General features: G+C 48.1%; 3 protein-coding genes across 6 annotated transcripts; 2 read left to right on the forward strand and 1 right to left on the reverse strand.

The window, feature by feature from the left end:
• Positions 1-10,544: 10,544 nt before the first annotated feature.
• CAMTA2 (calmodulin binding transcription activator 2) lies at positions 10,545-907,721 on the forward strand. 4 transcript variants are annotated; one of them, XM_086946205.1, is made up of 24 exons: positions 10,545-10,612; positions 180,388-180,498; positions 193,709-193,812; positions 215,257-215,324; positions 290,114-290,249; positions 326,212-326,283; positions 339,374-339,527; positions 368,658-368,798; positions 370,521-372,382; positions 418,383-418,509; positions 423,895-424,029; positions 550,266-550,387; positions 591,046-591,224; positions 638,061-638,139; positions 656,943-657,258; positions 688,069-688,559; positions 732,619-732,806; positions 806,380-806,571; positions 819,193-819,442; positions 846,008-846,079; positions 856,893-856,913; positions 876,085-876,278; positions 903,588-903,662; positions 904,856-905,065. In XM_086946205.1, exons 2-24 carry the CDS (start codon positions 180,438-180,440, stop codon positions 904,917-904,919), a joined length of 5,103 nt encoding a protein of 1,700 aa, XP_086802331.1. In that variant the 5' UTR covers positions 10,545-10,612; positions 180,388-180,437; the 3' UTR covers positions 904,920-905,065. The 4 variants fall into 4 exon arrangements, with proteins under 4 accessions (XP_086802331.1, XP_086802332.1, XP_086802333.1 ...); XM_086946206.1 differs by lacking the exon at positions 856,893-856,913 and having other exon boundaries at positions 904,856-907,721; XM_086946207.1 differs by lacking the exon at positions 856,893-856,913 and having other exon boundaries at positions 819,265-819,442; positions 904,856-907,721.
• A 60,909-nt stretch (positions 907,722-968,630) lies between these two features.
• On the forward strand, positions 968,631-1,023,398 carry SPAG7 (sperm associated antigen 7). Its single transcript, XM_086946210.1, has 7 exons — positions 968,631-968,744; positions 977,555-977,622; positions 980,041-980,129; positions 992,680-992,764; positions 997,647-997,736; positions 999,981-1,000,137; positions 1,021,099-1,023,398. The coding sequence occupies exons 1-7, from the start codon at positions 968,660-968,662 to the stop codon at positions 1,021,212-1,021,214; spliced, it is 690 nt and encodes a 229-aa protein (XP_086802336.1). The 5' UTR covers positions 968,631-968,659; the 3' UTR covers positions 1,021,215-1,023,398.
• Positions 1,023,399-1,043,152: 19,754 nt separating this feature from the next.
• ENO3 (enolase 3) lies at positions 1,043,153-1,069,205 on the reverse strand. The gene is made up of 12 exons (XM_086946209.1): positions 1,069,144-1,069,205; positions 1,057,244-1,057,333; positions 1,056,683-1,056,778; positions 1,056,153-1,056,211; positions 1,054,253-1,054,322; positions 1,053,006-1,053,139; positions 1,051,879-1,052,101; positions 1,048,902-1,049,099; positions 1,047,580-1,047,781; positions 1,046,609-1,046,717; positions 1,045,501-1,045,559; positions 1,043,153-1,043,838 (listed from the first exon to the last, which is right to left on the reverse strand). Exons 2-12 carry the CDS (start codon positions 1,057,326-1,057,328, stop codon positions 1,043,769-1,043,771), a joined length of 1,305 nt encoding a protein of 434 aa, XP_086802335.1. The 5' UTR covers positions 1,057,329-1,057,333; positions 1,069,144-1,069,205; the 3' UTR covers positions 1,043,153-1,043,768.
• Between the last annotated feature and the right edge of the window lie 84,228 nt (positions 1,069,206-1,153,433).

A 1,153,433-nucleotide genomic window follows, 5' to 3' on the forward strand; every position in this document is an offset into this window, starting at 1 on the left:
GGCAAAGCTTCCCACTCTTCTTTTTAGCTAAAACAATGGGAGATACTCATTCTGACAAATCTGTGGGCATAATAACACCTTCTTCTGTAAGTTTGTTAAGCAAATTTTCCAAATCAGAATGAACATTAATTGGAGCAAGTCGTGGGCTGCCCTGCCCCCGATCGACCTACCCCCCCCCCTCCTCTCTGAGCATGTACACCCTATCTCGCACTCACGGCATACTTTCACACCTCCGACGGGCGACATCCCATGACACTCTGCGCTTTCTTAAGATGGACCTCTACTGACTTTTACAGCACTGGGATGGGAGTTCTGGACACGAAATCCTCCACACGCCTCTACCTGCCCGAACTGCCACACCACACCACTATCACACATTACTACTACACGGTCCTGCACTGCCTCTTTGTTGCTACCTAGTTGGGATGTTTTAGTTCTTGTTCTACAAACAAAAGGAGAGAATCTTCTCTCGACCAAAAAACTCTGTTTGACTGCTGTTCATCCTTGCTTGTCCTACATCACTGGATGCGGAATCAGCGTCATATATGTCTAGAATGTGCCGCCGGGCCTCCGGGATGCCGGCTTCAAGGCTGTGTATTGTTCATCTTCTCCTGCTGCCGGCCTCCGGGTTGTAGGCGACCCAAGCTGTGTACCATACTCTGTTTACTCCAATAAAGCAGGTTTGAACCCCCCCAAAAAAAACAACTAATTGGAGCAAGTCTGACCGTGTGTATAATAGGAACAGCATTTTTCTTCAACCTGATCTTGTGCTCAAAACCATTTATAGTTCCAGTCACATCCTTAAATACTACCGGGAATTTATGCATTAAATAAGGTAATATGTCAACTCTACAGTTATTGGAAACAGACAGTAAAAGCATATCTCCCAGGACAATGGGATGTTTATGACCACTGATCCCCACCCAGTCGGAAATAACAATCCTACTCTACAATTGCTAACGGCTTTTAAATCAGTAACTTGTGAACAAGTAACAGTGGCTGTATCAAAGATCAAATCTGGCCCCCCAGCAGATCCTCTTCCAACCCGCTTTTTTATTAAAATAGCACCCCTGTTAACCTCTAGTCTTACAGCGATCTTTAACATGTCACTAGAACAAGCAATGGTCCCCACAAAATGGAAACAGCTCAACCCAAGCCCATCTTGAAAAAGCCAAACTCAGATCCTAAGGTACCAGGGAACTATCGCCCTATCTTGCTACTGCCCTACTTCGGGAAGGTGCTTGAATCCCTGGTAAACAAACAACTTACCACCCACCTGGAAAATCATGGATTCCTTGATCCGTCACAATCTGGTTTCCGGTCGGCACACAGCACCGAAATGGCATTAGTAGAGATTGTTGATAATATCAGGCTGGCCCTGGACAAGAGAGAATCAGCTATGTTGGTCCTTTTGGACCTGTCGGCTGCTTTCGACATCATCTCCCACAGCAATTTAGAACAGCGGCTCTGGGAGGTGGCAGTCAGGGAGAAAGCCCTGGACTGGTTCACAGACTTTCTAAAGAACCGTTCAAACACTGTACATGTAGACACCCTGGCCTTACGAAGTAGGTCAGTAAGCATAGGAGTTTCTCAGGGATCCATCTTAAGCCCTATGTTTTTTAACCTCTATGTAACACCTTTGGCCAGGGTAATCAGGTCCTTTGGGTTTGAGACTGTGTCTTATGCTGATGATACTCAGCTGTTAATCATGTTTGGTCCCGACCCTGCAGACACAATGACCCGGTTTAAAAACTGTACGATCCACATTAACAAATGGATGGGCAATAACAAACTACAACTCAATGGCAGAAAAACTGAGACCATCTCGTTTGGCAGGGCTGAAGAATATTGATTCAACAATTGGTGGCCACAGGAATGGGCCTTTGCCCGTCCCCAAAGGAAGCTGTGAGTAATCTTGGAATAACAATCGATAACAAACTATCCATGAAAACCCATGTCAATCTTGTATTAGGCACCTGCAATGGCATCCTCCAGAAATTACGTAAAATCTTTAAATGTTTACCTATCAAAGCCAGGAAACCTCTGGTGCAGGGTCCAATTATAAGCTGATAGCTGATTCAATCAATCAATCAGTGACACTTATAAAGCGCGCTACATACCCGTAGGGTCTCAAGGCGCTGGGGGGGGGGGGAGCCGCTACTGCTCGAACAGCCAGGTCTTCAGCTTCTTCCTGAAGGAGAGGGGGTCTTGGGTCAGGCGCAGGTCGGTCGGGAGGGAGTTCCAGGTCTTGGCGGCCAGGTAGGAGAAGGACCTTCCTCCTGTAGTCGCTCTTCGGATGCGGGGGACGGCGGCGAGGGCGTGGTTGGCTGATCGGAGGTGGCGTTTTGGAGCGTAGAAGTTGACTCGGCTGTTGAGGTAGCTCGGGCCTTGGTCGTGTAGGGCTTTGTGTGCGTGGGTGAGGAGGCGGAAGGTGATTCTTTTGTTGACGGGGAGCCAGTGAAGGTCTCTCAGATGTCCGGAGATGTGGCTGGTTCGTGGGATGTCGAGGATGAGTCTGGCTGAGGCGTTCTGGATCCGCTGGAGTCTCTTCTGGAGCTTGGCGGTGGTACCGGCGTAGAGGGCGTTGCCGTAGTCCAGTCGGCTGGTGACGAGGGCCTGGGTGACGGTCTTTCTGGTCTCGGTGGGGATCCACCAGAAGATCTTCCGTAGCATGCGTAGGATGTTGAAGCATGCCGAGGAGACGTTGTTGACTTGCCTGGTCATGGAGAGGGAGGAGTCCAGGATGAAGCCCAGGTTGCGTGCATGGTCTGTCGGTTTGGGTGCGGTGCCCAGGGCGGGAGGCCACCAGGAGTCGTCCCAGGCGGAGGGAGAGGAGCCCAGGATGAGGACCTCCGTCTTGTCCGAGTTCAGTTTCAGGCGGCTGGTCGTCATCCACTCGGCTACCTCTTTCATCCCTTTGTGCAGGTTGGCTCTGGCGGCGGCGGGTCGTTGGTCAGGGAGAGGATCAGCTGGGTGTCGTCGGCGTAGGAGATTATGCTGAGGTTGTGTTTGCGTACGATGGCCGCGAGGGGGCTCATGTAGACGTTGAAGAGGGTGGGGCTCAGAGATGATCCTTGGGGGACGCCGTAGATGACTTCGGTGGCCTCTGACTTGTACGGTGGTAGGCGGACTCTCTGTGTTCTCCCGTCGAGGAAGGAGATGATCCATTCCAGCGCCTTGTCCTGGATTCCGACGTTGCTGAGGCGCCGTACTAGGGTGCGGTGGCAGACCGTGTCGAATGCCGCGGAGAGGTCTAGGAGGATGAGGGCCGCTGTTTCTCCGTTGTCCATCAGGGCTCGGATGTCATCGGTGGCGGCGATGAGGGCGGTCTCGGTGCTGTGGTTGGCTCGGAAGCCGGACTGTGAGGGGTCGAGGGATCCGTTCGTCTCGAGGAAAGCGGCCATCTGCTTGTTGACGGTCTTCTCGATGACTTTGGCTGGAAACGGGAGGAGCGAGATGGGGCGGTAATTCTTGAGGTCGGTGGGGTCCGCTGTTGGTTTCTTGAGTAGAGCGCTGAGTTCGGCGTGTTTCCAGCTCTCGGGGAAGATGGTGGTGTCGAAGGATGTGTTGATGATGTCTCGCAGGTGGGGTGCGATGACAGCGTCGGCCTTGTTGAAGACGTGGTGAGGGCAGGGGTCGGTCGGTGATCCGGAGTGGATGGAGTTCATCGTGCGGATGGTGTCTTCGGTGCTGATCGGGGTCCAGGCGTGGAGGGTGGTGGTGGGGGGTGGTTGTTCGGTCATGGTGTGCGTTGGTTGGTCGTTGAAGCTGTTGTGTATGTCCGCGATCTTGTTGTGGAAGTATGAAGCCAGGGAGTTGCAGAGGTCTTGCGATGGGGTGATGTCGTTGTTTCCTGCGCTGGGGTTGGAAAGCTCTTTGACGATGTTGAAGAGTTCCTTGCAGTTGTGTGCGTTGTTGTCCAACCGGTCCTTGAATGCTGTTTTCTTGGCGGCGCGGATCAGCTGGTGTTGTTTCCGGGTGGCAAGTTTGAAGGAGGTCCTGTTGTCCGGTGTCGGTTCCCTTCTCCAGACTTTCTCGAGGGCTCGGCAGTTCTTCTTGGAGCTCTTGAGTTCGTCGGTGAACCATGGGGCTTTCTTGCTGCCGGGTCTGCTGGGCGGGGTCCTCAGTGGGGCGAGTTCGTCCGCGCAGTTGCTGATCCACTTCGTGAGGTTGTCAGCGGCCTGGCTGGGGTTCGCTGAGCTGGCAGGAGGGTGCTGGCTCAGGGAGGTGGCGAGCTGGTCTGCTGTGATCTTGTTCCAGCTTCTGCGGGCGGCCTGTTGCTGGTGGTGGTGGGTCGTTGTTTTCTTGAAGGTGAAGTGGACGCAGCTGTGGTCCGTCCATTGAAGCTCTGTGGCGTGGCTGAAGTCGATGTCCTTGCTGGATGAGAAGACAGCGTCGAGTGTGTGTCCGGCGAGGTGGGTGGGGGTGGACACCAGTTGCTTGAGTCCCAGGTTGGCGAGGTTGTCGAGCAGGGTGCTGGTGTTGCGGTCGTTGTTGTTCTCCAGATGGAAGTTGAGGTCTCCCAGGAGGATGTAGTCAGCGGAGGGGAGGGCATGTGGGCTGACGAAGTCGGCGATGTCCTCGCTGAATTGTGTGCGTGGTCCAGGGGGTCGGTAGATCAGGGTGCCTCTGAGGGTGGTGTTCGGGTTGGTGTGGATCTGGAAATGCAGGTGTTCGGCGGTGGTCAGGGAGTTGTCGGTGCTGGTCGTGAGACGGATGGTGCTCCTGTGGATGATGGCGATGCCTCCTCCCATCTGGTTGGCGTTTCGGTCCCTCCGGACGATCTTGTAGCCCTCTGGGATGGCGATGGCGATGTCGGGAGCTGAAGAGGCGTTCATCCAGGTCTCCGTGAGGAAGGCGACGTCAGGGGCTGTGGTGTCTAGGAGGTTCCAGAGTTCGATGGCATGTCTGTGGACGGAGCGGGTGTTGAGCAGGATGCACTTGAGGTGGGTGCTGCTGGTGTTCGGCTTGGTGGGTGCTGGTGCGAGGCAGGTCCGGATGCAGGTGAACTTGCAGGCGTGGCAGCTGAAGGGTCCGTGGGAACGTCGTGGAGAGACTTGATGGCATTCTGGGAGTCGGCCGGTGTTGAGAGCGGTGAGGGTGGCGGCGGAGTACGTCAGGCGGGTCGGTCGGGGTCTTCGTGGGCCAGGGGTCCTGGCACTGGGCGCGGTCCAGGCGCGGACGGGCGTAGACGGGCTTACCTTTGGCGCGCCTTCGGCGCACAATCGGCGCGCCCGCTGCGCGTGACCGCTGCGCGTTCGCACGGTCGCCATTTAAGGCGAAGTGCGCGGGTGGGCGGAGCAGCTGGGAGGCGGGAGCGGGGAGGGTACAGAATAGAAAAAGGGGCGGGGAAAAGCGGCGGTGGCGGGAAGGGAGGGCGGAGGGCGGCGAGGTAGGCGGACAACAAGGAAGGAAACCACAACACGGGGGAAATAAAAATTAAACAGAACGGGCACAACTTCTCAACAAAACAAGGAAAAAACCAAAGTTATATAAAACAGGCACAAATGTTAGACAAAACAAGGGCAAAAACAACCGCAGCGGCGCCAGCCGGCAATCGGCAAAACGAGGCAGCAGCGAGGCAGAGGGCAGGCAAGGGGCACACGCAGCAGCTGGTGGCCGTGCGGCACGGGGGTGTCCCACAAGTGATTGGATTATGGGAACGCTTTGCTGGTTTCCCTAAACAAAGATCTTTTTTCCAAACTGCAGATTCTGCAGAACACAGCTGCCAGACTTTTTTTAATCTGCCATCCAGAGCTCTGTCAGCCCCCAGCCTGAGGTCCCTCCTTTGGCTCCCGGTAGGAAAGAGAGGCCATTTTAAAATCCTATGCCTCACTCTTAAGATTATATATGGTACCGGACCCTGTTATCTATCGAAAAAGCTTAACTGGTACCAGCCAGGTAGACTGTTAAGATCTAGTTAAAAATCTCTCCTTACCCCACTTTGAATCTGTGCGGTACAAAGTGGGGGACGTTCCTTTTCCTTTCTTGCCCCCATCTCTGGAATAAACTTCCTTCCCATCTCCATTCCATCGTCGAACACAAACATTTTCGGAAAGAATTAAAAACGAGGCTATTTGATCAGAAATATTGTAGAACAGACATGACCTTCAGCCTAAGGGTAGTCCTTCAAACGCCATGAGACCTTAGGGTGAATTGTGCGGCACGCCATGAGACCTTAGGGTGAATTGTGTGCTCAACAAGCTTCTTTGACTTTTGACTTTTAGGTATGTGCCCAACTTAGCTAGATCCATCAAGCCAACAAGGTCTCTTCCATTAATAGCTACATAAATCTTGGTGTGTACCATTCTGCCTAAAATTTGTAAATTGTCAATGAAAGATATGAGGAGATCAATCTCCTTGTCCCCAAATGCCTTAGGACAAATAGTAGGAGCAATGAGTTTGAATGTAGAAGGCCATAACGAATGACACGTCCTATCAGCTATGACCGTAATGGGTGCACCTGAATCAGCGATGACTTGCAGAGATTTTATCCCAATAACAGCTTGACAAAAATGACCCTCTACTTTGAAAATGCTCTGTCCATTTTGAATAGTCAGGACAACATTCGACCAATTGAATGCTCAACCACTAACAGAATTGTCTGAAATATCCTTACCAGTTACGTGTTGGATGCCAACACTATGCATACTAGTTTTACCAACAATGCAGTGAGACCTACAAACTGTCAGTCAAAAGAGCAAAGGAAGAATGCCCTTAGTGAGAAGCTAAAGCTTGAGTAGTTAGAATAGAACGTACACTTTTAGCAATATCCATAACCTCAAAAAGAGATGGATTGCGACAGGTAAATAATCTCTCCTGCATCTTCTTTGAGAAACAATTGAAAACCAATTGATCTCTTATATGTGTCAACTGAATTCTCAAACTCACAATGCGCAGACAGGACATGCCATGCCACTATACACTCCTCTATGGTTTTGTCGCTAGCTTGTTTGCGCAAAACAATACTGTGCCTCTCCAACAACAAACTAGGTTCCTCTGGCTATTGCTTCTTAAGTCTCACTTCATCTTCAACTAGCAGCCCGTCCCGACGTTGTCCGGGAGCAATTAGGCTTCAGGGCCCCCGCCCGCCCCGACGTTGTCCGTGGGTCCCCCGGAGCCTTCCTCAATATATTGCAGTATTATACATCTATGTTTACTTTGTACGCTTTTGTAACCTGCACACGTAACTTTTTCCTCCTGTATTGCACCGTTTGGCTCACTTTTTTAATGCTCCGTTTGCTTCTTCTTGCTACATGCACACGTCACTTTTTCCTCCTATACCTCTATGTTTACTTTCTACGCTTTTGTAACCTGCACACGTCACTTTTTCCTCCTGTAATGCACCGTTTGGCTCACTTTTTTAATGCTCCGTTTGCTTCCTCTTGCTACCTGCACACGTCACTTTTTCCTCCTATACCTCTATGTTTACTTTCTGCGCTTTTGTAACCTGCACACATAACTTTTTCCTCCTGTAATGCACCGTTTGGCTCACTTTTGTAATGCTCCATTTGCTTCCTCTTGCTCACGATGTACGCTTTTGTAACCTGCACACGTAACTTTTTCCTCCTATAATGCACCGTTTGGCTCACTTTTGTAATGCTCCGTTTGCTTCCTCTTGCTCATGATTTTCATTTTTGCTTCATTTTTCCTCATCTCACCGCTCCTAAATAAATAAATAAACAACCTACCTCATCCGCCGCTCACCGCTCCTCCCCGCCTATCCGCCGCTCCTCACCGCATGTCCGCCGCTCCTTACCGCGCCAGGTCCGCTGATCCTCCTCGTGCTCCTGGACGCCGCTCCTCCCCGCGCTCCTCACGTCGGGCACGCACGTCGCGGCCAGCGCTTCTTCCAAGGGACTACTTTTTTTTCTGTAAATTTTTTAAATAACGTATATTTATTACGTTTATATAGCCTATGTCCATCTGCACACCCTGACGATTACAACGATGTATCAGGTGTGGGGATTGGCGCTGTGGTTCCCAGGTTTACCCGCCTCAAAGGTTCAAAGTTCTTCCTTTATAATAGTAGTATAGATATAGATATATACATTCCATACAAAATCACCCACGGGGCGAGGCATAACAGGAAGTTTGTCAAAAACATTCCGGACCTGCAATATGCAGATGACTAATAAGAAATGCGACTTTTCTGGCAGGTGTATAATCAGGCCCATCTATGGCAACTAAATCATTTTCCAAATTGCATAGGCATTGCTTCCATTTGATTTCTGGTTTACAGTTTCTGTAAAAAGGGAGGCTGGTGCAATACATTCTGTGAAGAGGCCATACCTGAAAAAGAAAGTGATTAAAATGATAGTGAAATAATAAAATGGTGAAAAACTAAACTCAGGAGAGTCTGCATAAAATTGTTGTAGAGAACAAAAACACAGAAGGTGATGAACAAAAGTGATGCAAGATGGCTGCTGTAGTTTGACAAAAGAGTTCCAGGAGGACGAGCAGTTCAAAATGTATCAGACGAGGCAGCACCAAACAGGAAGTGACATCCACAGTGCAGAACAGGATATCTGTCCGTTAGAGATCAGTGGGTTGGAGCCAGAATGAAGGCACTGCAAACCGAAGCTCCCACAACCGCAGCAGGTAGGAAACAGCATGAAGCGTCCAAGAGGCTGTCGCGGCCACCAGGAAACTGCGAGAAGAATGTAGCCTAAGGCAAGAACAATCCATTCTACTGTAGAGCACACAGAGACAAAGACTGCAATTACTAGCGGCAGTCACAAGCTCCACAGTGCACAAAGAGAAAAATTAGATCAGGAGAGTGCGCAGAGACAATGGCAGCAGTAAAGAACGGCAGCAGTCTTGAGCTGCACAGGAGCACACAACAACAATGGCAGTGGGGAATCTGAGCTCCAGCGGGCGCACTGGGATAATGGTAAGATTTATTTTCAACAAAGCAAAGCAGGGTACACAAAGCAGAGTCACACACCCTAAAGTAAACGTAGAAGGTGCCAAATTATCTTTCTTTGTGGAGTATTAATTTCCCTGTTCAAATGGTGAGACGGTTTCAGTCGGTGGGTCCAGGAAACGATACGCCAGCCTGGGAAAAAGCGCCAGCTAACCCCACTCCTCGTACCAGATGTAGAATTGGGCAGAAGCGCAGCGGCACAATGTATGATGAAACAAGTTGGTTTATTCCAGAGAAAAATCCATAAGGATGAGCCCACGGCTGTCAGCCCAGTTGCTCAGAAGAATGTTCAGAGAGAACTGACCTTTCTTCCAGCAACTAGAGATAGGTTCTAAATAAAGCAATAAAACGGATCTCGTTATTAATGGATAAAACAGTTTTTCTAAGAAACATCATGCATGGCAGTGATACAATCTTACCACATGCTGAAACCTCAACCGTACTTGTCTGAACACCTCTTATATAAAAAAAAAAGCATTATTTGACGCTGCTGCGGCTGGGGTCATTCCCCTCGAAAGATTTAACCCCGAAATGGAAGCATACCTGGCCGCATGAGAATGCCGCCTCTGTGGTCAGGGTGAAGAGACACTATTACATCTCCTAGGCGCTTGCCCCTCAATTACTGGAAATTCGAAAAATTGTCCTTGGAGAGTTATTAAGGAAAGACGAAATAAGGACATGCAGAGCGGCGGTCATAAAATACCTTGGAGGTTCGTGGATCCAATTGTCCTGCAGAGCTATAAAATTCTGGAACTGGTCAGAAAAAGCGATCTAACAAGAGTATACTTGAATTGAACTGTCACACTTGCTAATTGCACAGTCCACTTTTTAAAATATTTTCTACTGAATGGTTTGCACATTTTTCAATTGCACTGATTATTAAGATTGTCTCTCAGTCTAATTAGCAGATGATTGTCTGAGGATAGGACCTTGTTGTGTTTTTATCTTTAGCTTTTATAAACGGATTTCCAATGTATTATGTATAACGGTGGTTTTCCCACTCTTTTATGATTTTTAACTAAATCAAATAAAATTATTATTGACTTAAGGTTCTAAAACAGAATATTCTATTGCAGAATACTAGAGAAGGCAAGTATGGTAGATCAAATGAAATAGTGAATAAAACGTCATAATACATAATAATAACATATTAAATAGGACACTAGGGTAGTAAGCACTTAATATTTACAATTTACAACACATTTTTTGGGCGTATTCGGGTACTTGCGCTGATTCAAACTCATGTTTAATCGCTTTAATTTCTATATTAACTTCTTTTCTGCATAATCCCATAGATTACACTCAAACAGTAAAATGGGAGGTGTCACGCGAGGAATGCGCGTATCACGCTGAGTGACAGGAGTTCTGGCCAGAGCAGCTCCCCAGACCCGGTGTGAGTTCTCGGCCCTAGGTCCAGCACGCCGCCACCCACCCGGAAATGATGTCTGCCCCTCCCCCCCGCTCCCTCACACCGTTCGGTGCCAGGCGTGACCCCGGCGTTCGCTGCCCGCGAGCCCCACGCTCGCTGTCCGGAGGAGGCGTGGCCTCGCTTTGACAGCCGCGAGGAGGCACGTGACGCTCCACGCACGCCGGGGGTGCGCCCGGCTCGGTACGCGCTGACGTCAGACGCCGCCGCCCTGAGAGAGGGGCTGCTATGTAAGATGGCGGTTGGCAGGGCTCCGGAAGGTAAGCACCCTGCTCGCCTCTGCCGCTGCTCCCCGCTCCGGCGCGGGCCCCGGGAGGCCGCGGCGCGCCCCTCGGGCTCGTCCGTGCTGACCGGCGTCTGCCCGCTCCCTTCCTTCCCCCCGGCTCGGTGCATGCATCACACCGGAGGCCTGCAGGGGCGGAGGAGGCGTGTGAGCTGCACCTGCGGAGGGTTGGGGGCTGAGCCCCGCGGTGGTCCCTGGGGGTCGTCTCACCTGCACCCTGCTCCTCCCCCGGGCTCTTGTTCCATTATCAATGGAGCCTCCCCCATCCCTTAGGGTCACTATCCCTGTCCTGTCACTGGGCTCTTGTTCCATTACCAATGGAGCCTCTCCCTCCATCCCTTAGTGTCTCCCCCTGTCAAGGGGCCCGGATCTCACTCCTGACGCTGGGCAATGGAGCCTCCCCCATCCCTTAGGGTCACTATCCCTGTCCTGTCACTGGGCTCTTGTTCCATTCTCGCTGCCCCCCTCTGTCCCCATCCCTTAGGGTCTCCCCCTGTCAAGGGGCCCGGATCTCACTCCTGACGCTGGGCAATGGAGCCTTTCCCCATCCCTTAGGGTCTTCCTCCTCCCAGGGCCCTCATACCTCCCCTGTCAGTGGGCTCTTGTGCTCTTTATTAATGGAGCATCTCCCCATCCCTTAGGGTCTCCCTCTTCCCAGGGCCCTTATCCCTCTCCTGCCACTGGGCTCTTGTGTCGTTCACATAGGAGACTCACTTCCCCAATCACCTAGCTACCCCCCCCCCCCCCCCCCCCATGTCAAGGGGGCCGTATCCCTCCCCTGCAGCTGGGCTCTTGTTCCATTCTCGCTGCCCCCCTCTGTCCCCATCACCTAGGGTCTCCCCCTGTCAAGGGGCCCGGATCTCACTCCTGACGCTGGGCAATGGAGCCTTTCCCCATCCTTAGGGTCTTCCTCCTCCCAGGGCCCTCATACCTCCCCTGTCAGTGGGCTCTTGTGCTCTTTATTAATGGAGCCTCTCCCCCATCCCTTAGGGTCTCCCTCTTCCCAGGGCCCTTATCCCTCTCCTGCCACTGGGCTCTTGTGTCATTCACATAGGAGACTCCCTTCCCCCATCACCTAGCTACCCCCACCCCCCCCCATGTCAAGGGGGCCGTGTCCCTCCCCTGCCGCTGGGCTCTTGTTCCATTATCAATGGGGCCTCTCCCCATTCCTTAGCGTCACTATCCCTGTCCTGTCACTGGGCTCTTGTTCCATTATCAATGGAACCTCCCCCATCCCTTAGGGTCACTATCCCTGTCCTGTCACTGGGCTCTTGTTCCATTCTCGCTGCCCCCTCTGTCCCCATCACGTACGGTCTCCCCTTGTCAAGGGGCCCGGATCTCACTCCTGACGCTGGGCAATGGAGCCTTTCCCCATCCTTAGGGTCTCCCTCCTCCCTTAGGGCCTTCCTCCTCCCTTAGGGTCTTCCTCCTCCCAGGGCCCTCATACTTCCCCTGGCAGTGGGCTCTTGTGCTATTTATTAATGGAGCCTCTCCCCCATTGCTTAGGGTCTCCATCTTCCCAGGGCCCTTATCCCTCTCCTGCCTCTAGGCTCTTGTGTCATTCACATAGGAGACTCCCTTCCCCCATCACCTAGCTCCCCCCCATGTCAGGGGCCGCATACTCCCCTGTTTCTGAGGATGTGTTCCATACTCGTTGGGGGCATGCCCCTCCTCTGTCACTGGGGTGTTGTCATCCTGTCCCTCCCCCTCCGCTGCTGGGTTTGTCTCGTCCCCTCACCTGGACCATGTCCCTCACCTGTCTCTGGGGCCTGGGTCCCTGCCCTCCTCCCCCGCCACTGCGGGATTGATTTACTCCTGTCTTCCGACCTGCCCTTCACCCTAGTCTCCCTTCTCATCACTGTGGCCTTTCGCCCTCCTAGCCCCAGGCCCCCCCTAATCCTTACATACCCTCGCACTTAACCTCCCCGTTGCTCGTCCAGTGAGGGTCCAGGAAGGAGCCTGAAAGTGTTAAGTCCACGGGCGTTCAGCGGGAGGGGCACGGGGGTCGCCCTTTGGGTATTTTCGAATGAGTGTACCTTTTAATAGGAGTGGGTGATTGAACATAGGATAGCGGCGAGTTCAGCGCTCTGTTACCAATAACCTGTCAGTTGTGTGTGTGTCTGTCTGTCCGTCCGTCTGATGTAAAGGCACATCAACCTGCTGGTGGGCCACTTCAATGGCCGTATCCTGCTCTTTAACTTTCTGACCTCGTCTCATAATTCCAGCCCCTAATCCGCTTGTGCTGCCAGGGTCGCACGGAGTGTGGTGGACGCATGCCAGTGCACCTTAGTCCCTTAATGCCCCCGGGAATGAGATCAACATCCCTCCTGCTGCCATCGTGGGAACCTTCGCTGCGGGCCCCGATCGGGGGGCTGTTCCCAGGGGTGCATTCCCAGGGCTCACTTCTAACCCATCTGTCTGTAAGGTCCGTGGCTGCGCGCATCGGCGCCGTCCTTGCGGCTCCCGGTCACTGCCCGAGGCCGACTCTTGCAGGAGCCGTTTCAGGTTTTGGATAGCTCCCGGGCGGAGTCTGCGGCTGCCCAGGGGCGTTTCCTGTGGGAAAGCGATATTTCCGGCACCATCCCACGGTTTAAAGACCACAGACGCTGGGGCCAGACGGGGATGGAGCTCGTGTGTGTCGACCTTATTTGCATGTTATCCTGCTGCTCAAGAGGTCGCTACTCTCTCACCCATGTACATACTGAGTTACTATCTCTGGGTAAACCGAAGAGCCTAGTTTTTACCCCTTTAATTTGCGGGGGGGGGGGGGGGCAGCTCAGTTTGTAAATCACTGTCATGGGATTGAGTGCTAAAATATAGATGAATAGTTGAGAAAATAAGAGCATACACCCGGAGCAGGACAACGATGGGCCACAAGTCAACCAGGAAATAATACAACCGCACAAAAACTGTACAGAAACCAGTTAAAGCGAACGTAACTTCAAGTGGATCCGACCCGGAACTACTGTCAGCGGCACCAGAAATGGACTAGCCTCCGGCGGGATCTGCGGAGCCCAAACCTAATCCCAGGAGTTTCAGCCTGAAGGCAGGAGCAGGGCAGACTGCCAACAGCTCGATAAGACATGTAACCGGACTAGAATATACTGGAAACATACATTTACCAGAACCCCCGCCCGCGACCTCCAGGCTGAGTGCGGCCAGGTCTTAAACAGAAGAGAACGGAGCAGGATCCAGCTGGGCAGCGTCGGACGAAAGACTCCTCAAGACGCTGGGGGCAGAATAGATGGAGCAGAACCCAAGGAAAGGACACACACCGACCCGAAGAAGAACCGAACGTTTCTGGGGCACAAGACAACTCACGGAAAATACTAAAGCCAGAAAAGAACTGGACCCAACCGAACTGAAGATGGCTGTAGCAGCTAGAACAGCACAGGCCAGAATATAGTGAAATACAACCGGAACGAAAATAAATCTCAGTCGAATGGAATGAAACCTTGCAGAGAACAGCCTGCATAGGCGACAGCAGCATCACGGTGAATCTAAAATGCACAAGAATGTATCGAAGGCAGATAAAACTGGACGAAACTTGACAGTCGAATAGAGCTTGGCCCGGACACAGTCCTGACAGAACGAAGATAATGCGCCTGGCAGGTACAGAGGGGGCACCAGCACCACCTTTGACTCCTGTGGCGGTAGAGAGAGATACTCGCACAATGGACGACAGCAGCCACAGCAGAGTAAATCTGGAACGCTACAGCCACCACGGAGTACAGCTGGGTTAACAGAGCAGTCAGGGCAGAACAGATAGGAGCTGGCTCAGTGAGATGCAGCAATAACCGAAAAGAAACTTGAGGGCAGAAGCCTTGCATTGAGCAGACTCGGGGCGTTTACTTGGGAAGTGTCTGATTAGACAGGTGATTTTATTGGGCTCTGTATTGTTTTCCAGCTCTCTGGATATGTTTTTGAGTACCGTGTTTGTGTTTTTAAGGAACCGGAAGCCACATGTATTTCAACCTTTATTTGTTCTCTCCTTGGTAACCGTGTTTGCATGTTTAGTCTGGTGTACTCCTCTTCAGAATTATTGGCCTGTCCTGCAGTGCTCATGTATTTGAGCGTAAGCTGCTTGTGTGACTACATTTACTGTTTGTGCTCTTTTTCCTTATGTTGGCGCTGTTCTTGTGTGGTCTTGGCATGTTCTGGGTTGTGTGAGTACGGTCCTGCGTCAGCCTTGAAGATTTGTGGGCGCTGTTTACCTCAGCTGGTTCCATTCTTGTTTGGGCTGTGAGTCTCGTAGAGACGGGGTGTTTGAGTACTTCGCCTGTGTTGTAGAGTTTGGGGATATTCCACTAGTTTTGGGGTACTATGGCTATGTTGTAAAGCTGGCGGATATTCCAGCAGTGTTTGGGTACGTCGCCTGTGTTGTAAAGCTGGCGGATATTCCAGCAGTGTTTGGGTACGTCGCCTGTGTTGTAAAGCTGGCTTTAGTTCTAGCAGTATTTGTGTACTTTGCCTGTGCTGTAGAGCTGGGTGAAATTCTACCAGTGTTTACTGGGTGACATCCTACCAGTATTAGGATACTTTGTGTTGTATAGCTGGGGGTATAGTTTAGCCTTGGATGTGTACTTATTTTATTAAATATTATAAAGCGTGAAAAATCCTTGTTTTTGTTTTAGAGACTGTAAAAATGGAAAATAACAGAATGTACACAAAGTAATACATAGAATGGCATGGCGATATCACACACTAGACACCAACCTAGAATTAACAGAGAGTCCAACATGAACAATGTACCTATATATACAGGAAAAGGGAGTAGTTTTAACTAAAACGAGTTCCCATCAGTCCCCCATCGAGACCGCCCTTAATCATCTGGGATCTCTTTTGCATGAATAAATCACAATCAGGGGTAAAAAAACCTGTGTTAGCGGATAGCTACCATACACAGGAAAAACCCAGTGTTAATGCTGATGTGAATAGAATAGCGTTTCTAGTGGTGAACTGAGTAGCAGTGCTTTAGAAAAAGTGAATTGTGAAAGATAGATAGAGGAATCTAAAATGAGGTCGTGATCGGGGAAACAATTTTAATAAACACCCTCACACTCCTAAATCAATAAAAACAGTGCTAATTAGTGGTATAACAAATGTCCACTAAAAAAGATATAAGGTCGACATGTTTCTGCAGACGAATGAGGTCTAAAGATCCCCTGCTGCTTCTTCAGGACCATTAGAGCTACTACTAAGTTAAACAAAATAAACCATATCACCTGAGAGTGTATGTGTAATCATCTTCTCATCCTGAAATATAGGAAGAAAATGGTATATATAAAGGTACAGTGTCAAGAATTTGAATCAACAACATAACATACACATTGTGCTACAAATTACAATGTTATGTAGAATGTGCTAGTCATATAGCAAGTAATGACCAACAATTCAGACCGTCAGAGTCAGTCATAAATCACCGAGTTAGTGAGTTCATAAGTATAAGTTCACTCACCAATGTGATGAGAAGGAACAGCCCCACCTCACCTGGCACGAGCTCAGGTAGTGGATGCACCGCACTATAAAGAAACAACAAACAAAAAGATGTATCTACATCTATATACAATCCATAGCCAGACCTGTCCCTGCAAGCGCCACATCTGCGTCACACACATACAGACACCAGGAAACTTCACCTGGTTGAATTTGTTATTTTAGCGTAAAGTGGTCGCAACGATCTTTCGACCCAACAAAGTCTATGGTAATCGGTCCACGCATGACCCATACTGTGACTCACCTATCCGTCGGTGCACCGGTCGTCCCTCTAAGCTCTCTCGTAGGGAGGAACCGACACGGTGCACCGGCGAGGGTTTTAATGTCTGACTCTGTTCCGCTTTCGGCGTCAGGCAAGTTCTGACGCCCCTCGCGCGTCATCACGTCAAGCGCGCTTGTGCTGGTTAGGATTATTATTGCTGTTTACGTCTAAATACCAGACTGATTGTGGGAGAAATAATAATTGTGTCCTACTATACTTTTTGGTGCTCCCAAACTAGGGATTCGAACTCCCATAAAAGCGGCATATGGGCTGTTTTAACTACATTTCCCGATACTATCAGCGCGCCGACCAGCACAAGCGCGCTTGACGCGCCAGAACTTGCCTGACGCCGAAAGCGGAACAGAGTCAGACATTAAAACCCTCGCCGGTGCACCGTGTCGGTTCCTCCCTACGAGAGAGCTTAGAGGGACGACCGGTGCACCGACGGATAGGTGAGTCACAGTATGGGTCATGCGTGGACCGATTACCATAGACTTTGTTGGGTCGAAAGATCGTTGCGACCACTTTACGCTAAAATAACAAATTCAACCAGGTGAAGTTTCCTGGTGTCTGTATGTGTGTGACGCAGATGTGGCGCTTGCAGGGACGGGTCTGGCTATGGATTGTATATAGATGTAGATACATCTTTTTGTTTGTTGTTTCTTTATAGTGCGGTGCATCCACTACCTGAGCTCGTGCCAGGTGAGGTGGGGCTGTTCCTTCTCATCACATTGGTGAGTGAACTTATACTTATGAACTCACTAACTCGGTGATTTATGACTGACTCTGACGGTCTGAATTGTTGGTCATTACTTGCTATATGACTAGCACATTCTACATAACGTAATTTGTAGCACAATGTGTATGTTATGTTGTTGATTCAAATTCTTGACACTGTACCTTTATATATACCATTTTCTTCCTATATTTCAGGATGAGAAGATGATTACACATACACTCTCAGGTGATTATGGTTTATTTTGTTTAACTTAGCAGTAGCTCTAATGGTCCTGAAGAAGCAGCAGGGGATCTTTAGACCTCATTCGTCTGCAGAAACATGTCGACCTTGTATCTTTTTTAGTGGACATTTGTTATACCACTAATTAGCACTGTTTTTATTGATTTAGGAGTGTGAGGGTGTTTATTAAAATTGTTTCCCCGATCACGACCTAATTTTAGATTCCTCTATCTTTCACAATTCACTTTTTCTAAAGCACTGCTACTCAGTTCACCACTAGAAACGCTATTCTATTCACATCAGCATTTCACATCAGCATTAACACTGGGTTTTTCCTGTGTATGGTAGCTATCCGCTAACACAGGTTTTTTTACCCCTGATTGTGATTTATTCATGCAAAAGAGATCCCAGATGATGAAGGGCGGTCTCGATGGTGGACTGATGGGAACTCGTTTTAGTTAAAACTACTCCCTTTTCCTGTATATATAGATACATTGTTCATGTTGGACTCTCTGTTAATTCTAGGTTGGTGTCAATTCTGTTCAGGGGGCTTAACAGATAGGGTCTATAAACTTACCCCTGGGACCTTCTTTGTGTTTGATATCACAGACTAGACTATTTTGTGTAATTGGGCTTTGTGATGCAGTGTACAAGTAGGTTTTTATGAGTGGGAGATCGCGAAAGAACATAATAGTTAATGTCATAAAATTAACTGTAGAATGTCAAACATGCAAAACAAAACGAGAAAAGTTACCAGAAATAACTGGATTAACAGTGGTAAAGTTGCTAGCATCTGTCTGGAAGGAAACTATTCAATAATAACATTTTTACTTCTTTTTACGTTGAGCCTAGCACTGCGAGGCATGGTGTATTCAGTACATGGGCTTCAAGCTGACCCATTGGTTGTTCCAGGTGTCTTTCTAAATTCTTTACTTTTGAATAGTAAATCGTGCCCATTTGACCTCCTTTTGGTCTGTGGTTCCCTCCCATAGTGACTGGTCATTCTACAGGGCTCATTTCGCTTTCGTCTATTTCAGTTAGTTTTGCGCACTATTTTTTCCAATGTTACTGCTTCCCCTCCCTCCCACCGTTTCTGTGTTTTCCCCTTCGCACCTTCGCTTTCACTTATGATCTATAGAGTCTGGGTCACTGAAGATCGAGTTGAGAAGCTCCCTTTCACCCAATCTTTCGTTTTTAGCATTAATTGTTTCACTCACTAGGAACTCAGTTTCTCCATTTCTGTGAACAGCGCAGTAAATCTTGTGCTTTTATCTAGTCTGAATGTGGCAGATGTATCTCTGTTCCTAGTGGCAATTCCTCTTTCTTAGCCCTCTAGACAGTGCTGCTAGCTGCTTCTGTGGTCTCATCGGTAAATACGTTCTCTACATAGTGCTGCTGATGCTCTGGTCCTGTCAGTAATTCCTACATTCTTAGTCCTCTATTCAGTGCTGCAGCTGCTACTCTGGTCCCGTCGGTAATTCCACATTCTAACTCCTATAGGCAGTGCTGCACCTGTGTCTCTGTTCCTAGTGTTAATTCCTCATTCTCAGTCCTCTAGGTAGTGCTGCTAGCTGCTTCTCTGGTTCCAGTGGTAATTCCTCATTCTTAGTCCACTAGGTAGTGCTGCTATCTGCTTCTCTGGTCCTGTCAGCAATTCCTCATTCTAAATCTTCTTGACAGTGCTGCTACTCTGGTCCCATTGGAAATTCCTCCATTTTATGTCCCCTTGGTAGTGCTGCAGCTGTGTCTCTTTTCATACATCCAGTACACTACAAACCAAAACATAAAAGACATTCTTTAACAATGTCAATAGCTCTAAAACTGACAAATGTGATATCCGTTGCATTGCAAATGCTTGTTTGAAGATGGTTATTGAAGAAGTTGGTCTTGGTCAACGGAGGAAGAGTGTGCCAGATTTTTGGAGCAATGCGGGAGAAGGTTCCCTTTTAGAATTTGTTAATTTTTTGGGTTGTGTGCAGAAGGGAGCTTGTGTTACAAGAAGATCTATTCCCATCAGATGGAACCAGCTTCTGCGCCAGGTAGCAAGGAGTGTTGTGGCGAAGGGCTTTGTGTCATACAGGTGATTTTTATGTGAATCCTAGCCTCAGAAGGTAGCCAGTTCAGTGTATGTAAGACAGAGGTGATATGCTCATTATATTGTGCCTGTGATGAGCCGAGCAGCCGTATTCAGGGTAGTCCCCATAGGAGCTAGTCTTATTTTCGGTAGGCCCACGAGGGTAGCATTCCCATAGTTGAGTTTGGAGGTCACAAGTGCTTGAATTGCTATTTTGAGATCTGCAATGAGAAGGAAATGTTTTAGTTTCCTTAATGTGTGAAATTGGTGATTCGTCCCTCTGGCGGAGGTGCTTATGTGGTTCTGCATGGAGAGGTGGTTGTTTAGTATGAGTCCTTGGGATTTTTCTGAATCAATATGTGTGGTACAGTTCAAGGCTGTAAGATGTGGGAACATCTTTGATGTTAGAGGGGAAATTTAGTTGAGTTATGTGGTAGAGCTGGGTGCCATTCTAGCAGTGTTTGGATACTTGGCCTGTGAGAGCTGGGTGACATTCTAGCAGTGTTTGGATACTTGGCCTGTGAGAGCTGGGTGACATTCTAGCAGTGTTTGGATACTTTTCCTGGGTTTATTAACTGTGCTTGCATTATAGAGCTGGGGTATGTTCTAGCAGTGTTTATTCACTTTGCCTGTATTGTAGTGCTGGGAGATATTTTAGCAGTGTCAGGGTAGTTGGCCTGTGTTGTAGAGCTTGGTGACCTCCATCAGCATTTACTTAATTCGGTGGGGCAGTATTTTGATTTATTTGTTGAAGTCTATAAATCCGAATTAGTTTGTCGTGGGTTGAGTGTACAATAAAGGCTCTAGGTAAGGACAGCGACCACATAGATTAATCTGTCTGACTGTCCATTGTTACTTACAAGTCCGTAGTGGCAAGGGTGCAAGCGACTCACTTAGTCACCACTTAAAGTAGCTGTGCTTATGAAGATGTGGCTTGAAGGTGTCCACACAGGCATTTGATAGTTTAGGGGTTCATGGATGTAGCAGAGTGGAAACAGGCAGAGGCATAAATGTTTCAGACTGAGGGGAGCAATGGAGGACTTTGATCGGAGAGGGCGGTGCTGGTTTTGGCTAGACCTCTGAGATCATTGAAAAGTCCTAATCATAACCTATTCCACCTTGTGCGCACAGGGTGCTCAGAGGTGTGGAATTTAATAAAATATCTACTTGTCCATGGGGCAGGTTGCTTGTTATGTTATGTTATAAATCCTTTTATTGCGCGCTCTGTTACTCAGGAGTATCCTGGCGCGATGAGTACATGATAAAAAGGCGGGGCCACTAACACACCGAAGAGAGAGATTACAGAGTAATATTAAACAGGTATGTTTTGAGTCCCTTCTTGAACTGCGAAAGTGAGGAGGCAGTGCGAAGGGCCAAAGGAAGAACATTCCATACTCTAGCAGCCTTAACAGAGATGGATTTGCCTCCAGTTCTGGCAAGCTTAAATTTAGGCTGGACCATCTGACAAAGGTTAGCCGAGCGGAGAGCCCGTTTAGGAGCATAAAGAACAAATCTATTCCGCAAGTATACTGGGCCTTGCTGATTGATAGCCCGATATGCCAGGACCAGAATTTTAAACAAAATACGATTGGCAATAGGCAACCAATGAAGGCTGCGCAGATGTTCACGAACACTAGTTCTCCTGGGTAGTTGAAACATCAGCCTGACTGCCGAGTTTTGAATAACCTGAAGTCGACGGACCATGTAATCAGGTAGGCCACTGAAGAGTGCATTTGCATAGTCTAAGCTTGATAAAATCAACGCTCTAAGCACAGTCTCTCTAGCTTTGCCGGGAATGAGGGGAAAGAACCTTCTGAGGGCCTTTAGAGTGGCATAACAGGTACCGGTTAGTTTCTTAATATGCTCCCCGAACTTTAAATCCTGTCCGAACCAGACACCTAGGTTCTTTACAGGGGCACCTGATGAGTTCGGACAGGGTAGGTCGGAGGGCCAAATTTGTTCCCTGAAATTATCCGGAAAAGATCCATAGAGGAGGATCTCCGTCTTCTCCTTGTTACATTTAAGCTGGGCCATTGCCAGCCAGCGAAAAACCTGCGACAGGCAACTCTGAACGGTCAAGGGGTCTAGATGATTTTTTGGCCAGGTGAAGAGCAGCTGGGTATCATCAGCATAAGCCATTATTTTGGCACCCAGCTGCTCCGCTAGATAGACCAAAGGGGTCACATAAACATTAAAAAGCAAGGGGCTTAAGGTAGACCCCTGCGGGACTCCTGTGGTAAGTTCCTTAGCCTTAGATGCATAAGGGGGGACCCACACTTGCTGTAATCTATCTTTCAGAAATGAGGTCAACCAACCCAAAGCGCGGCCTGAAATACCGACAGCACCCAATCTGGCCAGAAGCAACGAATGGGGCACTGTATCGAAGGCGGCAGAGAGGTCTAGTAAGATCAGAACCGCCCTGCCGCCTCCATCCAGGCACTCCCGAATAGCTTCTGAAACCTCAATTAATGCTGTTTCGGTGCTGTAGGCCGCTCTGAACCCCGATTGAGCAGGGTGGAGCGCGTGAGAAGACTCAATAAACCCTTCAAGTTGTCTAAAAACAATCTTTTCACATGTCTTAGCCAACGCTGGCAAAAGAGATATGGGCCGATAGCTAGAGGGCATAGTCGGGTCCAGGCCAGACTTCTTCAGTAATGGGAGGAGCTTGGCTTGCTTCCAACTCAGAGGCACAGAGGCCGAGCAAAGAGATAAGTTAACAATCCTAGTTACCTCCTGGCAGACTATCGCCGACACTCCTCCCAGAACTCTAGCAGGGCAGGGGTCGGCGGGCGAACCAGATTTAAGGGCAGACAGAATTGGTAAAACCTCCTTTTCAGAGGCTGGGGAGAAGGAAGTAAACAGACCTTCCGAAGAAACAGCTTCCAATATGGGCAATGAAGTGGATGTCAGGGACTTGTTCGGGGCAGTTTGGAGATCTTGCTGGATCTTCAGAATCTTTTCAGAGAAAAAATCTGAAAGTTCATCGCACCATTGATTGGAAGAAGGTAGTGTAGGTAGCGCGGCTCTAGGAGAGAGAAAACTCTGGACTATAGCAAAAATTTCTTTGCTATTATTACTGGCTTTTTCAATGCGTCCAGCATAGTAATTACTTTTGGCCACCTTGATTTCATTATAGTACTCCTTTTGGGAGCAGCGCAGCCGTTTCTTCGCCTCCGACGAATAATCAAGCCGCCAAATCCTCTCCAGTTTCTTACACTTCAGCTTCTGCTCCCGTAGACCATGGGTAAACCAGGGCTGGGACGGCAAGAAGCGGGGTCGGCAGACTCGTTTATTCTGCATAGAAACTGCCGAGCCACTAGCCATCCATGTGTTAAAAGCGTCATCTGCTGCATTAATTTCAGTAGTCAGCATCGGCTGGCAGCTAGAAAGAAATTCAGAAAAGGATGCAACATTGATACGTTGCTGATGGGCCTGAGACTGAGTTGGCATTAATCCAGAGCCAATAGTCAATGTCCAGGAAAATCTAACCAATTCATGGTCGGTCCAGGTCATGGCTTCTGGCCGCTCCATTATAATGTCAAAGTTAGAACAGACTAAATCAAGGACATGGCCCCCCGCATGCGTTGGAGTCTCCACCCATTGTTTAAGATGGGCCATTGAAAGAGTTTCTCCAAATCTAATTGCCTCACTGCAATCCGCCATATCCATATGGATATTAAAATCCCCCAAAAGGAGATAATTTGCAAACTGAAGTGTGCGGGGTATGATGGCTTCTTCAAGATCCCCAATGAAGTTGCCAATATAGCCTGGAGGACGGTACACAAGTGAGCCACCTAGTGTCCAGTGAGAATTAAAAGCAAGACTGAAGTGCAGGAGTTCTGCTTCATGAAAGCCTTCAAGGGGTTCACATAAAAGGGTCCAAATCTCTCTATAGATCACTGCGATCCCTCCCCCTCTGCCCTTGGGGCGATCTGCTCTAGAGATCTTAAACCCACGTGTGATTGCCAGTTCAACGACGGGAGCGCATGAGTCATTCATCCAAGTCTCTGTAACGAAGAGTAGGTCAAGCCTATTCTCCCCAAGGATATCAAATATAGCCGCAGCATGTCTCACTAGAGACCTAGCATTGATAAGCGCCGCTCGGATCCTACAGGTATCCAGGCTGGGTTGTACAGAGTGGACCTCAGGCTTAGGAAGATGATAACTACAAGCCGGACACACTTTGCCCTGACTTTCACTCACCAGCCACGAATGGCTCTCCACGCAGCCACGGGATTTAAGAGCCATCAGGTCTGCATGGGAATACCGCAGAGCAGCGTGGGGCTGATGCGATTGAAAACACCTTGGGGGCCCTGCCCTGGGCCCGTCCGGGACACGGACGGGCACAGACAAGCCCTCCTTTGGCGCTCCTTCGGCGCGCAGACGGCGCGCCCGCTGCGCGCGTCCGCTGCGCGGTCGCTGACACATAGCGTTATATGCGGTCGGGTGATCAGCCGACTAGAGCGTCAACCCCGGTGCAATGCGGTCCCGCCTCACTTCCGGGTACCGCTGGGGCCGAACGCTGAGAACGGCGCTAGGAAAGGGGCGTGTACTAAACAAACAATCCCCGTGCAAAATAGCAAGTAAAGCACCCCACTGGCTGTTAAAGTGCAGCAATATAAAGCGGAGCCAGCACACGGTAAGGAAAAGGGTCGGGAAGTTAAAAATATTAAGAACAATTTAAGAAAGGTAGCTAAAATGCTGTAAATGCATCTACACTTAGCAGCGTCAGGATAGCAGCAATAATAGATGTGCAAGGTAGCAGCGTTCGTCACAAAATACTCACAACTCAAATGCGCGACCTCTCCCAAATATATGCGGTCGGGTGATCAGCCGACTAGAGCGTCAACCCCGGTGCAATGCGGTCCCGCCTCACTTCCGGGTACCGCTGGGGCCGAACGCTGAGAACGGCGCTAGGAAAGGGGCGTGTACTAAACAAACAATCCCCGTGCAAAATAGCAAGTAAAGCACCCCACTGGCTGTTAAAGTGCAGCAATATAAAGCGGAGCCAGCACACGGTAAGGAAAAGGGTCGGGAAGTTAAAAATATTAAGAACAATTTAAGAAAGGTAGCTAAAATGCTGTAAATACATCTACACTTAGCAGCGTCAGGATAGCAGCAATAATAGATGTGCAAGGTAGCAGCGTTCGTCACAAAATACTGCTTGTAGCTCCACTGCCACCAAAACACGAAGTCACCCTTAACAGCGATATTTCATTGAAAACTCAGGTTGGCTCTGTCCTCTCTAAATGTTTCTTCCAACTACGGAAGATTTAGGAAGATCCACAGTTTTTTCACACATGAAGCTCTGATGCAAGTCGTAATAGCCACTGTTATCTCACACTTGGACTATGCCAATTCTGTGTACCTGGGCATGCCAATCTACTTGCTCAAGCGGCTACAGATGGCCCAGAACCATGCGGCTAGATTGATTCTTCATCAACCTAGATGGCAGCCAGCATCCCCTCTGCTGAGGAAATTGCATTGGCTACCCATTCCTCAACACTGTGCCTTTAAAGTGGGCTGCCTTATCTTCAAATCCCTGCATGCCAAGTACCCTGAATTCATCAACAGCTTGATACTCAGACACACTCCCTCTCGCAACCTACGCTCTGCTCACCTCTCACTCCTCACCATCCCTATCTTTAAACAGGTATTTCAAGGTAGCTGCAGATTTGCATCTCTCGCCCCCAGACTGTGGAACCCTCTTCCGGTGGAGATCAAGTCCTGCACTGATCTTCTGCAGTTCAGGAAGTCCCTTAAGAAGTAGCTATTTGCACAAGCCTATGATTAATGATCCCTCTGGCAGCAATGGAGCCTTTCACAGCGCCATGAATCCACCCGGTGTACATGCGCTTTATAAGTCATTTTTACCATTAACCTCATTATATAAGAGCGCTGATATGGCCTTTCTGATTATGCCAGGGCTCATACCATCGTAGTAGTGTTTAAATACTTGCAATCCCATTATGCTGCCATGTTTCCGCAGATCTACATCCTGGGGCTGAAGGTAGTGGTAAGCCATAGTTACAGGGTTACAATGCCCTTTTGAATCTGTGCAAACCTTATAACTTGCATGTTTTTTAAGGGTTTTCAACAACTCTTCTGTAATCTTTTCCCATACTGAAAAATGTTAGAAATTTGCTCCTAACCATGGCAGACGTGGTTGGAGGGAAAATGAACTTGCAAACACTAAAGAGTTTTGCATGAGTAAATCTAAACCTGCATATTTGCTCATGCTAAAATGCAGTTCAGATATTTCCTAGGACTACTATTTCTTGTCCTACTTCTGTAAATTCTTGGGAATTCACGAAAGCTGTATAGCTGCACTTAATGCAAGCACATGAACCATGGGTGCACTTTTGAGACTTTCTTTAATAATTGGGCCCCTAATTTGGTCTGGCGTTGACCATGAGCTTTTGCGCTTATTAAAATTTGTCTCTCTGTATAGTCTGGCTTCACTGTGAGTGACTGCTTTCTGCTCATTTACAAGGAGCAAATCGGCACTCAAAGTAGTTTTATTCAGTGCCAGTAACTACTGTGGCAGTGTGTGATTTTTTTTTTAGACCAAAAACAATTTTTGCTTTTGGCAATGTTTGTTATAATGGTGAGGACCCGGCAGCCCCCACATCAATAAGGTTTTACAAAAAGCATGCCAAAACAAGTTACACATTGACCAAACTAAAAAGCTGACTGACAATTTCAGACCTACTGGCTTTTCCAGTGCTTGTTTATTTTTGTTTCCCCTAATTTTATTGAAACTGGTTACCGTTACACTGATTTCCCATTATGAATATTTTTAGGAAATTCTAGAATGCATCAAATCGTGTTAATAAATGATGCTGCAAAGAAACGGTACCTGAAATTGTACAGTAGTTTAGCGAAATGTTTTTTTTTACTGAACATTTTATTTTGAAAACATAGGATCATCAACCTTGCTTTCTGGCTTCTGCAAATATTAAATTAGAGCGCATTCTCGGAGCATTATTTATACATAGCCTCGTATTGCTAAACTTTGAAAGTGTGTTCAGTTTTGTACTGGAACGACTGTCAGTAGTTCAGTCAGAGCTTACAACATTTACTTTTAGCGCTCACCCTAGTAATAAAGGCTTTCAATTAATGAATAATAAATATGTTTGAACAGCATTAACATATGGACAAAAATATTACCTTAACTGCAGACGACAGTGCCCTTCCTTGATCCATAATGTGGTACCTCAAACTGGCAGCCAAAGGGTTTGTGTTGCAGGGGGTTGGGCCCACTTGTCCCAAGGACAAAATACATATGAAAACGTGTTGCCCTTATCCCCAAACAATATGTTCTGGGCATCTGGCTATAGGAATTGCACATCCCTGGTGCTGGGGTAGGGCTATAAACAGCGGCCTGCTATTGTCTCATATAGGGATGGTCCATGCTCTCTCTTCTTTGTGTCATGAGACATACTGGACCCAAATAGCTCAACCACCGCCTCTCCTTCTACACACCGACTAGACATCTCCGCTCTACTTAGCTGGCCACTATCCCATGGATCCAGAAGACTTTGGCTGGAGGTAGTTCCTTCTACTACCTCGCTACGAAGACCTGGAACTCCCTACCTCTGCATCTCAGGCACTGCCTCAATTCAGGAAGGGCCTCAGGACCTGGCTCTTCGACTGAACTGCACCCCTGCGCGCCTTAAGACCCTTACAGATGATTAATTGTGCTCTATAACAACTCTGATTGATAGTGTCCATGGGATGGAGTGGGGCAAGGGTGGTGGCATCCAGTCTAGCTGACTGTACGTGGGTGCTGTGGTAGGGCTGTAAACAGCTGACGGCTAGTGTTTGTGTTCTCATACAGTGATGGTCCATGCTCTACTTTGTGTCCATGGATGGAGTGGGTCGTGGTGGTGGGATCCAGTCTACATGACTGCACAAAGGGTGCTGGGGTGGAGCTGTGGACAGCTGACAGCTAGTATTGGTGTATTGTACAGTGAGGGTTCATGCTCTCTCTCTTAGTGTCCATGGGATGGAGTGGGGAGAGGGTGGTGGGATCCAGTCTAGCTGACTGCACTGGTCTCCTCCTGGCCCAGGTACTGCTCTCCCTCCACGCAGCTCTGCCTGGCCGTCACCTCCACTGACCGAGTAGAGCAGGGTTTGAGACCGCTCTCGACCCGCTCACTGTGCTTGCCCTGTTTTTGCCTGCCCTGGTGTCTGGTGTGGCTTGCTTAGTTGTTAGTTTATTTTCAGTTAGTTGACTTGTTTTAATTTAGGTTTTAGTTTAATCTGTTGTGCTCCTTTTGCCCTTTCTGGCAATACAGCGCCCTTCCCGCCACTCCTGCCTGCTGCTTCCCGCCTCCCAGCTGCGCTTTCTCTCCCCCACCTAATGGAGGCCACTGCGCGGCCGTGATCAACGCCAGGAACCCTGGATCTAAAACCATCCACCGCTACGACACTACCTCCCCTCCATCGGACTTAAGCAATTCGTCACCACACCTACCCACAGAGCAGAACACACCCTCAACCCCATCTTCGCTGCAGGAAACAAAGTTCACTTCAGCCACACAACGCATCCACCATGGACCAAGCACCACTGCATACACTTCGCCGTCGACAAACCCAAGGCACCCAAACCAGCCCCACGCCCACCACGGAGGAATTGGAGCAAGGTTACCGACGAGCAACTCATCTCCACCCTCACCCAAGACAACCACACCTGTGCATACGACACTAACGCCACAGCCAGAGGCCTCCACACTTGGATCGCCAACTATGCAGACCAGCTCGCCCGCTACACAACCCCGACAAACAGTGACCTCAGGAAGGCTGCCTGGTTCTCCCCCGCCCTCCAAAAAGCCAGACTCCCCTGCAGACACCTATAAAAGAACTGGAGAAACACCAAGGCAACCGAAACTATACCGCCTACAAAGACGCCATGGCGGACTATGACAACCAAATCCGTACCACCAAGAGGAACTATATTCACAACAAAATCCTCGCCAACTCCAAAGAACTCTTCAGTGTCATCCAGGAATTCATCAACCCAGGCAGCAAAGCCACAGACATCACCCCATCCCAAGTACTCTGCAATAAGCTTGGAACCTACTTCCACCTCAAGATCAAAAAGCTGTACGAAAACTTCGTCGACCACCCACCAGACTCCACAGCCGGACCCCGGCCCCCCCCCCGAGACACCAGCCAGCCCACCATCACCGGTCACGTCCAAATACACCGCCTCAACCATGAAAGTTATCCACTTGGGGAGCCCCCACCGACCCCTGCTCTCCTCACATCTACCACAGAGCTACTGCACCATCGCACCCAAACTACAACGCACTATCAACACCACCTTCAAAGCAGGCATCTTCTCAGACGACTGGAAGTGATCAGAAGTTAGGCCCCTGCTAAAGAAGCCCTCAGCTGACCCCACGACCTCAAGAACTACCGAACCATCTTGCTTCTCCCCATCGCAGCCAAAGTTGCAGAAAAAACAGTCAACAGGGAACTGACGCAATTCTTCGAAGAAAATGCCATCCTTGACCCGTCCCAATCCGGATCTAAAAGCAATAGCACAGAGACCGCCCTGCTCGTTGCCACAGACGACATCCGCACCCCCCTGGACCACGGCCACTTTGCAGCCCTTATCCTACTCGACCTATCGGCGACCTTCAACAGTCTCCCACTGCACGCTAATCGCCAGACTACACGATGCTGGCATACAAAGAACATCCCTGGACTGGATCCATTCATTCCTCATTGGAAAAAGCCAACGGATCAGACTGACACCCTATCTCTCCGATCCCACGAAAATCTCTTGCAGAGTCCCACAGGGGTCATCACTAAGCCCGACCCTCTTCAACATCTACATGGCCCCCCTCGCAGCCATCGTCCGACAACACTGCTTCAACATCGTATCCTACGCGGACGACTACCAGCTGCCAAACTTGACTTCCAGAAAGGAATGCAAGACGTCGCAGTTTGGATGACCAACAGCTGCCTAAAGCTCAACACTGGGAAGACAGAAGTCCTCGTCCTTGGAACTACCCTTTCAGCATGGGACAACACCTGGTGGCAGACTGCCCTCGGTAGCCCACCTTCCCCCTCAGACCATGCCAAAAACCTTGGCATCGTGGTCGACTCATCGCTCACCATGAACTGACAGTTCAATGCCGTCCCCTCCAGCTCTTCAACACTCTCCACATCCTCCGCAAGACCTTCAATTAGACCCCCCCCCCCCCCCCCCGAATCAAGGAAGACAGTCACCCATTCACTCATCACCAACAGACTGGACTATGGAAACACACTCTACGCCGGCATCAACAAGTCCCAACTCCGCAAACTCCAGACAATACAGAGCACAACCGCTAGACTCGTTTTCTGCATCCCCTGGCACAAACACATCAGCCAACACCTATGAAGACTCCACTGGCACCCCGCGGAGAAAAGTCACCATCAAGATCCTCACTCACGCTTACAAATGCCTACACAACAACTGACCCAAATACCTCAACAACAGAATCAACTTCCACGTACCCAAAAGAAACTTCTGATCTTCCAACCTCGCACTGGCCAAAACCCCTGCGCATCCACAGAGCAGGTGGAAGATCCTTCTCTCTCACATTGTGGCCAAGACCTGAAATGAGCTTCCGCAGACATCAGACAATCTCCCTCCCTGAACACCTTCAGGAAGACCCTCAAGATCTGGCTCTTCGGCTAGACAGCTCTGCGTACCCCCCAACCCCCTCAGCTACCTGAGACCCTCACGGTGAGTAGCGTGCTGACAATTCCCCTGATTGATTGCTGGGGTAGGGCTGTAAACAGATGACAGCTAGTATTGGTGTCTCATACAGTGAGGGTCCATGCTCTCTCTACTTTGTATCCGTGGGATGGAGTGGGGCTGGGTGTGGTGACAACTGGTGTCCAGGACCATGGTCTGCCATGGGTGCCTGAATTTGATTATCCTTGAAACCCTGTGAGGAGCTGTACTTTGTTCACTTTCTTACCCCGTGACCATAGGGGACTCCAGCATGGTAGGTTGTTTACGGGCAGTGCTCTCTTCTCGTGTGGGCTTTTGTCGCCAGTGTTTCCTCGACCAGGCTGGTGGAGATGTCTACCTTTTGTTGTGGTTGGCCAGGCCTGGCTTGTGTATTGTAGGTTGTTTACGGGCAGTTCTCTGTACTTGCGTGGGGTTTTGTTGCCATGTTTCTCGGTTGTTTACGGGCAGTTCTCTGTACTCGTGCGGGGATTTGTTGCAAGTGTTTCCCCGAGCAGGCTGGTGGAGATGTCCATCTTTGTTGTGGTTGGCTAGGCCTGGCTTGTGCATGTTAGGTTGTTTACGGTCAGTTCTCTGTACTCGCGTGGGGTTTTGTTGCCAGCGTTTCCCCGAGCAGGCTGGTGGAGATGTCCATCTTTGTTGTGGTTGGCTAGGCCTGGCTTGTGCATGCTAGGTTGTTTACGGGCAGTTTTGTACTCGCGTGGGGTTTTGTTGCCAGTGTTTCCCCGAGCAGGCTGGTGGAGATGTCCATCTTTGTTGTGGTTGGCCGGGCCTGGCTTGTGCATTAGCCTCTGTACATGTAAACAGAGCGGGCAGGACGACAGCTGCTGGCGCGTGTCCTGTAATGTATATGGTCGGTGGTTTGCTGTTTGCCTTTCCCGGCAGCAGGCAGGCCCGGGAGCCTCTCCCATTCCCAGGCTGGCTTTTCATCTGTGCACCTCCAGCTCCTCGGAGGTGGGAGGCAATGACAGACATGTCCAGGTCCTGTGCCTGCTGTGCGGGCCCAGCGCTGCTCGGGAGATGCCCCCCCAGCTCCTGGGAGGTGGAGGCATGTCCAGGTCCTGTGCCTGCTGTGCGGGCCCAGCGCTGCTCGGGAGATGCCCCCCCAGCTCCTGGGAGGTGGAGGCATGTCCAGGTCCTGTGCCTGCTGTGCGGGCCCAGCGCTGCTCGGGAGATGTCCCCCCAGCTCCTGGGAGATGGAGGCATGTCCAGGTCCTGTGCCTGCTGTGCGGGCCCAGCGCTGCTCGGGAGATGTCCCCCCAGCTCCTGGGAGGTGGAGGCATGTCCAGGTCGTGGGCCCGCTGCTCGGGAGATGTCCCCCCCAGCTCCTGGGAGGTGGAGGCATGCCCAGGTCCTGTGCCTACTGTGCGGGCCCAGCGCTGCTCGGGAGATGTCCCCCCAGCTCCTGGGAGGTGGGAGGCATGCCCAGGTCCTGTGCCTACTGTGCGGGCCCAGCGCTGCTCGGGAGATGTCCCCCCAGCTCCTGGGAGATGGGAGGCATGCCCAGGTCCTGTGCCTACTGTGCGGGCCCAGCGCTGCTCGGGAGATGTCCCCCCAGCTCCTGGGAGGTGGGAGGCATGTCCAGGTCCTGTGCCTGCTGTGCGGGCCCAGCGCTGCTCGGGAGATGTCCCCCCAGCTCCTGGGAGGTGGAGGCATGTCCAGGTCGTGCGCCTGCTGTGCGGGCCCAGCGCTGCTCGGGAGATGTCCCCCAGCTCCTGGGAGGTGGAGGCATGTCCAGGTCCTGTGCCTGCTGTGCGGGCCCATCGCTGCTCGGCAGATGTCCCCCCCCCCCCCCCCCCCAGCTCCTGGGAGGTGGAGGCATGTCCAGGTCGTGCGCCTGCTGTGCGGGCCCAGCGCTGCTCGGGAGATCTCCCCCCCCCAGCTCCTGGGAGGTGGAGGCATGTCCAGGTCCTGTGCCTGCTGTGCGGGCCCAGCGCTGCTCGGGAGATGTCCCCCAGCTCCTGGGAGGTGGAGGCATGTCCAGGTTGTGCGCCTGCTGTGCGGGCCCAGTGCTGCTCGGTAGAAGTCCCCCCAGCTCCTGGGAGGTGGAGGCATGTCCAGGTCCTGTGCCTGCTGTGCGGGCCCAGCGCTGCTCGGGAGATGTCCCCCCAGCTCCTGGGAGGTGGAGGCATGTCCAGGTCGTGGGCCTGCTGTGCGGGCCCAGCGCTGCTCGGGAGATGTCCCCCCAGCTCCTGGGAGGTGGAGGCATGTCCAGGTCGTGGGCCCGCTGTGCGGGCCCAGCGCTGCTCGGGAGATGTCCCCCCCCAGCTCCTGGGAGGTGGAGGCATGTCCAGGTCCTGTGCCTGCTGTGCGGGCCCAGCGCTGCTCCGGAGATGTCCCCCCAGCTCCTGGGAGATGGGAGGCATGCCCAGGTCCTGTGCCTACTGTGCGGGCCCAGCGCTGCTCGGGAGATGTCCCCCCAGCTCCTGGGAGGTGGAGGCATGTCCAGGTCGTGGGCCCGCTGTGCGGGCCCAGCGCTGCTCGGGAGATGTCCCCCCCCCAGCTCCTGGGAGGTGGAGGCATGCCCAGGTCCTGTGCCTACTGTGCGGGCCCAGCGCTGCTCGGGAGATGTCCCCCAGCTCCTGGGAGGTGGAGGCATGTCCAGGTCCTGTGCCTGCTGTGCGGGCCCATCGCTGCTCGGCAGATGTCCCCCCCCCCCCCCCCCCCCAGCTCCTGGGAGGTGGAGGCATGCCCAGGTCGTGTGCCTGCTGTGCGGGCCCAGCGCTGCTCGGGAGATGTCCCCCCCCCCCCCCCCCCCAGCTCCTGGGAGGTGGAGGCATGTCCAGGTTGTGTGCCTGCTGTGCGGGCCCAGCGCTGCTCGTGAGATGTCCCCCTCCAGCTCCTGGGAGGTGGAGGCATGTCCAGGTTGTGTGCCTGCTGTGCGGGCCCAGCGCTGCTCGGGAGATGTCCCCCCAGCTCCTGGGAGATGGGAGGCATGCCCAGGTCCTGTGCCTACTGTGCGGGCCCAGCGCTGCTCGGGAGATGTCCCCCCAGCTCCTGGGAGATGGGAGGCATGCCCAGGTCCTGTGCCTACTGTGCGGGCCCAGCGCTGCTCGGGAGATGTCCCCCCAGCTCCTGGGAGGTGGAGGCATGTCCGGGTTGTGTGCCTGCTGTGCGGGCCCAGCGCTGCTCGGGAGATGTCCCCCCAGCTCCTGGGAGGTGGAGGCATGTCCAGGTTGTGCGCCTGCTGTGCGGGCCCAGTGCTGCTCGGTAGAAGTCCCCCCAGCTCCTGGGAGGTGGAGGCATGTCCAGGTTGTGTGCCTGCTGTGCGGGCCCAGCGCTGCTCGTGAGATGTCCCCCTCCAGCTCCTGGGAGGTGGAGGATGTCCAGGTTGTGTGCCTGCTGTGCGGGCCCAGCGCTGCTCGGGAGATGTCCCCCCAGCTCCTGGGAGGTGGGAGGCATGTCCAGGTTGTGCGCCTGCTGTGCGGGCCCAGCGCTGCTCGTGAGATGTTCCCCCCCAGCTCCTGGGAGGTGGAGGCATGTCCAGGTTGTGCGCCTGCTGCGCGGGCCCAGCGCTGCTCGGCTTTGAATCCTGCTCGGAGCTCTGGTCTCGGCTGTGCCTTTGATCTGTGTGTGTCTCGCTGCAGCTCATGCTGGCTCCTGTGGAAGCAACACTTTTTATCTTGTAATTTGATATATTTTTGACATTTCGAGGAAGCAGACACTTCTTGTTAATCACGAAAAAGGCTTTTAAATCAAAACACAGTAAAACAATCCCGTGCCTCTCGGAGAAAGCACGTTGGGCCTGGGCTGTTTAATTGAATATGTTTTAAGTGTTGCAGCCTGTGATCATTTTTTAGTCTTCAGCAGACATCCGTACTTCAGCTCGGATTCTGGGAGTGCAGTGCAGGCCATAAGGCCAAGATGATGAAAAGATGTGAAAAAGCAGAATGTCACCCCTCTCAGTGAAATTAGTCCATGACTGAACTAGGCCAACCAAATGCCCCATGCTGCAGAGGGAGGAAGAAAAAAAAACCTAAAATCAAAAGGCTTTGGTCAATTCCATACCTAAAAATACATGCATATAAAGGATGCTTAGAAGAGCTGTCGCCAGACCTCTACATCATTAGTCTGTTCAGCTATCATTCAAATGTTTTCAAATTTTGCTTCCACAAAACAAACAGCGTAGGGGTTTGGGTCATGTGAGGTACATGACTGACCACATGTGGCCATAGGTCTAAAAATACGTGTAATTGGCCAATCCTTTTATTTTACCATTTTTAGGTCTCGCCTGTCGATGCGCATGCGCATCGAGCAAGCGAGACTATGGGGGCTTATCCACTCTTTGTCCAACTTGCAAGGAATCGTGGCGATTCCTTGCAGTGCCCGTGACTTTTAAGCTCAATGCGCATGCGCATTGAGCTTAAAAGCGCGTGCACATGCCCCCAACCGTATTTTCCCTCAAGGCGCACTCCTCCCACACCCCCGCTCCCCCCCCCTTGCCCGCCGTGTCGCATTTCTCTTCCCCCTCCCCTGCCTTCCCTCCGTCTTGTCTCTTCACTTCGCCGTGCCTACCCTTCTCCTCCCCCCTCCTCCTCCTACACTCCTCCCCACTCTCTCTCTCTCCCAGCACTCTTCTACAGTCTTTCCGCTGCAACCTTGTTTCTAAATATTATGTTTTTTGTATGGAGACCAGCGCAAATAGTACGTGTTGTTGTCAACATATTGGAACTTAACCGCCTATTACTGCATTTTATATAAGTTGTTTCTTTTACAACCCTGACTTTTTTAGGTGCGCGTCACTTCTCTTCGTTGGACAATATGTAAAAGGACATGCACAGACCATTGATTCCTATGTACTAGACATTGGGTTCAAATGTTGCGGGTTGTGCCCCAGTTTTTTGTATTTATCAATGAGAAAGGAGGCATTAAAATTGTGTAGTGTGCACGGCGCTTGGAAATGTGAAAGGCATTGGCAGCAACACAACCATTGTTTACAAAACATACTTAAAATACGCGAGCGCACGCACGTAGCATGCATTGGAAATACAGGGTACGCAAACACGCTCTGAGGTAGGCACACCAAGACAACAACACACGAACGCTAACTGGACACGGGCGCACCCCACCAACACTTGAACTGCACAGAAGCGCAGGCACGCTAACGGACACATAATCGGAAATAAAGACACCAGCGCTCTTCACACAAACACACACTCACACTAACATCACACACGTCAGCATCTCACGACACGGCAGTCACGCAGTCCTACACCACAGAACAGCGCGCACACTCCACACAACCAAACACAAACTCACTAGCACAAAAAAAACTACATGTTCGTAAACCACCCGCTCCTCAGGTTGCCCCGTCCGCCTTGATCTCGGAGCCGATCCTTCTCCTTCCCTCCCCCGATTATGTTTCTCCTTCGTGTCGCCCCGGTGTTTACCTTCTTAGGCTCGCTGTCACCGGTCAGTCTTGCCTGCAGCTTCTCTACCGTTTCCAGCACCCCCACGGCCGCCATCTTTAACTCTGGCAGGGCCGTAACAGGAAGTGACTTCCAATAATCCCACCCCCATCGCTCTGACCAAGGGCGCCATCTTTCTTATGGGCATGCGATTATGACCCAGAAGTAGAAGTGTCAGCTGACCCTGTTTGTTTTGGGCATTTACCAAGGGATGACTATTTCCGACACCGGAAAAGCCGCCATTTTATCCAAAGCAGAAAATCAGAACGCCTGCGCGGTTCAGTCTGGCATTAAAAGAGACACTTGTGTTGTTTAATCTAAACAAGAGTAAAAGCCATGATCGGAGCGCCCCTCTTCACCTTCTTAGAAGTTCTTAAGAGGCACCTTCGTACCCCCTCCCTACCCTACCCCCAAAAAAGCTTGCTGATGTTAGTGCCGATGTCCTGTCTGCAGTTCAGAGCCTCAGAAAAGCTTTGCCCTATGCGCTGCGAGCCACAATGAACTAGCTGTGGTCATTTTAACGACCCCCACGTGAGTCATACTTGAGCCTATTTTAGATTTACGACTCTTGGAGCGGTGGAAACATTCCTTCCTAACTAGTGACCACACCCTCACTCACCCTCAACCCCAACCCCTCACCCTCACACCCTCAACCCTTCACCCTCAACCTCTCACTTACCCTCACTCACCCTCAACACCTCAGCCTCACCCTCACTCACCCTCACTCACCCTCACTCACCCTCACTCACCCTCACTCACCCTCACTCACCCTCACTCACCCTCACTCACCCTCACTCACCCTCACTCACCCTCACTCACCCTCACTCACCCTCACTCACCCTCAACACCTCACCCTCAACACCTCACCCTCAACACCTCACCCTCAACACCTCACCCTCAACACCTCACCCTCAACACCTCACCCTCAACACCTCACCCTCAACACCTCACCCTCCTCAACACCTCACCCTCCTCAACACCTCACCCTCCTCAACACCTCACCCTCCTCAACACCTCACCCTCCTCAACACCTCACCCTCCTCAACACCTCACCCTCCTCAACACCTCACCCTCCTCAACACCTCACCCTCCTCAACACCTCACCCTCCTCAACACCTCACCCTCCTCAACACCTCACCCTCCTCAACACCTCACCCTCCTCAACACCTCACCCTCCTCAACACCTCACCCTCCTCAACACCTCACCCTCCTCAACACCTCACCCTCCTCAACACCTCACCCTCCTCAACACCTCACCCTCCTCAACACCTCACCCTCCTCAACACCTCACCCTCCTCAACACCTCACCCTCCTCAACACCTCACCCTCCTCAACACCTCACCCTCCTCAACACCTCACCCTCCTCAACACCTCACCCTCCTCAACACCTCACCCTCCTCAACACCTCACCCTCCTCAACACCTCACCCTCCTCAACACCTCACCCTCCTCAACACCTCACCCTCCTCAACACCTCACCCTCCTCAACACCTCACCCTCCTCAACACCTCACCCTCCTCAACACCCTCACCCCCACCCCCACCCCCCTCAACACCTCACCCCCACCCCCTCAACACCCTCACCCCCCTCAACACCCTCACCCCTCTCAACACCCTCACCCCCTCAACACCCTCACCCCCTCAACACCCTCACACAGTGCAATAGGTCTCAGACCATTTCAGTTAGAGCTTTAAGAAATGTTTATGGCTTTTTTTCTTTGTAATTCTTTAGCATTGGCTACAGGAAACAAAAATGCTAAACATTTACAAAAAACCCCATAAACCATTCTAAAAGCACTAACTCTAATGGTGCGAGACCTATTGCATTTCCAATGCTTGTTTCCTTTGCATTCTTAGTCCTTTTTAGGGCTCGCCTGCTGATGCGCTTCTGCGCATCGCTGGCGAAGCTCTATTATGGCTTATCCAGACTTGAACTACCACTGGCGATTCTACTGGCGATTTCTTGAAGTGCATGTGCTTTTTAGGTCATTGCGCAAGCCCTAAAAAGCGCGTGCACAATGTCACCAGCCGCCTGCCTGCCTCGCATTACCACATCAAAGGCAGCCCTCCCAGCGCATTTCTCACCCCCTAATTATTCACGGCCAGCCGGCCGTACTTTCAGTCTCCTTTTACAACCTGTTTAACTTGTTTTCTCAATTGCTGACTCCCATCTTCCGCCACCAGGGCTTCAGTTTTACAGTCTGTGCCAGGGTTTCCCTGACTCGGTGCTTTATTATTCAGATGCTCAAAAACAGAGGTGGTCGTCTCCGCTCCCTCCCTTTGTGTGCAAAGCAATTCAGGGCTTCGCCAACCTTCACGGCTTGCAGTTTGCCTAATCTAAAAATCCCAAGGCCCCCACACCATCTCCTGCACATTGCTGCTTATAAATTTCAGTGCTTTAGCAAAATATGACAGACTGATAATGTGCAGCGCAGACTTTGCTAGTTTTTTTCTACAATGGCTTCGATTGTTGGCTTGAAATGTACACTAAATACAGGCTTATATCTAAATGTGTTACAAATAAAAAACGACATATTTCCTCTATCACAAACCCTAATGGAACTCGCAGACTGTGTTGACGTGGCGATCTGTGAGTGTTGGGTAAGAGAGGCAGAGTGCTGTACTATCACAGAGGAGACATCAAAATGTATTTTCTTCAAATGTGTGCTCCTATTAGGTATAGGGCTAACAATTTGCCGTTCGAAAACTTCAGAACACTTAGACGTTCCAGAGCAGCAAGTACTCACTTTTTGGTATACTATATTATATTACTATTGTAGGTATCGGTGCTTTGTATAGCACCAACATGTAGCCCTCCAGTCAAGTCCGATCACTTGCATAGCCTGCAGCGATTGAAGAAAAGCTAGATATGCCACGCGGCATTGTTTACAAGCTAGACACATTTCTTCATTTATATATTTATTTGTTTATTTACTGGTATTTTCCGTAGTGCCTACATATTGCGTCTATACATTTTAGAGCTTTTTGACTCCCCGAAGGAGGAATGAGCCAGGCTTGAGCTAGCCTGTAAGCTTAAGAGACTTTTTAAAAATGTTTTATTCGCTGGATATTGGTATAGGTCCTGTCCTTTGTATAGCGTCAACATGTCATCTTTCAGACACCTCATAGCACATTTTGATCCTAGAGTGCAAAAAGGTAGTTGCTGTATATTCCCTGGTAGCTCCGTTTACCTGACTCCTTTACAAAATAGAAAGAAAATAACCGAGGCACCCACCACACAGCTCCACAGATGCACCCACCACACAGCTCCACAGATGCACCCACCACACAGCTCAACAGAAGCACCCACCACACAGCTCCACCTACACAGCTCCACCGATGCACCCACCACCCAGCTCCACCGATGCACACAGCTCCAACGACACAGCTCCACCGATGCACCCACCACACAGCTCCACCGATGCACCCACCACACAGCTCCACCGATGCACCCACCACACAGCTCCACCGATGCACCCACCACACAGCTCCACAGATGCACCCACCACACAGCTCAACAGATGCACCCACCACACAGCTCCACCTACACAGCTCCACCGATGCACCCACCACCCAGCTCCACCGATGCACACAGCTCCAACGACACAGCTCCACTGATGCACCCACCACACAGCTCCACTGATGCACCCACCACACAGCTCCACTGATGCACCCACCACACAGCTCCACTGATGCACCCACCACACAGCTCCACCGATGCTCCAACTAAGCTCCACCAATGCACCCACCACACAGCTCCACCAATGCACCCACTAAGCTCCACCGATGCACCCACCACACAGCTTCACTGATGCCACAGCTCCACTGAATCACCCACCACACAGCTCCACCGATGCACCCACCACACAGCTCCACCGATGCACCCACCACACAGCTCCACCGATGCACCCACCACACAGCTCCACCGATGCACCCACCACACAGCTCCACCGATGCACCCACCACACAGCTCCACCGATGCACCCACCACACAGCTCCACCGATGCACCCACCACACAGCTCCACCGATGCACCCGCCACACAGCTCCTCCGATGCACCCACCACACAGCTCCACCGAGGCACCCACCACACAGCTCCACCGAGGCACCCACCACACAGCTCCACCGAGGCACCCACCACACAGCTCCACCGATGCACCCACCACACAGCTCCACCGATGCACCCACCACACAGCTCCACCGAAGCACCCACCACACAGCTCCACAGATGCACCCACCACACAGCTCCACCGAAGCACCCACCACACAGCTCCACAGATGCACCCACCACACAGCTCCACCGAAGCACCCACCACACAGCTCCACCGATGCACCCACCACACAGCTCCACCGATGCACCCAACACACAGCTCCACCGAAGCACCCAACACACAGCTCCACCGAAGCACCCACCACACAGCTCCACCGAAGCACCCACCACACAGCTCCACCGAAGCACCCACCACACAGCTCCACCGAAGCACCCACCAAACAGCTCCACTGATGCAACCACCACACAGCTCCACCAACACAGCTCCACCGATGCACCCACCACCCAGCTCCACCGACACAGCTCCACCGATGCACCCACCACACAGCTCCACCGATGCACCCACCACACAGCTCCACCGATGCACCCACCACTCAGCTCCACCGATGCACCCACCACACAGCTCCACCGATGCACCCACCACACAGCTCCACCGATGCACCCACCACACAGCTCCACCGAAGCACCCACCACACAGCTCCACCGAAGCACCCACCACACAGCTCCACAGATGCACCCACCACACAGCTCCACCGATGCACCCACCACACAGCTCCACCGACACAGCTCCACCGATGCACCCACCACACAGCTCCACCGATGCACCCACCACACAGCTCCACCGATGCACCCACCACACAGCTCCACCGATGCACCCACCACACAGCTCCACCGATGCACCCACCACACAGCTCCACCGATGCACCCACCACACAGCTCCACCGATGCACCCACCGCACAGCTCCACCGATGCACCCACCGCACAGCTCCACCGATGCACCCACCACACAGCTCCACCAACACAGCTCCAACGATGCACCCACCACCCAGCTCCACCAATGCCCCACCACACAGCTCCACCGACACAGCTCCACTGATGCACCCACCACCCAGCTCCACTGATGCACCCAGCGCACAGCTCCACCGATGCACCCAGCGCACAGCTCCACCGATGCACCCAGCGCACAGCTCCACCGATGCACCCACCGCACAGCTCCACCGATGCACCCACCGCACAGCTCCACCGATGCACCCACCGCACAGCTCCACCGATGCACCCACCGCACAGCTCCACCGATGCACCCACCACACAGCTCCACCGATGCACCCACCACACAGCTCCACCGAGGCACCCACCACACAGCTCCACCGATGCACCCACCACACAGCTCCACCGATGCACCCACCACACAGCTCCGCTGATGCACCCACCACACAGCTCCGCTGATGCACCCACCACACAGCTCCACTGATGCACCCACCACACAGCTCCACTGATGCACCCACCACACAGCTCCACTGATGCACCCACCACACAGCTCCACTGATGCACCCACCACACAGCTCCACTGATGCACCCACCACACAGCTCCACTGATGCACCCACCACACAGCTCCACCAACACAGCTCCACCGATGCACCCACCACCCAGCTCCACCGATGCCCCACCACACAGCTCCACCGATGCCCCACCACACAGCTCCACCGATGCACCCAGCTCCACCGATGCCCCCACCACACAGCTCAACCGATGCACCCACCACACAGCTCCTCCAATGCACCCACCACACAGCTCCACCGATGCTCCAACTAAGCTCCACCAATGCACCCACCACACAGCTCCACCAATGCACCCACTAAGCTCCACCGATGCACCCACCACACAGCTTCACCAATGCCACAGCTCCACTGATGCACCCACCACACAGCTCCACTGATGCACCCACCACACAGCTTCACTGATGCACCCACCACACAGCTCCACTGATGCACCCACCACACAGCTCCACCGATGCACCCACCACACAGCTCCACCGATGCACCCACCACACAGCTCCACCGATGCACCCACCACACAGCTCCACCGATGCACCCACCACACAGCTCCACCGATGCACCCACCACACAGCTCCACCGATGCACCCACCACACAGCTCCACCGATGCACCCACCACACAGCTCAACCGATGCCCCCACCACACAGCTCAACCGATGCACCCACCACACAGCTCCTCCGATGCACCCACCACACAGCTCCTCCGATGCACCCACCACACAGCTCCACCGATGCACCCACCACACAGCTCCACCGATGCACCCACCACACAGCTCCACCGATGCACCCACCACACAGCTCCACCGATGCACCCACCACACAGCTCCACCGATGCACCCACCACACAGCTCCACCGATGCACCCACCACACAGCTCCACCGATGCACCCACCACACAGCTCCACCGATGCACCCACCACACAGCTCCACCGATGCACCCACCACACAGCTCCACTGATGCACCCACCACACAGCTCCACCAACACAGCTCCACCGATGCACCCACCCCCCATCTCCACCGATGCCCCACCACACAGCTCCACCGACACAGCTCCACCGAGGCACCCACCACACAGCTCCACCAAGGCAACCACAACACAGCTCCACCGAGGCACCCACCACACAGCTCCACAGATGCACCCACCACACAGCTCCACAGATGCACCCACCACACAGCTCCACAGATGCACCCAGCACACAGCTCCACAGATGCACCCACCACACAGCTCCACTGATGCACCCACCACACAGCTCCACTGATGCACCCACCACACAGCTCCACTGATGCACCCACCACACAGCTCCACCAACACAGCTCCACCGATGCACCCAGCACCACCGATGCCCCACCACACAGCTCCACCGACACAGCTCCACCGAGGCACCCACCACACAGCTCCACCGAGGCAACCACCACACAGCTCCACCGAGGCACCCACCACACAGCTCCACCAAGACACCCAGCACACAGCTCCACAGATGCACCCACCACACAGCTCCACAGATGCACCCACCACACAGCTCCACAGATGCACCCACCACACAGCTCCACAGATGCACCCACCACACAGCTCCACAGATGCACCCACCACACAGCTCCACAGATGCACCCACCACACAGCTCCACAGATGCACCCACCACACAGCTCCACCGAAGCACCCACCACACAGCTCCACCGAAGCACCCACCACACAGCTCCACTGATGCAACCACCACATAGCTCCACTGATGCAACCACCACACAGCTCCACTGATGCAACCACCACACAGCTCCACCAACACAGCTCCACCGATGCACCCACCACACAGCTCCACCGATGCACCCACCACACAGCTCCACCGAGGCACCCACCGTACAGCTCCACCGAGGCACCCACCGTACAGCTCCACCGAGGCACCCACCGTACAGCTCCACCGAGGCACCCACCGTACAGCTCCACCGAGGCACCCACCACACAGCTCCACCGAGGCACCCACCACACAGCTCCACCGAGGCAACCACCACACAGCTCCACCGAGGCACCCACCACACAGCTCCACCGATGCACCCACCACACAGCTCAACCGATGCCCCCACCACACAGCTCAACCGATGCACCCACCACACAGCTCCTCCGATGCACCCACCACACAGCTCCTCCGATGCACCCACCACACAGCTCCACCGATGCACCCACCACACAGCTCCACCGATGCACCCACCACACAGCTCCACAGATGCACCCACCACACAGCTCCACAGATGCACCCAGCACACAGCTCCACAGATGCACCCACCACACAGCTCCACTGATGCACCCACCACACAGCTCCACTGATGCACCCACCACACAGCTCCACTGATGCACCCACCACACAGCTCCACCAACACAGCTCCACCGATGCACCCAGCACCACCGATGCCCCACCACACAGCTCCACCGACACAGCTCCACCGAGGCACCCACCACACAGCTCCACCGAGGCAACCACCACACAGCTCCACCGAGGCACCCACCGTACAGCTCCACCGAGGCACCCACCGTACAGCTCCACCGAGGCACCCACCGTACAGCTCCACCGAGGCACCCACCGTACAGCTCCACCGAGGCACCCACCACACAGCTCCACCGAGGCACCCACCACACAGCTCCACCGAGGCAACCACCACACAGCTCCACCGAGGCACCCACCACACAGCTCCACCGATGCACCCACCACACAGCTCAACCGATGCCCCCACCACACAGCTCAACCGATGCACCCACCACACAGCTCCTCCGATGCACCCACCACACAGCTCCTCCGATGCACCCACCACACAGCTCCACCGATGCACCCACCACACAGCTCCACCGATGCACCCACCACACAGCTCCACAGATGCACCCACCACACAGCTCCACAGATGCACCCAGCACACAGCTCCACAGATGCACCCACCACACAGCTCCACTGATGCACCCACCACACAGCTCCACTGATGCACCCACCACACAGCTCCACTGATGCACCCACCACACAGCTCCACCAACACAGCTCCACCGATGCACCCAGCACCACCGATGCCCCACCACACAGCTCCACCGACACAGCTCCACCGAGGCACCCACCACACAGCTCCACCGAGGCAACCACCACACAGCTCCACCGAGGCACCCACCACACAGCTCCACCAAGACACCCAGCACACAGCTCCACAGATGCACCCACCACACAGCTCCACAGATGCACCCACCACACAGCTCCACAGATGCACCCACCACACAGCTCCACAGATGCACCCACCACACAGCTCCACAGATGCACCCACCACACAGCTCCACAGATGCACCCACCACACAGCTCCACAGATGCACCCACCACACAGCTCCACCGAAGCACCCACCACACAGCTCCACCGAAGCACCCACCACACAGCTCCACTGATGCAACCACCACATAGCTCCACTGATGCAACCACCACACAGCTCCACTGATGCAACCACCACACAGCTCCACCAACACAGCTCCACCGATGCACCCACCACACAGCTCCACCGATGCACCCACCACACAGCTCCACCGAGGCACCCACCGTACAGCTCCACCGAGGCACCCACCGTACAGCTCCACCGAGGCACCCACCGTACAGCTCCACCGAGGCACCCACCGTACAGCTCCACCGAGGCACCCACCACACAGCTCCACCGAGGCACCCACCACACAGCTCCACCGATGCACCCACCACACAGCTCCACCGATGCACCCACCACACAGCTCCACCGATGCACCCACCACACAGCTCCACCGATGCACCCACCACAGCTCCACCGATGCACCCACCACACAGCTCCACCGATGCACCCACCACACAGCTCCACCGATGCACCCACCACACAGCTCCACCGATGCACCCACCACACAGCTCCACTGATGCACCCACCACACAGCTCCACCGATGCACCCACCACACAGCTCCACCGATGCACCCACCACACAGCTCCACTGATGCACCCACCACACAGCTCCACTGATGCACCCACCACACAGCTCCACTGATGCACCCACCGCACAGCTCCACTGATGCACCCACCGCACAGCTCCACTGATGCACCCACCGCACAGCTCCACTGATGCACCCACCGCACAGCTCCACTGATGCACCCACCGCACAGCTCCACTGATGCACCCACCGCACAGCTCCACTGATGCACCCACCGCACAGCTCCACTGATGCACCCACCGCACAGCTCCACTGATGCACCCACCGCACAGCTCCACTGATGCACCCACCGCACAGCTCCACTGATGCACCCACCGCACAGCTCCACTGATGCACCCACCGCACAGCTCCACTGATGCACCCACCGCACAGCTCCACTGATGCACCCACCACACAGCTCCACCGGTGCTCCAACTAAGCTCCACCAATGCACCCACCACACAGCTCCACCGATGCACCCACCACACAGCTCCACCGATGCTCCAACTAAGCTCACCAATGCACACACCAAACATCTCCACCAATGCACCCACTAAGCTACACCGATGCAGACACCACTCAGCGCAACCACAGCATGACTCAACGCAACCACAGCATGACTCAGCGCAACCACAGCATGACTCAGCGCAACCACAGCATGACTCAGCGCAACCACAGCATGACTCAGCGCAACCACAGCATGACTCAGCGCAGCCACAGCATGACTCAGCGCAACCACAGCATGACTCAGCGCAACCACAGCATCACTGGTTCAAATATGTTCTTTCAATGTTTCAAGCTGTTTTCAAGCTTTCACGCTTTATTACAAATCACAAAAAATGTTAATATTTCACTTCTGTTCTTGGATTTTCGTCACAATAAAAAAGAATGAGCATAATCTTCACAAAAGTTATTTACAAAAGTTTAAGCTATTGCCATTACAAATTAAATAAATTATTTAAGTATTAATTATTTAAAAAAATTAAAAGCCATTGTTATTTGTAATATCAATACATCTAAGTCACGTAACTACAAAACATGTTGCATTACAAATGCTATAGGTGTCACATTTGCAAAAGTATAACTATTGGCATTGTAAATGACCAAGCTAATAATTTAGCTATTTTAAAATATAACACATAAATAACAAAAAAATAATTTATAAGACCAATAGCTCAAACTTTCCTAATGCGAGCCCTATTGCATTTCCAATGCTTGTTGTTAATATTTTTAGTCATTTTTGTACGTTTAAACTAGTCTTAAGGTTACAATAATTCAAAGGCAATGGTATTTTTTAGGGTTGAGCTTGAGGGCGGGTGTGCAACACTGCTGTGTTCAGCACAGGACTTGAAGCCTGTACTTGCCTACCATTTGCTGGTTGCTGCTTCGCTCTTCTTTGCTGCCTTCTAACTGGCCAGTGCAGCCCAAACCTCGGTTACGCTTGCCTCCGTAGAGCAGGGACACAGATAATTCAAATGTAATCTGTGCCCGTTCGCTGCTCCCGAGGGGATTGAGGTACTATTTCTCCTCCCTCCTCCACTCTCCCTCCTCCACTCTCGCCAAATAATCTCATACTGTTATTCAGCTTGTTACTTCTACAGGAAAGACAAAAGCTGGTAAACAAGATTTTTTTATGTAATCTCTTGACCGTTTGTAAACGAGGAATCTATGCGGTCAGGGCTGCTTGCTTCTTGCTGCTTTTTCACCAGGAAGTCTTTTTTTGCCTGCAAGTTCCCCACTACTGTTTCAGTGGACTTTTGTGGCTAGTGCTCGTTTACTTATGTTTTTGATTGCAGTGTAGTTTTCACACAACGGTAAAAGACATTGCCATTTACAACGTCAATAGCTCTAACTTAAAAAAATGCGAGACCTACTGCATTTCTAATGTTTGGTTAATATGCTTTTGCTTAAGTTTATATACTAAAACTCTATTTGCTTATTCCCATTACGTAATATTTTTTGGTGAACGTCTAACCCTTTTTTTCACAACTTTTTTCATGTACGTAAGAATTGTTCAAATTCTCTGCTAACGTTTCATAGTTGTCTGTCCATTTTTTATTTTAAGTTTGAAGTTTATTAAGGCATAAAGAAGTAAAGACAGTACATGAAGAAACAATCATAAGTTATAAAAAACAAGAAATCTCTCTTACAAAGGAATGGAATTGATCAAAGAAATATCTTAAACAAAAACAATATGCAATAAAAATTTTCAGGAATAGTGAGGATAAAGGGAAACATTAGAATCATATAACATAGAAGTGATACAAAAGAAACATAGGATGCATCATTAATCTTACATATACTAAGATAAAACAATCACGGTGGTTTTTGAACTTCAACATTACGTAGTGGAGAGGTGGGAGATGGTCTGGCAATTCTGGATAAATATTCGGTAAGGGGAAGCCATAGAAGGTCACGTTTAATTGCTAGGGAAATAGGGGAGACAAAATTGGTATCTAGACGATGATTAAAACAAACTGCGTTCCACCAAGCAGAGAAGGAAACATCCTTAGCCTGTTTCCAATGCGATGTGATATGATGAAAAGCAATGGCTATCAGGAGATCAAGTAGTTTGTGTTTATGGTGGGGTCCAGAAAGATCAGGGGAAAGGGAACCTAGAAAAATGTGAAGAATTGAAAAGGGGAGAGTGAGCTTGAAAATTTTATGAATTTGGGACCAAACTAATTGCCAGAAATGTAAAATGGGAGGGCATTTGAAGAGCATGTGTTTCAAATCAGCCCAGGGACAGGACCAACAAGTGGAAGGAGTGTCTGAGGAGAAAGAAGACAGAATTAAGGGAGTAAATAGTGTACGATTATAGATAAAAAAATAAGGTTTGGGTAGTGTTGGCAGCTCTAGATGTACTGTGAATTTTAGACCACATTTTATCCCAAAGAATAGGGGGCCAATTTTGAGACAAATCTTTCTCCCAAGCCAACTCAACCTTAGATTTGGTGCGTTCAGTAGATGATTGTAGAGATTTATAGAGAAAAGAAGCAGAGGGGGATTGGTCAAGAGCATTAGAGATAGAAAGGTGAGGTATAGGAATAGAGTTGGTAGCAGGGAGGGAGGAAAGATATTGGATAAGGGAGGGGATCAGCGATAAATATTGTTTACGGGAAGAGGATGGCAACGAAAATTGGGTTTGGAGGAGGTGGAAAGGAAGAGGGTGAGTATCAGAAATAAGTTGAGAGATCCATTTTAAACCACGTGAATGCCAAGATTTCCAATAGAGTGAGCGATTACGGATTTTAAGGTGTTTATTATGCCAAATAGGTTGGGTGTGAGTAGAAGAAGTAGAAGGGTAGGAGGATAACAAGTAAGGTTGAAGAAGAGAACGTGTGTGAGAAATGATGGGAGATCGGAGAGAGGTTACATTGGAGGAAAAGGAAAGAACTTCACTGAATTCATAAGGATGAAGGAAGGATGATTCTAGCGTCAGCCAAAGTGGAGGATAATACGGAAGATCTGAAGAGAGCCAACGTAAGGCTTGTTTTAAAGAAAAGGCATTATGATATGATTTAAAATTGGGAAATTTGACTCCACCCAAAGATTTATCCTTCTTTAAAACAGAGAGGGCTATTCGGGATTTTTTAACCTTTCCATAAAAACTTTAACAGAATAGAATCTATTGACTTGAAGTGTTGATTAGGGATGCGAATGGGAATCATAGAAATAGTGTAGAGGACCAAAGGAGCTAACATCATTTTGATGGAATCCAAGCAACCCCACCAAGAAAGAAAGAGAGAGTTCCAACGATTGATAGAAGTAGTGAGCTTAGTAGAGAGAGATTCGAAATTAAATCTGAGGGTATCAGAGAGACGAGGGGCGAACCAGACACCTAGATATTTAATCTTAGAGGGTTGCCAGGAAAAGCCAGAGGTATCAAATAGATGTTTTAGACATAAAGGATTTAGGGGTAGGATTTCACATTTGTCCGTGTTAAGTCTATAGCCAGATACATTAGAAAAAGAGGAAACTTGATTAAGGAAGGAAGGTAAAGTTGTTTGAGGGTCTGAGCAATAAAATAAAATATCATCAGCGTACACCGATAATTTAACTTGCTGCTGGGGATCATATTGAAAACCAGAAATATTATCGTCACGTCTAATTTTGGTTAAAAAGGGTTCTAAAGCTAAAATAAACAAAAGAGGAGATAGAGGGCAACCTTGACGAACTCCTCGCCGAAGGGGAAAATAATCGGAAGTGATACTGTTAGCAAAAATGGAAGCATGGGGGCTAGAGTAAAGTAAAGTAATAAGAGAAATGAATTTAGGTGGGAAACCGAACCAACGAAGAGCTTGAAACATAAAATCCCAGCCTATTCTATCAAAAGCCTTCTCGGCATCGAGAGAAATGGCAGCTAGTGGAGAGGAGAGAGAAGCGGCTCTACTTAAAATGTTAAAGAAAACACGAGAATTATCTGATGACAAACGACCTTTAACGAATCCAGATTGTTCCGGACCAATAAGTTCTGGTAACAGAGGATCTAATCTGAGGGCTAGTCTGTACATTTTTTGTTACCACAATGTTTAGTGTTGAATCTGTTTCAGTTGAGAATCCTGTCCTGGTGTTTAATAATTGGGACATTATTGCCCGTGTCACCAAGAAATAATGTATTGTGGTTCGAGCGCGATGAAAAACGCACAGCCATTTCACCTCCGTTTCCCCCAGGGATCGTACGGGTCTGTGCACGAACGAAAATGGGGTATTTGGGGTATTGTAGCAAGCACCTGTTTCTATAAATAGTATAGCATTGCATTCTACCCCGTGCACAATCGGCTGTAGTCCGGAATAATGTTGAAAATAATTGTTGTTTTCCTTCATTTGGGTGATAAGTAGGGAGCATTGTGAATAAACATGTACCTAATCTGCCTTTGAGGTTCACTATTCTGCTGTTTTTATCATGGGATAGGCGTGGGGCAGGAGAGGTGGATTTGTTGTGGGTACCGGTAGGGGGGCAATATAGGTATATCTTGGGATATCTTTGGGTCTATTGTAATATCGCAGCGTTCCTTTTCTTTGAACATAGCCGTTTTAAGAGTGCTCTCCTCTTCATGCGAGAATTAAGACCCCACATGTTCAGACTAGAGCTAATTGGGCCATAGATATTAATGTTTTTTGAGGCACATTCCCAACAGGCCTGGAGTGACATTACCCTTTTTCTGTTGAAATCTGATTGCAGTGTCTTCTCTAATTGTGGTCTCCTAGGCAGTCACCGGCCAGCCGACATAACCCACTTGAGCTCATGTACTTGGGTGTTAAAGCAATGGTGGTAAAACACAGGGATTGCCTGCACCATTAACATTATGGCAGTCCGCAGCCATACACGTATACATTGTATGCGGCAGCTTCTGGGCTGTTAACAGACCCCACTACCCTGTTCTACCGGTTCGAACCTCCGGTATGCTTTGTATCTTTTAATTGGTAATTTTAAAGTTGGGTCAGTGGATCGCCCATACCCTTGTTCTGCTTGCTGCAGGGAGACCCCGTGAATAAGCTTCATACGGAATACTGACCATGTTCCATAATCCAAGCAATACACTGCTTCTCCCTTTGAAGCTTGCATTGGGTGTCCAAAGTCTCGCTTATCTCCTCGCTGCTCTGTCCTTTTTGGAGCTTTCGTTTCTTTCACCTCGGAGTCCATTTTCCCGAGTATTGTCCCATGCGTTTCCACTTGGTTTGCTCCCCTGGCTGTGATTAGAGCATAGATCAGACGAGCTGGGTAGCGCCGCCCTTTCTATACGTGGGTGCACTCTCACTTTAACCTTTATGTATTGGACTGTGCTAGGTGGGATTTACTGGCATTGTATTGAATGTTAGTCTGCTTCTGACAACTTTTTTCTGAAAGAAATGATTCTTGTTAGTAGGCAGGGTGCCAGTTCTTTGAAGACAGTCAGTGAGCGTGTTCCAGCAGCATTTCATTGTCTTTAGGTGATCCCAGTGCTTGTCCAAATACGGCTTGAACAGGACTCCCAAGATCCAACTTGCTTTCATTGCTGTTGATGCCTCCGATTCGGACCTTTTTACATCATGAGCAGTTTTCACAACCTTCTAATTTAATAGAGGTTTCTCGTCGTTCAATGTCTGCATGTCAGTTCGGCGTGATGGATATGCAACATATTTTGTTACATACGAGTTTCAGCTTTCTGCAGTGAGTGGTTGGGATCAGAAGGGCTTTTGGAGTCTGTTTTATAGAGCTGAGAGATTCCTTTTGATTTCCTTCAATAGTGTCTGATATCCCCTTTTGTTCAGGGCACGTTTAGCTTTGGGTGGACTTCCCTGGTTTTGTCAGTGAGAGCCAGTATATCTCTTATTAAGGTAGATTGTATTGTCATTGGTTTAGTTGAGCTATAAATCAAACTCGCAGATTAATGAGACTCCGTTTATGTACAGATTTAGAGCGCTCTGGACATTTTGATGGTGGCTATTTTTTTCTGGGCAGTTAGTTTCTGAAAGCCGTGACTCTTCTCCGCAGCCACCTTTCATAGGCCTCTTTGGTGGGTCATGTGTTCAGGGCGACGTTTGTTATTGTACTTCGTTTCCTTTATCTTTCTGTTTATTCCCAGCAAAGTCCTGTATTTTGTTAATTTGGTAAGAGCAGCTGCATATGGCCCAGTAGGTTACCAAGCCCACTACTCCTCTTCACTGACGCGTCCCTGCTTAAGGCAGCGGACAGACCCACCTGGTGTCCACATGCTCCCAGGCACAGCAAGGTTGACTTTGGGCTCATTGCGCCGGCCTCAGTAGTTCTTCTTATGGTGGGACACTAAGCAGTCACTGCTAGCTTACGCCTGTGTCTCCATGAAGGTTACAGACTTCAAATCTCACCCTTTAAGGAAAATTATTTCTTTGAATCCAAATGGAGCAGAAGACCAGAGTGATTTGAGAAAAAACACTTGTCACTGGGTGGTCATTGTCGACGACCAAGCATCTTTTTGATCGAGCCAGGTTGGCAGACGAGACTGGCAAGAAATGACCGCGATCTTAACCCCTTCCATGCTGGGCCGATTTTTCTCGTGTGCTAGGCTTATTAAAGAATCAATGGCTTTATGACGGCCCCCAGCCGTCATGAGCACACGAGCACTGTAATGCATGACGGATGGGGGCCGTCATCAGCATGGAAGGGGTTAAAGAGCAGCTCTAGGAGAAGCGAGGCAGGCAATGCTGACTAACCTAGCTGTGGAAAAGGGACCTTCCTGTCTGATTCCCTGGGCTCATAGCTAGAACATGTACCAGATTTTGGAGACCTTACCAATGGAGGGCTATGGAGCCTGAGGCTAGTGTCCTCATTGATGGCGGTAGGGGCAGAGTACAGCGTGGAATGAAATGAAGCATATTTGTGAATCTCCTCGAGCTGGGACAACCCTCCATTTCAATGCAGAGAATAGAAATATGGTAGTGTAAATGGAGCTGCAGCTACTGCCTACGAGAAATAAGCTAATAAAGCAAAGGAAAATAAAAACCTTGTGCGATGATTAATATTACTTAATGATGACAAAGCAATTAAATACATGATAAAAACATCGTTCATTTTTAAAAATATATATTTGGTATTCAACAGAACAATTAACACAAAAGAAAGATTACATGATGCATTAAGAAAATCAGGTCTCCAATCAGATCGAATATAATAATTATCTGCATGGTCCCACCCCCTCTCCACCAATGATCAATGTAGAACAGTATATGCCGTCTATGTTTTCCGTCATGGTTGTGGTTGCGTCGAGGACCAGCAAACCTTCTTTGATGTGAAGGAGAGGTCTTCTAAGGCGTTTTTGGCTCGGGTCTCTGTCTGGGTCTCTTGTGCTGTTTACCCACTGGGCTGTTTCGTGCCGCGTCTTACGTCTAACCCAAAGTAACGTCTCCAGTGGTCCCAGATACTTTGAAACCCTTTTGGGTGCTCTCTGCTACGATGCGTGACCTGTAGAGCCGTCATGTACATTTTCATTCTTCTCGTCCATTCCTGAATGCTCGGCCTGTCGGCCACACCCCATCTCCAGGCATTGTCACTCGTACCAACAGTTACCCACGGAGAGGTAACCATAAGCTGCGGTGTAGTTATGTCCACCTTGCTCGGGGTCCCCAATAGCACGAACTTGGGCTCCATCTGCAACGTTACCCCTAAGAAGGTGAGAAAATCGAACATTTAACCATTAACCAACTTAATACCATTGTAGCAGCTCATGTTGATGTCATACACAGTAGCATGTTATGGATGTCAGAATCTAAGACAATTATAAAGTTAAGACCGAGTGAGCATTGACGCAACAAAAGTCATAATGTTGTCAACCATCATCCGCATTTTGTGAAAAAAACAAAGGCAATAGTGAGAAAAGGGTTTCAGATTTTAAAGTACAGTTCAAGAGTTACATGATATAAAGTATGGTAAAGTGTATGAAAGTAGGTTCCTCAAAACCATACTATATAGCATGGACGTCTGGGGGGGAGGGAGGCTAGGGGCTGGGGGTGGGCTGTGGTTTAGATCTTTGGCAGACCCAATTGTTTGCTGGGTTTCTTTTTGAAGTAGGATTCCTCAGAAAACCCTACAAGCCTGATTTTTTTTTTTTTAGATCTCGCCCAGGCATCGTTTGCGCTGACTCTTCGTGACTTGCTGTATTCAGGATATGGGCATAAAGCTCCGCCCATCTTTTTAATTGCATCCTTTCCTTTGTAAATGGTGGCTTTTCATTGGTCAATAGGCTTAGTAGTCCCTCCTTAGTACCGCCATGTCTCTTCTTGTAACCTCCCATGACTATATCTCCTGTTACATGTGTTACTCACCAGGCTTTAATTACAGCCTCCAGCCACTATTTTCTTAAAAGGCTTCAGGCAGGACACACACTTGGTCCTAAGCTAGGTTGGCAGTTGTTACTTCACTCACTAGAAAATCTCACATTTATGATACAGTCTATACATTTCCCTTAATCAGCTTCACACAGAGAACAACCTAATACAAAATTAATGTAATAATTCTTTTATCACATTTCAAAACTACTAATTGTATGTGTGTATATATAGTTATATATATATATGTGTGTGTGTGTATGTGTATATATATATCTATTTGAATGTACTCGTAGTACTTTCTTGCATGCAATGCATTATGGGTAGGGTGGATGTACGATATCTTTTGCAGGGTGCAGTACAATATGTGACCGAAAGAGATCCCCCTTTGGCCACATATGGTACTGCAACATGGCTAGGTAAAAAGCATTGCCATTTATGCCAGTAACTCCAACTTTGTAGACATGCACTGCTGATGCCTTGCTCCTTAGGGACCTCTAGGAGCAGCTTGCGGTACTGCACAGAGACATGCAGTGCTGGAGCCTTGCTCACTAGGGACCTCCAGGAGCAGCTTGTGATACTGCACTGAGACATGCTGTAGTGGGGGCCTTGCTCCTTAGGGACCTCTAGGAGCAGCTTGCGGTACTTCACCTAGACATGCAGTGCTGGGGCCTTGCTCACTCAAGACCTCTAGGAGCAGCTTGCGGTACTGCACCAAGACATGCAGTGCTGGGTGCCTTGCTCATTGGGGACCTCTAGGAGCAGCTTGAGGTACTGCACCGAGACATGCAGTGCTGGGTGCCTTGCTCACTAGGGACCTCTAGGAGCAGCTTGCGGTACTGCACTGAGACATGCTGTAGTGGGGGCCTTGCTCCTTAGGGACCTCTAGGAGCAGCTCGCGGTACTTCACCTAGACATGCAGTGCTGGTGCCTTGCTCACTCAAGACCTATAGGAGCAGCTTGCGGTACTGCACCGAGACATGCTGTACTGGGGGCCTTGCTCCTTAGGGACCTCTAGGAGCAGCTTGCGGTACTGCACCTAGTCATGCAGTGCTGGTGCCTTGCTCACTAGGGACCTCTAGAAGCAGCTTGCGGTACTGCACCGAGAGATGCAGTGCTGGTGCCTTGCTCACTAGGGGCCTCCAGGAGCCTCTCGCGGTACTGCACCTAGACATGCAGTGCTGTGCCTTTCTCACTAGGGACCTCTAGGAGCAGCTTGCGGTACTGCACAGAGACATGCAGTACTGGGTGCCTTGCTCATTGGGGACCTCTAGGAGCAGCTTGCGGTACTGCAGAGACATGCAGTACTAGGTGCCTTGCTCATTGGGGACCTCTAGGAGCAGCTTGCGGTACTGCACCTAGACATGCAGTGCTGGTGCTTTGCTCACTAGGGACCTCTAGGAGCAGCTTGCGGTACTGCACCTAGACATGCAGTGCTGTTGCCTTGCTCACTCAAGACCTCCAGGAGCAGCTTGTGGTACTGCTCCGAGACATGCAGTGCTGGTGCCTTGCTCATTGGGGACCTCTAGGAGCAGCTTGCGGTACTGCACAGAGACATGCAGTACTGGGTGCCTTGCTCATTGGGGACCTCTAGGACACCTTGCGGTACTGCACAGAGACATGCAGTACTGGGTGCCTTGCTCATTGGGGACCTCTAGGAGCAGCTTTGGTACTGCACCTAGTCATGCAGTGCTGGTGCCTTGCTCACTAGGGACCTCTAGGAGCAGCTTGCAGTACTGCACCGAGAGATGCAGTGCTGGTGCCTTTCTCACTAGGGACCTCTAGGAGCAGCTTGCGGTACTGCACCGAGAGATGCAGTGCTGGTGCCTTGCTCATTGGGGACCTCTAGGAGCAGCTTGCGGTACTGCACCGAGACATGTAGTGCTGGTGCCTTGCTCACTTGGGACCTCTACGTGCAGCTTGCGGTACTGCACCGAGACATGTAGTGCTGGTGCCTTGCTCACTTGGGACCTCTAGGTGCAGCTTGCGGTACTGCTGCTAGACATGCAAATCTGAAAGAGACACGTTAGGGATAGATTCCTTACCTTAGAATAGCCCCAGGCGTCAGACTGGATCCGGAAACTTTTGCGTAGCAATACCCCTGCGCGCCGGTAGGCGTCGTCTGCGGCTCCGCGTCCGGCGTCGTGAGCGCCGGGATGACGTCGTCGGAGTACTTAGACGGCGCCCATGCGCGCTGACGTCAGTTCTTCTTTTTTCCGCGCCAGCTAGCGCAGATCCGGAAGAAGCTCTACCCCCAGTAAATTTTTGACTGAAATTTTTGATCCTTTTGATCTCTCTCTCTTTGTCGATTTCTCGACTATCGGTGCCAGGGATGCCCGGGTTCAAGCCTTGCTCGAAGTGCGGCCGACTCATGTCGGTCACGGACCCCCATCGCCGGTGCCTGAAGTGCTTAGGCCTCGACCACGACGATCGATCCTGCTCCGACTGCCGGGCCCTGACGTCGAAGGCTAGGCGGGAGCGGTCCCGCAAGCGCCTCGAACTGAGGCAGTCGGCCCCGCGCCGCTCCAGGTCCCGGTCCCGGTCCAACGGGAGGTCGAGGGACAGGTCGCGAGGTCGGAGTCATCGACGCTCCGGAAGTGGACACCGATCGTCTGGTTCCAAGTCCTCAGGTAAGAGGCATGAGAGGTCGGAGCAACGTCATCGATCCTCCGACCCGACGCTCGCACGATGCGGCCGGGGACTCGGGCGACACTGCCCACGTGGCTCCGCGGGAGTCGCAAGCGTCGCCTGCCCCACACATTCGGGTCCCTGGGCACGGCGCGACGCCGGAGGAGGTCGAGAGGTACCTCATGGCCATGAGGGCCCTCCCTCCTCAGTCAGTTCCCGTGGCGCCTTCGGGCAGATCGGTTCCGTCTGGAGGTCCTTCCGGGTCGGGCGCTTCGGCCCCGACGACGTCGGGTGCTTCGGACCCGGCGCCGCTGGCGACTTCTGTCTCGGCGCCGCAAGACCTCACTGGATCCGGATCCGGGACCTCGCCGGTCGACCTTGCGACCTCGCCGCGCCGTCCCTTCAGGTGTCGTCCCCGGCAGCCGATGTGGTTGCCGCCCCCAATGTCTCCTGCGGTTCTGCTCAGGCGTCGGGAGGGCGCCGCTGGGCGCCGATTCCGTCGGCCTTTGGAGACTTTTATCTCCACGAGGAGGCCCTGGCTGTTAATCCTGGTCTCCAGGACACAGGTGACGAGGAGAATTGGGAGGGGTCCGAGGACCCTCTGGCACATGATTGCCAGTCACAGCAGGACTGGACATATGAGCTTGGGGAGGCCAGTGGTATTGACACCTCGCCAGACACTGTATTTACATCGCCCCCGACTGTGGCTTCGGAGGCGGGTTCTGCTTACAGCGTAGTGTTGACGAAGGCAGCTAAGACCTTAAACCTTCAGCTCCCCGTCGCGGCCGTGAGGACGAATCTCCTCACAGAGGTCCTCAAACCGCAGTCGGGCTCCGCGGAGCCCCTCCTGCCGTTCAATGAGGCCTTGTGTGACGTTCTTCTGGGCACTTGGTCCAAGCCCGCCACAGGCCCCCCTGTGGACAGGAACGTGGCCAGACGCTACCGCCCGGCACCGGGTGACCCATGCTTTTTGTCCACCCATCCCACCCCCGAGAGTCTGGTCATCCAGGCCTCAAACTCCCAAACCGCATTCCCGTCGGCCCCGCCCGACAGGGAATCCAAGAGATATGAACAGTTCGGGAAGAAGGTTTTCTCATCTGTAAGCCTAGGGCTGCGGTCTGTGAACACCGCCTGTCTCTTGGGCCGCTACACCCACACTCTGTGGGACACGGTGGCGGAGGTGCTGCCAAAATGCCCGGAGGAGGTCCAGGCTAAACTCAGCCAAGCCCTTGCGGACGGCCGAGATGCAGCATGCTTTTCTATCCGGTGTGGGCTGGATACAACTGACTCACTGGGCAGGGCGATGGCAACGACGGTGGCGGTTCGACGCCACGCCTGGTTGAGGTCCGCCAACTTCTCGGCCGATGTCCAGGCCACTCTCCTGGACATGCCGTTTGATGGCCGTCGCCTCTTCGGCAACAAGGCAGACCATGCGCTGGAACGTTTCAAGGACTCCAGGGCTACGGCCAAGTCCTTGGGCCTTACGGCCCCACGCCAGCAATCGGGTGCCTTTCGCTCCTTTCGTGGCCACGGAAGGGGCGCCCCACCACGGACCGCCAGCCACACGCCGCAAACTGTCCAGCAGCGCGGTGGCGGACGTGGGAACCGCTGTGGCGGTCGGGGCCCGCGGCGAGGCCAGTCCACACCTCCCTCAGCAGCACCGGCCTCAAAATCTTCCTAGTCCGAGTTTTCAGGCCCATGTGACGCCTGTGGGGGCAGGGTTTGCCATCACCTCTCCCACTGGCGTACAGTCACTTCGGACAGGTGGGTGCTGCAGATTGTCCGAAGGGGCTACTCCCTCCCCTTCGAGGCATCCCCTCCATCCATGCCACCACAATGCCACCGTGTGTCGGGGGATCACTTGCAACTTCTGCAAGAGGAGGTCTCGGCCCTCTTGGCCAAGAGGGCCATCGAGCGCGTTCCTGGGCCAGAAGTAGGGTGTGGTTGTTACTCCCACTACTTTCTGGTGCCCAAGAAGGGCAAAGGGGGCCTACGCCCTATCTTGGACTTGCGGAACGTCAACGGCTTCCTCCGGATGGAGAAGTTCAAGATGCTCACTTTGGCTCAGGTCCTGGCTGCCCTGGACCCGGGAGACTGGATGGTAGCGTTGGACCTGCAGGATGCCTATTTCCACATCCCCGTCCTGCCGGCCCACCGGCGTTACCTGCGGTTCACGGTAGGCCAAGAGCACTTTCAGTTTACCGTGCTCCCCTTCGGCCTTACCAGCGCCCCACGGGTGTTCACAAAGGTGATGGCGGTGGTCGCAGCTCATCTGCGCAGGCAGGGGGTATCAGTCTTCCCCTACCTCGACGACTGGTTGTTGAAGGCGGGCTCGCCCCAGGCAGTCGTCAGCCACCTCCAGACTACGGCCGACCTCCTGCACCTGCTGGGGTTCTCCATCAATGTGCCGAAGTCACACCTGTGTCCCTCTCAAAAGCTCCTCTTCATCGGAGCGGTTCTCGACTCGGCGCAGTTTCGGGTTTATCCACCCGAGCAGCGGGTTCGGGATATTCAGGCTCTGGTTCCCATCTTCCAGCCGTTATCCCGAGTCCCGGTCAGGTTGATGCTACGGCTTCTGGGACTGATGGCCTCCTGCATCCTTCTGGTGCGTCACGCCAGGTGGCGGATGCGGGCTCTGCAGTGGGACCTGAAGTTTCAGTGGGCCCAGCATCAGGGCAACCTGTCCGATCATGTCCTGATCTCGGAGGGCACTGCGAAACAACTGCAGTGGTGGCTCACGGACCGCGACTGGGTCAGTGGCAGATCCCTCTCCCTACCCCACCCGGAGCGTGTAGTTGTGACGGACGCGTCCCTCCAGGGCTGGGGGGGCCACATGGGAGAGGCGGAGATCAGAGGCCTCTGGTCTCCGGCGGAGTCCCGGCTCCATATCAACTTGCTGGAGCTTCGGGTGGTTCGTCTAGCACTGAAAGCATTCCTCCCCTCTGTCCGGGGACGTGTAGTGCAAGTGTTCACCGACAACACCACCGCCATGTGGTACTGCAACAAACAGGGCGGGGTGGGGTCGTGGACCCTTTGCCAGGAGGCTCTGCGCCTATGGCAATGGCTGGAACATCAGGGCGTGACCCTAGTGGTTCAACACCTGGCAGGCTCTCTGAATGCCAGGGCGGACGAACTCAGCCGTCGGTGCATGATGGATCACGAATGGCGTCTGAACTCGGACGTGGCGCAAGGTCTCTTTCAGCAATGGGGAGAGCCTTGGTTAGATCTTTTCGCCACAGAAGAGAACGCGCAATGTCATCAGTTCTGCGCGTTGGAATTTCCAAGGCGGCACTCGCTCGGAGACGCTTTTCGTCGCGAGTGGAGCTGCGGTCTGTTGTACGCCTTTCCGCCTATACCACTTCTGCCCAGAGTGCTGAAGAAGATCAGGCGCGACCGGGCCCACGTTATCCTTGTGGCTCCGGACTGGGCACGAAGATACTGGTATCCCGAGCTACTCAGCATGTCAGTCGATTTCCCCCCGATTCGTCTGCCTCTTCGGGAGGACCTTCTGTCGCAGCAGCAGGGCACGGTCCTGCACCCGAACCTGTCCAGTCTCCACCTACAAGCTTGGAGATTGAGCGGCGGCAGTTGAGGCCATTGTACGCCTTTCCGCCTATACCACTTCTGCCCAGAGTGCTGAAGATCAGGCACGACCGGGCCCAGGTTATCCTTGTGGCTCCGGACTGGGCACGAAGATACTGGTATCCCGAGCTACTCAGCATGTCAGTCGATTTCCCCCCGATTCGTCTGCCTCTTCGGGAGGACCTTCTGTCGCAGCAGCAGGGGACGGTCCTGCACCCGAACCTGTCCAGTCTCCACCTACAAGCTTGGAGATTGAGCGGCGGCAGTTGAGGCCATTTGACTTGCCTCCTGAAGTCTGTGATATCATTCTGGCAGCCAGGCGTCCCTCCACAAAGTCGGTATACGCCTGCCGGTGGAACAGATTTGTGGCATGGTGCACAGCAAAGGCTGTGGATCCTCTCTCTGCACCCCTTTCGGAAGTGCTGCTCTTTCTCCTTTCCCTTGCCCAGCAGGGCTCTGCTCTGAGCACTCTTAAAGGGTACCTTTCTGCTCTATCAGCCTTCTTGAGGCTACCAGATCAGCCTTCTTTATTCAAGTCCCCTATTGTAAGTAGATTTCTGAAGGGCATCACGCACATGTTCCCTCCTGTTCCCTTCTTGATGCCCCAGTGGGACTTGAATCTTGTTCTCACTTATCTGATGTGTGCTCCCTTTGAGCCACTTCATAACTGTCCTCTTCGTCTCCTTACTCTGAAGACTGCCTTCCTGGTTGCCATCACCTCTGCCAGGAGGGGGTGAGTGAGCTCCAGGCTCTTTCTTCTTCTCCACCTTTTCTGTCTGTTCATCCTGACAAGGTGGTGTTACGTACACGACCTTCCTTTCTGCCCAAGGTTGTCACGGCCTTCCACATCGGGCAGTCCATTACCTTGCCCACTTTCTTTCCGGCTCCGCATCCCTCGAAAGAGGAAGAGAGGCTCCACCGTCTGGATCCAAAACGTGCGCTCTCCTACTACCTAGACCGCACACGCCAATTCCGGGTGGATGACCAACTCTTCGTTGGTTACGTGGGCGCGAAGAAGGGTAAGGCTGTGCACAAGAGGACCATCTCTAGGTGGATCATCTTGTGTATCCAAGCATGTTACTCCATGGCGAGGAAGGAGCCCCCGGCTGGATTGCGGGCTCACTCCACTCGGGCCACGGCGACAACAACTGCCCTGGGCCGAGGTGTCCCCCTGCAGGACATTTGCCAGGCAGCTACGTGGGCTTCGCTGCACACGTTCGCAAGACACTACTGCCTGGACAGTCAAGTCCGGAGGGATGGCTTCTTTGGCCGTTCCGTCCTCCAGGACTTTCTGGTGTGATATTGGTTCGCAGACCCACCACCGGGGTTGGTATTGCTGGGGTATCTATTCTAAGGTAAGGAATCTATCACTAATGTGTCTCTTTCAGATGCACAAGTTACTACTTGTGTAACGATATATCTGTAAGAGACATTAGTTAGTGATAGATTCCTTACCGACCCACCCATCCTCCCCGTTCTGCTGGGGGTAAGCAAAGTTGATATCTCATACTGGTGTCTACCACATGAAGCCTTTGACTTAAGTGTAAGAGGAATATTGTTCTTGAAGTCAAGGTGAATGAATTTGCTTGGGGAACGTTTTGCTCTGATACAAGCTATAGATAAGATGGAGTTAATGAGTTTGGGGGGATGGTTTCACCATTTCTTCTTCAGTTGTGTTCCTTTATTCCCGAGGATACTAAAGAGCTAGAGATTGAGATTTGCCAAAGAGTTTGACAGAAATTGCCCAGTGTCTGTGGTGGCCAAATGAAGAGAAAATCCTCTTGAAAAATAGAAATGTATGTGTATTAAGTTTATGGAAAAAATGACAATTATTGCCTTTTCTGATATTTTGTTAAAAGCCACAGCATACTTTTCTCATTTTAAGTCTGAGTGAATACACCCATGTTCATACTCTTGTCATATTTTTGACACTGTGGCAAAAAAAATATCATGAATGTAGCGCCCCAGTTAATTATTTTTTTCCAACAGTGAACATAATTATAACCGTATTCAAAAATTCTCTCTAGTTACCATAGGCCGTCAGGTAGAAATAATAGAGTGAACACTCCTGAGGTGAGAGCCCATGTTGCTATCTTTGTGGGAAGCTGCTGCGAGGTCTAATGTGGCAGGCATGGTTTGCTGCTATTGATCTGTTCAAAGCCCAGTCACCAAAATTGGGCGGAGCCCCTCTCGCTGTTATGCTTGCATCCTAACTTCCTGGGATCCAGAACTACTTCTATCACATGTTATGAAGCTCGTGCACAAGTGTAATGCACGTGCATCCGGCCAACATTTCATAATGTCTCAGAAAAGTAAATCTGTTGTAAGCGGCTGGCAGACCACTATAGAGAAAGTGCATATGTGGAAGATTGCATTGGACTAGTGTGAAAGCAGTACTTCAAGTTGTGCTGAGAAGTGAGTTTTCATGGATTTGAACACCAAATATTTGGGTCTGCATCAAGCTTTGCATTTCTGTGTGGTGATGCGGAACAGAGTTCTGTATTTAAACGACTCTTGTGCTTGAAGGACATGCTAGGTGGGCGGCATTAGTTTGCTGGTTGCGAGCTGTGAATAGTGTTTGTGACAGAGCAGCTCTGAGCAGAGTATATGTTCCAGTATGACTAGTTCTTCTGCAGTCAGTAGTTGTGTGATGGGAATATTTGAATTTCCAATTCCAGATGGTCCCACCCCCTTAAATCTGGCATCAGTCTTTCTGCCCACTAGAAACTGCAATCGGGCAATATTTTTTTGGGGCAGGGCCCCACCACCACTGGGCCCAATAGACATTGTCCCTCCTTGGGGTGGTTAGAGTATTCAACCCTAACCCTTCCCCTCAGAATGTTCATTAGGTACCAGGGATTTCAAAATGCTGCCAAACAAAAGTATGTCTGCATACCATGGCATAAAACCATATCGCTGCCCCACTGGGGGCCAATCATGTCTTTCTGCACACCCACCTGGGGCATATAGGCATGTCCATTTGGGGAGGTTGCTCCAAACCAGCCCCCAGAGGGGGTTGTAAAAAATTCACCTGACACATGGGGTTTTGCCTTTGGGGGCAAAGCAAAGTGCTGAGCCTGCTGTACTCTTGTATTGGCCACACCCGTCCCGTCCCAAATGGTACACACCATTCTTATTCCTCCCCCCAAGGCAGACAGGAGGTTTGCCCCCTATGCCTCTTGGAGGGCAGAAAGCCCACTGTATGGAAGGAGTAAATATTTTTTTTAATTAAATGTGGTTGTTCTGGCTTGTTCTAACATCGTGCTCCACCCTCATCCTTAAAGCCTCATCAGTCCCTGCGAATGAAAGCATCCCATCCAAATGACAAGCGAAGATATTTGATTCTTTTGTGTTTCTTACATATGGACCAGGAGAGTGTGACTGATTCTCAAAATGGTGACTGACTGTACTTTTTGTGCTTGGGTAGGCTGCCACCTGGAAGAACCTACCAGACCATAAAGTTCTGAAAACTAGACGTCCGGCAAAGTCCTGGGTTGTGTGCTTCACATGGACCCCACACCATTTTTTTTAATTTGTCAACTGGAGTATAATGGGCAAATACAAAACGAGTTACGCTATATTGTAAGAATACAGACAGCATTACCTATTTCAATAATATTACAATTAAGCACATAATATTTATTCTGTCGGAAACAAAGGCCCCCAAATTGCCGTAAATTTAACTAGTGAGCGGAGACCTCTTGCCTTGGCCAATGCCTGTTCCATATCATATATCTGCCTTACTAACTGCCACCAATCCAAAACTGATGGGGGTTTTGGTAATATCCACTCCCTAGCTATAGTTAATCTTGCCGAGACTAATAGGATAGCAAACAAGCTATTGTTTTTAAACTATTCAGACAGATATCCCATCATGATTTCATTAATTGACAAAGATGCCCCTAACCCCAATTTCTGAGAAAGAACACTCCCAACATCCTGCCAGAATATGCCCAGTGCCGGACATGTTACAAACATATGTTTTATATCAGCTGCGTGTAAGTTACATCTGGGGCACTTCGTCCAATCACTAGTCCTAGTATTATCAAGTGACCACTTAACTATTCTTTCGGGAGTATAATATGAGACACAACATACAATGTTGTTGCAGTCGCAAGTTGGTAGAATGAACAGCCTTATCTATTGTTCTAAGAGCTTGTGATATGGTACTAGCCACTACCGGCGCCCCCAGCACCTTAATCCATTGATCCGCTAATCCTCCACAGTCATCTATTCTTTGGCTACTTAACCATTTGAACACCCTACTAATCAGTTTTTTCGGTTCTGTTGCATTCAGGAAATCCCATATCTTAGAGTCTGTTATGTTTACCAAATTTATGTCTCAAAAAATAATCCTGAATCTGATAATATTTAAACAATATATATTTGGGCAATTTGTGCTTGATCTGCAGTCTCTCGAAAGAATCAAAGCTATTGTAATCCTACAAATCCCCCAGGCTTGTAACTCCACAGCTTTCCCATTTACTACCCATGGCCTCTTGAAATGTCTCTGGCAGTCCTGGATTATGCCACAAAGGGAATTTGTCATGATAAAGAGATAACGAAGCATAATAGCATGCCTTGTGGATATACTATCCCGTACCGTCTTAAATATAACCCTTTTAAAGTAGTTTGGGATCGTTGGTTCTGTACCAAAACATCCTGATCTCGGCCGCTAGCATAAACTCATGAAAAAAAGAGTCCTGGCAGAATTGACAAAACTACGGAAACAAATGAAACGGGCAGACCAGAAGTATGCTTTCAAGTATGGAAACTCCAAACACCCCTGACTAAAGGGAAGTTTCAACCCATCTATCGCTCGCCTCGCTTTTTTATATCCCCATATAAAACTTCTTAGTGTTCCGTCTAATCGCTTAAAAAATAGATTCGGAACACGTAGCCGAATAGAACGAAAAAGATTAAGCAATTTAGGCAGGATCTTCATTTTTATAATATTCTACCGATAATACCAACAGGCAATTTGTGCCATTATTTTAAAGACTTGGCCATCTCCTTCAGCAAGGCTTCATATTGTAAAGAAAACATTCTGTCTATTTGTGCGGTAATCCTTACCCCCAGATATGTGGCCACTGAACAGGCTCCTGGTATAGACACAGGGTTTATAATTAAGAAGAACCTGAGTCTTATTAACGTTTAACTTGTAACCTGAAATTGAGCCGAACTCGCTAGCTACATTTGTTATCACTTTTAAAGCTTCTCCTGGTTCCGGTGAAAAAACTACTAAGTCATCCGCATATGCAATGGCGTTAAGATAATTTTTTCCAGACTCCAAAAGCACGTATTTTGGGATTATTTTGCAGTGCTTGAATAAATGGCTCTATATAAAGAGCAAATAATAAAGGTGAAGGAGGGCACCCCTGACGAGTACCACAAAGTACCGGAAAAGCAAAATGATTGCAATCCTGAATTTGCCAGTTTAGCACAGGGCTTATCATATAAAGCTTGTATCTGTCTTTTAAATTAAACTTTAATCCCAAAAGCTGACAATATGGCCCAGAGAAAGTTCCACCCCACTCGGTCAAACACCTTCTTTGCGTTTAATAATATCATACAGAGTGGGGTGGATCTGCCACATCAAAAGCAGTCACTCCCATACTAATGTGGGCTGTTGTATCCCTTCCTTTGATGAACCCATGCTGATGGAAGGAGACCAAATTAGGCATTATAGGGGATAAACGGTTTTCAAGTATTTTTGCCTATATTTTTGCGTCAGCGTTTGAGAGAAATTTGACGATATGACCCACACCCCTCTGCTGGTTTGTTTGTTTAAAAAAAAACATTTGAGTCCTATTCCATGATTTGGGGTTTTACCACTTCTTCCAACAAACTCTATTACCTGGCTAAATGGCTCCAGCAAGACATTTTAAAAGTTTTATAAAATTCCAGGGGAATAGAATCTTCCCCGGCTGCCTTGCCCGATGATAGAGCATTAATTGCCATTTCTAATTCTTCACCTGATATGCTCTCATCAAGCAGATCAGATGCCTCACTCCCATATTCTTCAAATAGCTATTCTGAATAAAGTTAAGAATATCCTCTTGCTATGGTCTAATTGTTGGAGTATACAATGCTTGATAATATGATACAAACTGTTCAAGTATCTGTTGTGACTGTTCATACAAGATACAATCCTGCTCCTTAATTGCCTTAATATGTGCCTTAGCCCTGTCATTCGCAACTTTAAGAGCAAGAATCTTACCAATTATTTCCCTAAATTTCTATTGCGACATACGATATTTAATATAGTTTGTCGTACTTTTCTCCCTGAATTTACTCTTCAGAACAGACCCCAGTTCTTCCAGTCGTTCCAAATCGTTAACCCCCCTTAAAGCAGCCTCTGCATGTTGATCTTGTAACATGTGTATTGCTAATATGGTCTCTTTAGTTACATTTCTTTGATCCTTGTTTTGTTGCAAGATAAACTGTTGTGTATGGCCTCTAATGACGGCCTTACATGTATCCCATATCACTATGGGAGAGACGGATCCTGCATTCTCCTTAAAAAAGACTTCAAGTTGGACTCTGGTCTTAACCACGTACTCCTCATCTGATAGTAAATACCTGGGAAATGAAGGTTCTAGGTGTCTTTTTTCTCATCAGGGATTTTAAGTATTAATATGATAGGATTGTGGTCTGTGGTAACTTTCGGGCATATTTCCATATCCACTGTCCATAGGATAGATGCTGTGGTCCAAGGCGTGTTTATTCTTGAATATAGTTTGTGTGGAGCAGAATAGTAAGTATAACCTGGAATGTTTGGGTAACGTGTCCTCCACACAGCCCTCATAGCCTGTAGCCGCCCTAACTCGTTAATTGCAACCCTTATCTTTCGCATTCTATGAAATGCCCCTCGTCTAGTTGTCAATTCCATAATCCAGTTGAAATCCCCCATCACCACCCGTTCCCCTCCCAGTTCAGCATTTCAATATTTATCATATCAAGAACAGTGGGGTTTTCTGTGTTGGGGCTGTACACTACACAGAGTATATATGTGTTCCTTTTGATCATCTGCGCTATAGCCCATCTCCCATTATCATTGGTTTACAGATTACCCCCATAAACCGTTTATGCTTTAGTAGAACTACCCCCCGTACGGAAACACTGTGCTGTGCAAGCTATTACTTCAAATCCCAGTTGCTTTAACAAGCCACAATCCTTACAAGCAAGATGCGTTTCCGGTAACATAATTATTTGTGGGTTATACATTTTTAATTCTTCTGCCACGAATTGCCTCTTGATCTTGCACAAACATCTTTCACCAGACCGGTATCCAATAGTCTAGAAATTAGGGTTTTTACCTCCCCACCCTCCTTTGCTTGTACCCTTCGTCTTATAGGGCTGACCGTATCTGAATTTTTGGGCTGATTCCATTTCTGTCTGCTGGGCTGCTGGTCTGACCCAGCCAGTGCTTTTTTTCCCCGTGCCCCTCAGCGTCTTGGACTTGACCATTGCATTCTTCTTCCTGCCATTCAGTGAACTTAAATTTGGCGTCTGCTTTATCGCCGTTGAGTTTGCGGTGTAGCATCTTTTTGCCCCTTTTTATGTCTGAACCACCTCAGACCTCCCTGGTACAGAGTTCACATCGTTATCATTTTTATCGTAACTAACCAGTACAGAATCATTTAGGGGTTCATTAACGGGAGTGATCGCAACAACACCGCTCCGGTGTAGATGAAATACTGACCTGTAAACCGTGTACACTGCTCCTTGCTAGGCCAGCCCTTCAGTTGCTACTATTGTTAAATCCGATATTACAACTGTTTCTGTTAGCGTTTTTGTTGGTGTAGTGACAGATGATTGATTGTTTTGTATGGTCCAGTCCCGGCAAGTCTTGTTGGTTCTCTTTACTAAGTTCTTCAGCTTCAGAATCTAATACAAGATCGGATACACCCTCTATTGCCATTTCAACCTTCTCATAGGGGATGCCCGTGGTTTCGCTAGGATTGTTTTGCCTTCTAGGGCTATTTCTTGTGGTATCACTAATACTGTTAGAAGCACTAATTGCACAGTCTGCAAGCGCCTGCTCTCGGTTTCCCTTGCCATTGCTGTTCGGGCTGTTTCGTTCTGCCTCTTGAAGCTGGTAATTAATTAACAGCATGGATTTCCCTCTGGCTATCTCTTTTGCTGAGGCTAGGCGGTGCTGCGATACCTTGTTGCTCCACTATAGCATGTGCAACCATCTCGGCCAGGCGATCACCGGCGTTTGCTTCGATGGCACTTTCTGTCGGGAATGACTCCGCTGATTTGCTTTGAATATCGGCTCCAGGCCTCCCTGCGTTTGGAGTTTGCCCGGAGACATCCGTACCTGAATGACCCTCCGCGCCGCCAGCAGACCAGCTGGCGGTTGGTCACCCGAGCGCACCTTCCAATATTCTTCAGAGGCGCCATAGCTCCCAGCCCCAAAAGACCCCGCGATTGCAGGCAGGGCGCGGGCCGGTGATCTAATCCTGATAGTTCGCTGGGCCTCCCGCGTGGATGGCAAGCGCTGTAAGCCAATTCGCGTAACTGCCTGCATTCAGTACGAAAGCAATGAGTCTTTTTTCCTCCAATAACTGCCAGCCGATAGCCAGCAGTAACCGTTAGCAGATAATCGGTAACTTTGGCGTTGGAGCCGTACTTTGTTCTTCTGTTTTCTGATTCCTTTTGCTCCGTTACCAAAGAATTCTTCAGTTTTCGTGCTTCTCTATCTATACTACTATTATAAAGAGAGCTGAAACCTTTGAGGCGGGTAAACTCAAGAAGTACAGCACCAATCACAACACCCAATACAGCATTGGAAAGGGGAGTTGCAGCAGATGGACATAGGCTATAAAGCTGCCCACCATATACATTAGACAGGTCAATGTATCTTAGGGGTAAAGTAGTCCCTTGTGGGCGTTGGCTTTGTGCTGTCAGCGGTGGGCGTACAGCTTTATCAGAGGGGGCGTGGCATTCACTGTGCGCGCACATTCACGATCCGTCGTTTGTGGGTGTGCAGCATTGTCAGAGGGGGCACGGCACTGACTGTGCAGGCCCATTCACGATCCGTCGGTTGTGGGCGTGCTGCGTTGTCAGCGCAGCTTTCCAGGCGCGCCATTCATCGGCACAGGCGTCTCCAAACAACAAGGTGCGCCGCATTCACGGACCTTCCCATTGAGGTGGAATTACTGCTATATGGGAAGGAGAACACATCCCGGACAACGTCGGGACGGGCTGCTAGTTTCTTTATATTCTCACAATCCGCATTTCAGCGCCGGTCTTGGATTCAAGAGCCTCGGGAACTGCTCATGGGCTGGTGCTCAGAGACCGCATCAATCCGCCACCTTGTCTCCTCCCCAGTCGGAAGCTGTATAATCCAAGTCTACAAGACTCTGGACCCCATCACCATTTTCTTACCCACAATACCCTGCACACCTCAAACTTTAACTGAAAAACTGATTTCCTCCCATTTCTGCGGGGTGCCACCGACTTCCTACCACACAGCATTCCATAAAGTCTCCCTTTAAAAATGGTACCTCACTTGTGTGGGTGGGCCAAGAGACCTGGAAACAAAAGGCCCTCTAGCACTAACATAGTGATCCGCAATAGGGATAGCTGTGGGATTTGGGGCCATCTGTGGCTGCCACTCATGGAAACCACCACCCATAGACATTTTTGAAAACTAGGCAAGGAGAGGATTCCATGGTGGTGTGCCTCGCATTGATCCTATGAGGTTTCCTTACCCACTGTGCCCTAAAACTTTTCCCAAAATCATGCATTTTCCATGTAATTCTACAATGGGAGTTTCTAGAATCCGCAGGAATCCACAAAATTCCTACCACCCAGCATTGTCCTACTTGTGCTGATAAAACATTGCGCCATGTTTGCGGTTGGGCTTAGTGCCTGTGACAAACTGGTGAAACCGGGGTCAGTGGGAATCTTCTTGCAATTGACCTTGGCTTGATTCATTCCTGTTGTGGGCAGTCGGCCCAGCTATACATGTGCTGCAGAGATGCATATTGTGATGACCTTGATTTTTTTTTTTTTTTACTAAACACTATCCTTGCAGAGTTGGTAAATGGATACTAAGGTAGTTGTCCCTGAGGCGGAAAGCCGGGGACGTTAAGCTAGGAATCCTTGCTAAATATTCTTTACTTCTGCTGCTAATACCATTTTGGGGGAACAATTCCTTTTATCTAGCTCTCGACTTTTTATGTCAAGTTTTTTATAATGAAAGCATTTTAAAGCCCTACTTACCGCCTGTTTTTCCAAGAGGGGCAAAGCACCTCCAGGCTGCCGATTCAGGGCTTACCTGGACGTGTGATTCCCCTCGCGGGCGCCATCTTGGGTGAGTGAGGTCAGCGTCCTAGTCTTGCGCCTCTCACTCGACCCACCCTATACAATGCAGCACCATTTTCGTACGTGCAGCGGGCGTGCCGATAACGTGCCGGAGGCGTGCCAGAGGCAACCCCGTCTGCGCCCTTCCGCGCCAGACCGGGCCCAGTACTCCTTCCATTAGTGCTGTGCATCCCGTTGTTTATTTACGAGATGCACTTATCCAAGTCAGACAGACCTCCCAGCTGGGTTGCTTTTACAACATCCCTGTGATGGACTCCCCTACACACTGTCCGAAGTGCCCCTTCCAACTTGAGGGACTCAACCATCATCCTTCCACACGGGCCCAGTTAACATGGCCCTGCTTAATTGCCGTTCGCTGCCTAAACATGCCCTGGAAATAAACATGCTGATACAAGATTACCACCTGGAAGTCCTGTTTCTCACGGAAACTTGGCTTTCAGCTGACTCCAACCCAGATGTCATGCAAGCCCTGCCCTCTTGCTTCTTGATTCAGCGATTTGACAGACCATCAGGGAAGGGAGGTGGAATCACTATAATATACCATGACTATCTCTCCTGTCGCCTTGCTGATAGCCCAATCGCGGATTGCGAAAATTTCCTTTTTTTAAAAATTCAAATCTCCCATTGGAATCGTTGTCAGGCCTTCTTGTTTATCGCCACCCAGGTTATTTCCCCAGTTCCCTCCTAGAATCTGCCTTCGCATTAGCTAGCACATCTTCTAATTTTATTATTTTAGGTGATTTAAACTTTAATTTCGACAACCCCAGCGACAAAGTAGCCTCAGAATTACAACTCGATCTCGCAGCATACCAACTGCATCTTCGTAGCGACCAACCCACCCACGCAAAGGGCCACCTTCTCGATCCCCTATTTTCCAACATCCCCAATCTTAAAAACGAAAATCCAATCCCCCTTCCATGTACAGACCACTTTTTAATCTGTTTTCGCTGGCATGCGCCAGCCCCTCACCGGTCTAAACCTCCTGTCACCACCCTCGAACGCCGCTGGTTGAAACTGGACACAGAAAAATTGAGGCAACTTCTGGATTGCTCCATTCCACCTCACGACCCCCTCACACGTAGCTGATAACCAAATCAAAGATCGAAGATTCTCTTGACATAATCCTTCCTAAGACCCCTGCCCAGACTGCTAGGGTGAAGCCTAAATCCCCCTGGTTCAACCATGAGCTACGCTTATTAAAACAACTTTGTAAAAAAAAATGAAAGGGCCTGGAGGAAATAATTTGCTTGCCAAAAAGAGTATGGCCGGTCAATCCTTACGTACAAAAAGGCCCTCAAAGCCACTCAAGCGGCTTTCTTTGAGGAAAGAATCAGAACTTCCTCTAATCCTTCTAAAGAAACCTTTTGCATTATTAATACACTTTTAAAAGTGGCAGACCACCCCCCCCCTGTTAATCCCCTTCAGGACCGGTGTAATAAATTCGCTGAATTCTTCAACATGAAGCTTCAAATAATATTACAATCCCTCCCTTCCCTCTCAGGAGAACTCTCCTTAGACCCCCCCCCCCCCCCCTCTGTACACAGTTGCAACATGGGTCAGGCCTAAACGTCTTTTCCCCTGCCACAGAAGAGAATTTACTGCCCATCTTCTCTTCCATAAAAATTGGATCTCCACTTGACCCAGCCCCATCAAACATTCTAAAATCAGTCACAGCGACCATTCTTCCATCATTGGTCCAACTCATTAACGCGTCTCTAACCCAAGGCATTGTACCCCCCGGTTGGAAAAAGACCGTTGTAAAACCCCTTCTGAAAAAGCCCCACCTTGACCCCACAGATTTGAGCAATTACCGTTCCATTTCCCTTCTGCCCATAGTAAGCAAAACAGCGGAAAAATGTGTTAATAAGCAGCTCTCAATCTATCTGGAACTCAATGGACTTCTCCATCCATCCCAAACGGGCTTTCGCCCAGGTCAGGGGACGGAAACTGCTATAATTGCGGTCATGGAAGAGGCGCGAAAGATCCTAGATTCAGGAGGATCGGTGGCAGTGCTCCTCCTGGATCTAAGCGCAGCTGTCGACACTGTCAATCACTCCCTCTTGATCCACAGGCTCAGGGGACTTGGAACATTGGGCTCTGCCCTATCCTGGTTGGAATCTTACCTTCACAACCGTTCCTTCCAAATTTGGGAGGGAACCTCCAAATCTCACTCCACCCCTGTACTCTGTGGTGTCCCTCAGGGCTCTTCTTTGAGCCCTACCCTTTTCAATGCTTATATGTCCCCCCTCGAGAAAATTGTGTCCCCCCCCCCCATGGAGTCAAGATAGCGACGTATGCTGACGACACGCAGCTTGTAGTCTCTCTGTCACCCTAATCGTCCTTCCGACAATCTCCACTCCTGTGTCTGAGACATCACACTCTGGATGGACCGCTCCCACCTTAAGTTTAACGGTGAGAAAACTGAGATTATGGTACTGGGCAACCCTTCTCACCTTGAGTTAAATCTCTTGTGGCATCCCAGTATAGGTCTAGCCCCGACCCCCAAACCCTCCATTAAAAGCCTGGGCATGTGGCTAGACCAGGACCTCACCTTCACCACCCAAGCCAGGAAGTCAGAAGGAGCATGTTATGGCATCCTCAGGACCACTCGAAAAATCCTCCCCCAAGACACTAGGAAGCATATTATACAGAGCCTTTTATTATCCAGACTTGACTACGGTAACGCCCTTCATCTTGGTGCCCCTAAAAAGTCATCGCCAAGCTGCAGGGGGAACAAAACTCCGCAGCTAGGCTCCTAACAGGCACCAACCGTAGGAGCTCTGCTAAACCCTCCTTGAAACTACTCCATTGGCTCCCTGTGCAGGAACAGGTCAACTTTAAAAAGCTCTGTAGACCCATAAAAATCTCCATGATAAAGGCCCCCCTATCCTAAAACATTTGATTAGACATCACGAAACCCCAAGAAACTTGCATTCTTCTCACCTTCACCGTGCACATGTTCCTAGGATTAAAAGGGCCCGATCAGGGGGCCGCCTCTTTTCCTACATAGCACCCAATCTGTGGAACTTCCTCCCCCTCACTCTGCGCGCAGAACCCAACCTTCTTATGTTCCGCAAGCTTCTGAAAACTTGGCTCTTCCCCTGAATTTCCCCCCTCTACTTCTACCCTGTTGCCAGCGCTGGGACGCTCAAGGGCAGCCATGCGCTTTATAAATCTTGCAAAAAAAAAAAAAAAATCTGCATGAGGCCTTAAACTAGTCTCAAAATCATGAAGTTAAGATCTGTAAAGCCGCTTCCAAATATAAATTAACCACTCCGCATGGATTGTCCAAAGTATATGGCTATAGTCCGTAAAGTGGTAAACCGTACTACTTTAATTTCAAACCAGATTCAAATTAGACTCGAATATTACTGGTGCTATTTGGGTTACCTAGTGAAATGGAATCCGATTTCTAATACTGCTGGTATACTAATTTCCTTTTTTGGAATTGTAATGTTTACTTTACCCTCTACTAGGCAAAGGAGGCCGTCCATGGTAGTCCTACAGGAAAAGCCCAGGGTTTGGATGCGGTCACTAGGGACCGTTAAAATGCTCATGTTGAACAGGATGTTCCTATATAGACGTGTTCTAGATGCACCTTGTAAAGCAACCATTTCCTTGTTGCAATCCATCAATCTTGTTTTCACGAAATGTGACGGGAATGGTCCATCCTGCTATTGACCAATATCCCAGGTAGAGACTGGTAAAAGTGGCCGTGAGGACTTGACCTCCTTGAATACAGGCGTGGGGGGGGGGGGGCGGGGGGGGGGGGGGGTCCAGATACAGTGGTGCTTTGTCTGCATCTCCGTGTGGATGTAGGATGGGTGTTGGATCTGCGATGCAGACCATGCGATGCAAATATGTTCGCACCAACAGGGCTGCTACATCTAGGTTTTATGCCTCGCAGCTCAGCCCTAGGTTGTGTTAACAAAACAGAACTGTGTCCATAATCATATGAGATTGGCTCATGTAGATATGTTTTAATAAAATGTAATTGTTCCTGTTAAGCCTTGTAGCTTGTCAGTAAGGGTTTGGTATGTGGGCCAGAAGCGAGAGTTCAGATTGTTTTGTCTGTTTACCAGGATTGCGTCCTGGTTCCACTTTTCTTTACTTTGTATAGCGCCATCTTGAAGATAATTTGAGGAGCTGGAAGGAGGATGCAAAGCACTGCAAGATTGTACATATAGTCTTTTCTATTTTATCTCCATGCTTAAACAGGCTTATTTCGATATTCAAATGACCATAAAAAATCATATAAATATACAGTAGTAACCTGTCGAAATAATGTGTACGTAGATTATGCTAAAAAATAATCTTAATTTAACAACCCTAATCAGAAAGTTTCCTACTACAAAGCAAATCTGTGTGGAGGGTAATCTTTGCAGGCATATAAAAGTCACTCGTGAATTAGTCCTGTCTTAGAATAGGAATTAAATATTTGGTTTAAGCCTATCTTTAGATAGTAAAACAAAGTGCGCCTTGAGTTCAGCTGCACAATCGTCACTAGGGCACTGAAATTCTGTATTGGTGTAGGGCTAAGCAGTCAATCGTTCACTGTGTATTTTAGGGATTCCTTTGGTTTAGGAGTGCATATGCCTTAGGACTTGACTGCTTAGTATGCACAGTGAGGTTGAAGGTTTATCCATTGCCTAGTTTGCTGGGCTGATGTTCAACGGCTCATTGGTTAGTTCTCTGGGGTACAATTTGGAGCGGCATTGTTGCCGCTTAGCTACTTTGGTGCCCATTTAAGGTTGCTATATGGCCTCATTCAGATATTCTTTTGCTATTTGAAGTTGTGTAGCATGAGTTGCGTATGCTGACCGGGGACAGGCAAGCACCTAGCAAAGTTTGTCCAGTAGAGTTGGGTCCGTGAATCCTGGATATGGCGAGATAGGACTCCACCACTCCTCCGGCCCCTCCCTCAAGAACACATTTTGCAACCGTGATATTTGCAAATAATAGCGTACGGCGCACCCTTTGCACATTTGGATAATTCAGTTAGTGAAACAGCACATGTACAAAATATGCTTTGTCGGTGCACAAAGTCTTTGTGAATTTGCCCTAAAGTTTACCCTAATTATATGGCTTTGATAAATATGCACCGCGATTTGATGGCTAAAAATGTATTCTTTTTATAAGTATGTTTGGGGCAGAGTTTGAAGTACGTGTTTAAAGCCAGGACTTGGACTCAGCAATAATTAAAAACTGACTTCAAAACAGGTTTCCACTGGGCTCTCCTCTGCTCCTTAACCCTGCAGGCAAAAACGCGGATAGATTTCTCAATGTCTGCAAATATTTAAAGAAGGAATCCATGTCAGCGTTGCTGCTCTTTTTTTACATTTCAGTTTATTTTCTTTTGCCAGGTATTACAGTCTTGCAAAGTCCTGGTCACTGGAATGATGATACTTCTGCGTTTTCAGCATACTTATGGATTTGTCGCATTTGTCAGTCGGTCATCTGCTACATAATCTGCAGATTTTAACACAATTTGTTTATAGCTCAAAGGGATCAAAAGTTACAGCGACCTGTGTGGTTGCGCAGGCGAAAGACCTATGCTAAGGTTGACTGGTCATCTTTTAGCAGTTGCATATTACTGTGTTTTAATTAGGGGTGGGCAATGAGCTCCGCTAACGGAGTTTGCGTAGATTTCTTAACTACACATTCCATGAAAAACATGGAATTCAAGCATAAACTCCATTCCTCCAGGTAGCGGAGTCAGCTACTAAACTTTACACACAAATGCTTTGATAAAGCAACTTTACATGCTAAAAAGCATATAACCAATTCACAAAAGTGAACTTTCAAATAACAATATCAGCCAATGAGAGAGGAGATGATTGTGGGATCCTTCCTAACCTAGGGGGAGGACCAAGCAGATGCCCTAACTCTAAGAGCATTATTCAGTGGTGGTCCCATCCTCTTAGGACCACCCCAAGCACAGTTATTATGGGCAAAAATGCAATCCCAACCAAAGGCCTTGCAAAGCATTATGGGATGAGGTTAGCAGTAGGCAGTGAATATTATAGTATCCAATATCAAAATAATTCTACAAAGAGCTGCAGTTCAACTCGTCGTTACTAGGTGTCCCTCACGAGTCAAAAGCATTGTAATTATTACATCAAGCTGCAGTTCCACTAGTAGTTACTAGATGTCCCTCATAAGTCAAATGCAAAAGCATCGAAACGCTTTCATGAAGCTGCAGTTCCACTCGTTACTAGGTGTCCCTCACGAGTCGTTACTAGGTGTCCCTCACGAGTCGTTACTAGGTGTCCCTCACGAGTCGTTACTAGGTGTCCCTCACGAGTCGTTACTAGGTGTCCCTCAAGTCAAATGCAAAAGCATTGAAACACTGAGCTGAGCGCTAATACTATAAATTCTACAAAGAGCTGAACTGCAGCTTCATGAAAGGGTTTCAATGCTTTTGACTCTTGAGGGACATCTAGTAATGACTAGTGGAACTGCAGCTTGATGTAGTAATTTAAATGCTTTTGCATTTGACTTGTGAGGGGTACCTAGTAAGGACGAGTTGAACTGCAGCTCTTTGTAGAATTATTCTGATATTGGATACTATAACATTCACTGCCCACTGCTAATCTCATCCCATAATGCTTTGCAGGGCCTTTGGTTGGGATTGTATTTTTGCCCATAACTGTGCTTGGGGTGGTCCTAAAAGGATAGGACCACCACTGAATTGTTCAGCAAGATGTGCTCTGTTTTCAATGCATCTGCTTGGTTCTCTCCCTAGGTTATGGAGGATCCCAAAATCATCACCTCACTGCTTGCTAAATTTTCATTTTCACCTTTGTGAAATGGCTACATGCATTCTAGCATGCAACGACAGAGGTACTTGTTATTTTACCAAAAGTTTCTAAGGTCTCAGTTGACGGAGCAAAGTTGCGGAATTCATGTAGTTTTTGTTCAACTCCACCAACTACGCCCACCCTTAGTTTTAATGATAAACTGGTACTAATGAGGTGAAACCTTTGCCCGGACAGTGTTAACTTGTGAAAAAATGACAACGTAATGAAGTAGTGATATAAAAAAAAAAAGTGGCATACATCTCATAATGTTCATTTTCTTGTCACATAATTTAGTAAACTCTGCTGCAAAATTCCAGTGGCTCTTTGCATAATGTGAACTGAGTTGCTTGGGTGAGTTCAGGTTGTGGGTGGATGTTCATAACGGGGCTCAGTTGAGAGCCCTAGCCTTGAGGCTGTAACTAATTACCATGCTATGGAAAAGTGTAAGATGGAGGTATAGACCATCGTCATCCGCACCAAAGGAAAAGAACATGTTTACAGGAGAGAATATGGGGGTGTGTGTGAGGGTACATGGAAAAAGTGGTGACATAGGGAAGTATATGCAGAAGGAGCGATTGAAAAGCCAGTGATCAAAAGGACAGCAATAGCGTGCGATGTGCAGAAGTAGCATTTCAGATAGATGCGGAGAAAAAGAGCGTGTAAGTGTCTAACAGTCTGGGAGACTGCTGGGGGAAGTGATGTGAAGGGAATTACAAAGGGAGGCAGTTCAAAGGCCACTATCCCCTACAAAGTCCTTGGTGATTAATTCAATGTTATATTTTGAGAATTTCAGTCTAATTATAAACCATAACAAAAAACCTAGAGGCACACAAATACAGGTTAGGTGTCACTCTGCATAGGCCACGCCTCTTAAAAAAGATTCCTATTTGGTTTTTTTACTACACCCTTGTTGGAAACATTCTTTTTTTTCCCCACCTTTTTCACCCAATTCAAGCATGAGTTGAAGTCAAATTTAAGACTACAGTATAAGTTTTCAAGAATTTGAAGCATCTGTTTGTCGATACTCCATGCAGATAATTATGAAAATGTGATTTATTGCAGCTGTAGCCGCGACTCCCCATGCTTCCAACGGTGCTGTTTAAATGAAGAAAGGAGTTGCATTACTGGTGTAGCAACTTCAGAACTTTCAGATTAGGGTTAGACAAGCTTGTTGGTGTGATGGAAAGTCAAGTGAAAACAGAATGCCTGAAATTACACGACTACGTTGTGTGGTTTTTAGTAATGTTGAATTTAGCAAGTGTGTTTTAGTATGTTTCTATGCAGCAAGAATCCAGTTTGATTGAACATGTGTGCTCCAGTTCTATAGCAAGACTAGATAGTTGCCCAAAGGTATGAATGTACACTGAGGTGAAATAAAATTCTGGAAATGAACTCTGCGTGCCTAATTACTTGCAGAGAACATCTTGTCAATTGTGGAATCGAAGAAAGCCTAAGTTGGAGACCTACTCCAAAGAGCGTGCCTTGAAATGATCTCCGCATATTTCTTGTGATTCTTTTCCTAGCAGAATCTGGATTTTTCTGCATTGTTTTTCGCGTGGGGTGAACAGTTGTCTTGCATCAGGAGAGTGGACAATATCCATCTCCCGTTTCAATTCTTGTGAGTTGCTTTTATCTGTTGCTTATATCTATAGAACGTGTTTTCACGTATTGAATTGATGTATATCTGATTAGAAAGATTAAAGGTGTATTTTAGACTCTCTGCATCTCCATTTGCTGTGATTCTACAAAACAGATTTTTTTTCAAAGAGCACTTATACCCATGGTATTTCAACCCCCAGAGTGACATAGGTGTACGTCTAGTGACCAAAGCGTTTAGTCAGTCCAACAAGTGGATCGTAGGTTAACCTGCATATTATTAGCTGTACACACTCCATATTTTGCAACATTTTGTGTTGGTTGTATTTGTTGCTGGTGTTTGAATTACTTTGTTGAAGCAACTGTGTATTTTAGTGACGCACAGCGAGTGCAGGGACACGATGCTTGAAAAAGCCATTGTTCTCCAAGGGGCAGATTTTAAAGCCCTGAAGTAGTGATATGTCCGGTGGGAGTTGGTGACATAGTTCTGTATTCGGTTTTAGGGTTCACCATTTCCAAATGTACAAGTGAACATAAAATAAGAAATGAAATTGTGTAGTGCATGATTTTTACTTGGGATAGCAGGTTATTTTTCACTCTGAGACATGCTGTATTTACTTTGTGGACTTACAACCCGCCCATTGTTTATTTCAGTGTCCCTTTCTTTCCTATTTGTCCCTCCTTTTCGTAGATAGTTCACTCCCACAGAGCAAAACCCCATTACTTTTAGCCTTCCACTTGTGTGCATTTAGGCTTGCTTCTGCGCACTTTTAATCTTTTGTTTCTGCATATGTCCTAAGAAGGTACGTTTTTCTTCTTGTGTTGCAAGGTGTCTTCCCCCCCGCCTCCCCCCCCCCCCCCCCCCTCCCCCCTTGACATTTCTCATGAAGTTTTACCAGCTCAGCGTTACTAATTTTGTTAACTCTGGGAAGATGAAAGGCGGAATAAATTATCAGGCTTGTGCTCTGTGTTCTTCAGATCACAAACACACCCATGTAGCAGGCACAGGAACATATAGTGTTGGTTGTTACTCTGTAACTGACGACGTTTCCCAAGTAGCCCGGGTTTTAAACATTGTGTTTTAGGAACAGCTTGACAGCGACTTTTTCTTTAATTTCCAATGCTTGTATGTGTTTGGGGACCCAGGCAGTACTTGAACCATGTCATGGATATGTCAGTTATATTTTCTTTCCAGTGGTAGTTTCAGAGCATGTTCATTCGTTTTACAGAGATGAAAGGCTCCATGTCTTTGTTTTCCTGTTTGGATCATTCTCTCGCACAGTGTCAGGAAATGATGGTTTAACAGGTGGTCCCACTAGTAATAGTGTCGCTTCAGTGCAAAGCGCCTCGAGACCCTCACAGGTGAGTAGCGCGCTATACAAACCCTTGATTGATTGAGTGCACAATCATCACAGAGACACTTTGCAATTCAGAAGATCCCCTTCTATGCCACAAGACCACAAGAACAAAAAGTGAACAAAACATGTTAAAAATGTATTTCAATCTTTTGAATCTTCGATGAGAGCAATTAGGTGAGGGTTAAGAAGGCAATGTTTGCCATTTATTATTGTAGAGCGCAAGTAAATTCTATACGTGTTCCAAGTTTTGTGAAATGTTATCCAGTTTTCAGAAATGCGTTCAAGGTGGCATATGAACATTTTAATTGTAAGACAGTGCTCAAAAACTGACTTTATATATCACCTTATAAATCATGCAATCTTTGTAGAAGGTTGACCAAACTTTGCATGTTACCACTCCTCATGATCAAAAATTTCGTCAAAATTTAGTAAATGGCTTGAGTTTAGCCCAAAAAAACAAATTTGAATTTCTAATAAAAACTGTAACTTAATCGTAACCATAGTGGTGTGGTTTCACTATTGTGGCTCTAATATCTGCATTTACAGAAAGACAACTTAACACCTGTTTTTAGGGCCGAAACTTTGAGAGCATGTGCTAGCGCATGCGTCTCACATGTGAGACACTGTTTACAACAAGCATTTGCAATGCAATAGGTCTCATTACTGAAAGTTAGAGCTATTGATGTTTCATTATGTGCTCAGACTATCAGTAATGCAAGACCTATTGCATTACAAATGCTTGTTTAAACTAGCAGCAAGTAATGTAAGCACAGTTATAGAAGGTAACGGAGACAGGATGTATCTGATTAGAAAACCTCCATTTCTTTAAATGTTGGACGCCAATCAGTGGACTTTGTTAGGGTGACCAGATATAAAAAATAAAATTAAACACGCATTTACAATGCAATGGTCTCGGCATTATTAAAGGTAGAGCTATTACAATTGCTCCTTATTTTTTTTATTTTAAATCATAAATAAATGGCATTATCATTTACATTGCCAATAGCTTAATCGTTTTCATATGCGAGACCTATTGCATTAGCACCCACGCACAGAGTAAGTAGTAGAGTGAGTAGTTGATAGTGAGTAGGAGACCGTTATTAGTAAAGAGTATTAGAGAGCGAGTAGTAAAAAGTGAAAGTGAGTATTCTATAGTGAGAGAATGAGGCAGGATATAAGTCCCTTGTAGGTTTATATTGAACACAATCGTTTTCTCAAGCACAGTGCAAGTGCTATACAGGTGAAACCTAAAATGAGTACCAGGCATTGGTAAACTATCACCTGAATGGAAATGTAAGTTATGACTTGGTTACGATTTAAAATGATTTATTGCCTGACTGACATGAGTGAAGTATGACTCACTCACTGCCCGTGAGCGGCTATAAACTGTGATTAAAACTGGACAAAAATGTCAAAGCCGATTTTAATCGCTTTGGATAGAGCCCCAGGGTAAATAGAAATAGCAGAAAACTTAGGAAAGGGTGACTGACTGGTTTACATAAGCAAAATCTCACTAGGGACGGACTGGGAGAGGAAACGAGTCAGGCGGGTGACTCCCGTACTGCAAAAAATGGCGTTGTTTTTGCAGCCGGCCACCTATAAGTGCCCGTTCCAAACAAGTCAATGGGGAAATTAAATTCTCCCGGATTATTTTTCAAAACCTCTCTACTTCTTCCTTTCAAATGCTGCTGGCATGTATGTTGCACAGGCTCTTTTGAGTTCTTGCCGTTGTCATGTGTACCGCAGATATTCATGTGCATAAAACCCCCCCACTACCTATGCACCTATTCCACGCACTTCACGTAGCCCAAGGCATGGTGTTAATCATACAAGTTAAACAATGTAGGCAAAGAATGCCAGGCTGCAGGCGGGTGCAACTCATCGAGAAAAAGAACAGAAGATACTATTCTACTGGTGAATTGACCTTGGGTGGCCCACGCAGCTACCTTTGTGGGGGTTCCCCTCACCCTTCCCCCCTAGAACCGATCCTACTTCTGGCTTCCTCTCCCCCTTTCGGCTGAAGGAAGGAAGCGATTTCTTGACGTCTCTCCGAAGATGAATACCAGAAGGGGCCGGGCCGTGATGAGCACGGAAATAGGAACAGGAGACTCATTTGTTGCCAAAAATGAGCTGGGCTGGAGAGTGAGTGAGCTGCACGCAGACCGAGTCCAGCGCCATGCTCGTGGCTTTCACTGGGCCTGCAGCGCGAGGGTGACCGCCGCCCCAGGGCACACAGGGAGGGTGTGAGGCTGCCTCAGGGCACACAGTGAGGGTGTGAGGCTGCCTCAGGGCACACAGTGAGGGTGTGAGGCTGCCTCAGGGCACACAGTGAGGGTGTGAGGCTGCCTCAGGGCACACAGTGAGGGTATAAGGCTGCCTTCCAGGCACACAGTGAGGGTGTGAGGCGGGCCTGGGGAACTGAGGACCGTGCCGGTCTGAGGGTCCGGTCAGAGTGCGCCTGAGGGCCGGCACATGATGGGGAGGAGACTGTCGAGTGAAGGGAGGAGGGGGGTGGGGGTGGGGGGGGGTCTGCCCCGCTGCCCCCACAGTATTGTGTACTGCGTGCTGCTCTCCAATTAACCAAGCCCGGGCTCTGTGGGAGTAAATGAGCCCACACAGAGGCAGCAGTCGAGAACCAGGTGCTAATGTTGCTTGTGTACCAACTAAGCATTGTGTTGATAAATAAGCTCCGAGGAGATGCATAATTAATCAAGTGAGGTGATAAATCTTGGAAATGGCCCCTTGGTCTCAGATTACATCCTGCCTCTTCTCTGATTGCCAATGTGGGCTCCAGTAACTAAGCTCAGTCACACTGACGTGTCCAGTCCCGCAAGGCTGCAGGCTACATGATGCCAACGCAGTTGGCACTCGTCAAACGTGTGCCAGATTGCCTACATTTTAAACCCAGGCTGGGCACCCGTTCCTCGATCATGGAACCGACAGACCGGGGAAAGTGGTCGGCATTAGCTGTGCTCTGGTTGGTCGAATGAAATGTTATATTTGATCTGGGCTGTCCACGTCATTGTCGGCTGAAACTGTACCGTGCACCGGTGTAAATGGGCAACAAGCCCCATTACAAGTCGGGGGCAGTGAGTATGAGGCTAGGGAGGACATGTTAGGGGGCGCCTCTGCCACGGATTCACCATACTAGCCCTGTCCCATCGTCCACTCCAGTCCTGTCTATCCTTGCAACCATTTTTAAACATGGTAAAAAGGGCACCTTTTTGTTAGATTACTGGCAGTGCTCTATGACATGCATAACCTGATTTTTCACCTGCTGAGCTGCTGTGTAAAAACGACACAATTCTAAATCTGTTTGTATCCCCTATCGTGCTTGTGCCTAAACCCTTTTATTTAAAGCTGTTTACAAACTATTGTGCACCCTGCTGGATTGCCCGGGCGGACGCGGTCATGTTTAAATGGAATAAAAGTGAATGCTGCTTTATCAAACTGTGCCCGAGTTGAGGACACACACAATAACAGTCCGCGTTTACAAAAAACAGAAAAAGAACTGAGATGAGGCCGAGGCTCCATTTTAGTGTTGTACGGCATGCTGAAAGTTTAAAAAAAACAAGACGTCAGCGGTTCTTTCATTTAGTTCTTCCCTGTGGAATGGAAGCAAAAAAGAACAATCCCTCGAGTGGTGCACACAAGCCATGTGGTTTCAATTATTGCACCCGTGTCTGGGCATGATAATTGAAACCACATGACGGCTGGTGCTCGTAATAGACGCCAATAGGCCGGGGTTGGAGCAATGCGTCCGCCTTTGACCTATTGTGTGCTGGCCTTGTAAAAAAAACATGCACGCAAAATCCAATAACATGCCCCAAAAGGAAAAGCACATGCTCGTGCGTGTGCCATGCCTAGGTCTGCTTCTGAAACCTCATTTTTACCCAACTAAATGTCTCATGCTACACGACAGTGCTGCGCATTGCAATGCTAGGCGCGAGACCTAAACAGGGCTTGGAGCCCGCCCATTGCTTACCATTTGTCTGTGTCCATTTTCTTTGCAGTTGTCTTAATTGGCCAGTGCAGCAGAAACGTCATTTCCGATGTTTGCTTTGGAGCTCGGATCAAGCACCGATTAATTCAACTTAACTTAAATTTCATTTTGTTTTTATTTATAGATCATCTTGGATTGGCAAGTAAAAACAATTGGCAACCGCATCATTTCCTAGGCACGCGCTTGCACAGTGATGCATGTTTTTACATGTCATAAAGCATGCTGTCTACGAAAATGACTTGATTGTCAGACTGTTATACTTTATTCCCTTTTGGCCGATGCTGCACTACCTCACGGGAAAGCATTGGCAAAGCTAAAAGATTGCAAAGGCTTTTGAGCTATTGGCATTACCAATACTTGTTTCTTATGTAAATATGTTCTTTTGTCTCTGTGCTTACCCTTCACTTTCTTGCTTCAATATCATCTTTAGCACATTTATTTCTAATACAGAACTATATAGCATTACCATTGGTATTTTTCAAATTTTTTTTCCATTACCCTGGCTAATCAGAAGATCACACTAATGTATCTATATTTCATTGCTTAAATTACAAATGAGTTTTTGAGACTTGTGTTTAATATCCATGTTCTTTTAGGTTGCTTTATTTTAAACAATCGTTGGTAATCGGACATCAGATGAGTGCTCAGCAGATGTGTTTTGTGGGGAAGGTCATGAGGGAGGAAGCTGGAAATAGGGCACTATCAGAGTGCTGAAGGAAAAAGAAAAAAAGTAGTTCCCTAAATGCATAAGTAACAAATGAGGGCCAAAGTAAACCAATGATGAGCAGTGGGTGGGCTGAAAGCACACATCTCATCTTTTGTAACTATCTAGCTTGCACTGTCTAGAAGGTTGGACATTAAAACAAATGTACAGTTCCTAAACATAAAGCCACACCAAAGCTGATCCGAACATGGCAGTGGTGGTGGATCTACTAACAAGGATGTGACTAGAGCTACGCTTACCACTGTGTGGTCCTCTGAATCAGTGGTTGTAATCCTATTTTCAAATAAACAGGTTTTTATAATAAAGTTAAAAACTCAGACTTAATTATCATATATTTGTTTGTAAGGCAGCAAATAGAAATTAATGTTGTTAACTAACCAGGTTAATACCTGCTTAAGCAAGAAGAAAAGACAACTGGTATATGCACAAAATGACTGTTGTGCGCCTAGGTTACATTATCCATTGTTCCCCTTTTTTAACCCCTTCTATGCTCATGACGGAGCTGCTCCGTCATGAGCCTCGGTTGAGCTGTGCTCATGACGGAGCGGTTCCGTCTTGGCCCGCTCGGCGCGAATTCCGCGCCTGCGCTGGACGTTCCATTGAGCGGGCAGGGCCATGACGGGACCGCTCCGTCATGAGCACAGCTCAACCGCGGCTCGTGATGGAGCGACACCGTCACGAGCATGCGAGCGCCGCTTGGCCCCCTTAGCGCTGCGGCGGAATTCCCGCCGCAGCGAAGGGGTTAATGTGGCAGCACTCTTCCCGGATTTCCATGCTCATTGTGAATGGAGCCCATCCTTGAGGGGCATCCGATTGTTTGCTAATTCTGGCTTCACCATAGCTAGATTTAACCAATGCTTATTGGCACCCAGACCTTCAGCATGGATATTGATTAGGTAAAGAAATTGCTGGTACTACTGATAAGAATGGCTACAGTACCTTCGCAGTACTCGTGGATTTTGGTTTCCAAAGTAAACTGTGTCAACCATAGATTGTCACTGTTTTCAATTCATATACAACAAGTGTTCTTTAAATACTCACACACCAAAAGGGCCCTAGGTGTTATGCTTCATCATTAGTGTCTTCGCACCCTTCTACGGAATGCGGCTTGCTGCTAACTGCACTGAATTTCTAGCTATGTGTGGTGTGTGGAGATATTGGATGTTAAGTGAGTGGTGGGGTCGAAAGTGAAACAAGCATTGGAAATGCAATAGGGCTCGCATTAGGAAAGTTTGAGCTATTGGTCTTATAAATGAAACTTTTTTTATTTGTGTTATTTTTTTAAAATAGCTAAATTAATAGCTTTGTCATTTACAATGCCAGTGGTTATAACTTTCGCAAATGTGACACCTATGGCATTTGTAATGCAACATGTTTTGTATTTACGTGACTTAGATGTATTGGTATTACAAATAACAATGGCTTTAAAAAAATTTAAAATAATTAATACTTAATTAATTTATTTAATTTGTAATGGCAATAGCTTAAACTTTTGTAAATAACTTTTGTGAAGATTATGTTCAGTGTATTTTATTTTGACGCAAATCCAAGAACAGAAGTGAAATATTAACATCTTTTTGTGATTTGTAATAAAGCTTGAAAACAGCTTGAAACATTGAAAGAACATATTTGAACCAGTGATGCTGTGGTTGAGCTCAGTGATGCTTTGGTTGAGCTGAGTGGTGCTGCTGAGTGGTGCTGTGGTGGTGCTGTGGTGGTGCTGTGGCTGTGCTGTGGTGGGGCTGTGGTGGTGCTGAGTGATGCTGTGGTGGCGCTGAGTGATGCTGTGGTGGCGCTGAGTGATGCTGTGGTGGCGCTGAGTGATGCTGTGGTGGCGCTGAGTGATGCTGTGGTGGCGCTGAGTGATGCTGTGGTGGCGCAGACTGATAATGTGGTGGCACAGAGTGTTGCTGTGGTGGCGCTGAGTGATAATGTGGTGGTGCTGAGTGATAAGGTGGTGGTTTTGAGTGATAATGTGGTGGTGCCCCTGAGTGATGTGGTGGTGCCCCTGAGTGATGTGGTGGTGCCCCTGAGTGGTGCCCCTGAGTGATGTGGTGGTCCCCCTGAGTGGTGCCCCTGAGTGATGTGGTGGTGGTGCCCCTGAGTGATGTGGTGGTGGTGCCCCTGAGTGATGTGGTGGTGGTGCCCCTGAGTGGTGCCCCTGAGTGATGTGGCGGTGTCCCTGAGTGATGTGGTGATGCTGTGGAAAACAACGTAAACAAACAAAACACTAATAACCTAGAAAAAGTCGTAAATGTAACCAACTGATTTTGGCCTCAGAAGTTCACGTGCCCACAATTCCAGATTTCACTCACTGGATCAGGCTGAAATCCTGAGCCAACTGAAACACCCACACAGTAAGCTTTAACAGAAAGACAAAAGACACACGGGCATTTGAAGTTCCACAACCTGTTTTCAGGAGTCAGCAGCCAATTGAAAACACATTTATGCAAATACGCAAAGAAAACTTCCAATCCTGCGTCTGAACTTCAGTAGCATGAACAGGAAGGAGAAGCCAGACAGGAGTGTTTAAGAAAGGAGAGGAGAGGAGAGGAGAGGCGAGGCATCGGAAGAATCAAAGATTTTGACATCAGTATGTAAGTTAGGGCTTCCTTTACATGGGGCTGTCACAAAAGTGCCTGTCCACAGAGCAAGCAAACAGCCCTTCAGAGGAAGGCAAACTCCGCAAATAAAACGACAATTAAACTGCCCCAATGTTTACAGCTAAAAGAGCGCACTAACTAAATAAAAGGAAAGGTCGGAGATGGATGGGAAGTGAAAGAAAGAAGAACAAGCATTTACAATGCAATGGATTTGCCTTTGTTAAAGTTAGAGCTATTGGCATTGCTCTTGACATTTTTTTTATTTATGTTTTTTTTAACATAAATAAATGGCATTTGTCATTTACAATAGCAGGGCACAGGGAAGGGGGGCGAGGAGAGACGAAGGAGAGATGCGGGCTCAGGGAAGAGGGGGCGAGGAGAGACGAAGGAGAGCTGCAGGCTCTTGTTGTAATGCTTGCATTGATGAGTTGGTGGATGCATGCATGGGTGCATGCATGCATGGGTGTATGGATAGATGCATGGATGGGTGGATGGATAGATGCATGTATACAGCCAATCCCTCAACAATTTATGCAACCCATCCAACCAACAACCCATCTATGCATCCACCCATACATCCATGCATCATGCATACATTCATCCATCATGCATCCATTTACCGCGTCCCACTCCGACCCCTCTAAATATAACTCATTTTTTCTGTATATAGAGATGACTGTATTCAGTAGCATATGCAGTAGACCTTTCTACTCTAACATTCCTATGTGACTCTTGCAGTACATCCATTCATATCCCTTCCATGTGTATATAGAAATATAACGAGAAACAACAGTCTCTTCTTTGTGTGACTACATCTAGTACATTTCAATTGTTTTCCTGTTTGTATCTTTTACTTAACGCATGTAAATCAAAGTCCTTAGGTTTGGCAACTGGTTCTTATGTAAAGCGCTCTGACACCTTCGGGTTAAGTTCGCGCTACATAAAATCACATTAAATAAAACTTTACCCCACAAATCCAACCATCCATTTGTGCCTAGGCTTACATTTTACGGCCTCGAAGCACACAGAGAAGGGACAGTTTACTAAGTCGAGGCTTTGTAGGGTGCATGACAGGGGACAGTTTTAGGCGCCAAGGGAGGGTAGGGAGCAGAGTCAGAGTACTTCACGGAGGTAGGGGGCAGTTTTTTATGGTTCAAGGCAGGGGGCTGTGGAACATTTTGGAGCATGGCCTTATTTTAAAGGGCTCAGTTCAGGTGGAGGAACGGCACAAAACACCAGGCAGACAGAGGGCAGAAGGACACAAAAATGAGGGGAACAATTATAACTGAGGGCAGATTGGCACAAAAAAACAGGCAGACAGAGGGAAGAAGGACACAACAAGGGTACAGGCACACATGGCAAAGAGATAATGAATTCTACTCTGAGATTTGCGGGGACGCCCTTTCTCTTGCTTCAGGTTGGTCATGCTCTGGTACAGCCTCATAGTAAGTCAACAGCAGGGAGTCCACGCACACCCGAGAGTGCCCCCCTGCAACTCTCAACTACTCAAACAGCAGGAACAGCGCATTCAAACAGAAGGCATTGGTAGTGGTTAAAACCGTGGGTTTGAAACAGGATTCTGGAGGTGAAAGGCTGATTTCAACAATTTGATGATCTCAAGCAAACCATCTTTCTTCACCCGTGCCCTCATTTACAAGACAACAGAGTGCTTAGAAGCCCTTTCAGAGGAATAATAGGATCACACAAATACAATTACTACTAATACAGCTGTAGCTCCTACATATCTACAAATCCCCTCACTCCTTCTGCTCTGTAGAGACTGGCTACTTACCTATAACACCGCTACAACCCTATCTCCCATATGTCACCCACCTGTACTGTGGCAATCATCATGTGTACTTGTCTTTGTTGTTGACCTGGACCTCAACCCATCAGTAACCTGGTGCTGCTGTCCCTCTGACCGTTAAAGGGCCTGAACAATGAGCAAGCTGCCACTCTCACCGACTAAATGCATGAATACTCACACATACAAAAGATTTACCTCCACCTGTTTCGAGCAAGCAAATGTGAAAGCACTGTCTGTTCACTCCTTCACGGAGGACAAAAAGTGGACAATGACAGAGATATACAGATGTGAGAAGCCTGAATAAATATTCCTGGTACAGTTTATACGCGGCTCTTGTTAACAGCTTAAACTAGTGCTTGCCCACCACTAGGGTGTGGAAGTTGCCACAAATTTACATTTTCTTTGCTGCTGCGACTGAGAACTCACAGGTGACGCCGGCAACCGAACGCAGGCTTTCAGGAAACATCTTGGTCAGTCCCCAGAGTCTCTCAGACAAAGTTTTGTCAAGCTAGTCATCGTCCTCATCAAGCTCGTCCTCGGGAGGCAGCGCCGCCCGTGGGCTTGGAGTGTCCATTTTAGCGACGGATCAGAGGAGTTTTTTTTTTTAATAACGGAGTTGCAAATCAAAGAGCAAATCAAAGAGCCTCGCCGGAGGATCATTCGTTTCAGGGCTTTCCGGCGAGACGGCAGGGCCTTCAGTCTTTCCGGGTGCGCGTGGGGAAGCCCTCCGAGTCGGGCCAATCCCTGCGCGGCCCAGCAATGATGCAGAGGGAGTCCCGGCGGCCGGGACCAATGACCGGGCGGCAATGCTTCTCCGGGGCCGCCAATGGCAGCGCGGCCTGGATACGGAGGCGGGTGCAGCGCCTCTCCTGCTGACTCCGGGCCGCGGCGGTGACGGGGACAATCTGGTGCAATGCCGGCTGGGCACCGGCTGTAAATGATAGAGCGCCTCCCAGGCGCTAACAGAAACAAAAGCGCTGCGGGACAAGCAACAGAACAGCGGGGAGCAGAAGTGAAACAACCAGAGGCACAGTAAGGAAACACAACGCAACAATTAGGACACAAAAAATAAAACACAAAGGGAACACCCTCCGGGCAAGCTGGGATGCGCCGGACCAGATTCGGGGGCATTGACAAGAACAGGCTTTCGGCTGACGTAGCCAAAAGAGAAAATTCTCGGGAACGCCCCCGAATCTGGTCTGGGATTGACGGACAGAGCCCTCTCCCAATGGCTAGCCTCCATTTATGGAGCTAGCCAATGGGAGGAGGGGGCGGATACCCGACCCCACAGAGAAAAACAAAAGGTTTTCCTAGCGCATGCGTACTTCGTACGCATTTGCTAGGCAAAACCTAAAAAGGCCAGAGGAATAATAATCAAGAAGCGAACACCAACCAGACTTTGAGCCCTGGGGCAACATCTGTGCCCTCCCCAGGTCCCCTGTGACGCGCCCCATCAGATCCCCGGCATTCAAGCGGTTCCAGCAAACCGCCTGCCTCTGGGCACTGTAAAACCTCTCTGTGTCCTGTTGTGAGGGAGGGAAAGCGAGGGTAGAGAGTAGAGAGGAGGCGGTAGAGACGAGAGGCGATGGGGGGGGGGGCGGAGGAGAAGACTGAAGGGAGGAACAGAGGAGATTAAAGGGGAAGGCAGCCAGGGCCACACCTGGAATGAGAGAAGTGCTGGAGGCCGGAAGGTGAGGAGGAGAGGGGCGAGCACGCGAGGGAGATAGAAGATTAAGAAACTGAGAGAGGAAAGAGGGACGAGGCGCAGATAGGAGAGAGTTTAGTAGAGCTGGGTCACAAAATCAGAGTGAGGGAAAGGATTGAGGAAGGCGAAGAGAGTCCCAGTCAAGTGATGGGGATAGAGAGGAGGGAGTGAGGAGGGAGGGAGACGACGCCGGGAAGTCGATGGATGCCGATTGGAGAAAAGAGGGAATATGCACCATAGACGGATGGGAAGTCGCAAAAGAGGGAACAAGATGGTTAGAGAGAAATCCGGGTGCAGACAAAAGGCACAAAGGGGAGGGAGGGCAGAAAAAAGAAGAAAGTGGGTGATTGGGACAAAGAAAGAAACCAGGAAGGGAGAAAGATGGGAACGTGAGAAGAAAGAGGTTATGATCAAAGTAGGGACACGCGGGGGGAGCAGTTGTGAGAGTGAGGAGGAAGAGAAGGTTAGCAAGAGTCGGGGTGAGGGAGGAGGAAGAGGAAGAGCAGGTTAGCAAGAGTCGGGGAGAGGGGAGGGGAAGGCGAGGGTGCTAGAATAGAGAGAGATGGGGATTACTTGAGAGGATTAAGAGATGGAAAAAGGAGCATTGAGAGAAAGAGACAGCGAGGCAGATTAGGAAGAGGGATGGAGGGGGAGAGGAGAATACTGAGAGAGAGAAGAGGAGCGAGGGAGCAAGAGAGTGCGGGGGGAGAGATAAAGAGGAACGCAGATAAGATGGAGTAGAGGGGTCAGAGAATAATGAGAAGGGGAGAGCGGGTAGGAGAGGGAGAGCAGGAGAGGTGTAGGGAGGGTAATCTTGAGAAGAGGAAGAGGTGAGATATTAGTCTAGTTTGAGAGGGAAACGGATCGAGAGGGAGGGAACGAATGAGGCAGCATGGTGAAAAAGAGATAGAGAAAGGTGATGCCTGTCCACAGAGCAAGCAAACAGCCCTTCAGAGGAAGCCAAACTCCGCAAATAAGACGACAATTAAACTGCCCCAATGTTTACAGCTAAAAGAGCGCACAAACTAAAATGAGGCAGCATGGTGAAAAAGAGATAGAGAAAGGTGATGCCTGTCCACAGAGCAAGTAAACAGCCCTTCAGAGGAAGCCAAACTCTGCAAATAAAACGACAATCAAACTGCCCCAATGTTTACAGCTAAAAGAGCGCACTAACTAAATAAAAGGAAAGGTCGGAGGGAAGCCAAACTTCCCAAATAAAACGACAATTAAACTGCCCCAATGTTTACAGCTAAAAGAGCGCACTAACTAAATAAAAGGAAAGGTCGGAGATGGATGGAAAGTGAAAGAAAGAAGAACCAGCATACCGTAGAATGCTGTAGAAAACAAGCTCTTGGCATTGCTGGGGGGAGGAGAAATGCGAGTCACGGCATGGCAGCCGTGAAAAGTGAAGTGAATAATTAGGGGAGGAGAAATGCCTGAGGCAGAGCGCACGCTGGGGGATGCCTGTGGGAGTGCGGCTGATGGCTTTGATGCGTGCACGCGCTTTTCACGGGCACTGCATGAAATGCCCGTTTGTTTAAGCTCTGGTTAAGCCCCTATATCTCTTGCCAGCAATGCGCAAGCGCATTAGCAGGCGAGCCCTAAAAAGTGAATACTAACCCCTTGGACGCTGATGACGGAACCGCTCCGTCATCAGCTGCGGGTGCTCTGTGCGGATGACGGAGCGGTTCCGTCATGGCCCGCTCGGAACGCCTGCGCGGCGCGAATTCCGCGCCTGCGGTGAGCGTTCCATTGAGCGGGGCAGGCCATGACGGAACTGCTCCGTCATGAGCACAGCTCAACCGAGGCTGGTGACGGAGCGGTTCCGTCACCAGCATGCGGCCGCCCCGCCCCCTTAGCACTGCGGCGGAATAGCGGCCGCAGTGAAGGGGTTAAAAAATATCTGGCAAGTGAGGTCTAATAAATTTAATGGGCCTTCGTGCTGGTATTGTTAAAAGGGGTGTGGTGGAGGTATTTTGTATGTTAATGTACAACACCTCACGAGTGTGTCAAAATGTTTCGAAGCAAGGCTTCTTCAGGACAGGGTGCACAGATCCCCACCTTACTCACGTCAGGTTGCAATTATTAAACAAAATTCTGTTTAATTTAGCTAGAAGGGCTAATATGTACCTACTTATTTTATCTTATTCACAAGTATCTGCAATGAGTACTTGCTGCCAAACAAATGGTTAGCATCATGAGCCTTCAGAACGGTGGGGTTGTAGTGCTTAATAGCATCAAAAGCAGGAGATTCCCAGCGCTTGACTGACCCGCTGGTACTCATTGCAGATACTTGTGAATAAGATAAAATAAGTAGGTACATATTAGCCCTTCTAGCTAGATTAAACAGATTTTGGTTTAATAGTTAACAACCGGACTTGAGTAAGGTGGAGATCTGTGCACCCCGTCTTGAAGAAGAAGCCTTGCTTCGAAACATGTCGACCCCAATGATGAAGCATGACACCAAGGGCCCTTTTGGTTTGTGAGGGGTATTTAAAGAACACTGTGTGCTCCCCACCATTGTAGGGACCACCGAATAAACTCCTTGTGTGGATTCTTCCTGTTTAAGTAATTGTGTCCCGGGAGACCAAATCCACTTCATCTCTCCTCTCCCCCTTTTGTGGTAATTATTATGAGAGTTTGTCATAGCCAGTAAGGAATGACCCCCTGCCTTTTTAGGTCTCGGCTAGAGTAGGCTGCGCTTGCGCAGTCTCGCTGGCGAGATTTTATGTTTTCTAGTATGGGGCTTAAACAAGCCAGCTCTTCTCCATTGGCTGGCTTCCTAAACGGCGGCCAGCCATTGGAGAAGAGCTTTGTCTGTCACTGTAAGCCCCGTCCGTTTTGGATTGAGGGGCGTGTTTTTTGATGATCTTTCTCTCTGACACGTCTTCAGTCAATCAAAAAAACACGCCCCAATCTGAAAGGGACTGGGCTTACAGACCCCACTACTGTGATATTGACTTAAGTCCCTTTTCGTTTTTACTGACGTTGTTTTTAAACCCAGTGATAGGACAGTAGCACTTCTACAGGATTGGACAAATTGTTTCTGCTTCGTATGAACAACCAACAAATGGCCTAGATCGTTGAAAACTTGTTTGTTATTGGCTGACTGGTCGTTCCTCCCCCTTTAGCTTCTGTTGCTCAAAGCAGGATGCAGTGGATGTGGCTGGATCAAAACAAGAGGCTTTAGAGCTAGACATACCCCTATACAGCAACAGCGACTTGCCAAAATTCTAAACGACGGCAAGGAGAATAAAAGCCAATGCCGTTTAAAATAAGCGCTCTTGGCACGTTGCCTGGCCCTAACGTGGCTGCTAGTTTTACGCATGTGCAGTGCATAGGATGCTTCTCTTGAACCTTTGAGGGTGAGCGAATGATGTCAGCCGGGGGTGGGAGAGTAGGGTAGCACTGGGAGCGGTGAAAGGGCCGCTGCACAGTGTATGTGCCCGGCCCATTTCTCCGGCGCTCAGTAAACAAAGCGAGAAGAAAGAAGCGTAATAAGAGGGGGGAAGCGGAACCTCTGATACAGCATTCCCTGCTCTCTGATATGGCAGTTCCTGGAGCGCTTCTGTTTCTCTGTTGGGCGACCAGTGCGGAAGGTAAGAGGTGCTCTGCTTGTCTGAGAACGGGGTGGCGAACATAGAACCAACCCCTGGCCTCCACTTGCGTTACACCTGTGCTTTTGGATTAGTCTTGGAGGTAGTGGCGATATTGACAGTGGTGGTACGGCTGCTTGGGGAGCCCGGAGGGCGTGGCTCTGACTATGCTGCTGCAGGTGCTCCGGGATTTATTAGGATCACTGGCGGTGGTGAATGAGCATAGTTGTGTTGCTGGTGGCAGTTGTTTTGATGACTCGGGCTGGCAGTGAGGGTATTATTACTAGTTGCAGTGTCCGTGTTGATGGTGGCACTCCAACTTGTGGTGATTAGGAACTCGTACTGCAGCAGCTGGCATATAGTGATGGCGTTTCTTTGTATTGTCATTGTTGCTTTTTGTGACAGTGCTGTGTTTCCAGTGGAGCTTGCTCTAGTGCATGTGGTGCTGCGATTTTGAGACAGCGGCAATCTTGGTGGTATGGATGTGGCTGCAAGTAATGATAGGGGGCAGTTGGTTTCGTTCCTGCTACTTAATGTGGCTCGTGTGAGGTGAAACGAATGGTAGCATTACTGTTGCTTTTGATGGAGCTGGCACACGCAAATAACTCTTTACCTGATTCCTGAGGTGGCCTTTAGGTTACCCTGGCAAAGAATGTTTCTCTTTGGTGAAAGGGAGCAATGAGGGCCTGAAGCAGGTGTCAACACATATCTCCTTAGCCATTCCTGGGAATGGGAGAACTAGAACTCTTTGAGATGGCCGTCGGCGCTAGTTAGTAATTTTATTTTATCAATAACCATAGTTGTAGTTTAGTAAATAAGCATGTATCTTGTAGGTCGTGATGGGTTGTACAGAGCCAGCAAAATGGTTTGGAATGTGTTCTTTGGTGACCTATCCATAATTTTTCCACAGTCATGGGTAAGAAGCCCTGTATTGGTATGTTTTGTGAGAAGTGTTTTTAAATAGCACAAACTAATATTTCAATACTTTATTGGCACTTCCGTCATGATCTGATGGTTAAAGAAAGTCCCGAATTATCCCCTCATGATGATGAACGAATTGTGAGCAAGAATACAGAGGTGTGCTGCTAACATCCACACCTGTGCACCTTCTTAACAATCCTCCTATAGCCCCACCCGCACTGTGTGTGTGGCTCTGTGTGTGTGTGTGTGGCTCTGTGTGTGGGTGTGGCTCTGTGTGTGTGGCTCTGTGTGTGTGTGTGTGGCTCTGTGTTGTGGCTCTGTGTGTGTGTGTGGCTGTGTGTGTGTGTGTGGCTGTGTGTGTGTGTGGCTGTGTGTGTGTGTGTGGCTGTGTGTTTGTGGCTCTGTGTGTGGCTCTGTGTGTGTTTGGCTCTGTGTGTGTGGCTCTGTGTGTGGCTCTGTGTATGTGTGTGGCTCTGTGTGTGTGTGGCTCTGTGTGTGTGTGTGTGTGTGGCTCTGTGTGTGTGTGTGTGGCTCTGTGTGTGTGTGTGGCTCTGTGTGTGTGTGTGTGCGCGTGTGTGGCTGTGTGCATGTGTGGCTGTGTGTGTGTGTGGCTGTGTGTGTGTGTGGCTCTGTGTGTGTGTGGCTCTGTGTGTGTGGCTCTGTGTGTGTGTGTGGCTCTGTGTGTGTGTGTGTGGCTCTGTGTGTGTGTGTGCGTGTGTGGCTGTGTGTGTGTGTGGCTCTGTGTGTGTGGCTCTGTGAGTGTGTGTGGCTCTGTGTGTGGCTCTGTGTGTGTGTGTGGCTCTGTGTTGTGGCTCTGTGTGTGTGTGTGGCTCTGTGTGTGTGTGGCTCTGTGTGTGTGTGGCTCTGTGTGTGTGGCTCTGTGTGTGTGTGTGTGGCTCTGTGTGTGTGTGTGGCTCTGTGTGTGTGGCTCTGTTTGTGTGTGTGGCTCCTTGTGTGTGTGTGTGGCTCTGTGTGTGTGTGTGTGGCTCTGTGTGTGTGTGTGGCTGTGTGTGTGTGTGTGTGGTTGTGTGTGTGTGTGGCTCTGTGTGTGTGTGGCTCTGTGTGTGTGTGTGGCTCTGTGTGTGTGTGTGGCTCTGTGTGTGTGTGTGGCTCTGTGTGTGTGTGTGTGTGTGGCTCTGTGTGTGTGTGTGTGTGTGTGGCTCTGTGTGTGTGTGTGGCTCTGTGTGTGTGTGGCTCTGTGTGTGTGTGTGGCTCTGTGTGTGTGTGTGGCTCTGTGTGGGTGGGTGCGTGTGGCTCTGTGTGTGGGTGCAAATGCAATAGGTCTCTGTTAGACCTGTCTGCCCTTTAGGTAGTCCCTCCTAATGAATTATTTATTTTTGTCCCCTTTTTGCCCCTCAAAACCTTTAATTTTTTATGTCCTCTGGGTTTTTCAGGTGTTGGCCTAGGAGTTAGGTGTTCTTTGACCTCATAGTCCTTTTTCCTGAGGCCTAGGTGCCTTTTCTGGCTAAGAAATTGCGGGATACACAAAATGGTGGCTATTAACTGCCACAACTGCCAGCTCAGAGACTGGACCTATAGGGTACAATAGGAACATTCCAGAACCTTCTGGTCCCTTCTGGACCCTTTGAGGTCAGCCTTTATAAGGCCAGGGACAGGGTAGCCATTTTGTGATGACCAGAGAGCTTGAGGAGTGAGGCGGTGGAGTGGGGAGGTGGGTGCGCAAGCAGTGGTTAGTTCATCTGTGAAGTAGACAGCCTCTTCCTGAGGACGTCCCCCCCCTAGCCTTTGACCGAGCCCTGACGTTGGTTCATGGACTTTGTTTGCCAAAGCTCCTAAAAGTGATCCCAGAGGGAAGCGATCTTGAACTTCCTATTGAACCCCCCCCCCCCCCCCCGCCCCCCCGCTTTCTGGGACATCTGCTGACTGTGACAAGCCTCGCTGGCCCGACTTACCGGCCCCTGGAGGCGCAGGTCTGGTGTGAGCTGGGGGTCCTGCTCGGTCCGGAGAGGCTCTGGTGAGGGAGAGTGGCGTCTGCAGAGGTGCAGCGACACTGCGCAGGTCCGTGGTGGTGTTCCACCCTCCAGAGAGGAGAGAGGAGAGCAGGGAGGCGTCGCCCAGTGCGCAGGCCCAGAGGCGAGCAATTGACTGCGGAGGAAAGAAGGGGAGGCGGCGCCTAGCTGAGACACTGCACCCTCGCGCCTGCCCAGCAACGCGATCATCAGAGAGACTAAGGAGACAACTCGAGAAGCCCGTATCGCCGCGAGCCCAGGCAGGCCTCCTCTTGGTGCCGGTTTGGAGAGCACTTGACCCGGCCCACGAGGGAGGCGCTGCCGGGAGAGGAGGTCTGGTGGCAAGGGCCGGTTAGCCACAACGGCACAGTATTCTGCTGCCCCAAGTAAGGTGAAAGTTGGGGGCTGTTTTGTGACTGAGAAACGCTAGAACAAGAGACCAAAAGGGAGATCTTTCCCCCCCCCCCATTTTTGTTAACGGAAGCCCAACTCTGGCAGGATTGGGGAGACTGAGACTAGAAGTCGACAGACCTAGGGATAAGAGGAACAAGACAAGTAAAGGAGAGCGACTGCACAGAAGGAGTTAGTCAAACCCTCTGAAGGTTGATTAAGAGGGAGATTGTGGCTTAACTCTTTTGTTTCCTTTCAGTGGTTGAAGGGGAAGAAAACTCTGGCCTTGTTGTTTTTATCAAACCTCAGTCAGTCATAAATAAGCTGATTGTAGAATGTAAATCTGTCCTCTGAAATCCTGTGGTTACTCACCTGATCGTGGGGAAAATGATACTCACTGGGTATTAAGGTACCAAGCCAATTTGTGCTGCCGGGGTGTTCCCAGGGAGTTAAGTAAAAGTGTACTATGAATTAATTGTTGGAGAATTAATTAATGTAAACCTGGAAATGCAGAAGTAACTTAGACCAAAAGGAGTAGATAAGGTTACAGAAACAAGAAACGTAAATGCACTGTAAATGTGGTACCGATTTAGTATCTAAGCATAAAACAAGAAACCAGCAATAAGAGAGAATATAAAGCTTTTCTATTTTTATAAAAAGTAAGGTGTAGTGTCATTTTTGGATGGATGGGCACTGAATTACTGAGTGGGTGAGACGCAAACTTAACACAGGTACTTTGGAGTTAGGCCTTCCTACTTAGTGCCAAGCTACCCTATGTGACTTGGAGATCCCAGGTCCAACAGTCTCGCATTTGCGAGAGATTAAGATATTGGCATTGTAAATGACAATGCCATTTATTTATGTTTCAAAAACAAAAATGTCATGAGCAATGCCAATAGCTCTAACTTTAACAAAGACGATACCATTGCATTGTAAATGCTTGTTCCTTAAAGGTTTAGGAGGCATAACGTAAAGTTTTGCAGCAGACCTCCGCGTCCTAGTGGGACAGAAGGAAAAGTCTAATGTCATAGCTTTGGTGGTAAATAGGATGTTATGCGTTCAAGCAAACATCCTTTACTAGACCCTGGAAGGCAGCAGAAGCCTACAAAGGTTGTGTGGCCAACTGACACATGGGGCTGTCTTGGGTGTCTTTAGAGCACTGCAAGGTTCTGCATGGTCTAACTTGCTTGCATTGGCTTTCACGGTACCTACTAAAAGTGCTTTTCTGTAGTCTAATTTTGAACCATGCTTTCAGCGATTGTACGGTTTGAATAGTTTTCTTAGGTCACGCCTAATCGGTGCTCAAGCACGGCTTAGGAGTGACATCTTGGAATCGGTCAAAACTTTTTGGAAAACTTGTGCATGCACTGCACTGTTTCCAATGAGTGCTCGTTCATGTACGGCAGACACCTTGCGGGAGCGAGCAGCGCCACCATCTGTTTGCAGTTATTGTGCCTGCGCTTTGGAAACAGATGGCGCCGCTGCACGCTCCCGCAAGGTAAACTCTGTGCATACAAAAGCGCTCATTGGAAACAGTGCAGTACATGCACAAGTTTTCCAAAAACAGCAGACTGACTATATAAATACAATTACATCTGTTTTGGCACCGCTACATGCATTAGTTGTTAGAGCATGGCAATTATTGTTCAGGCAATGACTGATGTATGGTGCGAAATAGAGACATCTGTTGGTAATTGTGACTCTTGCTCTTTAGTGTGCTGATACTAGCCACATCAATTTGGATGGCTAACAATTGATCATTTAGTGGACTGGCAATGAAACCTACCGAATACAAAGCGAATAGCGAGACATCATGTTTACATTGTTATGGAAATTACCGTAAAGGGTAAGCGGACTTGCGTAGGAAGGGCTGTTTCATTTCAGGCAGATTTTTTTTTTACCACTCCCCACCCGCTTTCAGTTATCTGCAAGACTTCTCTGCAAAACCATTGCACATTAGCAGTTCTCTTTGATTAAACAAGCGTATGTTCCCGGTTCCAAAATCAGTCCAAGGTAGACACCCGGTGTAACTGAACACTTTCCTGAATGTGCGCTTTTGAAACAAGGTTAAGGAGGGGAGCAGGGTGTGCAAGACGTAACAATAGCGTTAGAGGTTACTCACTATGTTCACCGGTTGTCTCCATAACCCAAAGAGTCGCTGTTAGTACATTCAGAAGGAGATGCCAGCTCATCTCCCACTAAGCCATTGAAGCTTCGAGTCATGGTTCAAGTGCTCGGCTAGTGGAAGCAGGCCCCACTCTCTGTGACCTCATCCTCTGCAGTTCTGGAGCTACTTCACAGCCCTGGAAGCTGTATCCCAGCAACGACTAATAGTGACATCACTCAACCATATCAAGAGTGGAGGGCTCTCTTCCTCGACAGCTGCCTTTGTCTACTGCCCGTTTTACTTGCAGAGGGAGATTGTGTGTACTGCAGTGCTTTGCCTACTGCCCCTTTACCTCCCAGAGATAGCCTATATATGTACTGCAGAGCTTTGCCTACTGCCCCTTTTACTCACGGAGCAAGCCTATGTGTACTGGAGTGCTTTGCCCACTGCCCCTGTTACTCACGGAGGGAGCCTATGTGTACTGCAGTGCTTTGCCCACTGCCCTGTTACAGGTGCGGGAAGAATAGGCAGTACGCTGATTCTAGTCTTTGCGGGTTTTATTTTAGAATACAAAGAATCTGAGCTTTTCTTCTTCGTAGTTAACGTTCCTCGTGGAGACCGGCTTCTGGCAGCCTTCCGGATCCCTGATTCGGTAGATGCAGCTCTACGTCCTCTGTCGGGTTTCCGTCGGGGTAGTTCTCCTTCGGCTTCCGTTTTGCCTCTCGAGTGAAACAGAGAAAAGGCAACGGTGTATTAGTTAGCCGTTCAATATTTCTAACGTTCTTACGGGGAAGGGAGTGAGGATGCCAATACGTGAGTCACACAATTACACTAGTGCCGTAGTGAAGGGTTTTTGTGCTCAGGGGAAGGGAACACCAGGAAGAGGGAATATCCCGGGTTTAGTCCGCCGGAGCTATCTTACGAGTAACCCAGCCCCATAACCTCTCACGTACCTGGCTGAGCCATACACCTCCCGCGGGTGTATGGCTGGGCAGCTCGTGGTGTCGGTGGCCTCCTGGCTTCTCCGGCTCCGCGTTCTCCTCGTCGTCTCTCCTCCGTCTCTCCTCGTACGATGATCCTCTCCGCTCCGCTCCGCTTCCGTCTTCCTCCTCGCTACGCTCCCTCCGGGTGAACAAGCACACCCCTGATTCGTTGTTTTCGGCATAAGAAGTCTCCGTGTCCTGTTGAGACTCCTCCCAGTCGTAGGACCAGTTTGAATTAAAGGGCCACTGCTCCGATTGCGTTTCCACCTCGGTTTCTACATTCTGTGGGGAGTAAGAGGCAGTAGTTGTCAAGTGACTATTTGTAGCTTGTCTCGAGTCTTTCACCTGTGATGACCCCATGGTGTTACATGCCCTTTTTTACGTATCGCCTAATCAGAGCGCGAGCGCTGCTTAGGCGTGACCTCTTGGAATTGGGCTGCACTTTTTGGAAAACTCGTTCATGTACTGCACTGTTTCCAATGAGTACCCATGCATGTATTCCAAAGATGATGGGGATAGAATCAACGATCCTCAAGTTGACGCGCTCAATTAAACATGAAACAATGTTGTTTCTTTCACGAATATTCCTTTAATCCAAAAATCTTTATCACTTCAACCAATTGATTCATTGGTCATTCAATGTTCATATGTGTATTGCTTTGCATACATAATGTCATCATTATATCGCCATTCACAAATTTATCATCACCCAATGCATTTCGGGTCGTAATCCTTGACCCTTCGTCAGGGGTCTGTGAATAAGGGATAAGACAGGACCATCGTTAGGAGCTACCACAACTCTCTGATATTCAAGAAAGTTAGCCGAGAACGGAAACCGTTCCACGGCTTCAATCACGCCTGAAGACAACATATCCTCAAGAAGACGCTTTACTTCGTCTCTGATAACAATGGGTATTCTCCTAACTTTATGCTGGACGGGAACAGAATCTTTCTTTAAAATAATTTTGTGAGAATAACCTTTCAAACGCCCTAGTTTCTCACAAAAAACATGTTCAAACCTAGATAAAATAGAAAGCAGTTCATTATCTTCCACAACCATAACCTGTGGATCAGCACGAGGGTTGACAATGATGGAGAGATCGTATTGATGGACCCACCCTAGAATAGCAGGTCCCGTTGCAGACACATACACTTTCCCTTGAATCTGTCTGGAAGAAACTTTGATACAAGTGTTAAAATAACCAATAAAGTCTAAAGGTTCTCCCTGACATCCACCAGGAGAAATATCCTTAGGGAGTACTACCCAACCCCTCAACATAAATGTGATTAGGAATGATTGTGTAGCGTGAGCCTGTGTCCACCATTAAGTAAATATCTTTGTCATTAACAACAAACAAGGCTTTAGGTCTGTTTCTGCGTCTCATTTCATCACTGTAACTATCTTCATCCACACCCACAATTAAAATCTTATTAAATTCATCAGACACCCCACCAATGCTGTTCACACATGCTACAGAGGAGCGCCCTCTCCCTCTACAAACCGTAGCATAGTGGCTCACTTTACCACACTTCATACATTCTTGCTTAGCAGCAAAACAGAATTTTGAAACAGAGGCATGACTAGGACTGCGACATCTATAACACTGTTTTTGATTGACAATTCTTGCAGGATTCTGGGGTTTCACACCAACAAACTTTTTGTTGATAAATTTCTTGTTTTTTACGGCTGCAACTTCCCCAAAATCCTCATCCCCCTGAATACACATCGTTGAGTCACATACAGAAACCTCACTGACATCAGTAACCACAGCTCTCTTTTCGAGCTCTTTCATGCAGCCCTCAGATTTTTCAACAATTTTGGCCCAATCAATAGCAGTTTGTAAGTTCGGGTTCTTTGCTGCCCACTAGTGTTCTTGAATTTTTTTATTATTGCACTGGACTATGAGTTGATCTCTAATTAACTCATCAGTCATGTTGCCGAACTTGCACTTAACTGACATTTCCCGCAGTCTGGAAACAAAGTCATCAATTGACTCACCTGCTCTTTGACTTTTGGTATAAAACTTATACCTATTCATAACTAAGTTTTCTTCCTTGGAGTATTTTATTTCAAGGCGAGAAATGGCCTCTTTGTATTCATCCAAAGAAGCTTGTGCACCAGCTTGCAATACCTGTGGTAAGTACTTAAAGACTCATTGGCCTTCTTTACCCAAAAAACTAAGTAGAAGTGCTTTCTTTCTTTTTGCAGAGAATCCTTGTGCATCAAGCGCATCTAAATAATTGTCGAACATGGGAAACCAATCCTCCCATGAGATGCTAGGTTGACCTGGAGTTGGTAAGAAACTGGGCGGTAGTACAACTGTACAGTTTTGCTGCAGACCCTGTTCAGTCATGGTGAATAAACAAAGATTTAGCAAAACTATAAAACAAGTTTAAGACCAGGGCAAAAGAACATACACTGAGTAGCTAATGTTCCCTAAACAATACTTGCACAAAGAAACTGACGTCTGTATCGTCGGAGATACACTGGCTACAGAACACTTTTAAAAAACAGTTGAGTGAGGTGAACAGTACTTTGAAAAATAATCTGACGTGTGTATCGTCGAAGATACACTCGTGTTGAAAGATACACTCACTGTAAATTACTCTCACAACTTCTGAAATGACGAGCGTATCGTCGTTAAGGTATCCAATTTGTAAGTAAAGAGAAAAGACACAACCGTTAGAGGTTTGCGGTTACACTGCTGGAGGTGAATTAACTTGTTATGACTACAAAATGGCTTCTTCACGTTTTTCCGACATGACGTCCTGACGCAACTCCGGCAGCTTAAGCGCTATTGGATCAGGCTATGCATCGTCACTGGAGTGCAGGGATTGAACACAGCGTAGAGCGTCATGCAACAGTCCACCAACTCCCATTGAAGATTCTACAACGTCATCAGACTGGCAAAGGGAAGCGGTGAAGACAGAGCAGCCGGGCCAACGGACGCGGAGGAGAGACGAGGTAATGACGGACTCCAAACAAAAGTGCGACAGTCACAAGCACTCAGGAATAATAACGTAAGACCACATAAAATATATTTTGAAAGTCACTTTGAAAGTGGGTTGGTTCCAATTGAGACAAAGGCTTTCTCCAGCCCCAGAACGAGTTGAGCACACTTCCTTAACTGCAGCTCTTCTGTGGAAATAGGAGATTAACGAGTGAAGCAGACTCAAACCTCAACTTGTGTTAAGATGTGTCTCAGGAAACAATGCAAACCCAAATTCGGGAATCACCTCAAATGTGTCCGCTCTTGTCTTTGTGCAGCTCTACATTTGCGTGGAGTTCAAGTCCTTGTCGCCAAAAATTGTAGTAAATATATTCCAGTAGAGAGGTGGGTAGAATTCAAATACTTCTTTATTCAAGATGTAGAGTAAAGCAAGAGCGAACACAACACTACAGCAGCGACCAGTCAACTGCCACAGAATAGAATACAGAGCATAAACCAGCACAGAACATAGAATACACAGGGGGTATATTCCATAAAGACTAGAAAGATAACCTAGCCAACTACTAATGTACTACACATACACCCGGTGGGAGCGAGCAGCGCCCCCATCTGTTTGCAATTATCGCGCCCGCGCTTTGGAAACAGATGGCGCCGCTGCTCGCTCCCGCAAGGTAAACACTTAACATGGACTGAGCCTCGAAGCCGCTCCCTTGTTCCCCATTTTGAGCTTCAAAACGTAGAAGGCGCCAGCGACATATCTGTCTGCTCTGCCGATTTATTGCCCTCTTATCTCGCGCTAGCGGAGGATGCCTCGAGCTTGGCACTTGTTTCTGCTTGTGAATTCCAGGGCGCCCTACAAATCAAATGAGGATTCCGCGCTTCACCCAATGACACTACTTCCACTTGCATTGCTGTCTCTCACCTGTATAATTCTCCCCCTGTAGTACATGTTGCTCTCCTTAGCTTGTCTCCCTTTGCCCATGTGTTCTCTTGACTGTGTTGATTCTCCACGCCCACCAAGTTGTTTCTTGTTTTACTTGCTGTGTTTCGCCCCACTCCCCCTTTTTTTTAAATTTACATTTTAAGAATGCCCTTTCTTTGTACTTTGTTAGTTACCTATCGCTATGATAACAATGGTCGTCTGCCCGTATTAGGTCCAGAAGAGCTGAAGGTCCTATCTGGCCCCCTTCTTTCAACAAATACCCGCTGATCCTACGGATTAGTTTTTGACTTTCGGTTGTCTAATCACTCCTCATGTGTTCTCCTCCGCTCGCTACCACTCGTGCCTCTTTCAGGGGTTTCTTTTCAATTTTGCTTGGGTGGGGGGTAGGTTACGTTTCATTCTCTCCTCCTTCCAGACTCCAAGGACAGGCCCAGCCGCAGCATAAGTGCTGAGGAGTATGGACCAAGCTCTTCCTACATGTTGCTCTGGGGTGCCTCATGACTGTGTTTTGGGGGGTGGGGGTGTCTGGCTTCATATTCTGCCTCCGTTCGGGGTTAAGGGAGGGACCGTGAGCGAGCACACCAGGCACCACCGGATCTAGACTTGCTGCCCCTTCACCCATATCGCATTAACACATGTACAGCTCCTAGATCTGGGCTGGGCCATGCCTGAATCATGTGCTGCTGGGCGTGGACTCTGCATTCACTTACCAGAGTATTTATCTGCCCAAAATGTAGACATGAGCAGCCTATTTCTGTTTCTTTCCGGTTGCAAAATTGCTGTGCTGGACCTGATTTTGCACACAAAAAACGCAACTCAAGCATAGTTTTTGCTCTTAGAGGCAGGAATTTGCAAATGCTGCTGTTGTGCCTGAGCACAGTAGTTCCCACTATGGCTGTCATGGGTTTTAACTGCCTTTCGCTCAAGAGCGACTACTTCCAGGCAGAGCTCTTACAATGTAACACTTAGTTCCAGTGTTGAGCCTCTCACGTGTTGCAGCAGAGAGCCATGGTGAAAAGAAGAGGGTGCTCAGCGAGGCATACTACTGGATCCAGCCATCGGTACATCAGGGAAGTGAAAGCAGTTCTGGGAGTGCCACAATAAGATAATGCATTACCATATTCAATTGCTTATTTGATGTCTTGGCCGGCAGCATCCCCTTTCAGACCCCATTTCGGGTAGAGCATGGAAAGTTGAAGCTGCTTATGACAGCTGGGTAAAAGAATGCTCCGGCAGCATGAAATGGCCACTAACAAGTCTCAGGTTCGAGCCCACAGCCATTAACTCGCCCTTGTAAGTTGTGGCTCGCTAACCCCCGTTGGCTGGGGCGGAAGGAGTACGGTGGTGCGCCACCATACCCTGGCATAGCAACTGCTGCGCTCAATGATATCTCACTTTGATCAATCACCTTGTATCGTATTACAATCGGACTTCATTTCATCCACTTGTGCTGCTTTTAATCTGTCCTGTCATCCGTCAACTGGAGAGTTTACACTTCAGGTGGCTTCTCTCAGCCGAGGGGTTTCAAACATTAGTACCCTTCAGGGAATATTTCTTCATACCCTCCCTGCCTAGCCGACTTCCAAGTCAGCTTTCCTCCCCTTTCTTTTTTTCCCTCTCCTGATGTTTTCATCGCTTTCTTTTGGGATCATTTACTTTTGGGGTTATTTCTGAGCATACATTGTCATAGGCACCAGTGCTTGCTTCATCCCCAGCCCTACCAACCATGCCATGTTCATGGTGTTTGTTAAAAAGCTTTGTTTTTACATTAGCGTATATGTGCTTCTTTTACTTTAAAAATGCTTAAAGCACTTTTTTATGGTAGCTTTTCAACATGCTGCACTGCAGTCACGCTGCTCTACAACATAGCTTAAAGACATTGCCAAAGCCAATAGCTCTGGCTATTCAGAAAAGGGGGTGGTGATGAACAGAGTGTCTGAATTAAGCAGACCACTCTTACCCAGTCCAAAGATCAGGGCTTGATCCATCACCGTTATGTATCTCACTGCACCATCCCAGTTCAGAACCTGGCTATATGCAAATCAGTCTGTCCCTGGCCCAGTGCATCATGGGAACAGGGCAGACTAAACTACCAAGCCAATTCTTCACCAGAAAGGAGACAAGCTACTGGGGACCGGTTTCTGGCATTTCTGCCGTCGTCGGCCCGGCTTGCTTGAATCCTGATGGTGCAGTGAGAAAGGGACTCATGTCTGAGTATACCCTGCCACACCTATAGTGGCCAAAAACGATTCAGAAAAGGGGGTGGTGATGAACAGAGTGTCTGAATTAAGCAGACCACTCTTACCCAGTCCAACGATCAGGGCTTGATCCATCAGTTTGGTCTGCCCTGTTCCCATGATGCACTGGGCCAGGGTCAGACTAATTTGCATATAGCCAAGTTCTGAGCTGGGATGGTGCAGTGAGCTAAAAAACGGTGATGGATCAAGCCCTGATCTTTGGACTGGGTAAGAGTGGTCTGCTTAATTCAGACACTCTGTTCATCACCACCCTCTTTTCTGAATCAATAGCTCTGGCTAAACACTTATTAGGTTTCAACAGCGAGACCTATTGGCTATGCCACTGCTTGTTTCTAAATGTGATCATTGGAAGAACGGTTGGATCTTGTGCTGCCGGTAATGCAATATAGCACTTTAGAGATAAGCACTGGTGAATCCTATCATTAGCGACAAATATGGCAACGTGATATGCAGTGTTGGGTTGTACGGCTTATCTCCGGAAATTGTTTTAATTTCTTGATAGGTAGTTGTCAGTGTAGCAGTAGTGCACTAGTTAAACCTTTAAATATTTTATGGAGCAGAAACAAAGTGGAAGTGCAGTCTTAACCTCCATTTACTAAACAAACATATTCTATATCACAGAAATTACTCTGGTGGCAGTTTTAACTAGGTAGTTCAATGTATGTCTTTTACTCAGATTTGTTTATAAAAAAGGATCTTGCTAAATCCACACGCCTGGTCTCCTCATGGTGTTCTACAGCTCCTGCAAATAAATTATTTGTTTTTCATTTTTCAAGAAAAGCGCTCGCTGCCCTCAGGTTTGTAAAGATATTGTTGTTCTCCACACTGCACCTTCCGTTATGGCAGGAGCCACAATAAGGCCTCTTGCCTGTCTGCGAACAATTCCTTTTGACTCCTCCCCAATTTTGTGCCCTCCTGCTAAAGTTTGGGAATTCCAACATCCTGTTTCCTAAAAGGGTCAATCCTCTGAGGTTTGAGGCAGCTCATGAGACGGCCTTTCGTTGCAGGGTCCCATAGTCCACCAGGGCAGCCCCAGCCCCCTATATACATCTTCTCAGACCTTCAGTTGGCTGTCGTAGCACTTAACAAACTCCTAGAAGTGTTACATCCTCACTAGCGACGATATCTGTATGCAGAAGCCGGGTGATCACCTCAGTCCTATTCTCTCCTTCCAATTGTGAGTTGCCCATAGTCCTTCATGGTGAAAGCCAGGCAATGTTGTCCATTGATTCCACCTCTTTCTAAATGAATCTGGTTGTGACCGCATTCTCTGAAGTTCTTCTGGTGTTTCAGTACTTCCTCCTTCCCCTTCCATGTGCCCCTGTCTAGGCCTTCTGGCTTTTTCTTTTCAGCCACTCCGATTTTTCATGTTTTCCACACTTTATTTATTTGAGATGTTCTTGTCTGTATTCCCAGTTGTCTTTCATATCTTTGATGGTTGTGTCTGAGTGCCTAACCACTACTCCGTTTGGCAGTACCCGTGCCTTTCACTACAGAGTCATCCTTTTCTGCAGAGGTGGCTGTGTTGTCCACTGGTTGTAGTCTTGACTACCCTTGGTTTTGGGTTCTTTCAATGGCATGTTCTTGTTGGGCAGGAGGGTGCGGGCTGCCACTTCTCAGAATGCCATAACTGTGGGAATCTATGCTTAGTGCGCCTGACCCTTGTAGTTGACAAAAGAATAAACTGTGCCTGATCCATGCTTCTTTCCTGAGTTTGGACTGCTAGTCTGTGCCGGAACAACCCTGGTTTACATCTGGTAGCTTTTCTTCAACTCCCCGACACACACTTGTGTCACACTTTGAGTGACACATGGGACTCCGGCCTATGAGAATTTTCTCAAAGGCTCAACTGGGGGTTCCGGGCCTCTCCTTTTGCTTGCTGGACAATAGTTTGTGCCCTCTGGCGGCGAGCTCTATATTGCCTTTGTGCCGCGGCTGCTCTCATTCCCACTCTCTTGGCTGCAGCACCATCTTCAATGGTGTTGGCAAAATAGAAGATCTGCTGTACAAACAGCACCGTGCTTGCACTCCAATCCATTTCTCCGGTCTTTATGAAAGTTTAGATTTGCTTCTGATAGGCAGTCATAATTTTTGGGCCATGGCCACACAACCCGAGTATAAGATTGGCAGGACGTGTGTAGATGGAGAACTGACTCCAAAGCCACTGTCCTGCACAGTACAATTTACAGTTGATCCTCCTTTAATAACTCTCACGAGAATTTGTTGTGAATTTTCAGGGTCATGATGGGGCACCGAGAACGTGCAAGATCAGGTGGCGTTTGCAAGAGAAGCTTGTTCCTTGCTACCCTAATAGGTGCATGGTCAGATGACGATGAAGATGATGATGGTGGTGGCGATGAGCAGTATCTTCCCCAGGAACCTGTTACGTGTAAAGTCATGTGGCGTTCACCGGAGCGGTATCTTCTGCTGGACTCTCCTGACAACACTGTCATGTGGTGTTCAGAGGATCATATAACCCCAGTCCTCCCTGACAACATACATCATCATACATTTTTGCTGCTTAGTGACTTTACGAAGGCTGTATGCAGCAGGAACGTTTGTAGTTCATTGTTTCAGACCGTGGAATTTTTATGAGCTCTCAATTCGTAATAATTCATGTTGAGCTTTTATTTAAATAGAAAAGCAGTTTTCAGTCAAATCTTGGCTGCAAATGATGCAATCAAAACATATTTTCCAGCAGGTGTACTTCTTACAAATTGGCATCTTTTTTCCTTTTTTTTAAATTTTGGACTACCATGTAGAGACATTTTATTCTGGCTATAATCTGTGATTAAAAACGACTTGACCACACTTTCCAAGTTCAAACTCCATTCTGTTTTGCTCTGTGAAGGCTATTTTTTGGAGATCTGACCCTCATCCCTATGTTTAATGCCTGGAGTTGGCACAAACATTAGAGCACACATTCCTATGTTGTTGTTGTTATATATTTTCATAAAGCGCAACTATCACCCAGCTGGCATATTGGCGATAGTAATTTATCAGTAAATACGAGAGATCTTTCTTATTTTTAACTCTTAAATGGCAAGTTATTCTAATTGTTTGGCATAGCAGGGCTCTAAATCCCCAAAAACCTGGTCTACAGCATGAATCCCATTTTCATAACTGATCATTTAGTGCAGATATATATATTTCATTTGACATACTTGGTTTCTTCCTTTTGGTAGTATTGGTGTCAGTGGTATGGGTATTGAGGTATTGGTGGTAAAAGATTGCTTTCTTTATAGAATGCATTTTTGACACAACGAATGGATTGTGAAAAAATGTGTGATGTTCAGTGTACTTACACATGTAAAGAAACCCCCTCACACATCAGGAGGTTGTATGATGACCCTAGCTGCCAGTGGCTTGATGGCGAGGGTGATTCCCCCCCCCACCCCCCCCCCCCCTCTCCCCAGGGTGATCTAGGATGTGATGTACAGTGTCTACAGAAAATGCCTGAAAGAGGCTGCTTTAAAAACATAATAATAAATCAACAAATGCTTCAAGAGGGCTGACCCAAAACCCACTCTGTTTATGCAGGAGGTGTGCAGACGCCTGCTCTGGTAACCCAGCCTGAACAGTCATTGTCAAAACCAATAGGTCGCTGCCTTTTAAAGGCTGGCCTAAAGCTGTTGTATTGATTAAAGTTTGTTTTTATTGCCAGTTGCGATAAAAAAATCGAAAATATATGCATTGGACATGGCCCTTCTTAGGGAAATTTACTCCAAAGCTTTTTGCTTTTTCCTCCTAGTCTTTGCAGACTCTCTGCATGGCCTTTGGAATGTAGACCGCTTCCTACTGTTCTGCAGAGGGAAGATGTGTTCCTGCCTCACCTGCATTAGCCGGGGGGTGTACGCAATGGGTTTAGGTGCTGTCCATCCTTTCACACCGTAAACAGGTACACTACATACACGGAGTGTAGTGAGAAGTAGCACTGAGAGCCTGTTAACCATGGATAGAGCCTGCCATTGCAGGCCTTTCGGGCGCCATATCCCCTACCTAGGTTGGCATCACTTACACCTCAGCCAGCCCTAAATGAGTTGTCCCAAACCATGAGGGTGCCTCTAAAACATGAGCTGGTCTGCCAATGCAGACATGAGTGAGCACTTGCACCTGTGGGATGTTAACTATATGCTCAGGTTGCCATTCCAGTCCTGGGAATGCACACCGGATTGCATGCTGTTTCAAGTACATGTCACGCCTGCTGTTGCAGGCTTGAGGCACCCTGGCACCTATGGCATTTTTGACCGATACCTGGCCTGCTTGTTGGCCAGTGAGTGCATACCTGCATCCCCGATGTTCTAATACCCGCGCCAGGCAGCCCTGTGTCTGCGCTTGCACCCATGGTTCTAGTGGCAAAGTGCCTGGCCTGCCGTTGCATGCCATGTGTGCGCAGTCACACCCGTAAGGGGTCAAACAGTGTCCTGCTGGCCCAGGCAAGGTTGTGTGTGGGAATTTGCAACTACGGTGCTAGTTTCTGGGGGAACTCATGTGCCCAGCCTGCCATTGCAGGACTGTGCGTGCGCACCGGCACCCATCGTGATTAAACTCATTAGCAGGTTGCCATTGCAGGCCGTTGTGTGTGCGCGCCTGCATGCTCCAGCACCTATGGTGCCCGTGATTACATGTGCAGCCTGCTATCACTGGCCTGTGCACAAACACCCATATTAGTTAAATCTGTGTCCAGTCGGCTATTGCAGACCTGGGTGGACGCACTTCCACCCCTGTTGCTGTGTCCAACCTGCCATTGTAGGCCTGTGTGCACACATGTGCCCAGGTAGTGAGGAATACCTGTGTTTGCACTACCTATGAGGCTTGATCTTCGATAAGTTAATATGGGGCAGTGGTTGACATTACCCCAGTCTGCAGTAGAGAAGCAGCCTCATGATATTATGTTATGTTATGTTACACTGCATTTCTAAAGCGCACAGCTACTCAGAGTATCCCGGCGCTGCTACCCTGAGCCCCCACCCCTATCTGAACAAGAAGAGCCTCTAAAAGAATGGACTCAGAACAGAAGTGTTTTTAGATTCTTTTTAAAGATAACCAAATCCGAAATCCTCCTGAGGGCGAGAGGAAGCTCATTCCAGGCTGTGCCAGCCTTACGGGTGAAAGAGCAGCCATCTAGCCTATGGCGTAAAAAGCGCGGGTTCTGAATAAGGAGTTGGTCCGAGGACCGCAGAGTCCTGGTGGGAGTATAGAAAGAAAAGCGCTTCTGCAGATAAAGTGGGCCCAAACCATACAAGGCCTGATGGACAATGGCCAGCATTTTGAATTTCAAGCGAGCCTCAACTGGGAGCCAGTGAAGGTGGCGGAGATGGACCCGCTCGCTCTGCCTGGAAGAAAGACCCAGAAGGAGACGAGCAGCCGCATTTTGGACTACCTGTAATTTTTTTATCAGATAGCCTGGGCATCCCACTAAGAGTGCGTTAAAATAATCCAGCCGAGACAGAATCAATGCCCGAACTACTGTTTCTTTAGCCTCCACAGGCAGAAGGGGGAGGAATTTACGCAGGGTTTTTAGTATGCCAAAACGGGTCCCTGTAAGTTTTTTGACATGTGTCGCAAAATTCAAATTTTCCTCAAACCAGACCCCCAAGTTTTTCGCAAGGCCCTTGTCTGATTGGGGAGGTGGAAAGTCCGGGGGCCAAAGTTTGGTTCTAAAGCCCGCAGGAAACGCTCCAAACAAGAGCACCTCCGACTTCTCCTCATTGCACTTGAGTTGTGCATTGGCCAGTCAGCGAAACACCGCAGAAAGACAGCGCTGAGCCGTGATGACAGAGTCCTCACCCCTTCTCCAGGTAAACAATAACTGCGTGTCATCCGCGTAGGCCATCACCCTAGCCCCCAGTGACTCCGCCAGGTAAACCAGGGGAGTCACAAAGATGTTAAACAAAAGGGGGCTAAGGGAAGAGCCCTGCGGGACACCAGTGGAGATAGGGAAGGGGGACGAGGCAAACGGGGGGAGCCAGACTTGTTGTGACCTATCCTCCAAAAAGGATTGCAGCCAGCTCCACACCGTACCTGCAATTCCGATGTCAGTAAGTCGGACAAGGAGGAGAGAGTGGGGAACCGTGTCGAATGCCGCCGAGAGATCCAGCATCACCAGAGCTGCTCTCCCGCCGGCATCCAAACAGTCCCTAATTGCCTCAGCCACCTCCAGCAGTGCCGACTCTGTGCTATGGGCGGCCCGGAACCCCGATTGCCCAGGATGTAGCGCGCCCGACTTCGTCACATAGTTGGTTAACTGCAAAGTGACCACCTTTTCGCAAACCTTAGCCAAACTAGGCAAAAGAGAAATGGGTCTATAATTACCGGGAAGCGAGGGGTCAAGGGTGGGTTTCTTAAGTAATGGAAGTAAGAGGGCCTGCTTCCAAGCGAGCGGAACGTATGCCTCGCTAAGGGACTGGTTGATCAGAAAATTGACTTCCGAATTAACCGTGTCGGCTAGATCAGCCAGCAGCCGAGGGGCGGGCATGGATCGTTGGGGGAACCAGATTTCAACGCCCCAAGGATTTTGCGAGAGGCCAAGAGGTCTATGGGGCAGAAAGCCGAGAAGGAATGATCTGGGTCCTTCGCCACACTAAGCCCCCGCCTGGGCCAGGGAGGCGCCAGGTTTTTTGGAAAAGAGTCTTGGATATCCCTGATTTTCTCCCTAAAATGATTAGACAGAGTATTTGCCCAGATGACGAGGGCGTAGCCTCTTTCTCCTGTGCTCGAGGCGTCACAAAACTCTGCACAATGGCAAAGATTTCCTTTGCATTATTGTTAGCCCTATCAATGCGCGCGGCAAAATGATGTTTCCTATCAATAGATTTGTCATGGCAAACCCTTTCCATTGGTAAAGGTGGTTTTGGCTTAACTTGCTTAAGAATGCCTCTTTTAGAATATGGACATTTCCATGCTCTAAGAGTCTTGTATGCCATGGTATGGTGCCTGACTCCGGTGGACATTAGGGTCCGGGGAGCACATCAGTGCATTCCCCAGTGACTGCAATAAACCATGGCCATACCACTCGAATCACAGATCTGTGCCATTTGAAAGGCCGAATGGGATAGATTGGAGGGAGAGGTTTTGAGACTTGGCCAGATCAAGACCCACTAAAGATTAAAATCTAGATTCCACAGCCCGTTGGAGAGACTTCTGTGGTTCAAAGAAAAACCCCCTTAAACCACCCCTAACTTCAGAGAGACACTATTGTATACCTACTGGTGCCATCCATCAGCAAGGGTGGGATACGTTTGTGAGGATGTGGTACTGAAGAACCCAGACTGGGTGGTGCACACTGCCTGAAGGCTCTGTTGTGCACATGAAGGATTTCTATCATTGAAGGGAACATGTGCACTTTCAATGGTATAGTGGCTGGCCTGGGCTGAAGTCCTGCTGAAGTGTGCTGTCCAAGGGCCTGTTGGTGGACCTCCTGGGAATCTCAGGGACATCAAAGATCTCCTGTGAGGGACCTGCACCATCTACCTGGGACATCTGTGCCCACATCTGCTACTGAATCTCAATGGGTAATGCAGTGTGAGCGTGTAAGCCTGGATTTTCTAGTGCTGGGCCCCAGAAATCTTGCCCGCATGTAAGGAGTGTGGTCCCTGTACCGCACGGACCCTGACACTCATAGGCGTCTAGTTGAGGGTGAGTGGACTCACTGGCTGCAGGACCCCGTGTGGACCGTTTTGTCGATTGTCCTACATCTTCTATGCAGCATATCGAATGCATGCTCATTGTGTGCAGTGTCCGATTCATCTGGTGTGACCCACTGAGGTGAGGTTGCACTGTAGTATTACCGCATTCCTCCTCATGTGGCGCTGCTGAACTTGCGCCTGTGTGTGAGAGACTAGACTGGTGCAACTTCTGTCATCGTGCAGTGGATGTTGTGCCTCATTTCCAAGGAGGTATGGAATTTGCAACTCTTCATCTTTGAGAACTGAAGTGTCTTGTGCGACCCATACCAATGCGCATCAGACGCTGTTACTGCGTTGCCTGGGTATGACCCTGAACAAAATGCACAAAATGGGGTGCCTCTTCCCACCAAGAGACTCCCCTGTTACTCCCCATTCATCCTGTGTTCCCCTTTGATCCTCATTGTGATAGACCAACCACCCTCTCCACAACTGGCCCCTCTTGAAGACCTCTTGGTGCCAGGTAGTAGCAAGAGAAATTGACTGGGTTGAAGGAACGCTTCAAAGACAGTTCGGAAGTGGATCAAGAGAGTGCATGACTCTATTGTGTTTTGAGACCTGTGGGTAAACTTCCCTGAGTGGCTGCTAAACTCCCCTTGTTTGTTTATATCATATTTACATATTCCCACCTGATTCCTGAGGACCCAGACTCAAGTGTGACTTCGGACATGTGTGGGGGTAGAAGACCGTCTGGGTGTTATCCATTGACCTGCTGGGTACCAGTGGCACTGTATTTGGGGGCTGAGTGTGTATGTGTGCAAGAATGTTTTGTACGGACTGGGCTGATACCTGGTGCACTGTGAGTGTGTTAGTCTTTCAAACGCCAGTGATTCACAACACAGGTGTGCTGTTTTATATGATGATTTCAGGCCAAAAGCACAATACATTTGGTGTTGGATTTACGATTGTGGCTCCGACCCGCGGTGTTGCTAAAAAGTGTTCTAATTTTGTGTTTATTACAATCCCACATTTTGATGTGTGGGATTGTAATTTCAGGATTGCTTGGGTGGGTCTGGTGTGTAGTGTCTCACCACATATGGGTGCTCTTTTTATTTTAATAACTGTCCCACTGTGCATACTACTGATATCATAACAAAATGAGTGGGCCTTCTACTTCTAGTAATATTTCCAAATGTGTTTTATGCCCAAAAGTACCTGATGTTCGTTATGATTGTGTGTTGATTGTAAATGTTATTTACATACCTCCTGTGCGAAGTCTGTATTTATCGCAAGTGACTGCTGTGCCTTTGCTTTACACATTGCCTCTGTTTAAGCCTGACTGCTCAGTGCCATGCTACCCAAGGGTGAGCACAGGATATACAGCGAGTGTAATCACCAGCTCTTGACGGGAGCGATAGTTTCTGCCTGGAGGCATCCCTTCAGCCAACCAGAAAGTGCCTGTTACAGCAGTCCACTAATGCATCAAGACATGCACATGTATGTCCAAGCTTTGATGGCCCTTTTGTAATGTTCTTTAAGAGAAAAATGATTGCAAGATGTGCACTGGTGAGCTGACTCACTAGCATGTACTTTTTCTAATAAAATAAAAGATTTCCAAGGTTGCCACCAATCCATGCACCAATGTTGTGATGCCCAGGCGTCTTTTGCCATATTTCTGTAAATTTTAGTTTATCGTTCCAAGATGTCTGACATTTTAGAAATGTAACGTTGAAAACAAAGTACACACATGATGCTCTGCAAACTAAAAGAAGTGAACAACCTTGTAGCGTGCAGCCAATGGGCATTGCCGAAGAGGAAGGTTTTGTGTGTGTATATGTGGTTGTATTTACATGTTAATTTGTTCGGTGGTTTAAATTGTGTTTTAACTAAGAAGTATGTAGCACTTGTGTTTTGCAGTTAAACTACTTTTCATGTGTTTTTTTCAAAGTGCTCGAAAAGCATTATTTAGTGGTTTTATATTTGGTCTTTGCCATCAAGGTATTGGGCCAGTCTGTATACAAGGTGCCTGTGAGCTTAAGAGCATTTCCCACCCTCTCTTCACCCAAGTATGTGCTTTAGTGATTGAGCCACAGCCACCTGAGCAATCGCTCCTGCCCCCCCACACCTTGCACAGCCCCTTAAGTTTGTGCAAGGAACCCCAATGTATCCTTCTCCAGTTGGTACCAACAGCTTCTGTGAGGCTGCACCGATCAAGGCCAAAGGAAAGGTGGAATCTTAACTCTAAAACTGCTGTTTTGTCCTAAGTGTGACTGTTTAAATTTGTATCCTTGTTTTCCCAAAACTGTACTAAGGCTACTAAAAGCCAAAGCCCCCCGCTCCCCTTCCGGCATTCTGCCCTAGACAAAAAATACACACCTATGCCTAACCAGCATGTCTTAGAGTAGGGGTCTCCAAACCGGTCCTGGAGGGCCGAATCCATGCCAGATTTTTGGGATATCCCCATTGAGATACATGTAGTAATTTTACAAATCTGGCAGGATCCGGCCCTCCAGGACCGGTTTGGAGACGCCGGAGAGTGCTTTATCGGATTTGTGGTTTTAAATTGTGTTTGGAAGTGTAGCTCTCATTTTTGGGTGTTATAATAAGGTTTATTTATTATGTGCGAAAAGCATAATTTAATGGTTTTACATTTGGGCTTTACCTGCAGGATTGAAAAGGAATTGCTAAGTGTGTACTGGGCCAATCTGTTGTCAAGGAGATTGTTAGCTGAGCATTCCCCGCAACCCCCCTCCCCCCCCCCCCCGCCCCCCGGTTTAAGATCAAATACTAACTTGTAGCACTAATGGTTATGTTAGGTCGCGCTGGACTGCGGCAAAGTTAAAGTTCGGGCCGACCGCAACAGAATGCCAACCGGCTACAGGACCCATGCAGGCTGTGCTCAACATAGTACATTTCCTGGTTGTATCCAACAAGATGTGTCTATCTTCTCCACTCAATGAAGGCGATGCATCAGTTGTGAAAAGCGGGTGCCAGTCGAGAGGCCTCGAGCGATGCACTGCATTGTGCCGTGCAGTTGAGGGGCTGCGTTGATCTCACCAAGCTGCAGTGTTGGTGATACGCTCTCCGATGCGTTTATCTGTGGAGGCAAATCATTAGTTCCGATGTGATGTGCTGGTTTTACTCCTTCAAGTGGGTTGATTGTGCCGGTTCTGTTTCTCGCAGACAGGAGATGCATCGAAATTTGTGTTGCAAGTTTCTCTGCTGCTTCCAATGAGCCAGGAGCAAGAGCAGAGACTTTGATTTTCTTAAGTTCGAGACATGTAGGCTGCTGAATTCATATCTGTGCATAGATCGCCGCCTAGTGTTGGGTCCGGATGATTGCACATTGTTGTCCTGGAAGAGTCTTCGAAGTATCACGAGATAGGTGGCTCCTCCCCTGGACTACAGTGCGCATGGGCATCGCCTCCATCCCCAGATTGTTTTTTTCCGCCATTGGGTTCGGATGTGTTTCGGTTCCCTCTGTCGGAATCGATAGTTGTTTAACTTTCCTAACTTGAGACCAAAAGGTCTTTAGGCTTGGCGTTGGTATCGTTTTTCGTTCGGGTTTGACTGTTCTTCAGCTCCGAACTCTTGCTGCCCTTCCGCGTGCTGTCGGCGCGGACGGGCCTACACGACGCTCCAGACATGGAACGAACTCCGTTTAAGAGGTGCCCGGTGTGCACCTCAAAGTATTCACACCTCGACGTGCACCCAGTGTGCAACAAATGTTTGTCGCCGGACCATGATGAGGCCAGGTGTATGGCCTGCTCAAAGTTCCGGTGTAAGAAGACTCTCAAGCTTCGTCGGGCCGCTAGACTCCAGGCCCAGTTATCAGCGCCCCCGCCAGACAACATCTTCGAAGAAGACGTTGGAGACGACAATGTCTTTCAAGTTTCCTACTCTAGCCCGGCGTCGGAGGAAGAAAACTACGACGCAGGAGACGAGGAGTTTGATGAAGTCGTCGGTGAGGTAGGGGACGACGATGGGGCCATTGCCACCGTGGAGGATAGCTCAGAGGAGGAGCATCCTCAAACTGACTCAGGGGTCAACCCCCACTATACGGCCCAGGTCGAGGGATCGCCTTCGGGCCTTACCCCAGACCTCATTAATCGTCCCACGGCCTCGCCTCCGGGCCCGGCCACGGACATTTCTGATGCGCCACTCCCGTTGAAGAAAACGAAAGTGAAGCCATCGGGGTCCACACCAACGGTTTCGAAACCGAAAGTGAAAGTCGCACTGGTGGGACAGAAGGCTCCAGAGGCCTCAATGTCTAAGAAATTCAAAATGGCCGACATCAAGAGCCACGCCAAGATGGCCGACCCTAAGACCCCGGTGTCGAAGCCGAAGGCGAAGACGACCGACGCGGCCGCGTCGGCGCCGAAGGGGGTCGAGGTCGATGACCCGAAGAAGGCTCCGAAGAAGCGTCAGGACGATGCCAAAGCTCTGACTGCGCCGACTCCGGCCGTCAAGGCCAAGGATGGTGATGTGTCGGCTCCGAAGACCGTGCCTTTCGCCGACCCGATTCCGGACTCGGGGAAATCGCTCGAGCCGGTCCAGCCCTCCCCGGCCTTAACAAAAAAGGTCGTGGAGTCCCTGCAGCGGATTCGGAAGGACGCTGTGGCTCCCGAACCGAAGGATGTGGTGCCGAAGCCTACACCAAAGCCGGCAAAGGCGCAGACGCCTATCCACTTCACGCTGCCGCCGAAGACGACGCCGAAGGCTTTCGCTCCGAAGCATGGGGCCGGGGTGCCTTTGAAGGTGGTGTCAACGCCCAAGGCGCCCAAGGCGTCATTGGTAGTGCCGAAGCCTCGGCTCCAGCCACTCGCAGATGAGGAGCGTCGAGTGGGTTATCATCGACGCCAACACCGGGAAGCTATCTCTCCTTAAAAGGAAGATCACCACGGAGCCGGTGTTGGAACATTTTCGTATCCCACTCAAGAACAAAAAGGACTCTGCGGGTACTTCTGCCCCTATAGAGCCTGCATCTCCACATAATTTGGAACTTTCACCGACACATTCTAACGCTGGGGAAGGTGACGGAGATGAGGAGGACGAGTACAATTATCCAGCATACTCGGATCCAGAGGAGGTACATGAACCTTGGTCTGCCGGAGGCGACCCTGAGGACCCTCAGTCGGGTCATGAACCGCAGTTTTTTGCAGCGAAGACTTCTCCAACGGAGGACTCTGCAGCCTTCAACGCTCTGATTGAGAGAGCTGCAGCTAATCATGATGTCGACCTACATGCAGATCCTGTGGATGTCGATTTTCTGTTTGACACTTTCTCAGTGGCTGAAAAGTCAGTCAAGACATTGCCTATGCTCAAGGGAGTGCTGAAGCACGCGCCAGAGGTTTTCAGGGAGCCCACTCGGGCGCGAGTCATCAATCCTCGTATTGACAAAAAATACAAGGCAGCGCCCTCGGATCCAACGTACATCAAGGGACACTTGCCACTGGATTCTTTGGTTGTATCCAACGCACGTAAGCGGGCGAATTCGCAGACCACGGGTGACGCTCCTCCCCCAGACAAAGAGTCAAAAATATTTGAAGCCTCAGGGAAACGAATTGCTGAGCAGGCAGCTAATATTTGGCGCATTTCAAACACGCAGACCCTACTTGCACGCTACGATAGGGCGCATTACGACACCCTAGAAACACTTCTGCAGCACTTACCTGGTCAGTACAAGGAGGCAGGTGAAATGTTGATTCAGGAGGGGAAGCTGATCACCAACGCTTCCATCAAATGTGCGCTGGACGTGGCTGATACCGCCTCCAGGGCGATAAACACTAGCGTGTTGCTGAGGAGACATGCATGGCTCAGAATATCAGGCTTCAAACCAGATATACAGACAACCATCTTGAACCAAACAGTTAATCCAGACCACCTGTTTGGCCCCGAGGTGGATGCGACACTTGAAAAAATGAAGAAAGACACAGACACTGCTAAGTCTATGGGGGCCCTCCAGTCTCAGCAGTTTCGGGGTGGTTCCTTTCGCCGCTCCAATAACAGAGGCACCTCAAGGGGTCAGGCATCACAATCCACACAGTACTATAAGAGCAACACCCAAACCTCATACACCAACAGTAGAGGTGGTTACAGGGGCAACAACGTCAAAGGCAGGGGACGTGGAAACAACAGCTCCAGGTCCTCCTCCACCAACAAACAGTGACGCCTTGTCACTGCCCCCCGACCACACAACACCGGTCGGGGGGAGACTCCAGCAGTTCCTGCCCGCGTGGAAATCCATCACCACGGACAGGTGGGTCAAATCTCTTATCCAGTACGGTTACTGTCTGGAACTTACTTCCACTCCACCAAACATACCTCCAAGAAACCGTCCTATGTCCGGCGAGCACTTGCACTTGTTGCAGCAGGAAGTTCAAGTCATGCTGCAAAAAGGGGCAATAGAGCTCGTTCCACTGCCAGAAAGGGGAACAGGAGTTTACTCTCTGTACTTTCTCATCCCCAAAAAGGACGGATCCCTCAGGCCCATCCTGGACCTCAGGCCCCTCAACTGGTACATTCTATCGGAGCACTTCCATATGCTCACGTTGCAGCAGGTCCTCCCTCTGCTTCAACAGGGGGACTTCCTGGCTACGCTGGATCTCAAGGATGCATACTTTCATATCCCCCTGCATCCTTCCCACAGGAAGTACCTCAGATTCACGATTCAAGACCAGCACTACCAGTTCAGGGTTCTGCCTTTCGGGGTCACCACAGCGCCAAGAGTCTTTACAAAGTGCCTGGCGACTGTGGCGGCGCATCTACGACGCCAGAACGTCCACGTCTATCCCTATCTGGACGACTGGCTCATTCAGGCAAAGTCAGAACAGCAGTGCGCCGACCACGTGTCCCGCACCATTCATCTCCTGCACGATCTGGGATTCTCGCTGAACTATCCAAAATCCCATCTCCAACCCGCCCATATACGGCAGTATCTGGGCGCGACAATAGACACTCTGGCAGCCACTGCGCAGCCAAATTCAGTGAGAATCGCCAGTATCCAAACGCTGATCCAACGATTCAGACCTCAGCACTTGCTTCCAGCGAAGGTGTTCATGCAGTTGATAGGCATGATGGCCTCTTGCATCTCCATCGTCCCGCACGCGAGACTACATATGCGTCCGCTTCAGGAGTGCCTAGCACGTCAGTGGACTCAGGCTCATGGGCAACTGACAGACCTAGTGTTGGTGAGCGGTCGGGCATACAACTCTCTGCATTGGTGGAATCCACAAAACCTTTGCAAGGGCCGACCGTTCCAGGAGCCTGTGCCACAGATTATCCTGACAACGGACGCTTGTCTCCAGGGATGGGGAGCGCATGTACTCCACTACACAGTGCAGGGACTATGGACACTACAGCAAAGGAAGATGCACATCAACGTTTTGGAACTGATGGCAATCTTCATGGCCTTGAAGGCATTCAAAGTACATCTGTGCAACAAGGTCGTGTTGATCCGGACGGACAACATGACGGCCATGTACTACATTCAGAAACAGGGGGGCACACTCTCTCCGCAGCTGTCTCATCTGGCTCAGAGCATGTGGAAGTGGGCCATTCAGAGGAACATCTTCCTCATGGCGGAGCATCTCCCGGGCAAGGACAACCAGATGGCGGACCTGCTCAGCAGGCACAGCCACCAAATGCACGAGTGGGAGATACATCCATCAGTACTCCAACCGTACTTCCAAAGGTGGGGTCATCCAGAGATAGACCTGTTCGCCACAAAGGAGAACGCAAAATGCCAAAGCTTCGCCGCCAGGTTCCCACACCCGCAATCGCAGGGCAATGCGATGTGGATGAACTGGTCAGGCAGATTTGCGTACGCTTTTCCCCCAGCACCTCTGATACCGCTGGTGGCACGCAAACTCAGGCAGCACTCGATGACTCTCATCCTGGTTGCTCCAACGTGGGCTCGCCAACCATGGTACACCACGTTTCTGGAACTCTCCGTGGTACCGCATCAAAGGCTTCATCTCACTCCCAGCCTTCTGACGCAGAGCCATGGCGACATTCAGCACCCAGATCCGCAACAGCTCAACCTGGCGATCTGGCTCCTGAAGTGCTAGAGTTTGGCTACCTCAATCTTCCCCCCGATTGCATGGACATCATTCCGGAGGCAAGGAAGCCCACTACTAGAGCTTGTTATGCGGCTAAATGGAAGCGGTTTGTCATTTACTGTGTAAATCACGATATTGACCCGCTAGATGCTTCCATTCAGAACATCATTTGTTACCTGTTCCACCTGTACCAATGCAATTTGGCGTATTCTTCCATCCGCATTCACTTGTCTGCAATGGCAGCATACCTCCAGAATAGGCAACACCTATCACTTTTTAAGGTCCCTGCTATCAAGGCTTTTCTGGAAGGACTCAAAAGGGTCATTCCACCACGGACACCACCAGCTCCGGAATGGAACCTCAATGTGGTTCTTACAAGGCTGATGGGTCCTCCCTTTGAGCCACTGCACTCTTGTGAGCTTCAGTTTCTGACTTGGAAGGTGGCTTTCTTAGTAGCAATTACATCGCTACGGAGGGTTAGTGAGTTGCAGGCGCTCACCATCCAAGAACCTTTCTTCCAAGTACACGCTAACAGGGTGGTGCTCCGCACTAACCCTAAATTGTTACCCAAGGTTGTATCTCAATTCCACATGAACCAGACAATTGAGTTGCCAGTGTTTTTTCAAAACCCAGAGTCGCTGGCGGAGCGGATGCTCCACACCCTTGACGTTAAAAGAGCCTTAATGTACTACATTGACAGGACAAAAGATTTTCGTAAGACCAAGCAACTTTTCGTTGCATTTGCCTCACACCACAAGGGAAACGCTATCTCCAAAGCTGGTATCGCTAGGTGGATCGTGAAATGCATTCAGATCTGTTACGCTAAGGCTAAACGCACTCTCACAATTCCACCAAGAGCCCACTCCACCAGAAAGTTGGGGGCCTCTATGGCTTTCCTAGGTAACATTCCCTTAGAAGATATTTGTAGAGCAGCCACATGGTCTACCACACATACTTTTACTAAACATTACTGTGTAGACGTGCACTCCAAACAGCAGGCAGCTGTTGGTCAGGCTGTTCTCAAAACACTTTTTCAGACTGCTGCAGCTGGCACGGGCGGCCGCCAATAATGGGAGGACTGCTATGTATTCTATGCACAGATATGAATTCAGCAGCCCACATGCCTCGAACTGCAAATGCTACTTACCAGTATGCATCTGTTCTTGGCATGTAGGGCTGCTGACATTCATATCGCCCACCCTCCTCCCCGGCGCCTGTAGCAGCTGCAGTGTTCATATATATATATATATATGCTCATAGCATGGTCATCACTCACATACTTCACTCCATCTCTGCCAATGGCTAAAAACAATCTGGGGATGGAGGCGATGCCCATGCGCACTGTAGTCCAGGGGAGGAGCCACCTATCTCGTGATACTTCGAAGACTCTTCCAGGAAAACAATGTGCAATCATCCGGACCCAACACTAGGCGGCGATCTATGCACAGATATGAATGTCAGCAGCCCTACATGCCAAGAACAGATGCATACTGGTAAGTAGCATTTGCAGTCTCAAGCATCAGAAGACAAGCCAAAAAGTCCTTGGAGCGAGGACAAAGTCCAGCTTTCCGTCAGCAGAGTCAGAGAGCAGCAGACAGAAAACTAGGCCTTCCAGATCAGCTATTTAGTTGAGTCTTTTAAGAAGTACAGCAGTCCTTCAGACAGGTGCAGTTCAAGATCCAGAAGCGTCTGATTTTAGGTGGGTGAGGGGAGGTGTCGGAGACCCAGCCCTTGTACCCAAAAAGTGCTTTTGATGTAATGGGTGGCTCAAAGGAGCTCTCAGAAGTGCACATGGATCCATTTCAACTCGGCCATGTGTGCCAGGTTGGGAGAATCAATGCGTTGTGTGTGGACAGGACACTACCTATTGCAGTGTCCTCCCTGCCCATGAAGACCAATCAGAATGCAGACTAGCTTCACCTTTGGGCATTCCTTCTAGACAGCCTTAAACACAAAGTGTAGCTGTCACTCAACCCAGATGTGTATTAGAGACCGGTTGCAAAGCAAGTAAGTTATACGCACAGAGAAATGGCCACTTTCCAAAACAGTAATGTTAAATCCAACTTTACCAGTGATGGGAATTTTTCATTACTATCCCAAAGATATGAAACATTAAAAAAAAGTTACTCCTCTCTGAAGAGGAATTATAGCTTAAAAGTGTGTTCAGGAATTTCCAGTGCTGGCCTATGAGAGGGGTAGGTATGCCTCACAGTTGTGATAAACGAAATAAGCTGTTTGTCACTACCAGGACATGCAAAACATAATCGATTGTGCCCTACCTTTTACTTACATAGCAGCTTGCTCTTCGGGCTACCTAGTCTCCTACCTTAGGTGTGACTTACAGGTTATATAAGGGGTGCTTAAGACCAAGCAAGTTGGTTTAAATGCCAAGTTGAAATAGACCAAATCTGCACACAGACCCTGCAGTGGCAGATTGAGACAGGTTCGTAAGGCTACTTCTGTGGGTAGCACAACCAGTGCCGCAGGCCCACTAGGAGCATTTGAAGTACAAGCCCAGGGTATAGGGTATACCACTTTACAAGAGACGTACAAGTAAATCAAATATGCCAAACAGGTGTAAATCAATGATACAATTTTATTTATTTTAATTTTATTTATAGAGTTTTATATAGCACGAACGTGACCCTTGGGTTTTAGAGCGCTTCACAGTTACATGGGTTACATTTGGAATATAGCAGGAATAGCTATATTCAGTTATATACAATATACAGTGTATAATGGGTACATTTGGAATATAGCGGGTATAGCAGTATTACTATATATAATAATTCGGTACATAATTCTCCTAGCAGTTTCGGCAAAACACTTATACAATAAAATACAACATACAACATACACTGGGGTATATTTGGACCATAACCGGTATAGCAGCATTTTTCTTCTTTCTATGAACTTAAGGAACAAGGTGTAACAGTATTTCTATACATATTGTTCTGATGTGCTTTCCGCTGGTTCATTATCATACACCGCTCACAATCTACGTTTAGGTATTAAACACAATACTTAAACACGTTGCTGATGAAGAACAGTCTAGCCTAAGGAAAGAATTTGCTCATTAGGAAGAGCTTTGCTTCCTTCTTGAATGTTGCTGTGTTTGGAATTTTTCTAATGTTTGGAGGTAGTAAGTTCCAGATTTTGTGGGCTGCTCCGTAGAAGGCTGTCATATGTTTTCTTCTTCCGAAAGATGTGAGGTTTCAGCAACAGCTCTCTGGCACTCCTAGCTGGTCTGCTTCCTCCTGATAGTTCTATTTTCTTAGCTAAGTACCTTGGTGTTTTGTAGTGGAGCGCTTTGTGGGTAGTACATGCCAGTTTTAGTTGAATTCTGGCTTCATAAGATAACCATTTTAATGCTTCCAGATAAGGGGAGATCTGGCCGTATTTTCTAGATCCTGTAATGAGTCTTGCGGCTGCATTAAGACATGCTTTTAGTGGTGCTGTGAAATTTTGATAGACCTGCTAGAGTAGTACATCCATATTCAATCCTTGAAATTACTAAGGATTGGACTGCCATTTTGATGTCCGCTGTAGAAATGAGTGGTTTCACTTTTCTAATATAGTTCAGGTGAAACCGGGCACTTTTTGCCAATGATTTGATGTGGGCTTTTATGTCTAGGTTCTTGTCAAGTGTGATTCTCAGTGATTTTGTAGATTCAATAGAGTAGGGGTGCAGTTTAGCGCTGTGATTAGTTTGGTCCATTCCTTCACTTCTGTGGGGTTCTTTGGTGGGGTTATTAATAGGAATTCCTTTTTTTGTGCATTTAGTTTCAGGTGGTTGCTAGTTAACCAGTATAATGACACTTTTAGGGCCTCATTCATTATCTTGATGTCTTCCATTGACGCGATCTTGATGTAGATCTGAGGGTCATCCGCGTACATGTGATACGATATGTTTGCGTTTTGGAGAATTTCTGTAAGGGGTTTGACATAAAGATTGAAAAGTGATGGTGATAATGTCGATCCTTGAGGGACTCCAATTGAATTTGGGCATGATGGTGATAGCGTCTGGTTAACCAGGAATCTGTGTTCTGTTTTGAAGGAAGGATCCAAACCATTTCAGAACAATTCCAGTTAGTCACATCCTGTCTTGAAGCCTGGCTAGCAATTTTTCGTGATTTACTGTGTCAAACGCAGACGATAGGACAATTAGGCAAGTTTGATTGTGATCTAGGTCCTTTAGTGCATCATCCACTATATGTAAGATTGCTGTTTCTGTACTGTGGCCTGGTCTGAATCCGGATTGACAGTCGTCCAGCAGCTTGAAATTGGCGATGTGATCGCTCAGCTTGATTTTGTACGCATTCTCGAATAGTTTTGCAAGTAATGGAATATTGGTTACTAGGCGAAAGTTATTTGGCTCTGCTGGGTCCGTTGTAGGTTTTTTGATGGGAAGTACTTGACCTGTTTTTAGGCACTCTGGTAGGATCCCTTGAGATAGTGAGGCATTCATAATTTCTGTCCATATTGGGACGACAATATGATTAATTCTTTTTAGGCATTTAGATGGGAGGGGGTCATTGTAGTGATTTATTAGGTTTTATATCCGATAGAGTTTTGTCAATGGTGTTCTGATCATATAGCTTGAAGGTTGCCCATTGTGCATTGTCTTTCAAACTATCGTGATTGTTTGTCACAGTATCTATGTTCAGTGTAGGTGGTTGGCTGGCAAGGTTGTCGGCTTCCATCCTGAGCTCTTTTTCTAACGAGTTAGCCTTGTCAGTAAAGAATGTAGAGAATTATTCGCTGCTCAGTTGGGTTTTAGTCATTTCTTGGGCAGATTTGGCCAACTTATTTGATTGTTGCTTTAACATCTCGAATAGTTTCCGAGGTCTGTTTTTAGCGTTGTCCAGTTCCGATCTAAAAAATTCTTTTTGGGAGTTGAGTACCCTTTTGTTGTACTGGTTTCTGATTTTTCTAAGGGTTTTAAGCTGGGGGGATGATGGGTGCTGTCTCAATTTTCTTTCTGCAAGTCTGTTTCCTCCTATCTTCATTCAGTGTTTCATTGAACCAATGATTTTTATCTTTCTCTGATATTCTTTTCAGTTTTAGTGGCATGGTGGCGTTGACTATATTCATCATTGACTTGGTGTAGTGCTCAGTGAGTTCGTTAATGTTCAACAAGTTGTCAGGTGGATGTAGTTCCTTCTCACATTTTTCTACTAGTAGCTGAATATTAGGGTCTTTGGTGTCCCGACTCCACCTTTTAGGTTTGACTGGCTGCGTGGTCTTGCTCTTCTTTATGGTGGGAATTAGGAAGGTTATGGCATGGTGATCTGAACAGTCGCAGGGAACAATTGAGAGGATAGAAGTATCTTCACTCCTCGAAATTACCCAATCTAAGGTTGCCCCTTTTGAGTGTGCTGGTCAGCAGAGGTAAAGTGCTCAGACTCCTAAAGTCAACAAAAACGTCAGGAGAAAAAAAGAGAAGGAAGGCAAAAAAGTGTGGGGTGAGTCTTTAAAGGGGGTAATTTTCCAACAAGACCCATCCAACCCCAAAGCCAGGATAGTCTAATTAATACCTTAATGGACTTGCCTGCTTAGGGTGATACAACAGACTGCAGGTACATACATTAGATGTCATTTTTGCCAACCAAAACCTAGTCACATGCCAAAGAATTGCTCCTGTCACTTGGTCAGACTAATTTCTCACCAGAACTAAAACCATCTTGCTGTCAACCCCATACCGACCATGGAACAAGCTGAATTTGGAGGAATTAAAAAGTCTCCTTACCTCCAACACAGATCTGGTCACCATCCATTCTGCAAAAACACTCTATGGATGGGTCCAGGCAGCTTTTGATCGCTTAATTCTTCTGAAGATGAAAACAACAAATTGGAAAGCCTCAACACAACTTGCTCAAAACAATCTAAAGACCAGAAATAATTACACAGAACAGGATATAACACTCAAGAATCCAAAAAGGCAGCAAACAAAAAAACTATACTATTGTAACCAAATCCACCAAGCAAAGTGTACCAATAAAGAACTCAATAAAATACTCACTGAGTTCCATAAGCTGAAATGCTCAGAAGGGACTAATTCCATTTCTCAACGTTTTTCTTACAAACTGGCTAACCATTACACATATGGAGCAAATATGTTGGACACCTACTTAAACAACAAGAAAACCAATAGCCCTACCCCTCCAACCAAAGGTAAACCCACCAACTATACCCCTTCAAAGAACTGTCACCAAATGAATTTCAGGATCTTGTGCAAGCAAGCAAGCATGCTGGCTGCCCTCTGACACTTGTCCACCTCAAATCTTTCAAAAAAATCCTACTATCATAGTCAGTGCCATCCCAGTAAGTCTTCTCATCAGACCTTAAAAAGACATTCATGTGTCCCCTTTTTAAAAAAAAACAACAAAAAAACTAACATGGATAATTGAGACCCCGACGACAACGGCAGACCCATAGCAAACATATCTTTTGTGCACAAACCTATAGAAAGAGCAGCTTTTGCCCACATGACACCATTCATTGAAGACAATTCCATAATTTCGAACTTTCAAACTGGATTCCATCCAGCAAGGGGTACTGAATAGGCCCTAATCTCTATCTGTGATGACCTTAAAAGCGCAGTGAACCAGAACGGAGTTGTAGCCCTTCTGCTCTTGGACCTCTCAGCAGCCTTTGATGCAGTGGATAATACATTCATGCGAAGACTTGAAGCCGGAATAGGGGGATCTCATTTGCATCACACCCTACCCACCCAAAACATGAAATATTACATGTACCCTCCCTTCCTCTTCTAGACCTTACAGTATTCAAGTAGGAGTCCCTCAAGTCTCAATTATCTCACCCATGCTTTTCAATATCCTCCTGAAGTCTTTACCAGATCTGATTAAGGGGTTTGACTTGGCCTGCTATAACTAGGCAGATGACACGCAGATAACTTCTAAAATTCGAAAGCCTGGGTGACTTCAATTGTGTCCGGGCCATTGACCAATAGATTACATGGAGCCACCACAAGTGAATGCCACCAGAATCAGTATACTCACCGTCCGGGCCATTGACCAATGGATTACAAGGAGCCATCACAAAGTGAATGCCACCAGAACCAGTATACTCACCGTCCGGGCCATTCACCAATGGATTGCATGGAGCCACCACAAAGGTAATGCCACTAGAACCAGTATACTCACCGTCCGGGCCTTTGACCAATGGATTGCATGGAGCCACCACAAAGTGAATGCCACCAGAACCAGTATATTCACCTTCCGGGCCATTGACCAATGGATTGCATGGAGCCACCACAAAGTGAATGTCGCCAGAACCAGTATACTCACCGTCCGGGCCATTGACCAGTGGATTGCTTGGAGCCACCACAAAGTGAATGCCACCAGAACCAGTATACTCACCGTCCGGGCCATTGACCAATGGATTGCATGGAGCCATCACAAAGTGAATGCCACCAGGACCAGTATACTCGCCGTCCGGGCCATTGACCAATGGATTGCATGGAGCCACCACAAAGTGAATGCCACCAGAACCAATATACTCACCTGTTGCGACTGGAAAAGCTATGACCCTCTCTGTGCTTAGCCTAATGATCTAGGATCACCTCCAAAAACATCTCAAGGAGGTTGAAAAGAACCTTGGAATTATCATAGACTGCAAACTGTCCATGTATTACAAGTGGATAGCGTAGCTAAATCCAGCTTTCTCACAATGAAAACACTGCAACATCGTCCTGCACCTTGGATTCTCACACAAGGTTAAACCTACTATCTCTTTTTCTATCAAAACTGGACAATGTTAATGGTCTGTATCATGACTCAACTTTGTCACAATGAGAAGACGTCCCTACACGTGTAAAGCCACAAGCACATATGGCAAAGGACCACAGGAATGAAATCAACAACTACATACAACAAAGGAACCCATGCTCAGGAGTAGCTTCACACTTCATAATTCCTACATACCAGAAAAATATGGGTGGAACATCTTTCTATGTTTAAACAGCCAAACTTTGGAATTCCTTACCCTCAGACATAAGATTCACAGACTTTAGTGGTGCTGAGAGTCTAACTTTCCTTTTTTAATCCCAGACAACTGTTGTGAAAAGTTATAGAATATTTTCTATCCTTGATAAAGAGATTGTGTACGCCTTTGTACATTTTAAAGCTTGTTTTTATTTCTTATTTCTGTTTTGTAGCAGACACGTCTTTCACCCCATTCGTTGCCTACAAGGCGGGGGCTTTCCAAGGTACAGATGGGTCTTTCTAAGTTTGTCTTTAGTAAAAGATCTTGAGATAAGAGAAAGTGGCTGCGATCCAGCTTGTGAACTGTGATCTTCTGTTGGTGCCGATCCGCAGACGCCCCTCTCCACTTCAGAAGATCAGTAAAGGGGTGGCTCTTCCCCAGATGACGACTATACTCCCAACTCCGGAATATACCTCAACAGTATTAAAAAAAGACAAACTATACTTCTAGTATGAAAAATTGCTTTCGTTATAAAAATACACATCATTGTACTTTGAACTAGTCCTCCTGTTATAAGTAGTTACATTTCTACATAGGGGTAAAAACTATATATTACACCAGAAGGTACCTTTTTAAATCAGACCATGTCAATATTGCTGCTTCTGTGTACATACAGGTGCATATATAGTGGGGTATTAACGCCTGCTACTAATAAGTGGTGTGTATATTTATGTATATATGTTAATTGCAAGTATTTAAAACCCTGAAAAGGTGCAACAAGCTGAATGTGGTGAGGAAACCATGTAAATATTGTCACTTCAGTGTGCATATGGGTATTTATATTGAGGGGTTTAATCAAGCAAACTTAACCAAGCACCATGTGTACATATATATCTGTACAAATTATATACATTTTGCTTTTAAAAACCCCAAAAATTCTTCCGTCCTTCTCATCCCAAATTTTCCGAATACAATTCCCAAACTTTCACCCTTCCTTTGGAGCCATGCCACCCAACTAACATTACCCCTACTTAAAAAAAAAACCTCAATGCTTTCCCTTTGCAAATCCTTTCCTATGTATTCTATTCAAATTTTACAAGGAACGCAAGAAATCAAAAGCCCAAACCTAGCACAACTAATGCACAAAAAACCCCAAAAATAATTTTACTAACTACTAATCTTGGGTTCTAGATTGGGAGTGTAATTACTGTAAAAGAGCTTCAATCCCTTGGTAGGGGTTGTACGATATGTGTGTATGTTTTTATATCTATCTATCAAAAAAATACTCTTTCTGGCATAGAGTGACGAATAAATTAGGCAAAAAGAAGCAGAGAACTCTGGGTAGTTCTCAAGTTTAGGTGGAAAGCAGCTCCTATATAGAGCACTCTCAACACCAGCCACACTCTAAATTTGCTCACCTCAAATGTCTGCTTTTCTATCAAAGTCTTTAAGCATAGGATTAGCACAGTGCTGTCATTGCCGAGCTGTAAATTGACAAAAGCCGTTTATCACTCCAGGCACAGTATCACAGCATTGAATTGGTAAAATACCAACCAAGCCAACCTGAAATGAATAAAAGCAACCCCTGACACAGTGTTTCGCTCTAATTAGAGCTCTTCAGAGAGGTATAGCTTTGGCCAGACACAAGGGAGCACCCAGTATAAGTTAAAAAAAATACCCTTTCAGGCATAGAGTGAGGAATACATTATGTAAAAAAGAAGCAGAGAACTCTGGGTAGTTCTCAGGTTTTGGTGAAAAGCAGCTCCTGTATAGAGCACTCTCAACACCAGCGACACTCTAGATCTGCTCTCCTCAAATGTCTGCTTTTCTATCAAATTCTTTAAGCGTAGGATTAGTACAGTGCCATTCACACCAAGATAGAAATGGACAAAGTCTTTTCCCATTTCTACAGCAAAGTTTTTAAGCATAGGACTAGCACAGTGCTGTCATTGCCGAGCTGTAAAATGACAAAAGCCATTCATCACTCCAGGCACAGTAATACAGCTTTGACTTGGTAAAATACCAACCAAGCCATCTAAGATTTCAAATGGGTGGGTTGTAAGCTCACGGAGTAGTAAACAGTATGTCTCACAGCACAACCACCCACTGTGTAGTTTAGAACTAAAAAGAAAGTACCTGCCTCTAGTACTAAGACATGCTGGAAATTTCCTTTTGCTCCTGAGATGCAGTGCTTAGGTCGTGTCCAGCATCTCCTTGGTGCTTGAGACGTTAAGAAAAAGGTTCCTTTTATTCCTGAAGACTTGCCACGCTTAGCTGTGGACTCCTAGTCTGGCCCTTCTAGATAATGTCAGTGCAGTATACCCTCTGTTTTCCCGAAAAACAATTGAGACAGCCAGACATCACAATTCCAATTCTTCACATGTCTATGCAATGTTTTTGCTTGCTGTGTAAGATGTGTAAACCCTTACGAATCTTTGCACTGAATGTACAGTTATTTCGTAAAATGCCCCCAATCCCTTTATTATTAGCTTTTGGACAGCCAGAGCAGGAGAGGTGATATCCAAGGGAAAGGGGGGAAATGAAGAAGTGGGACATTTTCAGTTTGAAGGATCAAGATTGGCCCAAGAAAGCATTGTGTAGCAATGTTTCGCTATTTCACCGCTTGAAGAAAAAAAGTGCCCTTATGAGCATGTGGTGGTCACTTTGTGCAACAAGAATCAGCAGAGGAAGCCAATGAAAATACATCTTCAGGGCATCTTCGGTACACAATCATCCTAATGCGAGGACTGAGATGGAGCTGAGGCGTGGAGAGACGCTGAAGAGGTGTCTGCATGTGCCTCTGCGATGCAAGACACCATCACTCTTGGATCTTACCGCCAGAGCCCTGCAGGCGGGCCAAGAACAGATGCATCCATTCTTGCATCTTGTGTCACGGGGGGATTTCTTGTGGAAAGCAGAGTGCGTGAGCGCGAAAAATCAATTGATTCTTCGCCAGGAGACTTCTAGAAAGTGTGCATTTATATTTTTTAAACCTAGTTCTTTTTCCATAGTTGAAGTTGAATTTTGTTTTCCCCAAAAACGTAAAAATAAAAAGATAAAACTTCTCAAAAGGCAAAAAAATTTCAGAACAACTTGTCGTGGTTTTTAGGTCTTGCGACCTATCAATGCGCGCATTGAGCGGAGCGAGAATTCATGTCGGCAAAATCCTCGTCAAACTAGGGGCTTTCAGCCGCGGTTTTCTTTAAGTTCATGTGAATCACGTGATTAAACAAGCACGCGCATTCACGGCCGCACAGCACATCAAAGGGCTTCGCCCAGCGTGCGCTCTGCAGCTTTTCCTCCCCTAAGTATTCATGGCCGGCCGCCGTACTTTCAGTTTCCCGGCCTCTCCTCCCCTAATTATTCATGGCCGGCCTCAGGCCGGCCTTACTTTCAGTTTCCCCGTGTTGCTTCATTTCATGTGCATTTTTTTTCATGTTTTAGTTTCCGAGGACTGTGTGCTTCTTACTTTCAGTTTCCCCGTGTTGCTTCATTTCATGTGCATTTTTTTTCATGTTTTAGTTTCCGAGGACTGTGTGCTTCTTACTTTCAGTTTCCCCGTGTTGCTTCATTTCATGCGCATTTTTTTTCATGTTTTAGTTTACGAGGACTGTGTGCTTCTCTCGTAGGCTCTCCCGCCCCCATCCGCAGTGCTTAGTTCGTTTTAGTTTCTGAGGACTGTGTGCTTCTTACTTTCAGTTTCCCCGTGTTGCTTCATTGCATGTGCATTTTTTTCATGTTTTAGTTTACGAGGACTGTGTGCTTCTCTCGTAGGCTCTCCCGCCCCCAGTGCATAATTTGTCAAATAATAAGTGCCGGTGCTCTGAAGGTTAGCTCAGAAGCCTGCGTCCGGTGAAATTTAACATCGGTGCACCAATTACCAAGGCTGGTTATCTAAACACTTTGTGCCTTTTTACCCACTACCAGATACTCCCAGCCTCTTTACCTCCCTCTTGCAGATTGCTGTTTCTTGCATTTGAAACGGGTTTCCATCTTCCTCTTTCCAATTTGTGTGAATTACTTCCTTTGCTCTCTATAATTATGTGATGCGAAAAAATATGTGTAGGTCCACAAATATAAGTGCGGGTGGCCCCACTGGCTCAAATTAACCACTTAATAGAGCTTTTAGTTATCCCAATTGGGCAAATCACGGGACACGCAACGTGGAGGATAATTGTTAAGGACACACGCCAGTGATCTTACAACCGGACCAATCCCTCACTCACACTACTAAAAATAAAAATACAGAGTTGTTTGGTTTTTTAGCACGGTATTGGAATGGCTAGTAGTTAGTTGGCTAAGCCGGTTAGTTAGCTTTGGTCACTCAGTAGTTTACTAACTCACTCACTGTTTTATTTAACTTCAATCCTTACCGTTACTCGTGGTGGGCGGTCCGTGTTTTATTACCATTAGGCGGCCTGGTGCACAGCACTGCTGCTGCTGTTTGCTTCCCAATGCTACCAGTACTACACATCGATGCCTGCCTGCCCTGCCCTAAGGCTCAGTCTCAACGTCGTCGTCTGTCGGGCAGCGCCGGCGGCCCACGGATGATGTCCTGGTTAGCGTCGCCATGTGAAATAAAAAAATTGGAGCACGCCGCGCGCTGCACGTACAGCCCCTATCCCCTATCAGAACAAAAGAGAAACCAAATCCAGCCCGCCCCTGACGCACCAATAAATCAGTGTGTGTGTGTGTCAGACAGTGCTACTGCTGCCGCCCGTGTGTGTACTGGTCCCGCGGCCCGTGCCCGCCCACCTTCAAGCAATGCGCACGCACAGTCAACTGGGCTGCTGGCAACCATGCACTCATTGTGAAGTAACTAAGGGCTGCGGCCGCCATGATCACAAGCAAGCAACTGCAACATACATCATTGGACGAATGGACGGCACCGCAGGCAGGCAGCCTCCGGGCAAGCAGGGCAGCTATTGTTAACCACTCGCTATGACCTGCATGATTGAACACGCTGAGCACAGACTATTATTGTGGTCAGACTCTGTAAATTTAAAAAAAAAACAGTGTCCATGTGTGATGCACGTGCAAGATCATAGACCCGGTCCTGTCAATTAAGTGCCGGTGCTAAGCACCGGCACAAATTAAGCACTGCCCATCCGGCTTCCCTCCAACCATTTGCCACACTCCTTGCCTCCCCCTCCATTCTCCTCTCCTCGCTCGCATTCCCGCCCCCCACCAGGCTCTCCCGCCCGTTTCTCTTTTTTATCTCTGTCTTTCGATAAACCTGTTTGCCAGGATCCACCCCTGGGCATCGCACTCAGGAGGTATTTGGTGCAGACAGGTACATTGAGGTTTATTACTACACTGCACTAGACTACATTGTACAAAATACCACAGCAAGACTCCTAGCAAAACAAGCACTGGCGTTGCCAATAGGTCTCGCAGTAGGAAAGTTGGAGCTTTTGGTTTTGTAAATGACAAAGCCCTTTATGTTTTTAAAATGAAAAGAAAAATAAAAGGCATTGTTATTTGCAATTGTAATAGCTCCAACTTTCCTACTGCGAGACCTATTGGCAACGCCAGTGCTTGTTGAAAAAGAGGGGTCTTTTTACAGTGGCCTGTGGCGGTCAGAGGGTACCCATACTGCTTCCGTATAGGTTAAGTCTGGTTCCCCCACAGACCCCATGAGACCAACTAAATTCTTGGACTCACTGGAATTCTTCCTTCCCTCGCTTTCCAGCCTACTCAATCTCTCTTTTTCCACAGCTGTGGTTCCCACCTGCTGGAAATCTGCATGGGTTTCTCCTATTATTAAAAAACCCACATTAGATCCCACAAAACCAGAAAATTACAGACCCATCTCGCTGCTCCCCTGGATGTCTAAACTGGCTGAAGCCCATGTTAACAAAGTGCTATCCCATCATATGCTGCAAAACCACGTCCTGGACCCTTCCCAAAATGGCTTCAGGCCAGGACACAGCACCGAGTCGGCCCTGTTGACCACCACGGAACACCTTCGGGGTGTCCTGGACGCTGGTCAAAGTGCCGCGCTGATCCTGCTGGATCTCAGTGCGGCCTTTGACACGGTCTCTCACAACATCCTGTTGAACCGACTTGAGGCCATAGGGATCAACGAACTCGCCATTGATTGGTTCCGGTCCTTTTTAAAGGACAGGTCCTTTCAAGTTTCAGCCCCACCCTACATCTCCCAACCCCATTCCATCGAACAGGGAGTTCCCCAGGGATCGGCGCTAAGCCCATCCCTTTTCAATCTGTACGTCCAGCCTCTTGCAGCAGTGGCAAAAGAGTGGGACCTTACGCTTGTGTCGTATGCCCACGACACACAACTGGTCATCACACTCTCTGAAGGCCCTTCTACCTCGGCCACTAAATTCAGGAATGGGCTAGCGGCAGTTGCACAGTGGATGACACGCAACTGCCTGCAGCTGAACGCCGGGAAAACGGAGGTGCTTCTCCTTGGCAAAAACCCTAATTACTGGAGCGATCACTGGTGGCCCTCTTTGCTTGGCCCCACCCCCGTGCCAAAAGAGGTGGTGAAGAACCTAGGTGTCTGGCTCGACTCCTCTCTCAACTTTCAGTCCCACACAAAGAAAGTGGCAGCTACGTGTGTGGGACTTATGAGGAGTCTTAGCCCGATACTCGGTTTCTTCGACTCCAGAACGCGCCAACTTATCATCCAGTCCATGATTCTTGCCCGGCTGGACTATGCCAATGTGCTATTCCTGGGGGCAAATAACTCAGAATTAGCACGGCTGCAACACATTCAGAACTCGGCCGCCAGAGCTGTGGTTGGCCTCCCACGCAGGTGCTCTGCCAGAGCTACCATACGTAATCTGCACTGGCTGACAATTGAATCCCGAATTGATTTCAAAACCCTTACCACTGCATTCAAAATTCTTAACTCAGACTGCCCTGAACTCCTACGCCCGCTCCTTGTACCTTACACTCCCCAGCGTACCTTACGCTCACTAGGGCAACACCTTGTGACGGTACCCCGATCCAGGCTCTGTAGAATGGGCGGACGTTCCTTCAAAGTCTTGGGGGCAAGACTTTGGAACTCTCTGCCTCTACATATCCGCACTCTAACCAACTTGACTGCCTTTCGAAAAGAGCTAAAAACTCACCTCTTTTCCCTCATCTAGTCCTCTGTTGGCTATCCCCCTCCACCCCTCAGGTACTGGTTAGGTCAGCGCCGGGACGCTCCGTTGCTGGGGCAGCTGTTTGCGCTTTAACAATTGGATAACATAACATAACATAACATATGCCATTTACTGGGATTGTTCAGTTTCTGGTCTTGTGGTGGATCCATGGATCCCAGATGACTAGCGATCGACCTCAGTGGTAATCCTTTGAAGCATCTATATCAACCTAACCAGTGAGCGCGTTCTCACCCACCCAGGCGAGCATGCTTTATGAAACGAGCTGTCGGCTGCAGCGGCCTCAACATTTCCAACTGGAGCTGAGATGGGAAGAGAGAACCTTCTCACACACCTCAAACTTCTTCTGTTCCTCCCTGCACGGATCTGCATGGGAATCACCATGCCCGACCTCGGAGGGCTGAACCAAGTGATTGTCAAAGATCATGTCCATTCATTTGCCATATAAAAAGTGATAGGCTGAATAAGAAATGCATTTTTAATTGATAGTCCGTCTGAATCATAACTACACAGAGCTATCACAGCTGTCTAATCTTTATTTGTATTTATCCAAGCAGAACTTACAGAGATACAGGTTTTCAATATTGATTTAAAACCAGTCATTTGTGGTTAGGACCTGCGCCACCAAAGGGTGCTGCCCTTTGCCCAGTCATATGATTGATGCGAAACAGATGGCGCCCCATTAATACTCACTGCACTTTCAGAATTGATCGCTACTTGTTGACATGTTCTTATTTTATTGCTATTTCTTAAAGACGTTATTACTTTTAATATGGAAAGCTGGTCTGTGCCCTGCTTCAGCAGGAGCCTCTCGAGCACCTCACCCATCTCATGGATTGATCCTCATACACAGTGCCCTTCTTTCGTGAATGCGAAGACCCTGCTTCAGCAGGAGCCTCTCGAGTACCTCACCCATCTCATGGATCGATCCTCATACACAGTGCCCTTCTTTCGTGAATGCGAAGACCATGCTTCAGCAGGAGCCTCTCGAGCGCCTCACCCATCTCATGGATCGATCCTCATACACAGTGCCCTTCTTTCGTGAATGCGAAGACCCTGCTTCAGCAGGAGCCCCTCGAGCGCCTCACCCATCTCATGGATCGATCCTCATACACAGTGCCCTTCGTTCGTGAATGCGAAGACCCTGCTTCAGTAGGAGCCTCTCCAGCACCTCACCCATCTCATGGATTGATCCTCATACACAGTGCCCTTCTTTCGTGAATGCGAAGACCCTGCTTCAGCAGGAGCCTCTCCAGCACCTCACCCATCTCATGGATTGATCCTCATACACAGTGCCCTTCTTTCGTGAATGCGAAGACCCTGCTTCAGCAGGAGCCTCTCGAGCGCCTCACCCATCTCATGGATTGATCCTCGTACACAGTGCCCTTCTTTCGTGAATGCGAAGACCCTGCTTCAGCAGGAGCCTCTCCAGCGCCTCACCCATCTCATGGATTGATCCTCATACACCGGGCCCTTCTTTCGTGAATGCGAAGACCCTGCTTCAGCAGGAGCCTCTCCAGCGCCTCATCCATCTCATGGATTGATCCTCATACACAGTGCCCTTCTTTCGTGAATGCGAAGACCCTGCTTCAGCAGGAGCCTCTCGAGCGCCTCACCCGTCTCATGGATTGATCCTCATACACAGTGCCCTTCTTTCGTGAATGCGAAGACCCTGCTTCAGCTGGAGCCTCTCCAGCGCCTCACCCATCTCATGGATTGATCCTCGTACACCGGGCCCTTCTTTCGTGAATGCGAAGACCCTGCTTCAGCAGGAGCCTCTCCAGCACCTCACCCATCTCATGGATTGATCCTCATACACAGTGCCCTTCTTTCGTGAATGCGAAGACCCTGCTTCAGCAGGAGCCTCTCGAGTACCTCACCCATCTCATGGATTGATCCTCATACACAGTGCCCTTCTTTCGTGAATGCGAAGACCCTGCTTCAGCAGGAGCCTCTCGAGCGCCTCGCCCATCTCATGGATTGATCCTCATACACAGTGCCCTTATTTCGTGAATGCGAAGACCCTGCTTCAGCAGGAGCCTCTCCAGCACCTCACCCATCTCATGGATTGATCCTCATACACAGTGCCCTTATTTCGTGAATGCGAAGACCCTGCTTGAGCAGGAGCCTCTCGAGCGCCTCGCCCATCTCATGGATTGATCCTCATACACAGTGCCCTTCTTTCGTGAATGCGAAGACCCTGCTTCAGCAGGAGCCTCTCAAGCGCCTCACCCATCTCATGGATTGATCCTAATACACAGTGCCCTTCTTTCGTGAATGCGAAGCCCTGCTTCAGCAGGAGCCTCTCCAGCACCTCACCCAAATCATGGATTGATCCTCATACACAGTGCCCTTCTTTCGTGAATGCGAAGACCCTGCTTCAGCAGGAGCCTCTCGAGCGCCTCACCCATTTCATGGATTGATCCTCATACACAGTGCCCTTCTTTCGTGAAAACGAAGACCCTGCTTCAGCAAGAGCCTCTCGAGCGCCTCACCCATCTCATGGATTGATCCCATACACAGTGCCCTTCTTTCGTGAATGCGAAGACCGTGCTTCAGCAGGAGCCTCTCGAGCACCTCACCCATCTCATGGATTGATCCTCATACACAGTGCCCTTCTTTCGTGAATGCGAAGACCCTGCTTCAGCAGGAGCCTCTCGAGCGCCTCACCCATCTCATGGATTGATCCTCATACACAGTGCCCTTCTTTCGTGAATGCGAAGACCCTGCTTCAGCAGGAGCCTCTCGAGCGCCTCACCCATCTCATGGATTGATCCTCATACACAGTGCCCTTCTTTCGTGAATGCGAAGACCCTGCTTCAGCAGGAGCCTCTCGAGCACCTCACCCATCTCATGGATTGATCCTCATACACAGTGCCCTTCTTTCGTGAATGCGAAGACCCTGCTTCAGCAGGAGCCTCTCCAGCACCTCACCCATCTCATGGATTGATCCTCATACACAGTGCCCTTCTTTCGTGAATGCGAAGACCCTGCTTCAGCAGGAGCCCCTCAAGCGCCTCACCCATCTCATGGATCGATCCTCATACACAGTGCCCTTCTTTCGTGAATGCGAAGACCCTGCTTCAGCAGGAGCCTCTCGAGCGCCTCACCCATCTCATTGATTGATCCTCGTACACAGTGCCCTTCTTTCGTGAATGCGAAGACCCTGCTTCAGCAGGAGCCTCTCCAGCGCCTCACCCATCTCATGGATTGATCCTCATACACCGGGCCCTTCTTTCGTGAATGCGAAGACCCTGCTTCAGCAGGGGCCTCTCGAGCGCCTCACCCATCTCATGGATTGATCCTCATACACAGTGCCCTTCTTTCGTGAATGCGAAGATCCTGCTTCAGCAGGAGCCTCTCAAGCGCCTCACCCATCTCATGGATTGATCCTCGTACACCGGGCCCTTCTTTCGTGAATGCGAAGACCCTGCTTCAGCAGGAGCCTCTCCAGCGCCTCACCCATCTCATGGATCGATCCTCATACACAGTGCCCTTCTTTCGTGAATGCGAAGACCATGCTTCAGCAGGAGCCTCTCGAGCGCCTCACCCATCTCATGGATCGATCCTCATACACAGTGCCCTTCTTTCGTGAATGCGAAGACCCTGCTTCAGCAGGAGCCCCTCGAGCGCCTCACCCATCTCATGGATCGATCCTCATACACAGTGCCCTTCGTTCGTGAATGCGAAGACCCTGCTTCAGTAGGAGCCTCTCCAGCACCTCACCCATCTCATGGATTGATCCTCATACACAGTGCCCTTCTTTCGTGAATGCGAAGACCCTGCTTCAGCAGGAGCCTCTCCAGCACCTCACCCATCTCATGGATTGATCCTCATACACAGTGCCCTTCTTTCGTGAATGCGAAGACCCTGCTTCAGCAGGAGCCTCTCGAGCGCCTCACCCATCTCATGGATTGATCCTCGTACACAGTGCCCTTCTTTCGTGAATGCGAAGACCCTGCTTCAGCAGGAGCCTCTCCAGCGCCTCACCCATCTCATGGATTGATCCTCATACACCGGGCCCTTCTTTCGTGAATGCGAAGACCCTGCTTCAGCAGGAGCCTCTCCAGCGCCTCACCCGTCTCATGGATTGATCCTCATACACAGTGCCCTTCTTTCGTGAATGCGAAGACCCTGCTTCAGCAGGAGCCTCTCGAGCGCCTCACCCGTCTCATGGATTGATCCTCGTACACAGTGCCCTTCTTTCGTGAATGCGAAGACCCTGCTTCAGCTGGAGCCTCTCCAGCGCCTCACCCATCTCATGGATTGATCCTCGTACACCGGGCCCTTCTTTCGTGAATGCGAAGACCCTGCTTCAGCAGGAGCCTCTCCAGCGCCTCACCCATCTCATGGATTGATCCTCATACACAGTGCCCTTCTTTCGTGAATGCGAAGACCCTGCTTCAGCAGGAGCCTCTCGAGCGCCTCACCCATCTCATGGATTGATCCTCATACACAGTGCCCTTCTTTCGTGAATGCGAAGACCCTTCTTCAGCAGGAGCCTCTCGAGCGCCTCACCCATCTCATGGATTGATCCTCATACACAGTGCCCTTCTTTCGTGAATGCGAAGACCCTGCGTCAGCAGGAGCCTCTCCAGCGCCTCACCCATCTCATGGATTGATCCTCATACACAGTGCCCTTCTTTCGTGAATGTGAAGACCCTGCTTCAGCTGGAGCCTCTCCAGCGCCTCACCCATCTCATGGATTGATCCTCGTACACCGGGCCCTTCTTTCGTGAATGCGAAGACCCTTCTTCAGCAGGAGCCTCTCCAGCGCCTCACCCATCTCATGGATTGATCCTCAAACACAGTGCCCTTCTTTCGTGAATGCGAAGATCCTGCTTCAGCAGGAGCCTCTCCAGCGCCTCACCCATCTCATGGATCGATCCTCATACACAGTGCCCTTCTTTCGTGAATGCGAAGACCCTTCTTCAGCAGGAGCCTCTCCAGCACCTCACCCATCTCATTGATTGATCCTCATACACAGTGCCCTTCTTTTGTGAATGCGAAGACCCTGCTTCAGCAGGAGCCTCTCGAGCGCCTCACCCATCTCATGGATTGATCCTCATACACAGTGCCCTTCTTTCGTGAATGCGAAGACCCTTCTTCAGCAGGAGCCTCTCCAGCACCTCACCCATCTCATGGATTGATCCTCATACACAGTGCCCTTCTTTCGTGAATGCGAAGACCCTGCTTCAGCAGGAGCCTCTCGAGCGCCTCACCCATCTCATGGATTGATCCTCATACACAGTGCCCTTCTTTCGTGAATGCGAAAACCCTGCTTCAGCAGGAGCCTCTCGAGCGCCTCACCCATCTCATGGATTGATCCTCATACACAGAGGTGGAGGTCGATTTGTTGAAAAGCAAATTACAGTGCGGGAATGTTAATATATATGTTTGTGTGTGTGTGCGCATATATACATATTTATGTATAGGTTTGTGTTTTACAAAGTGTCAGCTATGTCACGTATACATTTCTTTGCATATAAAAGTGCTTTGGATCTGTCTAGATGTTTGAATTGGTAATACAGAAGAAAGCAACAGTATACATATATATTTTGCAGAAGAGGTGTCTTGGTTGTATATATATGTGTACTTTTTTTAACATTGAAAGGTGCAGTGGTGTCTTGTGTGCGTTCGCTGCGTAGAAAGAAGCCATGGGCTGCTTCTTAGATCGGTCTAAGCTTGAAGGGCAGCGACGCCTTGAACCTGCATGTGTACGTTCTTCACACAGTCCTCTTGGGCAGGAGAGCACATTGTTATTCTGGGAGCACAGTGCATGAATACGAGCCCTTGTTCAGAGCTGGCATCTTTCATAGAAAGGTACAGTGTACTGTTGTGGATGTTTAGCTTCCCTCAGCACTTGTTTCTAGGCAACACGCGTTGTGGGAAAAATCCCTGTCTTTAGTTTAGTTAAATTGCTTGATGCAGAACACATTGGCTTTCAGGGGCTCTGCTACCCAGCACTGCTCTGCTTCCTTGGAGGAGGAGAGCTGCTCCAGTGTGCTGTCAGTCGAGGCCAGGAGGACAGCATAGGTTTTAAGTAAGCCGTCTGCTCTGCTAATATGGACGCCTTGAATCTTCTGTCGACGGATTATCAGCTGGCCATCAGATAGGTATCAGCCCTTGCTTTCAGCAGGCCCAGAAGAGCTCCTGTTCGGTCTGTGCGCAGCGAAATGCCTTCCTGAGGATATTAGGTGGTCCACAAAGCAGGCTTGAGAAGCCTCGACGAAGCAGAGTTCTGCTCTGGCTTATTGCTGGCCCTACTCCAGCTCCAAATCCCATAGGTCCTTGCCCCCTTCCCAGTGTGGTTATTCACAGCAGCATTGATGGCTAGTGTGTCCCGAGTCACGTTAGAGCTTTGGAACCCATACCCTGCATATACTTCTAAAGTGGTTGGGCCCATCTAGCAGTGGCGGCTGGTGATCTTTGAAAAAGGTGAGGCGTAATACCTGGCCCGAATTACATCGACATGGCATGAAGGCAGTTATCCCCCAGTAATTTTTCTTCTTTAAAAATATAAGGCAAAATCATGGATTTTCCTGTACAGCTCTCATAGAAAAAGCTAAAAGGCGCAAGAGGTTCTACAACAGCACATGAACTAGGAGCCATCACATAATAATGCTAAACCAGAATGAGGGGTATTGTCTTTAGTAGAAGTCTTTAGTGCATGTTTTCAAGATGGAAAACGTTCCCACACTTAATAGGTGGCAGTTATGTGTAGTTATGACCATAGAGGTGTCACATTATTGGTCACAGTGTTTTCTTTAAATATTTGTGATTTTAACTTTAAGCCTGCAAATGCATGTTGCAGTTCCATCACTGTTCAGGTCACACTGCATGCATACTGATTGTCTGTGACAGACCATATACTCTGTATGCCCAGTTATGTGCTAGGAAAGGCCCCAATATGTCCAGTTTCTGTCAGTAGACAGTTTTTTGCATGCTCACAAACACATGCCTTCTCTGAATATAATATGTTTTCTCTTTAACCATTTACAGGATTTCCCTCTAGAGTTTGTGTGCCTGTCACTATCTTTTTTTAAATAGCCTGCCTCCTGACACTGCATCCATCATCTGCTAGGTCTGCTCAGCATTAATAACTCACAGATGCAATACCGTATACTAAGGCAGTGTACCACTTAGCTACCCAACTTTGCATGTCATCTGTAATTGTGGGAACTGTCGAGTACCAGTATAACAAAGGGAGTGCTAAATAAGTTTTTTAGTTGCCCATATGCCTCAGCGAGAGCTTGAATGGTCGGGTACATCACAAAGAAAATCACAAGTGTGAGAAAATGACCAATTAGTGCTAACATTTTGTGTCTATAAACACCGAAAAGAAATACTGCTTATTTGGAATATCACCGTAAATTACAATGTTTTCCATCCAAAGCAATGTCACATCATATTCTCACTTGCTTCTTCATGTAAACCGTAAAAAAAGGCATTCATGCAGTGATGCAAAAACAATGGCCTTTTTTTAAAACTTTAAAACTGAATGAACACAAACGTGTTTTCAGGGGACAGCTCATGAAACAAACTGTATGCTATAATACCTACTGTGTTATGACTCATTTTTGCTTCACATATCTGTAAACATGGCATGCACTCCAGGCAGATATAAGGGTCCAATCGTATTCACACATGAACAAGAAGTTCAAAAAAAGGACTTTTAAAAAAAGCGGTTTTGGAGCTGTAGTATTGTATTAATATTAGAATGTTTACTACTTGAGAACTCTTTGGAATTCTCTAGGTCTATTCTATGTAGGATCTTAGTTGAACCTTCCCTGCACAGTGTTCCATGTATTTCTTGTATCTCTTCGAATAATTCAAATTCAAATCTTTAAACAAACTGTATGCTATAATACCTACTGTGTTATGACTCATTTTTGCTTCACATATCTGTAAACATGGCATGCACTCCAGGCAGATATAAGGGTCCAATCGTATTCACACATGAACAAGAAGTTCAAAAAAAGGACTTTTAAAAAAAGCGGTTTTGGAGCTGTAGTATTGTATTAATATTAGAATGTTTACTACTTGAGAACTCTTTGGAATTCTCTAGGTCTATTCTATGTAGGATCTTAGTTGAACCTTCCCTGCACAGTGTTCCATGTATTTCTTGTATCTCTTTGAATAATGTTTGTTTTCTTATATCTTGGAGATCAGTCAGCTGTCAGTTACACTGCTGATCTTCAAGAAGGTGGATGCTCTAATAAATACTTTTTCACCTCTACTTGGATTTGTATTTCCTGAAGAACCACTACTACAGGAGCCTGTCAGTCAAGTGTCTGTAACACATCTATTCCCCTGCCAATAATCGGCTCTTTCCATCTCGTTCATGGACTCGCTCACCATGTCTCTTTCTGAACCTGTTGTGCTCTCGTGCTCTCATCGCAGCATTCATGCCGCACACTAAGGGAGAGGTCTCGAAAGGGCCGCTTGCTGCACTCGCTTCCACCGCGACTGATTACTATCCAACTCAACTCCGCATCGGCTTTATCGGGACTTTGTTCATTCATCTCACAAAGAGTTTGGTCTTGCCTGGCGTTTTAACCCCAGCCTTTCATACCCGTTTCTGGATGAATGTTCTTATGGCAAGATTAGAAACTCTTCGTGTACTTTCCTTACATTCCGCGGACCTCCGCAGATAATTCGGTAATGTGTTGTTCTTCCCCTACTCTCTTCTGCCACTTGTAGTGGAAGGGGAAGAGGCCTGCCCGCCTCGGACATCCCCGGACAAGGAAAGGGTGGACGTTTTGGAAGTCAGCTTCTCATCCCGCCCCTACTGTTCTCCACCGATTCTAAGAGGGTCTTTTTTTAACGCCCGCCCGTTGGCATTCCTATAGAGCGCATGCTGTGTGCTGTTGAACATGGATTTCGCCTATGTGAAGAGACGTTTCTGAATGACGCCTTCACATGCACAATCCAGTGAATATCTACAGAGAGGCGTCTGTTTACTCGCATTTAAAGAGACCGCTCTATCGGAAGAGCAGTCTCGGCACTCACTGGCGCACAGCGAGTCTTATTTTTAAAAGACAAAACAAAGTGCATATTATCTTGCAGCACTTTTGCAGGCAGGCTGCTATTGAGCTTCCAGGACACCAAATGCAGCTCACAAAAGATGGGGGGCGCCGCTCCAAAGCCCCTATGGATAATCCGCCACTGCCACCGAGATACTAAAGGTCCGAGCTTGCTGGGCAGGGTAAAGGCTGCAGTGAACGGACTCCATACACTGGGATCCCTGCATAAACCTGCAGTCGAGGCCATTGCATATGAAGATGGGCAGCGTAGAGAGGGAATGTTCATCGTTTGCCAGTGGGAAGGGTTTGGGCATTTTTGCATCGTCATTACACACAATGTTCTCCCTTTTCAACGCCTCTATATCTTAATCTGCTACTAGAATATTCATCAGTCTCAGAACCAGTCTTGCCCTCATACGAGTTAGTAAATAGCAGATTGTAGTTTCAGCTTTTCAATCGAATTAGTCTGTTTTTAGCTTTTCACTGCACCCATTCAGGGGTCTGTTTGTTTTTTTCTTTCAACACTCCATGAGATTTCATGTTTTTAGAACTGTGATCCTCGTATAATGTTTTTCCCTCAAATGCTTGCTATTCCCTTGTTCCCTCGCCTACTTGGCTGTTGCTCTCCCCTCTCCCTCTTTTTTGCTTTTTAGTTTGTTTTGAATTACCCTTCTTCAGTTCCTCTGTTGTTTTTCTGTCCACATTCCCACTTGCTTCCCCCTCTCGCATTGATTGTTTGCGAGCTCGTTCTATCTCTCTAATGCCCTCTTGTTATGACCATTTTTTTATTTAAAAAAAAAAGATTTCTCTTAGTTGTAAACTACTCTATAACTCAATTTTTACAGTGGAAGTTTTTTTTATGTCAGATGCATAAACTGTGTTTTAGGCGAAGTTGCTTAAATGCAAATGGAAAACAACTTGAGACAACATTCTCAGTTTGTGAGCATTAAAACAAACGTGACATCGCTTCAACTTGTGAAGGGGATTTATTCAAGCCCGAGAAGAGACTTAATGCATGCCTAACATTGGTGACCGGTTGAGAATGGAGAGAGGTGAGGTCAGAACTGTGTAGTTGCTGGCAACTCCCTAAGCTTTTTCAGCTCGGTGCTCCACCCTAACATGGCTGAAAAGTTGTCCTCCCTGCTGCACATGCTTCAGCAGACCTCATCCCAGTGCTAAGGGAGCATTATTTTGGGGACTTTGTCCTTTTAGGTCTCGCCTAGACAGCGCATGCGAGGTCTCTTCCACACATTTTGTTTTCTAACAGTGGGCTTGTAGATCGTATGCTACTTATATTGGTTGGCTTCGTTTCCACTCTAGTTTATTTTCTCCTTGTAGGTCAGTTGGCGTAAATCTCCCATCTTCTTTGTGTGTTTGTGCCTCCCCTGGAGTATGGCTGCATTACTTGTTATTCAACTGCCCATTTTATCTGATGGGGACTTTTAGCCATTGATTCTTTACTGTAGAAGTATCTTCTGGCGTCAGGCTGGATCCATAAAACCGGAAATGATGTGCGCGGCACCTGTACAGATGCCACCTCGGCGCACTGTCATCAGTTATTTTCTTTCTGCGCCAAATAGTGCTGATATGGTCTGAGCTACTCCATAGTCACTTTTTGACTGGCTTTTTGATGAGCGTTTTAAAAAAAATCTTTCCTGGTGTGTAGGTATATCACCTTCGAATCCAGCTGTTTTCAAACCTTGTAGGGCCTATCACAGGTGGATGTCTGAGACAGACCCCCTACTTGGTGTTTGTGTTGCTAGGAGCAGGACTACGACTCCAGTGCCTGCAAGGACTGCCCCCCCGCCCTCCAAGGTGCTGAGGGAGCATTCCATCAAGCTACTCGCCGCCAGATGCCAGTAGACTCTTGTTTTCCACCCCTCTAATGGATGGGGAATCCAAAAGGCTGGACACCTATGGCTAGAGAATGTTCTCTTCCACTGCGGTCCGTGAATGCAGCATGCCTTGTGGGCCTTTATTCCCATACAAGATTGGACTTAGTTGTGCAATTTCTGCCATTGGTCTCGGAGGAGGCCCGGGCCAAACTGTCCCAGGGTATTGCTTACAAGTGTGATGCAGCAAAGTTCACCAGAAGGTGTGGGCTCGACACAACTAACTCTCTGGGCAGAGTGATTTCCTCGTCAGTGGACTTGCGGCCCCAGGTCTGGCTGCAAATAATTGGTTTTTCAGGGGATACCCTGTCTTCCCTCATGGACATGCTTTTCGCTTACCTATTTGGAGAGAAGGGGGATTCAGCACAGAGCTCTTTAAGGACAGCAGAGCTACGGCCAGGTCCATCAATCAATCAATCAATCAATCAAAGCATTTATAGAGCGCTCTACTCACCCGGGAGGACCCTCGCCAACCCCAATGCATCTTCCACCCCTTTTGTCGCCATTGAAGGGGTCTCCAACCATGCTCTTACCCTCCCAGCCACTACAGCCGACCGGCTTCCCAGCCTTTTTTGTGGCCAAGGGTGCGGGTCCCACAGGACTTGTGAGACAGGTGGCCAGAGGTTGAGTCAGTCCACCGCTCCCCTGGCATTCGCTGCCTCCAAGCCTCTCTACTTTGCCCTCCAACCATCAGATGCATTGTAGGAGGCAGGATACACCATCACCCGCCCCACTGGCGGTCAGTGACGTCATACCGCTGTATTCTCTAGATCGTCCAAAGGGTCTACACTCTCCGCTTTGTGACTTCTCCATCATCATGCCACCCACGTCCGATTAACTGACGGAAGACCATCTCTCCCTGATTTGCCAAGTAAGAAATGCATGTTCTCTTAGCCAAGGGAGCCATAGAGAGGGTGCCTACATCAGATGTTGGTTGTGGTTATTCTTCCAACTAAATTCTGTTGTCAAAGATGGAGGGATGACTTTATCTTGTCCTAGATCTGTATCTACTCAACCTCATTTTAAGGAAAGTTAAATTTAAAATGTTCATGCTCACCGAAGTTCTGTCTGCTCTTGAGCTCGGAGACTACATTCCCGACCTGCCTGCCCATAGAAGTTATCTGTAGCTCTCGGTGGGCCAAGAGCACTCTTAGTTTGCCGTGCCCTCTTTTGCCCTTCACACCGCCCCTCCGGTGTTTACGAACATGATGGCAGTGGTTGTAGCTCAACTGCAGAGGTCGGGATTACAGTCTTCCCCTATCTTAACAATTGGTTGTTGAAGGCGGGCTCTTCCCAGGCAGTCATCTCCCATCTTCAGAATATGGTGGACCTCCTGCATTTGCAGGGGTTCCGTTTCAGCATGTTGAAATCACACCTGACTCCCTCTCAGACACTCCTTTTTATTTGAGCCATTGTGGATCCAGTGCAGTTTTGAGCCTATCCTTCCAAGCGGCAAGTTCAGGATGTTCAGGCCATGAATCCGATGTTTAAGGCTCTAACCTGGATTTCTATGAGACTAATTCTGAGGCTGTTGGGCCTCTTAATCTCCTACAGCCTGCTTGTTACTCATGCCCGATGGCATATGCAGGCCCTGAAATTTCATTGGGAACAGCATCAGGGATATCTCTCCAACATGTTTCAGATCTCTGAGTGAACAGCATAAGATCTGCAGTGGTTTCTAATGAACCGCAGTTGGTTGAGTGGCAGACAAACCCCTCTCCCTTCCCCAACCGGAGCAACTGTAGTGACAGATGCTTCACTCCTGTGCTGGGGCTGCCACCTGGCAGAGGTGGAGACCAGAGGCCTCTGGTTGCTGGTGGAGTCTGAGCTCCACATAAACCTGGTGCAGCTATGGGCGATTTGCCTGGTTCTGAAAGCCTTTCTTCCTTCGATTAAGGGAATTCTGGTGTAGGTGTCCCTGGATACCATCACCACCATGTGGTACTATAGCAAACAGGGCAGGCGGGGTCGTGGGCTATTTTTCAAGAGGCCCTGCGTCTCTGGACATGACAGGAATGGCAGGGCTTTTCCCTGGTGGTTCAACACCTGGCAGGCTTTCAGAAAGCCACAGCAGATTAACTCTGCCACAGATGCCTAGTGGATCACAAATGGTGTCTCCATCTGGATGTGGGGCATGGTCTCTTACAGCAGTGGGAAGAGCCTTGGTTAGATCTGTTTGCCACAGCCGAGAAAGCGCAGTGTTGGCAATTTTGCGCCCTGGCGACTTTCGCTTGTAGTCGCTGTAAGACCTGTCCGCTTTTGGATGGTCTCCCCCTATTTTTTCTTTACCTTTCTGCCTCACATTCCTTTTTCCACCAAACCTTTTTGTGTGGCCTTAGGTTTCCGAGTGCCCCACCACTACTAAATAGTGCTGAGGCACAGGTGCGCCTTCCTAAAATGGTGGATAGATAAAGCTCCTAAGATGGACGCCTGCTAGAGTTACCTCAGAGCTCTGGCCCATAGGATAACATTAGGAGGTTCCAGAACCTTCCGGTCCACTCTAGTGACCTGGGCCTAGGCTATATAAGGGAGGACACTAGGCGGCCATTTTGTCACTGCTGGGTTAGCTGGAGTGTAGGCAACTGTGTCAGGGGGATTGTGGCTCAGGCTAATCTGACTGCTCCTAGGGGTTTGCAAATTAGTTGTGGGTGCTGCCCTCCTTCCTGTTGACCTGGCCCTGCCTATGAGAGAAGAACTACGAGCAACACGCCCCAGTGTGGCAACTCATCAGGAGAACTAACTTAATACAACTGTTGGTGAGAGGGACTTTATACGGATTTCAGTTACCTTGGATGATGATGCTGTGGCCTATTTCTTGAGCAACGTAGAACCAGGAACCTTTGCCCAGACCCCTGAAGAGAAGTGGGGCCTAGACTATTGCCTTTGTTATGTTTTGCCCTGGCCAGGGGTGGTGATCATGCCTGCGCCGTGTGTTGCCTGAAATTGCCAGCGCTTTGGCACCCCTCCTCTTTTCCCCCGCCTTTTCGCCCGCCGCAAGCACTGTGGCACTGAGGCTGACGGGCGTTAATACGCTGCTGGCCTAGGTGCTGAGGGGAACCAAGCGGATCCAGCGTCAGGCGTGAGAGAGACAGAGAGCGGCGCATGACCTCTGGAGAGACCCTGGGCGGGGTCGTTAGGCAATCGGACTCCCGCCTAGCGCGTCGCATCACCTCGCTCAGGGGAGTCGGGGCTCCTCTTCGGAGCGGAGGCCACTGCGACTGCCAGAGAGCCGGGTTGGCTCGCCGTCTGCCGCTCCGGTGGATGGGAGCGGCGCTTGGAGGCCCGTCCACTTTGGGGCCTTGAGAATCCACACTTCACGGCTCTGCTGCGTCTCCCGCCCTGCCTCAGGTGAAGTGATCGAAGACCTAAGCGGGAAGACTGGGGTAGCACAGCCTCTCCAGTCTGCCTCAAAGAGGATATAACACAGGCACCGATCCGGCGTGCAGGTATCTGGGCCAGCACAAAAGAGGAGGGCCTGAAGAAAGAGGGACAGGCAAAGTGGGGGCAAATGGTGGTGACTGTGGGTACCATGAACATGACCTAAGCCCTAGGGAAACCCCTTTCTAAAAAAACTTCGTGACTGGCTCTCTTCACGAGAGAAGGTCCCAGATTTCAATCTTTCTTCCTTAAGTAAAGCTTCCAGGAATACACCTTTGAGCTGGAGTGAGGAAGTAACAGCGTGCACGATATAAGAGAGTGTCATTACTCTTACCCTAAGATATTTTCTTTCCTTTCAGCTTAACTCAAATTGATTCGGCAACATGCTGAAACATAATTTTATTTATTAAAATGCTTATCCAAGGGGAAATTTACACTCATGAAAGTAGAAGTTGGTGTACTAATCCAAATGGTTTAACCTGTAATATGTTTTTATTGAACAATGGGTGTTAGTCTACCTGTCAAATTGCCTCACTTAACGTATTCAGTAACCTGATACTAGACAACTGTGTGAAAAAGGTGATATACTGTTTAACTAATGTGAACAATTCCCTAAAGTGAAAGGTCTAAGTCTTAGTTTATTATACATTGGAATCTTCATACCTTTATTTTTACTACAAAGAGATAAAGCCTCTCTATTTTATACTTAACCAAGATGGTGTGGTGTCATTTTTGGTGGGTTTACACTGGGGTGTTGTAGTGAGTGTTGTGCAAGAACGTCACAATTGCCTTGAATTGAATTTTAAAATATTTATACAGCGCACGTACACCCAAAGGTTTCATGGCGCTACAGTAAGCAGAGTCTCTGAGGTCATGGAGCGGGGAGAGAAAATGAGGAGAATTTATGAGGGGAATGCTTTGGAAAAAAGAAAGGTTTTTAAGGCCTTTCGAAAGGGCTGGTATTGATTGGAAGTTCTGAGTTGCATCGGAAGGGAGTTCCAGAACACAGGGGCGAGGGTGGAGAATTTAGACCCTCCCCATTTCTTACGACGGAAGCGAGGAACTGTGAGTAGGTGGTGAGCAGAGGAGCGAAGTTCCCTGGGGGGGACATAAGGTATGATCTCCGAGGAAATAAAAGCAGGGGACCTGCCTAGCTGGGCCTGAAAGGCGAGACAGCCCACCTTAAAAAGGGAGCGTTCGCGCACAGGGAGCCAGTGCAGGGATTTCAAGAGGGGAGTGGCGTGATGGGATTTCGTCAGGTTGTATACCAAGCGGGCCGCTTGGTTTTGGACCAGCTGGAGACGACGTACGCTATAGGCTGGCATGCCATGGTAAAGAGCGTTGGCATAATCCAAACGGGAGATGACCATGGCCAGTACAATAAGTTTCAGGGCTGTGAAGGAGAAGAAGCAGGAGACTTTACGGATAGTGCGGAGGGATAGAAAAGAGGAGGAAACCACCGAGCTCACCTGGGAGTGCATAGTGAGTTGATCATTGATTTTTATACCCAGGGTTTTGACGGAGGAGGTAGGGGGTGGGGGGGGACCAAGTGAGGAGGGCCAGAAGAGGGGGGACCAGGGACTGGAGCAACCACCTGTCAGAACAAGCTCTGTCTTATCTGGATTTAGTTTCAGGTGGTTGTGATTCATCCAGTCCCGGATGAAAAGCATGGTGGATTGGAATTTAGATTTGGAGTCAGGGGAGTGAGACAGAGAAAAAATGAGCTGGAGGTCATCCGCATAATTGTATACGGAGACCTCCATCTGTTGAAGAGCAAAGATGAGGGGGGCTATATACAAATTAAACAGTAGGGGGGAAGGGAGGAGCCTTGGGGGACCCCGCACACTACCTTCCGTGGTTCAGCCCAGAAGTCCCCCAGGCGAACTGCCTGGGTGCGTCCGCTTAGAAAGGAGGACAGCCAGACCAAGGCGGTGCCTCCGATCCCCGCCGCTCCGACACGGGAGAGTAAGATGGAGTGATCTACCGTGTCGAATGCGGCCGAGAGATCGAGTAGCACCAGGGCCTGGGGGATGCCAGTGTCCATTCCCTCTCTAAGGTTGTCCAGTACAGAAAGCACGACCGACTCGGTGGAGTGAGCCGGTCGAAAGCCGGCCTGACGGGGCGCCAGGATTCGGTTTGCTTCCACGTAGGAAGATAGTGCTTTGGTGACATGCCGCTCCAGGACTTTCCCTAGGAAGGGGAGAAGGGAGATGGGGCGGATTTAGTTTTTCCACTCTGTGCCTTGCTACCCTAAGTGGGCCGGTAGTCCTGGTTCCAACAGTCGCTTTTCGTCTCGAGTGGAGCTCAGGCCTCCTATATGCCTTTCTGCCAATGCCATTCTTCCCCTGAGTTCTCAAGAAGATCAGGAACGATCAGGCTCTGGATGGGGCACAGACCGTCTGGAATCCAGAGCTATTGTGCATTACCATCGGTCGTCAATCAAGAGGATGTCCTGTCATAGCAACAGGGGGAGTTCTGCACCCAACCCTCTCTTTCTCCACCACGCCTGCCATTTGGACAACTTTGGGTACTGGTGTGCTTCCCACAACACCCTTTCTGCATCTCTATCTCAAGTTCTATTGTTTGTATTATCCTTCACCCAGACAGGCTCTGCTCTGGGCACAGTTAAGGGTTATCTTTCGGCCATCTCATCATTTTTGTGGATGCTGAACCAACCCTCTTTCTTTGTCACAGATAGTGGCTAGGTTCCTTAAAGGCCTTCAACATATGTTTCGCCCTACGCTATTCATAATGCGTCAGTAGGACCTCAATTAGGTTTTCAGTTTTCTCATGTGTACACCATTCAAGCCCCTCCACAGTTACCCTCTTAGGCTTCTTTGACTTTAAAACAGCAATCTTAGTGGCAATAATGTCAGCCAGGAGGGTCAATGAAATACAGGCACTCTCTCCGCAACCTCCTTACACTTTTCTATTGGGACAAGCTAGTTCCCCGGACACGTGCCCCCTTCCTTCCGAAGAATATGAGTTAATTCCATGTGAGTCAGAACATCACCACCTTATCCCACCAAAAGAGGAGGAGATGTAGTGTAGTTCCAATTTTCCCAATAGGCTCTGCGCATTGGAATAACATAAACAATAGTTTAGACGTAGGAACGAGGTCTCTATTGAATATGTTAGACTTAATTTAGGTTTGCCAGCTAGCTCAGAGGTCACTAGAAACTTTCTCGAATGCAAAGGGAGGAGTGAACTTCCCTGATTAGACACAAAGGGATTCAGCTTCTGACAACCGCATAAACATGAGAACTCTGCTCCCCCAGAATAAGGAGTATATCTCCAGAGTCGTGTGAAAACAATAAATAGCTATTTCACTCAGTCAGTTGTGCATACTTAGTTTCACCAGAGTGCAGAGAAATCGAGAGAAGGGCGTTTTCAATAAAAAGGTGTTATTTATTGAACAGTCTTCTTTCTCATGCAAGAGAAATGAATTGCTATGATTGCAATACTTGTTATAAAGTAAAGTGCGTACAGTAAAAGGAGTATTATGAAATAATACTGTAAAAGCGTTGATATGGTTTCTGAGCCATATGATACTTAAAAGGTATAAAATATATACAGTTACATACAAAGATAAAAGCTTGACTAAACGTACTCAAATGGTGCTTCTAAATACGCCTACCCCGGTGTACCTAACCTAAGCCTAGTACGTGGGAAGGAGTAGATGGGTTGCAGTTTAAGTTAAGTTCGTTTTTTGCCAAATATCGGACCCAAGAATTTTCTAAGGATCTAATCAGCTCCGTACCTTGGTTTTTAGAATGGAGGAGGACTTGTATCTCGCTCTCAGGACTCGATCTCCCAGTAACCCGCGAGGGTGACTGGAAACACCGGAGCCGGATTTTCTCGGCAGGAGAAAAAGACAGCGTCTTTCTCAGTGCATCAAATAGGAGGGATGGCTTCCTTCGGCACTCTCATCAGCTGGGCTTTGGATAAGTAGATAGCCGCTCTGCTCCACACCACCGTGTGTTGCTTAAGGCAAACATTGGTATATTTATACCTGGAAGGTGCCGTGTTTGATGTAAGGTTGGACATAAGACGTCAATTAAAGATGTCACTAAGAACTGACCGTTCTTTCAGTGCTTGCAGGAGTTCTAAGACAAATCAAAACAAAAGCACAGGGAATTCCCAGGTTGCTGGAGGTTTGGTATGTTGTAAGAACTCGTTGGGCTTTCTAGGAGTCTAAGGAAGTAGCCTTGCCGCATTTGGTTTGCATTGGCTTATTATTAAATATGAAATATTTAATTAGGGTCCTAGATAAAACACAACACCCACTAAATACTAAGCAATATATAAACATATAGGTATGCATGTGTTTTTCCATCCCACCCCAAAATACTTTAAAAGCATTTGAAACGGTATAGATACACAAAAATGAGTATTATACTGTACGCATTCAAGCAGTGGTATCATTCAGATAATTCAAACATAAATATCAGCTGAATGAATTGCGAAAATTACATTTATGAAATGGCTCTTAGTACAGAAGAGAAGGCCGAGACCATTTCATCATGTATTCATAGAAGATTGTAAGTATGCTAGAGGCTGATTCAAAATATTGTCTCTAGAGTCTCTAGAAATAGAAGCTCTGTTCTCTAAGAATAGTTCTACTTTAAGCAGAGTACCGTGTGACAAAAAAAGGTAAATATTTTGGAAGTTCTGAGAGAGGAAAAAAAATAATTTTCTTTTCTGGGCGAGAAAAATAGTTCCAAGTCTTTTCAGAAGTGATGTTTTTATAAGTTGAAGGCCGAATTCAGAATACAGGGAATGCTGTGCGCTCGCTATTTCAATTGTTATTCTTGTTATTAAGAGAGAACATTACCTCAGAAAGACCAACAAAAAACGCGTCTACCACAGTAGGTGAAAGTTGGGCCAACCCCGAAAAAGTTGAAATGGTGCATATATGCGATGCATTGCCATCATCGGTGTTTAGATCAGCAATGTTCACAGACGGTTGTACCTGTGTGCTGCTGCTTTCATCTCGTACTTCACCGCCCCCTACTCGTAATGGTGAAGTCTCAACGTATGCCGTCATCAGAATCGGTAGCCGCTGGGGACAACACGTTGCATGAGTTGTTACTGGACAAAGCAAAGCGTCGATATCCATTGGTACTATTGATGGTAGTGTAAGACAAACGTCCAACACGCATTCTTCTCCACATAGCAGACATCGAAGCACAGGTAGGATGCAATTTTGCCAGATCGGTCTGAATGAAAGAAACCAGATTGTATTCAGATCTCTTAGCCGGGCCAATCCGAGGACCTTAGTGATACGGTATCGGTATCGTATTGCTAGGATCGTTTCTTCCATCGAAGCCTGAGTTTTGTTTGTGACTTGGCTTGCCATATCGGAGCAGAAGGAGAAAAAATAAAATTCCTGCTACGAGTTCCAAAATAAGTGGCAGGCCACCGAAAAGAGAGTGCACAAAATATGCGAAGATGCCCAGGACTGTCTCAAAGGGTTTTAAAGTCCCGAAAAAATCGTCTTAAATGCATGTGTGATGCCACTGGTGTCTGACATGTTTAAAATTTGGCTTAACATTTCTACGAAATGCACGGGGCAGTTTGTTGATAAAAGGTTATGTATCTCTGCTGCTGTCCTTGCAGCTTGCAGGTCGTACGTCTCTTTGGACGATGTTAAAGGCACAGTTGTCTGTAAAAGAATAGACTTCATTCTGCTTAAAGTATCAATTCGAATTGAAGAGATATTCACAGAAGACCAAATTTCCGCCTCCATGTCTGGATTGCTTTTTGGATACAATACTTGCATACAACAAATGACCCTGGAAGTGACGCTCACGAGATAGGGTTTCCCTGGCACCATGCCACAACAGCTGTGGTCACTTAATATAACGTAGCTACCGTTGGAAAGGTGTCTGAAAAATGGCTCTATCTGTGTTGCCGGGGTTCCGTGCAGGTGACATGAAAGGTTATTTGATGAACCCTTGCAAGGTCCATGCAGGTTTATACCTTCGCATAGAAGTGTACCGCTCAGTGATGTTTTGCAGTTACTACCACTAAGAAATACCTCTTTCTTTCCCCCACTCCAACACCTGTGTGTAAATGGTAAATTCCAGGTTGATTTGATGTACCCTTTACTCAACCTTTCATACACGTCAGCTGGTATATACTCTTGGCAGTATTGAAACTGAAAAGTTGTTATCGGCATTGTAATGGTGCCATGTATTATCCATTCAATGACAGGTCTTTCTGACATTGTCAATGGTAATCTCTTAAGCTTTTCAATGCTTAGCACCGTATAGTCTGCTCCTTTCTGTGCCAACGAGATTTGTCTATCAGTAAGGTTAAAGATAGAAAATAATGACGTTATGTTGATTAGACGCCAAGGCACGTAACCTGTTCGCAAGTTTTGTAACGTCCAGCCTAGCTGTACAATGGAACGCAACTGGGACTGACCATGTTGTAACATTATCATATCCTGTTCTATTATATCAATAGCAGATGATACAATGCTATCCAGTGAATAGATTCTGGAGGACAGAGTTGTTAACCCACTGTCCACTACAGAAAATGCTTTTTCCAAATTAATACGATCAATTTCTCGTATTTTTTCAGCAGTTTCAATTTGATTTAATTTCCAAGCTTCATTGTATGCTGCGTATATATACCGGCGTATATGAAACGTTTCTGACGCTGTTTGCGAGGTCCCAGTATGAAATCTCGCAAGTCAGCACCTTCTTTAAGTAAAGTTAAGTGTTGCTTAATTTTTGGAAGTGTGGATTTTTGTAGCCATTTGAGGCATAGCTTTACCACACTGTATGTTGTGATTATCCCTGGATGTTGTCTTTGGGAATATCTTGGGTCTGGCCTGTTTTCTTTGAACCCCTGTATTTTGTTCAGGAATCTATCATGACAGTTATTAGTGTCTGTGGGCCAGATTAACCATTTTTTCCAATCAGGAAGTGTTCTGTTTTGTTTTAAAATATAGGCCACGTCTAATCCCTCATCTGCAGTGGTGTTTCCATCAGGTATTGGCTTTGGTATAGACGGGTGTTTTAAATCCTTTATCTTGGCTAAACCAAGACAGGTTGTTTGCTGAACTGTGTCATTTAGGAACATTATTTGTTCTGGGATCATGCAGGCTCTGAACAATGCTTCTACACCTTGTACCTGCCAGTCTTTTGTTCCCCAAATGGTTTTTGTCTCGATGTTATTTTTCCAATATTCAAAACCAAATGTAGACATTTTTTCATAAAATTTTTCTGAATAAATCAGTTTAGTGTTCGTCAACATATTTTTCACCCCTGTCTTATTTAACATTTTAAAATAGAATGTTTCCAGATCAGTGACATTAAACCCTGAGAAGTATGGGAATTTTTCAAAAAATGTCTTTGAGCTGCCTTTTGGCGGGGTTGGACAATGTTCCCATTGATTATAAACTAAAGTATTTCTAGGATTTGCGGATTTATGCAGATAATGATGCCCGTAGTGGGAAAAACAGTACATTTCCTCATAATTCGATGAACCCTGTAAAAAATCATGTGCAGTAAATTTTGCTGACATTTCTAAATCTGACATCATATTATTAATATTTTTAAAGTCCCAATCATCAGAGAATCTACTAGGTGAAACAAAGTCACTCAACGAAATCTTAAATTGATGTGGTAACTTCAAGAGCCCAACCGGGCCATAAATTTCATAGTCAGTTTTGTCCCATGCTATACCACCAGGTATGGGGATGGCTGTGATGTTCACTGATGACAATTCTCTTTTTTCGATGTGTGATGATCTGTGTGGTTTCAGGACCAAGTTGATGTTCTGACTTGCTGTGTCCATTGTACTGTATTTTCTCTCAATAAATCTACCCAAACTTAAAACCAAGATGAGCCACAGAAAGAGGAAAAGTACGCCTAACACAAACCACAATTTAGTCCATTGAGGAGTTAGATATATTTCTTTGAGGTGATGAAAGAGTATTTTTACTTTTTCTTTGAATGCTTTCGTTGCTGGCTTGTCTCCATGTTCACTTGGATCATCGGAAAAATCATCAAAGTTGATAAAATAGCCGGATGCAGTTCTGTTAATTGGTGGGATTGCTTCCGGATTTCCATTGATCTTTGCATTGTCTTTTGTTACATTCCTATAGTCTGAAGCTACAACGTTGTAAACTGGAGTTTCTTGTTGAACTGTAGCAATTTGGATCTCAAGAGGCACAAGTTCCATGGCTTTGTTACATATTTCTTTCTTAATCACCGTAGGTTTATCGAATGTGATTAGTCTCAGGTTGAACCTCTTGGATTGTAGCAAGATTTGGTCTTCTGCTATTTTTTGTGAGTCCACTGGGCCTACTACTTATTATTGGCCACATGGTTGTGGTTTCACCAGGTCGATTGATACAACTTGGTTCTCCTTTTTACCAGCAAGAGGCGGTAGCACTACTGATCTTGTTCCGCTGACAGCTAAGACCGGTACTGCTTTTCTGTAAGAAGGCCCAGATTCCTTCTTTACCGCAATCTTTTCTCTGACCAGATCCCCAATCTTTGGAATCCAGACAGGTCTTACTGGGACAGGTGGTTTTTCTTCAGTGGTAGTTGGCTTAAATTTTTCGTTACTCAAGACTTTTTCTTGTTTCATTTAGGTCCTGTAAAACAGCCAAGCGATCTTTGATATCAAACGCTTTTTGTTGCACCACTGAAGTTTGACGATCTAAGTCTTGAATAAGCATTCTAGTTCCAAATAAAAGTTCATACGGGCTGACGCCTCCTAGAGAATTTCTTGGCATATTATTAAGACTACGTTGGACACTTGTTAGATGTTTGACCCACCCATCACCCAAACCTAATACCTTCGCTGTTATAGATTGCTTTATGCCCCTTTTTTTCTTTCAACAACCGCATTTCCCTCAGGATGGAAGGGAGAAGAGTACTGCAATGCAATGCCCATGCTGGCCATGGCCTCCTTGTAAGCCCGTGAGCTAAACGCAGGACCCTGGTCAGAATGTAGCATGCCAATTGCGTATGTGCCGATAAAGACTCGCAAATCTTTTATAACAGTTCTGGCGTCAGCCGAGCGCTGAGGCCACATCCAAAGGAATCTCGTCTTAATTTTTGTGGGACAGCATTTGTCCATTCGGACACCTGCGCATAGATAGCCTGATGCTGTCTAATAGTGGTGTCTGGGCTTGGGTCTGGTCCGGTTCACAACTGCGATCTCTATTGCAGTCCTCACAATTCATTGCAAATGTATAAAGTTCTACGCTCATCCCCGGCCACCAGTATTGTGATTGTAATTCTATTAGAGATTTCAGGATCTCTTGGTGCCTCAGACCCAATCCCATGTGTGCTTCTTGTATCAAGAAGACTCTCTGGTACGTGTTTGGAATTACTCTATCCCCCACTCCAGGGATTTGAGCAAACGGAACGGAGTTCGCATCAATTATGTATGTATTACCGAGTGGATAGTTTAGAGGTAACGCCGCATAATTGCCTTCCATTGAGGCTTTTACAGCAAGTAGCGTTTCGCCATCTATTTGTTTTTTCGTACGCTTTTTTGTAACTACGGAAGCCTAGTGATCAGCCGCCGCTGTGGCTTTGCCAGTCAATGAATTCCCTGCAACGTGAACGCCATCACGTTGAAGACTCTGTGAATGTATCACGTGAGTCTTTTGTAGTTCTTTCTGCAAAAGAACTACTTGTTCCCATAGTTTTTTATGTTTTATTGTGGCACCTGCCTCATCTTTGTAACCGTTTTTTATCCAGGTCTGCATGGAATTATTGTAAGATCGGACGCAGTAATGCGAATCGCACACTATCAGTGTCGGGAATTCACGATCGGCATTTTCAAGCGCCATTTTTAGGGATCTTATTTCAGCTCGCTGAGCTGAACAGTTTCTGATTGATTGGTCTGAATTTACCTAATCGCCAGCGACCTTTAACAATCGCGCATTCTGCATTGTAAATCTGTTTCTCCACAACGTAGTGTTGTGCAAATGTGTCCGTGTAGATAACACAGGTGTATTGTTCTAGAGGCAGAATTTCCTGTTCGTATTCTAGATTTTCTAGTTTTTTCATTTTTCGGATCAAAATAGTTTCACATCTTCTGTAGTAAGAGAATTTTCCCATTGTATCCATTCTGGATCTAATGCCACAGCATTTAGATTGTGTGGGCTTGATAATGCTTCCATGGCTGATTCTGCTGTTAACGCAGATATCCTTTTACCCTGCGCTAGGGAACTTTCTTTTGCTACAGAAGTTTGAACCGCAGTCAGAATATTTTCTGTTGAACTGAATTTCATTTCAGCTTGTGTGTACAAATGTGATTTGTAGGCTATTGGTACCGTTTCTCCCTCATTAGAGGTCAGGTATGTGAATCCGCATCTGCCTGGATGACTCGGATTACAAGGTTGCGTTCATTTGCGCGTGTTTGCAGTTTTGCTTTAGTTAACATATCTGTCTGTAATGATCTTAATATTTCTGTGTGTTTTTGAGTCCAATTAATTGATTTAAAATCAGGTTTTATTCGTTCGTAGAGAGGTTTAACCCTCTCTGCATAATTTAGAATGTATGTTCTTCCGAAATTCAGGAAACCTAGTATTGATTGCAGGTTTTTCAGCGTTTTTGGAGCTTGTAGTACAGCACACTTCTCTGAGAAGTTGTCTGCCAGGCTTTTGCCTTCACTTGATAATTCGTATCCTAAAAATATGACAGTTAACTGGCCAATTCTTGATTTAAAAAAAATTACATTTGTACCCTTCAGAAGAGTACCCAGGTATTATGGTGTTCACTCTTTTCAAGTGAGTCTCCAGGTCATCATCTGTAAGATAGATGTCGTCTACATAAGATAATGCCTCATCATCATAAATTTGTAGTAACTCTGTTACCCTTGCTGAAAATAATCCTGGACTGTTCTTGAATCTCTGTGGGAGACGACAAAATTGTTTTTGCGACCCCATTATTGAGAAAGCGATCAAATACCTGCTTTCATGTGCAATGTTTTGACAGAAGAATCCATTAGAGATATCTAATGTCGTTTTATATTTTTTGCGCACAATGTTATTCATTAGTGCTGCCCTGTGTGAGTTTTGGACTGCAAAAGTTTTACAGCAGGAGTTTAGATGTCTGTAGTCCAAGACTAGATGATATGAATCGTCTGGCTTGGAGACAGGAAACAAAGGATTGTTCATTTGTGAGGTGCATGTTTCAATCACCCCCGATATTCAAGTTGATCTAAAATTTATTTTACTTGTTTTTTAGCTTCTTGTTTAACCGGATAATGTGCAGTAGGCTGATTTTTTAAACTGGATTTTATGATGAGGAGAGTCCTCATCCCATCCTACATGATTTTTATATCATGCTGGGGCTTGGGCCACTGCCCATTTTCTAGCAAGTGTGTATTTTTTATGTATTGGAATGTGATTTGAGAAGGCAGGCATAATCATTTCTTCGCCATGTGGGCACTCCCTGACAAACTCTGGTGGCCAGTCTTTTTCTGCTAGAAGGATGTCATAGCCTTTAGATAGGTACGCCCAAAAGAGACCTTTTATTTTCCTAGTTTTATCTCCCTCTATACGTAATGTTATTTTGTATAGTTTATGGGGCACACTCACTCGGGTGTCTGCAGTTTCCACTTGAATGTATTCATTTGTGTTCACTGTGTCCAGAAGATTCATCAGGATCTTGCGAGCTATGCTCACTTCTGCTGCGCTGTCTAGCATTGTCTGGGCCCACTCTCCGTTTTTTAGTTGTGTCCTCCGAATTCTTGGCATGTTTTATTTTAATACTTGCTACCTTCTTTCTGGGAAATTGTGATTTTTTTAATTTTGATGAGCAGGTTCTTTGTCTTTGGACTTGACGTGCTCTTCCTTGTGTTCTGACCGTCCTCTTCTTTCCGATTTCTTTGAGGAAGTCTGAAAAGATCGAGATGAACGTGTATCAATATCTTGATATCTGTCAAGTTTTCTCGGATTGTCCCTATTTCTAGGGTTATATCTTTTCTCAGAGGGCTCCCTTTGGGGAGACTTGCCCACCCCCTCTCTGGAGATCTATTTCTCCGTTGGGGAGACCTTCCTCTGGCCTGAAATTGTTTTTCTCTGGAAGTTCTTATTTTGAGAATTGAGATTATTTTTAATAAAGGTTTTTTCAGGATTTTCAATTAGTTGAGGTTTTACTGGTTTACCACCCAATGTTAATTGAACTAAATCCCTATAGGCTTTTGTTAACTCTTTTATTTTAACTAAGAGTTCTTCATTATACATTTTATCAATATCGGGATTTGGTGTGTAGCCGGCTAGAACCGGCCATGTGGCTCCTGGTCTACCTAGTGGACCGAGCCTGGTAATGTGATTTTGATGATTTAGGGCGCCATTAAACAAGAGCAGGTGCTCTTGGTATGTTAGTGGAATTTCAACTTCCTCAAAAGGAGAGTATTCCTCTGGAGATTCTGCTACTTTGTAGAAGTGGAACTCATGTGTTACAGCATTTGCTGCTGGAAAAGTTATCCAGGAATAGAATACCTCTGTCTGCCGAAACTCATGTGCCTCTACCACAAATACAACTGTGCCACCTCTCGATGTTACTCCATTTTCTATAAGTTTTATAGTTATGGTTGTTTTATGTTGGCCGGGATGATTACTGCATCACGGTCGTCTTCATTATACCCTGTTAGGTCTGCACCCGGTTGATTCGCATTTACTGCGGCTTCACCGGTTACGTTGTTGTTGCCGTTAAGCGACATTATTTAATGAAAAAGTGTCTTGCAGAGCAAGTTTTTTGAGGAAACAAAAGATTAGGTGCACAATATTTTGGAACACTGTATCCTTCAACGTTGATTATACCGTAAACTAATACATAGGATTCTCATCCTACTAAGTTCCGGCGGATATTAACCTTTCACCCACTCCAGACGTCTATTGGAGTTTTTACGGGAAAAAGAGTCTGTGTGAAAAAGCACGACTGAGTTACTCTAGTATCTTGCGTTAGATTATCGCCTTACCAATCGTTGGGCGCCATGTAGTGTAGTTCCTATTTTCCCAATAGGCTCTGCGCATTGGAATAACATAAAGAATAGATTAGACGTAGGACTGAGGTCGACTAGGTCTCTATTGAATATGTTAGACTTAATTTAGGTTTGCCAGCTAGCTCAGAGGTCACGCTCTCGAATGCAAAGGGAGGAGTGAACTTCCCTGATTAGACAAGAAGGAATTCAGCTTCTGACAACCGCATAAACATGACAACTTTGCTCCCCCAAAATAAGGAGTATATCTCCAGAGTCGTGTGAAAACAATAGATCGCTATTTCACTCAGTCAGTTGTGGATGCTTAGTTTCACCAGAGTGCAGATAAATAGAGAGACAGGCATTTTCAATAAAAAGGTGTTATTTATTGAACAGTCTTCTTTCTCATGCAAGAGAATTGAATTGCTATGATTGCAATACTTGTTATAAAGTAAAGTGCGTACAGTAAAAGGAGTATTATGAAATAATACTGTAAAAGCATTGATATGGTTTTTGAGCCATATGATACTTAAAAGGTATAAAATATATACAGTTGCATACAAAGATAAAAGCTTGACTAAACGTATTCAACTGGTGCTTCTAAATACGCCTACCCTGGTGTACCTAACCTAAGCCTAGTACGTGGGTTGCAGTTTAAGTTAAGTTAGTTTTTTGCCAAGTATCGGACCCAAGAATTCTCTAAGGATCTAATCAGCTCTGTACCTTGGTTTTTAGAATAAAGGAGGTCTTGTATCTCGCTCTCAGGACTCGATCTCCCAGTAACCCGCGAGGGTGACTGGAAACACCGGAGCTGGATTTTCTCGGCAGGAGAAAAAGACAGCGTCTTTCTCAGTGCGTCAAATGGAAGGGACGACTTCCTTCGGCACTCGCAGCAGCTGGGCTTCGGATAAGTAGATAGCCGCTCTGCTCCACACCACCGTGTGTTGCTTAAGGCAAACGTTGGTATATTTATACCTGGAAGGTGCTGTGCTTGACGTAAGGTTGGACATAAGACGTCAATTAAAGATGTCACTAAGAACTGACCGTTCTTTCAGTGCTTGCAGGAGTTCTAAGACATATCAAAACAAAAGCACGGGGAATTCCCAGGTTGCTGGAATGTTTGGTACGTTGTAAGAACTCGTTCTGCTTTGTAGGAGTCTAAGGAAGTAGCCTTGCCGCATTTTTTTTGCATTGGCTTATTATTAAATATGAAATATTTAATTAGGGTCCTAGATAAAACACAACAGAGAGGCTCCAAAAAGCATTCTTTGCGGGCTATGTGGGAGCAAAAAAAGGGAAGGCACTACAGCAGAGAACCATCTACTGCTGGATTATCTTGTGTATTAAGATCTGCTACCTTGACCAAGGTGGAGTCCCCTGAGGGATCACATAAACCAGAGCCTAGGCGGCAACCACTGCATTAGTGTGCGGTATCCCATTCCTGGACATCTATCAAGCAGTAGTGTGGACCTCACTGCACCCGGCCGCACCTGAACAGTCCGGTCCATTGTGACAATCACTTTGCCTATTTGGTCCTGCAGGACTTTCTAATCTAATTAGTTTTTGCAAACCCGCCTCTGGGGAGATATTGCTTGGGTATCTATTCTACAGTAAGGAATCTGCAGGGTGAAGTCACTATCCGATGAACAAGTTACTTACCTTCAGTAATGCCTTATCTGGTAGAGACTCTGTCTAGCTGCAGATTTCTTAATGACTCTCCCATTCACCACGCTTTGTGAAACTGACATTATGCTTGTATAGATACTGCATACGTTGCTTCCGGCGCAGATGATGTCACATGGAGCTGAATACTGCCACCAACCAGTGAGCAGGGGTACTGGTGAAAATATTGTTGGATCCGACATTGCCTGCAGCCTCTGCACGCAGGCTTCCTGGACTGTGACTGCTCCCGGTAAGGAAAACCTGATGCCTAAAGATACCTCTGCACCTGTTGCCCCTGGGCTGTGGAAAATGGGACCAAAGGCCATTGTGAGGCCTGAACTCCTCTTATGGTTCAGCCCGACTGGCCTCCCTGTCTGAGCCTGCAGCCTCTTTACGCAAAGAACGATTCCCATGGAGTAACATTGGACACCGACCTGTTTTGCACCTCTGCACCCGGCCGCTAGTGCTGCTGGTGGTGTTCTGCTTGTGCTGCCTTAGACCTTGCCGATCACTCACCTCAACTCCTGGAGATTCGTCCCAGAATTAACCTTACTATACCCAGATACTGCATTGACTTTTCCTCCCATAGGATAACATTGCAGCCTCCAAAAATTGCACTGTCGACTTATTGAAAACATACTTACCTGAACGATTCTTTTCTGATTCCTAAATGTATATAAAGATACTTGCTATTTTTATAAATTTGTGTGGATCTCTTTCTTGAGTTGTGTTTCTCATTTATTGATCATTGTGTGTATTTTCAGATGTCTTGCACTCCTCTGTGATAAGCCTAAGACTTCTCGATCTTACTACCCCTTAGAATCGCACCTTGGGATTGCCGTACCAAGCCCTGTGTCCACTCATAAGGGAACTCTTGGACTCTTTACACAATATATCTAATTTGGATATATCTTATAAAGAGCAGCTTCCTACATACCTGCATCTGTGTCAGATGTAGTAGAGCAGCATCACTCAAGGATCTGGTTTTCATTGTGGGGCAAATTGATTAGTGTACACTTGTCTTCACCTGGGGATTTGCTAGTATGCCTAGAAGATGTGTGTTGACTTGAATGATTGCATGTTATCATCATCATCCTTTTCACCATTGGAGCGTGATCGAAATTTCAATCGAGATCTCCATGTCACATGTCTTTGATTTCTTAGTTGATACCGAGTGTTTCAGTATGGTTTGTGTGGGCCAGTTTTTTTAATGTCAGTGGGGGATTCAGGAGCTAACGACTTGCCACAGTTGTTTTCTCAAAGTTTACTTAAAGTCTCATAATCTGCTTTCAGAGTGAACATTCAGTAGCAAATAAATCCATATTCGTTGGCTAAGGCAAGACCTTTAGAACATATAACCCGGTTCTTCTATCTTCTGAACCAAAGGTAACCAAGTCTCATTCATCTTTTTTTGTAGTCTTTGTGTGGTTTGCCTAGTAGTTGTCTGGATGACTTGGTCCACCCCCTGACTGGGTCTATAGAGTCTTGAGACAGAGTAGTGTGTTGATGAACTTGGGGAGGCACAACATGCAACTGATGTGGATACCTGCTAGAGACTTTCCTTAGTTCCACTTTTCTATTTTGGTCCAGCTCCGTCTGGATTTAGTGCTCAAAATGAGATTCCCACTGACATTTAGTTGTTCTCGCCCGCTGCCTCTTCAGCGTCATGAGTTATGGGAATAGTTGCAAACCAGTCTCCTTTCTCTTTGTTCATACCTGCCACTTGTGCGGTTTGATCAGTGGCCTCATTCACATTTATCATCTCTGTTGTTGATAGGAGTACTGCCGTCTTGGGTGACCTTCTAGTGCTATTCTGCATCTGAGTCAAACTGCTGCGGTTATTGAACAGGCTTCGACCTTGACAAGTAGTTGAGGATGGATATGGTATTCCAGTTTGGTTCCACCTTTTGGCCCAATTGTCACCACAATTTATTTTTCCGGAGTTTACTGCTGGAAGTGACAAAGTAGATACCTTGGTGTAGGAAGGTAGGATCCCTCTGCATGGTTACCCCTACTTTTTGCCTGGGGTTGCTATGTTTTACTGAATAGTCTGACTGGGACCCTGCTAATCACGACCCCCGTCTCTGTGCTTCTTCCCTAAATTGGACATGGTGGGTACTTAGGTACACCCCAGATTGGCTACTGATGTAACCTTGTCAGTCCCTAGTATAAGGTACCAAGGTACCCGGGGCATAAGTACACCAGGGGTCCCCATGGGATATCGCTCAAATTGTGACTACAGGCCTGCCATTGCATCCTGTGTAAGCTGGTGCTAGGACCACTTACAACAGATATACGTTTCCTTTTATCTGAGGTCACTGCACTTAAAACCTGTAAGTCACCCTTAAGGCAGACCTTTCCAGCCTGGAGTGTGAGGGTGCCCCTGCATGATCAGGGCAGCCCTACAACCTTTGGAGTCCATTCTCCTGGGTTGTAAGTGAATCAGCCATTATGATATATAGAGTGGTCATGCATCATTACGCAATGGCTATCTCTAAACTGGCTGTAACGAACCCTGGTGTCTTTGGTATGAAACATGTTTGGAGGTAGGATTGCATGCCCTGTGAAGCTCCTCCGGGAGGCCCTCAGTTCTCCTGGTACCAGTCTTTTAGACCCGGACAGCAAACTATGGCTGCTGCCGACCAGAGACCCGATTCTGCCGTCCTGCTGCCAAGCTGGAACAGGCGAAAGCCGGACAAAAGGCTTCCTGTCACAGGGAGGTGTGACAACCTCCCAGACAGGACTTTAGACCGATTTGAAGGGCACATTTGTGCCCTCCTTGCATACTCCAGTTGAAACCAGTTCAGGGAGCCGTTGGCTCCTGTTCTAGCGCGAAACTGGACAAAGGACATGGGAGTATCCTCCCCACTGTCCAGCCCCTCCTCTGGGAGGGACCCTTGACTCGTCCCAACCCTTTCCTTAGGGTACTTAAGGGCTTACCTCTGGATGGGCCCCTAGATTTGTCGTGGGACAACGCTCCGATCTGAGACCACTTGTACCGTCTGGGCACTTTGCACTTTGCTTTGGGAACTGAGACTGCAACTGGGAAGACTCCTGCTGCTCCTTGTCTCGTCGTCCTTCAAGTCTTCTGCAACATCTGTCTCTGTGCTCCACACAGGTTCTTCACAATGCCTGTGGACATCCACAACGCCCAAAGGAATCTCCCTTGGAGTGAAGGTGTCACTCACCTGCACCGCAATGAAGCTGACTGGTCTGCTGTTCCTGAGCTCCTACAGACTCTGAAAGGTTCAGCAACACAGGTGGTGGTTCTGCAATCCCTCGAGACCAGCACTGTATTCATAGCAAGTTTGAGGCCAGTATCCCTCTTCTGAACCACTGGAGCAGTACCCCTGTACACCGCTTTGACTTACAGTTGCCAAGACTTGTTGACTCTCCTCCAGAGATCTCCAGGTTCCAAGAAGCTCCAGCCTCAAGCATCTCCTGCAGCCAAGATCTTCGCTTGCACCATATCCATTGCACTGTGGGCCTTCATCCTTTGGTGAGTTGCTCCAGGTCCTCTTGCCACTCCTGTGCCTCTGTCCTGTGGGTCCTATCAAGGGTCTTCTTAGGCTCCAGTCGGCCCCCCTGCTTGCTCGAGGCTTGCTCTGACTTACCTGCTCGTGGTGAGTCACTTGGACCTTCTGGTCCCGACACTGCACCTTTTTCGACTATTACGTTGGTTGCTGTTGCCAAGGCTTGTTGGTGCCCCTGCCGGGCACTGACCTCTTTGCTCTTGACATCCGACGTGGGAACGCTTGTGAACGGCTCCTGGTCTTGTACAGCGTTGCCTGGTCTGCACAGCTGCAGCTTCAAGGGCACCGTCAATTCTCCAGCATCTCTGACATCAGTGGGCATTCGTCTTCCGTGCCTCCTGGTCACTACTGAGTGGCATAGACTCTGTCCCCTCTGCATGCAGGTACCTCAACTTGAATCCACCTCTGGGTTCCACCGAACTCCTTCATCTTTGCTGAAGTCCTCCATAGAGGTCTACAACTGTTTCCAATGTCACTTTGCAGCTATGCACCCGGCTTCCCTGGTGTCAGTATCCTGGTTCTTTGGGTAGGCACGGGTGGGGTGACTCTCCAATCTTCCATGGGGTTTCTGCAGGGTCCACTGGTAAGAGTCCTTCTTTAAAACTGCAACCACAACTTTAATTGACTTGTATTGAGCACCAAGTCGTGTTACCACTCTGCACACGACCTCCGTGGGGTTCCTAGATACTCACCATGGGTGGATACTTGGGTCCCCAACTCTTCTACATCTTCCAGGTTCATTCTCAACTTAGGTCTCAGTTCGCATTCCACTATTTTAGTGTATGGTTTGGTCTCACACTGGAGATCACTGTGTATTTGTGCTACTTACCTGTTGTATTGCCAAAGTATTGTGTGTATTGTGGTTATATCTCCATGTGAGAGATATTGCAATGTATTAATGTTAATAATAAATACATATTTTTATAACTACACTGTGTGGTTCTTTTTTACTTACACCATAAGATTAAGTGCTGGTGACACAAGCTGCTTTCCACTCCTTCTGGACTAAGCCTGAAAGCTGCTCTCCACAACTACCACTTAGAGAGCTTTCTAAGGTTTTCGAAGACCACTAAAATCACCATAAGGGTTGTCTGGATTAGTGCAGGCTGCTACACTTACATAAGTGAGCACCATATACTAAGCCAGCCTCATACACTGGGTGAAATGAAGGAAATATTTTAAAGCTGATACCTGGGGCCAAAAAATGATGCATTCAAATGTATGAAAACTCAGAAAATGGCAATAATTTTTTTGTATTTGATGCCACTTTATTTCCTACTCCACAAGTGTTTCTGAAATTTTTATCTCGGGTAAACCTTTTATAACTTCAGTACTCCCAAACGGAAAATATCGGTGTGCAACCTTTTAGGGCAAAGAAACGTGCAGGTGATAATGCAAAACGAGATGTAGTTACTGCTATGTCACTACTTCCTGCTGTGTTTTACTGACTGACAGACAGGTGGCTAAGCAGTTCAAGTTCAAGTTCAGTAATTTGTATAGCGCACTACTCACCCAGAGGGTTTCAAGGCGCTTGAGTGAGGGTGGGTGCGTCTTTTATCGAATAGCCAGGTTTTTAGCTGCTTTCTGAAGGAGAGGTGGTTCTGTGTGAGGCGTAGGTGAGTGGGGAGAGAATTCCAGGTTTTGGCCGCTAAGTAGGAGAAAGATCTTCCTCCCACGGTGGATCTATTGATGCGCAGGATTGTGGCGAGGGCTTGATTGGATGAACGTAGTTGGCGGGTGGGTGTGTAAAATGATAGTCGTTTGTTGAGGCATTCGGGTCCTAGGACGTAGAGGGCCTTGTGTGCGTGGGTGAGGAGACGGAACGTTATTCTTTTATTGACGGGAAGCCTGTGGAGATCTTTCAGATGACCGGAAATGTGAGCTTGACGGGGGATGTCCAGTATGAGTCTGGCTGGGGCGTTTTGGATGCGTTGGAGTTTGTTCTGTAGTTTGGCTGTGGTTCCGGCGTAGAGTGTGTTTCCATAATCTAGTCGGCTAGTGACTAGTGCGTGGGTGACTGTCTTTCTTGTTTCGGTGGGGATCCAGCGGAAGATTTTTTTGAGCATGCATAGGATGTTGAAGCATGATGATGAGACGGCGTTGACTTGTCTGCTCATCGATAGGGAGGAGTCTAGGATGAAGCCCAGGTTACGTGCGTGATCTGTAGGTGTGGGTGCTGTGCCCAGAGCCGGTGGCCACCATGAGTCATCCCATGCAGAGGGGGATGATCCTAAGATGAGGACTTCCGTTTTGTCCGAGTTTAGTTTTAAACGACTGTTCTTCATCCATTCGGCTACTTCTTTCATTCCTTCGTGTAGATTGGTTTTGGCGGTGTTAGGATCTTTGGTGAGGGAGAGGATCAGCTGGGTGTCGTCAGCGTAGGAGATGATGTTGAGGTTGTGTTGTTGCGCGATGGATGCGAGGGGACTCATGTACACATTGAAGAGGGTGGGACTGAGTGATGATCCTTGTGGTACGCCGCAGATGACTTCGGTGGCCTCTGATTTGAATGGGGCGAGGCGGACTCTCTGGGTTCTTCCGGCGAGGAACGAGATGATCCAGTCCAACGCTTTTCCTTGTATTCCGATGTTGCTGAGGCGTTGTATGAGGGTGTTATGACAGACTGTGTCGAAGGCGGCGGAGAGGTCAAGAAGGATGAGGGCAACTGTTTCTCCGTTGTCCAGTAGCGTTCGGATGTCGTCTGTAGCAGCGATGAGGGCGGTTTCGGTGCTGTGTTTGGCTCGGAAGCCGGGCTGTGAGGTCACAGTGATGTCAGGGTGAGCAATGGCAGCTTTTGCTAGCCTTTAGCAGCCACCTTGGCTACACTGCTGAAGGCTCACGTCCACGATGAAGCCGCAGTACAGACAGTGGCAGCACTCAAAGGGACAGCGGATCTTTGGAGTACTGCTGAGAGAAACCAGCTTTAGGCCACACTACATGCATCCTTATCTGGAAGTATATTTGTACATGGCTGGGCAGTATCCCATTACGATAGGCATCATTAACATACGTATGTCATCTTTTTATTTCCCCCACAAGTTTAGGCTAGGCCTTGGTGACCTGTATCCTATACTCTTCTCAGTCTGTAGTCTACTCTTTCACCTAACTCAACTCGGTGATACATTCAGATGCGTTGTCGATTTGAAAATTATGTTGAGGCTGTATCCTGTCTCAAATGTAATTTTCTTTACATTTGGTAACGGATACAGTTAGCCTAAAGAATGGTAATATTGAATTTGGGAAGGAACTGGGTTTGGAGTAGGATGACACTATTAGGCATCAGGGAGGCCTTATGGTCGCCTCTTACCTAAGCATGCTAACGAAATCCACAATGCACTTCTAGATAAAGAGTTGGATTTCCTGTTTATCACTGAGATGTGGCTTAAGGAAAGTTCTTTAATCTAGACATTACCTTAGCTTTTCCTAATGGTTATTCTATGCAGCCCTTAGACAGAAATATCTCAAGGGGAGCAGGTCTAACAATATTTCACCTTTCCATAGTTGAATGTGTCACGCATACTATTGCCAATTTAGAGAGAGCGGAGAACCTCTGGTATTGCTTGAATGTCTCTCTGCAATCCTCCTTTTCAGTGGCCTTTATCTATTGTCTTCCAGGACACATTACTAAATTTATTGATGCTTCATGGCAAGCATTAGCCCCCTACTGCTTGCAGGGTGCCAACTTCACAGTGCTGGGAGATTTTTAACTATTATGTAGTGAAGGAATATAACTCAGCAGTGCAACAACTAATTAACAACCTTACCATTCTGAGCCTCCCCCAGCGGGTTACAGTTGTCACCCATATTGCTGGGCTTACCTTGGACCTTATTTTTACCAATCACCCAACACTCCAAGTTGACCAGCTGTAGCAGCAGGTGTGGTCTGATCACATGTTCATTTACCCCTTCAGGGGTGTGGAATTTATTAAAATATCTACTTGTCCATGGGGCGGTTTGCTTCATAAATCTACTTGTCCTGTAACAAAATCCACTTGTACCTTTGGTGCCATGTAGTGCTGCCACAAATTATGGCAGCAGTCTCATTATATAAGAGCTCTTACATAGCCTCTCTGATTATGCCAGGGCATATCCCATAGTAGTGTTTGAATACTATTAATCATTTTATGTTGCCACGTTTCTGCAGTTCCACATACTGGGACTGAAGATGGGGGTAAGCAGTAGTTCCAGGGTTGGCATGCCCTAGTGAGTCTGTGCAAACCTACTAAAGTGCATGTTTTAAGGGTTTTCAACAAATCTTCTCTAATCTTTCCCATACTGAGAAATGTTGGAAATTTACTCCTGAGTGGCAGATGTAAACCTTCTTTCAGAGTTGGGGAAAAAAGTAGTTGGAGGGAAAATTAACTTTCAAACATCCAGGTTTTCACATGAGCAAATCTACACGTGCATATTTGCTCATGCTAAAATGCAGTTCACAAATATTTTGTAGAAGTAGAATTTCTTGCCCTACTAATGTAAATTCTTGTGAATTCACAAAAGCCATACACCAAAGGTGCACTTTTGAGACTTTCTTTAATAATTGGGCCCCTAATTTGGTCTGGCGTTAACCATGCCCTTTTGTATTTATTAAAATTCCCTCTCTTTCTCTGAATCGTCTCGCTTCACTGTGAGTGAACGCATTCTTCTCTTTCACAAGGAGTATATCGGTACACAAAATAGTTTGCAGTGTGTGCTTTTTTGAGACCAAAAACTATTTTTGCGTTTTCCAATGTTTGTTATAATGCTGAGGGCCTGGCAGCTCTCACTTCAATAAGGTTTTACAAAAGCCATCCCAAAACAAGTCATGCATTGCCAAAACTAAAAAGCTGACCACCAATGTCAGACCTACTGGCTGTGCCAAGGCTTGTTTATTTTTGTTTCCTATAATCTTATTGAAACTGGTTACACAAATTTTCCAATATGATTATTTTTGGGAAATACTAGCATGCATCAATACAATTTACTAAATGATGCTGTAAAGAAATGGTACCTGAAATTTTACAGTAGTTCAGCAAAATGTTTTTTTCCCTACTTTCATTTTTTAGGAACATTTTATATTGAAAGCAAAGAAACCTTAATCTTGCTTTCAAGCTTATGCAAATATTTGCATCTAATCAGCGAGCATTCTGTTAGCATCATGCAGAGCCTCATGTTGCTAAACTTTGAAACTGTGTACACATTTTCATACTGGAACCACTATCCGTAGTGCAGTCAGAACGTACGTTTACTTGGAGCACTCTCCCTAATAATAAAGGCTTTCAATTGATGAACCATAAATACAAGTTTGAACAGCATTAACCCATGCACACAAATATTAACTTAGCTACAGGCAGTACCTTTCCCTGTCCCTTAATGTGGTACTGCAAACTGGCAGCCAAAGTGTTTTTGCTGCAGGGGGTTGGGCCTACTTGTCCCAAGGACAAAATACACATTAAAACTTGTTGCCCTTGACCCCAAACAATATGTCCTGGGCGTCGGGCTATAGGAATTCCACATCCCTGCCCCTTTCTAGTTTACAATAGCCAGAAATGGCACTGGAAACTGTCAAATAGTAAACAATGGTAAAGGGTCCCATCAATGGGGCAAGATTCAAGAAAAGACTTGTAGATTGTCTGATCAGCTCCGCCTCTTCTCTTGCTGAGAACTTTGAGGAGGTTGTGGAGAAGTTCAACAGCTGGTTAAAGTATGCGACTGAGAAATCAGCCTGTAAAAGTATTGATAGAACATGGAAAATTCACTACCTTCCAAAAGATAGGGACACTGAAGCAGCTATTAAGATATATCATAAGTCTGTAAAAGAAGCCAAGATTAATTTATTTGCCACCAAAATAGAGAAGGCTAGAAACGCCCCACGAGAGATAAAGGGTTCCTTTATTCAAGAGCTTGCAGCTCTGATTTCCTGCCTTCTCAAGAATTGTGTGATAACTTGGCCAACTTCTTTAAACAAAGATAAAAGCCATCCAAGGCACATTTACCAATAATAATTAGAAGGGGTTTGAGGGAAAACTATCCACTGTATCAACTTTCTATAGAGTCAATAGTATGTGGACCGATTTCATATTTATCATGTTAAAGGAATCCGACTCCACCATTAAAAGCTGTAAATCTGGATGCCCTGTGGACCCATGTCCACCAGCACTTGTGAGGAAATCTCTGACTGTGCTCAAGTCCCCCGATCATGTGAGCAGTCAATGGTAATTCCTTTGTTGAAGAAAGCCAGTTTCAGAACCATCTCACCTCTCTCGGGCCCGTCAACATTTTTAGAAAATTTGTTACTATACAATTTATGGAATATTTAGAAAGGTTCAATATTCTTCACCCCTCCTAGTCAGGCTCTGCACCAAATCAGCCCTTTCGGAAGTTTTAGAATCCATTAAAATAACGATAGATAGGGCTTAAACGCTGTCCTGGTTAAGCTTAATCGGTCAGCAGCGTCCTTCACCGTGTCACATGCACTGTTGCTTCAGAGCATTGCCGAGCTGAGTTTTTGTGATAAGATGTTACGTTGCTTTCAATGTTTCCTCCTCACATTTATTCTTTTCAGTTTTGGAGGCAGGATTCTCAGACAATGGGCCCCGCAGGGATCTTCCCTGAACCCAACTTTTATTATCTATATGAACCCTCTGATCAGTCTCATTAAATCTTTTGGGATTACGGTCATTGCTTATGCATTGTAGTTGATTTTATCTTTAGATAGGAGCTCTCTAGGTGCACAGCTGAATTAACATTTAAATTGTGTCATTGCTTGAATGAATAACAATCACTTAAAATGTAACACTGATAAGTGAAATCCTCCAGTTTGGTAGGATCAGCATTTTTCTCTTGCAGACTGATTGCCCAAAGGGTTCGAAATCCCAGCTTCACCCACGTTTATTTTTTACCCAGGAAGCCGTGCCACAGACGACATGACGTTTAGCTTAGCCCACTTTAGCAAGGATTCATTTTCAAAAGAGTGGTGCAACTGTAGGTTTTGAGTAGGCATGTGGTATTGCTGAACAGATTGATGTTGTTCTTGGTAAGATAGTGTTTGTTTGTAGCACGTATGGTAGATGTTTCAACAATGATCTGCAAGTTTGTTTGAAATTCTTTTGCTATGGTTTGTCTGCCCCTTCGGGGCCTGACTACTGGAAGAGAAGTACATTTGACTGTTGTGTGTCTATTAAAACCCCTTCCATTTGTTCTACCTTCTTGACCTCAACTGTTGCGAGCCGTCTAATCCTAGATTGTTGTGAGGCAAGAGGAGATCGGAAATGCAGGAGGTCTCCTGTCAGCTGACTAATTGCGCAGTCTGCATATAGTTCTCACTTAAAGCTTGACCATATGATGACTGCCATCAGTGGGTGCAGGTAGTTATGGCGGAATCCATAAGTCTGCAAGAAGTGTAAGCTCATTGGTACATTTTCGGAAGGATTGTAAATCATGGAGTGGAGCCCCTCATACATTACTGACGTTAACCAGATCTTTGAAGCAGCAACCTAAGGAGTTCTTGCTGGGCATGTCCGAGGTGTGCTGTGGTTTAAGAAGGATGTGAGTTGGCTTATCAGTATCTAGAAAATCCAGAATACATTGCATGATGGATAAAAGTCCTGAATTAGTACAGTGTTTGGCTCAGAATTCAAACTGATGGGTATGCAGCGGATTGTTGCTCTCAATCAACTCTTGCTGGCAGCACTGTCCATTGTCGTAAGAATGAGAGGAGTATTTGTAGTGGAAAGATGTTTTTCAGACATGTGGTGAGAGTGGCTTGTCTGAAGGGTTGTTTGTTAGTTATTACCCGTCTTCAAAGATTGCAATGCTTATGAGGATAGTGTTGCACACCATTCACTTACTGGTGTTTTTGATGCCTTTTAAATCTTGAGAAAATTAGTAGTGGAGAAGTTTTAAAAGTTAGTAAGGTATAGAAGAGGTTGATCCACCAAAGGTCATGGGAGAAAAGTAAAGGTGCTAATTTTGTTATTGATCTAATTTTTCAAAGCCGGCAGCCTGGAAGTTGTTGGTGTTGATTGTAAGCGTTTAGTCAGGGTTCATTATAGATTGTGGAATAGGCTACATTAATTTCAGTCAATTCATTTGACCTTAGTTAAATGTCTTCTCGTCTGCATTGATAACTCCTCTCCAAGTCTCCTTGCTTTGTATGGCAGGCTTTTCTCGAATAATATCCTAGGGATCTGTATTCGTACTTAACTTTAGCAAACTTGTTGATCCCCTTGTTGAGTTGATGTGATCAGGGTTTCTGTATCCCCTGAAGTGGCACAGCTTGTTTAAGGCTGAGATAGAGTTGGCGAAAGTTTTGTTGACCATAGTTGTAGTGGATAGGCAATTGATGGATTTGGTAAAAAGGATAACGAATTTCTTTTAATTGTAAAAATATAGGGCAAACTCAACCCAAAAGTATTGGAGCACTTTACGTGAAGCACTAGTTACATTAAGATGTTCACATTCATTTTTTAAAAATGTTTTATATATATATATATATATATATATATATTTCTTTTTTAGGGTGGGGATATTAAGTGATTCATTGAACTAACACCGACACTTCAATTTCAAAGTCACCAGCTGTGACTCTGCCGCAGCCTCTCTTGGATACATTTAATACGTTGATCAGGGGGATTTGGAACGAGACGTGGACCTGGTCTAACAAGTGAATGTACAAGTGTATAAGTTACTTGTTGTCAATACTTTAAGTCCTGATGAAGTCTGGGGGGCGGCCTTTTGAATCTGGAGTGGGAATGTTGGATGTGTCGCTCTGGTGGTGAAGTTCCTCAGTGCAATGATCTTTTTCATAGATATAGGTGGTGTTGGGGTGTTTTAGAAATTAACATCTGCTTTCATCTTGAGATCTCTTAAAGAAGATCCATATTTCTAGCTGATGTGGCATTAATACGACTGAAATGAAGGACTCGTTTGATGGGTGGCGGCTTCCGATGTGGGGTCATTTTTTGCTCTGGCAGGGTTTACTATCAGTTAGTGGGGATTGCATAGATCAATGGGTAATTTGAATATTTGTTAGTCAAGAAGAGTTTGAAGAGTCCTTGAAACTGTTTCTGTAGAGTGGCTGTAGAGAGGCTTCTTCAACTCATTGGTTGCCATGCAGTATAATACGTCTAGAGTAGGTTTTGATGAGTTTTCAAACCATAACCATGGCAGCAGCATTTAATGCCCATCTTTTCCCTTATACATTCTAATACCTTTTGATGACAAATGTTAATGCATGGCAGCTGCCTGTTACACTAGTTCTACGGTAATATAGTAGATGCAGGCATGTTCATCATCTGCTCCTCCCGGAGTAAAACCCACTACAATTGATTCTAGATACACACATCAATTTCAGAATTGTCTGCATCACTCAAGGACTTACACAACTATGAACCGGTCTATTCGCACACAAGTATCTGTGAATAAACACCCGTTTGGCTTCTAGGTAATGGTGGACAAATGTTCTCGGTGCAAGATTCCATTTACTGGAACTTCCCAAAGAAACTAACTGGTAGGAGGTAAGCTCGGTAACTGAACCGACAGCCCTAATGCAAGTGGCACACTAGTTTGGGGTAGAGCGGCTTATGCCGTGTATCCGTTCTTATTCTGCAGGTATTCTGACTGTAGGGAGGGAAGCTTGATAGCTGGGCTGAGCACCCTTACACTTCATTGTGACTATACTTTCAGATCTAAGTGTAGTCAACTGTGTGTCTCTAAATTTGGGACTGTGCCACTGTCTCCGTGATGTAACCATTTACCCAAAAGCACCCACTCTCAGAACATGTGAACTGTCTAACGGTGACAGTTTCTGTCGAACACAAGCCTGTGCACTTCGGCGTAAACCGTTGAGTTAACTCTTTCTCAGTGAGTGAAACCCACTCCCACCACCAGATCCATTTCTACTCACACTGATAGATTATTTGTCATTGCTCTTGGGCAGCCTCTACTGCTCTCTTTGTCAGATGGTGACGACCTTCTGCTTATGTATTCTTTGTTTCTCTCCGGTTACAGGGCAAAGCCTTTCAAGGAGACAGCCCGTTTGAAACATCCTGGAAAGCTTGATGGTACATGAGAGAAAGAAAACGCTTAAGATGAATAACAAGGACACTCCAGAGGTTTCTGGTAAGTTTGTAAGCAGAGTGGCAGAAATGTGCACAGCAATATCATAACCGAAGTTGCCAAGTTGGGTGTACTTTTATTGTATGTGAAATTGAGTGATAATCCTGTTTTACTTTTACAGAAACCCCAGACTGCACTGTGGCAGATGTGCAGCACGTGCACAGCTCTTGAGTTGACCAATATTTGATGAATTTGAAGTCTTCATAGTTATTACAGAGTGCAAGTTATTCTCTGGAGAAGAAAACCAATGTTAATGCTGCAATCTAGGCAGTTGCACATTCCTTTTCTGAGGCTGTAGTGCCCAGCAGATGATTAGTCTCCAGTCCAGCGACTGTTACAAATGGTGCACATTATGCGACTCCTGTAGTGGCATAGCAATGATTGTGTGAGGTTAGTGTGATCTCTCCAGGCAGTATCCTGTTCTCATTATTATTTTTTTTAAACAAACTTTATGTGAAAGTAACAGTTAGTTATGGACTCCTTACCTTAGAATTACCCCCAGGCGTCAGACTGGATCCGGAAAGTTTTTCATCAGCAGTAGCCCTGTGCGTCGAAAGGTGGCGTCGGTCGGCTCCACGTTCGTCGTAGTCACCGGGATGACTTCACAGAAGCTACTTAACGCTGCCCTCGTGCGCATCAGTCACTTTTTTACTGACTTTTGTTGACACCGTTTTCGAGTCTTCAACTCCTGGTGCACATCAGGGATGCCCGGCTTCAAGGCTTGCGGTTATTGTAGCTGACTGATGTCAGTGACGTATCTGCACAGCGTGTGCTTGGAGCACGACCACTACCCCAAATTGTGCTCCGACTGCCAGACCATGAATCCGAAGTCTTTGCAGGAGCGATCCCGAAAGCCTCTCGAGGCTGGGCAGTCGCCTCTGCGCTGTTCGAGGTCAGGTAGGTCGGAACACAAGAAGAAGTCGAAAAAGCATTGTTGCTCTAAGACTTCTCCCCGTCTGTCGGCTGACGCGACTAGGGATGCAGGTGGTGCTCCTCATGCGGCTCCGCGTGCGTAGCCTGAAGAGGCGACTCCGACCTTCCCGGGACCCGGAGCGACCCCTGCCCAGCTTTGTCAATTTTATGAAGCGATGCATATCATCTTTGGGCAGCCCGACTCTGCCGGCCGCGGACTCGGCTGGGGGCCCTGGGCCTTCGATGCCGGCAGCTTTGGCCACGGTTCTGCAGGGTCACCTTGGATCCAGGATCGGTGCCGGTTGAGCATGTGACACCTCCCCCGGCGCCGATTCCACCGGCACCACGTCTGTCCGCAGCCGGCGTCGGCTGTGCCCCCAGCCGAAGTCCACCCTGGCCTCCACCTGGATGTAGACACAGAGCCTGACCGATGCCGGATCCGGCGCCGACGAGTACTTTTGTGCCCTTGTTCTACCCTGGCGCTTTTAGACCAGATTGGCCACCAGAAGAGGGAGAGGAGGACTGTGAGGGGTCTGGAGACAAACTGACCAGTTAGGCTATGAAACGGACTGGGGAGAGGAACTTGGGGAAGCCAGTGGTTTGATCAGGTTACCATTTCTGTCACTGAATGTGGTTTTTGTGGGTTAATGCAGACATAGTAAGTGAAAGCTTTTCAGCAGAAAAAGATCCAGACTATTATTTATCTCCCGGCTTCTGTCAAGGGCTGTGGATTATTTTCACATTTACCTGCTGGTAGGACTCTGTTACTACAGGCCAACACAGATTTTGAAATGTACCAGAATAGCTTCTAAAGAAGGGGTTATTAAAGGCTCCCTAATAGCTTTACATTTTCACTATTTCTGGGTGTTCAAGAGAAGAGCAGTTCACTGTTTGAGTTGTCCTCTTGGGCGATATCTCCCTGTCCTACCCACTAGGTTGTCTTTTGTGCTGAGGATTCCTGTTTTTCCTGAGAGATTTGGGACATGTGCCGTCATTTTAAATAGTTTGTCATATCTGATATTGCAAAGATGGTTGTTGAAATTGAAGCATTTTATGTGTTTTTTGTACATCTTTGTTTTCAAGTTCTGTGTTGTAGTCTTTTATTTTATTTTTTTTAACAGATTTTTATTCATCTCACCATCTAAGCAGTTACACTTATTAAATGTCAACAATGGTATGTAGTATGTTTTGCGTATATTGATTATTCAGCAATAATAATCAATTTTCCCTTCCCCCTATGGAGTTGCACCCATGGTCGTAGTTTACGGTAGGTTCGGTGCGTCAGTCGCAAGAAATTCAATCCTGTGATAGTCAATAGTGGACGGGTGTTCTTTAGCATACTTAGTTTTCAGAAGTGTGGGTAAGGGGGTGTGTGCTAACTCCACACACGATCACTTGCCATTCCAGCCTGCAAAGGCGGGTGTGTTGGGGTCCCAGGCGGCTGGTGCAGGTGAGGGCCAGGATCTTTTAAACAATTAACTAAAGCCCCCCAGGTGCGGACTGTGTTCAGTGTGCCTATGCCCCTCCTAGCCTCCCTCAGGAGAACCTACCCTTCATAAATAGTCCATCAGTCCAGTTTCCTCCTCCACACTCTCGCACAAGGGCCCCCGGGGACTTCCAGTTCCTGGTGACCTCCCTTTTTTCTAAGATAAACGGCATATCTGAAATCTACTCGTGATTTTAGTTTTAGATGTATGGGGAAACCAACCCTTGAGACAATGACCTGGGGAGCATGGCACCTTCTTCTCCACTATTTTTGCTGCAGTTGTTGTTACCTCCTCCCAGTAGTGCTGCAGGGTCAGGCGTTGCCATATCATGTGTATGAAATTAGCTCCTATCTCTTTGCATCTCAGGCAGGCCACATCGTTCACATTGAAGTATCTATTGGTACGGTCTGGAGTGAGATTGGCCCTGTTCAGCATGTAGAAGTTCATTAACTTCAATCTGGCTTTCCGGCTACCCTATGGTATTCTGTCTAGTATTTTCACCCAGTGTCCTTCTGGGATGGGGATTCCTAGGTGACCCACCCATTTGCTGCGCAGCGCGTCTAATGGTAAAAGCTCGTCTTCCAGTATTGCCCTGTTACTGCTCTGTAGGTGTCCGATGATGTCACTATGTATTGTCAGGGCCTATTTGGCTGTGGTTCTGTCGGCCCTGCATTCCAGTGTTTACGTAGTGCTGTTGTCACTGCCCTATGAAGCAGGAAATTACCCTGCGGTAGGATAAATTCTGTTCTAAATTCTTTGAAGGGGAGAATCTCCGCCTCATGATACAGGTCTCCCACCTTTGTTGCCCAAGCCTCTGCTCACTCTGTCAGCACTCCCCATATTTCACCATGAGGCAATGCAGCAAGCGCCTTTAGCGGCAGGTCAGAGAAGTACAGTAATTTTCGGCGCGTCTTCTGTAGGCAATGAGTCCATCACCGGTACATTACGTGGACCTCTCCAGTATCGTCCTGGTGTGGGTGCCTTGTCCTCAGCAGCACTCAAAATAGCCTATCTAGAGTCAGAACAAATGGTCTGGTTGTCCGACGGGAGTCCAGTCTGCTCGCCATCCATTGTATGAACCACTGTAGTTACTCAGAGAGATAGTATGCCTCACTGCATAGACTTCTGTCCATCACCTGGCGCTGCAACGTAGCAAGCGCCACACTTCTGCATCCTGAGCCCCATAGAAACCCAATGATAATTATGACTTGCTATACCCACATTCCCATCCAGGAGATCAGAGGGGTCATGGTATATGGGAATACCTAGATATTGCAAATAGGGGGGGTTCCCAATGTGGAGACTCCAGACTGTCTGGGGGTTCCCTGTCCGCCTTTGTTGGGAACTGTTTGGATTTTTGTCACTTTACCCTTAATCCTGATAGGGCTCGGAAATTCGATAGCATTTCTCTAGCTCCTCTCAAGTCGTCCACTGTGTTCCCGAGGAATGCCAATACATTTTCTGAATACAGGGAAATCCAGTGGGATCTGCCGCCAAGCAATACTCCCTGATACCATTCTCCTGATTTTGCATGGCAGACCATAGGCTCCATCGCCAGAGCAAATAGCAGGGGAGACCAGGGACAGCCCTGTCTTGTTCGGCGCCCTAAGCTGTAACTCTCTGAGACGGCTTGTCCTGTTCGGACTCTAGCCCTTGGGTCATTATAGAGGAACTTTGTCCATTGCAGAAATCCCAGTCTCAATTTGAGGCGCTACAGCACCCTGTATAAATCGCTCCCTTACAGGCTGTCAAACGCCTTTTAAACGTTAACAGCAAATGCGGCGGCATGAGTGCGTTCATTGATATCATTCTCTAATAGGGTCAATAGTCGCCGGAGATTAAGTGCCTGTAACACCCCTAAATCTAGTATTTAGGTGGCATCCCCAGACCCTGAAATCAGATTCCTCACCACCTAAGAAGAGCCACACACTAAAGCGTTGCACCAGCAGAGAAGACTGCAGACATCAACTGACCTGGCCTAAGCCGTACCGGCCTGTCTGTAGCCCTCGACGATCCTGCACAAAAAGACAACCCATTCTGCAACCCAGCAACCTCCAAATCCTTGTGAGGACTGCCTGCCTTCGGCAAAGATCAAGATCTCCCATGGACAGTGGACCTGTCAAGAAGAAACTAACTTTAAAGAACAAAGAACTCTGTCCTGAGGCACTGCAAAACTACTGAAGTACCCACCTCTGAACCAGACGCCCACATCTCGAGTCAAGTGGCCCACTAGTTCTGTGAAGGTTCTCCAGCACTTATGAGTAAGAGTCCACTGTGGTCTGACCGCTGCCGTACTTCACCTCGACGCCTGAAACCTCAATTCAAAAATTCCCCCTAGCGCGACCTGCTCGGTAAGACTTTTCCAATTACTAAGGACATCCTTTACTCTAAGCCCCTGGGCCTTGGGGAGCGCAACTAATGGTGTCCCTATGTCCCCTAGCTTCTCTACTTACCTGGGCAGCTGTGTGTTTTCTTTGTCCTGCCTCCTGGCATGAGGCTGCAGCCATTCAACAAAACTGATCTCACCCCATTGGTTTGTATTGGGCGCACATCGCTGTGTTGACACTCTGCACCGGCCGTCCCTGTGCCACTGATGGTGTAAATTTGGTGCTGCCTTTTGGCCCCCCCCATGCTTGCCTTAAACCCCCCGCCCCCAAGACTGGGTTAGCAAACGGTGTTACTCACCTGTGTGCAGCATCTGTTTGATTACCACCCCTTTCTCCTTTGATAACATTGGCACCAGATCCTGAGTTTGAACCCTGCACCCGGCCGCCCCTGTGCCTCTGGAGGTGCAGATTTGCTACTTACCTGAATCTTGCCTGGTGCTGATTTTTCATCATGAAAACCAAGACTGTAAGTTGTGTACTTAACGTTCAAAACCACATTCTTGTTTTCCTCCCATAGGTTAACATTGCTTAAAAGCAAATTGCAGTGTGTCTATTTTTTAAAGTGAAAAGTATTTCTTATGAAAAACATACGTTCGAGGCATGTGGGCTGCTGAATTCATATCTGTGCATAGTCCGCCACCTAGTGTTGGGTCCGGATGATTGCACATTGTTGTCCTGGAAGAGTCTTCGAAGTATCACGAGATAGGTGGCTCCTCCCCTGGACTACAGTGCGCATGGGCATCGCCTCCATCCCCAGATTGTTTTTTTCCGCCATAGGGTTCGGATGTGTTTTCGGTTCCCTCCTTCGGAACCGATAGTTGTTCGATTTTCCTTGAGACCAAAAGGTCTTTAGGCTGGGCGTCGGTATAGTTGCGTTCGGGTTTTCTTACTGACTCTCAGCTCCAATCTCCTAACTGCCCTTCCACGTGTTTCGACGCGGACGGGCCTACACTAACGCATTTGCGATGGAGCGGACTCCATTCAAGAAGTGTCCGCTATGTCACTCGAAATATTCGCACCTCGACGTGCACCCTGTGTGCAACACATGCTTGTCACCGGATCACCGTGAAGACACCTGCATGGCTTGTTCAAAGTTTAGAAGTAAGAAAACTTTGAAGATTCGCCGGGCTAATCGACTCCAGGCACAGTTGTCGGCTTCGGCACCCTCACCTGATGACATCTTTCAGGAATCGATCGAGGAGGAGGCCGGCGTACAAGAGTCGGACTCTGGCCCCGCGTCCGAGGAAGAGGCCTACGACGCGGACGAGGAGGCCTGCGACGAAGTCTCCGGTGAGGTAGGGGACGACGAACTGATTTGTGCCGCGATGGGAGATAGCTCAGAGGAGGAGCATCCCCAAACAGACTCCGGGGTTTCCCCCCGTCATACGGCCCAGGTCGAGGGATCGCCTTCGGGCCTTACCCGAGATCTTCCTAGAAGTCCTACGTCCCCGCCTCCGGGCCCGGTCACGGACATTTCTGGCAAGAAAACGAAAGTGAAGCCAACCGGTCCCGCACCCTCGGATGCGAAACCGAAACCGAAACTGGCGTTGGTAAAGGAGGTTCTGGAGGCGTCAACTTCCACGAAACCCAAAATGGCCGACTCGAAGAGCCACGCCAAGATGGCCGACCACAAAAGCCGCGCCAAAATGGCCGACCCGAAGTCTTCTGGGTCGGCACCGAAGGTGAAGACTTCCGACGCGGCTGCGTCGGCACCGAGAGGGGTCGCGGCCCCGAAGACGGCTTCGAAGAAGCGTCACGCCGACGGTGCGACAGGCCAGGGGGCGTCGGCACCGAAGAAGAGGCCTGCCGGCGACCGGACTCTCGGAGACGAAGAGTCGCTCGAGACAGTTCAGCCCTCGGCATCCCTTACTAAGAAGGTGGGAGAATCCTTGAAGCGGATACAACAGTCCACTGTGGTTCCCAGCCAGGACACTGTCGTGCCTAGGCCCACGCCGAAGTCTGCCAAGGAACAGACGCCCATCCGTTTTACCCTTCCTCCCAAGTCTGCGCCGAAGGCCTTCGCGCCTAAGCAGAGCGGACATTCTCAGGAAGTATTGACGCCGAAAGCTGCCTTGGTGGTATCGAAGCTTCGGCTCCAACCGCTCGCGGTGGAGGAACGTCGGGAGGTGACAATCGACGCCAACACCGGAAAATTGTCGCTCCTCAAACGTAAGATTACCTCGGAGCCGCCATTGGAACCCTTTAGAATTCCACTTAAGAGCAAAAGGTACTCTGCGGACTCTTCGGCTCTGATGGAACCTCTCTCTCCACAAGCCGTGGAGCGCTCGCCGGCCCATTCCCCAGTGCCTGAGGTGGACGTGGAGGACGACGAGTACACCTATCCTGCGTACTCGGATCCGGACGAGGAGCAGGTGCCCTGGACGGCAGGAGGCGACACGGACGACCTGCAGTCAGGTCAGGACACTCAACTTTTCGCCACGAAGACGTCCCCGACGGAGGACTCGGCGGCGTTTAATGCATTAATTGAGAGGGCTGCAGCGAACCATGACGTCGAACTGCACTCGGACCCTGTGGATGCGGACTTCTTGGTCGACACCTTCTCGGTAGCCGAAAAACAAGTCAAGACGCTACCTATGCTCAAAGGGGTGCTGAAGCATGCACAGGAGGTGTTCAAGGAGCCCACCCGGGCACGGGTGGTCAATCCTCGCATCGACAGGAAGTATAAGGCGGCGCCCACGGATCCCACGTATATTAAGGGACATTTGCCATTGGACTCCCTGGTGGTGTCCAACGCTCGGAAGAGGGCGAATTCGCAGAATACTGGTGATGCTCCTCCCCCAGACAAAGAGTCAAAGATCTTTGAGGCATCAGGCAAACGCATTGCTGCACAGGCAGCAAACATCTGGAGGATCTCTAACACCCAAGCCCTGCTTGCACGTTATGATAGGGCCCACTATGACACATTAGAGGCCATCCTACAACACTTGCCTGACCAATACAAGGAAGCGGGGGAGATGCTCATTCAGGAGGGTAAACTCATTACTAATGCATCCATCAAATGTGCCCTAGATGTAGCAGACACTGCCTCCAGGGCTATCAATACAAGCGTGCTACTCAGACGCCATGCCTGGCTTCGAATTTCTGGGTTCAAGCCCGACATACAAACCACATTACTGGGTCAGACGGTGAATCCTGACCATCTGTTCGGCCCTGAGGTGGATGCCTCCCTAGAAAAAATGAAAAAAGATACCGAAACTGCCAAGTCTATGGGGGCTTTACAGAGTCAGCAGTTTCGGGGTGGTTCTTTTCGCCGCTCCAATTCAAGAGGCACCTCAAGAGGCCAGGCACCCCAGAACACGCAATACTACAAGGGTAACACCCAGTCCTCGTATAACAACAACAAGGGCAGGGGTGGCTACAGAGGCAATAATATCAAGGGCAGAGGACGTGGAAACAATGCCTCCAGGTCCACCGCCTCCAACAAGCAGTGACGTCTTGTCACTTCCCCCCGATCACACAACACCTGTCGGGGGGAGACTACAGCAGTTCCTGCCGGCGTGGAGGTCCATCACCACGGACAGGTGGGTGAGGTCTCTTATCCAGTACGGGTACTGTCTAGAACTTACGTCCATTCCACCGGACATACCGCCAAGAGGCCGTGCTATGTCCGACGAGCACTTGACCTTGTTGCAGCAAGAAGTACTAATCATGCTGCAAAAAGGGGCGATAGAGCTCGTTCCATTGCAAGAACAAGGAACAGGGGTTTACTCCCTGTATTTTCTAATTCCCAAAAAGGACGGATCACTCAGGCCGATCCTGGACCTCAGGCCCCTGAACTGGTACATCAACTCAGAGCACTTCCATATGCTCACATTGCAACAGGTGCTTCCCCTGCTTCAACGGGGGGACTTCCTTGCAACGCTGGATCTGAAGGATGCCTATTTTCATATTCCCCTGCATCCTTCACACAGGAAGTATCTCAGGTTCAAGATCTTAGACCAGCATTACCAGTTCAGAGTCCTGCCGTTCGGGGTCACCACGGCACCAAGAGTTTTCACCAAATGCCTAGCGACTGTAGCAGCGCATCTCCGTCGCCAGCACGTCCATGTCTTTCCATACCTAGACGACTGGCTTATTCAGGCAAAGACGGAACAGCAGTGCGTAGACCACGTGTCACGCACCATTCACCTCCTGCACGATCTGGGATTCTCTCTGAACTACCCAAAGTCCCATCTCCAGCCCGCCCACGTGCGACAGTATCTGGGCGCGACAATCGACACTCTGGCGGCCACTGCGCAGCCGAGTTCAGTGAGAATCGCCGGTATCCAGGCGCTGATCCAACGATTCAGACCCCAGACCTCGCTTCCAGCGAGGGTGTTCATGCAGTTGATAGGCATGATGGCCTCCTGCATCTCCATTGTCCCGCACGCGAGACTACATATGCGTCCGCTTCAGGAGTGCCTGGCACGTCAGTGGACTCAGGCTCATGGGCAACTGACAGACCTAGTGTTGGTGAGCGGTCGGGCGTACAACTCTCTGCATTGGTGGAATCCACAAAACCTTTGCAAGGGCCGACCATTCCAAGAGCCTGTCCCACAGATCATCCTGACAACGGACGCCTCTCTCCAGGGATGGGGAGCTCATGTACTCCATTACACAGTGCAGGGGCTATGGACACTTCAGCAAAGGAAGATGCACATCAATGTGTTGGAACTGATGGCAATCTTCATGGCCTTAAAGGCGTTCAAAGTACATCTGTGCAACAAGGTCGTGTTGATCCGGACGGACAACATGACGGCCATGTACTACATCCAGAAGCAGGGGGGAACACACTCTCCACAGTTGTCTCATCTGGCTCAGAGCATGTGGAAGTGGGCCATTCAGAGGAACATCTTCCTCATGGCAGAACATCTCCCAGGCAAGGACAACCAGATGGCGGATCTGCTCAGCAGACACAGCCATCAGATGCACGAGTGGGAGTTACATCCATCAGTACTCCAACCGTACTTCCAAAGGTGGGGTCATCCAGAGATAGACCTGTTCGCCACAAAGGAGAACGCAAAATGCCAAAGCTTCGCCGCCAGGTTCCCACACCCCCAATCACAGGGCAATGCGATGTGGATGAACTGGTCAGGCAGATTTGCGTACGCTTTTCCCCCAGCACCTCTGATACCGCTGGTGGCGCGCAAGCTCAGGCAGCACTCGATGACTCTCATCCTGGTTGCTCCAACGTGGGCTCGCCAACCATGGTACACCACGTTTCTGGAACTCTCCGTGGTACCGCATCAGAGGCTTCATCTCACTCCCAGCCTTCTGACGCAGAGCCATGGCGACATTCAGCACCCAGATCCGCAACAGCTCAACCTGGCGATCTGGCTCCTGAAGTCCTAGAGTTTGGCTACCTCAATCTTCCTCCCGATTGCATGGACATCATTCGGGAAGCGAGAAAGCCCACTACTAGAGCTTGCTATGCGGCTAAATGGAAGAGGTTTGTCGTCTACTGCGTGGAGCACAGCATTGACCCGCTAGACGCTTCCATTCAAAACATCATATGTTACCTCTTTCACCTGTATCGGTGTAATCTAGCTTACTCTTCCATCCGCATTCACCTGTCGGCTATGGCAGCATACCTCCAAAATAGGCAACACCTGTCACTCTTTAAGGTCCCTGCTATCAAAGCTTTTCTGGAAGGACTCAAGAGAGTCATTCCACCGAGGACTCCACCAGCTCCTGAATGGAACCTCAATGTGGTTCTTACAAGGCTGATGGGTCCCCCCTTTGAGCCACTACACTCTTGCGAACTGCAGTTTCTGACCTGGAAGGTGGCTTTCTTAGTAGCAATTACATCGCTACGGAGGGTTAGCGAACTGCAGGCGCTCACCATCCAAGAACCTTTCTTCCAGGTACATGCCAACAGGGTGGTGCTCCGCACTAACCCTAAATTCTTGCCCAAAGTGGTCTCACAATTCCACATGAACCAAACTATTGAATTGCCGGTGTTCTTCCAAAACCCAGAGACGCTGGCGGAGCGGATGCTCCACACTCTTGATGTAAAGAGGGCCTTGATGTATTATGTGGACAGGACAAAAGATTTCCGCAAAACCAAACAACTTTTTGTTGCTTTTGCCACTCAACACAAGGGAAACGCAATCTCCAAAGCAGGAATAGCTAGATGGATAGTAAAGTGCATTCAGATCTGCTACGCTAAAGCAAAGCGCACTCTCACTATACCACCGAGGGCCCACTCCACTAGGAAGTTGGGGGCCTCTATGGCGTTCTTAGGTAACATTCCCTTAGAAGACATCTGTAGAGCAGCCACATGGTCTACCACTCATACTTTCACTAAGCACTACTGTGTAGACGTGCATTCAAAACAACAGGCAGCTGTTGGTCAGGCTGTTCTAAAAACGCTTTTTCAGACTGCTGCAGCTGGCACGGGCGGCCGCCGCTAATGGAGGGACTGCTATGTATTCTATGCACAGATATGAATTCAGCAGCCCACATGCCTCGAACTGCAAATGCTACTTACCAGTATGCATCTGTTCTTGGCATGTAGGGCTGCTGACATTCATATCGCCCACCCTCCTCCCCGGCGCCTGTAGCAGCTGCAGTATGTATTCATATACAAACATATGCTCATAGCATGGTCATCACTCACTTCTTCACTCCATCTCTGCCTATGGCTAAAAACAATCTGGGGATGGAGGCGATGCCCATGCGCACTGTAGTCCAGGGGAGGAGCCACCTATCTCGTGATACTTCGAAGACTCTTCCAGGACAACAATGTGCAATCATCCGGACCCAACACTAGGTGGCGGACTATGCACAGATATGAATGTCAGCAGCCCTACATGCCAAGAACAGATGCATACTGGTAAGTAGCATTTGCATTACCTTTTTACGTATTTCTTGGTCTTAAAATACATGCTGAAAGAAGCTTATTTTCTTAAAATTGGTATGGATCTCCTTTTTCAGCTATGTGTCATTTATTAATCACTGTGTGCATAACAACTGTCTTTTTGGGTTTACTTTGAGCCCTGTTACTTCTTGGGTAATCTCTCGACTCTTTGCACAATATAACCTCTTAGTGGTATACCATATAAAGAGCCAACTGCCTACATGGTGGCTTTGAGGTTAAGGTCCCAATGTTTTGGGTTCACTCTTGTGTACAGGCCTCGAAGATTCTGAAGCTTCTTTGCCTCCTGGTCTTATGCGTCGCGCTGGTCCTTACTATGTATAAGCATATGCAAGGTCTACAGTGGGCTCAGGGCTAGAGTTGCCTTTCAGACAACATCCGCACCTCTGATGAGGCAGTTTGTGAACTTCATTGGTGGCTGACAGAGGCCTTTCTGACCTACCCTCAAGGGTTCACAGTAGTGCTGGATGCATCCTTTCTGAGGTGTGTCTGTCACCTGGACCAGGTAGTAATCACAGGCCTTTTGTATCTGGAGGAGCAGAAACACAATTGCAATCTTCAAGAACTGCATGCCATTCTGTTGGTCCTGAAAGCTTTTCTGCCATTCATCGGTCCAGGTCCTAATGGACCACACAATTGCCAATTAGTACTCCAACAACCATGGCAGTGCGTGGCTGTTTCTTCCACAGCCCCGCTTTTTTTCTTTCTGCTGCAACCCTCGTTAGGAGCAAGAGAGTCTTCATCAGTTGAATCCAAAGAGGGCCCTTAGTTTCTTCATAGGTCCTGTCTAAAGAGTATTAACCTTGTTGTGATGGTTTGTCCTGTCCACAAAACTGTTATCTCCTGGCCTAGAGGGCCATTTAGCTTGTTTCGCCAAGCCTGCCACTATGGCGAGAATGGAAAGTTTTCTGGTGCTGTGCATCTGCGCAGCTTTCACATAGGTGTCTGTTCATGCCTTCACCAGGAGTTACTATCTTCAAGCTCGGGTCCGCAGAGAGAGCCATTCTGACTGCTTGGTACAGCAGAACGTCCATGGGTAAGTCCTTTCCTCAGAGCGTCCTCCATTTGGGAGCTACTGCTTTGGTGTCTGCTTTCTTACCAAATAACAAGTTACTTGTTTTTCGGATGGATAAAAGTTAGATAATGTGGATACTCTAGCTGCAGGTTCCTCACTTCCCTCCCGCCTCTTTGTTCTGGGCAGAGAAATTTATGATTATAAAAAGGTTCAAAGTTAGATTTTTCACATTATCCTGTAATGATCTGGCAAAATTGATGTGTGTCTTAGGGTCCAGAAAAGTGAAAATAGCAAACAGATGTCCATGTTCAGGAGTGTTGCCTACATACTCTTGTGCGCCATCACTTCAAGAGACAGAACACAGCTGCCATTGTACCATCTACTGGCACATGGGAGCACTTGCTTATCCAGTCCAGCACCTGGGATAATTCAAAAGGTGCAGTATCTGCAGTTAGAATATCCAGCAGAAAGAGCGTTACAGAGGATAAGTAACTTGTTTGTTTATTTCCATTTTTTATTTTTTTTAATTTCATAGAGAACAACCATCACATCAAGGTTTTCCTGCCTAAGAAGCTTCTGGAGTGTTTACCGAAGTGTACCCTGCTGCCCAAAGAGAGGTTACGATGGAACACAAATGAGGTTAGTTACTGTTGTCCAACATGTTTGCACACCTGTCTTATCACAATTTTCATACGCTAACTGAGCCTAGCTTCACATACCTGTACTAGATGGCCATGCCATTTGCAGAATATGTGTTTGCCATTTTCCTTTGCCAGATGAATTAGGGCCCCATTCACAAAGTCATGTCCCCAAGATTACTTTTGTTAAACATGTTAAGAGTGTGATGTGGGTATGCCTCTTTTGTCTGCTTTTCTTAGCCAGAAATACTTTGCTTTTTATTTATTCAAATTTATAGCAATAATCAAGAGTTGTTAGTGTTTGTATTGTAGCATGTCTCAGGCTTTCAGAACAGTGTAGTATGTGATTGGTGATTTCAAGTTAGCAAACAAATCTATAGTACCGAGTTAGAGCCGCTTCGAGGATGCCTCAGGTTTATCGCTGTCCCTAGGGGAATGAGAGAATATGGAGTTCTCTACACAGTTTTGTTAACAGCTACAATTGTCTGTGTATACGCAAAATATAGGGACATAGTCTATCATATTTTGCTTGATAATTAGCAATTGAAAGTTTTATACTTATTGTGTTATTTTTGTTTGTAAAACACACTACCACCCACAAGGGTATCCTGATGCAGTGCTGGTGTGTGTGCCCATCTCTGCCTATGGTAGGTTGGTTAATCACCCACAAGGGTATCCTGGTGCAGTGCAGGTGTGTGTGCCCATCTCTGCCTATGGTAGGTTGGTTAATCACCCACAAGGGTATCCTGATGCAGTGCTGGTGTGTGTGCCCATCTCTGCCTATGGTAGGTTGCTTAATCACCCACAAGGGTATCCTGGTGCAGTGCAGGTGTGTGTGCCCATCCCTGCCTATGGTAGGTTGGTTAATTGAAAAGCCAGGTTCGAGGCATGTGGGCTGCTGAATTCATATTTTAGCATAGATCGCCGCCTAGTGTTGGGTCCGGATGTTTGCACCTTGTTGTCCTGAAAGTCTTCGAAGTATCGCGAAATAGGTGACTCCTCCCCTGGACTACAGTGCGCATGGGCATCTTCTCCATCTTCAGATTGTTTTTTTCCGCCATTGGGGTCGTATGCTATTCCTCAACTCCAACTTCGGAACCAAAACTTTTCAACTTCCTAAGGCCAAAAGGCCTTCTACCTCGACGGTATTGTTCTCGTTCGGTAACCCTTGACTCGATAATACTTTCCATCTCGATCCGGTCGTCGACATGCACGAGTTGGAGATACATCCATCAGTACTCCAACCGTACTTCCAGAGGTGGGGTCATCCAGAGATAGACCTGTTCGCCACAAGGGAGAATGCAAAATGCCAAAGCTTCGCCGCCAGGTTCCCACACCCACAGTCGCAGGGCAATGCGAAATGGATGAACTGGTCAGGCAAATTTGCATACGCTTTTCCCCCAGCACCTCTGATACCGCTGGTGGCACGCAAGCTCAGGCAGCACTCGATGACTCTCATCCTGGTTGCTCCAACGTGGGCTCGCCAACCATGGTACACCACGTTTCTAGACCTGTTCGTGGTACCGCATCAAAGGCTACGTCTCACACCCAGCCTTCTGACGCAGAGCGATGGCGACATTCAGCATCCAGATCCGCAACAGCTCAACCTGGCGATCTGGCTCCTGAAGTCTTAGAGTTTGGCTACCTGCACTTACCTTCTGACTGTATGGACATCATTCCGGAGGCAAGGAAGGCAACCACCAGAGCATGCTATGCGGCGAAATGGAAGCGGTTTGTCATTTATTGTGCAGACCACAACATTAACCCGCTAGATGCGTCTATTCAGAATATCATCTGTTACCTTTTCCATCTGTACAAATATAATCTGGCCTATACTTTCATTCGCATACATCTATCTGCGATGGCCGCTTATCTCCAGAATAGGCATCACCTCTCACTCTTCAGAGTGCCTGCCATTAAGGCCTTTCTAGAAGGGCTCAAACGAGTCGTTCCTCCGCGGCTCCACCAGCTCCGGAGTGGAACCTCAATGTGGTCCTCACCCGGCTGATGGGTCCTCACTTTGAACCACTGCATTCCTGCGAGATTCAATTCTTGACGTGGAAAGTGGCTTTCCTCATAGCGATTACATCGCTACGGCGAGTTAGTGAACTGCAAGTCCTCACTATCCAAGAGCCATTTATTCAAATTCATTCTAACAGGGTAGTGCTTCGCACTAACCCTAACTTCCTTCCTAAGGTCGTGTCTCAATTCCATATCAACCAGACTATTGAGTTGCCTGTTTTCTTCCAAAATCCTGAGTCATTGGCGGAGAGAATGCTCCACACCCTTGACGTCAAAAGGGCCCTGATGTATTACATCGATAGGACCAAAGATTTTAGGAAGACTAAGCAACTCTTTGTTGTTTTTGCACCACACCACAAAGGTAACCCTATGTTCGAGGCATGTGGGCTGCTGAATTCATATCTGTGCATAGATCGCCGCCTAGTGTTGGGTCCGGATGATTGCACATTGTTGTCCTGGAAGAGTCTTCGAAGTATCACGAGATAGGTGGCTCCTCCCCTGGACTACAGTGCGCATGGGCATCGACTCCATCCCCAGATTGTTTTTTTCCGCCATTGGGTTCGGATGTCTTTGGTTCCCTCCTGCCGGAATCGATAGAAATTAACTTTACTTTGCTTAAGACCAAAAGGTCTTTAGGACTTGCGTCAGTATTGTCTTCCGTTCGGCTTCGTAACTTTCCTCGGCTCCGAACCGACATTGTTCTTCCGCGTGCTTTCGGCGCGGAAGGGCCTAGTCGACGCTCCAGACTCTTCAACACCCATCATGGAACGAAGTCCATTCAAACGATGTCCGGTGTGTGCCTCAAAGTACCCACATATCGATGTCCACCCGGTGTGCAATAAGTGCTTGTCGCCGGACCACGATGAGGCCAAGTGTATGGCCTGTTCCAGGTTCCGGTCCAAAAAAACACTCAAGCTCCGTCGAGCTGCGCGCCTGGAGGCCCAGCAATCTGCACCACCGCCTACGGACATTTTCGATGCTGGGGATGTCGAGGACGACGATATCCAGGACATCACGGAATCTAACCCCGCGTCGGAGGTCGAGGACGACTACGACGCAGAGACCGAGGATTTCGGTGAAGTCGTCGAGGAGGTAGGGGACGACGACGGGGCCCTTGCCACCGTGGAGGATAGCTCGGACGAGGAGCTTCCTCAAACTGACTCCGGGGCCGTCCAAATTCATAAGGCCCAGGTCGAGGGATCGCCTTCGGGCCTTACCCGAGACCTTATTGTAACTTCCTCGGCTCCGCCTCCTGGCCCGGCCACGGACATTGATACCGATTCACTCCCGGTACCACAGAAACCGAAAGTGAAACCTACGGTCTCGACGCCAGAGATATCGAAACCGAAAGTGGGCATCGCGCTGGTCGGATCGAAGACTTCGGAGGCCTCGGCGCCGAAGAAATCGAAGATGGCCGTCGATCCTAAGAGCCACGTCAAAATGGCCGACCCGAAGGCTACTACATCGAAGCCGAAGGTTAAGGGGTCGAACGCAGCCGCATCAGCGCCGAAGGCGGTCGACGCCAGCAAGGGTCGACTCGATCACAAAAAAACGGTTGACGACCCCAAGAAGTCTATTCTCGACCTGAAGAAGCGGCCGGACGACCCGAAGTCCCTCTCTGCCTCGCTTCCACACCACAAGACCAAGGGAGCTGCGCCGAGTGCGTCGACTCCGAAGGGCACATCCTCGGTCTCCACTCCGAAACCAGCCGCTAAAGACTCTGTCGAACCGGCGCGTCCATCCGCCGGGTTCACTAAAAAGGTTACGGAGTCCCTACAGCGAATTAGGGAGGGCGTCGCAGCAGTCGAGCCGAAGGACCCTGCGCCAGCCAAGCCTCTGGAGAAACCGGTAAGGCGCCCACGCCGATCCTTTTCACCTTGCTGCCTAAAACGGCGCCGAAGGCTTTCGCTGCTAAACCGGGGGCCGGCGTGCCCGAAAAGGTGTCTTCGACGCCGTCGTTGGTGGTCCTCGGCTCACGTCATCGACCACTTGCAGAGGAGGAGCGTCAGGAGCATTTCATCGACACCGAAACGGGCAGACTTTCCCTCCTGAAGAGGAAAATCACCCCTGAGCCCCAATTGGAGTCGTATAAGATCCCACTCAAACGGAAGATGGACTCTGCTAGTACTCCTGCCTTGATGGAGCCCATTTCACCACAGGCTCACGAACTCTCGCCCACTCATACCAATGTCGACGCAGGTGAAGGTGACGACGAAGATGAGTACAGCTATCCCGTCTACACAGACCCAGAGGATATGACTGAACCCTGGTCTGCTGGTGGCGATCCTGGGGACCCGCATTTTGGACAGGACCCTCAGCTTTTCTCAGCCAAAACTTCCCCCACTGAGGACTCTGCAGCTTTCAATGCCCTCATTGAGAGGGCAGCGGCCAATCACAACGTTGAGCTGCTTGCTGACCCGGTGGACGTCGACTTCCTATTTGACACCTTTTCTGTCTCTGAAAAGACTGTAAAAACTCTGCCAATGCTGAAGGGTGTTTTGAAGCACGCGGCTGAGGTGTTCAAAGAACCCACCAGGGCGAGGGTCAACAACCCACAAATCGACAAAAAGTACAAGGCGGCGCCCACAGATCCAACTTATATTAAGGGACAGTTGCCTCTGGACACCCTGGTTGTCTCCAATGCCCGGAAAAGAGCCAACTCGCAGACTACGGGTGATGCTCCTCCCCCACACAAGAAATCAAAAGTCTTTGAGGCTTCGGGGAAGATGGTGGCAGCCCAGGCAGCCAATATATGGCGCATCTCCAACACGCAGGCGCTCCTGGCGCGTTATGACAGGGCACACTATGATACTCTAGAGACCCTTTTACAGCATTTGCCCGATCAATATAAAGAAGCGGCTGAAATGTTGATACAAGAGGGGAAGCTTATCTCCAATGCTTCCATAAAGTGCGCTCTGGACGTGGCTGACACCGCCGCACGCGCAATTAACACTAGCCTTATGCTTCGTAGACATGCATGGCTGAGGATATCTGGGTTCAAGCCGGACATTCAAACTACCATCTTGAACCAAACGGTCAACCCAGAACACCTGTTTGGCCCTGAGGTTGATACCACCCTTGAGAAGATGAAGAAGGACACCGACACTGCAAAATCGATGGGTGCCTTGCAATCCCAGCAGTTTCGGAGTGGGTCCTTTCGTCGCTCCAATACTAGAGGCACCTCAAGGGATCAACTTTCGCAGTCAGCGCAGTTCTACAAAAGCAACACCCAGACTTCTTATACCAACAAGGGTCGAGGTGGATACCGCGGCAACAACGCCAAGGGCAGAGGACGTGGCAACAACAGCTCCAGGTCCTCCACCGCCAACAAACAGTGACGCCTTGTCACTGCCCCCCGACCACGCAACACCGGTCGGGGGGAGACTCCAGCAGTTCCTGCCCGTGTGGAAATCCATCACCACGGATGGCGCGCGGTCCAAGCCGAGTAACCTACCCCCACGAACAGCGCCTGGTCAGGGCGCAGAGCAGCTGGTGGCGAGCCCGGGTTTATGAGCCATCGCTAGTCCGTCGAGTCAGTGTTGTCGGGGGCGTGGCGTCGCTCATCGGGGACCGCACATGCGCCGGTCCAGGCACACAATGTGAACACTACATCAATGTTGAGCCAGAGAAACAAACGGGTCAATGCAGCGGCCATCTTGGGAGCGAAAACTATCAAAGATAGTGCAGGTGGATAATGAAACTGGAATAGGTGTCCAGGAAGGGGATTTATAGTACTGGCATTCTCAAAAATAGAGTTATGGTGACTGTTAGGTCAGTGTATGGGAATGTTGACGTGGTATGATCCCAATGAGAAGTGCCGATAGGCAGACAATTCTAAGTTAAATACCAGTGGGACAGGTTGTCTATTCGTAATAATTACTCCCACATGGAGGATTGTGCAGTCAGTTGGTCTATTCATAATCAGTAAGCCCACATGTTGAATTGTGCAGTCAGCATAGTGGATGGGAGTCCACGCTGCAGAAAATAGAGGGGGGATGTTTCTTATCAATTGGTCAATGCCCTCAAGAAGTCTACCGTGCCAAGGGGACCGAATCATTTAACCCCATGGAATCAAGATTAAGTCGGTGGACCCATCTCTGTTCGATCCTGAATAATGCCGGTTTAGTAATGGCCGGATGGGACTCTAATACCAGCCATGTGACACTGTCGGCTGAGTGGCCATGTTGTAAATAGTGTTTGTACAGTCTCGTGTGTGTTTTGGAGCATCTGATGTTGCTCTTTTGCTCCATAATCCTGAGTTTGACTTGTCTCATCGTCATCCCTATGTAGTTTTCCACAGGGACAAGTGAGCATGTAGATACACTTGGTGCTATTACAGTTAGTGTGTCTCTGAAGGTGCCAAACAAAAGTATCGGTCAGTCTGACTTCCTTACATTGTACTGTTTGTGGGCACACTACGCAGCCACCACATGGAAAGTGACCCACTACCGGGGGGAGGCCCCAAAGGATGTTCTGGTTGTTCAGGTTCTGTTTTTTAGGCTGTGTGTGTATCAACGCATACTTCAAATTAGCAGTGAGCTTGAAAGCAAAACGAGGGCGAGGAATATCTAAGCCACCAGAGTTGACAATATTCCAATGTTTATTTAGTTTTCTTAATGTACGTTGAGTTCTTGGTGAAGCAAGTTACGCAAGTTATGAGTTAATCTGATACTTTGGGGTGTGTTTCAAGAAGACTCTCCCTTGGATTATTTAAGGCTTGTTTGTGGGAATTACGGATGAGTCTGGTTGGGTACCCTCTATCCTGTAGTTTATGTTGGAGAGGGGTAGCTTCTTGTTGTATGTATACAAACAACAGTTAATACAAAGCAGTATTTAATTCTGAAGTCGACACCGTTGGTTTTCTAAGTGCTCGTTTATGTAGAAATGTTCATGAGAAAAAACACAAAAACGCCAGCCGTGAACATTTCTACATAAACGAGCACTTAGAAAACCACTGGTGTCGACTTCAGAATTAAATACTGCTTTGAACCTCTAGCCATTGAGGATTCTTTTATAGCATTAGGAGACATAAATTTCCATCTAGAAAAAACCGATGAGGCCGATACACAAACTCTACTAGCAGAATGTCATACATTGGGTCTAAACCAGCACATAAAAGCACCAACTCACGATGCTGGACACACTTTGGATGCCATTTTTTCCAACATTAGTGAGTTGGAGGTATCAAAAATACTTCCTCTCACTTGGACAGATCACCATGCTATTCTATTTCAGCTACGGATTAAGCGTACTAACCCCCCTAAACAGATGCCATGTCAAAATAAATTTAGAGTATGGAAGGATATCGACTACGAAACCTTCAGGATGTCCTTATCTAATACTCGCCCGGATATTCAGTCAGACCCCACTGAAGCAGTGGCGCAGTTTCATAATTGGGTAGGGACTGCGGTGGAAACACATGCTCCACAAAAAACCATATCGAAAAATAGGACAGTGCCTTCAGCACCATGGTTTTCAGAGACCCTCAGAAAGCAAAAACAGATCTGCAGGAACAAGGAAAGAACCTGGCGTAAGACATATGACAATGTAAGCAAAACTAAGTACAAAGATGAACTACACATCTATAAAAAAATGATTCAGGAGGAAAAAAAGAATTACTTTGAGCAGCAAATTAACAAATCTAAAAATTCTAGTCGACAACTGTTCGAAGTAGTTAAGACCCTGGCAGGAAAAGTGGTAGACTTAAGCCCTCCCCACTCGCAGGAATTCTGCAATAATCTAGCAGGTTTCTTTTTTACAAAAGTAAACGACATATATTCGGAATTCTCGGCCACACCATTAAATTCCAACATACAACCTAAACAACTAAGAAACAATCCGAATTGCTCGTTCACTAGATTCAGGGACGTGACGAATCAGGAGATAAAAGACCTCATGAGACAGGTAAAAACAGGCTCTCCACTAGATCCTTGCCCCCCTAAAATTTTCATTCCAGTAATTGATGTAGTCAGCGAAATCATAACTCCCATCTGCAACGCCATGTTCCAATCCGGGATCTTCCCAGATAAGCTAAAAAACACTCTACTGAAACCCCTTCTCAAAAAAGCTGGTCTAGACAAAACAACCCTAAAAAACTATAGACCAATCGCCAGCCTGCCTTTCTTGGCCAAAATAGTGGAGAAAGCAATGAATAGTCAATTAGCTGAATATATCGAACAAAATAACCTTCTGGACGAATCACAGTTTGGGTTCCGCAAACTTCACGGAACTGAGACTGCTCTCATAAAGGCTGCTGACGACATCAGAGCCATCAGGGACCAGGGAGGAACAGCGATACTGGTCCTGCTGGATCTCTCGGCGGCCTTCGACACGGTCAATCATGCTGTCCTGATTGACCGTGTCGAGGAGATGGGCATTCGCTCAAGGGCAAAAGAGCTCTTGACATCATTCTTGTCCAATAGAACACAAGCTGTGACCCTGGGAGCATTCCAATCCTCAGAGCTCGCCCTCCCATGTGGCGTTCCGCAGGGCTCATCCCTAAGTCCGACACTTTTTAACATCTATGTGTCGGACTTAGCAAGGGTAATCAAGAACTACCGGATGAGCCTTACGTCATACGCCGACGACACCCAATTGGTGATCGCAATTAAGAAAGACGGCGAGGAGGTAGCCGTCAGGTTCCAAGAAGGTATGATGGCCATCAAGGAATGGATGTCTGAGAATTGCTTACGCCTCAACTCAGACAAAACTGAGGTAATGATCTTTGGAAAACTTTCACCACAGTGGTCCACCTTCTGGTGGCCGACACCACTCGGAGACCCCCCAGAACCTGTGCAAAAGGTGAGGAATTTAGGAATTTTATTCGACGACAACCTCAATTTCGCCAGCCACGCCAATCAGGTTGCGTCGTCTGCTTTCTATAAGCTTAAGATTATTAGGAAAATCCTACCCTATCTTCCGGAAAGTACAAGGAAAACAGTGGTGAGCTCCTTAGTACTCTCATCATTGGACTACTGTAACGGATTGTTTGTAAATGCTCAAGCACGGGTAGTAGCCAAACTACAGCTAATCCAAAATGCCGCAGCAAGGCTACTCGCTGGCATCCCCAAGTTTCAGTCCACCAAACAGGCGATAAGGAATTATCACTGGCTAACGGTGAAAAACCGTATTCGATTCAAGACCCTTTGTCTCACATATAAAGCTCTTAAAGGTCTTGGACCAGCATTTCTCAAACAGAAACTCCTCTACTACCAACCGGAAAGATCCTTACGATCTGAACAGAAACATCTATTGGTAGTGCCACGCACCAGTACGGTCACATGGGGCGATAGATGTTTCACTAACTCTGCAGCCAGACTTTGGAACACGCTTCCAAAGGAAATAAAATTGGCACCCTCCCTGCTCCAATTCAGAAAATTGGTAAAAACCTGGTTATTTAACCAATAAACTGTGCAGGCCAACCCCTTTTTAATTTAAACACATGCTCAAGCTGAGATCATTAGTCAAGTCATAGCGCCAAGACACCCACGGGTATACGCTGCGCTTTATAAATTTAAAAAAAAAAAAAAATATTAACTGTTATTTGTATACATGTGTGCCCGGGATCTATACATGTTTGTTTGGTCATGAGCCTTTGCTCACTCCATATTTAGAGATTTTGGGTTCCCCTTTAACCTGGTGGCACCATAAGCTTTTGTTCTTCTAGCTATTTACCCTAAACTGTTACCTGCTAGAGCGCCATTCACCTGTCACCCCAAAAACCCTTGGCAGAAACTAGTTCTTGCTGATGGTTGGGTGTTACCGCTTTTTAGTGCTTCAGAACTTTAAGAGTCGGGCCATTGACAACTGTTCACTGTCAGAAAGTGTGTTGTACACTTACCCAAATATTTGATATTCTGCATTGTGAGACTTCATTGATGGTCATAAACATGATCATAACTCCCTGCTGCGTTCAAGGGCACCAGAACACTTCTTCAACATTGTGTTCTATAATTGTCCCTTCTCCAGCATAAAGATCGAAGAGTCCAACATGTCCCTGGGTCGCAGAGTACTTTCCGAAAACCCTTCATAGGAAAGATTTTCTGTATTGCAAGCTTTAAAACGCATTAGAAACGAATCTTTTTTTCAGACTTCATTACAGCACTTATGGAAAAACCTGCAATAATAAATAAGTAGAAATGCAGCTTTGATAGGCTTGCATTGAGAGAGGTGAAAATGCGTTCTGCCCCTTTAAACCTTCAGGAGGTCCCACTACCCATGAGGCCTTGTACTGGCAGTTGCCTCACTCAGTTCTTTTTTTGTGGCTTTTGTAATTCGGACCCTGGTTAACCATGGGTGTTTTCCACATTTTCTCACACACTTGATTTTCTTGTTTTCTGACAACTTCTTTAAAGACTACATATAGTGTAAAACTTTTTCTTGCACTTCTCAAGCATTTTTGTGTTCAGTCAAAATGCCATCTCTATTAATGACCTGCCCCCCATGTGGAAGGAAGACAGATAGTGTGGACACATACTAGGTCTATGTGGTATCAGCCTTCTTCTCAATGAACTGTGTCAAAAAATGTCACAGACAACAATTAAGGACAGAGAAGGCATACAGCAAGCTGGAAAACCTGATGGCCAAGAAGAAGAGAAGATCAGAGAGGCCCTCAAGGGAACAATTCAATTCTAAAGATCTGGCAAGATTTCCAGAGGAACCCCTGGAGGAGTGTCCCTTAGGCAGGAAAGATGAGAGGCAAACAGACATCACCAGCACCCTTCTTTCCACTGATGAAACTTTTCATGGTTGGACACTTCGTCGATATTAAGACTTTAGCACGATGTGCTTGCCGTCACCACAATGACTACATCAACACCACTCTTCGGAGTCGTAGAGGTCCATGGATCACATCTCCAGTGACGTTGATGCACTCGAGGCAGCTGATGGTGCCCCACTTGCTATTGATAGTCTATTGATTTGATCGTCGACACATCACTCCCTATTAGTACCACCAGTGTCAAACCCCTTTCTGAACATTGCCACAAAGATTTTTGATGTTGATATTTCACCTTATTTCACTTGTATTAATTTTTTGTTATGGCGATTACACTCCAACCTTTGTGACCTTCAAGATTTGTAAATCTGATTTAAGACTCTTTTCAAGCTCCTCTGCAAATGCTGACTATGTCCTGTCCACCTCAGACGGCATGTCGTCTGATATTAATGTCCCAGGTGAGGAAAATATCACTATCTCATAGACCGCTTTTGGAATATTATACACTCACTCAGGAACTTCAGTCCCCTAGATGGAGGATGAGTACATCTCGCACACCGCCGAGGTACAGATATTGCGCTGCAACTTTTTCTTCACTTGCATAATCTAATTTGTCAAAGGATCCGGATTCTTTTTAGTCTTATACTCTGACATCACTGTGGCCTCACAAGCAAGAGTATCACCAATGTATATTACTACCTTCTACAATGGCTTGCTTACTGGATTTTCCAGAATAAGCATTCCACTTGGCGTGTTACAAGCCACTGTGCTGGATATGATAAGGACGCTGCAGCCAAGAGCTATATCCAGGCCTCATCTCCATCTGGTTCCTGATTTCATGGAACTAGCTGAAGAAAGGTTTCTGACTCTGATGACCGTGAAACCATCTATGCCTAGGCATAGGCACAAATACACGCCTCTTGCTGGAGATCTGAAGTTTTGTAAAGGTGACCAAAAACCTTGTTCTTTCAAAGTATCATTGGTTGGCGTAGACCTGCTTCAGCACCTGAAAACTCTTCACCTTTCGGTAGGGATAGCAAGGAGGTGGGCATGGTAGGAAGAACAGTGTTCAGCACAGTAGCCACTACATTAGAACAGAGGTATCAATATTACAAAACGGGATCAAAGGGAAAAGCAGCTGAAGCTCCATCTGCTCACACCTAAGGGCCGTACCCCTCATACATTTGCCAGCAACTCCTCAATGTACTCTTCTGTTCACCACTCCAGTACCGGAGGGGGAGCAGAGGTATTTTTTCCACACACAACATTGCCGCAAAAAATCACAGAATACGAATTATATGGATTGTCAATCGTGGATATTTGCTTTGATTCAACGTAAAACTACACCAGTTCCACCAAAAAGGCTCTAAAGTTTCTGTGTTGTCCAGATAGACAGTCATCTTGTTAAAAAGCAAGCAATGATACCAGTACCTTCTCATGTCAATGGGAAGGGAATGTATTTCAGGTACATATCATTCAAAAGAAAGGCTGAAGAGGGACTTCAGACAATATTGAATCTGTAAACCTCAAACAAGTGCATCAAAAGAGGTTTTGAAAGGTACACCTCAAGCAGGGCGTGCACAGTAGATCTCCCAGGTGCAAAAGAAGTAGGAGCATATTACTAGTTCAGAGCACTACCTTTTGGTGTGAAGATAGCTCCTCACATCCCAAGAAAATTCATAAATTGGTGGCAGCCCATTTACAACATGAAGGAATATTAGTCTATCCAGACCTAGACTGGCTGATAAACGCCAATAGCCACAACAAGGTATAGCAAGATTACAGCACTACAAAATCATAGCTTCTCCGTTTAAGTTTGCAGACAAATGTACAAAACTTAAAGTCCTCAACTCGAGTGATATCATACCTTTGGAGCAGTGTGTATCACCAGTCTGAGAGAAATGCCACCTTCTCCTGATAACATCCAATTCATTAGATAAACCCCTCTCTACTAGGTTCCTTGGCTTCCTTCATTTCTTTTGTCTCCAATGCAAGGCTTCATATGAGACTACTTCCAACTGTATGTAGAAAATCAGTGGTCTCAGAGATGTAAAAATAGGATGTCAAACTGCATCTGATCATAGCAGCAAACAATTCCTTTCATGGAGGTGCAAGGCAGAGAATTTTGAATTGGGGAATTCTCTTTCAGCATGAACCACTGTCACAGATGCCTCACTATTCGAATGGGGAGCACATTTGAAGGCTATGCAGGTGCAAGGAGCATAGTTAAAAAGGGATGTCGATCTGACTCTCTGGGCCTTCCCGCCTGACAGTGAGCACTATCCTCATTCAGGCAAGCTTTCCAACAACAATGCATTACCTCAACAAGCAGGGCAGCAAGAGATCGAGACCTCTCTCTGCTGTCTCATAAAATCTGGATATGGGCTTTTGCCCTGAGACTATCTTTGAAACATTTCAGTTGCTAGGAACTCTGAAGCATACCTCCTAAGTCGACTCTTTGAAGAGAACCATAAGTGAGCCTTGCATGATTAAATATTACTTTGAATCTTCGTAGACTGGGGCGTTCCAGAGGTGGATGTATTTGTCATATCAGAAAACAAAAAAATGCCAAGACTGCCTTAAAACTACCAGATGTAGTGTCTTGGGCAATGCCCTTATGATTCCTTGGTTGAGGACTTTACGCTTTTCGTCATTGCTCGGGATCGGTCCAATTGATGTATCTGTCCTTCTACAAATGTCGCTTTTGTCGTACACAAAGTTGCCATGCAAACAGACCCTGATGACTGGATCTCATGGGTCAACATTTCAACCTCAATCTGGCATTGATTTTAGTTGCATGGCTCCAGGGACCAGACAATATCTACTTTTGAATTTGCCTTGATGATGCAAATATATATTAAATGAAGCAGCTTAAAACAGGGCATGTTATATGTTTTACCCCTTAACTGCTGTGGCATTTCCACCCCAGTGCAGAGCCCTTTTTTGCTATTTGGGGTTCTTCACACTTGCACCTTCATGATTTCTATTCACATAAGGTATCCAAGCCAATTTTGGGTCCTTTTTTCCCAACATCCTGGGAATTCTAAAGGTACTTGGGATTTTTTTTTTTTTTTAAGCTTTATTTCGATATAAAAACATATCATAAAAGCTGCACATCACATCAATAAAAAACAAAATTGACACAGGCAGTACGATGAACAACATACTTATCAGTATACAGTATAAAAACAGTCAAAATAGTTTTTAAAAGGGAAAAAGAGGGGAAAAAAGCATACTACTGTATCAACAATTTTTTTGCCGTTCTTAAGCGCCAGGCCCAGCCTAAGAATTTTGCCATGCAGCAGGCGAAAAAGGGTCTCGCATCGGTGCACAATATGCGCAGGGCTTCCAGATGAGATCTTGTTCCCAGACTCCTACATAAGGGTCTCAGCCACATCTTTGTAGGTGCTACATAGATATTGCATTCGAACAACAGGTGTGCAACAGACTCAACCCTCATTTCGCAAAAGGGACAAAATGGCACAGTTTGTAAGGGCGGCTTCCAGGTTGAGGTAAATTGACCAAGAGGGAGTACACCTAACCTGAATTTGATGTACAGTGCTCTGTCACCTGAGTTGTGGATAGAATCCAAATAGGGTTCCCTAAAAGGGAGTTCTTTAATTAACAGAAACTGGGCGACAGATTTACAGTGATTAGAATTGCACATTCTTTCATTGTCCACCCAAGACCAGTATGCCTTTTTTAGTAATTGTTTTGAGGGCGCTGATTTATTATCCCAAGCATCTCCTAACCCCAGTTTGTAGAGAAGGCACTTAATATCCCTAAGCCAGGTAATCTTGTAGCATCCTGGAAGGGACAGAAGATCTTCCAGAGCATCTGCGTAGCTGTGGAGTTCAGGGACATTCCATATTCTAGACCATAGTAAAAGAGGGCGTAATTTTGCTTGGTCACATATTGGGCGGGAGCCCGCATCTAGAAAAATGGGGATTGTAGGAGTACTGTGGGGCAGCCTCATGAGGTCTTTATGAAAATTATTATCAAGAGAGGCCAAGGTATCAATTTTCTGTGAGCCCCACAGTTCCGCGCCGTATAGTGCTGCGCTTACAACCCTTGCCCTATAGATATCTAGGACTGCCCCAATGGGTTTCAATGGCGAGGCACGCTGCTGTTTAAGCAGGGCACCAGCTACCCTCTTGTGAGCAAGAAACACCTTCTGATGGTGTGCCCTCCAGCTCATAGAGTCGGATAATCGTATGCCCAGATAGTCGAATTCCTTGACTCTCTCTAGATGGACGGAGTCTAGAACGGGGGGAACAACTGCTTTTTTGGGAGGGTTGAGGACAAGGAACTTGGTCTTGCCTATATTTATGGCCAGGCCTTTATCATCACAGAAGGACTTAAAGCTGGATAGCAATTTTTGGATGCCCACTGGAGACTTAGAAATTAGAAGGGTGTCATCCGCGAACAGGAGCGTCGGAATTTTCTTCCCCGCCAGGGTCGGTGCATCAGATGGATCTTGTGAGAGATGCTCCACCACTCCGTTAACATAGAGAGAAAACAGAGTGGGGGCAAGCACACAACCCTGGCGGACGCCCCTGTTATTCCCCTAGAGAGAACTGAGAAAATAGCTCAAATACAACTACATTTGGGGTTTTTGTGAAAAAATTAGAAAAGGTGCTGTGCAAGTAAGTATATGTCATTCTTTCGAAAAAAATCTAATCTATCCATAACAAATAACAATCGATATCGATTACATATACACACAATAATAAGACAATAAGTAGAAAATCAAACAAACTAATACATTATAATCTCCCTTATATAGCTTTCTTATTTCATATGCTCCATCATTGGCCCCCATATCTGCATACCCAATTTCAGTTTTTCATTGATTTCAGAGAATATAAACTAGATTAAAAATTAAAAATACTATAGAATTTGGCCTGCCACATTTCAAAAGAAGGGACTTCCTGTGCAGCCAATATGACGCTACACATAGCCTTGCTACCACCCCTGCTATAAATATCAGTTATCTAAATGGATAGCACACTTCCCCCGGTTTGAGGGTTTCCCCAACTCCTGTAAAAACGATATCCATCATTATCTGCACATTAACTCCCGTAATCTCCGATAGAAAGCCCTCAATATGTCTCTTCCATTGATTTAAATACATACACCTCAAAAAAATATGGGTAATATCCGCCCTCTCCATCGCACACCGAAAACATCTCCCATCTTTTGAGCCCCCCCATATAATTATATTCAAAGGTGTGTGATACAAATTAAATAGTGTCTTAAAATGTTGGGCTTTCAAATTAGCTGACAGCAAGATTTTCCCCGCAACCTCTATTGATTCCTACATATACATGCCATCCTGATGTAACCGGGAGCACCAGTCATCATGTCATCGTCATCTTGCTGTAAATCCATCAATATTTGATACAGTGCACCTATCCTAACTCCCTGCCTGACTGCCTCAACGACGGGGCACATTTTCATCCCCTCTGCTCTTGCTGCTTCAAAAAATAATCTCGGATTTGTAAATACTTTAAAAAGTTATTTTTTTGCAGTCCATATCGATCTGCTAACTTTTTCAATGAGACAAATACTAGCTCCTCAAAAAAAATCACCTAATTGCCTGATCCTATTTGCTCTCCATTCCTCCATTCTGAAATCCCAAAATATAGGTGGCAGCATTATAGTAGTGTTTTTTAGAAGTATAATAACAGATCCCTGTTATCCCTATTCTCTTTCTAAACAGCTTCCCAAACAGCTTTCCAACTTTGTGTGCCACAATTACTAACTTAAATCGCAATCTTTTATAATAGCTTAACTCAAAAAAAAATTCCGCCTCTGAACACCAACAGCAACTGATCTATTGATGGTGTTTCTGCCAATGTTTCCACTTCCTCACCTGTTAACATAACCCTCATATTTTGAAAAAAACAAACCCAATAATAAAAATCAAAGTTGGGAACATCCCCCCCCGATCCCTTGGTAGCATCATATTCTTAAAAGCCCTCTTAGCTTCTCTTTGTCCCCACAAAAACCTATCACCAATAGCTTGTATTTTTTTGAAGTTGTATGCGGGTTTACTCTAATGGTACTGCCCTGAAATAATACGTAAGCTTTGGTAGAATACACATCTTGAGAACATTACATCTTCCCACTAGTGAGAGATGAAGGCACTCCAGTCAGTCTAACAACTGCTGAACCCCAGCAACTGTGGTTCTCCAATTAACCTCTATTAACCGCTGTAAATCCGTCCTGATTTTTATACTCCGATATGTAGCCTCCACCACAACCCGAGGATCCCCAGGACACCCCCCCTCTGTACACACAATCAGAGTTTTTGTAAGATTTAATTTATATCCGGACACTTTCCCAAATCCTTGGGCAAGACTTTCTATCTCCTCGACTGCTTGCAATGGATCGGATGTTGCCACCCCGATTTCATCTGCGAAAGCTAATACTCAAAATGGGTATTGTCCACAGGTCATAGAGCTAATCCTATTACTGTTTTCAAGCCTACACAAGAACGGATTAATATATAATGCAAATAACAGTGGGGAGCAAGGGCATCCCTGCCTTGTTCCCCTTGCTATAAACACAGACTCTGATTCTTTACCCATTAAACATATCCTGGCTTTGGGTGATGTATACATGGTTTGAATAGCTTGAATATATCGCGGACCAAACCCCATCTTATGTAAGACCTCCCAGAGAAAAGGCCAGGATACACGATCAAACGCCTTCTCAGAGTCAAGGAATATCAATCCCGACCTAGCTTGGTGTACATTACAATGGTCTATCATGGCAACTTCTCTATTTACATGGTTGACCGTGCTCCTGGCAGGTATAAACTAATGCTGATGTATAGAAACCAAGGGCGTGATCACCCTCGCCATCCTAGTAGCCAAAATGTTGGCATATATTTTGTCATTCGTATTTAACAAAGATATGGGCCTATAAGACCCTGGGAGTTCTGGTGGCTTGTCGTTCTTTTTAAATACCACTATGTTAGCCTCGTCCAATGATGGGGGCGAATTCCCAGCCTGTGCCTCTTGCATTACAGCCAACATGTCCTCCTTGAGCACCTGAAACAACATTTGATATACGTCCAGTGAAAATGTATCTGGCCCTGCTGCTTTTCCTCGAGCCAGCGAATCCACTGCCTCCTCTAACTCTTCCATGTTTATCAAGGTATTGAGCGCTTCCTGCTCCACTTGTCCTAATTTTAATAGGTCTACTTTCTGCAGAAAAGCCATGATACTTGTTCACTCCTTTCATCATGAGAATATAGCTCTTTATAAAATGCATGAAAAATTCCCAATATACCCTCCATAGTTTCTGCCATATTCCCAGCTGAATCCACAAGTGTGTTTATTCTCTGTGAAGTGTTTAACCCGCAATCTTTGCCAAGCACTGCCCTGTGGCTTCACCAAATTTGTATCTTTCCTCTTTATATGTCTTGTATTGATAAGCAATATCCTTACTCCAGACCCCATTGATTTTCGCCTTGCAGCAGGCTATCTTAGTTTGTGTTCCTATATCCTCAACCCCCCTCCTTAATTCCAGAATCCGTTCTGTTCTGCCCTTCTAAGATCATCCAAAAGTCCTCACATTGTATCCTCACATTGCTTCCTCTTACCCCATCCATAACTAATTGTCTCACCTCTCAATCCAGCCTTCATGGCATCCCATATCATAGTTTTTGAAGCTGATCCTCTGTTAACGTCTAAAAATTGTAGACACCAAGCTTTCATATGTTGTACAAAAAGACTATCCAACAACAGCTTCCTAATAAACATAAAGGCACTACCCACCCTCTTTTGGACAACTAGATTAATATCTAATAGCAAGGCCCATGATCCGCTGTAATTCTAGGCCATATCTTAATTTTTGCTCCCAGCATATATTGTCTTGCCATAAAAACATAATCAAGTCTTACTAATTTATGACGTTGGTGCGAAAAGAAGTATATCCTGGATTCGCATAATTTAGGGTTGACCATCCATCGACCAATAAATGGTCCGAAATAAGTTGCCGTCGCGCTTTAAAAACTTTACGTTTCCGACCTGCATACTTTTTCATGTTATGATCCCACTCCTGCCCTTTTACAGGTATATTAAAGTCTCCACATAGGATCAGCGGAGTGTCCCACATAGCCAACTCACATTCAGTCCTGCTAATATTTCTGCTTCATCAAAATTTGAGTCATAAACAGTACATATGACCACCTTCATTCCACCTATGACACACTCTGCAATAGCCCACCTCCCAGAGGTGTCTGCAGTTGTCTTCCCAATCACGCCTAATCCATGTCTAGCCATTATAGCCACACCCCTAGTCATAAGTCTGTCGGAATGCCACAGCTAAGCTAAATCCCAATTCTTTCAACACCATACGTCTACCCAGGGTATATGTGTTTCATGTACACATACAATATCAGGTTTCATTAACCGCATGTCAGCTGCAACCCGTTGTCTTTTGCTATTATTATTCAGGCCACAAACATTAATTGAGCAGACACATAGCCCATAATCTCTCATTTTATCTACCATGTCTTATACATTATCCTACCACTATATTCATCATAATTATGGTATACATGATACTACTAAAAAATGTTGTGTTTTTATCATCATGGATTGAATTTTTACCCCCCCCCACATTCCCACACCCAATTCTCCGTGCCCCACCCCAAGTGCCCCATACAATACCACCCTCGTGCCCCAAGAAAAACCATCCCCCACCCTCCACCCTTTCCCCAATACATAGGCAATAGGGCCTTTGGCCCTTGTGATGGAAAGTGGGTTTGCGACCCTGTGTTCCCCCACCCTTCCGACATGCACATAGCTAAATTATAATCAAAACCAAACATTTGCTACATCGCAAGGAGACATTAATTGCTTCCTTAACTTTTGATCCCACATCCTAATAAATCTTCATATGTCTCCCTGTGCCATTACTTCATAACCAAAAGAAGAAAGAACCCATTACATAGCCAAGGTTCCACTCAGATAGTCATCAAATAATCCTTAGCTTGCACCTCTGAGATAAAAAAGCGCTTTTGGCCCTTACACATTACTTTAAGTATGGCAGGGTTTAACAAAAAAGCTTGTGCCCCCTTTTCCTGGAAGGGGGTGATTAATTGGCGCAACTACAACCTTTTCTCAACCGTATGATGACAATAATCAGTTCTTACAAAAAATGGCGTGCCCTTCCCCGCCCTCTTTCTATCAGGCCGTGCAAGATCAGAAATGCCTGGTGCGCCAAGAAATTATTCTGACAAATCAAAATCGCCTGTGGTCTTAGTTCAGATTGACCCGCTTTCACAGCCCGTTGTTTGATTGGGAACCTGTGTGCCCTTTGCACTTAATTAGCCCAGTTCTGCCCTGTCAGTTCAGGAAAAGCCTCTGCAAATAACTCCATCACGAACTTACCAACATCCTGGCCCTCAACCCCCTCAGGCACCCCTAATATTCTAAGATTATTCCTCCGAAGCCTATTCCCCAAGTCTAGAAGCTTAATTTGTATGTCATCTTTGTGTAGGCTTATAGCTTCTGAAGCCGCCTTCTGTGCCACCATTTCGTCCTCCAGTGTGGAGATTCGTGTCTCAAGGTCATTCATTCTCTCAGTAAATTCTTTACACGTTTTAGCAATCCTTCTAACTATGTTTTGAAGTTTGACAAGCCGTGTGGGTTTTTAAATTCTCCGTGCGTGTCTCTACTCTATGATCTGAAATACATTGGTAGATTGACTCCAGAGAAATCTCATTGTCTGGTTTTTCTCCAAAACCATCCACGGCTTGGTCAGATGATTTTACACCTTTAGGGGTCATTTCAACTGAGGAGTGAAAAGTCCCACAACAAGTTCTTTGTTGCTTCTAATCTCCTTAATTGCTACTTGCTTATGAACAGTGGATACCTCCAAATTTTCCTCTTCCAGATTTGTATTATTCCAATCACTACCAATACTCATCAGAGAAAATAATACCCAGTAACTTTAGTGTCTAGCCTGTTGGGGTTTTTATTTCAAAGGAGAAAATAGTTTTTTATAGGTAAATATGTGAAAGAGTTAATTTTAGCATCTGTAAGAAAGCCAGAATATAAAGACACCCTCTGAGGCTGTGTAAAGACCCTGAAGTTGATGAACCCTTTTAAAATATAACTTTGTTGTTCTCATTGGAACCGGATGTCCTCAACCTGAAAGAGGATTAGATTCTTATCTCAGTAGATCCCTATCAAAGACATTTCAACGGTCTGGTGTGCAAAAAAGTTTATATTTCTTGAAAAACGCTCTCTTTTGCTCTTAACATAACCATAATGTTTGTGTTACGTATGTTGTTAGTGTCTGCGCATCTCCAAAGGCAACAGAGCCAGCTAGTCTTACGTCTGGACGAATGTGGGCGTCGGAGTCCCAAATAAAATTTTCAGGGATCTTCTAGCAATGCTGAATGTATTTTGCTGTTTGGGTCTAGCTTGATAAGACAGATCGTAATTGACTTCACTTTGGAGAACTGCATTTTCTGATGTTGCCTGCTTTGCAGATAGATGTATCATTGTAGATAGACTGCATGGGGCTTACTGTCTTTCTACTTTCCCTTTGTATGTCTTTCTACTTTCCCTTTGTATGAATCTATCATACCCAGAGACAAGTTGGGTATATGGCCTCCGATTTGCAAAATGAGCCCCTGATGTTGGTGAAATGGGTTCTAAATGTGTTTTTATTCTCTTTTTCTAGGAGATTGCTTCATATTTGATCACTTTTGAGAAGCACGAAGAATGGCTATCTTGCTCTCCCAAAACTAGGTAAGAGAGAAGTATTTCTGACAAAGATTCACTTCCCATGTCACAGGACATAGCGTACTTGGTTCACTAGGAATTCAGGGGGAGTCGACAAGGAACAGCCTGCTGTCCATTGCTCTCATATGTACGTATACTCACTCAGTGATGCAGTACACAGAAGGCTTAGAAATACAAGTTTCTTGACTGATTGCATACATTGAAATGCTGTGTAATAAGCTTGCAAGCTGCTGTCATCATCAAGTCAAACCACGGTTCATTACTTGAGGTAAAACATGACCGACCTCTGCCTGACATCTTAACTAGGCCTGGGCGGTAAATTCCGTTCCGCTTGTGGAATTTGGGTAATTTTGCACTCCGCGGAGAACATGGAATTGCCAAATCCTCGATTTTTTGCTTGTTTGCGCTTTCAAAATGCGTGTTAGCGAGATATTTCTCCCCGAGCATGCAAGCCGCGTTCGCAAACAGGAAAAAAGCATTGCGAACGTGCGGAACAAGCAATTCCGCGTGTTCGTTGAACTTTTGCGTGCTCGCTGAGATTATTTACAGTTTCACGGAGCTTTGTGTAGCGCGACTATGCAAATTACGCCCGCCCCTAATCTTAACAATGTTTGATACAGTAGAGCCACCCAATATTCCCAAAGGGACTGGGTATTATCAATAACAATTAAACAAATGTCCCTGAAGGAATTATTTCAATTCTATTCAGTAGATTAACAATATTGCCACAAAAGTGGTCAACAATTTAAACTAGAGCAAGGAAAAAAGAAAACAGATTTAAACTGTTTTTTATTACTCAAAATTATTTCTTTTTGGATCTTTTTTTCTTTCTTTTTCATACACAAATATAAAATATGGCAACAGAAATACTACTATATAAGCAACAAAAATTCTCAGTAGTATCAGGCAACTTTTGCTATATACATGAAAAAATAAATATCATGTCAAAAACAGTAATTTATAGTAATACAGTTATTTGGTACTCAAAATAATGTAACAGCAATGAGCAAAACGTTGCCAGGTGTCGACGTTTCGGTCCTTAATTGGTTAAAACAATCCATAGGACCATCTTCAGGACCATACGCTGCACATATTAATCTAAAAACCAAATGTACATATCAATATCAAAACCTTGCCCTAAAAGCATCATCCACCCAGTCCAAAAAATTTGTGACTGAACCTGTGACACATGCCTTAGGTGTGTGACATAAAATAACCACCAACACCAAAGAAAACCATTATCAACGTGCCATCACCATAAACAAACTAATTAACGCACATTGCACACATAAAATCTGGAAAGCAAAAAAAGGGGGGGCTTACCCAGGACCTCCAGCCGGAAGTCATACGGTTATGCACTGCATAAACCTACTGTCTGAACAAAGAAATCACCATAAGTATCACAAGCTAATCTCACTATCAAGGATCAACAGACGCCACATGACAGTACACCTACCTAAAAATGTAGATGTTATCTCCCAATATTCGAATTCTAACTCCAGTGATTCATGTATTATGTGAAAATCAACGTAGACCAAGGGCGAGATTTAGGCATTAGTCCAAGTCACTCGCAACACCTACAAATTATAATGAAATCACATTAGAATCCACACTAAGAACCGAATCGCGTAGATGTAAGCAGAATTGCAAGAAGGCTGTAAAATCTACCCTCCAGCACCAGCGGTGAACTTACTTAATGGCGTGAGTGAGCAAGCCGTCGTCAACAACTCCGTATCGGCAACTCAACAGAAGCACCGGCTACTTCCGCGTTAATGCGTTCAGCGCGTGATGACGTCACACGCAGAGGGCAGAAATACACTTCCATAAACGCGTCTAAGGCGCAATAGCGTCCCGCGTCACGGGGACCATATTTGTAAAGTATGAAGCAGCATGAGTGAGTGCTGCCGGCGTAAGACCATATCAAGAAGGATGAACATTGTGCATATTGCCCTGGCCATGAATTAAAGGCACACCAGCTCTAATGAGGGGGTCAATTCGTAGAAGGTAATTAAATAGCAGCACTTCACTGATGGTGTCAACATGGATACCATCTTCTGTCAATGTCCCATATGAGTTCTGTGAATGGGAACTCAAGGCGGTGCCCAATTAACCGATCTTAAACCGAATGACCTACAGTTACAACAGAGCCAGACACAAATTAAGTACGGAGTAGGCTCAACATACTCCACTTTGAAAGCACCATTTAGTGTTGCCGTTCTCCAGGGGTCATCTATTAAATGGAGCAATATATACACCCCAAACTCTTCCAGGATAAACAAACCATAATCAGAGATTTCAAGGATACAAAACACAAAATGAGGTCAACAAAAGCCTTCATTGACTCACATCATGGCCACAGTATGCCATTCAATAAGAGAATTTAAACCCCTGTCTACAGTGTCACAGGTCCAGATCCACTTATTCTCCCTCAAAGTGAGTAGGCGATTAACATTCTGGCAACGTTTAGTGCATTTAATGACATCAATTACAAACCACTGCATTTCATGGGGCATATGTAATTTTTAGGTTTTGCCTGGCGAAAAGATGCGCTCTGCGCATCTTTTTCGTGCAGGCGAAAACCTCTTGAGATGTATACGGGAGACAGGAACGGCCTCCGTCTTTCATTGGCTAGCCTCATAAATGGAGGCTAGCCATTGGAAGACGGGCCTGTCCGTCAATGCCGGACCAGATTCGGGGGCGTTCCCGAGAATTTTTGGCTTTTGGCGACGTCACGCGACGTCAGCCAAAAGCCGGGAACGCCCCCGAATCTGGTCCGGCATTGCCAGTGTTCCTGCCTTCCTGCTTCTTCTCCGTGGTGACGTGTCGGGTCTCCTTCTCCGTGGGTCTCCTTCTCCGTGGCTAAAGTCTTTCAGGTAAGCAGTTCCGTGTGTGTCTGTTCGTTCCCCCCCCTCCCTCCCCCTCCGCTGTCAGTGTGTGGCCGTTCCCGCCCCCCTCCCGCTCTCCGTGCCTTTCCGCATCCCCCTCCGTTGCATTGTAAATGCTTGTTTATCCTCTTGGGGCTTGACGGGCAGAGTTAATTAATGTCTGTGTCCAAATCCGCTTCTTCTAGTTCTCATGGCACTTCCCATTCCTCTGCAGGGGCATTATCTGTGATTTGTATAAGGATCGGCTGGTGCATGCACTAGGAGTTATGTTTCATGTTAGGACGGCCTTTTCTTCGATTGTTGGTCATCGTAGAGCTAACCCTTGTCTGGCAATCAGATCTCAAAAATCCCCATCCCAGCTGCCTCACCAAATATTTAGAGACTTGCAGTCCTCTCTCCTGTAGAAAATCCTCCCTCCCTCACATCAATCCCAGAATAGAATCGAAGTGACGTGCTCTTGTCCAAGCTAACTTAATTTTTGTTATCCAGTCTTCGTGACACTGTAATTAGCTGGGAGCCGGCTTTGTCCGCAATTCAAGTACCTGCCAGGAATAGAATATTGCTGGCCAGCTGCACGCGGATCTCAGCAGCACACGACTAGTTAACCCTGCTCGTACCCGAAGTGACACGTCATACCTGTGACGTCAGAGGTCTCAACTATTCTCAAGAAGCAGTGGATTGAAGAACTCTATGTGAGGACTTCAAACATGGTAAATGTTATCATGTCGCGTTATTGAATGCAAACCGAGTCTACAATAGTATTTACTGGCCTTACTGGGAAGGGATATTATGAGCAAATGAAATTGCCAGAGCCGCCGCACCCCTCACTGTCTGTTCCTTTTCAGTGGCGCCTTCTCCAGCAACCTGAAAGATAAAAGTGTTCTGAGAGCGAGGTCAGAGCCGTCTCATACTAGCAGTTATTAAATGCATTCTGAGGAAACCGGTTGGCTGTCCAGATATCAGCAACCCAATGTACAAGACACATTTTCTTAGGCTCTTTCGAGCAGGTCTTTCTTCAATCAGAGTCTGACATTTACGTGCATTAATTCCCCGACAGCCTTGCCGAGACACGCATACATGGTATAAATGGTACCTAGGTGCCTTTATGTCGTTTATAGAGACATCCTCGACATAGGCGCCCCTCCAGTGTCTATTCAACATCTCTCCAAACACTGCAAAGATGAAGCATACGAATTCAAAGACGCCCCGGTAGTCAAAGGGTTAAAGGAATGTGGCTTATCCCTGGGAGGAGAAAAGCTCTATATGGAAAAGTGCGCAGAGAACAGATTTCTGAGTAACAGCGTCCAGCCTTCACTTTATCCTAGTACACACACCATAGATTTCTGGCAGATTTAGATTCATTTTCTTTTGCTATTTTTTAATCGGCATTAAGCGCTCGTAGACCCCGTTAAAAAGAGACTGTCCAAAAATGTGTGTCTGATGCTGTAAAGTTTGATAAAGTAGGACATAAATAGTTCCCCCTGTGATCGGCGAGACGGTATAGGTAAATGTGCTCATGTTTGTAGACAAGGAGTTCTCGGATAGCAGATCGTTGTAGTTTTGGAGAGGTCACTGCTGCAGTCAGAGTGGTAACAGGTGAGCCCTCGGAAAATGCCTGGTGGCGGCAAAGAACAACTATGAAATACTCAAATGTGGACACACATGATTTAAACTTTAGGATAAACCAAAATGTGAACACCTGGACCAGCTGTGAACTAAGGGGTGGAGTGTGCATAGATAAGAAAAAATGATAAAATACCGAGGAGACATGATGACAGAAGTAGAGAAACGAGAAAAATGAAGAAGGAACAAGACACTGTTTGGCTAATTGTTGTGGTCGGGCTTGACAGCTCAGCTTTCGCCAGACAATCATGCCAGTATCACCAGGAGATGGAAGTTTGGAGTACGTGTTTTGATTGGGCAGAAGCTGTGTGCTTCCACAAAAAGGGCCTGCCCTGCACACCGCTGAGATCGTTGTATTTCTTAATGCAGATGCCTAGGCTTGAACTTTTAGTGGCACACACATGCCACCCCAATGCTACTAAGGTGTCTTCGATTACTAATTTATGGCGTTTCTCTCAAGCAGCAGCACAGATGAGAGGAGGGCAGGTAACGCACGGGGATTTTTCGGTCTGGCTGGACATGCATTCAAAGGTAGACCTATTGGAATTGCCTGTGTTTGTTTTATAATTTGTTTGTTTCGTGTGAAGAGGGATGGCAGCTATAATAGTGATTCATAACTTAGGCAAGTTTACAGTACAAGGTCTACTAATGCTCTGTGGTTTTATGTAAAAACATAAATTGCATCCTGCAGTTAACATTCCCCTTTCATTTCAGCATATCCAGGTTAACGCTTTTCAACATATTGTAGAATTAAAAAGTGACATATTGAGCCTAGTTCAAGGCGTTTATTTTATGTGAAAGCTATGGCTCATTCTTGACGTAAGTGCAACTTACTTATGAATAGCCTCGTAGTACATCATGTGTTACTAAGGGGACATTTTTTTTTTATTTAGGTACCCCATAATTCAACGTTTGTCGGTCCAAACACGAGACCAGTTTTGTAATTTGGTTTCTCCACCACACCAAAGTGTGTGATCCTGCGCAAATTACCCAATCCACCTGTGTCATGTTCAGCTGTGTTTTTAGGTTTTGACTGGCGATGCGCACGTAGTGCGCATGCGCCAAAAACCTTATGATTTGTGTGTGGGGTCGGGTCTACGCCCCCTCCTCCCATTGGCTAGCTCCATAAATGGAGGCTAGCCATTGGGAGAAGGCTCTGTCCGTCAATCTCGGACCAGATTCGGGGGCGTTCCCGAGAATTTTTGGCTTTTGGCTACGTCAGCCGAAAGCCTGTTCTCTGGAACGCCCCTGAATCTGGTCCAGCATTGAAGGCACCCGGAAGAAGTCCAGGTGAGTGCTTGCTTTTTTTTGGTGCTTTTTTTTTTGACCGTTCCCACCCCCTCTCCCGCTCTCCGTGTCTCCGGACCCCGTTCCCGCCCCCCTACCGCTGCCTCGCTCTCCGTGTCTCCCCGGCCCCGTTCCCGCCCCCCTACCGCTGCCTCGGCTCCCGTTCCCGCCCCCCTACCGCTGCCTCGCTCTCCGTGTCTCCCTGGCCCCGTTCCCGCCCCCCTACCGCTGCCTCGGCTCCCGTTCCCGCCCCCCTACCGCTGCCTCGCTCTCTGTGTCTCCCCGGCCCCGTTCCCGCCCCCCTACCGCTGCCTCGCTCTCCGTGTCTCCCTGGCCCCGTTCCCGCCCCCCTACCGCTGCCTCGGCTCCCGTTCCCGCCCCCCTACCGCTGCCTCGCTCTCCGTGTCTCCCCGGCTTCGTTCCCGCCCCTCTACCGCTGCCTCAGCTCCCGTTCCCACTGCCTCGCTCTCTGTGTCTCCCCGGCCCCGTTCCCGCCCCCCTACCGCTGCCTCGGCTCCCGTTCCCGCCCCCCCTACCGCTGCCTCGGCTGCCGGAGTTGCAGGAGAGCCCCACTGGCTGAAAGAAGATGCTAGGTTTAGCTTTTTTTCTCGTGTCTTTTCTTTTATTGAGCCATGGGGAGGGGTAGGGGGTAGGTGGAGAGGGTAAAGGAATAAGCCCTTTCAGTGCAATGCAGTTCTCTCCAGTCATCCATCATATCTACGCTATCCATCAAGTCAGCCAACTACATTCGAAAATATGTGCTCTGTCCCTGTTCATTGAGGATATCCATTTTACCCGTCATTACACAGTTACCATTGCTTATCCGTTTCATAGGGCTCTTGCTTATGAAACATCTATCAGAAGTAATCTTCCAGGTCCATGTTTATCACTTCTAGAACAAATAGATAGCCCCCCCCTCTGTTAACGGTAGAAGACACAGAATAATATCACTGTCCACCCCATTTCTCTGCTAGCTTGGAATACTCCATGTGCATTTTAATGTGTTTCCTGCAGGAACTCGATTCCTACCCTGTTCTGTTTAAGGAAAGCAAAACAAGTGATGGGTCGACTTCATGAAATAATGTCAGCCACCAGTAATCGTGTGCCCCTGTTGCCTGCGTGTGCCTCCGTGTGCCCCTGTTGCCTGCTTGTACCTCCGTGTGCCCCTGTTGCCTGCTTGTGCCTCCGTGTGCCCCTGTTGCCTGCTTGTGCCTCTGTGTGCCCCTGTTGCCTGCTTGTGCCTCTGTGTGCCCCTGTTGCCTGCTTGTGCCTCTGTGTGCCCCTGTTGCCTGCTTGTGCCTCCGTTTTCGTGCCCCTGTTGCCTGCTTGTGCCTCCGTGTGCCCCTGTTGCCTGCTTGTGCCTACGTGTGCCCCTGTTGCCTGCATGTGCCTCCATGTGCCCCGTTGCCTGCTTGTGCCCCCGTTGCCTGCTTGTGCCTCCGTGTGCCCCTGTTGCCTGCTTGTGCCTCCGTGTGCCCCTGTTGCCTGCTTGTGCTGTGTGGGTGTGTGTGGAGGGCTCTGTGTGGCTGTGTGTGTGGGAAGCTTTGTGTGGCTGTGTGTGTGGGAAGCTTTGTGTGGCTGTGTGTGTAGGAAGCTTTGTGTGGCTGTGTGTGGGGGGGGGCTTTGTGTGGCTGTGTGTGTGGGGGACTCTGTGTGGCTGTTTTACCGATATATGATAACATGCACGGGCATTGTATGCAATAAATAACGTTCTTAGTGTTGCAATTTGAGTGGTGATACAATGTAATGTTTTTGCCATTCACAGTACAGTTTTTTAGTGTTTTAGTAGTCCCACACGCTGCACATGAGCCACATGGGAAATGCCCAATCACAGCTGGTAACCCCCATTGAGACTGAATAGTGTTAGGCGAGGGTTCATTGTAAGCCCTCACCAGATAATCTCTCAAGTTCCTTCCTCTTTTGAAGGCGAAACGAGGTAACTCCAATTGAGGTTCAACCTTACAGATAAGGTGCCAGTTCTTCTTTATAATGGTTTTGATTTGATGGGATTCAGAACCAAACGTTGTAACACAGGTCAAAGGCCTTGTGTTAATCTCAGATAAGCTAGTCTTTTCTTCTTTTTTTATCAGCAGAGCCTCTCGATCATAATACCAGGCCCGCTTCATAGCCCGTTTCACTAGTCTGCGTGGATAAGACCGCATTATCAATTTCAGTTGTAGTACTCTTACCTCGCGAAAATAATCTGTTTTTTTGGTGCAGTTGCGTCGAAGACGCAAAAACTGCCCTAAAGGCAGATTATCGCGTAAGCTACGCGGATGATGACTCTCATATCTTAGGAGGGTATTTCTCGCTGTAGGTTTTGTATACAGCCTCATAGCTCAGATGTTGTTATCGTTATAAATGGATAGGTCAAGAAAATTGATAGTAGAGCTGTCACTCTCTAATGTGAATTGTAAATTGCTGTCTTGTCTATTTAGCCATTGATGGAATTCTTTCAGTGTAGTCTCTGTACCATTCCAGATTAAGCAAACGTCATCAATATAACGTAAATAATGACGTAGATTATTGGAATAGGGATTGTTGTTATATACTACCCTTTCCTCAAAGGTTGCCACGTAGAGATTTGCTATGTCAGGCGCGAAAATCGCGCCCATTGCCACGCCCTTAACTTGGCAATAGAAATCAGAGTCAAAGATGAAATAATTCTCATTTAGAGCAATTCTCGCACATTGAACTATAAAATCAGTGAGAACCTGGTGTGGTCGTATACGTATCTCCAGAGTGTCACTAATTATAGAAAGTGCATCTGCTTGAGGAATGTTTGTATACAAACTATTAATATCCATAGTTACTAGGATGTCGCTGGTTGGATCAAATAGTTGGCCTTCGAGTTTAGTGATCACGTCTCTGCTGTCTTGTGTATATGACTTAGTCAAAGGAACAAAAGGTTTCAAGAAATAGTCGACATATTCTGCTAAGGGTTGGAGTATGGACTGGCATCCCACCACAATAGGCCTACCGGGGGGATTTTGACTGTCTTTGTGGATTTTAGGGAGCGTATAGAACGCTGGTATCATAAAATCCTTTTTGTTCATATAATCAAATTCTTTAGTACTTAACCAAAGCCCATCCAGGCCTATGGTTGTTAGTGCTAAGATCTCTTTACATATTCTCATCGTAGGATCTCCTCTGAGTTTTTTGTAGTGTGTGGAGTTCTCCACCTTGATGGAAACCTCTGTTCTAATGGATGTTTATAACCGCTAGTTTATAACCGATAGTGAACCATCTAGCCGTATTGCTAACACTATTTGTTCTCTTTTCATCTACTGTCTGTTTATAATTGTTTTAAGAATTTATGTATGTAATTTATCAACTATATGATCAACTGCTATATAATAATATGGAAAAAAAAGATTTTTATAAATAATAAGAATACTATAAAAAGATACAAATATCTGAAAAATATAATAAATAAATGAAATAATCCTTTTCTAAATTGGTTTGCTGGGTGACTTTTTCACTTAAACACTGGTTATTGAAGAATATATCTGAAAGAAACACGTTAGTGTTAGATTCCTTACCTTAGAATATCCCCAGGCGTCAGTCTGGATCCGGAAACTTTTGCGTAGCAGTACCCCTGCGCGTCGGTAGGCGTCGTCTGCAGGCGTCCCCTGCGGCTCCGCGTCCGTCGTCGGCGTCGTGCGCCGTGATGACGTCGCTGGAGTATATAGACGCCGCCTCCGCGCGCTGACGTCAGTTCTTCTTTTTTCCGCGCCAGTGGACGCAGATCTGAAGAGCAGTACTCCGGTCTTTGACCAAGTTTTTCGATTGTCTTTTACTCTATTGTGCCTGATAGGATGCCTGGATTTAAGAATTGCGATGGCTGTGAGCGCACGATGTCGGTCACAGACCATCACCGCCTCTGTCTCCGGTGTCTGGGCCCCGACCACGACGTGGACTCCTGCGTTGACTGCCGGGCCCTTACCAACAAGGCTAGGCGGGAGCGGTCCCGCAAGCTACTGGAGCTCCGGGTGTCGGCCCCACGTCGGGACCGGGAGCGGTCCCGGTCCGGCCGGAGGTCGAGAGAGCGTTCGAGGGAGCGGTCGCGGAGCCGCGCCGGGCGCTCCGGAAGTCGACACCACTCGTCATCCTCGTCAGGTAAGAAGCACAAGAAGTCGGGGCGTCGTCATCGTACCCCCGACTCCCCCCGACGCTCGCGCGATGCGGCCGGGGGCTCGGGTGACCCCAACCCCGCGGCTCCGCGAGAGTCGCCGGCGCGGCCTGCCTCATACCCTCCGGTCCCTGGGCATGGTGCGACGCCTGAGGAGATAGAGGCGTTCCTCATGGCCATGAGGGCGCTCGCTTCTCCGACGGGGCCTACGGCTCCTTCGGGCCCAGTGCTACCGTCTGGGGGCCCTGGCGGTTCGGGTGTCCCTGCCTCGGCGCCGTCGGGTGCTCCGGCCCCGGCGCCGCCGACGGCTCCGACCCCGGCGCCGCAGAGGCCTTCGGGATCGGCGCCGGCTGGTCTTCCGGCCTCCCCGGCGCCGTTGCCATCGGGGTTGCCCCCGACGCCGCCCCCGCGCGGCGCCGGTTCTCCGCTGCCGGTTCCGGCCGGCGGTGGGGTTCCGGCGCCGGCTCCGGGCGGCGCCGTCCCCCTACCTTCTCCGACGCCGGACGCGGCGCCGGACGGGCGTCGCTCGACGCCGGTCCCGGCGCCGACGGGGCCCATGAACCCCGAGGAGCCGGTCTTCATCATTGACTCCGAATACGGAGAGGATGAGGAGTACGGTGAAGGTTGGGAGGGGTCCGAGGACCCTCTGGCTCGCGAGTGCCAGTATGACCCGGACTGGACAGGGGACTTGGGGGATGCCAGTGGTTTGGACGACTCTCCTAACCCTGGTTTGATCTCTCCTCCAACCGTGGCATCGGTGGAGGGAGCTGCCTATTCTGTGGTGCTGATGAGGGCTGCCAAGGCCTTAAACCTTGAGCTCCCCGTCGCGGCCGTGAGGCCTAACATCCTCACCGAGGTCTTCAAACCGCAGTCATGCCCACTGGAGCCACTGCTGCCGTTTAATGAAGCCTTGTCTGACGTTCTGTTGGGCACGTGGTCCAGGCCCGCTTCAGGTGCGCCTGTTGATCGGAACGTGGCCAGGCGCCACCGTCCTTGTCCGGACGACCCCAAGTACCTGTCTACCCACCCCACTCCTGAGAGTCTGGTGATCCAGGCCTCGACCTCCCAGTCCGCATTCCCGTCGGCCCCGCCCGACCGGGAATCCAAGAGGTATGACCAATTTGGCAAAAAGGTCTTCTCGTCCATTAGTTTGGGCCTGCGGTCTTGCAACACCGCCTGCCTCTTGGGCCGCTACACCCACTCTGTGTGGGATACGGTCGCGGAGCTGCTGCCAGAATGCCCCATGGAGGTGCGGGCAAAGCTCGGTCAGGCTGTGGCTGAGGGCCGAGATGCAGCGAAATATTCAATTCGGTGTGGTCTAGATACGACCGACTCGCTGGGCAGAGCTATGTCTACGACGGTGGCGATTCGTCGCCACGCCTGGCTGAGATCCGCCAATTTTTCGGCTGATGTCCAGAATACACTGATGGACATGCCGTTTGATGGCTGTCACCTGTTCGGTGACAAAGCGGACCACGCGCTGGAACGCTTCAAGGACTCCAGGGTCACGGCCAAGTCCTTGGGTCTCTCGACCCAGCGTCAGCAACCGGGTTCGTTTCGTCCCTTTCGTGGCCAAGGAAGGGGCGCCCCCACACGTGCTGCCAGCCACGCGCCGCAACAATCCTTCCAACGCGGTGGCGGCCGTGGAAACCGCCGTGGTGGCGGTCGGGGACAACGGCGGGGTCAGACCACACCCTCCCCCGCAGCATCTACCCCAAAATCCTCCTAGTCCGTGCTTTCGGCCCCATGTGACGCCAGTGGGTGGCAGGGTTCGCCATCACCACGCTCACTGGCGCACGATCACTTCGGACAGGTGGGTGCTGCAAATCGTCCGAAGGGGCTACTCCCTCCCCTTCGAGACCTCTCCTCCAGCCATGCCACCGCAGAACCACCGTGTGTCGGGGGACCACTTGACACTTCTGCAGGAGGAAGTTACGGCCCTCTTGGCCAAGGGGGCCATCGAGCGCGTTCCTGGGCCAGAAGTAGGGCGTGGTTGTTATTCCCACTACTTTCTGGTGCCCAAGAAGGACAAGGGGGGCCTACGTCCTATCTTGGATCTAAGGAACGTCAACGGCTTCCTCCGGAAGGAGAAGTTCAAGATGTTGACGTTAGCTCAGGTCTTGGCTGCTCTAGACCCGCAAGACTGGATGGTAGCGTTGGACTTGCAGGACGCCTATTTTCACATCCCCGTCCTGCCGGCCCACCGGCGTTACCTGCGGTTCACGGTAGGCCAGGAGCACTTTCAGTTTATCGTGCTCCCCTTCGGCCTTACCAGCGCCCCACGGGTGTTCACAAAGGTGATGGCGGTGGTCGCAGCCCATCTGCGCAGGTTAGGGGTTTCAGTCTTCCCCTACCTAGACGACTGGTTGTTGAAGGCGGGCTCGCCCCAGACAGTCGTCCACCACCTTCAGATGACGGCAGACCTCTTGCACGACCTGGGGTTCTCCATCAACGTGCCGAAATCACACCTGTGTCCCTCTCAAAAGCTCCTGTTCATCGGAGCGGTTCTGGACTCGGCGCAGTTTCGGGTTTATCCTCCGGAACGGCGGGTTCGGGATATTCAGGCTTTGGTTCCCATCTTTCAGCCGCTATCCCGAGTCTCGGTCAGGTTGACGCTGCGGCTGCTGGGACTGATGGCTTCCTGCATCCTTCTGGTGCATCACGCCAGGTGGCGGATGCGGGCTCTGCAGTGGGACCTGAAGTTTCAGTGGGCCCAGCATCAGGGCAACTTGTCCGACCACGTCTTGATCTCGGAGGGCACTGCGAGACAACTGCAGTGGTGGCTTACGGACCGCGATTGGGTCAGGGGCAAGTCCCTCTCCCTTCCCCAACCGGAGCACGTTGTCGTGACGGACGCGTCCCTCCAGGGCTGGGGTGGCCACTTGGGAGAGGCAGAGATCAGAGGCATCTGGTCTCCGGCGGAGTCCCGGCTCCATATCAATCTGTTGGAGCTGCGGGCGATTCGTCTGGCACTGAAGGCATTCCTCCCCTTTGTCAACGGGAGTGTAGTGCAAGTGTTCACCGACAACACCACCGCCATGTGGTACTGCAACAAACAGGGCGGAGTGGGGTCGTGGACCCTTTGCCAGGAGGCTCTGCGCCTCTGGCAATGGCTGGAACGTCAGGGCGTGACTCTGACGGTTCAACACCTGGCAGGTTCTCTGAACGCCAGGGCGGACGAACTCAGCCGTCGGTGCTCGATGGATCACGAATGGCGTCTGAACTCGGACGTGGCGCAAGGCATCTTTCTGCAATGGGGAGAGCCTTGGTTAGATCTATTCGCCACAGAAGAGAACGCGCAATGTCCTCAGTTCTGCGCGTTGGAGTTTCCAAGACGGCACTCGCACGGCGACGCCTTTCGGCGCGAGTGGAGTTGCGGTCTGTTATACGCCTTTCCGCCTATACCACTTCTGCCCAGAGTGCTGAAGAAGATCAGGCGCGACCGGGCCCAAGTTATCCTTGTGGCTCCGGACTGGGCTCGAAGGTACTGGTATCCCGAGCTACTCAGCATATCAGTCGGTCCCCCGATCCGCCTGCCCCTTCAGGAGGACCTTCTGTCGCAGCAGCAGGGGACGGTCCTCCACCCGAACCTGTCCAGTCTCCACCTCCATGCTTGGAGATTGAGCGGCGGCAGTTGAGGCCATTTGACTTGCCTCCTGAAGTCTGTGATGTTATTCTGGCAGCCAGGCGTCCCTCCACTAAGTCGGTATACGCCTGTCGGTGGAACAGATTTGTGGCATGGTGCACAGCAAAGGCTGTGGACCCTCTTTCTGCCCCTCTTTCGGAGGTTCTTCTGTTTCTTCTTTCTCTTGCCCAGCAGGGCTCTGCTCTGGGCACTATCAAGGGCTACCTTTCTGCCCTTTCAGCCTTTTTGAGGCTTCCTGATCAGCCTTCTTTGTTCAAATCCCCGATTGTAACTCGATTCTTGAAAGGCATCACTCACATGTTTCCACCTGTTCCGTTTGTGATGCCTCAGTGGGATTTGAACCTGGTTCTAACTTTCCTGATGTGTGCTCCCTTTGAGCCCCTTCATTCTTGCCCTCTCCGTCTCCTGACTTTAAAGACGGCTTTCCTGGTTGCCATCACCTCTGCCAGGAGGGTGAGTGAGCTCCAGGCTCTTTCTGTCCAACCTCCTTTCCTGTCCATTCATCCTGACAAGGTGGTTCTGAGGACTAGACCTTCTTTCCTGCCCAAGGTTGTTTCGGCCTTTCACATCGGGCAGTCCATCACCCTCCCTTCCTTCTTCCCGCCTCCGCATCCTTCAAAGGATGAAGAGCGGCTCCATCGTCTGGACCCAAAACGTGCGCTTTCATTTTACATGGATCGCACACGCCAGTTCCGGGTGGATGACCAACTGTTTGTTGGCTACGTGGGTGCGAAGAAGGGACGGGCGGTTTGTAAACGAACCATCTCTCGATGGGTCGTCCTCTGCATCAAAGCGTGCTACTCTTTGGCTCGGAAGGAGCCTCCTGTTGGGCTGAGGGCCCATTCCACTCGGGCCACGGCGGCTACTACTGCCCTGGGCCGGGGAGTCCCCTTGCAGGACATTTGCCAGGCGGCTACGTGGGCCTCGCTGCACACCTTTGCGAGGCACTACTGCCTGGACAGTCAAGTCCGGAGGGATGGCTTCTTTGGCCGTTCTGTCCTCCAGGACTTTCTGGTGTAGTTTTGTATTGGTTCGCAGACCCACCACCAGGGTTGGTATTGCTGGGGTATGTATTCTAAGGTAAGGAATCTAACACTAACGTGTTTCTTTCAGATGAACAAGTTACTTACCTTCGGTAACGATATATCTGTAAGAAACATTAGTTAGTGTTAGATTCCTTACCGAACCCACCCATCCTCCCCGTTCTGCGAACTGATACCTAGGGTTAAGGACATCCCTTTCAGGGCCCTAGTTTGTACATGGCACCAGTGTTGGTTCTCTCATGGCTCTGCGTCTCCTGGCGCGGAAAAGCTGTGTGCAAAGAACTGACGTCAGCGCGCGGAGGCGGCGTCTATATACTCCAGCGACGTCATCACGGCGCACGACGCCGACGACTGACGCGGAGCCGCAGGGGACGCCTGCAGACGACGCCTACCGACGCGCAGGGGTACTGCTACGCAAAAGTTTCCGGATCCAGACTGACGCCTGGGGATATTCTAAGGTAAGGAATCTAACACTAACTAATGTTTCTTACAGATATATCGTTACCGAAGGTAAGTAACTTGTTCATATATACCATAATGAATATCATACAGTTTTTATGAGTTTCGAATTTACTTGGCTATAGACCGTTTCCAACCTGATTTGCTTCCCTATGTATATCAAGTATACTATTATTAATATATAGGGGTCCCCTACTTTCAAAAATACGCAAAATTCCCCAGGCGCCAGATTGGGTATGGGAATGTTATCATTGCAGAGCCCACTGTGCAGGTCCACATAGGCTTTGTACCGCACTGGAAGTGATGGAGGGGAGCTGCATATAAGCGCCACCATTGCACTCCAATGATAGTTGCTTTCTTTCTGCGACTTGGAACAGGCTCTGAATCTCTACTCGCACTTTCATCTTTTGAATCCCACATTGTAATCCATTGTGCTTTGACACTCTTCCTCTCTTTTGGGTGTTGTTTTGGGCCCCAAATATCTGCAGAGTCTCCCAGTCAGATTACTGCCAGTGGATCTCTACTCTGCCCCTTCTGAACCCCTTGGACCAGTCATGGGTTCAGCACCGATTCTGGTGCAGACTTCCACTTCGGTACCTCCTTCATCAAGGCCGCAGGAGAGTCTGATACTGATTCCGATGTATGACCCCGAATTGGCATTGGCTCAACCCCAACCGAGGTCACTCTTTGAATCCACTACAGTGCACCCAGTTCCCATACAATCTGATCCTGTGCTTTCACTATCACAGAGGCATCCCCGGAGGCTCCACTGTCTGTTTGACGCCAACCAGAGCTTGCCACCTCTCAGAGATGACGATTGTGGGGGATGGAGTTATTATGATGATGACCGTCTTTACTTAGACTTTAAGGAGGCCAGTGGGCTTCATAATTCCCTCAATACATGGTCCCAACGAAAGAGAGTGCTTCCTTTGCTGTGGTAATTCGATAAGCAGTTGAGATCTACAACTGCCTTCATTAGAAGTCAAGACAAACGTAAATACTGACGTTTTGCAACCTGGGCCAGCGTCGTCTGAACTCTTGTTTCCGTTTACTGAAGCCTTTACTGATGTTAATGGGCACTTGATCTAAGCCCTGTTCATGTCTTGCGGTGAACAGGTGGGCTGACACCATTCCCCGACTCTGATTGGCCCTGATTTTCTTACCCAGCTCCTGCTCCAGAGTGTCTGGTGGTCCAGGCTATCAACGAGGTGAATACCAGTTCATTCCCCACTGCTTCCAGAGTTGAACCGGATTGAGTTGTTCAAGAAACAGGTGTTCTCTTGGGTTTGCCTATCACTGAGGTCTGTCAGTGCTGTTTGTTTATTTAGCTATTACGTGCACGCACTCTGGAACATGGTCCGCAAGATCTTACTAGATGTCCCGGCCTAGTTCAAACCATTTTTTGTTGGTACTAATGTGTTGCTCCATCGCCATGTGTGGCTTTAATGCACAGGTTTCTCATAAGATGTACAGACCTCCTTTATGGACGTGCCTTATGATGGCTCATGTCTATTCTGTGAAAAATCTGTTCCTGCCTTAAACATCCTTGAGGTAAGACAGCTGTTTAGTGTCGAGTATTAACACTGTTAATTGAAGTTGCATCCAAAGTTACGGGGCAGTGTAGGAACTGGGGTCACCAGTTCTCCGGGGGTAGCCTGGCTCGAGCGGGTAGGCACCCGAAAGCCTAGGTGTTAAGTGACTACACAGCACACACATCCACTGAAACAATAAATGCACGCAAAAAGACTGAGACCACACCAGTGAGGCTGATTAAACAATGTACTTTTATCTAGAATAAGATCATGGTTGATAGTTCATTCAGGGTGAACAAGTCATCAAGGTAATATTAACTCAATTCACATTTCCTTGAAAAGCATACTTTTCATTACTCAGCCATAAATATATAAATACATAAATATTAAATAACTGTAGGCCTAGCATCATCCTTGCTCCTAGTCAGCACCTGCAAGAAATTCATTAGTGGAAACCACCATCAATATTGCATTTAGCAGGGTCAGATCTGGTGCATGAGGTCGCATTCAGCTTCTCAATAAATAAGCATTATGAACGTCACATCATGCCAGGATAGACATTTCCTTACGTAAAGCAACCATTACACTATATAACTGTGGGCATTCAGCAAACCTCTCATGAAGCCAGAAAGAACATCTCATTGTCTGCAGTAGCAAGTACAGCTCTTTTAGTAACCCCTGGTAACATCTCCGGAGGTAACTCCACTAACCCACAGTTACGGGGGCCTACTGCATACTCTGGCCTCAGTTCTGACTCATTCGTGGGCTAATTAGGGGCCAACGGGGCCCAGTCACTAGTTTTCCCTGGGGAGGGGCGCACTCAGAGCCTCCCGCCCGCCTCCCCGGGGATGACCTTTACCTTCGGCCCTCCTGGGCCCTTGCTGGGCATTACAGCGTGTTTGGCAGGGGGAGAGGGCTCACGCTGACTCCGGAGCCCCCTCGCTGGTACTCTCAGTCTTGACGGGAATTGGGCCGATCAGGGGAGGTCCGTGCAGCTCCGGCGCGGTTCCCGGGCCTCCCCACAGCCCCGACGTTGCTTCGGTGATCCGGGGTTTCTCCCGGCGTCTCTAGGCCAATCCCCGATGGTCCCTGAGAGGTGTGGAGCTGGCCGCCAATCCCAGCGCTGCCGGCGGAGGAGTGCAACAGGCCCAGCTAATGGCGAGGCAGCGGGGGCGAAGTCCAGGATGCGCCTCCTCACGTGACGCAGGTCGCAGGCTTCAGGACCTAGCGCAGGCCCAGCACGGCCTGTCAAATTCTGGCGGCCCTCTCCTGACACCGGGGGCCGCCGTGGGGGCAAAGTTGACGGCGCTTGCCTCAAAGAGGGAGCGCCGGGCCGCGGCGCTGACAGGGGAAGCCCTGAGGACTCCCGGGCCGCAGCGGTGAGTCTGGTCTTGCCGCAGCGTTTCTCAGCCACAGCGCTAAGTTCCTCACAAGGCGGGGCAGCGATCAGGGCAGCGCGGGTGCAGGCAGTACGGCGCTGGTAAATTATAGCGCCTCAGGGACCGTTCACAACGCTTTAGACGCAATTGACAGGACGGCAGGCTGCAGCGCTTGGGGGACCAGTACAGCGCTTCTCAGGGGCACAGTAGGAGAGCGCTGGAAAGGTAGGGCAGCCAGATTAGCAGCCCAGTCAGTTTAATCAAGGCAGGACAGCAGAGGGGATGATGCAGGGCAGCGCAGGGGCCCAGGGGGCAGAGATGGCACAGCCCGTTACCTGGTTGATCCCCAGGTGTCCTGGATAGCACAGGTGGTTTTCTTCTTGGCGCTTGGTGGTTCTGGCGCCCTTTGAGGGTAGTTGCTTGAGGGGGGGGGGGGGGGGGTTGGAGTTGAAGGCTTGAAAAGTTTCCTCAGCAGGTCACTTCAGGTGGTCCCTGGGTTCCCCTCCCGCCGGGCCAGATCAGTGGGCTAGTTCAGTGTTCCTTACTCAGCTTGGGGGGCAGTGCCTAAACTCTGTCACCCCCAGTGGTATAGGTTTCTGACTAGGCGCCTAAGTCTCCTGCGTAGGGTCCCCCAGGTCAGTGATGCCCCAACTGACTGGAAAGTTTCCCTCGCTTTCCTTTTATAGTCCCAGGTCAGGTGACCACTCTCAGAGATGGCAGTTGGTGACCACTCCCCTCTTCCGCAAGGTTCCAGGTGCTTACTCACTGTGGCTATGGGCAGGGAAGGTAGGCTGGTGTCGCAACAATGTTTAGGGGTTCCAGCCAGCTCCTGGCTACTAGAGTGCGTCTAAAAAGACCACGCTGCAGTAGCAGGGGTCAGTGGCAGCCATATTGGGGGAAGAGAGCACCTGCACCTTAGCATTGATTAGCAATGGGAAGGTGCTCGGAGACCTAAGGCCAACACAAAGAAGGTGGAAAAATTAATGAGGCAAGGGCGAAAAAAATAGGGAAAGACCACCCTAGGGCTGATAGGTCTAACAGGCAGCCAGCAGAGGAAGCAAAGGAGAGTACAAGTTCCTAGCACAGTCTCTGACTCTTATCGACCCCCTTCTGTTTTTTGTTGCTCCTCTGAAGATGTTTTTCTCATAGCTTCATCTAGAGCCTCATTGGTGTTGTTCCAGAAGTTGTTTAACTTTCCGGGAATCAAGAGCAAGCAACCCTCACAGGCACCGGAGACAGAGAGACAGAGAGACAGAGAGACAGAGAGACAGAGAGACAGAGAGGCAGAGAGGCAGAGAGGCAGAGAGGCAGACAGACAGACAGACAGACAGACAGACAGAGAGCAAAAGTCTTAAGATTCACATGGCTTTCATAGTTTCCTTTGACCTAGCCGCATGTCATAGTTCTTTCTTGTTTGGGAAGCCAAGTTCATCTTTGTCAGTGAGGCAAAGGCTGTGAAGTTAAACAGCAGCATGACTTCGAGCTGCCAGATACACTGAAGATGTCTTCTGAAAATGAGTAACGATACAGCAATTTAGAAAAACCTCTCTCTTTTGATATACATATGGGTAGCATGAATGAATTTATAGATTTCCGTGTTTTCCGTAGCTCTCACCTTCAAATGGTTGTAGTTTAGATATCCAGTCATGTACATAGTAAGAGAGGGTGAGACATTGTCGCGTAGTATTGTATCAGGTGCTCCTTGAAGATGTGTCTTCAGCTTCTTTCTGAATTACAGTAATGGCAAATATGCCTGTTCTGTGGTGGAATGTTGTTCCAGGTACTGGGTTTATAGATGGAGATGGCTAGCCTTCAAGTGTTGTTGTTTTTTCTATTGGCTACACGCATTCAAAACTCCTCGGCATGACTGATACTCGACGTACCAAACCATGGCCACATCACCCCCCACCTGAGAAACCTGCACTGGCTCCCCGTCAACAAGAGGATATCCTTCAAGCTCCTCACCCACGCACACAAGGCACTCCATAAGACCCGCCCAGCCTACCTCAACAGACGGCGCTCCTTCTAAATCCCCAACCGCCAGCTACGCTCCGCCGACCTCTCACTCGCCACCGTCCCGAGCATCCGAAGAACAACCATCAGTGGGAGATCTTTCTCCCACCTCGCCACCAAGACATGGAACACCCTCCCTCTGAGCCTACGACAGACCCAAGACCTGCTGACCTTCAGGAGGATACTCAAGACCTGGCTTTTCGATCAGTAGTGCCCCCCCCCCACCCCTGCCCCCTTTCCCCCCAGCGCCTTGAGACTCCTGCGGTTATGTAGTGCGCTTTACAAATGATTGATTGATTGATCCATATACATTCTTGCAGGATCTGATAAATTGGACTCTACTATTAACAGTCCTTTGGAGTTCTGTCTTTGGTACATTTACTATGCACCATTCTTCGTATAGGCTTTGGTATTTTAAGTTGAAACTGCAACTCTTACCTTGATTACCAGTACATGTTACTCATCAGCGTCCTGTTTGCCTGCTATTGTTTGCCTCTGGTGTCCTCGGCCGCAACACTGTTGCCCCCCCAATTGGATAACAAAGTGTTCGAGGCATGTGAGCTGTAGATCACATGCTTTGCATACTCCCGCCATCTAGTGTTGGGACTGGATGTTTGCAAGTTGATTTTCTTCGAAGAAGTCTTTCCAGTCACAAGGTAGGTGACTCCTCCTTTCGGTGATGGGCATCGACTCCATTGTTAGGTTCGGGTTCGGTCGTGAACTGTTGCACTCCAGTTTGACACCATTTCTCTGGTTCCCCTCGGTGCGCAATCCACTTACCCTCAACAGTATTGTCTTCGATCTCGTATTTCCATTCTATGCGTATCATATTTACCACAAAATCCCTCTTTCGATCGGGTAGCTTGTGGAAGGCCATTGGGCCTACCCGTGTCGGTCCACCTCGCAGTCGATGGAACGGACTCCATTTAAATTCTGTCCTCGGTGCCACGCGAATTTCCTGTGCACTGACTCACACGAAGTGTGCAACTTGTGCTTATCTCCAGAGCACATATATTTAAAAGTCAACAAGGGCACCCTTACGAGTCAGCAAAGGACCTCGGGGAACATATTTACGAAAACAACAGTGGTCCCATGCAGTATCAAAATTCAGACAGTAATCAATATAGACACAATGGATACTATATTGGTTTTGGACATGTCCAGCCGGACAGAGGTCTCAATCTTTTTACTTCTCAAAAAATCAACAAGCATTTCCTTCAACAATTCTTTGTAGTGGGGCACAAGCCTGTACCCCACCACATACAAATTGGCATGGTGAAAAGTGTCGCAAACAGAAAACACAAGGTTTTTAGCCAGAAACCGGTCCTCGGAAGCTTGTTTCCGGTCCAGGGAAGACATGGCTTGGCAGTTCGGGCTGGACTGTTCCCATGAGGCACAGGGTCAGACTGATTTGCATACAGCCATGTCTGAACTGGGGTGGCAGAGTGGGCTAAAGAACGATGATGGATTAAACCCAGATCTTTTGACTGGGTGTGAGTGTTTGATTGATTCAGATGCTCCGTCCATCACCACCCCCTTTTGTACCGCTTTTGGCCGCCGTAAGTGTGGCAGGGTATGCTTAGATCCGAGTCCCTTGCTCACTTTGCCACTGGATTCAAGCAAGCCTGGCCGAAGACGGCTGGAATGCCAGAAACCGGTCCTTGGAAGCTTGTTTCCGGTCCAGGGAAGACATGGCTTGGCAGTTCGGGCTGGACTGTTCCCATGAGGCACAGGGTCAGACTGATTTGCATATAGCCATGTCTGAACTGGGGTGGCAGAGTGGGCTAAAGAACGGTGATGGATTAAACCCAGATCTTTTGACTGGGTGTGAGTGTTTGATTGATTCAGATGCTCTGTCCATCACCACCTCCTTTTGTACCGCTGTTTGGGTCAACAGCAGGCTTTTGGTAATGTTTTGCAAGAACCAAAAAAATGAACAGTAATCCTACCCACACTCATAGGATCCCATTCCAGTGAAACCACTGGTGCGGTTTTGAGATTTGATCAGTTATGACTATGCTTAGTCACCGATAGCAGGTTGGGACTCAGTCTGAGTCAGGAACCAACTCCTCAGTGGTACCTAAAATCTGAGGAGTGTGCCTCTTGCAAAATAACTCCCTGTTCGAAATTTTCCAGTGGAGTGCACCAGTGGGGTTGGGGCACTCCTAAAATCAGTTGCTTCATTATTTTACAATGGAAAATGGACTTACAAATACATCTCAACATCTTTAGAAATCAATATTTCCTTCCCTGTATGGACTAGAAAGGTGGTTCAGATAGTTCCAGAATCAGGATAACCCCAGTGAGCAGGATGAAGTCTTCTGCCGAAATATGCACTCGGATTTGTGGATCACTTTGGGATCGTTCCTGTCATCATTGGTATTCAGAATCTACAGATGCTTCCTGGGTGCCTGGCCACTTCCTTCAATTTTTAACATTGTTCCTCTATTGACCATATGCACATTATAAAGGTTTCTTTACAAATGTGGAGCAAGTTTTACTGTGGTTGGTGGGTGGTTGAGCTAAATGTTACAAAACCAGAAGACTGGTAGCGAGCGATGCAGATAACCCGACTTGGCTTCACAGATTAAAATCATGGCCTGAATATTTTCTCAATGTGTGATCTTTCTTACAGCTTTAGTGAAAATTATGATTGCCTTGTTTGAGGTTTTTTAAAGCTGCTTTTATGTTGTGATGTAGATAGTCTCCAACTACACTCTGAACATAGCATCAAGTATTTTCAATGGTGTATAGTAAATCTCCTTAGATATGTGATCCCTTGCAGGATCTGGAAGGTTATTTTGAAAGTAAGTCTCCACTCCCAAGGGATGCTTTGTTTTCATTAGGCTGTACGTCAATTTGTGTGTGGCTTTTCCTCTAGTTCAAGGTGATACAGCTCCCGACTGATGTATGTCTGTCTCAGTGACATTAGTAGTCCTAGCAGGATAGGTCCAAGTGTACTCCTTGTCTTTAAATTGTGAGCTCTAATCTGTAGTGGAACTCTCAGGGGTATAGAGTCCCTTGTTACTACTGTGTGTAGGATGCATCATTGAACAAGCATTTGCAATACAATAGGTTTTGCATTATTAAAGTTTGAGCTATTGGTGTTGCATTATTTAGCAATGCCAATAGCTCAAACTTTAATAATGCGAGACCTATTGCATTACAACTGCTTGTTCTATTTATGCTTAGGGAGGTGAAGTGATTTGCCTAGAATCACAGGACGCTGGTCCTAGGCAAGGATTCGAACTTGGTTCGCCATGTTTCAAAGTCTAGTCCATAGGCCACTTCTGTTCATGGATTACTGACGCTCTGCTCCTCAGAGTAAGACCGGCCTCTGCAATGAATCCCGATGCAAATGACAATATTTAGGCGACAACTGATACACGCATATCTATTGTCAAGTGGCACGCCTGGATTACAGGTTAGTAGGAAGATAAGACAATCAATCTTACAGACCACAGATGAGGGCCCTCCCTGTGGAACATTTTCATAATTAAAGGTATTTTTATATAGCGCTTCATACCACACTTTTTATATAGCGCTTTATATCACAATTAATGAAAAGCTGGGAGGCGTTGCTTAAAAGCCACGAGGGAATTGAGAACTATAGGGCACTATTGAAGCAGTGGACTCTCAGTGGCTGGGCACCCTGGCTAGTGCAAGAGTGTCTTAGTGCTTGGAAGCCCCAGAGAAACTGGCATAGAGGAGTTAGAGAGCATAGGCTAGGACTAAAGTCAAATAACACCTGTGCGGGAGTCACAGCTCGGAGGTGTTAATTACCTCCCGGTTCACTGCCTTTCAGCAATGTGAGAGGGGGATGGACCTTACGAGGTGCCCCCAGAACCACCATACCTCCCACTGCCCCTCGTTCGGGTTGGGGGGGGTTTGGACCTTCCACCACAGTACCAAGACTCTTCCTGAAATGACAGAGGAGCCCCTCTTCATACAGTGCCACTGCCCCAACACTCCACCACCCGTGAGCAAACACTGCCCAAGTATCCCACCTGAGGATTTCGACCCCGCAAAGTGAGCCCCATACCCCCTTCGGACTGCGGACCCTGCCTCAGACTCCAAGAACCTATCAGTTCAGCGGCGTGAAGTGCGAGAACACGGGGTGACATGACTGAAGTTCAACTCCGGCTGGCACCTGTACGAGGCAGAGGCAGAGACAGCGCACCCGCACACCGCACCTGTCCGGCGGGCACCCCCGGCGCAGACAGCCTCCCCTCCATGGGATGGGCAGGAGCAGCCCTTACTTCCTTCCATGCAGCAGCTCCCATTACTGACAGCCTCGGGGAGAGAAGGGCACTGCCGTGCGGGACCTGGTGCCCGCTCTGCCCTGGTGCCCACCTGCCACTGGCTATCCTGCTCAAAAGCTCGTCCTGGGGAGGGGGTGGCGGCTCAGCTGCCGGACACTGGCTGTAGTTTCCTTGAAGCTGTGGCAGCGCAGACGCCTCCTGGGTGCCTAGTCTGGGCCATGCGATGCTGGCAGCGCCTGCCCGCCCATCCTCACCGTTTCTGGGCGATGTACGGCCGGGTGCTTTCCGGGAAGCTGCTTGCTCGGGCTTACGGCGCAGCAGCCTCGGACCGGGCTTGGCGCTGGCTCCTGCCTCTCCACAGCTCTACGCTGGATGCATCGGAGGCGGCTCCAGCCCGGGGAGGCGGGGCAGCAGCGTCACGGCTCGGCCAGGAGGGGGCGAGCTCCTAGCGGGGAGGAGAGAGAGAGATCCTCTGGCTCCAGCGCCGTGTCCAGGGCAGGGGAGCGCTCACCGGTCCCGCCGATGTCAGGGGTCCGCTTTCCCGGGCGTGACCTCGGCCCGGCTGCCCTCAGCAGTATGCGGTTTACGTGTGCCCAGCGCTGCCTCCAGAGAGAGTGTGTGGAGCATGCAGTGTGCCATCCGTGAAAACAAAGGCAGATAACCCTGTCTTGTCTCAGAAGGAAGTGGTGTATACTACACTGTCTTGTACAGACAAGTACTAGGGATTTTCATGACAGAGCAAGGATTCCCCACACTGTTATTCCACGGATAGGCAAACTGGTGCCAACACTCAACATAGTAAAAAGGTCAATAATATGCACTGGTGTGACATTGACAGATTTGCAACTGATAGGCCCAACTATATCCAGGTTGAGGAACTGTGCCAAGGACTGGCACCATTATACTAGGGGTAGTCGGAACACTGCAAAATAAACAAGCTGTCGCTTACTAATGCGAGGAGTGCCTACCTCAGTGTGCACGTCGTTGTGAACCCCCTCCCCCGCGCCAGAGATCGACATTGCCAAGAGCACGTTATCGCTTGGAGCGCATGTGCGCATTTAAGAACAAGGGGCTGTGGTAAAATCGATTACCTATACTTAATTTGCTATCAATAATCAATAAGAATAACTCAGAAAAATAAGAGGCAAAATCCGGGATATTGAGGTAAACTCAAAAGGGTTTTATTCCTGTAAAAGGAATTGGGTTATTGGCTCGAGCCAAGGTGGCATAACCATTCCATTCACCACACAGGGTTCAGGAAGGGAAGACAGACAACATATTGTTTACAGAAATACATATATATAGTCAATGCATTACAATGTATGAGCATATAGTAGGCGTAACAGCTGGAAAAGTAGAGATAAAACATGGAAACGTCATTAAACGTCATTAAAAAGGCGGTATAATAGGCGTGCATGAAGGCGTACACTAGAAACGTCATTGATCATGAGGTCACAAAATGGGTGGATACATAAGAGAATCTTGCAATGTCAGCAGAAATATAAGGCAGAGATGCGCGCGCAGCAGATTGACGTGAATCTGACGTATAACCAGAAGGTGAAAGGACTTGACATTTAGCACTACAAGTGTAGACATAAGTGTAGACATAAGTCTGGGATGTCAGATCAACCTAATCCCAAATCGTATCTGGTATCGTATGTTTAAGGAACAGTAGTGTCTGGAAGGGAAAAGGTCTCTCGGGCGGAGACTACTCTATACTGTCTGCATGTATGCGTCTACGTGTTGGCATGCAGGGTGAAGGGGCATGGGCCTACCATGGCAACGGAGTCTATGAATTACTTGCACGGAGACAGAAGAACTGGGCCCTCTGCTCCTGCAGCTGGGAGGATGTTTACTTGAGCTACGAGACAGGAATGTGTTTTCGAGGAGTGGAGCAGATAATTCGAAGGTTGAAGACGGTCTTGGCAGGCAGAGGTTAGGCTATGCGCCGGAGCCGCGCAAGGAGTAAGGTGGGGGCCACTGGCACAGAGGTAGCCTGGGCTGAGGCCCTCGGAGTCAGAAAGCAGGAGAGAACTCGAAAAAGGCTCAATGGCATATTCTGGGCCTACTTCGCCAGAGCTGAAAAACGTGTAAAGTGTACCACAAAAAGACGGTGGCACAGCATATATAGAAACTGAATATTCAATCCGTTCATGGCGGATCTGAAAGAGGACAAGTTAAAGATGGACGCAAATGTATTTGCGTCTTTGTAGCTGGCACAGGAGGGAAATAACATGCACTGTAAGCTGGTACATGGAGACGGTGGGGTACTCGCTGGGGAACACTACTCGATCAAAAATTATATTTCCTCATTCCCTCCTTGTTCCCCACGGACCCTTCATGAAACATCGATTCTCATTAATTGATCGACTTGTTCACTTAACATCAATTGCTCTTCTTGCTTTATGCGCTTTGAATGGGAATCTGAACGTGGAACACATGAAGTGGCACACAGGCCGCAAATTGCCGGTCCACATTGGATACACAGGCAACAACTGAATACTACGAGAAAACCAATACCTAGGAGGGATAGGATCTTCCACCCCCAGGCTGACAACGTTGTCCAGAACCAACCGGACCAAGTCCAGGTGCCTGGAGTCTGATGAATTAAACTTGCAATCTTATGGAGACGTGTAATAGCTTTGTACACGGATGGCGCGTTATTAGGGATGAAAATACAGCAGCTTGACCCGATGACCTTACAAGCTCCACCCCTATCTGCCAAGATGACGTCAATAACAAGGCGGTTCTGAAGAACAACAACCCGCATAGCGGACTGCTCCTCCGTTAAGTTACCTAGAGCTGAAGCGGTCTCAAGTACCACTGCTTCGAGGGTTCTGGTTAATCTACGGATTAGTTTACTATTTGAAACAGTACCTAGGTAGGGGAAGAAACCTTTATTGAAATCTGTATATTGTTCCCATGTAGTTTCTTTATAATTGACAAGCGGGAGATCTCGTTGATATCGATGCTTAATCAGATTGGTGTTTCTATGATAGTCGGGAGGGGCTAGAAAAACAGGTGGCAGAAGGAATGCAATATAACAGGTGCCATCCCAGTCTAAAGGCAAACGGACATATGCGGTATGACCACAAACAAAATAGGAATGACGTAAAGCCCTAAACGTGGATCTACCATGATCAGTAAATTCGACTACAGTGGTGCATTTACTATGACCTACGTGTACAGAACCATTTTTGCGAACACATAGTTCACCAGTAACAGGTAATACTGCCATAGCAGGTAGAACAGGAGCAGCTTCGGATTCGACAGATAAAATCATGAAAGTGACTGTGTAATTTCCTAACCCATATACTTCGTTTTCTAGATCAGTTCCAGTGTCAACGGGGAGTCCCTCCTTGTCAGGGTAGCATACCTTAAGCAGGACTAAGTTCAGGTCACCCCAAACCCAGTTACCTTCATAAATAGCAGCAGTAGAAACTAGGGAATTGAGCATTTTAAACCATGCGGCACATGTGCCATTGTGAGTGAACGGGTACGGAAAAAGGGGCAAAACACCCTTGTTTTCTTGGTAAGGAGGGAGTCGACCACATATCCAGCAATTAGTAGCATTGGTAGCCTGATGGGAATGATGTAACATACTAATGAAAGTGTTGTTGCGCAGCGCAAGTCTATATGATAATTCATGAGGCGGGAGTTCACTAAAAGAATGTTCAGTAGTAGCATTATAAGTAGCACGCTTGAATATAGGGTAATATATATGCAGTAGAATACCAGCAGTGATAACCAGCAAACATAGGAAAAACATAACAAGTAGTGTCACTATACAGCGACTACGAAGTGATTTGCAATACGCCTTTTTCTTATGTTGTCTTTGTCTATCTGTCTCTCTATCTCGATCTAGGGGATACATGTCAGAAACTAATTTAACCGATTCACCTAGGGGAGGACTTAAACAATTAAACTGTCTGACTTGCTAGATCGTAACTTTTGTCTGTAAATTTCTGAAGCAGTTTTCTCAACCAAAGGGAGTTTCGTGTCAGTTTGTGGAGGAGGGCAGGGCTTAGTGTCCAAGTCCGAAGGAAGTCCAAAGTATTTTTTAATATGGCTGGAATGCAGCCATCCCTTCCTGCCCTCAATCTTAACAGCTGTCCTCGTTGTAAGCAGAACCAACTTCGGCGATTGCCAGCGGGGCTCCAGCGGACTCTTCCGATCAAAATTCCTCACGTATACGAAATCGCCAGGCACCACTTCATGGGGCTTCGTCTCAGTATTGTCGGGAAAGGCTGCAGCTACCTGTGAACGACAAGATTGTAGTGCAGACATCAAGGAGGCAAGGTAATCTGTCAGCATAAGACAATCAACATCAGTTATTTTACGCGGGATGGGCGTCCCCCACATATTCGGTGGCCTACCGAAGACCACTTCATACGGGGATAGTCCAGAACGGGAATGGGCCACCATCCTCATATAGAAGAGGGCGACCGGCAAGGCAACTATCCAGTCTATACCTTTGTCTCTACAGATCTTGGAAAGTCGGATTTTCAGTGTTTGATTATGGCGCTCCACGAGACCTGCTGCCTCGGGATGCCGGACACAATGGAACTTCCACTGGTAACCTAACAGAAGTGTAATGTGTTTCACGAGTTCGGATGAGAATGGCTGACCATTATCTGAGTACACGATACGGGGCAAACCATACCGCGGGAAGTATTCACGAACCAACTGCTTGGCGGTGGTTGGAGCAGTATAATCGGGAACTGGGTATGCCTCTACCCATCGGGAAAGAGCACACACGACTACGAGAACATACTTGAATCCTCGACACCGTTCCATCTGGATATAATCCATCTGGAGGACTTCAAAAGGGTGGTCGGGAGGCTGAAATCCACCTTGCTCTACAGGGATGCTTTTACCTGGATTGAACTGACCACAAATCATGCAAGTACGCACTTTCTGTTTGGCTGCTGCCCGTAAGTTTTTATTGGACCATATGTGTTGAATACTGTCTAGCATTGCTTTCTCACCAAGGTGTGCAGGACTATGTATTGTATTAATGATGACTTGTACCATAGAATCGGGGAGAAACCATGTAGATTTTCCCTTCGTCATCCATCCCTGGTCTGTTTGGACCCCTCCTAGTCTAGTCCATTCCTTAATTTCATCTGGTGTTGCATGTGACTGTATGTCGATCACATCATGTGCGGGATCCCTAACTGTCATGCAGTGTGCTGGTACCTCTATTTGTGTCTGATCAGTTACATGAATTCGGTTCTGAGCAGTTTGCTTTGCTGTTCGGTCTGCCAGGTCGTTTCCCTGGGAAATGACATCAGTAACCTTGGTGTGTGCTTTGCATTTCATGATAGAGATTGCAGTGGGTAGATGTATTGCGTCTAACAGAGCTTGAATGAGGGGACCATGTTGGATGTTGGCACCGTGAGAAGTTAAGTAACCTCTCTCTCGCCAGAGGACTCCGAAGTCGTGAACGACTCCGAATGCATAACGTGAATCAGTATATATGTTGACTCTCTTATTTCGGGCTTGAATACATGCTTGTGTCAGAGCAATAAGCTCTGCTGCTTGGGCTGACAAGGTGTCAATACAATTCGTTTCAATGACTTCCGTGTCTGTCGTGACGGCGTAGGCTGCCACTAATTCACCTGTCTTTGTTCTCATACATGAACCATCCACATAAAGTGTCAGGTCTGGATCTGGTAACGGAACATCTGTCAAGTCTTGTCTGGGTTTTGTTGTGATAGTAATAACTTCAATGCAATCATGTGCCAATGGATCTACTCCATTTACTGGCAATAACGTGGCAGGATTCAATGTGCTGCAGCGTCTGATTTCGATGTGTGGCTGAAACAATGTCAATTCATAACCTGTCAATCTTGCTATGGTCAGGTGTTGGGTCTGAGTTCGATTCAAGAGGACTTCTACAGAATGTGGAACCTGTACTGTCAATGGATGTCCTAACACAATGGAATCACTCTGTCTAATTGCTAAAGCTGTCGCTGCAACAGATTTCAAACATGCTGGAAGGGCTTGTGCTACTGGGTCTAATGTACTGGAAAAATAAGCACAAGGCTTATGTGAACCTGCTTGTTCCTAGGTGAGGACTGACAATGCAGTACCATCACGTTCTGTAACAAAAAGTGTAAAAGGCTTACTGTAACATGGTGTTGCTAAAACAGGTGCTTGACATAAGGCTTTCTTTAAGTCTTCAAAAGCTTGTGTATGTTCCTGAGTCCAAGGGAGGACAGACGAAGTCGCTGCCTCCTGTGTTGTTAACTGAATGAGTGGCTTTGCTAGAAATGCATATTGGGGAATCCATTGTCTGCAGTATGAAGTTAGGCCTATAAAGGCCCGCACTTCCTTTTGTGTTCTGGGTGGTGACATGTTAACAATTAACTGAATGCGATCAGGTGTGAGCTGTCTCCCCACTTTGGACAGCAAGTGACCCAGGTACACAACTTGCTGAACACAGAATTGTAGCTTCGAAGGAGACACCTTGTGTCCCTTGTCAGCCAGGAAGTTCAAAACAATCAGAGATGCATTTTCACATTCGGGTTCGCTTCGAGCGGTGATCAGCAGATCATCGACATACTGAAGCAGAGCAGTGTGGACGGGCATGTGGATACTGTCTAGTTGTTTTTTCAATGCTTGGCTATAGATGCTGGGGCTTTCTGTGAATCCTTGAGGTGCACGGGCAAATTTAAAAGATCGTCCATTTAAACTGAATCCGAATAGAAATTGGCTCTCCGGATCAATAGGGACACTGAAGAAAGCATTCTTGAGATCGATTACAGTAAAGAACGCTGCTTCGGAATCAATAGCTGTCAGTAACGAAGAGATATCTGGAACCACAGGGTACTGTGGTACAATACACTTGTTCAATTCGCGCAGATCAATAACCAATCGATAAACAGGTGGGGAATTTGGGTCAGTACGTTTAAGAACAGGAATGATAGGAGAATTACACACATTAGAGTCGGTTTCCACAACCACTCCTTGTGCGATGAGCTCGTCAATGATTTTCAGTAAAGCCACTACAGCATCTGGGGGTAACTTGTATTGTCGAATTCGCGGTAATACCACTCCTGCTTTAAGTGTGACTCGATACGGGGTAATGTGCATGCAACCTACATCAGTGGGGCCCTGCGCCCACAGGTGGGCAGGGACGTTCTGTAGTCGGGGATCCATATCTCTCAATACATAATGGCCTTTGAAATCTCGCAAAAATAGTCGTACTCCCTCGGGAGAACAACAAATAATAGCTCCTAAAGCTTTCAGTGTTTTTATGCCTAATAGATTTTCCGGACATGACTTCGTGAGCAATAAATCTGTAGTCCGTGTCAGAGGACCTACTGCAAGAGGGAGGGGTTGTGACACTTCGTTGATAATCGGTTTTCCTGAAAATCCGAGGGACACGTTCTGTGAGCCTGAGAGGGGTGCCCCTGGTACTTCATTGTGACTTATCGTGGTCCTGCTTGCCCCTGTATCAATGAGAAACTTTCTGTCTTTCCCTAAAACTTGACTATTTACATAAGGACCACTCTGATCTACAGGTACTTCAATAAGGGGCAAGCGGAATTCACTCTCTAGGCTGTTTCATGTGTATCGTTGGTAATCAGGGTAATCGTTCTGTGCATACTGATACATTTGCTGTGTCGTGGTTTGTGTTGCAGGAATGGGCTGTTGCTGAGGTATCGCTACTGTCTGTGAAGGAGCTGGCATGGGTGCGATCTGCTGTGTATTCTGGGGTACTTGTTGTGAAGTCTGATCTTGTCTAGGAGGACGTGGCCTCTCTTTTGTCTTGCCCGTGGCAATATTATGTTTCAAAACGGCACATTCATTTATATAATGACCTGGCTGCTTGCAATAATTACATACACCTTTTACAGGAACTGACGAATTACTAGATTGACTCGCACCCTTTTTCTGACCATCAGCAGGAACTGACTGAGCAACTAACATTTTCATTTTCGTATCCTTCATACGTCTCTGTTCATGTTCTTGTTCTTCTCTTAGTCTATTCTGGTGATACTGTAACATTTGTAACATTTGCGAAGGGGTGTTAGCTTGCCAAGTGCTTTCTACTTTCAGTACTCTATTCTTGACCTGGGGTAAGGAATTCTCGACTAATTTCGTTACAAAAAGATGTGGATATGACTCGCTACTTGCTTTCAGACCGCTGTTAATACCAAAACATTTCTCAAATCGTGTATAAAAATCACTAGTGTCTTCATCAGGTTTCTGTTTGCATGCTGAAATCGCACCCCAATCTTCCTTTTTCGTACTCAATAAACGTGGCAACACTTGTACTAATAAACCTGGTAACAGTTTAACTTTATCTCCAAGCCCTAGGCCTGGCACTCGGGTATTCTCTTCATCCTCTAATGCAGCCCAATCAATCTTTGCATCACCCACCTCCCACTCTTTTTCTTTGAGTTTTTCATATATGCCTGGAGGCAGTAATACTTTCAGTATTTTCATGAGGTCGGGATAAGTGTAATCGCCCATTAATAACATATCTTTTATTTCGCGGTGAAAACCTGCAGGGTCTTTATCGTGACTGGGTACTAGTTTCTTCATTTCCAATAATTCCATTTTAGTCACAGGAGTATACACGAATACGCGTCTAAGCGTGTGGTCTGCATTCTGTACGGGGTGCACTTCTCGCAACGGATTCTGTCTATCCATGTAATACATGGTCTTTCGTTCCATAACGGGTACTGAATTGATCTGTGGACATAAGAATGTACTATACTTGTGGCGGTGTTCTAGAATTGCTTTAATTAGATCAGTACTTAGACCTTTCCATCTGTTCGTGACCAGTTCTATTAGTATATCGCGCAGGGGACCTGGATCAGAATGTTGGCTTTTATATAATAAAAGGAGATGCTGTATCATGTACATACCAGCTAAACGCTGTTCACTCGGTGTCAAGTTCAGAAACGTATGCGCTAGCACATCATCACCATATTTCTCAGAATTGTCAGCCCATTGCACGGCTGACCTGGCTAATTCTTGTTCATCCATAGAGTCAAGTGCATGATACCCCATGCGCTCTTGAAGTACTCGGTCGGTGGCTTGAAATAAGTGTTCGGGCGTTTTAGGATTACACATGGCTTCCTGATATATTCTTTTACATTCTGGGAGCACTAGACGCACTGGACTTTTAAATGGCCTTCCTTTACCTACATACGCGACCCTATCTCTGACTGGTAACTGTGCTTGTGCTAGTGTCTCTGGTTCTTCCTCTGCCTCCTCCTCTGAGGATTCTCGTTTATCTGCATCTGCTTCTAGTGCAGCCTGTCTTTTCTCGTGCATCTTAGTTATTGAAGTTCTGATTCTTCGGTACATGTTCTCTATACTAGCTTCTTTGTCATGCTGTCCATCGGCTATATGTCGGCCCCACTTGTGGAGTGCTTTCAAATCTTCCGGGTTCGCACCCGGCCTATCTGCTTCTCGAATAAAACAGTTTATAAGAAACCGTAATAACTTGGCTTTAGTATCTACTTTCTGATGCTCCATGGCCTCCTTAATGCTTTCAGGCCCTACTCCTGTCTGCACAAACTTATATATTCGATCCATATGTTCTGTCATTTCAGGTAGTGACATTAAGAAGTTCGTGACTCGTCGTAAACGTACTGATGCAAGTAACATGTCTACATCATTCTTTTTACCAGGTACTGGATCATATCTACAATCAGCAAGGCGATCTCCATAAAATGTAATATCTGTTCTAGGTGTACGCTGTTGCGCTATTTCTCTAAGACTCAGGCGCTGGTTCGGTGGCGGAGTCTGGTAACCAGCCCCTCCGGACGCGCCTCCTGAGGCACCGGCTCCGTAAGGGTTAGTCGGATCTGTATCAAGGGAAGTAGGAAGAGGATTCTGGGGAGGAGTAGCTTGTGGGGGAGGAAGAGCATAAGGGTTCAGACCGTTAGGCGCAGGCACTGGCGCAGGCAAGGGGGCAGGTAATGGGGTATTAACATAGGTGGGAGCAACATCATCTAAGTAGGAAGAAAGGAAAACGTCCTTTGCTGTCCTCGGATGTGTCTTAGTCGGGAGCAATGGGGGTGGTAGGTCCTTCGGTATTTCTGGAGAGGCCTTAGGCAGGCCTTTTGATAGGATGGGGAACATGCCATTCATAAGCGTATTACGCTGTCTGTCTACTTGTTCTAATTTTACTCTGATACCTTCCTCAACTAATGCGTTTTCTCGGACCTTGTCGGGTTCTTCCTTACTCTTTTCTTCTAGTCTGTGAGCTTTTTCTGTGCGTCTATGCGACTCTTTACGCCATAACTCGATGGCATCTTTCTGTGACTGTCTGGCTTTCTTTTTCCATAATGCTTCTTCTACTCTCATGATGCAATCTGCATCCCATGTCCCTGCAGCGGGCCATCTCTGATTCTCTGACAATTCTTTAGTGTAGTCTACCCATAAGTCGAGAAATAAAACAGCATCTAGACCGTGTTTGTGGTACATAAAGTACCCTGGAGTGTCCCTAGGTGGAATGGGAACAGCTTCTTCTAGAACCCCCTTACGGGTTTTTATTTGTCTTAATTTAGAGAACAACGGCATTCTGGAATCTGGCTACTTGATTCTTACTCAGATATGAACACACTATACATAAGACACGTCTAAGCACAACAATGAAAATCGAACATTCACTCATACCACGACATTTGAATGTCACATTAAAACATTTCAAGAACGAATCACATTAATAGGTAACAGTGACAAGTGTAACAGGATGTACCGCTATACGGCACGGATACACCTTATACAGGTGCAGACTAGATATACTGCTATACAGTACAGATACACTGCTAAACAGTGCAGACCAGGCTCGTGCACCCGAACCTGTCTTGACCGGCACAAACTAATGCGCACGTCAGGATGCGTCCCTAGCAACGGTACTCACCAGGAAGCACGGAAACAGAAGGCCTCGGAAACTCTGGACTGGACTCGACACGGACTGGATTCGGACTCGACGCAGAAACTTCGGAACCTCGGAACCTGGCGGGCCTCGGTATACCACGGATCTTGCTCTCTCAGCTAGGCTCGGGTTGGGATCCTCCGCACGCCTCACCGCCTCGTCTGGGTGTCGATCGCAGCCTCAGTCACCTCCGTTGGCCTGAGGGAGATACAGGAAATCCTGCGGGTACGCGTAATTGTCCGTCCGGCTGTGGCAGGGGGCTAGGCCTGCAACGCACCGCCGGCGCGTGGGGTGGGGGAGGGGTCCCTATTCGGGCGCCAGAACTGTGGTAAAATCGATTACCTATACTTAATTTGCTATCAATAATCAATAAGAATAACTCAGAAAAATAAGAGGCAAAATCCGGGATATTGAGGTAAACTCAAAAGGGTTTTATTCCTGTAAAAGGAATTGGGTTATTGGCTCGAGCCAAGGTGGCATAACCATTCCATTCACCACACAGGGTTCAGGAAGGGAAGACAGACAACATATTGTTTACAGAAATACATATATATAGTCAATGCATTACAATGTATGAGCATATAGTAGGCGTAACAGCTGGAAAAGTAGAGATAAAACATGGAAACGTCATTAAACGTCATTAAAAAGGCGGTATAATAGGCGTGCATGAAGGCGTACACTAGAAACGTCATTGATCATGAGGTCACAAAATGGGTGGATACATAAGAGAATCTTGCAATGTCAGCAGAAATATAAGGCAGAGATGCGCGCGCAGCAGATTGACGTGAATCTGACGTATAACCAGAAGGTGAAAGGACTTGACATTTAGCACTACAAGTGTAGACATAAGTGTAGACATAAGTCTGGGATGTCAGATCAACCTAATCCCAAATCGTATCTGGTATCGTATGTTTAAGGAACAGTAGTGTCTGGAAGGGAAAAGGTCTCTCGGGCGGAGACTACTCTATACTGTCTGCATGTATGCGTCTACGTGTTGGCATGCAGGGTGAAGGGGCATGGGCCTACCATGGCAACGGAGTCTATGAATTACTTGCACGGAGACAGAAGAACTGGGCCCTCTGCTCCTGCAGCTGGGAGGATGTTTACTTGAGCTACGAGACAGGAATGTGTTTTCGAGGAGTGGAGCAGATAATTCGAAGGTTGAAGACGGTCTTGGCAGGCAGAGGTTAGGCTATGCGCCGGAGCCGCGCAAGGAGTAAGGTGGGGGCCACTGGCACAGAGGTAGCCTGGGCTGAGGCCCTCGGAGTCAGAAAGCAGGAGAGAACTCGAAAAAGGCTCAATGGCATATTCTGGGCCTACTTCGCCAGAGCTGAAAAACGTGTAAAGTGTACCACAAAAAGACGGTGGCACAGCATATATAGAAACTGAATATTCAATCCGTTCATGGCGGATCTGAAAGAGGACAAGTTAAAGATGGACGCAAATGTATTTGCGTCTTTGTAGCTGGCACAGGAGGGAAATAACATGCACTGTAAGCTGGTACATGGAGACGGTGGGGTACTCGCTGGGGAACACTACTCGATCAAAAATTATATTTCCTCAGGGCGTGTGCTGAAACGTCATAGGGAGAGAAAGCGAAAGCACGCCATGCGCTGACGACATCCCGAGCTAAGCATGCATGCTGGCATCCTTGCCTGGGACATGGGCGGGGCATGGAGCGCGCAGCAAGAAGTGTCCGGGGCCCCAGTGAGTTGAGGGAGCCCCACGTGCTGCAGCCGGCGTGAAGGAGCCCACCCCACAGAGAGAAGTCTGACGGGAGACATGAAAAGCTAGCCGCGGAGCAGCGCAGAGTCCCCCGGTAAGTGGGGTTGAATGGGAGGCATGCAGCAGATTGCATGGCTTGCAAGGTCAGAAAGGGGACAGGAGATGTGCACATCGCGTGACTGTACGTGCGTGTTCACATTTCCAGTCCGTCCTGCGCGTGGCCATCTCCTGGCTTTCACGCTGTGTTCGCCAGGCGACACCTAAAAATGGAGAGTTATGCATTTCAGAAGCGTCTTCATGCTACATTTCCAGAAATGGGCTATATATACTGAATTGATTTAGAGCGTGCATGCGTTCTCTCTTTTTTAGGTCTCGCTTAGTCTGTGCTTGCGTATTCAGGATATGTGCATAAAGCTCTGCCTACTTCCCGCCCATCTTTTTAATTGGCTTCTGTCCTTTGTAAATGGTGGCTTTTCATTGGTCATTAAGCTTTGTAGTCCCTCCTTAATACCTCCCTGTCTCTTTTTAGGTCTCGTCTAGCATTGCTGCGCATGCGCTGCTCACTCTGCGAGATCTATTGCGTTGAGTTGATTTCGGAAGTGGGGTGGAAGCTCTGCCCATGCTTTTGATTGGCGTGCGTCACACTTTATGCTAAACACTCACTTTTGCTTTGGAGTGAGGCTTGTTTGTTCCCTCCCTGTGTCCTTTTCCAGTCGCCTATACGGACTGGATTTTGCGCTCGTGGCGTAACATGGTTGGATGTATATGTTGGTTCAGTACTATTTTATACACACACTTTCAGGGACAATAGCAGCTATGCTGCATTTTCCGGTATGTAACATTTTACGCTTCACAGCGTTTTCTTTGCTTTACCAGTGAGCGGCATTTATTGTGTATTGTATAATGTTTTCCATCTTTATGGCGCTTGCACTTTCACATACAGCGGCACAACGGCCTTTTATTTGTTATTTGACGGAGTCTGAATTTTGGGGCAGGGGCTCAAACCTGAAGTGGTTTCATGGGCTCTGCCGAACAATGAGCGATTCTGCATGAAGTTGACCACAGACCACAAACCTGGCCTCTCTGGCAGTGCTTTCTGTTTCGTGGACACTCGTCTTAATCTAACTTTTGGTATAATGACCGATTGTACCGAAAAAAATCAGGGACGCCTTCTCTAGCCTGGCGGGGAATTTGCGCATCTTGTGACTGAAGTGGGTCGAAGCGTTATGACCTCCTCTCAGGGAGGAAAAATGTAGTGCTTCACTGTTTGACCTTCACAAAACGATAAACCTACTACGGCCTCTGCCGGGTAGGCGTGGGAGTAGCTTCGACTTGCTAAATAGTTTCTGAAAGGCCTGTTCTCAGACTGCAGTGCGCTGTAAACAAGCCGGACCCTGTCCAGAAAAGGGGCACACAAACGCTTAGCTACCAATTTGCCCTGTGACGTGGGTGATACTTCAGACAGTCTTGGGATTTTAAGAAGCAGCACGATGACTTCTGGGAATTTTAGTTCTACTTTTAAATTCTATGTAATTGGGGCGGGGCTTGGCCGTGTAGCAGAATGGCTGCTTGCTAACGCGGCTCCGCCGGTCGAGCCCATTAATCTGCTATTATCCGAGGCCCACAAGCCATACACTGAGCAAAACCCATAGCGAATGGTGCAGGGCTGATTCTGCACGCATCGGTGCCATCCTGACGTCTGTACTGGATGGAAGACAGACGCTCCAGCAAAGGACGGCCTGGATCCGGAGTGAGGCCTGCGCGGTTGGCTGCATCCGGGAGCTTGCGTGGCAGGCCACCTCAGGCACGCGGCACCGATCCCTGTAAGAAAGCGGCGGGCGCTCCTGCTCTTGCTGCGGGGCCTATCGGCGGCCCTGAGAGCGGAGCGACGGGGCGCCTGGGGGCTGCTAGACGGGCCCCGGGGGCGAGAGAGAGCAGAATTGCGTGGCCTGCGACCCGGAGCGTGCAATACAGGCCGGGAGTGAGCAGATCGGGAGACCGCGTTAAAGGCGAGATCTGGTAAGCCAGCTGGCATGGGCAGCCACTGTTGAAGAATCCGCGCGGCGCAGGCCCCACCAATTAAAAAATAAAAAATTCAAGACATGGGGCAGTGGGTGCCACCCTTTCCTCACAGAGATCGCCGGGATTACTCGGCACAGATGGCTGCCATTTTGTGAGCGGCAGGCAGCCGTGAAAGAGCGCCTGGATCACGAATGCAGCCGAGCGCTGTGTGCCCTCTGGCGAAGGCTGCAACGACTTTTCACTCATATGGGATAGAGCACATTGGTATCTATAGGCAGAAAGAGGGAAGATGACTGAGAGACTGCAGAATGGGGGGCATTGCGCTGAACTTGGACCACTGCTGGAAGTGAAATCCCTGTTATGACTCTGAGGTGAGGTCCTCTTTGTGAGTGAACTGACGGGACCAGAGCTTGACTCCCCCAGAACGTGGAGACTGCCGCGGCTGCACCGGATTGCGGGAATGACCTACCGGGATGCCGGACTGGCCTATTGCCTAATTGCCAGCGTAACCGTGCCGAGGAGCTAGATCGCGGTTTAGGAGCACTGGGGATTGTGGTGTGCGGGAGCTTTGTTTGAGATAGACCTCCCAAGACGTGGATAGCTGAGCTGGCGGGTGGACTGTGGCGACACGGCTGAAGTGTGCCCCAATAAACCTTGACGCTGGCGGGCTAGAGAGGCTCGGGACGCAGACTGCGCCCATCACTGTTGTTCTGCAACTACTGACATGCCCGGCTAGCTTGGCATAGGACGCTCGAGGCCTGCAAACGAATCATCTATGCACTGTCCAAGAGAGACCGCCCTAAGAGCGCGCCAAGACGGCAGCTGGCACATGTCACACTTGCCGTAGGCAGGAATCTCGCAAAAATAGCACGATTCACATAACCATGGGGAAGCCTGACACGAGTGAACCAAGACTCAACTTTGATATGAAATCCAACAAAACTACTGAAACAGATGTCGCAGATCAGGAGGTAGCTGATGACGCAGCAACTGCCCAATTGCCGGCGCAGGACGTCCGGTCAATGTTCCAGGAATTGAAACCCAGTCTTCAGGGCATCAATTCCAAGATGGACACTCTGGCTGAACGTATGGACAGAAATACACAACGAATGGGCAAACAGGAGGGGCGTGTAAGTGTCCTGGAGATCAGCGTGACAGAGACTGAGGAAGGCCATCCGATATGGAGAAGAAACTGAGAGGTATGGACAAGGTTTTGGCTCTAATTGAACAGAAGAATGAGGATTTGGAGTCAAGATCGAGAAGAAACAACATACGGATCATGGGTACTGCCGAATCGACAGACATACAGAATATGGAGCAGTACATTGAAATTATGATGAAAGACCTGTTTGGACCAAACCTTTCTCCGATGTTCCTTATAGAGAGAGCGCACAGGTCCCTAGGACCTAGGCCGAAGCCTGGCGCACCGGCAAGGCCAATTTCGGCACGAGTGCTCAACTATAGAGACCGGGACTCGATATTACGCCTAGTCAGAGAAAAGGGCACCATCCAATACCGCGGGAATGATGTGGCGATGTATCCGGACTTCACCCTGCAGGTACAGGCTGCCTGTAGGGAATTTATCCCCGCGAAGAAAATATTTCAGCAACTAGGGACAAAGTACGCATTGATATACCCGGCCAAGCTGCGTATTCAAGGTCGTGGTAGACCCACTTTCTTTACGGACGCTAAGGTGGCACTCACCTATGCAAAACAAATGGAGAAGGATCAAAAACAGCACAAGGCTTCTGAAGAGGGGCAGACGGAGGACCGACTCAGCGATAACGATTGATATCCAGAGGGCAGTGGCGTAGATTATGGACATTGACATTGACTGATCACAGTGAGTGTCGAGTAACAGTGGACTGGACACAAATTGGTAAGATGAGAATTTTGCTTTCCTTTGGAGAGGGCCCATTAACCTAGAACTTGAGGATCCCCCTAATGACTGTTATGAACTGCTGTAACAAGGTGAGCTCAGGATGTATGTGCAAGGTATTTGCAGCTTGGCCACCCTGTCATAAGTGCAGGGTCAGTTGCCTGTGACCTACCCACCCCATGGGATGTTTCCCTTTAGTTGGACACTATGTCTGACTTGGCTGTTGTTGTGGGTGAAAGGGGAGGGACTTGCACAACCTGATTGGGATGTTGGTGTGGGAGGTGGGGAGGCTGTTAAGGGTTTTAGTTCTTTTATATTGGTTTGGAAAACAAAGTATTACACATGTACGATGGGTATCCTGTATCTAGGGTCATATTTGGAGCTGAGGAAAAACTTTTTTATTTTACAACTGCATAAGCACACTAACATGATACATCTCGGTCCTGACTGCAGACATGCAATATGCTGGAACTGGATGTATAGAAATGGCACACTCACGTAACGATAACACACTCACATGCCTCACGTGGAACGTCAGGGGATTAAATGATTGACGGAAAATGAGACTAATTCATTCCTATCTCTCGAGACACTGGGTAGATATATGTTTCTGCAGGAAACACACCTGACGACTGCTACAGCAGGGATACTAAGGAATAATCACTGGGAGGTGGTTGTAGAGGCTGGCTATTCCAACTATTCTAGGGGAGTAGCGATCCTTATGCGCAGAGGCTTGTAGTTCGCAAACTCACAGCACTATAGTAGATCGGGAGGGACGATACCTCATTGCAAGGAGAACTATGTCACACACCAATAGCATTAATCAATGTTTGAACACAGACAGCCCAGAATTATTCCAAGACATCTGGCATAGGATACGGACATTAGGGCCCAAGGCGATCCTGTGGGGGTGTGACTTTAACGTGGTCCTGTCAATGATGATGGACCAGCAGGGTTCCCCTCCAGAGCAGCGAGAGCAGCTGACACACTGCATGATATCATTGAAGATCTCCACCTTATAGATTCCCGGAGAGTCCTACATCCAACAACAAGAGAAGGTACATGCATCACCCACCACCGTAACGCATGGTCGCGCCTAGATTACTGGTTAGTATCAAAAGACCTACATACTTGGCTAGCTGATGCCACGGACCATCCCTGCACGCTATCTGATCACGCCCCAGCCCAGATTAGTTTGCGCCTACCCCCTGCATATGCCCAGCCATTTGCCTGGAAATTCCCATCTAAGGCATTGTTGGACTTAGTCTTCCGAGAGGACCTACGTAACAAAATTACAGACTATTTCACATTGAATGAAGGTACAGTTGACTCACCGGGAGTGCTCTGGGAAGCCTTCAAGGCGGTTACAAGAGGGAACTGCATAGCATTGCACTCAGGCATACTAGTTGACATCCGCAACACACTTAGCAGACTGGAGTGGGAGTTAGAGGAGCTAGAATGCTCACAAATGCAAGATCCGTCACCGGTCACCGTGGCAACCATTAGGACTCAATTGACGGAGTTCCAGGAGGAAGCTTAGAGGGAGACGGCATACCTCTGTAAACATGCCCAGGAGCGACGTTATGTGGAGAGTGATAGACCGGATAAAGCGCTAGCTAGCCTGTTGCGCACGCCTAGAGGCTCGGCCTATATCGAGGAACTGCGAACAGATAACGGGGAGGTGGCTCGTACACCGCCTGACGTCCTTGGCGTGATGTCCAACTACTACTCCAAACTGTACAGATCTCAAACAAACCCGTCACAAACAGATATAGCTGACACTTGGATAATATAGGGCAGGCCTGGTTTAATGACGGAGCTCGGAAATATATGGAGCTTCCAATTACCTTAGAGGATATCACACAAGTCATAAGCAGCATGCCCAATGACAAGGCCCCAGGGGCAGACAGCCTCACAGCAGCAATTTATAAAGAATATGCGGATATCAGGAGGCTATGGAGACCAGAATGCTTCCTCCGACGATTCGAGAGGCCACCATAATAACCATTTTAAAACCAGCAAAGACCCGACCGTGCCGGATTCCTATCGCCCGTTGTCCCTTATAAACTTAGACGCTAAAATATACGCCAAGCTACTTGCCAACGGACTACAGCCTATGCTGCCGCAAATAGCTCTACCGGATCAGTCTGGTTTCATACCGGGCCGCTCCACTGCTCACAACCTACGGACACTCTTTGGTGTACTTCATTGCCTAGACCCCCAGGTAAAGGCCGCAGCTGCGTTGTTGGAAGCCACAAAAGCGTTTGATTCTCTCGATTGGAAATTCCTCTTTGTTGTTCTAGCGAAACTGGGTTTCAGCCCGTTGTTCATAAAGCAAATTCAGGTCTTGTATACCAGCCAGACAGCCCGGTTAAAGGTAAATGGACAGATATCTGAGCCCTTTAACATCACTAGGGGGACACGACAGAAGTGCCCATCGTCGCCGCTGTTTGCTATAGCAATGGAACCCCTTGCAGCCAAGCTTCGGCAATTCCACACACAGAAGAGCATCAGCTTTACGACCAGAGGTATTTTGATATCAATGTACGCAGATGATATGACCATATATCTGATGAACCCTGGCAACCTCTTTGAAGTATTGATGAGCGAGTTCATACGCTACGGAGGGCTGACTGGAGTACAGATAAACTGGAAAAAATCTGTGATATTGCCATTGACCGACACTACTGCTCCCTTTGTGTCAGAGTTCCCGATTCAGTGGGCGGAGGGAGAGACAAAATATCTAGGTATCCATATAAGCAGGTCTATGCAGGAAATGTGGGCAGCGAACTATGGCAGAGCAATAGACTGGCTGGAAAGTAAGCTGCCGAGGTGGAGGAAGCTACCGCTGTCCTTAACGGGATGCATAGCAATTGCTAAGATGGCGATCCTGCCCAAATTCCTATACCTTTCTGTAAATATCCCTATGCCATTGACTGTCCATTTCTTTAGGAGGCTTCGCTCTAGTGTACTGGAGTTGGTGTGGGCGGGCATGCAACCCCGAAATTCATGGAACAATCTCACGCTTCCCTTTACACAAGGTGGGTTGGGAGCCCCGGACTTCGAGCTATATGCCTATAGTGCGCAGGCGCAATTCCTACTTTTCTGGCATCACCCCACACCATTCCAGCCACATGTGGTGATAGAAATAGATAGGATTGCACCACTCCCACTAAACACGGCTGTGTTCCACCCTTATAAGCGCCCACAGCAGGAAATTGACACAATGGAGGCGGTGAGATGAGCCTGGAACGGTATAGCAAAAAGGGCGAAACAGGAAGTACTATACGCGCCGTCTATGCCACTGGACGCCAACCCCTTAATTGGTCCTCTATTAGATGAGGCAACTGGGCTGCGGGCAAAATCACGCAACTTACTGGATGAAAGTTTTTAGACACATAGAGTACATAACATGTCACATTACAGCTCACACCTCTGATAGCATTACTAGGATATGTACAGGAAATACACAGCGAACGCCGCAAACTTACGGCTATGCTGCTGCTATTAGCAAAAAGACAAGTAGCTATTCATTGGAAGAAGCAAGGCCCACCCTCGGTGGCTGCATGGGTTAGGGCGGTAAAGTATTGCAGTGACCAACTGTCTGTTTTTTGGGAGTTAATGCTGAGTAGATCCAGACTGTCTGACATTTGGGAACCATTTGCTGCTTGGTTATGATATGATGGGGCTGACTTCCAGAGGGAATGATTGGCTGTGTGAAGCTGGGGGATCATATAGTAGGCGTCGTAGGACACCTCGTTCAAGGCAGAGTACAAGAGTTTTATAGTGCATCGTCTAAGCGTAAGGGGTAGAGATGTTTATGTGCCGGGATGCTACAATGGACAGGACGCGAGAGACCAAAACAAGTGCTTCATAAAGTTTGTTTTCTGATGTTAAGGGTAGGGCAATTGGGGGGGGACTTGTAAGGTTACTTAAAGATTATGTTTGGGAATCTTGTCCTTTGCTTTGTGAATTGTGTATTACGCTGAATTGCACGCTATCTATACCTCGCTGCCTGCCCCTCGGGATGTTGGCTAATTTAGCTGTGTATTGTTATCCGGATACGACGCCGCCGGCCCCATGGTTGTAGGCAAAAGGCAGTGTACACTGAGAAATATGCAATAAAATGTTTTAAAAAATAAATAAATAATAATTCTATGTAATTGGCACTACATGACTATCTATGTAACCAAGCGGTTCAATTCCACAAACAGTTCAAAGGACATGATAGTTTAGGAGGCACAGAGAACATTTTGGGTCGTAGGATATTTATGGGACGAGTGTTACCCATCCTGTAATGTTGAAGTCATTCATTTTTATGGCAGTGCCGCTGTGTAGTATCCAAGTTACTAAAATAAAGTTCTGAACCCCGAAGCTGCCAGAGGGGTAAAACACTTGCTCATCTTTGTAGCATCGCATTAAGTGTATTCATCCTTCAGGCGCTAGCAGGCTCAGCGTGTAGTCGTCACTCCAGGACACACCTTTATGTGTCACCTTTCAGAGTGGCACAAGTAACTGGTAGAGGAGAGACCTCAAGGCGCTAAATCTAGCTAAAAGTCGGAGTTGGCTAGATTATGCTTCAAGACGTTTCAGTTATACTACACAATAATACCACAGAATTATTCTATAGCATTACTTCACTATTTTGTCATTTTAACACTGACATGCCCATGCAAACATTTCACCGCATTAGATCCAGTTTAACGCCTGAATACAGCATTTAGCAACTGAAAGGTGACCAATTAACTGTTGCAAAGTGTTTGCTGTGGCATCGCACTGCATCCATTTCGGCACCTTATAGTAACTTTTGATGGGTTGTAGCAACAAACAACATTTTTTAGCAGAACCCTTCAAATTATACAGCAGACGGTGGATTATGAGGCAGGGGTGGTAAACTCCTGTAATGTGAAATGTAATTTGGATGGTAATTTACATTTAAAAATGTCTGCAAGGAAAATGCAACTTCTGGCTCATAGTGTGCAACATGTAAGATCGTACATAATAACCTCAATACATTCCATAGTTATTGCATTTCCTTGGTGCCTTTACACTGCGAGAATCCGGTAACCTTTTAAATTCAGCGCGCCCTGCAACATCACCATCCCGTAAAGCGTCTGGAGTTGGCTGGAGTTTCCTGTAAGGTTTCTTTTGCGGGATTGCTACCATTTAACTGCTCAAAAGGTACATCATTAGCCTGTAACCAACATAATAATCATTCATATTTGTAAAGAGCAAACATATCACCCCTCAAGGGTTTCAAGGCGCTGGGAGCCATCGGGGAGATTAAGTGAGCTATTGCCCAAATTCCCAGATGCTGGGATGCCGCAGGGGATCAAACCTCCGGTCCGTGCTCCAGAGTCAGCTGCTTTGGTCGCTGCGCCACACCTCTCCCTCCAAGCATAGATTTGGGGCTTTGAAGCTCAAGAGCTGCCACTGAGAGCCATTCTAGGGGTAGGTAGTGCCTTTGCCAGCTTAGGCCCCATTTGAGTTGACTTGTTGTCGTTGAAAGCCAGGGACAGGCCTGCAAGGGAACAGGGGTTCTTGCCTGAGCCCCTCACGCCTTCCCTAACGTTCCCAAATGCAGCAGAACCCTCCCCGGTCAGAGACATGACCAGTCAGAGTTAGAATTCTCACCAATTTTCCTTTCCATTATCTCAGCTTGTTGCTGAGTGAGTTTCACCTACTGTCGTCTATTCCACCACCCGTTGCCCTAAAGTAGTAAAACACCTCTGCCAACTTCAACAACTTGCACCAGTGACATAAATGTGGACTCGCATTTACTGACTCTAAACGGTCTTTTGATTAATACCCAGTCATTAAGACAGAAACTCTTCTCTAGTAAAATACGTCTCTTATAATAGTTACTTTTCATCCTGGCTTGATTAACAGCCACAGTTGATGTCAGGTTGTACTCTGCAGGATCTGATCGTAGCAAGTATATTCCACCTCCGGACCTCACCAACACACTGAGATATGAAATACACAGGGTGTTCGTGCGATCGGGCGAGGGAAGGAAGGGAAGGGAACAGCAGGGAAAGGGTAGCTGTAAAAGAAAGCACACCAAATTAGTGCATACATAAATATGCTACTCTCAGTAATTTCTCGCTAGTGGTCTTTTTTTCCTATTCACCTGACTCTGGATGTCAATGTCTCTTGCCTCTGCATGAATTGCGTTATGAGCTCAGAGTTTCTCCTTTCCCTATGAAACAACACCAGATACACATTAATACCTCAATCTGAATCAACCATAGGATGGTACTAAGCGTATATATTCCTGCCAAAACGTAACCACAGTTTTCCTATTCACACTTGGAATGAAGGTTCTCCAATTTGACCCCAACACTGTCAATATTTCTTGACCCCTTCTTTCCCGAAAGGTGTGTGCAACTAAGCAAATAAGCTTGCAATTAATCCAGAAGGATAAACACAAAGTTAATAGATCTCAGAAGATTCCTTCACCCTCTAAAAACAGTAACTCCAACACGGTAAGATGTATTGAGGCTACCACTATCTTCCGCTTTGGCTATTCTCCATTTAGTATTTTCCGGAATATATGAACCATTTCCAGAACACAAACTCCAAACACGGTAAAGCGTAGTTGACAGTCACTACTGCTTTCCGCTTTGGCACTTAAGATGCAAAGTCCATTCAGTATTAGTATTCGTAACGGTAGAGCATGGAAGCCTCCACCACACTCCGCTCTCACTCTCCCACGACTCTCAAATCCACTGTACAACATGAAACGCCTAGACACCTTGGGGTATCTAGGCTCCACATAGAGTCCAAAGATCACTAGTCATAAGGTCTTCCCTTCTACCCGCCTCGCTTTGCCGCAAGTGCTTTGGAACACACCCGCCGGCAAGTACGAGTGGAAACTCCGAGGGAAAACCAGTCGTCAGGACAAACAAAGGAAACAGCGCGCGCTAGCAGGAGGCTAGCGCAGCGGGGTATTTAACACAGTACCGTGCTCCAACGAGGAAGACAGGAAGCAGTCACTCGTCCCTCAGCTAGAGTAGGTCCGGGAATCCACTCGCCGGATCAATCTGAAGAACGGACACAAACACAAACCAAACATCCAGGATCACGCACAACGTTCAACAGCCCCGCCCTCCTATATACCGTGACGTCGGCTAAAGGCTTCTGGGAGATGTAGTTTATTCCACAGTCAGGTAGGCGCAGGTAGATTAAAACCTGACAGTTGAGGCTTATCAGGTTTAACAACATTATACTTACAACTTACATCCTCAAGGCATCCAGGAAATATGGTGTGAACTTCTCTTCCCCTAAGTAAGGAACAAGCATTTTCCAATGCAATAAATCTCGCAGTTACACAAGTTTAAGCTATTGGCATTGTAAATGACAATGCCTTTTATTTATGTTTTTAAAATGAAAAGACAAAAGGCATTGTTATTTGCAATGTCAATAGGTCAAACTCGTGTAAATGCAAGACCTATTGCATTGCAAATGCTTGTTATAACTTCCCATGAGGACACCTCCTATTACATGTGTTGTTACGCCATAGGTTTTAATTACAACCTCAAGGCACTATTGTCTTAACCTTTTCGCTGCTGATGACGAGCTCAGCTCGTCATCAGCTACGGCGCTCGTATGCTGATGACGTTCTGAGCTCGTCATGTAACCCGGTATTTTAAAAAATGCCGCACACAGCGGGAAAAGCCGCAGCAGCGATGCGGTTAAAGGCCTTCAGACAGGACACTCACTTGTTCCTAAACAAGGTTGGCAGTGGTTACTTTGCTCACTAGCACATCTCATATTTATATTAGATCTTCTATAAATTTCCCTTCATCAGCTCCACATAGAGTACTACTTAATCAAAATTAATTGTTTTGTCACATTTCAACGCTATTAATTGTATATATGAACATAGCTTTTTGATTGTACTATTGGAACGGTCTTGCATGCAATGCATTATAGGAGGTTTTTTTTTCTTCTCTTGCCAGGGCGTCGTTTCTGTTTCAGATACATCAATCGTCACCTTCCACAACACCCTATTTATTCGTCAGTCGGTAACAAACTTGGCAACAAGTACGCAAGTTATCCCACTGCCTTTTACCTGTGAAGACAAAAGTGCATACAGTAAATAACTACATTTACTCCACCTGTCTTCATCCGCCTTCTCCTCTCCTCTGTCGCCAACTAGTTCCTGGGTTTAAGAAAAATGGACAAAAACAGGTTAGTGGCCCCCCAGGGTCCTCCCCGTTCTAGGGTACAAGGGGAAACCTTTGGGTCCTCCGTCATCGTCCTCATCATCTGATCCGTCCAGTGCAGCGTAGTCACGCAATAGGCTGTGGATCATCTTATGGCGCACCAGGCTCGATGTCTCCTTCTTCCCTACTGCCAGGCGGTTTCTGGAAAACAGAACATCTTTAAAACAGCACAGGAGCCTCCAGCAGCCCTGGAGATCACCTAGGGCATGTGTCTCTGGGAACAAACCATACATCACAGAGTCCGCAGTGATGCATGAAGTAGGAATCCAGGCCCTAAGCTCCGTGCCTAGGGCCTTCAGAAGGTCCTGTGCGTACATGCACTTCCAGAAGAGATGGTATGTCTTCTCGTCCACGGTGCACCCTCTCGGGCAAGACTGGTATCGGTTGAGTCCTCTTGTGTGCATGAAGGCTCTCATGGGAAATCCATCTTGGATGGCCATCCAGGCGATGTCTCTGTGCCTGTTTGTCAGGCACTTGGATGCAACGTTGCCCCAGTATTGGAACTTTCATAGATTCCCATGCTTTGTATCATTCCCCCGTCGTCGGAATGGGACTCTCAGTAAATAAAAAAATACCATAGCAGTAAGTACAAAAGAGAAAACTAGGCTATACCTCGTCTCATTTTGTAGCTTATCCACCTCTTTTTGTAAAAGAGACCAAAAATTCTGCAACAACCAATCGGAATAGCCTCACCCCATGAGAGAACCTCAGAGCCTCAGATTTTCTACCGCACGTTGTGCTTAGGGAGTCTCCACAAATTTCTCTTCAGATAGGATTCTTTTTCCATTTCTTCAACTTTAATATGTCGGACAAGGAGAAGAAGGCCTTATTTAGAGCTTGTGCTACTTGTTCTAAGAAGAGACTGTTTGTGGAGGACAAGCATGAGGACTGTATCTACTGCTTGTACCTGGACCACAAGGCCACAGATTGTAAAATCTGCAGAACATTCTCTACAAAGACCTTAAGAGACAGGGAAGGCCGCTTGTTGACTTGGCTGCAGAAAATGAAGTCACGTAAGGAGGTTTTGTCATCTGACAGTGAGGAGTCTTCCTCAGCTGCGTCCTCCAGAAGATCCAAAAGAGGGGTAGGTCATCCCGTTCAACAGCTTCTGAGCCCCCTGTGAAAGCCTTACAAAAGACCTCTGATAGGTCTGAAAGGCTTAGTCCCATAAAATCTCCTCACCGAGTTGTAAAGGAGAGGCTGGGACAGACTGAGGAGACACAGGCAGCTAAGAAGGTGAAGAAAGGTTTATCTGTTACTTCTCCACCATCTGAAAAAGAGAAGGGATGTGAAAAACCTTCTGACGTTCCTCAGGATGGAAGAACGGACAAGAAAACACGTCCGTCGACGACCAAAATAGCTGGTACGTCGACGACTACTTCCAGAAAGGACTTGAGTTCAGGTACAGCTTTGTCGACGGGCCCGTCGACGGCGGCGGCATTGATACCTTCGTCGACGTTTAAGGTACCTGTTTCCTGCTCCTCGACGATGGTGTTTACATCTTCGACTTCGACGATAATGACGGCGAAGATAGTGTCGGCGGCGACGACAACGTCGTCGACGACGGCAGCCATGATGATTTTGACGACGAGTTCGTCGACGACACCGTCTACTATCATTCCTCCGTCGGCGAGATCCATCTCTCCGTCGACGGTCCCGTCGACGACGATTTCGCCGACATTTCCGTCGACTACGAGTCAGTCGACGACGTCGTCGACGACGATTCAAAGGGTACGCATATCTAAAAGAAGGTAGCAAATTACCCCAGAGATGACATCTCCTCGGCGTGTAACACCTTTGCCTCCCACTTTGCTTCTTGATGAGGAGTCTGATGAAGATGGTCCTCATGGAGATACTTATAGCCCATCCGAACTGCAAGTAAAATATCAAGATTCTGATTCAGATGAGTGCTATACTGAAGAGTGCCAGTTTGTTCAGCAAGAAAGGCCTCCACAAAAATCATGTCAGGATATGGTGGCAATGCTGTCCTCTCTTATAACGGACATACGATTAATGTTACAAGACTACAAAAAGAGGTTTCCGTCGCAAACTGCGGAACAGCAAGAGCGTCCTCCTTCTCCATCCATTCCTACTACTCCTGCAGTTGCAGTGACGCCTCTGGTTTCTCGAGTTTCAGAACCAGAACCCGGAGAGAGCAATCAGGAGGTTGTGACTGTTCAGGATGATGATGTCTCATCTGACGGAGAACTTCAGGTTGATCCTTCTCATGACCAGGATAGAGGTTGGGACGATGATGTCATTCAGGATCCAGATTCACCAGTGCCGGATACTGCTACCTCCCCTCCAGCTGACATTGGAGGTTTCCATAATCTTATGGAGAGGGCGTCCAAGAGATTTGGCCTTCCTATTACGACAGTGCAATCAGACTGTTTCCTTTATGACTTCAAGGAACCTTACATAAATTCCATTTGTTCAATACCATTAATTGAACCATGTATGGTCGGAAGGTACTAAAGTGATGAAATATAAAGCTCCAGAAGGCAGTCCCGCTTGCCTGACTGGTCAGCCGAAGCCGGACTCAGTTATTTCCCAGGCAGCGCAGAGCAAGTCCAAGAATCCTTCGACACCAGTTACAACACCGCCAGACAAGGAAGGGAGATGTCTGGGCAATGTGGGAAAATGGTTTTCTACTATGGCCAGCCTCCTGGTTCGAGCTGCTAATGCTCTTGCTATCTTGGGCAGATATGATCGCCAGATGTGGTGCGATTTATCCCCGTTTGTGGACCAACTTCCGGATGGAGCGAAGGATGAAGCCAGGAAGATAATGGTGGAAGGGGAGCGTACCTCTTCAGAGGTGATAGATTGTGCTATGGACATAGCAACTACAGCTTTCCGTGCACTGGCGGGTTCAGCAGTTTTAAGGCGTCAGGGCTGGCTACGGGCAACCTGATTTCACCAGGAAGTTCAAAATAAGATCTTGGACTTACCTTACGACGGAGAGATGCTTTTTGGAAAGCATGTAGATGAGGTCCTTCAAGGTATCAGGAAGGACACGGACACGGCAAGGTCCTTGGGGACATTGCATTACCGCAAAGTTCCTTTCAGAGATGGGAGAGGGAGAGGTTTTTCCTCGTACAGAGGTTGCAATCAACAGCGCTACTCTTCGTACTCAGTCCTCTCAATCTTACAAGCCACAATATTCACAGCTCCAAGGTCAGTCGGCGTCTTTCTCTCGTCAGCCATCAAGAGGGTGTCAAGGGTGAGATAATTCTAAGCGACAATAGCAGCTTCTTGGCTCTTTCTACTGTTCCTACCCCCCAATAACATCAGTGGGGGGCAGGATTTCTCATTGTCTACGCAGCTGGAAGGTTATTACATCAGACCAGTGGGTTCTGAATATCATTCAGGGTGGCCACACTTTGGAGTTTCAACAGCTTCCTCCTACCAGAGCTCCAGGCGCCAACGAGTCGAAACATCTAGGACTTCTACGTCTCGAAGCCCACCAACTTTTCATCAAGGGGGCAATAGAACCTGTACCTCACTCCCAGAGGGGGAAAGGTTTTTATTCCATGTTCTTTCTGGTTCGCAAGACAAAGGAAAAGTGGCGTCCAATATTAGATCTAAGGGAGCTCAACACCTATCTCATAAAGCTATCTTTCAGGATGGTCACCCTTCAGGATATTCTACGTCTACTGAATCCAGGAGACTACATGGAGACTCTGGATTTAGAGGATGCATAATTCCATGTGCCGATCCACCCAGCTCACAGGCAATACCTACTCTTCACAGTAGGCAAAGAGCCACTTTCAGTTCAAAGTACTTCCTTTTGGTCTCAGGTCCGCACCAAGGATATTTACAAAAGTACTGGCTCCGGTGGCAGCGTTTCTCAGAAAACAATCTCTAGAGGTCTTTCCCTACCTAGACGATTGGCTGATAAAAGCTCCATCTTTCCAGGCAGCTTCCAGGGCGGTCACAAGCTGCATTCAACTTTTCAACAAACTGGGCCTTCAACTCAACAAGGAGAAATCGATCCTTCTTCCATCCAGGTCAGCAAAGTTTCAAGGCTCTATTCTGGACACAAATCGCTGCAAGCCCTTTCCATCGGAGGAACGTCAGAACAAACTTATTCTGTCAGCTCGTCTCTTGCAAAAGAGGAAGTCTGTCGGTCCGTCTCTACAAATCCTTGCTTGGATCGATATCATCCTGCATACCATTGATTCCGCACTGCAGGCTTCAAATGCGCCCGCTACAAGAGCAACTGGACAGGCAATGGTACCAGGTGGAAGGCTCATTCAGCGACAGGATCACGGTGACCTCAGCAATGAGAAAAGCAAGCAGCTGGTGGTTGGTAAAAGACAACATCTCAAAAGGCTTAACCTTCACGCTTCCTCCATCCCCCATGGTTCTAACCACGGACGCCTCACTAGAAGGCTGTGGAGCGGTACTACAAGAGTTGAAGGTGAGCGGTCATTGCGATCCAGATCAACGCAAGTTCCACATCAATCTATTGGAACTCAGAGCTATTCGCTTGGCCCTACAGGTCTTTCTTCAGAGGATTCAGAATTGCACAGTGCTGGTTCGCACGGACAACACAACGGCAATGCGCTATATAAACAAACAGGGCGGGACTAGATCTTGGGCTCTTTCAAAAGAAGCTCAGGAAATTTGGAACTGGGCGATTCTCCACAACATTGCTCTTACGGCAGAGCACCTCGCAGGCTCGCTCAATGGAACAGCGGATGCGTTGAGTCGCCAAAGATCGATCAGTCACGAGTGGGAATTAGACCAGACCATTCTCGAGGAGGTCTTTTCAGTTTGGGGAACCCCGACCATAGACCTGTTTGCAACCCAGAAAACACCAAATGCCATTTCTACGCAAGCAGGGATCACCAATGGGGGTCCTTGGGGAATGCGCTTTTGATAGCTTGGTACGGAGCATTTGTCTACGCCTTTCCTCCAATTCCATTAATCCCGAGGCTGATCAGGAAACTCAAAGCGGAACCCTGCAAAATGATTTTAATTGCACCAGCGTGGCCCCGACAGTTCTGGTACACGGAACTCCTGATTTCTCAAGACCAACCAATTCACCTGCAGCCTATTCCATCTCTGTTGACAGTGTCTCAGGGGCAAGTGCTCCATCCAGATCCGAGCTCACTCCAATTGACAGCGTGGCTCCTGAGTACAGAGAATTCCAGGATTTGAACCTCACAGAAGAGTGTAGGGATATTCTGTCTCAGGCCAGAGCTCCGAGTACAAATAAGACATATCAGACGAAATGGAAGAGGTTCTGTCTCTGGTGTCAGAGGCAGATTATTCATCCATACACTTCAGCTCCGCATCAGCTTTTGCCATATATTCTTTCTCTGGCTAAGTCAGGTTTGGCTAATTCTTCTGTCAAGGTACATCTAGCAGCTATCTCTAGATTCAGGCGGACGTCTTCAGGTCCTTCACTTTGGTCCGCTAGGATTATTAAGCAATTCCTGAAGGGCCTGTTCAGAGTTTTTCCTCCAGTCCGGCATCCGCCACCAGTCTCTGGCAGCTTAATTTGGTTTTGGCTCATCTGATGAGAGCTCAGTTTGAGCCCATTCACAGAGCAGATCTAAAATTTGTATCAAGGAAACTGGCTCTTCTATTAGCCTTAACATCGGCCAGGAGGATTAGTGAGCTCCAAGCACTCACAATTGTGGAACCCTTTCTTCAGTTAAAAAAGGATATTCTGATTCTAAGGACAAATCCAAAATTTATCCCGAAGGTCCCATCCGAATTCCATTTTAATGAGCCTGTGATTTTGTCATCTTTTTTTCCACGACCTACTACATCAGCGGAGAGGTCTTTGCATTCTTTAGATGTTCAGAGGTGTCTGAAATTTCATCTGGAACGAACAAAACCATTCAGGAAGTCTTCTCAACTTTTTATCTCTTATAGTGCCACGCGGAAGGGATTTCCGCTTTCAAAGCACAGTAGTTCAAGTTGGATCTCTAATGCAATTCAGTTTTGTCATCAAGAAGGGGGCAAACTGCTTGAACGGAGAGTTCGTGCTCATTCAACGAGATCAGTTGCTTCATCAGTGGCTCTATTCTCAGGAGTCCCTATCAAGGACATCTGTAGAGCAGCTACGTGGAGCAGTACCCACACCTTCACGAAGCACTACTGCTTGGATTCTTCCAGAAGGACGATGCAGCGGTGGGTCAAGCAGTTCTGAGAAATCTTTTTCAATGAGGTGAGCTTTCCCTACAATCCCTCCTTCCTGTATTGCACATTTTGTATCGATTATTGTAATCTTCTCTTTTATGATTTGTTTCCTAAGAGGATAACTATGTTGACATGTAAGGATATTCATGTGACAAAATGTGCTTATGACTTACTGCTAGCTACTCTGATATAAAAGCATGGGAATCTATGAAAGTTCCAATACTGGGGCAAGAAAACAAGTTACTTACCTGTAACTTTGGTTCCCCAGTATTGGTAACTTTCATAGATTCCCTTGCGCCCACCCTCCTCCTCTGGGAAAGCTCGGCCTTTTTTTACTGAGATAGTTGCTGTTACACAACGGCTACGAAAATCTGAGGCTCTGAGGCTCTCTCAGGAGGGTTCTATGGGGTGAGGCTATTCTGATTGGTTGTTGCAGAATTTTTGGTCTCTTTTACAAAAAGAGGTGGATAAGCTACAAAATGAGATGAGGCCTAAGCCTAGTTTTCTCTTTTGTACTTACTGCTATGGTATTTTTTTACTTACCGAGACTCCCATTCCGACGACGGCGGAATGATACAAAGCATGGGAATCTACGAAAATTACCAATACTGGGGAACCAAAGTTACAGGTAAGTAACTTGTTTTCTTTCCCCACATGTGGTCAGCTGTGGCAGAGGAGAGGGCGCCGATCGGCTCGCTGATGTCCCTTGTCAGTATCTGGCATTGAACAAGGTTCGGGGACCATTATGGGAGTACCATATGTGACCAAAAGTTTGATGTTCACTAGGGACTTCTAGGCGCAGCTTGCGGTACTGCACCTACACATCTCACATTTACATTAGACCTTCTATAAATTTCCCTTCATCAGCTCCACATAGAGCACAACCTAATCGGAATTAATATATCTGAAAGAGACACGTTAGTGATAGATTCCTTACCTTAGAATATCCCCAAGCATCAGACTGCGCGTCGGTAGGCGTCGTCGTACGGCTGTGCGTACGTCGTTGGCGTCTTAGTCGCAGAGATGACGTAGCTGGAGCAACTTAAACGTGCCCACTCGTGCTGACGTCAGTACTTTCTTTTTCCGCACCAGCAAGCGCAGATCCGGAGAGAGTGGTACCCCCAGTCATTTTTTGACTGGGTTTTTTCTGGGACTTTTTGTCTCTGTTTTCAAGTATATATCAATCTACAGGTGCAAAGGGATGCCCGGTTTTAAGTCCTGCGTGGCCTGTTCCCGCACTATGTCAGTGACAGATCCACACCGTGAGTGTCGCTACTGCCTGGGGCTCGACCACGACTCCCAGTCGTGCCCCCACTGCCGGGCCATGGCTCCAAAAACTTTGCGGGAGCGGTCCCGAAAGTGACCTGAGGCCCGGGAGTTGGTTCCACGCCGTTCAAGGTCCCGGTCTCCAGGGTGGTCGAGGGACCGGCCGCGGAGCCATCACTATCATTCAAAGTCTTCGCACTCGGAGTCAGGTAAGGCGAAGCACAAGAAGGCGAAGAAGCGCCATCGCTCTTCGCCTCCCCCTAGCCGGTCGCATGATGCGGGTAAGGGTGCAGGTGGCACCGCTTCTGCGGAGCCTACGTAGTTGCCGATGGCCTACCCGCCCTTTCGAGGTCCATCGGCGACTCCGGCCCAACTACAGGAGTTCCTGTCAGCCATGGCACATGTCTTTGGACCTTCCGGCCCGGCCGTTGTGCCTTTGGGCCCCGTGGGCCTAACTGGGGGTCCTCTTTCTTCGACGTCGCCTGCTCCGTCCCGCACATCGTCGACTCCGGCGTTGACGCCGAGGGACCCCCATGGATCCAGGCCTGGATCCCCGTTGATGCCGGTTGACCCTGTGCGACCGCCACCGGCATCAACGTCGCCGGCTCCCTCCACAGCGTGGGATAGGTGCCGGACGGGTGTTGTCCGACACCGATTCAACAATATTTGGGAATTTCTTACCCACCTCCGCATGTTCCACCTGTTCCACAGGCTATGGAGGATGGGGAGGACTGGGAGGGGTCTGAGGACCCTCTCGCAGCCCAATGTGAGTTAGTCCCGGACTGGGATGAGGATCCGGGGATGCATGTGACCAGGATTATGCTCCGGAACCTTGCGCACTGTCTCCTTCTACCGAGGAGGGTGGATCATATTCTATGGTATTGCGTTGGGCAGCCGAGGCTCTCCACCTCGAGCTCCCTGCTGTGGCCATCAGGTCTAACCTCCTGACAGTGGTGCTTAGGCAAGCTTCTGCTTCTACGGAGCTGTTGCTGCCCTATAATGATGCAGTCTCAGACGTTTTTTTGGGCACCTTGTCCAGGCCCAACACAGGGGCTCCTGTGGACAAGAACGTGGCCCGACGCAATCGCCCTGCCCCGGGCGACCCCGTTTTCCTCTCCCAACACCCCACCCCGAGAGCTTGTTTGCCCAAGCCTCAACCTCCCCAAGCGCATTCCCTTCCGCACCTCCGGACAGGGAATCCAAGAAACTGGAGCAGTTTGGGAATAAGATTTTCACTTCCGCCAGTTCAGGCCTGCTGTCTGTGAACACTGCATGTCTCTTGGGCCGTTACGCCCATTCTATGTGGGATACGGTTGCGCAAGTGCTGCCTCAGTGTCCGGTGGAGGCTCGGACAATCGTTTCCCAAGCTATTGCTGAGGGGAGAGACGCAGCCAAGTTCACCATCCGTTGTGGTCTTGACACTGCTGACTCACTGGGCAAGGCGATTTCAAGGACAGTGGCGCTACGCCGTCACGCCTTGCTGAGGACGACCACAACACGTTGATGGACATGCCCTCTGATGGCACTCACCTGTTCGGCGATTAAAGCTTGTTGGAACGTTTTAAGGACTCACGGGCTGCGGCCAAGTCCTTAGGCCTATCGGTCACACTCACTCCTTCCGCTTTCTGCTTTTCGCTCCTTTCGTGGCCAAGGTAGAGGCGCCAAAGCACGTTCGTTTCAGAGCCACAGGCCTGCGCAGCATCAGTCTTAGCACAGCCGCGGATGTGGGACCCGCTGAGGCGGGTCATGGGGGCAGTGTGCGGGTCAGTCCACCACCCCTCCTGCAGCCACTACCTCCAAACCTTCCTAGTCCGGTGTATCAGGCCTACCAGACGCTAGTGGGTGGCAGGATTCGCCATCACCTCCACCACTGGCGCACCATAACATCGGACAAGTGGGTTCTGCAACTTGTCCGAAGGGACTACTCCCTCCCCTTTGAGACTACCCATCCAGCCATGCCACCACAGTACCACCGCATGTCAGGGGATCACTTGGAACTTCTCCAGCAAGAAGTTACGGCCCTCTTGGCCAAGGGGGCATAGAGCGCGTTCCGACGCCAGAAGTAGGTCTTGGTTGTTACTCCCACTCTTCTTGGTTCCAAAGAAGGACAAAGGCCTGCGTCCTATTTTGGACCTCCAGGATGGCAATTGCTTCCTCCGAAAGTAGAAGTTAAAGATGCTCACACTTGTTCAGGTCCTGTCTGCCCTCGACCCGCAAGACTGGTTGGTAGCGTTGGACCTGCAGGTCGCTTATTTTCATATCCCAGTCCTGCTGGCCCACTTATTTTTATATCCCCGTCCTGCCGGCCCACCGGCGTTCCCTGCGATTCATGGTAGGACAGGAGCATTTTCAGTTCACCGTGCTCTCCTTCGGCCTTACATGCGCCCCTCGGGTGTTCACGAAAGTGATGGCGGTGGTTGCAGCTCATCTGGGCAGATCAGGGGTTTCAGTCTTCCCCTATCTCGACGACTGGTTGTTGAAGGCGGGCTGGCCCCAGGCAGTCGTCTTCCACCTCCAGACTACGGCCGACCTCCTGCATTTGCTGGGGTTCTCCATCAACGTGCCGAAGTCGCACCGGATTCTCTCTCAGAAGCTCCTCTTCATCGGAGCGGGTCTGGACATGGCTCAGTTTCGGGTCTATCCTCCCAAACAACGAGTCCGGGACATTCGGGCTATGATGCTGATCTTTCAGCCCTTGTCCAGGGTTTCGTTCAGGACGACCTTGAGGCTGCTTTGCCTCATGGCATCCTGCTCACCAACCATCCCAGATGGCATATGCGGGCTCTGCAGTGGGACCCGAAGTTCCTGTGGGCGCAGCATCAGGGGAACCTGTCCGACTAAGTCCAGATCTCGGAGGGCACCTCACAACAATTGCAGTGGTGGCTCACGAATCCGCATTGGGTCAGCGGCTGATCCATCTCCATTCCCCAACCGGAGCACACAGTGGTGACGGATGCGTCCCTCCTGGGATGGGGTGGCCACATGGGAGAGGCGGAGATCAGCGGTCTCTGGTGGAGTCCAGGCTCCATATCAACCTTCTGGAGCTTCGGGCGATCCTTCTTGCACTGAAGGCATTAATTCCCTCTGTCAAGGGAAAGGTGGTGCAGGTGTTCACAGAGAACACCACCGCCATGTGGTATTGCAACAAACAAGGTGGGGTGGAGTCGTGGACTCCATGTCAGGAGGCTCTGCGCCTCTGGACTTGGCTGGAACGTCAAGGCATTTCATTGACGATTCAACACCTGGCAGGTTCTTTGAACGCCAGGGCGGACAAACTCAGTCGCCGGTGCCTGATGGATCATGAATGGCTTCACTCGGAGGTGGTGCAAGGTCTCTTTCGACAGTGGGGAGAGCCTTGGTTAGATTCATTGGCCACCGAAGAGAACACGCAATGTCAGCTGTTCTGCACGTTGGAATTTCCAAGGGGGGCACTCGCTCGGCGACGCTTTTTGTCGCGAGTGGAGCTGCGGTCTATTGTACGCCTTTCCGCCTATACCACTTCTGCCCGAGTGCTGAAGGAGATCCGGCACGACCGGGCCCAAGTCATTGTTGTGGCACCGGACTGGGCTTGAAGAGTTTGGTATCCCATGCTACTCAGCATGAGCGTGGATCCCCTAATCAAACTGCCTATTCGGGAGGATCTTCTGTCGCAGCAGCAGGGGACGGTCCTCCACCCAAACCTGTCCAGCCTTCACCTACATGCGTGGAGATTGAGCGGCGACAGTTGATTCCGTTTGACTTGCCTCCTGAAGTCTGTGATGTCATTCTGGCAGCCAGGCGTCCCTCCACTAAATCGGTAGACGCCTGCAGGTGGAACAAACTTGTGGCATGGTGCACACAAAAGACTGTGGCTCCCCTTTCTGTTCCTATTTCAGAGGTTCTTTTGTTTCTCCTTTCTTTGGCCCAGCAGGGCTCTGCTCTGGGCACTATCAAGGGCTACCATTCTGCAATCTCGGCCTTTCTCAGGCTTCCTGATCAGCCCTCTCTTTTCAAGTCCCCTGTTAATAGATTTCTTAAAGGCATTACTCACCTTTTCCCTCCTATTCCGTTTGTGATGCCGCAGTGGGACTTGAATCTGGTACTTACTTTTTTGATGCGCGCTCCTTTTGAGCCGCTCCACAACTGTCCTCTTCGTTTGATGACTTTAAAGACTGCTTTCCTGGTTGCCATCACCTCTGCTAGGCACGCGAGTGAGCTCCAGGCTCTTTCTTGTATGCCTCCTTTTCTTTCAGTCCATCCGGACAAGGTTGTGCTTCGCACTCGTCCTTCCTTCTTGCCAAAAGTTGTCACTGCTTTTCACATTGGGCAAACTATCACCTTGCCCACTTTTTTCTGGTGCAGAAAGTAGTGTACAGATCTGACGTCAGCGCGCGTGGGCACGTCTAAATAGCTCCAGCGACGTCATCTCGGCGACTACGACGCCAGCGAGGTACGTGGAGCCGTACAACGACACCTACCGATGCTCCGGGGTACTGCTGACGAAAAAACTTTCCGGATCGAGTCTGACGCCTGGGATATTCTAAGGTAAGGAATCTATCACTAACTAATGTCTCTTACAGATATATCGTTACACAAGTACGTAACTTGTGCAATATTTGTTTTGTCACATTTCAAAGGTATTTATTGTATATATGGACATAGCTATTTGAATGTACTTGTGGTACTGTCTTGCATGCAATGCATTATGGGTATGGTGAATTTACCATATCTTCAAAGTTTATGATGCTCACTAGGGACCTCTAGGAGCAGATTGCAGTACTGCACCGAGACATCCTGTGCTGGGGCCTTTCTCACAAGTAACCTCTAGGAACAGCTTGCATTACTGTACCTAGACATGCAGAGCGGGTGCCTTGCTAACTAGGGACCTCGGGAGCTGCTTGTGGGACTGCACCTAGACAAGCAGTGCTGGTGCCTTGCTCACAAGGTAGCTCTAGGAGCAGCTTGCGGTACTGCAACTCGACAAACAGTGCTGGTGCCTTGCTCACTAGGGACCTCCAGGAGGAGCTTGCGGTTCTGCAACTAGACAATCAGTGCTGGTGCCTTGCTCACTAGGGACCTCTAGGAGCAACTTGCAGTACTGCACTGAGACATACAATGCTGGTTACTGGCTCACTATGCAATCATTTGCAATGTACTAGGTCTCGCATTACTGAAAGTATGAGCTATTGGCGTTGCATTATTATTTGCGATGCCAATACCTCAAACTATCAGTAATGCGAGACCTATTGCATTGCAAATGCTTGTTTTGGAAGGCTGTAGGTGCATTCCATGATATTTATTGATTCCATGACTTGTGTACTACTGAGTTTTCAGCTATGTGTTGGCTTTGGTTGTAGCAGACACATGAAGGGTTTCCTATGTTCTGTTATGTGGCTGAATTCAGAGTCCCACCAACCGTGTGAAGAAGCTATATCAATCAATCATCGTATTTATAGAGCGCACTACTTACCCGTGACGGTCTGAAGGCGCTGAGGGCGGGGGTGCTGCTACTGCTCGAAGAGCCAAGTCTTGAGGAGTCTTCTGACGGTGAGCAGGTCTTGGGTCTGCCGTAGGTGGGTGGGGAGGGTGTTCCAGGTCTTGGCGGCGAGGAAGGAGAAGGATCTGCCGCCGGCGGTCGCTCGTTGGATGCGGGGGACAGCGGCGAGGGTGAGGCTAGCTGAGCATAGCTGGCGGGTGGGGGTGTAGAAGTTGAGTTGGACTTTGAGGTAGACCGGGCCTGTGTTGTGAAGGGCTTTGTGTGCGTGGGTGAGTAGCTTGAAGGTGATCCTCTTTTCGACGGGGAGCCAGTGTAGCTCTCTCAGGTGCGAGGTGATGTGGTTTCGGCGAGGGACGTTGAGGATCAGTCGGGCGGAGGCGTTTTTAATGCGTTGCAGTCGTCGCAGGTGTTTGGCCGGTATACCTGCATAGAGTGCGTTGCCGTAGTCCAACCTGCTGCTGACCAGGGCCTGGGTCACTGTTCTTCTTGTTTCGGTGGGGATCCACCTGTAGATCCTGCAGAGCATGCGGAGGGTGTTGTAGCAGGAGGAGGAGTCGACGTTGACCTGTTTCGACGTGGAGAGGGAGGAGTCGAGGTTGATTCCCAGGTTGCGTGCGTGGTCGGTGGGTGTCAGAGCTGTTCCTAGCGTGGTCGGCTACCAGGAGTCGTCCCAGGCTGAGGGGGTGGATCCGAGGATGAGGACCTCCGTCTTGTCTGAGTTCAGCTTCAGTCTGCTGTTCCTCATCCATTCTGCAACTGCCTTCAATCCCTCGTGGAGGTTGGTTTAGGTGGTGTGCGGGTCCTTGGTGAGGGAGAGGGTCAGCTGGGTGTCGTCTGCATAGGAGAGCAAGGGGGGCCATGTAGACGTTGAACATCGTCAGGCGGAGGGAAGAGTCCTGGAGTACGCCACATATGAAGCCGGTGGCGTTGGAGCGGAAGGGGGGAGGCGGACGCTCTGGGTTCTGCCGGAGAGATAGGATGTGGTCCAGTCCAGGGCCTTCTCTTGGATTCCGGCATCTTGGAGGCATGTCTTTAGTGTGCATTGGCAGACCGTGTCGAAGGCAGCTGACAGGTCCAGGAGGATGAGGGCTGATGTCTCTCTGTTGTCTAGTTAAGTCCTGATGTCGTCTGTGGCGGCGATGAGGGCTCTTTCGGTGCTGTGGTTTCTACGGAAACCGGACTGGGATGGATCTAGGATGTTCTTCTCGAGGTAGCGGGTCAGTTGTGTGTTGACGATTTTTTCGAGGACCTTCGCCGGGAATGGGAGCAGAGAGATGGGCCGGAAGTTCTTGAGGTCCTTGGGGTCCGCCTTGGGCTTCTTGAGGAGGGCGTTGATTTCGGCGTGCTTCCAGCTATCCGGAAATGTGGCTGTCTCGAGGGAGAGGTTGATTACTTTTCGAAGTTGGGGTGCGATGGCTTCTCCAGCTTTGTTGAATATGTGGTGTGGGCAGGGGTCTGACGGTGATCCTGAGTGGATGGAGTTCTTGATCTTACGTGTTTCGTAGTTGTTGGTCCAGGAGGTAAGGTGGTTGATGCGGGTGGTGTTCGCCGGTGGGGGTTCTGGCGTTGTCGGGGTGGTCGAGGCGTTGAAGCCGTCATGGATGTCAGCAATCTTCCGGGGGAAGTAGGTGGCCAGCGAGTCGCACAGTTGTTGTGAGGGCGGGATGTCTTTGGCGTGTGCACTGGGGTTGGAGAGTTCCTTCACGATGCTGAAGAGTTCTTTGCTGTCATGTGCATTGTTGTCCAGTCGGGCTTTGAAGGACGATCTCTTGGCTGATCTGATGAGGTGGTGGTGTTTGGGGTTGGCGTCCTTGTGGACTGCGCGGCTGTCTGATGTTCGTTCGTGGAGCCATTTCTTCTCCATCTTCCGGCATGTTCGTTTGGAGTTCCTCAGGGAACCAGGTGGCTTTCTTTCAGGTGCGGCTGTTGGAGGGTTTTTTGAGGGGGGTGAGGGTGGCGCACTAGTCGGTTCCATTGTCTGAAGTTGCAGGCGGCGGTGTCTGGGTCGGTGGTCTCGGTGGGTGTGTTCTGGGCGAGGGTGGTGGCCAGCTAGTCTTCTGTGACTTTGCTCCAGCAGCGGCGAGGTAGCTGTTGGGTGCGGTGGTGTGTGGTGGATTTCTTGTAGGTGAAATGGATGCAGCGGGGGTCGGTCCAGAGGAGTTCGGTGGTGTGGTCGAAGGAGACGTGGGTGCTAGTGGAGAAGATGGGGTCAAGCGTGTGGCCGGCGGCATGGGTGGGTGTGGTGACGAGTTGTCTGAGGGCGAGGTTGTCGATCAGGGTCGCGGAGTTGGTGGTGTTGTTGTTCTCGAGGTGGAAGTTCAGGTCCCTGATGAGGATGTCGTCTGTGGAATTGAGTCCGTGGATGCTGACTAGGTCGGCGATGGAGTCGCTGAACAGTGGCCGGGGTCCGGGGGGTCTTTAGAAGAGGGTTCCCCTGAGGGTGGTGTTGGGGACGGTGTGGATCCGGAAGTGCAGGAGTTAGGCGGCGCTGAGTGAGTCGTCAGAGTGGGTGGTGACCTTGAGGGAGGACTTGTGTACAATGGCTATCCCTCCTCCCATACCGTTGGTGCGGTCTCTGCAGGAGATCTTGTAGCCATCCGGGATGGCTATGGCGATGTCGGGTGCCGAGGAGTCGTTCCACCAGGTCTCGGTCAGGAAGGCGACGTCTGGGGTGGAGGTTTTGAGCAGGTTCATAGCTCGAAGGCGTGTTTGCGTGGGAGCGAGTGTTCAGAAGTATGCAGCGGAGGTGGTTGAGTCCGGTCTTGGGTGCTTTTGCGGATCAGTTGCAGGTGAAGCTGCAGGTGCGGCAGGAGAAAGGTCCATGGGTACGTTTGGGTGCGGCCTGGACGCAGGTGTGGTCTCGACGTGCATGGAGAGTGCTGGTGTCGTAGCGGATTCTGGCGGCGTGGCGTACGAGGGGTCCAGGGGTTCTGGCGCTGGGCGCGGTCCAGGCGTGAATGGGCGCAGACGGACTTGCCTCTGGCGCACCAGCGGCGGGCCCGCGCGCAGCGGGCGCCATTTAAGGTGGTGAGGGAGGGAGGAGCAGCTGGGTGGAGGGAGGGGGGCAGTGAGTGGGAGGTGAGGGGCCGGGCCATGGGGGAGCAGCGTCGGGATCGGGCAGAGATACAGAAGGGAAAGGGGGGAGGGGAGCAAGCAAGGACGCAAGAACGGCAAAAAACGGGGTAAAGCTGAAAAAGTGCAACAAATCACAATGCAGTGGCAATGGAACACAATACAATTAACTCACACCAGTGGCACAGCAGACAGTCAACGGCCGTCAGGGGGCACAGCAGGAGCGAACTCACACAGCAGCGAGGGGGAAAGGCACAGGCACACAGGTGGAGCTGTGTGGCAGGTGGGAGTGACCTGGCCTGCAGGCAGGGTCAAGGGTCGCTCTCACTGCCGCGCAGCGGCTGCCATTTAAGGCGGTGAGGGAGAGAATAGCAGCTAGGTGGCGAGAGTGGGGCGGCAAGTGGGAGGCGAGGGGGCGGCAGGATCGGGCAGAGATACAGAAGGGAAAGGGGGGCGGCGAGCAAGGACGCGAGGGCAACAACGGCAAAAAACAGGGTAACGCCGAAAAGAAAGTTCAACGAATCACAATACAGAGGCAATGGAACACAATACAATAAACTCACACCAGGGGCACAGCAGACAGTTAACGGTGGTCAGGGGGCACAGCAGGAGCGAACTCACGCAGTAGCGAGGGGGAAAGGCACAGGCACACAGGTAGAGCTGTGCGGCACGTGGGGAGCGACCTGGTCTTTCCTTATAATTCTCATTCACAAACGTTTTGTAAAGGAAATGGAGACAAAGGAAATAGGACAATGTGGACACATAGGTTGCATTTATGTGCATATGAAAACAGATGCTGCACCTTTAAGGTCTCACTGTGCTCCAGTATCTCACCCTGCCCAGCAGGTGACATTTATTTACTTTTTCTGGCTTCTGGTTTGACAACAGCTTTAGTCAGCATTTTTTAATGCCTAGAGTATTTATATGTAATTTTCTGACTGAAAACAATAATTCTTGCAAATAAAATGACATTTTTGTTTGCCAAATGCCCTGCCTTTAGCAAAAAAAATGCAAAATCAGATCCTCATGTTCTATGTATACCCCGCCTTCCTGACAGTTTCATTTAACACTACAAGACATTTGCCAGGTGTACCCTGAAGGACGAGGATAGGATCTGGCTTCATGGGACACGAGTGAAGAAGACAGCAATAAACACTATCTGAAGGTGGGATTTCATATAAGCGAGCAGAGAGTTTCTTCAAGAAAAACTGGATGGGTACTGGACGACTCCGTAGTTAATAACGTCTTATGCACCTGAGATTTTTCTCATCTAGATGTCTTTGTGACTGCAGAGAACAAAAATGCCCAGACTTAGCCTCAATGTTTTATCAACCAGGGGCAATAGAGAATGCTTTATGGATTGTCTGGTCCAGCAAATTCCTCTATGCTTTTCCACCGATACCCCTGATTCCAGCAGTAATTATCAAACTGTCTTACTCGAAGGCTGGAATGATGCTGGTTCACAGATCTACTTCACATGTTGGAACAACCACACATTATGTATCTGGTGTTCTGACCAGAACATTAAACCAACCACGTGCCAAGAAGAAGTTTTTATTCCATACTTACTTCATTTGGCCAAATCTGGTTTATAATTTTTTTCTATTAAAGTCCAGTTTGCAGTTATTACTGCCAACAGAAAAGGCCCCTTGCACAGCTCTTTTTTCAAAGTCCCAGTTATTAAGGACTTCTTAAAGGTCAGCATAGAAGTTTCCCTCCCAATATGCTGTCTTTTTCCCCCTTGGGAATTAAACGTTGTATTTTCATGTCTCATGGCAGCTGCTTTCAAACCTATCCATAAAGCCTCATTACGATATCCTTCTTGGAAAGCTAGTATTATGGTTGTTATTATATCAGTACTTGAGGTAAGTGAAATTCAAGCCTTATGCTCTCATGAACCATACTCAATTTTTCATAGCAATAAGGTAGTTATGACAACTCATCAAAATTCTTACCCAAAGTAGTTTCAGATTTTTATATTAATCACACCATTACCCTACTGACTTCTTTCAGTATCAGTCAACTCCAGTAGAAAGATAGCCTCCTAACTTTACATGTGAGGCGGGTCTTGACATTTTTATCAGGACTATAGTGAACATATTCGTAAGTCCTAGCAATTGTTTGTGAATTATAGCCCTTTATGTAGAGTTTTAACCATAGCTAAATCTTTTTCCAGGTGGATAGTCTCTAACAAAATCCTGACTGGTAAACCAAAACCTCATTCTTCCAGAGGTAAAGGACCAACAGCTGCTTTGATGAGTAACATTCCTGTTGCAGAACTCTGTGAAGCAGCCACATGGAGGTCTATTCACACCTTTACGAGACACTATTGTCTTGACTCAGATGCTAGATTAGATCCTCAAATAGGACAGGCTTTCTTAAGGAATCTTTTTGCCCAGCTGCTTCTGTGGATTATCTTTCTCTCTTCCACCACCCTTTAACGGATGGGCTTGCTACTTCCGTCAGTGCTTATGATTATCAATGGAGAACACTGAAAAATAAATAATGGTTTCTTACCGGTAATGCTAGTTCTCAGGGGAATCTCCATTGAAGTCATAAGCAGCCCTCCCTTCTCTGCGTAAGAATCAAGGATAGTTAAGTGACAGCCTCTCTGTAAGAAAGAACTGAGATAACTGCCACCTGCAATGCATAATGGGAAACTGGATGGCTGTGAGCCCTTACAGGCAGTTTACATATGTACATAAGTACAGCCTATGTGTCTGCATTGCCCTATTCCTTCTTTTACATTTCCTTTAAAAAAAGTATGTAAAAGAGATTTTTGAGAAAAAATTAAATAGCTTCTCGCAGTTTTTTCTAGTTTTTATTACTGATATGACCTTATTTTAAAGTAATTGGCTAATATAGCCTACATTATAGACTGCAAAATGCTTTAAAAACTTTGTTCAAATTTGGCCACCCTGAAGTTTGGTGAAGAGCTACTCTTAAGAGGGTATATTTGAAAGACGTGCTTCAGGATCCCTGCACATGGGCTGGGCTGTTCAGTGCTTGTGATTTAAATATAGTTTCCCATGAGAGAGAACTAGGATTACAGATAGAAACCATTTCTTCTTATCATTGCTGAAACATGCTAGTTTGCATCTGGGAGGGCTCTTCATACACAGTTGTTCTGGGCACAGGGGGGATGGGACCTTTGTATGCCGACTGCATGTAACTAACTTTAGACATTAATATTTGAAAGCTGAAAGTATTTCATGATAGTGCTCACACCTTTATTCTCGATTCTACAGGATAGGTGTTTCTGAAGACAACATATTGCGGTCCATTCAAGCAAACACAGTAACCGCAATCCAGCACTTGACTTCTCTTAAAGAAATCAGTGTTGACCGTTCTTTTCTTGCAAGGCCATCCTCCATTTAGCGGGATGTTTCAGGTTTTCAATTTCATGGCTTGAAAATGTTTTCCCAAAGGAAACGGACAAGCAGCCAAGTGTAGTATCTAACTAATTGTGGGTTCTGTCTGAAACTAAGTTGCTCTTGAATGCTATTCCTTCCCAGGAGTGCCTTGGAATGCTTGAAAGTTGTGTATGTGTCAATGTTTGTTTCAGGGTTTGCACACCATCAATGTAGTTAGGCAGCATTGGTTAGTTTCAAATCATTCTACTTGTGAGTGTCTGCCGTGATGCAAGAAACCATGCAATATGGTCCTGGACTAAAAAAGTGTTATTGACAAGAAAATGCATGTTTTGCTTGGAGTGCAACCAATGTGCTTCAAAGGGTGCATGTTCGAGGCATGTGTGCTGTAGATACACATGCTTTGCATACACCTGCCATCTAGTGTTGGGTCCGAATGTTTACAAGTTGTTTTTCTTAGAAAAAGTCTTTTCAGTCATGAGGTAAGGTAACCCCAACTTACGGTGATGGTGCGCATGGGCATCGACTCCATTGTTAGATTGTTTTTTCCGCCATGTGGTTAGAAACCGAACTTTCGGTTCCCCTTGGTGCGCAATCCACTCCACCCTTGACGGTATTGGTTCGTACGTGTTTCCCACTTCTCTGTGTATCATTCATTAATGAAATGTAAATTTTGATCGAAAGCTTTGTGGATGGCCTTCAGGCTTAACCACGTCAGGCCAGCTCTCCGTCGATTGAATGGACTCCGTTCAAATTCTGACCTTGGTGCCACGCAAAGTATCCGCCCACCGACTCACACCACATGTGTAACCTGTGCTTGTCTCCGGAGTACAAAGAAGAAGACTGCAACACTTGCAGATTGGTTTGGTCGAAGAAAACCCTTCGCGATCATCAGGCTCAACGTCGAGAAATGCAGCGTCAAAACATTGGAGACACCAGATATCTTCGATGAAGAGTATGTGATAGAAGAAATTGGTGTATCAGTGCAGAGGAGGAAGAGGTCGTCTCCGTGTCGGAGTTGGATTCAGAGCTCGAGATTACATACGGCGTAGAAGAACTTCCGCAGGGACAGGGTGACATGAGTACTGAATACCCCTTGTCTCATCAACCCACCCCTAAAAAACCTGGGGCTTCGGCACCATCTCTGCCTTCTGGCCAAGGTCAGCACATAGATGACATTTCCAATGCCCCACCTTCTAGCTCGACTCCGAAACAACCCGTCAAGGCTTCTGGCTTGTAATCAAGTCGACCCAAAACCTTTTCGGAACCGAAGCCCTCCAGTTCGAAGTCCAAATCCGTCTCGGAGCTGAAATCCACCACGCCGAAAAAGAAACAGCCTTCGGAGCCGAAATTCTCCACACCCAAAGGCCAACCCATCTCGGCACTGAAAACGGCGGTGCCGAAACTGAAAGATGTCCCTTTGGATCCACATTTTTACATTGTTCTTCCAAAATTGGATCCCAAACAAGAGACTTTATATTAACCCAGAAATGGGACATATTCATACCAAGCTACCTCATAAACACAAGCTTCCTAATGATGACAGTCGTTACAAGATCCCTTTAAACAAGAAGAATGTTGGTACCAGCCCTTTTCATCCACCACCAGCATCCCCTCAACTTCCACCCTCCTCTCTGACTTTAAATCCTTTGCACATAACACCTCAGGATTCTCCACTATCTCAGCATGACGGGACAATATTTATGAGGGGTACATGCAATTACCAGTAGATTCATGGAAGCATTACACAATTGACCCTCCATTAAACAGTGATCCAGACCTTTACCCTGCCAAGCCATCTCCACCTGATGACCATGTATCTTATCATGAACCCATTGTCGGAGCCCCAGAACACCATGGGGTGGTACTACACAAAGAATCCTTAGAAGAGGATTTTTTGTTTGAAGACACTAGGATTCACGCACAGGTCGACCCAAACACTAACTTTGCTTAAAGGTATGATGAGACACACTGATGACATTTTTAAAGATCCTGTGCATGCACGCATCTTGACGCCTAGAGTCGATAAAAAATATAAACCTTTCCCAACAGATCCGGTATTTATTAAGCGCCAGTTGCCACTTGACTCACTGGTAGTGTCCAGTGCTCGCAAGCGAGCTGATTCCCAAACCTCTGGGGACACTCCTCCCCCGGACAAAGAATCCAAGCTAATAGATGCTACTTGTAGGAGAGTAGGGTCTGCTTTCCTATGGTCACCCCCTACTTTTTGCTTTTTGCTTTACTGGTTTTCGACTTAATGTGGCTGCGGGCCTGCTAATCAGACCCACAGCCCAGCTGTTCTCTCTCTAAATTCATACTATTTACTTTATGTACATTACCAATTGGGAATTGGGTACCCAGGGCATAGGTGCATCCATGGCCTACCAGGGGCTGCATCATGTATTATGCCATCTCTGGCAGGCCACTCACATTGACACAACTGGCTGATCACTCAGCTGGGGCAAGGTCGTGTAATCACCCCTTGCTTAGGTGTAGTATCCCTATACCTACCTTTACATTTAGAGACTAATATACATATAAGTCACTCCTATGGCAGGCCTTAACAATCCTGGAGACAGAGTGCTGGGTTTTATGTGAGATGAGGCTCTAGCATGAGCTGAGCCTGTCTGAAGCTTTCGGAACCATATCCTTATGGCTGTTCTATGATATAGCCATACCATATACTCTTAAGTGCATTATAATCCTCGCGGTTGAATGCTAACTTTGGTTTGGCTTTATCAAACATGTCGTGTAAGGTGTCATACGCTTTGAAATACTACCCCCTCGCCAGTTCTGGCGACGGGGGTAGCATTCTACCCTTCTAGAGGGAGAAGACATGTTGTTCGTGTTCAGCATCACAAAATGGATGCTGCTGCCACAGACAAAAGTCTGACCTCCTGCTGCTGGGAGTCCTTCCAGCGAGGGAGGCTTGGCCAATAAGTTTCCTGTCTTGGGAGGTGCTAGCACCACCCCAGACAGGCCATAGTGTATTGGGGCAGGGAGGGCTGAATGAAATGAGACACTGCCTGGGGCACTCAAGGTGCTCCATGCATAGTCCGGTTGAAACCAGTTGCTGGGGCACTCCAGCCCCAGCTCGAAACTGGACAAAGGGAAAGGGGTATAACCACCCCCTTCCCTGGTCCCACCCATAGGAGGGACCTAACAGGTAATCCAGCCCCTCAGATTAGTATATAGGTAGGAGCTGAGTCAAGAGACTTAAGATCAATCCTGAACTGAAACTTGAAACGAAACTCTGGACCTTCGACATTCTACTGCAACTAGAAGACTAAAGAATCTCCCTTGTGTTCAAGGAGTGACCACCATGTGCAAACAGGCACCATCCGGCAATCTGCGGTTTACTTTGTCGACGCTCCCGCCGGAGCCCGAGCACAGAGTCCGACAAGAGCCAGACTTCCAGACTTCTTTGACCCCTATCCACAGTCACAGCAAAGCTAAGACCCGTGAAGGCGACGAGAGACGTGGGACCGGCCATCTTGAAAAACCTGCTCTTTGCTACTTGTGCAGCTTCTGAGGCACCCTCGAAGTTGTGCATTGGGGATTGAGAAGCCCCAGCCCGAGCACCTTCTACACCGACGCACAGCCCTCCACACTCCACGAGTGCCGCATGGGGCCTGCTAGTGTTTCTGTGCTCGACGCATCTGTCCGGTTACTTGCCCGTTGGCTAGTGGCCTCTATGACGATGAACCTTTTAATCTACACCGCTGTACTAGCAGGCAAACAATACCAGTTCAAAGTACTTCCTTTCGGAGTCACCACTGCTCCTAGGGTATTTACCAAATATCTGGCAGTAGTCGCAGCTCACCTCAGAAGACCATATATTCACGTCTTCCCCTACCTAGACAACTGGCTCATCAAAGCCAACTCTTACCAGAACTGTTTACTACAAACTCCGACCACAATAGACCTACTTCATTAATTGGGCTTCACGGTCAATGCACAGAAATCTCACCTGCATCTTTCATAGATGCAGTCTTATCTACGGGCTACTATCGACACTCTCAAAGCTCTAGGCTCTCCCAATGTAGCCAGAATTTACAACATTCAGTCTATGATGCTACAGTTTCAACCCAACCAAATGTTACCAGCCAGAGTATTCATGCAACTGCTGGGAATGATGGTGTCTTGCATCGCAATTGTACCCCGTACAAGACTTCACATGCGTCCCCTACTAGATTGTTTAGCACGTCAGTGGAATCAGTCGCAGGGTCAATTAACCGATCTAGTGTTGGTAGATGGCTGCACCCATCGCTGTCTGCAGAGGTGGAACCCATGACATTTATCAATAGGGCAGCCCCTCATTGACCCTATTTCATAGATCGTACAGCAGACGTATCCCAGACTGTTTGGGTTGCCCATCTTCAACATCACACAATCCAGGGTCTGTCGAGTGACAATCACAAAAGTCTCCACATCAACTGCCTAGAACTTCTAGCAGTGTTTCTAGCACTCAAAGCTTTTCAAACTCACCTCATTGGCAAAGTTGTCCTAGTTCGCATGGACAATATGACAGCAGTGTACTATGTACAAAAACAAGGGGGGGGGGGGACTCACACTCTCCAACTGTCACGCCTCTTTCAAGCCATTTGGAATTTGACACCATCATAGGATTTATCTTCTGGCAGAACACCTTCCAGGGGTAAACAATCAAATTGCCGACCTCTTCAACAGAAAGAGACAGCAAATTCACGAGTGGGAACTTCTTCCCCAAGTTCTCCTTCCATACTTACAACAAAGGGGATTCCTCAGATAGGCTTGTTTGCCACAATCAACAAACTTTGCCTCCAAGTTCCAACACCCACTCTCAAAAGGCAATGCCCTATGGATGAACTGGTCAGGGATATTTGCCTACGCTTTTCCGCCTCTCCCGCTTATTCCGTTTCTGGTTCGGAAACTCGGACAAACATCCTTCAGACTAATTCTAGTAGCTCCCACATGGGCCTGTCAACCAATGGTACGCCACCCTGTTGGAGCTGTCAGTAGTTCCTCATCAAAAGCTGCATCTGACCTCCAAGCTCCTCACTCAGAACCATGGAGAAATCAGGCATCCAAATCCCCAAGAACTAAACCTAGCAATATGGCTCCTGAAGTCATAGAGTTTGGTTCGTTGATGGTTGATTTCCTCATTGCGATCACCTAATTGAGGAGAGTTGTTGAGCTACAGACATTAACCTTCGAAGAACCCTTCTTTCAGCTCCACAAAGACAGGGTAGTTCTTCGCACCAATCCCAAATTCCTTCCCAAGGTAGTTTCTGCTTTTCATATTAACCAATCAGTTGAGTTGCCTGTGTTTTTTCCTCAACCTGATTCAGTAGCTCAACATCCTCTTCACACGCTTGATGTTAGCAGAGCCTTATCGTACTACATAGAAAGGACCAAAGATTTTCGCAAAACAAAACAATTGTTTGTTGCATTTGCGGCACATCACAAAGCCAATCCCATCTCTAAATCTGGCAATTCAAGATGGATTGTTAAATGCATTAAAAAATGCTATACAAAAGCTTAAAGGACTTTATACCCCGTACAGCGCATTCCACTTGCAAAATAGGGGCTACTGTGGCTTTCTTTAGGTAGCATCCTCCTAGCTGACATATGTAAGGCAGCACATGGTCTACACCACACACATTTATCAAACACTATTGTGTAGATGTGTTAGAATGCCAAGAAGCTAATGTAGGCCAAGCAGTGCTTAAGACACTTTTTCAGACAAGTGCAAAATCTACAGGTTAGTCCCTGCTTTGGTAGCATACTGCGTTGTAGTCTATGCAAAGCATGTGTATCTACAGCACACATGCCTCGAACGGATTATGTAACTTACCCAGTAAGAATCTGGTCTTGGCATGTAGAGCTGTAGATTCACATGCGACCACCCACCTCCCTGGACACCTACAGTTGTTGCAGTTCTTACTATTTACATCCGTACGCATGGACATCTATATTCTACACTCATTTACTCCATTCTCCCCCTCTTTCGGGAAAACAATCTAACAATGGATTGGATGCCCTTGCGCACTATCACTGAAAGGAGGAGTCAACTTACCTTGTGACTGGAACAACTTCTTCGAAGAAAAACAACTTGCAAACATCCGGACCCAACAATAGATGGCAGGAGTATGCAAAGCATGTGAATCTACAGCTCTACATGCCAAGAACAGATGCTTTCTGGGTAAGTAACATAATCCTTACACCTCGTCCAGCAGGAAGGCTAGTAACATAATCCTCAATGTGTAGCGGTAAAGTGTTTTGCTCTCACATACATTTCCTTGTCTGCCCATGAAGCTCTCCTTTGTTTGCTACTGTGCCATAAAATTGATGTGAAGTTTTATTCCTTATGTTCACTGCAGACAAAAGAGTGCTCAGCAGGCAGGAAAGATGCATTTTTTGTTTACGTTTTGTATTTCTTTTTTCTTTCTGTAAGACCCCAGAATGGTTCCATAATCCTGTACAATCGGAAGAAAGTGAAGTATCGGAAAGATGGCTACTGCTGGAAGAAAAGGAAAGATGGCAAAACCACCCGCGAAGATCATATGAAGCTAAAGGTGCAAGGCATTGAGGTAAGTGTGCTCTTAAACATGCCTGTGCCCCCCTCACCGTGAGGTTTACTGTTTATTCCAGCTACCGTTCTCTGTGTAGGGAGATGTCCTGCCATTAACCCGAAGTTATTCTAGTGTAGGATTAGGCATTAATAGTGCTTGCATCTTCTCACATTAGAGCAAACTACTCAGAAGCTAAATTTAGGTGGTGCTTGTGAATAGTAAAGAGTTGAAAACGTAGCTGTTTTCTGCCAAACAGTGTTATAGCACACAGCCTCTAATTCCAGTTCACATTATGTTCTGTGTAGGTTTTCATTGTTCTTTTTTGCACTTGCATTCTTTTGCTGCCGCACTCTGCTCAGTTCAGTTTTGTTCTGGCAATGATATTTCTGACAAAAGCCCCAGACCATTGTTTTTTAGCAGTAGCATTGTAGGTAGCCCCAGGCAGTCTACTTCAGCATTGTGATTGTTTACCTTTGGCAGAGCAACAGTAGCCTGATTGTGAACATCTATGCCCACAATTTGAATGGGAAAGATGCTGATGTTTACTGTGAAAATGCAGTGATCTTCAAGAGAGCAGCCACAGGTAGAGAGTGGGCAAAAAGGCTGGAAAGAAAGATATTCATTGATTGTTTTGTTGTAGGAAATATGTACTCTGGCATTAAACATATTTTCTAATGATATGTTTGAGCAATCTGAGTTCGCTACATGCTGTATAATAAAGCATTAATACAAAATATACAAAAGACGGTTTATCGTACGTATTTATCAGCAACTATCCAAACCAGATGCTGTGAAAAACAGCCCATGCATATAACATGTGAAAGAAACAGGTTAGTATTAGATTCCTTACCTTAGAATGTCCCCAGGCGTCAGACAGGATCCGGAAACTTTTGCGTAGCAATACCCCTGCGCGTCGGTAGGCGTCTGCGGCTCTGCGTCCGGCGTTGTTGACGCCGGGATGACATTGTCGGAGTACTTAGACGCCGCCCTTGCGCTCTGAAGTCAGTTCTTCTTTTTTCGGCGCCAGCCAGCGCAGGTCCGGAGAAAGTGGTACCCTTTAGTCAGTTTTTGACAAAGCTTTTTTGATCCTTTTTGGATCCGTTTCGAGTCTACGACTCAATCGGTGCCGGTAGAGATGCCCGGGTTCAAGCCCTGTGCTGACTGCAACCGACTGATGTCGGTTACCGACCCATGTCGGTTACCGACCCCCATCGCCGGGACCTACTTTGCCTGGGGCCCGACCACGATGACAAGTTTTTCCCCGACTGTCGGGCCTTGACGTCGAAGGTTAGGCGGGAGCGGTCCCGTAAGAGCCTCGAGCTCCGGCAGTCGGGCCCGCGCCGTTCGAAGGTCCGGAAGGAGGTCGAGGGACCGGTCGCGGGGCCGGAGTCATCACAGCTCGGCGAGTCGACACCACTCGTCGGGCTCCAAGTCCTCAGGTAAGAGGCACAAGAAGTCGAAGAGGCGACATCGCTCTTCTGACTCCCCCCGACGCTTGCGCGACGCAGCCGGGGGTTCGGGTGACACTGCCCACGCGGCTCCGCTAGAGCCGCAGGCGTCGCGACCTGCTCCATACCCGCCGGTCCCTGGGCAGAACGCGACGCCGGAGGAGATCGACGCCTTCCTCATGGCCATGAGGTCGCTCTCTCCTCCGTCTGGTTCTGCGGCGCCTTCGGGCCAAGCGGACCCGACTGGGTGCCCAAGCGGGCTGGGTGCTTCGGCCCCGGCGCCGTCTTGTGCTTCGGCCCCGGCGCCGTCGAGTGCTTTGGCCCCGGCGCCTTCGGGTGCTTAGGTCCCGGCGCCGCAGGGCCCCACTGGATCCGGTTCCGGATCCGGGTCGCTGCTGGTCGACCGTACGACCCCACCGGCGTCGGCCCTAGGGTGTCATCCCCGGCGTTGTGCGGAGATGACCCTGGTCCACCCCTCGGTCCGGATCCGGCATCGGAGCGGCGCCGCCGAAGAGGAATTCTTTGAGGATCTGGGTCCATCCTTTATCCCTGAATTTCAGGACATGGACGATGAGGGAGACTGGGGGGGGTCTGAGGACCCCCTGGCATGTGAGTGCCAGTCATATCAGGACTGGACACAGGAACTAGGGGAAGCCAGTGGCCTGGATACCTCCCCAGACACTGGTTTTGTCTCCCCTCCTACCGTGGCTACAGAGGAGGGGGCTGCTTATAGTGTGGTGCTGATGAGGGCAGCCAAGGCTTTGGCTCTTGAGCTCCCCGTCACACCATTGAGGTCTAATATCCTCACAGAGGTCCTTAAACCACAGGTAAGCTCCCCAGAGCCTCTACTGCCGTTTTAATGAGGCTCTCACAGACGTCCTGTTGGGCACTTGGTCCAGGCCCACTACAGGTCCCCCTGTAGATAGGAAAGTCGCTAGGCGCCACCTCCCAGCCCCGGGCGTCCCTAGTTTCTTGTCCACCCACCCCACCCGAGAGCCTGGTTATCCAGGCCTCCACTTCCCAATCCGCATTCCCGACTGCACCACCAGATCGGGAATCCAAGAGGTATGAACAGTTCGGCAAGATGATGTTCTCCTCCCTTAGTTAGAGGTTGCGGTCGGTCAACACCGCGTGCCTCTTAGGCCGTTACACCCATTCCTAGTGGGATACAGTTGCGGCCGTGCTGCCTGAGTGCCCGGAGGGAGCCCGGGCGAAACTCTGTCAAGCCCTCGCTGAGGAAAGAGACGCAGCGCTGTACTCTATAAGATGTGGACTGGATACCACGGACTCGCTAGGAAGAGCGATTTCCACGTCTGTGGCGGTTCGCCGCCACGCCTGGCTGAGGTCCGCCAACTTTTCGGCCTATGTGCAAAACACCCTTATGGACATGCCGTTCAATGGCAGCCACCTCTTCGGTGGCGAGGCAGATAATGCGCTGGAACGCTTTAAGGACTCCAGGGCTACGGCCAAGTCCTTGGGCCTGTCGGCCCGCGCCAGCAATCTTCTGCCCAGCGCTCCTTTTGTGGCCACGGAAGGGGTGCTCTCACACGTCCTGCCAGCCACGGGCCGCAGACTAACATTCAGCGCAATGGCAGACGTGGTTACCGTCGAGGCGGTAACAGGGGACAACGGCGCGGCCAGTCCACATCTACCCCGCAGCATCTGCCTCAAAGCCTTCCTAGTCCGAGCTTTCAGGCCCATTTAACGCCATTGGGGGGCAGGGTTTGCCATCACCTCCTCCACTGGCGCGCCATCACATCGGACAGTTGGGTGCTGCAAATCGTCCAAAGGGGCTATTCCCTCCCCTTCGAGGCGACCCCTCCAGCCATGCCACTGCAGTACCACCGAGTGTCGGGGGATCACTTGCAACTTCTGCAAGAGGAAGTTTCGGCCCTCTGGGCCAAGGGGGCCATCGAGCGCGTTCCTGGGCCAGAAGTAGGACGTGGTTGTTAGTCCCACTACTTTCTGGTTCCCAAGAAGGGCAAAGGAGGCCTACGCCCTATCTTGGACCTAAGGAACGTCAACGGCTTCCTCCGGAAGGAGAAGTTCAAGATGCTGACTTTGGCTCAGGTCTTAGGTGCCCTGGACCCGGGAGACTGGATGGTAGTGTTGGACTTACAGGATGCATATTTTCATATCCCCGTCCTGCCGGCCCACCGGGAGAGCCTTGGTTAGATCTATTCGCCACAGAAGAGAACGCGCAATGTCATCAGTTCTGCGCATTGGAATTTCCAAGGCGGCACTCGCTCGGAGACGTTTTTCGTCGCGAGTGGAGCCGCCGTCTGTTGTACGACTTTCTGCCTATACCACTTCTGCCCAGAGTGCTGAAGATCAGGCGCGACCGGGCCCAAGTCATCCTTGTGGCTCCGGACTGGGCACGAAGATACTGGTATCCCGAGCTACTCAGCATGTCTGTCGATCCCCCGATTTGTCTGCCTCTTCAGGAGGACCTTCTGTCGCAGCAGCAGGGGACGGTCCTCCACCCGAACTTGTCCAGTCTCCACTTACATGCGTGGAGATTGAGCGGCAGCAGTTGAGGCCATTTGACTTGCCTCCGTAAGTCTGTAATGTGATTCTGGCAGCCAGGCGTCCCGCCACAAAATCGGTATACGCCTGCAGGTGGAACAAATTTGTGGCATGGTACACAGCAAAGGCTGTGGATCCCTTCTGCCCCGATTTCAGAGGTTCTCCTCTTTCTTCTTTCTCTTGCCCAGCAGGGCTCTGCTCTGGGCATTCTCAAGGGCTACCTCCTGTCATTTCTGCCTTCTTCAGGCTCCCTGATCAGCCCTCTTTGTTTAAGTCCCAAGCTGTAAATAGGTTCTTGAAGGGCATCACTCATATGTTCCCTCCTGTTCCTTTCGTGATGCCTCAGTGGGACTTGAACCTTGTTCTGACTTATCTGATGTGCGCTCCCTTCGAGCCACTTCATAACTGTCCTCTTCGTCTCCTTACTCTTAAGACTGCATTCCTGGTTGCCATCACCTCTGCCAGGAGAGTCAGTGAGCTCCAGGCTCTTTCTTCTCAACCTCCTTTCCTTTCTGACCATTTGGACAAAGTTGTGTTGCGGACGCGACCCTCTTTCCTGCCTAAAGTAGTCTCAGACTTCCACATCGGTCAGTCCATCACTTTGCCCACCTTCTTTTCGCCTCCGCATCCCTAGGAAGAGAGGCTACACCGTCTGGACCCAAAACGTGCGCTCTCATACTATCTTGATCGCACACGCCAGTTCCGGGTGGATGACCAACTCTTTGTTGGTTACGTGGGCGCTAAGAAGGGACGGGCAGTGCACAAACGGACCATTTCTCGATGGGTCGTCTTGTGCATCAAGGCTTGTTACTCGCTGGCTAAAAAAGAGCCTCCTGTGGGGCTACGTGCCCATTCCACTCGGGTCACCGCGGCTACTACTGCCCTGGGTCGGGGAGTACCCTTGCAGGACATCTGTCAGGCAGCCTCGAGAGCCTTGCTGCACACGTTCGCAAGACACTACTGCCTGGACAGCCAAGTCCGGAGAGATGGCTTTTTCGGCCGTTCCGTTCTCCAGGACTTTCTGGTGTGATCATTTGTTCGCAGACCCACCACCGGGTTGGTATTGCTGGGGTATCTATTCTAAGGTAAGGAATCTAATACTAATCTGTTTCTTTCAGATGCACAAGTTACTTACCTTCGGTAACGATATATCTGTAAGAAACAGTAGTTAGTATTAGATTCCTTACCGCCCCACCCATCCTCCCTGTTCTGTGAACCGATATCTAGAGTTAAGGCCACCCCCTTTCAGGGTCCTAGTTTTCATGGCACCAGTGTTGGTTTTTATCATGGCTCAGCGTTTTTGGCGCGGAAAAGCTGTGTATAAGAACTGACATCAGTGCATGAGGGTGGAGTGTTAACTACTCCGACAACGTCATCCCGGCGCCGACGACGGACGCGGAGCCGCAGACGACGCCTACCGACGCGCAGGGGTACTGCTACGCAAAACTTTCCGGATCCAGTCTGACGCCTGGGGATATTCTAAGGTAAGGAATCTAATAGTAACTACTGTTTCTTACAGATATATCGTTACTGAAGGTAGGTAACTTGTGCTACAATGCAAAGATGTACTGAAATTCTGTGTAAACAAAATCACCAAAATCTGGGATTCCATTTCCAAAACTTCTCTTATTCGCTCTACACCAACTTGCTAGAATTTATTTACACCTTTTTCAAACCCTTGGGTTCCTCCTAGTTTCTAAATCCCCATGACAACAACATCCAACTCACGTAATAATCCCAATGTTGCCCTCTTACGACTGACAAAAAAAATGATAACTGGCTCCCTCTTCTCTGGAGTCATTCCTGGCCCTTTGAAACTTGTAATTGCCACCCCTCCTTAGAAATATGTATAGACCTGAGGGTACCTCTGGCGTATGTGTGGTCACTCAATTGGATGAGGGAGAGCTGGTCTGTATAAATGAGGCCAAAGTGGAGGTTCTGGTGATGGAGGAAAGTGGTCATGGATCCTTCAATAAACCTTTCTGAAAATCTAGAACCGAAGGATACTTCTCCAGTATTGGGGTGTCTTTCATAGATTCACATTTCTGAATCATTCCCCGTCGTCGGAGTGGGAGTCCCACAGTACATAAAAAAGCAATAATATGCCATAATAACATAGAAAAATCTTGGTAATAACCAACCAGGAAGTAAGGCAGCACAAGCTACAGGAGAAAAAACTTCCAGACTCATGACTATCCTAGTCATTTTGTATAGCCCAAACTACAGCCAATCAGGCATCAGCACCCACCAGAAGGTTCTTCTCAGAGGCTCAGGCTCTCAGATTTTCTACCGCACGTCGTGTGAAGGGAGTCTCCCAGAGCTCTGCTCAGTACTTCTCTATTTTCCTTCTGGAATCTAGTTTGAAGATGTCTTCATCTAAGAAATCTTTGTTCAGGCCTTGTGACTCTTGTGGTAAGCTCCGGCTTTTTAAAGAAGATCCCCACAAGAAGTGCATTTATTGCCTATACCCTGATCATCAAGTGAAGGACTGCACGATTTGTAGGACCTTCCCTCAGAAGACCCTCAGGGACAGAGAAGGCCGCCTGCTTTTGTGGCTACAAAAGCTCAAGGATCAAGACTATAATGTTTCTGAGGTAGGCAGTATTGCCTCTGGATTTACAACACCTTCTAGAAAGAGAGCTGCTGAAGAGGTGCTATCTTCTTCTGGGGCCAAGATTGTAAAGCTGCAACAATCTTCTAAGGGGTCTGAGAGGCCTTCCACTTCTAAGGCTACTCCCCCTACTAAGGCCAAACTTGGGCCATCCACACCCCCGAGAAGGACAACCAAAAAGTTACCTCAAAAGGTGACTTCTGAGTAAACTTTACCTCAGAAACAGTCCCTGTCGTCGACGATGCCGTCGTCAACTCCGACGAAGATCCTCGTTGACGCAACGTCTACGGTAACCATAACTTCACCTAAACCTGAAATTTTAATGTAGACAGCGTCTTCACCGTCAATGATGGTCTGTTGCTGTTAGACCTATCTCGTCGAAGAAGGAATCTTCATCTGCCATCGTCAGCGCCTCGTCGACGGCCAATCTGAAGAAGATTCCGTTGACGATAGCTTCGTCGACACCACCGTCGACGGATGTTACATCACCGTCGTTGAACATCCCGTCGTCCACGAGCTCGTCGGCGAATCGTACACCGTCATTGATGAATCCTACACTGTCGTCGACGAATCCTACACCGTCGTCGGCGAATCCTACACAGTCGTCGGCGAATCCTACACAGTCGTCGGCGAATCCTACACCGTCGTCGACGAATCCTACACTGTCGTCGACGAATCCTACACTGTCGTCGACGAATCCTACACTGTCGTCGACAAAGACAACTCAATCGTCGACTACAACCTCTTCATTGTCTGAAGCCAAACCTCCATCCACGAGTCCTTTGATGGGGCCTCCGTCAACGCCGCAACTGTCCACATGTACCACCATGCAGGTTTGGTCACCGTCTACAGCTTTTGCATCCACGCCAAAGCCATCCTTGCTCCAGAGACGCAGTTCTGTCCTAGAACCTTTGTCTCCTCTACGTCTATCACCTCAAACAGTACCCCTTCAGGTCCCTGACAAGTTACTGGACTCTGAAGATAGTGAGGAGGAATCGGATATGGATGAAAGGTTTGGGACAGCTACAAGTCCTTCTGAATTGAACATCAAATACCAGGAGGACGATCAAGACGACCATTATTCGCCTGAGCTTGTGACATCACCTGTTAAAAATATTCCTTGAGCTCAGATGCCAGTAGCATTGCTAACAAATCTTCAGCACATGCTTAGTGATTATTATAGGCGTTTACCACCGTCGGAGTCAGCGGACTCTGTGCCTCCTACACATGTAGTGCAAACGCCAATATCGGAGTTAAGACCTCCGAAGTCTCCCCCACCTGTAGTGTCCCATCAGCCTAAAGAACCACATTCCTCTGAGGAAGAAGAGAGAGAAGAAGGGGAAGTCGATGAAAGTTCCATGATGTCGGAGTGGGATGATTATCAAGTTCAAACACCTTCTCCTTCGCCTCCGGCTACTGCTGATTCACCTCCGGTTGACGTAGAAGGTTCCATCTTCTCATGGAGAGAGCTACAAAACGTTTTCATATTGACATGGAGGCTACACTACAAAAATGCTTCCTTTATGATTCTAAGGATCAGCCAAGGAGACAAGTTAAGTCGATACCTATTATCGATTTCATTTGGAAAGAGGGGATTAAAGTCATGTCTACTCCGGCATTTATTCCTACAATTTTGCCAAGGATAGACAAAAAATATAAGACTCCTGAAAAGTCCCCAGCTTGCCTTTATAGGACATTCGAAATTGGATTCGGTGATCATGCAGGCTGCACAGAAGCGGTCAAGAAACCCTTCCTCTCCAATCGCAGCCCCACCGGATAGAGACAGCAGGCGTCTGGATGCAATTGGTAATCGTGTGTCAACAATGGCAGCAACCACAGTCCGGGCTGCTAACTCATTGGCCATACTGGCAGATATGACCGGCAAATGTGGTCTGACATCTCGCCATATGTCAACATGCTTCCAGATCCCTCCGAGGCTTTGAAAATCCTGCAGGAAGGTGAAAGGATCTCGACGAAAGTGATTGACTCTGCAGTTGATGTAGCTTCAACTGGATTCAGGCAATTGGCAGGAGCAGCTGCTTGCGTAGACAAGGCTGGCTGAGAGCAACTTCGTTCCGCCAGGAGATTCAAGCGAAGGTGTTAGATATGCCTTACGACGGAGAGTTTTTGTTTGGCCCGCATATTGAGGAAGCCCTGCAGACAATCAAAAAGGACACGGAGACAGCTAGATCCCTGGGCACCTTACAATTTCGAAAGCCGCCCTTTCGAGGTGCGAGAGGACGTGGATCGTCCTCTAATAGAGGAGGTTGTAGTCAGCAGCCCTCCTACAGGCAAAGGAATAAACCTTACCAAAGCCAGCGTTACCAGTCCTACGGTCAGCGCAACACTAATTATTCCCAAAACAAAAGGAAGCCTGCCTACCGCAGAAAGGATAATAGACAATGAGTGTCATCACCTGCCACCGCTACTGCCACATCCTCGCATAAAAATTAGAGGAAAAATCTCAAATTTCTACGCAAAATGGTCCTCAATAACATCGGACAGGTGGGTCCTGGATATTGTGGCCAAGAGCCATGCCCTCGAATTCGAATAGTTTCCTTAAGACGTTTCCCCAAAGGGCCCACCTCCAGCTCATCTCAAGGAGTTGTTTTCCCAAATCAATTTGTTGTTAAAGAAAGGAGCAATAGAAAAGGTTCCACAGGCTCAAAGAGGAGCAGGTTTCTACTCCAGATTATTTCTCGTAAAGAAGAAGAATGGAGAGTTGCGTCCAACTCTGGATCTCCGTGCTCTAAACAAGTATTTGAAAAAGCTGACATTCCAGATGCTGTCACTTCAAGAAATACTGCATCTTCTTTCGGAGGGAGAATACATGGCCACCTTGGATCTCCAAGGTGCATATTTTCGCATCCCCATTTTGCCTCGGCACAGGAAATTCCTATGATTCAGAGTGGCTGGCAGGGATTATCAGTTCAAGGTCCTTCCCTTTGGGCTACGCTCAGCTCCCAGGGTGTTCACGAAGTTCTTGGCCCCAGTAGCAGCACACTTCCGGCTGGAGGGAATACAAATATTTCCATACTTAGACGACTGCCTTATCAAGGCGAATTCTTACACAAACGCAGACAACCATATCCAGCGGTGTCTGTGTCTCTTCCAGTCACTGGGTCTCTCCGTCAATTTCAGCAAGTCACAACTAGAGCCATCCCAAAGACAAACTTTCTTAGGAGCAACTCCAGACACACTGCTAGTCCAAGCTTTCGTTTCGGATGAGAGGCAAGACAGAATTCAGGACATGGCTCGAAGTTTACTCTAAAAAAAAGTCAGTTTCAGCCCGACAATTCAAGTCTTTTCTGGGGATGGTCTCTTCTTGCATTCCTTTGATACCGAATTGCCGTCTCAGAATGAGGCCTCTTCAAGAAGAACTCAGCCTGCAAGGGTTACAGGTGTCCGGATCATTCGAGGACCTCATCTGGATCACCCCTCGCATCCGAGGTACTCTTCTCTGATGGATTCAGAGAAAGAATTTGCAACAAGGTTGCGCGTTCATCCAAGACACACCAAACTTTATAATCACCACGGACGCATCCCTCGAAGGTTGGGGAGCTCATCTTCAAGGGCAGACGATCAGCGGGAAATGGAGTCCTCAACAGAAACTCTGGCACATCAATCTGTTGGAGCTGAGAGCCATCTTCCTAGCCCTCAAGTCCTTTCGCGCAATCGTTCAAGGGGCCACAGTATTGGTTCGCACAGACAATACTACAAGCATGCACTATTTGAACAAACAGGGAGGAACAAGATCGGCTCTTCTGTCTCAGGAAGCCCAAGAAATATGGGCATGGGCAATACGACACAGAATCAATCTTCTGGCGGTACATGTACCGGGAACGGCAAACGTTCTTGCGGACACTCAGCAGGACAAAGGTGTCCACCCACGAATAGGAACTTCACCAACCTACGGTGGATTGGATCTTTCAGCAGTGGGGTCATCCAGATCTAGACCTTTTTGCGACCAAGGAGAACAGCAAATGCCGGTTCTTTGCAAGCTGGCATCCCCACAAAGACTCTCAGGGGAATGCGTTTTTGATCAACTGGTATCAAATATATGGTTACGCCTTTTCTCCGATACCGTTGGTTCCCAGGGTTCTTTGGAAGATGAAGAAAGAACTGTGTCGCCTAATCCTGATTGCCCCCAGATGGCCTCGCCAATACTGGTTCACCGAGCTCCTTCTCCTATCGGAGTGCGAACCAATACAGGTTCGACCGATTCTGGACCTCCTCACCATCCAGGATGGTCAGATTTACCACCCGGACCCGACATCTCTGAAATTAGCAGTTTGGCGCCCGAGTACCTTGAATTCGCCCACCTGAATATCCCTGCAGATTGCAAGGAGGTGCTAGCCAAAGCTAGAGCACCTGCTACAATAAAAACATACAGACTTAAATGGAAGAGATACTGTATCTGGTGTCATTCAGCTGGAATTCATCCTTTTCTAGCCAAGCCAGAGCAGATATTACCGTTTTTCCTACATCTGGCAAGGTCGAGATTGTCTCATGCAACTCTAAAGGTTTTTCTAGCAGCCATTTCAAGGTACCGCCAGGATGGTTCCACTTCACTCTATTCTTCCAGAATAATACAACAGTTCTTCAAAGGTCTTTTCAGAATGTTCCCTCCTGTTCGTCGTCCACGTCCATCGTGGCATCTCAATGTAGTGTTAGCGCAGCTCACGCGCCATCCTTTTGAACCAATTCAGAGAGTGGATTTGAAATTTCTTACATAGAAGGTGTCACTTTTGTTCGCTTTAACTTCATCAAGAAGAGTCAGTGATGTCCAGGCGTTCACGGTCCATCCACCTTTCCTGCAGTTCACGTCTGATTCAGTAGTGCTCCGCACTAACCCAAAACTCATGCCATAAGTGCCTTCGGACTTTCACCTGAATGAGCCAGTCGTCTTAAAGACATTTTTTCCTAACCTGCAATCCCCTGCGGAAAGGGCATTGCATACACTAGACATCAAGAGGTGTTTAAAGTTGTACTTACAAAGGACCTCTACAATACGCAAATCGGATCAATTGTTTGTTGCCTATGGAACAATTCGTCAAGGTCATGCAGTGTCTAAACAGACAATAGCTAGATGGATCTCTGCAGCTATTGACTTTTGTCATACACAAGCAGGAAGACCTTTGCAGACAACACCAAGGGCTCACTCAACGAGAGCCTTGTCTTCCTCGACTGCTCTTTTCGCTGGAGTTCCTCTTCAGCACATCTGCAGAGCGGTAACCTGGGCCAGCAGGCATACTTTCACCAAACACTATTGTTTGGATGCAACTAGCGAGACTGATGCTTCAGTGGGCCAAGCAGTTTTGCGGAATCTTTTTAAATTAGGTGAGTCTCTGTTTCCCTCCTCCTTTTTACTGCTTTTCAGATGCTTGTTCATGCTTATTTCTATGTACATGCTTACGTAACTGCATTTTTACATGCTTTCAGAAATGTGATATTTCTACTATATGATTATATACTTTTCATATATACAGGTTTATGTTACAAACAGCGTCTTCCAAGCAAGGATGTATAGTGCTATCTACTTCGATTCAGGCATGTGAAGCTATGAAAGACACCCCCATACTGGAGAAGAACAATATTTATTTACCTGTAATCTGTGGTTCTCCAGTATTGGTGTCTTTCATAGATTCACATGCAGCCGCCCACTTCCCCTCAGAGGCTCCTCAGGCAATTATGTTGGTTTCACTCCTGTGCGAGAAAATCTGAGAGCCTGAGCCTCTGGGGAGAACCTTCTGGTGGGTGCTGTCGCCTGATTGGCTGCAGTTTGGGCTATACAAAATGACTAGGATAGTCATGAGTGTGGAAGTTTTTTCTCCTGTAGCTTGTGCTACTTTACTTCCTGGTTGGTTATTACCAAGATTTTTCTATGTTATTATGGCATATTATTGCTTTTTTATGTACCGTGGGACTCCCACTCCGACGACGGGGAATGATTCAGGCATGTGAATCTATGAAAGTCACCAATACTGGAGAACCACAGATTACAGGTAAGTAACTATTGTTCTTTTTTACTATGAACTTTGTCACTCTATAAATAAACATGGGGGTCAAGGGTTTCCAGCTGCATTTTTCTCTAGTTAGTAAAACCCTCTAATACTCCAGACAACAGGGTAGGGTTGATTACAGCCCTCAGTAGCATGTCTCAATTACTGCAATATCATCCTTCTCATCTCCTCTAGAAACTGAAAGCGGTTACAACGGCTACAGATCGCAACTTTCAGCATGTGTGTAATCCTTCAAATGCAACCATCGAACTCGACTCAATCCAGTGGCTTCTTGTAAATGCCAGAATCATGTTTATGTCCTCTGGACTGTTCCTACAACCTACTGAGGCATAGGCAGAAAACACCTGCTGGAACTGACCACACTGGGCCTCACCAGAAACATCTATTTAGTGTCAGCAAATCTGAATCACCACTGATGTTTCTACAGACAATCACTGAGGCATGTAAAAAGCCTCCCAAAACCAAATTAGACATATGCTCCACAGGTCTCGAATAACGTTTGGCAATCACTTGCACTCGACCAATCAGCCATACCCAGCTAGTACGAGTAGCTGTTTATCACCTCCCATGCATGTGCACGCTTTGCAAAGCTGTGTTTGTCTACCAAAAGTGAAAGAATCCCATGTTTTTTGTAATAATTTTTTTATAACACCGCAAAAGGTAATGAGTGCATCCCAAAGCCCTCTTATTTCTAAGTCTGCAACGGTTCTCCTAAAATGCAATGTGAGGGTGCATTTTCATCGGACTTTTACATTTTCATCAACAGCAGGTGGTTGAGTGTGTTAATTTTTTGCTGCTCTGAATTAAAAACCTATTTTCAAGTAAACCTCTTGACTGGATTTTGTTTGCTTAATTAGGCCAAATTCTGAGCAAATTTGTGGTGGAAAGGCATGTCCTGGAAGATGGAAAATCCCCCTACAGGTATTTGAGTTGATGTTGTCTAAAAGCGTGCCTCTTCTCACCAGCACTTATGAACCAAACGCAATGTTTATAGAGTGCAACAGAAGCAAAAACCAGGGTAGCGGTCTTATTTTGATGTATTGTTTATGAGGAATAAATGGTTCTTGATTATCTATTAGGAGCCGGAGTTTAGTATTCCAGCCCTTTCATTACTTGGAGCTCATTCAAATGACAGTTGCCTTATTTTGTTATTTTTTGGGCCCATAATAATAATTTTTGTTTAGATAAAATTACCTCTAAATTTGTGAGTTTCAGAGTATCTGTAAAGTGTATTCAGCAAATTCTGTAATCCAGTTTGTTTTGCTTAGTAAGAGGACATCATCCATATAGGGAAGACACAGAGGAGACATGATATTGGGTGACTAATCTTAAAGGGGAGTGGGCTCTGATGTTATTTAGTGTAGTTGTAGGATCTGATAGACAGATGCTGAACGGTAATAGGGCTAAGACGCAGCCTTGTTTCAGGCCTGTTGTTGTGTAGTTCTAATGTGATCCTGTGGTGCTGTCCCTGACTTTAACTCAAGACCTTGTGTTAGAATATAACAAGATGAATCCGGTCAGCATGATCGGTGAAATACCTAATCTCGATATTTTGGAGCATAAAGCCTCTAGGCACGAGATAAGAAAGTAGATTTAAAATCCAGGAAGCAAAGGAATAACAATGACCAATCAGCCAGAGTTTAATCAATCAATTAAAAAAAGGGCCATTAGGTTAACCTGTTTGGTTAATTGGAATAGTTTTTTTGCTCTGCAACCTAGGACTCAAGATCTTTGTGTAGAAGGCCTCCAAAGTGCATAGCTACATTATCGCGTACGGAAGTTTGTAGATAGTTTGCTGAATTGGGAACTGTTCCTACCCTTAAATATAGGGTGAATGATACCCCCACCAAGAATCAGGTACTTGTTCAGTTGCAAATAAGTGGTAGAAGAGATGCGTTTGAGAGGAGAGATCATCAAAGAGGCCATCAATCATTTTACAAGTCGCACAGCAGCAACCTCAACAAGGACAGCAGTACGTTTTAGCTAAACCATACCTTTAAGGAAAACATCCTCTGTCTTCAGCCACTTAGTTTAAAGTACCTCAAAACACCAGGCAAAGAGACATCAACTCCTCCCTCACTGTTTCTTTTTCCTATAGCGTGGAGAATGAATGTGCATCTGGAGGAGTGGCAAGACCCCACAAATGACAGTTAGTACTTTCAATTGTAAAGAATGGCTGTGTATTGAGACCAAACCCTTCATCTCTATTGGTAAAGCCTCTGGTTACCTAATAGCATTATCTTGAACTGAAAAGGGACATCAGACTTGTCAGTGGAAACAAGCTGCAGGATGAGCACCCGGTGTTCACAAGAAAAAAGGAATGTTGTCAAGGTAGTTCATGTTCAATAGGGCTTCAGGGTGCATATTTCATTTTACTAGCCATGTGGGAAACAGAAAATTAAATTCCTTTGTTTTGTAAACTAGAAAGAGCCTTTTCAAGGTTCTTACGTTTGACCTAAAGTCAGCTCCAAGGTTATTTTCGAAGTGCAAGGGAGTATTGGTCACTCTCCTCAGTAAACCAGTACCCGTGGCTGGAAAGCCAGCTCACAGAGGAAAAGTAAGCAATTATTTTCCACAATGGACTCAGATTTGGGCTGTCCTGTGAGCTACAAGAAATCCTGCTTCTTTACAAACCAAAGGATATACTGCATCTGGCTGTCTTCTAGACGCATGTCTGGAAAAGCGTATGCTTCTTAAAAGCTGGCCAACATCAGATACTGTAGGGGAAGCCATTCCTGGGTCCACTTCATGTTACGTGTATATTTTACTCCTGCCAATGGTACTCCATTACCAGAACCGTTGGAATTAGGGTAATGGAAACCTTACATTGGCAGAAGCCTTCCTCCTGGTTTAGGTAGCACTTTTCAAGGCTTTGCTAGTGTAGGGGACATAATCTGTGGTGGCTATCTTACCCTACCTACCTGCTGGACCTCCCAGCTGCACATGTGGAAAGCATTCCTCTAGTTGTTGATCAGCAAAAACTTTATGGTACAAACTGACAGCACAGCATGAAACTACAAGGAAGAAGAATCCAGGTGAAAGTCATTTTCAATAAACATCAGTTGATATTGCATTGGCTGACCGGCATTCCAACTGTGTCCCCGCGTCTCACTAAGTTTTCTGTCGGCCCAGCTATTAAATTGGAAGAAGTTACCTGGGCGGTTGTCCCTCTGATATGTTTAAATCTAATATCCCACTGTGGGTCCCTTTATTGGCAAATGTCCTCAATGCCGTCTTAGTTGCTTGCCCCCCATGATCTGGTCCCATGCGACTATTGTTCCTATTTTCAAAAAGATTAAAAAAATTCCCCCCACTGTTATCGCCCCATCTCACTGATAAATACCACTGCAAAGATTATGGACCGAATTCTGTTGGACCGTTTGCAGCTATGGGCCGAGGAGTATAACATGCTCTCGGATTTCCAATTCAGTTTCCGCTCTAGCCTAGGCACCGTCAAGCAGTCCTTAAATCTATATCTGTTGATTGCCAAATATACTGTGGCCAAGCATGGCAAGCTGTATTTGGCTTTTATGGATTTGAGTTCTGCTTTCAACTCGGTCAGTAGGTCTAAATCGTGGGGTATCATGACTCAAATGTATTGTTCATTTCCTTAAGAGATCTTTTCAATGATGTTACTGCCAGTGTAAGGTACGGCTCCGGGGAGAAACTTCACCAGCTTTCAGCCTGGCAAGGGGCATATGCCAGGGCTATGTCTTGGCTCCTTTTCTTTTTTCCATTTGTACAAACAGCTTGGGGGATAAACTGGTAACCTAAAGGTAGATTGCCCTCGTGTAGGTGTGTGTAGTATTCCCACATAAATTTATGCAGACAACATGATCCTAATTGCCAGGACTGCAAATGGCTTACGACTGGTGGACTGTTTTTTGTAAGTTTATGGTCAGTCTAGATCTTCTTATAAACCAAAACAAGACTCACATAATGATTTTTAGGTGAATGAATAAGGATAATGTTTCTTTTGTAGTGAACAGCAAGAAAGTTGGTTCTGTTCCTACTTTTTCCTACCTTGGCATTCCCCTGGATACACATCTCATGTGCACCCTTGAAGACCACTGGAGGCATTGCCTTCTCCAAATTAGTAGAGGCCATTCTCAATTTTGCCCGCAAATTTGGGTCAGAAACCCATAAAGGAACTCTCGCTGGCTTACAAAGCCAAATGCTGTGCTACGGACTTGTATGGCTCCAGCATCGATGGAAGCTGACCTCCCTCGCAGCTCCCCGAGGACTCCGGACTTAGGTGACCCCGCCGACCGATCACATCGAGCACACGACTGTGGTTCCTACCTCGCCCCCTATTCCCACATTTATTTCATTGCTTGGGAAAGCATACTCGCCAGTACCCTTGCACCAAGGCGTTCCTGTGAGCACATGCCCGTGGCTCTTACAGATCCCCCACTCCCTCCTATCTCTCCGGTGCCACCGGTATGGTACAACGAAGTCTATTGTCACTCGGACCTACATGTAGATGAGCGCTGTCCTCAGGCCGGACCTTACATCTCACCCTTATCATCACACATGAACTTTCTAATTATTTAAGGCAAATTTATACAGGCATGCTTATCATAAATGTCCTGATGATGATCCACGCATGGTGTCCATGGATCGAAACGCCGTCGACACCTTAAAACACCTTATACGTCACTAGAAGTTCTAGCATTTTACTATGTAAAGGTGTTCCTTGCGATTTGTTTATCACATTAAGAATTGTTTCTGTAACAAACTGTGAGCTTTGCCTGAGCCTCCCTGTGTGTTTCCTAACTGTTTGTTCCTGTTTTTGTAGTAGGATGCAGTCTTGTGTCCCACTCTCTATTTTCGTTTGTACGTATTTCTATGAATTGCTAAATATTAAATTGTAGACCTCTGTCCGTCTGGACAAGTTGAACCAATATAGTACTGATCGGGTCTATATTCATTTATGTCCTCATCCCTAATTTCCTAGGGACCATTGTAGTTTGTAATAATTGAATCCTGAGGTCTCTGGCTGACTTTACTTGGGTCCCCTTGTTGTCTTAAAATATAACTGACTTGTATGGGGCAGAAGTGTGGAGCATTGAAGATCAGGGAGGCCTTGAAAAAATTGAGAATGGCTTTATTAAGAGCTTGTTAGTTGTCTCCCAAAGCACTAGCTCCTTTGTCTGGCACACTGAGGCAGGGATTGGCTACATAAGCGATTTCATCAAAATTCAACCGCTCCTTCGATGCCTCAGAATCTGGACCAAAAACCAGACTCCCTACAACAGGGCTATGCATGCCGACTGCTTAAATCTCGACCACTGTTTGAGTATTCCTTGGCTGAAGTATATTCAGAATACCTGTTGTAGTATGGGATGAGAAGACTTGTGTTCGAAGCATATGAGCTGCAGATCTCACACTGAGCCTTTGATCGCCACCTGGTGTTTGGCTCGGATGATTGCATGTTTTTGTCATCTTGGAAGAAGACTTTGTAGTCACGAGATAGGGGACTCCTCCTTTGGACGACAGTGCGCACGGGCATCGGCTCCATCCTTAGATTGTTTTTTTCGGCCACTGGGTTCGGATGTAACTTTTCCGCTCGTGTTCAAAATCTACCTTTAATGGTAGTTCGACACGAAAAAACTTTACAAACAACCTCCAATATCAACAAATATCGACTCTACTTCATCTGTTCGATTCCGGTAATCGATGTGGGCCGTTGGGCCTATCCACGCCATGAGGCCTGCAACTCATGGAAAGGACGCCATTCAAAAGATGCCCCTAGTGTGAAGCAAAGTTTCCACACAGTGACCATCACGTGGTCTGTAACCTGTGCTTATCGCCAGAACACGACGAGTCAAGCTGTACAGCCTGTGCATCCTTTCGATCAAAAAAGACCATTCGAGATCGGAGGGCCTGCCGACACGACATGCAGAGATGCGCCCCGGAACCGGTGGATATCTTCGACGAAGAAGCTTTGGTCGTTCCAGAAGAAGATTCAGACGATCTCCAAATCGTATCCAGGGCAGACGACTCAGATGACTCCATACCATCGGGTCAACGCGTGAGTACTACTGCCCCTGCCCCATACCCAGCACCTAAATTGAAGGCAAAGGTCCACACTCCGCCTCCGGGGCCCAGTCACGACCGAAAAAACACTTCGAAAGCCCCGCCATCGAGCCCAGCTCCGAAGAAAATACTCAAGCCTTCCGGTAGCTCCCTACTGAGCAAACCGCACGTGCCGATCCCCCTTGGCACCGAGACCGAAAGAAGCCCCGGTTCCGAAACTGCCGACTTCTAAAGACAAAACTATGAAGCCTGCTTCCGATGCCTCGAAGCCGTCTAAACCAGCTTCCACTCCGAAGCCAATATCTTCGGTAATGAAACCTACAAGGCCTGATTCCGATGCGCTCAAGCCCTTGAACAGCCTTCGACTCCGAAGACAATACCTTCGGTGCCGAAATCTACGCCAAAAGACCCTGTCTCAGCTCCTAAGGCTAAAGACAAGCAGCAACCACGCCCGGAACCGAAAAAATCGGCACCGACAGCGGTTCGGCAAGGAGAAGACCTTTTCCAACCTGATCCTCTACAAAAGAAGATCTACATTGATCTGAAGACAGGTCATGTATCCACTACACCACACAGGAAGAGGAAGTCAGACACAGCACCTACACCTGCAGTGCCTGTCAAGAATAAGGACTCTGCCACATTTCCTATGCAACCTTCTTCTCCTGTACTTCCTTCTCCTACATCTCCCCTTCCTCTTAACATTTCACCTCCAAATTCTCCTGAAAAGTCTACTCCTCATTCTTCACCACATACACCTCAAAATGATGATGAGTATAGCATGGGGGGAGGGGTACAGGAACAGAGGTTTACTCGCTGTATTTCCTAATACCCAAAAAGGACGGGACACTAAGACCAATTCTCGACCTCAACCCCCTCAATCACTATATACACTCAGATCATTTTCATATGATCACTTTACAAGTGCTCCCATTGCTGCAACAAGGCGACTTCCTTACAACACTAGATCTGAAAGACGCCTACTTCCACATTCCTATTCATCCTTCTCAAAGGAAGTATCTGAGGTTTGTACTGGAAGGACAGCATTATCAGTTCAAAGTCCTTCCATTCGGGGTCACAACTGCACCAAGAGTGTTCACAAAGTGCCTAGCAGTAGTAGCAGCACATCTCAGAAGACAACACATCCATGTCTTCCCATATCTAGACGATTGGCTCATAAAAGCCAAGTCATTCAATCAGTGTGTCCAACACACATCTCAGACAATTCAAACATTGTACAACTTAGGGTTCACAATCAACTACACCAAGTCGCATCTGCAGCCCTCTTATGTACATTAATATCTAGGGGCTACAATAAACACGTCTACAGCTCCAGTGTATCCCAGTCTAGCAAGGATACAGAGCATTCAAGCCTTAGTCACAAAATTTCAACATCAACACTCTCTCCCAGCCAGAGTGTTCATGAGACTAATAGGCCTGATGGCATTTTGCATTTTTATTGTACCATATGCAAGACTGCAAATGCGTCTGTTACAAGAATGTCTAGCACAACAGTGGAACCATGCTCAAGGACAACTGACAGACCTGGTGTTGGTGGACAGCCGCACACATCGCTCTCTGCAGTGGTGGAACACCTGCAACTTGGCAAAAGGGAGGCCGTTCCTCGAACCTGTTCCACAAATAATACTTACAGCAAATGCAGCTCTCACAGGATGGGGAGCCCATCTCCTACATCATACAACTCCAGGGTAATGGACCAATCAACAAAAAGCGCTCCATATCAATCACCTGGAGCTGCTAGCAATATTACTAGTGCTCAAAAATTTCCAAGTACAAGTAGAAAACAAAGCTGTCTTAATCCGGACGGACAACATGACAGCCATGTACTATATACAAAAACAGGGGGGACTCACTCTCTACAACTGTCCCAGCTTGCACAGAACATCTGGAGATGGGCCATTCCACAAAACATATATCTTTTAGCAGAACACCTTCCAGGAGTTCACAATCAGATAGCAGATCTGTTAAGTCGACAGACACAACAGATTCACAAATGGGAACTACATCTGCAAGTTCTTCTACCATTCTTTCACAAGTGGGGTCATCCAGACATAGATCTGTTCGCCACACATGAAAACGCAAAATCCCCAACCTTCGCCGCCGGGTTTCCACACCTGCTGTCCAAGGGCAATACGATATGGATGAACTGGTCAGGCAGATTTGCGTACGCTTTTCCGCCACTACCACTAATACCACGAAAGCTATGACAACAGTCGCTCAAACTGATTTTTCTAGCTCCCACATGGGCACGCCAACCATGGTACACAACACTGCTAGAACTATCCCTAGTTCCACACCAAAAGCTACGTCTGACACATCCATGCTAACGCAGAACCATGAAGACATCAGACATCCAGATCCAAACCAATTGAATCTGGAGATCTGGCTCCTGAACTCTTAGAGTTTGGTTACCTTAACCTACCACCAGACTGTATGAATATCATTAAAGAAGCCAGGAGACCTACTACTAGAGCTTGCTATGCTGCTAAATGGAAAAGATTTGCCATTTACTGCACTAATAATCAAATTGATCCTCTAGATGCTTCCATCCAAAATATCATTTGCTACCTTCTACATTTACAAAGATGTAACTTGGCATATTCATCTATACGCCTACATCTTGCAGCAATTGCAGCATACTTACAAAATAGACATCTGTCTTTATTTAGAGTTCCTGCTATTAAAGCATTTATGGAAGGATTAAAAAGAATCATTCCTCCCAGGTTACCACCCTCTCCAGTGTGGAACCTAAATATTGTTCTTACCAGGCTCATGGGACCACCTTTTGATCCTCTACACAAATGTGAACTGCAATTCCTCACATGGAAAACAGCTTTTCTTGTGGCTATTACCTCTCTTAAGAGAGTTAGTGAATTTCAAGGTTTCGCTATACGAGAACCATTTTTACAATTACACCGTAATAAAGTGGTTCTAAGAACAAATCCTAAATTCCTTCCAAAAGTCATTACTTTGTTTCATTTAAACCAATCTGTAGAGTTACCGGTTTATTTATTTATTTTAAAGGTTTAATATAGCGCTGGCTAGACCCGGAGGTATCAGAGCTCTTTACATGAGCATCAGAACATAGTCACAGGTTACATCGTTACAAAGGTTACATAGTTATTAGAGCATGGCAAAATAGTTACTTTCAAGGTTGAGATAAACAATAAGCATAAATGCGTAAGGGGCAAAGCAGGCAAGGGGATAGATTCAGGGGAGGGGGAAGGATCTGGGGAAGTAGACAGGTAATGAAGGCGGGAAAGGGGAGGGTGAAGGACACCACATGGAAAGAGGAGGGGAAGGGCGACGGGGACACAAACCGGTAGACAAGTCAAAGCAGCGTCCAAAGTCCAGTAAGCTGTGAACCCAAGGGAAGTAGTATCACGTCCCTATCTCTGTTGCTGTGTTTTTCCAAAACCCAGACTCTGTGGCAGAAAGAGCTCTACACACCCTAGACGTTAAAAGAGCTCTTCTCTATTACATTGATAGAACCAAAGCATTTTGCAAAACAAAACAATTGTTTGTAGCTTTCTCTCCACCACTTAACGGCAACCCCATCTCTAAAGCAGTAGTTGCAAGGTGGATTGTCAAATGCATTCAAATATGCTACCAAAAAGCAAAGCGTACACTAATAATTCCTCCTAGGGCGCACTCCACAAGCAAACTAGGAGCCTCTATGGCTTTCTTAGGGAACATTCCTCTAGAAGACATATGCAAGGCAGAGACATGGTCTACAACACATACTTTCACTAAACACTACGGTGATGATGTAAAAGCCAAGCAGCAAGCTGCCGTGGGCCAAGCTGTCTTCCAAACTCTATTTCAAACTACTGCAACAGATACAGGTGACCACTGCTAGGGGACATACTGCTTTATAATCTATGCTCAGTGTGAGATCTGCAGCTCATATGCCTTGAACGGAAAATGCTACTTACCAGTATGCATCTGTTCTTGGCATGTAGAACTGCAGAGTCTCACACGCCCTCCCGCCTCCCCGGGACCTGTATCTGTTCCAGTTCCATCTTAATTAGATATAGACACATGGACATCTCTTCTTTCTTTTTACTAACTACATCATTTCCCATCATGGCGAAAAACAATCTAAGGATGGAGCCGATGCCCATGCGCACTATCGTCCAAGGGAGGAGTCATCTATCTCGTGACTACACAGACTTCTTCCAAGACGACAACAAGATGCATTCACCGAGCCCAACACCAGGTGGCGATCTAATTCTCAGTGTGAGACTCGCAGCTCTACATGCCAAGAACAGATGCATACTGGTAAGTAGCATTTTCCTTACCTCTCTCAGCAAATCACTATCCAGCTCTATTAGGACTCAACAGAATGCGTTTTTAGAGGGATACTAGGAGTTTAGAATGCGGAGTGCTGTAGATAAACTGATGGTACTGACCTATATGGGGATTTGTCTGACTGTTAATCCTGTGCTATACTTAGTATGGGTGGGAAATATGCATCATGAATTCTTTTTGACTAGACTCCGGTTAGGCACGGCAAACTTTCTAGCTGCTTTTCTGTCACAAGGCCCATATTTTTTTACAACTTCCCTTGTGTCCTTGTGACGATCAATCACCCCAAACTACCCTACATCTTATGTTATTCTGTAAATTTTACTCGTTGCTGAGGAAACGCTACTTGCTGCCCATCTTCAGGGCGGCCAATATTCGTTATTGCAGAGCTGCTTTCATCTCCCTGCTAACCTTGCCCATGATCAAGATCTGCTTTTCTGCTGCCACATATATTGAATGCGCCATTGAGCAGACGGCTCCTGTTTTTACGTGAGGATTTATGAATTTTAGGTGGATATTTCATGGATTTTTGTATATTTTTTGTTTTTGTTTTTTTGTTTTTTGCTATTTTTAAAGCGCGCAAATACCCATACAGGTGTCTCGGCGCTAGTGATCAGAGAACTCCTTACTCTTTAAGGGTGGTTAAACAGAGGAAAAAAGCCATGTCTTGAGGCTCTTTCGGAATTTAATGAGGGTGGGGGCAGTTTTGATATGCAATGGGAGGGAGTTCCATAATTTAGCAGTGGCTGTAGTGAAGCACCTGTCTCCCCAGGTGGCTTTTTTTGTCCGAGGGACAGACAGCATAAAGGTTGTAGAGGATCGAAGTGTTCTGCGATGCTCCAATGGATGAAGAGCTATTTTTAGGAACTTAGGCCCTGGGTAGTTAAGGGTCTTGTAGGCTATGCAAAGAGCCTTGAATTTTATTCGGCTCCTGATTGGGAGCCAGTGGAGCTCTTTGATGCGATGGGATACTGATGTGAATTTGGGGATAGAAAGTAAGATTCTTGCAGCCGCGTTTTGAACAGTCTGGAATTTGTTGAGGACTCCTTCTTGCGCATTAAGAAGCAGAGAGTTGCAATAGTCCGTTTTTGAAAACACTAAAGTACTGATAAGTGTTTTGCCGGCTGACTGTGGTAGATATGGAAGAAGTTTCTTGATTTTTTTGAGTGTATAGAATGCAGATGATACGACGGCATTGGCGTGGTGGTGGAAAGTCAGTTTGTTGTCGAAGGTGACTCCCAGGTTGCGAACCTTAGTCACCGGTTGGGGGGGGGGATCCCAGCTCCGGTGGCCACCATTGTGGGGACCATGCTGGTTTCAAGCTCCCGAATGTCATCACCTCCGTTTTATCAGAGTTAAGCTTGAGGCAGTTTGATGACATCCAGGAGCTTATTGCCTTCATACCCTCCTGGAAGTTGGCTGCCACGCTAGCTCCGTTATTGTACACCGATAGCACTAGTTGAGTGTCATCGGCGTATGTGGTCAGTGCAATGCCGTAGGATTTTATCACCCTCGCCAAGTCCGATACATAGATATTAAAAAGCGTCGGACTTAGCGAGGAGCCCTGTGGAACGCCACAGGGGAGAGAGAAGGTCTGGGAGGTGAAATTGCCCATTTTGACAGTCTGCGGCCGATTGGCGAGGAACGAAGCAATCAGGTCTTTAGCTGTTCCTCCTATTCCCAGAGCTGCGACACGGTCGATCAAGATGATATGATCGACCGTGTCAAATGCAGCGGAGAGATCTAGGAGTATCAAGACAGCTGATCCTCCCTTGTCCATGGTTGTTCTCATTTCGTCCGCGGCTTTCAGTAGTGCCGTCTCTGTCCCGTGTCCCTGCCTAAAACCGAACTGTGTGTCGTCGAGCAAATTGTTGTCATTGATGTATTTTGACAGCTGCAAGTTCATGGACTTTCAAAAATCTTTGCTGGAAAGGGGAGACAAGCGATAGGGCTATAGCTTGCTGGGAGAAGAGGGCCTAGCGTAGGTTTTTTCAGCAATGATTGATTGTTGTGCTTTCTATCTATGTACTGATTTTTGTCTATATGTTTGATATTTAACTTGGATAACCCGGGCGACATAGAGGACCCCTAACGAGCCCACTCCTAAGGACTTTTTTCAAGGTTTTTGTTCCTCTGGCTTTTGTTTGAAACTGTGGTAGCTTTTCAGACGATTGATGTTGTATGGCTGTTGTACATATTTTCATGAGCTGAAATTTGTATTTATAATGTTTTTAAGTATATATTTTGTTTTGCACTGTGTACTTTTATTGCTCATTGAGCTGAAATTAAGTTGATTGATAATGATAACTGTGAGAAGTTGGCCTGGTATATGATGACCACTAATTCTAGTGAGCACCTTGTACCAGTCAAAACGACCCTTATGGTGATTGGTTGTAAGTCAACCTTATAGACCAGCTATCCTAATGGTAGCGTGGACAAAGCAGTCTTAGGCTAAACCCAAGAGGGCATGTGAAGCCAGCTGTTTTACCATATGCAATCCCTTTTAATACCAAATGAAAGGACACCACACAAGTTATATATTATAAAATATATGTATTTATTTCTAGAATAATCCCCTTAACTCTTTAGGAGAACAGGAGCACAAGCGTTAAACAAAGAACACAGTATAACATACAATAAGCTGCACAATTATGGATAGGCCGGGTGGCCCCTCAAACCATATATTAAGAAAGTGGTATAAGTACCACGTCACGAACAATGAACCGGCCTAGGGCCTTGGGAATCACTGGGCCTACACTGGACTAACGAAAGGTTAGGTCGGGAGAGGCCCACAGGATACGGGTGCAGAGACTATAGGCAACCACGTTTACCATACAAGTCAATGGTGTGTAAAAAATCAGCAAGTTACAGGTTTCGGAGACTTCCGACTGGACTAGAACTTAGCCACTTAAAACTAGGACACTAGAGGTGTAATCCACTATAGGAGGACCGGAGTTAGATCATTACCTCAACCACAGGAAGCGGGTGCATAGGTGCCAAAGTGTGTCGGGTTTCGTCGTGAAGTTCTATGGAGCCTGTAGATGAAGATGCTGCAGGCGGCCAGGGTAGAAGAGTCCGGTTGGATTCAAGAGTGGATCGAAGATGTAGAGTACCTGAAAGCAGAGGGGATAGAGTTCAGGTCACTAGCCAGTGACCAGCGAGGAACCAGGAAGGAACCAGGAGATGTTGGGTTGCAATCAGGTGATGTCGAGGTGTTAGTCTCCGCTGCCACTTGGACCAGGACGGATCGAGGATGACCAGCTGGTGAACACGAGCTGTCCCACGAAGGCTCTTGCTGTCGGCGGTGTCGGTACTTGATTCGGAGTCACCAAACCTTGGCAAAGGCAACCCACGCAGGACTCGAAGATGTCTTCTTGATCGGACCGGGAAGGTCAGATCGATGGCTCCTTTTCAGGGGAGCTCGGGCAAGTCTGGAGCATCCAGACCAGCAGTGTAGTTTTGGTGTTTTGTCGTCACAGAGGCCACTAGCCAACGGGCAAGCGACCGGACAACGTGTCGAGCAGGAAAAGTACAAAAGGGCCCCACGCAGCACTCGATGAGTGTGGAGAGGTGATCTTTGGAGCACAGGCTGCTCGGGGCTGGGGCTTCTCAAACCCCAAAGCACAGCGTCGAGGGAGCCTCGGGAGCTGCACAGGAAGCACTTCGTTGACTTTTCAAGATGGCCGGTCCCACGTCTCTCATCGCCTCCACGGGTCTAAGCTTTGCTAGGACTGTGGATCGGGTTGTTGGTAGTCTGGGAGTCCAGGTCTTGTCGGTCTCTGTTGTTCAAGCTCCGGCGGGAGCAACGGCTAAGAAAGTCTTGTCGCACTGATGGTGCCTGCTTGCACAGGGTGGCCACTCCTTGACCACAAGGGAGATTCTTCAGTCTTCTACGTTGAGTAGGATGTCGAAGGGTCCAGAGTTTCGTTTCAAAGTTTCAGTCAGGATGATCTAAATTGCATTGGCACAGCTCCTACCTTTATTCCAAATCAAGGGGCTGGGTCACCTGCTAGGTCCCTCCTATGGTTGGGACCCAGGAAGGGGGTGGTTACACCCCTTTCCCTTTGTCCAGTTTCGCGCCAGAGCTGGGGCTGGAGTGCCCCAGCACAGGTTTGAACTGGGCTATGCATGGGACTCCTTGTGCGCCCCAGGCAGTGTCTAGTTTCATTCAACCCTCCCTGCTACAATCCACTATCTCCTGTCTGGGGTGGTGTAACACCTCCCTGTGACAGGATACCATTTGTCCAGGCCTCCCCTGCCGGAGTTTCGGTCAGCAGCAGAAGGCCAAACTTGTGTCTGTGGCAGCAGTATCCATTTTGTGATGCTGGGGCTCTGGTTAGATTTAACCGCGTTTAAGCAAAGTAACATGTCTTCTCCCTCTAGAAGGGTGAAATGCTACCCCCGTAGCCAGAACTGGCGAGGGGGTAGTATTCCAAAGCGTATGACACCTTACACGACATGTTTTGATAAAGCCAAACCAAAGTTAGCAAGTAACCGCGAGGATTATAATGCACTTAAGAGTATATGGTATGGCAATATCCCAGAACAGCTAAGGGAGTTGGTCCCGAAAGCTGCAGACAGGCTCAGCTCATGCTAGAGCACCATCTCACATAAAACCAAGCACTCTGCCTCCAGGATTGTTAAGGCCTGCCATAGGAGTGACTTATAGGTGTATATGTGTCCAGATATAGGTTTAGATATAGGTATACTATATCTAAGCAAGGGGTGATTACACCACCTTGTCCCAGCTGAGTGATCAGCCAGTTGTGTCGTTTTGGATGGCCAGCCAAGGGTGGCAAAAGATATGCTGCAGCCCCTGGTAGACCTTGGATGCACCTATGCCCTGGGTTCCTATAGTACACTGTACAGGGGCTGATAAGGTAACCCAATATCAAATTGGAGATGTACCTAGGGTACATGGACCATTTTACAAAGAGAGCAGATAGCCTGGGGCCCTGATTAACAGGATCCCAGGCCAACTAAGTTGAAAACCAGCTAAACACTAGGCAAAAAATCTGGGGTAACCATAGTCGGGTATCAACCTTCCTACAATAACCATGTTTATCCGCATAACTGCTTACACTGCACATTGAATCAGCAAGCAGATACCTTGAACTAAAGTATTTTCGAAGATGCAAGTGTTATCAACAGTCGGGTAATAATCAGATCTTCAGTTTGCAGGAACTTCCACAGGTTGATCTATTCACTACTGCAGATAAAACAAAATTCCCAGACTTTATGTCCAGGTATTTGTAATTGAAATATGTGGGAGATTACCTTTTGATCTACTGGTCCCGGACATTTTGTTGTCATTCTTCCCATTCCAAAGCCACGAAACAAGAGGAACACACCAGAACCAGGTGTATCCGGCAATAGTGGTCCAAAACAGTTTGTACCTGCTGCATGGACAGTACCTGATGACCAAGGACAGAGGCAAGATATTGCAGCACAATGTAACATCAGTTAACATAACTTAACAGCCTGTCTCCTGAATACCTCCAGTACAGTGATTTAAACAATCCCTCTGATTGCATGAAAAGTCTCAGAGGCTAGATGGCCTTTGTAGGAAACTGGGTTTGTATTGCAGTTGTTCCCCCACTTTTATCCCCTTATTAGCTACTGGAAGCTGGATTTTGACTATGACAGTGCACTGAGGCTTGCCAACCAGACCTAGGTGCCAATGCGAAAGTTCCCACCCCAGGGGTCCAGAAACATGACTCGTGGTGGCAGGCTTTTGTGTTCCAGTCAGGGAACCCACCAGAGGCTGGTCGTTTTTCAGGCAGCATCTCTAAGATGCCCTCTGAATGCATTTTTCATTAAATCCCACACTGGCATCGTTGTGGCTTTAATGTGCTGAGAAGTTTGAAACCTCAAAAAGCGTCAACGCCCATTCACTTCACGTTGCCGCCGAAAGTGGCGCCGAAGGCTTTCACCCCTAGGATGGGCGCCAGCGTGCCCGAGAAGGTGCCCTCTGTGCCGAAGTCGACGACGGTGGTCCCAACCTTAAAGCATCGACAATCTTCGTTGGAAGAACAACAAGAACACTTTATTGATGCCGAAACAGGCAGACTTTCCCTCCATAAACGGAAAATTGCCCCGGAACAGCCAATGGAGTCCTCTAAAATTCCTTTAAAGAAAAAGAAGGATTCCACTTCAACTCCTGTTCTTGTGGAACCACTTTCTCCACATGGCCATGATGTCTCACCCACTTACTCTGACGTGGACACTGGGGAAGGTGATGATGATGATGATGAGTACAGCTATCCTCACTACACCGACCCTGATGATACCAATGAACCCTGGGCAGCTGGTGCTGACCCAGGTGATCCTCACTCTACACCAGACACTCAACTCTATGCTGTAAAAACGTTGCCTACAGAGGATTCAGCGGCGTTTAATGCCCTCATTGAAAGGGCGGCTAAAAATCATGTCGTCCAGCTCCATGCTGACCCCATTGAAGTGGACTTTCTTTTTGACACATTTTCCGTCTTAGAGAGAACTGTCAAGACTCTGCCTATGTTGAAGGGTGTCTTAAAACATGCTGGGGAGATCTTTAAAGAGCCTACCAGAGCCAGGGTGATAAACCCTAGCGAGGTATGACAGGGCACACTATGACACACTGGAGACCCTGTTGCAGCACCTGCCAGACGAATACAAAGAGGCAGCTGAGACGCTCATCCAAGAGGGGAAGCTAAGATCCAATGCTTCTATTAAATGTGCACTGGACGCGGCTGATACCGCGGCCAGAGCTGTCAACACTAGCGTCATGCTGAGACGACATGCCTGGCTCAGAATCTCGGGTTTTAAGCCAGAGATACAGACCACCATTCTTAATCAGACAGTAAACCCTGATCATCTGTTAGGCCCAGAGGTGGACACCACCTTGGAAAAGATAAAAAAGGACACTGAAACTGCTAAGTCCATGGGGGCCTTGCAGTCCCAGCAATTCAGGGGTGGTTCTTTTCGTCGCTCAAGCACTAGAGGTGTTTCCAGAGGCCAGCTCTCCCAAACCACGCAGTACTATAAAGGCAACACGCAGTCCACATACACCAAACAAAGTCGAGGTGGATATCGTGGAAACAGCCCCAAAGGCAGGGGTCGTGGAAACAACAACTCCAGATCCTCTGCCACTGCCCCCCGACCACGCAACACCGGTCGGGGGGAGACTTCAACAGTTCCTGCCAGTCTGGAAATCCATCACCACAGACAGGTGTGTCACACAGCTTATACAGTACGGTTATTGTCTGGAGTTAACATCCACTCCACCCAACATACCCCCAAGACACCGTCCTATGTCCGCCGAGCATTTGCACTTGTTGCAGCAGGAGGTCCTCTTCATGCTGCAAAAAGGGGCAATCGAGCTCGTGCCCGTAGAAGAAAGAGGCACAGGAGTTTACTCACTGTACTTCTTGATACCAAAAAAGGACGGGTCCCTCAGACCCATACTGGACCTCAGACCCCTCAATCAGTACATTCTATCGGAGCACTTTCACATGCTGACCCTGCAGCAAGTACTCCCATTGCTCAGTCAGGGGGATTTTCTCGCAACTTTAGATCTAAAGGATGCGTATTTTCACATTCTGCTGCACCCGTCACACAAAAAATACCTCTGGTTCACCATCCAAAACCAACATTACCAGTTCAAGGTTTTGCCTTTCGGGGTCACCACAGCACCCAGGGTGTTTACAAAGTGCCTGGCGACGGTGGCGGCGCACCTGAGGAGACAACACATTCACGTCTACCCTTATCTGGATGACTGGCTCATCCAGGCAAAGTCAGCCCAGCAGTGTGCCTCCCACATGTCCCACACCATTCACCTTCTTCACGATCTGGGATTCTCACTGAATTACCCAAAGTCCCATCTGCAACCCGCCCACATACGGCAGTATCTGGGTGCGACGTTAAACACTCTGGCAGCCACAGCACAGCCAAATTCAGTGAGGGTCAACAGCATTCAATCGCTGATACAAAGATTCAGACCTCAACACTCGCTTCCAGCGCGAGTGTTCATGCAGTTGATAGGCATGATGGCCTCCTGCATCTGCATAGTCCCGCACGCGAGCCTACATATGCGTCCGCTTCAGGAGTGCTTAGCACGTCAGTGGACTCAGGCTCACGGACAGTTGAAAGACCTAGTGTTGGTGAGTGGTCAGGCATACAACTCTCTGCATTGGTGGAATCCACAAAACCTTTGCAAGGGACGACCGTTCCAAGAGCCTGTGCCACAGATCATCCTGACGACGGACGCTTCTCTCCAGGGATGGGGAGCTCATGTACTCCATTACACTGTGCAGGGACTATGGACACCACAGCAAAGGAAGATGCACATCAATGTTCTAGAACTGATGGCGATCTTCATGGCACTAAAAGCCTTCAAAGTACATCTGTGCAACAAGGTCGTGTTGATCCGGACGGACAACATGACGGCCATGTACTACATTCAGAAGCAGGGAGGAACACACTCTCCACAGTTGTCTCATCTGGCTCAGAGCATGTGGAAGTGGGCCATTCAGAGAAACATCTTCCTCATAGCAGAACACCTCCCAGGCAAAGACAATCAGATGGCGGACCTGCTCAGCAGGTACAGCCACCAAATGCACGAGTGGGAGATACATCCATCGGTACTCCACCTGTACTTCCAAAGGTGGGGTCATCCAGAGATAGACCTGCTCGCCACAAAGGAGAACGCAAAATTCCAAAGCTTTGCCGCCAGGTTTCCACACCCACAGTCGCAATGCAATGCGATATGGATGAACTGGTCAGGCAAATTTGCGTACGCTTTTCCCCCAGCACCTCTAATACCGCTGGTGGCACGCAAGTTGAAGCAGCACTCGATGACTCTCATCCTGGTTGCTCCGACGTGGGCTCGTCAACCATGGTACACCACGTTTCTGGAACTGTCCGTGGTATCGCATCAAAGGCTGCGCCTCACACCCAGGCTTTTGACGCAGAGCCATGGCGACATTCAGCATCCAGATCCGCAACAGCTCAACCTGGCGATCTGGCTCCTGAGGTCTTAGAGTTTGGCTACCTCAACTTACCTCCTGACTGTATGGACATCATCCGGGAGGCAAGGAAGCCCACCACCAGAGCATGCTATGCGGCGAAGTGGAAGCGGGTTGTCATTTATTGTGCAGGCCACAACATTAACCCGCTGGATGCATCTATTCAGAACATCATTTGTTATCTCTTACATCTATACAAATGTAATCTGGCCTATGCTTCCATTCGTATACATCTATCCGCAATGGCTGCTTATCTCCAAAACAGGCAGCACCTCTCACTTTTCAGGGTGCCTGCCAATAAAGCCTTTCTGGAAGGACTCAAACGAGTCATTCCTCCGCGGACGCCACCAGCTCCAGAGTGGAACCTCAATGTGGTCCTCACCAGGCTGATGGGTCCCCCATTTGAACCACTGCATTCCTGCGAGATTCAATTCTTGACATGGAAAATGGCTTTCCTTATAGCGATTACGTCGCTACGACGAGTTAGTGAACTCCAGGCACTAACTATCCAAGAGCCATTTATTCAAATTCATTCTAACAGGGTGGTGCTTCGCACTAACCCTAAATTCCTTCCTAAGGTAGTGTCTCAGTTCCATATCAACCAGACTATAGAACTACCTGTGTTCTTCCAAAATCCAGAGTCACTGGCGGAGAGAATGCTCCACACACTTGACGTCAAAAGGGCCCTAATGTATTACATTGATAGGACCAAGGATTTTAGGAAGACTAAACAACTCTTTGTTGCCTTTGCGCCACAACACAAAGGTAACCCCATTTCCAAGGCTGGTATAGCCAGGTGGATAGTTAAATGTATTCTGATCTGCTATCAGAAAGCCAAGCGCACTCTCACCATTCCACCACGGGCCCACTCCACCCGAAAGTTGGGGGCCTCCATGGCTTTCCTTGGAAATATTCCTTTGGAAGACATATGTAGAGCAGCCACATGGTCTACCACACACACATTTACAAAACATTACTGTGTTGATGTGCACTCCAAACAGCAGGCAGCTGTAGGGCAGGCTGTTCTAAAAACACTTTTCAAAACTGCTGCAGCTGGCACGGGCGGCCGCCGTTAATGGAGGGACTGCTATGTATTCTATGCACAGATATGAATTCAGCAGCCCACATGCCTCGAACCAAATATGCTACTTACCAGTATGCATCTGTTCTTGGCATGTAGGGCTGCTGACATTCATATCGCCCGCCCTCCTCCCCGGCGCCTGTAGCGGCTGCAGCATTCACACATACTTCTAGCATGGTCATCATTCACTTAGTTTCACTCCATCTTGGCCACAATGGCTGAAAACAATCTGAGGATGGAGTCGATGCCCATGCGCACTGTAGTCCAGGGGAGGAGCCACCTATCTCGTGATACTTCGAAGACTCTTCCAGGACAACAATGTGCGATCATCCGGACCCAACACTAGGCGGCGATCTATGCACAGATATGAATGTCAGCAGCCCTACATGCCAAGAACAGATGCATACTGGTAAGTAGCATATTCGTTACAGGGTAAGTAACACAAACCTTACACCTCCTCCAGCAGGAAGGCTAGTAAATTAGCTTGTCAAGTCAATGAACTTCAAAAAGAACACCTCGTTGATATGCAAGTATGGCTTCCCCCAGACCTTGAGGATGCCACCCCCTGCACTGAGGCCCATTTGGCACCTGGACAGGCGGGAAATAACCTGTGCAATAAGGTGTGTTGCACCTCCAGGCTAGACGCCCCCCTAAGGTGGTCTACCTGAAGTGAAAAAAAAATTAGGATTTCACCATCTTGGTTGTGTTGAAATTAGGAACTCTGGGACAGGATAATGCCCACTCCCCAAAGGAAGTGAAGGAAGTGGTCATCAAGGGGGTGTAGTGACCTCAGGGGTAAGTAGCCCACTTGCTACTACCCTTCTCTCCCCTTAATGGCCCTAAATTAAGTATTTTAGTGTCTCCCTGACACTAGGAAATAAGCTTTGTCCTTCCTTCTTTCTTCTTCAGTCAGACAAATAAGAGCCCACAAAATGAGAACTGAGGAGCAGCAACTGACTTGGCGCCAACCATGTTATTTACTTGTATTCTTAGTTCTCCATCATAGGTATCCATGCTGATTTCTTGAACAGCACTTCCTCCCTCATAGAGATTATCCATGAAGAAGAGATGTTCAAGGTGAACTGATTTACAACTGTCTGTAACTGCGCCTTTTGGGAAATGTAGGTCATCCAACAGCCTGAAAGACTTAGCACAGTTGTGAGCCTCGGATGCCTTTCTTGTCATTTTCTTTCATTCTACTAATGAGAGGAAAATTTGTACTTCATACCATTTTTAGAAATTACATTTCTTCCTTAAATGACTGTTTTTTTTTTCTTGTTCCCAAAAATTATCCAGGGTCTTTTTAGAAGGCAGATAAAATAACGGTTCATTAATTTACTAAGGATACCTGTCTTGCTTATTATATCTTTGAGGTCCTTTTACCCTAACACCTTGAAATAAAAGCAATGCCAAAGAGCACGTGTGTGTATAGGACCTGTGACCAGCCCATACATTCCAGTTCATTAATTCTTATTCCCTAGTATATGTCTTTCCCATATTGTGATGAGTTGCTTGCCATACTCTCACAAACTCAATGACTTGGGCAACAGTGCCTCTTGCATCACAGAGCACTTCCCTCAAGAGCAGTACCTCAGCTGGTTGTATCGTTGACGTCCCTATTCACCCTAGGAACCATCATCCTGTTAAGTGTTCTTCATGTGTCTTAAAGGGAGCTCTTACCCACAAAAGAAATCCTAAACCTCTGCCCCCTACTCTAATGAATAATATTTTTTTCATTTTATCGAGGTAGGGCTTAGAGGCAAAGCGATGTCTGGCAGCAGCTGTGGATCAGTCTGCTCCGAGTATGTTTGCTTCGACAGGGGAGGACCTGCACAATGTCTTCATCCATTTTTTCTGTACAGAATGTTCTTTGCAAGGATATTGGTGGTGCTCAAAAGAAGTATTGACGGATTGTGACTCCTAGCATAGTAACACTCATTATGCTCTTTTATATAACATTGTGAAAAATTGTGCAATGAATACAATTCTAGTTGGATAGTGAACCATGGTACAGGTGATTGGCCTGGCCAGTGTGTGGTACCGAAGAATGAAGAGCGGGCGCCATTGTTTGGGGGACACTCAGTATTCCCATATATGCCAGGGCTTTCAGGTAGGGGTGGGTGAAAAATTCCACTGGTGGAGTTAGTGGAGTTTTTCCCGCTCCACGCTATGAGATTATCTAAGAGTTTTGGCGAAACTCAGCCAAGCGCTGTGTGGCAGAGTTTTTTTCTCATACGGGGCATGAGCGAGAAGTCGCATCCCCTAGTGCAATTTCAGGCGTTAGACCGCCTCCCAGTGAGATTTTCTCAACGCGGGCGGTCGCGGCAGATTGTAACCCTTCATGTTGAGAAATCTACTTGAGTGGTAGAAAGAAGCAGTCCCCCTCACCCCCTCCCCCCCCCCCCCCCCCCCCCCCCCCCCATCCCCAGCGTACTGCATGGTTGTACGTGCTAATTTTACAGCATGGAAGAAGATCCCGCTGCTAAAAATCAGCATGAGCAGCGCGACGTGCCGAATTCCGCTCGCTTGCGGAAGTCTTTGGAATCTTGCAGAGTTTTTTTACGTAACTCTGTGGAATTATGCAAGTAAAAAACAATGCTCTGCCCACCGCTACTTTCAAGGCAGGATCCATTTGAATTGCCTCAGCTGTATTGCACACCATTACTGCAGTAGGACTTCCCAATCCACAGGCTGTCAAGAGCTTGATGCATTCCCTTCCCTGTGGGGGTTGAGGACTTTCAATAGCAGAGCTTCTGCAGGACATGATTCACTAGTACTTTCGTAGAGTAAGAAACTTGGTGCTCCTGCTAGAGGAATGGCCATCCTAAACCACTGCCCTAGTCATTGGAAAGTGCAGCTCCCCCTGTGTTGCATTGGCGGAGTATCTACGTCATTCTAACACCTTCCCTTTCTCTTTTCAGTGTCTCTATGGCTGCTACGTGCACTCTTCGATTGTTCCAACATTCCATCGGCGCTGCTACTGGCTGCTGCAGGTAACTTCCACTACGGCCCCGTGCACCTTGTTCTGGAGGCGACTCTTTTGGCAACCACAAGCTTGTCTTTTTCTGATCATGGGATGATGTGGGGCTGACAAGTGAAAGAAACTATAACTATGGCAGCTATCTCTATAGCAAACCGATAATATCAGTGCTTATTATTTATTGCAGTAAATGGTAAATGGTAGAGAAACCTCATTATATTGTTTTAGGGGACTATTTAAAAAGGAAAATCTCAACAAAGCAATGATCACCACCTCAAAACAAAAAAACAATTCGCACATGCTGTAGTAAATGTGTTATAACCACAAACTAAAAATAAGTAACAATTTGAGCTTGAATTCTTTTTTTCATATTCTTCACACCATTTTTTTCTTATTTTGGAAGTTGGGAGATAACGCCCCAAGCCCCTTTCCAGCATCCCATCGCATCCCCTGACCTTCCCTTCCATCTTTTTCCTCAATTTATGACCCTTTTTATTTTAGGACAATGAATTTTAAAATGTGCAACAAACATGTTTTATTATTTTGCATTTGCCATTTTATTTTTATGTATCATTCTATTTTGTTTTAATTATTTAACTATCATAGTTAATAATAAGATTTGGCATAATACAGCTTATGTATTTTTTGCAGAGTTTATATATGCTGTACCCAAAATCTCCCTCTTACTTCGTATGACGCAATAGTTTCCATTTTTAATCACTTATAAAGATTTCTCAGATCTCAATCCAACTACAGTACAGGAAGTGTGGACCCTGCATCAACAGGCTCACAATATCAGCTACCTCAAGCTCGGAGTAATTCATCTTGCCCTCAAATCCTTCCTTCCTTCTCATTTGTGGCAAAGTGGCACTAGTCAGGACAGACAACATGACTGCTGTGTACTACCTACAAAAGCAGGGCAGCACTCCTTCTCTTCCCCTCTGTTTGTTAGCTCAGACTGCTTGGCATTGGCCCCCTCTGCCACTGGATTAACCTAATGGCGGAATACCTTCCGGTGGTGAACAACAGACTTGTAGACTTACTTGCGCAGGACGTACCAACAAGTACACGAGTGGGCACTTCTCCCACAAGTCCTCAGCTACCTCCAACGGTGTGATACCCTATATATAGATCTTTTTCCCATCCTGAAACGAAAAATGCCCAAACTTCGCATCCAGGTACCCACACTCACAGTCCATGGACAACTCACTATGAATAAACTGGTCTATTCGTATTTGCGTCTCTCACTTCTTCCATTTGTGGTGTAGAAGATGCAGCAGACGTCTCATTCTCGTAGACCTCTCCTGGGTCAGACAGCCCTGGTATTCAGGAACAGGAACCATGCCCAGATCAAGGATTCAGACCACACGTAACTTAATCCAGTGATCTGGCACATGAGGGCTTAGAGTTTGGATACCTATGTTTCCTGCAAGCATGCATGGACACCTTACAAGAGTCGAGTAGACCAAGCACTCAGGTGTGGTTTGCAGCCGGGGGGAAGAGGTTTGTTCACTGTTGCATTCCTAAACACATAGGCCCCCAAGAATGTGGTCTAGTCTTAGCCACATTGTCCATATGGCTTCACTTACCAGCCATTGCAGCTTACATGCAAAACAGGGAACACTCCTCCCTTTTTCTCATACCAGTGGTTAAGGCCTTCACGGAGGGCCTCAAAAGGGTTATTCCCCAGTGTGGAATCTCATTGTAGTCCTTACCAGACTCCTGGCGCCCCCTTTCGTACCAGTAGGCTCATGCCCACTCCATACCTCACATGGAAAGTGTCCTTTCTTGTTGTAGTAATTTCTCGCAGACTCATTGGTGAATTGCAAGCCCTCACATTACAGGAACCTTTAACTCAAGTACATTAGGACAGGGTAGTGCTCAGAACCAACCCTGCCTTCTTGCCTAAAGTGGTTTCCCCTTTCCACTTTATCCAGACTTTAGAACTCTCAATCTTCTTTCATCAACCATACTCAAAAGCAGAAAGAGCCTACCACACTCTGGATGTTAAATGCACGCTCATGCATTATAGTGACAGGACTAAGGCCTTTTACAAGGCAGACCAGCTTTTGGTAACCTTAACAAAGCCCCACAAGGGTCAGCCTATATACAAAGCAGGTATTGCCAGATGGACTGTTATGTGCATTCAGACCTACTATTAAGGCAAAAAGAGATGTCCCTATTCTTTAGGGAACATTGCCCTGGCAGACATATGTAAAACAGTCTCTTGGTCAACCCCATGCACATTCACTTAGCATTATTGTGTGGATTTCCTCGCCATACAACTGGCTATGGTTGGCCTGATGGTCTTAAGGACTTTATTTCAGATCTGCATTATCTAGCCACTGCTTGTAGTGGGTTATTTCTTTACAGTCTATGCAGAGCATGTTTATCGACAGCAATACATGCTACGAATGGAAAGTGTTAATTATCACGTAAGCCTCTATTTGTGGCGTATAGTGCTGCAGATTACCTTGCACCCACCATTCACCTCCGAAGCGTGGGGCTCAGATCACAGATCTTTTTTCTTTGCTAATTGAGGCTTCTTTTGCAATACACGTGCACCACACTCTGTCTGCTCACCACTCCATGCTACTCCCACTCGCTGTGTGAAACAAAAGTCAAACATGGATTCAGTGCCCATGTGCATTGCCCGTTAAGAGAGGACTCAAAAGACTTCTGCGAAGAAAAAAACTTGCAAATGTCCGGGCCTAACACTAGATGGCAGGTATACAGTGCATGTGAATCTACAGCACAACACGCTACGAAGAGATGCTTCCAAGGTGGGTATAATTTTTCATATATACTATCTATCTATAGATCTTTATCACTCAACAAAGGTTCCTGCACTCCATGGGAAGAGTTAGTGCACTTTTATTCCCCTCCTGGGTGCAGGAGAGAAATAAAACAGCACTAAATCTTCCTGTGATGTGCCAAAGCCTTTGTTGAATTAATAAAGTCTGTCTGAGAATGAATGGAAATAGAGGGAAGCGGCCCGCAAAGAGAATCCGAGCATTGCTCTTGCTTTTGTATATGTGTGCAAATACACAAAAAAACACACACAAACATATATATATGTTTGAGGCATATGAGCTGCAGGTTGTACCCCTTTGCATAGATTGCCATCTGGTGATGGCCTTGGAGGTCTGCATGTTGTTTTTGTCTTCAAAGAAGTCTTGTAGTCACAAGGTTGGTGACTCCTCCTTCGGTCGACAGTGCCCATGGGCTTCTGCTCCATCGCTAGATAGTTTTTTTCCGCCATCTGGTTCGGATGTGACGTGCTGCGCTCCCGGTCTGTGTCGTTATCGAACCCACTTTTGACGCGCAATCACAGCTAATCAACGGTATTGTCTCGATTGCGGGTTTTTTTATGCCCACCTTCGACAACAGCTTCGAAATACTTCACCTGCGAACTTCGGCGCCGGCCGTTAGGCCTACGCTCGCCGGTAAAGACAGACGTCGATGGAACGGACTCCTTTTAAGAAATGTCCTCAGTGTGGTGCTAAATTCCCACACTCTGACCTCCATCCTGTTTGTAATCTGTGCCTCTCTCCAGAACATAGAGAGGATGACTGTGAGGCTTGTCTATCATTCAAGTCCAAGAAAACCATCCGGGATCGTTGAGCTCGACGCCACAAGATGTCTTGAGGCACAGGTTCTATTCTGGACTTCTTCCATCCAGGCTCTGATAGCCTTCTGGAACCAGAACCGGAAGAACAGGTCCCAGACTCTAAAGTAGACTTCTCCGACGCCGAAGAAGCCGTTACCCCAGCTCAAAGGGACGTGAGTACTGAGAACCCCACCCTACCCAAGCCCATAAGAAAGGCTCAACTGACACCTTCGCCTTCAGGCTCAGGTCCACACCATACAAAAACTTCCAGCGCTCTGCCTTCGGGCCCGGCGCCAAAGGACAAACAAAAGCCTTCCGGCTCGAGCCAGCCACCTGGTCCCGAAAAACCATCTTTGGCACCAAAGCAGCTGGAAAAGCTTTAGGCACTGAAGCAGCCTGAGAAGCTCTCGGCACCGAAGCAACCGGAGAAGATCTCAGCGCCGAAGCAGCTGGATAATACCTCGGCACCGAAGCAACTGGATAAGACCTTGGCACCAAAGACCGCGAAGCCGAAAACATTAAAAGACAAGCTTCCCATAACTCAGCCTCCTAAACAAACACCTCCGGAGCCGAAAGAACTGGCATCGAATGTCTCTGAGCCAGGGAAACCAGTTTCCAAGGAGAAATCTTCCACACCAAAGAAAACTGTCGCTGCCGAAGAACTTTTTCTCCCTGATCCAAAGGAAACCACAATTTTAATCCATCCAATGACTGGTCACATAGTTACCAAGCTACCTCCAAAAAGGAAACCAGAACATTTACCACAGGCACCAGTTCCTCTAATGAAGATATAGATGGGTACTAATACTTCACCACCACCCACGCCACCAATTAACCCCAATTTACTCATCTCTCCACCACATTCCCCACAACCAGAGGATAGTGATGATGAACTTGGGGATGGGCAAGGGGATAAAGATATAGTACCATTAAACACTGAGGACCCTGATGATCCACCACAAGAACCAGACCCTTGGCAGGACTATATTACGGATCCTGATCTAAATAACGATCCGGACTTCTATCCCTCAAAACCTTCTCCGCCAGATGACAATGTAGCGTTTGCCCAACTAATTAATAGGGCCGCAACATACCATAAAGTCAAACTACACTCAGACCCTGTAGAAGAAGACTTTCTTTTAGAAACTTTTGACCAGCCACAAAAATCTACTCATGTCTTGCCAATGCTTAAAGGGCTTCTTGGACACGCCCCTGAGGTATTCAAAGACCAAGTTAGAGCTAGGGCTCTGAACCCCAGAATAGATAAAAAATACAAAGCAGCTCCTTCTGACCCCATATACATAAAGTGCCGACTTACTTTAGATTCCTTGGTTGTAGCCAATACACGCAAAAGAGCAAAGTCTCAGGGGTCAGGTGAGACCACATCCTGACAAAGAATCTAAATTATTAGACGCATCAGGCAAACCTATGGCGTCTCAAGCCGCAAACTCATGGAAGATAGCCGACACACAAGCCCTTCTGGCAAGGTATGACAGGGCTCACTATGATGAGCTAGAAACCCTCATTCAACATCTACCTCAACAATATAAGGACAAAGCCAATTACCTTATACAAGAAGGCAAACTAATCACCAATACATCCATAAAATGTGCGCTCAACGCAGCAGACACTGCGTCCCGTGCAGTAAATACCAGTATGTTGCTACGCAGACATACCTGGCTCAGAGTATCAGGGTTTAAACAAGAGGTACAAAATACCATTCTTAATCAACCTTTTGACCAGGAGCACCTCTTTGGCCCTGCAGTGTACACATCCTTAGAAAAGATAAAAAGGACACAGACTGCCAAGTCTATGGAAGCTTCGCAGTCACCTTCTAACAGAGGCTCCTTTCGGCGTTCCTTTCATAGAGCAGGCTCCAAAATAAATACAACAGAACACTCTTCCTCATCCTACAAAAGTCCCAACCAGGACTCCTTTTCCAGAGGATACGAAAGAGGACGTTATAGGGGGAACGTCAACAAGGGTGGAGGCAGGGGTAATAATACCCGCAGCTCCCCTAATACCAACAGTGACTTTCCTGTGCTTCCCCCAAATCATCCCACTCCTGCCGGGGGACGCCTCTCACTGTTCCTGCCTGTCTGGAATTCCTTCACAACAGACAAGTGGGTAAGACTAATTATCCAGTATGGTTATTGCCTAGAACTCACTTCTACTCCTCTCAACATACCTCCCAAACAGCGTCCAATGTCATCAGAACATCTGACGCTCCTCAAACAAGAAGTTGTGGCACTATTACAAAAACATGCAATAGAACCAGTTCCTTTATCTCATCAAGGAACAGGTGTCTATTCCCTTTATTTTCAAATTCCCAAAAAAGACGGCTCTCTCAGGCCAATACTGGACCTCAGACCACTCAACTTCTACATCCAATCAGACCACTTCCACATGGTCACTTTACAACAAGTTCTTCCACTACTTCAGCAAGGCGACTTTCTCTCCACTCTAGGTCTAAATGACGCCTACTTCCACATTCCCATTCATCCCGCTCATAGGAAATGTCTCAAGTTAGTGGTAGATGGGCAACACTACCAGTTCAAAGTTCTACTATTCGGGATCACCACGGCACCCAGGGTTTTCACCAAGTGCCTCGCAGTGGTTGCAGCACATTTGAGAAGACAGCAAATTCATGTCTTCCCTTATTTGGACGACTGGCTAATAAAAGCAAAATCCCACAACAGCTGTGTTCAACACACACTCAGTACAATACAACTGCTTCACAGTCTGGGATTCACAGTAAGTCTGGACAAATCCTATCTCCAACTGTCCACAATAGAACAATATCCAGGAGCCACACTAAATACTTCAACAGCTCTAGCATATCCCAACCAAGTCAGAATAACAGCAATACAAACACTAGCTCAAAAAGTTTCAGCCACAACACTCGCTACCAGCGCGTGTGTTCATGCAACTAATAGGGATGATGGCCTCTTGCATCTTTCTCGTTCCAATGCAAAACTACAAATGCATCCACTACAAGCGTGCCTAGCACATCAGTGGAACCAGAGTCAAGGTCAGCTAACAGATCTGGTGTTGGTGGATGACTGCACCCATCGCTCTCTGCAATGGTGGAACACACAGAACCTTTCCAAAGGGTGGTCGTTCCTCAAGCCAGTCCCACAGATAGTGCTAACAGATGCATCGCTCACCGGCTGGGGAGCTCCTCTTCAAACCCATGCCATTCAAGGTATCTGGACCCCCCAACAAAAACTATTTCACATCAACTACCTGGAATTGTTCGCAATCTTCCTAGCATTGAAATCTTTTCAACTGCACCTTCTAGGCAAAGCTGTCCTAATTTGTACAGACATGACAGCAATGTATTACATACAAAAGCAAGGGGGGACATACTCCCTACAGCTATCAAACCTAGCTCAAAGCATATGGAGATGGCCAATTCCGCAAAAAAATATACTTCCGGGCAGAACATCAACCAGGGGTACACAATCAAATAGCGGTTCTGCTCAGCCATCAAGCACAACAGATCCTTGAATGGGAACTTCATCCTCAAGTTCTTCTTCCATTCTTTCACATGTGGCGACACCCAGAAATAGATATTTTCGCCACACACCTAAATGCAAAATGACCAAACTTCGCGTCCAGTTATCCACACCCATTGTCCAAAGGCAATGCGCTCTGGATGAATTGGTCGGGCAAATTTGCTTACGCTTTTCCGCCTCCCCCACTCATTCCGGTAGTGCTGAAGAAACTCAAACAACACTCCCTCACAATGATCCTAGTTGCTTCAACATGGGCAAGACGTTCACAACTCTGTTGGAACTATCAGTAGTTCCTCATCAAAAGCTACACCTCTCACCCAAACTTCTTACTCAGAACCATGGAGATATAAGACACCCAGACCCCAAACAATTCAACCTTGCAATCTGGCTCCTGAAATCTTACAGTTTGGCTACCTTGATCTCCCGCCAGGCTGTATAAACATTATCAAAGAGGCCAGCCGCCCTACAGCAAGGGCATGCTATGCGGCAAAGTGGAAGCACAACAAGATCAACCCACCAGATGCTACTATTCAGCACATCATCTGTTATCTCTTGTGTGAGAAGTTGGCCTGATATATAATGTTCACTATTCTAGTGAGCACTTTGTATCAGTCCAAACAACCCTTATGGTGATTGGTTGTAAGTCAACCGTAGACCAGCTATCCTAGTAGCATGGACAAGAGCAGTCTTTAGGCTAAACTCTAGAGGGCGTGTTAAGCCAGCTGTTATACTATCACATATACCCCTTGAACACCAAGTGAAAGGACACCACACAAGTTGTTATGAAAATAAAGTATATTTATTTAGAACACAACAACCCTGGACTCTTTATGAGGACAGGGTGCTAAGCACAATACAAAGCTCTTAAGAAAATACGCAAAGTCGCACAATTTACACAAATGCCCGAGAGGGCACGAAAAACCAAATACTCTAAAAGTGGAATGCGAAATTACTAGCAGGTACGTACTACTCTAATAGACTTTAGAATCGCTAGGACTTGACTACTGAACCTTCAGATTACTAGCAGGAGGCCTAGGGGGATCGGGTGCAGAGTGTGCACTCTCACGCGGGATGCGGGACAAAGTCTATGGATGCTAGATTTCGTAAAGTTAGTGTTATCGGACGAATCCGACTAGGTAGAGCTGAAACGAAAAAGGATCTGGACCCTTGGATAGTGAGGCTATGCTGGGCACCGAAATGCTGAGGTTACCTAGCCCAGGGGTTGCGGCTGCATAGGTCTGAAAAGAAGTCGGGAATCCTCGTTGCAGTCTATGGAGCCTGAAAGAAGAAGTTGCTGGCAGGCGACCAGTGAAGAGATTCGGATGGATCCAAGCCTGGATCGATGATGGAGGACACCTGTAAGCAGAGGGGACCAAGTCCTGAATCACTAGCCAGTGATCAGATGGGCACCAGGATGGCACCGGATGGAGTCACCTCGACCAGGTGAGTGGGCGACGCTGGGCTCTGCAGTCTCTCGGACCAGGAGGCGTTGTCGGCGACCAGGATGGAGGTGTGAACTGTCTCACGAAAGTATCTGCTGTCGGCGTCGCTGGACCCAGGATTGGGGCAACAAGTCTTGGCAAATGCAAGCCCACGCGGTGGACTTAAAATGGCGTCTGGAGTGGACCAGGAGGGTCCGGGGTGCTCCTCTGTTGGAGGGGAGCAAGGGCCAGTCTGGAGCAACCAGACCAGCGGTGTTGTCGTTGTGGAGCGTCGTCAATTTATTTTTATTTATTTATTTATTAATCTTATAGAGCGCGACAGCTACCCGTAAGGGTTTCCCGGCGCTAATTGACAATAAACAGCATAATTGATCCTGAAGAAAAAGATTATTGGGCAAAAAGCCAGGTCTTTAAGGCTTTTCGGAAACGGAGATGGCACTGCTCCATTCGTAGGTCCAGGGGAAGAGAGTTCCATAGTTTGGGTCCCAGTACAGCAAAGGAACGGCCACCCACTCTAGAAAGCCTGAAACTAGGTACGCAGAACAGATGTTGGGAAGAAGAGCGAAGTGAGCGTGCGGGTAAATAAGGCTTGACGAGTGCTTGAAGATAAATGGGAGCGGCTTCAATTTTAATCTTATGCATGAAGCATAGTGCCTTAAATTTTACCCGGTTGTCAATATTAAGCCAGTGAAGTTGCTTAATGCGTTCCGTAATTGGATCATATTTCCGGCATCCACACAGGAGCCGAGCAGCAGCATTCTGAACCAATTGGAGACGACGCAGGATCGCCCTGGTAACCCCCAGATAGAGCACATTACTGTAGTCCAATCTGGAGGTCACCAGGGCCGTCACAACAGATCTTTGGGTGTCGGATGGCAGAATCCAAAAGATTTTTCTCAGCCATCTTAGGATAGTAAAGCAGGTGGCTGAAACTTTATTGACCTGGTCTTTCATCGACAGATCCCTATCGATGAGAACCCCTAGATTTCTAGCTCATTCCGATGGAGTGGGTAAATCGCCAAGAGGGCCACAAGCCAGCAGGCAAGTAGCCGGACAACGCGGTGAGCAGCAAAGAGCAGAAGGGCCCCACGCAGATCTGGTGGATGCTGGGGGGCTGGACTTCGGTGCTGGAGCTGCTCAGGGTTAAGGCTTCTCGAACCCCAAAGCACTCACTCGAGGATCCCTCGGCGGTCGTGCTGGATAAGCGTCATGCAGTTCTGAAGATGGCCGGTCCCTCGAGGTCTCGTCACACCCACGGATCTCAGCTGGGCTGATGATGTAGGTAGAGGTCAGAGGTGCCAGGGAAGCCGGGTCTCGTCGTGCTGGTCGGTCGGATTCCGGAGGAAGGACGTGCAGCAAACCGCAGTGTTCTTAGATGGTGCCTGCCGGTGCAGGGTGGCTACTCCTTAGTCACAAGGGAGAAATCTTAGGAAGAAGTCTTGAGTTCCTTTCGTAGAAAGTAGTTTCAGGATTCAAAGATGATCTCATTTGGAAGGGGGCCCGCTCCTATCTTTATACTAGGAAAAGGGGCTGGCACGCGACTAGGTCCTGCCCATGGGTGGGACCAGGAAGGGGGGTGGTTACACCCCTGTCCCATGCCGGACTTTCCCCAGCTCAGGGGCTGGTGTGCCCCTGGAACTGGTTCTAGCCGGCCTATGCATAGTGAGCACCGGGGTGCCACTTGCAGTCACCTTCCTCGAAAGCCCTGCCTACCCAGGATATACAAAACCCTGTCTGGGATGGTGCTAGCACCGCCCCTGACAGGAACCCCTTTGTCCAAGCCTCCCTCGCTGGAAGGACTCCCAGCAGCAGAAGGTCAGACTTGTGCCTGTGGTGGCAGCATCCATTTTGTGATGCTGAGGCTTGAGTTAACTTTAACCGGGGTTCACAGTTACATACATGTCGTGTCCCTCTAGAAGGGTGGAATGCTAACCCCGTCGCCAGAATTGGCGAGGGGTTAGTATTCCAATTCGTATGACACTTTACTCGACATGTTTTGATAAAGCGATACCAGAGTTAGCATATAACCGCGAGGATTATAATGCACTTAAGAGTATATGGTATGCGTTATCATGGAACAGCTATTAGGACTTGGTTCCGCACGCTGCAAACGGGCTCAGCTCATGCCAGAGCACCATCTCACACGATTCCAAGCACTCTGCCTTCAGGATTGTCAAGGCCTGCCATAGGAGTGACTGATAGGAATACGGGTGTCCATTTTAGGGTTAGATATAGGTATACTATATCTAAAGCAAAGGGTGCTTACACCACCTTGCCCCAGCTGTCGTGCAGCCAGTTGTGTCAGATTTAGATGGCTAGCCAGGGGTGGCATAATACATGCTGCAGCCCCTGGTAGGCCCTGGGTACACCTATGGCCTGAGTTACAGGGTCTGATAAGGTGGCCCAGTACCAATTGGTAAATGCACCTAAGGTACACGTGTCAATTTAGTGAGAGAACAGCAAGGCTGTGGGTCTGATTAGCAGGCCCACAGCCAGAGAAGTCGTAAACCAGTGAAGCAAAAAGCAAAAATCTGGGGTGATCATAGGATTGCAGACCCTACTCTCCTACAACGGTCCTCCACCTGAACTTGTCCAGTCTCCTCCTCCTTCCATGGAGATTGAGCAGCTCCAGTTGACGTGATTTGACCTGCCTCCCAAAGATTGTGGCAGCCAGGCGTCCCTCCACTAAGACGGTATACGCCTGCTGGTGGAACAAATTTGTGGCATGGTGCACAGCAAAGGCTGTGGATCCCCTTTCTGCTCCTCTTTCTGATGTTCTCTTTTTTCTCCTTTCTTTAGCCCAGCAGGTATCTGCTCTGGGCACTATCAAGGGCTATCTTTCGGCCATCTCTGCCTTCCTTCGGCTTCCAGATCAGCCTTCTCCTTTCAAGTCCCTGGTTGCCAATTGTTTCTTAAAAGGCATTACGCGTACAGTTCCACCCATACCCTTCATAATACCTCAGTGGGACTTGAATCTAGTCTTAACTTATTTAATGTGTGCTCCCTTTGAGCCGCTTCACAACTGTCCTTAAGCCTTCTGACGCTTAAAACTGCATTCCTGGTAGCCATCACATCTTCCAGGAGAGTGAGTGAGCTCCGGGCCATTTCCTCCAAGCCTCTTTTCCTGTCTGTCCATCCAAACAAGGTGGTTCTCCGGACTCGCCCATCCTCCCTGCCCAAGATTGTAACTGCCTTTCACATCGGGCAGACCATTACTTTGCCCACCTTCTTAACGCCTCCGCATCCTTCCAAAGAGGAGGAGAGGCTCCACTGTCTGGACCCAAAATGTGCGCTCACCTTTTATCTGGATTGCACCAAACAGTTCCGGGTGGATGACCAGCTCTTTCTTGGCTACATGGGCGCTAAGAAAGGCCGAGCCGTACACAAGCGGACTATCTCCAGATGAGTTGTTTTGTGTATCAAATCCTGTTATTCTCTGGCAAAGAAGGTGCCTCCGGTGGGGGTGCGCACCCATTCCACCAGGTCGACAGCAGCAACTACTGCTTTGGAGCGAGGAGTGCCTCTCAATGACATATGTCAGGCTGCTGCGTGGGCTTCGTTGCACCCATTTACCAAACACTACTGCCTTGACAGTCAAGTCCGGAGAGATGGCTTCTTTGGCCGTTCTGTTCTCCAGGACTTTCTGGTGTGATCTTGGTTTGCCGTCCCACCTCCGGGGTTGGTATTGCTGGGGTATCTATGCTGGGGTATCTATTCTAAGGTAAGGAATCTATAACTAAAGTGTTTCTTTCAGATGAACCTGTTACTTACCTACGGTAACTATATATCCGTAAGAAACATTAGTTAGTTATAGATTCCTTACCGCCCCACCTATCCTCCCCGTTCTGCAAACTGTTTTCTAGGGTTAAGGATATTCTTTCGGGCCCTAGTTGTGTGCACTAGTGGTCAGTGTCTTGTCTTGCATGGCTCTGCGTTTCTGGCGTGGAAAGTCGTGTACAGAACTGACGTCAGCGTGCTTGGGCGGCGTCTAAGTAACTGCCACAATGTCATCCCGGCGACCATGACGCCAACGACCGATGCAGAGCCCGCCAACGCCAACTTTCGACACGCAGAGGTACTGCTAAACAAAACACTTTCCGGATCCAGTCTGACACCTGGGGATAATTCTAAGGTAAGGAATCTATAACTAACTAATGTTTCTTACAGATATATTGTTACCGAAGGTAATCAACTTGTTCTACAGAAAGGAAATGCTTGATTATAGCAGTATTAGCTCAGGACGGGAGCATTCACATGTAGGTACTGGCTAGGGGTGAGTTAGTATGCTTGGATTACGTCTGGGACCACAGTCCCAATATCTTCTCCACATGCCAATACTGCTTAGATAAAATGAACATGAAGTGCCAGAGACTATAAGCTTTACTTAACTGGTATTGCCCAGGTAAATCAGGGATGTCATTACAACTCATTTGCAGCATAATAGAAATAATACTCATGTGAGGAGGCTGTTAGTGTGTTATGTCTTTGTATTTCACTGTTTTTCACGGACTCTTCTCTGTTTCCATGGTACAGAATCCAGACATTGTGTTAGTCCACTACCTCAATGTCCCAGCCATTGAGGACTGCGGCAAGATCTGCGGGCCGATCCTCTGCTCCATCAACAGTGACCGGAAGGAGTGGCTCAAGTGGTCAAAGGAGGAACTCATCAACCAGCTGAAGCCCATGTGTAAGGATGCAGCAGTACCCAAAGCAAACACTTACCCAGAGCCATTTTTATGTCCTGTATGTAATCTTTAGAAAAGTGTAACACGCTATTGCTCCAGCAGAAAACTTTTTGGTGAAGCTATGACATGATTTTTGGATCAATCGTAGTGATAGCCCAATATTATAAAATGAGCGTTCAAACTGAAGAGGGGTCCTTTGAGCAACTACACGTTGGACATGTTTGTCTAGCTTAAGCTGTTTCTTGGGTTATTTATTGTACCACCAGGGGTGATCTGGATTAAGACATGAATAGGAAGATCCCCAATCTGGTGAAGCACTGTTACAGTTGAGAATCTTTATCACAATAAATACATTGCCCTAAAGGTATCTTCACCTCTGCAAAAAGTATTTAGCTTTAGTGAAAGGCCTACCAGGGTCCAGGTGAATAATGAATGGCCACTGGTTAGAAGGGACACAGATCACTGCCGCAGGGAAGCGAGCGAGACTAGGCTGTATGAGCCCTTCTGGGCGCCTAACTTTAAGGCTGTTCCCTTGGGAAACAGGGTATTTGTATGTACTACAGAAGTAATCTAGCATGAAACATGTTATATGTTTTTATACCAGTAGGAATATCCGATAATACTTCATGATTGCATTTACATCAGGGTCAGTCAGAGTGTCACACACTTGTACAAATTTCCTGCCGAAAGCCTTTCCATGCACACCTTGGCCTCCTTACTGGAAGGCTTGTTCAATGCACTATTCAGATTTTCGTCACGGCTAGGCATGATGAATGTGCGCAGTGGAACTCTAATTTATAAATTGTTAGTAGCTATATTTGTCGAAATCGGATTTTCTCACTGGTATCGCACCCAAATCATGGTCTGTTTCCTTGGTATTCTCTCCTCAGATTCCCACCAACTGAATTCTCCCAGTAGTGTAGATCCTGGAGTACTTCAGTTCAAAGGTAAGAAAACAACTAGCGATACTTGCGGATTGGCACACCACTTCTGGCTGCACCTCACTGCCTGCTTGAGTATAAATGAGGAACCAAACTCCAGTGATTGGTATTGTTCGAGGCATGTGGGCTGCTGAATTCATATCTGTGCATAGATCGCCGCCTAGTGTTGGGTCCGGATGATCGCACATTGTTGTCCTGGAAGAGTCTTCGAAGTATCACGAGATAGGTGGCTCCTCCCCTGGACTACAGTGCGCATGGGCATCGACTCCATCCTCAGATAGTTTTTTTCCGCCATTGGGTTCGGATGTATATTGGTTCACTCTAGTGGGAATCGATAAAAACTTTCTTAAGGCCAAAAGGCCTTTATTTTTCTTTGTCGGTATAGTCTTGCGTTCGGTGCCTGATTCTTCCAGCTCGGTTCCGAGCCGGATTCCAGAGAACCGCGTGCTTTCGGCGCGGAGGGCCCAGTCGACGCCACAGACCCTATCGACTGATCATCATGGAACGGAGCCCGTTCAAGAGATGTCCCATGTGCAACTCCAAGTATCCCCACATCGACACCAATCGGTCAGCTCCCCTACCCACGTTCAAGGTCACCTGCTGGATCCAGTATTCAGCAACTGTCCTAACCTGAAAACGGGCTTACCCATCCCCCTTGCATGGACTGACCATCTATTAGTCCCCTTATCTTGGTTCACACCTAGGCCCGTAGCCGTCAGACCCACAGTAAGAATAGCCAGACCTTGGTCTCGCCTTTCAACTGAAAAATGGATCACCAAACTGGCCAGCAACCCACCTCATAACGAGGATCCATGCCTTGCAAACCAGACATACGAAGAATGGATCACCCAATCACTTGACCACTCCCTTCCCAAAAGAATAACCACAACTAAACGTTCCCACAAATCCGCCCCCTGGTATTCAGAATCCCTTAGGGCAAAGAAACGCCAATGTAGGCAAGCTGAAAGGAAATGGCGTCTGGATTCCTCACCAGAAAATAAAACTCAATACCGAAAGCTACTTAAAGAATACAAAGAACAAATCACAGCCAGCCAAGCAGCATACTTTTCTAAAAAAATCATCTCAGCCAAATCGAAACCTAGAGAAATTTTCCAAATCGTGAAAAATCTCACTAAACTGCCACCTAGTCTGTCTGAGACCAAATCCACAGAACACTGCAACAAGATGGCAGACTTCTTCCTCCAAAAAATCACTAACATCTATGAATCCTTCCCTTCCGTGCCCACCACTTCTCCAACTCAGATCATTTCTACTCTGACAGCCCCTATGCCTCAGCCTCTTCCCATACTGGACCACTCCCCCCCCCCCCCCCCTCAATCTTACGACTTTGGAATCCGTGGCTCGGAGAGTCAAATCAGGCTCCCCTGACGACCCAGCCCCGCCAGACATCGTTATGCCAGCTTCCCAAGTCACCCTGCCCATCATAATGGACCTCCTAAACTCTTCCATCGCTACCGGTATAGTCCCGCCGGAATGGAAACGAGCCATGGTTCGAGCCCTATTAAAGAAACCTAGCCTGGACCCCTCAGACCTTAGCAATTATCGGCCAATCTCTCTACTGCCCTGGCTGAGCAAAATCCTAGAGAGACATATCAACGGCCAACTGGTCGTTTACCTAGAAAACCACCATTTATTAGACCCCACTCAAACAGGCTTCAGACCAATACATAGCACCGAAACCGCGCTCCTCATGGTCACTGAGGAACCCAGAACCATCCTGGACCAAGGAGGATCAGTGGCAGTGATCCTCCTTGACCTAAGCGCGGCCTTCGACGCGGTCAGCCATGACATACTGCTGGACCGTATGGCTAATATCGGCATAAAAGACAAAGCTTGGCTTTGGTTCAAGTCCTTCTTGAAGGACAGATCCTTCCGGGTATTCGACGGTGAATCATCATCTACCAGCAGACCATTAAGATGCGGAGTACCACAAGGCTCCTCATTAAGCCCGGCGCTCTTCAACATTTGCATGAGGCCACTGGCTGAGGTTGTCCGTCAGTTCGGTGTTAAGATCATTTCCTACGCTGAAGACACTCAGCTGGTGGTCTCATTGGCGCAGGAAGCTAACATGCCAAAAAGAGGAAGGCTCAGAAAATGTCTAGAGGAGGTAAAGAGCTGGATGTCCTCCTCATCACTCTAAATGAACGGGGATAAAACAGAGCTAATGCTACTGGGCCCTGCCGACCCTAGATCTTTCAACGCTCTATGGCCACCCTGCCTATGCACCCCCCCGGCCCCCAAGGACAACATCAAGAGCCTGGGGGTATGGCTGGACAGATCCCTGTCTTTTGGCACCCAAGCCACTAAACTCTCAGCTACCGGTTTTGGCCTCCTTAGGATGTTAAGGAAGGTTCTCCATCTTTTACCCATGGAAGCCAAACAGGTAGCGATCCAGGGCCTGATCCAGTCCCGCCTGAATTTGAACAACGCCCTCTACCTCGCTGCCCCAGAATATACATTGCGGAGACTACAAAGGGTGCAGAACTGCGCAGTCGGCACACTACTCCAGCTCCCTCGTCAATCTGCCAAAGCCGGGCTGATCAAATTACATTGGCTACCAGTTCGCCAAAGAATCCAATTCAAAGTTCTGTGTATCGCCCACCAGGCCTTCTGGAAAACAGGCCCTCTCATCACCCGTAACCTAGTCTCTCACTACCAACCTACCAGGAATCTTCGATCAAACCAGGCCTTCATGGCCACAACACCCAGAATAAAGAAGTCTAGAACTGGCGGCAGGACCTTCGCTCACAATGCCTCCAAAACATGGAACACCCTGCCCCTTCATCTGAGAGGCAACCCCAACCTCTCCTCATTCCGGAAACAGCTTAAAACATTCCTCTTCAACTCCCCTCAGTAAAGGCCCCCGGCACCATCCCTCTCTCTGTTGGTTCTTAGCGCTTGGACGCCCCCGGGCAGCAATCGCGCTCTACAAATCCACATACAATACAATACAATACAATCGACGTCCACCCGGTGTGCAACAAGTGTCTGTCGCCGGATCATGATGAAGCTATTTGCATGGCTTGTTCCCGTTTTAGATCCAAGAAGACGCTTAAGCATCGACGCGCTGCGCGCCAGGAGGCCCAGCAAACTGCACTGGCGCCTGTGGACATCTTCGATGCCGGGGATGATGAGGGAGCTGACCGGGAAGTTGGTGAAAACCTGTAGAATCCCGTGTCGGAGGTCGACTATAACTACGACGCGGACGCTGAAATGTTCGAAGTGGAAGAAGTCGTCGACGAGGTAGGAGACGACGACGGGGCCTTTGGGGCCATGGAAGATTGCTCGAGCGAAGAGCTAACTCAAACTGACATTGGGGCCGAAAAGCTTCAAAAGGCTCAGGTCGAGGGATCGCCACTAGGCCTTACCCAAGATCTTACAATGGGTTCTACGGCCCGCCTTCGGGCTCGGCTACGGACATTTCTATTGAGCCGCACCCTGCAAAATCGAAACCGAAAGTAAAACTAACGGTCTCGACGCAAGCAAAAGCACTGGTGCCCCCCTCGAAACCGAAAGTGCGCATTACTTTGGTCGGATCGAAGGCCTCGGAGCCGTCGGCACCGACGAAGCAGAAGGGTGTTGTCGATCCGAAGACACAGGTCAAGAGCGTCGAGACGAAGTCTGCCACGCCGAAGACAAAGGTCAAGGTGGTCGAACCGAGTAATTCGGCACCGAAGGTGGTCGACACAAACAAGGGACTCGGTGATCCAAAGGTTCTCGAGACTCCGCGTCAACATGACAAGGCCAAAAGCGGCACAACCCACGAGTCCACGTCTAGTGGTGCCTCGAAGGATCCCGTCGACTCGGCGCGGCCGTCCGCCGCTTTCTCCAAGCAGGTGGCGGACTCCCTAATGCGCATCAAGGAGAAGGCCTCGACTGTCGGCCCGAAGATCCTCCACCTTCAAAGCCGGTCGAGAAACCTCAAATAGCGTTGACGCCCATTCACTTCACGTTGCCTCCGAAAGTGGCGCCGAAGGCTTTCACTCCTAGGATGGGCGCCAGCGTGCCCGAGAAGGTGCCCTCGGTGCCGAAGTCGACGACTGTGGTCCCAACCTTAAAGCATCGACATTCTTCGTTGGAAGAACAACAAGAACACTTAATCAGGCAGACTTTCCCTCCATAAACGGAAAATTGCCCCGGAACAGCCAATGGAGTCCTATAAAATTCCTTTAAAGAAAAAGGATTCCACTTCAACTCCTGTTCTTGTGTAACCACTTTCTACACATGGCCATGATGTCTCACCCACTTACTCTGACGTAGACGCTGGGGAAGGTGATGATGATGATGAGTACAGCTATTCTGTCTACACAGACCCTGAAGATACCAATGAACCCTGGGCAGCTGGTGCTGACCCAGGTGATCCTCACTCTGCCCCAGACACTCAACTCTATGCTGTAAAAACGTTGCCTACAGAGGATTCAGCGGCGTTTAATGCCCTCATTGAAAGGGCGGCTAAAAATCATGTCGTCCAGCTCCATGCTGACCCCATTGAAGTGGACTTTCTTTTTGACACCTTTTCCGTCTCAGAGAGAACTGTCAAGACTCTGCCTATGTTGAAGGGTGTCTTAAAACATGCTGGGGAGATCTTTAAAGAGCCTACCAGAGCCAGGGTGATAAACCCTAGGATTGAGAAGAAGTATAAACCAGCACCTACTGACCCTACTTACATCAAGGGACAGTTACCTTTGGACTCTCTTGTTGTTTCAAATGCCCGGAAGAGGGCTAATTCTCAAACAACGGGTGATGCTCCTCCCCCAGATAAAGAATCTAAGGTGTTTGAGGCATCAGGGAAAAGGGTGGCAGCTCTAGCGGCCAATATCTGGCGCATTTCAAATACACAAGCACTTCTAGCGAGGTATGACAGGGCACACTATGATACACTGGAGACCCTGTTGCAGCACCTGCCAGACGAATACAAAGAGGCAGCTGAGATGCTCATCCAAGAGGGGAAGCTAATATCCAATGCTTCTATTAAATGTGCACTGGACGCGGCTGACACCGCGGCCAGAGCTGTCAACACTAGCGTCATGCTGAGACGACATGCCTGGCTCAGAATCTCGGGATTTAAGCCAGAGATACAGACCACCATTCTTTTTTTTTTTCTTTTTTTTTTTTTGGAAAACCTTTATTTATAGGAAAAAGTACACCGCTATTCAGCCATACATCCCGGAGGCCAGGCAGCATTAAGGCAATAGGATAGGTCATGTACCATACCAGAAGCAGGAGCAGTCAGGTTTAATTTTTTAAATAACATCAAAATCTGAAACAAGTAAACCATAAGGTATAAGGGCCCAGAAGGCCAAGAAAAAGAAGTGTGCAGGAAGCACGGGAGAAACAGAAGGGAAGAGAGGGTAGGCTGAGGACAACACAGATACAGCGGACTTGCGTGGCGGTAGGAGGTCGGGGGCTGCACACCCAAGGTAACACACTGATAATGGCAACAATGAGGCATGTGGGAAGTAGTACCGCAGGATAAACAATCTGGAACCACAGGTAGGGGGCACTACGGGGAAAGCTGGATCTCGGGATCAAGTTCAACGGGGGGGTCGCAAATATCACCTCTATAAGAGTTCCAGGCACCCCAAACAGATCTCCACATTTTAGGTTTACCCCTGGCTACATACACCGTCTTTTCACGCAGCATGCACCAGTCCATATTAGTTTCCCATAGGCTGAGCGAGGGAGGAGCAGGCGCACCCCATTTCTGGGCGATGTCTCTCTTAGCCACCATATTGCCCAGGATGATCCAGCGGGTCTGTGCAACATTGTAGTCGGTCGGGCCCCAGATGTTGAGGAGGCATCTCCGGGCCTCTGCCGGCAGGGCCACACCAGTCACTTCTTCCATAACCTCATGCACACGCTTCCAATATCGGGCCACATCCGGACATTCCCATATGATGTGCAGGAAGGTCCCAAGCATACCACACCCCCGCCGGCACATGCCGTCCATAGAAAGCCCCATACGTAGAAGTCTGGGGCCGGTGACATACACTCTGTGCAGTATCTTCAGCTGCACCAGGCGGAGCCGTGCCGATATGGCCACCTCCCTAGGGGAGGAGATCGCCGATTGCCACTCTTTGTCATCCACCTCTATACCGTCATGCACCCACAGCTCTCTCAGTCGCACCAGCAAATCCACTCTTTTTTTTTTTTTTTTTTTTTTTTTTGAAAACCTTTATTGTGCTAAGAGACAGTACAAATACGGGCCCACAACCATCCGGCCGGCCACGGTCACACATTCGGCACTGGTGCACACAATACGATGCCATGGTAATGCGGCATGTCAATGGCTGCAGTGTAAGAGTAGACTGGTAAACGCCGTCATACCTCGGCCCAGGAGCAATGTAGGTTAATTTTCAAAGTATTTTGTTTGCGCAAATAGTAAAGTCAGGTCATACTGCTCCGAACTTAAACAACTAAAGAAATAGGCAAGGTCCATGTAGGCGGGACTCGACAAAAACATCTACATCCGGCAAATCGATTTACAACATGGAAGTCCCGACCAGAGGATGGCAACAGGATAGTAAGACCACAGGAAGCCATCCAGCAACCCATCTCCACTGCCATCACCACCCACCCCCCAGTACTCCCGACATGGGCCTAAGAAAGAAGGGAAAATCAAAAAGAGCAAAAAAGGTACCATAGAAAGGAAAAACGCAACTAATAAGTAACCCCCCACCCTACACACATGCAGAGGCTATGGCTTACCCCCCTCTAGCAGAGTGTCTGTCGCCCCGTAAACCCGAAATATAGAAGGAAGAGAAAGAAAGAAGAAGTGAAAGCGAAAGTGAAGATAAGAGTAAAGAGTTAATTCCAATCAGGATGATGGGGTTTAATCGCAAAATAAAGATCCAAAGTGAGTCCATAGCAACAGGTCCGGGAGGAGATGAATCAGGGCAATGCAGGTGGGACTCATACGGGGCAGCAGTCTCAGGGAGGACTAGCAAACATTATTCAACAGGCAAGCGATCGCACTCAATGGTATCAGGATAGTGAAGAGCATAGCAAATGGCGATCACAAAACGCTACCCCAAAAGCACCCACTCCACCCACAGACCCAAGGAAGGAGCGATGAAAGATCTAGCCAGAAGAAAAGTGCAGGAAGAAAAAGAGAGGAAGGAAGAAGGAAGAAAGAAAAATGAGGCCCATAGAAAGAAAAAACCAACAAGAAGATATACCCCCCACCCTACACACATGCAGAGGCTACGGCCTACCCCCCCCCCTAGCAGAGTGTCTGTCGCCCCAAAGAGTACCCGAAATATAGACAAAGAGAAGGAGAAAAGCAAGGAAAAGAATAAAATGTCACGGTTGATCGGAGGAGGGCCAAGGATGAATGTGATCAAAACATAGTCAATACCTGCGGCCACCCAACCCCCGGCCCCACCCTAACACCCATACAACCCATACCTCCAGCAATCACAAGTCCCAGTCTCAATCTTATATGTCCCGGTGTGCAGCAAGAAAGTCCCCATCCTCAGCCTTGTCCCCTTCGAATCCGTAGCCCAATGGAAACTAGTCGCAGCGCAGCCAGTATGGACGAAATGGACCACCTTGGAGACCTTCGTGAAAGTTGGGGTGCAGGAGACAAGGCAAACTGGATCGTCGCTTGGCTGTAAGGAACCAGGGGACGTACCATCGCTAATCCACGGCTAAAGCTCCAGGGGGCAGAACGGTGTATAGGTTCCAGGATAGCAGCCGGCCGGTGCATAGAGAGCAAGTCCAGGAGGGCGCCCGGCACCATGGTACCCGTGAACAAAAGAAGTGGGCGAGGCGGCGACGGGGGCCCGAGCCCCGGCAGCCCAGGAGAGGCAACGTCGTCAGACTCCTCCAGAAAAGGACCGAGGAGTACCGCAGCGGGTCCCGGGACACGTCCCTCCGCCACCGATCCGCACCCCAATTCGGGCAATCCTCCGTCAGTCGGCTCAGGGTATGGCGTAACGCCCCGCTCTGGAGAGTCATCTTGGCCAGCCAACCGGGCCCCATCGAGCCGGGCCCCCAAATCGGTAGCAGAATCACGAATGGCCAATCTCAGGTCCCCAAGTGCCGCCAGGATATCACAGAGCCTCAGCGGTGGATGGAGAACAGAAGGTGCTGCTGTGTCCGCCATCTTGGGTAGTCTGCCATGGAGCGCCCTCGGGATCGAGCCCCCGGCATCAGCCATCGACATCAGGCAATCCATGAAGCCACCTGTGAGACCCCGGCGGTGCAGAAATCGTGAAGGCAGCCGAGTCTGAAGAGGCGAGAGTGCTAGGAGCAACTGTGGCGCTGGGAGATCCACCGGCCGGAGCAGGGCGCCTGCTGCTGAAGATGGCGACCGCTGCTACAAATTGCCACAAAGGAACAGTCCCGGACCCTCGCAGCCGGGCCGGGATACAAAAAGCAGGAGCCGGCCACAATGTTGCATTCGAATCGCGCTGGGCTGCTGGCAAGAAGAATGCTGCTGCGAGAATCACACCAGCGCCGAGCTCCGGGGCCGGTGTCCCAGCTCCTCCTTCTCCGCAGCGGCCGCCGCCATCGCAATAGCCTCCGGCCGTCCCCACGAACAATGGCCCGGCCGTTCCCTTTGCCGAAGGCCGGAGCGGTGACCGGGGTGGAGCTCCGCCCTGACAGCTCCGTTTCGGACCGGGGACACTGCAACGTGGTCAGGAGAGCAGCGCCGGGAAACGTGTTACCAGGAGGCACAGGATTTCAAACAGCAGCAAATCCACTCTTACATTTATAAGTTTTTTATACGTTAGAGAGATAGCGCTGTCCGGCATATGGCCGTCCAGCACCCGATCTTCCAGGGGGGATGATTCAGGGATAGACTCCCCTTCCGCTACATAGGGAGAGAGGGCATGACTAAGCTGGGCGTGTCGGAAGTATTCCGTCGCCGCCAGTTGGTATTCAGACTGCAGCACCTCAAACGACTTGACCCGTCCTCTGGCTACCATGTCCCCAACCTTGGAAATCCCAATGGTGTCCCACCTGTCGAAGCCCTTAGTATGCCACAGCTTCCCCAGTATATCCGAATCAAACAGCGGAGTGGCCATAGTAACCTTATTATGCCAGCCCAGAGTTTTAGTAATTGTGCGCCATATACGCACCATCGTCGTAGTGGGACCTGTCAGCTTCCGATCCAGAGATCCGGAGTACAACGCTCTATAGTAGTTCCCATCTCCCACTAGCCACCGATCCATAGCGTAGCCCGGGTTGACCGCCGGGCCGTAGAGGCCATGATTAATTGCCGCCAGCTGGGACGCCCAATAGTAGCGCCTCACGTCAGGCAGGGCAATGCCCCCATCATAACTTGGTATAGTCAACTTAGCCAACGAGATTCTCGGCCTACCATCCCAGAGCAACGCCCGCTGCAGTGATTCGATATCCGTAAAGTATTTCGCCGGCACGGGATCCTGTGTATTCTGCAGGGCATACAAGAAGCGAGGCAGCGCCATCATCTTAAAAAGTGCGGCTCTACCCATCAGGGAGATCGGCAACTTCTTCCAGCCTTCGACGTCCCGGCGCAATCGCTCCAACGGCGGGAGGAGGTTGTGCGAGTACCGGGCTCGGGAGTCCCGCGACACGTAGATGCCCAAATACCGAAAGCCCTGCTGGGCCACCTGAATTGAGCACCCACGGGGGAGGCGCGGCGTGTCTCCGGACAGTACATACAACGAGGATTTAGACCAGTTGATTACCAGGCCCGAGTGGGTCCCGAAGGTCCTCAAGAGTTCAAAGGCCATTATGAGCGAATGGCATGGAGAGGAGAGATACAGAAGGATGTCGTCCGCATAGAGCGATATCCGGTCCTCGAAACCCGGGGACCACGGTATCCCAGAGATATCGGGGTGCGTTCTGATCCAGGCCGCCAGTGGCTCAAGCTGCAAAAAGGGGCAATCGAGCTCGTGCCTGTGGAAGAAAGAGGCACAGGAGTTTACTCACTGTACTTCTTGATACCAAAAAAGGATGGGTCCCTCAGACCTATACTGGACCTCAGACCCCTCAATCAGTACATTCTATCGGAGCACTTTCATATGCTGACCCTGCAGCAAGTACTCCCGTTGCTCAGTCAGGGGGATTTTCTTAGATCTGAAGGATGCGTATTTTCATATTCCGCTGCACCCGTCACACAAAAAATACCTCCGGTTCACCATCCAAAACCAACATTACCAGTTCAAGGTTTTGCCTTTCTGGGTCACCACGGCACCCAGGGTGTTCATAAAGTGCCTAGCGACAGTGGCGGCGCACCTAAGGAGACGGAACATCCACGTCTACCCTTATCTGGACGACTGGCTCATCCAGGCGAAGTCAGCCCAGCAGTGTGCCGCTCACGTGTCCCACACCATTCACCTCCTTCACGATCTGGGATTCTCACTGAATTACCCAAAATCCCACCTCCAGCCCGCCCATATACGGCAGTATCTGGGTGCGACGTTAAACACTCTGGCAGCCACAGCACAGCCAAATTCAGTGAGGGTCAGCAGCATTCAATCGCTGATACAAAAATTCAGACCTCAACACTCGCTTCCAGCACGAGTGTTTATGCAGTTGATAGGCATGATGGCCTCCTGCATCTCCATAGTCCCGCACGCGAGACTACATATGCGACCGCTTCAGGAGTGCCTTGCACGTCAGTGGACTCAGGCTCACGGGCAGTTGAAAGACCTAGTGTTGGTGAGCAGTCGGACATACAACTCTCTGCATTGGTGGAATCCACGAAACCTTTGCAAGGGACAACCGTTCCAAGAGCCTGTGCCACATATCATCCTGACGACGGACGCTTCTCTCCAGGGATGGGGAGCTCATGTACTCCATTACACTGTGCAGGGCCTATGGACGCAACAGCAACGGAAGATGCACATCAATGTTCCGGAACTGATGGCAATCTTCATGGCACTAAAAGCTTTCAAAGTACATCTGTGCAACAAGGTCGTGTTGATCCGGACGGACAACATGACGGCCATGTACTACATTCAGAAACAGGGAGGTCCCACTCTCCGCAGCTGTCTCATCTGGCTCTGAGCATGTGGAAGTGGGCCATTCAGAGGAACGTCTTCCTCATGGCAGAACACCTCCCGGGCAAGGACAATCAGATGGCGGACCTACTCAGCAGGTACAGCCACCAAATGCACGAGTGGGAGTTGCATCCATCAGTACTCCACCCGTACTTCCAAAAGTGGGGTCATCCAGAGATAGACCTGTTCGCCACACGGGAGAACGCAAAATGCCAATGCTTCGCCGCCAGGTTTCCACACCCGCAGTCGCAGGGCAATGCGATATGGATGAACTGGTCAGGCAGATTTGCGTACGCTTTTCCCCCAGCACCTCTGATACCTCTGGTGGCACGCAAACTCAGGCAGCACTCGATGCCTATCATCCTGGTTGCTCCAACGTGGGCTCGCCAACCATGGTACACCACGTTTCTGGAACTGTCCGTGGTACCGCATCAGAGGCTACGCCTCACACCCAGCCTTCTGACACAGAGCCATGGCGACATTCAGCATCCAGATCCGCAACAGCTCAACCTGGCGATCTACCTCCTGAGGTCTTAGAGTTTAGCTACCTAAACTTGCCTCCAGACTGCATGGACATCATCCGTGAGGCAAGGAAGCCCACCACAAGAGCATGCTACGCGGCTAAGTGGAAGCGGTTTGTCATTTACTGTGCAGACCACAACATTAACCCGCTAGATGCATCTATTCAAAACATCATTTGTTATCTTTTCCATCTGTACAAATGAAATTTGGCCTATGCTTCCATTCGCATACATCTATCTGCGATGGCCGCTTATCTCCAAAACAGGCAGCACCTCTCACTTTTCAGGGTGCCTGCTATTAAAGCCTTCCTAGAAGGGCCCAAGCGTGTTATTCCTCCGCGGACTCCGCCAGCTCCGGAGTGGAACCTCAATGTGGTCCTCACCAGGCTGATGGGTCCCCCCTTTGAACCATTGTATTCCTGCGAGATTCAGTTCTTAACATGGAAAGTGGCTTTCCTTATTGCTATTACATCGCTGCGACGAGTTAGTGAGCTCCAGGCACTAACTATACAAGAGCCATTTATTCAAATTCATTCCAACAGGGTGGTGCTCCGCACTAACCCTAAATTTCTTCCTAAAGTAGTATCGCAATTCCATATTAACCAAACTATTGAATTACCTGTGTTCTTCCAAAATCCTGAGTCATTGGCGGAGAGAATGCTCCACACCCTTGACGTCAAAAGGGCCTTGATGTATTACATTGATAGGACCAAGGATTTTAGAAAAACTAAACAACTTTTTGTTGCCTTTGCGCCACAACGGTAACCCCATTTCCAAAGCTGGTATAGCTAGGTGGATAGTTAAATGTATTCAGATATGCTATCTGAAAGCCAAACGTACTCTCACCATTCCACCGCGGGCCCACTCCACCAGAAACTTGGGGGCCTCCATGGCTTTCCTTGGAAATATCCCTTAGGAAGACATATGTAGGGCAGCCACATGGTCTACCACACACACATTTACAAAGCATTATTGTGTTGATGTGCACTCCAAACAGCAGGCAGCTGTAGGGCAGGCTGTTCTACAAACACTTTTCCAAACTGTTGCAGATGGCACGGCCGGCCGCCGCTAATGGAGGGACTGCTATGTATTCTATGCACAGATATGAATTCAGCAGCCCACATGCCTCGAACCGAATATGCTACTTACCAGTATGCATCTGTTCTTGGCATGTAGGGCTGCTGACATTCATATCGCCCGCCCTCCTCCCCGGCGCCGGTAGCAGCTGCAGAATTCACACATACTTCTAGCATGGTCATCTTTCACTTAGTTTCACTCCATCTTGGTCGGAATGGCTCAAAACAATCTGAGGATGGAGTCGATGCCCATGCGCACTGTAGTCCAGGGGAGGAGCCACCTATCTCGTGATACTTCGAAGACTCTTCCAGGACAACAATGTGCAATCATCCAGACCCAACACAAGGCGGCGATCTATGCACAGATATGAATGTCAGCAGCCCTACATGCCAAGAACAGATGCATACTGGTAAGTAGCATATTCGTTATGTACTAAATAAATAGGACAAAAGCTGTTCGCTAGACAAAGCAACTTTTTGTTGCATTTGCTAAACCTTCCCTGGAATATCCCATTTCTGAATTTTGACTTGGCAAATGTATAGTTAAGTAAATCCAAGTATGTTCTACTAAGGCAAAACTGACGTTCCATGCTGTGCCTAGAGCACATTCTTCTGGCAAAGCAGGGTCTACTGTGGCTTTCTTAGGTAACATATGACCATCAAACACATGTAAGGCAGCTACATAGTCCACACCACGGACTATGTAGAAGTGGAGAAGTGTGGCTCAATGGTTAGAGCGGCAGACCCTGATGCAGAGGTCTGGCCCGGGACCAGGGTTCAATTCCCGCCTTGGTTGGTCTCGGCGGATCTTGGGCTCATAATTCCTCGGACCCGATTTCTCTCCTCGGTGCCTATTCTAATCATGAGTCCCACGCCGCAACTCTGGGCAATAGCTTGCTTAGTCTCCACAACGGCCCCCAACAGCGCTAGGGATGCCGGGTTTCACCCTGGGGATGCCCAGGAGTGGACATTTCACGGGGAAAAACCAGGAAGGGTTCCCTGGTGGTATGAGTACAGCTCCAGGACACTCCGGGGTATCAGTGCGCTTTACAAGTACGGCTACATTTACATTTACATTCACGTGTTTGAGTCATTATGTGGTCATTCATGCCTATTGATAGGCTCAAGTTGGGCAAACCATACTTAAAACATTATTACAAGCATTTGCTTCATCTTGCTAGGGACCACTTAAGGGGGAGAGGACTGCTTTTTCAACTAAGCAAAGCATGTGATGTACAGCAGCGAGACACAAATGGAAAACATAATTGCACTGTAACTATCGCAATTGCAAAAGTTACCCTGTAGGTATATATTTGCAGCTGGTAATGTTGTAGATTCACATGTGCCCTCTCACCTTCCCAAATGCAAGCACATTATTAAGATTGAGTGCTCACATTATTCATCCACTCACAATGTACTTCTACACTCCTACTGCCCTGCTTATCTAAAACACTTACTTCACTCGCAGGTTGGGGGAAAACAAGTCTGAGGTGGATTATTTGCCCAGGTTCCTTCTAGGTTTCAGAGAGGAGTCATGAGTTATCTTGAGACCCAAGATTCTTCAAAGAAAAACAACTTTAAACATCTGCTGCCACAACTAGATGACAGGAGTATGCACAGCTGCAAGCTACAGTCTGATAGTTACATATATATGTGCTCTCCAAATAGTGGGTGCGGGTGTGACAATTTAGTGCTCATAACTGAGGAAGTCTCTGCGGAACTAGGATTACAAGTAGGTCGCTTTTTTTACATTTTGAATTACATAAAACCTGGGTCTATTCTACATTATAGTTAGAAAAACCTGCATGGTATGGGGTGACCAAGAGTCCCATTGACCACCCCTCCTCCCCCACACCATTGCTGATTCCTCGAAAAAGAGAGAAGATGAGCTTGATGGATTAGAGGGTCAAGGAACTAAATGGCAAAAAAAATGCCTGGCAGCATGTGGGTGCTAATGATGGAGGCCATTCTTTCCATCTGAACGCCTTTGAATGAATGGCTTAAAAAGGACTCTATCCTCAGATAAGAGGACTTGTGATCCACATCAGGGCAAAATGAGAAGCTCCTCTTAGGAAGGGCCACAGGTTTGCATGTCCCTGAACTGACTGTAACACCTGACTTGCAAGACACGGCTGAGAACTGAAATTATAACTCCCTAAAAGACCTTTTAAATCCAAATCAAATTTTGAGAGGCAGGGATATCGGGGGCAGGGGGGGTCAATTGCCTATTTTTGATGTAGACCATCTTTACTTTCCACAGTGGGGTGAATGGTTTCCGTCACAGAAAGTGGTTAGGTATTTTTAGAGATACCCGAGGGAACCACTGAATAAGGAGCTATGGAAACTACTTACAACAGAGTGCCTGTGGCCCTCTTTGGAAGGCATTATCGCTCCTTCCTCACCGGCAGAACCCAGAAAATCAGACTTCCACCTTTCCTCTCTGAACCCACTGAGATCAGCTGCAGAGTACCCCAAGGATCATCGCTCAGCTCCACGCTCTTCAACATCTACATGGCCCCCTTCGCCGCCATCGTCAGACAGCCTGGACTTAGCATAGTATCCTATGCCGACGATACCGAGCTCATCCTCTCCCTCACCAAGGAACCCATCACCACCAGACTCAACTTCCAGGACGGAATGAAAGACGTCGCATCCTGGATGAGCAGCAGCTGCCTGAAACTCAACTCGGAGAATACAGAGGTCCTCGTCCTCGGACCCTCCCCCTCTGCATGGGACAACTCCTGGTGACACACCGCCCTTCGTCAGCCCCCCACCCCCACTGACCATGCCCCAAACCTCTGCATCGTACTCTACTCCTCCCTCACCGTGACCCAACAAATCAACGCCGTTATCTCCACCTGCTTTAGCGACCTTCAAATGGATCATCATCACACACTCCCAACCAGCAGACTGGATTGCAGAAACCCCTCAATGCTGGGATCAACAAATCTCCGCTCCGCAAACCCCAGATAATTTAGAACTCTTCAGCCAGACTCATCCTCTGTATCCCTGCCCTGCACCCCTGAGGGTCAACTTATTGCTCAGAGAGGAGAGACCAGGGCTTCAGAACTGTTATAAACCGTAGAGATGAGCATGTGGCTGGAGTTCTGCCAAGTCCAGATCAAAGTCATCCATCTGTTCCAATGTCTCTGAAAGAGCGCTACTGACTGGTGTTTCTTTGTGTAAAACAACATCTTCCTCACAGCACTGATTTTCCCTTGCCTGAAGTGTTTAATAGAGTTAGAGCTATAAAACCACATCTTTATATTCACATCCTTCAAATTCGTCTGTCATGTCTTGCCGCTTCTCTAACCTGCATGCTGGTGGAACCGTTGTCTTTGAGCCTGGGGAGCCTGATTCATCACTTTCGATTCTCTTTTCTCGGGATCCTGTGGTGTTGGGGAATCACAGATGATGGTCGACTTGTTGCAGGACTTGAGGTTCCTGATCGAGGGAGAGAAGTCTGACCTAACACTCAAGAGGAGCATATAGTTCTCTGAGTTTGAGATAGACTCATCAGAACTATTACAATTACCTGTGCACAAGATCTTTCTTATAAAGAGGGAACTGTTCAAGAGCCATGCAAGCAGACACAGATGCCCTGCGCCTGCTCATAAGGATGGTGAGTCTGCTGGCCTCACCCTTTCAGGCCATATTTCCTGATCTGTTGCACTAAGGACTTGGAAGAGACCACTTTTCTGCTGTTCATTAAAAGCAGTTCAAGTGCCTTTTGGTCTCCCTAGTTTGTGTGTATGCGTGCACAGGCAAGATTTTTCAGCATTGTTTAGCCTAGCCTGTTGGGTCTGGAAGGCTGCATTGATTGTTTAAATATATATATATATATATATATATATATATATATATATATATATATATATATATATATATATTGGTATGTATATGTTTTCATATATAATTTTTATATATTTTCCGGGGTCCTACGCATGGGCAGGAATATTCAAGTGCTTATGACTTTGATGAGGATACCCCTGGAAGAGAACTAGGATTACAGGTAAGTAACTTATCCCTATGGTCCCATTTCATAACAGGTGTCCAATTGGATATGCTGGGTGAGGAGGGCTTGGATAACGTCAGCTATGGTCCCATTACGTCAGAGGTGTCAAACTGGATACCCTAGGTGAGGAAGGCTTAAATAACTTCAGCTATGGTCCCATTTCGTCAGAGGTGTCATATTGGATACGTTGGGTGAAGACGGCTTAGATAACTTCAGCTATGGTCCCATTTCGTCAGAGGTGTCATATTAGATACGTTGGGTGAGGAATGCTTAGATAACTTCAGCTATGGTCCCATTTCGTCAGAGGTGTCACACTGGATACGCTGGGTGAGGACGGCTTAGATAACTTCAGCTGTGGTCCCATTTTGTAAGGGGTGTCACATTGGATACGCTGGTTGAGGACGGCTTAGATAACTTCAGCTATTGTCCCTTTTCATAAAAGGTGTCACACTGGATACACTGGTGAGAAAGGCTTGGATAACTTCAGCTATGGTCCCATTACGTCAGAGTTGTCAATTTAGATACGTTGGGTGAGGAAGGCTTGGATAACTTCAGCTATGGTCCCATTACGTCAGAGATGTCAAATTAGATACGTTGGGTGAGGAAGGCTTGGATAACTTCAGCTATGGTCCCATTACGTCAGAGTTGTCGAATTAGATACGTTGGGTGAGGAAGGCTTGGATAACTTCAGCTATGGTCCCATTACGTCAGAGATGTCAAATTAGATACGTTGGGTGAGGAAGGCTTGGATAACTTCAGCTATGGTCCCATTACGTCAGAGTTGTCGAATTAGATACGTTGGGTGAGGAAAACTTAGATAACTTCAGCTATGGTCCTATTTTGTAAGAGGTGTCACATTGAATACGCTGGGTGATCCTTGGCATGCCAGTATGTGGTATCAGCGGCCGGGACGGTCAAGGCGGTCACCTGCCTCTACAGATGACTCACCTAGGAGCTCAGCACCCCTTGGAGAATCTGCGTGACAAATGGGAAAGGGACAGTGGGATACCAATAGAGGAGAAGCTGTGGGAGGCGATGGTAGAGAGGGCATGGAAGTGTTCCAGAAATGCGAGGTTCCAGTTAATGCAGTTCTTTGTCCTCCACAGAGCATATCTCACCCACACAAAATTAACGAATATTTCGGGACCCGTACACTTTGTCAGCGATGTCTGTTGGAAAACTCTGAATTTTTGCATATGTTCTGGGAGTGCCCACTTCTGGGGACGTTGCTGACTAAATTAGGAGGCATAACGGATAGGGACATCTCATTGTCCCCCTGGTATTGCTTATTACACTGGTTCCCCCACACTGCCCGCAATAAAGTGACCAGCAAATTCATTGTCCTGGGCTTAGTCCTGGCTAAGCGGGAAATTAGCACTCACTGGAAGGCGGCCACCGCACCTAATACTTCAAGATGGCTGCGAGAATTCACGAAGTGGGCTGACTGTGAGGGGGTTTTTAGGTTACAGATGGCACAGAGAACAAGTAATGAGAAAACAATGGAGACAGCGAGGGCATTGATGCCGCTGGTAGATCTACTCAAGCATCCGACTGATGAGGCAGACCCACCCCCAGAGTAGGGAAACCCTTTGAAAACTACATGATAGAGCGACATGCCTGGCGGGAGGGGGGGATGGGGAAGGGAGAGGGGTTTGTTCACATATTAGTTGTTTAGATATGTATGCATGAAGATGAGAACCGACAACCGAGAAGCTGATCTCTGACATAAAGGTATTGAATGTAAATCTACGAAAGTTGCTAGGAATGTAGAGTGCAGTTGCCCATGCGTTGACAGCTACAAGTGGTGAGGAGCCGGGAGCAGGACTGTATAGTTACAACCATGATTGCTTACAACCACTTGAGATATGATGGCACTATTGTTGATATGTACTACTACTAATTAGATACACTGGGTGAGGAAGGCTTGGATAACTTCAGCTATGGTCCCATTTCATAAGAGTTGTCACAATGGATATGCTGGGTGAGGAAGGCTTAAATAACTTAAGCTATGGTCCCATTTCATATGGGGTGTCACATTGGATACGTTGAGTGAGGAAGGCTTGGATCACTTCAGCTGTGGTCCCATTTCGTAACAGGTGTCACATGGGATACGCTGGGTTAGGACGGCTTAGATCACTTCAGCTATGGTCCCATTTCATTAGAGTTGTCACAATGGATATGCTGGGTGAGGAAGGCTTAGATAACTTCAGCTATGGTCCCATTACGTCAGAGGTGTCAAAGTGGATACGTTGAGTGAGGAAGGCTTGGATCACTTCAGCTGTGGTCCCATTTCGTAACAGGTGTCACATGGGATACGCTGGGTGAGGACGGCTTAGATAACTTCAGCTGTGGTCCCTTTTCATAAAAGGTGTCACACTGGATACACTGGTGAGAAAGGCTTGGATAACTTCAGCTGTGGTCCCTTTTCATCAGAGGTGTCAAACTGGATACGTTGAGTGAGGAAGGATGGATCACTTCAGCTGTGGTCCCATTTCGTAACAGGTGTCACATGGGATACGCTGGGTGAGGACGGCTTAGATAACTTCAGCTATTGTCCCTTTTCATAAAAGGTGTCACACTGGATACGCTGGGTGAGGAAGGCTTGGATAACTTCAGCTATGGTCCCGTTTTATCAGAGGTGTCAAATTGGATACGCTGCGTGAGGAAGGCTTAGATAACTTAAGCTATGGTCCTATTTCGTCAGAGGTGTCACACTGGATACGCTGGGTGAGGAAGGCTTAGATAACTTCAGCTGTGGTCCCTTTTTCATAAAAGGTGTCACACTGGATACACTGGTGAGAAAGGCTTGGATAACTTCAGCTGTGGTCCCTTTTCGTCAGAGGTGTCAAACTGGATACGTTGAGTGAGGAAGGCTTGGATAACTTCAGCTATGGTCCCGTTTTATCAGAGGTGTCAAATTGGATACGCTGCGTGAGGAAGGCTTGGATCACTTCAGCTGTGGTCCCATTTCGTAACAGGTGTCACATGGGATACGCTGGGCGAGGAAGGCTTAGATAACTTCAGCTGTGGTCCCTTTTCATAAAAGGTGTCACACTGGATACACTGGTGAGAAAGGCTTGGATAACTTCAGCTGTGGTCCCTTTTCGTCAGAGGTGTCAAACTGGATACGTTGAGTGAGGAAGGCTTGGATAACTTCAGCTATGGTCCCGTTTTATCAGAGGTGTCAAATTGGATACGCTGCGTGAGGAAGGCTTGGAATACTTCAGCTGTGGTCCCATTTCGTAACAGGTGTCACATGGGATACGCTGGGTGAGGACGGCTTAGATAACTTCAGCTATTGTCCCTTTTCATAAAAGGTGTCACACTGGATACGCTGGGTGAGGAAGGCTTGGATAACTTCAGCTATGGTCCCGTTTTATCAGAGGTGTCAAATTGGATACGCTGCGTGAGGAAGGCTTAGATAACTTAAGCTATGGTCCTATTTCGTCAGAGGTGTCACACTGGATACGCTGGGTGAGGAAGGCTTAGATAACTTCAGCTGTGGTCCCTTTTCATAAAAGGTGTCACACTGGATACACTGGTGAGAAAGGCTTGGATAACTTCAGCTGTGGTCCCTTTTCGTCAGAGGTGTCAAACTGGATACGTTGAGTGAGGAAGGCTTGGATCACTTCAGCTGTGGTCCCATTTCGTAACAGGTGTCACATGGGATACGCTGGGTGAGGAAGGCTTACATAACTTCAGCTGTGGTCCCTTTTCATAAAAGGTGTCACACTGGATACACTGGTGAGAAAGGCTTGGATAACTTCAGCTGTGGTCCCTTTTCATCAGAGGTGTCAAACTGGATACGTTGAGTGAGGAAGGATGGATCACTTCAGCTGTGGTCCCATTTCGTAACAGGTGTCACATGGGATACGCTGGGTGAGGAGGGCTTGGATAACTTCAGCTGTGGTCCCTTTTCGTCAGAGGTGTCAAACTGGATACGTTGAGTGAGGAAGGCTTGGATCACTTCAGCTGTGGTCCCATTTCGTAACAGGTGTCACATGGGATACGCTGGGTGAGGACGGCTTAAATAACTTCAGCTATTGTCCCTTTTCATAAAAGGTGTCACACGGGATACGCTGGGTGAGGAAGGCTTGGATAACTTCAGCTATGCTCCCGTTTTGTCAGAGGTGTCATATTGGATACGTTGAGTGAGGAAGGCTTGGATCACTTCAGCTGTGGTCCCATTTCATAAGAGGTGTCGCAATGGATATGCTGGGTGACGAAGGCTTAGATAACTTCAGCTATGGTCCCATTTCATAAGAGGTGTCACATGGGATACGCTGGGTGAGGAAGGCTTGGATAACTTCAGCTATTGTCTAATTGTGGTAAACCGCATTTACTTAGCATGCGATACTTCGCATGCCATTACAACACGGTTGTTACAACGACCGTGTTAGTTCTCATACGTTTACTACTCGAGTCGGAACAACGACTTGCGTTAGGGGGGAGAAGGTGTTGGGTTTAAAATTCAACACCTTCCCTAGTGTCTGCAGAGACTGGAGTTGGAATAGTAAATTATACTATTCCAACATCCGGCGCCCCCAACAGCAATTCGTTGTTCCGAATTGCGTAGTAAAGGTATGTGAACTATCAATACGGTTGTTCTAACAACCGCGTTGTAATGGCATGCGTAGTAAACGCATGTGAAGAAACAAGTGCTATTCGCAATTGCAACAGAGGTGTGAGGGCTTTAAATAATTTCGCTTTTGGATGTAGATAGACATTTTTGGGGATTTGTAAATTGGATGCACTCTCCCCTTATAAATTATTGACTGTTGAAACAATATGGCATTATAATATGTTGAGTAAGATTTAAACCAGCATAATCCTTGTCATGTGATCTGGAACTAGAATGTAAAGTTTACTTGCTGTTGTAAAGAAAAGTAAAACATATATTAAGGACTCGAAGGCAAGGATTAGCCAACTCGCTGCTATGACTCATTCTATTGTCTGATGACTCCTATCCATGGCGGGAGGATAATTGTGATGCTTTCATTAGATCTGTTTTTAAACAGTGTATTTCTTGTAAATTATGTGATTTCTAAGGTTTCATAAAGTCTGTTGCTATGAGTGGTTGTAAGGTTATAGATTTCTGAGAGCAATGAACTGCAGAACTACTGAAACCATTTGCCTGGTTTCGAACTAAAACAAGAGTTAGAAACCCTATGATGGCTTGAGAATAGAAGTGTTTCAGTGTAAATTAAAAGATGTCATGGACTTTACTGTAGAGTGTGTTCATTCAGTGGTTGCATTCGATCATATGATTTTTTTTCTTACGTTTTTCTGGCCTAGTTGTCGTACTTTGCGCGATGGCGGGGACATTCTATATACTTCTGCTGTAGATTTTTTATAGATTTGCATGTCCGACTGGGAATTATTAGATAGTAAATCTTAAGTCGCAGCTAAAGTTAACACTTGGATCAACGTTGTACTTAGTATAGCTCATCTATTTTCTGGGACTGATTTGGGCTGAATCTGTACCTTGTCTTCTCTGCAGCGCGGAGATACCCCTTCAGGGGTGATTCCGGCGCTTTATAAATTCCTTTACAAATTACAAAATTACTGGTCAGAAGTATCTCAGACCGCTCCCCAGTGGAAGTAAGACTGAAAAATCAGCAGAGAGACACAAGAGAGACATGGTGTCCCACTGAATAGTCGCTTAAAATAGTTGCCAAACAGAGGAACCGTTGATTAATTACTTGCCCGAAAATAAAGTTTCTGTAGAATCCAGTGTATGGGAAGCAGTTAAGACTATCCTATGGAGGAAGGCAGTCCCCGAAATAGAAGAGCTCCATAAATTCAGGAGACAAACTATTGAAGGAATAAAAGAAATGGAGTAAATTAGAGGTGGGTTATATTAAAGATCTATCACTGTGTAGAACGCAGAGCAATTGCAACATAGGAATTGAAAAAAATATATGCATTTAAACTGTGACACATCTAAGAAGTAGGGAACACAGCAGGAAAAGTATTTGAATGGTTAGAAAAGAAAGAGAGAGGGCTTGTGATGGATACGCAAGATACTAGGAGGTTGGTAAGGAAATAAATGAGTCAGAGGATTGGTACTAGCTTTATGAAATCCTTCAAAAAGAAAAGTAGGTCCTGTGACATATTTTGAGATAGAAGAACTAGACAATGTCATAAAAGATCTACCAATGCGCTGATTTAGCCCGGAATAAAGAGTGGAAACGGACTTGTAAATTCATACAGAAGAGATCTTCACAGCACCGGCACAATTGCAAACCTGGAATGCCCTGGATACTAATACATTCCCAGATGAGTTATTTAAATGTGTATCAAGTGAAATCGTGGAGCATCTGCTGGAACTGCAGCAAGGTGCGAAGGAGACTGGAGAACTGCCCCATGACTTAAGGCAAGGAGTTATAATTTGAATATAGAAACGAGGCAAACCTCATGAGGACGATTCCTCTTACACACCAATTTAACTGTTAAATGTGGAGATGAAAGTAGTGACAAAAGTATTAGACAGTATGCCATATACTTTTGTAAACACACTAATACACACAGACCAATATAGAATCTTGCCTTAGAGGGCAATGAAACACTACTCGTTACGCCTATACGTAACCGCAATATCCTTGCACCCAGATGTGGAGCCATCAGTGCTCCCGTCACTTGATCTGGAGAAAGCATTCAACTCCATTGAACGGCTGTTCTTTCATAAATGGGCTTAGAAGCCAGTTTTAAGAGATGGGTAAACGCTTAAAGACGGAATTAAGATCAGAAGAGTGCCCCATCCTCTGTCATCGAGCAAGATTGTCCATTATCCTAATTATTGGATGTATGAACAATAGAACTGTTCGGCCTCTCTTTAAGAAACCCCACCATGGTGAGGGGCCTTAAAGGGGAAAGAGAACAGAATTGACGGGTAACTGTATAGCCCAACTAGGAAATATGATTACTAGGATGCTAGACATCGCCAGTCTGTTGGGGAGATAATCTGGTTATAAAATGATTTGGTCCAAGACAGCTTTGTACCTGTTGACTTGATGGATGTCACGACTGAACTAATCCTCGTCATATAAGTTTTATTTCGGCAATTCGTATTATAAATGCTAAAAAAAACACCCAAGCTGAAAATACAGTTAAGAGACATAAAAATAATCGGTTTGTACAACATGTCACCGTGGGCTTGCGGGTTCTTCCTTGCGCTAAAATGAGGTTTATACAGCGTGCTGTCTTTATGATGATTATCATAACCAGGTCCGGCGTGTAATACCCTCTTGGGGCACTCTGTAATGCCAGCTGGAGATGAGTACAATCCAGTTAATAAACCATACGGAGCTACCGTGTCCATGTAACACAATCCAATTAAAAACAATTAATCTTTCAAGCTCATTCTTACAATAAAAGTTCCAATTCATGAAGTTTTAAAATTACACCAATATAAAGAGAGAATTCGAAAGAGGGGTAGTGGAACGAACCATCTGTGTATTTCAGTAGTTAAAATATGGTGCAATAATTTGCGTGCCCATCAATTGTGATATTTGTCTTTTGTGCTCCCTCATTTTAACGCCTTAACCGCGGCGGCAATTCTGCTGCGGTGCGGGCGTTCTATTAAGTGGGCGGGGCTGCGACGGCTGTTGGCCGTTCGCAGCACTGTGGAGGGAGTGCTTCCGTCGGGCAACGGAACGGGGTAAAACAATTTTTTAACAACAAACCCCAACAAAGCTCCAACAATGGAAGAGACCCTCTCTGCGGGGGGAGAGGCAGCGCTTTCAGTGCGATGTATGGGCCTGTCCCTCATTTGCGGCAGTAGGAATGAGGCAAGTAGCACCCTCGGACTTGTGGTCCCACCAGGATGTTGCCGCAAGATGACAGATGCCCCCATCAAAGCCCCAACGATCGAAGAGAACTAATCTTTCTCACTGAAAATAAACACAGACGGATTTAAATTCTTAGGAATATACATCACCAGAAACAAAATGTAGAGAACTTTACATGTGATGCTGAATTGCTTTAAAGCTGACTGACACAACGTCAAGTTCTCCCACAGCCATCTCTGGGTAGTGAAGCCATGTACAAATAATAACATAGCCACAGTTTCTATACAGATTCCCAAACATCCTGCTTTCGAAGCGGAGAGAGTTCTTTCATCGAGTCGTAGGAAAGCTGCCAACCTTGTTATGGGATGTTAAGACACCTAGGTTATCACCAGCCAAAGTATATAAAGAGGTGTGTATAATAGTGCCATTGGACTCCCTGACACTGAAAACATTATTGGGTGACAATGAACGAATGGATTAGACCAAGACACTAACCCGCCTGTTGCCTGAATTTGTGAAAGTATGGAAATAGAAGTTACCCAGCATTTATTTACAGTGGAACCCTCTCCGGCCATGTCCGCAACCCACGCGCGCGGATTGAGTAACCTGGAAATGTGCCACTCAAAGGATACTATGGAAAGGGTAAATTGCAACGCAAACACCACTATAGGCCAGCTAGGATATGAAGGCGGAGGGAAAACCACCAGGTTTCTAAACATTGGGCATTATAGAGATCTCTAAAGCGAGAAAGATTTAGTCAAAAAACGTCAAGAAAACTCCTGATTAAAGTTAGCTTGGCAGAGCAGTCAGGCCTATCACCAGAGGCAATGTGTAAACCCAAAGAATACACCACAAGAGAGACTCAATGCAGGCTTATATAAAAATATATACTATATCATTCATAAACCCAGTCTAAACGACATGAATCATAAATACTGTGCATGTTAGGAAAATACTGAGAGAGTACTCTTTATCCTGTACAATGCAAGTACAAAAATAACCATTGATCACCATGAGCACATAGTTGACAGCACATGTGCTCCTATCTTGAAGTTTATACGGGAACAGTCAGGAAACAGGCACAGGAGCCCCTGGGTGCATATGATATGTGTAAGGCTCCCTGTATTCCATTTTTACGGTTTTTACACATAAATACAGACGGAAAACAATGTGTTTTCTGTCTGCATTTATTTTTAAAAGTGGATAAATACACAAAATGGGGCTTCTTTTAAGTGACTCTCTGTGCTGTCTTTCATGAATTGTAGGCCAACTGCTGAGCAGATGGACAGCATGGGAAATTAAAGAACAGGATGACATTTCTTTAAATAATGGCATATGTTAACATACATTTGTGGCATAATGCTAAGATTTAGTGGATGTATTGCTGCATAATATTTGACAGCTTAAATAGCTAAATAGGGACATACATGAAAGAATGAGTGTGTCTCTATCAGTTAAATAAAAATGGAAACGTACAGTTTTACTACAACTTTTATAAACAAAACCTAAAATAAATATGGCTAAATAAAGATAAAATGGCCCAAAAAATAAATATGTATAAATTTAGTCGGAAATGCTAAAAAATAAATACCACAAAACAGGGAGCCCTATACATGTATTATCGTAATCCGGTAGGGGATTGTAAAGATAATCCTTGCCATCCGAAATACACACAGGTAAAACATCACCTTAAGGCCAGTAAGACTCATGAATCAGAATAACTAAGCATGAGACACTGGAGCGCCTGCACTCCTAGTACTTTTCCATATATTAGGGCAAGTTTCCGGTGATGAATGGGGCCTCGGATGAGGATCCGACCGCAATGCCCCCAGGTTCATCCCAGTGCTGCACACTCACTGCTGGTAACACTAGGCGCCCACCGCTCCAGGGTCAGCGGCACTGCACCACTACATGACATTAGTGGGGTTACCCTCGCCTCCGATGGGGGAACCGTGGAATGTTCAGTAGGCGCTCGCAGCCGTATTAAACCTCCTTTCCTCAAACCACGATGAACTCATGTGTGTACTCCAACTGGATTCCCTCCTTGACCCTTTCATCCACACTACATCAACCTTTTACTACTTAAAATGTCACTGCCTCTCCTACCATTATATTGCCAAATAAATATATAGACATTATACTAGTAATTAGCGAGATATAAATGTTATACACAAACACATAATATATTAAATACATCAATAAAAGTAAATGAAAGGGGAAAATGGTATAAAACTGATTAGTGAAAACAAAAGTATTAAATTAAAAAAACAAATGAAATATTGCCTTTGTCGTATTGTAGTAACATTCAAATGATGAGTGTGTCTGTGTGATATCAAAGATTCGTTCATGAATATGCCAAGCTATGCCTTTTTAAAACATTGATTCGTTACATTTATGTAACAAAAAAGGGCTTGCTCACAAGTCAAAGTGAAACAAACTTGTTTAAACATTTATGCTATTATATTAACATTCCACATTAACTGACATATGTAATTCAACTAATTTAAGTTTCAAAATATTTACATTTATGAAGCAAACAACAGGTAAATAGTTACCATGTAAATGAAATAGTGCATTTAAAAAAGCCATGAACTTAAGTTTACAGGGTAAACGTGACGTAATATTTGGTGATATAATGGGAAATAAGATATACACACCTCAATAAATAATTGTAGGTGGTGGTGTTTATGTAGTAACATACGACCCCCCGTCTCTGCCCAACGCCCCCAAGAATCTCAACAGTTTTTTTCATGTTGTATTATGGTAAATAAAATCCTTGAATGTTTTTCTTGTGGTTACTTTCTCTTTCTTTTATTTGAGGTAGTATCTTCCAGACCCTCCTTGTCCCCAGTACTAGCCATTGCCAGATCACTTCTTTAAATAGTTTTTCTTTGTAATTTATTTAACATTTTGTTTAGCGCGAACTAGATCGGATAGGCTTTCGAGTACGTCCTGTATAAAAACACATAGCGAGGGTACACAGAACAAAAGTGAGAAGAAATCAGTACAATATCAGAAGGAGTGTGCAGGACGGTTATTATAAAATGCTCTGTCAGTCACACTATCAACCCAAACTGTTGACATTTGTAAAGAGATAGCAGCAAAGTGTGATATCATGAGTAGCATCATGGGAGGATGCAGGGACATTGGAGACGAGAAGCTGAAAGCAGCCACAGTGGCCTGAGTGTGCACTTGTCAGCCATGGAGGGTGGGAAGGGATGACAAATTAGAGGTCGTTTCCAGTCTGTTTTGAAGGATGTGTAAAAGGCTGAGGTGGCACTCAGCCAAGAACTAATATTATGATTGTTTTAATCTAATTGCCAACAAACACCTTGCTCCCTTATATTGTAACTGAAGATTCTCTTTTCAAATATGTAAAGTTATAAAATATTAGAAAATGCTTCACATTATTCTCTTGCCTCTTCAGCAGGACAATGCTGTGTGTCCCTCTAAGAAATAAATCTGGGTGAAGCAAAAGTAAAAGGCCTCACCCACTAGTATCAAACAAGAAGAAAATGTATTTGTCTGAACAAATGTGGTTCCAATTTTTGCAAACAATGTTGAAAAACGTTGACTTCTGCTGGCCCTTTGAGACCTAGCTCATTGGGTAATGATCTGACTAGTAAAGCCTATCAGCCATCTGTGTATTGTCTCTTTCTTTGGCGTGTCGTGGTCATCTATTAATGAGTGCTTTATTTCTGTGATAGTGACAGAATGTAGTTCCTCAGATGTTTTATAATCTGGTTCTCCCTTTCTCTGTTCTTTGTGTCTCAGTTCATGGCATAAAGTGGACCTGTAGCAATGGGAATGGGACCACAGAATTCTCCATTGAGCAGTTAGTGCAGCAGATATTGGACAGTCACCAAGCCAAGCCTCCGCCACGGACCCACGCCTGCCTCTGCAGCAGTGGCCTCGGTCAGTATCCGGACTCATGCTTGGTGCAGTGAGAAGTGTTGTTGCCTGGAATACCTGTCAGTTCCTGTAAGAATAGCATGGAAGGTGCAAAGAGGAGATTATGTTTTTGAATGTTCTCTTGTACTCTCCTCCTATCTCTCCCTCTCGAATCTCAATGTGTCGGTTTAGCCAAGTACATCGTTTTTTACTCATCAAAATACTGCATCAATAAATGGTACACTCTCCTTTTAGGCTTGACTCATTCCACCCGAACTAAAGCCACATCAGTGTTTGTATGTAAATGTTTGCTTGAAGTCTGCTTTGACAAGTTTTGTTGTGGACTTGGGTTCCAATTGAATAGGCAAAGAGAGGGGTCCCTGAGCGTCAAAGTATGAAAACAATTACCTTCATGTGGAGCCTCTCCTGGCCGCATCTAATGGTTCCGCTTTTTCTCCTGCATGTGGTGCAAATATCCCTAACCGGTTTTGAGGGGGGAGTGCAAGAACTAAGGATGCCACTATTACCATGGAGGTCATTTTTATTATGATACTGGTCTCTCTCAGCTTTGAGCTTTCTCAGCTCTTTGCTAGGAGCGTGACCCTTCACCATCCATATGTGATGGCTTCCACAGTAACATTCTCTGCCAAACATTAACACCAAGACACAAGTATTCTCTTCACCACTTTCTAAAGAGTTTCCAGACAGACCCATACAAACAAAAACTTATCAGGTGGACCGATGCAATGTCTGATGGTGGACCACTTGCATTTGTTTAGATTATTGGTACAAGCTAGGAGATTCCTGGAAGGTTGGGTTCAGTGCTAAATAGTTAAAGCATGAAGTTGAGGGAGGTATTCCACGTATGAAAGGTTTGCCGGAGCTGACTATTGCAGAGTTCCGGCTCGAAGTATAAATGAGCTAGTTACTAACTGTAGGATGTCACTGAAACTTTTACATTATGATTTGCTTTAGGGAACATAGATAATCATCCTTTAGTACATTTTCATGGAGTGGTGCTGCAAAGGTAAATAACTGAATGAGAAGGTTACAAGTGTGAAGCTTAATGTACCTTTTCCTAGACAAGATAGAGTTCATGAAAAGCAAAATAAAGCGCTACCTAGGAAGAAGGTTGAAAACATCAAATTTATAGGAACTTGCAAAAAAGCCTCTTCCACTCCCTGGCATAAACTTTATTGATATTAATACAAAGAATGCGTATCACAAGAATCTATACCCACTTCCTAAAGCTTCACAAATTCTTGAACTCCTGGTCAGCATTTGTGATAATAAACTGGAATATGGCATGGCGGACCGAGGTTGTATAAAATCAAGGGTTACAGGCCGCGTCCTTATATGGGGCATGCCTTCAAGAGTACTGGAGTTTGCGATTCCACCACTGCTGTTCAGTACTGTTTACCCAGGTTCCACATGTGCTTCTACCTGGTCATTCACTGGCGTGGGCACAGCTGCCAAGGAGATTAGGTCATGGGCATTTGTGAATGTGGAGAAAGGCTTAGGTGGTGGATAGTGGAGAAAGCCATAGGTGTGGTTTGAGCGCCATAGCCATTCATTCAATTGCTTTGTGGATTTACAACTCTCCCAGATCCTCTCTGACAGGTGCATCATATGAGCTGTCATCATACTGGAATAGATGGCCATGTGAAAAGATGCTTCTAGAGAATGTAGTCGATATTCAAAAAACTCTTCTATTAACTGTGTTCCCACTATCCTCTTACCTATTAGGTACAACAGGAACTACACCCCACAAGTGCAGCAGCACAAAGCATCGTATAATCTCCCCCAAGGTTGACTTCCGAACGTGCCCTTTCCCAGCCTTAGCCGAGGTGCAGAACATCTCAGCCACCGACGCCAAACCTGAGGTCGACCACAGTAAAAGCAACGGTGTGGACAAGAAGGACAACCAGCTGGCAAGAACCACTTCACTGACCAGCGGCGGGAGTGAAGTCTCCTCTTCATCTTCCAGTTACACAGACAACCCAGACTCCACTCAGAACTCGCCTGTGGCGATAGCAAATGATTACTATGGCGACCATGAACACGGCACCCTCACAATTGCAACCAGTGTGCCAAATCTCTCAGTTGGATCAGTAACTTGTGGTATAACCCAGAACACAGTTCTTGTGATGACTGGGTTGGGAGGAGAGAAGTCCTTGGCCGTGGGCTCTTCTGGTTTGACGCCAAGCCAACATCTAATAGTTGCAGATTCCAGCGGCCAAACACTGCCATTGACGAGCCACAAAATATCCTTATCTCCATCTTCCAGTGCTATAGACGTGGCTCTGCTACCTGCCCCCGTAGGCATGTTGGTATTCTCTCAGAAACTAGAGGCAAACATGGACACCACAGATACTACTGTGGCCTTTGATCCTGATTCTTTCTTAAACAGCCCAAGGATAGGACAAACCTATGGCGGAGGGGCTAGCAGTATGTCGGTTGACTCTAGTTTCAGTCCCATGGGAGGCACCAGTACGAGCAGTTGTCTTGTTAATGAAGTTAAGACAGAAGATGAACCGTTGGACTCCACATCTATTTTTGCATCCTACCAAAGTACAATTATTCCACCCAACGTCACAGTTTTCTCCTCCAATTCCAGCCTTGTATCTGTGGCACAGACATTCCCAGCAGCCACTCAGGTAACCTTGGTGTCATCCAGCCTTGAGCCGGTAACATCTTTGGCAAAGGGTGACCACAACAGTAGAGAATCTCCAACACACTTTCTCTATAGTCAACCTCTTCCTGCCCACAGTTCAGCTAACACCTCCCTGAACCAGTTCTTTATTCAGGATGACAGTAGTGGGGAACATTTGATTCAGCCGCCTACTTCTGTTGCACACTCTACTTCTCTTGAGCAGGAGAGCGCTACTGGGCCAAAGCTTGAAGCACAGTCCACTTGCAGTGACATGAAGGAAGAAATAAACTCCCCAGTCTATCCAATGTCTTGTCAGGCGACTACCTCTGAACCGGATACACCCATGGACACAACATCACATGCAAACAGTGCTGCTGACTCCACAGAGTCTCATACAGAAGATGAAACACGGGTAAAAGTGAACTGCCAACCTGCCAGTGACACTAGCTGTTATGGTGTTCCTGAGAATCAAAGTCCAGAAAGCATTGGCGAGACAGCTGAGCTCCAGAATGCCAACATAAGTGACCTTTACACCATCATACAGAATGATCTAAGCTCTCCGTCAGTGGCTTCTACCAACATGGAACTCAACATGGACCACTTCAACATCTCTTTTGACAGCCAGTTTCCCGATCTTATCTCAGATCTAATGACTGAGGAGGTTGCAAGTGCCAATGGATTTGAGCAGTTCAACACAAACTCTAGTTCCGTGACTCCCACTACAAGCCAGAACCAGCCAGTCTCCCAAACGTTTGCTTCCAGTGACACTCCACAGGCCTCCTATTCTTCTCATCAGCAGGAGCCTTCCATCCAGTTTATGACCGGCACCAGCGATGTTCTGAACTTTACCGAAGTGCCTCCTGTACACTCAGTGCAACCGTCCTCTGGCACGGGGTTAGACGCAGTACAGCTTGTTACGATTACAGACTTCTCCCCAGAGTGGTCCTATCCAGAGGTGAGTAGTAAACTGGGTCAAATGAAGCTGATCTCATGGTTCATGTTTGGTTCTCAGTGTTTGAAATTCATGGCAAAGATGATAGAATGCTTCAAAGATGATAATGTGTGAAAGATGTTTTGCAGTTGTTTTAAGTATGTCATAGTGTTTCTACCCTAGCATACTCTGTCTGATTAAATATTTTTGGCACATAGAAAAATTGGGAGCATGTTTGGTGGGAATTAAACTTATTTTACTTAGTTGTAGGCATAAATTGTAGCTTGGACACCAGTGCCTGCACTGAGTAAACTTATGAATCTGCATAAATGTGTAGTGTTTGATTTCTACATTACTCAAAGAGATGTTACAAGAACTAAACATGCCTTCCTCAAGAGGAACCCTTTTTGGAACTTGGTGTATGACATAGTGCCTCAGTCCTCACATTCGATGCTAAATGCTAATCTTATCCTTTTCTTTAATCTTCGTTTGTTCACTGTTTCTCCACCCTCTCATAAAAGGATTAGCCAATCCATTAGTCTCATCCTTTATCTTGGTCATTCATATGGTCACTGTCTCCACCATCTCATGTAACTATAAAAACCGTTCCTTCATCTTATCCTTTTGTTTGGTTCTTCATGCGGCCAGGTGTTTCACCCTGCTATATAATGCGAAACACAAACAACTTCTCTCATTTTTGTAGCCTCGCTATTCTCTGGACTTTCCCAATTCTCAGCTTGTATGCCCTTCCCAATTGTATCACAATGCACCTCAACAAGATGGTCAGCCCCACAGCTGTAAGGCACTTCCTCAGATGAATTATCCCCCATTTCTTGTTGTTCTTCGATATCCTAAGCCTTAACAGGTGGTGCCTGAAGCACATTCCTTGACGATACAACGGAGGCCTAGGCAGGTTCAACATATTAGTGAAACAGTGGTTCACCAAGTGCTCATTTTAGTCCATAGTTGGATAATAGACATGGCTGGTATAATGTTTGCCAGTGAACAGTGAACGCATAGAAGAGCAGCAAGGCTAGTAAAAGGGGTTCTATTTATTATAGAAACTTTTTTGCTTTTGCTATTTGTTCATGTAATAGCAAGAGGTTTCTTTAATTTAACTAACGTAAGGTTCGAGGCATGAGGGCTGCTGAATTCATATCTGTGCATAGATCGCCGCCTAATGTTGGGTCCGGATGATTGCACATTGTTGTCCTGGAAGAGTCTTCGAAGTATCACGAGATAGGTGGCTCCCACCCTGGACTACAGTGCGCATGGGCATCCTCTCCATCCGCAGATTGTTTTTTTCCGCCATTGGGTTCGGATGTCTAATCTCTTACTCCAGTTACTTAACTTGTACTCTTTCTGTTCCTAAGGCCAAAAGGCCTTCTTAGCGTTGGTATTGTATCGTTTGGTGCCTGGCCCTTTCGGTTCTTCGATCGACGTCGAAAAAGATTCTCTTGACGACTCAGGCCCAGACTACATCGACGATGGAACGGACCCCGTTTAAGCGGTGTCCTGTGTGTAATTCAAAATATTCGAACCGAGATGTGCACCCAGTGTGCAACACCTGTTTGTCCCCCGACCACGACGAGTCAAAATGTTTCGCATGCTCGAGGTTCCGATCAAAGAAGACTATTAAACTTCGACGCGCGGCGAGGCAGTCGGCCCAACAGTCGGCTCCAGCACCTGCAAACATCTTCGATGCCGGGGACGAGGAACTCTTCCAAGATGAGGATGAGGCAGAAGATGACGTTCCCGAGGAAATGTCGGAACCGGCGTCGGAACAAGACTCCAATTTCGAAGTGGACGAGCCAGACGAGGAGTTCGGCCACGACCAAGATGTCGTCGAGGTAGGGGACGACGATCAGGCCCTTGCGTCTGTTGATGACGACTCCGGTGGTGAACCGAGTCCGCCCGCAGCTCCAGGGCCTATCATTGACATTCAGCCCGCTCCGGCCGAGGCATCACCGAAAGGCCTTAGCCAAGATCCATCCGTTCGGTCTACAGCCCCGCATCATAGCCAGGCTAAGACCCTTTCAAAGGAGCCATCGGTCGATTCCGTGAAATCGAAACCGAAACAGACGGAGGCGAAATCGAAAGCGAAACTGCTCAAAATGGTGGTCGGTTCGACGTCGACGCCCGCCTCGAAGGTTGTCGTCGATCCTTCGACGCCGAAGATACCCGTCGGCGCCAACACTGGGACTCCGAAGCAGGGCTCTGCCACCAAGACCGTCGCCTCGAAGGCCTCGGCGCCGGTGCCTGCGTCCACTACCAAACATAGCGAGAAGGCCAAGGGACTTCCTCTCGGGAAAGGTCTCCAGCCACCCCTCTCGGGTCTCAAGCCTGGGCTGGCGAAAAGGGTCGAAGCCACGGCCAAGGACGCCCCGAAATTATCGTCGATGCCCAAAGTCGGAGGCGCACCGCGCAAGGAGGTCGATTCAACGCGCTCAAGCGAGCCGCCTACTCAGGCGTCGAAGAAACACGAAGCCGGCGCTTCCGGTTCGAAGCAGGCTGAATCGACGCCACTTAAGTTTGGCCTTCCGCCCACTGCACGTCCAAAGTCTCAAGAGGCTTCCAAGGTGGCGAAGGTGTCCTCACATGCACAGGTCGTCTATCATGAGCCTTCTTACGACAACCAGACGAAACTGTTTATTGACTCGGAGTCAGGCAGGCTTACCGTCCACAAGCGGAAGATCGCGCCTGAACATCCTTTGGAGGGTTACAAAATTCCCCTCAAAAAGAAGATGGTCTCCACCACCTCTCCGGTTCTTGTTGACCCTCTTCAGGACTACTCGCACCATACTGTTCATTCTCCAACACTAAGTGAGGAGGACTTAACTGCGGACTATAGCCAAATGGGCTTCACTTACAATACTGACACTGATCAGGATGTCTCCAATCAATGGTCAGGGGCAGCGGATCAAGGCGATGACCCTGATGACCCCCATACCACCCCGGACTCTCAGTCCTACAATGTCAAACAATCTCCAACTGAGGACACTGTAGCGTTCAATGCATTGATAGAGCGCGCAGCCCTCAATCATGACGTCGAAATGCATGCTGAGCCAGTGGATGAAGATTTCTTATTCAACACCTTCTCCACATCTGAACGCTCCACCAAGACTCTGCCCATGCTTAAGGGGGTCCTCAAACATGCCACAGCTATTTTCATGGAACCTACAAAAGCCAGGGTTATCAATCCACGGATCGACAAGAAATACAGGCCTGCTCCAGTGGACCCCACCTACATCAAAGGCCAGCTCCCCTTGGACTCCCTTGTGGTGGCTAACGCACGCAAAAAGGCTAACTCTCAATCAACGGGGGACACTCCCCCTCTGGAGAAAGAGTCCAAAATCTTTGAGGCGTCTGGAAAGCGGGTGGCAGCGCAGGCCGCAAACACTTGGAGAATAGCCAATACACAGGCACTGTTGGCTAGGTACGACAGGGCGCAGTACGACACCCTAGAACAATTAATGCAGCACATGCCTGATATGTACAGAGAGGCTGCGGAAATGGTTATACAAGAGGGTAAACTGATCTCCAATGCGTCCATCAAGTGCGCACTGGACGCAGCGGACACTGCAGCAAGGGCAATCAATACTAGCGTAATGCTGCACCGCCACGCATGGCTGCGCATTTCTGGGTTTAAACCCGAGATCCAAACTACTCTTCTCAATCAGCCGGTTAATCCGGACTTCCTGTTTGGACCCGATGTTGACACAACACTCGAAAAAATGAAAAAAGACACTGAGACGGCAAAGTCCATGGGGGATCTCCAGTCACAGCAGTTTCGGAGCGGTTCCTTTCGTCGCTCCGGTAACAGGGGAGCAACAAGAGGACAAGCTCTACAGCACTCCCAGTACGCCAAGGGCAACACACAGTCTACATACACTAAGAACACCAGAGGTGGATACCGTGGGAACAGCGCCAAGGGGAGAGGCCGCGGCAATAACAACGCCAGGTCCTCCACTCCCAACAAACAGTGACTTCTTGTCACTGCCCCCCGACCATCTAACACCTGTCGGGGGGAGACTTCAGCAGTTCCTGCCACTCTGGGAAAACATCACAACAAACAGGTGGGTGAGACAACTTATCCGTTACGGCTATTGTCTAGAACTGACCTCCACCCCCCCCAACATACCCCCAAGAAACCGTCCTATGTCCGCAGAGCACTCGCACTTATTGCAGCAAGAAGTTCTCTCCATGCTGCAAAAAGGAGCAATAGAGCTCGCGTCTGCCGAAGAAAGGGGAGCAGGGGTGTACTCCCTGTACTTTTTTATTCCAAAAAAGGACGGGTCCCTAAGGCCCATTCTAGACCTCAGACCCCTCAACCAATACATCCTCTCGGAGCACTTTCACATGCTAACTTTACAACAAGTCCTGCCGCTGCTCCGTCGGGGCGACTTCCTAGCCACCCTGGACCTCAAGGATGCGTATTTCCACATTCCCATTCACCCAAGTCACAAAAAATATCTCAGGTTCACGGTACACGGTCTGCATTACCAATTCAAAGTCCTGCCCTTTGGGGTCACTACCGCTCCCAGGGTTTTCACCAAGTGCTTGGCAACGGTGGCAGCGCACTTGCGCAGGGAAGGTATTCACGTGTATCCCTACCTGGACGACTGGCTCGTCCAGGCAAAGTCTGCCATACAGTGCGGCCACGACATGTCGCGGACCATTCACCTCCTTCACAGTCTAGGGTTCTCTCTCAACTACGCAAAGTCTCACCTGCAGCCAGCCCATGTGCAACAGTACCTGGGGGCGTCAATAGACACCCAGTCGGCCACGGCGCAGCCGGCCGCAGCCAGGGTCAACAGCATGCAAGCGCTCATCCGGAGGTTCCGACCTCAGCAATCCCTCCCAGCACAGGTTTTCATGCAACTGATCGGCATGATGGCATCCTGCATATTCATAGTCCCGCACGCGAGGCTGCACATGCGACCCCTTCAGGAATGCTTAACCCGTCAGTGGAACCAGGCTCATGGACATCTAAAAGACCTAGTGTTGGTGACCGGTCGTGCTTACAACTCTCTGCATTGGTGGAACCCACAAAACCTTTGCAGGGGACGTCTGTTCCAAGAGCCTGTCCCACAAATAGTGCTGACGGCGGACGCATCTCTCCAGGGTTGGGGAGCGCATGTCCTCCACTACACGGTGCAGGGGCTATGGACTGCACAACAGCAGAGGATGCATATCAATGTGTTGAAACTCATGGCGATCTTCATGGCACTGAAAGCATTCAAGTTGCACCTGTGCAACAAGGTCGTGTTAGTCCGGACGGACAACATGACCGCCATGTATTACATCCAGAAGCAGGGGGGCACGCACTCCCCGCAGCTGTCTCACCTAGCCCAGAGCATATGGAAGTGGGCCATTCAGAGGAACATCTTCCTCATGGCGGAGCATCTCCCAGGTGTCGACAACCAGATGGCGGACCTGCTCAGCAGGCACAGTCATCAGATGCACGAGTGGGAGATCCACCCGTCGGTTCTCCATCCGTACTTCCAGCAGTGGGGTCATCCGGACATCGACCTCTTCGCCACAAGCGAGAACGCAAAATGCCCAAACTTCGCCGCCAGGTTCCCACACCCGCAGTCTCAGGGCAATGCGATATGGATGAACTGGTCAGGCAGATTTGCGTACGCTTTTCCGCCAGCCCCCTCATACCTCTGGTGGCGCGCAAACTGCGACAGCACTCCATGACACTCATCCTGGTTGCTCCAACGTGGGCACGGCAAGCTTGGTACACCACGTTCCTGGAACTTTCAGTGGTGCCACACCAGCAGCTGCACCTCACTACCAGCCTCCTCACGCAGAGCCATGGCGACATTCAGCACCCAGATCCACAACAGCTGAACCTTGCGATTTGGCTCCTGAGGTCATAGAGTTTGGATACCTGAACTTGCCTCCTGAGTGTATGGACATCATCAAGGAGGCAAGGCGACCAACTACCAGGGCCTGCTATGCGGCCAAATGGAAGCGGTTTGTTATTTACTGCTCCAACAATAACGTTAACCCGTTGGACGCGTCTACGCAAAACATCATATGTTACTTGTTGCATCTGTACCAATGCAACCTGGCGTACAGTTCCATCAGGATCCATCTGGCGGCCATAGCCGCTTACCTTCAAAACAGGCAACACCTTTCCGTTTTTAGGGTACCTGCCATTAAAGCCTTTTTAGAAGGGCTTAAAAGAGTGATCCCTCCCAGACACCCCCCTTCACCAGTCTGGAACTTAAATATTGTTCTCACCAGACTCATGGGGCCACCCTTTGAGCCACTCCATTCCTGTGACAGTTCCTCACCTGGAAGGTGGCCTTCTTGATAGCTATTACATCCCTGCGAAGGGTCAGTGAGCTGCAAGCCCTCACGATTCAGGAACCCTACCTGCAAATCCATGCGAATAGAGTGGTGCTTCGCACCAACCCTAAATTCATGCCAAAAGTGGTTTCGCAGTTCCACATCAATCAAAATATAGAACTGCCCGTTTTCTTTCCTAACCCAGATTCGGTGGCAGACAGAGCACTGCACACCTTAGATGTCAAAGAGCTCTCCTGTATTACATCGACAGGACAAAAGACTTTCGAAAGACTAAACAGCTATTCGTTGCATTCTCTCCACAACATAAAGGCAACCCTATCTCCAAATCCGGTATAGCCAGGTGGATTGTTAAATGTATCCAGATCTGTTATCAGAAAGCTAAACGCACACTTACAGTTCCCCCTAGAGCGCATTCCACATGCAAGTTGGGGGCTTCCATGGCTTTCCTGGGTAATATTCCTCTAGAGGACATATGTAGAGCAGCCACATGGACCACTATACATACATTTACCAGACACTACTGTGTAGATGTACACTCCAAACAGCAAGCTGCTGTAGGACAGGCTGTTCTCAGGACTCTCTTTCAGACTGCTGCAGCTGGCACGGGCACCCGCAAGTAAGGAGGAAACTGCTATTTATTCTATGCACAGATAGGAATTCAGCAGCCCTCATGCCTCGAACGGAATATGCTACTTACCAGTATGCATCTGTTCTTGGCATGAAGGGCTGCTGACATTCATATCGCCCGCCCTCCTCCCCGGTACCTGTCGCAGCTGCAGCTCTCAAAAGCATTTTCAGGCATGGTCATCACTTTCAGTATTACACTCCATCTCTGCCACAATGGCGAAAAACAATCTGGGGATGGAGAGGATGCCCATGCGCACTGTAGTCCAGGGGAGGAGCCACCTATCTCGTGATACTTCGAAGACTCTTCCAGGACAACAATGTGCAATCATCCGGACCCAACACTAGGCGGCGATCTATGCACAGATATGAATGTCAGCAGCCCTTCATGCCAAGAACAGATGCATACTGGTAAGTAGCATATTCCTTTCTGCTGAACTTCTTTGAGTCCCTTGTTTATGCTGCTGCAGACAATATACATATATATATATATATATATATATCAACAAAGTTCCCAAAAGGAGTTGGAATGCACACCACGGCAGCTGAGACTGCGTGGGCGGCAATTTTCGACCCGACTGCAGCACGACAGCCATGAAAATTAGCTCAGCGCGCTGGGCACGGAACCCACCAGAGGGATTGAAATAATTGCCTTACTATTGGAATAATGCAGCACCCACCGGAGGGTTTTAATTACAGACACACTACAAATACCGACATGCACCCCACCAAGGGAGAACACGTGACCTCTAAAAGCCGTAATGATCGGAAGGTAATGAATACGTGCAGTGGTGTGGTTTGTTAGCTGCTGACTTTCAAGGTAAAACGCCTGTGAAGAAGGAGCAGGAGGCTCCGAAACCGGTCGGCGTAAGAAAGACTGTGTCCTACAAGCTGAGCATCCTCCCAAATAAAGTTCAGTGCAACAAGCTGCCGTGGTGTGCATTCCAACTCCTTTTGGGAACTTTGTTGATATATTTCGCGGCCCCAAAACCGCGAGGAACTGCACCGCCATCAAACCGAAGATGAGACTGCGTGGGCGGCAATTTTCGACCCGACTGCAGCACGACAGCCATGAAAATTAGCTCAGCGCGCTGGGCACGGAACCCACCAGAGGGATTGAAATAATTGCCTTACTATTGGAATAATGCAGCACCCACCGGAGGGTTTTAATTACAGACACACTACAAATACCGACATGCACCCCACCAAGGGAGAACACGTGACCTCTAAAAGCCGTAATGATCGGAAGGTAATGAATACGTGCAGTGGTGTGGTTTGTTAGCTGCTGACTTTCAAGGTAAAACGCCTGTGAAGAAGGAGCAGGAGGCTCCGAAACCGGTCGGCGTAAGAAAGACTGTGTCCTACAAGCTGAGCATCCTCCCAAATAAAGTTCAGTGCAACAAGCTGCCGTGGTGTGCATTCCAACTCCTTTTGGGAACTTTGTTGATATATTTCGCGGCCCCAAAACCGCGAGGAACTGCACCGCCATCAAACCGAAGATGAGACTGCGTGGGCGGCAATTTTCGACCCGACTGCAGCACGACAGCCATGAAAATTAGCTCAGCGCGCTGGGCACGGAACCCACCAGAGGGATTGAAATAATTGCCTTACTATTGGAATAATGCAGCACCCACCGGAGGGTTTTAATTATAGACACACTACAAATACCGACATGCACCCCACCAAGGGAGAACACGTGACCTCTAAAAGCCGTAATGATCGGAAGGTAATGAATACGTGCAGTGGTGTGGTTTGTTAGCTGCTGACTTTCAAGGTAAAACGCCTGTGAAGAAGGAGCAGGAGGCTCCGAAACCGGTCGGCGTAAGAAAGACTGTGTCCTACAAGCTGAGCATCCTCCCAAATAAAGTTCAGTGCAACAAGCTGCCGTGGATATATATATATATATATATATATATATATATATATATATATATATATATATATATATATATATATATATATATATATATACACACACCACAATTGACATTTCGTAGAGCACCTAATCTCAAAGACCGTTTGACAAAGAGTCACTTCTTCAAAGAAGAGAAAAAAGTTTGGTTGAAAGGAAAAGGTTTCAAAAAATGTTTTAACTGTAAGATTTGTCAAATATGCAAACCAACCCAGGAAATTTTGCTGGACAGTGGAAAAATTTGGAAAATTGAGGAACTGATTACTTGCACAACACCATATGTTGTCTATGTAATTGAATGCCCATGCGAGTTGAAATACGTGGGCAGCACAAAAAATGAATTAAAAAAGAGGATTTTGGAACATATAAGGGCAACTATACACAAGGACAGAAGCTATGCAGTTGCCAAACACATGGAGTCCCATCACAACAGTGAGTGGAAACACCTGAAGGTTTATGGGATTGACACAGTCAAGAAACCAGCGAGAGGAGGAAATCGAGAACTTATGTTGAGGAAAAAAGAATCGAGATACATCCTCAAATTACGAACCATGAGTCCGTTTGGTCTGAACCAGAGTGAGGAGATGTACATACATCTGGATTGAACTCACATTAACCTGGAAGATTATTATCTATCAGGTCTAGATCTCTGCATCTTCGTAAACAGTTTTTTCAATGTTTAGTTTTAATTTTTCAGTTGGGGTGCACTATCAGTTTATGCATGGACATAAATAGAAGAGAGATATTACAAAGCACTTTACATGTGTAACTCATTAAAGCAAGTTGGTGATAAATAGGCCAAAGTAATGTTTCTAATTAATAACTAAAGTGTTTGGAGTTCAAATAGATAAGAAGAAACATGGCTATAAGCACACAAGAAAACTATATTTTTATTAAGAGCTGAATACGTTCTTTTGCCACTGGAGGCATTAAGGAAATGTAACTTGCTAATTACTTTTGAGCTAAGTCAGCTAAATCTTGTTTAAATTAATGTGAAATCAACATTAGAGCATAAACTGACTTTTTACAATTAATGTTTCACAATAATATATAATTTTGGTTTTTAATGCAAACCAGGTTAAATAATTCACGTTTTGTAAATACTCACTCTTTTTGTTAAAAGTACCACAATGACCAGAATGCCTTGCCTGGAGGGAAGGGGGAGGGCATTATGACAAACATATGCTTTATAACCTATTGAGTTTGTGAAGGTCGACACCGTGAACAAGATCTCAGTGGGAGATCGAAACGCGTTGGTGTTTGAAGCGTTTGGGAGCTTAATCTGGAATAAACGTTAATATTGCAACACAAGAAGGTTTTGTTGTGCGATCCAATTCCTTTCCTAGTGAAGAAGAGTTTGATATATATATATATATATATATATATATATATATATATATATATATATATATATATATATATATATATATATATATAAATATATATATATATTTGTTGATAACAATTATTGCCTCCTGTGCCCTGAATGTGCCCACTCCCTAAGGCCTCAGTAAATTCGACCAAGTCCTCACTGATTTCATTCCGAAGTTGGCAGGTCACGGATGACTCTCTAAACACTGAGCTGGGTAACCCTCCCCTCTTAAGGAGCAGATTCAGGCCTTCTTAGAAGCGCCGGGCCTTCTCATCCTAGGACCAAACCACAACTTTGTAGTTCCTGACAACTTTGAGTTGCATGCCTTCAGGTTCTGATAAATGCCATATAAGACAGGAGATCACAGTCCATGCTGGCTTGGTATCTTAAGGAAAGTGAGAATATTTCTGTAGTGCAGTTCACTAGGGACTGTTCTACCAAGTTGCCTCATTGGGGGAAGTAAAAGAATGAATAGCTCTTTCGCTGTGCTCTGAAAGCTCAGAAAGTAATTTCAGCTTCAGGCTCAGTTAGGAAGTAAATTCCATATTTTTGTCCCACACTCGATCGCCTACACCCTCACATGCTTAAACAAAGACTTCCTTTTTCTGTTTTCAAGTCATTTAAAGTTTTTCTATAGAAGAGTTATTAGTTTGTACAGGGATTTTGTTTACACTGTCTACAATTATAGCCTATCATATAAAACATAAAGTTTAATGGCATATTTGAGGTGAAGACATTCACAGTCTTATTAATATGAGAGTAAGTAGAGTAAAAATAAAGTGTGTACTGTATCTTCATCTGGGTTTTGGCGATTGCATCTTTAAAGAGAGACAATGTTGATAGGGAGATACTAGATAGCTAGGGATGTTAGAGGAGAAAGAGGGGGAAAGGCTGGACTTGATTCTCTCCAGTGCACCACTGTGTGTCTGTATGATGCACTAAATGAACTGTCTAGAGTGGGGAGGTCTAGTGTCCTGTGTTTTCTATGACATGGCTGAACATTCCCATGTTGATTGAGGCAAACCTGCTTCTAACAAATCCGGTGTGGGAACGATGAATTCAAGATTTGAGCACTAGCGCCAATCTTTCTGCCAGGTTTTTTGCATAAATTGTGCAGTCAGAATTGATGAGGGAAATATGCCTGTATTTTTTGGTTCAAGAGGATCTATCCACTCCTTAGTAATGACCATTACAGTTGTCTCACTTGCCACACCTATAATTGTCCCTGATGCAGTAAAAAGTTTAATAGAAGTTTGAGTAGTTTAATAATGCTTTCTTCCCATATGTTAAGGTAAGTAGTTTATTATCTGTGCGGTTACTTAAAATCTTTACAATATAAAGCACATAATCAACACTTCTCCGCCCCAGCTCCCGCCACCCTCACTGCCCCCCATCCCTTGAAGTTAAAAAGCACCATGCTTTCAAGTACACCAATTATTGCTTGGACCCTTCTTAGCCTACAAGAGGGATACTTATCTTTTACTTAAAAAGTGTTTAAAGTTTGTAAAATCTTTACCTTTAAGATAGGGATTTACTTTTGTTATACCAGCATTGCCCGAGAACCTGTTAAAAGTTCAATAGATTCCGATCTCTCCCGTTCCGGCCACCCATCACTTAATTACCCAAATCACCCCAAACTAAGGCCCCTTCTATTAGTGAGACCATTTTTTTGCTGTAAGTGGCACATTTTTAATCCTCACTATAAAATCGGTTGAGAGAGTGGAGTCATTGCCGTCGACAGGGTGAACAATATATCTTGCACTAACATTTCTCCCAATTCGTTAAAGGTTCATAAGTTCTAATCCCTGAGTAGAGCGGTTCTTGGGAGTTGCCAGGATTGTTTCTTATATTTGGGCACCCAGCCCCAATTCGTTGTCTTCTTCGGGCATGCCAAGCGGTACTCATCCTTATGGATCGGAGCTGGTCAGTTGTTGTGTCTTAGCATGAATGCTGTTGTGATAGTGCTACTGCCCTTTATAATAGCCCAGTGGCCTTGGTTTTGATGTTACAAGTGTAGAGGCTGCTGGGCCCCGCTGCTTCCTTTGTGGTTGACTTATCAGTGTAGTTGTCCCTCAGTTGGTTACATGCTTGGCCTGCTTGTGCTGCGAGGGCACTGAAAAATGTTGTTCCTAATGAGTACCGACCTTTGATTCTGACATAAGTAACTGGGCATCAAGTGCAATTCTAATTTGAAGAATAAATTACCCTGCTCTTCCAAGTAGGCAGGTGTTTGTTTCTGAAAATCACCAATCCGAAACCTCGATGCAGGACCTTGTGCCCTTGATCTTTAGAATCGGCCGTAGCAGTGGGTGACGATCATTGGCTAATATGGGGCAGCAACATAGAAGATGTAACCAAGGTTCTCTATGATAATTGCATAGCTGACGGGACACTGCACTGTCTTTTCGTGCCCATGTTGGATTAAAGTCCAAAACCTGAAAGGACATAAGCCACATGAACAACATTTTCCTTCGGACTTGAGCTGAGAGTGCATCTCACAAGTAATGTTGGGCTTTTCCTGGGAAGTACGACCTGTCCAGTGCCATTTTGTGGGAGTTGTGGCGGAGTGGGGCTCGATCAAATTCGAATGAGATGGAACGAACCTGCCGCTTGACTTTATTTGTGGAGGCGGAGTGTGAGATCTTGTGTAAGGACATACTATCCGCTTCCATTTTCGGGGTTCCTAATGCTCAGCCCAGCTTGGTGTGCCACGGGGAATCCCAATATGCGATAGAAAGTAATTGGAAATCCATTTGGGCCCTATGCTTTGCATTTCTGTAATGCTAGCATGGCTTTCTTGATTTCATAACTTTCGGTTGGTGTATGTAGCCTTGCTTGTTTTTAAGGTAAGGTGGGAATTGAAATCTCATTCAGGTAATGTAGGCAAGCTTTGTATGTGTCAGGATTGTGGTTTGAGTAAAATTGATAATATAATGTTTTTGACATGTGGTGCTGTATATACACATGCTGTGAATACCCCTGCCATCGAGTGTTGGGCTCGGATGTGTGCAAGTTGTTTTTCTGTAAAGAACTCTTTTGCTGTTAATGTACTGGGCATCGGCTTCATTGTTAGATTGTTTTTTCTCTGCCGTCTGGTTCAGAAGTGTCCCTTCAAGTTCCGGTTTAATGCTGCATGGTGTTCTTGCAGGGCCCGCTGGAATCTGTTCCTTGCCGTAAAAGTCTGCAATTGCACTTCTTGTTTCATCTATTGTGTACCCCCTTTGATCAGTTACCGTTAATCGGACATTTTCGATGCCCTGTTCGGGCCTGGCCCGTTTGGCCTTTGACATCGTCTTCATCACAAGAGAATATCTTCAGGATGGAAAGGACTCCGTTCTTTTTTTGTCCCAAGTGCCACTCTGAGTATCCGAGGTCAGACCTCCATCTGTTCTGTAATGTGTGCTTATCTCTCGACCATCAAGAGTACACCTGCGTACCCTTTAGAACTGTAGATCCCATCATATCGCCTCACCCTCAGTGGCACATTGTCAGCTAGATGACATGTACATTCTCTTTGGGGACCGAGCGACTGAGGGTGACCAGCAGCAGGATGCCACACTCACCATGTTAAAAAAGAGCTATCATAGCCTAGAGTTGCTGCTCTTGAAGAGGATGAGCCCCTGCCGCCGCTGTGCCCGATGAGTGGTAGCAGGATTACGCCCACCCAGAGGACTGCTCCATGGCACCAATTACATGCCTGATAGTTTAGAGCCTTCAGTTCTCAATGCCCTCTTGAAGGCTGTGTTCAGCCACTGCTGCAAGGCCATGGTCGACACAGTTAGGCCAACAGCCTGCATGCACGTCTGTGCTGAAGTCCACCTCCAAACCTCGCCCATCTACCTCAACTGCTACATCGGCTCCAACCCCGATGACCGTCTCAAGACCCGCCCCGGATCTGAAAACCAGCTCTGCCCCGCATGGGCTTTAAGAACTGTGGGCCCTGAAAAGGACAGTGTCAACGCCTGCTTCCTCCACCACCTCTGATAAATTTGAACAGCTGATTCTCCATTAGGAGCCATTAGGCGCTTGATGCCAGGCAGCAGTATATTCACATTCAACCTGGAACCTGATGAATCCTGGTGAAACCTTCAGACATGCCCAAAGATCCTGTTCCCCTCAAGAGGGAATTGCCTTTCAAAGAGGCCTTAAAACCCAGTGTCCTAGAAGCTTTGTCACCACAATATGGGCACCTCTCCCGCCTCTGCCTCCTGACCCACTCCCCCATGAGGGCCTCTTATGAGACACTCCCCAATGAGGACCCCCTGGGATGACTACGATTTAGATCTTCCAGACAATACTGACTTGGATATTTATCTTCGAAGCCTTCACCCCCAGATGAGATTCACTTCATATCATGAAGTTCTTCAGCATGCAGGCACCTTCCACAAGTTTGAAATGCACATACAACATGTGAATTTCTTTATGGAGACCCATGTCTACACACATGCAGTACCTACCTATGCTGTGTGTTGTCTCCCCCAGGGGGACAAAAAAATATAAGGCACCCCATCTAACCCACTGCTTACAAATGGAGCCAGATTCCACCCGACTCACTGGTGGTACATACATACATACAGTAGGCAAAGGTGCTAATTCCCAGGGTACAGGGGATGCTTCCCTTCCCGACCGAGAGCAAAAAGATTGATGTGTTGGACAAACATGTTGCTGCCCTAACTTCCAGGCATTGGCGGACAGCCAATTCTGTCGACTTGTTCTCTCTGTACGACTGCGCCCAACACCTCCTGGCTCAATATACGACATGTGGTCAGGTGTTGGTGGTGGAAGGGAAAATCATTTGGAACACCAACATCAGGTGTGCTTTGGATGCAGCAGACTCTTTGCACGAGGTGTCATCACCAGTGCTGCCCTCTGCAGGTGCGCATGGCTGAACATGTCTGGCTTCAAAGTGGAGTACTGCTCAAAGGATAAACTGTGCTAGACGTCCTCTACAAGTAACTGATCACAAAAACAGAGAACCCCTGTTCTGTCACGACCATTGATATTAACTCTCCACTATAAAACCCTCACCCACCAGGGTTCATCACAGGGTCCATCCCGATCCGCTTCGGATCAGGGCGTACTGCGACCTATGAGAACTAAAGATGGTGTTAAATGAGGGGGGAGTGGGAGTGGTGGTAGTAGTTTAAAAATACCTGTCTGGTAGGTAGACCACATTTGATTCCTACCTCCAGTCGGTATGGTTAAAAGGATATGGGGAGAGAACAGAAAAAAGTATGTTATGCTACTGATTTCCTAATAGTCAACATATTTCAAGCTGTATCCCTAATTAGGCTTTTCTTCAGGACCTAGGGAATCCAGTTCCCTGCTTCCACTACTATTATTTCTTAATTCTGTTCACACTATTTGCATACCAATAAATGTTTGAAAATATACATTCAACACCTAATTAGTTTTCGATCACTGATTATATTAAAAATGCTTTAGCATTGCTTCATAGTATCTCCTGTTGTCACACTTTAATCAAGGTGACGCCTCTGTTGTCTGCACCTATTTTAGGGAAAATCCTCCAGCTCCGCATATAAACTTTACAACATTTCCTCAAATTGCCTTTCAATGGATAACACCTCTTCGTTACTTAAGTTGAGGAGATGTTGGAGAAAATTAAAAAGGACAGTGAGACAGCCAAAAAGCGTTGGGTGCTCTAGAGACACCAGGTTCATGTGGCTCCTTGCACCTCACACCATATTGTGGGCTGCTTAAACTATCACCGGAGGCCACAACATTCTTCCCAAGACAACAGCAACCACCCTCTCGGGATTTCTACAGGGGAGTGGGAAAAGGCACAGCCTCCAAAAGGGCTGCACTTTGCCTCCCTTACCCCCTCCTTCGCTGACCATCCCACACCTGACGGGCTAAGATTACTGGGGTTTCTGCCTCGATAGGCAGAGATAACCTTGCACCGGCTGGTTCTAGATATCATAACAGAGTGGTACTTCATAGAACTCAGACAGGTCCCATTAAACATCTCTCGGCAGACACAAGCTGTCCCCAGAAAATCAGCGCCTGCTCCGAGGAGATGCACATGCTACTCAGCAAAGTAGTGATAGAACCCGTGCCACCTCAACACTGTGGCAAAGGGGTGTACTTCTTATACATCCTGATCAACAAGAAGGATGGATCCCTAAGGCCCATCCTCGACCTCTGGTCCCTCAGCAGGTACATCCTATCAGAGCACTTACACACGGTGAGACTCTGGGATGTTCCTCTGCTACATCAAGGCAACTTCATGACTGCCCTTGACCTGAAGGATGACTACTTCCACATCCCCACCCACCCTGCACATCGACATTTCCTCTGTGGTGTGGTAAGTGGTTATCATTATTAATTCAAAGTGCTGCTGTTTGAAGTGACGACAGCTTCCAGTTTGTTTACAAAGTTGCAGTGATAGCCGCTCACCTCAGAAGGAGCGGCATCAACATCTTCCCGTAGCTGGACGAATGGCTGTTTAAGAGCTTCACGCAGCAGCAATGTCTAGCTCATACCAAATCCACCATACAGCTGTTGCACAGCCTAGGCTTTATTATCAATGCCACAAAACACCATCTCGAGCCCCTATAGCCTTTTCGCTGGGCCATACTAGATTCCCAAGTTGGGAAAGCATTCTCCAGCCTGACAAGGGTGCACACCTTCCAAACAATGCTGCTTCTTTTTCAGCCAGTTCACCGGGTAACAGTCTACTGTATTGCCATATCCCTACACACTAGATTACACATGCGATCATTGCAGGAGTGCCTCGTTTTGTACACATCACTTTCTGCAGAGATAGAACACTGGCAACCTGGTGCAGGGACAGCCTTTACTGGACCCTATTGTGCAAGTGACTATCACCACAGACGCTTCGTTGACTGGTTGGAATACTTAACTATAGTCCAAAAATATTCATCTGAAATAATTTTCAAACGGACATCCATGCTGATGGAAGTGATGTGTCCGAAGCTGAGGACCTTGAGGAATCTCAAATGCACCTCGATGATCCACTTGTTATTGGCATCCAGGACACCTCGCCCGAGCTGAATCTATGAGTCCCAGCATAAATAGTCATTAGTGTTACCCAGGAACCTGTAGTGAGGCCAAGACAACCGCATCAGCTTTGGAGCATGGACTTGTGCTGTCAACACACAATCCCAACAAAGTTTAGGTAATGTTAATAGGGCAAAAATGTGCAACTGTGTGGAGGTTTGAAGGCATCAGTGCTAGAGTTTCAGTGCTCGCAACAAATAAAACATGTAAATTAGAAACTATCAACTGTGGAAAAAATCAGTACATCTATCTCGTTTACAAAAAGTTTCAAATAATTTTGCTGAAAACCAAATTTCCATGAATGAGAAACTTGATAGTTTGACAGATGCAATGAATTATTTATTCATTAAATTGCATCAGGATCATATGAGTCAAAGATGTAAGGAACGTCATTACTCTGCACATATTTATGACTTAAAAAGGTCAATAAATCGCCGTGCACATGCCACATCCACATTGTGAGTTTACAAATTGAAATGAAACACTACAGTGGCGGTGCCGCTAAAGTCCCTCATTCAAATGACTAATGCTCTGGTAACAATGTGTTCGACGCATATGAGCTGCAGATTACACACTATGCATAGATGGCCACCTAGTGTTGGGCCCAGATGTTTGCAGTTTGTGTTGTTGTAGAAAAGTCTTTCGGAGTCACGGGATAGGTGACTCCTCCTTAGGATGATACTGCACATGGGCATCGGCTCCATCCCCAGATTGTTTTTTTCTGCCACCGGGCTCGTATGTGTTTCCAGCGCTCCGTGTTGGAACCGATTTCCTTCGGCGCGCAATCCTCACCAAACTACAAAACTTATGTTTCGAACGCTTTCCAGTCGACGCTAATCTTCAAACATCAAGGATCTCGATTTCGGTAGTCGTCGACAGCCTTCGGGCCTACCTAGCCCTCAACTCCAGCTCATGGAAAGGACTCCATTTAAAAAGTGTACTCAATGTGGGTCGAAGTTTCCCCACACCGACCTGCACGAGGTGTGTAACCTCTGTCTCTCTCCGGAGCATGAGGCACAAGACTGTTCAGCTTGTGCCTCTTTCTGCTCCAAAAAGACTATCCGAGACCGAAAAGTGAGGAGAACAATGGTTCAAAGATCTTCAGCTCCGAATCCGGACAACATCTTAGAGGAGGGCGTCAACGTCCCTGAACAGCACAACGTCGACAGCAGCTCCGAGGCAGAAGCAGAAGATTCCGACGTCGAGGACATCACTCCAGTGCAGCGGGTCTTAAGTAAGACCGTCGACCCTGACCCCTCCTCGACACAGAAGGCCCCGGTCACACCCTCGCTCTCCAGCTCGGGTGCACACCGGCAAACTGCTTCTACTTCCCACCTTTGGGCCCGGCTAAGAAGCTAACCAAGCCTTCAGGCGACTTGAGCTCCAATCAACCTTCACACAGTGCCGGGGCACACCCATCGGCACCGAAAAAGACAACGGCCCCGGCATCCAAGCCATCGGCGCCGAAGCACACCACTACTCCTTCGGCACCGAAACCCAGGCCGGAACCAAGCAAGCCCGCTTCGGATTCCAAGACACCACCGGAACCGAAAAAATCATCGGATCCGAAAAGGTCATCGGATCCAAAAACAGTACCGGCACCGAAAAAATACTCTGAACCGAAAAAAGCTTCAGAGACTAAAAAGACGGCTGCCTCCCCGGTGAAAGACATTGTCAAAAAACCAAAACAGGCCATCTCGGTGCAAAAGACTTCCTTCGCACCAAAAGATCAATCCCCGGCAGTGGATTTATCCTATCCAGACCCTGCTCAAAAAACTCTGGCTAAAGACCCAGTCACTGGACACCTAGTTTTGGCTCCAAAAAAGCAACCACTGGACACACCAGCTCCGCATTCAAAGAAGGACACGGCTACCTCTTCCTTAAGACCGCCTTCCCCTTCTCTCTTGCCTGTACCATCACCACCACCATACCATTCTCCAGCATCCCCTATCACACCACATAGGGATGATAGATCTGAGGATATGGGGGGTAACACACCAGATCCAACAACACCCACAGGATCCCCATACCCGTGGGACGATTATACCACCCCCGATGTCCCAAATGTCTCTCAGGATGGCATTTACCCCTCAAGACCTTCCCCACCAGAGGACACTATAGGGTTTAATGAACTAATCCACAGGGCTGCACATTATCATGGGGTAGATATTTATACAGACCCTGTTGAGGAAGACTTCCTGATGGATACATTCGATCATGCACAAAGATCTTCATCCATCTTGCCCATGCTCAAAGGAGTTATCAAGCCTGCTCCTGAAGTCTTCAAAGACCCAGTCAGAACTCAGGTCATTAACCCTAGGATAGAGAAAAATATAAAACTGCCCCATCGGACTCAGCATATATTAAAGACCCAGTACCACTAGACTCACTTGCAGTTTCCAACATACGCAAGAGGGCAAACTCCCAAACATCGGGTGACGCTGCACCACCAGATAAAGAGTCTAAGCTGATTGACGCATCAGGCAAAAGAACAGCGTCTCATGCAGCAAACATGTGGCGTATCGCCAATACACAGGCACTGCCTGCCAGATATGAGAGGGCACATTACGATGAGGTAGAGTCACTAATGAGGCACCTCCCTGACAAGTACAAGGATAGAGCAAACAAGCTCATCCAGGAGGGGAAAACATCACAAACACCTCTATTAGGTATACCCTTGATGCAGTGGACACAGCCTCTAGGGCAGTTAACACCAGCGTCTTGCTACGCAGACATGCCTGGCTGCTCATATCAGGGTTCAAACCTGAGGTACAAAGTGCCATTCTTAACCAACCCTTTGACAACAACACCTATTTGGTCCAGAGGTAGATGTATCATTAGAGAAAATGAAGAAAGATACAGACACCGCCAAATCTATTGGAGCCCTGCACTCTCAGGCTCCCAGACATTCATTTTGTCGCTCAAACTATCAAGGTGCCACCAGGGGATATACTTCAGACACAGCTTCTACCTCATACAAAGCCCCTACACAGTCTACCAACAGTAAAGGCTACCAAAGGGGTGGGTACAGGGGTAACAATAACAAAGGCAGAGGCAAAAATAACAACTCAGGCTCTGCCTCTACCCCTGCCCAATGACTGCCTTCCCCTTCCCCCGCCTCATTCCACTCCTCGGGGGAAGACTTCATCAGTACCTGCCAGCCTGGGAAAGCATCACATCAGACCGGTGGGTGCTCCAAATAATTCAATCAGGTTATTGTCTGGAACTAACATCTAACCCCCCAAACATACCACCCAAGCACGTCCAATGTCACAGGAACATTTAACATTGCTCAGACAGGAGGTAATCTCTTTCCTGCAGAAAAATGCAATTGAAATAGTTCCAGAGCATCAGAAAAACAAAGGAGTATATTCCCTATATTTCCTAATACCAAAGAAGGACGGATCTCTAAGACCCATCCTAGACCTCAGACCTCTAAACCTTTACATACAGTCGGATCATTTTCATATGGTCACACTACAACAGGTCCTCCCATTGCTGGTATTAAACGACTTCCTTGTCACTCTAGATCTCAAGGACGCCTACTTCCATATTCCCATCCACGCAGCACACAGAAAATATCTCAGATTTGTGCTAGATAGACAACACTACCAGTTCAAAGTGCTCCCATTTGGGGTCACAACAGCGCAACAGGTGTTTACCAAATGCCTAGCAGTAGTAGCAGCACACCTAAGAAGACAGCACATTCACGTCTTCCCATATCTGGACGACTGGCTCATAAAAGCCAGCTCATAAAGACAGTGAGTGCAAAATACTCAAGATACTGTTCAACTGCTTCACAACTTGGGTTTCACTGTAAATCACGTTAAATCCCATCTGCACCCCATCAACATACAACAATATCTCGGTGCTACAATAAACACCCAATTAAAACTAGCTTATCCTTCTCCAGCCAGGATACAAGTGTAAAAAATCTAAAAAAAATCAAACCACAACACTCGCTACCAGCTCGAGTGTTCATGCAACTCATAGGAATGAAGGCATCTTGCATATCTGTAGTGCCTCACGCAAGGTTGCAAATGCGTCCACTACAAGAGTGCCTAGCACGCCAATGGAACCAGGCTCAAGGTCACTTAACAGACCTAGTGTTGGTAGACGGTCGGACTCATCGTTCTCTGCAATGGTGGAATACCAAAAACCTTTCCAAGGGACAACGTTTCTAGAGCCAGTTCCCCAAGTAGTCATGACAGCGGACGCATCGCTCTCCGGCTGGGGAGCCCATCTACTGCATCACACTATGCAGGGCAAGTGGACACCGCAACAAAAGTTACTCCATATCAATCATTTGGAGTTGCTAGCCGTGTTTCTAGTTCTGAAAGCATTTCAAACTCAAGTGTCAGGCAAAGCTGTCTTAGTCCGCACAGACAATATGACAGCTATGTACTACATAAACAAACAAGGAGGGACACACTCTCTGCAGCTCTCAGTTAGCACAGCAGATATGGAGATGGGCTATACCGCTAAAAATCTTCCTCTTAGCGCAACACGTCACAGGAGTACAAAACACTATCGCAGATCTGCTAAGTCGACAAACATAGCAGATCCATGAGTGGGAACTTCATCCGCAAGTTATTCATCCGTTCTTCCAAATGTGGGGACAACCTCGGATAGACCTCTTCACCATCCACGAAAACGCAAAATGCCCAAACTTTGCCGCCAGATACCCACACCCATTGTCCAAGGGCAATGCGATATGGATGAACTGGTCAAGATGATTTGCGTACGCTTTTCCTCCTCTCCCACTACTTCCGTTAGTGGTGCGCAAACTACAACAGCATTCCCTGACACTCATACTAGTCACTCCAACTTGGGCCAGACAGCCGTGGTACTCCACACCACTGCAAATGTCTGTGGTGCCACATTAAAAACTAAACCTATCTCCACGCCTATTAACGCAAAACCATGGAGAGATCAGACACCCGGACCCAGCTCAGCTCAACCTAGCGATCTGGCTCCTGAGGTCATAGAGTTTGGTTACCTCAGCCTTCCTCCAGAATGCATGAATATCATTAACACCTTGGCTGCTAAGGCAATTCCCCTCCAGTGCTGGAAATTGCTCTATGCCATGCATCATGACGAGCTCAGCTCGTCCTAAGCACAGCTCCAGTGTGCCTCATGACGAGCTCAGCTCGTCATGAGCATCGAAGGGGTTAAAGAAGCTAGGTGTCCCACTACTAGAGCATGTTATGCTGCTAAGTGGAAACGCTTTGTCATATAGTGCCAAAACAACCAAATAGACCCCTTAGACGTGTCTATCCAACACATCATAGGATATCTATTACACCTTCAAAAGTGTAACCTAGCCTATACGTCTATCAGGCTACACCTTGCTGCCATTGCAGCATACTTACAGATTAGACAACATCTGTCTCTTTTTAAAGTACCAGCTATTAAAGCTTTCATGGAAAGACTCAAAAGAATAATTCCTCCCAGAAAGCCACCAGCACCAGTGTGGAACCTGAACATTGTTCTTACAAGGTTAATGGGTCCTCCCTTTGAACCAATACATAAATGTGAATTGCAATTCCTAACTTGGAAAGTAGCTTTCCTGGTAGCAATTACTTCTCTTAAAAGGGTTAGTGAACTACAAGCATTTACCATTCAAGAAACCTTTTTGCAAATGCATCATAACAAAGTGGTTCTTCGTACTAATCCAAAATTCCTGCCTAAAGTAATTTCACCATTCCATCTAAATCAATCCGTTGAGCTGCCCGTATTCTTCTCGCAGCCTGAAACAGTCGCAGAAAGAGATCTACACACCTTAGACGTTAAAAGAGCTCTGCTATACTATATCGAGAGAACACAATTGTTTCGTAAAACAAAACAACTTTTTTTGTCTTTTTCGCCACCACATAAAGGCAACCCTATATCAAAATCAGGGATCGCCAGATGGATAGTTAAATGCATACACATTTGTTACCAAAAAGCAAAACGCACGTTAACAATTCCTCAAAGCCCACTCAACAAGAAAGATAGGGGCTTCAATGGCATTCTTAGGGAATATCCCCTTAGATGACATATGCAGAGCAGCTACATGGCTCACACCGCACACATTCACAAAGCATTACTGTGTAGACGTGCAAACTAAACAACAAGCCACTGTGGGCCAGGCTGTATTAAAAACACTGTTTCAAACAACTGTAACAGATACGGGTAGTCGCCACTAGGTGTGGGTACTGCTATACAATCTATGCTTAGTATGTAATCTGCAGCTCATATGCCTCGAACGGAAAATGCTACTTACCAGTATGCATCTGTTCTTGGCATGTAGAGCTGCAGAGTTACACACTCCCACCCGCCTCCCCGGCTACCTTTATCTGTTCTAGTATTATCTTAATTAGACACAAATCACATGGACATCACTACTTCTTGTACAACTCCATCACTTCCCTAATGGCGAAAAACAATCTGGGGATGGAGCCGATGCCCATGCGCAGTATCATCCGAAGGAGGAGTCACCTATCCCGTGACTCCGAAAGACTTTTCTACAACAAAGCAAACTGCAAACATCCGGGCCCAATATTAGGTGGCCATCTATGCGTAGTGTGTAACTCTGCAGCTCTACATGCCAAGAACAGATGCATACTGGTAAGTAGCATTTTCCAAACATCACAAGTTGCAAGTGGCACACAAGTAGGAGCGGCTTAAAGTGAGCATCAGTCCAGTGTCACCAGTATTTCTGCAACTATTAAGAATCTATGTAGAAGCAAGAGTCGCAGTGGCATTGGGGAGAATGAAGGAGCTGCAACTTCTGCTTGAGGCAAACACAAGCCATAGAAAATTATGCTATAAAACCTTTTTTATTTTCATACTTATACATCAAATTATTACCTTTCTTTTATATTGACAAACTTACATGTTCATATTTACTTACTTTACATACATTACCATATCTGAAAATAAAGGTATGTTATGGTTTACAAACTGCAGAGCCTTTTTTTAAATGTATTTAATATTTAATATTTGAGTTTAACATTAACCTATAAAAATAATGATTGGTTATGATGGCACATATGACTCGCCCTTCTGATGCTCTTGTTTTCATCGTGTGGTGGAATCTCTTTGTCCTCCTCATCAGACTCTGACATCCTGAGCGATATTGTGTAGAACTGCGCATGTTGCTATTATTTTGCAATAGGCTTCTGGTGAATATAGGAGGGCACCACCACTCTTATCTTATTCTTGTGTGTGCATTATTGCACCAATGCTCATTTTGTGTAGAAGGGGACAGATGGAGTCTTTATCCAATTGCTGGCTGATATCCAAGCAATGCAGTGATGTGTCTTTGGATGTTATCTCCCAGGCTGATCGACTTCCATATTATTCATATAATTCATTACGAGGGTCATCCGGTTTCGGCAGTGGCAGCACCAGTTCACAACCTCAAAGGAGCTGCAAATACTAGTACTTGTTCAATGCAGTTCACAACATGAACCATATGGAGAAACCTGGAGCTCCCCTGAAGGCATGGGTCACTTCTGGTCCTACTTTCTTTTGGTTCCTCATGCTGAAATCATGCTGAATCTCTCATTCTGGACCAACTCTCCTCCTCTAGGGCCGGACACTTAACTTCCCTTGCATGGGCACCGACTCCATGTTAGATAACTGTTTCCTGCCATCAGGTTCAGACGTGACAAGTGCCCATTAGCCCCTCAAAGTCGAGCCAGTCCTCCAGGCACTGCATGGCTCTGGCACACTTCGAGCTAAGTATAACTCAAGGATCCGGAGCAAACGTATCCATGGGCTCGCAACCTTCCGGGCTGTTTGCCAAGACAAAGACCATCTGCCAAGGCTAAGATTTTAGCTTCCTTAGTGCCGAGGTCCACGCCAGCATCAAATTCCAACTGGCCCAAAGAAGCCAGCTGCACCGAAATCTCATGCTGAGCAGACACCACCTTTAGCATCAAAACAGTGGATGCTGAGAGTTACCTCAACGCTGATGCCACAGACTCTAAAAGCTTTGCTTATGAGCTCCATACTTTCAATGTCGAGAACCTCGGAGCGAAAGTCCAGACGATTTGGAGCAGCCCGTCTTTAAGCGACTTCAAGCAGAGCCTAATGCCTGACAAAAGATATTCTATATTCATCCACAGAAGGGAAGGACTATTACTGAACCACTTCCCAAAGTAGTAGACGCCTTGTCACGTAAGTGGAAGCCAACTTTTGAGGAGGACTTGGCTTCGGTGCCAGAACTGGCTCCAAAGCACAAAAGACAATGTAAGGAGAAGGGCACAAGCCCCATTTAGTTTGCCCCTTCCACTCCTCCACCACCACCTCTGTCACTTCCGTACAAATTACGAAAGGCATATACCTCTCTGGGTTTACGACAGTCCTTGGCAGACTCACACAGCCCCTATCACAATGATGACCCATAAGAGACCGCTGGAGAACCAGCTGACAGTATGAGACCCCTGGGATGATTATTCTGCAGACCCTCCTGGGTATCCTTACCGGACCTGTATCCTTCGAAACTCATGAGCACAGCTAGAAAGGCTGAGGAAGCCTGTGATGCACAAGGTTGATCCCGATATGTTCAGAAGCAAGAAGACATTGGGTTGAGGAGATGTTTCATCAACTTCACAGATCGGGAGTGTGAGCCTGCATCGCCCCCTCACCGAAGGTCCACCTACTCAACTTTCCTGTACCCCGAGGGTCCAGGAGACAGCTGGACTTCACTTTTCCTGCACTGGGGCAGTTGCTATATTTCTGGATCCTTTTAAACCATAGTTCTAGCCTTTCCAGTTCTAAATTATCATGGGTTGAAGTTGCAATGTAACTTATCTTTACCCTGATCAGGGACACATGATGCCACTGTGGCCGCCTGAACAGCTGTCGGTACCCCTCGTACCTGTGCTACTGTGACTGCCTGAACTGCTGTAGGTGCCCCTTGTACCGTGCCATTGTATCGGCCTGAACTGCTGTAGGTACCTCTCCCACGTGTGCCACTGTATCCACCTGAACTGCTGTAGGTGCACCTCCCACCTGTGTCACGGTGGCCGCCTGAACTGCTTTAGGTGCCCCTCCCAGCTGTGCCACTGTGGCCACCTAAACTGCTGTAGGTGCCCCTCGTACCGTGCCACTATGGCACCTTGAACTGCTGTAGGTACCCCTTGTACCTGTGCCACTTTGGCCACCTGAACTGCTGTAGGTGCCCCTCCCACCTGTGCCACTGTGGCACCCTGAACTGCTGTAGGTGCCCCTCCCACCTGTGCCCCAGTGGCCGCCTGAACTGCTGTAGGTGCCCCTCCCACCTGTGCCCCAGTGGCCGCCTGCACTGCTGTAGGTGCCCCTCCCACCTTTGCCACTGTGGCACCCTGAACTGCTGTAGGTACCCCTTGTACCTGTGCCACTGTGGCCGTATGAGCTGCTGTAGGTGCCCCTTGTACCATGCCACTGTGGCCACCTAAACTGCTGTAGGTGCCCCTTGTACCTGTGCCACTGTGGCACTCTGAACTGCTGTAGGTGCCCCTTGTACCTGTGCCACTATGGCCACCTGAACTGCTGTAGCTGCCCCTCCCACATGTGCCACTGTGACACCCTGAACTGCTGTAGGTGCCCCTTGTACTTGTGCCACTGTGGCCGCATGAGCTGCTGTAGGTGTCCCTTGTACCGTGCCACTGCGGCCACCTGAACTCCTGTGGGTGCGCCTTGCACCTGTGCTATCTTGGCCGCCTGAACTGCCATTGGTATCACTCGCACTTGTGCCACTTTGGCCGCCTGAACTGCTGCGGGGGCTCCTCGCAACTGTGGCCGCCTGAACTGCCGTAAGCGCCCCTCGCACCTATACAGCATTGGCTTGCGTAACTGCTGTGGTTGCCTCTTGCATCTGCGCCATTGTGGCAGCCTAAACTGCTGTTGGCGCCCCTCGTACCTGTGCTACATTGGCTGCCTCAACTCTCATGGATGCCCCTCGCATCTGTGCCACTGTGGCTGCCTGAACTGTCATGGATGCCCCTCGCATCTGTGCCACTGTGGCTGCCTAAACTGCTGTGGGCATTCCTCGCACTTGTGCCTCTGTGGCCACCTGAACTGCTGTGGGTACCCCGCACACCTGTGCCTCTACGGCCGCCAAAACTGCTGTGGTTGCCCCTCACCCCTGTGCCATGGTTGGCCCACGCTCCTGTCCCACAGTGGCCGCCTGAACTGCTGTGGGCCCCCCTATCATTTGAGCCACTGTTGCCGCCTGACAGACCGTGGGCGCCCCTTCCATCTGTGCCGTTGTGGCTGACTGATCTGGTGCGTGCGCTCCATTACGTGTGCCACTGTGGCTGCCTGACCCACTGTTGGCGCCCCTCGCATCTGTGGCTGCCTAGATTGATTTGGGCACCCCTCGCACTTGGGGCCGCCTGAAGTGCCGTGAGCGCCCCTTGCATCTGTGCTGCATTAGCTGCCTGAACTGCTGTGGGTGCCCCTTGCACCTTTGCCACTGTGGCCTCCTCAACTGCTGTGGGTGCCCCTCGCATCTGCGCTATTGTAGCTACCTGAACTGTCATGGGTACCCCTCACACTTGTGCAGCATTGGCTACCTGAACTGCTGCGGGCCCCCATCGTACCTGTACTACATTGGCTGCCTGAATTGCATAGATGCCCCTCACATCTGTGCCACTGTGGCTGCCTGAACTATCATGGATGCCCCTCACATCTGTGCCACTGGGGCCACCTGAACTGCTGTGGGCATCCCCGCACCTATGCCACTGTAGCTGCCTGAACTGTCATTGATACCCCTCACACGTGTGCCACTGTGGCCACCTAAACTGCTGTGGCCCCCCTATCATCTGAGCCACTGTGGCTGCCTGACACACTGTGGGCGCCCCTCCCATCTGTGCCACTGTAGCTGCCTGATCTGGTGCGGGTGCTCCATCACCTGTGCCACTGGGGCCGCCTGACCGTCTGTGGGCGCCCATCACATCTGTACCACTGTGGCCGCCTAAACTGTCATGGCTGCCCCTCGCACCTGTGGCCGTCTAATCTGCTGTGGGTACCCCTCGTACCTGTGCCACTGTGGCTGCCTGAGATACTGTGGATGCGCCTTGTACCTGTGCCACTGTGGCTGCCTGAACTACAGGCTCCCCTTACATCTGTGCTACTTTGGCTGCCTGAGCTGCCATGGATGCCCCTCTAATCTGTGCCACTGTGGCCGCCTGTACTGCCGGCGCTGCCCCTCTCACCTGTGCTACTTTTGGATCCGGTTCTTGTCCGCACCAGGGTCATCTGTCTCCATTGAATCATGTTCTTATAAGAACCTGGGTCTTCTGTCGCCGTTGGATCAGGTTCTTGTCCGCGCCAGAGCCTTCTGTCTCAGTTGGAACGGGTTCTTGTCAGCACCATGGACGTCTGTCTTTGTTGGATCGGGTTCTTGTCAGCCCCAGAGTACTCTGTTTCCATTGGATCAGGTTCTTGTCAGCACCAGGGTCTTCTGTCTCCGTTGGATCGGGTTCTGGTCAACACCAGGGTCTTCTGTCTCTGTTGGATCGGGTTCTTGTCAGCCCCAGGGTACTCTGTCTCCGTTGGATCGGGATCTTGTCAGCACCAGGAACTTCTGTCTCCATTGGATCAGGTTCTTGGCAGCACCAGGGACTTCTGTCTCCGTTGGATCGGGTTCTTGTCAGCACCAGGATCTTCTGTCTCCGTTGGATCGGGTTCTTGTCAGCACCAGGACCTTCTGTCTCCGTTGGATCGGGTTCTTGTCAGCACTAGGATCTTCTGTCTGGTTCTTGTTATTACCAGGATCGTCTGTCTCCGTTGGATCGGGTTCTTGTCAGCACCAGGGCCTACTGTCTCTCCGTTGGATCGGGTTCTTGTCAGCACCAGGGTTCTCTGTCTCCGTTGGATCGGGTTCTTGTCAGCACCATGGTCTTCTGTCTCCGTTGGATCGGGTTCTTGTCAGCACTAGGTTCTTCTGTCTCCGTTGGATCGGGTTCTTGTCGGCACCAGGACCTTCTGTTTCCGTTGTATCTGGTTCTTGCCAGCACCAGGACCTTCAGATTCCGTTCGATTGGGTTCTTGTCAGCGCCAGGAACTTCTGTCTCCGTTGTATCTAGTTCTTGTCAGCACCAGAATCTTCTGTCTCCGTTGGATCGGGTTCTTGTCAGCACCAGATCTTCTGTTTCCATTGAATCAGGTTCTTGCCAGCACCAGGGACTTCTGTTCCCGTTGGATCGGGTTCTTGTCGGCACCAGGACCTTCTGTTTCCGTTGTATCTGGTTCTTGCCAGCACCAGGACCTTCTGATTCTGTTCGATCGGGTTCTTGTCAGCGCCAGGATCTTCTGTCTCCGTTGTATCTGGTTCTTGTCAGCACCAGGATCTTCTGTCTCCGTTGGATCGGGTTCTTGTCAGCACCAGGATCTTCGGTCTCCTTTGGATCGGGTTCTTGTCAGCACCAGGATCTTCTGTCTCCGTTGGATCGGGTTCTTGTCAGCACCAGGATCTTCTGTCTCCGTTGGATCGGGTTCTTGGATCTTCTGTCTCCTTTGGATCGGGTTCTTGTCAGCACCAGGATCTTCTGTCTCCGTTGGATCGGGTTCTTGTCAGCACCAGGATTTTCTGTCTCCGTTGGATCGGGTTATTGTCAGCACCAGGATCTTCTGTCTCCGTTGTATCGGGTTCTTTTCAGCACCAGGACCTTCTGTTTCCCTTCGATCGGGTTCTTGTCGGCACCAGGACCTTCTGTCTCCGTTGGATAGGGTTCTTGTCAGCACCAGGATCTTCTGTCTCTGTTGGATCGGGTTCTTTTCAGCACCAGGACCTTCTGTTTCCCTTCGATCGGGTTCTTATCAGCACCAGGGTTTTCTGTCTCCGTTGGATCGGGTTCTTGTCAGCACCAGGACCTTCTGTTCCCGTTGGATCGGGTTCTTGCCAGCACCAGGGACTTCTGTTCCCGTTGGATCGGGCTCTTGTTGGCACCAAGGTCTTCTGTCTCCGCGGTGCCTGGGTACCAGTATCCTTCGCCACATCCTGTCCATCACCTCACCTTTTACAGAAGGACCCGGCTGCATCGACCCCAGCATCCCTGCAGTACAACAGTCACCATTGGGCTCTTTGTTAACTACCTAGCGCCTAGAAGGCAGCGAGAGAGAGCAGACGCTTGGGGTTGCAGCTTGTGCTTGTCTTAGGGCTGCAGCAAGGGTGACCTTCCGCATCCGTGCAGGAGGCTTCCTCTAGCCCCCACCCCCCGGAAACCACCTCGACGATATTAGCGTCATTGCCTTGAAAAATAAGGACATTAATACAGCTGCAGCGCTCTTTACAGATGAGATTGACAAATATTTACAGTGCTTGGTGTTATTTGCCATTTGTATCCTGATATTCATGGATGAGGAGGCGCATCCCAGGTAAATCCGGCGTGCACGGCACAAAAACACAGCAGCAAAGCGCTGGTCAGAGGAGGCGAAGCAAGGACAAGAATCCATGGTCGGGGGGATGCAGACGCCCCGCGCCCTCCGCTGCACTGTGTCCTCACTGCAGGCCGCCCACTGCGAGGCTCCAGAGATCACCCCGAGGGTCCCAGTATGTTGTGAAACAGCGCCTCCCGCTGGCTGGCCACTAGCCCTCCTTATCCAGAGAGCATCACTGGGGCAAGTCTTAGCCCAGCCCATGTGAGGAGCTCTCTGCGCAGCCCCCTCTCAGATGAAGGGCGGCTTCGTCACAATCACGACGCACCGATTCACCAGTACTGGCTTCATTTCCTCATTCATCCTTTCCATCTTTCTATTTCCTTCTCTCCTTCTTTCTTTCCATTATCCTCTCTTTGTTTATATTCCTATTTCATTGTTTCCGTCTTTCCTTCCGTATATTCTTCTCTCATTCCATCTGACCCTTTCCTAGCTTTCTATCCTTCTTCATGTCTCTATATTCTTATCATGCTCATGTTATTTCTTCAAATCTTTTTACTTTTTGTATTCCGTTCATTTGTTTTCTTTTCTCTTAAGTTGCTCATCCTTTCATCTCGCATTTCTTCATTTTTCTACTTTCCTTCTTCCTCACCTTAAATAGTTCTTATTTCTTTATTTGTTCCGGACTTTTCTTTTTTTCCATCCTTCCTTTTCTTCCTTAATTTTTCTTCTTTTTTATCTTTTTCCTTATGTCCTGTGTTCTTCATGCTTCTTTTAATTTATTTCCTTTATGCTTTCTCACTCCGTTTGCCTCTGACGAGCCCTTTATGTGCCCTTTTTAGGGCTCGCCTGCTGTGCGCATGCGCATAGCTGGCGAAGCTCTATAGGGGCCTAAACCGCGTTTAACCAAGCACGATTCCACTGGCGATTCCACAAAGTGCATGTGCTTTTTAGGTCATTGCGCAAGCGCAAGCCCTAAAAAGCGCGTGCACAATGCCACCAGCCGCTGCCTGCCTGCCTGCCTGCCTCGCATTACCACATCAAAGGCAGCCCAGCCTCCCTCCCACAAGCTTATCAGCGTGCGCTCATCCCCTAATTATTCACGGCCGGCCGGCCGTACTTTCAGTTTCACGGCCGCCGGCCGTGTCTCCTTTTATGCATCTACTGGTTTGCATTTCTCTTCTCATGTTTCCCTTTGCTCCCCCTCCCACGGAGCCTTGTCCCTCTCCTCATTCTCCACCTCGTCTCTCCTTTCCTCCCGCTGGTCTGGGTGAACTTTCAACGTTACTATCATTAACTCCCTCTGTACCTCTCCTTGCATCCTCCTCTTTACTTCGATTCCTGCCGTTTTCTCTCTTCTCCAGCTGTTTGCTTTGCTTCCTTGAGTGAACGCTTTTTTTTTAGCAAGTCCCGTTTCTGCCACAACTACAGTCCCCGCAGCCTAAGACACAGAACCATGAAATTTGATCTCTAGGCAGTCGGCACAGAAAAAAGTTGCAGTGGGTTTAGAAGGTACTACTGAGAAGTAGCGAGTCGAGCAGTCACTCTCCAGCACTTGAAATGTTAAAGTGCCCCAGGCCTCGCTTATGTGAGTGTGCCGGCTCTTCTGTTTGTTGTGACTCCAGCCGTGAGCAAAATCCTCCCGGAGATGGAATGCGGTTAGCCTAGGTCCTGGGTAAAGCAGAACAAGTTGGTAAATACTGGAGGCATGCTCTGCCGTGGCCGGCTCGGTTTTCTGTGAAACCGCAGCATAGTATTGTTTTATGGTTCACGAGCTCAAAACTACATATTTGAAATCAGGAAACTTGTATGCTGGAAACGTTGTATGGTTCCAATTGTTGATGTGGGAGCTTTACAAAATTCAGCGACTTTTGTAGTGTGTACGCCGCTTCTCGAGCTACCGAGGAGATAGATATATATGCATTCGAGAAAGTTTGTGTGGGAAATGTGCCACTTCTCTGGCAACACATATGCTTTCTGTCATGGGATTGCAGATTTATTTATTTATTTATTTTGAAAGTTTTATATAGCGCGAACAAGATCTTTGCAGATATCAGAGCGCTTTACAGACGAAGGGTACAACATGTGAGTAAATAACTATTGGGGTGGGGAAGGTACATGCGGGAGCATAGTCAGACAGATACATCAATAATGATACAAGTACAAATAAGTGGTAGCGTAAACAATCAGGTAGGTCAATAACACGAGTCATACAAAAATGCAAAAAGATCAGTAGAACTGAATGGTACAGCATCTGTAAATATCATCCCCAGTAATAATTCAAGTTTATTTAGCCATGAGGATAGCTTTTACTTCTTTCTTAAAAAGTATGGTAGAGGAGATGAGCCTGGTTTCAGGGGGAAGTGAGTTCCAGATCCTGGGTGCCATTCCTGAGAAGGAGCGTTTATAGGTTTTTTCCTTGCGGAATCTTTGGGGCTTTAGCAAAAGATTGTTTGTACCTCTAGTGTTTCTGGAGCCTCCAGAAATTGTCAGCTTCTGAGCGAGGTATCCGGGTGAGCTCAGGTGGACAGCCTTGTGCGTCATGCAGGCGATTTTCAGATGTATTCTGGCTTCAAAAGGCAGCCAGTTCAGGGATTTCAGGTCAGGGGAAATGTGTGAGTGTTTTTTTGATCCAGTTATGAGTCTCGCTGTGGCGTTTAGAGAGGCTATTAAGGGTGCCGTAGTACTAAGAGGGAGACCGCAAAGGGCGATGCTGCCGTAATCTATTCGAGGGATGACTAGTGCTTGTACCGCAGTTTGGAAATCTTTGGCTGGAAGGAAGGGTTTGAGTTTCCTTAAGGTATTGATCTGGTAGTTCGCACCCTTAGTTGCTTTGTTGATGTGTTCCTGCATGTTGAGGTTGGTGTCAAGTGTTATGCCTAAAGATTTTGCTGAGTCCACGATGGTGGGATGAACATTGAGTGCCGTGAGGTGTTTAAGCCAAATTTGAGCGGTAGTGATCTTCGCGGGAGGTGAGATCAAGAGGAACTCTGTTTTAAGAGCATTGAGTTTGAGATGATTAGCGGCCAGCCAGGATTGGGTGCTTCTGATCATTGAATTCAAGAGCATAATGTCTTTGGGTGATTGTATTTTGAGATAAAGTTGGGTGTCATCGGCGTACATGTGGAAGTGAACATTGGATGCTTGTAGCAAGGTGGTGAGAGGTTCCATAACTAGGTTAAACAAAGTTGGGGATAGGGAGGATCCTTGTGGGACGCCTAGCGATACAGGTATTGGTGAAGACATCAAGTTGTTACTCTTGAATTTCTGCTATCTGTTGTGTAGAAAGGACGTGAACCACTTGAGCACAGTTCCAGATAGACCCATTCTTGTGTTTAATAGTTCGAGTAAATTCTCATGTTTGACGGTGTCGAATGCAGAGGAGAGATCAAGAAGGATGAGGAGGCAGGTATCGGTTTGATCTAGGATTTGAAGGGTGTCGTCAATTATGTGAGTCATAGCAGTTTCTGTACTGTGATCTGCTCTGAAGCCTGATTGATGAGGGTTGAGTAGATCAAACTGATTAATGTGTTTAGTCAATTGTATTTGTGCGCATTTTTCCAACAGTTTGGCAAGAGTCGGAATATTGGTAATGGGACGGTAATTATTTAGGTCAGAGGGGTCAGCTGTAGGTTTCTTTAGTAGAGGTGTGACTTGTCCAACTTTGAGGGAGTCGGGGATGGTCCCTTGTTGAAGTGAACTGTTAATAATTTTAGTCCAGAGTGGGAAGAGCGACGGGGTAAGGTCTTTGACAGCGTTGGCAGGAAGGGGGTCCGTGAGGTGATTGGCTGGCTTCACAGTGCTGAGCAGTCTACCAATTTCTTCTTCCGAATAGGTGACAAAGGATGACCATGTAGCATTGTTTTTTGGTTCCGTGGGTGCTGTGCAGTGGGGTTTGGAGTAAAGACTTACGTCAATGAGGAGATCGTTCTTTATGTTGTCGTTTTTTTGGATAAAGAAAGAGGCGAAGTCTTCACAGGAGGGTGCTTCGCCCAAAGTGCTGAGCGGTTGGGGTTGTTCCTTGGATTGTGTTTTGATTAGCTCAAACAGCTTTCTCGGACGACTTTTGGCTTGGTCGAGCTGACAGCTGAAGAAATCTGATTTAGAGCGTTTTATTTTCCTGAAGTAGGCATTTCTCTTTTTCTTCAGCGTTTTTAAGTGCAGTGCGGAGGGAGCTGATCTCCAGGTGCGCTCTGCCATTCGCATGGCCCGTCTATCGTCATTGAGACTCCCGTCGTACCAAGGATTGGACATTTTTGTGGAGGCTCTTTTTAGCTGCATAGGTGCAGCTTCATTAACTATAGAGGTCATAGCGTTGAGATAGTGATCAGTCAAGGATTGGACATCCGTAACGCCGGTAGGAGGAAGTAGGAGGTTGCAGCTGTTGGGGTGTAGAGAGTTTGGGTTGAGTTTTTTCAGGTCTCTTTTCCAGACTTTGGGCTTGAAGGATTGAGCCGGGTTAAATTAGATTTTTTCATTGATGAAGAATGTGACAATATGATGATCTGACAAGTCACAGGGTTGGATAGATTCGAGTTGGATAGAGACCTCTTTGGAGATGATAAGGTCAAGGATAGAGCCTTTCTCGTGGGTCGGGCTGTTGCATATTTGGGTGAGGTCAAGGGCGTTGAGGACATTTTTAAGACTATTTACCACCGCGTCATTATGATCGTTCCAGTGGAGGTTGAAGTCACCAAGATATATTTGTGTGAGTTGTCGCCCGGAATTGGTTGTGATCAAATCCATGATTTGTTGCGAGAAGGTAAGGTTGTCCCCTGGTGGGTGGTAAATGCTGTGAAGAGAGCATGTTGGTTTGCCCTCACTGATAATATCGAGGCAGATGTATTCACAGGAGGTTGGGGAGGGTAGGGAAGGAGAGGTTACTTTCAGGACAGAGAGGTTACTCCTGTGTATACATGCGATTCCACCACCTTTTTGACCAACCCTGTCTAGTCTAGTGATGTGGTAGTTGGGGGGAACTAGTATGTCCATTATAGGTGTAGAAGATTCAGTTAGCCAGGTTTCAGTCATGATGATTAGGTCAAGGTCCAGTGTTAAGATGAGATCAGCGATTGCGGAGGAGTGCCTAGAGGCCGATCTGCAGTTGAGGAGGGTGCATTTGAGACGGGGTGTGTCGATAGTTGGAAGGGGGTTCTAGAGAGAGGGGGACTTTTCTCAGGTTACTAAGGATAGAAATTCAGTTGTTCAGTGTGGGGGGTCTAGGGGATTTGGATGAATCGTTGGAATGGCGCGGAGGGTGGTGGGTATGTTGTTATGGGGAGCTGGGTCAGTAGGAGCGGAGGAGTGTGACTGTGTCGAGGTCCGATAGTGGGTTGCAGGAGCGATGGGGACGGTTTTCACGATCACGAGCAGGGATTGAGGTCCAGTGCGGGGGGCGTTGAGTGAGAGAGTTAGCCGACCGGGTGGAGGTCCTGTTGGGAGGGGTGGTGCTGGTGGAGGCGGGTGAGGGGTGTCTGGGGTGTGTGCAGAGTAATTGTTTGATGATGTGAATGTCTTCTTTGAGCTTGAGGAGGGTGGTGGGTGAGGAGTGACTGGAGTGAGTGCAGAGTAGTTGTTTGATGATGTGAATGTCTTCTTTGAGCTGGAGGAGGGAGGCCATAACCTAGTCTAGTGTGGGATATGTGTTGGTGGTGGGAATGGGAGGGTTGGGGGTGGATGACATAGGGGGGAGGTTGGTGGTATGGAAGAGGGTATTGGTGGTAGGCGGAGAGTGCATGGTGGAGGATGGGAGTATGTTAGTAGTGCTGGGGGCGCATGTAGGGTAGTGGGGGGTGAGTATGGGGGGGAAGTGGGATTGTATATGGTTCTTTTTGGTGGAGGCGGAGTGGAGTTGATAGAGGCGGCGTGTTCTGTGTGATTAGTTAATGGGTGGAAGTGGGGGCTGAGAATGGGGGGGGATAAAGGGTGGGGTTTGTCTGTGTGCGTGTCGATCTGGTGCTGAACTAGGTTAGGCGGATTGTGGGTGGGAGCTGTGGTGTCATGGGTGTAAAGAATGGGAATGTGGCCTGGTATATGGGGGAGGGGGTACGGCTGGTGTATGTGGGGGAAAAATCTATGTCTGTGATTGAGGAGTGTGAGGTGGCTACAGTAGGTGGGTGAATGACGAAGGTGCCGGGGGTAGAGGAGAGAGGTGCGTGTCGTTTTGGGGCTGAGCTAGGTTAGAATGGTTGTGGTTGGGGGCTGTGAAGTCAAGGGTGATAGGACTGAGAGTGCTATGAGTGGGGGTCCGCGGATTGGAGAGGTGCTGTATGAAAGTGGGGAACAGGTTGTCTAGTAGTTCCAGGTTCCTGTCTGTGGATTGGATTAGGACAATCCCGTTGTTATAGATAGTGATGGTGGTTCTGCCCGGGAAGAGTTGGGATGGTGTGATGGAGAGTGTTCGGCCATGAGCAGATTTCCTGGAGTTGGAGACGGTGAGTAAAGAGAGGAACGTTTTTCTCCATTGAGCTCTGCGTGTGGTGTGAAAGATGATATCAATGTTTACGGCACCATTGACCGTTGCAACTGTAACCACACCCGTCCCCATCCCCCCTCCCCCTCCCCACCCACGCCCAACTGGGCTTCTTAATAAACTCTGCAAAAAACTCTAAGGAACCAAGCAGTGCTTGTTTTACAGTAATGCCCCCAGGGTTTCCAAGTTTCCAGTTTGTTTATGTCACGCCTTTTCAGAAGCTTACTAAATCAGTACATTTGTAACACTATGGATTTCTGTAGCGTTTCTTGTTTTTTGTGAAAGTAAAAAAGTGATACCAATTATACCATCGTAAAATTAAACTGTTCAGTGCTTCTAAACCTAAATAATTATTTTTCCTCTTGCTGCATGAAGAAACCTTACTACATAGAATCCGTAAGGTTATATATTTCTATCATGCCTAGAGGTGGGCGAGATAACAATTAAGAGGTAGAGCCAACGCCGAGCCAAGGATCTGGCTTGGTTCTGAGAGCCCGTGTTCGAGCTGAGCCTTAAAAATAGTTGATATGTAAAGCATACAAGAATCATCAGTAAAAATATCAAAAAATCTCTTCATAATTCAAAAGTGTGTTTACCACATAGAAGCGTTTTACATTGTACATTAGATTATATCACTGCATTGGGAGGTAATTATTAAAAGCGATAATTTATAAGCATAATCTTAGAAACCTTGGTGCACCCCACCCTGACGACAATTGCCTTTGGTGAATTAAGAGTTGTCAGTTGTCATCGGTCCCCTGTATGTGGGTGATTCTTAATGTAAATGGAGCAACATTTTATTTTAATAAATCAAAAATAAGTGGTTTTTGTACATTGCACATCCTGAACCTACGTATTTGAATGTGGTCGCATGAGTAAAAGGGAAGAAAAAGGAGGCTCAGTGAAATCGAATATTTGCCTGGGATCACACAGTTTAATCAAGCAGAGAAGCCAGGATTGTTTCCATGTATTCTGGTTTTTACATTATGAAATTCTGCCACTAGACGGCTATCTTTTTGGCTCCCTCTTTAACATCAAAGGTGTATGATTTTTTTTTAATTCTTAGACTATTAGTTTAGAATGTGTTGGCAGGCAGAAGCCACATGAAAGCTCGGCTTGTTTTGGGCTCAAGGGTCCAAGAAGACCGCAAGCTGAGCCAGATCCAGGCCTCTGGCTTGTGCCTTCAGTGGGTCGCTCACCTCTATTACTGCCACCCAGGGGTAGACTCACTAATGGCACAGTGATAAGGGCACACCTAATGCCAGCACCATTGTCTGACTGCACAAAAAACTTTAGCACACTGCTTGATACATACCAGTTTATTTATTTATTTATTTGTGGGTTTATATAGCGCTTGAATCACTCCGCCAGGAGTATCTCTGCGCTTTTTGACCGGTAAATCAGCAGACATAATGTAGGGATGGAATTAGATTTCATTTTTGAATAAGATAGTTTTTAGAAGTTTACGGAATGTTAGGTGCTCTTTGCATTGTCTTAGAGCCAGTGGTAATTTGTTCCACAGCTTAGACAGAGCTCTACCTCCATGTCTGACCCTTTTGACATGGGGGACCACAAGGAGGAGATTGTTGCTTGATCTGAGGGAACGTGCTGGAACATAAGGAACAAATCTCCGCTCAAGATAGATGGGTCCCTGTCTGTTCAAACACTTATGGATCAGGCAGCATATTTTAAATTTTGCCCTTTGTCTAACTGGGAGCCAATGTAATTGTTTAAGGAGGGGTTTGGAGGCAGTTCTCGGGGGGGCATTCAGAACAAGGCGAGCTGCCGTGTTCTGAATGACTTGTAGCTTATCCAGCACTCCTTCGTTGGCAGAGAGTAACAAACCGTTACAATAATCGATCCGACTCAGGATCAGTGCTTGAACGAGAGTTTTTCTTACTGAGTTAGGTAGGAGTGGAAAGACTTTGCGGAGCAAGCCGATGGTGTGGAAGCATATCCCTGAAAAATAGCTGGTGTGTTGTTTTAGTGACAGGTCGTGATCGAGCCGAATTCCCAAATTCTTCACGACCTGTTTAGGTTCAGGGACTGCTCCTAGCTCTGATGGCCACCATTCCGGAGTCCATAGTATCTTAGCCTCCCCAAATAACATGATCTCCGTTTTGCTGACGTTACATTGGAGATAGTTGGTAGACTAGTGTTGTTTGCTCGCTTTCAGCACCCATTGATGCTAGAATGCTTTTTAGGTCTCGCCTCTCAATGCGCATGCGCATTGAGCGAGACTATAGGGGCTTACATAAGGTTTACCTACACTGGCGATTGACTGGTGATTTGATGCTGTGCCCGTGCGCTTTTAGGTCAATGCGCAAGCGCATTGACCTAAAATGCGCGTGCACATCATAAAATCGCCATCTGTTCCCCAGCAGCACTCCTCCCACACCTTTGAAGTGAAGCTTAGCTTCACTTCAAAGGCCCCTGCTGCTTCACACTACGGCCTGTGTCTCTCCCCATTGCCGCTCTCCCCGCTCCGCCTCCTGCTGCAGCCGTGTCGCATTTCTCCTCCCCCCTCCCCACAGCAATGCCCTCCGTCTTGTTCGTCTTGTGTGCAAACTTCTTATCTTTTGCCTTTTGATAGCCGTTCAATTTCGCTCTTTTTAAAAAGCGCAGCTGAAAACTTCTTCGCTTACTTTCTGAATCTGCTACTTAGCCAGCACCTCCCCTCTCTCTCACGGACGCCAGGCCGTGTTATTTTGCTCGCATTTCTCCTCCCCCTCCCCAGCCGCCAGCACCTCCCCTCTCTCTCACGGCCACCAGGCCGTGTTATTTTTTCAGCCTCCCCTTTTTCATTTCTCTCTTTTACCTTCGCCCATTTCTCCCAATCACTCTCTTCTCTCACTCTCATATCTCAATGTCAGTCTCTACTTTCCCGCTCCATTCCTCTCTAAATGTAAACAGAGACACTCCCACACACACACACACATACCCCCGCCACAGTGCCCGAACCTCCAATGCTCGTCGCATTTCTCCTCCCCCTCCCCAGCCGCCAGCACCTCCCCTCTCTCTAAAGGCCGCCAGGCCGTGTTATTTTTTCAGCCTCCCCTTTTTCATTTCTCTCTCCTAGCTTCGCCCATTTCTCCCAATCACTCTCTTCTCTCACTCTCATACCTCGCTGTCAGTCTCTACTTTCCCGCTCCATTCCTCTCTAAACGTAAACAGAGACCCTCCCACACACACACACACACCACCGCCACAGTGCCCGAACCTCCAATGCTCGCAGCCTCCATGGTCCAAACACACCAAGCAAATCTAGAGGAGGGAGGTTTTAGTTTGAATGACTAAGTGCTGTGGCAGCACTCTCTCTTCAGTGTTGCATTCCAAATGCTATAGGTGTCACATTCGCGAAAGTTATAACTATTGGCATTGTAAATGACAAAGCTATCAATTTAGCTGTTTTAAAAACCAACAAATAAATAAAATATTTGTCATTTACAAGACCAATAGCTCCAACTTTTCTAACGCGAGACCTATTGCATTTCCAATGCTTGTTTAAAAAAGTATTGCTCTCTGTCACGGTTTTAGACCATGTTTAACTTTTCTTTTGGTCCCCGTCCTTTTGTAGTTCATTCTTGTGGAAGGTATTACTTTCTCCTAACTTGTCATGATCTGCGAGCCTGAGATCAAAGTTAAGAAGGGTCATAAAAGAATGTGTCTGCTCCTGGTATAGCTCCTGGTATAGCGGGTGGTCAACTGCGCCCTTGCCATCAAGATGGAAATCAGGCAGCTCGTTATTCAAATCCTTTCTTAAGTAAGCATTTCCACAGTCTGTATATGTCGGTAGGGCTTGCAAAATGTGCGTAGTTACGTAACTTTTTTTCAAAATTACTTGAAATTACGCTCATTTAAACAAAATGCAAACCCATCACTGTGTGCTATATTTTACTGAAAAATTCATCCTCACAACAGTTTTTGATGCAAGGATGCAGTTCATGCTACAACAAAGTGGGTGGGAAAAGCACTGCAAACAGCAGTTGCTTGAGTTTTGTTTCTCATGTGCATTTGCAGTGAATTTTTTATTGCAGATGGCGTATTTGTGGTATACTGTTAGTGCCTATAAAACGTAATCATGCAAAGTGGCATAATGGTGTAATTTCAGGATTTTGTCATCGCAAGCAAAACGTGAAATTCCCACAATTACACAAATTATGCTTGCATGATTTAATTTTTGCCTAATTTTTCTTTTAGTAGCATTTCACCAAAATTGTAAGCTTTGATATTACAGGCACAGTTACCACCCAGTGCTATCAATGTACATTACTGTGGCCTGGGTGACAAGACACAAATCTCGTATTGGCCTATTCAACATCTGATAACGCTGACGGCAGTGCAGGTTCCAGGAGTGGCCAACTTCCGAGCGGATTCATTGAGCAGGTCGATCACAACAAACCACAAATGGGAACTTCACCAACCAACGTTGAATCACATCTTTCGGTTGTTGGGCAAACCGACTTTTGACCTATTTGCAACCAGTCAGTACCGCAAATGCCAATTCTTCGCCATTTGGCTACCCCAACCAGGATCATACCGGAATGCGTTTTCGATGAATTGGTCAAAGATTTATGCTTACACTTTTCCTCCGATTCCTTTAGTACCAAGGGTGCTTCTGAAGATGAGGATAGAAGCCTGCCGAATACTTCTCATAGCCCCCAGGCGGCCTCACGGAGCTTCTACTCCTATCAGAGTGCAAACCCAGGTTGTTGCGCCCATTACAGAACTTGCTGACAATGAACTGCGGCCAGGTCTGCCATCGTATCCAACAGCTCTGCGATTAGCAGCGTGGCCCATGAATACTATGAGTTTACCAACCTAGTTACACCTGCTGACTGTCGGGAGGTCCTAGCTAATGCCAGAACGCCCTCCACTATCAAGACTTATAAACTCAAGTGAAAGAGATTCTGTCATTGGTGTGAAACCTCAGAAGTACACCCTATTCAGTCTTCACCAGAAAAATTGCTGCCTTTTTTCTTCCAACTGGGAAAATCTGGCCTTTCTCATTCTTCTATTAAAGTATTCCTTGCTGCGATTTCCAAGTTTCGACGGCAGAATGGATCACAGTCTCTTTGGTCATCAAGAATAATATAACAATTTCTTAAAGGATTGTTTGGAATGTTCTTTCCAATTAGCCCCTTCGATGCTTGTGACAAGGTCAACTCGTCATGGGTGTTACCTGCGCTGTGCTTATGACGAGTTGACCTTGTCTCATAACAAGGGATTTTAAAAATTGCAGCACAGCACGGGAATATACTATAGCAATGATGAGGTTAGACACCCTCCTCCGCCTTGGCATCTCAACATTGTATTAAAAAGCTCCCTGTGAGCCTATTCATAGAGCTGACCGTAAATTCATCTCATTGAAAACTTCCCTTCTACAGGCTCTTACTTCAGCGAGACGAGTAAGCAACATACATGCTTCCTCTACTCGACATCCTTTTCTCCAGAGTACTAAAGACTGTTATACTTCGGACAAATCCAACCTTTATTCCTAAGGTTTCATCGGATTTTCACTTAAACGAACCAGTCATCCTAAAGACTTTCTTCCCTACTCCAGACACCTGCAGAAAGGGATTTACATTCCCTGGATGTCAAGAGTGTAACATTTTTCTTGCAGAAAACAGCCTCTATCCGTAATTCTGATCAGCTTTTTGTGGCTTATTGAAAAATCAGGAAAGGATATCCAGTGACTAAACAAACTATAGCACGTTGGATTTCCTGTGCGATCCAGTTTTACCATCCGCAAGCAGGCAAACTTCTACATTCAACAGTGAAAGTGGATTCTACGAGAGCAGTCTCCTCCTCAACAGCTCTCTTCGCCAGTGTGCCTATTCAGCAAATTTGCAGAACAGCAACTTGGTCCAGCAGGTACACTTTTACCAAGCATTACTGTCTGGAAGCTGCAAGTAATGCTGATACTGCTGTGGGACAGGCAGTGCTACGTAATGCTTTTCTATAAGGTGAGCCTCTATCTTTCCCACCTTTCTTTAAGCTTTAAAATTGCTATATTCAAGGTCACTGTACATGTACATTTATATGGTACATAAGTGTGATATACACTGGGTGATGTACAGTTTTCTTTTGTACTCTATGTACTACATACTTTCTTGTATGAACATTCATACTTATGTGATAACTGCTATCTACTCTGATTCAAGCATGTGAATCTATGAAAGATAACCCAATATGAAGAAGAAAATAAGTTACTTACCTGTGAACTGTGGTTCTCCAGTATTGGTATATTTCATAGATTCACAAGCCACCCACCCTCCTCCCCATAGAGGCTCCTCTGTTTTATTGTACGTTTTTACTTCACTTGTGCTCGAACATCTGAGAGCCTGGAGCCTCTGTGGCGAGGGTTCTAGAGGGTGCTGTCGCCTGATTGGCTGGAGTTTGACAAGGACGAGATATTAAAGTGAATGTTTTTTTCTTACTGCGTTTTATGTATCATGTCACTCCCACTTCGACGAAGGGGGATGATTCAAGCATGTGAATCTATGAAAGATACCAATACTGGAGAACCGCAGTTCACAGGTAAGTAACTTATTTTCTTACTTGGCTTTGATGATGAACAGAGGGAGAGAAACCAGAACAGTAGGGATTCTCTCGGTGTTTGCCTTGGTAATCCCAGAGTACTTAATCGTCAGGTCGGCTTTGACGTCAATGGAGTCTAGATTGGACACACAGCAAGCCTTGGATGTTGCAAATGCTCCTGCACCCAGGGTATTGGTGCTGCGCGACTCCAAGAGTTCCTTGCTTCTCTATACGCAACAGAGAGACAGATCTGACCTCCTAATGCAGCAAGGACTTCTTCCTGGCAAAGTGCTTCTTTGATGGACACAATGGTCGGTGCCTGCAGGGGGATGGCTCCTTTACCCAGAGCGAGATGATGCTTGATTGTTGAAGTGCTGGACAGTCCTCCACAGGCTATGGAGGATGCGACGCTTTTGGATGAGCCTGGTCAGTGCAATTGTCGAGGTACCAGCAGCAAGGGAGGGATGGACGGCTAGTTCAGTGTAAGTCCTTAGATCTCGTGGTGACTGCTCTCTTCTTTACTTCTTTGGTTCCTACGTAGTTGAGTACCTGGGTCAGGGGGCCATCTAAATACTGGATTAAGGAGCGTTAAGGGGAGTGTAGGGTAGTAACCAATGGGCTATTTACCCCTGGGGTGACTACACTCCCTAGATGACCACTTCCTATGGAGAGTGGGCATAAACCTGACCCAGAGTTCCTACGTTTGCCAAAAGCAAGATGATGAAACCCTTCCTTGAGCATCCACTTCAGGCTAAGCACACTTAGGAGTGTGCGTAGCCTGATAGTGCAACTCGCCTACTGACTAGCTCGTTTGCCGGCTTGCTCTGGTTCCAAATGTGCCCCATGGCAGGGGGTGGCATTCTCCTGGTCTGGAGGAAGCTGGAATTGCATATCAAAGGTGGCAGGGGGTTTGAAGCCTCAATCACCAGCCACCCTGATGGAGGATATGTGGACACCTCCTGCCAGAACAAGCATTGTTTCTGACCTCTGAGAGCGTTGGCTCTCCCGAGCAGGGGGTTATAAACTCGTCTCTGGTGGGAGCCTGGAATGGTCCAGTCAATCAGCACGCTAAATGGCTGGTAGGGTTCAGGGGGTACCTCTAAGGTTCCCAATCAGCGTATGTCATAATACAACACTGGCATCAGTGTGGATTTATGAACCCGTTCGGTGCTTGCGTCGGCCAATGGCCGATGCAAGCACTGTCTCCCTGGTGCTGCGCATGTCCGTTGACCGTCGCAGCCCCGTCCACTCTTTAATTCTCCCTCACTGAGGGGGAATTTGCGCTGCAGTTAAGGGGTTAAGACTAGGGGTTTGATACCAAACAACATTATCTTCAGAGAAGCCATTGTGTAGCTGGGTGACTCTTAATGAACAGTGCCCAGTAGATATGCTTAAGATGGCTTCCTGATCACTTGCAATGTTGTGACAATGGAACCAGACATCTTAGGGGCATATCTGCTCATACAGATCTGTCCTTCCATATAATATAATGCACCCTGCCTTAGGGCTCTAAGGCCTGCGGTAGGGGTTACTTACATATAGTGTATGCATTGTGTACAGGCATGACACACAGGGTGTGGGTCATGTCGAGTTTTCAAAATTGTTTGCTCCATTTCATTCATCCTGCATGCATTTTTGTGTGGTTCCTTTTGAGTTGCACAATACATGCTGCCGCACATAGGGACCCTCTTTAGTACCCATGCCCTCGATACCAGAGTTACCATATACTAGGAACTTACAGGGGTGCTAAGGTCCTTGGCAAATGTGTTACAATTAGACATGTATCTGTTTTAAGAGAAGGAGCACTGGCACTGGGGGGCTGGTTAGCACGGACTGGTGCACTTTTGATCGAAAGACATCAGTGCTATGTCCAAAGGTGGGGGTGACCATGTCAAGAAGGTGCGCTTTCCTACATAGAGGCTCTAATAGATGAAGACAAAAGAATGAGGTGAAACCTTTGGATGTTATAAGAGGTGAGGGAGGGCTGTGTATTGTTGTGCCAACAGGACTGCCAGTTCCATATGGACAGAACATGAAGGCTGTCTGCATAGAAGACTGTGAATAGCTGCTTGCTTACTCACAGTAGGTAACATATGTTGACACTTGTTTATACAGCTTTATATGGCCATATCTCTGACCTTGCTGACAGTGACTTATGATGGCCGTCATTTATCGTTAAAATGATCTACTGGGTTCTTGGGTTCTCACTGCAACCTGCAGACATTTCAAAACAATGGACCACCGTGGCACCCACTGCTGTTGTCTATACGATACCTTCTCAGAAGATGTGGATTAACAGTGTGATCCCTTCCACCTTTAGCCATGCAATGATGTAATATGTCGCCAAACTGATCTAGCTAATGACCTGATGATTGCCTCTTTTTGCCAGGGTGGTGTGAAGGTACTGATCACCGGTCCATGGACTGAGGATGCCGAGACATACTCCTGCGTCTTTGACCAGATCACAGTTCCTGCTTCACTCATACAGTCCGGAGTCTTGCGCTGCTACTGTCCTGGTAACAACCGCTCTTCTTGTGCTTAATTATTGAATGGATCACTCCGGGTGCTGACTTAATCTTGTGCTTTAAATCCCTAAATAAGGAGTTTTTGTTGTGGCATGGTCAAAAGTAGCAGGTACATATCATGACCATCTCTTATTTTATAAGGTGTTTTTTTTATCCTTGTGGCATTCTTTTAGTTATGTCATTAACAAAATATGTAAGTCCATACTTCTGATCATTCCAGTTTTGTTTTAAAAACATGCAGAGTATGACAGAAAATGTAATGTTTAGATGGAACTGCAGCAGGCCTGAACCTTCTGCCTGCACATCATAACAGCGCCCTCCCCAGGTTACTTGTGCCTGGTTCTAGCTATCCTGTCATAAGCAGCCACAGAATGCATTGGCTCACCTTTAAGTCATGAAAACTGTAGCTCAAAGCACTGCATAGGCAAACACAATGATTGGTGATGGTGGAACTGTGGGCTCTCTCTTTCAGTGCATCTCTCTTTGAGTTTCATCAAAAGGAATCCTTATCCCCTTAATTAAATCGAAAGGTGTGTGCTCTTCACCAAATTCCTTGAATTTCAGCTTTCCAGACATTTGTATATGCTTTGGTGACTCCATCATACTACGTATTCTTTACCTACAAATAAGCCTAACACCTACAAATACTTCAGTGTTCTGTGTTACCATATCCACAAGTGAGTTGCTTTTCCAGCTCATGTTTTTAGGGCGAGCTGACGTAGCTTGCAATGCGAAAGCATTGCAAGCTGTCAGCGAAGACAACTAATGTTGCCCGTATTTGGGAGAGTGGACACGAGAGGGGCACGAGCGCAGACGCGGATTTCACTTCGTGGGCGCGCACGTCGCCTTGCCCCTCTCGTGTCTCATTCCCTTGCGCAAACACACTCCCACAGTCACGCATGCGCACATAACCCAGCCACACACACTGCATACACACACTGCATACACACACGCAGACCCACGCGCACACACGCAGACCCACGCGCACACACACAGACACATTCGAACAGACACACACGCGTACACCCCCCTCCCCTCCCCTCCCACTCACCGGGCTCTTTCGGCGTGTCTCCTCTGCAGCGCTGGTCGGAGTCGGCCGGCTTCACTGCTTCCTCGGCGGCGGCGGGCGGAACTTCCTGCTGGATTGCAGGCCCCGCCCCCGTCTGGGCCAAAAGTGCCTGACTTCCGGTTTTCACGGAGCAGGGCTGCGGCGGCGATTTCTTTCTTTTTACAATAAGCAAAAATCTCGCGAAATATGTTTGCACTTGGAACTGTAAAGTGGGTGCGTCATGATCTTGAAAGCAGAGGCTGGGCAAGTATATCTTTTTTGCTTCTCTGAGCAAGTTTAGACATCTGCGTAACTGCGAGTGTTGCATGCAGATAAGATGATGAAATGAAAGGCAGGGAAGCCACCCCGAAGTTCATCAGTAAGGGTGTGGTGTCACGGCAGTCTGTTAAAAACAAGGCAAAGGAAGTTTATTCTGCAAATATAATCCACCTTTATGTGGTTAGTAGAGGGGGGAGGTGGGTACAATGATTATTTCAGTTATCAGAAGTCTGGCTTGGCAAAATTCACATGGAAACCCCATCATGGGGTATTGGAGGTTGACAGGCACGAAAAGATTCCATTGCTATCGCATGCTAACGTAGCCCAGTGCTCCTTCGATGCAGAAATGGAGTATGGCGTGCAGGTGGTTGTGTCGTGTGCATTATAAGGCGTACATAGGGCCGGGTCCTGCCGGCGCCCAGCACCGGCAAGTTCTATAAAGCAGGTGCCGAGATCGGTCCCTATCGGACTTCCCATTTTTGCCCTCACTCTAAGGGCGAAAAAAAGAATTTGAACTCTGCGGCAGTACCGCCCTTCACTGCCTGTGATGTAACTTCAAAGAGACTCGTTATAGTTATTTTACAGTTTCATCATTTTAGAATGGAAGCATTTTCAATACTATATACAATTAAGCCAGAGTTGTTGCTAATTTAATCTTATGCAACGAACAACCATTGGCAAAGCCAACAGTCCTGGGTTGTTGTAGTTAAGTTACGTGCTGGATTAAATATTTGGATGCAATGATGGAAGCAGCAAAGTACTAGCCGGGCAGCACACTATGCTAAGGCAGTCTTTTTTAGGGCGAGCTGACGTAGCTTGCAATGCGAAAGCATTGCAAGCTGTCAGCGAACACAACTAATGTTGCCCGTATTTGGGAGAGTGGACACGAGAGGGGCACGAGCGCAGACGCAGATTTCACCTCGTGGGCGCGCACGTCGCCTTGCCCCTCTCGTGTCTCATTCCCTTGCGCAAACACACTCCCACAGTCACGCATGCGCACATACCCAGCCACACACTCTGCATACACACACTGCATACACACACGCAGACCCACGCGCACACACGCAGACCCACGCGCACACACACAGACACATTCGAACAGACACACACGCGTACACCCCCCTCCCCTCCCCTCCCACTCACCGGGCTCTTTCGGCGTGTCTCCTCTGCAGCGCTGGTCGGAGTCGGCCGGCTTCACTGCTTCCTCGGCGGCGGCGGGCGGAACTTCCTGCTGGATTGCAGGCCCCGCCCCCGTCTGGGCCAAAAGTGCCTGACTTACGGTTTTCACGGAGCCGGGCTGCGGCGGTGATTTCTTTTGGGGGCAACAGCGGTAGGCACCCTCGAATTCGCAATGCAATATTAGTATTGGCAAAAATGTGTAACGAGTCGCCACAATAATAGTATTTATTTAAAACGTAACCTACCTGCATCTCAGAAGGATTGTGTTCTTTTCCCTTTGCCTGTCTGTGCACGGTCAAGAAGTCTCTTTTGATCTATCTCACTGGCAGGAAGGAGCCTGGGCTCAAGGGCTGGATTGTGATTCCGTAACATGAAGTTGATAAACAACAAGCAAGTGTCTAGGGGGGGGGGGTGAGGGCTCGCCTCATAGTTTGGACCCTATGCAACACACACTCCACACAATACCACTCAGTGCCACAATTATATGCTACATAATTACACTGCACTCAATGCAACATACACTCCAAACAATACCACTCAGTGCCACATAATTGCACGCCACACAATTACACTATACTGAATACATCATACACTCCACATAATTACACGCCACATAATTACACTGCACTCAACGCAACATACACTCCAAATACCACTGTCACATAATTACACGCCACATAATTATACTCTACTGAATGCAACACACTCCACACAATACCACTCAGTGCCACATAATTATGCTTCATAACTACATTGCACTCAACGCAACATACACTCCAAATACCACTCAGTGCCACATAATTGCACTGCACTCAATGCAACATACACTCCAAATACCACTCAGTGCCACATAATTACATGCCACAAAAGTACACTCTTCTGATTAGACTGCGCTCAATGCAACATACACTCCAAATGCCACTCAGTGCCACATAATTACACGCCACATTAATTACACTCTACTGATTAGACTGCGCTCAATGCAACATACACTCCAAATACAACTCAGTGCCACATAATTACACACCACGTAATTACACTGCACTCAATGCAACATACACTCCAAATACAACTCAGTGCCACATAATTACACACCACATAATTACACTGCACTCAATGCAACATACACTCCAAATACAACTCAGTGCCACATAATTACACGCCACATAATTACACTGCACTCAATGCAACATGCACTCCAAATACCACTCAGTGCCACATAATAACACGCCACATAATTACACTGCACTCAACATCTAAGTCACGTAAATACAACACATATTGCATTACAAATGCTATAGGTGTCACATTTGCGAAAGTTAAAACTATTGGCATTGTAAATGACAAAGCTATTAATTTTGGTATTTTCAAAACCAACAGATAAATATAAAATTTGTCATTTACAATACCAACAGCTCAAACTTTCCTAATGCGAGACCTATTGCATTGTAAATGCTTGTTTTTTTTGCATTTTTGGGACCAGCAGTCCTGATTTTATGAGGGGATGAAGGAGGACTACAAATGTAAATGTAAATGTAATTTGGATTTGTATAGCGCCTATCACCCAGGGGTCTCTAAGCGCTGTACGAATACCGCTGTGGAACCCTTCCTGGCCTGTTCCTGTGAGGTGTCCACTCCTGGGCACCCCCAAGGTGAAGCCAGGCATCCTAGCGTTGTTAGGGCCGGTGTGGAGAGGGGCCCGATGTAGGTAAATCTACATTTACCACTTCATAAATACCGAATCATACCGAATCGGTATTTATGAAGTGGTAAATTAAAGGGGGGGAGATGTAGGTATTTCAGATTCGGTAAATACCGAATCTGTAAGATTCGGTATTTACCGATTCTGTAAATACCGATTCGGTATCCCCCATTGCTTCCTATGGGCCTTGAAGCCCATAGGAATCAATGGGCACTACCGAATCGGTAATTACCGATTCAGTAATTACCGATTTGTGCAAGGGTGCAGGGGGTGTCACTTTGACACCCTCTAGCACCCCCAAAACAGGCATGTGAGCCATGTGGCACACAGACATGCCCTAAGGGCATGTCTGTCTGTCACATGGCATAGGTGTGCATGCACACATGTGCATGCACACCTGGATTCGGTATTTTAACACCCAATCGGATTGGGTGTTAAAATACCGAATCTGAAGGGCCTGTGGGACAGAAAGTAGTCCCACCTACATCCCAAATTTAAAAATCGGTAAAATTACCGATTCGGTATTTTTGCGATTCGGTAATTTTACCGAATTGGACAAAAAAAGGTCCCCTACATCTCAGTAGGCCAAATACCGGTCGGAAACGGCCGAAATCGGCCGTTTCCGACCGGTATTTGGTACCTACATCGGGCCCTAAGCAAGCTTTTTCCCAGAGTTGCAGAGTGGAACCCATGATTAGAGTAGGCACCGAGGCGAGAATTATCGGGTCCAAGGACATGGAGCCCAAGACCCTGCCAACCCTGGTCCGGACCAGACCTCTGCCTCAGGGTCTGCCACTCTAATCGGTGAGCCACACTTCTCCACAAATCCCAGAATGCAAAGGAAAAAACTGGCCCAGATGATATAATCACACATGCTTAAAATAGGAAGATATGAGAATAGCTGCTGCTTAGGAAACAGATAGCATTAGTGTTTCCTGATGATCTTCTCATCGCACTGAATTTGTAAAATACCACATTGTAAGATGGCTGCCATGTTTACAGAGGGCCCTGTACATGTTAAGACAAGAGCTAGATGTAAGAGCTGGAGGAGCTCTTGGCCTTGCAGAGAAGTAGATGCTGAGTGTGTGGTCCATTGTATTGGTGGTGGATGCTGTGCTGCTCCCTTGCTTGGAACTGTCTGCTCACCAACCTCTTAACCTTTTTGCAGCACACGAGGCTGGGCTGGTCACGCTGCAGGTGGTAAAGGACAATCAAATCCTCTCCAATTCTGTGTTGTTTGAGTACAGAGCCCGCACCTTCATGGCTCTGCCCAGTACCCAACTGGACTGGCTTTCTTTAGATGGTAAGTGCAGCTTCATCTTCCTCTGTGCCTAAAACATGTGCTAACAAATGTCAGATAAACCTTTTCAGTGACTTAGATTAAAGGCCCGCCAGGAGGCTGTTTGCTTCTGAGAAAATGGAGTAGGGTGGAAATAGGACGTTGCCCAGGACAGACTAACCGTGATGTGTTGATGTAGCAGTGACACTTTTCTGTGATTGTGACTGCCTCAGAGATATCCAAGCCCTTTAGTATGTAATATGTGTCCGTGACTACTTCTTGAAGACCCACAATGTGTCTAGCAGCATTAGCCTTCTAGTCGAGCATTCATGGGGTTTTATCTTCCCAAAATCCTCTAGTCGCTCACCTTCCTCCAAGACTTCACTGTTGTCCTTAGCAGCTCATCCTGCCAACAACACTTCTGTGTGAAAACCATGGCCTGCAACAGTTGAGATGTGGTCATCGACTGCGCACCATAAATAGCCATTGATAAGCTTGCTTTTTCAGGGAGTATTAGAATTGGTCTGTCCTTTTCTGCTCAGTAGGTGCTTTGTCAAAACATGTTCCTCTCCTGTTGGTGGGCATGTTTCGTGTTGTGTGTGGGGCTCTGTACACTAAGTAATAGTTGTGGGGATGAAGCTAGCCACTCACTCATTTGTCGATGATTCCCTCCATTGGTATTTTTCCTCTGCTAGACATTTTTGAATGGTCTTCATTGTTGTCACACCCTGTGTGCATGATGGGTACTCATCAGGCACGGAATGATTGTACTTGTGTCTCTGGAACTTTCGATGTAGTGACTAAATCATTGTGCCCGCTCCTCTTTCGTGGGTTGTTAGGCTCTTGCCTGAATACTTAATATGCTGCTTGATTGTGCTTCACATACTACAGGACTAAGGAAAGTAAAAATATGATGGTTGAATTGCATGGATTAATCTCAGCCACTGAAAATTACTGTTGGCCAGAATCCCACCGTGGAATCTCAGACCAATGCCAGCCATATGCAGATCTGCCCTGGACTTACTCCAGTAGGAACATTTCAGCATGAATTGCCAAGTCCCCTCTGAGTGGGATCACAAGCAAACCCAGAGTGGTTCCACCCTATTTAGGCTTTTTTTTGTAGTATGTGCCCTGAGTCCTGTGGCAAAGTGAGCATGGGACCCATAAGTGGGCTTTTAGTGGCATAGTTAGTGAAAAACGATGGACTAGAATGCGGCCCCAACAATTGCCAGGGGCAGAGATTCATTTAAGTGTTCCCTTCATGACTGTATCGTTTGTAGGAGACACTCTACATGCGATTGGTAGGCACAAACCTGGGTCACATCAATTGCTAGGAGTTAAAGGCAGTATTCCTGACTCTGAAACTGTTTCAGAGTCACATTTGAGAACAAGACAATTTATGGAATCACAGACGATGCAAAATCTGCTTTTTTCCGATCAACCAAAGGGGAAACCATCTTCTACCCACTTTTGAAATGGGTAGAACAGATTTGGCAGTATGCTATTAAAAGGAACATTTCATCAGTAGTATATCTTCCACCAGTAGAAGAAACATGTATGCAGATACATTAAGTAGGCAAATGGGCATAACTCTAGCGGAAGTTGCAACTGACAGTAACAGATTTTTTTCAGCTGTTTATTTACTACAAAAGAAAAATGGAAAATGCCAGGACTTCACATGTAGAGACAATCATCCTCAGATTCTGGGAGTGTGCTGTTGATAAGTTGGTCCAGAACGTTTGCTTATGTTTTTTTTTTTTTTGGGTCTCGCCTAGGCAGCACTTGCGCTGTGTCTTCGAGACATGCTGTATTCAGGATAACGGCATGAAGCCCTGCCCACTTTCCACCCACAAGAGACGCTCTCCTGCAAAGTTTTTTTATTTTATTTATTTAACCAGCATGGCAAGCCTCACTTGGATTGAAGGTAGCCACACATTTTGTTTGTTAGTTGTAGACAGAGGCATTCCAAGGGCGCCTTTTCTGGGCACCCCCCTATTTTATTTAGCTCCTGCATGATTAGTCTCACGTCATGCAGCATGTAAGCTCTGCAAGTTGAATCCAGCTTTTGAGTTCATAGCCGGTATCGCCGATTTTGTTTATATTAAAAATAGTCGTTTATTTGAAAGTATTTTCATTGAAACTCTCTTTGTTTCATGCACTTTCCTCCACCCCTCCCGCTTTTTATTTTGCCCCTGTATAGTTTGTCTCGAGTTGCGCATTTTGGTCTATGAACAGTGCAGAGGGTCCTTTACTCTCAGAGGACTTGTAGCCAATGTGAAAAGTGTTATCCAGCTCGTTAGCTTACCCTCCCATTGCGACTCCCTGGAGTCTCCAACAACGTGTCACGGAGTCCTAAGTTAGTAGGTGGACCGTGGCAGCGCTTCAGTACCGGAAACACTAAGCCCCACCGCAAACTTGTAAATATAGATTGCATTACCTCATTTGTTTAATGCTGAGTCATGGCAATAAGAAAAAGAAACATGATCATGGGCGTTGATTACTAATTACTGTTGTTTTCATTGTATGATAAAAAATTTGGACCCAAAAATAAATCATTTTCAGTTGCGGTTCTTTTAGATGCGCTCTCCTTGAAAGAACCTTTATGAATCTCCGAAGGTACCAGCCTGATAGCATCCATATCAGTGGCCATCCATCTGCAGGACTGGTTCCATGCGTCCGCCACTTTTTTTTATAATGAGTGCTCCAATTGGTGAACATATTGTGTGAAAAGTACCATCCCTCAGATCTAATTCGAATGCATGAATGTTTGAAAATCACTCTTCATCAGGTAAGTATCTTGGCTGTAGCACAATCAGTTGAATCGTATCAAGAACCCAACACTGAAAACTAGCTAACTGCAAGTCACACTACAGGAGTTTGGGGCTTTGGACCAGTTTGACACACATGTAACTGGCCATCTGTGAGGTGTGACAGAGGCACAGCTCCACTCTTTGGCTGTGTGCACAACGGCACAACTCGGGTGGTAGACATGCAGCTCGAGGCCAAAACGTGGTAGACAATGTGCAGAGGTCATCTTCACTCCATCCACAAGAACACTGGTTCCTGTGGTAATTCCTCATTCTTGGGGCCCGATGTAGGTAAACTCCACTTTACCACTTCTGAAATACCGAATCATACCGATTCGGTATTTAAGAAGTGGTAAATTGGAGGGGGGGAAATGTAGGTAATTCAGATGTTTTGATTACCGATTCGGTAAAAATCGGTATTTACCGATTCGGTAAATACCGAATCGGTAATGCCCATTGCTTCCTATGGGCTTTGAAGCCCATAGGAAACAATGGGCATTACCGATTCGGTATTTACCGAATCGGTAAATACCGAATCCATCAAGGGTGCAGGGGGTGTCACTTTGACACCCTCTGGCACCCCCAATACAGGCGTGGGTGCCATGTGGCAGGCAGACCTGCCCTAAGGGCAGGTCTGCCTGTCACATGGCATAGGTGTGCATGCACACCGGAATCAGTGTTTTACCATGAGTTTTTATTTCATGGTAAAATACCGATTCTGTAAGGCCTCTGGGACTCAGAAGAGTCCCACCTACATATGTAAAATACCGAATCGGTATTTTACAGAATCGGTAACTTTACCGATTCGGTAAATATACCGCATCGGTAAACAAGGTCCCCCTACATCTCATTGACCCATTTACCGGTCGGTAACGGTCGAAATCGGCCGTTACCGACCGGTAAAGGCCACCTACATCGGGCCCTTAGTCTTCTAGTCGCTGCTGCGAGCTGCTTCTCTGCTCCCCCTAATAATTCCTTATTGTTTGTCCTCTAGGCAGTGCATCAGCTGCGTCTCTGTTCCCACTGGCAATTTCTCATTCTTGATCCTCTAACCAGGGCTGCGAGCTGCTTTTCTGCTCCCAGATATATTTCCTCATTCTTAGTCCTCCAGCCACTGCTGCAGCTGCTTTTCTGCTCCCAGATATATTTCCTCATTCTTAGTCCTCCAGCCACTGCTGCAGCGGCTTCTTTGGTCCCAGTGGTAATTCCTCATTCTTAGTCCTCTAGCCACTGCTGCATCTGAGTCTCTGGTTCCAGTGGTAATTCCTCATTCTTAGTCCTCTAACCAGGGCTGCGAGCTGCTTTTCTGCTCCCAGATATATTTCCTTATTCTTAGTCCTCTAGCCACTGCTGCGTCTCTGCTCCCGGATGTAAATCCTCATTCTTAGTCCTCCAGCCACTGCTGCAGCGGCTTCTTTGGTCCCAGTGGTAATTCCTCATTCTTAGTCCTCTAGCCACTGCTGCATCTGAGTCTCTGGTTCCAGTGGTAATTCCTCATTCTTAGTCCTCTAACCAGGGCTGCGAGCTGCTTTTCTGCTCCCAGATATATTTCCTTATTCTTAGTCCTCTAGCCACTGCTGCGTCTCTGCTCCCGGATGTAAATCCTCATTCTTAGTCCTCCAGCCACTGCTGCAGCGGCTTCTTTGGTCCCAGTGGTAATTCCTCATTCTTAGTCCTCTAGCCACTGCTGCATCTGAGTCTCTGGTTCCAGTGGTAATTCCTCATTCTTAGTACTCTAGCCACTGCTGCAGTTGCGTCTCTGCTTCCAGATGTAATTCCTCATTCTTAGTCCTCTAGGCAGTGCTGCTAGGTGTGCCTACGGTTCCAGTGGTAAATCCTCATTTTTCTTCCTCTAGCCACTGCTGCACCTGTGTCTCTGCTCCCAGATGTAATTCCTCATTCTTAGTCCTCTAAGCAGTGCTGCAGCTGTGTCTCTGCTACTAGATGTAATTCCTCATTCTTAGTCCTCTAAGCAGTGCTGCAGCTGCGTCTCTGCTCCCAGATGTAGTTAATCATTCTTAGTCCTCCAGCCACTGCTGCAGCTGCATCTCTGGTTCCAGTAGCAATTCTTTGTCCTCTAGACACTGCCCATTTTAATTCCTTATTCTTGGCCTCCTAGACGTGTGCAGGTAGGTAGGTGGGGGGGGGTTCGACCGACTATGTAATAGGGCAAATTAAATAAATAACTCCTATTCTGTTGTTTGTCAAAATCCCCCCTACAGCGCCCCACCCTTACCTGCACCTGCCACTGCTGATTTTAAGTCCTATAGGCAGTGCTGCAGCTGCTTCTTTGGTCCCAGTGGTGATTCCTTATCCTTAGTCCTCTAGGCAGTGCTGCAGCTGCTTCTTTGGTCCCAGTGGTGATTCCTTATCCTTAGTCCTCTAGGCCGTGCTGCAGCTGCTTCTTTGGTCCCGGTGGTAATTCCTTATCCTTAGGCTTCTAGGCAGTGCTGCAGCTGCTTCTTTGGTCCCAGTGGTGATTCCTTATCCTTAGTCCTCTAGGCAGTGCTGCAGCTGCTTCTTTGGTCCCAGTGGTAATTCCTTATCCTTAGTCTTCTAGGCCGTGCTGCAGCTGCTTCTTTGGTCCCAGTGGTAATTCCTTATTCTTAGTCTTCTAGGCAGTGCTGCAGCTGCTTCTTTGGTCCCAGTGGTAATTCCTTTTCCTTAGTCTTCTAGGCAGTGCTGCAGCTGCTTCTTTGGTCCCAGTGGTAATTCCTTATCCTTAGTCTTCTAGGCCGTGCTGCAGCTGCTTCTTTGGTCCCAGTGGTAATTCCTTATTCTTAGTCTTCTAGGCAGTGCTGCAGCTGCTTCTTTGGTCCCAGTGGTAATTCCTTTTCCTTAGTCCTCTAGGCAGTGCTGCAGCTGCTTCTCTAGTCCCAGTGGTGATTCCTTATCCTTAGTCTTCTAGGCAGTGCTGCAGCTGCTTCTTTGGTCCCGGTGGTAATTCCTTATCCTTAGGCTTCTAGGCAGTGCTGCAGCTGCTTCTTTGGTCCCAGTGGTAATTCCTTATCCTTAGGCTTCTAGGCAGTGCTGCAGCTGCTTCTCTAGTCCCAGTGGTGATTCCTTATCCTTAGTCTTCTAGGCAGTGCTGCAGCTGCTTCTTTGGTCCCAGTGGTGATTCCTTATCCTTAGTCTTCTAGGCAGTGCTGCAGCTGCTTCTTTGGTCCCAGTGGTGATTCCTTATCCTTAGTCCTCTAGGCCGTGCTGCAGCTGCTTCTTTGGTCCCAGTGGTGATTCCTTATCCTTAGTCTTCTAGGCAGTGCTGCAGCTGCTTCTTTGGTCCCAGTGGTGATTCCTTATCCTTAGTCCTCTAGGCAGTGCTGCAGCTGCTTCTTTGGTCCCAGTGGTGATTCCTTATCCTTAGTCCTCTAGGCCGTGCTGCAGCTGCTTCTTTGGTCCCAGTGGTAATTCCTTATCCTTAGTCCTCTAGGCAGTGCTGCAGCTGCTTCTTTGGTCCCAGTGGTAATTCTTTATCCTTAGTCCTCGAGGCAGTGCTGCAGCTGCTTCTCTAGTCCCAGTGGTAATTCCTTATCCTTAGTCCTCTAGGCCGTGCTGCAGCTGCTTCTTTGGTCCCGGTGGTGATTCCTTATCCTTAGGCTTCTAGGCAGTGCTGCAGCTGCTTCTCTAGTCCCAGTGGTGATTCCTTATACTTAGTCCTCGAGGCAGTGCTGCAGCTGCTTCTTTGGTCCCAGTGGTGATTCCTTATCCTTAGTCCTCTAGGCAGTGCTGCAGCTGCTTCTTTGGTCCCGGTGGTAATTCCTTATCCTTAGTCCTCGAGGCAGTGCTGCAGCTGCTTCTTTGGTCCCAGTGGTATTTCCTTATCCTTAGTCTTCTAGGCAGTGCTGCAGCTGCTTCTTTGGTCCCGGTGGTAATTCCTTATCCTTAGTCCTCGAGGCAGTGCTGCAGCTGCTTCTTTGGTCCCAGTGGTATTTCCTTATCCTTAGTCTTCTAGGCAGTGCTGCAGCTGCTTCTTTGGTCCCGGTGGTAATTCCTTATCCTTAGGCTTCTAGGCAGTGCTGCAGCTGCTTCTTTGGTCCCAGTGGTGATTCCTTATCCTTAGTCCTCTAGGCAGTGCTGCAGCTGCTTCTTTGGTCCCAGTGGTAATTCTTTATCCTTAGTCCTCTAGGCAGTGCTTCAGCTGCTTCTTTGGTCCCGGTGGTAATTCCTTATCCTTAGTCCTCTAGGCAGTGCTGCAGCTGCTTCTTTGGTCCCAGTGGTATTTCCTTATCCTTAGTCTTCTAGGCAGTGCTGCAGCTGCTTCTTTGGTCCCGGTGGTAATTCCTTATCCTTAGTCCTCGAGGCAGTGCTGCAGCTGCTTCTCTAGTCCCAGTGGTGATTCCTTATCCTTAGTCCTCTAGGCAGTGCTGCAGCTGCTTCTTTGGTCCCGGTGGTAATTCCTTATCCTTAGTCCTCGAGGCAGTGCTGCAGCTGCTTCTCTAGTCCCAGTGGTGATTCCTTATCCTTAGTCTTTTAGGCAGTGCTGCAGCTGCTTCTTTGGTCCCAGTGGTGATTCCTTATCCTTAGTCCTCTAGGCCGTGCTGCGGCTGCTTCTCTAGTCCCAGTGGTAATTCCTTATCCTTAGTCTTCTAGGCAGTGTTGCAGCTGCTTCTCTAGTCCCAGTGGTGATTCCTTATCCTTAGTCCTCTAGGCAGTGCTGCAGCTGCTTCTTTGGTCCCAGTGGTAATTCTTTATCCTTAGTCTTCTAGGCAGTGCTGCAGCTGCTTCTTTGGTCCCAGTGGTAATTCCTTTTCCTTAGTCTTCTAGGCAGTGCTGCAGCTGCTTCTTTGGTCCCAGTGGTGATTCCTTATCCTTAGTCCTCTAGGCAGTGCTGCAGCTGCTTCTTTGGTCCCAGTGGTAATTCTTTATCCTTAGTCTTCTAGGCAGTGCTGCAGCTGCTTCTTTGGTCCCAGTGGTGATTCCTTATCCTTAGTCTTCTAGGCAGTGCTGCAGCTGCTTCTCTAGTCCCAGTGGTGATTCCTTATCCTTAGTCTTCTAGGCAGTGCTGCAGCTGCTTCTTTTGTCCCAGTGGTAATTCCTTATCCTTAGTCTTCTAGGCAGTGCTGCAGCTGCTTCTCTAGTCCCAGTGGTGATTCAGTATCCTTAGTCTTCTAGGCAGTGCTGCAGCTGCTTCTTTGGTCCCAGTGGTGATTCCTTATCCTTAGTCCTCTAGGCAGTGCTGCAGCTGCTTCTTTGGTCCCAGTGGTAATTCTTTATCCTTAGTCTTCTAGGCAGTGCTGCAGCTGCTTCTTTGGTCCCAGTGGTAATTCGTTATCCTTAGTCTTCTAGGCAGTGCTGCAGCTGCTTCTTTGGTCCCAGTGGTAATTCTTTATCCTTAGTCTTCTAGGCAGTGCTGCAGCTGCTTCTCTGGTCCCAGTGGTAATTCTTTATCCTTAGTCTTCTAGGCAGTGCTGCAGCTGCTTCTTTGGTCCCAGTGGTGATTCCTTATCCTTAGTCCTCTAGGCAGTGCTGCAGCTGCTTCTTTGGTCCCAGTGGTAATTCTTTATCCTTAGTCCTCTAGGCAGTGCTGCAGCTGCTTCTTTGGTCCCAGTGGTAATTCTTTATCCTTAGTCTTCTAGGCAGTGCTGCAGCTGCTTCTTTGGTCCCAGTGGTGATTCCTTATCCTTAGTCCTCTAGGCATTGCTGCAGCTGCTTCTTTGGTCCCAGTGGTAATTCTTTATCCTTAGTCCTCTAGGCAGGGCTGCAGCTGCTTCTTTGGTCCCAGTGGTAATTCTTTATCCTTAGTCTTCTAGGCAGTGCTGCAGCTGCTTCTTTGGTCCCAGTGGTGATTCCTTATCCTTAGTCCTCTAGGCAGTGCTGCAGTTGCTTCTTTGGTCCCAGTGGTAATTCTTTATCCATAGTCTTCTAGGCAGTGCTGCAGCTGCTTCTTTGGTCCCAGTAGTAATTCCTTATCCTTAGTCCTCTAGGCAGTGCTGCAGCTGCTTCTTTGGTCCCAGTGGTAATTCCTTATCCTTAGTCCTCGAGGCAGTGCTGCAGCTGCTTCTCTAGTCCCAGTGGTGATTCCTTATACTTAGTCCTCTAGGCAGTGCTGCAGCTGCTTCTTTGGTCCCGGTGGTAATTCCTTATCCTTAGTCCTCTAGGCCGTGCTGCAGCTGCTTCTTTGGTCCCGGTGGTAATTCCTTATCCTTAGTCCTCTAGGCAGTGCTGCAGCTGCTTCTTTGGTCCCAGTGGTAATTCCATATCCTTAGTCCTCTAGGCAGTGCTGCAGCTGCTTCTTTGGTCCGAGTAGTGATTCCTTATCCTTAGTCTTCTAGGCAGTGCTGCAGCTGCTTCTTTGGTCCCAGTGGTGATTCCTTATCCTTAGTCCTCTAGGCCGTGCTGCAGCTGCTTCTTTGGTCCCAGTGGTAATTCCTTTTCCTTAGTCTTCTAGGCAGTGCTGCAGCTGCTTCTTTGGTCCCAGTGGTGATTCCTTATCCTTAGTCCTCTAGGCAGTGCTGCAGCTGCTTCTTTGGTCCCAGTGGTAATTCTTTATCCTTAGTCTTCTAGGCAGTGCTGCAGCTGCTTCTTTGGTCCCAGTGGTGATTCCTTATCCTTAGTCCTCTAGGCAGTGCTGCAGCTGCTTCTTTGGTCCCAGTGGTAATTCCTTTTCCTTAGTCTTCTAGGCAGTGCTGCAGCTGCTTCTTTGGTCCCAGTGGTGATTCCTTATCCTTAGTCTTCTAGGCAGTGCTGCAGCTGCTTCTTTGGTCCCAGTGGTAATTCTTTATCCTTAGTCTTCTAGGCAGTGCTGCAGCTGCTTCTTTGGTCCCAGTGGTGATTCCTTATCCTTAGTCCTCTAGGCAGTGCTGCAGCTGCTTCTTTGGTCCCAGTGGTAATTCTTTATCCTTAGTCCTCTAGGCAGTGCTGCAGCTGCTTCTTTGGTCCCAGTGGTAATTCTTTATCCTTAGTCTTCTAGGCAGTGCTGCAGCTGCTTCTTTGGTCCCAGTGGTGATTCCTTATCCTTAGTCTTCTAGGCAGTGCTGCAGCTGCTTCTTTGGTCCCAGTGGTGATTCCTTATCCTTAGTCCTCTAGGCAGTGCTGCAGCTGCTTCTTTGGTCCCAGTGGTAATTCTTTATCCTTAGTCCTCTAGGCAGTGCTGCAGCTGCTTCTTTGGTCCCAGTGGTAATTCTTTATCCTTAGTCTTCTAGGCAGTGCTGCAGCTGCTTCTTTGGTCCCAGTGGTGATTCCTTATCCTTAGTCTTCTAGGCAGTGCTGCAGCTGCTTCTTTGGTCCCAGTGGTGATTCCTTATCCTTAGTCTTCTAGGCAGTGCTGCAGCTGCTTCTTTGGTCCCAGTGGTAATTCTTTATCCTTAGTCTTCTAGGCAGTGCTGCAGCTGCTTCTTTGGTCCCAGTGGTAATTCTTTATCCTTAGTCCTCTAGCAGTGCTGCAGCTGCTTCTTTGGTCCCAGTGGTAATTCCTTATCCTTAGTCTTCTAGGCAGTGCTGCAGCTGCTTCTTTGGTCCCGGTGGTAATTCCTTATCCTTAGGCTTCTAGGCAGTGCTGCAGCTGCTTCTTTGGTCCCAGTGGTAATTCTTTATCCTTCGTCTTCTAGGCAGTGCTGCAGCTGCTTCTTTGGTCCCAGTGGTAATTCTTTATCCTTAGTCCTCTAGGCAGTGCTGCAGTTGCTTCTTTGGTCCCAGTGGTAATTCTTTATCCTTAGTCTTCTAGGCAGTGCTGCAGCTGCTTCTTTGGTCCCAGTGGTAATTCCTTATCCTTAGTCCTCTAGGCAGTGCTGCAGCTGCTTCTTTGGTCCCAGTGGTAATTCCTTATCCTTAGTCCTCGAGGCAGTGCTGCAGCTGCTTCTCTAGTCCCAGTGGTGATTCCTTATACTTAGTCCTCTAGGCAGTGCTGCAGCTGCTTCTTTGGTCCCGGTGGTAATTCCTTATCCTTAGTCCTCTAGGCCGTGCTGCAGCTGCTTCTTTGGTCCCGGTGGTAATTCCTTATCCTTAGTCCTCTAGGCAGTGCTGCAGCTGCTTCTTTGGTCCCAGTGGTAATTCCATATCCTTAGTCCTCTAGGCAGTGCTGCAGCTGCTTCTTTGGTCCGAGTAGTGATTCCTTATCCTTAGTCTTCTAGGCAGTGCTGCAGCTGCTTCTTTGGTCCCAGTGGTGATTCCTTATCCTTAGTCCTCTAGGCCGTGCTGCAGCTGCTTCTTTGGTCCCAGTGGTAATTCCTTTTCCTTAGTCTTCTAGGCAGTGCTGCAGCTGCTTCTTTGGTCCCAGTGGTGATTCCTTATCCTTAGTCCTCTAGGCAGTGCTGCAGCTGCTTCTTTGGTCCCAGTGGTAATTCTTTATCCTTAGTCTTCTAGGCAGTGCTGCAGCTGCTTCTTTGGTCCCAGTGGTGATTCCTTATCCTTAGTCCTCTAGGCAGTGCTGCAGCTGCTTCTTTGGTCCCAGTGGTAATTCCTTTTCCTTAGTCTTCTAGGCAGTGCTGCAGCTGCTTCTTTGGTCCCAGTGGTGATTCCTTATCCTTAGTCCTCTAGGCAGTGCTGCAGCTGCTTCTTTGGTCCCAGTGGTGATTCCTTATCCTTAGTCTTCTAGGCAGTGCTGCAGCTGCTTCTTTGGTCCCAGTGGTGATTCCTTATCCTTAGTCCTCTAGGCAGTGCTGCAGCTGCTTCTTTGGTCCCAGTGGTGATTCCTTATCCTTAGTCCTCTAGGCAGTGCTGCAGCTGCTTCTTTGGTCCCAGTGGTAATTCTTTATCCTTATTTATTTATTTATTTATAAATTTATAAAGCGCCTGGTGACCCGGAGGCATCCCCGCGCTATAGACTTGCAATATCCAGGAGGAGGGGGGGACCGGAGGACTATTTAGGGAATAGGAAAGTCTTTAGTTTTTTTCGGAAGAGGGCGTGGGAGGGTTCCAGACGCAAGTGGCGAGGCAGTGCGTTCCAACCTGAAGAGGCTTTGACCGAGAAGCGGCGGCCGCCGGTTCGAGCCTTCTTAAATTTAGGGACGATGGCCAGATGCTCATCGTCCGAGCGCAGTGACCTTGAGGCTTTGTAGGGGGTGACAAGGTCTTTCAGGGCGGCCGGGCCGGCACCATTAATGAGTTTATGGCTGGTGCACATTGCTTTAAACTCAATTCGCTGGCGGACAGGGAGCCAGTGAAGGGCCTTGAGGGCCGGCTTGGCAGAGGCTCTAGGGGGGAGGTCCAATATGAGCCTTGCCGCAGCGTTTTGTGCCCGTTGGAGTTTGGCAAGGGTGAACTCCGGTGCACCAAGGTAGACGGCGTTGCTATAATCAAGTCTGGCTAGGATGAGCCCTTGAATCAGCAGCTTCCTGGAGAGCGGGGGGAGGAGGGGGAGGATCTTGCGGGTAGATCGCAAGAGGCCAAAGCATGTTCCAGCGGTCTTGGTCGCCTGGGTCTTCATGGTGAGGCTTGGTTCCAGCCAGACGCCTAGCGTTTTGACTTGGGTCTTAGGAGTGGGAATCTCACCAAAGGTGTCTGGCCACACCGCGGCGGGGATTGAGGACCATTTGTTACCCAGGAGCATAATTTCGGTTTTGGCACCGTTCAATTTGAGGGAAGATTCGCACATCCAGGAGTAGATGTCCTGGAGACAGTTCCGCAGGCTGTCTGGATGTTTGTCCAGCTGGGAGAGGGAGACGACCAGTTGGGTGTCATCAGCGTAGTTGACAACCTTGATCCCATAGGGGGTCACAACATCTTCCAGGGGGGCCATGTAAACATTAAACAGGGTGGGACTAAGCGAAGACCCCTGCGGGACTCCGCATGTGAGTCTTCCTTAGTCTTCTAGGCAGTGCTGCAGCTGCTTCTTTGGTCCCGGTGGTAATTCCTTATCCTTAGGCTTCTAGGCAGTGCTGCAGCTGCTTCTTTGGTCCCAGTGGTAATTCTTTATCCTTAGACCTCTAGGCCGTGCTGCAGCTGCTTCTTTGGTCCCAGTGGTAATTCCTTATCCTTAGTCTTCTAGGCAGTGCTGCAGCTGCTTCTTTGGTCCCAGTGGTAATTCTTTATCCTTAGTCCTCTAGGCAGTGCTGCAGCTGCTTCTTTGGTCCCAGTGGTAATTCTTTATCCTTAGTCTTCTAGGCAGTGCTGCAGCTGCTTCTTTGGTCCCAGTGGTGATTCCTTATCCTTAGTCCTCTAGGCAGTGCTGCAGCTGCTTCTTTGGTCCCAGTGGTAATTCTTTATCCTTAGTCTTCTAGGCAGTGCTGCAGCTGCTTCTCTAGTCCCAGTGGTGATTCCTTATCCTTAGTCTTCTAGGCAGTGCTGCAGCTGCTACTTTGGTCCCAGTGGTAATTCTTTATCCTTAGTCTTCTAGGCAGTGCTGCAGCTGCTTCTTTGGTCCCAGTGGTGATTCCTTATCCTTAGTCCTCTAGCAGTGCTGCAGCTGCTTCTTTGGTCCCAGTGGTAATTCCTTATCCTTAGTCCTCTAGGCAGTGCTGCAGCTGCTTCTTTGGTCCCAGTGGTAATTCCTTATCCTTAGTCCTCGAGGCAGTGCTGCAGCTGCTTCTCTAGTCCCAGTGGTGATTCCTTATCCTTAGTCCTCTAGCAGTGCTGCAGCTGCTTCTTTGGTCCCAGTGGTGATTCCTTATCCTTAGTCTTCTAGGCAGTGCTGCAGCTGCTTCTTTGGTCCGAGTAGTGATTCCTTATCCTTAGTCCTCTAGGCAGTGCTGCAGCTGCTTCTTTGGTCCCAGTGGTAATTCCTTATCCTTAGTCTTCTAGGCAGTGCTGCAGCTGCTTCTTTGGTCCCAGTGGTGATTCCTTATCCTTAGTCTTCTAGCAGTGCTGCAGCTGCTTCTTTGGTCCCAGTGGTAATTTCTTATCCTTAGGCTTCTAGGCAGTGCTGCAGCTGCTTCTTTGGTCCCAGTGGTATTTCCTTATCCTTAGGCTTCTAGGCAGTGCTGCAGCTGCTTCTTTGGTCCCGGTGGTAATTCCTTATCCTTAGTCCTCTAGGCAATGCTGCAGCTGCTTCTTTGGTCCCAGTGGTAATTCCTTATCCTTAGTCTTCTAGGCAGTGCTGCAGCTGCTTCTTTGGTCCCAGTGGTAATTCCTTATCCTTAGTCCTCTAGGCAGTGCTGCAGCTGCTTCTTTGGTCCGAGTAGTGATTCCTTATCCTTAGTCCTCTAGGCAGTGCTGCAGCTGCTTCTTTGGTCCCAGTGGTAATTCCTTATCCTTAGTCTTCTAGGCAGTGCTGCAGCTGCTTCTTTGGTCCCAGTGGTGATTCCTTATCCTTAGTCTTCTAGCAGTGCTGCAGCTGCTTCTTTGGTCCCAGTGGTAATTTCTTATCCTTAGGCTTCTAGGCAGTGCTGCAGCTGCTTCTTTGGTCCCAGTGGTATTTCCTTATCCTTAGGCTTCTAGGCAGTGCTGCAGCTGCTTCTTTGGTCCCGGTGGTAATTCCTTATCCTTAGTCCTCGAGGCAGTGCTGCAGCTGCTTCTTTGGTCCCAGTGGTAATTCCTTATCCTTAGGCTTCTAGGCAGTGCTGCAGCTGCTTCTTTGGTCCCAGTGGTGATTCCTTATCCTTAGTCCTCTAGGCAGTGCTGCAGCTGCTTCTTTGGTCCCGGTGGTAATTCCTTATCCTTAGTCTTCTAGGCAGTGCTGCAGCTGCTTCTTTGGTCCCAGTGGTAATTCTTTATCCTTAGTCTTCTAGGCAGTGCTGCAGCTGCTTCTTTGGTCCCAGTGGTAATTCCTTATCCTTAGTCTTCTAGGCAGTGCTGCAGCTGCTTCTTTGGTCCCAGTGGTGATTCCTTATCCTTAGTCCTCTAGCAGTGCTGCAGCTGCTTCTTTGGTCCCAGTGGTAATTCCTTATCCTTAGTCCTCTAGGCAGTGCTGCAGCTGCTTCTTTGGTCCCAGTGGTAATTCCTTATCCTTAGGCTTCTAGGCAGTGCTGCAGCTGCTTCTTTGGTCCCAGTGGTGATTCCTTATCCTTAGTCTTCTAGGCAGTGCTGCAGCTGCTTCTTTGGTCCCAGTGGTAATTCTTTATCCTTAGTCCTCTAGGCAGTGCTGCAGCTGCTTCTTTGGTCCCAGTGGTAATTCCTTATCCTTAGGCTTCTAGGCAGTGCTGCAGCTGCTTCTTTGGTCCCAGTGGTGATTCCTTATCCTTAGTCTTCTAGGCAGTGCTGCAGCTGCTTCTTTGGTCCCAGTGGTGATTCCTTATCCTTAGGCTTCTAGGCAGTGCTGCAGCTGCTTCTTTGGTCCCAGTGGTAATTCTTTATCCTTAGTCTTCTAGGCAGTGCTGCAGCTGCTTCTCTAGTCCCAGTGGTGATTCCTTATCCTTAGTCCTCTAGGCAGTGCTGCAGCTGCTTCTTTGGTCCCAGTGGTAATTCTTTATCCTTAGTCTTCTAGGCAGTGCTGCAGCTGCTTCTTTGGTCCCAGTGGTAATTCCTTATCCTTAGTCCTCTAGGCAGTGCTGCAGCTGCTTCTTTGGTCCCGGTGGTAATTCCTTATCCTTAGTCTTCTAGGCAGTGCTGCAGCTGCTTCTTTGGTCCCAGTGGTAATTCCTTATCCTTAGTCTTCTAGGCAGTGCTGCAGCTGCTTCTTTGGTCCCAGTGGTGATTCCTTATCCTTAGTCTTCTAGCAGTGCTGCAGCTGCTTCTTTGGTCCCAGTGGTAATTTCTTATCCTTAGGCTTCTAGGCAGTGCTGCAGCTGCTTCTTTGGTCCCGGTGGTAATTCCTTATCCTTAGTCCTCGAGGCAGTGCTGCAGCTGCTTCTTTGGTCCCAGTGGTAATTCCTTATCCTTAGGCTTCTAGGCAGTGCTGCAGCTGCTTCTTTGGTCCCAGTGGTGATTCCTTATCCTTAGTCCTCTAGGCAGTGCTGCAGCTGCTTCTTTGGTCCCGGTGGTAATTCCTTATCCTTAGTCTTCTAGGCAGTGCTGCAGCTGCTTCTTTGGTCCCAGTGGTAATTCTTTATCCTTAGTCTTCTAGGCAGTGCTGCAGCTGCTTCTTTGGTCCCAGTGGTAATTCCTTATCCTTAGTCTTCTAGGCAGTGCTGCAGCTGCTTCTTTGGTCCCAGTGGTGATTCCTTATCCTTAGTCCTCTAGCAGTGCTGCAGCTGCTTCTTTGGTCCCAGTGGTAATTCCTTATCCTTAGTCCTCTAGGCAGTGCTGCAGCTGCTTCTTTGGTCCCAGTGGTAATTCCTTATCCTTAGGCTTCTAGGCAGTGCTGCAGCTGCTTCTTTGGTCCCAGTGGTGATTCCTTATCCTTAGTCTTCTAGGCAGTGCTGCAGCTGCTTCTTTGGTCCCAGTGGTGATTCCTTATCCTTAGTCCTCTAGGCCGTGCTGCAGCTGCTTCTTTGGTCCCAGTGGTAATTCCTTTTCCTTAGTCCTCTAGGCAGTGCTGCAGCTGCTTCTTTGGTCCCAGTGGTAATTCCTTATCCTTAGTCCTCTAGGCAGTGCTGCAGCTGCTTCTTTGGTCCCAGTGGTGATTCCTTATCCTTAGTCTTCTAGGCAGTGCTGCAGCTGCTTCTTTGGTCCCAGTGGTGATTCCTTATCCTTAGTCCTCTAGGCCGTGCTGCAGCTGCTTCTTTGGTCCCAGTGGTAATTCCTTATCCTTAGTCCTCTAGGCAGTGCTGCAGCTGCTTCTTTGGTCCCAGTGGTAATTCCTTATCCTTAGGCTTCTAGGCAGTGCTGCAGCTGCTTCTTTGGTCCCAGTGGTGATTCCTTATCCTTAGTCTTCTAGGCAGTGCTGCAGCTGCTTCTTTGGTCCCAGTGGTGATTCCTTATCCTTAGGCTTCTAGGCAGTGCTGCAGCTGCTTCTTTGGTCCCAGTGGTAATTCTTTATCCTTAGTCTTCTAGGCAGTGCTGCAGCTGCTTCTCTAGTCCCAGTGGTGATTCCTTATCCTTAGTCCTCTAGGCAGTGCTGCAGCTGCTTCTTTGGTCCCAGTGGTAATTCTTTATCCTTAGTCTTCTAGGCAGTGCTGCAGCTGCTTCTTTGGTCCCAGTGGTAATTCCTTATCCTTAGTCCTCTAGGCAGTGCTGCAGCTGCTTCTTTGGTCCCAGTGGTGATTCCTTATCCTTAGTCTTCTAGGCAGTGCTGCAGCTGCTTCTTTGGTCCCAGTGGTGATTCCTTATCCTTAGTCCTCTAGGCAGTGCTGCAGCTGCTTCTCTGGTCCCAGTGGTAATTCCTTTTCCTTAGTCCTCTAGGCAGTGCTGCAGCTGCTTCTTTGGTCCCGGTGGTAATTCCTTATCCTTAGTCCTCTAGGCAGTGCTGCAGCTGCTTCTCTAGTCCCAGTGGTGATTCCTTATACTTAGTCCTCTAGGCAGTGCTGCAGCTGCTTCTTTGGTCCCGGTGGTAATTCCTTATCCTTAGTCCTCTAGGCAGTGCTGCAGCTGCTTCTTTGGTCCCAGTGGTAATTCCTTATCCTTAGGCTTCTAGGCAGTGCTGCAGCTGCTTCTTTGGTCCCAGTGGTGATTCCTTATCCTTAGTCTTCTAGGCAGTGCTGCAGCTGCTTCTTTGGTCCCAGTGGTGATTCCTTATCCTTAGGCTTCTAGGCAGTGCTGCAGCTGCTTCTTTGGTCCCAGTGGTAATTCTTTATCCTTAGTCTTCTAGGCAGTGCTGCAGCTGCTTCTCTAGTCCCAGTGGCGATTCCTTATCCTTAGTCCTCTAGGCAGTGCTGCAGCTGCTTCTTTGGTCCCAGTGGTAATTCTTTATCCTTAGTCTTCTAGGCAGTGCTGCAGCTGCTTCTTTGGTCCCAGTGGTAATTCCTTATCCTTAGTCCTCTAGGCAGTGCTGCAGCTGCTTCTTTGGTCCCGGTGGTAATTCCTTATCCTTAGTCCTCTAGGCAGTGCTGCAGCTGCTTCTCTAGTCCCAGTGGTGATTCCTTATACTTAGTCCTCTACGCAGTGCTGCAGCTGCTTCTTTAGTCCCAGTGGTGATTCCTTATCCTTAGTCCTCTAGGCAGTGCTGCAGCTACTTCTTTGGTCCCAGTGGTGATTCCTTATCCTTAGTCCTCTAGGCAGTGCTGCAGCTGCTTCTCTAGTCCCAGTGGTGATTCCTTATCCTTAGTCCTCTAGGCAGTGCTGCAGCTGCTTCTTTGGTCCCAGTGGTAATTCCTTATCCTTAGTCTTCTAGGCAGTGCTGCAGCTGCTTCTTTGGTCCCATTGGTGATTCCTTATCCTTAGTCTTCTAGCAGTGCTGCAGCTGCTTCTTTGGTCCCAGTGGTAATTTCTTATCCTTAGGCTTCTAGGCAGTGCTGCAGCTGCTTCTTTGGTCCCGGTGGTAATTCCTTATCCTTAGTCCTCGAGGCAGTGCTGCAGCTGCTTCTTTGGTCCCAGTGGTAATTCCTTATCCTTAGGCTTCTAGGCAGTGCTGCAGCTGCTTCTTTGGTCCCAGTGGTGATTCCTTATCCTTAGTCCTCTAGGCAGTGCTGCAGCTGCTTCTTTGGTCCCGGTGGTAATTCCTTATCCTTAGTCTTCTAGGCAGTGCTGCAGCTGCTTCTTTGGTCCCAGTGGTAATTCTTTATCCTTAGTCTTCTAGGCAGTGCTGCAGCTGCTTCTTTGGTCCCAGTGGTAATTCCTTATCCTTAGTCTTCTAGGCAGTGCTGCAGCTGCTTCTTTGGTCCCAGTGGTGATTCCTTATCCTTAGTCCTCTAGCAGTGCTGCAGCTGCTTCTTTGGTCCCAGTGGTAATTCCTTATCCTTAGTCCTCTAGGCAGTGCTGCAGCTGCTTCTTTGGTCCCAGTGGTAATTCCTTATCCTTAGGCTTCTAGGCAGTGCTGCAGCTGCTTCTTTGGTCCCAGTGGTGATTCCTTATCCTTAGTCTTCTAGGCAGTGCTGCAGCTGCTTCTTTGGTCCCAGTGGTGATTCCTTATCCTTAGTCCTCTAGGCCGTGCTGCAGCTGCTTCTTTGGTCCCAGTGGTAATTCCTTTTCCTTAGTCCTCTAGGCAGTGCTGCAGCTGCTTCTTTGGTCCCAGTGGTAATTCCTTATCCTTAGTCCTCTAGGCAGTGCTGCAGCTGCTTCTTTGGTCCCAGTGGTGATTCCTTTTCCTTAGTCTTCTAGGCAGTGCTGCAGCTGCTTCTTTGGTCCCAGTGGTGATTCCTTATCCTTAGTCCTCTAGGCCGTGCTGCAGCTGCTTCTTTGGTCCCAGTGGTAATTCCTTATCCTTAGTCCTCTAGGCAGTGCTGCAGCTGCTTCTTTGGTCCCAGTGGTAATTCCTTATCCTTAGGCTTCTAGGCAGTGCTGCAGCTGCTTCTTTGGTCCCAGTGGTGATTCCTTATCCTTAGTCTTCTAGGCAGTGCTGCAGCTGCTTCTTTGGTCCCAGTGGTGATTCCTTATCCTTAGGCTTCTAGGCAGTGCTGCAGCTGCTTCTTTGGTCCCAGTGGTAATTCTTTATCCTTAGTCTTCTAGGCAGTGCTGCAGCTGCTTCTTTGGTCCCAGTGGTAATTCCTTATCCTTAGTCCTCTAGGCAGTGCTGCAGCTGCTTCTTTGGTCCCAGTGGTAATTCTTTATCCTTAGTCTTCTAGGCAGTGCTGCAGCTGCTTCTTTGGTCCCAGTGGTAATTCCTTATCCTTAGTCCTCTAGGCAGTGCTGCAGCTGCTTCTTTGGTCCCAGTGGTAATTCCTTATCCTTAGTCCTCTAGGCAGTGCTGCAGCTGCTTCTTTGGTCCCAGTGGTGATTCCTTATCCTTAGTCTTCTAGGCAGTGCTGCAGCTGCTTCTTTGGTCCCAGTGGTAATTCTTTATCCTTAGTCCTCTAGGCAGTGCTGCAGCTGCTTCTCTAGTCCCAGTGGTGATTCTTTATCCTTAGTCTTCTAGGCAGTGCTGCAGCTGCTTCTTTGGTCCCAGTGGTGATTCCTTATCCTTAGTCCTCTAGGCAGTGCTGCAGCTGCTTCTCTGGTCCCAGTGGTAATTCCTTTTCCTTAGTCCTCTAGGCAGTGCTGCAGCTGCTTCTTTGGTCCCGGTGGTAATTCCTTATCCTTAGTCCTCTAGGCAGTGCTGCAGCTGCTTCTCTAGTCCCAGTGGTGATTCCTTATCCTTAGTCCTCTAGGCAGTGCTGCAGCTGCTTCTCTAGTCCCAGTGGTAATTCCTTATCCTTAGTCCTCTAGGCAGTGCTGCAGCTGCTTCTCTAGTCCCAGTGGTGATTCCTTATCCTTAGTCCTCTAGCAGTGCTGCAGCTGCTTCTTTGGTCCCAGTGGTGATTCCTTATCCTTAGTCTTCTAGGCAGTGCTGCAGCTGCTTCTTTGGTCCCAGTGGTAATTCCTTTTCCTTAGTCCTCTAGGCAGTGCTGCAGCTGCTTCTTTGGTCCCGGTGGTAATTCCTTATCCTTAGTCCTCTAGGCAGTGCTGCAGCTGCTTCTCTAGTCCCAGTGGTGATTCCTTATCCTTAGTCCTCTAGGCAGTGCTGCAGCTGCTTCTTTGGTCCCAGTGGTGATTCCTTATCCTTAGTCTTCTAGGCAGTGCTGCAGCTGCTTCTTTGGTCCCAGTGGTAATTCCTTATCCTTAGGCTTCTAGGCAGTGCTGCAGCTGCTTCTTTGGTCCCAGTGGTGATTCCTTATCCTTAGTCTTCTAGGCAGTGCTGCAGCTGCTTCTTTGGTCCCAGTGGTGATTCCTTATCCTTAGTCTTCTAGGCCGTGCTGCAGCTGCTTCTTTGGTCCCAGTGGTGATTCCTTATCCTTAGTCCTCTAGGCAGTGCTGCAGCTGCTTCTTTGGTCCCAGTGGTAATTCTTTATCCTTAGTCTTCTAGGCAGTGCTGCAGCTGCTTCTCTAGTCCCAGTGGTGATTCCTTATCCTTAGTCTTCTAGGCCGTGCTGCAGCTGCTTCTTTGGTCCCAGTGGTGATTCCTTATACTTAGTCCTCTAGGCAGTGCTGCAGCTGCTTCTTTGGTCCCAGTGGTGATTCCTTATCCTTAGTCTTCTAGGCAGTGCTGCAGCTGCTTCTTTGGTCCCAGTGGTGATTCCTTATCCTTAGTCCTCTAGGCCGTGCTGCAGCTGCTTCTTTGGTCCCAGTGGTGATTCCTTATACTTAGTCTTCTAGGCAGTGCTGCAGCTGCTTCTTTGGTCCCAGTGGTGATTCCTTATACTTAGTCTTCTAGGCAGTGCTGCAGCTGCTTCTTTGGTCCCAGTGGTGATTCCTTATCCTTAGTCCTCTAGGCCGTGCTGCAGCTGCTTCTTTGGTCCCAGTGGTGATTCCTTATCCTTAGTCTTCTAGGCAGTGCTGCAGCTGCTTCTTTGGTCCCAGTGGTGATTCCTTATCCTTAGTCCTCTAGGCCGTGCTGCAGCTGCTTCTTTGGTCCCAGTGGTAATTCCTTATCCTTAGTCCTCTAGGCAGTGCTGCAGCTGCTTCTTTGGTCCCAGTGGTAATTCCTTATCCTTAGGCTTCTAGGCAGTGCTGCAGCTGCTTCTTTGGTCCCAGTGGTGATTCCTTATCCTTAGTCTTCTAGGCAGTGCTGCAGCTGCTTCTTTGGTCCCAGTGGTGATTCCTTATCCTTAGGCTTCTAGGCAGTGCTGCAGCTGCTTCTTTGGTCCCAGTGGTAATTCTTTATCCTTAGTCTTCTAGGCAGTGCTGCAGCTGCTTCTTTGGTCCCAGTGGTAATTCCTTATCCTTAGTCCTCTAGGCAGTGCTGCAGCTGCTTCTTTGGTCCCAGCGGTAATTATTTATCCTTAGTCTTCTAGGCAGTGCTGCAGCTGCTTCTTTGGTCCCAGTGGTAATTCCTTATCCTTAGTCCTCTAGGCAGTGCTGCAGCTGCTTCTTTGGTCCCAGTGGTAATTCCTTATCCTTAGTCCTCTAGGCAGTGCTGCAGCTGCTTCTTTGGTCCCAGTGGTGATTCCTTATCCTTAGTCTTCTAGGCAGTGCTGCAGCTGCTTCTTTGGTCCCAGTGGTAATTCTTTATCCTTAGTCCTCTAGGCAGTGCTGCAGCTGCTTCTCTAGTCCCAGTGGTGATTCTTTATCCTTAGTCTTCTAGGCAGTGCTGCAGCTGCTTCTTTGGTCCCAGTGGTGATTCCTTATCCTTAGTCCTCTAGGCAGTGCTGCAGCTGCTTCTCTGGTCCCAGTGGTAATTCCTTTTCCTTAGTCCTCTAGGCAGTGCTGCAGCTGCTTCTTTGGTCCCGGTGGTAATTCCTTATCCTTAGTCCTCTAGGCAGTGCTGCAGCTGCTTCTCTAGTCCCAGTGGTGATTCCTTATCCTTAGTCCTCTAGGCAGTGCTGCAGCTGCTTCTCTAGTCCCAGTGGTAATTCCTTATCCTTAGTCCTCTAGGCAGTGCTGCAGCTGCTTCTTTGGTCCCAGTGGTAATTCCTTATCCTTAGGCTTCTAGGCAGTGCTGCAGCTGCTTCTCTAGTCCCAGTGGTGATTCCTTATCCTTAGTCCTCTAGCAGTGCTGCAGCTGCTTCTTTGGTCCCAGTGGTGATTCCTTATCCTTAGTCTTCTAGGCAGTGCTGCAGCTGCTTCTTTGGTCCCAGTGGTAATTCCTTTTCCTTAGTCCTCTAGGCAGTGCTGCAGCTGCTTCTTTGGTCCCGGTGGTAATTCCTTATCCTTAGTCCTCTAGGCAGTGCTGCAGCTGCTTCTCTAGTCCCAGTGGTGATTCCTTATCCTTAGTCCTCTAGGCAGTGCTGCAGCTGCTTCTTTGGTCCCAGTGGTAATTCTTTATCCTTAGTCTTCTAGGCAGTGCTGCAGCTGCTTCTTTGGTCCCAGTGGTAATTCTTTATCCTTAGTCTTCTAGGCAGTGCTGCAGCTGCTTCTTTGGTCCCAGTGGTGATTCCTTATCCTTAGTCTTCTAGGCAGTGCTGCAGCTGCTTCTTTGGTCCCAGTGGTAATTCCTTATCCTTAGGCTTCTAGGCAGTGCTGCAGCTGCTTCTTTGGTCCCAGTGGTGATTCCTTATCCTTAGTCTTCTAGGCAGTGCTGCAGCTGCTTCTTTGGTCCCAGTGGTGATTCCTTATCCTTAGTCTTCTAGGCCGTGCTGCAGCTGCTTCTTTGGTCCCAGTGGTGATTCCTTATCCTTAGTCCTCTAGGCAGTGCTGCAGCTGCTTCTTTGGTCCCAGTGGTAATTCTTTATCCTTAGTCTTCTAGGCCGTGCTGCAGCTGCTTCTTTGGTCCCAGTGGTAATTCTTTATCCTTAGTCTTCTAGGCCGTGCTGCAGCTGCTTCTTTGGTCCCAGTGGTGATTCCTTATCCTTAGTCCTCTAGGCAGTGCTGCAGCTGCTTCTTTGGTCCCAGTGGTGATTCCTTATCCTTAGTCTTCTAGGCCGTGCTGCAGCTGCTTCTTTGGTCCCAGTGGTGATTCCTTATCCTTAGTCTTCTAGGCAGTGCTGCAGCTGCTTCTTTGGTCCCAGTGGTGATTCCTTATCCTTAGTCTTCTAGGCAGTGCTGCAGCTGCTTCTCTAGTCCCAGTGGTGATTCCTTATCCTTAGTCCTCTACGCAGTGCTGCAGCTGCTTCTTTAGTCCCGGTGGTAATTCCTTATCCTTAGGCTTCTAGGCAGTGCTGCAGCTGCTTCTTTGGTCCCAGTGGTGATTCCTTATCCTTAGTCCTCTAGGCAGTGCTGCAGCTGCTTCTTTGGTCCCAGTGGTAATTCCTTATTCTTAGTCTTCTAGGCAGTGCTGCAGCTGCTTCTCTAGTCCCAGTGGTGATTCCTTATCCTTAGTCTTCTAGGCAGTGCTGCAGCTGCTTCTTTGGTCCCAGTGGTGATTCTTTATCCTTAGTCTTCTAGGCAGTGCTGCAGCTGCTTCTCTAGTCCCAGTGGTAATTCTTTATCCTTAGTCCTCTAGGCAGTGCTGCAGCTGCTTCTTTGGTCCCAGTGGTGATTCCTTATCCTTAGTCTTCTAGGCAGTGCTGCAGCTGCTTCTTTGGTCCCAGTGGTGATTCTTTATCCTTAGTCTTCTAGGCAGTGCTGCAGCTGCTTCTCTAGTCCCAGTGGTAATTCTTTATCCTTCGTCTTCTAGGCAGTGCTGCAGCTGCTTCTTTGGTCCCAGTGGTGATTCCTTATCCTTAGTCTTCTAGGCCGTGCTGCAGCTGCTTCTTTGGTCCCAGTGGTAATTCTTTATCCTTAGTCTTCTAGGCAGTGCTGCAGCTGCTTCTTTGGTCCCAGTGGTAATTCTTTATCCTTAGTCTTCTAGGCAGTGCTGCAGCTGCTTCTTTGGTCCCAGTGGTGATTCCTTATCCTTAGTCTTCTAGGCAGTGCTGCAGCTGCTTCTTTGGTCCCAGTGGTAATTCCTTATCCTTAGTCTTCTAGGCCGTGCTGCAGCTGCTTCTTTGGTCCCAGTGGTGATTCCTTATCCTTAGTCTTCTAGGCAGTGCTGCAGCTGCTTCTTTGGTCCCAGTGGTGATTCCTTATCCTTAGTCTTCTAGGCAGTGCTGCAGCTGCTTCTCTAGTCCCAGTGGTGATTCCTTATCCTTAGTCCTCTACGCAGTGCTGCAGCTGCTTCTTTAGTCCCAGTGGTAATTCCTTATCCTTAGGCTTCTAGGCAGTGCTGCAGCTGCTTCTCTAGTCCCAGTGGTGATTCCTTATCCTTAGTCCTCTACGCAGTGCTGCAGCTGCTTCTTTGGTCCCAGTGGTAATTCCTTATCCTTAGGCTTCTAGGCAGTGCTGCAGCTGCTTCTTTGGTCCCAGTGGTGATTCCTTATCCTTAGTCCTCTAGGCAGTGCTGCAGCTGCTTCTTTGGTCCCAGTGGTAATTCCTTATTCTTAGTCTTCTAGGCAGTGCTGCAGCTGCTTCTCTAGTCCCAGTGGTGATTCCTTATCCTTAGTCTTCTAGGCAGTGCTGCAGCTGCTTCTTTGGTCCCAGTGGTGATTCCTTATCCTTAGTCTTCTAGGCAGTGCTGCAGCTGCTTCTTTGGTCCCAGTGGTGATTCCTTATCCTTAGTCCTCTAGGCCGTGCTGCAGCTGCTTCTTTGGTCCCAGTGGTGATTCCTTATCCTTAGTCTTCTAGGCAGTGCTGCAGCTGCTTCTTTGGTCCCAGTGGTGATTCCTTATCCTTAGTCTTCTAGGCAGTGCTGCAGCTGCTTCTTTGGTCCCAGTGGTGATTCCTTATCCTTAGTCTTCTAGGCAGTGCTGCAGCTGCTTCTCTAGTCCCAGTGGTGATTCCTTATCCTTAGTCCTCTACGCAGTGCTGCAGCTGCTTCTTTAGTCCCGGTGGTAATTCCTTATCCTTAGGCTTCTAGGCAGTGCTGCAGCTGCTTCTTTGGTCCCAGTGGTGATTCCTTATCCTTAGTCCTCTAGGCAGTGCTGCAGCTGCTTCTTTGGTCCCAGTGGTAATTCCTTATTCTTAGTCTTCTAGGCAGTGCTGCAGCTGCTTCTCTAGTCCCAGTGGTGATTCCTTATCCTTAGTCTTCTAGGCAGTGCTGCAGCTGCTTCTTTGGTCCCAGTGGTGATTCCTTATCCTTAGTCCTCTAGGCCGTGCTGCAGCTGCTTCTTTGGTCCCAGTGGTAATTCTTTATCCTTAGTCCTCTAGGCAGTGCTGCAGCTGCTTCTTTGGTCCCAGTGGTAATTCTTTATCCTTAGTCCTCTAGGCAGTGCTGCAGCTGCTTCTTTGGTCCCAGTGGTAATTCTTTATCCTTAGTCCTCGAGGCAGTGCTGCAGCTGCTTCTCTAGTCCCAGTGGTGATTCCTTATCCTTAGTCTTCTAGGCAGTGCTGCAGCTGCTTCTTTGGTCCCAGTGGTAATTCTTTATCCTTAGTCCTCTAGGCCGTGCTGCAGCTGCTTCTTTGGTCCCAGTGGTGATTCCTTATCCTTAGTCCTCTAGGCCGTGCTGCAGCTGCTTCTTTGGTCCCAGTGGTAATTCTTTATCCTTAGTCCTCTAGGCAGTGCTGCAGCTGCTTCTTTGGTCCCAGTGGTAATTCTTTATCCTTAGTCCTCTAGGCAGTGCTGCAGCTGCTTCTTTGGTCCCAGTGGTAATTCTTTATCCTTAGTCCTCTAGGCCGTGCTGCAGCTGCTTCTTTGGTCCCAGTGGTAATTCTTTATCCTTAGTCTTCTAGGCAGTGCTGCAGCTGCTTCTTTGGTCCCAGTGGTGATTCCTTATCCTTAGTCCTCTAGGCAGTGCTGCAGCTGCTTCTTTGGTCCCAGTGGTAATTCTTTATCCTTAGTCCTCTAGGCAGTGCTGCAGCTGCTTCTTTGGTCCCAGTGGTGATTCCTTATCCTTAGTCCTCTAGGCAGTGCTGCAGCTGCTTCTTTGGTCCCAGTGGTGATTCCTTATCCTTAGTCCTCTAGGCCGTGCTGCAGCTGCTTCTTTGGTCCCAGTGGTGATTCCTTATCCTTAGTCTTCTAGGCAGTGCTGCAGCTGCTTCTTTGGTCCCAGTGGTAATTCCTTATCCTTAGTCTTCTAGGCAGTGCTGCAGCTGCTTCTTTGGTCCCAGTGGTAATTCCTTATCCTTAGTCCTCTAGGCCGTGCTGCAGCTGCTTCTTTGGTCCCAGTGGTAATTCTTTATCCTTAGTCCTCTAGGCCGTGCTGCAGCTGCTTCTTTGGTCCCAGTGGTGATTCCTTATCCTTAGTCTTCTAGGCAGTGCTGCAGCTGCTTCTTTGGTCCCAGTGGTGATTCCTTATCCTTAGTCTTCTAGGCAGTGCTGCAGCTGCTTCTCTAGTCCCAGTGGTGATTCCTTATCCTTAGTCCTCTACGCAGTGCTGCAGCTGCTTCTTTAGTCCCGGTGGTAATTCCTTATCCTTAGGCTTCTAGGCAGTGCTGCAGCTGCTTCTTTGGTCCCAGTGGTGATTCCTTATCCTTAGTCCTCTAGGCAGTGCTGCAGCTGCTTCTTTGGTCCCAGTGGTAATTCCTTATTCTTAGTCTTCTAGGCAGTGCTGCAGCTGCTTCTCTAGTCCCAGTGGTGATTCCTTATCCTTAGTCTTCTAGGCAGTGCTGCAGCTGCTTCTTTGGTCCCAGTGGTGATTCCTTATCCTTAGTCCTCTAGGCCGTGCTGCAGCTGCTTCTTTGGTCCCAGTGGTAATTCTTTATCCTTAGTCCTCTAGGCAGTGCTGCAGCTGCTTCTTTGGTCCCAGTGGTAATTCTTTATCCTTAGTCCTCTAGGCAGTGCTGCAGCTGCTTCTTTGGTCCCAGTGGTAATTCTTTATCCTTAGTCCTCGAGGCAGTGCTGCAGCTGCTTCTCTAGTCCCAGTGGTGATTCCTTATCCTTAGTCTTCTAGGCAGTGCTGCAGCTGCTTCTTTGGTCCCAGTGGTAATTCTTTATCCTTAGTCCTCTAGGCCGTGCTGCAGCTGCTTCTTTGGTCCCAGTGGTGATTCCTTATCCTTAGTCCTCTAGGCCGTGCTGCAGCTGCTTCTTTGGTCCCAGTGGTAATTCTTTATCCTTAGTCCTCTAGGCAGTGCTGCAGCTGCTTCTTTGGTCCCAGTGGTAATTCTTTATCCTTAGTCCTCTAGGCAGTGCTGCAGCTGCTTCTTTGGTCCCAGTGGTAATTCTTTATCCTTAGTCCTCTAGGCCGTGCTGCAGCTGCTTCTTTGGTCCCAGTGGTAATTCTTTATCCTTAGTCTTCTAGGCAGTGCTGCAGCTGCTTCTTTGGTCCCAGTGGTGATTCCTTATCCTTAGTCCTCTAGGCAGTGCTGCAGCTGCTTCTTTGGTCCCAGTGGTAATTCTTTATCCTTAGTCCTCTAGGCCGTGCTGCAGCTGCTTCTTTGGTCCCAGTGGTGATTCCTTATCCTTAGTCTTCTAGGCAGTGCTGCAGCTGCTTCTTTGGTCCCAGTGGTGATTCCTTATCCTTAGTCCTCTAGGCCGTGCTGCAGCTGCTTCTTTGGTCCCAGTGGTGATTCCTTATCCTTAGTCCTCTAGGCAGTGCTGCAGCTGCTTCTTTGGTCCCAGTGGTAATTCCTTTTCCTTAGTCCTCTAGGCAGTGCTGCAGCTGCTTCTTTGGTCCCAGTGGTAATTCTTTATCCTTAGTCCTCTAGGCAGGGCTGCAGCTGCTTCTTTGGTCCCAGTGGTAATTCCTTATCCTTAGTCCTCTAGGCCGTGCTGCAGCTGCTTCTTTGGTCCCAGTGGTGATTCCTTATCCTTAGTCCTCTAGCAGTGCTGCAGCTGCTTCTTTGGTCCCAGTGGTGATTCCTTATCCTTAGTCTTCTAGGCAGTGCTGCAGCTGCTTCTTTGGTCCCAGTGGTGATTCCTTATCCTTAGTCTTCTAGGCAGTGCTGCAGCTGCTTCTTTGGTCCCAGTGGTGATTCCTTATCCTTAGTCCTCTAGGCCGTGCTGCAGCTGCTTCTTTGGTCCCAGTGGTGATTCCTTATCCTTAGTCCTCTAGGCCGTGCTGCAGCTGCTTCTTTGGTCCCAGTGGTAATTCCTTATCCTTAGTCTTCTAGGCAGTGCTGCAGCTGCTTCTTTGGTCCCAGTGGTGATTCCTTATCCTTAGTCTTCTAGGCAGTGCTGCAGCTGCTTCTTTGGTCCCAGTGGTGATTCCTTATCCTTAGTCCTCTAGGCCGTGCTGCAGCTGCTTCTTTGGTCCCAGTGGTGATTCCTTATCCTTAGTCCTCTAGGCAGTGCTGCAGCTGCTTCTTTGGTCCCAGTGGTAATTCCTTTTCCTTAGTCCTCTAGGCAGTGCTGCAGCTGCTTCTTTGGTCCCAGTGGTGATTCCTTATCCTTAGTCTTCTAGGCAGTGCTGCAGCTGCTTCTTTGGTCCCAGTGGTAATTCCTTATCCTTAGTCTTCTAGGCAGTGCTGCAGCTGCTTCTTTGGTCCCAGTGGTAATTCCTTATCCTTAGTCCTCTAGGCCGTGCTGCAGCTGCTTCTTTGGTCCCAGTGGTAATTCTTTATCCTTAGTCTTCTAGGCAGTGCTGCAGCTGCTTCTTTGGTCCCAGTGGTGATTCCTTATCCTTAGTCCTCTAGGCCGTGCTGCAGCTGCTTCTTTGGTCCCAGTGGTAATTCCTTTTCCTTAGTCCTCTAGGCAGTGCTGCAGCTGCTTCTTTGGTCCCAGTGGTAATTCTTTATCCTTAGTCCTCTAGGCAGTGCTGCAGCTGCTTCTTTGGTCCCAGTGGTAATTCTTTATCCTTAGTCCTCTAGGCAGTGCTGCAGCTGCTTCTTTGGTCCCAGTGGTAATTCTTTATCCTTAGTCCTCTAGGCAGGGCTGCAGCTGCTTCTTTGGTCCCAGTGGTAATTCCTTATCCTTAGTCCTCTAGGCCGTGCTGCAGCTGCTTCTTTGGTCCCAGTGGTGATTCCTTATCCTTAGTCCTCTAGCAGTGCTGCAGCTGCTTCTTTGGTCCCAGTGGTGATTCCTTATCCTTAGTCTTCTAGGCAGTGCTGCAGCTGCTTCTTTGGTCCCAGTGGTGATTCCTTATCCTTAGTCTTCTAGGCAGTGCTGCAGCTGCTTCTTTGGTCCCAGTGGTGATTCCTTATCCTTAGTCCTCTAGGCCGTGCTGCAGCTGCTTCTTTGGTCCCAGTGGTGATTCCTTATCCTTAGTCCTCTAGGCCGTGCTGCAGCTGCTTCTTTGGTCCCAGTGGTAATTCCTTATCCTTAGTCTTCTAGGCAGTGCTGCAGCTGCTTCTTTGGTCCCAGTGGTGATTCCTTATCCTTAGTCTTCTAGGCAGTGCTGCAGCTGCTTCTTTGGTCCCAGTGGTGATTCCTTATCCTTAGTCCTCTAGGCCGTGCTGCAGCTGCTTCTTTGGTCCCAGTGGTGATTCCTTATCCTTAGTCCTCTAGGCAGTGCTGCAGCTGCTTCTTTGGTCCCAGTGGTAATTCCTTTTCCTTAGTCCTCTAGGCAGTGCTGCAGCTGCTTCTTTGGTCCCAGTGGTGATTCCTTATCCTTAGTCTTCTAGGCAGTGCTGCAGCTGCTTCTTTGGTCCCAGTGGTAATTCCTTATCCTTAGTCTTCTAGGCAGTGCTGCAGCTGCTTCTTTGGTCCCAGTGGTAATTCCTTATCCTTAGTCCTCTAGGCCGTGCTGCAGCTGCTTCTTTGGTCCCAGTGGTAATTCTTTATCCTTAGTCTTCTAGGCAGTGCTGCAGCTGCTTCTTTGGTCCCAGTGGTGATTCCTTATCCTTAGTCCTCTAGGCCGTGCTGCAGCTGCTTCTTTGGTCCCAGTGGTAATTCCTTTTCCTTAGTCCTCTAGGCAGTGCTGCAGCTGCTTCTTTGGTCCCAGTGGTAATTCTTTATCCTTAGTCCTCTAGGCAGTGCTGCAGCTGCTTCTTTGGTCCCAGTGGTAATTCTTTATCCTTAGTCTTCTAGGCAGTGCTGCAGCTGCTTCTTTGGTCCCGGTGGTAATTCCTTATCCTTAGTCCTCTAGGCAGTGCTGCAGCTGCTTCTTTGGTCCCAGGGGTAATTCTTTATCCTTAGTCCTCTAGGCAGGGCTGCAGCTGCTTCTTTGGTCCCAGTGGTAATTCCTTATCCTTAGTCCTCTAGGCCGTGCTGCAGCTGCTTCTTTGGTCCCAGTGGTGATTCCTTATCCTTAGTCCTCTAGCAGTGCTGCAGCTGCTTCTTTGGTCCCAGTGGTGATTCCTTATCCTTAGTCTTCTAGGCAGTGCTGCAGCTGCTTCTTTGGTCCCAGTGGTGATTCCTTATCCTTAGTCTTCTAGGCAGTGCTGCAGCTGCTTCTTTGGTCCCAGTGGTGATTCCTTATCCTTAGTCCTCTAGGCCGTGCTGCAGCTGCTTCTTTGGTCCCAGTGGTGATTCCTTATCCTTAGTCCTCTAGGCAGTGCTGCAGCTGCTTCTTTGGTCCCAGTGGTAATTCTTTATCCTTAGTCTTCTAGGCAGTGCTGCAGCTGCTTCTTTGGTCCCGGTGGTAATTCCTTATCCTTAGTCCTCTAGGCAGTGCTGCAGCTGCTTCTTTGGTCCCAGGGGTAATTCTTTATCCTTAGTCCTCTAGGCAGGGCTGCAGCTGCTTCTTTGGTCCCAGTGGTAATTCCTTATCCTTAGTCCTCTAGGCCGTGCTGCAGCTGCTTCTTTGGTCCCAGTGGTGATTCCTTATCCTTAGTCCTCTAGCAGTGCTGCAGCTGCTTCTTTGGTCCCAGTGGTGATTCCTTATCCTTAGTCTTCTAGGCAGTGCTGCAGCTGCTTCTTTGGTCCCAGTGGTGATTCCTTATCCTTAGTCTTCTAGGCAGTGCTGCAGCTGCTTCTTTGGTCCCAGTGGTGATTCCTTATCCTTAGTCCTCTAGGCCGTGCTGCAGCTGCTTCTTTGGTCCCAGTGGTGATTCCTTATCCTTAGTCCTCTAGGCCGTGCTGCAGCTGCTTCTTTGGTCCCAGTGGTAATTCCTTATCCTTAGTCTTCTAGGCAGTGCTGCAGCTGCTTCTTTGGTCCCAGTGGTGATTCCTTATCCTTAGTCTTCTAGGCAGTGCTGCAGCTGCTTCTTTGGTCCCAGTGGTGATTCCTTATCCTTAGTCCTCTAGGCCGTGCTGCAGCTGCTTCTTTGGTCCCAGTGGTGATTCCTTATCCTTAGTCCTCTAGGCAGTGCTGCAGCTGCTTCTTTGGTCCCAGTGGTAATTCCTTTTCCTTAGTCCTCTAGGCAGTGCTGCAGCTGCTTCTTTGGTCCCAGTGGTGATTCCTTATCCTTAGTCCTCTAGGCCGTGCTGCAGCTGCTTCTTTGGTCCCAGTGGTGATTCCTTATCCTTAGTCCTCTAGGCAGTGCTGCAGCTGCTTCTTTGGTCCCAGTGGTAATTCTTTATCCTTAGTCCTCTAGGCAGTGCTGCAGCTGCTTCTTTGGTCCCAGTGGTAATTCTTTATCCTTAGTCCTCTAGGCCGTGCTGCAGCTGCTTCTTTGGTCCCGGTGGTGAAGTTTAATGCACATTAAAAACAATGGTGCATTTTTACACGAAAGCTAACAAAAATCTCACTTTCGAAAAAAACCAAATAGAAACGCATGCTCAGTTGCAATCTTTTACTTTATAATTGCATTAAGGGTACAGTACCTTATATGGCTAATGGTGGTCCCTTTACAACTCCACAGGGACACCTTAACAGCCTTTCGTACTGCCCCTTTCCTTGCTTTGTGGATTTTCTTTTATTCCTTATGCTACTGCTGGAATATTTTTTGTGGGGAAAAAAATCCAACAAACATTATCATTTCCAGCACCAGTAGCTAAAAGTTTAACTAATGTGAGGCCTATTGCATTGCAAATGCTTGTCATTGATTAGTTATTTCTCTAATGTTAAACAACTTCATGATATCTCACTTGATGATGATTCTAGTTACACTCTCTACATGAAATTCCAGTGCCAAAATGCAGTTTTGTCCGGATTGATGAACTGATCCTTTAATCTGATGCATACAAGTAGATCTGAAACATTTGATATTAAAGAACTCTGCTAGCACGTCACATTCAATTCAGTTGCCCATCGCAAGGGTTTACAGGGTACCTGCAGACGAGTAAGCTGATAAGGGTGGAAGGCTGTGCCATGCAGATTCTTAGGAACTCGTGTGTATTAAACGTTGCCATCGAGATTTGAACTGTCAGTGTCAAAACCTGTTTACAGTATCAATCAGGGAGTTGTAATCAATCAATCAGGCAATTGTAAGCTCGCTTCTCACCCGTGAGGGTCTCAAGGTGCGGGGGTGGGGTATGCAACTTCGTTCAGTTGAATAGCCAGGCCTTGATTGTCTTCCTGAAGATGTTCATAGAGGGCGCACATCTGATGTTGACCGGAAGCTCGTACAAGGTCTTGGCCGGAATGTAGGAGAAGGCCCTTCCGTCCATTCTGGCTCCTCTGATGCGCTGGGTTTCGGTGAGTTCGGCGGACTGGAGGTTTCTCTTGGGTGCGTGGAAGGAGGTATTTGGGTCCGGTGTTGTGGAGGAATTTGTAGGCGTGGGTATCTTTAAGATTATTCTTTTCTCAGCGAGGAGCCAGTGGAGGTTTCGCAGATGTTGGATGATGTGCTCTTGCCGAGGACGAGTCTGGCTGCGGTGTTCTGTATGTTCTGCAGTTTGCAGAGTAAGGACGTTTTGATTCCGGCGTAGAGGGCGTTCCCGTAGTCTAGTCTGTTGGTTATGAGTTTGTGAGTGACGGTTTTCTTGATTCGGGGAGGATCCCTTTGAAGGTGTTTCAAAGGATTTGGAGGGTGTTGAAGCAGGTGGAGGCGACGGCCTTGACCTGTCAGGTCATGGAAAGGGAGGATCCAAGTACGATGCCGAGGTCCGTGCGTGGTCGGTGGGGATGGGCGGGCTGCCGAGGGCAGTGGGCCACCAGGTGCTGTCCCAGGCGGTGGGGGAGGGTCATAGGACAAGGACTTCTGTCTTCTGAAGTTGAGCTTCAGGCAGCTTCTGCACATCCAGGATGCGACGTCCTTCAAACCTTCCTTAAAGTTGAATCTGGTGGTGGTGGGGTCTTTGGTGAGGGAGAGGATGAGCTGGGTGTCGTCGGAGTAGGAGACAATGTTGAGTCCGTGCTGTCTGATGATGGCGACGAGGGGGGCCATGTAGATGTTGAAGAGCGCTGGGCTGAGTGATGATCCTTGGGGTACTGAGAGGATGGGTGGCAGTCTGATTCTTTGGGTCCAGCCGGTGAGAAAGGAGCTGAGTCATTCGAAGGCTGTTTGTTGGCATTGAAGTGTACTCAGTGGTGGCCCGTCCATCGGGGTTGCCTGGCGTGGCTGAAGTGGATGTTGTTACCTCCTGTGTAGATGGGGGTCGAGGGTGTGTCCTGCTTTGTGGGTGGGGTTGGTGACGAGCTGTTTCAGTCCGAGGTTTGCGAGGTTGCCAAGGAGAGTGGAGGAGTTGGGGTTGTTGAGGTTGGATAGGTGGAAGTTGAGTTCTCCGATTAGTATGTAGTTGATGCAGGCGATCTCGTGAGGTGCGACAACGTCGGCAATGGTAGTGGCGAATGCAGTTTGTGGTCCGGGGAGCCTGTAGATGAGCGTTCCGCGTAGTGTGGATCTGGGGCTGGTCTGTATCTGGAAGTGGAGGTGCTCGATGGTGGGCGGGGAGTCGCAGTATGCATTTATTGTAAGTTGGCCAGCTGTGTATTCTCTACCATCTGGTATGATTTGATTTCCTCCATAGGAATCGCTGAATGTTCCTATCTATAGAGAGTAAGCGATACAATCCTGAGGTTCAGTTTATTAGGAGACTGCGCTTTGGGTTCTCAAGAGTTGTGAGTGACCACCTAAAGGTAGTGAGGGACTAGTTCTCCCGTGTTATCTTCTTTAACTCTCCGAACATCAAGACTCACATTGGAGAATCTGGCTGTGACATTTAGTGCTCTGCAAGGTTAACACCTTTCTGCAGAAGATGTTTAAGGTCGCACTGCTACCTGCCTGCGTCAGTCTTGTGATATGGCGCTTGTTTGCTAGATGCGCACGCAACTTGTAGGCCATTTTTTCAATTATTGCATAGTACATGTCCAGGGTCATTGTTCTTGCTCCAGTGATGTGCAGCTGTTAGGCCTCTTACTGACCGTTTGTTGAGCAAGATATTAGCCACTTACATTATGCTTCCCACATAGTGCAGGTGGTTTCCTTCGAACACTACAGAATGCACTGTCTTCAGATGGGTAGTTCTCTTCTATGGTTCCTGTCTCAGACATGTGTATTCTGTGTGCTAGTCTTTCATTTTCTGTAGATGTAATGTGTCCATTTGAAGAACTTTACGGCTTCTGCATGCCATGAAGCACTTTGTAGTTAGAATTGTTTATTGTGGTGCCAGGGTTGCATCAGCATGGATTGTGGAGTCCTTTGAAGTTCTGTCCATGGAGTGTGTCCATCCGGTGACATCAGCATGCTGTAGGAGTACTCCCCCCCCACCCCCCCCAACCCACCCCTGCTAGTTCTTTTTTGCAGTGCCCTTTAGTAGGGCTGCAGGCGAGACATGACTAATGTTCTAAGCAATGCCTAGATGACTTTACATGAGCCTGAAAGAGCCCCGCTGGGTGATCATTATATCTGGAAGGTAGAATACTGACATTTTGAAGGCTGCAGATATATTTCTCATAGAGCTTTCTAGATTATCACATATGATGGACATTTGTGTATTGTCTTTTCACAGTACAGAGGATCTACATTCTCACATACACTTGGAATCCAAACAGTTCCATTCTCACAGGACACACAACGGAAAGGATTGTGTTTTATTCTGATGGATCGGCGACACTTGTAACCATTGTAACCAAAGTGTCTTTTCACAAAGTGAAAGTGCTGGGCTACAGCTATTTGTGTAGCCCTCCAAAGAATCCCAGGCATGTCATTCCAAGCTCAGTCCACCTCTTCTTCTTCAAGTCACAATCAATTTCAGGACTGGAGTTGTCTAAAAGCAGTGCTTATTTTAGAAGAAACATCCCAATAGTTGGATGGCTTCATTACGTAAAGAATCTAAGCATGAGAGCAGGACAATTCTGTGCCATTACCTCAACAGATCATTTCTAGATCTCAGAGCAAGGCATGCCCAGAGGTATCATGGAAAGAACTGGTCTGATGGTGGATTGCAGTTGGGTGTGAGGTCTGCTTCTGCGTCCTCTCTGGCTGACATCACATTCTCTCTAGGATGGAGACCGTGCATGACGAGGGCAGCATAAGGGGATGGCATTTGTTCCACTCTTGCCTCTGTTCAGTTTAAGGAACACAGACCGCGCATGCAGCTCCAGCTGCTGGTGAGATCTTAATTTATCTACAGTAGGGTTTTCCAAATGCCTCCCCTTGTTCCAGCTGGCACATACAAGGAAACCACCATGCCAGTGTGTCTTTCCTCGAGGGGCAACTGTTTATGTTAGCACATTCCAGCTACACCCTCGGACACTCCTCAAGAGAGGAACTATTGTCATCACAGATGCATTTGGCCCCTTGCTGAGGGTCTCATCTTCAGTGTTCTTCAGCACGGTTTATTTGTGGTTAGTGTCTTTCACATTGTCACTCACGATTGCCTTAAATACATCGCCTTCTGCACTTGGTGCATTACTAGCTGTGATCGTGGCATTCTACGGTCTAGCCTAGTTATCCCCTTTTACATCAGAGTCACCACCTTTACGAATTGACTACCAGTTGCTCAGTCTTCAAACTGTCATATCGAGAAGAAAGGCGGTTATTCACGTTGATGAGGAAGGGGATTTGTTCGGAATACTTGAGCTTGAGCAGACCTTGGATGAGTAGTAGAATTGGGGAAGTTCTCGTTCTTGCTCTTCATCAGATTCAAAGGAATGAGCCCAGATCCAAACCTGTACATGCACCCACGTGGGTGCTTCAGCAATCCACAATTCTGTACAGAACTAGAGTTTGCTGGCATAGAAATGTGTCAAAGTTGCTGAGGTTTTGGAAATGTCCATGTTTGACTACAAAATGTTAGTAATCTAGGATGTGCAGCATGTTAAAAATGTAGAAAATCCGTTGATTAGTTTGGTCATTTTATTGGGTCCTGTATCTGGGTGATATTTATCTTAATATCCGATTTTGAAAATCTGTTCTTGATTTACATGCTTAGCGAAGTTCCGCCTTCTAGCTTTTGGTTTCAAAAGTGTTTCTGATTTAAAAAAATTCTTAGCGTGTGGTTGTGGACATCAGTGGAGCCCTGGTTTCACGTTAACTGTAAGCCCACAATGCCTTATGCCTTTTTAAAGATTCTTTTTCCCGCTTTTCGGTATGGAAGTGCATCAAGATAACTCCCAAACTTTTACTTGAGGACAATTTTAAGGACCTCAAGGAAAACAGAAAGCGATCAAGAGATGCTCAGTGCTGGAACGAGTCTTTTTGGAGTTTGTGGTGAGATTCCACAGAGTTGGAGAATGGTATCTAGTCACTGTGGGTTTCCTAAGCGTCATATGAGAGTATGGGCATGCAAGAAGAGGAGATTTCAGATCGAAAAGTCCCTCAACCTACTGTTATATGCCTGAAATCCTTCAGAGCTGTTGAAGGATAAGACATCCAGACTACGCTAATGTTGAGGAGCCCAGCGAGACTCTTCTGACGTTTCCTTTCGAGCTGCAAGCTCCCAACTCCCTCAAGGATCAACCAACCAGTCAGGAACTTGACACTGACTGGATTGACTTCTCCCCCAGGGAAAGGGGAAGTGGACAGAGAGACTCACAACAAATTATACAAGTTTATATCTACGGTTGTCTCTCTCTCTTGAAAGTGCTCCGGGCCGTGGACCTTCAGTTAGAAAAGTTCTGCGCTGACTTCACGCAACACTGTGATGCAATATTAACAGCAATTACTCAGCTGACGACTTTAAGGCTAGCTACTCAAATTAACTATACATTGTGCTTACTGACCATTAATCCATCTGACCCTTGTTTGCACTTAGAGTTGTTTAGCTCTGGTTCTGAGTCTTGACACCTTCAAATAAGCATAGCATGTCAGAATAGCTTAACACTTTAAATTAGGAGACAGGCTAATTAAATTAGTTGGGTTAGTTTTAACTAAACTCAGAAACTTCATGCAGGCCCATACCTGAGTCTTTAAATAAATCTTCTGTTTGGTGATTCTGCAGTAGGAAGACAGGAAATAACAGCCTATCTAAATTCTCAAAACTATCTAAGGTTATTATTCCAGACACCACTTATAAATGTGTAAACCTTCCTTCTAAAACAAGTTTTTAAATAAACTTATCACCAAAAAGTTCAGTTAGATTCAGATTGTCTATTTTACACGCTGCCTTTATCAAGGCTTGTTTTTGTCTACTAACCGCTTAATGAGCACATAAGCCAGTTCTATTTTTTGCACTGTTCGTTAGCAGACATTGTCTCTTCAAAGTCTAGTTAAGAAGCACTCCGTGAACCAAGCGCTAAGATAATAGTCCCAGCTCACTTTTCTGAGTGTCTTGCCTTTGTAAAGGCTTGTTCTTTTGATCTGCTCTCCACGACGCGCTAATCCCTTTTAGCGTCTAGAGCGTCTTTCTGAAATTAATCTAGCCACTTCCACATTGAGCTGAATTGTTCGTGGCTATTGAGAGAAAATAAATAAACTCCTTACTTTCCTTTTTTCGAGGTGCAGCGTTGCGCTGACAGGAGACTAGAACTGCCAGCCGGCAGAGGAGAACGGGTAAACAAACCTCCCGGCTGTCTCGGAGAATCCAGTCACGTCGTCTTCTTAACATTCATCAGCGACGTTGACAGCCAGGAGCTTCCGGGACCTCACAGAAAATGTTTCTTCAGGGAAGGGATTACCGGGCAAGGAGAACCAAGGGGCGAACAGGAATTTACGTGACCTGAGGATTTCCTACGCGGGGACAGAAGCTCTCGCCTGGAACAACGAGAGACAAAGCGTTTGGCAGTTGGCAGGAGCATGAATTTATAGCTTCAGCCACGAGACCCAGCGCGAGTCTCACACATCATACTCCTAGCGCGAGGGCTGACACGAGCCTGTCTCAATTGAGCGCACAATCTGGGAATTGCTCAAAACTTAGTTTAAAAAACAAACAAGCATTGCCAAAGGCAATTATTGAAATTAATTACCAAAAGGATTCTAACTAAAGTTTAACATTTTAACCAATAAACTAAATGTCCCCTTTTATTCACAAGGTGTACACTGAGCCTAGACTGGGTCTGAATCTAATTAAGACGACCGGTAACACCCCTAACAGTTCCTCCCCCCAAAGGTCGTCTTACAGGTCTAGGTTTATCAGGATGCAGAGCATGAAAAGATCTAACAAGTCTAGGAGCATGAACATTTTTTTCAGGTTCCCAAGATCGCTCAGAAGGATCATAACCCTTCCAGTCAACCAAATAAAACAAGGCTCCCCGAATCCTTTTAGAGTCGAGAATGGATTTAACCTCGTACTCAACATGGTCACCGACAATTACTGGCGGTGGTGGATTATCAGCACGAGTAGAAGGTTCAAAAGGTTTCAACAGAGAAACATGAAAAACAGGGTGAATGGCATATTCCTCAGGTAAAACTAATTTCACAGATACAGGGTTCAAAACTTTCTTAATTTCAAAAGGCCCAATATATCTAGGCTTCAACTTCCTGGGACCCTCCAACTGAATGTTTCTAGTGGATAACCATACCAACTGACCTTCCTTATACAAAGGAGCAGCTTTACGATGAGAATCAGCAGTCTTTTTCATGGATAACTTACTCTTGACCCATTGTTTCCTAGCCTTATCTTGGATATCCAACAGATGAGTCAACCTATCAGTAACTGCTGGCATAGACAATTGTTCATCAGGTAAGAGTATAGGAATAGATCTTGGATGTTGACCAGTGAGAAAATAAAAAGGAGAACAACCCAAAGCTGAATGAGTCGTGTTATTATAAGAAAATTCAGCCCATGGTAACACTTCATCCCAAGGGTAAGAGGAGGTAGTTAACAAACATCTTAAACCCTGTTCAACATGCTGATTCAATCTCTCTGTCTGACCATCTGTCTGTGGGTGAAAAGAAGAAGACAGAGCCAACTCGATTCCCAACATTTTACTGAGTTGTGACCAGAATCTAGAAATGAACTGAGGACCCCTATCCGAAATAATTTTTGAGGGCAGACCATGAAGTTTCACAATATTAGATAAAAATACAGTACTGAATTCAGTTGCAGAGGGAATCTTGTGTAACGGGATAAAATGTCCCATTTTAGATAACAGATCCACCACCACAAGGACTGTAGTAAAACCATTAGACTTAGGGAGATCAGTAATAAAATCTAAACTGATTGTATGCCAGGGATGAGGGGGAATAGTCATAGGACGAAGTAAACCCATTGGAACTTCATGTAAAGCCTTTTGACGTGAACAAACTGGACAGGCTTTCACAAATTGTTGAATCATAGAAATCATTTTTTCCCACCAAAAATGACGTTGACATAAATCCAGGGTTTTGTTAATACCTGGATGTGCAGCAATTGCCAACTCATGATTCCATCGCATGACCTTATTCTGTAAATCTCTTGTGGGAATAAACAATTTGTCATTGTGATAAAAAAAACCATCTCTAACGGAATTACCTTTCTTTAATAACCATTCGTGAACATCAAGGTTCTTTAATTCCTTTTTAACGGAATCCAAGAAACTTTCTGAATGGATTTCAGCAGCAATTTTTTCTAAAGGCAAAATGCTGGGAGGATCCTTCATAGAATTTAAATCTTTTTCACAAACTAAACGTGAAAGTGTATCAGATAACAGCTGCTTCTTCCCAGGTCGATACATAATCAAAAAATCAAATTCACTAAAGAATTGTAACCACCTCATTTGTCTAGGAGTAAAGGCCTTAACAGTGGAATAAAACTGTAAATTTTTATGGTCAGAATAAACAGTAATAGTGTGTTTAGCCCCCAAAAGATGATGCCTCCATTCTTGAAAAACATCTTTAATGGCTAACAATTCTCGTTCTGCAATTGTATAATTCTGCTCAGCCAAAAGTAATTTCCTAGAGAAAAAGGCGATTGGATGAAGGTGACCAGTATTTGTATCCTTTTGAAGCAACACACCACCAATAGCAGTCTGTGAAGCATCTGCTTCCACAAAGAAAGGCCTGTCAGGATCAGGATGAACCAAAATAGGAGCAGAGGTAAAAGCCTTCTTCAATAAAGAAAAAGCTAGGTCGGCTTCCTCAGTCCAAGAAAAGACTTTCCCTTTTTTCAATAACTGGGTAATAGGAGTAACAATTTCTGAAAACTTAGAAATGAATCGCCTATAAAAATTAGCAAATCCCAGAATTCTTTGTGTGTCTTTAATTGAAGCAGGAATTGGCCAAGTTAAAATTGCTTCAACTTTCTTTGGATCCATATGAATTCCCTCAGGTGATAAACAATAGCCAAGAAATTCCACTTGAGAAGCATTGAAAACACATTTTTCCAATTTAGCATAAAGAGAATTATCTCTTAATTTCTGTAATACTAACTGAACATGTTGTATATGCTCTTCCATATTTTTAGAATAAATTAGGATGTCGTCAATATAAACAATACAACAGACATCCAATAGATCATGCAAGACCTCATTAATAAAGTATTGAAAGGCCGCTGGAGCATTGCAAAGACCAAAAGGCATAACCGTATACTCAAAAAGACCAAATTTCGTACGAAAAGCGGTCTTCCACTCGTCGCCTTCTTTGACTCTAATTAGATGATATGCACCTCTAAGATCTAGTTTGGTATAAACACTAGAACCTTTAATTTGATTAAGAAGCACTGGAATCAAGGGCAACGGATACCTATTCTTAATGGTTGCTTTATTAACCGCTCTATAATCAATACAAGCCCTCAAATCCCCAGACTTCTTCGCAACGAAGAAAAGAGGAGACGAAACAGGAGAAGTAGAATGTCGAATAAAACCTAATTCCAAAAGCTCATCCAAGTAGTTCCTTAAATAAACATTTTCAGGTTCAGTTAAGGCGTAAATTCTACTACATGGTAGAATAGCACCCGGAACTAAATCAATCCTGCAATCAAAAATTCTGTGTGGAGGTAATTTGGTTGCTTCAACAGGATCAAAAACCTTAGAAAAACTCCTATACTCTACAGGAAGTTTACTATCTTCAGTAGTAAGAGCAGCACAAAAAAGGGGCATCACAGGATCTTGGGTTTCTTGATAACAATGTAACTTACAAAAGGAAGACTCCAAGGTAACAGTCCTCTTAATCCAATCAATCTTGGGATTGTGTAATTCCAACCAAGGAATGCCTAAGATGACACCAAAACTTGGTGCATCAATAAGATCAAAAACCACTTTCTCAGTATGACCATTATCCGCTACCAAAGTCAACGGTTCAGTGTTAAATTGAATCATACCAGAAGACAAAACTGAACCATCAACAGCCCTCACAGACTCAGGTTCTTCCTTAGTAACAAATTTCAGATTCAATTTATGGGCAAATCCAATATCGAAAAAATTCCCAGTAGCCCCAGAGTCCAAAAGTACAGGAATACTATGTCTTTGAAGAGTAGTTAAGATAAAAACCATCCGAATAGTAAAATGTTTGGGAATATGTGTAGTTACATTGGTGACAAATTTGGAGATCTTTGAAGAAATTTTACTCGAGGAAACGATCTCTGCTTCCCTCGAGAATTTTAGTTTTCCGACGGCTTAATAGGGAGGGTTTCAATAGCTAGAACTTTCTTTTTAGCAGGTTTTACAGAACAATCCTTGGCAAAATGCCCAGGTTTGCCACAATACAAACATAAATTGCCCTTACGTCTCCTTTCTTTCTCTTCAGGAGTTAAAGGCCCTTTGAACCCACTCGGTACAACAGGTTCAACAAAAACATTCTTAATTTCAGACTCTTTTTTCTCAACTTTAACTAGAGGACTTTTAAAATCACTCCTTGTTTTTTCATTTCTACGTTCACCTAATCTGTGATCAAGCCTAACCACTAGATCCTGAAACTCCTTAAACCCATCAGGCAAATTCACTATGTGTGCAAGAGAATCCTTTAAATCATCTTTTAGGCCTCTATAAAATAAAGAAATTCTCTTTTCTTCAGGCCAATGAGTTTCGGACAGAAGTCTATTAAAGGTAGTCATATAAGAGATAAGATCCTTGGTCCCTTGACGAAGACTCAATAACTCGTTATCAGAAGACTGAATTAAAGTGTGTTTGGCGAATAAATTGGACATAGCCAATTTAAAATTCTGCAAATTATGAAGCAAAGGGTCATTATTATCTACTAAAGGCATGGCCCAATTCGCAGCCACCCCTCCCAGATAAGAAATAATAAATGCAACCTTAGCAGAATCAGAAGAAAAAATTTGAGGTTTACACATGAAATGCAATTGGCACTGACTAAAAAAGGTTGCAAATCTGCTATTATCTCCAGTAAACCTTTCAGGGTTTGCCAAAGGGACAGGTGTAGGAGTAACTACAGTAACTTGAACTGGTTGTTTTTCAGACCGATCTTCTGAGGTAAGAGGCTGAACCACGTCAGCTCCTAATCTAGCTGGCGCTAAAACTGGTTTCCTCTCCTTAGAGGAATCCCTCCAAATAGTGAAACCTGCCCTAGTCTCATCTAGCTCCTGACGAAGCGATTGATTCTCCAAACGTAAATTTTCCATTTCCACTGTCAACTTCTGGACTAACTGTGACAACTGAGAAGCATCCATGAGGGTGAGTTTACAGTCTCGAAAGGAAACGATTTTTTAAAATAGAGAAGATTGGCTTTGTCTACTGTTGAGGAGCCCAGCGAGACTCTTCTGACGTTTCCTTTCGAGCTGCAAGCTCCCAACTCCCTCAAGGATCAACCAACCAGTCAGGAACTTGACACTGACTGGATTGACTTCTCCCCCAGGGAAAGGGGAAGTGGACAGAGAGACTCACAACAAATTATACAAGTTTATATCTACGGTTGTCTCTCTCTCTTGAAAGTGCTCCGGGCCGTGGACCTTCAGTTAGAAAAGTTCTGCGCTGACTTCACGCAACACTGTGATGCAATATTAACAGCAATTACTCAGCTGACGACTTTAAGGCTAGCTACTCAAATTAACTATACATTGTGCTTACTGACCATTAATCCATCTGACCCTTGTTTGCACTTAGAGTTGTTTAGCTCTGGTTCTGAGTCTTGACACCTTCAAATAAGCATAGCATGTCAGAATAGCTTAACACTTTAAATTAGGAGACAGGCTAATTAAATTAGTTGGGTTAGTTTTAACTAAACTCAGAAACTTCATGCAGGCCCATACCTGAGTCTTTAAATAAATCTTCTGTTTGGTGATTCTGCAGTAGGAAGACAGGAAATAACAGCCTATCTAAATTCTCAAAACTATCTAAGGTTATTATTCCAGACACCACTTATAAATGTGTAAACCTTCCTTCTAAAACAAGTTTTTAAATAAACTTATCACCAAAAAGTTCAGTTAGATTCAGATTGTCTATTTTACACGCTGCCTTTATCAAGGCTTGTTTTTGTCTACTAACCGCTTAATGAGCACATAAGCCAGTTCTATTTTTTGCACTGTTCGTTAGCAGACATTGTCTCTTCAAAGTCTAGTTAAGAAGCACTCCGTGAACCAAGCGCTAAGATAATAGTCCCAGCTCACTTTTCTGAGTGTCTTGCCTTTGTAAAGGCTTGTTCTTTTGATCTGCTCTCCACGACGCGCTAATCCCTTTTAGCGTCTAGAGCGTCTTTCTGAAATTAATCTAGCCACTTCCACATTGAGCTGAATTGTTCGTGGCTATTGAGAGAAAATAAATAAACTCCTTACTTTCCTTTTTTCGAGGTGCAGCGTTGCGCTGACAGGAGACTAGAACTGCCAGCCGGCAGAGGAGAACGGGTAAACAAACCTCCCGGCTGTCTCGGAGAATCCAGTCACGTCGTCTTCTTAACATTCATCAGCGACGTTGACAGCCAGGAGCTTCCGGGACCTCACAGAAAATGTTTCTTCAGGGAAGGGATTACCGGGCAAGGAGAACCAAGGGGCGAACAGGAATTTACGTGACCTGAGGATTTCCTACGCGGGGACAGAAGCTCTCGCCTGGAACAACGAGAGACAAAGCGTTTGGCAGTTGGCAGGAGCATGAATTTATAGCTTCAGCCACGAGACCCAGCGCGAGTCTCACACATCATACTCCTAGCGCGAGGGCTGACACGAGCCTGTCTCAATTGAGCGCACAATCTGGGAATTGCTCAAAACTTAGTTTAAAAAACAAACAAGCATTGCCAAAGGCAATTATTGAAATTAATTACCAAAAGGATTCTAACTAAAGTTTAACATTTTAACCAATAAACTAAATGTCCCCTTTTATTCACAAGGTGTACACTGAGCCTAGACTGGGTCTGAATCTAATTAAGACGACCGGTAACACCCCTAACAGCTAACACGGCGAAGCATAGGTCTGTGAACGATGCCTGGATGCAAAGCACCTGTAGGATTAAGGACTTCCTAACCAACCGGAAGTCCTTGACCAGACATTGCCATTGCATAGACTTAATCCAAAAACCTTCGACAATGCGCAAAGCATCAGGGGTACAAAAAGCAACAATTGTGATTCTTACAAGCAGAAAACAAAACTGCTGCAGAAATATGTTAGGGAAATGGTTCCTCACAAGTAAAGTAACCCAGGTGTGGCTTTGTTTACTTTCTGCTCCCAAAGCAAGACTTAACCCCTTCGCTGCTAGGCCCCCGGTGCTAAGCCTTTTATTGGCTAGTTCGCACTTAGGCCCCTGTTACTTTTTGTCTACATGAAGTATCCACATCAAATATGTGTCCTTTTCTTCCAATATCCTGAGTATTCTAAAGGTACCCATGGTTTGTGGATTCCCCTGGAGGGGACTGAGAAATTTGCCAAAATACATCTAATTATTATTATGTTTTCATTTAAATGGGGAAAAACTGTTGCTGAAGAAATCGTCTGTTTTTTCCCCTGCAAATTGTACCAACAAAGCGTTTGCGGTGCTAAAATCACCATCTTCCCAGCTTTCAGGAACAGGCAGACTTTTGTCAGAAAACCAACATTTTCTACACAGTTTTGGCATTTTACTGGTACATAGCCTATTTTTCCTATTTCTTTTGCTTTCAGCCTCCTTCCAGTTAGTGATAGAAATGGGTGTGAAAGAAATAATGGATCCCAGATACGTTTCTGAAAAGCAGACAAACTTCTGAATTCAGCAAGGGGTCATTTGTGTAGGCCCTTCAAAATTTTCCTGAGGAAACTAACAGTTGAAATTTAAAAATATTGAAATTGAAATGAAAAAAAAACAGCCATTTGTGCAAACGTTTTAACCTGTAACTTTTTCTCAGTGTGGCAGATTTTTGACAGAAATATAGTGTTCTCATCCAGGAAATTACATAGGTTTGCATTGTAGTACCTACACCTTCCCAACCCATAAGGAAAAGAGGAAGCAGTAAACCATTGCCATACAACAATGCTTTATTACCACAAAGAAAGCTTGTAATTGCAGGCATTTGCCTGTAGGCTGCAGTAGAGTACTAAGAAACAAAGAAAAACTGACACCTTGCCTTTAAAGCATTATTTTTATTTATGTATTTATTTATTTATTTCATTTCTAAAGCACTCTATCACCTGACAGGCATCCTGGCGCTGGCAAACTCAAAGTGCATGGCAGAGAAATGTGCAGCAGAGAAACAAGGAAGGAGCTAACCCAAAAACCGTACAGCACCTTACATTTTCGGAAACAGCAATGTTTTTAGTCTTCTTCTGAAAAGAGATCACTGACCTGACTCAATTCCAGGGGAAGCCCATTCCACAACCTGGCTGCAGCAGCCGTAAAGGTTCTGCCACCTGTTCTGACTTTCCTAAACCTCGAGATCTTAACTAATCTTGCAGAGGCGGAACAAAGATTTCCAGCTGGAACATATCACTCAAATTTCTTCTGCAACGAAACAGGACCCAACCCATGCAGGGCTTTAAACACTAAGCAGACGGACTTAAACTGAATACTCTGTCCCACTGGGAGCCAATGCAATTTTGCCAGGGCCCGGGAGGACGAAGACCTTCTAGGCCAGCTCAAAGCAAGTTTGGCTGCGGTCGACTGAATTCTAAGAAGTCTATCCAAAAGAGACTTTGGAGATTCTAGCAGAAGGGCATTGCAATAATCCATTCTGCTCAGGACTGTACTCTGTACAACCAATGCCCGTTCCTGAGGGAGTAATAAAGAAAGAATTTTACGTAAGGATCTGATAATCGCAAGACAGCTACCCGCCTTTCTAGTAACCTGACCCTCCATGGTCAGCTTGTTATTAAACAAGATGCCCAGGTTGCTAACCTTATCCAGTGGTCTCACTGCGGTTGACATTTTGCTAGGCCAGAAGTCACTGGGCAGCACCGAGGAAACCCTATCCGCAGAGCAGAAGAGCACCTCCGTCTTGCCGGCATTAAATTGTAGTGAATTGCCCCTCAGCCAGTGAGCCGTATCACACAAGCAGCAATGGAACTCCTCAAGAGAGGAAGACTTCTCTCCCTCCAATGAGAAAATGAGCTGCGTGTCATCGGCGTAATTTGTGATGTTAATCCTGTACTCTTTAACGACTGCAATCAGGTTTCATACATATATATATATATTAAAAAGAATCTCACTGATTGCCGAGCCCTGTGGCACCCCATGTGTGATATTAATCAAATCAGACCGATAAGGAGGAAGAGACACTGCCTGCGTACGACCCGTGAGGAAGATTGAAACCACTGAAGAGCACAGAACTTCACACCCACCTTCTTCAGCCTGCTCAACAGAGTCCCATGATTGACCGTGTCGAATTCGGCAGACGGGTCGAGCAGAATAAGAATAGCTGTCTGACAGCTGTCTGACCCCTGTCTGCCCGCGTCCGAAGCTCGTCCATCACGGTCACAAGGGCCGACTCTGTACCATGAGCAGGCCGAAAGCCAAACTGAGCCTCTTCCAACAATTTATACTGCTCCAGATGATTGGAGAGCGTCCTACTAACCACTTTTTCCGTAATTTTGACCGGAAAGGGTAAGCGTGAGATCGGCCTATAATTCTTAGGAAATTCCCGATCCAGAGAGGCCTTTTTGAGCAGAGGGGTCACTAAAGCTTGTTTCCACTGCAATGACACTACACCACTGTTGAGGGACTGATTGCAAATTAACCGCATAGTAGGAAACAATTCAGTCTCAAAAGTCTTTCAGATTTTATGAGGTAAAGGGTCTAAGGGGGAGCCTGATGAAATGCCCTGTGCTACTTTACAAAAATCTTCTGATGTCAAAGGCGCAAACTCGGTTAAGTAGTTATCATTCATTATATCTGGATAGGAAATAGAGACATCATCAACCTTCTTCCCGGTATCACTAGTACCCAAAGTGTCAGTGGTTTCAAGCACCACATGCTTATTCTCCTCTCGCAACTCATCAATAATAGTTTTGATTTTAAGATGGAAAAACTTGGCTAAATTATTACACAGTTCCTGGGAGGGGGGTATCTGCTTTTCTGTACACTTGGGGTTCAGAATATTAAAAATACTTTTGAAGTATTGGGAGCATTAAGAATCACATTAGAAAAATATTCTGCCTTGGCCCTACTTATCTCCTTTTTATAACACATGATCTTAGATCTCCACGTATATTTGTCCAAATCTGAGTAACCCCGTCTCCACATTTACAATCCAATTTCATGGTTTTTAAGTTGTCATTGAACCACGGAGCCGAAGGTCTGCCCCAAGTTCTATCATTTTTTTATGGTGCAGGTGCGTCTAAATCTGCCGTAATCTTCGTGCAAAGGGAGGTATAATTTTCGCCTTCCGGCTTAATTACTGAAAAGCAGTTGTCTACCAAAAACAAAGGAGCAAAGCCCCGCTTGCGTAAAAGCGCCTTCCAGTCTCTACCAACATAATTTTTCCTAACACCAGTTACTCAGTGATTCTGCTTAGCCATGTCCACTGCAAATTTAATTAAAAAAATGGTCTGACCAGACCAAAGACAAGATTTCCGTAATATTGAGATGATACTCTTCAGAGAAGATCAGATCAAGTATGTGGGATCCATTCAGCCAAAGATTGAAATCTCCCAATATAACCAATCTATGATGTACGGCGGCCAAGTTAGTGAAGATCTTCAGTAGTAGCTGTTGCTGAAGTGCTGTGAAAACCCTAGGGGGCCTATAGCAAATAATCCCTGTTAAAACATGGGCATGGACGTTTTAATGGCAAAGCCTAAGAGTTCAAATCCCTCAATCTCATCAATATCGATTGTGACCAGATCCCAGGTGTCTTTATAAATCACCCCAATCCCCCTCCCTCTCCCACCCAGTCTTGGTTTATGACAGAATTTATAGCCGGACGGAAAAGCCTTACCCGAGTCAACTTTACACTCCGGACGAGTCCAGGTTTCCATCATGAACAGAACATCCAAAACATGATGCTCCAGCAGCAATTGGATTTCTACACAGTGTTTGGGCAAAGATCTTACATTCAAAAGCCCACAGGGCAGCAGGTCTTTATTAGAGTAGGGGTACGTGCCTTTAAGACCTCCAGGAGACCCCTTGCTCCCATGATGCACCACAGGTGGGAGTCGGGTCAGTTCATTTTTCCGGCTCCTTCTGTGAGGATCCTGGAGCTTGAGCTCTTCAGTTTTTAGACTGAAAAGTGATTTAGTGATATTTTTCTCAGAAAACTCGACATTTTCTGACCTGTATAAGCTTATTCTACTGGTTTTTTTGGTTTTACCATACATTTTTCCAGTCAGAATGCCAGCTTTATTCAGGAAATGCCCTTCCTTTGGCAAGAAGATGGCACTGGCAGATCCACACTCTGTGTGCTTTGTGTGTCTTCCATCCTCACACAATCCTGACCAGTGTTACCACTGCCAAAAGTTTACCAGGCGGACTCTGCGCGACTTCATGCCCAGCTGGAGAAGGACAAGAGTCATCATGGATGTGACCATGGAGACTTCAGACCCCCTTCTTCAAGCAAACAACATCGAAAACGGTGATATACCACCTCTCCTGAGTCCAGAAAGAAGAAGGTAACAGGAGATTCGCCGTCGAAGAGACCCAGACACACTTCAGCGTCGAGGAATAAATCATCGTCTCGACGTTGAGATTCTCCGCCGCATGCAAGTATGTCGGCGTCGAGGCACAGCACTTCGGGCTCGAAGGCTGTGGGTCCTGAGAGACCTGGAAAGTCTCAGTCGAAGCTTCCGTCGACGTCGAGACACTCTCCGCCACCCTCGAGGGGGTCGAGAGTCACGACGGCGAGCATCTCGCCGCAAGTGGGCTTGTCGACGTCGAGAACATCTTCGAGGTCCCACCACTCGACGTCAAGAAGATCGTTGCCAACCCGACAACGTTGGAGATCGACGTCGAGGTCTCTAGACCGACGTCGAGGTCTCTAGACCGACGTCGAAGGTCAACTCCGAGGTCCCCGCATTGCCGTAGGCGATCGATGTCGAGACCACCTTCAAGAGTGGGACGGCGTTCCCAAAGCCCATCACCTCGATCGACGCCAATGGTGACTCAGACTTCTTCGATGTCCAGGCATTTGTCGTCGAGGGACAAAATTACAGCGGCCGCAGAGGAAACCCGGCGTAAATCGAGATCCAGGTCCAGATCGTCATCTGGGGGCCAGTCATCCCAGATCTTTATATTGTGCAGATTTCACCAGAGAAATCTCCCAGAGCTGGAGAGAAGAGGGCCTATGGTCTTTCACCTCACTGGCTGCAAGGTGTCGGGACAGGTGACCCCAGGAGTCGGGGCTCGGACTATTCTCGCACATACTCGCCTTCCAGGACCTCTCCTCGCAGAACCGTTCCTGCTAGACACTCCAAGTCTCCCCCCCAGAAGACCAAGATCATCTTCCAGACCAAGATCACCTTCCGTGCACCGGTCTCGGTCCAGGGGTCGCCACAGCTCTCATCACAACCTTCCCCATAAGAGGAGACGCACAAGATCACCTACATGGTCTTCCTCCACGAGGTCCGAGGTCCGGGGCTATTCTCCGACCTTTTCCTCAACTCCTCCATCGCGGGTGTCTCCCATCGATGATATTGCGACGTTCACAGATGTGCTGAGTAGGGGTGCAAAGAAATTGAACATCACTTTGCATACCCCTGTGGTTCCAACTTCCATCATCTTTGACACCTTACACCATCGTACAGCTTCTAGACCGCTGCTTCCTTTGGTGCCAGGATTCTTGGAACCAGCGATTGCTACATTCCTCACCCCTGATACGGTGGGTTCTGTCCCATCCAGGATTGCGAAAAAGAATAAGGCACCAGCCAAGGATCCTTTATTTCTCAGAGCTGATCCACCAGCGGACTCGGTCATTGTGGCAGCAGCCATGAGGTCTCATTCAGCGTCTGCTTCATCCTCTGTCCCCCCGGAGAAGGACAGTAAGCAGATGGACTCCTATGGCAGAAAAATTTGCAATACTTCGGCTTCATCCATGAAGATTGCGAGTGCCTCAGCCCTTCTCGGGCGTTACGACAGGTCTCTTTGGGACTCTCTGGCAAGGTTTACCGAAAAGCTCCCCAAGGAAGACCGGCAAGACTTCTGCGAAATTTTGCTAGAAGGCGTGCTAGTAGCCAATCAAGTTATAAGTGCGGCAGCAGACGCTTCAGATCTCGCCGCGCATGGTTACGACCATGGCGTCTGTTCACGGCGCTCAGCCTGGCTATGCCTCGCAGGCCTCAAGCCTGATGCACAGAAAAATATTCTAAATCTTCCCTTTAATGGCTCCTCCTTGTTCGGGGCTCACGCCGACGAAGAAATGAACAAGATGAAGCCAGAGCTTGATACTGTCAAGGCGGTGGGTCTGGAGAAAAGAAAGGAATTCCGAAAACGCTTTCGCCAGTGCGACAAATGCTCCTTCCAGCAGAGGGTTCAAACCCCTCAAAGGTCCTCCCAGAGCCAACAGAGGTCCCAGTTCCACCAAAAGCGCCCTCGAAGAGGAAGGGGAAACAACAAGCAGCAACAGTCCACCTCTAAGCAACCTCCCAAACAGTCAGGCATTGCTTCCTCCGCACCTGTTCGCCACTCCGGTAGAAGGGACTATCGTTTGTCACCTGGAAGAGTGGGAAGCCATAACAAGAGACAAATGGGTGCTGAATATTGTGCAGCATGGTTACTTGCTAAGGTTCAAGTCTCCCCCTCCGCAAGTGCCCCCGCAATTGAAGCGCCTTCCTCAACCTCGAGGTCGGCTGTTACAGGACGAAGTATCTATCCTCCTCTCCAAGAGAGCCATAGAGAAGGTCCCACCTCCCCAAAGGAAGCAGGGGGTATACTCTTGGTACTTCCTAGTACAGAAGCAAGGAGTAGCCAAAGAATACAGACCTATTCTCGACCTGCACATGCTGAACAGGTTTATAAGAAAGGAGAAATTCCGAATGCTGGCCCTGCTTCAAATCTTTCCGCACCTTCACCAGGGAGACATTCAAGGCTGCGTGTATATGTTTATATGTTTTCACATATGTATGTATATATATATATTATTTTCTATATGCTCCGGGATCCCACACATGGGCGGGGATTATTCATAGATTATGACTTTGATGAGTATACCTCTGGATGAGAACTAGGATTATAGATAAGTAACTAATCCTTATGTCTGCTGGGCCCTTCCGGTTGTGGTGACATATAGGACTTGTAGATTTACTAAGAACCCGAGGAACCCAGAGCCAATACCTGAGCTGCATCTTGCACTGGTTTTTCATTGTGTACCCAGTATATAGCAATTCATTTTTGTAAAATATAAAGAGTAAAAATAGATATCAAGGACACCTATGTATATCCAAAATGTGAACACAATATAGAATTTAGAAGTAGTAGTTATTTGCGCATTTCTGGAATTGTGGGTATCCATAACTAGCTTGTGAATTAGAGGACATTTTTCAAAATGACAATTTTTTTACACATTTTCTTACATTTAGAATGCAGAAATGCATAGCAAGTCAATTAACAATAACACTTGTTCTTCAATTCTGTGTTCCTCTAAGTCTCCCTATAAAAATGGTACCTAACTTATGTGAATAGGCCTAGTGCCTGTGACAGGAAACGGCCCAAAACGCAACGTGGACACCTCATTTTCCCAGTGAAAGCGGACCCCTAGCTGTGGAGTTTGGAACCTTTCTCAACCATCACCTAGTGCAACCTAGCAAACCTGTACATTTTTTTAAACTAGACAGCTAGGGGAATACAGGATGGGGTGACTTGTGTGGCTCTTATAAGGTTCTGTTACCCAGAATCCCTTGCAAACTTCAAACTTTGTCCACATTTCTGTGATGGAAAGTTCTGGAATCTGCAGGAAGCCACAAACTTCCACCCACCCAACATTCCCCCAAAGCTTCCGATAAAAATAGTACCTCACTTGTGTGGGTCGGCCTAGTGTCTGCAAAGGAAATTGTCCAAAGCGCAACGTGAGCACACCACATTTTTCCAGTGAAAACGGACTCTTTTTTCCCAATGTGCCTAGCTGTGGATGTTGGACCCTAGCTCAGCCGGCATCTAGGGAAACCTAGAAAATGTGTACTTTTTTGAAAACTAGACACCTAGGGGAATCCAGGAGGGGGTAACGTGTGTGGCTCTCACCAGGTTCCAAATATGAGGAGTCTTTAGGATCATTTGCTGTTTTTCGACTTCTGCCATAATTTTTTTTAAAACTATTATCACAGGGTGGGGTTCTTGGATGTGGATCTCAGGGTGCGGGGGGCTGACAGAGTGCATTTGGTGGAACTAAACAGCAGGACTTTGGGGGCCTGTCTTCCTCCAATGGAAGGCGGGGGATAGGGGCTAGTACAGGGAGGGGATAGGAAGGGTAGATGGGGGGTGGGAAGGGTAGGAAGTGGGGGGTTGGCGGGGGCAGAGCACAGTTTGTTTATTCAATGGGAAGGAAGGGAAGCAGAGCATTTCATTGCTAGTCTAAGGAGGAACAATAAGATATATTGCTTGATAAATAGACTATTTCACAAAGGATTAGGCAGGATAATGGAACGGTCGGCTAGCTGGCTGAAAGTGCAAAAACTAATGGCTAAAATTCGTATTACAACCATAAATATTTGTGGTCTCAGTGACAATGGGAAAAGACAGAAGATAGTGCAGGATTTAAAAGCCCTAAATGCGGACCTTTATTGTCTGCAAGAAGCACATATAGAGCGCTCAAACATGAGTATGTTGCAGGCCCCGGGTTTAAAGTTAATTGCCAGTACCACCCAAGATACTAAAACTAAAGGGGTAGCAATTTTAGCTTGTAGAGAGGTGGGTGATTGTGTACGCAGTAAAGTGGATAGCTGGGTGGAGGGCTACAGTGGAATGGTGCAATGCTAAAGGCTCTTTTACTCTATGTATGATTTATGGTACGGTTCTTGATGATCCTGGTATACTGGACTTTCTCTCTGTAGAAATGCCAGTATGGCTGGCTCCTTATATCATCTGTGGGGCTCTTCACTTTAGTGGATCAAGATGTATGCAGCCGCAAAAATGCTGGACAGAAGCCACTGTCATTTGAAGCTCGTAAAAATCTTATAAGGGAAATAGGGCTTGCAGATGTTTTGGAGGAGTTAAAGGTATCAGATCCAGGTTATATTTGTTACTCGGCTCTTCACCAGACTTTCACCCACAATTATTTTTTGATATAATTAGAATGGTTAACGGTCACTAAAATCGAATTATACTCCAAAGAAATGTCCGACCATAACCCACTAGTGATGAATTGGCTATGGATGGGTTCCTAGGAATATTACTAGGTGGACCTTTGAGGGGTCCCTGTTGGTAGACACTAGCTATAGAGCCCATATGAATATTTGGATCCCCGATTTTCTTGGTTTAAATAGGGGGAGTGCTCCTCCGGGAATGGTATGGGACGCCTTTAAGGTAGAAATAAGGGAGAAACGTTGGCAAAAACACGAGAAACTACAGACAGCAGAACTATATCAAAACCTCATTAAAGCAGAAATCTCCCTTATCTTAGAAATAAAACATGGGGGAGCTAATGTTGAGGCTGCCCAACAACAGGTAGCTAGGCTTAAAGCTCAAATCAATGAAATTACGGCAAAAAAAGCAGAAAACTTTCTCACAAGAATGTTATGAGTTTAATGAAAGGGCTGGCCACCTATTAGCAATCCGCACTCAACAGAAGGTAGCAGGAGCACACATAAAGGAAATTAAAGTTATGGGTAGTAATATGGTCTTGGATCCTGCAGACATACGGGAAGTCTGTGGGACTCATCAATTTCCATTGTGATTTTATAAAACTTATTATTCAGTCCTCGTCCCAGATATGATGGTACTCTTTGGTCAGGTGCAGCTCCTAAATCCTGGATGAGTGCCGATATATATATATATATATATTTTTTTTTTTTTAAAGGTAAGACGCCTACCGACCTAGGGTTGTAGCGCCCCATTACTCTGATCAACAGTGATATGAAGCTGTACTCCAAAATGCTTGCCACCCGGATTAGTCTAATTATAGCTAAGCTGGTATCCTGGAATTAGCATGGTTTTATTCCGGGTAGGAGTACCAAAGATAAGATACATCGGGTGATTATGCTTTTTCGACATAGTGAAGGTTGTGGGCAAACCAATGGCTGTTGCCCTGCTGAATGCCAAAAAGGCATACAACAGGGTCACTTGGGAATTTGTGAGAAGGATTGGCTTTGGATGAGCTTTATTAAAGCAATACAGGCACTGTATAAATGTCCAGTGGCCAGGTTACAAATTATGGGAAATCAGTCAGGATTAATTAATATTGAGAGAAGAACGAGGCATTGTGTCCCTGCTCTCAAAGTTCAAGTTAAAAAGACCTTTATTCGAATTTCATAAAATTCATAAAAGTACCGATAACAGCAACAATTCATTTAAATATATATACAAACAAATAAAAAGAATGTTATACAGAAAAACATTTCATAATATTATAATATTAAATTCCATACAGTGACAATACAGTGCATTTCATTTCATTATATTATTTTCATTGCAGCACCATTAAGACTAATTTCTATGTTCAGGGATTTTCCATCGTCTTACGCGCTCGTATGGCCGATCTTAGAAAAGTACTGGTGCGAAAAGTTAGTTCATCGGTGTCCAAAGTAATCAACATTGTATATGACTCTTTAAGTGTGAGTGGTCTGTGTTTTTTGAAATAAGGAGTTAAAAACCATTTAATAAATATAAGATAAAATTTGCTGAAAAATAAAAAGTGCAGATCATCCTGTGTACTCACACCATCACAGGGGCATGGAGTGAAATCAACACTATGACGATACCCAAGAGGAAAAGACAACAACAATTTTACAGTACCCGCCCTTAAGCGAAACAATAGTGATCGCTCCCACCTGGGCATAGGAAGGGAGAGATAGGGCGGCAAAGTTTGTCTACACAATTCATTTCCTATATATTTCATAACACTTGATTTCTGTGATTCACTTCCTATCCGTTCATTACTGTAAAGTGCATAAAGTGCATTTTGAACCTCAGCTTTATCCTTTGTTTCAATTGTCATAGGATCGGTAAACAAAGTACCTCTGTCAACTTCATTAAGTGATTTAAAAACTTCTAAGAGCCATGGAATCTCCATTCCATGATCACAATTTAAACAGTCCTTTATAATATTTTGTGTGAGGACAGCAGCATCATTCCTCCAGATTCTAATCCAGAAAAGTGCTGGTCTTGCTCTAATAAAATCACTTATATAAGGAAGATTTAATTCACTATGACAGATAAAATCAGATGAGGAAATCGGTGCGCCCAACACTTTTCTACAAAAGCGATTTTCCTCCCTTTGAATACAAAGGCTGCTTCCCGACCCCCATACCTCCGCTCCATACGTGGCAACAGGTGAGCACTGCAATTTAAAAATCTTTAAAATAGCCTTAGTGGCACCAATTTTCTTTGGGCGAGGGAGGCTCAAAACAGAATTGTTGGCTTTCGAGAACTTTCTCGTGGCGTGGGCCAGATGCCCACTCCACGAGCCGTTCGCAGCGAAAACTAACCCTAAATAGGGGAATTTAGGAACAGATTCTAGTTTATCTGTACCTATCTGTATAGTATTGAGTTTCCTTTTGCCAGGGCCACAGGACATAATAAAAGATTTTTTTAAATTTACCCTCAAATCCAGACCCTCCATAAAATTGACAAAACTATATACAAGCAGACGAAGAGCGTTAAGAGTGCGGGCCATAAGCACCGCATCGTCTGCGTATAAAAGCACTGGTAGGGGTTTCCCTGAAATTATTGGAACATCTGTGGTGACTTTTTTCAAACAATTAGATAAACCATTGATATAAATGATGAACAGCAGGGGTGCTAAAACGCACCCTGTCTCACCCCTCTCCCTATATCAATGGCTCCTGAGACCTCTCCCCCCATCCCAATACGTACCCGTGCTTTCAGGTCAGTATGGAGGTAGGCTAAAAATCTTACAAGAGTATCATCAAGGCCATTGAATGAAAGGATTGACCAGAGTTTGGATCTATTCACAAGATCGAAAGCGGATGAAAGATCCATAAAAGCAAGGTAGGTAGGAGATGAGCGAGCAACACTATATTTGTCAATTATTAATTTCAAATTTAAACATTGCTCCACTGTTCCTACCCCACTCCGGAACCCCATCTGACAGAGGTCTAAAAAGTCTGTGTCAACCGCCCATTCCAATACTCTATTGTAGATTATACGGCCCAAAACTTTTAAGGTGTTATCCAAAAGGGAGATAGGGCGATAGTTCGCAGGATCTGACCTGTCTCCCTTTTTATAGATTGGGACGATAATACTGGTTGCCCATGTGGCCGGCATGGCTGCTTTTGGAAGACTATTGAAAATATTAAGAAGTATTGGTGTCCACAAATCAACGTTATGTTTAATAATATCTATGGGAAGGCCGTCGGGTCCGGGCGCCTTATTTCCCAAACTCTCTTTTATGGCTATTTTAACTTCGTGATCCAGAATCTGTAGGCCACCTGATTGTCCTAGATTAGAGAGAGGATGCTCCTCAGACGGGGCTGCATAAATTCTAGAGAAGTGGGTCTCGAATACTGCGCTTGTTATATTACAACTAATTTGGGTGAGCTTCTTTCCCATTTCCCTCGTTTTTCTGACAGGGGACCAAAATTGGCCACTGCCGCCCAAATTTGCGCTGATTACCAAAGAGTCCCACTGTTCAGAGAGTAAATTAGCCTTCCTTTCAGATATTTTGACTTTATAGTTTTTCCTGGCAGATTGAACGGTAGCTTTACACCTAGGTTTGGCAGAAAGTGCCTTTCTTAGCTCCCTATTTGCCAAGGAGCAAGATGAATCAAACCACCTTGGCTCTTTGCCTTCCTTGGGTAATGGAACTAACAGGAGGGTTTTAATGGTTAAGCACAATACTTCAAAATCAGCAATTAATTTGTCATGGTTACCACTTGGAGACAAACAAGAATCAATCAGGTGTGAGTGTAACGTTTGTACACTGTCTAGAATGGCCCCACAGTCAACTCCCCTCCATTTTAGTCGTAAGGCCGTCAATTGACGGTGTGATGTCCCTGGCACCATTTAAATTCATAAAGATCGGACTTGGTGCGAAATTCAAGATTACAACCAATGGATTATGATCACTAAAGGATGTTTGCACCACAGAAGTTTTTACTATGCAATCTGTTAACAGTGGTGACGTGAATACATAATCAATAGTAGAACTGCTATCCCTGCTAATAAACGTGGGGGCATAAGGGGAGTTGGGGTTATACCCTACTCTCATAGCGTCAGCAAGGTCAAATTCGGTTAATATTTTAGACAGTTCCGAACCCCTGCGTTCCGCTAGATCAAGATAGGTCTGATTTTCAGACCCATGATTCTCTGTTAATTTCGCATTAAAATCACCCCCTATTAGAATACCTGACTCAGTGTCTACTGATAAGAAACATTCCAGTTTACTTAAAACCTTTGATAATGCCAAAAGATTCTTGTTCGGTACATAATAAAAGTCATTATTATAAAAATTGATTAAATAAACCGTGGTCTTTGACTTTAACTTGTATTCAAGAATTTGAATATTGGGGTTATCAGGGTTATCACTCTGCAAGTCTCTAATTGTACCACCTGCCAGGATCTTAATCCCAATGAATAGGCCACCCACTGCTCGGCCAAAACTGGGTTTAGGTGATGTTAAACTAAAACAGTGATAGCCCTCTATGTACAGATTCCCAACAGCCCATGTTTCTTGAAACATAAGAATATCCACATCATTAATTATCTCAATCCATGCAGGGTCCAACAACTTAGATTCCAGTCCTGCAACATTCCAGCTTAGAATTGATAGACCGTGGGTGGTGCAACGTTTACCAGGACTACTCCCAGTACTCCCTGTTTTATCATAGGTTGTGTTGACAACAACAGGCAAAATACTGTTAGCGGGCATGATTTCCGCAGGACCATTCAGATCCTGACAGTCTACAACTGGTGCTGGATGTCCCTCGTGTTTACTGACTGTAACTTGGCTGTACATATTACTTTTAGCCAATGTGTCCAGTCAGTCCTGCTCATCTAAATTGGAAAAATATTCAAACCGATTGTGAGTAGGGATGTTAAATATTGACCTAGCTTCGGTTATCGGTGTGAACTGATAAGTGTTAGGGACAGGGTAAGACCTATCTCTATAGTTATATTGGTGCATAGTTGAGAATTGCGGGTAATGCAGGGGATGGGAAATGGGTACTGACATAGGGGCCTGATTCCGCCAATTGCGGCCATTCATGTGATTAAAATTAAAATCCTGGTTTTGGGTAAAAAGCGGTGATTTAATCCTTGCTCCAAAATTCAAATCTTGATAAGGAATTATGGGGTGATTCGCCATAGCTTGTTTAGGGGGTATCAAATGTCTGTAAAAATAGCCTAGTGGAAGGAATGTAGTATTGAATTCCCATGGTGAGGGTAATGGGGCACTTGCTAGTGTTTTCTCTGCCCATTGGGGTTTTTTAAAATTTAATGTAACACAATCACCCTCAAACGTTTCCTGAGTGGGCCTATCCAGCCCACTCTCTGAGTGTTGATGATCTCTCTTGCACCTTCTATAGGAAAATTGCAATTTGCAATTAACCAATGTAAGGTTTTATTTTTGAGGGATGTGGGAGTTTCATCTTGGTCCTTCCTTAGTTTGGAGACATTAACTAGGACCAGCACATATGCCCCGCATTCCGGTGGAAGGTTAATGCGGGAGGGAACTTGCCTAGTTGTTTTTTGTGGCGGTTGAACCATGGGGGAACTACTAGCGGGATTCAAAGATTGACCCACAGTAATCCCATTTGATTGTTTAGTGTTCTGGTCCTTCCTTATATCTGAGGCTACATTATTAGTACTAGGGTTAGCTGTTAGCTGGCTAGCAGTTGTCCCTTTTGGTGGGACTGATGGGGGTTTAGGTACAGTATTTGTATTTGTAATATGTGCTTGAGAGGTGTTGGGTTTGGTGCCTACTATTTTAGTGGAAGTAGGTTTAATTGCACCATTTACAGCACCTTCTTTAGATAGACTCTTAATGGGGATGCTTAGTTCGGCTATTTGCTTTTCTATCCGAGTGAGCCTACTTTCAATGGGAGACAAATAGATACTAAGTAGCTCACCCAACCTTTCCAGCATGCGGTCGTTTACAATTTCAGTGTTGTCAATAATTTTACCATCCTTATCTGATATCCCACCCTGCTGCTCCTCCTCTCTTTCGTCCTCCTCAATAGTCTCCTTTGTCCTACTCATGTTTTGATGGGAGTTATAGTTTGTACCTTTCCCAGTTTTCCTTTTTGGCGGTCCATGTTTTCTGACCTTTGTAGACCGGGGCTTCGGTGCATATAGTTTTTGTTTTTGAATAGCACCCTCACGTCTACCTCTTAATTGCCTCGTGTTATCTACTGGTATTACTTCAGGGGTAGGATTAATATGCAAGTCTGGGGTCTTCTCCAAATCCATGCTAATATCTGTCTCAGAGTCTATCAGAGGGATTGAGGCAGATAAATGTACCTCACTTGGAATGGTGTGAATATCAGCGCATACATTTACTAAAGGTCTAATATTATTAAGCATAACCTGGGTAGGTGTGGTAGCAGAAGCAATAAGACCAAGGGATGAACGTTTGGCATGGACCAGATCTTGTGAGACGCTACGTTCTAAAAGAGAAATACCCTGGTTTATAGAATCGTTGGCCTTAATTATAAAATTATCAATAGGGCCAGTTACTGAACCACCCCCAACAGCAGCTGTTCTACTGCGACTGCCCCTTTGGGACATATTAATAATAGCAGGTAATATACTAAACCAATCACAGAGTGGTCTCAAGTATCAGATCTATTGGGCAATTCAGTGAACAGAACAGATGCGTGGGAGAAGAGATAGGTTGCCACACAAAATACAGAGCAAAACAAAACAGATAACTAGATGTCAGTATGTTGATGCTCCCAACGCAAATATAGAAAAATAGTGTCAGTGATCCTCAGGGCATCTACCCGGGCACATAGTCAGGTAACGATCAAGTACCTTGGAGTGGAAATGTTAGGGGGCTGTGCCCGTTTCGGCCTCTGAGGGCCACAGAGGGCCCGCCCTTTGCCCAGGCTTAGCCCGGCGCGGCCCCGCGCGCTCCCGCGACGCGGGAGGGGCAGCTGGAATTTAAGCGCCTCCGGGCGCGGAAGTCCGGGGAGGAAGGCGGCGTCCCAAGGAATCCTGGGAAGTGTAGTTCCCGCTCTGCGGCCGCGTTCGACTGCGGCGGCGGGGAACCACACAAGCAGGCAGCCGGTGAGTCAGTGAGTCAAAATGCCCCCAAAGGTTTGCTGGCAAGCCCCGCTCCACCGGAGGGGCAGCTAGAATTTAAGCGCCTCCGGGCGCGGAAGTCCAGGGAGGAAGGCGGCGTCCCAAGGAATCCCGGGAAGTGTAGTTCCCGCTCTGCGGCCGCGTTCGACTGCGGCGGCTGGGAACCACACAAGCAGGCAGCCGGTGAGTCAGTGAGTCAAAATGCCCCCAAAGGTTTGCTGGCAAGCCCCGCTCCACCGGAGGGGCAGCTGGAATTTAAGCACCTCCGGGCGCGGAAGTCCGGGAAGGAAGGCGGCGTCCCAAGGAATCCTGGGAAGTGTAGTTCCCGCTCTGCGGCCGCGTTCGACTGCGGCGGCGGGGAACCACACAAGCAGGCAGCCGGTGAGTCAGTGAGTCAAAATGCCCCCAAAGGTTTGCTGGCCCGGCTCTCCTTTTCTATTTGCTATCTATATTCTAGTTTATCCGTAAACTAGAAGCCAAATCAGCCATATTCCCTGTTAAGTTTCAAGGTTTTGAAACTAAAATTCTAGCTTACGCAGATGATATCCTAGTCGCATCAGTAGATCCAACATCCGCTATGTTGATAGTAGAGCAGGAGGCAATAGAATTTGGGAAAATCTCAGGCTATTCCCTTAACCGACAAAATACGCAACTGGTAGTGAATCAGCTTGTAGGTACCCAGGATCCAATAATGGTATAACAGGCAGTTTACTTCGGAATAAAGATAGGGGCAAAAGTAGATCAGGTGGTTAAGAATAATATGGGACCTATATTAGCCAAAGCAAAACAAGATGTAGAGCGATGGCATCATCTTCATTTGTCTATTGTTGGTCACTGTAACATTATAAAAATATTTAAAACATTATACAAAATATTCCTCCTGCCAAGGCTACAACGAGCTATCTGCCACTCCATGCAAAGGGGGAAACAGTTGTTGCAACAAGTGACTAACTGGGAAACGGACAGAATCTACAGGACACACGCCTCCGTACCATAACAGTCCTGATTATTAAGCATGAGATAAATCACATTGGAAAGTATGGTTATAAAGAGAAGAATTGCAGGAACTGGTGTCCCTTTTAAATAACAAGCCAAATTAGGCGCTGAAACATATATTTCAGTATGGGCAGGGAGATAACTCCTTGTATTAACTATATCGCTGAAGGCGTTTCAGCTACAGTGAATGGGACTTTTTCTAATTTCTCTAAATGGAACATGGTGTATGTTGCATTTTTTATAGTTCTTGATTGTTGGATGTGCGTTGAAAGGCAGTAACAAAGCGATACAATTCAAATAATGCCATAGAACGTGTCCATTTGTTAGGGTTTGAGGTTTTTTGAGGGTTTGAAGTGTCCAGCTGAACTGCATAATGGATCTGAGTTGACTCTGACCATGATGACTAATCGTTTTGTACAATATCAATAACAGATGACAAAATGCTGTTCAACTTCTAAGTACAAGATAACGTATTAATACTGTAGTCAACTACAGCAAGTACTTTATCAGAATTCTCTTGATTAATTTGTCTCAAGCGCATAGCAGCTTCAATTTGTGATATTTTCCAAATTTCATTGTAGGCTGCATATAGAATTTTTTTCTTCAACGAGGGGACTTCAGACCTAATAAATCAGATACATTTATGTCCTTAGAGAGGAGAGAAAGATGGTGTTTCACTGCAGAAAGCGGTGAATGTTCGAGCCATTGCTGGCATAGTTTTTCCACTGAATAGATGGTAATAGTTTTCAAATGGGGATGACTCTGAATACAGTGGATTGGGTCTACTAAATTTATAACCGGAGTTGAAATTGAGAAAACGATCATGACAACCGTTAGTGTCTACTGGCCACATTAACCACCCACCAGGATTTGCAAATGATGAGTTAAATGTTCCATTTTCTATTAATTGGTCTTCGGTATAATTTGTGCAAGATTGCCAATTATTAAAGTGGGCAATTGAAGGAATTATAGTGGCATCCAGTGCTTTAATCTCAGCCAATCCAAGACAAGTAGTTAGTTGGACCATTTCATTTAGAAAAATAATTTGGGTGGGAATCGAACAGGCTCAAAATAGATCTTCGAGGCATATGAGCTGCAGATTGCATACTATGCATAAATTGCCACCTAGTGTTGGGCCCGGATGTTTGCAGTTTGTTTAGTAGAAAAGACTTTGGAAGTCACGGGATAGGTGACTCCTCCTTTGGATGATACTGCGCATGGTCACCAGCTCCATCCCCAGATTGTTTTTTTTCGCCACCGGGCTCGGATGAGTTTCCAGCGCTCCGTGTTGAAACCGAATTCCTTCGGCGCGCAATCCTCACCAACTTTCAGAAAACAAGTTTCGAACGCTTCTGCACTCGACGCTACTCTTTAACGTTGAATACTTCGATTCCGGTCGTCGTCGACGGCTTTCGGGCCTAACTAGGCCTCAACTCCAGCTCATGGAAAGGACGCCCTTCAAAAAGTGTCCTCAATGTGGGTCGAAGATTCCCCACACCGACCTTCACGAAGTGTGTAACGTAACCTCTGCCTTTCTCCGGAGCAACAAGCAAAGGACTGCTCAGCTTGTGCCTCTTTCCGCTCCAAAAAGACTATCCGGGACCGAAGAGCGAGAAGAACAATGGCTCGATCTTCAACCTCCATTCCAGACGACATCTTTGAGGAAGACGTCAACGTCTCAGAACAACAAGACGGTTCCGAACATGAAGAAGATTTGGATGTCAAGGACATCACCCCAGCGCAACGGGTCGTAAGTAAGGCCGTCAACCCCGACCCTTCCTCGACACCCCCAAAGAAGGCCCAGGTTACACCCTCGCGTGCACACCAACACTCCGCTTCTACTGCCCCACCTTCGGGCCTGGCAAAGAAGCCAATTAAGCCTTCAGGCGACTCGGGCTCGAGTCAGCCTTCGCATGGTGCCGGCGCCAACTTACCGGCACCAAAAAAGACATCGACACCGGCTACGCCAAACCCAGGTCGGAACCAAGCAAAGCTTCGGATTTCCAAAAAACGCCGGAACCGAAAAAAGCATCAGATCCGAAGAAACAACCGGATCCGAAAACAACACCCGATCCGAAACAACATTCGGAGCCGAAAAAACATTCGGAGCCGAGAAAGACTCCTGCTTCTCCAACAAAGGACATTGTCAAAAAACCAAAGCAAGCTGCTCTGTGCCGAAACCTTCTCCAGCACCAAAAGATCGGCCTCCTGCAGAAGACTTATCTTATCCAGACCCTGCCCAAAAGACTCTGGCTAGAGACCCAATAACTGCACAGTTGATTTTGGCCTCAAAGAAGCGACCACTGGACAAACCAGCTCCAGCTCCGCGTGCAAAGAGGAAGGACATGGCTACCTTGCCTTGAAGACCGCCTCCCCCTTCTCCTCCACCTATGCCATCACCACAGACTCCCATACCACAGCATTCCCAAGCATCCTCTCATAGGGATGATAGTTATGATGATATGGGGGTAACCTGCCCGATCCAGCAACGCCTACAGGACTACCTGACCCATGGGATGATTACACCACTTCAGATGTCCCAAATGTCCCTCAGGATGATTTATACCCCTCACGGCCTTCCCCACCATAAGACACTATAGGGTTTAACGAATTGATACACAGGGCTGCACAATATCACGGGGTAGACATACATACAGACCCTGTAGACGACTTTCTGATGGATACCTTTGATAACGCACAAAGGTCAGCATCCATCTTACCAATGCTCAAAGGAGTAATTAAACACGCTTCTGAAGTCTTCAAAGATCCAGTCTGAACTAGAAACATTAATCCTCCGATAGAGAAGAAATATAAAGCCGCCCCTTCAGACCCAGCATACATTAAGGGGCCAGTACCACTAGACTCACTTGTAGTTTCCAACGCGCGCAAGAGAGCAAACTCGTAAACATCAGGTGATGCTGCCCCACCAGACAAAGAGTCTAAGTTACTGGACGCATCAGGGAAGAGAACTGCGTCTCAAGCAGCAAACGTGGAGTATCGCCAACACTTTGGCATTGCTAGCCAGATATGATAGAGCACATTATGACGAATTAGAGTCAATAATGAGACACCTCCCTGATAAGTACAAAGATAGAGCACACAAACTCATCCAAGAGAGTAAAAACATTACAAATACCTCCATCAGATGTACCCTTGACGCAGCGGATACTGCGTCTAGAGCAGTTAACACCAGCGTCTTACTACGCAGACACCCCTGCAGGCAAAGGCCAATTTACAAGCATAAGTATGTTTAAAAGTGTCCGTAACAAGATACGAAAATGAAGGGAGGATTGCATCCTCACCTTGTGAACAGGCAAGAATAAAATGAGGTGGCCTGGCTACCTCTAGCAAAAGGTTATCATAAGAAGAATTACATTTTCCCGAAGGATAGTTTTAATGGTGCATTTAACGTCACCTTCAATATGAATTTCTAAGTGATATAGTCTATCAGGGGGTGCAACGTGGTTGACCGCGGTTTCAACTGTGACAAAGGTTTATTTTGAAACGTTTTATATAGCGCTGGCTAGACCCAGAGGTATCCGAGCGCTTTACATGAGTATCAGACCATAGTTACAGGTTACATTGTTACAAAGGTTACACTGTTATTAGAGCATAGCTACATAGTTACAAGTTAGGACGAGACAAGCAATAAGGACAATGTGTGTAAGGGAAAAAGCAGGCAAGGGGAGAGATTCATTGGAGAGGGGGTAGGAGCAGGGGAAGCAGACAGTGAATGAAGGAGGGAAAGAGGAGGGGGGGGTGAGAGACACAGCATGAATGAAGAGGGGTAGGGCGACGGGGGCACAAACCGGTAGACGAATAATAGCTTCGTCCAAAATCCAGTAAGCTGTGATCTCAGGGGAAGTGGTATCATTCCCCCAACTCCGTTGCGAGAGGCTCCCTTTACGCAGTGGACTCTCTCAGAGGGGTCTCTGAGACTCCAAGGCCTACCTACTGGATTCCTCCCCAAAAAGGGGAGAGGGAGTTCTTTGGCAAGGGGCACCATACTATACCTCAACTGTGAGTGGCCCCCTTGGCGCTGGGGACTCTCTCCAAGGGTCACTGAGACTCCAGAGTATAAGTAATTGGATCTTTCCCCAACAAGCAGAGAAGGAGTGCTTAGTTAAAGGGCACAATGGATAGGGGGCTAGGCGGCGTAACTGGCAAAGGGAGAGATTAAAGGGAGGGTGAGAGAGAGCATGAGGCTCCCTTGATGCAGTGAACTCTCTCAGAGGGGTCTCTGAGACTCAAAGGGCTACCTACTGGATCCTTCCCCAACAAGGGGAGAGGGAGTGCTTTGGTAAGGGGCGCATACCATGCCTCAGCTGCGCATGGTTCGCTTAACGCTGTGGACTCTCTGAGGGGACACTGAGACTCCTGAGTACGAATAATGGATATTTCCCCAACAAGGGGAGAAGGAGTGCTTAGTCAAAGGGCAACAAGGGATAGGAGGCGGGTCGGAGCTGGCAGTTCAACAGGGGGGAACAAACAGCAAAAGAAAATTGCATTAATTTCAAAAAGATAACACATTCAATACCAAGTTAAATTTGCGATCCAGAAAAAGACAGGATCCACGAATGGCAAGGGTCAGGGAGGACAAATGGAGGGGGTCAGCAAGTTGAAGAGTCCCACAAGGAAGAGATACGGATAGCAGAAAAGGAAATGTATAAGGTGTCAGTTGCTCTCGCCTCCATAAGCTGGCGGAGTGTCTTGCGCACTATGGTGAGTTCCGCCGCGCTGTCGGGGAGAGTTACCTCCCAACTCCTGTCCAGGAGAAAGGTTGTCACCATCTGCGGCATATTTAGATGTTAAGGATGCACTTTTATTTTTCTGAAAAGGGGGCATGTAAGGAGGTGGTTGATCCTCCTTCTTGACTTTCACGTCAAAAGTACATTGGGTGTCACTTTTCTACGTTCAAATCGCCCACCGCTGTTGTACTACTGATCAGACTAGTCCTGAAAGGAATGAGGAGAACGAGTATCCGGAATCTGAAATCGATCACAAGATTTATTTTTAGCGCGGTCACAAAAATCATAACGTATTTCACTGCAATCCGGGGCTGGAGTACCGCCACGAGGTTGACTTTTTTGTTGTTGTTTAGACTTATCCCACGATTTCTTTGGAAATGCACAGGCAGGGTGGAAACTGAAGGTCTGGTCCCTAAACTATTACGTCCCATGGACGTACACACCAATGAAATTATAATAAGCACCTCGCGTTCACGGTCCGCAATTGCCACTGCAGCAAGTTACTGGCTTATAGCTTAGGAAGCTGCTTTACCTTCAACATTAGAAAGAATCATTTAGGAGACAGCAGAAAATTGCCAACCAGTTTCATCCCCAAATCCATGGAAGGACCTGCCCCATGTTCATTCTGCATATGTTTGAGAAACTTCAGCAGAACGCCCTCCGAGGGAGTGCCATAACAGAGAGAATACACTGTGGCAAACACGGTCCCCCAGGTGTTGTAGTTGGCTAAAGGAGGAACCATCGGTTTGGCAGACACATGGTGAAAATCATCCTATGTTTCTCCTGTGGACCTATAAGGGGCAACACAGGATCAAGTTGATCAATTTTTTGGGCAGTCCAAAACGGAATGTCCTCACGATTAGGTGGGTGTTTGCCCCTAACCGAATTCACAAGAACTTGACTGATTACAAGACCTCTGGCTTGTTGTGCCTGAGCAGGTACACCAGCCCTAGGGGGCCTGCCAGAAAGGCACGTGAAATAAATTGTAGTAAGCTTTTATACAAATGAACAACTTGGTCACACAATACATGTGTTTTCAGGCAAATTTAGTGCATCCAAATTCAGAAAAGGTGTAAATCCTGCATGAGTAGGCCAGGTGGACTACTCATGAAGTACTTGAGGGGCCCATACAAACGATGCTGTGGCCATTAAACCAAGGCTGGCGTTTCCAGGCCATAAGAGGAATCTCAAGAAGTGAATAAGGACCATAAACATTCAGAACAGCAGCAGCAGTAAAAGTATGAAACATAATGTTCGAGGCATGTGGGCTGCTGACATTCATATCTGTGCATAGATCGCCGCCTAGTGTTGGGTCTGGATGATTGCACATTGTTGTCCTGGAAGAGTCTTCGAAGTATCACAAGATTGGTGGCTCCTCCGCTGGACTACAGTGCGCATGGGCATCCACTCCATCCTCCATTGGGTTCGGATGTATATTTGTTAACTCAAGTTCGGAATCAATAAAAAACTTTCTTTTGGCCAAAAGGCCTTTAGTTATCATCGGTATTGTCTTTGCGATCGGTGCCCAGTACTTGTTCCAGCTCTGTCCCCGAGCCGGATGTCAAGAGGAGCCGCGTGGCTTTTCGGCACTGAAGGCCCGGTCGACGCCGGAGGCCTTATCGACGATCCATCATGGAACGGAGCCCGTTCAAGAGATGTCCCGTTTGCAACTCCAAGTATCCTCACATCGATGTCCACCCGGTGTGCAACAAGTGCCTGTCTCCGGATCACGATGAAGCCAGCTGTATGGCTTGTTCTCGGTTCCGCTCCAAGAAGACTATTCGCCTTCGACGCGCAGCGCGGAAGGAGGACCAGCAGACGGCACCTGACTCGGTTAACATCTGCGATGCCGAGGATGATGAGGGAGTCGAGCAGGAAGTTCAAGAGAACCTGTCTGATCCTGCATCGGAGATCGACTCAAGTTATGACGCAGATGTGGAAATGGTCGATACTGAAGACGTCGACGAGGTAGGAGACGACGATGAGGCCTTTGGGGCCGTGGAAGATAATCGAGCGAGGACCTAGGCCCAGCCGTTAGTTCGGGGGCCGCAACCAAAACACTCGATAAGGCTCAGGTCGAGGGATCGCCACATGGCCTTACCCAAGACCGTACGCTTGGTTCTACAGCCTCGCCTCAAGGCCCGGCTACGGACATTTCTAATGAGCCATCGGTTGACCGATCGAAATCGAAACCAAAATCATCGGTGTCTACAAAACCAAAAGCACTGGACACTAAATCGAAACCGAAAGTGAGTATTACTTTGGTCGGATCAAAGACCGACAAAACAGAAGAGTGTTATCGACCCGGTGAGGTCGTTACAGGGTGTCGAGCCGAAGACCGGGGCACCGAAGAAACTGGTCAAGGACGTCGACCCGAAGAAGTTGGCGCCGAAGGCCGTCGACACAAACAAAGGACTCGAAACTCAAAGTTCTCGATCCTAAGCATCGATTCGACAAGGCTAAAAGCAGTATGGACCTCGAGTCCACAACTGGCAGTGGCTCAAAGGAACCCGTCGAGTCAACACAGCCATCCGCCTCTTTTTCCAAGCAAGTGTCGGACTCGCTGAAACGCATTAAAGAGAAGGCTACTACTGTGGGACCGAAGGCTACTCCACCCCCGAAGCCGGTCAGTAAACCTCCAAAGTCGTCGGCACCCATCCAGTTCACGCTGCCGCCGAAAGTGGTACCTAAGGCGTTTGCCCCTAAGACGGGCGTTGACGCGACCAAGAAGGTGTCCATGGGGCCGAAGCCTACAACTACGGAAGTGGCCACCAAGCATCGACAGCCTCCGCCGGAGGATCAGTCGAGGCAATTCATTGACGCTGAGATGGGTAGACTTTCCATTTTCAAGCGAAAGATCGCCCCAGAACAGCCTATGGAGTCATATAAAATTCCATTAAAGAAAAAGAGGGATTCTGCTACGTCACCTCTTCTTTTTGAACCTATAACACCACATGGACAAGACACTGCTCCTATCTCACCCACATACTCAGATGTGGAAGTAGGGGATGGTGACAATGAGGATTACAGTTATCCTGTAGACACTGATCCAGAAGATCACACTGAACCCTGAACAGACGCTGCTGACCCAGGGGATCCACTAACTGCCCCAGACAGTCATGTCTATGCTATTAAAACCTCGCCTACAGAAGACACGGCTGCGTTTAATGCACTTATTGAGAGGGCAGCAAAAAATCATGATGTCCAGCTCCATGCTGACCCTATTGAAGAGGACTTTTTGTTTGACACCTTCTCAACCTCTGAGAGAACTGTCAAGACTCTACCCATGCTAAAGGGTGTTCTAAAACATGCTGGAGACATTTTTAAGGAGACCACAAGGGCAAGGGTGATAAACCCCAGAATTGAGAAGAAATACAAACCAGCACCTGTGGACCTTACGTATATCAAGGGACAGTTGCCGTTGGACTCTCTAGTTGTTTCCAATGCCCGGAAGAGGGCGAACTCGCAAACAACGGGTGATGCTCCTCCCCCTGACAAAGAATCTAAAGTGCTAGAAGCATCAGCAAAAAGGGTGGCAGCTCAAGCGGCCAATATCTGGCGAATCTCCAACACGCAGGCACTCTTAGCCAGATATGACAAGGCTCATTATGATACACTTGAAACCCTGTTACAACACTTGCCAGATGAGTATAAGGAGGCAGCAGAGATGCTAATACAAGAAGGGAAACTTATATCAAACGTGTCTATTAAGTGTGCGCTGGACGCAGCAGACACTGCAGCCAGGGTGATTAATAGAAGTGTGATGTTAAGCGACATGCCTGGCTGAGAATCTCCGGTTTCAAGCCCAAGATACAAACCACCAGACCACCTACAACAAGCACAGTAGGGGTGGCTATCGTGGAAACAGCACCAAGGGCAGAGGTCGTGGAAACAACAGGTCCCGATCCTCCGCCACTAACAAACAGTGACGTCTTGTCACTGCCCCCCAACCATACCACACCGGTCGGGGGGACACTACAACAGTTCCTGCCGGTCTGGAAATCCATCACTACAGACAGGTGGGTGAGCCAACTTATCCAGTACGGTTATTGTCTGAAGTTAACATCCACTCCACCCAACATACCCCCAAGACACCGTCCTATGTCCACAGAGCATTTACAATTATTGAAGCAGGAGGTAGTCGTCATGCTGCAAAAAGGAGCCATAGAGCTCGTGCCTGTGGAAGAAAAAGGTACAGGGGTGTACTCGCTGTACTTCTTGATCCTAAAAAAGGACGGGTCCCTCAGACCCATACTGGACCTCAGGCCCCTAAACCAGTACATTCTCTCAGAACACTTTCACATGCTCACATTACAGCAGGTTCTACCGTTACTCAGTCAGGGAGATTTCCTCGCAACACTAGATCTAAAGGATGCATATTTCCATATACCGCTACACCCGTCACACAGAAAATACCTCCAGTTCACCATTCAGGATCAGCATTATCAGTTCAAGGTCCTCCCTTTCGGAGTGACGACAGCGCCCAGGGTGTTTACCAAGTGCCTGGCGACAGTGGCTGCACACCTAAGGAGACAAAATGTTCACGTCTACCCTTATCTGGACGACTGGCTTATCCACGCAAAGTCGGCCCAGCAAGTGCCGCCCACATGTCCCACACCATTCACCTTCTTCACGATCTGGGGTTTTCACTGAATTATCCAAAGTCCCACCTTCAGCCCGCCCACGTACGGCAGTATCTGGGCGTGACAATAGATACTCTGGCAGCCAAAGCACAGCCAAATTCAGTGAGGATCAACAGCATGCAATTGCCGATACAAAAATTCAAACCACAACACTCGCTTCCAGCACGAGTGTTCATGCAGTTGATAGGCATGATGGCCTCCTGCATCTTCATAGTCCCGCACGCGAGACTACACATGCGTCCGCTTCATGAGTGCTTAGCACGTCAGTGGAATCAGGCTCACGGACAATTGAAAGACCTAGTGTTGGTGATCGGTCGCGCATACAACTCTCTGCATTGGTGGAATCCACAAAACCTTTGCAGGGGCCGACCGTTCCAGGAGCCTGTGCCACAGATTATACTGACGACTGACGCATCTCTCCAGGGATGGGGAGCTCATGTACTCCATTACACTGTGCAGGGACTAAGGACAGCACAGCAGAGGAAGATGCATATCAACCTTCTGGAACTGATGGCTATCTTCATGGCGATGAAAGCATTCAAGGTACATTTGTGCAACAAGGTTGTGTTGATCCGGACGGACAACATGACGGCCATGTACTACATACAGAAGCAGGGAGGTACACACTCTCCACAGTTGTCTCATCTGGCTCAGAGCATGTGGAAGTGGGCCATTCAGAGGAACATCTTCCTCATGGCGGAACACCTCCCGGGCAAGGACAATCAGATGGCAGACCTGCTCAGCAGGTACAGCCACCAGATGCACGAGTGGGAGATACATCCATCAGTACTCCGACCGTACTTCCAGCAGTGGAGTCATCCAGAGATAGACCTGTTTGCCACAAAAGAGAACGCAAAATGCCCAAGCTTCGCCGCCAGGTTCCCACACCCACAGTCGCAGGGAAATGCGATATGGATGAACGGTCAGGCATATTTGCGTACGCTTTTCCCCCAGCACCTCTGATACCGCTGGTGGCACGTAAGCTGAAGCAACACTCGATGACTCTCATCCTGGTTGCTCCAACGTGGGCACGCCAACCATGGTACACCACGTTTCTAGAACTCTCCGTGGTACCGCATCAAATGCTGCACCTCACGCCCAGACTTTTGACGCAGAGCCATGGCGACATTCAGCATCCAGATCCGCAACAGCTCAACCTGGCGATCTGGCTCCTGAGGTCTTAGAATTTGGCTACCTCAACCTGCCTCCTGACTGTATGGATATCATAAGGGAGGCAAGAAGGCCCACCACTAGAGCATGTTATGCGGCAAAATGGAAGCGGTTTGTCATTTATTGTGCCGACAACCACATTAATCCGCTAGATGCATCTACTCAAGACATCATTTGTTATCTGTTACATCTGTACAAATGCAATCTGGCCTATGCTTCCATTCGTATACATTTGTCCACAATAGCAGCTTATCTCCAAGAAATGGGGGCATCGCTCACTTTTCAGAGTGCCTGCCATCAAAGCCTTTCTGGAGGGACTCAAACGAGTTATTCCTCCAAGACACCCACCAGCACCTGTATGGAACCTAAATGTGGTCCTCACCAGGCTGATGGGTCCACCTTTTGAGCCTCTACATTCATGCGAGATTCAATTCTTGACGTGGAAAGTGGCTTTCCTAATAGCAATCACATCGCTACGACGAGTTAGTGAACTTCAGGCACTAACTATCCAGGAGCCATTCATACAGATTCACTCCAACAGGGTGGTGCTCCGCACTAACCCTAAATTTCTGCCTAAAGTGCTTTCACAGTTCCATATGAATCAGACTATAGAACTGCCAGTGTTCTTCCCGAATCCTGAGTCAGTGGCAGAGAGAATGCTCCACACACTAGACGTCAAAAGAGCTCTAATGTACTACATAGATAGGACAAAAGATTTTAGGAAAACAAAACAACTGTTTGTTGCCTTTTCACCACAACACATAGGCAACCCCATTTCCAAAGCAGGTATAGCCAGGTGGATCGTTAAGTGCATACAGATTTGCTATCAAAAGACTAAGCGCACATTAACGGTTCCCCCAAGAGCCCACTCCACGCGAAAGTTGGGGGCCTCCATGGCTTTCCTTGGAAACATTCCTTTAGAAGAAATATGTAGAGCAGCCACATGGTCTACCACACACACATTTACAAAACACTACTGCGTAGATGTGCACTCCAAACAGCAGGCAGCTGTAGGGCAGGCTGTTCTAAAAACACTTTTTCAGACTGCTGCAGCTGGCACGGGCGGCCGCCGCTAATGGAGGGACTGCTATATATTCTATGCACAGATATGAATTCAGCAGCCCACATGCCTCGAACAGAATATGCTTCTTACCAGTATGCATCTGTTCTTGGCATGTAGGGCTGCTGACATTCATATCGCCCGCCCTCCTCCCCGGCGCCTGTAGCGGCTGCAGCACTCAGAATTACTCTTAGCATGGTCATCACTTACGGTATTACACTCCATCTCTGCCACAATGGCGAAAAACAATCTGAGGATGGAGTGGATGCCCATGCGCACTGTAGTCCAGGGGAGGAGCCACCTATCTCGTGATACTTCGAAGACTCTTCCAGAACAACAATGTGCAATCATCCGGACCCAACACTAGGCGTCGATCTATGCACAGATATGAATGTCAGCAGCCCTAGATGCCAAGAACAGATGCATACTGGTAAGGAGCATATTCGATAATTAGAATTGACAGCCAAGAAGGTGACCCAAGAATAAAAAACTTCAAAACGGTATGCTGCGCCCGCTTCGATCACACAAACAACATGGGCTCCTGCATGAGGGACACCATGCACAAGTAAGTGTTAAGTAACAGCAGGTCGACAATTAGCCGCAATGGCTATAATCAAAAACGAAGGATTCAAAAAGGCAGCACAAAAGAGGGTACAATCTTTCTAACTTTTAAGCTTGAAAAGCCAACAGAGATGGGTGTGTCCTAAACCCTGTGGAATAAAAGCCCCAAGCACCACGGACGTCTCCACAAAATGGTGCAAGGACAAGCACAAGGGCTACTCAGCGGTCCCACAACTAAGTACCAGACCAAACGTTGGCGGTGCCCTGTTGCACGGATTCTGGTTAGGAACAGAACTATGCTTGGGATCATAGAATATTACAGTTAGGGACTGAGTCACCATACCAACTCAGTACCAAGAGCTCGAGTCTGACTAGCTGTAGGGTCTCACTTGCCTCCTACTCATAACTAGAGGAACAAGTGAATTGACACTCCAGAAGTCAACACTCCGACCCTTCTCAGGGTTCCCGGTGACCGGATATTTCCTTTCCCTCACTCACTCGAACTCGTCCACAATAAGATATGAAAGAGACTCGAAGGAAGTTGGAAATGTTTATTTAAACTATTGTGCTCTAGAATGCAGTGTACGTGCCAGAGTATGAAAACAGCTGCCTAGCAGAAATACCATCAGCTTTGCCAATAAACCATATATTATGGAAAATACTGTCATATAATAAGACAGTATGGCCTAACACCCCTCCCCTTCCACAGAAGCCAAACTGATTAGACAGCAAGGATCTCTTGGTTTAGCTGCGTACCTCGTATCTCAGCATACACAGAGGAATGTATTACATCTCAGATACAGCTGTGATCTTCTCTCAGGAAAAAAACAATCTCTCTCTGTGTTGCATTACTGTACTTACGTAAATGCCAAGGTTCACATGTTCATAAACAACAGCTGCAATTCTTTCTTGTGTCTAGGTGTGAGTGCCTGACCAGAACAGAATAACAAGGAGCATTGTTGTTTGATTTTGGCTGCTGTTCAGACTACATTGCATGAGAGAACTGAAAGAGAAAACAACTTCAGGTTCTGTGTGAAAAGATTGTGTGGCACAAAACAAACATGAACATGTAGTAACGTGTGCAAAGCGAATGCGGCCTGTGTCGTGCACAGTTAGGCTAATATAAGGAAGACTGTAATAGGCCCTGTAGGGAACACATGACACACCATGCATACACCCTTTATTATACACCCACTGGTTGCCCGTGATGTGCTTTTAAAGCTGATGCTAAGTAGTTGTGTTTTCCGAAGTTGAGGCATATTCTGGCCTTTGCAGTTCATCCATCAGTTTCATTGATAGCTTGGCGTAAATGAGATTACAGTAGTATAAGTGTGCTACACTCAGCTCCTTGTCTGCTCTATCCACTGGACTGGCTTGAAGAATGGGAGGGTTTTTCTAAATATGGAGTGTTAGGTGCATGGAATTACGGAGCGACCTTCCACTGCGAGACGGAAAGAACTTCCAGGTAATTAAGTTGGTCAAAGCAGTCATTGCCCAGGAGGCCACAGAAAAAGTATTCTGCTACAAGAATCATAGTCTTGGCCACATTCATGCATAGGCAACTCTATTATCCAGTGGAGTACATGAGCATGTTAGGAATGTTAGCTTGGTGCCCTGATTGTTCTACAGACGGAAGTGGATTTCGGTGTTCATGATATATATTTGGACTTTTACCTGGTATTGATTTAAAAGCTCTGTCACAAGGATCACATAGATGTTGAATAGTAGAGGACGGAGGTCCCATGGAGCATGCAGCATACTACAGTGCATGAGGAGTACTCCACTGACCCAGCTAGTAAATGTTGGTCTTAATTGAAAGAGCTGTGATTGGATCTACTCCACAGCTAAGAATAACATGCCAATCATCCAGTTTACCATGGCCCACTGTCTCGTAGGTCGCTGAGACATGCAGGAGAATTAGATCTGTTTCTTTGTCTTTTTCCAAAGCTAGTAGGAGCTCTTAACTGATGTTGGCCAGGGCAGATCTAGTGCTCCTTAGCAGCCGAAGCCTAATTGGTGAGGATGATGGTAAACCCTTTAGCTGCTAGGCCTCCCCCGCCCGCCCACTCTGTGCTTAGCCTTTTTTTGGTTATTTGGGGTATTTCAGGCTTCGGTCCCTGTAACTTTTTGTCCATGTAAGGTATCCACACCAAATGTGCGCCCTTTTCTTCCAATATCATGCGGATTTTAAAGGCCCCCAAGGTTTGTGAATTCCCCTGGAGGCAGTGTTTTGTAGCCATGTGTACAGTAAGCGTGGATACTTTGCAGTGTGGCTAAATCAAATTTAAGAAAAGGCTAGGACTAATGCGCTTTATAAATTCTTTTTAATGCATTAGTGCTGCTTGCATCAACTGTCATTTTGTTGCTATTATTTTCAGCCATGATGCAAATCAGCCACGCTAAAAATAATTACCAAAGTTGTCAATGCCCATGCTGTACCTCATTAACAAAAGGCAATAACAGAGCCAATAGTGTCAAATACAAGACTTATTGGTTTTGACACTGCTTGTTAGATCTCAGCACCACAACCTTGTCATTCTGAGCAAATCAGTTAACCTCCCCTTGTATGAAAAATGACAGAGCCAATCGTGTCAAAGGCAAGACTTATTGGTTTTGACACTGCTTGTTAGATCCCAGCACCACACCCTTGTGATTCTGAGCATATCAATTAATCTCCCCTTGTATGAAAGAAAACATTTATGAAAAAAGACATTTGGCAAAACATTCTAGCACATAAAGCAATTGCGTCTATGTTCAGGTCTTAGTGAAAATACCGGTGAAAGCATATAACATCTGTTGTCACAATAAAAGCAGATAAGATCTGTTGTCACAATAAACATCCATTTTAAAAGAATAATGGGCTTCTTGGAAGAGCGTGTGGCACAGTATAACATAGCTACAAATGGCAAGAGGTTCAATGAGGACGACAGGAAAGAAGAAAAAATAAAAGTAGTACCGAAATCACAGCACGATCAGAGGAAGGGCAGCAATCAAGCTGAAGTAATCCTTACTTGCTCCACGCTCTTGCTGAAAGAAGAAAGAAGCCAGCACGCACTGTCCAATTAGAAGGCAGCAAATAGGATTGACAATAAAGCCAGAAAATGCTAAGCAATGGGCGGATGCAAGTACCTTGTTGTATGTAGTATTTCTCACAAGCGAGAGGGCATGCGCTGTCGGAAGCTAGACCCAAAAACAGACCATTGCTGAAAGATACAGCAAAAGACAGTTTTGCCTCTCTCTGCACATTTCCATCGCCAAGAGGAGCACAACTCTGAAACTAGCATGCTCATGAATGGCCATTGTTGTGGGAATCTCTTTCTGGAATAACTGCCGGTCCTTGACCTGTTGCCCTCTGCAAAGGTTTTAAAAACCATCTTTTTTCTAACTTGCTCCAGGATACTGAACTCACCTTCTAGGATCACTTGCAGAACAGTCCCTTTGTTAACTTGATTCTCTACTCAGCTCATTGTGAAGTGCGTGTTTGTTCTTGTGGCAGGCTCTCATAAAAGGTCACTTAATAATATATCGTGCTGGGGTCGTGAAAGGAACTGGGAGCAGGGCCCTAATGAATGATGGCTATCGTTGGGATGCAATATAAATTAGTGAGAATCTGGCAAAAAGTGCAGGGGCCTGTTCTTTTGCTGTCAGACAGTATGATTCAGAAAAGGGGGTGGTGATGAACAGAGTGTCTGAATTAAGCAGACCACTCTTACCCAGTCCAAAGATCAGGGCTTGATCCATCACCGTTTTTTAGCTCACTGCACCATCCCAGCTCAGAACTTGGCTATATGCAAATTAGTCTGACCCTAGCCCAGTGCATCATGGGAACAGGGCAGACCAAACTACCAAGCCAATTCTTGTACTGGGAAGGAAACAAGCTACCGGGGACCGGTTTCTGGCATTTCAGCCGTCTTCGGCCCGGCTTGCTTGAATCCTGATGGTGCAATGAGCTAGGGACTCACATCTGAGTATACCCTTCCACGCTTATGGTGGACAAAAATGATTCAGAAAAGGGGGTGGTTATGAACAGAGTGTCTGAATTAAGCAGACCACTCTTACCCAGTCCAATGATCAGGGCTTGATCCATCACCGTTTTTTAGCTCACTGCACCATCCCAGCTCAGAACTTGGCTATATGCAAATTAGTCTGACCCTGGCCCAGTGCATCATGGGAAAAGGGCAGACCAAACTACCTAGCCAATTCTTGTACTGGGAAGGAAACAAGCTACCGGGGACCGGTTTCTGGCATTTCAGCCGTCTTCGGCCCGGCTTGCTTGAATCCTGATGGTGCAATGAGCTAGGGACTCACATCTGAGTATACCCTTCCACGCTTATGGTGGACAAAAATGATTCAGAAAAGGGGGTGGTGATGAATAGAGTGTCTGAATTAAGCAGATCACTCTTACCCAGTCCAATGATCAGGGCTTGATCCATCACCGTTTTTTAGCTCACTGCACCATCCCAGCTCAGAACTTGGCTATATGCAAATTAGTCTGACCCTGGCCCAGTGCATCATGGGAACAGGGCAGACCAAACTACCAAGCCAATTCTTGTACTGGCAAGGAAACAAGCTACCGGGGACCGGTTTCTGGCATTTCAGCCGTCTTCGGCCCGGCTTGCTTGAATCCTGATGGTGCAATGAGCTAGGGACTCACATCTGAGTATACCCTTCCACGCTTATGGTGGACAAAAATGATTCAGAAAAGGGGGTGGTGATGAGCAGAGTGTCTGAATTAAGCAGACCACTCTTACCCAGTCCAAAGATCAGGGCTTGATCCATCACCGTTTTTTAGCTCACTGCACCATCCCAGCTCAGAACTTGGCTATATGCAAATTAGTCTGACCCTGGCCCAGTGCATCATGGGAACAGGGCAGACCAAACTACCAAGCCAATTCTTGTACTGGGAAGGAAACAAGCTACCGGGGACCGGTTTCTGGCATTTCAGCCGTCTTCGGCCCGGCTTGCTTGAATCCTGATGGTGCAATGAGCTAGGGACTCACATCTGAGTATACCCTTCCACGCATATGGTGGACAAAATTGATTCAGAAAAGGGGTGGTGATGAACAGAGTGTCTGAATTAAGCAGACCACTCTTACCCAGTCCAAAGATCAGGGCTTGATCCATCACCGTTTTTTAGCTCACTGCACCATCCCAGCTCAGAACTTGGCTATATGCAAATTAGTCTGACCCTGACCCAGTGCATCATGGGAACAGGGCAGACCAAACTACCAAGCCAATTCTTGTACTGGGAAGGAAACAAGCTACCGGGGACCGGTTTCTGGCATTTCAGCCGTCTTTGGCCCGGCTTGCTTGAATCCTGATGGTGCAATGAGCTAGGGACTCACATCTGAGTATACCCTTCCACGCTTATGGTGGACAAAAATGATTCAGAAAAGGGGGTGGTGATGAACAGAGTGTCTGAATTAAGCAGACCACTCTTACCCAGTCCAAAGATCAGGGCTTGATCCATCACCGTTTTTTAGCTCACTGCACCATCCCAGCTCAGAACTTGGCTATATGCAAATTAGTCTGACCCTGGCCCAGTGCATCATGGGAACAGGGCAGACCAAACTACCAAGCCAATTCTTGTACTGGGAAGGAAACAAGCTACCGGGGACCGGTTTCTGGCATTTCAGCCGTCTTCGGCCCGGCTTGCTTGAATCCTGATGGTGCAATGAGCTAGGGACTCACATCTGAGTATACCCTTCCACGCTTATGGTGGACAAAAATGATTCAGAAAAGGGGGTGGTGATGAGCAGAGTGTCTGAATTAAGCAGACCACTCTTACCCAGTCCAAAGATCAGGGCTTGATCCATCACCGTTTTTTAGCTCACTGCACCATCCCAGCTCAGAACTTGGCTATATGCAAATTAGTCTGACCCTGGCCCAGTGCATCATGGGAACAGGGCAGACCAAACTACCAAGCCAATTCTTGTACTGGGAAGGAAACAAGCTACCGGGGACCGGTTTCTGGCATTTCAGCCGTCTTCGGCCCGGCTTGCTTGAATCCTGATGGTGCAATGAGCTAGGGACTCACATCTGAGTATACCCTTCCACGCATATGGTGGACAAAAATGATTCAGAAAAGGGGGTGGTGATGAACAGAGTGTCTGAATTAAGCAGACCACTCTTACCCAGTCCAAAGATCAGGGCTTGATCCATCACCGTTTTTTAGCTCACTGCACCATCCCAGCTCAGAACTTGGCTATATGCAAATTAGTCTGACCCTGGCCCAGTGCATCATGGGAACAGGGCAGACCAAACTACCAAGCCAATTCTTGTACTGGGAAGGAAACAAGCTACCGGGGACCGGTTTCTGGCATTTCAGCCGTCTTCGGCCCGGCTTGCTTGAATCCTGATGGTGCAATGAGCTAGGGACTCACATCTGAGTATACCCTTCCACGCATATGGTGGACAAAAATGATTCAGAAAAGGGGGTGGTGATGAGCAGAGTGTCTGAATTAAGCAGACCACTCTTACCCAGTCCAAAGATCAGGGCTTGATCCATCACCGTTTTTTAGCTCACTGCACCATCCCAGCTCAGAACTTGGCTATATGCAAATTAGTCTGACCCTGGCCCAGTGCATCATGGGAACAGGGCAGACCAAACTACCAAGCCAATTCTTGTACTGGGAAGGAAACAAGCTACCGGGGACTGGTTTCTGGCATTTCAGCCGTCTTCGGCCCGGCTTGCTTGAATCCTGATGATGCACTGGGCCAGGGACAGACTGATTTGCATATAGCCAGGTTCTGAGCTGGGATGGTGCAGTGAGATAAATAACGGTGATGGATCAAGCCCTGGTCTTTGGACTGGGTAAGAGTGGTCTGCTTAATTCAGACACTCTGTTCATCACCACCCCCTTTTCTGAATCGTTTTTGGCCACTATAGGTGTGGCAGGGTATACTCAGACATGAGTCCCTTTCTCACTGCACCATCAGGATTCAAGCAAGCCGGGCCGAAGACGGCTGAAATGCCAGAAACCGGTCCCCGGTAGCTTGTCTCCTTTCTGGTGAAGAATTGGCTTGGTAGTTTAGTCTGCCCTGTTCCCATGATGCACTGGGCCAGGGACAGACTGATTTGCATATAGCCAGGTTCTGAGCTGGGATGGTGCAGTGAGATAAATAACGGTGATGGATCAAGCCCTGATCTTTGGACTGGGTAAGAGTGGTCTGCTTAATTCAGACACTCTGTTCATCACCACCCCCTTTTCTGAATCGTTTTTGGCCACTATAGGTGTGGCAGGGTATACTCAGACATGAGTCCCTTTCTCACTGCACCATCAGGATTCAAGCAAGCCGGGCCGAAGACGGCTGAAATGCCAGAAACCGGTCCCCGGTAGCTTGTCTCCTTTCTGGTGAAGAATTGGCTTGGTAGTTTAGTCTGCCCTGTTCCCATGATGCACTGGGCCAGGGACAGACTGATTTGCATATAGCCAGGTTCTTAGCTGGGATGGTGCAGTGAGATAAATAACGGTGATAGATCAAGCCCTGATCTTTGGACTGGGTAAGAGTGGTCTGCTTAATTCAGACACTCTGTTCATCACCACCCCCTTTTCTGAATCGTCAGACAGTATGAAGCAGTATTGATTTTAAGCATATTCTGCACTCTTGCAAACAGCCACATGCTAGTGACACTACAGATGACAACAGGTTTAGGCAAAACCTTCAGAATGGAGATGTAGGGCAGATTCCAAGTATTAGGGATGTAGAGGCTATCAACACAAGCCATTTTAACACGCTCCATCATCCGTATGTCAGTTGGAGCTGTCACACTGTCCTTTTCCGTGCAGACATTGTGGACATGAGGATTGGTGCTTCCCTGGTCTGCTTCTGTTTGGGATCTGTGGGTAGTGATTATGTTGGCTGTGCCATGTTCATTATAAATACTCTTTCAGGAGCAGTGTACATCTATTGAGGGATTATCACTAAATAAAGGATTGGAATTGGTGTGTTCGCTGAAGCCACCATGCGCTGGCCTCTTCAGATACTTAGTTACAAACTTTGCTCATTCAGTAATGAAGAAAAGTGACCAAAGGCTTAATTTTAACTTTGTAAGTGCAAGTGAAAAATGAAGCCACAAGCTTGCTTTTCTGACTGTTTACCTACCTTGCCCAGTGCCTGCTGGTAGAACGATGGATTTAACCCAGATCTCTTGACTGAGGGTGAATGTTTTGATTTGTTCTGCATTCTGTCCATCATTTGTGTGTCTATTGCTGGTGGTAGCAGGCAGCATTGAGCCTTTCATGCTTGTGCTTGTCAGGCACTCAGCCCTAACGCCTAAAACATATGCTACCAGTGTTTGCCCTGGCTGGGACTGAGATGTCAGTATGTGTGGTGGAGGTAGTGGTTGAGGGAATAAAGAGAGATATTTCAAAAGCTGCAAAGCTCTGGCGATTCCCTGCAGGGCACCCGCGTGCTCTCATCATATTACTTGTGATATTCTTGGGTTTGTTTATTATGGTGATTAGAAGGTGGTGATGGTTCCTTGATGATAGCCTGCTGACTTCCTCATGTATGGAGACAGCTGCTGCAGGGTACAAATGTTAGGGGTGCAGTGAAAGGAATCGACGACAGAAAATACAGCAACAGTAATTTCAAGCGTTAGTGAGTGATGTTGTGGTTACTGTATGTTAGATGAGGAAACAAAATCAATCTTAGGCTCTGTAGGGTTCACGCTGTCTGGTCAGTGGAAAATGAGCAACATTTAGCACTATATTTCTCCAGTAGTAGAACTATCTCCTGGTGTCAAGACAAGCTTTGGAGCGCTTTATATAATTGGGTTTTATTTATTTCTTTAAAGTATCTTCAATGGCAAACTGTAACAACCCTTAAAGATACCGAAGGTAAATTATGCAGCGTTCTGCTTTCCTTTTAAGTCCTCTCTGCTCTGTGCACACTACGGCGTTTAAGAAGTGGAGATCTGAATCTTAATCATGCAGCTTGTTTTCAGTGAGATTACCATAGGAAATGAGGTGTAGCAGACTGAGCTGCTGCAGAGCAAGGCACAAATGGACAGATTGCCTTGTGAATGCTCCTTCGGTTTTAGGGTGGTGGCTATTTTTCAGTGCTGCGTACAAGTGGTACAAATCCAGCTATGGTATGTGTTTCTTTCTTGTATGAGTGTGGCTAGCATTTGCTCTGCAGAATATCAGAGTTTTCAGGCTCATGTCTATGCAGAGAGGCTGTCTTACACCTAGCGGAGATCAGGCCATGGATATATATGAAGATCATGTTCGTTATCTTCCAAACCAGGAGAAAATGATGACCGAGTAGGATGATAGCTGGAGTGTTTCCTGACTGACTGTAACTATTGATGTTCTAGGGAGCAAACCCATTCTAGGAGCCGTTCACGCTGGCGCCATCTGGAGATAAGTCTTTGACCCAGATGAGACCATACTCTCAATCTCTTCTTTTTGTTTTTTGGTCGTCACCTCCCTCTGAAGCTCCCATGGGCCCCACGGAGGTTCGCAAGGTCGTGCCTGTGACTCTGCCGGTGGGTTCTCTCTCGGTTACAGGTTAACCTCTAGTGTCTGACACCTCAGGAGCACTGGTGCACAGCCCATCGTGGCTCCCACCTTTGGTTCCTACTTCTGGTTTTCTGACTTCAATGTTGGCGGTGAGCTCTTTTCTGCCAGCTCCCATATCGGTGTTGTTGAGGCCCATTGACATTCCGAAGAGATGCTACCTTCTCGGCGCCAACCGGCTTTGTTCACTGTGTTGGATGCAGTGCTGATGAACTCGACTGTCCCGGAGTTTTCCTCTCTAGATTTCCCTCTGAGAACCATGTCTGTTGAAGTACTACAGATGGTGTTGTGTGTCCCCCTCCAATTCCGGACACAGTACCACCCCCTATACAATCTACCTGGTTGCCCCAGTATTGGAACTTTGATAGATTCCCATGCTTTTGTATCATTCCCCGTCATCGGAATGGCAGTCTCGGAAACAAAAATAACATAGCAGTAGGTACAAAAGAGAAAGAAAAAGGCCTAGGCCTCATTCCCTTTTGTAGCATATCACCCTCTTTGTGTACAAGAGACCAAACTTAGGCATGAGCCAATCAGAAGAGCCTCACCCCATAGAATCCTCCTGAAGGAACCTCAGAGCCTCAGATTTTCTACCGCACGTTGTGCTTAGGGAGTCTCCTTTGAGCTCTGCTCATTTCATCTCTTTTCAAAGGTTTTTCTACAGGATTTCTCTTCAGGATTGTATAAGGATGGCTGACAAGGAGAAGAAGAAAGCCATTTTCAAACCATGTTCCACCTGTGGCAAGAAAAGGTTGTTTGTGGATGATAAACATAAGGATTGTATTTATTGCCTCTATCCGGATCCTAAGGCAGAGGACTGCAAGATCTGCCGCACTTTTTCTACCAAGACCCTCCGGGATCGTGCTTGTAGACTTGTTACCTGGCTTCAAAAACAGAAGGAAAGGAAACACGCAGTTTCTAGTGACAGTGAGGAGGACTCATCTTCAGCTGTGTCATCTAGAAGGTCAGTCAAAAGGGGTAGGGGTTCCCCTTCTCCTTCTGTGGAACATCCTTCTAAGGCCTCAAAAAAGACCCCCAGAGAGTCTGAGAGCCAAAGTTCAGGCGAATCTCCTCACCATAGTGAAAAGGAGAGGGTAGGCCATCTATGCCTTCTAAGGGTTTGAAGACTGATCGAGCCTTCAAAAAACCCTCTTCCCAATCTTCTGACAGAAGTTCCAAGTCATCGATGATGAAGGCGTCGGCGGCGGAGGCTCCGCCGACGAAGAAATTGAAGCCAAAACTGAAACTGGTTCAGTCGACGGAACACTCGACGACGAAGGGATCGTCGACGAAGTTGGAAGCGTCGACAACAGCTACAACAGCGTCGACGAGAAGATCACCGACGATGGCATCGTCGACGAGAGTGTCGTCGACGACGAGGGTGACGACGACGACGACCGTGTCGTCGACGAGGGCCTCGACGGCGACAACATTAACAACAACGACGGCTGGAATGTCGACAATCTTGTCGACTACATCGACAACGCCTATCTCGTCGTCGAATGTTCAAGCGTCGTCGACGACTGCATTCACAGCACCATCGTCGACGGGACCGTCGACAATCTTGGCATCGGAAAAAATGATCACGATTTCTTTGACAAGAATTACACCGGAGAAGACATTTCCTAGAAGGGTAACCCCCTTGCCACCAGCTCTGCTATTAGATGAGGAGGAGTCAGATGAGGACGATCAGGACTCATATGACTATGCTAACAGTCCCTATCAACTTCTGGTCAAGTGTCAGGAGACGGACTCTGAAGGGGGTATGACCAAGAAGATGGTTATCGTCATCAGGCTCCCCAATGACAGCATTATTCCGGTCAAGACATGGTTTCGGTACCATCTTCTTTCCTGCAGGACTTGCATAAGATGCTGCAGGATTACAAATCTAAGGCTGCAGGGACTGTTCCGGCTCCAGATGCGCACGCCGCGCCTGTCTCGGCTCCTGCCTCAGAGGCTGTTCCTGAATTACCTGCTCAGGTGTCTCCTCAGCCCCAGGCTTCAATTCCACAAGAGCCTTCCAGACCAGCAGACGGCCATGATAATTCCTCGGATGAGGATCATGATTCGGATGATGGAACTAATCAAGCTACTGAATGGGATGAATACATCATTCCGGACCCTCCATCTCCATGTCCAGATCCGGTGGATTCCCCGCCAGCGGATGTAGGGGATTTTCATCAGCTGATGGAAAGAGCGGCAGCAGGTTCAAGTTGGCAATGCCTGCGGTGGCCACCGAATGTTTCTTGGCTGATTTCAAGGAACCTTATAGGAAGACACGGTCTATACCTATAGTACAACATCTGTGGGAGGAAGGCCTTAAGGCTATGAAAAACCCAGCTACGGTGGTCCCTGTGCTACCGCCTCTGGATAAAAAGTTCAAAGCGCCTGAGGATGGTCCAGCTGCCTTAACGGGCGAACCAAGACCGGACTCGGATATTTCTCAAGCGGCACAGAGAAAATCCTGCAACCCCTCTGCTCCTTTAACAACTCCTCCAGACAAGGAAGGAAGTATATTGGATAATGCTGGGAAGAGATTCTATTCAATGGCGAGTCTCCTGGTGCGGGCAGCTAATGCCCTAGCAATATTCGGCAGATACGACCGCCAGCTTTTGTGTGATTTTGCACCGTTCCTGAATCACCTTCCTCCAGATTCCAAAGCAGAGGCAAAAAAGGTTTTACAGGAAGGAGAGGCGACTTCAATGGAGATCATTGACTGTGCCATGGACATTGCCACGACGGCGTTTCGTTCGTTGGCTGGAGCTGCGGTGCTGCGTCGCCAGGGGTGGCTGAAGGCGACCTGGTTTCGACCCAAGATCCAAAATAAAGTCTTAGTTCTTCCTTTTGATGGAGCAGCACTATTCGGGAAGTTGATTGACGACACTCTCCAAGACATCAAAAAGGACACTGAGACCGCCAGATCTTTAGGTACGCTTCAGTACCGCAAAACCCCTTTTAAAGGGTCCAGAGGCAGAGGTTCAAACTACAGAGGATCTTATCAACAACAGAGATACTCTTCCTACAGCTCAGGTTCCCAACAATACCGCCAGCCTTCTCAGCAAAGGCAGGGCCAATCCTCCAATTACTCCAGGCCTTACAACAAAGGGAAACAGGCTTGCCAGGGACGTGATACGTCCAAGCGACAATAGCGGCCTCCTGGCTCTTCCTACTGTACCCTCCTCCAAGAAATCATCAGTTGGAGGCAGGGTATCCCAATACCTTCACAATTGGTCCAAGATAACATCGGACCGTTGGGTGCTCCACATCATTCGAAAGGGCCATACCTTGGAATTTACTCAAATCCCACCACCCAAGCCCCCTGCAGCCATTCCATCGAAACACCTGCGTCTTCTGCAGCTCGAAGTTCATCAAATGCTCCGGAAAGGGGCTATAGAGCCGGTTCCCTCCGACCAAAGAGGACAGGGATTCTATTCCAGGTTCTTCCTGGTAAAGAAGACGCTGGAGAAATGGCGCCCCATTTTAGATCTCAGGGAGCTCAACACCTATCTCATCTCCCTGTCTTTCCGGATGGTCTCTCTTCAAGATATCTTGCGGCTGATCAATCCGAGGGATTTCATGGCCACGCTCGATCTCGAGGATGCGTACTTTCATGCACCGATTCACCCAGCACACAGAAGGTTTCTACGATTCACAGTAGCCAAGAGCCACTTTCAATTCAGGGTTTTACCCTTTGGTCTTCGCTCACCCCCTAGGATCTTCACAAAGGTGCTGGCACCAGTAGCGGCATTCCAGCGAAGGAATCATCTTCAAGTCTTCTCCTACCTGGACGACTGGTTGCTGAAGGCCCCGCCCAGGAAAGCAGCGCAGAACGCTGTTCAGGCTTGTACAAACCTGTTTCAAAATCTAGGACTTGCTTTAAACAAAGACAAATCATCTCTGGTGCCGTCCAGAAAGGCACGTTTCCTGGGAGCCATCCTGGACTCAAAACTCTCAAAGGCTTTCCCAACCCTAGAGAGGCAGGAAAAACTGCAGACCATGGCTCGGGACTTTCAAAAAAGAAGGTGTCTTTCAGTACGCCGCTACAAATCTCTGCTGGGGGTAATTTCATCATGCATACCTCTGTTTCCTCATTGCAGACTGCGAATGCGTCCTCTCCAGGAACAACTGGACATCCAATGGAAACAGATTCACGGATCATTCGACGACAGGGTGACCATCACTCCGACGATGAGAAGAGCGGCCCTATGGTGGACAGACCAGAGAAACTTGTCCCAAGGTCTATCCTTCGTAAGCGATCCGTCTCCTCAAGTAGTGACAACGGACGCATCACTGGAGAGTTGGGGAGCCGTGATGCAAGACCTGCATGTCAGTGGCCATTGGTTTCCTCACGATCGACGGCTCCACATCAATCTCTTGGAACTAAGAGCAATAAAACTGGCTCTACAAGCCTTTCTGCCTCGCCTAGGAAGTTCACAAGTGCTCATCAGGATGGACAACACCACGGCCATGCATTACGTGAACAAGGAAGGAGGAACCAGGTCTCTTCCGTTGTCGCAGGAAGCTCGGCAACATATACAGTGGTGTCACTCAACATATAACATAAAACAATGCATACAGCATGGACAGATAACTTTATTCTTGTTCCTTTGTGCTGGTTGCGTATATTAAAAAAGTGAATATGGCTACTGCCTATAGAGCCATGTTCTACTCGCCAACATGTTTCATTGCCATGGTACTAGTCAGGCAATTTCTTCACTGTATATTATTTTTACTCCACTGCATTGGACACCAGGGCTTCAAACACCTCTATCGGCAATTATCTCTCCTACCTGTGTTGTTTTATGTTATATGTTTCCACTGCACTCATCGCTGTTAACACAGTTGCTTTCACTTGGACACTTTTCTTTAAGCTCGATGGCACCAATGATGATAACAGGGCCGTCCTGGTGAGTACCTACCAGGGGTCCCATTGGTGGTGCGCCCGTGAGGTGCCATCTTGCTCTTGCACAGTTTTTCCTTTCACACGTTGGTGTGGGTTTCTACTCTGTCTAGATAAGGGGGCGGGCTTTTTTAAGGTGGGCTTTTGACTGGCGTAGACCCTATCCTATACTTATATAAGAAATGGGAGGTTGTTGTAATTGATTGCGACGTGTGATACCCCAGCTCCACATAATTGAAAGTGAAGGCCCTAGACCTAGGTCATTATTGTTGTAGTGACTTATTGAGTGGAGGGCGACCTAGGTCTGTATTTCCCTCTTAGCTCCATGTTGGTGTGTATACTCAGATGGGCCAGCCCCCTTCTTTTGTGGGTGACCATTACAAATGGCTCAGCAACACAGGCAGAGTGGACAAGTAGAAGGCAACTCTGTCCCTCTCGCCATAGTCTGCTTCCTCGTGCCTTTGAGTTCTCCACTGGGAGGCATTGCAAGTCTAAAGTTTAGATATACGTATATGTAAATGTAAATGTTAGTAAGGGAGATACAGCTGCAGTCTTAATCGAAAGAGAGGAGGGCATGTTTTGCAAATGTATTTGTGCTGAATGTAAAGCTGATTTCCTTATATGAATCTTCCCTCACAGAATAGTTCAGGAGCCTGTTTAGTGTTTTGAAAGATGCGATGTACCCCTAGGGATTCCACATTTAACTGCATTTGAACAATTTGCTGGTGAAGGTCCACGGAGATGCAGGGGTTGGTGCTGGCCTGAAGGCTGGTCTTCCTCAGCCTGTATGATCTGGGGTTTCATTATGTAGCCTAACGGGTAGGGCTGTCGACCTCAAATTGGGGGATCTGGGTTTGAGTCTCTGCAATGACGCTCAACATCCTGTGATTTTGGGGAACTAAGATGAATTGCCATACGTGAAAGTCTTACCAATGGTGAGTTTACCCTTCCAAATTATAATAAGCCTGCCCTGGGTCTGGAAACCATGACCAACCAAGGTGTAACATATAGAGTAATAACTTCAGCTCCAAAGGAATCAGGATAATTGCATTTCGCCTCGAAATGACAGTCAGAACGTAATGTAGAAGAAGCAGAGCCAGAGAGAGCAGTAACTGGCTATAAGCAAGACTTCATAAGCAGAAAATGATGTGCAATAGTCCTCTTAGATGCTGTGACACATATTGTCAAAAGCACAGAATGCCAGAAGGAGAAAGAAATGCAGAGGCATAAGCACGTTAAGATTTTCCGCACCAACATATCTCCTCAGAAGCAGATGTTGGACCCAAAATGGCGGTCGCGCTCGGCGCCTCAGGAATGTCGAGGGCGACGAGTTTAAAAAGTAGAGATGCCGGCTGTAGAAATTCTTAAAATTAATGCAGAGCAGGTCAGGCCATTTCAGAAACCGCTCACCGAAGGCAAAAGGTGAACAGCATAGCGCGGATATTTCAGACCGTTTCGCGGAGCGTTACTCGAGCGCCGCCCTCCGCTTCGGGCGCTAAGTCAATCCCCTACCCTTATTGGATAACTGAAAAACAATCTCCTCTTTAAATGCACCTATATAAATGAAATCATAATACCGGGGTTTGTGCAATTTGTAGTATTGTAGTTGTGCTCAACTTGCTAGAATACATGATGTTTATATATCCTCTGAAAATCCTCAATCAATTGGGTTTAGATGGTGAAGAGAATCTTTTGGCACAGTAGATCTTGTGTGTATGTTAAGTTTTGGGGGCCATAATACATAATCACACTTGAATTTGTCTCAACAGTGTTTTGTCCCTCTAGTCATGGTTTTCCATGGTAGAAGGAACTAAGGTTTAACAAGTGTGATAATGAAGTTTGACAAGGATGGTCTACAGTGGAACAAAATAGAAGAGTATGAAATGGATTTGGGTGCATGATGGTCCATCCTACACAATATGAGTGTACTTTTCAAGTATTTATCTCATTATTCCTGTTCCTTCCCTCTTATGTGACTGTTGATTGGGGATTAAGTGTAAGAACAATATATAAATTACTTCACAGTGAGAAAAAGAAGGAATATGTTTTCTCCAGTATTGGGGTGTCTTTCATAGATTCACATGCCTGAATCATTCCCCGTTGTTGGAGTGGGAGTCCCACAGTACATCAAAAAGCAATAATTTGTATATAAGAAAACCAAAACCCTTGGTAATACCAACCAGGAAGTAAAGTAGCCCTAAGCTACAATAGAAAAAACTTCCACACTCATGACTATCCTAGTCATTTTGTATAGACCAAACTACAGCCAATCAGGCGCCAGCACCCACTAGAATGTTCTCCCCAGAGGCTCAGGCTCTCAGATTTTCTACCGCACGTCGTGTGAAAGGGAGTCTCCCTGAGCTCTGCTCAGTACTTCTTACCCCAACTGGTTTTTCTCCTATTTTTGGAATGTCTTCTTCAAAATCTTTCTTCAGACCATGTGAGTCTTGTGGGAAGTTTAGGCTTTTTAAAGAAGATCCCCACAAAAAGTGCATTTATTGCCCATATCCAGACCATGAGGTAAAGGATTCTAAGATCTGAAGGACCTTTCCTCAGAAGACCCTCAGAGACAGAGAAGGTCCTCTTCTACTATGGTTGCAGAAGATTGATGACCAGGATGATCCTGTATCTGAGGTAGGAAGTTTGGCTTCAGGGTCTTCTATAACTTCCAGAAAGGGAAAGATTGAGGAAGAGGTATCTTCTCCTGGGGCTAAGGTGTTGAGAAAAGCTAAGGATTCTAGCTTGCCTTCCTCTTCTACCACAAAAAAAGGCTTCTCCACCTTCTAAATCTTGACTTAAAATGCCCCAGGGAAAGTCTGCTAAGTCTTTGCCATCTAAAAGACTGTCAGAGAAAAAATTACCTCAGAAAAAGACCTCTTTGACGACCTCATCGTCGACGGCTGCTCCGACGACGGGTCCCGTCTACAGTATTTCCTCCACGTCGACTGTTACTTTCTCTTCGCCAAAGCCTCAAATGGTGATGTTGTCGGCTTCTTCACCGTCGACGATGGTCTTGGTTTCAGTGAGACCCATCTCGTCAACGAAGATTCAACCCTCAAGCGTCGACGTTCCTTCGTCGTCGAAGTTAAAGATGATAGCGTCGACGAGTGCATCGTCGACAAAGATTAGTCCGTCGGCGGGTCACTCGTCGACGAAAGCAGCTTTGCTGTCGACGTCCACACCGTCGACGAGAAGTCGACATCGTCGAAGATTCCACCGTCTTTGACAAGTTCCTCGTCAACGAAAGTTCTACCGTCGTCGACAGCTTCGTCGTTGACAACATCGTCAACATTGAAGCCCCATCGACGAAACAATCAATATCTCCGTCGACTATACCGTCGACGGTGGGTCCTTCGACGCCTCGTCCTTCGACGCCTCTTCTGTCATCATGTTCGGATCTGCAGGTTTGGTCCGCTGCTCCGCCTGCTGCCTCTTTTACTTCACCGTCGACGAGGGCTTTATTATTACAAAGAAGAGGCTCTAATCTACCGCCTCTTTCACCCCTAAATTTGCCTGACCAGCTTCTGGATTCAGAGGAAGATGATAATCAAGAGCAATCTGATGAGGACGACTGTTTCCGAGCGGCCAGAAGTCCGTCAGAACTATTAATAAAGACGCAGGAGGATGATCATGACGAGGAAGAGTTTTTTCCTTCACCAGTTGCTTAAGCCCCTGCAGCTGTACCAACAGCACAGATGCCATTAGACCTTCTTACAAATTTACAATACATGTTAAATGACTATTACCGCCGGTTCCCTCCGTCTGAGTCGGCAGACTCTCTTCCGACGACACCCATGACTCAAGCACCTGCCTCAGCCCTGAGAGTCCCAAGACAATCTCCTTTGACACCAGTACCTGAGGTACAATCTTCTAATCCACCTTCTCCAGCACAATCCCTCCATACGTGTAACACCACGGATGACGACAGAGAGGAAGGAGAGGTGGATGACCAATCAGTAATATCGGAGTGGGATAATTATCAGACGCAGACCCCATCGCCTACTGCTCCTCAGTCGGCGGACTCTCCACCTGTTGATATTGGAGGATTCCAACTAGTAATGGAAAGAGCAACAAAAAGGTTTCAGATTTCTATGGAAGCTAAACAGCAGGATTGTTTTTATATGACTTCAAAGATCAACCACACAAACAAATGAGGACAATCCCGATAATAGATTTCATTTGGAAGGAGGGCCTGAAAGTCATATCCACTCCAAATTCTTTACCACCAGTGTTAACTCGAATCGACAAAAAGTACAAGGCGCCTTTTACCTCACCTGCATGCCTTATCGGACAAGCTAAGACAGAGTCCGTTGTCACTCAAGCGGCACAGAATAAAGCCAGAAACCCGTCCTCACAAGTGACTGCCCCACCTGACAGATGGAAGACGTCTCGACTCCATCGGGAAAAAGGTATAAACGATAGCTACGACTACTATCCGAGCAGCAAATTCCCTATCAATCCTAGGAAGGTATGATACAGTGTGGTCAGACATATCTCCATATCTCGAAAAGCTTCCGTAACCGGAGAGGTCAGAAGCAAAGAATGTGTTACATGAAGGGGAGTGCGTCTCTGCAGAGATGATTAATGCAGCTGTTGATGTGGCAACCACAGGCTTCCGACAGTTGGCGTGCGCGGCAGTTAAGGAGACCAGGTTGGCTGAGGTCAACCTCCTTCCGACAAGAAGTCCAGGCAAAGATAATAGATATGCCTTACGATGGAGAATATCTGTTTGGCCAGCACGTTGATGAAGCCTTGCAGGCCATAAAGAAAGATATGTGATGTTGTTCTTCCAAATACACGCTGGTTCCTGGTTGTTAGTGTCGGATTACACCGCGTCCAATGGTCAATTGGGGCTCTTCTGAGAATTGAAGTTTACTTTTGAATCACGATTACCGAATTGAGAGTCTCCAGACCATTAATCCTGATTATTCGTTCCATTACTCGTCGTTGTCACTTACCTATTAATAGCGAATTGTTGGTCTAGTAATAGCCCTGAAGAAGTCTATACCACCAAAGACTAAACACGTGTTGGCGGCTAGATAGTATTAAGAAGAACAACATCACAGTAAATGAAGACATGAAGATAATCTCTTTTTTGTGACTCATTTGAAAACTTTATTGACTTTAGCTATTTAGCTATTAGCTCAGGATATATCTTGCTTTTTGAATTGCATGTGGTTTTGTTTTTGCATTACCCATTTGGTTGACGGTGGATGGCCATCACCTTATCCTTGAAGCTTTATACATTGTGAATTTAGATTTTATCACAACCCAGCGCAGATTTTATCACAACCCAGCGCAATTATCACTTAGCCATCCTTCGCTTATAGTTCCGGATGTTAACACTTCAAGAAATCCTCCAGCTTCTTTCCCAAGGCGATCACATGGCTACCCTAGACCCTAGAGTGGCTGGCAGGGACTTTCAATTCAAAGTTCTCCTGTTTGGGCTTCGTTCAGCGCCCCGAGTATTCATGAAGGTATTAGCCCCAGTGGCGGCACATCTTCGCTTGGAAGGCATTCAAATCTTCCCGTATTTAGACAATTGCCTTATCAAGGCCAGTTCTCTAAGAGCAGCAAGAGTACATGTCCAAAGATGCCTCTCGCTCTTCCAGTCTCTGGGACTTTCAATCAATTTCAAGAAATCCCATCTTGTTCCGTCACAAAGAATTTCATTTTTGGTGGCAACATTAGACACTCGCCTCACCCAAGCCTGTGTCTCACAAGAAAGACAACTCAAGATTTGCAAGATGGCCCTCAACTTACGGCAAAAAGAGTATGTTTCAGTATGAATGTACAAGTCATATCTAGTGATGCTATCATCCTGCATCCCTGTCATACCCAGCTGCCGTCTCCGGATGAGACCTTTCCAAGAGGAACTCAGTCTACAATGGGTTCAAGTGTCAGGGTCATTCGACGACAGGATCGCCATAACCTACAGTATGAAAAAGGCTTTTGTATGGTGGACCCGGAAAGAGAATCTGCAGAAAGGACGTTCATCATTCCTAAAGGAGATAACAAGTTACACCATCACCATGGACGCTTCCCTGTAAGATTGGGGGGGGGGGGGGGCACACCTACAGGGAATGACTGTCAATGAGAAATGGAATACACATTAAAAGAAGTGGCACATCAACCTTTTAGAGTTGAGAGCAATTTTTCTGGCCCTCAAATCTTTTCGGACAGTAATACACGGATCCACAGTTTTAATCAGAACAAACAATACAACAAGTATGCATTACTTGAACAAACAAGGGGGCACAAGATCGGTCCTTCTTTCTCATGAGGCCCAGGATATTTGGAGTTTGCCTTTAGATCACAGGATAAATCTGTCAGCAACACACGTTCCAAGGATGTCCAATGTCTTCGCCGATTCTCTCAGCAGAGCGACAGTGACAAATCACGAATGGGAACTTCATCAGCCGACTCTAGACAGAGTTTTTCAGAAGTGGGGTCATCCAGACCTGGACTTATTTGCGACAAAGCAGAACCACAAATGCCCATACTTTGCAAGTTGGATTCCCCACAAGGATTCATGCAGAGAAGCACTTTTGATGAATTGGTCTCAAATATTTGCATACGCTTTTCCGCTGATTCCTTTGGTTCCCAGGGTCATCTGGGAAATGAAACAGCAGCCATGTCGCCTCATCCTCGTCGTGCCCAGGTGGCCTCGCCAGTATTGGTTCACCGAGCTCCTACTTCTCTCGGAGTGTAATCCCATACAACTTCAAGCACTACCAAATCTTCTAACAATGCAGGAGGGTCAAATTTGTCATCCAGACCCAGCTTCCTTGAAATTAGCAGCTTGGCTCCTCAACACGTTGAATTTGCCCATCTAAATATCCCAGAGGATTGTAAAGGGGTTTTAGCCAACGCTCGAGCGCCTGCTACTATTAAGACTTATAAACTTAAATGGAAAAGGTTTTGTGCCTGGTGTCTTGCGGCCAACTTACATCCACTCCATGCAAAACCAGAATAGATCGTACTGTTCTTTCTTCAATTGCCTATGTCTGGCTTCTCTCATTCCACTCTGAAAGTATTTCTAGCGGCCATGTCCAGATTCCGTCAAGATGGCTCTAAATCTTTGTATTCCACTAGAATAGTTCAGCAATTCTTCAAAGGCCTTTTTCAGATGTTCCCGCCTGTTCGGCGTCCACCTCCTTCCTGGTACTTGAATGTGGTACTCTCTCAGCTCATGCGTCACCCCTTTGAGCCTATTTATAAAGTGGATCTCTAATTCCTTTCCTGGAAGGTTTCTCTCCTTCTAGCTCTAACATCGGCACGTAGAGTCAGTGACATTCAAGCATTCACCATCAAAGCTCCGTTTTTACAGTTCACTTCAAATTCGGTGGTGCTACGTACCAATCCTAGCTACATGCCTAAAGTTGCATTCGACTTTCACCTTAAACGAGAGCGGAGAAGGCCTTGCATTCCCTGGACATCAGGAGATGTCTTAAATTTTATCTCCAAAGAACTGCTACATTGCGAAAAACAGATCCGCTCTTTGTAGCATACGGAAGGATACGCTGTATCTAAGCAGACCATAGCCCGTTGGGTGTCCTCAGCAATTAGTCTCTGTCACCAACAAGCAGGGAGACCATTGCAGTCAGTGCCAAGAGCGCATTCTAAGAGAGCGGTCTCTTCCTCAACAGCCCTCTTCGCTGGAGTGCCTCTTCATCATATCTGCAGAGCGGCAACCTGGACCAGCACGCATACCTTCACCAAGCACTATTGCTTGGATGCTGCCAGTGATGCAGATACTTTAGTGGGACGAGCAGTGCTTCGCAATCTTCTTAAATAAGGTGACCCTCTGTTCTCCCTCCTCCTCTATGCTCTTCTAGATTCTTATGTTTCATGTAATATTGTTTGCAAAGTGTACATATGCATAGGACTGCAAAAAGGCGTCTATGAGCAGGATGATGTGTACTGCTATCTACTCTGATTCAGGCATGTGAATCTATGAAAGACACCCCAGAGAAGAACAATAGTTACTTGCCTGTAATCTGTGGTTCTCCATTATTGGTGTCTTTCATAGATTCACATGCACCCGCCCACCTCCCCTCAGAGGCTCCTCAGGCGATATTATTACTTTCACTCCTGTGCGAGAAAATCTGAGAGCCTGAGTCTCTGGGTAGAGCATTCTAGTGGGTGCTGGCGCCTGATTGGCTGTAGTTTGGTCTATACAAAATGACTAGGATAGTCATGAGTGTGGAAGTTTTTTCCATTGTAGCTTAGGGCTATTTTACTTCCTGGTTGGTATTACCAAGGGTTTTGGTTTTCTTATATACAAATTATTGCTTTTTTATGTACCGTGGGACTCCTATTCCGACGACGGGGAATGATTCAGGCATGTGAATCTATGAAAGACCCCAATACTGGAGAACCACAGATTACAGGTAAATAACTATTGTTCTTATCAATGTACTCCTGGCTCATAATCAGAATACGGGTCTTGGTTCAGAATTAGGAAAGAGGTTTTAGTCCCCATTTAAAAATTGAAAGTGATTTTAAGGAGGTGGTGGGTATTAGGGCGGTTGCCCTTTAAATTAGGCACTCTGTACACCAACTCTATGACCCAGTTGAAGGCTACGCCTGAAACGCATAGGTATGCTAAACTGACGCACATGCACTTTGCTTAAAAAAGAATAAAATTACTGTTGAATATCTTCAAACCTTACATGTGCTGTCTTTCTTTGTCACCCGGATGTGCTTGGATGGTAATTTAGAGGTGGTCAGACCCAAGAAATATATATATATATCTATAGATAGATAGATAGATAGATAGATCTTTCTTCTAAATATACCTTAAGATTGTTATGTGTACTGCGATGTACACCCTCCAGGGCTTTGCCTTTCCATTCACATAAAGGAAGTGTGATCGCCATTGGCCCAGGGACTCGACTCTTCTTGTGCCAGTGGCTTCCTTACCCCCTCTCCTCGTACAGATGCAAAGATGAACTATAACGGCCTGAATGAGTCTGATATAACTTTTTATTCCCAAACACTGAGATCAGATTTCAGCCCATCAAAGGATAGTTCTGACGATTAAACCTTCACTGCTCTGCCATCACAGCTGCTTAACGTTCCAGAGTATTGGCTCATCACCCACAGTCCAGTGGAAAGTTATCCTTAAACACATAATATGAAGGCCCACTCTAAGAGTCATGATTTATTTAAAACCTCCACTTCATTCACACTGGCACCGGAGTTGAGTTTGGACCCTTTCTCAGTACTCTTTCTGGCCATGAGACATATAGCTGCCTACAGCGCACATGGGTCAAACTGCCCTCTCCAGGGCTCTTTCTACCTCCCTCCAGGTCTCTTTCTACCCCCCTCCAGGGCTCTTTCTACCCCCCTCCAGGGCTCTTTCTATCCCCCTCCAGGGCTCACCAGGGTTCTTTCTACCCCCCTCCAGGGCTCTTTCTATCCCCCTCCAGGGCTCTTTCTATCCCCCTCCAGGGCTCTTTCTATCCCCCTCCAGGGCTCTTTCTATCCCACTCCAGGGCTCTTTCTATCCCCCTCCAGGGCTCTTTTTATCCCCCTCCAGGGCTCTTTCTATCCCCCTCCAGGGGACTTTCTATCCCCCTCCAATGCTCTTTCTATCCCCCTCCAGGGCTCTTTCTATCCCCCTCCAGGGCTCTTTCTATCCCACTCCAGGGCTCTTTCTATCCCCCTCCAGGGCTCTTTCTATCCCCCTCCAGGGCTCTTTTTATCCCCCTCCAGGGCTCTTTCTATCCCCCTCCAGGGCTCTTTTTATCCCCCTCCAGGGCTCTTTCTATCCCACTCCAGGGCTCTTTCTATCCCCCTCCAGGGCTCTTTCTATCCCCCTCCTCACTTTCTATCCCCCTCCAATGCTCTTTCTATCCCCCTCCAAGGCTCTTTCTTCCTCCCTCCAAGGCTCTTTCTATCCCCCTCCAGGGGTCTTTCTATCCCCCTCCAGGGCTCTTTCTATCCCCCTCCAAGGCTCTTTCTATCCCCCTCCAAGGCTCTTTCTTCCCCCTCCAGGGCTCCTTCTTTCCCCCCGGGCTCTTTCTACCCCTCAAAAAGACTCCTATCCCCTGCAAGGCTCTTTCTACCCCCTCCAGGGCTCTAGCTATCCCCCTCCAGGGCTCTTTCGTCCCCCTCCAGGACTCCTTCTATTCTCCCCCCCCCCCGGGCTCTTTCTACCCCCCCCCCCCCCCCATAAGACCCTCCTATCCCCTCCACGGCTCTTTCTACCCCCCCCCCCCCCCCCTCCAGGGCTCTTTCTACCTCCTCGCAGGGCTCTTTCTACCCCCCTCCAGGGATCCTTATATCCCCTCCAGGGTTCCTTCTACCCAGCCTATGGCTCTTTCTACCTTCCATGGCTCTATCTAGCCTCCAGGGCTCTTTCTACCCCCGCCAGGGCTCTTTCTATCCCCCTACAGGACTCCTTCTGTCTCCCCCACGGCTCTTACTACCCCCTACACCCGGGCTCTTTCTGGCACCCCTGCGGGCTCTTTCTGCCCCCACCCACCCCAGGCGCCTTCTATCTTCCTGCGGGGGGTTTTCTATCCCCTACGGGGGGTCTTTCTATTTATTTATTTAAAGTTTTGTATAGCACGAACATGACCTAAAAGGGTATCAGTGCGCTTTATATACGGTTTAGGTAGACAAAGGAACAACTAGGGGAGAGAAATTGGGGAAACAGTGGGACAAAATACAGCAGATGCAAGATGAAATTTAGGTGGACAAAAGAAGCCGGTTGGGAGAGAACGACACGTAGGGCAATAAACAACAAGAACAAACAAGACAGTATACAGTAACTTAGAGGCAAGAGGAGCACAGCATCTAGTTTAATTCATTGTTCATTAGTAGATATTTTACTTCCCTTTTGAAGGCAAGTGTAGAGGGAATCAGTCTTGTTTCCTCTGTGAGGGAGTTCCATATTCTCTGGGCGATGCCAAAGAATGTACGATCATAGGTTTTAAGCTTATTAAATTTCTTGGGCTTGAGCAACAATGTGTTGATGCTCCTTGTGGACCGGGAGCCACCAGAAAGTTGCAGCTTGTTTGTCAAGAGTGGGTTGTTGAATGAAGTGCCCAATGGGTCATACAAGCGATCTTTAGTTGTATCCTTCCTTCAAAGGGAAGCCAATTGAGCGATTTCAGGTCTGGAGAAATGTTGTTGTTCTTCCTAGAACCTGTGATGAGTATAGTAGCAGCATTTAGAGATGCTCTGATAGGTGCTAAACTGAGTTTCGGCAGAACACGAAGAGTTGCACTGCTGTATTCTAGTCTGGAGATGATAAATGCTTGCACCGCCAGTATAAAGTCATCTTGGGGAAGGAAGGGTTTGAGTTTTCTGAGGATGCAGAGTTGGAAGTTCGCTCCTTTGGTCGATCTGATGTGGTCTTGCATGTTTAGTTTTTTGTCAAGCACAACTCCCAGTGATTTAGTGGAGTCCACGATGTGAGGTGTGCAGTTGAGGGCTGGGAGGTTACAGAGCAATTTCACCCCAGTGGGGGTTTGCCTAGTGGGTGCAATAGGGAGGAATTCCGTCTTGAGGGCGTTTAATTTGAGATGGTTGGAGGTTAGCCAGTTGAGGGTTTTGAGAAGGGTTCCGTTGAGGGAGTTGATGTCTTCGAAAGAGGAGATTTTCATCTACCCCCTCCAGGGCTTTTACTATACCCTCCAGGGCTCTTTCTATCCCCGTCCAAGGCTCTTTCTACCACTCCAGGGCTTTTTATATCCTCTCCGGGGATCTTTCTTTCCCCCTCCAGGGCTCTTTCCATCCCCTCCAGAACAATTTCTACCCACTCCATGGCTCCTTCTATCCCCTCCAGGGCTCTTTGTATCCTCCTCCATGGCTCTTTCTACCCCCTCCAGGGCTCTTTCTACCTCCTCCGGGGCTCTTTCTACCTCCTCCGGGGCTCTTTCTACCTCCTCCGGGGCTCTTTCTACTTCCTCCGGGGCTCTTTCTACCCCCTCCAGGGCTCCTTCTACCTCCTCCAGGGCACCTTCTACCTCTTCCAGGGTTCCTTCTACCCCCTCCAGGGTTCCTTCTACCCCCTCTAAGGCTCCTTCTATCCCCTCCAGGGCTCTTTGTATCCTCCTCCATGGCTCTTTCTACCCCCTCCAGGGCTCTTTCTACCTCCTCCGGGGCTCTTTCTACCTCCTCCGGGGCTCTTTCTACTTCCTCCGAGGCTCTTTTTACCCAGTGCAGGGCTCCTTCTACCTCCTCCAGGGCACCTTCTACCTCTTCCAGGGTTCCTTCTACCCCCTCCAGGGCTCCTTCTACCCCCTCCAGGGCTCCTTCTACCCACTCCATGGCTCCTTCAACCCCCTCCAGGGCTCTTTGAATCCTCCTCCATGGCTCTTTCTACCCCCTCCAGGGCTCTTTCTACCTCCGGGGCTCTTTCTACCTCCTCCGGGGCTCTTTCTACTTCCTCCGGGGCTCTTTCTACCCCCTCCAGGGCTCCTTCTACCTTCTCCAGGGCTCCTTCTACCTCTTCCAGGGTTTCTTCTACCCCCTCCAGGACTCCTTCTACCCCTCCAGGGCTCCTTCTACCCCCTCCAAGGCTCCTTCTACACCCTCCAGGGTTCCTTCTATCCCCTCCAGGGCTCCTTCTACCCCCTCCAGGGCTCCTTCTACCCCCTCCAGGGCTCCTTCCACCCCCTCCAGGGCTCCTTCTACCTCCTCCAGGGCTCTTTCTACCCCGTCCAGGGCTCTTTCTACCCCTTCCAGGGCTCTTTCTACCCCTTCCAGGGCTCTTTGTACCCCTTCCAGAGCTCTTTGTACCCCGTCCAGGGCTCTTTGTACCCCGTCCAGGGCTCTTTGTACCCCTTCCAGGGCTCTTTGTACCCCGTCCAGGGCTCTTTGTACCCCGTCCAGGGCTCTTCCTACCCCCTCCAGGGCTCTTTGATTCCCCTCCAGTGCTCTTTCTACCTCCTCCAGGGCTCTTTATACCGCCTCCTGACCTCTTTCTGTCCCCTCAAAGGCTCTTCCTACCCCCTCAAAGGCTCTTCCTACCCCCTCCAGGGATCTTCCAACCCACTCCAGGGCTCTTTCTGTCCCCTCAAATGCTCTTTCTTCACCCTCCAGGGCTCTTTCTTCCCCCTCAAAGGCTCTTTTTACCCCCTCAAAGGCTCTTTCTACCCCCTCAAAGGCTCTTTCTACCCCCTCCAGGGCTCTTTCTACCCCCTCCAGGGCTCCTTCTACCCCCTCCAGGGCCCCTTCTACCCCCTCCAGGGCCCCTTCTACCCCGTCTAAGGCTCTTTCTACCCCGTCTAAGGCTCTTTCCACCCCATCCAAGGCTCTTTCTACCCCGTCCAGGGCTCTTTCTACCCTCCTCCTGGGCTCTTTCTATCCCCCTCCGGGGCTCTTTCTATCCCCCTCCGGGGCTCTTTCCACCCCCTCCGGGGCTCTTTCTATCCCCCTCCGGGGCTCTTTCCACCCCCTCCGGAGTTCTTTCTATCCCCCTCCGGGGCTCTTTCCACCCCCTCCGGGGTTCTTTCCACCCCCTCCGGGGTTCTTTCTATCCCCCTCCGGGGCTCTTCTTATCCCCCTCCGGGGCTCTTTCTATCCCCCTCCGGGGCTCTTTCCACCCCCTCCAGGGCTCTTTCTACCCCCTCTCCGGGGCTCTTTCTACCCCCTCCGGGGCTCTTTTTACTCCCCTCCGGGGCTCTTTCCACCCCTCTGGAGAGCACAGTCTCACCCCTTGACAGCCCTGTCTACCTCCGCCTGAGAGCGGTGTGTCTCCCCTTCTGCGCCCAGTGTGTCCCCTACCGTGCCCCCAGCGGTGCAAAAAAGGGGTTGGTAATGGACGGAGCGTATGAATCAATCAAACACTCACACCCAGTCAAAAGATCTGGGTTTAATCCACCCCAGTTCAGACATGGCTATATGCAAATCAGTCTGACCCTGTGCCTCATGGGAACAGTCCAGCCCGAACTGCCAAGCCATGTCTTCCCTGGACCGGAAACAAGCTTCTGAGGACCGGTTTCTGGCATTCCAGCCGTCTTCAGCCCGGCTTGCTTGAATCCAGTGGCAAAGTGAGCAAGGGACTCGTGTCTGAGCATACCCTGCCACACTTATGGCGGCCAAAAGCGGTACAAAAGGGGGTCGTGATGGACGGAGCATCTGAATCAATCAAACACTCACACCCAGTCAAAAGATCTGGGTTTGATCCATCACCGTTCTTTAGCTCACTCTGCCACCCCAGTTCAGACATGGCTATATGCAAATCAGTCTGACCCTGTGCCTCATGGGAACAGTCCAGCCCGAACTGCCAAGCCATGCCTTCCCTGAACCGAAAACCAGCTTCCCACCCCTCCAGGGCTCTTTCCACCCCTCCTCAGAGCGCAGTCTCACCCCTTAGGCAGCCCGGTCTACCTCCGCCTGAGATCGGTGTGTCTCCCCTTCTGCGCCCAGTGTGTCCCCTGCCGGGCCCCCTCCTCGCCCCTTCTGTCCCGCCCTCCAGCTCCTCTTGAGCTGTGCTAGGCGCTAGGATCGGCTCCAGGTCCGAGAGCCGCAGAGGGCCGAAGCAGGGGTCAGATCCGAGCCCCCGGCCTGGTGCCCCCTGCCAGCCTCACCCCTTCTGTGTCCCTCGGCCACTTGTGGCTATTTTGGTCCAGTTACAAAACTCTGCAGCCGGGGGGGCTCCCTCCCCCGGTCTGTCATAATGCGGAACTCCAGTGCACCCGGCTGCAGTGTGTGTGTGTGGGGGGGGGGGGGGGGGGGGGGGGCTGTCCTCCGTAACTGTCTGTCTGCCCCCCCCCCAGTCAGGACCCCCCCCATCAGGAGGGTCTCCCGCCTTCTTAGAAGCTGCCTTTGAAACCTGAGCCTCGGCACCGGGGGCTGCGGGGGGCAAAGATAAAAGCAGAGGCCTGGGGGCCGGGCACCCTCGAGAGCCACTGGAGGCAGCGGGCCCGGGGCCCCCGGAGGGCAGGACTGCCCTGCAAGAGCCCCAGCGCATGCGCACTCAGCCGTGCCAGGGAGGGTCTGAGAGCGGGGGGTCTGTGCAGGGGCCCCTGTGCCCGCGCATGCGCACCCGGGGGTCGACTCAGGACTGCCCCGGAGAGGGCAACGGCGTCAGTGTGAGCTCCAACCACCTGCAGAAGCACAGCGACCCCCGAAGGAGCGCTGCCCCCCACTCTGACCATCTGCCAGCCCCCGTGCCAGGGTGCGCTAGGGGGCACCAAGGAGTCCCGGAAGGACCGGTTACTGCTCCAGCAGCGTCCTCCTCTTAGCTCTGGTGCCTGGAGGCGAGAAGTGGCACCAAGGGAACCGCTGGGAGAGCAGGAGTCCTGCATCCTCCCGGGATGTGGCCGGGCATCTGAGCAGCTGAGGCGGATGCCAGGGGCTCTCACCTGTGCTGCCCCCTCCTTACCTGGATATGTGACCCCTGGAAGGACAGGTCTGCTCTGCTCCGCTGCCAGGACTGTGACACTGCAGGAAGGACAGGTTATTGGTAGGAGTTACCCTGCTCTGCTGCCGCCTCTGCCAGGACTCGGGAGGCGGCACCGGATGAACCACGGAAGGACAGGTTGTGGGTGGACGGTGCAGCTGGCCTTCGCTCTCCGCTAGGTGCACGGGTCACTGGCGCATAACCTGCACCGAGCTGCCATGGACCAGGACTGCAAAGGTACAGTGCAGCTCCAGACCCCTTCCCTGGCATGCTTTTCGTGTCCTTCTGATATTCAGCACTTCTGGGTGCAGGCGAGGGGCGCGCAGAGACGACAGGGGCAGTGAACGGCTCCTTTTCATGTCCTCCAGCGCCCCCCGCCACCAGCCTGCATTAGACAGAAATGTGGTCCGGCAAGTTTTTATTACATTTGATGTGAAATTTTGGTGGAAGAGTGAACAGTCGACCAAGCGCCTCGACTGCTCTCTGGGTAGGAACACTCTTTAGGGGGGGGGGGGGGGGGGGGGTTGGGGGGCGGTTCAGCTATCTTTGCGTAAGTGCCCGACGAAGGGGGCGAGGGGACATGGGTAGCTTAGTAGTAGTAGGTAGTAATAGTCATTTCTTAGGCGCGTATTTCCCCCTAAGATCTCGTGGCGCTTTGCCAACACAGAGTAACTAGAGGGGAGAGACCGAGTTTAGAATTGCCATGATTGGAGAACTTTACGAAACGTGTCATGCTTCGTTTCCTGGCGGAGCTGCATCGGCCGTAAGTTCCACAGCTCCGGGGCAGTTTTGGAAAAGACCTATCCCCATGTTTAACGTGCGGCCCGTGGGGGCGCGGAGGGGGCGTCCTGTCTGATATTGAACCCGTGTCTTTCCCCTGGTTGTTGAAGGGTTTATGGGTAATTTATGAAAACACTGGGGTTGACCCTGTGTCCCTCAGAACGTGGGTAGTTTATGGTTAAAAGAAAATTGGTTCTGTCGGGTAGCAAAACAACTAATTTGCAAATTCTATCTGCATTCAATATTAACTCCTCCCTCTGACAAGCATTCACAACAGGTTCTTACAATGAATGAAAAGAAAAGCCTGTATGGAACTATTTTTATCTTTATATTTTTCAAGATGCATTCAAAACAATTCATAAATGACTGTCAATATCATAGTAAAAGTGAATAGTGATGTGACACATACAATATGTACAGTAATTATTTTCAATATGGACAATTTCTACAAGTATATACAAGTTTTGATTTTCAGAAAAGGCCGTCCATTAATACAGATTTGCAGAATCCTATTTGTTGTTTGTTAATTCTGTTGGGATTCTGGGGTATTAGGGCCAGTTGGAAAACGTCGACGTTTCGACCCTTCGCGTGCCAAGGTGATGCGGTCACAGCGGGTCTTTCTCAAGACAGATGTATAGAGCACGACAGACTGTGAATACGTCAGAAGGGAATAATGTCAGGAGGTTTTAGGGCTCAATCGTTTACCTAGTACTATGGGCGCTGATTGTACTCACCCTGGGGTTCAAGTGCAGAAGCGTCACCTGGACCGGGTTGGAATGAAATCCTTAAATCTGTAAATAAAGGGGAAAATGTCAGTCTCAGATAATATTACTGAGTATGACATAAACAACTTCAGCTGGCAGTGGCTCACATTAATTGCGGCTAGGTGATTTCCCGCATCACAAAGGTTTATGGGTAAGGCAGCATAGTTTAAAAGACACTCTTCTTTATTGGTAGCCAATGGAGGGTCCTAAGACCAGTCTGGCCGCAGTCTTTGAAGCCCTTGCAGTGTTGACTGATGTAAAAACCACAGGTGATGGACAGAATGCAGAACAAGTCATACATTCACCCCAGTACAGAGATCTGGGCCTAAATCCATCGTTTTTTTGCACTCCACACCACCCCAGTTCAGACATGGCCGTATGCAAATCAGTCTGACCCTGTGCCTCATGGGAACAGTCCAGCCCGAACTGCCAAGCCATGCCTTCCCTGGTCCGGAAACAAGCTTCCGAGGACCGGTTTCCGGCATTCCTGGATGCTTGATTCCGGTCTAGGAAAGACATGGCTGGGAGGTCATTCCTTGGAGAATAAGCAACTTCCAGTTTAGCTTTTGCGATTGAGAGTGAGGCAGAGCGTAGGTGTTTGATGGGTTGGTGAAAGTGTATGCAGCTGTTCAGATATTCTATTCATGTGTTGTGCGAGCTTTGTATCTGTGCTTGAGAAGTTTGAATTGGCTGCATTTGTGAATGGGGAGCCAGTGAAGTGGGCTTATTCCCTTGCCCTGAGGTCTCCACTGCTTACGTATTTGGTATCCTGGGATTTATTTTGGCACTGGCATCGTGCTACACTGAGTGCACACACACAGGCCTAGGTCTGTTCTCGACTATGTAACGTTGTGGACCAGTCTAGTAACTTGGAACGGCACACCAAGCGTCACCTTGTTGTGTCATTGTCCTTGGTACGCCAAGCTTCCCATTGTTGTGGGCGGAGGACTTGTGTCATTGTCCTTGGTAGGCCAAGCTTCCAATTGTTGTGGGCGGAGGAGTCGTGTCATTGTCCTTGGTAGGCCAAGCTTCCCATTGTTGTGGGCAGAGGACTCGTGTCATTGTCCTTGGTACGCCAAGCTTCCCATTGTTGTGGGCAGAGGACTCGTGTCATTGTCCTTGGTACGCCAAGCTTCCAATTGTTGTGGGCGGAGGAGTCGTGTCATTGTCCTTGGTAGGCCAAGCTTCCCATTGCTGTGGTCAGAGGACTCGTGTCATTCTCCTTGGTACGCCAAGCTTCCCATTATTGTGGGCAGAGGACTTGTGTCATTGTCCTTGGTAGGCCAAGCTTCCCATTGTTGTGGGCAGAGGACTCGTGTCATTGTCCTTGGTATGCCAAGCTTCCCATTGTTGTGGTCAGAGGACTCGTGTCATTGTCCTTGGTAGGCCAAGCTTCCCATTGTTGTGGGCAGAGGACTCGTGTCATTGTCCTTGGTACGCCAAGCTTCCCATTGTTGTGGGCAGAGGACTCGTGTCATTGTCCTTGGTACGCCAAGCTTCCCATTGTTGTGGGCGGAGGACTCGTGTCATTGTCCTTGGTACGCCAAGCTTCCCATTGTTGTGGGCAGAGGACTCGTGTCATTGTCCTTGGTACGCCAAGCTTCCCATTGTTGTGGGCGGAGGAGTCGTGTCATTGTCCTTGGTACGCCAAGCTTCCCATTGTTGTGGGCTGAGGACTCGTGTCATTGTCCTTGGTACGCCAAGGTTCCCATTGTTGTGGGCAGAGGACTCGTGTCATTGTCCTTGGTACGCCAAGCTTCCCATTGTTGTGGGCAGAGGACTCGTGTCATTGTCCTTGGTACGCCAAGCTTCCCATTGTTGTGGGCAGAGGACTCGTGTCATTGTCCTTGGTACGCCAAGCTTCCCATTGTTGTGGGCAGAGAACTCGTGTCATTGTCCTTGGTACGCCAAGCTTCCCATTGTTGTGGGCAGAGGACTTGTGTCATTGTCCTTGGTACGCCAAGCTTCCCATTGTTGTGGGCAGAGGACTCGTGTCATTGTCCTTGGTACGCCAAGCTTCCCATTGTTGTGGGCAGAGGACTCGTGTCATTGTCCTTGGTACGCCAAGCTTCCCATTGTTGTGGGCAGAGAACTCGTGTCATTGTCCTTGGTACGCCAAGCTTCCCATTGTTGTGGGCAGAGGACTCGTGTCATTGTCCTTGGTACGCCAAGTTTCCCATTGTTGTGGGCAGAGGACTCGTGTCATTGTCCTTGGTACGCCCAGCTTCCCATTGTTGTGGGCAGAGGACTTGTGTCATTGTCCTTGGTACGCCAAGCTTCCCATTGTTGTGGGCAGAGGACTCGTGTCATTGTCCTTGGTACGCCAAGCTTCCCATTGTTGTGGGCGGAGGAGTCGTGTCATTGTCCTTGGTACGCCAAGCTTCCCATTGTTGTGGGCAGAGGACTCGTGTCATTGTCCTTGGTACGCCAAGCTTCCCATTGTTGTGGGCAGAGGACTCGTGTCATTGTCCTTGGTACGCCAAGCTTCCCATTGTTGTGGGCAGAGAACTCGTGTCATTGTCCTTGGTACGCCAAGCTTCCCATTGTTGTGGGCAGAGGACTCGTGTCATTGTCCTTGGTAGGCCAAGCTTCCCATTGTTGTGGACAGAGGACTCGTGTCATTGTCCTTGGTACGCCAAGCTTCCCATTGTTGTGGGCAGAGGACTCGTGTCATTGTCCTTGGTAGGCCCAGCTTCCCATTGGTGTGGGCAGAGGACTCGTGTCATTGTCCTTGGTAGGCCAAGCTTCCCATTGTTGTGGGCAGAGGACTCGTGTCATTGTCCTTGGTACGCCAAGCTTCCCATTGTTGTGGGCAGAGGACTTGTGTCATTGTCCTTGGTACGCCAAGCTTCCCATTGTTGTGGGCAGAGAACTCGTGTCATTGTCCTTGGTACGCCAAGCTTCCCATTGTTGTGGGCAGAGGACTCGTGTCATTGTCCTTGGTACGCCAAGCTTCCCATTGTTGTGGGCAGAGGACTCGTGTCATTGTCCTTGGTACGCCAAGCTTCCCATTGTTGTGGGCAGAGGACTCGTGTCATTGTCCTTGGTACGCCAAGCTTCCCATTGTTGTGGGCGGAGGACTCGTGTCATTGTCCTTGGTACGCCAAGCTTCCCATTGTTGTGGGCAGAGGACTCGTGTCATTGTCCTTGGTAGGCCAAGCTTCCCATTGTTGTGGGCAGAGGACTCGTGTCATTGTCCTTGGTACGCCAAGTTTCCCATTGTTGTGGGCGGAGGACTCGTGTCATTGTCCTTGGTACGCCAAGCTTCCCATTGTTGTGGGCGGAGGACTCGTGTCATTGTCCTTGGTACGCCAAGCTTCCCATTGTTGTGGGCGGAGGACTCGTGTCATTGTCCTTGGTAGGCCAAGCTTCCCATTGTTGTGGGCGGAGGACTCGTGTCATTGTCCTTGGTACGCCAAGCTTCCCATTGTTGTGGGCGGAGGACTCGTGTCATTGTCCTTTCTTACGCCAAGCTTCCCATTGTTGTGGGCAGAGGACTCGTGTCATTGTCCTTGGTACGCCAAGCTTCCCATTGTTGTGGGCGGAGGACTCGTGTCATTGTCCTTGGTATGCCAAGCTTCCCATTGTTGTGGGCAGAGGACTCGTGTCATTGTCCTTGGTAGGCCAAGCTTCCCATTGTTGTGGGCAGAGGACTCGTGTCATTGTCCTTGGTACGCCAAGCTTCCCATTGTTGTGGGCAGAGGACTCGTGTCATTGTCCTTGGTACGCCAAGCTTCCCATTGTTGTGGGCAGAGGACTCGTGTCATTGTCCTTGGTACGCCAAGCTTCCCATTGTTGTGGACAGAGGACTCGTGTCATTGTCCTTGGTACGCCAAGCTTCCCATTGTTGTGGGCAGAGGACTCGTGTCATTGTCCTTGGTAGGCCCAGCTTCCCATTGTTGTGGGCAGAGGACTCGTGTCATTGTCCTTGGTAGGCCAAGCTTCCCATTGTTGTGGGCAGAGGACTCGTGTCATTGTCCTTGGTACGCCAAGCTTCCCATTGTTGTGGGCAGAGGACTCGTGTCATTGTCCTTGGTACGCCAAGCTTCCCATTGTTGTGGGCAGAGGACTCGTGTCATTGTCCTTGGTACGCCAAGCTTCCCATTGTTGTGGGCAGAGGACTCGTGTCATTGTCCTTGGTACGCCAAGCTTCCCATTGTTGTGGGCGGAGGAGTCGTGTCATTGTCCTTGGTACGCCAAGCTTCCCATTGTTGTGGGCAGAGGACTCGTGTCATTGTCCTTGGTACGCCAAGCTTCCCATTGTTGTGGGCAGAGGACTCGTGTCATTGTCCTTGGTACGCCAAGCTTCCCATTGTTGTGGGCAGAGGACTCGTGTCATTGTCCTTGGTACGCCAAGCTTCCCATTGTTGTGGGCAGAGGACTCGTGTCATTGTCCTTGGTACGCTAAGCTTCCCATTGTTGTGGGCAGAGGACTCGTGTCATTGTCCTTGGTACGCCAAGCTTCCCATTGTTGTGGGCGGAGGAGTCGTGTCCTTGTCCTGGGCATAGTTCATAAAGTGGTGGTGGCAGCATAATGTGTTTTGGCAGATTCTTGTGTGACCAAATCTTTTTACCAGTGTCATTAAACAAGGCCTGCTGGCACATTGTGTAAAGTTCTGCAGTAATGTGTTCGCCCAGAACCTTGCACTGACATACGGTGCAGATGTTGAATATGTACACTTGTTTAGTGTGTGTAGTACATTATCAGTGGCGGGTGTGTGAGTGAGCCTTGATGCTAACACTAGTGGGATGTATTTGAGATACCTCTGGTATGGCATGGCACAAGATAGAGGACGGGCACAGCTTCAACAAGCACTGGAAGTTAACATGTGGTTGGAGGATGCGGATCGAGACACTTCATAAAGGAGAATGGAGACAGGGCTTCCGTTAGAATATCCATAAAGACGCTTGTTCGCAAAGGTCTGCTGGTCCACATCGCCAAATTGCATTTGGTAGATAGTAGATCTGAGGGATGGTACTGCAGTTTCTGTTGTGATAAGTGAGTACATTTCCAGGTCAGCCTTGCCCTTTTATCTATCCCCAGCTATTGATTCAGTTGGGCTTATGACATTCAGGTGCAGAAACCCTCTTCGTCATTGTCCCTATGTATGGGTAATCCAGTTTGGAGACAGTCCAATCACTACCTACTGTGACTCATGCAATGCTAAGGCTGTTTGTAGAGCTGCCTGAGAGGGCTCTTGAAAGGAGGATCACCTTAAATTGGCTTTGAAGTTTGAGATGGTGGATCTGTAGGATGCTGGCTCTTTATATATTGTACCAAAAAGAAGTATATTGTGCAGAAAGTCCATGTATCCCTTGTAAGTGGACAGGGGCTTGCTTAGGCAATCCCAAGGTGCTCCTCTTGGGGGTAGTGTGGTCGGGCAGCCTTACGCTTATCTGAAAGGAGTGTTAGACATCTGCAATACCCACACAGTTCATAACTGGTACACACAACTTAATAAGGAGATCCACACCAATTTATAAAAATAATACTTACCTTTATATAATATTTGGCACCAAGATCAGGTAAGTACGTTTCGAGATAGAAATTTTTGCAGGTTCCAAAAAGCGGTACTTATTGCAATTTTCAGAAGCGATAATGTTATCTATGGAGGAAAGACATATATTGCAAACAGGAACTTCACAGCGACTTACGTGACCAATCTCCAGGACTAAAGGTGAGTACTGGGCAAGGTCCAAGGCAGCACCAACAGGTCACTTTGGGCAGCACTGGGGTGGCCGGGTGCATGGGTGCAGTACAGCGTCAGATGCTCAGTGTCAGTCAATGGGGATAGGTCTGGTCGCAAACGTGCTGGAGGCTGGGACTGGGAGGCCAGTTGGCTGATCCACAAGAGGGCTCAGGTCTCACGATTCTTCGGATGTGGGGACACTTTGGGCTCTCTACTCCATGGGCCTGGGCGGCTGGGTGTAGAGGTGTTCTGAGGCATCGGGTCTTTGTCACCAGAGGAGGGGTGCCTGCACAAAGAGGCTGTAGGCTACGTCAGGAAGTCTGAGTTGGAAAATCCAAGGTGGGCTTCATCTCTAAAGGGTCTGGAGCCCACCCTGGCATCGTTGGCCAACTTCGACTCAGGCTAGGTGGCTCGGGCAAATGGTGCTTTCTGGTGTCGAGTTCTGGCAGTCCAGAGTTCTCACAGGTCTCTAGGGGTGCCTGCTGTGTGCAGGGAAGCAGCTGCGCTACTTTATTGGCGTTCCTGGGGCTTTGGTAAAGGTCTGGCAGTCCCATCAGGCTTTTGGAGGTTCAGCCGCTTCAGGACGAGTCTACTTTGGCACAATTGCCGAGGGCAGCAAGCGGGCCGGCTGGGTTGAAACCAAGTTAGTAGAAGCTCCTCTGTTTTTGCGGCTCTTCAAGGTCCTTCTTTTTCTTTCAAGTTGTCTAGATCTGATTTCCTTGTCCCAGGGGCTCCCCATAATACTAGATTTAGGGGTGTTGGGGCGGTGTAGGCTAGTAACCAATGGGCTACCTACCCCTGGGGCCACTGCACCCCCTATGTGACCACTTGCTGTGGGAAGTGAGCATAACCCTATCCCAGAGTTCCTAATTCTGCTGTCACTAAGATAGCAGATTCTGAATGTTTGTGTCTACATCGGGAACTAGCCTAAGGGTGAACACCCCACTCTCACTACTAATTGCCCACCAGCCCAGGTGCCAAATAAGCCCTGGGCTAGGGAGTCGGCATCCCCTCGCCTCTGAGGAAAGTCTGAATAACATACACATGTAGTATAGCGCACCCTTCCTTAGGGCTGTAAGGCCTGCTGTAGGAGTGACTTACCTATGACTTGCAGTGTCTGCAGGCATGCCACACAGGCAGTGTGCCATGTTGTGTTTTTGCTTTTGTCTGCACCAAGACACACAGCCTGCAGTGGCAGTCTGTATGTGTCTGGTGGAGGTCCTTTAGGGTGGCACGCTACATGCTGCAGCTCTTAGGGATCCTCTTTAACCTCCTTGCTCTAGGTACTAGGGGTACTATTTACTAGGGACTTACAGGGAGTGTTAAAGGTGTTGCCAGTTGGGGAAACAACTGTATAGTTTTGGGAAAGGTATCTGACACCGGGGACCGGGTTTTTCAGGAACACAATGCACTTCCAGTCAAAATTGCATCAAATAACAGGCACAGAGTGAGGGTGACCGTGACCAAAGGGGGCACTTTCATACATGATCACATCTCCTGTCTAGAAAATGTGGGTAAAAGTGGGACCTAAACTACACCCCTTTGTTACTAGTCCTTCAAGCCCATTAAAGAGCGTGCTCGAACTGCTTTTGTGTGACCAGGGCTGGTCTCTGCTTGACATTCAGCCTGCCAGAGGTGAGGTGACGACACCAGCAGTCTGCATTTTCTGCTAAAGGTCTGCCTGACTGCATAGAAGCCTGTCTGCTTGCCTGCTGAGAGAGTAAACGAGTTTGCTCAGCATTGCAGGAGGAGACGACCAGCATTCCCCGGGCTGTGAGACTTCAAGAGAAAGTGGACTAAGTCATTAAGTACATTTGAAAAAGGGTTTTAACTTTTGGAAACCCTCTAATTTACTGAATCAAGTAATTGCTAAAAGGCTTTGTACACCTGGGCCTAAAAGGGGAAGATTCAGGTGGGTATGTAGTACTGGCAGTGGGTGGCAAATGAAAAACAAGCATTAGAAATGCAATCGGGCTCGGATTTATTTGAGTTTGAGCTAATGGCATTGTAAATGCCAATGTATTGTTGCTATGTGTTATGGAGTGTGTTCATGTGGTGTGTACTGCCAGTGATCTCCTTGTGAGTGTGCGAATATTGCACCACTTGCCTGTGATGTCCTTCTTGTGAGTGTGAGAAGCTTGCACCTCTGCTGCCTGTGGTATCCTTGTGAGTGTAAGAAGCTTGCACTGCTGCTGCCTGTGATGTTGTTCTTGTGAGTGGGAGAAGATTGCACCTCAGCTGGCTGTGGTCTCCTTGTGAGTGTATGCACTGTCATCGCTAGCCTGTAGATATGCACTGTCATCGCTAGCCTGTAGATATGCATTGGCTTCACTAGCCTGTAGATATGCACCGTCATCGCTAGCCTGTAGATATGCACTGTCATCGCTAGCCTGTAGATATGCGCTGTCATTGCTATCCTGTAGATATGCGCTGTCGTCGCTAGCCTGTAGATATGCATTATCATCGCTAGCCTGTAGATATGCACTGTCATTGCTATGGCTTCACTAGCCTGTAGATATGCATTGGCTTCACTAGCCTGTAGATATGCACTGTCATCGCTAGCCTGTAGATATGCTCTGTCATCGCTAGCCTGTCGATATGCACTGTCATCGCTAGCCTGTAGATATGCATTGGCTTCACTAGCCTGTAGATATGCACTGTCATCGCTAGCCTGTAGATATGCTCTGTCATCGCTAGCCTGTAGATATGCACTGTCATCGCTAGCCTGTAGATATGCATTGGCTTCACTAGCCTGTAGATATGCATTGGCTTCACTAGCCTGTAGATATGCGCTGTCATTGCTATCCTGTAGATATGCACTGTCATCGCTAGCCTGTAGATATGCTCTGTCATCGCTAGCCTGTAGATATGCACTGTCATCGCTAGCCTGTAGATATGCATTGGCTTCACTAGCCTGTAGATATGCACTGTCATCGCTAGCCTGTAGATATGCTCTGTCATCGCTAGCCTGTAGATATGCTCTGTCATCGCTAGCCTGTAGATATGCGCTGTCATTGCTATCCTGTAGATATGCGAAGCATGCACTGACGGCTGGTGTTGTGTGTGCTTGGTGAAAGTGTGCACTGATGGCTGGTGGTGTGTGTGTGTTTGGTGAAAGCGTGCACTGACGTCTGGTGTTGTGTGCCTGGTGGAAGCCTGCACTGACGACTGGTGGTGTTTGTGCCCGGTGAAAGCGTGCACTGACGGCTGGTGGTGTTTGTGCCCGGTGAAAGCGTGCACTGACGGCTGGTGGTGTGTGTGTGTGTGGTTGTGTGTGTGGTTGTGTGTGTGGTGGTGAGTGTGTGGTGGTGTGTGTGGTGGTGAGAGTGTGGTGGTGAGTGTGGTGGTGACAGTGTGGTGTGTGTGTGGTGTGTGTGGTGTGTGTGTGGTCTTATGTGTGTGGTCTTATGTGTGTGGTTTTATGTGTGTGGTCTTATGTGTGTGGTCTTATGTGTGTGGTCTTATGTGTGTGGTCTTATGTGTGTGTGTGTGGTGGACTTAGTTCGAGTGTTCGTACCCTGCACACTCACACACTGCCCCTACACACTCACACACTGCTCACCCTACACACTCACACAATGTTTACCCTGCACACACACACACTGCTCACCCTGCACACTCACACACTGTTCACCCTGCACACTCACACACTGTTCACCCTGCAAACTCACACACTGTTCACACTGCACACTCACACACTGCAGTCACTATCACTCTGCAGTCACTCTGCAGTCACTCTGCAGTCACTCTCACTCTGCAGTTACTCTGCAGTCACTCACTCTGCAGTCACTCTGCAGTCACACTCACTCTGCAGTCACATTCACTCTGCAGTCACACTCACTCTGCACTCACTCTGCACTCACTCTGCACCCACTCTGCACCCACTCTGCACTCACTCTGCACCCACTCTGCACCCACTCTGCACCCACTTTCACTCTGCACCCACTCTCACTCTGCACCCACTCTGCACTCACACTCACGCTGCACTCACACTCACACTCACTCTGCACTCACTCTGCACCCACTCTCACTCTGCACTCACGCTGCACTCACTCTCATGCTGCACTCACTCTCACTCTGCAATCACTCTCACTCTGCTCTCACTCTGCACTCACACTCACTCTGCACTCACACTCACTCTGCACTCACTCTGCACCCACTCTCACTCTGCACTCACTCTCACTCTGCACCCACTCTCACTCTGCACTCACTCTGCACTCACTCTGCTCTCACTCTGCACTCACACTCACTCTGCACTCGCACTCACTCTGCACTCACTCTCACTCTGCACTCGCTCTCACTCTGCACTCACTCTCACTCTGCACTCACTCTGCACTTGCACTCGCACTCACTCTGCACTCACTCTCACTCTGCACTCACTCTCACTCTGCACTCACTCTCACTCACTCTCACTCTGCACTCACTCTGCACTTGCACTCACTCTGCACTCACTCTCACTCTGCACTCGCTCTCACTCTGCACTCGCTCTCACTCTGCACTCACTCTGCACTCACTCTTCACCCTGCACACTCACACACTGTTCACCCTGCAAACTCACACACTGTTCACACTGCACACTCACACACTGCAGTCACTATCACTCTGCAGTCACTCTGCAGTCACTCTGCAGCCACTCTCACTCTGCAGTCACTCTGCACCCACTCTGCACTCACTCTGCACCCACTCTGCACCCACTCTCACTCTGCACCCACTCTCACTCTGCACCCACACTCACTCTGCACCCACACTCACTCTGCACCCACTCTCACTCTGCACCCACTCTGCACTCACACTCACGCTGCACTCACACTCACTCTGCGCTCACTCTGCACCCACTCTCACTCTGCACCCACTCTCACTCTGCACCCACTCTCACTCTGCACTCACGCTGCACTCACTCTCACGCTGCACTCACTCTCACTCTGCACTCACTCTCACTCTGCACTCACTATCACTCTGCACTCACTCTCACTCTGCACTCACTCACTCTGCACCTGCACTCACTCTGCTCCCACTCTGCACCCACTCTCACTCTGCACCCACTCTGCACTCACACTTACGCTGCACTCAGACTGCACTCACTCTGCACTCACTCTGCACTCACTCTGCACTCACTCTGCTCTCACTCTGCTCTCACTCTGCACCCACTCTCACTCTGTACCCACTCTCACTCTGCACTCACTCTCACTCTGTACTCACTCTGCACTCACTCTCACTCTGTACTCACTCTGCACTCACTCTCACACTGCACTCACTCGCACTCTGCACTCACTCTGCACTCACACTTACGCTGCACTCAGACTGCACTCACTCTGCACTCACTCTGCACTCACTCTGCACTCACTCTGCTCTCACTCTGCTCTCACTCTGCTCTCACTCTGCACCCACTCTGCACTCACACTTACGCTGCACTCAGACTGCACTCACTCTGCACTCACTCTGCACTCACTCTGCACTCACTCTGCTCTCACTCTGCTCTCACTCTGCACCCACTCTCACTCTGTACCCACTCTCACTCTGCACTCACTCTCACTCTGTACTCACTCTGCACTCACTCTCACACTGCACTCACTCTCACTCTGTACTCACTCTGCACTCACTCTCACTCTGCACTCACTCTCACTCTGCACTCACTCTCACTCTGCACTCACTCTGCACTTGCACTCGCACTCACTCTGCACTCACTCTCACTCTGCACTCGCTCTCACTCTGCACTCACTCTGCACTCACTCTTCACCCTGCACACTCACACACTGTTCACCCTGCAAACTCACACACTGTTCACACTGCACACTCACACACTGCAGTCACTATCACTCTGCAGTCACTCTGCAGTCACTCTGCAGCCACTCTCACTCTGCAGTCACTCTGCAGTCACTCTGACTCTGCAGTTACTCTGCAGTCACTCACTCTGCAGTCACTCTGCAGTCACACTCACTCTGCAGTCACACTCACTCTGCAGTCACACTCACTCTGCACTCACTCTGCACTCACTCTGCACCCACTCTGCACTCACTCTGCACCCACTCTGCACCCACTCTCACTCTGCACCCACTCTCACTCTGCACCCACACTCACTCTGCACCCACACTCACTCTGCACCCACTCTCACTCTGCACCCACTCTGCACTCACACTCACGCTGCACTCACACTCACTCTGCGCCCACTCTCACTCTGCACCCACTCTCACTCTGCACCCACTCTCACTCTGCACTCACGCTGCACTCACTCTCACTCTGCACTCGCTCTCACTCTGCACTCACTCTGCACTCACTCTCACTCTGCACTCGCTCTCACTCTGCACTCACTCTGCACTCACTCTTCACCCTGCACACTCACACACTGTTCACCCTGCAAACTCACACACTGTTCACACTGCACACTCACACACTGCAGTCACTATCCCTCTGCAGTCACTCTGCAGTCACTCTGCAGCCACTCTCACTCTGCAGTCACTCTGCAGTCACTCTGACTCTGCAGTTACTCTGCAGTCACTCTGCAGTCACTCTACAGTCACTCTGCAGCCACTCTCACTCTGCAGTCACTCTGCAGTCACTCTGACTCTGCAGTTACTCTGCAGTCACTCACTCTGCAGTCACTCTGCAGTCACACTCACTCTGCAGTCACACTCACTCTGCAGTCACACTCACTCTGCACTCACTCTGCACCCACTCTGCACCCACTCTCACTCTGCACCCACTCTCACTCTGCACCCACACTCACTCTGCACCCACACTCACTCTGCACCCACTCTCACTCTGCACCCACTCTGCACTCACACTCACGCTGCACTCACTCTGCACCCACTCTCACTCTGCACTCACGCTGCACTCACTCTCACGCTGCACTCACTCTCACTCTGCACTCACTCTCACTCTGCACTCACTATCACTCTGCACTCACTCTCACTCTGCACTCACTCACTCTGCACCTGCACTCACTCTGCTCCCACTCTGCACCCACTCTCACTCTGCACCCACTCTGCACTCACACTTACGCTGCACTCAGACTGCACTCACTCTGCACTCACTCTGCACTCACTCTGCACTCACTCTGCACTCACTCTGCTCTCACTCTGCTCTCACTCTGCACCCACTCACTCTGTACCCACTCTCACTCTGCACTCACTCTCACTCTGTACTCACTCTGCACTCACTCTCACTCTGTACTCACTCTGCACTCACTCTCACACTGCACTCACTCTCACTCTGCACTCACTCTGCACTCACTCTCACACTGCACTCACTCTCACTCTGTACTCACTCTGCTCTCACTCTGCACCCACTCTGCACTCACACTTACGCTGCACTCAGACTGCACTCACTCTGCACTCACTCTGCACTCACTCTGCACTCACTCTGCTCTCACTCTGCTCTCACTCTGCACCCACTCTCACTCTGTACCCACTCTCACTCTGTACTCACTCTGCACTCACTCTCACACTGCACTCACTCTCACTCTGTACTCACTCTGCACTCTGCACTCACTCTCACTCTGTACTCACTCTGCACTCACTCTCACACTGCACTCACTCTCACTCTGCTCTCACTCTGCTCTCACTCTGCTCTCACTCTGCTCTCACTCTGCACTCACTCTGCACTCACTCTCACTCTGCACTCACTCTCACTCTGCACTCACTCTCACTCTGCACTCACTCTGCACTCACTCTGCACTCACTCTGCTCTCACTCTGCTCTCACTCTGCACCCACTCTCACTCTGTACTCACTCTCACTCTGTACTCACTCTGCACTCACTCTCACACTGCACTCACTCTCACTCTGCTCTCACTCTGCTCTCACTCTGCTCTCACTCTGCACTCACTCTCACTCTGTACCCACTCTCACACTGCACTCACTCTCACTCTGCACTCACTCTCACTCTGCTCTCACTCTGCTCTCACTCTGCTCTCACTCTGCACTCACTCTCACTCTGTACCCACTCTCACACTGCACTCACTCTCACTCTGTACTCACTCTGCACTCACTCTCACACTGCACTCACTCTCACTCTGCTCTCACTCTGCTCTCACTCTGCTCTCACTCTGCACTCACTCTGCACTCACTCTCACTCTGCACTCACTCTCACTCTGCACTCACTCTCACTCTGCACTCACTCTGCACTCACTCTGCTCTCACTCTGCTCTCACTCTGCACCCACTCTCACTCTGTACTCACTCTCACTCTGTACTCACTCTGCACTCACTCTCACACTGCACTCACTCTCACTCTGCTCTCACTCTGCTCTCACTCTGCACTCACTCTCACTCTGTACCCACTCTCACACTGCACTCACTCTCACTCTGCACTCACTCTCACTCTGCTCTCACTCTGCTCTCACTCTGCACTCACTCTCACTCTGTACCCACTCTCACACTGCACTCACTCTCACTCTGCACTCACTCTCACTCTGCTCTCACTCTGCTCTCACTCTGCTCTCACTCTGCACTCACTCTCACTCTGTACCCACTCTCACACTGCACTCACTCTCACTCTGTACTCACTCTGCACTCACTCTCACTCTGCTCTCACTCTGCTCTCACTCTGCACTCACTCTCACTCTGTACCCACTCTCACTCTGCACTCACTCTCACTCTGCACTTACTCTCACACTGCACTCACTCTCACTCTGCACTCACTCTGCACTCACAGTCACTCTGCACTCACACTCACTCTGCACTCGTGGCTGGTGACGTAGTGGTTCCGTCACCAGCAAAGCCAATAGCTCTCACCTATGCGAGCCCTATTGGCTTTGCCAATACTTGTTGCCCTGGCAGCTGACTTCATCAGGCACTATGGGCCTTAGCAATCAACGCATTTCCCCACAAAGAATGTGAAAAATCATGAGTAGCAGACTTTCCATTGCTGTCAAGCTTCTCGTATTTGCTGTGCAGTTTTCAGACATCTCTGACAGAGAGCAGGTAAAGGTTAGCATTGTTCGCACTCGACCAGCCTACAGGGCCCTGCGGGTGGGTGACTCGGCTCAGTCTCCCCTGGGTGGGCTTCTCGAGTGTGTATTGGGCCGCTATTGTTCTCTGATCGAGGGAAGTCGAGGTGTTCGATAGTCCGCTGATGGCATTCGGTGCGGTGGGCGAAGGCCTGTGGGGGGTGGCTGTTTCCGGCCAAGGAGAACATAGTGCTCGCGAGCCCCCGTCTGACTAGAACTGGGTAACTCCCTGTAGGAAATGGGACCCCCGGCCGGCCAGGGCTTGCGTCCCAGCCAGTCAGAGACCGCCACTCCTATGGAAAGTCGACCCCTGCTCGCCCTCTGGGTAACGCGGCGCGGGCAGCCAGGCCTATCTCGGAGGACATGTGAAGCATTTGCGCACGCACCCACCAACAACAACATCCCCGGCCTCCCACAAAAGGAACTCCACACCAGATATATATATAAAAATAGTCTTTGTATTAAGCAGGACACATAGGAACATACATTGTACAAGGTGCCAGGGGCACGGGCAGGGGCTACAGGGAAGAAGGTACAGCGCAGGGCCAAGGGACCACTGCCAGGAATCACATACAGGGGACATTTGGCATTCAGAGGGGGGTGAAGGAGGTCAAGGTACACAACATACAGGAGCACCGGTAGAGGTGCAACATAGAATACTTGTAGGGATCACCTTAGTCTTAGTCCATAGCCATCCACAGGCCAGCGGGCCTTTCTGGGGCAAAGGGGCCCAGAAGTCTCGATGTTCATGGCAGGGAGCCCGGGGCAAACCTAAACGTAGCAGTTGCCCACTAAGTGCTGGGCAACTGAGGGACATCGTGTGGGCTTCGCCGACCCTGGGGACAAGGAGTGCCAACTGGTGGAGCCACTCGGGCTCGAGAACGAGGGGGCATTGGCACGGTGGAGCCTGTCGGGCTCTGGGGTTGAGGGGGGGCCACAGGTGGAGCCTCGCAGGGCTCGAGAGATGAAGGGGGCCCAAGGCGGAGCCTCGCCGGGCTCGGAGGTAAAAGGGGCCAAAGGGGGAGCCTCGCCGGGCTCAGAGGTAAGGGGGGCCCAAGGGGGAGCCTCGCCGGGCTCGGAGATGAGGGGGGCCAAGAGGGAGCCTCTCAGGGGCTCAAGGAAGGAGGAGCCGTATGCGGAGCATCGTGGGAGTCCTTCCGGACTCTGGGACCCAGGGAGGAGGCCTCGCGGACCCACAGCACTCCCCCGGGCAGAGGAGCGTCCGCACTCACCAGCTGTTAGAGGCGGCGGCTCTACGGGGTCTCGGCTCCTCTCCTCGAGGCTCCTCGGTGCGTCGATGGCAGCGCTCCTCCCTCGGGAAGATCGATAGACTGCCGGGGGCGCCTGGGGAAGCCCTCCGGGCCGGGCCAATCCCTGCGCGGCCCAGCAATGACGTCGCCGGAGTCCCGGCGGCCGGGACCAATGAGCAGGCAGCCTGCTTTCTCCGGGGCCGCCAATGGCAGCGCGGCCCTGGATAGGGAGGCGGGCGCCGGGCCTCACAGGCGGAATCCGGCAGCGGCGGTGACGATCTCGGAGCAATGCCGGGTGGGCACCGGTTCGGGGTAGAAGGGACGGAAATCGAGGTGGGCACTCGATGGGCACAGCGCAGAGTCCCTGTGCAGGGTAGGCACCTGTCAGGGGGGTATGATCAGCAAGTAGCGGCATGGACCGTCGGGGAAAGAAGAATAAGGCGCTACCCCAAGCGCTAGGTCAAGATGACATGCTCCCACGCGCTCGCCGGTCCGAACCAGCGCTCCCAGTGCAGGTAGCGGGGATACAGTGTCCTTAAGCCCCACAGGTCAGAGAGACAGCAAGGTCCAGCAAAGAGTCCAGGAACTCAGGGGGAGCACAGCAGCTCCTGGCAGGGAAAAGGCCATCAGCAGTCCAGGAGTAGGGCAGGGCTCAGGGAGGCAAGCCAACCCTGAGCCCAAGCAGCAGCAGCCCCTGGTAGATTCAAGTTGAGAACAAGAACAAGTCCAGAGTGTCACAGCACCCTTTTTATACACACATTCTTGGTCTGAAGGGGCAGGCAGGGGGAGAACCAGCTGGAACTGGTTATGGGGGGATTCTTTACACTGGCCAGGCTAGGAACATCAGCCGCACCCCAGGGGGTGGAGCCAGCATTGTCTGGGGAAAACCCAGCCTCATTCATGACACTCAAACCAGACAGTCAATCCACAAGCAGACCCAGGCTCACTCCTCCCCTCACATCAGTATGCTAAACACTCCATTCACCACCGGGGCAGACCCTCCCAGATCCTGGGAGCCAGGCTCACCAGCCAGCCCCGGCCAATCATACGCCAGTCACATATTCCACAAATATGCCAACTTCCAAAAGGGGGACTTCTACACTAGACACACTCATACCTCATATACCGTTGCGCAGCATTCAATCTCACGAGTTCATACATACCAGACATGACCCTGCACACCCTACGCATCGGGAACTACCGAGGACTCATCCATTCCCCATGCATTCCTATGGAAGGGTAGGTCGCTCTCTCCTCACACTCACTCAGAGGGGAAATCACCATCCCCAGGTTACATATACCATAAAAACTTCAGGGGCGGAACTGCCAGATGGGCCACGTCCAACACTCCCACATAATTGTTGTGCAGGGGTTCCTTGGTATAGTGTTTGAGTGTGAGTTGGGGCAGTCTGTTAGTCGAGTGCTAACACTCAAATACAGTGACATGAGCATGTATGGAACGTTACGCAAGCCACAAAAGGGCGTCGCCTCTGCGCCCTCTGCTGCAAGGATGTTGTAATGCAACCCTTTTGCAGCTGGGTGCTGATCTGTGATTCCTCTAACAGAGAGGGACGGGTAGATAGTGTAGATAGTGCAATTAGAGAGGTATTAAGGATGCACGCGGAGGAGGGGCGCAGGGTCTTCGCAATACACGTGTTCTCGTCGGGGGCGCCGACCCCTAATCTATGTGCATTATCCTGGTCTTTAGAAGCTTGTGTCTAATTAAATAATTAAATTCCCCAGTTACGCCCTCAACCCCTGCTGTTCTCCAAACTCAGACACTTGCATTGATCACAAGGCCTCTCATTTCCGAAGGATTCGCCTAACGCCGAGGCGCTAATTCAACACTGATTAGTGCCTGTAAATAGCATAGGATTAAAACTGGGGGTGCCCCTGTCTCTTAAAACATGATGTGCTTGGAAGTGTCGGCCACGTGGTGCTCCGTGTGTGACTGGCTCTCCCCAGCCCTGAAAGCCCTGTTGAATAACGTATCTGCCATGTGACGTTCTCTGCTCCAACCCTTCCGACATTATTTACAGAGGTACTTGTCTGACATGTGACTGAATCTTCCCCAGACGCATTCGCTTGGCATGGGACTGACTACTCAACTACCCAAAGCCACCACTTTTCCCAGAGACGGTCTCACGTGCTACTGCCCCGTGTTCACTGGCATTTAAGTCACTGCCAAGCACCCGACCGACTCTACCAAAGCCGCATGTGTCTTCCATATCTCGTCAGAAGTTTTGAGGCACTACATTAACAACTGGCTGACGTGTCCCCAGTCCTCTGAGCCGTTCAGAGGGCCTCGTACAAATAGTGACTGACTCTACCCCTTTCGAACAGCCTTCCAGCAGAACTAACCTTATACGTATACTGGCTCTCCAAAACCCCGATGATTTTCTTAAAGCAACTCCTCATTATCGGAATAGTCAATCACCGTTGGACAGTAGCAAAATAACGTTTGTGTCAATGTGTTTTTATAGTGCTTTATGTAGTCCTCACTATCTCGTGGCCCTGCAAACCAGGCAGAGACAAAGTGACATATCAATGTTTGACCTTACAGGAACCCGCTACGACAAAGCGCTTTGGGACGGGTTGCCTTTCTGGTATTCTTCTATTTATAGATTAAGCTGGGCCCCACGAAGTGTAATGCACAGGCCACATCACTCTGTGCTTAGAAGACGGCAGTGAGGGAGGGCAGCGCCCGGGGAGATGCTAGTGACCGGGGCGTAAACCTTGGCGTCCGTTCCTTGTACTCATGCAACAACCGCTTGTGTAACTTAAGTAGTCGCCGCTGTGCCCGTCTCACTGGCAGTGCCCACGACGTGCTCAAAGGTGATTGTTTTATTTAACTACAGTGTGGACGAGCATGTATGAGTCATCTTCTGTGAGCCTCGCCTGCTGACTCTCGTCGTTTTACATTGAACGCGCTCACCGCTCAGAACATCTGCATTGCATTACACGGGCACTCTGACAGCTCCTAATTACGATTAATCACTCTCCCGTGCTCGTTCGCGCACAGAAAATGCCAACTCGGGCACGCGTACATTGCATACAGCCTATCACGTCAACGCTACTGAATACACAGCACAGCGAAGACGAATCACTAGGCAGATGCCATAAAAATCTAAGGAATGTCCCAGCCAGAGTCCTTTCTGAAACTTTTTTTTTTCTACATACTAAAGAGCTTGCAAGCTCCGCCTTCACTTCGTGTAGGGGAGGCCCGAGCCCTAAAAAACAAGCATTGGCAATGCCAATAGGCCGGACTTCAAAGGAATGTTCTAAGGTAACCTGAAGAATTACAAGTAAGCGGTATGGGAATGGATATGTATTTGTGTGGCAGCAAAGAACTGTAGAATATTATTGGTGTAAGTAGAAAGGTCAGGTGACAGTTGCGCTGTCAGGCCAGAGAGAAACAGCTAAATGGGTTAATGACTGCTCCACTCCCATATGTGCTGCTGCCAGACAATAGCAACATAAATAATCTCGTTATAAGAAACTTTTAATAGCATTGCAATGTCATATGTGTGCCCCTGTAAGTTCAAGCTCGGGCGGCTGGATAAGTAAACAAAATAATCCCAGCTGTGTAGTGGGCAAGTACTTTGTTTGGTGAAGCACACATCCTCTGCCCAATCAAAACATGTACACATGGCTCCCAACATATGGGCGAAGCCCAAACCCCTCTCTGGAGGTGCTCACATGATCGTCTGGCGAAAGCTGTGCTATCAAGCCAAACCATGAAAAGGGAAGAGCAACAGAGTGGTAAAGGAGATTCAGGTTTGAAACCGTTTATGTTATTAAAAAAACTTCCCACAAGATATCAAAATCGTGGATTATGTTTTCATATCCATAATTTGCCATTTCAGAAATAGGTAGTCAATATTTTACCTAGATTAGGCTTACCCCAGAAGGTAGATCCATGCATATGTAGGTGTTTCCTGATCCTGTGAACATGGATTTGGGGACTGGGGACAGTGGGTTGTAATGAAGATGCGGTTTTTGGAACTCTGGGTTTGGGATGAACCAGGGTAACTGAGCTGATAGGGAGAGATCATTGTCCCCTCTGCTGCTATAGTCCTCTGGATGTTTACTACCGTGGGCCATATAGAGTTTTACTAGAGGCTCCTTGGCGTGCCTTTCACTGGCTCTGCCTGGCTCGTTTGTGACTGCTTTCAGTAAATGTTCTCCAACCCGTGAGCAGGGTTTTGTCCCATTTATTTTCTGCTTTATTAGATTTTCATGCAAGGACAACTGTACATTTTGTGAGAATAATTGTTTAGGAATTTCTTCCTTGAGATGATTTGGTGTGTCATTTGTACGCTGCAGAGTACTTAAAAAATACCTTCATGCTATTTCTCAAGCTTAGTTACATTATTCCATCTACTACAGTCTGTGGTCCAACTTGGATTAGATAAAAAAAAAAGAAGTATGGGTGCTATTTGTTCTGTTCTTTGATGCATTTCCCAAGATGAACACTTATTTGATTTGTTTAAGATGTTGTAAATAACAATCTGTAATAATGTGCAGTGTCAAACTTTATATGCAGAAGGCTCTTCAGTGAAAATTGCTAGACATGTTTTTTGGGCCACTCTCTCTCCCCCCACCTTAGTTTATATTTACTTGTCATGATTTAAAACAGAGAACCTTTTGGACAATCGTATCTCTTCGCTGCCCCAAGTATCTGAGAATATTACTACCGATCATGCATGGTTGCTGGAGGGGGTCACAACTGCCCTTCTCTGTCCCTTCCAGGGCTGACTGTTCAGTCAGACTGAAAGTGTAAATGTGTAGAGGGATTTCTAATGTGACCTGTCTGAAGCTTGTCCCTGTGATAAAACAAACTACTTGCCGACACAGGAGACCGGATCCGCAAGGTAGAACTGTTAGAAGCCCAATAACTGGTTTGAGAGTGGAGTATTACATGTTGATGAGTGAGTGTGTGCTTGTCTGTGAGTATGATAAGGGCTGGAGAGAGAAACATCAGAAGTTGTCATATTGTTGTATTTTCAACAGTGCCATTGGTCAAAGCAAGAGATCTGCAGTGTTTTAGTCTTGTATCAGGCTGGTCCACACCCTGCCGCTTAGACACTGCTCTACATTTTTCTTTCGTCTCAGTTTGTTCTGGTCCCACAGCAAGTTTTGCCTTACATTGCCTGCTTGAGCGCCGAGATGCTTCTGTTTATCAAGTGTTAATGATTGATTGACAGCAACGGCCATGCTAACACCAGCTGCTTTGTCTATCCTGCAGACAATCAGTTCAGGATGTCCATTCTGGAGCGCCTGGAGCAGATGGAGAAGAGAATGGCTGAGATGACTGCCTCCAACCAGCATCAGCAGAAAGCTGGCTCTGCAGAGAACACTCACATCCAGGTGAGCCAAAAACCACATCAAAGTTCTGTTTTTGACCTGCACCCATTATCTTGTCCGTGATTTTCGGGATATACAGCGAATTATTTTCTTTTGAAAACTGGCACTTATAACAAGCTAAGCATATCATAGTTCCAAAATGGGCGATCTGTGACACATCATTTATTGAATTACATTTTTAATTTACTGGATGAATAACACAGTATGTTCACACTCAAAAAATGGGGGGAGGCAGAGTGTATAAAGCTAGGTCCACCCTCCTTTCAGTAATGAACACAAAACTAGGAACCTAGCTCGTGCGACGTGAGACCCCCGACTCAAGTTGAGTTAGACAGTCTTGTTCAGACTGGAAAGAAAAGTTTCTTTCTTGAGTCCCCTCACTCACCAGGGTTTCCACTTGGTGACATGCTTCATCATTGGGATCCTCGCAATCCGCTGCTTATTGAGGCGTGCTTCGACTTGCGAAATTACGTAGGAGCACTTATGTGAAAAAATGTGTCATGCAGTCTTGTGGAGTGGAAGAAAAAGGATGTTAAAAATACATGGCTAGTGGGTGAAATAATGTTATTCTAGGCTCTTGTTGGTATATTTAAAAACAGAGGTAACCATGATGAGTTAAGCACCTCTAATATTGGTCAACATGTTTCGAGCCTCCCCAAGGCGCTTCCTCAGGACCACACAGGGACCAGCCCTGTGCCTTCCACTCCTAAGTGACTAAGGGCCAGATGTAGGTAAGTAACATTTACCGAATCTTAATTACCGAAAATTACCGAATTTTACCGATTCGGTAATTAAGATTCGGTAAATGTGAGGGGTTGGTATGTAGGGAATCCAGATGTTCCCTTTTACCGAATCGGTAAAAGTCGGTATTTACCGATTCGGTAAATACCGAATCGGTAAAGCCTATTGATTCCTATGGGCTTCAAAGCCCATAGGAACCAATAGGCTTTACCGGATCGGTATTTACCGAATCGGTAAATACCGATTCTGACAAGGGTGCAGGGGGTGTCACTTTGACACCCTCTAGCACCCCCAAAAAAGCTTCGGGGGCCATGTGGCAGGCATACCTGCCCTAAGGGCAGGTCTGCCTGTCATATGGCACAGGTGTGCATGCAGCCTATAATATGCACACCAGAATCGTTATTTTACCATCAAATAGTATTTGATGGTAAAATACCGATTTTGTAATGCTTGTGGGACTCAGAAGAGTCCCACCTACATATCAATTTTACCGAATCGGAAAAAATACCGATTCGGTATTTTACAGAATCGGTAAATTTACCGATCGGTAAATTTACCGATTCTGTAAAATACAGGGCCCTACATCTCAAATTGCATTTACCGGTCGGTAACGGCCGAATTCGGCCGTTACCGACCGGTAAATGCCTACCTACATCTGGCCCTTAAATGTGAGATAAATAAATAGTTAGTGAAAAGTGATGTGCCACATCTACTGCGTGTGCACTATTTGTTTAATACATACGATTTGACTCAATGGAGACCGCATTTAGGTCTCCAGGGGTACGACATGAGTCCCCCAGCTTAACTTGAGTTGGGGTCTCACGTCACCCTAGCTAGGTTCCTAGTCCTGTATTCCGGTTTTCTGTATCCTAACACAGTATGTTCCCATTACAAATAATAAAAGTAATAAAAAATGTGTCTGTGACTACTTCACCATAGATTACTCATCTTTCTTAGAAAGTGTTCATAAAGTAGCACACGTTTTTTGAAAACACAAGAATAGGGTAATTTTATTGGAAATTAAATCTCTTCAGAAATTGTACACTTCACACAATCTTAATTTTCTAATGTTTGCAGCCGGGTCTGGTGGCGCAGTGGACTAATGCATCCACTGCAGGGGCCTGTGTTCGACCTCATGGTCACAGGTTAAAATCCCGGCGGGTCCACTCAGTCTTTCATCCATCTGAGGACGATAAAATGAGTACCATTGAGTTGGGTAACAATAAACATCTGTTATTCAGTGCCAAGATCCCTCCGTATAAACGTGCGCTTTACAGATACACATGTTATGATGTGTTATCAGCTTCTTAATAGAGTAAGCATCCAGATTTCACATTGTAGTAGGACAATGGAACAAAATAACAACAGGATATCAGAGCAACTTGTTCAGCCACTTTGCAAAACATTAGGGATTGCAGAAATGTCATCACATTACTCAGAACCTGATGCTCTCATGTCCAAAATTGTGCCAAACTTCTAATGAGGGCTGCTAATTAATACTGCAGATTCGAAATACAACGCAAAAAATCATTGTACTTTACTTTCATATTTGTATTGATTCAACTTCATTTCAAACAACTGTTCATTACTCTTGATGTATAGGAGGAATACACATTTCATTCAGTATATTGTGCGAATCAAAATTGAATGAAAAACATTTTACAGGAACATATTATAATCAAAAACAAAGACAAAACACTGCTGTATTTGCATCAATTAATTACACCAGTCCAAAGTTTCAACAATTGCCTGCCAAAATTCAAATTCTATGTGGCACTATGTCAGGCAGGCCTCGGGGAAAATTATTTTTTATAAACGTTCGCTCTCAGGAAATGTTTCAATTATGACACCCTCACTAGAGTCTCTTTCCAATGTTGGTCCCTTGCAGACGATTAAAGACGTGCCGACACGTTTCCAATCCCCTTCTGCATTGGGGGATTATCATCAGGGCTTTAGACCACGGTGTAATCCAAGAGTACCTTATAGCTTTTGATGGGGTGCTTTTAAAGGTCCATCTTCTGTCCTGGAGTCTTCGTACATCTATTTCGATGACTCCCCACTTGTATTTGTGTTTCCAGACACGGTCGGCTTAGGACGTTTTGAATTCACCTTGTATGAAAGGTTCCTCTTCTACCAGATGAATTATATCCTCATCTAAATCTGGGGCAGCATCATTTCTTTGCAGCTGTGTTCTTCTGGCATAGATTCAGTCTTCTCTCATTGGTGAGATCGTGCTTTGACATTTACAACTTGTTTTTCTTCAAAGTATTCTGTCAAGCCACAAGATCCAGTGATGATTCCTCTTTGAGGTAATGCTGCATGGCCATCAGCTCCATCTTCAGATTGTTTTGCTCAGCTATCGGGTTTGGACATGTGCGTCGAAGCTCAATATCGATGCCCTTTCTCGGGGCCTTCTTAAACGAAGAAGCTAACGCCGTTGACGATAATTGACCTTGTGCCGCAACATCAGTAACAAGTCTTCAAAGACCACTTGGTACCTTCCATCTGAAGTGGAGAATGTTCTGGGAGGAATGGACCCCATTCCGAGTTGCCCTCAGTTCAACAGAAAATGCCTGCACAATGATCAAACCGTGGTCTGCAATTTTGTGTTGCTCACCGGAACACAAGAACCAGGATTGTGCGGCATGTAAACTATTCAAATAAAAAAAAGACTTTAAAATTCTGATAGGCACGACGACTTGCCCATAGTATAGAGAACACGGCTGAAGAGGAGGTTTCCGAATGGAGAATAAATAATCAGCCTGACAAACTGGGTTCCCACGAGGGAGACGAGCCGACACGGAGCCCGCACTACTTCACATTCATAGACTCTGACATTGGCACTGGAACCATGATTACAAGGGCCAACCATCCATCTTGTTCTGAAGGAGTCCTGACATGCGATAGAGACTTCTAGTCACGGATTCCTTACCTTAGAATTATCCCCAGGCGTCAGGCTGGAGCCAGAAATCTTTTTGTGAGCAGTACCCCTGTGCGCTGGTAGGTGATGCTGTCTGGTTCCACGTGGCGTCATCCGCGCCTAAAGTGACATGTGCAGTGCCTATATAGGCTCCAGCCCGGCGTTCTAACATCAGTTCTTTTCTTTCCACACCAATCATCTGAGATCCAGAGAAGAGCTAGGTCTAGACCAAACTTTTTTCGACTTTTGTCGAAGTCTTTTTGAGGTATTTACTCCTTATGTGGCAGGATGTCATCAAGGAAGGCCAGCTTCAAGACCTGCATAGCCTGTCACCGATCAATGTCTGTGATGCACCCGCACATTCTATGTCCCTGGTGCCTTGAGCTCGACCATGACCCAAAGGCTTATACCGTTTGCCGCGCCATGAACGTGAAGGCCTTGCGGGAGCAATCCCTCAAGCTCCTCTGTGGCTCGATGTGCAACGACCGAGGTCCCGGTTGAGACTAAAGTCCTGCGAGCAGTCACAGAGTCTGAAATTCTAGTGGAACTAGAAGTCATCTGGTCACTCGGGTAAGCCACACCACCACAAGAAGAAGAAGAAGAAGAAGTCGAAGAGACCTTCGACTTCTCCATGTCTGTCGACCAACAAGATAAGAGAGTATCCACATTTGAGACCTGGCTCTGTGGTTGAGCTAGCGCCTGGGCTGTCTCCGTGCCTCACTGAGTTTCCAGTAGCTTGAGCAAACACCCGTCCAGCTAAAAGAATTCTCTGAGGCCATGCACTTCACATTTGGCCAGTCCATTCCCACTGGTGCACCTTCGAGCCCCAAGGGTTCGGCAAGGGTCCTTCTGGTTCTGGGCCGGCAGCTCCAGCGCCAGTCATGGCCCCTAGGATCCATTCCTGGATCCGTACCGGCACCGGTCGTGCCACCACAACCTTCCCTTGTGCCAGTCCCAAGCTGGGGCTCTCAATGCCCACCAACAATGTCATCCCCATTTTAATCCCCTACTCTGACACGGACCTGGTGGGGGTGTCGTCCGGAGCCAGCTGGAGCAATGCCTTTCAGGCCGGAGCCTGAGCCCTATTTTATGGGCTAGAACTCTGGGAGGAATAGGAGAGACCTTTGGACCCTGAGGAATACCAGTCTTATGACACCTTAGACTGGTGTGAGAATCTGGGTGAAAAAAGTTGACTTAACTCTTCTCCAGATACTGGCATACTTTCTCTCCCTACCGTGGCTACGGACGGGTGAGTTTCCTTTGCTTTAGTGGTTACTGTGTAACCTTTGTAACGATGTAACCTGTAACTATGATCTGATGCTCATGTAAAGCGCTCTGATACCTCCGAGTCTAGCCAGCGCTATATAAAACTTTTAAAATAAATAAATAGGAGGGTGGCCGAGGTCCTGGACCTCAGCTTGACCTCGTTTCCCATCAGAACCACTTCTCTCTTTTAATGAGGCACTTACTGTGGTCCTGCTTGGGACTTGGTCCAAGTCCAGCAAAAGGGGCTCCTGTGAACAGTATGTTTGTTCACTACCACTGCCCCGCTCCAGGGGACCCAAACCTCCTCACACACACCCCACCCCAGAGAGCTTGGTGGTTTAATCCTCTACCTCCCACGTAAATCCTGAGACATTCCTAACCACACCACCAGACCGGGAATCCAAGAGGCTGGATACCTTGTGGATGTAGATGTTTTCTTCCACCAGCCTGGCACTGTGGTCCGTGAACACTGCATTTCTATTAGGTTGCTATTGCTCTATGGAATACGGTTGCACGGGTCCTCCCAATGGTCCCGGAGGAGGCTCGGGCTGTGCTCTCCTAGGCTGTTGCTGACTGGAATGACCCGGCTAAATTCACAATATGATGTAGACTAGACACGACCGACTCACTGGGCTGAGTGGTTTCATCAACAGTGGCTTTATGACACCATGCCTCGTTGAGGACTGCTGGCTATTCTGGGAATGTCCAAGCATCGCTTATAGACATGCCCTATGATGGCTCCTGTCTCTTTGTAGGCAAAGTGGATTCAGCGCTGGAGCGCTTTAAGGATAGCGGGGCTACAGCCAGGTCCTTGGGCCTTTCCATGGCCCTTTGCCACCCCAACCCGCCTTTCACTGTTTTTGTGGCTACGGAAGGGGTTTCCAGCAGGCTCCATATCCCCCCAGCTACTGCACCGCACGCGTTTCTCAGCCTCTGTGTGGCCGATGATATGGTATCCCCATGCCACGTCGATCGGGCAGCCAGCATTTGGATCAGTCCACGACCCTCTGTAGCTGCAGCCTCCAAACCCTCCTAATGTGCCCTCTTACCATCATGGGCACCTAGTAAGCAGCAGGATTTGCCAACACCTGTCCCACTGGCGATCCATAGCATCGGACAGGTAGGTATTGCAGACAATCCGAAGGGGCTACTCTGTTCCCTTTGTGACCACCCTTCGGCCCATTCCACCAACTTATGACTGGCTGATGGAGGATCACTTATCTCTTCACCACTAAGTGATGGCTCTCTTGTCCTAGGGAGCCATAGAGAGGGCGCAGACTTCAAAAGTAGGTCATGGTTGTTAGTCACGCTACTTTCTGGTTCCCAAAAAGGATGGAGGACCTGTACCGTCTCAATTTTTTCCTCAAGAAGAAGTTCAAAATGCTCATGCTAGCTCAGGTCCTGTCTGCCCTTGAATTGGGATTGGACTTGCAGGACACATACTTTCTTAATAACCACAAAAGAGGTAGGTTGCCAAAAACTAAATGTAAAGTTTGAGGAGGATGTGGTTGACTAAAGAGGTCTACTCACTGGAAGTCATGTGTGGTCTGAGACGGTCTAGTAGGCCATTCTTCATGGAAGAGGATGCCTCACACACAATATTGTGTCATGCTCCATCTAAGGCATCCTCTCCCCACCCTGGTAAGATGGTACCGCCAGGGCGGACTCAACCCCCACAAAGACTTTTGACGAAAGGAAGGAGTTCTTACATAAAACTTACAGGACAAAAGAGGGGTCTAGTTAATTCAAAATACCTTCAGGTTCCTGGGTTATCATCTTTATTCATTAGATCTTGAGGTACGCTAAAACCAAGAGTGTCAATGGACCATCTTTCGGTCGAAAGCACTTTTTGTCTCAAGTGGAGCTCAAACCTTTCCTCCTATATCACTCCTGCTCAGAGTTCTCAAAAAGATCAGGAACAACTGGGCCCAAGTCATTCTTGTGGCTCTGGGCACGGAGACTTTGGTATCCCGAGCTGTTGATGGTGACCATCGATCCTCCGATCAGGCTTTCTCTTTGGGAAGATCTTCTGTTGCAGCAGCAGGGGAGGCTCCTCCATCCGAACCAGTCAACTCTTTGGCTTCTTGCATGGATATTGAGAGCTGACAGATGACAGGTTTTAACCTTCCTTTTCATCTTTTCTCTTGCTCAGCTGGGCACAGCTCTGGGCAGTCTAAAGGGCTATCTCTCAATTTCTGCTCTTTTGCAGTTGCCTGCCCAGCCATATGTCTTCAAATCCCCTGTTGTAAATAGGTTCTTGAAAGGTTAGCTACACTTTGTTTCCACCTTCCCCTTTCATTATGCCCCAGTGGGACCTCAATCTCGTCCTAATAATTTTTTTATGCAAACAACTCTTGATGGGGTATGCTGGAGCAAAGAAAGGAATGGGCTGTGCAGAAGTGGACCATCTCTGGATGGATCATGCTCTGTGTTAAGATCTGCTACACATTAGCTAAGCAGCAACCCCATCAGGGTTTGTGTGCTCACTCCACCAGAGCAAAAGCTGTAACTACTGCATTAGCATGTGAAGTTCCGGTCTTGGACATCTGCCAGGCGGCAAAGTGGGCCTCCTTGCACACGTTTACAAAGCACTAATGCCTGCATAGTCTTTTCCGTAGAGATGGACTTTTTACCCATTCGGTCCTGCTGGACTTCCTCATATAAAACTGGTCCACAGACCCACTTCCTGGGATGGTATTGCTTGGGTATCTATTCTAAGGTAATGAATATGCAACTTTTATCAGATTAACAAATTACTTACCTTTGGTTATGCCTCATCTTGTAAAGACTCTATCTAGCGGCAGATTCCTTAACTACCCACCCGCCCTCCCCGCTCTGTGAATGTATTTTAAGGGACAGGGCTGTTCCCCTTTAAGGCTCTAGGTTTTCCACACCAGTGGTCAGTGTTATTTGTGGCTCTACGCTCCTGGTGTGGAAATTTGTGCAAAGAAATTAACGTCAGTGCACTGGGGTGATGCCTATATAGGCACTGCGCACGTCACTTCCAGCGTGGATGACGCTACATAAAGCCGAATTACGCCACCTACCGGCGCGCAGGAGTACTGCTCACACAAAATCTTTTTCTGATCGAGTCTGATGCCTGGGGATAATTCTGAAAGTAAGAAGTCTGTGGCTAGATAGTCTCTACCAGATAAGGCATTGCCGGAGGTAAGTAATTTTTTGTCGAGCGGGAGACAACCATGGGTCTGAACACGAAGACTACACCATGTCCTATGAGAACTGTTACCCCTTCAGCCCAGACACACAAAGCATGCCTGCAAGACTAGTTAGAGCCATAGGGCGGATCTTCCCAGCAGCCCATTGAAACTCACAGGACTTGTTTCTCCGCAGCCTAGTGATTCTGGTCGACAGTAAGAGAAGGCTTCGGAGCCCTGAAAGAACAAGAACTCTCTCGATCCTGATCCAGCCACAAGCAAAAATGTGACGCCGAGGCACTGAAATCGCTTGGGATGCTACACCTCTCCAACACCGCAGCAAAATTCTCGGCTGCTAAGCCTACAATGTCGAAGCTGTCCGCATCGAAACTATTGGTGCTGATGGAACCGTCGCCAAACGTCATTCAAAAAACCCTCACAAGGTCATTATGGAGCCAAAGCCTAAAACGGCTTCAAATCACCAATCCTCAAAAGGCCCATGTTCTTAATAAGCTGCAGTGAACAATTGACCCAAAGACTGAGAAACTCATTGTCTTGAAAAAGAGGAGGATAGAGTTCGAAAAACCTCTGACATGTCCACCACCAAAGAGGCTTATGGTAAACAAAGGCAATAGTCCACTACCACCACCATTGCCACACAACTCGTGCACATTTTCTCCTTTTGCAATCACCTCCACATTCAATCACTATCCGTGTAGAACCATATTCCCCACGGGATGATTTTGAGGGGACCTTAGACTACCTGCAGAGTCCTGATCATCCATTGGAAGACTTTAATGTTGACCAATAGGATGACTGAGGTCTAGAGCCAATCCCTATTGAAGCATCCCCGTCAGACGACACCACTAATTATCACAGTGTCATACAGAGAGCTGCGGCCTACCACAAGGTAGATATGGATGTCACCCCTGAAAAGGAGGACTTCTTAGTGGAGACTTTATCCACAATGGAACAGACCGTTTAGTATCTACTGATGATGAAGACTACGCTAAAACAGTCAACGAAGATTTTCAAAGACCCATTCAAAAGTAGAGTACTGACTCCTAGGGTAAGGAGCTCTCCCTCAGACGTGCTCTATATCAGGGGCAGGGGCACCCATCCCCAGATTTCCTAGTTGTGGCTACCAGACTAAAGCAGGCACTTTCTCTTGACAAGGAAAGTAAGAGGCTTGAGGCTGCGGGTAAGAGGGTGGCTGTAGAGAATGTGTATTATGGGCAGATTTTCAATTCTGTGGGGCTGCTCTCTAGATAGAAACAAGCACAGTAGGATTAGATGGAAGATTTCCTCCAGCATCTTCCAGCGGAGTATAAAAAGAGGGGGGAGGATTTTGACATCTGAAGGCAAACTTATTTCTAATGCGACCATTAGATGTGTACTTGATGCATCTGACACTCCAGCAAGAAGTATCAGCTCCACAATCCTGCTACTTAAGCATTCTTGGCTGCTTATCTTTGGGTTTCAGACCTGAGGTGCAAAAACAGTTGAGATAGCATATCAGCCATTGTTCCATTGGCTAACCGATTCGGAACTATTGATTTGTAGTCTTTGACCGACTGAAGTGGATCTGAGACAAGGCGTGTTATCTACAGGACGGAACACCAACATCTGCTTGTTTTTATGTGTGGCTTACCCCTGTAGCAGTACAAACCTTATGTATGACAAACTTGTGAGCAACATGGGGCAATCCTTTCTGAACCCCTCCCCTTTCCAATGTTATTTGAATGTGGATCTTGGTGTAGACCACCTGCTTTCTTGGGCACCTATGTTCCTTGGACATAATGGTGCAGGATACTCGGGTGCAGGCCAGCTTTTACCTGAGATCCACCCTTCCCCCTTCTGAGCACCAGTAGACTGGCAAAAAAGATGTGTGTCTCTGACAGCCTTTGACGTCACTCTCTCTTTAAACCTCTGTCTTTGTTTCTATTCTGGGCGGCCGGGCAGCCTGGCCGGCCACGCTGTGTCAACCGTTCCAGATAAATTTAGATCCACTCGCCCACCCCCTCGGCTGCACACAGACTCCCTCCCTTCCGATCCACAACATCTCAGATGTCAGATAGGAGCATTTTCCATATCATCCATGCTGGCTATTTGTGTCAAGGTTGATAGGGGAAGAGGGTGGTGTATGAGTGATTAAGCCAAAGGATTTTACAAAGTGGAATTAAGCAGGCTTTCCCTTCTTGCCAAGAACTATTGCACATTCTTTCCGCTACCTAAATAGGAGCAAGAGATAACCTGGCAGACGGAAGGTCCTTGACAGACAGCTGAACTTTCCTGTTGTCGTCAGTGGAAAATGAGTTTCATTTCAAGTATCTTTCTATTGCCAGTCTTTCCTTGTCACCCTCTTCTTTGCCTTGGAGACTTCAGGCACCCTTGGGAATGAGGATTGATTTGAGCAGCAGTCACAGTCCATATCGCCTGAGATTTACATCTGAGTTGTCTGAACTTGCACCGAAGTAGCTATGGGAGCCTTTATTCCTTAAGCTCCATCTCGTCGCCAGATATACTGTTGATGAACTTAGAGAAGCAAAAGTCTCTCCATTATTGCCAGTGCACAGTTTGTAGTTTCCTCCTGAGTTTCTCTCCGACCGTCATATTTGTGAAAAACGCCTCTTAAGTGTTAGGACAAGTTGTCTCCTTCCGAACTATGCAAAACGTAATAAAAATGTGGTTCTCTTCTGGGCCTGCTCTGGGTTACTCTTAGCACCAGCAACTCTAGGATTACACTTATTATTTTACATTTTTTATTGGTTTTATAATTTTTAGTACAATTGTAAATGTCATATCCGCTTACGAGTGTTTTTACATTCTTATCACTTTTTTTGTAAAACCAGTTACGACTTGTAGATCCCTTACCATTAATACACTTTTAATACACATTCTCTATTGGTTGTACTGTAGTTTGTGTTTAACAACAATATATTTTTTTATACAAAAACAAGAAAACCAACAGTTTTGCTTCTTTTGGGTTCGAGAGCTGAGCCCCTTTTCCCTGTGTTCTACTAAATTAGGGGGTTCTCGTTCCAACCCTGTACGTTTGGTGGATGCTATTTCCCCTACTTAGGGGCTAGCTGCCACGTCTGTCTGTGGGCTCCCTTAGAGGGTTTATTTAAGGCTTAAAGCGCTTTGATGTGACAGAATTAGGTCATCCTACCCCATTGGGATATTCACATTTAAGGTGCCCGTCTCTCATTCTTTATGCCATACAATCGCCTTTATGCCAGCCTATTGTGTGACTTGACTCTTCCATTTTTCAAAGCTGGGAATTGTTGTGGATTTCCAATTCATGGCAATGTTCTGCTTAGCTGATATAAGGTCAGTCATCTTATTTCCTATTCTCTTATTTCTGATTAACACTTACACCTGGAGATTCCTCGCCTCTTGAGCTATCACAGGTGCCATGCTAGATCCATAAACTTCAGAACTGTTAAAGCCAGGAGGGGGGCTCGCTCCTTGTCGGCGCCGAAGTGATGTCTAGCGGCGTCACCAAAGCCAAATAGCCCCCACCACGGCACAAAAATAGCAGTCCCCTTTTTATGCGCCTTCAAAGCAGATCAAACTGAAATTACTCTGGGGTAATTGGAGGGAAGCTGCTGAGAGTGCCAGTGATATTAGTACTGGCAGCTGTGAAGATGGTGGAATTTACGGATTGTGGGATACTAGCTTTGATGGCCGCAATTTTCTCGATAAAAAAGACATTCAATGAATCACAGAGGGTCTGGGTCAGGGGTAAGCTAGGGCGGGCATTATCGAGGTTCATTAGCTCGTTAAAGATGGAAAAAATATCCTTTGATCTGTTTGTCGAGTTAACAATGCGGGAAGAAAAGTAAGCAGCTTTGGTGGATAGAATGGATTTCATGTATTCTTTCCTAGCTTTAAGGTCTGGTGAGAACCATTTTTGGGCGTCTGCACGCCGGGCTAGTTTGACTTTCTTATATGGGGCATGGACATCACTTGCTGCTTGCAGCCAACCAGAGAGGTTGGTTTCGGATGCATTAATATCCGAATGGGGGGGTGGAATGGAGTTAGCCAGTGTATGTAGAAATTCTGATCTATCAAGGGAGTTCCATTTCCTCGCTCGTCCATCCGCTGCTGTAGCGGCTATCTTATTGAGGGAGTAAGCAAGATTAAATTTAAGGAGGAGATGATCAGACCACACGCAAGGGGTGGTTACCGGAGTTGTGACTAACAAGGAATTAGACCAGACCTGATCCAGGATATGGCCTTTACAATCTGTTGGTGAGAGCACTTGTTGTACAAAATTCAGGTTCGAGAGGAGCTCCGTGAGTTCACTCGAATGGGGGCCTTCCAAGGGGTCATTGGACCAGTAGTTGAAGTCCCCTACGAGAAGAATCCTGGCGTGATCTTTAGCCAGATTAGCGATTTGTTCGCTAAACGTGTGAGGGAAGGAAGGCATATTGCTAGGGGGTCTATTCAGGAGAACACAAGCCAGTGTCATGTGGGGGGTTTCAAGTTTTAGGACCAGGTTATCAGTATCCGGGAGAGTCAGACAAGTCAGGCCAGTGACTTTCAGGTAGGAACGAAAAATAGCCGCTACCCCTGGTTTGCCCAACCCACGGTCAGCATGAAAGATACAGTAGATCGGTGGGAGTGCCGCTATTATATCGGGGGCGGAGTCAGGGGTCAGCCAGGTCTCAGTGAGTAGAAGGATGTCTGGTTTATCCATATCTAGCAGGAGAAAGAGGTCCAACTGATGTTTCACCATGGATCGGGTGTTTAAATAGAGTATGGACAGGGAATGGGCGTGTGTGCCAGGCTCTGGCCGGATTTTAGGGCATAGATTTGTCAATTTGGTAGGTTCCAAGGAAGAGGTACAGTTGACTAAAATTCCTTGTCTCCGGGCCTGGTTATACGTTACCCCAGGCAAATGTCCCTGGCCTTTGTTGTATTTCAGCAGATCGGCACGGGAGTAGGGAACCGACCCAACAACATGGCTGGCCCCGGGGCCCGTCTGTGCGCAGACAGGCTTGCCTATGGCGCGCCGCCAGCCCGCCCGTCCGCTGCGCTCCCTAGACAGGGGAGCCATTTTGTACCTGCGAGGGCGGGAAGGGCCGAGCACTGGACCGCTCGCCTGCTCCTCACCCAAGATGGCGGCGGCAAAAGGGCTGGACCCCAGGCAGCTCCTAATCGTCTGCTATGGGGACGAGTACCTCGGCAAGAATGCAGATTAGGGGAATGAGCAGGTCCGTGTCCGCACAGGAGAGCAGTGCCACAATAAAAAATTCGGTCAGGTAAATGACCACAAAACGAGCGTAGTGATATTAAAAAAAAAAATAGGTAATCCAAACACACACACACACCCTCTCAGTCCCGGCTTTCTGCCTCAGGACACAACGAGCACACTTTCAGTCGGTGCGCGCTGGGAGCAGTGGGGTTTTTGTACCTGCGAGGGTGGGAGGGGCCGAGCTCTGGACCTCTCGCCTGCTCCCCACCCAAGATGGCGGCGGCTAGAGGGCTGGACCCCAGGCAGCTCCTAATCGTCTGCTATGGGGACGAGCACCAGGGCAAGAATGCAGATTAGGGGAATGAGCAGTTTCGTGTCCGCACAAGAGTGCAGTGCCACAATAAAAAAACTGGTCAGGTAAATGACCACAAGACGAGCGTAGTGCTATTAAAAATAAAGGTAATCCAAATACACACACACACCCTCTCAGTCCCGGCTTTCCGCCTCAGGACACAACGAGCACACTGTCAGTCGGTGCGCGCTGGGAGCAGTGGGGTTTTTGTACCTGCGAAGGCGGGAGGGGCGAAGCACTGGACCGCTCCCCTGCTCCTCACCCAAGATGGCACCCAGTATTGCTTATGAAACACACTTCTTTTCATATTGCGCGTGTGCCCTTGTGCTCTATGTAACTGATGAACTATGATCACAGAAAAGCTTCCAGTTGTGATAGTTCTTGGACCCGAGTGTGTCCTGGTCCAGCTCGCTCATTGTTAGTCATTGGCATTTAGCTCTTAGTTCGGTCGAGAGGCGTCCGTATTTTATGCCCTTCACAGAGATACCCCTGAGCTTTTTTCCATTTAGTTAATCCTGATGACTTTAGCTCAGATCCTGGCTCAAACTGGTAAATGCTTGCCTAACCCGAGCCATGGCTGCACAGACTGCTACATAGCCTCCTGTTAAACCTCAGCTTAGTTTGCATAAACCCCCAGGTCGAAGATAGAAAAAGGCATTCCTGTACACATTTCCTCACCACAGAAGAATGCATGGGTCTTGCCAGGTTGACACAAGTAGTGACGTGTTGTATTCTATCTACAGATATGGTATGACATGTCAGCACCATTGATTGGCTGATTAAATACATTATCGTAGTTCAGACAAAATGGTCCTCGGAGTTACATTGTCCTAGCCCTTCTGCTGCCACTGTCTTCTTCCACCATACAAGAGCTCCTGAGATGCAGTTAAAAGCTCCCCTGGAGAAAGAATGCAGACAACATAATTCACACCAGGCATGTGTGTTACATATGCTGTTTTAAATTATTACATGTAAATCAGATTGAAGATTATTTTCCCTGTGCACGCACACTTTGTCTTGTGCTTAACACATGCACTGGAGTCGACCTGCCACCAGTGGCTTATGGACATTTTATGGCTGATAAAGTGGTTTATCAGCATGTCATGTGACAGTATTTGATATGCTTTTCATGACTGTATCCAAATCCCTTTTTACAGCAATAGTATCCGATGGCCATTGCACCTTGGAAGACTAACCGGAGAGTGTTTTACAACATGTTACATGTTCTGGCACATTAACTGATGGAAATATTCTCTCACATTATCTTATGGGTATGCTCTGTTGCCTCCCATCTATATGTTCTCCCACATCTCCTGAACATGTTCTAACACATCCGATTGAAATATTCTGGCATGTTATGTGCTGGATGTGACCTAGTAGATCAGTTCGAGGCATGTGGGCTGCTGAATTCATATCTGTGCATAGATCGCCACCTAGTGTTGGGTCCGGATGATTGCACATTGTTGTCCTGGAAGAGTCTTCGAAGTATCACGAGATAGGTGGCTCCTCCCCTGGACTACAGTGCGCATGGGCATCGCCTCCATCCCCAGATTGTTTTTTTCCGCCATTGGGTTCGGATGTGTTTCGGTTCCCTCTGTCGGAATCGATAGTTGTTTAACTTTCCTAACTTGAGACCAAAAGGTCTTTAGGCTTAGCGTCGGTATCGTCTTCGTTCGGGTTTTTGTCTGTTCTTCAGCTCCGAACTCTTGCTGCCCCTCCGCGTGCTGTCGGCGCGGACGGGCCTACACGACGCTCCAGACTACTTCAATGGAACGAACTCCGTTTAAGAGGTGCCCGGTGTGCACCTCAAAGTATTCACACCTCGACGTGCACCCAGTGTGCAACAAATGTTTGTCGCCGGACCATGATGAGGCCAGGTGTATGGCCTGCTCAAAGTTCCGATGTAAGAAGACTCTCAAGCTTCGTCGGGCCGCTAGACTCCAGGCCCAGTTATCGGCACCCCCGGCGCCCCCGCCGGACAACATCTTCGAAGAATTTGTTGGAGACGACGATGTCTTTCAAGTTTCGAACTCTAGCCCTGCGTCGGAGGGGGAAGACTACGACGCGGGAGACGAGGAGTTTGATGAAGTTGTCGACGAGGTAGGGGACGACGATGGGGCCATTGCCACCGTGGAGGATAGCTCGGAGGAAGAGCATCCTCAGACTGACTCAGGGGTCAACCCCCACCATACGGCCCAGGTCGAGGGATCGCCTTCGGGCCTTACCCAAGACCTCATTAATCGTCCAGCAGCCCCGCCTCCGGGCCCGGCCACGGACATTTCTGATGCGCCACTCCCGTTGAAGAAAACGAAAGTGAAGCCATCGGGGTCCACACCAACGGTATCGAAACCGAAAGTGAAAGTCGCACTGGTGGGACAGAAGGCTCCTGAGGCCTCAATGTCTAAGAAATTCAAAATGGCCGACATCAAGAGCCACGCCAAGATGGCCGACCCGAAGACCCCGGTGTCAAAGCCGAAGGCGAAGTCGACCGACGCGGCCGCGTCGGCGCCGAAAACGGTCGAGGTCGATGACCCGAAGAGAGCTTCGAAGAAGCGTCAAAACGATTCCAAAGCTCTGGCTGCGCCGACTCCGGCCGTCGAGGCCAAGGATGGTGATGTGTCGGCTCCGAAGACCGTGCCTTTCGCCGACCCGACTCCGGACTCGGGGAAATCGCTCGAGCAGGTCCAGCCCTCCCCGGCCTTAACAAAAAAGGTTGCGGAATCCCTGCAACGGATTCGGAAGGACGCTGTGGCTCCCGAACCAGAGGATGTGGTGCCGAAGCCTACACCGAAGCCGGCAAAGGCACAGACGCCTATCCGCTTCACGCTACCGCCGAAGACGACGCCGAAGGCTTTCGCTCCGAGGCATGGGGCCGGGGTGCCCTCGAAGGGGGTGTCGACGCCCAAGGCGTCATTGGTGGTGTCGAAGCCTCGGCTCCAGCCACTTGCAGAGGAAGAGCGTCGAGAGGTCATCATCGATGCCAATACCGGGAAGCTGTCTCTCCTCAAAAGGAAGATCACCACGGAGCCGGTGCTGGAACATTTTCGTATTCCACTCAAAAACAAGAAGGACTCTGCGGGTACTTCGGCCCCGATAGAGCCTGCATCTCCCAAAAATTTAGAACTTTCACCGACGCATTCTAACGCTGGGGAAGGTGACGGAGAAGAGGGGGACGAGTACAATTATCCAGCGTACTCGGATCCAGAGGAGGAACATGAACCTTGGTCTGCCGGAGGCGACCCTGAGGACCCTCAGTCGGGTCAGGAACCGCAGCTTTTTGCAGCAAAAACCTCACCAACGGAGGACTCTGCAGCCTTCAACACTCTGATTGAAAGAGCTGCAGCAAATCATGATGTCGACCTACATTCAGATCCTGTGGATGTCGACTTTTTGTTTGACACTTTCTCAGTAGCTGAAAAGTCAGTCAAGACATTGCCAATGCTCAAGGGAGTGCTAAAGCACGCGCCGGAGGTTTTCAGGGAGCCCACTCGGGCGCGAGTCATCAATCCTCGCATTGACAAAAAATATAAGGCAGCACCCTCAGATCCAACGTACATCAAGGGACACTTGCCACTGGACTCTTTGGTTGTATCCAACGCACGCAAGAGGGCGAATTCGCAGACCACGGGTGACGCTCCTCCCCCAGACAAAGAGTCAAAAATATTTGAAGCCTCAGGGAAACGAATTGCTGCGCACGCAGCTAATATTTGGCGCATTTCAAACACGCAGGCCCTACTGGCACGCTACGATAGGGCGCAAGGGCGCACTACGACACCCTAGAAACACTTCTGCAGCACTTACCTGATCAGTTCAAGGAGGCAGCTGAAATGTTGATTCAGGAAGGGAAGCTGATCACCAACGCTTCCATCAAATGTGCACTGGACGTGGCTGATACCGCCTCCAGGGCGATGAACACTAGCGTGTTGCTGCGGAGACATGCATGGCTTAGGATATCAGGCTTCAAACCAAATATACAGACAACCATCTTAAACCAAACGGTTAATCCAGACCACCTGTTTGGCCCTGAAGTGGATGCAACCCTTGAAAAAATGAAAAAAGACACGGACACTGCTAAGTCTATGGGGGCCCTCCAGTCCCAGCAGTTTCGGGGTGGTTCCTTTCGCCGCTCCAGTAACAGAGGCACCTCAAGGGGTCAGGCATCACAATCCACGCAGTACTATAAAAGCAACACCCAAACCTCATACACTAACAAAGGTAGAGGTGGTTACAGAGGCAACAACGTCAAAGGCAGGGGACGTGGGAACAACAGCTCCAGGTCCTCCACCTCCAACAAACAGTGACGCCTTGTCACTGCCCCCGACCACACAACACCGGTCGGGGGGAGACACCAGCAGTTCCTGCCCGTGTGGAAATCCATCACCACGGACAGGTGGGTCAGATCTCTTATCCAGTACGGTTACTGTCTGGAACTTACTTCCACTCCACCAAACATACCTCCAAGAAACCGTCCTATGTCCGGCGAGCACTTGCACTTGTTGCAGCAGGAAGTTCAAGTCATGCTGCAAAAAGGGGCAATAGAGCTCGTTCCACTGCAAGAAAGAGGAACAGGAGTTTACTCTCTGTACTTTCTAATCCCCAAAAAGGACGGATCCCTCAGGCCCATCCTGGACCTCAGGCCCCTCAACTGGTACATCCTGTCGGAGCACTTCCATATGCTCACGTTGCAGCAGGTCCTCCCTCTGCTTCGACAGGGGGACTTCCTGGCTACGCTGGATCTCAAGGATGCATACTTTCATATTCCCCTGCACCCTTCACACAGGAAGTACCTCAGATTCACGATCCAGGACCAGCACTACCAGTTCAGGGTTCTGCCTTTCGGGGTCACCACAGCGCCAAGAGTCTTTACAAAGTGCCTGGCGACTGTGGGGGCGCATCTACGACGCCAGAACGTCCACGTCTATCCCTATCTGGACGACTGGCTCATTCAGGCAAAGTCAGAACAGCAGTGCGCCGACCACGTGTCCCGCACCATTCATCTCCTGCACGATCTGGGATTCTCGCTGAACTACCCGAAATCCCATCTCCAACCCGCCCATATACGGCAGTATCTGGGCGCGACGATAGACACTCTGGCAGCCACTGCGCAGCCGAATTCAGTGAGAATCGCCAGTATCCAAACTCTGATCCAACGATTCAGACCACAGCACTCGCTTCCAGCGAAGGTGTTCATGCAGTTGATAGGCATGATGGCCTCCTGCATCTCCATCGTCCCGCACGCGAGACTACATATGCGTCCGCTTCAGGAGTGCCTAGCACGTCAGTGGACTCAGGCTCATGGGCAACTGACAGACCTAGTGTTGGTGAGCGGTCGGGCATACAACTCTCTGCATTGGTGGAATCCACACAACCTTTGCAAGGGCCGACCATTCCAGGAGCCTGTCCCACAGATTATCCTGACAACGGACGCTTCTCTCCAAGGATGGGGAGCTCATGTACTCCACTACACAGTGCAGGGACTATGGACACTACAGCAAAGGAAGATGCACATCAATGTATTAGAACTGATGGCAATCTTCATGGCCTTGAAGGCATTCAAAGTACATCTGTGCAGCAAGGTCGTGTTGATCCGGACGGACAACATGACAGCCATGTACTACATTCAGAAGCAGGGGGGCACACACTCTCCGCAGCTGTCTCATCTGGCTCAGAGCATGTGGAAGTGGGCCATTCAGAGGAACATATTCCTCATGGCGGAGCATCTCCCGGGCAAAGACAACCAGATGGCGGACCTGCTCAGCAGGCACAGCCACCAAATGCACGAGTGGGAGATACATCCATCGGTACTCCAACCGTACTTCCAAAGGTGGGGTCATCCAGAGATAGACCTGTTCGCCACAAAGGAGAACGCAAAATGCCAAAGCTTCGCCGCCAGGTTCCCACACCCGCAATCGCAGGGCAATGCGATGTGGATGAACTGGTCAGGCAGATTTGCGTACGCTTTTCCCCAAGCACCTCTGATACCGCTGGTGGCACGCAAACTCAGGCAGCACTCGATGACTCTCATCCTGGTTGCTCCAACATGGGCTCGCCAACCATGGTACACCACGTTTCTGGAACTCTCCGTGGTACCGCATCAAAGGCTTCATCTCACACCCAGCCTTCTGACGCAGAGCCATGGCGACATTCAGCACCCAGATCCGCAACAGCTCAACCTGGCGATCTGGCTCCTGAAGTCCTAGAGTTTGGCTACCTCAATCTTCCCCCCGATTGCATGAACATCATTCGGGAGGCAAGGAAGCCCACTACTAGAGCATGTTATGCGGCTAAATGGAAGCGGTTTGTCGTTTACTGTGTAAACCACAATATTGACCCGCTGGATGCTTCCATTCAAAACATCATTTGTTACCTGTTCCACCTGTACCAATGCAATTTGGCGTACTCTTCCATCCGCATTCACTTGTCTGCAATGGCAGCATACCTTCAGAATAGGCAGCACCTATCACTTTTTAGGGTCCCTGCTATCAAGGCTTTTCTGGAAGGACTCAAGAGGGTCATTCCACCACGGACACCACCAGCTCCGGAATGGAACCTCAATGTGGTTCTTACAAGACTGATGGGTCCTCCCTTTGAGCCACTGCACTCTTGTGAGCTTCAGTTTCTGACTTGGAAGGTGGCTTTCTTAGTAGCAATTACTTCGCTACGGAGGGTTAGTGAATTGCAGGCACTCACCATCCAAGAACCTTTCTTCCAAGTTCACGCTAACAGGGTGGTGCTCCGCACTAACCCTAAATTTTTACCCAAGGTTGTATCTCAATTCCACATGAACCAGACAATTGAGTTGCCAGTGTTTTTTCAAAACCCAGAGTCACTGGCGGAGCGGATGCTCCACACCCTTGACGTTAAAAGAGCCTTAATGTACTACATTGACAGGACAAAGGATTTTCGAAAAACCAAGCAACTTTTCGTTGCATTTGCCACACACCACAAGGGTAACGCTATCTCCAAAGCTGGTATCGCTAGGTGGATAGTAAAATGCATTCAGATCTGTTACGCTAAAGCTAAACGTACTCTCACAATTCCACCAAGAGCCCACTCCACCAGAAAGTTGGGGGCCTCTATGGCTTTCCTGGGTAACATTCCCTTAGAGGATATTTGTAGGGCAGCCACATGGTCTACCACACATACTTTCACTAAACATTACTGTGTAGACGTGCACTCCAAACAGCAGGCAGCTGTTGGTCAGGCTGTTCTCAAAACACTTTTTCAAACTGCTGCAGCTGGCACGGGCGGCCGCCGATAATAGGAGGACTGCTGTGTATTCTATGCACAGATATGAATTCAGCAGCCCACATGCCTCGAACTGCAAATGCTACTTACCAGTATGCATCTGTTCTTGGCATGTAGGGCTGCTGACATTCATATCGCCCACCCTCCTCCCCGGCGCCTGTAGCAGCTGCAGTATTCATACATATATATGCTCATAGCATGGTCATCACTCACTTACTTCACTCCATCTCTGCCAATGGCTAAAAACAATCTGGGGATGGAGGCGATGCCCATGCGCACTGTAGTCCAGGGGAGGAGCCACCTATCTCGTGATACTTCGAAGACTCTTCCAGGACAACAATGTGCAATCATCCGGACCCAACACTAGGCGGCGATCTATGCACAGATATGAATGTCAGCAGCCCTACATGCCAAGAACAGATGCATACTGGTAAGTAGCATTTGCATTATTAGACATGCATGTTTATAAACAATACATTATGGACATGCTGTAGGGAGGTATCGAATGGACTTATTCTTTGACATTTTATGATGTATGTGTACTGGCATATTGTGTGTTGGCAAGTGTATGGAAGAAGTGTTTGTACTGGCACGCTACTACAGAGTACAAGTTGCCTTTTAGATACTATTTTCCTGGCATATTAACCAGTGGAGAGTCTCCTGGCACAGTTGTAGCATGTGTGATTGTAGCATACTCATGCAATCTAGTGTTGGGCTTTGATATTATAACTTGTTTTCCTTTGTATGAACTTAGAACTTTCAGCGCGACTTCTCTCTGTGACTTGTGGAAGTAGGTCACCTACTTTTTAGCTCCCCATCCAGCTACCCATCAACTGTAACTTCAGTTTGTAGTAAGTGGACAACACTACCAATTTACTGTGCTTTCCTTTGGGGTCAGCAGGCTCCAAGGATTTTTACCGAGTGACTGACGGAGGTGCAGCTCATCTGTGCACAGAAGACATCTTAGCCTTCCCATACCTTGGTGCCTGGTTGATTGAGAGCAGCAGCAGGCATCAATGTGTAGCCCTAATCGCTGCTACGTAGTCTTGGTTTCCTAACTCCACCCCAACAAGGCCAGCCCTCCTGTACTCGATGCTAAATGTAGTCACAGTGGAGAAGTGTGGCTCACTGGTTAGAGCGGCAGACTCTGAAGCAGAGATCAGGCCCGGGACCAGGGTTCAAGTCCCGACGCGGCAGGGTCTTGGGTTCAATGTCCGCGGACTTGATCATTCTCGCCTCGGCGCCTACTCTAATCATGGGTCCCACGCTGCAACTCTAGGCAATAGCTTGCTTAATCTCCACAACGGCCCCTACAACACTGGAATGCCTGGCTTCACCTTGGGGGTGCCCAAGAGGGGCATCTCACAGGGAGAGCCAGGAAGGGTTCCACAGCATTATACAGTGCCGGGACGCCCCGTTGGGGCAGCTGTGTGCTTTACAAAATACACTACATATCCCAAACAGCAGAGTAATGGCATTCCAAAAGTTGTTGCCTCAGTTTCAGCCCACTCATCTACGGTGTCACCAACTTGAGCCCGACTACCCTGGTATTCGATGCTTGTGAAGATGTCCATCAGCCACAAGGAGAAGCTGCTGATCCGGCTGGAACTTTTCACATAGTGCTGCCAAACTTGGTACCCAGATCCCAAGCAGCTCCCACTAGGGATATGCCACAGGTCTTAAAGTTTAGTTACCTATATCAATCCCTGGAGAGCATGATCGTATTGTGTGAGGCTTGTAGGCCCACTCCATGCACAGGATATGCAGTTCAGTAGAAGAAATGTGTCCACTACTGCATCTCCACGCAGCTGGACCCCTTCAGATTGAGGGTCCAAGATATCATCTTTTTACCTTCTAGACCTCCAGAAGGCTGAAGGATGTACTTTCTATATGCCTCGTTTACACGCAGAGCAGGAAACACGTCCCTTTTCAGGATTCCGGTGGTCAAGGTGCATTACGGACTAAGGGAGGAGTCGCAGCACATCCTGTGACTTGAAGCTTATTTGAAGAAAAACAAGTTGGAATGTCCGAGCCCACAACACTAGATGGCAGGAATATGCAGGCCATCTGAATCTACCGCACTGCTCTCTGCGGACAGATACTTACAGAATAAGTAACATTTATTTTCCTTATCAAGAACTCTAATCTCTTCAAGGACTATTGTTTTTTGCCGAAGGATGTTTCTGATGTCATTTTCGACATAGGTAACTATTGGGTATGGCCAGAAGTTCTCCTTTTGTAATGGGTGTCTCCATCGATGGTAAGGTCCATGATGACATGGCTTCCTTTTGCGAGCTTTGCCCCTCAGGCCCTGCAGTCTTGACGTGGTGTTTATGGAGCTCATCTCAGGGGACTGTGTCCATGATTTTCAACTCTGAAAGCAGACTTTATGCCTAGAATGAACCTCTGAGCTTGACTCCCCTAGTCCCATTCCAAAGGAGACCTGCCCAGAAAGGGAGATGTGGCTTTCACAACAATCTCCACCTCCAGAATCTGTAATGGCACCCCTCCAAGGAAGCTGGGCTTTCCTGAAAATAGTACTGGATACGAAGCTTAATACAGCAGGAACATTTCTCCCTCTTGACACTATGAACAGGACCATAACTGTGAAATTGGTGTGTACAAAATTCTTAGTTCTTGTTTTCTTTAAGTTATTGAACATCTGCAATGCAAACATCAATTCAATATATGCTGGATTCCGAAACGTGGGTAGAATTTAAGATATTTAATCATTCCAATTGATTGCCTGACTTATGCCCGGTTAATGCAACTTTTTCATATCTTCATTGTATTAGCATTTTATATTAAAAACAATAACAATTTAATAAAAGTATTAATATATAACACATTAAATTGATCTTTATAGTCGGTGTGTTATTTTTCTTATATTCACTGTTTCCCATGAGATACTTTTCATCACTTTCTATTTTGCCTGCCCCCCGGCCCCAACTCTGCGTGCCATGACATTCCTGATGCAATTTCTGTCTTTTCGCCTCCTTGTTGGAGTTGATTTTCATGAACCCAGTCCCCTCTGTTCTTATTAGCGTCTTTCCAAGATTGATTCATTCTTTCCCGCCACTAAATAGTTATAGACATAAACCCACTCAAAACCGTTAATGCATGTAACACATTCAAATTCTGCTTGCTGTTATCCCCAAGGGCATCAGCTTCAACCCACCTTATTTGAGAAAGCGGGCAGTATGTTAGTCTGATAAGTTTGTATGTCATAGCAAACCAAAATCCAGTGATAAGAGCGGACTCTCCTCCCTCTCCAGTAGTTACTATGTAGCTTACAATGCTGCCATAGCACCCATTCCCCCATCCACTTATTAAATATAGCTCACATCTTCCATTCCAAACCTCTAGCCTCCTTCAAGTCAGGACCTCTCACAGCCAAGATTTTACCCATAACGATGATTACAAAGTGACCCTTTCTTTTCAACCTTCTAGTATGATAAGCCCTCCACGTGAAGACCTCCGCCTAAGCCACCAAAGGTTTTCGAGGGGTGGGGCATCATCCATGCAGAAATATTTTAGATACCCTTGAAACTCTGGGACTTGAGCCGTTGGTATGCTCCCCCACACATTGTGCTGGGCGTATCCTACATGGGACTTGCTCAAACCGTAACACTCTAAATGTTAAACCTCTGGTGTCCTTATCATGGTCAGATCACAAGTTTAATCCCTTTGGGATCAAATGTCAGTGTGCAAACCTTTTTTAGGGCTCCACATCGGGCACCCCCAAAACTGTATTTAAATGGAATAAAATACTAGTTAACCCTGACCATACCAGCTGTGCGTTAGCTCTCAGACCCATCCTATCAGGAGATCCAACAATAGAGAGCCAACTCCTGGATGTCTACTCTCAGTAATACTTTTGCCCCTCCAGTCCCTCTGAAAAAGAAATCTACCATCAAGTGTCAGCCCCTTGGTATACACAAAAGCTGACAGAATTACATCTCCACTGTAGACAACTAGAGCGAAGATGGCGAAGAGGATATAAATTAGAGGAGTTAACACAGTTCAGATTGGCGCTTAAAGCCTATCGTCAACAAATCAAAGTGGAAAAGAAAGTCCACTACACCAATTTACTAACGCTAGCAGAGTCAGATCAAAAGCCCATTTTTTAAATTATGAAATCACTCACCCTCCTCAAAATACTAGAACACAATATCCCTCCATCACAGACCCTCTGCAATAAAATCGCTAATTTGTTGGAACAAAAAATACAAAATCTACAAATTGATTTTAGGGTGATATCTTCCAACCACAGACATATTGTTAGAGTCTCAGAACACTGGACGGAGTCGCCATTCCTTTCACACTTGTAGTTTAGAACAGTCACGCTTAGCCATTCTCTCATGCAAGTACGGATCTCCTTTTGACCCATGCCCTTATGTATGGCACGCAATCATAGATATCGCTAACCCAGTTATTAATAATATAATTCATTCTTCACGCTTATCAGCTGAAGTACCAGCGGACTGGAAAATCGCTGCAGACAAACCCCTTCCTAAAAAAGCAAATATTCGATCCTACTGCTTTTCCGAACCTCCGGACCATCTCTTTATTACCTAGCCTAAGTAAAATTACAGCGAAATTAGACAACTGAGTACCTTTCTAGAAGAGGCTAATATTCTGCATACTAGCCAGTCGGGCTTTAGGCCTAAACATTCCACAGAATCCACATTACTACAAATTACTGAAACCCCCAAATTTGCTTTAGACACGGGGAAAAATGCAGTGCTGATTCTATTAGATCTGTCAACCGCATTTGACACCTTCTCCCATGATATTCTTGTTCATCGCCTGAAGACTTACGGCATCTCCCTCCTGGCCTGGATGAAGTCATTCCTTACCAACCGTAGGCAAGTAGTCTCTCTTGGACACTACCTGTCAACTGATAAACCTTTGAACTCAGGTGTCCCTCAGGGATCCGCCCTTAATCCAGTGCTGCTTAAAATATACATGGCTCCTCTCATAGTATTGATATCATCTTTCAATATTGAAACCACCTGAAATGCTGATGATACTCAGTTAATCCTAGTGTTAGACACAGACTCCACCAATGCAGAAGAGACTTTCAGCTATGTCTTACAGAAGTCATTCGATGGATGAGATGTAATCACCTGAAATGTAATACTCAAAAAACTAAGATCATGCCACTAGGCCAGTCCAATCCTTTCATGCCTACCTGATGGTGGTCTAAAGATACTTCCCCCTCCACCGGACACTGTAGATGTGGTTGAGAATCTAGGAGTAGAATTTGACAGTGCATCATCCTTTCGTCCACAAGCTCTAACGGTGGCTGGGAAGTGCTTCCAGCTGATAACAACCCTACAAAAGTTCTTTGATCTGATCCTGTGCACAGCAGGAAAGACTGCGGCTATTGCCCTCATTACCTCCAGACTGGATTACTGCAATAGCCTGTATGCAGAGATGTAAGGAGCTGGCTTGGTATATGATGCAAACTTATATAAGTGGGCCCCCTGCAACAATCCGGACAACCCTTATGTTGATTTTAATGGTCTTAGACAACCTTAGAAAGCTCTCTAAAGAGTAGCTGTGGAGAACAGCCTTCAGGCTTAGTCCAGAACGAGTGTAAAGCAGCTTGTTTTACCAGGACATAATCTTATTGTATAGATTAAGTGAAAAAGAACCACACAGTGTAGTTATAAAATATGTATTTATTATAAGACCCTCACTAACATATACAGATATCTCCTAGTCACAGATTGAATTGAATTTGAATTTAAAATTTCTTATAAAGCGCACGTATACCTGCGGTTTCTTGGCGCTGTTACTAACCGGATCCTAAATTTAAAAAGCTGGGGGGACAGGAAAGTTATAATTCGAAATATTTGGTGAACAGGTAGGTTTTAAGTTGGTTACGGAATTGTGGGTAGAGAGAAATGGTACGGAGTTCAAGGGGAAGGGAGTTCCAGAGGGTAGGGGCGAGAGTAGCAAATTTGGAGCCTCCCCACTTCTTTCTCCGGAAGCGTGGGATGGTGAGGAGGGACTGGGAGGATGAACGGAGTTCCCTGGTGGGAACATAGGAAACAATCTCGGAGGAGATGAACGCAGGTGCGAGTCCGTGTCGGGCCCGGAAAGTGATGGAAGCAAGCTTGAATTGAATTCTGGCTCGGACAGGGAGCCAGTGAAGTGATTTTAGGAGCGGGGTAGAGTGGTGAAATTTGGGGAGTTTGAAAACCAGGCGGGCCGCCTGGTTTTGGATCTGTTGAAGGCGACGCAAACTGTAGGCGGGGATGCCGGCATACAGGGCGTTGCCATAATCCAGGCGGGATACCACCATGGCCAAGATGATGAGCTTTAGAGCAGAGAAAGTGAAGAAACGGGACACCCTGCGTATAGTGCGCAGTGAAAGAAAAGAAGAAGACACCACAGAGCTAACCTGGGAGTGAAGAGTGAGTTGAGAATTAAGTTTTAAACCAAGTGTTTTGACTGAGGAAGCGGGGGTAGGAGGGGGGCCAAGAGAAGAGGGCCAGAAAAGAGGGGACCAGGGGCTGGATGAACCACCCGTCAACACCAACTCGGTTTTGTCGGGGTTGAGTTTAAGGTGATTGTGGTTCATCCAGTCCCTGATGTGAAGCATAACAGATTGAAAGTTTAGAACAGAGGAAGGAGAAGATAGATTGAAGACAAGCTGGAGGTCGTCCGCATAATTAAATACGCCGACCTCCATCTGTTGAAGGGAGAAGATTAGGGGAGCAATATACAGATTAAACAAGAGGGGAGAAAGAGAGGAACCCTGGGGAACCCCGCACTGAACTTTCCGGACGTCCGCCGTGAAGTCACCCAGGCGAACAGCCTGGGTGCGGTCACTCAGGAAGGAGGACAACCAGACCAGGGCAGTCCCCCCGATCCCCGCCGCTCCGATACGGGAGAGGAGGATGGTGTGATCCACCGTATCGAAGGCGGCTGAGAGATCGAGGAGTACAAGGGCCTGGTGCTGATTAGTGTCCATGCCCTCCCTGAGGGTGTCCAAGACCGACAGGACAACGGACTCCGTAGAGTGTGCAGGGCGGAAACCGGCTTGACGGGGGGCAAGAGCACCATGATTCTCCACAAAAGAGCTCAGAGCACAGGTGACGTGGCGCTCGAGCACCTTGGCTAGGAATGGTAAGAGGGAAATAGGACGGAAATTGGCGGGGACAGAAGGGTCTGCCCCGGGTTTTTTTAGGATGGGCACAATTACCGCCGATTTCAAGGGTTTAGGAACGATGCCTTGGGCAAGAGAGCTGTTAAGAAGGTGAAGGGGAGGGTCAGGGCAGGAAACAAAGATATGGCGGAGAATGTGAGCGGGACAGGGGTCTAGAGGAGAGCCGGATTTGACCAGGGGAACCAAGGTGATCAGGCTCTCCCGAGTGATAGGGGGAAGTGAGGTAAGCACGCCCTTGGGGGGGGGACATTGGGGGTCGACAAAAGAGGGGGAGGGTGGCGGGATATTAGCCTTGATGGTGATGATTTTGTGAATGAAATAGTTGTTGAGAGAAGAACAGAGTTCTTCGGACGGGGCTGGCTTAAGAGTAGTTCTGTCCGAGAACGCTAGGTTGTGGATGATGGTGAATATCTCCTTGGACTGGTTTTCCGCGGCTAAAATTTTGGAGGAGAAGTAAGATGTTTTTGCCTCCAAGATGTCTTTTTTATACTGGTTTAGGCTGTTAGTATAATCCAGTTTTAGAGTGGGGCAGTAATTCCTTCTCCATGCCCGCTCCGCGCGGCGTACTGTTAATTTGGTGGTCTTAAGCTCTTCGGTGAACCACCGATTAGCGTCCTTGTCGCGTTTGGAGGTAATGCGCTTGAGCGGGGCAAAAGCGTCGCGTCCGTGGGAGAGCCACTGATCTATGGCATCGACCTGGGAAAGTGTGGGAAGACCCTGAAGGGGGGGGAGGGATGAGGTAAGAAGGGAAGAGAGATTCTCCAGGTTGACACGACCCCAGATATACACAAAGCACACAATACTATTCAATAGAAAAAGGTATGTACCAAACCACGTGCTAAAATAGTGGTATGCGAACCACAACACGAGTCAAGACTATACCCAGAAGACGTAGAAGACGTAGACGAGGGCCCACCCGAGGTAAGTAACCAGGAACCCTACTGAGGCCGTGTGCAGAGTGGGAACACGACCGCGAGATCAATGCAAGTCAATGGGTAAGTCGTTGTTGCTATTTTAAAGAAGAAGGACCCTTCCCAGTGGACCCTGAAGAAACCCTGTGGAAGACATAAGGTTGGAGAGCCACCCCACCCATGGTTACCCTGGGAATCAAGATACCTACACCAGGGAAGCCGGGTGCATAGATGTGAAGTGGTGTCAAAAACCGCCATCGGACACCAAGGGGGAAACTTCAGAAAGATGCCGCTGCTGGGGAAGGTGAAAGTGTCTGGTGGAACCCAAAGGTGGATTCAAGTTGAGAAGTACCTTCAACCAGAGGGGACAGAGTCTATGTCACTCCGGAGTGACCAGGAGGCACGGAAGACGAATGTCCACTGATGTCGAGAGCTGCAGGAGAGATGACGACCTTGGAGTTGCAGCTGTGAGGACCAGGAGATGCTGTGGAAGACCAGGAGGCATTCACAAGCTGTCCCACATTGGATGTTGAAAGTTGAGGGGTCTGTGTCCATCGGGAGCACCAACAAGCCTTGGCAACTTCAAACAACGTGGAAAGCGAAGAAGGTGCAGTGTCAGGACGAGCAAGGTCCAGATGACTCACCACACGCAGGTGAGTCCGGGCAGGCGCAGAGCAAGCAGGGGAGCCCCACAAATTCAAAGATGACCCTCAAGAGGACCCACAGGCCGGAGGCACTGGAGTCTCGAGAGGACCTCGATCAGCTCACTAAAGATACAGGCAAGTGATGCAGTGAAGACAAAGATTTTGGTCACTGGAAATGCATTAGGTTGGAGCTACTTGGAGCCCAAAGATCTTGGTGGAAGGAAGCCAACAAGCCTTAGCAACTGCAAGTTGAAGCTTACACAGGGGTTCGGTTCCTGCGGCTCCGACGAGGGATACTGGCCTCAAACTTGGTGAGAGGACAGGACAGGCCTCAAAGGATGGGAAAAACCACCACCTGTGCTGCTGAGCCTTTCGGAGTCCATGGGAGCCCAGGATCAGTAGACCGGTCAGCTTAGTTGCGGTGCGTGCAGATGCAGGGAAGTGACTCCACTTCAAGGGAGATTCCTTCAGGTGTCTTGGATGCCCACAGGTCTTGGAAGGTTCCTGTATTGTGCACAGGCACAGACGTTGCAGCAGACTATCAGGGCGACGAGATTAGGAGCAGTAGGAGTCTTCCCCGTTGCAGCCTGGATGCCCAGAGCGAAGTCCAGCACGCCCAGAGGCTTGAGGAAGAAGTGGTGTCTGAAATGAATCTTGCCCCACGACGTATCTAGGGACCCACCCACAGGTAAGCCCTTAAATACCCCAAGGAAAGGGTTGGGACAATTCAGGGTTCCTTCCCAGGGGAGGGGTGGACAGTGAGGAGGATACTCCCATGTCCTTTGTGAAACTTCGTGCCAGAGCAGGAGCCAACGCTCCCTGAGCTGGTTTGAGCCGGACTGTGCAAGGAGGGCACCAAATGGGCCCTTCCAGCAGACTGAGTGGTGTTGGCAAACAGTCCCACCCGGTCCCAAAACACTAAACCATGTCTGGTAGGTGGTCACACCTCCCTATGACAGGATACTTACTGTTCTGCCTTCCCCTGCTCGAGCTTGGCTCAGCAGCAGGAGGACAGAATCGTGTCTCTGGTCAGCAGCATCCATGATATGCTCTCCGGGTGTAGAAGACTGGTACCGGGAGCAATGAGGGCCTCCCAGAGGAGAATTACAGTGCATGGAATACCTCCCACACTGTTTACGGTGTGGGGTATTATTCCAACATGTTGGATACCAAACATGATAGGATTTGTTGCAGCCAGTTTCGAGATGGTCATCACGTAATGACGCAGTGCCCCTCTATATGTTATGTGGCTGTCTCACAGCCCAGGAGGGTGGACTCTGTAGGTTGTATTTTTTTTAATTTATTTTATGCGTTTTTATATAGCGCAGACTTTACCCGAAGGTGTCAGAGTGCTTCACAATAGGAACAGAACTGATACATGAGGAGAACATTACAAGTGAACAAAATACAAAAGCAAACGTTAAGTTACATGAGGCAAAAATGACAATTGTGAGCAAACAAAATACAAGAGGTAGCAAACGGTGCATTACAGGAGGAAAAAGTGACATGTGTGCAGGTTACAAAAACGTACAAAGTACAAGTATTGGTATAGTGCTACAATATATGGCAGATACTCAAACACAAGAACAAACGTTACGTAGGCGGTGGTGGCACTTGTGCAAGTATCTAAAGCAAACAAAATGTAAGAGGTAGCAAACAGTGTGATACAAGAGAAAAATGATGTGTGCATGTTACAAACGAGTACCAAACACAGGTAGAAGGATAATACTGCAATAAATGGCAGAACACACTGCGAAGGCACTTCCATTGTCATGGAGCAAAGGATTCTCTATAATGGAGGGTCTTCCTTCAGATAATAGAGAGGGTGTGAGTAACATTTGGAAGTGTCTTTGAAGGAGGAGAACTTTGAGGTCAGTTTTGAAGGCCTGGGAGGAGGTGGTGGTCCGGAGCTGAGGCGGAAATGAGTTCCAGATTCTCACCGCTTTGCCTAAAAAGGATTGGGCCATCGATCTTTCCTTCTTGAAAGTGGGAGGTTCAAGCAGTAAATGTTCTGCATTACGTGATGGTTTAGAGCCTCCAGAGAGTTTGTTTATTCGCCAGGTAGCAAGGAGAGGAGTAGTGCAAGACTTTGTGGGTGATACAGGCAGTCTTGTACATATATCTTGCCTCGATGGAAAGCCAGCGGAGGGTGGATAGCATGGGTGTGATGTGGTCGCTTCTTTTGGCCCCATAAATGAAGCGAGCTGCTGAATGGAGAACAGATTTAAGGGGGGACAGGTGGGATTTGGGGAGGCCAGTGAAAAGAAATTGCAGCACTCCAGTCTGGAAAGGACCAGCGATTGGACCAGGGTTTTAAGGTCTTGTTCCGCGAAAAAGCGACGAATTCCCCAAAGAAGTACAAAAGGGGGTGGTGATGGATGGAGCATCTGAATCAATCAAACACTCACACCCAGTCAAAAGATCTGGGTTTAATCCATCACCGTTCTTTAGCCCACTCTGCCACCCCAGTTCAGACATGGCTATATGCAAATCAGTCTGACCCTGTGCCTCATGGACAGAGGATGCTCCGTCTATCACCACCCCCTTTTGTACCGCTTTTGGCCGCCATAAGTGTGGCAGGGTATGCCCAGACTTGAGTCCCTTGCTCACCTTGCCACTGGATTCAAGCAAGCTGGGCTGAAGACGGCTGGAATGCCAGAAACCGGTCCTCGGAAGCTTGTTTCTGGTCCAGGGAAGACATGGCTTGGCAGTTCGGGCTGGACTGTTCCCATGAGGCACAGGGTCAGACTGATTTGCATATAGCCATGTCTGAAAACTGGGGTGGCGGAGTGGGCTAAAGAACGGTGATGGAATAACCCAGATATTTTGACTGGGTGCGAGTGTTTGATTGATTCGGATGCTCCGTCCATCACCACCCCCTTTTGTACCGAATTCCCCAAAGAAGGCGCAGTTGGTATCGAGCAGACTTTGCAATGGAGTTGATGTGGGAGATTAGATTGAGTTTTTTGTCGAGTATGACACCCAGGGATTTTGCGCTGTCTACAATGATGGGTTTATTGTTAAGTAAATTCATCTGATCCATCCATGATTGAACCGGGGGAGGAGAGAGTGAGGAGGAGAGGAGGAGGAATTCAGTTTTGGAGGGATTCAGAATCAGTTGATGTGTTGACATCCAGTTTTGAATGGAGTCCAGAGTAGAGCTTAGGATGGAGAGATTGTGAGTGGATGCAACCTTGAGGTAGATTTGAGTGTCGTCTGCGTAGAGATGAGTGGACCCCGGATTTACTTAGATCTCCCAGTGGTTCTAAATAGAGATTGAACAGTGTGGGTGCAAGTATAGAGCCTTGAAGAACACCTTGACCTACCGCCGAAGGAGGTGAAAGACTTCGTTATTTTGATCATTTGGGATCTATCAGAGAGGAAGGAAGCAAACCATTTAAGCACACTGCCCTCCATGCCCATTCTATGTTGGAGAGTGTTGAGGAGAGTGTTGTGATTGACAGTGTCAAAGGCTGCAGAAAGGTCAAGGAGAATTAGAAGACAAGACCCTCCCGAATCGAGTATCCGCAGCGCGTCATCAATCACTTGCAGCAGGGCTGTTTCAGTGTTGCAGTTTTGGATGAAGCCAGACTGAAATTGTCAAGAAGATCATTGTCCTTGATATGATGAGAGAGTTGTTTCGCTACACATCTTTCTGTGATCTTCGCAAGAAAGGGTAGGATAGTGATGAGGCGGAAGTTGTGGAGGTCATTCGCATCAGCTGTAGGGGTGTCCCGTAGTGCAGGGCACCCTCACACTTGGAACCGAGCTCCCTGCCTTCAGGATTGAAAGGCCTGCTTTAGGGTGACTTATAGGTTTTAAGTGCAGTGACCTTATGTAGGAAGCTGGGTTTCTGTTGCAGTAACCCCCCACTTTTTGCCAGATATCTGATGCACTTTGACTTGATGTGCCATGGGTCCCTGCCAATCAGGTTCCCAGAGCCCGTGTTCTTTACCCAAAACTGTACCTTGTACCCCCAATTGGCACCTCTCTGGCCACATGTCAGTCCCTTGTAAAAGGAACCGTGGGTACCAAGGGCACTGTGGCCAGGGAAGGCCTATAAGGGATGCAGCACTTATTGTGACACCCGTAGAGGCCCTGTACCTTAACACATACACACTGCCAATTTACGCTGCGTGTTTTGATGCAGAACAAAGTGAAGAGTCAACTTGGCACACATACCTGTGTGCCATGCCTACAACCCACTGCCCTGGCATAGATCAGTCACACCTCTAGCTGGGTGCACTATACCAGTGGTGGGGGTACAGGTGCATGTGCCCTGTACCTGTACAGTGTCTAAGTCCATTCTTAGACTTTGTAAGTGCAGTGCTGCAATTAAGAGTATATGATGCTGGGAGTTTGTCATTACAAACTCTACAGTACCATAATGGCTGCACTGATAACTGAGAAGTTTGATATCAAACTTCTCAGCACATTAAACCCACACTGATGCCAGTGTGGGATTTAATGAGAAATGCACTCAGATGGCATCTTAGATGCCCCTGATAAACGACCAGCCTCTGGTGAGTTCCCTGACTGGTACTCACCAGCCTGCCACCATGAGACATGTTTCTGGACCCCTAGGGTGGGAGCCTTTTCTCCCTGAACCAAAAAACCAAGCCTTTTCTGGGTAAGGTGTTCACACCTCCCTCAGGCCAGGAACAGCCATCTGTGGCAGGGGAGCTTCAAATGCCTTTCAGCCTTTGTAATGCGACCCCCACCCTCTCCGGTCTCCCCTTCTTTTCGGCGGAATGACAGGAGGGAAAAATTAGCCAGCCCAGAGGGTGTGCTCACCTATGCCAACCCCACCCCTCAGATGAGGGAAGCAAGGTAAAGCCCACTCTTCAGTGCCTGCCATCTTGCAAATGGCAGGCATCCTCCAATCAGGCTTAGGGATTGTACTCACTCCCCCACACGGGGTGAGCACACCAAGGGTGTAATCATCCAAAGGTCAGTAGCCCATTTGTACTGACCCCAAAACCCCTAAAACGCCCCCTAAATACAGTATTTAGAGGGCAGCCCTGAAGAAAGAAAGCGGACAAGAAACCAAAAGAAGAAGAAGAAGGACCGAACACTTGTGCCGAAGCTAAGAAGAGAAGGATGCCCACTGGCTTGGCCGCAGCCCTACTGGCCTGTCCCCACCTCGAATCTGCAGAAGCGAAGCTCCGGTGTGTCCTGCAGCCAGCAGCCTTATGAGCCCCGAGGACCTGCTGTGCCTTCAAAAGAAAAGACTCTGTTGCCTGTGAACACCGGATTTGTCACCCACAGACTCCAGGTTGGCCAAAGTCCGTGAGTCTGCACCGGACGCCCATGGCCCGAGTTTGAGTGGCCCAACACTACAAGGAGGTCTCCCCGGTGATCCTGACCCGCGATCCGGTGACCCCTGACCTGCCTGCAGCCGACACCTGCAGCCTCAAACCGGAAGGTCCCCCAAACAGCAACCAGGAGCTAGTAAGATGATCCGACCCTGTGCCTAACTAACCCCCAGCATCCCAACTTACCTCTCCAAGCGGTGGTTGCACCCAGAAGACCTTTGTCCTGAGCCTGCACTGTGTTTGTAAACCGGAGACTTCTCATTCAAAGCTACAGGGTGCCCAACGCCAAAACAGCACTCTGCACCCGGCCCCCCAGTGCCGCTGAGGGTGCACCTTTTGTGCTGGCTTCAACCCCCATTTACCCTGAGCTTAAGTCCAGGAGCTTTGCTCCTGCAACCTTGTGGCCTGCTCGTAAGCAGCCACCAATTTAGCCCAATAACCCCCATTGGAACACATTGGGCCTCAGCACTCTGCACCGGCAGCCCTAGTGCCGCTGAGGGTGTAACAAGAGTGCATCCTTGACCCTGGGTGCCCCTGAGTCTGCCCAAGAATACCAACTCCCACAAACGAATACTTACCTTTGAACCGATAACCCTATTTTCCTCCATAGGATAACATTGACTGTTTTTCTATGAAAACTTTCTTAGTGTGGAGTTGGAAAATCTATAAAACCCTTTAAAACTGTAACTAAATGACCAAAACGCTTTTACTTACCTGTTTCCAGGAAATTTCCCAGTGCAGTATCCAGCTATACTACACTGTGTAAGAAAAGTAATCTGTAAAGTAATCTACTTGACATTCTACTAAAAAGCCAATACAAAGTATATGAACAATATTTCAAAGCATTGCATTACTAGTAGGTCTACTGTAATCAAATCAAAGGTTATATACAATTGCAATTCAAACTGTTTACAAACTGTATTATTACTGCAAAGTACTTACACTTACCTGTGCCAGGCTTTCTTGGTTCTAGGAAATAAAATAAATATAAGAATATTTTTATACAAAACCAATTGGTCTGAAGTTCACACTTTGAGTGTGTGACATCATTTGCTGACCGGGTGTGTACAACAAATGCTTAACACTACCCTCTGATACTGCCTTACTGCTCGCCCACAGTACCACAAATAGAGAGTGAGGTGCAATCTACTTTTACCTCTGCCTACCTTTGGGGATCCACTGGACTCTGTGCACACTATATGTACCTCACTTTGGTATGGTATATACTGAGCCAACTTCCTACAACTTAGATATCGAGAAACCTATGTCTTTCATAAGTGGTGCTAGCAATATCCTACACAGGCTGCAATGGCAGGCCTGTGGTAACAAATTGAGTTGTCTCCCATGGGTTGCATGATACATGCTTCAGCCCATGGGGGACCCCTGGTGTACCTATGCCCTGGGTACCTTAGTACCATATACTAGGGACTGATAAGTGTACACCAGTGTCCAATCTGGGATGTACCTATGTATTTACCATACCAATTTAGGGGAGAAAGCACAGAGACTGGGTTTCTGATTTGCATGATCCCAGTCAGACTAGTCGGACACAGCATTACATCAAACAAAAAGTGGGGGTAACCATAAAAGCAGATCCTACTTTCCTCCAAGAGACTAACAAGACAACCTTTAAAAAGCTGCAGATAGCTCAACGTGCGGCAGCACGCCTAGTGCTAAAATTACCTTGCCGTTCCTCTGCCTCAGCTGCGCTAAAGTCTCTTCATTGGTTACCCATTTATAAAAGACCCTGGTAATCACCTTTAGAGCTATTAGAGCATTGGGACCAAAATATCTACTGGCCAGGTTTACGCCTTATGTCACTGCACGCCTGCTAAGATCCTCATCAGCGAATCTCCTAAAACCTCCCCCTTTTAGGTGAAAAACAAAGGGTGGGAAATCGGCGGCCTTTCCCGGGATAAAGCCTGGAATTTGCTTACCTGCCATCTCAGACTCATGTATTCTGAACTTTGCTTTAGCAAATCGTTAAAGACCTAGATTTTTGGAGCCCCAGAACCCCTGTATCTTTCCCTTATCTTCTCTTCCGCATTATCCTGCAGCATTTCTGAGCACTATCCGGGACTCCGCATAGCGCCAAGATGCTTCCTTGGAGCGATAGTTGCGCTTTATAAATAATATTTACAATACAATATACAAATATAGGTAATCCAAAGTGCTGCTGCCAGCTAATCTGTAACATGGACAGATTTAGCTCTGCTTCAACGTGTCTGGTAGCCTTACTCTGCCTGCCTATACGTCAATGAGCTAATTTCAGACTTTTATGTTATGCGCATAAAGCCCTTTATAACTCTGGACCTGAGATTTTAAAAAACAGAGTAGAATTCTATATTTCTACTCATGACCTGAAATCGCGGAATTCAGCCCTTGCAAAAACTAAACGAATAAGGGGAACTAGAATGGGTGGGCATTCCTTTACTTATTTATTTATTTATTGAAGTTTTGCATCGCGCTAGCTGGACCCGAGGGTATCAGAGCGCTTCACAGCATATACAGATATGCACCAAAAAGAAAATGTGGACGATAAACAAGAACAAGGAACACAAGCGGGAAGTAAAAGTCTGCACAACATCAACTTGGGAGCAATACGGGACGGAGATCAAGAGCGAATCATCCGGCTCAGGGATATCAAAGGGGGGAGATAGCAGTCTTTCACAGTCAAAAGTGGGTTTCTCGTTGTGATCAAGAGCGCTTGAAGAAGAGGGCTTTGAGTAGAATCTTGAATTTCGGGAAGGAGGAGGTCATTCTGATATGGCGGGGATGGAGTTCCAGATCCTGGGAGCATTTCCTGCAAATGATTTATTTGAGGTTTTGTGTTTCAGTGATTTCAGAGGGATGAGTAGGAGCGTGTTGGAACTCCTGAGGTTCCTAGACTGACCGGCCCTTTTGAGTTTGGCGGCCAGATATTCTTGTTTGCTTGTGTGCAGGGCTTTATGTGTGAGGCAGGCTGTACGGAAGCAGGCTCGTTGGTCTATAGGGAGCCATTTCAGTCCCTTGAGTGCCGGTGAGATGTGCTCATATTTCTTTGTTCCTGTGACTATTCTTGCGGCTGCGTTGAGGGTGGTGGTAAGAGGCCCCAGGTGAGATTTGGCTGTTTTTACGGTCAGAGCTGCGATACCATAGTCAATTCTGGAGAGCACCGGTGCCTGAGTGGCCTGTTTCAGATCTTTCGGGGGAGGAAGGGTTTTATTTTGTAGGGAAGTTTCAGGTTAAGGAACGCACTTTTGGTGGTTTTTGAGATGAGTTTTTTCATGTCCAGTTTGGGTTCAAGAGTAATCCCTAGGGATTTCACAGAGTCCGATGGCGCAAGAGTTTTATTGAGGGCGTTTAAGGCTTTGAGCCATTCTACTATTTGGGGGTTTTCATCTCTATTCGAGATGAGGAGCACTTCTGTTTTTTCTTCATTGAGTTTGAGGTGGTTGAATGAGAGCCAGTGTTGGACCTCCATGAGTGTACCGTTCGGTCTGTGAATGTCTACGATCGATGTGGTTTCCAGATAGTGTTGTGTGTCGTCCACGTAGAGGTGGAAGGGAATGTTGGAGTTCCTGAGAAGTGAGGTGAGGGGTTCCATGTAGATGTTGAAAAGTTGCGGGGAGAGTACTGACCCTTGTGGAACTCCTCTACTAATGGAGAGGGGGTCCGACTCAAAGCTGTTGAATTTTATTCTTTGTGTGCGGTTGTTGAGAAAGGAGGAGAACCATTTTAGAACCGTCTTTTCAATACCCGCTCTCTCCTGGAGGACTTTGAGTAGCAGGGTTTGATCAATTGTATCAAACGCTGCCGAGAGGTCTCAGAGGATGAGACGGCTACATTGGTGAGAGTCGAGTGACATGTGCAGATCATCTAGGACATTTAGGATTGCGGTTTCAGTGCTGCAGCCCTTTCTGAATCCTGATTGGTGTGGATCTAGTAGATTAGTGTTCTCTAGTTGTTGGGTTAACTGTGACCGCACACATCTTTCAAGAATGTTGGATAAGAGTGGGAGGTTCGATACCGGTCTGAAGTTATTCATGTCCTTGTGGTCAAGGCCAGTTTTTTTTAGAAGCGGCGTGACTTGTCCTACTTTGAGGCAATCTGGAATGGATCCCTCGCTTAAAGAGCTGTTGATGATCTTGCCCCAAATTGGGGCTAGGGTAAGCTTCAGGTCTTTGGTCAGTCTCAAGGGTAGCTGATCGAGGGAGTGGGACGAGGGTTTAGCGGAGGCGATTAGATTGCTTATCGCTTCATCCTGGACGAGCTGGAAGGATGACCAGCGGATAGACAAGGTTACTGGGGTGTTGTGGTTTGTTGCTGGAGTCAGGATCTCCGTGCGGGGGGAGGGCTTAGAGCTGAATGATCGATCAATTTTGGCGATTTTTTTTCATTGAAAAAGCTTGCAAAGTTGTCACAGTGGGTTTTGGACGCCCCCAAGTTAGCTGTCACTGGATTGGTGGTTTGACGCCTGATGATGTTGAAGAGTTCTTTGGGGCGGTTTTTAAGCATTATCTAGAGCAAAACAGAAGAAGGTTGACTTTTTGCTCTTGATATGATTATAGTAGTTTTTGCGTGCTGCCTTGAGTTGAATTATTCTATTGTCGCTGTTGAGTGCTGATTGGGTGATCAGGTCCGACAACCGGGCTTTTCCCCCGTTAAGTTGTTCTCTATTAGTAAAGTGCTCTCATTGAATGGGTGTGGTAACTACTCAGCACTGGGGCATTCTCTAGAAGATAAGTGTTGCGCTCTAGAAATGCAATAAATAAATAAATACTCTGCAGTGAAAGTCTGTCTAGCAGATCTCAGGAGGCGACTTTTTATGTTCATCACACTGATGCCTTTAAGCTGAAACGTGCAAAACATCTGTTGATCTCACTAGAAAACATTCCTGTCTGGGTTCGTACACCAGGGTGCTTTCCAGGGTTCCAGGACAGCCATCCATTCTCTTGAACGATGAATGGAAAAATTCTTCTGTGCTCATCCTTTCTGATGGGTCTTCTGCATTGTGTGCTGTGGGTGGAGACTTGCAGATTGAATATTACAAAGGGACAAAATAACTGCTCCTTAGTGATAAAGGTGCATCAGTGCCCTCAAAATGGCTGCCAAGGCTGCCTTTTCCTTGATTCAGTTAGTGGATGACTGATGCAAGCACAACTGGGTAGATGGCAGTGAATCCATGTGAAAGTGGGAAAGATATTTTGTTAGACTATGGATAAATACATGATGCTTTCAGTTATTAAATGTTTGCATGGGCCCACTTTTCCCTTTCATTGGTTGCTTCCAAGGTAAGGAAATGACCATACGTTGGTGTCATTGTCTTCTTATGACCCCCATCATGAACGCAGAGGTTGGATACTTCTAGGGATGAAAGAAGATAATTTGTTATAACTCTTTTTGTACTTTGACTGACTGAATTAGCACTTGGGGTTGTCAGTTCCCTTTGTTATTTGACTGCTGAAGAATTTTCTTGCTACAATGCGAGTGGCCAGTTATTTATAAAGATCAGTGACTAGGATATAGAATAGGGTGACTGGGGAAGGGACAATCAAAGGCGTTGTTAAAGCACTTGTGTTTTGAAAACCTTTCACATTCATATTTAATATCTCTGTCAGACTCTAACCTTACTGCCTGTGTCTGTTTCGCAAAATTGGTTTCAACAGACAGAGCTTTGGATGGTGTTTCAGTGTTATTTCTGTATGTTCTTCCTAAAAGCTTGCTTCTTTTACTGTATACCGCAGGCCTCAGCAGACTCCTTTGAAGAGCGGATTGTGGCTGTGTGCAAGAAGATGATGTCCCGCTCCTGCTGGCGGCCCTCTGAGAGGCTTGTTCATGACATCAGCTTCCGGGGCATGACCTTACTGCACCTTGCTGCTGCACAGGGGTACTCTCGTCTGATAGACACCCTCGTCCAGTGGAGGTAAGCCTAAAGTGTGTGCCTGGTGCTTATAGTATTGGAGAACAGACCTCGAGCATGTCACAAGATGGCTTGTAATGCTGTCCTGAAAGTGTAGCGTTCAGTATCATCTCTAACAGCTAGGTTACTTAATTTGCCTTGAACTTTTTTTGTGTGCATTTTACCCAATTCATCAGTCACCATCAAACACAACATTTTACACTCCCGGTCAGTGAAGAGTATTAGTAGAAAACCCCACCCCAGCCCCACAAATCTGTGTTGATTTCTTTTCTCAGACTCATCGACCTATCTCCTGGTGCTTTGTAGTGATACGCAGAGGAAGCCTGATTAATAATGGGTGTTTTGATGGTTATTACCAGATATCCTCTGTTAAAGCTCGCTGGTTTCCAGGCAACTATCCTCGTTAGTGGTGGGAAGTTTCTGTACAATGAATGGAATTTATTTTAGCAGGGATTTCACCTGTCAAGTCAAGTCAAAAACATCTGTAACGCGCACATATCACATCCAAAGAGTCTCATGGCGCTTGCAGACGGCTCTGACCAGAGAGTTAAGAAGGCTTAGTTTACAAAAAGCCATGTCTTCAGCTTCTTGCGAAAGCAGCTGTGTTCAGAGATAACGCAGAGGTAGGGAGGCATTTTGTTCCATGAGGCGGGGGCGAGAAAAGAGAAAGCGCGACCTCCATTTCTGGAGGTTTGTATTCTAAGGGGTGTAAGCAGAGACTCGTTGCTAGATCTGAGTTCGCTTCGAGGCTGCTACCATGTTAGCTTTTGAGACCAATATTTTGGACCATTTCCATACATGTGTTTGTGGACCAGGCATAACGTTTTAAAGAGGATTCATTTTTTCACCGGGAGCCAGTGAAGGCTTTTCAAACAGGGGGCTGATGGGGATCTTCGCGGTAAATTGAGAACCAGCCGGACTGCAGTGTTCTGAAGAACCTGGAGTCTTTTCAAATGGTGCTCATTTATGGCAAGTAGAAGCGCAATCCCGTAGTCCATTTTATTTATGATTAGACCCTGAACTAAGGGTTTCCGGGCCTCAGCGGGGATCCTCTTAAAGACCTTTCTTAGGCCGCGCATTAGTCCAAAACAGGTGCCCGCGATGTGGTTGATTTGGTTCTTCATGGACAATTTATTGTCCATGTAAAAACCCAAGTTCTGCACTGATTCCTTGGGCATTGGACAGTTGCCCAGATTGGTTGGCCACCAGTCATGTGCCCAGTGTTCTGCAGCTTTGCCAAAGAGCATGATTTCTGATTTGCTCCAGTTTAGCTGCAGATGGTTGGCGCTCATCCATTTCTCAACTTTGGTCATGCAATTTTTGAAACGCTGTCTTGTCTCATTTGGATCCGGGCCCAGTGTGATTAAAATCTGGGTATCGTCCGCGTAGGACAGATCATCAAAGCCGAAGGCTCTGATCACTCTTGTCAAAGCTGTCATATAGACATTAAAAAGCATAGGGCTTAAAATGGAGCCCTGCGGAACACCCATCTTAACAGGCCTTTCACCTGCTATGTTTTTGCCAATTTGAACAGCTGTTACACGATCATATAGGTAGCTAGTGAACCATTTTAGGGCGTCTCCTCTGACATCAATCTCCCAAAGTCGTTGAATTAAGATGCGATGGGAGATGGTGTCAAATGCCTCAGACAGGGCGAGCAGGATGAGGATGGTCGGTTGGTGTTTATCTAAGGCCAATCTGATATTGTCAGCAACCTCGACCAACGCTATCTCCGTACTGTGTGATGCCCGGAAACCAGATTGAGATGGGTCTAAGAGCCCTTGGTTTTCAAGATGGCTCACAAGCTGTTGACAAAAAATTCAAGTATTTTCCCAAAATATGGGAGTAATGAAATCGGTCGGTAGTTTAAGAGGATGTTAGGGTTGGCCGAGGGTTTCTTTAATATTGGTCTAATTCTTGCTGCTTTCCATGTTGTGGGGAAGTCTGCCTCCGAAAGAGATTTATTGAGGAGACCGGTCAAACATTCCACCAAAACCGGGGCAAGTATGGAGAGAAGTTTGGGGTAGATATGAACGGTGGGAGACCCGGACTTTATTTTCAGCCCAACTGACATGGTCGCATCACTGTCAAATTTTTCAAATTCACTCAGGATATAAGGTGGATTGCATGATAAATGTTGGATAAATCTTTGCAGGACAAAAGACAAAAAGATTGTCACGTCCACTGAGACCGCCTGTAGAACATCAGCATTTTGTGCAGACCTACAAACTGTTTCCTACGTAGATGCCATTAAATTCTGCCCATGTTGTGGTAGCCCCAAATACATGTAAAACGCAGTGCATACCAGAGTGGAGGTTGAGGGGAGCATCCAAGGTTCCAAGTTTCAGAGACCAGATTTTTCTTTTCTTTCCTAGGGTACTGGAAATAAGCTTTCACCTCTGTGACTACAATCAGCCGCCATCAATGGACAGTCCCTCAGAGCCTATTGTAAGGGGAGATGTTTTATGGAGGAGAATATGGGTCAGGTGAGCGCCCTAACTTGTAGCATTTATGGTCTGCTGTTGAACAACGGACCAAACTTTGGAGCACCTGGAAAAAAAAGAATCAGGTCATGAGGTTGAGGAAGGGCGTCTGGGTCAGATATTCCTTCTTCTGCCCCTACACTGGGTAGATGTGGTTTCCTTGGTAGTCTATCTGCTGCAATCGCTAAGTGTGCTATTGCAGTAGAATTCCCCCTCCCCGCAAATTACTCTTAATTACGCGTGCAGGAGTAATAGCTTCATTATCGCTAATTCAGCGTCAAAGAGTAATACAGAATTACTGAAATTATACTGATTACTCCGTCTTTATCGTAATTCTGCCCAGGCCTAGTGAATATCCCCGGTGCCAGATTGGATTCGAAAAATCTCACAGCAGTGCTCCTGCATGCCAGCAGGTGGCACCATGTGACTCCACATCAACTACATTACTCCAGTATTGAAACGTTCATACATTCACATGCTTGAATCATTCCCCGTCGTTGAGATGGGAGTCCCTGGTATTTAAAAATAGCAATGCAAAGCCATTACAAACTAGTAACCAGGCCTAGGCCCCTTCCAGTTTTGTAACATATCCACCGCTTTTTGTCAAAGAGACCAAATAAAATCAACAACCAATCGATCAGCCTCACCCCGTAGAATCTTCCTGAGAGTACCTCAGACCTTCAGATTTTCTACTGCACGTTGTGCTAGGGAGTCTCCACTGAGCTCTGTTCAGTTTTTTCTTATTACTACTTTTGAGAGAATTTTTCAGTACTTTTTTCTACAGATTACTCTACTTTTTTTGGTCTGTTCCCTTTTCATCATGACAGACAAGGAGAAAATAGGCCTTTTTAGAGCTTGTGCCACATGCTTGAAAAAGAGGTTTATGTGGATGACCCTAATAAAGGTAGCATGTGTTGCCTGTATCCAGACCACAAAGCCAAGGACTGCAAGGTATGTCGTACCTTTTTAACGAAAACATAAAGGACCGTAAGGGGCGTCTCCTTACCTGGCTATAAAAGTTAGAATCTAGAAGAGATCCAGTCTCTAGTGATGACAGTGATAAGACCTCTTCTGTAGTAGGGGATCTCTGTGTATAGTCATAATCTGTGAATAGTCCCGCCCATGTGCCTGGACCCTGGAGCAATCCAAAAAGTATCTTAAATTGTCCCCTTCTGCAGTCCTGCTTAGACACTTAAGAGAAAATCAAAGACAAATAATGCAGCCTGAAAATAAAAAGGCTACACTGGCCAGCACTTCATCTTGAAGTGAAAAGGATAGCCAAATAATATTAAAATGTTTGAGGCATGTGGGTTGCAGAATTCATATCTGTGCATAGAACGCCGCCTGGTGTTGGGTCCGGATGATTGCACATTGTTGTCCTGGAAGAGTCTTCGAAGTATCACGAGATAGGTGGTCCCTCCCCTGGACTACAGTGCGCATGGGCATCCTCTCCATCCTCAGATTGTTTTTTTCCGCCATTGGGTTCGGATGTACTTTTGTTACTCGGAGTTAGGAAATAGATTTATAACTTTCTAAAGGCCAAAAGGCCTTTGGGCGTCGGTATTGTATCTTCGATCGGTACCGACAACTTATTCCTGTTCTTTCTACTCAGGACGTCGAATAGGGCCGCGTGGCCTTCTCGACACCAGGGCCAATCGTCGATGGAACGAAGTCCTTTCAAGCGATGCCCCAACTGTAACTCTAAATACCCACACATTGATAAACACCCAGTGTTTATCTCCTGAAAACCAACAAAGCCGACTGCTTAGCTTGTGCTCAATTTCGGTCAAAAAAGACTCTTCGGGTTCGACGTGCGGCGAGACAGAAGATGCAGAGGTCAGCGCCTGAGCCAGAGAACATCTTTGAAGACGACGAAGAGGTCGTCGAGCCTGAAGACTCGGATCAGCAGTCGGAGCAGGGGTCTGAACACGACTCCAACTACTACATCGATGATGAGGAAGACTTCATCGAGGTAGAGGACACTGGGCCGGCCGTAAGTACGGAGCCCAATATATTTGCAGGTTCAGATCCAGAGTCTCAGGTCGAGGCATCGCCGGAAGGCCTTAGCCAAGATCAGGACGCAGATTATATAGCCCCGCGGTTAAGCCCGGCTAAGAATATAACGCAAGAGCCATTGTTGCGACATTACCAAACTTTGGAAAAATCGAAACCAAAAGTGATGGTAACCAAACCGAAACTGATCGACATCCCATTCTTCGAACCGAAAATGGCGGATCCGTCGAAGCCGACCAAACGTTGAGCCGACGACATCGAGGTTGACGCCTAGCAACGCAAAGAAAGGATTCGAACGGACAACGGTTGTCGATCCCAAACTACTAGTCGAACAACCAAAGCAAGTGCACACGAAGACACTTAAGCAAAAATCAAGACTCGAGCCGAAGGGCTCCGTCGAACCGAGGGAACAAAACATCGCTCCGAAGCAGCAAGCTCCGCAGACGACACCGGGCCAAAGAATGGTTATCGAACTACCAAAAACAGTCGGATCGATTACCACGGCTCCAAAAAAGAACATACAGTCCACCAAGACGGTCCAACAACCAAAGTCTCTCAGACCAATAAAATTCAGACTTCCTCCGCACGTCAAGCCGAGGGTGGTCGAACAAGATAGTGTATTCAAACCGACCCAGCCAAAAAGGCCAAGATTGGGGGAAAGAGCTAAAGTACCTGAAGAACAGGATCCGTCAGCTGAAGAACAGTCCAAACTGTATGTTGACCCCGATACTGGGAAGGTTAAACTATTAAAAAGAAAAATCAGGCCTGAAACTAACGTTGAGTCCTACAAAATACCTCTGAAGAGGAAAAGAGACACCTCAACATCTCCAGTTCTCTTTGAGACTATCACACCATATGTGCAAGAGACTTATATGTACTCACGCACAGATGACTATGGGGAGTATGAGGACAATAACCAGTATAATTATCCGACGGATAATGACCAGGACACACAAACTCAGCCATGGACTGACCCTGTAGATCCTGGAGACTCTCAGATAATTCCTGACATTACTGCATACCCTGTTAAAACATCGCCTACAGAGGACACAGCTGCCTTCAACGCACTAATAGAAAGGGCAGCATATAATCACCATGTGGAGATGCATGCAGATCCCATTGATGAAGACTTCCTCTTTGACACTTTCAGCACCTCTGAGAAACACGTCAAAACATTGCCAATGCTAAAAGGGGTGCTTAAACATGCAGGTGACATATTTAAAGACACAACCAGGGCAAGGGTCATTAACCCTAGGATAGAGAGAAAATACAGGCCAGCCCCGGTTGACCCTACATACATTAAGGGTCAACTGCCTTTGGACTCTTTAGTAGTCTCCAATGCACGTAAATGTGCTAATTCTCAAACCTCTGGCGAGGCTCCACCTCCAGACAAAGAGTCCAAAATTCTAGAGCCCTCTGGCAAAAGGGTGGCTGCTCAAGCAGCTAACATTTGGCGAATTGCAAACACGCAGGCCCTGTTAGCCAGGTATGACAGGGCGCACTATGACACACTGGAGCAAATCTTCCAACATCTACCAGACCTTTATAAGGAACAGGCAGAATTCCTGATACAAGAGGGAAAGCTCATATCTAACTCATCCATCCAATGTGCCTTAGATGCAGCAGACACAGCAGCCAGGGCTATCAACACCAGTGTCATGCTCAGAAGGCATGTGTGGCTACGCATCTCTGGGTTTAAAAATGAAGTTCAAACCACTCTACTTAATCAACCTGTTAACCCTAACTACTTATTTAGTCCTGATGTGGACACCATACTGGACAAAACGAAAAAAGGACACCAAGACAGCCAAGTCTATGGGTGCCTTGCAGTCACAGCAATATAGAGGCGGTTCCTTTCATCGCTCCGGCAACAGAGGAGCTGTTAGAGAACCTCAACACAGCAAACCTCTTACAATAAAGGCAACACGCAAAACACCTACAACAAAAACAGTAGAGGTGGATACCGTGGCAATAACACCAAGGGTAGAGGACGAGGACATAACAGCTCCAGATCCTCCACCAACACCAAACAGTGACTTCTTGTCACTGCCCCCAGACCATTTAACACCGGTCGGGGGAAGACTACAGCAGTTCCTGCCAGTCTGGAAAACCATAACTACAGACAGGTGGGTGAGACAAATTATACAGCATGGCTATTGCCTAGAGTTAATCTCCACACCGCCCAACATACCCCCAAAACAACGTCCTATGTCCGCAGAACACCCACACTTATTGCAACAGGAAGTCATCAGCATGCTACAAAAGGGGCCATAGAATTAGTACCCTTAGAACACCAAGGTACAGGGGTGCACTCTCTGTATTTTCTAATCCCCAAAAAGGACGGGTCTCTCAGACCAATTTAAGACCTCCGGCCCCTAAACCAATACATCTTATCAGAGCATTTCCACATGATCACTACGCAGTAGGTAATGCCACTGTTGCGTCAAGGAGACTTCTCATCCAGGGGATACTCATCAATAGTCATAATCTATGAATAATCCCCACCCATGTGCGGGATCCCAGAGCATATAGAAAATACATATAAATATATATGTATATATATGTGAAAACATATTTGCAGCCTAAAACATTTCCCAACTGGCAAAATTTGCTGCAAAATTACATAAATTAGCATACATACAGAAGTACTCTTCCAAACCCTAAGGAAGAAAGAGAGCAGAAAACATTTGTATACAACAATGCTTTATTGCCATAGGAAAAACCTGTAATTGCAGCCATTTGCCAGTAGGCTGCAGTAGAGTATAAAGCAAACAAAGAAAACTGACACCTTGCCTTTAAGGCATTAGAGTAAGGGTACCGTGCCTTTAAGACCTGAAGGCAATCCCCTGCTCCCATGGTGCACCACAGGTGACAGTTGGGTCAGTTCTTTTTTCCGGCTCCTTCTGTGAGGATCCTGGAGCTTGAGCTCTTCAGTTTTCAACTGAAATTGTTTTTTTGAGAGAGTTTTCTCTTATATTTCGACATTTTTTAAATAAATAAGGCTTCTGATTTATTTTTCTGTGGTAACCCACAAGAATTTCCTGTCAGAATTGCTGCTCTGTTCCGGAAATGTCCTTCTTGTGACAAAAAGATGGCTCTGATTGACCCACATTTTGTGTGTATTGTGTGCCTTCCATCTACACACATTCCTGATCAGTGCCATCACTGTAAAAAATTTAAAATTCGGACTCTTCGCGACAGGGAGAAGATTCAACTTCATGCCATGCAGGAGATGGACAAAAGTCACCAGGTGGGTGCTTCCACAGCCCCTAGATCTTCTCCTACAAGCAAGCACGGCCAAAAACGGCGTCAATCCACTTCTCCTGTCCCCAGAAAGAGGAATGAAGGTCGAAGAACTCCGTCGAGGTCGCCGTCGAAAAGGCCCAGATCATCTTCACGACGTCGAAGATCTCCGCCGCAGTCAAGTAAGTCGGCGTCGAGGCGCCATACTTCTGGCTCGAAGTCCATGGCTGCTACTACATCTAAGTCTCCGTCGACGTCGAGGCTTCCGTCGACGTCGAGACACTCTCCGCCGCCCCAGAGGGGATCGGCGTCGAGAGCTAGGACGGCATCTAGGTCGCCGCTGACTAGCGGGCCGCCGTCGAGAGGGACTGTCAGATCCCATCCTTCGATGTCAAGGAGGTCGACGCAGAGGCGACGCCAGGAAAGGTCGCCGTTGACGCGACGTCGAGGAAGGTCATCGTCGACACGACGTCGAGAGTCGTCGTAGATACGACGTCATGGAGTATCTCCACCTGATCGACGTCGAGGGAGATCGACGTCGAAGTCTCTGGATCGACGTCGAGGTTCTCAGTCGAGCCTTTCTCGACGTGATCGATCACCGTCGAGAGCATCAAGACACCGCCCGACGCCACTAGTCACCCAGACGTCTTCGACGTCGAGGCTTTCGCCGTCGAGGGATAAAGTGACGGTAGTGGCGGAGTCCCCTGGTTCTAAGACTTCAGGAGGCAAATCATCATCTCCTGGCTTGAACATCGTGCAGGTCTCTCCAGAATCTTCGCCCAGATCTGCGGGCAGCTTGGTGTCTCAACATCCTCAAGGGGCTGTATCTGGACAGAGTAGTCCGGGCTCGGATTACTCCCGTACATATTCCCCGTCTAAGGCAAGAACTCTGGCCAGACCATCTAGATCTCCTCGGAGTCCCAGGATTTCACCCAGGCCAAGATCTCGAGCCAGATCACGTTCTCCAGTGCGGCCAAGAACACCTGTCAGACCAAGATCTCCAATCCGGCCAAGACCGAGGTCTCCATCAAGACATCGCTCTAGGTCCAGGGACAGTAACAGCAGGAATCGTGACAGGTCCCATAAGAGGCGGCGTACAAGATCTTCCACAAGGTCGTCCTCGTCTAAGTCGTCTTACCGAGATTACTCTCCGACCTTCTCCTCTACGCCTCCTTCCCGAGTCTCTCCAATTGATGACCTCACGACTTTCTCCGATGTGCTGGGCAGGGGAACAAAAAAGCTGAATATTACGCTGCACACTCCAGTGGTTCCCACTTCTGTGATTTTTGATACCCTCCGTCATCGCACAGCGCCCAGGCCTCTACTGCCCCTGGTCCCCGGCCTCCTAAAACCGGCTATGGCTACTTTCCTCACACCAGCAGTGGTGGGATCTGTTCCATCTCGGATAGCCAAGAAGTACAAGGCCCCTGCAGAGGATCCCTTGTTCCTCAGATCGGATCCTCCTGCGGATTCCATCATTGTGGCGGCTGCCATGAAGTCCCATGCAGGCTCTACTTCTTCCTCAGTACCACCTGAAAAAGATAGTAAGCTTATGGACTCGTTTGGTAGGAAGGTATGCAACACCTCTTCTTCCTTTATGAAGGTGGCTAGCGCCTCTGCCTTGCTTGGAAGGTACGACAGGTCCCTTTGGGACTCCCTGACTCGCTTTACAGACAAGCTCCCCAAGGAAGATCGCCAAGATTTTCTGGAGACTATACAGGAGGGAGGCCTTGTAGCCAATCAAGTTATTAGTGCCGCAGTGGATGCCTCTGACCTTGCGGCTCATGGCTATTCAAGTGGTATTTGTTCCCGTCGTTCGGCCTGGCTCCGCCTGACAGGGCTCAAGCCAGACGCCCAGAAGAAGATTTTGAATTTGCCCTTCAATGGGAAATCTCTGTTTGGTCCACACACGGACGACGAAATGTCCAAAATGAAAGCAGAAATGGACACCGTCAAAGCTGTGGGATTAGAAAAGCGCAAGGAGTTCAAGAAACGCTTTCGCCAAGGAGACAGGAGGTCTTTCCAACAGAGGGTTCAAACCCCTCAGTGGCAATCCCAGTCTCAGCAGAAGACGCAGTTCCAGCAGCGTCGTCCTGGCAGAGGAAGAGGTGGCAATAACAAACAGCAGCCCTCCTCAAAGCAACCTCCTAAGCCCTGAGCCATTGCTTCCTCCACGTCTGTTCGCCACTCCGGTGGAGGGAGCGTTTCTCATCATCTGGCAGAGTGGGAATCCATTAAAAAAGACAGATGGGTGCTGAATATTGTGCAGCATGGTTACTTGCTGAGGTTCAAATCTCCTCCTCCGCAAGTCCTCCTCCAATCGCGACATCTTCCACGTTACAAGAGTCAATTGCTACAAGACGAAGTCTCCGTCCTTCTAGAGAAGATGGCCATAGAGGAGGTTCCCTCAACTCACAAAAATCAAGGAGTGTACTCCCGATATTTCTTGGTTCAAAAACGAGGAACTGTCAAAGAATACAGGCCCATTCTAGATCTTCGAAGGCTAAACAAATTCATACGAAAAGAAAAGTTCTGTATGCTCGCCCTGCACCAGATCTTCCCACATCTTCATCAGGGAGACTGGATGTGTGCCATCGACTTGCAGGACGCCTACTTCCACATACCAGTGTCAGTCAAGCATCAGAAGTTTCTAAGGTTTCAGATCAGACGTCGTCACTACCAATATAAAGTGCTGCCGTTTGGCCTGAAATCTGCACCTCGGACATTCTCCAAATGCATGGCGGTGATGGCTGCTTTTCTCCGCAAAAGAAAGATCTACGTCTATCCATACCTAGACGATTGGCTTTTGAAGAGCTCCACCCCGTCGCTGCTTCAGAACAATCTGTCGTTTTGCCTCAAACTGATGGACTCGTTGGGTCTTCACGTCAATCTGAAAAAATCAGTTCTCAACCCTTCCCAGCGGATCCACTACCTGGGTGCTTCTCTGGACTCACTACAGGCAAGCGTGTGTCCTTCGGAGGAGAGGTTGTCATCTATGCTCCTGAAGGGCCGCCTTCTTCTGGACAATCAGGCCCCCACAGCCAGACAAGTGTCCTCTCTTCTGGGATCGATGGCTTCATGCATTTACATCGTGCCCAATGCTTGCCCTCACATGAGACCTCTACAACAAGTCCTCGAAGATCAGTGGTCTCAGAGATCGGATCAGTGGGAAGACCGGGTCTTGCTTTCTCAAGAAGCCAGGGACTCGATCAGATGGTGGTTGAAACGATCCAATCTCCTCCGAGGAGTGCCATTCCATCGTTCTCCTCCATCTCAATCGATTGTCACGGATGCCTCCCTTCAAGGCTGGGGTGCTCACATGGACCGACTCCCAAGTTCAAGGCCTATGGTCCGAGGTAGAGCAAGGCTACCATATCAACTTCCTGGAGCTTCGAGCAGTTCATTTTGCTCTCAAGTCTCTTTATCCTTCTCTGTGCACCAACCACCTCCAGGTTCAGACGAACAACACGACAACTATGTTCTATCTGAACAAACAGGGAGGCACGAGGTCAAGAGTCTTGTCTCTGGAAGCACAAGCCATCTGGCATTGGCTCCTAGCAAGAGGCCTGTCTATCGTGGCAGTTCATCTACCAGGAATTCAAAACGTCCAAGCAGACTGCCTCAGCAGAATCTTCGTAGAAGCGCACGATTGGGTGCTCAACGAGGAAGTGGCTCAAGAGGTTTTTCGGTGTTGGGGCGTACCGGACGTAGACCTGTTCGCAGACACGGCCAATACAAAATGCCCCGTCTTCGCGTCCAGGTTCCCCCAACAGGGATCCCTGGGGAATGGTCTTTTGATCAGCTGGTCGCAGACATTACTCTACGCCTTTCCTCCCCTGCCTCTGATCCCTGCGGTGATCCAGAAGTTCTACAGGACCAACACCAGAATGATCCTGATAGCACCAGAGTGGCCACGCTAGTGGTGGTACCCCGATCTTCTACAGATGTCGGAGGTTCCTCACCGGCGCCTACCATGCCGTCCAGACTTGTTGACCAAAGACCAGGGGAAGGTGTTTCACCCCAACCTTCCTTCCCTTCGCTTGACGGCATGGCTCCTGAGGTCATCCAGTATGGACATTTAGACCTCCCAGCAGACTGCATGACTATTCTTAAAGAATCAAAGCGACCCTCCACTAGGAAGTCCTACGCTTTCAAGTGGAAGAGGTTCTTCTTATGGTGTTGTGAGCACTCTCTTGACCCGGTACATGGCCAAGAGCAGGTGATTCTTCCATATCTATTGCATTTAGCGAGATCAGGCCTGAAATACCCCTCCATCAGGGTTCATTTAGCTGCAATCACAGCATATAGGAAGTCTCCTAATCAGACATCTTTCTTCCTTATGCCTGTAGTTAAAGATTTCCTAGAAGGTCATAACAAAAGTTTTCCCACCGGTGAGGTCCCCCTCCCCTCCCTGGGAGCTTAATATTGTCCTGACTAAGCTGATGAGTGCTCCTTTCGAGCCTATACATAAGGCCTCTTTGCAGCACTTGACCTGGAAAGCTACTTTTTAGTGGCGATTACCTCTGCCCGTAGGGTCAGTGAAATCCAGGCCTTGTGTTGCAAGGAACCTTACACAGTTTTTCATGCCAATAGGGTGGTCTTAAGAACGCACCCAAGTTTCCTGCCTAAGGTAGTTTCAGACTTTCATATCAACCAGTCTATTACCTTACCTGCCTTTTTTCCTAATCCTTCCACTCCCCCGGAGAGGTCATTACACTCTCTGGATCTCCGGAGGGTCCTAAAGTTCTACTTGCCAAAAACCCTGGCTCTGAGAAAGTCTGACCGGCTTTTTGTTAATTATGGCAGTACTAATACTGGCCTGTCAGCTTCTAAAAGGTCAAATTCTCGCTGGATTGTCTCCTGTATAGCTTTAGCTTATCAACTAGCTAACAAGAACTTACAAGGTCAACCACATGCACATTCTACTAGAGGGAAAGCTTCCACTACAGCTGTCCTTCGTAATGTTCCTATTTCTGAAATTTGTAAAGCGGCAACTTGGCGGTCTGTCCATACCTTTACCCGCCATTATTGCCTGGACTCAGATACCCAGGCCGATGCCAGAGTAGGGCAGGCCTCTTTGAGGAACTTATTTGCATAAGATGTATTTGCAATATATGTCTTAATCATTCTGTGAAGTTTTTATACTTCTTGCTCGTCCGCGAGACTTTGGGTATGAGCTTGCTAATCTATTCATAGATTATGACTATTGATGAGTATCCCCTGGATGAGAAGGATTAGTTACTTACCTGTAATCCTAGTTCTCATCCAGGGGTATACTCATCAAAGTCATAAGCTCCCACCCACCTCCCCGGACGAGCAGAGTTACAAAGTTATGAGATGTTTTATTGTGGATCTCCTCAGGTGTTATGCACCTCCAAAAAGAACTGACCCAACTGTCACCTGTGGTGCACCATGGGAGCAGGGGATTGCCTTCAGGTCTTAAAGGCACGGTACCCCTACTCTAATGCCTTAAAGGCAAGGTGTCAGTTTTCTTTGTTTGCTTTATACTCTACTGCAGCCTACTGGCAAAAGCCTGCAATTACAGGTTTTTCATATAGCAATAAAGCATTGTTGTATACAAATGTTTTCTGCTCTCTTTCTTCCTTAGGGTTTGGAAGAGTACTACTGTATGTATGCTAATTTATGTAATTTTGCGGCAAATTTTGCCAGTTGAGAAATGTTTTAGAATGCAAATATGTTTTCACATATATATACATATATATTTATATGTATTTTCTATATGCTCCGGGATCCCGCACATGGGCGGGGATTATTCATAGATTGACTTTGATGAGTATACCCCTGGATGAGAACTAGGATTAGAGGTAAGTAACTAATCCTTACTCGCAACATTGGATTTCAAAGACTCATATTTCCATATACCTATACACCCGGCACACAGGAAACATCTCAGGTTTACAATTCTAAACCAGCACTACCAATTCAATGTCCTCCCTTTTGGGGTGACGACAGCCCCAAGGGTGTTCACCAAGTGCCTAGCGACAGTAGCTGCACACCTCAGAAGACCGCCTATACATGTCTATCCATATCTGGACGACTGGCTAATACAAGCACAGTCAGCCCAGCAATGTGCCAGCCACATGTCGCGCACTATTCACCTCCTGCACAGTCTAGGTTTCTCTCTGCACTACAACAAATCCCATCTCCAGCCGGCCCACGTGCAGCAGTATCTGGGAGCAACAATAGACACTCTGGCAGCAAAAGCACAACCAAATTCTGCCAGAATAAACAGCATTCAAACGCTCATCCAGAAGTTCAGACCACAACACTCACTCCCAGCCCGAGTGTTTATGCAACTAATAGGCATGATGGCCTCGTGCATCTTCATAGTCCCTCACGCAAGACTTCACATGCGTCTGCTGCAGGAGTGCCTAGCACGGCAGTGGAACCAGGCTCGGGGGCAAATAAACGACCTAGTGTTGGTGACCAGTCGTGCATACAACTCTCTGCATTGGTGGAAACCACAAAACCTTTGCAAGGGACGACTGTTCCAGGAGCCTGTACCCCAAATTGTGCTAACAACGGACGCATCCCTGATAGGGTGGGGAGCCCATGTCCTCCACCACACAGTACAGGGCCTATGGACCACGCAGCAGAAGAAACTGCACAGCAACTTGCTAGAGCTGATGGCAATTTTTATGGCAATGAAAGCTTTCAAGGTACATCTGTGCAACAAAACCGTGTTGATCCGGACGGACAACATGACTGCAATGTACTACCTACAGAAAGAGGGAGGAACACACTCTCCACAGCTGTCGCATCTGGCTCAAAGAGTGTGGAAGTGGGCCATCCAGAGAAACATGTTTCTCATGGCGGAACACCTCCCAGGCAAGGACAATCAGATAGCGGATCTGCTCAGCAGACACAGCCAGCAAGTGCACGAGTGGGAGATTCACCCCTCAGTGCTTCAACCATACTTCCAACAGTGGGGACAACCGGAAATAGATCTGTTCGCCACAAAGGAAAACGCAAAATGCCGGTCCTTCGCCGCAAGGTTTCCACACCCGCAGTCTCAGGGCAATGCGATATGGATGAACTGGTCAGGCAAATTTGCCTACGCTGTTCCACCAGCACCGTTGATACCGCTGGTGGCACGCAAATTGCGCCAGCACTCTATGACGCTAATCGTAGTTGCTCCAACATGGGCGAGGCAACCGTGGTACACCACGTTCCTAGAACTTTCTGTGGTACCTCATCAAAGACTACCACTAGCACCCAGTCTCTTAACGCAGAGCCATGGAGACATTCAGCACCCAGATCCGCAGCAGCTGAACCTTGCAATCTGGCTCCTGATGTCATAGAGTTCGGCTACCTCAACTTACCTCCTGACTACATGAACATTATCAGGGAGGCAAGAAAGCCTACAACAAGATCTTGCTATGCGTCAAAGTGGAAACGTTTTGTCATTTATTGTAACAACAACTACATAAACCCACTAGACGCGTCCATTCAAAATATCATATGCTATCTTTTGCACTTACACCGCTGCAATCTAGCCTATACGTCCATACGGATACACCTAGCAGCCATAGCCGCTTACCTTCAAAACAGGCAGCACCTTTCAAGTTCAAGTTCAGAATTTGTATAGCGCACTACTCACCCAGAGGGTCTCAAGGCGCTTGTGGGAGGGGGGGTACTTTACTTATCGAATATACAAGTTTTTAGTTGCTTTCTGAAGGAGAGGTGGTTCTGTGAAAGGCGGAGGTGGGTGGGGAGAGATATCCAGGTTTTGGCCGCTAAGTAGGCGAAGGATCTTCCCCCCATGGTGGATCTATGGATGCGCGGAATTGCGGCGAGGGCTTGATTGGACGATCGTAGTTGGCGGGTGGGGGTGTAAAAGGACAGGCGCGTGTTGAGGCATTCGGGTCCTAGGTCGTACAGGGCTTCATGGAGGGCCTCAATTGAGTGATTCCCCCAAGACACCCACCTTTACCTGTCTGGAACCTAAACTTTGTGTTCGAGGCATGTGGGCTGCTGAATTCATATCTGTGCATAGATCGCCGCCTAGTGTTGGGTCCGGATGATTGCACATTGTTGTCCTGGAAGAGTCTTCGAAGTATCACGAGATAGGTGGCTCCTCCCCTGGACTACAGTGCGCATGGGCATCGCCTCCATCCCCAGATTGTTTTTTTCCGCCATTGGGTTCGGATGTGTTTCGGTTCCCTCTGTCGGAATCGATAGTTGTAAACCTTTTCTAACTCGAGACCAAAAGGTCTTTAGGCTGGGCGTCGGTATCGTTTCGTTCGGGTTTTTGTCTGTTCTCAGCTCCGAACTCTTGCTACCCATCCGCGTGCTCTCAGCGCGGAGGGGCCTACTCGACGCTCCAGACATGGAACGGACTCCGTTCAAAAGGTGCCCGGTGTGCACCTCCAAGTATTCACACCTCGATGTGCACCCTGTGTGCAACAAATGTTTGTCACCGGACCATGATGAGGCCAGGTGTATGGCCTGCTCGAAGTTCCGGTGCAAGAAGACTCTCAAGATTCGTCGGGCCGCTAGACTCCAGGCCCAGTTATCGGCAACCTCGGCGCCCCCGCCGGACGACATCTTCGAAGAATCTGTTGAAGACGACGATGTCATGCGGGTTTCGGACTCTAGCCCCGCGTCTGAGGGGGATGCCTACGACGCGGGAGACGAGGACTTTGACGAAGCCGGCGACGAGGTAGGGGACGACGATGGGGCAATTGCCACCGTGGGGGACAGCTCGGAGGAAGAGCGTCCCCAGACTGACTCAGGGGTCAATCCCCTTCATGCGGCCCAGGTCGAGGGATCGCCTTCGGGCCTTACCCAAGACCTCGTTACTAGTCCAGCAGCCCCGCCTCCGGGCCCGGTCACGGACATTTCTAAGGCGCCACTCCCGTTAACAAAAACGAAAGTGAAGCCATTGGGATCCACTCCTCCGGTTTCGAAACCGAAAGTGAAAGCTGCACTGGTGCAGAAGGCTCTGGAGGCGTCGACTTCCAAAAAATTCAAAATGGCCGACCTGAAGAGCCGTGCCAAGATGGCCGACCCGAGGGCCTCGGGGTCGACGCCGAAGACGAAGTCGACCGACGCGGCCGCGTCGGCGCCGAAGATGGTCGAGGTCGATGACCCGAAGAAAGCTTCGAAGAAGCGTCAAGGCGATTCCACGGCTCCGCCCGTCGGGGACAAGGACCGTGAAGTGTCGGCTCCGAAGACTATGCCTCTCGCCGACCCGACTCCCGACTCGGGGAGATCGCTCGAGCCGGTCAAGCCCTCCACGGCCTTGACGAAGAAGGTCGCAGAGTCCCTGCAACGGATTCGGAAGGACGCTGTGGTTCCCGAACCAGGGGATGTGGTGCCGAAGCACACAACAAAGCCCACAAAGGCGCAAACGCCTATCCGCTTTACCCTGCCGCCGAAGTCGACGCCGAAGGCTTTCGCTCCGAAGCATGGGGCGGGTGTGCCCTCGAAGCAGGTGTCGACGCCCGAAGCGGCACTGGTGGTGTCGAAGCCTCGGCTTCAGCCGCTTGCGGAGGAAGAGCGTCGAGAGGTCATCATCGACGCCAATACCGGAAAACTGTCTATCCTCAAAAGGAAAATCACCACGGAGCCGGTGTTGGAACATTTTCGTATTCCTCTCAAAAATAAGAAGGATTCTGCGGGAACTTCGGCCCCGATCGAGCCTGCCTCTCCACAAGCTTTAGTACATTCGCCAACGCGTTCCAACGCAGGGGATGGTGACGATGAGGAGGTCGAGTACAACTATCCAGCGTACTCGGATCCGGAGGAGGAACATGAGCCTTGGTCTGCCGGAGGCGACCCGGACGACCCGCAATCGGGTCAGGAACCGCAGCTCTTTGCTGCAAAGACCTCACCGACGGAGGACTCGGCAGCCTTCAACGCTTTGATTGAGCGAGCTGCAGCTAACCATGATGTCGAGCTGCACTCAGATCCTGTGGATGTGGACTTTTTGTTTGACACTTTCTCAGTGGCTGAAAAGTCAGTCAAGACATTGCCAATGCTCAAGGGAGTGCTAAAGCACGCGACTGAGGTCTTCAAAGAGCCCACCCGGGCGCGTGTCATCAATCCTCGCATTGACAAAAAATATAAGGCAGCGCCCTCGGATCCAACATACATCAGGGGACACTTGCCACTGGACTCGTTGGTGGTATCAAACGCACGCAAGAGGGCGAACTCGCAGACCACAGGTGACGCTCCTCCCCCAGACAAAGAGTCTAAAATATTTGAGGCCTCAGGGAAACGGATTGCTGCACAGGCAGCTAATATTTGGCGAATCTCAAACACGCAGGCCCTACTTGCACGCTACGATAGGGCTCATTACGACACCCTAGAAACACTGCTGCAACACTTGCCTGACCAGTACAAGGAGGCAGGGGAAATGTTAATTCAGGAAGGAAAGCTCATCACAAACGCTTCCATCAAATGTGCGCTGGACGTGGCTGATACAGCCTCCAGGGCAATCAACACTAGTGTGTTGCTGAGAAGACATGCATGGCTTAGGATATCAGGTTTCAAACCGGATATACAAACAACCATCCTGAACCAAACAGTTAATCCTGACCACCTGTTCGGCCCTGAGGTGGATGCGACACTGGAAAAAATGAAGACAGACACTGCTAAGTCTATGGGGGCCCTCCAGTCTCAGCAGTTTCGGGGTGGTTCCTTTCGCCGCTCCAATACCAGAGGCACCTCAAGGGGTCAGGCATCGCAGTCCACACAGTATTATAAAAGTAATACCCAAACCTCATACACCAACAAGGGTAGAGGTGGCTACAGAGGCAACAACATCAAAGGCAGGGGACGTGGAAACAACAGCTCCAGGTCCACCACCGCCAACAAGCAGTGACGTCTTGTCACTGCCACCCGACCAAGCAACACCGGTCGGGGGGAGACTCCAGCAGTTCCTGCCCGCGTGGAAATCCATCACCACGGACAGGTGGGTCAAGTCTCTTATCCAGTACGGTTACTGTCTGGAACTTACTTCCACTCCACCAAACATACCTCCAAGAAGCCGTCCTATTTCCGGCGAGCACTTGCACTTGTTGCAGCAGGAAGTTCAGGTCATGCAGCAAAAAGGGGCAATAGAGCTCGTACCACTGCAAGAAAGGGGAACAGGGGTTTACTCTCTGTATTTTCTAATCTCCAAAAAGGACGGATCCCTCAGGCCCATCCTGGACCTCAGGCCCCTCAATTGGTACATTCTCTCGGAGCATTTCCATATGCTCACGTTACAGCAGGTACTCCCTCTGCTTCAACAGGGGGACTTCCTGGCTATGTTGGATCTAAAAGATGCATACTTTCATATCCCCCTGCATCCTTCCCACAGGAAGTATCTCAGATTCACGATTCAAGACCAGCACTACCAGTTCAGGGTTCTGCCGTTCGGGGTCACCACAGCGCCAAGGGTCTTTACGAAGTGCCTGGCGACTGTGGCGGCGCATCTGCGACGCCAGAACGTCCACGTCTACCCTTACCTGGACAACTGGCTCATTCAGGCAACAACAGAACAACAGTGCGCCGACCACGTGTCCCGCACCATTCATCTCCTGCACGATCTGGGATTCTCTCTGAACTACCCAAAATCCCATCTCCAGCCCGCCCATGTACGACAGTATGTGGGCGCGACGATAAACACTCTGGCAGCCACTGCGCAGCCAAATTCAGTGAGAATCGCCAGTATCCAAACGCTGATCCAACGATTCAGACCTCAACACTCGCTTCCAGCGAAAGTGTTCATGCAGTTGATAGGCATGATGGCCTCCTGCATCTCCATTGTCCCGCACGCGAGACTACATATGCGTCCGCTTCAGGAGTGCCTAGCACGTCAGTGGACTCAGGCTCATGGGCAACTGACAGACCTAGTGTTGGTGAGCGGTCGGGCATACAACTCTCTGCATTGGTGGAATCCACAAAACCTTTGCAAGGGCCGACCATTCCAAGAGCCTGTGCCACAGATTATCCTGACGACGGACGCTTCTCTCCAGGGATGGGGAGCGCATGTACTCCACTACACAGTGCAGGGACTATGGACACTACAGCAAAGGAAGATGCACATCAATGTGTTGGAACTGATGGCAATCTTCATGGCCTTGAAGGCGTTCAAAGTACATCTGTGCAACAAGGTCGTGTTGATCCGGACGGACAACATGACAGCCATGTACTACATTCAGAAGCAGGGAGGCACACACTCTCCGCAGCTGTCTCATCTGGCTCAGAGCATGTGGAAGTGGGCCATTCAGAGGAACATCTTCCTCATGGCAGAGCATCTCCCGGGCAAGGACAACCAGGTGGCGGACCTGCTCAGCAGGCACAGCCATCAAATGAACGAGTGGGAGATACATCCATCAGTACTCCAACCGTACTTCCAAAGGTGGGGTCATCCAGAGATAGACCTGTTCGCCACAAAGGAGAATGCAAAATGCCAAAGCTTCGCCGCCAGGTTCCCACACCCGCAATCACAGGGCAATGCGATGTGGATGAACTGGTCAGGCAGATTTGCGTACGCTTTTCCCCCAGCACCTCTGATACCGCTGGTGGCACGCAAGCTCAGGCAGCACTCGATGACTCTCATCCTGGTTGCTCCAACGTGGGCTCGCCAACCATGGTACACCACGTTTCTGGAACTCTCCGTGGTACCGCATCAAAGGCTTCATCTCACTCCCAGCCTTCTGACGCAGAGCCATGGCGACATTCAGCACCCAGATCCGCAACAGCTCAACCTGGCGATCTGGCTCCTGAAGTCCTAGAGTTCGGCTACCTCAATCTTCCCCCCGATTGCATGGACATCATTCGGGAGGCAAGGAAGCCCACTACTAGAGCTTGTTATGCGGCTAAATGGAAGAGGTTTGTCATTTACTGTGTAAACCACGACATTGACCCGCTCGATGCTTCCATTCAGAACATCATTTTTTACCTGTTCCACCTGTACCAATGCAATTTGGCGTATTCTTCCATCCGCATTCACTTGTCTGCGATGGCAGCATACCTCCAGAATAGGCAACACCTGTCACTTTTTAAGGTCCCTGCTATCAAGGCTTTTCTGGAAGGACTCAAGAGAGTCATTCCACCAAGGACCCCACCAGCACCAGAATGGAACCTCAATGTGGTTCTTACAAGGATGATGGGTCCTCCTTTTGAGCCACTGCACTCTTGTGAGCTTCAGTTTCTGAGTTGGAAGGTTGCTTTCTTAGTAGCAATTACATCGCTACGGAGGGTTAGCGAGTTGCAGGCGCTCACCATCCAAGAACCTTTCTTCCAAGTACATGCTAACAGGGTTGTACTCCGCACTAACCCTAAATTCTTACCCAAGGTTGTATCTCAATTCCATATGAAGCAGACAATTGAGTTGCCAGTGTTTTTCCAAAACCCAGAGACGCTGGCGGAGCGGATGCTCCACACCCTTGACGTTAAAAGAGCCTTGCTGTACTACGTGGACAGGACAAAAGATTTTCGCAAAACCAAGCAGCTTTTCGTTGCTTTTGCCTCACACCACAAGGGAAACGCTATCTCCAAAGCTGGGATCGCTAGGTGGATCGTGAAATGCATTCAAATCTGTTACGCTAAAGCTAAACGCACTCTCACTATCCCACCAAGGGCCCACTCCACCAGGAAGTTGGGGGCCTCTATGGCTTTCCTAGGTAACATTCCCTTAGAAGATATTTGTAGAGCAGCCACATGGTCTACCACACATACTTTCACTAAACATTACTGTGTAGACGTGCACTCCAGACAGCAGGCAGCTGTTGGTCAGGCTGTTCTCAAAACACTTTTTCAGACTGCTGCAGCTGGCACGGGCGGCCGCCGCTAATGGAGGGACTGCTATGTATTCTATGCACAGATATGAATTCAGCAGCCCACATGCCTCGAACTGCAAATGTTACTTACCAGTATGCATCTGTTCTTGGCATGTAGGGCTGCTGACATTCATATCGCCCACCCTCCTCCCCGGCGCCTGTAGCAGCTGCAGTCTTCATACATATTTATATGTTCACATATCTGTTCGCAGCATAGGCATCACTCACATACTTCACTCCATCTCTGCCAATGGCTAAAAACAATCTGGGGATGGAGGCGATGCCCATGCGCACTGTAGTCCAGGGGAGGAGCCACCTATCTCGTGATACTTCGAAGACTCTTCCAGGACAACAATGTGCAATCATCCGGACCCAACACTAGGCGGCGATCTATGCACAGATATGAATGTCAGCAGCCCTACATGCCAAGAACAGATGCATACTGGTAAGTAGCATTTGCATTTAACCAGACTGATGGGACCACCTTTTGAGCCATTACACTCCTGTGAGATACAATTTTTAACATGGAAGGTGGCTTTTCTTGTAGCCATTACTTTGCTTAGAAGAGTTAGCGACTGCAAGCCCTAACTATTCAAGAGCCATTCATTCAAATTCACGCAAAAAGGGTCGTGCTTCGGACAAACCCTAAATTCATGCCCAAAGTGGTATCACAATTCCACATCAATCAAACAATAGAACTGCCAGTGTTCTTCCCAAATCCACAGACAGTACCTGAAAGGAGCCCTGCACACACTGAATGTCAAGAGAGCTCTACTATATTACATAGACAGGACAAAGGATTTCAGGAAGACTAAACAGTTGTTCGTTGCCTTTTCACCACAGCACAAAGGTAACCCTATTTCAAAAAGTGGTTTAGCTAGATGGATAGTTAAATGCATCCAAATATGTTACTGTGAGAAGGTGGCCTGATATGCAGTGCTCACTATTCTAGTGAACACTATGTATCAGTCCAGCAACCCTTATTGATGATTGGTTGTAAGTCAACCTTATAGACCAGCTATCCTAGTAGCGTGGATACGAGCAGTCTAAGGCTAAAGACTCGAGAGGGCGCATTAAGCCAGCTGTTTACCACACATATACCCCTTGAATACCAAGTGAAAGGACACCACACAAGTGTTATGAAAATAAACAGTTATTTATTTAAAGATCACAACAGCCCTGTACTCTTTATGAGGACAGGGTACTAAGCACAAACCAAAACTCTTACAAAAATACTTAAGTTAGCACAGTATATACAAATGCCCGAGGGGCACGGAAAACCATATACTCTGAAAGTGGAATGCGAAATTCCTAGCAGGTAAGTACAGTACTAATAGCTTTTGGAATCGCTAGGACTTGACTAGGGAATCGTTAGATTATGTCTAGGAGGCCTAGGGGACTCGGGTGCAGTGTGTGCACTCTCACGCGAGATGCGGGACAGAAGTCTATGGTAGCTAGGAATTAGAAAGTTAGTGTTCTCGGGCGAACCCGACCTGGTAGGGAGAAAACGAAAGTAGATTCTGACCCTTGGATAGTGAGGCTATGCTGGGGCACCGAAATGCCGAAGTTACCTAGCCCAGGGGCTGCAGCTGCATAGGTCTGAAAAGACGTCGGGAATCCTCGTAGACGGACCAGGAGCCGGAAGAAAAGATGCTGGCCGGTGACCAGTGAAGAAAGTTCAGTCGGATCCAAGCCTGGATCTTGAAGATAGATGACACCTGAAAGCAGAGGGGACCAAGTTCGAGACTACTAGCCAGTAGTCAGTGGGCACCAGGAGGGCACCGGATGGTAGCCACCTCGACTAGGTGAGTGGGTGACGCTTGACTCGAAGATCTCACGGACCAGGAGGCGTTGTCGGCGACCAGGATGGAGGATCGAGCTGTCCCACGAAGATAGAAGCTGTCGGCGTCGCTGGACCCAGGATTGGGCAACAAAGCCTTGGCAAATTCAAGCCCACGCGGTGGACCTAAAATGGCGTCTGGGGTGGACCAGGAGGGTCCGGGGTGCCTCTCTTGAAGAAGGAAGCAAAGGCCAGCCTGGAGCAACCAGACCAGCAGTCGTGAAGTCGTTGGGCGTCGTTCAGAGGGCCACAAGCCAGCCGGCTAGTAGCCAAACAACGCGGTGCACAGCAAACAGCAGAAGGGCCCCACGCAGATCGTGGAGATGCAGGGGGGCTGATCTTGGGTGCTGGAGCTGCGCAGGGTCGGGGCTTCTCGGACCCCAAAGCACTCACCAGTGGAGGACACGGTGGGCTTGCAGTAAAGATGTCGTGCAGTCTTGGCGATCGTCGGTCCCTTGAGGTCTCGTCGCACTCACGGTTCTCAGCTGGGCTGTAGAGGTGAGTAGAGGTCAGAGGTGCCAGGGAAGCCGGGTCTCGTCGAGCTGGGTCGTCGGATTCGTGATGAAGGACTTGCAGCAGACCGCAGTGTTCTTTAGGATGGTGCCTGCGGATGCAGGGTGACTACTCCTTAGCCACAAGGGAGAATCTTGAAGAAGAAATCGTGAAGTCCTTTCGAAGAAAGTGGTATCTTGATTCCAAAGATGATCTAATTTTAACAGGGGGCCCGCTCCCATCTTTATACTAAAAAAGGGGGCTGACCCGGTGACTAGGTCCTGCCTATGGGTGGGACTAGGTGGGGGGTGGTTACACCCCTCAGCCATGCCGGACTTCCCCAGGCCAGGGGCTGGTGTGCCCCTGGAACTGGTTCAGACCGGCCTATGCGTAGTGAGCACCGGGGTGCCACTCAGCAGTCACCTTCCTGTAAAGCCCTGCCTACCCAGGATACACAAAACCATGTCTGGGACGGTGCTAGCACCGCCCCTGACAGGAAACCCTTTGTCCAGGCTCCCCTCGCTGGAAGGACTCCCAGCTGTAGGGGGTCAGACTCGTGTCTGTGGTGGCAGCATCCATTTTGTGGAGCTGAGGCTTCAGTTAACTTTAACCGGGGTTCACAGTTACATACATGTCGTGTCCCTCTAGAAGGGTGGAATGCTAACCCCGTCGCCAGAATTGGCGAGGGGTTAGTATTCCAATTCGTATGACACCTTACTCGACATGTTTTGATAAAGCAATACCAAAGATAGCATTTAACCGCGAGGATTATAATGCACTTAAGAGTATATGGTATGCGATATCATGGAACAGCTATTAGGACTTGATTCCGCAAGCTGCAGACAGGCTCAGCTCATGCCAGAGCACCATCTCACACGATTCCAAGCACTCTGCCTTCAGGATTGTCAAGGCCTGCCATAGGAGTGACTGATAGGAATCTGTGTGTCCATTTTAGGGTTAGGTATAGGTATACTACACCTACAGCAAAGGGTGATTACACGACTTTGCCCCAGCTGTCATGCAGCCAGTTGTGTCAAATTTAGGAGGCCAGCCAGGGGTGGCACAATACGTGCTGCAGCCCCTGGCAGCCCTGGGTACACCTATGCCCTGAGTTACAGGGTCTGATAAGGTGGCCCAGTACCAATTGGTAGATGCACCTAGGGTACATGAGGTAATTTAGAAAGAGAACAGCCAGGCTGTGGGTCTGATTGGCAGGCCCACAGCCAGAGAAAGTCGTAAACCAGTGAAACAAAAGCAAAAAAATCTGGGTGATCATAGGATTGCAGACCCTACTCTCCTACATGACCCCCCCCCAAACTTTGGGACAATAAGCTAACCTTGACCAGGTGAGTCTTCTTGTTCTAAGTGGAAATATCTGGAGAGCCCATCGGCATTGCCATGATCAGTACCAGGTCTATGTTCCACTGTAAAGTCCATCCCCTGTAGGGAAATGGACCACCTAAGCAGTTTGGGGTTTTCACCCTTCATCTGATTTAGCCACAAGAGGGGCTTATGGTCGGTCTGAATCTTGAAGTGAGTGCCAAACAAGTATGGCCTCAGCTTCTTCAGGGCCCAAACCACAGCAAAGGCCTCCCTCTCAATAGCTGACCAATTCTTCTCTCTGGGGGTCAGCCTTCTGCTTATAAAAGCAATGGGCTGATCCTGACCATCAAAATTCAGTTGAGAAAGAACAGCTCCCACACCCAACTCAGAAGCATCTGTTTGGACAATGAATGGTTTGGAGTAGTCTGGACTCTTAAGGATAGGTGCTGTGCACATGGCCTGCTTTAGGTCATCGAATGCTTTTTGACAGCCTGCTGTCCACTGAACCTTTTTTGGCATTTTTTTACTTGTCAGTTCATTTAATGGTGTCACAATGGAACCATAGTTCCTGACAAATTTTCTGTAGTATCCAGTCAGGCCCAAGAAAGCTCGAACCTGAGTCTGGGTGGTTGGAGGAGCCCAGTCCCTGATTGACTGTATTTTGCTCTCCAGTGGCTGAACCTGGCCTCCACCTACAAGGTGGCCCAGGTATACAACCTGTGTCTGCCCTATCTGGCACTTGGTGGCCTTGATAGTGAGGCCTGCTGCTTGCAGAGCCTCTAACACTTTCCTCAGGTGGACCAGGTGATCCTCCCAGGTGGAGCTAAAGACAGCAATATCATCTAGATATGCTGCACAGAAGTCATCCAGCCCAGTAAGGACTTGATTCACCAACCTTTGGAAGGTGGCAGGTGCATTTTTCAGACCAAAGGGCATTACCACAAATTGATAATGCCCACCAGGGGTTGAAAATGCTGTTTTGGGCTTGGCATCCTCAGCTAACCTGATTTGCCAATACCCAGCTGTTAAGTCAAATGTACTTAAGTAGTTGGCAGAAGCCAATCTATCTATAAGTTCATCTGCCCTTGGTATTGGATGGGCATCAGTCTTAGTGACTGCATTGAGACCCCTGTAGTCTACGCAAAACCTCATCTCTCTCTTACCATCTTGGGTGTGAGGCTTTGGCACTAGAACTACTGGACTAGCCCAAGGGCTATCTGAGGGTTCAATGACTCCCAATTCCAACATTTTCTGCACTTCAGTTTTTATGCAGTCTCTAACATGATCAGGCTGCCTGTAGATTTTACTCTTGACTGGCAGGCTGTCACCAGTGTCAACCTCATGGGTGCACCAATTGGTCTGACTGGGTGTCAGAGAGAACATACGTCTGAAAGACTGAAGAACCTGTTTACAGTCTTTCTGCTGATGTTCAGAGAGGCTGCCACAAAAGACAACACCATCTACTGACCCATCATCAGGATTCTGAGTGAGCAGGTCTGGGAGAGGGTCACTCTCTTCCTCCTGTCCCTCATCTATGGCCATGAGCAAGCTCATGTCCTTCCTGTCGACATATGCTTTGAGCCTGTTGACATGGAGTACCCTATGGGGACTCCTGGGAGTTCCAAGGTCCACCAGGTAGGTGACCTCTCCCTTTTGCTCAAGGATTGTGTGGGGCCCAGACCATTTGTCTTTGAGTGCTGCTGGGGCCACTGGCTCCAGCACCCACACCTTCTGTCCAGGCTGATAAACAGTCAGGACAGCCTTTTGGTCATGCCAAGCTTTTTGAAGTTCTTGACTGGCCTTAAGGTTTTCTGATGCCTTCTCCATATACTCAGCCATCCTGGAGCGGAGACCAAGTACATAGTCCATTATGTTGGTTGCAGGCTTTTTGAGAGGTCTCTCCCATCCTTCCTTCACCAAACACAAGGGGCCTCTCACAGGATGCCCATACAAAAGTTCAAAAGGGCTGTAGCCAACCCCCTTTTGTGGGACCTCTCTGTAAGCAAACAGAAGGCAGGGCATCAGGACATCCCATCTACGCCTGAGTGTTTCAGGTAGTCCATGAATCATCCCTTTTAGGGTCCTGTTGAACCTTTCAACAAGCCCATTGCATTGTGGGTGATAGGGTGTAGTGAATTTGTAATTGACACCACACTCCTTCCACATAGCAGTTAAATAGCTTGACATGAAGTTTGCACCTCTGTCAGAGACAACCTCCTTAGGGAAGCCCACTCTGGAGAACACTCCAACTAGGGCCCTTGCCACCACAGGGGCTGTGGTGGTCCTAAGTGGAATAGCTTCAGGATACCTGGTGGCATGATCCACTACCACCAGTATAAACTTGTGCCCTGATGCTGTCTGGGGTTCCATTGGACCAACAATGTCAATCCCCACTCTTTCAAAGGGCACCCCCACCACAGGCATTGGTATAAGGGGGGCCTTTGTTGTGCCACCTGACTTACCACTGGCTTGGCAAGTGACACAGGAGCGACAAAACTCCTTGGTATCCTCATTCATGTGAGGCCAGTGAAAGTGTGAGACAAGCCTGTCCCAAGTCTTTGTCTGGCCTAAGTGTCCTGCTAAGGGAATCTCATGGGCCAAGGTAAGTAGGAAACCTCTCTGAGACAAGGGTACAACCAGCCTCCTGGTCATGCCAGGCTTGGGGTCTCTTGACTCAGTGTACAGGAGTCCATCTTCCCAGTATACCTTGTGGGTACCTGTGGCGTTCCCAGCAGCCTCAGCAGCAGCCTGCTGTCTGAGGGGTTCAAGAGAAGGGCAGCCTAACTGGTCCTTCCCCAGGTCTTCCCTTGAGGGTCCCCCTGAACCCAAGAATTCAACTTGATCAAGTTCAAACTCTCTAGGCTCAGTTTCCCTCAATTCCTGCAGGTCAGCCTCCTCTGAGACTTGATCCACAACCTGGGGCAAGGGGGAAGGCACAGCCTTAACCCTACTGCTCTTTTTCTTGGAAGGTGTCTGGTCCATTGTTCCAGGATCCAGCACCTGTTCAGTGGGGCATCTTCTGGCCTGTGACCTAGTCACAGCAAACACATGTGCTGGCAAACCTAACATTTCCAGATGAGTCCTCTGCTCCACTTCTGACCATTGTGATGACTCCAAATCATTGCCCAACAAACAATCCACTGGGAGGTCTGAACTAACTACAACCTTCTTGTGGCCAGTTACCCCTCCCCAGGAGAAAGCTACAATTGCCATACTATGATTGGTAGTGACATTGCTTGCATTGGTCACCAGGAATTCTGTACCTGGCATGATCTGTCCAGGGTCCACAAAGCTAGGTGTCACCATTGTGACACTGGCACAAGTGTCCCTATAGGCCTGAGCCATTTTTCCATTAATAAAAGGTGTCTGTCTGTATTTGCCCAAAGTATTGGGACTTATGTCAGGGGACATATCCATATCCCCTGTACTGACAAGGACAGCCTGAGTGAGGGTGCCAACTAAGTTGTCACTCCCCTCAGAACCCAGGGTTAACCCTACTAAACCCTTGGGAGGTGCACTACCACTGCTGGCTGTACTAGGGGGCACAGGTGCCTTAGGGGCTGCAGTGGCAGGAGTCTGCCCTCCTCCTTTCTTGGTGCACTCACTAAACCAGTGAGTTTTACTTTTGCAGTATTGGCACCACCTTTTAGATTGGCCTTCTTTCTTCTTTTGGGGAGCCTGACCCCCACCCTCTTTGGGTTGTTGGGGACCTGTCGAAGACTTCTGGTCATTTTGTTCCCCTTTCGAATCCTTACCCTTCTGGTCTGCTTTCTTCTGACCACCTTGATTCTGGCCCTGGTTCTGTTTAACTCTTGTTCTAACCCATCTGTCTGCCTTCTTTCCCAATTCTTGGGGAGAGGTCAGATCTGAGTCAACAAGATGCTGATGCAACAACTGGTTCTGACAATTGTTTAAAATTTGCTCTCTCATCATCAAATTGTACAATCCTTTATAATCAGTAACCTTACTGCCCAGCAACCAGCCCTCAAAAGCCTTAGTGGCACAATCTACAAAGTCAGCCCAATCTTGAGACTGAGTTTTCTGGGTATCCCTGAACAGCACCCTGTACTGCTCAGTGGTTAGGCCAAACCCATCAACCAGTGCATTTTTCAAGACTTGGTAATCATTAGCATCCTCCACCCTTGTGGTGAGGAGCTTGTCTCTTCCTTTACCCTCAAAGGAGAGCCACAAGATAGCTGCCCACTGACTTGGGGGAACACCTTGCACAGTGCAGGCCCTCTCCAAAGCAGTAATCCATTTGTGGATGTCATCCCCTTGTTTAAAGGGGGGCACTATCTTACCAAGGTGTTTTGTATCAAAACTCCTTTCCCTATTGCTAGGTACAATGCTGCCACCAGTGGGGACTGTCCCACTCAATTGTTGCTCTCTAGCAAAGGCAAGCCTCTCTTTGGCCAGGGCAAGTTCTTCCCTTTCAATCCTCAGATTGGCTGCCTTTTCCTTAGCTTCATACATTCTCCTCTGGGGAGATGTCATTCCCCTTTGAGAGGAACGTTGAGAGCCATTGGTATGAAGGGATCTGATAGAGCCTCTTGATAGAGATCTATCTCGTCCATTCCCAATGTTAAGCTGACCTGAGAGTGGCCCCAAGGGTCCCCTAGTGCCCATCTCATGTCTGCTTAAGTTGGACCTGGTTAGTCTGCTGACTTCTACCTGTTCCTTTTCTGCCTCATCCCCTGATACCAAATCATCATCCTCATCATCAGCATCATCTGCTTCCTGAAGAGGATGGTCCTGGGCATCAAAGGGACCCTGTAAGGAGGGCATGTTGCCATCTGAATTAGAAGGGTCTGGGTTACCAGCCCTCCTTGCATCATGAGTCTCTAAGAGACCAATCAGAAAGGCAGTTGTGGGGTTAGACCCCTGCTTAATCTTCCTAGAGGTACACACTTGTCGTAACTCATGGAAGCTAAGCGCAGTATATCTTGAAGGGATGACCTGTGGAGGGTCAACTGACACAAGGGGAACCTCAGTGTTTCCTCCTTTGTCCGACATACTGTTTCTAGTGTGGTGTAAGTGATGCACCTACCTACACTATGTGTTTACCTACTGATCCCTTGCTAAGAGTTGCAGCCAAGGTGTGCTAAGCCTTGAGGAGCTACAACAGCTGGTTCAGTAGAACTCAGAGTATTCTAAGCTTTAGTTATGTGTACCTAACAGTACTTATGTGATCTTTCAACAAGATATTCTTAGGATACGTGTGGTAAAACAACAGCAAGCTCAAATCCCAACCGCTGCTCACCAATGTGAGAAGGTGGCCTGATATGCAGTGCTCACTATTCTAGTGAACACTATGTATCAGTCCAGCAACCCTTATTGATGATTGGTTGTAAGTCAACCTTATAGACCAGCTATCCTAGTAGCGTGGATACGAGCAGTCTAAGGCTAAAGACTCGAGAGGGCGCATTAAGCCAGCTGTTTACCACACATATACCCCTTGAATACCAAGTGAAAGGACACCACACAAGTGTTATGAAAATAAACAGTTATTTATTTAAAGATCACAACAGCCCTGTACTCTTTATGAGGACAGGGTACTAAGCACAAACCAAAACTCTTACAAAAATACTTAAGTTAGCACAGTATATACAAATGCCCGAGGGGCACGGAAAACCATATACTCTGAAAGTGGAATGCGAAATTCCTAGCAGGTAAGTACAGTACTAATAGCTTTTGGAATCGCTAGGACTTGACTAGGGAATCGTTAGATTATGTCTAGGAGGCCTAGGGGACTCGGGTGCAGTGTGTGCACTCTCACGCGAGATGCGGGACAGAAGTCTATGGTAGCTAGGAATTAGAAAGTTAGTGTTCTCGGGCGAACCCGACCTGGTAGGGAGAAAACGAAAGTAGATTCTGACCCTTGGATAGTGAGGCTATGCTGGGGCACCGAAATGCCGAAGTTACCTAGCCCAGGGGCTGCAGCTGCATAGGTCTGAAAAGACGTCGGGAATCCTCGTAGACGGACCAGGAGCCGGAAGAAAAGATGCTGGCCGGTGACCAGTGAAGAAAGTTCAGTCGGATCCAAGCCTGGATCTTGAAGATAGATGACACCTGAAAGCAGAGGGGACCAAGTTCGAGACTACTAGCCAGTAGTCAGTGGGCACCAGGAGGGCACCGGATGGTAGCCACCTCGACTAGGTGAGTGGGTGACGCTTGACTCGAAGATCTCACGGACCAGGAGGCGTTGTCGGCGACCAGGATGGAGGATCGAGCTGTCCCACGAAGATAGAAGCTGTCGGCGTCGCTGGACCCAGGATTGGGCAACAAAGCCTTGGCAAATTCAAGCCCACGCGGTGGACCTAAAATGGCGTCTGGGGTGGACCAGGAGGGTCCGGGGTGCCTCTCTTGAAGAAGGAAGCAAAGGCCAGCCTGGAGCAACCAGACCAGCAGTCGTGAAGTCGTTGGGCGTCGTTCAGAGGGCCACAAGCCAGCCGGCTAGTAGCCAAACAACGCGGTGCACAGCAAACAGCAGAAGGGCCCCACGCAGATCGTGGAGATGCAGGGGGGCTGATCTTGGGTGCTGGAGCTGCGCAGGGTCGGGGCTTCTCGGACCCCAAAGCACTCACCAGTGGAGGACACGGTGGGCTTGCAGTAAAGATGTCGTGCAGTCTTGGCGATCGTCGGTCCCTTGAGGTCTCGTCGCACTCACGGTTCTCAGCTGGGCTGTAGAGGTGAGTAGAGGTCAGAGGTGCCAGGGAAGCCGGGTCTCGTCGAGCTGGGTCGTCGGATTCGTGATGAAGGACTTGCAGCAGACCGCAGTGTTCTTTAGGATGGTGCCTGCGGATGCAGGGTGACTACTCCTTAGCCACAAGGGAGAATCTTGAAGAAGAAATCGTGAAGTCCTTTCGAAGAAAGTGGTATCTTGATTCCAAAGATGATCTAATTTTAACAGGGGGCCCGCTCCCATCTTTATACTAAAAAAGGGGGCTGACCCGGTGACTAGGTCCTGCCTATGGGTGGGACTAGGTGGGGGGTGGTTACACCCCTCAGCCATGCCGGACTTCCCCAGGCCAGGGGCTGGTGTGCCCCTGGAACTGGTTCAGACCGGCCTATGCGTAGTGAGCACCGGGGTGCCACTCAGCAGTCACCTTCCTGTAAAGCCCTGCCTACCCAGGATACACAAAACCATGTCTGGGACGGTGCTAGCACCGCCCCTGACAGGAAACCCTTTGTCCAGGCTCCCCTCGCTGGAAGGACTCCCAGCTGTAGGGGGTCAGACTCGTGTCTGTGGTGGCAGCATCCATTTTGTGGAGCTGAGGCTTCAGTTAACTTTAACCGGGGTTCACAGTTACATACATGTCGTGTCCCTCTAGAAGGGTGGAATGCTAACCCCGTCGCCAGAATTGGCGAGGGGTTAGTATTCCAATTCGTATGACACCTTACTCGACATGTTTTGATAAAGCAATACCAAAGATAGCATTTAACCGCGAGGATTATAATGCACTTAAGAGTATATGGTATGCGATATCATGGAACAGCTATTAGGACTTGATTCCGCAAGCTGCAGACAGGCTCAGCTCATGCCAGAGCACCATCTCACACGATTCCAAGCACTCTGCCTTCAGGATTGTCAAGGCCTGCCATAGGAGTGACTGATAGGAATCTGTGTGTCCATTTTAGGGTTAGGTATAGGTATACTACACCTACAGCAAAGGGTGATTACACGACTTTGCCCCAGCTGTCATGCAGCCAGTTGTGTCAAATTTAGGAGGCCAGCCAGGGGTGGCACAATACGTGCTGCAGCCCCTGGCAGCCCTGGGTACACCTATGCCCTGAGTTACAGGGTCTGATAAGGTGGCCCAGTACCAATTGGTAGATGCACCTAGGGTACATGAGGTAATTTAGAAAGAGAACAGCCAGGCTGTGGGTCTGATTGGCAGGCCCACAGCCAGAGAAAGTCGTAAACCAGTGAAACAAAAGCAAAAAAATCTGGGTGATCATAGGATTGCAGACCCTACTCTCCTACAGTTACATTAAAGCTAAACGTACTTTAACAGTGCCCCCAAGAGCGCATTCCACACGCAAAATGGGAGCATCCATGGCTTTCCTAGGGAACATTCCTCTAGAGGAAATATGTAGAGCAGCCACATGGACCACCATACATACATTTACCAAACACTACTGCGTAGATGTACACTCCAAACAGCAAGCAGCTGTAGGACAGGCTGTTCTAAAAAATCTTTTTCAGACTGCTGCAGCTGGCACAGGTAGCCACCGCTAAGGGAGAAACTGCTATACATTCTATGCACAGATATGAATTCAGCAGCCCACATGCCTCGAACGGAATGTGCTACTTACCAGTATGCATCTTTTCTTGGCATGTAGGGCTTCTGACATTCATATCGCCCGCCCTCCTCCCTGGGGCCTGTCGCAGCTGTAGCATTCCCTCTTTGCATGGACATCCCTTACTGTACTATGCTCCATCTCTGCCACAATGTCGATAAACAATCTGAGGATGGAGAGGATGCCCATGCGCACTGTAGTCCAGAGGAGGAGCCACCTATCTCGTGATACTTCGAAGACTCTTCCAGGACAACAATGTGCAATCATCCGGACCCAACACTAGGCGGCGATCTATGCACCGATATGAATGTCAGCAGCCCTACATGCCAAGTACAGATGCATACTGGTAAGTAGCATATTCCTTACACATTTTGCTAAGTTTCACACATAGAGAAACTCCCCTTCACAAAAATCATTTGTCATGATAGAGAGGAAGGGTTGGACAGACAAGCCTGTAGTGTAGTTCCTATTTTCCCTATAGGCCCTGCGCATTGGAATAACATAAACAGCAGTGTAGACGTAGAAGTGCGGTCTTCCAGGTCTCTACTGACTATGTTAGACTTAATTGGGTTTGTACCAACTAGCTCAGGGGTCACTGGAAACATTCTTGACTGAATAGGAAGTGATCAGCTTCCCTGGCTCAGACAAGAAGGGATTCAGTTTTCCAACAACCGCATAAACATGACAACTTTGCTCCTTAGAATAAGAGTCAATCTCTAGAGTTGTGTGAAACAATAGACAGCTATTTCACTCAGTCAGTTTGTGCAAGAATTAGTTTCACCAGGATGCAGAGAATAGAGAGACGGGCGTTTTCAATAAAAAGGTATTATTTATTGAACAGTCTTTCTTCTCATGCAAGAGAAATGAATTGCCACAATTGCAAGACTTGTTATTATAAAAAGTGCGTACAGTAAAAGGAGGATTGCGAAATAATACTGTAAAAGCATTGATATGGTTTCTTAGCCATACAATGGTTAAAATGAATAAAATATATACATTCATATATACATTTAGCTAACGTCTTCAACTGGTGCTTCTAACTACGCCTACCCCAGTGTACCTGACCTAAGCCTAATACTTGGGAGGGAGTAAGTAAGTAGCAGTTTAAGTTAAGTTGGTTTGCCAAGGGTTTGCTTCAAGAATTCTCTCTAAGGGTTTAGTCAACACTGTACCTCTGGAATAGAATGTTGGAGGTCTTGTATCTCCTCTCAGGACTCGATATCCCAGTTACCCGCAAGGGTAGGCTGGAAACGCCAGAGCTGGATATTCTCGGCAGGAGATGTCACTAAGAACCGGTCGTTCTTACAGTGCTCATTAGAGTTCTATTACTAATCAAAACATAGCAAGCGGGGCTTTCCCAGGTTGCTGGGGGTTTTATCTGTTGAAAGAACTCGGTGTGTAATCTAGGAATCTAAGATAGTGGCTTCTGCTGTGTCATGTACTGTAATTAGCTGCAGAGACTAGTTTCTGAAATATGGCTCTGATCGTTTATGCCATTATAGGGGTATGGATTGATTATAGCCGTATAGGGGCATAAGGTCACAATATTGATCGGGGTCCTAGATAGAACACGACAAGCCCCATAGGCTGCCATTATGTGTGTGGAAAAAGGATACCGAGCCTTTAAGGAACCCTCCAGAGACCCTCTGTATCCCATGATGCACAGCCAAAGGCAAGTAACTTTCAGTTCTTTTTTCCGGCTCCTGCTAGCAGGACCCTGGAGCATTGAGCGCTACCTTTATTGATATTTCTTCCACTTTTGGAGATTTTTTGAAAGTTTTAGTGTTCCATTCGACGTCCGGGGCCTTTCTCTTCCATTTGCTGTCTTTTTTGAGCAGCTAAGCCACCCTTTTCTTGTCAAAATGCCAGCCTTATTTGACAAGTGCCCTGAGTGTGGCAGGAAGAAGGCCAAATCAGACTCACACAGGGTTTGCATACTCTGTCTTCCATCTTCGCATGTACCTGATTCCTGTTCCATCTGCAAATCTTTCGCCAGGAGGACCCTGCGTGACAGGGATAAGATCCAGCTTCAAGGCCTGGAGCAGAGGAGACATCAGGATGCAGGTGGGACCTCTGGGCGTGGAGGGACTCTTTCAACTTTCACTACCCATGCTTCAGCCTCTGGGGGGCTCCCCAGTCACAAGAAGGCCCAGAAACTGCACCGGTCCCGGTCGACGTCGATGGCTACGACGTGGGTGTTGAAAGGTATGAAGGCGATATGCTCCCCGTCGACCCAGGGCTCTGGGTCTAAGCGTCGTCGACGTTCGGCGTCATGGGGAAGGATGTCTAGGACATCGCAGACAACGTCGACACATCATTGTCATCGGTCTGAGTCCCGAAGACACCAGCGCTCGCCGTCGAGGCGGGCGATCATCACCGTCCAGGACAAGTCGACGTTGAGAGGGAAGAAGTCGACGTCGAGGAGGAAGTCGACGTCTAGAAGGAGCTCGTCGTCGAGCAGCCTGTCACCCTCGGTGGTCAACATTTCCACTTCTGACAGTCTTAGATCGTGGCGGCACCGGCATTAGTCATCAGGAGCGCCCTCCTCAAGGCTGGCCGGCAAGAGGAGAAGAGTGATTCGTACCTCAGACTCAGACTACTCCAGGACCTATTCACCATCTAGGTCTCCGGAGACAGCACAACCTGTGGTCCCTCGTCTGTCGCTTCCTCGGTCTCGGATGCCGACGCCTCCTCCTCCTCCGCCAACTCCTCCTCCACCGCTGCCTCCTCTGCCTTGGGCGCCAGCGCCACCACCACCGCCTCAACCTCAGCCGGTGCTGGTGATTCCAGCTGTACCCAGAAGGCCAAGATCTCACTCTCGTACGAGACATCGCTCTCGCAGTCGGCAGAGATCCTCAACCAGATCTCGACATCGTCACCGCCACAACAGGTCGCAGTCCGGGTACACCAGTGACACTGATTCCTCTAGTCATGGCAGATATTCGCCGACCCCGTCAGACTCTCCACCAACGAGGGTTTCACCAGTCGATGACATTGCCACGTTTCAGTACGTGCTGTTGTACGTGCTGTTGAAAGGAGCGGCGAAACTGGGATCGCACTGGCTGTGCCTGCCCCTTCCACCTCCGTAATCTTCGAGACGCTGCAACAGAAACAACTGTCTCGACCTCTCCTTCCGTTAGTGCCCGGTTTGGAGGAACCAGCTATGGAACTCTTTCTGACGCCTGCCTCTCTGAAGTCGGCTCCATCACGACTTCAAAAGAAGTACAGGCCCCCGGGCTCGGACTCTGCGTTACTTCGAACGGATACTCCCCTGGATTCGGTGATAGTGGTGGCGGCTAAGAAGCAGCACTCTACGGCTCCATTGTCCACTGTTACACCTGATAAAGAAAGCCGCAGACTAGATTCGGCGGGAAGGAAGGTCTGCAGCACAGCAGCCACTTCCATGAAGGCAGCAAGCTCGACTGCTCTCTAGGGACGATATGACCGCTCCTTATATGAGTCTCTCCAGCAGTTCATTGAACTCCTCCCTAGGGACAAGCAAGAGGATTTTTAGGAGGTTTTGAATGAGGGCATGATGGTATCGAATCAGATCATCAGTGAGGCTGCGGATACCTCTCTCCTGGCAGCCCATGGATACTGTCACGGGGTGACTCTGAGGCGCCACCCCTGGTTGCTGCTTACCTCCCTGAAACCAGAGGCACAACAACGGATTGCTAACCTGCCCTTTTCGGGTTCCACACTCTTCGGTTCCCATGCAGATGAGGAAATGGCTCGCATGAAGGTGGAAGTCGAAACTCTTAAGGCAGTAGGTGTGGAGAAGCCTAAAGAGCAACGCAAGACTTTCCGTCTATACCAACGACGCTATTCTTCTCAGCGTTTCCAGCGCTGGCAGGGTCGTCAGGCTGGACAGCAGCAACAACAGCAGTTTCGGCGGCAGCCCTTCCAGAGGCGTCAGAGGGGCAGAGGCAATAAACAGTCCACATCGGGGCCCAAAGGACCGGCTGGGTCTAAGCCCTGAGGGATTACATCCCCCTCTTCTCTTACCCACTCCGGTGGGGAGAAGCATTCTGAACTATTTGGCAGAGTGGAGAAAAATAACTCCGGACAAGTTGGTGCTGAATATTGTTTGCAACGGATACAGTCTACGTTTTGTCAGCCCTCCTCTAGCTATTCCACCAGTTGGCTCACAATACCTGCTACGCGAACTCCAAGCGGGGGCCGATCTCCTGTTAAGGAAAAGGGCGATAGAACCTGTCCCTCAGTCTCAAAGGGGAAAGAGTCTATACTCCAGGTTCTTTCTTGTGCGCAAAAAGGACAAAAACGAGTTCAGGCCCATTCTGGATTTGCGACAAGCAAACAAATGGATTTGCAGAGAGAAGTTCCGTATGCTGTCCCTGCATCAGATTTATCCTCCGCTGCATCGATGAGACTGGCTTTGCGCCATAGATCTGAAGAACGCTTACTTCCATGTCCCAATTGTAAAGAAGCATCGGAAGCTTCTGCGGTTCCTAGTCTACAACAACCACTATCAGTACAGAGTACTTCTGTTCGGCCTGAAGTCTGTGCCCAGGACTTTTTCCAAATGCATGGCCTTGATTGCAGCGCACCTGAGAAAGAACAAGGTGTTTGTTTATCCGTACCTGGACGACTGGCTGATCAAAGCATCCACGTTCCAGGAAGCGAAACTACATGTCAACAGGACGGCTGTTCTGTTGAACCAGTTGGGTCTGCACATCAACATATCCAAGTCTGTCCGACTCCTGTTCAGTGTCTGCAGTATTCGGGGAGCCTCCATCGATACTCTCAAGGCAAGCGTGTGTCCTTCGGAGGAGCGGCGCTTATCGATCCTTCAGAAGGCTCAGATTCTCATGGCCGTTCCGACAACTCTGAGGACACTATCCTCTCTCCAGGGGTCAATGGCCTCATGTATCTTTCTCACTCCACATGCACACCTCCACATGAGGCAGCTGCAGGAATGTCTGGAGGATCAGTGGGACCATAGACTTGGGAGCCGGGACAACAGGGTCCGTCTGTGTCAGCACGCTCTACAATCCCTGAAGTGGTGCGCACAAGTGAATCTCCTCAAAGGGATTCCGTTCCACAAGGAGATACTGACTCAGACCATTGTGACAGATGCGCCTCTCCAGGGCTGGGGAGCATATTTGCACCACCTTCAGATACAGGGCATGTGGTCTCAGACAGAATCCACGTATCACATCAATTTTCTGGAACTCAGACCTGTTCATGCGCTGAAGGCCTTCCACCCGTCTTTTCGGACCAGTTCCCTGCTTGTACAGACGGACAACACAACCACAATGTATTACCTCAACAAGCAGGGAGGCTCAAGATCGCGCACAATGTCTCAAGAAGCGCAAGCGATCTGGAACTGGCTGTTGCCCAGGGGACTGACGATAACGGTGACACATCTGCCAGGTGTGCAGAATGGTCAGGCAGACGCGCTCAGCAGGCTCGTTCAAGAAAACCACGAATGGGTCATTAACGACGAGGTGTTAAGAGACATCTTCGCAAGATGGGGCACTCCCGAAATCGATCTGTTTGCCACCGCAGAAAACAGCAAATGCCGAGACTTCGCCTCCAGGTTTTCCCAACTATGGACTCTGGGGAATGCACTGTGGATCAACTGGTCGAACAGCTTTCTCTACGCTTTTCCACCCATTCCCCTGACCCCAGCAGTGCTCATCAAGCTGACCCAATCCAGGGCAAGGATGATCCTCATTGCTCGGGAATGGTCTAGGCAGTTGTGCTTCACCGACCTTCTACATAGGTCTCTCCTGCCGCATCTTCGACTTTCGTGTCGGCCGGACCATCTCACGAAGTTCGGAGGGCAGATGGTGCATCCCAACCTCTTGTTGTTGAGTTTGGCAGCATGGCTCCTGAGCTAGTGCAGTATAGACATTTAAACCTGCCTTAGAACTGCATGGAGATACTGAAAGAGGCAAAGAGGCCATCTAAAAGGACTTCCTACGCCTACAAATGGAAGAGATTCTGCATTTGGTGCACTTGAAAGATTGCTGATCTCACGACCTGCAAGGAGGATGTCATTCTTCCATACTTGCTGCATTTAGCTCAATCTGGCCTTAATTTTCATTCTATTAAGGTTCACCTTGCAGCTTTGACTGCGTATAGGAAATGCTCTTCACAAACCTCCTTTTTCCAAATCCCTGCCATCAAAGATTTTTTGGAAGGTTTGAAGAAGGTGTTTTCCCCCTGTTAGGCATCCTTCGTCTCCATGGGAGCTGAATATGGTGCTATCTAGATTGATGAAGGTGCCTTTTGAGCCTATTCATAAGGCTTCTCTACAGCACCTATCCTGGAAGGCAGCTTTCCTTGTGGCTAGAACACCAGCTCTTAGGGTGAGTGAGATCCAGGCCCTATGTTGCCAAGAGCCCTATACTGTGTTTCATGCATCTAGGGTTGTCATGAGGACTCACCCAAAGTTTCTCCCTAAGGTGATTTCTGATTTTCAGGTGAACCAAACGATCACTTTACCACCGTTTTTTCAACATCCTTCCTCTCCGGCTGAGAGGTCCCTTCATTCTCTAGATGTGAAAAGGGTGTTGAAATTCTACTTAGACAAGACATAGGATATTCGTAGATCGGATCAGCTATTTGTTAAATCTGAAAGAAACAGGTTAGTGTTAGATTCCTTACCTTAGAATATCACCAGGCTTCAGGCTGGATCCGGAAAGTTTTTGTCAGCAGTACCCTTGCACATCGGTAGGCGTCGTCTGCGGCTCAGCGTCCGTTCTCAGCGTCGTGATCTCCGTAATGACTTCGTCTGATTACTTAGACGCCGGCCTCGTGCGCTGACGTCAGTTCTTCTTTTTTCAGTGCCAGCTAGCGCAGATCCGGGAAGAGCAGTACTCTTAGTAATTTTTGACTAACGTTTTGGTCTATTTTGGAGCTTTTTTTTTTAGTAAACTTCGACTCCTGGTGCCGTAGGGGTGTCTGGCTTCAAGCTGTGCGACGCCTCTCCCCGCCTGATGTCGGTGACCGACCCCCACCATCAGTGTCTCTACTGCCTCGGGCCGACCACGACGACAAGTCGTGCCCCGACTGCCGGGCATTGACCTCGAAAGCTAGGCGGAAGCGGTCCCGCAAGCTACTCAAGATCCGGCAGTCGGCTCCGCGCCGCTCGAGGTCACGGTTGAGGAGGAAGTCGAGGGACCGGTCGTGGATCCGCAGTTGTCGCTCGTTGAGTTATCACCATCACTTGTCGGGCTCCAAGTCCTCCGGTAAGTCGATGCATTCAAAGAAGAAGTCGAAGAGGCGACACCGCTCTTCAGACTCCGCTCGCGTGACGCGGCTGAGGGTTCGGGCGACACCGCCCGTGCGGTTCTGTCAGAGCCGCAGGCGCCGCCTCCAGGTCCATACCCTCCGGTACAAGGCCTGCGTGCGACGCCGGAGGAGATTTGTGATTTCCTCATTGCCATGAGGACTCACTTCCCTCCTTTGAGGTCTGCCGGCGCGCCTTCAGGCCCCGCGGACCCGACTGGGGGCCTTGGCGGGCCGGTGGCTGCGGCCCCGGTGCCGTTGGGTGCTTCGTCCCCCGTGCCATCGTCGACATCGGTCCCGACGCCGCCGGCCCCCGTGGGATCCGTGCCTGGATCCCGGTCGACGCCAGTTGACCTTACGACTCCTCCGCTTGCGCCGACCCCAATGGTGTCGCTCCCGGCGCCGTCCTCGGACGACGTCGGCCCCAGTTTCAGTCTGGGTCTGGCGTCTGAACGGCGCCGCTCGGCACCATCTCCGGCGACGATGGGTGAGGCCTTCACCTACGACCTGGCTCCGTCATTCCAGCCTGACGGATAAAGGGGAGGACTGAGAGGGGTCTGAGGACCCTCTGGCACAGCAGTGTTAGTTGAGCCAAGACTGGTCAGATCAGCTAGGGGAGGCCAGTGGTTTGGACACATCGCCCGACACTGGATTCATCGCTCCTCCCTCCGTGGCTACGGAGGAGGGTGCTACATATGGTGTGGTGTTGTGCAGGGCAGCCAAGGCCTTGGCTCTTGAGCTCCCTGCTGCGATCGTGAAGACTATCCTCCTCACTGAGGTGCTTCAGCCGCCAGTAAGCTCCTCTGAGCCTCTACTGCAGTTCAATGAGGCCCTCACGGATGTTCTGATGGGCATCTGGTCCAAGCCCTCCACAGTGCCCCCTGTGGATTGGAACGTGGCCCGACGCCACCGCCCGGCTCCGGGTGACCCTAGCTTTCTGTCCGTGCACCCCACCCCGAGAGCCTGGTGATCCAGGCATCTACCAGACCGCATTCTCGAGCGCTCCCCCGGATCGGGAATGCAAAAGGTTTGATCAGTTTGGGAAGAAACTGTTCTCATCATTGAGTTTGGGGTTGTGGTTTATCAACACTGCTTGCCTTTTGGGCCATTTACCCACTCTTTGTGGGACACGGTTGCGGACCTGCTGCCCCAGTGCCCAGAGGAGGCCCGGGCCCGGCTCACGCAAGCCCTTGCGGAGGGGCGGTATGCGGCGCGTTATTTCATCAGGTGTGGACTGGATACCACGGACTCGCTGGGAAGTGCGATTTCCACAACGGTGGCGGTTTCCTAGCCACGCCTGGCTGGGGTCTTCCAGTTTCTCGGGCAATGTCTAGGCCACGCTCATGGACATGCCCTTTGATGGCCGTCGCCTCTTTGGCGGCAAAGCAGACATTGTTTCAAGGACTCCAGGGCAACGGCCAAGTCCTTGGGCTTGTCGGGCCAGCGCCAGCAAACTTCTGCTTTTCGCCCCTTTCGTGGCCAAGAAAGGGGCGCCCCCACACGTTCTGCCAGGCACAGGCCGAAGAACCAGCCTCAACGTGGCCGCAGATGTGGTAACCGCCGTGGCGGTGCCAGGAGACAATAGCAATGTCAGTCCACATCCGCTCACGCAGCATCTGCCTCAAAACCTTCCTAGTCCGAGCTTTCAGGCCCAATCGACACCAGTGGGGGCCAGGGTCCGCCATCGCCTCCTCCACTGACGCTCCATCACGTCGGACAGGTGGGTGCTGCAAATCGTCCGAATGGGCAACTCCCTCCCCTTCGAGGCGACCCCTCCAGCCATGCCACCGCAGTACCACCGCATGTCGGGGAATCACTTGCAACTTCTGCAGGAGGAAGTTATGGCCCTCTTGGCCAAGGGGGCCATCGAGCGCGTTCCTGGGCCAGAAGTAGGACGTGGTTGCTACTCCCACTACTTTCTGGTACCCAAGAAGGGCAAAGGAGGCCTACTACGCCCTATCTTGGACCTCCGGAGCGTCAACGGCTGACTTTAGCTCAGGTCCTAGCTGCCCTAGATCCTGGAGACTGGCTGGTAGCGTTGGACTTGCAGGACAAATATTTCCACATCCCCGTCCTGCCGGCCCACCGGCGCTACCTGCGGTTCATGGTAGGCTACGAGCACTTTCAGTTTACTGTGCTCCCCTTCGGCCTTACCAGCGCCCCCCGAGTGTTCCCGAAAGTTATGGCGGTGGTCGCAGCTCATCTGCGCAGATCAGGGGTTTCAGTCTTTCCCTATCTCGACGACTGGTTGTTGAAGGCAGGCTCAGCCCAGACAGTCGTCTCCCACCTCCAGTCTACAGCCGACCTCCTGCACTCGCTGGGGTTCTTCATCAACATGCCGAAGTCGCACCTGTGCCCCTCTCAGAAGCTGCTTTTCATCAGAGCGGTTCTGGACTCGGCGCAGTTTCGGGTTTATCCCCCCGAACAGCGGGTTCGGGATATTCAGACTCTGATTCCGATCTTTCAGCCTTTATCCCGAGTTTCGGTCAGGTTGACGCTGCGGCTCCTGGGGCTGATGGCCTCCTGCATCCTTCTGGTGCATCACGCCAGGTGGCGGATGCGGTCTCTGCAGTGGGACCTGAAATTTCAGTGGGCACAGCATCAGGGCAACCTGTCCGACCATGTCCTGATCTCGGAGGGCGCTTTGAGTCAGTTGCAGTGGTGGCTCACGAACCGCGATTGGGTCAGCGGCAGATCCATCTCCCTACCCCAACTGGAGCACGTAGTAGTGACAGATGCGTCCCTCATGGGATGGGGGGGGCCACATGGGAGAGGCGGAGATCAGAGGCCTCTGGTCTCCGTCGGAGTCCCGGCTCCATATCAACCTTCTGGAGCTGCGGGCGATCCGTCTCGCACTGAAGGCATTTCTTCCCTCCATTCGGGGAAGTGTAGTGCAGGTGTTCACTGACAACACCACTGCCATGTGGTACTGCAACAAACAAGGCGGGGTGGGGTCGTGGACCCTTTGTCAGGAGGCTCTGCGCCTCTGGACATGGCTGGAAAACCAGGGCATCACCCTGGTGGTTCAACACCTGGCGGGTTCCCTGAACGCCAGGGCGGATGAACTCAGCCGCCGGTGCATGATGGATCACGAATGGCGTCTGAACTCGGACGTGGCGCAAGGTCTCTTTCGGCAGTGGGGAGAGCCTTGGTTAGATCTATTCGCCACCGAAGAGAACGCGCAATGTCATCAGTTCTGCGCGTTGGAGTTCCAAGGCGGCACTCGCTCGGAGACGCTTTTCGTCACGAGTGGAACTGCGGTCTGTTGTATGCCTTTCCGCCTATACCACTTCTGCCCAGAGTGCTGAAGAAGATCAGGCGAGACCGGGCCGAAGTCATCCTTGTGACTACGGACTGGGCACGAAGATACTGGTATCCCGAGCTACTCAGCATGTCAGTCGATCCCCTATTCGTCTGCCTCTTCAGGAGGACCTTCTGTCGCAGCAGCAGAGGACGCTCCTCCACCCAAACCTGTCCAGTCTCCACCTACATGCGTGGAGATTGAGCTGCGACAGTTGAGGCCATTTGACTTGCCTCCTGAAGTCTATGATGTGATTCTGGCAGCCAGGCGTCCCTCCATAAAATCGTTATACGCCTGCAGGTGGAACAAATTTGTGGCATGGTGCACAGCAAAGGCTGTGGATCCACTCTCTGCCCCCTTTTAGAGGTTCTCCTCTTTCTTCTTTCTCTTGACCAGCAGGGCTCTGCTCTGGGCACTATCAAAGGCTACCTCTCGGCCATTTCAGCCTTTTTGAGGCTTCCTGATCAGCCTTCTCTTTTCAAGTCCCCTGTTGTAAATAGGTTCTTGAAAGGCATCACACACTTGTTTCCTCCTGTTCCTTTCGTGATGCCTTATTGTGACTTGAACCTTGTACTGACTTATCTGATGTGCACTCCCTTTGAGCCACTTCATAACTGTCCTCTACGTCCTCTAACTAAACTGCATTCCTGGTTGCCATCACCTCTGCCAGGAAAGTGAGTGAGCTCCAGGCTCTATCTTCTAAACCTCCTTTCCGTCGATCCGGACAAGGTTGTTCTGAGGACTCGTCCTTCTTTCCTGCCCAAGGTGGTTACAGCCTTTCATATCGGGCAGTCCATCACCTTGCCCACCTTCTTTCCGCCTCCGCATCCCTCGAAAGAGGAATAGAGGCTCCACCGTCTGGACCTAAAACGTGCGCTCTCCTTCCATCTAGACTGCACACGCCAGTTCCGGGTGGACGACCAGCTCTTTGTTGGTTACATGGGCGCTAAGAAGGGACGGGCGGTGCACAAGCGGACCATCTCTCGGCGAAAAAGGAGCCTCCTGTGGGGCTACGTGCCCTTTCCACTCCGGCCACGGTGGCTACTGCTGCCCTGGGTCGGGGAGTCCCCTTGCACGTCATCTGTCAGGCAGCTACGTGGGCCTCGCTGCACACGTTTGCTAAGCACTACTGCCTGGACAGCCAAGTCTGGAGAGATGGCTTTTTCGGACGTTCCGTTCTTCAGGACTTTTTGATGTGATCTTGGTTCGCAGACCCACCACCGGGGTTGGTATTGCTGGGGTATCTATTCTAAGGTAAGGAATCTAACACTAACCAGTTTCTCTCAGATGCATGAGTTACTTTCCTTCGGTAATGATATATCTGTAAGAAACAGTAGTTAGTGTTAGATTCCTTACCGCCCCACCCATCCTCCCCGTTCTGCGAATCGATATCTAGGGTTAAGGACATCCCTTTCAGGGCCCTAGTTTTATGGCACCAGTGTCGGTTTCTATCATGGCTCTGCTTTTCCTGTCTCTTTGTGTTCTCTGTCTCCTCCCCACTACTCCTCTGTCTCTATAACAATCAACCTGGCCTCTTTCTGTGCTTCCCCTCTTCAATTCTGCTGACTCTATTTTCCAGTTCTCCCGTCCCCTTTCCCTTTTTGTGAATGCTTGTGCGCCTCTGCTGTCCCCGTCATCTTCCCCGTTCCATTTGTTGTCTCCTCTCTCTGTCCCTCTCTCCTTTGCTCTCTCCATCGTCTTCTACTCTCTCTGTTTCCTTCTCCTGATATGCAGTCTCTCCCTTTCTTTTTCCCTTTTATGCTTCCCCGTCTCTGGTCTGATTATCCTACTTTCTTCTCTCCCAATCATTCTCACTTTCTTATGTTCTTCCCTTCCTCTTCTCGACTTTCTACGTACTTGCTTGTCTTACTTCCCTATCCCCTTCTGTCCTCTCTTCCTTCTTCGCTCTCTCCCGTTCAGCTGTGTTTTTTTGCCCAATTGTTACTGTCTGGCCCCATCTCTAGCCCTCATCTTCACAGAATCTTGAAGCAATGGAAACAAATAAGTACACAAACTTGCTTTCTTAGCACCTCATGTCTGCCTGTTGTGCAAAGTCCTCCACCTCCTTCCATATTAGGTCTTGCTCACCTGGCCAGTTATAATGATAAACTTTACGTCTAACCAATACCTAAATAACTCATACCTCAGTAGTTCACAAACTCACCTGCTTCTGCGGGGAGAGAAACCATTTTATAATTATTTTTATAGAGTTGAGAACTTGATTTCCTCTGTAAAATGACTTTCATCTAGCGCCAGTCAGTCAGTGGGACCTTGACCTACTTACAGCTGAAGGCCCTCCAATCAATCCCTGTTCTCCGAGTTGACAAAAACTGGAACTGGCCTGTATTATTGAGTTTTTGTTTCTTGAGTAAGCCAACCAGCGACTGAAAAAAAAGCATTTGTTTAGCTAAGTATTCAGAGTAATGGAACTTTGCCTGTTGAAATCCAAAATGGCTGCTGCTTCTTATCAAAGATTCTTTGGGTGGTGTTCATGGCTACAGAATTGAGTAACTTAGCCCAAACGAGAGAGCTGGCTATTGAAAAAATGTAACATAACCATAGGGCCTTCCTATTATGGTTGTGTATGTAGAATCCTGTTGTGTATTGTCATAACTGAAGATTAGTTTAGAATATAGGACATTTGCTTCCCATGGCTCAGTAGTTTCTTTGTAAACTTATAGTATAGGCGGATATTCACTACATCTATATTTTATGACTGTGAAGCTGTCTACATTTCCTTTATTTTCATTTTAATAAAATTTGAACCATGTGGCTCATTTTTCCATACAGAAGCATCAACGCTGAGAGCCTGGATCTAGAGCAGGAAGCTGACCCACTCAATGTCGACCACTTCTCTTGCACTCCTCTGGTAAGTCCATGTCCTGCCGGTCACAAAAGACTCTCCTAACTCTGAAATAGTTCCTAAAAGTGTCATGGGAAAGAAAAGTGTTAGTCCTGAAACTGTGAAATATTGGTTCCAAGTGAAGCAGTACAAGTTTTTAAGTGCTTTTTGTTCTTGCTCGGATCACGACTTACTATAGACTTTTAGAGCAATGAAATGTTGATATTTTTGCGATTGTTTTCTGTGCTTATCAATGATTCCTTTTCAGATTCATGTTGTACTCCGGATAATTTCTGAAATATCCTTCAGTTCACCAGAGGGAAATTAAAGTAGCACCTTCTTCTAGAAATGTTATGACACTGTTGGGAGAAACTGCTGATGGGTCACCAAGAAGCTGATGAGTCACCAAGAAACATCCAGTACACACATGTATATTTTGCTTATTGAAGGGCCTCTAAGCAGATGTATAAGTGTCTTCCCATCCACAGTTAACCCAGTTGTTTCTACTCTAGACAGTCCCAGTTAAGATCACAGGTAAAAAGAATGCTCCTGCTGAAGGAGGGAGGGGGTCTTTTGAAAACTGTATGTTTGTGCCTACCAGGATTGTGCCATTGTTAAAACCACATATCTGATAGACATCTAGCTGCAGATTCCTTAACTTTTGAATTCTCCCCAGGCGTCTGACTGGTTCCGAAAGATTTTCAGCAGTACCTCTGAGCGCTGGAGTACGGCATTGTACGACTCCGGTCATGACGTCAGTGGAACCATATAAGTCCCCTTTGGCGCACAAACGTCAACTTATTCTTTTCCGCGCTGCAACGTGGATACAGAGAAGTGATTCCTCAGGATGTTTTTATTTTTGGCCTACTTTGACGGCTTTTTGCATCCGGGAACTGTGTGCCTATGCCTTTGGGTTCTAAGTTGTGGTGACCTGTGCGACACAGATGACTGCACAGATCCCCATACCATCTGCATGTAGTGCCTAAGAGAGCACCAAGTCTCCAAGGAGTGCAATGCCTGTAAATGGCTGAAGCCTATGGCCTTGCGAGAAAGACAAATTAAGCTGTTGACAGCGCATCTCTCCCGGTCGGAATCCATGCAATGTCAGTCTCCTTCCCGTTCTGAGTTTCCTGCCCGGGGCAGTTCAAGGAGCCGTTCCAGTGAACATCACTCATTTAAGTCACAAAAATCCCGTCGTAAGGGATCGAAATCGCGCAGCCTTCGGCCTCACCGCGTCACGGTCTCTGCTGGTTTCTCCCATTCTTTAACATAGTGCGTCGCACAAGAGTCGACCCTGTGCCTAACGCCTTATCCTGGAGTCGAGGCAACTATGACCCAGATGCAGGCATACTATCATGCTCTGCATGCCTTTCTTTGGCCCATGCCTCAACCTGGAGCGCCTTCGAGCCTCAAGGAGGTAGGTGGTACTCTGATTGGAAACACTCCGGCGGGCTCTCCCTCTGCACCGCTCGAAGGCCTCATCTCTGTGCCTGGGGTCATCACTGTGTTGGTGCACAGCCGCGTGCGGCATCCAGTTGTAATGCAAGTGGCGTCGAATGAGGTTGTTCAGGAGGCGTATACGATGCCACCCGACGTCGGTCGCCGCTGGAGGTGCAGCTCATGGTGCATGACGATACGGTACCGCCTCAACGTCGCTGCGCGCAGGAGACGCCACTCATAGCCACTGCAGTTCCCAAGTCTTCTCCTTTGCATTCCGAGGACGGAACTGGCTCTTTTGCTGTTTCTCCAGCATTGCAAGGTGGCTCGGGTGACGCCTGTGACATCGACCGCTTTGTTGGTCTTGTTCAGCCTCTTGTTGGAGGTTCTTGGGCTGCATGGGGATGGCGACTAGTGCAGCTTTTGCTGAAGTTATAAAGAAAGCTGCTGATGTCTTGAAATTGCAGCTTCCTTCGGTGACTTTGTCATCTGATCCATTGTTGAATCTGCTTCACCAGGGTGTGACAGGTGTTGAAGCAGCGTTTGCTGTGGCAGCTTGGGGACTCCAAACCCCACAATCCAGCGCTCTGACAGGAGAGAGGAGCAGAGCAGAAGCCTCGTGCTCAAAAGCACGCACCACCACCCGCGGCGCGGGATGCAGCGTTTGCCGTTCGCCTTGTTCTCCTCCCCATTCTCTTGCTCCTGACCTGCTATCTATCCGGCACTGTCAGTTTCGGAAACCTTCGCACATGCGCACCACGGTGACGCCAACAACTAGGGGGGAAAAGTTTAGATTTCAGAGTTGGGGTGTCAGGTACGGGCAGGAGCCCTCTTCTGCCAACCCTGACCGGTCCCGGAGGGGGGTATTCTATTCCACAGACCGATGGCCCGCAAGCACTGCAAAGCCCGGCATTCAACCCTGTGGACAGGTTCATGGGCAGAGTGTCAAACTAAAAACACAAAAACTGTTAAAATTCAATGAAGTATTCACCTCGTACCTACAACAATCGAAACATACATCTTTCATGCCGTTGCATCAATTGTCCACGAAATTCCGGGAGAGGTGTCTCTGTTTTGGTATTGCGACATTTTTATATCGCGACAATACCTGCATTCATTTTTGCGAGGAGCCGGTTGCTATAATGCGCACCGATCAGGAAATCTCCCCCCTTGTATTGTTTTAGGTGCTCGAGGACAACGTGTATGGACTGCGAGGTGGTTCCAACCGTAATCGCCTTACCTGTCTCGGGCGATATTCTTATATTGCGACAATATCTCCAGTCACTGTACGTGCAGATGTTTCATGTTGCAGCAAGTGTTGAACAAAATCCTGTGAGACAATATTTACAGAACCACGACTACGGTTTCACAAGCAGGAAACCTTTTCATCTGGGACCGTCTTGAGCGTAGGTTCTATTTTTTGGTTGATTGCCTTCTTTTGCAATGTGTAAATCTGTCATCAGTACGTTCATACCGCAGACAATGTAATTTAAAAGTGACAGGGGCCTGGGAATGCCCGTCCGCTCCGCAGGAAGATTCGTCGGGATGCCAGACTTTACATTCTGTAATCAATTCTGTTTGCGCAGCTCAGGCATGCTCGACTTTCACTACACATGGCCACATATCTGATTTGGAAATTCTGTACAGCAGCTCTCCTGGATCTACATTGATTCCCTGCGGTTTAGTTCGTCTCAAGTTTGAAAGAATCTGTTGAATATTTGTCTACTCTGAGGAGTAAAATGTATGCAGGCATATTCAAAGTGATCCCTGTCAATCCTTGGCATCGTGTGGCGTTCTGGAAATAACTGTGGACACCCCTGGCATATGTTCGGCATATGTTTGCCAATACAATGACAAGATCCTTATGTCATTACTTGATCAAAAGGGACAAATGGTACATCCTAGAAAAAGGAAAAGGTAGTATTTCAGGACTAAAATATTTTTCTTCTTGAAAATTACAAGTTTTTGGCGCATTTAGTATATTGATAAAAAATAAAGAGACTGTATCTAAAAGCAAAATGTGTGTATTTTCATTAACCGTAATGATAAAGCTTTTAATGGCGTTCTCACTTAACCTGTTTGATGACCAATCCTTTAAGTTGAGACCTGCTGCCTAAGCCTGCAGGGTGTCTCTAACCTAAGCAGTAACAGTCTGTTCCCTCCTCAAATAAATGTCTAGCGCTGTTGTCTGTGTAAGGTTTATGTTGTCCACCCCTTCCCTTTCCAAGAAGATTGTCTACCCTAAAACGACTAACAATCTACTTGTACAGGCAAGTATGAAAACCTAAGGTGGCATATTTTAAAGCTGGGATAACAGCACATGGAACAAGAAAATACGGGCCAATATTGAAGCATTCTGTGGATGCTACAGAAGTGAGGTAGTGAGGTATGATGCTGGTTAGTAAAGAGACATATTGTGAGGATCCTGTCCTTTCCAGTGGGGCACCCTGTATCCGAATAAACTCCTATGATACAAATGTGTTTTTTTTTTTTAGTGCACCCATTTTTAGAACCGGGCACACACTTTAAAAACAAAATGCACATACATTATCTAGTTATCGAGAAACAGTATTCCATGTCCCTGTGGGAGACTCTATAGTAATTGCTCTGCAGGTCTTTCTCAGAAGTGCCATGAAATCCATGACATTATTTCCTATTCATTTGTGAATAATTACTGTAAAATGTCGCGTTTTTCCACATCTTTCGTGGGAGGTTAATTCCAGCAAAGCCCCCTAGAGGTGGGGACTGGCATGACGGTTTTTGGAATGGTTGATTCAGTCTTTCAGTCTTGTTCTGTCAGGGTGGAGGGGGGACTTGTTCCAGTGTCAGGCACAAAACAAAAACATCAAAGCAGCTGCATTTGCAATGCAATAGGTCTCGCATTTGCGATAGTTGGAGCTATTGACATTGTAAATGACAATGCCTTTTATTCATTTGTTTTGAAAACCTGCAAGCGGTGCATCAACACGCACTTTGTACGTATAGTCCTTGCTTACGAGAAGCAAGGCTGGCAGCAAAAGAGACTGCCAGCCTTGCTTCTGATAAGCAAGGACTAGAAGTACAAAGTGCTTGTTTACGCACAGCTTGTTTTCCGATTTGGTTGAAAGGATTAGTTTAGTCTGGCGGACGGATACATTGGGTGTATAACCAAAAGAGGGCGGAAGCACTCTCGCGTACATCTGCCGCGCAAGTATTTTTTATGGCGTAATTACTTATTCTCTCCAGAAAACATGAGTCTGACTACACAAGTGGCACGACTGCGGGAGGCAGCTCTGGTATACCTAGACAGGAGAGGCGGCCCGCAGAAGTTTGTTGAAGATTGCAAAGCATATGATCATACCACACGCCTTTATGCTTTAAAAGTGGGGTGGGGAAATTTGTAATTGAATGTATTGTAGCGTTTATGGGTATCTATCTGTCTTTTGCAGACGCTTTATTAAAACCATCGACGTGTCTAATAGTACGTGTTGTAAGGCGAATACGTTGCATTTTCAATCTCAACACTTGTCTTGATTTCTAGATTCTGGTCTCCGTATTTACAAAATAAATAGCTTTTCGTATGGGTACTTTTTATTAATTAGGGTATTCAATACATGAATATTTGCCTCCCTGTCCGAAAAGCAGAACATGTGCTAAATTTACTGAATTTTCTGGGGCAGATGTTGAAAACGTAGGATTCTCCTGTTTAAATCTGGGTCGCCTAGTCACTATATACGTAGACCTAGTAGGTGAAACTTTGTGTGTCAAATCCTTTCTATACATTTCTTACTAATTTTCCATTTGCTTTAGTAATTGATTGGAAACAATTCAGACAGCACTCAAATATGTTTACAGTAATCTAGTCATGTGTTTGCTGTTAGGTTTATATTTTAAAAAGAAAAAACCTGCTGGATTTCACTGCTTTTACCATTACTTTAGGTTTCGCAGGCAAAATCTTTTGTTTACAAGTATGTGAGCTTTGACCCGCCTCTGTCTTCCATTGGCTAGCTCCATAAATAGAGGCTAGCCATTGGAAGAGAGAGGCGTCCGTCATTCTGCGAGGCGACTCGTGGGCATTCCGGCGATTTTTTTCTCATCCAGCCCCTTTTAGCACGTCATTGCAGCGGTGGGCGGGTGTTTTTTTTTTTTTAACCGTGTTGTTTTCGTCTTTTTCGAAGTGCCTTTAGCTGGTGTGGTCTGGTAGATTTAAGTTGCCAGGAAGTTGTTGTTCTTTGCAATCAGATAAGCAGCATTTTGTTTATAATTTTATTTGCATGTGTATCCCGTCTCATGTCGTCTCCCTTTTTGTACGTGTACCCCGTCTCATGTCGTCTCCCTGTTTCTTTTACGTCTTTGTGTGTGTCTTTGCTGTCGTCTCTACCTGCCCCGTGTTGTGGATGTTTCTCTTTGCACGGCATGTTGTGTGTCTCGTTGCTGCCGTCTTATGAGCGGCCACCATGGAGAGCCGGAGACTGTTGACGGACATACAACCATCGCTCATGCTCCGCATCCGGCCCCGGGCCCCAATTCTGCCCCGCTCCACTTCCTCGTCCCCCGCCCACCAAGCACAGCAGGCCCCCTTACTTGGAGAAATTTGCCGACTGTGTGAGTACGACTAGAGTACACTAAGAGGTAAAGATACACACCACAGCCAATCCGCTCTTCGGAATTCTGTGCGGTGAGCTAGGATTGGCTGAGAACCAATGTTCCAATGGTAGGTTACCTTACACACTTTACAGTAACAGTACCTCCTATTTCCAGACTAGTCCTGGGGTATGGTCAGAGGTGGTGTTTGTTATGCGATGCGGAAATGCTAACACAGGAACAGATAGTGCGTGGAACCCACGGACCGTCCGTGTAAGTACCAGACAGAAGGTAACTTTAGCAGGGTCCGTATGCGCTGACCGACATATAGTGCATATCATTGTAGAAAGCGCAATCATAACAGTATGGAGATGTGCCGGTGCAAACGCGTTCAACCAATGCCACCGCTACAATACGCCACAAACGTCGCGCATAGGCTGATGGATTATTGGATGAATCCGGGGTTATCAATATGCGGTTGTAGTTGGGTGGATGGGAGTGAATGTACAGATGGATGAATTGACACATAGTGATTACATTGTTCAGCATCGGCGTGAGTATGGGTGGACGGATGTAGATGTGGGGGAGAGACTCATTTTAGGTTCGTGGATTTTAGCGAAATTGTAATAATGTGGCAGAGCAGAACTGTAATCTTTTTAACTTGTGTTTAAAACAGAGTACTGTCACATTAAGATCAGTGCAGTTTTACGTAGTTTCTGTGGTTGTTACATATACCGGCCCGTGTTTTAACTCTGCCCGCATTTCCGTTCATGGGGGGCCGATCCATAACATGATTGTATTATAATTGAATTTGCTTCGCGCTTACTATCCCTTACGAGGCGAAGAAGCGCTTTACTGGATCAACACGCTATTCTGAAGCCCAAAGTTAGTCAGCTGCCTCCAGAGTGTTGGGTGAACTATTGATGGTGGAGTGATGCTATGCTGCTGTCAGATAGGGATAGGAAGACGGCAGTGCACGGCACACTTGTGTAGAAATAGATGGGGTGTTTGAGTGGAAATGAGTGCCGTAGCCTTGCGCTGCACCTGCCTCGCCCTGCTGTGCAGAGTTTAGCTGCTATGCAGAGGAGAGCTGCTGTGCAGCTTTTAGCTACTGTGCTAAAGTGATCAGTGCGCCAGTCGTGCTCTGCAGACTTGTGTGGAAACAGAGGTGGTGAAAACAAAGGCTCCGCTCTTGCGTTGCACCTGCCTCGCTCTAGTATGCAGGGTAGCTCAGCTGCTGTGCAGGGGTTAGCTGCTGCTCAGGGTTTAGCTGCTGTGTGTGTGGCTGTGTGTGTGTGGCTCTCTGTATGTATGTGTGTGGCTGTGTGTGTGGCTCGCTGTATTTGTGTGTGTGTGGCTGTGTGTGTGTGGCTCTTTGTATGTGTGTGTCGCTCTCTGCATGTGTGTGTGGGAGAGACAGCAGTGTGAGAGCGACAGCAGTGTGAGAGAGACAGCAGTGTGAGTCTTCTAGGGAGAGCATGGTGTGTGGGAGAGCATGGTGTGTGAGAGGCAGCAGTGTGTGAGAGACAGCAGTGTGAGAGACCTTTTATTTATGTTTTGGTTTTTGAAACATAAATAAAACGCATTGTTATCTGCAATATCATTAGCTAAAACTCGCGTAAATACGCGACCTATTGCATTGCAAATGCTATAGGCCTCGCATTTGCGAGAGATTAAGCTATTGGCATTGTAAATGACAACGCCATTTATTTATTTATTTTCAAAACCAACACATAAATGAAAATTGTCATTTACAATGCCAATAGCTCAAACTTTTCAAAAGGCGAAACCATTGCATTGTAAATGCTTGTTTGGAAAGGTCACCAACCGGTGGAAAGATTCAAATCTGAACCTTATTAAGACGTATCTGTCAAAACCTTTCAAGCAGTAGCATAAATAAGGTTGGATCCTATAACAGGTCAGGGTCATCTGGTGCTGTATGACCGATCTTTTACCCATCTCCCCTGTTAGTCTTATCTGCTCAAGGTGACTCATGCATAATATTTTCAGTGCCTTTCTTGATATAGCGCAAACCAGCTCAGGATCTTCATAGAACTCTGGTCTATTAAGGTCATTCAAAAACGTTCTTACATAGTTTAACCAGGGGACGTTTCTTGACTGATCCAGACTCATTCCATCCTTGATAATTTCTCTATTTAGGGACAGTGCCTGGCAAGCCCAGATCCTGTGCCATAGAAGAATAGGCTGCAACTTGATAAGGTCAGTGATATAGTCAATACCCAGTTCAGCGTGGCAATTAAAAGCAGACGTGCTCTGTGGGACTGCAAGAACGTATCTAAGAAACATATTTTCAATGATTTGGATTGATGCCACATTGTTAAAACCCCTAATACCCGCCCCATACATGGCAATGCTCCTACACTTTGCTATGTATATTTTCAGTAGTATATCAGGAGGTCTTTTACCCAGTTTGCCGCTATGGATCTTTTAAATAGGAGTGTCCTACTTCTAATTGCCGGGACCCAGGAGCATGCTCCCACTAGGAGAACACCTAGATAGGAGACATTTTTGGTGTAGTCGATGGTTTCAGTTCCCACAGTCAGGTTCTTGGTTTTGCGCTGATGTTTCCCGCACACCATAACAAAAGTTTTCTTGGAATTGAGTTTTAGACCCCTGTGTGCCATAAACCCTGAGTATGTGGTAAGTGTGCGCTGAATACCTATTTTAGTTCTAGCCATTAGAACTGCGTCATCTGCATAGAGAAGGGAGACGACCTGCTCGTTGTTATATCTTGAACAGTCGATGACATTAGCCCTCAATTCCTCCTCCAAAGAGTTGGTATATATGGAGAAGAGGAAAGGGGCCAAGACGCATCCTTGCCTGACTCCCTTCTCTACGCGGGATGGTTTGGTGCACTCACCCTTCGGGCCAAATCTCACTTTAGCTGATGCTCCTGTATACAATTGTTTTAGGAATTGCACTATTGCAGGATCAACCTGTATATCCTCCAGGGTACTCCATAGCTTCTTGTGTTCCACGCAATCAAAAGCGGCCGTGAGATCTGCAAAAATTACAAACAGCCGACCCTTTTTTGCTTGGATATACTTCCCTTGGAGAAGAGTAAAGTTTAAAACCTGCTCCACCGTGCCCATCCTCTCCCTAAAACTGTATTGTACTGGGCTCAGGATACTATTGTCGTCAGCCCAGGTTTGGAGTTTGTTTAGTATCACCCTTCCTGCCACTGTCATTAGCGAATCCAATAACGAGATTGGTCTGTTGCTGGATGGGCTTTCCCGATCCCCTTTTTTGTAAATGGGGACGATTACTGATTCAGACCAGGAACTTAAAAAACCTTCGGAGCAACAGGCCTCTAAAACGTGTGTTAAAAGTAGAGCCCAAAGATCTACAATAGATTTAAATAAATCAATTGGAATCCCGTCAGGGCCAGAGGTCTTATTACCCTTACTTTGGTTTATTGCCAGCAGCACCTCCTCCTGGGTAATCTTGATTATAATTGGCGAGTGCATACTATTATGTTCTTCTGCCTCTTCTCTCCCTAGTGTAAGTATTTCACTATTATTCTCCTGTCTATACACTTTTGAGAAAAATTCGATCCAGTTATTCTCGTCAATAGCAATTTCTAACCTTGCACTTTCTTTGTTCGCGAGAAAGGGTGCGTTCACGGCCTACCAGAATAGGCAAGTATCTCTGCTCCTGGCAGGCTGGTGCAAATTTTCCCACGCCTGCTCCTTAATCTCCTTTTCACGTTTTTTCCTTGCCAGGTTGTAGGCCTTTCTAAAAGCTCTAACTCCGTCTCTATCCCTGGTTGATGAACTTAGAGCCACCTTAAGTAGTTTATATGTCTTAGTACATTGTCTATCAATAGGTTGGACCATGCTGGGGAAGAAACATTGACTCTCTGTGCGTTGGATAATGCCCTAACCAAATACTTGGATAATACCCCAGCGATAGTTGCTGGTGATTTTAATTGTACTTTCGAGCCCTTAGCTGTAGTCGCCCCTGATTTGACAGGAGATTGGGACAAAGATTGGTCTATTTCTCCATTAAGTCTACCAAAGGTCAAATGGATGAAGCTGATTGCACTAACACTCCAGCATGACATTAGAGCAACCAATGGGAGATCTATATCAGATCCTAACGGCGCTCATACCTTTAATAGACCTAACCATACAAGCCGTATTGATTACTGCTTAATCACCTCCAACCTATGGCCTGTACTAGATGATATGATTGAGGTGAATAGACACTTGTACTTTAATTAAGCATCTCTGGTATCGCACAGCCAACTTTAAACGGACATCGTGACTTGGGCGAACTCTCTCCTTCAAATAACCAGCGAACGGTTAAGTGGGGTTGGGTCGAGAAGCATCCGGAGGTGCTGGATCTTCTCAAAAAGAAAACCTCAAACCTAATGGAGTCTTTAACTAATACCCCTAGTGAAGAGGCTGTTAAGAGTCTAAACCCAGGCCACGAGCACCTTTTTAAAGAGGCTAGGGAACTGCTGAGCCGGCCTTCAAAATAAAATGGGAAGTGCTACCCACTCCAGTGGTACAACACATAAGCCGAAAGATACATGGTTTAACCAGGACTGTAGAAGGTCAAAGAGGGAACTTATTTGTGCTATAAAGCGCAAGGTCCATCCTGAAATTGTGACAGCTAGAGCCAGGTACAGGCAGGCCATTGACAGTGCCAAAAAGGAGTTGGAAAGCTCACTATGGCTAGCTCTACACACAGCACTAAATGGTAAAGACCAAAAGTCCTTTTGGAAAGAGGCAATTCACTGGCTTAAGGGGGAAAAACCAGAGTTAGAATGTAATATACAGCCCGATGACTGGACAGCCTACTTTGGGTCTCTCTATGCCATTGAGAGCGATGGTAGTGGTGAGATGGGTTAGTTGTCTGAGGAGGTGTTGAGCGGAGACTTCGAGCACCTGTTTTTATCCCTAGTAGAAACTTATGCCGCAATCTCTTCATGTGAACCAGCGCGTGCTCCAGGCCCAGACAGAATCCCCAATGATCTGCATAAAGAAGATAAATGCCTTTGGGCTTCTGACTTGATTCTCCAGGGAGCACCTATTCCGAAATCGTGGCAGGTTGCGGAAATTGTGCCCATTTATAAGGAAGGAGACAAATCCAAGCCATCTAACTATAGACCGATAAGCCTAATAGATTCTCTCCAAAAGATATTTTGTAAACAAGCCTTAGGGAGGCTCCATGAATGGATGATGAAATTTCATATTTTAAGTGACCTACAGGCGGGCTTTCGCTCAAAAGTTAGCACACTAGACCAGGTCTTCCGTTTTATTTGCATGTACTGGAAGGAAGTGGACCTTAAAGGTGGTAAACTATATGTGGCATTTGTTGACCTGCGCACTGCTTTTGACTCTGTGCCCCGGGCAAAGCTGTGGAGAGTACTGAGAGAATTGGGCATTCCGACAAACCTTGTAGATATTTTAATTTTGGGCCCAAGAAGCGAAGTCACAGAAAAAGATCCCGTAAAATGTGCAGTGAGGCAGGGATGCATGCTGGCGCCCACTCTTTTTACCCTCTTTATAAACTGGGTTATTGACTTTTTGGATAGGGATGGTTGCGATGCACCGAAAGTAAATGATAGAAGAGTCCCCGCTTTATTTGCGGACGACACCCTTTTAATTTCTAAATCCCCCGGGGCCTCTAAGGACTATTAAATGATTTTATACAGTTTTGTAATGATAGGGGGTTGTTCTTAAATGAGGGAAAAACCAAATACATAATTTTTAACAAAAGTGGGTCAAAACTCTCTAGTAGATCTATTCGGGCAGGTAGCACCCCACTTGAACAAGTTGACGTTTTTGATTACTTAGGAATACCTGTATCCCCATCTGTAAATTCGGACGCACAAAAGGAGAAGGCTAAGCTCCGTCAAATATTCCAATGTAATCACATTAGCAAAATACACAGAAACTACGTCACAGCAGATTGCGCCTGCGCTCGAAATTTACAATACTTAAGTATTGGGGAGCATAATGTATTGTATAGAGTTGTGGGGGACAGGAAATATATCATCTTTAATAGCTGTGGAAAATAGGTTTCTGAGATCTCTGGTGGATCTCCCGGCTAGTACCCCTCTGAAACCCTTATATATGGATCTGGCACATAAACAGCTGAGACACAAGGCAATGTACCGATTGATAATGTTTTGGTTCAGGCTATGGACTGTAGATGAGCTGGAGACCTACCGAGAGACTCTGTTAGACCTCTTGAGATTTCCTAAGGCCTGGGCAATAAACTGGTTTTCCACTCTACGGAAATCTCTGGCAAAATTGGACTTTGACGCCTATTGGTCAAATCCAGAAATGATGAGGCGAATTTCCAGAGAAAAAATGAAAAAAGTGTTTTGAGATTCGGTTTTAAAAGAAGTTCTTTTAGCTCCAGTATCCAGCCTGACCGAAGTCTTTATCAAATCGAAATGCTCTCCGTTCTTTGAGCCAACTATTGATGAAATAGCTCCACCGATGGCACGGAAACGGTTTCTGCAGTTTCGTTATAAATCACTTCCCACCAAACTGTTCTGTGCAAAATGGTCCAGCAATAACGATCTGGACGACTTGTGCCCCACTTGCCAAGTTAGCTCGCAATCCATAGTCCACTTACTCTTTTTTTGCCCGACTTACCAGTCAATGAGAAAACAATGGATTATTCTGTTATGCTTCTTGGTGGGCCGAGGGCATTATCTAGAGGTCTTAAGACTCTTGTGTACTGATACCAGACAACCTATTGTATTTGGTCTTTCTAGATTCTGGCATGCTCTTTGGATTAGGCGTTAAAATTATGTAGCTGAGTCACTGCATTTTGGAAAGCTTTGCCAGATCAGAATGTTATCAAGTTTTTTAAAAACCTTCTGCTATTTTGTATTTGTGGGAACTTCAAGCACCTTATCCTGTGCCATGCATTTTGCTTTGCACATATGCACTTTAAACTGATCTGGGGGGCCCAGTCATTTTGAATTTGTAGAAATGTTTTGATCAATTTTTATTCTATACTTATTTTATTTATATATTTCGGTGTATGCTTTCTTGAGACTTTTTGCTGTATACTTTTTAGGATCTGTGTGATCGCAATAAAGGTGTAAGTAACTAAACTCTTTACTGCCCTATGGAGTTTCTCTGTATGGTATTCTTTTGGGAACTTGGCCAAAGCCTGTGACTGGAGTCTGTTGATTGGGCCATTTCCCATCGCTATTGCACTGCTCCGAACAACCCTGTCTTTCTAGACACCCTACTGCTAAAAGGTTCGTCGTGCAAGCTACTATGGCTTAGCCGAATTCAGATGTTTCTCTTTTACTTCCACCATGTAGAGAATCTAGGTGGTTGGATCTGTGTGGCTGGAATATCTTTGCTTCGGATCGTTCGGGCTTGAGGTTGTTAAACCCGTCTTGTGTCTTAGGCAGGGATACATATGCTTTATGGGACTCTGTCACACATCTGCTTCCTTCCCTTCCTGAAGGGGTGAGGGCTGAACTCTTTCAACTTGCGCAAGATGGCCGTGAGATGGGGAAGTTTAATATTAAGTTGGCAATGGACACCACTGATTCTATTGGCATAGCCATGGCTCAGTTTGTTGCTCTTCGCAGACAGGCTTGGTTGTGTTTGTCAAAATTCCCTGATAATGTTCGGGAGAGTTTAAAACATATGACCTTTGATGGTGATTGATTATTTGACAGCCATGCAGATTCAGCGAAACAGCGCCTCATGGCTGGTCAATTGTAGTATGGACTGTACAGGTCTTTTGCCTCTCTTTTATATGACCACGGTTGTGAATCGTTAGGTTTAGGGATTTAAATCCTGCCTCTGCTGTTGTTGCACTTTGTGGTGCTAAAGTATTAAGCACTACTTCTTTTTACTGCAAGAGTGTTTGACTCCGGATTTCACTATTTTAATCTCCGGATTGTTTTTGCAGCTGTGTAGCTAGTTTGTTCTTTTTAGGTCGAGGACCGTAAGGCTGCGCTTGCTCGGATTCGGGGGCGTGTTTTTTGCGTTCTTTCGACCTGTGACATCATCCGTCACTCAGAACGCAAAAAACACGCCTCCGATACCGAAATTTTCGGAGCTTTGCGGCCGCCATTTTGCTGCTCGGTAAAACCAGGAGAGCAGCGTCTACCGAGGACATGAGGTAACTATCCCTTGTCTTGCCTCTGCCACCCTGTTTGTGCCATTTTTCGTACCCCTGCCCCCCTGTTTGTGCCGTTTTCTTGCCTCTCCCACCCTGTTTGTGCCGCTTTTCTTGTTTTATAGTGATCTGAAGATCAAGATAAAAAAATGGACTCCACAATATCGACAAACATATCGTCATGGTAGCTGCAGTTCAGTATGACTGGCCTCGATATTTTAATATTCACCCCGCCTCCCCCCTGCACAGCACCCTCACTCGGGAAGCGGCGCACTCTCACCTACGCATTCCGCACATTCTCACAGACTAAAATATTCCGTCCCTCCATGGATTCCAGAATCTCTCCTGAAAAGACCTTTGGGGCAGTGATCGAATAAAAGGAAATATGATTTTTTGTCGCGCCCTGCACTCCTGCAGCCGAGGGACGCCGCGTGCTCTGAGGATGAGATGGTTTTACGAATTATTAATTTAGGGCTGCGAATACAGCGAGCGCCAGAGCAGGCTAATCGAGGCGCTGGATTCAGGATAGCAACACGAATAAAATAGCGCTTAAAACATTAAAGGCAGAGTGCAGAGGGGTGGGCAGGTGTGGCGTCCAGTGACTGAGTCAGAAATCTCTGAGCAGCAGCCCCAGTGAAGGGGGAGGGAACACGGAGGCAATATTCGCATTATTGTAAAGTCACTTTCATGACGCACGTCACCAACGCTGTTGTCTGCTCTGTGACCTCTGTGCCCTTCTTGTGGGGTGTGTGTGGCATCGTTCCGTGCTGAAATAAAACCTGATCTCTTCGGATGAGACAAGCTCCGATAAACTCGATCCACTCAGAACCAGCCACCAGGCATGCTCAACCCAACACTTCCAATAAATCCTACCAAAGCAAACATCTTGCACGCCAGATCCTCCCATCTCTGGGTACAAACTGACAGTGACCTACCAAGTAACTGACTCTGGAAACCCTGTAATATAACCAGGGGCTCATCACCCGCCTTCCACCTCCACGTCACGTGGTCGATGGACCCACCCTTCATCATGCCCAACACCCAGAAGCGCGGACCTGGACATCTCTGCTAACAGAGCACACACCACTCTGAGCCTTCCAGGCACGAGGCATCATCACAGACCTGTAAGGGTGGGGATGTGGCGGAGTGGCCAGAGTATATGATATATGATATGTGTGTGTGTGTGGGTGGCTCTTTGTGTGTGTGTGTGTGTGTGTGTGTGTGTGTGTGGCTCTGTGTGGATAGCTTTTCTTGTAGGTGGCTCTGTGTGGGTGGCTCTGTCTGTGTGAGGGTGGCTCTGTGTAAGTGGCTCTATCTGAATGACTCTGTGTGGGTGGCTTTGTGTGGGTGGCTCTGTGTGGGTGTAAATGCAATAGGTCATGCATTTGTGAGCGATTAAGCTATTGGCAATGTAAATGACTGCCATTTATTTATGATTTTAAAAAAGTCATGAGCAATGCCAATAGCTCTACCTTTAATAATGCAGAGACCATTGCATTGTAAATGCTTGTATTTTACTCTGATGAGGACAGTAGTGTCGAGTTTATACCCTTTTTTGGATATACGTCTTACTCTACATGGAGTTTTAGTTTGCTGTTGTATAGCTTTTTAGGTGTACTACGTACGTAGTCTATTTGTTTGCTATTAAATAGCATTTCTCTGAGTACTGTGTCTTATGTGGGCATCACTCTGCTATACAGCTTAGTCTTTCTTGGACTCCGTTATATGCTCTTTTAAGGGCTATTGTTGTGATCTAATAGCCGTTCTTTTCCTCTTGTGATATGCTTTTTGGCGTTCTGTTACTTTTACACGCCCCTCTGGTTTTTCTTAACCAGGGTAATCAGTGCAGTTCGTTTGAGTTAGCGCTAACTCAACAACCATTTAGACCAGGACATTTCTCGAATCTGTGTATCATTGGATGCAAGAATCTTGGGCCATGTATTATTTCGAACATGGGAATATTCAAAACAAGGATTTGTTATTTTTTTATTTATTTTTTCCTGTCCTATAGAAAATTTGTTTGGTTGTTTTTATTGATGTGTGATATTGATGCTAGAATGACTGAAGTGTGGGATTGATTCGGTATGCCTGTTTGAATGAATGGAAGTCTGATTGAGTGGATTTGGGAGAAGTTGGTATCTGGGGGTCCTTAGAGATTTTCCCATTCTTTTATGTATATATTATATCTTGGATTTCTTTCTTTTGTTTGTATTGTATCAAAACGAATAGACTATTTTAAATGTCAACAAAAATGAATACATTTGATATGTTTAATATTATGATAAAGAATTATGAAATTTGTGGTGATCCTTATGTTGTGGGCTGTTTTGTGACTTTTTGCGCTTTTCCATATATGATTCAATAAATTGTTTATAGTCCATTACGGTTTTGTTTTGCTTGTAGATTGGTGTATTTCCCCTGAACTTGCTTATATATCTGTTTCAGGGGCCCTCTTTTCTTTGAAGGTTAGATATTACCTATCTTCTTGAGGTATGTATCTATATATATCTATATCTCTCTCTCTATATATATATATATATATATATATATATATATATATACATATCTCTTTCTACCCTGGAGGACCGCTTCTGGGTATATCCTAAACTGCTAGGTTGATGAGGAGGCACACATTCATCAAGCACTAATGCTTGGACTTGAATGCAGCAGATGATTCTACTGCTGGCCAATCTGCTCTACATGGCCTGTTTTTTTAAAGGTGAACTTATTGCCATCATATTATGAAACTGCATAAACTGCTTGCTATTCTGAATCAAGCATGTGAATCTATAATTGATCCAAAGCTGGACAAGAAATTAGTTACTTACTTGTATCTCCTGTTCTCCAGCTTTGGTATCTTTCAGAGCTTCATATGCAAACCTCCCTAGTCTGAGGCTCATGAAATACTCTTACTATCCTTCAAACTTCTGCTATGAAATCTGAACTAAAGTGGCCAATAAAGGGAGTAGAGATCCCAGCACTTCCACCTCATTGGCTGAAGTTTGAGCTATTTCAGATGAATTGTGTTTGCTAATAAACAAACATGGTTTGGGGGCCGATCGCCATTTTAACACTGTTTATTGCCATTTTAGGTTGAAATCTTTTTTATTGAAAGCAGCACATATAAAACAAAACATACATTGCATATGCTATGTGGTCCAACATTGGCATGGAACGTTTGAAAGGCAAGTACAGCCCCAAAAAGGGCGGGCATAGTATTCAGAAACCAACCAGACCAGTAAAGGCATAAATATACCATACGTGCTGCGAAAAACCCTCCAAAAGGAAACCCAGCCACCCGCCCCCCTAACTCCCTGTTCCTTCCCCCGCCCTCATGCAGTGCTCAAATCCACCACCCCTTCCCCCCCCCCCCCCCCCCCCCCCCCCAAACTCGTGAGGGACTCTCCATTCGCACCCTACTTAGGAGTCCGCCTCTTTGGGCCCTGTGTGCCGCAACAGGCAGAGGTATCTCGGGCAGGTGAGTTCCCTAAATTCAGTGACCAACAGTGAGCAAAATGGTTGCCAGAGGTCATCATATTGATCTATGTCTCCGGCTAAGGGGAGTCACAGCTTCTCCATCCCCAATACACACCACACCCTATGTAACCTGCCTGTAGTGGAGGGGACAGTAGTAGTGCGCCAGTGTGTAAGGATGTTCTGTACTGCGGAACGTAGGGCAATGGCCATCTGACGGCCCCTGCGCGATCGCAAGAAGTATGTCAATTGATTAGGGAGCCCCAGCAAGGCGTAGGCAGGGAATCAGGGTAGTTCTGTTTGGAAATGAGTATCAATGTCATCTATTACCTGCGTCCAGTAGGCATGGAGAAGGGGACAGTCCCCCCAAGAGGTGTAACAGAGTGCCTGTATGTCCACAACCCTGCCAGCAATTTTTGTCTTTGCGGCGGTCCATCTCACGTATCCGTTATGGGGTGTTATACCAATATGTGGATATCTTGGTTAGTGTCTCCATAAGCCCGGTATGGTATGCAGAGTGGCAGGCTCTATAAGAGATCTGGTCCCATTCTTTATGGCTCAGGGTCCTGCCTAGTTCACGTTCCCAGTGTTCCCTGCCTGGATTGTAGAGATGTGTTGTTGGTGGTTGTAAAAATGTGTAAAGGTCGGATATTAGTTCCTATCTGCCGTCTCCCTCACTTGTGGCTGGAGTGCCCAGTGTCAGACTTGCATGTAACACATCCGTTCCGTCTCAGGGAGGTTATATTCCTGTTTAAAGAGTGGGAAGGGAAGTACTCCGTCTGGACCGTAGATATGGTAAAGGAAACTGCACCCCGTGGGCCGCCAGTGAGTGAAGTCTCCCTTCGCTAGGCCTGGAGTGAAGTCTGGATTGTCGACCGATGGCGTAAGTGGCGAGAGGAAAGTGGTAAGTTTGTGAATAGTGTTAGTGGCGTCCCACACTTTCAGGGGGACCCGTGTGACAAACGAGGCGTAAAGGTTAGCCGGCCGGTGGGCCTTACGAAGAAAGGGGATTTCCTGAAGTGTGCGCCCTGCAACTGCCTGGTCCTAAAAGAGCCAGTGCCTCACCCACTCCCACTTACTCCACTCCTTTATTGCCATTCTAAAAGTAATGAGGGTTCCTAACCCGATGATGTGGAATGATTCTAGCATTTGAATTTATGAAAGATGCCAGTGCTGGAGTTACAGCTATGTAATTAATTTCCTCCAACCTTTTTTTTTTGTTGCAGATGTGGGCCTGTGCATTGGGACACATTGAGGCAGCTGTTCTGCTGTACAGGTGGAATCGTAAGGCACTAAGTATCCCGGACTCCCTGGGTCGTCTCCCGCTTACAGTGGCTCGTTCACGTGGGCATGTGAGGCTTGCTTCCTGCCTGGAGGGAATGCAACGAGATGAACAGAGTCAGAGGGAGCAAGAATGTCCTCTCCGAAGAAAAGACCTTGTGCTGGAAGCTGACCTTGATGAGAGAGATTGGCAGCAGCTGCTCAGGGGCACGGCAGAGGGCGCTCGAATCCCTTCCCCACTTTCCAGCAGCCCGGATACAGGTACATCCTGATGAACCCATTTTGTTTCAGTTGTTATAGCAATATGGATAAGATTCCTACTATTCCAACTTCAAACTCTTGTAGGTTGGAACTGAAAACATGAGCTGTGGTAGATTTTGTAAAATAGTGGCAGAATTCTGTTCACAGTGTATATACCCTTGAGCCGTGCGCCTTGCAAGTTCCAGGGACCCAACCATCATGATAAGTATGAATGAAATGAAATGAAATTTGAATTGTAGAGCGCATGGCTGCCCGAAAGCGTCCCAGCGCTTGCTTAGGGAACCCGTCCTGGTATTCCCCTGCGAGATAACCCATTACTGGGCATCCCCAAGGTGAAAGCCAGGCATCCCGCTGCGAGGGGCCGTTGTGGAGATTAAGCAAGCTATTGCCCAGAGTTACAGAGTGGGACTCCATGATTGGAATAGGCACCGAGGCGAGAATTGTCAGGTCCGGGGAAATTTGAGCTGACAATTCTCGCCTCGGTGCCTATAAGTATCCAGAGTCCTGGAGCCTCTACCACCCTCAAGTGCAGAAAAAGGCGTTTGACCTCATTCTGCTTCAACAATTTCTTATTTTTCACTCCTGCAGAGATGCCACATGCCACCACATCTATGGCCCTAATGGCTTTTTGCTCCTTCTTGCATTTCAGATCCAGGGCTGTTTTTGGGGTGCAGCTGTTTCATGGCCTTTTGTCATTCAAAGGGGGGGGGGGAACCTTTAGCGAACCACGCATGTGAAAGCTTAATGGATTTGTTTGTAGTCCCTGGATTCGCCTTTAATGTGTTCAAGGAGCTGTTTTATGCCTTTTCTGTGAATCTGGCATCTACCATCCATTTTCATCGAGGAGCCTGTGACTGCTGTGCATGAAGCACGGTCAGCATACTCCACTGTATCTTAGCCTTGATCGCCCAGAACGGTTAATTGCACTATAGCCCCAGTAATGGTTTGAAATTCCACCTTATTTTACCTCTCCTTATATTTTCTGCTGTAATCCATTTGAATGTCAGAAGGTTTGTCTATTGCAGGAAGTTAAGAAGGAAAGGCCATTCGATGACCCGGCAAAACGGCCTAAGCAGGTGTGATTGATGGATTGGTGGATGTGACCTCCAAAGGTTTCTGACAAATGACTGAAGCAGCTGTTATGATATGTCCGGGTTAGCAGTTCTGCAAGTCCTTTCTTCCCATAGTTCTTCACCGTATTTTAGATGTGTCTTTAGTCGGTAAATGCCTTTTTGGCCTGCACGTGCACAAAATGCTACAACCGGTTAAATCCAGTATAGGTACAGCCTGTTCTCTTGGTGTCCTGCTGTATATCAAAAAGGGTGTCTTTTTAGAATGGCAAACAATGATCCTCCTTCTTGTGACGTTTGCAACCTCAGCGTTTTCAAAAGCAGCAGAAGTCATTTATCAGTAGACTCACAACCTTCCACCACCTCATTTCTCTGTACATTCTTCATGCTCTAAGTAATATACTGTTAAGATTATCTGATACCCCTGCAAGAGGGGTGTCAGACAATCTAAACAGTATGCGTCACACAGACATTAACCACCTGCAGGCCCCAGCAACACCACATCCATCATGCACCCATCCAGGCCTGATGGAAGGGGGGTTTCTGCCTTTTACTAGCAGTGGCAATCAATTCGGACAAGAGTTTAGTGCATCTTGTTTGCTTCAGTCATACACTTAAGTTGGTCAGTAGACCACTGCTGGCCCAACTGTAGAAAACTTCGCTCCAGCACTTGCAAGTCCTGAAAGCAAAGACGGTCTCCTTGATCTTCGAAGTAGCTCTGGATCCTGCCTCCAAATGTCAGCAAAATGCAAGCTGTTATTCCAAGCTCCTCCTGGTGTAGAAGAAATTGAGAGAGGGGTGTCCCATGCTACTAGATCTCTGGGACACCAACAAGTAACTAAGGAAACAATTCTTCCAGATGGAACAGTTGTTGCGTGTGTTGCACCTGCTCCGGGATGGGTGAATGTATGTCATTGCTGTGGCTACAGAACACTTTTCTCCACATTCCCATAGACCTCAAACACTGCAAATACCACTGATTCAAAGTAGCTAGGTGCCATTATCAGTTTAAGGGGTTGCCCTTTCTCCTCAAGTCTGCATCAGAAATGTTTGACAAATGCATTTCCCATGCCCTCGGTATTCCAGGGAAGAGAAGGCCACCAATTATTTCTATATCTAGACAACTTGCTTATCATCAGAAGATCTTTCAGCATGGAATCAAAGGAGACATGACTAGGCTGCTTCCAAACACATTAGACATTTCACTCATTGCCAGCAAGGCTCACTCAGAGATGTTCCTGATTGCTGTCCTAAACGGTAAGATGGGGAAGGCTTTCCTGTCGAAGGAGGATGTTCTAATGGTGAAGTCGTTAAGCAAGTGACAATTAAAGTCCATATATTCAAGTCGACACTGAGCAGGATGTCATCATGCATTCCTCTAGTTCCATACTGCAGATTAGACTTGTGTATCATGTAACAGGATTTGATTTCTTAGTAGTTTCAAGTATCGGAATCTTGAAAGATTCACAACCAGATCGCATCAGTCATCTAGATTGCGTTGCCTGCCAAGGTGGAGAGCGAAATACAAAAATACAGTGGGCCTGTATTCCCAGTTGCAACAAACTTAATTTGTGATAACAACTTATGTATCACTGAAGGGCTTGTTGTACTTATTATCAAAATCTGGAGGCAAGAGTGCACTGGTCAGAGGTATAAAAGACAGCTTGAGACCACTGCAGCTCAAAGCACTGAGAAGGGGGCTGCAATCACTGCCTTCAAGACTACCACATTCTAGTAAGGAACACTAACACCAGATTTACATGAATAAGCAGGTAGCCACAAAATCTCATTTACTGTCAGCACCTTTGGAACTAGGCCATTGAGCACAGCAATTCCCCGATAGTGAAACATCTGCCTGGGCAGATGCTGTCAGCAGACAGGCAAGTGCTACTTTTGAATAGGAAGTCCCTCAAGATGTGGTAGATTTAATATTTTAGCTTCGGGACTGCCCGACTCAGTATGCATTTCCAATTCCAGCTAACAAGAAATGACAGTTCGTAGCGAGTAGACAGTGGCACCCAATGCCGGGTCAAGCTACCTTTTCAATCTACTGGTCCAAAATCTTTTCCTATACTGCTCCTCCACTTCCCGGCATTCCGTGAGGATGCAAAATCAAGAGGGACCCTGGCAAGCTAACTCTTGTTGACCTGGCCTGTTTCTCCTCCACAGACCGGCATACCTGAGCTTATCGCCATAGCTCCTGACACCTGGAATTTTCCAGGCGAAACATTGATCCTGAGAGCTACAACATTCTATCTCAAGCCCCCTTGCCTTACAAGACATACCTGCCACAATGGAAAATATTTTGTGTATGATGCTACTCCAAAGGCGCTTGAATCCATTTATGCCTAGAGCAAGTCTTGCGGTACCTCTCGTAGTTAACAGAGTTGTAGTGAGCATGCTTCAAAGGTCATTGATGTCTTGAAGTGTCGCCATTCTGAAAAAAATTTTTTTTTGTTGTTGATCAGAATGATCTAAAATTTCTCAAAGGGTTTTTGGGTGTGTTCACTTGTAAAGCCTCCATCTCCATGATGGGAATTTAATACCGTACACATTCAACTCATTAAAAAGTGCTTTGTGTAAGGAAACATAAGATTTTTTATTAGGAAACTGCATTGCTGTTGACCCTAACATCAGCCAAGAGGGTTCGGCGGATCCAATCTGTCACCATTAATAATCTGTTCTTGTGCCTTCAGAAAGACCATTATCCTTTGAACTACCCCTAAAACCTCAGAGCCAGCAGCCTGAGTTGGCTTCCTCTTGTTGTCCATGAGTGGCCTTTCCAACTTGAGTTTTTTCACAACATATTTGCCTTGTGGGTCATGCCTCATTGAGACCTTTCTGTCACTCACAAGAATGTTCACTGCCCACAGTCTTGTGACCTTCAGGTTCGAGGCATGTGGGCTGCTGAATTCATATCTGTGCATAGATCACCGCCTAGTGTTGAGTCCGGATGATCGCACATTGTTGTCCTGGAAGAGTCTTTGAAGTATCACAAGATAGGTGGCTCCTCCCCTGGACTACAGTGCGCATGGGCATCGACTCCATCCTCGGAAAGTTTTTTCCGCCATTGTAAATGTGTAAATGTATTGGCATTTATATAGCGCACTACTTACCCGTAGGGTCCCAAGGCGCTTCGACCGCTGCGAAACCCTTCCTGGCTTCCCTGAGAGATGGTCCCTTAATGGGTATCTCCAGGGTGAGACCAGGCATCCCCGGCGGTCTGGTGGGGCCGTTAGTGAAGATGAGGCAAGCTAATGCCCAGAGTTGCCGAGTGTGATCGCTGATCAGAGTGGGCACCGAGGCGAGAGAATTATCGAGTCCGCTGACCCTGGTCCAGAAACCTGCCGCGCCGGGAATCGAACCCTGGTCCCGGGCCGTCCTCTGCTCTCGGGTCTGCCGCCTCTAACCAGTGAGCCACACTACTTCACTGGGTACACTACCCATTGGGTTCGGATGCATATTAGTTCACTCAAGTCGGAATCGATATAAAAGTTTTCTTAAGGCCAAAAGGCCTTTAGTTTTTCGTCGATATAGTCTTGCGTTCGGTACCCAGTTCTTTCCAGCTCAGTTCCGAACCGGATATCCAGGAGAGCCGCGTGCTTTTCGACGCTGAAGGCCCGGTCGACGCCAGAGGCCTTATCGACGAACCATCTTGGAACGGAGCCCGTTCAAGAGATGTCCCGTATGCAACTCCAAGTATCCCCACATCGACATCCACCCGGTGTGCAACAAGTGTCTGTCGCCGGATCATGATGAAGCCAGCTGCATGGCTTGTTCCCGTTTTCGATCCAAGAAGACACTTCTGCATCGACGCGCTGCGCGCAGGAAGCCCAGCAGACTGCACCGGAGCCTGTGGACATCTTCGATGCCGGGGATGATGAAGTAGTAGACCGGGAGGTTCGAGAGAACCTGTTGAATCCCGCGTCAGAGGTCGACTCCAACTACGACGCTGATGTTGAGATGCTCGAAGCAGAAGAAGTCGTCGACGAGGTAGGAGACGACGACGGGGCCTTTGGGGCCATGGAAGATAGCTTGAGCGAGGAGCTATGAACACAAACTGACATTGGAGCCGAAACGCTTCATAAGGCTCAGGACGAGGATTCGCCACAAGGCCTTACCCAAGATCTTCCTATAAGTTCTACGGCCCCTCTTTCGGGCTCGGCATCAGACATATCTAAAGAGCTGCAAACTGCGAAATCGAAACCGAAAATGAAAGCTCCGGTATCGACGCAAGCAAAAGCACTGCTGACTACATCGAAACCAAAAGTGCGTATTGCTTTGGTCGGCTCGAAGTCCTCGGACCTGTCGGCACCGACGAAGCAGAAGAGCGTTATCGACCCGAAGAAACCGCTCAAGGGCGTCGAGACGAAGTCTAGCACGCCGAAGGCAAAGTTCAGGGCAGTCGACCCGAACAAATCGGTGCCGAAGACAGTCGACACCGACAAAGGACTCGGTGATCCGAAGGTTCTCGAGCCTCCTCGTCGACAAGACAAGGCCAAAAGCGGAACAACCCCCGAGTCCACGCCTGGTTGTGCCTCGAAGGATTCCGTCGAGTCGACGCAGCCATCCGCCTCATTCTCGAAGCAGGTGGCAGACTCACTGAAGCGCATCAAGGACAAGGCCTCCAGTGTCGGGCCTAAAGATTCTCCACCTTCGAAGCCTGCCGATAAACCTCAGAAGACGTCGACGCCCATCCACTTCACGCTGCCGCCAAAAGTGGTGCCGAAGGCTTTCGTCCCTAAAATGGCCGCCGACATGCCCAAGAAGGTGTCCATGGTGCCGAAGTCGACAACTGTGGTCCCGGCTGCAAAGCATCGACAATCCTCGTTGGAAGAGCAACAGGAGCAGTTTATCGATGCAGAGACAGGCAGACTTTCTCTTTATAAATGGAAAATCGCCCCGGAACAGTCAATGGAGTCCTATAAAATTCCACTGAAGAAGAAAAAGGATTCTACTTCAACACCTGTTCTTGTAGAACATGTATCTCCACATGGCCATGATGTCTCACCCACTTATTCAGATGTGGACACTGGGGAAGGTGATAATGATGAATACAGCTATCCTGTGGACACTGATCCAGATGATACAAATGAACCCTGGGCAGATGCTGCTGACCCAGGTGATCCACACTCTACCCCAGACACTCAAGTGTATGCTGTAAAAACGTCGCCTACTGAGGATTCGGCAGCGTTTAATTCCCTCATTGAAAGGGCGGCTAAAAATCATGACGTCCAGCTCCATGCTGACCCCATTGAGGTGGACTTTCTTTTTGACTCCTTTTCCACCTCAGAGAGGACTGTCAAGACTCTGCCTATGTTGAAGGGTGTCTTGAAGCATGCTGGGGAAATCTTTAAAGAGCCTACAAGAGCAAGGGTGATCAACCCCAGGATTGAAAAGAAGTACAAACTGGCGCCTGGAGACCCTACTTACATCAAGGGACAGTTGCCGTTGGACTCTCTTGTTGTTTCTAATGCCCAGAAGAGGGCTAATTCACAAACAACGGGTGATGCTCCTCCCCCAGATAAGGAATCTAAGGTGTTTGAGGCATCAGGGAAAAGGGTGGCAGCTCAAGCGGCCAATATCTGGCGCATTTCAAACACTCAGGCACTTCTAGCCAGGTATGACAGGGCCCATTACGACACACTTGAGACCCTGTTACAGCTCCTACCAGATGAATATAAGGAGGCAGCTGAGATGCTCATCCAAGAAGGGAAGCTCATATCAAATGCTTCTATCAAATGTGCACTGGACGCAGCAGACACCGTGGCCAGAGTTGTTAACACTAGTGTCATGCTGAGACGACATGCCTGGCTCAGAATCTCCGGGTTCAAGCCAGAGATACAGACCACCATTCTAAATCCAACAGTAAACCCTGATCATCTATTTGGCCCAGAGGTTGACACCACCTTGGAAAAAATCAAGAAAGACACTGAGACTGCAAAGTCTATGGGGGCTCTACAGTCGCAGCAGTTCAGGGGTGGTTCTTTTCGTCACTCAAGCAATAGAGGTGTTTCCAGAGGCCAGCTTTCCCAGACACACAGTACTATATAGGCGGCGCGCAAACCACGTACACCAAACAAAGTAGAGGTGGATATCGTGGAAACAGCGCCAAGGGCAGAGGTCGTGGAAACAACAACTCCAGATCCTCCGCCACTAACAAACAGTGACGCCTTGTCACTGCCCCTCGCCCACGCAACACCTGTCGGGGGGAGACTTCAACAGTTCCTGCCAGTCTGGAAGTCCATCACCACAGACAGGTGGGTCACACAGCTTATCCAGTACGATTATTGTCTGGAGTTAACATCCACTCCACCCAACATACCCCCAAGACACCGTCCTATGTCCGCCGAGCATTTGCACTTATTGCAGCAGGAGGTACTCGTCATGCTGCAAAAAGGGGTAATCGAGCTTGTGCCTGTGGAAAAAAGGGGCACAGGAGTTTACTCACTGTACTTCTTAATACCAAAAAAGGACAGGTCCCTCAGACCCATACTGGACCTCAGACCCCTCAATCAGTACATTCTATCGGAACACTTTCACATGCTGACACTGCAGCAAGTCCTACCGTTGCTCAGTCAGGGGGATTTTCTCGAAACATTAGATCTGAAGGATGCCTATTTTCATATTCCGCTTCACCCGTCACACAAAAAATACCTCCGGTTCACCATCCAAAACAAACATTACCAGTTCAAGGTTCTACCTTTCGGAGTCACCACAGCACCCAGGGTGTTTACAAAGTGCCTGGCAACGGTGGCGGCACACCTAAGGAGACAGAACATTCACGTCTACCCTTATCTGGACGACTGGCTAATCCAGGCAAAGTCAGCCCAGCAGTGTGCCGCCCACATGTCCCACACCATTCCCCTTCTTCACGATCTGGGATTCTCACTGAGTTACCCAAAGTCCCACCTGCAACCCGCCCACATACCACAGTATCTGGGTGCGACGATAAACACTCTGGCAGCCACAGCACAGCCAAATTCAGTGAGGGTCAGCAGCATTTAATCGCTGATACAGAAATTCAGACCTCAACACTCGCTTCCAGCACAAGTGTTCATGCAGTTGATAGGCATGATGGCCTCCTGCTTCTCCATAGTCCCGCACGCGAGACTACATATGCGTCCGCTTCAGGAGTGCTTAGCACATCAGTGGACTCAGGCTCACAGACAGTTGAAAGACCTAGTGTTGGTAACCGGTCGTGCTTACAACTCTCTGCATTGGTGGAATCCACAAAACCTTTGCAAGGGACGACCGTTCCAGGAGCCTGTGCCACAGATCATTCTGACGACGGACGCATCTCTCCAGGGATGGGGAGCTCATGTACTCCACTACACAGTGCGGGGACTATGGACACCACAGCAAAGGAGGATGCACATCAACGTTCTAGAACTGATGGCTATCTTCATGGCAATGAAAGCATTCAAGGTACATCTGTGCAACAAGGTCGTTTTGATCCGGACGGACAACATGACGGCCATGTACTGCATCCAGAAGCAGGGAGGTACACACTCTCCACAGTTGTCTCATCTGGCTCAGAGCATGTGGAAGTGGGCCATTCAGAGGAACATCTTCCTCATGGCGGAGCACATCCCAGGCAAGGACAATCAGATGGCGGACCTGCTCAGCAGGTACAGCCACCAAATGCACGAGTGGGATATACATCCATCAGTACTCCACCCGTACTTCCTAAGGTGGGGTCATCCAGAGATAGACCTGTTCGCCACAAAGGAAAACGCCAAATGCCGAAGCTTTGCCGCCAGGTTTCCACACCCATAGTCGCAGGGCAATGCGATATGGATGAACTGGTCAGGCAAATTTGCGTACGCTTTTCCCCCAGCACCTCTAATACCGCTGGTGGCACGCAAGCTGAAGCAACACTCAATGACTCTCATCCTGGTTGCTCCGACGTGGGCACGCCAACCATGGTACACCACGTTTCTGGAACTATCCGTGGTGCCGCATCAAAGGCTGCGCCTCACACCCAAGCTTTTGACGCAGAGCCATGGCGACATTCAGCATCCAGATCCGCAACAGCGCAACCTGGCGATCTGACTCCTGAGGTCTTCGAGTTTGGCTACCTCAACTTACCTGCTGACTGTATGGACATAATCAGGGAGGCAAGAAAGCCCACCACCAGAGCATGCTATGCGGCGAAATGGAAGCGGTTTGTCATTTATTGTGCAGATCACAACATTAACCCGCTGGACGCATCTATTCAGAACATCATTTGTTATCTCTTACATCTGTACAAATGTAATCTGGCCTATGCTTCCATTCGTATACATCTATCCGCAATGGCGGCCTATCTGCAAAACAGGCAGCACCTCTCCCTTTTCAGAGTGCCTGCCATCAAAGCCTTTCTGGAAGGACTCAAACGAGTCATTCCTCTGCGGACCCCACCAGATCCCGAATGGAACCTAAATGTGGTCCTCACGAGACTGATGGGTCCCCCTTTCGAGCCACTGCATTCATGCGAGATTCAGTTCTTAACATGGAAAGTGGCTTTCCTGATAGCGATTACGTCGCTAGGACGAGTTAGTGATACCCAGGCACTAACTATCCAAGAGCCATTTATTCAAATTCATTCCAACAGGGTGGTGCTTCGCACTAACCCTAAGTTCCTTCCTAAGGTGGTTTCACAGTTCCATATCAACCAAACAATAGAACTACCTGTGTTCTTCCAAAATCCTGAGTCAGTTGCGGAGAGAATGCTCCACACGCTTGACGTCAAAAGAGCCTTAATGTACTACATTGATAGGACCAAAGATTTTCGGAAGACGAAACAACTATTTGTTGCCTTTTAGCCACAACACAAAGGCAACCCCATTTCCAAGGCTGGTATAGCCAGGTGGATCGTTAAGTGTATTCAGATCTGCTATCAGAAAGCCAAGCGCACTCCCCCGCGGGCCCACTCCACCCGGAAGTTGGGGGCCTCCATGGCTTTCCTTGGAAATATTCCTTTAGAAGACATATGTGGAGCAGCCACATGGTCTACCACACACACGTTTACAAAACACTACTGTGTAGATGTGCACTCCAAACAGCAGGCAGCTGTAGGGCAGGCTGTTCTAAAAACACTTTTCGAAACTGCTGCAGCTGGCATAGGCGGCCGCCGTTAATGGAGGGACTGCTATGTATTCTATGCACAGATATGAATTCAGCAGCCCACATGCCTCGAACCGAATATGCAACTTACCAGTATGCATCTGTTCTTGTCATGTAGGGCTGCTGACATTCATATCGCCCGCCCTCCTCCCTGGGACCTGTAGCGGCTGCAGCACTCACAAATACTTCTAGCATGGTCATCATTCACAAAGTTTCACTCCATCTTTGCCACAATGGCTAAAACAATCTGAGGATGGAGTTGATGCCCATGCGCACTGTAGTCCAGGAGAGGAGCCACCTATCTCGTGATACTTCGAAGACTCTTCCAGGACAACAATGTGCGATCATCCGGACCCAACACTAGGCGGCGATCTATGCACAGATATGAATGTCTCAGAAAAGGGGGTGGTGATGAACAGAGTGTCTGAATTAAGCGGACCACTCTTACCCAGTCCAAAGATCAGGGCTTGATCCATCACCGTTTTTTAGCTCACTGCACCATCCCAGCTCAGAACTTGGCTATATGCAAATTAGTCTGACCCTGGCCCAGTGCATCATGGGAACAGGGCAGACCAAACTACCAAGCCAATTCTTATACTGGGCAGGAAACAAGCTACCTGGGACCGGTTTCTGGCATTTCAGCCGTCTTCGGCCCGGCTTGCTTGAATCCTGATGGTGCAATGAGCAAGGGACTCACATCTGAGTATACCCTTCCACGCTTATGGTGGACAAAAATGATTCAGAAAAGGGGGTGGTGATGAACAGAGTGTCTGAATTAAGCAGACCACTCTTACCCAGTCCAAAGATCAGGGCTTGATCCATCACCGTTTTTTAGCTCACTGCACCATCCCAGCTCAGAACTTGGCTATATGCAAATTATTCTGACCCTGGCCCAGTGCATCATGGGAACAGGGCAGACCAAACTACCAAGCCAATTCTTATACTGGGAAGGAAACAAGCTACCGGGGACCGGTTTCTGGCATTTCAGCCGTCTTCGGCCCGGCTTGCTTGAATCCTGATGGTGCAATGAGCAAGGGACTCGCATCTGAGTATACCCTTCCACGCTTATAGTGGACAAAAATGATTCAGAAAAGGGGGTGGTGATGAACAGAGTGTCTGAATTAAGCAGACCACTCTTACCCAGTCCAAAGATCAGGGCTTGATCCATCAGCCAATTCTTATACTGGGAAGGAAACAAGCTACCGGGGACCGGTTTCTGGCATTTCAGCCGTCTTCGGCCCGGCTTGCTTGAATCCTGATGGTGCAATGAGCAAGGGACTCACATCTGAGTATACCCTTCCACGTTTTTGGCCACTAAAGGTGTGGCAGGGTATACTCAGACATGAGTCCCTTTCTCACTGCACCATCAGGATTCAAGCAAGCCTGGCCGAAGACGGCTGAAATGCCAGAAACCGGTCCCCGGTAGCTTGTCTCCTTTCTGGTGAAGAATTGGCTTGGTAGTTTAGTCTGCCCTGTTCCCATGATGCACTGGGCCAGGGACAGACTGATTTGCATATAGCCAGGTTCTGAGCTGGGATGGTGCAGTGAGATAAATAATGGTGATGGATCAAGCCCTGATCTTTGGACTGGGTAAGAGTGGTCTGCTTAATTCAGACACTCTGTTCATCACCACCCCCTTTTCTGAATCGTTTTTGGCCACTATAGGTGTGGCAGGGTATACTCAGACATGAGTCCCTTTCTCACTGCACCATCAGGATTCAAGCAAGGCGGGCCGAAGATGGCTGAAATGCCAGAAACCGGTCCCCGGTAGCTTGTCTCCTTTCTGGTGAAGAATTGGCTTGGTAGTTTAGTCTGCCCTGTTCCCATGTTGCACTGGGCCAGGGACAGACTGATTTGCATATAGCCAGGTTCTGAGCTGGGATGGTGCAGTGAGATAAATAACGGTGATGGATCAAGCCCTGATCTTTGGACTGGGTAAGAGTGGTCTGCTTAATTCAGACACTCTGTTCATCACCACTCCCTTTTCTGAATAGATATGAATGTCAGCAGCCCTACATGCCAAGAACAGATGCATACTGGTAGTAGCATATTCGTTTCTATTGCAGGGAGCCTTGTGGAATTATTCGCTTCACTATGCTTTTCTGCCCGTAGCCTTGATTCTGGACGTGTTGATGAAGTTGCACTAGGGCAGGGCCCAAGTTATTGTCATCACTTTTGTGTCCCCCATTCCTCTTAACTCTCAGACCGGATGCTTTCTTCCTCTCCGAGGCAGGTTCTGCAATGCAACTCCCAGAGCCTCCACATTCATGTGTGGAGATTGAGCTGGGACAATTGTGCTCTTTTGCCTGCAGCCGGAGTTGTTTGATGTTATCCTGTTGACTCATCGCTCCTCCACAAAGTCTGTTTATGTCAGATGGTGGAACCATTTTGTTGCTTGGTGTGCAAATGAGTGTGTTACTACAAGCGTTAGTTATGGACCTGATGGGGAACCGATGAGGCAATAAAGCTTGTGAGGGGAGCTTGCGAGGGTTGTGTACTTGCCTCTTTTTGTTCTCTTTTTACATGAATGGCCTTGAAGCATTTGCAAAGTCTAGACTTAGATTTACCTCACAAAGCCATTCGTCCTATGCTGATGTTACTCTGTGCCGACGATGCAGTACTTGTGTTAGAACTCCAGTAGAGCTTCAAAAGTTGATGGATCAATTTACCGGATTTATGGCTGATTTAGATCTATTAATCACATTATAATCCACATTATGACTTAATGTGTCAATAGGCTGAAGCACAGGATTACATTTTGAATAACTCCAAATTGGATCAATACCTACCTTCCCCTATTTCGGTTTTTTTCCATTTGTTGAGGCCTGTAGCTGGAAAGCAGTGGGAATGATCAGGACCTCAGAGTTTGAAAGGAGCATTGAGGCAGATGGATTGTTAAATGCATACAGATCTGTTATCAAAAGGCTAAACGCACATTAACAGTTCCCCTAAGAGCGCATTCCACACACAAGCTAGGGGCATCCATAGCTTTCCTAGGTAACATTCCTCTAGAGGATATATGTAGAGCAGCCACATGGACCACCATACATACATTTACCAAACACTACTGCGTAGATGTACACTCCAAACAGCAAGCTGCTGTAGGACAGGCTGTTCTCAGAACTCTTTCTCAGACTGCTGCAGCTGGCACGCGCAAACACCGCTAAGGAGGTAACTGCTATTTATTCTATGCACAGATATGAATTCAGCAGCCCACATGCCTCGAACGGAATATGCTACTTACCAGTATGCATCTGTTCTTGGCATGTAGGGCTGCTGACATTCATATCGCCCGTCCTCCTCCCCGGTGCGTGTAGCAGCTGTAGCACTCAGAATCATTCTCAGGCATGGTCATCACTTACTGTATTACACTCCATCTCTGCCACAATGGCGCAAAACTATCTGAGGATGGAAAGGATGCCCATGCGCACTGTAGTCCAGGGGAGGAACCACCTATCTCGTGATACTTCGAAGACTCTTCCAGGACAACAATGTGCAATCATCCGGACCCAACACTAGGCGGCGATCTATGCACAGATATGAATGTCAGCAGCCCTACATGCCAAGAACAGATGCATACTGGTAAGTAGCATATTCCTTCTTGGCCTCAAGGTGATGTTATTTTTGTAAATTGGTCTTGTATTTATTCTTGAGTGTCTCTGTGAGTACAACAAATGCTTAGCACTACCCTCTATTAAGCCTAACTGCTGGCCCACACAACCAAAAATAGAGCTTTCGTACTATCTACTTTGGCCTCTGTATACCAATAAGGAATCCACTGGACTCTCTGCACAGTGTAGTATTTTGTAGTGTGCTATATAGAGAGCCTGTGTCCCACATGGATGTTTTGCTCATTTCCACCGGGGTGAACGCATCGAACTCAGCAGTGGCCACAAGAGTGCTCTTGGCAGAGATGTGCTGTGCATCGACACATTCACAAAGCATTATTGCTTGGATTCAGATGTGAGGAGCGATGGCTATTTCACTCGTCCCAGGTTGCAGACATTTCTGGTCTGACCACACCTTTCTAGTAGGGCAGTGGGAGGAGTAGTATGGCCCATGACCTGCAGTAAATTGTCAGTGTTTCAAATGGGATGTTCCTCTTTCAGTGCGCCCTTGCACTTCTTTAGCAAGCAGCTCTCACTCGGTGGCATGGACTACTACCACAGATCTCTAAGACACATGTAATACAAAAAATATATGCAAAAAAGAGAAGCAGATAACTGTGTAGTTCTCAAGTTTAGGTGGAAAGCAGCTCCTGTATAGAGCATCCTCGCCACCAGCGACACTACGTTTGCTCACCTCAAATGTCTGCATTTCTATTAAAGTCTAAGCGTAGGATTAGCACAGTACAATCCATGCCGAGACAGAAAGGTACAAAGTCTTTTGCCATTTCTACAGCAAAATTTCTAAGCATAGGACTAGAAAGTGCCGTCTGTGCCGAGCTGTAAAATGACAAAAGCCTTTTACCACTCCAGGCCCAGTATTACAGCTTTGAAATGGTAAAATACCAACCAAGCCAACCTGAAATGAATAAAAGCAACCCCTGACACATGTTTTTCTCTCATCAGACCTCTTTAGAGAGGTATAGCTTTGTCCAGACACAGGGGAGCCGCCAGTGTAAGTCAAGAGAGTACCATTTCAGGCATAGAGTGAGGCATAAATTATGCAAAAAAGAGAAGCAGAGAACTCAGGGTAGTTCTTAAGTTTAGGTGGAAAGCAGCTCCGGTATAGATTACCCTCAACACCAGCCACACTCTAAATTTGCTCCCCTCAAATGTCTGCTTTTGTATCAAAGTCTTTAAGCGTAGGATTAGCACAGTGCCATCCACACTAGATAGCAAGGGACAAAGTCTTTTGCCATTTCTACAGCAAGAAAAGATAGACAAGCAGACGTCACTCTATACCTGAAAGGGTACTTTCTTTACAAAAAATAATATATATATATATATTAATATAATAACTATTAAGGAAGGAAAGACGTCTCCTGCCTTTCCTTGTTGCCGCATCTTCCCCATATTCCTGCTGTGGGTGGGTCATGTTCCAGAGCCTGTTCTCTTCTACCGCCACCCACGTAATCCTCAGACTACTCCCTCCCTGCAAGTGATGTCATTTACCTTGCGCTTTGAGGGACTGTCTCCTACCTTTGTTCCCACAGGAAACTCTTCTACAAAACGTCTAATTGCCCCTCTGCGAGAGTTCAGACATAACTGATGGTGTCTGCCTGTTTATTCTTAAATAGTCACGATCTACCCCTTGTTCTGTGTTGGTGGATCTCTTCCATGTTGCATCTTACTTCTAACGAGTGTTCCTTGTACATTATGGCTCCATCTCTCTTTGGATTGGTTTGAAAGGTGGCTTGGTTGCTCTTTTCTGACACAATCTTCCTGGTGGGTTCCTCTCACTCCTTCAAAGGACATGGGTTAGTTATACTACATCTGCTTTAATTTTCGGCTTAATTTCTTCCTTTAGGGATTATTTCCTTCTGGTTGCGTCTCCCATCCCCTTTGGTAGGTAGAGGCAGAGAAGTTTTCATTCATTTTGCAAGATAGTATTATTTGGAATGGCCAGTACACAAAGATAGACCGCGGGTACTCTCTTGTACATCTCTGAGTTCTGGTCGAGGGGCAAAGAGCACCAAGGCCACTTGAAGGAACATGTGTTAAGCATTTCACATCACCAACATGGACAATAAGTAATTGACATGACTAGAAAGAAAGAAAGACAAAACCAATTTATAAAATAGCTCTGATTTTTATATATTTTTAGATACCAAAACAGAGTTGATAAATGAAAAATAACCTGAGTTATCAATTTTCAAGCATTAAAAAAATCTGTACTTTGCAGTGAAAAACGTTAATGTTGCTGTCAGTGGGAAAATATATATATGCAATTGCTTATTTAAAGAGTGAGTTCAATGGAACCTACCCTGAGTGAAGGTCTTGCGTGTCCTTAGACCAGTTCTCAGCAGCTATGACAATATTACCTGGCTCAGAGGAGCGGGTGCAGTGGTGCACTATAGTTGTCAAAAAGAGCTGTCAGTCAGGCTTGGGGTCTTTTATGGCTACCTTAGCAAAAAGTTACTGCAGGCAAGTTGAGCAAAACCCTTTGGAACCTTATCAAGGAGCTGGCCGTGGACCAGGAGTCTCCAAGCAGATTGGATCTACCTGGCTGTGAGGACTCTGGTGCAGAGATGCTTCTGGCTACCTGTGGTGCTGAACCAGATCTGCATGCCAAGAGAGGGTGAAAACAAATGCAGGATCTTCACGATGGAGTCACAAGAGTGGTTGGTCGTTCATTAAGGTGGCTCCCTTCTCTTGAAGCGTCGCGTAAAAGCCTGCCACGGCACCAGAACACAATGTTAATTTGGTGGGCACTGTTTAAAGAGCCACCTAGGTACTTGTTGGTTAAACCTATTGAGGGTCCGTCACTTGCAGTAGAATTACATTTAGAATGCTTGCAGCAGTTTGCACGTATATTCCCACACATATAACATCATTGCCCTGCCTCCCAGGCTGTAAGGGGCCTACTTTAGGGGTGATTGAAATATATTACAATAAGTGAGGTAACCCTGTCACACATGTGTGCTGGGTCGAACTCAAGCAGGCAAGCTTTTCGTACTGGGCTGACTTGGCAGGCCCAGTATGTGCCTTACAGGGGTGTACTTTTAGCAATTGAGTGTACCAATTCACATGTTACAGTTTAAGGGAACGAATACTGGTGCTGGGGCCTGGTTAGCTGTACCCAGCACACTTTGAGATCAATTACCACAGCATCTAGCAGCAAAAAGTGGGGGGTTGACCATCCAAAACGGCGCTTAACAACACTTCATAGACATCTGTAAAGGACGGCCTTTGTTATCTATATACCTTGGTATAATATACGTTTTTTCCTATGCTACACTTATACCTTCCGGCACCTTTTCTGTCTCCTGTGGAGACATTCTTTCCTGAACTCACATTTCTTGTTCTTGTATGCATTGCAAACCACGTCTGCGTTCAGCTTTCATACATGATGCTTTGTCGTCGCACTTCCACTTTAATGGGGGCCTGTCCTTAGATGACTAGGTACTCCCTTTCTTTGGTCCAATGCTCCAGCCAGGTCCTACTCTGGCTGCTCTCTCTTACTATCAGCTGTTGCAACTGGATTCCTATCTAGGCCTTCCATGTGTTGGCCTGTGTTTCAGTCTGATTGTCTTATGGGCCACGTGGTGGTCTTGATTACTCTATTCTGGCAGAGTTTTTCACACCAGCTGTCCTCTTTTCCCAACTACTTATGGTAGCTGACTCATTCGCTTACCCTTGTGTTTGTTTCGTCAGCCATTCTTTTCCTGGAGTGTGGGAGGTTCCCCACATCCTCCATCCTCTTAATCAGTAGCAATTGCTGATTGCTCGACTTGGTAGTCATATATGTTTCTGTCATCATCTTGTAGGAGAGGTGTGGCTCACTGGTTAGAGGCGGCAGACCCGAGAGCAGAGAACGGCCCGGGACCAGGGTTCGATTCCCGACGCGGCAGGGTCTTGGACCAGGATCAGCGGACTGATAATTCTCGCATCGGTGCCTACTCCGACCAGGGATCACACTCGGCAACTCTGGGCATTAGCTTGCCTCATCTCCACAACGGCCCCACACAAACGCCGGGGATGCCTGGTTTCACCTTGGAGACCCCCAGGAGGGACTATCTCACAGGGAAAGCCAGGACGGGTTTGAGGAAATATAAATTCTATGGTCAAGTAGTGTTCCCTAGCGCGTACCCCACCGTCTCCATGTACCAGCTTAAAGTGCATGTAACTTCCCTCCTGTGCCAGCTATGAAGACGCAAATACATTTGCGTCCAACGTTAACATGTCCTCTTTCAGACCCACCTTGAATGGATTAATTAGTCCGTTCCTAAGTATGCTATGCCAACGTCTTTTTGTAATGTACTTTACACGTTTTTCCTGCTCTGGCAAAGTAGGCCCTGAATTTCTGCCATCGAGCCATTTTTCTGGCTTCTGACTCCGAAAACCTCAGCCCAGGCTGCCTCTGTACCCGTGAACTCTGACTTACTTCCAGCGCGGCCCACCGCGCTCAGCTCAGCCTGCTGCCTGCCAAGACTGACTATAACCTTCGAGTTATCTGTTCCGCTCCTCGAAGATACATTCCTGCCTACTAGCTTCAGTAAACATCCCCCTCATCTGCAGAGCAGAGGGCCGACCTGTCTCCGTGCAAGTAATTCATAGACTCTGTTACCATGCTCCCATGGAAGGCCCCATGCCCCACGCTTCTCACGCAGACACTCAGGCGCTTACACACGCATCCATAGTCAGTATAGAGTAGCTTCTGCTCCAGAGACCTTTCCGTTCGGATAATATGGTTCCCAAACATCAGATATCAGATATGATAGAAGTACAAGTTGATCTGACATGCCAGACTTCTGTCTCTTTCCGTCAGTGTAAATGTCAAGTCCCCTGCACCCTCCAGTTTCACGTCAATCACACGTCATGCAGCTGCGCGCGCATCCAAGCTTCCGATTTCTGCTGACATTGCAACATTTCTGTTAGTGCCACCCCTTTTGTGACACCTACCTGTGACGTTTCTAGCATACACCTCCAGTTCACGCCTAGTCCACGCCTTCTGATTACGTACTAGTAACACGTGGATACTGTTATCTTGTCTTCTCTCAGCTGTTACGCCTACTGTACTGTTTCCTATGACATGAATTAAGTATATAAGCTATGTACTGTCAATAAAATGTAGCGCGCTCTATCCCTTCTTCTACCCCTGTGGTGGGAAGAACATGATATACTGGTCCTGACCATTCCTTTTTAAGGAATAAAACCCCTAAGAACTCTAACACCACGGACTCTGTTTTTTTCTTTCCGATGTGAGTTATTATTGATTAAGTACTTACCTGCATAGAAATTAAGACGGTAAATTATATATTTACATCATTTTGGCGCCCGAACAGGGACCCCTCCCCCACCTCACGCGCCGGTTGGTGCGTTGCAAGCTCTGTCCCCTGCCATCAGTTAGAAGGAAACTACGCGTACCGGCAGAATTTCCTGCATCTCCCTCTGGCCCACGGAGGTGACGAAGACTGCGATCAGTACCCAGACGAGGCGGTGAGGAGTGCGGAGGATCCCGACCAGAGCCTAGCCGAAAGAAGCAAGGTCCGAGGTGTCAAGAGGCCCACCAGTTTTCCGAAGTTTTCCGAAGTCGAGCCGAGTCCAGTCCAGTCGAGTTTTCCGAGGCCTTCTGTTTCCGTGCTTCCCGGTGAGTACCATTGCTGGGACGTATCAAGACGGGTTTGGGTACACAAGTCCGGTCTGCACTGTTTTTAGGCAGTGTATCTGTACTGTTTAGCAGTACATCCGTTATATAGGGTAGTGATATATGTCTCAAATGTCTTTTCATGTGATTAATGTCGTGGTATGAATGTGACTGTTTTTAATGTGCATTACTGTGTTCTTGTATAACTAGCTATAAGTATTAAGTAGTTAGGGTTAAGCATTCAGTATTAAGTAAACAAGATGCCGTTTTTCGACAAATTAAAGCAGATAGGAACTAGGAAAGGGATACTAGAGGAAGAAATTCCTATCCCCCCTAGGGACACTCCAGGAAACTTCATGTACCACAAGCATGGCATAGATGCCATATTATTTCTAGAGTTATGGGCCGACTATACTAAGCACCTAGACGAAAAACACAGATGGCCTGTTAACGGAACATGGGATGCCGAGTGCATCATGAAGGTGGAGGAAGTACTATGGAAAAAGAAAGCCAGACAATCCCAGAAAGACGCCATAGAGTTTTGGCGTAAGGAATCGCATAAGCGTGCTGAAAAAGCACTACGTAGAGAAGACAGACTTAAAGAATCAGACAAGGCCCAAGAAAACGAGTTAGTTACCGAGGGGATCCGAGTAAAAACAGAGCAAGTAGACCGTGCACGAAATAACCTCGTAAACGGTATGTATCTCGCGGCCGAGGGTTCGCCTGAGGCCATCTCAGAGATACCGAAAAATCTGCCGCCACCATTAGTTCCAACTAAAGTAATGCATAAGACTACTAAAGACATATTCCTGAATTCCTATCTAGAGGATGTAGCACCCGCTTACACCAATCTGCCTGTCCGCGCCCTGCCTAACGACAGGGACGGGGGTGGTAACCCGCCCCAAGATCAAATTCCGCCAGTACCACAACAGAATCCTATTGTTCCACCACCTCCACCACTTCCCGTACCTAAAGTTGATCTACCGAAACCACTTCTACCTGATCCTACTAAAAGAAAAATTCAAGTTCAGGTACAGACTCCGCCGAGAGATAATGCCCAAGCTTCCGCCTCAGGGGGTGCGGAAGGGGGTCTACACACCCCGCCATTGACACGCAGGTTACAGCTCAGGGACTTTCGGAGTCCTTTTACGTTCAAGTCTCCTAGCCTTGATATATTCAAGGAAAACCTTTCAGTTTGCAGATATGATCCAGTACCCGGTAAAGACAATATAATGATGATGGCATCACTACGGTTAAGATCTTCTACTGATTTCCTGCTATGCTATGCAGGTATGAAGGAGCGCCTAGATAGAATATACGAGTTTATTCAGACGGGGAAAGCCCCTGACAGTATTCAGGATGCCATGGACCGTCAGAAAGTTGACGTTCAAGCACAGATACTACGATTTTTCATAAATTGCCTAATAAGAGAACGAGACAGGCCTGGGACAGATCAGAGCGAGTTAGATGCACTAAACAAGTGGGGTCAAAATATATCTGAAGGAAAACATGATAAGGGGACTTGCATAGCCAGTATGTACAAGAAAATTAGAAAAACAATGATAGAAATACACCAAAAAGAGAAGGAAAAGGCTTCCTCCGAGGAGGAAGAAGAGTTTGAAGAACCAGAAAAGACTACAGATACTATAGCGTATGTAGGTAAGGGAACTTACCTTAGGAAAGGTATCCGTCCAGAAAGCAAGAGAGTTTTTCTCTCTGCCTTAACCAACCCGAATTCTTCTGAACACCAGTTCCAGGAGACTGATAAAAGACTCCGAGACCGAGTGGGGTACCACATACTAAATTCAATGGATGAACAGGAATTAGCCCGGTCAGCCATATTATGGGCTGAAAATCCGGATATGTATAATGATGATACACTAGCGCAGACATTTCTGAACCTCTCCCCAGAAGAACAGAAACTAGCAGGTATATACATGATTCAGCACCTCCTAACGAAATACAGAAACCAACATTCTGATCCAGGTCCCTTACATGAAACATTAGAAGCACTACTCATGGATAGATGGAGAGGTTTAAGTACCAAGTTAATACAAATAATTCTAGAACAACGACACAGATATAACACTTTTATAAGCTCTGAATATGTTCCCGCTCCGCCCCCAGAAAGGAAAACGTATCACATGCAATGCCTGAGTGGCATTGAAAGTCAGAACCCCTTACGAGAAGTACACCCAGTTATGGGTGAGGATCATCTCTTGAAACGTGTGTATGTACACACGCCACTGACTAAGTTAGAACTGTTAGAAATGAAGAAACTAGTCCTGAGCCATGATAAAGACCCTGCAGGTTTTCACAGAGAGCTTAAAGACATGTTACTGATGGGGGATTACACATATGATGATATCATGAAAATGTTAAAGGTACTGCTGCCCACGGGCATTTACGAGAAATTAAAGGAAAAGGAATGGGAGGTGGGAGACAAAAAGATTGCATGGGCAGAAATAGAAGACGAAGAGAATAAACGTGTACCAGGGGTAGGCCTCGGGGACAAAACTAAAGCATTACCAGGTTTAATAGTACAGGTTCTGCCAAGATTACTGGCAACTAGAAAAGAAGACTGGGATGCAATCTCAGCATGTAAACAGAAGCCCGACGAAGATACTAGTGACTTTTATTCAAGATTCGAGAAATGTTTTATTATTAATAGTGGTCTTAAACCAAGTAGCGAATCGTACCCGCATCTTTTTGTATCAAAGTTAGTTGAAAATTCCCTGTTAGCAGTCAAAAATCGTGTATACAAGGTTGAGAGTACATGGCAAGCAAATACGCCATCCCAGATGTTACAAATGTTACAATACCATCAGAATAGAATTAGAGAGGAACAAGATCAGGAACAGAAACGTATGAAAGACACGAAAATGAAAATGTTAGTAGCCCAGTCGGTACATACCGACGGAAACAGAAAGGGTACGAATCAGACAAATCATTCCGCAGGTCCTGTTAAAGGGACGTGCAATTATTGCAAGCAGCCAGGCCACTACGTACATGAATGTCCAGTTCTGAAACATAACATAGCGACAGGTAAAACTAAAGAGAGACCGCATCCACCTAGACAAGATCAGGTTCAGCAACAGACTTCACAGAATGCACAGCCCATGCAGAATACACAGCCTATGCATGCTTCATCTCATACAGCACAGACGGTAGCGGTACCACAGCCCACTGCTACGACTCAACAAGTTTCCCAACAGATGTACCAGTATGCCCAATCTGTTTATCCAGAGTATCAACGATACACATGAAACAGCCTAGAGAGGGAATTTGGCTTGCCTCTTATTGAAATTCCTGTAGATCAAGAAGGTCCTTATGTACACAGTCAAGTATTGGGAAAAGACAGAAAGTTTTTAATTGACACAGGGGCAAGCCGCACCACAATCAGCCATTATGAAGTCCCAGGGGCACCCCTCTCAGGCTCACAGAATGTTTCCCTTGGTTTTTCAGGACAGCCCATTGTAAATGAAGTATCGGAACCAGTACCATTGGCTGTGGGTCCATTATCACGAGTTACAGACTTGTTACTTACGAACTCATGCCCAGAAAATCTGTTAGGAATCAAAACATTGAAGGCTTTAGGAGCCATAATCTGCTGTTCCCCGGAGGGGGTTCGACTCTTTCTGCGGGATTTCAAGGGTCATTATGTCTTACAAGAATTCGATGTCAGATTGGAAAATGTACCAGATCACTTGTGGGCAAAAGGCCCAACTGATGTAGGTTGTATGCATATCACACCATACCGTGTTACACTCAAGACAGGAGTAGTTCTACCACGAATCAGACAATACAAGTTACCACCCGATGCTGTAGTGGCTTTACTGGAAATCATTGAAGAGCTCATTGCCCAAGGAGTGGTCGTAGAGACCGACTCCAATATCTGTAATTCACCCATCATTCCAATTCTTAAACGTACTGACCCCAATGCACCGCCAGTATATCGGCTGGTGATTGATCTTCGAGAGCTGAATAAATGTATTGTACCACAGTACCCTGTGGTCCCCGATATCTCGTCCCTATTGACTGCTATTGATTCAGAAGCAACGTTCTTTACTGTAATTGATCTCAAGAACGCCTTCTTTAGTGTACCTATTGATCCAGAGAGCCAATATCTCTTCGGATCCAGTTTAAATGGACGAAGTTTCAAATTTTCCCGCGCACCTCAAGGATTCACAGAAAGCCCCAGCATCTATAGTCAAGCACTGAAAAGACAACTAGATTGTATTCAAATGCCAGTTAACACTGCTTTACTGCAATACGTCGATGATCTGCTGATCACCGCACGAAGTGAGCCCGAATGTGAACAAGCATCACTGACAGTCTTACATTTTTTGGCCGACAAGGGACACAAGGTGTCTCCTTCGAAGCTGCAATTCTGTGTTCAGCAAGTTGTGTACTTGGGTCACTTGCTGTCCAAAGTGGGGAGACAGCTCACTCCCGATCGCATTCAATTAATTGTAAATATGCCACGACCCCAGACACAAAAGGAAGTGCGGGCCTTCATAGGCCTCACCTCGTACTGCAGACAATGGATTCCTCAATATGCATTTCTAGCTAAACCACTCATCCAGTTAACGACACAGGAGGCAGCGACTTCGACTGTCCTCCCTTGGACTCAGGAACATACACAAGCCTTTGAGGAACTAAAGAAAGCATTATGTCAAGCACCAGTTTTAGCGACACCATGTTACAGCAAACCGTTTACACTTTTTGTTACAGAACGTGAGGGTACAGCATTGTCTGTCCTCACTCAAGATCAAGCAGGTTCACATAAGCCTTGCGCTTATTTTTCTAGTACATTGGACTCAGTAGCCCAGGCACTCCCTGCGTGCTTAAAGTCAGTAGCAGCAACAGCGTTAGCAATAAGACAGAGCGACTCAATTGTTTTAGGCCATCAGTTAACAGTACAAGTTCCACATTCTGTAGAGGTTCTGTTAAACAGAACCCAGACTCAACACTTGACCATAGCACGACTGACAGGTTACGAATTGACGCTATTCCAGCCACACATAGAAATCAGACGCTGCAGCATTCTGAACCCCGCAACATTATTACCTTCAATTATGACAGATCCAGCCCCGCATGATTGTATAGAGATCATTAATGCAGTAACAAAACCTCGACGAGACTTAACAGATGTTCCACTGACAAATCCAGACCTGACACTTTATGTGGATGGTTCATGTATGCGAACAAATACAGGAGAATTAGTGGCCGCATATGCAGTGACCACTGAAACCGAAGTTAAAGAAACACATCGTATTGACACACTGTCTGCCCAAGCAGCAGAGCTTATTGCCCTGACCCGAGCCTGTATTCTAGCCAAGAACAGAAATGTCAACATATACACTGATTCCCGTTATGCGTTCGGAGTTGTACACGACTTCGGCATGTTATGGCAAGAACGAGGTTTTCTGACCTCTCATGGTGCCAAGATCCAACACGGTCCCCTCATTCAAGCACTGTTAGAAGCAATACATCTGCCTTCAGGCATATCCGTCATGAAGTGTAAAGCACATACTAAAGTTACAGATTCTGTTTCCCAGGGTAACGACCTGGCAGACCAGACAGCAAAACATACAGCACTGACTCACACTCAGACAACTGACATGACAAAGACAATAGGACCGACAAATTGCATGACAGTCAGGGATCCCACACTAGATGTAATCGATATTCAGGCACATGCTACTCCAGATGAAATAAAGAAATGGACTGAACTAGGAGGGATCCAGACAGATCAAGGTTGGATGACGAAGGGAAAATCTACATGGTTTCTCCCTGATTCTATGGTTCAAGTCATGATTAACACAGCACATAGTCCAGCACACCTAGGAGAAAAAGCGATGTTAGACAGTTTACAAAATCTATGGAGCAATAAACACTTACGAGCAGCAGCAAAACAGAAAGTGCGTACTTGCACGATCTGTTGTCAGTTTAATCCAGGTAAAAGCGTTCCTGTAGAGCAAGGTGGATTTCATACTCCCGATCACCCTTTTGAAGTCCTCCAGATGGATTATATCCAGATGGACCGTTGTCGAGGATTCAAATATGTCCTCGTAATAGTTTGTGCTCTGTCCCGTTGGACCGAAGCATACCCAGTCCCAGATTACACTGCTCCGACCACTGCCAGGCAGTTGGTTCGTGAATTTTTCCCACGATACGGCTTGCCTCGTGTCGTGTATTCAGATAACGGTCAGCCATTCTCATCCGAATTAATGAAAGAAGTTTCTTTATTGCTAGGATACCAGTGGAAATTCCATTGTGTCCGACATCCCGAAGCCGCAGGCCTTGTAGAAAGGCATAACCAGACATTAAAGACCCGTCTTGCAAAAATATGTAAAGAGAAAGGGGTCGACTGGATAGTCGCCCTACCAGTGGCACTGTTCTACATGAGGATGGTTGCCCACTCGAGATCAGGACTATCCCCGTACGAAGTGGTTTTTGGTAGACCACCGAATATGTGGGGGACGCCCATTCCGAAGAAAATTACTGATGTTGATTGCAATATGTTGACAGATTACCTTGCCTCCTTGATGTCTGCACTCCAATCATGTCGTTCACAGGTTGCTGCAGCCTTCCCTGACAACACTGATGTAAAGCCACATGATGTCCGTCCAGGTGATCTGATACTCATAAGGAACTTCGACCGGAAAAGTCCGTTGGAGCCCCGCTGGAAATCGCCGAAGACCGTTCTACTTACTACAAGGACAGCGGTGAAGGTGGAGGGCAGGAAGGGGTGGGTCCACATGAGCCATGTTAAACTGTGTAATGAACTGAAATCCGACCCAGGCTCATCCACCCCTTCCAAAGACTGTATCAAGCCCAGTGACTTTAAAACTTCCGAACGAGAGAAAACTCCCCAAGAGGAATACAGACTTCAGCTCCGATCTAGCAAGTCAGACAGTTTAATTGTTTAAGTCCTCCCCTAGGTGAATCGGTTAAATAGTTTCTGACATGTATCCCCTAGATCGAGAGAGAGAGAGAGAATTCAAGAAACGTACATACTGCAAATCACTGCGTAGTCACTGTATAGTGACATTGTTAATAATGTTTTTTCTAAGTCTTCTGATAATAGTTGCCAGTATACTTCTCCCTGTCTATTACCCTATTTTCAAGCGTGAACAATCTGCTTACAATGTCTCTGCTGAACACACTTTTAGTGAGTTACCTCCACATGAACTGTCCTACAGACTTGCGCTGCGCAACAACACATTCATTAGTATGCTACATCATTCCCATCAGACTAACAACGCTACAGACTGCTGGATATGTGGCCGACTCCCTCCCTACCAGAATTACAAGGGAGCTCTGCCCCTCTTTCCGTACCCGTTCACTCACAATGGTTCCTGTGGTGCATGGTTTAAAATAATTAATTCCTTAGACCCTGATATTGCTGTTTTCGACGGGGGCTGGGTTTGGGGAAACCTGAACTTGGTCCTGCTCGACGTCTGTTACCCTGATAAGGAGGGACTCCCCACTAGAATCGGAACTGATCTAGAAAATGAAGTATACGGATTAGGTAATTACACAATTAGCCTTATGATTCTCACTGTTGAATCCGAAGCCGCACCAGTTCTACCCGTTATGTCAGTATTACCAGTCACTGGTGAATTATGTATCAGGAAGAAAGGTTCAATACACTTAGGTCATAGTAAATGTACTACTGTGGTCGAATTCAGTGATCATGGTAAATCGTCCTTTAAAGCTATCCGTCATTCCTATTTTGTTTGTGGTCATACCGCATACATACGCTTACCTCCAGATTGGGATGGTACCTGTTATATTGCATTCCTTCTGCCACCTGTTTTTCTAGCTCCTCCTGATTACCACCGAAATGCAAATCTAGTAAAGAATAGACTCAGAAGAGATATCCCACTTGTCGACTACACAGAAACGGCATGGGAACAGTACACCGATTTTAATAAAGGATTCTTTTTCTTTTTAGGCCCTGTCCAAAATAGTAAATTAATACGCAGATTAACTAGAACACTTGAAGCAGTAGTGAATGAAACTGCCTCCGCCTTAGGTAACTTAACCGAAGAGCAGTCCGCCATGCGGGTTGTTGTCCTTCAGAATCGTCTTGTTATTGACGTCATCTTGGCAGATAGAGGTGGAGCCTGTAAGGTCATCGGGTCAAGTTGCTGTGTTTTCATTCCACAAAACGCACCATCTGTATATCAAGCTATTACACGTCTTCATAAAATTGCAAATCAGATACATCAGAATCCAGGCACCTGGACTTGGTCCGGTTGGTTCTGGACAACGTTAACCGCTTGGGGATGGAAGATCCTATCCTTCCTAGGCATTGGCCTAGTCCTAGTATTCAGTTGCTGCCTGTGCCTGCAGTGCGGGCCAGCGATTTGTGGACTGTGTGCCACTTCATGTATTGAACATTCCAGTTTCCTCTCACAACGTAAAAGAAAGAAAGAAGAGCAAATGATATTACAAGAACAAACTGATCGATTCATGAGGATCGATATATCATGAAGGGTCCGTAGGGAACAAGGAGGGAATGAGGAAATATAAATTCTATGGTCAAGTAGTGTTCCCTAGCGCGTACCCCACCGTCTCCATGTACCAGCTTAAAGTGCATGTAACTTCCCTCCTGTGCCAGCTATGAAGACGCAAATACATTTGCGTCCAACGTTAACATGTCCTCTTTCAGACCCACCTTGAATGGATTAATTAGTCCGTTCCTAAGTATGCTATGCCAACGTCTTTTTGTAATGTACTTTACACGTTTTTCCTGCTCTGGCAAAGTAGGCCCTGAATTTCTGCCATCGAGCCATTTTTCTGGCTTCTGACTCCGAAAACCTCAGCCCAGGCTGCCTCTGTACCCGTGAACTCTGACTTACTTCCAGCGCGGCCCACCGCGCTCAGCTCAGCCTGCTGCCTGCCAAGACTGACTATAACCTTTGAGTTATCTGTTCCGCTCCTCGAAGATACATTCCTGCCTACTAGCTTCAGTAAACATCCCCCTCATCTGCAGAGCAGAGGGCCGACCTGTCTCCGTGCAAGTAATTCATAGACTCTGTTACCATGCTCCCATGGAAGGCCCCATGCCCCACGCTTCTCACGCAGACACTCAGGCGCTTACACACGCATCCATAGTCAGTATAGAGTAGCTTCTGCTCCAGAGACCTTTCCGTTCGGATAATATGGTTCCCAAACATCAGATATCAGATATGATAGAAGTACAAGTTGATCTGACATGCCAGTCTTCTGTCTCTTTCCGTCAGTGTAAATGTCAAGTCCCCTGCACCCTCCAGTTTCACGTCAATCACACGTCATGCAGCTGCGCGCGCATCCAAGCTTCCGATTTCTGCTGACATTGCAACATTTCTGTTAGTGCCACCCCTTTTGTGACACCTACCTGTGACGTTTCTAGCATACACCTCCAGTTCACGCCTAGTCCACGCCTTCTGATTACGTACTAGTAACACGTGGATACTGTTATCTTGTCTTCTCTCAGCTGTTACGCCTACTGTACTGTTTCCTATGACATGAATTAAGTATATAAGCTATGTACTGTCAATAAAATGTAGCGCGCTCTATCCCTTCTTCCACCCCTGTGGTGGGAAGAACATGATATACTGGTCCTGACCATTCCTTTTTAAGGAATAAAACCCCTAAGAACTCTAACACCACGGACTCTGTTTTGTTCTTTCCGATGTGAGTTATTATTGATTAAGTACTTACCTGCATAGAAATTAAGACGGTAAATTATATATTTACATCAGGTTCCCCAGCGGTCTATAGCGCTACGAGGCCTGCGGTGCGGGTAGCAGTGCGCTTTACAAGACACAACAATTTACAATTTACAATTTGTAACAGTTGTGTGTATACATATATACTTCCTTGTCTGTCTGAAGCATTTGAGTTTTTGAAAGCTAACAATACTGGAGCACTGTAGTTTCAGGTAAGTAACTTGTTTCTCTACCACAATTTAATAGTTTGTACATCAGTGGATTGCCAGTGGAGGCCGCATTTAATCCGGGAAGGTCTGTATATCTGGGGTACCTCTGTTGCTGATCCAGTTCCTTTGCCCCACAATTTACTACAATACTTTCCTATGTTTTCTTACACTTGGGAACCTGCTCCCTAAGAAATGTATCAGTTTTGTGTGGTTTACATTCTTGTGATACACCCACAAGCACTCCCTCTGAAAGGCAAGCTTTCCATCCATGGCATGCAGCCTGGGATTCTTTGTGCTGTGTGTCCACCATCGGCCTGCTCTTACTCTTGTCTGGGGGATCAGTGGCCCCCTTTACTCCCCGGTCCTTTATGAATCTGTGCTGTTGCTTAACGCTTTCCTTGTTTTAATGGTGCCCCTAGAATTGTGTGTTATTGTTAGTCAAAACGTCAGCTATCCCAGTCATTATAACTATCAACACTGACCTATTGAATTGATAATTCATTCTTGTTTGAGAACTTATATTTGTTTACGGCTGCCTAATGTTTGACAGTGGTACACTTATATCTAATATATATGATCAGTGTCCCGCTATATATTATGCTCACATTGCTGTATTCAGCACTTCCTTCAACTTTTTTCACAATGTTTGATTTCAGCAGGCCAGTATTTTGTTGATTGTTACATAGAAATGTTTGACCATATGGTGTTCAACATGTTTTCTTTATTTCTCTAAATTTGTGATTTCTGAGGAATGTTCCTGATACTCCTGGACTGGGATGAGTTCTTGCAACATTGCTGTTTACACTGCACAGTTGTTGGGAGCACACTATCATCTGTGGGGGTGGGCTGCACGAAACCAAAGTGAACCTTTGTATCTAGTAACATGAACTGTAAAAGCGCAGCTACTTACCTCTGACTGTACAGAGCTTGGCTCTCCACTGCTCTTTTGACTGTCGGAGATTGTCATCAACATAGCAGATGGGAGACTGCTAAGGCTGACATATTGCTCCTGTTGGTTTATTATCATCGGAAGTGGTGTTCTGCTACGCAAGGCAGTATATAGGAATGTTTGCCTGATGTGCTGTGTAGAAATATAACACACAAGAGGTCAGATTCAGATCTCTCACTGTGTAGAGTCTATAACTTGATTATTTAAAGCAGTAACATAATAAATTAAGATTCTTATAATTGGACTTGTTTGAATAAATGTACTCTCATCCATTAAACTATTTATTTTGATGATTACGAAGCAGGTGGAATTGGCAGGTTTTGTACTGTATCTGCCCTTAGTGAGTGAAGTGCTTCATGATTATATTGCGCTCCATTGCTGAATGAAAGGGGCTTCAGTGTGCATGTCACCTAAAGTGTAGAACAGATTACATTAAAACGTGGTTTCTATTTGTGATGATGTAATGGTTCCTTTTTTCAACTTCTTCTCTGGTTTAGGCCTGAGTACAGCCAGCAGCATCTCCTCTCCCTCAGAGTTGTCTGAAGGCCCAGTCTCTGTTACTTCTGCCTACTCGAGCAGCTCGGCTCTGCGGGGGTCTCCAGACTACAGTTCAGAGCCAGAGACCAGCCAGGACATGCCCATGGATATATCTGAGCCCTCCATGTTGCTACGCCCGGGTAGAACTCTTCCTCCTTCTACAGTTCATAATAACACCATGCCCTCACTTTCTTCCGAGACAATATCTGAGAGTCGGACTAGCCCAGTTGGCTGCTGGTACCTGCCAGAAGGCATCTCACCAACCAAGCAGAGGGTCCAGCCGGCTCGCTGTGGTACAGAATCTAATTTCTTCATGGACTATGAGGCCACGCTTGTGGATGGAGGGGCACGGGGCTACTCTACCAGCCGGGATCCCATCGAAGAAGAGCTCCTGGGATACAGTGAGAATGCAGAGAACGAGGATTATCTGCCAGAAGTGGATGTTCTGCAGGTATGGTCTTCCACACAGGGTCTTTTCAAAGCTTCTTTTGAAAATGTGGTGAACTGTTTTTTGAAGGCAGCTAACATTCCTTCCTCACCTTAACATTTGCTTCTAACCATTGTGAATTTTTCGCAGCCATCTCAATACCCTCCAGTTTACAATATCCATCACCTCCACTTCCCTCAAGTCCTTAGTAAAGTTTCACAAGTCTGTTGCTAATTTAGGATTTTCTGTTCGAGCCATATCACCTCACCCGAACTTCCTGCCGTAATAAGAGCTGCTCTCTCCACGTTATCCTGTTTATTTTCACCATACTCCTGTCTGCCTCGCCTCCCTCCTGAAGTAGTGCTGCACTATGTCCCTTGTACAGTAATACTTTACAGACGTAACACAGGTTTTACTCCAGTCTGTCTACCTCCATTCTACTGTTACATTATATTGTGGTTTCCTGACTCCATCATGCCATTACTAATGCTTTACAGCCTTGGCACCTCTCTGCAGGTTATAATCATGTTGTCTCTCACCTAACTTGAGCAGTGTGTCACAGAATTGTACTTCACAGTAGTTTACACTGCTCTTTTCTCCTTACTGCTCTTTGTCTGCATTCCTCTTGAGACAGGAGCACTTTCACAGTATTGCTCTTGCGCCAGTTGCTTCGCTTCCGTTGGTTTAATTTCATTGCTCCTAGAAAGGGACCAGGTTCTCTCTATGCTGCTTTGTTTGGGAAAAGGGGATGTTTTTAGATTTATTTTGGTGTTTTCACTATGTTCTCTAATTTCTGCAACTTGCCTGCATTGATTTGCAGTATCAGTATTGTGAAAAGCCGTTTGAAGGTACGTTGCTCTGTATTGATGGGCTAAGGTTTCCGTTAACATATATTTGTGTTTGTATTTAAGAGCGCCAATCTACTTGCAGAGCAATGGAGCCCTGAACAGTGGTTGTTAGCACACTCTTTATCTTCTATGAGATTCATCTTCATTTTCAGTTGGTCAGTTGTTCATGGTTTGCTAATATGCGGGTAGGTGATGTGTTGCATTGTACTGTCTTGTAGGGTTTATATTGCGCTTCTTACCCCGGATGAGATCACGGAGCGCTCCAGTCTGCACAGCTCTCCTGTAGGAGTGCTTGATTGTGAAGATGTTAGATGGAGTTTGTCCTCTATGAGGGCTGTAGAGAGAAGGTCAAGGATTGCATCAGATATGTGTGGTGTATATTGCTGCTCATCAGAATGAGGTGTGAGAATAGATGCACTCATGTATTTCCACTTTGTAAATTATGTATATTTTCAAATTATTAGGAGATGGGATAGGCTCAACAGTATAATCCATTGGTATAGTTGTGAGGAGAAAGTACTAAAGCAATGGTTGCTTGAATTTATAACAATATGTTCGAGGCATATGGGCTGTAGATCACACACTAGTGCATAGATCGCCATCTGGTGGTGGGCCTGGATGATTACACTATGTTGTCTTGGAAGAGTCGTTCTTTGGTAGATGACTCCTCCCTTGGAGCATAGTGCGCATCGGCATCGACTCCATCTTCAGATAGTTTTTTTTCGCCATCGGGCTCGGATGTGCTTATCGTTTGGTCACGTTACCGATTTCCTTTCGACTTCCAGTCCTCCATCATACCGTCGGTATCGTCTTCGATCGCGATTTCCGTGTTACTCGCGCCGAAAAACTTTTCGCTTCTCGATTCCGGCGCTCGTCGGGGCCGTTGGGCCCAACTGCGCCACTGGGTCTTTGGCTCATGGAAAGAACACCCTTCAAGAAGTGTCCTCAGTGTGGACACAAATTTCCCCACACTGATCTACATGAGGTGTACAATCTGTGCTTGTCCCCGGAGCATGAGAGCAGAGATTGCCATGCCTGCGCTTTTTTTCGGTCCAAGAAGACCATCAGAGACCGTTGAGCTCGAAGAGTCATGGCGCTGTCCTCGTTATCGACACCAGATCTCATCATAGATGAAGCTCCAATCGATCTAGAGTCCGAAGAAACACAATAGGATGACGTCGTCTCCGAAGCAGAGGATTCAGCTTCCGGAGCCGAGGGACAATCAGACGATGACGATCTTCTACCAGCTGGGCAACAGGTTGTGAGTACAAGCGTTGACCCTGTTCACACCCCCATACTGGGCCAGGCTTCGGTGCCACCCCCACCTCTGGGTGCACACCGACCAAAAACTTCCGACGCCCCGCCTTCTGGCTCTGCAACGAAGAATACCAAAAAGCCTCTAGGCAACTCCAGCTCGAGCCAGCCTCTCGGTTCCAACAAACAAAAAGTCCTGAAACCGAAACTAACCCCGGCACCAAAACAACCCTCGGTACCGAAACCTTTCGAGCCAAAAATCAGCTCAGTACTGAAAAATATCGAACCGAAGCCAACTCCGGTACCGAAAAAAACGGACCCGAAGTCCACTTCGGCACCGAAACACACTTCGGCACTTAAAGTTGTCGACCCGAAACGTGCTTCTGAACCAAAAATTCCGGATCCGAAAACATCCAATCCGAACAAAAGACACAACACCAAAAAGGATTCTGACCGCAAGTCTTCGGAACAGAAACCAAAATCTACTCCAAAGACTGTAATAGGCACTGCTAAACCTTCTAAACAACAAGTCGGTGCCGAGAAAGGATACTTCCACAGAAGAGCTTTTCCGTCCAGACCGAAAACAAAAGATTCTTCTTAATAATCCAAAAACTGGACATGTAATTGCAGTGCCTGAAAAAAGGAAGCTGCACCCTCCCAAAATCCCAAAACACCTCCAGTTCCTTTTAAGAAACATGCTCATACTTCTCCAATAAGAATACCTTCACCATTGCTAGAACTCCCAGGTTTAGACATTTCCCCTCCACACTCACCATCCACCTCACATAGCCCTGCACCAGCAGATGATGATGGGGATGAAGATGATTTTTCAAGGGGGATAGAAGATGAGTAAAACATAGATGACCCAGATGATATTCCAGGTCCATCAGATGATCCCTGTGAAGATTACAATGCGCCAGATCTGCCACAAGATGACTCGTACTCTTCTAGGCTATTCTCCAGATGACACTATAGGGTTTACACAACTCATTCATAGGGCCGCCACCTTTCATGGGGTAGATCTGCACACTGATCCAGTGGAAGAAGACTTCCTTATGGACACACTATTGCCATCACATAAAACCACAACCATATTATCAATGCTTAAAGGTGTGGTAAAACGCGCACCAGAGGTATTCAAAGACCCCGTCAAAGCCAGGGTAATTAAGCCCAGACTGGAGAAAAAGTATAAAGCAGCTCCAACTGACCCAGCATACATCAAAGGCCAGTTGCCATTTGACTCATTAGAAGTCTCAAATGCCAGAAAAAGAGCCAATTCACAGACATCAGGGGATGCTCCACCCCCTGATAAGGAGTCCAAACCTTTAGATGCTTCAGGCAAACACACCATCTCGCAAGCAGTCAATGTTTGGAGAATTGCTAATACTTCAGCCCTATTAGCAAGATATGATAGAGCTCATTACGATGAGCTTGAAACCCTTATGCAACATTTGCCAGACCAATATAAAACCAGGGCTACTGATTTAATACAAGAGGGTAAGGTCATTACTAATACCTCAATACGATGTGCTTTAGATACTGCTGACACAGCCTCAAGAGCAGTAAATACAGGCGTACTGTTACGTAGATATGCCTGGTTGCGAATCTCTGGTTTCAAACCAGAAGTACAGACCAGCATCTTTAATCAACCTTTTGACCAGCAACATCTTTTTGGTCCCACAGTTGATAATGCACTAGAGAAAATGAAAAAAGATACGAACACAGCAAAATCCATGGGAGCTTTACAAACTCAAACTCCCAGAGCGTCCTTTCGTCGCTCCTCTTATAGGGGCGCCTCCAAAAAATGTCAAACAGACAACGCCTCCTCTTCTTACAAGGCACCCACCCAATCCTCGCCCGATAGAGGTTATTACAGAGGAGGATATAGAGGAAACAACACTAAAGGTAGAGGCAGAGGTGGAAACAACTGCAATGCCTCCAATCCCAAGCAGTGTCTTCCCTCCCTTTCCCCCAGACCATTCCACTCCTGGCGGGGGGAGATTACAACAGTTCCTACCTGTCTGGAACTCCCATCAACACAGACAGGTGGGTGAGACAAATAGTTCAATCAAGTTATTGCCTGGAGCTCACTTCCACTCCTCCAACAATACCACCCAGACAGTGTCCCATGTCACAGGTGGATCTCACACTCCCAAAACAAGAAGTTGCCTCTCTACCGCAATAAAATGCAATAGAACCAGTTCCTGTACACCATCAAAACGCAGGAGTTTACTCCCTATATTTTCTTATCCCCAAAAAGGACAGCTCCCTCAGACCTGAGACCCCTAACTCTTTACATACAATCCGACCACTTCCGCATGGTCACATTACAGCAGGTTCTTCCTCTGTTAAAACAAGGTGACTTCCTTGCCACCCTAGATCTCAAGGACACCTGCTTCCATATTCCCATTCACCAAGCTCACAGAAAGTACCTTCAGTTCGTACTGGACGGTCAACATTACCAGTTCAAGGTACTACCTTTCAGTGTGACTACAGCACCTCGAGTTTTCGCAAAGTGCCTCGCAGTAGTAACAGCACACTTGAGAAGGGACAACATCCATATCTTCCCATACCTCGACGACTGGCTAATAAAAACCAAGTCATACCACCAGTGCGTGCAGCACACGCACCAAACCATCCACCTGCTACACAAGCTCGGCTTCACAATAAAAACAAAACAAAGTCACATCTCCAAACATCCCGGTCTCAACAGTATATAGGTCCCACAGTAGATACCTCCAGAGCACTTGCATTCCGAAATCCATCAAGGATACAAAGTATGCAAGGTCTTATACAAAAATTCCAACCGCAACACTCACTACCAGCTCGGGTGTTCATGCAACTAATTGGAATGATAATAAACGCTACTGGGTATGGGCTCCCAAGCAGCAAGGCCAAGCCACAGCCTAGTATATCAACAATAAAAAAGCGCCAATGCTGCCATTAATTGTTTCTCAAGATGTCATCATCTCACAATCGATTTAAACATAAAGTGAGGGGATCAAAGGGCCCGATGTAGGTAAACGCGATTTTCCGATTTCAAAATACCGAGGCGGGCCGAATCGGTATTCTGAAATCGGAAAACGAGATGTAGGAAAAAAATACCGATTGAATACCGATTCGGTCGGCATCGGTAATGAGATTCGGTACGTTCCGATTCAGCTCGGTCCGAATCGGAAATTACCGAATCGGCCAACAACGAATCGGAAAACACCGAATCGGCTACCACCGAATCGGATATTTCCGATTCGGCGAATACCAATTCGGTAAAAGCCGATTCGGTAAAAACCGAATCGGCAATCATAGACCCATGGCGAAAAAGCCCATAGGAATGCATTGCATGAACCGATTCGGCTTTTACCGAATCGGATAATACCGAATCGGATTTTACCGAATCGGATATTACCGAATCGGTAAAAGCCGATTCGGCAATAGGCGATTCAGCCAATGAGGTGGCTCCCCCTCCCCCACCCAAACAGGGAGTGGCAACCCTGGCAGGTGCAGCCAATTAAGAAGTTTCTAGAAGTTTCTGGAAAGCCTGCCTGAGCCCAACACACACAGTTAGCAGCAGTGGGAGAAGGAGGTTGCAAACTGAGCAGGAGAAAATGGCAGATCAGGCAGGAAGCCAGAAGTCCTCCCAAAAGAGGAAGCCCAAGTTCACCACCACCGAACTTCAGGTGCTGGTTGAGGAGGTGGTGAGGGTGCACCGCCAGCTCTTTGGCAAGCTGTCCCTCAACGTGCCAGACAGCACCAAGAGGAGATTGTGGGCCGACATCGCCCAGAAGGTCAATGCTGCTGGTGTCACCCCCAGGTCCATTGAGGAACTGAAGAAAAGGTTTTACGACCTCCGCAGCCTCACCAAGAGGAAGCTGGCTGACCTTCAAAGGCAGGCTGGACACACCGGAGGAGGCAAGAACCCAGCGCCACCCCTCACCGAGCTGGAGGAAATTGTCTCCAGCACCATCGAGAGGGAGAGCATCGTAGGAATCGGGACCCTGGACAGCACTGCGAGAGCCACAGCTACAGGTAAGAAGCATGCGCATCATGACACACCCTACCAGACACCTCCCCATTAGACACAATGCATAGGCAAACACCAGCACTGTACTGTCACCAACATACAAGAGACAAGCATCATGGTACATGTAGTCAGCAGAAGTTAGCCAAATATGTCAGTGCAGAATCACAAGACAGGAAACAGTGTGACACGGTGTAAGGAGATGCAAGGACATGTGGAATGCCATAATTGTACTGACTGTAATACATCGGCACTCAGTTTACAAATGCTTCTTTGTACCTAGGGGCACCATCAGGCGGCACCACTGTGACAGCAGAGGGAGCATCAACGTCAAACACTGCAGTCGCAGGGCCAAGCAACAGCCAGGCTGGCCAGGAGGAGGAGGATGAGGATGAGGAAGGAGACACCCCAGGGCTTGGAATGGAGGGAGTCCTGGTGATTGATTTCCAACCAGTGCACTCCCCAGTACTGTCCAGCACACCCCCCTTGCAATTTTCACCCGAAAACTCCCCTACAAGGCAGATCATTCCGCCTACACCAGCTCCTGCCACAATCGTGGCCTTGCCACCTGTCCAACCAGTCCTGGGAGCAGGGGCTCAGGGACCTGCCAGCACCACACCCCCACCAGTGGCACCCCAGCCCAGTCAGCAGGCCGGAAGCAGCAGTGCCCAACGCCGTGCCACCACCACCACCACTGCTGCACCAGCACGGGAGGGCAGTGTGTTCCTGGGCCTGGAGGGCCAAATGGTCAAAATCCAGCGCCAACAGGCCAGATCCACCATGGCCTGCCAACGCCAGCTCCTGCAGCACAACATGCAGATGGGGGAGTTGGTGAAGGGTTTCCAGGCTGTTGTGGACAGCAACAAGGAGGTGGCAGCAGGGTTGGGCAGGCTGACCACTGCCATCACCCACTCATCTGCCAGGCAGGAGGAGCATGAGGTTGCGCGCAGGAGGGATGCCCGGGTGCTCAACCGGGCCATGGCCCGCCTTGCAGCGGCGACCGCACAGCTGTGCCATCGAAGCTCAAATCAAGAATCCGTGCTCAGTCAGCACACGGCTGAGCTCACCAGGGGGATGGCCAGGATCACCACGGCCATGGAGGCCATGTTAATATCAAACGCCGCCTCCAATCCTGCCCTGGACCTGGGTGATGCTGGAGACAGCAGCAGCCGCAGCAGCCCGGCCAGCGCTGCATCTGAACCGCGGAGGAGCACCAGGCGATCCGCTGATGCTGCTGGCCATTCGGAGGGGGCCGAGGGACACCCCAGTGGGTCTGCCAAGCGGGCCAAAAAATAGCCTGACAAGGGGGGATGAGCAAACCAGTACCCTGGACTTTATTTGATTTTACAGACTCCATTTTTTGATGCACTTCAGTGCTGTAACTGTGGTGCATCACTATTAAAATTTTTATTTTCCAAGCAACATTTAGCTGTCTTTGCATCTGTACTCAGTCAGAAATAGTTCTCAGTGATCTCCTCACGTCTGTATCTGCCATCACATGGCGTACACACCCCAGCTGGCTGTGTCAGTGGCACAGCTTCGTCGTCGTCATAGTCCTCGTAGTCAGACAACTCCACCTCAGTGCCCTTCTTGACCGCAAGGTTGTGTAACATTGCACATACAGCTATGATCTTGCAGCAGGTGATGGGGGTATACTGCCTTGCACCTCCACTCTTGTGCAGGCATCTGAATCTACTTTTCCAGATGCCAAAGGTCCGTTCAACAACATTCCTGGTGCGTATGTGGGCCCGGTTATACCTCCTTTGGCTGGGTGTTGAGGGGTTGAGGTAGGGGGTGAGTATGAATGAGCGGAGGGCATATGCACTGTCGCCTGGAAGAGAAAGGGGTCACATTATACACATGCATACATGTATTACACCTACCTACTATGTGTTATGGGGGTCTGATGATGTGGCTCACCTAGGAGGTATCCTTCTCCAAAATCGCCAGCCATCAGCCGTGCATATATGCCGCTCTGTTGGAATATATAGGAGTCATGGGTACTTCCTGGAAATTTTGCTACCAGGTCTGTGATGGTGCACTTGGCATTGCAGATCACCTGCACGTTGATGGTGTGTGTAGATTTCCGATTGCGGTATATGTATTCGGTGTCCGCTGGTGGGCAAATCGGAATATGCGTGCCATCTATGCAACCGATGATTTGGGGAAAGTGTGCCATCTGGTAGAAGTCCGCTTTGGTTTGTAGCAGTTCTGCGTGGGTTGCAGGGAATGAGATGTATTGGTCCATCCTGTCTATCATGGCGTCAAGGAATATGTGGAAGAACCTTGACAGGCTGCTCTGGCTCACCCCTCCTGCTGCTGCTACTCCACTTTGATAGCTGCCAGACGCTACCAGGTGTAGGCTGCATAGCACCTGGACGTGCGCAGGGATGGCGTGTGCCCTTGGGGTGTGGTGGTCCAAGTATGGCTTAAGGTCCCTGATGAGCTCAAGTATGGTGTCAGAGTCCAGCCTGTATCTCTGTAGGATCTCAGCCTCAGTGAGCATGAACAGGGTTATCCTCTGTCTGTAGACCTGTTCATTTCTTAGCCATTCCCTCTGTCCTTCCTGCTGTAGCCGTAGCCGCCTCGCAATGACATAGAAAGCTGCCATCCTGCAAGTTGCAATGCATTTTGGGACTGTTTATATGGGTTGGAGTTGGTTACCACCTGATTGCAATCCATGGTAAATACCGAGTGAATTCTACCGATTTTGAGCCGATTTCGGTGTTTCTGTGCCTCCCTACATCTCCCCAACTGTCGGAATCGGGGAATTTCCCGATCGGAGATTCTTACGAATCGGCATGTTTTCCGATTCGGATCATGTCCGATTCGGTATTTTTTCCGATTCGGTACATGGACCGAATCAGTGATTTTCCGATTCGGTGTCACTTACGATTCGGTTCTTGGACCGAATCGGTGATTTTCCGATTCGGTGTCACTAACGAATCAGTACAAGGACCGAATCGGTGATTTTCCGATTCGGTGTCACTAACGAATCGGTACAAGGACCGATTCGGTGATTTTCCGATTCGGTGTCACTAACGAATCGGCCAATACCGATCGGTAAAGCCCTACCTACATCGGGCCCTAAGTCTCTTGAATAAATCTTCAATTTTATTGACTTTTTACTTCATTTGAGTTTTTTTGATCTTTTCTAGATAATTTCTCAGTTTGACAAAACATATAACATACAAAATATGAAACACATTATATACATTTAAAACACTCCCCTTCCAACACTCATACATACACACATTTGTGAATCACAATCAATGTATATATTGATTTCTGAACAACTGTTAATATGCATCATGTATTGTAGAGTGTGCCTGAGAGTGTTTGATTGTGATTCACTTTATGTTTAAATCGATTGTGAGATGATGACATCTTGAGAAACAATTAATGGCAGCATTGGCGCTTTTTTATAGTTGATATACTAATTGGAATGATGGCATCTTGCATCTTCATAGTGCCACACACAAGACTCCAAATGCGCCCCCTGCAAGAGTGCTTAGCAAGTCAGTGGAACCAAGCTCAACAAAAATTAACAGATCTGGTGGTGGTGGACGACCGGACACATCGCTCTCTGCAGTGATGGAACACCAAAAACCTTTCCAAAAGCCGGCGGTTCATGGAGCCAGTTCCACAGGTAGTGCTAACCACAGACGCATCCCTTACAGGATGGGGAGCTCATTTAGCAGAGCACACAGTACAGGGCACATGGACACCACAACAAAAGCTACTCCACATAAACCATCTGGAGTTGCTAGCCATTTTTCTAGCTCTAAAGTCATTTCAACATTACCTATCAGGCAAGGCTGTATTAGTCTGCATCGACAATATGACAGCCATGTACTACATTCAAAAACAGGGAGGAACACACTCCTTACAGCTCTCCCGGCTGGAGCTGAGCATATGGAGGTGGGCCATTCCTCAAAAAATCTTTCTCTTAGCAGAACATTTAGCAGGAGTTCACAATCAAGTTGCAGATCTGTTAAGTCGTCAAAGAAAACAGATACACTTGTGGAAACTTCATCCTCAAGTTCTTCAACCTTTCTTTCACAAATGGGGACAACCAGAGATAGATCTGTTTGCCACCACCTCAACTCCAAATGCCCAAGCTTCGCCGCCAGTTATCCACACCCATTGTCCAAAGGCAATGCGATATGGATAACTTGGTCAAACGAATTTGCGTACGCTTTTCCGACTCTCCCACTCATTCCGTTAGTAGTGCGCAAGCTACAGCAACACTCCCTCACATTAATTCTCATTGCACCAACGTGGGCAAGACAACTGTGGTACACCACACTTCTAGAGCTCTCAGTGATACCACATCAAAAGTTGAAACTCTCTCCACACCTACTAACACAGAACCATGGAGAGATCATGCATCCCGACCCCATGCAGCTCAACCTAGCGATTTGGCTCCTGAGGTTTTAGAATTTCGATATCTCAACCTTCCGCCTGATTGCATGAATTTTATGAAAGAAGCTAGGCGACCCACCAATAGGGCATGCTATGCAGCCAAGTGGAAAAGGTTTGTTGTGTATTGCACAAATAACAACCTTAAACCACTAGATGTTTCCATCCAAAGCATCATACGTTACCTGCTCCATCTACAAAGATGTAACCTAGCATACTCCTCAATCAGGTTACACCTTGCTGCTATAGCAGCTTACCTTTAAAACAGACAGCTTCTGTTGTTATTACGAGTACCTGCCATCAAAGCATTCATGGAAGGACTCAAAAGAATAATTCCTCCTAGGGTACCATCCTCCCCTGTATGGAATCTAAACATTGTTCTCACTAGACTTATGGGTCCTCCATTTGAACCCTTGCAGTAGTGTGAGTTACAGTTCCTTTAATGGAAAGTTGCCTTTTTATTTGCTATTATCTCACTCAGAGTAGTAAGTGAGATCCAGGCATTAACAATTCAAGAACCATTCTTGCAACTCCATCACAACAAAGTGGTTCTAAAGCTAAACCCCAAATTCCTTCCAAAAGCCATTTCACAATTCCATCTCATCCAGTCAATTGAGTTGCCAGTATTCTTTTCTCAACCTCAGACAGTTGCGGAAAGAGCTCTCCATACGTTAGATGTCAAAAGAGCTCTTCTCTACTACATTGATAGGACAAAGCCATTTCGTAAAACAAAACAATTTTTTGTGTCCTTTACTCCTCCACATAAAGGTAATACCATTTCCAAAACTGAGATTGCAAGGCGGATAGTCCAGTGCATTCAAATTTGTTACCAAAAAGCAAAACACACTATTCGATGCATATGAGCTGCAGATCGAACACTTTTGCAAAAGATCAATCAATCAATCAATCAGTGACACTTATAGAGCGCGCTACATACCCGTAGGGTCTCAAGGCGCTGGGGGAGGGGGGGTGCCGCTACTGCTCGAACAGCCAGGTCTTCAGCTTCTTCCTGAAGGAGAGGTGGTCTTGGGTCAGGCGCAGGTCGGCCGGGAGGGAGTTCCAGGTCTTGGCGGCCAGGTAGGAGAAGGACCTTCCTCCTGTAGTCGCTCTTCGGATGCGGGGGACGGCGGCGAGGGCGTGGTTGGCTGATCGGAGGTGGCGTTTGGGAGCGTAGAAGTTGATGCGGCTGTTGAGGTAGCTCGGGCCTTGGTCGTGTAGGGCTTTGTGTGCGTGGGTGAGGAGGCGGAAGGTGATTCTTTTGTTGACGGGGAGCCAGTGAAGGTCTCTCAGATGTCCGGAGATGTGGCTGGTTCGTGGGATGTCGAGGATGAGTCTGGCTGAGGCGTTCTGGATCCGCTGGAGTCTCTTCTGGAGCTTGGCGGTGGTACCGGCGTAGAGGGCGTTGCCGTAGTCCAGTCGGCTGGTGACGAGGGCCTGGGTGACGGTCTTCCTGGTCTCGGTGGGGATCCACCAGAAGATCTTCCGTAGCATGCGTAGGATGTTGAAGCACGCCGAGGAGACGTTGTTGACTTGCCTGGTCATGGAGAGGGAGGAGTCCAGGATGAAGCCCAGGTTGCGTGCATGGCCACCTAGTGTTGGGTTCGGATGATTGCAGGTTGTTGTCTTCTTGGAAGAACTCTTTGTAGTCACGAGATAGGTGACTCCTCCCTTGGACAATACTGCGCATGGTCATCGACTCCATCCTCAGATTGTTTTTTTCCTCCACTGGGTTCGGATGAAAGTTTTCCGCTCCGGCTAGAAAAGACTTTTTTAGCAACTTCGAAGCGTGAAACTTTATATAAACATTTTCGACATCGAATAGACTTTTCGACATCACCAGCTACATTCCGGTGCGTCAGCATGGGCCGTTGGGCCTATCGGCGCTGTACGGCCTACTCCTCATGGACAGAACTCCATTCAAGAGATGCCCGGTATGTCAGCAAAATTCCCTCATAGCGACCATCACAAGGTTTGCAACCTCTGTCTATCGCCGGAACACGACGAGTCGACCTGCACAGCCTGTGCATCCTTCCGATCGAAGAGGTCCATTCGGGATCGGAGGGTCCGTCGACACGAGATGAGGAGATCAGCGCCAGCACCGGAGGCCATCTTTGAGGAGGAGATCGTCAGACAGGACGTCTCCGGGGACGAGGATCCACTCGAAGATATCTCCGAGGACGAGGCTCCACTCCTCGCAGAGGAAGACTCGCCTAATCTCCAGATCATATCGGGGGCACAGAACTCAGACAACTCGATTCCATCTCGGCAGCACATGAGTACTCTTGCCCCTGCACAACATACACTACCCTAGCCAAAGGCAGCGGTCGGCACTCCGCCCATGGGGTCCAGTCGAGACCCAGATCTACCCTCAGCCTCGGGCTCGGCTCCGAGGAAAAAGTCTACGCCTTCCGGTGCCTCTGCACCGACGAAACCACATGTGCCAATTCCACCTCCTCAATTGGCACCGAAACATCCTTCGACACCGAAGGACTCTTCGACACCAAAGCCAAAACGCCCTTCGGTGCCCAAAGACAAAAATCCTTCGACACCCAAACCAAAACACACATCGGTGCCGAAGCCAAAAACTGTACCGGACCCGAAAGCTTTGACTCCGAAACCTTCAGGTTCCAAAAATAAAGATGGAAAGCCAGAGTCCGGCGCTGCAGGGCCAACGAGACCTGTCTCCACGCCGAAATCTCCAACATCGGTACCAAAGACTCCAAGCCCTGATACAGAGAAACCTAACCCCTCTAACAAGCCTACCAAGCCGAAACCACCTTCGGCACCGAAAAATTTGCCACAGGACTCGATAACCCCTCCTAAAGCAAAAAACACAAAACAACCCCTATCTGCACTGAAAAAATCGACACCGAAGAAGACTGTAGAGGAGGAAGAACTGTTTAGACCTGATCCTAAACAAAGAAAGGTCCATATCAAACCAAAAACTGGACACGTGGAAGCAATTCCTTACAAGAAGAGACCAGCAGACACACCACTTCTACCTGTGGTTCCTGCCAAGAAGAAGGAGTGTGCAACCTCTCCAATGCACCCTTCCTCTCCTTCACCTTCTTCCTCTCCTATCCCTTCTTACATTGAACCTATAGCTTCTCCTGTTCAATCTCCTGCATCATCACACCACACTGACGAAGAGTATGATCTAGGTGGGGGGAATGACGTACCAGAGCCGCATGCATACCCTTTAGATGGAGATGTCAATTCAGAATATCCTAAGGATGACGACATGCATGGTTTTCCACCTCCCAATGTGCCAGACATTCCTGATCCTCAGTACTACCCAACAAAACCTTCCCCTCCAGAAGATAGTATTGGGTTTAATAATCTATTAAATAGAGCTGCCCTTTAGCATGGGGTTCCAATGCACTCTGATGCCATTGATGAGGATTTTTTACTGGATACATTTGAGCAGTCGCAAAGGTCTACGCAAATACTACCCAGGATCAAAGGAGTCATTAAACATGCTCCAAACATATTTAAAGACCCCGTACAATGTAGGGTGTTAAATCCAAAAATAGAAAAGAAGTATAGACCAGCACCATCTAAACCAGTCTATATTAAGGGACATCTACCACTAGACTCTTTGGTAGTGTCTAATGCACGGAAAAGAGCCAATTCCCAGACTTCTGGTGACACGCCCCCGCCTGACAAAGAATCTAAAGTTATTGATGCGTCAGGGAAACGGATTGCTGCGCAGGCAACAAACATATGGCCCATAGCAAACACACAAGCCTTACTCTCACGCTATGACAGAGCTCACTACGACCAATTAGAAAAGGTAATGGAGCACCTCCCAGATCAATACAAAGATCAGGCAGCAGAGCTCTTACAAGAAGGCAAACTAATATCCAATGCCTCAATTAAATGTGCACTAGATGTAGCTGACACAGCATCCAGAGCAGTCAATACTAGTGTTATACTCAGACGTCATGCGTGGTTACGCATTTCAGGTTTTAAACCAGAGGTACAGACTACCATCTTGAACCAGCTCTTCAATCAGAACCAGTTGTTCGGGCCGGAAGTGGACAACACACTAAAAAAGATGAAAAAAGACACGGACAAAGCTAAGTGTATGGGTGCATTACAATCCACACAGACTAGTAGTTCTTTTCGCCGCTCCTTTTATAGAGGAGGCTCCAAGCAGACCGGCACAGATACATCATCATCTTTAAGACGCACACACAGACCTCCTCTAGCAAAGGCTACTTTAGAGGAGGATACAGAGGCAACAATAACAAGGGAAGAGGTAGAGGTAATAACAACAACCGTTCCTCTTCCACTCCCAAACAGGGACTTCCCTCTGCCTCCCCTACAGCATTCCACTCCTGTGGGGGGCAGATTATCACAGTTCTTACCTGTCTGGAATTCCATCACAACAGACAGATGGGTAAGACAAATTATCCAACATGGCTACTGTCTAGAACTCACATCAACCCCCCCAAACATACCACCCAGGCAGCGTCCAATGTCCACAGAACATATGACTCTGCTTCAACAGGAAGTTCTAGCACTTCTACAGAAGGATGCTATTCAAGTAGTTCCTTTAGAGGAACGGGGAACAGGAGTTTACTCCCTGTACTTTCTAATTCCCAGGAAGGATGGGACACTAAGACCAATTCTCGACCTCAGGCCCCTCAACCATTACATACAATCAGATCATTTTCATATGATCACTTTACAACAAGTACTCCCACCACTACAACAGGGAGACTTTCTGTCAACACTAGACCTAAAGGACGCCTATTTTCATGTTCCTATACATCCTGCGCACAGGAAGTATCTAAGGTTTGTCATACAAGGACAGCACTATCAGTTCAAAGTCCTTCCATTCGGGGTCACAACAGCACCACGAGTGTTTACAAAGTGCTTAGCAGTAGTAGCAGCACATCTCAGAAGACAACCGATACATGTCTTCCCTTACCTCGACGATTGGCTCATAAAAGCAAAATCGTTCAACCAGTGTGTCCAACACACAAAACAAACAATTCAAAATAGCACGACTTAGGGTTTACAATAAACTACACCAAGTCGCACCTAGAGCCTTCGCACGTTCATCAATATCTAGGAGCTACCATAGACACATCTACAGCTCTAGCGTATCCCAGTCCAGCAAGGATAAAGAGCATTCAGACCTTAGTCTCCCTTTTTCAACACCAGCAGTCTCTCCAAGCCAGAGTGTTCATGAGACTGATAGGCATGATGGCGTCTTGCATCTTCATAGTTCCTCACGCAAGACTGCAAATGCGCCCATTACAAGAATGTCTAGCACAGCAATGGAATCAGGCTCAAGGTCAGCTCACAGACCTGGTGTTGGTAGACAGCTGTACATATCGCTCTCTGCAATGGTGGAACACCAAAAATTTGACAAAGGGACGGCCGTTCCTAGAACCTGTTCCACAGATAGTGCTCACGACAGACGCATCCCTCACAGGATGGGGAGCCCATCTCTTGCATTATACCACACAAGGCCAATGGAACAACCACCAAAAACAGTTCCGTATCAACCATCTAGAGCTACTAGCAATTTTCCTAGCACTCAAAAGTTTCAGGTACAAGTACGAAACAAAGCTGTCCTAATCTGGACGGACAATATGACAGCCATGTATTAAATACAAAAACAGGGGGGGCACACTCTGCACTGTCCCAGCTTGCACAGAACATTTAGAGATGGGCCATTCCTCAAAACATACACTTGACAGTAGAACACCTTCCAGGAATTCACAATCAGATAGCAGATTTTTTGAGTCGTCAGTCACAACAGATTCACGAATGGGAGATACACCCACAAGTTCTTCAACCATTCTTCCAAATGTGGGGGCATCCACAAATAGATATGTTTGCCACCCACGAAAATGCAAAATGCCCAACCTTAGCCGCCAGGTTCCCCCACCCATGGTCGGAGGGGAATGCGATATGGATGAACTGGTCAGGCAGATTTGCGTACGCTTTTCCGCCTCTCCCACTCATTCAACTAGTAGTACGCAAGCTCAGACAACAGTCTCTCAAACTAATACTAGTGGCTCCCACATGGGCATGTCGGCCTTGGTTCACCACACTACTAGATCTCTCACTGGTTCCACATCAAAAATTACGGCTCATGCCATCCCTGTTAACACAGAACCATGGAGAAATAAGGCACCCAGAACCAAGCCAACTCAATTTGGCGATCTGGCTCCTGAAGTCTTAGAGTTTGGTTTCTTAAACCTACCACCAGACTGTATGAACATAATTAAATAAGCTAGGAGACCCACTACCAGAGCATGTTATGCGGCTAAGCGGAAAAGAATTGCAATATATTGTAACAATAATCACATTGATCCACTGGATGTTTCTATCCAAAATATCATTTGCTACCTTCTACACCTACAAAGGTCCAATTTGGCTTATTCTTCCATACGCCTGCATCTAGCAGCAATTGCAGCCTATTTACAAAATAGACAACATCTATCTCTCTTTAGATTACCTGCAATAAAAGCATTTATGTAAGGATTAAAACTAATAATCCCACCTAGGTTACCACCTGCTCCAGTATGGAACCTAAATGTGGTCCTTACAAGACTCATGGTCCCCCCTTTCGAGCCTTTACACAGGTGTGAATTGCAATTCCTAACATGGAAAACTGCCTTCCTTGTTGCGGTCACCTCTCTCAGAAGAGTTAGTGAAATACAAGCATTCACAATACAAGAACCATTTTTTCAGATACATCCTAACAAAGTGGTTCTTAGGCCCAATCCTAAATTCCTGCCAAAGTTATTACTCCTTTTCACCTTAACCAATCAGTAGAGCTACCAGTGTTTTTCCAAAAACCGGACTCTGTTGCAGAAAGGGTTTTACACACCTTAGATGTTAGAAGAGCTCTGTTATACTACACAGACAGGACTAAATCCTTCAGAAAGACAAAACAACTATGTGTTATCCAGTATTATGGGTGTCTTTCATAGATTCACATGCCTGAATCATTTCGTCGAGACGGGAGTCTCGACTACGGGGAATGATTCAGGCATGTGAATCTATGAAAGACACCTATACTGGATAACTGCAGTTACAGGTAAGTAACGCATTTCTACCTTTCTCTCCCCCACACAAAGGCAATCCCATCTCTAAAGGAGGAATTACCAGATGGAATGTAAAGTGTATACATATATGCTATCAAAAAGCTAAACGTACACTAACGGTTTCTCCTAGAGCGCACTCCACTCGCAAACTAGGAGCCTCTATGGCTTTCTTAGCAAATATACCACTAGAGGACATATGCAAGGCAGCAACATGGTCTACAATACACACCTTCACTAAACACTATTGTGTTGATGTGCAAGCCAAGCAGCAAGCTGCAGTAGGCCAAGCTGTCCTTAGAAAACTATTTCAGTATGCTGCAATGGATACAAGCGACCACCGCTAGGGGAGACACTGCTGCACAATCGTTGCAAAAGTGTACGATATGCAGCTCATATGCCTCGAACGGAAAATGCTACTTACCAGTATGCATCTGTTCTTGGCATGTAGAGCTGCAGATTTGTACATGCCTTCCCGCCTCCCCGGGATTTGTATCCGTTCCAGTACTCATCTTACTTAGATGCACACGCATGGACATCCTTTCTCTTTACTTTTACTAACTCCATAATTTCCCAACATGGCGAAAAACAATCTGAGGATGGAGTCGATGACCATGCACAGTATTGTCCAAGGGAGGAGTCACCTATATCGTGACTACAAAGACTTCTTCCAAGAAGAAAACAACCTGCAATCATCCAAGCCCAACACCAGGTTGCGATCTATTGCAAAAGTGTACGAATCTGCAGCTCTACATGCCAAGAACAGAGGCATACTGGTAAGTAGCATTTTCCTTATCCATTCCCCCTAGAGCTCATTCCACACGTAAACTAGGGGCATCTATGGCATTTTAAGGAATTATTCCCTTAGATGATATCTGCAAAGCAGCCACATGGTCTACACCGCATACATTCACAAAACACTAATGTGTAGATGTGCAAGCAAAACAAGCTGCTGTGGGCCAGGCTGTACTAAAAACACAATTCCAAACCACTGCAACAGATACTGGTGGTCGCCGCTAAGGGAGAGAATTGCTATGCACAAAATGCACTAGTGTGTGATCTGCAGCCCATATGCCTCAAACGGAAAATGCTACTTACCAGTATGCGTCTGTTCTTGCCATGTAGGGCTGCAGAGTCACACACGCCCACCCGCCTCCCCGGCTACCTTTATCTGTTCCAGTATTATCTTAATTAGATACACTATACATGGACATCTCTTTCTGTTCTCACAAGACTCCATCATTTTCCCAATGGCAAAAAACAATCTGAAGATGGAGTCGATGCCCATGCGCACTATGCTCCGTAGGAGGAGTCATCTACCAAACAAAGACTCTTCCAAGACAACAACAAAGTGTAATCATCCGGTCCCACCACCAGATGGCGATCTATGCACTAGTATGTGACTCTGCAGCCCTACATGCCAAGAACAGATGCATACTGGTAAGTAGCATTTTCCTTTACGTATGTTTCCCATTATGGGATGATCTCAGCCTCAATTATTGGCCCCAAATGCCTGAAGGGTGGTCGCTGGTCAGTTTGCTGTATGGTAGTATTTCAGCTTTAATGTGTGATGTTTTAATAGCAGCCAGTGATCAACTGCTTGAATGTTTTTTTCTGCTGGTACACAAAGATCTGATAGATTTTCATGATTTAGTGTAATTGCGATTTGCAGCAGTTGAGATGGAAGGAAGATATGAGCTTGGATACATGGTCAAGATAGACACTGAACAGGAGGGGTGCAGTGGTCGAGCCTTGAGGTACACCAACTTTGAAGATAGTCATTGAGGTAGAATGTGAAACATGTCACGATTTCCAGATGTTTGCCTTAGCATGGGGGCCTATATGTGATCCTACTGTGTGGAAGGCATTTGTGACAGTACTATTTAAAGAGATGGGTGTCCAGTTTCTTCCTAAATTACTGAAGGGCATGGTAGGGAGACAGAGACAGTTTTTGTGTATTTTCCTTCTTAGATTTCTTCAGTACCAGGCTGGTCCTGTCCTGAAACTTTCAAGCTACTTCTTCCCCATAGAGTGGCATTTGTACTCAGGCAATTAACATGTCATGAGAATATACAAGGCAGCAGGCACCAAATTCCATAAACATATATCTCATTCTTGTGATACCTTCGATTCTTTCAAGCGGAGTATTCTACTTCATTAACAAAAAAAAACTGATTGTTTATCAGCTCTGTCTTTGCTTTAAAAAATAAGAGTTAACACAAGATATTTACTTTTGAAAATGGGTGTTCGAGGCATTTGTGGCACTTGCTTTTCATACTCCTGCCATCTATCGTTGGTTCCGGATGTGTGCGAGTTGTTTTTCTTCGAAGAAGTCTTTCGAATCACAAGGTAGAGTGAGTCCTCCACTCTGTGATATGTGCATGCGCATCGAATTCATTGTAATATTGTTTTCTTTCTGCCGTCCGGTTCAGACGTGTGTGCCTTTGCTCCATTGTTAACTAATCATGGTTCGATTAGCTCAGTACTTTTGGTGGTATTGTTTTCGATCGCATCTTTTTATCTGCATGTCGAGTTTTCTGTACTTCAGTTTGCTTCCAGTACTCCTCTTGCATGGCCTCGCCCTTCGGACTTCATCACAGTCTTTCGAGAATAGACGACTGATGATAAAACGGACGCAGGTCCGTTACTGCCCGAGTTGTCACGCAAAGTATCCCCGTGCCGACCAACACTTTGCCTGTAAGCTGTGTTTGCCACCCAAACACAGGGAAGTGGATTGCGACGCCTGCAAGTCTTTCCACTTTAAGAATAATCCAGAGGACTTTCAAAAGATTTGCCTAAAAATGTTGCGCAGAACCATTGATGACACTCCAGGCATCTTCGGTGAAGAACCTGCAGAAGAGAAAAAAGCCACCCTAAACTGTCGGCTGTGGAGGAAGAAACTTTTTCCATCGAGGATAGTTCCTACTCTGACCTTGAAGTCTATCTGTAAATGGAGAACATCACACCAGTTCAGCTAAATGTGAGTACAATATCCCCTATCCCATACATCGTCCAGATCTCTCCAAGAGACAGTCGGCTCCTCTGGATATGCAATAAAAGGCCCTCGGTCCACCACTGCCTTCCGGTCATGGTTGGCACTGAGAAGCTGGTTCGGGCTCCAAACCCTCCAGCTCGGCGCAGAAACGCCAGTCGAAGCCTAAGCCTTCGGCATTGAGTGCTAAGACCCTGGACCAACAGCTGCCACCTTCTCAACCATTGATGCCGAGCCGACCGTTGATGTCCACCGCCTCAGCGGCGACCGTAGCTTCGATACCAAAGCCAGAATCTAGTTCAGCACCAAAATCTTCGAAGCCAAGCTCCAAGTCCGGTTCCGACATGTCACTGTAGCCAATCCTACACAGACTTCCAAGAACAGCTGGACATGAAACAAAAGTAGATCCACATCCACCACCACACCAGGCGTATCCTTGCAAAACCTTCCGCTCAAATGCCTCCACCACCACCTACAAGGAAGTTAACATTTGAAGAGGCTTTGGACATGCCAGTTCCTCCAAAACACAGGAAGAAAGTGGACAAGGCCATTAGCCCTTTACTCCTTCCACCAAGCTAATCACTACCTCCAGTTTCACCTTCCCTACCACAGTCTGTGAATGATCGTTTGGTCATCTCATTTCAAGGGTCTCCTCAATCAGATACTGCTGGGTATGGTGGGGCACATGATACATTTGGGCCACAACCACAAGATGATCCCTGGGATGCATTTGATACTGATATCCCAGCTGACACAGATCTGGAGATATATCCTGCTTGCCTCTCTGCTCTTGATGAAACTACCTCTTATCAGGAGGTCCTAGCCAGAGCCGCTGCGTTCCACAATGTGGAATTACATTAAAAGCATCTAGAGGAGGATTTCCTCTTCGATGCAATATCAAGCATTCATAGGGCTACACAATAGCTCCCTATGTTAAAGGGCATGCTACCACACACAGCAGATATGCTACTCGAATATGATTTTATCTTAAATAAATGAAAAGACGAGGCATTTGGCAGAACAGGAACAATTTGGTTTAATTAAATGCTGCCGTTGGGAAAGTCTCGACAGAGGCGCGTCTGAAGACAGTCTCAAAGTACAGAAGTTTGGACCACATGTATATACATTCTGTGGGTACAATAAAAGACTGTAACATTCCTTCAAAGACATCATAGTCATAAATAATAATTTTGGTCATCTAATAAGGAACACAGATGGCTTTCGACCTTTGGGAGAGCTAATGTGGCCAGTGTGTATGTGTCCAGATGTGTATTGTGGGGAATGTGTGATCACCTTGGGCGGTGTGCATGTCGTGTCCTGGTTGGCCAAGTGTTTCTATCTACATTTGGCATCTAGCTTTGGGGTATTTTTAGGGAACGTGCCCTCTGGCCAAACTCATATACAACGTTCTATAGACTGTGCATTAGATGCTGCTTACAGCGCAGCCAAGGTGGGATTAATACCAGCGTCTGACTCAGGTGCCCTGCATGGCTTTGAATTTCTGGTTTTAAACCAGAAGTGCAGCAAAAAGTACTTAATATGCCCTTTGACAAGGAGCATCTCTTCGGGCCTCAAGTCAATGCCACATTAAAGACGATCCAAAATGATACTGAGACAGTGAAAGCAGTGGGGGCCCTTTCCTCTCAACTTCAGAGGTGATGTCTCAGCTTCTGGACAATACTAAATCTGGCTCCCCCTTAGACTCTTGTCCGCTTAAAGTACTGAAAGCCTGCCGGGAAGTGGCTATTCCACCCCTTATGGATGTTATGAACCGTGCCATTTTGGGGGGGAATTTTTCCCTCCTTATCGAAGATGGCGGTTGTAAAACCACTTCTGAAAAAACCTGCTCTGGACCCAGGGGTTTTGAAAAACATTCGCCCCATTTCTCTTCTTCCCGCCCCGCAAAGATGTTGGAGTCCTATCTCAATCTCCATCTTACATCTTACCTCAGGGACTCTGTCCTCTTGGGTGTCTCTCAGCACGGCTTCAGGAGACTTCACAGCACTGAAACTGCTCTTACTGCTGTTGTTAACAATATTCGCTCTCAGGTCAACAAGGGCCACACCACTCGCCTGGTCCTGTTGGACCTCACGGCGGCCTTTGACACTCTGTCTCCTTCTATATTGGTGTCTCGCCTCAGGGAGATAGGGGTCGGTGGCTCTGCCCTGAGTGTTCTTGCTTCCTTTCTTAGCGAAAGGGAACAGAGAGTGAAACTGGCCCAGTTTCTGTCTGCCCCCTAAGCCCGTGCATTGTGGGGTCCCTCAGGGCTCTTCATTGAGCCCCACATTGTTTAACATTTATGTGGCCCCCTCTTGCCAGGGTGGTTAGATTATTTGGGCTGGAAGTGCTGTCCTACGCTGTTGACACCCAAATAATGGTCTCCCTCACTCATTCAGTGAAGGACTCTGCTCAGAATTTCAGGAGCTGTATGGGGGCTGTCTCCCAGTGGATGGTGCAGAACTTCCTGAAATTGAACGGGGAGAAAACTGAGGTTTTGATCTTTGGGGGCAATCAGGATATCTGGTCAAGGGATTGGTGGCCATCCTCACTTGGGGAATGCCCCCACCCACGCCAGTATGGCAAGAACTTAGGGGTGCTAATGGACACTGCCCTCTACTTTGACCGTCAGGTCAATAGGACCGTCTCCACCTGCTGTGGCATCTTCAGGGTTCTTAGAAAGATAGCCCATTATCTTTCCCCTGATGCTCGGAAACAGGCTACGGTGGCATTAGTCTCCTCTAGACTGGACTATTGTAATGCCCTATATCTGGGCATTAACCAGACCCTCCAGGATATCGCGATTTCGCGATTTGCCGCGAAATCTGCACTTTTGTAGAAATCGCGGTATCTTTACAAAAGCTAATCCATGCCACTATATCCTGGGGGGTCTAACTAAAAGTGGGTTTTCAGCAGGCAGGCTCTCAGCAAGGGCAGCAAGGATATTATGAGCTGGCTTTTCATCTGTGCACCTCCAGCTGCTCAGAAGATGTCCCCCAGATCCTCGGAGGTGGGAGGCATGCAGGTGCGGGCCCAGCGTTGCTCGGCTTTTAATCCTGCTCGGAGCTCTGGCCTCAGCTGTACCTTTGATCTGTGTGTCACGCTGCAGCCCATGCTGGCTCCTGTGGTGTTTTACCGTGATGTGCCAGACATTTTGAAAATCATTTGTTGACAGATCGAATGTACGTCAAAAATAAACCACCATACTTTCATGTCAGAAATACATTTCTGATTTAAACTTATTCATTTTAGGCGAATTTAATTCTGCTCCTAATTCAATTAAGAGAGCAAATTACATTTTACGTTATATGTTGCAGATAACTGTTATCTGCTTGCATCTGTACTTTGGGCTCGAAAATACTGGCTAATGAGCTCTCCCAACAGAAATCCCCTACAGTACAGTCTTTCCTACACTCAAAAACATAACGTGTTAGCTCTGCTATATAATGCGAGAGGATTTCTTGAAAAGAGCAGCCATTTATTGCTAAACTCGTGCTGAGGCCAATAGGTCCATGCAGTGGCCCACGCCATTTAATTGGCTCTCGCCTTTATCAAACAATGCTTAGAAACTTAAAGCCCCACCGAGGGACAGAAAGGCAGGGGGCGGAGCTACCAATACTGCAACAGGTGCAGTGACACCGACACCCTGGAGTATGAAGGGTGCACTTCAACTACTAGCCCTGCTGGCCCTTTTCCCTTCAAAACCGGCGGAGGGTGTGCATCACGGTGGACTCGGGTGAACTCTGCATTTGACATCTCGCTCGGTCACGCCATCACCTACTCCAGGTCTGGTTCGACAACAAGCAGAGCACGCACTTCAAGAGACCAATGGTGCGGACTGTCCAATGACGTCACGCCCCTGGAATACTTCACCACTTAATTTCCCCACGACCAGCACCAGGATTTGACAAGTTGAGAATTCCCAAACCATATCCAGAGATACACTAAAATATCTGTACATGCTTTTCGAGGGAAACAAAGTGTCTACATTGTAATTAAACCAAATATACATAACTAAAAAAGCTAAGATATCTGTGTTTGTTGTAGGAAAAATGGCCAAATAAATGCCGCAAAATTGCCGCTAAATTTCCATATTTGTGCCGCTAAATTTCCATTTTTGTGCCGCTAAATTTGCGAATCCATGCCGCTATATCCTGGGGGGTCTGATTAACAAGAGCCTTATCCATCGTCTCCAAATGGTCCAGAATGCTGCGGCGAAGATGGTTCTGAACCTCCCTAGATTTGCTTCAGCCTCGGCTGCTCGGGAGAACCTACACTGGCTTCCCATACACTCCAGGATCACTTTTAAAATTCTTTGTTTATCCCATGGAGCTTTTTATGGGACTGGTCCAGAGGGGATTAAGTCACTTGTTCATCCTTATTCCCCTAGTAGATCCCTTCGTTCCTCCAATAAAAAGTTTCTTGAGGTCCCTAGGTTTGTAAGAGCAAAATCGGGAGGTAGAGCGTTTTCCTCTGTAGCACCCAGATTGTGGAACTCTCTCCCCCCTGAGCTTTTAGGCCAACCCTTGCTCGCTTTGTTGGCTTTTTTCTGAAGCGTACTTGTAAAGCTGACTCTGTCTGACTGTGTGTTGGATGACCTGCTTGGCGCCTTGATGCCCTTGGGTTAAGTTGCGCGATATAAGATTTTGTTCATTCATTCATTCAGACGCCTACTCCTCGGGGTACTTTGCCATTCCAGTTATTGTGCGAACTCGTAGGCAACTTCCTCAGATTCATCCTCCTCCTATCAACGTGGACAAGGTAAAAATACCTCCCGAATGGGCTTCTACCGTAGTTCCTACAGAGGCAACAATTCTAAAGGTAGAGGTAACGGTGCCTCCCCATGTGGAGTAACGCCCTCCACCAAACAACGGCTTCCCTCTTCAACCCCTGATCATATAACACCTGTTTAGGGTTGATTACACAATTTCCTACATACATGGGTAGCAATTACAGCAGACCTTTGGGTGTTAGCCTTAATCCAACATGGCTATTTTCTGGAGCTCACCATCACACCTTCAAACATTCCACCTTGCACTCACAGGGTATCACTGGAACATCAAGTATTGTTCTGAAAGGAGCTCTAGAACCCGTACCTCCTCAACACTAAGGCTCAGGGGGGTACTCTCTATACTTCCTAATACCTAAAAAGGACAGATCTTTACGGCCAATCTTAGATCTCAAACCACTAAACAACTACATACTGTCAGAACATTTCCACATGGTCACCTTGCAAGATGTGATCCCACTTCTCTAACAGGGCAACTTTATGACTACACTAGTCCTAAAAGATGCCTATTTTCAGATACCAATACACTCAGCTCACCACAAATACCTCAGGTTTGTGTGGGGGCAGCAAACATTACCAGTTCATAGTCCTCCCTTTTGGGGTGCCTACTGCACCACCGGTATTCACCAAGTACTCAGCTCTGGTAGCTGCCCATCTACACAGACAAAAAGTCTACATATTTCCATATCTGGACGGTTCGCTTATCAAAGCCAACACTCCCCAACAGTGTCAACAAAACACTCAAATTACAATAGATCCGCTCCACCGCTTGGGATTCACCATCAATTTTCGCAAGCCACACCTACATCCTCTACATACTGGTTCAGCCATATCTAGGGGTTATTCTAAACCCACAAATAGCATAAGCCTATCCCTATTCTGCAAGAGTCCAGAATTTTCAAAGCACTATTACCTCAATTTCAAGCAAATCAACAATTCACAGTGAGGGCAGTCATGCGCCTATTAGGGGTGATGGCCTCCTTCATTGAGATATTACCCCATGCCCAACTACACATGTGTCCTTTACAGGGATGGTTAACTCGGCAGTGGTCTCAGTTGAGAAGGGTCAGAGGATCTAGTGTTGATAGACCGCCAAACTCCCCACTCTCTGCAACAGTAGAATACCAACAACCTGATAAAAGGACGGCCTTTTCTCAACCCTGTTTCCCAAATCACGGTCACCACAGACGTTTAACTCTTGGGATGAGGTGCACATTTCAGCAATCTCACAGAGCAGGGTCTCTGGGACGCCAAGCACAGGGGGCTCTGTATCATCTACGTAGAGCTTCAAGCTGTTAGCCTAGCGTTGAAAGCATTCCTACTGCACCTCATTCACAAGGTTGTCCTAGTCCAGACGGACAATATGACAGCTATGTACTATCTATAAAAGTGGGGAGGGGGATACGGTCTCCACAATTATCTCGTCTATCACAGACCATTTGGAGATGAGCTCTGCATCACAACATTCACCTGTTAGTGGAATACCTCCCGGGCACAGACAACGATTTTGAAGACATCCTCAGCAGGATTCAGCAACAAGTCCACAAGTGGTAACTCCATCTAAAAAGCCATCCTCCGATGCTTCCACAGATGGGGGTTTCCCTCAGATAGACCTATTCTCAACCGCAGAAAATCCAAAATACCTTTACTCCGCATCCGTATTCCCACACCCACTATCCAGGGGCAACGCACTATGGATGAACTGGTCAGGGATATTTGCATTCGCTTTTCCTCCTCTCCCTTTCCTTCCAGTTCTGGTTCAGAAGCTCAGCAGATATCTCAATGATATTAGTGGCTCCCACTTGGGTTCTTCAGCCCTAGTTCACAACCTTACGGAAGCTCTCTTTAGTTCCCCACAAGAAGCTCCTCACCACGCCCGACCTTCTCCCTCAGAAACATGGAGAAGTCAGACAGCGAGATCCCAAGGCTCTCAACTTGGTGATCTGGCTCCTGAGGTCATAGAGTTTGGTTACCTCCATCTACCACTGAGTGTATGACCATCCTTAACCCCTTCGCTGCTCATGACGAGCTCAGCTCGTCATGAGTCACGGTTGAGCTGTGCTTATGACGAGCTCAGCTCGTCATGAACAATGGGATTCATCCAGGATCAGCACAGGGGGGGGAAAGCCATAGCAGCCAAGGTGTTAAAGAAGCTCGTAGACCTACCACCCGAGCATGCTATGCGGAAATATAGAAAAGACTTGTCTGTATTGTAATTCAAAACATATAGATCCTTTCAAAGCTAATTTACAAGGCATTGTCTGTTAGTTGCTTCATCTACAGAAATCTGGACTAGCATTCACACCTTTAAGATTACATCTTGCTGCAGTGGCTGCCTATCTACAAAATAGACAACAAACCTCCTTGTTTAACCCCTTCCATGCTGGTGACGAACCCCAGCCGTCATGCACTACGGTGCTCGTGTGCTGATGACGGCTGGGGTTCGTCATGGCCCGCCCGTGTTCGTCCGGCGGCCGCACACGGGAAAAATCGCGGCCGCACGGAAGGGGTTAAAATACCAGTCGTCATCAATAGACTTTATTCCGGTCGACTGACCATAAAAGTGCAATATGCAATACAGTACAATACATGATAGAAATACATTTAAATACATAAGACCACTAAAACAACCATAAGGATTGTCTGGAATAGTGCAAGGTGCTCAACTTAAATAATTGCAGCACAATTATATGGTGGACAGCCCTAATAACGCTGCATCACATGGGCTAAAAGCAGAATACAGAAAGAACTTGTAATGCTGTAAAAAATATATGAAAAGCAAGTACAACGGTGATTACCTGAATCAATCTCTGGCATTTATTACTTTATTATAGCAAATTTGTTTTGTATACAAACACGGACTTAAATTTGTTCTAACTAAATAAATTGCTAAACCATCATCATTAATTCCTAAAGGAGAACTGAGAGTTAAAGACAACGCTGTGGATATGACCCGTTAGGGTTGCTGTGACAATGTTAATTGTTGTTTTGGTACACTGTTTGTAAATGTTATATTGTTTTTCTTTTTTGTTAGCCTTTTTTGTTGTGTGATAGTATGCCGGATTAGGGCATCTGTGCAACAGAGTGGGAACAAATCTAATTCCGTGTTTGTATATATAAAAAAAATGCTATAATAAAGTAATAAATACCAGTGATTAATTCAGGTAATCTCTGTTGCACTTGCTTTGCATATATTTTTTAAGTTGTTTCTGTATTCAACTTAATAAGTGAGCACCATATACTAAGCCAGCCTCCTACATTCTCCATGCCCATAGGGCACACTGAAGACAATTTCCTCCTTAGTATCATATCTAAGGATTCTGGAAGCTTCCCAGTAATGGATAATACCCTGCAGTTGACATTTTGAAACAATCCATTTCTTACGAGGTGTTGTATAAATGGGGCAAAAGACTGAGAAATGATTGATAGATTCCTCTGTCCGTAGTCAGAAGGGACAATGTAGATATGTTTACAGCCTGATGGGCAGAACATCTGGATTTTATTAAAGACACGGAGGCTAAGGTCCTGCAGTCTCCTTTTATTGCCCGCTCACAGCAGCAACAATGGAAAGAATTCAGAACTTATAAAACATTCTAATCATCCATATGGCACAGCAACAAGCAGCCATCCTCCTCCTTCCTGCACTGCGAACAAGATAAACTCCAATGTACAATTATATTTCCACATTGAATGCTTCTTGAAGAAAAAGTCGTAAAAAAGGAATGCAATCCTTATTAATCTTATAGAAAGTATAAAAAGAGAAGTTAATCTACCCGAGTGGGTGCATGAGGTATGATAATCTTAGTCTCCATGTCTTTAATAAAATCCAGATTTTCTGCCCATCATGCTGTGAAAAATCTACAGTTTATGGCATGACATGGAGGCTAATATTATGCAGGTTCATAGTGTATTCAACACAATATCGATTGCATTAGACATTGGTTTAAAATAACAACTTCTAAACGTTTTTATTCGACCAATCTGCCGCTCTCAAAAGATCTTGTAATCTGCCTCCCAGGACGAAAGCTTTAGAGGCTGATGCACCCCTGAGTGAACGCGCTCCAAATTTAGAAACATCAACACCAGCTTCCTTCATCAAATCTTTCACCAATCTTGCTAAGGTGGCGGGAGAAACAGCTCTATGAGGGCATTTGTGAGAGATTAGTAGTTGTGCGGCCCCATTCTGTACATTTTCAGTTCTTTTTTCGTATTCTTTTATGATGATAAAGTCTTTGTTCTTCTTTTAATATATAAACGGACCCCTTCTGGCTGGTACACTTTACTAGTAATATCTAAGGCTCTTACATCTGAGGTATGTCTAAAAGTTGCCAAGCATAATAGGATTGTCAGTTTGTAGGAGAGTTGTTTTAGGGACAAAAGGTGATTATCACCTCAATTTTCAAGTACTTCTAAGACAACTTTAACCTCCCACAATGAGGTATATTTTGCTGAGGCTGGTTTTAGCACTCTCATGCTTCGCATTATTTTTCTTGTTAAAACGTTTTGTCCGATAGTTAATCTGTCTAACAAACAGTGTCCAGCTGAGATGGCTGATCTATAGACATTTACAACCCTTAGGACAATCCTGATCTAAATAACTCTGTTAGGTAATTTATTATGTGTGCTACATCAGTTGAAACAGGATTGAAACCCCATTGAAGACACCAGCGAACGCATGTATTCCAAGCCAGTCGATATGCTTTTCTTGCCCCAGATGCCCACGGCTCTAATATGAGCCTGAAAGCATTGCCCGAAAGACCAGGGACTTCCCACTGTCTCCTGAAATCCTCCATGCCATCAGAGTGAGAGACCCTCTTGCATTAGAGGGTGAATTTCTCCCTGAGGGCCTTGTATTACGTTCATGAAAGTTGAAATTAGTAATGGGCAGTCTATTGTCATTTCAAGCATTATCGGGAACCAGGCTTGTGACCTCCATAGTGGGGTTATCACTACTACGGTTTCCCTGTGTCTGCGTGTTTGCAGTAGGACGCTTGGTATCATGGCAAACGGCGAGAAGGCATATGGTGTCAGGCCTTTCCAGTACTGTAGGAAAGCATCTACCCCTGAGGCTTGTGGGTCTGGCTTCCAACTGAAGAAGTGTGTTAATTGCAAGTTCAATCTGTCTGCGAAGATATGCATTCAGAATGTGCCTCATTTGTGTTGGATACTGAGAAAGATCTCTCTGTTGGGTCTCCAATTAGTGAAGTCCCTGAAGTTGCAGGAGAACCAATCCATTACACTATTGCTCAACCCAGGAATGTTTTGTACTATAATGGAGATCCCTTTGCTTAGGCAGTATCCCTAAAAGTCTTTTGCTAGATTTGTAATGTCCTTGGAGTGTGACCCCCCCCCCCATACCTCACAGCTGAAACATTGTCGATGCGAAGCATCACACAGCATTTTATCATTCATTGTGTAAAGCTGCGCACGGCAAAAGAGATTGCTAACAGCTCCAAGCAATTTATGTGTAACTTCTTCTCCTGGGCTGACCAGCGACCCCCAGTTTAAGAATTCCCACATCTCGCCCCCAACCTTCCAAACTTGCATCTGATTCTATTATAAGTTTGGGTTCCTGCCCGAAAATTGCCCTCCCGCTCCATCCCTCTGCGTTCTTCGGCCACCATAGAAGTTCCTCCCTTGATTCGAAATCTAGGCGTAACATTTGAGAGTATGAGGGGTTCTTTCGCAAACACCTTGTTTTGAGTCTTTAGAGGTCACGATAGCATAAAGGTCCTGGGACTCTTGCTTGAATCATTGAAGATAAAAGGCCTATAACCCTTGCTAAAGTTTTCAGTGATAACTCTTTGACTGATAGTACCTTTCTCAGTTCTTTGCGTAGTTTTTTTTGTTTTTCCCTTGGTAATCTTAGTTCTGTTTGGACTGTGTCTACAACGAACCCCAGGAACTGGGTGTTTTGTGCTGGGATTAAGCATGATTTCTTTTGATTTATTATGAAGCCTAGTTTTTCTAGTAAGCGAATTGTCCATTATGTGTGTTGTGACACAAGATCCCTGGATTGCCCCATTATTAGGATGTCATCTAGGTAAATAATTAGTCTTACTCCTCTCGCTCTGAGCCATGCTGCTACTGGGCGCAGTACTTTTGTGAAGCACCAGGGTACTGAAGAAAGACCGAAAGGGCGACTCGAGAATTCCCAGAGTTTGCCTTTCCAAGTGAAGCAGAGGTATTTGCGATGTGAAGGCCAAAATTGGGATGGTTAGGTAAGCTTCTTTCAGGTCTAGTCTTGTTCACCAATCCCCTTTGCTCAGAATATCTTTTAAGAGGTAAATCCCCTCCATTTTGAAGTGGTGATAGACTACCCATTTGTTTAATTCTTTTAGATTTATAACGGGTCTCATACCTTTATCTTTCTTTTCCACTGGGAAAATGTTGCTGATAAAGCCTATCCCAGGGTTGAATGCCTCCCGTATAGCCCCTATTAGTAGTAGGTCTTCTACCTCTTTTGTTACTAGTTCCGAACGCTTTTGAGAACAAGCATTTGCAATGCAATAGGTCTCGCAGCATTAAAGTTTGAGTTATTGGCATTGAATTTTTTTTTAATTTGCAATTGGTATATAAACATTGTTTGTGAATGGCAACGGGAGGCAGAGACAACTGCACATGAGAGAGGCTGAGAGGGTCAACACGAAGGAGGGGGCAGATTGGTGTACACAGAGGGACGGAGACAGGGGGGTGTAGAGGAGGACACAGGAGGGCATAGGGAGGCACAGAGGTCACACGGCGGAGGGAGAGAGGAATGCACACAAGCAAGGCTGAGTGGTGCAACACGAGGGATGGGGCAGACAGAGGGACTTAGACGGCGGTGTATAGGTGCACACAGGATACAGGAGAGTCCAGGAGGAGTGCATAGGGAGGCACCGAGGTCACACAGCCGGAGGCACAGAAGAATGCGCACAAGAGAAGCTGAGAGGTGTCACACAGGCACGGGGAGCATATTGGCACACACAGAGGGAAGGAGAGAGAGAGATTGAGCACATGGGGACAACCCAAGACAGAGGATGGCCCGCCGCGGGAGGGGAACCCGGGTGCCCCCAATACAACCAACGAGGACCAGAGAGGCAAGGCGGCAGTGGAACTCCCCTGCCCCCAGGGGGAGTGACTGCTCCCGCTGGAACATATTTTGGGGGTAGTGACGCAGCACTGCGGAGGGCTAGGGGCCCACCTTGACTGGGCGGGGAAGAAACCGGCCGCCAGATTCCTATGGCAGCACTGCTCCACCAGCCAAATAAATGAGGTTGCCCCTGGTGAATACTCTTCCAGTCGGCGTTCCTTTAAGACCACTGGAAATCACTGCGGGCACGGAGTGTGCCATATCGGCAGTTAGCACTTGTTTCCCCTGGGCGCCCCAGTGCGTAGTAGGCCATGCGGCAGGAGGGGAGTGGACGCCATCAATGCTGTGGGGTGGCCTGCAGCTACAAAAGTCAGACGGTGGCCAGTAGCTGGTCTAGTGTGCCCCAGATCCACTCAGCAGAGCCCGGAGAAGCAAAGAAGCCTCAGAACCCCTGAGGTAACACAGTGATTGTGCCCGCTGGGATGTCTCGGGGGTGTGTAGCAGCACGGCATTGTGGAGGCCTGGGGTCATACTTTAATTCAATAGAGAAGAGCCAGAACACTCCCTTGGGGCAGCTGCGGGACTCTTGCGACAGCACTGCACCGTCAGCCAAGTAAGGACATCTGCACCTAATACGTAGCTACCTTTTTAGCCAGCACTCCCCTTGTAGGAAACAGTGAATCACTGAGCGCACTGTAGCAGCATATCTGACTTTGTGTTTAACGTGATGCCCCATCGTGCTGGGAGCCGCGCAGCAGGAGCAGAAAGAGTGTACACACTGTAGCGGGCGACCAGCGCTCTTTACAACCAATCTCTTAAGTGCTCCGACAGTGATATATCCCCAGCATAACGAGCCGAGACATGTGGAGAGGCCCGCTGCTAACCCGCCTCCCTCCCCCGGTGCTTGTACTGTAAGGGCGGTTTGAAGGTGGGCACAAACCGCATCCAGGGGGGCCATTTCCTAACTTGCTCCAGGGCCCCAGGACACACTGGCTATGCTGCTGACAATGCATACAGTGAACCTTACACAGACAGTGTGATGCTGGTTGAAGCTATAGTGGTTAGCACTCCTTTCATGTCATGTCACCTCCAAGTGCCTTATGGATAAGGCAGTAGAAAGGAGGGCACAGGGGGAGAGCACGAGGAAGCAACACAGTGAACTAAATGATGTAGCAGGGAGGAATTGGTAGTAGGTTGCTGACCAAAGGGGTCTGGTTGATAGGACGAAGAAGAAACGAGCCACAAATAAGACAAGTCCCAAAACGCAAAAGGGGAAAAAAATACTTGTTAAACTTGGTAGCACTTTCTGGGCATTGGCTGCACCTCATTAGTATCAGCTTAACGCCCAAATATAGTACTAATGCATAGGACGCGCAGCGGACGAGCGCAGCGGGAGCGCCGTTTGCGCGCCGAAGGCGCGCCTAAGGCAAGCCCGTCTGCGCCCGTCCGCGACAAGACCGCGACAGGCGCAGGACACTCTGCCCAACATACCTCTCGCATCTCCTATCATCCCAACGACCTCCGCCAGCTACAAGTCCCTAAGCACTGCCCAGCTACATTTGACCCAACGTCTATATTAGGCCCAGTCAGTTGCAAATTTTGCCACTGGTCCACTGAACTCCACTCTGCTGCCCCTGCGGCCAACACTCTACTGGCCCCTTTACCTCTCTTTAAAGGTGGTCTGATCAACGCACGCTCTATGTGCAAGCACAACCAAGATTTACACGATCTGATCTTGGAGTCCGACTTCGACTGCCTCATGATTACCGAGACATGGCTAACAACAGATAGCAACCCTGATATTGCTGTTGCTCTTCCCCCGGGCTACTCCCTTTTCAGGGCAGACAGAGCCAAGGGCCGAGGCGGAGGTGTGGCAATCATCATTAAAGACTCCTTCCCTTGTCACACTTTCAGCCTTGAGCCTCTAAAAAAGACCGAAGGACTAGGTTTCTCTATTAAACTGAGTGAGCACACCTCATTCTCAGGCGGACTTATTTACCGCCCACCTGGTAACGCATCTGAGTTCCTCGACTCACTGTACGATTCTTTAGGCCTACTCTCACTTAGATATCCTTTCTTCACCCTCCTCGGCGACTTTAACCTTCATTTAGAATCGAAAACAGACACCCATACCATTAACTTCACACAAACTCTCGAGATGTTTAACTTTAGGCAGCTCGTTTCCTCACCCACCCATTCCCTTGGTCATACCCTCGATGGTGTCTGCACAAATTCCCCCCTTCTGATCACCCTACCCCCCTTACCTCAGATCTGGTCTGACCACTTCCTGATCCCATTTCACATTCCTAGCGAAAACCTATCCAGGCGTAATAAAGCTGTTTCAAACCTAGACAATTACATTAATTGGAAAAAGATCCAGGACAACATCACCCTCAATCCTACAATGCAAACTCAAGCCCCCATCCTTTCCGGCAACGTTGAGACCGACGTTGATCTTTTCCACAACTGGATCACTCAAGAAATCAAATCCAGAATTCCGCCCTCGCGTCCCCGCACTTCTCGAGGCAAAACCAAAATCAATGCCCCCTGGTGCACTCCAGATCTTACAAATGCGCATCTGCTATGCAAAAAGGCAGAAAGAAAATGGCGGACGACCTATGAAGTCACTAACCGCACCTCCTACATCGCGACTAGGAAAAACTACCTTTCAAAAATCAAACTTGCTAAAAAAAACTATTATGTCAATGCTATAAATAATGCAGGCCAAAAACAGAAGGCCCTGTTCACGATTGTCAAATCATTTACGCATCCAAAAGCACTTCAGCCTGAAATCCCCCCTTCCCAGAAGCTTTGTGATCAAATCTCTGATTACTTCGAGGAAAAAATTGCCTCTATCCAAAGCACTTTCCCTCCCCCCACCATCTCCACAGCGCCCCCCTCATTGGCTCCCCCAGACTGCACGCTCAGTTGCTTTCCCTCTGTCACTCTGGAGCAGTCGAAAAAAGCTATCCTGGCCTGCAGATCCGGCGCCCCTTCCGACCCCTGCCCCCCCCCAAGATCCTTCACCAATTAATTGATGAGGTTAACCCTACCATTAACCACTTGATCAATTCCTCGCTCAGGTCAGGTACAGTACCCAGCCACTGGAAAAAAGGTATTGTCAAGCCCCTTATGAAGAAGGCCAACAAACCCCCGACGGAACTTACCAATCTCCGCCCTATTTCGTTGCTCCCGGCTTTGGGAAAAATCACGGAACATCTGGTACACTGCGAGCTGAAACGCTGCGAGCTGAAACGCTATCTGGATGATCACAACCTTCTTCACCCTCAACAATCTGGTTTCCGCTCTAAACACTCGACAGAAACTGCCCTCATCGAACTCTCGGACACCATAAAAACTCTACAAGACCAGAGAAAAAACTCCATTCTAATCCTACTCGACCTAACTGCGGCGTTTGACACCGTCTCCCACACCATCCTCATCGGTAGACTCAGGGACATTGGCATCTCCGACTCCGCCCTTTCCTGGATTACGTCTTTCCTGTCCGACCGTTCCCAATCCATTACTCTGGGTCCATTCCACTCCAAAGACAAACTTGTCCTTTCAGGTGTCCCGCAGGGATCTATCCTAAGCCCTCTCCTCTTTAATATCTATCTCATTCCTCTCCTCAATCTGATAGAATCATTCGGCATACCTGTCACCTCGTATGCCGATGATACACAACTCATTGTACCCCTGGACAAACTGTCTACCAAAGCTGAACTCAACCTGAAACTCTGCTTGACCGAAGTATTCTCATGGATGAAAAATAACCACTTGAAATGTAATTCAAGTAAAACGGAGATCCTCCCGATTGGCACCAATAATACCTTCTGTCCAGCACTTTGGTGGCCCGACGACTCTGCTGCTCCCCCCCAGACAGTGTCGTCAGCTAGGAATCTTGGTGTAATCTTTGACTCCGAACTCTCCTTCGATCAGCATGCCAGAACTGTCGCTGGCAAATGCTTTGGAACCATCAGATCCTTGAGAAAATTTTTCGACTTTCTCCCCATCGATGCCAGAAAGACGGTGACAGTCGCACTTATAATCTCGCGACTGGATTACTGCAACGGCTTGCTCGCAGGAGTTAAGAAGAGCACCATCCTTAAACTCCAGAGCGTACTTCACACAGCCGCCCGTCTAGTCCTAGGTCTCCCCCGCAGGTCCTCTATTTCTGCAGCGCTCCGTTCGCTTCATTGGCTCCCCCTCCACAAAAGGATCCTTTTCAAAATCCTGATCATGGCTTTTCGTGCCTACAATAAGACAGGCCCCAAATACCTCACAAGACGTTTTCCCCATTATTTGCCCAGCCGTCACCTTCGTTCAAGCGATGATAATCTTATCATTCTTCCGAAATACAACCTGAAAACGAAAGGCGCGAAAACCCTCAGCTTCCTTGCGACCAAAGCTTGGAACAAACTACCCAAAACCCTCAGACAACAAACCCAGGAAAAACCCTTCAGAAAGCTCCTGAAAACATGGATTTTCAAACTCCCGGATGACCACTCTAAGGCTTCCATCTAATTCCTTCCATCTAAATTCCTCCTGGACCGGCTTTCCTTCATTCACCAGCGCCAAGATGCTCCCTTCGGAGCGAACGTCGCGCTCTACAAATACCCCACAAAATATCAAATATCAAAATAATCAAACCAGTGGTACATGCTCGTCTTTCTGAAGAAGAACGTATAAATCGAGTTTAGAAGTGAGTAGCATATTGGCGCCCTGTTTATTTCAGTGTAGTTTTGGTGAACCGCAGGCTAGAACTAGTCTGACTGTGCACTGCAACTAATCTACCTGTGCCTACGATTGTAAATGTGTAGCCTGTGATGCACCTGTATAATTCAAAAGAAGTAAATCTCCACTTAATGTATGTGATTTTGCATGATCTCGCAACATTCACTAAAGTGCAGAGCTTGGCCCTGCTCAGGTAGGTTTGTGATAAGCAACCATGAATCCATTCAATAAGCATTCATTAACACCTGGGGATGATAGGGTGAGACCAGCAGGACTGAGGAAAGATAAGAGAAGTAGAAGAACAGAAGAAAGGCGAGACAATCGGGAGCACTGAGGAAAGATGAGAGAAGTCAAAATAGAAGAAAGCTGAGACAAACAGGAGGATTGAAAAAAGGTGAGACAATACAGGAGGACTGAGGAAAGGTGAGAGAGGTAGAAGAATAGAAGAAAGGTGAGGCAAGTGGGATTGAGAAAAGGTGTAGCGAAGAGTGAACAGGACAATGTGGTGAGCGGTGGTGGAGTGTGTGGTAAGGCATAAAAGAGGCATGAGGACAATATGTTGGGGCATGAAGGAGAGGTGTGGTGAGGCTCAGTGAAGTGTGGGGAAGACTTTGTGGTGAAGCATGGAGGAGAACTGTGGGCAACCAATCTAGATTGGAGAAATAATGTGTGGTGGGTAAGTTGGTCTGAAGAGGGAAGAAAAAGAAGGTGGTGAGGTTTGGAGGAGGGTTGTAGGAGGAAGGGCAGCGCACTGGGGTTTGGGGAACAAGGTGGGTTGAGAGGTGTGGAGGACATTTAAAGACGGAATGGGATCAAGTCCTCCCACAGGCACATCCACAATGAAATGACCTTTTAGCAAGTTCCAGGCAAACACCGAAAACAAACATCGATCTTACGGTCTCTGATCTGATTCGCATTTCCACTGATTGTGAGAACCCGTAGACTGTTTTCAAACAGCTTAGCGTGCTCAAACTAGCAGGCACACAGGGCTGTGTTTATCCTTAAAGCTATTCCGGAGGGGTGGGGGCTATGTCTCTGTCACTGCTCTCCTTGTAGGTTCGTCTTGGTGGTGAAGGGAGGGCGGCATTCAGAAAAGATCCTCATTCGGAGCAGCGGCGTGCTGCAGTCTGGGGCTGAGATTTTGTTTTTTAAACTAAGTTGCCCTGGTTGTAGGAGGACGTCCCAGTCCCGTATGTTGTGCCGAGCAGCCTGCTATCTCAATAGCTATCACTCCTGTTGTAAATATATTAATACATCCACAGAACCCCTGTAGCCGGCAAGACAGTCTATCCTGGGCCTGTGCTTCATCTGCAACGCTGCCAGGAATATTTTTTTTAAATAAAAATCTAACTATTGAACCTTGCCTGCTTGGTAAGTCATCGGGCCATTCAAATTCACACAGAACCAGGGAGACAACAGATATAGAGCGTCCTGTTCTTTGGCGTCACTCAACCAAAAGTTTATTATTTTTTTGTGTTAGTTTTAGGGTTTCCTGTCGAGGGTTTAATTAGGGGGAGGAACATGTAGCGTTTGTAAACTTTCTGAGTGTTGAATGTAACTGTATCAAATCTCCGAATGTTTAGGATCGAAATAAACAGTTTGTTCGACAGAGTCCTATTCAAGATACTTGAACTTTCCTGATGGAAAATGGTTTTCTCTTCTGCCCATACGGTGTTTTGATTAGTGTTGTGTATTCATAATAAACTCCTGTTTTTTTTTTTAAGTTAAATACCACATGTCTACCGTTTGTGGGTAACTATAATCACGCACATCTACCGTTTATAAGTGCAATATAAATACACATCCTGCTGACTGACTATCTCAGGGGCATGGTCTCTCTCATCCGGACACTGCTAGCAGCAGTCCCTAGTCCCAGCAAGTACTGTGGCCGCCATGTTTCGGAAGCTGCAAAATGCTGCGTGCGGGCTCGAAAAACACACTCACCCTACCAATGCGAATACCCCGGCCGCCACTACCAGGTAGTTGGTCTGGTAGTAAAGCAGGCTGCTGACCACCCGGTTGTTCCATTTCGAGACGTCATTGAAATCTGGCCGGGCGAAGCGGTCGGATCCAGGGAAGAAGTCATCCCAAGCGCGGAGCGGAGCCATCTGCACGTCCATGTTCCCCCCGTGGCAGTGCTGACAGACTGCAATGGACTCAGCTGAGGCAGCCCACTCAAATTACTTTTAAGTTTTGCGTCAGTGGTGCGACTAAAAGCAAGAGCGGGAGGTCAACCTTCCCGCACTGAACTGCACGTTGTCTCTTTCACATATGGATGTTAGCACAATGGCTAACTATAGATTGCACTAAGATTTATTATTAGCCAGGCTTCTGTCACAAAATCGAAAACTTAATTAAACGATTCGTTTACAACCGGCTTCCAACAATGGTCTAGAATGCTACCACTCATATGGAGAAAATGCGGCAGGAGCCTCCCTGTTGACTTTGTGGGCATGGTGGAAAAAATGCGCGTTCCTCATAACTTAGCCACTACACTAGCTAATGAATCACTGAGTGAAAGCAGCAAGCACATGTATACAATTCCATGTAAAAGAAAAGGAGCACTCAGTGACATTCATTTAACAAGCAGTGTGGGGGAGAGGTCGGCGGCAGTGAAGGTGCCTGCGAGAGGTTCATGTGGCGTCGCAAAAGTGAAAGCATGGGGGAGCGCGAGAACAGACGCTGCTGACGCAGCCGTACACGCTCACAGCTCATGCCAGCAGCGAACGCGCGCTCACAAGGACAAATCTGACACTGAAAAAGCGCGCGTCCGACTCGTGTCCACATATTCAAGTAAGCAAATAGGTATACTAAAGTATACCAGATGTCTCGAATGCTAAAAAGGTATTTCTCTGGGAATTTTCCTCTGGAAGGGCCCGATGATGAAGCATGCCACTAACTAGGTTGGTGGGTGAGGGCCTTCATAAAAAACAAATGTTTTTTTCGCTTGCACACACATATTGAGTTTTAACCTAGAGTTAGCTCTTTTTGATAATTACACTTTCGTTTAGGCAGGCCTTCTCTGCAGAGTCAAATATTTTGGTTAGGGGTCCTGTAATATCAAGACTTCGATCTTGACATGATTTTAGACCCCTGTCTAATCCTTTTCTAGAATCCTTACCTCCTTTGTTGATAAAGGTTACTACTTTGGGGTCTAACTCGGGGGTGACAGTTATTTCGTCGGTAGAGATGGTCGAGGGCATTCGGATCTGAAACGAGATCTCTTGGGGATTTCTCTTCTTAACCAAAAGGTGTTCGAATCAGCAACATGTTGTAGTGGTGTCCATTCAGGTAACGGGATGCTTAATAAGGAGGGGATCAAAAATGTCCCCCTAGTGGATCCTGAATAGCCATTTTGGAACCTGAGGCCTTTGATGCCTCCTCTAATGTCCCTCTTTTGTCCGATGTAGTGCCCTCTTGGTCGGAATCGAATTCTGATGAGCAGGATAGCTCGATTTCAGTTTCGTAAACCTCATCATCATCAAAATAGCTGGAAATAGGGTCAACCGGGCCTCTTCCATGCCCACCCGTGTCACTTAGACTGATTCCATCACTGGCTTCCTCTGGTATCCCCTCATTGGTTATTTTTGATTTTTCTTTGTTTTTTTTTTTCAGGGATGTCACCTGGTAGTCTTTTCCTCTGGGCCTTATCTGCCAATCCAGATCATTGGGGTTGTTCTGTGTCTGACGTTCTTTTAAAAGTAGACTCTAACTTGTTATTGATGGTTTTATTTAGCGACCCCATCAATCTACCCATCGCCCTATTAACCGTTTCCCGTAATGTATTGTCAATACTACTATACTTGTTCTTGAGACATTCTAGCTAACTATTCAGCTGTTCCAATTAAGCTATTTTACTGTTTTCTAAGCTGTCTAAACATCAGCTTGTTAAATAAAGCTTGACAAGCGTCATTTTGAGGGAAAATTAAAGTGGTGCTGTGTTTTCTAAGCTGTCTAGAGGTCACCGGGGGGCAGTCTTGTTAAAAGAACTTTGCCAACTGTCGTTTTGAGGGAAGACTAATTGTTGCCGTGGGTGTCATACGTAGGAAGTGTGTGCTTAGGTATTTTCCTTTAAAGTTCCTCGGTACGGCGTGGAATGATCGCTCCGTACCACGAGTGTTGAGCTTAATGTGGACTGTAAAATGTACCGCCCCGGTCATCCTGCATGTGCGTCTGGAGCAAATCTGTGCTGGACTCCGGACGTGAAAGTGACTGGAGAAGTTAATTTACACAAGGACGCAGAGTAAACCATTTCGTAAGAACCCACAACTGTTTTTGTCACACTCCAAGCCTCAAAAGGGATGTGCTCTGTCCAAAGCAGGCATAGCAACTGCTCTTTCCAGTCTGCTGCAACATCCTCTGGCTAAACCACCGCTTTTTAGGAGGACTGCTTTACCGTCTATACACAGCATGTGCATTTTCAGCTACACCTGCCACAAATGGAAATTGTTAGTTATCCTGTAAGCATCTGTTTGTGGAATGTAGTTCTGTAGATTCACATGAGCCCACCATTCTCCCCGGTTGTTGCAGGTTCTATTCTTTTCCTGTCCTTCTTATTGTTTTCCTTTACATAGTCATATTTACTGTAGTCTTCAACCTCCATCAAATCTAACAATGGAGCCAATGCCCATGCGCCATACCACCAATAGGTGGATTCACTAGACCTTGTGACCTGAAAAGACTTCCTTCAAAGAAAAGCAAGTTGTACAGGTGTGAGCCCAACATTAGATGATGGAAATATGCACAGCATGTGAATCTACAGCACTACATGCCATGAACGGATGCTTACAGGGTAAGTAACATGTTCCTTCTGTGGCTATCCTGAAAATCTGGTAAGGCTTTAGACCTCTGTCAGACCAAGGATATACCAATGTAGAGGCCTGGCGCAGTGGCCAGACCGGTTGACTCAGGAGCGCGGGGCTCATGGTTCGATTCCGGGTGCCTGCGGCAGCTAAGTTCAGCACGAGGGGATTCTGGGCAATAGCTCACTTAATCTCCCGGATGGCCCCCAGCGCTTTGAAACATTAAGGGGTGATATGTTTGCTGTTTATAAATAGGAATTATTGTTATTAGAATATATTTTCAAAAACAAGATTCACAAATGCAGATAATTATCAAGTAAGGGTCAACAGTGTCCAAAAGAATAGAACAGCTAGTTCAAATATTAGGTACCAGTTTTGATGACAACACAAATATATACTGGGACAAGAGCCCTCCATGAGTTTTCTGCTGACTAGCCGAGCATCTGTTTTCTTCTTGAAAGTGGTAAAAGAGTACTGAGGGGAGGACTTTTTATTTACTTTAGAGCATCTGACAAGTAGGCTCGATTGAATATAAATCTTTTTAGAAGTTGCAGGTCCTTTTAGAAGTTGCAGGTGAAAGAGCGAGCCTTGTTTAAGCTCGGCTGCCTTACCTTTCAGGCAAAAATGGGCACTGCGCCGGAGTTCATCTGCTCTGCCATCAAGCCTTACACCCCTGGCAGAGAGCTCCACTCCACCCACTTGGCCCTCCTAACTGTCCCCCGATTCAAAAAGAAAAAGGCCGGCGGAACAAAATTTGCGGTTCTTGCCCCTGTGTTCTGGAACTCCCTTCCTGTGGAACTCCGCACGACACCCTCCTACACAGAGTTTAGGAAAAGTCTTAAAACTCTACTTTTCTCTCGAGCTTTTGCTGCCTAACCTCTCTGCTCCTGCCATCTCCTCGCAACCTAAAGCGCCATGAAACCGCGTGGTATAAGTGCGCTATATAAATGTTTTTAAATTCAAATTCAAATTCAAGTCCTCTTTAACCTGACTGCACTTGTCACCTTTTCGTAAACATGTGCTCGTAGCATTCAGTCTGCCTAGCCCCCTGTCCTTTGTGCCCTTTGACTAAGCACTCCTTTTCCCCTTGTTGGGGAAAGATCCAATATTTATACTCTGGAGTCTCAGCGAACCCGCTGAGAGAGTCCACTGCGCCAAGGGAGCCACTCACAGCTGAGGTATGGTATGGCACCCCTTGCCAAAGCACTCCCTCTCCCCTTTTTGGGGAAGTATCCAGAATGTAGGCCTTGGAGTCTCAGAGACCCCTCTGAGAGAGTCCACTGCGTAAAGGGAGCCTCCCGCAGCTGAGATAGGGAAGTGATATCACTTCCCCTAGGATCACAGCTTACTGGACTTTGGAAGTTGCTTTGACTCGTCTACCGGTTTGTGTTCCCCGTCGCCCTTCCCCTCCTCTTTCCATGCAGTGTCCTTCATCCTCCCCTCCTCTTTCCCGCCTTCATTACCTGACTACTTCCCCAGCTCCTTCCCCCTCCCCTGAACCTTTCCCCCTGCCTGCTTTTCCCCTTTCGTATTTGTGCATATTGTTTATCTCAACCATACAAGTAACTATGTTACCATGCTCTAATAACTGTGTAACCTTTGTAACAATATATCCTGTAACTTTGATCTGTTGCTCTTGTAAAGCGCTCTGATTCCTCCGGGTCTAGCCAGCGCTATATAAAACCTTTAAAATAAATAAATTAAAAAAAGTGGTGCATATCATGATCTCTTCTTATGTCTGTCTTTTGCTCTCTGCACTCTTGTGCCTTATTTCAAATGCCAGGATAGTGAAGCCATTCATCTTTTAAGTGCAGGTTGTAATTGTTGTATTCTTAAGCATGATTATGTTTTGTTTTTCCGCATGTAGCACTCTGATGAAGGAATGTTGAAGTGGTATTAATTTGATCTGTAAATACTCCAGCTGGTAAGGAGTTTCTGGATCTGCTTAATTTACACATTGGACATAAAGTGGTAATGATTGAGTGTGATTTTAGGCATAGAAACCTGTGTTGTTTATTCTTATTGTAGCTTTAGACAGGTAGGAAATCTCGCTTCGAGACTGGCATCACTTCTCCTCTTTCCTTGCAGGTGGATATGATCACACTCGCTGAGCAGATAATTGAAGCAACACCAGACAGGATCAAGCAGGAGACCTTCAATTCCTTGGATGGACCCCTGAAGGAGCGCCAGAGCAACCTGGCTCTTAGCAAGACCATGTCCTGGCTGGCCAGCTATTTGGAGAATGTGGACCAGTTACCCAGTCTCTCCCAGCACAGGTAGGCATTAGGCTCTTTATGGGTGGGTGGTGTTTGCAGCTCACTCACTGCAGATCACTGGACATTTTCCCTAAGTGTTAAATCTGTGAGCTAAAATGACCATTGGAACCTGAAGAGATGAGAATGGTTTGGTGGAAGAGCAGTTGTAGCTCTATTGAGGTTTTTATTGGTCATTGAATTCTACTTGCTTCCCTTTTGCTCTTCCATTGCTCTGGGCGAAACAGATGTAACCAGTGTAATTTCTGCTCTGTAGCATGTGCGGCTGTAGATATACTTTCTTTGCATGCTTCTGCATCTAGTGTTTGGCTTGTACATTACAAGTTGTTTTTCCTCTAAGAAGCTTTGCGTCATGGTATGTGGAGTAGCTCCTCCCGTACTGTACAGTGTGCATGGGCACCAACTGCATTGTTGGATTTTGTTTCTTCCTGCCAGCGGGTTAGAACGTGTTAAACTGCACTTCTGAATCAAACGTGCCTGCCTGCAGTGACTTCAGGACGTTCTTCAGTTCATCGGTTGTGGCAACAACAAAAAATGTGCAAGACAGTGGCTTATGAAGCCTCGAAGAAAGAGGATGTGTGCTCTTCGGAGTGGACATTGGCAGGACCACTTACAAAGAAGACCCTAAGGTGGATGAGTATTACTCTCACCATGGGTCAAAGACAGAAACAACCCTGCTTCGAGGCAGAGCACTGCTCCAGAGGAAGTCTGGCATCGAGCCCCAAAATGGCTAAAAAAGAAGGCCTCCAGTCCTCAGTCTCTGGTCAGGGCTGAGATAAAGATTTGGAGCAGACACACCATCGATGTCGTACTTCAATGCCTTCCCTGTCAAAGGACAACCGAACCTCCTACTTTTGAGTCGAAAAACTCAGCAGGCAAGGTCTGAACCATATCAAAGCTGTAAACTCTCTTTGCTGATCACCAAAAGCTTGAGAGATTAGCGGAGTGGCTCAAACAAGACAGAAGCATTTCTTTCTTCATTCTGAGACAGGCAGGATTTTGTCGAAGCCTACTTCTGTTTCCAAGCTGCCTCCCATTACAAAAAAGAGGAGGCTGACTTTTGAGGAGGAACTAGAATGTTAAATGACTCAGCACCCACCTCCTAAGAAACGCAGGGCCAAGTAACTCTGACTCCACCTCTGCCTACCACACCACAGCAGGCACCAGCTGATTCACCTTTACCACCATCACCACAGCCACACACACCACCACCTCCTCTACAATCAAGGCCAGTCTCACCACTGTTCTTCTCACTCCCCCACACAGGCCCACCAGAGTTCTCAGAAGGGTCACTCCACTTCTTCTCAGATCCATGCAGCCTGTATTGGATGAGGGGACCCATATAATCAGCCCACATTTGGAGGGGGTGAGGATAACCTATGGGAATATGACAATGCTGACCTCCCTAAGGATCACTGCCTAGAGACATACCCGGTTAAACTATTGCCGTAGGATTCCACTACAGAGAGAAGCTTGTCGTCATATGGTTGCCAAGCACGTAGTTACAGATGAGGATGACTTTTTGCTTGAGACCCTCTCAAGGACTAAACATAGTGTTCAGTTCTTACCTATGCTTAAGGGTATGCTTAGGGGAATGAGGAATGTCCACTCTCACTGGATGGATATCACTCCACTTGTGTACTTGCCCATTCATTATACCACTACATCAGCAGGAGTTCACTCAGCATCAAAGCTCAAGCCCTCCTTCAGAAGGGCACCACACAGCTGGTACCCCTACAGCAACAGAGAATGGGCTTGTATTAAATGCACTTTCTTATTCCCAAAAAGGACCGAACCCCACAGCTCATCATAAAACTCGGGCTGCTAAATCAATTCATCCTTTCGGAGCACTTTCACATGACAACCTTGTAGAACATCATCCTGTTGCTTCGACAAGGAGACTGTGATGGTGTTAGACCTCAAGTACCCCTACTTCACACATCCATCCACCCGCCCCTCTCCAGTACCTCTGGCTCTTGATTAGTGGACAGCACTACCAGTTCACAGATCATCCCTTTGGGGTTACAACAGCCCCATGGGTCTTCACTAAGTGTCTGGCTGTCGAGGCTGCTCTTCTGCAGAGAGCGGGCATCCACATCTTTCCTTATTTCAACAACAGGCTGATCAAGAGCAGCAGTTGGAAGCAGTGTTTAGAACACACTCAGGCACCGCTCAATATTCTACACCATTTAGGGTGTACAATAAACACTAAGAAGTCCCACCTACACCCGCTGATGATATATAGTGTTTAGGATCAGTCCTAAACACTGTTTCGAGGCAGGCACACTCCAACCAGCAGAAGGTGGTAGCATTTCAACAGCTGCTCCCTCTTTTTCTGTCTACTAGCCCATTACCAGTAAGAACTCAATGAAACAGCTGGGAATTATCGCATAATGCACAGCAATTGAATTGCACTCCACGTTGCACTTGCAGCAGTGCCTCTTCAGCTATTGGTCACAAGCGGAGGATCAGTTTTAAGACCTAATGTTGATAAAAGCTAGCACTCTGTGCACTCTACATTGCTGGAAGAGCACAAATCTGTTGCTAGACATATCTTTCTTGGGCCCTCATCAGCATGTGACTATTGCCACTAATGCATTGCTCATAGACTGGGGCCCACAACGTGGTGACATAACTGTCCAAGGCACATGGACCCCCTACTCAGCAGAGCAGGCATATCAACTACATGGTATTACTAACCATTTACCTAGCACTCAAAACCTTTTATTGCCTTGTCCGTGGCAAAGTAGTCCTTATGAAGACCTACAAAAAGTCGGCAGTGTATTACATACAAAAACAAGGGGGCACCCATTCACTTTTTCTATTAATCATGGCACAACAGTTTTGGCACTGAGAGATTCACCACAACATACAACTTCTGGTGAAACACATGCCAGGGGTCGACAACGACTATATGGACCTGATAAGCAGAACACATCAATTTGTCCATAAATGGGAACTCCTCCCTTAAGTCCAAACGTAGTTTCACAAATGGGAGAGCCCAGCAATCTACCTCTTTGTCAGTCAAGAAAATGCTAAATGCCCACATTTTGCCCCGAAGTACCCAGTCCATGGTTAATAAGCTATTGAAGAACTGATCAGGAACATTTGCGTACACTTTTTTCACCTCTTCCACTCATCCCATACATAGTGAGGACGAGGAGGGAAGTCTGCATGACCCTCCTACTGTGGCCCCCCGTCGTCGTCGTCGTACCCCCCCCGACCACCCCCCCCCCCCCCCCCCCCCCCCCCCTGCCCCAGGAAACTCCCAATCTGTCCGGACCATCTCACTGAACATCAGGGCATTAACAAACAAGCGGAATCAGGCAACTAAATCTAGGAATTTGGCATCTGAGGTCTTAGAATTTGAATACTTAACATCCCAGTGGAGGGTATGGTTATATTGCGAGAAAGGTGCAGACTTAACTCATGTGCATACTACCCTGTGAAGTAAAAGGCTTTCGTCCATTACTGCCTCGCAAACCACTTTGACCCTTTTAACGTGAAGGTGCAGGAAATGTCCCACTGCTTACATCTGCAGATGACTGGGCTAGCATATACATCCATACGTCTTTTTAAGATTCCTGTGGGTAAGGTTTTTATGACTGGACTTGGGAGTCGTACCTCTCAGAAGACCTCTAGCACCCGTTTAGAACACGTGTGGTTCATACCACATTAAAACACACAAGATGATGGACGGAATGTTGCACAATGGCAACATTTTCACCCCCAGTCACAGATCTGGGTTTAATCCATTGTTATTTTGCTCACCAAGCCACCCCAGTTCAGACATGGCCATATGCAAATCAGTCTTGACCCTGTTCCTCATGGGAACAGTCCAGCCCGAACTGCCAAGCCATGTCTTCCCTGGACCGGAATCAAGCATCCTAGGACCGGTTTCTGGCTATCAGCCGTCTTCAGCCAGAATAGCTTGACTCCAGTGGCTTAGTGAGCACGGGACCCACGTCTGGTCATACCCTTCCACATAGGGTGAACAGCAAAACACACAAGATGATGGACGGAATGTTGCACAATGGCATTACCACCTTGACAGGATCACCTTTTGAAACTCTCCAGTTCCTTTCATGGAATGTGGCTTTTCTTGTAGCTATACCTTTCCTTAGGTGTATAAGTGAGTTACATGCTCTCACTGTTCAACAATGATTCATTCAAAAGCAGGGTGCAATACTTCATCCCAAGTTCTTACCTAAGGCCTCCTTTCCATTTGGATAAGACTATTGCACTGTCTGTTTTTTTCCCTAAATCTGATTCTGCTATGGATAGAGCCTAGGTGTGCAACCTTCGGGCCACTCATGTTTTCTATTGCTATTCTGTTAAACTAACCACCTCTTGTTGAAGTCATTGCAAGATGGATTACAATGTGTATCCTGCCTCTTACGCTAAGGCTGTAAGAGTGCTCTTTGTACCTCCCAGGCAAACTACATGTAAGATAAAGGCTACCATGACATTCTTGGGTTACATCCCGGTTATGTTAATATGATTTTTAAAGCGCGCGAATACCCAAAGGTGTCTTGGCGCTGCCGTAGTTGATATATCTAAGGCAGCACCATACACATTCACAAGAAATTGTTGTGTGGATATATTAGCGCATCAGCAAGCTATGATTGGCCAAATTGTGTGAAGAACCTTATTTTGAACATCTTCTTTATTGACCCTCTAACCACTGCTGGGAGGGAACTACTTTATAGTCGATGCAAAGCATGTGTATCTACAGCCACACATGCTTCAAACAGAAAATGTTACCTTGTATGCATCTAGTCAAAGTGTGTAGTGCTGTAGATTCACATGCCCCCTTCATCCGCTGCCGAAGGCTGGCAGTGGTTGCATGTGTGTGTTAAAAAAAGATCAAAATACTTTATTTGGCTAACAACAATGCACAGGGCACATCGACTTACTCTTGTGCTTCACTGCACTCACACCCACTGTGCAGTAAACACTCTAAGGGTTGAGTTGGTGCCCCTGCACATTGTGAATTCAGGGAGAAGTAAACCCACATTCAGTGACTCAAGGCTTCTTAGAAGAAAAATAGCCTCTAATGTCCAAGTCAAACACTAGATGGCAGGCATATGCAAAGCATGTGAATCTACAGCATTACACACACATGCTTGCAGGTTAAGTAACCTCTTTCTAACTACTGCTGGATAACTAGGGCTTCATTTCTTTAAATTAATCCTACGTTCAATCATTACAGTATCCTTCTAGGCCCTGTCACTGACAGCATCTCTGAAGTGCTTGTCTCTCTCCACTGTTGGGTGAGCAAACCCACAGTTGGCTACACTTGCATTTTGTGCCTCTTCACTTATTCCATCTGAGTTCTTTTTGCAATGTGCAGAGTAAGTGTCTTAGTAATAACTCAGCAGAGAAATCACATTTAGAACCACATTGGAAAACTGCCCTGTCTTGTGTGATGTTCAGATAGTGAAATGTAGGATCGGTTAGGAGTGTCAGCTCATGCAACGGTGTTGCCCATGCATGCCAAATGTGCAGCATGACCTGTTTGAGTCAGTGCTTCTCCTTTTCTTAAGTACATGCTTAGATGTGGATGGCTCTTTAGAGCTGATGTGCCCATCTAGTCGACTGAATGGAACAATGTCATCCATTATTTATTTAGTCCGTGAGTCAGTAAAGACAGGGGTTCCTTCCAAGGTCAGATCTGTCCATTGTAAGTCATGGAAGTCTAGGCATGTTTAAAATGGAGGTAGAGGAGTTGCAGATTTCTCAGGCCTGTGTTATGAAAGGAAAATGTGTTTCTTTTACTTTGACTCCTGCTGCAGAACCTGTTCTGTTGTACCTATTCACTTTACATCAGTCCATTGTAAGCATAAGCTGAAGAATATTCTATTAAGATGCAAACCCTAGTGACTGAGCAGTTGAAGGGGTTGACCCTCAGTAACGTCAAGCAGAGCCAAGATACTCCTCTGCAGCTGCTGAGAGATTTGATGTGAATGTTCAGAAGTTCTTCAGTGGAGGATGAAGTGGATTACTGCACGCATTTTCCTCTGGGTGGAGTTGAATCATGTGCTCAGGGCAGTGGTAGACTGAACACCATGGGCTTTGAGTGAAGAGGTTTTATGTGCTTAGTGGGAGACTAGACACTGCTGACTTTGGTGAACTTGGTTCATATGCCCTGGTGGTAAACTGCACACCATTACATTTGAGTGAGGTTGATTGATGTTCTCAGCTATGTGATGTAGAAGACAAGACACCGTGGGATGTAGGTGGAGGTGATTTGTACACTTATTGAGATATAGACTAGATGATGGCATTTTTGTGGAGTTGATATAAATGCTCATAGCCTTTGCTTCGCCGCCCACCTTGCATGGTAGTAGATACCATGGGTATTTGAAAGAGACACGTTAGTGATAGATTCCTTACCTTAGAATATCCCCAGGCGTCAGACTGGATCCGGAAACTTTTGCGTAGCAATACCCCTGCGTGTAGGTAGGTGTCGTCCGCGGCTCCGCGGCCGTCGTCGTTAGCGCCGGAATGACGTCGCCGGAGTACTTAGACGCCGCCCTCGCGCGCTGACGTCAGTTCTTCTATTTTCCGCGCCAGCTAGCACACGTCCGGAGAAGCTCTACCCCTTAGTCACTTTTTGAGTAAACTTTTTTGATCTTTTGATCTTTTTTTCTCGAGTCGTTCGACTCCTACGGTGCCGGTAGGGATGCCCAGGTTCAAACCCTGCTCCAAGTGCAGCTGACTGATGTCGGTTACCGACCCCCATCGCCGGTGTCTTCAGTGTCTAGGTCTCGACCACGAAGACCGAACCTGCTCCGACAGCCGGGCCCTGACGTCTAAGGCTAGGCGGGAGCGGTCCCGCAAGCGACTTTAGCTCCGGCAGTCGGCCCCGTGCCGTTCAAGGTCCCGGTCCCACAGGAGGTCGAGGGACCGGTCGCGGGGTCGGAGCCCTCGCAGTTCCGAGAGTCGGCATCGGTCTTCGGGATCAAGGTCCTCAGGTAAGAGGCATGAGAGGTCGGAAAGGCGTCATCGCTCTTCCGACCTACCCCGACGCTCGCGCGATATGGCCGGTGGTTCGGGTGACACCACCCACGCGGCTCCAATGGAGTCGCGGGCGTCGCAACCTGCTCCACACCTTCCGGTCCCTGGGCACGATGCGACGCCAGAGGAGATCGAGCGGTACCTCATGGCCACGAGGTCTCTCCCTCCTCCGCCGGGCTCTGTGGTGCCTTCGGTCCCGGCGGGGCGGCCTAGCGGGTCGGGTGCTTCGGCTCCGACGCCATTGGGTGCTCCGGCCCCGGCGCCGCCGGCGACTTCGCTCCCAGCGCCGCAGGCCCCCTCCGGATCAGGGTTGTCCTCTCCGACGCCAGCCCCTAGGGTGTCGCCCCCGGCGACGCCGTCCCCAATCCTGCTCTCGATTCGGTTCCGGCGCCGGAGCGGCGCCTCTGGGCGCCATTCTCGACGTTGTATGGAGACTTTTACTTCCACGAACGGGCCCCATCCTTTGAACCTGAATTTCAGGTGATGGGTGACGAGGGAGATTGAGAGGGGTCTGTGGACCCTCTGGCACAGGAGTGCCAGTCTCAACAGAACTGGACATGTGAGCTTGGGGATGCCAGTGGACTGGACACTTCGCCAGACACTGGTTTTGTCTCCCCTCCAACCGTGGCTACGGAGGAGGAGGCTTCCTACAGTGTAGTGTTGACGCGGGTGGCCAAGGCATTGGGCCTAGAGCTCCCTGTCGCGGCCGTGAGGACTAACCTCCTCACTGTTGTCCTTAAACCGCAGGCAAGCTCGGCTGAGCCTCTGCTGCCGTTTAATGAGGCCTTGTGTGACGTTCTTTTGGGCACGTGGTCGAAGCCCGCTACAGGTCAGCCTGTAGATAGGAACGTGGCCAGACGCTACCACCCGGCTTTGGGCGACCCTTGCTTCTTGTCCACCCACCCCACCCCCGAGAGCCTGGTTATCCAGGCCTCTACTTCCCAGACCGCATTCCCGACGGCTCGGCCCGATCGGGAAACCAAGAGGTACGAACAATTCTGTAAGAAGGTGTTCTCGTCCCTGAGTTTGGGACTGCGGATCGTCAATACCGCATGCCTCTTGAGCCGCTACACCCACACTCTGTGGGACACGGTCGCGGACGTGCTGCCACAATGTCTGGAGGAGGCCCGGACTAAACTCGCCCAAGCCCTTGCGGAGGGTTGAGATGCGGCACGCTATTCCATCCGGTGTGGGCTGGATACCACAGACTCACTGGGCAGAGCGATGGACCATGCGCTTGAACGTTTTAAGGACTCCAGGGCTACAGCCAAGTCCTTGGGCCTCTCGGCCCCACGCCAGCAAACGGGTGCCTTTCGCTCTTTTCGTGGCCAAGGAAGGGGCGCTCCCACACGTACTGCCAGCCACGCACCGCAGACTAATACACAGCGCGGTGGCGACCGTGGAAACCGCTGTGGCGGCGGTCGGGGACAACGGCGAGGCCAGTTCACACCTTCCCCTGCAGCATCCACCTCAAAACCCTCCTAGTCCGTGCTTTCAGGCCCATGTGACGCCAGTGGGGGGCAGGGTTCGCCATCACCACTTCCACTGGCACACTGTCACGTCGGACATGTGGGTGCTGCAAATCGTCCGAAGGGGCTACTCCCTCCCCTTCGAGGCGACCCCTCCAGCCATGCCACCGCAATACCACCGCGTGTCGGGGGATCACTTGCAACTTCTGCAAGAGGAAGTTACGGCCCTCTTGGCCAAGGGGGCCATCGAGCACGTTCCTTGGCCAAAAGTAGGGTGTGGTTGTTACTCCCACTACTTTCTGGTACCCAAGAAGGGCAAAGGGGGCCTGCGCCCTATCTTGGTCCTACGGAATGTCAACGGTTTCCTCCGGAAGGAGAAGTTCAAAATGCTAACATTGGCTCAGGTCTTAGCTGCCCTGGACCCAGGAGACTGGATGGTAGCGTTGGACTTGCAGGACGCTTATTTCCACTTCCCCGTCCTGCCGGCCCACCGGCGCTACCTGCGGTTCACGGTAGGCCACTAGCACTTTCAGTTTACCGTGCTCCCCTTCGGCCTTACCAGCGCCCCACGGGTGTTCACGAAAGTGATGGCGGTGGTCGCAGCTCATCTGCGCAGGTTAGGGGTTTCAGTCTTGCCCTACCTCGAAGACTGGTTGTTGAAGGCGGGCTCGTCCCAGACAGTCGTCAGCCACCTCTAGACAACGGCGGACCTCCTGCACCAGCTGGGGTTTTCCATCAATGTGCCGAAGTCACACCTGTGCCCCTCTCAGAAGCTCCTCTTCTTTGAAGCGTTCCTCGACTCGGCGCAGTTTCGGGTTTATCCTCCCGAACAGCGGGTCCGGGATATTCAGGCTCGGATTCCAATCTTTCAGCCTTTATCCCGGTTCTCGGTCAAGTTGACGCTGCGGCTTCTGGGGCTGATGGCCTCCTGCATCCTTCTGGTGCATCACGCCAGGTGGCGGATGCGGGCTCTGCAGTGGGACCTGAAGTTTCAGTGGGCCCAGCATCAGGACAACCTGTCCGACCATGTCGTGATCTCGGAGGGTGCTGCGAGACAGCTGCAGTGGTGGCTCACGGACCACGATTGGGTCAGCGGCAGGTCCCTTCCCCAACCGGAGCACGTAGTTGTGACGGACGCGTCCCTCCAGGGCTGGGGAGGCCACATGGGAGAGGCGGAGATCAGAGGCCTATGGTCTCCGGCGGAGTCCCGGCTCCATATCAACCTTCTGGAGCTGCGGGCGATTCGTCTAGCACTGAAGGCATTCCTCCCCTCTGTCCGGGGCAGTGTAGTGCAGGTGTTCACGGACAACACCACCGCCATGTGGTACTGCAACAAACAGGGCGGGGTGGGGTCGTGGACCTTATGCCAGGAGGCTCTGCGCCTCTGGCAGTGTCTGAATCATCAGGGCGTGACCCTGGTGGTTCAACACCTGGCATGGTCTCTGAACGCCAGGGCGGACGATCTCAGTCGAAGGTGCATGATGGATCACGAATGGCGTCTGAACTCGGACGTGGCGTAAGGCCTCTTTCTGCTGTGGGGAGAGCCTTGGTTGGATCTATTCGCCACCGAAGAGAACGCGTAATGTCATCAGTTCTGTGCGTTAGAATTTCCAAGGCGGGACTCGCTCGGGGTGCTTGTCTTCGCGAGTGGAGTTGCGGTCTGTTGTACGCCTTTCCGCCTATACCACTTCTTTCCAGAGTGCTGAAGAAAATCAAGCGCGACCGGGCCCACGTCAACCTTGTGGCTCCGGACTGGGCGCGAAGGTACTGGTATCCCGAGCTACTCAGTATGTCAGTCGATCCCCCCCCGATTCGTCTGCCTCTTCAGGAGGACCTTCTGTCACAGCAGCAGGGGACGGTCCTCCACCCGAACCTGTCCAGTCTCCACCTCCATGCTTGGAGATTGAGCGGCGACAGTTGAGGCCATTTGACTTGCCTCCTGAAGTCTGTAATGTCATTCTGGCAGCCAGGCGTCCCTCCACAAAGTTGGTATACACCTGCAGGTGGAACAGATTTGTGGCATGGTGCACAGCAAAGGCTGTGGACCCTCTCAATGCCCCTCTCTCTGAGGTTCTCCTCTTCCTTCTTTCTCTTGCCCAGCAGGGCTCTGCTCTGGGCACTATCAAGGGCTACCTTTCTGCCCTTTCAGCCTTCCTAAGGCTACCTGATCAGCCTTCTTTGTTCAAGTCCCCCATTGCAAACAGATTCTTAAAGGGCATCACTCATATATTCCCTCCTGTTCCTTTCGTGATGACCCAGTGGGACTTGAACCTGGTTCTAACTTACTTGATGTGCGCTCCCTTTGAGCTGCTTCATAACTGTCCTCTCCATCTTCTTACACTTAAGACTGCTTTCCTGGTTGCCATCACCAGGAGAGTAAGTAAGCTCCAGGCTCTTTCCTCTAAACCTCCTTTCCTTTCTGTCCATCCGGACAAGGTTGTGTTGCGGACACAACCCTCTTTCCTACCCAAGGTAGTCACAGCCTTCCACATCGGGCAGTCCATCACCTTGCCCACCTTCTTTCCGCCTCCGCATCCCTCAAAAGAGGAAGAGAGGCTCCACCGTCTGGACCCAAAACGTGCGATCTCTTATTATCTGGATCGCACACGCCAGTTCCGTGTGGATGACCAACTCTTTGTTGTTTACGTGGGCACTAAGAAAGGACAGGCGGTGCACAAGCGGACCATCTCTCGGTGGATCGTGTTGTGCATCCAAGCGTGTTACTCTTTGGCTAAGAAGGAACCTCCTGTTGGGCTGAGGGCCCACTCCACTCGGGCCACGGCGACTACTACTGCCCTAGGCCGAGGAGCAGGACATTTGTCAGGCAGCTACGTGGGCCTCGCTGCACACGTTCGCAAGACACTACTGCCTGGACAGCCAAGTCCGGTGGGATGGCTTCTTTAGCCGTTCCGTCCTCCAGGACTTTCTGGTGTGATTATTGGTTCGCAGACCCACCGGCGGGGTTAGTATTGCTGGGGTATCTATTCTAAGGTAAGGAATCTATCACTAACATGTCTCTTTCAGATGCACAAGTTACTACTTGTGTAAAGATATATCTGTAAGAGACATTAGTTAGTGATAGATTCCTTACCGACCCACCCATCCTCCCCGTTCTGCGAACCGATATCTAGGGTTAAGATCACCCCCTTTCAGGGCCCTAGTTTCATGACACCAGTGTTGGTTCTATCATGGCTCTGCGTATCTGGCGCGGAAAATCTGTGTATAAGAACTGAAGTCAGCGCGCGAGGGCGGCGTCTAAGTACTCTTGCGACATCATTCCGGCACTAACGACGCCGACGATGGCCGCGGACGACGCCTACTGACACGCAGGGGTATTGCTAACCAAAAGTTTTCGGATCCAGTCTGACGCCTGGGGATATTCTAAGGTAAGGAATTTATCACTAACTAATGTTTCTTACAGATATATCGTTATACAAGTAGTAACTTGTGCTTTATGGTGCTGCGATTGATATGCTAGTGAGATTGATAGGCCACATGCCATGGGCTTTGTGTCAAGATGATAAAAATGCTCAGCGCGGTGGTAAAGCTGACACCATGGGCTTTGGTCAGAGGTAATTGACATGCTCAGCGGGAGTAAACTTCAAATAATGGGCTTTGGTGGAGGTGATTGACATGCTCAGTGGGAGTAAACTTCAAATAATGGGCTTTGGGTGGAGGTGATTTATGTACTCAATGAGGTGCTAAACTAGACACTGCTGTTGGGGCAGTTATATTTAATATTACAGAAGTCACAGCCTTTGAAACTACCATTTGTAAAAAGGAAATAATGTCGCTTCACCAGATCTATAACTGCACCGTCTGTTTAAGCCAGGCTAACCTTCTGTTTCAGAAAGCACACTGTGGCACTTAAGAGGCAATTCGTTATGAAGCGTAGTGCAGTGGAAACTTAAAACGTGACCACTTCATCCTCTCTTTGATTTCACAAGTATTTGGGCACATTTTTCATAAATCTATCAAATATTCCAATAGTGGAGAAGTAATGTTACAACTGAGCAACTTTTCCTTCTCTTTTGTGAGATTTTCTGTCGTATTTCTGAACACTGAATAGATCTGCAAGCTCATTCCATTCATACCAAGAGGGCAAGGAGGCCCAGAGTGAAGAAAGGTGGACCCTTTACTGGCAGCTAACCAAGCAGATTTCATCGAGATACTTGGAGCGCTTGGGCTATTTGTTTTGTACTGTGCATGTAGGCAGGAGTTTTGTGCGTACTGATATCCAGCTAGCTGCTCTGCAAATTCCAGTGACAGACATTTGACAGGCAATGGATTGTATCTCACAATCATTACTTATTTTATTTATTTATTTATTTATTTATTAACAGTTTTATATAGCGCGTACGTGACCCATGGGTATCAGAGCGCTTAACAACATGTGATATAAATACAAAAAGAAGTGTACAAACGAGCAGAAAACATGTTGACTTAGTAAATGGCGATTTAGACATAGTAATTACTATAGCTTAAAAATCTTGACAAGCAATTCTAAAGGGATTCTTACTAGAAAATTGCCTTCCAAGAAAGGTCCCGAAAAGTTGATCTGACCTTGGCTTGTGAACTGTGTTAATCAAGGGTTCAATTACACAAAGCAGTGGGCATTTTTATAAGAAAGCTTTTCTTAAGACACTTGAAAACAATCTTTCTTCATTGGAATTGTAACAAATGAGTTTGGTAAGGACTCTCCCTGCATGCTGTACCAGCTTCTAAATTAACTTTAATTGAAGAAAACTGAGTACCGGTTCTTGTTAAATGTTGAAGATAGAGTAGTGCCAGTTCTTCATGGCACATCTTGAAATTAGTGGATTTCTCTAGGCACCATCAGCAGAATCCTATCAATTTCAATATCTGTATGCTCTTGTGGACAGATATTTTGCCTCCCTTAGAACGTTCTATTTTCTGGCTTAACATCTGAATACCAAGTCCAGCCTTGGGCGCTCCGACTGGAGTTGTGCACTGCCTGTTTGTGACAATAGGACCAACAAGTATGATGGGGGACATTACTCTTTGAAGCAAATGCAGGTGCCTCCCTTTTCCATAGAAGGCAGTGACAGTGGCATATTTTTTTTTTAATTGGGACACTTACTCATATATTGCATATTTTATTGGCAATAGATAACAGATTCTCAAAGGGCTCTTTCCATACATAAACATTCCTTCTCCCAGCGTATCTGAGCACATCTGTTATAGGCATTTGAGTCGAACAACTGCAGAAGGGGGATTGAGATATTTGTGTGGCAGCTTAAGATACACCATACCTGAGTGTTTAGAGTGCATGAACAGTGGAATGGGTTGAGAAGCCAACAGGGAGGAGCGTGTACAGTTCTGTAGTTGGGGCTTCTGGGCACCCATAACCAGTCCTTCTCATACTTGGAAAGACAGGTGTAATGTTCATCTGCTTCAGGTTGTCTGTGTGACCTCATTTCAAGTCAGGACACCTTGTAAACAACAGTTCTGATTTGTATTTCTTTATGCAGATTCCCTACCAAATTATCCTTTCAGACATCAGACTGGTCCTCCTCAGTAGTATCACTCAAGGGCAGCCTGGTGGCACCTTGCAGCTTCACCCTCAAATCCGCCTCGGGACACAACACCAAAGTATATCAAGGACCACCATACATGTTGGTGTCAGATCCTCTGGTTTATTGCCTCATTGCTGTGGAACCAGAACTCTTTTTCAGTGCCGAAATTGCTCAGCATTTAGAGAACGACAAGTCTCCTTCATGTTTAAAGCCTTGTCACAAAAGATCCTTTTAGATCTACCGAACAGCTGTATGTGCTGCTAAGGATACAGAGGTCATTGCCTGTGGCCAGCGATTCTTGGACCTCCATGCACCCGAAGGCCAAGACCTGTGGGAAGAAACATAAGCAGCCTCTTTTTCCCACAGGCAAATCAATTGTAAGGTTCTAATCTAAAGGTTTTATCCCATAAAAACGCACAAGGTAATAGAACCACTCCCGCAATCGTTTACAGTCTCAACATCTTTCTCTCGTTGCCTGTCTGTGACCTAAGAAGTGAAAGCCTGTCGATGTGCGGCCGCCCACATAGCCACATATGGTGCTACTTTAAAAGCAGTTAATGTTGAAGGAAATTATCCATGTGATTAGGGAAAAGGTTTGTGAAAACAACTGGTACTGGCATATTTCAACTTAAAATGTGTAGGATGATGTCTCTCTATAAGATGTACTAAAACAAAGCACACTGTGCAGAGAGTCCAGTGGATCCCCAATTGGTAAACAGATGTAAAAGCAGATCATTCTTATGCTCTTTTTGTGGTAGTGCGGGCGAGCAGTTAGGCTTATCAGAGCGTAGTCCTAAGCATTTGTTGCACTCACAGGCAGTAAATGAGACACCCACTCTGGAAAAATGGACCAATTTACAAAAAGTATTGATTTTTGTGTAATTTTTAAGACCAAAGCCTTCAACCTACAGTAAGTACTTTCGGAGTCGCAATTTTTCAAAGTTCGGAAAATATATCACTTTTGTCCGCAATTACGTACCATTTAAGTCAATGGGAAAAAGTGTTAAATGGATAGAAAATCAAGCAATGCTTTCACAAAATTCACCTTCTTGTAGGTCGACTGCTGGACCAGCACAAAGGTGCCAACAGCAGAAATTCGGGAGCATCCCGGATCATCCAGGAACAGAGTGTTGAAGGTGATGGTAGCTGGTGCACTACGATGAATGGGCCACTTGGAAACGCACCGCACAGGGGGACTTAAAAGTAAGCTCAAGGGGTCTCCTTTAAGGAGAGAGGTCGCAAGGGCCTGGGGACCATGGGAGCACTGCTGGTTTGCCGTTACTGGAGTCAGGTGCAAAGTAGATAGGTCAGCCGGGCTTCATACGTCTCAAGGTCCTCGCAGTCAGGAGTAGGCAACTTGGAGAGGCAATCTCAGGACAGTTGGACGACTCCGGAAGGAGGTCTTCGGTGTCCCAACGACCCTTGATGGGTGCTTGCTTCTGGTGTTGTGGGAGTACAGAGTGGACTCTTCTCGCATTTTGCAGATGGTAGTCCAGTACCATGGGTATTGGTAGGGTGCCAAACAGTAGGTCCTGGTGCCTCCAAGCCTGGTGGCGAGACAGACCTGACCCTCTTTAGCTGATGTACCAATTTTGGTGTAGAGGCTGCTTTGGGATCGCATGGAAGCAGCAAGTTGACAAACCAGACTTCTCGGGATCGGTGCCTGCAGTGTGCAGAGGAAAGATGCCTTCACTCCGAGTGAGGTCCTTGGCGGTTTTTCGAAGTCTGGAAGAGCTCCAGGATTCCAGGAGTAAGGTGTACTAAAATGAAGTACACTGTGCAGAGAGTCCAGTGGATCCCCAATTGGTGTACAGAGGTAAAAGCAGATAATTCTAATGCTTTCGTGGTAATGTGGGTGAGCAGTTTGGCTTATCAGAGGGTAGTTATAAGCATTTGTTTTACTCAGAGGCAATAAATGAGACACATACTCAAAAAAAACCCTAGACCAATTTACAAAAATAGTGCCGATTTTTATGTCATTTTTAAGACCACAAACTTTGATGTACAGTAAGTACTGTCAGAGTTACGATTTTTCGGTGTTCCGAAAATATATCATTTTTGTGCGCAGTTACTTCCTATTGAAGGCAGTACAAAAAAGTGTTAGAATGCATAGAAAATCAGGCAGTGCTTTCACAAAGTTCACCTTCTCATTGTAAGTCGACAGCGGAACCAGGTCCAAGGTGCCTGCAACAGAAGTTTGGGAGCATCCTGGATTGGCCCGGAGCAGAGGGCTGAAGGTGATGGTAGCTGATGCACTACTACGAAGGGGACTCTTGGAACCATACTGCATAGCGGAACTTAAAGGTAAGTACGAGGGGTCTCCTTCGAGGGGAGTGGTCTCAAGGGCCTGTGGACCATGTGAGCACAGCTCGTTCATCATTACTGGGGCTTGTAGGGTCGAGTGCAGAGAAATAGATCAGCCTGGCATCATGCGTCATGAGGTCCTCGCGGTCAGGAACAGGCAACTTGGAGAGGCGATCTCAGGATAGATATGCCACTCAATAAGAGGGTCCCAGGTGTCTCGACGTCCCTTGATGGGTGCTTGCTTCTGGTGTCGTGAAAGTCCCGAGAGTTTTGCAGAAAGGGGTTTGGTACCCGGGTATTGCTAATGTGCGACTCTGGGAGGTCATTGTGCCTCCAAACTTGGTGGAGAGGCATATCTGACCCTCCGGAACTGTTGTACCGATTTTGGTTTAGAGGCTGCATCGGGATCCCCGGGGAGCAGCAAGTCGACAAACCAGACTTCTCTGGATCGGTGCCTGATGCCTTCCCTCTTGGTGTTTTTTTAAAGTCTGGAGGACCTCCGGGGTTCTTAGAGTCTTCACAGGTTCAGGACAACAGATCATGCAACGATTGTTGAATACCAGCGATAGTAGGCCGGGTTTGGCGCTGATTTTCTCATGCAACAGGGCTTTAGTTCTCGTGCAGCGGGTCTTCTTTTTTCCCTGGTATTCTTCTTGTCCGACAAGATCTAAGTTTCAGGTCTTGAGGTTCCACCTAAATGCTACATTTAAGGGCGTTAAAAGGGTAGACAGGCAGTAGTCAATGGACTGTTTGCCTTTCAGGTGTCAACTTTCAGTGGGAGTGGCACTATCCTAGCCCTGATAGATTGTTTTTCCCATCTCAAGATGGTGGAATTTCAGGAGCGGGGTTCACTTCGCTTGCTACACCCTAGGGGCGGTGCTGGCTGAGTGGGGACCCTACTCCTCATCTAACTAATTTTCATGCATGTTCTTCGCACCAAATGTGGAGAAGTTCAGGGCACTTAGCATCCCCACTATCAGGCAAAGCCTGGTCTGAACTTCAAAGGTGTCAACACCTTTGAAGCTTCCCGCTCTGGAAGGCCATTCAGGCCTGTCGGAGGTGTGAAGCACCTCCGCCCAAATCAGGCTTTGGCTATGACTAGTCAGAGACCACACCAGTGCTTGGTAGGTTTTTCAGGGGACTCTCTAAAGGGTCTCCTGTGTGCATGTATTAATAAATCTCACACTGGCATCAGCACAGAGTTATTAAGGCAAGATGTTTGGTGTAGGAACCTGAGTTTCTGTTGCAGTAAACCCCCACTTTTTGCCAGATTTCTGATGCACTTGGACTTGGCGTGCCCTGGGCCCCTGCCAAATAAGATTTCCAGGGCATCTGTTTCCAAAACTGTGCCTTTGTACCCCCAATTGGCACCTCTCTGTCCACATGTAAGTCCCTTGTAAAAGGTACCATGGGTACCAAGGGCACTGTGATCAGGAAAGGACTCTAAGGGCTGCAGCACATATGGTGCCACCTTTAGAGGTCCTGTACCTTAACACACACACACTGCTATTGCAAACCTGCGTGTTTTGGTGCAGAGAAAAGTGAAGAGTCGACATGGCATACATACCTGTGTGCCATGCCTGTAACCCACTGCCTTTTGTATAGGTAAGACACCCCTCTGGCTGGGTGCACTATACCACAGGCGAGGGTACAGTTGCATGAGCACTGTACCCTTAGTGTCTATGTCCGTTAGGCATTGCAAGTGCAGTAAAGCTATGAAGAGTATAGGGTCTGGGAGATTGTCATTACGAACTCCACAGCACCATAATGGCTTTACTGAATTCTGGGAAGTTTGGTATCAAACTTCTCTGCATAATAAACCCACACTGATGCAAGTGTGGAATTTATTATGCTGTGCACTCGGAGGTCATCTTAGGGATGCCCCCTGAAAAAAGACCAGCCTCTGGTGGGTTCCCTGACTGGTGAACAACAGCCTGCCACCACGAGACAAGTTTCTGGACCCCTGGAGTGGAAGCTATTGCTCCCTGAGCTCAGGAACACAGCCTTTCCTTGGAAGAGGTGGTCACGCCGCCCCCAGGTCAGGAAGAGCTATCTCTGGCAGGGGAGCTTCAAAGGCCTATCTGCCTTATTAACGCGACCCCCAGCCTCCCCTGCTATCAGGAGCAGACTTCCTTCCTGTCTCCTCTCCTTTTCAGTGGGAAGATAGGCAAAAAAAATTGGAACAGCCCAGAAGATGTGCCAATCTCTGCCAACCCCACCCCTCAGGTGGCGGAGGAGCGGTGAAGACTACTCTTCAGTGCCCACCATCTTGCAGATGCAGGCTCTCTCCAGTCACTGTTAGGGATTGTGCCCACTCCCACACGTGGGGTGAGCACACCAAGGGTGTAGTCACCCTAAGGTCAGTATCCCATTAGCTACTGACCACGCGACCCCTAAAATACCCCCTAAATACAGTAGTTAGGGGGCAGCCCTGAACTAAGAAGAGGGATTCCCGAAACCTATGAAAGAAGACGCCCAGCAGAGGAGACTGCAGAGAAGAACAAGAAGAACTGACTTGGCCCCAGCCTTCCCGGCCCGTCTGCAGTTTCCAGAGATCCTGCACCAAAAATCGCCTTGTCCTGTAGCCAGCGATCTCCAGAAACTCTGGGAAGACTGATTGTCTTCCACAAAGACCAGATCTCCTGTGAGCCGCAGCTCTGTTCCAAAGAAAGACTCTGAGCCTGCTGAGGACAAAGAAACCCGACACCTGGAACCACCACTGCACCCAACACCTACGGCCCAAGTGGCCATCGGTCCCAGCGAGGTCCCTCAGCGCTCCAGAGTCTGAGTCGACCATGAATTGGCCCATCCAGGAGTCCCCGACGTTGCCTGCAGCCTCTGCACAGAGACCTCCCCAACCGCGAGTAGCCTGTTGAGGTGAAATCTGACCGCAAAAGGCACCCCGGCAACCAGGCCCCTTGGAAAAGAGAACCTGAGGTACACCTACGTCCCCGAGCCCTCCAACTTACCTGCCCAGCAGTTGGTTCCTCCGGGAAGACTTCCTGGACCGAGCCTGCGTCCAAAATCAAAAACCGGCAACTCCCATAAAAAACAGGGCACCCGACGCCAAAACTGCACCCTGCACCCGGCCGCCCCACTGTGGGTGTACTTTGTGTGCTAACTCGGATCCCTCTTTGACCTGAGCCTAAGTCCAGGAGCTTTGCTCCCACTACCTTGGGGCCTGCTCTTGAGCAGCCACCAACCAGAGGCCCCCCAACCCCCATTGGATAACATTGGGCCATAGCATTCTGCTCCCAGGCGCCCCAGTGCTGCTGAGGGGGCTTTCAGAGTGCATCCTCGACCCTGTGGGAACCCTGGTTCTAACCCCAGAAATCCAACTCCCAAACCTAAGTACTTTCTATTAAACTGATAAAATTGTTTTCGAGGCATGTGTGCTGTAGATACACATGCTTTGCATCCTTCTGGCACCTAATGTTGGGTCCAGATGTTTGCAAGTTGTTTTTCTTCAAAGAAGTCTTTCCTACTCACAAGGTTATGGGACTTCTCCTTTCTGTGACTGTGCGCATGGGCATAAACTCCATTGTTAGATTGTTTTCTTTCCTCCATCATGTTGAAACTTGTATTGCTATGCTCCAGTTCGAAACCGTCCTACGGGTTCCCCGCTGTTCAATCTACTATACCCTCAACAGTATTGTTATTGCATGCTTTTCCCTCTTTCCGCGTATCCATTTAATCAGGAATATCTCCTATCTTCGGTTGAAAACATCGTGGGCAGCCTTCGGGCCTAGCTGCGTTGGTCGAACCTTCTACCAATGGAACGGACTCAGTTTCAATTCTGTCCTAGGTGTCACTCCAAATACTCTCGCACCAATCTACATCAAGTCTGCAATCTAATTCCTTGTGCCTCTCACTGGAGCACAAGGAATTAGATTGCGAGGCCTGTCGGTCATTCCGATCGAAATAGATTCTTCGAGATCGTCTGGCTCGACGACGAGAAATGCAGCGCCAAAGTACTCAACATATTCTGGCTATCTTTGGAGAAGAATCTGAACATGAAGCGATAGCTGCATAAGAAGAGTAGGCCTTCTCGGTCGCAGAATCGGATTCCGACCTAGAGATTGCATTGCATTCCGAAGTCATTCCAGTGGGACAGGGTGTTGTGAGTACTAAAACCCCTGTACCCCATAAACGGTTTTCCATTAAACATAAGGCTTTGGCACCACCCGTGCCTTTGGGCCTTGGTCGGCACCAAGACGATGTTTCAAACGCCCTGCTCGGCACCAAAACAAACCGTCAAGCCTTCCGGCTCGGGATCGTGTCAAGACAGATAGTCTGCAGATCCTAAACATTCCACTCAGAAACACAAGTCTGGTTTGGAGCTGAAATCTTCCACTTCGAAACAATGTCCGGTTTGGAGCCGAAACCTTATGCTTGGAAGAACAAAAAAGACAAGTCTGGTTCGGCACCGAAATCAAAAGAAGATCTCCCAGATCCCCCGGAACCGATCTTAGATGTTATTAACAACAGATTAGATCTGAAACAGAAAAGACTATACATTAATCCAGATACTGGACACATTTCAGCTAAAACTCCTGCCAAACGGAAGGTTAGTTCAGAGAACACTGGATATAAGATTCCTCTTAAAAAGAAAAAATACATTGCTACAAGTCCTATCCAACCTACCTTGCCATCCCCTCCACCATCTTCCCCTTTACCACAACTGCCAGGCTGAGATCCACTGCACATAACACCACAGGGGTCTCCTCATACACACCCCGATTTACGAGATGATAATGATGATTACAATTTCCCTTTGCCAACAGATCCATGGGATGATTATAATATTATATGTCAAAAGGAGGGGAGGTGGATCACATCAAGATCCGCGGGCTCAAATTACCATTCCAGAACAACTCAGAATGGAAGGTCCAGCCACAGTCAGAGCCCATAAGACAGACTCAGCTGTTGCTCTGGGATAGAAGGTAGGAAAAGGTAAAGGTACGGTCACAAGCAGGGTAAAGGTAGTGCTCAGTGGAGGGCTACCCTGGGTATCCAATTTGTTGGTACTAATGGCCTCACACACCCTTGCGAGTGTCATGCTTCATCATTGGCGTTTGCTCCTCGTTGGGCAGGCGGTGCAATGCCCAACGGGCTCACCTCAAAGAGGGGCTCTTTGGCGGAGATCTTTTTACCAACTGCCTGAGGGTGAAGTGCGAGTGAGGGTCCAGAAAGGAACGGATAGTGTAAATACGTGGGTTAAAATGTGGCACAAGGTACCGGAGATCAATTTATTCTGGTGGTCCCCTGCCACAAGTAAAAGCAGTGGGTAGCCTATGATCGCTGGAAATTAGGATTCCACGTCACGATCCAGGACTACAATACATATCGTGAGGTCAACATGTTTCTCGCCTTTGCACACTGGCTGCGATTCTTCAGGACCTAGTGGTTACATCTATCTCTAGCAAGACATGACCTAGTTTAGTGTCAGTTTATAAATAGTTGTACTACCAGTGTGGGACAGCTCTTGCCTAAAGGTCTAGGTGTCAACAGTACCCGGTAGGTTTTACATCAAGGGGAAAGAACCATAGGGGTTTAAGGTTCTTGCTGCCTTGGTCAGCGCGTGGTCTGCCTACCCATCTCTACCGGGATCCGGATGATTATAATATTGACACACCCATGGATAATGATCATGGGGTCACACTGCACAAAGAGGCTTTGGATTACGATTTTTTATTTGAAACACTGGGATCTTCACATAGAACTAGTCAGAGTCTCCCTATGTTAACAAGCATGATGAGGCATGCAGATGAGATTTTTACGGACCCTGTTTGTGCCCGTATTTTAACACCCAGGGTTGATAAAAAAATACAAACCTTCACCCTCTGATCCTGTTTTTATTAAAGGGCAGCTCCCTTTAGACTCATTGGTAATTTACGCTCGCAAAAGAGAGAAAACCCACAGACTTCTGGAGATGCACCTCCCCTGGATAAAGAGTCTAAATTAATTGATGCCGCTGATAAGAGTGGCTGCTCAAGCCGCTCTCCACTGGCACATTGACAACACTCAAGGCCTACTAACTAAGTACGACAGGGCACACTGGGATGAGATTGAAAGCCTTCTTCAATACCTCCCTGAAGAGCACACGAACTAGTCCAAGAAGGAAAACGTATATCTAATTCTTCCATTAGATGTGCTCTTGATGCTGCGGGCACTGCAGCAAATGAAGTAAACACCAGCATTCTCTTACGCCGACATGCCTGGCTTAGGATTTCAGGTTTTAAACCATAAGTCCAGCAGTCTATTATAAATATCCCCTTTGGACAAGCAACATCTTTTCTGAGCTCAGGCTGATGAGGCTTTAGAAAAGATGAAAAGAAGACACATGTGGCGAAATCCATGGGAGCGCTTCAGTCTCCATCAAGCAGAGGCTCCTTTTGCCACTCATTTTATAGGGCAGTTTCCAAAAATACATCCTCAGACCCTATCGCTTCCTCATATAAGTTCAACATGTAATCCTCTTCCTCTAGAGGCTTTTATAGAGGAGGGCACGCCAACACGTAACTCCCCTTTCCCCAATAAATAGTGACTTGCCTAGACTTCCCTCCGACCATTCAACACCTATCGGGGGAAGTTTTCAACAATTTCACCCCATTTGGCAATCCATAACTTCATCCAAATGGGTGTTAGACGTTATCTGACATGGTTATTGCCTGGAGCTCACCAGCAATATTCCATCTCACACTGCCAAACTCTCGTCAGAACACCTACAGCTCCTCAAACAAGAGGTACAAGCTCTTTTAACAAAAAAAGGCATAGAACCGGTTCCGTTACCGTACCAAGTTTCAGGGGTGTATTCGTACTTTCTGATCCTCAAAAAGGACGGCTCCTTAAGTCCAATTTTGGATCTAAGGACTTTAAATCTTTACATACTGTCAGAACATTTCCACATGGTCACGCTTCAACAGGTGCTTCTGCTGCAACAACAAAGCAATTTTATGTCCACACTTGTCCTAAAAGATGCATACTTTAACATTCCAGGTTACCCAGCACATTGCAAATATGTCAGATTTGTGATAGCAGAAAACTGCTATCAATTCAAAGTACTTCTGTCGCAGTAACCACTGCTCCAAGAGTGTTCACAAAATGTCTAGCAGTAGTGGCAGCACATTTAAGAAGACAACACATTCATGCCTGCCCATACATAGACGATTGGCTCGTCAAAGCCAGCACACACCAAAGGTGTTTACAACAGCCGTCACAAATACAATGCTATCTAGGAGTGACTCTAAACACCTGCACAGCTATAATCTCTCCCAATGCAGCCAGAATTCAAAATATTTAAACTCTGCTATCTCAGTTTCAGACCAACAAATACTTAGCAATCAGGACTATCATGCAATTGTTAGAAAAGATGGCATCATGCATTGCAATAGTGCCTCATGCAAGTTTACACATGCGACACTCAAACATTTCTGGTTCATATCCTTGTTCTGCTGGTCTTGCATCTCTTTGGCATCATTGCCTTGTGCATCCAGTTGGTGGCGCATTAATGCTAGTCAGTGGTGTCTGGTGTTATGATATCTCAAGCATCAGGAGAGTCTCATGGCTCAAATGCTGATTTCCCACTCTGTTCTTCTGAATCTGCACTGGTTGATAAGTCCTACAACCTCTGCTGGTGGGTCGTCATTTCAACCCTTTGAATACTCCGGTTACAGTGGTCCATAAAAGAGCGATCCTCTAGGGTGAATTTGTGCTGATTTCTACGAGGACCATGCTCCCAGTGCCTTCTCCAGGCTCGTTCAGGTTGCAGACAGCTGCCTGGTGGCTGCATAGTACTACTTGCATACTTTTTCCGCACACTACGGACTGTTGCCCCAGGCATGCAGTGACGTGTACTTTACTCAACCTGTGTTGCATGACTTCGCTAGCTTCCCACCAGAAGAAAAAGTGGTAATGATCTTTTTTTAGCCATGCGTGGCTGTGAATACTCATCCTCTTCATACTCCACCCATCTGATGTTGGTCACAGAACTTCAAACTTGTTTACGAGACTCGAAACCCTGCTGTGACTTCACCTTCAGTCCACAATGCAACAGGACAAAGAATCCACATCGGATAGTTTTCTCCTGCAGTTAGTTTAAAACGTTAAATAACCAGCTCCAGGACTGACAAGTATTTTGTCTGAAATTTCGGGACCATCCTTTTGATGTTTGATTTCAGGGTTCAGAATACTATTGCTGACAAGAAAACAGCATTCAAGGATCGACTTGACAACAACGCCCACAACAGCAAGGAACTTTTCAACATCGTCAAGGAATTTTCCAATCCCTCGGCCAACTCCAACGACATCACCCCCTCTCAAGCCCTCTGCGACTCCCTAGCCTCATTCTTCCACAACAAGATTTCAGACATCCACAACAGCTTCGACAACCAACCCGGAGACCAACCCACCCAACCATATGCTGAACACTCTCCCCCCGTGAACACCCTTAATGACTGGAACCCAATCTCCACTGAGGACACCATCCGCCTGATGAACTCCATCCACTCAGGATCCCCCACAGACCCATGTCCTCACCACATCTTCAACAAAGCAGACTCCGTCATAGCACCGCACCTCCGAGACGTCATCAACTGCTCCTTCAACTCCGCCACCTTCCCGGAAAACTGGAAACACGCTGAACTCACCGCCCTTCTGAAAAAACCCACAGCGGACCCCACCGAACTCAAAAATTACCGCCCCATTTCGCTCCTTCCATTCCCGGCCAAAGTAATCGAGAAAGCTGTCAACAACCAGCTCGCCACTTTCCTCGAAGCCAACAAATCCCTCGACTCCTCACAATCTGGCTTCCGAGCAAAACACAGCACTGAGACCGCCCTCATCGCAGCAACAGACGACATTCGAACTCTACTGGACAATGGAGACACAGTCGCCCTCATCCTCCTCGACCTCTCTGCAGCATTCGACACAGTCTGCCACAGCACCCTTTTACAACGCCTCAGTAACATCGGAATACAAGGAAAAGCACTTGAATGGATCACCTCGTTCCTCACCGGAAGAACCCAGAGAGTCCGCCTTCCACCATTCAAGTCCGAGGCCACTGAAGTCATCTGTGGCGTACCACAAGGATCCTCACTCAGCCCCACCCTCTTCAACGTATACATGAGCCCCCTCGCGGCCATCGCCCGCCAACACAACCTCAACATCATCTCTTACGCGGATGACACTCAACTAATCCTTTCTCTCACCAATGACCCCAGCACCGCCAAAACTAACCTACACGAAGGAATGAAAGAAGTTGCCGAATGGATGAAACACAGCCGCCTGAAACTGAACTCAGATAAAACAGAAGTCCTCATCTTAGGTACATCCCCCTCTGCATGGGACGACTCTTGGTGGCCGGAAGCCCTTGGAAAAGCACCCATCCCGACAGACCACGCACGGAACCTAGGCGTCATCCTGGATTCTTCACTCTCAATGAACAGACAAGTCAGCGCCGTATCCTCATCCTGCTTCAACATTCTTCGCATGCTCAAAAAAACATTTCGCTGGATCCCCACCGAAACCAGGAAAACTGTCACCCATGCTCTGGTCACGAGCCGACTGGACTACGGAAACACCCTCTACGCAGGTTCATATTAGACATCCCACGCAACGAACACATCTCTGGTCACCTGAAAGACCTCCACTGGCTACCCGTCAATAAGAGAATCACTTTCCGACTGCTAACCCACGCACACAAATCACTCTACGACATCGGACCAGAATGCCTCAACTCACGACTGTCCTTCTACACCCCCTCCCGCCAACTACGTTCTTCCAGCCAAGCCCTCGCCACTGTACCTCGCATCAACAAGACCACCATGGGAGGCAGATCCTTCTCATACCTGGCTGCTAGAACATGGAACTCACTCCCCACTTACCTTCGCCTTACCCAGAACCACCTAGCATTCAGAAAGCAACTTAAAACATGGATATTTGACAAGTAATCCTCCTCCCCTTCCTAAGCGCCTTGAGACCCTCTGGGTATGTAGTGCGCTATATAAATTCTTTTACTTGACTTGACTTGACTTCTCCACCGCCAGCTTAGAGGAAATCCCATTGACAAGCAAGCATTATTGATGCACCACACCTAAGGACTTCTTGCCGGACCACAACTCAAAACCCACGCTTCCAACTTATAACGATGGACATTAGGAAATTCAACTTGCATTAGAGTTACTTTTAGGAGGTGCTATGTAACAAACACCTTTCCCATTCTGCTTTAGGTGCAACACTAAGAACCCCTGGTCAGATCAACAGTGTGTGTGCAACCTGTGCTTCTCCCATGAGCAGGACAAGCCCTCCTGAACCACCTGTGCCGCATTCCAGTACAGAAAGACCCTTTGGTGGCAGAGAGTCATCACAAGATGCTGCAGCAGCAGTCACCCAAAGTCTGTTACATTTTAGGGCAGGAGAACATCATAAACGCAGAGGGTGGAGGTTGAAGAAGCAGGACTGTCTGGCCTTAAAACTAATTGCATTTCGGGGACGGAGCCCAGAAGTGGTGTTCCTGAGGCCTCAGAATCTGAATATGCGGAAGTAGTGTCCAGCCTCAGAGCCCTCTGAACCAAAGATCAGCAGCACGTCGCAAGAAGGGATAAAGGATCTCAGGGCTCCTATTCTACCTGAGATGCACTGTTAATCCCAGCCGGGTCAACCCTGAAAGCTCCCCAGGCTGAGACAGGGCACTGTTCCCGAGGGAGTTGGGGTTCGAGCTTTGTGCCCAGCCTCATGTGGCACTAACCATCTGGTCAGGCTCTGCCAGCCGACCCAAAACGATACTGAGAGCCACCTTCAACGCCTTGCAAGCCTTCACTGTAAGTAGATGCAGAAAATTCAAACCAAACGGCTGAGGTCAGCACCAAAAGAACCCTCGGTGTTGAGGTTGAAATTGAGTGTGACTGCTTATACTTAATCTCACGGATATCCCGAACTGGAGGCAGACGGTATAGACCTATAACTCTACTCAATGCAGACGTAAAAATCTTTTCTAAAGCATTGGCATCAAGGTTGGCAAAAGTTATAGATAAAATTGTCAGTAGTTGCCAACACGGTTTTATACCAGGGAGAGGAACAACACACCACATACGGAAAGCAATAACGCTATTTGATGTTTCGTCAGTCACCGGAGACCCGATTGCAGTGATGTTACTTGATGCAGAAAAAGCATTTGATCGGGTCTCCTGGGTCTACCTTTGGTATGCTTTAGCTAGAACAGGAATTAAACAAGGCTTTATCAAAGCTTTACAAACTCTCTACTTAGAACCAGTAGCGACTCTACGTGTGAATGGCGGAAACACAGGTCAATTCCATATAAAAAGAGGGACTAGACAGGGGTGCCCTTGCTCACCTTTATTGTTCGCTATATACTTGGACCCACTCATACGTAGAATAGAGGCATCTGAGTTGATAATTCCGGTAACAACAATCATCGGGCAGTGTAAAATCTTAGCCTATGCAGATGACATTGCTGTTATCTCTCCAAACCCATCTGAAACCATAGAACATCTTGAACTTGAGGCACTGAAATTTGGAAAGATATCGGGATACAAACTAAATACATCAAAAACACAGATAATAAAAAATTCATATACCCCATGTTTAGATAATCGTGTGGTACAAGAAGGCATGTATCTAGGGGTTATCATAACATCAGATCTGGAAATCTTAGTGGAAAGGAATATCACCCCTTTAATCAAGAAAGTGGAGGAAGATTTGGATAGATGGGATAATTTGCATCTGTCAATAGTGGGAAGGTCGAACATAGTAAAAATGATTATTCTCCCGAACTTTTTGTATCTATTTAGGGCAATACCGCTATTTTTTGATAGTAAAATATTTAAAAAACTTGAGAGTATACTAAATAGATTCATTTGGGCAAAAGGGAAAACGAGAAGGGCCCTTAGATATATGACACTGCCGAGAGAAAGGGGAGGCTGGGGAGTCCCAGATTTAAAATCTTATTATTTGGCGGCGGCTTTACAGAACATGACTGGCTTAATGGGAGGTGAACAGTGCCGTGGAGCAGAGGAGTGGAGTAAATTTGGATCATTAGCAATCTATGGATTAACTTTGGGAACTGAAGCGAAGGATGTTCTCCTGAAATTTACAGAGGCTAGTTATTATAAGAAGACAAAGTTTAAGACAATAATAGCAGCATTTGAAATTTGGAAAAATTTTGCGAAAAAAATTGGTCTAGGAAAATATAATTCATATACAAGATTGTTACACAATCAAACCCTCCCACAAGATATCTTCTCGGGACCTATAATTGTAGAGTGGGAAAACAGGGGAATCAGAACTATTGGAGATATAAAGGGAGATCAGGGTGTTCTCCAATTTAAAGATCTACAAGACAGATTTAATTTAGAAACTAGACAATTTTTCAAATATCTCCAAGTTAGGAGTTTTCTCCTGAAAAAAGAAGGTGGCGCTCTGGGATTTAGGCGTAACGCTATTATGGAAATTATTCAAAGGGGGCAGGATTGCACGATTAAAAGATTATATGCTGAATTGATTAAAGCAAAACAAGATGATCACCAAAAATGGAGTGAAAAATGGAAGGATAATCTCAAAATCAGCTCTGAAATCTTTGGTATCTCCCTAGAACCTACATCCGCTCCTCAATGGGGAAGAGCCATGTTAGGTCTTTCACATTAGAATCCACACACACCCTTTAGGATGCCAAGAAAAAGAGACTTGCCTTCGAAGAGCTCTCCTTTGAGCTAGCCACCTCTCATATTCTGAAAAGGGTTAGGACATGGCAATCAGCCTACCACCACTGCGTCTAGGACTCCTTCTGCATCCCTACACCCCCACAACGCCTCAGTCTTTCCCAAGTTCTCTCCACACATTCTCCTCACAGTCATTCCATAAGGACCCTGACTTTGTGTAGCAGAACCACTTCCCCATAGAAACACAGTCCCAGACGTAAGTGCATTATCCCCCTATGCTTAAGGACATGCAGAAATCCGGCACCAAAAATGTAAAAGAAACCATCAAAGCTAGGTTGGTTATTTCATGGGTGGAGAAAGTCAAGTCAGCCCCTGGTGATCCAGTGTACATACAAAACTAAGTGCGATCTGACTCCTCCGTAGTCCACCCCTGATTCAACCACCCTACTAGACACTGTTGAATCTCCATCTCTGTCGGCTTGCTGTCTGGATAATACGGTCACCATCACGAGGAAGACAAGCTCATTAAACACCTCCCTGACGCTCTCAGAAAGAGAGGACAGGGCCTAGTAACCGAGAGAAGGATAATATCCAATTATGAGGTGCATGTTGGATTTGTCATGCATCGCCTCCGAGGGCATAAACACAACTGTCTGTTTGAGGCATGTGAGCTGTAATCACATGCTATACATAGATCGCCATCTAGTGTTCGGTCCGGATGTTCACACTTTGTTTTTCTTTGACGAAGTCTTTACAGTCACGAGATAGGCGGCGACTCCTTTCGGTGATAGTGTGCATGGGCATCGACTCCACCTTCAGATTGTTATTTTCCACCATTGGGTTCGGATGTTAGTCGCTCCGCTCCGGTTCAATGTTGTGTCTTCAGTTTCCTTTGGTGCGCAAGACACTCACCCTAGACGGTATTGCGTATACCATTGTTCGCGTGTCGTGTTGAATTATAAAAACCCTCTTTCGATCGGAGAGCTCGTGGTAGGCCGTCGGGACGACTCGCAGTCGATGAAACTATCTCCCTTCAAATTCTGCCCTTGGTGCCACGCGAAATATCCGCACACTGACTCACACTGAGTGTGTAACCTGTGCTTGTCTCCTGAGCACAGAAAACAGGACTGCGACGCATGCCAGGCTTTCAGCTCCAAAAAGATGCTTGGCTACTGTCCGGCTCGACATCGCGACATGCAGACTCAACACACAAGCTCTATTCCGGACCTCTTCGGACCAGAATCGAATGAAGTCGGGGACGCTATCGAGGCCGAGGAGGAACAGGAAACGATCTCCATTTCCGAGTATGGCTCCAACCAGGATGAAGACAACCCGTATGGACAGTGTACTGTAAGTACAGAATCTCCCTCGCCCGACATCCATCACAAGGAAAAAGGTGGCACCGGACCAACGCACGCCCTCGGGCCCCAGTCAGTCCCGATACCACGCTTCTGATGCCCCACCTCTGGGCTTGGCACCGAAGCCTGCAAAAAAGCCTTCCGGCTCTGAAAACCCCCACTATAAATCGGCGCCGAAACCTTCGGGATCGAAGCCAAAGTCTGGCTCTGAACCACATTACTTGGCACCGAAATATACTTTGGATCCGAAAACACCAACTCTAAAAATGTCGGCATCGAAACCTTCGGCGCCGAAACAAACTGAAGCACTGAAGTCACCAAAAAGCACAGTTTTGATGATCCGCTCAATAAACCGGACCCGAAACAGAAGGTGTTGTTTATTAATCCTCAGACTGGACATATTACCACAAAAGTGACTCTAAAAAGGACTGATGCAGAAGAGGATTATCACATTCACTTGAAGAAGATAACTGTTGGAACTAACCCTTCCCCACCTCCTCTTCTGCCTACTATTCCATCACCCCCTTCTCCTCGGTTTCTACCTGTGCCAACTTCACCTGAGCACTCACCACCACATACAACTGACAATCAGGATGATGTGGATGGCAATGGGAATGGGGATGATGATGATATTCAGCCTATACTAACAGACCCTTGGGACAACTACAACAGTAACTCGCTCCCAGGCAATGATCCTGACTTATACCCCACCAAGCCCTCTCCACTGGACGACAGTGTAGGCTACATTGAATTGTTAGGTAGGGCAGCTAATTACCATGGGGTGCAGCTCCACAAAGAGTCTCTCAAAGAGGATTTTCTCTTTGAAACCCTTAGCAGTACACAGAAATCATCACACACATTACCCATGCTCAAATAGATGATTAGGCATGTAGACGATATCTTAAATGATTCTGCCAGGGCACGTATCCTTGCCCCTAGGGTAGATAAAAACTAGAAGTCAGCACCATCCGACCCAATCTACATAAAGGGATAATTACCATTGGACTCATTGGTGGTGTCCAACGCACACAAAAGGGCAAGTCCAAACTACATGAGATGCTCCACCCCCAGATAAAGACTCAAAGCTTCTTGGTGCTTCTGGGAAAAGGGTGGCCTCTCATGCAGCAAACGTCTGGCGCAGATCTAACACACAAGCATTGGTAGCTAGATACGACCGTGCACACTGGGAGGAAATGGAACAATTACTCCAATTTCTACCCCAAGAACATCGAGCTAAAGCTCAAGACCTAGTGAGAGAGGGACAACTTATCTCAAATAGTCAAATTAGGTGTTCCCTAGATGTTGCTGACACAGCTGCCAGAGCGGTAAGCACCAGTGTCCTGTTACGAAGGCACGCCTGGCTTCGCACATCTGGGTTCAAACCTGAGGTCCATACTTACATACCAAACACACCCTTTGATAAGGAACACCTCTTTGGCCCAGTGGTAGATTATGTTCGAGGCATGTGGGCTGCTGAATTCATATCTGTGCATAGATTGCCGCCTAGTGTTGGGTCCAGATGATTGCACCTTGTTGTCCTGGAAGAGTCTTCGAAGTATCACGAGATAGGTGACTCCTCCCCTGGACTACAGTGCGCATGAGCATCTTCTCCATCCTCAGATTGTTATTTTCGCCATTGGGTTCGGATGTTATTCCTATACTCCAACTTCGGAATCGAAACTAAACTTTTCTAGAGGCCAAAAGGCCTTCGACTTAGACTGTATTGTTCTCGCTCGGTACTTCTTGACTCGATCAAGCTTTCCATCTCAACCCGGTCGTCGACGCGGGCCGTTGGGCCTTTTCGACGCCATGTGGGCCTGCTGTCGATGGAAAGGAGCCAGTTGAAAAGGTGCCCACAATGCCACTCCAAGTTCCTGCATACTGACAAACACACAGTATGCAACAAGTGCCTATCACCAGACCACAAGGAAGAAACCTGCCCAGCCTGTGCCCAATTCCGTTAGAGGAAAACCATGCGGATTCAACGGGCCGCTAGGCAAGAGATGCAGAGGCACCGGAACCAGACAACATCTTCGAGGATGAACAAGACCTTCCAGAAGCTTAAGATTCGGATCTAGAGATCGTCACAGTCGAGGACCACTCGGACTCGGACTCCGATGACGAAATCCCACCAGGGCAAACCATGAGTAAATTGCCCCCGACACCAATTACCCTGTTACAGAAGGCTCCGGTCGAGGCATCGCCTAAAGGCCTTAGCCAAGATCCAAAACATCATTCAGCAGCCCCACCGTCCGGCTCGGCTCGGAAAACAAAGATTAAGCCTTCAGAGACCCCAGGTCCAAGTAACGTTATCCCAAAGAAGGTTCTAGAACCCAAAAAGGTCATCAACCTGAAGGGCGTCGAACCTAAGAATGCTGTCGAGCCAAAGGGCGTCGACCCGAAGAAGGCCGTCGAGCCAAAGAGCCCCGAACCAAAGAAGGCCGTCGAGCCAAAAAGCGCCGAACCAAAGAAGGCTGTCGAGCCAAAGAAGGCCGCCGACCTGAAGGGCGCCGAACGGAAGAAGGCCGTTGACCCAAAGAAGGCCGCTGTGCCGAAGGTCGTCGACACAAAGGGCGTCGTACCGAAGCCTGTGGTCCAACCAGAGAAGGTTATCGAACCAAAGAAAGGCATCAAACTAAAGACAAGTGCTCCTAAAAGACCGGTCGATCCGAAAAAAGTCATCGACTCGACAAAAGAAAGTTGACCTAAAAAACCTGTTGAGCACAGAAAGCGTATCGAACCTAAAGATCCGGTCGATCCGCAATCACTCGTCGGCCCGTACAAAGAGGCCGAGCCGAGAAAGAGCAATAAGGCACCGAAAGTCGTCAAACCAAAAAAGGTTATCGACCCGGAGGCAATAGTCGATCCAAAAAACACTAAGCCAAAGAAGTCAAAGACACAGCCACGGACAGTGGAAGAAAAACTCTTCCATTCAGATCCATCAGAGGATCAGGCAAAAATATATATATAAACCCTGAGACTGGTAAAGTCACAATCCAACACAGGAAGAAGAGGCCATTGGACACGGACTCTCATTCCCGCATTCCTCTGAAGAAAAAGGACTTTGGGACTTCTCCCTCTAGACCTTTCATTCCTTTCTATCCCACTATGCCTACTACGTCTTTTGCTCCTTACTCTCCTACGCACTCTGGGTACAATGATGACGACACAGGTGAAGATTCTCAACATGATTTTGACTATCCAGAGGATCCTAACCCTCAAGATGAACCATGGGGGGAGCCAACTGATCCATATGACACGCATCCCATCCCTGACACCTCCTCATACCCAACAAAGCCGTCACCTACTGACGACACCATTGTCTTCAACCAGCTAATAGATAGGGCAGCGCAGTACCACAACGTAGACATGCACAATTACCCTATAGACGAAGATTTTTTATTTGACACATTCCCTACTTCAGAGAAAAATGTCAGAACACTTCCTATGTTAAAAGGGGTATTAAAACAAGCGCCAGATATCTTTAAAGATACAGCCAGGGCACGCGTAATCAATCCCAGGATTGAAAAGAAATATAGAGCGACCCCTACAGACCCTACTTATATCAGAGGTTAGTTACCATTAGATTCACTACTAGTGGCTAATGCACGCAAAAGGGCTAACTCATAGACAACAGGAGAACTCCACCTCCTGATAAGGAGTCCAAAATACTAGAGGCCTCGGGTAGCATCACAGGCCTCCAATTCATGGAGAATTGCAAATACACAAGCTCTACTAGCTCGTTGAGACAGAGCACACTATGACCAGCTTGAAAGCTTAATGCAACACCTGCCCGAGCCTTTCAAAACCCAAGCTAATGACCTCATACAGGAGGGGAAATTTATTAGAAACGCCTCCATTAAATGTGCGCTTGACTCAGCTGACACTGCAGCCAGGTCCATTAACACTAGCGTCTTACTACGAAGACCTGCATGGCTACGTATATCTGGCTTTAAGAACGAGGTGCAATCCACCATTCTTAACCAACCAGTCAATCAAGACTTCCTTTTCGGCCCTGCAGTCGACACCTTTTTAGACAAAATGAAAAAGGATACAGAAACTGCAAAATCAATGGGTGCATTGCAGTTTCAACAACACAGAGGTTCCTTTCGACGCTCCTCATACAGAAGAGCTACATGGGGCAATACTTCACAAACCTCGTCTACATACAAAAGCTACACCCAAGGTTCCTTTTACAAGAACTCCAACAGAGGAGGTTATAGGGGCAACAATAATAAGGGAAGAGGACGTGGAGGCAATAACACCAGAGCCTCCACCGCCGCAAAACAGTGACTTCATCACACTACCTCCAGACCATTTAACACCGGTCGGAGGCAGAATCCAACAATTCCTACCAGTCTGGAACGCAATTACCACAGACAGGTGGATGAGACAAATTATCCTGTATGGTTATTGCCTAGAACTCACTTCTACTCCACCCAACATACCACCCAGACACCGTCCTATGTCCAAAGAACACATCACCCTGCTACAACAAAAGGTGAAATGCATGCTGGAAAAGGGGGCCATAGAGCCAGTCCCTTTACAACACCAAGGGATAGGAGTATACTCACTATATACTTCCTTATTCCCAAAAAGGACGGTTCCCTCAGACCAATATTGGACCTCAGACCCCTAAATCAATACATACTGTCGGAGCACTTCCATATGATCACACTACAGCAAGTGCTCCCGTTGCTCCAGCAAGGAGACTTCCTAGCAACTTTGGACCTCAAGGATGCGTATTTTCACGTACCCATCCATCCAGCTCACAGAAAATATGTCAGGTTCACAATAGAAGGTCAACACTACCAATTCAAGGTTCTCCCCTTCGGGGTAACCACATCTCCAAGAGTGTTTACAAAATGCTTAGCGACAGTAGCTGCACATCTCAGGAGGCAACACATCCACGTGTTTCCATACCTAGACAATTGGCTAATACAAGCAAAATCGTACAAACAGTGTCTAAGAGACACGTCTCAGACACTTCAGCTGCTACACAGACTAGGTTTTTCAATAAACTACCCAAAATCCCACCTACAACCATCCCACACACAATAATATCTGGGAGCTACTATAGATACCTCAGTGGCAAAGGCATATCCAAACTAGACGAGGATAGCCAGCATGCAGATGCTCATTCGCAAATTTCAGCCACAACACTCTTTGCCAGCTCGAGTCTTCATGCAGCTAATAGGCATGATGGCTTCTTGCATATTCATTGTCCCCCATGCCCGACTTCAAATGCGTCCACTGCAAGAGTGCCTTGCAAGACAGTGGACCCAAGCTTCAAGGACTACTAAAAGACCTATTGTTGGTAGACAGTCGCGCTTACAACTCTCTGCAGTGGTGGAACCCACAAAACCTTTCCAAGGGGTGACTGTTCCAAGAGCAAGTTCCACAACAAGTACTAACAGCGGGCGCGTCACTGACAGGTTGGGGAGCCCACCTACTTCAATACACAGTACAAGGGCTCTGGACAATCAAACAAAAGAGACTGCATATCAACCAACTAGAGTTGCTAGAAATATTCCTAGCCCTGAAAGCATTCCAAAAATACTTGTACAGCAAGACTGTGTTGATCCGAACGGACTACATGACAGCCATGTGCTATATCCATAAACAGGGAGGAACACTCTCTCCACAGCTGTCCCACTTGGAACAGAGCATATGGAAGTGGGCAATTCCAAAAAACATCTTTCTCCTGGCAGAACACCTCCCAGGAAAAGACAATCAAATAGCGGATCTGCTCAGCAGACACAGCCAACAACTACACGAATGGGAGATTCGCCCCCAAGTTCTCCAGCCATTCTTCAAAAAGTGGGGTCACCCAGAGATAGACCTGTTTGCCACAAAAGAAAACTTAAAATGCCAGTACTTTGCCGCCAGGTTCCCGCATCCGTTGTCACAGGGCAATGCGATATGGATGAACTGGTCACGCAGATTTGTGTACGCTTTTCACCCAGCAACACTGATTCCGCTGGTGGCACGCAAACTATGGCAACAGTCACTCACAATGATCCTAGTTGCTCCCACATGGGCGAGACAGCCATGGTACACAACGTTCTTGGAGCTTTCAGTAGTTCCTCATCAAAGGCTACGCCTCGCACCCCATATTCTAACTCAGAACCATGGAGAAATCAGTCACCCAGATCCCAATCAGATGAACCTAGCGATCTGGCTCCTGAAGTCTTAGAGTTCGGATACCTTATCTTGCCTCCAGACTGCATGAATATCATTAAGGAGGCAAGAAGACCAACTACTAGAGCATGCTATGCAGCTAAATGGAAGAGATTTGTTATTTACTGCAACAATAAACAAATCAACCCATTAGATGCTTCCATACAGAACATTATATGTTACCTACTGCATCTTCAAAGATGCATCCTAGCATACTCTTCTATAAGATTACACCTCGCTGCTACAGCAGCATATCTCTAAAACAGACAACACCTTTCACTGTTTTGAGTACCAGCAATCAAGGCTTTTATGGAGGGTCTCAAAAGGGTGATTCCTCAAAAACACCCACCTTCACCAGTCTGGAACCTAAATATACTACTCACCAGACTCATGGGACCTTCTTTCAAACCTCTACACTCATGCAAATTGCAATTCTTAACATGGAAGGTTGCATTCTTGATTGCCATTACTTCACTCAGGCGAGTTAGCGAACTACAAGCACTAACAATGCAAGAACCCTTCATGCAGATGCATGCTAGCAAGGTAGTACTTAGAACAAACCCTAAGTTCATGCCAAAGGTCATATCCACTTTCCATATTAATCAATCAATAGAGCTGCCAGTGTTCTTCCAAAATCCACAGTCGGTAGCTGAAACAGCCCTATACACACCAGATGTAAAGAGAGCTCTGCTTTATTATGTGGACAGAACTAAATCATTCAGAAAAACAAAACAATTATTTGTTGCTTTTTCACCACAACATAAAGGAAATCCCATATCAAAGTCAGGAATAACCAGATGGATAGTTAAATGCATTCAAATATGTTATCAAAAAGCTAAACACACGTTAACTGTCCCCCCAAGAGCACACTCTACGCGCAAAATGGGGGCATCCATGGCTTTCCTAGGGAATATTCCTCTGGAAGACATATGTAGAGCAGCCACATGGTCTACTATACACACTTTCACAAAATACTACTGTGTAGACGTACAAGCAAAGCAGCAAGCTGCTGTAGGCCAGGCGGTCCTCAAACTCTCTTTCAAACTGCTGCAGCTGGCACAGGTAACCACCGCTAGAGGAAATACTGCTATACAGTCTATGCACAGATATGAATTCAGCAGCCCACATGCCTCGAACGGAATATGCTACTTACCAGTATGCATCTGTACTTGGCATGTAGGGCTTCTGACATTCATATCGCCCGCCCTCCTCCCCGGTGCCTGTAGAAGCTGCAGCATTATCTTTTGCATGGCCATCTCTTACTTTACTATCTCCATCTCTGCCACAATGGCGAAAAACAATCTGAGGATGGAGAAGATGCCCATGCGCACTGTAGTCCAGGGGAGGAGTCACCTATCTCGTGATACTTCGAAGACTCTTCCAGGACAACAAGGTGCAATCATCTGGACCCAACACTAGGCGGCGATCTATGCACAGATATGAATGTCAGCAGTCCAACATGCTAAGAACAGATGCATACTGGTAAGTAGCATATTCCTTACTGGAGAAGATGAAGACAGACACTGAAGTGGCCAAATCCATGGGAGCCCTTCAATCAACACAAGGCCGTGGTTCCTTTCAGCTCTCATTCTATCGTAAAGGGTCCAAAATTCTTCCTCAGAGACTACATCCACCTACAAGGACAATAACCAACCCTCTAACTAAAAAAATTACTTCAGAGGGGGTTACAGAGGAAACAGCAAAAGCAGAGATAGATGGTCAAACACATGTACCTCCCCCTCTAATACAAATCAGTGCCTTACCTATACTTCCTCCCGACCATTTAACACCTGTCGGGCAAAGACAGTCACATTTCTTACCAACTTGGCAGTCAATAACAACAGACAAGTGGGTTCTACAGATTATCCATTCTGGTTACTACTTAGAGTTCATCAACACTAGACCAAACATTCCTCCAAAGGCACACAACCTTTCACAGGACCACCTACACCTCCTCCAACAAGAGGTACAGTCTCTACCTCTAAACGGAGCTATAGAACCAGTACCGCAACACCAAGGGTCAGGCGTGTACTCTTTTTACTAATACCTAATACCCAAAAAGAACGGTTCTCTCAGACCAATATTAGATCTCAGGGAACTAAATGTTTGAGGCATATGAGCTGCAGATTACACACTACGCATAGATCGCCACCTTGTGTTGTGCTCGGATGTTTACACTTTGTTATTGTCCTGGAAAAGTCTTTGGAAGTCACGAGATAGGTGACTCCTCCTGGAGACTACAGTGCGCATGGGCATTGGCTCCATCTTCAGATTGTTTTTTTCCGCCATCAGGTTTGAACGTACATGTAGAGCTCCAGTTCGGAACCGTTACCGATTCGATCTCAACGCGCAATCCTTCACCCTTTCAACTGTATTGTTTCGATCGTGATCCCAGTCGACGTGCATCTCAACAAATTTAAAATCCTCAATTCCAATTGTCAATGGGGGACTTCGGGCCTACTTTGGCCTCGGTATCTGGCTCATGGAAAGGACTCCTTTCAAGAAGTGTCCTCAATGTGGGTCGAAGTTTCCCCACACCGATCTGCATAAGGTAGGCAACCTCTGCCTTTCACCGGAGCACGAGGCTAGAGACTGTGAAGCTTGTGCCTCTTTCTGCTCCAAGAAGACTATTCGAGATCGTCAAGCTCGAAGGAAAATGGCTCGATCCTCGACTCCAATCCCCCCCGACCACATCTTTCAAGTGGGCGTCAACGTACCAGAACAGGAGAGCGTTGAACAGATCGTCGGCAGCAAATCCGAAGCAGAGGAATTCGGCATCGAAGAAATACCTCCGGGGCAGCCAGTCGTAAGTAAGATCGTCGACCCCGACCCCCTCCGTAAAGCACCAAAATAGCTTTGGTCCCGGTTTCACCTTCGGGCCCAGGTGCACACCGAGAGACTGCCTCCCATGCCCCGCCCTCGGGCTCGGCAAAGAAGCCTATTAAGCCTTCAGGCAGCTGGGGCTCAAGCCAGCCTGCTGTCGGCACCGAAACACCAGTACCGAAAAAGAAACCGTCTTCAGCCTCATTGGCGATCGCTGCTTCCACATCCAAGCACTCGGCCCGAAATCCACCGGCACTGAACCCTCAAAACATTCGGCAAAAGCCGCAGGCACCTAACCCTTGACTACGAAATAACACCCGGAGCCAAGTAAACAGCCAATCCCGAAGACTTCGGATCCACATCCTCCGGAGCCGAAAAAACCCTTGGTTCCGAAAAATCAACCAGCTCCAAAACCACCAGCTCCAAAACCAACCACAGAGCCGGTAAAACATCCCAAAAATGTTACGGAACCGGTGCCTCATAAGTCTAGTGACCCTAAAAAGTCGGTGCCTAAAGAACTACTTACGCCTCAGTAGCTTTTTACCCCGGATCCTAAACAAAAGACTCTGGTCAAAGACCCCAAAACTGGGAAAATCCCCCTCAGCTCAAATAGGAGACCTTTGGATGACCACTAATTTCTCCACTTTCTCCATCACCTCTTTCACCTTCTCCTCCACCTTCTTCCCCCACCACCACCACCACATCTTTCTCCTACACCATCTCCACCAGGGAATGATGACGACTCTTCTGATGAAAGAGAGAGACCATATGAGGAACCATTAGGAGGTCATAGTCCACCTTCTTCCCTTTACCCCTGGGATGACTATAATACACCCAATGTTCCTAATATTCCACAGGAGGACATATACCCTACTAGGCTTTCCCCTCCAGAGGACACAACAGGCTTTAACCAGTTACTTCACTGGGCTGCTCAGTACCATGGTGTTACCTTACACACAGACCCTGTAGAAGAGGATTTCTTTATGGACACTTTTGACACCTCACAAAGGTCCACTTCCATTTTACCAATGCTAAAAGGGGTAATTAAGCATGCACCAGAAGTATTCAAAGATCCTACGTATCTCAGGATTCAAACCTGAAGTCCAAAATTCTATTTTAAATCTGCCTTTTGACCAAGAGCATTTATTTGGGCCTAATGTGTATTCTTCATTAGAGAAAATGAAGAAAGATACAGACACAGCAAAATCCATGGAACCTTGCAATTGCAAGCTCCCAGACATTCATTTTGTCGCTCATTTTACAGAGGCACATCCAGAGGCTACTCCTCTGACAACCCTACCACTTCTTACAAAGCTCCCACCCAGTCTACCTTTACCAAAGGTTCCCCATGAGTTGGTTACAGAGGCAATAACAATAAGGGAAGAGGCAAAACCAACACCACCAGGTCTGCCACCACCCCTACCCAATGACTTTCCTCCACTCCCCCCAAAATATTCCAAACCTGTCGGGGGCAGAATACAACAATTCCCTCCTGTCTGGAACAACATCACCTCAGACAGGTGGGTGAGACAAATCGTTCAATCAGGCTACTGTCTAGAACTCACCTCCACCCCCCCAAACATACCACCCAGGCAACATCAAATGTCAGTGGATCATTTATCACTGCTCAAACAAGAGGTCATCTCCCTTCTACAAAAACATGCAATAGAACCAGTACCACTGCATCAACAAAACACAGGGCTGTACTTCCTCATTTCAAAAAAGGACGGCTCTTTAAGACCCATCCTAGACCTCAGAACCCTAAACCTATACATACAATCGGACCACTTTCACATGGTCACGCTTCAACAGGTTCTCCCTCTATTGGCACAAGGTGATTTCCTAGCTACTCCAGATCTCAAGGACGCCTACTTTCATATTCCCATTCACACCTCTCACAGAAAGTATCTCAGGTTGGTAGTGGACGGTCAGCATTACCAGTTCAAGATACTCCCTTTTGGAGTCACCACAGCACCCAGAGTTTTCACCAAGTGTCTAGCAGTAGTTGCAGCTCATCTAAGGAGGCAACACATCCATGTGTACCCCTACCTAGACGACTGGCTCATAAAAGCCAACTCGTACAACCAATGCGTACAACATACTCACACTACAATCCAACTGCTTCACAACTTGGGGTTTACCATTAAGCATCCAAAGCCACCTGCAACTGTCCCACGTACAGCAATGCCCAGGGCCAACATTAAATACCTAAAAAGCACTTGCATATCCAAATCCAGCCAGGATATCAAGCATACATATCCTTCTCACAAAGTTTCAACCACAACACTCTCTCCCAGCTAGAGGGTTCATGCAACTTATAGGGATGATGGCATCTTGCATTTTCATAGCCACTCACGCAAGACTCCAAATGCGTCCCCTACAAGAATGTCTAGCACAACAATGGAATCAGGCTCAAGGTCAACTGACAGACCTGGTGTTGGTGGACGGTCGCACTCATCGCTCTCTGCAGTGGTGGAACACCAAAAACCTTTCCAAAGGGCAACCGTTCATCGAGCCAGTTCCACAGATAGTGCTAACAGTAGACGCTTCGCTCTCTGGCTGGGGAGCTTATCTGTTGCATCATACCATACAGGGCATGTGGAAACCCCAACAAAGGTTGCTCCACATCAATAATCTGGAATTGCTAGCCATATTTCTAGCATTAAAAGCATTCCAGAAACACATTCAAGCCAAATCTGTCCTAGTTCGCACAGACAATATGACAGCAGTATACCACATACGAAAACAAGGCGGGACACACTCTCTCCAACTCTCCCACCTAGCACAGAGCATATGGAGATGGGCCATTCCTCAAAAGATATTTCTCCTAGCCCACCACGTTCCAGGGGTCCAAAACTGCATAGCGGACCTGCTGAGTCGTCAAACACAACAGACTCACGAATGGGAACTGCATCAGCAAGTTCTTCAATCATTCTTCCAACTGTGGGGGCACCCAGAGATAGATCTCTTCGCAACCCATGAAAACGCCAAATGCCTAACCTTCGCCGCCAGGTATCCACACCCATTGTCCAAAGGCAATGTGATATGGATGAATTGGTCAGACAGATTTGCATATGCTTTTCTGCCTCTCCCACTCATTCCACTAGAGGTGCGCAAGCTACAGCAACACTCACTGATGCTCATCCTAGTTGCTCCAACATGGGCAGACAACCGTAGTACACCACATTACTGGAACTCTCAGTAGTCACCCACCAAAAACTACATCTCTCTCCACACCTCTTAACACAGAGCCATGGAGAGATCAGACATCCAGATCCAGCACAACTCAACCTAGCGATCTGGCTCCTGAAATCTTAGAGTTTGGTTACCTTAACCTTTCTCCTGATTGCATGAATATTATCAAATTAAGCTAGATGCCCAACCCTAGAGCTTGCTATGCGGCCAAGTGGAAAAGATTTGTTATATATTGTAACAACAACAACATCAATCCCTTAGATATGTCAACCCAACACATCATATTTTACCTACTAAATCTACAAAGGTCTAACCTAGCATACACGTCTATCAGGTTACACCTTGCTGCTACATCAGCTTACTTGTAAGATAGACAGCACTTGTCATTATTTAAATTACCTGCCATCAAAGCCTTCATGGAAGGACTCAAAATTATTATTCCACCCAGATTACCCCCTCATCTGTGTGGAACTTAAATATTGTCTTCACACGACTCATGGGTCCTCCGTTCGAGCCAATGCACAAATGTGAATTACAATTCCTTACATGGAAGGTGGCTTTCCTAGTAGCCATTACTTCTCTTAAAAGAGTTAGTGAGCTTCAAGCACTTGCCATTCGAGAACCATTTTTACAAATTCATCATAACAAAGTGGTTCTCAGGACAAACTCAAAATTTCTACCAAAAGTAATTTCTCCTTTTCATCTCAACCAGTCGGTAGAGTTACCAATATTTTTCTCGCAACCACAAACAGTTGCAGAAAGAGCTCTTCACACCCTAGATGTCAAAAGAGCACTCTTGTATTATATTGACAGAACCAAACCTTTTCGTAAAACAAAACAACTTTTTGTATCCTTCTCTCCACCATATAAAGGCCATCCTATATCAAAATCTGGAAATGCAAGGTGGATTGTAAAATGTATTCAAATTTGCTATCAAATAGCAAAATGTACCTTAACTATTCCACCTAAAGCCCACTCTACAAGAAAAATAGGGGCTACAATGGCTTTCTTAGGGAACATTCCCTTAGATGACATATGCAAAGCAGCTACATAGTCTACACCACACACATTCACAAAACATTATTGTGTAGATGTGCAGGCAAAGCAACAAGCCATTGTGGGCCAGGCTGTACTCAAAACATTGTTTCAAACAACTGCAACAGATACTGGGGGTCGCTGCTAGGGTGGAGTACTGCTATACAATCTATGCATAGTGTGTAATCTGCAGCTCATATGCCTCGAACGGAAAATGCTACTTACCAGTATGCATCTGTTCTTGGCATGTAGAGCTGCAGAGTTGCACACGCCCACCCGCCTCCCCGGCTACCTATATCTGTTCCAGTATTATCTTATTTAGATACACCATACATAGGCATCTTTCCTGTTTCTCACAAAACTCCCATCATTTCCCTTAACTGGTGAAAAAATAATCTGAAGATGGAGCCGATGCCCATACGCACTATGGTCCACAGGAGGAGTCATCTATCTTGTGTCTTCCAAAGACTTTTCCAGGACAATAACAACGTGCAAACATCCGAGCCCAACACCAGGGGGCGATCTGTGCATAGTGTGTAACTCTGCAGCTCTACATGCCAAGAACAGATGCATACTTTTAAGTAGCATTTTCCTTTTACATACAGTCAGACCATTTCCATAGGGTAACACTTCAAAGAGGACTACCTCGTTAGCAAAAAGGCAACTTTCTCAGGTTTGCGTTAGCGGGTCAGCATTACCAGTTCAAGTTACTCCCATTGTGAGTCATCACTACCCCCAGAGTCTTCACAAAGTGTCTAGCAGTAGTAGCAAAGCATCCATGTCTTCCCATACTTGGACGATTTGCTCATCAAAGCCAGCATGTACCAACAATGTCTCAAGCATACTTCAAGTATTCAGTAACTGCATCAACTAGGGTTCACAGAAAATGTGCCAAAATCACATCTTTTAGCCAACCAATACTCAGAACTATCTAGGAGTCACTTTAGATGCTCATAAGGCTCTTGTGTTTCCCAACGCAGCCAGATTTTGCAACATTCAGGCTTTAGCTCTCCAGTTTCAACCCAATCAATCACTTCCAGCTCAGGTTCACATGCAACTGCTGGGGATGATGGCATCTTGCATCATGATCGTTACCCATGCCAGGCTGCACATGCGTCCGCTTCAGGAATGCTTAGCCAGTCAGTGGAACCAGTTACACGGTCCATTAGCCGATCTAGTGTCGGTAAGCGGCCGAACTCATTGCCCTCTGCAGTGGTGGAACATACAAAATGTATCAAAAAGACGGCCCTTTATAGACGCGGTTCCGCAGTTAATACTAACAGCGGACGCATCCCTAACTGGCTGGGGAGCTCATCTTCAGCAACACACTGTACAAGGCCTGTGGAGCCAACAGCAAAAGTTGCTCCACATCAACCATTTAGAGCTGATGGCAATATTTCTAGCTCTCAAGGCTTTTCAGACCCATCTAGCAGGCAAAACTGTCTTGGTTCGTACCAAAAACATAATCGTTACGTATTGCATGCAAAAGCAGGGAGGACACTCTCTTCAACTGTCCCACTTAGCCCAAGACATCTTGAGGTGGGCTATTCACCACAAAATCTATCTCCTAGTGAACACCTCCCAGGACTCAACAACCAGATTGCGGTCTTCTTCCGCAGGCAGAGGCAGCAAATGTACGAATGGGAGCTTTACCCTCAAGTTCTCCTCCTATACTTCCAAGCTTGGGGAGTCCCTCAGATATGTCTGTTTGCCACACACCAAAACGCGAAATGCCAAAGCTTCGCCTCCAGGTAACCACACTCGTTATCCAAAGACAAAGCACTATGGATAAACTGGCCAGGGATATTTGCCTACGCGTTTCTGCCTCTCCCACTCATTCCATCAGTGGTTCGGAAGCTCAGACAAACATCTCACACTAATCCTAGTATCTCTTACATGGGCATGTCAACCTTGGTTGCCAACCCTGTTGGAGCTCTCTCTGGTCCCACATCAAACATAGCATTTAACCTCCAGTCTCCTCACACAGAGCCATGGAGAACTCAAGCACCCAGATCCCAAACAACTGAACCTCACGATCGGGCTCCTGAAGACATAGAGTTTGGTTATCTGAATCTACCACCAGACTGTATGAACATCATCAGAGAGGCTAGAAAACCTACAACAAGAGCCTGTTACGCAGCTAAATGGAAGCATTTTGTTATTTATTGTAATAACAATCATATCAACCCTCTTGATGCTTCCATACAAAACATTATCTGTTATACTTGCAGCCGTCAGCATTGGCTGATACCTCTATCATACTGCATCTTGCTGCAATAGCCGCGTATCTTCAAACTGGACAACATTTATCGCTATTTAGAGTGCCTGTAATTATGCTTTTGTTGAAGGAATAAAACGAGTCATACAACCAAGCCTCCCACCTGCCCCAGTTTGGAATCTTAACATAGTCCTCACAAGATTAATGGGCCCGCCCTTTTAACCCATGCACAAATGTGAACCACAGTTCCTCTTTTAACAAAAACAGCCTTCCGCATTGCGATCATTTCACTGCCGAGAGTGGGTGAACTACAGGCACTAACCATAGAAGAACCTTTTTTCCAACTACACAAAGATAAAGTGGTTCTTCGTACCAATTCCACATTTTTACCTAATGTAATATCTGCATTTCACATAAATCAGTTGGTAGAATTACTAGTATTCTTCCTTCAACATGATTCTGTTGCAGAACGAGCTCTACACACCTTAGATGTCACAAGAGCACTCTTTTATTATTTTGGAAGGAGAAATCATTTTGTAACACAAACAACTCTTTGTTGCTTTTGCACCACCTCACAAGGACAATCCTATCTCTAAATCAGGTATTGCAAGGTGGATTGTTAAATGTATTCCAATTTAGTACACAAAAGCACAGAGTACTTTAACTGTACCCCCTAGAGCACATTCCACTCGCAAGCTAGGGGCCACTATGGCTTTCTTAGGAAACATTCCCATAGCTGACATTTGCAAAGCTGCAACATGGTCTACACAGCACACATTCACAAAGCACTATTGTGTAGATGTGTTAGCAAGACAACAATCTAATGTGGGCCAAGCAGTACTTAAAACACTGTTTCAGACAACTCCACCAGCTTCAGGACAGCCACCGCTTTAGGGGGATACTGCTGTATAGTCTATGCACAGCGTGTGATCTACAGCTCACATGCATCAAACGGAAAATGCTACTTACCCAGTATGCATCTGTTCTTGGCACGTAGAGCTGTAGATTCACATGCGTCCACCCACCTCCCAGGGTACCTGTATCTGCGGTAGTTCTCTCTTTTACCATACATACATACGCATGGATATCTCTATTCTTTACTACTACTCCATTCTCACCCTCTGCGGGAAAACAATCTGAAGAAGGAGTGGATGCCCATGCGCTCTATCACCGAAAGGAAGAGTCACCTATCATGTGACTGGAAAAACTTCTTCGAAGAAAAACAAAGTGTAAACATCCATACCCAACACTAGATGGCGATCTATGCACAGCATGTGACTCTACAGCTCTACATGCCAAGAACAGATACATACTGGGTAAGTAGCATTTTCCTCTTGCAACATCATGCTTGGCTCTGTACTTCTGGTTTCCAGACAGTAGTGTAACAAAACTTGGCTAACATGCCATTCAACGGTAAGTATCTTGTAGGCCAGTTGGTTGATGAAATGTTATAAAAATACAAGATAATATTGATCAAAACAATGTGTTCTCTTGAGACCTCTCACCCAGGTCTACTTTTCATAAGCATCAGACCGTGTATCCAGTAACCGAGATAGAAACACAAGTATCAGTCCTTTGACGACACGCCTCCCTCCAAGAAATATTGCTGAAGTGACTGGAGGTAATGGGTGAGCTAAGAGGAGAGTCACCTCGGATCGGAGCACCTTGCCTGCAAACAGTGACTTTCCCTCCATTACCCCTGACCACACCGCACTGTCAGAGGAAGATAGAGGTTTTACCTTCCCTAGTGGGAGATAAGTATGTCAAACAAATTGTTACTCAGGTGGCACAGGAGGGTTACTGCCTAGAGTTCCACACCATCCCACCATCATTTTTCCTTGGTGCCATGTCCTCGTTGCGACCATCTCTGACTGCTCAGGCAGGAGATGTAGGTGCCCCTCGCCAAAGGACCAGTCCAAGTAGTGCCTCACACACGTGCTGCAAAGGAGTGTTTTCCCCCTACTTCTTAATCTCCAAAAATGATGGATTCTTAGGGCAGATCCTGAACCTCAGTCCATTAAATCAATACATCTTGTCTGGAGCTTTTGCATCGACCCCTCGGCAGGACCTCATTCTGAAATTCCAAAAAGGGAACGTAATGGCAGCGCTTCATGGTAAGTGGACAAGACTATTCAAAGTTTTGTCCTTCACAGTCACTTCTGCTCTAAGTGGGTTTGCAAAGTGTTTGGTGGTGGTGACGGTGCATTTACACAAAACACTGTTCACATCTTTCCGTACCAAGATTAATGGCTCATCTAGAGCAATGCCTGGTAAACACTCAGAAGTGGTGTCCCTGCTCAGCAGGCTCGGATTCACCATTATTGCCTGAAAAATCCCAGTTTTAGCCCCTGCAGCTTTTGGCATGTACCCTTTTTGAGAACGATCCTGTCATGGGGAAGACGTAGCCTACCCAAGAGAAGGCGGTGGCATTCCAAAAGAGGCTGCCTCTGTTTCACACAAGATGTCCTCTCACTGTAAGAACTATAAGATTGTTGGGTATGACGGCCATACTCCACACGCACCCACTTCAGTAGTGCCGTTCGAAGCAGTGCTCACAATCTGAGTTTCACTAGGAGGATCTAGCTTTGGTAAAGACTACAACTCTGCACACTCTCCTACGGTGGAACGCCAACACCTTCTTGCATGGCCAGCCTTTACTCGATCGACTGCAGCAGGCGGACATTATCACAGATGGCTCACTCATGGCATGGGTATCTCACCTCAACTGCATGACTTTCAGTGTACCTGGACCCCTCAGTACCAGGGGCACCATATCCATTTCATGGATCTCTTGCCCATCCGTTTAGCCATACGAACTTTCTTCTGGCTTATTCGAGGCTAAACAGTCGTCCTAAAGATTGTCAACATGACAACCTTATATTACATGCTGAAGCAGGGAGGGAACACACTCACCTTGGCTGTCTGCATTCGCCCAGGACATATAGCTTTGGGCTATTCTCAACAATATCCAGGTCTTAGTAGGACATCTGCCGGGGATGGACACACAAATAGGAATTGAAAGCACAAGTCCTCAAAGGGAATTTCCACCACGGGGACTCCCACTTTCAACCTGTTCGCTATCCACCAAAACGCAAAATACCAAAGCTTCCCCTCCAAGTTCCCATACTCCATGGGCAAGCACTATGGAAGAACTGGTCTAGGATATTTGCTTAAACCTTTATGCCATTCCCCTGCATCCCTAATATGGTCATAAAATGAGGCTAGTGTCCAATATAATAATAATCCACATTTGTAAAGCACACAATCACCCGTATGGGTCTCTAGGCGCTGTGGGGCGTCGGGAAGATTAAGCAAGCTGTTGCCCAGAGCCACATGGTGCTGGGCTAATCTGCCGCTGGTGCCGGGGATCGAACTGTGATCCCCAGATTCCGGAGTCAGTCGCCCTAGCCACGGCGCCACACCTCTTCCCCTTCCATGACCCTCATCCAAGTCACACTGACATTTACCAGGCATCCCTGGTACTCCGTGCCCATGTGCAAAACTGCCAATCAGACCAGATCTTCTCACTCAGCATCAGGGTCAGTTTAGGCATCCAGATCCTAGCAAGTCAATCTAGTGATCTGTACCTGACGTTTTGGAGTTTGGTTACCTCATACTCTTTGAGGAGTGTATGCAACTCCTACACAAGATGTGTAAGCCTGGCAGGTTATTGTTACGCAGTCAAGTGGAAACAACTGCATTAACTAGCATGTCATGCCTCCAAGAACACCTTTAGCCCTTGTTTCGAACTTACATGTTGATCGCACACAGCTCCTGTGCCCCCCTTTTTAACCCCTCTGTTCCTGTGACCTACAGTTCTTGTCTTGGAAGGGGTCATTTGTAGTAGCCATGACCTCTTTGTGAAGGATCAGTGAGTTACAAGCATTGAGCATAGAGGAACCCTTCTTCCAAGTTCGTACAGATATGATATCCCTTAGAACAAACTCACAATTCCTACTGAAGGTGGTCTCTCTGTTTCACATCAACCACACTATTGAGCTTCCTATCTTCTTTTTGGCATCAAACGCGTTGGATATTAAGAGGCACTCATATAATATATCGGAAGAATTAAGTCCATCTGCAAAACAAAGCAACTCTTTGTAGCCTTTGCTATGCCTCACATCAGACACCCCATCTCAGAAGTTCGTATTGATAGATAGATTGTTAAGTGCATTCAAACATGCTATGCTAAAGTCGAACACACCCAGCTGTACCCCTAGAAGAACATTCTGCATGTAAGAAAGATGCCACTATGGCCTTCTTGAGAAACGTCCTTTCAGCAAAGCTGCCACTTGGTTAACGCCCCACATACTTTTTTTAGCACCTTGTTCCAAACATCTCCATTGTGTGCTCCCTATCCCCCACTTTGAAGAACAATTGCTTTACATTACGCAGAGCTTGCGTATCTGCAATCACCCCTGCTATGAATGGAAAATATTTCTCTGTGAACTTCTGTTTGTAACATGTGGTGCTTTGGATTCGCAACGCCCAGTTTCCTTCACGGAGGTCAGTGATGATCACAGTTGTTTCCCTTTCAACATCAATGGGTTCTGCAGTGTGCAATTTTTGCATGTGCTCTTTGTCTTCAAGCCTACACACCTCTAACGCAACTCTGCTAAATGAACTAGAATCTGAAGCAGAGTCTCTGTCCCAGTGCATTGTGGGCCAAGGATCGAATCACAGCAGGTCTTGTGACTTGAAAACAACTAACGAAAACAAGTTGCAAACGCCCTTGTCTGACTCTAGATGGCAAGGGTTTGCAGAGCATTTCAGTATGTAGCCCTACATGCTACTAACAGATAGTTATAGGGTAAGTAACATTTCCCTTCCAGTGAATATATAACCTTCCTGCAGGTTCCTCACTGTTCTCCGTCCTATCACGAGGAGTTAGTCCCATGACTAGTAAGAAACAAGGTATCTTTTGTCGCTTTTGTGTTCCTCTTTTTTTTAGCATGCCTCGATTAGGAGGGGGTAGACTGACACTAGTGTGCCACTTGGCTTAGTATATTCTGGCATCATCAACACGTCCAGAGGCAGAATCACAGCTGAAGCCATATGGTGGCGCTTGGCAGGGCTCTAGCGGTATTGCTGAGGAAAGATTTTCCTGACCAGTGAGGAATCTGCAGGAACATTAGGTATCCATCCCCCAGAAATATTGTTACCAATGGTAAGTAACATTCTGTATGAGTCTACCAGTTTTAGTATACCTTGTTATAAATGGTTAAGTATTGAAATGGTCAAAGTACTCCTGGGCAAATCTAATTCTGCCTTACCTCAGGCATGACCAACACAGGCCCAAAGGGAGGAGAGGCTTTCCATAATCTCGGTTATTCAAAATAGAACTAGCGGGCCTGGATTTTGCATGGGAAACCAGGTTGTAGTAAACCTTAGTTAGGACATAAGATTGATTCCTGGCTATGCCTTGGTTGTCATCTCCCCTTCTGTGAGGTACAGCGAGAGAGAGCAAAACCTCAGGGTTTATTTGTCCTGTGTACATATAACTACACCAGTCCTGACCCCCTCAAACTCACCCACCTTCGACATTACTGTGGGAGTTGGAAGGAGGAATCAAGTCAAAGAAATTTAACTACAAGCCATTTTGTGTGTGATGCCTCATTTATTAGCAGTTTGTCTCTTGTTTGTAAAAGATGCAGGTGCCGCACACAAATGGTCTTGAGCTTTTGTTTCTTTCTTACTCCTGATCTTTTGTGCAGAGTTCTGATTCTTCATTTAGTGCCGTGCTTGAACAGGATGATGGAGTCAGACACGGGGTCCAAACTCTTTATCTCTAGAAGCCCCAACTCATTACTGTTCTGTCCATGGATCTCCGTAGGACGTTGTCAAGGCTATGAGGGCCGTCGAGAAGATTAAGCAAGCTACTGCCCAGAGTCACATGGTGCTGGGCTGATCTGCCGCCGGCCCCGGGTTCCAAAGTCAGTCGCCCTGGCCGCTGCGCCACACCTCTTCCACTCTGAGGTTGGGTTCTGTCTAACGTAGCAGATATCCATACCAACTATTGTCTCTTTCTCTTGAACCATGAGAGAGCCCCATTATTCATTTTGTACCTAGGGACAGTGGTGTACAGCAGCATGTTAAGCCTCTGGTTTGTATTAATGCAACTATGTTTGACACAGTATGCATCTAACGCTCCTGAGATCTATCTTTTTCTCTCATACATGTGCATTGAACATAATTATATTACTGGTGATGGTCTGAAATCGTGCTCCATTTGTTCACCTATTTAGCCTATCACTAGGGTTCCTGTTTATTAATTATGCAAAGGTCTATGCAAACTGTCGCATCGAATGCGGACACCCCTTCTCTACAGCTTAATTTAATTTCCTCACCCTGCATTTAAAGTCAATGGTGTAAAAATCAGTTTAGAAAGAAATCGTGCCACAGATGGCTTCCCTTCATGGAAATTATGCCAAAAGGAGTTCTGTTTTAAGCAGATCAGAGCTACAGAAGTGAAACATAAATAAAAATCAGTAATTAAGAGTAATATTTTCAAGGACGTCATCCTAGACCCTGTATAAAAAAGGGCTGGGTCCCTCATTAACAGCACTCTGCAGTTTAGCAAATAATGCAGAGCTTTCATGTGCGGCTCTTCTTAAGGTGATGATGCCCTTTGCTTGCTGGTGTTGCAGCAAACTTTTTTGTGATCATCATTGACCCCAAAACATTATGAAATCAGAGGCTGTTAATTGATGCTGGTTCCTTGCCCATTTAACTTTAATACAGGTCTCCTAGATCTTGATGCCTGGAATTTCACTTTGAGGACGGTTAGTAGAGCCTGCTTCATACAGAGACCATTGAAAGGTTTGTTCCAGTTGGCAGGACTGCGTCATTTGTAGCATAAAGTTTATTTCCTGAGAAGGACACTTTGTGATGTTACCCTTGAATATTAATGAAATCTGGTGGCAAGACCATGGATACTACCAGTGCTTGATATGCATGATTAAATACACATGTGCCCTGCCAGCCAATGAGGAGTGTGCTTCGCTTATTATGTACGGGATACAGAGGTTGTCTTCTCATTGCCCATTTTAAGGCGTGGGCAGAACAATTGTCAACTCTGAGCATTATAATTCCCATTTAAAATGGCATACTGCAGTTTTGGTCCTGAATGATGATGTCCGCTCCCATTGCCAAAAACTGGAATGTATCTTCCATTTGTAGCATGTGTGGTTGTAGATAGACATTCTCTGCATACACCTGCTATCTAGTGTTGGGCTCAGATGCTTGCAAGTTGTTTTTCTTCCAAGTAGTCTTTTGAGTCGTCACAGGATGCATTGTGAATCCTCTCATAGTGGGTATTGCACATTGGCTTCGACTCCATGTTAGATTGTTTGTTTCCGCCATTGGGTGTGTACTTATACTGACTGGGTTCCGAAATGTGACAGGTATTCAGTATTGGGTTTTTTTGGGCCCACAAGATGAAAACTTTGGCTCATGTCATCTGAAAAACCTATTCGTTGACTGCTTCTCCTCCAGTTGACACCCTCTGTAGACTGGCGTCCAGCCTGAGAACCCCAAACTCCGGGGTCCCAGCACCCTTATGAGGCACATGCCCTCTTCACTGGTCTTCAACACCAGAGAATGTGGAGCTTTAAAGGGTTATGGAATAGACGTCCTTCAAGTTTTGCTTCCGGTGCCATGTTAATTACCTATTGTTTGGTCCATCAGGGGGTTTGTCATGGCTGCCTCTTCCCACACTACACTGACTCCTCATCTTGCCTTACCATCCACTTGAGAATACCCTACTGTACTGATGAGAGAGGCTTTGGGCACAGCAAGATAAACCAGCAATCCACCTCCAATACCCCCGACATCTTCGGCAAACGATACCCCTTCAGTGCAGAGGAAGGAGAAGACACCATCCCTTCTAGTATTTCGTTGCACCTAGGATTTGGAGCAGCTCTGAGGTTTCAAAGTAGCCAATCCTGCAAAGACTCCAAAAGGAGCTTGTATATTCATAAATGACAGTGAAGAATTTGGCCAAACGCCCTCAGAAGCCAGCAGAGACTTTGCTTCGAAAGAGGAGGTACCAGCATAGGTGGCTCCTCCCACACCATCAGATCTGATGTACAAGAGACTCCACCACCATCACTGCCACGCACCATAACACCACTTCCTTGTTGAAACTTTCTTGAAATCTGAGTCGTTCGTATCACCCGCAAACAAACCTCTGCTCAGGCCACTGGCGATATCCCGCCACCTGACAAAGAGAGCTAGAAGCTTGATGCAGCGGGTAAAAGGATGGCCACAGGGGCAGTTTCCATTGGTGCATAGCCAAATCTGTAGGGAGACTCTTCCGCTATGACAGGTCACACAGAGAGGAGATGCTGGTGAAAAGATCCCTGAGGAGTTCAGACAACAAGGGGAGGAGATAGTGTACAAGGCCAAACCATCTCCAACACCTGTTGCACCATGGATGCCACAGACGCAGCTTACCAAGGGGTTAACACCAGCTCTTCCACAGACTGGCTCTGGATCGCAGGATTTAAGTCAGAGGTCCAGCAGCGTCTCCTCAACTTCTTATTCAATGACGTACACCTATTTGGGCATAGGTTGATAAAATGCAGGAAAAAAATATGAGGACGCCAACATCGCAAAATCAATGGTTGCCCTTCAAACTCCAGCTTCAAGGGGATCTTTTCGGGGGCAGCAGACTAGAGGAGGAGTGCTGTTGGAGGCAATAGCAATCCTTCCACAAACAGATGGGTAGGGCTTGGATGCAAAAGGTGCCTACTGGGGCAATTAAAGTAAGGCCAGGAGTCATGGAGGTCCTGCTAAATTGGCCTCCACCTCCAAACAATGACTTGACCTGCCATCACACCCCTCCAGTCTCCACCCTATGCACATCTTCTGTTGGGGAGTGTAAGGAAATGCCTCTTTTTGTATGGTCTTCCCCAAGTTTTTCGACTGATGCTGCTGGATGTTCGACTCTAAGAGTGCACTGAGGCCTGCTAACGAGACCTCTGAGCCAGTACCCTGACCCTATAAGTGTATTTTGACTTGGCTATACCCAATTGTAAATGGCTAACTTATCTGTAAGTCCCTAGTTTATTGGTACCCAGAGCATTTATGTTAGAGGGGTACCCCAGTGCTTACAGCTCCCTTGACCCTTCTGGCAGGTCACTCTCTACGCCGCACAGCACCACCTGTGTGTCGTGCCCTTGAGCCCCAGCTGTCCGTCTATCTCGCGTTCGAGGCCCTCCTCCACCCGCAGGCTACCACCTGCGCCTCATCCCTGGTGGCCAGTGGTAGACCGTAGGTTTGCTTTGTTGTTTTGCACTGTATTTTGGTTTTTAATTGTTTTTACTGTGTTTGTTTTCTTCCTTTTCAATCCCCTTGTATTATTTCTGTGCCCTTTTCCCTTTCTGTACCCTTCGCCGTTCCCGTTCTCCCGCCACAGCGTCCCCTGTGGGCCCGCCCCCTGCTCCCATTCATCCGCTCCCACCTCCCCTTCTTATGGCGACTGCGCAGCGGGTGCACCATAAGCAAGCCCGTATGCGCCCGTCCGCGCCTGGACCGAGCCCAGCACCAGAACGCCTGGCCCCGCCAACGCTACGTCTCCCGTCTCCGCTACGACGCCAGCACCCTCCATGCACTCCACACCGGACGATCACACACCTGCTTCCTGGTCGCCCGAAGCGCACCCAAGGACCCTTCTCCTGCCGGAACTGCAGCTTCACCAGCATCCAATCCGCCAATCCACCCACCAGGACAGGACGCAACCACCTCAGATGCATTCTCCTGAACACCCGCTCCACACGCAAACACGTTGAACTCTGGGACCTGCTCGACAAATATACTCGATTCGGGTCAAGTTAGCGCTATATAAAACTCTGTAAAATAAATAAATCCTCCCCTGACGTCTCCTTCCTGACAGAGACCTGGATGAACGACTCCTCGCACCCGACATTGCCATATCCATCCCTGACGGCTGCAAGATCACCCGCAGAGACCGCACCAACGGAGTAGTAGGTGGAATCGCCATCACCACAAGACCACCCTCAAGGTCTCGACCAACTCCGACGGCACCCTCAGCACTGCCGAACACCTGCACTTCCGGATCCACACTGATCCCAACACCACCCTCAGAGGAACCCTGATCTACAGATCCCCCGGACCCCGGCCTCAGTTCAGCGACTCCATCGCCGACTTCGTCAGCACACACACCCTCGCCTCCACGGAGCACATCCTCTTCGGAGACCTGAACTTCCACCTCGAGAACAACACCAACTCCACCACCCTGATCGACAACCTCGCCATCTTCGGCCTCAGATAGCTCGCCATAATGCCCACCCACTCCGCTGGCCAAACGTTTGACCTCATCTTCTCCGCAAGCTCCCACATCTCCTTCAGCCACATCACCGAACTCCACTGGACCGACCATCACTGCATCCACTTCACCTTCCGGAAACGCACCACCGCACTCAAAAGATCCCCCGCCACAGTTGGAGCAAAATCACCGAAGACCAGCTCAACACCGCCCTCGCCCGAAGCCCACCCACTGACCCCACCGACCTCGACGCCAGCAACCACAGGCGTTGGATTGACGACTGTGCCAACACCCTCGCTCCAATCCAAAATCCATCCAACAGACACACCAACAAGAATGCCAGCTGGTTCTCCGCGGACCTCCAGACCTCCAAACAAACCTGCCGAAACTAGAGAAGAAATGGAGCCACGAACAGACACCGGAGAACCAAGCAGCCCACAAGAACGCCATGCGCCAACAACATCACCTCATCAGATCTGCCAAAAAGACCTTCAAGGACCGTCTCGACAACAAGGCACACAACAGCAAAAAGCTCTTCAATATCGTCCAACCCCAGCTCCAACACCAACGACATCCCACCATCAAAAGACCTGTGCAACTCCCTTGCCTGCCTCCTTCTTCCATCACAAGATCGCAGACATCCATGACCGCTTCGACAACCAGACCACCACGAATTCCAATGACACCTCAGAACCCATGGCCACCACCCTCAGTGACCCCCTGCTCACCTGGACTAACATCAACGACGACGACACCATCAAAATCATGAACACCACCCACACCGGCTCCCCGTCAGACCCGTGCCCACACCACATCTTCAACTAAGCCAGCGCCACCATCGCACCCCATCTCCGCAAGGCCATCAACCTCTCCTTCGAGACCGCGACTTTCCCGGTGAGCTGGAAGCACGCCAAGATCAACGTCTTGCTCAAGAAATCCAAGGCAGACCCGAGGGACCTCAAGAACTTCCAGCCCATCTCCCTGCTCCCGTTCCCGGTGAAGGTCATTGAGAAAACCATCAACAAACTGCTGACCCGCTACCTCGAAGAGCACAACATCCTGTACCCGTCCCCGTCCGGGTTCCGCAGCAACTACAGCACCAAAATGGACCTCATCGCCGCTACCGATGACATCAGGGCCCTGCTAGACAACGAGCGAGACCACAGCCCTCATCCTTCTGGACCTATCAGCCACCTTCAACACAGTCTGCCACCACACCCAAAAACACACTCCTCCACGATGCAGGAATCCTAGACAAAGCACTGGAGTGGACCACCTCCTTCCTCTCCGGCAGAACCCAGAGGGTCCGCCTACCCCCCTTTCTGATCCGAAGCCTCCAAGATCATCTGCGGCAAACCCAATCTCTCAATCCGACGTTGTTCAACATCTACATGGCCCCGCTCGCCCACGTCGCCAGACTGCACAACCTCAACATCATCTCCTACGCTGAAAACACACAGCTGATCCCTCCCTAACCAAGGACTCCCTCACCGCCAAAACCAACCTCCACGAAGGAATGAGAGCCGTCGCTGAATGGATGAAGAACAGCCGTCTGAAGCTGAACTCAGACAAGATGGAGGTCCTCATCCTCGGCTACACCCCCTCAGCCTTGGACGACTCATGGGAGCCGACCGCCCTGGGAGCAGCACCGATACCCACTGACAACACACGCAACTTGGGGTTCATCCTCAACTCAACACTCTCCATGACCAAGCAAGTCAACGCCATCTCATCCTTCTGCCTCAACACGCTCCACAAGATCTACAGGTGGATCCCCACTAACACCAGAAGAACGGTCACCCATGCCCTTGTCAGCAGCAGGCTGGACTACGGAAACGCTCTCTACACGGGAGCCCCGGCCAAACTGCTGAAACGACTGCATCTGAAAGAGACACGTTAGTGATAGATTCCTTACCTTAGATAGATTCCTTACCTTAGAATATCCCCAGGCGTCAGACTGGATCCGGAAACTTTTGCGTAGCAATACCCCTGCGCGCCGGTAGGCGTCGTCTGCGGCTCTGCGTCCGTCGTCGGCGTCGTGAGCGCCGGGATGACGTCGTCGGAGTACTTAGACGGCGCCCATGCGCGCTGACTTCAGTTCTTCTTTTTTCCGCGCCAGCTAGCGCAGATCCGGAAGAAGCTCTACCCCCAGTCAATTTTTGACTGAAATTTTTGATCCTTTTGATCTCTCTCTCTTTGTCGATTTCTCGACTGTCGGTGCCAGGGATGCCCGGGTTCAAGCCTTGCTCGAAGTGCGGCCGACTCATGTCGGTCACGGACCCCCATCGCCGGTGCCTGAAGTGCTTAGGCCTCGACCACGACGATCGATCCTGTTCCGACTGCCGGGCCCTGACGTCGAAGGCTAGGCGGGAGCGGTCCCGCAAGCGTCTCGAACTGAGGCAGTCGGCCCCGCGCCGCTCCAGGTCCCGGTCCCACGGGAGGTCGAGGGACAGGTCGCGAGGTCGGAGTCATCGACGCTCCGGAAGTGGACACCGATCGTCTGGTTCCAAGTCCTCAGGTAAGAGGCATGAGAGGTCGGAGCGACGTCATCGATCCTCCGACCCGCCCCGACGCTCGCATGATGCGGCCGGGGACTCGGGCGACACCGCCCACGCGGCTCCGCGGGAGTCGCAAGCGTCGCCGCCTGCCCCACACCTTCGGGTCCCTGGGCATGGCGCGACGCCGGAGGAGGTCGAGAGGTACCTCATGGCCATGAGGGCCCTCCCTCCTCAGTCGGTTCCCGTGGCGCCTTCGGGCCGATCGGTTCCGTCTGGAGGTCTTTCCGGGTCGGGCGCTTTGGCCCCGACGACGTCGGGTGCTTCGGACCCGGCGCCGCTGGCGACTTCGGTCTCGGCGCCGCAAGACCTCGCTGGATCCGGCTCCGGATCCGGGACCTCGCCGGTCGACCTTACGACCTCGCCGGCGCCGTCCCTTCAGGTGTCGTCCCCGGCAGCCGATGTGGTTGCCGCCCCCGATGTCTCCTGCGGTTCTGCTCAGGCGTCGGGAGGGCGCCGCGGGGCGCCGATTCCGTCGGCCTTTGGAGACTTTTATCTCCACGAGGAGGCCCTGGCTGTTAATCCTGGTCTCCAGGACACAGGTGACGAGGAGAATTGGGAGGGGTCCGAGGACCCTCTGGCACATGATTGCCAGTCACAGCAGGACTGGACATATGAGCTTGGGGAGGCCAGTGGTAGTGACACCTCGCCAGACACTGGATTTACATCGCCCCCGACTGTGGCTTCGGAGGCGGGTTCTGCTTACAGCGTAGTGTTGACGAAGGCAGCTAAGGCCTTAAACCTTCAGCTCCCCGTCGCGGCCGTGAGGACTAATCTCCTCACAGAGGTCCTCAAACCGCAGTCAGGCTCCGCGGAGCCCCTCCTGCCGTTCAATGAGGCCTTGTATGACGTTCTTCTGGGCACTTGGTCCAAGCCCGCCACAGGCCCCCCTGTGGACAGGAACGTGGCCAGACGCTACCGCCCGGCACCGGGCGACCCATGCTTTTTGTCCACCCATCCCACCCCCGAGAGTCTGGTCATCCAGGCCTCAAACTCCCAAACCGCATTCCCGTCGGCCCCGCCCGACAGGGAATCCAAGAGATATGAACAGTTCGGGAAGAAGGTTTTCTCGTCTGTAAGCCTAGGGCTGCGGTCTGTGAACACCGCCTGTCTCTTGGGCCGCTACACCCACACTCTGTGGGACACGGTTGCGGAGGTGCTGCCAAAATGCCCGGAGGAGGTCCAGGCTAAACTCAGCCAAGCCCTTGCGGACGGCCGAGATGCAGCACGCTTTTCTATCCGGTGTGGGCTGGATACAACGGACTCACTGGGCAGGGCGATGGCAACGACGGTGGCGGTTCGGCGCCACGCCTGGTTGAGGTCCGCCAACTTCTCGGCCGATGTCCAGGCCACCCTCCTGGACATGCCGTTTGATGGCCGTCGCCTCTTCGGCGACAAGGCAGACCATGCGCTGGAACGTTTCAAGGACTCCAGGGCTACGGCCAAGTCCTTGGGCCTTACGGCCCCACGCCAGCAATCGGGTGCCTTTCGCTCCTTTCGTGGCCACGGAAGGGGCGCCCCACCACGGACCGCCAGCCACACGCCGCAAAATGTCCAGCAGCGCGGTGGCGGACGTGGGAACCGCCGTGGCGGTCGGGGACCGCGGCGAGGCCAGTCCACACCTCCCTCAGCAGCACCTGCCTCAAAACCTTCCTAGTCCGAGTTTTCAGGCCCATGTGACGCCTGTGGGGGGCAGGGTTCGCTATCACCTCTCCCACTGGCATACAGTCACTTCGGACAGGTGGGTGCTGCAGATTGTCCGAAGGGGCTACTCCCTCCCCTTCGATGCATCCCCTCCATCCATGCCACCACAATGCCACCGTATGTCGGGGGATCACTTGCAACTTCTGCAAGAGGAGGTCTCGGCCCTCTTGGCCAAGAGGGCCATCGAGCGCGTTCCTGGGCCAGAAGTAGGGTGTGGTTGTTACTCCCACTACTTTCTGGTGCCCAAGAAGGGCAAAGGGGGCCTACGCCCTATCTTGGACTTGCGGAACGTCAACGGCTTCCTCCGGACGGAGAAGTTCAAGATGCTCACTTTGGCTCAGGTCCTGGCTGCCCTGGACCCGGGAGACTGGATGGTAGCGTTGGACCTGCAGGACGCCTATTTCCACATCCCCGTCCTGCCGGCCCACCGGCGTTACCTGCGGTTCACGGTAGGCCAAGAGCACTTTCAGTTTACCGTGCTCCCCTTCGGCCTTACCAGCGCCCCACGGGTGTTCACGAAGGTGATGGCGGTGGTCGCAGCTCATCTGCGCAGGCAGGGGGTATCAGTCTTCCCCTACCTCGACGACTGGTTGTTGAAGGCGGGCTCGCCCCAGACAGTCGTCAGCCACCTCCAGACTACGGCCGACCTCCTGCACCTGCTGGGGTTCTCCATCAATGTGCCGAAGTCGCACCTGTGTCCCTCTCAAAAGCTCCTCTTCATCGGAGCGGTTCTCGACTCGGCGCAGTTTCGGGTTTATCCACCCGAGCAGCGGGTTCGGGATATTCAGGCTCTGGTTCCCATCTTCCAGCCGTTATCCCGAGTCTCGGTCAGGTTGACGCTGCGGCTTCTGGGACTGATGGCCTCCTGCATCCTTCTGGTGCGTCACGCCAGGTGGCGGATGCGGGCTCTGCAGTGGGACCTGAAGTTTCAGTGGGCCCAGCATCAGGGCAACCTGTCCGATCATGTCCTGATCTTGGAGGGCACTGCGAGACAACTGCAGTGGTGGCTCACGGACCGCGACTGGGTCAGTGGCAGATCCCTCTCCCTACCCCACCCGGAGCACGTAGTTGTGACGGACGCGTCCCTCCAGGGCTGGGGGGGCCACATGGGAGAGGCGGAGATCAGAGGCCTCTGGTCTCCGGCGGAGTCCCGGCTCCATATCAACTTGCTGGAGCTTCGGGCGATTCGTCTAGCACTGAAAGCATTCCTCCCCTCTGTCCGGGGACGTGTAGTGCAAGTGTTCACCGACAACACCACCGCCATGTGGTACTGCAACAAACAGGGCGGGGTGGGGTCGTGGACCCTTTGCCAGAAGGCTCTGCGCCTATGGCAATGGCTGGAACATCAGGGCGTGACCCTGGTGGTTCAACACCTGGCAGGCTCTCTGAATGCCAGGGCGGACAAACTCAGCCGTCGGTGCATGATGGATCACGAATGGCGTCTGAACTCGGACGTGGCGCAAGGTCTCTTTCAGCAGTGGGGAGAGCCTTGGTTAGATCTATTCGCCACAGAAGAGAACGCGCAATGTCATCAGTTCTGCGCGTTGGAATTTCCAAGGCGGCACTCGCTCGGAGACGCTTTTCGTCGCGAGTGGAGCTGCGGTCTGTTGTACGCCTTTCCGCCTATACCACTTCTGCCCAGAGTGCTGAAGAAGATCAGGCGCGACCGGGCCCAGGTTATCCTTGTGGCTCCGGACTGGGCACGAAGATTCTGGTATCCCGAGCTACTCAGCATGTCAGTCGATCCCTCGATTCGTCTGCCTCTTCGGGAGGACCTTCTGTCGCAGCAGCAGGGGACGGTCCTGCACCCGAACCTGTCCAGTCTCCACTTACAAGCTTGGAGATTGAGCGGCGGCAGTTGAGGCCATTTGACTTGCCTCCTGAAGTCTGTGATATCATTCTGGCAGCCAGGCGTCCCTCCACAAAGTCGGTATACGCCTGCCGGTGGAACAGATTTGTGGCATGGTGCACAGCAAAGGCTGTGGATCCTCTCTCTGCACCCCTTTCGGAAGTGTTGCTCTTTCTTCTTTCCCTTGCCCAGCAGGGCTCAGCTCTGGGCACTCTTAAAGGGTACCTTTCTGCTCTATCAGCCTTCTTGAGGCTACCAGATCAGCCTTCTTTATTCAAGTCCCCTATTGTAAGTAGATTTCTGAAGGGCATCACGCACATGTTCCCTCCTGTTCCCTTCGTGATGCCCCAGTGGGACTTGAATCTTGTTCTCACTTATCTGATGTGTGCTCCCTTTGAGCCACTTCATAACTGTCCTCTTCGTCTCCTTACTCTGAAGACTGCCTTTCTGGTTGCCATCACCTCTGCCAGGAGGGTGAGTGAGCTCCAGGCTCTTTCTTCTTCTCCACCTTTTCTGTCTGTTCATCCTGACAAGGTGGTGTTACGTACACGACCTTCCTTTCTGCCCAAGGTTGTCACGGCCTTCCACATCGGGCAGTCCATTACCTTGCCCACTTTCTTTCCGCCTCCGCATCCCTCGAAAGAGGAAGAGAGGCTCCACCGTCTGGATCCAAAACGTGCGCTCTCCTACTACCTAGATCGCACACGCCAATTCCGGGTGGATGACCAACTCTTCGTTGGTTACGTGGGCGCGAAAAAGGGTAAGGCTGTGCACAAGAGGACCATCTCTAGGTGGATCATCTTGTGTATCCAAGCATGTTACTCCATGGCGAGGAAGGAGCCCCCGGCTGGATTGCGGGCTCACTCCACTCGGGCCACGGCGACAACAACTGCCCTGGGCCGAGGTGTCCCCCTGCAGGACATTTGCCAGGCAGCTACGTGGGCCTCGCTGCACACGTTCGCAAGACACTACTGCCTGGACAGTCAAGTCCGGAGGGATGGCTTCTTTGGCCGTTCCGTCCTCCAGGACTTTCTGGTGTGATATTGGTTCGCAGACCCACCACCGGGGTTGGTATTGCTGGGGTATCTATTCTAAGGTAAGGAATCTATCACTAACGTGTCTCTTTCAGATGCACAAGTTACTACTTGTGTAACGATATATCTGTAAGAGACATTAGTTAGTGATAGATTCCTTACCGACCCACCCATCCTCCCCATTCTGCGAACCGATATCTAGGGTTAAGGTCATCCCCTTTCAGGGCCCTAGTTTCATGGCACCAGTGTTAGTTCTATCATGGCTCTGCGTATCTGGCGCGGAAAAGCTGTGTGTCAGAACTGACGTCAGCGCGCATGGGCGCCGTCTAAGTACTCCGACGTCATCCCGGCGCTCACGACGCCGACGACGGACGCGGAGCCGCAGACGACGCCTACCGGCGCGCAGGGGTATTGCTACGCAAAAGTTTCCGGATCCAGTCTGACGCCTGGGGATATTCTAAGGTAAGGAATCTATCTAAGGTAAGGAATCTATCACTAACTAATGTCTCTTACAGATATATCGTTACACAAATAGTAACTTGTGCAACGCATACAGAACACTTCTGCCCGCTTGATCCTCGACATCCCTTGACACAGCCACATCTCACCCCACCTGAGAGACCTGCACTGGCTGCCCATCAACAAGAGAATCACCTTCAAGTTCCTTACACACACACACAAGGCATTTCCACGACACTGAACCAGCATACCTCAACCAACGACTCACCTTCTACACCCCGAACCGCCAGCTCTGCTCCACCGACCGCACCCTAGCTACCGTCCCTCACATCCGAAGGGCGACCTCTGGCGGCAGATCGTTTTCCTACCTCGCCGCCAAGACTTGGAACACCCTCCACATCCCCCTACGGCAGACCTAAGACCTACTAACCTTCAGGAGGCTACTCTAGACCTGACTTTTCGAGCAGAAGCAACAACGCCACCCCCCTCCCTCAGCGCCTTGAGACCCTTACGGGTGAGTAGTGCGCTCTACAAGTTCCTGATTGATTGATTGAACAAGTCCTCCAATACGCCACTTCAGACTCGCAGAACAGTTGTGCACTGCTAGCTCAACTTTGCCTTTAAGAGCAATGGCCAAGCCACCACTTCCCCTAGACATGTGTGTAAGTCACCCCTCTGGCAGGCCTATTCAGCCTTCAAGGCAGGGTTGAACACATGATGCAGGCAGGATGTGTACTTTACATGCCCTGACAGTAAAATAAGTGAAACAACTGCTTTTGCTATGGAAAGACTTGGTCGCCCCATTGACGAGTACAGAGTTACACGCTGGCACCTCAGCTGTGCTAACTCCTGAATGGTGCAACCAAAGTGGGCACTACTAGGTATCCAACTACTTAGATAGCTCTTAGATACCTCTGGGTGGTAAGGCGCTTTAGAAGAATATAATAACATAACATAGCATAACATAACATAACATAACTACTTGTTAAATTATAATTTAACAAGTCGTAATTAATGTGACTGGTTGCAGTGTGCAGCTTTAGCAAAGCTGCCACTATGTTACCTTTACAACTCCTACGTCTTCCCTGGCACACATGGAGCCTGCTCCTTGAGGCAGCTTTCTGACCTTCTGGAGAGAATTGCTAATGACTCTCAGGAAGGAGAACAATGAGGGATTGCGGGCCATAGAGGTACCATCTCCCTCCTTCAGGAATCCACTTATGTGTTAGCTCCAAAAGGCAGTCTTCAATGGTGAAATTGCCTTTGAAGAGCAGATGGGGGACACCAGGGGGGACGTCTGCTCCATTGCTGAAATAGACAGGCTGGCACAGGGAGCAAGATGAGAAGCCAGTTGCCAAATCGGTTTCCCTTGGGGCTTGTAGCCCTGAGGTACCCACACCCGGTGTGGGCTAGTGAGGTCTGTACACCAGGGAGGAGTCTGGCCATCTTGGGTGTGGGCAGAATGGTGTATCCTGGGATAGTCAGATACCACACTCCACAGGAAGTGGTCATCAGGTGGGAGGGAACCTGGTAGGCCATTGACTACCAACCGCATCTTGCCCTGAGGGCGGCTTCCGAGCATAAAGCGGGTAACCCTGGCACCCAGACCGCAGATTTTGACCGACTCTGATAAGGACCGAAGGACTGTCCTGCTACAACGAGGGTCCAGCAGAGAGAGGCTGTACCGACGAGGACTGCAGCTGTTGCACCTGGTGGCTAGAGAAGAGAAGGGACTGTACCTGCTGTGTCCTGCTTTGGGAGAAGTCGCCAGAGCCCAGTCAAACCTAGAGAACTCCAAGGGCTTGCTGACTGGCCTCCTGTTCGCAGCACAGGGACGCTACAGCTGAAGAAGCCTGCTGGGGCAAGTTGGTAGCCCAAAGTGATCAAACCGCTGCCGCCACCAATATGCAGCACCAAGGATGAAGAACCAACGCACAAAGTTGCACCGACTTCACTGAGCCCAGAAGTGTTGTTAGAGAGTCGCTGGGACCCTCAGAAGGAAACTTATCCACTCAGGAAGGATTGGCCTGTAACCTCAACAGCGGGCAGCTGCTAGTCCAGTGGTACTAGGCTTCAGTCAGACCGGAGAGGACTTTTGTCGGATGTCGACCCTGCGAAAAATACCCCCTCACCATCTTCATGGATCAAGGAATCCCTCCTGGAAGATTCCATCGAACCCTCTCACATCCACAGCATCTTTAGCATCCTTCATCCCTTGTATCAGGACCACTCCATAGGAATCATATGCAAGACAAATTAAGTACCTTTAACTGTTGAAGGACTACTTCACCTGTAAATGTAACAGTTCTTGAGGACCTTGCTGGTCCCCCTGACTAGCTCCCTGCTGGAGTGATCGCCCCTAGTACTTCTAACCGACTGCATTGACACTTACCTAAGTTTTCCTTGAAAAAGTTTCTAAGTGCCTAATTCATTGAACTTGACAAGTCTGGTTCACAGTTGAGTGAAAGTGCACTGATTTATTGTTGTTTGTAAAATCTATATTTTATTCGGAAACCCTCCAGTGTTTTTTTTTTTCATTCTGGTGTCTAAGTTCGTATAAAAATATGGTCTATTTTTATAAATTGGTTTGGTCGGATTTCTTGAGTGGCATGTCGATTCCTTCTTCAATTGTTTTGGTGCTGTTTAATTTCTTAAAACGTTTTCCTCTGAGTAAGCCTTGCTGCGCAGTGGCAAAGTTACCTAGGGTTGATCCAGCCTGGTCTGACCATTTTGTTGCTCCGTTTGATCTGTATTATCAGGCAGCAGTACTTCCTATTTCTGGTGGTAGTAAGCATAAGGAAAGAAGGAATTTCAACCTTATAAAAAATGAGTTATGTGATAGTATTTTCACGAAGGGCGCGCTCCTTTAACATGAAACCTGGTGGTTTCTAACCTGGCTTTTGAAATGTACTCAACAATCATCAGGATCAGCCATTTGGTGTTTATATCATTCCTTCTTTATTCAATATTCCGATATCCTCCAATTCAAGATTTTAAATTGTTCATTTCAGTCATGAATTCATAAAGTGCGTTTCATTATACCCAATGCATTTTGGGTCAAACAAATAACCCTTCGTCAGGGGTCTGTTGGAAAAAACATACAGGACCTTAGCGTTCAGAACATAACGTATAAATAACATGCATAGATTCTGCAAATTAAACTAAAATCATACAACTCATGTTAACATCTCAAATCATGTTGTAACACAATCAAAAATGGGGGGATTCTGTTGGATGCCTACGCGCAGTGTGGTGATATATATCAGTTAAATGCTACATCAGATGTTCACGTCTGTAGGCGAGTAGTGCTCTAAGGTACGCGGGAATACCCATAGTGATATCGCTAGGGAACATGAGATACAGGGAACCGTTAGCGGAAAAGCTCCGACCTAGGTCAAAGCTGGATACTCTGAGTAGTTTCATACAACAAATCGCTGCATAGATCCAAAGTTAAAAGCGGGACAAATCTAGGAAATCTTTCTTGGTGAAACGCGCTTGATTCCTTCCGACTGCAAAGCCGGCTGGTCTGGCAAGGAGCCAATCAAAAAGCTACTTCTAGGGTTGTTCTAAGTCACGTGATGTGACGACATAGGGTGATGTGTATAGTACGAGCAGGGTCGTGACCCTGTCAGGTCTGCAAGTATCAGTAGTTCATGGACATGTGTATGGTTGAGCAACGCTTACTGCCCTAATGTAGTGTGCAATAGCGAGGTAACTTAAATGCTCGGCAGACGCTGTTAGCGAGCCGCGTTTCCTAGGTTACAGAAAGACTCGTGCTGATAGGATGACTACGTTACAGTTCCGATCACGTGCTCTCGCGTGTCGGCAGCCAGTGGCATAATAAAGATTATGGTTCACTCTACCTCTGCCGGATACCCATGTGTGAGAGACTGATTTAACACTTCAAAGTCCGATATTCTATATCTTACATCGCATGTGAGTATTCTCTGCGCAAGTTCTGACAACAAATGATGCAAATAAATAATAAAAAATAATTTTAAAAAATTTCAAGTGAAATACTTAGCAGGGGAAAATCATACAGAATAATATACCAAAATGAATAACATCCATAATAGGACTTCCTGGGCGATTCTAGTGTCAATCACTCGAAGGGATCATTCAATATATGTGCTGGGACAAGAATGGCCTGTGGCCTTAGCTGTGCTGCGACATGGATCCTGTTAAGCAGCGACTAAAGGCAGAATTTTTCTGGATCAAAAAATTTAACTCCTTGCAGCCGGCAGGGATGAATGATAGAATTGAATTTTCCTGTTTCCTATGAATAACCACATACATTAGCACAGCTAAGGCCACAGGCCATTCTTGTCCCAGCACATATATTGAATTATCCCTTCGAGTGATTGACACTAGAATCGCCCAGGAAGTCCTATTATGGAAGTTATTCATTTTGGTATATTATTCTGTATGATTTTCCCCTGCTGATACGTATTTCACTTGAAATTTTTTTAAATTATTTTTTATTATTTATTTGCATCATTTGTTGCGCAGAGAATACTCACATGCGATGTAAGATATAGAATATCGGACTTTGAAGTGTTAAATCAGTCTCTCACACATGGGTATCCGGCAGAGGTAGAGTGAACCATAATCTTTATTATGCCACTGGCTGCCGACACGCGAGAGCACGTGATCGGAACTGTAACGTAGTCATCCAATCAGCACGAGTCTTTCTGTAACCTAGGAAACACGGCTCGCTAACAGCGTCTGCCGAGCATTTAAGTTACCTCGCTATTGCACACTACATTAGGGCAGTAAGCGTTGCTCAACCATACACATGTCCCTGAACTATTGATACTTGCAGACCTGACAGGGTCACGACCCTGCTCGTACTATACACATCACCCTATGTCGTCACATCACGTGACTTAGGAAGACCCTAGAAGTTGCTTTTTGATTGGCTCCTTGCCAGACCAGCCGGCTTTGCAGTCGGAAGGAATGCAGCGCGTTTCACCAAGAAAGATTTCCTAGATTTGTCCCGCTTTTAACTTTGGCTCTATGCAGCGATTTGTTGTATGAAACTACTCAGAGTATCCAGCTTTGACCTAGGTCGGAGCTTTTCCGCTACCGGTTCCCTGTATCTCATGTTCCCTAGCGATATCACTATGGGTATTCCCGCGTACCTTAGAGCACTACTCGCCTACAGACGTGAACATCTGATGTAGCATTTAACTGATATATATCACCACATTGCGCGTAGGCATCCAACAGAATCCCCCCATTTTTGATTGTGTTACAACATGATTTGAGATGTTAACATGAGTTGTATGATTTTAGTTTAATTTGCCGAATCTATGCATGTTATTTATATCTTATGTTCTGAACGCTAAGGTCCTGTATGTTTTTTCCAACAGACCCGTGACGAAGGGTTATTTGTTTGACCCGAAATGCATTGGGTATAATGAAACGCACTTTATGAATTCATGACTAAAATGAACAATTTAAAATCTTGAATTGGAGGATATCGAAATATTGAATAAAGACCAAATGGCTGTTCCTGATGATTGTTGAATACATTTCAAAAGCCAGGGTAGAAACCACCAGGTTTCATGTTAAAGGAGCGCGCCTTTCGTGATAATACTATCACATAACTCATTAATATATAAAGGCACTGAGAGACACAGTGCGTCAAGGACAGCGCCAAAATTAATTGACATTTAAACTGCTGAGTTTAACAAAGGTGTGCACGGAGATAAATCAAATTTATGAACATTATAAACAATGACACACACTCGCCTTTCCTGAATAAGTTAGTTCCCTAATCAGACTGATGGCAATTCAGCAGCTTTGGAGCTTTCTCATACTCTTACACTAGCGATGGAGACCCATGCCCCTGTTAGGAGGTATTACTCAGCTAGGAAAATTCTGTCTGCTCCCTGGTTTTCAAACAGACAGAATGCTGAGACAAGCGTGTTGTAAACAGGAGAGGCAGTGGCGTGCCCACTTAGAGCCCCTGGAGAAAGAACGTCATAAGCAGTGTCTGAAAGTACATAAATCTGCTATCCTAGAAGAAAAAAGATCATACTTTTCTGGGGTTACAGCCTCATTAAACTCTGCTAGGGATCTTTTTAAGATCATTGATTCTCTAACCTCTCCACAGGCAGCAGACCCCACCGAAGGATCCCAAGAACTTTGTGATCAAATCTCCGGCTTTTTCCATACTGAAATCTCGGAGATTTAAGTTTCACTTGAAACAGCAAACTCCATCAGCTCGAGCATTCCAATCTCCACCCCTCCAGGAGAGAGCTTGTTTAGGAGGCCTACCCCGAGATTTCTCAATTTTCCCCGTCTGTCACCAGAGATGATGGACAGGCTTCTTGACAGTGTCAGCTCAGGCTCTCCCTAAGACCCCTGTCCTCTTAAGGTGCTTAAAGCCTGCCGGGAAACTGTCTTTCCCCACCTTATGGAGGTCATGAACTGCGCCATCTCTGAGTGAGTCTATCCCTCCGTGTGGAAGACAGCGATTGTGAAGCCTCTGTTAAAGAAATCCTCTCTGGATCCGGGCGATTTGAAAAATATTCGGCCCATTTCTTTATTGCCTGCCCCTGCTAAGATGCTGGAGGCCTATTTAAATCTCCACCTCTCAACATGGCTTCAGGAGACACCATAGTACAGAGACTGCCCTTACAGCAGTCATTAATAACATCCGCACCCAGGTTGACTCTGGCCATACCACTCTCTTGATTCTGCCGGATCTCACCGCAGCCTTGGACACCCTGTCTCCCCCTATTCTGGTTTCCAGACTGGGAGAGATAGGTGTCGAAAGTCCGGCTCTGAGTCTCCTTGCCTCCTTTCTCTGTGAAAGGGAACAGGAGGTGAAGATGGGCCAGTTCCTCTCTGCCCCCAAACCCTTGCATTGTGGGGCTCCTCTTTAAGCCCCACGCTTTTTAACATTTATGTGGCCCCCCTTGCTAGGGTGGTGAGATCATTTGGGCTGGAGGTGTTGTCATATGCGGACGACACCCAAATAATGGTCTCCATTACACATACAGTAAAGGTCTGTGCCCTCAACTTCAGGAACTGTATGGAGGCTGTTTCCCAATGGATGGTGGAGAATTTCCTGAAGCTGAATGGAGAGAAGACCGAGGTCCTGATCTTTGGGAAGGATCAGGAAATCTGGTCCAGTGAGTGGTGGCAGTTCCATGCTCGGGTAGTGCCCCTGCCCGGCCTCCCATGGGAAAAACCTGGGTGTGATAGTGGACATTGCCCTCTCTTTAGATCTTCGGGTAAACAGCACTGTCTCTACCTGTTTCGGTATTATTAGGACCCTCAGGAAGATCTCCCACTATCTATCCCCCGATGCACGTAAGCAGGCCACCATGGCATTAGTGTCTTCAAGACTGGACTATTGCAATGCCCTTTACATGGGCATTAACAAGAGCATTATCCACCGGCTCCAGATTGCACAGAACGCGGCAGCTAGGCTGGTACTGAATCTCCTGAGACACAGTTCAGCCAAGGCCGCACTCAGGAGCCTTCACTGGCTTCCGATAGACCGCAGGATCACTTTCAAAATCCTGTGTCTGACCCATGAAGCTTTTTATGATGCCGGCTCTGAAAACATCAAGTCGCTTGTCCAGCATTATGCCCCTAGTAGATCCCTTCGATCTGTTCATAAAAACCTTCTTGTTGTCCCTAGGTTCCAGAAGGCCAAATGGGGTGGCAGAGCCTTTTCCACGGCCGCGCCCAAACTGTGGAACTCTCTCCCTCTAGAGATCTACGGCCAGGCCTCTCTTTTGTTATTTCGCAAGGCCTTAAAAACCTGCCTTTTTCCCGGATTCCTTTTCTTAAGCTCTATTTTTCCTGTGTCCGGTTGTCCCGCACCAGCGCCTTGATGCCCTTGGGCTAAGTCTGCGCTTTACAAGACTACATTCATTCATTCATTAAAGGGTGCAATAGAGAGGGCACCCCGCATTCATGGGGTGAGGGCGTCAATTCTCATTATCTACAACAAATCCATCTTGTCAGCATGTTCACACATGACAAGCCTGCAGGCTGTCATTCCTCTGCTCCAGCAAGGCAACTACGTGATGGTGTTAGCCCTCTAGTACACAGACTTTCACATAACCACCCCACCCACCTGCACTACCTCTGCTGTGGGGAAAGTGACCAGCACTACCAATTCAAATGACTGCCCTTTGCCACACTTGACCTGCAAAAATGGCCCCACCGTGGGCTTTGTGCAATATACTGCAGACTGACATTTGTAAAGCACCACCTGGTCAAACCCACACACACGTTTACAAAACTATTGTGTGGATATCCTCGCCCGTCAACTGGCTGTGGTTGTCCATACAGTGCTAAGAATATCTGCCCCATCTACGGGCTTACTCCCTTACTGTTGATGCAGAGAATGTGCATCTACAGCCAAACTGCCACACATGCTACAAATGAAAGATGTTACCCTGTTAGCATTTGTTTTTAGTGTGTGGTGCCCTTGATACCCATGTGCTCACCCTCCTCCCCAGAACCTGTACCTGCTTTGGATCTCTCCTCTTATTATTTATTTCTTACTCTCAAAATACCCTTGGTCACCATACTATGTTCTTGTCACTCCCAATGTGCGCTTCCCCACTCTGCCAAAAGCAATCTAACGTGGAGTTGGTTCCCCTTACGTCTTACCCACTAAAAAAGTACTCGCAGTACATCTGCAGACACAGGCACCAATTCAGCTCATGGGTTTGAACACACCCAGCCTTATACAAATTCCAAAGACGTGCACAGTGAAGAAAGTAACACATAAGTATGCGTGAGACAAAAACACTCCTTGAGACAAAAACACTCCTTAGTATCAAATATCTATTGGACCAAGGGATAGTCTATTAAAGCCCTTGTAGGAGCATCAACAGGAAAAGTAGGTCTGCGTTTGTTGCTTACACAGTGTTCTATCCTACAGCAGTTGGAGACTAAATCACGTACTCATACGATACCTGTTCACATCTACCATTGACCCACTAAATGTAAGTGAAGCACTTTATCTGTTCTTTGCTCTTAGCTAAAAGCAAATGCACAGCAGAAGTTATATTCTCACTTCAATACATGTGAGGGAAAATGCACTATGAGCATTGTTAGTGACTCTGAATGCCGTCACAGTGTTTGGATAATCCCAGTAAAACAGATAGCTTTGACACGTTTGATAAAAATTCAAATGCTAACCATGTATTAGGTCTCGTAGGAGAAACATTCATATAGTTTGACTGGAATCTCTATAAATACTGACAACACCCTTGAGTTGGAGGTAGTTCACAGGAAAGGAAAATCACAATGTGTCAGACCCCCACCCCCAGCTTCTAAGACTACTCTGTCAGGTTGAAGTCCATAATACTTGATGTAAGCAGGTATCTTTCTTTCAAGCTCAGGAAGGGCAGCTCTAAAACTGTATTATGTGTTGTGCGTTAGAGAGTGTGGATGACAGCTATTTCTTACCATGTAGTTCTGCCCAGTGAAATTCCCAGCACACACAATGTGGTGACCTTGTTCAAATGTTAGCACTGGCCAAGGATCTCTGAAGAGAACATCATCAGATGAACACAATTGTTCCCTTGAATCTTGCTTTTATTTGGGCAACGTTCTCTCTTCAGATACTCCGGCCCATTCACCTTCCCCACATTTTTGTCTCTTTCATCTTCAGTTTACTGAGGAAGAGCTGGTATGAGAAAAAAGAGAAGGAGCATGTATGTATGTACACATTGCACTTGGGGAAAAACAGGCTGCATTATTGCAAGTTAACGTCCTGACATCTTCTCAGACCTGGCAACAATTGAAGATTTGGACTGTTCTGCAAATGCATCATGGAGAGCCAGCGGTGAAGTAATGTGTTCCTTTTCTGTTCTCCCCGCCTGTCGGGCATTAGAGAGAGCTGTCGAGCTGCGTGCACTCTTGCGCGCTTCGCCCAGTTAGCTCCAACGGAACAGATGAGGAGTGCGCGCAATGAGAACGCCCTGAGCGCTTCGCCCTGTTCCCTGGAGCCAGGGGCGGGGCATGGAGCTCGCAGCAAGAAGATAAGCAAGCGGGCAGCTGAGGCGATGAAACTAAAAATAGTCCGGTAAGATCATCAAATATGGGTCTTCATCTTTTCTCTCTTGGCATGCTTCCATGCCCATTTCGATTACCAGAAACAGTGAAGCATGGGGAGGAGGGGATTAGAAGCTGCCTGGGATTGCCAGGTGGATCACTTGTCAGTGCAATGTTTTTCACTTCCATATATACACATCATAGAAGATTTGGTGCATCAGTCCATTGTTATGATCCCTTCTAAGCATGATATACTGGAAGCTATGTTATTACATCGTTCAGGCGCCACCTTATGCTGTACTAGAGACTGTGTGGTCTTGTGTTGTAAGTGCAAGACTGATAAACTATATATTGCATTAAGTTTGTGTCGAAGTATCTGGGTTGGTAGGCTTCTGTCTCACAGCAAACACTGCCTCTGACATTGATATAAGATTAGGCAGTGCTACAAGTTCACATGTGCTTCATTTGACCCGAGGATATACATGTCTTGTCTTGCCAAAGAGAGCATTAAAGTGCCAGCCTAGGTACAGCAAAAGGAGCGATCACTTAGCCATCTAGAATTGGGACAAACTAGCAGGTATGTGCGTGCTTGAATTGTTGCTCCAACACCCACATACCCTCTCAGTTCTAGCAGGGTCATTAACAAAATTCAGTCTCTTGGTGGCATTTTAACCATTCCCCTTCAAAGGTGAAGGTGTTTGAAGATAGTCATGAATGGATTATTACAATTCCCAAGTATTGATTTTAAAGGATTGTGGGTTTTTAGCAAAATATATCCAGTTTGACTGTCAAATTTGGGAATCCAACAATGGGACAGCGTGTGGGTTATCCTTCTCAAGATGGCGACGTCCTTCAAGGCATCTTTAGTTTACGATTCTGTGCCTTCGGAGTTTGCCCATCTTGTGTGAGTGTTCTACCTTTTGATAATGCGTATGTGATTATCGGTGTGATTTCCAGCATAAGCCCAAGCTGCCACACTCTTTGACTATCACCTTCTGCTTGTCTGCCTTGCATGAAACTATGATTTCCTGACTGAGATAACCAAAGTCTTGCATTAAATGTTTGCCTTATCGTGAACCTTTCGGGAAGGCTTGAAAAGGTTCTTCCTGTTTTCTGGTTCTGTCCCAGAAGAGCGCACTCTTGTTCTCCCTCTTCCCTTGGTCTGTAAGTAGGGTCCAGTGTTGCCCCTGCTGCTGTTCAGCCTCTTCAAATAGATTGCACCATTTCTTTGCTTTTGCCTAAAGGAGCTGAGCAGCAGCCACAGGGCATTCTGCATTGTTGATGCTTCTCAGTCACTTCAGGCAGATTGCACTGCTGTGTGGCTCCTTCAGAGCTTTGCCTTGCATAATATCTCTCTTCAGACTGCAGTGTTGATAAGCTTCCCCAGCCACACAGCACCCCAGCCGACATTGTTGCTTTGCTGCTCTTTGGTTGGACTGCATGAACGAGTAGCTCCTTCAGGCACTCTACTCTGTTACTTATGGCCCTGCAGATAGGCTTTTCTGTCACTTAGCCCCTTCGGGCAGATAATACGATTGTGCAGCAGCTAACTTCAGACACTTCTCTTTTGGGATCACTTCACTGCTGCGCCGCCATTGTAGATCTACAGCACTGTTGCGTTGTTGCAGCTGAGTCTTTGGTCAAACTACACTGTTGAGTAGTTTTTGTCAGGCAAACTAATCCATTACTTTATTTCACCCCTGAATCTTGTCTGCAGGCTGTCCTGGTGCTTTGCTGGTTATAAGCACTTGTTAACAAGCTGCATGGTGCTCAGCAAAGTCCTCTGTTTTACAGCGGCTCAGTGCTTGCTGCAGACTGCACAAATGTGTTCTCACGTTTTACTCATTAAAGCAGTGTTACTTTAACGCTGGTAAGCTCCTATGAGGAGAGATCACTATTGTTGACACATTCTGCACTCACCTCAGACAGAGTGCACTGTTGCTTTACTGCTGCTCAGGCCCTTCATCAGGTAGATTTCTTTGTTGCCGCCCACCCTACGTCATCAGAGTTTGCTGCTCAGCACTGTTTAGCAGATTGCACTTTTACATTGCAGGTGGCCAGACCCTGATAGCAGCATCCAGTGCTGATGTGCCTCTTCAGGAAGACTGCACCAATGTTTTGCTGATTCTTACCCATACCAGACTGTGCACCATATGTGTTTTAGCTTAGCTCTTCGTGGCTGAATGCCTAGTTGTTGTGGCCAACTCTGGTTGGCAGACTGCACTGCAGCTTTGCTTTACACGCATGGATCTTTCATAGATTCACAGGCTTGAGCTATTCCCCTATGCCAGCCTGGAAACCCTTGGTAAGCAATGTTCGCATAGCAGTGTGCATATACAGTCCGATACCATTGAAAGTAGGAATACGAATTTACTTCTTGCCATTGTCCTCCTCATTTATGACCCGATCTTGAGTTAGGTGGAAGGACACAGAACTCCACTCCCTCTCAGAGGCTCCGCTATTCAGATTTGGTACTGCACGTCTGGTAAATGATTTGGAACTTTCTATTCTTGAAAAGTGATCTTTTCAAAGAATTTTCATCTTTTTGGTCCCTGGACTGATCATCTTTTACCTCTTTGTGCAGAAGTGAGTCTCAATCTTCTTTTTGTGGTTAGGTGGATAATCCCAAAGACATCTGTGACATCATGACAAACACTCCAGGAAAGAAAAACCTCTTGAATATTTGAGCCTTGTGCAGCAAGAAAGATATTTGTGGAGGATCCACAAACTAAGTATCTCTTGTGTTTGTATAAGGATGTTCCTGCTGCAAAGAAGTGTACCATTTGTAAGAACCAATAAGTAGCCAGCCACGCTTCTAATTTTTCCTTGCTCCAGAAGCAGAACAGCAATATAAATGCAGATTAGAGACAACCCCACTTTCCCAGAAGTAAAACTGAGAGCAGGAAAAAAAACTCTGGAAGTTCAGGGAAGTAGATCTAGACAGGCAAGAAGGACAGTAGGCGTAGGAGGAACAAGAAGGGCGAGGAGGGCCTAGAACAAGTAACCAACATAGATAAACTTTGGGATGTGTTGAATCACTTCTCCGAGCCCCTAACCTATGAAGAGGTCGAATGATTGGATTAGATAGCGCGGGAAGTAATCAAAGAAATGTTGCCTTAGAAACGTTGCATACAACAACTACACTGATATGACTCCAACCCAGTTGGTTAAACATGACAAGGCATATCAGAAAACAAACTCCCAGTATTGGGAGCCAAATTGTCAACATCCATGGAAAACTGCCAAAGAGAGGCCTTCGACGTCTGAATCTTGTTAGTGACTGTAAAAGCATGTCCATTGTAAGCATATTTACTCGGAAAAAAGCAGTGCACATCTAACTCTTGTGGTCAGTAGAAGAATACCCCTAACGATCAGGACACACACTCTTAAAACCAGGACCCACCCTGCTACCTGTATGTACATACATCTCCCGGGCATCGGGCCAGATGGCATGCTTACCACAGCCCTGTCCTTTGCCGGTCAGCAGTCGTGAGACACTCACATCAGTCAAGCATTGGCAAACCGGAGAATGCTGACTTGTACATGTTGAATGGAGATGTACTTGAGAATTCTTGACAATCTGCTCCTCCTCAAAAATACTTGGTTGTTCAGGTTGCTGACTATGGAATTTCTTAGTAAAGTAAGAAGTGCGTCTAGAGAGAGCTTGTTCACAGTTCTGTCATATGGTATTCATCCTTCTCATGTAATCAAATACTGATGTTTTCCTTTGAAAATACAAGGCTCACCAATTTCTTTAAAAATGAACTCTCCATAGCCAGCTACAAGGATAGGTTTAGAAGGATAAGATGTCTTTTTCAAGTAAGATTCTTGTGTGGGTTTTAACAGGGCTATATGAAATGAAGGATGTATTTGCCAGGTGGGAGGTAACTTAAGGGGAACTGTGTCTGGGTTTATGATTAGAGTTCTGGTGAAAGGACCATAGAAACATAGAAATACATTACATTTATGAATTCTAAAACACAAATGCATGAAAAATAACCAGACCCTATCCTCTACTTTATACGAGGGCACTGGTATACTGTGCCTGCTTGTGTGTTTGGCCAGTCTTGCCCAACCAGTTTTCAAGTTTGCACGAAGATTGGTTTGAGTCTCTTTCACAGTCAGGTGCAAATCTCGAACTGCAAACTCTGGTGCCAACTTCCATTTTGGGTCCATGATCTGTGCTGGCTCCTCTTCATCAACTGCGGTCCCAGCGTCGCTGGCACGGAAGGGGGATTTGGTGCTGACTCCGGTACAACCTGTGTCTGCTTCCTGTCAGCCAGTACTTACATTCAGAGAAGCATTTATGTGAAACTCTGATGGGCCCTTGGTCTACGCCTTGCTCTTGCTCACCAGTGAACAGGCAGGTGTGCAGACGCCACAGAGAGTGTGGTGGTCCAAACTTAAACCAGCGGGATGAATCCTAATTCGAAAAAGATTGAGGCATTTGGAAAATGAATATTCTCTTTGGCCGTCTAGCCTTGAGGTCTGTCAACAAGGTATGTCTCTTAAGTCATATTATGTCATCTGGGATAAGGGCAGGGAAATGTTGCTGCTGGGCCTAGAAGAATTGGCTAAAACCATTCAAGATGCTAAGGATACAGCCAACAAAGTCTTTCAAGCTGGCCTGGGTGGTGCAAATTGCTTAGAGCAAGCTATCTGATACAGACTTCTAGCAGCAGATTCCTTACTTTTGAATTTCCCAGGCATCAAGCTGGATCCAGAAACGTTTTCTCGAGCAATATCCCTTGTGTGCCGTCGGGTGGCTCCATTTTGCTCTGCGTGGCGTCGGTTAAGACGTCACAATCACCTATATAAACGCCACCCAGATGCGCGGACGTCTGTTATTTTCTTTCCGTACCAGTTAAGCGTCGATCCGGGCAGAGCTACCCCAGTGTTGCTTTTTTGGCAGGCCTTTTTTCGAATTTTCTCGTCATTGAAATTTTAGCTAACTTTGTGTGCGAGGATGTCTTTGAGGAAGACAGGGTTCAAGTCGTGCCGTGCCTGTCACTGCATGATGTCTGTTACCGGCCCCCACCATGTATGTCTCTGATGTCTCAAGCGCGACCACGATTCGAAGTTGTGCTCGAACTGTTGGGCTATGACTCGAAGGCCATGCGGGAGCGGGCTATGAAGCTCCTTGCGGCCCAGCAGTCGACACCATCGAGCAAGACTCCGCGGAGATCCCGGGCCCGATTGAAGAAGAGAAGGTTGCATGACCACTCCAGGGTCCCAAAGTCCTTTTCGTCCCACTCGAGGGCTTCGTGACACTCTGGAAAGAGGATCAAAAAGAAGTCCAAGCGGATCCGGCACAACTGCTTTTCTAAATAAAGAACTTTACGAGGCCATGCGCCACGTTTTTGAGTGGGTCGACCCCTCTGGTGTGCTCTCAGGCCCCAGGAGGTCTGAAGAGCCCCCATTGAATTTGACGCCGTCAGCTCCTGCCGCGACGCTGGTGGGGCCTCAGGAATCCGATCCTGGGTCAATGCCGGTGGTGCCATTGCGACCTCTCCCGACGTCGGACCCGAAGTTGGTGCCCACAGACAGTGTCATCCCCGACGACACGGAGTCGGAACAGTGTCGCTTGACGCCGATTGAACCCAGGGATTCTATAATATGGCCTGAAATCTTTGAAGATGTTTTAGGATTGGGAGAGGAATGGGAGGGGTCTATGGACCTTTTAGAACACCAGGATGATTCTGCAGAGCAGATGGACTGGTATGGGTAACTTGGAGAAGCCAGTGGGTTAGAAACTTCCTCAGATACTGGCATGCTCTCTCCTCCAACTGTGGCTACGGAGGAGAGGATATCTTATGCCATTGTGGTTGAGGGTGGCCGAGGTCCTCGGACTAATGTCCTGACCGAAGTGCTTCAGCCTGAAGCTTCCACCTCTGAACCCCTTTTGCCCTTCAATGAAGCACTAACTGATGTCTTTCTAGGCACGTAGTCCAAGCCTAGCACAGGGGCTCCTATGAATAGGACAATTGCACGCCGCCATGGCCTTGCTCCGGGTGACCCAAAGTTCCTCAGCCAACACCCACCCCCAAAAGCTTGGTGGTGCAAGCTTCTACATCCCAGGGTGTGTTTCTTTGTGCTCCTCCGAATAGAGAAACCACAAGGCTGGATTCACTTGGTAAGAAAATGTTTTGTTCCTCCAGCCTGGCATTGCGGTCAGTGAATACTGCATGTTTATTGGGCTGCTTCTCCCATTCTCTTTGGGAGATGGTTGCACAAGTGCTGCCACAAGTCCCGGAGGAGGCTCTGGCTGTGCTCTCTCAGGCAGTTAAGTATGGGAGCGATGCAGCAAAATTCGCCATAAGGTGTGGCCTTGACACAATTGATTTGTTGGGCAGATCGATTTCCACGACAGTGGCCTTTAGGCGCCACGCCTGACTTAGGACAACTGGCTTCTCGGGCAATGGCCAGGCAAATTTGTTGGGACATGCCATTTGATGGAACCCGTCTTCTAGGGGAGAAGGCAGACTCGGCCCTAGTGAGGTTCAAGGACTCTCGAGCTACGGCTAGATCCATGGACCTCTATTCTACACCTCGTGGCCAGTGTAGCTTTCACCCCTTACGTGGCAACAGAAAGGGTTTCCAGCATCGTCCGCCCTATCCAAGACCCCGTCCTGCACAGATTTCCCAGGTTGTGTGGGGACGTGGATGTAGTTCATTACAACCTAGGAATGGAAGCCAAGAGTTGTCTGCCACCCTGCCCTCGGCAGCTGCAGCCTCCAAGCACTCCTAGTCTGACTCTGCAAGACCACACCACTCCAGTTGGGGGTATAATCCATCATCATCTCACCCGCTGGAGGTCCATAACATCTGACAAGTGAATCTTGCAGATCATTCAGGAGGGCTATACTCTGCCTTTCCTTTCTTTTCCTCCTCCCATTCTGCCAAATCAAGACCAGCTGGTGGAAGATCATTTAAAATTACTCCAGGAGGAAGTTGCAGCTCTCTTCGCCAAGGGAGCTATAGAGAGAGTCCCGGATTCAGAAGTAGGCAGTGGCTGTTATTCTGCTACTTTCTGATCGCCAAAAAGAACAAAGGGTTGGGACCCATTTTAGATCTTCGACCGTCAATCTCTTCCTCAAGAAGGAGAAGTTCAAGATGCTCACTGTAGCTCAGGTCTTGTCTCCCCTAGACTGGATGGTAGTGTTGGACTTGCTGGATGCGTATTTTCACATTCCCCCCATCTTGCCGGGCCACAGGCATTACCTGCGGTTCAAGGTAGGCTACGAGCACTTTCAGTTTACCATGCTCCCCTTCGGCCTTCCCCTCGGGTGTTCACCAAGGTGATGGTGGTGGGCACAACTCATCTGCGCGGGTTAGGGGTGTCAGTCTTCCCCTACCTCGACGACTGGCTGTTGAAGGCATCTTCGCCCCAGGTTGTCGTCTTCCACCTTCAGACTACGGCGGACCTCCTGCATTCGCTGGGGTTCTCTATAAATGTGCTGAAGTCACACCGGACTCCTTCTCCGACGCTCCCTTTCATCATGGCTGTTCTGGGCACAGTGCAGTTTCGGGCCTATCCTCCCAAGCAGCGAGTCCAGGATATTCAGATTATGATTCTGATGTTTTAGCCTCTATCCTGGATTTCGGTGATACTGACTCTGAGGCTGTTGTGCCTCATGGCCTCCTGCATCAAGTTGGTAAAGCATGTCAGGTGGCTTATGTGTGCTCTGCAGTGGGACCTGAAGTTCCAGTGGGCACCGCATAGAGTATATATCACCAAAGTGGTCCAGATCTTGGAAGGAACTTCAAGAGAATTGCAGTGATGGTTGATGAACCACGATAGGGTCAACGGCAGACCCTTATCCATTCCCAACCAGATTTCACAGTCGTGACAGATACGTCACTTCTGGGATGGGGCAGCCATCTGGGAGAGGTGGAGATCAGGGTACACTGGTCTCTGGCGGAGTCGGGCTTCACGTCAATATGTTGGAGCTTCGAGCTATTCGATTAGCATTGAAGGCACTTCTTTCCTCTGTAATATGGAAGTTAGTGCAGGTGTTCACGGACAACACCACCGCCATGTGGTACTGCAACAAGCAGGGCGGGGTGGGGTCGTGAACCCTTTTTCGAGAGGCACTATGTCTCTGGACATGGCTAGAACAGCAGGGCATAACCCTGGTGATTCAACACCTGGCAGGGTCTCTAAACGCCAGGGTGGACAAACTCAGCCGCCAATGCCTAGCGGATCACGTATGGCGTCTCCAGTTGGAGGTGGCACAATATCTCTTTCAGCGCTGGCGAGATCCTTGGTTAGATCGAGTCGCCTCCGAAGTGTCAACAATACTGCGCGCTAGAGTTTCCAAGAGGGCTATCGCTCAGCGACGCCTTTCATTGTGAGTGGAGCTCATACCTGCTGTACGCCTTTCTGCCCATACCACTCCTGCCCAAGGTTCTGAAGAAGAACAGGAGCGACCGGGCCCAAGTCATTCTAGTGGCTCCCGACTGAGCAAGGAGAGTCTGGTATCCACAGCTTCTGAAAAGGAGCATCGATCCTGCGATCAGGCTGCCCCTTTGGGCGGATCTACTGTCGTTGCAGCAGCGGAGGGTCCTCCACCCGAACTTGTCAACTCTGCACCTCCATGCGTGGAGATTGAGTGGCAGCAATTGTGGCTTTTGACCTTCCTCCTGAAGTATGTAACGTTATTTTGGCGTTGGGCGGCCCTCCACTAAGACGGTATATGCCTGCCGTTGGCAGAAATTTGTATTGTACTGTATAGAAAGAACTATTGACCCTCTTTCTGCTTCTCTTTTCACTGTTCTTCTATTCATTCTAACCCTTGCCCAGCAGGGCTCTGCGTTGGGTACTCTCCAGGGTTATCTTTCTGCTCTATCTGATCTGTTATTTTGCAGCTGCCAGAACAACACTCTCTCTCTCCAAGTCTCTTATTGTACCTAGATTTCTGAAAGGGCTGGCTCACTTGTTTCCACCCACACCCTTTGTTATGCTGCAGTGAGACCTTAATTACGGTCTAGGCACACATGTTGGAACGGAGCCATTGGTAGTAACAGAAAGACTACACATTTCCATCAGCCCTTACCTGTGAAGTATTTATCATCTGGTAGGTATCACGCTTGAAGAGACTGAACTCTATTTCAGCATTAGCCAAAACCCTTGTTAGATGGATATGCAGTGTGATAATCAGGACATGCCTTAGATACCAGGTTTCTTACTTTTCTGGTAGGTTGGCCAGACAAAGGGTTTTTCTACAGTAGAGTATGGTGTTTGAGGATAATTGTACTACAGTCAACGCAAATAAATATGATGGATAACTACATGTATGTTTGGGCTTATTGAGGGTTGAGTTACTTGAAAAAGTTTCAAGGGAATGCATGACGTATGGTGTCAAACTAGGTAGAATGAGAGACAGACACATCAATACAGGTGAATGGCAAACACTGAACCTGATCCAGTGGGCTACTCGGCACACATACCTACCTGATGCCTGATCGACCTTACATTGAAAAAGTGTATGCAATGGTAGCCTGTCCCTTTAAGGTCTTCGTGCTTCCAATCCTAGCATGCACTGTACAAGAGACAGTTTTTTCCCAGCTGATCCTAGCATTTACTTTACAAGAAACCGTTTTGTTTTTTTCCAGCTTGTGGCCTCTGGGAACATGTTGGGTATTGCTTTTGCCTATTTTTCACCAAGTTTTCTCACAGAACTTCAACGTATTCAGCTTTAGTTGACCTTTCATGAAGAATTTAAAATGAGCACAGTGCTCCTAACCTGTCATGTGAGTGGAGGGGACCTGTACATTGTCAATCTTGTATCCTCACTCTCAAATAAGACCACTGAACTAAGAAATCCTGTTCAGTCAGTTTTTTTTGCATCCGAATGTGCAGAGACCACATGCCTTGGAGTACGCTGCCTCTAGTCACACAATCTCTCCCATGTCCTGAATGCAGAATGTCTTCACATTCTCAGATATTCCAAGCACAGCTTACCCTAAAGCTAAGACATAAAGTCAAGATCTTCTCTGACCTTTAATGTTTGACAAAATTAGAAATAGTTTTAGGTGGTGGTGCCTTTGTATTAACAGTTGGAGGTTTCTTTTCAAGAATGTGCAAGTGTGAGCTGTTCTATTTAGATACTAGGATACAGATTCTTACTGTGTGCATTAGCTTGTACCTGTTGATGCACACACATAGTGTTTCCTGTCAAAGGTACTCCAGCTTACGCACAAGTGGATTCCTGTTTACACATGGTGACATCCAGGACTATCATCTGGGGGGTTAGCAGGGTATGCTCTCCCACAAAGTTGGTAATCCAATGATTTGGCACCTATATTCATTTTCAGTTTCAGCAATTTGAATGACAAGACACCAATCTGTAACATTCCCAAGTCAATTTAGTAAAAATAACAAAGATTTAGTGAGTAAAATAAGACCGTAACAATGAAAATTGGATAAAATGATCAAGAGACAGGATTTGGTAGAGAAAATATTTACAAAATATCCATAGGAACCACGGGGTGTTATGGTAATGTGGTTTTATGACAATATAATACATACATTTACCATACAATGCCTTTACCAGGCAAGGTCTTTACCACACATATACCTTCATCACACAAGGTAAGTTTATTAGGTAAGTTAAACCCTGGTGCAAGGTAAACTGTCAGATGTGTTACTTTTTGTTTTGTCTTTAGCGCCGCAAGGACTTGCAATGGGCACCACTAAAACTTATCTGTTAGCCTGTTGGCACTTACCGGACCAACCGTCCTTGTTCAAATCACCTTTTGTGATGTGTTTTCTCAACGGTTTGTACCACATGTTCCCCCCTAAACCTTTGCTCATCCCTCACTGGTACCTTAATTTTGTCTTTACGTTTCTTTTGTGTACTCCCTTTGAGCCGTTACACAGCTGCTACCTATGTCTCCTGACCCTGAAGATAACTTCAACTCGTCAGGCTTAGTCATTCTAAGGCTTTTTTCCTGACTGCATTTCAATTCAGGCGCCCATCACTCTTCCACTGTTTTTTGGCCCCACTGCAACGCTCAAAAGAGCAAAGACTACTCTCAAACTCTAAAAGAGCGACCCGCTTTTACAGTGATCGTACCAAACACGATTGAATGAATGATCAACTCTTGGTGGATTTTCGATGGCAAAGAAAGGCAAAGCAGTCTAGAAATAGACTATGTGCAGGTGGATAAACCTCAAGTGAAATCTGCTGCACGATGAGAAAGAAGAAACCTCTAGACAGGTTGAGGGCAAAGCTGCTCTATCTGCCTTGGTTTGAGAATTGGTTATTGATCAGGCTGCAATGTGGACATGACATGAGTGCAACATCAGTGCGCTTGTTCATGAAGCCCTGCTGACTTGATAGCCAGGCACGACAGGAAGAGCATTTTGGCTACTCGGCTCTGCAGTATGTTTTGGTCAGAGTAATTCTACAGACTCTTCACTGGGGAAGGTTCTCCTTTGATATCTGTTCTAAAGATGAGGAATATACAATTAGAAGTATCTATAAGAACACACACATTCTGGTCGATACTAACCGCAGGATCCTCACTGCCCTCCCACCCCCCCCCCCCCCCCCCCCCCCCTTTTGTGAACTTGACTCCTCTACATCTAAAAAGGTCCAAACTGTATAATCTACACACTGGCACAAACAATTGGATTTTGGACTCCACATCCGAAGGCACAGACAATGTCCAGAAGAATCTGACATTGGCATGCTGCGGTGATGTCTCTATGCAACTGCAGTTGTCTCTTCTAGAGAAGAGTCAACCCTACTGGCACACAGGAGCATGCGGATGAAAAAACTGCATATCCAGTCTTGTGCCTGGGTGTTTTTCAGAAGGTGAGGAATCTGTAGTTGGATAGAGTATCCACCAGAAAGCTCATTACCAAAGGAAATAACTTGTTCTTTAGTAGCATACTTAAACTTCCAGATCAGATTTCAGATAAATATAATATCCTGCAAACTTCGCCACGTGATTGTACGTTAGCACCACTGAGATCTGTAGTAATTATCCCATTGAAATTCTTTCCTTTAACAGTAAAGGTTTGTGCAGTCAGAAATGGTAGGGCGAGTGCCAATATCTTTAGCCCTTGTCCTTTCGCTTCTATTAAGGGTTCTGGCATGAGATGAGCTTCAAGGGGCAAATTTCAGAGTGGGTGGATCTTGAGAACACTACAGGGTCCATTGGAAATGTTTTTATTGTTTTGTATTTCACTGCTTACCTCTCACTCTCAAACAACACACTTACCAACCTGAAGTGCATTCTAATGCTTTTACACCCACCACTGGAAATGCATTTTTCAGCTATTTGTTAACTGCAAACACATATATGACAAACACAACCAGGTACAAGTTGCCTTACTTGGGAAGTAGTAATTCTAGCAGTCTTGGCTTGGGTAGGAGAAGGAGGTGAAACGTAAGAATGGCAGGAAACCCAAGGTAGCTTTGGAGAGCTTTGAGAATACATATTTTTAGGACTGCAGCAGTAATATTTTCATTTTGAGTTTCATGAACACCTTCCCTGTTATCATTCTCAAAAACACATCTGCTTCTTGATTTCTTGGTTGTGAGAATGAGTCTAGGTTTTTTTCTTTCTTTCTTCCTTTCTTTTTTTTTTGTTTTATTTTATTTTTCCACGTTTTTCTTTGTTCTATGCTCCCCTCATTCAGATCTGTCTGTAAAGAGCCACTGACCCCACCCTCAGCGCACACCTGTCTGAGCCCAATTCACTCTCCTCTCAGTGACATCGCCTTCGAGAAGTTTGATGCACCTACTGCTGCCAACTGGTCCGAGTTCCTAAATGCCTCTGCCAACGGCAAGATGGAGAGCGAGTTCGCCCTACTGACGTTGTCCGATCACGAGCAACGAGAGCTTTATGAAGCCGCAAAGATTATCCAGACAGCCTTCCGGAAATACAAGGTAACTTGCTTTGGGGCTGTGGGGAGTGGACTTGATGGTGAACCGCTGCTTGTGTGCAATTAGGTGAGATGTGAATAGGATTGTTAGCATTTGTCTGCTTACGAGTAGCAGAGATGTGGCTCAGGCTTTACCAATGTGCTTGAAGTGCCTGAGCAATATCCTGACATTGATGTACCTTTCCAGTTCGCTGTATCTTTTTAACAGAACCGTTACATGCACGATACTTTCCAAAGAGAAAATAATTCGAATTTCACAGAGAGCAACAGTTTGACACTGAAGATACGCCCCCATTTCATTTTCAGCCTGCTGTTTTAATACTGTTATAAAACATACACACACACACACACCTACCAACACACCTTCCCATGCAGTCTACAACTCTGCTTTATTTTTTCACTTCCATTGACAACCTGGTTCTTCTTGACCTAATTTATGTAACGTGTTGTGTCTGATAGAGCCTTCTAGCTGCATATTCTTTACCTTTGAATTTCCCAGGCGTCAGGCTGGATCCGGAAACGTTTGCTGGGAAATACTCCTTGCCCGCACCATTTGGTGGCTCCATTCAGCTTGACTTTATTAGCGTTGGTTATGATGTTGCAGTACCTTTAAAGGCGCGCAGACGTCAGTTCTTTTTTTTCCGTGCCAGTTAAGCGCCAAACAAGCTACACCTCTGTCTGTTTTTAACAGGCTTTTTTTCAACATCCATCATGTGCGAGGATGTCTTTGAGAAAGACAGGGTTTAAGCTGTGCGGGGCTTGTCCCTGCGCATTGTCGGTCACCGAACCCCATTATGTCTGCCTCTGGTGTCTCGAGTCCGACCACGATTAGATGTTGTGCTCGGAGTGTCGGGCAATAGCTACTAAAACCTTACGGGAGTAGGCTTTTAAGCTCCTGGCGGCCCGACATCCAACACCGTCAAGCGAGACTCCGCGGAGGTCCCGTTCGAGGAAGAGGAAGTCACAGGACCGTTCTCAGAGCCCAAAGTCCTCTTTGTCCCACTCAAGGTCATTGGGACACTCAGGGAAGAGGCACAAGAAGAAGAAGAAGTCTAAGCAACTTCATCTTCACCTCAATTATCGTGCATCGATGAAGGAGGTAAGGACCACTGGCACCCTAGGCACAGTTCAATGAAGCTAGGGTCGACTTCGTGTCTCCCTCCTTTTCCAGGAGCCAGAGCGACCCTTGCTCAGATTAAAGAGTTCTACAAGGCCATGGCTGGGTTTTGAGCAGGCCGACCCCTCTGGTGAGCCTTCCGGCCCGCGGGTTCGGAAGGTGCCCGTCTCATTCAATGCTTTTAGCTCCAGCTCCAGCCAGGGCGCCGGTGGGGTCTCTGAGATCAGATCTGGGTTGACACTGGTCGTGTCAACACGCCTCCCCCAGCGTCGGACCTGAAGTCAGTGCCTTCAGCACTGGCGATGCCCATCGGCAGTGCCAGCCCCATCAGTAACACAATGTCGGAATGATAACGCTCAACGCCAATTCTGACATAAATCGATTGAACCCAGGGGTTCTACGTTAACGCCTGAACACTTTGTGGATGTTTTAGGCTCGGGAGAGGAATGGGAGGGACCCTCTGGATTACCAGGATGACCCTGCAGAGCAGTTGGACTTGTATGGAGAGCTTGGGGGGCCAGTGGACTGTATCCTCCAGGTACTGGCATGCTCTCTCTGACAACAGTGGCTAAGGCCATGGTGATCTAGAGGGCATCCGAGGTCCTTGGACTGGAGCTGCCCTCAGTGGAGGTCAGGACTAATCTTTTGACTGAAGTTCTTTAGCCTGTGGCTTCCACATCAGAACCCCTTTGTTCGAGGCATGTGGGCTGCTGAATTCATATCTGTGCATAGATCGCCGCCTAGTGTTGGGTCCGGATGATTGCACTTTGTTGTCCTGGAAGAGTATTCGAAGTATCACGAGATAGGTGACTCCTCCCCTGGACTACAGTGCGCATGGGCATCCTCTCCAACCTCAGATTGTTTTTTTCCGCCATTGGGTTCGGATGTTATTCCTACACTCCAACTTCGGAATCGAAACAAAACTTTTATAAAGGCCAAAAGGCCTTTGAATTCGAAGGTATTGTTCTCGCTCGGTACCTCTTGACTCAATAAAGCTTTCCATCTCGAATTGGTCGTCGACGCGGGCCATTGGGCCTTTTCGACGCCACGTGGGCCTGCTGTCGATGGAAAGGAGCCCGTTTAAAAGATGCTCACAATGCCACTCCCAAGTTCCCGCATATTGACAAGCATCAAGTATGCAACAAGTGCCTTTCTCCAGACCATAAGGAAGAAACCTGCCCAGCCTGCGCCCAGTTTCAGTCGAAGAAAACCATATAGAATCGACGGGCCGCTAGACAGGAGATGCAGCTACAGGCACTGGAACCGGACAACATCTTCGATGATGACCAAGAACTTCAAGAAGCTCCAGATTCGGACCTAGAGATCATCACCGTCGAGGACTACTCGGACTCCGATGACCAGATCCCACAGGGCAAATCGTGAGTACACTGGAGAGGAGAGAACTCTGGTCTCCGGTGGAATCCGGGCTCCGGACTCCATATCACACTGCTGGAGCTCTGAGCGATTGGTTTGGCGGTGAAAGCCTGTCTTCCTTCTGTCAAGGGGCAGCTGGTGCAACGTTCACAGACAACATCACTGCCATGTGGGGCTGCTACAAACAGGGCGGGGTCGTCGTGGACCCTTTGTCAAGAGGCTCTGCGTCTGTGGATATGGCTGGTACACCTGACAGGTTCGCTGAACACAAGGGTGGACCAACTCAGTTGTCGATGCCTGATGGATCACAAATGGCGTCTCCATCCGGAGGTGGCGCAAGGTCTCTTTCAACAGTGAGGAGAGCCTTGGTTAGATCTGTTCGCCTCGGCTGAGAACATGCATTGCCAGCAATTTTGCATGCTGGAGGTTTCAATGCGGCTCTCGCTAGGAGACACTTTTCATTTCGAGTGGAGCTCAGGCCTCCTATATGCCTTTCCCCCATACCACTCCTGCGCAGAGTATTCAAGAAGACCAGGAACGACCAGGCACAAGTCAACTTTGTGGCCCCAGACTGGGCACAGAGAGCCTGGTATCCTGAGCTTCTCCAATTGAGCTTCAATCCTCCGATCAGGCTGCCCCTTCAGGAGGATCTTCTGTCGCAGCAGCAGGGGAGAATTTCCCACCCAAATCCTGTCAAGGCAACGCCTTTCTGCGTGGAGATTGAGCAGCGCCAGTTGACAACATTCAACCTTCCTCCCGAAGTCTGTAATAATATTTTGGCATCCAGGGGTCAGTCTACTAAGTCGATGTACACCTGCAGATGGAACAAGCTTGTATTATATTGTACAGAAAAGTCTATCGACCCTCTTTCTGCTTCCCTATCTGACATTTTACTTTTTTATTGTAACCCTTTCCTAAAGGGCCCTGCTCTGGGCACTCTCAAAGGGTACCTTTAAGCCCTGTCTGCGGCTGCCAGACCAACCCGGGAAACATCACTTACAACGCAACTTTTACAACGACATACCATTACAACGCAACTTTTACATCGCAAAAACTTTTACAACGCATGTATTTACAACGCATGTTTTTACAACGCAGGTACCTTTACAACGCATACCATTACAACGTAAGTATTGGTAAGTATATAATTATATTTTAAATGTTATATGTTTGGGGTAAAGGGGTATTTTTAGGGTTCAGGGTCAGTTTTGGGTTTTTGGGTAAAGGGGTATTTTTGGGGTTCAGGGTCAGTTTTTAGTTTTTGGGTAAAGGGGTATTTTTGGGGTTCAGGGTCAGTTTTTAGTTTTTGGGTAAAGGGGTATTTTTGGGGTCAGGGTCAGTTTTTAGTTTTTGGGTAAAGGGGTATTTTTGGGGTTCAGGGTCAGTTTTTAGTTTTTGGGTAAAGGGGTATTTCTGGGGTTCAGGGTCAGTTTTTAGTTTTTGGGTAAAGGGGTATTTTTGGGGTTCAGGGTCAGTTTTTAGTTTTTGGGTAAAGGGGTATTTTTGGGGCTCAGGGTCAGTTTTTAGTTTTTGGGTAAAGGGGTATTTTTGGGGTTCAGGGTCAGTTTTTAGTTTTTGGGTAAAGGGGTATTTTTGGGGTTCAGGGTCAATTTTTAGTTTTTGAGTAAAGGGGTATTTTTGGGGTTCAGGGTCAGTTTTTAGTTTTTGGGTAAAGGGGTATTTTTAGGGTTCAGGGTCAGTTTTTAGTTTTTGGGTAAAGGGGTATTTTTGGGGTTCAGGGTCAGTTTTTAGTTTTTGGGTAAAGGGGTATTTTTGGGGTTCAGGGTCAGTTTTTAGTTTTTGGATAAAGGGGTATTTTTAGGGTTCAGGGTCAGTTTTTAGTTTTTGGGTAAAGGGGTATTTTTGGGGTTCAGGGTCATTTTTGGGTTTTTGGGGTACAGGGGTACAGGGTAAAAATAAATTAAAATTAAATTTAAATTAAATTACATTAAATTATATTTTTTTAAATTAATTTACGATAATAAAATTAATATATATTTACCTATACTTACGTTGTAATGGTATGCGTTGTAAAGGTACCTGCGTTGTAAAAACATTCGTTGTAAATACATGCGTTGTAAAAGTTTTTGCGTTGTAAAAAATGTGATGTAAAAGCATGCGTTGTATCAACATAGATCCGACCAACCCTCTTTGTTTAAATCTATTGTAAATTTATTTCGCAAAGGCCTTGTACATATGTGTTCGAGGCATGTGTTCTGTGGACACACATTCTTTTCATACTCCTGCCTTCTAGTGTTGGGTCCGGATGTTTGCAAGTTGTTTTTCTGCAAGGAATTCTATCCTCGTCACAAGGTAATGTGACTCCTCCTTTTGGTGATAGTGCTCATGGTCATCAACTCCATTGTTAGATTGTTTTTTTCCACTATCGGGTTCGGACCTGTATTGCTTTGCTCCGGTTCGAAACCATTCTTCAGGTACTTCGCAATCCTCTATACCCTCGACTGTATTGTTTCCGTACGCATTTTCCACTTCTCCGTGTATTATTTCAACATCAGAATCGACTTTAGATTGGAAAGCTTTGTGGACGGCCTTCGAGGACTAACCGTGCCCGGTCAGCTCTCGCCTGATTGATCAGATTCCGTTCATATTCTGTCCTCAGTGCCAAGCGAAGTATCTGCGCACCGACTCGCAGCTTGTTCCTCTCTTTGGAGCACAAGTAAGAAGACTGCGACGCTTGCAGATCGTTCCGATCAAAGAAGACTCTTCGCGATCGCTGGTCTCAACGTCGTGAGATGCAGTGTCAAAGCATCGGAGACACACCAGACATCTTCAGTGAAGACTATGGCCAAGAAGACATCAATGCATAAGCAGCAGAGGAGGAGGAAGCCTTCTCCGAACAAGATTCAGACTCAGAGTTCGAGATAGACCTCGAAGCCAAAGAACTGCCGTAGCTGCATGGTGACATGAGTACCGAAGACCCGTTGCCCCCACAAATTCCAAAAAAATTACAAGGCATCGGCACCCCCTCAACATTCGGGCCAAGGTCGGCACCAAGAAGACTTTTCTGACTCCCTGACTTCGGGCCCGGGACCGAAACTACCAGTCAAGGGTTCTGGCTCAGTACCGAGTCCACGAAAAGCCTCCTCAGAGATGAATGCCTCCGGTTCTAAGCACAAGTTCGCTCAGAGAAGAAATCCTCCACGGTGAGCTCGGTTCAGGCGTTCACTTCTGGATCGCTGTCCCCCATCGCGGAGGCACTAACGCAGATGGTTGCAACATCGAGGGTTGACCAACGGGCTACCCTCTGGAACGCATTAAACTTAGAACATTCCCCATCCCCCCTTTGTCTTGATAAAGACCCGTCGCGACCACCAACTGGGGCGCAACCTGGGTCAAAACGTCGACGCTCTTCCTTTTGGCCAAGATACTTCCAGGAATATGGACAATAATTCCTTGCTTTCCTTGGAACTTTTACTTTGATGAAACTGGCCACTTAACGATAAAAAAAACATATCGTTCTACCCTCTCCCTTCCCTTTGTTGCAAAGTGTATTGATTTAACGTTCTTGTATATAAGTGTCACTACATGCTTCACATTTGTCACTGAAATCACCACAGTCACTGCACTTCATATTTGTTAGTAATGTAGTGGAATGAAGTAATTCCATTTTACTGTCTCATTGGTCTTTGTTTTTAATATATATAAAAACTTTGAATATCAGAGAGTTTTGCTTGTTTGTGTTTTAGAGCTATTTCTAGCCTAACTCAAAGAGATTGGACATTACCCGACAGAACCACTTTTTTGTCAATCAATGCATAAGCAGCAGAGGAGGAGGAAGCCTTCTCCGAACAAGATTCAGACTCAGAGTTCGAGATAGACCTCGAAGCCAAAGAACTGCCGTAGGGGCATGGTGACATGAGTACCGAAGACCCGTTGCCCCCACAAATTCCCAAAAAATTACAAGGCATCGGCACCCCCTCAACATTCGGGCCAAGGTCGGCACCGAGAAGACTTTTCTGACTCCCTGACTTCGGGCCCGGGACCGAAACTACCAGTCAAGGGTTCTGGCTCAGTACTGAGTCCACGAAAAGCCTCCTCAGAGATGAATGCCTCCGGTTCTAAGCACAAGTTCGCTCAGAGAAGAAATCTTCCACGCCGAAAGCCAAGCAGCTTTCTGAGCAGAGACCTTCCTCGCCGAAAAGGTCAGCCGCCGTCAACACCGAAAACTTCAGTGCCGAAGACTTCAGCACCGAAACACAAAGGCACCCCTTTGGATCCGAAATTGGACACATTTCATTACCACCCGATCCGAAGCAAAAGAGGCTCCATATTCACCCTGACACTGGCCATATTCAGGTAAAGCCATCTAAGATACGCAAGATTCAAGAAGAGGACACTTACAAAATCCCCATGAAGATAAAGTCTGTGGCTACAAGTCCTTTTCATATACCATCGCCTCCACTTCCAGCACCTCCGTCACCACCTGAGAATCCTTTGTATATTACACCTTAGGATTCTCCTCAATCTCTTCATGACGATGATGATGCAAATGATGGGGGAATGGATATTCCAAGAGATCCTTGGACAGATTACACTGTGGATCCACCAGGTGATACTGACCCAGACCTTTACCCAGCCCATCTCACCAAGAACTCATTGCCAGGGCTGGGCATTACCACGGGTTAAAGCTCCACAAGGAATCACTAGAGGACGATTTTTTGTTTGGGACCTTAAAATCCACACACTGGTCATCAGAATCACTTCTAATGCTTAAAGGCATGGTGCAACATGATGATGAAATTTTTAAAGATCCAGTCAGAGCACGCATCTTAATACCTAGAGTGAACAAAAAATATAAGACCTCTCCTACATACCCCATTTCTATCAAAGGACAAGTGCAATTAGATTCCCTAGTCATATCCAATGCTCATAAGAGAGTAAATTCTCAAACATCAGGGGATTCTCCTCCGACAGATAAGGGGTCCTAACTAATTGATGCTTCTGGGAAGCACATAGCTGCTCAAGCAGCAAAGCAATGGCGCATTACGAATACCCAAGGCCTTTTAGCCAGATATAATAGAGCACACTGGGACGAAATGGAGCAATTACTCCAGTATCTCCCAGACGAACATAAGCCTAAAGCGAAAGACTTTGTGATTGAGGGGAAGCCATGTGATACGGTACATTTATTTTGCGCTAGCGTTGACCAGGCGTTAGAAAAAATGAAAAAGGGCACTGAAGTTGCTAAATCTATGGGAGCGCTTCAGATGGCATCCAACAGAGGTTCCTTTCGTAGCTCCTCGTAGAGAGGTGGGTCAAAAACCACACCCCCAGATCAAAATACCTCAGCTTACAAAGGTAACAACCAGTCCTCTCCCTCCAGAGGTTATAGAGGCAACAACTTCAAAGGTAGGGGTAAGGGCAACACACCTTGTAACTCCCCTTCCCTCAACAAACCGTGACTTACCCAAGCTTTCCCCCGAGTGGAGAAGTGTGGCTCAATGCTTAGAGCGGCAGACCTTGATGCAGAACGCTGGCCAGGGACCAGGGTTCGATTCCCACCTCTGCGGGTTTCGGGCTTAAATTCCTCTGACCGGATATTCTCGCCTCAGTGCCGATTCTGAGCATGGGCCCCACGCTGCAACTCTGGGCAATAGCTTGCTTAGTCTCCACAAGGCCCCCTGATACACAAGGGATGCCTGGTTTCACCACGGGATGCCCAGGAGTGGACACCCCACAAGGAAAAACCAGGAGGGGTTCCCTTGTGGTAGGAGTACAAGCGCCGGGATGCCTCCGGGTCACTGTTCGCGCTATACAAATACGCCACATTTACACATTTACATTTACATTATACCTTTTCTGTCAGGGGAAGAATTCAACAATTCCTTCCCATTTGGCAGTCTATAACATCAGACAAATGGGTGCCTGGAATTATCCAACATGTTTATTGCCTGGAGCTTACCAGCAATCCCCCAAACATTCCACCTCAATCTCACAAGTTATCTACAGAACACATACACTTGCTAAAACAAGAGGTCCAGTCGCTCTTACTAAAAGTGGCAATAAAGCCAGTTCCCACACAGTACCAAGGCTCAAGGGTTAACTCTCTGTATTTTCTCATCCCCAAAAAGGACGGTTCCCTAAGACCTATTTTAGATCTGAGAGAGCTAAACCACTACATACTGTCAGACATTTTCACATGGTGACACTTCAACAGGTGCTCATTTTAACAAAGAACAGACTTTATGTTTACTCTAGATTTAAAGGACGCATATTTTAATGTTCCAATTCATCCAGCTCATCACAAATACCTCAGATTTGTGATAGCGGGCAAGCATTACCAGTTCAAGGTGCTTCCCTTCGGACAGTGCCCAGAGTTTTTACCAAATGCCTGGCATTAGTCGCTGCTCATCTCAGAAGGCAACAAATTCACGTCTTTTTCTACCTTGACGACTGGCTCATCAAAGCCAGTGCTCACCAAAACTGTCTGCAGCAAACACAGATCACAATTGGGCTTTACCATCAATGCACAAAAAGGCTCACCTGCATCCCTCACAGATTGTCTTACCTCAGAGCCACTCTAGACACAGTCAAAGCTCAATGTAGCCAGAATATACAATATTCAAGCTAACATTCAAAAATTTCAGCCCAACCAAGCATTACCATCCAGATCGTTAATGCAACTACTGGGAATAATGGGGTCTTTCATAGCAATTGTACCCCATGTCAGGCTTTACATGCGCCCCCTAAAAGAGCGCTTAGCACGTCAGTGGAATCAATCATAGGGTCTATTAACCGATCTAGTGTTGGTAGACGGCCGTGCCCTTCGCTCTCTGCAGTGGTGGAACCACAAAACTTATCAGCAGGCTGGCCATTCATCAACCCTGTTCCACAGATCTTGCTCCCAGCAGACGCAACACAGGTTGGGGGACTCAACTCAAAGATTACACAATACAAGGCATGTGGAGCAACAAGCACAAGACTCTCCACATCAACTATCTGGAGCGATTAGCTGTTTTCCTAGCACCAAAAGCTTTTCAGACTCATCTTGTAGCCAAAACTGTCCTATTCCGGACGGACAACATGACAGCAATGTATTATGTACAGCAATGTATTATGTACAGAAGCGAGGAAGGACACACTCTCTCCAACTGTCAACACTCGCTCAAGTCGTTTGGAATTGGACGATCCAGCACAACAATATCTCCTGTCAGAACATCTCCCAGGAGTAAACAATCAAATTGCTAATCTCCTCAGTAGACGAAGGCAACAAATTCACGAATGGGAACTTTATCCTCGGGTTCTCCTTCTGTGCTTCTAACAGTGGGGATTTGCACAAATAGACCTATTCGCCACAGCCAAAAAAGCAAAATGCCTAAACTTCAGCTCCCGGTCCCAACCCGCAATCAAAGGGCAATGCCCTATGGATGAACTGGTTAGGGATATTTGCCTATGCTATTCCACCTCTCCCGCCCATTCCATGGGTGGTTCGGAAGCTCAAGCAAGCATCCCTCACACTAATTTTAGTAGCTCCCACATGGGCTTGTCAACCATGGTGCACTACCCTGTTGGAGTTGTTACTAGTTCCACATCAAAAACTATGCCTGAACTCTAGTCTTCTCACATAGAACCATGGAGAAATCAAACATCCAAATCCCAAAAAACTGAATTTAGCAATCTGGCTCCTGAAGTCTTAAAGTTTGGGTACTTTAATTTACCACCAGACTCTATGAATATTGTAAAAGAATCAAGAAAGCCTGCCACCAGAGCTTGCTATGCTGCAAAATGGAAAGGATTTGCCATATATTCCAACAGCAACAAAATCAATCCTTTAGACGCTTCTGTACAAAACATTATCTGTTATTTGTTTAATTTACAATGAACCGGACTGGCTTACATGTCTATTCGTTTGCAGCTGTAGCTGCGTACTTACAAAATAGGCAACATCTGTCACTATTCAGAGTTCAAGTAATCACAGCCTTTATGGAAGGTGTAAACAGGGTAATACCACCAAGGATTCCCCCTGCCCCAGTCTGGAATCTCAACGTTGTCCTCACAAGGCTCATGGACCAACCTTTCGAACCATTACACAAATGCCCTTTACAGTTCTTCTCATGGAAAGTTGCTATCACATCACTGCGGAGAGTTGGTGAGCTACAGGCATTAACACTAGAAGAACCTTTCTTTCGGCTACACAGACAGGATAGTTCTCCGGACCAATCCCAAATTCCCTCCCAAAGTAGTTTCTGCTTTTCATATAAATCAATCAGTTGCTTTAACAGTTTTCTTTCCTCAACCTGATTCTGTAGCAGAACGCGCTCTTCACACACTTGACTTTCGCAAAACGACGATTTGTAGCATTTCCTCCACCTCATAAAGGCAATCATATCTCTAAATCTGGTATTGCGAGATGGATTGTTTAATGCTTTCAAACATGCTATGCTGAAGCCAGAAGGACTTTGACTATACCCCCTAGAGCGCATTCCACTCGCAAAATAGAGGCTTCTATAGCCTTTTTAGGTAACATCCCTCTAGCTGACATATGTAATGCAGCTACATGGTCTACACCATACACTATTGTGCAGATGTGTTAGCACGAAAACAAGCTAATGTAGACCAAGCAGTACTTAAAACACTATTCCAAACAACTTCTACCTATATGGGTTCGCCACAGCTTTGAGAGTATACTGCTTTATAGTCTATGCAAAGCATGTGTATCTACAGCACACATGCTGCAAACTGATGTTACTTACCCAGTGAGCATCTGTTCTTGGCATGGAGAGCTGTAGATTCACATGTGGCCACCAGTAGTTGTTGCAGTTCTTAATTATACATTTATACGCATGGACATCTCTATACTACACTTACTTACTCCATTCTCACCCTCTTGCTGGACAACAGTGTGCGCTATCACCGAAAGGAGGAGTCACCTTACCTCGTGGATAGGAAAGACTTCTTCGAAGAAAAAGAGCTTGCAAACCTCCGTACCCAACACTAGATTGCAGGAATAGGTCAGGCTTGTGAATCTACAGCTCTAAGTGCCAAGAAGAGATGCATACTGGGTAAGTAACATTATCCTTCTGCCTTCTCCTTCAATCATGCCTCAGTGGGACCCTAAATTTGTACTCACTCTTTCTGATGTGCGCTCCATTCAAACCTCCGCACAATTTCCCCCACTGACTTCTAAGTATCAAAACAGTTTTTTAGTGGCAATCACATCTTCCAGGAAGGTGGGTGCATTACAGGCTCTGTCATCCAAGCCTCCATACCTGACCACCTTCTCCGATAAGTTGGTGCTACGTTCCAGGGCCTCTTTCTTACCAAAATTGGTAACATCTTTCCATGTGGGCTAATCTATAACCTTGACTACTTTCTATGCTCCTCTGCTTCCTTCTAAAGAAGAAGAGCGACTCAGTCGCTTAGACCCAAAAAGAGCATTGTCGTTCTACCTTGACCGCACTAAAGAATTCCGAGTGGACTACCATCTGTTTGTGGGGTACGTGGGAGCTAAGAAAGGTTGTGCGGTGCAGAAGGCTCTAAAGATGGGTTGTCATCTGCATCAAGATTTTCTACGCAATGGCAAAAAAGCAGCCTACTTAGGGCTTAAGAGCTCCTTCTACCAGCGCAAAAGCTGCGACCATGGCTTTGCAACGCGGAGCTCTATTTCTTGACATTTGTGAGGCAGCAGTGTGTGCATCCCTGCACACATTTACCAAACATACAGCCTGGACAGTCAAGCCCGCATGGATGGCGTTTTCAACTGTTCTGTCCTGCAGGCCTTCCTAGTCTAAACTCTTCGAGGGTTGGTATTGATTGGGTATCTATTCAAAGGTAAGGAATCTGCGACTAGATGTCTCTATCAAATGGACAAGTTGCTTACCTTTGGTAACGCCTTATCTGTTAAGGAGATGATATAGCCGCAGATTTCTTACTCACCCGCCCATCCTCGCCGCACTGCGGATTGGTTTTTAGGGTCAGGGCTGAATGCTTTCAGGGCCATCGTTGTTCAAAACACAACATTGTCAGTGCACTTCATGCTTCCATGCTCCTGGTGTGGAAAGTTGTGAAAACTAACTGATGTCAGCACGCCGAGGTGGTGCATATTTAGGTATGTGGACGTCACTACGGCGCAGACAATATGGAGTCAACCAACGGCAACTACCAGCACGCAGGGGTATTGCTTGAAGAAAAATCATATGGATACCTGGGAAATTCAAAGGTAAAGAATCTGCCGCTAGATCAGTTCTCTACCAGGTAAGGCACTACTGAAGGTAAGTAACTTGTCCTTCTCTTCCAGGGGATACTCATCAATAGTCATAAGCCCTGAATAGTCCCGCCCACGTGCGGGGACCCCGGAGCAATAGCCAATCATATGCATATATCTACATACATATATATATCGAGTGAACAAGCGGCGGGAGCCGCGAAACGCTTCTTTGACTTTGGGCAAAAAATAAAATAACGCAAGAAGGAAATTTGAGTCCGTGTCCTGTTTTTGAGCTGCATGCGCGACTGAGGCGTGTGCGCCAAGCCTCTCAGGATTTTGAAATATATATATATATATATACATAATATGCATATACATATGCAGTCTGAAATATTACTAAGCTCCAAAACTGCCATCATTGCGTGTAAATCTTTTACATTTGAAAAAAGTAAGACATATAAGTCATAATATACATATGATATATATAAAGAAAACTGCCCTTAGTTTGCTTTGAAACACACAACCTTTATTTTCAAAGGTAAAAAGGCAAGATCATAGAGGCATATTAGCCTAGAAAGGCTGCATAGACAACAATTGGAAAATTGGCGGCATGCTTTCAAGACCTCCAGGAACCCACAGGCTCCCGTCATGCACCACAGGGGACAGATAGATCTGAAAGAAACAGGTTAGTATTAGAATCCTTACCTTAAAATACCCCAGGCGTCAGACTGGATCCGGAAACTTTTGCGTAGCAGTACCCTTGCGCGTCGGTAGGCGTCTGCGGCTCCGCGTCCGTCGTTGGCGCCGGGATTACGTCGCCGGAGTACTTAGACGCCACCCTCGTGCGCTGACGTCAGTTCTTATACACAGCTTTTTTTTTCACGCCAGCAAGCGCCGATCCGGGAACAGTGGTACCCTTTAGTCATTTTTTGACTAAACCTTTTGATCTTTTGGATCTTCTTTTTAGAAGTCGAACAACTCAGACGGTGCCGGTAAGGATGCCCAAGCGGGCCGGGTGCTTCGGCCCCGGCGCCGTCGGCGACTTAGGTCCCGACGCCGCAAGACTCCACCAGATCGGGACCCGGATCCGGGTCATCGCCGGTCGACCTTACGACTGCACCAGCTGCTAGGGTGTCGCCCCTGGCGCCGACCACGGTCGACGCCGTCCCCATTCCCCCCTCAGTCCGCTTCCGGCGCTGGAGTGATCTTTTGACCCTGAATACCAGTGGGAGGGGTCTGAGGACCCTTTGGCAGGTGAGTGTCAGCCTTATCAGGACTGGACAGGCGAGATAGGGGTCGCCAGTGGTCTGGACACCTCGCCAGACACTGGTTTTGTCTCCCCTCCTACCGTGGCTACGGAGGAGGGGGCAGCCTATAGTGTGGTGTTGACGCGGGCAGCCAAGGCCTTATCCCTTGAGCTCCCCGTCGCGGCTGTGAGGACTAACCTCCTCAATGAGGTCCCTAAACCGCAGGTAAGCTCTTCGGAGCCTCTGCTGCCGTTTAATGAGGCCTTGTCTGACGTTCTTCTGGGCACCTGGTCCAGGCCCGCTACAGGTCCCCCTGGAGATAGGAACGTGGCCAGACGCCACCGCCCGGCTCCGAGCGACCCTTGCTTCCTGTCCACCCACCCCACCCCAATAGTCTGGTTATCCAGGCCTCTAACTCCCAGACCGCATTCCCGACGGCTCCCCCAGATCAGGAATCCAAGAGGTACGAGCAATATGGCAAGAAGATGTTCTCCTCCCTGAGTTTGGGATTGCGGTCAGTTAACACTGGGTGCCTCTTGGGCCATTATACCTACTCTCTGTGGGACACGGTCGCGGACTTGCTGCCACAATGTCCGGAGGCGGCCCGGACTAAACTCGCCCAAGCCCTTGCGGAGGGTCGAGATGCGGCACGGTACTCCATCAGATTTGGGCTGGATACCACGGGCTCGCTAGGTAGAGCAATGGCAACGACGGTGGCGATTCGTCGCCACGCCTGGCTGAGGTCTGCCAACTTTTCAGCTGATGTCCAAAACACCCTTATGGACATGCCGTTTGATGGCCGTCGCCTTTTTGGCGACAAGGCAGACAGTGCACTTGATCGCTTTAAGGACTCTAGGGCTACGGCCATGTCCTTGGGCCTGTCGGCCCGCGCCAGCAATCTGCTGCCTTTCGCCCCTTTAGTGGCTAAGAAAGGGGCACCCCCACACGTCCTGCCAGCCATGGGCCGCAGACTAACATCCAGCGCGGTGGGAGACGTGGTAACCGCCGTGGCGGTGCCCAGGGACAACGGCATGGTCAGTCCAAATCCCCCCCCCCCCCCCCTCCCCCCTAGGCAGCATCTGCCTCAAAGCCTTCCTAGTCCGAGCTTTCAGGCCCACTAGACGCCAGTGGGGGGCAGGGTTCGCCATCCCCTCTCCCACTGGCACGACATCACATCGGACAGGTGGGTGCTGCAAATCGTCCGACGGGGCTACTCCCTCCCCTTCGAGGTGACCCCTCCAGCCATGCCACCGCAGTACCAGCGTGTGTCGGGTGATCACTTGAATCTTCTGCAAGAGGAAGTTACGGCCCTCTTGGCCAAGGGGGCCATCGAGCGCGTTCCTGGCCAGAAGTAGGGTGTGGTTGTTACTCCCACTACCTTCTGGTTCCCAAGAAGGGCAAAGGGGGCCTACGCCCTATCTTGGACCTGCGGAACGTCAACGGCTTTGCTGACACTGGCTCAGGTCTTAGCTGCCCTGGACCCAGAAGATTGGATGGTAGCGTTGGACTTGCAGGACGCTTATTTCCACATCCCCGTCCTGCCGGCCCACCGGCGCTACCTGCGGTTCACGGTAGGCCACGAGCACTTTCAGTTTACCGTGCTCCCCTTCGGCCTTACCAGCGCCCCACGGGTGTTCACGGAAGTGATAGCGGTGGTCGCAGCTCATCTACGCAGGTTAGGGGTTTCAGTTTTCCCCTACCTCGACGACTGGCTCGCCCCAGACAGTCGTCAGCCACCTCCAGACTACTGCCGACCTCCTGCACCTGCTGGGGTTCTCCATCAATGTGCCGAAGTCACACCTGTGCCCCTCTCAGAAGCTCCTCTTCATCGGAGCGGTTCTAGACTCGGTGCAGTTTCGAGTTTATCCTCCCTAACAGCGGGTTCGGGATATTCAGGCTCTGCTTCCGATCTTTCAGTCTTTATCTCGAGTCTCGGTCAGGTTGACGCTGCGACTTCTGGGGCTGATGGCCTCCTGCATCCTTCTGGTGCATCACGCCAGGTGGCGGATGCGGGCTCTGCAGTGGGACCTGAAGTCTCTGTGGGCCCAGCATCAGGGCAACTTGTCCGAGCATGTCTTGATCTCGGAGGGCACTGCAAGACAGTTGCAGTGGTGGCTCACGGACGCGATTGGGTCAGCGGCAGATCCCTCTCCCTACCCCAACCGGAGCACATGGTTGTGACGGACACGTCCCTCCAGGGTTGGGGAGGCCACATGGGAGAGGCGGAGATCAGAGGCCTCTGGTCTCCGGCAGAGTCCCAGCTCCATATCAACCTTCTGGAGCTGTGGGCGATCCGACTTGCACTGAAGGCATTCCGCCACTCTGTCCGGGGGAGTGTAGTGCAGTTGTTCACGGCGGTTACTACTGCCCTGGGCCGGGGAGTCCCCTTGCAGGACATCTTTCAGGCAGCTACGTGGGCCTCGCTGCACACGTTCGGAAGACACTACTGCCTGGACAGCCAAGTCCGGAGATATGGCTTTTTCGGCCGTTCCGTTCTCCAGGACTTTCTGGTGTGATCATTGGTTCGCACACCCACCTCCGGGGTTGGTATTGCTGGGGTATCTATTCTAAGGTAAGGAATCTAATACTAACCTGTTTCTTTCAGATGCACAAGTTATTTACCTTCTGTAACGTTATATCTGTAAGAAACAGTAGTTAGTATTAGATTCCTTACTGCCCCACCCATCCTCCCCGTTCTGCGAACCGATATCTAGGGTTAAGGTCTTCCCCATTCAGGGCCCTAGTTTTTATGGCACCATTGTTGATTTTTATCATGGCTCTGCGTTTTCTGGCACGGAAAAGCTGTGAATAAGAACTGACGTCAGCGCCCGAGGGCGGCGCCTAAGTACTCCGGCGACGTCATCCCGACGCCGAAGACGGACGCGGAGCCGCGGACGGCGCCTACCGACGCGCAAGGGTACTGCTACGCAAACGTTTCCGGATCCAGTCTGACACCTGGGGGTATTCTAAGGTAAGGAATCTTAATACTAACTACTGTTTCTTACAGATATATCGTTACCGAAGGTAAGTAACTTGTGCGTCAGTTCTTTTTTCCGGCTCCTTCTGTGAGGATCCTGCAGTATTGAGCTCTCCAGTTAGTGATTTTTATCACTTTTTTCTGGTTTAAAGAGAACTTTTTTGGTTTCACTCGACGTCTCTAGTACTTAGCTTACTAAAATTTGGTTTGGGTTGGACTGGAATCTAAGAGTTTTCATCTTCCATGCGGGGTCCTGCAGGGATCATCTTTATCCCCCACATTGTTAAATATTTATGTCACCCCGTTAGCTAGGCTCATCAGAAGGTATGGTTTTGCGTTGGTATCTTACGCTGAGGACTCGCAGCTTGTTATTTCCATCTGCAAGCAGCCTGAGGTCACAGCCGTTAAATTTCATGCCTGCCAATCCGAGATCATTACCTGGATGAACCATCATTTTTTGAAGATCAATACAGATAAAACGGAGGTGCTAAAATTCGAAGGGGCACCCCCCGTACGGAATGACTCATGGTTGCCAGTCGAGGCGGGGAAGTGTCCGTTTCCTGTTTCTAAGGTTAGGAATCTGGGGGCCATCTTTGATGATAAGTTAAATTTCTCCGCCCAGGTCAATAGTCTGACATCTTCCTGTTTCTTTCTTTTAAAGACACTAAGAAAGATTTTCCCATTCATCTCACGTGACCTCCAGAAGACGGTGATGGTGAGCCTTTTCCTATCCAATTTGGATTACTGTAATGCCCTATTTATGGGTATAGATAAAGCACAGATGGGAAAGCTTAAGTCCCTTCAGAATGCAGCAGCAAGGTTGCTCCTAAACATCCCCAGGGGCTGTTCAACCTTAGCGGGCATTAAATAATTGCATTGACTTCCAGTGCAGTGGCGTGTTGATTGTAAGGCCTTGTGCCTGGTTCATAAGGCGCTTTAAGGAGGTGGCGCCGACGAAGTTTCCAAACTATTCACGCCCTATAGACCCTCACGTCTTCTGAGATCGACTAATCTAGGTCTACTTAAGAAGTCTAGGGTTAAGTGGGCCAGATGGGGAGGTAGGACACTTTCCAAAGGGGCAGCGCACCTGTGGAATAGATTACCGTTGGATATGAGATTTCAACCTGACTATGGTTTCTGGATTTTGTAAGCACACACATCAGCGCCAAGACGCCACGGCAATTGAGCGCTTTACAAACGTATTATCCTATCTTATCCTATCCTAATACTACTATTTATTCTGACATTAGGCTATTTTTCCTGTCAAAATGCCGGCCTTATTTAATAAGTGCCCAGCCTGTGGAAAAAAATTGGCTAAGTCAGACCCTCACTCGGTCTGTATTGCTTGTTTACCTTCATCTCACAAGCCAGACCAATGTTACCACTGCAGCAAGTTTTCAAAAAGAACCCTTAGAGAAAGGGAGAAGATTAAGCTGCACTCCATGCAAGAGAGAGGAAAAGAAACCGCAAGTGGGCGAGAAGAACATCCTTCAAGGAAGCCCTCCTCTCAAACAATGTTGGAGAGCAAAGAGAAAGGTGAGAAAAGGAGACATCGGTCTCATACACCGTCGAGGGACAGATCGACATCCAAGATATCTTTGTGCTCTGAGTCGACGTCGAGACGTCCTTCGCCGTCGAGACAAGGTGAGAAGACCCATAAGATGAAGTCCGACACCAATGCTGAGGCGGCCCCAGTCTCACTCGCCTACGACGTCAAGAGGCCGGGGGCTCGACGTCAACACATCAACGTCGAAGCCCGCCGCCGAGAGGGACAGTGCCGACGTCGAGATCGCCGTCGCCGTCGAGAGGTCCAATTGCATCGACGTCGAGCCGAACACCCAAGGGCTTCGACGCCAGAGAGAGACAGGCATTCGACGCCGAGACGCATGACGTCGACACATCCGTCGCCGAGGAGGTCACCGTTGAGGAGTTCGACATAGAGATATTGAAAAACGCCCCCTGTGTCTAGAAGAGGGTCACGATCAAGTCGACGTCGAGGAGATCACACTCAGATCATGGGTCTCCGCCTGCAAAGACACCTAGGGCGACGTTGAGAGACCGTTCGTCTCAAGACGCCCAGGGGCGACGTCAAGGAGTGCTTCTTCCTCCCGAGGACTTCAGATAGTACAAGTTACTCCGGAACCCTCATCAGTACCGTCTCCAGCCCCGCCAACTAATATCCCACTGAGATGGCTAGAGGACATAATAGAGTGGAAGATCTGCAGGATTAATCTGCCATGTTCCCCTACAAGATCCAGATCGCCTATACTTCAATCCGTACACTCTTCTGAAAGACAGGAGCGTGCCTCTCCACGAAGGTCCCCACCTGGAAGAAGGCAGTCATCACGTTCTCCTAGGAATCTGGCATCCAGATCTCGACACCGCTCTCTTAGGAGACGGAGCCATAGATCTTCTTCATGATTGTCAGACTCAAAAGCTGACTATTCTCCTACTCTTTCTTCCTCTACTCCGAGTAGAATATCGCCCATTGATGATATTCTGACCTTCAATGAGGTTCTCTGCCGATGGGCTGCGAAACTTCACATTGAAATGCCTGTCCCACTACCAAGGCTTCAGTCATCTTTGAAACACTGCACCAAAAGTCTTCCTCTAGACCAATGCTTCCTCTAGTGCCTGGATTGCTGGAGCCTGCTCTGCAAAAATTCTTTACTCCAAGATCTGTGGGGGCGGCCCCATCTCGGATCACTAAGAAATATAAGGCTCCTGAGAACGACCCCTCTTTTCTGAGGGCTGACCCTCCACCGTTTCAGTGGCACGGAAGAATCCGACAGGGGCAGCATCGTCTGCGGTACCCCCAGATAGAGACAGTAAGGCCATGGATTCTGTCGTCAAGAGAATGTGCACGACTTCAGCCTCTTACATGAAGGTAGCCAGCGCCTCGGCCTTGCTGGGTTGGTATGACCGTTCTTTGTGGGACTCGCTTTCACGCGTCACAAGAAGCTCCCAAAATAAGACAAGCAAGATTTCCTGGAAATCCTGCATGAAGGTGGCTTGGTAGCCAATCAAATTATCATTGCAGCGGCTGATGCCTCTGATCTCACTGCCCATGGTTATGCTCATGGGATTTGTGCCCGTCACTCTTCCTGTCTGAGATTGACGAGTCTGAAGCCAGAGGCACAACATCGCATTCTCAATCTCCCCTTCAATGGCACTTCACTCTTCGGCTCTCACGCCGATGACGAAATGTCCAGGATGAAGACCGAACTGGATACGGTGAAGGCGGTTGGGCTCGAGAAGAGAAAGGAGTTCAAGCGACGCTACCGCTTTACGATCGGTGACCATACCATCAGAGGGTTCAAACCCCTCAGTGGTCGTCCCAGCAAAATCAAGGAAGATCACAATCCTACCAGCGTCGTCCTGGTAGAGGAAGAGGAAGAGGAAGGAACTCCAGACAGTCCACACCTGCTGCCAAACAACAACAAAAGCAGTGAGTACATGCTTCCCCTAACTCCGTTACCCACTCCGGTGGGGGGAAGTGTCCGTTTCTACCTGGAAGAGTGGACCAAGATCACACTAGACAAGTGGGTGCTGAATATTGTAAGGAATGGGCATAACATCAGGTTCAGCTCCCCTCCACCTTCTATTCCTCCTCAAAAGACTGTCATCCATAGCATAAATATTCTGAGAGAAGAGGTGTCCGCTCTACTCCTAAAAGAAGCCATTGAGGAGGTCCCATGGCATCAACGTCGGCAGGGGATCTACTCTTGATATTTTTTGGTCCCAAAGAAAGGTCCAAACAAGGAGTTCAGGCCTATACTAGATCTCAGACGTCTCAACAGGTTCATTCTGAGAGAGAGGTTCAGAATGCTGGCATTACATCAAATAATCCTGCATCTACATCAAGGGGACTGGATGTGTTCCATAGATCATCAAGATGCTTATTTCCACATACCAATCTCTCAAAAGCATCAGAAGTTTACTGTCCTGCCCTTCGGTCCAAAGTCGGCTCCTCGCACATTCTCAAAGTGCATGGTAGTAGTAGCTGCTTTCTTGAGGAAAAAGCAAATCTTCATCTACCCTTACCTGGACGACTGACTTCTCAAGAGTGCGTCGCCAACTCTTCTGCAGCAGCACCTCGCGTACTGTATTTAACAACTACATCGGCCCGGTCTACACGTAAATTTAAAAAAATCCATCCTCAATCCAACACAGAGGATACACTATCTAGGCGCAACTTTGGACATAGTCAACGCCAGAGCGTATCCTTCGGAGGAGAGACGATCATCCATTCTCCACAAGTGTCAAACTCTCCTGAATATACCTCAGCCCACGGCCAGGCAGATCTCATCTCTGCTGGGTTCGATGGCCTTGTGCATTTTTCTAGTTCCAAACGCCAGGCTTCACATGAGACCTCTACAGCAGACTCTGGAGGATCAGTGGTCCCAAATCTCCAATCGTTGGGAGCACACTTCAACTCTGCCTCTGTCTGTCCGGCTCTCATCAAATGGTGGATGCGACAGATTCATCTCATCGTAGGAGTCCCTTTTCAAGAGGAACTGCCCAAGCAGACTCTGGTGACGGATACGTCCCTTCAGGGATGGGGCGCTTATAAGGGACCACTACAGATCCAAGGAATGTGGTCAGAGAAAGAGCAACTATACCATATAAACATGCTGGAACTCAGAGCGGTACATCTAGCTCTCAAAACATTTTTTTCTTCCATCAAATCGACTACTCTACTTGTTCAGGCGGACGATATAACAACGATGTAGTACCTCAGAGCTTTCCAAACTGTGTGTCCTGACACAGTACTGTGTCACCTGCAAATTGTGGGTGTGTCCCTGGATGACACCAGTATTAAGGGCACTTAGCACATAACTGCTGCTAATTAAGAGGCATTCCTTTGAAAGAGTATCTCGGAGTCCGCCGCAGAAGCGCAGACTCCGAGACACTCCGCTCTATGGGGGCCGGGCGATTCACAACAAAGCCTCATTAACAAGTAAATGGTCTTTTAAAGACCTGCGAAGTACTCACGTGCGGCTGTGTGTGTGCCCGGGAAGCTGGGGTGAGGTGACAGAGGGTGACAGGCAGAGCATGACAGGCAGAGGGAGGGAGACAGAGGGAGATAGAGGAAGGAAGTCAGAGAGCGAGGGAGACAGACAGAGAGAGAGGGAGACGGAGAGAGAGGGAGACCGAGAGAGCGGGAGACAGAGAGAGCGGGAGACGGAGAGAGCGGGAGAGAGAGAGAGCGGGAGATAGAGAGAGCAGGAGACAGAGAGAGCGGGAAACAGAGGGACGGAGACAAAGGGAGACAGAGGGAGAGAGGCAGACAGAGGGAGGGAGGGAGACAAAGAGAGAGGGAAACCATGGGAGACAGAGAGATAGGGAGTCTGGGGTAGAGGGAGGGTGAGAGAGACCGAGAGAGGAAGACAGATTGAGGGAGACAGAGGGAGAGGGAGGGAAGGAGACAGAGAGAGAGGGAGACAGACAGAGGGAGTCAGAGGGAGACAGAGACCGAGGAAACGGAGGGAGGGAGAGAACGAGGGAGACGGAGGGAAGGAGGCAGAGAGAGGGAGGCAGAGAGAGACAGTCAGAGGGAGATAGAGGGAGAGGGAGGGAGACAGAGGGAGATGGAGAGAGGGAGACCGAGAGGGAGACAGACAGAGAGAGGGAGACCGAGAGGGAAACAGGGGGGAGGGAGACAGGGAGAAGGAGACAGAGGGAGAGGGGGGAGAGGGAGAGGGAGGGAGACAGAGGGACGGAAACAGAGAGACGGAAACAGAGGGAGACAGAGGGAGGGAGACAGGCCGAGAGGGACAGAGGAAGGTAAACAGACAGAGGGAGACAGACAGAGGGAGAGAGAGGCCTGGAGACAGAGAGTGGGAGACAGATAGAGAGGGAGGTAGACAGAGTGAGTGAGACAGAGAGAGTGTGGGAGACAGAGACAGACAAAGATAGAGACAGACAGAGACAGGGACAGACAGAGACAAATAGAGGCAGAGACAGGGACAGGGGCAGACAGACAGACAGAGATGGAGACAGAGCGAGGGAGACCGGGTGAGACAGAGATAGGGACAGACAAAAAGATAGAGGCAGAGACAGGGATAGACTGAGGCAGAGACTGAGGCAGACAGAGACATAGAGAGACAGAGGGAGACAGAGAGAGAAGGAGATAGGGGGGCAGAGGGAAGGAGAGGGAGACAGACAGAGGGAGGGAGACAGGGAGATAGAGAGAGGGAGACTGATGGAGACAGAGGAAGACTGAGAGCGGGAGATGGAGAGCGGGAGACGGAGTCAGAGGGAGGGAGACTGAGGGAAAGGGAGATGGAGGGAGAGGGAGATGGAGGGAGAGGGAGAGGGAGACGGAGGGAGAGGGAGACGGAGGGAGAGGGAGAGGGAGACAGAGGGAGAGGGAGACAGTGGGAGTGAGAGGGAGGGAGACAGAGGAATGGAGACAGAGGAACGGAAATAGAGGGAGACAGAGGGCGACAGACAGGGAGGGCGACAGACAGAGGGAGACAGACAGGGAGGAGGGCGACAGAGGGAGGTAGACAGACGGAGAGAGAGAGAGGGAGACAGACAGAGTGAGTGAGAACCCCGAACCCTCCTTAGGTGGTTCGGGCTCGCTCGCTACACTGCCTTACTGTGTCTCAAAATGATGCATCTCCAAAAAGTGTGTAACCAACATGAAAAATTTGGAAAGCTGTGTGCTACCTGAACAAGCAGGGGTGCACCAGGTCCAGACCCCTGTCGCTGGAAGCACAGGCGATTTGAAAGTGGCTTCTGGCATGAGACATGAAAATCTCTGCAATTCACTTACCAGGCGTCCTCATCGTCCAAGCGGATGGCCTAAGCAGGCATTTCACAGAAGCACACGACTGGGTGCAAGACATCTTCCACAGCTGGGGCAGACCAGACGTCGATCTCTTTGTGGACGCCGAAAACGTAAAATGCTGCGTCTTCGCCTCCAGGTACCCGCAGCCAGGTTCCAAGGGGAATGCTCTGTTGATAGACTGGTCAGAGGCGTTACTCTACGCTTTTCCACCAATTCCCTTCATTCCCATGGTGATCAGGAAACTGTACGAGTCCAAGACAGATATAATACTGGTTGCTCCAGAGTGGCCTCGCCAGTGGTGGTAGCCGGACCTCCTTCACCTGTCCAAGGTACCACACATGAGGTTGCTATGTCATCCGGATCTGCTGACCAGGGCGGGCGGCAAGGTGTTCCACCCCAACCTGCCGTCCCTGAGGTTAGCAGCATGGCGCCTGAGTTCATACAATATGGACATTTAGGTCTCTTTCAAGACTGCATGCAGATCTTGAAGGAGGCTAGGAGTGGAAGCTTTTTTACATGTGGTGTACTGCTGAAGGCCATGACCCTGTTCGAGGACAGGAACAGGTACTGTTACCATACTTACTGTATTTGGCAAAAGCAGGCTTGCAATACTCCTCCATAAAGGTTCACCTGGCAGTGATAACAGAACATAGAAAGTCTCCCACTCAGGCTTCGTTCTTTCAGATGCCAGTTGTGAAAGATTTCTTGGAGGGTCTCAAAGAAGGTCTATCCTCCCGTTAGGGCTCTAGCTCCTCCCAAGGGAGCTGAATATAGTCCTCTCTAAACCAATGGGTCCCCCATTCGAACCCATTCACAAAGCTTCCCTTCAGCATCTTTCGTGAAAGACTGCTTTTCTCGTGGCAATCACATCTGCTCACAGGGTAAGTAAGATACAAGCCTTATACTCTTCAGAGCCTTATCTTGTTTTTCACCCGAACAGAGAGTGGTGTTACGTACTCACCCGAGGTTCCTTCCTAAGGTGGTCTCGGATTTTCATATCAACCAGTCAGTTACTCTTCCTACTTTCTTTGCAAGCCCTGTCACTCCTGCTGAGAGAGCTCTGCACTCTCTAGACCTGAAAAGAGTGTTAAAATGATATCTTGATAAAACAAAAAGTGTACAAAAGTCTGACCAACTGTTTCAGTGGTATTCTAGCCTCAATAGAGCTTTCTTTTTCTGCTGCTGTTTCCGAGGGTCCTGAAGAAAGTCGGGCAGGTCCGAGCACAACTCATCCTTGTGACCAGAAGAGTCCAGTATTTGAAACAGCTCACCCTGGACATTAACCTCCCCTTTTTAACATCTTCAGGAGGGTTTTCAGTCCTGGCAGCAAGGTAGGGTGCTACACTCTACCCTCCACATGCTACACCTTCATGTGGGTAGATTGAGCAGAACCAACTGAGATGTTTTGTTCTACTGTCTGAAGTGGTGGCTGTCATTTTGGCTGCTCGCTGCCCTTCCACTAAAATCTATTTATTCAAGTCACTGGTCCATATTTGTCACCTGGTGTGAAGAAAAACAGGTTCACCATCTACATATTAGATTACCTGCTAATTTTATTTAATCTTTGGCATGGGCAAGGCTTTGCAGTGGGCACAGTTAAGGTTTACTTATTACCTCTTTTGGCCCTTCTTTGTTGCCTGATTATCCCTTCTTTTTCAAATCACCCATTGTGATCGGTTTAAAAGTATTACACGCTTCCCTCTACTCCTTTTGTTATGCTACAGTGTGACCTCAGTATGGTTCTAACATTTGTGAATATGTGCTTTTTTTTTAGCTACTTCCTATCTGTACTATGAGACTCTTAACTTTGAAGCCCATTTTTTTTATTGCAGTTACAACTGCATTTGCCATCCGCAAACTGCATGCAGGCTTTGTCACTTTAGATTCTGTATACTAATTTCTGCCCTGGCAACTGGTGCTTGGACTTGGACACTGAAATTGCAAATAGAAGTGTCTGCCTTCCATTTGGAGCAGTCCATCATGCTCCCTGCATTTGTTTTCTCCACAGCATCCAGCTGAGGGGGAGGATCCAAGGCATGCCCTTAGTTTATTCATCGATAGGACTAAGGAGTGCCTGTGGAAGATCCGCTATTGTCGGGTTCGCTGGTGCGAAAAAGGTAAAGGCAGTTCAGAAACGGAGCTTATTCCGATGGATTGTCTTCTGCGTCAACCTGAGCTGTGCCTTGACTGAAAAGGAACTTCCCGAGGCCTTGAGCTTATTCCTTTAGGGCGATAACCGCAGCTATTGCTTTCGCTCCAAGAAGTTCTAGCCACCTTTTGGTGTGCAGGAGCTATTGTAAGAATTTCCGCATCCATTATGTCACATGTGAGGACTCGCCAGGTCAGGTATCTGCGCCTAGAGAGTATCCATCGAAAAGAGCTTTCCCAAAGGTAAGTAATGTACTCTCCTCTGCTCCAGAGTAGCTCATGCTTTCACCAATGTTTTTTGCCTTGTTGGGCTATCTTGTGTCACTCATCTTCTCTAAAGTGTGCATATTACATAGTCATGTCATTCTTCCAGGGAAACTTCTAAATTGCACCATTTTAGTTGCCTTATAATTCATTCATTTGTATGCCAATGTGTTTTCAATAGCGCATACCACCATAAACTAATTAGCCTTCATAGGCTGCTCTTGAAATTACTGATGGATTTATTTGTTTGCTGAGTATGCCGTGTTTGTGCATGTGCCATGGCTGAGCGATGGTAGTGTACCGTGTAACATGTGCATACGTTTTTGTAAATGGTTTTAAGACATGCCAGAAATCGAAGTAGACAATATGGTATTGCCAGCCATGCAGTTTCCCTCTTTATGTTTTGAGTGAGCTCCTTCGACAGGCAAACTCAGCCTAGTCCGAGAGCTGATTCTCTGCCTTTTCATTCTCATTGCAGGGCCGCAGGTTAAAAGAGCAGCAGGAAATGGCCGCAGCTGTGATCCAGAGATGTTACCGCAAGTACAAACAGGTAAAACAAATGCGTCCGAAGGGCCCTCCGCTCTGAATACAGCTTTTAGATGTCTAGGTTAACTAACAGATACCATTCTCAGAATTCGGACATAAAGGTGAGACAACCTCAAACAAGAAGTGTGTATGGTCTTAGTATCTGTATAAAATACTCCTACTCTAAATATACATATCGTGTAACACAGTATGGTCACTATCTAATCAACACCTAAACAAGCAGTCTTGACTTATGCACAGTCACAAGATTACTAGGCCATGCAGTCTGTTCTGTACACTCTTAAGGGTGGAAATGCAGAACACCAGAAGCTGAAGCAGGTAATCCTCATAAATAATATTGCACAGAATCTAGGTGTTGTCCAGAGCCATAGGCATGTGTTGTATCTAACCCAGAAATTTCCTCAGCTAGAGATGCCCCATAGGTTAATAATCTTGAGGTAACTCAGCTGCATGGCCTAACCTCGCAGATATTCACATATACTTGAGATTTCAGTCCTTTTCAAAAACATGTTGGTCCACTTTTTAAAAACATTTTTATAATAAAAAACCAGTGGGACAAAAAAGTTTAAATCTAAAACTGTGGTTTATCCATGAAAGCATATTTAGATGATGGGGCGTTCCTTAAAGTTCTTTGTTTTTTTTTTGGTGTTCTCTTCTGCAGCAAGAACTCTTCCTAAAACCATTCTCATTCTTTGGATTTGTTGGCATCTTTGTGTTTAACTGGGTTAATCTCCAGCAAGCTAGATACGGTTAGCTGCTAAACACTCTGAGAAGTACTCTGATCATGTAGTACAGCTGGTAGGGCTGCCTTCCGATCTGTTGCTGATGTGTTAAGGGCTATGGAGTTTGAATAGGAACGGTCATAATTGCTGGCCACTGTGTTCTTCAACTATGTATCACATGGATCTCCGTCATCGATCTCGACCTTCAGCCTTCACTCCACTGCTTTTGCCCCAGCTATTGGCAGACAGCACTCCACAGTGGCATCCCTTCACTCAATCTCAATCAAGCTACAGGTACCCACCGAGCTCCTCAGGGTGGATCCAGCAAGGTTTGGAGGGTCTGTTCCCCTCAAATAGCAGTTGCCAACCAGATTGGCGATGCTGTCTTGAACTACGCACTGTGCACACGTTTAATAACCCTGAGCAGGAGTTGTAGCTGTTTGGAAAGTGGACCAAAAAGGGAGCTTTCCCATAGGTGTACAAGAAGCTTTCAGGAGCAAGCTTTCGCAAAGCCAAGAGGTCTCCCTTATGCAATCGCTGCTAGCTTTGCCAATGTGTGTTAGCCATGTTGCTCACTAGCGTAGCTGCTGTTCAGCATGGCTAAAAGTTAGTGGTGCAGAGGAGAGCTGTGTGGCGTATCGTAGAGAAGAATGGCGAAGAGGGCAGAGTGTGTTGTGTATCAGAGTGGCGTAGTGTGGAGCCGCGTAAAGTGCTATACACTGGAGTGTCATAGAGTAGACTGCAGTGGCATAGAATTCAGTAGCATACAGTGCAGTGTCGTAGAATGCAATGTCATATATTAGTGTGGTGCATAGTAGAATGCAGTGGCGCAGAGTAGAGTGGTGTAGAGTTGAGTGATGCAGTGGCACTGAGTAGAGTCAAGTGGCGTAGAGTCCAGTGGCATAGAGTCCAGAGTAGAGTCGAGTGGCATAGAGTGAAGTGGCGTAGAGTGGTGCAGTGTAGAGTATGGTGCCATAGAGTGGTATAGAGGGGCATAGAGAGCAGTGGTGTAGAGTACAGTGATGCAGAGTAGAGTGCAATGACATAGAGCTCAGTTGTGTAAAATGCATTGGCGTAGAGTGCAGTGTTTAAGAGTAAAGTGATGTAGAGTGCAGTGATATAGAGTGGAGTGGAGTGGCATACAGTAGACTGTTTCAGAGTATAGCGAAGTTACGTAGAGTGGAGTGGTGCAGCATAGAATGTAGTTGTGTAGAGTGGTATAGTATGTTATGGTGTGGACTAAAGTGGTGAAGAGTGCAGTAGTGCAGAGTAGATTAGAGTGGCATACACTGGATTGACGTAGAGTGCCGGGGCATAAAGTGCATTGTTGCAGAGTGGCATATAGCAGAGTTGTGCAGAGTAGATGAGTGTGGCCTAGACTGGAGTGGTGTAGAGTGCAGTGGCATAGGGTAGAGTAGAGAGGCGCAGCATGTGTGGGCATAGAGTGCTGTGGTATGGAGTGGAGTGGTGCAGAATAGAGTGGAGAGGCGTAGAGCAGGGTATGCATGGTGTGGTAGCGCGCTGCCGTTACAGACAAGACATTTTTAATTGAAATGACCAATACATTTGCAGACATACAGTTTTACTCATAAAACTATACTGAGCACAAACAAAAATGTGTGGAAATTGCATCACCTAGTGTAATGATTTGTTTTGATCATATTGAAGTATGTGTTTCCAAGACACTTCAGAAATAATATAAAATGTGCTACATGTGTGTTCCTAATTCCGAAATACTTACACAGTTCATTTAAATATTGTTTTGTGCTAGAAAAATAAACCTCTTTGCTCCCCTAGTATCCAGCAAGATTGTCACATAAATCGTCTCACTTTGAAGTCAGACAAAGAAAAGTAAACAAGTGCCTCGGAAGACAGCGCCTGATATTTGACCACAGCTTTTGAATCGATAGCAAATGTAACAAGATAAGAACAAGATTTAAAGGCCTGTTTACAGAAAGGAAGTTTGAGGAAGAATACTGTAAGCACAGTTAATTCATCGGGACGGACTAACTGAACCTGAAGTGCCTACAGCAAAGACATCAAATAGAAAGCCAGAATACCACAAAGCCAATAGTAATCATCGGGTGGAATGCATTTCTAAGTCATCTTTCTGAAAGTCCCCAAGATGTCTTTAGCAAACCAGACCGCTTCACTGTCTGGTAAATTGCGACCTAAAATGTTCCATCTTACTCTATAGTTGATATACACCACAGCATCAATAACAGAAAAGGCTGATTTCAGACATCCGTCAAGCCAAGTTCAACAGCTATAGGGAAGGCTCCATTGTTCTGAGGATTCCTAAACTTTTGTCATCATTGTTCCTGCGTGCTAACATGTGGCGTTGTAAGCTCGGTGTCAATGCTTTGGAAGTGACACCAAAGCCACATACAAGCACCACCCATGTGCATTGATGTTGGTTCCTTTTTTTATGTACATTTTGACGCAGATGTTGAGCCTGTGCTGCCCTCAGCTTAACCAGTTCACCGCGGGTGTTCATGAAAGTGGGCGCAGCACATCTACAGAGTTTGGGATATCAGTCTTCCCCAACCTTCACGACTGGCTGTTAAAACCGGGCTCATTACAGTCAGCCTTGGACCACTTTCAGAAATCATTGAACATCCTCCATCTTTGGGTTTCTCTGTGAACATCACACCTGACTCCTGCAAAAAGCCTTAATTGAAGCTGTTCTGGATACGGTGCAATTTCGAGGCTTCCCTCTAGATCATAGAGATCAAATATTTGAGCTGTGATCCCAATGTTTGAGCCTCATCTCGGGTCTCAGTGAAAGTGACTCTTGGCCTCCTGCTGGCAGACTACACCAGATGGCTCATGCAGACTCTGCAGTGGGATCCGAAGTCTCAGTGGGCGCAGCACCGAGGGAATCTGTTAGGTTCCATCCAGGTTTCGGAGGAGACTGTAGAAGACCTGAAGTGGTGGATGTTCAACCAGAATTGGACCTGCGGCTGGCCCCTCTCCCTACCCCACCCAAATCTGTTGGTAGTGACGGATACATTGCTTTTGGGTTGTGGAGGGTATCTGGGAGAGGTGGAGATCAGAGGACCCGACTCACATTCATCAATAGGATTTCTGGGCCTTTGGATGGGTGTTGAAGATCTTGCCTTCCATCATGGAGGGACCCGTCCAGGTCCTACAAGGAGACAGCTCTGCCATGTGATACTGTAACAGGCAGCGTGGAGTAGGGTCTGGGTTCCTGTGCCAGTGGACCCTGTGCCTCTGGAACTAGCTGACTTGGTAAGGCATCTTTGTGGACATGAGCCATCTGACGGGATCTTCAATTGTTAGGGTGGATGAACTCAGGTGGTGACGCCTAATGGATCAGGAATGGCAGCTACACTTTAAGGTGATGTAGGGCGTCTTGGAGTAATGGACAGAGCCTGCCTTGATCTCTTCATCACCACCAAGAACTTGCAATGTCAATACGTTTGCACATTGGAGTTCCCAAGAGGCTCTCTCTCTTAGACACATTCTGCCTAGATTGGAGCATGGTACTCCTGTATGCCTTCCCACCACTGCCTCTCCTGCCTGAGTTCTGAAGATCAGGAACAACTGGCCCAAGTTATCTTAGTGGCTCTGGATTGGTGTGGTACCCTGGAACGGTCTCATCTGTCCCACCACCAGGCTGCCGCTTAAAGGGGCTCTTCTGTCCAGCGCAAGGGAAGGGTTCTTCACCTGGACCAATGTAATCTTCAGCTCCATTTGCAAGGATTGAGTAGCTACATTTGACTTCCTACAACCTCCCTCCTAAAGTAGTTGATGTCTTTCAAGCGGCCAGGTGCCCATCTATAAAATCTGTTTACTCTGGGATAAGTTTGTAGCCTTGTGTAACTTTCGCCGTAGAGACCCATTACAGGCAAAGTTGTTGAGTGTCCTGCTTTTTGTGCTGTCTTTAGCCCCACAGGGTCTTGCTGTGGGCACCGTTAAAGGTTACTTTTCAGTCTTTTTGCATTTCCAAGGCAATCATCCTTGTTTAAATCACATGTTGTGATGCTTTTCCTTAGAGGTCTTATCCTTATGTTCCCACCCAAACTTCTTGAAATGACACATTGGTACCCTAACTTTTTCGCACTTTTCTTATATGTTCCTCCTTTTTTATTTTAATTTTTTTTTACTGAACAAAAATAGAACAGCATGTTCACTAAAATGTGTTTATAGGCAAACGTGTTATTAATGCAATGATACAACTGGACATCTCTGTTCCATCCCCCACGATCACACATCTCCACCCAGGTTGTTTCCTCTTGAAATCTCCCCCTAATTGTGGAGGCTAGAGGGGTATATATATTCACCCTGTATGTGTTATTCCCCCTGTGTGTGTTCCACTTCCCCCATATTTGCTCTTATTTTTATATGTACCTCTTTTGACCCAATGCACAGCTGTCCCTTACATCTGCCCTTTAAAACAGTCTCGTGGTGCCTTTGCATGTCAGACAGGTCATTGCCCATTTGCCATGTTTTGCTCACCCCTCGAAAGAGGAGGAGAGGCTTCACCACCTGGACCCCAAAAAGAGTTATGAGCTTTTACATCGATTGTACCAAGGAGCATCACGTGAACAATCTGCTCTTTGTTTTGTTCACTGGAACAAATAAGTGTAAAGCGGTGCACATAAGCACAATATCTAGGTAGGACTCAAGACAACCTCAGCCAAGTTCTATCAGTGCGTTGGCATGCGGAGCACTTGTTTCGGACATATGTAATGCCGTAGCATGGGGTCAATTCATATGTTCACGAAGCCTTACTGCCTTGATAGCCAGGTCCGGCGGGAGGGGCATTTGTGCCGTTTGGCCCTGCAGGACATTTTAGTTTGAGTCATTCCGCAGACCCACCTGGCACTGCTGCTTTTTTATAGGACTCTGCGACTAGAAGTGTCCATCATAAGAACAAGTTACTTACCTTCGGTATCGCTCTTTCTGATAGATCCTCTGTTTATCCACAGATTCCTCACCACCCTCACACCTTCTCATTCTGTGGAATGGACTCTTATATCGTATGTTAAAAGTCCCAATTTAGAGACCTGCATGCTGTCACGTCTGATTAGTTTTGGCCAACCAACACCTGGAGTCAATAATGGAATACAAATATTTAGGGGTTAATTATATTCAAAGACGGATCATTTAAATCTCAGAAAGAAGCTCTGAGGAGGCAAAGCAATGCTCTGGCTCTAGCATTGAAACATCTGAAGAAGAAAGTGGCCAGTCCTACTCTCACTCCACTGCCCCGGGTAATACAAGCAAAACTCCTACTAACAGTCACTTGCAGGAGGGAGCTATGCCGAGGAAGAGGCAGGATGATGGTTGGGGCGTACAAAATCATCTTTGGCCTCCCGAATATACCTCCCCGCACAGATAAGACAATCTCTGGCCAGAAGGGGGCGTATATCGATTGCTGGCATCAGATCAAAGGTACATGAAACGTGCATCTTTGACTGGAGCTGACGACCAGGGGCACCTCTCATGCTAGAACCTCCCCCAATGGGTCAACAGCACAATGAGGCCTACAGGGCCTCTATAGAAGGCTGCAACCCACACTGCTGTGGTAAAGAAAGCCATCAAACTGGCCTCATTAATTGAGGATAAGGCATTGGCAGGCAGAGCTCATGACTGGTTTGTTTTGCACAGTTAGGACACAGCAATAGTTCACTCCTACTTGCATATGGGGTTCTCCAACACAGTCAAAGAAAAGTTCTTAAGAAATCGTCTTGGTAAATTATCACCTTCGCTATTACATCAACCAGCCTGGAAGCGTAATCCAGCCAGCACCTGCGGCTACTTGTGCAGAATGGGGAGGGAAGATCTGCTGTAAGGAGTTGTTGAACAAGCAAAGAGTAATGTAGTGCCCACTCTTTAATCAAAGAGGAATCGGAACATGCAGGCAGGCGGCTTTGGCAGGCTTTGCCCTTAGGAATCTGCAACTAAATGGCCATTTTGCGAGGATCTTAAACAATGTAGACAAGAAAATAAGAGCAATGGCAATTTACGGTGGCAATCCAGATGTACAATGAGGAGCTTGTGGAGCATTTGCACAAAGGGAAGCCAGATAAATGTTAATGTTTGTACCAAGGATTCTACAGAAAAGGGCCACCAATGAGGCTCCACAATAACAAAAAAATTAAGAATAGCAGCTGAAGCCATGCATACGGGAAAACCTGGAGCGGCCTAATAAGATTGCACCTCTGAACCAAAAGTATGCACTTTTTGGGAGGGTTGGCTACGTTTGCACATAGGTTAGATGGACCTGAAGTGGCCTAATAGGACTGTACTTCTGAACTGAAAATATGTACTCCACCAGTGTTTTGGTTACTTTTTCATGTTGGTGGTCACATATTGTAATATAAATAATCATGGGAGGTAGTTGGAACCAGACTTATTTTTAATGTTTTGCTGTTTTGCACATAAGACATCTCAACCCATACATTAATGCCAACAACACTTACCTTGGCCATGCATGCGGAAGGAATGCTCTATCTGCTTAGCAAGAGAGATGCATCCTATAAACAGCTTACCTCTCATTTAAAAGACAGTCACATTCTTGTAGTACTGATAACAAACCTGTTTTCCTGAAATGTAGATCGGTCTTATATCGTAATGTTGTTAATTACAGCAGGCTGTTCAGCCTGGAACTATGCACTTGTTTTGTTAATTGCACACACGATAGTTGAATCCTTATTGCAATGCCAACAACACTCTGTGTCCTGATTGTATGTACTGAAGGAATGTCCCTACTGCTAAGCAAGAAAGCTCCACTGTTTTAACTTTTTGCTTTTTTGCACAAAAGACAACAGAATTCTTATAGCAATGCCAATACTCTATTTGAAACTGCTTCTCTGCACTGAGGATGGCCCATACCTCCTCAGCAAGATAGACATGTGGCCAGGCGTCCCTGCATAAATGATGGATGAAACGTTGCCAGGGCCAACTTCTGGGATTGAAATTGTGTTCTTACAAACGTCTTAATATTTGTAGTCTTGAAAGTGGAACACTCTTTGCTCCGCCAACAATAATAATGCTCATTTTTGGGATTCTTTGTACTGTGGTTTTAGATGACTAGAATTTTTAATATGGTTTTAATGTTGCAAAGGTTGTGATTAACCGTGCAAATAAACTTGAACTTGGTGAATGCCTGATAGTTGTTGACATCTACGTCCAACAACGTGAAGAGACGAGATAGAAACTGATGCCATCCCCCAAAGGTGGCACTCAGATGTGACTCTGGTGTCACTTCCGGAGCAGGATAGAGTTGGCACAGAGCCTCCCAATGCCACCAGCTGGCGTGCAGGAGCAATGCTGAGAAAAGATCCTGGGATCAAGTCTGGCAACTATTGTTAGTCACGAGGTGAAGAATCTGCATTTAGATAGATTATCCACCGGAATGTTGGTAACTGAACGAACGTAACCATTTATCAGCGTGTGCAGAACTTTGTGTGCCTTTCCAAACAATCCTTTGAATCTAAGCAATGAATTCCATGAAAGTCCAGTTACCAACCAGTTGGGCAAGGCCAGTGTGGTACCTTGTTCTTTTGCATCTGTTTACAGGATCTTTAGTTAGACTTCTTGATCAGACCTACGTTCCCAGAGCAAAGGTAGGATTCTACATTAGGCCTGACCTCTTTCCACAGCTGGATCACCGTTTCTCCAGTTGAGCATTTAGATATCCGCAAAGGTTGCTATCAAGTTACATCAGTGTTTACCTCTGCAGTAACTGCATCAAGAAACTGACTCTATCAGGAGCCTGCTCTTGCATGAGTGGGGGATTCATGGAGACCCTAGTGAAGACATTTCCTCCACTGAGAGATCCACCGCCTTTGTGAGAGCTTAACATTGTTCTCTCTAAGCTACTGCGCTCTTTTTTAACTTGTGCCTAAATGCAGTCTCTGATACTTAATGTTGAAACTGATTTTTCTCAAAGCATTAATCCCTGCTCAAATAGTTAATAGATTCATGAGTGTTCTGTGCACTGATCCGTTTAAAGGCTGCATGGCTTACTAGTATTTTATGTCAAGCAGACAGGTAGCTTGCTTCCATTCAGAATGCTTTGAACATGTAGACCAAACTCTTAGCACGTTTTAGAGCAGTGATACATTACTTTGAGATTTTTTATTTTTTATTTAAAGTAGTATAGCATGGACCTGGCCAGTAACAGTGAACACAAGCAGTTACAAAATAAACTGTGAGAACTTAGTATAGGACATAGAGCCTCTCGATATAAACACACATACTTAAGTTAAGTAAATCTGTGACATAATAGTTTTTCCTTTTCCTAGACGTATGTAATTATGCCTACAGCTACATTGCTGTGGCCTATAAAGCCACAGATACAGGTCCGTATCTCAGGGCTCTCATAGATGCTTGTTGATAATTGAGTGAGCCGACCTGAGGCTGTGGCCTGCTTGTCGATAATTGAGTGAGCAGCAAACCTAGGGTTGTGGCCTGCTTGTTCATAACTGAGTCAGCAGACCTGGGGCTGTGGGCTGCTTGTCAATGCTTGAATGAGCAGACCTGGGGTTGTGGCCTGCTTGTTGATACTTGACTGAGCAGACCTGGGACAGTGGCTTGCTTGTTAATAATTGAGTGAGCAGACCTGTGGCTGTGGCCTGCTTGTTGATAATTGAGTGAGCAGACCTAGGGCTGTATTCTGCTTGCTGATAATTGAGTGAGCAGCAGTCCTGGGGCTGTGGCCTACTTGTTGATACTTGAGTGAGCAGACCTGGGGCTTTGGCCTGCTTGTTGATGATTGAGTGAGCAGCAGTCCTGGGGCTGTGGCCTGCTTGTTGATAATTGAGTGAGCAGGCCTAGGGCTGTGTCCTGTTAGTTGATAACTGAGTGTGCAGACCTAGGGCTGTGTCCTGTTAGTTGATAACTGAGTGTGCAGACCTAGGGCTGTGTCCTGTTAGTCGATAACTGAGTGAGCAGACCTAGGGCTGTGTCTTGTTAGTCGATAACTGAGTGTGCAGACCTAGGGCTGTGTCCTGTTAGTCGATAACTGAGTGAGCAGACCTAGGGCTGTGTCTTGTTAGTCGATAACTGAGTGAGCAGACCTAGGGCTGTCTCTTGTTAGTCGATAACTGAGTGAGCAGACCTAGGGCTGTGTCCTGTTAGTCAATAACTGAGTGAGCAGACCTAGGGCTATGTCTTGTTAGTCTATAACTGAGTGAGCAGACCTAGGGCTGTGTCTTGTTAGTCGATAACTGAGTGAGCAGACCTAGGGCTGTCTCTTGTTAGTCGATAACTGAGTGAGCAGACCTAGGGCTGTGTCCTGTTAGTCGATAACTGAGTGAGCAGACCTAGGGCTGTGTCCTGTTAGTCGATAACTGAATGAGCAGACCTAGGGCTGTGTCCTGTTAGTCGATAACTGAGTGTGCAGACCTAGGGCTGTGTCCTGTTAGTTGATAACTGAGTGTGCAGACCTAGGGCTGTGTCCTGTTAGTCGATAACTGAGTGAGCAGACCTAGGGCTGTGTCCTGTTAGTCTATAACTGAGTGAGCAGACCTAGGGCTGTGTCCTGTTAGTTGATAACTGAGTGTGCAGACCTAGGGCTGTGTCCTGTTAGTCGATAACTGAGTGAGCAGACCTAGGGCTGTGTCCTGTTAGTCTATAACTGAGTGAGCAGACCTAGGGCTGTGTCCTGTTAGTTGATAACTGAGTGTGCAGACCTAGGGCTGTGTCCTGTTAGTCGATAACTGAGTGAGCAGACCTAGGGCTGTGTCCTGTTAGTCTATAACTGAGTGAGCAGACCTAGGGCTGTGTCCTGTTAGTCGATAACTGAATGAGCAGACCTAGGGCTGTGTCCTGCTTGTTGATAGTTGAATGAGTTGACCTAGTGCTGTAGACTTGCATATGAATATTTGAATGAGCAGACCTAGGGCTGTGCCCGGTTTAGAAGTATTTGAGTCAGCTAGCGTAGGTCTGCCGCTTGTACAGAGATACTTGAGTCCGTAGGCCACAAGCTGTGATCTGCGTGATCAGGTTTCGACTCTGGGTGGTCTTTTGTGGCTTGTACTATTCACCTATTATTCTTTAATAAATGCCCATGTTCTTGTTTTCACCACTAACCATACTGTTCTCTCTCCACCTTGCTAGCTAACCTGGATAGCACTAAAGGTAATCAATGTGTGCCTGTTATGCTGCATTCACCATATTCTGCCATTATTTTGCCTTACTGAAATTGTTGCGAACAACATGTGCAAAATACTACTGCTGTATTTCATTGGAGGTTTTGACTTCTAATGCATGTCTGAGCAGACAACTCATACTGCATTCTCTTCACTGGAAGCACAAATCATTCTTCGTACACCCCCATACATAACCCCTCTTAGGATCTGTCACCTTTCGGTTACAAGAAGGGAAGGAGCCAAGACTAGAGGGCGACTATTTGTCTATTTTATTTGCGTAGTACAGAATAATGAACACAAAAAGAAAGTCTTAGGTCAGACGCATTAACAAAATCCGGGGTCAGGTTAGTGGTCCTCGGGACACTTCTTGGGTCGAGGTTCGGGATACTCCAGCACATGGAAGGAAAAGAAAAGAACGAGGCTTTTAGGGTACTGTACGCTTTCTAGAGACTTTTGAAATAGGGAGTGTGTGAGGGAAAAGCAAGAACCACCACCACATTCAGTGACTTGCAAACTGTTCTGATAAACGAGGTGCCCCGGTGCTTGCACTGTCTCCTACCCGGTCCCTCCCTTCTTTAAACGCAATAATGAACCTAAACGAGCACGCACCTGGGAAAGCCACGCGTCCTCCTTCGCGTGGCTGGGCGAATCGCGGTGTCGTTGGCCTCCTGGCTTTACAGCTGCCGCCGTCCGTTTCTCCTCCGTTTCCGACCCGGCACCTTCTCTGCTCCTGGTGTCGGCTCTCTCCAAGGACTCCGTCGCCGCGTTGCTCTCAGCTTCCCCGGTCGCGTTGTTCTCCTGGCGTCTCACTTCCTCCTCCCACGACGTCGACGCGGCGTCTTCCGGGTCTTGCCTCATAAGGCGAGGGGCCTCTCCTGATAGGTCCAAAAAGTCAGGTGGTCCAGAGGCGAGGCCTTCGTCAGGAACACAAAGGCTATCCTTAAAGGGCCCGTAGTAATCCGCCTGTTGAGGAGACGGACAATCAGTTAGCCCTGCCGGGGCCGAGCAGGGAACCCCCTGACAGGATCCTAACAACTGTTTTTAACGCACTCCCATACATAACCCCTCTTAGGACGGTGCCCACTATTTTTAGCGCGCTCCCATATGTAACCGCTATTAGGATAATAAGCACTCTTTTTAATCGCACCCCCATGTGTAACCGCTATTAGGATACATTCACTGTTTTTAGCGCACTCCCATGTATAACCGCTATTAGGATAATAGTCACTGTTTTTAGCGTACTCCCAGATGTAACCACTATTTGGATAAAAGTCACTGTTTTTAGAGCACTCCCATATGTAACCGCTGTTAGGATAATGAGCACTGTTTTTAAGCGCACTCACATGTGTAACCGCTATGAGGATAATAAGCACTGTTTTTAAGCGCACTCCCAAATGTAACCACTGTTAGGATAATAAGCACTGTTTTTAAGCGCACTCCCAAATGTAACCGCTGTTAGGATGATAAGCACTGTTTTTAAGCGCACTCCCAAATGTAACCACTGTTAGCATAATAAGCACTGTTTTTAAGCGCACTCCCTTGTGTAACCACTGTTAGGATAATAAGCACTGTTTTTAAGCGCACTCCCATGTGTAACCGCTATTAGGATAATAAGCAACGTTTTATGCGCACTCCCATGTGTAACCGCTATTAGGATAATAAGCAACGTTTTAAGCGCACTCCCAGATGTAACCACTGTTAGCATAATAAGCACTGTTTTTAAGCGCACTCCCTTGTGTAACCACTGTTAGCATAATAAGCACTGTTTTTAAGCGCACTCCCATGTGTAACCTCTATTAAGATAATAAGCACTGTTTTTAAGCGCACTCCCATGTGTAACCGCTATTAGGATAATAAGCAACGTTTTATGCGCACTCCCAAATGTAACCGCTGTTAGGATGATAAGCACTGTTTTTAAGCGCACTCCCAAATGTAACCACTGTTAGCATAATAAGCACTGTTTTTAAGCGCACTCCCTTGTGTAACCACTGTTAGCATAATAAGCACTGTTTTTAAGCGCACTCCCATGTGTAACCGCTATTAGGATAATAAGCAACGTTTTATGCGCACTCCCATGTGTAACCGCTATTAGGATAATAAGCAACGTTTTAACCGCACTCCCAGATGTAACCACTGTTAGCATAATAAGCACTGTTTTTAAGCGCACTCCCAAATGTAACCACTGTTAGGATAATAAGCACTGTTTTTAAGCGCACTCCCAAATGTAACCCCTATTCCGATAATAAGCACTGTTTTTAATAGCACTTTCATATGTAACCGCTGTTAGGATAATAAACACTGTTTTTAAGCGCACTTCCATGTGTAACCGCTATTAAGATAATAAGCACTGTTTTTAAGCGCACTCCCATGTGTAACCGCTATTAGGATAATAAGCACTGTTTTAAGCGCACTCCCAGATGTAACCCCTATTCCGATAATAAGCACTGTTTTTAATAGCACTTTCATATGTAACCGCTGTTAGAATAATAAACACTGTTTTTAAGCGCACTTCCATGTGTAACCGCTATTAAGATAATAAGCACTGTTTTTAAGCGCACTCCCTTGTGTAACCGCTATTAGGATAATAAGCAACGTTTTATGCGCACTCCCATGTGTAACCGCTATTAGGATAATAAGCACTGTTTTTAAGCGCACTCCCATGTGTAACCGCTATTAGGATAATAAGCAACGTTTTATGCGCACTCCCATGTGTAACCGCTATTAGGATAATAAGCACTGTTTTTAAGCGCACTCCCATGTGTAACCGCTATTAGGATAATAAGCAACGTTTTAAGCGCACTCCCAGATGTGACCACTGTTAGCATAATAAGCACTGTTTTTAAGCGCACTCCCATATGTAACTGCTGTTAGAATAATAAACACTGTTTTTAAGCGCACTTCCATGTGTAACCGCTATTTGGATAATATGCAACGTTTTATGCGCACTCCCATGTGTAACCGCTATTAGGATAATAAGCAACGTTTTAAGCGCACTCCCATGTGTAACCGCTATTAGGATAATAAGCACTGTTTTTAAGCGCACTCCCATGTATAACCGATATTAGGATAATAAGCACTGTTTTAAGCGCACTCCCAGATGTAACCCCTATTCCGATAATAAGCACTGTTTTTAATAGCACTTTCATATGTAACCGCTATTATAATAATAAGCACTGTTTTTAAGCACATAAGTGCACTTCCATGTGTAACTGCTATTAGGATAATAAGCACAGTTTTTAAGCTCACTCCCAGATGTAACCGCTATTAGAATAAAAAGCACTGTTTTTAAGCACATAAGTGCACTTCCATGTGTAACTGCTATTAGTATAATAAGCACTGTTTTTAAGCTCACTCCCAGATGTAACCGCTATTAGAATAAAAAGCACTGTTTTTAAGCACATAAGTGCACTTCCATGTGTAACTGCTATTAGGATAATAAGCAACGTTTTAAGCGCACTCCCAGATGTAACCACTGTTAGCATAATAAGCACTGTTTTTAAGCGCACTCCCATGTATAACCGATATTAGGATAATAAGCACTGTTTTAAGCGCACTCCCAGATGTAACCCCTATTCCGATAATAAGCACTGTTTTTAATAGCACTTTCATATGTAACCGCTATTATAATAATAAGCACTGTTTTTAAGCACATAAGTGCACTTCCATGTGTAACTGCTATTAGTATAATAAGCACTGTTTTTAAGCTCACTCCCAGATGTAACCGCTATTAGAATAAAAAGCACTGTTTTTAAGCGCACTCCCATGTGTTACCGCTATTAGGATAATAAGCATTGTCTGGAGTTCACTCCCATATTTAACCCCTTTTAGGAAGTAAAACAATAGATGCATTATATAATCCTCCTTAGGCTCTGCTGTGTGCAACACTCTTCCACTAATAACCCCACTTTAGATAAGAAGCAATGTACGTGACACACTTTGTATATAACCCCTCTTTAGAAGAGAAGGCCTCTACTCAGCACATTCCCGTATATAACCCTTCTTCAGGTGAGAAGCACTCTATGCAGGCTGCTCCCCATATTGCCACACTTACATCATAATCACTGTATGCAACACACTCCCATTTATAACCCTTATTTAGAGGACAAGCACTATATAATCAGCGCACCGGTATTAGGACAAGAAACACGGTACGCGCCACACTCCCATCTACAACCCTCATTAGATGAGAAGCAGTGTGCGCCACACTCTCATATACAACCCTCATTAGACGAGAAGTAGTGTGCGCCACACTCCATCTACAACCCTCATTAGATGAGAAGCAGTGTGCGCCACACTCCATATACAACCCTCATTAGATGAAAAGCAGTGTGCGCACCACACTCCCATCTACAACCCTCATTAGATGAAAAGCAGTGTGCGCCACACTCCCATATACAACCCTCATTAGATGAAAAGCAGTGTGCGCCACACTCCCATATACAACCCTCATTAGATGAAAAGCAGTGTGCGCCACACTCCCATCTACAACCCTCATCAGATGAAAAGCAGTGTGCGCCACACTCCCATCTACAACCCTCATTAGATGAAAAGCAGTGTGCGCCACACTCCCATCTACAACCCTCATTAGATGAGAAGCAGTGTGTGCACCACACTCCATATACAACCCTCATTAGATGAGAAGCAGTGTGCGCCAAACTTGCATATACAACCCTCATTAGATGAGAAGCAGTGTGCGCGCCACACTCCATATACAACCCTCATTAGATGAGAAGCAGTGTGTGCACCACACTCCATATACAACCCTCATTAGATGAGAAGCAGTGTGCGCCAAACTTGCATATACAACCCTCATTAGATGAGAAGCAGTGTGCGCGCCACACTCCATATACAACCCTCATTAGATGAGAAGCAGTGTGTGCACCACACTCCATATACAACCCTCATTAGATGAGAAGCAGTGTGCGCGCCACACTCCATATACAACCCTCATTAGATGAGAAGCAGTGTGCGCCAAACTTGCATATACAACCCTCATTAGATGAGAAGCAGTGTGCGCGCCACACTCCATATACAACCCTCATTAGATGAGAAGCAGTGTGTGCACCACACTCCATATACAACCCTCATTAGATGAAAAGCAGTGTGCGCCAAACTTGCATATACAACCCTCATTAGATGAAAAGCAGTGTGCGCCACACTCCCATCTACAACCCTCATTAGATGAGAAGCAGTGCGCGCCACACTCCATATACAACCCTCATTAGATGAAAAGCAGTGTGCGCCACACTCCCATATACAACCCTCATTAGATGAAAAGCAGTGTGCGCCACACTCCCATCTACAACCCTCATTAGATGAAAAGCAGTGTGCGCCACACTCCCATATACAACCCTCATTAGATGAGAAGCAGTGTGCACCACACTCCATATACAACCCTCATTAGATGAAAAGCAGTGTGCGCCACACTCCCATCTACAACCCTCATTAGATGAAAAGCAGTGTGCACCACACTCCATATACAACCCTCATTAGATGAAAAGCAGTGTGCGCCACACTCCCATCTACAACCCTCATTAGATGAGAAGCAGTGTGTGCACCACACTCCATATACAACCCTCATTAGATGAGAAGCAGTGTGCGCCAAACTTGCATATACAACCCTCATTAGATGAGAAGCAGTGTGCGCGCCACACTCCATATACAACCCTCATTAGATGAGAAGCAGTGTGTGCACCACACTCCATATACAACCCTCATTAGATGAGAAGCAGTGTGCGCCAAACTTGCATATACAACCCTCATTAGATGAGAAGCAGTGTGCGCCACACTCCATATACAACCCTCATTAGATGATAAGCAGTGTGCGCCACACTCCATATACAACCCTCATTAGATGAAAAGCAGTGTGCGCCACACTCCCATATACAACCCTCATTAGATGAAAAGCAGTGTGCGCCACACTCCCATCTACAACCCTCATTAGATGAAAAGCAGTGTGCGCCACACTCCCATATACAACCCTCATTAGATGAAAAGCAGTGTGCGCCACACTCCCATATACAACCCTCATTAGATGAGAAGCAGTGTGCGCCACACTCCATATACAACCCTCATTAGATGAGAAGCAGTGTGCGCCACACTCCATATACAACCCTCATTAGATGAGAAGCAGTGTGTGCACCACACTCCATATACAACCCTCATTAGATGAGAAGCAATGTGTGCACCACACTCCTATACAACCCTCATTAGATGAGAAGCAGTGTGCGCCACACTCCATATACAACCCTCATTAGATGAGCAGTGTGTGCACCGCACTCCCATAAACAACCCACATTAGATGAGAAGCAATGTGTGCACCACACTCCTATACAACCCTCATTAGATGAGAAGCAGTGTGCGCCACACTCCATATACAACCCTCATTAGATGAGAAGCAGTGTGCGCCACACTCCATATACAACCCTCATTAGATGAGCAGTGTGTGCACCGCACTCCCATAAACAACCCACATTAGAGGAGAAGCAATGTGTGCACCACACTCCATATACAACCCTCATTAGATGAGAAGCAGTGTGCGCCACACTCCATATACAACCCTCATTAGATGAGCAGTGTGTGCACCGCACTCCCATAAACAACCCACATTAGAGGAGAAGCAATGTGTGCACCACACTCCTATACAACCCTCATTAGATGAGAAGCAGTGTGCGCCACACTCCATATACAACCCTCATTAGATGAGAAGCAGTGTGCGCCACACTCCATATACAACCCTCATTAGATGAGAAGCAGTGTGTGCACCACACTCCATATACAACCCTCATTAGATGAGAAGCAATGTGTGCACCACACTCCTATACAACCCTCATTAGATGAGAAGCAGTGTGCGCCACACTCCATATACAACCCTCATTAGATGAGCATTGTGTGCACCGCACTCCCATAAACAACCCACATTAGATGAGAAGCAATGTGTGCACCACACTCCTATACAACCCTCATTAGATGAGAAGCAGTGTGCGCCACACTCCATATACAACCCTCATTAGATGAGCAGTGTGTGCACCACACTCTCATATACAACCCTCATTAGATGAGAAGCAATGTGTGCACCACACTCCTATACAACCCTCATTAGATGAGAAGCAGTGTGCGCCACACTCCATATACAACCCTCATTAGATGAGCAGTATGTGCACCACACTCTCATATACAACCCTCATTAGATGAGAAGCAATGTGTGCACCACACTCCTATACAACCCTCATTAGATGAGAAGCAGTGTGCGCCACACTCCATATACAACCCTCATTAGATGAGCAGTGTGTGCACTGCACTCCCATAAACAACCCACATTAGATGAGAAGCAGTGTAGATTCTACACTCCCATATACAACCCTCATTAGATGAGAAGCAGTGTGCGCCACACTCCATATACAACCCTCATTAGATGAGCAGTGTGTGCACCACACTCCCATATACAACCCTCATTAGATGAGAAGCAGTGTGCGCCACACTCCATATACAACCCTCATTAGATGAGCAGTGTGTGCACCGCACTCCCATAAACAACCCACATTAGATGAGAAGCAGTGTGCGCCACACTCCATATACAACCCTCATTAGATGAGAAGCAGTGTGCGCACCACACTCTCATATACAACCCTCATTAGATGAGAAGCAGTGTGTGCACCACACTCCTATACAACACTCACTAGATGAGAATCAGTGTGCGCACCACACACCCATATACGACCCTCATTAGATGAGCAGTGTGCACACCACACACTCATATACAACCCTCATTAGACGAGAAGCAATGTGTGCACATCACACTCTCGTATACAACCCTCATTAGATGAGAAGCAGTGTGCACACCACACTCATATACAATCCTCCTTAGATGAGAAGCAGTGTGTGCGCCACACTCCCATATTCAACCCTCATTAGATGAGAAGCAGTGTGTGCACCGCACTCCCATAAACAACCCACATTAGATGAGAAGCAGTGTGCGCACCACACATCCCATAAACAACCCATATTAGATGAGAAGTCGTGTGTGTGCCACACTCCCATGAACAACCCACATTAGATGAGAAGCAGTGTGTGCGCCACACTCCCATATATCACCCTCATTAGATGAGAAGCAGTGTGCACACCGCACTCTCATATACAACACTCACTAGATGAGAAGCAGTGTGTGCGCTACAATCCCGTATACAACCCTAATTAGATGAGAAGCAGTGTGCACACCACACTCCCATATGCAACCCTCATTAGATGAGAAACAGTGTGCACATCACACTCTCATATACAACCCTCATTAGATGAGAAGCAGTGTGCGCACCACACATCCATATACAACCCTCATTAGATGAGAAGCAGTGTGCACACCGCACTCTCATATACAACCCTCATTAGACGAGAAGCAATGTGTGCACATCCCACTCTCGTATACAACCCTCATTAGATGAGAAACAGTGTGCACATCACACTCTCATATACAACCCTCATTAGATGAGAAGCAGTGTGCGCACCACACTCCATATACAACCCTCATTAGATGAGAAGCATTGTGCACACCGCACTCTCATATACAACCCTCATTAGATGAGAAGCAGTGTGTGCGCTACAATCCCATATACAACCATCATTAGATGAGAAGCAGTGTGTGCCGCACTCTCATATACAACTCACATTAGATGAGAAGCAGCGTGCGCACCACACTCTCATACAACTCTCATTAGATGAGAAGCAGTGTGCGCTACACTCCCATATATAACCCTCATTAGATGAGAAGCAGTGTGTGCACCACACATCCATATACGACCCGCATTAGATGAGAAGCAGTGTGCGCACCACACTCCATATACAACCCTCATTAGATGAGAAGCAGTGTGTGCACGGCACTCTCATATACAACCCTCATTAGATGAGAAGCAGTGTGCGCGCCACACTTGTAAATACAACCCTCATTACATGAGAAGCACTGTGTGCTCCGCATTTGTATATACAACCTTCCTTAAATGAGAAGCAGTGTTTGCATCTCACTCTCAAATCAAACAGGACTTTTAAAGTGCTGCTAATCACCCGTGAGGGTCTCCAGGCAGTGCTTCCAAGTCGCAGAATCTGGATGTTCAAGACTTGTGTGCTGTAGATTAACATGCTTTACATGTAGTTTTGGGTCCGGATGTTTGAAAGTTGTTTTTCTTTGAAGTTTTCCTAGTCACGAGGTAAGTTGGCTCCCCTTTTTGGTGATAGTGTGCATGGTCATCGACTCCATTGGTAAATTGTTTTTTCTGCCATCGGGTTCAGACGTGTATTGCTGCGCTCCGGTTCGAAATCTTTCTTCAGGTACTTTGCAATCTACCCTCGACTGAATTGTTTCCAGACGCGTTTCCCACTTCTCTGCTTGTTGTTTCAACATTGGAACCAACCTTAGATTGGAAAACCTTGTTGGCTTCCTTCCAGGCCTAACCGCGCTCGGTCAGCTCTCCGCTGATGGATCGGACTCACAATCCTCCCTACCCTTGACTGTATTATTTTGTACGCGTTTTCCACTTCTCCATGTATCCTTTCGGTCAACGGAATCTACTTTTCGATTGGAAGGCTTTGTGGAATTCCTTCAGGCCTAACCAAGTCAGATCAGCTCTCCGTCGATAGAACGGACACCATTCAAATTCTGCCCACAGTGCCACGCGAAGAAGCCGCACACTGATTCACACAATGTGTAACTTGTGCTTGTCTCCGGAGCACAAGGCAGAAGACTGTGGCGCATGCAGATCATTTCGATCGAAGAAAACTCTTCGCGATTGTCAAGCTCGACGTCGAGAGATGCAGCGTCAGAGCATCGAAGACACGCCTGATATTTTCGGCAAAATGCGATGCAGCACGTGCACCGAAATTCGTTTTATGTATTTAATTGTTTACTTACCTCCGTTCTTCCATATTCCGGTGTTTACTACCCGCCACCCTGTCCCTCCCCCGCCTCGCCTCACCGCCCTATGGAACTCCCTCCACAGGCCCTTACTGTTCACATGTGTCCCCTACAAGAGTGCTTGGCATGTCAGTAGAATCAGTCGCAGGGTCAATTAACCGATCTAGTGTTGGTAGACAGCCGTACCCATCACTCTCTGTAGTGGTGGGACCCACAAAACATATCATCGATCCTATTCAACAGATCTTGCTCACAGAAGACGCATCTCTGACAGGTTGAGGTACTCATCACCAAGATTACACAATACAAGGCCGGTTGAGCAACAAACACAAAAGCCTCCACATCACTATCTAGAGCTTCTAGCTATTTTCTGTTGTTCAAAGCATTTCAACCTCACTTCATACGCAAAACTGTCCTAGTCCCAACAGACAACATGGCTGCAAAATAATATGTACAAAAGCAGGGGGGACACACTCTCTCTAACTATCAAGACTCGCTCAAGCCATTTGGAATTGGGCGATCGAGCACATCATTTTTCTTCTGGGGGAACACCTACCAGGAGTAAACAATCAAATTGCCGACCTTCTCAGCAGAAGGAGACAGCAATTTCACGAGTGGCTTTCTTCATCCCCAAGATCTCCTTCTGTACTTTTAACAATGGGGATTCCCACAAGTAGACTTGTTTGCCACAGCAGAAATCGCAAAATGCCCAAGCTTCGGCTCCAGATTCACACACCCGCTTTCAAACAACAATGCAATGGTCCGGTAGATTTGCCTACGCTTTTCCGCCTCTCCCGCTCATTCCGTGTCTAGTTCGGAAGCTCAGGCAAACATCCCTCACACTAATTCTAGTAGCTCCCACATGGCCCGTCAGCCTGTTGGAGCTGTCACTAGCCTCACCTCTAGTTTCCTCACACAAATCCATGGCAAAATCAAGCATCGAAATCCCAAAGAACTGAACTTAGCGGTATGGCTCCTTAAGTCATAGAGTTTGGTTATTTCAATTTACCACCAGACTGTATGAATATTCTAAAAGAAGCAAGGAGGCCTACCACCAGACCTTGCTGCAGCAAAGTGGAAAAGATTTGCACCATGAGCAGATACGGGAGAGCTAATCTGAGAAAGCAGTCAAAGCTTGCTTACAGGAAATGTCGCACCTATAAAATACAACAACAATGTATATAGATTTTTATGATGATATATTATACCAAACAGTATTTTGCTAAAATGTTTGGTACTGTTTTTTAATGCTTTTATGGCCTATGGCTGACTGACTGTAAAGATGTGTTGCATACTGCAATAACAAAATCAATCCTTTAGATGCTTCTACTGTTATCTGTTACACTTACAGCAAACTGGACTATCTTATACATCTATCTGTTTGCACCTTGCAGCAGTAGCTGCATATTTGCAAAACAGGCAACATCTGTCACTATTTCAGAGTTCCAGTAATCAAAGCTTTCATGGTGGGATTGAAAAGACTAATACCACCAAGGATTCCTCCTGCCCCAGTGTGTAATGTCAACATGGTTCTCACAGGGCTCATGTGTCCACTTTTTGAACCTTTACATAAGTGCCCCTTGCAATTTCTCTCATGGAAGGTTGCTTTCCTCATTGCCATCACATCACTGAGGAGAGTTAGTGAGCTATAGGAATTAACCTTAGAATAACCCTTCTATCAGCTACACAAAGACAGGGTATTTCTACGAACCAACCCTAAATTCCTTCCCAAAGTGGTTTCTGCTTTTCATATAAACCCGTCGGTTGAGCTACTTTTTTTTTCCTCATCCTGATTCTGTAGCAGATTTTGCTCTTCAAGCGTGTGACGTTACAAGAGCTTTATTGTACTACATAGATAGAACAAAAGACTTTAGCAAAACAGAACAACTTTTGGTAGCTTTTGTTTCACCTCACAAAGGCAATCCATCTCTAAATCTGGTATTGCAAGATGAATTGTTAAATGCATTCAAACATACTACGATAAAGCTAAAAGAACTTTATCCATTCCCCCTAGAGCACATTCCACTCGCAAAATAGCGGCTTTTGTGTCCTTTTTAGGTAACATCTCTCAAGCGGACATATGTAATGCAGCTACATGGTCTACACCACACACATTTACCAAACACTATTGTGTAGATGTGTTAGTACGTCAGCAAGCTAATGTATGCCAGGCAGTACTTCAAACACTATTTCAAACAACTAAAATATCTACAGGTTAGCCACCGCTTTGGAATTATACTGCTTTGTAGTCTATGCAAAGCATGTGTATCTACAGCACACATGCCGCGAACTGATAATGTTACTTACCCAGTTAGCATCTGTTCTTGGCATGTAGAGCCCACCCACCTCCCCGGGTACCTGTACGTGTTGCAGTTCTTCATTATACATGTATACGCATGGACATCTCTATTCTACACTTACTTCTCCATTCTCACCCTCTTGCGGGAAAACAGTCTTAACAATGGAGTCGATGGTCATGCGCACTATCACCGAAAGGAGGAGGCATATTACCTTGGGTCAAGGAAAGACTTTTTCAAGAAAAAACAACTTGCAAACATCCGGACCCAGCCCTAGATGGCAGGAGTATGCAAAGCATTGAAATCTCCAGCTCTACATGCCAAGAACAAATGCTTACTGGGTATGTAACATTATCCTTTTCGGTACCTGCACTGAGGCAACTTATAAAGATTTCATTGCTTGTCGAATTTTTACAGGCAGAGAGACTTGAGTCTGCTTCTTAGCCTGTTTTCAGACACCACCATTTCCCGAGGGCAGTGGGGTTCTGGGAGCCATCTTAGCTGTTTTTACAGTGGTGTGGGAGGCTTTTACTGGTGTACTTGTGTGTCCTTGTGATGTGGATGGATCAGGGTTAGAGTCTTTGCCACTGATAGCCAGCAATGTAGGGATGCTAAGTGGCATTGCCTGCACCTCGGCATCCTCAGTCTCCTCTTATGGCTCTACCACCTGCTCCCTGAGTATGCCCAGATATGGATCCCCTGCTCACTGTGCCACTGGATTCAAACTATCCTGGCTGAAGAACGGTGTTACCCAGAAACCGGTCACCGGATGCTTTTTTCTGGTCCAAGGAGGACCTGGCTTGGCAGTTCGGTCTGGACTGTTCCTATGAGGCACAGGGTCAAGACTGATTTGCAGATGGCTGGGTCTAAACTGGGGTGGCATGTTGAGCAAAAGAACGATGGATTTAACCCAGATCTCTTGACTGGGGGTGAATGTATGATTCATTCAGCATTCCGTCCATTATTTGTTTCCGTAGCACCCGGGAAATATCAAACACATCTTTGGCATGTTGTGTCTGTATGATTGAGTGGGCCCAATTACTCTTCATTCTTGTGCTTGTGTCAGAGGAGTCGTCCTGCTGAAGTGCTAGGCCTCCTTACATCTTCACAGAAACACAGGCAAGCTCAGTGCCAGTTTACCCTGCTTGTGGCTCGTTGGCAAGGTGCAGTTTCCACTCCTAGGCAAATTGGCTTCAAGGACCACAAGCAATGGAAGATTTGTAGTGGCAGGGCTGTGCTGGCTTCATGGCCTAAGTTGAACTATCTTATAGAAACACAAAAAAGGCTCTGGCCCTCTGATTGTGATTCCCAAATCGTCCTCCTCCTTGGAGTATTTGGGATTTAGGAGTACACGTACCAACAGCACTACCGGAAAGGGGTGTCATAGGTTTCTGTGTGACTGTAGAGCTTCCAAGTGCCTTCACTGTGGTCAAAGTTCCCTTGAGCACCTCAAAGCAGTGTCCACCGATTGATATGCAAGGCTTGTTGAAATTAAACTTAGACATTGCTGGAGATTAAAGACAACTGGGCCTATCTAGGCACCTTGCTTTCCTTCTTGAACTATCATCGCAGATTACATGGTTGCTGGTGCCATTTGTGGTTTTTACTATTACTGCCCGCTGTCTTTCCACATGCGGGTGTCCATTGTACCATCCATATTGACTTAGGGACAGTAGTTCCAAGCTAAACAAAAGGTGTGGTGCTGTAAGTGTGACACGTGTGCCCAGGCATGGCTTTCTGGTTCACTGTGCCATAGGAGTCGAGCCCTACGTCACTGATGTTGCCAATGTAGGTTGAAACCAGTCTGGGCTTGCTTTTCATCCTATTTGTTGGGTACTTGGTTGGGCTATTCGAGCAGGGCGGGCTGTTCTTATTAAATCAGGATTCAATCTGATTTGCATAAAGTAGTCCCTGACTGAAGAGGCTTAATGGGTGAAAATCTTCGTACTGGAATACTTCCTGAAAGATTACCTGTGGCCGAGAGCTTTGCAAGCATTTCATCATCACTATGTGAGTTCCTCCTCAGGAACAGTAGCCCACCCGGACTTTTAAAGGATGCAGGCTTTTCCAGGTTTGAGAACACATTTCGGAGACAGGTTTACATTTTGAGCTGGCCACAATTGGTTACAGTTTCCTACAAAAAGGTCTGGGCTGTTCCCAGAGGCCCATGATCCTCAGCCAAGCACTAGAGTTGTAGGCCGATCACTAGACTAAGCATCTCCTATTGAAGTGTTTACTTTTCTGGAGAAATACCTCCAAAAAGATTAAAAGAAGTACCGAAATCCTATAGTGAGAGCTGCACTCATTTTAATGTGTGTAGTCTGCAGGAGAAGCAGAAGTAGAGCACTTATCCATTATGAGCAGACTTGATAGTCATGTACAGGACTGGCTAGAAGGAGACAGTAGGGAATCATTTCATTGCAGGGCTGCGTGCTCACCCTCCCACACACTTGTTCCCCTAACCTACACAAGCACACCCCAACACCAACCCAGCAGGAAAATAAGCAATATATATTCTGTTGCCAGAAGACTGGAATGGGTCAAATAGAAGTGACCGAAAAGTACTCGCGGCCTGTGAATCTCGGCCTGCAGAATTGTGGTAACCACTAACTGTACAATAAAAGTTGGTACATATTTAGGCCATTCTATAGGACATTCATCCAGGTGCAAAAACAAATGGACAAACCCATTTGCATCCTCTCTGCTGCTTCTGTATTACAAAACAGAGTTTGCAACAATCCATAATACAGACACTTTTTTTAATATCGGGCAAAAGTAATTTTGAAATCATTTATAACACGTGCATTGCTTACAAACAATTTAAAATTAGTAATACTTTTTAACAAAGACCTGTTAGTGTATGTATCAGCAACCTGTTTAATAAATAAGACAGAGCAAACTGATCCTTTCTGTTATTGTTGCTTTTGTAATACAAATGCAACAAACTGATTAACCTGCTAACTTCTTATCTGTCTTTAGGAAAAGAGATGTGAAATCAGTTTGTGCAATGTTTGCCCTTGTGCAAATTCTATTTGCCCCATTTGCAATTACAAAAGCAACACAAATGGTACAAATTGATGTCCTGTTTGTCATGGAGATTTGGGAAGATCTCAAAACCAACTGTCTGGGGAAGGGAGTGGACGCTTATCCTTCACGGCAGTCATCGCCAGACAAACTATCTTTATACAACTCGCAAATAAAACGTGCAGCAAACACTTATGGGGTACAACTAGAGGAGGAACAGGCGGAGTCTTGATTTCTTCTACAAACCATCATGACAACCAAGAAGAGGAATCTTTATCTCCAGTGCTTCCAAGCATCATCGACAAAACAGTGAATGCCTTTCGAGAGCCTGCATCTTTGAAGGCAATGACTCCCTGGCAATGCAACTTAAATAAAAGATGTATCAGAAGGTAGAAGTAGGCACTTATTAGACAAGCAACTAAATTCCAAGGACGTATTAATAAAGCAACAGAACCAGAATTTAAAAATCAAGGATTTCTGATATCTCAATGCCCCAAAGCCTTACATATAGTTGGTGAACCTAACATCTTTGAGAACAAACAAAGCTGGTTTACCTTAAACACAGGTATCAATAATTGTCTGCTTAATGTTTATAAAAGTTGTAAAAAAATGACGAAGAGCAAAAGTAATAAATGATTTACAATGGGTGACTGAGACACTGAAAATCACCGCACATAAACCCTATCCCGTGTTATGACAAAAAGCCAAAGTAATTCTAAAGATTGAGACTGAATGCACGAGGACTATAGGATCACTCACCATATACCCCTTACCCAGTAATATATTCTGGTTTATTGCAATCACTCTAGTTAATCATTGAACCATGTAACAACTTTGTTCATCACAGTCCTTCCAATATGAAATCACATCGGGTCCGGAATATTAGTCTTTATATGTCAAGAGAATCATGCAGTCCAAATGGCAAAAAGCTTTTCATTCTTTATTGTTCAAACTGTTCATCAATGTTTAAAATCGAATTGTAGAGAAAGTCAATGCGTTTCATCCACTCTGGACTTCTTCAGGGCTACAAAACAAATTGCTTCATATTAGCAAAAATTTAATTGAAACCATTATTTTAAAATCAACGCTGTCACTGTGGCACCGAAATACAAAAAGCCTTACAAAGGAATACTCTTAATTTTTCTTAATACAAAACATTCCATTATTTCTAAATAGATTCTCTTGTCATTAAAATACATTCAATTAGTCACTGATACCATATAATGTATCAAACATATTTTTGTATAACCATAGTAATTTATATTGAACACTCAATAGTTAATTAAGGAAAGCTACAAATCGAGATTAGAAGTAGTCATTATCTAATAATTGTCAGTTTTGCTCAATATAATGGAGCTTATGCAAAATAATTAGTGTGATCATATTTGCTCATTATTCTATCTACATTATTATAAGTACAGTAAACACAATGCAGACGAATCATGACTCATAAGTGTATTACAGCGTGTATTGTGATTAAAAGGGCAGAACGTCGGGTCCATAGGATACTTGTGTGTTCAGACTTCATAGTATAGCCTCTTCCAGGTGTGACTCTTGAGGACTTGGAATCCAGGCACCTCACAAATACACAGTGACAGAGTGGTAATGAGTGCACATCTGCAGTTCCTTCCCAAGGTCATCACACACTTCCAAGATAACTAGCAGTCAACGCCTTGTATAGAAGAGCATTGCACACAGTAGAGGTGCAAGGGGCAGTCATGTGGAACGTGCAGGGAAAACAAATCAACCAGGAAAGGAACTAGTTCTTCCTTTCCTCAGGTTTGCCTGTGTCGAAGAGAACCATTCCAAGATGGATGGGACAGACAATACTGAATGCTTCAAGAAAGCCAGAGTGGCACTGCAGGAGGAACCAAGGGCTCACTCTGCGAGGGAATAAAGGTGCGACACTTGCATTTCAGCTGAACACTTCTTTTCTATTAACGACATATACTAGGGTACATCTACTAGGGTACATTTCTTTCAAATTAATACAACTAAAAAATCAATATAAAGAACGCGAATCCGGAAAAGATTTCAGCTGCAAAACAAAACGGTTACATGTTGAATTTTTGGGATTCACATGCTCTCATCCCACCTCCTGAGAAATGAGGTGCCTTGAGAATAACACATGGGAGGACCTTGGAAAGCAGGTAGGAAGCCACAAGAAGTTGAAAAAAAAGACCCAAACTAATCTGAACATGGTGACCAGACACATGGACTTCCAGGGCTACTGATTTCACAAGAGGAAGGACACGGCAACAAATGGTCCTTGACGATGAGGAGAATTCCAGACCCTACTATTAGATGGCAGATTAAATGTACAACATGTGATCAAAAAAATTCTTAAAGCTGCAAAACAACTCTTACAGGTAAGTACCCATTTTGTTTCTCGGGACTTAGACCTAACTTTTTAGTTCAGTGGGGATTGAAAATCCTCCGATATACAAAAAAAACTATTTATTTTTTATGGCAAAATTGCATCAGTTTGTTTAGCACCTAAAATTATATGACGTTAAAATTAAATGCAGTGTTACTATGACAAATACCACATTGTTTTCCGATATAAGTAGGCTAAAAACTTTCATCCCAATGACATTAAACACATTTCCAACTTTCATTAACCAGATGCAATCCTAGATATTAACCATGTACTCTTAATGCCCTACCCCTTAACCTGTAACTTCTGTACGCCAAAGCTTTTTATCCCGTACTCTCCACTCTATACCCGTAAGCCAATATACTATGAACGTAACCCCTAAACCCGTAGTCTTTACGCCTATTACCTAGCCCCTTATCCTGTACCACCTTACCCCTAATCATCTACTGTAAACTTTTACTCTTACCCTCAGCCATTATACCCTTTAACACTATATACCAAACTGGCAACCCAATACTCCAAGCCATAACCGTACACCCTAAATTAACCCAGTGCCATACCTCTATAACCCTTAAACACTAAGCCCCAGACACTTAAGCCTGTTCTCCACACTCTTAATGCTATTTGGCAGTCATTAACAGTATACACTTAACCCTTAGATCCCTAATTCCATACTCTTAGCCCATTAGCCCCTAACCCCCACCCTGTACCCATAGCTTTAACATCTTCATCCTTAACCCCTTCAACACAGTCCTTATTTTATTATACTTTGGGAACAAACACTTATGGCAGTGTTCCTTTTTCAAAATATCTATTTTAGAACTCATAATTTATAAGTGTTTTTTTTAGACTTGTTGCGTTCTATGTTTTGAGGCAATAATATAAGGTAGGGAACCCACCAGTTGAATTTCCTCCACCCTGGGATAGTAGTATTTAGGAAATGTATCCAGTGGATTCTTCTCTATATTTAGATATCACTCCAGAAAATCTCCAAATCAGGCCCTGGATTAAATATTGAACCTACTGAATGCAATCTCAGTACTGGCATACTTTCAGAAATAAATAGCCCTCATCGAAGGACTATCTTCTAACCTGTTCACATACCTGAAGGCTTCCCCAATTTACAAACCTGGGGAGGATCGAGTGATGGTATAGTTTGTTCTTCAGAGAATTAGTGGTACCTTAAATTCCTTTGTTTCTTTCTAATTTCCTTCCAAAATTTTGCCATTATGTATTTTTCTTTCCTTTCAGCTCATCCTTTTCTTTCACTCTCGCTCAATCTTTCCCACTGTTCCCACCCTTTCATTCCTTCCTCCGTTTTCATTATTCGTTCTCTTCTCCTTTTCTGTTTTGGTCCTTCTCAAAGTTTTACAATCTTTCTTGTATTTTTTCTTCAAACGTTTTTCTCTTCCATTCTGTTTCCTTCTATACACACCTGTCTGTTTTCCTTCAGATCTTCCTACTTGAGTGAAGAGCTTGTCCAAGACCTGGAAAATGTGTCTTTTACCTGCTTTTCTGTTTTTAACTTGCAGTGTGATGTCCCTTTTCCTTCTTTCCACAGTATGCACTTTACAAGAAAATGACTCAGGCAGCCATTTTGATCCAGAGCAAATTTCGTAGCTATTACGAACAGAAAAAGTTCCAGCAGAGCAGGCGAGCAGCGGTGCTAATCCAGCAGTACTATCGCAGCTACAAGGAGTATGAAAAGCTGAAGCAGGGGCACCGACCGGGATCATCCATGCAGCAGAAAATCAAGTAAGGGTGCAACAGTGGAGCGTTTCCTAAACTGGATTAGTGAATACTTTTTATAGTGCTCTTAACAGACCAGAGTCAAAATTCTGTTGTCTCGTTTGTGTATTGATACTTTCGTACTGTTGCTTTCTTTTACCATCCCATGACTGGATCTGAATAGTCCTGGGATAGGATTTAAAAGCTTTTAAAACGTTCATAACTATACCTCAGTGCAGTGGCAGAAATGATATACTTTATTGATCGTTATAAAGGTTAGATTAGATAATTCCCTTCTGCGAGTGAACCCTGGAACACTTCGTGTGTGTGGGTGTATTTGTCATCATCAAAGCTTTATTTCGATATACACAATATCATAAAAGCACATACAAAATTTAAAATTCTAAAGAAAAAAACAATTCATAGATCTTACATTTTGCAAAATTGGTTACAATAAAAACAATCATGTTACAATAAATAATTTAAGATGCATATTAAACATTAGCAGCTTTGTGGATAATAAAAGGTTAATTAAAACTGAATCATCTCATAGGTTTTGCTCTAATTATCCAAACCCAGCTCAGAAATTTGGCAACCCCACACACTAAGCTTGTGCTAGTATCAGTCTTGAGTATTCTAAGTACTACGGAATGATTCCCGGTTCCGAGCAATAAGCACGCAGGTTTTAGCCATTTCTGCCTCGGTTTTACATAGGCTGGGCATACAAAAAGGACTTGAGCGATACTTTCAGTGACACCTTCACAAATTGGGCAGTCAGGTGGGGTTTGGTACGGGAGCTTCCACTTACTGGTGTAATCATGTACGGGTAGGTTTCCCAGCCTGAACTGAATGAATAGGGATCTATCCCTTGGTTTTTTGATAAAATCCAAGTAAGGCTCCAAACGAGGCTTGGGTTTGTGCTGTTTAAACTCTTCGGTCAGCCTTCCTTGGTTTAGGTCCCTTAGATCTTGCTCGTCCACCCAGTTCCAATAAACTCGCTTAATTTCAGGCTTAGATAAGGGAACTCCAAGCTCCCAATCGATTGGTAAGCCAGTGTCGTTCAGAAGCTTCTTAATATTACGGATCCAGCTGATTTTATGGGAGCCATTAATATTCATGACCTCTTTCAAACCATCTAGATATTTAGAGAGCTCTGGGGTCCGCCATAGCCTAGCCCAATATAAAAGAGGTCGTAGCCTGGCTAGGTCCCGGATAGAACGGCGACCCAGATCACTCAGTAATGGTTTGATGGGGTTGCCCGTTGGAAGGGATACCAGCTCTCTAAGGAACTTATTCTCGGAAGTGGTAAGACCGCTAATGGAATCAAAACCCCACAACTCTGCACCATAGAGGGCACTGCCCACAGCTTTTGCAGCATACATATCCAAGGCAGGGGCAACGGGCTTAGAGGTGGACATACGATGTTCTCGCCCCAAAGCACCAGCCACCCTTTTGTGATTCAGAAGCATTTTATCAATATGGGGCTGCCACTTCAAGTTTTGTGAGATTCTAATTCCCAGGTAGTCAAATTCTTTTACACACTCCAATGGTTCTCCATCAAGAAATAGGGTGGGCCTGGAGGACTTACTAGGATTGAAATAGAAGAGCTTAGTTTTCGAAGTGTTAATGGCAAGGCCCCTAAGTTCACGAAACAAACAGAAGTGGTTCAGCAACTTTTGCAGGCCCACAGGGGTTTTCGAGACCAGCAGTGTGCCGTCTGCAAAAAGTAAGGTGGGCACTTTATCGCCCGCCAAAACCGGAGCATCTGCGTTTATTTCAAGCAGAAAAGAGACCACACCATTCACAAACAAAGAAAAGAGTGTTGGGGCTAACACGCACCCCTGGCGTACGCCTCTGTTCACAGGAATCCTATCGTTTTTTTGCCCTTGGGAGCCCCATCTAATACGGGCATAGGTACCATCATGCATGCGTGCCAAGAGGTTTAAGATTGGTGGGGAAAACCCCATCTCCTCCAATATAGTCCACAGGCGGTCTCGGGGAACCAGGTCAAAGGCGGTCTATTTGTGTACAGAACATACCTTGTGCAGTTGTTCATATGTCCATACGCTGAGCATCACCCTATGAAAGCATATCCAAGGCACCATTTTTCCAGAATGTAGACTGCAAGACTCCAGAAAAGGCTTTTTCATGACTACATTCCTTGATCTGAGGTGCAAAGTGCTGAAAAATGTCTACTTTTAACGAAACTTGTGACCTGATGGGCTGGCTTTGAAAAATATGAAAACACACACTTCTCCCTTTAAGGCTCCTGGACCTTCCACTACCCGTGATTCATAGTACTGGCTTCCGTCCCGTGTGAGAAGCATCTTAGAACACATTAGAGGTTTCACAACTATGTTTTTCTGTGAATTTCCATTCCATTTGTTATTTTCTTATCTTTACTTGATAATTTGAACATCTGTTTTTTCGAGTGAACCTATTTTTTCTGATTTTGCCTGATATTTTTCTATTGGAATACCTTCCTTGTTTATCAACTGCCCCTCCTGTGGGAGAAAAAAGACAGTTACAGACCCACACAAGGTAGGTGGGTATGTTGTGTCTTTTACCTGCACATTCAGTTAAATAATTCTGGCCAAAATGTGCTACAACACTTGAACATACCACGGGAGTACCAACCTGTGGTGGGTATAATGGAGCCTTTCAAAGCAAAGACCATCTCATTCACAAACCGTTGTTCTAATGTTGGAAGAAATCAGGACAATGTTGCCATATATTTTTTTTCCTTTTTTAAGGCGAAATAGTGAGCAACAATTAAATGATCTCATCCATCACGTAAATAGGCTTTCTCACACATTACTACAATGCAACATTATTGTGCATATCACATCAGGTATGTATGTACAATCATGCACAGCATGATCACAAATCTTCCCTAACATAGTCCAGCGACTTCACTAGCCATAACTGACACACCAGATCATCCAGTGCCCGTTTGCAAATGGCTACTTCAGTCTTTGCTATCTGTAGGACTTATAGAGTCTGTATTCGAGCTATTATTCTGCATTTGGTAAAATAAGCCTGGAGTGAGGCCCATATGTCCTTGGCTCTGGTTCTAAGAGACAACATAACGGGAAATAGTTCCTCTCTAGTATTACTTGTGGCTGCCTTTTAAACCAACACTCCCATGTAGTAAGTGGTCCCTTCATCCAGCAAAGCACTATGTCTCTTTTGGCCAGTGGTAGAAGCCCCCTACATAACGCAGATTTAGGTAATTTAGCAACCTATCCCTGCACCACATCATCCACAGTGGTAGGGACGTCATACCCAATAATACGAATTACCTCTGCCAACACTGCAGCCCAGTAAGTAGTGATGTCCTGACATTCCCATGTCAAGTGAAAGGAAGTTGCCAGAGGCTGATAACAACAAGCACATTCATTTGGCCCAGCGCTACCAAATCTGTGTAATCCCGTAAGAGTGTAACATAGTCTTAGGAAACATTTAAAATGTTAGAGCTTGCGTTTATAATTCCTTAAGATTGTCTCCATCTGAGCACAGCAATATGACCATTTACAATAATCCACTATATCACCTTGATCCCTCTCCCACAGCACCCTGGCTGAAACACAGCCCAGTAACCGCTCTCCCAGGGCAAGTTTGTAAATTTGAGACCCATTCCCTTGAGAACACAAGATCTGCAAGTTGTGTAAGAGGTATAAATACTTAGGCTCATGAGGGAATGCCGGGAGGTAAATCTTCAATGCATGGCGTAGTCTGATATAGGAAGCTATCAAGTATGTTTGTTGGTGCTTTTTCACAATATTGCTCAAGAGTCAGAAATATTCCCTCATGAAACAAATGTCCCAACTCCTTGTGTTATTTCTGTTGAGTGTTGATTTCACTAATGCCTCGACAGTGATGGATATCCAACAGTGGAACCCTCTTGGAGAACAGCAAAGGACAACCTGTGACAGAACTTAGAGCTCGCCATGCTCCAGTAGGTGCTGCCACAGTATCCACAGCAGTCCTGGGATATGGGCAATTGTGAAAAAGATTATTGTGCTTATTCAACCTGAAGCTACGGCCTCTGTCTGAACGACTGCATGCAGTATCAACGGCTGGGGGTATAAGTAAAGTGCAAAGAAGGCCTAAGCTCAGGATTGGGTGCTGCCGGTCCTCCCTCCCTTCACTAGTGGCTACATCATTATCTCCCAGCGGAACCTTGGTTGACCATCTTCCCAAATGAACATGCTAAGTTTCGATTTTAGAAGGTATGTCAGGGGATCAATGTATTCAAGAATAAATAGAGAAATATGGGCATCACCACCAGTTTAATGATTGCCATTCTGCCAGTAATAAAGGCAATTTATACCAATGATCCACTTGTATTCACAGTCTGGAACATAGTTATCAAGCATAACTACCTCTTTGTCCTAGGGAATTTTGTTGCCACGTGTTAGAAATCAGGTCTCTTACTTGGCAGAGATATGCACCCTTTCCAAGTAGGGACCACAATCCTAGTCAGGGTAAATCACAACACAATCAAATTAGCCAGTGCTGGTCACCTGGTAACTTGGCACAGAGCAGGCACGCTTACCTTAGAAGGCAATGTGTAAGGTATTTGTGCAATAACTCCTGCAACGACACAGTAAATACCCTGCAAAAAGACTCCACAACAGTTTAGGAAAACAGAGAATATCTGAGTAAAACAAGGCCCAAATAGTCTAAATCTATCAAGTAGAAGTTGAGATATTTAAGGTTGCCAAAATAAATGCAATAAAGCGCTCCGAAACAGGGAGTGCAAAAAAAGTAACTTCAGGTCGCAATTGACCAGGGCAAATCCAAAGTTGAGGCCGACTGCGATGGAGCGCTGGCCATCTACGGGGACCCACTTGGGCCCTCTGAACAGAGTACCTTGAGTCCTGGGCCCAGTCTGCACAGCGAGGCTGGTGTTGTTCAGTGTTGATTCGTAGATGCTCTGTGGCAGCACTGCTTCACTTCGGACTTTGCAGGAACTGCGCTTCAGAACCCACTTCTGAGGCCCAGAACTTGTAGGGGAACCTCAGGCACAAGGAGGACTCACGGAAGGCAGAGTCCGGCAGCACCTACAAAACTGCAGGAAGTCTTTTGTGTCCCTGAGACTTCTGAAACAGGAGGCTAGCTAACGAGCCCTTGGGGATCATTTTCGAGGGATGGCAGAGCCCAGCTCTCCTTCCAGCAGAGTCAGAGAGCAGCAGGCCGCAGGGCAACAAGCAGGGCCGCAGTCCTTCCAGAAAAACAGTCCAGTTGAGTCCTTTTAACAGCACCACAGCTCTTCCGACAGAGATTCGGTGTAGGTCCAAAAGTGTCTGATTTGATGGGGCCAGAGACCCAGCACTTATGCGCAAATGTGCCCTTGATGTGAGGGAAACTTTAAAGAGTGGTTTTGAAGTGCACCAGTATCTCTTTTAGTCCTAGCCCTCACTCCAGGCTACCAGTGGGGGGTTATCAGTCCTTTGTATGGAGTAGGCCACTACCCTTTGAAGGGTAAGGGTGAGCCCCTTCCTCCCAGGAAGACCCATCGGAATGCAGATGGCTGCTAAATCACACCCAACCCTTTCCTGTTTCTATGGCTGTCTAGAAGGAATGCACAAAGGGGTCTGTCACCTAGCCCTGACATGTATTCGAGACAGATGTAAGCACACAGAGCAGAACGAGCAGAGAAATGTCCACTTTCCAAAAGAGGCATTTCTAAAATAGTAATGTTGAATCTGACCTTACCAGTAAAGAGGATTTATCATTACCATTCCAGAGATGAGAAACATAAAAAGGCTACTCCTTTCCTCTCTGGAATTACAGCTTAAAGGTATTCTAAGGAATTCCCAATTCTAGCCAGTGAGACGAGTAAGGCCCCACAGCGAGGGAAAACGAAATTAGCTATTTGTCACTACCAGGACATGTAAAACAAAGAAGTATATGCACCGTTTTTATAGCATGGGACCCACGTCTGGGCATACCCTTCCCTCTTTAGGTCAAAATGCAACACAAAAAGATGATTGACTGAATGTTGAACATTGTCATACATTCACCCCCAGTCACAGATCTGGGTTTAATCCATTGTTATTTTGATCGCCAAGCCATTCTAGTTTGGACCCTGGGGCTCACGGTTCGATCCCCGGTGCTGGCGGCAACTAAGCGCCATGTGACTCTGGCGGTAGCTCACTTAATCTTCCCGACTGCCCCAGTGTCTTGAAACCTTAAGGGGTAATATGTTTGCGCTTTACAAATATGGATGATCTATGCACATAATGTTGCTTCAGTTGCATGCCAGGAGCTCCATGGCTATAGCAAACAAGCATTGGCATAGCCAATAGGTCTAGCTTTTGGGACCTTATAAGTGTTTACCCATGCAACAGTTGATATTGTTGCACCAAGGCACCAAGGCTATTGTGCTGCATAACTAAATGGATGATCTATGCACATAATGTTGCTTCAGTTGCATGCCAGGAGCTCCATGGCTATAGCAAACAAGCATTGGCATAGCCAATAGGTCTAGCTTTTGGGACCTTATAAGTGTTTACCCATGCAACAGTTGATATTGTTGCACCAAGGCTATTGTGCTGCATAACTAAATGCTTATAAGGTCCCAAAAGCGAGACCTATTGGCTATGCCAATGCTTGTTTTTTTTTTTACCAGGGTCCTGTTTCTTTGCAGAATATCCGTCATCTCTCAACTTTTAAACCAGGACCTCTGTATCTTTATTAGCCCTTTCATGATCCGAATCGGACTTTCTTATTCCCTCCATGCTTCTTTGGCGCTATTCTCACGAGCGCAGTGCTAACAGTCTAGTTTATATGACTGTCTCGCACATAACACACTAATCAAAAATATAACACTAAAATAACTTCAATACAAGGAAAACGAAAAAGAATAGAAACCAGAGGAGAGGATAAACAAGATGGGCAATTAAACAGCTTCCATACACGAAGCACAGGCAACCCAACAACAAATTGAATGTCTTCCCGAAAGTCATAGCAGTTCCAGTAAAAGACGGGCCTCTGTTGGTAAGGAAAAGCTGTGGAACGTGAACGAGATGCATTTTGACTTCCCTCTTGACGTGTAATGATGTCTGCTGCGTCAGGGCACTCATCCCACTGTGCATCACAATGCCGCCTTCTGCTACAGATGTAATTATGAGAGGGCTCCTCGGAGCAAATGCTGTTCATTAATGGCCTGAGCCGCAAATGGAAGCCGGTCACATTCAGTTTAGGTGTTAGGAATTAAAAATGAAGATAAGGGGATGAAGGTTAAGCCGTGTGAAGTAAATGGGCCAGCGAAGGGATTGGTCAAGATTACGGCGCCAGGTCCTCATTTTGAAGTTGGAGAGGACCATTTGGCTACAAGTAACCATCTTACCTACCCAAACCTCACAGATGAAAGGTTCAAGGAGGAATTAACTGTCCACTCAAAGGCTTTGCGCTGATCCTTGGGGTCACAATGCTGTCTTCTGGGCTTGTGACCCGTGAGGACATTCTGTTTGTCCTGGCAGCCCGAGATGTATTAAAAGACAATAAATCTATTTTCTAGGAATTAACACATATGGTCAAACTAATCCCTCAATATGGCGGCACGGGCCCAGTCCTTACTTAAAAACTACATTAACAGTGGTGGAAGATGTTGCGGCCGTGGCTTGTCTCGTGTCTAATGAGATGTAAACTGGAAGACAATTCCAGGCAATGTCAGAAAGTAGGTTACTGTATGCTGGCATCAGACAGCTTTTACAATATGTTTTCCAGTTTGAAGATCTGAGAGTTAGTAGGAATTAGTAAAGTAGAAAAGTATAATCGAAAAACTAGATATGACCTCTGACCCTTTTACAATACTGTGTACTGATAAGCACCACTGCGAGGCTATATTAATGGAAGACATTCCCTACACAAAACTGTGTAACATAACATACCGTAATGTAACACAACAAAACACATTACTGCCTATGTCGGTACACAAAAATAAACAGAAGTCCGTACATTCACACATAAAACGTTACACAAAAGTCTGATTGCGTGCTGATCAACTGTGTTGTCATAATTTACACACTTTTATTTCACTGAACTGTGTTTCGCTCAAACTAATCATTTTTTGTGTTAAATTAGAACTCGGAGTACATTGTTTGCAACAACAGTTCTCATGTCATTAAAATCATGCAATAGGGCGTTGCAAATGTTCCAGAACCGGACTGTGTGCATCACTAAATTACTTCAATTTATTACACAATTGTTAAGTAACAAAGAGAGGCAGGCACATTTCAACCGAAAGACGGACAGCTGAAAACGGAAGTACTTGTGAGGAAAAGTCTTGCATACTTGCACGCATGGTCAAATACGTTTTTTTCGTGGCTTATTTTATGTATATGAGAGGATAGCAACTTTGACATGGTGATACAAAACCAGAAGGGATGTAAGAAGGCGCTTTGCTATCTGCCTCATCTCTTGCTGGATGATTAGCTCAAAGAACATGTCCTGAGTTGCTGTTAATGAGTCAGTAAAGTGCATTCTTTGTCATCTGATTAAGAGATGTTGTCTCAAAATGCCTGCCCCACCCCAGGCAAATGGACTTCAATATCAAGGCTCAGTGCACCTTTTGTCAAGCTTCACAAGTATGACGTGTGGGAGGCGCAAGGAACGGCTACTCTACGTCACCTCACATTCACTGCCTTTTCTTTGAATGGAACGTTCACGCCAAGACAGCCCTGGTAAAACAAGTGCGCGCGGCAGCAGGGGGAGGCGCGCACGCGCCTCTGGCGGCAGCAGGGGGGAGATGGGGGGCCTGCACGATTCACTTGCGGGAGCGATAATCGCTACCATATGGTAGCGCTCGCTCCTGCAAGTAAATCGCCACACGTGCACGCGTTGCCACTGAAGGCAATGGAGCGCGTGCACGTGTTTGGCTCAAAAGCCGAAGCCATGGCTACATGTCTTTTCCTAGGCAGCGCATGCGCGCTGCTAGGCGAGACCTAAAAAGGTACAGAGACGAGAGCTTCCGTGTCCCGTAGCTCTCATGAGAGCTACAGGAACCAGTTAGTGATCAGGATTCTGGCAGTTAGAAAAGTATACAATAATGAGATCACGCAGAGGAGGCCAGTCCAGCGAATTGGAAGCATCTTTGATGTCCAAAAAGAAGCTGATTGTAGGGACCTCTGGTTTAAGCTGATGCATCAATGCGAGCAATAATTGTATGTTGTGAGCAGTAGATCTAGCCATGATAAAGCCTGGCTGCAGCTATTTTAGAAGGTAAACTGGCATTACCTCTTTAAGGGCTCCCAGCTCTCCAGAATGCTATCATGCAATGTGGGTGGCAGATACCTTAATTATTTTATCCAGCTCCTGGAGACAGGATCTTGGAGCAATGAGCTTAGTTTTGTTTGGCTCTTTAAACTGCATGAAAAATCTCTTCAGAACGTGTTTAAAACAACTTCCCCCAACATCTTTTGACCTCTAGAGTGTTTCTATGGTATTTTATTGTCTTTGCAAAATGACATCTCTATTTCAGCGTGCCCTGCCTTTGGAAGTAGAAAGGCAAAATCAGATCACCGTGATATGTGAATACTGTTCTTGACAGCCACATTCCAGAAGGGTGCAAACACTGCAGCACCATTTGCAGGCAGACCCGAAAGACAAGGAGAAGGTTTGTCTGCATGGAAACAAGGAGTTGTGCAGATAGCGTGGGGCACTGTCAGAAAGAGCCGGGGCATTGCACAAGTGAAGAGAAGGTCCGTCCTCTACTTCCATCTTCTAAGAACTCCGCCAGAGTGGCCCCAAAAGGAGAAGGCATCGCTCCTGGTTGCCTTCAAGACAAGGTGCAGTGCCAGCATGTTCGCTGTCAAGGACTGGGTCAGCTCCAAAAAGATGGAGGGATCTATACAATCTGCAGACTTGTTAAGAAAGATGAAGGGCAGAAACGTACCCAGCTATATCGGATTCAGAGTATTCAAGGGTGTATTCACCATTCAGATGGTCATTCTCTGGTAATACAGGAATCTCCAGCTCTGGCTGAACAGCTTTCTTTGCAACCACATCCATTGTTGTCTCTTCCATGGTCTCCTCTTCCATTAGGGCCTTTAGGAACTCAAGCTCTCTCAAGACCTCAGGTGTCACTTAGGAGAACCACGACTTCTCCCCATGGATCTAGCTCGCATTCAGGTCAAACTCTTGTCATTTAAGACATACCTCCTCTTCCAAACCATTTTTTGAGGCGTGAACATCACTCCAGAAATATGTTCTGTCTCTTCTTGATCACCATCATCATCTGGCACAATAAGGTTTTTGCCATACTTAACAGATTTTCTGCCAGCAAGAATCTCCCCAGTTGATATTTTCATTTTCCAGGCGGTGCTTATCCGAGAAGATAACAAACTAAATATCTCCTACCAGCTTCAGCAGCGAACGCTTAGGTGATTTTTAAAAAACATTTTACCAGCATTTATTCATGAGGCCTCTGCTCCCAAAAGGCTTGCGTCTGTTGGAACTAGCTGCGGAATTATCGCTCACTCCATCCTCAGCTAAAGCTGTGCGGCTTGGACTGTTAAAAGGACAATACAATCTACCTGATCAGGAACCTCTTTACCTGCTTTCAGACCCCTCTTCTGGCTCAGTAGTGGTATCAGTTGGTGAAGACCTTTCATGTCCCTGCTCCATAAATGTAGACTTTGAATGCTGTAATTCTGGGAAAAGAAAAAGAAAAGAAGAAACTGTTGTACATACCTTATGATAATCAATATATGCACAAAGGGTTCAAACCCCTCAGTGGCCACAGACAAAATTATGTCCTTAATGATGTTCAAGATGGGCTGACAAAGAATCACCTGAAACTCAACCCTGACAAGACTGAAACACTTCTCATCTCAAACGAAGAAGACAACCCTCAAATCACGAGCGACTGAAGTCGATCGATGCTCTTAAAGGTAATCTCAAGCTTGCTGACTCCGTAAAATCTCTGGGTTTCACCCTAGACCCCAAACTAACCTTGACAAATCACATCAAGAACTCGGCGAAAAGTGCATTCTTTAACCTCAGACTTCTGAACAAAATCAAACCTTACATTCCCAACAAGGACCTCAAACTAGCCACACAATCTCTAGTGCTATCAAGACTGGACTATGGTAACTCAATCCTAACAGGCATCCCCAAATCGCACCTGGCCCCACTAAAAACAACACTTCACGCGGCTGCGAGAATGATCACAGGCTGCAAAAAATCCGACCACATCTCCCCCGCACTCAAAGAACTCGAATGGCTCTCTGTGGAAATGCGTAGTACCTTCAGAACGGCCTGCCTAACCCACAAGGCCCTCCATACCGCCAAACCAGAATACTTGGCAAACAAGGTCAAAAAAGCAGGCCAAGTTAGAAATCTGAGAAGCTCCAACTCCCTGCTGCTCATCCTACCAAAAACCAGAAAGAAGAGAACTGCGGACTGCGCCTTCACAGGAAATTCCCCCAAAATATGGAACTCCATCCCCCCCACATCAGGACCATACCGTCTTATGCGTAATTCAAGAGCCAACTTAAATCCTTGTTCCTTACCTGTTCCCTAGGTTGTGGGTAACTAGGTTCAGCAAGCATCCCCAGAACTATGTGGTAACTCTGAACCCTGTTACCAAGAAGTCCTGCTGTCCGAACTTTTCCTCCTTCCAAATTGTCTTTCGTTGATCGCTTTTATTTGTCACATGTCATGTTGTTCTCTTTTTTCATTCCCTGTACTGTGAAGCGCTCTGCTACCTTCGGGTCTTGTTAGCGCTATAGAAAACTTCTAAATAAATAAATAAATAAGGTCTTAAATAACAGTAACACAGAACTTTCCACGAACAGAAGCACCAACCCTAGGTTTAGAGGGGGTCACCAATCAGCTGCTGCAGCGTGTAAACCTCCTGCATGCTTCTCTACTTTCCCCTCTTCTGTTGCCCACACTGGCAGGGAGGGAAGAATTTCAAACGTTCTGGAGTGAAGTGCCATAACAATCAATCAATCGGGGGTTTTGTGAAGCACACTACTCACCCGCGAGGGTCTCAATGCACTGGGGGAGGGCGGGTTAGCGCTCCGCTTTGTCTCATCCGAAGAGCCCGGTCTTGAGGCTCTTCCTGAAGGCTTGCAGTGTGGGGGTTTGTCTGATGCTGAGCAGGAGTTTGTTCGAGGTCTTGGCTGTGATGTAGGAGAAGGATCGACCCCCTGCTCAGGCAAGATAGGCACATAGGAGGCTTCTCTTGGGTGCGTAGAAGAAGAGTCTCTTGTTGAGGTATTGGGGTCCGATGTTGTGGAGGTATTTGTGGACGTGAGTGAAGAGCTTGAAGGTCACTATCTTTTCTACGGGGAGCCGGTGGAGTTCTCATAGGTGTTGGGTGATGTGGTGTTGTCGTGGGATGCCGCGGACCAGTCTAGCTGTGGCGTTCTGGATTGTCTGGAGTTTGAGAAGTAGAGATTTTTTTATTCCGGTGTAGAGGGCGTTCCCGGAGTCCAGTCTGCTGGTTATGAGTGTGCGGGTGATGATCCTTTTGGATTCAGGGGAATCCATTTGAAGGTCTTGCGGAAGGTGTTAAAGTATGTGGAGGATACGGCAATGACCTGTCGGTGCAGGGTGAGGGAGGAGTCGAGTATGAGTTTGCGGGCGTGGTCTTTGGGTGTGGGAGGTTTGCCGAGGGTGCTGGACCACCAGGTGTTGTCCCATGCTGAGGGGGTCGATCCTAGGACGAGGACTTCCGTTTTCTTTGAGTTCAGCTTTAGGCAGCTGTGCTCATCTAAGAGGCGACGTCTTTCATTCCTACCTGTCTGGTTCGTTGGTGAGGGAGAGGATGAGCTGGGAGTGACCCCACGTCCCACGCCGTTCGACTCCTCTGGGACCCGATTGCTGCAGAGGGTTCGCGGCTGGTGTGCCCCGGCTTCTGAATTCCTTTTCCTCTCGGTGCTATTGTTGTCTGCTTCTAGTATTTATTACTACTATTGTTTTGTGGATTCTTAGGCGCTCCTTGTGCGCCCCCGCTCCCCGACGCTGCCCCCCACGGCCAGCCCCCTTTTTCCTTCTGTTCCCCTGCCCGCTCATTGGCCGCCCCGCTCCCGCCTCCCAGCTGCCCCTCCCTCCCACTTCGCCTCTTATGGAAATCGCGCGGCGGCCGCGCAGCTGGTGCGCCTAAGGCAAGCCCGTCTGCGCCTGGACCGCGCCCAGCGCCAGAACCCCTGGGCCTCCCGCAACGCCAGACTGCACTACGACTCCAGCACCCTCCACGCACTCAACACCGAACGAGTCCACCCCTGTTACCGGACCTTCGCCGGCTGGAACTGCAGATTCACCAGCATCCAGCCTACCAAACCACCAACCAGAGAACCCAACCACCTCCGCTGCATCCTCCTCAACACTCGCTCCGCTCGCAAACACGCCATCGAACTCAGGGACCTCCTTGACTCTACCGCCCCCGACGTCGCCTTCCTGACGGAGACCTGGCTGACCTCCACCTCTGCACCGGACATCGCCACAGCCATCCCACAGGGCTACAAGATCTCCAGCAGAGACAGCACCAATGAGGTAGGAGGGGGAATCGCCATCATCCACAAAGACACCATCAGAATCTCGACCAACACCGGCGACACCCTCACCTCCACCGACCCCATCACCACCCTCAGAGGAACACTCGTCTACAGACCTCCCGGACTTCGACCACAGTTCAGCGACACCATCGCCGACCTCGTCAGCACCCACGCCCTCGCCTCCACGTACTACATCCTCCTCGGGGACCTGAACTTCCACTTCGAGAACAACAACAACGCCAACTCCACCGCCCTGATCGACAACCTCGCCAACCTCGGACCCAAACAGCTCGTGACGGCACCCACCCATGCCGCCGGACACACGCTGGACCCCATATTCTCCACCAGCCCCCACGTCTCCTTCAACCACACCACCGAACCCCACTGGACCGACCACAGATGCATCCACTTCACCTTCAGAAAACCCATCACACACCACCGCACCCAACAGCTGCCACGCCGCTGCTGGTGTAAGATCACCAAGAACCAACTGACTACCACTCTCGCCCAGAGACCACCCGCCGACACCACCGGTACAGACACTGCCGCGACCAACCTCAAGCAGTGGATCAACACCTGCGCCGACACCCTCGCCCCTCTCAAGACCTCCACAACCAACAAGAAAGCCGCCTGGTTCACCGAAGACCTCCGGACCTCCAAGCGCACCTGTTGAAAGCTGGAGAAGAAATGGCTCCACGACCGAACACCAGACAGCCACACAGCCCACAAGAGTGCCACCCGCAGACACCACCAACTCATCAGGACCGCCAAGAGGACCGCCTTCAAGGACCGCTTAGACAACAACGCACACAATACCAAAGAGCTCTTCAGCATCGTGAAAGAACTCTTCAACCCCAGCTCCAACACCAACGACACCCCACCATCACAAGACCTGTGCGACTCCCTGGCCGCCTTCTTTCACCGCAAGATCACCGACATCCACGACAGCTTCAATTCAGACACCCCTGCACCCACCACCGAGTCCACCACCCCTGCGGCCACCAGCCGCCTGACCACCTGGTCCAACGTCCCCGTCGAAGACACCATCCAAATCATGAACTCCATCCACTCTGGATTCCCATCTGACCCCTGCCCTCACCACGTCTTCAACAAAGACAGCACAACCATCGTGCCCCACCTCCGAAAAACAATCAACAGTTCCTTCGAGACAGCAACTTTCCCGGAAAGCTGGAAGCACGCCGAGATCAACTCCCTTCTGAAGAAGCCCAAGGCGGACCCCAAGGACCTCAAGAACTTGCGGCCCATCTCCCTGCTCCCGTTCCCGGCAAAAGTGACAGAGAAGATTGTCAGCAAACAGCTAACCCGCTACCTCAAAGACAACGACATCCTGGACCCCTCCCAATACAGTTTTCGCTGCAACCACAGCACAGAGACCGCCCTCGTCGCCGCCACTGACGACATCAGGATCCTGATGGACAAAGGAGAAACAGCCGCCCTCATCCTCCTGGACCTGTCAGCAGCCTTTGACACAGTCTGCCACCGCACCCTATCAGCACGCCTCCATGACGCCGGAATTCAAGAGAAGGCCCTGGCCTGGACCACATCCTTCCTCTCCGGCAGAACACAGAGCGTCCGCCTCCCACAACATAACCTCAACATCATCTCCTACGCCGACGACACCCAGCTGATCATATCCCTCACCGAAGACCCCCACACCGCCAAAGCCACCCTCCACAGAGGAATGAAGGCCGTAGCCGACTGGATGAAGGACAGCAGACTGAAGCTGAACTCAGACAAGACGGATGTCCTCATTCTCTGACCCACCCCATCAGCCTGGGACGACTCTTGATGGCCCACATCGCTAGGCACAGCCCCGGAACCCACAGACAACGCACGCAACCTGGGGGTCATCCTCAATTCCACCCTCTCCATGACCAGGCAAGTCAATCCCCACCCCCCCAACCAGCGCCTTGAGACCCTCACGGTTATGTAGCGTGCTTTATAAATGCAGTGATTGATTGATTGGTGTCGGCGGCGTAGGATACTGTGCTGAGTCTGTGTTTTCTGACAATGGTGGCAAGAGGGGCCATGTAAATGCATGGGGCTGAGTGAGGATCCTTGGGGTACTCCGCAGCTGATCTCTGTGGGTTTGGAGCGAAAGGGTGGGAGTCTGATTCTTTGGGTTCGGCCAGTGATGAAGCAGCAAATCCAGTCGAGGGCGGTACTCCGGATGCCGGCTTTGTGAAGTCTGGCAGTTAATGTGCGGTGGGAGACGGTGTCGAAGGCCGCTGAGAGGTATAGTAGGATTAGGGCTGCTGTGTGGCCCTGGTCCTGGAGGATGCAGATGTTGTCCGTGGCTGCTAGGAAGGCGGTCTCGTGCTGCGGTTGCTGCGGAATCCGGATTGAGAAGAGTCGAGGATCGAGTTGACTTGTATGAAGTTAGTGAGCTGATTGTTGACTATCTTCTCTGTGACCTTGGCTGCGAAGGGAGATGGGTGGGTAGTTCTTGAGGAGGGGCTTGACCTCTGCGCGTTTCCAGTCGTCGGGGAAAGTGGCTGTTTCGAGGGAGCAGTTGATGGTGCGTCATAGTTCGGGTGCGATGGCGAATGTGGCTCTGTGGAAGATGTGGAGTGGGCAGGGGTCGGTGGGTGCTCCTAAGTGTATACTTCTCATGGTCATGGTGGTGTCTTCTCTGGTGACGGGGGTCCAGACGGTGATGGTCAGCTGGGTTTCGTTGTTGGTTCGAGGTGTAGGGTCGGTGTCTAGGTTCTGCTCATCAAAGTTGCTGTAGAGTTTTCTGATTTTGAGATGGAAGTAGGACGCAAGTTTGTGCAGAGGTCCTGGGAGAGAGGGACATGGGAGGATTCGCTGGGGGTTTCGTGAATTCTTGAATGATGCTGAAGAATTTCTTAGAGTTGCAGGAGTTGGTGCGTATTTTGTTCTGGATAAAGTTCTTCTTCATGGTTCTGATGAGTTGGTGGTGTTCTGTCATGGCTGTCTTGTAGGGGGAGCGTGATTCTGGGATTTTGCTGTTCCTCCAAGCTTTCTCGAGTCTTTGGCACATGCGCTTGGATTCTCGGAGGTCGGTGGTGGGCTATCTGTCAGAGTTCCGGAGGGGGGTGAGAGTGTCTGCGCAGTCGGTGATATATCTATGGAGTGCGTTGGCTGCAGAGATGGCATCGGTAGTGGTAGGGGCAGGAGAGCTGTTGAGGGCGGAGTTAAGGTGCTCCTCGGTGATCATGCTCCAGTTTCTGCACTGGGCAAGGTGTGGGCGGGCATGTGTGCGGGGGTTTGGAGAAGGAGAAGTGGCCACAGTGGTGGTCCGTCCAGAGGGTTGCAGGTGTGGCTGAAGTGAATATTGTGTCCTCCAGTGTAGATGGGGTCGAGGGTATGCCCTGCCTTGTGGATGGGGGTGGTGACAAGCTGTCTCAGTACTATGTTGGCACGGTTGTCGAAAATTCCGGAAGAGTTGGGGAGACTGGGGTTGTCGAGGTGGAAATTCAGGTCTCTGAGGAATACGTAGTCCGTGGATGTGATGGAGTGGGAAGTGATAATATCTGCGATGGTGTTGGTGAACGTGGCGCGCGGTCCGGGAAGACCGAAAAGAAGCTGGAGTGCTGAGTATTGGTCAGAATGTCTGCTGGCTCAGATCCACCTATCTGCCTGATGAAATACCACCAATGAAGTCATCCTCGCAACATCTAGAGATGCTTAATCAAGAAGTAAACATACACTTGAGTAAAAAAAGCGTTAAGGACTGTTCCTCCTTTCAAGAAAGCAATTAGAATGATTTCCTTTATTTTCTGGTAAAAAGGAAAGGGCCAAAGAATGAATTCAGACCTATTCTGGATCTATAACTGGCAAACAAACGACTTTGTGAAGAGAATTTCAGGAAGTTAGCATTACATCAAATCTATCCCTCAAGGGGATTGGCAATTGTAGGAAAATGGCTCTCTATATACTATACCAAAATGAAGTATAGTGTGCACAGAGTCCAGAGGAACCTCAACAGTAGGCAGAGGTAAAAGTAGATAGCACTGTACTCTCTATTTGTGCAAGTGAGGGCGAGCATAGGATATGATACCTAACCCATGGGTTTTGATAATGTTGGCCAAGGGGGTCATTTAGGTGTTGAACAGTGTGGGGCTGAAGGGCGTGCCTTAAGGGACGTCGCAGATGATGTACTTGTGTTCCGCGGTAAACAATGGTAGGTGGACTTTTTGGGTTCTTCTGGTGAGTTAGGCGGCAATCCATATAAGGGCGTCTCCTTGGATTCTGATGTGTAATGTCTCTTGATAAGGGTGTGGTTGGATGGGGTGTCGAACACTGCTGAGAAGTCGAGGAGGATCAAAGCCACTGTTTTTCCCCGGTCAGGGAGGATTCGGAGGTCGTTAGTGGCAACGACCAGGTCGGTTACAGTGCTCTGGTTGATGCGGAATCTGGATTACGAGGTGTCCAGAAGACCTTTGTTCTTCAAGTGTTATGTGAGTTGGCAGTTGATGACTTTATCAAGGACTTTGGTCGAAAAGGGGAGCAGAGAGATGGTACGGTCGTTCTTGAGTTAGCTGGGGTCCACTTCTGCATGTTTCCACTTTTCGGGGAAGGTGGCTGTGGTGATGGATGCATTCAAAATGGCAATGAGCTCATTACTGATCTTTCTACTGAGGTTGAAAATGTGGTGTGGACAAAGGTCCAAGGGTGCCCCCTAATGGATGGAGTTCATGATGGCTGTGGTGTTCTGCATGGCGAGCTAGTCCCAGGTGGTGAGTAGGTGGTTGGGTTAGCATCTGTGGGAGCGAGGAGGCTGTAGAGGTCCAAGGGGGTGGGTTGGAGTTCGTAGTGGTGAAGGTCTTGTTGTGGAAGAAGTCTGCCAGAGTTTCACAAAGTTCGTTGGGAAGGGGTGATGATGTTTTCAGTTGCTGGAGGTTGGAGAACTCTCTGGCGATGTTGAAGAGTTATTTGCTGTGGTTACAACTGGCTTCGATGTGGTCATCAGGTCGCACATTTCCATCTATTTTAGGAGTTAGTGGTATTTGTTAAGAGATGTCTTGAAGGTGGCTCGGTCTATGGGCTCCCTGCTGGTGTGCCTTTTCCTTTCTAGTAGTTTGAAGTTGTGTTTCATGGTTCTCAGTTCCATGGTGTAACAACTGGCCTGTTGGTGGATCACTTGAGTTTGCTTGCTTGCTTGATGGGGCTGACTCTGTCTGCGCATCTGTGATCCAGGCGTTGAAGTTTTTGACAACCTGTTCTAGGTTGTTTGGGATGTCAGGTTGGGAGGTGTTGAGGGCGTTGGTCCACTGGCTTTCTTATACTTTGTTCAAGCTGTTGTGTGAGGAACCGGGTGGGTTGGTGGTGGTGCTAGGGGATACTGTGATGGTGAAGTGGCATTGACGTGCTCTGTCCCGGTGAGCTCGGTGACTGCGTCGCTGGCCGTAAAGATGGGTTCAGTCGTGTGTCCTGCGTTGTGTGTAGGGTTGGTGACTAGTTGGGTGAGGCCAATGTTGTTCATGATCTCTATGAGGTTGACTTGGTGGTGTTGAGATTGTCGAAGTAAAAATTGAGGTTTTACGAGGAAGATATAGTGTTTGGAGTCTATGCAGAGCGGGGCGATTAAGTCAGAGATGGTGTAACAGCGTGGGTGTGGTCCTGGAGGTTTGTAGGGGAGAGTGCCTCTAACTGTGGTTTTACCATCGGTTTGGAGTTGGAAATTTAGGTGTTCCTTAATTGGGGTTTTGTCATCTGCAGTGGATGGTTTCTTTTTGGATGATGACGATGACTCCATGTTTGTCGATGCAGTCTCGGGGGTGCTATCTTGTAACCGTCTGGAGTTGCTTCAGCGATGTCAGGAGTGGATGTGGGATTGAGCCAGGTCTCAGTGAGGAAGATGACGGGTTAAAGGAATTGGGGATGTCCCAGATCTCGGTGGCATGCTTGCAGAGTGATTGTGCGTTGAGCAGCTGGCAGTGCAGCTGTTCTGAAGCAGTTGTGGTCGGCGTAGTATTGGTCATTGTGCATGCAGGTGCTCCAATTTTGCAAGAGAGGAGATAGTGTCAGCAGGTAACGGGTCGAACCGTAGATTGTGGAGAAGTGTGGCAGCAGTTGTTTGCGGAGTCTGGGGTTCAGGTCTCCGAGCTTGACAGCAGTGTATCTATGTGTAGAGGGAGAGCCAAGATTCCTGGCACTGGGTTTGTTTTTGGTGCGCTGGTGGCGCACTGACGGCCTTCTTTAAGTAGGTCCTGGGATGAGGAAGGGGCACTGGGTGGTGGTGGGCGGGGTAGGTGGGAAGAGAGCAGCAAAGCAAGAACCGGCACAAAATACAAAAAAAAGGAGGAAAATACAACTATGGAAATTCAATAGCAATAGAATGCAGAAAGTACTAAAGTATAAAAGTGGCTAATAAGGCAAAAAACAAGCGAGGCAGTGAGGAAGGAGGCAAGAAGGTACGAACGGCTGTTCATGCAACAGCATGGGGGAGCTGGTTCGGGGACCTGCTCAAAGGGGTCACGATGCAGAGGGAGCGGCGCTTGGTGGCGGTGGGCGGGCAGGTGGAAGATAAATGGCGGGACAATAGCGGGCGAGAGAGCGGTGAAGCAAAAACTGGCTTAAAGTACAAAAAACAAATGAGAAAATACAACTATGGAAATGCAAACGCGATTCAATACAGAAAGTACTAAAGTTGTGGCTCTAATATGACGCAGTGTACAAAAACAAGGAGCTGTCGACTTTGGAGCTGGAGAACCAGGTTCAAGTCTCTGCATCGGCTCAATATCCTGTGATTCTGGGCAAATCACTTAATCTCCCTGTGCCTACAAAAAATGAATGTGTCCTTCTGTAATCTAACTGTTGCTCATGTAAAGCTCTTCAATACCTTTTGGTGAAGATCGTGCTAGATTTAAAACCAAAATGGATAAAAGAAATACATATGTAATCGACAGGGGCTAGCTGTATCCAAACAGTCTATTGCAAGGTGGACTATGGCATGAAAATTCTTATGTTACCAATTAGTTTAGAAACCAGGAAGAAGTAGAACTTATTCTACTAGGAATAAGACGGCCATCATAGCTTGCCTCAGGAATCTACCACTGGCAGATATTTGTAAAGCTGACACGTACAGATCAGTGTATACTTTCACTCGGCATTACTGCCTAGAATTATTAACATAAAGGCTGACTCTAAAGTGGGCCGAGCCACTTTTTGAAATCTGTTTAGTTAGCAGTATAATATTCTCAATTAGTCTAAAACTTTCATGTAACTTACAATTTGTAGCATAGATAGACATGCTTAGCTTATTTCTGCCATCTAGTGTTGGCCTTGGACTTTTACATGTTGCTTTTCTTTAAAGAAGTCTTTCGAGTTATGATGTATAGTGATGTCTCCTATAGTCTGAATTGTGTATGATCATCTGCACCTTTGTTAAATTGTTTTTTTCCGCCATTGGGTTCGGATGTCGACCTTGGAGCTCTGTGACCAAAGCTTCGATTCCAGCCACAAGGCCTTACCAGCACCCTGGTTGATCAACCTACGATGGAAAATTGAACAACAACCAATACCTACTGGTTTCCTTATACTATTTCGATCTGCTGGCCTGGGCTCAGGCTCGATTCGACTTCGGTTTTCTTTTCTACTACAGCCTTCTTCCACTCGACGACTCAAAGGGATTGGAAAAGACTCTTTTCAGCTTTTGCCCCCAGTGCCAAGCCAAGTACTCCAGCCAGGATCAGAACGCGGTCTGCAATCTTTGCTTATCCCTGGAGCACAATGAGAGGTTGTGTGAGGCGTACCTGGCCTTTCAATCCAAGAAGACGCTTCGGCAACGGAGGGAATGTTGTTGGGACCAATCCACTATTCAGGCGAGTGAAGTCAATGATGTGCCTGACATCTTTGGGAGCAGTCTAAGGAGCTGGAGGAAAAACTCGAGGATGCTGAGGCATTGGTTGTACCTATGGACATCTCCATAGTGCTTGTTAGCAGCGGCAACGGCTCTGATGATGATAATCCGTCAACATCAGAAGGGCACATGAGCATGCTGGCAAAAGCCATATTCACTCCCTCTAAAACATCCAAGATGCCTCATGGAACCCCATTGCCCATGGGGCATGATGATATCTGAAAGTAGACAAAGGAGCAGACTTGCGTCCCTCTGCCTAGAAAGCCTTCGACAGATGTCGAAATGCCAGAGGCATTGAAAGTTGCCTTGCGGGCCAGTGTCAAAGACGCCAGCTTCGAAACCGGGAAAGCATCACGGGATATCCAAACCGAAAATATTGGGCCCGATCCACAAATGCAATCTGAGACAAAAGTCTAACTTTTCGACTTTTAGTATTCACAGAGGTCATTTACGAGTTTCACCTTTAGGTCTGCAGTCAGGCCGTAATCGCCACACGTGAGCCGTACTCTCCGGCTCGGGCCAGATGAAGTGTAATTAATGGGCCAGAACGCAACGTTCCTCTTAGTGTTGACTGTAGTTTTGACTCTACAGTTAACACTGAGGGGAGCCCAAGTTGTGGACTGCATGTAACATGATGCAAAGGAGCAAACTTTTCTGGCGTGTGATGTAGTGTCTGGCCACACCCTTTTACCTGCCCAAAGTGATTTTCATGACCTCCTCTACCATTTAGTACACTTTGCTAATGTTCCTTTTTGTGAAAATTGCATTCCGGTCCATTGATTACACTTCACCTGACACGAGCGGGAGAGTACGGCCCAGGTGCGTAGAGTACAGCCCAAGCCAGAGATTCTGGCCCGACTGCGGATGTAAAGATACGACTTGGAAATTACCTCTGTGAACTCAAAAAGTCGTAAAGTTAGACTTTTGTCTCGGATTGCTGTTGTGAATCGAGTCCTTTATCTTCGAATCTGAAGACACCTTTGGCACTGAAACACGCTCACATGCAGAAAACACCATCAACATTCAAAATCCTGTCAGTGCCAAAAATACCTGTGGTGTCAAAAGCCCAAAACATCATTGAAGCCCTAACAGCGGCTTAGGGAGCCAATTCTTGAAAAACTTCAAGACAGACACGATAAAAAACTAAAGTCTTTGTTTATTACCCCAGACACTGGCAGGGTAGTGGCAAAACCACCACTCCCATCAACGGACACATTCCTAAAAGGAAGAGGACTTTTGAGGAATAGATCATGGGGCTTGATCCACTCAAAGTTCCAAAGTAGAGGTTTAAAGACAGGAGCAGTCACCCTATCCATTGTTTTCCACTATCTCTACCTCCTCCACCCTCTTCAATACCTATATAATCGCCTCCACATCTCCCTTCTGTATTGCCACCACTTGCGACATCACCAGTTCATACACAATCACCTGAATACCTTTTTTCAGAACAACCACACACACCCTCACAGTCATCAACTGGTGACAAGATATTCAGCAATATGACACTCCTTACTCTCCTGATGCACAGGAGGATCCTGATATTGTCTACGACCCATGGGATCAATATGACAAAGGCCCTGTGGATGATACTAATCCTGATTTATAACCCTCTAAACCCTTACCGCCAGATGATACAACAACCTCCCATGAGGTCTTCAGTAGGGCTGTACATTATGGTGGATCTCCACACGTTCGAGGACGAGGAAGATTTCTTGGTGGAAACTCTAAGTAGTTCTCATAGGGCAGTCCAATTCGTGCTCGTGCTAAAGGGGATGCTCAAGTCCACAGGGTAAATTGTTAAACAACTCGTCCATTCCAAAGTAATAACACCAAAACTGGACAAGAAATACAAGCCATGTCCCTCTGATCCTACCTACATCAAGGGTGAAGCTCCCCTGACGCTTTAGTGCTTCGCACTGCCAGGGCACGAGATATGCAGCTCCAGTGGATAAAGAAAGCAACAAATATGATGCAGCAGGAAAATGTGTAGCCGCACAACCAGCCTACCACCTCCGTATAGCCAATTCTGTAGGCTTACTTTCTCGCATCAATAGAGCCCCAGTGGGATGAGATGCAAGAGTCACTCCTGCATTTCCCAGAGCATTAGAGGCAAAGTATGAACAGGCCCCAAAGGCATATACCCATTGCAGAGACTTGCAAGGCAGCCATGTAGCTGTCTCACATATATTTTGTGTGGTTTTGACCCCAACTTGAAAAGAACACTCCCCCAAACTTGAAAAGAACACTCCCCCATTCCTAATTCTAAATATCAATACTTTGAAAAAGGAACACTTACCAAAAATGTTGTCCTCAAAATATTGGAAGTCAGGACAATGTGAAAGGGGAGAAAGGCCTAATGGTTATGAGTTCAGGGATATAGCCAATTAGGGATAATAGTATTGGGTTCAGTGTTTGGCCTAAATAGTTATGGTTTGGGGTACAGAGTATAGTGGTACGTGGTTAGGAATTATGGGAGTTATGAGCCATGATGTTGGGAGTCTAGAGTTGAGGGTATAGCTGTTAAGGGTAAGGGTTAAATGGTTAAGGTTTTGGGTTATAGGTGTTATTGGAAGGGCTTAATAATCAGCAGTATTAAGAGTATGGAGGTTAAAGGTATGGGCTTATCAGCTGGGGTTTAGGGGATTGGGTATAGGGTTGAAGGTATGTTGTAAAGGGGTCAAAGGTGCAGGGTTACTGTTGTATGGTTTAGGGTATGGGGTGAAGTCAGAAGGTTATGGTTAAGGTTGATAGGCTAATGGTAGAGGTAAGAATATCGGGTTATGGGGAGTGGGGTGCAGGCATACAGTATTGTTGTAAATGGTTAACCATCTATAATAAAAATGAGTTTAGTGTCACCATTAGAAATGAGTTTATTTTAAGGTGTGTTGATGATTTAGTTATTTTTCGTTTATCTCTAAAAAATATTGAAGTGTTGCTTTTCACAGTAAGACTCCATTTCATTTCAGTCAAACGCACTAAAATTTCAAAATTGTTATTAGATGTGTCAAAAACTGACTGCTGCTTTTTTATTAGTTAAAGCAAAATCGAATTAACCAGATATAGCCTTTTTTATTAGCATTCAATAAATGCATCTTAGCACAAACTTGCAGCCTTCAGCCACTGTTCTGCATGGATCACTTGTGTGATGCAGGGCCTGGCATATACTCTCCGCTCAACAGATTGTGGGCCTCAGAAGTTAGGTCACCAGCCACATTGGCATAAGGACAGGAACGACTCCGTAAAACCAGTTACCTTTTTGCTGAATATTGGTTTATAGTAATTGTGTAGTGTGATCCTACCCATAGTGGAAACAGCATGTTTTACAAGAAGCAAAGCTTGTTCAGTAAAAGTTAGAGCAAGGTGCCGACAAGTATCATGTCAGTATTGAATGATAGAGAAGAGAGTACAGAAGACTACATAGAACATCGCTACAAGAAAACTGAGGAGGAAAGAGATGAGCCAACAGGAGGAAGTGAATATGATGGGCCAACTAGGGACTCCAAGTCCCAGAACCACATCTCTCCAGGAAGGAGGAACTAAGGAAGAGGCGGCCCCACATCACTATATAGTGGGCTGCAACACCCACTGCATAAGACGCGTCAATAGGGGACTCCAGGTCCCAAAATTACATCGCTGCAGGAAGGAGGAGCTAAGGAGGAGGAGGGCCCTACAGCGCTATATAGCCCTGCAGCACCTGTTGCGCGGGATGTGCCAAGGCAGGCCCCTCATGCTACAAAGACCCCACCCCCCTTGGCTCTTCTTCCCTTTGAGCGTACTGAAGTATTTATGCGATCTCTACTTTCTCTTGGTATTTTGTTTACTCCTTCAGAGTCAATCTAGCTGCCTCAATCACCAATTGAACCTACTTCTTGTAAGTTGGGTCTACCTTCTTTGGATCATTGCTAGCTAGTTGTTTCTCCTCCGGTGCTAAGGGAAAACGCAAAGCACATGGAGACCACAGACTGCCTAAGGCATGCAGCGGAACATTGTGCTTGAAGTGAAATTAACAAACTAATCCAGGAAGTTTGAGACAGTCTTGCCTCATGAAGGGATTTCACATAAAGAGCCAAATGGCCAACAGAAATGTCTCGTTCCTATCAGCAGAAGACTTAGGGCTCTTGTATTAATCCTGTTTTAGACATTGTTGACCCTGACCCTGCCTTAAATCAAACAGTCTCCACTAATCCATCAAATTTAACTGACTTAGTGATCCCAGCCCAGGATACACCCTCCCCACTGAAACAATCTTCCAGCAAGGATTTGATCATTTCAATGATTCCTCGTTCGAATAAGTGTGTACCCCTTGTTGATCTCCAGTCTGCTGGCGACTCTACTTCTAATTCAGTATTGAACGTAAAAGGAAACAGAAAGGTTACTAACTATAGTTGCTCCTACTCCTATACACTCTTAACTTGATGCCCTAACACACAATTTAAATAAACTTAAGCTATTGACAAAGCAGCTACTAGAAGGCATGCAGGACAATACACCATGTCTGCCTCGACAGCTGTCAGGAGGACACCCCGTTTTAATCATTGATCTCACTCTAGTTTGGCCATAAGCTATTCTGAAAGTTTGTATGAGTCTCGATCAAATCCACCCGATTCTATAATGTGCTCCCACAAAGGAAAAGAGGAACCTCTCTCATCTGGAGCTCCGAAAGGTCCCATCGTCTCTGCTAGTAGCTTGTCTGGAAAGATGAGCCCCCCAAACTATTTGCATTATAGTCAGCTACTAAAAACCCCGCAAAACTATATATAGGAGGTAACCCGCCTTGGGATTGATCTATTAGAAGGGATCAAGCTGAAAGAGTACTTGCTGTTCATATGGCTATGGCCTACGTTGGGAGGGTTAATACGTGAAGACAGTGATTCTCTGCTTATTATGTAGATATTGAAGATTTTTACATAAGTAGAGAAATTCAGTGTAATGGTTCCAGGGGTATGGGCCCGAAGACTGGGATCAAAACAGGAGAGGAATTGTTTCGCAGGTAACACTTGGGGCTCTGTAGAAAAAGCAGAGATTGGCTCCTGTTCGCCTTCCTCCTCCAGCGGTATGTAGTTTGTCTTTGAGCTTTGGCAGTAGTTAGGAGTTTATGTGGTATGCAGGCTCCTTGGAAGTTGATGCAAGTTTTTAGAGGTAACCAGAAGAGTTGTTGTAGAGGTGCAGTGATGGGAGCAGATTTAATTGATTGGAAACCAACCCTGAAGTAGCATGTAATGTGCCCTTTCTAGACACTACTGCATTGAGTAGTTCTTGCTGTCCCGCCTTCCCACCAAGCACATGCCATGCTCTTCCAACAGAGGAATTCAAAAGAAAAGGTAGAAGGCCTTGGAATAAGGGGCTTGTGCGTGAGGAGGGAATGCTTGCACTATTACTCTGGACAGCACTGTACAATGACATCATCTTGGACAGTGTGAAGGATGAAGAGTACTGCCCTCAGAAGGAATACAGCCATGAAGCAAGTCCCAGGTGACTGAGGCCCACACAGCAGCTGTCTGGGAGAGGGACTGCCCTGCTGCGTTGTGTGGCGCACTCCTCTTAGCTGGTAGTCATTCAAGTGAAGGCGCCAGTCAGCCCATGCTCTTCGGGCTACAAGAGTGTGCCACATCTTGCCGGCCAGCTGTTCAGTCCCGCATTGTTGTCTTCAGAAGCCAGTGATTGCTGCAAACACACCTAAAGAAAAATTCGAGCAGGCCTCAAAACATGGTTGGTAAATGATTTTATATTGCTTAAAACAACATTTTTAACATAAATTTGATTTTTTTCATTGTATGAAACGTTTTTATTATGTAATCTTTTATGGTTGATTTGCAGCCGAAAAAAAGTTTGATTGAATTGAGCATTAGGCCTAGTTGTTCATTCTGTATTCCTTATTTTTTATGTTACTATCTTCACTAAAACTGTTCAAATATTTAAATCGCAAATGAAAAATTGATTCTTTTGCATTTGTCTTTTTTTTGTTTCTTTCAGAGGTCCCTTTCTGACCAAGAAACAGGATCAGGCAGCTCGTAAAATCATGCGCTTCCTGCGACGCTGCCGGCACAGGTAGAATGCCAGCTTTTTCTGGTGCTTGAATCTCTCCCTTTAGATGTTTTGCCTCATAATCTGCATTGCATTCTGTGTAAAAGGTTCAGTGTTTGGGCAGCATATTATGAACAGGGCCGAGATGTTCTTTAAACACCTTTGTTCCTTGCTATTGTTCTTATCCTCCAAGTCAGATCAGTTCCCACTTCAAGAAACGCTGTACCTTATACTCATTCTTTTTGTACTGTAGCTGCAACCCACATGTCTGTCCCTGCACCCTCCTTGCATCCATCTCTATATCCATCCCCCACGACTGCTCCTTCACCACCCCACTTCTTCCTCAGAACTCCTATGGTATTCATCTGTTTATTCCCTCCCAAGGACTTGTTCATTCACATTCAGCAGCATCTCCTTCCCTGCCCAGCATCCGTCCCTTCACTGTCACGGCTGTGCCCTTCACTGTTCATTCTGTCACTTCAACTCTCCCTGCACCATCTCAAATCTGCTTGTTCACTGTCCCCACACATCCCTTCGATATCTGTCTATTCAGTCCTGACCCACCCCCACTGGTGCCTTGACACACCCTCAGGTGTTCCTTGACAGGCTCATTCTACTTTCCTGTTATCAGACTTTTCAACATACGTGTGCCCTGAACGTTGAGAGACAGCTCTGGGTGCTTGTTTGACACCGGGCTCTTTCTGGCATTGGCATAGAGTCTCCCTGTCTGCGCCTCATGCATCCAAGTGTGAGATGCTAGTATTCAGCAGCCTCTTTTGCTGGTATCAGAATGGTCTTTGGGCAGTCAAGGTGCAATGGCAGTCCTGCAGATGAGATCCATCCACTAAAAGATGTGTGGCCACAGCTCTAGGGGTTTCCTTATTCTTGTCGGAGCTTTTTGTTGCCTGTGAGAATCGTATTTGCAGGGTTACTGAATTTCAGACGTGAGGTGCAAATGCAGAGCCGCAGTTGTCTCGCGTTCTAGTTGACAGTTGAGTTGGCTGCAGGTCGCACAAAAGATGCATTTTCCAACCTTCTATGGGAGTGGTAGGGTTTGCTGGTTGTCTGGTTCGTGTCCTGGAATCGGCATCAGGCTAGGAGTGGTTCAGTCCCGGGGATCTGGGGCTGCACGGCCACCATTGTTACCTAATGTAAGCAGTGTTGAACTAGCACAGCTTAAGTGGGTTCAAATTATTTCTGTTTTTCTCTCCTTGCAGAATGAAGGAACTGAAGCAGAGCAAGGAGCTGGAGAGTATACAGAAGCGAGGACTGGCCACTTAAACCCCACCCTCATCCTGAGAATATACTCCAACCATTGCAAGGCAGCTCATAGGAACTTGAAAGTATCTCCCTGTGGCCACCACCTTCCCTCCTGTCCCTGATCGGGGAGCTGGGAGGTGTTGTGGAAACTAGCTCTGCTCCTCAACATTCAAACCTTTGAGCAGAAGCGACACAAACTGGGAGCCTTGACTAAGTCTTAAAGTAGACTGGACCCACCAGGGAGGGGCGGGAAGCTTGCGGGCTGCACAAAGACACATGACTTACCTACTCCTCTGACAGAGACCCCGCTTCAGGACTTGTACAGAGCGAAGCACATCTGCACTGATACTTCCAGGGATCGCAAGGCGCAAAGCACTGCAGCTGGCTGGTACCAGCTCTCGATCGTTTCTGGGGTGGGAGATGGGGGTGGGGGGTCCGGAGGAAAAGGAACTGCGGGTCTTTACTTACAAACTCTTCATTTGAAGCAGAGTTCTTCTTCAGACATATTGTTGTTGGAGTGCTGCATGCTTGCTTACTTATTGTTTTACATGGCCAGTCTTTCTGCCAGGGTAAGGAGTTTTTCGAATCTTTGCATCCCACGGCCTGTGAACAGACTCTCAATGCATGACTAGCAGCATGCAAGGGCCACAGAAATCAAGTGGATCCTTCACTCTGGAGAACAGCCTCTCGCGTCTTGTCATGAGAAGGCTTGGCTGTACCCAGAGATTGCGTCATCGTAGCATGGTATTTGTAAAGAACTCTGTACACGCACATCAGCAACTCTCTTTCAGGAACTTCTTTACCTTTAAACTTAACGCACCAGGTCACAAAGCCGTAGGTTTCATGGTCATTTGGAAGCATTTGCCTCTTTACTTCGAGAGATCCGGGGACCAAGGTACAACTGTTGCTGTAGCACCATTGAAACATTTCCACCTAGATGCTAACGTTTACCTGAGCTAATGAGTTTTGGTTCTCTTGACTGGTGTATCCTACATCAGTAGGGGAACGTGAAGATCTTCTTTCGAAGTATTCTCGTTTCCAACTCCCACTTCAAGGCCCAGCACATGTTGGGAAATCATTGCCTTACGGGCCATTGGAGCATGAATGTGATTGTCTGCGGCTTACGCCAGAAGACAGAAGCCGATTGTGAAAACCAACACACCTTGAATGAGATTGGCAATGTCACTTCTGTGGGAAGTGGTCCAGGAGAGGAGACAAGGGGAGTATATAGTTGGCAGCAGGGAAGGAGGTCACAAATTCACACCTAGCTAGTCCAATAATCACACACATCTTTGGAAGGGGCAGAGTGGGCTTTCAGTTAGCATTTTGGTGAAACAAAATTCAGACAGTTGTAAACCCTACAATGCCATACTAGCTCTATCACTCATGTGGGTTCTTTCTTCTGCTGCATCATCACAGCTAGCTTGTCTGATGAAATGGTTTTCATTTGCTCCCTCTCCAGAATTCACATTCTTGGGTGAAAATGTTTTCTGTAGTCTATTGACTATCATTAACTGGTTTATTAACACTGCACTCAGTCATTGAGCTTCAAATGTCCAACCACCCCTCATAATGAGACACGCCCATGGTCAGCCAAGAATGTGCTCTCTGGAGAGAAACTCACTGGAGAACCATTCATCCATATTTGCAGTAATGAACAGCTCTAGAAACGGATCCGCCTTTTAAACCGTTTAAAGATGCTCCTGCCACTGACAATTTGCCTTCTTGTTTCAGTTCTCCTCTCCATACACAACTATTTTACATTGTTTGTGGTATGGAAAAGCCATCGGCGAAGAAATCAGTTAGACATTGTATGTAGGTGCTGACATTTTACATGAACGCTCGCGATGTTTGTTTTGAGTGTTGAAAAGGAGTTGTATCCCAAAGAGTGGGTGCCTTGTAAACAGGTGAATGATGAAAGGGGAAGAACTGTGGTTTGATGGGTTGGAAGAGTTTGTGTAGCATTGAGGCAGTAGAGCTAGTCGAACATCTAATCGAAGTATTCATAAATGTCTGAAATCATTTGGCATTGAGGGCATAGCATTATCGATTGATTTGCAAGACTTTGCCAGAAGCCCACACTGCATCATGGAATGTATCCTACCGGTTGTTGACTGTATCTACCTTTCACCCTGTACTGCTCTCCGCTGCCTTTCAGCTACAATTGTTCTATACAAATAGCACATATACATGAAAAGTAGAAGGCCACCATGTATGCCCAGGAACCACAAGATCACACACACTCATAGAGATGGCATAATGTGGTTACATTAGAGCTACAACAATGAAAGACTGGCTTTCTACACACCACCTGCAAAATAAATGTCGTTGGGGAGGAATTCACAATTCTGTTAAGGCTGCTTTGAAAGAGTGATCTCAGATGATTCTACCTGTGTCGGCTGCTAAACTGCGTCTGGAGTTAATGGTTAGAGTTAAGAATACATTTCAGACGTGTCCTGCACTCTCAGCTGGGAACGTTAAGGCATGAAACCAGCATCAGCTTTAAGTACCAGTTGGCATCGAATTTTAGATTACTGGGAGAAGATCTAGACTTTGGCAAGTATTCATTTGTTGCAAAAGATTGCCTGGCTTTGGGTTCCATGTACCCTGTGGTCTGTTCTGGGGTACATGGGGGTTTTATTAATGTATTATCGACTAGATTATTTGCCATAGAATACTTTAAAAAATATATAAGTTATTTAGAAATTATCAAAAACAGCAAAGAAAAGAAATAATGAATCTAAAACCCTAGTGTAGTGTTAAAATAGCAAGGAGCATTAGGGGCTAATTAGGTTGATATTCTTTAACAAGTCCCAGCCCTGCAGTACCACAAAGCCCAGTGCGAGCCTCAGTCTCCCTATTGTGCTTTCCCACTTGCACAGAGAGGGGATTAGAAACGAGGTGGTCCATTTTTTTCAATGATCTGACTTGTATCCATTTTCTACACTTGTCTGCCATTTTTTTCTTCACTCAATCTTGAACACTTGCAATTTACGTTTTGGAATTTGAAGATGTCTGTTGGAGCATCATTCCAGTTGCCAAGACTAAGGTAAGCAAGAGGGTGACCATTCCAGGTCTGTTTTTCACGGAGTCCAGACCACCCTTTTCTGTTTGCTCTGCCAGATTTGCACTTCATCTAGAGACATGAAGGGGAACATGGCTGAGTATTAGCCTCTTCTGAGAAACAGGATGTTTTCTTTTTGCCGTTTTCCCCCAGTGGGTCCCACTCAGGTGCCAGGATCCCACTGGATATCCCAGCGTTACACACTGCCAGTATGTTGACTAGGACCCCATGGATGTCAAAGGATCTTTCAGCACATGCTTAGCTCAGAGTACCCCTTTCCTGTCAAACAAATCCTCACTGAGGAATTCTTTACACCGACGTAGAGTGTGCACCACAGCTGCTTCCCACGGGGACTCCCATCAGCACCAGAGAAGTTCCTGCAGATATCTGGGGGCTCAGTTGAGCCGGGTCTGGTGGCTCAGTGGAGCCGGGTCTGGTGGCGCAGTGGAGCCGGGTCTGGAGGCTCAGTGGAGCCGGGTCTGGTGGCTCAGTGGAGCCGGGTCTGGTGGACTAATGCTCCACTACAAGGACCTGTGTTCAACCTCATGGTCACAATTTCAAAACCCAGCGGGTCCACTCAACCTTTCATCCATCTGAGGTCGATAAAATGAGTACCATTGAGTTGGGTAACAATAAACATCTGTTATACAGCGCCAATATGCCTATCAGTGAACGTGCACTTTACAAATACACGTTGTGTTATGAGAAGACCTAGTATATGCTTCTCCAGAACTCCTTTTTGGTAGCCAGCTCTTTTTCTAAGCACAAAGCTTCATGCAGGTCTTCTGTTGCAAAAGTCATTCTGCGGAGTTCATGTTCTGTTCAGAGGGTAGTAGAAACCATGTCCATGAAAGAGATGCTCTGAATTGAATCTTCACCTCCGGCAAAAGTTTGCTATGAATATTGGACACTCAATATCTCCAGGTCAGGTAGCTGCTAAATCCAAAACCACACTTGGACGATTTTTCTCTTGCCACATCATGATATAAATAATCTACAAAATTGTCCCGTCTGATTACATTACACCTTTCTCCAAGATGTTTAAAATCTTCATGTTTGCCTGTTTGAAGCAGTTAGCACTCTGGGCATCCACATTACCAGGCATGGAACCTACCGCAGCCTTTTATCATGACTTTCTTAAGCTGATTATGCCAACATTTGTAAGTCTGTGTAAGCCACCAGTGCTTTGTCTGTTCTGTCGTCTAATTCTGATGCTCTCTTTGGTAAAGTTGACAATCCCCTTGAAACAAGATGGGTAATTTCATGCAGGAGTTTCAAGATGCAGTTAGGCAACAAATGATGGAGGATTTTGCAGGAAGCCTTGTGCCTGCGCATTTGCAGTCCTGCTTGCACCACAGAATTTAACTGTTCAGTTTCTAAATCTAGAAACTTGATTTAGGGCCCTTTTCAGACAATACCCTGTTTGACGTGCAGATGGACAAAGCAATGATCCCACATGGAACTTGTGCATTTGGAAAGAACGCTCTTTTGAGTTGTTCTCGGGGGGCATTAGATCTCCAGGAGCACCAAAGATATTGAGGGCCCATACATCATACAGATAAGTTGCCTTACCATGAGGTAGATCCTGATGGTGAGGCCTTCAAGAACCAGTGACTGCTTCCGCTGTGCAGAATCCCAGCGACAGGGAGAGTCATCAGTTGCCTATAGGTCTACAGAAATTCCACGGGACCCTTACATACTAGATTTTATCGACAATGGAGACCCATTACAGCTTCAGTCCTTTCCACCAATGCTTCTATTAACAATCACATCTGCAGCACACTAAATGTGGCACGGAGACTGCAGAAAAAGTACTCCTTCAGGGAGTATTTGCCTGTCATAAACACTGATTTTCCCCACCACCTTGCAAATCCCAGCGCACTTTATTTTGTTATTTATTTTATTTCTTTATAGATTTTTGCAAATGAAACATAAGAATGAATCAAATAATACCGGAGCACTATATATATATCAGCTCAGCGCGCCGCACCAGTAATGAAGGAGACGGACCAGCCAGGTACAGCAAGATGGTAGTTTTATTTAACCGAGAACAGCTACGCATTTCGGGCCAACTCGCCCTTGTTCACACTGTAATCCTAATAAAAACAATTGATTTTTTTATATGCTTTGAAAGTGACACACCTCTAGTGATGACATCATAAATCACATGATCATAGACATTATTTACTTTTTTATCCTTTTTTTTTTTTCCTTTCTTTGTTTTCCTCCTGTTTCTCTTTCTATCTGTGAAGCGTAATTTTATATATATATATATATATTCACATATACATGTGTGCAAAGCTTTTCAGGAGAAAAGTGTGCTTTAAACAGACAAGATAGTATGCCTCTTAACTGAATCCTATTGGCCAAATTTCACACATTTTCCTTTTTTTTTTTAGAGCCTGCTAAACCTAATTGTCACTAATTTAGCAAAAGGTGACTGGAAATATATTTTACAAACCCTTTTTTAAAATGAAAGGATGGGCAGTGTTAGCATATAGGCTGCCATAGACATGAAACTAAAATGACACTGTGCCTTTAAGGGCCTCACCTTTCTTCCTGTGTGCCATCATTCCCCATAGGTGATGCTGAAGTCAGTTATTTTTTTTTCTAGCTCTCGGACACCGGTTACTGTTGCATGGAGTTCGGACTTTTTGGTATTTTTTACTTTGGAAACCTCTACCAACCGTTCACCATTCAATTGAGGTGGCTAGGAGTATTTTCCTATCATTTTGTGACATAAATGCGTTACTTTTTCCAGACACAATGTCTTTTGTTTATTTGTGACAAACAAAGGGGCTGATCAGACCCTCCCCTCCTCTAATGACCTCTGTATTGGGAGCCTGCCTGAAGGCTAAACAACCGTTGACACTTGGATCTTCATGTCATCCTAAAAATGTATACTGACAGTTTAGTTCAAAAGAATTGGGGGGTGATTTTGGACTCTCGGGTCACAAATGTGTATCCTCATAGGAGAAACAATCTTCCATCCGTCCGAAGTGCTACAGTTTATTATAAACACCTCATCTGACGGCAGTCTAGCTATGATCACAGCTAGGATCAGTGGCCTCTTGAATTCTTCTGGCTCCTTATGCCATGCTTCACCTAAGAGCACTAGAGCAAGGTTTGGAGGAACAGTATTGTACGCTTATGGGCACCTGGGAAAACAAGCTCCAGCTGTCTCGGTCAGTGATCCATTATTTCCCTGGTAGTGCCAGTCGAAGAGTGTGCCGAAGGAGTTCACTTTTCCCAAGACATCCCAGCACAGACAATCATTCTCTTCCATTCAAGGATGGGGTTTACACATGAGCCTTCTGCAGGTTTAAGGCATGTGCTCAAAAAAAGACCTATCATAGCAATTTGTTGGAATTTAGAGTACTCCGTCTAACTCTAAAGTTGTTCCTATGTTCTTTCAGAACAAAGTTCCTGCTTGCTTAGACTGACAACACAACTATGATGCATTATCTCGACCACTGTCCCCGGAATCCCAATCTGAAAATGGCTTATAGCACATCACATTGGTTCATCTGCCATGATCCAGAATGCAGAAGCGTGCTCCCTCAGCAGGTCATTCCAAGAAAACCGCAAGTGGGTTCTCAATGATAAAAAGTGCTGCAAACCATCTTACTGGTTTTGGGGACGCAGGAAATAAATGCCAAGATAACCTCCAGGCACCATCAACCATATTCAAGGGGGAAAACCACTTTAATATACTGGTCATGGGGTTTCTCTTCAACCTTCCTCCGATTAAGTTGATTCTGAATGTGCCAATCAAGCCATATCATTGCAGAGCCTTTTTTCTTTAGTGTGCATGTTGTGAAGCATTCATTGGAGGGTATTAGGAAAGTATTTGCTCCTACTAGATGCCCATCTCCAAGATGAGAGCGACACATTATCCTTTCTCAGTTCATGGCTCCATCATTTGAGCCTTTGCATAAGGAATCCTTACAACATTTAACTTTGAAAGCTGCCTTTTTGGTAGCTGTTACCTCAGTTCACCGAACAAGTGAGATCCAGGCATTGCATTGTATGACACTGTGTCCTATAACAACAGGGCGCTGATGAGAACTCATCCGAGTTTATTTCCTAAGGTTATTTTAGATTTTCATGTAAATCAGACCATTTTCTTACCAACTTTCTTTCCAAACCTTTCAGCTCCAGTGGAAGGATCCCTTCGCATGTTATATGTGAAGAGGGTTTTAAAATTCTCTTTAGACTGGACAAAAGATGTTACCCAACTTGATCACCTGTCTATAAATTAAGATTCTGTAAAAACTGGTCTAACCCTGACAAAAGAGTTAATTTCAAGATCGATAGTGTCTTGTATTTTACTTTACCAAATAGCAAACACTTCTTTCCTTGTTAGGCCATTTGAGTTTTGCCAATGGCTACAACAGCACTGCCTTGACGCTCACTGGCACAAAGCAGTAGGAAGTTGGGTAGAATCTTTAGTTTAAAAAAAAAAAAAGAAGCAAAGACTGCGTATGTTTGTTGTTTGTGTGAGAAAACATCTTTAAAATAATGATTTTTAGAAACCGGAATCTGCAATAAATAACATCTCAGTTGCATCATGTCAAGGTTGGAGAGTTCGCCTAGAGGCCTCTGCAGTTTAAGGATCCTTGTCTCCGGTGCAGATGATGTTACAAATACACTTTTTGTAAATCAGACTAGACCATGGAGCGCCAAACATCTGCAATACCACACATCCGTTGAGCCAGGACAAACAGCCTGGCTATAATGCATCACATAAATAAACTGGTCAGCAAAAAAGCCCCCTTTTCACAGAAGATTAATCTCTGTACCATTAGGCTCTGCAGAAAGTCTTTATTTCTTAATAAGATATAGCTTCCTGGATGGACGTCTGAAGCAGTGCTCTAGGCTGAACATGTTTGGATTTTAAAAGTTAATGTCACCAGTGCAGACTTCAAAGCAAGGTGCTTTCAGGGAATACTGCACTTGATAGAGTTTCATTGAGCTAATGCACGGATCAAACATAAAATATATTATTTGGAAGTTAGATGTTTAATATTTATATTTAGTTGCACACCTACTCATTCTGCCTAATGTTTTTCCGTTTCTGACAGGGTCTCAGATTTCTATACAAATCAAGCAGGTTTTTGTTTGTGAATTCAACAGATGAGCCTCAATATCTGATGTCCGGTAGGTGCATGGTGCAGGCTGTAAAACATAAGAGAGTTGGCTCCGTCTCCTCCAGATTCAGAAACTCCTGATTCTACACTCAGTGCCGCGACAAGAATAGTTTCACACACTGGTTTGTTACGCTGGGGATGAACCATTCACAGCTGTCAGTCAACTTGGAGTCTGTCATGCTGCCTCGTATTGATCGCTTCGAACATTATTGCAAAGATTCTGATTTTGAATATGGTGTATTTCCCCTTTTCACTTTCCTGTTCTTGAGGTGAACCCAATCCTAGTTCTGTTCAAGCGTTTATTAAAGGGTGACGGTTCTGTGAACGAGAAGGAACGCTTTCCTGACTGTAATTGTATTGGTTCTCCGTCTTAGAAATCTTCTTGACCAATACCTGAACTTCCCACCTTCCTTCATGTCTGAGTAGTTTGTGGTTTCGGGGATTGGCATTGTGGCAGGGCTTTGAGTGAATTCTTGTGCTGGGTGCCTTAAAGAGGTATTATGAATTTCCCTCTCCAGCCTGTGGATTTTAAAGAGATTTAAAGTTAAAAATGCAAACGGTCTGGACCTGCAGAAATGATGGTCGAGGTTCATCATGGAGCAGTGCAGTCCTAGGCAAGAGCCTTTGCCATCAGTGTCATTGTGTGCTCCCCAGCGTACGCTTCTGTGCAGCGTTTGTTGTATGCAAAGGGGGGGCACCTCTTGGAAACAGGCTGTACTGTACCCCTATTAGGCCATACACATGGAAAGGGGTACAGGAAAAGCTAGCCTTCGGGATCCACTGGCCTTGAGATTAAAACTATGTAGTAAATAGGACAACAGTAAATGATGCTTAATTAAATAGACTAATGGTCCATAAACTCTCCTTGCAAGGGCCCATGTGCTTTCTTTGTAGAAATTGTGTTTGTCCCTGTGACTTGGCCCATGCAGATTGGTCACATGACTGCTGGCCATTTGACATCCAAAACTGTAAATGACGTGGCCTTATAACTAAATACCATGGGAAACCTGCATTATTTTGCAAATTTGCCAAACATTCTTTTATTTTGTGAGATATTCACAAATCACATAAGTCTCCATTATGTCTCGTATCAGCAAATGAATGGTCAGCTGCAGAGCGATTTTTAGTTCCTACTCTGCCTCCAAATCTTTAAAAATCCATCTGTGATGCTCCAGGTCAGAGGAGTTATCCTGACGTAGGCTGCAATATTATGGGTTCTATTAAGCAATCACAAATCCCTGCTGTGTCAAACGCAGGGGTCAATAGAACATTCATCTCCTTGCAAGGGAGTTTCAGGTTCATTCAAGCCCCCAGTACCATCAATGTATGTATCAAAATTCTTAAAAATATAAGATTTTCATTGTTTTACCCATTACGAATGCCGTGTAAGGGCTGAGTTTAAACACTAAAAAGGTGGTCTGCAGAACGGGAATACTCTCATCGAAGGCGACACCCAAAAAACTGATGACTTTCTTGCAGATCACCATGTGTGTATCTAATGATGTTACAGAACATATTAGTCTGAAAAATATGCAGTCACGCATCCAGCAAAGTTCAGAAGTACCATATAAAATTAGATCTGGCCCAACTCTCAAGAGTAGTCACTCTTTATAAAACAGTATCCCCTTCCAACGACAAACCATAACACGCTAAACCAACACCCACAGCTCATCTAGTTAAAAGAGATATTGTGGATTCTAACAAGACAGCATACTCTTGAGTATCTCAGGCCAAGCTTATGCCAGACTTTGCATACACTACTCCTACCTGATTGCACGCACCAGAACAAATAGACCTGTGGTTTCATAAACCCAACCAGTCATAGACCTGAAAGCACCAGACTAATGATGATTCAACAGTGATACAAACTACATTATTTGACACAGTCCTGGAGCTGTGTTGTGAAAGCACCAAACTCCAACAGCAGTGTGAGGCCCTACTAATGGCACCAGTGCTAAAGCATATGGGCAATGCAAGTAAAACCAAGTCAAAATGGGATTGGCTTTGACCTGTTGAAACTCACTTTGCAGGCCAGGATTGGGCGGGGTTATGAATGAGAGAAACAAGTGCATGAAGGAGTAGTTTGAGTGGCAGGTGCTTTACGAATATTCAGAGGGTGTGAAACGGGATGGGATATTTGTTGAATGAGATTTTTTGATACCTGAGCAGGCGGTGGCCGCAGAAAGAATGGAAACTACTGAAGAGAGCAGAATAAGGCAAGTCCAAGAACTGTGGCAAAGCAGAATTGACTGAAAGTGAAGAAATTCATGTTAATATAAACAGGTGTGTGTGTGCGAGAAATGTGCAGAACCTACAAAGGGGAGCCAGTAAGCAGGGAACGCAATTAGGGTGCAGAGCAGAGACCGCAGTATACCCCAGAGGGACAAACCAAAGAAGCAGTGCGAAGAGGACAAGGACTTGATCGCATCAGATGTTTGCTGACTTAACTAGCTGGCTACTTGGGCAAACTCAACGTAACTAGAGTCACACTTTGAAGGAAGAAAGAGGGGCTTCTCTCTCCTATTTCACTCCATTCACGTCTCTTTCAATTCAATTGCACTTTGAATGTTTGTGTTCCACTGTAAGTACATGATTTAACAAACTTTTGTCACTTAACATGAAATGCTAAACATAACTTAATTGTTAAAAAAAAGAAAAAATGGAGGGTGGAAGAAAGATTTACTAAAACACAGATGTAACACATCAGGTAATCTAGCATTATGCATCACATTGTACATATTGTAATATAAAAAATATACTTAAGATTATATTTAAGATTATCAGAGCTTGCTGAAAATTGTGGGGGTAAGGAGGGAAGGATGCATGACTTAAAAGCTACATTATGTGTAATATATTTAAGCTCTGGAAATGTCTGTTTACTATTTATACATTTGCATGAGTTTGTACAAATTCACATTAAAATAACACTACACCCGCCCAAACGTAGTGAAATATTTTTGCTGTCAGCCAGCGTGTTTTTTTTTGTGTGTGTGTAGATTAATGAAGTTCCTGCAACTTTCCAAAGAATGCCACACAAAATGACAAAACGGGCATTTACAAAGCCAAAAGTCTTGTAAGGCAATTCCAGACTTATTGGCTTTGCCAATGCCTGTTTTCTTTTTCTGCCTGAATCTGCTGCACTTCTCATGGCAGAGCCAAGCAGGAAAAACCTCATCATCTGAGTTTCTGGTGGCACCAGCTAGCGGTTCCAGAGGCGGGGGGTCCAAAAGATTTAGTTACCAGTGGTTGTACATCGGGGAATGGCCTGCTCTGGGGAGTCAAGGCTGGGGTCATGTGATATCTGTCCTGGGGGCATGGGCCCTCCACCCAGGAATGGGGTGGTAAGGGGGCCGCACCCGCTACCAGCAGTTAATTAGAAGGTAAGCAAAGGGCCTTCTGACCAGAGTCAAGTACAGTAGCTGTTCCCTGCCATCCTTTCTGTGCAAAGCAGTTGCCTCGTCTTCCACCCAGCGTACCACTGCGTCCCTCCAGACCGCACCACTGGGGGAGCCGCGTTCCTACATCACAATCTCACAGCACATTTCACCAAGTCTAGGGCCAGATCTGTAAAAGGAGCCGACGTTTTGTATTTCTTCGGCATTTGTAGATGTCCAGTGCTCCTGCCTCCCATATGTTTAAAAGTGGGTGACCGGTGGTCGAGGATATCATGGACAGGATTACATTCCAGTATTGGCTGGCGTAGTCCTACAGGATGTGTTTGAGATAAGCTTTTGGGGGCCTGACACCGATAACAGGTCTTGGCCATCAGAAAGATACTACGAATGCACTGTGGCTAGAGATAGGTTCAGTAAACTCTATAGAATTGGATCAATTGTAATCTTGCGTTGCAAGAGGTCCTGTGTCTGTGCTAGTGTCCTCACCCATTCCTGGTCATGTAAAGCCCTGCCAAAGTCTGCGTCCCAGGCATAGGGTTGCAATGGGAGTTGTGTGTATGTATGTGATGATTGCTTTTGTGAGTCAGGTTACCAATCTCTTCCAATCTCAGAGAGTGTGGATGCCATTTACGAGGGCATTAGAGGGCACTTTGGAGTTGCCAACCAGCCCACGCTCTCTCAAGAGGTTACAGAGGAGGCAATATGTTAGAAACGTCCGGCTGTGGAGGTTATGTTGTTCCAACTGCTCTTCAAAGGAGAGTAGTTGGCCATTGGTAAAGGTAAAATGCTGCCCTCCGGCCCAGAGGTTGCGTGTGGACTTTGCATGTGGACAGTCAGAAGCAGTGCCTCATAAAGCAGTTCAATAACATTAAAAATAGCCGTACACAACAGATCACTTATTTGCCATCTTTTAAGTCTGACCAATCGGGTGGGCAGGCAGGCAACATTATTTCTTTTTTTTTTTTTTTTTTTTTTCAAATCTTTTTTATTGAAGATTGGAGAAAATTGAAAACAAAGACAATACAATAAGTCTTCCAATGCGTAGATGGATGTAGTGATGGCACAAGGACTCTTACAGTAATCAATAATCAAATCAAATGAAATGAACAAAGAGAAAAGGGGGTAAGGAAAGAGGAAAGGAGAGAGAAAGAAGGAAAAAGAGAAAAAAGAGAGAGAGGACAGGTGCATCAAATCATCAATAGCAATCGATTTACAGAGGCATGGGTCGCAGTGTAGGCGGTAACAAGGACACAGTAAAACATTCTATATAGACAAACAGTCCGTTAAAATGTGTATCATGGAGGGTCAAAGTGTGAGGATGACGCATCTAAGGAGGACCACAGTCTTTTGTTCAAAGGCTTCCATGTGGCTGACTGCAGTGCTGGATTATCCGCCCCTCTCAAGAAGGAAAGCCATTCCAACCATATTTTAAAGTTGACTTCAGCAAAGTTTTTCCATTTATACAGGATGACCTTGCACCCCAATGTTAACATGACGTCTAGCAGTTGTCGGTCATGGATGTCAGGTAGTTGTGTTTCTAAGGGTCCCAAAATGACATATACAAATTCTTGTACAGGTGTGATGCCAAATATTCGATGAATATATGCAAATATTTTATTCCAAAATGACCTCAATAAAGAACAATCAAAAAGCATGTGCGCCAGGTCTCCAGGAGCTTCCTGGCAGTTCCAGCATGTAGGCGTATCCCTCAGTTTACATTTAAACAGTTTCTGAGGGGTCCAGAACACTCTGTTCAGCAACATGTATTTCGTTTGACATAGAATCGGGGATATCTTATTTGACAATGCAGTGTTGTGTATTACCTCCCAATCTATTGGTATACGTGTCGAGTTAGGTTCCGACTCCCACTTGCTTTCCGTTAGCTTATGTGGTTTCTTGGGCAGGGGGAGAAGCAATTTATATATTCTGGACACAAAGTGGTCAGCATGGTACAGTATTCGGAGGCGGGTCAGCAGCCAGGGTAAGTCTGTAGTAAGGGCACGCTTAGAGATGGCGGCTTTCAGTTTCAGGAATTGATAGAATTCTATGGGTGGCAAATTGAATTTCTCTTGCAGTGTCGAGAAGGGTAGGGGCCTGCCATTTTCATAAAGGTCGATTACCATATGGATACCACATGTGGCCCACAGTTCCCAGTAGAGAGCTTTCCCCTCTATTCGAAACATAGGGTTATGCCATAACGAGAGTAGGGTGGATTTCTTCATCACCAAATTAGTTTTATGGGACTGGTCAAGTCTGAGAAGCGCCCTTCTGGTATTTAATAGAATGTACTTGGAATGGGGGACATGGGACAAGTCCATGCTGAGGAGAGCCGATAGGGGTGCACCCGCCATTAGTGACCGCTCAATAGATAACCACACCGGAGTATAGGATGCAGAGTCAACCAGCCATAGAGCCCCTTGCTTACAGAGGAAGGCCGTCTGGTAGTTCCTGAACGAGGGCAGGCCCAGGCCGCCTTTTACTTTTGCAAGTTGCAATTTTTTCAGTGATATCCTGGCTTTTTTCCCTTGCCACAGGAACTCTCCAAACAGTCTGTCCACTTTTTTGATAAATTCGTCCGAAAAAGTCATTGGGAGCATGCAAGCCAGGTAGTTAACCAGGGGTGTGCACATCATTTTGAGAGTCTCAGCCCTACCCCACCAGGATAAAAATTTGGGTGACCAGCCATCCAACAACGTAGAGATCTTTTTTAACGTTAATTCCTCATTCACTTTCAGGGTTGTTATCAAGTCTTTCTCGAAATCTAAGCCCAGGTATTTAAAAGCTTTTGGCTGCCAAGTGAGGCCAGATGAACCAAGTATGTCTTTACCCCCGATGTTGTTTAGTAGCTTGACTTCTGTTTTGTCCTTATTCAGCCTGTACCCTGAGACTTCAGAAAACCCATTAATTGTGTCCATTAAGGCCGGGATAGCCTCATCAGCTTTCTCCGTCAAAATCAGCACATCACCTTCTATATTTTCTACACAATAGTGAGAGGAATCCTGAGGAGCTCTGCTCCATTATTGTCTCAGTTTAGCCAGCAGTACATTGAAAGCTGTATATCGGATGGATACTTCTAACCAAAGATGGCTCACCTTAGCAATATCCCCATGCGCCACACTGGATACAAAGACTTTTCTTTGCAATGCGCCATGGTGACTACACACTGCTCTGGAAGTAACAAAGCAGATCCACATATAAGCACCAGTTGTGCTCACTGAAGGCAGGCATTTTCTTTCCACGCCCTTTGACGGGGATCTGGAGTTCTGTTCCCAATTTTATCTATCTGATAGAGACTACTAGCCGCATGTTCCTTAATGTAGAATTATCCTCCGGCGTAAGACTGGATCCGGAACATTTTTCTGTTCCCAGCATCTCTGTGCGCCGGGGTGGTGGTACTGCATGACTCCGCCCTGACGTCCGCAGGCGTGATGTCAGCAAGGTCACATAAGCCCCATCCCGGCGCGCTGACATCCGTGTTTTTCTTTTCCGCATGCAATGTGGATCCGGTTTGTGCTCTGGGCCTGTTTAGGCCTTTCCCTTTGCTATTGCGTAGTAATTTGTGAGGACAGTGTTTGGATGCCTTCGGGCTTTGAAACGTGTTTGTCTTGTGGATGCCTGATGTCAGCGATGGACCCTCACCTCATTTGTATGTGGTGTTCGGGGGAAGATCACGGCTCCACTGACTGCGAGGCGTGTCAACGGTTGAAGCCGAAGTCGCGGCGGGAGTGCCGAATGAAACTTCTCTCAGCTCACATGTCCAATGCGGCTTTGTCACCTCAATCAGCTTCTGCAGAAGGGTTTTATAGCAGCTGTCACCGTTGTCACCCTCATCCCTCTCCTGTGCCGCAAGAGCGTCGCTCCCCTGTCGATAAGTGTCGCAGTTTGCCCCTGAGGGCTGGTTTCCGGCCTGTTGGGGGCGTGGGCTCTCCGCGGGTGATGCGGTCCCGCGTATCGTCCCCCTATCCACCGTTTCCTGGTGAGGGGCGTCGAGAGCCCAGATGGAGACGTATGCGGCGGCTTTGCAGGCCTCGCTGGCTCCTCCTTCCCCTTCTGGGATGTCAGGGGTTCCCTTGCGCGGTGCAGGACCTTCCGCAGCGTCGCCGGCGGCTCCGGCCCTGGCGCCGACTGGTTCTGAACCAGACTTAGAGGATGTGGTGCCGTCGGGGTGTGGCCCTTCAGGGTTCTCTCCTTCGGACCACGGCTCCCCGGCTTCGCCGCAAACTCCTGCGGGAGTCCCAGTGGTGTTGTGGGAGGTCGCCGGGGCCGAGTCGCATCCCCGAGCCCCTCTCGTCCCTTTGACAAGGTGATCCTGTCTAAAGCCAAGCTGACGCCGCTACGGCGCTGGCTGCTGCTGGCTCTGGCGGCACCACAGGGGTCGGCAGACCCCCTCGTCCCGTCATAGGTCGAGGCTGGCGGGGGACCCCTCGTCCCTCTCCAGGCCCCTCTCATCGCTCCGCGCAGGCGGCTGCCTCGTCGGAGGTCTAGTCGGCCTTGGCGGCGCCACAGCGGTCGGCGGACCTCTCTCGTCCCCTCGTGTGTCGAGGCTGGCGGGGGTCTCCCTGTCACTTCCCGGGTCCCTCTCGCCCCTCCGCGCAGGCGGCTGCCTCGCCGGAGGTCGAGTCAGCCCTGGTGCCGCCATGGGGGTTGGCGGGACCTCCTCGTTCACTAATGGGTCGAGGCTGGCGGGGGACTCGTTCCCACTCCCTGGGTGTCTCTCGTCCCTCCATGCAGGCAGCTGCCGTGTTGGTGGTCGAGCCGGCGCCGGACCTTAGCCTCCTCAGCTCCAGCCCCGCCCTGGTCTCCGGCGCTATGTGATGTGGCGGAGGCCTGTCCGGTGTCTCCAGTGGTGCTAGACGACGACAACGCCCTGCTCCAGGTTGCGGATTCTGCGGCACCGGACAGGTGTCAGGTCGTGGACTCTTCTTTGGACGTCCCCTCTTCCCTGGAGGTTGGGCGCCTGCTGGTGTCGTCTGCGACGGAGACGGGCAGCCGCGTCATGGCTTTTTCCCCGAAGTCATCAAAGGCCAGCTCCTCACCGTCACCGCAGCTGTGGTTTTCGCCAGAGGAACCACAGGTCCCCCACTCCTCTGCGCCTCTTTCTCCCTTAATGCACTGGCCTTTCCCCACTCTGATTGACTATGGGGTTGGCCGCCTTAGCTTGCAGCTGTCGCCAACAGAGGAGCTGCTTTCCCCACCGCGGGGCCCTACGGAGGCGGGTGCGGCCTTCGCCCATGCTGTTTCCACGCCTGTGGGAATTCTGCGAATGGGTAATCCAGCTTCTCATTTCCCAGCGGATCATCTTTTGGAGGTTCTCCTCCAGGGCTCTGGTGGGAGGAAGCTGCTGCTTCCCTCTGAGGGTTCGCTCAGTTCTTCTCTGATAGGGACTGTTACGGGTAAGTAGTGCGCTTTACAAATTAAATGATTGATTGATTCATTATGTCAGGAAAAAGACATATTACGTTAATAAATTAATGATTAATGTCCATGGCTGTCTGATCTAAATATAAAATACCAGGGAAACTGGAAATCAGACCAACAACGCTGCAAGCATTCCTTAAAAAAGTGGTGCCTCAATCATCTGTCAAATGTTTCAGAAAAGAAATCACAAAAAATGCTGGTTTCTTAATGAGAGGGGAAACTGCATTTTCAAAGCATTCAACAATCAGCACTAGGGCCTTGCATCATCATGGTTAGTTATTTAAATAAATAAAAACTGTGAACATATCACATAATGGCGTAGGAACATTAAATAAAACTGGGCTGCTCAGAGTCAGAAAATTCCTGTTTTGTTTTCTAACGTATTCAGTGCTGTTTTTGTGAACCCCTAGAGATACCTTTGAATTGTGTTTTTCTGGCAGCAGGTGGCCCGGTGTGAAAGCAGAACTGAAGGAAGGCCTCTGCCCCAGGACCACAAGTGCAGCAGGAAACACTGGTCTCTTGTCTCTGTTTCCACTTCCCGATAGGCAATGCCATGGTGCTGAGCCCGGCGGGAAGAGAGCAAAGCCAGATAGAAAATGGCCAATCATTGCATGTCTTCAAAATAAAGTCATACAGTCATTGGCCATGTTATGAGAATCTCCCGCCCCTGCGCTGCCTCTTGCAAGGGAACTAGAGCAGCCAACTTGCGACTTCTCCTGTGCCAATCCAGAAGTGGCTACTTTGCTGTTTTTGTTGTAAACAGCATGTGTTCAGCATCAGGATTGGCTGGGGCAGGCAAACCATACGCTCCTTAGGAGACCGGGGGACTACGGCTATGGTTCCCCGGGTTCATAAAGTTGCTCAAGTAGGGAGAGTTATTAAATGCACATGTCTGGCTGGACACAGAAAGTCACCAGTCCATCTAGACATGCGCTTTTCAATTCAAGCCTGCTTCCCTTCTCAGCCTGCTGTAAGCCCCAGCCCTCACAGAAAAGTACCAATTCAGGCAAAAAGCCTACTGTGCAGGCGAAATTGAAATGAAAACCCTCATTTTAAAGAGATTAATTTTACATTTAGTAAAGGGGCAATATATACAGGGGGTCATTCAAGAGCTTGCCACAGAGACTCCAGGGCATTCAGTTATGTTAAAAAGAATTTCTACAGTGCACGTACATCGAATGAGCAGCCATGTCTTGAGCCTTTTCCTGAAGCTCATAAGGTTGCTACAAGACCGGATCTTTAATGGGAAGGAGTTCCACAATTTAGGGGCCAAGGAGGCAAACCTGCATTTTCCCTGGTGCTTTAGCTTGAAGGTAGAGATGTTTAGCAGCTGGAGATGTGCTGAGCGCAGTTTGCGGGACGGGGTATACCTAAATAACAGGCAGTTGATAAATGTAGGACTCCGGCAGTATAGATACTTAAAGATTCACACTCGGGGTGAAAATTGCAAAAAGCACAGTTGATGGACAGAATGTAGAACAATATCCTACATTCACCCCAGTACAAGGATCTGGGCCTAAATCCATCGTTTTTTTGCACTCCACACCACCCTGGGTTAGACACTGGCTATAAACTGTGTGTTTTGCAATTTTCACCCCGAGTGTGCTGGGTATACTCAGACATGAGTCCCAGGCTCTCCACACCACTGGAGTCAAGCTATCCAGGCTGATGAAGGCTGATAGCCAGAAACCGGTCCTTGGATGCTTGATTCCGGTCTGGGAAAGACATGGCTTGGTAGTTCGGACTGGACTCTTCCCATGAGGCACAGGGTCAGAGCTGATTTGCATATAGCCAATGTCTAACCCAAGGTGGTGTGGAGTGCAAAAAAACGATGGATTTAGGCCCAGATCCTTGTACTGGGGTGAATGCATGATATTGTTCTACATTCTGTCCATCAACTGTGTTTTTTGCAATTTTCACCCGAGTGTGCTGGGTATACTCAGACGTGAGTCCCAGGCTCTCCACACCACTGGAGTCAAGCTATCCAGGCTGATGAAGGCTGATAGTCAGAAACCGGTCCTTGGATGCTTGATTCCGGTCTGGGAAAGACATGGCTTGGTAGTTCGGACTGGACTGTTCCCATGAGGCACAGGGTCAGAGCTGATTTGCATATAGCCAGTGTCTAACCCATGGTGGTGTGGAGTGCAAAAAAATGATGGATTTAGGCCCAGATCCTTGTACTGGGGTGAATGTATGATATTGTTCTAAATTCTGTCCATCAACTGTGTTTTTTGCAATTTTCACCCCGAGTGTGCTGGGCATACTCAGACGTGAGTCCCTGGCTCTCCACACCACTGGAGTCAAGCTATCCGGGCTGATGAAGGCTGATAGCCAGAAACCGGTCCTTGGATGCTTGATTCCGGTCTGGGAAAAACATGGCTTGGTAGTTCGGACTGGACTCTTCCCATGAGGCACAGGGTCAGAGCTGATTTGCATATAGCCAGTGTCTAACCCAGGGTGGTGTGGAGTGCAAAAAAACGATGGATTTAGGCCCAGATCCTTGTACTGGGGTGAATGTATGATATTGTCTACATTCTGTCCATCAACTGTGTTTTTTGCAATTTTCACCCCGAGTGTGCTGGGTATACTCAGACGTGAGTCCCAGGCTCTCCACACCACTGGAGTCAAGCTATCCAGGCTGATGAAGGCTGATAGCCAGAAACCGGTCCTTGGATGCTTGATTCCGGTCTGGGAAAGACATGGCTTGGTAGTTCGGACTGGACTATTCCCATGAGGCACAGGGTCAGAGCTGATTTGCATATAGCCAGTGTCTAACCCAGGGTGGTGTGGAGTGCAAAAAAACGATGGCTTTAGGCCCAGATCCTTGTACTGGGGTGAATGTATGATATTGTTCTACATTCTGTTCATCAACTGTGTTTTTTGCAATTTTCACCCCGAGTGTGCTGGGTATACTCAGACGTGAGTCTCAGGCTCTCCACACCACTGGAGTCAAGCTATCCAGGCTGATGAAGGCTGATAGCCAGAAACCGGTCCTTGGATGCTTGATTCCGGTCTGGGAAAGACATGGCTTGGTAGTTCGGACTGGACTCTTCCCATGAGGCACAGGGTCAGAGCTGATTTGCATATAGCCAGTGTCTAACCCAGGCTGGTGTGGAGTGCAAAAAAACGATGGATTTAGGCCCAGATCCTTGTACTGGGGTGAATGTATGATATTGTTCTACATTCTGTCCAACTGTGTTTTTTGCAATTCTCAATCCCCAAAGCACTTTGTCGAGGATGCCTCTGAAGTCATGCTGGAAGCGAAGTGCAGTTTCTTCAAGACGGGCGATCCCACGTGTCTCGTCGCACTCACGGATCTCAGCTGTGCTGCAGATGTGAGATGAGGTCGGAGAGGTCTGGAAATCTGGGTCTCGTCGGGCTTTGAAGTCTGGATCCACCAGGGAAGACGACAAAGTGAACCGCTGGAACGCTTGATGATGCCTGCTTGTGCAGGGTGGTCACTCCTTGGCCACAAGGGAGATTTCTTCAGTCTTCAGTGGAGCAGAACGTCGAAGTCCAGAGTTTCTTCTTCTAAAGTTTCAATTCAGGATAATCTAATTTGGAATGGGACCAGCTCCTACCTTTATTCTCCTAAAGGGGGCTGTACTATCACTAGGTCCCTCCTATGGGTGGGACCAGGAAGGGGGGTGGTTATACACCCTATCCTTTGTCTGGTTTCGCGCCAGAGCTGGGGCTGGAGTGCCCCAGCAACTGCTTTGAGCCGGTGTATGCATAGGGCACCTTGTGTGCCCCAGGCATGTCTCATTCCTTTCAGGCCTGTCCTACCTAATACACAAAATCCTGTCTAGGGTGGTGCTACCACCTCCCAAGGCAGGAAACCCTTTGTCCAGGCCTCCCTCGCTGGAAGGACTCCCAGCAGCAGGAGGTCAGATTTGTGCCTGTGGTGGCAGCATCCATTTTGTGAAGCTGAGGCTCGAGTTAACGTTAACCGGGGTTCACAGTTACATACATGTCTTGTCCCTCTAAAAGGGTGGAATGCTACCCCCATTGCCAGAATTGGCGAGGGGGTAGTATTCCAATTCGTATGACACCTTACTCGACATGTTTTGATAATGCTATGCCAAAGTTAGCAATAACCGCGAGGATTATAATGCACTTAAGAGTATATGGTATAGCGTTATCATGGAAACAGCTAAAGGACTTGGTTCCGGAAGCTGCAGACAGGCTCAGCTCATGCTAGAGCCCCATCTCACATAATTCCAAGCACTCTGCCTCCAGGATTGTTAAGGCCTGCCATAGGAGTGACTTATATTTGATATTTGTGGGTATTTGTAAAGCGCAAACATTCGCTCCGAAAGGAGCATCTTGGCGCTAGGCTAGCGTGCAGTAGGTGGGTACGTGGAGGATAGTGCATGATGAAAAAAAACTGGAACTAGATGGCTGCCAATACAGAGGTGTCTGGTTGTTGGTACACCCATGTCTTTAGGAGTTTTCTAAAAAGGCTCTCCTTTTCAGTTAATCTAAGATTGAAAGGTAGGTTGTTCCATGCCCTTGCTGCCAGAACGGTAAAAGTTTTCCCGCCCCTAGTTTTGTACTTAAATCTTGGAATAGTGATGAGATTTGTACCAGAGGATCTCAAGCATCGCGAGGGGTTGTAGCGTGTGAAACGCTTTGCAAAGTAATGGGGCCCTGTGTTTTTCATAGTTTTGAAAACAGTAAGGAGAAGTTTAAAAAGAATCCTTTTGTGTAATGGTAACCAGTGGAGGGTTATAGGAGTATGTGTCCATTTTAGGTTTAGATATAGGCATACTATATCTAAAGCAAAGGGTGATTACACCACCTTGTCACAGCTGATTGATCAGCCAGTTGTGTCAGATTTGGCTGGCCAGCCAGGGGTGGCATAATACATGGTGCAGCCACTGGTAGGCCTTGGGTTCACTTATGCCCTGGGTACCTATGGTACACTGTACAAGGACTTACAAGAGTGACCCAATACCAATTGGTAAATGCACCTAAAGTACATGGATGTCAATTTAGAGAGAGAACAGCTAGGCTGTGGGTCTGATTAGCAGGCCCACAGCCAGAGAAAGTCGTAAACCAGTGAAGCAAAAAGCAAAAATCTGGGGTGACCATAGGATTGCAGACCCTACTCTTGTACATAAGCCCCACCAACTTAGGGACATTAAACTAACCTTGACCAGGTGAGTCTTCCTGTTCTAAGTGGAAATACCTGGAGAGACCATCTGCATTGCCATGGTCAGTCCCTGGTCTCTGCTCCACTGTAAAGTCCATCCCCTGTAGGGAAATGGACCACCTAAGAAGTTTGGGGTTTTCATCCTTCATTTGATTTAGCCACAAGAGCGGCTTATGGTCTGTCTGAATCTTGAAGTGAGTTCCAAATAAGTATGGCCTCAACTTCTTCAGGGCCCAAACCACAGCAAAGGCCTCCCTCTATAGCTGGCCAACGTTTCTCTCTTGGGGTCAGCCTTGTACTTATAAAAGCAATGGGCTGGTCATGACCATCATTATTCAGTTGAGATAGAACAGCTCCCACACCCAATTCAGAAGCATCTGTTTGGACAATGAAAGTTTTGGAGTAGTCTGGACTCTTGAGAATAGATGCAGTGCACGTGGCCTGCTTTAGGTCATCAAATGCCTTTTGACAGCTACCTGTCCACTGAACTTTCTTTGGCATTTTCTTACTTGTCAGGTCATTAAAAGGGGTCACAATTGTCCCATCATTTCTGACAAATTTCCTGTAGTAACCAGATAGGCCCAGGAAAGCTCCGACCTGTGTCTGGGTGGTTGGAGATGCCCAGTCCTTTATGGCCCGTATCTTGCTCTCCAATGGTTGAACCTGACCCCCACCTACAAGGTGGCCCAGGTACACAACCTGACTCTGCCCTATCTGGCACTTAGTAGCCTTGATAGTGAGGCCTGCCTTTTGCAGGGCCTCCAAAACTTTCCTCAGGTGGATCAGGTGATCCTCCCAGGTGGAGCTAAAGACAGCAATATCATCTAGATATGCTGCACAAGTCATCCAACCCAGTGAGAACTTGGTTCACCAACCTTTGAAAAGTGGCAGGTGCATTTTTCAAACCAAAGGGCATCACCACAAATTGGTAATGACCTCCTGGGGTAGAAAATGCTGTTTTGGCCCTGGCATCCTCAGCTAACCCGATCTGCCAATAACCAGCTGTTAGGTCAAATGTACTCAAGAATTTGGCAGAAGCCAATTTATCTATGAGTTCATCTGCTCTGGGTATTGGATGGGCATCTGTCTTAGTGACAGCATTGAGACCCCTGTAGTCTACACAAAACCTCATCTCTCTCTTACCATCCTGGGTGTGAGGTTTTGGCACTAGAACTACAGGACTAGCCCAAGGGCTCTCTGAGGGTTCAATGACTCCCAATTCCAACATCTATTGTACTTCTTTTTTTATGCAGTCCCTGACGTGGTCAGGTTGCCAGTAGATTTTACTCTTTATAGGCAGACTGTCACCAGTGTCCACCTCATGGGTGCACCAGTTTGTCTGACTGGGGTCAGAGAAAACATTTGTCTAAAGGATTGAAGAACCTGTTTGCAATCCTTTTGCTGATGCTCAGAGAGGCTGTCAGAAAAGACCACACCATCTACTGATCCATCATCAGGGTTCTGAGTGAGCAGGTCTGGGAGAGGGTCACTCTCTTCCTCCTGTCCCTCATCTGTGGCCATGAGCAAGCCCATGTCCTCCCTGTCAACAAATGCCTTGAGCCTGTTCACATGAAGTACTCTGTGAGGGCTCCTGGGAGTTCCAAGGTCTAGTGACCAGAGATACTACACTCCACTCACTGACGATCCAACCACACGTTTACAGACCAGGATCACAAGCCTGGTATCCGGTGCTGAATGTGATCAATGGATCAGTAAGAAGGAGGCGGAATTCCTCACGAAAAAAGACCCTAGGGTACCATATTTTTACATTTTACCCAAGATCCATAAAGCCACGAGACCAGTACCAGGGAGGCCAATTGTTTCAGGGATTGACTCAGTGCTCGAGCCCCTGTCGCAGTTTTGCGACCACTTCTTACAACCCTTGGTAAAAAGTATCCCCTCCTACATTCAGGACACGACAGATGTCCTCAGAATATTGGACACAATCGAGGACACAGGAGAGATTGACCTTCTAATTACCCTGGATGTCGAAGCACTATATACGAACATTCCGGAGAGGGCAACCCTCGAGGTAATTGAGGAAAGACTAGGACAAGAATTGTGGAGCTCTAACACTCCCCAGACCTTTATCATGGAGTGCGCCACATTAGCCCTGACTGAAAATTATTTTGAATACAGAGGCAAATTCTACCACCAAACCCAGGGGACCTCTATGGGTAGTACCTTCGCCCCCTCGGTGGCCTGTCTGTACATGGCTAAATTTGAAGAGACTCACATACACCATGAATCCAATCCTTTCCGCAATAACATCAGAATGTGGAAACGCTTCATAGATGATATTCTTATCCTATGGAGCGGGCCACCAACCACATACGAAGGATTCTTGGCTTGGGTAAACACTCTCAACCCCCACTTACATTTCACCATGACAGCCTCACCCCATGAAATCGCTTTCCTTGACCTCACGATCAAATTGGAAGCAGGTTCCATACAAACAACAATGTATCGTAAACCCACAGATCGTAACAGCCTCCTGCATTACACAAGTCACCATCCAAGGGCCCTACGTACCAATCTGCCCTTTGGCCAATTCTTACGAATCAGGCGTAATTGCAGCGCAGTGGCTGATTACAAGAAAGAATCTGCTTTGCTCTCTAGGAACCTTCTGGACAGGGGCTACCCTAAGAGTGATGTACGTAAGGCACGAAAACGCGCCAGAAACAATAATAGAGAAGCCCTACTGGAAAGGCAGGAAAGGGCCCCTATTGAGAACCAACCTATCACATGTGTGACCACTTACACCCCCCTGTCCACCAAAATCAGGAATACGATCAAGCATCACTGGGGCATACTTAATACAGGAGATATGTCCCTTGAGGAACCCAGATTTGCTTTTAAACGATCTAAAAATCTGAAAGATATCCTGATCAGCACTAGGCCTAAACAAACAAGGAAAGATGGCCAAAGAACCCTATGGGATCTACCCCCAGTGACAGGTCACTATCCCTGTGGGATGTGTGGCGTCTGTAGGTACACCCTGACTCTGAAAACTATACAACTTTCAGACACCTTTAAATGGGAAATAAGGCAACACACAAATTGCAACACATCCCACTGCATTTACCTGCTAATATGTCCATGCAACCTACAGTACATAGGGATGACAACACGCCCTATCAAGACCCGCATTATAGAACATCGCAGCAATTTCCGCTGCAGAAAGACCCACACTAAAATGTGCAAACATTATGTGGAAACAAACCATGATGAAAATTCAATGAAGTGGGTGGTTTTGGAGTCCAGTCCTAACTGCCCCACGAAAGTACTCTTCAATAAGGAACAGAGATGGGTACATCGGTTGTCTTCTGACCAACATGGTCTCAACGAAGACATTCCCTGGCATTCACTTTGAACCAACCTTGAATTTTAGTGACCTGACACATCCCCATGCCATGAGATCTGACATTGACCTTGTACATAAACTAGATGCCTCCTCCGGGCCATCCTCTACCCTGCATGCGCCACCAGTGACCCCAGGGTAATCACGAACCCTAAACACATGTTAACCAGTTCCTTCGAAATCCAGACATTGAATCATGGTGTGGCGAGCCCCACACACCAGGACGCCCAGTGGGCGAGTACAGCCCGCAATGACATTGGCACATTAATTATTACTTATTCCTGACCACACTGGCAACCCAATGGGACCCGTTCCAACATGGCCGCCACTCACTATGAGACTCCAAACATCGGCTTTCACCGTTTGAATACCCTGATCACTACACAATGGTATTTATACACTGTATACTATTTTGCCCCGATCGTACTGTCTACCCCATGGGACCCTTTCCTTCTTGGCCGCCATCTATTACGTGGCGTTTACATCTTTTCCTATTATACACGAACCTTAAATCCATAATGATCCCGTTCCTTGAAACCGGACTTCTTAATTTAATATACAGTACTTGGTACCGTGGTCCGTGCCACCTTAGTAGCAAAGTCTCTGCTACATACCACCACACGGGTGTGTTAGTATAAGGTATACCCCCTTTTTCGTATTTAACACTCCGCTATAAGATGGCCGCCACGTTCCTAGGTCCTTCCACGTGATCGAGGGTAGTGGGCGGTTACCCAACGCGCAACGCTGATCCACTGGTGCCATTTAAATTATCCCCGCCGCCGAGCTCACACATCTACTCGAGCTCGGCGGGGATGGGTAGGTCAATGCACCCGGACACAGCAGACTGCTGGTGAGTGTGTGCAGCGCTTGGCGGAGGAGGCGTACTTATAGCGCTGTAACGGGCTGTGAGCCTGATTTTGCAGGTATGCACTTGATCTTATTGCTTTGTACTGCATTTCTACTTTTCCCTACTCCAGCCACACCCTGGGCTTAGCGCTGTAGTTCAGCCCTGCCGAACACTCATGTGGCCTCTAGGATATGTACATTAGGTGAGTAGGGGATCCCTAACATACTCGTATTTGATGGTTATAGAAATTAATTGTGAAAGGGTGCTGTTCTGCCTGCTACACCATATGGTGATGTCTACATTTAAAACCCTGCCCAACACCTGAAATACCACGGGCATGTATTGAATATTATAATGCTGCTTTTTTATCCTTGTGAATTTTACACACCTTGGTTTTAAACCTTCACTTACACTGTCCACAGTATGTGTCACAGTTCCAGCTATTGTGTGTGCTCCACAGGTTTTTTGCACGCTCAGTACACGTGGCATGCGGTGGATGAGTACATTCACTTTAGACACCAACAATGTGTTATTAGTTGTTCTTTTTGACAAATATTGTGACTGGCGCCTTTTGTTGAACTAATGTTTCCTTATCCTTCCTCTAGACATAGGCATAGGAGGATCCACTAAGGTAATTCTACAACACATATGACACTAGCATGGTGTTGTCCTCACTTTTTGGTCCTGAAGAATCGCGGTAAATATACCAATAGCGAGAAACATGTTGACCACATGCACCACTAGTATCTTCTAGGGCAACATAACATAACAGGTTGACCCCTAGGGAACTAGCTTCACTTTTTAACCGTAGCTAGGGGACCCCCAGAATAAAGTCCATTCCGGTACCCCCTGTTACATTTTAGCCACCTTACCATAGGTACACACCTCCCTGCCCACACACCCCCACTTCACCTAAAGGCAGTTGGAAAAAAGATCTCCGCCAAAGAGCCCCTCTCTGAGGTGTGCCCGTCGGGGGTTGCACCGCCTCCCCGACGAGGAGCAGCCGCCGATGATGAAGCATGACACTCTTCGGGGTGTGTGAGGCAAATATATCCAACATAATGGATGCCCTAGGGTATTAATAGTACCCTGTCCTTTCCCCTACCTTGGTCACGCCAGCAAGAACTTTCCTTTCTCTCTTCCCTTTAGGAACAGTACAGCAACCCCCCTTTTTGGCTTGCCTCTTCAGTTCCAAGGTCTACCAGGTAGGTGACCTCTCCCTTTTGTTCAATGATGGTGTGGGGTCCAGACCATTTGTCTTGGAGAGCTGCTGGGGCCACTGGCTCTAACACCCACACCTTCTGTCCAGGCTGGTAAACAGTAAGGACAGCCTTTTGGTCCTGCCAAGCTTTTTGAAGTTCTTGGCTGGCCTCAAGGTTTTTAGATGCCTTCTCCATGTACTCTGCCATCCTGGAGCGGAAACCAAGTACATAATCCACTATGTCAAGTTTAGGCTTTTTGAGAGGTAACTCCCATCCTTCCTTCACAAGACATAGGGCCTCTTACAGGATGCCCAAACAGAAGCTCAAAAGGGCTGTAACCAACCCCCTTCCGTGGGACCTCTCTGTAAGCAAACAGAAGGCAGGGTGAAAGGATGTCCCATCTTCGCCTAAGCTTTTCTGTTAACCCTTTTATCATACCTTTTAGGGACTTGTTGAATCTCTCCACAAGCCCATTGCACTGTGGGTGATAGGGGGTGGTGAATTTGTAATTTACACCACACTCCTTCCACATTGCAGTCGAGTATCCTGACATGAAGTTTGCACCTCTGTCAGAGACAACCTCCTTAGAAAACCCCACTCTGGAGAAAACTCCAAGTAGGGCCCTGGCCACAACAGGAGCTGTAGTGGTCCTAAGGGGAATAGCTTGTGGATACCTGGTGGCATGATCCACTACCACCAGTATAAATCTGTGCCCAAATGCTGTTGGGGGGGTCCATTGGTCCAACAATGTCAATCCCCACTCTTTCAAAGGGTACCCCCACCACAGGTAGTGGTATAAGGGGGGCCTTTGTTATGCCACCTGACTTGCCACTGGCTTGACAAGTGACACATGAGCAACAAAACTATTTGGTGTCTTCAGACATATGAGGCCAGTGAAAGTGTGGGACAAGTCTTTCCCAAGTCTTGTTCTGGCCTAAGTGTCCTGCAAGGGGAATCTCATGGGCTAAGGTAAGAAGGAAACCTCTAAGAGACAATGGGATGACCAGCCTCCTGGTAGCACCAGGCTTGGGGTCTCTTGCCTCAGAGTATAGGAGTCCTTCATCCCAGTACACCTTGTGGGTACCTGTAGCATTCCCTGCAGCCTCAGCAGCAGCCTGCTGTCTGAAGGGTTCAATAAAGGAACAGTCTAACTGTGCCTGCCTCAAATCTGCCCTGGAAGGTCCCCCTGTCCCAGGAAACTCAACCTGTTCAGGTTCAAGCTCTTCTAGGACAGTTCCTTCTGGGGTCTTTGGGTCAGCCTCCTGAGAGGGCTGAACCTCACCTTGAGGCAGGGGGGAAGGCACTGCCTTAACCCTACTGCTCTTTCTCTTGGGTAGTGTCTGGTCCATTGTTCCAGGATCCAGCACTTGTTCAGCTGGGCATTTCTTGGCCTGTGGCCTGGTCACAGCAAGGACATGTGCTGACAAACCTAACATTTCCACATGAGTCCTATACTCCACATCTTACCATAAGGAGGATTCCAAATCATTGCCCAAAAGACAGTCCACTGGGAGGTCTGAACTAACTACAACCCTTTTGAGGCCAGTTACCCCTCCCCAGGAGAAATTAACAAGTGCCATACTATGGTTGGCAGTGACATTGCTAGCATTGGTCACTAGGTAGTCTGAACCTAGTATTACCTGATCAGGGTCCACAAAGTTTGGTGTCACCATAGTGACACTGGCACAAGTGTCACTGAAGGCCTGAGCCATTTTTCCATTGATTAAAGGCGTTTGTCTGTATTTGCCCAGAGTACTGGGACTTACAGTAGGGGTCAAATCCATGTCCCCACTGCAGACAAGAACAGCCTGAGTAGGTATCCTGACTAAGTCTTGGGGGGTGCTCTACCACTACTTCCTGTACAAGGGGGTGCAGGTGCCTTAGGGGCAGTAGTGGTAGGAGCTGTGCCTTTCTTGGTGCACTCACTAAACCAGTGAGTCTTACTTTTACAGTATTGGCACCATGGTTTTCTTGGAACATCAGCCTTCTTCTTTTGGGAATTCTGGGACCCACCCTCCTTAGATTGTTGGGGCCCTCTTGAAGACTTCTTGTCATTTTGCTTATTCTCATTACCCTTTTGGTCTGCTTTCTTCTGGCCACCACCCTGGTTTTGGTTCTGCTGCTTGACCCTTGTCCTGACCCATCTGTCTGCCGTCTTTCCCAATTCTTGGGGAGAGGTCAGATCTGAGTCAAGGTGCTGATGCAACAACTGGTTCTGACAATTATTTAAGATTTGCTCTCATAATTAGATTATACAATCCTGTGTAATCAGTAACTTTACTTCCCAGTAACCAGCCTTCCAAAGCCTTAGTGGCACAATCAACAAAGTCAGTCCAATCCTGAGACTGAGTTTTCTGGGTGTCTCTGAACATCAACTGTACTGTTCAGTTGTTAAGCCAAACCCATCAACCAGTGCATTTTTCAGGACTTGGTAATCATTAGCAGCTCTAACAGTGAGGAGATTATCTCTCCCTTTACCTTCAAAGGAGAGCCACAAAATAGCTGCCCACTGACTCTGGGGTACCTGCTGTACTTTGCAGGCCCCCTCCAAAGCAGTCATCCATTTGTGGATGTCATCTCCTACCTTATAGGAGGGCACTATTTTACTCAGGTGTCTATTATCAAAACTCCTGTCTTCATCTCTAGGGATAATGCTGCCACCAGTGGGTTCTAACACACTCAATTTCTGCTCTCTGGCAAAGGCAGGTTTATCTTTGGCAAGGGCAAGTTCTTCTCTTTGGATCCTCAGATTGACTTCCTTCATTTTTGCTTCATGTTCTCTTCTCTGAGGGGAAGTCATCCCTCTCTGAGAAGATGCCTGAGAGACATGGGTGTGAATAGATCTGTTAGTGCCTCTGGAGTGAGACCAAGCTTGTCTGTTCCCAATGTTAGGCCTGCTTGTGGACAGGACTGGGGCTCCCCCAGTACCATCCCCATGTAGGCTTAAGTTGGCCCTGGTAAGTCTACTGACTAAAGGTTGGCCATTGTCTACCTCCTTCTCAGATGAGTTCCCATCTTCCCTACCATCTACATCTTCTGTTTCAGGGAGGTTAGACTCAGGGTCACCTTCTAAGGGGAGCATGCTTCCATCTGTAGGATCAGAGGGGCCTGGGTTAGAAGCCCTTCTAGCATCATATGTCTCTAAGAGACCTATCAGAAAAGGAAGGGTAGGGTTAAAACCCTGTTTCAGTTTCCTGGAGATACACAATTGTCTCAGCTCCTGGAAGCAGAGTTCTGCATATCTTGAAATAACCTGTGGAGGGTCACTAGCCACAAGGGGAGCCACTGTGTTCTCTCCTGTGGTAGACATGCTTTCTAGTGAGGTGTAAGTGGTGCACTTACCTACACTATGGGTTTACCTACTGATCCCTTGCTAAGAGTTGTAGTCAGGGTGTGCTACTCCCTTTCTACTACAACAGCTGGTTCAGTAGAACTCGGAGTATTTCTAAGCTTTTTATATGTACCTATGGTACCTTATGTGATCTTTCAAATGATATCTCAAGATTATATTTGGTAAAAACAACAGCAAGCTCAAATCCCAACCGCTGCACACCAATGTAAGAAGTTGGCCTGATATATGATGCTCACTAGTTCTAGTGATCACCTTGTATCAGTCCTAACAACCCTTATGGTGATTGGTTGTAAGTCAACCTTATAGACCAGCTATCCTAATGATAGCATGGACAAAGCAGTATTAGGCTAAACTCTTTTGGCATGTGAAGCCAGCTGTTTTACCACATATAACCCCTTGAATACCAAGTGAAAGGACACCACACAGGTTGTTATGAAAATAAACAATATACTTATTAATAACAAACACCTCTGAACTCTTTATGAGATCAGAGGGCTAAGCACATGAAAAGACTCTTAAGAAAAATATGTTTAAGTTGCACGAATTACAATGGTGCCCTAGGGGCACGTCAAACCATATACTAAGTAAGTGGGTTGAGAAAGTCGATAGAAGGAATGGAGCTGTCCAGAGGCTGTAGGATCGCTGGGACTACACTATCCTAACTTTAGGTAAGAAATAGGAGGCCCACGGGACGCGTGTGCAGAGTGTGAACTCACACGCGAGATGCGTAACAAAGTCAATGGACAGTACAAATTACGAAAAGGTAAGTATTGGACAGTTCCGACTAGCTAGGACTAAAACGACTGGAAATCTGGACACTAGGAGAGTCAATCTACCCTTGAGCACCGAAATGCTCTTGTTACCTCACCCATGGGTTGCGGGTGCATATGTGTCTAAGTGTGTCGGGTTTCCCCGTTGAAGTCTATGGAGCCTTGAAGAAAGATGCTGCAGGCGACCAGGAGGAAGCTGTCCGGAGTGATCCATGGGTGGATCAAGGAAGATGGAGACCTGAAAGCAGAGGGGACAATGTTCAAAGTCACTAGCCAGTGACTGGAGTGGAACCAGGAAGGTCTGGATGTCTGGGTCTCGTCGGGCTCTGAAGTCTGGATCCACCAGGGAAGACGACAAAGTGAACCGCTGGAACGCTTGATGGTGCCTGCTTGTGCAGTGTGGTCCCTCCTTGGCCACAAGGGAGATTTCTTCAGTCTTCTGTGGAGCAGAACGTCGAAGTCCAGAGTTTCTTCTTCTAAAGTTTCAATTCAGGATAATCTAATTTGGAATGGGACCAGCTCCTACCTTTATTCTCCTAAAGGGGGCTGTACTATCACTAGGTCCCTCCTATGGGTGGGACCAGGAAGGGGGGTGGTTATACACCCTATCCTTTGTCTGGTTTCGCGCCAGAGCTGGGGCTGGAGTGCCCCAGCAACTGGTTTGAGCCGGTGTATGCACAGGGCACCTAGTGTGCCCCAGGCATGTCTCATTCCTTTCAGGCCTGTCCTACCTAATACACAAAATCCTGTCTAGGGTGGTGCTACCACCTCCCAAGGCAGGAAACCCTTTGTCCAGGCCTCCCTCGCTGGAAGGACTCCCAGCAGCAGGAGGTCAGATTTGTGCCTGTGGTGGCAGCATCCATTTTGTGAAGCTGAGGCTCGAGTTAACGTTAACCGGGGTTCACAGTTACATACATGTCTTGTCCCTCTAAAAGGGTGGAATGCTACTCCCGTCGCCAGAATTGGCGAGGGCGTAGTATTCCAATTCGTATGACACCTTACTCGACATGTTTTGATAATGCTATGCCAAAGTTAGCAATAACCGCGAGGATTATAGTGCACTTAAGAGTATATCGTATAGCGTTATCATGGAAACAGCTAAAGGACTTGGTTCCGAAAGCTGCAGTCAGGCTCAGCTCATGCCAGAGCACCATCTCACATAATTCCAAACACTCTGCCTCCAGGATTGTTAAGGTCTGCCATAGGAGTGACTTATAGAGTATATGTGTCCATTTTAGGTTTAGATATAGGTATACTATATCTAAAGCAAAGGATGATTACACCGCCTTGCCTCAGCTGATACATCAGCCAGTTGTGTCAGATTTGGAGGGCCAGCTAGGGGTGGGATAATACATGCTTCAGCCCCTGGTAGGCCTTGGGTTCACTTATGCCCTGGGTACCTATGGTACACTGTACAAGGACTTACAAGAGTGACCCAATACCAATTGGTAAATGCACCTAAAGTACATGGATGTCAATTTAGAGAGAGAACAGCTAGGCTGTGGGTCTGATTAGCAGGCCCACAGCCAGGGAAAGTCGTAAACCAGTGAAGCAAAAAGCAAAAATCTGGGGGGACCATAGAATTGCAGACCCTACTCTCCTACCTGGACCAGCTGGAGAAGTTTGATTAAGTAGAGTGGCATGCTGAGGTACATTGAATTGGCAAAATCTAGGTGTGAGAGTACCAAGGCAATCACTACCTGTAACAGTGTTGCGTGGGTGAGCAGATGGCTTATCTTTCTGATTTTGCGCAGCTGGAAAAGGAAGGTCGAGACCACTGCCCCTACTTGAGATTTTAATGAGAGATTGTCATTTATGATAACTCCTAGGCTTTTGACCTATGGGGAAGGGGCGGGCGGGGATCAAAGTTCCGTCGGCCAGTAGTGTGGGCCTCAGAAGTTCTGGCTGTTCCCGGTCAGGACTAGCTCGATCTTTCCCGGATTAAGTTTTAGATGGTTTAGGTCCATCCACTGCTGAATATGAAGCATGGTGGCCTGGAATTCCTGAATTGAGTTAGGGGAATTATCAATGGTAAAGATTAATTGAAGGTTGTTAGCATAATTGAATTTGATTACCCCCATGTCCTTCAGAGACTGGATCAGGGGCAGGAGGTATAGATTTAACAGGTGGGGGGATAGTGACGATCCCTGCGGGACCCAGCACGTAGTGGCGATATCTGATAGAGACTACTAGCCGCAGATTCCTTAACGTAGAATTATCCCCAGGTGTGAGACTGGATGCGGAAACTTTTTCCACAGCATCAGCATCCCTGCACGCCGGGGGGGACGTCATCACGCGACTCCACCCAGGCATCATCCACGTACGTGACGTCAGCGACGTCACATAAGTCCCACGCCGGCGTGCGTATGTCAGTTTTTTCCATTTCCGCGTGCGGATCCGGTGTGTGCTCCGGGCCTGTTTAGGCCTTTTCCTTCGCTATTGCGTGTATCTGTGGGAACAGTGTGCGGATGCCTTCGGGCTTTAAAACCTGCTCGTCGTGTGGACGCCTTATGTCAGCAACGGACCCTCACCTCATTTGCATGTGGTGTTTTGGGGAAGATCACGGCTCCACTGATTGCGAGGCATGCCAACAGTTGAAGCCGAAGTCGCGGCGGGAGCACCAGATGAAACTGCTCTCGGCTCATCTAACCAGGTCAGCTTCGTCACCTCGATCAGCCTCTACCGAAGGTGTTTGAAGCAGCCATCGTCGTCGTCGTCCTCATCCCTCTCCTATGCTGTAAGAGCATCGCTCCCCTGTGGGTAAATGTCGCAGTTTGTCCCCGAGGACTGGTTTCTGGCCTGTTGGGGGTGTGGGCTCTCCGCGGGTGATGCAGCACCATGTATCATACCCTATCCACTGTTTCCCGGTGAGGGGGCGTCGACTGCCCAAATGGAGACATATGCAGCGGCTTTGCAGGCTTCGCTGGCTTCACCTCCTCCTCCTTCCCCTCCTGGGACGTCGGCAGATCCCTTGGATTGTGCGGTCCCTCCGGCCCCGGCACCGACTGGCTCGGCTGCAGGCTTGGAGGATGTGGTGTCCTTTGGACCACGGTGCCTCTGCCTCGCCGCAAACTCCCGGGGGTGTCTCTGAGGCGTCGCAGGAGGTCGCCGGGGCTCGGGTCACATCCCAGTGCCCCTCTCAGCCCTCTGGACAGGCGGCTGCCTTGTCTCAGGCCGAGGTGACACCGCTACGGCACCGGTGGCTGCTGAACCTGGTGGCGCAGCAGGGGTCGGCGGACCCCACTCGTCCTGTTACAGGTCGAGGCTGGCGGGGGACCCCTCGCCCCCTTCGGGCCCCTCTTGTCCCTCCACGCAGGCGGCTGCCTCATCAGGAGGTTCGGTCAGCCTTGGCGGCGCCACATGCATGGGCGGACCTCCCTCGTCCCATTATGGGTCGTGGCTGGCAGGGGTACCTTGTCATTCCCCGGGTCCCGCTCGTCCCTCTACACAGGCGGCTGCCTCGGCGGAGGTCAAGTCGGCGCCGTTATGGCGCCGTCCCCTCGCCACCTCGGCTCTGGCCCAGCCCTGGTCCCCTACGCCGTGTGGTGTGGAGGATGCTGTCCGGCGTCTCCTTTCACGCCTCGGGCTGCGGACTCTACAGCGCCGGACAGGCGTCGGGTCGCGGGCTTGTCTTCGGACGCCCCCTCTTCTCGGCGGCGAGTGCGGCCTTCGCTTGCGCTGTGTCCACGGCTGTCGGTATTTTGCGCATGGGGGATCCAGTTGCCCATTTCCCCGCGGTTCATCTTCTGGAGGTTCTCCACCAAGGCTCTGGTGAGAGGGAGCTGCTGCTTCCCTTTGAAGGTTCGCTCCTTTCTTCCCTGATTGGGACTTGGGGCATCCCGCCACGGGTGACCTGGTATCGCAACACCTTCTGCACCGGCACCTTCCAGCACTGCGTGACCCAGCGTATCTTTCCCTCCACCCCTCTGCCTCAAGCCCACTCTTGCGGACTGCCTATCCCTCCCTGCCGTCACTGTTGTCTCCACCATCATGGGAGGCACAATGGCTAGACTCTTGGGGACGCAACATGTTCGCGTCAACCAGTGCAGCTCTGCGGGCCCTTAACACTTTGTGTGTTGGCTAGGGCCACCTCTTGTTTGTGGGACTTGGCTGAGTCGTTAGGATCCGCCACTTCACAGGAGGGTGTTCAGATTGATTTGCGGCACCATGCGCTGGATGACCGGGAGCAGGTGGCGTTTATCCTTCGCTCCGCTCTGGCCATATCGGAGGTTCTTGGTCATGCCATGGCTTCTTCGGTTGCCCTTCGCCGCCATGCTTGGCTTCGGGACAGTGTGTTCCCAGAAAATGTTAGGGAACAGCTTCTTGATTTTCCCTTCGATGGCACTCTGTTGTTCCATGTCCCGGCGGGCTCGGCCATCCAGTGGTTCTTGGCAGGGCTTCGGCCTCCTCCTCCCCCTCAGTGACTGGTGAGTTGATCTAGTTCTTGGACATATTCCTCCTTTTAGGCGAGACGCCCTTGTTGTTTTTGTTTTGTGTGCTTCATGGCTACTCGTGTCCACCTTGTGGAGACTGTGGTTCTGTTGGCTGCTGGACGACCCTTCTTGACTGTGGTTTTTTGCTTTGAGTTATCTGCACCAAGTTGGCCCTGAGATTAGGCCTTCTGTTTTTCTCTTGGGCTGCTTGACAAGCCTTCTGCGGGTTTTTTTCCCTGCTCCTCTTTCTGTTGTCCTGTGCTGCTGAAGTTTCTTCCAAAGAAGGTTCCCATGTTTTTGGACTTAACATGCCATATGTGGGGTAGTGGTAGCTGTCATATAGCTTGTGCTGTGTTGCAGATGCAATTCCCTTTTGCTGTATTGGAATGCCTTGGTGGCGCCCCGGGGTGCCCTTCTGTGGGGTACTGCACGGTTCGCCAGGCCTGACCTGCTGTCTGCGGCCTGGCATCTTGGCTCTGATTCTGCTTCTTAGGTTGTGTGTGCAGACCCCTCGCGGAGGTGTGTCCGGGCTCTTCTTCGCCTTCATGCTCCCTGTCCTGGGGGCTGAGATGGTTGTGTGTTCTTACTTCTTTCAGGCGCAGCATGCCCGGTCTTCCTGAGGGCCCCAGGCTATTCTTCCTGCTTCCGACTGCTTATTGCTGTCAGCGCTATTCTGTCTGGTCTATTGACTTCCAGCTGTGGTGGGCTCGCCTCCTTTTCCCTCGTCTCCTTGGGCCCTCTAGGTTGTTCTTCTTCCTCGCCTTGGTATCTAATAGAGGCTCTGTTGCCTTGTATGGGCGTGGGGCGCTTCGGCCTCCCCTGGCCTTACCCTTGGTTCCTCTGTTGAGTGTGAACGGGCTTCCTCTTTCTTCTTTTCTTCTTCCCACATCCCTCTTGGGGTCGGCGATGTTCTACTTGTGGGGGTTTCCCTTGCCTATGAGGATGAGGTTCCTCTCCCTGTCCGTGGGACTAGTCCCTTGTGGGTCCCTCTGTTCTGTCCAGGCTGGTGGGGTCCTTTCGCAGACCCTCCTTCCCCGTGGATATGACTAAGGTATCTATTCTATGTTAAGGAATCTGTGGCTAGTAGTCTCTATCAGACGTACGAGTTACCTACCTTCAGTAACGATGTATCTGGTAGAGATGATTCTAGCCGCAGATTCCTTCACAGCCCGCCCTTCCTCCCTGTTCTGCGAGGACCTTTGGCTTCTGCACTTGCAGAACGGGGAGGAAGCTATGTCTTCTATGAGTGAATTCTTTTGTTCTTTTGACAGGAGGATTTGTCTGGTTTCTTGTTCCTTTCCTCCTCTTTGGCACTTGGCGGCTGGGTCTATAGGTCCTCCTGTGCTCCTTTGCTCTGGTTGCTCCGAGGTTGAGGCTTGCCTTTACTCTCTTCCCTCCCACTTGTCCCTAAGGGTCCTGGCCCCTCTGCTAGCGCCTGGATTGGGGTTCATCTGGCCGTGCCTTGCCCTTGTTCCTTGGGGGGTTGTCACACTCTGTGCTGGGGTTGCCCTGGAAGTTGTCATTCCCTGTTTGTCTTGGAACTGGTTCCCCATTGTTGTTCTTGGTTGGGGTTATACTCCTGCTACATGCTGTCATGTCATTTCACATATGTCCCTTGCCTCGGGGGGATCTGTCAACATGCTGCTAGGGTGGCTGCTCAGGGCTGTGCGCTGTTCTTTCTTCTTTCCCTGCTTTTGGGTACTGCAGTGTTGGCACTGCTCCTTCTGGTGTTGTTTGTCATCGTTCTTCTTGTTTCCAATTTTTTCTGCTCCTTCGCACACTGTTCCAATGCTCCCACAGTTTGTCTAACGGTTCCGCGTTGTGGCGCAGAAAAGTTCTCCGAAGATAACTGACGTTGGCGCGCCGGAGTGACCTCGCTGACGTCACGTATGCGGACGACACCCCGGCGTGCAGAGATGCTGTGGCAAAAAGTTTCCGGATCCAGTCTCACGCCTGGGGATAATTCTACTTCAAGGAATCTGCGGATAGAATCGTCTCTACCAGATGCATTGTTACCGAAGGTAAGTAACTCGTCCTTTAGGGGCGGTGAATGGGGTAAGTCGTACTGCTTGGGTACGGCCCTCGAGAAATTATCTAATGCAATCGAGAGCCGAACCTTGGTTGCCGGCCTGTCTTGACACGGTCTATCAGAATTTTATGGACGACCGTGTCAAACGCGGCCGACAGATCTAGGAGCACCAGGGCCTGAGGGATGCCCTCAGCATTAGAACGTAAGGCGTCCAATACTGCGAGAATCACTGTCTTCGTGGAATGGGCGGGACGGAAGCCTGCTTGATGGGGGTCTAAATATTCAGTGTTCTATGAAGTTGGATAGACACCTAGCTACATGTGCCTCCAGAACCCTGGCCCGGTAGGGGAGCAAGGAAATGGGGCGATAGATAAATTCAAGGGGTCGGCTCCTGGTTTCTTTAGGAGGGGGACCACTATGGCATCCTTAAATGCACTAGGGACCTTACCCTGCAAGAGGGACTCATTCAAACGAGGCATTATGGTGTGCAGCAGGGCAGAGAGGGTGTCTTTTAGAATGTGAGGTAGACCGCAATCCATGGGGGAACCTGATTTAACTCCAGACATCAAGTCCATGAGGGACTGAGTGCTGATAGCAGGAAAAAGATCTAAGGTGGACGGATTCGTTATCATGGTGCCCGGGGGACCCCGTGGGGCTGGGTGTGGGGATGCTAGCTTTGATGTTTGAGATTTTTTCCATAAAGTAGTTGTTCAGAGAATTACATAATTCTTGGGTTGGTGTCCGTTTCAGTAAAATGATGCCAACGTTACAGGCTCAATCCTGGGTCTCGGAGGACGGTTCTGAGCTTCGTGGACTCAGCCTAATGAATACTCCTTGTTCCAAAGGTTGAAGGGCATATGTGGGTCTTGCATCGGAAGTTCACGTTACAGTCTTTCAGCATTACAGCTTCCTCTGACTCTATCCAGCACTCACCGGTTACAGCTCAGGATCCTCTGTGGTGGCAGACTAGACCCACCCAGACCCAAGGAAGGCCACTCGCACAGTGTGCCAGATGCAGCACTACTGGGTTGGGGGTCACCCGGGGGAGGTGGAGATCTGAGCTCTCTGGTCTCCAGTGGAGAGCCCTTTCAACATCCGCCTTTTGGAGCTTCGCATGATCCGTCTTGCCATGAAAGACCTTCTGCCATCCAGTTTAGTCTTGGATTCTGTGCCATAAGGACCCACTTCTCTGGAGATGACTGGAACATGAGATCAACTTTCTGGTGGCAACATTCGAGCAGAACCTCTGCAAATGAGCCGAGCAGACATCGACTGGTGGATCGCAAGTGTCATTTCCCCCAGAAGGTGGCAAGGGATATCTGTGATCAGCAGGGCATGCTCTGACTCGATCAGTTCACCACCATTGAAAACATGCATTATCAAAACTACTGCGCACTGGAGTTTCTTCCCAGAAAGTCAATGGAAGACTCATTGCGGCTGCTTTGAGACATGGGTCTCTTGTACGCATTCCAGCCACTGCCTCTTCCGCCTGGAATTCTGACCAAAGTCAGGACAGTCTACGCCCAAGCCATCTTAATAACTCTGGACTTGGGCATGAGAGTGTGTTACCCAGAGCTCCTGAGCATAAGCATTTTTGGTCCAATCCGGCCACCACTTTGGTCGGGATTCTGAGCCAGTCTCCGCAACCTACACCTTTATGCATGGAGACTGAGCGGAGCAGGGATATTTAAAGGTGTTTGATCCGTCAGCTGCAGGAGTCTGGTACCCTTGCGGTCTGATACGTTTCGACAAAGTCCAACTAGTCTTCCTCATACTGACCATCATCAGGAGTAGTATTGTTTATTGGTGTTGGCTCAGCAATGCCTTGTAGTGGGCACGGTTAAAGAGGATCTGTCAGTCCTTTTGAGCTTTCTGCAGTTACACAAGGATCATCTGTATTTAAAACATTTTGTGATTTTAAATGATATTTCGATATTTTAGATATTTAGATTTTTTCCAAAGGTTTGACTTGCATTTTTCCCCTAAAGCCATGTCCAAGTGTCATCTGCAATGGCCCACGTCTGAGAACTGGAATGAGAAAGAAAAGACATTGGAAAAAGCATACAGGGATGGATCTTATCTGTGGCCCGGCTCCGTCCACTTCCTGGGCAGACAGAGACTGCGGAGCCACATGGTGCCACCTATCGGTGCTCTGCAGTATTGCTAAGAAAAGCCTCTAGAAAGTGTTACTGAAGGTAAGTATCTTGGTCTTTTCATTGTTCTTTTGTGGAAAATGCACGACAGGAGAGCGAAAGAGTTTCTCAGCTCTGACTTTTTAAAACGTGTGCTAGGGGTGGGAAAGGAAAGATTTATATAGAAGATAATCACACGAGGTGTATTACTTGTCCACCATTACCCAGAACACGTGACATTTCGGTCACCTACTCTTGGAAGACCCTAAAGGACCAACGTAGGAGGCTTTGGCACTTGTAAGAGTTGCTTCATCCACCGTGCCCTGGAAAAGCAGAAGATTAAACCTCTATTACAATTTCAAAAAAGGATGTCCGCCGGATCTACTTCTGAGGTGGCTTAAAGGCCCCTGAGACTGCCACTAAAGCACAGTTTTCAGGTCAATCACGGGTGCTTGCACTTGGGGGAAGGTTCAACTACCTCAGACTCTGAGCCAGCTACAAGACAAGTTGCATCTTTTTTTTATCAGAAATTCATATTAAAAACAACAGAACTTCTGTCTCTATGCCTATAAAAGATTCCTCATCAACAAGCAGGTTTTGCTGTTAATGGCACCTTTGTCAGATGCACAGACTTAAATTATACGATGCGTCCACAGTGAATAAAACAAACATGTGAGCAGGCTGCGATGTCGCCAGTGGCCCCTGTCAAGTCTCGTTTATCCTCATCAGTTGCAGAAAAGAAGCGGCCGCCATCAGCACCCTCTCCGCAGCCTTGGAAGAACTGGTTTACTTTATCGACACATTCCCTGCTGCCATGCCATCTACTGTGATGCACTCAGTTGTGTCTTTGTCAGCCACTTACCACCAGCCATCGATGGACACTAATGAAAACCAGCCGCCTTAAGCGAACTTAAGTTTGTCAGTAGCTGAGAAAGACTTCCATCTTAGATCAGAAACAGCAGCTGTCTCACCTCTGTCCTCGGTGTCCTTTCCAGCATCAAATGTGACTGTCTTTGGAGGTAATTTCACAGTCTCCAAAACATTTGCTTCAAGAACCAATTATCGGGGAAGTAGATGAGAAATAGGGTAAAGATGACAGTCAGGGGCAAGAGCGCATTGAAGCCTTACTGACTGATGATGGAAGGTATGAGCATCAAGAAAGTATGGGCCCACAACTGCTCAGTATGGAAAGCATACATAGCTTGGGTCACCGGATGTAAAGCAAGTAGCAGCAGTATATCGACAAGCGCATTCTCTGGGAATGCCTGTTAATGTCTCCTATACTTCTTCATCTGTGAAGGACCTAAACAGACGCTACAGATCTGATTCTACCATGCCAACGGTTCAGGTACCTATAGATTTGCTACAATCCTTACAACTCATGATAAACATTTGCAGAATGCTCCCTCGAGCCATAGCTTTTGGGTCACATGAACAAACCTCAATTATTTCTGTTCAGAAACCGAAGGCGGAGTTGCCAATACCTGTTGGGACTCAGTTAGCCCCATTCTGGAGACAATGACGATGTCGATGGCGTTAATCCTGATAGGCCTGATGACGGCGAGGCAGCACTTCATCAAACCAATCATTCTGATTATGAGTATGGGTAGCATCAGGTGTTCAAGCTCCTGGAAAAATGCCTGACTGGGATGAATGTGTGGCTCCTGATAATGCATCCCCAGAAGTAATATCTAAGGGTTCACTAATCCGGGTGTCTCTAACCAGTAGCGCGTGAGCTACTTTAGCTCTCCAGCTGCTTCTGAGTGTGTGCAGCCCAGTTTATTCAGCTTTTGCTTGGTTTAATTAATATACATATAACAATTGACCTCATACAACAGTGATAATATTACTAGCTCTCAATACGTTTTACTGATCATAAGTAGCTCTCAGTACAGAAGAAAAAAGTTGAAGACTTAGGAAAATATCCTTCTCAGGTTGAAAGCGCAGGGCAGGTGTTTAATTTACCGCTAACCTCAGTTGAGCAATCTTCTTTCCTTTATACTTTTAAAGAAAAGCCTAAAATGTCAAAAAGGATCAATTCTGTTCTGGATCAAGCAAGTGAAGATGGTTTAATTTAATATGAATAATCCAACTTCTTCAATCGGCATGGCAAGAATCGAAAAGAAATACAAAGCCGCAGATTCCTCTTGTGCTTGTCTGATGAATCAAACTAAGATAGTTGTGTCGGCTGTGGTGCAAAGAGCATCCAGGCGAACCTCCACTCCCTGCACAGTGCCCCCTGGCAGAGAGGGTAGACAACGGGACACTCCGGGCAGATGGGTCAGTACATCAGTGTCCGGGCGGAAGGCTAGAAACAAACCAAAATTCAGGTGCAAGACTATTTCTAAATGTACATATCAAAACCCCCATCTCTCTGGGCATGAAACCTTTACACCTTCCCCCAATGGCAAGAAGACACTCTTTCAAATTATGTTGCGTCACACACAGATATTTATGGAAAAGAAACAACTTCCATTCAAACAAAAATCACAAAATACGCTCAACCCAGGAACTTATGTCACAGTCTGGTACCATGTTTAATAAGTCCCACTTACAGGAAAACAAAACATTGGTGGCACTACTTTCTCTGGTCAAACCACAAAACTGTGGAATTCCCTACCTGCACATATCAGAGCCACTGAAAGTCACTTAGAATTCAGAAGGATGTCAAAGATCTGGTAATTCCGAGTGTGTTTCACCAAACAATCCATGGATTTTAGAAGGACGGCTAAGACTTGGTTATTCCCAATGTGGTCCAACAACCAATCCACACGTTCTTTTTTTCTGCCTACAGACAAGATACAATCAAAAGCCCTCTAAGATCAAGGAAAGACCAAATTGGGAGAATCTCTTTACTAAAACCCCCTAATATCAGGAAGAAACACATCTCCCAAGAAACTTACAACCCATGCATCTCTCTCATAATGTAATGTTAATGATCCAGCAAACCCTAGGGATTGTCAACTCCTCAAAATCTCACCAGGCGGGCCAAGATGCGGTGAGGTAGAAGCGACTAAGCGGAGCGCCTCCATCCAGCACTGCAAAACACCAGCTACACTGCCCCGCATGGAGCCTCCGGGGACACCTTCTAAGCCTGGGGGAACACTGCACGTATCCTGACAGAGACACTCAAATCGCTGGTGGCAAAGACAACCGGAGACGCCAGGCAAGCAGGTGACGCGCCAGGCGGGGTAGACAAGCAGAGTCACAATACCCAAACTCCAGCAGGGCAGAAGCTGCGTCTGCCCTCTCTGATGCGTTACATCTACTTTGCTGTGCTGCACTTAGCACTGGCACGTTGGAACTGCATGGGCGCTGCCCCAGCTGATCCTTCACCCAGCAGCACACCAATTGATGCAGCGAGAGGCCTCCACATTGACTGGACCTCCAGGGAAAGGCAGCACAGTCTAGCGGGAGGCCACTTCAGCTGTGGGGAGCGCCACTGATTGCGATATTGGAGCCCCTGCAGAGGCCTACAGACCCATCGCCCAGCCCAACCGGGCTTTTCACCCAGTTTAGCCCATCTGAGGCACTTCACCGCACATCATAATGGCGGCCCACAAATCGAAAAAGAGTGCCTCTGTAAAAGACTTGTCCATCAAGGTGACCATAAGAAAACCAAACCCCCACAGAAATGGCTGCCTCAGACCCCACAACAAAGGCTCTCACTTATTCCAGAACCAGGAACGACGACACACTAGGCCCCTTTACCCGCTCATTCATGGCCACCCTCTTTGACAAGATTCAAAAGAACATAGCAGCGCTTCATGAAGATGTCACAGCTGACATTAAAGAGGTCAAAAGAGACATGGTGGAGCTGGGCCAGAGGGTGACCACCCTGGAAACCAATAGGGATGCAAGAGAGGAGGAATTGGAAACCCACTGACCCAAACTCCTGGTTCTGCGGGAGTGGAACGAGGACCTGCAACTTTGTCACAAAGACCTGGAGAACTGATTCCGCTTCTCAAACATACAGATCAGGGGGCGCTCCTTCCTCTCCAAGATGACTAAAGCGACATCACACTGGACCGCACGCACAGGGCCGGCCATCCCTCCATAACTCCCAGACAACCCCAAGATATCCTTACCTATGTCTACAGCTACTGCATGAAAGAGGCCATCATGAGAGCAGTGAGAGGGCGGGTCTCAGTCACTTTCAAGAGTAGCATGATATTGCTCTATCAGAACCTATCTCCCATCTCACTCCAATGAGGTAGAAGTCTCAGAGAGGCTATCGTTTTAATCCGCGAACGGGATCAAATGCAAGAGGGGATACCCCTTTCACCATTTAATGATGGTCTCAAGGAGCTCATACAGATGGCACAGGACAAGCCGACTGCAGTTAACAGACTTATTGCCCAATGTTAAAGCCCAGTGCCAGGACTACCAGGCGTTCTTTCTATTGATCTTTCACCGGAGTCTAGTAGTGCAGGGATCTTCATGCACTAAGCAGAAGCTGGGAGTGTTTACCCTGACGCCTCCCGACAGGATATCTTAAACGCTGAAAGCCATTTGTAAAAAGGTATCTTCAGCCAGGAGCCTCATGCTAAGCTCCATAAATACCACATGCCTCCATGCTAAATGACCCATGCGCTGTGGGACACGGCAGCCTGAAGGACAACTTTGCAGAGGTGAGCAGGGAACGGCCAGAATGCTTCTCGCTAGATCCTTAGGGCAGGCCTGGAAACTATAAATTAGGCGGGGCAGAGCCTTGGGGCCTATTATTGCACTAAGAAGCTGTGTTTGGCTACATTTCATGGGCTTTTCCCGTGATGTTCATGCTAGATATGCTGTTTAATGGTTTGTGTCTTTTTGGAGACGAAGCGGATTCAGCCAAGGAGCATTTTAAGACTGAAAGACCAACTGCCCAATCATTGGGCCTGGTGTCTCCAGCCTGTGATTTTCACGAGCAGCACAGGACGTTTTAAGGCTACTTCAGGGCTCTGTCCAGCCCTTCTAGCCCATCACCAACCTCGACAATATCTGCGGCAATACATAGGCGATGGCAAGCCTATGGGTAGACGGGCCAAGGAACCCCTCCTCCTCTGCACCACCGGGAGAACTGTTTTTGTTCCCTCTTAAGGCAATACTAGCAGCTGCTTGGAGCGAGAGTATTGTACTTTCTACAGACCTTGAGAGACGTTCATTTGGACCAGTGGGTCTTACAGGATATTGTAAGAGGATATGCCTTTCATTCCAAACAGACCCCTCCCGACACTTTCTCCCTCAGGCAGAGGATCCTCTTCAGACTCTATAGCAGAAGGCGAGCAATCCTGCTGCAGAAAGGATCGGTTCAATGGGCCCCAGAGCAGGACATTGGACGGGCCTGATATTTACTGTACTTTGTGGCTCCCAAGAAGGACGGCGATGGATCGGGCCCCCTACATTGCAGTATGCCTGTTTCCACGTACTCATCCTGCAATCACACAGGAGGTACAAACGGTTAATTGTGGCTTCCACTCACTAACACTTCGCAATCCTTCCTTTTGGACTGACATCAGTACCCAGGCACTGGTGGTGATGTGACACACCTGTACAGGTTGAGTGTGTTTCTGTACCTTTGTGATTGGCTGCTCAAGGCACGCTCACCGCAGTTAGTGTCAGATCACCTGGAGATCACAGCATCTCTGCTGTTCAACTTGTGCTTTGCCATCAACCTGCCCAAGTCTCACCTAGAGTTCTCTCAGTGCCTTCTGTTCATAGAGACAGTCCTGGATGCAACATCTTTACAGGATAGGATTCCCTACTTCCGCAGACGGTCCAGAACTTTCAGGACATGATTCTGATGTTTCAGAGGGAGCTGAAGTTCCGGCCGGATGGTTCACCTGCTAGGTCCGATGGCTTCCTGCATCCCACCAGACACACATGCAAGTGCTGGCACTTGATGACTTAACAGTGGTGCCTCCATCTGCAGTGCTTCCAGCCTGAGTTTATGCTGGACCTAGGCGATCCCGTAAGAGACAATGACGGTCGTGCTATGGTGGTTGATAGTGGAAAGCCTGACGCAAGTGAAACCCTTTTGGCTACCATCAGCGGCAGTCACAGGAGAGATGGATGTAGCCCCTTGAGGAGGCATGTGAGGGAACTAAAGGTCAGGATTCTGGTTTCTGGATGGGACACATTAACCTGCTTATGGCTGCAGGCAATTCGCCTGCTGCTGAAAGATCTACTACCCTCCTTTGGCGGTCAATACATTCCGATCTTGACCGACAACACAGCTGCGATGTGGTATGTCAGCAAGCAGCACGGCATGGGGTCGCAACTTCTCTGCCAGGAAGCTATGTGGTCAGGCCTAGGTACCAACCATCTGGCAGGCTGCTGGTACACCAGAGTGAATAGTCTGAGTTGGCATCATCTTGCCGTCCATGAGTGGCATATTCCATTGGAGGTGATACATCTTCGCTGTGTAGGGCACTCCTCAGGTGGACCTCTTAGCCACTCGCAAGAATGCTTAGATCTCCTCAAATGCCATTTACCGGGATCAGATTTTGCCCACATGACATGGACCTGTCCCGAGATCGCCACATATTGGGCATCAGTGTTTCAAGCACTATCAATTACTATATCCACAACCCTTGTACCATCCCCCATGCTGGCCCTGCTGGGAATTGTTTCCAACATTACGGTCTGCCACCGTAGATTTATAGCTATTGCCCTATTTATTTGCCAAAAGGGAAATTGCATTACACGGGGGAAGTCGCTTCCGTCCCACAAAAGACGCATGACTCCAAAGTATGACCTACTACGACGTGCAAAGTGGGATATATTCTACACTTCAACCCCCCACGTCATGCCCCAAGAATATTTGACACACATTTCAGGCCTACCTACTTACCTTGCAATCCAACACCCCAACACTTTCACCCCTCCCAATCATGACCACAGCGCCAATCCCCTCGCCCCCAGTCCTCCCCCTCCTCCTCCAGTTGCTAGTTCTCACCGTTCCGTAATGCCATCACATTAGGGCTCCCCTCTCAGTTTTGGGCATACACAGACTCTGCACCGATATACCACACAACTGTATTATCACCCAAATCAATTGATTCCGAGAGCATACATGACTATCTCCCCCCCCACTTTCTCCCTCACCTCCACTATGTGTATTGAAGTTTTGTATGATGTTTGTTGATTTTCCCACAACAGTTCACCAGGTTGCTACAAATTGCAATTTATAGGCATGATTTATAACAATGCAATGTCGATTAATATGTGGCTAATGTAGCAACTTGGTCTTTTTTCCAGAAATTATGTCAATTTTATGTCTGATGTTTCTTCCCTAATAAAACAATTTTTTTTTAAATGCTCAGAGCCACCGTTCTCTGCCCTCCAGTTCCACTGCAGGGAGCCTTGGAGATGCTTTTCATTTGAAGTGGAATGTTTTGCTTCTCTATGCATTTCTCTCATACCTTTAATTCCTGGAGTGTTGAGGAAATTGCAACAGGATTGAGCTCAAGGCATTCTTATCACTCCAGTCCTGCCAACAAGCGTGTGGTATGAAAAGCTCCTAAAACTTTCCCTATATCCCCCGTGGCAACCACCTCTCAGAGCGAGACCTATTTTCCCAGTTGGAGGGCCAGGTTCTGCACCCCAACCTCCAGAGCCTTCGCCTCATGCCAGGAAAATGAGCGGAGAAACGTGAGCTCCTTTCACCTACACAGAAGATGGTTGGTGGTGTCTTTCCAGCTCTCCGCCACTCCGCAAAATCAAGAGTTCGGAGGATGGTGGAACTGCTTCATCGCGTGGTGTATAAATGAGATCGTAGCGTCCTTGAAGGCACACCTGCTAGATGCGTTATGTTTTCTTGCTTTTTTGCCCAGCAAGTTTTTGCGGTGGGTACAGTCATACGTTACTCTACAGCCTTTTGGTGTTGCCTTCCTGACCATCTATCTTTCTTTAGGTTTATAATTGTTGTAAGATTTTTGACGGGGCTTGCATATGTTTCCCTGTACACCTTTTGTCATGCCCTAATGGGATCTTAATGTGGCTTTGCCATTCTTGATCAGGGCTCCATTTGAAACATCAGACTGTTGCCAGTTGGGAGCCTTGACCCACAAAACTGTGTGTTTGGTGGCCATCACCTCAGTCAACCAGCTACAAAGTGCCTTGTGGTTGTGCACCCTTCACCGGTTTGTGCCCACATAGGTTCTGAGAACTAAAGATTCTTTCCTGAGACGAACGCAGCCCTCCTTCTGGCACTGGATGCTGAAAAGGCGTTCCGTTGTGTGCACGGGTCCTTCTTGGCAGCCACGATGTGACGCGTGGGCTCTGGACCCAAAATAAGACACTTGTGAAATACAGAACAGAGGGAAGCACTCCATAACAATAGCTGAGCCCTTTTTAAGTCATCCTTGGCAGGGCTGATACACTGATTGTATCAAGAGAAGACATTAATTGAGTATTAAAGATATTTTTTTACGCTTGGAGACCGGGGCTGGAATTGTTGCACTGATCCCTGGAGCAATGACTGGAATGCCTTCGTCATATCATCGGTTGAGGATTTTAAATACAAGGAACTGTATTGAATTACATGTGAAGGACTCTGTTATACTTTTGGAGGCTTTCCTCTATTTTGTGCTCATCAGTACGGTTCTACCCGTGGCTCCAGACATAAAAACTAGAAAACTACTTTGCGACCGAGCCAGACTTTTCTGATGGAAATGAGCGACTCCATTCCTGCTGTCGTGGATGAATATTACCCAAGATTCTAGGGATTTGCTGGACATTGGTCAGGAAATTAGACTGAGTCTGAGCAGCGGCCACTCCAGTACCAACAAAAAACCTGAGGTAGTTCGGGGTGATAAAATTGTTTCCCCTAGAATACCTCCTCAGAGGGTGTCGCATCCACATTTTAGCTAAGACAGACGGCCTTGGACCATCTTCATGGTAGCTTTGGTCCAAATTATTTACATCCTGTAACGCAGATCTTGACAGACGCATGGTTCCGCATTCACATATGTTGTCATCACAGGGGCACCGTCATCCGTAGAAGGCATTGCGTTCTGCTTGACATTGTTACCAAAGTTGTGGTCTTTCTGTACATCTTCAAATCTATTTTGATAACTGGGTGGTCGGAGCCACGTCCTCTCAATGTCCAGTTTAAATTCTTCAGATGTATAAGTCGCGTTTATTGAACCCGTGTCTGAGTGAATGTAGAAAAGTACATCTAAATTAAATTATGAAAGCTTTGTTGGTTGCAATAATAGGAAAGGCCACTCTGCACCAAAACATATTCTGACCCGAAGGCTGCATTGGGAACAAAATGTAGCCCCGGACGAAAACATTGAAAAAAATATAAAGCCCGTCACGCTTGTGGTTGCATCTGATTAGCTCTCTGCCTGGACCTTCCCAGTCTAGTGGATTGGCCTTGCATCCAGCCATCCAGTTTTCTATCCAGCTACCCAATGGAAAGGTTATGGGGGGACAAGCTCAGCAAACACATCACGTGCGATTGTCGCACCTACATTCTTCCCTAATAGCTTCTGACTATTTTGTTTTAATTTGTTTATTATTTCTGAAAGATTTTTTTAACATAATAGCCCTATACATATTATGCATCCCCCATCCCCAAAGATCATTGCATATTATAGTATATGCATCAACATTATACCCTCTCAGTGCCGTCGTGAGTTTGCAATTCTAATGCATGTTCAGGCGATGGTCTGGCCCATGAGCACACAAAGAGCGTACGAGAAAGAGGGGAGGGGGACGATATTTCTTAATAGCCTCTGATGTGAAGGCACTACATGTGGGGATACCGTGACCCTGGACTGGAATCCGTTCCTTGCACTGGGTAATGGCCTCCTTTGGCCAGATGGTCCCGATCGTATAGAGCAGGTCTCCTAAATGTCTGGATGGGGTTCCTGAGGTTCCGAACGAGCACCTATAAATGGTAAATATAGTCAGAACTGATCTGGAGACACCAAAATGACTTCAGGGATGAAGTGGTGCATAAAGGTCTGTAATGAGCCGACACCACCCCTTGATCTCAAATCTTTGTGGGGTCCTGTCTACACCATGTTTCTGGACTGAGAAGGGTTTAAAGGTTCCTCACAATGCTTGTACGTTTTTGGTTGTTTCCCATTGGCTGGCATTTCCCACCTTTACTGCAGAACCTTTTAAACAATCTAAAATGTTCAGTTCCAGAGATATTTCGGGCAAAACGTTTATAGTAGGACGGAATCCTATATTTCAGTTTTCCACTGCTCACTAGTGTTTATCTAAAATCCCCTTTCATTAAAAAGACCAGACAAGGCGGCCGAGCTTTCTCCTTAGTGGGACCGACCTTGTGGAACAACTTGCCCCTCAGCCTTAGACAGATCACTAATCATTTATCATTCAGAAAAAGGCTAAAAACCAACTTGTTTGCAGAAGACTAAATCTACTGTAGTTCCACTATTGTAGCATCTTTTCATCTGCATTGTCCCTGTTTTTCATCATCTTAGTGATCAAAGCGCGGAGATACCCCTTATGGGGTCGATTCCTGCGCTATATAAGAAATTAAATAAATAAATAAATAAATAAAGGAGAAAACATCCCGCACTCTACCGATCACTCACCATCGGAAATGGATCGTATGGCAATAACTAAACCATACCTACGTGGCAAGACCAAGTGGTCTGTTGAGTACCAACATTACTTGAGACAGCAATCCCCAGTTTATAAAACTCGTACTAAAAAACATATAACCCTTACCTCAAAGGACGTTAGCAGAGTGGGGAGGATGGGCAGAAAGTTAAGCAATCTGCGGTTAGACTGTGTCTCTACCAGATAATATGTTACTTGTTCATCTGATAGAGACATCTAGATGCAGATTCCTTAACTTTGAATTAAATACAATAGCTATACCCACCCGGAGGAGGCTCTGCAAAGGAATCCTACAATAGCTCTCCAAGAGAACCAGTCGATCGTAACCAACAACTAACCAAACATGGGAAAAGAAGAAAGAGCCTGGGCTCTTAACAAAATAGTGGCAATGTCCACAGACAATATAAAAAAGAACAACCCCGCAGGCACCAAAGAACCAAGGCTAAAGGGAGACAGGATTAAAACCCTGAACAAAAACATCTGACAACAGACAGACATCAGAAAATAACCCCAAAAGGGAAGGAAAACTCCTAGACCAGAAGGGACAAAAACAAAACAAATGCTGTGCCACCGCACTCGCTACCTCAAAAGAAGACCTGTCTCAATAAGTCCAGAACGAAGGACGGCCAGAACTGATTCCCATTAAAACCAAGGAGATGCCATCCATGTACTAAGAACGATAAACAATATTCCATTCCTGGAACAAAAAATATTCTTTATACCAAATGACCAGCTGAAGGTTTACAAAATGACAGTAAAGACGGCAACCAAACAGATTTGAATCTGTTACAGATGTTGATCAAGTATGCCAGAACTATATATGCTTCAGGTAAACATGAAGAGCCAAACTAATAACATATACCCAAAAGCACAAAAATGTATTTATGTAGAGATATATGTTTTTAGGTATCACACCAAAATCAGCGGTGAAAAGGGAAGCTATTGCACCCCTCAACAAAGTCTTTCCTACCTTTTTTTTAGAAACAAATATACTTGTTATAATATATATATATATATATGTCGCAGCTCCGTTGCACCAAAATGACCGGGGCACTCGCAGACGGGTGCCTCTCGTGGTGGCGCCCCACGTTACAAATTGCCGCTCCGATCGTCTCTCATTTCCCAAGAAAGAAAATCCGGCACTCACAGGAGAAGTGTTAAATTCAGTTGTTTAATTAAAACACTCAGCAGACAAAAAAAAAAGTGTTTTAATTAAACAACTGAATTTAACACTTCTCCTGTGAGTGCCGGATTTTCTTTCTTGGGAAATGAGAGACGATCGGAGTGGCAATATATATATATATATATGTATATATATATAATATATATATATATATATATATATATATATATATATATATATATATATATATATATATATATATATATATATATATATATATATATATATATATTTATTTATTTATTTATTGACAACAGGGTTTTTCCAGTATCCAAGGAGAAAAGGTACGCTCACCCCCACCAGGTAAGTTGCAGATAGTGTTTTAATGAAAAGAACATATATAGATACATATATATATATATATATATATATATATATATATATATATTCAAGCATGTGTAACACAAATGCATTCTCTTATGTATACGCCGTATACACAATAGATAAACGGCACTGAAAACCAGCCCAGCAACACCATGCAATATAACATTGAAAAGAATTAAACACCGAAGGTGACTGGCATAAGGATAAAGCGGTCTTACAAAAATATCTTTAAAAACAATACTTCCTAAAAGAAAACATAAAAATTAAGGCTAAAAGCCTGAAGTCATAGAGAAAAGGGGCACACTGTTCCCAATGAGAAAAAATTGTCTAAGTAGGCCAGAAATGGCCTTAGGAACCACTTCTCCGGATCCGCATTGCAGCACGGAGAAGAAGAAACTGACGTCCACGCCCTGGAGGGGACTTATGTGGCTCCACTGACGTCATGCCCGTAGTCGCTGTCATCATATAGCCATACGGCGCCGGTGCGCAGAGGTACTACTGAAAAATTTCTTATCCAGTCTGATACCCTAGGACAGTGTTCTTCAATCTGTGGGGCGCGCCCCCCTGGGGGGGCGCAACACCTTCCCAGGGGGGGCGCGCACTCCACTTCAATCTCACCTTTGTTCCCTGTGTCCCTCCGTCCCTGCAAGTCTTCTTGGAGGATTTTGGCATATGGAAGGGGGAGGGAGGGGGATCGATGGGGCACGACGAGCCCGTTCTTTTGTCTTATTAACTCTCCCAGGAGGGGGTTAATTCACCGAGCTGAAATGCTTCAGCTGCAGTGGGAGGCGAGGGGTCTCCTCTGCTAAAACTGAAAGCAAACAAACAGACATGCTTTCGGTTTTAGCAGAGGAGACCCCTTGCCTCCCACTGCAGCGGAAGCATTTCAGCTCCATGAATTAACCCTCTCCTGGGAGAGTTAGCTCTTCCCAGGACGACACAGTTTCCAGAGTTTGAGTCCCGGCAAAGAAGCTGAACATCCTGTGATTCTGGGCGAATCAGTTAATCTCCCCCTGCATAACAAAACAACACATGAGGGAACGCAGAAATATCATTAAAACAAATTAAACTTTAGTTCTTTCTAGATTTGGGAAGTGCGGAAATTGAGGTGTTAGTTTGACGAAGGCATCCAGGACGGTTTACAAAAATGAAAGCAAAGCACTGGTACGATTCCTGCTATCTGGCCATAAATACTCTGCAAAGACCCAGATAGCAACACATGAAGTGCCGCCATTAGTTTCGCATGTGTAATGTGCACATCAGGATTGCGTTTCTGCTATGGAAATTTTTCTACATAAATAAAATTAATTTCCACTATGATTGCTCATGATTGCAGGAGGTCAACTAAAATGCACCCAGAGGAGGACTAGGCGTGGAACCTGGAATTTTGATTTTTGGAGGATTCTGTGTGCACACTTTTAGGATTTTATGCTTCGGCAAAAATACACAAATCTAGACAAATTGTATATGTAATTCCTCAATCAGTATATTTATGTATTTTGTGTAATGGGGGCCTATAGAATATTTTCTGTCTTTGAAAAACATCTAAGGTACTACATACTATGTCTGTTAAAGGCCTACGTTATTGTCAAGGTACTTTCCTTCTGAGGCATCTATGACAATGTCTATAAGAGATAGCCCTCTAGTTAAGCAACGTGGCTTGTTACAAGTTACTGCCTCTCTCTATTTCCTTTGGTCCATGTTTCATGGAGGAGAAACCATTCACTGCTACCAAGAGTAGATGAGTGTGACCACTGCTACCTATAGTAGGTAAGTGTGCCCACTGATACCTAGAGTAGATGAGTATGCCCACTTCTACATTGAGTAGATGGGTGTGTCCACTTCTATCTAGAGTAGATGAGTATGTCCATTGCTACATAGAGAAGATCAGTGTTTCCACCTTTACCTAGAGTAGATGGGTATGTTCACTGTTCCCTAGAGTAGGTGGGTAGAACCACTGATGCCTAGGGAAGATGTAGATAAGTGTGGCTACTGCTACCTAGAGTAGATAAGTGTGGCCACTGTTACCTAGAAAAGATGTGAGTTTCCACCTCTACCTAGAGTAGATTAGTATGTCCACTTCTAACTAGAGTAGATGAGTATGCCCACTTCTAACTAGAGTAAATGGGTGTGTCCACCTCTGCCTAGAGTAGATGAGTGTCTCTGCTTCTACCTAGAGCAGATGAGTGTGTGCACTGCTACCTAGAATAGATTTGCACACATTTTATCTTGGAAAGTGGTGTTTTGAGCTGTATAATGAGCCTCTGTCATTTCACCACACCCACTCACAAACCTGCAGTTTACTAAACACTCTTATTGTATTGAATGTTATTAGCTGAATAGGCCCGGAATGTGCGTGTGGCGGTCGAGTCCAGAAATTTCTGTCAGGTGGTGGGGGGGCCCTACATCTAAAACAATTCAGCTGGGGGGGCTCAACCTACAAAAGTTTGAAGACCTCTGCCCTAGGATAATTCAAAGTTGGGAAATCTGCGGCTAGATGTCTCTATAGATATATCATTTGGGAGCAGGGATGGAGGGCAGCTCCGTGAACTAATAAAAAGCACACAGCTGCTTTACAGAAAAAGATCTTGAAGTGTGTCTTTAGGTACATTTCCACTTCCTACTGAAATCAGCGTGGCTTCAGCCCCAATGGCATCTGCGAACGAAACAAACTGTGCGTTTGGTAGAGGTGTAGCCGCTATAGCGAGTGGTGGGTGCAATGGAGGAGTGAGAGGGAGCTAGCAACAGGGAAGGGAGAACGCAGCAAACGTGGAAGAGAACAACACTGAGCACAGGGGAGAGCAGCACGTGAGAAGCACATCGAGGGAGCATCACTGAGCATGTGAGGGTGGGTGGAGCAGCAAATGAGGGACAGGGCTATAAAAGGTGCACTCTCGTGGAGGGCTGCAAGCAAAAAGACAAAGTAGTTCCATAAACGTGAGTAGCGGAGGGATACGAGTCATCAAAGCAAAAGGATGGTAAAGAGGGGATGCCCCAGGGAAGGGACCAATAGAAGGCGGGGCAAGGCCATCAATTAAAAGTGGTAAAAAAGCCAACTTATGGTAAGCAATGGGCGGGCTGTAAGCCCCAGCATGTTTTTGGTAAGTTCGCAATAGGTCTTTTGCAATCAGACAGCTTGAGCTGTATGTTAGGCAAGCCATTAAAAGAAGAGGAACAGTAGGTGGTGATTCATGCTTACATACATCCTGAAAAATCCACAAAGTATGCATGATGGCTCTTCTGACAGTATAACAGCTGCAAATCAGAATAGGGCATGAGACAAGTTTCTAATCTGATTGGTTGCAACAGTGGCCAATCAGATAGCTGAAAGAACAGCACTCTGATTGTACCCCCTTGCAACCAATCAGAAGAGATGTTCAGTGCCATTCTGATTTGCAAATGGCAGCCTGTCTACAGCTCCCTGTACTGTGTCTCATGGCCTAGGCGGGGGCACTTTTCCTCCACATCTGAAGAAAAAACTGCAGAGTTCACCTAATTTGCTTTTCAGAAACAGCAGGAGATTCACCATTTTACGGAAGCCCTCCCTAAGACAAGTAAGTAAAGACCCTCATGCTCCCACTCTGCTCTGTGTCAGAATGATGAGAAGGGGAGTAAAGCTGTCAATATTCAATGTGTGGTAGCTGAGCTGGTATGACATACGTGACATACGTCTCCTGGAAGGCCAAGCGCTCACGATCGATGGTCTGTGCCCAGTACATCACCCAGTGTCTGCTCTGTTGGTTCCAGTTAGAGGTGTGGTGCAGCGGCCAGGGCAGCTGACTTCGGAGCACAGGGTTCACGGTTCGATCCCCGGCTCAGGTGGCAGCTCAGCTCAGCACCGTGAGACTCTGGGCAATAGCTCACTTAATTTCCACAATGGCCCCCAGCACCTTGAGACCCGTAAGGGTGAGTAGTTTGCGCTTTACAAATATGGATTCACATTTACATATATTTACAGTTAGGGATCAACAAATCAAGCTGAAAAACAACATTTTGGGTGAACTCACACTGTAGGGATCAATTTGTGGTGTCGGCACTGCAGTCCAGCCAACCTAAGTGGCGTTGGCATGGACCGGCATTACACTGTAGTGCTGGCTAATGTTTGATCTAATATTACTACTATAGTAGGGATTGTGATTGGACTACAACTCAAGCAGTCTTTTTCCTGTACTGTCCAACCTGGCGTTTGCAGTATGAGAAGGAGCCGTATTATTGATTTTCAGGAAACTCTGATATTATTTTCTCTAAAACTGCAACAGAGAGACAGAGTCTGTGGAAAACAGGATGAGAGCTGACATTAGAGCACCAGGGCTGCCAGATATGGCTCCATGATGTCAGATCTGGGAAGGCGTTGGAGTAGAAGAGAAGAAATGGTGCTCTCTGACGGCAGAAACCAGCAGTCGGAAGCCGTGCGCAGTGAGGTTGAAAATTAAGTACATCATAAAAAACATGAAATTCTATGAAAACAATACAGTTAAAAACTGAGTCATAGTTCTGGCTCAAACATGTTGAAATTCACCAGTTATGGTTTTCAACGCACACAACCCATGCCCTCCCTTGTGCCATATGCCGTGCTCAAAGCACCAACTTGTCAAATATGTGAAAACGACATTTTTAAAAATCAAAAAATCAACATGGCGAGGGACACAGCTGTGTGTAGGGTGCATAACTGGCAAATTGATGTGGTTTTTAGCATTTGAGCCAGAACTGTAACTCAGTTTGTACCTGTTTCTCTCTCTCGCCAACACAAAAAAATCTACCCCTTCCATAAGTAACCCAACTACTTGTGAATTGGATTTTTTTATATTTACCGATCCAGTTACCATCCTAGTTGAGTGTGGTGACTGAGTCCTGGGCCTTTGACTGGCATGGCTAGGTCCATAAATAGCTCTGACATCTGGAGGGGCACACCAAGCGTACCTTTTTATTTGTTTTTATTTTAAGGAGATGGGACTAGTGTATATGTCCTGACTCGAATACTGAGTAGTCCTAACCAGACCTTTTTGTGGGTCAGAAGGGAGTGTAGACGGTAAACGACCTTTACCCCGCATCCGTAACCCTGCATGCTGTCACAACGCGGTCGTAACAACGACCGCGTTGTGACAACGCATACCTATACCCCGCAAGTCGGAACAACGACTTGTGGAGGGGGGAGAAGGTGTTGGATTTAAAATCCAACACCTTCCCTACAGTCCGCACAGACTGGAATTGGAAGAGTAAATTTTACTATTGCAACATCCAGCGCCCCTCTCCGCAAGTCGTTGTAACGGCTTGCTGGATAATGGTATGCGTTGTCACAATACGGTCATTGTTACGACCGTGTTGTGACTGTATGAGGGGTAATGGTATGCGGGGAAAAAGAGCCATATTCAGTGTAGACAACTGTCCCCACTCGATTAGAAGTTCTGTTTCACTTTAGCAGCCAGAACCTGTTGTTCACATCCTGTGTGTGGCACATACATGAGTGTGGCAGTGTGGATATGTTTGCTGGGACCAGCGGGATCCATTTTGAATAGCCCGTGTTTTAACATGCCACAAAATGATGAACAGCTGCAGCTTCGCCCAGACACAGAAAGTGTTTTTCTTGCATTCCTGAACCCAGAGGTTGTAGACCCAGGCACTGACTTAAGGCAGTGGCGTAACACGGGCCCCCAAGTTCCATGGGGCCCTCTCAGCACAGTACCCTGCCTGAAGGCTCCTGGTTGAATCCGGATGGGCCCCCCATGGACCTTGCAGGGGTTTCCCCTCGAATTTTGTAACACCACTGACTTGAGAGATGATGGAGGCTCAGGTACCATTAAACATTCTGTGAGGGCGTTCTAAGCAAAGGATGGCTGATTAGATGTTCCGAAGTACTGCCATTTGGTAGATGGTACGGGGTAGCCAAAAGATCCTGTTGTTAAGGGAGGGAGATCCTATACTGGGACTTTCTTTTGCCTGTCTCTAATTGCTACTCCAGGAAGGCTGATGACAGCAAGATCTAGAATCTTCATGCTTGATTGTACTCCTGCTTGGAACGAGCATAGTCAGTACTTTCTATGAGTAGGTGACAGTGAGCTTTAGCTGTAGCTCGACTTACAGGAGGGGACGGCCCTGGACACGGGGGACACCATAGAACAGGAGGAGGGCAGTGGGTGTGTGCAGCTTCCAGAATAAGCCTGGGTGAAACAGTTTACCCTTAGGTCTGATACCTATGGAATTGTGTAATATGTCGTACACTTGTGATATTTAAAGGTACTTTCTGTTCTCAAAAGAAAAGCACTGGCTGGACAATGAGTTGTTGGGTCTATTGGCTGATCATTGAGTGCTGAGTGTTTGCCTCTCGCTATCACTGTCTCCATCAGCCGCTTGCCCTCACTACCCTGACAGTCCAGTGTGGAAGCAGTATACTTGGTCCAGTGTGCAGAGCAATAGCAGGATGGCCCCGGAACACCAGTGACAAATGACTTCAACAACCACATTTAGGTACAAGTACCCCTGTTTGCCAATGACCCCACCCCAAACTTGGCCTGACACACAAGCACATATATTTGCTGATTATCTTGTCCCCCCAAATGAAATGGTTTGCCACAGGATATTTCAATTTTTTAAAACGTTTCTGGCTATTTATTAAGAAATGTTTAAAGTTCAGTTTGTATGTTGTAACGTCTGAAGGTTGGACATTGAAGAATTGTGCACTGTATATTAAGCATGTCTCTCCTCCTTTCCTCTTTTTAATCTACTGGTGTAAAAAACATGTTATGTATTGTACTTAAATTATGTCTTTTTTATAGTACTGGTGTATTTTTGTGGACCTCCGTTGGAGTTCCATAACAAATGCAAATTGAATTGAATTGCTGATTCCGGCCCTTACTTAAAGTGGAATAACCTAGCTACAGGCCTTCCTTTTCCGCGAAGTGGCTGATTTGTTGTTCTTGTGTGCATACGGCTTCTGTAATATGCCAAACTCATGGGCAGTGGGTCACACCACCAAGGAACAAGATATTTGAGGTCCCTCGGTGTGCTGCACAGGTTGATTGGGTGGCTCACATTGTCTTCCTGACTGAGTCTCGAGAGGGAGACCGTGTTTTTTCTGATTCAGTCTGTTGAACCAAAGGGGCTTCATAGGTCTTGAGCTCTATTTGATAGCAGCTTAAATACCATTCAGCAAGCATGTCAATGTGTGCCATTCTCTTAGGGCGATATTTTAACTACTGTAGCAGTTCAGTCATGCCTTAGGCACAACACCACATGCAAAGGAACATTTGAAAGGACAAACACACCTGTTGGCACAGTTTCCATGCACTATGTTATGTTTGCTGCTGTGTTCCATCCTGGGTCTTGACTACATTTCCCAGACCCTTAGTGAAGGAGTTGATAGATGTTGAGGTGAGCCAAGAAAGCCAGTACATGATGAGGTAGTCGCATGACACATTGGCACAGTGAGGCCCTGGTTCCCAGATGTACTGGGCAGCCTAGTTTTTCATTGCCTGTCTCAGACCATTTCTGTAGCATTAGCACATGTACTAGTTTTAAGAACAGTTCGACTGAAGACAGAGGGGCAACTTTTCATGCGTTGCAATGCAGAATTAGTTAGTAGCCCTTAGTAGAAAGTGACGTCGTTGACACAGATTGCTGTGAAACCGCTGTATTTAATTTCCTTCATACTCATCTCTCTGTGTTTTCCATGTTGGTGTGTGCTGTTATTCAGGCCATCCAGTGCCTTTGAGCTGACGCAGTATTGTAGTTCTGCATTTGTATTTGCAGGCTGTCCATGGTTCTGGCCAGGACCGGCCATTCCTCAGACAGCACCCCGGGCTAAACAAAATTTGGTGCCCATCTAATCATCATCCTCCACTCCTTCCCCATCCGCCAACTCCCATTGGTGATCCTAGCGGGGGGCACTTTTATGCCCACATGACACATTCTACCTGAATACCTCAGAGCAGGGACAGGCCTGTGAACACACATTTGCAGCTTGTCCCCTCACCTCAATCGCCAATTCAGTTGAGTCCCTGGGAGGGGACTGTGGGAGAAGGATGGGGGAGTGGGAGAGAGGTGGGTATTGAAGGAGAATATTAAAGAAAACATTATTTACACACAGCTTGAAGGCAATAATCTGAACTGGCGGTGGGCAATAAAAGAAATATTCAAGGCAGCACAGGAGGCCAGCTACATGTGGGCCCCTCCAACTGTATGCACCATGAGCCTAGGCCCAGCTCGCCCATGCCAAAAGCTGGCCCTCGTTCTCAAAATCTGGCTCCATGTGCTAACAGGCTGAGTATTTGACAGCAGCCACACAGTTCACTGCAAGGAGGTGACAGGCCTTCATGGCAGGTGCATCCTGGCAGCCGGGGTCCATGGCATATGGCAGTGATGCAAAGACACCTACACAGTGTAGAGTCCTGCTCTAGTTTACGCGCGCTACGTCATGATGTAGCGCGCGAGGCCGCCATTTTAGAGCGACTGCGCATGTGCGAGGGAAAGAGAAAGTTATCGGAGAACGCCGGACGCCCGGCGCTCTCCCGCGATCGTTGTTTAATTAATAAAGACATAATCAGCCACATCCTGCCTCCCTGGTGATCATTGTAAGGCACACCCAGCATCATTACACACGGGTTGCCACCTTTCCAAGAGAAAAATAACGGTCATTTAATGTTAAGAGTCTGCAAAGGCACGATACTAAGCAGAACTTTAACAGTCCTGCCAAGTATCACGCAACAGCCATGACGCTCACGCATTTCAGTGCGGTGATCCGCATCACCGCACTGAAATGCATTGTCATGCATTTTTGAAAACTCTGCTGACAGTGCAGAGGCGCAAAAAAACCATAATGCCCAGGGTGTAGGTAGCGCGTGCTGTCTGGTGGTGCCTCTGACCACTGTGGCATTGCTGCGGCTTCTCAGCTCCGCTTCTCAGCTCCGTAATTGACAATATTGATGCTCCCAGCCATCATCTCGGACTGTGCTGCTACAAGCCTACAATGTTGCAAAATTAATGGGTCGCGGGCGCCGGGCAGGCAGCAGGCTGCTGGCTGAATGATTTCCTGGCGCCCACGACGCACTGCGACGTGATCCCACACAACTGACTCACCACCTGCTGCCCAATAAGACCCGGCCGCGGGGCGGCGGGCCTGCCCTCAAGTGGTCGTGCCTTTTCCTTAACTGGGTGGTTTGTGCAGCGGCGCGCCCTAGCGCCCATGTCAAGTCCTGTTACACACAGGAAGTGAGGCTCGAGACCGAATGCGGTGGGCGGGACATGGAGGCGACTTCACGTGTTCTGCCTGCAGTGTGTCTCACAGCGATCATTATGTCGTCCCCGACCGGCCCGTCCGCCGTGCTGCCTATGGCCGTCTACCAGCCTGAACCGAGCCTTGGGCCTGACTCAACAGCATGCCGAGGAGGTGAGGGGACTAGGTACGCCTCACCGAACCTGAACCTCGGAGGGAGCTTAATCACGGAAAGCCGCTGGTGGGCTGTAGCTGCACAGAGCGTGCACAGCGGCTGTGAGGGCCCCCCACGTTGCAGACTCTGAGCTTTATTTGTCTGCTGCCACCGTCTGACTGCCTCATCCTTTTGTTAGTAATCGCCCACATGGCCCTGGCTGTCTGCAAACGGCTGTGGCAGCTTAATGTCCGTCGTCATCACTTTCCTGCTACCACTGCTTCTGTTCCTTTTCGCCGTTACCCCCCAGAGCAAGGTGAGACTTTTGATTAAAAATTGGTCAAAAGACCGGGGGATCTCTGTCACCTTAGTGCTCTTTTTATTGCTGGTGGAAGGGATGGGCTGGAAGACACAACAGGCTGTGTGCGGTGTACCCTTACTCTCTCCAAGATGCCTCTTTTAGCAATGCTGCACACATTAACAAACGTAGTAGCTTCATAGTCAAGACATGTTGCATTTGTTCAGTTTGTTTTGCTTTCCTCTACTGCTAACGGAGCGCATGATGTGTTATTGTAGCCTGCTATAGTTTGGTTTCCTTTCTCTAGCAGTGATGGCATGTTTGTGTTCTCTTGGTCGTCTGTAGCTTGCATATTCTTCTGCTAACGGAGTGCTTGCCGCCTTACTGTGGCCTTTTTTGGTTTGTATTGCCTTCACCACTGTTAACGGAATACCTGCCATGTTATTGTGGTCTACTTCAGTTCTTGTTGCCTTCCTCTCTTAGGGGGGTGTGCTTATTGTGTCATCTAGCTTGCGTTGTCTTCTTGATCGGCTAAAGGTTTATGTACTTTGTGTGGTATTGTGGCCTTCTTCAGTTTGTGTTGCCGTCCTTTGCTGCTAACGAAGTGTCTGCTGAATTTGTGTTGTCTTCCTTTCCAGCTAATGGCACCCTCGTTGTATTACCAAAGCCTCCTTTCATTTGCATTGTCTTCTTCTCCCACTAGTGACGTGCTTGCAGTGTTTTTATGGATTGCTGTAGCTTCCACTGTCTCCCTCTCTTGCTATTGAGAATTACAGGCACAGTTCTGAGCTGGTTCGAGTCTTATGTAACTGCTTCCAAGAAATATGATTGTCCAACTCTCTCAGTAGTCTAACCTTAAAATAAACGTTACGTGCACACCTGAATTCCATGTAGTGAATTTATGTATCTCATGCAGTGTAGCAAGTTCTCAGTGCTAAGCGTTTCAGCTGTGAATGTCATTATTTTTAGCTTCCTGTAATTTTGCCATTTAATATGAGGTTACAGGAGAGAGCACTAGGGTTAGCATCCTTCCATTTTTGGTGCTCTGCAGCAGTTTCAAGAACTTCTTGGAGTTTCGTGTTGCTCAAATGGCAGTAATTTCTGATATTTTGAAGTTTCCCTCACTTCATTGCATGATTTTTGCTCGCGAGAAAGTGTCACTCATAGTCGATGAAATGTCACTCATAATTTCGCTGAAATTATAAAAATGTCACACATGGCAATCTGAAACCTTGGCAGCTATGCTTTAAACAAAATTGAATGTATTAATTTGTAACATTCCTTTACTGCTTTTGTTTACTTATTAGTCAGGGGTCGTTATTGCAGCTCTAGAACACATTTAAAAGTGCTTTCTATTTCTATTTGCTGTTTGAAGAATGTACAGATATGAGCTAAACAAATTACAGGCTTTAGGTGTTTTTTGCTTATTTGTGCACCAGCTGTAACATTAATACCGGTGGTGCTGGTAAAACCGGCCAGGTGGCAGTCCTTGGGGAAGTTTCCTGCCCTCACTTGATTATTATAATGTGAACTATCAACCATGCCATTTGGATTATTGACCGCCGACACAGGCGAGCCGGAGACTGTCCCTTTAAGGCTGAAGCATTTTCTGTCTGCCGACATTTATTCGCGCGCCTTTAAGAGCAGCCACGGCGCCCCTTTAAGTTACGCCTGCGCCGCGGCGTCGTCACTCGGCCCCAAGATGGCGGACCTTCTCGGATCAATCCTGAGCTCCATGGAGCGGCCGCCCACCGTGGGGGACCAGGAGAGCCGGCGGAAGGCCCGCGGTGAGTCTCCGGTTCTGGTGGTGGCTACGCGCTTCCAGGCCCCTCCGGTCGAGCCTCCTTTCAACGCTGTTCTAAACCGTGCCTTTAGGCGTAGCACTCTTCGCCTTTTCCTATTGGTCCACCTGCACGCCCATCATCCTCTTTTGTCTCAACTGTCGTGTAGCTGAACGTTGATTGGGGGCTCGTGCACGCTTCCCGAACGTGGAGTACGTCGTTGTTCGTATGTTCACGCCAGTTGCCTGGAGAAAGGAGGGCGCAGGCCGGCATGTGACCCTAAAGCTTCTCGCCCATTGGTTGCTTGAGGTGTCGCTCACCGGCCTTCCTTAAAGTGGCAGTAGCTTCGAGAAGTGTTGAACTTTAAAGGGAGGCATAGGTGGAGGCCCTTCCTCTGCACACGGGGGGGGGGGGGGGGGCTGCATGCTTTATTCCATTTTAAATGCTCATAGTGGAGGCACCCTCTCTCCCCCCCCCCCCCCCCCCCCCCTCCCCTCATGTGGTCGACCTCCCGGTTCCACAAACTCAGACCTCACCAGTTCATCTTTATGGAAGAACTGAGGCCACAGTTTATTAGGCAATGTCCAACATACATTGACCCTTACTCTTAATCGTGGAGCCTGTGTGCCCCTTAGCATACTCAGGATCACAGTGCCCTACATTCAGTATTCCTAACTATACCTACAAGCACTGTGCCCTACATTCACTGCTCTCTGTTGCCTCTGCCCTTGTACTTTGGCCTTTGGCCCAGGGTTTCAGCTGCCTTCAGCCCAGCTGGGTAACCTTTTACAGCTGGCATGACCTTTGAACTTTGGTGGGGTGTGGGGGGTGGATGGCAGTCCAAGGGGCAAGTTGCTGTTTTCCAAAGCGACACTATTAAGCCCTGAGTGTAAAGTTCTCTCCAGTAGTAATGTGTTTACCCTTTTTATAAGGCATGAACAAGAGCCTCATGGTTGACCGAGCCTCCTACGTAAGAGCAGTTGAGATGCATAACTAGGGTTGATAACTAGGCTTTTTTTTATCTGGATAACCAATATTTGAATGTCATTGCAGGTGCAATTAATGTAAATCACCTAAAGCTGGAATGTTTTCCCCCTTATTATTAACTACCAGTTTAAAACCGGAATAAAACACTTTAAAATGTGGCCAGGAGCTGCCTTTGTGACCTCCGACTGATGATTAAAGCAGACATCGAACAATCTAAAATTAAAAAAGAACGTTTTTCAAAATTGTTTATTTACATATTGTGTCCAAAATTTTCAAGAAACTTAAAACGTGAACAAACGGATAGTATTTTTCTTTGGGAAAGATGCCAATCCTATACATAAGTTAAACTACAGAAACATTTCACAAACATTGCATTGACTTTTGCTTGGTTCAGGAGGAAAAGTTGGGGTCACTAGGAGTTGCAATTTGTTAATTCGATTTTCAGCCTATAGGCCCAGGATTGGTATGTTGAAGGTGTCCTGACTGACTCTCTCTTTGCTAGGTGGTATTCGCCCATCGCTGTGGAGCCAGCACCAGCCCCCCCATATTTACCTCCCATCAATGATGTCCAATTTAAATAATACTAGCAAAGTTCCAGCTGCATCACTAAGGTGGCCGGACAGCTCCATGTCACGAGGTGGCCACATCTGAATTCCTGGACTTTGTTTTTACATATTGGTGCATTCTGGGCTTTGTAGTTCTTGCTTAATTTTAAATTAGCCTTTTGGACCAGCACACTTGATGATGTGTAAAATCAAAGTCCAGGAATGGAAAGTGATACCCCAGTGACATAGTTCCACCTGGTCACCCTTTGCATTACCTTCCCCTTCTACGCAGATTTCACTTGACTCACTGACAAATAGTGATAGATTCTACAGGGTTATGCCATTCTTTATGAACTCTGATTAGATGGTGGGTGTAGTTGATAGGTGGGTAGACATTTTTGCATCCAGTGTGGCCACTGCTGTTGCTCCAGCTGAAAAAATATGGTGGTCTACTTGTTTTAAAAGCAGCCAGATTTTTTTCTTGTTGTAGAATGCAAATATTGCTGCCCCTGTGTCCCAATCTGGAAACTGCAAGGAACTTGCCCCACCAAAGATATCAAGCACCGTTCACTCCCTACAGTGGTTGTCCAACCCACAGCTGCTACCTTGAAACAGGGAGTGTTAGACCTGGCACCTTGGCGTGAGTTTCCCTTCCACTTTTTGCTGATGTGCCTCAGATGTTTTTGCTGGTGTCTGCTGCTCAGGGCACTGTGCCACAGCCAACCCGGGCCGCAGTGCAAGTGCTCCCAATGTAAAGTGTATATGTGATTGATTTCCATGATTGGCTCATTGGATTTACTGTCAGTCCCCAGTAAAGTGCACCAGGAGTGCCAGGGCTTGTAAATGCCAATACTGCTAGTGGGCCTGCAGCGCTGGTTGCGCCACCCACAGAAGCAGCCTTTTAAAATGTGTCTAGGGTCTGCCATTGCAGAATCTGCGTGCAGTCTGGTACTGTCATGCTGGCTGGGCAAGTGCACACACTTGCCAGCCTCAAAACCTTCCCTTTCCTTCATATTAGACACCCCTATGGTAGGCCCTAGGGCAGGGTGCATTGTAAGTGTAAGGTAGGACAAGCCCTGATGTGTGTGGCATTTCCTAATAGCGAATTACAGCCAAATTCGTTTTTCACTATTGTAAGGCTACCTGTTCTCTTAGGCCAAGATGGGCTGCTGGAATTATTACACCCTATAATCCCAGCAGGCTCAGGGAACATGGTAGAAAGTCAAGTTTAGTATGCCTGAACTCAGAATAATAAAATACTTCTTTTAGTAACATTTATTTTAATATCCTGTGTTTGCAAATGCTACTTTTAGAAAGTTAGCATTTACTTGCCTAACCATTTCAGCCCGCCTCTGCTAGGATGTGTATCTGCTGTCTGGGTTGTGTGAGTGACAGGGCTGGGGGATGACAGGTGGTGAATGCAAGGATTACACCTTAGTGGGAGGTGGGAGTGCCCCTGGACTCTGAATAGGCCTGTGCTCTGCCACCACAATGCTGGCTCCGCCCCCTGGGGAGCAACGGAGAGGGAAGACTGTCAACAAGGTACTCCTGGCTGTACTTGTCATCTGATTGCTGGCTCCACCTCCTGCGGAGTTTCTGATGTGCCTGCCCCTCACACTGAAAGGAAAAGCCCGGAACAGCCCAACAGAGTGCTTCAAAACTGAATTAGGCTATGTAAAGGCCCCCCTGGCCCGAAAGAACAAAAGAATTGCTGTATAAAAGAAGGAGCCCTGCTCCTAGCAAATTAGATCCTGTTTCCCACAACAAACCTCTGCCCAACTAGAAGGGGAAGAAGAAGCTCAAAGCACTGGCCTGTTGTCTGCCTTGCTGAGGAAGGAGAGGAGAAGACTTATTGAAAAGACTTTGTTGACTTGTGCTTGAAACTTTCTCCAAGGGCTTGATTGAGCTTGCCCCCTGATCTGAACCCCAGGACTAGTGGGTTCTTTGTGCCTTTGCTCGTCTTGAACCTCGAGCCGTGTGTGCCTCCCGCCGGAGTAAGACTGCGCCCCCGTCGCCCCCTCCTAGGGCTGTGGCACTCGGGAGCTTGCCTGCCTTTTCACCCGTGAGAGCCTCGCTCCGTTGGAGTCGCTCTCTGCCCCCGGGCCAGGCTGCCTGCTCCTCTGCCTGCCATTAGGAGCGCGCTGGAGCGCTCTCGGCCCTCCCACCGGAATTCCTCTGGGGACCATGATCCACACCAAGATAGCAGCCCGCACGTAGGACCGTGCCCTGTTGTCCTGCTTCGCCGTCCCAGAGACCTTACAGGCCGCACCGCCCTCCCCCCTTCTGGGGAGACCCCAGTACCACCCGTACTAGGGTTGTGGGCCGCGCCTGCCTGTGCGTACGCACCCGCTGTCAAGTAGAGATCCGAAGGCACCCCACTACAGAACGAGTCGCACGGCCCGAGCACGACTTGTCCGGCCGACCAGAACTGCAAACGCCTCAAGGTACGTCTCTGTGAAAAGCTACACCCGGGCTCAGGGCCCACAATATCTTATTTCCCCTTCTCGAACTGACACGCTTCGTATTGCCCTTGTGAGCGCTGCGCTACGCTTCCCCTGCCTATTGGTGGTGTTCGCCTCGTACTGCACTAAAGAGCGGTACGCTTCGCACTTAGTGCGCTGTGCCCCCCGCTCTGCCCGCCATTCAACCCGTACCGCGAGATGCATGAGTCGCGGTAGGGCCACCGGAAACCACACGGTACGAAGCGCACCGGAGTGCTGAAAACAAACAGTTCGTTCCCACCTTGCCCCAAAAGAACAGAGACACAGGGTTAGGTGGTTTAAGAAGGGAAAGTAACCAGAGAACCTACCAATTGAATATTCTGGAAAGGGCATTGATAAAAATTTAAGCTGTAACAAAGAACATTCGCCTATTTAAAGATCTTGTGGGCACCAACAACGTTATCTTGGTCTTGTGATAAAGTCTTGCCTGCACAGATACATTTTTATATAAAAGAAGACGTATTTTTACATATCCACAGCCTGGTGTCCATTTGTGGGGGGATTGGTACATTTACTCTGTGTGTGATTACAAATGTTTAACCCAATAACGCCTGAAGAATAGCCTTGGCTGCTCAGGCCACGCACCTAGAGGGTGAGCAAGGGTAATTCTAAGGGGTCATCCTTCGCCCTGACTTCGAAGAGAGGGTCCCTGCTTGTCACAAGTGAATACTTGCGCCAACCAGAGACCCCCAATTCTAACAGGGAGGTTTGAGGCACTGTCTCAATGAATGAGGGCTGTCTCGGATGTCTGATGGGGGACAGCAGCCAATGCAGCACCTCTATTTGTTTTTATCAGGGCAAGCTATTATACGGCTTATTGGCCCGTTCTGGCGTGAGAGCTCGGGTGTTCTGTTCATGCAGAAAGTGAATGAGCAAAAGAGATGCCTTCAAATCTTGTTTAATTCTCACATTTGACAGAGGCCAAGTGTCGGCCTATGGCTTTTTACACATTGTTGCTCATTTTATCCTGGAGATGGGTGTTTACGTTCTGTTGAGTGAGCTGTCTTACAGTTGTACTGGAGTGCAGGGACTGGTAAAGGAAAGGCTGTTAAATTTAACTTATTTTGTAACACACAACATTTAAATAGCTTGTAAATGAACTGTTCAAATATATCCACACTTAGGAAGCACATTTCTTGTAATTCTGAGGTGTAAGAAAAAAGTAGCTTGGTGAAATAAAATATTTGTCCTGGATCACACGATGTGAGACAAGTTTATGGGTCAAGAGCATTACAGTTGAAATTTTTCCAACATTTGTGACAACAATTTTCAATTCTATTAAGGACATGGACTCCGGACCGTCTCTGCCCCCGGCAGCAGCCAGACGGCAGGACCCTCTCTACCATATGTGGGCCGCCAGGGCCTCTAGACTTCAGTTCACTACTGAGAGTGGCAGGATATTTTGCTAAGTCACTATTTCACCTGTCTGGGGCGGAGAGAAAGGGATTTGAGGTCGTGGGTGCACTGTACAAATATGAACGTAATTTATTAAGAAAGGTGGTCTCATGTTATTTCTTACTTCATTCCACTAATGCTCTCAAGTAGGGATGGCTGTACATGAGAATTGTGGTGCAAATATATTTCATTTCTGAAGCACTAATATCTAGTTATAAGCTTAAATAATACATCTAAATATGTGCAAATAGGGCCATGTCAAAACATGCAGGGAGAAGTAAACACTCCGGGTGGACATTTTACTTTTTTTAACACACAATTTTATTTTCAAACACCTGTCCCGCCCAAATTGCTGCATTCAAGTACCACCTCGTTGGTTGTGTGCAGAGCTCTGTATCTAAGACTGGGTTGTGCCATCGGTCGTGAGACTGGGTTGTGCCATCGGTTGTGAAACCAAAATCCTGGTTTCCTGCAGTGTTCACAAGGAACCCAACAGAAATTGTGTACAGCCCGGTAATAAAGTCTTGCAAAAGACCTAGATCCATGTGGAGTAAACACAGGGTGTTCCAGACTTCGTGGGAAGAAGAATATCTATTTATGGAATGTCCAAAAGACCAAGCTACTTGTCTCCTTTGCAAAGAAAAGGTTAATGTCCTCAAAAGGTATAACCTGGAGCGCTACTATAAAACCTGACATTCTGACTTCACGGAAAACTTCCCAATGTCCTTAACTGCGTTCTCCGAAAGTTGCATCACTGAAGCAAGCCCTTCTATCCCAACAAAACCTCTTTCTGTGCCAGATGAAAGAAAGTGAGGCTGTAGCTGAGACATCCTTCCAAATATGCTACCTCCTTGCAAAACATAATTTTTTTTTACAGATGCAGAGCTGGTTAAGAAATGTTTTCTTTCGGCAGCAGACATTTTATTTGCCAATTATCCTAATAAATTGAACATTATAAAGGAAATACGTGCATTACAACTGTCAGATTGCACATGTGGAATGGGTGACAATGTTCTAGGACAGGTCCTCAATGCAGTCAAGCTGCCCCCTTTCTTTAGCATTGCTGATAATGAGTCCACAGATAAAGGTGGTGTGGCTCAGTTAATGGTTTGGGTTAGGTTTTTGGAACAAGAAATCATTCCACTGGAAGAGGGTCTCTGCCTTTTGTATTGCTTGTTTACCCAAGAGGAGAGGATGGATTGACCCGCGTGTGTAATTTCTTTGAATCTAATCATCTGGCATTGAACAATCTTGTAAGTATTACTACAGATGGGGCACCCTCCATGATTGTATATGAGCTGCTTTGTATTTCTGTTGAGAGAAAAATTTAAATCGTCCACTTTAGCTTTTTTTTTATTGCATAATTCATCAGGAAGCATTGTGCGCAAAAATGAAACCAGGACAACTAAATGATGTGATGAAGCAAGTAAGAATTTAATGGAAACCTGGGGCGAGAAACACGGCCCTTTTATCAGTTATTTATAGTGCCTGGAAAAAATACTGAGGTTGCAAGTGCTATAGTAACACAATTTATGTTTAGAATACTTAGTATACATTTTTTTTTTTATTACAATCTTTATTGTCTGTATTAGTTGTAATCCTGGCTCTCGTCTATTGGCCTGACTGGGCAGAAGCATCAGAACACACGGTTTGTGAGGGGAAAGCTCAGGAGTGGATGGGCACGTGTGATCTCGGAGGGCGGGGGGGGCAAAGGATTCCGCTGGTAATCAAAGCCCTAGGGTTTCAATAGAAGCCGCGCCAGTCCAGTCCATACGACGAGAGATGGAGGCCTGGGGAGGAGAGAGGGGCAGATAAACAAAGAGGCCAAACAGTGAATGTGCATAAGATTGACGGGCACACGGATAGCGGGAGGGGGGCGGGAACGGGCTCACGGACAGCGGGAGGGGGGCGGGGACGGACAGCGGGACATCGCGCAACCCACCCCTGCAAAGGACACTTCCGAAATGGCGAAAACAAAGCTTAAAAAATAAAAAACACGCCCACAGCCGCATGACGTGGGCAAAAGCCTAAAATTCTCGGGAACGCCCACGAATCTGCTCCAGCATTGACGGAAAGATCTCTGTTCCAATGGATAGCCTCCATTTATGGAGCTAGCCAATGGAACAGAGGGGCGGGACATGAGCACACATACTCTAGACATAAGATTTCGCCTGCGCGAAAGGCTGGTTGCGCAGCTTTCGACAGGCGAAACTGAATGGGGTGAATGTACTTTCAATTGACAGAGCTTTATCATTCTTACTTCAATATGTGTGATTTATACCACAAGGGGGCGCATTTTCTATGAATTACTTGCACATCCTGTGGAATGGTTACACTTCAAACCTACCCACATTTTCGTTCCACAATGCAGCATTCTCTCAATTTGTATTGTTTTTTTAAGAAGTTCTTTGTATAAATTCCATGGGTAGTTTCTCTACACACATGGTACAATTTGTCCACCAAAGTCTCCACCAGGCCGTGTCACGCCCCACCCCCAAATCACCCTACCCACATGACCGTCCGCCCCGCGATCATATATGCGGCCCCCTGAGAACCCAGACTGCATTTCAGCCTCTGAGGAAATGTTTGTGAGTGCCCGTGGTCTAGAGACTGATTGTTGGCTTCCCCTACAGTGCATTGCAGGGTAAAATAAGGAGTCCTGCTCTTTGCTTTTAAGCTGCAGCAGCATTGGTGACCAGAAAGTAGCTCTGTGAACCTTCTCTAAAGTGTGCACCATAGTTATGTGCCCAGTCCCTGGACATCTTTCTTTTTTTATAGGAATATGGCCTTGCTTTTCTCTTTGTTGTGCAATCCGTTTCCAATGAGAATTCCTAAACCCTGAAAAAGTATGTTTACAGACCTAGTCTCCTCTTTTGGCAGGGGCCACACTACATCGGTCCTGATCCACAAAGCTTGAGCAAGGGTGTAAAACTGGGCCATGCATTGCATGGGGGTTAAGCCTTCAGTGGACCCCCATTGAGCCCAGTCCTATCAGTATCTGTGACATAAGGGAGTGTCAGGGACTCCCTTGCATCGTTCTGTAGGAGGTACCCTATAAGTTTGAACTATGCCTACAGCTCGAGATGTTAGTTGGATGTTGCAGACTTCAGTTTCTTTACAGCCCAGTTAGTCTCACTTCCAGACTGAGGCGACGATTTCTTGAAATAGTTGGTGTAACTCGAAAGTGGGGACTGGAGGTGCACTCTTTCTGTGGAACTTAATAAAGTAACCTCACAATACCCTCATTAAAAGTGCCAGAGACATCCGTACAGGTTTTGCTCCAGCAATGTGCATTTGCCCATCTGATTGGAAAGTTCCAATTGTTACAATTTGAGGTTTCAAGCTAAATCTTGTTAGAATTGATCTTAATGTTTTTTCTTTCATTTAGAGCACGCTGCTAAATTGAAAAAAATGCAGGAGCATGAAAAACGCCAAAAGGTGGAATTCCGGAAACGGGTGAGTGCCACTGAATGTCCGAGAATTTAATTCTGACAAAGAGTGGGTCAGTCTCAAGGGTGTAGCAGACCCTAAACTACCTGGGGGTGGCGGTGGGGGATAGGGGGAGGTAGGACGTGGCAGCGGAGGGGAATTATACTTTCCCATTACAAATTGGTGGTTTTCAGCAGCAGGCTGTGATAAGCGTGTAGTAAGAAAAAAGCACACAGGTGTATATGGGCACACTGAGTAAACACATGCACTGGACATAGTTCATTCTTGTGTTATGGGATGCATCGCTTAGCAGCGTGATGGATGAAGAAGTCTGAGAGAAAGATACGCAGTTTACGGTTTCCTATAAGCTGACTGCTTTGAGCAGCTCTGCAGGTCCTTTATGGTATTCCTTATGTTCCTAGTGCACTTAGATTGTTACATTCTGAGATATTTTGTTTAAAATTTATGGTCCTGAGCAGGCTTAGGTTAGAGGGAGAATTGGTGGAGATATCAGCCGCCTGATGGGCTTTGTTAACAACATCCACATCTGATTGTTATTCTGAGATGCCAAGAAGGGGCATTAGTATGTTGCTTGTCAGAACCTGCAGTATTTCAGTAAATTACAGTCCACCTTTGGCCAGCGGTATGTGGCAGATCTTTTCAGTTATTTTGTGCCTGTTTATTTGGGTATATGTGGTTTATTGCTGTAGACTGGTATAGTACTGGGTGATGCACATGGCCCGTAGCAGTTTTCTTTTGTGAGCTTGAATGTCAAGCAGTAAAAGGGAATTAAGTAGCCTGTTTGAAGTACAGTTGACTGTCTGACTGCAGAGTGAGATGGTATTCGTTTTAGTGTGGGTTATATATTGTATTATATAGCACTTACTACCTCTAATGAGGTACTGTTGTGCTTTTACACTGGGCAGCACTCTGCTCTGGAACCAACGGTTAGTGTGTGGGGTTTTTTTTGTACTTATTTTTGGCTTTTGTGATTGGTTCCTGTTGAGCACAAGACTATTCTATGTCATTACTCTAGTTTCGATGTGGTAGAGTACATTAGTATGAATTAGAAGTGATCTTTAATGTGCGAGGGGGATATGGACAAATCATGCATTGATTGGCGGTATTAATAGATGAGCTACAGGAGATTAAAAATCATACCTGCACCCTACGAATACCTAAAGAAAAGATTGAGCTTTGAAATAAATTGTGTGAAATTTGCTGAGGTACAGTTGTAACTTGATTAGGTTGTGTTGCAATGTCATTGTAGGCCATGAGAACACCACTGTGTACACACACACACACACACACACACACACACACACACACACACACACACACACACACCCATGGGTAATTAGTATTAAAATAAATGTTTGTGCTAGAGATCTGCCTCCATTTTCAGGGTGGATAGCAGGAGAACGGAGTCTGTTTTTTAGTGAATTTATGTATAGTAATGCTTCTCGAGGCAGAAAGCAGCGGGCTGTGTCTAACCTGGAGCACCCACAAGATGTCCTCAACATAGTGTGAGATCCTGCATCTGGCTGTCAATCGGCCTATCTGTAGTAGTAATAAGACACACAAAAGGAAAGGCCCTGCCTAGAAACTTCCTCACCTGAGCAACAGAAACAGTTGATCCACTCTTCTCACTTCCCATTTGCTCAGGAAGAATAAGTCATTAGTAGCTCCTACCCAAGGAGGGCCTCGTTGAATTTCCAAAGAGTGGCCGAGAGATCCCTCTGGGGATGATTTGTTGCGCTTAACAAATAATAACAATAATGTGCAAGGGAAGTGGATTCCACTACAAGGGGCAAGATAGAAGAAAGATCTGCCTACTGTGAGATTTTCTGATGAAAGGGACTGTGAGGAGAGCTTTATCAGGGGATCTTAGGAACCCGCTTGGTAGGGTATAAGCTTCAAGGAGAGAGAGCCTGGGGGCGGGGGGTGTGTGTGTTCTTTGACTCAAAGGCTTTCCAAATAGCCATGTGGCATAGAGTACACAAAATCCATACTGTCCAACTAATGGTGCCCTGCAAGCTGGAGATCTGCAGACTTTAAAGAGATTTGCAATTTGTTGACTTTCTCCTGTATGTAGAGTAAAATCTATCTAAATTATGAGAACTGTCTTCAGTGTGTCATTGTTTGTGTTCACTTGTTGCAGCAGTGCAAAAAGGACGTCAATTATACTATTCCTGTTTTGTATTTTGAGTAAGAAACACTTGGACATCATCTTGTGGTGGTTTTTTTATTTTCTTCTGGGGAAGGACATCCATATATGGCTTTCTAGAAGGTTTTTTTGTAGTGTGTTCCCTGCCATCTAACCTCAGCACAGATAGGTGCATCCACTGCAAGGAGGAATTGTTTGGAAAAGAGAAGATGTCTGAAAGTCCAGTATTCTTCACATGGTGATGTGGTGTTCTCCGCTTTTTTGTCCTTTTTTGACAGATGGAGAAAGAAGTGACAGAGTTCATTCAAGATACTGGTCAAATGAAGAAGAAGTTCTGTGCCATGGGCAAACTGGAGAGGAGTATCTTGTGAGTTGAGTTCAAATTGTTGCTCTAATACCAAATCCAGACCAGAAGCAATGGTCTAATGCTAACATTGTAGTTGTGCAAGACCCTCTTCAAGGATGGTGGCAGTGGGCAGTTGTTGCTGCAGCCACCAGCACCTGCAGCAGGGCACAGACACCCAGTTGTAGCTTGGATGGTGCCTGTCTGTTCTTGTCACTGTAGTGTATTAGTATGAACATATCTCATTTGGGTATGTCTGTCAGTCACAAACTGAGTGCAGTCCTACGTGAGCTCTTCAGGGGTGAAGCAGAGTGGCAAGAAGTGTCTGCTGCTTTAAACTCCGCTTAATTTCAGCTTACAGAAACATGTTTGAGAACACTAACATTATGATAAAAGAAAAGCTCTGTATTGGAACTGGTTTGGGAAGGTTTGAAATAACTTCTTAATTTAACCAGTTTTGCCACACTCCGTTCTTAGTTTGTCTTTAGTCTCTTTTGCCCCATATTTCTAACACATGTAAAAAAAAAATAACTACACTTCGTTAGGTTTGAATCCTTTGTTTTTCATACTGACATCAATAGATTTAGTTTGAACAGGGGCTTTAGGTCGGTGTTCCCTGTTGCCACACACCAGCTATGTTTTTTAAGACTTTTCTTCTCTCTGTCTCCCCTTTCACGCTATGTCCAATGTCAACAGGGCAGGCGGGGGCTCAGTTGTAGAGGATTGCTGTTCTGTGCGCTTGATGTCCCGGGGTCCTTGTGGCTCAGAAAACCTGGCCAAGTGTAACCCCCTTCAGGACTTGACTCTCAGAAGAGCCTATGGCTGCTTGCCATTTTTACCACTAAGAGTTAGTGTGAGGGTGCTCGCACTCAGGAATCAATAGTCTCTGAGCAATAATTAAATGTTCAACTCAGTGCTTCTCTTTTGCCAAAGAAAACTACTTCAATTTACACTACAAAAGGATGCAACACAAAACTTAAAAAAAGGAAAATGTAGTATCCTGCCTACTTGGGCGCCACCCATGCGAGTTGACGTCAGTTCTTTCTTTTTCCGCGCCAGCAATCGCAGATCTGGTTAGAGCACGTATCCTAGTCACTTTGTCTCTCCTCTTTTTGAGTCTTTGACTCCTGGTGCCAAGTAGGGATGCCTGGATTTAAATCCTGTGGGGCCTGTCGCCGTACAATGTCGGTGGCCGACCCCCCCCCCCCCCCCCCCCCCCCCCCCCCCATGGCATCTGTCTCTACTGTCTGGGGCCCGACCATGACTCTCGGTCATGTTCTGACTGTCTGGCCATGGCTCCGACGGCTTTGCGGGAGCGGTCCCGAAAGGTGCTGGAGGCCCGGCAGTCGTCTCTGCGCCATTCGATGTCCAGGGGTAGCTCAAGAGATAGTCCGGGGAGCCAACGTAATCGCTTCTCGGGGTCGAAGTCTTCGCCCTCGGAATCGGGTAAGAGACGTCACAAGAAAAAGTCAAAGAAGCATGTTTGCTTTCTGACGTCCCCTAGTCGGTCTTCGGAGGCGGTCTCAGTTGGAGCCTGGGAGTCCTGCGGCCTACCCACCTTATCTGTGTCAGTCGGAGACTCCGGCCCAGGTGCAAGAGTTTCTTGCTGCCATGGGCCGCCTTTTCAGGCCTTGGGTTCCCGCTTGTGCACCTTCGGGTCTTGCGGTCCATATGGAGGACCCTCCGCTCCGGCGCCGTAGGGTCCTCCGCCTGTGACTCCAGCCCCAGCGCCACAAAGTCCTCTGCCAGTGGCTCGGGCCCGGCGCCCCCTGCGGCTCCGTTTTCGGTGATGACATGGGCTCCGTTCGTTCCACCTTCGCCCTTGCCCGAGATTCTGGGCAATTTTGCCCCGGCTTAGGACCCGAATTGGGACATGAAGTCGGATCTGCGCCGTTCTCGACGCCGTTTGAGCAATTGTTTACTCCTGTGCCTCCCCCACCGCTCCTGCCTGTGCCTCGGGCCGTGGAGGAGGGGATGACTGGGAGGGGTCAGAGGACCCTCTTGCGTGGCAGTGAGAGTCCGAACATGAGTGGGCAGAGAAATCGGAGGATGCAGGTGGCTCGACCTCTCCTCTGAGCCGGGTTTTGTCTCCTCCTGCTGTCATGGAGGAGGGCGCCACTTATTCTGTGGTGCTCCGTAGAGCAGCTGAGGCCCTTGACCTCGCTCTGCCTACTGTCATTCATAAGACAAACTTACTGAAGTGCTTCAGCCGGTGGCAAGTTCTATGGAACCTCTGCTTCCGTTCAATGAGGAATTGACGGACGTTTTGATGGGCACCTGGTCTAGTAGACCAGCCACGGGGGTTCCTGTGGACAAGAACGTGGCCCGGCGTCCTCGCCCGGCATCGGGTGACCCTGCCTTTTTAACTAATCATCCAACTCCGGAGAGCCTGGTCATTTAAGTCTCCACTTACTAAAGTGTGTTCCCTCACGCCCCGCCGGATAAGGAATCAGAAAAGCTAGAGCAATTTGGTAAAAGGTTGTTTTCCTATGCCAGCCTGGGGCTGCGGTCAGTCAACACCCACATACCTTTTGGACGGCTACTCTCACGCGGTGGGGGACACTGTGGCGCAAACACTGCCCCAGTGCCCAGAAGATGTTCGAGCTGTCCTTTCCCATGCTGTTGCCGAGGGGAAGGATGCTGCTAAGTTCTCCATTCGGTGTGGGTTGGACACCGCAGACTCTTTAGGGAGGGCGATCTCCACAACAATGGGCCTGCGTCGCCATGCCTGGCTGCGGTCCACTGGGTTTTCGGGGGATGTCCAGAGTTCCCTCATGGACATGCTTTTTGATGGTAATGTTCGGCGTTAAGGCAGACAGTGCGCTGGAGCATTTCAAGGACTCTCTGGCTACTGCCAAGTCCTTAGGTCTCTCCACCACATGCCCGGCCACGTCTACCTTTCGTTCCTTTCGTGGCCATGGAAGGGGCTCCCCTGCACATTTGTTCAGCCAGAAGCCTGCGCAGAACCAAAATCGGCACTGGTGCAGGCGTGGAGGACGCCGTGCTGGCAAAGGAGGTCAACGGGTGGGTCAGTCCACCTCTGCTCCCACAGAATCCGCCTCAAAGCCTTCCTAGTCCGAGCTCTGGGGTGCACACCACGCCTGTGGGCGGCAGGATTCAACATCACCTCCCCCACTGGCGTTCTGTCACTTTTGACAGGGTGCTGCAAATTATCCGAAGGGGTTACTCCCTCCTGTCCAGGGAAGTGTAGTGCAGGTGTTCACGGACAACACCACCGCCATGTGGTATTGCAACAAACCGGACGGGGTGGGGTCGTGGACTCTTTGTCAGGAAGCTCTGCGCCTCTGGACATGGCTGGAACATCAAGGCATCACTTTGGTGGTTCAACATCTGGCAGGTTCTCTGAACGCCAGGGCGGACAAACTCAGCCACCGGTGCTTGATGGACCACGAATGGCGCCTGAACTCGGACCTGGCTCAAGAGCACGCACAGTGTCCGCAATTCTGCACGTTGGAATTTGCAAGGCGGCACTCACTCGCCGACGCTTTTCGCCGCGAGTAGAGTTGCGGTCCGTTGTACGCCTTTCCGCCTATCCCACTTCTGCCCAGAGTGCTGAAGAAGATTCGGCACGACCGGGCCCAAGTCATCTTGTGGCTCCTGATTGGCCACAAAGATACTGGTATCCCGAGCTACTCAACATGAAGATCGATCTGACTGCCTCTTCGGGAGGATCTTCTGTTGCAGCAGCAGGAGACGGTCCTCCACCCGAACCTGTCCAGCCTCCACCTCCACCTCCATGCGTGGAGATTGAACGGCGACAGTTGACAGCCTTCGACCTTCCTCCCGAAGTCTGTGATGTCATCTGGCAGCCAGGCGTCCCTCCACTAAAACGGTATACGCCTGCAGGTGGAACAAGTTAGTGGCATGGTGCACAGCTAAGGCTGTATATCCCCTTTCTGCCCCTATTTCCGTGGTCCTTCTGTTCCTTCTTTCTTTTCCCAGCAGGGCTCTGCTCTGAGCGCTATCAAAGGTTATCTTTCGGCCATCTCCGCCTTTCTACGACCTCCAGATCAGCCTTCTCTTTTTAAATCCACGGTTGTTAACAGTTTCCTGAAAGGTATTAAGCACACGTTTCCTCCTGCGCTGTTCATAATGCCTCAATGGGACTTGAACAGTGTCTTGACATATCTGATGTGCGCTCCCTTTGAGCCCCTTCATAACTGTCCTTTGCGTCTTCTTACTCTCAAGACACCTTTCCTGGTATTGCTCACCTCTGCTAGAAGAGTGAGTGAGCTCCAGGCTCTTTCTTCCAACCTACTTTCCTTTCTGTTCATCCGGACAAGGTAGTTTTAAGGACCCGTCCTTCCTTCTTACCAAAAATTGTCACGCCCTTCCACATCAGGCAGACCATCACTTTGCATACCTTATTTCCACATCCTTCGAAAGAGGGAGAGGCTCCACCGTCTAGTCCCAAAACGTGTACTCTCGTTCTATCTGAAGCGCACACAACCGTTCCGGGTGGATGACCAACTCTTTGTTGGCTACGTGGGCGCAAAGAAAGGTTGGGCTGTGCACAAATGAACCATCTCTCGGTTGGTCGTTTTGTGCATCAAAGCATGTTACTCGTTGGCCAAGAAGGAGCCTCCTGTGGGATTGCGTGCCCATTCCACCAGGGCTACTGCAGCCGCTACTGCCTTGGGACGCGGCGTTCCCTTGCAGGACATTTGTCGGCAGCTACTGGGCCTTGCTGCACAAGTTTACCAAGCAGTACTGCCTTGACAGTCCAGTCCGGAGAGACGGCTTTTATGGCCGTTCTGTTCTCATGACTTTCTGGTGTAGTCTTGTTCGCAGACCCACCTCCGGGGTTGGTATTGCTGGGGTATCTATTCTAAGGTAGATTCCTTACCGCCCCACCCATCCTCCCCGTTCTGAGAACTGATTTCTAGGGTTAAGGTCAACTCTTTCAGGGTCCTAGTTTCATGGCACCAGTGGTCAGTTTCTTGCATGGCTCTACGTTCCTGGTGTGGAAAGTCGTGTACAGAACTGACGTCGGAGCGCATGGGTGGCGCCTAAGTAGTCTCCGTGACGTTATCTCGGTGCTTACGGCGACGGACACGGAGCCGCACGATGTCACCTACCGACGCGCAGGGGTACTGCTGACGAAAAACTTTCTGGATACAGTGTGATGCCTGGGGATATTCTAAAGTAAGGAATCTATCACTAACTAATGTCTCTTACAATTATATTGTTACACAAGTAGTAACTTGTGCTTTAGTTCCCATACAGGGGCAGTTGCTAACGGTCCTTTCGGGCAGCTGCCCAGCTTAGTGTCCGGGCACCCATTCCTGAGAGTAGCTGTGCTTGCTGGCTGCAATGAGGTCTCCTTATCGGCTACGGATGCCCTTCTGGCAGGCGCATTTTCAGTGGTCCTGTTTTTGCATGTGTCTGTTGGTTGCTGGCAGCAGTTGAGCTAGCAGGGGTGGATATCCCCTTAGAAGGCATAATCATGGTACGGAACAGGTGGGCCCTGTGTGGGCAGGTTCTCCGGTTCGGTGCGGCCACGCACAGGCCTGTCGTCTTCCAGGTATGCAACCATACATCGACAGATCTCCTAGTGGTGCAGCCATGCACCGTCAGATCTCCTAGGCAATAAGACCACACATGGCCTGATCATCTTCTGATTTAAAATGGCTACACACAAGTCTATTTGGACTTCTATCACAGCCTGACCGTGCTTTGGGCATCTCTGGGTACGTTTTCACGGTTCCCTACAAAAACCTCCTGCACAGAGGCTAAAGTTTTTCAGGCACTCTGGCATGCAGATTGCTCTCAGCAGCCCTCATCTGCTGGAAGTCCCACCAGCCTCTGGTAACAAGGGCACCAAGCTCCAGTTGAACCGTCACTCCTCCTGCAGGGTTCTTAGCAAGCTGACGTCTGGGTGCTTCAGGACTGGTATACCGCTCTTCCAGCAAAGTGTCGGACTTTGATATTCCCTCAGCTCTGGGAAGCTGGCAGTTGGGTAAACACCAGTTCTGGTTGCACTGAATCCCTCCTAGGACTCTATGGAGCACTCTCTTTCCTTGGCAGTAGAGAACATTGAACTGTAATAGCAGGCAGGGTAATGGGGTGCACGTCTATCCAGCAAAAGCAGACCGGGGTGTGAATCCACTGTCTGTGCTTTTGAGTGGTTCTCCTTTCAAGAGTCCATTCCAGGCATACCCTTGGTATAGAGTAACACGTATTGCGTCAGGGTTGTCTCCAGCTTTCAGCACCCACCGTAAAGGCAATGAGAGATGTGAGGTTTCTGCACCTGGCTGTTATCAGGCAACTGAAAGTGTAATCGGCGAAAGACAAAAGGCTGAGCCTCACCTAAGAGTCCCCTTAACTTGCACAGCAGGTTCAGCAGTCCTATCCTCCATCCCTTCCATTCACCAAACCGCATTTCAGGAAGTCTAATCCGCAGCTCCCTGCTCAGTAAAAGGCCTAATTGAATTTTTAAAGGAACCCTGTCTCCTCTTTCTCCACATTGTTTAGGTATCTTCCCTCCAGCTTCAGGAAAGTTAACAAAACACTTCCATTGCCTGGGACAACAACTTCACCTCCATCTTATGCCAAAAGCCAATCCAGGGCTATCCAAAATGGATGCCACATGCTTTCATTCCTTTGACTCTCTGACGCCATTCATGTACCATGCAGGCTGCCTCCACAAGCATGCACAACATACACATGGGATAATTGTGCTTACCACAAGCATTGCACTATAGGAGTGGAACTATACATGAGCGGGCAGTAGATCCCACTCAAGTGACACAGATAAAAAAACAAACCACAGCTATAGATTCTCGAAACATGGCTCACTGCCATATGTGCTAAACCTTCTGCTTGGACAGTCTTTCACTGACCGCGAGGGTACGCTTGGAGCACAACAGGTCCAAGAACTTACGTATGTCATGGGACAGACTTCGGCCTCTGGTCACACACTAAATTAGTGTGATGCCAGGGCCAAAATCAACAAGCATTGAAAATGCAATAGGTCTCTCATTAGGAAAGTTTGAGCTATTGGTCTTATAAATGACTTTTTTTTTTTATTTGTGTTTTTTAAAATATCTAAATTAATAGCTTTGTCATTTACAATGCCAATAGTTATAACTTTCGCAAATGTGACACCTATAGCATTTGTAATCCAACATGTTTTGTTTTTACGTGACTTAGATGTATTGATATTACAAATAACAATGGCTTTTAACTTTTTTAAATAATTATTACTTAAATAAGTGATTGTAATTTATAATGGCAATAGCTTAAACTTTTGTAGATAACTTTAGTGAAGATTATGTTCAGTGTATTTTATTGTGACGAAAATCCAAGAACAGAAGTGAAATATTAACATCTTTTTTGAAATTTGTAATAAAGCTTGAAACATTGAGAGAACATATTTGAACCAGTGAAGCTGAGTGGTGCTGTGGTTGCGCTGAGTGGTGCTGTGGTTGCGCTGAGTGGTGCTGTGGTGGTGCAGAGTGGTGCTGAGTTGGAGATGGGGAGAGGGAAAAAAAGGAGAGCAGGGAGAGGGAGAGGGTAAAGAGATGGAGGGAGAGAAAGAGGGGGAGAGAGAGGGGGAGAGAGGAGAGGGACAAGAGGGAAAGGGAGAGAGGGAAGTGAGGGTAAGGGAGAGAGGGTAGAGGGAGAGAGGGAGGGGGAGAGGAGGAGGAAGAGAGCAAAGGGAGGGAGAGAGAGGAGAGCAGGCAGAGGGGGAGATGGGGAGAGGGAGAAAAAGGAGAGCAGGGAGAGGGAGAGGGTAAAGAGATGGAGAGAGGAGAGAGAGGGGGAGATAGAGAGGGGGGGAGAGAGCAGAGGGAAGAGAGGGAAAGGGAGAGAGTGAGAGGGAATTAAGGGAGAGAGGGAAAAGGAGAGGGTGGAGAGAGGGAGGGGAAGAAGAGAGGGGGAGGACGAGAGCGAAGGACGGAGGGGAGAGAGGCGAGGGAGAGCGAGAGGGAGAGGGAGAGGGAGAGAGCAGGGAGAGAGGAGGGAGAGGGTAAAGAGAGGGAGAGAGAGGGGGAGAGGAGAGAGAGACGGAGAGGGAAAGGGAGAGAGGGAAAAGGAGAGAGGGTTGAGGGAGAGAGGGGGGGGAAGAAGAGAGGAGGAGGAGGAGGAGGAAGAGAGCGAAGGACGGAGGGGAGAGAGAGAGGGGGAGAGAGAGGAGAGCAGGCAGAGGGGGGAGATGGGGAGAAGGAGAAAAAGGAGAGCAGGGAGAGGGTAAAGAGATGGAGAGAGGGGAGAGAGGAGAGAGGAGAGAGAGAGAGAGAGGGGGAGAGAGAGGGGGAGAGAGACGGAGACGGGGAGAGAGGAGAGGGAAGAGAGGGAAAGGGAGAGGGAAAAGGGAGAGAGGGAGGGGAAGAAGAGAGGGAGGACGAGAGCGAAGGACGGAGGGGAGAAAGAGGGGAGGGAGAGAGAGAGAGGGAGGGAGAGAGAGAGGAGAGGAGAGCAGGCAGAGGGGGAGATGGGGAGAGGGAGACCAAGAAGCGAGTTCCTCCTGCAAACTAGCTTGAAAAGCCAGAGCTCGGGTGTGGTGGGTTGAGTCTGCACGGGCACACCATGTCGAGCAGCTGCAGCCCTGGCAGGGCGATGTAGTAAAAGTCTGTGCGAATCCTGTAAATATAGTACCTTTGCAATTCCCCTGGGACTGTACTTCATTACATGGTGTTCACAGCAACAAACGATATGAGAGTGGGGGCCAGTGACGGACGGCACGCTGTTCCTTTAAATCCTTTAAAAAAGATTTTATCAGTACTAGCCTTCAGAATGTCAATCCAAGCAAACCAATTTTGTGCAGCAATAAAATCAGGGTTTAGGTGGATGAAGAGGGGTGAAACTCCTACAGTGTGAAGTCTCTGTGCATGCACTGTCCAGACACAGCAATGTATTTAAAAAGTAGATCTCTTCATTACAGCCGCATGCTGCAGAACTCTTGTAGGCACAAACACAACTAATGAAAAAAATAAATAAGCAAGTGCAGCCGAAGCGGACAGCGCTTGTGCAACTAATTAAATAAATAAATATACAAGCATGGCCAAAGCAGACCACGCTTGTGCAACTGATTAAATAAATAAATAAATAAACTAGGGCAGTGCAGCAATAAAATCAGGGTTTAGGAGGTGAAGAGGGGTGAAACTCCTACAGTGTGAAGTCTCTGTGCATGCACTGTCCAGACACAGCAATGTATTTAAAGAGGTCTAGCTAGCGTCCAACAGCCTCTCAATTCGTGTATGGTGGTTTGGGTGGGGGGCGAACTCAATGTGAAGCAGACAGATCTCCAGCAGTTTAAGCAGCGAATGAACGCATGAATCCCCGAACAATGGACGAGAAGGATTCTTGGCCAGGTGCAAGTGCACATGCAGCCAGAACACCCTATACAGAGGCTGGGGCATTTCACAGATGTCCACCATGCCACCACATGCCAGCATACATTAATATACAGGTCACCCACTAGTACGAAGCAAAACGCAAACAAGACGGAGGGCATTGCTGTGGGGAGGGGGGAGGAGAAATGCGACACAGCGGGCAGGGGAGGGGGCGGAGCGGCGATGAGGGTGTGAAGCAGCAGGGGCCTTTGAAGTGAAGCTAAGCTTCACTTCAAAGGTGTGGGAGGAGTGCGGCTGAGGGAACAGATGGCTATTTGATGATGTGCACGCGCATTTTAGGTCAATGCGCAAAATGCGCACAGGCACAGCACCAAATCGCCAGTTAGTTAAAGTCTGTTTAAAGCCCTATAGTCTCGCTCTGCTCAATGCGCATGCGCATTGATAGGTCACGAGACCTAAAAACCATGATACCAGGTACTTGTAGTCGCATTTGAGCACTCTGAGCAGTGGAACACGACCCCACGCTATCTGTGTTCCCTGTGTCTTCCAACATCTCTCTGACCTATACAGTTACTCATGTCCAACACTATACTGTTCCCTCATTATTGTTAGTGCCTTGCTTGCTTCTGCTTCCTACTTCTGCCCAGATGTCAATCCATTCTTTTCCCTTATAGCAGTTGGGGCCTATCTTCCCTCGGCTCCCTCACTGTTGTTAGTGCCCTGTATCCTTTGTTTTTTTACTCCTGCCAGTGCTTGCCTTTAGTTTGGTACTCAAATTTCCCAAGGCCCAGCTTCTCTTGGGCCTGCTGCTGCTAGAAGTGGCTTGCCTTTGCTCCCTTTATCTGCCAGGCACTGGTTTCTCTCCCGCCATGCTATCTGAGTCGAGCGTCCCTTTGCTGCTCCCTGGCATTGCTTCTTCACTTCTGCCTGGAACTGTCTTTGCTGTTTCCTGAGCCTGTCTTCTATTTTTAGGTCTCGCCTGACCCAGCGCATGTGCTGGTCTGGTGAGACTTTTAGTAAGGGCTTTAAAAAATGCCACCATGACCGGCCTACAGCTTGCATGCATGTGCCCAGGTGCGCGTTTCCCAGCAGAGGCGCCATAAGGCTTTCATCGCTCAGTAAGCGCATCCCTCACCGCGCTTGATCGCAATCACTTTTGCTCATGTTGCTGTGTCTCATCGTGTGCTTCCCTGACCCTGCCTCGCTCTCTCAGCATGTGCTTCTGGGCCTTTTCGCATCATTCCTGTGTTTCTCTGTCTCACTGTGGTTTCTCTGTCCCAATCCCCAGGATCCATATTCCTTATTACGCTGTGTGCTTCTGTGCTCCCTCCCCCACCCGCATCTCAGTGTTGCTGTCTCACTGCGTGCTTCTCTGCCCCTCTCATGTTGTTTCTGTCCCCCATGCTTCTTTCAAAACCGTATGCATCTTGCTCTGGTTCAACGTTTCCTTCTGTGCTCCCCCTGTGTTTTGTCTAATTATGTGTTTCTTTGCTACTCCTGTGTTCCTTTTGTCCTCCATATTGTTTCCCCCTGCTTCTATACCCCATTTTGATTCCCCATCCACCTACTTGCCCAGTTCTGCTTCTGTGCTAAATAGAAAAAAAACACCTGCATTATTTTGTAGGTGCGCACATGCATGGAGCTTGCACCTGCAAAACGATGAGCCAGTCTGCACCAAAAGCTTTTCGTTTAAATTCTTTGGCCATGCTGCACACCATCAGGGATGCTATGCAGGAGGACTAAAATACATTTGCAAAGCCATTAGGCCCGAAAAGCATGACTAATTGGCTTTGCCAGTGTTTGTATTCCACTGGTCTAACATCGCCCTAAGTCTTGTTGGGGGAATTTAAAAAAGCCAAAATTGCTTCCCCTGGTGAATGCATATGCTGTGCGCAAGTATGACAGCCCGTGCAAGCACACAACTCCCCCCTTGAAATGAAACCATTAAAAAATGGCCTAATTGTGCTCGCATGTGTGCGTATGCTTACGATGCGAGGGAAATGCCTCCATTATGGCTCCGGTCACTAATGTGGCGTTTACATTTTCGAACTGTAAAATAAAAAAGCATTGGCATTGGGCTTCATGACGCTAGAGTACCAAGGATGCAGATTACTCTGAGCTCTCCCGCCATCCTAAACGCTGAAGAGAACTTCAGTCTATAGAATAAACACAGCGCCTTCTTGTGGAACTAACGTTAAGCAGCACGTGCCACGCAATGTTGACCACACTGCACCGCTCCGCTAGATCCATCCAAAGGGGCGGGGCTTTGATTAGCCGCATCTCTACAGGGCATCTCTGATCTCGGTAACATTAAGCGGTAGGACGGCATGAGGAGTGCACTGGTATTTAGAGTTTAAAAAAAGTTGTATTCATCAATAACCAGTGCAATCCTTAAAATAATTTCGATAGGATAACAATGAGAGATATAGAAGGAATCTGCCCCATGAATAAAACTTTATATAGGGACAGAAAGACTTTAAACTTTTAAAAGAAGAGGACAAGAAGGGAAGAAAAACAAGGGAAAATAAATAATAAGCATACCATGAATAAGGAAAATATAGTCCTCGCAAATTGTACAGAAAAGTAAAATGACCTAGATACAGTATGATAACATGATCCAATGACAACATAATAAAAAGACAACAATATATTGAAACAAGCATTGCCATAGCCAATAGGTGTCGCTTTTGGGACCTTATAAGTAATCCTTGGTGCAACAACATTAACTGTTGTATGGTAAAACCCTTATAAGGCCCCAAAGGCGCGACCTATTGGCTATGCCAATACTTGTCTTCTTTGCTGCTGCTCGGACCTGGCTTTCTCTCTATTATCTGGGATTGGTGCTTCTTGGCTTCCTCAGTTCTGCTTGGGCCTGGCTTTTTTCAGCTACCTTCCCGCTGCCTCTGACTTGTCTCACTTTTTCCCTCCATGCTGCCTTCTGCCTAGCCGCCCACCCTTCCCACACCATTTTTAGTTCTTACCTTCACTTTGCTTTTCATTGCTGCAAGGGCATGACTCTTTCTTTGTTCCTTCACTGCTTACAGGGCTTATCTTCTCTTGATATTTGTGGCTGCCCTCTTGCTACTGCTGACCTCCATCTTCCCATGGTCCTCTTGCCATGCCTGGGCCAAGCTTCTCTGAGCCTTCTCGTTACTACTTGGGCCTGGCTTTCGTATAGCTTCATGCCACCCACTCCTTGCTTGCCTTTGCTTCCTCCATTCTCAGTCTCTGATCTTCACCTATTTTTGTTTCAGGCATGATGTTGTGGAAGTTGCAGGCTTGGCTTCTTTTTCCTTTGGTGATGACGAAGAGAGCCGATATGTAATGATCTTCAAAAAGGTGAGTGTACTGACCGGGTCCAGCATGATTCAGCGGTTGGCACCCTTAAATCACAGCGTGATTGCTCATGGTGTCCTGCTTACAGGTATCCTGAAACTGGAACTGATGGCTTGGTGGACTAAGGCACCCAGTGCAATGATCTTTGATCCAAGTCCACTCAGCCTTTCATGTTCTCGAGGTCGATAAAAGAAGTGTCCTGGAGTGCCAAGATACCCATGAGTGAACATGTACTTTACAAATTCACAACATACGAGGGTGCACAAGGAGTCCTGAGTGCAGATGGAGGCAGCAGTGATTTCCCACAGCAACAACTGGGACAACAGCGATGCACAATGCACACAGGGAAGCAGGGACCTCCCACAGCGCACACTGGCACAACATATACCTTTATACCTTCCACTCAACACATTGGGGTAATTTTTGTCCTACTTTTCGCTTGGGGCCTGAGAAAGCCTTTTACTGCATGGGAAGACCATCTGAAACCTCCCACCGCGCTCTTGGGGGCAATGTGTTATGGGGTCAGTGGAAGCTCACAGTGAACAGTGAACGAGCCCTATAGCCTAAAAGGCTCCAGAGGTTCGGGACGGATATGGTGGCACACGGAGTCTGATGGTGGAGCCGAGAGAGGAAGCTAAAAGGCTAAATCCTGTCCTTCAATTAAGTACTCTTTAATGATCCAAAAGAAGCTTTAAGGAAATCTGCTGCCAGTACTTCCTCAAACTTCACATCTGCTAGGGATTTTGCTCTTGTCGTCTTGCACAAAAATGTTTAAATTATCCAGATTGAGCAGACCGTTCTCATAGTTACTTTTTTGAGCCTCTTTTTCTGGAGGACATAATCCTCTTCTTCATTTTGTCCTGCTGAACCAAGATATTATTTCAAGTGTTTGAATATTTGCATCCAAAAGCGATTCTGATTTCTCTTGGCTTCAGAGCCTTAGGTTCCATGGTTGCTGCTATGTCTATTGTTTCTCGTGTATACCTTCTTTACCCAAATTAACACAATTCTTCTCTAGTTTCGAGGATGTTGAGATGGGACACAGGTGTGCATTCCTGCCCTGAGTGCCCAACCGGATATGAAACTGGTACCCTGAGTTTTATTTTGACCCTAGCATCTTGTCCATCTAGCTTGTTAACAGAGACCTTGGTGCTAAGGCGCCTGTGTCCTGGGCCGGTGCACCAGGCCTGCCTCATAGCGGGCACCGGACCTCTGTCTGTGCCCGGAGTGCCACACATGAAGCAGAGGTGGCAGCATATAATGTATTGTGAGTCAGTTAAGTGACCAGACATTTTTCTGTGCAGTGCACATGTATAATAGTAGAACTCCGTGTGAATCGAGTACTCAGACAACTGGGATCCATTGTGAATGCCCTTTATTTAGCACGACTCAGGATGGAGTGTGGAGATATATTCCCAAGACAACATAAGTGTATTGTATTTTCCAGTTGCTGGTGGTTGGAAATCCACACACTGAAGTGAGAAGGCTGGAGACAGGGCTACCTTTTCGAAATTCGTTGAGGAGGTTTCTCTGCAGTAAAGTACCTCCTTCTTTCCGTCTCTGATGGTTGCCTGGTGCATAGATCTTGCACTGTATTGCGCCTTTATTTTGGAGACACCTGCTTGGATCCCGTCCCACTGTATTATACTGCAGCATTTACATAGAGCTTACTGCCCCTACGTGGGCCGCTGAAGAGCTAGCTTACATGAGCTGTGTGCTTTGTAGGGTGTTTTGATCCTGTGTCGTTAGGGTTCCGTGTCGTGAGATGCGGTTATCGATACAGTGCTTAGCACTGCAGCGGATGAGGAAGTATGAGAGACAGGTGAGCAGTTTATGGTTTTCAGTAAGTTTGCAGCCTTGAGCAGTGCTGCAGGTCCCTTCATGGTATTTCTTATTTTCAGTGTCCACTTAGTTAGTTCACTGGGTTGTTAAGTCTGAGATATTGTGTTAAAGGTTCATGGTCCTCAGCAGGCATAGGTTGAACGTTGGCATGGGATCGGAAGTGTGCGGGGATGGTCTTTGATAGTATCGTCCCATATGTGATCGTCATTGTTAGATGTAAAGCATATAATTAGTTGGGACCCATAGTGATGAACTAAATTAAAGTCAAGCCAAATGGAATCATGTTATTGTGCGACTGCAGCTTTTTACACATAATTATAGATTTGCTGCGTTTGCTATGTAATCCATCATCTGCTGCATGATATGCAGACTTTAGCCCAAAAAATATTTTTAGCTCAGACAGTTTAAAATATTACTATAAACACAGACCTGTGTTGCCGTGCAGAGGAAGGGCCCTTGCAAAGGTTGACTGGTCACCTTTCTGTTGCTTATTGCTTTATTTGGGTGTTCAACTGGTATGAATAATGCTCAGACAGGGTTAGGGAGTGTAAATAGTACAAAGTAATGAAGTAATACGATCTTAAAAAGTACTGCATTATCACGCGTAATTTACCTTGTCTTGCCGTGTTAATTTACTCAACCCTGCTGCATAATTTGACCCTCCCCTGCCGAATAATTCCAGTGGCCCTGATTAAAGTCCTCCGTTGGCCAGCTGCACGTGGCCAATATCATTGGTTATTCCATGCATGTTGAGTTTGTGACGGGTGGTTTATTGCCGTGGTGTGGTACAGTACTTGGTGATAGACATGACCCATAGCAGTTTTGTCTTATACGAGTGTGAAAGTGGTAAGCAATATAAGAAATGAATGTACAGTCTGTTGTACTTTCTCTCCGGTTGCAAGGACCAGGGTAGGTGATTATACTGGTAGTCTTCATAGCCCAAATGCCTGTATGATGAGAGGCACATCCTCCGTTTCCAAGGGGACCTTGCCGTAATATTGGAGGTTCTACCTAAACTCTAAATCATCTCTAGTCCCTGAAAGGAAGGTGTTCTTGGAAGCAACACTAAACTCAAAGAAAGCCAAGGTGTTTCTGTTGCAAAAGAAAGTTTTGGTTTTAATTTAGCAAATTTGCCTCTACCAATCTTTGAAACTTTCATGCACATCACTAAACCTTCTTTAAACCCATGCACCAAGTGGGACACAACTACTTTTACACTTGAAGAAGTAAGCACTCCCTCCTAAAAAGGGGTAATCCCTCTACAGCCCCCTATTGTGTGCATGGCTGGCATTGGTATGTGAAGGGCATCACGGGCACCGCAGTGAGGTTATCACTCCAAAGTTCCACAACGCCTCTCCCTTAAGGGACGTATGATGTAGGTACTTTCCTTGGACTCGAATCACCTTCTCAGGCCCGACGCAACAGATCAAATGTGTCTGGAATATTCCTGTCAAAGGAGCAATAGATCTGTGTTCTCTTATGGTCCTTCAACTCCCTCCGTCAATGGTTTGACTCCAATGAACTGAAGTGGAGGAGCTCCTCCAGATCAGCCCAAGACAGCATTCACGGTTGCCATCGCTTCACTGCGCAGGGCACGAGAGCTGCAGGCACTCGCAAACAAGAACCTGGACTCCAAATACACAGGGACAGGGGGGGTGGTCACAAGAACAAACTCATCATTTCTCCCAAAAGTCATTCAGCACTTCCATGTTAACCAAGCAGTACAACCACAGCCCTATTTCCAACAGCCTAGGACGCAAGCAGAAAGGATCCACACACACGAGGTGTCCGAAGGGCTGTCCTATATTACCTGAAAGTAACCAAGCAGGAAGAGAAGTCAGTACTTAATTTCCTTCGCATCAGCAAAGTAGTGTTCCCAAGTCACAAAAGAAACCACAGCGAGGTGGATAGTGCAGACCATGGAAACAAGATGGCAGGAATAGCATTAGAGGAGAAACCAAGAGCGCCCTTCACAAGACGAAAGGAAGCCACACTTGCATTTTATTACCATCACCTCCATAATCGTCTGCAGGGCTGCACCATGGTCATCCGCACATTTTCACAAAACACTATTGTGAGGCCCATTAAGCTATTGGAGAAGCACATGATGGACAAAGTGCCAAGGCACACAGTCACTTCAGCTGAACCTCCCACGGGGAGGGGGAATACCGCTACACAACCTATGCACGGCATGTGAATCCAGAAAAGATTCATGGTTACTGACCTTTGGGAGTAGGTTTGTAGCTTGAATAATTTTCTGGACGCTCCTACCTCCCTAGAAATGAGGTGTGACTTGGTATTAAGATGGAAAAGGGAGTACGCAAAGAGAAGTAAGAAGCCCAAAAAGAGTACAGCCGACCAAAAGGAGGAAACAAATCTGAGGGTGGCAGCCATGCATGGAGACTTCAGAGGCTGACATCACAAAAGAGTGGAGCTACCCACCAAATGATTTACAATGCCCAGAGAAAGAAGCTGAAACAGAGGAAAGAGGCGATTCCGGGCCCAACCTTTAGGTGACTAATAATCTATGTGAATCGAGAAAATACTTCCAAACTGCACAATATTCCAACAGCTAGGAAACCGTTTTGTTCAAGTGCCGCACAAATGCTACTTTGAGATTTTGGAGCCTTTAATTGACTTCCCCGTACAAAATCATCACACCTAAAATTTAGTAACACTTGTCACCATATTAACAATTGTTTCTGGGAATGCCATTGAAATGGCCTGTCTGCTAGAAGTTGCAATTCAAGTTGCACTAGCTGTTTTAGTTACTTCAAAGAAGTCCGAATGAGGGTGGGTCTCTGCAGATCGACTGTTTGCATATTCAAGATTCATGCAGCCAACTCTGAAATAATTGAGCATCCAGGCTGAGAGTTCATTTTTTTCTTGCTATATATTCTGGATCTGCTGTTTCACAGCATTATATATTAAACGTGCAGTTGTGAATATTCCTAATAGGGAAATTACCATTAAGAGTCACTAACCTGAAATGTGTGTCTATAATGAAATGTATATTTTACAAATAAATCCCATTTTTTGGCAGGAATTTGCACCATCAGATGAGGAGCTGGAAGCATATCGCAGAGGAGAGGAATGGGACCCACAAAAAGCTGAAGAAAAGAGGAAACTGAAGGTCCAGTGGGTGAATTGAGTCCAGTGGGAGGGGGGGGCAAATGTTGTAGAGATTCTTTGCGGCAGCTGCAGCCCCCTAGTGCAGGTCGAAATATCTGGGACTGAGAACAAGATTGTATCCGAGAAGAGGGGATATTGGGAAAACTGTAAAGGTAGGAACCTGTGTTCAACGCTGCTCTGACTTGTCACTCTAGCAGATCTTTGCGGGTTTTCTTGCACCCATTGATCGAAGGGCGTACGCTGTGGTGGTAAAAGTCCTTGCACCCATTGATCGAAGGGCGTCGTACACTGTGGTGGTATAAGTCCTTGCACCAATTGATCGAAGGGCGTACATTGTGGTGGTAGGAGTCATTGAACCCATTGATCGAAGGGCGTACACTGTGGTGGTAGAAGTCCTTGCACCAATTGATCGAAGGGCGTCGTACACTGTGGTGGTAAAAGTCTGTGCACCCATTGATCGAAGGGCGTTGTACACTGTGGTGGTAAAATTCTGTGCACCCATTGATCGAAGGGCGTACGCTTTGGTGGTAGAAGTCCTTGCACCCATTGATCGAAGGGCGTCGTCCACTGTTGTCTCTACCTCTGCATCCCCACCCAAGCCTACCTGATGAGATCGATGAGGAGCATTACTGGACTCTGCATTTAAATCTGGGAGGAGAGAAGAATGGCTCCCCAATTAAACTGACTACTCACTTAGTGGAACTCTCCTTCTTAGAGACTGTCTGAAACATCAGGAGTTAAAGGCCTTTCACTCTGAGACGCCGTTTTTGTTCTCTTTCACTGTCTGGGTACATCTCTCCACACCACGAGAAGGTCCCATGTAATCCCATACACAGGGAGGTAAACAGGAAATGAAACACTCAACAGAAGCTACAGTAGATGAACTAAGCGCTGCATGCGGCATAGATTCTATTGCAGCCGTGAGAGCAGATTTAACCACCTCCTGAACCTTGAGGGGAGCAGCCTCCTTTGTAGGGTCTCACTTTTCTGCTACAGACTGATCCGCCTCATTCTTTGAGGAAATCGACTAATCTTCTTGATTCAGAGGGGAAGCAGCAGCCTCAATTTATTAAAGAGATTAAAATGTTATAATAAATATAAAATCTGAATAATCCAGGGACAAAAGGGAGGTGGGTGAGCAACCTTTATCTGTAAAGCATCGGATATAAATCGTAAGCCCCTGAATATAGTATGGGATATACATAGATTTTACTTTTTTTATGGTAGTTTCTAAACCTTACCAAAAAATCTGGTCATCTGATCCAAATTCTTACTTCACTATAACCCCAAATGGCAAAACATAACACCGAAAAATTGTGACAAACTAAGGATAGAAACCATTTCCATCCAACAACAAAAACAGGTTGCCGAAATGTCTGAACTCCAGCAGGTCGTCTTTGCCAAAGAAATTAATTTGTCAGACGTGAAGCCAACCAGAGCAGCAAATACGCCATTCGTGTGGTGTCAGCCAGAGTCCAAAAAGTCAACGCTCGGCCACTCTTGAGGAGAGCAGTGCGTTCAGACCCTGTGCGCTCTGTGCAAAAACTGGCTTTGGAAACGCAATGTACCGATTACAGGTCGCTATCCCTGGCTACCACGAAGAGAGGCAGGGGTCCCAGTTTACTAGGGCAGACAACACCCTGCAGACCACACACACAGTACAGGGTACCAAGAGCATTGATGCCAATGTAAATTCTGAGAATACGTTTGCAGCACCAAATTGCAATATCTCAGTTAAATAAGACCAATCCAAGCAGGACACTTCTTCTAGAGCCGCATAGAATTGGAAATGCTCTTTCTGGCAGGTCTGATTATACTGAGGACAGTGATGCCTGGGGAGCTTTTTGATGCCATAAGATGGGGAAGTCTAGTATGCTCTCTATGTAAAAGGTTGTGCTGTGTTTTAACGGTCATCTTTTTTTAAATTCAATTCCTTATTGTGTAACTTGTTACTTTGGTCCTAGAGTGTCAGTAAAGAAGAATTAGTCATCATTGAGCCTCCAGTTATGTGAAAGAATGGAGTTTAGCAAAACCTGAAGCGGCTGCATACATACACGGGCTAACACCACTTGTGTATTGATGCTGTTCTGGAAGCGTTTGTAATTCCACTGAAATGATCTCATTGGAAGGGCTGTCTCCTGATACTGTCGATCCCAGGGAGGTAGCGGGTTCTCTTTAGTGATCTATCAAGCACGCTATGTCTTGGTCTGTAAGCCAATGCTTCCTTTGCTTTACGTCCCTGCAGGAGTTGGCACAAAGGGAGGCCGAAGAGGATGCAATGCGAGGTCCTGCCACGGTCAACCCCAACAGCAACTACAAGGACAAGTACAGCCACCTCATCGGCAAAGACGCTGCCAAGGACGCGGCCCACACCCTCGAGGCCAACAAGGCGTATGGTTGCGGTAAGCCCGTTTGCGAAAGTCTACACTCTGTCCATACCCCTGTGGGTATCCTGAGGGTCGAGAGCTAAATGACAAGAGGTGGGGGCAGGCGAACTCGTTTACTAGAGGCACTGTGGTGGACGAGAGGAAAGAATGCTCAAGCTCCAGAGATCCGAGGGAGCCTGATTGATGAGCACCCATCCAGGATGGGATGCAGGCGTAGTGGAGTGAGTCTTGTGGAGACTTCCTCTGTAGGTGTCTTGCAAACATTTAAGGAGGTACCTCCACTCTAGCCTAAAAAATTGAGGAACAATGCACTGAATGTGTAAATGGGGTAGGCAGAAGCTCTCACTCAAGCAAGGAGCGGGGACGTTGAAATGGTGCCTGGCCTGTGGAAACTGTGATGCCGGAGGTGGTTGCATGTGGAGGAATTCATGCACACCATTTCTTCCCCTCTTCACCTTTTTACATTTTCTTACTCTTGTCTTTATTTACGTTACTCCACTTTCCCCATCCACAATTTTCTCAGTTCTTTCTTCCACATTCCTTGCACCTGTCTTTCACACTTAGAATGGCATTTATGCCTCGCTCTGTAAAAAGCCTGCTACCCACGTAGGAAGGGCACAGGTAAGAGGAGATCGAGAAACTCCTTCAACACCTCCCTGATCCCGACTAAAAGAGCTAAGGAGATCTTGGATGAGGGCAAAGTCAACACTCCTGCATCACATGTGCCTTCAAAACAGGACGCAGCCTCCTGGTATGTCAACACAAGTATCGTTTTGTGTTGCCGTGCTTGGCCAAGGATTCAACCAGGAGGTGCGATAGCACATCCTAGATCTGCCTGTTGATGGACATCACTATGTTGGGCTCATGTGGATGAGATGCTGAAGTAACTGAAATGAAAAAAGACACAACTATAGCAATGGGTGCCCTCCAGCATCGGCAGCAAAGAGTAGGCTTCCGCAAGACACAAACTCACTGTACATCAAAAGCTGGGTTAAGCAGTCTCGGGGGGCCATTTCAGGAAGGTCAGTATCAAGGCTGGCAGAGGCAGTAATCGACAAACCATACTACTACTCCACTGACTTCGATTCCCAATCCGTGTCAACAAATTCGTGCACTTCTACGAGCCACTGTCACTCAGAGCCGTGATAGGGAAGGCTTGGGCTGGCAATGAGACAGTAGTGGCCTTTAAGAGGCTGCTTCCCCTTTACCAGACATTGTGATAATGAAACTGTTGATAATGATGGTATCATGTATTGCACTATTCCCAAACCCAAGGGTACACGTGCACCGCTACGGGAAAGCGTCGCCAGACAGTGGTTTCAGGTGAGTGCAGACGATGGGGTGTTCGAGGCATGTGGGCTGCTGAATTCATATCTGTGCATAGATTGCCGCCTAGTGTTGGGTCCGGATGATTGCACATTGTTGTCCTGGAAGAGTCTTCGAAGTATCACGAGATAGGTGGCTCCTCCCCTGGACTACAGTGCGCATGGGCATCCACTCCATCCCCAGATTGTTTTTTTCCGCCATTGGGTTCGGATGTGTTTCGGTTCCCTCTGTCGGAATCGATAGTTGTTTAACTTTCCTTATTTGAGACCAAAAGGTCTTTAGGACTCGCGTCGGTATTGTTTATCGTTCGGGTTGGTTTATTCATCGGCTCCGAACACTTGCTGCCCTTCCGCGTGCTGTCGGCGCGGACGGGCCTACACGACGCTCCAACATGGAAAGAACTCCGTTTAAGAGGTGCCCAGTGTGTGCCTCAAAGTATTCACACCTCGACGTGCACCCAGTGTGCAACAGATGCTTGTCGCCGGACCACGGCGAGGCCAGGTGCATGGCCTGCTCCAAGTTCCGGTCGAAGAAGACTCTCAAGCTACGTCGGGCCGCAAGACTGCAGGCCCAGTTATCGGCACCCCCACCGGCCAACATCTTTGAAGAAGATGTTGAAGACGACACCGTCCTACAGGTTTCGGACTCTACCCCGGCGTCGGAGGATGAAAACTACGACGCGGGAGACGAAGAGTTCGAAGAAGTCGTCGAGGAGGTAGGGGACGACGACGGGGCCATTGCCACCGTGGAGGATAGCTCAGAGGAGGAGCATCCTCAGACTGACTCCGGGGTCAATCCCCATCATAAGGCCCAGGTCGAGGGATCGCCTTCGGGCCTTACCCAAGACCTCAATACTCGTCCCACGGCCCCGCCTCCTGGCCCGGCCACGGACATTGGTGATGCGCCACTCCCGGTCCAGAAACCGAAAGTGAAGCCATCGGGGTCAACACCATCAGGATCGAAACCGAAAGTGCAAGTCGCACTGGTTGGGTCAAAGGCGCCGGAGACCTCGGCGCCGAAGAAATCCAAGATGGCTGTCGAGCCTCGGAGCCACGCCAAAATGGCCGATCCGAAGACCACGGTGCCGAAGCCTAAGGCTAAGACCCCTGACGCCGCGGCATTGACGCTGAAGCTGGTCGACGCTTTAAAGAGCCGCGTCGACGCCAAGAAGGTCGATGACCATAAGAAGGCCCCGAAGAAGCGTCAGGACGACCCCAAGCCTATGACTGCACCAATCCCAGTCGATAAGGCGAAGGCAGGTGCCGCGTCGGCTCCTAAGACAGCTGCGTTGGTCGCCGTCCCAAATCAGGACTCGGAGGACTCGCTCGAGCCGATCCGGCCCTCTCCATCCCTCACCAAGAAGGTCTCGGAGTCCCTGCAACGGATTCGGGACGAAGCCGCGGCCATCGAGCCAAAAGACGCTGGGCGGCACAAGCCTCCACAGAAGCCGGCAAAAGTGCAGAAGCCGATTCACTTCACGCTACCGCCGAGAACGGCGCCGAAGGCCTTCGCTCCGAAACAGGGGGCTGGTGTGCCTTTTAAAGCTGGTTTCAATGCCGAAGGCATCATTGGTGGTGCCGAAGACACGGCATCAACCACTGGCAGACGAGGAGCGTCGAGAGGTCATCATCGACGCCAACACAGGCAAGCTCTCTCTCTCCTCAAGAGGAAAATCACTCCGGAGCCTGCGTTGGAACATTTCCATATTCCCCTTAAAAAGAAATTGGACTCTGCTGGTGCATCTGCCCCTATGGAGCCGACATCTCCACAGGGTCTGGACCTCTCACCCACTCACTCTAACGCTGGGGAGGGTGACGGAGACGAGGAGGACGAGTATAATTATCCAGCATACTCGGACCCGGAGGATGTCCATGAGCCATGGTCTGCGGGAGACGACCCCGAGGACCCTCAGTCGGGACACGAGCCGCAGCTTTTTGCTGCAAAAACTTCGCCAACGGAGGACTCTGCAGCCTTCAACGCTTTGATTGAAAGAGCTGCGGCCAACCATGATGTCGACCTCCACGCCGACCCAGTGGATGTCTATTTTCTTTTTGACACTTTCTCAGTGGCTGAAAAGACCGTCAATACATTGCCTATGCTCAAAGGTGTGCTAAAGCATGCGCCAGAGGTTTTCAAGGAGCCCACCCGGGCGAGAGTCATCAATCCTCGCATTGATTAAAAAATACAAGGCAGCGCCCACTGACCCAACATACATCAAGGGACAGTTGCCACTGGACTCTTTGGTTGTCTCCAACGCACGAAAACGGGCCAATTCACAGACCACGGGTGATGCTCCTCCCCCTGACAAGGAATCAAAGGTGTTTGAGGCATCAGGGAAACGTATTGCTGCGCAGGCAGCCAATATATGGCGCATATCAAACACGCAGGCGCTACTTGCACGCTACGATAGGGCACACTATGACACCCTAGAAACACTTCTAAAGCACTTGCCAGATCAGTATAAGGAAGGTGCGGAAATGCTGATTCAGGAGGGTAAACTCATTACCAATGCCTCCATCAAGTGTGCTCTAGATGTGGCTGATACCGCCTCGCGAGCCATCAATACTAGCGTTCTGCTGCGCAGGCATGCATGGCTCAGAATATCTGGCTTTAAACCAGACATTCAGACCACCATCCTCAACCAGACAGTAAATCCAGACCACCTGTTTGGACCTGAAGTAGATGCCACACTCGAAAAGATGAAGAAGGACACTGACGCCGCTAAATCTATGGGTGCCCTTCAGTCCCAGCAGTTTCGGGGTGGTTCCTTTCGCCGCTCCAATAACAGAGGCACCTCAAGGGGTCAAGCGTCACAATCCACACAATTCTATAAGACTAACACCCAAACCTCATATACCAACAAAGGTAGGGGTGGATACCGTGGCAACAACGTTAAGGGCAGAGGACGTGGAAATAACAACTCCAGGTCCTCCACCGCCAGCAAACAGTGACGCCTTGTCACTGCCCCCCGACCACACAACACCGGTCGGGGGGGAGACTCCAGCAGTTCCTGCCCGTGTGGAGGTCCATCACCACGGACAGGTGGGTCAAATATCTTATTCAGTACGGTTATTGTCTGGAACTCACTTCCATCCCACCAAACATACCTCCAAAAAACCGTCCTATGTCCGGCGAGCACTTGCACTTGTTGCAGCAAGAAGTTCAGGTCATGCTGCAAAAAGGGGCAATAGAGCTCGTTCCACTGCAGGAAAGGGGAACAGGGGTTTACTCCCTGTACTTTCTAATCCCAAAAAAGGACGGATCTCTCAGGCCCATCCTGGACCTCAGACCTCTCAACATGTACATTCTGTCAGAGCATTTTCACATGCTTACCCTACAACAGGTTCTCCCACTGCTTCAGCAAGGGGACTTCCTGGCAACTCTGGACCTCAAGGATGCATATTTTTACATTCCCCTGCATCCTTCACACAGAAAGTATCTAAGGTTCACCATTCAAGGCCAGCACTACCAGTTCAAAGTTCTGCCCTTTGGGGTCACCACGGCGCCAAGGGTCTTCACAAAGTGCCTGGCGACAGTGGTGGCGCATCTAAGACGTCAGAACATCCACGTATACCCCTATCTGGACGACTGGCTCATTCAGGCAAAGTCGCACAGACAGTGCGCCGACCACATGTCCCAAACCATTCACCTTCTGCACGATCTGGGATTCTCACTGAATTACCCAAAGTCCCATCTCCAGCCCGCTCACATACGGCAGTATCTGGGCGCGACCATAAATACTCTGTTGGCTACAGCACAGCCAAATTCAGTGAGGATCAACAGCATTCAATCGCTGATTCAAAAATTCAGACCTCAACACTCACTTCCAGCACGAGTGTTCATGCAGTTGATCGGCATGATGGCCTCCTGCATCTCCATTGTCCTGCACGCGAGACTACATATGCGCCCGCTTCAGGAGTGCTTAGCACGTCAGTGGACTCAGGCTCATGGACAATTGAAAGACCTAGTGTTGGTGAGCGGTCGGGCATACAACTCTCTGCATTGGTGGAATCCACAAAACCTTTGCAAGGGCCGACCGTTCCAGGAGCCGGTACCACAGATTGTCCTGACGACGGACGCTTCTCTCCAGGGTTGGGGAGCGCATGTACTCCACTACACAGTGCAGGGACTATGGACACTACAGCAAAAGAAGATGCACATCAATGTGTTGGAACTGATGGCAATCTTCATGGCCTTAAAGGCGTTCAAAGTACATCTGTGCAACAAGGTCGTGTTGATCCGGACGGACAACATGACGGCCATGTACTACATTCAGAAACAGGGAGGAACACACTCTCCGCAGCTGTCTCATCTGGCTCAGAGCATGTGGAAGTGGGCCATTCAGAGGAACATCTTCCTCATGGCAGAACACCTCCCAGGCAAAGACAATCAGATGGCGGACCTGCTCAGCAGGCACAGCCACCAGATGCACGAGTGGGAGATACATCCATCAGTACTCCAGCCGTACTTTCAAAGATGGGGTCATCCAGAGATAGACCTGTTCGCCACAAGGGAGAACGCAAAATGCCAAAGCTTCGCCGCCAGGTTCCCACACCCGCAATCGCAGGGCAATGCGATATGGATGAACTGGTCAGGCAGATTTGCGTACGCTTTTCCCCCAGCACCCCTGATACCGCTGGTGGCACGCAAGCTCAGGCAGCACTCGATGACCCTCATCCTGGTTGCTCCAACGTGGGCTCGCCAACCATGGTACACCACGTTTCTGGAACTGTCCGTGGTACCGCATCAAAGGCTTCGCCTCACACCCAGCCTTCTGACGCAGAGCCATGGCGACATTCAGCACCCAGATCCGCAACAGCTCAACCTGGCGATCTGGCTCCTGAAGTCCTAGAGTTTGGCTACCTTAACCTTCCTCCGAATTGCATGGACATCATTCGGGAGGCAAGAAAGCCCACTACTAGAGCCTGTTATGCGGCCAAATGGAAGCGGTTTGTCATCTATTGTGCAAACCACAACATCAATCCACTAGATGCTTCCATTCAAAACATCATCTGTTACCTGTTTCATCTGTACAAGTGTAATTTGGCATACACTTCCATCCGCATTCACCTGTATGCTATGGCCGCATACCTCCAGAATAGACCGCACCTTTCACTTTTCAAGGTGCCTGCTATCAAAGCTTTTCTGGAAGGCCTCAAAAGGGTCATTCCACCACAGACCCCTCCAGCTCCAGAATGGAACCTCAATGTGGTTCTTACAAGGCTGATGGGTCCTCCCTTTGAGCCACTACATTCCTGCGAACTTCAATTCTTGACTTGGAAGGTGGCTTTCCTAGTAGCAATTACATCGCTACGGAGGGTTAGTGAGCTGCAAGCCCTCACGATTCAGGAGCCTTTCTTCCAGGTCCATGCTAACAGGGTAGTGCTCCGCACTAATCCTAAATTTCTGCCCAAGGTTGTGTCTCAATTCCACATGAACCAAACAATTGAGTTGCCAGTGTTTTTCCAAAATCCTGAGTCGCTGGCAGAGCGGATGCTCCACACCCTTGACGTCAAGAGGGCACTAATGTATTACATTGACAGAACCAAAGATTTTAGAAAGACTAAGCAGCTTTTCGTTGCGTTTGCGTCACACCACAAAGGTAACGCTATTTCGAAGGCTGGTATTGCTAGGTGGATTGTGAAATGTATTCAGATCTGTTATGCAAAAGCTAAACGTACTCTTACAATTCCACCAAGAGCCCACTCCACCAGAAAGTTGGGGGCCTCTATGGCCTTCCTTGGAAACATTCCCTTAGAGGACATATGTAGAGCAGCCACATGGTCTACCACACATACATTTACAAAACATTACTGTGTAGACGTGCACTCTAAATAGCAGGCAGCTGTAGGGCAGGCTGTTCTCAAGACACTTTTCCAAACTGCTGCAGCTGGCACGGGCGGCCGCCGCTAATGGAGGGACTGCTATGTATTCTATGCACAGATATGAATTCAGCAGCCCACATGCCTCGAACTGCAAATGCTACTTACCAGTATGCATCTGTTCTTGGCATGTAGGGCTGCTGGCATTCATATCGCCCGCCCTCCTCCCCGGCGCCTGTAGCAGCTGCAGTATTTACATGCATTTCATGCCATGGTCATCACTCACAAAGTTCACTCCATCTCGGCCACAATGGCTAAAAACAATCTGGGGATGGAGTCGATGCCCATGCGCACTGTAGTCCAGGGGAGGAGCCACCTATCTCGTGATACTTCGAAGACTCTTCCAGGACAACAATGTACAATCATCCGGACCCAACACTAGGCGGCGACCTATGCACAGATATGAATGTCAGCAGCCCTACATGCCAAGAACAGATGCATACTGGTAAGTAGCATTTGCAATAATGTTGGTGGGGTCTAGTGTCCAGCACAAGCTGCATTAGCAAAACAAAAACCTTGTTACTGTGCAAATCGTTTCCCGACTTCCTGCCACAGGTCACCATAACCAATGTCTCCTTATGGATTGGGAAGCTCACATTGGCGACCCCACCATTTTGAATCACTGACTACCATCGACGTGAGAATTTCCCATCATTTGTGGCCCAAAAATGTCTCCTTTCAAGTTAACCAGTGCAGGAGGCTGGCTTAGTTTATGGTACGCACTTATTTAAGTGGTGCATTTTGCACTAACCCAGGCGACCCTTATGTGGTCTTTGATAACTATAGAACGCTTTCAAAGAGGCAGGTCTGGAGAGCAGCCTTGAGGCTCATCTTGAAGGAGTGTTAGGCTGCTTGTTTTACCGGTCTTCTCATGTAGTGTATGTTAAACGAAAAAGAACCACATAGTGTAAATATAAAAATGTCTATTACACAACACTCACTAACACATTGGTATCTCCTACCGAAAGATATCAACACAAATACACAACAATACTTCAGGGGTAGACCAAACCATGTACCAAAAAAGTGGAATGCGATTTGTGACCAAAGTCGGGGCTTGGACCAGGAGACTCGGAGGAGCTGGGGACACAAGGAACCACCCATGGTTAAGTACCCAGGAAGCCCACTGAGGCTGTGCGCTGAGTGGAAATATAGCCCTGTGCCCAATAGAAGGTAACGGGAAAGTAGCAGTTGTAGTTTTTAAGAAGGACCGTGTCCAATGGACCACGAAGAAACCCCGTGGAAGACAGAAGGTTGGAGACACCGCACCAGTGGGTACCCCAGGAACCAGGATACCTGCACCAGGGAAGCCAGGTGCATAGATGGAAAGTGACGTTGGAAACTGCAAGTAGCCCACAATGGAGGACTTTGAAGAAGATTCCGCTGGAGAAGACTGTGCAAGAGTCCAGTGGAGTCCAAGGGGGGCGGGATTCCTGAAGAGGAGACTCTGCAAGGAGAGGGGGCAGTCTATGCTACTTGGAGGTGACCAGGAGGCACAGAAGAACAATGCTCACTGATGTCGGATGGTTCAAAAGTGTTGAGGGTGACCTTGTCGCAGCAGCTGTGAGGGCAAAGCGACGCGGAGGAAGACCAGGAGCCGTGCACGAACTGTCCCACGTTGGAAGTCTAGGACCCAGGATGGGAAGGGGAGAGGCAGGGGTCCGTGTCTGGCGCGAGAACCAACGCGCTGCAACTGGCGTGGAGAGCGAAGGAGGAGCAATGTTGGGACCAGCAGAAGAAGACCCTCAGGAGGACACATAGGTAGAAGGCCCAGAAGTTGCAAGAGGACCTAGACAGCTTACCAAGAAGGAAGGCCCACAGTGCAGAGGATGCAGGGAGAGCGCTGTACTTGGCAGGAAGAGATGCTGAAGGCTGGAGCTTCTTGTAGCTTGAAGATCTCTTGAAGTCCATGTGGTGCACAGACGTTCGGTCCCAGTGGTTCCGACAACTGATACTGGCCTCAAAATTGTAGAGATGACCGGTCCGACCTTGAGGGAGTGGCAGAACCTGTTTTGCTGAGCCTTTCAAATTCCGTGGGATGTCAAGAGCAGCAGACCGGTCAGCTTTGTTGTGGTGCCTGCAGATGTTGGGGAGTGACTCCTTCACTCCAAGGGAGATTAGTATGGGTGTCCTTGATGCCCACAGCTCTGTTGAAGATCCTGGTAGAAACACGGACGATGACGAAGAAGACTTGCAGGACAGAGAGACGAGGAGCTCCCATGTCTTTTGTCCAGTTTCACGCCAGAGCGGGAGCCAAGGTCTTCCTGAACTGGCTCAAACTGGAGTATGCAGGGAGGGCACCAAATGTGCCCTTCAAAGCAGTCTGGTGCCACTGGTAGTCTGGGAGGTGGTCACACCTCTCTGTGACAGGAAACCAGTTGTTCTACCTTCCCCTGCTCGAGCTTGGCTGAGCAGTAGGAGGGCGGAATCATATCTGGGGTCAGCAGCAGCACTAGTTTGCTGTCAGACCCTAAAAGGCTGTTACCTGTAGAACAGGGAGGTACCCCAAGGGAGCCCCCCTAGTACATTGAATCATACTTCCAATACTGGAATCGGCTTTGGGGTAGGACTCCAACATGTTTGATACCAAACATGATTGGGTTTGTGCAGCCAATATATAGTTAGACCTCTCATAATGAATGATGGCCACTATATGTATTAAAGTAGCTGACTGCACTTACAAAGCCTGGAGAATAGACTCCGGGGTTTGTAGGGGTGCCCTCTCTTGCAGGGGCACCCTCCCACTTATAACCAAGCACCCTGCCCTCATGACTGAATAGCCTACCATAGGGGTGACCGAAAGGTTTTAAGTGTAGTGTCTGACTTTATTTATATATATATATATATATATATATATATATATATACGTATATCTGTTGTAAGTGGTGCAAGCACCAACTCACACAGGCTGCAATGGCAGGCCTGGAATCAGTTTAAGTGGACTCCGATGGGTGGCAGAGTACATGCTGTAGCTCATGAGAGACCCCTGATATACCTGTACCCTGGGTACTTTAGGAATCCATCTTTTTTATTGGAGGAAGACAAAAGCATCGTACATCTCTTCCTCCTACATCCATGGGCCGGCAGAGTCGACCCCAAGAGACATGCGTTCCGTAGCCAAGAGGTACCCTAGTCGGTGTATCCAGAACAGCAGTTAAGTCTCCGACGTCATTCCCCATTGAGCTAGGATGACCTGTCTAGCTGCCAATCGCGCTAAGGCTATTTGCCTAAAAGTATGGATTTTAATGGGAAGATCTTGGGTTGAGAGAGGCCAAGGAGGGTGTATTCTGGTGCACAGGGCAAGGAAATATCAAACACTGCATCAGTGTTGTCAAGGACCTCTGTCCAGTATCGTAATTTCGGACAGTGCCACAGCAAGTGTGCCAAAGTACCCAACATCCCACATCCCCTCCAACAAAGGTCTGTCTTGCTTTTGTCCCACCTGTGGATGCGAATGGGCGTGTAATACCAGTAGGAGAAAATCTTAAAGGAGGATTCCGCCCCAGCTGTGTTGTGCGCTGTATGATGGGTGTGATATAGGATGTGTTCCCATTCCTTAGGAGATAGTGGCCTGCCTATTTCTGTTTCCCAACGTACCTGTGCCTTTTGTGCGCTGCCCAGTGGGACCTGCTATTATTATAGAGTACAATTCGGATATAAGACGACGGTCATCTTGTTTGCGGACCAACTATTTTTCAAACACGGTAAGAGGTCGGGACATTTTAGCATAATTGATGGCATCGTGATCCAGTGAGATGGTTGACGGTAGGGGTACTCGTCAGTAGTTAGAAGGCTATAGTCCTGTCGGAGCTGAGCAAACAAGATCAGCCCCTCTGTGTCAAAGAGGGAGCCCACTCTTTTACAGCCGTCTTCCCGCCACCGCTGAAATACCGCAGAGTCCTGACCTGGAGGGAAATCGGGATTATCTACAATGAGCGTCATCGGTGAGGGACAGGAGGTCCAGCCTTTTTTAAGCACCACCCTATCCCAGATCTTGAGCGTCGGCGACGTGACAGGAGAAGAGTAAAGACCCCAAGCCCTATGCTTGTTTGGTAACCATAGTTCCCTCCATATGTTGACGCCAGCGACAGACTGGTCCATAAAGTTCCAGTGTTTGCTTGATAATGGTCTGTTCCACTCCACTAAGTATCTGAGGCATGTGGCTTGATAGTATTCCCCAATCGGTAAGCCCACTCCTCCTGCATTTTTGGGCATGCCATCTAGGCGAGTGAGAGCCGCGGCTTCTTCCCACGTATTAATGAGAACTTGCAATTGCTTTATCGCCTGAGGCGGTGGAGACATGGGAATAATTTGAAAAGTATAAAGAATACGCAGAAAAATTATCATTTTCACAGCCACGATCCTTCCAAACCCTGCAAGACACGGCGTCCAGCGCCTTGGCCGTCTGCTCCAACAACGTCGCATAGTTGAGTGTAACCGTTCAGGCAATGGTGGGTGCTAATCTGATGCCAAGGTATATTATGTCAGTCTGCGTCCACAGAAACGGGAATTGATGTTGTAGGGCAAGCACCTTTTCTGGAGTTCAAGTTCAGGAATTTGTATAGCGCACTACTCACCCAGAGGGTCTCAAGGCGCTTGGGGGAGGGGGTGCATTATTTATCGAATAGCCAGGTTTTAAGTTCCATCCTGAAGGAAATGTGGTTCTGGGTAAGGCGGAGGTGAGTGGGGAGAGAATTCCAGGTTTTGTCCGCCAAGTAGGAGAAGGATCTTCCTCCCATGGTGGATCTGTGGATGCGCGGAACTGTGGCGAGGGCTTGATTGGAGGATCTTAGTTGGCGGGTGGGTGTGTAGAAGGTTAGACGAGTGTTGAGGCATTCGGGTCCTAGTTTGTAGAGGGCCTTGTGTGCGTGGGTGAGGAGACGGAACGTTATTCTCTTGTTGACGGGAAGCCAGTGGAGGTCTTTCAGGTGACCGGTAATGTGAGCTTGGCGCGGGATGTCCAATATGAGTCTGGCTGATGCGTTTTGGATGCGTTGGAGTTTTTTCTGTAATTTGGATGTGGTTCCGGCGTAGAGGGTGTTTCCATAGTCCAGTCGGCTAGTGACCAGAGCGTGGGTGACCGTCTTTCTTGTTTCGGTGGGGATCCAACAAAAGATTTTTTTGAGCATACGAAGTACGTTAAAGCAAGAGGATGAGACGGCGTTGACTTGTCTGGTCATCGAGAGGGAGGAGTCTAGGATGAAGCCTAGGTTACGTGCGTGGTCTGTGGGTATGGGTGCCGTGCCCAGGGCCGATGGCCACCATGAGTCGTCCCAGGCAGAGGGGGATGATCCTAGGATGAGGACTTCCGTTTTGTCTGAGTTAAGTTTTAGGCGGCTGTTTTTCATCCATTCGGCTACTTCTTTCATGAAGATTGTTTTTGGCGGTGTTAGGGTCTTTGGTGAGGGAAAGGATCAGCTTGGTGTCGTCAGCGTAAGAGATGATGTTGAGGTTGTGTTGTCGCGCGATGGATGCGAGGGGACTCATGTACACGTTGAAGAGGGTGGGACTGAGTGATGATCCTTGTGGTACTCCGCAGATGACTTCGGTGGCCTCTGATTTGAATGGGGGGAGTCGGACTCTCTGGGTTCTCCCGGCGAGGAACGAGATGATCCAGTCCAAGGCTTGTATGCCGATGATGCTGAGGCGTTGTATGAGGGTGCTATGACAGACTGTGTCGAAGGCGGCGGAGAGGTAGAGTAGGATGAGGGCAACTGTTTCTCCGTTGTCCAGTAGTGTTCGGATGTCGTCTGTCGCTGCAATAAGGGCGGTTTCGGCGCTGTGTTTGGCCCGAAAGCCGGACTGTGAGGAGTCGGGAGTTGTTGGATTCAAGGAAGGCGGCGAGCTGTCTATTGACGGCTTTCTCAATGACTTTGGCAGGGAATGGGAGGAGGGAGATGGGGCGGTAGTTCTTAAGTTCAGAGGGGTCCGCTGTGGGTTTCTTCAAGAGGGCGTTGAGTTCGGCGTGTTTCCAGCTTTCTGGGAAGGTAGCGGAGTTGAAGGAGCAGTTGATGACCTCACGGAGATGGGGTGCGATGATGGAGTCTGCTTTGTTGAAGATGTGGTGGGGACAGGGGTCGGTTGGCGAGCCTGAATGGATGGAGTTCATTAGGCGGATGGTGTCTTCAGTGGTGATTGGGTTCCAGGCATTAAGGATGTTAGAGGGCGATTTAGGTTCGGAGGTGGGTGGAGTGGACTGTTCTTTGGAAATGTTCTCAAAGCTGTTATGTATGTCGGCGATTTTGTTGTAGAAGAAAGAGGATAACGAGTTGCAGAGTTATTTGGAGGGAGTACTGTCGTTTGAGGCTGTGGTGGGGTTGGTAAATTCTTTGACGATGTTGAATAGTTCCTTGCTGTTTTGGGCGTTGTTGTTGAGTCGATCCTTGAATGCTGACTTCTTGGTGGATCGGATCAGTTGGTGGTGTTTGCGGGTGGCTGTCTTGAAGGTGGTCAGGTTGTCAGTGGTTGGGTTTTTTCTCCAGGTTTTCTCGAGAATACGGCATAGTTTCTTGGATTTCTTAAGGTCCTCGTTGAACCAGGGGGCCTTTTTGCTACCCTGTTTGGTTTGGTGGTTTTTCAAGGGTGCTAGTTCGTCAGCGCTGTGAGTGATCCATTGTTTGAGTTTGTTGGCCGCTTGGTTTGGGTCCGATGAGAGGGTTTTGTTTAAGCGATGTGAGGAGTTGGTCGGTGGTGATTTTGTTCCAGTTTCTTCGTGGAATAGGTTGTGGGGGGTTGTGGGTCGAGGTAGTTTTGTAGCTGAAGTGAACACAGCTGTGTTCCGTCCAATGGAGAGCTGTGGTGTGATCGAAGGAGATGTGCTTGCTGGAGGTGAAGATTTGGTCGAGCGGATGTCCGGCTGTATGGGTGGGGGTGTCAACAAGTTGTTTGAGACCAAGATTGGCCAGGTTGTCCAGAAGGGTGGTGGTGTTGCTGTCGTTTTTCTTTTCCAGGTGGAAGTTGAGGTCTCCCAGTAGCATGTGGGCTGATGAAGTCAGTGATGTCTTCGCTGAATTGTTTACGGGTTCCTGGTGGTCTGTAGATGAGGGTGCCTCTAAGTGTGGTCCTGGGGTCGGTGTGGATCTGAAAGTGGAGGTGTTCGGCGGTTGCAAGGTTATCGTCGAGGCTGGTCGTGATTCTGATGGTGTTCTTACGGACGATGGCGATGCCTCCTCCTGTTTGGTTGGTGCGGTCTTTTCGGATGATCTTGAAAGCGTCCGGGATGACTATGGCGATGCCGGGCGCTGAAGAGGCTTTCATCCAGGTTTCTGTAAGGAAGGCGATGTCCGGTGAAGCAGTGTCGAGTAGGTCCCAGAGTTCAGTGGCATGTCTGTGGATCGAGCGTGTCTGTGGATCGAGCGGGTATTTAGCAGGATGCACTTCAGGTGGTTCGGGTCGGAGCTGTGTTTGGAGTTAGTGGATTTGGTGGGGGTTTTGATCCAGGCGAACTTGCAGGAGGGGTAGGCGAAGGGACCGTGGGTACGTCCTGGGGCAGCTTCGTAGCATTGTGATGTGCGTCCGGGGTTAAGGGCTAGGAGGGTGGCGGCGTCATACGTTATGCGGGATGAGTGCGGTTTGCGGGGGTCTGGCGCTGGGCGCGGTCCAGGCGCGGACGGGCGTAGACGGGCTTACCTTTGGCGCACCTTCGGCGCGCATGGGGCGTGACTGCTGCGCGAAAATACATCTGTCATATGTGGATAGTGGAAGAGGAGGGGCGAGGGAGGAGCAGCTGGGAGGCGGGAGGCGGGGTGGAGAGCCGGGGAGGGAAGGCAAAACAACAACAAACAAACCAAAATGGCAGTCAGTCAAAAGCGATGCAGGGTTGGGACACAAAAATGGTAAAACGCTAATATAATGACACAGTCAGGCACACAGTGAAATAAAGGCAGCACAAATAACAAGAGCGTTGCAGCGCGCTATGGGCGACTCGCGCTACGGTGATATGCTAATTAGTCTGATTCAACAGGTTTAAAGGCGATGTATAGCGATCTGGCGTACGATGCTAATTAAAATATTTTATGCGTCTACAATGTAGGCGGTGGACTTGCAATAACGATACCCGTCTGGAGTCAGGTCAGAGAGCAGCGTGAGGAGGAGCGACCGTGTCTGAGGAAATCAGGACGGTCACCCCAGATTTAGAATAACGTATTTACCCAAGTTAACCTTGAATCCTGATAGTTCCCTAATGAGTCTTTTCCATCACTTTGTGTGCGCCAAGTGGAAGAAGATGTGCTGAAACGTTTAAGTAGAAGTGGAGATGAGCCGGGGCGGATGGAAAATTCTGCAGGAAACCAGTAAGTTGCCAGCTTTATGGCTAGTCTCCATGTAAGGTTGATGTATCGGTCACCAAAAAGGCTGGTGAAACCGTGCCAAAGTTTCGATCCTGGAGCTCTGAGGTAGATGTCGGAACCTGATGCCGGAGAAAAACAAGCTAACAAAGGAGCGGATGATCATGTTCAATAGACTATAGCAGGGTACCTCGTGACTTGAAAGACTTCTACAAAGAAAAACAAGTTGCAAACGACCGAGCCCAACTCTAGATGGCAGGATTATACTAAGCACATGTATTTCTGCCCTACATGCTACAAATAGATGCTTACAGGGTAAGTGACATATTCCTTATGGATCTTGATAAACCGAGCAGGCCAGCTGGCACCCCTTCTGACCCTTGTCCACCGCAAATCTTCCCCAAATTTTTTTACCCACCTCTGCTGCCACATCAGTCAGAACAATCATTAATAATTCTTTATCTACAGGAGTCTTTCAGAATACTTTATTAAAGGGCATATGTATGAACTTTTTAAGAAAACAAACCTGGACCCACTTGACCCCCCCCCCCCCCCCCCACCCCCCAAACAACTACACATCCATTGCAAATGGACCTTTCCTGGGCAAACTGATAGAAAAAGCAGCATTCACCCAGATGTCACCTTTCATTGAAGACTTCTCCATACTTTCTGACTTGCAGACAGGATTCCGTACAGGAAGAGATGCAGAATCTGTCCACTTAGCTTTCTGAGATTACCTTAAAAGCATAGTAGACTGGAACTGGGTCGCTGCACTCCTTCTCTTGGACCTTTCAGCTGCCTTCAACATATTTGATCATAACACTGTAATCCAAAGACTCCATGAAGCTGGCATAGAGGTGACTGCTCTAGACTGGATCACATCCTACTGTCAAAACAGAACAGATGTCATCCACACTTCCCCTCTCTCATCCAAACCGTACTTAACTAAAGCAGGGGTCCCTCAAGGCTAGATCACCTCACCCATGCTTTTCAACATCTACATGAAGTCCTTACCGGTGAAGATCACAAATTCAGCTCACTGCTAGAACCACACAGATGACACACACATACCTCTTAAACTGAAAATCCCTAAAGACATTGGTAACTCAAATCTTCAGTTGCCTCAGAGCCATTGATCAGCGGATGATAGAGCCACCTCAAATTGAATGCATCCAAATCTGAATTACTCACATGAGGTGAATTGAAAAATGATGACCTACCCGCAGCCTGGCCTTACGACCGGCCATCACTTCCTAAAGTATCCAAGGAAGTACGACACCATTTGAATGAACATGAACTCCGAGTTATTAGTGAATGCCCAAGTGGATAAGTTAGCAAGATCAAGCTTCATTATCATGAACTCTAAAATGCATCACTCCCTACCCCCGGTTTCCCACGCAAGTTCCAGGCTACTATCTCTCTTGTTCTGTCTAAACTTTATTACTCCAATGGCCTCTCATAGATCATCCTTAACTATGAAAAGACTACAACTGATTCAGAACTCTCCCACCACACTACTACTACATATAAAGCCACACTTCCCGATCTCCCCTGCTTTGAGGAACCTACATTGGTTACCAGTTGCCAGAAGATGCACATTCTCGCTGCTTTATATCACCACAAAGCAATACGTGGAACAGACCACTTTTAATCAGCAGTAAAATCACCAAATACATATAACAAAGGAACCTCTGCTCCGGATTGGTGCCTCGCAACCTAACCATACAAGAAAAAAACAAAGGTGGTACACTTGTCTCTGTTCTTGCAGCCACACTATGGAATTCACTACTCTCAGACATAAGATCCATGGATAATTATCTTATTTTACGGAAACTACTCCAGGTTTGGCTCTTTCCAGCATGATCCCCCATACTCCAAACACCCCTGTACACCATATACCCGTGCATGTAAACGTGTAATTTGATTATATGTATGTATTTCGATATGTACATTTCTTTGTAAAAATATAAATACTACTTATGGTTTAAAAACATATATTGTTTTAGGTCGGTTTAAGAAATGTATATATTACTTTTGTTTAAAATATATTTATTATGCTTAACATGTATATAGGTCACTGCATAGTTTACATATGTTACTTATGCTTTTTATTTGATCTATCCCAGTGTTTAAATCTGATCATAACAATTGTATCTATAACTGCTTCACTATTAAAATAGTGGTAAAGTAGAAATAAATTCAAAGGAAAAAAAAGCCTTCAAAAAAGTATACATCAAAAATTAGCTTTATTTGCAGCAACAATTAAAAGTTGATGTTTCACACTTTATCTATATGTATATAAAGCCGTGTGTGTGTGTATATATATATATATATATATATATATATATATATATATATATATATGTATGTATACCTTTTCTATGTAGTTATGAATCTATATATTTGATACTCCACTACTACTCTAAAAAATAAATAAAGGAATAACAAATAAGTCAAATATTACAATTTTCCCTTCAACTCACTCCAATTCACAACTCTCTCATGCAATACTACTATGATCTCCCAAATAACCCTCACTAGACTCTTCCCTCCTTTGACTCATCCCAAGCCTCACTTTACGACTATGATCTCCCTAATAACCCTGCCTAAATTCTTCCCTCCCCTATCCCTCCTTTGACTCATCCCAAACCTCTTTTGTTACTAAAATCTCCCAAATAACACTTTCAAGACTCTTTCTTCCTCTATCCCGCCTTTATCCTATCAAGCCAACTCTCATGTCTACCTCGCAAATTAACAACTTGGCTTTCTCTATACTGATTCACCACTAATCCACTTTATATTCCTGAGTAGCGAGGCCGAAAAGTTCTTCAACTCCTCACCAGGGTAGTCTGCACTATAGAAATACTATTACAATATTTTATTCGACCCTAAAGTATGCAGCTCTGGCTCCCCAGCCGAAGACCTCGTTTTGCTGGTTAATCATTTAAGTTTTAATAGATTCTCAGCCTTGAATACCTCAAACTCTTTAGACAGGGGACACTCAATACTCCGTGTTACAAAGCAGTGTACTTGTACACAGAATAACATTGGAAAAACATTGGAGGTCACAACTTCTCAACTTCATTTTATGACCCAAAGTCTGGCCATTCAGAGACTAAGTACCCCCCCTCACCGCCGCCACTCTGTTAGATATTTATTTTTTTAACTGCGAGTCAGACCAGCCCACCATCACCACCTGGAAACTTGCAACCACCGAAGACACTGCCACGACCATGAAGAACACCCACCCAGGAGCCCCCACACACCCCTGCCCGCCGCACATCTAACACAGAGTCGCCGCCGCCATAGCACCAGAACTTGGCCGGACTATTAGAGCATCCTTCGAAGCTGGCATCTTCCCCGACGACTGGAAGAGGGCCGAAGTCAAGCCCCTCATCAAGAAACCCTTGGCCACCCGACAGACCTGAAAAACTACTGGCCCATCTCTCTCCTTCCTTTCGCAGCCAAAGTCACAGAGATTCGCCAACGCCCAGCTGGCCACCTTCATCGAAGAGAACGCCATCCTCGACTCCTCCCAGTCTGGATTTCGCAGCAACCACAGCACTGAGTCTGCCCTCCTCGCCGCCACCAATGACATCCGCATGCTACTCGACCAGGGCCATACTGCGGCCTTCATCCTACTAGACCTCTCTGCAGCCTTTGACACAGTCTCACACCGCACTCTCGCAGCCAGACTCCACTACGCCGGTATACGAGGAACCGTCCTAGACTGGATGTGCTCCTTTCTCTCCGGCAGAACCCAAAGGATCGGACTCTCACCCTTCCTCTCCGAACCCACAGAGATCAACTGTGGAGTGCCCCAAGGATCCTCGCTCAGCCCCATGCACTTCAACATCTACATGGCCCCCCTCGCCGCCATCATCAGACAGCATTGGCTCAGCTTAGTATCCTAAACTGATGACACCCAGCTTAACCTCTCCCTCACTAAGAATCCCAAAGACACCAGACTCTGCTTCCAGGAAGGAATGAAGGACGTTGCAGCCTGGATGAACAACAGCTGCGTGAAGCTCAACTCTGAGAAGACCGAGGTCCTCGGACCCTCCTCCATCGCCTGAGACAACACCTGGTGGACTTCCGCCCTCGGAAACCCACCCACTCCATCCGACCATGCCCGGAACCTCGGCATCATCCTAGACTCCTCCCTCACCATGACCCGCCAGATCAAACCAGTCGCCTCCACCTGCTTCAACTCCCTCCGCAAGACCTTCAAGTGGATTCCCCCCCCCCCCAATGCTGAAAGACCGTCACCCATGCACTCATAACCAGCAGACTGGACTACGGCAACGCCCTTTATGCCGGAATCAACAGAGCCCTGCTACACAAGCTCCAAACCATCCAGAACGCTGCAGCCAGACTTGTCCTCTGAACCCCACGACACGAGCACATGACCCAGCACCTACGAGACCTCAACTTGCTCCCCGTTGGGAAGAGAGTAACCTTCAAGCTACTCACCCACGCCTACAATTCCCTCCACAACATTGGACCTCTATACCTCAACAAGAGAGTCTCCTTCCACATACCCAAAAGGAACCACCGACCTCGCCCTGACCGAGACCCCATGCATCCCCAGAACCAGAGCAGGTGGAAGAGCCTTCTCCCACATGCAGCCAGGACCTGGAACAAGCTCCCAGTCAACATCAGGCACTCCCCCACTCTGCACACCTTCAGGAAGAGCCTCAAGACCTGGCTCTTCGACTGATTCGGAGCTCCGCCCCGCACCCCTCCCACCAGCGCCTTGAGGCCCTCTCCGGTGAGTAGCCCGTTTTATAAAACCCTGATTGATTGAGACTGAAAGGAACTCTCAAGGGGACTGCTTCAGTCATTTGTCTAGGAGATCATTTTTCAACACTGTGTCTGACAAATATTCCAAAGAGACTTTATTTAAGAGAAGCACCATGTGTGGTGAACGGAGAAGCAACAGGCCTCCCAGATGCACCCTCTATGTCAGGAAGATTGGAATTTTGCCTAAATATGCCTGAATAGACTTTAGGACTGAGCCTAGATTCTTCTATGAGACCAAGGAAAGTCTTGTCCATCTACCCCAGCAGAGTGTAAGACAAAGGAGTCTTGGTTTCAGAAATGTCCGCAATTAAGACTTCAGGTGAGACCATTTTGCGGAGCTCGTACCCTCTGTGCTTACTGTGATAGGTTTGTTTCTTGTCCAGTAGTAAGAGGGTCTTAAATGCGATTCAGGATTACGCTTGTTCCAATGGGCTTTGTCTATGTTAAATGTCGCTGGCCTGGCTGCTGTTTCGGATCCTGAAGTGGAAGAGGGGCTTGTTATGGCAGATTCTGTTTTTTACGACAAATTGAAAACATGACTTGCCTGTAGCACTTTCAAAGATGGTAGCGGGGGCTTGTATTTCTTTCCGTTTGTCGGGAGCAATATTTTGCATTTCCGTAGGAGAGTTTCAAATATACTGGCATTTGCTTAATTGTAGTCTTCCTTCGTTTTGTTACAGTTCCAGTGGCCAATAAACGTGACACAAGATCGATCGAAGTCGCCATGAATGAGATCCGAGCCAAGAAGCGCTTGAAGCAGTCTGAAGAAGACACCCCTGGTGCCAGCAGCTCTTAAACTTGGGAAGGAGATGTCCACCAAAGCTGAAGACCACCATGGCTCTCGGGTCGCTCTTTTCATCCCAGTGCCCTACTGGGTGACCGTGTCAGTTTTATTTACAAGTCTGTTTCGACCCCTTGCACATGTAAAGAATCCCCGCTGGAATCCACTCAATAACTACCTCCTTTAGACGTCTGAATGTTGGCATGGTGCTCCCCTGGCTCAAAGCCAGGGATACAGAGTGAGAACTAGACCTGACTCGCATGGTGCATACAGGGTTTTTACTTGCAGTGGCTTATTTTGGGAGGGGTGTAACGTTAAACCTGCCTGAACCTGTTGCACGTCTCATCAGCCTTAAAGACCTGCATCTTTTAAGCAAGAGCCAAGTTCTCCAGGAGATCCAAGCCTGGCTGCTGTTGCCTTTGCGGAGTTCAGGTCCAGCTGGCGATTGTTGGAGATGTGTGGACTGGGTCAATGGAAATGCCTAGCACGCACCATATTGGCATGTTCTGTAGTACCTAAGCCTTTGGAGAGCTACTAGTATTATAAAGAACATCGGTCTTTTTATTGAATTTGTCGCAAAGGAGTGAGTTTAGAGCCGGCGCTCTATTTATTTTAGTCTTTTTAAATTGGTTTCAAAATCTTCATAGATAGCATTTTTTCATAGTCTTCCCTAAGGCCTTGTTTTGTTAATCTGCTTGTCTTGGTTTCTTCCCTCTCCCATAAATAGTCTGGCATTTTGCTTTATTCAAGTGTTTTCCCTCCATCTCAAGAATATGGAACTCTCAGCCCCCTTCTGAAGTGGAGAGAGGACAAAAAGTTTGATAGAACATTCACCTGGTGGAGAGAGATTTCTTTCCACATCCCCCAGTCTGTTTACCCTCTCGGGCAGGGTGCAGCTCTGAAACCCAGACGTTTCAGCATGGCGGGGTCTGCGTTAAGGAGACCACTTGCGGAATGATGACATTTCCTATAGTCAGACGAAAGTTTTTAGAAACATTACATTGCCATACTTTCTTCCTCGTCCCTGGCTTAGAGCATCATTGGTGCCCCTACTGCTATCACTGCACTAAAGGTGGTCTCCAGTATGATTCATCCTGAAGTAGAAAGAAATGACCACCCAACGGGTAGTATCCTTCCCGCAATAGCACCACCAAGTGTAGCAGTCACAGACTGATTCATTAGCCTTCTCCCATCAAATCCAGTATCCGTGTAATTCAAACAAGAAGTCTGAAAAAAACATGATCCATGCAGACTAAGGATAAATCCATGTTCAAGCCATATGAGGGGGAGGCCTAAATCAAGCTAGACTTGATGCTACAGTGGTTATGTTTCGGGGGACTGTCCAACCGTTGCATGCTTCCACATCTCGCACACCAAAGTCCCATGCGTTTCGTATTGGTTACATCTTTATCTGCTGGGCCTGCTTTGTGACCTGATCAAGGAGACCACTGTCCCTTTGAAGCTCCTCAGCAGTTATTTTCACTGGGTTCCAAGCTAGCTCAAAAAGTACTGTGTTCCCCAAAAGTAAATTTGCTTTTGCCAAGTTGATAAGTTATTTAACGTGTTTATAATAATCACCAAAGTCAATCTTTGACTTTTGTAAAAAGTAAGGCAGTAGATGGGAGACCATGTGATGTTTTTATATGCCTTTTAGTTCTTGGTAGCTGTGCTATTTTAATCCTTTTAATTTTCACTGATCTTGCAAAAGAACCTCAGCTTATCACCTTAAAACTGAAGCAAAGTTGAATAGTATTTGCATTTTCTATATTCGCACTGAGACAGAGTTGTTTGTTCTTTTTATTCCGTTTTAGTTTTCTGTAATATCAGGTGCTCACTTAAACCAGGCACTGGGAAAAACAAAGGGAGATGGGGTCTCAAAGCTAGCTTGGTCTGTCTCCCTTTCAGACCCAGGTCTCACATCTATTTTGTGGTTGCAGATATTACAGGTGGAAGCAGAACTCTTGGGCCTGAAAGGAAATCCAAATGGGGTACACCTGGGACCCCCCTCTGTGCGACAGTGTTTTGATTTGTTGGTGGCTCTTGCGTTTTTAGGGAGGGCGGGCGGTAAAAAATGTCTACTTTGTTTTTATATTATTCTATGTAAATGTATTTTAATTGTTGATAACCACATTTTAAACAGTACAATTGTATACAAATCTTTAAGATTTTGTGTGGCAATAAACATGGAACTTATTAGTTTCTTTGGAAGAGTTTTTCTTTAATTTTGTTTTTCAATTATTATATGGTATCTGTGTCCCTGATCCACCACTGATGGCAACATTGTTCATTTTTCATTTTCTTTATTAAAAAAGCTAATAATGTTGTTCTCTGCAGCAGATCAGTGTATCCACCGGCCCCCCAAACCTTGGACACTCTAGATCTCCGATCCGAATTCAAAGGCCATTGACCAATTGTGCCCAGTGAAGGAATCTGGCGTATCGGATTTAATTTGTATGTTCTTGGGATTTAAAGGTCTCCAACATAGTTTGTTTTTGTCCAGAGACTAAGCTTTTATTTTAGATAAGATAAATGCTTCACGCAATATTATAAAATAAAAAAAAGATATTTTATGTTGTAATGAACAGAGTATTTGTGCCTCCCAACTTTCTTCAAAGAACACTAGTTAAAATTAATCCTTCAAAAATTTTTCTTTCTCGGTTTGGACTGGACCTTTCTTAAATCGCTGCCTAAAGCAGCTCTCCTTAGGGAATGTTTCAAACAAAATATTATGATAAAAACTTCTAGTTGCAAATTCCTTACCTTAGACTAATCCCCAGGCATCAGACTATATCTGGAAATTTTTTGTGAGCAGTACCCCTTCACACCGGTAGGTGCCGTCATTTGGCTGTGTGGCGTCCTCCACACTGGAAGTGACTTGTGCTGTGCCGATAGAGGCGCCATCCCAGTGTGCTGACATCAGCTATTTTTTTTCCGTGCCAGTCAGCACAGATCTGGAGAAGAACTTCCCCAGTCACTTTTTGAATTACCTTATTTCTACCTTTTTGTGGACATTGCCTCCTCGTGTGGCAGGGATGTCTGCGAGGAAGCCTGGTTTTAAGGCCTGTGATACCTGTCACCGGCAAATGTCGGTGATAGACCCACACCTCATCTGCTTCTGGTTCCTCGAGCAGGACCACAACTTATATCCGTTGTCGTGCCATGCACCCTAAGGCCTTGAGGGAGAAGTAATTCAAGCTCCTTGCTGCGCAACACAAGACTGCAGCGGTTTTGATCCCAGTGGAGATGAAAATTCCAGGTTCAGTCGTGGAGCAACTCCCAGAGCTTGTTGTCGCACTCTAAGTTGTCCGGGCAAGTTCCACATGTCCCCAAGAACAAGAAGTAGAAGAGGTCTTCGACTTTGCCCCATCTATCTAAGTCATCCGACGTGACCAGAGTGTGTCTGCATTTGAGGCCTGGCTCCTCGGTTGAGCCTGCACCTGGGCCGTGTCCGCGCCAGAGTTTCCAAGAGTCAGAGCGACCTCTGCCCAACTCTGTGAATTTTATGTGGCCATGCACCTCAGTGTCCTGTCCCCACTGTAGCACCTTTGTTTCCCGTGGCTCGGGAGGGACCCCTACGGACCTTCTGCCGGCAGGCGCGCACTCTGCGCTCCTCGGATTTGGACCGGCGCCGGTTGAGCCACCTCGACTTTACCAGGCGCCAGCCTCACTGCTGACGTGCCTGGCAGTGCCCCCATTCTCCTCCATGAATCCAACACTGAGCAGGATGGGCGTCGTCGCACACCAACTCCGGTGCTTACTGGTGACACTCCATCCTATTCCTATGTCCTAGAACTTGGGGATGACTGGGAGAGGCCACTGGACCCTTCTGAATTCCAGCCCCTAGATGTTGGAGGACACCTGGTGTGAGGATTTGATGGATGCCAGTGGACTAGACACTCCCCCCCCCCCCCCCCCCTTAAGTGGGGTGTGATGTGGCTGCGTCGGGGGACGTCGAGGATCAGGCGTGCCGAGGCGTTCTGGACTCGTTGTAGTCGTCTCAGGAGCTTGGTGGTTGTTCCTGAGTAGAGAGCGTTCCCGTAGTAGAGTCTGCTGGTGACGAGGGCCTGGGTGACTGGTTTTCTCGTGTCGGGAGGGATCCACTTGAAGATCCTGCGGAGCATTCGGAGGGTGTTGACGCAGGATGCAGAGACTGCGTTGACTTGCCTGGTCATGGAGAGGGTGGAGTCTAGGATGACCCCCCAGGTTGCGTGCGTGGTCTGTGGGTTCCCGGGGCTGTGCCTAGCGATGTGGGCCACCAAGAGTCGTCCCAGGCTGATGGGGTGGGTCCGAGAATGAGGACCTCTGTCTTGTCTGAATTCAGCTTTAGTCTGCTGTCCTTCATCTAGTCGGATACAGCCTTCATTCCTCTGTGGAGGTTGGCTTTGGCGGTGTGGGGGTCTTCGGTGAGGGATATGATCAGCTGGGTGTCGTCAGTGTAGGAGATGATGTTGAGGTTATGTTGACGTGGGCGAGCGGTGCCATGTAGATATTGAACAGCGTCGGGCTGAGGGAAGATCCCTGTGGGACGCCGCAGATAATCTCAGTGGTTTTTGAGCAGAAGGGTGGGAGGTGTACGCTCTGTTCTGCCTGAGAGGAAGGATGTGGTCCAGGCCAGGGCCTTCTCTTGAATTCCGGCGTCATGGAGGCGTGCTGATAGGGTGCGGTGGCAGACTATGTCAAAGGCTGCTGATAGGTCCAGGAGGATGAGGGCGGCTGTTTCTCCTTTGTCCATTAGGATCCTGATGTCGTCAGTGGCGGCGATGAGGGCGGTCTCGGTGCTGTGGTTGCTGCGAAAACCAGATTGGGAAGGGTCCAGGATGTTGTTGTCTTCGAGGTAGCGGGTTAGCTGTTTGTTGACAATCTTCTCTGTCACTTCGCTGGGAACGGGAACAGGGAGATGGGCCGGATGTTTTTGAGGTCCTTGGGGTCCGCCTTGGGTTTCTTAAGAAGGGCGTCGATCTCGGCGTGCTTCCAGCTTTCCGGGAAGGTTGCTGTCTCGAAGGAACTGTTGATTGTTTTCCATCAGGGAAGGCTGGAAGTTCATGGACAACAGCACCACCATGGAGAGACTCCTGCTGGACCCAAAAAGAGCACTGACAATCTACCATGACCACACAGAACCTTTTCGGGTGGACAATCAACTCTTAGCGGGATATGTTGGAGATAAAAAAGAGAAGGCCGTGCAGAAACGAACCATCTGCCGATGGATTATACTCAGCTACACATTGGCCAAGAAGCAACCTCTACAGGTTTACATGCTCATTCCGCTAGAGCAAAGGGTGTGACCACTGCGTTAGCACATGGAGTTCTGGTCCTGGACATCTGCCAAGCAGCAACGTGGGCTTCACTGCATAAATTTACCAAGCACTACTGCGTGGACAGTCTGGTCTTTTGGGGCGGGCATTTCGCCCGTTTGACCCTACAGGACTTCTAGTCTAAATCAAATTTGAAAACTCTCCTGCGGAGAGATATTGCTGGGGTATCTATTCTGAGGTAAGAAATTTGCAGCAAGAAGACTATCAGTTGAACATGTTACTTACCTTCAGTAACGCCTTATTTAGTAGAGACTGTCTAGCCTCAGATTAATTAACGACCCACCCAGTCCTTCCCGCTCTGCTAATGGATTTATAGGTATAGAGCGGTTCCTTTTTCAGGGCCCAAGTTCCATATACCGGTGGTCAGTGTACTTTGTGGCACAGCGCTCCTGGCGTGGAAAGTCACGAAAAGAATCTGATGCCTGCGTGCTGGGGTGGTGCCTATATAGGCACTGTGTACCTCACTTCCGGCACACACGGTGCAAAGCCGAACAACACTACCTATTAGCTTGCAGGGGCACTGTTCACAAAAAGTTTCTGTATCCAGTCTGATGCCTGGGGATTATTCTAAGGTAAGAGATCTGCAGCTAGATCGTCTCGATCAAATAAGGCTTTACCAAAGGCTAGTAACTTGTTTATTAGTTACTTAAGCATCCTGCTTACTTCTGGTTTTATAACTTCTAATGCTAGTTCAATCATTTCCTTAATTGGTTAAACCCTAAGTTGCTTTACTGCAGTATTTTTGGAATAAAATTAACGAAGGAGGGAAAGAGCTGTATATAATATACTAAGAGCACATTGACTTATCGAAGTATTAATTTAGAGTTCTTCAATATTGTGTCTCCTTCTGGTTACTTCTGAACACTAAGTGACATGCTGAAGATACTGAGTTGATGTCCAAGCCTAAGATCTTCAGGAACTGTCCCCCCCCTGTATGTGAGGGGTGTAGTTCAGTGGCTCTGGACCCCCATGAATCTGCCTCCATGGCGTACTGTCCAAGGCTCAGTGAGCTATGGTTACTGTTTCTTATCACAGGTTTCTGTTGAGCACGTCAAGAGCTGCCAGCCTAGGCCTCTGACGCAGGAAGTGTTGGGTATGGTTCCTAGTATACTCCAGTCTGTGCCCTCGGCCTGGTCGCCCCCACGCTCCTCTCTTCCTCTGCCTCCGAGCCCCACCTGCTGCCTGCTCGCCTATTCGCCGACGCCGTTCCCGGCGCCCCAGCCGCCGCAGGGCCGCCCGCCAAGCCCGAACAGATTTCTCGCCGCTGCCTGCGGCCCCGCCCCCCGCGAGCCGATTGGCTCCCGCCTCCCAGCGAACCCTCCCTCCCGGCTCCCTTCTTATGACGTACGGACCAGCACCACTCCAGCAGTGCCCAAGACCTCGACGAACAACAGCAGCAGCCACCTGAAGTGCATCTTGCTCAACAGCCGCTCCATCCACAGACACGCCGTCGAGCTCTGGAACCTGCTCGACACCACAGCCCCAGACGTCGCCTTCCTCACGGAAACCTGGATGACCGCCTCCTCAGCGCCCGACATCGCCATCCCGGACGCTACAAGATCATCCGGAGGGACCGCATCAACCAGACAGGAGGAGGCATCACCATCGTCCACAGGAACTCCATCCGCATCACAACCAACACCGACGACACCCTCGCACCCGCCGAGCACCTGCACTTCCAGATCCACACCAACCCCAAGACCACCCTCAGAGGCACCCTCATCTACAGACCCCCGGGACCACGCACACAATTCAGCGAGGATATCGCCGACTTCGTCAGCCCGCACGCCCTCCCCTCCGCTGACTACATACTCCTCGGGGACCTCAACTTCCACCTGGAAAACAACAACGACCGCAACACCACCACCTTACTGGACAACCTCGGACTCAAGCAGCTGGTGACCACCCCCACCCACTACGCCGGACACACACTCGACCCAGTCTTCTCATCCAGCAAAGACATCGCCTTCAGCCACGCCACCGGACTCCACTGGACGGACCACAGCTGCGTCCACTTCAGCTTCAAAAGGACCACGATTCACCACCAACAACAGGCTGCACGCAGAAGCTGGAACAAGATCACAGCCGACCAGCTCGCGACCTCCCTGAGCAAGAACCCACCCACCAGTGCAACAAACCCCAGCCAAGCGGCCACCAACCTCACGAAGTGGATCAGCGACTGCGCAGACGACCTCGCCCCTCTGAGGACCCCGCCTAGCAGACCCGGCAGCAAGAAAGCCCCATGGTTCACCGACGAACTCAAGAGCTCCAAGAAGAACTGCAGAGCCCTTGAGAAAGCCTGGCGCAGAGACCCAACACTGGACAACATGACTGCCCTCAAGTTCGCCACCCGAAAACACCACCAACTGATCCGCACCACCAAGAAAACTGCATTCAAGGAACGACTGGACAACAACGCACACAACAGCAAGGAACTCTTCAACATCGTCAAAGAGCTCTCCAACCCCAACGCCGGAAACAACGACATCACCCCTTCGCAAGACCTCTGCAACTCCCTCGCCTCCTACTTTCACAACAAGATTACGGACATACACAACAACTTCAGCACTCAACCGACGCACGCCACGACCGAACCACCGCCCCCCCACCACCACCCTCCGCGCCTGGACCCCGATCAGCACCGAAGACACCGTCCGCACGATGAACTCCATCCACTCCGGATCTCCATCCACTCCGGATCCCCGACCGACCCTTGCCCTCACTACGTCTTCAACAAAGCCGACGCTGTCATCGCACCCCACCTGCGGGACATTATCAACACCTCCTTCGACACCACTACCTTCCTGGAGAGCTGGAAGCACGCCGAACTCAGCGCCCTACTAAAGAAGCCATCAGCCGACCCCACCGACCTCAAGAACTACCGACCCATCTCGCTGCTCCCGTTTCCCGCAAAAGTCATCAAGAAGACCGTCAACAAGCAGCTGGCCGCCTTCCTCGAGACGAACGGATCCCTCGACCCCTCGCAGTCTGGCTTCCGGGCCAACCACAGCACCGAGACTGCCCTGATCGCAGCAACCGATGACATCCGAGCCCTGCTCGACAACGGAGAAACAGCGGCCCTCATCCTCCTAGACCTCTCCGCGGCCTTCGACACTGTCTGCCACGTACCCTAGTACAGCGCCTCAGCAACGTCGGAACCCAGGAGAAGGCACTGGAGTGGATCATCTCCTTCCTCGCCGGAAGGACACAGAGAGTCCGCCTCCCCCCGTTCAGATCAGAAGTCATCTGCGGCGTTCCTCAAGGCTCCTCGCTCAGCCCAAACCTCTTCAACGTCTACATGAGTCCCCTCGCAGCCATCGCACGCCAGCACAACCTCAACATCATCTCCTACGCGGACGACACCCAGCTGATCCTCTCCCTCACCAACGACCCCGCCACCGCCAGAGCCAACCTACACGAAGGGATGAAAGAGGTAGCCGAATGGATGGAGAACAGCCGCCTGAGACTGAACGAAGACAAGACGGAAGTCCTCATCCTGGGATCCTCACCCTCCGCCTGGGACAACTCTTGGTGGCCCCCCGCCCTAGGCAGCGCACCCAAACCAGCAGACCACGCACGCAACCTGGGCTTCATCCTGGACTCCTCCCTCTCCATGACCAGACAAGTCAACACCGTCTCCTTGTCGTGCTTCAACATCCTACGCTGCTACGCAAGATCTTCCGGTGGATCCCCACCGAGACCAGGAAGACGGTCACCCAGGCCCTCGTCACCAGCCGACTGGACTACGGCAACTCCCTCTATGCCGGAACCACCGCCAAACTCCAGAAGAGACTCCAGCGGATCCAGAACGCCTCAGCACGTCTCGTCCTGGACATCCCCCGTCGCAACCACATCTCCGGACACCTGAGAGACCTGCACTGGCTCCCGGTCAACAAGAGAATCACCTTCCGTCTCCTCACCCATGCACACAAAGCCCTGCACAACCAAGGCCCAGGATACCTCAACAGCCACCTCAACTTCTACGCTCCCAAACGCCAGCTTCGATCGACAGGCCACGCCCTCGCCGCCGTCCCCCGCATCCGAAGAGCCACCACAGGGGGAAGATCCTTCTCCTACCTCGCCGCCAAGACTTGGAACACCCTCCCTACCCACCTCCGCCTGACCCAGGACCACCTCGCCTTCAGGAAGCAGCTCCAGACCTGGCTGTTCGAGCAGTAGCAGACCCCCCCCCCTCCCTCCCCCCCCCCCCCTCCCTCCCTCCCTCCCCCCCTCCCCCCCCCCCCTCCCTCCTCCCCCCCTCCCCCCCCCCCCCACCTCGCCTTCAGGAAGCAGCTCCAGACCTGGCTGTTCGAGCAGTAGCAGTCCCCCCCCCCACTGGATCATACTTGTAATAAAACCAGCAAAAAGATTATCCGAGATACTGCTTAGAGATCCAAACACATAGGAATCGCTTTAAAACAACTGTCACTTCTTCCAAGAAAAAATTGGGTGAGGTGAATAAAGAGAAAGCATATAAGGGCTGTTCAACACAGACTAAGATGCATACGTTTCAAAAAGATCTGAAATGTTTTTTGTATGTTAAAATCTACCCCTGTTCTAATCCAGATTACACCACAATAGGAAAACAACCCAACTTGACAGATAACAACTCATCTAATGGGACTTCATCAGACACAGAGAGTTGGTCAGATGGTGATAACTAAGAGTAGACCAAGCGGTAGAAATAGACCTAAACAAAGGCAGCGGGATTTCACTTCCCTACAGAGTCCGATGGGGCCGCCACAGCAATGCTACCATCCACCTCAACCCACCCAATTTTTTTGGCTGGGGGAACCCCTTACCACAAGCCTCCCCATCTCCTCCCTTTCTTTCCTCCTGGCCAGAGGTTTCATTTTTAGGTCTCGACTACAGCATTGCTTTAGCAATACTGGTTTGTCGAGATTATAGTAAGGCTTTCTAAAGTCTACCCAAACTGCAGATTAGGTACAGTTCATGTGAGCCAGGCGCATGCACATCGCCAGCCACATCGCACACCATATGTCTGAGCCTCGGCATCAGACTTCAAAGAAATCTGCTACCCCCCTCCATCAGACTTCAAAGGAATCCGCTCCCCCGCGCAACGCAATGCAGAGAGCTTGTTTTCTCCAGCTTCACCACTGACTCCCGTTTCGCACCCTCATTTTACCTGCTCCCTTCTTCCTCTTAATTTGCTCTTCACCCACCTCCTTTCATCAGTGTCCTCTCCGTCACCACTCGTATCATCTCCCTGTTCGCGCGCTCCTCTTCCCCTACGTTCTGTGTCTCTTCTCTTCCGTCTCAGACCGTTTTGCAACCAGTCCGATCTCTCCTTCACCCAACAATGTCTCTCCTCCAGTCCCACCTCCTTTTGCTCACCTCTCTTCCCGGCTCGTGTGCCCTCCCCTCGTCACATCAGGCTTACTCTGCCCCTTCTCTTCCCCTCTTTTACTGATACTCCCACCCCATCCTGAATTTTCTCCACCGGCTGTTCTCCGTGAAGCCCCTACCCCCGCCTGCTATTATACCGCTTCCCTCAGGATTTTGAGCCGTGATGCTCACCCACAGTCCCGGACGCTGCAGACACAGTCTTCAATGACTCGTTCTGTTAGTTTCCTTCTCTTCAAGCAGAGTGGTGTGTGCGCATATCTTTGCCACAAGGCTGTGTGAACAATTGGAGAATCGCGTCGGACCATGAGATGGTGCACCAAATTGTCGCCAGCCTCTGTCAGCAGGTTGTTGCTTGACAATAACACTGCCTGACTGTCTGATAAAACTTTTACGCCCTTTGTTGTAAGTGAGCATCCAAGAAGCGGCGTTCTCTGCTAGATGGCACCGTGTTTAAGTGGACAACGGCGTTGTAGTACTTTGGCAGAGTTCGAGACTACTTTGCCATTTTTTTATAAGCTTTTTTCATAAGGGCACTTTTCACGACTTCTAAAGTTGTGCCCCGCCCTCACTGACTTTTTGTGCATGCTACACTGCTCCTCCCTTGCGGCTCAGCCTGTGACTCTTTTTATGCAGTGTGTCCCTTCTGCCACTTAGCATCCCTGCCCTGTGTGTCGTGGTTGCGCTTCCCCCACCTCCCAACCCAGTTGGCTCTGTTCTTGCAGCCCCCGTTCTGTGTGTGGGCTTGCTCAGGTGGGCGTTGCTGAGGAGCTTCCAGTGTTTGCCCAAACGCTGTCCCTGGCAGCTTCAAGTTGGATGTGTGTGTGTTCCTCATACCCAGCAGATGCTGAGATGTCCATCCAGCTGGTTAATGTTCTCTAATCAGAACTGATTGGCACGTGCTGTGGTAGTTCTGCAGACTCGAGGCAAGCAGAGATGCCATATTAATGGATGTGGTTTTCATTCTGTTAGCGTCGCGGCACGAGTAATAAACGGCTATAACGTCCATGTAGCGGGTCCCTGTAGGTGACGCCCGGCTGCCTGTTTATTGTCGCCGTTCCTGGGGCACGTTTGCGTCAGTTAGGGTTGCATTAAGACTGCCAGGACATTCTTGACACAACGGTTGTTCTGGATGGACAGATGACGCGGTCCTCCCTTGAGTGCAGAAGTCATTTCGGAGCAATTCCCAGTGTTTTATTAGTTTCCTTGATAAACTGATTCATTTTACCAGGCACTCGTGACCCCAGAGTGCCTGCCATTGGTGGTTCAGGGCTCATGATGGAAGACGCGTTCAGAAGGGGTGACGGTGCCACTCTTTATCAATAGTTTTGATTGTAATTACCGGACTGCCAGGCATTGCCGCCTCTTTCAAGCCAGGCAGCCTTCTTACCAACCTGTGGCTGCTGGCAGATATAGTGCAAATTCCTCTCAATCTATTATTTCTTTGCACCTCTCTAGTGTTATCTTCTGTCTCTTTCCTCGCATCTCTGCCTCCCTTCTCTCCCACTCCACATTTCCTTGCTGTCCGTTTCCTCTCCTACTCTGCCCTCTCACCTTCCCTATCATGAACGCAGTCAGTCCTTGGTATCTTCCCGTCTCTTCAAGTCCACACCCTCGTTAGCATATTGTCATCTTCTCTCCTCCAAGCCCCCACCACCCCCTATCGCAATTCTCCGGGCTGTATATATGTCCTGAAAACATGTTTCAATTTCGTCCATCCATGACATGAACCTATTTACATACCACTCTATACAGTCGTAGGACTTATTTTTCCATACTATGTTAAAAGCTACCAATGGATAGACCAACCTTTCATCCTTCCAATGCTGGTAAAAGGAGTCCTAACTCTTATGGACAAAGGTACGCTATGTGTTTGTGGTATAGTGCTAGTTATTGGCACGTTTCAAAAATATGTTGTTGCAGAAATAATAATATTAACCTATGTACTTATGGGGCTTGTTTTAGCTTGAGAAAGTAAAACAATATATAGGTTTCTACATTTTGCTTAACAAAGGGGGTTTCTGTGTCCACCACAGCTGGAGTTAACATATGTGAGGAACCAAACACAGACACTCAGATTAACACATACTTAGTAACACACAGAAAGCACTGACACTCGCACATATAAAACCACTCATAGAAACAAGTATAGAAGACACACAAACACCATACATACCAAAAATACACAGGCACACAACATATTTATATATACAATAAACACAAGTATGCAAGAACACTTACAAGCACCTATACGGACTCACAAGCACGCATACAAGACTCAGGCGCACACACAAACACACACAGAACGTCACCAAAATGCAGGTCAACACACACACACGTTACCACATTCACAGTATGGGCATATAAATATTCCCCGCGTATCTCTTTAGCACCAGGACGCACAGCACCCCAGCCAGTGCAGTTTTTATCCCTGCCCAGCTCTCTGGGTGCAGCAGGACACACTGCGTCCAAGCCACAACAAGCATTGGCATAGACAATACGTCTCGCCCTTGGGACCTTATAAGTGTTTAGCCATGCAACGGTTGATGTTGCACCAAAGATATTGTGCTGCATAACTAAATACTTATAAGGTCCCAAAAGCAAGACCTATTGGCTATGCCAATGCATAACCGGTTTCAAAACCCAAACGATCCTGGACAACAACTGACGGAGCAACCGGCAGCTCTGTTGTTTAAACGCAACTATTGTTGCATGAAGGGGCTGTCTCCTCTGAACATTGGGCACCTCCACCATGTCCACCAAACTCCCCTCCACCACCACCACACACCTCCACTACTACCACCTCCACAAAGTCCTCCACCAAGTCCACACCATCCATCACGTCGTTTATTTTTAAGACTACACCCAAACCCTCAAGTGAGGTCTAGGTTTCTCTGGTTCCAAGAATTTTGAAACCCACAACACAGCCTTTTCTGGCCCCTTATTCTATAAGGGGCCATTAACTGCAGTCTAGAAACAAAACCCAGGCCTCCAGGTTCTGAAGCTCTCTCTCAGTAAAGCGCTGTCTCCCGATTCCTTGGTTGTCACCGGCCAGGAAGCTCTTCAAGGCCTCCAAATCAACCAGCAAGAGTGGACCCTTTTGGAAAGACTGTCCAGCCCCAGCCCTGAGGGTTACAAGTTCCACTGCTGGAAAATTACAACCTGGAGCAGCTAAGAGAGACTATGTACGGTCGGTTTTTCATGGTCCTGAGGTGGCTCAGGAGGATTTTAAAGCGGATCAGAGCCGACCATTAGTGCTGGCCAAGATATCACTAATATGGCGGCAAAACACATCTGTCAGCGCAGCTCTTTGAGACACAACACCTGGCTGAGACTTCCATCTTTGACTCCTCAGGCACAACAAAGTCATGAGCATCACTTTCTAGAATTACTCTATTTTGTTCTCATGCACAAGACTAATTCCAGCTGTCTTGAGACACTTGGAAAACCCTAAAACACACCGGTTTGAGAAGAATCTCCAAGGTTCAATTTAAGGGATATAGAAAAGGCTAACCACATTACCTTTTACAAAAGAAAGGTAGCAACAATTGTAACGGTAAGTGAATCAGTCACACAAAATGTTTTTCTGCATCAGAAATCTCAGAAAAGGATGTCTCTACCCTCTGCACTGTGGGTGCGGTATTTCCTGCTAAATAGTGTCTCACTTGCCGCCACCCCTGTTGAGGCGAGGTTAACTTATCCGACCTTTTCCCTCCTGGCAGAAGGTAACAAAAGACAGCTAGGTGCTAAATATTGTCAAACCTGGTTACTAAACCCCATTCAATTCTTCCCGGCTTTCTTTGCACCAAAGATGTCCCAACTCCTGTACTGGAGGCACCAGACGAGATAAAAAAAAAAATCTGAGGAGAGTTTAGAAATAGTGCCCAGTTTGTAGAATAACTAGGGAATTGACTCTTTCTGGGCCGCATGGCTTCATGCATGGACCCCCCCCCCCCCCCCCCAGACTGCACGTGTGGCCATTACAAGGACACCTGGAAGACCAGTGGTGCCAGAGGATTGGGGGGGGGGACACACTCGTCCAACATAGTGCACAAGAGCAAACATGTTGAAGTAATTTCCATTATTGAAACCACCCACTCCATCTAGTAAGCATGGATGTGTCGCTGTAAGGCTGCGGTGCCCATAATGTATCTTTCAGCTCCAGACAGATGGACTCATACTGTGAAACTGTAGCACGCCAACACACTAAAGTTGAGAGCTGTTCATCGAACCCTGAAATCTTTCATCCGGTCCATTTTGATAGAGCTCATTCAAACAGACAACAAAACCACCATACACTAGACCAACAAGCAAGGGGGTACAAGATCAGGAGTCTGTTCAAACGAAGCACAACGGTTTTTCCACTGGACGCTTGCGAGGAACCTCCAATTGTGATAAAAACCTGCCATGTTCACAAACCTGGGCAATAGACTAGTTCATCAGCCAAGTTCGAAGACGATTCAAATGGGTGTTGGGCAAGGTCATACTTCAAAACATTTCATGACTCAAGCATCACCAGGCAGAAAAGACAAAACGCCAAGCCTGTGTGTCGCACAGCCCGGATCCAGGGCAGGGCCTTTTTGGTAGACTGGCCAGACATTCGCCATGCCTTTCAGCCAGTTCACTTGCTTCCCAAAGTTATCGTAATGCAGATGACCCCGTAGCACCAGACTGGCGGTGGTGGTATCCAGGCTCCAGTTGCTTGACCCCAACAGGAGTCTCCTGCTCAAACTGACCTACTTTCCACGATGAAAGGCAGCATTCCCAACGCCAGCCTACACTTGCAGGCATCAGAGTAGCCTCAAATACCACTTGAATATTCCAAATGACTGCATGAAAAGATTGAAAGTAGCAAAGAGACCACCCCCTCGCTGTGCAGGCGCCTTTAAATGGAGGAGATGCTGTGCATGGTTGGTTCATAAGCAGGGAGCCCCGAGAACTGCAGGGAGCCCCGAGAACTGCAGGGAGCCCCGAGAACTGCAGGGAGCCCCGAGAACTGCAGGGAGCCCCGAGAACTGCAGGGAGCCCTGAGAACTTGTCAAGAATGGTGTATTCCCTTACCTTCTTTGGCAAATTCTGGCCTTCCGTTCTCTTCTCTTAAAAGTACATTTGTCTGCAGTCTCAATATAGGAAGATCCTTTTCCAGACATGCTTTTTCACCATGCCAGTGACAAATTATTCAAGCAGGCCTAAGGCGAGTTTTCCAGCTTGTAAAGAGACAATTCTCCTTGGTACCCATGCTTTTGAGCCCATGCACAACAGACCTGCAACTCGTGGAAAGACTTTTCATGTTGCAAGAACATTGATCAAAATGGTGAGTGCGCTTCAAGCGGCTTGCTACCGGTTTTCTACCAAAAGTTTCCTTAAGACATCACCCTTTACTTCCCAACATAGTTTTAGACTTTAACAAATCCAATGCGCCCTTCGCCACTGCACCTCCATGAAGTACTTTGCACCACTGCACGCTACGGCTTCACAGGCAGGTACCCACCTCCTAAGACAGGAGGATCGAAGGCAAGTCGTCTTACATGTACCCTTAGGGGTAGGATTTAAAGGAGTCAGTGAATAGTCTATGGGCGTGGGCCACTTGGACTAGAGCGGTGATAGAATGCGGTAGTCAGATTTGGGAGTGGGAAGTGGTTTTGGAGTCCTTCTGTTGTGTCTTGATCAGACTTTAAGGAAACTCCTAAAGAGTCGGAGCACCAGGGTTGTTAAATTGCGGTTTGATTTACGTAGGTGAAACCGCCTGCAGACGCTTCATGCATCCAAACCATCTCCTTCAGGCACTTACAGCTTATTCCAACACTCCTCCCATGAGTCCATAGTCAAACCAACTAAAGGTGAAAGACTTACCACCACCCGCGAAGTAGCCCTTCCTGCCCCATCCTTCCCACTATGTTACTCTCCTCAAGTTGGATTTCCTGTTCCTTCCACATGCAAACCATACTCTGCCTACCCTGAAGGACCTTTTATCCCCTTGTTTCACTGATCCCAAACCTATGGAGTCTCTTCCACTTAGTAGAGCCCAGAGACGGGCCTTCCACTTCTATCCTGTACACCCCCCCCCCCCCCCCCTAGTCTCAACAACCGCTTCCCACTAAACCACATCTAAGACAGGTCTCTTACTCAACATAGGATCTACAGAGAACTACTTAATCTGTTTTAGGGCAACTGCAGAGCCTTCACCTTTTGAATACACCCTAGTGTTAGACTGGATCCAGAAAGTTTTGAGCAGTTTCTCTGCCCGCCAGCAGGTGCTGCCTTGCGGCTCCACAGACTGCTCTGGAAAGGAATATGGGGCCTATAAGATCACCAGCAGGTGCTGCCTTGCGGCTCCACAGACTGTTCTGGAAAGGAATATGGGGCCTATAAGATCACCACTACCAGCAGTTTTTCCATGCCAGCAGATCCAGAGCTACCTCTTTGGGACAATTTTTCAACCAAATGTTTGCAGTGTGCAAGGAAAGGTTCCCCTCCCAAGAAGGGGTGATTCACCCTGTAGGGACAGTCACAAACAAATGACAGACAATCATCCCATCTCAGATGGCTACAAGATCACCCCCAGAGACTACATCAACGGAGTCTGAGGAGGAATCGCCATCGTCCACAAGAACAGCATCAAGGTCTCAACTAGCACAGACGACACGCTCAGCACTGCCAAACGCATGCATTTCCAGATCCACACAGACCCCAACTCCACCCTCGTCTTCCGTCCCCCGGACCCTGCCCCCAGTTCAGCGACTCCATCGCAGACTTGAACAGCATGCACGCCCAGACCTCAGACTACATCCTCCTCGGATACCTGAACTTTCACCTTAACAACAACAACTCCACAACCCTGATCGATAACCTCGGATTGAAGCAACTCGTTACAACGCCCACCCACTCCGCCAGCCACATGCTCGACCTGGTCTTCTCAAGCCTGCACGTCTGTCAGCCACACGACCGAACTCCTCTGGACCAACCACCACTGCATCCACTTTGCCTTCCAGAAACCCACCACTGCACCTAACGGATCCCCCACCGCTACTGGAGCAAAATCACCAAAGACCAAGTACACGCAAACCTCACTCTCAGCCCACCCACCAAACCCTCCAACACAGACTACGCTGCACACAGCCTCAGACGCTGGATCGAAGACTGCGCCAACACCCTCGCCCCGCTGAAGAAACCCCTTCACAGAAACACCAGCTAGAGGGCCAGCTGGTTCACCCCAGAAGTCCTAGCACCCAAGCAAGCTTGCCAGAAACTAGGGAAGAAATGGCACAGTGAACAAACTCCGGACAACCACGCAGCACACAAGGATGCCATCCGCAACCACCACCACCTCATCAGGACTGCCAAGAGGACCTCCTTCCAAGACCGCCTCCACAACAACGCACACAATAGCAAAGAGCTCTTCAACATAGTGAAGGAACTTTCCAACACCAACGACATCCCGCTGTCGCAAGCCCTGTGCGCTTCCCTCGCCACCTTCTTCCACCGCAAGATACCAGACATCCACGACAGCTTCATCACCCAGACAGCCCCAACAGACAGCAACACAGACCCTCCGCACACCATAGACCACGACCCCCTGCTAGCATGGACCAGGGTGAGCATCGATGACAACATCAAGACCATGCGCACAATCCACTACGTCTCTTCCTCCGACCCATTCCTGCACCATGTCTTCTACAGAGCAAGCAACACCATCGCACCCCACCCGCGCAACATCCCTCCCTCCCTCGAGACCGCAACGTTCCCAGAGATCTGGAAACACGCCGATATCATCGCCCTACTCAAAAAACCTAAGGCAGACCCAAGAGACCAAGAACTTCCGACCCATCTCGGTTCCCCTTCCCAGCCAAAGTCATCGAGAAAACAGTCAGACAGCTAACCCAATAACTAGAAGAAAACAGAATCCTGGACCCTTCCCAGTCAGGGTTCCTCAGCAACCACAGCACCAAGACTGCCCTCATCGCCGCCACCAGGACCCTGCTGGACAACGGCGAGACCGCAGCACTCATCCTCCTAGACCTCTCTGCGTCTTCGACACAGTCTGCCACCGCACACCTCCATGCCACAGGGATACGAGACAAGGCTCTGGATTGGACCGCCTACTTCCTCTGCGGCAGAACCCAGAGTGTCCGCCTCCCCCATTCCGATCCAAAGCCTCTGAGAATCCACGGTGTACCCTAGGGATCCTCCTTTAGCCCAACGCTGTTCAACATTTACATGGCCCCACTCGCACATGTAGAACATCACGACCTCAACATAATCTCCTACGCGACGACTCAGCTGATACTTTCCCTCACAAGGACCCCATCACCGCCAATGCCAACCTCCATGAAGGAATGAAGGCCGTCGCCGACTGGATGAAGACCAGCCGTCTGAAGCTTAACTCCGACAAGACGGAGGTCCTCATCCTCTGCTCCAACCCTTCAGCCTGGGACGACTCCTGGTGGCCGACAGCACTGGGGGCATCCGACACTCACAACCACGCACGCAACCTGGGAATCATCCTCGACTCAACGCTCTCAATGACCAAGCAAGTCAACACCATCTCCTCCTCCTGCTTAAACACCCTCCACATGCTCAGCAAGATCTACAGATGGATCCTGACAGATACAAGAAAGACAGTCACCCAGGCCCTCGTCAGCAGCAGGCTGGACTACGGAAACGCCCTCTACGCAGGAGCCCTGACCAAGTTCAAACTACAACACATCCAAAACTCCTCGGCACAACTGATCCTAGATGTACCACGCCACGGCCACATCACCCCCACCTGAGAAACCTGCACTAGCTCCCCGTCAACAAGAGGATATCCTTCACGCTCCTCACCCACGCACACAAGACCATCCCAGCCTACCTCAGACAGCTCTCCTACATCCCCAACCGCCAGCTACACTCCGCCGACCTCAATCGCCACCGTCCTGCGCATCCGAAGAACTACCCGTTGGAGATCCTTCTCCCACCTCACTGCCAAGACATGGAACACCCTCCCACTGAGCCTACGACAGACCCAAGACCTGCTGACCTTCAGGAGGATACTCAAGACCTGGCTGTTTGATCAGTAGCCCCCCTCCCCCAGCACCTTGAGACCCTCGCAGGTATGTAGTGCACTTTACAAGTGATTGATTGGTTGGTTTGCCTGGGATCAAGCCACGACTAAGGCCTGTAGTGACTGAGCTTAAAACCGTGTACAAGACCACTAGGTCACCAAGCACTGAAAGACCCCACAGTAAAACCGGTCCAGGTCAAAGGGTCAGTCCTGGAGTTGTTCCAGAGGTCAGGCAGTGTGGGTGCAAGAGGGCTGTCACTGCATGCCTGTCGGACCCTCCTAGGTGGGAGTGTGTGTGAGTGTACACTCAGTGCATGGCCTGTCAGATCCTCTTGGTGTGATGGCAGTTCTTGCATCCAGTGCATGGCCTGTCAGATCCTCCTGGGTGGGTGCGAGGGCAGTCATTGCATTCACTACATGCCTGTCAGACTCTCCTAGGTGGGCACTAGTGTGTGAGAGGGCACTCCCTGCATGTCCGGTCAGATCCTCCTGGGTGGGTGTGAGGGCAGTCATTGCATCCAGTGCATGCCTGTCGGATCCTCTTGGATGAGTGCGAGGGGCAGTGACTACATCCTGTGCATGCCGGTCAGATCCTCGTGAGTGTGAGAGAGGGCACTCACTGCATGGCCGGTCAGATCCTCCTGGGTGGGTGCGAGGGCAGTCATTGCATTCACTACATGCCTGTCAGACTCTCCTAGGTGGGCACTAGTGTGTGAGAGGGCACTCACTGCATGTCCTGTCAGATCCTCCTGGTGTGACAGGGCAGTCATTGCAACCAGTGCATGCCGGTCAGATCCTCCTGGGTGGGTGAGAGTGAGAGGGCACTCACTGCGTGGCCGGTCAGATCCTCCTGGTGTGATGGTTGCCACAGCATCCAGTGTCTGCCTGTCGGATCCTCCTGTATTAGTGCGAGTGGCAGCGACCATCCTGTGCATGCCTCCACGATCCTTCTGGGCGGGTGCAAGAGGGCAGTCACTGCATGCCTCTTGGAGCCTCCTGGATGGGTGAGGGGCAGTCCCTGCACCCACTGACTGCCCGATCACACCCGCCCAGGAGTATCCAACAGGCAGTCACTGCACCCACTGACTGCCCTCACACCCACCCAGGAGTATCCAACAGGCAGTCACTGTACCCACTGACTGCCCTCACACCCACCCAGGAGTATCCAACAGGCAGTCACTGCACCCACTGACTGCCCTCACACCCACCCAGGAGTGTCCAACAGGCAGTCACTGCATGCAATGGTTGCCTATCCATTACACTTGGTTGGATTCTACAGCACTTAACAGAGCAAGCCAACACTGAATTCTGCTGTGCACCATTAATTGGGCATGGTAAAGGCTGAATGTTGCTTGACTATTGAGTCAAAGGTCAACTTCCCCCAAGTATTCCCGAAGGTTTATATACTATTCTAGCTCCAGTCCTGGAATATTTTGCAGAAAGGTATGAACTCCAAGTATTTAGGAAGGGAAACAAGTAGTAATGTAGAATAGCAGAAAGTGCTGCCCTGATGGCAGAGCTCAGAGCAATAAAACTAGGAATACCCATGGTGCGTGGCGGGGGATAAGCCTGGGGTTTCCCATCTGCCCCTGCTGTGTGGCCTGAATAGCAGTAGCCGTTTTTGCATTTCTACGGTGCAGGTTGTACAGTTCCACTTCACCCGGCTGGAATCTATAGATCACTGGCTGAGCCCACTGCATGCCAGGGATAGGGTACTCTTCAGGATCTACCCGCTTGTACCCACTGCACCATGAGGGTGGCCCATCACATTGGGTAGACCAAGGAGTCTTTCCCATGGCTGCTTGGAACACCTTGCATTGCTGTGGGCTGCAGGCACAGCTCAGAATCCAGCCAAGAACCACAGGCTTGGACGGAGTCCACATGCGCAGCTGTCTCACTAAAGACCTGGGCTTGAGTTTATAGCGAAGATAGAGTCCATGTCTAGAACCCACACAATGGCAAGTAGGGAGGCATGAGTGCAACTCCTATCGCTGCAACACTTCACGTATGCGCACCGGAGCACATGCTGCATCATCTAAAGCATCTCCCAAATAGGTCATTCTACACCCAATCCTGGTCCAACCACACTCCTTCGAAAAGCCACTCGGGAACAGGTGAGACTTGGAGCACCTTGTGGCCTCGTCCGGAGTACGGAGCGCTGGGCAAATCATACAGTTCTATGGTAGCTGGTGCTGTACAAGACCATCAAATCAAACAAGTAAACACAGACCTCTCTTGGGCATTTTTGTTTTAATTTTCGGATACCGAAGATAGAACATGTTTACATTTAAGCTCCACTCAGTCAGCCAACCGATGACCCATCTGAGGATCCATAGAGTCCAGCTGGAGGATGGACCCGCTGACCTGCGAGAAGGAGCTGGGCAGCCATTGCACGGTAATCATTGGCCAAGCCAGCAAGGAAGCCACCCCAAAATAGGACCCTATGGGGTGAGGCACTGGTGTCCAGTTTAGGCCTTCCAAGGTTTTCCTTCTGGAATTAGCAGTTCCCAAATAATCCCAACAGAATTAAAAAGGCAATTACTAAACCCAAATAACCAATTACACATATGTGAAAACAGGTTGGTGAGACCCAGATCAGGTTTTTACTGGGACACGGAGCCAGGGCTACCATGGTTCTAAAACCAAGGACAGACTAATCAATTCACCAGCGATTCAACCTTCAAGTTTGGGCACCACATACAGAATTACACCAGATAGAGGAAGGCAAGATACAGCTGGCCATGGAAAAAGAAACCGTCCCATTAAGTGCTGAGGTCTTCATGAAAAGCGGGTAACGCCAGCCAGCATCGAAGGGGAGGCAGAGCAGAGGCACTGCCAAGAAGCACTTTACTTGGCCCTGGGGTTACGGAATTTACGTCCAGCAAAGACCGCCTTGTCTCCCAACTCCTCTTCAATCCTAGGGGGAAGAAAGAGAAGGATATGGTCAGTATATGCATAGACCCACTGAGACGAAGCAATAACCATCCTATGGGAAAAAGAATCTGAATAGAACCCTGAACCTACACATGCAATAAGCCTAAAGCAGACCAGGAATCCAGTAGACAGCAGTTGCATAATCTCAAAAGAGACATAAAAAGGGCAGCAAAGACGCAGAGAAGGACGTTAAAATACCAAGAATCCGTCTTTTATTGAACCAGCCACCTGTTCTTTCAAGGAATTCAGTGAAGTAGTAGCAGGGTGATCATGGTGCAGACGTTGGATAAGGAAAGCATTTGAAATAATCACGAGGCCTGGTCTGTGCTCAATCTGGACTTCAGAAAGTTTCTTGTACCCAAATAAGCATTTGATCTCAAGCAGAGAGACTCCGAAGAGTACCAAAGCAGTCTTTAAAATTAGACGTTGCCGACAGATTCTGCAAAACACTGGTCTGATTTAAGTTTTGAAGTGAGCAATTACCCAAAGGGTTGGGGGGGAATCCTGGCCCTGAAATAAGTCTAGATGGTGTAGACTTCTATAAAGAGGACAAATTAGCTTAACCTCATTGGTTAGCAGGACGAGCTCAGCTCACCCATAAGCCATGGTGGTCGTGTGCTCATAACGAGCTCAGCTCATCGTAACGGTTCCAACGCTTGCACGCATGGATAATTCCCCCGCTGTGCTGAACATTCTAAGAACACTGGTGTGGCTGAGCTGAGCTAGTCATGAGTACCGGGGCGCTGTGCTCGCACCCCAGCACAGCAGGGGAATTACCCCCGCGGCGAAGGGGTTAAATTCCAAGCTAAATTTTGTAAGAAAAGGAATGCCACCAATGTGGACTCTAAATTCATGGGCGTTACCATGGTATAAAGTGATTAATAAACAGACCTTTATAAAAAAAAGTAGGAAAGGAAAAGAGGCCCTGTGGGCAGGCTATGCAAGGCGGAGGAACACAAGGCCTCACAATCAGCACTTCGACATACACAGCCAGTGCCCGCGGCGGGAGCTCATTGGAGAGGCTGCTCTCACTCAGCCCAGGACAAGGCGGGCGCCGCATTCTGAATAAGATGCAAGGGGGAGATATCCAGGCAACCCTGTGAAGGCTGGCACAGGAGTGCAGCCTACAAGTGAGGGGGGCCTGGACCCACATTTTCCTGGAGGAAAAAGGCTAAAAATGTCCAGATTCCGTTTGGGATAAAAGCAGATTGACGTTTATCAATGTGTGTCTCAAAGGTAAATTGGCGATCACAAATTATACCGCGATTCAGAGTTCTAGAGGATAGTAACGGCTCAACGCTGACCAGACGGAGGTACTTGTTTCCACCTAGCCTAAGACTTGGTGCCTAGCCTAAGACTTGGAGTTAATCTAAGTGACCACACAGACCTTATAAGCTGGATCTGTACCGGGTCTAGTTCGCCATCAGGATTCGGGCATGGTCGGTGTCCACATACATGTGGATAGTATGTGGACACCGACCATGCACGAATCCTGATGGCGAACTAGACTCAAGGTCAGAAGATGCCCCGTGTACCGCATGTGGGGACATGCAAAGGTTACGTTTCAGGCTCAGAGGCAAGAAATTGGATTTAAAAATTAAACCACAAATGGCAATGCAACATTCTGAGTAACTCTGGGACTCACCTCATCAGCTGGTTGTATTTGGACAGTCGCTCGGATCTGCAGGGAGCGCCCGTCTTAATCTGAAGGGAAACAGAAGCACAGCAGCGTAAGCTCAGACAAAGAGCGGATCTACGTCAAGGCATGCGTTTAGGATTTGGGAAATTAAGGTTATGAAGAACATTATGGAGCTCATTTACAAACCCATTGAGCCGCCAGTGCACCATTTATTGACACACCGACAGTGCAATGGCCTCCCCCATATTTACAAGGCCATGTAAAGTCACCCTGCATGGCAGTTCATGGGCTTGTAAATATGGCCCCCTATCACACACTACTGTGCTCCTATGGAACTTAACACATTCCCAGATTTACAACACTTAGTAAACCCGGACTGCGTCGCAATCCTGCACCTCCCCAGGGGAGGGGTAAGGAGGCACAATCAAGATAAACTCATTTCTATGTGTGCTGCTTTCTGCAGCACTAGAAAGAAAAATGGTTTTTGTGCAGACTGTCCTTCCAAAATATCGGTTTCATGGGAACACCCACAGCAACACCCATGGGACGCCCCTTTCAGAGTTCTGCATGAACGGGACATAGTTACAAGGCCATGAAAAGCCACCTAAAGGGGCTTTCATTGGCCTTGTAAATATGCTGCAGCACATGGTGCCCCTTCCTGCGCAATAATATACCCTCAGCACAGAAACCCTTGCAAAAGGACGCAAGAGTGACTATTGGAGCACAGCTGCTGTTTGTGCGCCAGCGCATTGGAGAAGGACAGGAATGCATCATCTCTTGTAGATGAATTGCGCCGTATCGCAGCATGAAGGCTTTCTGCATTGCTGTGTCAATATATTGTAAATAAGGCCCCGAGTTTACAAGGATGGAATAGGTTGTCATTAATTTAAAGAAATAAAGTTTCCCAGGGACCATCTACACCACAGCACTCAGCCCTTTACCCACCCCAGAGTCAAGGCACAGGAGAGGGAGGCTGGCGGATGTCCAATGAGGCAGGCACCGCAGCTATCAATTCGTCGTATTGGGAGTCCTGTGCAGCTCCAAAGTGTCCTTCGTACAATCGCAGGTGGACGGGATAATTGTCCGAGCCAATAGCTCCTCAGAGGACGCTCACCTGTCCAGTGCTCAATCCAACGACCAGGTCTGCAATGAAAGAGTCCTCTGTCTCACCAGAGCGATGGCTCACCATCACCCCCCAGCCGTTGGCCTGAGCCAGCTTACACCTAGCAGAAATAAACAGCGGTCAATAGATTGCACCTGCGTAACCTTCATAGAATTCCAAACTTCATTATAAAATAGATTTGCACTCATCCAGAGAAAGCATCCACTTCAGACATCAGATGGCTGATCACACATCCAAGCTCCCATCACCACCATAGAAGACATTCGCTTCACTAGAAATAGCCCCTTTTCAGTCGACTAAGTCATCCACCCCTCAGAGTCCACTTCCACAGACATTAGCTCCACTTTTGACCCAACCCAAGCCTTGAATTTCATTACATCTACAATGGCCTCTGCGGTCTCAGTGCTGAAAGGGGCCGCGCTCGGACCCTTGTACATTAGATGCTCAAGTACTATAATCAGTAGCAACAACATTTATGAACTTTACTGCAATGTCTGTTTCAAGTGTCCACACCCCAGGCAGAGCTTCTGGAGAGCAATGTAGGACAGATGGAACTGTACAAGGCCGCTCCCTGTCCCTGCGGGTACGCTCCCTCTATACACACACTTAACTAGGACCACCCTGGCAGACCGCCCCAGCAGCTTCCAAGACAACACGTGCTAGCACCATTCTTCCTTGGAACACCTCCCACAGCACTGTGTCCCTATTCAGCACCATACCACAACTCTCCATCTCTAGATACTTGCATGTCCCCACCATCCTTCCTCACACAAGCACTAAACAACCCACTACACCCCCCCTTGCATCACCAGCAGTTTCCAAGACTCCCGCAAAGCCTCATGTTCACTCCATAGCACTACCCCAGGAAAGCTGCCTCAGCTCCATCCTTCCCAGCACCACTGCCCCAACCTCCCAGCTTGCCTTTCCTCTTTGAATAGCCAGTAGCCCAGGAGGATACTCACGCCTGGATGGACTCCGTGACTGAGCCGATCTGGTTCACCTTCAGGAGGAGGCAGTTGCAGGCTTTCTGCTCCACGGCCTTCTGTATCCTCTTGGGGTTTGTGACAGTCAAGTCGTCGCCCACAATCTGGATGTTCACCTGGGCTTGGAAGGCCTTCCAGGTCTCCCAGTCGTCCTGGTCAAAAGGGTCTTCGATGGACACCACTGTTGATGGTTACAGTTTATCAGACCTGGGTAGCAGCTCTTTGCCCCTCTGTCTCCACTCCCACCATTCAACATCCATTGAACAGTATTGTTGGCCAATCCTCATACACAACCATACGGTGCGACAACGTTTATATCCCGAGAGGGCCATTTGTAATATAAATAAAACACTTAGCCTGTGTAATGTTCACATCAATTTCATACTTCTGGTTACACCCAATACAAATTTATTGGTAAACTTTTTCTACATGATTGGTGAGATTTGATTTCCCCTGGAGAACATTCACTTTTGACACATTGTCACATGTACCCACTCCCTGGTCAGGTGAGTCTTCAGATCAATTCCTCCATGTTCAGGTAACCAGCCCACCTCTCATTTCAAATCCGGTAGTCCGCCTTCCATTTCAAATGTGAATTGCAAAAACCAGAATAAAAGTGCTGTATGAACCCTCTGCTGAGTGGATGCAACTGAAGAGCTCCAGGTGGACCCGTATTCTGCATCCCAGAGCGGACAAGAGGCAGATGACGCCTCTTGCTGCAGAGAAGCTCAACCGCCCAGGTGCTCCTTTGAGGGACAGGTCTACAGACGCCACCAAGTAGCATTAATAAAAAAATAAGGCAACCGAGATCCGGAGAAGGGCATTAAAGCTACAGAGTAGCCATCTCCAATTGAACCAGTACACTGTCTGATATTAGGTGTACAGCGACTTGGGTCGGTGCCGTGCTCATGTTGGATGAGGAAATAATGGATTCAAAGGAATGGTTCTAGGTGTCAAACTTCAGAATCATCTTGTACCTAAACAAACATGCAATCGTGCATATAGAGAGACTGGGACCAGGGTGAAAGCATTTGTAGAATGGAAACATGGTCACGTCTGAACTCCAGTCACATGGATTCTGCACAGGTCTTTAGAACCAAAATAAATCCAACTGCTGTGGCTTGAATGCCAGCGGGCGTGTGCACTTGGAGGTCAGAACTGGTTTCATCAGGTACAGTCACTCTGTCAACAGCTGTGTGATTAGTCATTTCACTGAAGATGCATCACACGTAGTATCTCTCCAACACTAGCTTAGACTGTCGCGCTACCAGCACCTCCCGCCCTGGCACTCTGCTGCTCACCTGGATAATCCTTGATGAAGCTCTTGTAGAGCTCTCCCAGTTTCTCCCCGGTGATGTAGCGGCTAGGGTCATCAGGGGACTTGAAGTCCAGATCGTACTTTCCGCCACGATAGAACTCGGAAGCTGCCACGTCCATTCCAATCACGATCTGGTCAGGATAGCCAGCCTTCTCGATCGCACATTTCAGGAGCTCAAGAGCTAAAAACATAATCCAGTTAGGAGGACTGCCCTCAAAGCAAAGCCAACAGCAAGATGGCAGCCCTGGACATCACACCCACAATCCCAATGCTGCCAGCCATCGCTGTCGCCCACCTCCATCCCAACTGAAACCAAAAGCTACCCTACGAAAGCCAACCATGCTCCAAGGGTGCCCCAACTACTTTTACATCAAGGACCAGCCACATGCCCCCTTCAAAATCTCAAGCGGGCGCGGCACCAAGTTTCATGCAACAGACAGGGCCATGTCTGCAGTCATCCTTTTTGGCTCCTAGACGGACGCATTCGTAACCTCGGCCTCACCAGATAACATGTCCAGGTAGTATCCAAGTCTCATGAAAACTCAAGTTTCACTTCTCTAAATGTGCATGTTAGCCTACAGAATATATAATCTGTTTTCCCTAAAGTGTCTCCACTCCCCAAACAGAAGGGAGGCCAGAGAAAGGTCTGCCACAGGCTCCCATCCGCCTCACCATTTCAAACACAATCTGCATCTAAAGCTCTTATCAATCTACGCTCAATCACCCAAACACTTCATGCATAGAAAGAAGACTCCTACCTGCACTTGGCCGCCTAGAACAGATACCCAAAGCACTGCAAACACCAACTGGTTGGTCTTTATAAAAACTGGTTACACAGTCCCCTGCCAGTAATACACCCTAAAGAGTCCCGGCTCGCCCTACTTGGAGCCCTGGCTGTCCAGGTGAGTTTTAGAAGTACAGAATATTCGTTCCAATACACAGGCCCTAGAAGTGTCACTGGAGAAGAGGAAGCCCTGGAGGGTGGGCCTTCCATGCCCCACAAATCCAGTCGTGATCTCATCTCACCCCAAAAAGATGCAGTTCAGTTAAGTTAGCGAGGAGGCCACGTTTTGATTCATAGCCAAGACCACATTGGTAATATTGACGTATGAAGGGGAGCCGGACCAGGTAGTGCTCTGCAGCGGACGGGTTCCCTTTCCGCCACCCTTCTTGTGGCTAGTAAAAAAAATCAACTACAAGGGAACAGATGGCAACTTCTGCTGCACACCTGGGCCACCAGGCTTGGCCACCAAAACAGTCTTTGCAAATGAGGTGGCAATCTAAGTATTGATTTTAATCTCAAATTACCTTTGCGGACCATTGAACCCCTGCATCTGCAGTGCTGGTGGTCAGTACAAAGGGAGCTTCTTGCTACTCCGACAAGCCAATGGCCAACATCAAACTACGGGCATCCAGAGCCCCTGGGGACGTAGAGCTCAGGTTCCCAACTGCTTGGCTGCGTAATGGCAGTGGCGGTCTGTTCAGCCAGCATGGTTCTCCGATGGAAGGCCAAGAGGCAGAATAATTGGACAGAATCGGTCCACTCAGAACGGACTCATAGGCAAGATTAGTATCCCTCTGGTCTCCAATGAGTGAAGGGTGGACCAGCAGTATTCTGCAGGTTTTATTCAATTTTTTTTACAGATTAGAATATGCCACAGGCTGGTTATATTTGTTGTTGTACAATAGCTGGCCTTGCCTGGCAGACCTTGGGAGCAGCATTTGGGTTGTGGTACAAGAGGTCTCCACTCTGTGCGCACCCCAAAAGGTGCTCCAAGTAGTACCCCCCCCCCCCCCCCCAGTCATTGAAAGAAGCTCCTCCCAGCAGAAGTGTGAGTGAAAGTGCAGCATGCTTGATGCCTTGAAGGAGTAAAACAACCTGCAGGCTTGGCCCGCAGTGCACTATTCATAGTAACTTACAGGGCTCAGTTTGTAGGGTGACCTTCAGAAACAGGCCTGACCTTTAGTCGTCTGTGGGGTAGGGCTCTTGCATCCAGCTATGACCTTTCATACATGATCAAGTTACCATAACATTTGTTCAAAGTCAGATCTTGACCCTTCAGAAAAGATCCCTGCACGTATTCGCCTCGGCCCCGTCACAAGACACCAAGTGCTATAAACTGCCCAGATTCTTAAGTCAGCCTCCCTTCTACCATCAGAGGGGGGTCAGCACCTCCCCCCCCCACCCTGGGCCAGTCAAGGTCACCGCAAGGTAACTTAATTTCTGAAGTTTAAGCTGGCCCTCCGTGTCTGGACAGTAGTCTGGTCACTTAGGAGTTGCCTTTAAAGCAGCCTCGCGGGTCAGCGTGGACCGCAGGTATTAATGCTGCGGAGGCCTCAGCCTCGCTAGAGCTCCTAGGGTTCTGGCTCATCTTCCCATCCCTGCCACAAGGTCATTCAAGCACCCTCTGGCTACACCCGACGGGCCTTGCCCAGTGCCAGACCTACAAGTTTGATTTTGCAGCTCTTCTGGTGTCCCGTGGGACATTCCTCATAGTCCAGCTTACAGCTCTTCTAGGCAGAGCGACAGCTGCCTAAACCACTGGACGGGGTCTGGTATCCCTAATCAATGTGAGTATGCATGGTGACCAGAATTACTGCCCTGGAGGTACATTTTGCAATGTTGTATTAATAGCCATATCTACACTGTAGAAAGCAACATTTACAGCAAACCTAGTTACACTCTGTAAATGCTTCTGCTCTAGCTATTTCAAGACTGAAGGGTTGGCACTGGAACACGAAATCAGCATTTAATAAGGTGGTTTGAAAACAAGCTCCCAGTTAATATAGAGAGTCTGGTTCAGAAATGTGGTCTTTGCAATTTACGCGTACCATCCTACTGTAACAAAACATGCCAAGAAATCCACTCTCTCCACACAATCCTTAGCACACCCTCCAGCATCCATCCTACACTCCGCTTAAATCAGGAACTCTTCCAGCTGTTGGCCAGAAGCTCGTACCTTCATTGTTCTCCAGGATATTTGGTGCAAATCCACCCTCGTCTCCCACGTTGGTGGCATCCTTGCCGTACTTGGCCTTGATGACGTTCTTGAGGTTGTGGTAGACCTCTGCACCGATGCGCATAGCCTCGCGAAAGGTGGAAGCCCCGACAGGCAGGATCATGAACTCCTGCATGGCCAACTTATTGCCTGCATGGGACCCACCATTGATCACGTTGAAAGCCTGGTGAAAGAGGAGAGGTCAGCTACAGAAGACGCCCAGAAAATCAAGGCTATGGTGATCAGGATAAGAGAAGCAAGCCAGTCAAAAGAGATTAAGACAATTGCACCAAGCCCAAGGAATTCACAAATTTATTTCAAGTAGTTCTATAAGATTCAACAAGTAAATTTTAGTTCATGTAAAATGCACAAAGTAGGCAGTGCGCTCCCTGTGCTAATCTGCCTGGAGCACAGTTAAAATCAACCCAAGCCTGAACACTACAACTACTACTCCACACAGTTTCCATGCATTGGCTTTTGAGGCACTGCATGAAGCACTAGTACAAGTGGTGAAAGACGCCAGCAATGGCTATGCGTGGACAAGTGTGATGGTCCAGTGAATGAGGCATGAGTGCCCCAGCCTAAAAAAATAAAAGGTAGAGTAGAAATTGGCGTGGTCTGGAAAAGCAATAGTAGAATTCTCGTCTGGTGGGGTGTTAACGAAAGGTCCAGTTCACATTTGAGCCGTTTCATCTGAATAATCATTTTAGGACTCGCTACTTATTGCCCACCTCAAACTAATAATTTGTCAGTGACCGCGTTGAGAGACAAACATGCCCACAATTCTAGCCAATGCTAGTCTATCACTGCATACAAGAGCTAGTAAATCTCAAAAAGGGACTAAGCATTTAAAAATGGTTTATAGCTTTCAGGTGAACACTAGATGGCTGAAGGCGTGGCTTAAGAGACAGTAAGAGTCAAATTTCCATAACAAGAAAGAGCGTAAATTTAACAAACATCAGTTTGTGCCAGGAGGTGGACCCAAGCGCTGCAGGATTGCATCTTGGCTTGCGGCTCACCCCTGATAACTTAGATCTGCCTTGGTTTCACCCACTGGTGCAAGGGACAAGGGTCAGGGAAGCACTTACCGGCACAGGGAGAATGATTTCAGCGTTTCCAGCCAGGTCGGCGATGTGTCGGTACAGGGGTACGCCCTTCTCAGCTGCCCCAGCTTTGCAGACTGCCAGAGATACACCCAGGATGGCGTTGGCACCAAATTTAGCTGTGGGGCAAAAAGGACTATAATGTAGACATCCATTGACGAAGCACCCCACTTCCTGTATGAGCTCATCACAACTGCTCAGTGCACATTTCTGGATGGGGAACTGAGGCAGTCAATGCAGCTTTCACAAGACAAACTGATGCCAGAAGGCCTGCCTCCTGTATGGATACCAGCTCACTTGTGACCAGTGCACACCACATCCGATAACGTGCTGTTATGGCCTCGCACAGAGCCACTCATAGGATTGCTAGGAGCAATTGGTGAAACTGCATTAGTTCCCTCAATTAAATAGCAATCTGTTTTCTGCAGGCGACAGTAATTTTGGGCACATGCATTTAACAAAGTGGTTGGGGTGGGACGATGGGTGATTAGTTTGTTCAAAGGTAAGACATTGCATGCGTTCATATGGTACATATGTTACATATCATACATTGAACAGGTTTTGTAGAGTGATAGTGTGGAGGTGGAATCAGTGACCAGGATGGGGAAGAAGCCCTGACGCCACCTTGACCTGTACACATCTCCAATGCACCCCACATCAGAGCTGTCCCATTGAACCATCAATGGTTACTCCAGGAGATGGGGGGGGGGGGGGGGGGGGGGGAGGAGGAGTCAATTGCAATGGTGTTCTAGAAAAATACTCATAAGGAACCTGTCTACCATTCCTTATTGAGGCAGACCATGGTCTCAATGGAACACCCTTTCAGAGATCCAGCATACCAAGAAATACGTGCTTGACAGATGGTTACTCTTTGGCAACAGTTTACCAGTCAGAACTGCCCAGGGAGTCAGCAACTCACTGGTATCAGCAGCGGTTTTTGACAGGCATTCTTCACAGGTGCTCCAAGGTGGCATTTAAGTTTATTCTAGCACACAAGAACCCAGTTTTGATGGAGTCTTCCACTTTCCAAAGCAGATTATGAAAGGCTGTACCCAATGTAAGGGACCTGCAGCAGACTGTACTTCGATTCAGTACACCTGGATTATCCTACAATTAAGAAAAGGCCCTTTCAGCACCACCTCATGCCCCGGAGCTGTCTTGCATCAGATGGGGAAACATGCATGGTTCAGAAGATTCGGACCAATTACTTGCATTACAAAACAAAAACTTACATTTGTTCTCCGTCCCATCCAGCTCGATCATGAATTTGTCAATCTTCTCCTGATCCACCACACTAAATTTCTGGAAAGTAAATTGATAATTTAGCAAATGAATTGTGGGTGAACGCACCAGTGGCAAAGGTGAACTCAGAGTAATGAAACCAGATTGAACTTAAATGTGAGAAAAGTCTTTGGAATCCAGATTTCAATATTCTGAAACAGTTTGTACTTTCATATAGGCCACCCCCTGTAATTCAAAATATAGGCCACCCCCTGTAATTCATAATCCACAGTAACTATGCTCCTTGGCACTGGGCATGGAAGGAGCACACAGATGTGAGATTGCATCAGTCAGTACCACTTCAGCCCAACCCAGCAGTGGGATCTTGTCTATCCAGGTGCCTTGCACTGCAGTAGAACTGCTGGCTTTCCCCGAAAGCTTCAAATTAACACCAGACAGTTTGCAGAAGTCCTAGGAGGTCAGGAAGCTTCATCTAACAGGAGCGCCTACAGGCAGCTTGGCACAATACAGGGACATTAACTTGTCCATGCAGTATTCTTCATCCATTGTTTTGGAAGTATGGGACCCCCATATAATAATGCACTTGCTATACATAGGAAGTACAACAATTTTGAAAAAGGTCTATAGCAGAGTGGAACAGCAGCAAAACATACAATGGAATTGATAGTAATAAGAATAATAAGGCTAGGTGACTAACCAAAATACAATAGAGAGCCCACGTAGAAAGGACTAATTACCACATGGGTAGAGATTTATAAATTTTATTAATCAAATATTGATTTTGTAAGAAAATATCTTTGATGAAATCCATATACATTATTCTTTGAATGTGAAGGAGTGATAGACTATTTACAAAACAACATCTTAAAAGCTCCTAAAAAACAGGACATAGATAAGACAAAAACGATGGAGGCAAAGCGGTAGATAAAAACTATGTGCGTTTCGGCTTCTGGGCCTTCATCAGGTAACAGTCTATTGCACTGAAAAAAATGGCAGGGTATCCTTATCGCAAGTGTTTGATTCACTTGAAAGTTGAAACTCGACAGAATAAACGACCAGACTGATGTATGAGGAGAAAATAGCGATAATCTGAATTAACGCAATAAGGGTGATCAAGGGTGGATAAAAAACATTTCGGAGAAAGGAGGGGGCGAATCAGCACCATAATGAGGTATCTGAGCCGATAAATGAAAATGGTCAAATGCGCAAAGCGATCCCGTCAGCCGGGGCATCCGATGGTGGCGAATAGAACAGCGGTATGGACGAGGGGAGGGGAAAACCTGCCTCTTTATATTGCCGGGCGACGGCCAGGCAAACCACGGATAAGGCCGAAAAATGGATAAGGGACTTAACTTGTCCATGCAGTATTCTTCATCCATGCCAGCCCCACTTCGACGTTTTCCTGCACCCCATTCAGCGTAATGCCGAGTTTTTCCAACTGCAGATCCACTTGCCTCCAGTCCGGCTTATTCATTCCAAACCCGGATATCCTCAGATTATACTAGTTAATCTGAGTTCTGCACCCAGAATGAATGACATCCTTTGGCAAGATAACGAGGGAACAGTTTGAACAGTTAAAATGGGGCAGCCTTGGTATAGGTTTTATATGCAGTGATGGTTGGTGGGAAAGAGCATTCTATGGGTTGGAGGGTGGCAAGTTACTTCCACCTGTTTCACAACAACTAATGAATTTGTTTGAATGTCTGCAATGGTGGATTGGTGCATATTCGTGTAATCGGGCCCATTGAATTTTCTACCACCACTTCATAGACCACAGGACAGTCTTTCATGCAAAAGAAGGGTCACACAAAAACCCAAAAAGGTAGTTTACAAAGTATTTGTGCCACTGCAGTCAGACGTGAACCCTTTCACAGAGTTTAAGTTGCTTACCTTTTCCAGGAGGGCAGGCACAATGGTCTTGTTGATGTGGCTAACTGCATGCTCGACACCTGGAGAAAGAGGCAGAGTTCAAATGCATCCAAGAACATCAAAACTAAATGCAAAATAACTTTGTGCTGGCACAAACTTCCTGTAACATGAGGTTTTGAGCAAGACATGTCAAGGAGGTAGAGCTTCGGCCTCAGTCTAAGCTTGCTTTCCAAGTCATAAGTGGACTACATTCTAGTCCGCTCCCATAATCCACCTCATAAGTGTAGGGACCTGGCATGTTTAATATTAGAACCTACAAGTCTACAAAAAAAATAAAACACAACAGGCGCACATTTGAAAACTCTGCAGCCGCCCTCATGAGAAGTAACGTCTAGGAAACCATTCCTAGAAGGACCCACACAGCTCAGACACCCCCTTTCCCAAAGAGGACCCACAACCCCTCAATTTACCCAGGAAGGGATCAACACAGCTCAAGTCCATGAGTACCCACACAGGTTCTCTTTAGAGGAGGCACACCGCCCAGACCTCACCTTTGCCCAGGTACCGGGACTTGTCTCCATCACGAAGTTCCAGAGCTTCGTAGATGCCGGTGGAGGCACCGCTGGGAACAGCTGCACGGAAGAGGCCTGCAGAAGCAAAAACACTATAGTTTATGGCTTGGTAACTCCGAAAACACTTACCGAATGCAGTATGCAACATTTCTTATCCAGTGTACCCACCACGACAGTCTGGCACGGTTAGTTCTGGGCCTTGCAAACCTTAATATTTTGTTTGATATAAGGGAGTTTGATAATCCTCAAATCTCCATCTTGTGATAAACCAGTGATCCATCAATTGATTGGATGGAAGCAATTTAAAACGTGAGGAAACATTCACAATAAATCTGCCTTCTTCCGTATGGAGCCACCCAATGAATGTTTGAAGCCTTTGAGGCAAGTTTTACACCCAGGTGACTTGGGCAGATTCCAGGCGCTCTGGCATCAGATGCCTGCTAGGAAACCAAGGTCAGATCCGGTGGAGCAAGTTAAGACAGTAATAGCAAAGACCAGCATGGTATACATGGGGCTGGCATCAGGGGGGTCTCCGCTCACCTTTGGCCGTGGTCAGGTCCACCTCCACGGTGGGATTGCCGCGAGAGTCCAGGATCTCCCGGGCGTGGATCGACTTGATCGACATTCTGCCTGGAAGAGATGGAAAGGGCAAGTCAACACTGCAAGAAACAACCCCTTCCCCTCCAGCACCCCTCAGCAGAGGCCTGCAGACCTCGTAAACCAGGTTTAGGGCTCCCGGGTTTGTGGTATTTAGTTCTTAAACATTGCAGTCCGTGTATCCATATTAATTGTGAATAAATTAAACAGGAACTCGTATTTCCAGGTTCAATCAATAAATCTTTACTCCTACTTTGAGGAATCTCCGATTTTAGCACTCAGCAGATATAATACAGCTGTAAACCCATATGAAAATATTTACATAATAGCACAAACATGTTTACATCTGCAGTTATTTAAGGAAATCTATTTGTTACCTCATTGAGGATACGTTTGCGGTCTATTCTGCGCATAACTTTCATGCGAATCTCCTAGTATGTAATCGGGTCATGTATGTCGCAGTGTCACATGTCTGAAGACTACAGTTTACATTCTAGTAATGCAGGTTTGGGCAGCGGCGGGAGGTGTAATGCTACATCCAGTGCAAACTGGTATTAATCCGAGTGAACTGGGGTGAGAAGGGTACAGCCCAGAGCACGAGTACAATTCGGGAGGGGGCGGGGCAAGAACATGCTTAAGGTCTGCGAGGTGCCACTGTGCCACAGGACAGGTGTGACGAGACTACCACTCCCAGGATGCACTGGGTTTCGAGGAATGCTCAAGACTGGGGCAGGAGTCTCCATTAAGTGACCTTCCGTCCTCTTGACCACGAGTCTCCCCCACCCCACAGCGCACACAACCCGCGCACGTGTGGCCTTGGCGCTGCCCGACGGGGTCAGATTCGGCAGACAAGTGGCAAACCGAAGCAGGACAGCCAAGTCGGGTCAAAAGGCGAAACCCGGGCGTCAACAGAACACCCGAGGCGCCCTTTTATACAACCCATCGCCTGTTACGCGCATTGTGTTTATTTTACGCCAGACAACCTGCAGCGACTGCCCAAGATCTAACGGTGTCCGCCTCTGAAGGTCGAGCTGGACATCGGGTGTAGGCCATACCAACAGCACCGTCGGTTCTATTGCTACCGATGAAACGGCCTACCAGGGCTCGTGGGGTGACCCCTGATGGAGGGTTGACCCCCATGGGTAATTTTCAACCATGCCTCAAGGTGGCATGCCCGTGTGCACAACACTCAGGGAAGACTTGGCAGTTCAGTCTGGACTGCTCCCTTATAACTGGGTCTGACTTGAGGTGGTGAAGTGAGCTAAAGAACGAGGATGGATTCAACCCAGATCTGTGACTGGCGGCGAGTGTCTGAAAAGTTTCAGCGCTCCGTCCATCATCATCTCCTTGTGTTTGCTCTTTACGCCAGAAACCACCTGCAACGACTTACCAAGATCAAACACAAGGAGACGATGGACGGAGCGCTGAAACTTTTCTGACACTCACCCCACTCACAGATCCGGGTTTAATCCATCACCGTTCTTTAGCTCACTTTGCCACCCCAGTTCAGACATGGACATATGCAAATCAATCTTACCCTGTGCCTCATGGGAACAGTCCAGCCCGAACTGCCAAGCCATGTCCTCCCTGAACCATAAACAAGCTTCCGAGGACCGGTTTCGGAGTAGCACCCCTCATCAGCCCGGCTAGCTTGAATCCAGTGGCAAAGTGAGCAAGGGACCCACATCCGAGCACACCCTGCCAACTCATGGCAAACAAAGCAAAACTAAAGGGGGTGATGGACGGAGCGCTGAAACTTTTCAGACACTCACCGCCAGTCACTGATCTGGGTTGAATCCATCATCGTTCTTTAGCTCACTTCACCACCTCAGGTCAGACCCAGGAATATGGAACAGTCCAGACTGAACTGCCAAGTCTTCCCTGAGTGTTGTGCAAACGGGCATGTCACCTTGAGGCATGGTTGAAAATTACCCATGGGGTCAACCCTCCCTCAGGGGTCACCCCACGAGCCCTGGTGGGCAGTTTCATCTGGAGCAATAGAAGAACCGGGGGTGCAGTTAGTACGGCCTGGACCAGATGTCCAGCTTGACCTTCAGCGGCGGACGCGGTTTGATCCTAGGCGGTCGCTGCAGGTCATGTCTGGCGTAAAGAGGAAACTGCGTCTGCCTGTGAAGGTCGAGCTGGACATCTGGTCTAGGCCATACTAACAGCACCCCCTCCTGGTGAAACAGCCCACCAGGGCTCGTGGGGTGACCCCTGAAGGAGGGTTGACCCCATGGGCACCTTTCAGCCATACCGCAAGGTGACATGCCCGCGTGCACAAAACTCCCAGAACCGGGCCCGCTGCCCCAGGACCTGCTTCTAGGAGTATCCTGGGGTCCTGAGTTTGGCCGGGCACCAAGTGCCCGCTGGAATCCAAGGCCTGTCTGCCCTGGACTGACGTCCTGGCTGCACTAGGGTCAATCAGTGATCTTATAAAGCGCGACTGCTCACCTGTGAGGGTCTCCAGGCTCTCAGTGGGGTGGGGATGGGGGGGGGGGGCTGGGTCTGCAGTCGAAGAGCCGGTCCCGAGGTCCTTCCTGAATGGAGGCAGCCATTGATTGCCAGAGGTGCAGAGGCGGGGAGTTCCAGGTGTTCACAGCGGGATTGGAGATGGATCGTCCCCCAGCTGTGATCTTGCAGACCTGTGGGACGGTGGCCAGGGCCAGCTGGGCGGAGTGGACATGTCTGGTGTGTGTGCGCAGAGGAGAGGCGATGGTTGAGGTATCAGGGCTTTAAGTGGGATAAAAAAACTGGGGGGTCTCTCAAAGGGGCATGGCAGGTGTAATTAGGGGCGTGGCTTTAAATCACATACGCAAAAAATCTGTGCTTAGCATAGTGTGCCGCCCGACTTGTAATTTGCTGTTACCGTCATTGCATCCAGATATTTGATACAAGTAACATCATACCTACAATAAGTAATGTTGGCTTTGTCAAGGGTTATTACTTGCAGAAGATAAATAAGCTGCAACTATAACTTGTATCTAATATTGACAAAGCTTCCAATTAAATCCGTGGTGACCCTACCACAATGTTGCTGCTCCTGAGTTTCAGAAAGAGAAGGGAAATCCAGAAAGAAAATGACTCTTAAAGGATTTCCCTTCCCCCACAACGCTCCCCTGGTATGACGTCATGCTGTAACTTCTCTACTACTGAGAAGTGAGCAGTGTGAGCAGCGCACATCCATGTGCCTGCTGCTGTCTCGAAACGGGTCTCTATCAGGCTTTGTTTTGAGCCGTGGCACTTTTTTCCGGACTGCAGTGACAGCAAACAGCGGTCATTGCAGTCCGGGAAAAAAAACGGGCTGCCTGTGTCAGGGCTCAAAACAGAGCCCGATAGAGACCTGTTTCGAGGCACCCGGAAAAAACACTGCCGGTGCTCAGACCCCATGAGACCCGGCCCACTTAAAGCCCTGTGAGGTATGCAGGTCGGGTGCTCTGGAGGGCTTTGCTGGTGTGGGGGAGGAGCTTGAAGGGGATTCTTTTGTTGACCCGAGCCAGTGAGGTCTCAGGTGGCCGGGGATGTGGCTGTGGTGGGGGACGTTCAGGGAGAGTCTGGCTGTGGGGGGGTGCCCCGGGGGTACAGACACCCTCAGAAGGCACTGGGCGTCTTGTGAGTGTCCCACAACGACCACCATCTGGGGCTGCCCTGGGGTATGAGGAGCCGCTGAAGCTTGGACTGATTACATCAGCACGGTTAGAATGCGCAAGGTCAGCGGCCAAAAGCGGTGTTAAGGGCATCGAGCTGGGGCAGGGTCAGTCACAGCAGACCTAGCAAAGTGGAGCTCGTTCCCAGTTCCAGGCAGGGGGTCACATCCTGTCCAGATTTTTAATTTGTGTTCTGGGGTTTGTAATCCTATTCAGCCATTATAGACGAACAATCACAGAATTCAAATAATCCCGAGCGGGTAACCAGTTCCGCCTGGTGTTCGAGGCCTGTGAACTCAACTGAGGGGGCACCGCTGGAGACCCCCACAGTCTCGGGTCTTTTACTCCACCTTCTGTATAGGGCTTCACGCTCCTAGGGGGGCTCGAAGGTGTGTGGGCGCTTGTTACATTCTGCATAAGTAGGTTTAGTCTGTTTTGTATCTCTTTCGCTTTAAGTGCATGTGCCATGTTATGTTTCCTATGATGTTCTGTATTCTGAACAGCTTTCCTCACACAGCATTCTGCTGCATTTGTCAGTTGTATCCTGGACTTCCCTTTGTAATGACTTGATGCTGTGCTGTAAATAAACCTACTTTAAAGCTCTACTTTTCCTGGATTATTACAGCGCTACACTGCAGGCTGCCAGCTGTAAAGGGTGAAGGCCCTGTGCCGCCGCCCCCCCCCCCCCCCTACCCCCAGCGGCAGGGCAGAGATGCTGCCCCGGTCTCTGCAAGCTTCCCCAGCCCCCTCCACACCTCCTCCCCAAGCCAGGACCTTCCTCGGGCGTCATCCTAATCTTGAGTGGCAGGGGGAGGGGCCCCGGGGGCTGCCCTCTGCAGTGTGCGACCTTTATTTTGCCCCCCCCCCCGTCTATTTAAAGATGGCAGCTGACCGGGCCTGGAATGAGTGAAGGGCACGGATACCAGCCGGCGGGGGCTTTCTACAGCAGGCGTCCCCCGCCCCCTGTCAAACCTCAAACCGCGTGTTTGAGACTCGCCCTGGGAGTCCCTACCCACTTACCATCAGACCTCAGGGCAATGCCCCCCCCCCCCCCATCATCACATACATCAGACCTCAGGGCAATGCACCCCCCCCCCATCCTCACATACATCTGACCTCAGCAATGCACCCCCCAGCCTCACATACATCTGACCTCAGCAATGCCCCCATCCTCACACATCTGACCTCAGCAATGCACCCCCATCCTCACATACATCTGACCTCAGGGCAATGACCCCCCCATCCTCACATACATCTGACCTCAGCAATGCAACCCCCATCCTCACATATATATGACTTCCGGGGGCACAGCCACACCCTCCCTGTTAGACCGCGGAGGGCATGCCCCCCCCACCTCCCTATTTGACCTTGGAGGACATGTTCCCCGGCCTGACAGTCACAACACGCAGACTCAACATCTCCTACGCTGACGGCACCCCGCTCATCCTCCCGCTGTCCGAAGACCCCTCCACCACCAGAGCCCACCGCCACAGATGCAGGACGAATGTCACAGACTGGATGAATGACAACTGTCTGAAACTCAACTCGGACAAGGCCGAAGTCCTCATCTTTGGGAGCACCACCACACCATGGACAGTGCTTGGGGGCCCGTGGAACTCTTCCACCCTCTCAGGCACCCCTCCACCCCTCAGAACCCCACCCCTGGAAAAACTCTTGTTTAATACCTACCGTGGTTGAGAATAGACTCCAGTCATGCTTGACTGGTCTCCCAAGAATCTTCTCACTTCATTCAGAACAACCCTACATTTGGCACCACGTTTCGTCAACGGAGCCAAAAAGGGAGGACCATATTTCAGGAATTCTGGTCATCTCTACCGGCTGCCATTGAAGTCTGAGCTACATACAGGACGGTGTGTATCCCCCGCTGGGCTGTACACGCCACATGACCTGGCTGACACGTGTCCGTTATCGGCTGGTGCTGGACCATCAAGGAACGCCAAAGCACCCCCTCGAGAACCCAGACATAAGGATGGATTGATGGCTCCATCCTGTTCAAAAGGGTGGCCAGAGTCTGAAACACCCTAAATCCAAAAATACACATCACTACCTCAGTTTATCTTGAAATCTGAAATGATTTTTTTTTTAGACTTTAGTAAATCTTCTCCACTCTACACTTAGTTGCCAGTTTCACACCGATTGGAGCCTGGAGGTTTACTGCCATTTCATTGGACACCTTCCTGGACCTGGCATCTGTTCCTATCCTGTTAGTCAATATTTGACAGTTGCAATGTCTACGACATTTATACGACTCAACATCCTTGGGTGATGTAATAAATACTTTATATAACCTGTTGTAACGTGCTTTAGCATCCTTGAGTAATGTCTATATACTTTGTAGAAATGTAAATAAAGCAGTATAATTCTTTCCGACAAGGTCCAGATAAAATAAGCCTGCAGGAAGTGAGTGATTCTTCATACACTTTACAGCAACACGCACAGCGCCAGTCATATGACCTTATCATGCCAGGACCCCACCCAACTATTCCACCTAGGCCCTACCCCGGCCTGAAATGGCTTTTAATAGTTTGGAGCACTATGACGTCACACAAGTGCGATTAGAGGACTTTACAAGACACCGGAAGGTATGGGGCACTCTTCAGGCCTTGCACTCTACTGACCGGCACGGGAAGGCACGGCGCACTCTACTGACCGGCACGGCGCACTCTACTGACCGGCACGGGAAGGCACGGCGCACTCTACAGACAAGTAAACAACGAGGACTGGCCCACTGTGTTGGAGTGATGGAATCTTGTTAGTATCCCATGTCACCTGTAAATGTAGCTGTGTCAGCTGGGCACAAGCAGTCTTTGTTTAAAAACCCCTCACACACCAACCTGGTTGGTGTCATGCTTCATCATCGGGGTCCAGCCAGGCAGCCGAGTGCCGCCTGGTTGTGCTTCAACGCCTGACTACAGCGGAGCGTGTGTAGGGACTCGTGCAATAGTGGGAAGTGGATGAAGGTGAGTGTTAAAATGCACCTCTGGGAATCCTTGCCTGGTAATTTATTCGTGACGGCCCAGGGTGTCAATTAAAAACTATGTGCTGCAACTAATAGTAAAAAAATTATGATTACTTAGTTGACTTGATAACGGTCTACATGTTTCAGTCCCTGTAGAGTCTGGGCGGGACTTTCTTCAGGACCAGGGTGAGTGAGTGGCAAAAGGAAAGGCCACGTGTTTTAATCTCCTACACGCGCTACGGTGTGTGGAAAAAAATAAAATAAAAAAGTGGTGGAAGGCGCGCCTGTGGGTTACAGGCACCTTCTGGGGAGCGAAAAAAATCATCGCTACTTATGAAGGTCCAGAGAATCGGGGCATGGGGGGGGGGGTGAGTCACTCCTGTCACTATTTGTGTATGGAGAATGCTCAGCTTTGATCCTATTCAGTATTCCTCCATGGCCCGGCTGGTGACAGGCATGGCGCACTCTACTGACAGGCATGGGAAGGCATGGCGCACTCTACTGACAGGCACGGGAATGCATGGCGCACTCTACTGACAGGCACGGGAAGGCATGGCTGGTCTTTAGCCCATGGTCCTTAATAGTATACTTAAGGAAGGGCATATGTTAGAGAGCGCCATTTTTATAAAGTTTTATATAGCGCGAACAAGATCCCGAAGGATATCAGAGCGCTTTACAAAAAGGATGGAACATAAATGCAATATTGACATCAAATAAGAATACAAAACAGGAATAATCGCATTATTACAAGACCAATGAATCAAGGAGAGTAATACAATAAGGAGGTATATAGCGGGCAACAAAGGGGGGCACACTATGCAGTAAAGAAGAGCCGCATCCAATGATGGTAGAGTGATTGTAGGATCAGTGACTTGGAGCAGGTGAACCTAGCCCAATTAAGGTAAGAATGTATTCATTGGGAATCTTTTGGCTTCCAGTTTGAAAGCAGTCGTTGAGGAGATTCTGCGTACTTCCAATCAGCCATTGGAAGGTACGGTACTCGTCTCCTGGTACCTATGCTGCCGGGCCTCACCTTCAGACAGTCTCCCACCTGAATGTTACTTTCATTTTCTCTCCTTCCTTCCTAGAGCTATTTCGACCTTCAGCCCCTTTACCGTCCTTAGTCTGTGTCCAACAAGCACCTCATTGACGCTGGAAGAAACTTACTACAGCTTTCCTACCCCTTAACTCTAAGAGCTCTTGTCCGGTTGTACCACTCTTGGTTGTACAGTAGGCCCATCCCAGATCCATTCCAGCCGAGCTACCCACACTCCTGCTGGCCACTGCCATTTGAATAGCTCCTTCACCTCGGTTAGTTCGCTCAACAAGGACACTGGCCTGTGGATGGTACAGGCTGCTGTGAAATGTTTGATATGTTATGTTATATTTACTTATATAGCGCACAGCTGCCCCAGCTAAGGGGCGTCCCGGCGCTTTTCCAGAGAGACCGGAGAGTCAGGCACAACAGATGTTACAGTGAAGAAACAACATAACAGCAGTCTAGTAGAAAAGGTGGGTTTTAATGGCCTTTCTGAAAGTCAAGAGGTCATTCAGGCGACGTATCTGGGGTGGTAGGGCATTCCAAAGTTTTGCTGCGATATATCGGAAGGAGCGCCCTCCCATCCGGGCTCGCTTTATTGGGGGGGGGGGGGCACTGCCAGATTCTGGCGTGATGGAGTGATACCACTCATTTCAGAGTACTTCACTTCCTTGTGGTCTCTGTGCAGTCACTGGTATGCCCCAAATGTGCGTAAATACTCCATTTGCCAGGTCAGAGCCAGGGCCTTCCACTCAGTGACCGAGTGACCTTGACGCAAATGCTACCATTCTCTCTCCACCCATATGGGCTTGGGTCAGCCCCATACAGCAATTTCTGCAATATTCCCCACCAGTCAAGCACATCAACTGACACATGTATGTGCACCCACAGCTGGAGTCTGATGAACTTGCTCCACGTCTCTCTCGGACTGTAAAGTGAAAGATTTTGTAAGTGCATTATGGGACAATCTTGCTGTGTGAACAGGTGGGCGGTTGTACTTTCTAATAAAGAAACAACTGGGACTGTACAAATATTTCAAAGTATAAAACAGTTAGGAAACCACAAATGACGCATTTTTGGATTTCTAGAGTGTGATGGAAAACTGGTCGACTTCACCTGGTGATGACGCGCACAGGATAAACATTCCCGGACACAGATGACCGCGCGCCATTGGTGCGGTGTAGATTGCGAGCTGTGAAGTAGTTGATACACTAAAGATGACGTCAGCCTTGAGTGAGCCCTTACAGGGTTTATGAATATAACCCACACCCAATAACACAAACTGTACAAATGCAACCGTGCCATAGAGTCCCAACTGAAAGTCTTAAAGCATTTTAAAGATGTGAATAGACGGAGACATGAACCACGACCTTTGGCCTCGTGACCCTGCTGACAGTCGGGACAGACGGACGTGGACAGAAAGGGCTTCAATCCCGAAATCCATCACTACAAGGTGCACTTTACACTGAACATTGGGGGCGGGGATTCAAGCTCCCCCCACTCACCTGAAGGGGGTAACAAGGAGGGTGCCTCGTCATTCAAGCCCCCTCCCCCGCCGGCCATGCATCACTTTAGGGCCGATAACTACAGTTACTGACTGGCTCTGTGTCACCATCCCGTTCACAACGGAACTACCGCCACAGTATGCACACCTCTTACACACCCACATTGTAACAGGTTATCAGTTGGCCGCATCATTCAGGACTGGACCCCCTGCAGCGTGCAGCACCCTGGCACTGCGCAGCAACCCCGGCACTGCGCAGCAACCCCGGCACTGCGCAGCAACCTACAATACCGTTCAGTGCATAATTCGAAGGTACGAGCTTCACCGACACCCCCCGTTCACCGCCCTGCCCCGTGTCTGGTTCAAGTTCAAAAGACCTTTATTCAAATTTCATAAAATTCATAAAAGTACCACATTAAAACAATTCAGTTACATAACAGATCAAAATTACAAAATTCATAATTAAAAAAAAATGTAATACAACTCTCATAAGACTATTTTCAGGGGGTTTCCATCATTTTGCGTACACTTGTTATAAGTCTCAGAAAAGTGCGAAAAATTAATTAATCTGTGTCCAGGGAGAGCAGCATTGTATAAGACTCCCCAACGAAAGGGGTCTTTGTTTTCTAAAATAAGGAATTAAAAACCAATTGATATATTTTAAATAAAATTTACAGAAGAATAGAAAGTGCAAATCATTCTGTTTACTAATACCATCACACGGACATGGATTGCATTGTGTTGTGTGTTGATAACCCAAAGGAAACCCCAGTAGGGATTTCACTGAGCCCGCCCTTAGTGAAAACAGCAGTGATCTCTCCCAAATGGTCATGGGTTTAGTGAGGTAGGGTGGAAGTGGTCTCCTACATAATTCATTCCCCATGTAACTCACAACAGTTGATTTGAGGGTTTCCTTTCCATTCGTTCAGAATTATAAAGTGCATACAGGGCTTGTTTGACCTCAATTTTGTCTTTGGGCTCAATCCTGCTTGGGTCGGAGAAAAGATCTCCTCTGTCCACGGCACTCAGTGTTTTTAAAACTCCTGCAAGCCAGGGGATCGCCAGGCCATGGTCACATTTAAGACAGTCTTTTATAATATTTTGCTTTAGGGTGGCTGAGTTATTCTTCCAGATCCAGAATAGAGCTGGTCTAGTTCTAATAAAGTCACATACATAGGGGAGGTTTAGTTCCTCATGACAAATAAATTCGGAAGATGAGATTGGGACACCCAGTATTTTTCTACAGAATCGACTTTCTTTTCGCTGGATACTTGGATTTTTTCCCAATCCCCAGACCTCAGCCCCATATGTAGCTACAGGTAAGCACTAATCTAAAATGTTTTAAAATAGCTCTAGTGGCACCTATTCTCTTTGGACGAGACGAGCTCAAAATAGAATTGGTGGCTTTCGAGAACTTGCCCATGGCGTAGGCCGAGTGCCCACTCCATGAGCAGTTCGTGTCTGGTTATTTAGAGACGGACCCAAACCTGTGGGCAGAGGGAGAAACATTTACAAAACTGGCGCTAAAAAGTGCGCCTTCAACATTCACCTTTTTCGAAATTGAATACTTGTGTGCTCACTTTCTACAGTTTGATTCTATTGTTTTGAACAAGTTAAATTTGAAACACTTGTTCAAATATGTACTCATTAAAAAGTTTATTTGAGACCACGCCAGACCCCACCCCTCATACTTTATGAACCCAGCATGACCAGTCCAGGGATGCCTCCGCCGTCCTGAGCTGCTCACGACGGGTAGCAAAGACCTGGGGGGTCGGTCGCCCCTCAAGAGCGGGGACCCGCGCCCATATTCTACGGCGTGAGCTGTAATCGCGCTAATCTCAAAGAGCATTGCATTCTGGGACCAGTAGTCCTGCCTGTATAATGGGAACAGTAAACTGAACGTCCAAGAGACTAAGGGCACCTTGGAGGTGCGTCGGGGCAGCCCGACCATCAAAGTCAACCCTCAGGAATTAGTGCGCTTTGACGCGGCAGCGGCGCTGTACGAAAAGCGTGAGGAAATTATACATTTGAATCTGGAGTCCGATAGCCCATGTGTAACCAAGCCGTGTGATCCTGAGCACAGCCCTGCCCGTCAAGTGCCTAAACTCCCTTCTCTGAGAAGCAGCGTGCACAGCACGAGAACAGGCGCTATATGAAGACAAGCGGGGGCCCGACTCAATAGGGAGGGCTCCCCCGCCCCCAGGGACGGCTAGAGCACACATGCACCCCCCTCCCGACCATCCCTACACCCCACAGGGAGGGAGGGGGAGGGGGGGGGGGTTAGCTCGCTCGCTGGTGGGGTCTTCTTAAGAGGGCTGGAGCCCCGGCACGCCCACTGCCCGCAGCCTAGGGACGGATAGAGCTTAAATGCACCCCCTCCCAGCCATCACCCTAAACCCCAGTGTGGGGGGGCTCGCAGATTGAGGGGGTCCTCTTAGAGCTGGAGCCCCCACACGCCCACTGCCCGCAGCCTAGGGACGGATAGAGCACACATGCACCCCCCCTCCCAGCCACCCCCCACACCCCACAGAGGGTTTGCTCGCAGATTGAGGGGTCCCCCTCAGAGGGCTGGAGCCCCCAAACGCCCATTGCCCGCACCCCAGGGATGGCAGTTTGGACTGTGGGGTGAATGTGCCGACGCTCACACGGCTCGGCAGCGCAGCCGCAGCTCACCTGCTTCTTGTGGGGCTGGCTCTGCAAACTGAGGCAGCTGACGAGGTACAGACCACCCCCCGGAGCCTCCCTTTATAGAGGGGCCCGCAAGCCACGCCCCCTGGGAGGAGGCCAAGGGGTCCTCTCGCGTGTGCCCTCCCAGCTGCCAACGCAAGGAAGAGTCCAGGGCTCATGGAGAGGGGCAGCGGCCCCCGACTGCCCTGAGTGACCCCTGCACCACCGACCCCTGCAGGGAGCTCGAGGCAACTGCACCACCGACCCCCTGCAGGGAGCTCGAGGCAACTGCACCACCGACCCCCTGCAGGGACCTCGGGGCAACTGCACCACCGACCCCTGCAGGGAGCTCGAGACATCTGCACCACCGACCCCTGCACCACCGACCCCTGCAGGGAGCTCGAGGCAACTGCACCACCAACCCCCTGCAGGGAGCTCGAGGCAACTGCACCACCGACCCCCTGCAGGGAGCTCGAGGCAACTGCACCACCGACCCCCTGCAGGGACCTCGGGGCAACTGCACCACCGACCCCCTGCAGGGACCTCGGGGCAACTGCACCACCGACCCCTGCAGGGAGCTCGAGACATCTGCACCACCGTGCCCTGCACCACCGACCCCTGCAGGGAGCTCGAGGCAACTGCACCACCGACCCCCTGCAGGGAGCTCGAGGCAACTGCACCACCGACCCCCTGCAGGGACCTCGGGGCAACTGCACCACCGACCCCTGCAGGGAGCTCGAGACATCTGCACCACCGACCCCTGCACCACCGACCCCTGCAGGGAGCTCGAGGCAACTGCACCACCGACCCCCTGCAGGGACCTCGGGGCAACTGCACCACCGACCCCTGCAGGGAGCTCGAGACATCTGCACCACCGACCCCTGCACCACCGACCCCTGCAGGGAGCTCGAGGTATCTGCACCACCGACCCCTGCAGGGAGCTCGAGGCATCTGCACCACCGACCCCTGCAGGGAGCTCGAAGCATCTGCACCACCGACCCCTGCAGGAAGCTCGAGGCAACTGCACCACCGACCCCCTGCAGGGACCAAGAGGCAACTGCACCACCGACCCCCTGCACCACCGACCCCTGCAGGGAGCTCGAGGCAACTGCACCACTGACCCCCTGCACCACCGACCCCTGCAGGGAGCTCGAGGCATCTGCACCACCGACCCCTGCAGGGAGCTCGAGGCATCTGCACCACCGACCCCCTGCAGGGAGCTCGGGGCAACTGCACCACCGACCCCTTGCAGGGACCTCGGGGCAACTGCACCACCGACCCCCTGCAGGGAGCTCGTGGCAACTGCACCACTGACCCCCTGCAGGGACCAAGAGGCAACTGCACCACCGACCCCCTGCAGGGACCTCGGGGCAACTGCACCACCGACCCCCTGCAGGGAGCTCGGGGCAACTGCACCACTGACCCCCTGCAGGGACCTCGGGGCAACTGCACCACCGACCCCCTGCAGGGAGCTCGGGGCAACTGCACCACCGACCCCCTGCAGGGAGCTCGAGGCAACTGCACCACCGACTTCCTGCAGGGAGCTCAGGGCAACTGCACCACTGACCCCTGCAGGGACCAAGAGGCAACTGCACCACCGACCCCCTGCAGGGACCTCGAGGCAACTAGAACACAAAGGTCATCCTGCAGTGACCAGTGGGCAGCTGGACCACAAACCAGAGGCCCAACTAGAGCCAAGTTTCGGAGGGGAGGAGGAGGGGGGTGATTCTTCCAGCAGTAGGCAGAGCGGAGATGCAGGGGCTCTAGGAAGGGGTGAAAAACAACAAAGCCTCGTTAACAAGTAAATGGTCTTTTAAAGGCCTGTGTGAAGTACTGGGGTGCGGCTGTGATAAGACTCCAGACCAGCCGGCACACAGCAGCTCAAAAACTGTGTGTGCCTGGGAAGCTGTCTCAGCCCGGGCTGACACACACGAGGGAGGGAGGGGGGGGGGGTCTGAAGCCCTTTGAGCACAATGGGTGTTGCACGCCTGCCACAGACCTCCTGAAAAGTATATGATCACGATGGATGAATGAGTGAAAGGGTAAATGGATGAATGGACGAGTAGTTGGGTAGAAGGATGAGTGAAAGGATGGTGGATTGTATCAAGGAGCGAGAGGGAGGACGGATGAATGATGTGTGAATTATCAGATCAAGAGATGGATGAGTGAAAGGGTGGATGATGAATGGATAGATGGATGGATCACAGCATCTTGGCATCCATCCATTTATTCATCAATCTGTCCACCCTTTCACTCCAACGACCCCTCCACCCTTTCACTCATCCATCTTTTCACTCATCCATCCATCCATCTGTCCATTCATTCACCTTCCTATCCAGCCATCCACCCACCCACCCATCCATCCATCCAACCACCCTTCCTTTCATTCATTCATCCATTCTTTCACTTATCCATTCATCCAGACTTCCACGTATCCATCCATTCACTCTCTCATCCACCCACCCACACTCCCTTTCATTCCTTCATCCATTCTTTCACTTATCCATCCACTCACAGTTTTATCCATCTACCCACTCCCTTTCACTCATCCAATCATTATTTCACTCACTCATCCATCCATTCACCCTTTCATTGTATTGCATTGTATTGTAATTGCATTTATATAGCGCTTACTACCCCTGACGAGGCGTCAAAGCGCTTTTTCGGCGGGTAGCACGCTACTCCGGGACCCATAGAGGATAAGTGTTGAATTAATATAGTGAAACATGCAAGTACATTTTAAGTGGTGGATCGGTTAGTCAGTTATTTGGATTTGGAATGATAGCAGAAGGATAGAGGAGGACAAAGGTTTGTATTTATTTATCAATCGCTTGTTGACGCACGCTATTCAGGTAGCCCATAAAGGATTAGTGGTGAATTAATATGGTGAAATATGAGGTAATTTCAGTGGTGGATATTAGTCAGTTACTTGGAGTGAGAAGGATAGCGGAGGGATAAAAGGGGAAGAAAGGTTTGCATTCATATAGCACTTGTTATCCCTGATGGGTGTCGAAGCGCTTTTCTGGCGAGTAGCACGCTACTCCGGAACCCATAAATGATTAGTGTTGAAAATTAGTATAGTATAAATATGAAGTAATATGAGTAGTGGATATGTTATTCAGTTATTTGGGCAGTATATTAGTATAGTTGAATATATGGACTATGGAATTTGAGAAGTGAACATGTTAGTCTGTTAATTTTGATTGAAAAGGATAGTGGAGGGATAAAAGTGAAGGATTTTTTTTTAGGTCTTAGCAGTAGGAAGAGGCTTTTGGATGAGAAAAAAGGAGTTTTGGAGGGAAGGAGTCAGAGGGGAGAGTTTAGAAAGGTTTGTTTTAAGGGGACCGGTGTAGTAAAAAGAGGTGTCAGATGCTGCAAGGAGGGGTAGAGCAGGAGAGAGTCTAGAATGGGTTATTTTGGCGATCATAGTAGTGGTATGGGGTTTGGGATACATGAGAGAGTGGATGCAGAGGATATATTGATAGATGTATAGGATGAGAGATAGGGTAGTGCATTAGAAGGAGTAGTAGAAAGAAGTTTGAGATGAGTCAGAAGGTTGGGCTAGAAGATATATTGAGCGAAGTATAGGCTGAGAAATATGCTAGTGCATTGGAAATGCTAAATTAGATGAAAGTGATAAATATATAGATCCATAAGTACATTGAAAGTATATAGATACATAAAGGAAGTAAGTATATTTAGGTTAAATATATTGATAGAGGCACAGGATGAGAAATAGGGTAGTGCATTGGATATGCTTTTTCGGGAGAAAAGTAACAGACACACAGATCTAAGTACATGGAAGGTACATAGATGCACAATGGAAGTATGTACATATGGACCAAAGATGATTTTTATTTATTGATGAATATTATTATTATTATTTTTTTATTTTTCTCTTAACAACATAATTATTTTACATGTTTATGCAAAGTAATACATACAGATAGGTACATATCTATAGTGAAAACAAATGCTTGTATACAGAGGGATATGCTGTAAATTTCTGTTTGCGTATGGTGCTTATGCGGGGAAGAGCCAGATCTTGAGTAGTGTTCTGAAGATAAGGTGGTTGTCGGTAGACCTTATGTTGGGGGGTAAAGAGTTCCATAGTTTGGCTGCTTGAACAGAGAAGGATGTGCCACCCATGGTTCTTTTCTTGTATGGTGGGATTTTGAGGCGAGATGCTCCTTTAGAGCGGACGTTCCTTTGTTGAATGTGTTTGGTGATTTTATTCCTGATGAAGAGTGGTCCTATTCCATGTTTCGCTTTGTGGGCGATACTAAGAAGCTTGAACGTGGATCTTCTGGCAACCGGTAACCAATGCAGGGCTTTCAAGGCAGGGGAGATGTGGTCTCCGCCGTTTGATATGCAAGAGTAGTCTGGCAGCCGAGTTCTGAATCCGTTTCATGGTCGTTAAAGGTGATCCGTGGTAGAGGCTATTGGCGTAATCAAGTTTGGACAGAACAAGGGAGATGGCAGCTTGGACCTTGTGTGGAAATCCCAAATGAGGGAAAATTCATCGCAGCGTTTTTGTAGTAGCAAAGCTTGATCTTGCAAGTTTATCCACTTGGACATTCATCGACAGCTTGGAGTCCATGGTCATTCCGAGGTTTCTTACTTCATTCGATACTTTAGGCAGTGATCCCAGTTCATCAGGCCATGCGACAAGCGGGTTGTAATTTTTCCAATCACCACACGTGAGTATTTCAGTTTTTGAAGCATTCGATTTGAGATGGCTCCAGGCCATCCACTGATCCACGGCTCTGAGACAGCTGAAAATTGGTGATTTTCCAATGTCTTTGGGGCATTCCAGTTGAAGGAGTATTTGCGTGTCAACTGCATAGTTATAGCACGTGAGGTGAAATTTATTGATCAGTACTGGTAAAGACTTCATGTAGATGTTGAAAAGCATTGGCGAGATGATAGAACCTTGAGGGACCCCTGCTTTTGGGGAGTATGGTTTGGACGGGAAAGGTGGGGTGTGGATGACATTAATTCTTTTTCGAAGGTAGGACGCGATCCAGTCTAGAGCAGTTCCCTCTATGCCGGCTTCATAGAGTCTTTGTTTCAGAGTGTCATGGTCAACCGTGTCAAAGGCAGCTGAGAGGTCCAAGAGGAGTAGCGCAGCAAACCCGTTGCGGTCAACTGTATTCTTTAGGTCATCCCAGATGGCAAGGAGGGCAGATTCAGGGCCTCTTCCCGGACGGAATCCTGTTTGGGAGTCTGAAAGTATGTCATTCTCTTCAATGAATTGTGACATCTGGGTGAACGCTGCTCTTTCTATCAGTTTGCCCAGGAAAGGTCCATTTGTAATGGGTCTGTAGTTGTCAGGGTTCAGCGGGTCCAAGTTTGTTTTCTTCAGTAAAGGGCGTATGTATGACTTTTTGAGTTCTTCTGGAAATATTCTGGTAGTTAAGGAATCGTTGATGATTCTTCTTACTGGAGTGGCAGCAGAGGTTGGTAAAATAATTCATCCATTCACCCTCTCACCCATACATTTATTCTCCCTTTCATTAATTCATCCATTCTTTCACTTATCCATCTACTCAGACTTTTATCCATCCACCCCATTCACTCATCCATTCATTCTTTCACCCATCCATCCTTCCATCCATCTTTTCACTCTTTCACTTACACACCTGTCCATCAGTCCTTTACTCACTCAGCTTCCCACGGTCCCACTGACCCTTTCAGGTTAAGAGCCTTTTTTTCAGCCGAACCACAGACAGAAGAGGCGCATCACGAACCCCGCCCCCGCTTCAGCTGCTGAAGCGCTTGAGGAAGGGGTTGGTTGGCGGGGTAGGGAGTGGGGTCGCTCACGACGCCCCTCTTGGTGGGACGTGGTAGCAACAGAGGTGCGAGAGCGACGTCAGGCCTGGCGGTTCTGTAAGAGGCCCAAAGCCTGAAATATGACTGACTCGGCCCCGGCCCTACCAGCCAAAGCTTAACCTTGCAGCCCATCACACGACTCCATCTGTGGAGGTAATAAGAGTTTTGTGGACGATCCCCCTGTCCACACCGCTCCTCCATTTTTCTGTCTCCTCTGCCCTCTTTACATCCTACCTACCCACCCACCAGCGCTGTGAGGCCACCTTAAGGCGGCACAAAGCACTATAGAGATGACGTGGACCTCTAATCTCAGCTTTACCACGTCACCTAAATATGTTGGTAGTAAACACTGTAATGTAAAGCCGGGCAGGGCCCATAACACGGTGACGTGTCCTTGGGAGAGCCCCCGGCCTTGCATCAGACTCTCAGCTCCCAGTTGTGGTACCCTGGAGCACACAGACAGTTTTTAATCACAGCCTCACTTGTCCAAGTCGTGTGCTCCTGGGCAATCACTTTTAGAATCTATTTCCCTGCTCCCTTTTTGGCAAGGCTGGGGGTGCTTAGAATCACTGTAAAAGCTGCTGGTGCGGGAGGGGCCAACACGTGGGCTGGATATAACCAGGCTGGGGGGGGGGAGGGGGAAGTGGGGGGGAGTGCCCAGTCTCAAGGAATAGTAACCAAATACAACAGCCTGCAAAATGCAGCAAGTAAGATTCTCGGCTCTGCTCCTCAACTGGTTGATCCTGGGCAATCATACTCGCCTTCACCTATGATACGTCAGGGCTTTGAAACATGCTTAATGGAAGGAATAAACATTGATGGCTTAATGCCAAGGCCAGGCATGGTATTCATTAACCCATTCAGGGCTGGTGATTGACAGGTGCCTGGATTGGCGTCTCATTCGCTGAACCTGCTTCTAAAGCTCGGGGTGCCGGACTCCTCCGGCCGCCAAGTTCCTGAGGTCCACGCGTGATGAGCTGCTCCAGGCGCCGTATCAGAGGGAGTGCCCCGGGGCGCAACGGGCATGTCTGCCCGCTCGGTGCGCCACGGCGGCGTTTTGGTATTACAGAAGGGCCCGCAGACGCTTGTGCATCCTCTTCTGTAATACGGATAGCGCTGGTGCAGGTGTAGCGCTATCTCAAGAGGGCGGGCCCTCATTTGCACGGGGGCGTGGCCCATGCAAATGAGGGAATCACTTTGCCTCTGTACTCGTGATTAATTATAGACGTGGGTGCAAAGGCAGAGAAGCTGTCAGGAGGCGCACTGACCGTGCGCCACAAGGTGTCTCACTGTCAGGGGCCCCCTGATGGCAGCCCTCTGGGGAGGGTAAGGGGGTCCCATGGACCCTCCAGACATCTCCTTGCAGGCGGGTGCAGTCACTCATGCACAGGGTCATTGGAATTATGCGGCAGGGGTGGGCCAAATTACGTTGCAGGGTTGAGTAAATTATGCGGCAAGAAAAGGCAAATTATGCGGCTTAAACTATTGCAGATTTCGTTTTACTATTACTTCATTATTGTGTCTTTTCTCCACTTGCTAAAACTGTCTGGGCATTGGTTGCACCTCATTAGCGCCAGTCTAACACTCTAATACTGCAACAAGCAACAGAAATGTGAGCAGCCAACCTTTGCAAAGGGCCTTGCACTGCGCCGAAACACGTGTCGCTTCCTTGGTATGAACTTTTGATCCGTTTGAGCTGGATATTTTATTTGTTGCTAAAATCTGCGGAGTGTGCATCAGATGATTAACTACGGGGTAAATGTGGCAAATCTATAATGAGCCAAAATCGCTGCAGCCGCAGAATTGCATAATTCCAGTGGCCTCGGGCACGCACCAGCCTGCAGAGGGATCTCTGACCCCTCCTCAACGAGCCGGCGAGAGACACCTGTACAGGGAGACATGGGAGGGTCTGGAAGCAGCCGCTCTGTTTCACTTGAATGTGCTGCCCCCAGGGCAGCAGGATATCACGGCCCTCCTGAGGGCGCACTTTACTATCCTGAGGGCGCACTTTACTCTCCTGAGGGCGCACTTTGCTATCCTGAGGGCGCACTTTGCTATCCTGAAGGCGCACTTTGCTATCCTGAGGCCGCACTTTGCTATCCTAAGGGCGCACTTTGCTATCCTGAGGGCGCACTTTGCTATCCTAAGGGCGCACTTTGCTATCCTGAGGCCGCACTTTGCTATCCTAAGGGCGCACTTTGCTATCCTGAGGGCGCACTTTGCTATCCTGAAGGCACACTTTGCTATCCTGAGGGCGCACTTTGCTATCCTGAAGGCACACTTTGCTATCCTGAAGGCGCACTTTGCTATCCTGAGGGCGCACTTTGCTATCCTGAAGGCACACTTTGCTATCCTGAAGGCGCACTTTGCTATCCTGAGGGCGCACTTTGCCTGTAATAGGACGCAATTTCCCTGTAATAGGACGCACTTTCCCTGTAATAGAGCACATTTTGGCTGTAATATGGCACACTTTCCCTGTAATAGGGGGCGCTTTCCCTGTAATAGGAAGCACTTTCCCTCTAATAGGGCGCACTAACCCTGTAATAGGACACACCTTACCTGTAATAGAACACACTTTCCCTGTAATAAGAGGCACTTTCCCTGTAATAGGACGCACTTTCCCTGTAATAGGACGCACTTTCCTTGTAATAGGGGACACTTTCCCTGTAATAGGACCCATTTTCCCTGTTTGCGCATGGCGCACCTATTTAAAGGTGCGCAGTGGCACAAACAGGAAAAGTGCGCCCTGTGTAAAACGGGCCCAGGTCGTGTCCTTTTCTTTGATTTCTGGACTTGTAGTCTGGATTATTTCATTATAAAACCAGGACTGCAAATCCCATAATGCAAAGAAAAAACTCGACCTAAGCAGCTGCTCACACTGTAAGGACCCCGGACACGCGGTAGCCATGTCTCCTGGCTGCAGCGCCCCCTCCTGCCCACCAGGGCCCCCTCCTTCACTAGTGGCTGAAGGTGGAAGGTTCCTTGTCCTGTCAGAGGGTCACTTGTGGTGGGAATGAAGATGGCGGGCAGTGGGGGCCCCGAGGTGCTTCTGTGTGGACAGTGGGACAGGACAAACCTACACAATGTGGGAGGGGTGGGCCTGGTGGGCACCGTGCCCACGCCAGCCAGGGCGCTGCGCCTAGACGAGGGCCTCTGGGCGCTGCCTGGACACCCAGCCTAGCCCCCCCCCCCTCCCACGCGAACCTCCTTGGGACCCCAGGGCGCCTGGGGGGGCAGGGCCGGTGGCGGACAGGTGGGCTTGGAATGAGGCCAGCTGGCACGGCCAGGTGGGTGGCAGAGACGGGCAGGGTTCACTCCGTGCCCTTTCCCGGGTGTGACCTTTCCAAGCAGTGCTGGGCACATCCCAAGGGCAACCCAAGGTCACACCGAGGGCTGCAGTGGAGGGCGCGCTGAGCAGAGACTCGCGGCCCCGCCGACGCCGCAGGAACATGATGTTCACCTTTGAGTATCTTAAATCACGGCCACGAGTGCATTTGATGAGATGAGGAGCCGAAGCGCGAGGAGGGCATTTAACGTGCTCAGGATCACACAAATAGACCAAGGCGGGAAGCAGGGATTAGTACCCATGCCGCATGGTTTCAGAGTCACACCTAGAGCTGCAGCCACATGACCTCAAAGCCCAGACCCCAGGCTCTGATGTGGGGCTGCCCTTGTGCGTCACTGTGTTTGGACGGAGGGGGGTCTGTGTGTTGCGTCCATGGCCATAAGACCCTGTTGTAAACAGAGATGACTGACCCTGCCCCAGCCCTCCTGTCTGGAAGGAAGGCAGGGCTCCTCTGTGTGTAGCTTTGATCCCCCTCTTGTCCGCTCTGTGGCACAGCGCCAGTTCTGCCCCCTCTGGGGCCTTCTGTGCCTCCTGCTGCCCAGGGATCTGCGGCCTTCCCTGGTGGGTGACCCCTAGGGTTGGTTAACAAGCCTTGGCATAGCCAATAGGTCTCGCCTTTGGGACCTTATAAGTGTTTAGTTAAGCAGCACAGTGTCCTTGGTGCAACATCATCAGCTGTTGCGTGGCTAAGCACTAAGGGGCAGATTTACAAGCCCCTCGCGCCTCTTTTACGCCGCTGTTGCGTCACTTTTGTGATATGCAGGGATGCGCCATTTATAGTAAATCTGCCCATTATAAGGTCCCAACGGCGAGACCTATTGGCTTTGCCAATGCTTGTTACTAGGATGTTACTAGCACTTCCTCGGGGCGCTGGGAGGCACTGGAAGGGATGACCGTCTCCATCCAGGTTATTAAGAACCGGAAGCATATTTGAGAGATGAATGTTTACCTTTCAACGGGGACGCGTCATTAATTCGAGTTTCTCCTGAGCGCGTAATAAAGCAGCGTCACCGAACAAGAAATCATTTTTGCAAAAAATGCATCTTAAAAAGAAAAAATCAGCATTGCCCTGAAAAAGGTTTCTGCGCATTTGTATAGGGCAGCTCTGCAGTCTGAAGCACTATGCAAAATGCGAGATACCGATAGACGTGTAGATGTGGCTTCCAGAAATGATGGCGTCACTCCAGATGAGGCCTCACAGCTGGGCACAGACCCCGGGAGGCGCCGCAAGAGGTGCGCGCAAGAAACCGTGGCCCCCAGCAGTGAACACAAAGCCCCAGTGAGGCCCAGAGAACAGGCTCAGCATGAAAGATACGGTGCCAACATTCAAAGAGCTGGGTCAAAGCGCTAAGGCTGGCATCGAGCGAGAACTGGGCACCATATGGCAGGTAAAGGCTTCGGAGCAGAACACCACGCATTCTAGGCGCTAAAGTAATAGGATACCGCTGATTCTAAGCATTGGGTCTGATAGCAATCTTGGCAAACATCTCGTTCACCAAATTAATTCCATTATATCCCATGAAAGAAGGCACGGGGAGATAGAGGGGCAGGTCTACAAGAAAGTGCCGCAGTGCGGCACCGCAAGCCCTTTGGCTGCGCCACGCTGCGGCACTTTCAGAGCACAGGAGTGCGACATATCGACAATGATATGTCGCATTCCTGTGCCCCCCAGCACTGGCGCAGAGACAGCTGCCATGCGCGACGCAGACACCCTTGCACCATGGAGCAAAGACGCCTGCGCCAGGGGGAGATGGTTTTGTGAAGGAAGTGGCCCCTTCCTGCACAAAGGCAATCCCTGCAGGCATGTTCCTCTTTCATTATTTCCTGTAGAATGCAGCACACATTGAAAGAGGAAAAAATGAGGAGAAATGAAAACATTTCTACTTGTTTAGCTTGGTTACGCCACCCCTATGGTGGCGCAGCAAACTGACGCATTTCCAGGTTTACGATTTCTCGTACATCTGGAAATGCATCAGTGGACATGGGTGTTGCGTGGGAACACCCACAGCAACAACCATGTCCTGCCTCTAACACGCAAAGTGCTGCATGAACAGGGGTGATATTTACAAGCACAGGTTAAGTCACGCAGGGTAACTTTACCTGTGCTTGTGAATATCCCTTAGCAGGCTGCACCACCGGTGCGTCACGCAACGGGATGCCCCGGCGGTGTAGGGGGCTTGTAAATCTGCCCCTAAGTGACTTGCCCAGGATCACAGAATGTTGAACCGATGCCGAAACTCGAATCAGATTCCCCAGTACCAAAGTCGGCAGCTTTGGATGTTAGGCCACATCCATCTTTCTTACCAACTGTGATTTCAAAGGCAATTACCCCATCCTCTCTGTAAGAACCCAGACAAATCACACCTAGGTAGCTCAGCAGCCAGGGCCGATGCTGCAGAGCTTAAAGTTTGGAAGCACCTCAAATCAAAGGACAGCAAAAAGTCGGGCTTGATTTAAAGGTTCAATGCAGATTACGCTATCGTAAACATCATGGACACCCTGTCTGCCGTATTACAAGTCCCGTAGGATATAGTGCACTTATAATGACCAATGGTATATCCGTCATGTGACGCAGTGACCCGTCCACCAAACTCTAAATTCGGCCCTTAGGCCCACATGCATCATTGTAACATTTTGCGATTTCTTAATTGCGAAAATTAAGGAATCGCAATTAAGAAATCGCAAAATGCTATGCATTAAAAAATCGCAATATTTTTTGCGATTCAGTATTTTTCCTTAATTGCGATTCACAATTTGAGAATCGCAATTAAGGAAAACCCTTCCCATTGATTCCTATGGGCCAAAAGGCCCATAGGATTAAATGGGAAGGCATTCACATTTTGCGAATTTCAAATTGCAATTCGCAAAATGTGAATGCAATTTCAAGGGTGCAGGGGGGGTCCAAAGAACCCCTCCATGCACCCCTGAAATTTAACTGTAAGTGCAATTTACACACACACATGAACCAAGGACATGTGTGTGTAAATTAAAAGTTTTAAATATGCAACTAGTGCATATTTGAAAGTTTTCGGTAAATTAGCATGAAGTTCAACTTCAAGCTAATTTACCCCTTCCAAATTGCGAATTCGCAATTTCAAAATAATCATGCATTGCATTTCAGAAATCGCAAAATTGCGATTTCTGAAATGCAATCGCAATTTAAGAAATCGCAAATAAATTGCGATTTCTTAAATTGCGAAAAAAGCCAAAACCTTAATGCATCCCAAAAAAGGGATTTGCATTCGCAAACGGCCGATTTTTGCGATTCGCACCGTTTGCGAATGCAAAAACCCTTGATGCATGTGGGCATTAGTCTTTTCCAGGTCAACCTCTCGGGTTTGTACCCCAAAGTGGACCGCTGCCCTAGAGGCTCAAGCTGAAGCGAGGTTACCTCGTGCTCCATTGGGGTACAGGAACACCGGATGCAGAGGATTCCTGTTCACAAGGGGTGACAGGGTGACGGCTCAGAGGGAACCCTGCATCCACCTTTTGCTGCTCATCCATCACAGAAACATGAGGCCACCTTGTTTAATAACAAAGTTGAAGAGTGTGTCGAAGTGGACAGATTGGGGCAGAGCAGGGGAGCAGTGTCTTCATGCATTCAGCGTCAAGAGGCCTCTGTTCTTGCTTGTGGTGGGACTGAGCAGACACGCCTCTGATCTTGGACAGGCTCTTTCAAGCATGTCTTTCAGAGCTGGTCCACAAGGCTGGTGGCGGCTGCCCTCTCCCCAGGGCGACCACCTCCTCTGCTTCCCTGGAGGTCTTCTCTGCGTGTCTAGACCTGGTCCTGCCCTCGAGGGTCACAGCAACAGAGGTTCCTGCAAGTTGTTCACCCCTGCAAGAGGGTCTCCAGCAGCAAAATGAGAATTCAAGAGCAGGTTCATATGCACCAGAAGCTGTTCAGACAGAAAATCAGAACATCTGAAGCAAAAATATAGCGAGACAAAGTATCATGTCAAGAATATCGACGACAAAAATATAGTAATGGTAAGTTTCTATAGGTACCCAAAGATTTACTATATATAACTCCATATATATGTACCATCACGATATATATCTTCAAGGTACTTAGGCGTGGAGTTAAGAATAGTAAACCTATATGTTGGACAGGCCTCGTGGCATGCCCGACCCCTCCCCGCATGGCGGGTCTCAGACTACTGCTACCTCTGTTCCCCGGACAAGACCCACACCTGCAGCCCGCCGGGTCAACACCCAGCTCTTCCCCGACGGAACCCCGGCTCATAACCACAACATTCTCGGCTGGCCAGGGTCCCTTCCCGAACCACCTTCCCCGGCCCAGCCGCCATATTGGACCCGCCACGACCAGGCCTCGTGGCCGCGGGTCGACCTCAGCCTTAGGCCCAGCCAAGCCCCGACATCGAGGCACCACCATCCACCCAGGGGGTAACGCGACCACTTGGCAAGTCAATGGGAGAAGGAGTGTCGATGGCTCCCCTCCGCCTGGTTTCGATCGCCCCCAGCCTCCCTGGGCGCTGGCTGCACCCCCCTGCTGGGTGTCTGGACTCCCTCATCCCGGACCCCCCGACCTCCAAGTGCGAGGGTCCGGACATCAAAGGGCACCAGACCTATAACTGGGGTAGCTCCAGAGCAGGAAGGCAGTTGTATCCTGGAGTCGAGAGACACCGAGACAAACTCATCCTTGGAGGCCTGCTGGCGCTGCCGCGGCTCCTCTTCGTGAACCATCTTTGAAGGCCTGCTGGCGCTGCCGCGGCCCATCCTCCTGAACCATCTTTGAAGGCCTGCTGGCGCTGCTGCGGCTTCTCCTCGTGAACTATCTTCGAAGGCTTGCTGGCACTGCCGCGGCCCATCCTCGTGAACCATCTTTGAAGGCCTGCTGGCGCTGCCGCGGCTCCTCTTCGTAGACCATCCTTTAAGGCCTGCTGGCGCTGCCGCGGCCCCTACTTGCGAACCCTCCAGCTCGAGGATTGAGAGCTATACACCAGCTACCCCTGTACCGGACCGGTACTGAGACTGTCCCGCTACCCCCTTTCCCCAGAGATTAGAATTGAAGGGATCATCATATCCTGGTCCTGCTGTATCGTCAAGTTTAACCTGCCTAAGAATACCGATAAAAGTGTACAGAACCTATCTTTGTGTGGCGTCCATCTGTGGGGGGGTAGTTGCTCGTCCGTACGATCTAAGGAGAGGGCCCTCGCCAGGAGGCCTCTCCCCCTTGCTCGGCCGACCTTCCGGGTTCCCGTCTAACATTGGTGGCCAGCGGCGCGATCCGAGCCGACGCATAATCGTACGGAGAGTAACTCGCCCCACGACGCACAGCAACAATGTCGACGAAAGAGACCGGAACAACCGCAAAATTCCAGATGGAACGGCTGGAAGAATACAGCCACAAGGAATTGAAACAATTCTGCATAGACTTGGGCATCGCTACCACAGGACTGAGCACCAAAGACGACCTCAAGCACGCCTTGGAGTCTTGGGTGGAGACGGGAGCATCCCCACCCCAAAACGAAAGCATTGAGACCACAGAAACAATTGCAACCCCCGAAGAAGAAAGAAGAGCGGGCCTCTCTTCCGAGGAGGCCCGAGAACGGGAGAGGAGCCGGCTCCACGAGTTGGAACTGGCTCGACTCCGCTTAGATGGGGAACTAAAACTAGCAGAAAAAAAGATAGCCCTCGAACACTTACGGCTACGGGAAGAACGGGAAGAAAAAAAAAGCCAGAGGGAGCTGGAAGAGAAGAAACTAGCGTACGAACACGAGCGCAGTTTAAAAGAACTAGAGATTCGACGACAAAACAAGGACCTCGGCGTCCCCGAGAACCAGAACTCCGCTCCCCCTACGGACACCAAGGTCCACATTCCCAAAGACATTGTCCGAGAGTACTACCGGAACGACGATATCCAGAAATGGTTCAAGGCCTACGAGGTAGCCATGATCTCCCACCGGATTCCGCGAAAAGACTGGAGAGCCGGGTTGCGGGGGAGATTCTTCAACGAAGGAAGAGATGCCCTGCTACAACTCCCCGACGCAGAGATGACCTCCTACGAGCACATGAAAGCCGCCCTTCTCACTCGCTATGGGCTCACCCCCGAGACGTACCGGCAGCGATTTCGAGACTGTAAAAGAATCCCCGGTACCACCTGGGTGGAATATGTGAACTTTTTTAGCCGAGCCTTAGAGGGGTGGATCAAAGGCAGCCAGGTCACCACTTACGAACAATTATTCGATCTCATCGTATGGGAGCACCTATCCAATAATTGTTTCGTTGAACTAAGGCAGCATCTCCTCGATAGCAAGCTGACCGAACCCCGGAAACTCGCCATCAAAGCGGATTGGTGGGAGAGCACCCGGGTCCCCCGGAATTAGCCGGGCGAACAAAACAGAGCCTCCCAGGGGTCCCACCGTCCACGAGGGGGAGGAGGAGGCCAGGGTCGGGGCAGGGACACACCACGGTGCCCCCCACTAGCAACCCCCCGTCTCCGGCCGGAAGAGGAAGCCCTCCGATGCGACCGGGATTCCGCTCCAACCTTGTCTGCCACAAATGCCAGCGGCCCGACCATTACGCCAATGACCCCAACTGTCCGAGAAACCAGTCAGTCCAGGCCCCGGGTCCAATGAACCGCCAGATCACCGCCGTCGCCCTCGGAGAAGAGCAAGGCGAAGAAGAAGCCGAAGAGTGCGAACACTACCAGACAGAGTGGGAACCAGCAGCCATGTCCCTGGTATGTCTAGGGGAAAGGGACATGGTCCCGCGGGCCCCCATCCCAGCCAACACGCAGAAGTACAGCCAGTGGGTCACCATTAATGGACACCGGGCTGAAGCCCTCCGCGACACGGGGGCCAGTGTGACCGCAGTCCGTTGCCATCTGGTGACCCCCTATCAAATCTTGCCCAACGTACTTTGTCCAGTACGGTCTGCGGACAACTCCGAAAGCCTGTGCCAGATGGCCCGCGTCCCCTTCGAGTGGGGGGGAGTGTCGGGCATGCTGAAAGTGACTGTCCGAGACGATGCCCCCGTGGACTGCCTCCTTGGGAACGATCTCGAGAGCTCCCCCTGGGCAGCCGTTGAACGAAGAGAGCACCTGGGGATGCTTGGTCTCCCGGAATGGGTCTGTGCGACGACCCGATCCATGGCCGCCTGCGCCATCCCCACCACTGAAGAACCCGAGTGGCCCGAACATCCACCGCCGGTCGTCACGGAAGAGACCACCCCTGAACCTGGTCCACCGGGGCCCAACAACGAAGAACCTGACCCACTCCGAGACCTTCCGGAGCTGGCCCAGTGGCGCCAAGAAGGTGGCCCCACTCAGGAACAGTTCCGACAGGAACAAAGAGCGTGCCCCTCCCTCGAGGGGCTCCGACAGCAAGCCATAGCCCAGAGCGCAGGGGATGCCTCGGGGGCCCACTGGATCTATTGGGACAACGGGCTCCTCTACAGTGAGCAAAAGATTGCCGAACTGGGGGCCAGCCGGGTGCTAGTGGTCCCCCTCCGATTCAGAGACTTCCTTTTGAACCTGGCACATAATGTGCCTCTCGCCGGGCACCTGGGGCAGGATAAGACTTACAGCCGCCTGGTGACCCACTTCTACTGGCCTAAAATGCGGAACGATGTGATAAACCACTGCCGGGCCTGCCCCACCTGCCAGGCCAGCGGGAAGAGCGGCCGGAAACTAAAAGTCCCCCTGCAACCCTTTCCCATCGTCACCACTCCCTTTGAGCGGGTGGGGATCGACATTGTGGGGCCCCTGGAGCCCCGGACAGCGCAAGGTCACCGGCTCATACTCGTCCTGGTGGACCATGCATCCGCTATCCCGAGGCCATACCTCTCCGGACCGTGACAGCGCCCGTGGTGGGCCGAGCCCTGATGGGGATCTTCTCGCGGGTGGGCTTCCCCCGAGAGGTCGTCAGTGATCGGGGCACGAACTTCATCTCCAGATACATGAAGTGCCTATGGCAACAGTGTGGGGTCACCTACACATTTACGACCCCCTACCACCCACAAGGAAACGGACTAGTGGAACGATTCAATCGCACCCTCAAGGGTATGATCATGGGCCTGGAAGAGCCCCTACGCCGCCAATGGGACGTGCTGCTACCCTGCCTCCTGTTTGCCTACCGGGAGGTCCCACAGAAGTCCCTGGGATTCAGCCCCTTCGAGCTCCTGTATGGGCACCCCGTCCGGGGTCCCCTCAGCCTGGTCAAGGAAGGGTGGGAGGTGACCCCCCAGAAAACTCCTCCTGATGTGTACAGGTACCTCTTGACCCTCCGGAATCAGACTCAGAGGTTCCGGGAACTCGCCAAGGCCAACCTCGAAGCCAGCCAAGAGGACATGAAACGTTGGTATGATCAAAATGCCTCATCCATAGAGTTCGAGCCGGGACAACAGGTCTGGGTCATGTCCCCGGTCGAACCATGCGCCCTCCAGGACAAGTGGACAGGACCCTTCAAGGTGGTGGAGGGCAAGGGCCCGTCACCTACCTGGTGGACCTGGAGTCCCCCCGGAACCCCCTCCGGGTCCTTCCATGCCAACCGACTTAAGCCTCACTTTGTGCGCTCTGAACTTAGCCTCCTGATGGCTACCGACAGTGGGGCTGAAGAGGACTCCGAGCCCCTCCCCGACCTCCTGAGGACCCTCGAAAAAGACGGCTCCGTGGAAGGAGTCCACTTCTCTGCTGCCCTGACCCCAGCACAACGCCAAGGCTGCCAAGACTTGCTACAGCAATTTGCCGACCTGTTCTCCCTCATCCCTGGGGTCACCCCCTGGTGCCTCCACGATGTCGACACCGGGGATAGCCCCCCTATCCGGCACAGGGCCTACAGAGTGCCTGATCGAGTACGCGCCTGCATCCAGTCAGAAGTATCGAAGATGCTGGCCCTAGGAGTAATCGAGCCCTCCGACAGTCCCTGGGCCAGTCCAGTCGTGCTGGTCCCCAAGGCCGCTGCCCCTGGCGTCGCCCCAGAACTCAGATTGTGTGTGGACTACCGGGGCTTGAACGCCGTCACCCGAACAGACGCTCACCCCATCCCCCGAGCTGATGAACTGATCGACCGTCTGGGGACCGCCCGCTACCTGAGCATCTTTGACTTGACCGCGGGCTATTGGCAGATCGGCCTCACCCCAGGCGCCCAGGAGCGATCTGCCTTCTCCACCCCGGATGGCCACTATCACTTCAAAGTGATGCCCTTCGGAATGAAAAACGCCCCCGCCACCTTCCAGAGGCTCGTGAACAAAGTACTGGCGGGGCTGGAGGAGTTCAGCGCCGCCTATCTGGACGATATTGCCGTGTACAGTCGCCACTGGGCAGAACACCTCCAACACCTCCGGGAGGTCCTGACCACCCTCCGGCGGGCGGGACTAACAATCAAGGCCAGCAAGTGCCAAATCGACCAAGGGTCCGTGACCTACCTGGGGCACCAGGTAGGAAGTGGCCAAGTGGCCCCTCTCCAACTCAAGATCGTGGCCATTCAGGCTTGGGAGCCCCCAGTCACCCAAACAGAGGTCCGAGCCTTCCTGGGGCTCACCGGATACTACTGGCGCTTCGTGAAGGACTATGGCAGCATTGTGGGGCCCCTCACAGAACTCACGTCCAAAAAGAACCCCCCGAAAGTACACTGGACCCCTGAGTGTCAGGCCGCCTTTGAGAACCTCAAGTCCGCCATGTGCACCGCCCCAGTGCTCCAAGCCCCCGACTATAGCCGGGAATTTATAGTACAGACAGAAGCCTCCGATCATGGCGTGGGGGCCGTCCTCTCCCAAATCAACACAGAGGGAGTTGACCAGCCAGTGGCCTTCATCAGCCGATGCCTGCTGGCCCGAGAACAACGCTGGAGCACCATAGAACGAGAGGCCTTCGCCGTGGTGTGGGCCCTCAAGAAGCTCCGGCCCTATCTCTTCAGTACCCACTTCCGGGTACAAACCGACCACCGTCCTCTGCAATGGCTGATGCAGATGCGGGGAGAGAATCCGAAGCTGTTGCGTTGGTCCATCTCCCTGCAAGGGATGGACTTCACTGTGGAGCATTGCCCAGGCCAAGACCACGCCAACGCAGACGGCCTGTCCCGCTTCTTCCGCCTCGGCGAGGAGATTACCCAAGAGGATGGGTGACTCTCCCTGCCTTCAGCTGGGGGGGACGCATGTTGGACAGGCCTCGTGGCATGCCCGACCCCTCCACGCATGGCGGGTCTCGGACTACTGCTACCTCTGTTCCCCGGACAAGAACCACACCTGCAGCCCGCCGGGTCAACACCCAGCTCTTCCCCGACGGAACCCCGGCTCATAACCACAACATTCTCGGCTGGCCCGGGTCCCTTCCCGAACCACCGTCCCCGGCCCAGCCGCCATCTTGGACCCGCCACGACCAGGCCTCGTGGCCGCGGGTCGACCTCAGCCTCAGGCCCAGCCAAGCCCCGACATCGAGGCACCACCATCCACCCAGGGGGTAAAGAGACCACTTGGCGAGTCAATGGAAGAAGGAGTGTCGATGGCTCCCCTCCGCCTGGTTTCAATCGCCCCCAGCCTTCCTGGGCGCTGGCTCCACCCCCCTGCTGGGTGTCTGGACTCCCTCATCCCGGACCCCCGACCTCCAAGTGCGAGGGTCCGGACATCAAAGGGCGCCAGACCTATAACTGGGGTAGCTCCAGAGCAGGAAGGCAGTTGTATCCTGGAGTCGAGAGACACCGAGACAAACTCATCCTTGGAGGCCTGCTGGCGCTGCCACCGCTCCTCTTCGTGAACCATCTTTGAAGGCCTGCTGGCGCTGCCGCGGCTCATCCTCGTGAACTATCTTTGAAGGCCTGCTGGCGCTGCCGCGGCTTATCCTCGTCATGAACCATCCTTGAAGGCCTGCTGGCGCTGCCGCGGCTCATCCTCGTGAATCATCTTTGAAGGCCTGCTGGCGCTGCCGCGGCTCCTCCTCATGAACTATCTTCAAAGGCCTGCTGGCGCTGCAGCGGCCCATCCTCGTGAACCATCTTTGAAGGCCTGCTGGCGCTGCCGCGGCTCCTCTTCGTAGACCATCCTTGAAGGCCTGCTGGCGCTGCCGCGGCCCCTACTTGCGAACCCTCCAGCTCGAGGATTGAGAGCTATACACCAGCTACCCATGTACCGGACCGGTACTGAGACTGTCCCGCTACCCCCTTTCCCCAGAGATTAGAATTGAAGGGATCATCATATCCTGGTCCTGCTGTATCGTCAAGTTTAACCTGCCTAAGAATACCGATAAAAGTGTACAGAACCTATCTTTGTGTGGCGTCCATCTGTGGGGGGGTAGTTGCTCGTCCGTACGATCTAAGGAGAGGGCCCTCACCAGGAGGCCTCTCCCCCTTGCTCGGCCGACCCTCCGGGTTCCCGTCTAACACTATACTTACCTATTTGCACTTACATTCTCAAAATTTTGGTTCTAAGTATTTTTTAGACAATATTTTCGTTTTCCAATACGTTTAGAGGGTGTCTTCATGGGCTTTCCTCACAGGAAAGAAGGAAGGTAAGGGGGAGACCTGGCATGTGTGTGGAGTCCAAACCTTCACACGGTCATTGGTCACGGCTCTTGTGGAACAGCTTTATTTGGTGTTAAAGAAAATCTGCTCACCTGAGGTCTGAAAGGGTTTATTAACAAAAGAAAAATGAGCAGTGTTTGCATCACAGATCCAGTCAGCCAGGGTGTCCCTGGCAAACACAAAGCACAAACCTGTAGGAGAGAACAGGGCAGTGCAGACACTCATTGGTTTCGACAGAGGACGCACGCGTGTTTCAAGGTTTCCATAGACTGAGAACTGTCGGGCCCCGTTGGTGGAAGCGCAGCGCCGTGGCCGCTGCGCATAAATAACGGGACCCAGGACACGCTGTATGGTCTCCGCGTGGTCCGGACTAACTCCGTGACCACGCCTCCTTTTTTTATATCTCGCGCGGGCGTGACGTATCACGTCCGCGCTAGCGCACGGTTGCGTGCGCAACAACTAGATCTCCAAACATTACAAGAACTTGAGCAAGGGATTAGAGTGCAACATGTTTGTCAACATTTCTGCTGAGCAAATGAGTCGATACTTTCTCGTCTCAGTAGCCAAGATGTGAAAGAGAGGCTTGACACGTCAGAGATGGCCACTTCCTTTAGGCATACGTTAGCACAAGCGTAAAACATGGCCGACGTAAGTCAAAGTTATGCTGATGACAGTGTATGTTCCAGGCTGCCTCTGCTGTGAGTCTTGGACCCAGGAAGGGCCACAGGTAGGCTGCACAATCATGGGGTTATCCAGCAGCTCTTCATAGGTTGAGACCATGAACGCAATGCGGCGCAAAGATACAACGCTCCATAAAGGCCGACGTCCAGCCCGATCTGGAGTTCAGAAGCACATAGGTCCTTATTTTCACTACTGAGTAGTCGAAGGGTAAAATTGTGATTAAGGCTCCTAGTTTTCCATTTTTAACCCCTTTGCCGCGGCACGAATTTCGCCGCAGCGCAGGGGGGGGGGGGGTGAGCGCGGCACTGCTGTGCTCGTGACGGAACCATGCTGTCATGAGTCACGGGCAGGGTGTGGTCATGACGGCGTGGTTCCGTCACGACCCCGCCTGCTCATTAATTCGCCCACACAGGCGGGGAATTTATGCCGCGTGGGGGGAGCGGTAGCCTCATGACGGAACCACACCATCATGAGCACGCGCTGGCTGAGGCTCATGACGGCGTGGTTCCGTCATGAGCATGCATGGGGTTAAAGATTTTTACATAAAATACAGACAGAAAACAATGTTTCCAGTCTGTAATTATTTTTAGTATTAAATCTTTTTATTAAGGGAAAAAGCATCATAAGTAGTACAGCGACTCGTGCATGAAGAGGCGCAGGCCTACCATTGACAATACATGCATAGAAGTAGGACTGTAGTGAGCTCCAGTTGATGCGCATTATACACAGCAAGCCGCCTACAACCCAACTGGGCCGGCCACGTTGTAATGGTTCAGAAGCCGCTTTTGGTAGCATTGTGTCATGAAACGAGAAAAAAACAACCCCAACTAATCCCCCCCCTTCCTCCCTCACCTGACCCCTCGTTGTCCACCGAGCGAAGACTGAGCAATAGACTAACATCACCCTACAAGGGTCCCTGGAAGGCATCCAGCCTCCGGGCTTTTGGCTTGTGTGGCTGTGTTTTAGGGTCTGCAAGCGGGGTTTCTGCGAGGCGTAACAGTCGCAGGTAGCGAGGACAGCTCAGTTCCCTGAACTCTCCCGTAGCAGGGTCAGGAACGGCTGCCAGAGGTCTGCAAACTCTGAACTCTTCCCCGCCTTTGCCAACGACAGTTTCTCCATGCCCAGTATCGTCCAAAGCCTATGCAGCCAACCAAGTTGTAGGGGGGGTTGAATGTCTCTCCAGTGTGCCACAATATTCTGTATCGCTGCCCCCAGCGCAATCGCTATAAGCCTACCCCTCATGGAATTAAGGGGGTACATCAGGGGGTTAGGGAGGCCAAGCAACATATAGGCGGGCAATCGGGGACGTTGTGTGTCCAAGTGCATGTCTATCAAGTCTAGGATTGAGGTCCAGTAAGGTCGTAATTGATCACAGCTCCACAGAAGGGACTCCAGTGTACCGAGCTCCCCACACCCCCTCCAGCAGCAGTCACTAACTCGAGGGTCCCAGCGGTGCATCCGGATAGGTGTGTGGTACCAATAAGTGACCACTTTGGTCAACGTTGCCGTAAGACCCATATGGTAGGCTGAGTGTCTGGCTCTGTGGTATACACCCTCCCACTCCTTGCGTGTGAGCTCTCTCCCCAGATCCCTCTCCCACCTGGCCCTCCCTGCGTTGTATGTATGGATGTCGGCGAGAAGTAGGTGTTGGTATAGGTCAGAAAGTAGCTTTTTGTCGGATGTGCGCGTCAGTAGCCATTTCTCGTATGGTGTGAGGAATCGGCGCACGCCGGGTTTAATCGACGGGTGCAAGACCCAGTGTCTGACTTAAAATAGGACAGGCGGTCTGTCTCCGGTATGCCATAATCCTCTTTCACCTTCTGGAAGGAGAGGATACCATTGAGGTCAAACATGTGTCCCACATCTCTACAGGGCGTTGTTTTCCAGACCGCGAATGCGCTGGGGTCGAGACCGGGGCGAAAAATCCGGATTGTCGAAAAGCGGTGTCATCGGGGAGGGAAACGAAGTGAGACCTCGCCGGACTGCCACTCTGTCCCACGTGTCCAGGACCGTGCTCGTGTTCTGCGACGCGTAGAGGTTAGGTGGTCTGTGTCGGCGCGGTAAGAATGGAACGCCCTGGAGAGGCCGACCTGCCACTGCCTGGTCTTGAAAGAGCCAGTGTTTACTGGACTCTAACTGGTGCCATTCCACAAGCGTGCGCAGCTGAGCGGCCCGAAAATATAGCGCAAGGTCGGGTATCCCCACTCCACCATGTGCGGGGGGAGCACAGCAATCGAGTGCTTGAAGCACGGGCGGCGGCTATTCCAGATGTAGCGAGCCAGGTCAGCCTGCGTCTTTTTAAGCCATTCCGTCGGCGGGCGCTGAGGGAGTGTTTGGAAGACAGAAAGAATCTGCGGTAGCAGGGTCATTTTGGTGGCCGCTATTCAGCCCAACCAGGAGAGTGTGAGATGCCTCCATCTCCTAAGTTCCTCGTTGACACATGCGCTGAGTCTCGCGTAGTTGGCATCTGCTGTGGCTCGGACAGTCGGCGCCAGAAGGACCCCCAGATAGGGAATGGTAGAGCTTGACCATTGCAAGTCAAATTCCGCCTTGGCTTCCGCCAGTGGCCGGGCAACAGGGATATGCTCAAGGCCTCCAACTTCCCTACGTTGACTTTAAAGCCCGAGGCCAGCGCAAAGGTATGGAGCTCAACAAATAGCGCTCGGAGGGATTGCATCGGCTCCATCAGGGAGAGTAAGATGTCGTCTGCGTATAGACTGACTTTATGCATGTGGCCGCCGAATGTAATGCCCTCTATAAGGCTGTGCTGCCTTATACGTTGCGCTAACGGTTCCATGTACAGCGTGAAAAGCAGGGGGGAAAGCGGGCAGCCCTGCCTAGTCCCCCTGCCAATCGGGAATCGTGGGGAGGTATGGCCATTGACCCTGACCGTCGCAGTCGGCTGGCGATAACAGTTAAAGATACGGTTGCGGAGTGTCTCACCCAGGCCGAACTTCTGTAGTGCCAAGTCCAGGTATGGCCAGTGCACCCGATCGAATGCTTTCTCAGCGTCGATGGTAAGGAGCATGCAGCCCGGCCTCGTCCGTGACCCAGCCTCTATTAAGTGAAGAACTCGTCTCGTATTGTCACTGGTTTGCCGCTGTGGAATAAAGCCGGCTTGGTCGGATTCCACTAATTGCTGCATATACGGGGCCAGTCTACTTGCAATGATGCCGGTGTACAGCTTAAGGCCGATGTTTAACAAGAATATTGGTCTGTATGAGCCGCACCAAGTGGGGTCCCTGCCTGCCTTGGGAATCACCAATATCGCGGCCTCCAACAAGTCTGGTGGTATGGCACCCGGTTGATCGAAGGTGTTAAAGAGGTCGCGCAGTAGGGGGGCTATTTGTGGGCAGAACATTTTATAGAAGGCCGCCGAGTAACCATCAGGGCCCGGCGATTTGCCCAGTTTGAGGCGGGATATCACCGATATCACTTCCTCTAGGCCTATGGGTCGATCGAGGAACTCCGCCTGTGCGTCGTTCAAGGATGGGAGGGCCGCCCCCTGCAGATAGTCGCGACCCGCTTGCAAGTCTAATCGGTCTGCCGCATATAATCCAGGTGCTAGGTGCTGCGCCGCGTTGGATAGCCGCCATAGGACTCGTCTGCCTAGGCCCAAGCCAGGGGCTAAATTAGTAGCGTCCCGCGGCAGGCCAGCCCCGAAAGGCCGGAGCCGGCAGGACCCAGGCTCGCCAACCGCTGGCTTCCCCTCAGTTCCAGCTGGGCTGCGGCTATTGGGGGGCAGCGCTCATCTGGGCGTCAGGCAGTTCAGGGCCCCGAAGCAGCCCGCCAGTGGGCCGCCGGAGTGCTCGGCCCTCGCCGCGGTGTCTCTCGGGTCCACTCTGGTTGCTGCTCCCGGACGGAGCACAGGATTCTCCCTGACTCCGATCGGGTCGCCGCTGGACCATGGTCACAGGGTCGCCACTCGCCAGGCTTGCGGGGGGCTCAGCTATGCACAAGGGGCACAAAAGGGGGATCGGGACGGGGAGCTCCTCGACTACGCGTCCGCTCTCGCCGCCTTCTTGGCCACACCCCCCTGTAATTATTTTTAAAAGGGGAAAAATAAAGATAATGTATCATATTTTCAGTGACTTTCCGTGTTCCTGTTCATGAATTCCCAGCTAATAGTCGTGCAGATTGAGAGCATGTGGGGCCAAAAACACATTACATTTCCTTAACCCTTTTGATGCTGATGACGAGCTCAGCTCGTCATCACCCACGGGTGTCGTGTGCTGATGACGAGCTGAGCTTGTCATGGTGCCACTAAAATGGCATTTTCCAGCACAGGGGGGGGAAAACGCCCAGCAGCCATGTGGTTAAGTAACTGTGGGGCATATTACCAACAACTAGCGATAATTATCGCTATGTTGGCTTAGCGGCAGTATTATTATCGCCGAGCTTCGCCGATTTTTATTGCAGATAAACCTTGCTATTATCAAGGTTTATCCCAAAAGCGATAAAAATCGGCCGCAATGCATGAATATCGCTGAAAAGTCAGCGATATTCATGCATAACCGAGCTAATGCTCTTAGCCATGTTATCCACCTCCCATTGGATAACATGGCTAAGAACTGCTCTGGGCAGACGTTAGCTTTTGGAGATATTCGCGCTTAGCGCGAATATCTCCAAAAGTTGGTAATAGGAGATAGCGATGTTAACGACTGTTTCCAGTCGCTAACATCTTGGCACGCCCACTTAGCATGACCTTAGCGATAAATATCGCTGACATGCAAAGCGGGCCCCAAGATGATCGCTATCTCCTACAAGCTGTCGCTAACTGGTGTTAGCGACAGCTAGGTAATAGGGCGATAAAATTATTGCCGCTTTAGCGGGAAAAATTCCCGCTAAAGCGGCGATAAGGCCCTTGGTAATATGCCCCTGTATATCTTAACATATGTTTGTGCTATTATGCAAATATTTTCACGTAGCTTTATAGTTTTTTTTATACTTTGCTGCAAAATTTTCTAAAATCAGACAGGCATCAAAGTATGAGTCACATTTATTGGTTAAATAAATGTGGTTATATACGAGTTACTGCTTCATTTATTTGCTAAACACAAAATAAATATGGATAAATACAGACGGAGATGTTAAAAAAATAAATACCATAAAACTGGGAGCCCAAATTATGATAAACAAAGGAACGCAGCAGGTTCCAGCATCTTCTGGACAGTGGTAGGACCTGAAGTGTAGATAAAATCCCTAAGGCCTCCATGTCCTGCGTTAATCCCTATGGATAGAATACCCCCGCTAGGCCTCAAGGTGTGAAGAGACTGCAGATGTTGGGCTATGGCTTGTAGGAGCCCAACGCCAGACAGAGAGAAAAGATCCCTGGAGATACAAGGACTCCCAGGATACAGGCTGGGGCAGCACCATACCAACAACACATCCTAAGGGGGATGGTCTGGACTGGCCTTCACTCCACTGAGACGGACTTCCATTTTGGATCACAGACACAAAGGGTCATATCTACAAGCCCCTATCGCCACCACAACATCACTGTTGTGATGGCAATAGGGGCCTCGCCGTATTCACAAGGCACTGTTAAGCCACTTAACGTGGCTTAACACTGCCTTGTAAATAAGCCACCCTTTCACGCTGTATTTAGCGTGAAAGGGGAGGGCAGTGGGTGTGTGGTGGGGTTCCACCGCAACTCTCATTGATTTTGATACTGCCCCCTATGTACAAGAGCAGCGTAAATGGGAAGCAGCGCCAAAATTAAGTCCAGGGAAACCCTGGCCGCAAACAGGCGAAACGAGGAGAAGCGCTTTGTTACTCCTCGTTTGTGCCTTGTGCAGCACACATAGAAACAGGGAATTGCCTATGACTGTTTACGTGCTGGAAGGTCCTCCTTCCTGCACATAAACAATCATTTAAAAAAATGCTGTTTTGTAACTTCTATGTGTGCTGAATTAAGCAGAACACAGAAGTTACAAAACAAAATTTAAAGATCGTTTATGTGCAGGAAGGGGGACCTTCCTGTACATAAACAATCTTCCCCTGCACGCAGACACCCGTGCTCTATGGTGCAAGGGGGCCTGCGTTGGCGCTAGGCAGCTACAGTTAGCACCAGCGCAGGGGGAAAAGCAGGGCTGCAGTATATTCTAGTACATATGGTGCAGCCCTGCGTTTCTAAAGTGACGAAGCGTGCCGTTAGCTTTCTTGGCTTAATGACACGCTTTGCCACTTTATTGTAAATATGCCCCAAAGTCGTTCCAATGAAGACACCGTCCATGATGTTATCGCAAAATATGCTGAACCTGCACTACAGGAGGGGAGGAGCTTTGAAGGCGGATCCCGTGTTGTCCAGATGACTCCTTGTCCAGGGGCCTTGGGATAAAGCGAGTGGTCAATGTCCCCCCCAAGACTAGGAGTGGATGCTCACTTTGGGGGTACTCCCAATGTAGCAGAGTCTGTCATTCTGCTAAAAGTAGCAAGCACAGACAACACTTGGGCACTGCCCAGTAGGTTGGAGATTTGAGACTTCTGAATAGGAAAACAACTGCTGCGACGAAACACACCTAAGAGGAGCCGGATTTAATGGATTTCCTCTTTATTCTTGTTGTTGTCCGACCTCTGGAATATAGCTTCTTCCTTGGTAGGGACCTGGACCCCTCGCTTGCCACGTGTCTGTGGCTTCCAGTTCCTGCTTGATCCAGACTGATCCACTGACACTGCAGCAGCCCGGATTTTTCCGTGGGGGTTTTCCCAACTAGGTTTTCCCACTCAACCATTCATCCCGCCAACAGAAGCCACATCTACCACAGGACCTACTTAATGCAGGCTGCAGAGTGACCGTGCAACAGATGTGTGCAGTGGTCGCACTGCTGGTGCACCGCCCGTGTGCCAAAGGCAGGCCTATCTGCACCCGTCCACGTCTGGACCGCTCCCAGCACCATGACCCCTCAACCCTCCCCCAGAGGATACAGCATCACTGAGCTCTACACCCTCGACTCTGGACGCCGCAACAAACACTGCCACAGTGCTGACCCATGCTCTGCGGTAGGACGTTTCACCTGCACCCACTGCCACTTCACCTGCCATTGCACACATACCCGCTCCACCCAGCCCCACCCCGAACATGCCACAGACACCGCCTGAACAAAACCACCAACTCGCATGCGCCTATCTCAACACACACTCACTATGCAAGCATTCCACTGAATTATTGGATCTTATTGCCACCCTTGCACCCGACATCGTCTCCTCACTGAGATCAGGCTCAACCCCACATCCACCCCAGGCATTGACACAGCAATTCCGATGGGTATTAAAGCACTCACGAGGACCGCACCAACAAGCCTGGAGAAGGAACAGCCATCATCCACAAAGAGACCATACAGTGTACCAGCACCAACTACAACCCCCCTACCCCCAATGGAACACTCAACTTCAAGCTCCACACGGATGACAAGCCAACCATCAGAAGCACCCTCGCACATCGACCCCAGGCCCGCACTCCAGCACCTGCAACACAATCGCAGACTTTGATGTAACTTCTAAGAGACTCCTTGTAGTTCTGGCAGTCTCATCATTTCAGAACTGAAGCATTTTCAATATTATATACCATGAAGCCGTAGTTGTTGCTTATTTATCTTGAGCAACTAACAGCCATTGACAAAGCCAATGGTCCTGGCTTGTTACTTGTTGCATTATATATCTGGATGCAATGACAGAAGCAGCAAAACACCCGTCGGGCGGCACACTATGCTGAGCACAGATTTTTAGCTTATGGGTTTCTTAGCCACGCCCTTCATTACACTGGCCACACCCTGTAGGAAGCTGGCTCTATATATACTATACCAAAATGAGGTACAGTGTGCACAGAACCCAGTGGCACCCCAAAGGTAGGCAGAGGTAAAAGTTGATAGCACCTTACTCTCTATTTGTGGTAGTGTGGGCGAGCAGTAAGGCTTTATCAGAGGGTAGGGTTAAGCATTTGTTGTGCACACTCAGTCAGCAAGTGAATTCACACACTCAAAGACTGTACTCAGACCAGTTTGTTTTGTATAAAATATTTTTTAGTTATTTTATTTCTAGAACCAAGCCAAGCCTGGCACAGGTAAGTGAAATAAATACTTTACAAAAGCTTATGCAGTGTTTTACAATTGAATGCAGGTTCAAATGCAGTTGATTGAAACACAGGTAAGTCAAAATGTTAAAATTACTTTTCAGATTATTTTTTAAGTTATTTTTTCTACTCAGTGTGATAGCCTAGATATCACACTGGGATATTTCCTAGAGAAAAGGTAAGTAAATCCATTTTTGTACAGTTGCATTTTTTCAGGTTTTCATACAAATCAACACCACACAACATTTTTCAAGGAAAGACAGTCAATGTATTCCTATGGAGAGAAATGAAGTTATAGGTTAACAGGTAAGTACTTTGTTGTGGGAGTTGGTATTCTAGGGTTAGAACCAGGGTTTCCCCAGGGTCAAGAATGCTCCCTTGAAACACCCTCAGCGGCACTAGGGCGATCGGGTGCAGAGTGCTGAGGCCCAATGTTATCCAATGGGGCATAAGGTGCCTCCGGTTGGTGGCTGCTCACGAGCAGGCCCCGGGGTTGTGGGAGCAAGGCTGCTGGTATTAGGCTCAGGGCAAAGGGGGGTCCGAGTTAGCACACAAGGTGCACCTGCAGCAGTGGCTGGGTGCAGGGTGCTCTTTTGGCATCTAGTGCCCTGTTGTTTTCAATCGGTTTTGGATTTTGGCTGCAGGCTCGGTCTAGGAAGACTTACAGAAGGAACCAACAGCTGGGCAGGTAAGTTGGAGGGCTCAGGGACACAGGGGAACCTCAGCTCCTCTTCTATGGGGCGCATGACGGACAGATGCTGGGGTGCCACTTGGGGTCGGATTTCACCCTACTGGGCCACTCACGGTTGGGGGGGGTCTCCATGCAGAGGCTGCAGGCGTTGTCGGGGAGTCCTGGTGGGGTCAACCCACAATGGACTTGGACTCTGGAGCACTGGGGGACCTCGCTGGGACTGGTGGGCCACCCGGATTCGGGCCGTAGGCTTCCGGTGCAGTGGTGGTTCCAGGTGTCGGGTTTCTTTATCCTCAGTGCACTCAAAGTCTGTCTTGGGAGTTTCTTTTGAACGGGGCTGCTGTTCGCTGGAGATCCGGTCTTTGTTGAAGGCAGTCAGTCCTCCCAGGGTCGTGGATGTCGCTGGCTGCAGGACAAGGTGACTTTTGCACAGGATCTCTGGGAACTGCAGATGGCTTGGTAGGGCAGGGGCCAAGTCAAGTCTCCTCTGCTGGGCTTCTTCTTTCATCCTTCTTCTTTGTAGGTAGCGGGAATCTGCCTTCTTGGTTCAGGGCTCAATCAATCAATCAATCAATCAATCAGAGACGTTTATAGAGCGCACTACCTACCCGTAGGGTCTCGAGGCGCTTGGGGGGGGGGGGGGGTGCCGCTACTGCTCGAACAGCCAGGTCTTGACCTTCTTCCTGAAGGAGAGGTGGTCTTGGGTCAGGCGCAGGTCGGCCGGGAGGGAGTTCCAGGTCTTGGCGGCCAGGTAGGAGAAGGACCTTCCTCCTGTAGTGGCTCTGCGGATGCGTGGGACGGCGGCGAGGGCGTGGCTGGCGGATCGGAGGTGGCGTTTGGGGGCGTAGAAGTTGATTCGGTTGTTGAGGTAGCTCGGGCCTTGGTCGTGGAGAGCTTTGTGTGCGTGGGTAAGGAGGCGGAAGGTGATTCTCTTGTTGACCGGGAGCCAGTGCAGGTCTCTTAGGTGTCCGGAGATGTGGCTGTGTTGTGGGATGTCGAGGATGAGTCTGGCTGAGGCGTTCTGGATGCGCTGGAGTCTCTTCTGGATCTTGGCGGTGGTTCCGGCGTAGAGTGCGTTGCCGTAGTCCAGTCGGCTGGTGACGAGGGCCTGGGTGACGGTCTTCCTGGTCTCTGTGGGGATCCACCAGAAGATCTTCCGAAGCATGCGCAGGATGTTGAAGCACGACGAGGAGACGGCGTTGACTTGCCTGGTCATGGAGAGGGAGGAGTCCAAGATGAAACCCAGGTTGCGTGCGTGGTCCGTCGGTTTGGGTGCGGTGCCCAGGGCGGGGGGCCACCAGGAGTCGTCCCAGGCGGAGGGCGAGGAGCCCAGGATGAGGACCTCCGTCTTATCTGTGTTCAGCTTCAGGCGGCTCGTCGTCATCCACTCGGCTACCTCTCTCATCCCTTCGTGCAGGTTGGCTCTGGCGGCGGCGGGGTCGTTGGTCAGGGAGAGGATCAGCTGGGTGTCGTCGGCGTAGGAGATTATGTTGAGGTTGTGTTGGCGTGCGATGGCCGCGAGAGGGCTCATGTAGACGTTGAAGAGAGTCGGGCTCAGTGAGGATCCTTGAGGGACGCCGCAGATGACTTTGGTGGCCTCTGACTTGTACGGTGGTAGGCGGACCCTTTGTGTTCTTTCGTCGAGAAAGGAGACGATCCATTCCAGCGCCTTCTCCTGGATTCCGACGTTGCTGAGGCGCTGCACTAGGGTGCGGTGGCAGACCGCGTCGAAAGCCGCGGAGAGGTCTAGGAGGATGAGGGCCGCTGTTTCCCCGTTGTCCATCAGGGTTCGGATGTCGTCAGTGGCGGCGATGAGGGCGGTCTCGGTGCTGTGGTTGGCACGGAATCCGGACTGCGATGGGTCGAGGGATCCATTCGTCTCGAGGAAGGTGGCCAGCTGTTTGTTGACGGTCTTCTCGATGACTTTGGCTGGAAACGGGAGTAGAGAGATGGGGCGGTAATTCTTGAGTTCGGTGGGGTCTGCTGTAGGTTTCTTCAGTAGAGCGCTGAGTTCGGCGTGCTTCCAGCTCTCGGGGAAGGTGGCGGTGTCGAATGAGGTGTTGATGATGTCCCGCAGGTGGGGTGCGATGACCGCGTCGGCTTTGTTGAAGACGTGGTGAGGGCAGGGGTCGGTCGGAGATCCGGAGTGGACGGAGTTCATCGTGTGGACGGTTTCTTCGGTGTTGACCGGGGTCCAGGCGCGGAGGGTGGTGGTGGGTGGCGATGCTGCGGTCGTGGCGTGCGTCGGTTGAGTGCTGAAGCTGTAGTGTATGTCCGCGATCTTGTTGTGGAAGTAGGAGGCGAGGGAGTTGCAGAGGTCTTGCGAAGGGGTGATGTCGTTGTTTCCGGCGTTGGGGTTGGAGAGCTCTTTCACGATGTTGAAGAGTTCCTTGCAGTTGTGTGCGTTGTTGTCCAGTCTGTTTTTGAAAGCCGTTTTCTTGGTGATGCGGATCAGTTGGTGGTGTTTCCGGGTGGCGAGCTTGAGGGTGGTCCTGTTGTCCGGCGTGGGTTCCCTTCTCCAGGCTTTCTCGAGGGCTCGGCAGTTCTTCTTGGAGCTCTTGAGTTCGTCGGTGAACCATGGGGCTCTCTTGCTGCCGGGTCTGCTGGGCGGGGTCCTCAGTGGGGCGAGTTCGTCCGCGCAGTTGCTGATCCACTTCGTGAGGTTGTCGGCGGCCTGGCTGGGGTTCGCTGAGCTGGCCGGAGGGTGCTGGCTCAGGGAGGCGGCGAGCTGGTCGGCTGTGATCTTGTTCCAGCTTCTTCGGGCAACCTGTTGCTGGTGGTGGTGGGTCGTCGTTCTTCTGAAGGTGAAGTGGATGCATCTGTGATCTGTCCAGTGGAGTTCTGTGGCGTGGCTGAAGGCGATGTCTGTGCTGGATGAGAAGACTGCGTCGAGTGTGTGTCCGGCGAGGTGGGTGGGGGTGGACACCAGCTGCTTGAGTCCAAGGTTGGCGAGGTTGTCGAGCAGGGTGCTGGTGTTGCAGTCGTTGTTGTTCTCCAGGTGGAAGTTGAAGTCCCCCAGGAGGATGTAGTCAGCGGAGGGGAGGGCGTGCGGGCTGACGAAGTCGGCGATGTCCTCGCTGAATTGAGTGCGTGGTCCCGGAGGTCGGTAGATCAGGGTGCCTCTGAGGGTGGTCTTCGGGTCGGTGTGGATCTGGAAGTGCAGGTGTTCGGCAGAGGGTGGGGTGTTGTCGGTGCTGGTCGTGATGCGGATGGTGTTCTTGTGGATGATGGCGATGCCTCCTCCTACCTGGTTGGCGTTGCGGTCCTTCCGGGTGATCTTGTATCCTTCTGGGATGGCGATGGCGATGTCGGGCGCTGAGGAGGCGTTCATCCAGGTCTCCGTGATGAAGGCAACGTCAGGGGCTGTGGTGTCGAGGAGGTTCCAGAGTTCGATGGCGTGTCTGTGGACGGAGCGGGTGTTGAGCAGGATGCACTTGAGGTGGTTGCTGCTGGTGTTCGGCGTGGCAGGTGCTGGTGTCGGGCAGGTCCGGATGCAGGAGAACTTGCAGGTGTTGCAGCTGAAGGGTCCGTGGACGCGTCGTGGGGTGGCTCTGCAGCATCCTGGGACTCGGCCGGTGTTGAGTGCGATGAGGGTGGCGGCGGTGTACGTCAGGCGGGTCGGTTGGGGTCCTCGAGGGCCAGGGGTCCTGGCACTGGGCGCGGTCCAGGCGCGGACGGGCGTAGGCGGGCTTACCTTTGGCGCGCCTTCGGCGCACCCGCTGCGCGTGACCGCTGCGCGTTCGCACGGTCGCCATATAAGGCGAAGTGCGTGGGTGGGCGGAGCAGCTGGGAGGCGGGAGCGGGGAGGGTACAGAAGAGAAAAAGGGGCGGGGTAATCGGCGGTGGCGGGAAGCGGGGAGGGAGAGCGGAGGGCGGCGAGGTAGGCGGGCAAACAGGAAGGAAAACGCTAACACGGGCACAAAATTACAATGAAACAGGCACAAATGGAAAGAAAAAACAAGACCAAAAACTAACAAAAGTTAAGGCAGCCGGCAGGCGAGCACGGACCACGCCGCTCGGAGGAGGGGGCGTGGTCAGCGGCAGCGAGGCAGGCAGCGAGGCAGTTTAGGCAAGGCAATGGGGCACACGCAGCAGCTGGTGGCCGTGCGGCGCGGGGGTGTCCCACAAGTGGGTCACACTCACCTGCGTCGCACGGTCGCCATATAAGGCCAAGTGCGCGGGTGGGCGGAGCAGCTGGGAGGCGGGAGCGGGGAGGGTACAGAAGAGAAAAAGGGGCGGGGTAATCGGCGGTGGCGGGAAGCGGGGAGGGAGAGCGGAGGGCGGCGAGGTAGGCGGGCAAACAGGAAGGAAAACGCTAACACAGGCACAAAATTACAATGAAACAGGCACAAATGGAAAGAAAAAACAAGACCAAAAACTAACAAAAGTTAAGGCAGCCGGCAGGCGAGCACGGACCACGCCGCTCGGAGAAGGGGGCGTGGTCAGCGGCAGCGAGGCAGGCAGCGAGGCAGTTTAGGCAAGGCAATGGGGCACACGCAGCAGCTGGTGGCCGTGCGGCCGTGCGGCGCGGGGCTTCTCCCTAAATACTGTATTTAGGGGGAGTTTTAGGGGTTTTGAGGTCAGTAGCCAGTGGGCTACTTACCTTAGGGTGACTACACCCTTTGTGTGCTCACCCCATGTGGAGGAGTGGGCACAATCCCTAATCCTGATTGGGGAGGGCCTGCTATCTGCGAAATTGTGGCCACTGAAGAGTGGGCTGCACCTCACCTCCCCCACCTGAGGGAAGGGTTTGGCAGAGGTGGGCACATTTTCTCGGCTGCCTAATTTTTCCCATTGTCTTCCAACCGAAAAGGAGGGGAGACAGGAAGGGGGGTTGCTCCTGATAGCAGGAGAGGCTAGGGGTCGCATTACAAAGTCTCCAGGCCGTTGAAGCTCCCCTGCCACAGATGACTCTTCCTGGCCTGGGGGCGGTGTGAACACCTCCACCCAGTAAAAGGCTTGATTTCTGGGATCAGGGAGCGAAGGCTCCAACCCTAGGGGTCCAGAAACATGTCTCGTGGTGGCAGGCTGGTGTGTACCAGTCAGGGAACTCACCAGAGGCTGGTCGTTTATCAGGGGGCATGTCTAAGATGCCCTCTGAGTGCATTTTTCATTAAATCCCCCCCTGGCATCAGTGTGAGTTTAATGTGCTAAGAGGTTTGACAGTAAAAAAGGGGGAGATCCCTTGGTGGCACCACTCGAACCGTTCGAATGGTATACAATTTACACCGATATTAGCCCATGCATTAGAAGTGATCACTAGCATGAGATAATACACAATCAGTAGATTCTATAGTTTTCTTTATTTTTTGGGTAAAAACAGTACCTAAATATTACAAATTCTAAAAACAGTACATTACAATTGCATTGAAAACATGTACATTAGCACCACATTTGTATCTATACTTCATTAAGACAACAATAAAAGTTATTGTTAGATTTATTGCGCTTGGACTCATCGAGGTTGCTACAGGACGGACATCTCTTTAATCTTGGATCTGGCATATTAGACCACGATCTGGGTCTTATCCATACTTCCCACCATCTGATAATTGTGTCCTTTTGCGGTGGGACCATACTTGCAATATGGATACTATTTAGACCTGCCTCTCTGCATAGACCTATTGGTCTATTTTTTTTTTTTTTAAATATATTTTTATTGCAGGAATTAGTACAACAATACAGTAACGACCAGCATCATATTATAGCCAACTCTTACAAGATACAGCCCACCGACCCCCTTCCATAGTATTGCTGTATAGCCAAGCGACCCGTGTTCTTGGGGTTAGGCGGTGAATGTAGCTGGGGTCAGTAGGGTGCTGGAGCTGGTCCGGATAACACACTGTCCGTCATCTGCTTTTCTAAACAAACCCCAACCCCCAAAAAAGAAACCCCCCCCCCCCAACTACCAGACATTATGAAACTCCCCCCCCCCCCCCCCCCCCCACCATCAGCGCCAGGGAGTTTATCACTGTAGGATCCACTGTTTGACCCACGGGGAAGGTAATAGTGCTGTTAATGCTAGTGGTTAACGGGACTCGGGTCTAGTTGCTTCTTCGTTTTCGGAGTCGCTGGGGGTACAATAATCCCTGAGGGCCTGCACCAGCGTTTCCCATTCTAACGCGGCCTCCTGCGCCTTCTCATTGCTTTGCCTCCATGCCAACTGATATCGCAGCGCGCTCTCACCCGCCGCCCATTTCAAAAGTTCACCGTGCCATCTGCAGCCCGTAGGACCAGCACGTGCCTTCCAATTCCTGGTCACCTCTCGCTTAGCCAGTAGGAGCCCCAGGTCTATAAATTTACTAGTGATTTTATTCCGGGGGGTATGGGGGAACCAGTGCAGTAGCCCTACCGCCGCATCTAACGATAAGTGCCTCCCCGTCACCTCTTCTAAAGTCGCCGTCACCTCCTGCCAGTAGGCCGTCAAACCGGGACAGGCCCATAGCATGTGTAAGAGGTCCGCCTCCTGAGCCGGGCACCTAGGGCATTCCGCCGAGGCTGTGGCAAAATAACGCCTGATCTTAACCGGGGTCAGGTACGCCCTATGGAGAACATAGTAGTGGACTAGTTGGAAACGGGCACAACGCGTACCCTTCCATGCTCGCCTCACCAGCTGGGACCAGGTCGTCTCCGGGATCTCCCTACCGATGTCCTCTTCCCAGCGGGACTTCAGTGTGGTGAGAGGGACCAACCCCTCGGTAATCAGCCTGCCATAAAGGCAGGTGACCGCCTTCACTGTTCCTGCCGACATCATTACATACTGGCACACCTGAGACAACTGAGGTTCCTCTAGTCCGTTTTGCCAATACGCCTGGATCACTCGCACAATGGCCGAATGCAGCAGAAAGTCGCCCCGGGGGATCCCAAAGCGGTCAATGAGATCCTGAAAGGACAGGAGCACTCCGTCCTCATACAGGTCTCCGACGAGCTGTAAACCCGACTCCTCCCAGTCCGCCAATCGCGACCAGTCTCCTCCGTGGGGGAGGGCCGTCAGCATCCCTAATGGTATTTCAGGTGCATATGGGGTCCGCAGGTGACCTCTGTTATGAGCCCGATTCCAACAGAGTCGGATAGTCCGCTCCTCCATCGACAGGTCCCGAAGGACTAAACGCTGTCGCAGCGCGATAAAGGAGAGGACGTGCCTGGCTATACCCGTCCCCCTACCGTCTTCCGGGCCTCTGAACTCCCTGGCTATCTCCTGGGTGTATGTCTGGAGCTGCGCCGCCAGATAGTACTTCTCAAAGTCCGGCACAGCGAGCCCCCCTTCGTCTTTCGGCCTCATCAGGGTATTGAGGGCCACCCGCCGCCGGCCCGTGCCCCAGAGGAACCTGATCACCATAGAACGCAAGCGGCGAAACGTAGTCGGTGGTACCCAGATCGGCAAAGTCCGAAAGTAATACAATAGTCGGGGGAGCGCCACCATTTTGAGCAGGGCAATGCGTCCTGCCACGGAGAGCGGCAGCGTGGCCCAAAAATCCATGCTGCCTCGGAGTGCTCGCATGCAACGGGCAATGTTTCCGTCTAGGAGGTCGGGCTGATCGTGGTACACAAATACCCCAAGGTATTTAAAGCAGTCGGGTTCCCATCTGATCTCTCTACTTAGCGCCGGATTGGGGACACCCCTACGCATCGGGAAGAGGCAGGTCTTAGACCAGTTCACTCGTAGGCCTGAGACTTCCCCGAACTCCGTTAACGCTGATTCCGCTCCCCGTAATGCGTCGATCGGATCTTCCAGGAAGAGCAACAGGTCGTCCGCATAGAGCGAAACGTAATGCGGGCCCGCCGCTGTCCATAAGCCCGTGTAGTGGACTCCCGAGCGAAGATGCATCGCTAGTGGCTCCACCGCTAGTGCAAAAAGAAGCGGGGATAAGGAGCACCCTTGCCGCGTGCCACGCTCCACCGGATAACGCGATGAAATCAAAGGGCCCGATCTAACCCTGGCTGAAGCAGAAGCGTAAAGAACTGCTGTCCATTTAACAAATCCCTCTCCAAGGCCGAATTTCCGCAATACCACGTCCAAATAGTCCCACTCCAGGCTATCAAACGCCTTCTCCAGGTCCACCGACAAAACTACCGGGGACGGGGCATCCGCGAACGGTTCCCCAAGCAAGCGAAACAACCGTCGGATGTTCATGGTTGTATTTCGCCGTGGGATGAAACCGGCTTGGTCCTCGTGTACTAGGGAACCCATGTGTCCCAACAGCCTCGAGGCCAAGATGCTGCTCAATATCTTGTAGTCCACCGTCAACATTGAGAGGGGACGGTAAGACCCCGGGTCAGACGAGTCTCGGCCTGGCTTGAGAAGAGGAACCACCAACGCCTCACACATCGAGCCGGGGAGGCGACCCAGCCTCTTCGCCTCTCTGTAGACCACCAGTAAACGAGGGGCCAGAAGGTCAGCATAAGCTGCATAGAACTCCACCGGCAGGCCATCCAGGCCCGGGGTCTTGTTCCTCGCCATCCGTTTGATGGCCCCGCGGATCTCCCCCAAGCCTATGTCAGATCCCAGGGCGTCTGCCACTTCTCGTTCCACTGTGCGGAGTTCCAGCGGACGAAGATAGTCAACAAGCCGATCCGGGTCGCGCGCGGAACGACTGCGATATAAACCTTCGTAATAATGCCGGAAGCAAGTAAGAATCTCCGGTTGGGTGTACACCTCGGTCCCATCCGCCCCACGCATCTTAGTCGTCGTTTGGGACTGGCGCGTAGGGTTGGCCAACCACGCCAGTAATGCACTCGATCTGTCGCCCTCCGCTATAGACCGGACCGTGTAGGCCTTGTAATCGAAACAGCGGAGCCGTTCGACTTCCACCGCCACCCTCTCCCTCGCCTCTACCGTTCGTGTTTGCAATTCCGGGTGTCCGGGTCGGCCAATTTCGAGCTCGCGAAGCGTTCGGTCCGCTGCGTCTAAATCAGCCAGGATAACACGCCGCATGCCCACCCTCTTAGAGATACAGTACCCCCTCACCACCACTTTGAAAGCGTCCCATTCGAACGCCCTAGTACTCGCGGAACCGCCGTTGGATGCAAAATAATCCGTGATTTTCTCCCCTAGGTCTGCCTTGAAGACACTGTCCTCGAGGATCTCGGGGCGCATCTTCCAGGTGGGTACCGCTGGCGTCCCAGGGAACCAGCGAATGTCCAGTAGGAGGGGGTTATGGTCCGAAATGGTCCGCGATAAATACTCCGATCGGATCGCTGCCGAGACTACTTCGGACGAACCAAGAAAGCCATCCAGTCTGACATGCAGCTCATGAAGGCTCGAAAAGTACGAATAATCTCTAGACGCGGGGTGATGCGCCCTCCAGATGTCCGTCAAACCCCAGCGGGTCTGCCAATCTTGACGGCCCTTAGCCACCCGCCGGACCGGGGAGTCGGGGAGCGGGGGATGCGAGCGGTCCATGTCTACATCTACCACGGAGTTAAAGTCTCCCCCTAGCAGGAGGGGACCGGTGAAAAGGTGGGCCAACGAGCCCGATAACCCGGAAAGGAAGGCAGTCTGATCCATATTAGGGGCATACACACAACAAACATTCAAGTCCCTCCCTCCTAGCGTGCCTGATATGGCCACGAAGCGCCCCTCCGGGTCCAACACTGTCCTCGTGACTTGAAAGGGGACTCCTGCCCTGATCCATATTAGCGCCCCCCTGGCATAAGCAGAGTACGCCGTGGAGAAGACCTGCCCTCGCCACCTACGCTGAAGCGCCGCCCCTTCCGCCTTGTTCAGATGCGTTTCCTGCAGCAGCGCCATTTGCACTCCCCTACGCACTAAATAAGCGTGGACCTTGTGACGCCTAGACATAGTGTGAAGCCCCCTCACGTTCCAAGTAATACATTTCAAGTTAGCAACATCAGCCATTGTCCCAAAGTGTTCTTGCACAGTCTCCCCGTCTGGGTCCCCACAAAGAAAAAACATCATTCCTCCCAGCGCTGTCGGCGGCCATTTTCCCCAACCAGAACCAAACCCCCCAAAACCCAACAAAACCCCCACCCGACCACCCCAGAACAGGACCCAAACTGCACCATCTAGATCCCATCCAAACTTCTACGGAGAACAACCCCAAAAACCCCACTAGTCCTACGGTCGCCACCGCAGGAAGGCCTTATGGGCCAGGTGCAGGCTGAGCGGAGGCAGTGGGCCCTCGTCGCCCAGGCTACCAGGACTATCATAAGCCCCCCCGTATCAAAATCTTTCGGGGCAAGAGTAGGAGCCTCCCGACCCTCCCTCTCCCATTGTCAGCAATAAAGGACGGCAGCCGCCTCCCCCCTGCCGGGCCCCCACCCAAAACAAGGCAATCGTTCCCATTACCCCTGTCCGTCCAGAAGGTCCTCCACCGACTTCGGTGTGATCACCGGTGTGTGGGTACTGTCTGCCACTGAGTCTTCCGAGTCCGACGGTGCCCCCCGAGCACCCGGGCCTTCTTCCTCCTCTTCGATGTCTTCGCCCTTTGCTCCCGACAGTTCCGATAGAACTTCCAACACTCCCCTCCGCTCAGATGATGTCTCTGCTGTCGAGGGTCCTCCTGTGCGGCGGCGGCGGTTCCTGTCCCTTTTAGAGCGCCTCCGTTGTTCCGGCTCCTCCGCCTGATGGGTCGAGGCGTTATAACCATCCTTCCCTGTTCGGTACAGTTCGAGCCAGTCACAGGCCTCCTCCGGGGTGTCAAAGAACTGGGTTTTGTCGTCGACAATGACTCGGAGCCTCGCGGGAAATAGGAGTGAATATTGGATGCCTTCACTCCTGAGTTCACGCTTAACCGCCAGGAAGGAGAACCGCTTGCGCTGCGTCTCGTAGGTATAGTCAGGGAAGATGTTCACCTGGCTGTTTGCAACCTGGAACGGGCCATTGTGTCTGGCGGCATTTAGGATCAGGTCTCTGTCCCGGAAATGTAGCAACCGCGCCACCACCGGCCTCGGGGCTCGTCCCTGTTGCGGGGGTCGCGCTGGAACTCTGTGGGCCCGTTCTAGAGTGTAAAAGGAGGACAGGCCCTCCGGGACCACCGTGTCTCGGAGCCAGGTCTCCAGGTAGCGCACCATATCGCCCTCCTCGACCTTTTCCGGCAGGCCCACTACCCGAATGTTATTCCTCCTGTTTCGGCCTTCCGCATCCTCCGCCCTCCGTTCGAGGGTCTCGATTCGGGACATGGCATCCTTGATCGTCGCAGCTAGGGTTCTCTGCGCCGGTTCTATAGTCCTCACCGTGCTCTCCACCTCCTTGACCCGGTCCGAGAGCTTACCATGGTCTGCCCTAAGGAGGCCCAGGCCAGTCGCCACTTGGGCAATGTCCTGTTGAAGGGCCGACCGAGTTGCCTCTATGGCTTCCAGTACACGGTCGAATTGTTGCTGGAGTGGTGCGCCACCAGGTCTTTTAGGATCTCCATGTTCTTCCTTGTCCTGGGCCTCAGAGTCCGAGGTGGCCTGGCTGGATCCCTTGGCTCCTCTAGGTTTCCCCATGCTGCCAGGGGCTCTCCGCAAAGGTCCCGGAGTAGTCGCCTCCGTGTGCAAGTGTCTAGCACCTTTTTCCCGGGATTCCGCTCTCCAGTCCGGGATGGGCGATCTCCTTCTCCAGAGCCTGTGGAGACTCCGCCGCTTCGGCTCACGCCACCGCCACGGCGTCCGAGGGCACCGATAAGGGGGCGGAGATACCCGTCTCCGAGTCGGGCAGGCCCGTTCACCTACTATAGCTCTGGGGCACGGGCCACCAACTCCCCCGGTTGTCCTGTGGCGCCCGAGCGTCGCGCCATCCATGTAGTTGGGGCGGCCAGGAACTCGCAGCCAGTTGCGGAGTCGCGGTGTCGACCACTGCCTAGAGCTGAGTGCTCCCGTGCCCGGCGCCCTCTAGCGCGTGGGCACCCGCTCGGACGTCCAATCGAGTATGGTCCCGCTGTAGAGGGTCCGAACCAGCCAATGTCTAATGTCTAAAACAGCTGAGGCTGGTGAAGCCGGGTGCCGGGCGACATCCGCGAGACCTCCTCAACTCCGTAGGTCCGATCAAGGGGACAAAGGGGTCCGGGCGCCATATTGGGTCGCACTTCGCCACTCCGCAAACTTCGGCATTTCTTCAAAGCCACCTCCGTCCAAACTCCACCAGGGCCCTCGGAAGGGTGTCGTCGCCTCGCTCAACCGAATGCGGGGTCTGGGGTGCCCCTCAGCCTCCGATATTCAGGATAAATCCGGGCTCAGTCCCGGAGCCGAGCTCTCAGGCGACCATCGCCATCGGCGCCCAAGCCACGCCCCCAGACCTATTGGTCTATATACTCATACATTGGGAACAATTTCAGTATTTACAGACATCCTTTCTAGGTTACATTTGGATCTCCTGTTCCTAACCCGAAAAGACGATCCCGCTCATCAAGAACTACACAATCTCTTCAGATTGCTTCTTTTATCACGCTGCTCCTCTGAAGATGTTCTCGATTTGTGATAAGCCCTGAAGAAGTCCCTCTTAGCGACGAAACGCGTCAGCTGTATGGTGTCTCAATGTTCCACTATGAAATAAAATAAATCAAATTGAAGAATTCTGATCTTCTTCTGAATCATTTCTAAAGTTAGACTAAAATTTCAACTTGCTTTACGTTTAATATCTGTGGTGCATCTGTGTTGTGATCCTCTGCGGATCACAACAAGTGATCCCCAGTGGATCACTTGTTGTGATCCTCTGAGTATCAAGTACTGTTACAGTGGGTGCTATTCAGTATGCACACAAACCCCTGTGAAATTTGTGGGGCATTAATCACTATTTAGAGTTATTTGATGTTAGGTGCTATACCTAAGAAGGTGCCACTGTAAAACATTCCTTGTAACAATAAAAATTATACTAAAATATTTCTAAACAATATGTAAAAAAGAGAGACAAAAAACAGACAATCCTATTTGTCATACATAAACACATCAGGGAACCCAATGTTTTAAAAAAGCTGATCCTGGACACACTCAATTTATCGTGTCTACAGAAAAGGCTCTGTCCCTTAATTGAGTGGATCTGGGCGTCGACGCGTTTCGATGGTTTTAGTTATAATAGACCATCTTTTTCAGGGGGCATGTCTAAGATGCCCTCTGAGTGCATTTTTCATTAAATCCCACACTGGCATCAGTGTGGGTTTAATGTGCCCGCAACGATAAGCAGTCATGGATGGAAGATACCGAAGTATGACCAGACCCAATGCAAGGAGTATTGATTACCCATCCAACCTATCCAAAAATGCTGCAAAAAAATTCAAACATAACACCTTAAGAAAAAATCCGGACACCCTATTCGTTGACCCTTATTTTGATAGAGATAAGGGCGCTATGATTAATGATCTGATATTCTACACTGGCAAAACTGCAAAATGGCGTAATGCCTTGACTAAAACGCTATTCACGAAAGCTATAAAAAACACACCACATGGCACTAAAATAACGATCTCACTAACTAAAAGAAGCAATACTGATCTTTACATTACTCTATATAAAACGGGAATAGTTCTGATACAAGCAGCTAACAGAGAACTCGAGAAATTTAAGATAACTTTCAAAACCTTGAAGGAATCCATCGAAGATACAAGCCACCAACAACACATGACCCCACCAGTTGTCACTCCCGACCCCAACGACCCTATCACCTTTAACTCGAACCAATCGGGCGACCAGGACAATCTAACAGCTAATCCGAGAGATGTCACTGGATCTGGAAGTGCATTACCAGAGAGTATGATAGAAGGGATCACGGAGTCTACTAACATTGGTAACAGAATGAAGAATCCGGCCCTAAGCGAAGAGCAGATGTTGCCAGCTCAAAACGCCCTCACGCCTGAAGTGACTACCTCAGCTCCAATAAAAACTACCGATGAAGATAACCACGCCCTTCCACACCAACCGGGGAATGTGAGTCTTGAACATCACAGTGCCTTACCCATAGATTCACCCCCTACACCACTCAACCTAGGGAACAATGAGCACACCTGTAATAGAGTCAGTAATGCCAACGAAATGAAGGACAAGAAAGAAAGATCTGTGGTAAGGAGAACGAACCAATTATGGAGGAAAACAAAAAGTAGAACACCGACAAGCAGGGCTACTGGAATAAAGATAACCTCACGAATTCAGAATGAAATTAAGGAGCTCAAGAAACTAGTAGGTAACTTGGTTCAAGTCTCGTCGAAATTCTCACAGACAATTGAGAAAATATGGGAGATGACGTTAGGAACCCACGCTAAAGTTTCTCACATCCAGAATGTTGTACTCAGGCCCAACAGACCAAACAGAACTGATCCATTATCAAATGAAGATGCCTTGGCCTTACTCAGATCTTATGAACAACCGGACCATGGAAGAGAGGAGAGCATCAAATTAGTACCTATTGACTCCAATCGATCGTCCAGAAAGAATGACAGGAAAGCTATCCACAACAACCTACGACACATCCAGGTATCTGAACCTGATCATGGCAGCATCCCGAACTCACACGAACCCCTGAAATGCCTGTTACTAAACTGTCGTTCGGCAACGAAACATGCATCTGACATAGCTGCTCTCATTTTGAACAAGCAAATCGACCTGGCCTTCTTTACTGAAACTTGGCTCAGCGAATCATCTTCACCTAACTTAGATCTCCTAGTTCCTCCTCAATATAACATTGTCAGATTAGACAGACCTAAGAAAGTGGGAGGAGGCATAGCCTGCATCCACAGGTCTGAGATTGAGGTCAGCCAATTCCAATCTGACCCCCTAGAGTCCTGTGAATACCTCGGCCTCAATATAAGATCAGCAAACAACCTAAGATGCACCATGCATGCGTTCTACCACCCTCCTGGAGATAACGCAAAGTTCTCAGAGCAACTCATGGAGATCATAACAACCAACTCTAACCCTGATGCCCACAATATATTCCTCGGTGACTTTAACCTCCACTGGGAGGACGACAATGACAAACTAGTTAACTCACTTAAAGACTTCCTCATCGAGCTAAACCTTACACAAACTTGCACACATTCCACTCACTCACAAGGAGGGACCATAGACTGGATTATTTCAAGGAATAAAGAGACTTCAATTCTCGCCATTGACCCGTGTGATTGGTCCGACCATCACGCCATAACTTTTGCGATAACCACAATGAAAAAGGGCAGGACCATACAACCCCGCAAGGCCAAAAAACTGGTCCGAGACACAAAAGAGGCTAATATTGAACTATTGGTGGAAAGATGTGAGAAAGTCTTGAAGCCACCAAACAACGGACTGAATGTCAGCGAGTTAACGGAGCACTACTTAACCTCAATAGGAAATATCGTCAATGACACCATGCCACAGACACTGAAAAGAGTATCCGAGAAACCTAAAAATCCTTGGTTCAGTGAGTCACTAAATGAGGATAGGCGCAAACTGAGAATGGTCGAAAGGAAATGGAGGCAACATCCCTCCTCTCCCGAGCTGATAGCCCTTAGGAATACCAGAAGCCAATATAACAAGAAGATAATTAAATCCAAAAAAGATTTTATAAAAGCCGAACTTGACAATGCATCAAACAGACCTCGGAAACTCTTTGAGATTTTAAAACAACAGTCGAATAAGCTAGCTAAAACAGTTCACGAGAATCCAAAAACTCCCTTAAGTTGTGAGGAATTCTCTACATTTTTCACGGAGAAAACCAAACTGCTTGAAGTGGAACTCTCAACTGCTGCAACCAACATCTCAACCCTTACCTCACCTACAAAAGAGGCCAATGAGCCAACAAAGAGTCCCCAAACAAAAAATAAGGCACAGTGGGACACATTCGAACTTTATGACCAAGATAAGATCACCAAAATGCTAAGGGAAATCAGACCGAACAACCATTATCAAGACCCTCTACCGGCAAAGTGCGTAAGAGTAATTAGCCATACCCTGGTTCCGATCTGGACTGAGATAATAAATGCCTCACTTACCCAAGGGACCCTGCCCGACTGCCTAAAAACAGGTCAGGTTGTGCCCATCATCAAAAAACCGACAGCGGATGCAACTGACCCGAACAACTATCGACCAGTGACCAACATACCTTTACTAGCCAAAACTATTGAGAAATGCGTACAAGGTCAACTGAGTCAACACATCGCTAAGTTCTCATTACTAGATGATTGCCAATCTGGATTCAGAGCTGGGCATAGTACTGAAACTGCGATCCTGCATATCGTGGACGACGCCCTACAAGCCCTAGACAGAAATCAAGCATGCCTGCTGATTCTCCTAGACCTGTCATCTGCATTTGACACGGTAAATCATGAAATGCTGATGACCAGGCTACAAGAAAGGATGGGCCTGTCGGGAAATGTGCTGAATTGGTTTAGATCTTTCCTGCAGAATAGGTCTCAACGTTTCCTGGTCAATCAAGCGACCTCTTCCCCTTGTCCTACTGCCGTCGGGGTCCCGCAAGGGTCAACATTATCCCCAGATCTATTCAACCTATATGTTGAAACTCTCACGGAGCTTCTTCGGGGATCACAGATACCCTATCATATGTATGCTGATGACACGCAAATATACATAAAGATCGCCTCCCGTGTTGACATTGACCTAATGAACATGACACTAAAGAGAGCCCTACAGTGGTTAACCACGAACCATTTGAAACTAAATGCCCATAAAACGGAATTCCTGTTAATATCACCGACAAAGAACCGTCCCGAGGTAAAGGAATTGACGAAACTGGTGACAGCCCTGAACTGCACCCCGACCCTAGTTAAGTCAGCTAAATCACTTGGAATTACCTTGGATGAGAACCTGGACATGAAAGACCACATAAACTCAATGGCCAAGGGTGCCCGCTTCCATCTGAACTATCTAAGAAAATTGAAACCATACATCTCAAAGACGGACCTAAAACTGGCCGTACAATCCCTAGTTATTTCGAGGATTGAATACGGTTGCACTACGTTAGCGGGTCTACCCAAAACATCCATAGCTCCGCTAAAAGCCTGTCTCAATGCAGCGGCAAGACTGATCACGGGATCGAGGAAATTCGACCACATATCTCCTCACCTGAAGACACTAAACTGGCTACCCTATGAAGCCAGAATTCAAATGAAGATTGCTTGTATTACCCACAGAGCAGTTCACTTCAACATGCCGAGATACCTTGCCAAGAAAATTAAGCTATCGGGAAGCAACAGACCAACGAGAAGCGCTAAAGAACTGCTACTGAGGCCAGCCTTTTTCCGTAAGAAAAAGACCTACAACCGAGCGTTCTCAGGAGCCGCCCCCAGAGTCTGGAATTCTTTACCTCCGAACATCAGGAAGATTAAAAACTTGATATCATTCAAACGCGAACTGAAGAACCACTTGATGAGCAAACACCTCTCTTAGGAAAGAGTATTGAGTACTGATGTGAATATCCCCACCCAAGAGAGACGGCCTCGACTGGAACTTCTTGAAGATCAATTATCTGTTAACTGATTGATTTCATGTTTATACATTGGCCACACACGTTACTACTACCTTAAATCAAGGGGATCCGATATCTATAACTCTCAGACAATACGATATACCCTCTACCTCACTTTGTTTTATTGCCTAGGATACCGGTTACATGGCAACTCTTTTTACTCCTTAATGCTATTTATACACGATATTTGCACTGTTATGCTATACAACCCTACCTCATTCACCTCCTAATACTAATTGGATAGGCTGAAGGACTATTACCTATAATCCCCTTTACAGCTTACCGCCTTAGACCTTACACTCATGTTTGTCTGCTGATACAATTGCCTCCATAATGTTTGTAACTTATCCTACATGTGAAGCGCTCTGATACCCACGGGTCTTGTCCGCGCTATATAAAACTGTATAAATAAATAAATAAATAAAAGTATGATACCAAACTTCCCAGTTCTTAGTTAAGCCATTATGGTGCTGTAGAGTTCGTAATGACAAACTCCCAGCACCATATACTCGTAATGGCATCACTGCACTTTACAATGTCTAAGAATTGGTCTAGACACTGTAGGGGCACAGGCCTCATGCACCTGTACCCTCACCACTGGTATAGTGCTCCCACCTAGAGGGGTAGCTGACCTACGCCAGGGCAGTGGGTTGTAGGCAAGGCACACAGGGATGACGGCTATGTCGACGCTTCAATTTGTTCTGTGCCAAATCACACAGCCTGCAATAGCAGTGTGTGCGTGCAAAGGTACAGGGCCTCCAAGGGTGGCACAATAAGTGCTCCAGCCCTTAGAGTCCTTTCCTGATCACAGTGCCCTTGGTACCCATGGTACCTTTTACAAGGGACTGATATATGGCCAGAGAGGTGCCAAATGGGGGTACAAGGTACAGTTTGGGGAAATAACACAGGCCCGGGAACCTGATTGGTAGGGACCCAGGGCACATCAAGTCAAAGTGCATCAGTAGTCTGGCAAGAAGTGGGGGGGTTACTGCAACGGAAACCCAGCTTCCTACACGCCCCTTTGAGAGACCCCCCAGTGTTCTCATCCCACTAAACCCCTGGTGATTACTGCATAGCTTTGAGAGGTGTCTGTCTTTGGCTGAAAAAGTCAAGCTTGATGTGGTCATGAGATGACACCAAGTCGTGAAACAAGGGTTGAAGGCTGGGTATTTCCTTTTCCATGTCATTTTGAAGGGCATTGGTTGAAACGAACCAAGACGACACCTACTAGACTGCACTGATTTCTTACTTGAAAGCTTAGGAGGGGAAAACCAGGCTCCAAGGAGACATTAGAAAGCTGCAAGGCACCTGGCTCAAAACAAACATCAAGACAAACTTCCCCTACCGAAATTTAACAGATTATACAAGTCAGCAATCGAAAAAGCTAAGAAAAATTTACTTTTCAGACAGAATAAAAAATGCTACATGAGCAAATAAAGAATTCTGTAAAATCCTCACTGAATTTCATAAACAAAATTCCCTAGAAGGAGCTCCTTCCATGACTCAAGATTTCAGAGACAAACTGGCAAATCATTACATGACCAAAGCAGACACCTTGGACTCCTAATTAAAACAAAGTAAAACCACCCGCATCGACCCTTTTCCAAAACAACCCTCCAAGAGTAGGCTAACCCAACCTATGCATTACTTCCCAAAAATATCACTCAATGAATCGATGACCTGGTCAAAGCAAGCAGGAGTGCCTGCAGTCCTTCTGACCCCTTCCCACCACTAACATTCAAGAAAATCCTTCTAACTACCTCTGCTGCGATACCTGTGAGACAATTCTTCAACAAATTCTTAACTATGGAAATACTTTTAGAAGATCTTAAAAAGTCATACTTAAACCCATTACTAAAGAATACAAACCTGGACCTACTTAATCCTGATTACAAATGGACCTTTCCTGGTCAAACTTATAGAAAAAGCAGCATTCGCCCCCAAATGTCACAAGTCATTGAAGATGATTCCATACTTTCAGACTTTCAAACAGGATTCCGTCCAGGAAGAGGCACAGAATCTGCCCTCATTGCCATCTGGGATGACCTTAAGAACGAAGTTGACCGGAGTGGGGTTTCTGTGCTATTAATCTTGGGTCTCTCAGCTGCTTTTGACATGGTTGACCGTGACACTCTGATACATAGACTCTTGCAAGCCGGCATAGAGGGGACTGCTCTAGACTCTGACCACCGTGACCTCGACACCTCGCCTCACATTTAAATAAGCCTTTTCTGAGGCCTCAGACACAGAATACAGGATTCTGCTGCCCGTTCATTGAGGATGAGCTCTATTTTGTCGGTCATGATTGATGAGTGACACCCGGAATTACCTACTAAACCAGAGGCAACTCTCAACATTCTACAATTTTAAAGTAACTGCCGGACACAAACGTGAATTGCCTTACAAACGAAAGTGGCGGTCGCTCTCTTGAGACTTTGGATCACAAATTGCACCAGTTGTACGGTGGGACTAATCCTATTTCAGGGCTGTCTGACTTCAATGCAGTCTCTCCCCCAATAGTTCTTCTATGGCATCGATTTAACCTGTGTAATCGGCTGTCTGATGCCCTCCTTGTCCTGATGAAGACCCACATTGACACTTTTACATCATTGCTACGGGCAGGGTCGAAACGTCGACAGATGTTATAAGTCCAGTTCTCAATAGGTCTCATTGCTTTAAAATCGAATGTAGATCATTTCCTGAGCTTGAGACACTTGGATTATACTTTGAAATTGAACACTGCTTTCATATTTTCAACCTGGAAATATCTCTTCATTAGCTTACAGTATCACGTACATGTTAAATACACTGATTATGTCACATCTGCACTTTATTCACCTTGTCACTGTAATATTGGTCACTTGCGCCGTTGCATTGATTGAATAATTAGACAGCCTTTCCTCATGAAAATTATTGTATTAAATTAAAAATGTCTTATTGATACACTCTAAATCAGTCATTTCTTGTCACTATAAATGAATGTTGAATTGTGTCTGTTATTTTGCGCCATCATTTGATGTATTGTTCATATGATTGCTTTCAATTACAAAGAAATAGCTATACCCGACGGAACCACTGTTTGTAATAATATTTATGCCCAGGTTTTGAGGGATACTGGGTTACCCCTTCAATGTTTATAAGCTAGACTGGATCACGTCCTACCTTCACAACAGAACCAATGTCATCCATACCCCACCTATCTTGTCCAAACCGAACTTCACAAAAGCAGGGGTCCTTCAAGGCTCTATCATCTCGCCAATGCTTTTCAACATCTACATGAAGTCATTACCGGCACTGATCAATCAATTTCGTCTCATGTGCTATAACAATGCAGATGACACGCAAATACTCCTTCAACTGGAATGCCCCAAAGACATTGGAAACTCACCAGTTTTCAGTTTTCTCAGAGCCGTGGATCAATGGATGACTTGGAGCCATCTCAAATCGAATGCTTCCAGAATGGAAATACTCACGTGTAGCATTTAGAAGAATTATGACCCTCTTGCCGCGTGGCCTGATGATCTGGGATCACCGCCTAAAATATCAAAGGAAGTAAGAAACCTCGGAATGACCATGGACTCCAAGCTGTCGATGAATGCCCGAGTGGACAAATTAGAAAGATCAAGCTTTGCTACTATAAAAACTCTGCGACAAATTTTCCCCAATTTGGGATTTCCACACAAGGTCCAAGCTACCATCACCCTTGTTCTATCCTAACTCGATTACGCCAATAGCCTCTACCATGGATCACCTTCAATGACCATAAAAAGACTACAATGGATTCAGAACGCGGCTGCCAGACTACTCTTGCATATCAAACCACGAGACCACATCCCCCCTGCCTTGAGGGCCCTGCATTGGTTACCGGTTGCCAGAAGATCCACGTTCAAGCTGCTTTGTATCACCCACAAAGCAATGCATGGAACAGGACCGCTCTTCATCAGGAATAAAATCACCAAACACATTCAACAAAGGAACCTCCGCTCTAAAGGAGCATCTCGCATCAAAATCCCACCATACAAGAAAAAAAACATGGGCCTTATTTATGAAGGTCTTGCGCCGCCGGTGCGTCACATTTAAAATGGGAAAAAGTGACGTACCCGTGGCGCAAAGCCTTCATAAATGAGGCCCCATGGGTGGCACATCCTTCTCTGTTCAAGCAGCCAATCTATGAAACTTTTTACCCCCAACATAGGAACCATGGATAACCACCTTGGGCATTATTTATGGGGCCGTGCGTCACTTTTACACTGTCGGTGAGTCACTTTTTGTGACGCACCAGCGGCGTAAAAAATGTGCCTTGTTGCACCATATTTACAAAGTGACTCATCTAGATAGATGTGTCACTTTGTAAACCTTTGCGCAACATTATACCTGGGCCAGGTGTAATGTATGCAGTGGGGGCATTCTGACGCAAGAAAGGGTCATAGAAATGATGCAGTGAAATCTATAAGATTTCACTGCACCACCTCTAGGGCGTAAATGTGTCAATATCTTACGCCGGCCTCACAGCAGGCATAAGACTGACGCAGGCCCTTTCACATGGGGCTTGCCCCATGTGAAAGGACACATTGCTGGAGTTGCATCACTTCTGTGACACACTCCAGCAATGCGTCACTTTTGCGCTTACAGATACGTCAGAAATACTGACGTATCTGTAACTCCTTGCGACATGATGCGCCATACAGTAAATATGATGCATCAATCATGTCGCAAGGAGGGCGCACTGAGAAGTGACGCACCCCTGCTTTCACGCAGTGATGCGTCACTTCTCATAAATGAGGCTCCCTATCTTCAGAAGACTATTCAAGATTTGCCTTTTCCTCACATAACCACAACATCCAAACATAAACATGCAACATGTCCCTCTGTATATAGCATGTTTTGTACTATAGCTATGTACCTATATATGTGTATTGCTTTGTATAAATGTGTAGAATAATTATGTTTTTAAATATATAGATATTCATAAGTTCTGCTTAACAATTGTACATATTGCTTATATTATTCTATGTTTAACATGTATACAGGTCACAGCATAAATAAGTACATCATTTTTCATTACTATTTTTCCATAATTGATTCACTATTGAATTACAAAAAAAATGAATAAGTATAAAAACAAATAAATTAGCTCAAAGTACAGCAACACTTCAAAGTCTGAGTTTATTTAATACAATGTAAATCTACATATATTACCTCCTTATACATATATACCTTCCATGTACTTATGTATCTTTATATTTATTACTTGTTCCCTCTTCTATCCCTCCCCTACCCTTCTCAATCCAAATAACTGACTAACATGTCCACCACTCAAATTACTTTCATATTGCACCATACTAATTGACTCCTTTATGGGTTCCGGAGTGGCATGCTACTCGTCAAAAAAGCGCTTCAACACCCCATCAGGGGTAACAAGCGCTATATAAATGCAAAACTTTTTCCCGCTTCTATCCCTCCGCTATCCTTCTGAATTTAAATAATGGACTAATATCCACCACTGAAATTACTTGCATATTTCACTATACTAATTCAACACCAATCCTTTAGGGATTCCAGAGTAGCGTGCTACTTGCCGAAAAAATGCTTTGACGCCTCGTTAGGGGTAGTAAGCGCTATATAAATGCAATTTTACTACAATACAATACTTTGCTCCTAATGCAGCCTCTCCAATGCACTGACCTATATCTCACCCTATACCTCTCGCAATATATCCTCTACTTCCACTCTCCGACTCATCCCAAACCTCATTCACCTGCTGTGATCCACAAAATAATCCTTTCTAGACTCTTCCCTCCTCTACTGCTCCTTGCATCTTCTCAGACCTCATTTTACTCTTCAGATCTCCCAAACAAGCCTTTCTAAACTTTCACACTCACTCTTCCTACCCCCACCTCCCCTTTTCCTCCTCCCAAACCTCCTATCCCTCCACTATTCTTTTTCAATCCAAGTAACAGGCTCTCACCACCATCGCTCAAATGTATTTCATTTCTCCCTATACCAATTCCCCACTAATACTTTACGGGTTCCGGAGTAGCGTGCTACTCTGCGAAAAGCGCTTCGGCGCCTCATCAGGGGTAGTAAGCGCTATATAAATGCAATTCCAATTAGTCTTGAGGTAACTCCGCCCCCTGCAGACAGTGACAATATTCCCAGCTGCAGTGTGGAGTGGGTTGAAAGGGGGGAGATCTTGAGGAAGAAGTTGTGGCCCCACAACCTCGGCCTGGCGCGAGCCTGGGGGCCCTCTCTGTCTCTGTCCTTTGGCGCCAAATTTGGTTTCGCGCAGCTCCGAATGTTGAACGTGCAAGTCTTGGCGTTGTCCTGACTCACTGTGTGATCTTGGGCAGCCCCCGTCACATTTTTGGTTGAGCCCACCCGGTGGCCCGAGTGCGGGGAGGCACCTATGGTGAAGGATGCCTCCATTTGAGGGGTGAGGGGTCCCCTATAATGAGTAAAACATTCCTAGGCTGCAGGCCTCTAAATGAACCTGCAGGACTCCGTCCCTCGCAATCTTCGAGTCGTGAATCTGCCTCCACCCACCACCCACGCCCTGGACAGGTGATTTGATTTGTGCAGCTCTCTGTAGCGCAGACATGGCCGAAGAGCGTGAGAGCGCTTAACACGAGGGTAGAAGGTGGAGACTCACAACCTCGGTCACATATGTGTATCTCAAGTGGGGGCCCTGGTTCACTTCCGTTTGACAGAGCTCTATCCCCCCCCCCCCCCCCCCCCCGCCTCCACCTTCTGAGCCCGAGCAGTTGCAGTAAAATGCAGACGGCCCCTGCGCACCCTCAAGAGGCGCTATATATAGACGTACAGTAAAGGTCGGAGATCAGCCGCCGCTGCTCGGCTATTCCGAGGGGTGGGGAAAGGGCAGAGTAACCCGAGAGCTCACCCCAGACAGGGGTGGGGGCGAGGGGGGCCCTGGGCTCTGTGCCCTTCAGGGGTGGTATGTGGGGAGCGGGGTATCTGAAGGTGAGAGAGACACCCCCTGCTGCGCGAGGGATGTCACAATGTGAGAGAGAGGCCATCTCAGACTGTACATGACACTACAACAAGGGCAGAGAGAGACGTCACGTCACCTCACTCTATGTACAACAGGAGCAGTGAGTGATGTACCGCACTCTAAGAGACGTCACCTCACACTATCTACAACAGGAGCAGTGAGTGATGTACCGCACTCTGAGAGACGTCACCTCACTCTATGTACAACAGGAGCAGTGAGTGACGTACCGTACTCTAAGAGACGTCACCTCACACTGTACAACAGGAGCAGTGAGTGATGTACCGCACTCTGAGAGACGTCACCTCACTCTATGTACAACAGGAGCAGTGAGTGACGTACCGTACTCTAAGAGACGTCACCTCACTCTATGTACAACAGGAGCAGTGAGTGATGTACCGCACTCTAAGAGACGTCACCTCACTCTATGTACAACAGGAGCAGTGAGTGATGTACCGCACTCTAAGAGACGTCACCTCACACTATCTACAACAGGAGCAGTGAGTGATGTACCGCACTCTAAGAGACGTCACCTCACACTGTACAACAGGAGCAGTGAGTGACGTACCGTACTCTAAGAGACGTCACCTCACACTATCTACAACAGGAGCAGTGAGTGATGTACCGCACTCTGAGACGTCACCTCACACTGTCTATGACAGGAGCAGTGAGTGATGTACCGCACTCTAAGAGACGTCACCTCACACTGTACAACAGGAGCAGTGAGTGATGTACCGCACTCTAAGAGACGTCACCTCACTCTATGTACAACAGGAGCAGTGAGTGACGTACCGTACTCTAAGAGACGTCACCTCACACTATCTACAACAGGAGCAGTGAGTGATGTACCGCACTCTGAGAGACGTCACCTCACTCTATGTACAACAGGAGCAGTGAGTGACGTACCGTACTCTAAGAGACGTCACCTCACACTGTACAACAGGAGCAGTGAGTGATGTACCGCACTCTGAGAGACGTCACCTCACTCTATGTACAACAGGAGCAGTGAGTGATGTACCGCACTCTAAGAGACGTCACCTCACTCTATGTACAACAGGAGCAGTGAGTGATGTACCGCACTCTAAGAGACGTCACCTCACTCTATGTACAACAGGAGCAGTGAGTGACGTACCGTACTCTAAGAGACGTCACCTCACACTGTACAACAGGAGCAGTGAGTGATGTACCGCACTCTGAGACGTCACCTCACACTGTCTTTGTCAGGAGCAGTGAGTGACGTACCGTACTCTAAGAGACGTCACCTCACACTGTACAACAGGAGCAGTGAGTGATGTACCGCACTCTGAGAGACGTCACCTCACTCTATGTACAACAGGAGCAGTGAGTGACGTACCGTACTCTAAGAGACGTCACCTCACACTGTACAACAGGAGCAGTGAGTGATGTACCGCACTCTGGGAGACGTCACCTCACTCTATGTACAACAGGAGCAGTGAGTGATGTACCGCACTCTAAGAGACGTCACCTCACTCTATGTACAACAGGAGCAGTGAGTGACGTACCGTACTCTAAGAGACGTCACCTCACACTGTACAACAGGAGCAGTGAGTGATGTACCGCACTCTGAGACGTCACCTCACACTGTCTTTGTCTGGAGCAGTGAGTGATGTACCGCACTCTGAGAGACGTCACCTCACTCTATGTACAACAGGAGCAGTGAGTGATGTACCGCACTCTAAGAGACGTCACCTCACACTATCCACAACAGAAGCAGTAAGTGATGTACCGTACTCTAAGAGACGTCACCTCACACTATCTACAACAGGAGCAGTGAGTGATGTACCGCACTCTGAGACGTGACCTCACACTGTCTATGACAGGAGCAGTGAGTGATGTACCGCACTCTAAGAGACGTCACCTCACACTGTACAACAGGAGCAGTGAGTGATGTACCGCACTCTAAGAGACGTCACCTCACTCTATGTACAACAGGAGCAGTGAGTGACGTACCGTACTCTAAGAGACGTCACCTCACACTATCTACAACAGGAGCAGTGAGTGATGTACCGCACTCTGAGAGACGTCACCTCACTCTATGTACAACAGGAGCAGTGAGTGACGTACCGTACTCTAAGAGACGTCACCTCACACTGTACAACAGGAGCAGTGAGTGATGTACCGCACTCTGAGAGACGTCACCTCACTCTATGTACAACAGGAGCAGTGAGTGATGTACCGCACTCTAAGAGACGTCACCTCACTCTATGTACAACAGGAGCAGTGAGTGATGTACCGCACTCTAAGAGACGTCACCTCACTCTATGTACAACAGGAGCAGTGAGTGACGTACCGTACTCTAAGAGACGTCACCTCACACTGTACAACAGGAGCAGTGAGTGATGTACCGCACTCTGAGACGTCACCTCACACTGTCTTTGTCAGGAGCAGTGAGTGATGTACCGCACTCTGAGAGACGTCACCTCACACTGTACAACAGGAGCAGTGAGTGACGTACCGTACTCTAAGAGACGTCACCTCACACTGTACAACAGGAGCAGTGAGTGATGTACCGCACTCTAAGAGACGTCACCTCACTCTATGTACAACAGGAGCAGTGAGTGACGTACCGCACTCTGAGAGACGTCACCTCACTCTATGTACAACAGGAGCAGTGAGTGACGTACCGTACTCTAAGAGACGTCACCTCACACTGTACAACAGGAGCAGTGAGTGATGTACCGCACTCTGAGAGACGTCACCTCACTCTATGTACAACAGGAGCAGTGAGTGATGTACCGCACTGTAAGAGACGTCACCTCACTCTATGTACAACAGGAGCAGTGAGTGACGTACCGTACTCTAAGAGACGTCACCTCACACTGTACAACAGGAGCAGTGAGTGATGTACCGCACTCTGAGACGTCACCTCACACTGTCTTTGTCAGGAGCAGTGAGTGATGTACCGCACTCTGAGAGACGTCACCTCACTCTATGTACAACAGGAGCAGTGAGTGATGTACCGCACTCTAAGAGACGTCACCTCACACTATCTACAACTGGAGCAGTGAGTGATGTACCGCACTCTAAGAGACGTCACCTCACACTATCTACAACAGGAGCAGTGAGTGATGTACCGCACTCTAAGAGACGTCACCTCACACTATCTACAACAGGAGCAGTGAGTGATGTACCGCACTCTGAGACGTCACCTCACACTGTCTATGACAGGAGCAGTGAGTGATGTACCGCACTCTAAGAGACGTCACCTCACACTGTACAACAGGAGCAGTGAGTGATGTACCGCACTCTAAGAGACGTCACCTCACTCTATGTACAACAGGAGCAGTGAGTGACGTACCGTACTCTAAGAGACGTCACCTCACACTATCTACAACAGGAGCAGTGAGTGACGTACCGTACTCTAAGAGACGTCACCTTACACTATCTACAACAGGAGCAGTGAGTGATGTACCGCACTCTGAGACGTCACCTCACACTGTCTATGACAGGAGCAGTGAGTGATGTATCGCACTCTAAGAGACGTCACCTCACACTGTACAACAGGAGCAGTGAGTGATGTACCGCACTCTAAGAGACGTCACCTCACTCTATGTACAACAGGAGCAGTGAGTGACGTACCGTACTCTAAGAGACGTCACCTCACACTATCTACAACAGGAGCAGTGAGTGCTGTACCGCACTCTGAGAGACGTCACCTCACTCTATGTACAACAGGAGCAGTGAGTGACGTACCGTACTCTAAGAGACGTCACCTCACACTGTCTTTGTCAGGAGCAGTGAGTGATGTACCGCACTCTGAGAGACGTCACCTCACTCTATGTACAACAGGAGCAGTGAGTGATGTACCGTACTCTAAGAGACGTCACCTCACACTGTACAACAGGAGCAGTGAGTGATGTACCGCACTCTGAGAGACGTCACCTCACTCTATGTACAACAGGAGCAGTGAGTGATGTACTGCACTCTAAGAGACGTCACCTCACACTATCTACAACTGGAGCAGTGAGTGATGTACCGCACTCTAAGAGACGTCACCTCACACTATCTACAACAGGAGGGGAAACGGCCATTACAACGAAGCCTTTGCAACGAAATCGTTAACCACGCATGCAGTACAACGCATGCATGGTTAACACGAAAGCCTTTACCATGCATACCTTTACTACGAGGTTTGTAGTAAAGGTATATGTGGTAAAGGTAAAAAGTAAAAAAAGGGGGGGGGGGTCTCCCCCCCCCAAAAAAGAAACTCACCTGAAGTCACGTCGGGTATCAGTGTCGTTTAAGAGACAACGGAAAATAAACTTCCGCTTTCTCTTAACGACGTATGACGTCACCAAGCTAGTAATTGTGGTAAATGTTATGCGTGGTAAACGAATTCCGTTGTAACGCATGCGTGGTAAAGGCATGCGTTGCAACGGAATTAGTTGTAACGTCATATATTCCAACAGGAGCAGTGAGTGATGTACCGCACTCTGAGAGACGTCACCTCACACTGTACAACAGGAGCAGTGAGTGACGTACCGTACTCTAAGAGACGTCACCTCACTCTATGTACAACAGGAGCAGTGAGTGACGTACCGTACTCTAAGAGACGTCACCTCACAATATCTACAACAGGAGCAGTGAGTGACGTACCGTACTCTAAGAGACGTCACCTTACACTATCTACAACAGGAGCAGTGAGTGATGTACCGCACTCTGAGACGTCACCTCACACTGTCTATGACAGGAGCAGTGAGTGATGTACCGCACTCTAAGAGACGTCACCTCACACTGTACAACAGGAGCAGTGAGTGATGTACCGCACTCTAAGAGACGTCACCTCACTCTATGTACAACAGGAGCAGTGAGTGACGTACCATACTCTAAGAGACGTCACCTCACACTATCTACAACAGGAGCAGTGAGTGATGTACCGTACTCTAAGAGACGTCACCTCACACTATCTACAACAGGAGCAGTGAGTGATGTACCGCACTCTGAGAGACGTCACCTCACTCTATGTACAACAGGAGCAGTGAGTGACGTACCGTACTCTAAGAGACGTCACCTCACACTGTACAACAGGAGCAGTGAGTGATGTACCGCCCTTAAGAGACGTCACCTCACTCTATGTACAACAGGAGCAGTGAGTGACGTACCGTACTCTAAGAGACGTCACCTCACACTGTACAACAGGAGCAGTGAGTGATGTACCGCACTCTAAGAGACGTCACCTCACTCTATGTACAACAGGAGCAGTGAGTGATGTACCACACTCTAAGAGACGTCACCTCACTCTATCTACAACAGGAGCAGTGAGTGAAGTACCGTGCTCTAAGAGATGTCACCTCACACTATCTACAACAGGAGCAGTGAGTGACGTACCGTACTCTAAGAGACGTCACCTCACTCTATGTACAACAGGAGCAGTGAGTGACGTACCGTACTCTAAGAGACGTCACCTCACACTATCTACAACAGGAGCAGTGAGTGATGTACCGCACTCTAAGAGACGTCACCTCACACTGTACAACAGGAGCAGTGAGTGATGTACCGCACTCTGAGAGACGTCACCTCACACTATCTACAACAGGAGCAGTGAGTGATGTACCGCACTCTGAGAGACGTCACCTCACACTATCTACAACAGGAGCAGTGAGTGATGTACCGCACTCTAAGAGACGTCACCTCACACTATCTACAACAGGAGCAGTGAGTGATGTACCGCACTCTAAGAGACGTCACCTCACACTATCTACAACAGGAGCAGCCATGAAACCGACACTAAATGAAGTATAATGTCTCCTATTTATGTGTCAGTTAGTGAAAACTAGTAGTAACGGTCAACATGTTTGTAAATGTAAATGTAAATGTACAGGAATTTATATAACGCAAATCACCGAGCGGTTTCTAAGCGCTTGCTTAGGGAACCCGTCCTGGTATTCCCCTGTGAGATAACCCCGGCAGGGTATCTGCAAGGTGAAAGCCAGGCATCCCACCGCGAGGGGCCGTTGTACAGATTAAGCAAGCTATTGCCCAGAGTCGCAGAGTGTGAACCCGTGAGTCGAGAAGGCACCGGAGCGAGAATTGTCGAGTCCATGGACATTTTAGGACTCAAGACCCCGCCGAGCCGGGAATTGAACCCTGGTCCCGGGCTGACCTCTGCTTCCAGGTCTGCCTCCTCTAACCAGTGAGCCACACTTCTCCACTGTTTCTTGTGGTAATGTTGGTGGACTCGCGATTCTTCAGGATCATACGGAAAGGAACTATCTACACTGAACGATATGTCAGTTGGTTCAATAGTAACACAATGAAGTCAAATCTAATGTGTCAGTATACCTGCGATGGGCTGGAACTACCTAATAGTGTAAAAATTCCAGGCACCAATAGTACCCGGCGGTCAACACATCAGGCTTTCACTTCCATGTATGTTGGGATGTCGAAGCGTTGTGTGGTGCTCTGTGACCTACCCACCCCGCCGAGTCCGGGAGGACTTTCTACTATTCCTCCCTGAGGAACAGCAGATAGAGGAACAGCAGAGCACGGCAAGGGCGTCAAACAAAATGTTGTATGGATGTCTGGTGGCCTCAGTTGAGTTTACAAAAACTCCAACCTTCTTCTTAAAATGAACATTTCATTTTCGCCAATACAAGCAACAAGAGCGTAAGTGGAGAAGATGTTATGACGCAGAAGAGAATAAAACGTTCAAAATAAGTAGGAAGCTCTACCACACACAGATCAAACTAGCCAAAAAAGAGTATTACTCTAACAAAATACAGGAGGCAAAACTAGACCCCAAAATTTTTTTTTCAGTCATAAGGTCCTTTACCAACCCCAAAACATTACAGAAAGAACTACCTCCTTCCCAGAGCTGGGGATCAATTTCAACCTACTTTGAAGAAAAAATCCAAAACATCCGAAAGGATTTTATAACAGATTCTATCCCTAACCAGAACGCTGCCCTGGAGCACGACCCTGCCTCTACTAAGGATTCCGTCCGATCATGCGACCCAGTGTCGCTGGAGCAAACTCGCGAGGCAATGATTGCATGTAAATCAGGTTCTCCCTTAGATGCCTGTCCTCCCACGATTCTCCACCAGATCTTAGACACTGTCAACCCTTTAATAAATCAAATTGTCAATTCCTCATTAAGTTCAGGAATAGTGCCAGATGAATGAAGCTAGCATTGGTTAAATCACTGAAAAAGAAACAAAATATCGACCGTTCGGTCCTTTCCAACCTCGGTCCAATATCATTACTTCCTTTACTGGGAAAAATTACAGAAAAATTTGTTCACAAAGAGTGAAACAAATTCGTTGAGGATGCCAATATCCTCCACCCTCAGCAATCAGGTTTACGACCCAAGGACTCTACAAAGTATGCGCTCCTAGAAATCGCTGACAGAGGCAGGAAGGCTGTGCTGATTCTACTCGACCTGTCGGCCGCATTTGATACTATTTCACATAGTATCCTCCTGGCAAGACTCAATGCCATCGGTATTTCCAATACCGCACTGGATTGGCTAAAATCCAGTGTATCGGCCGGCGTGTCCTGGCTGAATCACATGCTGCATAGTTCCGCGTGTGTCCAGCAGTTTTCAGGCAACAATACAAACGTGAGGTCACTCTGGTGAATAATGTTCCTGCTGGACAGAGATCGGAGTTTTGTCTAGGGGCAGTTATGACACATCCTAAAGTAGCGCTTAGGGTTAATGTGCCTGCTGCAACAAATGTATACCATGCAGATCACAGAACTGAGGGGCATATTAGCAAGAAATAGCGATATTTATCGCTAAATGCGCTTAGCGCATTTTTTTATTATTGCTGCCTATCGCTAGATATGTTAGCGGAGAAAACCTGCTATTACCAACGTTTTTCTCCATTGTGCTAAAATATCCAGCGATAGCGGTGAAATGCGTGAATATTGCAGGAAATCCAGTGATATTCAGGCATTAACGCCAATGGGGACTTAACCTGAAGATTCACCTCCCATTGGATAGGTCGGTAAGTCATGTTTTTTGCAGGCGTTTTTTATTATGGTAATAATCCTGCGTCACACAATTTTTTTTATCACTATGCCTGCTTGCTAATAGGCAATAGCTGTGTTAGCGACTACTTTCAGTTGCTAACAGTTTGGGTACGCCCACTTTGCATGTCATTAGCGATAAAATCGCTGACATGCAAAGCGGGCCCCAAACTGGTCGCTATCGCCTAAAGGCTGACACTAACTGCTGTTAACGACAGCTTGCTAAAAGGCGATAAAAATATCGCAGCTTCAGAGGCAAAAAGTGCAGCTAAAGCGGCGATATGGCACTTGTTAATATGCCCCTGAGGGTGAGTGAACTATAAGAACTGTTACTAAAGAAATGCAAATAAATGTATGCCAGAGAGGGCCACCAGGGGCCACCAGCACTAAAGCCGGCCCAGTTCATGAATGTCCCAGAAGGGGGGTCACATGATTAGAAGGAAACCACTTTCTTTAGAAAAAATACAAGCCAATCTGAGGTTTTACTGGAATTTGCTGCTGACGTGCAGCTCTGCAGTATTTTCCTTAGAAAACCACTCACTGCAATTGCGAAAGGGCTCGATCACCATTGCGTGGCAGCAGCTGCGTGGTGATCAGGCGCAGAAAATAGGCCATTTCTCTGAACTTATGTACAACTGGGCAAACATACAGCAACAGACTGCTTGAGTTTGGAGTGCATCAGGGCGTGGCCTGTGTCATGAAGGGCGTGGCTTAAACATGCAAATTACAGTTCTGTGATTTGCATAGTGTGCCACATGACTGGGAATTTGGTTCCTTTCTGAGGTTTCTGTATTGCATCCAGATATATAACACAACAAGTGACATACGCCTAAAGCACGTCAGGGCTATTGGCTTTGTCGATGGTTGTATCAGGGTCGGACTGGCCTATAGGGCAATCAGGAGTGGCCGAAGGGCTGGTCTGACAGATCAGTGTCTGGGCTGAGTTTGAGGATGTTTCAGGGCTTTTTTATGGTTCTGTGAGTGGTTTTTACTGTTCATGTCCCTGATATTAAAGCAAACATTGCCTGCAGCAAATTAAATCCACGCTGTGTTCCATACCCTGCAAAACACTTATCGTGTCTTTATAACTTCAAACTGCTCCAATTTGCGACCGTGCCACTCTTTTGGCGATCTAATACTGCAGGCCACTTTTATTTTGGTGCCCGGGCCTATTTTCTGTCCCAGTCCAACCCTGGTTGTTCTCTGTTTAAGACAGGTGAATAGCTCCAATAATTGTGTTGTAAATCATAGTGAAAATATTTCAATTCTGAAATGAGGAGCCTGTGAATTACATGTTACTGAGGCCAGTGGAGGAGTAGTGGTATTTTAGAGTGTCCCAGTCACTCCCATTATGTTCACTCCGTGTTAGACATGTTTGCCCCTTTTCTCTCCACTTCTCGTTGTCTGCATATCTTACACGTCGTCTCTTTCCTCTTCAGTGCCCTCTCCTCACTCTCTCCTGAATGCTCTTCCTCTCATCTCCTTCACTTCACTCCCCCCAAACACACAACAGATCCACCCCTGCTGTTGCGGTATCGTTTGTGCAGCGCTTATGCTCTGATCTGGACTGTGATTAATAACTACAGCCTGCTGTGCGCTCTAATTGCCGCTGCGTGCTTGGACTGCCGCTTTGCCCATTTTGATTGCTAAATTGCCGATTTGCCCATTTGCAGTGTGATATTGCCAGCGTGACTGTAGAATTGTCGAATTTGTTATCATCTCGCCGCTTTTGCTCATTTGCATTGTATTCAATTGCGTGACTCTGTAGCAGTATTTGCGTTTTCCCCCAAGCGCTCTTGCCGCCCTGACCCCTCCACCTCCATTTTGTTGTTGTTGTCGTCCTCCTTAGCCCGCCCCGCCTCCCAGCTGAAGCGCCCTCGCCCCTCCCCCTCCACTCTCCATATATGACAGTAGTTCCCGCGTGCAGCGTCCACGCGCAGCGACCGCGCCCAATCCGCTCCGAAGGTGCGCCAAAGGTAAGCCCGTCTACGCCCGTCCGCGCCTGGACCGCGCCCAGCGCCAGACCCCCTGCCCCTCGCGCTCCCCAGCCCTCCCGCATCACCTATGATGCCGCCACCCTCCTAGCCCTTGACCCCGGTCGCGCCCCCAACTGCGTCCAAGCCGCTCCTGGACACACCCATGGACCTTTCTCCTGCTACTCCTGCAAATTCAGCGGCACCGACAACATCTCCGCTACGACCACACCACAGATTCCCGACCCCAACCACCTACAATGCATCCTTCTCAACACCCGATCGGTGCACAGGCACGCCATTGACCTATGGAACCTACTAGACACCTTCTCTCCAGACGTCGCCTTCCTTACGGAAACATGGATGAATGCTTCCTCCGCACCAGACATCACCATTGCCATCCCTGAAGACTATAAGATCACCCGCAAAGACCGTACCAGCCACACAGGAGGAGGAATCGCTATCATCCATAAGAAATCTATCCGCATCTCAACCAGCTCTGACGCCAACCTCACCAACTCCGAACACCTTCACTTCCAGATCCACATCGACCCCAAAACAACACTCAGAGGCACTCTCCTCTACAGACCACCAGGACCCCGCGCAAAATTCAGTGAAGACATCACGGACTTCATCTCTCCACACGCGCTCCCCTCCATAGACTATATTCTTCTGGGAGACCTCAACTTTCACCTTGAAAAGATAAAGGACCACAACACCGCCACCCTCGTGGACAACCTCGCCAACCTCGGACTTAAACAACTAGTCACTTCCCCCACCCACATCGCAGGTCACACACTCAACCCCATCTTCACTTCCAGCAATCATGTCTCCTTCAGCCACACTACGGATCTCCTATGGACCGACCACAGCTGCGTTCACTTCACCTACAACAAGCCGAAACCCATCAACCACTCCCAACCTACCCTGCAAAGAAACTGGAACAAAATCACCACGGACCAAATCTCCGCATCGCTCCTTCGAAACTCCCCAGCCCTCTCTTCTAACGCCAACGAAGCCGCCGCCAACCTCACCCTATGGTTATCCAACACCGCCGACACCTTAGCACCACTGAAAAAACGTCAAAGCAAACCTGGCAGCAAGAAAGCCTCATGGTTCAACGATGATCTCAAGAAGTCCAAGAAACTCTGCCGCTCCCTTGAAAAGGCCTGGAAAAAAGACCCAACCACCAGCACCAAGGACGCCTTCAAAAGCGCCACCCGCACTCACCACCAACTGATCCGAAAAGCCAAGAAAACAGCATTCAAGGATCGACTTGACAACAACGCCCACAACAGCAAGGAACTTTTCAACATCGTCAAGGAATTTTCCAATCCCTCGGCCAACTCCAACGACATCACCCCCTCTCAAACCCTCTGCGACTCCCTAGCCTCTTTTTTCCACAACAAGATTGCAGACATTCACAACAGCTTTGACAACCAACCCGGAAACCAACCCACCCTACCATCTGCTGACCATCTTCCCCCCGTGAACACCCTTAACGCCTGGAACCCAATCTCCACTGAGGACACCATCCGCCTGATGAATTCCATCCACTCAGGATCCCCCACAGACCCATGCCCTCACCACATCTTCAACAAAGCAGACTCCGTCATAGCACCGTACCTCCGAGACGTCATCAACTGCTCCTTCAACTCCGCTACCTTCCCAGAAGACTGGAAACACGCTGAACTCACCGCCCTTCTGAAAAAACCAACAGCGGACCCCACCGAACTCAAACATTACCGCCCCATCTCGCTTCTTCCATTCCCGGCCAAAGTCATCGAGAAAGCCGTCAACAACCAGCTCGTCGCCTTCCTCGAAGCCAACAAATCCCTCGACCCCTCACAATCTGGCTTCCGAGCAAAACACAGCACTGAGACCGCCCTCATCGCAGCAACAGACGACATTTGAACTCTACTGGACAATGGAGACACAGTCGCCCTCATCCTCCTCGACCTCTCTGCAGCATTCGATACAGTCTGCCACAGCACCCTTCTACAGCGCCTCAGAAACATCGGAATACAAGGAAAAGCACTTGAATGGATCACCTCCTTCCTCTCCGGAAGAACACAGAGAGTCCGCCTCCCACCATTCAAGTCCGAGGCCACTGAAGTCATCTGTGGCGTACCACAAGGATCCTCACTCAGTCCCACCCTCTTCAACGTATACATGAGCCCCCTCGCGGCCATCGCACGCCAACACAACCTCAACATCATCTCCTACGCGGATGACACCCAACTGATCCTATCACTCACCAAAGACCCCAACACCGCCAAAACTAACCTACACGAAGGAATGAAAGAAGTTGCCGAATGGATGAAACAAAGCCGTCTGAAACTGAACTCAGACAAAACAGAAGTCCTCATCTTAGGTACATCCCCCTCTGCTTGGGACGACTCCTGGTGGCCGGAAGCCCTCGGAAAAGCACCCATCCCGACAGACCACGCACGGAACCATGGCGTCATCCTGGATTCTTCACTCTCAATGAACAGACAAGTCAACGCCGTATCCTCTTCCTGCTTCAACATTCTTCGCATGCTCAGAAAAACATTTCGCTGGATCCCCTCCGAAACAAGGAAAACAGTCACCCACGCTCTGGTCACGAGCCGACTGGACTACGGAAACACCCTCTACGCAGGTACCACCGCTAAACTCCAGAAGAAACTCCAACGAATCCAAAACGCCTCAGCAAGGCTCATACTAGACATCCCACGCAACGAACACATCTCTGGTCACCTTAAAGACCTCCACTGGCTACCCGTCAATAAGAGGATCACTTTCCGACTGCTTACCCACGCACACAAATCACTCTACGACATCGGACCAGATTGCCTCAACTCTCGACTGTCCTTCTACACCCCCTCCCGCCAACTACGTTCTTCCAGCCAAGCCCTCGCCACTGTACCTCGCATCAACAAGACCACCATGGGAGGCAGATCCTTTTCATACCTGGCTGCTAAAACATGGAACTCACTCCCCGCTTACCTTCGCCTCACCCAGAACCACCTAGCGTTCAGAAAGCAGCTTAAAACGTGGATATTTGACAAATAATCCTCCTCCCCTTCCTAAGCGCCTTGAAACCCTCTGGGTATGTAGTGCGCTATACAAATTTTATGACTTGACTTGACTTGACAACTGTGTACCTCCGTCTCACACCTTTGCACAGAATCGCAATTGCAACTGGGTCACGTGACCATTGCTCTGTGCATGCTGTAGAGAGGCCAAGGATGGGATGACCATGTATCTTGTACACCTTTTTGACCGGCTGACTGTGTGATCCTGGCCCTGCCTTCAGCCTCCACTCCAGAGCCCTCAACTGGGCACGTTATAAACACATGGTGGTGACTCCGTTCAAAGTATGCACTATACAAGAGTAATATAATACATGAAAATTCAGGGATGTCCTGGGAATAACTAACGCTCTTAGGGATTGCAAGACTGAGTAAAACATGTGAAATATAAACAAGAACGGAGTAACCACCTTGGATTAACTTAACATGTTTTACATTTACTGTTAAGAAATTGGGTCAGTGTTTTTGCAGTAAAATTAAGGTCATAAATATAGGGTCGATAGGGGCCCATTCCGATGCTCATTTTTAGGCCAAAGCTTACCAGACAGTGCAGCTCTCTGGTTTGCTAAAGACATCTTTCAGAAAGCTGGGAAGGCATTCAGCTCATTGCTTACCATTGGCTTTGTGGTTCGTAACTCACATTTTCTGGCTTTCTATTTGCAGCTTTATTTGCTGTAGGCTGTCCCGCTTGAGTTTGTCCCTCCTCTTGCCCAAACCTTGCTACTGTATTCTCCCTCAAACTCGCTTTCTGTAAATAGGCCTTTGAATCTTGTCCTTACCTTGCCCCGTTTGCTGTACATTCAAAGACAGAGGTCAAATGTCAGGCTCTCTCTTCCGAGGGAGCTTGGTGTTTGCTTTTCTTTCTCTATCTTAAAAGTGAGAGGACTTATCTGACAATGGTGCTGGATACTGGGGGTAGAGGAAAGGGATTTTGTTCTAACACACAACAACATTTAAATGAACTGTGCAAGTATTTTAGAATATATCAGAATTAGCAAAGCACGAATGAAGCACATTTGTTGTAATTCTGCAGCGTGGTGTAAACAAATGCTTCAATATAATCAACACAAATCAATGCACTAGGTAATGCCGTTTTCACACATTATTTGTGTGCTGTACAGTTTTATTAGTAATACTGTATGTCTGGGCAAACGTAATGGTCATTTCGATTGAAAATGTGTTGTCTGTAATGGCAATGCTCTACCCTACCATGACTTCTCCACTCTACTCTGCACCACTCCACTTTACACCACTACATGCCACTGCACTCGGCACCACTCTCAACTCTACACCACTCCAGTATAGGCCACTCCACTCTACTCTGCACAAGTCAACTCTACACCACTCCATTCTATGCCACTCTGCACCACTTCTCTCTATGCCAATATACTCTGAAACCAATGCACTCTACTCTGTACCATGCCCCTCTATGCCAATCCACAATATGCCATTTTAAAGTACTCTGCACCACTGCACTTCATGCCACTGCACTCTATACCACTTTATGCCATTACTCTACGCCTCTGCATTCTATCCTGCACCACTCCACTCTACGCCACTTCACTCTCTAAAGCAATCTACTCTACGCCACTACGCTCTAAGCCAGTGCACTCTAATCACTGCACTCTACTCAACTTCACTCTACTCTGCACTACTGTAGTCTGCCTCACTGTTCTCTAGGACACCCTACTATAGGCCACTGCACTCTCTGCCACTCTATACCACTGCACTCTATGGCACTCTACTCTTTAGCACTGCACGTTCTGCCACTGTACTCTTTGCCACTCTGCTCTATGCACTCTCTTCTACTCTGCACCCCAGCACTCTACACCACTGTATTCTATGCCACTGAGCATTATGCAACACTCCACACTGCACCGGTGCACTCTACGCCACTGCACTCCACTATGCACCACTCTATTTATGCTGCTGCACTCTATGTCACTATACTCTTCAACACCTTACGACAATGCACTCTACACCAGTCCACTCTACTCTACGCCAATCCACTGTACACATCTCTACACCACTGCACTCTACTCTACTCTGAGCCACTAGTTCAAGTTCAAGTTCAGTAATTTGTACAGCGCGCTACTCACCCAGAGGGTCTCAAGGCGCTTGAGTGAGGGTGGGTGCTTTAGTGCATCATTTATCGAATAGCCGGGTATTTAGCTGCTTTCTGAAGGAGAGGTGGTTCTGTGTGAGGCGGAGGTGGGTGGGGAGGGAATTCCAGGTTTTGGCCGCTAAATAGGAGAAAGATCTTCCTCCCATGGTGGATCTATTGATGCGCGGGATTGTGGCGAGGGCTTGATTGGATGAACGTAGTTGGCGGGTGGGTGTGTAGAAGGATAGTCGTTTGTTGAGGCATTCGGGTCCTAGGACGTAGAGGCCTTGTGTGCGTGGGTGAACAGATGGAACGTTATTCTTTTGTTGACGGGAAGCCGGTGGAGATCTTTCAGATGAACGGAAATGTGAGCTTGACGGGAGATGTCCAGTATGAGTCTGGCTGAGGTGTTTTGGATGTGCTGGAGTTTTTTCTGTAGTTTGGCTGTGGTTCCGGCGTAGAGGGTGTTTCCATAATCTAGTCGGCTGGTGACTAGTGCTTGGTTGACTGTCTTTCTTGTTTCGATGGGGATCCAGCGGAAGATTTTTTTGAGCATGCGTAGGATGTTGAAACATGATGAAGAGACGGCGTTGACTTGTCTGCTCATCGATAGGGAGGAGTCTAGGATGAAGCCCAGGGTACGTGCGTGATCTGTAGGTGTGGGTGCTGTGCCCAGAGCCGGTGGCCACCATGAGTCGTCCCATGCAGAGGGGGATGATCCTAAGATGAAGACTTCCGTTTTGTCCGAGTTTAGTTTTAAACGACTGTTCTTCATCCATTCGGCTACTTCTTTCATTCCTTCGTGTAGATTGGTTTTGGCGGTGTTAGGATCTTTGGTGAGGGAGAGGATTAGCTGGGTGTCGTCAGCGTAGGAGATGATGTTGAGGTTGTGTTGAGGCACGATGGATGCGAGAGGACTCATGTACACATTGAAGAGGGTGGGACTGAGTGATGATCCTTGTGGTACACTGCAGATGACTTCAGTTGCCTCTGATTTGAATGGGGGGAGGCGGACTCTCTGGGTTCTTCCGGCGAGGAACGAGATGATCCAGTCCAACGCTTTTCCTTGTATTCCGATGTTGCTGAGGCGTTCTATGAGGGTGTTATGACAGACTGTATCGAAGGCGACGGAGAGGTCAAGTAGGATGAGGGCAACTGTTTCTCCGTTGTCCAGTAGCGTTCGGATGTCGTCTGTAGCAGCGATGAGGGCGGTTTCGGTGCTGTGTTTGGCTCGGAAGCCGGACTGTGAGGGGTCAAGTGAATTGTTGGATTCAAGGAATGCGGCGAGCTGACTATTGACGGCTTTCTCAATGACTTTGGTCGGGAAGGGGAGGAGTGAGATGGGGCGGTAGTTCTTAAGTTCGGAGGGGTCCGCTGTGGGTTTCTTCAGAAGGGCGCTGAGTTCGGCATGTTTCCAGCTTTCTGGGAAGGTAGCGGAGTTGAAGGAGCAGTTGATGACATCGCAAAGATGGGGTGCGATGATGGAGTCTGCTTTGTTGAAAATGTGGTGGGGACATGGGTCGGTTGGCGATCCTGAGTGGATGGAGTTCATCAGGGTGATGGTGTCTTCAGTCGTGATTGGGTTCCAGGCAAAAAGGTTGTGAGAATGTTGTTTTGGTTCGACGGTGGGTGGAGTGGGTTGTTCTTCGGACCGGTTTCCAAAGCTGTTATGGAGTCCGGCGATTTTGTTGTGGAAGAAGGAGGATAGGGAGTCGCAGAGGTCTTGGGAGGGAGTGATGTTGTTGGTGCCGGCGGTGTGGTTGGTAAATTCTCTGACGATGTTGAATAATTCTTTGCTGTTGTGGGTGTTGTTGTCGAGTCGATCCTTGAATGCTGATTTCTTGGTGGATCGGATCAGTTGGTGGTGTTTGCGGGTGGCGTCCTTGAAGGTGGTCAGGTTGTTAGTGGTTGGGTTTTTTCTCCAGGTTTTCTCGAGGGTGCGACATAGCTTCTTGGATTTCTTAAGGTCATCGTTGAACCAAGGGGCCTTTTTGCTACCTTGTTTGATTTGGTGGTTTTTCAAGGGTGCTAATTCGTTAGCGCTGTGGGTGATCCATTGTGTGAGTTTGGTGGCAGCTTGGTTTGGGTCCGATGATATGGTGGGGGGGTTTTGGTTAAGCGAAGTGAAGAGTTGGTCGGTGGTGATTTTGTTCCAGTTTCTTTGAGGAATAGGTTGTGGTGGGGTGTGGGTCGTGGTCTTTTTGTAGCTGAAGTGAACGCAGCTGTGGTCCTTCAATGGAGAGCCGTGGTGTGATCGAAGGAGATATGTTTGCTGGAGATGAAGATAGGGTCGAGCGTGTGTCCGGCAAGGTGGGTGGGGGTGTCAACAAGTTGTTTGAGTCCGAGATTAGCCAGGTTGTCCAGAAGGGTGGTGGTGTTGTTATCGTTATTCTTTTCCAGGAGGAAGTTGAGATCTCCCAGTAGAATGTAGTTCTCGGAGGTGAGGGCATGTGGGCTGATGAAGTCAGTGATGTCTTCATTAAATTGTGTGCGGGTTCCTGGTGGTCTGTAGATGAGGGTGCCTCCAAGTGTGGTCCTGGGGTCGGTGTGGATCTGGAAGTGAAGGTGTTCGGCGGTCACGAGGTTATCGTCGGAGCTGGTCGTGATTCGGATGGTGTTCTTATGGGCGATGGCGATGCCTCCTCCTGTTTGGTAGGTGCGGTCTTTTCAGATGATCTTGTAAGTGTCTGGGATGGCTATGGCGATGTCGGGCGCTGATGATGCATTCATCCAGGTTTCTGTAAGGAAGGCGACGTCCGGTGATGTGGTGTCGAGTAGGCCCCAGAGTTCAGTGGCTTGTTTGTGGACTGAGCGGGTGTTGAGCAGGATGCACTTCAGGTGGGTAGGGTCGGAGCTGTGTTTGGAGGAGGATGATTTGGTGTGGGTCCTGATGCATGCGAACTTGCGTGAGTGGCATGCGAATGGTCCGTGGGTGTGTCCTGGGGTAGCTACGCAGCATTGTGGGGAGCGTCCGGGGTTAAGGGCGAGGAGAGTAGCGGCGTCATACGTTAAGCGAGTGGGGTGGGTATTGCGAGGACCAGGGGGACAGGCGCTGGGCGTGGTCCAGGCGCGGACGGGCGTAGACGGGCTTACCTTTGGCGCACCTTCGGCGCGCTGTCATATGCGGATAGTGGTGGGGAGGGGCGAGGAAGGATCAGCTGGGAGGCGGGTTCGGGGCAGAGGGGACGGGCTCCGAGGCACAACAACAACAAAATGGCCGGTAAAGTGAAACTGGGAACAAGATGGGGCACACAATTAGAAACACTTGATAATGCTTCTAGCAGTTAAGCGCTATGACAATCAGCAGCTAGCAGACACAACAACTGGGCTTGCGCATAAGAATCCGAACAGTGCTATAATCTGGACAGCGCTATTAATAATTATAAACACCCGATGATGCTTCTAGCACTCTAGTGCTAAGACAAGCAGCAGCTAGCAGACATGAGTAGCACAGAGCAGCCAACGATACCACTGGAGCAGGGAGCAGGGAGCGACCGCTTCTGAAAGCGTCAGCTACTCAATTCTATGCCACTGCATTCTACTCTGCACTAATGTACTGAATGCCACTGCACTCTAAACCAATATACTCTACGCCGCTCTACGCACTGCACTCTATGCCCTGTACTCTACACTACTGCACTCTGCAGCACTCCACTCTACGCTACTGCACTCTGTAGCATTCCACTCTATGCCACTGCACTCTTTGGCACTATACTCTACTCTGCATCACTCTAAGGCACTGCACTTTAATCCACTGTACTCTAATCTGCACCACTGCTCTCTATGCTACTGTACTCTATGCCATTCTACTCTACTTTGGCACCTGCACTTTGAACCACTGCACTCTACTATGTAACACTCTACACTACTGCATTCTACGACGCTGCATTGTACAATGCTGAATTCTATGGCCCTTCACTCTATGCCGCTTCACTCTACGCCACTTTATTCAGCAACACTCTATGCCAATGCACTCTGCACCAGTCCACTCTACACCACTCTATGTGACTCCAATACACGATACTCTACGCCACTCCACTCTACGACATGCTACTCCACTCTTCGCTATTCCACTCTATGACACTCCACACCACTCTCCTGTATGCCACTAACTTTTTGCCTTGTTGGGCAGCAGCCACACTCGTGTACCACATGGCTAAAACACATTGGCAAAGCCAATTATTCTTACACTAGCAGCCCGTCCCGACGTTGTCCGGGAGCAAAAGGCTGCTTCAGGGCCCCCGCCCACCCCGCAGAAGAGTTGTCTGTGCAAGTACTGGCCCTGTTCAACTGATTTGGCCCACTTGTGTTATTTTTTTAATTCGTATGTATTGTTTTCCGCGTTTTATGTTGTCCGCAAGATGTGAGGAAAGTGTTGTGTCACCTGTTTAATGTTTTTTTTTCTTTCGAAGGCTCTTTCCGTGTGTTCATTTTTGTATCCCTTCAAAGAAGTTTCCCTTTCTTTTTGTCAATTGTGTGGTGAAGTCCTGGCAGTGCTCGAGTGATTATGGTCAGTTGTGTTATTTTTGTTATTCGTATGTCTTATTGTAAGCGTTTTATCTTGTCCGCAAGATGTGAGGAAAGTCTCGTGAATGCGCAGTCGATTGCGTTTCTCCGTTAAGAAATGTCGGCTTTTTTTGTCCGTGTTTACCCCCCTGTGACGTCGTTGGTCAATGGCCAATGGTTAAAGACTTTTTTTTTTGGTAAGTCGAAGTCGTGTGTGTGTTTTCTTTAGTGCGTTGTGATTGGTGTAGTATGCGATTAATCCTGCCCCCTGTGTGGCGTCATTTGACACTAATCGTCGATGGAAGGCCCGCCCGGTTTTTAATGCGAAGGCGTCAATGTTGTCTGGGTAACTCCAACGAATGTGTGTATATTTCTTATAGCGCGCACCTCTGCTGTTTTTGTATATTGGTGTTACCGCGCTGTATGTGTGAATTTAAATTCATTGAAAGCGCATTTCCGCTGTATGTGTTGGGATTTGCAAATGTTTGTTAGAAATTCATTGAAAGCGCATTTCCGGTCTATGTCTGCATATAGTGCGTTCTAAATTCCGTGAAAGCGCATTTCCCCTCTGTGTGCATATGTAAGTTTGTTGTGAAGTCGCTTGGCCTATGTTTGTTATTTGCACTTGGCACAGCCCTGTAAACGCCCACATTTGTTGTTTGAGACGCCCACGGCCACGACCACACCCCCAAGGGACTACTTTACCACTTTTTGCGTTTTTTCTTTTTTAATGTATATGTTGTACATATCTATAGCCTATGTCCTTCTGCCACATCTCCCCTTTCAAATGGTGTATTGGGTGTAGTGATTGGTGCATTACTTTTGTAGTTTACCTGTCTCAAAGGTTTGTGTTCTCTCTTTATAATAGTAGTATAGATAGGAGAGACCTATTGGCTTTGCCAATGCTTGCTAATTATTACCGACTCTGAGACCGGAAGGAACCAGTCCTTGGAGATCATGTTTCCAACAGTTGCTGCACCTACAATGAGAGCAGCAAGCTGAACAGCCATGAGTCACTGTTGCCAACACAAAACGAAAACAAACTGAACAAACACTGGCAAAAACTCAGTTTCCGCTTGCATTGTCCAAGATTGTATTGTAATACACACATTGAGCACAGGAGGGCGCCATCATTCCATGCGTGTGAAATTGTGAGTCAGTAAATAAATAAATACGTATTACTAATGGCATAATGTGAAGGATGGCACAGTGTGACCGTCTGCAGTGTGCTGTGCTGGTCTCACACCTGCTCAGAAGACTCAGGCAGAACTGCCAATAGTCAGGTGCCAAAAACAAACAGCAAAGTTTAAACAAAAGCTGCGTTTCCACATTCACCCTGGCACTGAAGGATGAATAGTTTACTCGTTCTGAGCTTGAGAAGGAAGAAGGATTCCTGCTTTAATAGGACCTTCTCCTGAATTATAACTCAGTGTGCAATCTTGTATGAGAAACCCATTGATAGTGGAGTTCAGACGATGGATGGTGGGGGGGGGGGGCGGTGCGGGGAAGGGGGGGGGGGGGGGGTGTTCACCTTCAGTTGACCTCTTGGCTCTGGGCAGAAGAGGGAAAGGGGTTCTCACAAAACTCTACAGAAGGACTGGAGGTGTTTGGGCTGCCCGAGGGGATGGGAGGTCTGCACTGATTTCAAACATTCCTTTGGCTGTGTTTGGAGCCACCAGAAAACGACATATGTATAGTTTTTTGCCCAGATGTGTCTTTTATATTTTACAGTTTCCTCTGACTACAGCAGTTTGTGCTCCTGCTTTTATTGCAGACTCCGGGTTCATTCCGCGTCCTTTTGTTAACTCTGGTGTCTTCAAGGCTACTCTGAACCTCGTATTCTTATCTTCATCTTCCCTCTTCCTCTTTACAAGTCTTGCTTCCGGGGCCTTTTCATAGTGTTCTTGGCAGCGTTAGCCTCTGCTGCGAGCTCCAGTGAGCCCAGGTCAGCTGGGAGCCCTGGCCGCCTCAGGCACACTCTGCCAATGCTCACTTTATGCCAGAGGTGATCTGCAGAGTTATTTACTAGTTTACAATTTCACACGCATGGAACAATGGCGCCCTCCTGTGCTCAAGGTGTATTTTACAATACATGCAGGACAATGCAAGCCAGACACATAGGCTTTGCCAGTGCTTGTTTTGTAGCAGTTTTGCTTTAGCATGGTGGATTACGGTTCTCCAGCTTGGTTTCAAGCTAGGTAGATCAACAGTTGGAACATGAGCCTCAAGCACAGGCAGCCGGTTGCTGTATTTTTTACCAGAACTGGTACGTTCCTTTAGGTGTCATGGGGCATATTTACAAGCCCCTTGCGCTACCGGAGCGTCACTTGTTCTGACACTCAAGTGGTGCACAGTGCGGGCCCATATCTACAAGGGTAGAGTAACCAAAGATGGAGAGCAAGGGTTTTAAGGGGCGAGTCCTTACCCCTAAGGTATAGTCAAATAAACAACGAGGACTAGCCCACTGGATTGAAGAGATGGGAACTAGTTAGTGTCCCATGTGACCTGTGAGTGTGGCTATATCAGCTAGGCACAAAACGTCTTTGTTTAGAAACCCCTCACACACCAACCTGGTTGGTGTCATGCTTCATCATCGGGGTGCAACCAGGCAGCAGAGTGCCGCCTGGTTGTGCTTCGACGCCTGACTACAGCGGAGCAGGTGTTGTGCAATAATGTGAAGTAGGTGAAATTGAAATGTTAAAATACACCTCTGGGGATCCTTGCCGAATTATTTATTAGTGGCGGCCCAGGGTGTGGATAAAAAACTATGTGATGCAACTAGTAGTAAAAAAATTATGATTACTCAGTTGTCTTATGGTCGCGGTCTACATGTTTGAGTCCCTGTGGGATCTGGACGGGTCTTTCTTCAGGACCAGGATGAGTGAGTGGCAAAAAGGAAGGCCACGTGTTTTGATATCCAACACACGCGCTAAGGTGTGTGGAAAAAGGAAGTAGGCGCGGCTGCCAATTACAGGCGCCTTGGTTGAAGCGAAAAAATCATCGCTAGATATGAAGGTCCAGAGATTCGGGGCACAGGGGGGAGTCACTCCTGTCACAATTTGTGTCTATAGAATGCTCCGCTTTGATCCTATATCGTGTCCCTCCTTGGCCCGGCATATCTACAAGGCCCCGCAAGGCCACCCTGCAGGATTTTCATGGCCTTGTAGATAAGGTGTAAGGCCACACAGCGCACGTCACTGCGTTGCCTTACACCGCGGCAGGCAGGCGTGCCATGGGCGTTGCTGTGGGTGTTCCGTAGGATTTTGACTCTGCTCAAGATGCACAACACAGCGTGAATCTGGGGCAGCGCCAATAACGTACACCGCCTAGAACTGGCATAGCGAGGAGAAATGTTTACATTTCTCCTCGTTTTATGCTCTTACATGTGCGCTGCATTCTGCAGTAGACATAAAAAGAGGGAAATGCCTTCCACGATTGCTTTTGTGCAGGGAGGTGCCCCTTCAAGGCGTTCCCCATAATGCCCTGTGAGAGCTATTGGCATACTTTCTTTTTTTGGGGTTCAGTGAATTCTGCAGCCCACCAGCAACATTAGAAAAAAACTTACATCTCCTGTGGCATTGAAACGATGATCCCAGGAGAACGTACCATATGTTTTTAAAGTATTTCCCAGACTGAAGCTTTTGCTGTACAGCTGGAAATGCAGTGCCATCTAGGGACTGGTTGTGTTGCTGCATTTTATGTGGCCTGAAGACGCTAACAAGACAAAATATCGAATTCAAAATATAGAATTACCGAAATATCGAAGTCAAAATATAGAATGGACAAAATATCGAATGGACAGAATATAGGGGTGAAAAATATCGAATTGAAGGTAAGTAATTTAATATCGAATAGTAATTTTTACCCCTACGCTATCCAACGCTCGGTCACTCACACAGTAAAGGTGGAATACCTCTGTTGGAATGCCGTTGCGGCTGCCGTAGCCACGACGCCACGTTCTCGCGCATGCGCACCTGCCCCTGCTTGCCCTCAGAGATTGGATCCGTCAGAGCCGCGAAAACGCCTGAACTGTTTGGTGCTGTGAAAGGAGCTGGAGGTGAAGAAAAGGATCCTGCGGCGCGGTTTTCCTGCAGGGGTGCGAGCTGCTGGGCTGACCCCAGGGGCTCCGAAGCCACTTTCCTTACCTCAGTGACCAGTGTTGCCAGTGCTTTTGTTGGAGGAGTCTGGGGAGTGACCGACGGGAGCTACAGGGGCCACAGGTGGAAGTCTGGATGCACCCAGCCCCAAGGGAGGAGCATCCCTGGAGAGGGTAACGTTCCTGAGTTAGGCCCTTTAGTGGACGTTGCAGTTTTTGAAGGGCATAATCTAGGGCAATTAAGGCAAAAGAGGCCATAAAAGCCAGATTTGGGCAATAAAGATATAAAGTTTTAATGTGAACTGTGCTGGAAGAAGTACAGCTTGGCAGTCAGCTAGGTGGTTCAACAGAGGTAAGTGGTTTAATTTTATACATTTTAATGGTTTTATGCTATGTTAGGTGCTAAGAATCTGATAACAGGGGCACGAGGAGCTAAACACAGTCTATTGGGCTGAACAAAGCGTGGGCTAGCTGCTGATAAGAAAAAGTGACGCTCATAATTGATTTTGGATCTATTCTCCAATTAGAAGCCCTCAAGGGAAAGGGGATGGCGCCAAAAAGGCTTAAAGCCTCCAAGGAACCCCTGGTGCTAGAGCAGTTGATAAAAGAATCTACTGCGGAGAGCAGAGTAACAAGTGCGAGTATTAAAAGCCGGAAAGTAAGGGCCCCAAAAACTCTGTCGAGAAGCATAATAAAGAAGCCCATAGGGGAGGACGCGCAAGTTACTCAAGCTAAAGAAGGTGTAGTCGCCTCTAAGTCACTGAAGGACTTTGTGAACATTTTAGAAAAACATTCTCTCCAGGAAAGTCTGCAGACCTCAGTCAACAGTCTAATGATGGATCTCTGGTCTGCCGGGACGATCTACCGGTCTGTTTGGAGGGATCAGAGGTGGGTCTTACCCTATCTGATCTTACAAATTTAGATCAAAGTGAGCTAAGCCTTCATCCTCGTCTCTCCTCGTTGCCACAAATATTCTCAGAACAACAGAAGCACGACACCTACAGTGAGGAGTCAATTATGTCCCGGGATGGGGCAGGGGATATAAATCTAAGTACAAAAATGGATAAGAGCCGAGTCAAGAGTAAAGATCATCCAGGCTTTCACTCAGCGGAAAAACTAGAGGGACTTGGCCAAAACCTTACATTAGATTTTAATATCTCTGCAACTCCGGCGCCTTCAATGTTGGATATAATGGTGCTCCTTCAGAACACCCTGCAAGGTCTATTGGAAGTAACTATGCTAAATAACGATATTTGAAAATCACAAAAAGGACAACTGCAGAAGGTAGTGGGGGAATTGCAAAGCATTAGGGGACAAATGCCTGCAATGACAAGATCCATCTGCAAGGAACTCCCGAAGGACTCTGCAGACGCCATGACACCTACGGATCAAACAAATGTATACATCTCTAAATGGCCGATGTTGATAAAAAGAAGGGGACATTACTTAGGTTATAGCGCAAGGAACCGCAGGTGGCAAAAAATAAAGAAAGTCCCAAAAAGGAGGAGGCAAAAACCTGCAACACCCAGGGTTATTGATAGTAGTATAAACTCGGTTCTCTTGGAGCAGAGGCCCCCCTTAATAGTAGCAGAGAAGGGGGAAAGAATTGTCTACAAAAATATAGGACAGCATAGTATGGCGACTGGAGTAAGGGGAATAAGAGAGCTACCAGGGAAGTCATCTTTCCGATATGGGCCAAATATTATATTGCCGGGTAGAAACCCTGAAAAAGGGAATGGTCAAAGATTGCAGTCCCCAAGGGTAAAACAAGTGGGCTCTAGAATTGTTAGAGACATGAGTCAACAGATGACAGTGCAAGTGGGCCCCTTAACCCCTAAAGTGTTAAATGAGGCAGAGGGTAATAAGTGGTTATTCTTTGAACCCGTTCAGCAATTACAGCGAAGGAAAAGAATAAGAAAGGTAGCGCCCTTGAATAGGTCCCAACTTCTGTTCTCATTCTCGAAATGCCCACGTTTGAGAGGAATTGGATCAAAAGATCTGCGCCAAGTGGGTTTTAGAGTTAACCCAGAAGGGAAGGAAATTACCAGGGTGTTAGTGTATTCAAAACTGGTAAAAATAGCAATAGAAAATGCAGGGGGCGAAATGGCAAAGGAAGGGATAAGACTAAGTCCGGAGGGAGACCAAGTAGGGTGCAGTAAATTGGGTGCGGGCTTCCTAAATTGCCATGCAGGGTTGGAGAAGCGACAGGTGAAATTGGCTGAGGGGTTGGTAGAAGGTAATCTGAAGATAATAGTTAATAATTCAGATATCTCTGATATGTGGGGTAATTGGAGTCATGAGAGTAGCCCTACAGGTCCCTTTCGACGACCCAGCGGGGAAATTGATAACCTAAGTGATGTGGAGTAGGAAGTTGGGTTGTCGCATAGCCTTAGTATTGTATCTTGGAATGCAAATGGGTGTGGAGATATGATAAAACAAGGGAGTATAAGTATTTTAATCCAGATGAATAATATCATTTGTCTCCAAGAAACATGGCTATGCGACAAAATCCCGACTTTTGATGGCTATATCCAACTCCACCGCCCGACGTGAAAAAAAAGCTTTGACCGCCCAGCAGGAGGGTTGATGATACTGTTGTCTTCTAGTAAGGTGAAAGATGTGATACATCTAAGCGTCAAATGTAAATGGCTTTTGGCAGGTAGAGTACTCCTAAATGTTAAAGAAAAAAAGTTTGAAAATATTGTGCTTATAAATGTGTATATGCAATGGGGGTCTTTAGGTGAATATGGGGTAGAGCTGAGGCTTCTCAGAGAAGATTTGGATCATCTGATCGAAAAGTATGGCCCACTCACACACTCATACAGCCCCTCACATACCCATTTACAGACCCATACCAGTACTCACATACCCACTCACTCCTCCAAAGAGGCACTCACACATCCACTCACTCACTTGTACAGCCATTCACACAACTATTCACTCACCCATTGTAGTGAAGTTCCTATATTCCTAATAGGCTCTGCGCATTGGAATAATATATCCTATAGATATGACGTAGGACTTAGGTCAGTAGGTCTCTATCAAATATACTAAACTTAATTGTGAGTGCCAGTTAGCTCAGAGGTCGCTAGAAACTTTCTCGAATACACAAGAAGGGATTCGTTTCTGACAACTTTGTTTCCCCTAGAACCAGAACAGCCTCTTCAGAGTCGTGGAAACTATTTTACTCAGTCAATCGTGCATGCTTCGTTCCTACAGAGTTGCAGAGAAATAGAGAGATGGGCGTTTTCAATAATAGGGTTTATTGAACAGTCTTCTTTCTCATGCAAGAGAGGTGAACTACTACAATCGTTAGACAGAATGCAAAGTATAATGCGTATGATTTCTAAGCCATATAAAAATACATATAAACATAACATAGGCTAAAATACTCAACTGGTGCTTCTAAAGTACCACTACCCCAAGGTACCTAACCTAAGTCTAGTACGAGGGAGAAGTGTTGTCTTTAGCATAGGTTTAATTTTTGCCAAGAATCTACCAAAGGTTTCTCTAGGTTCTTATCAGCTCCATACCTTAGAATGAAGGAGGTTTGGTATCTCTGTCTTGGACTTGATTTCCCAACACCCCGCAAGGGGAGTCAGAAACACTGGAGTTGGATTCTCGGCAAGAGGATGTCAGCTGCTGTGCAGTGCGTCAGCTGGATAGTCGGCTTCCTTCGGCACTTGCTGTGGCGAGCTTCGTCGGACAAGTACGTTTTCGAACTGCTCCGAACCACCCTGCTTTGCCATAGCAAGTGAAGGTATATTTATACCTTAAAGGTGTTTAGGAATGCCATGTTTTGACGTAAAGTCGGGCATATGAACGCCATGAATGAACCCCTAGGGAATAGTTGTTCATTGTAAAACTAACTGAGTTCTTGTAGAAATCAATATTCAAGCAAGGGGAACTCCCTAACGGCTTAAGCTGGTTTTCCAATCATTCGTTGTGACGTTTGGTGAACGGATGGAAGTAGCCATGCCTGTATTTGGTTAGCATGGACTATGCCTAAATAAGGTCGGGATTTCTATGCCTATATATGGGCAACGTGAATTGTACCTATATAAGGGCATGAATCGTGAAAATCCATTCGGAATCTAAAACGCCATACAACACCATATAGCCACTCATACAACCAGTAATTCATCTGTACAGCCACTCACATAGCCACACACTCACCTATACAGTAACTCACACATCCACTTATTTACCTACACAGTCACTCACACACCTACTCACTCACCCATAGAGCCTTTCAACAGAGCCACTCAGTCACTCATACAAGCACTCACACATTCACTCACACCCACACAACCAGGGGCTGTTTCTCCATTAGGGCTCTGGGACTGCACCCCTCTGAAATTCCTACACTTTTACATTAACACGTTAATTGCTTCGAATGTTCCGTGCCAGTGCGGAACGTTCGAAGAAACTGGTGGGGCCGCGACGGCCAATGGTCGTTCGGCCGACGGGAGCACGGAACGGGCTAAAACAGATCAAATAGATCAATTTATTTAGAGATAGGATTGTATCTCTAAACAAATTGAGGTATTTAACTCTGGCCTGTATGTTTCAGGCTGCCTGCCTGCCTCGCTCCGAAGCAGGTCACGGAAGCCAGGCAGTAAATCAACTTTCTGAACTGTGAAGCATGATGCAGCGCTTTTTGTTTTAAAGACCTCCATTGCCATTGTGGTCTATGGTGGTATGCACTGTAGGCCTGTGACACGATCAGTGCTGGAGACTTCATCCCTGCGTGATTTCAGACGTCCGTCATTCACAGGCATAGATCCCACCCTTTCGTCATACGCGGGAGTGGAGGCAAGCACATCTGATTTGGTGCCTTGTTCTTGGTAATGGTAAGTGTTTGCATGCTAATCTGGCATTATATATATTGTGCAGAGACCCCTTGTCACGCTAACCTCCCCCACTGTGACACCCAAGGCCGTGGCTGCATGTCGCCGACACTGTTAGAAGTGGAGCTGCTTTATTTGTTCCCCAACAAAATTGATACAAATAACGAGCAGGGTTCCTGTTCCCTTGAGAAGTTGATCCAAATAACCGAGCAAAGCACAAAACGAGAATATGGGCTTACAGAGGACAGTTCTCTGATGTATGACATTAAAACGGGCCCTGTCTTCATGCCCCTAAATTAACACTGATGCTGATTTACGATTTACAAACAATGAATATTAAAAAAGTGAAGGCAATGCAATCAGCACTTTGGTTTCTATCTTATTACACATGCTTTACTTAATCTTGCATTCCCCAAACGTTAGCTATTGTATAATCTTGTTGTTTAGCTGTATTTTGTTCTGTGCCTACTTTGAAGCTTGAGCCATGCCAGGTCTTTATGAGGGTGTTGAAATAATTCATATACTCAAATAAAGTTTTAGTGGAAATTTATTCCCAGCACAGCATTAGCAGTTCATAGCTTGGCAGTCCAGATGCAACTGGCCCCCAGTCCTCCAGCTCCCTTCCAGAATCCAGAACCTTATTGGAATCAAAACAAAGCACATGCACAGGCTGCTACAGAACACTATGATCTAACTAAGGAAAGGGTGATGGACATAAAAGAAATATGTAGTAGGAGATGTAACATATCTCCCTTTTCCATAAACACAATAATAAAGATGCTTAAATGTAATCATTAAATTTGCTTGGTCTATTTCTTACACAAACAAATTGTTTGACCCTTGAAGCAATAGTTTCATCACAATTATGTCCTGGTTCATTGGTGTTAAATTGATCACTAAATCAGGAACTATAATCAATATTATTGCACTTTGCAATTCTTCGTACATTCCACAATTTCCCATCTTGAGTGATTACAGAATTGCTAAACACTTTTTTGATTTGTATAGGTTTTCCAAATTTACCTAAGCCTTTATTCATTAGTCCTGGTCTTAGAATCCTTACCGCGTCTCCCACAACAAAATCATGAGCTTTAACTTTCCATTCCTTACTGTACCACTTCATGGTTTTGTTTTGCTTTGCTTCCACTCTTTCAGCGGTATCATGCACACATTCTTTGATGTCTAGTTTATTCTGGTATATATTT

Source organism: Lissotriton vulgaris, chromosome 12 (genome assembly GCF_964263255.1).
Source record: "Lissotriton vulgaris chromosome 12, aLisVul1.2, whole genome shotgun sequence".
NCBI classification, from domain to species: Eukaryota; Metazoa; Chordata; class Amphibia; order Caudata; family Salamandridae; genus Lissotriton; species Lissotriton vulgaris.

Coding starts and splice junctions, on each gene's coding strand:
- SPAG7 (XM_086946210.1), top strand. CDS start 968,660: ATGGCGGACCTTCTCGGATCAATCCTGAGCTCCATGGAGCGGCCGCCC. Junction 968,745..977,554: donor GAGCCGGCGGAAGGCCCGCG/GTGAGTCTCCGG, acceptor TCTTTCATTTAG/AGCACGCTGCTAAATTGAAA. Junction 1,000,138..1,021,098: donor CAACAAGGCGTATGGTTGCG/GTAAGCCCGTTT, acceptor GTTTTGTTACAG/TTCCAGTGGCCAATAAACGT.
- CAMTA2 (XM_086946205.1), top strand. CDS start 180,438: ATGGTACATGAGAGAAAGAAAACGCTTAAGATGAATAACAAGGACACT. Junction 856,914..876,084: donor TAACCTGGATAGCACTAAAG/GTAATCAATGTG, acceptor TTCTTTCCACAG/TATGCACTTTACAAGAAAAT. Junction 903,663..904,855: donor CTGCGACGCTGCCGGCACAG/GTAGAATGCCAG, acceptor CTCTCCTTGCAG/AATGAAGGAACTGAAGCAGA.
- ENO3 (XM_086946209.1), bottom strand. CDS start 1,057,328: ATGTCGATCAAGTCGATCCACGCCCGGGAGATCCTGGACTCTCGCGGC. Junction 1,054,323..1,056,152: donor TGCCTGCCCTCCTGGAAAAG/GTAAGCAACTTA, acceptor TTTACTTTCCAG/AAATTTAGTGTGGTGGATCA. Junction 1,045,560..1,046,608: donor TTGGATTGAGCACTGGACAG/GTGAGCGTCCTC, acceptor GTTTCCCTTCAG/ATTAAGACGGGCGCTCCCTG.